At 36.9% G+C, this 1153433-nt stretch overlaps 1 protein-coding gene and 1 pseudogene across 1 annotated transcript; both read right to left on the bottom strand.

Moving 5' to 3' along the window:
- Nucleotides 1–295964: 295964 nt before the first annotated feature.
- LOC126080120 (pseudouridylate synthase PUS7L-like) lies at nt 295965–351321 on the bottom strand (annotated as a pseudogene).
- A 199612-nt stretch (nt 351322–550933) lies between these two features.
- LUZP2 (leucine zipper protein 2) lies at nt 550934–1111785 on the bottom strand. Its single transcript, XM_049890745.1, has 12 exons — nt 1111537–1111785; nt 832610–832727; nt 826776–826846; nt 817159–817240; nt 802216–802278; nt 669859–669921; nt 657017–657079; nt 607491–607565; nt 592442–592606; nt 567975–568067; nt 553834–553911; nt 550934–551038 (listed from the first exon to the last, which is right to left on the bottom strand). The coding sequence occupies exons 1-12, from the start codon at nt 1111596–1111598 to the stop codon at nt 550934–550936; spliced, it is 1038 nt and encodes a 345-aa protein (XP_049746702.1). The 5' UTR covers nt 1111599–1111785.
- Between the last annotated feature and the right edge of the window lie 41648 nt (nt 1111786–1153433).

Genomic DNA, 1153433 nt, shown 5'->3' with positions numbered 1-1153433 from the left:
GTAACCCACCAGCTGCTCCACAGGAGAAAGATGTGGCAGTCTGCTTCCGTAAAGATTTACAGCCTTGAAAACCCTGTGGGAGTTCTACCGTGCCCTATAGGGTCACTATGCGTCAGAATTGACTCAACGGCAATGAGTGGTGTGGTGGTGGATATATTATCCTATGTTCTTTACATGTAATTACCTTAACAATCACATGAAGAAGATGCTGAGAATATTCTCATTGTTCATGTCAGGAAATTCAAATGAGAGAGCTTAAGCAACTTGTAACACAGCTAGTGATAGATGATGTCAAGTTTTCAATCCAGGTCCGTCTGCCACCAGAGCCAAGGCTTTAAATCACAACACTTCTGATGGGAGTTAAAATGGTAAGGAGTGGCTTCTGAAGAGGTAGAAATTGAGTAAGCCTTGAAAGTCATTAAGATTTAGGTTGGTAGAATGGACAGGAAGGAAAAATAGCAACTCTGGCCCAGTGATAGTAAATTTATTACCTCTGCAGTATAGCAGGATTATACAGCTTTCCCTTGGCCAGTAATTTTAGGAACCAGCACAGTCACTTGAAAGTTTCACTTTAAATAAATTTCTCTGCTTCAATATTTATTGCTGCAAATTGTGGTTTGGATGAGCACAGAATGAATTTGAGAGAGGTTAGGATTTTCAGGATGGTCCAAATACTGGAAAAGCCTCAGGGTTATTAAAAAAAAAAAAAAATGGTGAGGGTGGTTCTTTTCTCATGGTTTCACTGTATTAAAACAAAGAAGAAAAATTAATTCACTCTGTCCAATTAAATGCATGAAATTTTATTTCGGTGCCTGAAGAATTCATCATTCTGTCAGGCCATCTGGATTTCTATAAAAAAAAAACAACTATACTTTGTGTATAATCACAACTATTGCAGACCAAAATGTCAGAGAAGTTCAAGAAGCAACTCAGATTAATGGACAATGTAGGACTTGATAATGTTTTCCAAGACAAACCCTGTTATTCAGTGAATCACTGGTTTGTTTGCATTAGTAAGTGAAGGCAACGACGTAGTTAGACCATTCAAGAGAAACACCAAGAACCACCAGCAACTACCCAGGTCATTTCACTAGCGGGGGCTACGTATCTACTTCAGAAACAAATCCATTTCTAGTTGGCTGTTTATCATTAACAAAGATGGGGATTTTATTCAGATATAGTAATATACATTGTGGCAAGCCTTGCCTGCTATTTTTTAAGAGAAAAAATTAAGCTTTCCTTGAAGTAGGTAGTTAGTACAAACCAAATGGCAAACCTGATTCAAGGTAGAGTGAAAGTAAAGAGAAACTATGCCTTGTGTATGGTTAGTTGTATGCATATGGTACTTCCTATCAGAGATGCACACGTATACCTCTTGAGTTCCTTGAGGGCAACAATGTCTTAGTAGCATTTATAGTGGTAGCCCCAACCACCACACTCTCTGGGCTATACATTATAGATGCTCAGAAAACAGAAAATAAACTAAAATCTTTTCTTGTGAGGAATGTAGACACTCATACAAATGGAGTACTTGGTGTTTTGACAGATTGTTTCAATACTTAAAATACTGAGGTGAAAAAACTTGAGAGAAGCAGTGGGCCTTATCCTCTTCAGCCAAGTGACCGTACTTTGTAGAGGTATTATTAAAGATTTACATTATCAGTGGATATTGTAGTTTTGAGTAGTGACACTTTCTCTTTGGCTTTTATGCTTCAGATCTCATTCTATCTATGAAGTTAAACATTTGCACCCTTTGTTGTCATTTGCAATGCAGAATTCATTTGGATTCACCACAATATCATGTAGTTCAATTGGTTTTCCATTCAGAGATGGAGAAATAGAAACACTTGGCTCTCACAGCAGCCTTGAATGACTTTGCCCTTCATTCAACAATCTATTTAGAAAATAGATAAAGAATGCTATAATGCAAAGAATATGACTCAGCTACAATTTTTACAGAAAATTTCCCAAATTCTGACAAATTTTCTTTGTGAAAGCTCAAGAAGCCCTTCTGAAGTTCCTCATTTTCACAATGCATTTTATTTGAATTTGTTCTGTGGTTATTTAATGTATTGTTTCTAAAATATTTTGTTTATAAATAGTAATAAACTACAGATGATGAGGAAGAAAAATGAATATAGATGTCAAAATGATATATTGACAATAAAATAACAAAGTAAAAGGATTTCAGCTTAGTGACTTAGGTCAATTATGCATGGAGCTAATAATACAAAAAGTGCATTTTGGAGAAAATAATTGGGATGACCATCCTGTGCCCCAATAGGACTCCCTTCGATGATATTCTGAATATAGATATATATTCATATTGCATTTCTACTTCGAGTATGTGTAATGTCTTATGTCTCCCAAACTGCAAAACAAAACAAGTGGATTACTACAAAAAGATCGTAAGTTTAGATTACCATTTAATTAAAATTTGAAATTTACTCCTATAAAAAATCGTAATGTAAATTTCTTGGAATTTGAAATTATTACCTCCATAGCTCTCTGCAAGCTTCTTTAGACCTAACTTGGAATACCCATAATGTCATGGACAGTACATTTTATTGGCAAAACAAATTACTAAGACCAGTAGAGATGCAAAGGAAGGGGAGTTAGATCATCCCTTTTAGTAAGAGAAATGTCATCGAGCACAATAACTTTTGCATTGAATAGTATAGTTTATTTTAATTGTGTCCCAAAGCTTTCCTACTATGATCTATTTTGAAAGCACTCTAGCCTTTACCAACAGAGAAATGAATCAGGGAGAAAGTTCTGATGTCAGTGAAAGTAATGGAGAACAACAACAATCAAAAAAACTTGGCACAAGCTATTCAGTTCTGCCTAGAAACTCACCCTTTGAAGAGAACTGGCACAGAGGAGTGACAAATGACCACGCTTTCAAACATCAATCATGCCTTGAGCAGAAGAGAAGCAAAAGCAATCAGGACCTCAGATACCAAACTGTTTATATCCATACTTCTGTCATTATGCATTGGATTTGAACACAGTGTTTGAACATACTGGTTTCCAAAACGTTAGACTCATGCATCCTGTTATGCAATGTAAAGAGTTTATACTGTGTGTGGAAGAAATCATATACACCTTTAGTCGGCCATGAAAAATTATCTCACTCTACTTTATCAATAACACCAATAACAATTACAGATGTATGTTGCACCATTTGAAAACTATGGGTAAACTCAGCGACATAAGGAAAACTGTATCTCCTGTAAGTCAATACGTTCATGAGTAAGTGAAGAATGGGGTATCTAAATTACCTTCTAATCAGGCTTCCTAAGTAGTCATTTTGAGTAAATTCCAAAAAAGGATAATTAAACAATACTGTATCCAAGGCTGGTCTCTGAGAATACAAAAAGGTAAAGTGAGAAAGTGTATGGAAAGTGCCTGATCTAGGACACAGCACAGCAAATGTTAACTCAGTGGGAATTGTTGCCTTGAGATGTCTTCGAAAAGGCATTAATTTTAGGTATTGAAACAAACTCCTATTCAGAAAGACATCTGCATTATACCATGATGATTCTTTGCCACATCATGTACATCAACATCAACAAAGATTTCTAATTTTATGTTTAAAAAAAAAAACACAACATCAAATCATTTTCATTTCATGTCAAAAACATTGATGATTTATAGTCTTGATGTTGCTTGACTAGAGAAACAGTTCTGCCACCATTCATTTGCTGGGTAATCTCCTTGTAGCTAGCTCCATTATTAAATGGATAATGCTTACAAAGGCTACTAGGGAGAGAAACTGTTCGCAAAAGTAATTCTTAAAGATGAGGTAAAATACCTGAAAAACAGAAAACCAGGGAATAAGAGAACACCATAAATTAATTCTTTCATCAGGTAAGCATTTAATAAATAGGGGTGCTTATTACAGAGTCATGGTTAAATTAGAAGACAATGCTCTAGGAATATTTTAACTTTTCTAAGAAATTGCCAGTGACCTGATCCTACCTGGCCTAGTCATGGCTTAGGCCTATGTGAGCAGGGGGATTGGAGATGACAGCATCTAATTTTTGTTTTAAAAATATCATTCTTACTAAGGTTTAGGATTGAGGAACAAGGATGGAGGGACAAATATTGAGTAGGAGGTGTTTTGCAATAGTCCAGATGAAAGTTGATGGTGGATTGAATGAGGCTGGTAGTGTACAGATGATAAGAAGTGATAAACTAATCATAGGACATATTTCAAGGTGTTGGTAGAAATTTTTGCCTGTAGTTTGAAAATAAGAAATGAGAGAAATAAAGGGGTATAAAATTTAGATGTAGGAAGCATCAAAAGAAAATATAAGGAATACACAAAGTCACTGTACCAAAAAGAATTGGCCCATGTTCAACCATTTCAGGAGGTAGTATATGATCAAAAATGGATGGTATTGAAGGAAGAAGTCTAAGCTGCACTGAAGGCATTGGAAAAAAACAATGTTCCAGGAATTGACAGAATACCAATTGAGATGTTTTAACAAACAGATACAACTGTGGAAGCACCCACTCATCTATGCTAAGATATTGGGAAGACAGCTACCTGGCCAACCAACTGGAAAAAATCTATATTTTTGCGTACTCCAAAGAAAGGAGATCCAACAGAATGTGGAAATTATAGAACAATATCATTAATATCACACACAAGCAAAATGTTGCTGAAGATAATTCAAATAATGTTGCAGTAGTATATCAACAGGGAACTGCCAGAAATTCAAGCCACATTTAGAAGACAAGGAATGACATATCATTGCTGATGTCTCTGCTGAAAGCAGAGAATACCAGAAAGATGTTTACCTGTGTTTTATTGACTTTGCAAAGGTATTGGACTGTGTGGATCATAACAAATTATGGATAACATTGCAAAGAATGGAAATTCCAGAACACTTAATTGTGCTCATGTAAAACATATATATATATAATACCCTAAAAAAATTATTTAATGTTTGCTTGACTACATATTTTGAGTACATTTTACAGAAAGACTGGGACTGTTTGCTTTGATTGCCCTTGGTAAGTCTCATAAAAAAAAAAAGAAGTACTGAAATACAGAGAAGTGCCAATCTGAAGACATCAGAGAGGGAAATCACAGGCCCAATTTTATGTCTGTTCTTAGTTTAAAGCTTTTAGTATCTAGTGGTCAGGCCACTCCCTTAAAAAATGGTGGATGCGTTGGAGCTACTGTGTGAAAATGGCTGACATTTAGGAGGGCATTTCACATTCTGGTCTGTTGGAACATTTAAATACTTGGAAACAAAAAATATTCAGCTTTCAAGTTTTCAATATGGAAAACTGTCAAGTCTGGGGTTTCTGTGGTTTAGCCAGGGAAGGTGTTTTGTGTTCCTTAAATTGGTATCGCTTTCCCACAGTTAATCTTCAACTTCGGCTTCCATTTCTCCTGCATTGTCAGCTCCATCCATTTCTGCATTTTCTCTCTCAAGCCTCTCCAACTGTCTCATAAGCTTGGTCTCACCTGTATCTGTGACCCTTTTGGGCTCTGCTTGAACATTGAAGACACCCCTCTTTTCTTCAGTCTTTTCTTTGATAACAGCCTAGCTTCACTAAGGACAGAGAGGCTTCTGTTCTCTCCAGGGTGGTTGTAGTGATCACATGCCATGGAGGAGCTATCAGATTAATCTTGATGGGCATAGTTTCTTTGGAAAAATTCAAACCTGCTCTCAGAGCTTCTTTTGTGGCATCAATGCCTTCGTATCCATAATAAGCCACTTCTATATCTGCTCGAATTTTACTGCCTGTGGAGTCAAATGCCTATTAATATTGTCAATGAGTGCTCATCATTCATTTTCATTTAAATCTAAACTATCCAAAATAGTCATTCTAACAGAATAAGGGGATACTGCATGGTTTAAAATCAGAAAATGTATGTATCAGGGTTATAACCTTTCACCATACTTATTCAATCTATGTGTTGAGCCAGTAATCTGAGAAGCTGGACTATATGAAGAAGAATGGGACATTGGGGATGGAGGAAGACTCATTAACACCCTACAAGTATGCAGATGACCTAACCTTGCTTGCTGAAAGTGAAGAGGACTTGAAGCACTTACTGATGACAATCAAAGATTACAGCTTTCATTATAGATTACACTTCAACATAAAGAAAACAAAAATCCTCACAACTGGACCAATAAGCAACAGTGTCATAAACAGAGAAAAGATTGAAGTTGTCAAGGATTTCATTTTGCTTGGGTTCACAATCAACACCCACAGAAGCAACAGTCAAGAAATCAAAAGACAAAGACACATTGTTCTGGGCAAATCTGCTGCAAAAGACCTCTTTAAAGAGTTAAAACCAAAGATATCACTTTGAGAACTAAGGTGTGCCTGACTGAAGCCTTGATATTTTCAATCTCCCCATATACATGTAAAAAGTGTACAATGAATAAGGAAGACTGAAGAATTGATGCCTTTGAATGATGGGGTTGCCAAAGAATAGTGAATGTACTGTGGACTGCCAGAAAAACAAACAAATATGTCTTAGAAAAAGTACAGCCAGTATGCTCCTTAGAAACAAGGATGGAGAGACTTCCTCTCGCCTACTTTGGACATGTTATCAGGAGGGGCCAGTCCCTGGAGAAGGACATCATGCTGGGTAAAGTAGAGGGTCAGTGAAAAAGAGCAAGACATTGAATAAGATGGATTGACATAGTGGTTGCAACAATGGGCTCAAATATAAAAATGACTGTGAGGATGGTGCAGGATTGGACAATGTTTTATTCTATTGTACACAGGGTTGCTATGTGTAGGAACCAACTACACATAAAAAATAAAAAATAATAATTCTAATAAAAAATAACAAATTTTGGATTTATCAAGTCCACATTGATTGATATGCCACAGACTAAGGAAGAGTTTCTTTTTTGAAGGAGTAAGTCTAGTAAATGATAGTTTAGAAAATTTAAATTACTTAGGTATATAATTGATATAATAGTTTATCCACTTTTATATTATTTAATTTATACATATACAGTAGCACTTAGAGGGTAAAAGTTAAAGTCTTAAATGTATTCAGAAATACACTAAACACTGTAATCACTGGAATTGAAAAGTCATATTCTTAAAAATTTTTTTTTTTTTTTTTTAAAGAATATGAATTACACCATCCTGCAACTCTTCTGTTGTATTGTCTATCTCCTCTTGAATCAGAACTTGTTATTTTGGTCTCAACCATTCTGGTGTCTAGCTCTCATTATATTGCTCCTTACCAAGGACAGTTCAGGGAATTTGGGGATTCAAAGTTTGCAGCCTTTACTGTGTCTCCCTAGATGTCTTGGGTCATATTGCAGAGTGCCACTGTTTCTTCACTGGTGTATTGACTTTAATATAAGAAACCTAGTTGGTTGAACATTTAATTGGTGCTGCAACCGATAACCTTATATTTAGATCTTGGAATTGATTCTTAGCCATATCTGACCTGTAGCTATAAAAGATAAACTAGGTGACATTGAATCTACTAAAATTCGTGGTGACCCGATGTTTGTCAGAGTAGATCTGTGCTCCGTAGAATTTTTGAAGGCTAATTTTTTTGAAGTAGATCCCTAATGCTTTCTTTTGAGTTTTCTCTGGGTAGACATTAACCTCCAATCTTTCAGGTATCAGCTGAGCTGACTAGTCTTTTGCAGCATCCAGAGGCTCCTCCTGTAGACGATGTCATTGTTGTCATTAGTTTCCATCGAATTGGCTCCTACTCATGGTGACATCATGAATAACAGTACAAAATGTTGTCTAATCCTGTACCACCTTCATAATTGTTCTTATGCTTGAGTCCATTGTTTCAACTGTTGGGTCAATACAGCTCATTGAGGGTTTCCCTTGCTTTTACTTTACAAACCATGATGCCGTTTTCTAGTGATTGGTCTTTCCTGATGATGAGTTCAAAGTAAGTGAGACAAAGTCTCATCATGCTCACTTCTAAAGCTAAGCTAAGACCATTTTTTTTTTTTCATTTTTCTGGCAGTCCACAGTATAGTCAATATTCTTGGCCAATATAACAGTATAAATGCAGCAATTTTTCTTATGTCTTCCTTTTTTATTATGCAACTTTTGCATGCATATAAGGAAATTGAAAAGACTGTGGCTTGCGTTAGTCACATCTTAGTCATCAAAATGATATTTTTGCTTTTTAACACTTTAAAGAGGTCTTTTATTTTCCCAATGCAACATGTCATTTGATTTCTTAATATAGTCGTGCTCAATGACATTGTTCATTGTTGATCAAAGTAGAATGAAATCATTGACAACTTGAATTTCTTCTTCATTTATCATGATGTTTATTGGTCCAGTTGTAAGGATTTTTTATTTTCTTTGTATATATATTTTTTAATTGGGTAGAAATATAATTTACAAAACATTCATCAATTCAACAACGTCTACATGTATAATTCTGTGACATTGATTACATTATTCATGTTCTGCAAACATTATCTATACACTTCTACAAATTATTCCCCCAACATTAACATAAACTCAGTGCCATCAAAGCAAAAACTCTCCCTTTCCCTCTCTCTCTCATCCCTGGTAACCATTAATAATCTCTGGTTTCTGTATGTTTGTTTATTTCATATAAATGAGATCATGCAGTTTTTGTCCTTTTGCAAATGACTCAGCATGATATTTTCAAGGTTCATCCATTTTTTGGCATGCATCAGGATTTCCTTTCTCTTTATGAACAAGTAGTATTCCATTATGTGTATATACCACATTTTGTTTACCCACTTATCTCTTGATGGACATTTCCATTGTTTCCGCCTTTTGGCTATTATGAAAAGTGCTGCAGTGAACATTGACTTCATGGCAATGTTTTAATTTTGGTTTTTGTTTTTTACTATTTTCTTTTGTTTTTATTCTTTTTTTTATTGTGCTTTAGGTGAAAATTTACAGCTCATGTTAATATCTCATACAAAAATTTATACATGTATTTTTATGTAACACTAGTTGCAATCCCTATAATGTAACAGCACATTCTCCCTTTCCACCCCAGGTTTCCCACGTCCATTCAACCAGTTCCTTTCCCTTTCTGTGTACTCCTCCTGCCTCTGGACAGGAGCTGCCCATTTAGTCTGGTGTGTCTGCTTGAACTAAGAAGCACACTTTTCATGAGTATTATTCTATGTTTTATAGTCCAATCTTTGTGTGAAGAGTTGGCTTCAGGAATGGTTTTAATCCTGGGTTAACAGAGTCCAGGAGCCATGTCTTCAAGGGGTCCTCTATTCTGAGTCAGACCGTTAAGTCTGATCTTTTTATGTGAATTTGAGGTCTGTACCACGCTTTTCTCCTGCTCTGTCAGGGACTCTCTGTTGTGTTCCCTGTCAGGGCAGCATTGGTGGTAGTCAGGTACCATCTAGTTCTTCTGGTCTCAGGCTGATGGAGTCTCTGGTTTATGTGGTCCTTTTGTCTCTTGAGCTAATATTTTCCTTGTGTCTTTGGCGTTCTTCATTCTCATTTGATCCAGGTGGGCTGGGACCAGTTGATGAATCTTACATGGCCACTCTCAAGCTTTCAAGACCCAGACCCAACCCCACTCACCAAAGTAGGATGCAGAATGTTTTCTTAATACACTTTGTTATGCCTGTTCACCTAGATGTCCCCTGAAACCATGGCCCCCAGAACCCTGCCCCTGCTATTCTGTCCCTCGAAGTGTTTGGTTGTATTCAGGAAACCTACCAGAACCTTCCTTTTTCTTTATGAACAAGTACTATTCCATTACGTGTAAATACCACATTTTGTTTACCCACTTATCTCTTGATGGACATTTCTATTGTTCCCGCTTTCTGGCTATTATGAAAAGTGCTCCCTCCCTCCATTCCCTTGTAACCATCAAAGAATGTTTTTTTCTGTGTTTAAACCTTTACTTGAGTTCTTATAATAGTGTTCTCATGCAACATTTTTCCTTTTGTGACTGGCTAATTTCACTCGGCATAATGCCTTCCAGATATATCCATGTTGTGAGATCTTTTGCGGATTCATCATTGTTCTTTATTGTTGCGTGGTATTCCATTGTGTATATATACCATAATTTGTTTATACATTCGTCTGTTGATGGGCATCTAGGTTGTTTCAATTTTTTTGCCTTTGTGAACAAATGCTCCAATGAACGTGGATATAAATATCTATTCGTGTGAGGGCTCTTATTTCTCTGGGATATATTCCATGGAGTAGAATTGCTGGATCATATGGTACTTCTATTTTCAGCTTTTTAAGGACGAGCCAAATTGATTTCCAAAGTGGATGTACCATTTTACATTCCCACCAGTAGTGTTTAAGTATTCCAGTCTCTCCACAACCTCTCCAACATTTATTATTTTGTGCTTTTTGAATTAGTGCTAGCCTTATTGGTATGAGGCGGTATCTCATTGTAGTTTTACTTTGCATTTCTCTAATGGCTAATGAGCATGAGCATTTCCTTATGTATCTGTTAGCCATTTAAATGTCTTCAGTGAAATGCCTGTTTGTATTGTTTGCCCACTTTTTAAGTATTTGTCTTTTTGTTGTTGATGTTTTGCTGTGTCTTGTTGATTTTAGAGATTAGACCCTGATTGGATATGTCATAGCCAAAAATTTTTTTTCCAGTCTGTAGGTTGCTTTTTTACTGTTTTGGTGAATGAAGTCTTTTCATGTGCATAAGTGTTTGATTTTTAGGAGCTCCCAGTTGTCTAGTTTCTCTTCTGGTGTTTGTGCATTGTTTATTATGATTTGTATTCTGCTTATGCTATGATGAGGTCTCCTAGCGCTGTGCTTATTTTTTCTTCCATGATCTTTATGGTTTTAGATTTTGTATTTAGGTCTTTGATCTATTTTGAGTTAGTTTTTTTTACATGGTACGAGGTATGGGTCTTGTTTCATTTTTTTGCAAATGGATATCTAGTTATGCCAGCACCATTTGTGAGAGACTGTCTTTTCCCCATTTAACTGACTTTGGGCCTTTGTCAAATATCAACTGCTCATGGGTGGATGAATTCATGTCTGTATTCTCAATTCTGTTTCATTGTTCTATGTATCTATTGTTATACCAGGCTGTTTTGACTACCATTGAGGTATAAAAGATTCTAAAATCAGGTAGTGTGAGGCCTCCCACTTTTTCCTTCTTTTTCAGTAATGCTTTACTTCTCTGGGGCCTCTTTCCCTTCCATATGAAGTTGGTGATTTGTGTATCTCAATAAAAAATGTCGTTGGAATTTGGATCAGAATTGCATTCTATCTATAGATTGCTTTTGGTAGAATAGACATTTTTGCAATGTTAGTTCTTCTTATCCATGAGCAAGGCATGTTTTTTCACTTATATAGGTCTCTTTTGGTTCCTTGCAGTAGTGTCTTGTAGTTTTCTTTGTATAGGTCTTTTACATCTCTAGTTAGATTTATTCCTAAGTATTTTATCTTCTTGGGAGGTATTGTGAATGGCATTGATTTTGTGATTTCCTCTTTGATGTTCTCTTTGTTGGTGTAGAGGACTCCACCTGATTTTTGTATGTTGGTGGCAATGTTTTTTTAATGGCTAATGATGTTGAATATCTTTTAAATTATTTTCTTGCTTGAAATGTCTGCTCAAGTCCTTCGCCTATTTTTTTTTTTTTTCAGTTGTGATTTGGATGAAAATTTACAGAGCAAATTAGTTTCTCATTAAGCAGTTAATACACAAATAGTTTTGTGACACTGGTTTTCAACCCGAGTGTGTCAACACTCTCCCCTTCTCCACACCAGCTTCCCTGTTTCCATTCGTCCAGTTTTCCTTTCCCTTTCTGGCTTCTTGTCTTTGCTTTTGGACTAGTGTACCTATTAGTCTCGAAAACATGATTGAACTATGAAGCACAACTCACGTGTGTTATTGTTGGCCCTATAGACAGGTGAGGATTTTTATTTTCTTCAACTTCAGGTGTAATCCATACTGAAGGTCATAGTCTTTGACCTTCATTAGTAAGCACTTCAAGTTGTCTTCACTTTTGGCAAACGAGGTTGTGTCATCTGTATATCACAGGTTAGTAATGAGTCTTCCTCCAATTCTGATGTCATGTTCCTCATATAGTCTGGCTTCTCAGATTATTTGTTGAGCATACAGGTCGAATAAGTAAGACAAAGGATACAGATTTCACACAAGCACAATTAAGTGTTCTGAAATTCCCGCTCTTCTCAATGTAATCCATAATTTCTTAGAATTCACACAGATGAGTGCCTTCCTGAAGTCAATAAAATGCATATAAACATATGTGTGTATATATGATTATATATGTGTATATGTGTGTGTGTGTTTGTGAGTGTGTTTATTTACTTTGTGCTGCTGTTTTAAGTTTTCAACCCTGGCATTTCTCATGGCATAAGGAAAAACTATTTTCTTTAAAATTTTAAAGACAGTACCTGTCTCTCTGTTCCAATAAGTATTGGTAAATCTATCTATAAAAAAGGTTCTGTATTCCCCTTGAGCACCGCATGTAAGTACAGCCTGTAAGAAAACACCATCAAAGGAAAGCACATGTTGCCAAAATAAATGATGCCAGTGTCAAAATATGACACTAATATAGCCTATAATATTTGGAGAAAGTAGTATGAGAGGCATGACCCAGTGAAATCAGCTGGGTTATACTGAGTCTCACTTCACAGTGATTCATGTTTCCCTTTGTCTCACATCTTTCCCTTCATTATCACTGTCCTATATTTGCAACTGCCAAATAAAATGTTATTTCTTTACCCCTTGCCCTGAGTTTTGCTGTGTATGGTCTTTGAACCCTGATACGAAAAGTTTTATTATTGTTATTATTAACATTTTGTTTGTTATATAAATCTTTAGTCAATTTCTGCTTAGACACTTAGACATTTTAATATGCTAATGCATATTTTAGATTTTCTTTACATGCTTATATTTTTAAATAAAAGTGGACATTAATAAACCAATGAGTTCAAAAGCCCAGGTTAGTACAAAAGATACATGTCTTCAATACTCATCTTTTTGGAAATCATCTTCAAATGTCTTTCTCCAGTTCCATCATCTCTGGCTAGAAAATATAAAATTGCAGTTAAGAGTTAAGGTTTGGATTGTGACTCCATGTGCTTTCTTGAATCTCTTAGTCTATTTATATTCCTATGCCTCTGTATTAATATAATTCTTTAGAGGACTATGCAAGTATGTCTTGCCATCATATTTTTAAGGAAAGTATATCATATACACACTTGTCTGACTCTTGCTTTTCTTTCTCTATAATTTCTTAGGGAAAATCATTCCAAGTCATTTTTTATATGTATATATCCCAAACCAAAAAACCCAAACTAGCTGCTGTCCAGTCAATTCTGATTAATAGCGTGACCCTATATGACAGAGTAGAACGGCCCCACAGGGTTTCCAAGACTGAAATCTTTACAGAAGCAGACCGTCACATCTTTCTCCTGCGGATTGGCTGGTGGGTTCCAACTGCTGACCTTTCGGTTAGCAGTTGATCGCTTTAACCACTGCACCACCATGTCTTCTGTATATACATACATATATATATATATATATATATATATACACATATATATAAGTTCATTGCATGGTGTAGATATAATATAATTTATTTAGTCATTCCAATATTGATACACTGGTACCTTCATTTTTATGGTATAAATTTCCAGGAGTTAAATTCCTGGTTCAAAGGGTAGGCTTTTTTTTTTTTAACTAACAAATTTTTGTCATATTCGCTCCAGATATTTTCTTTAAGACATGAAATTTACATGTTACAGTATGTATACTCTTTATAACTCTCCAGAATTCTTTCCCAGAAGCAACCACTACCCTAAAGGTGGAACATATATTTCTTATTCATGTTTTCATGTCTTTGCTCTACGTATGTTTATCCATAAGCTGGTATTATTCCTTGAGTTGTTAAAATGCCCATGAATGGTATCATACTACACATATCATTTTTCACATTGCAATTTTCCTCAGCATCTTCTGGGAAGATCTTTCCACCTATTCATGTCTGTTTGATCTAGCTGAATCATTTTAATTCCTATATAAAATTCAGTGATTTTTTTCCCCTTTGGATTTATATTGTTTTGAAGACTCTAAGAGGCTACATATGGTGACTTAGAGCTCCACTCAGCATGAACATACTCATACACAAAAACCACTTAGGCCAACAGTCATCTGTTCAGCTGTTTTAGTTCTTATGCAAATAAATTATTGAGCTCACTAGCTGAAATTTAGACGTAAAATATAGACTTCAATAAAAGAAAAATCATGAAATGATTATATATTCTCAAAAAGAAGAGATAATGTTCACAGAGTCATTAATTCATGTAGCTACACTGCTGTGGAAATTTCTCTCACCTATTACCGCAAACATTTGAGATTGAATTGAATGTAATCTTCCCAATATAGTACTAGGTTTCTATATGGCAACAGGATGATGCACACATCCATACTCAGCTCTTAGCTACTAATTCCCAACTCCTTTCTCAATAGATGTTAATTTCCTCCATGACACTGCCCTATGTAGCAGTGTTGGCTTCTAATTATGAGTTTGTGCCGTCTCTGGATTCAGTCGGCCTGGATCTTCCACTATCCAGATGTCTGATTTGGGACAAGATACTTCATGTCTCTGTGCCTCAATCTATTCATGTATAAAATAGAAGGTAAAAATAATAGCTTTCTAACTTTTTTTTTTTTTTTTATCTATCTATTATCTGTCTGTCTATCTACTTTTGAGCTGTCATCACTCTTTGAAGCCATTCAGGTGAATTGAGTAAACTCAAGTTTTGTAATTAGATAGGCTTAATTTCATAACTGAGTTCCACTCTGTACTTTAAGAGTGATGTGGGTTAAGTCATACTTTCTTGAATCTCAATCCTCCTCCTGTGAATAGGTGAAATATTTCATTCTTGACATTTAAAAATAGCTTACATGAGATGGCATAGAGTGTGGTAGGCACTCCATAAGTGAAGCTGTGTGCCTTAATTTTCTGTTCTAAGTAGGAGGTAACTTCTTGATCATCTATGTACACATGTCACAAACACTTAATGCTGAGCTTAATGCTTGCACAGTGTGGGGCAGCAATAAATATTCCTTAAATTCTTACATTTGTGGCAGAGACTGGATCCATTAGAACCCTCATACATAGCAGGGATGAGTATAAAATAGTACAGTTACTTCGGAAAACTCCGTGGTAATTCCTTAAGGTTAAAAATGTATATACCCTACAACCCAGGAATCTAAGAGAAACAAAAACACATATCCACAGATAGACTTGCATAGGAATATTTAATTTACAGAAAATATGCTAAAGTACTTTAGCCTCTCGTTCCTCCCACGCTGCTATAAACGATGCATGACTAAGCCAACTGAGCTTTCATTAATCACAGCACAAGACAATAACAGTCAATTTATACAAGAAAAAATAATTGCTATTTAACATTCTGTCAAGTGATTATTACAAAATTACAATAGGTGCTCATTTTAAATAAGTATATAAAATGGATGCTAATTTTAAATAAGTATATAAAATTGTATCAGAAATACTTGCACAAAAATATTTAACCTCAAATTATCAGAATATATTTTGAAGTCAACAAAAGGAAAAGTTAGTTCTTTATAAACATTATTCTACATAATCATAACACTATTTTCACACCCAAGAAAATTAACTCATTAGTATCACATAATGACTGGTCCATCTCAGATTTTCTTAATTTTCTCCATCTGTTTTGTGTGTGTGTGTGTGTGTATATATATGCACACGTATGTACAGTTTGATGATTAATTCTTGTTCAAGGTCACTAATATTTGCCATCATATGGAGTTTGTGCTGGAGTCATCCAAAGGCATTCTAGTTTCTACCATATTCTTGAGTGAACTTTAATTAATATGAGTTAGACTCAAGGACTAGTCAGTCCTTAGGATGTTCAATTTGAATCTGAGATTCCAGAGTACAGGGTGAGTAATAAAAGGATTTTTTCCTTAGATAACAGCATTATATGTCACTTTGAATTTCATAGTCTACCTACTGATTTCTATGAAGTAAAAAAATTATTTTTTAAATAAAATTAAAATTTGTGTTTTTGTCAATTAAGTTGTACATTAAAATAAGCCACAGTTATTTTAGGAAAAAAATCAGAGCAGACTAAAAAGCCAAATTTAATCAATTTACTGAATCTGGAAAATAAAGGAGTGAAAGGTAAAATTCTCCATTCTTTTATCACAGCCAAATGACAGTTTATCACACTCCAGGGATCTCCATGTATAGAATAGTAAAAAGTGTACCTCTCAGATTCAAAGTTTTGATCACTGAAAGAGGAAATTCCCATCTAAAAGAAATATATTGTCTGATTTTAATGAAGCTCAAAAAGAATGGAATAATTGGATACCTATGCCACTTGCTCAGAAAGCCATGTCCTCATTCATCCACTTAAAAATATGTACCAGAGATAAGGTATTAACCAAGGAAGCTGGTTAGTGTCTTAATTTCATTTTGAATCACCCCAGCCGAACTGCACCCCCTTCATTGCTACCACTTTAGTCTCTGTGGAATGAAATATTACTTCTCTGTCACAGTTTACTAACTGTATTTTTAAGACCACGCCTTAGAGACTCTAAGATGAGTCTCTAAGTAAGCAGAGAACAAACAATCAGCATTGCTTGAATTCTTCATGCAGAGAGGATACCTAGTGGTCAGAGGTATGGGTCCAAGCCACCACATAACTCTCAGCAGAGAGCTCATTTCTTAGTTTGATTACGACAGTGATTTGACATGCTTTATATTATGGGCCGTTAAGCCATTATAAAATGGAGGTGCTAAAAATGCTAATTTTTATCTCTTTCATAAAAGCACATATTTTTTCACAACCTCACAGCTTTTTTCAGACACACATAAGATGTGGCTAAAAGGTTGTATGATACATGTCTCTTACCGAAAGTGACATAACATCTCCTTCACTTTGTATTGATTATGGCATCTCTCCACATTTCTAAGATTCTATCAAATGGTTTAATCATTACCTTAGGTTTTTAAGTTGCACTGTGCACAAAGGAGTTCTAGTCATTCTTGGAAATGTCCTGGAAGAGCAGTGATATATTGTGCTGAAGGGGAGCCATCAATCCTCATGTGTTCTAAATCAGCTCTTTTTTCAGACTAGAAAGTTAAGAGGAAATTAACTGGAGAACGATGTATCTATTAGTTCTGGAATTTGCAGCCTGCTGTCTTAAAATGCAAGACTACTCTTTCCGGAAATTTTCAATGCAATTAGTTAATTATCCTAGCTTTTGCTTATAAATATTTGTCTAGAAAATGAATCTCAGCCATGTATTTCCCCTGAGGCATTTCTAAATCGGTGGAGAGAAGAGAAAAATCGAAGGGAATTACTTAGGATTATCCTCGGATTAAGTTAATTCTACAGGAAACCAAAGATATGAAACCCCAATATGTATAAGCCATTCAGAGAAGGCACTGCAGCGTCCCATTCAAATGGCTGTGAAGTAATTCATTTTGTAGATACAGATGGGCAGAAGAATGATTCTCTTGAATGTTTTCAATGATATTTGCTGCCCAGCATGATAATTAATTTCCTTTGCTAAAAATCACTAGAATAACTTTATCTTCTAATTCCAAAGCTCATAGTGGAATTTCCAAAATTTAAGGGCAGTATGCCAAATCATTTCTCACAATGAGCCCATTTCAACTCACTGCCACATTTGCACTGTAATTTTTCACGATCAGGGCATTCTGCAATGGTTTCTTATGCAAACCGAGGTGAGGCTATTTGTACATGGCAGCTGTTACTTAGAATCCTCATGTTGGAACAGTAAGCTGTGGCAGTAGGAGAGACAGATTATTTTAAATCATCACTACCATAGTAATAGAGCAATAAAAACTTAGAAGCAAAAATAAAAATAGCTTTTTTTTTTTTTGATAACATATCCAGTGGAAATTGGGAACTATCATGTAAAGTAGAGCTCAGAAAGAAATATTCTGTGACTGATATTTTTCATTATCACAACATCAACGGATTTTTTTTTCTATTGTTCATATTTAGTAAGATAAAGAGGACTTCAACTACAAGGATGGATATCTGCCAGACAATTTTTTTTTCATTTCTTTTTGTAAAAGTCATCATGTATACTATTGAAATTAGGGCCAGTAACCAAAATGTCAGCTGTTCAAATCCACTAGCCACTCCTTGGACACCCTATGGGGAAGTTCTACCCTGTCCTATAGTGTTGCCATGAGTTGGAATTGACTTCATAGCAAAGGGTTTGGTTTTTGTTTTTTGATACTTATCAGATTACAACAGTATTTGTTTTCATGTATATTTGGTATTTCAAAGAGAAAGCACACAGCCAACCTATATGATCACAGGAGACATGTCTTCAACCCCTTTTTCATTGTCCTTCTGGCATGTTATCGTAAAGCATGCTTTATCAACCAGGCTTAAGTTTTCGAGGTGAGCCACTTTTCAAACTGAAAGCTTCAGAAAGCAATAGAGGCAAACTTTACCTCACTAGTCAGTGACGATGTGTGCCTGTCAGGGAACGCCACCTCCCATATATAGCATTAATATAGCTTTTTATGATATGTAGAATGTCCACGTTGATTTCCACATGGGGGATGAAACTATTTCTCACTTCTCTGATCTATCTGTTGTGGCCGTTTAGTAGATTTTGGGGGCCCTCAGCAACCATTCTGCCTTTCTAATATCATATTGATTTTCTTTGAAGGGAATTACTCAGGACATACACACACATACAAAACTCGAACTAGATGACTATCAGTTTGACTCCAACTCATGACAGCCGCATGCAAGGGTGAGTAATTTTTTTTTTCTTTTTTGGCAATATGGATATATAATTGCTCCATCAAATTTTTTGAGGCAATTCTGTTTTTCCCATTTTTTGTCATGTCTGCAAGTTTGAAAATCAACTGAATACATATATCTAGAATCCATATTCTGTCCCATGGGTCTGTAAGCCTATTCTTACAGCTATACTACACTGTCCTAATTTTATTTAGCTTTATAGTCTTTCTTGAAATCAGGTCTTTCTTGAAATCAGGTAGTGTGAGTCCTCAGTTTTTATTTATTTATTTATTTAAAATGAATTTGTAGATCACTTGCATTTCCAGAAAACATTTGGGATCATCCTTTTAATTTCTAAAAAAGAAAAAAAAAAAAAATCCATTCCAGGATGTTAATGAGAATTTCATTGAGTCTATTTTATAGATTGATTTGGGGAAGAATTAACTTCTTTACTGTATTGAATTCCTCACCATTTATTAGCTATTATATAATATTTCTCAGCAGTCTTTTGTAGTTTTCAACACACAGATCTTGAACGTATTTTGTTAAATTTAATATGCTTTCTATGTATTGTAAAGGGTATTTAAAAAAATACTAGTTGTTGGTGTTTGTCTTACTGTTGGGACTTGCGTGTTGCTGTGATGCTAGAAGCTATGCCACAAATATTCAAATACCAGCAGGGTCTCCCATGGTGGATAGGTTTCAGCTGAGCTTGCAGACTAATGCAGACTAGGAAGAAGGACCAGGCAGTCTACTTCTGAAAAGATTTAGCCAGTGAAAACCTTATGAATAGCAGCAGAACATTGTCTAGTATAGTGCCGGAAGATGAGCCACTCAGGTTGGAAAGCAATCAAAATGCAACTGGGGAAGAGCTGCCACCTCAAAGGAGAATTGACCTTAATGATGTGGATGAAGTCAAACTTTCGGGACCATCATTTGCTGATGGGGCACTACTGAAAATGAGAAGAAACAGCTGTAAATATCCATCAATAATTAGGATGCGGAATGTATCATGTATGAATCAAGGAAAATTGGAAATCGTCAAAAATGAAATGGAAAACATAAACATCGATATCCTAGCCATTAGCTGAAATGGACTAGCATTGGCCATTTTGAATTGGACAGTCATGTGGTCTACTACGTTGGGAATGATGACTTGAAGAGGAATGGAGTTGAATTCATCATCAAAAAGAACATTGCAAGATCTATCCTGAAGTACAACACTGTCAGTGATAGGATTATATGCATATGCCTACAAGGAAGATCAGTTAATATGACTGTTATTCAAATTTACACACCAACCACTAAAGCCAAAAATGAAGAAATTAATGACTTTTACCAACATCTGCAGTCTGAAATTGATCGAATCAAGATCAGTTGATAATTACTGGTGACTGGAATGTGAAAGTTGGAAATAAAGAAGGATCATTAGCTGGAAAATACGGCTTTGTTGATAGCAATAATGCAAGATATCACATGATAGAATTTTGTAAGACCAATGACTTCTTCATTGCAAATATCTTTTTTCAACAACATAAACAGCTAGGATACATGTGGACCTCACCAGATGGAATACACAGGAATCAAATCAACAACATATGTTGAAAGAGACGATGAAAAACCTCAATATCTCAGTTAGAACAAGGCCAGGGGGTGGCTCCCGAACAGACCATTGATTGTTCATATGCAAGCACAAGTTGAAACTGAAGAAAATTAGAGAAGAAGTCCATGAGACCAAAGTACGACCTTGAGTGTATACCGCTTGAATTTTGAGATCACCTCAAGAATAGATTTGCCACATTGAACACTAACGACTGAAGACCAGTCAAGTTGTAGAGTAACATCAAGGACCAAAAAAAAAAAAAAAGACCAAACCTGTTTCTTTTCGAGTTGATTCCAACTCATAGTGACCTTATAGGACAGAGTAGAACTGCCTCATAGGGTTTTCAAGGAGTGCCTGGTAGATTCAAACTGCTGACTTTTTAGTTAGCAGCCATAGCTCTTAACAACTACTCCAGTAGGGTTTCATTAAAAAGACAGGAAACAAAGAAAAGACCAAAATGGATGTCAGAAGAGACTCTGAAACTTGCTCTTGACATCGAGTAACTAAATCTAAAGGAAGAAATGATGAAGTAAAAGAGCTGAATAGAACATTTCAAAGGGTAGCTCTAGAAAACGAAATATTATAATGACAAAGGCAAAGACCTAGAGATATAAAACCAAAATGGAAGAATACACATGGCATTTCTTAAGTTGAAAGAACTGAGGAAAAAATTCAAGCCTCCAGTAGTAATACCGAAGGATTCTGCAGCAAAAATACTAAATGTCACAGGAAGCATTAAAGGAAGTTGTAATGAATATAACCCATAACCCATTGCCATCGAGTCAATTCTGACTCATAACAACCCTACATGACAGAGTAGAACTGCCCCACAGGGTTTCCAAGGAGGCCTGGTGGATTAGAACAGCTGACCTTTTGGTTAGCAGCCATAGCACTTAACCACTGCACCACCAGGGTGAATGAATATACAGAGTCACTATACCATAAAAAAAAATGGGTCGATGATAAGCCATTCCAGCAGGAAACATATGGTCAGGAACTGATGGTACTGAAGGCAGAAGTCCAAGCACTGAAGGCGTTGAGATATTTCAACAAATGTATGCACTGCTGGAAACGCTCACATGTCTATGCCAAGAAATTGGGAAGACAGCTACCTGGCCAATCAACTGAAAGAGATCGTATTTATGCCTATTCCCAAGAAAGGTGATCCAATTGCATGCAGAAATTATCAAACAATATCATTAATATTACATGCAAATGAAATTTTGCTAAAGATCATTCAAAAGCAGCTGCAGCGGTATATTGACAGGAAACTGCCAGAAATTCAAGCTGGATTCAACAGAGGATATGGAACCAGGGATATCATTTCTGATGTCCGATGGATCCTGGCTGAAAGCAGAGGATACCAGAAAGATGGTTACCTGTGTTTTGTTGACTATGCAAAGGCCTTTGACTGTGTGGATCATAACAAATTATGGTTAACATTGGGAAGAATGAGAATTCCAGAACACTTAATTGTGCTCATGAGGAAACTGTATATAGATCAAGAGGCAGTCATTTGAACAGAACAAGGGGATACCATGTGGTTTAAAGTCAGGAAAGGTGTGTGTCAGGGCTGTATCCTTTCATCATAGTTATTCAACCTGTATGCTGAGCAAATAATCTGAGAAGCTGGACTATATGAAGAAAAACGGACATCAGGATTGGAAGAAGACTCATTAACAATCTGTGTTATGCAGATGATGCAACCTTGTTTGCTGAAAGTGAAGAGGACTTGAAGCACTTACTGATGAAGGTCAAAGCCCACAGCCTTCAGTATGGATTATATCTCCATACAAGGAAAACAAAAATCCTCACAACTGGAACAATAAGCAACATCATGATTAAAGGAGAAAAGATTGAAGTTGTGAAGGATTTAATTTTACTTGGATCCACAATCAACACCTACGGAAACAACAGTCAAGAAATTAAAAGAGAGGGTGGGGCCAAGATGATGGAGTAGTCAGATAACTTCTGTAATCCCTCTGACAACAAAGACCCAAAAAAACAAGTGAACTGATTATATATAACAGGCTAGGGGCCTTGAACATCAAAGGCAAAGTTGAGGAATTGGATTGAGTGGCAGAGGGAGGGAGAAATGTTTCAGAAGCAGTGAGGAATTGCCAGACCTGACCTGGTGGGAACTAGCACCCCTCAGGCTGATTCTTCTTCTGCCTTGAGTGCGATGAGACAAGCAGAGGCATTTGGGACACGTTTTCCACATTGGGGAGGCTGAAAGGTGGAGAATCTGCTCAACCCTCCAGAACAAACAAGAAGTGGCTTACAAATGATAAATACTGTCATGGGTTGAATTATGTCCCCCCCAAAATGCGTGTATCAAATTGGTTAGGCCATGATTCCCAGTATTCTGTGGTTGCCCTCCGTTTTGTGATTGTAATTTTATGTTAAAAGGATTAGGGTGGGATTGCCACACCACCCTTACCCAGGTCACATCCTTGATCCAATGTAAAGGGAGTTTCCCTGGGATGTGGCCTGCACCACCTTTTATCTCTCAAGAGATAAAAAGGAAAGGGAAGCAAGCTGAAAGTTGGGGACCTCATACCACCAAGAAAGCAGCACCAGGAGCAGAGCACATCCTTTGGACATGGGGTCCCTGCACCTGAGAAGCTCCTCAGCCAGGGAAAGGTTGAGTACAAAGGCCTTCCTCCAGAGTAGACATAGAAAGAAAGCCTTCCCCTGGAGCCAATGCCCTGAATTTGGACTTGTAGCTACTAGACTGTGAGAAAATGAATTTCTCTTTGTTAAAGCCATCCACTTGTGGTATTTCTGTTATGGCTACACTAGATGGCTAAGATAAGCACCTACTTTTAACTTACTGTGATCCCAAAATACCCCTTCGGGAAAAAAACCTCTTACCCACTTACTTGCTCCCTTCCCGCTCTGCACTGGGTCACAGCCAGCTGGATCCCCTGGGCCAACAGGACACTGCACTCACCCTGAGCCATTCTCCTGGCCTTGGAGAAGAAACAAATTAACAAATAGGGAAAAATAATCTCTTGGCTCCCCTAAGCCATGAACTCAAGGCAAAAAAAGCTCCTTTGCCTGGGAAGAGGCATATGGGGCCTATGGACTTTGAATGACTTTTGAACCCTGCATAGACCTGTGTGGGCCCATTTCAACATATAGGCCCTCATTAGCACAGTACAACAGGGTATGTATCTAAAACCTAACTTCAACTGTTTCAACTACAAGGTGGAAAGGCTAGTTTGTGTCATTTGACACTGCTCTGCCTATTAAGCAGGGACCTTACCTGTGCACATCAGGGGCCTGAGGACTGGTGGCTCCACTCACAACACCTAGCCACCCACAACAGGGGTCCAAGAAGATTTGCGCCTACCAGTCCTTATAGCCAACTGCATTGGGTGCCTATAGTCTGGATGCAAAACCCACCCACCTATGCACTCTAGGGAACAGAGATACACTTTCCTCACAGACACTCAGGGGTGGTTGTCAGCACCCAGTCTTTTCAGCACATAACCCCCTACTGCACCCAGATACCTGTTCCTACACCTAAAACCCCTGCTTGTCTAGGACTGTACTGGAGAGCCTGTACCACACACATGGTGACTGACTTTCTGAACACCTGAGCAGAATCCATACAAGAAAATCAATGTACGCTGACCTCACATACCTAATAACAGGCCTAACCACCTGGTTATAGGATGTTAGAACTTCAAACGTGCCAATAATCAGCCTAGCTCACTTGAGCAGCATATTTGGGCATATGAAAGCAAAACAAGAAGCTAGGACATGGTAAGCAAACACAAAATAAATAAATACAATAACTTATTGATGGCTCAGAGACAATAGACAATATCAAATCACATGAAGAGGCAGACCACGATGGCTTCAGCAAGCTCCCAAAACAAAGATCAAGAAATCTGGATGAAAAGAACTTCCTGGAATTACCAAAGGTAGAATACAAAAGATTGGTACATGGAACTCTTCAAGAGATCAGGAAGGAGATCAGGCAAAATGCAGAACAAGCCAAGGAACACACAGTCAAAGCATTAGAGGAACTTAAGCAGATTAGACAAGAGTGTAATGACAAATTTAATAGTCTGCAAGAATCCATAGAGAGCCAGCAAACGGAAATTCAGATGAGAAACAATAAAATTTCAGAAACAGAAAATTCAATGGAAAGTCATAAGAACAGCACTGAGGCAATGGAACTCAGAATTAGTGAAATTGAAGATAAACCACTTGTCACCAACATATTTGAGGAAAAATTCGGTAAAAGAATTTAAAAAATAAAGAAATCCTTAGAATTTTCTGGGACTCTATCAAGAAGAATAACCTACAAGTGATTGGAGTACCAGAACGGGGGGGAGAGGGGGACAGAAAATAAAGAAATCAAAAGAGGCATTTCATTGGACAAATCTTTTGCAAAAGACCTTTTTAAAAAGCAAAGATGTCACCTTGAGGACCAAGGTGCACCTGACTCAAGCCACAGTGTTTTCAATTGTCTCATATGCATGTGAAAGCTGGACAATGAATAAGTATGACCGAAGAATTGACACCTTCGAATTATGGCATTTGCAAAGAATACTGAACATACTGCCAAAAGAATGAAAATATCTGTCTTGGAAGAAGTACAACCAGAATGCTCCTTAGACACATACTTTGGACATGTTATCAGGAGGGATCAGTGGCAGGAGAAGGACATGAAGCTTGGTAAAGTAAAATGTCGGTGAAAAAGAGGAAGACCTTCAACAAGATGGGCTGACACAGTGGCTGCAACAATTGGCTCAGGCATAACAAGAATTGTGAGGATGGTGCAGGACTGGGAAGTTTTTCATTCTATTGTACATGGGGCCACTATGAGTCAAAACCAACTCAATGGCACCTAACAACATTTGATGTGAATAGAAATATAATTGATTTCTGTGTATTGATCTTATATTTCACAACCCTACTAAATTCAGTTACTAGTTTTAGTAGCATTTTTTGTGAATCCAGTTTTATTTCCTCATTTTCATCTATATATCTGAGGAAAACAGCTTCTAAAATGGCTCTCAATTCTCTCCGCCTCTTGGTATATACGCCCATGTGTAACTCTCCCTCTTTGAGAGCAGGCTGGATTTAGTAACACAATTATAATAAATAAAAAAATGCAAAAGTGATGGGATATCACTGATGATATTAGGTACCAAAAGCATTGGCTTCTGTCTTGCACACCATTTCTTGGAGTCTCATTGGCTCTTTCTGATGAAGCAAGCAGCCCTATGGAGAGGAGCCACATGTTAAGAAGCTGAGTGTGGCCTTTGAATAACTTCAGATTCATAATACCTCTCCTTTATTATGTCTAAGATTATTCTAAGAATAAACGTCAAAATGAGGTAAGATATTTGTATTCATTCAGGAAACTGTAAAGCTACCTAAGAATATAAAAATTATTAAGATCAAAATTGATATTAAAATTATGTTACTTGAAGTATAGAATGTTATTGTCACAGTGCTAGCAGTTTCTACCCTGTGGAAGGACAATAATAAACATAATAAACATTGATTTAGAAAATATTTTAAGAAAGTTGTTTTAGAAAAATGTTCAGTATTTATAAAAACCTGTCACTGAAATTTCCGGACTGCTAGGAGACCATATACACCTACTCCTCACTTATCAACTGTCTGACTACCTGATGTTTCACATTTACGACAATAGTAAAAAAATTACTATCCAACTACTTTGCACATTAATGACTTATATCTTGCAGTAACCGTTTCATGGCTAACGGGACATATAGTGTCCACCTATATTTTCTGCTTCCAGGGTCCAGAGGGACATATTACACAAATGATCTCATGTGGTCATCCTCCATTTTTGTATAACATCTATATTTGCATAATGACCTAGTCTTTGGAGTCTAACCATGTCCAAAAGTGAGGAGTGGGTGTATTTTCTTAAATGGCTTCCTTTATTATACAGAGAAAAATTAAGAGAATTCAATGGAGGTGGTAAGTAAAATAAATGAGTGGATTTCAAAACATGATTATACAAAGTGTACTATGCTCCACTGCTAGAGTAGCGCATGCAGCGTGAATCTAGTACTTCAGTTTTGCTGTTTAGGATGCTGTGTGGATTCCCACTTTTACAAATTCACTTTTCTTTGAGAAATAGATACTTAATACCTTGAATTACTTTTGTAGCTTACAGAGGAAAGCTAAGCTGGAAACTCATTTATTGTGCAAAGAACAAATTTAATATATTCAACAGTAAAAGTATATATTTTGTGACAATTTCTGAATACTTTGGTCACTTAATTAAAAAACAAACCAATGCTAGAAGTATATACTTAATGTTAAATTTAGCTCTGTGTACTTAGTTACACTTTCATCATTACACTCTCTAGAGAATAAATTTATCAATCTATTTGGCCAATATTTAATAACATGATATTATAGAATGAGAGTCAGGTAATGGCTTCTTGCCAATCTGGGTCTTCTGCTGTTTTGTTCCTGCACATTTAGGCATAAGGGAATCTTCATGAATGCCACATGGAGTGGCCATTTCTAACTGTGCTAGGGTCTGGAATTCTTACAAATCTGTTAAAATTATTTTGGAGTAACTTTAGAGGTAGGCAATCCATTTTCAGACTTTGGAAACACTTAATGACTGATAGTAAATGTGTCTGGAAATGAGTATAAATTTTGAAGACTTCCTTACCTAGAATAAATCTTGACCTTTTCTTGTGCCTTGCTCTTACTTCAATCATTGTTGAAGGAAATATTTAAATTCATTTATTCTATAGTTTGTTATTTTTTTAATTGTACTTTAATTGTACAGAACAAACTAGTTTCTCATCAAACAATTAATACACATATTGATTTGTGACGCTGGTTCCCAACCCCACAACATGTTAACACTCTCTCCTTCTCGACCTTGAGTTCCCCATTACCGGCTTTCCTGTCCCCTCCTGCCTTCTTGTCCTTCCCTCTGTGCTGATGTGCCATTTAGTCTCACTTTGTTTTACGGGCCTCTCTAGCCTTTGGCTGAAGGGTGAATCTCAGGAGTGACTTAATTACTGAGCTATAAGGGGGGCCATACTCTAGGGATTTCTCCAGTCTCTGTCAGACCAGTAAGTCTGCTCTTTTTTTGTGAGTTATAATTTTGTTCTACAATTTTGTTCAGCTCTATTTGGTATCCTTTATTGTGATCCCTGTCACAGCAGTCGGTGGTGGTAGTCAGGCACCATCTTGTTGTACTGGACTCAGTCTGGCGGAGGCTGTGGTAGTTGTGGTCTTTTAGTCCTTTGGAATAATCTTTCCCTTGTGTCTTTGTTTTTCTTCATTTTCCTTTGCTCCAGACAGGGTGAGACTGGTGGAGTATCTCGGTTGGCTGCTCATAAGCTTTTAAGACCCAGACCGAAGCAGAATGTGGAACATTTTCTTTATAAACTATGTTATGCCAGTTGAGCTAAATGTTCCCTGAGACCATGGTCCCCAGAGCCCTCAGCCCAGTAATTGGATCCCTCAGAGAATCCATGGTTTTATCTATTCTGATTTGAGAAATGGAAACTAAATCCAAGGAGGTACAGTTATTGTGAAGGAATAGAACCTAGAACTCAGCAAATAGCTTTGTTGCTCTCTGGCATGTGTGTCCTCTTAATGTATCCATTCATTTAAAACACTACGAAGACCCTACTCTGACAAACAACAATGAACACAGCAAATATACACCTTCCATCCTATAGGAAATATTCTACTGGAATATAAGTTGTTTTTGTTGTTTTAGGTGCCATCGAGTCTGTTCCGACTCATATGTACCACAGAATGAAACACTGCCCAGTCCTGAGCCATCCTCAAGATCGTTCTTATGCTTGAGCCCATTGTTGCAGCCACCTTGTCAATCCATCTCGTTGAGGGTCTTCCTCTTTTCCTCAGAACGTGTACTTTACCAAACATGATGTCCTTCTCCAAGGACTGATCCCTCCTGACACATCGTCCAAATTATGTAAGAGGGAGTCTCGCCATCCTTGCTTCTAAGGAGCGTTCTGTTTGTACTTCTTCCAAGATACAGTTGTTCGTTCTTTTGGTAGTCGACAATATATTCAATATTCTTTGAAAACACCACAACTCAAAGGCATCATTTCTTCTTTGGTCTCCCTTATTTGTTGTCCAGCTTTCACATACACATGATGCCATTGAAAATACCACGTCTTGGGTCAGGCGCACCTTAGCCTCCAAGGTGATATCTTCACTTTTCAACACTTTAAAGAGGTCCTTTTGTGGCAGATTTACCCAATGCACTGCGTGTTTTGATTTCTTGGCTGCTGCTTTCACGGCTGTTGATTGTGGATCCAAGTCAAACGAAATCCTTGACAACTTCAATCTTTTCTCCATTTATCATGATGTAGCTTATTGGTCCATTTGTGAGGATTTTTTTTTCTTTATGTTGAAGTGTAGTCCACACTGAAGGCTGTGGTCCTTGACCTTTATCAGTAAGTGGTTCAAGTTCTCTTTACTTTCAGCAAGCAAGGTTGTGTCATCTGCATAATGTAGGTTGTTTATGAGTCTTCCTCCAATCCTGATCAGCTTTTCTTCTTCATATAGTCCAGCTTCTCATATTATTTGCTCGGCGTACAGATTGAATAGATATGATGAAAGGATACAACCCTGACATGCACCTATCCTGACTTTAAACCACTCAGAACCCTCTTGTTCTGTCCGAACAACTTCCTCTTGATCTATGTACAGATTCCTCATGAACACAATTAAGCGTTCCGGAATTCCCATTCTTTGAAATGTCATCCATAATTTGTTATGATCCACCCAGTTGAATGCCTTAGCATATTCAAAAAAACACAGGTAAACATCCTTCTGCTGTTCTCTGCTTTCATCCAGGATCCATCTGACATCAGCAATGATATCCCTGTTTCCACATCTTCTTCTGAATCTGGCCTGAATTTCCAGCAGTTCCCTGTCAATATACTGCTGCAGCTGCTTTTGAATTATTTTTAGCAAAATTTTGCTTGCATGTGATATTAATGATACTGTTCGTTAATTTCTGTATTTTGTTAGATCATCTTTCTTGGGAATAGGCATAAATATGGATCTCTGCCAGTCAGTTGGCCAGGTAGCTGTCTTCTAAATTTCTTAGCATAGACAAGTGAGCACTTCCAGTGCTGCATCTGTTTGTTGAAACATCTGAATTGGTATTCTGTCAATTCCTGGAGCCTTGTTTTTCACCAATGCCTTCAGTGCAGCTTGGACTTCTTCCTTCGGTACCATTAGTTCCTGATCATATGTCACCTCTTGAAATGATTGAACATTGACTGATTCTTTTCGATATAATGACTCCGTGTATTCCTTCCGTCTTCTTTTGATGCTCCCTGCATCATTTAATATTTTTCCACAGAATCCTTCACCTTTGCAACTCAAGGCTTGAATTTTTTCTTCAGTCCTTTCAGCTTGAGAAATGCCAAGGGTGTTCAACCCTTTTGGTTTTCTATCTCCAGCTCTTTGCTCATGTTTTTATAATACTTTACTTTGTCTTCTCGGATTGCCCTTTGAAATCTGTTCAGCCTTTTGCTTAATCATTTCTTCCTTTTGTTTTAGCTGCTCGATGTTCAAGAGCAAGTTTCAGAATCTCCTCTGACATCTGTCTTGGTCTTTTTTTTTTTTTTTTTTTCCTGTCGTTTCAATGACCTCTTGCTTTCTTCATGTATGATGTCCTAGATGCCATTCCACAACTCATCTGGTCTTCAGACTACAAGGAAACCAGTTAATATGACTATTATTCAAATTTACACATCAACCAGTAAGGCTAAAGATGAACAAATTGAAGATTTTTATCAGCTTCTGCAGTCTGAAAGTGATCAAAATACAATCAGGATGCATTAATAATTACTAGTGATTGGAATGTGAAAGTTGGAAACAGAGAAGATCTATCAGTAGTTGGAAAATATGTCTTTGGTGATAGAAAAAATGCCAGAGATTGAAAGAATTTTGGAAGGCCAAAGACTCAGTCACTACAAATAACGTTTTTTCACCAACATAAATGGTAAGTATGCACGTGGACCTCACCAGATGGAATATGCAAGAATCAGATCGACTACATCTATGGAAAGAGACGATGGAAAACCTCAGTAGGCATCAGTCAGAGCAAGGCCAAGGGCCAACTGCGGAACAGACCATCAACTGGCCATATGCAAGTTCAACTTGAAACTGAAGAAAATCAGAGCAAGTCCACAAGAGCCAAAATGTAACCTTGAGTATACCCCACCTGAATTTAGAGACTATCTGAAGAATACGTTTGACTGGAATATATAGATGTGAAATAAGTTTTATAAAAGAAGAGAGAAGAGGGTGTTGGTGGGCATAAAGTAAGGAATTAACTTAATTTGGCATTTGTAAAGGAAGGTCTCCTTGGTTGGAGCCCTGTGGCACAGTGGCTAAGAGCTGGGCTTCTAACCAAAAGGTCAGCAGTTTGAATCCACTAGCTGACCCTTGGAAACTCAATGAGACAAGCAGTTCTACTCTCTCTTACAGGGTCTCTATGAGTCAGAATTGCCTCCACAGAAAGAAGTTTTTTTTTTTTTGTTTGGAAAGGAAGTTCTCCTTAATACAATGATAATTAGATATCTGCAAGAGGGAATAGAATTATCCAGTTTCTGGTGGCTTTAGAACAGTGTTCCAAGTAGAAAATAGTATGTGCAAAGGCCGTGGGGCAAGTATCCCATTTAAGAAAATCTAGAATCTTAGGAATTCTGTCTTGAGAGTTTAAGTACTAAATATCAGTTGCTAAATGTGGTTTATCTTACTGGATCTTGGATACCTACATAAAGTTCTACTCTAAGGACCTTTAGTGACTCTACAGTAAGAATACATTTTCCATACATTTATTCATTTCTTTCAGTCAGCAATTACTTATTGAACACGTAATGAGCAACCTATATTGTTCCAGGTAGTGGATATAGTAATGAACAGGACTGGGAAAAACACCGCCTTGAAAAACTTCCGTTGTGGTAGTGAAAGACATGCAATGCACAAGTAAACTATTATTGAGCATTGAAAATGATCCCTACCACACCCGCTGCCACTGAGCTGAATCAATTCCTACTCATAGTGACCCTATAGAACAGAGTAGAACTGCCCTGTAGGGTTTCCAAAATGCTGCTGGTAGATTTGAACTGCCACCACTTGGTTATCAGCCAAGCTCTTAACCACTGTGCCACCAGGTCTCCATAAATGATAGAAGATGGAATATTTTTGTGAGGAATTAATACTTGATATTCTGATTATGACTGGTTTCTCATTAAGTCTGAGAAAAAATGCATTGAAAATTTTGATAGAGCTCATTGTTAGTGTTTTATATATATAAATTTAAATACAGATAGACAAAGAAGAAAATAAAACCGTAAAAAGGGGACCTTGATCTCATTACCACTGGTATTTCAAATACCAGCAGGGTCACTCTTGTTAGATAATTTCAGAGGAGCTTCTAGACTAAGAAAAACTAGGAAGAAAGGCCTGACAATCTACTTCTGAAAATTAGTCAATGAAAACTTTATAAATTACAGTAGAATATTATCTCATATGGTGTTAAAGGAGGAGTCCCGTGGGTTGGAAGACACTGCACAATGGCTGCAACAAGGGACTGGAGCATACCAACAATCATGAAGATGGCACAGGACTGGGCAATGTTTGTTCTGTAATACATACGATTGCCAGGAGTAGGAGCTGACTTGGTGGAAACTGACAACAACAACATATCTATCTATGGCTATGTATGTTTCCATTTTCTTGCAGATAATTCAATATTATAATGTTAAAATAATTGGAAATAAGCTATTTTTGACCAAGGAAATAACAGATAAATGAAAGTCTGAAAAATGATAGCATACCAATTCCTGACATATGTACATGTGCATGATGTGATTTATTTTTTGCCAAGAGCACCCTGACATGTATATTCAGGATGAGTTGATAAAAAGCTTACTGGAAAGCAATTTGGCCATATATATCAAGATCTGTAAAATAATTACCATCATAGAGTAATAGTTCCCTTTTCAGAAATCTATGAAAAATCCAGAGATATATATTATTGACGATTCTTGAAAAGATTCTTCCAGACATTTTTTTTGTGATAGTAAAACCACAATACAAGATAATAATTAGTGATATAATACTTGCAAAAAATGGAAGATCAGAGAGTCCTTATAAAGCTGTTTTAAGATATATTTATAGAGGTAAGAACACATTAATAAAACAATCTTACATTCATAAAAACATGGCATTATAATGTATATGCATGTATGCATTCAGACATGCATGAATATACAGAGATATTTGCCATGTTTCTGTTTATATGTGTGTGTGTTTGTGTCCATGCACCTTTCTGTCTCTGTCTCATTCTTTGTCTTTCTGTCTCTCCTATCTCTCTCTCTCGCTCTCTATACATATGTACATTTATATAGATATGCAGGTTTATATACAAAAACATATATAGACGTTGGCACAACTTTGAAGAAAGCTTTTTCTGTTTCCAAAATACATCATGGTTATTATGTAAATATAAAAAAACTGGTATTTTTATCTGAATAGTTTCTTACAGTTAATTTGATCATTGCTTTAAATTGTCAGTATATATATGAGAAAATATGAGAATATGTTATTGATAAATATATATGTGAATATATTATTTCCTTTAGCAACAAAAATAAAGAAAATTTAAAACACCATAATTCAAACAGATTCACAACAATCTTGACAATCTGTCACTGTTCATTCTTTTTTCACATCAAATTTGGCTGCTGTGAGATTTGATTACCAGAAAACATTTAGTTTTGTTTTATACTTTCTAGCTAGTAGAGCTGAGGAAAAATCTAAACTCATTGAGTTAACATTAGCTTCTTTGACTTTTAAAAGACATATCTAATATTTTATTAACTTTAAAGAATATGGTCTGTAGATTTTTATAGTTAAGGCTCATTTAAAGCAGCAACATTCATGAGCAGAGATTTTAGTAAATTCCAAAAATACATTTGTGAAGTTTGTATTTCTGTTTACTGAATCAGTAGAGATTTATGGTCTTTATGGATTGGCATACATTGGGCTGGAAAATATTAATATTTCTATCATTTTCAAAGGACAGGGATGGAAAGAAAAATGAGAAAGTAGAAAGAATATTTTTATTAATTTTAATAAAGAAAATACAAAGAATTTCAAATTTTCATTTGATTTTTGCCCAAGATTCCTGTAATCATAAAAAAAAAAAAACCCCAAGATTCCAAGATTCCAGTAATCATAAGTAGAATTTATCTTCTACCTTGGTCCTTGTTTCTATGCTATGTTATTTATGTTCAAACTGTAGCTGACTGACATACTGCAGGATTAGTCAACTAGTCTCAACACCAAACTCAACTGCAGTATTAGGTCATTTTTCAGGAAACCTAAAAGTAGTAGTACAGGCAAATGAGAGATATCTGGGACGTTAAAATATCTTTAGGTTTGCACACACAGAAGAGGAGGATATTCAAGAGTGCACATGCATACCTGGGGTGAATCAAAGACTTGAACTTGTTCTAAATTTCTCTCTTTGTGTAACCTTATCATCACCCTTCCCGCCCCTCCCCACCCCCCCATTTTGGTTTCTTCATATGGCAAGTAAGAGGACAGATCTTTAGGACACGTTCCTATTTAACCAAAATCAAACCCATTGCCATCAAATCGATTCTGACTCATAGTGACCTTACAGGACAGAGAAGAACTGCCCCACAGAGTTTCCAAGGAGCGCCTGTTGGATCTGAACTGCTGACCTTTTGTTTAGCAGCTGTAGCACTCCACCACTACATGGCCAGTGTTTCCCATTCCTATTTATTTACCCTCAAAATAAAAATATGTAGCCCAGCATAGCCATGGAACAGCTCTTTGCTTAGGTATGCTATTTATCAATGCATACACTAAATCTTACCACTTCTGTCTGGGAAAAAACTACGGATATTTAAATAAATAGATTATAACTTCTTTAACAACCCAGGTTTTCTCTTCATCATTTGCATACCAGAATCACTTTCTCTGCGTATCTTCATATGTGTCATACTTGTCTTGCTACTCTATTGATTTATTTTTTCCTGCAAACAAGGAAATCTATTACACCTTAAAGCCAATGTCTGTTTTTATGTTTTATACATAATTGAATAATTTTGGGCAGTCCTTTTAATAAGCAATTTCAAGGAAATATACCCTGTTTATTTTCTCGAATTTGTCTTTCAAAAGTATTTTAAAAAATATTTTCCTTTTCGTTTTTATTTTGCCTTTAAGTGCTTTCAGTCTAGTAAATAAAACACCTGGCATCATGGAGACTCCAGACATGCACTAGAGAAGCTTGTTCTCCAACTTTTCCGATTATCCATCAAAGGTCATAACTACAAGAAATGGTGTGTTATTTATCTTAAAGCATGAAACATTTTTTGCAAATGGGAAACACAAATGGAATAGGTTTTGGCTTGCTAGTTTGTTTTCCTTTTTAATTTACTCTTGAACACAACTAATAACTGCCAAACAGAGAAAAATGCCAAAATGAACCCTTTCGCGCATGGGGCTAACTTTTGAAAGGCAAATGAACACAAAGAGACAATTAACATAAGAAAGGCAAATAGTAAATCATTCTTGTGATTGATCAAAGAAATGTGTATTAAAACAACCTCCCAGGCACCAAGTTTACTCTGACAAAATAAACGTAATTACAGTTATAACACTCATCGGACCATAGAATTACATCCATTGCCACAGTAAATTTGTATAGTCTTTTCAAAAGACAAGAAGGTAAATGTAAAAATAACCATACAGGCATTTATACACTCTCTTCTCCAAAAGCTAACTCTGATTATAACTCAACCAAACCAAATCCGCTACCATCAGGCTGTGCTGCCTTCCCCAATATTGTGTACTGTCTTACCCTTCACCAAGTTACTATCTATTGTCTGTTTCCCCCACAAGTCTGTCAGTTTGTCATACTGTAGGAGTTTGTGTGTTGCCGTGATGCTGGAAGCTATGCCTGTGTTTTATTGACTATGCTAAGGCATTTTACTGTATGAACCAGGACAAATCATGGATTACATTGTGGAGAACAGGAATTCCAGAGCACTTAATTGGGCTCATGAGGAATCTGTACAAGGATCGAGAGGCAGTCATTTGAACAGAACAAGGGGATACTGCATGGTTTAAAGTCAGGAAAGGTGTGTGTCAGGGTTGTATCCTTTTACCATCCACATTCAATCTGTATGCTAGGCAAATAATCTGAGAAGCTGGACTACATGAAGAAGAACAGGGCAACAGGATTGGAGGAAAACTCATGAACAACTTATGTTATGCAAATGACACAACCTTGCTTGCTGAAAGTGAAGCGGACTTGAAGCACTTACTGATGAAGGTCAAAGACCACAGCCTTCAGTGTGGATTACACCTCAACATAAAGTGTTTCTTTAAGGTTTTTTATGCATAGAAAATTACACTAAATACTATATACTAAAATAAACATTTGACTAACTTACATTAGATATGAACCATACCTAACCATTCCAACTTACATACAAATTCCACTTAAAGACAATTTAGAAACAGAACTCATTCGTAATCTGAGGACTGCCTGTAGTAATTGTTTTTTTAACATTATCTTTTATTGCTATTTTATTTGAATATATTAAAACATGTTACATAGGAAGTGCATTTTCTAGTGCTAAATTCTTTGTCCTAAAAATATGCTTCTTATGCATTTTCTAACATAAGTGCTGTATATAATTATTGCCTTTATCGGTGACATTAATATCAAGCTAACTAATAATTTTAATTTATCTTGATTACAGACTAAAGAGAAATAGTGTTCTTATTAAACATAAAAATCTGGTGGTAGAATATAAAGCAATGTATTAATTATTTTGATTAATCAAAATTTATTTCAGTAAGGAGTACCCAATTTATAAAAACCAATATTTATAAAGATAAAAACTGTTTATGCACAGAAACAAATGATTGTATCTAAATGTATGCTGCACAAACAAGCTATATTTAATAAATTACTAAGTGGGCCTTAGTGTTTAAAAAAAAAAAGTCAAAATAAAAACTTATATTCCCAGCTCGGAATTTTGTATTGATGTTAGAAGTATAACACTAGTTGGCACTGTTACAAAGTAGAGAGATTATCGTATCAAGAAGAATGTCATTCATGTCAGAATATCCAGTGGAAACCATTTCTGCTGTCCTCTGATCTCAATTCCAGAAGGTACAGAAGTAACATGGAATAATGTCTGATGAGCCTCCATACCTCATTAGCATTCTTCTACTCAACAGTCTCACAAGCCATAAAATGCATCTCTACTCATCAATTCCAGAAAAAGTTAAACTTTGTCCATTTCCTATTTCAAATGGAATGTGTATTTATGAGTATGTTTGTCTAAATACTATATATTATCCAAATCAAAAGGATTTGGAGCAGCTTACATGTTAAACTTAATGGGAGGTTGTGTGGGGTAGGGGAGGCAGTTAAGGATAAAATCAGAAAAAAAAAAAAAAAAAACTGTGAAGTGATCTGGGAGTTCAGAAGGAGCTGCCTCTGCCCCGTCCTTGGGAAGGCTGGTAGTTACAGTTCTACACTGAAAACTTACCTCACACTTTCTAGGCACTTGAAGCAAAATAGGCAGAGGTGTAGTACATTGTTCTCATTTCCTGAATAACAAATATGGGTTCACTAAGGTAATTCTGGGTAGATGAGTACAGAAAATCAATTAAGCCAGGAGTAGGGGTGGGGCTACAGGGCCTTAAGGAAACTCAAACCCTTCCCATATACTATCTGATGTGAAATTGCAAGGGGTCAACTTACTTCTGTTCTATAGCCTTGATGACTGGGAATAATTATAACAATCAAGTGTTTAGCACTTGCTTTGTGACAGCAACTTAGTACTGCAGTATACAGTTGAGAATGTTGTACACAGCACAACACTGGCACACTATTCACATTGCAGTCAATTTAACTTCATATACACAGAGTCATTATACCAAAAAGAACTGATCAATGTTCAACCATTTCAGGAGGTAACATATGGTCAGGAACTGATGGTACTAAAGGAAGAAGCCCAAACTGCACTGAAGGCATTGGTGAAAAATAAGCCTCAGAGAATTGACAGAGTACCAGTTGAGAAGTTTCAGCAAATGGATGCAGTGCTGGAAGTGCCCACTTGTCCATGCCAAGAAATTTGGAAGACAGCTACCTGGCCAATCAACTGAAAGAGATCCATATTTATGTTTATTCTCAAGAAAAGTGATCCATCTGAATGGGGAGATTATCAAACGGTATCATTAATATCACATGCAAGCAAAATTTTGCTGAAGCTCATTCAAAATCAGTGCAGCAGTATATCAACAGGGAACTGCCAGAAATTCAAGCTGGATTTAGAAGAGGACATGGAACCAGGGATATCATTGCTGATGTCAGATAGATCCTAGCTGAAAGCAGAAAGCAGAGAATACCAGAAAGATGTTTACCTGTGGGTTTTTTTTTTTTTTTTAATATGCTAAGGCATTTGACTCTGTGGATCATAACAAATTATGGATAACATTGCAGAGAATGGGAATTCTGGAACACTTAATTGTGCTCATGAGCAATCTGTACATGGATCAAGAGGCAGTGGTTCGAACAGAACAAGGGGGTACTGCATGGTTTAAAGTCAGGAAAGGTGTATGTCAGGGATGTGTCCTTTCACCATACCTAATCAATCTGTATGCTGAGCAAATAATCTGAGAAATTGGACTGTATGAAGAAGAACAGGGCATCAGGATTGGAGGAAAGCTCATTGACCAACCTGAGTTATGCAGATGACACAACCTTGCTTGTTGAAAGTGAAGAGGACTTGAAGCACTTACTGTTGAAGATCAAGGACCACAGCCTTCATTATGGATTACACCTCAAAGAAAACAAAAATCCTCACAACTGGACCAAAAAGCAGCATCATGATAAATGGAGAAAAGATTGAGGTTGTCAAGGATTTCATTTTACTTGGATCCACAATCAACACTCATGGAAGCAGCAGTCAAGAAATCAAAAGATGCATTATATTGGGCAAACCTGCTGCAAAAGACCACTTTAAAGTATTGAAAATCTAAAGACGTCACCTTAAGGAGTAAGGTGCGCCTGGCTCAAGACATGGTGTTTTCAATGGCCTCATATGCATGCTAAAACTGGACAATGAATAAGGAAAACTGAAGAAGAATCGACATCTTTGAATTGCGGTGTTGATGAAGAGTATTGAATATATCACGGACTTCCAAAAGAACAAACAAATCTGTCTTGGAAGAAGTATAATCAGAATGCTCCTTAGAAGTAAGGATGCAAGACTATGTCTCACATACTTTGAACATGTCAGCAGGAGGAATCATGCTTGGTAAAGTAGAAAAAAAAGTAGAGGGTCAGTGAAAAAGAGGAAGACCCTCAAAGAGATGGATTGACACAGTGGCTACAACAATGGACTCAAGCATAGCAACAATTGTAAGATGGCACAGGACCCAGCAGTGTTTTGTTCTGTTGTGTGTAGGATCACTTTGAGTCAGAACGGACTGTGTGTCACCTAACAACAGCATCTTTTTGGAAGATAGCATAAAGTTATTTTTATTAATTAACACAAGATACTGCATGGGCAAATAGTGGTTCTGAACTGTCCATAGAAGATAAAACACATTATCTATCTTGTCCTTATAGACACCCAGTATAATGGACGAGTATCATCATTTTATAGACGAAGCAACTGAAGCTAGGAAAGATTGAGCTAGTCATTGACCACAGGCAGACCCAGGATTGGGCCCAGATTTCTAATCTCAAGGTCCATATATTTTTATCATTTTATTGTGGATGTTCTATATATATTCATCATAAACACAACACATACTGAATTTCTAAGTACCCACCACCCAATTTCAACAATTACCAAGAGCCTCTCATTTGTTTCATCTATACTTCGACCCACTCCTGACCCACACAATTGATTATTTTTAAACCTCAGTTCTAAACTAACAGTATAAATATTGATTGACTGTCAGCCATTTTAAAGCGATTGACTGCTAACTGAAAGGTCAACAGTTTGAAACCAATAGGTCCATGGCAGAAAGATGTGGTAGTCTGCTTCCTTAGAGATTTACAGCCTTGGAAACCCTACAGGGTCACTATGAGTCACAATCAACCTGATGGCAGTGGGTTTTTATCAGACATTTTAGTGTGAAAAATATTTTGTATCCTATTTAGATAGTATCTGGAACCACTTGGTATACTGAGGAGTTGAGGGAAGCCCAGCCACACTGATGAATCATACTTATCAGAAGCGTGGTCCAGTGTCTCTGCTAGCAGGACAGTTCTCCCGCTGGAAAAATCAGTTCTTTTAGATAATTTATTTAAAGAGCTCATATTCTCACTAGAGGTCGATGTGAGAATGAATATCACACTTTCTTAGAAAACGTGATTACTTATTACTAACCTTCAAATTAGCGTCAGTATGATGCATTTTTATAAATATAATAATCACTGTGGTTATAAGGGAAACCCTGGTGGTGTAGTGGTTAAGTGCTACAGCTGTTAACCAAAAGCTTGGCTGTTGGAATCTGCCAGGTGCTCCTCGGAAACTCTATGGGGCAGTTCTACTCTGTCCTATAGAGTCGCTATAAGTCAGAATCGACTCGACAGCACTGGGTTTTACTGGGGCGGCTATAAGGGAAAATTATCTGAATTCAAGGACTTGCTGATTTACAAAGTCATTTCAAATATTTTTTTTGTTTTCAGCCCAGAGTTTTCAATGTTCTTTTATGAATGCATTTACATTTTCATATCTAGATCTAAAATTGACCATTTTCTTTCTAAACAAGCTGAGCTCTGAGAAAGTGAGAACTCAGTATATCAAAAGCTTCTGTAAGTAAACCGCCCCCCCCCAACAAAAAAACAAACCCAGTGCTGTTGAGTCGATTCCAACTCATAGCAAACCTATGGGACGGAGTAGAACTATCCCATAGAATTTCCAAGGAGCGCCTGGAGGATTCGAACTGCCGACCCTTTGGCTAGCAGCCATAGAAGTTAACCACTACACCACCAGGGTTTCCAAAACCCTGTTGCCTTCAAGTTAATTCTGACTCATAGCCATTCTATAGGACAGGGTAGAACTGCCCAGTAGAGTTTCCAAGGAGCAGATGGTGGATTTGAACTGCCAACCTTTTGGTTAGCAGCCAAGCGCTTAACCACAATGCCACCAGGGCTCCTTGCTTTCTCTAAGTACAAAGTACATATTTTAAAAAATCATGAATTATGCCTAAATGTTTGCTGTTGTAATATCTCTTAGCCTTTATGATTTGACTGCAGAACATATTTGAATTTCAAGAATAACACATTTCTCTTTCTTTCATGATCTATTGTTCTATGACCATTTTTGAATAATGAGGGAAGCCTGAATTCTCTGACTAGAAACAATACTTAGTATATATTACTTAGTATATACTTAGTAAACCCAGTGAAATCCTTACATCAATTAATTTTAGCATGTATTTAATTAAACTAACATTTACAAAGAACCTCTTATAATTAATTTAATTAACACAACAAATGTAGCAGTGGTGATTTTAATTATCTTTATTTTACTAATGAGGGATCTAAGACTTACCCAAGGCCACACAACTAGTAGTGTTAGAGCCAGGAAATCAGCCCATTTCTTGAACCAGGTCGCTTGATATGTGCCTCCTCATATTTGTTTTATCTTTTGCTCTTGGACCAAATCATGTATAAAACCACACAGAATCGAGTTATACAATGCATCTTACATTTGAGTTTTCCCATGCATTCCCACAGTAATGGTTCTACCTCAGACCATCATCATTCTTACTGAGCCATACAAGCAAACTTCTAAATAATCTTACTGGTTCCAGTTTCTCCTCTTCCAAGTCAAACTAAAAATAGTGAATAGAATATTATGCCCTAATTATAGTTCTTACTATAATATAGAATATTATTTCTAAATTCTAGGTCTTACTATGTCACTTTACTCCTCAATAAAGTTTCATTTTATACCATCCACTATCTTATTTAATTGGTCTCAAACTTAATGGCCATAATACTGTCAAATGTGCGTGTTAGACATGCAGATTGTCTTATTATGTCTCCAAAAGTTCTTATTCAGGAACTTCAGTTTTAACTATCACCATTTAAAATACTGCCCTAGAAAGGCATACGAATGTTTCCAAATCTGGCCTATATTCTCTTCTCAACATATCAGCCCAAACTAACCATGTCTTTAATTATCTACATTTGGTTCAGCTCCAGTGGAACATATTCAAAAGAGGCTACGTGGGTTTCTAAATTCAAGTTTAGTTCTAATAAAACTGAGCCAGCCAGGTGCATAAGTTTTTCATTTGCTTTTCTCTCTATTTCTGCTTTGCTGGTGGAGTTAAGGCAGTTAGCTGATACCACTGAAGGAACACTAAAGCCGGCACTTCGATGAGTACATCAGAAAGAGCAAAACATTCATGGATGCCAATTGATAAAGATAGTGATTAGAGTGAATTTTACACATTGAACAGATGAAGAACTATTGGCAAATAATAATAGAGACTCTAAGATAAGAATGTTAGAGATTTCTGAACAGATAAGTGTGTGGCAAGAATTATGAGAAACCCAAAAAAGTCTTCATAAAATTTTCAAAGATAAGGAATCTAAACCAGGGACAAAAAAAGAGGCAATTATTTTACAACCCTGGCTAAAGTTTTAAATCATTTCTCTAGAATGTATAAGTTATAGAAAGTTACAGTTTCTATAGTAAGATTCAGAATTATATTTTGTAGATTTTATATAAGTACCCTTACATTAATCTGTAAAACATGAATTATACATATTTTAATAAATCGAATGCAATTCTTTAAGAACAAGAATAATGCCAAGAATGAGACCTCAGATAACCCCAAATAATGGGTGTAGTGCAATGGATCACTTTCTCACGATGGTCTTGTAACTCCCACCCGAGTGATTGGATGGGACTACATAGATAACGTAATTGTGACCCACCAAGGGGATTTGATAACTTGCTAATAATTTAAACAATGCCCCTGGCACCTTGTGGGGCTGGGACTATGCAAATAAGGTCTGTGGAACTCTAAGAAGTGATTGGCCAGTTTTACCATCCTGCTAGGCTTAAAATGTGCTACCCCTGAGGCTGGGAGGAAGGATCTCACTGTCATCAAGAAAGAAGGGCCAGGAGTGGAGCGCATCCTTTGGACCTGGAATGTGTGCACTGAGAAGCTCCTGGAATCAGGAGACAGACAGAGAGAGAGCTGTAACACCGAAGATGGCAAGATGGTGAGCAGCAGCAAAAAAAATGGCAGCAACAGAAGCAGCAGAGCCAGGAGACCAGCAGGGAACAGCATGGTGGGGTTCCGAGCCCACGGAGCAAGAAAGCTGAGTGTCTTTGGGCAGGAGGCTTGCTGGTGGAGTAGGGTACTTCTGGGCACTTGGTGGAGCTAGGTTTGCTGACCCATGGAGCTAGAGCTGAGCACCTTCTGGCTGAGGCTTACTGGTGGAGTAGGGTGCCTCTGGGCACTTATTAGCAAAGCTAGAAGAGCTTCCTAACACTTGTGGGAGCAGGACAGAGGCCAATACATAGAGAGAGGCTCAGCATGCAGGCACGGCTGAGAAGAGGCTGTCCTGATGGAAGAACTGTATCCTGAGCGTTCCTGTAACCTCTTACTTTCCTAAAAAAAAACCGTAAATTTGAGTGTGTTCTGTCAATTCTGTATGGGCATTGCAACAAAGTATTGAACTCCGTGGAGAAGTACAGAGTGCTGTGGGAGGGACTGTTAGTGTCAGAATCCATAAAGATGGCTGAGAAGGGAGGCCTGTCTGACCTCTGTCTTATAGGAATCGGCCTTAGGCTGTTGATCTTAAGTCTCCTTCCCCCTTGTGAAGTTAGAGGAGGTCAGACTTCGTCCCTTCCACACCATTTTTACAATAAATGCCAATTGTCCTAAGTCGATTCTGACTCATAGCAACCCTATAGGACAGAACCTATAGGGTTTCCAAGAATTGGTTGGTGGATTTGAACTGCTGACCTTTTGATTAGCAGACGAGCTCTTAACCACTGCGTCACCAGGGCTCAAATTTTTACAATGGGTATAATAAAATATCTTTATAAATATCAGGGAGCAGATTAGCTATAATATGAGTCACACTCAGCCCTTGGCTGAGCTTAGGCAGGAATTGTCTCCTTGTGTAGAATGTTTTATTTGCCATGTGATGTGATGTGTGCGTGTTGGGTGGGGGGGTGGTGGTAGAGTACACATTGCCTGACCTAAAGAAGACACGCAGTAAGAGATAGCTATAGGAACTATATTTGCATCTTAATTTTATAGCTATCTAGAACAATCTGTCCTGAAAGTCTGTTTTACCCTCTCCCAGTATTTATCTTCTATTTTAGATTTCTCAGGCTCCTAATTTTTACACAAATCTATATCACTGAGTTATATCTCTATATATCAAAATGTAGTTGCCTCCAGCTTTTTATTTATACAAGAGAAGTCCATAAACACACACATATATTGATTAGAAAAGCAATGAATCTAAATTGGTCTATTTGAGTATTTAAAAAGTGAAAAAGAGAAAAAAAAAATCTTACAGAGAGACAGAGATTCTTAATGGAAAGGAATGAAGTACACAGATATGAAAAGCATCCCTAAACTACTGGCAAATAGATTCTAACACTGTGAGGTTTTCAGCAGCTGCATCATCAGAAAAGATTTAAGCTCAAAGGAAAATCGCAGGTTGACACACTTTCAAGATTCAAGATGGGAATGACTGCTGAGGCCATGCAGTCTGTTTTTTATTCTTTAGAAGACGGTGCTTGCTTTGCTTCATGATATCCTCGCCCATTTGTTCTTAAATGCCAGACAATATGAATCTACAGGCTTACATGGACACCATAAAGGACAATCATAAAAGTTTGCTCTATGATGACTCCATATAAATTGGCTGCTAATCTTTCACTAACCAGTGAGAAGTCGGAGAGCTAGTGTCCTCAGAGAGGTCCAGCTGTCTTCATAGTTAGGTGCTAATCTTTCAGTTATGGTAACAAAAAAACGCTTGGTTGAGAATATTCTCTAAATAAAAAAAAAGTTAAATTTGGGCAAATGGAATTAATTTTGTCATGAGATCAGTATTTGATATTTTCAAATATATGGAAAACATTTGTTACCTTATCAATGTAATTTGATAAGGTAACAAATGCTACATGACCATTCTATGTAATGAAGCATTTTATCTATAGATGAAAAAAATGTATACTGAGCAGCATTGTACACAAATCATACAAATCATTTTCTTATAAGAACTGTCTCTACTGGAAGCCACTAGAAGTGCATTATCTATCCTTCAAGCAGAAATTCACCTTCACTCAGCAATCATTTTATCTTCTCTTCTACACTTGCATAAATTGGGCCTGTAATAAAAGTATCATTAATTGACTTGAAAATCTAGGGATTAAAACTCCAATTATTTAAAATATTATCCTCTCGATTCTAGAAATAGTTATATATCTAAGGTAATGACAAAATAACTATGTTTTTACCATATAAGCTAGTGATTAAAACTTCTCTTGAGTCTCTTATACTAGAAGCTTTGACAGGCTCATGAAAATTATGAATTGTTTTCTGGAAATAACAGATACACTCATAAACCCATATATCACATGTCTGTGATTGCAGGGAATTCCCAGTGGAGTCCTATTTACTCAGGCAGAAAGTTATGCACTCAGTTAATCTAAAATAAATGGGAGACCATGTATGCATTTGTTAAACGGGAGGAGTCTAAGACACAAATGATACTTGTCTTTCCATATTAGAATATTTCTCTGAGCAATTTGGGAATGTATTTGTCTTACTCTGTTATTTAAAGAACAATAAATATAGGTTTAAAATAATAATAAATAATAATAACTGTGAGGGCATTGTAAATTTATTTCCTCTCATTTATTTAATCCATTTAAGAAATATATGGCCTGCTATGTGTTAGACATTGTAGTAGGTTTTAGGGGTCCTGCCACAAACTAAACTAACATGGTTTTTGCTTTTCTGACTATTGGGTTCTACTTCAGTGAAATAAATAATGAACAAGTGAGAAAATAAATGCATTTGTAAACTACAAATATTATGAATAAATTATAACAATGTGATAGAAAATGACTTTTAAGATCTTAAGGATGTGGGTGGGGCAGGTGATACAAATAAAACAGAAGAGTGTTTCAGGCAGAAGAAACAGAAAATGGGTCCAAGACTGGATAAAGTTTGGCATGTAAGTAACAAGAAGTAAGCATGTGAGACTTGCAGTGGTAAGTATGGCAGCTCTCTACATGGTTCAAAGTGAGATCAGAGGTGGAAGCAGGAGGCAATGGAAGCTGAAGCTAAAAATTCCTGCTGTACAAACACGCCATCATGATAAATCATGACTCAATAACTCAGGTTAGGAGAGAACAGAACCTGAATAACTCATATGGACTAGACACTAGTGAAAAGTAAAGACACTGCGAAAGAGAAGCCATGCGACACAGAGGGAAATGTCATAATAAACTAAATTTCTAAATCTACCCCACATCTACCCAGCAGAATGAATTGTCATGGTAGCCAAGAGAAAAAAGTGTTTGAAACTGAAAGAATCTTAAAAAAAAAAAAATAAATGCTGCCAATGTTACCAATTTAGAAGATTAAATACGAATTCCAGGGTAGATATGAGAATATACACCATAGCAAGAAAGCCAACCAATGCCAAAATTCATCAACTTGGAAGGTTCCATGGCTTATTAAAATGCAGTGACAAGAACACTTATTAGCATCCTGAAACTAAATCTGTTTCATGATATATGAGCAGAGGGACGGTAAAAAAGAGAATCTGGTATTTATTAATTACATACTCTGTGCCAGACATACAACACAGTGACTAAGAGCACAGACTCAACAGCCAGATTACCTCTGTTCTAATCGCAGGTTCACCATTTGTATCAGCTCTGTGATCTTCGGCATTTTATTTACCTTCTCTGTGGCTCAGTTTCTTCAATGCAAATTGATGATAATAGTATCTATAACAGAGACTTATTGTGAGTTATAAATGTGCTTAGAATGGTGCCTAGTATTCTGTATTATTAATAATATTGTTATAATTAGGTATATGTTATCATCTCAGTTTTAATAATGAGGTTAAGGGGGTTCGGGAAAATTAAGGTGACTTTCTGAAGGCTGCAGTGTTGGTACCTGGAAAATGCCAGGAATCAAATTCAGGTCTCCAAGTTACACAGCCTATGGTCTTCGCATGACACTTTCCTAATGACTGGAGAGGGAAAGCATGTCCTCAGATTGTGTTGACTCAGTATGCAAATGCAGTACCAAGATAGGATAGCATCTTCATTCAAGGAAAACTGCCAAGAATTGCTCAAGAAACAATTCCATGTGCAACCAAGATTCATATTGCCTGGTAGAACCATGTACACAGTTCTGCCTTAGGGTCTGAATGGGAGAGGTATGAAGAGGTTAGTAAATGTGATCCTTATAGGTTATGTTCCATAGCAAAATTGTGGTAGGTGATGATGGCAAGGACAGTTGCCCTCCTCTGAGAAACATTTCTGTGGTAGATCCACAGCAATCTAGAGTCTGTCCCACAGGTTTTAGAGTTCAGTTATCAGATTTTGCAGCACCTAAAGTGGAGACAAGGCTCTCTGGCCCAGGACAAACTTCAGTAACTGACAAATATCTGGAGACATGCGAATTAATTCCAGCCCTTGAGGAAGTATTTTCTTTGAAACATTAATTTGGTGAGGGTAAGGAGGAAACAACGCTATTGCTCGGAATATTGCGTTATCACTGAAGCTACATGATTTTTACTGAAGAAAGATATTTTCAAGTTTCAGTGAAATGACCTGGATAATTATATAAAGCCTTCATATTTTTGCCTTGGATTTATGCTTTATGTATCTGGAAATGGCAAGAAAAATCCTTTTAGAGAATATTGAGAGTTCTTTTTTATGATTTCTTGAAAAAACTCAACATGATCTGCTATTATAAGAATTATTAAAAGATTGCTGAGAAGATAGTCTATGCTTATGAAAAAACTTAAACATAAATCACATAATAAGGTCTGAAATAAGAACTGTCAGAAATCACATTCCTCTAATAACATTTGATTGGGAACTTAGAAAAAAAGGAAGTCACAACACAAAACCATCTCAGAGCAATTAACTGCAGTAAATGCTAATAACTCCATTTGTTTAATGCAGAAACAATTTTGAAAAGCTAAAATGATTTCAAAACCAAGGTTCCAATGACAACTGTGAAGACAGCAAAAAGCAACAGAGATATAACCATATCCATGCCTCACCAACCATTATTAAGACACACACACACACCCCAACACACACAATTTATTTTTATAGCTATACATATCGAACAGAATTATTGTAACCTGAATGATTTAACTTTATGGGGAGGAGTGGTAGAGAGAACAATAATGGTACCAGCGTGTTTTAAACAACTGTTATGAATCAGGCTTTTTGCTGGGTGCAGTGTACTTACATACATTCCCTCATTAATCATATATTGGAAATACAATAGTTCTTATAGACAGAGACCTTCTATCAATCTGATTTTTTTTCCTTAAGATATGTGTTGGAAATACACATGAAATTATTTAAATTTAGTAGAGGTAACATAATAATTTAAGGCCCCAGTTGTGAAATTATATATATTTACCTTGAAATGTTGGTCAATTTTTTGTGTCTCAGCTAAAATAAAAAATTCTTAAGAGAAACTTCATTTCTAATAGTCACCAAAATCCAAAAAAACAAACCTGTAGCCACTGAGTCAATTCTGACTCAAAGCGACTATGTAGGACACAGTAGAACTTCCCCATAGGGTTTCCAAGGCATGGCCAGTGGATTTGAACTGCCGACCTTTTGGTTAGCAGCTAAGCTCTTAACCACGGTGCTACCAGAGCTCTAATAGTCACCAGTAGAAGGGAAAAATATATATATTTGTATGGGGCTTCTGAACATCAGAAATTCCCAAAATGCTTTTTCAGCATTCTCATGGAAATTATTAATCAAATTCTATAAATGTGTTTCAATTAAATGATTTATTAAGGTGAATTTTACATAATATAACATTGACCATTTTTAAGTGAACAATTCAGCAGCATTTAGTACATTCAGTGTTGGCCCACAACCACCTTTATCTAGGTTGAAAATGTTTCTGTAACTCCAGAGTAAAACCTCTTACCAGTTAAGCAGGTTTTCTTCATTCTTTCTCTGCCCAGCCTCCGGCAATCACCAACCTGTGTTCTATCTCTATGCATTTGTTATATTCTGGATATTTCATATAAACAGAATTCACCTTTTGTATTTGGCTTCTTTCACTTAGCATAATGTTTTTGAGCTTCATCCACTTTGTACCTTGCCTCGGTCCTTAATTCCTTTCTATGGCTGAATAATATTCCATTGTATGTATATTCCACAATTTATCTCTACATTTGTTGATGGACATGTAGGTTGTTTCCTTCTTTTGTCTACTATGGATATTGCTGCTATGAAAATGCATTCAGGTGTATATGTTTGAATTCATGATCAAAATTCCTTTAGGCGTATACCTAGGAGTGAAATTGTGGGGTTGTGTGACAATTCAATGTTTAACTTTTTAAGGAAACTCCAGGCCATTTTTCACAGTGGCTGCACCATTTTACACTCTCATTAGCCATGTAGGAGAGTTCCAGTTTCTCCATATCCTCATCAACACTTGTTATTTTTCTTTTATTTTCTTTCTTTCTTTTTTTACAATAGCCATCCTAGTGGGTGTAAAACATTATCACATTGTGGTTTTAATTTGCATTTCTGTTATATAAATGAATAAAAAATAATCTTTATGTATTGAATCCATGTTTTTTACTTCTTCATGGTAAGCTGAGGCCTGTTAGCCCAAAAAGCCCACCAGCACTAAACTCAAATTCATACACATTCAATCATTTTAAAAATAGCCCAAATAAGCAGATGTTTAGCCATTTAGAGTCTGTCTGCTTTATACACCTTGTGAAACTACACCCAACACCTGCTAGCCATAGATAAGGTAAAATCGTGTAGATATAAGGACCTGAGGGCAACTGGTTTTTGGCGATGCAAACAGATTATGTGCTCAGCTGATAATAGAAGGGCTGGAGGCCATGCAGAGGCACCTTAGAAGAAAGACCTAGAGGACCACTTCCAAAAATCAGTCCTTGAAAATCCTATGGAACACAGTTCTAGATGAAACACATAGGTCTCCATGAGGGAATTGACTTGATGGCAACTGGTTTAGGATGCTGCCAGTTTTTGGAGTTCTCTGATCCAAGGACTCAACATGTTGCTGTGGAGGAAGACATACATAGGCTTCGCCTCCCTTTTTTTCCCTAGTCTGTTGGCTCCAAGAAATAGCTTGCTGTGCAAGGATGCTATGTCATGGTCATTTTTTTTTTTTCCTTTCTTGATCAGCCCAAATTCTCTCAAACTTACTACAGTTTCCCTACTGACTAATGATGCTGAATACATTTCATATGCTTGTTGGCTATTTGTATTTTTGGAAAATATGTATTCAAGTTCTTTAACCATTTTATAATTGGGTTGTTTATCTTTTTTTGGCATTGAGTTATAAAACTTCTTTATGCATTCTAAATACTATACCCTTAGATGTATTCTGTTTTTTTTTTTATTTCTTGGTAATATCCTTTGATGCACAAAAGTGTTTAATTTAGATGAAAGCCAATTATCTATTCTTCCTTTTGTTCCTTGTACTTTTGGTGCCATCTCTAAGAATCCTTTGCCACATCTAAGGTCATGAAGATTTGTTCCCATACTTTGTTCTAAAGTTTTATGGTTTTAGCTCTTAGATTTAGTTGTTGATGCATTTGGAGTTATTTTTCCTATATGATATGAGGTAGGGTTCCAACTTCATTCTCTTGCACATGGAAATCAAGTTGTTCCAGGGCCATTTTTTGAAGAAACTATTCTTTCCCCACTGAACAGACTTTGCACCATTATCAAATATCAATTGAACACGGAAATATGGATTTCTTTCTGGATTCTCAATTCTATTCCATTGATCTATATATCTATCCTATGTGAGTACCACACTGTTTTGATTACTGTAGCTTTGTAATATGTTTTGGAATCATGAAGTAAAGCTCACTACTTTGTTTTTCTTTTTCAAGATTTTTTCGCCTATTTGGGGCCCCTTAAGATTTCATATGAATTTGAGGTTTGACTTTTCTATCTTTGCAAAATAGGCCTTTGGAATTTGCATAGGGATTGTAATGAATCTGTAGATCACTTTGGGCATTATTGACATCTTATCAATACTAAGTTTTCCAATCCATGAACACAGGATGTCATTCCACTTATTGAGTTCTTTTTCAATTTCCTTCAGGAGTGTTTTTGAGTTTTAATTTACAAGCCTTTCAACTATTTTGTTAAATTTATATCTAGATATTTTATTATTTTAGAAGTTATTGGAAGTAGAATTTTTTCTTAATTATACACGTGTTTTTAATAGGTTATTTAAGATAGACTTGTTTTTTCCAAATGATTTATCTAGCTCAATAGGTCTTGTTTAGTTAGATACAGTAAGAGAAGAAAGCACCGTTTAAAAACAAAAAGTTATGAACTACTATGTGTCTATATTTTAATTCTGCATAGATTTAGTTAATACAGTTTATTGTTTCTCTTTTAAGGATACAATTTGGTAGTTCTCAATTCTTGGAAATAAAATATTCTCTAAACTAAGATCTGGGCTAAAAACACAAATGTCCTGTGTAGGTCACCTGTTAGTTAGATTTAATCACTATAAAAATTAAGTTCATTTTAATTTTTTTCTGATATATTAAAGAGTTCAAGTATGCCAATTTGTCAATTGAGCAATCAAAAGAAACATCTCTTTCTTTCCAATCAATCATCAGTATGCTTTTTTGTTCCTGATTCTAGTGTGTACTGTTTCATTTGTATACTTTCACATTTAAATTAATATCCATAACTGATATCTACACTACCTTTCTTACAGAGCCACACCTATAATCCATTCTGATAACTTTAACTGTACCAAGAATTTAAGGACACTTCAATATCATCTAGATGCAAAATATTTCTAGATGTTACGATTCCCCTCAAACTTCTATATGTGATTCTTTTATAACTAATTCAAATTCAATCATTTTAATGAGTTCCTTTTACTAATCCTTTTTTAACTCAGACCTTATTTTGAGTAAAAATTCATAGAAACAACAAATTTATTAATTTAATTTAATTACATATATTTAATATTAATTTCATTTAACTATAAAATTAGAATAACAGGACAAATGCCATAAATATCTTTAGACTGGGAATGGACAGTTAGAACACTGGGTACAGAAATTCACACACATGGTCGAAAGCAGCCAAAATGTTGGCTTAAATGTTCAGTGTGTTGTGATCCTTGACCATTATGGTTTAGAGATAAAAGAGAGTTCATCAATTAATTCAATGCATCAGTTTAAGAAGAGTTCATTCATTAGAGACTCTACTATACTTTTCAGAATTCCACATGTCAAACCATGTGTAATAAGCCAAAATACAAAGATGATATATTGAAGTTAGTGACAAAGAGAATTCTAAAATTCAAGATACTTGACATGGGTGAGACTTCTGACTTAAGTGTAGGCCTAATTCCATCTTAGCTTAAGAAATTCCATATCATGTTTTTAAACACAGCTTCTGCCATACAATGCAGCCTGTCACTTCTGTAATTATTTCCATCATACCCACCATACCCCTTTACCAAGAAACAAAGAAGTTCTATAGAAAAATGTGGTTTTGTTATGATTAAAAATAGCTGATGTTAAGAACAGCCTGTACCGATGTTAGACATGTGACTTTAGCAGTTAAGCCGATTCTCAGAAAATGTCCCCTTTGACTCTCCCTAGAAAAATGTTTTTCTGACCCTTTTACAATACTTTGTATGTCTCCCTAAACTTGTTCAGCCTAAACCCAAGGGGATGTAACCCCCCACTTAAAGCTTGTGGTCAGCCAGCTGCCAACTCCTAAGTGCCCACCAATCAAACACTATGCCCTTGTTATGGGCTCCTTTGCAGCTTTTGCCTTTTTAAGCTTTTGTAAATGAACAGCTCCTAGGAGCACTGTGTCAGGAGTTCCTTGACTGTGTCTCCCCAATCTACGAATTATCTTCTCACTCGATAAACCTTTCACTTTTGCTTCGAACAGAACTTTGTGATTATTTTTTGCTGTGATGTAAGGCATACTTTGTATCAATACAGTACTTAATTTTGAAACTTTAACAGGATCTAAATAGTTTATCTCATAATACTTACTTGAAATGATCAATAAATAGTTTTACCTTGACTTTCTTGTAGTATCTTCCTAATATTAATATTTTTTAATTGATGGTTTATATCTCTATCCATATTTTATAGAAAAATTCATGTTCGATTTTAAAACACAGGTTTGCTACTGGATGGACTACTTTCTCATATTTCACATGCATAATTCAAAAAGGAGCGAATCATTGACCTCATAAAACTCTTATCTGAACATAGTCCTATAATGCCATTAGACAAACCCCATTGGGCACATAAGACTACATGAACAGAGAAAGACAGAGAACACAGCCTTTAGTTCCCATAATTAATGAAACATACTGAATATGTGAATTTGTGCATACGTTTTTGCTTATGGTAATTAGGCAGTGGCATATCTAGTAATATATGAAGCATGAGATTCAGTGAGCTGGAGAGGTTTCATTTTCCTTATTTTTCTATATAAGTCTTTTTTTTTTAAAAACATAACACATTTGAGACGAATGAAATGTGGAATAATTTGTCATCCAGTGGCAGGGTAAGTATTTGGAGTTAGCTTTGAAAAACTACTTCTTAAACTATAACTCACAAAACAACCACCTGAAGATATTGTTAAAAATGCAGATTCTGATTGGGTAGGTCTAGGGTGGGGCCTAAGATTTTGCATTTGTAGTAAGTACCACGTGCTGATCACTGTCCGTCGTCGGCAGACCTTACTTTGAATAAAAATGTTGTAAAGGAATTCCATCAGCTTGTAGCAGAAAGAGCTAGTGGTCTCAGGTTCCTCTCAACCCTGATACATTACTAAATCATGCTGGGTTTAGCAGAAACAAAGTTGCTTTCCTGGTGAGGGCATTTCTAAACTCCTTACACTTTGGCAAGAGAAATAGACAAGTCTTTAAAGGGAAGAGTCAGTCAGAGAAATTGAGATCACTTTGTTTTAGGAGGAGGACACTCTGGACACAGAACGAGTTTATCCATGTCTTCAATGTGGAGGTTTTTGACAACAAGTGATGCTCAGATACTGTGTTCTGGCTTACTTTGTAGCATCATACCACTTTGTATCACTGCATCAGATCACTCCTTGGCCTTATTTAGTATGTTTGAAGGGAAATGCTTTACTGAGATGTTTGTAAAAGGCAAATGAATTTGGGCAAATTACATGTGGTGGCTGAGAAGCTGAAACATTCAGCTTTCAAAAGCTTTTTGTTTTGTTTCATTTTTCCTTTTAAAAACCAATAAATATATATTTTTTATTATTTCATCTATTTTCATGTACTGTCATAAAAATGGAGCCTTAGTGACACAGGGGTTAAGAGTTTGGTTGCCAACCAGAAGGTCAGCAGTTTGAATCCACCAGCCACTCCTTGAAACCCTATGTGGTGGTTCTACTCTGTCCTATAGGGCTGCTCTGAGTCAGAATTGACTTAAGAGCAATGGGTTTGGTTTTGGGTTTTGCCATAAAAACATTTTTGAAGAGTAATCTTGGTAGAGGTTTTGTCTCAGATGATCAATCAAAAACATACTGTTGTAGAAGAAATTTAAGTTTTAAACATTAAGGAAAATAAAATTTCCACAGAACCTAACTAGGCTGGACGAAGGGGGTGTCTAATTTATTTGGAGACTTTGACGTAATGAAAATGTCAGTGGTTTGACCCCACCAGCCACTCTGTGGGAGAAAGATGTGGCAATTGGCTTTCATAAAGATTTACAGCCTTGGAAACTCTGTGGGGCAGTTCTATTCTGTCCTATAGTTCACTGTGAGTTGGAATCAACTGGACAGCAATGGGTTTGGTTTGGTTTTTACTGTAAATGCTTATATCCATTGGTTGAGAATGGCTTTAACATACCAATGGTTATGTGACAGCATTATGTGGAGCTGAGGGGGGTATGGCAATAACAGGAAGAGTTAGTTATTAAGGAACTTGATGATCTCCAGGAGAAAAGACACAGCCTACAGGGTCACTATGAGTCAGAATTGACTTGTTTGCAACAGGATAGGGATGGAGAGAGAGATGGAACTAGATGATGAAAAACAGGTGGAGAAAGTTAAAAAAAATAAGGGAGGTGGAATGTTGTTTTTGTTAGTTATTGTGTTAATTTCAACTCAAGGGAAGCCCCTGTGTAAGAGAGTAAAACTGTGCTCCATAAGGCTTTGAAGGCTGTGAGCTTTCAGAAGCAGATCCCCAGGCCTAGTTTCCAAGGCAGTTGAGTGCTTATCCATTTGTGTCACCACGGATCACCTAGAGATGAAATTAGAACACATAATTTCTCAGGGATAGTACCACCTATATTTTTATCAATTTCTCATATTTGTATCTATTGAAGAAAGAAAATTAAGACAAATTTAAAAGTCGGCTTCCATCTAAAATGATTGTTTCCTTTTTGCAAATGTTTTTGGATGAAAGGTCAATATTCACCATTCTTTCCAGAAACTACCAAACATTTAAAGAAGAATTAACACCAATTCTTCTCAAACTCTTACAGAAAATAGAAGAGAAAGGAACACTTTCGAGCTAATTCTATGATGCAAGGATTACCCTGATATCCAAGCCAGAAAAAGACACCACAAGAAAACTATGAACATAGATGTAAAAATTCTCAACCAAATACTAGAAAACCAATTGCAACAGCATATTAAAAGGATTATACACCAAGATAAAGTGGTATGATCCCAGGTATTTAAGGGTATTTCAACATTAAAAAAAAAAAAAAAAATCAATGTGACATAACACATGAGGTCAAAGAAAAGAAAAAAAAAATCTGAATGTCTTAATTGATATAGAAAAAGTATGTGGCAAAATCCAACACTGTTTCATAATAAAAGAACTTAAAAAACTAGGAATAGGAAGAAACTTCCTCAATACGATAAAGAGCATTTATGGGAAAAAAAAAAAAAGCGTATCTAACATCATCTCAGTGGTGAAAGACTGAAAGCTTCCTCTAAGATCAGGAACAAGACAAAAAATGTCTGCTTTTACCCCTGCTGTTCCACATTGTACAGGAAGCACTAGCAAGAGTAATTAGAATAATATATATATATATATATATATATATATATATATATACATACATCCACAAATAGGAAAGAAAGAAAAAGTATCTATAGTAGATGACATAATTTTATACAGTCATACATCATTTAATGTCTATGATACCTTCTGTGAAATAGGAGGCTATGTGATTTGGACGCTGTGCAAACAACATATTATACACAGGTAGTCCCTGGGTTATGAATATCCAACTTATGGACAACTCATACTTAAGAACAAATTACCATAAAGCCTATTATATTAAAATTTGAGTTAAATACATACAATGGTTCATAATTAGGAACACATACTACTTTGCGATGCTTATGAAAACATTGTGCAATTTGGAAATGTTTCCTAAGTGCTATCTTTTTATGTTCACTATGCCCCATTCTCCAATTGGGATTTCTGAACTGTATTATAACCTTGGTGCTCTGGTGGCTCATTGGTTAAGAGCTCTGCTGCTAACCGGAAAGTAGGTAACAGATTTGTCCAATGCAATGTGTCATTTAATTTTTTGACTGCTTCTTTCATGAGTGGTGACTGCACTTACTTTCTTTTGTGTGCCACTCTGTTGCTTAGCTGCAAGGTGATCTCAAGGCACAGTTTCAGTTTAATGTCTAAAGAGTATCTCAGGGCAACAGTCTCAGAGAGTCCTCTGGTCTCAACTGCTCCAGTAAGTCTGGCTATTTTAAAGAATTTTCTCTTTCTACATTTTTTTCTCATTCTATCTGGGGCCATTTATTGTGACCCTGTTTAGAACAGTTGGTTATGATAGCCAGGCATCATCAAGCTCTTCTGGCTGTTGAGACTATTTTTGGCTTATTGTGACCCTATGTGACAGAGTAGAACATCTCATAAGGTTTCTAGGGTGTAATTTTTATGGGAGCAGATTGCCAGGTCTTTCTCTCACTGAATGGCTGGGTGGGTTCCAACTGCCAAACTTTCAGTTACCAGCTGAGCACTTAAGCGTTGTGCCACCAGTGCTACTAGAGCTAATAAACAAATCCAGCACAGTTGAAAGGTATAAGACCAAGACACATAGAATGTCTGTACATCAGTGATCAACAATTTTAAAAACAAAAGTCTAAATTCAGAAAAAATTCCAATTATGATAGTAGTCCAAAAAGCAAGAACAGGAACAGGTGAAGGAGGAGCACTTTATTTAAATGTCAGAAAGGTTTTCAGAAACACAGACAGTAATCAGTCTCATGCAGTCACAGAATTTGAGATGAAAAAAATAAATAATTAAAGAAGTTAAAAACATTGAATCAAGCTCTCTGCCTCTACTGATGAGGGTATTGAAGCCCGGAGACATTAAATGACTTGCTCAGGGGCTCACAGTCAATTAGTGATAGAATCAGGCTTTGAAGAGCAACCTCCAGAATGCATGTTTTTTTTTTTTTTTCTCAAATAGGTGTAATATACTCCACATAATTAATCTCTTTGAATGAAAACCAATGACAAAAGAAGAGGTATTATAAGAGCAACTACGGCATCCCAAAATTTTACAATACAGAAATATTTGGAGTGGGAAATGTTTAGTGACGTAATTGTTAGAGACATCCACGTGCTTCAAAGTGCCAAGGCTTAGTTCTGGTCATTTTACATAGACATTACTTGAGCCTGGGTCTGCCTCAGCTTAGTTTAGATATAGAAATAATAATGTCAGTGTTGATTCCAAGAAAATAAGCCTAGTCAGCAAATAAGCAAATATGAGATTTTTTTTTTCTTCCCTACAGATCTACTCACATGATAGTTGTTGATGGTGAAAGAGAGGGAGAGAAATGGAGAGAGGGAGAAGAAGAGAGAGAATATTAAACCAAGGAATCAGAATGACTTTAACTGAATTATCCACAGTATTTCAAGCTTCTTGTTTCTTACCTGATTGCCTTGGTACAAGGAGTACCTGTTGCTAGGATGTCCTTCCTACTAGGAGAGAAGTATAAATAATACCCGTTCCTACTTGTCCTTACATACTCAGTTTAAAAGTCACTCCTTCATATAGCCTTCTTCACTTCCAACCCATGCATAACTCCTGAAAACATAGAATTTGTTTACTTTGTCATTGCTACAGATGCTGTTAGTATAAAGCCTAAAATATAGTTTAGAAAAAAAAAAAAAAAAACCTTTGCCATCAAGTCAATTCTGGTTCATAGAGACCCTGGAGGACAGAGTAGAGCTGCTCCATAGGGTTTCCAAGTGGTGACTGGTGGATTCAAACTGCCCACCTTTTGGTTAACAGCCATGCTCTTAACCACTTTGCTACCAGAGTCCTGACAAAAATCTCTAAATGAAATGTATTTCCTGTAAGGTAAGCTATCAATTATAAAATGTATTTTTAGAATGAGCTTGAATAAATTAACTTTCTTTTTCTTGGTTCTCTTTCAATTGCTATTTCACTGCTATATTATATTATTCTTCAGTTTGAAGAATATTATCATAAACTAATTGTGGAATAATTAGAATCAACATAAGAGTGTCAAAATAAACAGTGAATTAATTTGTTGAGGGATACACTCCATTGTGTATGTGTGTATACTACATAGGCAATTTCTCATTCATCTAGAAAAATCAGTTTTCCAATTGCATCTATCACCTACAAGAAAATAAAATACAGAAAGGAGTACAATTGTCTTCCAACCAGTGGATAGAAGTTGTAAAGGCCATGAACTAAAATTTATGCCCAGTTGTTATTCAAAACCTATTTATTCCTGTTTTGGAAATAATTTTTAACTGTTCGAGCTATTTAATTTTTTAGTCTATAGGAGGTTTGAGATGAGGAAATTGCACTTTTTTAGCAGCAAGAAAAAAAAATGTGAGAAATCATAAAGAAATTCAAAGACAGAGAGAAGAAGAAGAGGAGAAAGGGGAAGGAAAGAAGAAAGGGAAGTAGAGAGAGATGAACAGAGGGAGGGAGGGGGGATGAAGGAAGGTGAAAGGGGAAGGGAAAAGGAAGGGAAGAGAAGGAAGAAAAAAAGGAAGGTGCAAAGAGAAAATAAACTGATAAAGTTGGTATTCACAGCCTCAAATACAAAGCATTTTAGGGCCATTCAGGCCACCGGACCAAGGTTTTTATTTTTTGTTTTTAATGAAAAAAGACAATCTACTTGCTTCTTCCAATCCATTGAAATCTTCCTACATGTGACTTAAAGAACAGATAATATTCAAAACCTCCTTATCCTTCCTAGCAGTGAGATTGAAGGTAGAGTCAGGAGAATTAGCGCCTTTGTTTTGTCTACAGCTGTTTATGCCAGGCTTTGCCGCATGCAGAGTGCCAGAAGGATCTTTGAGAAGAAACAGATGTTCACTTCTTCTACCAGAAATTGACGGCCTTTGTGTCAATTTGTTCAGCTCCTCCATCTTGTCCTCAGATAAATAATGGCCTGAAAGATTAGCGTAAACTACAAATTCTAAACCTACACATGGCAGCAGAGAAGTGTAAGACAGGCAGCTCTGATTTAGATGAATACAATGTTAACAGGAGTGCTCTGCCTGTGGTTGTTTTACTGGATAAATTCAGCTCCAAGAAATGTAAAATATACAGTGGCACTAGAAAAAAAAAAAAAAAAATCCTGCATTTGTTCACATGCCTCTGTTTTATGGTCCCCTCTAAGGAAGTCATTCAACCATAATCTCTATAAACATTTCTTCTTGGCATTCATAGAAGAAAATGTTTCAATCTTTACCTTTACTAAACGTTCAGAGAATGTGCACGTCTTTGTTGAAAGCTGGAGCCCTGGTCATTTGGTGGTTAAGAGCTTGGCTGCTAACCAAAAGTTTGGCAGTTGGAATCCAACAGATGCTCCTTGGAAACCCCACGGGGCAGTTCCACTCTGTCCTATAAGGTAGCTATGAGTCGGAACAGACCTGACAGCAACGGGTTTCAACAGATTTTTGACAGCCAGTTGCTGTTCGCTAAACCCACCCCCCTCCCCCCAAAAAACCCATTGCCGTAGAGTTGATTTTGGTTCATAGCAAACCTGTAAGACAGAGTAGAACTGCCCCATAGAGTTTCCAAGGAGCGCCTGGTGGATTCCAACTGCTGATCACTTGGTTAGCAGCCATAGCATTTAAATACTGCATCACCAGGGTTTCTGTTCTCTAAAGATCACCCTATTTATTCTTTCTCATTTAAAGGGGAACTGCTGCTATAAAATTTTTATCAAAGGAGGGGTTCGGGTGGGAACAAATAGGGTTAATTTTATTACACAATCAAGGAATATAAGGCAGCCAACTCATGTTTCTTTCATCACCTTGAATCAAGCACTTGTTATGAGTTAGCTGCTTTGTTATGCATACAAGATACAGCAGAAAATAGGAGAGAGAAAAAATCCTGACTTCCTGGAGCTGTCAGGTCAGGTGAGGGAAAATACAGAAATTAGATAAACCCATATAACATTTGTCAATAAGTTCACTACAAGCTGTAGTAGATGCTCTAAAGAAATGCAAGCAGCCTTGAGATTACATAATGGAGGTACCTAATACCGGGATCAGGGAAATCTGTCCAAAGGAAATGAAATTTAAGATAAGCTAAGAGATACAGGATAGCTGGAGAAGAGTGTACTGGGAAGAGTAAATAGCTTGTGTTAAAATGGTATAGTGAGGAAATAAGTCAGGAGTTTATCAACATCTACACAAGACTGTGGCTTAGTTTGGGTGATGGCAATGGAAACGGTGGGATATAAATAGATTTAAAATATGTTAAACATCATATCCATGATGCAAGATTTTCTCTTTCCTGTTCTCTGATGTATCCACCATGCTTAACACAGCAGCTAGCATTTGTAAATGCTCAGTTCCAGGGGATGAAAGAACCATGAATGGCTGCCATTTTCATGTTTCTCCTTAGTCTGACACAAAACAAATATGGCAGGTGTTAATATTTGTTAAATAGTTCCATAAGAGTCTATTGCATTATTTTGTATATAGTTCTACAGGTTTGAAATATTTTAGAAGAGATATAGCACTATACTGTAATAGCCTACATTCTGTTTGTCTGTCTATTGTTTATTTATTTATTCATTTATTGTGGTAAATATATAGGTAACAAAACATTTGTCATTTCAACAATCTTCACATGTACAATTCAGCGACATTGATAATGTCCATCAGGACTGTTACCACGAACAAGCCTAGACAGACTAGATGCATCATGGTAAATTCATGCTATAGGTAATGACTCACTAAGAGGTAAATGTCATGAGTGTGTTTGATAGGATGTCTGTTAGAGGCAGGTACATAAGGGAATTTGATTAGGTTGTATTTCTTTCTTCTTGGACTTTCCATTCTAACTGAATGGATTCTATATTTCTGATTTTGGGATTGGGAAGCACAGTTTCCATTCAATTAGATACCAAACTCGTTGCTGTTGAGTCGATTCCTACTCATGGCAACCCTATAAGACTCAGTTAAACTTCTCTGTAGCATTTCCAAGGCCCTCAGAATCAACCCCATGGCAATGGGTTTAGTTTTTGGTTAATCTTTACAGAAACAGACTGGCACATCTTTCTCCCATGGAGTGGCTGGTTGGTTCAAACTGCTGACCTTTTGGTTAGCAAACTAGTGCTCAACCACTGCACCACCAGGGTACCTTCGCTCAGTATTAGAGGTCCTTTTATACTGCAAAAATAAACACAATTTAGAGGGGCCTGCATTAGGCATTAAAAGAAATTAATTTCTTCATTAAAATTAAAACAATTAGCCTGGGTAAGATAAACCAATAAAAAAAGTTTGGGGATAATAGAATGGAAACAGATGAAAAACATTCACAAACTGACATCTTTCACCATAAATTAATCTAAACCAAAAAACCAAACCTGTTACTGAGTTGATTCTGACTCATGATGACCCCATGTGCTACAGAGTAGAACTGCTTCATAGGGTTTTCTTGGTTGTAATCTTTATGTTGTTTTTGTGTGCTGAGAAGTCCTGGTAGTACAATGGTTAAGCACTCAGCTGCCAACCAAAAGGTCTGTGGTTCTCTCCCACCAGCTACTCCAGGGAAGAAAAGACCTGATGATCTGCTCCTGTAAAGATCTCAGCCTAGGAAAGCCTATGGAACAATTCTACTCTGTCCTACAGGGTCACTAGGAGTAGGAATCAACTCAAGAGCACATAACAACAATCTTTAAGAAAGCAGATCGACAGACTTTTCTTCCATGGTACCACCGGTTGGGTTCGAACTAACAACTCACAGGTTAGTAGTAGAGCACAAATCTTGTGTGCCACCCAGAGATTCTAAATATCAGTAAAAGGGAAGTATCTATATTATAAAAAGAAGAAAAAATGGATAATTAGCACTAAGGACACTGTAAATCTGTATAATTATTTTCTAAACTTCTGAGCAGTCTCATATTTGTAAATTGTAAAAATTGAAGTGTATTTTTTTATTTTTTGAAAATCACTACTGACATAGAGGCAGTCCCCGGCTTAGGAAAGTCCAATTTAGAGACAACTCATACTTAAGAACGGACTGCCATAAGGCCTATTATATTAAAAATTTGAGTTAAATACAATGGTTCATAATAAAGAATGCAGGCACTACTATATGATGCTCATGGGAGTATTGTGCTGTTTGGAAGTGTTTTTTAAGTATTTTATATGCATTTCTCCACCAGGGCTCCTTTATATGCATACCCAAAAACCAAACCAAACACATTGCCTTCGAGTCAGTTTCAACTCATAGCGATCCTACGTAACAGAGTACAACTGCCCCACGGGGCTTCCAAGGAGCTGCTGGTGAATTCCAACTGCCGACCCTTTGGTTAGCAACTGAGCTCTTAACCACTGGACATCAGGGCTCCTTTATATGCATAGAAAGGTAAAATATATACTAAGATAAGCATTTGACTAACTGACACTAAATAAGAACTATGTATATGTACCTGTTCTTACAATTTCAACCTAAAGACAGACTTAGGAACAGATCTTGTTCGTAACCCAAAGATTGCCTGTATATTTCTTTGCCAGCTGTGAAATTGTTTTACATACCAAACTATGCAAATAATTAATTTATATTTCAGTTTTACTGAACTATTTCAACTCCTTTGTTATGTCCAAAACTATTCATTCTCAAAATAGCTCATAGAGAGTTCTCTAGAGAATAATTAGGGAAGAGAAACATATGATTAAAATTTTGGGAAAAATTAATTCATATAATTAACTTCTAGACAGAATAAAATAAGCATATTTCAATTTTTCTTTACACTGTTCATGTGCAGACACATTGTTCACAGTTAATAAGTATGTATAAATGTAACTTTTTAGTTTACTATTTTAGGGAATATTACAGATTACATTTTATGATCTAATGAATTACAATCATTCCATCTGATTTGTGTATCATAACTTATTTGAAGTTACAATTGTCCCTGCTATTAAAATTGTCCTCCTGTTACAACTGACCCTGCTTCTATCAAAAGAACTGGAGCCCTGGTTGTACAATGTTAAGAAACCTGTAGGGTAGTTATGAGTTGGAATTGACTCTCTGGCAGTGGAAAGAAACACTGGGCCACATTGTTTTTTGTTTTGTTTTGTTTTAAAATCTCATAAGCTTTTTCCCAGTCACTATCTTCTGTCTTTTCTGAATCACTGTTTTTACCTTTTTTAAAAATCATTTTCTGTGTCAGTTGGGTCCCTGGAACGCAGACACAAAGTTAGGAGTGAGAAAGTTTTGATTAGCGATTTCTATGAAATATAAGTGTGGGAGAAAGAATGGAGCAAGGAGAGTCTTCAAACTATTATAAACTTGGACTCAGAAAGGAAAGGAAAGGGGAGGGAGGGGAGGGGAGGGGAGGGGAGGGGAAATCAAGAATGGGCAGAGAGAGTCTTTCATGGTAAAGCTGACCTGATGATGTCTTGGTCAATTCAACATGAAGCTCCAAAACAAATATTGTCTATTAGAGAAGGCATGTATAGTCCAGAAAAGGCCAGGACACTTCTCAGTCTTTGACTCAGGACTGCCTAGTTTGGGTGAGGCACTGTCTTCATGGCAGTGGATCTTGAATGCATTTCCAGCTGGAAACCGTCAACTAACTGTACTGTTGTAGCAGCACAAACTCTTTCTTGAGGGAGATAACAATTGCATACCCCCTTGGATGCCACCTTCAACTCCTTGGAAGTAGTTTCTTCCTGAGTAGAAACTTAGAAGACAGTGGTTAGTGGGGCTAATTATAGCTCCCATCTCTGCACTTGGCTTCTGAACCACAACTGGTTCTCATTTACCTCCTCCTTCAGTTTCCATTCTTAAGTTCTCTCACCATTGCAACTTCTGCTGATCTCAATGGGTTTGCCTGGTACTGTGACTCAAATTCGCATTCCTAAAGGGTCTAAGATCCTGGTAACCATACCTTTCTCAGGCCAGATTGTTATATCTACCATTCACAGCCAAGAGATTCAAGTTTGGCACTAGATTATCAAGAGGTACGCAAGCGGACAACCTGTGTTGCACTCATAGTCTAGGCAGTAATCATTGATTTCTAATTCAAGGAATCTTTGCTTCCTGGAAAAAGTATTCTCCACTTGGGATCAGGACAATTAGGCTTGCAGAGTTCATAATTTTAGGGACAGGAAGCACAAAATCCTTAAATGGGTCTTTGGGAGTGAATCTGACTCATGTGTTCTTCCTACTGGGGACACAGCACCATATAGAGGTTTCTGATTCAATGCATATCTGCACCCTACAGGACAGCACCCTATGCTCACCAAGTATTCTCTCTGAGCTTCTGCTTCAGCTGTGCCTCAAGAAGGTGATTCAAACACTCTGTAAGACTGGCTTCTTCTAGACGATTTCAGAACATGATATGACCAGTGGATCGCATGATTATGGTCTCACTCATGTACCTCCTTTTTTATGAAGATTGTATCTTGGTAAGATGGAATGCTGTGTGGTATTCCGTGCCTGTGGATCCAGCATCCCACGGCCCCTGTTTAGTGGTGCTAGCTGAGAATTTTCCATTAGGAAAGGCAAACCCGTACTGGGAATTGTGTCTTTTACTGTGAAACTGAATCCCTTCCCTTTCCTGGATGGAAGGGGTCCAGTGTAGCTGATTCACCTCCAAGCAGCTAGTTGATTTCCTCAAGAAATAGAGTCATACTGGGGATTCTGGGTTGGTCTCTATTGCTGGTAGGTTTGTCATTCAGAGGCAGCAGTAGCTAAATTGGCCTTAATAAGAGGGCTTCCATGCTATTTGACCTATGTGACTTCCATCTCTGCTGCTGTATTCAGTTTGATACGTGTCTATGCTCAAACCACAGCTCTGGGTGGCTAATATCAAAGGCTGGCCAACATCAACTGGCCAAGTCATTTGTGTACTTGCTTGTTTGGTGCCTTTTTTGTGGTGAATGCTTCCCAGTGTGGTTAACAGGTAATACAAAGACCAGGACACATAGACAATCTAATCTTCTTCCATTTTATTTTTGATTTTGACTTTTGTTTAGCTATCAATATGATCTGTATTATCATTTTGCCCGTTCACTTTTCAAATGCATTTTGTAACCTTATTTTGTTTAGTTTATTAAAAAAAAATCTTAGTGTGGTTGGATCTGGATTACTGTAAATTGATTAGAGAACCTAAAGAAATTCACAAACAACACTATTTAACCTGCTCCTCCAGGAATAGGATTTGCTTTTCTGTTCTTTAAATAATGTATTTCTATTTTATTTTGTGTTGCTGGTGACTAATTATAATATTTGATGTTTTATTTAAGATGGTTGCATAAATATTCATAGCTGATACCACTTTACAATTTTAACAAAGTTATCTTTGTTAAATTTTGAGATAGCCTTGATTTATTCAAGATGAAATGTCTCTTTACGAGGAGAAATCATTTGCATTTTAACTCAATGTCACTGACATATTTTATCTACAATTACAAAATAAGCTGTGTATATAAATTAGAGAGGTAGAAGTCATTTGGAGGAAAATTGTTTTTAAGATAGATGACTATAATTATAAAATTATTTTACATAATTTAGGTAAATAGATCAAAAATATACATACATTCTTCTAGTCAATGTTTTAAAAATGTTTTAAGAAATAAAAGAATATTTTCATTATATTAAAGTAATTCTTTTTTTCCTCTACCTTATGTATTATTTAGTTTGAATAGATATTTACTCAATATTTTGGCTTTAAGTGAATTTTAATTATTTTAAAGGCGTTAATCATAAGTCAAATAATAATGTTGCATTCTTTTATTAGGTATTTAAAAATCCATACCACAAACATGGACTAATGGCAAGACGAATGGCTTGGAGATAATGAGGTTTTGCAGGTTTAGTCAGTAACTCACTGTGTGATTTGAAACAAAACACTTCCTCTTCCTGGGTCTTTGATTCCTTGTACCTAAAATTAATGCATCTGTGACTGACATTCCTTTCCCACATGCACAGAATTATTTTGAGGATCCACTCTCCAATTCTCAGCTAATTTGGCTTTGATGAGTTGGAGTATTCTCACCACCTGATTGATGTCGAAGGTGATCAGCTCTGGCCAATCAAAATTACATCTTCAAAAAAATAAAGAATTAGACCTCCATGATCAAAATTATTCAGTACTGACTACAACCCAAACCAAGCCAATCCAAATTAATACTGGAAATTTTACTCAAAATTTTAGGAGACAGTATCTACTTTCTGTTGAGGTTATAAAGCTAGAAGTAAGGTTAGAGCTAGTGAATAACTTTGCCACAACTCTAGGGGAGTATGCCTGAAAATGAAGTCAATAAATAGGAAAGCAATTTAGAGAAACTTGATATAAAAGGATGAAAAAAAATCTCATAATATCCTTAGGGATCTTAATTTTGCAATGCCTGAAGCCAGTTCTGCCATAGGATCACTCCATGACATATGCCAATGTTCCCTTCTCCTTTTTGTATAAACTAATTTGCAATGAGTATCTAGCACATGCAACATAGTGTTCTGATATAAAAAGTGATCTTGAATTAGATAAACTTTAGTAATTAGTATTTTAATAATTCATCTAGGTTCTAAAGTCAAATACTAAAAAAAGAGTTTCAAAACTCTTTTGGGGTCTGACGCAATTGACCTACAAAATTTATTACTTTGGTAGCTAATACTTTTGTTGGATAAGTATGTTTTGAATGTTCACTTAAAAAAGTAAATAACCAAAATTTCTTATCTTATTGTTGCACCCAATATGTTGACTCTTAAAGTGAAAAAGGAGTATTACATAAGTAAAAGGGGAAGAAAATACTGAAGATTCTCTTTACAAACCTAGGCCAACTCTCTATCATCTATCACTGGGAATATAATTATAGCCACTTAACTAGTCTCTTCATTTATACCTGTGTTCCTCTAAAGCCTTTTCTTAATATATGAAGTAGCTCTTTTAAAACATAAATCATACTGCTCTTCTACTTGAAACATTCTAACGTCTCATTAAACCAAAAAAAAAAAAAAAAAAACAGTTGCCGATGAGTTGATTCTGACTTACAGTGACCCTACAGGACAGAGTAGACATGCCCCATAGAGTTTCCAAGGAGCATCTGGTGGATTCAGACTGCCAGTCTTTTGATTAGCAGCTGTAGGACCTAACCACTATGCCACCAGTGTTTCCAATGTCTCATTAAGAGCAAGTAAAAATGCTTTAATAATGATTTACATGGTCCTCCATTATCTCCTAAAACCTCTCTGACTTCAAAAACAACCATTCTCCCTCCACTGACCCTTCCATTGTGGCTCCTTGCTTCAATTTTGTCTTAAATATGATAGGTACACTCCTGTTGCTAGTGATTGGATTATTCTCATGCAAGTATATCTATAAATTGTTTCCTCATCCCCTTTTGGGGTTTGCAGAAATGTTACTTTCTCAGTGAGAATTTCCCTGGCCACCAAATTTAAAGTTTGCAAAATCTCCTGGAATTGCTATCCTCTACAGGATCTCTGGAGCCCTGATAGTGCCAGTGGTTAAGTGTTTGGGTGCTATCCAAACAGCCAAACAGTCAGCAGTTCAAATCCACCAACTACTCCTTGGAAACCCTATACGGCAGTTGTATTCTGTCCTATAGGGTTGCTATGAGTCAGAATCGACTCACTGACAAAGGATTTTTTTTTTTTGTCCCCTGCTTAATATTTTTCTTTGTAAAACTTAGCTCCAATTAATGTATTATATAGCTATGTCTTAAGCTGGGGTCTCTAGAGAAGCAAAATCAGTGAAAATATATATATATACAAAGAGAGAAAGAGAAAGGGGGGAGAGAGAAAGATTTATCTCAATGAAAAGGGCTCACAAGGTTGTAGAGACTGAAAAGTTTCAAGTCCATGGGTCAGGCATCAGGCTGGAGTTTTCTCCTGTCTCACACAGCTTCAGGAGCTGCCAAACCCAAGATCAGCAGGTCAGATGACAGGCTGCTGGCTCACAGGCTGCAGAGGCCAATGAATCACAAAATCAGAAGGTAAGAAGCTACCTCAGATCCCAAGAACCACAGGTCAGATGATGACCTGCAAGATGCAGGAGTATTTAGAGCAAGAGACTTCCAGGAACATCCATTTATATACTGTAGGCAAGCCACACCACCAAGGAAACTCTCTTTCAACTGATTGCTTGCTCATGGGAGATCTCATCATGCAGTTGATTGCATCATTACATAACTGCCAAATTACAATATAACTGCCAAACCACTGAGAATCATGGCCCAGCCAAGTTGACACACAACCTTAACCACTACAGTCTACCCCTTGTCAACTTGACACTTATACACATCTCTAAATAAAGACAATCATAAGGTCATACTTGCACCTAACATGATCCAACTAACACATGTACAACTGAAAAATCACAAGCCCTGTTTGCATCTATTTTTTGAGTAAAGAAAACAAAAATATTTGATGCATACATACAAGGGATAAATACTCATAACAATTACCCTCCTCATTTCTGCAACTGGTCACATGGTCACAGCTGGCATTTATAACTATCTTCCTCCACCATCCATTCCATATTCCCTTTACTCTCAGCAAGTAACTCAGCTGGTCATGGTTCTTTGGCTGGTGGGGTGACATAAACCATCGTTCCTAAGGGTCTGGGCCATTAGCAGTCATGTTGGAAGTAGGTTGCTGTAGTTTCCCATTGACTTTAATCACAGGGCTTGATAGTACTAAGAGATGCCCTAAAGGATCTCCTGTATTCCAGACATATTCTTCTTTACCTCCATTATGTAATATCAATCCAATTTCCTCTTGGTAATCAGGATCACACGAGCCAGTATGGTAGCTCCCTTTATCACATGGTGATCTAGAGGCATGAGGAGCCTAAAGTGGCTGGCTGGTATTCTTAACTTTCAGTTCAATGAAATCAATGATGTGTCTCCAGGTGGGAGCATTGCTCCATTTGAAACTAAGACCTCTAGACCTGCAGAGCATAGGGTCATGGGTACAGGAATCAAAATTTTGTGAGAGGGTCACTAGGAGTAATAGTGAGTAGTGCCACTCCCATTTCCATCACTTTGTTCCTGGATCCATGAATTACGGCTATGGGAGATATAACACCACATATTGGATGCTGCTTTAGAGCATATACAGCTTCGTTGGGAACATTGCCCCAACTCTGCAAGGTATTGCCACCTAAATGGCACTGTAATTGTGTCTTTAGAAGGTCATTTCATCCTTCTATCAAGTCAGCTGGTTCAGTATGATGGGAAACATGGTAAGACCAGTGAAATCCATGAGCATGGGCCCATTGCCATATTTCATTTGCTGTGAAGTGAGTCCCTTCATCAAGATGATGCTGTGTGGGATAACATGACGGTGGATAAGGCATTCTGTGAGTCCACAAGTGGTAGTTTTGGTAAAAGCATTGCATGCAGTAAAGGCAAATCTGTATTCAGTGTAAGCCTTTATCCCAATAAAAATAAAACAGTGCCCTTGCCATGGTGGAAGCAGTCCAATGTAATCAACTTTCCACCAGGTTTCTGGTTGATCACCTCAAGGAGTAGTGCCATATCAGGGACTCAGTGTTGGTCTCTGCTTCTGGCAGATTGGGTACTTGGCAGTGGCTGTAGCCCAGTTGCCTTGGTGAGAAGTCCATTTTGCTGATGACCATATTTCAATGATGCAGTCTGGAGCTGGGGAGATCACTATAGAATGGGTTCAAGGACTCACTGGATCAACTGTGAGATGGACATGAGTTAATATTCCATTAATAACCTGGCTTTCATATGCTCCCACTCTGAGTGGTGGGCCACAGTGTTGTTTTGGGTTTCCTAGAATTAGTGTCGGTTCAGAGGAAGTGTCCAGTAACCCCTGAAAAGTCTGATTATTTCCTTTTCCCCAGTGAACAATCACACTCATAAAAAGCTGAATATCCCTTTAGGGAAAGCTGGAAGAAAGACTAACAGTATAAATTTTGACAATGCAGTGAAGTCCTTTCTCCAGAGTACCTGGCATCCCCTTTATGCAAGAGATTTTGGGTCTTTAAACTGGCTTAAGTGTGGGAATTGATTAAGGGGCTATGAATCTCTGTTTTGGCCATTGAAGTTAGATTGCTGTTCACTTATTTTAGAATTCTTCCACTTGTACAGATCAAGTAAATAATTAGTAGATTTCCCATCTATTTCTATCCTAGGGACACCATGAGTAAGTAATCAACACCTTAAATCCATACTAGTCAGACAATTCTTATTACCGCTTTCCATTACGGTAACCATGGCTACCTTGTCTTCATCAGTTGAGTGCCGCTACTTGGCTCCTACCATCATGGGGTCCAATCAGTCCCATTATAGTTAGGTATCTTTATTAAGTCAGGGAATTTTCCACTGTCCAATCTAACTTACATAAAATAGCAATCACAGCAGTCTTCAAGGATGCTGGGGCTCCCTTCACAAATTTGTTCCTCACTATTATGATAAAAGTTGTGTCCTTTGGGCCCATGTGTGAGTCTGTGTGTCTAACCTAATAAATCTACTCTAACAGCCAATTTGCCTAAGCTTTTTTTGCATACTTCTTCTATAGTATACCAAGGCAGGTCTGGTATTTCACTTGATTTACCATTGACCACCAGTAATCCATGTTTCAATGATTCAACCAAATAAACTGTCTGTGCTTAGTGGGCCCATATCAATAAACTCAGACTGATCCAACTTTATGTTCCTTGCACCATTATCACATACCATTAATAGTCATTCCCACACGTATTACCCAGGTTTCTTTTTATACATATTAGAAAAGTCCAGCAGCTCTTTTGGAGTGTAGCGTACCTCCTCCTGGGTCACACTTTGTATGTCACATTTTGGGGATTACTGAGATTTAAGTCTAGTTATAAGTCCAGACAAAAATCCATCTTGGAAGAAGTATAGCTAGAATGCTTTTAGAATTGAGGATGGGGAAACTTTATCTCATATCCTTTGGGGATGTTATCAGGAGGAACAGTCCCTGGAGAAGGACACCATGTTTGGTAAAGTAGAAGGTCAGCAAAAATGAGGAAGATCCTTGATGAGATGGATTGACAGTGGCTGCAACAGTGGGATCAAGGATAACGACTGATGTGAGGGACGTGCAGGACCGGGAAATGTTTTATTCTGTTGTATATCTGGTCACTATGAGTCAGAACCAATTCAAAGGCTCCCAACAACAACATAGGTCTAGAAGCAAAAATGGGTGATGGGACGTGTTCTGAGAACATTCAACAATGTGTAATAAGGCATCTGCCTCAGGCAATGTCCCAGGAAATGACTCAGATGTCTCCCCAGGGAATGACTCAGATAAAGGCTCTTCAGACACAGCTGGGTTAATCTCATCAGATGAAGGTGGAACAGCTAATAGTTTTACAGACGAGGGTGGCTTAGCAGACAGAGATGGAGTAACCTCTTCGAATGGGAGTGAGTGGGCTGCTCTGTTGGCAGGAATGATTCAATGGAACTTAGGGGCTCCGTGTCTCCAGTTTCCTGATTATCTTTCCATATGTCCCCAAACCAAGTTTCAGGATCCCATTTCTTCCCAATCGATGCCCTCACTTTAATTTCAGACACCATTCAAGGTTGGGAATTCAATTGATGTTATTCCACCATTCTTACTATAAGACTCTGGGAATGATTTATGGGGACATCAGCTCTTTTAGCTACAAGAAATAAAGCTGTTTCAGAGCAAAAGTGCCAACTTTGAGGTCATTTATGCTGTGCTTGAGCTGTGACTCTGAAGCCCTGAGCTCATCTCTTTCTTTCACCACTTTGTCTAGTGAAAGTAAGACCAATCAACCAGCTTCCTTATACTTCTCATTCTGACAAAAGTGTAGAAAAGTTTCTAACATAGGATTACTCAGAGCCTTGTCTCACAAATATCTGATCCATTTACAGTGATATTTTTCATATTTCTATTGCCATCCTACGCCACGGATTAGCAGCACCATTTTTCTACTGGGAGCAGAGTCATCATCTTTGAGACTAATGAGATGTAAGAACCAATTTAGAACCTCACCCTTAAAATTTTGTTTCTCTAGAACCACTCTTGGAACCAAATGTCTTAAAGTTGGTTCTCTAGAGAGAGTGAAGCATATATGTAGAAAGAGAGAGTAAGTGAGCAAGACAGAGATAGGATTTAGCTCAAGGAAATGGCTCACACAGTTGTAGAGGCTGGTAAGTCCCAAGTCCATGGGTCAGGCATCAGGCTGGAGGCTTCTTCTGACTCACGTGCTTCAGGGGCTGATAGACCCAAGATCTGCAGGTCAGATGGCAGGCTTCTGGTTTATAAGCTGTGGAGGATGATGAATCCAAAGATTGGCAGGTAAGCTGCTACATCAAGGACCACAGGGCAGATGATGATGTGCTAGATGCAAGATCTAGAGCAAGATCTTTGCTGGAACATCTTTATATACTGAAGAGAGGCCACTCCCCCAAGGAAACTGTCTTTCAGCTGATTGGCTGCTCATAGCAGATCTTATCATGGAGATGACTGCAACATTACATAACTGCCAAATTACATCATAACTGCCAAACTACTGAGTTTGATACACAGCCTTAACCATCACTAGTTATTTATTTCTTTGTTACCTTTGCTAATCCATACCTTCAACCCCTGTCAGAATGATAGCTCCTTATGGCCATGAGGCCTGGATATTTTTTATACTATCTTGTTAATTGATGAATACTTAGTGCTAAAAACATTGTTTCACAAGTAGTTGTAGATAACAACTACCTATTAAAAGATTAATAATTTTGACATCATTGTTGTTAAATCAACAGTACCTGAATTGCTAGATAAATAAATGGATGAATTAATAAACTTAAATGAATAAAAATAAAAGAATGAATGATTTTGTTATTTTCTGGCCATATTGAACAAAGAGCAGTATATTGGTATGCTATATAGCCTTTGCCAATGACTAACTAATAAATAGAATTAGTTAATTGATAAGTAAATGCAATACAAACAACTTAAAATTTAGAAAGAATTAGAGAAAAAATATAATTTCAATCAAAAGTAAAGGATACTTTGTTATAAAAATAGTTTTAGGAAGTTGTTCAACCTCTCTAAACTCTTTTCCTTATATGTAAAATATTGTTAGTTGCTGTTGAGTTAGCTTCAGCTCATGGTGACTATATGTATAACAGAAAGAAATGTTACCCAGTCCTGCACCATCCTCACAATCATTGTCAATTCATCTCCTGGAGGGTTTCCCTTATTTTCACTGATGTTCTATTTTACCAAACATGATGTACTTTTCTAGCAAATATGCAAAATAAAAGTAATAAAAAGACCCTTTTCATTAGGTTTTTGTAAGCACTTAGGCTGTGAATGGATACAAGTATTCAATGCAATTTATCCATTGGCATTATTATCAATATGATTATGCTGAGGTAGTGTTCTCATTCTCAGTATTTTATGCAGAAAAGGATAGAAATATAACATGATTACACTTCATTAGCTTCTCTGTGCAGAGTAGAATCCTTGTTATGAATCAGTCAAAGGATTTAAGTGACAAAGCAGTTGCCTGACTGAGCTGTGTCTCCCAGCTTCAGACTCCAGCCTCCCTTTCCTATTAAGCTTCTACTTTCAGGATGATAGTGCTTAAAGAGCCTCAGACTGATGTGGTGTTCAAGTTCATTAACCTTAAGACCTTTTCCTAAATTTCCTAATCACTTTGCAAGTGGTGTTAAAGTATCTTTTAAATAAGGTGTCCTCTAAATTATAAAGTTCTTTTTTGTGCAGAACTTAAAGAAACAACGATCAACTCTTCCACAGGCAAGTGCTCTGCTAGTTATTCTCTGTTTACATACCATGTTCATTTAGTGTGCTTTCTACCGTTATAAACTACATCAACTGAGCTTTATTACTCTCTGGCTTTGACATAGTCAATGAGAGGGATGGGCATGGTAGAGAAAGAGACATGTAAGAGTATTGATCACTGTGCTCTGTCCCTGCCTTTCTTTACTGGCTTACTGTGGGATCTGATAGGCATTATATTCTAAGATACCAGCTTCTGTGGGATGGTTCATTTTCCATCATTTCTGTCTTGACTGAAGTAAACTTGTTCATTCCTCTTCACCCTTTAGGTCTAAATGTCATAACAGCATTTTGATGCTGCTGCCACTGCCCACTTCACACCTCTTATTAGTTCTATTACGCACGTTTACACATAGTATTAGTGATTAACTATAACCCTTAGCCTTTGTTTGCAACTCTGTAATTAGTCACTTCCAAGAAAACCTGAGAGTGTCCTCTGGTTCCTGCTGGGTACCCAACTGCTGCATCAAATAATGAGCACTGTTCTCCACATACGTCTCCTTCCTGCTAATATTGTATCCCTTTGCTTCTGTACATTTCCACATAGACTCGGTTTTCCTTGAGAAGGCAAGTTTTAGGTCATGATATTGATAAAATTTCATAACATTAACTTTATTTAAATAACCATTCCAGTTAAAAAAAAAAAAAAAGATTTACTGAACATTATGGTGTTAAATTTTCTCCTGTTGAAAACTGTAAGTGAATCCAGGGTTCACAGTACTGTAGAAGAGTCATTTCAGCCTGGTGGATTTTTTTCTTTCTCAGAGGAATTTTCCTCCTTAAATATCCCTTTTACGTGTTGCTGAACAGAATCACTGAATTGTTTCAACCTCTCTAATGCATAGGGTCACTGATTATTAGAGTTGGAATAGATCTAAGTGATCACTCAGTCCGGTTTACTCATTTGGCTGACTCAGAAACGAAGGCCAAGTATGGAGAAAAGACTTGGTCAGGATCCTACAGTTCGTGAGCAGCAAAGCCGGCTGTGAATCCCTGATTCCCAAGGCAATCATGATATTCGTGGGAGAAAAGGGATATGACTCTTTGGCTATAAATTTCCATAACAAATGTGTTTTTTTACTACACACACAACTATGTATACAGCAAGTGTCCAAATGGATAGATAGATACCAAACCAGCCATCCAGTCGGTTCTGATTCATGGTGACCCCATGTGTTTCAGAAGTGTTCTCCACAGGGTATTCAATGGCTGTGGTATTTCAGAAGTAGATCATCAGGCCTTTCTTCTGAGCCCCCCTGGGGTGGATTCAAACTGCCAACCTTTAAATCAGTAGCTGAGCACTTAACCATTTTTACCACCTAGGAACTCCTATAAAACAAGACAAAACAAAACAAAAAACGTTGTCATCAAGTTGATTCTGACTCATAGCTACCCAATAAGAAAGAGTAGAACTGCCCCATAGGGTTTCCAAGGAGCAGCTGGTGAATTTGAACTGCCATCCTTTTGGTTAGCAGTCAAGCTCTTAACCACTGTGCCACCTGGGCTCCAGAAACTCTTATAGATAATAGGTACAGAGATGTGGTAATAGGTTGTTGATAAGGATATTTATGAAAATATAGAGTTATAGATATAAAGACACAAATAGAGATATTCCTCTAGAATAGTCTACTGGTGATGGGGCAGAGTGCTGATTAAAGGGTAAGACTTCTGAGAAGGAATAATGGTTAGCCTTGATAGCTGTATTTAAGACAACATTTCTCCAAAGATCAGAGAAACAAGAGGTATGCCTGGCTCTGACAAGGCCAATAGTCTCAGTCATTCTTACAGCTTTTTGTTTGCTTCCACCGTGACGAAATGAGACAACTTTGAAGAGCTCTAAGGGGACTACCACTCATTAATTATTTCTCCTCTCAGATAATGGACATGAACTTTAGAGTCTCAGAGCCCTCCTAGAGACCCTACAGTTGGGAGGTGGTTTTCAGAGAACAGCAGCTTTGAGCAAGCCACACTAATAGACTCCTTGACACTTGCCAGGACATCAGGCAGCCTGGGGGATGATCTCAGAATAAAACAGACAGAGAGCTGAGAAAAAGCAGTGCATTTATTACAGATTGATTCTGTTGAGTGAGGTACCATAAACAAAACGTAAAATGAGCAATAACTTTATATTTTAAAACTTGCCCCGATTACAGAGAAAAAATAAAATAAACCTTGGGATTCAGAACATCAATTTAGGTCAAATAAAAGTAAAATTGTAAAATTAGTACTAAAATTGTCACACATGCCTTTGGCAGCAGCTCCTAACTCCTTGCTTTTACAGTGGGTACTATTAGAATGATCAGAGTCAAGTACAGTAACAGGGTAAGGGGAGTTACTCAAAAAATATACTGACAGAATGATTAATGAACCAATATCCAGGCACCACACGCTGATATATTAAAAAAAAAAACAAAAACAAAAAACTACCAATCGTGGAAGAATCTCCCTGTAAAGATCAGGAAAATTTTGGATCCCAGGGTTTTGAAAGTGCCTCGTCCTCAGTATTATCATTCAATGGTTTATAATTAATGGTTTGAATAAAGAATTCTTAGTTTCCTCCCTGTATTTCTTCCTACTTCCACAATCATGTAATAGGCCAGTTTTACTGATATTTGAAAATGTATTTTTCTTATAGAATTACTTGGGTTTTCTCAGGTAGATGAGGCCATTCAGAGTTGTTGAAAGGTAAGATTGCTTCACTTTTCTTTCTGATGTGATATATCCCTCACCTCTGCGTGAACTGACCCGTGACTCCTGAAAGAGAAGATATCATGCAAGACAGGCATTCAGTTATTCTACATGCATTGAAGTTAGAGAAAACAATATTTTCAAAAATCCTTTAAGTCAAAAGCAAAAACATGTGTTGTACTCTAGACTTAGTAGATTTACTTTATGGTATGTTTCAATTTACTTATCTTCTGTTCATGGAGGTCATCCTCTCCTATGAAAAAATTTGTAAACTTATTAAAGAGAAAAAGACAGTGAGGAAAGTATCCTCAAATTAATGTATTTTCAAAGAAGATGTGATATAATAGAAATTTGGAAATATGCTATAATAAATTTTAATTCCCCATTAAATTTTTCTTAATACTACATACTATCATCCTTTTCCTTGCGCTTTGAATGTACATCTACCAAATTTTAAGTACTTTTATTTTTTTTAATATTATTCTAACCCCATTGAAATCTCTTCAGCAGTCATACAATGGACTTCCATTTTGGAGTATCCTGTAATAACATGTCCCTACTTTTTGGCGTGATGCTCAAAAAATCACTACCTCCTAGAAGAACATGATGAATGGTAGTAAGTTGTTCATGATTCTACAAAGAAATACAAAAAGAAAACAAATAAATGCAGTATAATTCCACGTGAGAAATGAAGTAGGATTTAATCATACCTATAATTTTTTTTTTTTTTATAATGCTTTATTTTGTAAACTGGTGGTGGGTACATGAATTTCTCATATGAATAAAGAAGACCAAAAAAGAATTGACACATTTGAACTATGATGTTAGCAGAGTATTGAACTGCCAGGAGGACAGACATGTTTGTCTTGGAAGAAGCACAGCCAAAATGCTCCTTAGAAGTAAGGATGGCGAAATTTCATCTCATGTACTTTGGACATGTTATCAGGAGGGACCAGTCCCTGAAGAAAGACATCATGCTTAGTAGAGTGTCAGAGAAAAAGAGGAAGACTCTCAAAGAGATTTACTGACAGTGGCTGCAACAATGGATTCAAGTATAAGGATTAGGAGGATGGCACAGGACCAGATGGTGTTTCGTTCTACTGTACATAGGGTGGCTATGAGTCAGAACCAACTGAATGGCACCTAACAACACAAAAACATGTTTTATTATGTAAACTGGAGGTGGGCACATGGATTTCTATTATGTCCAGGATTTCTGATCTGTCCAGAGAGGAAAGTGTGAAAGTGACTTTCATTTAGATGAGGGTGAGCAGGGAAGCCTCAGTGATAAAATGTCAATGAATCGCAGACAGAATGAACTGAGAGAATAAGTTCTGTGACTCTCTCAGGGTGAGTCCTTTCAGGCAGGAAGATCTGCAAGTACAAAGGTCTCAGGCAGAAGCTACTTGAAGTAGAAGAAGAACATCCAGGTGGACAGTGTGTCTGGAACTTGGTGAGTAGACGAGAGAGTGACTAGAGGTGATGCCAAAGAAAGGCAGAGGCCCAAACATAAACAGCCCTTCAAGGCTGTCTGGACAACTGTGTTCTATTCTAAGTCAGATGATAAGCCACTGAGTGTTTCTTGTAAGGGAGTACTAGGACCTGATTTTTAGAAAGGTACAGTAGATATGGGCTCTGGACTCAGGCTACCTGTGTTGAATCCCAGTTTTGCTACTTAGGATTGTGTGACCTTGGTCAAGTTACTAAGGAGTCCTGGTGGCAGAGTGTTGAGCATTAGACTGCTAACCAAAATGTTGGGGTTCAAACCCACCAGCCGCTTTGTGGGGAAAAGATGTGGCAGTCTGCTTCTGTAAAGGTTTACAGCCTTGGAGACCCTATGAGGCAGTTCTACTTTGTCCTACAGGTTTGCTATGAATGGCAGTGTTTTGTTTTGTTTTGTTTTTTGGACAGGTTACTTGCCTTTTCTTTGCCTCAGTTTCCTCATCTGTAGCAGGGCAGCGATACAACATTGCATGATGCTCTTGTAAGGTTTGAATAGAATAATATACAAGATGTGTTTAGAAATGTGCCTGACACATGGCAAACTGTGTGTTAGCTACTATTCTTAGTAGTAGTAGTGGTACTGGATTTTAAAAGGATGTGTTTAGCCACTGTGGCTCCAAAGCAGTGATTGGTAAGAGAAGAGGTCAGAGAAATAGCCAGGAGCAGCTGCTAGAGGGCCTTATGTAGGCGTTGGGGAGAAGTTTGGATTTAAGTGGTGGAAAGTCTCTGAAAGGGTAAGAAGAAAGAATGGCAAGATCTGACTTTTTACTTTATTCTGTTTAGGTCTCCATCATTTCATTAAATATTTAAGTCTGGGTTTCAGCTCAGAGTTAATCATATATATGGTCCCTAAGAAAATAGTTTCTGATGTTGAAATGAGAATCACTAGTGGAATTTTGGATTTTTCTTAAGAAATACAAACCAGAACTTCTTTACTGAATTCCAGCCCAACTACAATTCTTAATCTTCCTTGTAGTCAGAGAGGGCCTGAAGCAAACTCTATACTATATTCAAGAAATAGTCCAAATTCAGGGTCTTCAATGATCTACCCAACAGCTACCTCACTGAAAATTGTCACAGTTTAATCCTTTTCAAAACCATTGATATTGATCCAATTATTACTCCATAATCCTCTCTGAATTAGGTGAGAGAAAACTGTTAGCTCCTGAAGCTTACTTCCTTCTGTCAGAAGAAAATTATCTGCAACTTGGAAATAGGCAAAGAGATTACTGGGTGTATTATCAGTGCAGTTCTGAGCTTGTAACTTTGAACTTATGTTGACTGGGCTAGTTTACAATTGTGTAAAAACATTAACATGCAGGTTTTGTCAAGCAGAGATGCAAGTTATGTCTGCCTGATAGAATAGGTAAGTTCAGAGGTTATGGTTTATGGCCCTGCTGGACATTAGCAAGATTTATATAAAACTAACCCTTTTAATCTATTATTTCCTTGTTATTTTCGATATATATACTTAGCTGCTCAAGTGCTGTTTGCGCTGATCATCTCAGTGAGTTGAACGAAATCAGTGGCATGTGTTCACTTTATATTTGTAAGGGATAAATCATTTTACCTTTTTGAAAACTGTACTTTAACACCTCTCAGGCTTACCCCAACAGACATTGTTTGGTTCATGCAATACTTAAATGATCAAATTCAAAATCCTTTCTTTTGAAGGGGGTATAAAAATCACAGTTTATTATGAATTATAAAGGCATAGGAAAAAAATAGCCAGAAGCTTCTAAAAGGGGCTGTTGCCATGGGAACTTTGTCATCGACATCCTGCACAGAGGCCGATTAATTGATTATTTGAACGATTATCATTATTTTTGTCTATCATTTACCACCTTCAATGTAATTATACATTCAGTTAGGAAGATAACATTAATTGACAATCTAAACATTTGGTGGTGCAGTTTGGCATGTGGCTTGCTATCCAAGAGGTAGACCAGGAGTGCGGAAAGAAATGAATGTGCTTCAATACCGGCTGGAATACTGGTGGGGGTGGAATTATATCATTTTTTAGAAAGAGATTGAATGTCCAGAGATTTTTCTTTTAACAGGACAAAAAAAAATTTTAATAACAAAGTAGAACTTGTATAATGGGAAATACCTAAAAAGATAAGAATTATATAGTTTTATGGCATATACAGGGCAGTGATTCTTAAAACTGAGTCTGCATGGCTTTGGTTTTGCTGCATAATGAAAATGCACCTGTGAAGATCTAGCTACAGAAATTCAGTTTTAGTAAATCTAGGATGTGACCCTGGTGGCATTGTAAAGAGCTCAGGCTGCTGACCAAAAGGTTGGCAGTTTGAATCCACCAGCCACTCCTTAGAAACCCTATGGGGCAGTTCTACTCTGCTCTATAGGGTCGATGGAAATGGTTACGGGCTACGATGTGGCCAGAAGCCTACATTTGCACCATTCTCTGATTATTTAGTGACAGACCTAACACTTCAGTGCTGGGGTTGGCAAGACAACACTGGTTTTCTCATTGATATCCTAGTTCTACTTTCAGGTGACCTGGAGTAAATCACCTAAATTTTTTGGCTGGGTAACTTGAATAATCTGGTTAACCTAAACCTCTCTTTCTCTCTGTATGTATCCTATCCTAACCCATCCCATCCCATCCCATCCCATTCTACCCTATCCTACCCTATCCTGCCCTACCCTACCCTACCCTACCCTACTCTACCCTACCCTACCCTACCCTATCCTATCCTATTCTATTTATTAAAACTGAACTATCCTTACTTCGCATCCTTGCATCATTGATTAGGATATATTATGGACTTTCTTTTTCTAATTTTATACATAATCAGTGTCTTTAGTCTTGTCCACTTTCTTCAGTACTTCTACCTAAGATTTTCTGGTGATTTGGAAGGGGAGAAAAAAGTGCCAACACTCATATGCCCATGAAATCTCAAATGCCTTTCTCTCACACCCACTGCTTTTCAGAAAGCTCCTCCACTCAGCAGATACATCCCGTACCATCACTGCCATGTAGCCTTGAGTTGTTTAAATAAGTCCATTCATTATTATGGTGTATATATCTATTTTTTAAATCTGAATAAGAGTTGTTGGCATGTACTCACGAACACACCCAAACCATACACAAAGTAAAATCTACTAGGAAAACCAAGCATAAAATAGATCATTGATTACAACAACAAAAACAAAAGGTTAGTGACAACTGTGCCCAGAAAATCAGTATATAAGGTTCACCTTAAGAAAACTGTTTACTGCATCATTCTATGAATTTAAATCAACAGCATGTTAAACTACATCTAAAATTGGATTAGATTATATGCATGCCATATCTGTACCTGTTATACCACAGGCCTCCACTTTTAATTCACCCTTTTAGAACAGAGTTTACACTGCATTTTTTACATTTGCACTGCACTTTCACATTTATTATCTCATTTGGTCCTAATAGCAACCCTGTGAGGCAAAGAGGACCGGTATGAATCTCCTCAATTTACAGGAAATGACAACTAATTTCAGGGAGGCTGAGTGATATGCCTGAGTTCACGAAGGCTAATTAGCCTGTAAGGGTCAGAGCCAGGACTCGTACTGAAAACATTTTAAACCATTTTCAGAATGATTCTTACTACAGTGACATAAGAAGGGAGCAGTGGGACCAATGACAAAGCCATCTGAGCTTTTCGTTCATTTATTCATTCCTTATTTATTGGACCCGTACCGGGTTGAAGAATGCTCCTCTACCCTTGTAATCCAGAACCTTAGAATGACTTCTTTTGGAAATGGATACTTTGAAGGTTTAATTAGTTAACATGCTGCCATACTGTCTTAGGGTAAGCCCTAAATCCAATGACTGATACGCTTATAAGAAGGTCATGTGAAGACACACAGAGGGAAGAATGCCATGGGAAGACAGAGGCAGATTGGAGGGATACAGTTACAAGCCAAGGATTGCTAACAATTGCCAGCAACCACCAAAATCTAAGAAGACACAAACAGATATTCTTTTCAGAACCTCCAAAGGAAGCATGACCCTGCTGCTGCTTTGATTTATGGAGCCCTGGTGGCATAGTGTCGCTATGAGTCGGAATCAACTTGACGTCACTGGGTTTTTTTGTTTGTTTGTTTTGGTGGCATAGTGGTTAAGAGTTTGGCTGCTAACCAAATAGTGAATTCACCAGCCACTCTTTGGAAAATCCTATGGGGTCGTTCTTCTCTGTCCTGTAGGGTTGCTATGAGTCAGAATCAATTTGATGGCAATAGATTTTATCCCCCAGAACCAGAAAAGAATACATTTCAGTTGTTGTAAGTCACCCAGTTTGTGGAACTCTGCTACAGCAGCCTTAGGAAACGAATGTAAATCCCTACTTCGTGCAAAATTCCAGTGGTTCAGCTCTGAACCAAAGAGATAAAACCATTATTCTCAAGGAGATTCCATTAGTAAACCAACAAATCAGTATAAAGTGTCATGTCAGGTAGTGATAAATGTTATGAAGACAAATAAACCAAGAAAAGTGATAAGAATAAATAAGAAGTGATGCAATTAGTGGCGGTGAGGTTGTTGTTGTTGTGAGGTGCCATCGAGTTGGTACTGACTCATAGTGACCCTGTGTACAACGGAACAAAATACTGCCTGGTCTTGTGCCATCCTCACAACAGTTTTTATGCTTGAGATCATCGTTGCAGCCACTGTGTCAATCCATCTCATTGAGAGTCTTCCTCTTTTTTGCCGACCCTCTAATTTACCAAGCATCATGCCCTTCTCCGGGTACTGATTCCTCCTGACAACATGTCCCAAGTATGTGAGATGAAGTCTCGCTATCCTTGCTTCTAAGGAGCATTCTGGTTGTACTTCTTCCAAGACAGATTCGTCCCTTCTTTTGGCAGTCCATGGTATATTCGATATTCTTCGCCAACATCGCAATTCAAAGGTATCAATTCTTTTTCAGTCTTGCTTATTCATTGTCCAGCTTTTGCATGTATATGATGTGATTGAAAACATCCTGGACTGGGCCAGGCACACCTTAGTCTTCAAGGTTACATCTTTGCTTTTCAACACTTTAAAGATGTCTTTTGCAGCAGGTTTGCCCAATGCAATACTATGTTTGATTTCTTGACTGCTGCTTCCATGGGTGTTGATTGTGGATCCAAGAAAAATGAAATCCTTGACAACGTCAATCTTTTTTATGTTTATCATGATGTTGCTTATTGGTCCAGTTGTGTGGAATTTTTGTTATCTTTATGTTGAGGTGCAATCCATACTGAAGGCTGTGGTCTTTGATCTTCCTCAGCAAGTGCTTTAAGTCCTTTTCACTTTCGACAAGGAAGATTGTCAGCTGCATAATATATGTTGTTAATTCATCTTTCTCCAATCCTGATGCCCCTTTCTTCTTCATATAGCTCAGCTTCTCAGATTATTTGCTCAGCATACAGATTGAATAGGTGTGGTGAAAGGATAGAACCCTGATGCACACTTTTCCTAACTTTAAACCATGCAGGATCCCCTTGTTCTGTTTGTACAACTTCCTCTTGATCTACGTATAGGTTCCTCATGAGCACAATTAAGTGTTCTGGAATTCTTATTCTTTGTAATGTTATCCATAATTTGTTATGATCCACATAGTCGAATGTTTTTGCATAGTCAATAAAACACAGGTAAACATCTTTCTGTTATTCTCTGTTTTTAGCCAAAATCCATCCAACATCAGCAATGATAACCCTCACTCTATGCCTTCTTCTGAATCAGACTTGAATTTCTGGCTGTTCCCTATCGATATACTGCTACAGCCTCTTTTGAACGATCTTTAGCAAAATTTTACTTGCGTGTGATATTAATGATATCGTTCGATAATTTCTGCATTCAGTTGAATCCCTTTTCTTTGGAATAAGCATAAATATGGATCTCTTCCAGTCAGTTGGCCAGGTAGCTGTCTTCCAAATTTCTTGGCATAGAGAGCAAGCACTTCTGTTTACTGAAACATCTCATTTGGTATTCTGTCAATCCCTGGAGCCTTATTTTTGCAGTGCCTGTGGTGCAGCTTGGACCTCTACCTTCAGTACTATTGGTTCATGATCATATGCTACCTCTTGAAATGGTTGAATGCTGATGAATTCTTTTTGGTATAGTGACTCTGTATTCCTTCCATCTTCTTTTGATGCTTCCTGTGTCGTTTAACATTTTCCCCATAGAGTCCTTCAATATTGCAACTGTAGGCTTGAATTTTGCCTTCAATTCTTTCAGCTTGAGAAATGCTGAGCGTATTCTTCCCTTTTAGTTTCCTATCTCCAGATCTTTGCACGTCATTATTATACTTTACTTTGTCTTCTTGAACCACCCTTTGAAATCTTCTGTTCAGCTCTCTTGCTTCATCATTTCTTCCTTTCAATTTAGCTACTAGATGTTCAAGAACAATTTTCAGAGTCTCTTCTGACATCCATTTTGTTCTTTTCTTTCTTTCTTGACATTTTGATGACTTCTTGGCTTCTTCATGTGTGATGTCCTTAATGTCATTTCACAACTTGTCTGTTCTTGGGTCGTTAGTGTTCAATGTGTCAAATCTATTCCTGAGATGGTCTCTAAATTCAGGTGGGATATACTCAGTCATACTTTGGCTCTCTTGGACTTGTTCTAATTTTCTTCAGTTTCAATTTGAACTTGCATATGAGCTATTGATGATCTGTTCCATAGTCAGCCCCTGCCCTTTTTCTGACTGATGAGGTTTTCCATAGTCTTTTTCCACAAATGTAGTTTATTTAATTCCTGTGTATTCCATCTGGCGAGGTCCATGTATGTAGTCACCTTTTATGTTGTTGAAAAAGGGTATTGACATTGAAGAAGTCCTTAGTCTTGCAAAATTTTATCATGCAATCCCTAGCATCGTTTCTGTCACTAAGGCCATATTTTCCAACTACATATCCTTCTTCCTTGTTTCCAACTTTCCCTTTCAAATCACCAGTAATTATCAATGTATCCTGATTGCATGTTTGATCAATTTCAGACTGCAGAAGTCAGTGAAAATCTTCAATTTCTTCATCTTTGGCCTTAGTGGTTGGTGCCTAAATCTGAATAATAGTGTATTAACTGGTCAGCCTTGTAGGTGTATGGATATTATCCTATCACTGACAGCATTGTACTTCAGAATGGATCTTGAAATGTTCTTTTTCAAGATGAATGCAATACCATTCTTCTTCAAGTTGTCATTCCTGGCATAGTAGTCCGTATGACTCTCCAGTTCAAAATGGCTAATACCAGTTTATTTCAGCTCACTAATGCCTAGGGTATTGATGTTTATGCATTCCATTTTTGATGATTTCCAATTTCCCTAGATTCATAATTCATACATTCCACATTCTAATTATTAATGGATGTTTGCAGCTGTTTCTTCTTATTTTAAGTTGTACCACATCAGCAAATGAAGGTCCCAAAAGCTTGACTCCATTCACGTCATTAAGGTCGACTCTACTCTGAGAAGGCAGCTCTCCCCCAGTTATATTCTACGTGCCTTCCAATCTGAGGGACTCATCTTCCAGCGCTATATCAGACAATGTTCTGCTGCTATTCACAGAGCGTTCTCTGGCTAATTCTCTTCAGAAGCAGACTGCCAAATCTTTCTTCCTAGTCTGTCTTAACCTGGAACCTCAGCTGAACCCTGTCTGCCATGGGTGACCCTGCTGGTGTTTGAATACCAGTGGCATAGATTCCAGCATCACAGCAACAAGCAAGCCCCCAAGGTAGGGCAAACTGACAGACACATGATGGTGAGGTGGATATGCTATTTTAGATAGAATGATCAAGGCACAGCTCTCATATAAGGTCATATCTAAGTAGAGCCTACAAAGGAGCAGGCCATTTGGTATTGGAGGACTAGCAGTCCAGGAAGAAAGAAGAGCATAAAGACCCTGAGGCAGGAGCTTTTTGAAAGTTCCGGGCACAACAAGGAGGCCAATGTGATTGGATCCAAGTGAGCCCTGGGGAGATTGGTGGGAAATATGACCAAGAGAAGTAAAGTAGGAATTAATAAGCCATGCTGTGGGTTTTTTTTATGCACTTCTCAATGATATGGAAATCACTGGAGAGTTTTAAGGGGAGGGATGCCATCATCTGATATATATTTAAAGGAGTCATTATGACTTTCTGTAGTGTATAGGTTGTAGGAGTCAAGGAGAACTGAGGTGACAATTTGAAAGGCAATTGCAGTGGTTCAAGAAATTGAAAAACTTTCCTTTTTTCCCCAGTTCCAAACCTTTCACAAGTCTTAGTTCCACAGAGGCTCCGTCTCATTTACTTCTTTTATAAAAAATTTAATGTGAAGCAGGAAGGGCTGTACTGAAAAAAAATCATCCTTTAAAAAAGAGGATAACGGAGGGAGAAGAATTAAAGAAGTCCGTTATACCTTGAAGCTTTGAAGTTGAAACAAAGAAAGATTGAAAAGGAAACTTGGTGCTCACTTTCCCAAATGAGATTAAAAATCTCATTTCAAAAAGCGTATGGAAGTGAGTAGAATAATTTCTACTACCATAAAACTGGAAATATGGTTGTTTTCATTAATGTTTTCTCAGTGTTTTAATGGCCCCCCCAAAAATAGTAGTGAGGCCTGGCATGCAATTTAAAATTTGGAATATAAAAGACAATTGGAAATATCTGCATTTCCTGTCTTTCTATAAAATGTCAAATGGAGTTTCTAACATTAAAATCTTACTCCTATATTTAATCAATCAAACACACACGCACAACTTGCTCATTTCTGTTTAAAATTACAGTCCCAAATGTATCTTATTAAAGGAAAATGTCCCTAAATAAGAGGAGATAAATGTTTTTTGTTTTTCTTTTTCATCGCCTTCCCCCCAAGTATTACTCACTGTATATCATAGTAACAAAGAAAACTATCTGGCAAAATTAGTTATGCCAGAAGGGTTAAAAAAAAAAAATTCTTTTTAAATGCTTGAAAAACAAATATACAAAACCCCACAGTCAGAATGAGAGTTCGTGATTTGAAACAGGAGAAAGAAATGAAATCTGTATTGGAGAAAAATGGTTTTAAGAAACAAGTAAATAAATGCAAAGGAACCTGATGCCACTATCCTAGGGGTTATAAAGGGCTATTATAGTATCTTCAGCTCATTCATATTATGGAATAAAACAGGAGAGTGAAGGAAAAGAGATGTACACAAATACAACATAGCAGCATATCCACTAATTTAGTCTTTTTGTCAAATAATTAAAATTATTAGGGTTCTTTTAAGTAGCCCTGGTGGCATAGTGGTCAAACACTTGGCTACTAACCAACAGATTGGTGGTTTGAACCCACCATCATCTCTGTGGGAGACAGATATTACAGTCTGCTTCATTAAAGATTTCCAGCCTTGACAAACCTATGGGGCAATTCTGCTCTATCCTACAGGATATGGAGTCAGAATGGACTCGGCGGTAGTGGATTGGGTTTGGTTTTGGTTTAGGGTTCCTTTGGTGGTAATACAGATCTTTGTATCTATTTATGTTTATATATTTAATGTATATGTTAAACAAATGATGATTTCATACTGGTGTCTCTGATTCTATTCTAGCACCATACAGTTCATTCTCACCTTATGCTCCTTGTTTATTTGTCAGATCTTTCTCTTACAGTGAGAATCTTGGGTCTCATTATCGACAATTTATTTACTTATTTTTTTAATCCTAGTTTGTTTTTTTTTTTAACTCCTTCCTCTGTGAGAAGTAATTTTACCAACCAGGGAACAGTGCTTTCTACTGTTCTTGTTGAATTTACTCCCAGTTTTCTGTCTAAAATTGTTCTCCAAAGGTCATCTCCTTTATTTCTTCACACCCTCAAGTGATGTGTCCTGGTGGCCTAGTGGTTAAGAGCTATGGCTGCCAACCAAAAGGTCTGTGGTTCAAAACCACCAGGCACTCCTAGGAAACACTATGGGGCAGTTCTACTCTGTCCTGTGGGGTCACTATGAGTTGGAATCAACTCAACAGCAGTGAGTTTGGTTTTTTGGTTTGGTAAGTGAGGTTATGTCACACATTTGTATACAATGAGTTCTACTTCGGGCATTCTGCATTCAGACTTGAGATCCTCCCATGTCATCGTGATTTAAAAAAAATAATAATTTCATACATGAAGGCTTTATTCTTTGTGATGTTAGTTCTATGGGTTTTAACAAATGCAATGTTACTTGTCCACCACTCTAGTATCAAAAAGAACATTCCAAAACCTGTTGTCATCAAGTTGATCCCAATTTGTAGTGACCCCACAGAACAGAGTAGAACCGACCCATAGAGTTTCCAAGGCTAAAATCTTTGTGGAAGCAGACTGTCACATCTTTCTCCCATGGAGCATCTGGTGGGTTTGAACAGCCATTCTTTCAGTTAACAGCCAAGCACTTAACCACCATACCACCAGGGCTTCTAGAACAGTTCCTACTTGGACCCTTTGTAATCACCTACTCTCCACACCCCAATCCCTGAAAATCATTGTTCTGTTGTGCTTCTATAGTTTTTACTCTTTCAGTGCATCATATGAATGGAATCATACAGTGGATAGTCTTTTGGGTGTTAACTCCTTTTATTTAGTAAAATGCTCTAAGTATTCATCTGTGTTGTGTGAATTGGTAGCTGATTTATTTTTATTGCTCAATAGTATTTCATTATATGGATGTACCATATTTTGTTTATTCATCTGCTAAAGGACATCTTGGTTGTATCCAAGTTTTGGCTGGATTATCAATAAAGCTGTATAATCATTTATATATACAGCTTGCCAATTACACTGAAAGTTTTATGAGCACTCACATACAGGTCTTTGGACAAATGTTTTCAACTCGCTTGGTTAGGTGCCTAGCAGTAGGACCTCTGGATTGGGTGGTATTTATATGTATTTATATAACTTTGTAAGACTCTGCCAAGCTGTCTTCCAGATGGCTACACTATTTGCATTCTCAGCAGGGATGAGTGGGAGTCCAAGTTGCTGTGAATCCTCACCAGCATTTGTATTGCAGATTTTTTGTTTGTTTCAGCCAATAAAAAAAAAAAAAAATTTTGCACAAGGAATCCATAATGATTGTATCTTAGTCTATAAATCATGAAATGGGGTACTTTACTTTTGCACCTCTTAAAAAATTTTAAATACTGTGTGCCTTACATACACATCACACATCACTAGAACAAGTGGTTTAGCAATGGTGTCCCTGGCTGGTGCACATGGTTAGCATGCTTGGATACTAACTAAACGGTTGGATGTTTGAGTCCACCCAAAGTCTTCTCCTTAAGAAAGGCCTAGGAATCTACTTCTAAAATATTCAGCCATTGAGTACACTATAGGGCACAATTCACCTTGAATCAGAGTCAGGTTCAAGGCGATTGTTTTTTTTTAAATTGTAGTAACAAAACTATGCAGATAAGTCTAAATCTCTAAACACGGGGGAAAAAAATTAAATTGCATGATGAGTGGGGATGCTGCCTTACTGGTTTTTCTCAGATAATCAGCACGAGTGGGAACAAAACAGGCTTCGGAGTCAAGCCCAGTCACTTTATCGTTCTAATAATTTGTGTAACAAGAGTAAAATTAAGCAAAAATAATCAGTATTATAATTGCCAACTTTGAAATTTCACATTTAAACAAGCACACACACTACCAACAGCTATCTTTTCCCAATATTTCAAAAATAAAAGGGCATCTTAACTCTCAAAACATAGGAAGTGAGAAACAGGCTGCATAGAAAAAAAACTACTTTGTCATTACGTTTCTCACTTGTCTAGATTACTTTTTCATATCTATGGAATATCAAAAACTTCACCACAGACAACATTTACCTGAGGATCAGTGTTTGGGAAACACAGACTTAGCCTCTGTTGGTCTCTCTTCCTCATTTACAAATTAGGGACAGTTTATAAATTCTCAAAATGCTGACATCAAAGTGAAATGCAGTAATGCATATGACACAACTCAATAAGTAAATAGAAATTGCTCAGCAAGTGTGATTTCTGGACGCTCTATTGAGATAACACAGTGTAATGGAAAGATCTATGTTAAGCCATCCCAGATTAGTGTCCCTTTCTTTTACACTTATCAGTGGTATAAATTCAAGAAAATTACATCATCCCATTGATGTTCTGATTCCTCATCTGCAAATAAGGAAAAATAATACTCATTTATAAAGGTCGTTAGAAAGGTTGAACAAAAATATATATAGCTTCATTATATGGAGTTTTTCACATTCTTGTTGTTGTTGTTTGGCGCGGTCGAGTCACTTCCGACTTATAGCAACCCCATGCATAACAGAAGAAAACACTGCCTGGTCCTGTGCCATCCTCACAATTGTTATGCTTGAGCTTATCGTTGCAGCCACTGTGTCAGTTCACCTCGTTGAGGGTCTTCCTCTTTTCCACTGACCCTGTACTCTGCCAAGCATGATGTCCTTCTCCAGGGACTGATTCGTCCTGACAACATGTCCAGAGTATGTAAGATGCAGTCTCGCCATCCTTGCTTCTAAGGAGCATTCTGGTTGTACTTCTTCTAAGACAGATTTGTTCATTCTTTTGGCAGTCCATGGTATATTCGATATTCTTCACCAGCACCACAATTCAAAGGAATCAATTCCTCTTTGGTCTTCCTTATTCGTTACCCAGCTTTCACATGCATATGATGCGATTGAAAATACCATGGCTTGGGTCAGGCGCACCTTAGTCTTCAAGGTGACATCTTTGTTCTTTAACACTTTAAAGAGGTCCTTTGCAGCAGATTTACCCAATGCAATGTGTCTCTTGATTTCTTGACTGCTGCTTCCATGGGTGTTGATTGTGGATCCAGGTAAAATGAAATCCTTGACAACTTCAATCTTTTCTCTGTTTACCATGATGTTGCTCATTGGTCCAGTTGTGAGGATTTTTGCTTTCTTTATGTTGAGATGCAATCCATACTGAAGGCTGTGGTCTTTGATCTTCATTACTAAGTGCTTCAAATTTTTTCCACTTTCAGCAAGCAAGGTTGTGTTATCTGCATCTGCTGCAGTTTTTCAGTAGGTACTTAATTAAGTTTAGTTCCTTTTGGTTCATTCTTTTCCCAGCCTTCTCTCCCTTCCATCAAAATTTTTCTTTTTATTTTAATAATAAATGTATGAGAGTAGAAATGTCAGCATTCAATTACTTTAGTTTTTACAATTCCTGGTTTTAATGTACTGACTACTGTCTTCAAGTATATTGACTTTATTAAGGAATTTACTGTTACTGTTTTTCCTCCAAGTGTGTTTTTCCTCCCCATTTTATTCTTTTTTCTTTAGGATTCGGCTGGGAAAAAAAAAAAAAAAAATCTCGTCAATCAAACAACTGGCCTTCTTAAGAAACATTCTCCTGAGTAGATGCTCTTTTCCTCCCATTTTTTCTCACCTTTTACAAGGGCCTGTGTAACGGGAACCTATGACTAATTAACAGGTTCCTTTTTTTCTCATGCGGAAACACTGGTGGTGTAGTGGTTAAGTGGTACAGCTGCTAACCAAGAGGTCTGCAGTTTGAATCCACCAAGCACGCCTTGGAAACTCTATGGGGCAGTTCTACTGTGTCCTATAGGGTTGCTGTGAGTCAGAATTGACTCGATGGCAATGGTTTTTGTTTTGTTTTGTTTTGTGTTTCACTTGTTTTTAACTGTGTTCTTTTCTATCTCTCATAGATAACATTTTAATTTTATTTTTTAAATTAAAGCAGGTGTAGTTATCAGTTATTCATTGTAAATTCTTTTTTGAGTTTGATTTTACACTCTCTGCCTATTGACCTAATCCTGGTTTTCAATATTTATCATTTTGTTCTATATTGCAAAAGAAACCAGCTTAACCTCTTACGACTTTCTCAAATGCCTTTAAACCTCAGAATAAGTCAAATGTTTAGCCAATCAGCCAGAAGTTCTAGCAGCAAGAACTATCTATACAGAAAACAAAACAAACAAACAAAAATTCCCAACCTTCCTGCTCATTTTTGTAAGAGATGGGGAGATTGGAGACTAGAAACAAGCACACTATTTAAAACATTTGAAAGGGAAATGATCGGAATCAAGTACAATGTTTCTGAGAAACGTGTCCCTTTTGAGCAAATTTTTCATTGATATCACCATTATCTACTAAATGGATTTCTTCATATTTATGAAAAACCACTGATATAATACTATTTTACTGTTCAGAAAAAGTCAGATATTGGAAATATTAGAGAGGAAGAAAAAACATCACAAGATGGAATACTAGGTATTCAACTAAGCAATAACTGAATCCAGCTGTGGGAATCTATAGAACAAGTATTAGACTCAGAGGTAGTACAGGGCATGTGGATTCTGATTCAGATTAACCACAAACTTTCCAGGTGACTCTCAGAAAGTCACACTTCTTTGGAATTTAATTTCCTCCTCTGTAAAATCCAAAAAAAAAAAAAAGTTAAATTTGTTACAATTTAACAAATTTATGCTGCAGTCCTGTCTAGTTTGAAAACTGTAATTTGATTTGACAAATGTTATTGAATATATGCCAAAGGCAAACATTCTGCTAGATGCTAAAATTAGCATAAAATTTTCATGGCCAGTAATCATGATTTGCTAATAATCCAATGTAAGAAGAGAAGCCTTATAAAAGTAATCAAGTAAACCTTACACAATTAAGGAAAATCTGGTGGCATAGTGGTTAAGAACTATGGCTGCTAACCAAAAAGCCAACAGATCAAATCTACCAGGTGTTCCTTGGAAACTCTATGGGTCAGTTCTACTCTGTCCTATAGGGTCGCTATTAAGAGGAATCTACTCAAGAGCAATGGGTTTTTTGGTTTTATACAACTAAGCAACATAGGTTGTGACCTTACTGTAAAAAAACCTATTGCTGTTGAGTCGATTCCAACACATAGCAGCTCAATAGGACACAGTAGAATTGCTCCATAGGTTTTCCAAGGCTGTATGTAAATCTTTACGGAAGCAGACTACCACATCTTTCTCCTCAGGAGCAGTTGGTGGGTTCGAACTGCCAACCTCTCATTTAGCAACCAAGCACTTTAACCACTGCACTATCAGGTCTCCAATACTTGCTCAATACTGGTATAAACAAGTATTAAGGAGACACAAAAAAGGAAGCCATTATGTATTGGTGGTAGAATTTAGGGGTGTAGAGAGTCACGGAATTATGGATCAGACTGAGCTTTGTATTTGTACATAATCTCCCTACCATAAATTTGAGAATATTTTACAATTCCTATTTTTTTCCCTCTAGATAAGAAATTAACCCTCATTGCTGTTAAGAAAATAAAACTAGAGTAACATTTTTATATATAAATTTAGAAGGCTCTAAATTCAGGTGTTATGTGATAGATATCTAACAGGAAAGCAATCAATTGGTCCAAAGTCCTTGGAAAGTATACACAAGGTCTGTAATGTCTGGAGATGAGCCTACTTTTTCTTGAAAAATGCCAGATTTTCGAGGATGCTATGTATGAAGCCAACCTGTTCAGATGGCCAGATGAAGCGTAGCCCAGAGTGACAATGGTATATGGTCTCTGTGCCAATACAACAAGCCATGAATGATCTAGGGATTTTTTGTTTTGTTTTTTAACCAAACATCTTCCAATAGCTCATTTGAGCCTTTAAATGTCACACAACGGAGATGGGAATAATAGCAAACATGATTTCACAAGTCTCTGCCAAAATTCAGTTTTAAGTTGAAATAGCTGGTAAGAAAAGAAAAAATAAAAATGTTTCTCTTCTCTGCTCCAGGACTTACTACCTTCTACACATTTTCTCCTCTCATTGTCCCCAGGCAATAGCATGCTGTTGAATAAACTTTCTTTGGTCAGGGACATGCAAGCAAGTGTAACAACAAAGAACTGAGCAGGGCTCCTGGCGCTAAGCAAAAGTTATTGTCGCTTTGCATTTCCACAATGCATTAAGAAAAATTAAATGTTTTCTACCTCGAAGAGTTGAAAACATTGCAGAACCCCTTTAAATTGAGCACTGTCTTAATCCCTAAGGTAAAATAAAATGCATAATTGGTTTAATTGTAGATATGCTATTAAACAATATGAGGCACATTTACGACCTAGAGGAAAATGAGATGGAACAGGTATATCCTTTTCTTCCTTTGTTTGACTTCAATGTTATCATTTAAACAATGCTCCTGAGAAGAACAAGTCGTTTTAAAGTAATTTAAACACACCTCACACTGAAAATTTAATATTTCCCTAAGCCCTTGATGATCCGTTTCAGATTTTCTAAGTCTATTAAAAAGAATCAAAAGACGAAGGCTAATTCCTAAATTGCTCTGCCAGGCTTGAAGAGGATACAAGCAACATGTGGAATTTAGGAAGATATTTAAAAATGAGCACGGTATCTGGTACCAATATAAGAAACTTGACCATAGTTCACACCTCTTCAGTATTAAAGTTCCAGAGCCACATTTTTGTGACAAAGAACTAATCAAAACTATGACATATATAATCCTCACAATAAGCTTGAAAGGCATCAATGTCAATGTTTTTTTTTGAAGTGTGAACATAAAACTTTGATAGAAGAATGATCTAAGTGTGCTTTTTTTTTTTAAAGTTCAGATTCCTGATGGTTCCCCAGGCCTACCACATCCTAACAGAAAAGAATAAAACCTGAGTATATCTTTTTTTTTTTTTACTTCTTTTCTTATTTATTTATTAATGTTTGCATAATAATATATATTGTTATTGTTAGGTGCCGTCAAGTCAGTTCTGACTTTTAGCGACCCTATGTACCACAGACTGAAACACTGCCTAGTCCGCAATAATGTATATATAACAAAATTTCCCACATTAGCAATTTTCAGTGTACTATTTAATGACATTGATTAGATTTAAAATGTTGTACAACCATCACCACTCTCTAGTTCCAAAATGTTTTCATTACCATCCAAAACAGAAACTCAGCACCTATAAGCAACAACTACCCATTTCCTTCTCCCCCTCCAGTCCCTGATAACCTCTAATCTACTTTCTGTATCTGTAACTTTGTCTACTATATTATCATACAATATTTGTTCTTTTGTGTCTGACTTGTTTCACTTAGCAAAATGTTTTTAAAGTTTACTCATGTCATAGCAGGTATCAGAACTTCATTTATTTTATGGCTAAATAACATTGTATTGTATGTATATCCCACATTTTGTTCATACATTTCACTTGTTCTTGGACACTTGGTTGTTGTGAATAATGTAATAGTGTATAAGTATCTTTGTGTTTCTGCTTTTAATTATTTTGGTTAAATAATAACCAAAATAATTGCAGGGAATCTGAGAAATATGATAATGATATGTTTAATTTTTTGAGGGACAACTAAACTGTTTTCCACAGTGGCTGCCACCATTTTACATTCTTCTGCTCAATGAATGAGGTTCCAATGTTTCCACGTCCTCTCCAACACTTGTCATTTCCCAGTTTTTGATAATAGCCATCCCAGTGGGTATGAAGTGGTATCTTCTTGTGATTTTCATTTATATTCCCCTAATGACTAATAACTTTGAACATCTTTTCATGTGCTTCTTGGCCATTTGTATTTCTTCTTTGCAGAAATATCTTCAAATATTTTGCCCATTTTTAAATTGGGTCCTTTTGTCTTTTCGTGTCAAAGGAGTTCTTTATATATTCCGCATACTAAACCTTTATCAGATACTTAGTTTCCAAATATTTTCTACCATGCTGTGGGTTGTCTTTTCACTTTTCTGATAAAGTCTTTTCAGGCACAAAAGATAATTCGAAAATTTTGATGGCATACATTCTATTTTTTTGTTGCTCATGCTTTTGTGTCATATCTAAGAATTCGTTAACCAAAAACAGGGTCCTGAAGATTTACTGGTATGTTTTCTTCTAGGCATTTTATGATTTTATCTTTTATACTTAGGTGGTTCATCTATTGAGACTTAATTTCCATAGGTGGTGTGTGGTGTATGTTCAAATTCATTTTTTTGCATATGGAGAGATCCAGTTGTCCCAGCAGTATTTGTTGAAGGGACTAGTCTTCCCCCATTGATGGGACTTGGCACACTTGTCGTAAGGTTGTATACCTTTCTCACCTTTCTGGTTAAATTTATTCCTAGGAATTTTATTTTTTTAGGACGCATTTGTAAATGGATTTTAAAAAAAAATTTTCCCTTTCAGATTTCTCATTGCTGCTGTTTAGAAATATACTGATTTTTGTGTGTTGCCTTTGTACCCTACATTTTTGCTGAATTTGTTTATTAACTTTAGTAGCTTTCTTGAAGGTTATTTGTGATTTTCTGTATGTAGGATCATGTCATCTGTCACAATAGTTTTGCTTCGATTTGAATGTCTTTTATCTATTTATTTATCTTGCCCAATTGCTCTGACTAGAATTCCAGTGTAATGTTAAATAGCAGTGGTGAAAGTGGTCATCCCTATCTTGTTCCTGATTTTAGGCAGAAGGTTTGCAGCCTTTCACAATTGAGTGGGCTATCAGCTGTGGGTTTTTCATAAATACCCTTTATCATGTTGACAAGTGTATATACATATATATATATATATATATATATATATAAAGATGTTTGCAAGGTGATTTTTAAGCATCATAATGCTTAAAGATTAAAATTCTTATAGAATCAAAATTCTATATTTTATTGATGAGAAATTCAAAATGTGAAGCCATTTTCCCAAGGTAACCCAATTAGGACTCAACAAAAGCAGCATTCAACTTTAGGTCTTCTTGATTTCAAAACCAAAGTGTTTTTCCTTACGTGATTCAGTCTCAGATGCAACCTCTACTGTTCAAATGGATCACTTTATTCTTTATTCACTAAGAACTCAGATGTGCCCCTTTCCTATGAAAAAGCACCCACATGGGTCACAGGCCCATAGATGGCTCTCAGGTTGTTTTTTTTTTTTTTAATTCCTTTTCTTAGTCAAAGGTATTTCCCTCATATTAATTCTCAAAAAATGCACTTATTTACTTTCTTAAATGAGGGTGCAAGATGGCTGAGTGATCTCAAGAGAAGACAACCATGATAGCTATAATTTGAAGCAGGACCAACTTCGTCCTGTGCTTCTGTTCAGAGCAGAATCAGAACCAGTCATTTGTTTTTCTTTTTTTTTGAGCGACCAGGTATGCTCTTATCAGTTTTCAGTCAGGTCTCTGGGAGTCACAGAATCCTGGAGTTGAAAGAATCTTTAGTATTACCTAGGTTTTCCCCCTCACCCAGATGGTTCAGTTCCTGAAAACTTCCCAGTGTGTTGCTTTTAGTATCCAATAGTGTGCTCTCTTATAGCCTGTCTGTGTACTCTTCCCCCAAAGAGAAATATGGAATCTATGAAAGGAAAAATAGAAAAATATTAACAGATTTGCCCCCTCAAAACAATCATTTAGGATCATATTATAAAATACTGATCACACACACAAACAATACAGAAATCAGCATATATCAAGTACCTACAAAGTGACAAGGGTGAGACATGTTCATCTTATTTACCACCACTCCATACATGACCTATTGGGAAGTATTTGTGTTGTTGTTTGTTGTAGTCAAGTTGGTTCAGAATCAAAGCAACACTTTGTACAACAGAACAAAATACTGCCTGGTTCTGTGCCATTCTCACAATCCTTGTTATGTTTGAGCCCATTGTTGCAGCCGCTGCGTCAATCCACCTCATTGAGGGTCTTCCTCTTTTTTGCTGACCCTCTGCTTTACCAAGCATGATGTTGTACTCCAGAGACTGGTCCCTCCGGATAACATGTTCAAAGTAAGGGAGACAAAGTTCCTTCATTCTAGCTTCTCAGGAACTCTCTGGCTGTGCTTTTTCCAAGACAGATTTGTTTGTTCTTCTGGCAGTCCATGATGTATTCAATATTCTTCATCAACACCATAATTCAAAGGCATCAATTCTTCGATCTTCCTTAATTGTCCAGCTTTTTCATGAATTTGAAGCAAATGAAAATACCATGGCTTAGGTCAGTTGCACGATAATACACAAAGTGACATCTTTGCTTCTGAACACTTTAAAGAAGTTTTTTGCAGAATATTTACCCAATGCAATACATTGTTTGGTTTCTTGACTGCTGCTTCCATGGGTTTTGTGGATCCAAGTAAAATGAAATCTTGACAACTTCAATATTTTCTCCGTGTATCATGATGTTGCTTATTGGTTCAGTTGTGAGGATTTTTGTTTTCCTTATAATGGGTTGTAATCCATACTGAAGGCTGTAGCCTTTGATCTTCATCAGTAAGTGCTTCAAGACCTCTTTGCTTTCAGCAAGCAAGGTTATGTCACCTTCATATCGTAAGTTGTTAATAAGTGTTCCTGCCATATTCTTCATCATGTAGTCCAAAGTTCTCAGATTATTTGCTCAGCATATAGATTGAATAAGTATGGAGAAAGGATACAATCTTCATGCAAATATTTTCTGATTTTAAACCATGCATATCCCCTTGTTCTGTTCAAACTACTGCCTCTTTGTCTCTGTATGGGTCCTGCATGAGCACAACTAAGTGTTCTGGAATTCCTATTCTCCCCATTGTTATTCATAATTTGTTGTGACCCACACAGTTAAATGCCTTGCATAGTCAATAAAACACAGGTAAACATCTTTCTGGTATTCTCTGCTTTCAGCCAGGATCCATCTGACATCAGCAATGAAATTCATCATTCCGTGTCCTCTTCTGAATCCAGCTGAATTTCTGGCAGTTCTCTGTGGATGTACTGCTGCAATCATTTTTTAATTATCTTCATCAAAATTTTACTTGCATGTGATATTATTGATATTGTTTGATAGCTTCTGCATTCTATTGGATCACTTTTCTGTGGAATGGGCACAAATATGGATCTCTTCCTATCATTTGGCCAGGAAGCGGTTTTTCAAATTTTGTGGCATAGACAAATGTCTGCTTCCAGCATTGCATCTGCTTGTTGAAATATCTCAGTTGGTATCCTGTCAATTCCTGGAGACTTGTTTTTCACCAATGCCTCCAGTGCAGCTTGGAATTTTCCCTTCAATACTGTGGTTGTTAATCATATGCTACCTCCTGAAAAGGTTGAACACTGACAAATTCTTTTTGGTAATGTGACTCTGTGTGTTCCTTCCATTTTCTTTTAATGTTTCCTGTGCCATTCAATATTTTGCCCATAGAATCCTTCAATATTGCAACTCAAGGTTTGAATTTTTTCTTCTTTTCATGTTCTAACTCCAGGTCTTTTTACATTTCATTATACCTTGCCTTCTCAAGCTGTCCTTTGAAATCTTCTGTTCAGCTCTTTCACTTTATCATTTCTTCTGTGCCACTTTAGCTACTCTAAATTCAAGAGCAAGCTTCAGAGTCTCTTCTGACATCCATGTTGGTCTTTTCTTTCTTTCATGTCTTTTTAATGACCTCTTGCTTTCTTCATGTATGATATCTTTGATGTCATTCCACAAGTTAGGTAGTCCAAACTCCTTAGCTTCCATTCAGAGGCCCTCCACAATCTAGCCTAAGTCTCTTTTTCCTAGGCTCATACCCCAGTACACACCCTTCATGCACCCTGTTTTAGCCATACTAAGCATAATCCTGAAATGTGTGATGCATGAAAAGAAATCAGACTACAGTTAAATGAAATGAGGCAGAGAACAAAAATAAATTAACCAATTTAATTTAATTGTGTGAGGCAAAAGAAACAGAAAGTCAGGAAGTCTTCAAATAAGAGGGAACCCTTATGCTGTCCTTTGAAAGTGTGTTTCCTTAATGAATAAAAAAAGAAACAGGACTCTGTTTCACACTTAGAAAAAAAAAAATCTTTCTATTATTATTTCTAGGTAAAACAATCTTAGTACAGTGTCACTGCAACGCAGATTTCATTTACTTACTGTGGAGGATGCTATAGAATCTCGTACTGCTTTCTTCATATTTCAACAGCATTTATGTGTAGATGGAGGCATGAACCAGTCGATGACCCTGTTTTTCACCCACTCATTTTTGCAGGCTTATGTTCACAAATCCCTAAAAGCCAGGTTACAGCTCAAAAAGGGACACCTGCATACTTCACATCTAAAAAGTATTTGCTTTCTCACACTTGAAGGTAAAATGTTTAGATAGTATACAATCTATATGAATAGAGAATTTCATGGTGGCATAAAATAGCATTATAAAAGTGTTTATGTCACTGTTTTCTCATTTAGTGCCATTAAATCCTTTTTAAAATTAATCTTACATATTGAGAGTTAAACATGGTAGCACTTAGGTTTTCTTCCTGTGTTTATTCAACCTGAGAGGCCTCTTTGTTTCCAGCAGCACCCTATAAAAAATTGAGGAAAGAAATTGAGAAAAATACTGATTAAAAAATAGAATCAGTTTCAACAAATACACGTATATGATTAATTAAAGTATAATACAATAACAACATTGCAAACAAAGACTGAAATAGAGTACATTTTTTCAAATATCTGATACATTGAATAGTATGTATTATAGAACCCATGACTTTCAAATTAAATCACATCATTTCTATTCAAATTTGGATCACTGATGTTTAATGAAACTATATTCCAAAATAATTTACTGTGTTTTTTACATAAACTGATTTTATCATGATTATCAGCTCTTTTCTTTCTTTTTTTTTCCATTATTGTAACCTCCAGAGTGCCTAGCACATAGTGAGTACCAATTTTTTTTTTCTAATTAGGGAGAGAATAATTTGTGCTACCTCATGGAAATATACATAAAGGGTCACACTAAAGCTTATGCTTCACTAACAAACTGATTTCCAACAAATTCTTTTTATGTATTTTAAAGAAAAAAACAGTCATTTTCTTTCTAGTCTTCTCAGATAAGAGTATGTCATGACCTTTGGATGGAACTGTCTCTGTTCTCTTGATAGATCTAGTCTAACAGTAAAAAGATATGTCTCAGACTTGTGTAATTTGATACGATCCATAGAGATTTTTCAATTTTTCTGACTTTCACTCAATGAACACTAAGCAAAGCCCTGATTTTAACAGACTAATTCAAAAAATAAAAAAGACTGCATTACCTACGTGGACCATTCTGGTTCATGTACAGCTATACTTCCAAGTATAATTAGTACCATGGTATTTTCCTTAAGCAGAGTCCCTGAGTGCAAATGGTTGACATGATTGGCAGCTAATTAAAAGGTCAGAGGTTAAAGTCTATCCAGAGGCCCCTTGGAACAAACTGTCTGAAAAATCATCCAATGAAAACCCTATGGAACACAGTTCTTCTCTGACATCCATGGGGTCCCCATGAGGTGGCATCAACTCACTGTAACTGGTTTTATTCTCCTTAAGTAAGCGGTTTACTGTCTGGGCAATGTTTAAATTGTAAGAAAGTAGTGAACCATATCACCAGCAAATAAATGTGTGCACAAGTGCACAACTGGAGGAAACACATGAACCACCGGAAAGTTGTTTCTCCCCCTCCTTTACCAAGGAAACGTGATGAATTTTAATCTAAGTTTAAGTTACTCATGGACTCCCAAAAAGTACTGAAACTTCCTCTCTTTTGCTCCCTTTATAAAGCTTCCTTCATTTTGCAGGACAGTTGTTTCTGTTTTCTCTTTGTATCATCACTCTGAATTTATAGAAAATTAAATTGTAAATAAAATTTATTTTTTCTAATCATTTTAAATTTATTGAACATTTTTGGAGTTGGCCTTTATTTTAAGAAAACAAACAATCCAGAATGCTGAGATAGATACTGTTAGTAGATACAAAGATGAGTAAGGCTTATTCCTGTGCTTACACAGTCCATTTACAGAAGTAACTATACTAGAAAGTAAATTCAGATCATAAAAAAGGTATAGGCAGAGTTTTATTTGGATTTAAAGGGTAGATATCACGCCCATTTAGAATAATAAAAAAAGGCAGCAACAAAAGTGATATCTTTAATATGATTATTTAAGAAGAGAGTGAATTTTGAATGACTGTGGCAAGAATGAGGGAAGGTATTCCAGGTAAAGGAAAAAACATAAGCAAAAACATTAGTGATGTTATCCAGGAACAGAAGGTTAGCCAGTTTGGTTGGTTATAGGGTAAAACAGGGTAGTCATGGAAAATAATGCTACAGGGGTAGGCAAGGTGTTCAAAAATTGAACTACACAGTGTGGATGTAATTGAAAAATCCATGGGGAGCTGTTCAAGGTTTCAGAGCAGAGGTGTGACATGATTAGAGCTCTTGTCATTGCCATGTGTCAGCAGATGTTTGGGCAACATGGGAAGAGAAAATCTCAGGGTGAAGAAAGCCATAAGAGGTTGTAAGGAAAAAGACAAACAACAACAACGATGACAAAAACCAGATAGGAAGTAACAAAAGAATGAACTAAAGTACTAAAATGTCTATGGTGGTGATGGAAATAGGTAAAATCTATAGCAACTAGGCAAAATCTATGTTTGGGGGGAAAAGGTTAGAAACTGCATAATGTGGAGGATTCAACAGAAATAGAGAATCTGGGGGGAAGGGGGAAGGAAAAATTGAATAGAGAATGATGATATAAATCTGGATAAAAAGATGCCTAGAAATTATTGAAATGGAGTAAAAAATTAAAATGTTAACAAGAGCCAAAAGCCGTTATTTACTCTAGCTAAAATAAATATTCAACACCTTTCTTACCGTAAAAAACAAAACAAACAAACAAAAATCCAAACCCATTGCAGCTGAGTCGATTTTCACTTAGAGTGACCCTATATGACTGCCCCATAGGGTTTCCAAGGAGCCCCTGGTGGATTCAAACTACTGACCTTTTTGTTAGCAGCCACAGCTCTTAACCACTATTCTTACTATAGTCTCCCAAATACAGGTGTTCCCAGAGAACAAAACTGCCGCAAACTCAGGAGGATTAAATAAACACTAGAGAAAACAAAAATCCTCACAACTGGGCCAATAAGCAACATCATGAGACACGGAGAAAAGATGGAAGTTGTCAAGGATTTCATTTTATTTGGATCCACAATCAACACTTGTGGAAACAGCAGTCAAAAAATCAAACTACATATTGCATTGGGCAAATCTGCTGCAAAAGACCTTTTTAAAGTGTTTAAAAGCAAAGATGTCAGCTTGAGGACTGAGATGTGCCTGATCCAACCATGATATCTTCAATCATCTCATATTCATGTGAAAGCTGGACAACGAATAAGGAAGACAGAAGAATTGAAGCTTTTGAATAATGGTGTTTGTGAAGAATATCGAATGTACCATGGACTGCCAAAAAAAAAAAACAAAACACAAACAGGTCTGTCTAGAAGAAGTACAGTCAGAGTGCTCCTTAGAAGTGAGGACAACAAGACTTTGTCTCACGTACTTTGGACATGTTATGAGGAGGCATCAGTCCCTGGAGAAGGGCATCATGCTTGGTAAAGCAGAGGGTCAGCGAAAAAGAGGAAGACCCTCAGTGAGATGGATTGACACAGTTGTTGCAACACGGGGCTCAAATGTATCAATGATTGTGAGGATGGCACAGGATCAGGCAGTGTTTCTTTCAGTTGTACACAGGGTTGCTGTGAGTGGGAACTGTCTTGATGAGACCTAACAGCAACGACAAGCATGAACAACAGTCTACCCAGGCATTCCAAGCAAAAACCACAGCTGCAAAAGGGTATGATAGAGAATAGAATTAACTCAGTATAATGATAAGGGGGCAATTTTATTGCATTTTGTTTCTGTTGACTAAGAAAACTGAATATACAAGCTCAACTTTTTCTGTAAATTGTATTTATGTATAAAAGTATTTTAACTGTTGAAGGAAATCAAATATTAAACTAATCTATTATTTTGGCAATGCTGTTTTTATGTTGTAGTGGTCCTATCCAGTCTTTGTCCATGTCATATGCATGAGGATTTTTATAGTAATAATTATAGTGTCTATATCATTTTCAAGGAGCCCTGGTGGTGTAAAGGTTAAGAACTTGGCTGCTAACTGAAAGGCCAAGGTTCGAACTCACCAGCTGCTCCTTGGGAGAAAGATGTGGCAGCCTGCTTCTGTAAGGATTATAGCCTTGGATACCCTATGGCACAGTTATACTCTGTTCTACAGTGTTGCTGAGTCAGAATTGACTTGATGGCAAAGAGTTCAATTTTTTTTCCTATCTATCTCTACCATCTATCTGTCTGTCTATCTATCTATCTATCTATCTATCTATCTATCTATCTATCTATCTATCTATCTATCTATCTATCTATCTATCTATCTATCTATCTATCTATCATCTATCTATCTATGTCTATCATCTATCTATCATCTATCTGTCTATCTATCATTTATCTATCTATCTATCATCTATGTATCATCTATCATCTACCTATCATCTATCATCTATCTATCATCTATCACCTATGTATCATCTATCTATCATCTATCTATCATCTACCTATCTATCTATCTATCATCTATCTATCTATCTATCATCTATCTATCTATCTATATCATCTATCATCTATCTATCTAATCTATCTATCTATCATCTACCCAGTAACCCAGTGCCATCGAGTAGATTCCGACTCATAGTGACCCTATAGGTGTATATACTATAAAATAGAATTTGGGATTGTGGGATGGGAGATTTAGGGAATTAGGCTGTTTTCAGTTACTAATGTTAATACTGTGATGAGCGTCAACCTGCTTGGTATCAACCTCTATGATAACTTGTATTGCCACAGTCATTGCTTTACACGTCGACTCTTCTGAGAAACTGGGAAGTCCTACAGGAAAACGTCTTATTTGCCATTGAATCCCCTAAAAACATTTTGTACTTAGTATTACTATTCTTTTTTTATTATTTGTTCAAGATTATTGTAAAGAGGATAATAGTTATCATTAAGTACTGAAACAAGAGGAGTGAACATTTTAATTGTTATTGGAAAAATGTCAAAAAGTGGCAGTTTATATTACCAGGAACAATATAAATCAGCAAACATTAAGCATCCACTCTGAAGTTCTAGCGATTTGAGAAGCTCAGCTGTATTAAGACTCCACAATATCTCCTCTACCTTCCAAAAAGCAATCTCATTTCTTTCTGAAGGGTAATCCCTTCCTCAGTGGTTATAGAATGATGTATCCCATGCTCCACCTTACCAGAAATATGGGCAAAAGTCCTAGCCATGTCAAAGGCTGTGCTTTCTCTGGAATGTTTTCTTTAATAAACTTATTTTTTTTTGTTGTTTTTGTTTGTTCTTTTATTCATCTGTTTAGTGACTTGGCTCAAATAACTCCATTAAGTCTATTTGTCTTGTAGAGAGATTTTTTTTTTAAATAATATTTTATTGGGTTTTAGGCAAAAGTTTACACAGCAAATGTAGGTTTCCATTTAAAAATTTTATACAAATTGTTCAGTGCCATTGGTTTCAATTTTCATAATGTGTCAGCATTCACGTTATTTCCATTCTGTTCGTTCTGTTTTCATTGATCTAGCTTCCCTTCCCCTCTCTTCCTTTTCATCTTTGCTTTTGAGTAAATGTTGGCAGTTTGGTCTCATATAGTTGAGTGTTTAAGGGGGCATATTACTCACGGGTGATATTGTTTATTTTATAAGCCAATCTATCAGTTGGCTGAAAGGTGACCTCCAGGAATAGCTTCAGTTCCAAGTTCCAAAGTTATCCTAGGGCAATAGTCACAGGAGTTACTCCAGTCTCCACTGGTCCAGTAGGCCTGGCCTTTTTTAGGAATTTGAATTTTATTCTACATTTTCTCCCATTTTACCTGAACTTCTCTTGTGTTCCTGGTTAGAATAGTCAGCAGTGGTAGCTGGCCACCATCTAGATCTTCTGGTTCACACACATTAGCTATTAATCCTGTGGACTAGTGTCCTCTTTATGCCTTTGGTTTTCTTCGTTCTCTTTTGCTTCATGGAAGTATAAACCAATAGTTGTATCTTAGATGGCTGTTCGCAAGCTTTTAAGACCTCAGATACTACTAACCAAACTAGGGTGTAGAGCATTATTCTGTATGAATTATGCTATGTCAATTGACCAAGCTGTACACCAAGATTACGGTCCTAAGCCTTTTAACCCAGTAAACCAATACCACAAGTTGTTTGGATATGTCTAGGAAGCCTCCATAACTGTGCCCCATGTGGTTTTTTTTATATATCTGGATATATATGTAACACACACAAATGTTGTATAAAGACACTAAGATGTACACCATAAAAAGTGACATTTTTTGGTAAATGCTATGACATACTGTATTTTTATGCAAATAACTCAAACATTCTGTACTGTTTGCTGGCTCCGTCCTCCCCCAACGAGATGCCCTCACAAGGGCCATCATGCCGATTCTGTTTCTTATGTTTCTGTAAAAAAAAAAAAAAAAAGAAAGAAATTGGCATACCATGCTTATAAAAGTGCCTCATGGGGTGGTGGGGAGGGGGAGAGGTTTTGACTGGCAAACAAAGGCAGAAGGTGTGGGTTATATGTGCAAAAATACGGTATACAATTTTGCAACAACAGTAACAATAACCATAAAATACGTGTGTGGTTATGTATGTAGATATGTATGCATGTATGTGTATAAAAAAGGCATATGTGATAAAGGCACACACACATATATGTGTATCTGTAGTCATATCTGCTTTGGCTTCTCTTGGTTGTGATGTTTTAACAGATTTTCCTTGTTTTTGATGACCTTGACAATTTTGAGGAGTACTGGTCAGATAATTTTTAGAATGGCCCTCATTTGGGGTTTGTCTAATTTGTTACTTTTATTTTTATTTTTTTCTCTCATGATGATACTGTGTTTATGAGTTTTTGGATGAAGTCTTACATGCCATTGATGAAGTGGCAGAAAACAGGATTTGAACATAGTTCATCTAATTCCAAAGTCTGCACTGTTACGCATGTTGCTTGGCTCTAGGTTCCTTACTCTAATGTTGAATTCCTTAGTATCACAGCAAAGAAGGCATTTGATGGAAGATTCCAGCATTGTTCTCCAAGGTAGTGATTAAGGAAAAAAAAAAAAAAAAGCCTGGAATAGTGAGAGTTACCTCACTAATGTTGCTTGCTAAGACATTGCAAGCACAGCAGCAATTCAGCACCATCCAAGCCTCAAAAACACAAGTTTAACTTCCTTCTGCCTGCACTACATGCTCTTTTCAACTTTTCTTGTTTGATGAATTCCAGCTGAACTTAGTCCCATAATGTATTCTGTTCAGAATTCTAAGGTGAATATGTTTATATCTTAATTTACAAATATCCTTTTGAATTTAACCTACTCCTCACTTATTGACTATCTTGTTATCTGATATTTTGCATTTACAACAACAGTTAAAAAAAAAAAAAAAAAACTACTATTTTGTGCATTAATAATGTACTCTGTCAGTAACGAAGTCCAAGGTGTGAGACGAGAGTACTGCTGGCTATGATGGTTAAGGTTATGTGTCAACTTGGCTGGGCCATGATTCTTAGTGGTTTGGCAGTTATGTAACAATGTAATTTGGCAGTAATATAATGATGTAGTCATCCTCCATTTTATGATCTGATGTGATCGTAGCATAATGCTGATTTTTTTTTCATAACAACCTGGTTTGGAAACCTAATCATGTTGATAAGTGAGGAGTGGGTATATTTTTAAATTCAGTCTGTATCACCTTTTGGTATTAAGATTACTTTTTATTTTGCTACTTCTTTGAAACCACATTGTATTATATTTGTTCTCATCTATCCTAACAGTCACTGTCTTGTGGAACAGTCATGTTTCCTCATACTATTTTTTCTGGATTTGAAAATAAAGCAGAAGCTGGAAAACTACTCAGCAGAAATGTCATAGGAACTATTTGAGTTATGGAGTGTTTGTGATGGAGTGGGGAACATATCTAGGTGTTTAGAGCTTTGTCTTCAAGAACAAAAGGCTTTCCTAAGTCCATAAAACCAGATGCAGTTGAGTTGATTTGGACACATGGAGACCCCATGTGTTTCAGAGCAGATCTGCACTCTGTACGGTTTTCAATGCCTGTGTTCCTTTGGAAACAGATCTCCAGGATTTTCTTCAATGGCACCTCAGGGTGGATTTGACCTACCAAACTTTTAGTTAGTAGCCAAGTCCTTAACCATTTGTGTCACCCAGGGACTCCTCCTAAGTACATAGGAACCCAGTTTTTACTGAGAAAATACAGGTCATTTGGACTCTAACTTTTTATTTACATCAGACCTTGTTCAATTGTTATTCTTCCTTAACAAATTATCTCTCAACTCAAATGCTGTTATGTCTCTCTCTGTGTGTCCAACTGCTCTACTTGGATTCATAGCCACATTACTTGCTGCTTCCTTTGGAACTTTGCATCAGTTTTTACACCTGTTTCTCACTTATGGTTTCAATAACTCCTTCCTCTGCATCCTTAAAACAGAGCCTCCCTTGACCTATCTACCCTTCTCTACAGACTATATTTCTTAAGAGAACCATCTTTTTTCTTGCTGTCTACACATATTCACAGAATTCCTGTCAACTTTGTCACAGTTTTATTTCTCAAATTCTTCCTTTCCTCTCCTTTTTCATTACTACCACCTCCTTATTGCTCACTTAGAATATAGCAATCTTTTTCTAACAACTCCCCTGACTCCAACTTTTTGCTCTCTGATCCTTCCCTCTCTCTACTCTTTGAACATATTCTTTTAAAATCCTAGTCTGGTCAGTGTTTCTCTTGCTTAAGGATTTTTATTGACTTCCCAGTGGCTTCAAGATACAACCTCAATAATAGATTGATAGATAAGCTCTGGAGAGGGAAAAAAAAAAACTCATTAAATATCCTTTTCATTTCCATGTGTTATAGAGATATAAAATTTATATAGCTAACAAAAGCAAAAAAAAAAAAAAAGCCATTAGCATTGATAAAACTAAGGTGCATTGATGGTGAGAGAATATGGGGTTCTTTCTAACCTGTGCCTAGGTAAGTACAGGCAAACTTTGATCTGAAACACATTTACAATGGCTTAGTATCTTTTATTTTTGGGAATCCAAGGAATCCATTACTACGGGGACAGATATCCTACCAATTATAATGGCAATATTTAAAAATGAAATAGAATTAGATAGATATTCTCATGTGACAGGAGTAGGATTTTAATTTCAAAGTTTACTTTGAATATAAGTATGATTTATTGGCATTCTATGCATTAAAATTTCCACTAATAGAGGTTTTTTTTTTTTTAATTTGGAGGAATATCAGTTAATATTCTCTTCAAATTGATGCAAATGCCTTTGAAAAGAGCTCAAAGATATATCACAGTGAATCAAGTTCTAAAGTAATGTTCTCATTTCATATTCATCAAGGACGATGGATGAATGAAAACTTATTAGTGTAGGATTCCAAACCATAAACCCATATAGGATATCAATCAATGTAGTAGTGTTAAAAAGTCACATAGGATCAGTCAACATATTACTTTTATAAGTTCAATGAAGTGTCTTAATATTTATATATATGAACCTATAAACATTTTTGCAAATATTCATATTAACCTGCAAAATATTTCACATTTTTGGAAATTATGCAGTGTCTCATAAATGTCATGTCTTCTATGATGTATGTATGCAAGACATAAAGGTCTACTCCTCCTCCCCTCCAAAAAAAAAAGTTTTAGTTACATAATACCTTACAGAAATGTTTTATACCTATGCCTTCACTGTTATGCTTAAAATTACTCTGGTCATATCATGGAATATAAGCATTTGAATGTATATGTTTATGGTATTAGTATAGAGAGAATATAGTTAGATAAGTGGTAGATTGTAGAAGGAATGAAATGATTAGCTAATAACAAACTGGTCAAAAAGAGAGCTGATATTGATATCTGGGCTGCATGAAAGATTATCTTCTCTAGAAGCAGGAACTTGGGGAGAACAAACAGGCTTATGTTTAGAGCCTCCTTTTATTCCCAGGTTAAGCATCTCAATGGTTTGCAACCTTGGCTGTAAATTAACATCTCCTAGGGGTATTTTAAAATCTTATTTTCCAGCATACCCTCCAGTCAGATTAAATCAGAATCTCTGTGATGGGATTTAGGCATGAGGATATTTACAGCTCCGTGGTAATTAAAATGTATGGCACAGGTTAAGAACCACTGATATATGACAGTGGTACACCTTTTTGAAAATTTCTAGAAAATTCTTTGCAACAGATTTTTGGCAAAAGAGCAAGAAATAAAAAACCTCCTTGCTCTAAACCTGAAGAAACTTTGCAGAATGTGGTTTGCATATGGATGTTTTCATATACCTGGATAAGGCCTGGTACCCTAGCATGACTTTTTCGTATTCCCAACAAATTTGAAAAATTAGTAAATTACCTTTATGCAATTAAGCAGGTTCAACAGCCATGGCCTTTAAAATGTAAAAGGAAACTATGTAAAAGTCAGTGAATTACATCAGGATAAAAAAAGAGAATGTTAAGTCTGGGGAGAGGAATGAAATTCAGTGTTTTAGCAATACAATTTTGTTACTTTCTTAAATGCATTTCTTGATTGAAAGTTTTTCATTCTTTCATTTCTTCTGTACTTTATATAATTTGCAGTTATAATTTCTAAACTTAAATGTACTCTAAGGATTCTGCTACACTTTTAACAAAACTACAGTCATATTAAATGGTTAGATATATTCTCACATGAACAATAAAACAGGACAAGAGCTTAGTTTTAGGAGAAATACAAACAATAACATCCTATCACAGATGATTCTTTATATCTTTTCATAGTGTTATTCAGACTTCTCAGTATTATCATGATACTAATTTCATATATACGAGAAGATTTCAAAGGGTGGCTGGAGAAAACAAAGTATCGTGATGAAATGTGCAAAGACTTGGAGTTAGAAAACCAAAAAGGAAGAACACTCTTGGTATTCCTCAAGCTAAAAGAACTGAAGAAAAAATTTATGCTCAAGTTGCAATATTGAAGGATTCTATGGGGAAAATATTAAATGACACAGGAAGCATCAAAAGAAGATGGAAGGAATACACAATCACTGCACCAAAAAGAACTGGTCGACATTCAACCATTTCAGGAGGTAGATTATGATCAAGAACTGGTGGTACTGAAGACAGAAGTCCAGGCTGCACTGCACTGAAGGCATTGGTAAAAAAAAAAAAAAAAAAAGCTCGAGGAATTGATGGAATAACAATTGAGATGTTTGAACAAACAGATGCAGTGCAGGAAGTACTCACTCATCTATGCCAAGAAATTTGCAAGACAGATATCTGGCCAACCCGACTGGATGAGACCCATATTTATGCCTATTCCAAAGAAAGGTGATCCAACTGAATGCAGAAAATATTGAAAAATATCATTAATAACACATGCAAACAAAATTTTGCTGAAGATCATTCAAAAGCTGTTGTGGCAGTACAGTGACAGGGAACTGCCAGAACTTCAAGTTTCATTTCAGAAGAGGACTTGGAACAAGGGATATGCTCATGTCAGATGGATCTTGTCTTAAAGCAGAGGATACCATAAAGATGTTTACCTGTGTTTTATTGATTATGCAAAAACATTTGACTGTGTAAATCATAACAAATTATGGATAACATTGCAAAGAATGGGAATTCAAAACACTTAAGTGTGCTAGTGCAGAACCTGCACATAGACCAAGAGGCAGAACAAGGGGATACTGGATGGTTTAAAGTCAGAAAAGGTGTATGTCAGGGTTGTGTCCTTTCACCATACTTACTCGACCTGTAGACCTGTAAGCTGAGCAAATAATCCAAAGAAGCTGGACCATATGAAAAAGAACGGGGCATCAGGATTGGAAGAAGAGTCATTAATAACCTGCGTTATGCAGGTGATACAACCTTTCTTGTTGAAAGTGAAGAGGATTTGAAGCATTTACTGATGAAGATCAAAGACTACAGCCTTCAGGATGGATTGCATCTCAACATAAAGAAAACCAAAAACTGGGTCAATAAGCAACATCATGATAAACAGAGAAAAGACTGAAGTTATTGAGAATTTAATTTTACTTGGATCCACAATCAATGTCCATGGAAGCAGCAGTCAAGAAATCAAAAGATAAATTGCATTGGGCAAATCTGCTGCAAAAGACCTCGTTAAAGTGTTAAAAAGCAAAGATGTCATTTTAAGGACTAAGGTATGCCTGACCCAAGCCATGGTATTTTCAATTGCCTCATATTCATGTGAAAGCTGGAAAATTCATAAGAAAGAGCTAAGAGGAATTGAAACCTTTAAATTATGGTATTTATGAAGAACATTGAAAGTACCATAGACTGCCAGAAGAATGAGTAAACCTGTCTTGGAAGAAGTGCAACCAGAATGCTCCTTAGAAGCAAGGATGGCAAGACTTTGTCTCACATACTTTGAACATGTTATTAGGAGTGACCACCCCTGGAGGAGAACATCATTCTTGGTAAAATGGAGGGTTAGCCAATAAAAGGACAATCATCAAGAGATGGCTTGACACAGTGGCTTCAACAATGGGCTCAAGCATAACAAGGATTGTGAGAATGGTGCAGGACCAGGTAGTGTTTTGTTCTGTTGTACATAGGGTTGTTATGAGTTGGAACCTACACTACAGCATCTGACAGCAACATCAACACAAAACCTGTTACTTCTCATGCCATAGGGTGACTAGTGTTGCATTGGCCTCAGCAAATGCCGAAACTTGAATTCACTAACTCCTTCTTACTTCTTAGAAATTACAGAGGCAAAGTTATTACCTATTGATACTAAGTGATGAGTAAGTCATTTAATTCCATATTTAATGGCAGTCTCCCATTTTCCAAATATTACAAAATTGACTGAAATAGAGAAACTGGTAAGAATTGCTGAACCACTAATAATGATTTTTTTTTTTTTTTTTCACTTCAGCGTCAGGGAAAAGCTTCAGTTCCTGTTTCTTTGGCTAGAAATCAAAGTCTCACCTAATGACTAGAGTGTAGCATTCACAGAAGAAATACCAGAGAGTCTCCTGGGCAGAATCTGAGACCGTGAGTCACCAACTTGATATGCTTTCCTCTTAAGGGTGTTGTCTTCTTCAGTGTAGAAAACAAAGGAAAAAAAAGAAAAACAAACCCATTGCAGTCAAGTCAATTTCAATTCATAGCACCCTACAGGATAGAGTAGAAGCACCCCACAGGGTTTCCAAGGAGAGGCTGGAAGATTCAAACTGCCAATCTCTTTGGTTAGCAGCTAGGCTCTCAACCACTGTGCCACCAGGTATCCAATGTATATAAAAAAAAAAAAAAAAACAGTCCGTCGAGCAGATTCTGACTCATAGCCACCCTATAGGATAGAGTAGAACTGCCCCATAGAGTTTCCAAGAAGCGCCTCGCGGATTCAAACTGCCTTACTGCTTAACAACTACACCACCAGGGTTTCCAATGTATAAAAACCAAAACCAAACCCAGTGCCGTCGAGTTGATTCTGACTCATGGTGACCCTATAGGACAGAGTAGAACTGCCCCATAGAGTTTCTAAGGAGTGCCTGGAGGATTTGAACTGCTGACCCTTTGGTTAGCAGCCGTAGCACCTAACCACTATGCAACCAGGGTTTCCATTCCAATGTATAGCTGGGTGAAAATATTAACACAGTCTGTTTCCTCAAGGGCTCTCTTGTCTCCTCTTTTGGAACATTCTTTCCTTAGGAATCTAATATCCTTCCTTTCATAGCCTCTTTACGGTATGTATAGTTGATTAAGGGCTCAGGGTGTGCCTTCTTTAGTCAATTCTGGACTTATGTCTCTGCATGCAAGATATAATCTGATTTGTAGTTAACCTGACACTGCTTTGAAGACTGTTTCTCTCATGCAAGTATAGATTCAGACAGTAAACTGGAAGTGAGTGGGAAAAGTATTTAAAAAAAAACAAACCTGTTGCCATCGAGTCAATTCCAACTCAAAGCAACCCTATAGGACAGTGTAGAACTGCCCCATAGAGTTCCAAGGAGTGCCTGGTAGATTTGAACTGCCGATCTCTTGGTGAGCAGCTGTAGCACCTAACCACTACTCCATCAGGGTTTCCAGGGAAATGTGTTAAAACACCCAAGTTTGGCTATAAGTCATAATTCCACTCTCTAATCCACCAACAAAGCTGGCTTGAGATTTTCATGTTCATAGCACCTATTTTTCAACTAGTTTAGACCATAAAGGTGGAAAGAGTGTAATGAAATAATATCCTCAGAGAAACCTCCAAGTTTTGTGTGCACTACAAACATGATTTATATGTAATTAATAATTTCAGTGTTTCTTGAAATGCTTTATTTAGAATACACATTCCTGGGTTATTTGATTCTATGGAGTTTGCGGCTTTCATTTCCTTTGAACTATTTTACTACTTTGTAGAGGTAGAAGTTAACTCATGGAAAACCTATAACACAAATAATTCTTGTTTATGGACAAGGAAATCTATTCTATCAAATGACTTCCCTCTTCTAGTATGGAGAAAGCCAATTTTGCTTCTCAAGTGTGTTGAGAAGTATGTGGAAAGTTAATATGTAATATGCAAACATAATGCTTAAGCTGTAGTGTTTTGAATGTGGGTCCTTATCCAAATTCTTCATTTACCCTTCTAAGCTTCCTGAGAACAAATATCACCATTAGCTGCTTTAGTGGTAGATGGCTAGTTGCTCAGTAAACATTTGTTGAATGAATTAATCTATGCTTGAACTCAACTATGCAGCTATAACATTACAGCAAGTATTCCTCTGCTTTTTTTTTTCTTTTGCACATTTAAAATTGATAATTGTTTTCTCTTTTACCCTAAAACCCATTGCCACTGAGCCAATTCCAACTCATAGTGACCCTATAGGGCAGAGTAGAACTGCCCCATAGGGTTTCCAAGGAGTGCCTGGTGGATTCAAACTGCCTGACCTTTTGGTTAGCAGCTGAGCTCTTAAGCACTAAACCACCTGGGCTCCTATCTCTCACCCCCAGTACCCAGTGCCGTCGAGTCGATTCTGACTCATAGCGACCCTACAGGACAGAGTAGGAGGGAAGAAAATAATAAACAATCACCTTATTTACTGTTTTCAAAAAGGAAATGAAAATGCTACTAGTGGTTTGGAAGTTCATAACACTCAGGAAAAACAAATAAACACAAAACTCACCCATGCCAGGAAAGATGACTTGCTAAGGGTTATGAAGTAGAATTAATTAAAAACCAATGCCACTAGATGACACAGTGATTATATATCAGAGGACCAGGGTAATACGGACTTCCAGCATTTATCCTGAGATAACATAAGGCTATAAGAAAATATTCTCAGTAGGATACCTTGTGAATGTTATTGTTTACTTTCATGCTTAAAATATAAATGAACAGTTCAAGCCTATCTTAGACTTGCCTATACAGTATCATAAGAAAGCTAAAAAAATTTGTTACTTTATCATCAATAATAAATAATAATCTAAAATGTACATGCATAAAAATAAACCAAAAATAAAAAGACATTTTAATTATTTGATTATTATCTACTATGTGCCAAGCTTTTTCTTAAATAATTTACAAACATGGTTTATTTTATTTGCTTGGCCTAAGATAACCACTTTGCCTTAATCAAAATGCACATATACACTCAAGTAATTCCTTTTTTTTCTTTTTTTGTACTTTACTGAAGGTTTACAGAGCCAGTTTCTCATTAAAAAGTTAGTATACATACTGTTTATGACATGGGTTAACAACTCCACAACATGTCAACTCTTTCCCTTCTGAACCTTAAGTTCCCTGTTACCAGCTTTCCTGTTCCCTCCTGCCTTCTAGTCCTTTCCCCTGGGCTGGTGTGACCCTTTACTCTTATTTTGTTTTATTCAGTTGGGAAATCAACTCAGAGAGGTTAAAGGAACTTGTTCAGGGTAGTATGATAAAAGCAGTTGAAAATGATAAACCACTGACCAAACTGACAAACAAGAGAGGAAGCAAATAACCTGAATAAGAAATGAGATGGGTGATATTACGACAAGCCCAAACGAAATTAAGAGAATCATATCAGAATACTGTAAAAAACAGTACTCTCGCAAATTTGAAAACCTAGAAAAAAATGGATGAATTCCTAGAAACATACTACCTACCTAAACTAACACAAACAGAGGCAGAACAACTAAATAGACCCATAAAGTAATCAAAAAATTCCCAACAAAAAAAACACACTGGCCTGGACGGCTTCACTGCAGAGTTCTACCAAACTTTCAGAGAAGAGTTAACACCACTACTATTAAAGGAATTTCGGAGTATAGAAAAGGATGGAATACTCCCAAACTCATTACATGAAGCCACCATATTCCTGATGCCAAAACCAGGTAAAGACACCACAAAAAAAAAAAAAAAGAAAATTACAGACCTATATCCCTCATGAACTTAGATGCAAAAATCTTCAACAAAATTCTAGCCAACAGAATTCAACAACAGATGAAAAAGATAATTCACCATGACCAAGTGGGATTCATACCAGGTATGCAGGGATGGTTCAACTTTAGAAAAACAATTAAACTAATCCATCATATAAATAAAACGAAAGACAAGAATCACATAATTTTATCAATTGATGCAGAAAAGGCATTTGACAAAGTTCAACACCCATTCATGATAAAAACTCTCAACAAAATAGGAATAGAAGGAAAATCCCTCAACATAATGAAGGGCATTTATACAAAGCCAAGAGCCAACATCATCCTAAATGGAGAGAGTCTGAAAGCATTTCCCTTGAGATCGGGAACCAGACAAGGATGGCCTTTAACACCACTCTTAGTCAACATTGTGCTGGAGGTCCTGGCCAGAGCAATTAGGCTAGATAAAGAAATAAAGGGCATCCAGATTGGCAAGGAAGGAGTAAAATTATCTATATTTGCAGATGACATGATCTTAAACACAGAAAACCCAAAGAAATCCTCAAGAAAACTACTGAAACTAATAGTTCAGCAGAGTATCGGGATGCAAGATAAACATACAAAAATCAATTGGATTCCTCTATGCCAAGAAAAAGAACATCGAAGAGGAAATCACCAAATCAATGCCATTTACAGTAGCCCCCAAGAAGATAAAATACTTAGGAATAAATCTTACCAGAGATGTAAAAGACTTATACAAAGAAAACTACAGTACACTTCTGCAAGAAACCAAAAGAGACTTACATAAGTGGAAGAACATACCTTGCTTGTGGATAGGAAGACTTAACATTATAAAAATGTCTATTGCACCAAAAACGATCTATAGATTTAATGCAATTCTGATCCAAATTCCAAAGATATTCTTTAATGAGGTGGAGAAACAAATCACCAGCTTCACATGGAAGGGAAAGAGGCCCCAGATAAGTAAAGCATTACTGAAAAAGAAGAACAAAGTGGGAGGCCTCACTCTATCTGATTTTAGAACCTATTATACCACCACAGTAGTCAAAACAACCTGGTACTGGTACAACAACAGATACACTGACCAATGGAATAGAATTGAGAATCCAGACATAAATCCATCCCCGTATGAGCAGTTGATATTTGACAAAGGCCCCAAAACAGTTAAATGGGGAAAAGACAGTCTTTTTAACAAATGGTGCTGGCATAACTGTATATCCATCTGCAAAAAAATGAAACAAGACCCGTATATCACTCCATGCAAAAAAAGAGCTCAAAATGGATCAAAGACCTAAATATAAAATCCAAAACGATAAGGATCATAAAAGAAAAAATAGGGACAACGTTAGAAGCCCTAATACCTGGCATAAACAGTATACAAAACATTATAGAGAATACAGAAAAAAAACTAGATAAGTGGGAGCTCCTAAAAATCAAACACCTACACTCATCCAAAGGCTTCACCAAAAGAGTAAAAAGATTACCTATAGACTGGGAAAAAGTTTTTAGCTATGACATTTCTGATCAGCTCCTGATCTCTAAAATCTACATGATAGTTCAAAAACTCAACTGCAAAAAGACAAATAACCCAATTAAAAAATGGGCAAAAGATATGAACAGACACGTCATTAAAGAAGACATTCAGGTAGCTAACAGATACATGAGGAAATGCTCACGATCATTAGCCATTAGAGAAATGCAAATCAAAACTACAATGAGATTTCATCTCACGCTAGCAAGGCTGGCATTAATCCAAAAAACACAAAGCATAAAAGTTGGAGAGGCTGGGGAGAGATTGGAACAATTACACACTGCTGGTGGGAATGTAAAATGGTACAACCACTTTGGATATTGATTTGGTGTTTTCTTAAAAAGCTAGAAATACACCTACCATATGATCCAGCAATCCCACTCTTTGGAATATATCCTAGAGGAATAAGAGCCTTTGCAAGAATGGATACAGGCACACCCACGTTCATTGCAGCACTGTTTACAATAGCAAAAAGATGGAAGCAACCCACGTGCCATCAACAGATGAATGAATAAGTAAATTATCGTATATTCATACAATGGAATACCACACATCAATAAAGAACAGAGATAAATCTGTGAAACATTTCATAATATGGAGGAATCTGGAAGACATTATACCAAAAAAATCAAACTCACTGCCTCTGGGACAGAGTAGAACTGCCCCATAGAGTTTCCTATGAGCGAGTGCCTAGCAGATTTGAACTGCTGACCCCTTGGTTAGCAGCCACAGCACTTAACCACTACACCACCAGGGTTTCCGGAAGGCATTACGCTGAGTGAAATTAGTCTGTTGCAAAAGGGCAAATATTATATAAGACCAGTATTATAAGAAGTGGAGAAAGAGTTTAAACAGAGAAGAAAATATTCTCTGACGGTTATGAAAGGGGGAAGGGTGCGGGGTGGGAGAGGGGTACTCACTAATTAGATAATAGTTAAGAACTACTTTAGCTGAGAGGAAAGAGAACACACAATACAAGTGAGGTCAGTACAACTAGACTAAACCAAAAGCAAAGAAATTTCCTGGAGAAACTGAATGTTTTGTAGGCCAGTGTAGCAGGGGCAGGAGCCTGGGGACCATGGTTTCAGGGGACTTCCAAGTCAACTGGTATAATAAAATCTATTAAGAAAACATTCTGCATCTCACTTTGGAGAATGGCGTCTGGGGTCTTAAATGCTAGTAAGCAGCCATCTAAAATGCATCAGTTGGCCTCAACCCACCTGGATCAAAGGAGAATGAAGAACACCAAGGACACCAGGTAATTACAAGCCCAAGAGACAGAAAGGGCCACATAAACCAGAGACTACATCAGCCCGAGACCAGAAGAGCTAGATGGTACCTGACTACAACCAATGTCTGCCCTGAAAGGGAACACAACAGAGAACCCCTGAGGGAGCAGAAGAGCAGTGGGATGCAGACCCCAAATTTTCATAAAAAGACCAGACTTAATGGTCTGACTGAGACTGGAAAGACCCCGGTGGTAGTGGCCCCCAGACCTTCTGTTGGCCCAGGACAGAAACCATTCCCAAAGCCAACTCTTCAGACATGGATTGGGCTGGACGATGGATTGGAGTGGGATGCTAGTGAGGAGTGATCTTCTTGGATCGGGTGGACACTTGAGACTATGTTGGCATCTCCTGCCTGGAGGGGAGATGAGAGGGTGGAGGGGGTTAGAAGCTGGCAAAATGGGCACGAAAAGAGAGAGTGGAGGGAGAAAACAGGCTGTCTCGTTGGGGGGGGGGAGTAATTGGGAGTGTGTAGCAAGATGTATATGGGTTTTTGTGTGAGAGATTGACTTTATTTCTAAACTTGCACTTAAAGCACAATAAAAATTAAAGAAAGAAAGAAGAACCAAGAGAGAGTGTGGACCTGGAGTCCCTGAGCTGAGACTCCCCTGGACCAGGTAAAGATTAATGACAAGGATCTTCCCCCACAGCCAACAGAGGACAAAGCCTTTCCCTAGAGCTGGTGCACTGAATTTAGATTTGTAGCCTCCTAAACTGTGAGAAAATAGACTTCTTTCTGTCAAAGCAGTTGACTTGTAATACTTCTGTTATAGCAGCACTAGATAATTAATACAGATGCCTTCGTGTTGGTTCCAACTCATAGCATCCCTATGTACAACAGAAGGGAACACTTCCCGGTCCTGTGCCATCCCCTTAATCATTGCTAAGTTTGAGACCATTGTTGTAGCACTGTGTCAATCCATCTTGTTCAGAGTCTTCCTCTTTTTCTCTCACCCTCTACTTTACCAGGCATGACGTTCTTCTCCACAGAATGGCCCATACTGATTTCAGGTCCAACATACATAAAACAAAGTTTTACCATCCTCACTTCTAAGGAGCATTTTGGCTCTGCTTCTTCTAAGACAGATTTGTTTGTTCTTTTTGCAGTCCATGGTGTAGACAATGTTCTTTGCCAATACCATAATTCAAGGCATAAATTCTTCTTCTGTCTTTCTTATCCATTGTTCACATGCATATGAGGCAATTGAAAATACCATGGCTTGGTCAGGCACAGCTTAGGCAGCAAAGTGATATCTTTGCTTTTTAACACTTCAAAGGGGTCTTTTGCAGCTGATGCGCCCAAAGCACTGTGTCTTTTGATTTCTTTACTGCTGCTTACATGGACGTTGATTTGGATCCAAGTAAAATGAAATCATTCACAACTTTAATGTTTTCTTTGTTTATCACAATGTTACATATTGGTCCAGTTGTGAGGCTTTTTGTTTTCTTTATGTCAAGGTGTAATCCATACTGAAGACTGTGGCCTTTGATCTTCATCAGTAAGTGCTTCAAGTCCTCTACACTGTCAGCAAGCAAGGTTGTGTCATCTGCATATCACAGAGTGTTAACGAGTCTTCCTCCAATCCTGGCGTCACGTTCTTCTTCATATACTCCAGGGTCTTAGGCAGGATTCTCTAGAGAAACACAACCAGTGAAGTGTGTGTGTGTGTATGTGTGTATATATATATATATATATATATATATATATATATATATATATGGAGAGAGAGAGATTTATGTCAAGGAAAAGGCTAATGCAGTTGTAGATGCTGGAAAGTCCCAAGTCTATAAGTCAGGCTGGAGACTTCTCCTGTTTCACGTAGGTGCAGGAACTGTTGAACCCAAGATTGGTAGGTAAGGCAGCAGACCAATCGCTCACAGGCTGGGAAGGCTGATGCATCCGAGGATCGGCAATTAAGCTGCTCGCTCATGTCCCAAGAAGCAGAAGTGAGAAGGAGCAAAAGCCAGTGAGCTTTACCAGAAAGTCCACATATATTGAATACAGGTCTCACTCCCAAGGAAATTCCCTTTCAGCTGATTGGCTGTTCACAACAGACCTTATCATGGAGGTAATTACATTATATAAGATCTCACTATGGCGATAATTATATCAATACCAAGCTGCCAAACTATATCATAAGTGTCAAACCACTGAGAATCATGGCCCAGAAAAGTTAACATGGAACCTTAACCATGACATCCAACTTCTCGAATTATTTGCTCAGCGTAAGATTGAATAAGTACAGTGAAAGAATACAGTGGTACATACCTTTCCTGATTTTAAATCATGCAGTATGCCCTTGTTCTCTTTGAAAGACTGGCTGTTGGTCTACTTACAGATTCTGCATGACCATGATTAAATGTTCTGGAATTCCTATTCTTCAAAATGTTATCCATAATTTGTTATGATCCATATAGCTGAATGTCTTTGAATAGTCATTAAAGCACAAACATCTTTCTGGTATTCTCTGCTTTCAGCCAAGATCCATCTGACGTCAGCAACGACATCTATTGTTCCACATTCTATTGGGAATATGACTTGAATTTTTGACATTTCTCTGTGGATACGCTGCTGCAATTGCTTTGGAATGATCTTCAGCAAAATTTTACTTGATATCATTTGATAATTTCCGAATTCTGTTGGATCACCTTTCTCTGGAATAGGCACAAGTATGGATCTATTCCAGTCAGTTAGCCAGGTAGCTGTCTTCCAAATTTCTTGACGTAGATGAGCAAGCACTTCGCATCCATTTGTTGAAACATCTCAATTGGTATTCCATCAAATTTAATTACACTTAGTCATGATTTCAGCTGTCTCGGGGCAATGATAAGTTTTATTTAAACCAAAAAAAAATGTGATGCAAACTTTTTTATAACTTATGCAACCATATATGGTCTGAGAGTCTGAATTTTGTCATGAAAATCTGTAAGTGTACATCATTGCACTGGAAAACCAAAAACCAAACCCACTGTGGTCAAGTTGATTCTGACTCATAGTGACCCTATAGGACAGAGCAGTGTACATTTATGTATAATAGTTTAGTTCTAGCTGGTGATTTTAGATTATACTAGAATACCTTGTCTTGTTTGATTACTGTTCATTTTCTGAGCTTTTGTCCCTACTTTTCTTTTAATTTACTCAAAATTCTTCCAAAAAAACTCTGATTAATACATAATCTGAAAGTACAGTACAAATTAGAGACCCACTGCCGCTGAGTCGATTCCAACTCATAGTGACCCTATAGGACAGAGTAGAACTGCCCCATAGAGTTTCCAAGGAGCACCTGGCAGATTCGAACTACTGACCTCTTGGTTAGCAGCCATAGAACTTAACCACTACGCCACCAGGGTTTCCAAAATTAGAGGCTCATTGTGATTTTTTGGTTTTGATATTTTTATGCAGCAAGATTATTAGGGCTTACTAAAATCTGTTTTTCAGGTCAGAAACTTTCTGGGGATTTCAACTATGCGTATAAGCCCTACTGAATTTTTAGTGTTTTATGATTCCTTTCAATAGGTTAAAACTAGGTTAATTGGTGTTTCATAATAAGCGTTTCTCATTATCATTGCCAGACTGAGTACTTTATGTGGATAAGGGAGGAACACATACCAGCAATTTACATAGAACTGACAAGTATGTGAATTTATTTTTCAGAGATGTTGTAATTAACATTTGTTGTTTATGTTTATCCAGAATTTGGCCAAGCTTTATATTTGGTGATCTCCCTAGAGAGTTGGGAAGAAGGATCTGCCTTTTGCTACAGAAGCCAATAACAGGAAGACATTACCTTTTTCTTCCTTTACCTGGCAGCTATGCCAGGGGCATGGGAATTAAGCTAGCTAAATGGATACTTCTGTCTGCTATTCTGATCTATGATGTAATAATATATATTTTTAAAAAATGTGAGATAGTATTCAGGGTGAGAGCCAAAAACATCCAAATATTTTGGAAAGTGTCCAAAGTGCTAGTTCTAGAAATATGTAACTTAAATATCCAGGAATGTATAGCTCTAAAAATGGCTGTATCTAGACATGCGGCATCATTTTGAGTCAATATTTATCTCCATATTCTGCTTTCTCTCTTTTATTTATTTTTATTCAATCATTGATAAACTCTATTTCAGTGGAAATCTCCAGCTTGTTTCCCAGTAATTCTAGCAAAACTCCCAAATTTGCAACCAAACAATAAGGCTTGTGCCCATTGTCCATAAACCAATGTGCCATGTGTAACCCCTCGATCTAGTGAGTGAAGTTAACGTTACCCAAACCTAATGCACTTATTGTGAGAGAGGAATATGTCTCTCACCAAAAAACATGGTGTGGGAGGCAGAGCCAAGATGGCGGAATAGACAGACACTTCCTGCAAGCCCTCTTTATAACAAAGACTGAAAAAAACAAGTGAAATGAGTGTATTTATGACAAGCTAGGAGCCCTGAGTATCAGAGGCAAGTATAGAAAATGAACTGAGAGGCAGGGGGAAGAAAAGACGGTTCAGAAGTGGAGAGGAGTTACCAGACCTGAATCGTGGGGAGCCCTCAGGCACCACTCCCGGGAGTGGCAGAGGTGGGCTGGTACTAGCGTTTGGCCACAGTTTCCTTAGGCAGAAGCAGCCAGCCACACAGCGTACTCACACCTCCGGAACCAGAGAAGAATAGCACTTTCAGCAAAAGGTAAGTACTTGTGTATATTTTACCCACCCCACTCACAAGCCAGCTTCAGCAGCTGAGTTACCTGAGCATGAGGTACACCTCGATGTACACCTAGAGCCATCTTCCCAGCTTTGGAGAAAGAATAAATTCACAATTAGGGGAAAAGATAATTTGCCAGCTCCACTAACCAGAGGAGCTCAGGACAGAAGCAGCTCCTCTACAGGCATAAATGATCTGTGGACTTTGAGTGCCTTTCCCCTTTGTATGGACCTGTGAGGGCCTATCTGGGGAGAATAGACTCTTGTTGGCAGACTCCAGCTGTTTCAGCTGTGCAGTGAAGACGTGTGTGTTTGATGTTTGGCATTGCTTTGCCTATTAAGCAGGGTCCTCATCTACCCACATCAGGAGCCTAAGGACTGGTAGCTCCACTCAGATCACCCAGCCACCCATGACAGGGGTCCAAGGGTAACTATTACCTCCCAGTCCTTACAACCAAAAACACTGGGTGCCCATGGTCCGTCTTCAGAACCCACCCACCTTTAGGCTCCAGGGAACAGGAACACACTTTCCTCAGAGATACATGTGGGACAATTCTCAGCCCCCAGCCTTGTTCAGAGTGTGACCACCTGCTGCAACCAGATATCGGTACCTACATCAATCACTCCTGCCCCTCTAAGACTGTGGGACAGACCCTGTACCATAAACCTGGTGGTCAGCTATCTGGACACCTGAGCTGAATTTATCCAAGAAAACTGAATGGACTCCTAGACTGATATAACCGATAACAGCTCTAACCTGCTAGGGACAGGACGTCAGAGCTCCAAAGGTGAAAATAGACAAGCTAGCTAACTCAAGCAACCCATTTGGGTATATCAAAACAAAATAAAGGAAGAAGATATGACACAGTAAGTAAACATAAAATAAACTAACACAATAACTTATAGATGGGTAACAGATAACAGTCAATATCAAGTCACTTAAAGAAACAGACCATGATCTCCTCAACAAGCTCTCAAAACAAAGAATCAAGGGATCTTCTAGATGAAACTGCCTTCCTGTAATTGCCAGAGGCAGAATACAAAGGATTAATATACAGAACCCTTCAAGACATCAGAAAGGAAATGAGGCAATATGCAGATTAGCCAAGGAACACACAGATAAAGCAATTGGAGAAATTAAAAAGATTATTCAGGAATGTAATGAAAAATTTAATAAGCTGGAAAAATCCATAGGCAGACAGCAATCAGAAATTCAGAAGATTAATAATAAAATTACAGAAGTAGACAACTCAATAGAAAGTCAGAAAAGCAGAATTGAGCAAAGTGGAAGGCAGAATTTCTGAACTTGAAGATAAAGTGCTTGGCACTAATATATTTGAAGGAAAATGAGATAAAAGAATTTTAAAAAATGAAGAAATCGTAAGAATCATGTGGGACCCTATCAAGGAAATAACCTATGAGTGATGGGATAACCAGAACAGGGAGGAATAACAGAAAACACAGAGAGAATTGTTGAAGATTTGTTGACAGAAAACTTTCCTGATATCATGAAAGATGAGAAGATATCTATCCAAGATGCTCAACGAACTCCACATAAGGTAGATGTTAAAAGAAAGTCACCAAGACATATTATAATCAAACTTGCCAAAACCAAAGATAAAGAGAATTTTAAGAGCAGCTAGGGACAAACGAAAAGTCACCTACAAAGGAGAGCCAACAAGAATAAGCTCGGACTACTTGGCAGAAACCATGCAGACAAGAAGCCAATGGGATGACTTATATAAAAAATTGAAGAAAAAAAAAATTGCCAGCCAAGAATCATATATACGGCAAAACTATCCCTCAATATGAACGTGAAATCAGGGCATTTCCAGATAAACAGAAGTTTAGGGAATTTGTAAAAACCAAACCAAAATTACAGGAAATACTAAAGGGAGTTATTTGCTTAGAAAATCAATAATATCAGCTATCACCCCAAGACTAGAACACAGGGTAGCACAATCAAAAGTCAACCCAGACAGAAATCAAAAGAATAAATCAAGATTTAAAAAAAAAAAAAACACTCAAAACAGGGCAACAGTGATGTTATTATGGAAAAGAAGGCAAAATTGAAACAATAAAAAGGGACTAAAAATGTAGTCATAGATCTTCCAAATGGAGAGGAAGATAAGACGATACAAAGAAATAAAATTTAGGTATAAATTTAAAGAAATAAGGCTAAATAATAAGGTAACCATAATAGAGGGAAACTATCTTACACATCAAAATAAAATACAAGAAAAAATAGGTACTCAGCAGAAACAAAATCAACAAGAACGACTATAAGGAAAGGACAATATATAAAGATAATCTAATCAGCACAGAAAATTAAGTGGGGAAAAGAAACTGTCAACAGCATACAAAAAAAGACATCACAATGACAGCACTGAATTCATACCTCTCCATAATTACGCTGAAAGTAAATGGACTAAATGCACCAATAAAGAGAGAGTGGCAGAATGAATTAAAAAACACGATCCATCTATATGCTGCCTACAAGAAACACACCTTAGACTTAGAGACACAAACACACTAAAACTCAAAGGATGGAAAAAAATATATCAAGCACACAACAATCAAAAAAGAGCAGGAGTGGCAATATTAATTTCTGACAAAATAAACTTTAAAATTAAATCCATCATAAAGGATAAGGAAGAACACTATATAATGATCAAAGGAACAATATACCAAGAAGATATAACCATATTAAATATTTATGCACCCACTGACAAGGCTACAAGATAAACTCTATCAGCACTGAAAAGTGAGATAGACATCTCCACAATAATAGTAGGAGACATCAACACACCACTTTCGGTGGAGGACAGGACATCCAGAAAGAAGCTCAATAAAGACACGGAAGATCTAAATGCCACAATCAACCAACTCAGCGTCATAGACATATACAGAACACTCCACCCAACAGCGACCAAGCATCCTTTCTTTTCTAGTATGCATGGAACAAGCTCTAGAATAGACCACGTATGAGGTAATAAAGCAAGCCTTAGCAGAAGCCAAAACATTGAAATATTACAAAGCATCTTCTCTGACCATAAGGCCATAAATGTGGAAATCAATAACAGGAAAAGCAGGGAAAAGAAATCAAACACTTGGAAACTGAACAATACCCTGCTCAAAAAAGACTGGATTATAGAAGACTTTAAGGATGGAATAAAAAATTCATAGAATCCAATGAGAATGAAAACACTTCCTATCAGAACCTTTGGGACACAGCAAAAGCAGTGCTCAGAGGTCAATTTATATCAATAAATGCATATATACAAAAAGAAGAAAGGGCCAAAATCAAAGAATTATCCCTAAAACTTAAACACATAGAAAGAGAGCAACAAAAGAAACCCACAGGCACCAGAAGAAAACAAATAATAAAAATTAGAGCCGAACTAAATGAAATAGAAAACAGACAAAAAAAAAAAAAATTGAAAAAATAAGACCAAAAGCTGTTTTTTGAAAAAAATCAACAAAATTGATAAACCACTGGCCAAACTGACAAAGGAAAAAGAGGAGACAAAGCACATAAGCCAAATAAGAAATGAGATGGGTGATATTAAAACAGACCCAACTGAAATTAAAAGAATTGTATCAGATAACTGTGAAAAACTGTGCTCTAACAAATTTGAAAACCTAGAAGAAATGGATGAATTTCTAGAAACACATTACCTACCTAAACTAACACAAACAGAGGCAGAACAACTAAATAGACCCATAAGGTAATCAAAAAACTCCCAACAACAACAACAACAACAAAACCCTGGCCTGGACAGCTTCACTGCAGACTTCTACCAAACTTTCAGAGAAAAGTTAACACCACTACTACTAAAGTTACTTCAGAGCATAGGAAAGCACAGAATACTCACAAACTCATTCTATGAAGCCAGCATATCCCTGATAACAAAACCAGGTAAAGACTCCCCAAAAATAGAAAATTACAGACTTATCTCCCTCATGAACTTAGATGCAAAAATCCTCAACAAAATTCTAGCCAACAGAATTCAACAACAGATCAAAAAAATAATTCACCATGACCAAGTGGCAGTTAATACCAGGTATGCAAGGATGGTTCATCATTGGAGAAACAATGTAATCCATCATATAAATAAAACAAAAGACAAGAATCACATGATTTTATCAACTGATGTAGAAAAGGCATTTGACAAAGTTCAACACTCATTCATTATAAAAACTCTCAGCAAAATAGGAATAGAAGGAAAATTCCTCAACATAATAAAGGGCATTTATATAAACCCAACAGCCAACATCACCCTAAATGGAGAGAGCCTGAAAGCATTCCCCTTGAGATCAGGAACCAGACAAGGATGCCCTTTATCACCATTCTTATTTAGCATTGTGCTGGAGGTCCTAGCCAGAGCAATTAGGCTAGATAAAGAAATAAAGGGCATCCAGATTGGCAAGGAAGGAGCAAAATTATGTATATTTGCAGATGACATGATCTTAAACACAGAAAACCCTAAGTAATCTTCAAGAAAACTACTGACACTAATAGAAGAGTTCAGCAGAGTATCAGGATACAAGATAAACATACAAAAATTAGTTGGATTCCCAACAACACATCAAAAAAATAATTCACCCTGACCAAGTGGGATTTATACCAGGTATGCAAGGCTGGTTTAATATCAGAAAAACCATTAATGTAATCCATCACATAAATAAAACAAAAGATAAAAACCACATGATCTTATCAATAGATGCAGAAAAGGCATTTGACAAAGTTCAACACCCATTTATGATAAAAACTCTTACCAAAATAGGAATTGAAGGAAAATTCCACAACATAATAAAGGGCATCTATGCAAAGCCAACAGCCAATATCACTCTAAATGGAGAGAACCTGAAAGCATTTCCCCTGAGAATGGGAACCAGACAAGGATGCCCTTTATCACTGCTCTTATTCAACATCGTACTTGAAGTCCTAGCCAGGGCAATTAGGCTAGACAAAGAAATAAAGGGTATCCAGATTGGCAACGAGGAAGTAAAGCTATCACTATTTGCAGATGACATGATCTTATACACAGAAAACCCTAAGGAATCCTCCAGAAAACTACTGAAACTAATAGAAGAGTCTCAGGTTATAAAATAAACATACAAAAATCACTTGGATTACTCTACATCAACAAAAAGAACACCGAAGAGGAAATAACCAAATCAATACCATTCACAGTAGCCCCCAAGAAGATAAAATACTTAGGAATAAATCTTACCAAGGATGTAAAAGACCTATACAAAGAAAACTATAAAACTCTGCTACAAGAAATTCAAAAGGACATACTTAAGTGGAAGAACATACCCAGCTCATGGATAGGAAGACTTAACATAGTAAAAATGTCTATTCTACCAAAAGCCATCTATACATATAACTCACTTCCGATCCAAATTCCAATGTCATATTTTAAGGGGATAGAGAAACAAATCACTAATTTCATATGGAAGGGAAAGAACCCCTGGATAAGCAAAGCATTACTGAAAAAGAAGAAAGTGGGAGGCCTCACTCTACCTGATTTCAGAACCTATTATACAGCTACAGTAGTCAAAACAGCCTGGTACTGGTACAACAACAGGCACATAGACCAATGGAACAGAATTGAGAACCCAGATATAAATCCATCCACGTATGAGCAGCTGATATTTGACAAAGGACCAGTGTCAGTCAATTGGGGAAATGATAGTCTTTTTAACAAATGGTGCTGGCATAACTGGATATCCATTTGCAAAAGAATGAAACAGGACCCATACCTCACACCATGCACAAAAACTAACTCCAAGTGGATCAAAGACCTAAACATAAAGACTAAAACGATAAAGATCATGGAAGAAAAAATAGGGACAACTCTAGGAGCCCTAATACAAGGCATAAACAGAATACAAAACATTACCAAAAATGATGAAGAGAAACCCGATAACTGGGAGCTCCTAAAAATCAAACACCTATGCTCATCTAAAGACTTCACCAAAAGAGTAAAAAGACCACCTACAGACTGGGAAAGAATATTCAGCTATGACATCTCAGACCAGCACCTGACCTCTAAAATCTACATGATTCTGTCAAAACTCAACCACAAAAAGACAAACAACCCAATCAACAAGTGGGCAAAGGATATGAACACACATTTCACTAAAGAAGATATTCAGGCAGGCAACAGATACATGAGAAAATGCTCTCGATCATTAGCCATTAGAGAAATGCAAATTAAAACTACGATGAGATTCCATCTCGCACCAACTAGACTGGCATTAATCCAAAAAACACAAAATAATAAATGTTGGAGAGGCTGCGGAGAGATTGGAACTCTCATACACTGCTGGTGGGATTGTAAAATGGTACAACCACTTTGGAAATCCATCTGGCGTTATCTTAAACAGTTAGAAATAGAACTACCATACAACCCAGAAATCCCACTCCTAGGAATATACCCTAGAGATACAAGAGCCTTCACACAAACAGACATATGCACACCCAAGTTTATTGCAGCTCTGTTTACAATAGCAAAAAGCTGGAAGCAACCAAGATGTCCGTCAACGGATGAATGGGTAAATAAATTGTGGTATATTCACACAATGGAATATTACGCATCGATAAAGAACAGTGACGAATCTCTGAAACATTTCATAACATGGAGGAATCTGGAAGACATTATGCTGAGTGAAATGAGTCAGAGGCAAAAGGACAAATATTGTATAAGACCACTATTATAAGATTTTGAGAAATAGAAAAAACGGAGAAGAACACATACTTTTGTGGTTACAAAGAGGGGAGGGATGGAGGGAGGGAGAGGGTTTTTTATTGATCAATCAGTAGATAAGAACTGCTTTGGGTGAAGGGAAAGACAACACACAATACAAGGAAGGTCAGCCTAATTGGACTGGACTAAAAGCAAAGAGGTTTCTGGGATAAAATGAAAGTTTCAAAGGTCAGCAGAGCAGGGGCTGGGGTCTGGGGAACATGGTTTGAGGAGACTTTTAAGTCAACGGGCAAAATAATTCTATTATGATAACATTCTGCATCGCACTTTGAATTGTGGCGCCTGGGGTCCTAAATGCCAACAAGCGGCCATCTAAGATACATCAATTGGTCTCAACCCACCTGGAGCAAAGGCAAAGGAAGAACGCCAAGGCCACACGACAACTAAGAACCCAAGAGACAGAAAGGGCCACATGAACCAGAGACCTACATTATCCTGAGACCAGAAGAACTAGTTGGTGCCTGGCCACAATCGATGTCTGCCCTGTCAGGGAGCACAACAGACAACTCCTGAGGGAGCAGGAGGCCAATGGGATACAGACCCCAAATTCTCATAAAAAGACCATACCTAATGATATGAATGCGACGAGAGGAATCCCAGAGACAATGCTCCCCAGAACTTCTGATGGCACAGGACAGGAACCATCCCCGAAGACAACTCATCAGGCATGAAAAAGACTGGTCAGTGGGGGGGGGGGGGAGATGCTGATGAAGAGTGAGCCAATTAAATTAGGTGGACACTGGAGAGTGTGTTGGCAACTCTTGACTGGAGGGGGGATGGGAAGATAGAGAGAGAGGGAAGATGGCAAAATTGGCACGAAACGAGAGACTGAAAGGGTTGACTCAATAGGGGGAGAGCAAGTGGGAGAAGGGAGTAAGATGTATGTAAACCTACATGTGACAGACTGATTGGAATGGTAAATGTTCACTTGAAGCTTAATAAAAATTAATTAAAAAAATTAGTTGGATTCCTCTACACCAACAAGAAGAACATCGAAGAGGTAATCGCCAAATCAATACCATTTACAGTACCCCTCAAGAAGATAAAATAATACCTAGGAATAAATCTTACCAGAAGTGTAAAAGGTTTATACAAAGAAAACTACAAAACCCTTCTGGAAGTAACCAGAAGAGACTTACATAAGTGGAAGAACATACCTTGCTCATGGACAGAAAGATTTAACACTATAAAAATGTCTCTTCTACCAAAAAGAATCTATAGATTTAATGTAATTCTGTTCCAAACTTCAACGACATTTTTTAATGAGATGGAGAAACAAATTGCCAACTTCAGACATAAGGAAAAGAGTCCCCGGACAACTAAAAGCATTACTGAAAAGGAAGAACAAAATGGGAGGCCTTACTCTACCTGATTTTAAAATCTATTATACCACCAGAGTGGTGAAAACAGCCTGGTACTGATAAAACAACAGATACATAGACCAATGGAACAGAATTGAGAATCCAGACATAAATCCATCCACATATGAGCAGTTGATATTTGACAAAGGCCCCAAAACAGTTAAATGGGGAAAAGACAGTCTTTTCCATAAATGGTGCTGGCATAACTGGATATCCATCTGGAAAAAAAATGAAAGAAGACCCATACCTCACTCCATGCACAAAAACTAACTCCAAATGTACCAAAGACCTAAATATAAAATCTAAAACGATAAAGATCATGGAAGAAAAAACAGGGAAAATGTTAGGAGCCCTAATACATGGCATAAACAATATACAAAACATTAAGAATGCAGAAGAAAAACTAGATAACTGGGAGCTCCTAAAAATCAAACACCTATGCTCATCCAACGACTTCACCAAAAGAGTAGAAAGACTACCTACAGACTGGGAAAAAGTTTTTAGCTATGACACTTCCGATCAGTGCCTGATCTCTATTACCTACATTATACTGCAAAAACTCAACTACAAAAAGACAAATAACCCAATGAAAAAATGGGCAAAAGATATGAATAGACACTTCACTAAAGAAGACATTCAGGTAGCTAACAGATACATGAGGAAATGCTCATGATCAATAGCCATTCGAGGAATGCAAATCGAACTACAATGAGATTTCATCTCACTCCAACAAGGCTGGCATTAATCCAAAAAACACAAAACTGTAAATGTTGGAGAGGCCGTGGAGAGATTGGAACACTTCTACACTGCTGGTGAGAATGTAAAATGGTACAGCCACTTTGGAAATTGATTTGGCTCTTCCTTAAAAAGCTAGAAATAGAACTACCATATGATCCAGCAATCCCACTCCTTGGAATATATCCTAGAGACATAAGAGCCTTTACACAAACAGATACATACACACTCATGTTCATTGCAGCACTGTTTACAATAGCAAAAAGATGGAAGCAACCAAGGTGCCCATCAATGGATCAATGGATAAATAAATTACAGGATATTCACACATTGGAATACTATGCATCCATAAAGAACAGTGATGAATCTGTGAAACATTTCATAACATGGAGGAATCTGGAAGGCATTATGCTGAGTGAAAACAGTCAGTTGCAAAAGGACAAATATTGTATAAGACCACTATTATAAGAACTGGAGAAGTAGTGTAAGCAGAGAAGAAAATACTTTTTGATGGTTATGAAAGGGGGGAGGGAGGAACGGTGGGAGAGGGGTTTTCACTAATTAAATAGTAGACAAGAACTACTTTAGTTGACGGGAAACACAGCACACAATGCACGCGAGGTCAGCACAACTGGACTAAACCAAAAGCAAAGAAGTTTCCTAATAAACTGAAAGCTTAGAAGGCCAGCGTAGCAGGGACGGGGGTTTGGGAAACATGGTTTCAGGGGACATCTAAGTTAATTGGCGTAATAAAATCTATTAAGAAAACATTCTGCATTCCACTTTGGAGAGTGGAGTCTGGGGTCTTAAATGCTAGCAAGTGGCTATCTAAGATGCATCAATTGGTCTCAACCCACCTGGATCAAAGGAGAATGAAGATTACCAAGGACACAAGGTAATTATGAGCCCAAGAGACAGAAAGGGCCACATAAACCAGAGTCTACATCAGCCTGAGACCAGAAGAACTAGATGGTGTCTAGCCACAACTGATGACTGCCCTGACAGGGAGCACAACAGAGAAGCCCTGAGGGAGCAGAAGAGCAGTGGGATGCAGACTCCAAATTCTCATAAAAAGAGCAGACTTAGTGGTCTGACTGAGACTAGAAGGACCCCAGTGTTTATGTTACCAAGACTTTCTGTTGGCCCAGGACAGGAACCATTTCCGAAGCCAACTCTTCAGACAGGGATTGGACTGGACAATGGGTTGGAGACAGATGCTGGTAAGGAGTGGACTTCTTGGATCAGGTGGACACTTGAGACTCTGTTGGCATCTCCTGCCTGGAGCAGAGATGAGAGGATAGAGGGGGTTAGAAGTTGGTGAAATGGAAAGGATAAGAGAGAGTGGAGGGAGGGAGCGGGTTGTCTCATTAGGGGGACAGCAATTGGGAGTATGTATCAAGGTGTATATAAGCTTTTGTGTGAGAGACTGACTTGATTTGTAAGTTTCACTTAAAGCACAATTTCAAAAACAAAAACAAAAACAAACTATGGTGTGATTACCAGAAGACGTAACAGAGTCTAGCCTAGTAGAAACAACACAAAGTTCCTACATTTGATGAATACTATTCTAAAGTTGAAACCCTGGTGGCGTAGTGGTTAAGTGCTACGGCTGCTAACCACGAGTTCAGCAGTTCAAATCCACTAGGCACTCCTTGGAAACTCTGTGGGGCAGTTCTACTCTGTCCTGTTGGGTCGCTATGAGTCAGAATCGGCTCGACAGCACTGGGTTTTTTTTTTTTTTTTTTAAAGTACTACAAGGAAAAATCAAATTCCATTTCTCTGATATCAAATGTGTAGGTCAATCAATTTAATCTATTATTATTTCTGCCCCCCTCAGTTCCACTTCTGTTCTGACACGAGGTGCACACACATTACAGTACGTGGAGCTAGGCCAGTTCTCACTAGTTGAATTGTCTAAGTCCTCCAGACTGCCAAGTTTCCTAAGGCTTCAGATACCAGCTGGAGGTCCCATGACATTCTCACTTCAGACCTCCTGGCCACAAATGTGAGATTTTTCCTCTACCTTATCAGGATTCCAGCCATAAGCTCAGGAGTCCCCATGGCTCCCACTTTCCCTTGGGTTCAATAATTTGCTAGAACAACACACAGAACTCACAGAAAGTGCCATACTTACGATTACAATATTATTATAGCAAAAAGAATACAAATGAAGAGACGCGTAGGGCAAGATCTGAGAGGGTTCCCAAAGCAAAGCTTCCATGTCTTTCCACATGCATCAGCGTCTGTCACCAATGAGGTAGCCCAAGGAGCATCCACGTTCAGAGTCTGTATTGGGGCCTCATTAAGTAAGCATGATTGATTGAATTATATCCCTCCCTTCTCTGAGGTCTACTGGTATCATGAGGTTGTCTTTCTGGCCTGGATAGACCCCCACCTTAGTCACCCCATTAGTATAAACTTTCCAGTGTGATCTAGAGACATTATCAAAGACACCTCAGTCACTTGAGGAATTACAAAGTTTATAGCCTATCTTTCAGGAACCTGACCAAATTATTTGTGTTAAAGTTAAATTCTTTACCTTGCAGATGCTTTTCCTTATTCCCTCTCAATTGAGGCACAGCAAATTTCAGGATTTTGGGACAGTAAGCCTGTGAGTAGAGAGATGTAAGTCATGGAAAGAAACATCAGCAGGAAATAAAGTCGGCTACAATAGCTGCTGTTTTTAAAGTTTATAATGCACCTGCCATTCAACCCAAAATTTAAGAATAGCAAGAAGAAAACTACTAATCTTCTTAAGTATTAATATATCTGCACAGTTTGAATAAATGCTGGGGTAGAGTGGATCGTTTCAAAAATTTTCTATAATAAAAAGCATCATTAAGTAAAAAGAAGATAAACAAGACAATACGGTTTTCATACTTTGAAAATCACTTTCATAGCACCCGTTTTGATTCAGCCAATTAACATATGCCCTAAGTTTCCCCACCCCTACACCAGCAAAGCAGTGCTATTGATCTTTAAATCAGGTCAGGGTAAATAATAATACTGAGAAATAACTTTATGTGCACTTGTACAGTGTATTAAAGTTTTCACATACAAAAATTTCACTAGAAATAAGGCCCATGAGAGTAGGAATTTTATTTATTTTATTTGCTGCTGTATCCCAAGCTCCTAGAATAGAATGACTAAATAATCTCAGTAGTAATAATTGACATATATTAATACTACTGAGCTAGAAATAAATAATTTTATTAACAAAACAAATATAGATAGACGATAGTGAGATTAGACAGACAGATAAATAGATAGTTAGATATCGATCTTCAGGTGTTTCAAACACCTGAAGATCGATATCCTAGACATTAGTAAGCTGAAATGGACTGGTATTGGGCATTTTGAATCAGACAATCATATGGTCTACTATGCCAGGGATGACAAATTGAAGAGGAAAGGTATCACATTCATTGTCAAAAAGAACATTTCAAGATCTATCCTGAAATACAATGCTGTCAACGGTAGAATAATATCCATACCCCTACAAGAAAGACCAGGTTAATGCAACTATGTTTCAAATTTATACACCAATCACAAGGGCCAAAGATGAAGAAATTAAAGATTTTTACCAACATCTGAAGGCTGATATTGACCAAAATAATACTTCAACTTCTCGAGACACACTTTGAAATATTCTGTTGATATTGATCAATCAGGTGATACAGAGGCATTGATAATTACTGGTGATTGGAATGAAAAAGCCAGAAACTAAAAAGGAAGAATCAGTAGTTGGAAAATATGGCCTTGGTGACAGAAATGATGCCAGAGATTTCATGACAGAATTATGCAAGACCAATGACCTATTCAATGGAAATACCTTTTTTCAACAACATAAATGGCAACTATGCACGTGGACCTCACCAGATGGAGTGCACATCAGTCAAATTGACTACACCGGCAGAAAGAGATGATGGAAAAGCTCAATATCATCAATCAGAACAAGGCCAGGGGCCAACCTCAAAACAGATCATCAATTGGTCTTATACAAGTTCAAGTTGAAGCTGAAGAAAATTAGAACAAATCCATGAGAGCTAAAGTATGACCTTGAATATATCTCACCTGAATTTAGAAACTATCTCAAGAATAGACTTGAAAGGCCAGAGTAGCAGGGGCAGGGGTCTGGGGACCATGGTTTCAGGAGACATCTAGGTCAATTGACATAACAAAATGTATTAAGAAAACATTCTACGTCCAACTTTGGTGAGTGGCATCTGAGGTCTTAAACTCTAGCAAGCGGCCATCTAAGATGCACCAATTGGTCTTAAACTACCAAAAGCAAAAGAGAATGAAGAACACCAAAGACGCAAGGTAATTATGAGCCCAAGAGACAGAAAGGGGCACATAAACCACAGACTACATCATCCTGAGACCAGAAGAATCAGATGCTGCCCAGCTATAACTGATGACTGCCCGACAGGGAACAAAACAGAGAATCGCTGATGGAGCAGGAGAACAGTGGAATGCAGGCCTCAAATTCTTGTACAAAGACCAAACTTAATGGTCTGAATGAGACTAGAAGGACCCTGGGGGTCATGGTCCTCAGACCTTCTGTTAGCCCAAGACTGGAACCATTCCCAAAACCAACACTTCAGACAGGGATTGAACCGGACTATAATACAGAAAATGATACTGGTGAAGAGTGAGTTTCTTGGCTCAAGTAGACACATGAGACTATGTGGGCAGGTCCTGTCTGGAGGCGAGATGAGAAGGCAGAGGGGGACAGGAGCTGGCTGAATGGACATGGAGAATATAGGGTGGAGAAGAGGAGTGTGCTGTCTCATTAGACGGAGAGCAACTAGGAGTACATAGCAAGGTGTGTATAAGTTTTTGTATGAGAGACTGACTTGACTTGTAAACTTTCACTTAAAGCACAATAAATAAATAAAAAGAATAGATTTGATGGATTGAATGCTAATGACTAAAGACCAGATAAGTTGTGGAATGACATCAAGGGTATCATAAATGAAGAAAGCGAGGGGACATTAAAAAGGTAAGAAAAAACCAAAATGGATGTCAGAAGAGACTGTGAAAATTGCCTTGAAAATTGAGCAGATAAAACAAATGGAAGAAACAATGAAGTAAAAGACCTAAACAGAATATTTCCAAGAGTGTCTTGAGAAGACAAAGTACTATAATGAAATGTGCAAAGACCTGGAGTTAGAAAACCAAAAGGGAACAACACACTCGGCATTTCTCAAGCCAAAAAAAATTGAAGAAAAAATTCAAGCCTTGAATTGCAATATTGAGGTATTCTATGCCTTTGAATTGTGGTGTTGGCAAAGAATATCCAACATACCATGGACTGACAGAAAAAGAAACCGATCTGTCTTGGAGGAAGTATAGCCAGAATGCTCCTTGGAAGCAAGGATGGCTAGACTTCATTGCACATACTTCAGACATGTTATCAGGAGGGACCAGTCCCTGGAGAAGGGCATCATGCTTGGGAAATGAGAGGGTCAGAGAAAAAGAGGAAGACCCTCTATGAGATGGATTGACTCAGTGGCTGCAATGATGGGCTCAAGCATAACAAGGATTGTGAGGATGGCACAGGACCAGTCAGTGTTGTACACAGGGTCCCTATGAGTTGGAACAGACTTGACAACACCTAACAAAAACAGCAACAACACACACATATATATGAATGATTCTTTGTAAATCAGACTTACGTTTTTCTTAATTATTCTAATTTGTGAAAGAGAGAGTATGCTTTAAAAGTAGAAAGCCACTAATGAGCTTCTCAAATGGTAGGGGAAGTAAAAAGAGAAAAATGAATTGCCCTCTGGTTGATTCCAACTCAAGGTGACACCAGTTAAGCGAACAAGGACTAAAGCAACAAAACTTTCAGTTAAGTGGGAAACATACTGATAAATGTCTATACTCTTTCTGAAAGCTTAACGACAATTCATGTTTAGTTCATTCCATCAGCTACTATGTGCCAGTTCCTAAGTGCTGAGAACACTTCTGCCTTCAGGAGTTCCTTACAAATAAGTTGGAGTGGCAAATTTGGAAACCAGTTTTTTTCATATTTGTCTTAGTTATCTAGCGCTGCTGTAACAGAAATACCACAAGTGGATGACTTTAACAAAGAGAAATTTATTCTCTCACATTCCAGGTGACTAGAAGTTGAATTCAGAGTGCCTGCTCCAGGTGAAAGCTTTCTCTCTCTCTGTCAGCTCTGGGGGAAGGTACTTGTCATCAATCTTCCCCCGTCTAGAAGCAGGTCCAGAGGATGCACTCTTCCCCCGGTGCTGCTTTCTTGGTGGTATTAGTTCTCCCTGCCTCTTTGCTTACTTTTCTCTTTTATATCTCAAAAGACACTGACTTAAAAAACTTAATCTTAAGTCTTGCCTCATTAATGTAAGTGCCTCTAATCCTGCCTTGTTAACACCATAGAGGTAGGGTTTACAACACACAGGAAAATCACATTAGATCACAAAATGGTTGACAATCACACAATATTGGGAGTGGAATCATGGCCCAGCCAAGTTGACATGTATTTTGGGAGGTCACAATTCAATGCATAACAATATTACTATAAATGCATGGACTGAGAAAGCTACTCAATACTCAGCCTGGAGAAATGGTAAGGGGCCTAGTTTACTAGAGAGTTAGAAAGTCTTACTGGATGAAGTGTCCTCTGGAATGAATACAAGTTCCCCCTCACCTGGGAAAAAAAAAAAAAAAGAAGAGAAAGATACTTCAAGTTAAGAGGAGAAGGCATTCAAGGTGAAATTTCCGTTAATTCTGGGCAAATATTTCGTAATTTGCTGCAGTTCATTTGTTTGCCATTAGTCCAAACAATTTAACTACTATGAATCCTGTCTCTTCCTGTGCTTCTCAGTGAGGATAGTATGATTTCCAAAGGGTGTATGGAGAGTTGATGGTGATGGGAAGGGCATGCTATTTGCATAGTGATTAGGAAATAAAACTGCCATGCAGAGGGTGGCACTAGGGAGACTAGAGCCTTAAAGCCTGGGGAAATGCTCCACAAGAAAAAATATTCCACAGCTCAGACAAATTTCAAATGCCCTACTAGGCCTTCAGAGCCCTGGTAGTGTGGTGGTTAAGAGCTTGGCTACTAACCAAAAGGTCAGCAGTTCAAATCCACCAGCTGCTCCTTGGAAACCCTATGGGACAGTTCTGCTCTGTCCTATAGTGTTACTATGAGTTGGAATCGACTCCACAGCAATGGGTTTTTACTAGGCTTTCATGTAGAAAAACACAACAAACCAAGAAACACAAAAGATATTTATAATTATCTGAACATAGAAACTAACTGAATTTATATTAACACAAATATTTTGCATGGATTTAATATACACTAAATTATCAAAGCATGCAACTACCAACTGAACTTAGGAAATGATTTTTCTTTGTTTGGTTCAGAATTTTGCTGAAGTTAGTGCTGTTTGTGATATTTGAGTTGCTAATGCAACACCCCATAATATTACACTTTTGAAGCTGTTATGTTCATGCAATTCTACATATATGCACAACCCTCTACCTTATTAGGTTTTCCACAAGATTGTGCCTGAAAAATTACATATTGAAGTACATATTCGTTATAAATTTTGCTTTTCATTTATTTCTCCCTTAATTTATAGTTGGAACGTTATTTTATTGTTCTTGTTTTGGTATTATTATTTCTGTGGGTGGGTTATATAATGTGTGGGTTTCTTTTCTGGAGGGTAAAGAGAGTGTCACAATGTATTTGTTATCAAAAATGGAGTATTAGGTCTGATAGGATGAATAACTGCTGTTGAAAGAAGAGGTAAATATGATACAAGTCTTCTAAATTCTCAAAGTCTATACACTGTCAGACTGCTATTTTTCTTGATTAAAAATAAATAAAGGCACACTAATTATGAGGGAATAAATTATATTAGTGAATGATATGAGAGTCAGCACCCCCTCTGCAGTCACTTGCATAAGTCACCACTTATGCCTGGGAAATCACTTTGTTTCTCACCTAAGAACAAACACAGCAGGAGCCTTAACAAGAGGCTGTCCTCAGCCCCATTCAGCTTTCAGGCTCAACTGGCCTAGCATTGGCTCTTTATAATCATATACTATTCTGGATTTCATCCCACAGACCGAAATGTTCTAACTCTGGAGTTCTGGGAATACCATTTGGCTTAATGGAAACATATTACCACTTTATGCAGTTGCCTAGAACTCCCAGTTACTAGAGTGGACTGTGGACATGCATCAAGAAAACTGCGCATTTCTGGGTAGTCACGTGCGTATTTATGTCCAGGCCTGACAATCTCCTCTATGCCAGTCCAGGTTTGTTGCGCAGTGTATTATAAACATTTCTTCTGAAACCCTGTGAATTATGCTGACCAGCCATCTTGAATTCTAACAGAATGAATGCAAGAAATCTCAGTGAATTTCAGTTTGCTTTAACTGAGAAAAACAGGTTTATTTTGTTGTGTTTGCTCTAATTGAAGCCAACACAGTACATTTAGATGAAAGTGACTGCACCACATAATATACAAGGCTCTCTCCAATTCTAAACAAACAAATCTAGGAGGCCAAAATCCTCTTAATTATAATTTCAAACTGAGATGACTAATATAAACCCAAGTATATATTAAAAAAAAGCCCTAAAATTATAGAGACATAGTTTGTGATTACAAAACCATGTAGTCACCAAAGCAGGTAGTTTGCATTTTAACAAATTTAAAATACAACAAATAGGCAAAGCACATGAACTTATTAAAGAGACAATGTAGCTATGGAATCTACAAAGTCCCACAAGTTGACTAGTTTTAATTTTTTAATCAAAGTATTATTTTCAACATTATTTGAGATGAAGATTGTGTAATCAGGCAGAAAATAATTTATGTGTTCTTAATGAAGGATATACACACTTATCCTTCTATTATTTTGATTTTTATGGCCATGTGGAATCACTGTTTGTAAGCCAATCCTTGCTTGATGACCAACCGCTATGCTAGCAAACACTTGATTCAATCAATCATGTAGACTTGATTTGTGAATGAGGACTTTGTGATAGCCAGAAGAAATGTTGAGGCAAGAAGAAACAATTAAAGAGGATCCTAGAAATATTAAGACTCTGGTGACCCTTCATGCCTGAGTAAAAACAAATGAGATATTTCTTTTAGACAGTCATATAAAGGGATTTCTTTAAAATAAATTGCTGCAACTGTGGTTATTATCTTTCTATGGAGATAATAATACTTAAAAAGAAAATACAAGACTCTACCAGGAATTGTAAGAATATACCCACAGACAGTCAGACATTGTCCAGATATTTAGAGGAGGTGCAGAAGTTACTACAAATCTCAGTAGTATCCAATGAAATCACTAATATGGGGTAGAACAGAAGTGGGCAGTGTACTTGCTGTTTTCTTAAATAAAGTTTTATGGGAACATATCCATGCCCATTTTTTTGTTGTTTTTGTGTTTACATATTGTCTTTGACTGCTTTCTACTACAACAGCAGAGTTGAACAGTTGTAACAGTGACCCTACAGCCCTCGAAGTTAAGTGACTTACTGTATGGTTCTTTACAGAAAGTTTTTCAAGTTACTGGTCTACAATATTAATTTATAATAGAGTTCTGAACCATAAAAGTTACATATGTTTGGTATATTGTATTATTCTATTAAGAAGGTCAAGACATCATGGTTTCAGGGGACATCTAAATCAATTGGCATAATAAAATCTATTGAGAAAACGTTTTGTATCCCACTTTGGCGATTGTTGTCTGGGGTCTTAAACGCTAGTAAGGGGCTGTCTAAGATGCATTGAGTGGTCTCAACCCACCTGGAGCAAGGAAGAATGAAGAACACCAAAGACACAAGGTAATTATGAGCCTAAGAGACAGAAAGGACCACATAAGCCAGAGACTACATCAGCCTGAGACCACATCACCCTGAGACCAGAAGAACTAGATGGTGCCTGGCCACAACAGATGACTACCCTGACAGGGAACTTAACAGAGAAACCCTGAGGGAGCAGGAGAGCAGTGGGATGCAGACCCCAAATTCTCATAAAAAGACCAGACTTAATGGTCAGACTGGGACTGGAAGGACCCCAAAGGCCATGGTCCCCAGACCTTCTCTTAGCCCAGGACAGTAACCCTTCCCAAAGCCAACTCTCCAAACAGGGATTGGACTGGAATACGGGATGGAAAATGATACTGGTGAAGAATGAGCTTCTTGGATCAAGTGGACACATGAGACTATGTTGGCATCTCCTGCCTAGAGGGGAGATAAGAGGGCAGCGGGGGCCAGAAGCTACCCAAATGAACATGAGGGGAGAGAGTGGAGGGAAGAACTGTGCCGTCTCACTGGAGGGAGAGCAATTAGAAGCCTATGGCAAGGTGTATGTAAATTTTTCTATGAGAGGCTGACCTGATATTTAAACTTTCACTTAAAGCACAATAAAAATTAAAAAAAAAAAAAGAAGGCCACGTCATGTATGACACCTTTTGATAATGTTTTTCCACCCAAAATGTCCTGCAGGTAAATCCTCTGATGCTTCCTTTTCAATATCAATATCTTCAGTGTGTCTGACTTCACAGGCAATTTATTATCTTCCATCCCGACAACCAAGTAATGTGGATTTTTTGTGATTTAAGTATGTGTTTTAGGTATAAGGGTGGTCACAAGCAGTTTCCAATATATTTAATTTTTTCATTATCATATTTCTTGAATGTGCTATTCTCGAGAATATTTCCTGAGTATATGCACATGGAAAACCCTGGTGGTGTAGTGGTTAATTGCTATGGCTGCTAACCAAAGGGTCTGCAGTTCAAATCCATCAGATGCTCCTTGGAAACTCTACAGGGCATTTCTACTCTGTCCTATAGGGTCGCGATGAGTCGGAATCGACGTGATGGCACTGGGTTTGGTTTTTTGATTTGTATATACATGAAGCAAACATGGTTCTGAAATGAAATGGGCTTCCAACTTAGTGGCAAGGGCCAAAATAGGAACTACCATGCTCCTGTTTGGCTCAAGCTGATACTTCTCTGGGAGAGCACACTTCAGTGGTTTGTAAACCCACTGCAGGTTTCAGGAGGGTAAAGACATTAGGGAAATAAATATGGCCTAAATTATCACACACTATTTATAGACAAAAGCTTCTCCTGTACGTTCTCAGGAAGCAAAATGCAGACCAAGCTAAGAGATACTTTAGATGTTTTCAAGACAGAGATTTAAAATGTTTAATTCTAATACAACAAAGTAGTGTTCCTTAGAGTCACTGAATTTCCAACTCCTTCTTTAGCATTAGAACTATCTTCTGTAACAAATGTTCTCTGAGCACCAGGGACAAGTAGAATACTGTTTCCGGTACTGGGAAGAGAGAGAAAAATCAGTGATAGATTAAGCTTTAAATGTGGCGAGGGAATGGGGTCTAAATGTAAGTAGTAGCAAGCAACAGAAATACCAATTCAGGTTTTAATTCTTCTGTACTGAATGTTCCTATTTTTTTAAAATATATTTCTGAAAGTATTAACATAGCATTTTACCTATTTTCTATTTTATTTTGTTCTAACATAATGTAAACTTAATTTCAAAAAACTATACTGAAAAATACAGTTCAAGTTGTGAAACTATACTGAAATATTATCTTTTATTAAATTTGTAACAACTATGAAGAAATTTTTTTTATGAAGAAAATTAGCCACACTTTATCAAATCACATAAAAATCATAATTTGCTCATTCTAGCATCTAGTTGTTACATATATGCTTGTTCAATGGTTACACATTTAAAAATATATTGCAGAGAGAATTTTGTTTCCACATTTTAATCATAAATTTTGCCTTGGTATTTCATAGCCAATTGTATAATCTGGGAGCCCTGGTGGCACAGTGGTTAAGAGCTACAGCTGCTAACCAACACATCAGCAGTTTGAATCCACCAGCCACTCTTTGGAAACCCTATGGGGCAGTTCTACTCTGTTGTATAGGGTCACTATGAGTCAGAACTGACTTGAAGGCAACGAGCTTGGTGTTTTTTTTTTTTTTTTGTATAATCTTACCCACTTTTATCAAATTTCTTGCAGAAACAAGTATGCATCTCTAAATATTTACGCATTTTTATTTATTTAATCACAATAATAACAGTTATTATTATTCTATAGAAATAGAATTATAGTGCATGTTTCTTTCCATTTCTGTTTAAGAATAAAATGTAGGAATCTCTTCAGAACAATATTTATAGACATGCTTGATTGTTTTAAATAGCTATATGATTTGTAATTAAAAAAAAACCCTGCTGCTATGCAGTCAATTCTGACTCATGGTGAGCCTATAAGACAGAATAGAACTGCTCCATAGGGTTTCCAAGGAGCAGCTGGTGGATTAGAACGGTTGACCTTTTGGATATGTACCATATTTTAATTGCATATCTCCACGTGTGTTCTGTGAAAGCAGAGGGTCTCTTTGTTTTTTATTTGTATTTCCATTAGCCAAAACAGTGTCTGATCTTATGGGTCTCACACATGGGGGTGGGGGGAGGGTGAGTGAATGAATGCATTATTTGCTAAACATAAAATGTCAGATAAAAACAATACGTGTGACATCAGTTCACAGCAGAGAGCTATTAGTAGACGATCAACTGGTCACAGAAAACTTTCTGAAGGAAATATAAGTCCCGATAGAAGAGCAGCGGTTAAACTTATGAAAGAAGGAGAGGAAAATATACAAACTGAGAAATTGGCTATATTTGGGAAAAAAATAACTCTCTTGGAGTCCATCCTGACTGACAGCAACCCCATGTGTTTCAGGATAGAACCACATTCCATAGGGTTTTTCAATGGCTGATGTTTCAGAAGTCAAATCTCCCTAGGCACCTGTGGGTGGATTCAATCTTCCAAAATTTCAGTTAGCAGCTTCGTACATTACCAGTAACCACACTAGCTTTGATGTCAACACGTACGAACAAGGTTTGAAGGGAAATTTTTTGAGGTCAACCTTCTAGTCCCTTGTGTGGAGTCTGGCTCCTGGATAAAAACGTGATTTTTCAGGTCTGAGCATAGACAATTACAAAGTGCTTTACCTGGTAGGGTTCGGGGGATAGCTACCCTCTCCAACAAGACTTAGTGCACATCCAGAGCATTACAGTCTCTGAAGGGAGGCAGCCAAAGACTAAAGTCAACTCCACCACCCTCCTAACCCTAGTCTTTAGATATCTTCATTCTTAGTCCAGGATCCTTCTCTTGCCCCAGGGGTGGGGAGGGGCTTGAAGACACTTTTCTCCAGGCTAACACTGTTTTCAGTCCTTTTCCACCGATACACTTTACCCTTCATCTTCCCTGGCTCCCCCCCAAAAAAACCAAACCCATTACTGTCAAGCCCATTCTGACTCATAGCGAACCTATAGGACAGAGTAGAACTGCCCCACAGAGTTTCCAAGGAGCGCCTGGTGGATTTGAACTGCCTACCTTTTGGTTAGCACCTGTAACACTTAACCACTACACCACCACGGTACGTTAAGTGCTACGGATGTGTCGGAATCGACTAGATGGCAATGGGTTTCTCTGGCCCCAGGATCCATAAATCTGAAGGAACTCCCTCAACAGGAGATGATCCTGTTGGGGAAATACAATTAAAACCAAATTTCTTCAACTAGTTGGATTGACACAATGGCTGCAACAATAGGCTTAAATATAGCAATGATAGCTGAGGATGGCACAAGACAGGGAAGTGCTTCATTCTGTTACACACTGGACCATTATGAGTTGGAACTGATTCGAAGGTACCTAACAACAACCCAGAAAACCTCTCTACCAAAATCAAAGGGAAAGAAAAGTTTTATTAGTGATTAAGCATCAAACCAGAATATGATACATCACAGGCAACCTGCTAAAGAGAGTAGAAGATAGAAGGGAATCTGACCCTTGGTATACCTAAGTGGACAAAACCCACTACATTCATGTTTACAAGTTAAAATTGCTAATTTTCTGGTATCTTCATGGCAAGATACCTGATGTTATGCCAATCTCCTCTAGGAAACTGGGAAGTAGGCGTGTGCTCTTCGTTGGTGATTACATTTGAAAAAAGATGACACCCAGGTCCTTGAGGAAAGATCCTGTTTCACATACTTTTCAAAGTGATAGGGAAAGAATTTACAATTAGAAGTTATCTAAGCTTAATTCTGAAAGAACAGGGGAGGAGGGGAACCCCTTCTCCTATTTTCAGTGGGCCGAATTAAAGCCTATCATTTTCAATTTGTATTTGTTCCTACAAGAGTCATGTCTGTGGAGGCAGAGCCAAGATGTCAGAATATACAGACGCTTCCGTCAAGCCATCTTTACAACAAATACCCGAAAAAACAAGTGAAACGAGTATATTTGTGACAAGCTGGGAGCCCTGAACATCAAAGGCAAACTTAGACAATGAACTAAGGGGCAGAAGAAGGAAGAGACCGTTCAGAAGTGGAGAGGAGTTACCAGACCTGAATCGCGGGGAGCCCTCAGCACCATTCCCGGAGTGGTGGTGGCGGCGGCGGCTGCAGCAGGCTGGTACTAACGTTCAGCCGCAGTTTCCTCAGGGAGAAACAGCCAGCCACACAGCCCACTCACACCTCCAGAACCTGAGGAGAACGGCGCTCTCGGCAAAAGCTAAGTACATGCGTATATTTTACTGCACCCCCACCCCCACAAGCTAGCTTCAGCGGCTGAATCCCTGGACCTGAGATAGACCCTGGTGAGCACCTAGAGCCAGCCTCCTAGCCTTGGGGAAGGAAAAAATTTGCAATTGGGAGGAAAAGATAATTTGCTAGCTCCATTAATCGGGGGAGCTCAGGACAGAAGCGGCTCCTGTCCAGGCATAAACTGTCCAAGGACCTTGAGCACCTTTCCCTTCTGCATGGACCTGTGTGGGCCTATTTTGGGAGAATAGGCCCTTGTTGGCAAACACCAACCATTTCAGCTGTGCGGTGGAGAGGTGGGTTTTTGACGTTTGACATTGCTTTGCCTATTAAACAAGGTCCTCACCTACCCACATCGGGGACCTAAGGACTGGTAGCTCCACTCAGGTCACCCAGCCACCCGCGACAGGGGTCCAGAGATAACTGATACCTCCCAGTCCTTAAAACCAAAAACTTTGGGTGCCCATGGTCCCTCTACAGAACCCACCCACCAGCACGCTTTAGGGAACAGGGACGCATTTTCCTCGGAGACACCTCAGGGTCGGTTCTCAGCCCCCTGCCTTGGTCAGAGCATGACCCCCTGCTGCAATCAGATACCAGCATATACGCCAATCACCCCTGCCCCTCTAAGACTGTAGGACAGAGCGTGTACCACACACTTGATACCAGCTACCTGGAAACCTGAGCTGAATTCATTCCAGAAAACTGAATGGACTCCTAGACTGATATACCTGATAACAGCTCTAGTCAGCTGGGGACAGGACACCAGAGCTCAAAAGGCAAAAATAATCAAGCTAGCTCACTCAAGCAACTGATAAAAAAAAAAAAAAAAAAAAAAAAAAAAAAACCCATGGGGTATAAAAAACAAAACAAAGCAAGCAGCTATGACACAGTAAGCAAGCATAAACTAAATAGAATAACTTATGGATGGCTCGGAGACAACAGTCAACATCAAGTCCCATAGAGAAACAGACCATGATCACCTCAACGGGCTCTCAAAACAAAGAATCCAGGGATCTAGATGAAAGTGCCTTCCTGGAATTACCAGATGCAGAATACAAAAGTTTAATATACAGAACCCTTCAAGACATCAGGAGGGAAATGAGGCAATTTCAGATTAGCCAAGGAACACACAGATAAAGCAATTGGAGAAATTAGAAAGATTAGTCAGGAACATAATGAAAAGTTTAATAAGCTGGGAAAATCCATAGATAGACAGCAATCAGAAATTCAGGAGATTAACAATAAAATTACAGAATTAGATAACTCAGTAGAAAGTCAGAGGAACAGAATTGAGCAAGAAGAAGCTAGAATTTCTGAACTCGAAGATAAATCACTTGGCACTAATATATTTGAAGGAAAATCAGATAAAAGAATTTAAAAAACTGAAGAAACCTTAAGAACCACGTGGGACTCTATCAAGAGAAATAACCTACGAGTGTTTCGAGTGTAAGTACAGGGAGAGATAACAGAAAATACAGAGAAAATTGTTGAAGATGGGTTGGCAGAAAACTTCCCTGATATTGTGAAAGATGAGAAGATATCTATCCAAGATGCTCATCGAAGTCAACATGAGGTAGATGTCAAAAGAAAGTCACCAAGACATATTATAATCAAACTTGCCAAAACCAAAGATAAAGAGAGAATTATAAGAGCAGCGAGGGATAAACGAAAAGTCACCTACAAAGGAGAGCCAATAAGAATAAGTTCAGACTACTCGGCAGAAACCATCCAGGCAAGAAGGCAATGGGATGAAATATTTAAAAAATTGAAGGAAAAAAATTACCTGCCAAGAATCATATATCCATCAAAACTGTCTCTTAAATATGAAGGTGAAATTAAGACATTTCCAGATAAACACAAGTTGAGGGAATTTGTAAAAACCAAACCAAAACTACAAGAAATACTAAAGGGAGTTCTTTGGTTAGAAAATCAATAATATCAGGTATCAACCAAGACTAGAACACTGGACAGAGCAACCAGAAGTCAACCCAGACAGGGAAATCCAAAAAAACAAAGCAAGGTTATTACAAAAAAAAAAAGCCCCAAACAGGGTAACAGCGATGTTACTATATAAAAGAAGACAACATTAAGATAATAAAGAGGGACTAAGAAATGTAATCATACACTGAAGAGGAAGATACAGTGATATAAAGAAATAAAAGTTAGTTTTAAACTTAGAAAAACAGGGGTAAATAATAAGGCAACCACAAAGGAGACAAACTAACCTACTCATGAAAATAAAATGCAAGGGAAAAATACAGACTCAGCAGAAAAAAAATCAACAGCAACAAACATGAGGAAAGGACAATATATAAAGAAAATCTACTCAGCACATAAAATCAAGTGGGAAAGAGAAACTGTCAACAACACACAAAAAAAGACATCAAAATGATAGCACTAAATTCATACCTATCCATAATTACCCTGAATGGAAATGGAATAAAAATGCACCAACAAAGAGACAGAGTGGCAGAACGGATTAAAAAACAAGATCTATGAGCTGCCTACAAGAGACACATCTTAGACTTAGAGACACAAACACACTAAAACTCAAAGGATGGAAAAAATACATCAAGCAAACAACAATCAAAAAAGAGCAGGAGTGGCAATATTAATTTCTGACAAAGTAGACTTTTAAGTTAAGTCAGAAAGGATAAGGAAGGACACTATATGATAATTAAAGGGACAATACACCAAGAAGATATAGCCATATTAAATTTTTATGCACCGAATGACAGGGCTGCAAGATACATAAAACAAACTCTATCAGCATTGAAAAGTGAGATAGACAGCTCCACAATAACAGTAGGAGACTTCAACACACCACTTGCGATGAAGGACAGGACATCCAGAAAGAAGCTGAATAAAGACACGGAAGATCTAAATGCCACAATCAACCAACTTGACCTCGTAGACATATACAGAACACTCCGTCCAACAGCAACCAACTATAATCTCTTTTCTAGTGCACATGGAACATTCTCTAGAAGAGACCACATATTAGGTCATAAAGCAAGCCTTAGCAGAATCCAAAACATTGAAATTTTACAAAGCATCTTCCCTGACCATAAGGTCATAAAAGTGGAAATCAGTAACAGAAAAAGCAGGGGAAAGAAATCAAACACTTGGAAACTGAACAATACCCTGCTCAAAAAGACTGGATTATAGAAGACATTAAGGATGGAATAAAGAAATTCAGAGAATCCAATGAGAATGAAACACTTCTTATCAGAACCTTTGGGACACAGCAACAGCGGTGCTCAGAGGCCAATTTCTATCAATAAATACACACATCCAAAGAGAAGAAAGGGCCAAAATCAAAGAATTATTCTTACAACTTGGACAAATAGAAAGAGAGCAACAAAAGAAACCCACAGGCACCAGAAGAAAACAAATCATAAAAATTAGAGCTAAACTAAATGAAATAGAAAACAGAAAAATAATTGAAAGAGTTAACAAGACCAAAAACTGGTTTTTTGAAAAAATCAACAAAATTGATAAATCACTGGCCAAACTGACAAAAGAAAAACAGGAGAGGAGGCAAATAACCTGAATAAGAAATGAGAGGGGCGATATTACAACAGACCCAACTGAAATTAAAAGAATCATATCAGATTACTATGAAAAACTACACTCAAATTTGAAAAATTAGAAGAAACGGATGAATTCCTAGAAACACACTACCTGTCTAAACTAACAAAAACAGAGGCAGAACAACTAAATAGACCCATAACAAAAGAGATTGAAAAGGTAAGCAAAAACTCCCAACAAAAAAAAAGCCCTGGTCTAGACAGCTTCACTGCAGAGTTCTACCAGACTTTCAGAGAAGAGTTAACACCACTACTACTAAAGAAATTTCAGAGCATAGGAAAGGAAGGAATACTCGCAAACTCATTCTATGAAGCCAGCATATCCCTGTTACAAAAACCAGGTAAAGACTCCACAAAACAAGAAAATTACAGACCTATATCCCTCATGAACTTAGATGCAAAAATCCTCAACAAAATTCTAGCCAATAGAATTCAACAACATATCAAAAAAATATTCACAATGACCAAGTGGGATTCATACCAGGTATGCAGAGATGTTTCAACATTAGAAAAACAATTAATGTAATCCACCACATAAATAAAACAAAAGAATCACATGATTTTATGAAATGATGCAGAAAAGTCATTTGACAAAGTTCAATGCTCATTCATGATAAAAACTCTCAGTAAAATAGGAATAGAAGGAAAATTCCTCAACATAATAAAGGGCATTTATACAAATCCGAGAACCAACATCACCCCAAATGGAGAGAGCCTGAAAACATTCCCACTGAGATTGGGAACCGGACAAGGATGCCCTTTATCACAACTGTTATTCAGCATTGTTCTGGAAGTCCTAGCCAGAGCAATTAGGGTAGATAAAGAAATACAGGGCATCCAGATTGGCAAGAAAGAAGTAAAAGTACCTCTGTTTCCAGATGATATGATCTTATACACAGAAATCCCTAAGGAATCCTCCAGAAAACTACTGAAACTAATAAAAGAGTTCAGCAGAGTATCGGGGTACCAGATAAACACACAAAAATCAGTTGGATTCCTCTACACCAACAAAAAGAACATTGAAGAGGAAATCACCAAATCAATGCCATTTACAGTAGCCACCAAGAAGATAAAATACTTAGGAATAAATCTTACCAGAGATGTAAAAGACTTATACAAAGAAAACTACAGTACAATTCTGCAAGAAACCAAAAGAATCACGTAAGTGGAAGAACATACCTTGCTCTTGGATAGGAAGACTTAACATTATAAAAATGTCTATTCTATCAAAAGCGATCTATACATTTAATGCAATTCCAATCCAAATCCCAACGACATTCTTCAATGAGATGGAGAAACAAATCACGAACTTCATATGGAAGGGAAGGAGGCCCCAGATAAATAAGGCATTACTGAAAATGAAGAACAAAGTGGGAGACCTTACTTTACCTGATTTTAGAACCTATTATACTGCCACAGTAGTCAAAACAGCCTGGTACTGGTACAACAACAGATACATTGACCAGTGGAACAGAATTGAGAATCCAGACATAAATCCATCCCCGTATGAGCAGTTGATATTTGACAAAGGCCCCAAAACAGTTAAATGGGGAAAAGACAGTCTTTTAACAAATGGTGCTGGCATAACTGTATATCCATCTGCAAAAAAATGAAACAAGACCCGTATATCACTCCATGCACAAAAACTAACTCCAAATGGATCAAAGACTTAAATATAAAATCTAAAATGATAAGGATCACTGAAGAAAAAATAGGGATGTTAGGAGCCCTAATACATGGCATAAACAGTATACAAAACATTATAAAGAATGCAGAAGAAAAACTAGATAACTGGGAGCTCCTAAAAATCTAACACCTATGCTCATCCAACGACTTCACCAAAAGAGTAAAAAGACTACCTACAGACTAGGAAAAAGTTTTTAGCTATGACATTTCTGTTCAGCGCCAGATCTCTAAAATCTACATGATATTGCAAAAACTCAACTGCCAAAAGGCAAATAACCCAATTAAAAAAGGGGCAAAAGATATGAATAGACACTTCACTAAAGAAGACATTCAGGTAGCTAACAGATATATGAGGAAATGTTCATGATCATTAGCCGTTAGAGAAATGCAGACAAAACTACAATGAGATTTCACCTCACCCCAACAAGGCTAGCATTAATCCAAAAAACACAAAAGAATAAATGTTGGAGAGGCTGTGGAGAGATTGGAACACTTCTACACTGCTGGTGGGAATGTCAAATGGTACAACCACTTTGGATATTGATTTGGCGCTTCCTTAAAAAGCTAGAACTAGAACTACCATAGGATCCTGCGATCCCACTCCTTAGAATATATCCTAGAGAAATAAGAGCCTTTGCAAGAATAGATATAAGCACACCCATGTTCACTGCAGCACTGTTTACAACAGCAAAAACATGGAAGCAACCAAGGTGCCCATCAACGGATGAATGGATAAATAAATTATGGTATGTTCACACAATGGAATACTACGCATCGATAAAGAACAGTGAGGAATCTGTGAAACATTTCATAGCATGGAGGAACCTGGAAGGTATGCTGAGTGAAATAAGTCAGTTGCAACAAGACAAATATTGTATAAGACCAGTATTATAAGAACTTGAAAAATAGTTTAAACTGAGAAGAAAACATTCTTTTGTGATTACGAGAGGGGGGAGGGAGGGGCAATGGGAGAGGGGCATTCACTAATTAGATAGTAGATAAGGACTAATTTAGGTGAAGGGAAAGGCAGCACACAATACAGGATAGGTCAGCACAATTGGACTAAACCAAAAGCAAAGAAGTTTCCTGAATCAACTGAATGCTTTGAAGGCCAGCGTAGCAGAGGCAGGGTCTGGGGACCATGGTTTCAGAGGACTTCTAAGTCAATTGGCGTAATAAAATCTGTTAGGAAAACATTCTGCATCACACTTTGAAGAGTAGCATCTGGGGTCTTAAACGCTAGCAAGCAGCCATCTAAGATGCATCAATTGGTCTCAACCCACATGGATCAAAGGAGAATGAAGAACACCAAGGACACAAGGCGATTACAAGGCCAAGAGACAGAAAGGACCACATGAACCAGAGACTTCATCATCCTGAGACGAGAAGAACTAGATGATGTCCAGCTACAACCAATGACTGCCCTGACAGGGAACACAACAGAGAACCCCCGAGGGAGCAGGAGAGCAGTGGGATGCAGACCCCAAATCCTCATAAGACCAGACTTTATGGTCTGATTGAGACTAGAAGGACCCTGGTGGTCATGGCCTCCAGACCTTCTGTTGCCTCAGGACTGGAACCATTCCCGAAGCCAACTCTTCAGACGTGGATTGGACTGGACAATGGGTTGGAGAGGGATGCTGGTGAGGAGTGAGCTTCTTGGATCAGGTGGACACTTGAGACTATGTTGGCATCTCCTGCCTGGAGGGGAGATGAGAGGGTGGAGGGCATTAGAGGCTGGCGAAATGGACATGAAAAGAGAGAGTGGAGGGAGAGATCCGGCTTTCTCATTAGGGGGAGAGTAATTGGGAGTGTGTAGCAAGGTGTATATGAGTTTTTGTGTTAGAGACTGACTTGATTTGTAATCTTTCTGTTAAAGCACAATAAAAATTATTTTTAAAAAAAAAAAGTCATGTCTGTGCTGATACACCTGACCTTTGAAGGGACACTGTTCTAGGGGAAATACGGAACAGGGGGGAGCCAGCAAGCCTTCTCTGGATATGTTTTGCTGTACCATTGCAGTAAGTAATTAAAAGCTTGACTGTTATTTTCATTTTGGCTCATCGTCTTAATCAGTTACTCAGACACCTGACAGCTCAGCTCCATGATACCTTGAAAGACAGTGTAATTATAATACACACTAGAAATTTTCCATATGGATGAGACATGTACTAAAAAAATTATTAAAAAATTCCTCTGAAAAACTTATGCGTTAATAGTCAAGGATTGGAGAATCCTGTGGTAAATTAGAAAAATAATTTTTCCAAGAGTCCAGGATATGGGCTTCTGGGCTGGAGTGGGGGCATAAGAATGGGAAGATAAATCAGTAAGATCTTACATGATTTTGCTTCTTTCTTTTTTTTTTTTCCCTGTTATAATGGATTTAGTTTTTAGATGAGTGGCAACATGAAATTTTCATCTTAGAAAATACGTCAGAAAATGCTTATCTTAGATGTTATGACAGCTTGTACATTCTAAAGATGACCACAGCAATCCATCACCATCCCAAATATTCTTCTTACTATATGGCTATAGCCTGGTGGTGCAGTGGTTAAGCACTCGGCTGCTAACAACTGATAAATAGGTCAGCTGTTTACACCCTCCACCATCTCTGGAAGAGAAACCTGGCAGATGTTCCAGTGAAGATTACAGCCTTGGGGCAGTTCTACTCTGCCCTATAGGGTCACTATGAGTCAGAATCAGCTCAAGAGCAACAGGTTTGGTCTGTTTTTTACGGGAGGTGGATCTAAGCTTCCTCCCCTTAAAACTGGGTGATGTTATGTGGCTTTCTAGGCTAAGTTATTAAAGATCATACAGCTACAGCCTCATCTTTTTTGAGACTTTTGTTTTAGCACCAGACCATCAAGCTTTGAGAAAGCCACAAAGCCATATGGAAAAGCCATATTTACTGTGGTGTTCTAACCACAGTTCCAACTGAAGAGCCAATTGACAGCAAGTATCACCCAAAATACATGTGATTAAAGAAACCTTTAGGTGATTCATTCCCCAGCATTCAAGCACCCCTCCTCTTTTGCTCACTATGAGTTGGAATGGATGGCAACAGGTTCGTTTTTTTTTTTTTTGGTTTCCTCTCTTGCCACTAGCAGTTGTAATAAAAATAAGCTATTCTTGCCAAATTCTGTCCAAATTGAAGACTCATGAGCAAAATAAATGTTTTACTGTTGACAGTAAGCAGAGTTAAAGTTACTGCCCATATTCTTTTTGTTGCTTATAGTAAAGTGTGAAAGGAGACCTTATTTTGAGGAGATTTGAGAGAGTATTATAATTTGATTTGTGAGAACACACGAAATTAACAGAATTATAGGTTTCCCTGCTATCTGAAAGTAGAACATTCTTATGAAAACTTTCATAAGCTGAAATGCCATAAACCAAAGAAGCTATTACCATTAATTTATATGGGAAAATTTTTTGAGTGTTCCCAGATCCAAAAAACAACCTACCAAATCATACCACATAACATGAAATCTACAGTAATAGTAAAAACCTATTACTATCCAGTGGATACTGACACACAGGCACCCTACAGGAGAGTAGAACTGACCCGTTGGGTTTCCAAGGAGCAGCTGGTGGATTCGAACCGGCAAACTTTTGGTTAGCAGCTGAGGTTTTATCCACTTCTACTAACATATACTAAAAGCTGGAATGATATGATAAATGCACAGCCTGTATAAAGTAAAAATACAGTTCAAAGCCCTGGAGGTTTGATACTGAGACCCTGAACGTAGTTCCTGCGGAAGAAGCCTTGGCAAGGGCACTCTTTGCTGCTCAGGGTTCACACTGCCTCTTTAAAGGCTTGCTGCAAAATAAACTGTGAACGCTATTTCTTATTTCTGATTTTGACCTTTTTTTGTAAAAGCAAAAATCCTCGTGATTTTCTTTTGGTTTTCAAAAACAGGTACCTATGTATGGCTTTCATGAAAGTGAAGTGGAGTAAAGCAAACTTTCGAAAAGCAGGGATAAATGTATATCAAGTTGTATTGAAAGGGAGAGAAGCATTACAAATTGAAGAGAACCCTTTAAGCCCACAAATTTGACTTCCAAGTCAATTGGTATAATAAAATCTATTAAGAAAACATTCTGCATCCCACTTTGGAGAGTGGCGTCTGGGGTCTTAAATGCTAGTAAGCAGCCATCTAAAATGCATCAATTGGTCCCAACCCACCTGGATCAAAGGAGAATGAAGAACACCAAGGACACCAGGTAATTACAAGCCCGAGAGACAGAAAGGGCCACATAAACCAGAGACTACATCGGCCCGAGACCAGAAGAGCTAGATGGTGCCTGACTACAACCAATGTCTGCCCTGACAGGGAACACAACAGAGAACCCCTGAGGGAGCAGGAGAGCAGTGGGATGCAGACCCCAAATTTTCGTAAAAAGACCAGACTTAATGGTCTGACTGAGACTGGAAAGACCCCGGTGGCAGTGGCTCCCTGACCTGTTGGCCCAGGACAGAAACCATTCCCAAAGCCAACTCTTCAGACATGGATTGGACTGGACGATGGATTGGAGAGGGATGCTAGCGAGGAGTGATCTTCTTGGATCGGGTGGACACTTGAGATTATGTTGACATCTCCTTCCTGGAGGGGAGATGAGAGGGTAGAGGGCGTCAGAAGCTGGGGAAATGGACACGAAAAGAGAGAGTGGAGGGAGAGAGCAGGCTGTCTCATTAGGGGGAGAACAATTGGGAGTATGTAGCACAGTATATGTAAGTTTTTGTGTGAGAGACTGCCTTGATTCGTAAACTTGCACTTAAAGCACAATAAAAATTAAAAAAAAAGTTGAAAATGAAAATTTAATCTTTTAGATCTCTGTCTCTAGACCCAGCCAACTGCAATTATGTTAATTAATTGAATTCAGTTCTCAGTATCTCCATTCATTACTCTTGTTTAATAAGAAGATTCATGTAAACCTTTTATCAGAAAAATAAAATCATAATGAAAACCTATTTCTAACAGGCTATAATGCCTTCTGTTTTGGATAGCTTAAGAAATATCAGACACATGAGATTTGGACACTCTTGAATGTATTTAAGAGGCTTTTGTCTTTATAATGTCTAATTAAATCTAACAAAGAACTCTGCCTCAGGCGAGCTGGGTAGGTTGCTCCCTTAATTAAGATACATTAAAGGACAAAACAAACAAGTCTACTTTGTCAGAAATTAATATTGCCACTCCTGCTCTTTTTTGATTGTTGCTTGCTTGATATATTTTTTTCCATCCTTTGAGTTTTAGTGTGTTTGTGTCTCTAAGTCTAAGGTGTGTCTCTTGTAGGCAGCGTATAGACACATCTTGTTTTTTAATCCGTTCTGCCACTCTGTCTCTTTGTTGGTGCATTTTTATTCCATTTCCATTCAGGGTAATTATGGATAGGTATGAATTTAGTGCTATCATTTTGATGTCTTTTTTTGTGTGTTGTTGACAGTTTCTCTTTCCCACTTGATTTTATGTGCTGAGTAGATTTTCTTTATATATTGTCCTTTCCTCATGTTTGTTGCTGTTGATTTTTTTTCTGCTGAGTCTGTATTTTTCCCTTGCATTTTATTTTCATGAGTAGGTTAGTTTGTCTCCTTTGTGGTTGCCTTATTATTTACCCCTGTTTTTCTAAGTTTAAAACTAACTTTTATTTCTTTATATCACTGTATCTTCCTCTTCAGTGTATGATTACATTTCTTAGTCCCTCTTTATTATCTTAATGTTGTCTTCTTTTATATAGTAACATCGCTGTTACCCTGTTTGGGGCTTTTTTTTTTTGTAATAACCTTGCTTTGTTTTTTTGGATTTCCCTGTCTGGGTTGACTTCTGGTTGCTCTGTCCAGTGTTCTAGTCTTGGTTGATACCTGATATTATTGATTTTCTAACCAAAGAACTCCCTTTAGTATTTCTTGTAGTTTTGGTTTGGTTTTTACAAATTCCCTCAACTTGTGTTTATCTGGAAATGTCTTAATTTCACCTTCATATTTAAGAGACAGTTTTGATGGATATATGATTCTTGGCAGGTAATTTTTTTCCTTCAATTTTTTAAATATTTCATCCCATTGCCTTCTTGCCTGGATGGTTTCTGCCGAGTAGTCTGAACTTATTCTTATTGGCTCTCCTTTGTAGGTGACTTTTCGTTTATCCCTCGCTGCTCTTATAATTCTCTCTTTATCTTTGGTTTTGGCAAGTTTGATTATAATATGTCTTGGTGACTTTCTTTTGACATCTACCTCATGTTGACTTCGATGAGCATCTTGGATAGATATCTTCTCATCTTTCACAATATCAGGGAAGTTTTCTGCCAACCCATCTTCAACAATTTTCTCTGTATTTTCTGTTATCTCTCCCTGTACTTACACTCGAAACACTCGTAGGTTATTTCTCTTGATAGAGTCCCACGTGGTTCTTAAGGTTTCTTCAGTTTTTTAAATTCTTTTATCTGATTTTCCTTCAAATATATTAGTGCCAAGTGATTTATCTTCGAGTTCAGAAATTCTAGCTTCTTCTTGCTCAATTCTGTTCCTCTGACTTTCTACTGAGTTATCTAATTCTGTAATTTTATTGTTAATCTCCTGAATTTCTGATTGCTGTCTATCTATGGATTTTCCCAGCTTATTAAACTTTTCATTATGTTCCTGACTAATCTTTCTAATTTCTCCAATTGCTTTATCTGTGTGTTCCTTGGCTAATCTGAAATTGCCTCATTTCCCTCCTGATGTCTTGAAGGGTTCTGTATATTAAACTTTTGTATTCTGCATCTGGTAATTCCAGGAAGGCACTTTCATCTAGATCCCTGGATTCTTTGTTTTGAGAGCCCGTTGAGGTGATCATGGTCTGTTTCTCTATGGGACTTGATGTTGACTGTTGTCTCCGAGCCATCCATAAGTTATTCTATTTAGTTTATGCTTGCTTACTGTGTCATAGCTGCTTGCTTTGTTTTGTTTTTTATACCCCTATGGGTTTTTTTTTTTTTTTTTTTTTTTTTTTTTTTTATCAGTTGCTTGAGTGAGCTAGCTTGATTATTTTTGCCTTTTGAGCTCTGGTGTCCTGTCCCCAGCTGACTAGAGCTGTTATCAGGTATATCAGTCTAGGAGTCCATTCAGTTTTCTGGAATGAATTCAGCTCAGGTTTCCAGGTAGCTGGTATCAAGTGTGTGGTACACGCTCTGTCCTACAGTCTTAGAGGGGCAGGGGTGATTGGCGTATATGCTGGTATCTGATTGCAGCAGGGGGTCATGCTCTGACCAAGGCAGGGGGCTGAGAACCGACCCTGAGGTGTCTCCGAGGAAAATGCGTCCCTGTTCCCTAAAGCGTGCTGGTGGGTGGGTTCTGTAGAGGGACCATGGGCACCCAAAGTTTTTGGTTTTAAGGACTGGGAGGTATCAGTTATCTCTGGACCCCTGTCGCGGGTGGCTGGGTGACCTGAGTGGAGCTACCAGTCCTTAGGTCCCCGATGTGGGTAGGTGAGGACCTTGTTTAATAGGCAAAGCAATGTCAAACGTCAAAAACCCACCTCTCCACCGCACAGCTGAAATGGTTGGTGTTTGCCAACAAGGGCCTATTCTCCCAAAATAGGCCCACACAGGTCCATGCAGAAGGGAAAGGTGCTCAAGGTCCTTGGACAGTTTATGCCTGGACAGGAGCCGCTTCTGTCCTGAGCTCCCCCGATTAATGGAGCTAGCAAATTATCTTTTCCTCCCAATTGCAAATTTTTTCCTTCCCCAAGGCTAGGAGGCTGGCTCTAGGTGCTCACCAGGGTCTATCTCAGGTCCAGGGATTCAGCCGCTGAAGCTAGCTTGTGGGGGTGGGGGTGCAGTAAAATATACGCATGTACTTAGCTTTTGCCGAGAGCGCCGTTCTCCTCAGGTTCTGGAGGTGTGAGTGGGCTGTGTGGCTGGCTGTTTCTCCCTGAGGAAACTGCGGCTGAACGTTAGTACCAGCCTGCTGCAGCCGCCGCCGCCACCACCACTCCGGGAATGGTGCTGAGGGCTCCCCGCGATTCAGGTCTGGTAACTCCTCTCCACTTCTGAACGGTCTCTTCCTTCTTCTGCCCCTTAGTTCATTGTCTAAGTTTGCCTTTGATGTTCAGGGCTCCCAGCTTGTCACAAATATACTCGTTTCACTTGTTTTTTCGGGTATTTGTTGTAAAGATGGCTTGACGGAAGCGTCTGTATATTCTGACATCTTGGCTCTGCCTCCACAGACATGACTCTTGTAGGAACAAATACAAATTGAAAATGATAGGCTTTAATTCGGCCCACTGAAAATAGGAGAAGGGGTTCCCCTCCTCCCCTGTTCTTTCAGAATTAAGCTTAGATAACTTCTAATTGTAAATTCTTTCCCTATCACTTTGAAAAGTATGTGAAACAGGATCTTTCCTCAAGGACCTGGGTGTCATCTTTTTTCAAATGTAATCACCAACGAAGAGCACACGCCTACTTCCCAGTTTCCTAGAGGAGATTGGCATAACATCAGGTATCTTGCCATGAAGATACCAGAAAATTAGCAATTTTAACTTGTAAACATGAATGTAGTGGGTTTTGTCCACTTAGGTATACCAAGGGTCAGATTCCCTTCTATCTTCTACTCTCTTTAGCAGGTTGCCTGTGATGTATCATATTCTGGTTTGATGCTTAATCACTAATAAAACTTTTCTTTCCCTTTGATTTTGGTAGAGAGGTTTTCTGGGTTGTTGTTAGGTACCTTCGAATCAGTTCCAACTCATAATGGTCCAGTGTGTAACAGAATGAAGCACTTCCCTGTCTTGTGCCATCCTCAGCTATCATTGCTATATTTAAGCCTATTGTTGCAGCCATTGTGTCAATCCAACTAGTTGAAGAAATTTGGTTTTAATTGTATTTCCCCAACAGGATCATCTCCTGTTGAGGGAGTTCCTTCAGATTTATGGATCCTGGGGCCAGAGAAACCCATTGCCATCTAGTCGATTCCGACACATCCGTAGCACTTAACGTACCGTGGTGGTGTAGTGGTTAAGTGTTACAGGTGCTAACCAAAAGGTAGGCAGTTCAAATCCACCAGGCGCTCCTTGGAAACTCTGTGGGGCAGTTCTACTCTGTCCTATAGGTTCGCTATGAGTCAGAATGGGCTTGACAGTAATGGGTTTGGTTTTTTTGGGGGGGAGCCAGGGAAGATGAAGGGTAAAGTGTATCGGTGGAAAAGGACTGAAAACAGTGTTAGCCTGGAGAAAAGTGTCTTCAAGCCCCTCCCCACCCCTGGGGCAAGAGAAGGATCCTGGACTAAGAATGAAGATATCTAAAGACTAGGGTTAGGAGGGTGGTGGAGTTGACTTTAGTCTTTGGCTGCCTCCCTTCAGAGACTGTAATGCTCTGGATGTGCACTAAGTCTTGTTGGAGAGGGTAGCTATCCCCCGAACCCTACCAGGTAAAGCACTTTGTAATTGTCTATGCTCAGACCTGAAAAATCACGTTTTTATCCAGGAGCCAGACTCCACACAAGGGACTAGAAGGTTGACCTCAAAAAATTTCCCTTCAAACCTTGTTCGTACGTGTTGACATCAAAGCTAGTGTGGTTACTGGTAATGTACGAAGCTGCTAACTGAAATTTTGGAAGATTGAATCCACCCACAGGTGCCTAGGGAGATTTGACTTCTGAAACATCAGCCATTGAAAAACCCTATGGAATGTGGTTCTATCCTGAAACACATGGGGTTGCTGTCAGTCAGGATGGACTCCAAGAGAGTTATTTTTTTCCCAAATATAGCCAATTTCTCAGTTTGTATATTTTCCTCTCCTTCTTTCATAAGTTTAACCGCTGCTCTTCTATCGGGACTTATATTTCCTTCAGAAAGTTTTCTGTGACCAGTTGATCGTCTACTAATAGCTCTCTGCTGTGAACTGATGTCACACGTATTGTTTTTATCTGACATTTTATGTTTAGCAAATAATGCATTCATTCACTCACCCTCCCCCCACCCCCATGTGTGAGACCCATAAGATCAGACACTGTTTTGGCTAATGGAAATACAAATAAAAAACAAAGAGACCCTCTGCTTTCACAGAACACACGTGGAGATATGCAATTAAAATATGGTACATATCCAAAAGGTCAACCGTTCTAATCCACCAGCTGCTCCTTGGAAACCCTATGGAGCAGTTCTATTCTGTCTTATAGGCTCACCATGAGTCAGAATTGACTGCATAGCAGCAGGGTTTTTTTTTAATTACAAATCATATAGCTATTTAAAACAATCAAGCATGTCTATAAATATTGTTCTGAAGAGATTCCTACATTTTATTCTTAAACAGAAATGGAAAGAAACATGCACTATAATTCTATTTCTATAGAATAATAATAACTGTTATTATTGTGATTAAATAAATAAAAATGCGTAAATATTTAGAGATGCATACTTGTTTCTGCAAGAAATTTGATAAAAGTGGGTAAGATTATACAAAAAAAAAAAAAAACACCAAGCTCGTTGCCTTCAAGTCAGTTCTGACTCATAGTGACCCTATACAACAGAGTAGAACTGCCCCATAGGGTTTCCAAAGAGTGGCTGGTGGATTCAAACTGCTGATGTGTTGGTTAGCAGCTGTAGCTCTTAACCACTGTGCCACCAGGGCTCCCAGATTATACAATTGGCTATGAAATACCAAGGCAAAATTTATGATTAAAATGTGGAAACAAAATTCTCTCTGCAATATATTTTTAAATGTGTAACCATTGAACAAGCATATATGTAACAACTAGATGCTAGAATGAGCAAATTATGATTTTTATGTGATTTGATAAAGTGTGGCTAATTTTCTTCATAAAAAAAATTTCTTCATAGTTGTTACAAATTTAATAAAAGATAATATTTCAGTATAGTTTCACAACTTGAACTGTATTTTTCAGTATAGTTTTTTGAAATTAAGTTTACATTATGTTAGAACAAAATAAAATAGAAAATAGGTAAAATGCTATGTTAATACTTTCAGAAATATATTTTAAAAAAATAGGAACATTCAGTACAGAAGAATTAAAACCTGAATTGGTATTTCTGTTGCTTGCTACTACTTACATTTAGACCCCATTCCCTCGCCACATTTAAAGCTTAATCTATCACTGATTTTTCTCTCTCTTCCCAGTACCGGAAACAGTATTCTACTTGTCCCTGGTGCTCAGAGAACATTTGTTACAGAAGATAGTTCTAATGCTAAAGAAGGAGTTGGAAATTCAGTGACTCTAAGGAACACTACTTTGTTGTATTAGAATTAAACATTTTAAATCTCTGTCTTGAAAACATCTAAAGTATCTCTTAGCTTGGTCTGCATTTTGCTTCCTGAGAACGTACAGGAGAAGCTTTTGTCTATAAATAGTGTGTGATAATTTAGGCCATATTTATTTCCCTAATGTCTTTACCCTCCTGAAACCTGCAGTGGGTTTACAAACCACTGAAGTGTGCTCTCCCAGAGAAGTATCAGCTTGAGCCAAACAGGAGCATGGTAGTTCCTATTTTGGCCCTTGCCACTAAGTTGGAAGCCCATTTCATTTCAGAACCATGTTTGCTTCATGTATATACAAATCAAAAAACCAAACCCAGTGCCATCACGTCGATTCCGACTCATCGCGACCCTATAGGACAGAGTAGAAATGCCCTGTAGAGTTTCCAAGGAGCATCTGATGGATTTGAACTGCAGACCCTTTGGTTAGCAGCCATAGCAATTAACCACTACACCACCAGGGTTTTCCATGTGCATATACTCAGGAAATATTCTCGAGAATAGCACATTCAAGAAATATGATAATGAAAAAATTAAATATATTGGAAACTGCTTGTGACCACCCTTATACCTAAAACACATACTTAAATCACAAAAAATCCACATTACTTGGTTGTCGGGATGGAAGATAATAAATTGCCTGTGAAGTCAGACACACTGAAGATATTGATATTGAAAAGGAAGCATCAGAGGATTTACCTGCAGGACATTTTGGGTGGAAAAACATTATCAAAAGGTGTCATACATGACGTGGCCTTCTTTTTTTTTTTTTAATTTTTATTGTGCTTTAAGTGAAAGTTTAAATATCAGGTCAGCCTCTCATAGAAAAATTTACATACACCTTGCCATAGGCTTCTAATTGCTCTCCCTCCAGTGAGACGGCACAGTTCTTCCCTCCACTCTCTCCCCTCATGTTCATTTGGGTAGCTTCTGGCCCCCGCTGCCCTCTTATCTCCCCTCTAGGCAGGAGATGCCAACATAGTCTCATGTGTCCACTTGATCCAAGAAGCTCATTCTTCACCAGTATCATTTTCCATCCCGTATTCCAGTCCAATCCCTGTTTGGAGAGTTGGCTTTGGGAAGGGTTACTGTCCTGGGCTAAGAGAAGGTCTGGGGACCATGGCCTTTGGGGTCCTTCCAGTCCCAGTCTGACCATTAAGTCTGGTCTTTTTATGAGAATTTGGGGTCTGCATCCCACTGCTCTCCTGCTCCCTCAGGGTTTCTCTGTTAAGTTCCCTGTCAGGGTAGTCATCTGTTGTGGCCAGGCACCATCTAGTTCTTCTGGTCTCAGGGTGATGTGGTCTCAGGCTGATGTAGTCTCTGGCTTATGTGGTCCTTTCTGTCTCTTAGGCTCATAATTACCTTGTGTCTTTGGTGTTCTTCATTCTTCCTTGCTCCAGGTGGGTTGAGACCACTCAATGCATCTTAGACAGCCCCTTACTAGCGTTTAAGACCCCAGACAACAATCGCCAAAGTGGGATACAAAACGTTTTCTCAATAGATTTTATTATGCCAATTGATTTAGATGTCCCCTGAAACCATGATGTCTTGACCTTCTTAATAGAATAATACAATATACCAAACATATGTAACTTTTATGGTTCAGAACTCTATTATAAATTAATATTGTAGACCAGTAACTTGAAAAACTTTCTGTAAAGAACCATACAGTAAGTCACTTAACTTCGAGGGCTGTAGGGTCACTGTTACAACTGTTCAACTCTGCTGTTGTAGTAGAAAGCAGTCAAAGACAATATGTAAACACAAAAACAACAAAAAAATGGGCATGGATATGTTCCCATAAAACTTTATTTAAGAAAACAGCAAGTACACTGCCCACTTCTGTTCTACCCCATATTAGTGATTTCATTGGATACTACTGAGATTTGTAGTAACTTCTGCACCTCCTCTAAATATCTGGACAATGTCTGACTGTCTGTGGGTATATTCTTACAATTCCTGGTAGAGTCTTGTATTTTCTTTTTAAGTATTATTATCTCCATAGAAAGATAATAACCACAGTTGCAGCAATTTATTTTAAAGAAATCCCTTTATATGACTGTCTAAAAGAAATATTTCATTTGTTTTTACTCAGGCATGAAGGGTCACCAGAGTCTTAATATTTCTAGGATCCTCTTTAATTGTTTCTTCTTGCCTCAACATTTCTTCTGGCTATCACAAAGTCCTCATTCACAAATCAAGTCTACATGATTGATTGAATCAAGTGTTTGCTAGCATAGCGGTTGGTCATCAAGCAAGGATTGGCTTACAAACAGTGATTCCACATGGCCATAAAAATCAAAATAATAGAAGGATAAGTGTGTATATCCTTCATTAAGAACACATAAATTATTTTCTGCCTGATTACACAATCTTCATCTCAAATAATGTTGAAAATAATACTTTGATTAAAAAATTAAAACTAGTCAACTTGTGGGACTTTGTAGATTCCATAGCTACATTGTCTCTTTAATAAGTTCATGTGCTTTGCCTATTTGTTGTATTTTAAATTTGTTAAAATGCAAACTACCTGCTTTGGTGACTACATGGTTTTGTAATCACAAACTATGTCTCTATAATTTTAGGGCTTTTTTTTAATATATACTTGGGTTTATATTAGTCATCTCAGTTTGAAATTATAATTAAGAGGATTTTGGCCTCCTAGATTTGTTTGTTTAGAATTGGAGAGAGCCTTGTATATTATGTGGTGCAGTCACTTTCATCTAAATGTACTGTGTTGGCTTCAATTAGAGCAAACACAACAAAATAAACCTGTTTTTCTCAGTTAAAGCAAACTGAAATTCACTGAGATTTCTTGCATTCATTCTGTTAGAATTCAAGATGGCTGGTCAGCATAATTCACAGGGTTTCAGAAGAAATGTTTATAATACACTGCGCAACAAACCTGGACTGGCATAGAGGAGATTGTCAGGCCTGGACATAAATACGCACGTGACTACCCAGAAATGCGCAGTTTTCTTGATGCATGTCCACAGTCCACTCTAGTAACTGGGAGTTCTAGGCAACTGCATAAAGTGGTAATATGTTTCCATTAAGCCAAATGGTATTCCCAGAACTCCAGAGTTAGAACATTTCGGTCTGTGGGATGATATCCAGAATTGTATATGATTATAAAGAGCCAATGCTAGGCCAGTTGAACCTGAAAGCTGAATGGGGCTGAGGGCAGCCTCTTGTTAAGGCTCCTGCTGTGTTTGTTCTTAGGTGAGAAACAAAGTGATTTCCCAGGCATAAGTGGTGACTTATGCAAGTGACTGCAGAGGGGGTGCTGACTCTCATATCATTCACTAATATAATTTATTCCCTCATAATTAGTGTGCCTTTATTTATTTTTAATCAAGAAAAATAGCAGTCCGACAGTGTATAGACTTTGAGAATTTAATCTAGAAGACTTGTATCATATTTACCTCTTCTTTCAATAGCAGTTATTCATCCTATCAGACCTAATACTCCATTTTTGATAACAAATACATTGTGACACTCTCTTTACCCTCCAGAAAAGAAACCCGCACATTATATAACCCACCCACAGAAATAATAATACCAAAACAAGAACAATAAAATAACATTCCAACTATAAATTAAGGGAGAAATAATTGAAAAGCAAAATTTAGAACAAATACTTACTTCAATATGTAATTTTTCAGGCACAATCTTCTGGAAAACCTACTAAGGTAGAGGGTTGTGCATATATGTAGAATTGCATGAACGTAACAGCTTCAAAAGTATAATATTATGGGGTGTTGCATTAGCAGCTCAAATATCACAAACAGCACTAACTTCAGCAAAATTCTGAACCAAAGAAAAATCATTTCCTAAGTTCAGTTGGTAGTTGCATGCTTTGATAATTTAGTGTATATTAAATCCATGCAAAATATTTGTGTTAATATAAATTCAGTTAGCTTCTATGTTCAGATAATTATAAATATCTTCTGTGTTTCTTGGTTTGTTGTGTTTTTCTACATGAAGGCGTAGTAAAAACCCATTGCTGTGGAGTCGATTCCAACTCATAGTAACACTATAGGACAGAGCAGAACTGTCCCATAGGGTTTCCAAGGAGCAGCTGGTGGATTTGAACTGCTGACCTTTTGGTTAGTAGCCAAGCTCTTAACCACCACACTACCAGGGCTCCGAAGGCCTAGTAGGGCATTTGAAATTTGTCTGAGCTGTGGAATATTTTTTCTTGTGGAGGATTTCCCCAGGCTTTTTAAGGCTCTAGTCTCCCTAGTGCCACCCTCTGCATGGCAGTTCTATTTCCTCATCACTATGCAAATACCATGCCCTTCCCATCACCATCAACTTTGTATACACCCTTTAGAAATCATACTATCCTCACCGAGAAGCGCAGGAAGAGACAGGATTCATAGTAGTTAAATTGTCTGGACTACTGGCAAACAAATGAACTGCAGCAAATTATGAAATATTTGCCCAGAATTAATGGAAATTTCACCTTGAATGCCTTCTCCTCTTAACTTGAAGTATCTTTCTCTTCTTCTTTTTTTTTTTTTTTTTATTTTCGAACTCTCTAGTAAACTAGGCCCCTTACTGTTTCTCCAGGCTGAGTATTGAGTAGCTTTCTCAGTACACGCATTTATAGTAATATTGCTATGCATTGAATTGTGTCCTCCCAAAATACATGTCAACTTGGCTGAGCCATGATGCCATTCCCAGTATTGTGTGATTGTCAACCATTCTGTGATCTAATGTGATTTTCCTGTGTGTTGTAAACCCTACCTCTATGGTGTTAACAAGGCAGGATTAGAGGCACTTACATTAATGAGGCAAGACTTAAGATTAAGCTTTTTAAGTCACTGTGTTTTGAGATATAAAAGAGAAAAGTAAGCAAAGACAGGGAGAACTAATACCACCAAGAAAGCAGCACCAGGAGCAGAGTGCATCCTTCGGACGTGCTTCTAGACCGGGGAAGACTGATGACAAGTACCTTCCCCCAGAGCTGACAGAGAGAGAGAAAGCTTTCACCTGGAACAGGCACTCTGAATTCAACTTCTAGTCTCCTGGAATGTGAGAGAATAAATTTCTCTTTGTTAAAGTCATCCACTTGTGGTATTTCTGTTACAGCAGCGCTAGATAACTAAGACAAATATGAAAAAAACTGGTTTTCAAATTTGCCACTCCAACTTATTTGTAAGGAACTCCTGAAGGCAGAAGTGTTCTCAGCACTTAGGAACTGGCACATAGTAGCTGATGGAATGAACTAAACATGAATTGTCGTTAAGCTTTCAGAAAGAGTATAGACATTTATCAGTATGTTTCCCACTTAACTGAAAGTTTTGTTGCTTTAGTCCTTGTTTGGGTAACTGGTGTCACCTTGAGTTGGAATCAACCAGAGGGCAATTCATTTTTCTCTTTTTACTTCCCCTACCGTTTGAGAAGCTCATTAGTGGCTTTCTACTTTTAAAGCATACTCTCTCTTTCACAAATTAGAATAATTAAGAAAAACGTAAGTCTGATTTACAAAGAATCATTCATATATATGTGTGTGTTGTTGCTGTTTTTGTTAGGTGTTGTCAAGTCTGTTCCAACTCATAGGGACCCTGCGTGCAACACTGACTGGTCCTGTGCCATCCTCACAATCCTTGTTATGCTTGAGCCCATCATTGCAACCACTGAGTCAATCCATCTCATAGAGGGTCTTCCTCTTTTTCTCTGACCCTCTCATTTCCCAAGCATGATGCCCTTCTCCAGGGACTGGTCCCTCCTGATAACATGTCTGAAGTATGTGCAATGAAGTCTAGCCATCCTTGCTTCCAAGGAGCATTCTGGCTGTACTTCCTCCAAGACAGATTGGTTTCTTTTTCTGTCAGTCCGTGGTATATTGGATATTCTTTGCCAACACCACAATTCAAAGGCATAGAATACCTCAATATTGCAATTCAAGGCTTGAATTTTTTCTTCAATTTTTTCGGCTTGAGAAATGCCGAGTGTGTTCTTCCCTTTTGGTTTTCTAACTCCAGGTCTTTGCACATTTCATTATAGTACTTTGTCTTCTCAAGACACTCTTGGAAATATTCTGTTTAGGACTTTTACTTCATCGTTTCTTCCATTTGTTTTATCTGCTCAATTTTCAAGGCAATTTTCACAGTCTCTTCTGACATCCATTTTGGTTTTTTCTTACCTTTTTAATGTCCCCTCGCTTTCTTCATTTATGATACCCTTGATGTCATTCCACAACTTATCTGGTCTTTAGTCATTACCATTCAATCCATCAAATCTATTCTTTTTATTTATTGTGCTTTAAGTGAAAGTTTACAAGTCAAGTCAGTCTCTCATACAAAAACTTATACACACCTTGCTATGTACTCCTAGTTGCTCTCTGTCTAATGAGACAGCACACTCCTCTTCTCCACCCTATATTCTCCATGTCCATTCAGCCAGCTCCTGTCCCCCTCTGCCTTCTCATCTCACCTCCAGACAGGACCTGCCCACATAGTCTCATGTGTCTACTTGAGCCAAGAAACTCACTCTTCACCAGTATCATTTTCTGTATTATAGTCCGGTTCAATCCCTGTCTGAAGTGTTGGTTTTGGGAATGGTTCCAGTCTTGGGCTAACAGAAGGTCTGGGGACCATGACCCCCAGAGTCCTTCTAGTCTCATTCAGAACCATTAAGTTTGGTCTTTGTACAAGAATTTGAGGCCTGCATTCCACTGTTCTCCTGCTCCATCAGCGATTCTCTGTTTTGTTCCCTGTCAGGGCAGTCATCAGTTATAGCTGGGCAGCATCTGGTTCTTCTGGTCTCAGGATGATGTAGTCTGTGGTTTATGTGCCCCTTTCTGTCTCTTGGGCTGACAGTTACCTTACGTCTTTGGTGTTCTTCATTCTCTTTTGCTTCTGGTAGATTGAGACCAATTGGTGCATCCTAGATGGTCTCTTGCTAGAGTTTAAGACCTCAGATGCCACTCACCAAAGTTGGACGTAGAATGTTTTCTTAATACATTTTGTTACGTCAATTGACCTAGATGTCCCCTGAAACCATGATCCCCAGACCCCTGCCCCTGCTACTCTGGCCTTTCAAGTCTATTCTTGAGATAGTTTCTAAATTCAGGTAGGATACACTCAAGGTCATATTTTAGCTCTCGTGGATTTGTTCTAATTTTCTTCAGCTTCAACTTGAACTTGTATAAGACCAATTGATTTGTTCTGTGGTTGGCCCCTGGCCTTGTTCTAATTGATGATATTGAGCTTTTCCATCATCTCTTTCTGCCGGTGTAGTCAATTTGACTGATGTGCACTCCATCTGGTGAGGTCCACGTGCATAGTTGCCATTTATGTTGTTGAAAAAAGGTATTTCCATTGAATAGGTCATTGGTCTTGCATAATTCTGTCATGAAATCTCTGGCATCATTTCTGTCACCAAGGCCATATTTTCCAACTACTGATTCTTCCTTTTTAGTTTCTGGCTTTTTCATTCCAATCACCAGTAATTATCAATGCCTCTGTATCACCTGATTGATCAATATCAACAGAAGATTTCAAAGTGTGTATCGAGAAGTTGAAGTATTATTTTGATCAATATCAGCCTTCAGATGTTGGTAAAAATCTTTAATTTCTTCATCTTTGGCCCTTATGATTGGTGTATAAATTTAAAACATAGTTGCATTAACCTGGTCTTTCTTTCTTATAGGGTTATGGATATTATCCTACCATTGACAACATTGTACTTCAGGATAGATCTTAAAATGTTCTTTTTGACAATGAATGTGATACCTTTCCTCTTCAATTTGTCATCCCTGACATAGTAGATCATATGATTGTCTGATTCAAAATGCCCAATACCAGTCCATTTCAGCTTACTAATGTCTAGGATATCGATCTTCAAGTGTTTGAAACACTTGAAGATCGATATCTAGCTATCTATTTATCTGTCTAATCTCACTATCGTCTATCTATATTTGTTTTGTTAATAAAATTATTTATTTCTAGCTCAGTAGTATTAACATATGTCAATTATTACTACTGAGATTATTTAGTCATTCTATTCTAGGAGCTTGGGATACAGCAGCAAATAAAACAAATAAAATTCCTACTCTCATGGGCCTTATTTCTAGTGAAATTTTTGTATGTGAAAACTTTAATACACTGTACAAGTGCACATAAAGTTATTTCTCAATATTATTATTTACCCTGACCTGATTTAAAGATCAATAGCACTGCTTTGCTGGTGTAGGGGTGGGGAAACTTAGGGCTTATGTTAATTGCCTAAATCAAAACGGGTACTATGAAAGTGATTTTCAAAGTATGAAAACCGTATTGTCTTGTTTATCTTCTTTTTACTTAATGATGCTTTTTATTATAGAAAATTTTTGAAACGATCCACTCTACCCCAGCATTTATTCAAACTGTGCAGATATATTAATACTTAAGAAGATTAGTAGTTTTCTTCTTGCTATTCTTAAATTTTGGGTTGAATGGCAGGTGCATTATAAACTTTAAAAACAGCAGCTATTGTAGCCGACTTTATTTCCTGCTGATGTTTCTTTCCATGACTTACATCTCTCTACTCACAGGCTTACTGTCCCAAAATCCTGAAATTTGCTGTGCCTCAATTGAGAGGGAATAAGGAAAAGCATCTGCAAGGTAAAGAATTTAACTTTAACACAAATAATTTGGTCAGGTTCCTGAAAGATAGGCTATAAACTTTGTAATTCCTCAAGTGACTGAGGTGTCTTTGATAATGTCTCTAGATCACACTGGAAAGTTTATACTAATGGGGTGACTAAGGTGGGGGTCTATCCAGGCCAGAAAGACAACCTCATGATACCAGTAGACCTCAGAGAAGGGAGGGATATAATTCAATCAATCATGCTTACTTAGTGATGCCCCAATACAGACTCTGAACGTGGATGCTCCTTGGGCTACCTCATTGGTGACAGACGCTGATGCATGTGGAAAGACATGGAAGCTTTGCTTTGGGAACCCTCTCAGATCTTGCCCTACGCGTCTCTTCATTTGTATTCTTTTTGCTATAATAAAATTGTAATCATAAATATGGCACTTTCTGTGAGTTCTGTGTGTTGTTCTAGCAAATTATTGAACCCAAGGGAAAGTGGGAGCCATGACGTCAGAAGTGAGGGGAGCCATGGGGACTCCTGAGCTTATGGCTGGAATCCTGATAAAGTAGAGGAAAAATCTCACATTTGTAGCCAGGAGGTCTGAAGTGAGAATGTCATGGGACCTCCAGCTGGTATCTGAAGTCTTAGGAAACTTGGCAGTCTGGAGGACTTATACAATTTAACTAGTGAGAACTGGCCTAGCTCCACGTACTGTAGTGCACGTGCACCTGGTGTCAGAACAGAAGTGGAACTGAGGGGGGCAGAAATAATAATAGATTACATTGATTGACCTACACATTTGATATCAGAGAAATGGAATTTGATTTTTCCTTGTAGTACTTTAGAATAATAATAATAAAAAAAAACCAAACCCAGTGCCGTCAAGTCGATTCTGACTCATAGCGACCCTACAGGACAGAGTAGAACTGCCCCACAGAGTTTCCAAGGAGTGCCTGGTGGATTTGAACTGCTGAACCTGTGGTTAGCAGCTGTAGCACTTAACCACTACGCCACCAGGGTTTCAACTTTAGAATAGTATTCATCAAATGTAGGAACTTTCTGTTATTTCTACTAGGCTAGACTCTGTTACGTCTTCTGGTAATCACACCATAGTTTGTTTTTGTTTTTGTTTTTGAAATTGTGCTTTAAGTGAAACTTACAAATCAAGTCAGTCTCTCACACAAAAGCTTATATACACCTTGATACATACTCCCAATTGTTCTCCCCCTAATGAGACAACCCGCTCTCTCTCTCCACTTTCTCAAATCCTTTCAATTTCACCAGCTTCTAAGCCCCTCTATCCTCTCATCTCTGCTCCAGGCAGGAGATGCCAACAGAGTCTCGTGTCCACCTGATCCAAGAAGTCCACTCCTTACCAGCGTCTGTCTCCAACCCATTGTCCAGTCCAAGCCCTGTCTGAAGAGTTGGCTTTGGGAATGGTTCCTGTCCTGGACCAACAGAAAGTCTTGGGAACATAACCACTGGGGTCCTTCTAGTCTCAGTCAGACCACTAAGTCTGGTCTTTTTATGAGAATTTGGGGTCTGCATCCCACTGCTCTTCTGCTCCCTCAGGGCTTCTCTGTTGTGCTCCCTGTCAGGGCAGTCATCAGTTGTGGCTAGACACCATCTAGTCCTTCTGGTCTCAGGCTGATGTAGGCTCTGGTTTATGTGGCCCTTTCTGTCTCTTGGGCTCATAATTACCTTGTGTCCTTGGTAATCTTCATTCTCCTTTGATCCAGGTGGGTTGAGAACAATTGATGCATCTTAGATAGCCACTTGCTAGCATTTAAGACCCCAGACTCCACTCTCCAAAGTGGAATGCAGAATGTTTTCTTAATAGATTTTATTACACCAATTGACTTAGATGTCCCCTGAAACCATGGTCCCCAAACCCCCGCCCCTGCTACACTGGCCTTCGAAGCGTTCAGTTTATCAGGAAACTCTTTGCTTTTGGTTTAGTCCCGTTGTGCTGACCTACCCTGTATTGTGTGCTGTCTTTCCTGTCAACTAAAGTAGTTCTTATCTACTATTTAATTAGTGAAAGCCCCTCTCCCACCCTCCCTCCCTCCCCCCTTTCATAACCATCAAAAAGTATTTCCTTCTCTGTTTAAACTATTTCTCAAGTTCTTATAATAGTGGTCTTATACAATATTTGTCCTTTTGCAAATGACTAATTTCACTGAACATAATGCCTTCCAGATTCCTCCATGTTATGAAATGTTTCACAGATTCATCACTGTTCTTTATGGATGCATAGTATTCCATCGTGTGAATATTCTATAATTTATTTATCCATTGATCCATTGATAGGCACCTTGGTTGCTTCCATCTCTTTGCTATTGTAAACAGTGCTGCAATGAACATGAGTGTGTATGCATCTGTTTGTGTAAAGGCTCTTATGTCTCTAGGATATATTCCAAGGAGTGGGATTGCTGGATCATATGGTAGTTCTATTTCTAGCTTTTTAAGGAAGAGCCAAATCAATATCCAAAGTGGCTGTACCATTTTACATTCCCACCAGCAGTGTAGAAGTGTTCCAATCTCTCCACGGCCTCTCCAACATTTACAGTTTTGTGTTTTTTGGATTAATGCCAGCCTTGTTGGAGTGAGATGAAATCTCATTGTAGTTCGATTTGCATTCCTCGAATGGCTATTGATCATGAGCATTTCCTCATGTATCTGTTAGCTACCTGAATGTCTTCTTTAGTGAAGTGTCTATTCATATCTTTTGCCCATTTTTTCATTGGGTTATTTGTCTTTTTGTAGTTGAGTTTTTGCAGTATCATGTAGGTAATAGAGATCAGGCACTGATCGGAAATGTCATAGCTAAAAACTTTTTCCCAGTCTGTAGGTAGTCTTTCTACTCTTTTGGTGAAGTCGTTGGATGAGCATAGGTGTTTGATTTTTAGGAGCTCCCAGTTATCTAGTTTTTCTTCTGCATTCTTAATGTTTTGTATATTGTTTATGCCATGTATTAGGGCTCCTAACATTTTCCCTATTTTTTCTTCCATGGTCTTTATCGTTTTAGATTTTATATTTAGGTCTTTGATCCACTTGGAGTTAGTTTTTGTGCATGGAGTGAGGTATGGGTCTTGTTTCACTTTTTTTCCAGATGGATATCCAGTTATGCCAGCACCATTTATGGAAAAGACTGTCTTTTCCCCATTTAACTATTTCGGGCCTTTGTCAAATATCAACTCCTCATATGTGGATGGATTTATGTCTGGATTCTCAACTCCGTTCCATTGGTCTGTGTACCTGTTGTTTTATCAGTACCAGGCTGTTTTCACCACTCTGGTGGTATAATAGATTTTAAAATCAGGTAGAGTAAGGCCTCCCATTTTGTTCTTCCTTTTCAGTAATGCTTTTAGTTATCCGGGGACTCTTTCCCTTCCATCTGAAGTTGGCAATTTGTTTCTCCATCCCATTAAAAAATGTCATTGAAGTTTGGATCAGAATTGCATTAAATCTATAGATCCTTTTTGGTAGAAGAGACATTTTTATAGTGTTAAATCTTTCTGTCCATGAGCAAGGTATGTTCTTCCACTTATGTAAGTCTCTTTTGGTTTCTTCCAGAAGGGTTTTGTAGTTTTCTTTGTTTAAACCTTTTACACCTCTGGTAAGATTTAGTCCTAGGTATTTTATCTTCTTGAGGGGTACTATAAATGGCATTGATTTGGCGATTACCTCTTCGATGTTCTTTTTGTTGGTGTAGAGGAATCCAACTAATTTTTGTGTGTTTATCTTGTATCCTGATACTCTGCTGAACTCTTCTATTAGTTTCAGTAGTTTTCTTGAGGATTACTTAGGGTTTTCTGTGTTTAAGATCATGTCATCTGCAAATATACATAATTTTGCTCCTTCCTTGCCAATCTGGATGCCCTTTATTTCTTTATCTAGCCTAATTGCTCTGGCTAGGACCTCCAGCACAATGCTAAATAAGAATGGTGATAAAGGGCATTTTTGTCTGGTTCCTGATCTCAAGGGGAATGCTTTCAGGCTGTCTCCATTTAGGGTGATGTTGGCTGTTGGGTTTATATAAATGCCCTTTATTATGTTGAGGAATTTTCCTTCTATTCCTATTTTGCTGAGAGTTTTTATAATGAATGGGTGTTGAACTTTGTCAAATGCGTTTTCTACATCAATTGATAAAATCATGTGATTCTTGTCTTTTGTTTTATTTATATGATGGATTACATCGTTTCTCCAATGATGAACCATCCTTGCATACCTGGTATTAACTGCCACTTGGTCATGGTGAATTATTTTTTTGATCTGTTGTTGAATTCTGTTGGCTAGAATTTTGTTGATGATTTTTGCATCTAAGTTCATGAGGAAGATAAGTCTGTAATTTTCTATTTTTGGGGAGTCTTTACCTGGTTTTGTTATCAGGGATATGCTGGCTTCATAGAATGAGTTTGTGAGTATTCCGTCCTTTCCTATGCTCTGAAGTAACTTTAGTAGTAGTGGAGTTCACTTTTCTCTGAAAGTTTGGTAGAAGTCTGCAGTGAAGCTGTCCAGGCCAGGGTTTTTTGTTGTTGTTGTTGTTGTTGTTGGGAGTTTTTTGATTACCTTATGGGTCTATTTAGTTGTTCTGCCTCTGTTTGTGTTAGTTTAGGTAGGTAGTGTGTTTCTAGGAATTCATCCATTTCTTCTAGGTTTTCAAATTTGTTAGAGCACAATTTTTCACAGTTATCTGATACGATTCTTTTAATTTCAGTTGGGTCTGTTTTAATATCACCCATCTCATTTCTTATTCGGCTTATGTGCTTTCTCTCCTCTTTTGTCAGTTTGGTCAGTGGTTTATCCATTTTGTTGATTTTTTCAAAAAAACAGCTTTTGGTCTTGTTAATTATTTCAATTTTTTTTTTTTTCTGTTTTCTATTTCATTTAGTTCAGTTCTAATTTTTATTATTTGTTTTCTTCTGGTGCCTGTGGGTTTCTTTTGTTGCTCTTTTTCTATGTGTTTAAGTTGTAGGGATAATTCTTTGATTTTGGCCCTTTCTTCTTTTTGTATATATGCATTTATTGATATAAATTGACCTCTGAGCACTGCTTTTGCTGTGTCCCAAAGGTTCTGATAGGAAGTGTTTTCATTCTCATTGGATTCTATGAATTTTTTATTCCATCCTTAAAGTCTTCTATAATCCAGTCTTTTTTGAGCAGGGTATTGTTCAGTTTCCAAGCGTTTGATTTCTTTTCCCTGCTTTTCCCGTTATTGATTTCCACTTTTATGGCCTTATGGTCAGAGAAGATGCTTTGTAATATTTCATTGTTTTGGCTTCTGCTAAGGCTTGCTTTATTACCTCATATGTGGTCTATTCTAGAGATTGTTCCATGCACACTAGAAAAGGTAGGATGCTTGGTCGCTGTTGAGTGGAGTGTTCTGTATATGTCTATGACGCTGAGTTGGTTGATAGTGGCATTTAGATCTTCCGTGTCTTTATTGAGCTTCTTTCTGGATGTCCTGTCCTCCACCGAAAGTGGTGTGTTGATGTCTCCTGCTATTTTTCTGGAGCTGTCTATCTCACTTTTCAGTGCTGATAGAGTTTATCCTGTAGCCTTGTCAGTGGGTGCACAAATATTTAATATGGTTATATCTTCTTGGTATATCGTTCCTTTAATCATTATATAGTGTTCTTCCTTATCCTTTAGGATGGATTTAATTTTAAAGTTTATTTTGTCAGAAATTAATATTGCCACTCCTGCTCTTTTTTGATTGTTGTGTGCTTGATATATTTTTTTCCATCCTTTGAGTTTTAGTGTGTTTGTGTCTCTAAGTCTAAGGTGTGTTTCTTGTAGGCAGCATATAGATGGATCATGTTTTTTAATCCATTCTGCTGCTCTCTCTTTATTGGTGCATTTAGTCCATTTACATTCAGCGTAATTATGGATAGGTATGAATTCAGTGTTGTCATTTTGATGTCTTTTTTTGTATGCTGTTGACAGTTTCTTTTCCCCGCTTAATTTTCTGTGCTGATTAGATTATCTTTATATATTGTCCTTTCCTTATAGTCGTTCTTGTTGATTTTGTTTCTGCTGAGTCTCTACTTTTTCTTGTATTTTATTTTGATGTGTAAGATAGTTTCCCTCTTTTGTGGTTACCTTATTATTTAGCCTTATTTCTTTAAATTTATACCTAAATTTTATTTCTTTGTATCGTCTTATCTTCCTCACCATTTGGAAGATCTATGACTACATTTTTAGTCCCTCTTTATTGTTTCAATTTTGCCTTCTTTTATATAATAACATCACTGTTGCCCTGTTTTGAGTGTTTTTTTTTTTTTTTAATCTTGATTTATTCTTTTGATTTCTCTGTCTGGGTTGACTTTTGATTGTGCTGCCTGGTGTTCTAGTCTTGGGGTGATAGCTGATATTATTGATTTTCTAACCAAATAATTCCCTTTACTATTTCCTGTAATTTTGGTTTGGTTTTTACAAATTCCCTAAACTTCTGTTTATCTGGAAATGCCCTGATTTCACGTTCATATTGAGAGATAGTTTTGCCGTATGTATGATTCTTGGCTGGCAATTTTTTTTTCTTCAATTTTTTTTATAAGTCATCCCATTGACTTCTTGTCTGCATGGTTTCTGCCAAGTAGTCCGAGCTTATTCTTGTTGGCTCTTCTTTGTAGGTGACTTTTCATTTGTCCCTAGCTGCTCTTAAAATTCTCTTTATCTTTGGTTTTGGCAAGTTTGATTATAATATGTCTTGGTGACTTTCTTTTAACATCTACCTTATGTGGAGTTCGTTGAGCATCTTGGATAGATATCTTCTCATCTTTCATGAAATCAGGAAAGTTTTCTGTCAACAAATCTTCAACAATTCTCTCTGCATTTTCTGTTATTCCTCTCTGTTCTAGTTCTCCCACCACTCATAGGTTATTTCTCTTCATAGAGTCCCACATCATTCTTATGGTTTCTTCATTTTTTTAAATTCTTTTATCTGATTTTCCTTTAAATATATTAGTGCCAAGTGCTTTATCTTCAAGTTCAGAAATTCTGCCTTCCACTTTGCTCAATTCTGCTTTTCTGACTTTCTATTGAGTTGTCTACTTCTGTAATTTTATTATTAATCTTCTGAATTTCTGATTGCTGTCTGTCTATGGATTTTTCCAGCTTATTAAATTTTTCATTACATTCCTGGATAATCTTTTTAATTTCTCCAATTGCTTTATCTGTGTGTTCCTTGGCTAATCTGCATATTGCTTCAATTCCTTTCTGATGTCTTGAAGGGTTCTGTGTATTAATCCTTTGTATTCTGCCTGTGGTAATTCCCAGAAGGCACTTTCATCTAGAAGATCCCTTGATTCTTTGTTTTGAGAGCTTGTTGAGGAGATCATGGTCTGTTTCTTTATGTGACTTGATATTGACTGTTATCTGTAAGCCATCTATAAGTTATTGTATTAGTTTATTTTATGTTTACTTACTGTGTCATACCTTCTTCCTTTATTTTGTTTTGATATACCCAAATGGGTTGCTTGAGTTAGCTAGCTTGACTGTTTTCTCTTTTGGAGCTCTGACATCCTGTCCCCAGCTGGCTAGAGCTGTTATCAGGTATATCAATCTAGGAGTCCATTCAGTTTTCTTGTATGAATTCAGCCCAGGTGTCCAGATAGCTGACCACCAGGTTTGTGGTACAGGGTCTGTCCCACAGTCTTAGAGGGGCAGGAGTGATTGATGTGGGTACCGGTATCTGGTTGCAGCAGGTAGTCACACTCTGAACAAGGCAGAGGGCTGAGAATTGTCCCACATGTATCTCTGAGGAAAGCTTGTCCCTGTTCCCTGGAGCCTATAGGTGGGTGGGTTCTGAAGACGGACCATGGGCACCCAATATTTTTGGTTGTAAGGACTGGGAGGTAATAGTTACCCTTGGACCCCTGTCATGGGTGGCTGGGTGATCTGAGTGGAGCTACCAGTCCTTAGGCTCCTGATGTGGGTAGATGAGGACTCTGCTTAATAGGCAAAGCAATGCCAAACATCAAACACCCACCTCTTCACTGCACAGCTGAAACAGCTGGAGTCTGCCAACAAGGGTCTATTCTCCCCAGATAGGCCCTCACAGGTCCATATAAAGGGGAAAGACACTCAAAGGCCACAGATCATTTATGCCTGTAGAGGAGCTGCTTCTGTCCTGAGCTCCTCTGGTTAGTGGAGCTGGCAAATTATCTTTTCCCCTAATTGCAAATTTACTCTTTCTCCAAGGCAGAGAAGATGGCTCTAGGTGTTCATCAAGGTGTACTTCATGCTCAGGTAACTCAGCTGCTGAAGCTGGCTTGTGGGGGGTGGGTAGTAAAATATACACAAGTACTTACCTTTTGCTGAAAGCGCTGTTCTTCTCTGGTTCTGGAGGTGTGAGTATGCTGTGTGGCTGGCTGCTTCTCCCTAAGCAAACTGGCCAAACGCTAGTACCAGCCCACCTCTGCCACTCCCGCGAGTGGTGCCTGAGGGCTCCCTGCGATTCAGGTCTGGTAACTCCTCTTCACTTCTGTACTGTCTCTTTTTCTCCCTGCCTCTCAGTTCATTTTCTAAGCTTGCCTTTGATACTGAGGGCCCCTAGCTTGTCATAAATACACTCGTTTCACTTGTTTTTTTGGGGTCTTTGTTATAAAGAGGGCTTGCAGGAAGTGTCTGTCTATTCCGCCATCTTAGCTCTGCCTCCCACACCATGTTTTTTGGTGAGAGACATATTCCTCTCTCACAATAAGTGCATTAGGTTTGGGTAACATTAACTTCACTCACTAGATCGAGGGGTTACACATGGCACATTGGTTTATGGACAATGGGCACAAGCCTTATCGTTTAGTTGCAAACTTGGGAGTTTTGCTAGACTTACTGGGAAACAAGCTGGAGATTTCCACTGAAATAGAGTTTATCGATGATTCAATAAAAATAAATAAAAGAGAGAAAGCAGAATATGGAGATAAATATTGACTCAAAATGATGCCGCATGTCTAGATACAGCCATTTTTAGAGCTATACATTCCTGGATATTTAAGTTACATATTTCTAGAACTAGCACTTTGGACACTTTCCAAAATATTTGGATGTTTTTGGCTCTCACCCTGAATACTATCTCACATTTTTTAAAAATATATATTATTACATCACAGATCAGAATAGCAGACAGAAATATCCATTTAGCTAATTTTTAAGCTTAGTTCACGTGCCCCTGGCATAGCTGCCAGGTAAAGGAAAAAAAAGGAAATGTCTTCCTGTTATTGGCTTCTGTAGCAAAAAGCAGATCCTTCTTCCCAGCTCTCTAGGTAGATCACCAAATATAAAGCTTGGCCAAATTCTGGATAAATATAAACAACAAATGTTAATTACAACATCTCTGAAAAATAAATTCACATACTTGTCAGTCCTATGTAAAATGCCAATACGTATTCCTCTCTTATCCACATAAAGTACTCAGTCTGGCAATGATAATGAGAAATGCTTATTATGAAACACCAATTAACCTAGTTTTAACCTATTAAAAGGAATCATAAAATACTAAAAATTCAGTAGGGCTTATATGCATAGTTGAAATCCCCAGAAAGTTTCTGGCCTGAAAAACAGATTTTAGTAAGTCCTAATAATCTTGCTGCATAAAAATATCAAAACCAAAAAATCACAATGAGCCTCTAATTTTGGAAACCCTGGTGGCATAGTTGTTAAGTTCTGTGGCAGCTAACCAAGAGGTCAGCAGTTTGAATCTGCCAGTTGCTCCTTGGAAACTCTATGGGGCAGTTCTACTCTGTCATATAGGATCACTATGAGTTGGAATCGACTCAACGGCAGTGGGTCTCTAATTTATACTGTACTTTCAGATTATGTATTAATCAGAGTTTTTTTTTGGAAGGATTTTGAGTAAATTAAAACTAGGGACAAAAGCTCAGAAAATTAATAGTAATCAAACAAGACAAGGTATTCTAGTATAATCCAAAATCACCAGATAGAACTAAAGTATTATACATAAATGTACACTACTCGTCATATAGGGTCACTATGAGTCAGTATCAACTTGACCACAGTGGGTTTGGTTTTTGGGTTTTACAGTGCAATGACGTACAGTTACAGATTTTCATAACAAAATTCAGACTCTCAGACCATATATGGTTGCATTTTGTTGGTCTAAATAAAACTTATCATTGCCCCGAGACAGCTGAAATCATGACTAAGTGTAATTAAATTTGATGGAATACCAATTGAGATGTTTCAACAAATGGACGCGAAGTGCTTGCTCATCTACGTCAAGAAATTTGGAAGACAGCTATCTGGCTAACTGACTGGAATAGATCCATACTTGTGCCTATTCCAGAGAAAGGTGATCCAACAGAATTCGGAAATTATCAAATGATATCAAGTAAAATTTTGCTGAAGATCATTCCAAAGCAATTGCAGCAGCGTATCCACAGAGAAATGTCAAAAATTCAAGTCATATTCCCAATAGAATGTGGAACAATAGATGTCGTTGCTGACGTCAGATGGATCTTGGCTGAAAGCAGAGAATACCAGAAAGATGTTTGTGCTTTAATGACTATTCAAAGACATTCAGCTATATGGATCATAACAAATTATGGATAACATTTTGAAGAATAGGAATTCCAGAACATTTAATCATGGTCATGCAGAATCTGTAAGTAGACCAACAGCCAGTCTTTCAAAGAGAACAAGGGGATACTGCATGATTTAAAATCAGGAAAGGTATGTACCACTGTATCCTTTCACTGTACTTATTCAATCTTACGCTGAGCAAATAATTCGAGAAGTTGGATGTCATGGTTAAGGTTCCATGTTAACTTTTCTGGGCCATGATTCTCAGTGGTTTGACACTTATGATATAGTTTGGCAGCTTGGTATTGATATAATTATCGCCATAGTGAGATCTTATATAATGTAATTACCTCCATGATAAGGTCTGTTGTGAACAGCCAATCAGCTGAAAGGGAATTTCCTTGGGAGTGAGACCTGTATTCAATATATGTGGACTTTCTGGTAAAGCTCACTGGCTTTTGCTCCTTCTCACTTCTGCTTCTTGGGACATGAGCGAGCAGCTTAATTGCCGATCCTCGGATGCATCAGCCTTCCCAGCCTGTGAGCGATTGGTCTGCTGCCTTACCTACCAATCTTGGGTTCAACAGTTCCTGCACCTACGTGAAACAGGAGAAGTCTCCAGCCTGACTTACAGACTTGGGACTTTCCAGCGTCTACAACTGCATTAGCCATTTCCTTGACATAAATCTCTCTCTCTCTATATATATATATACACACACACACACTTCACTGGTTGTGTTTCTCTAGAGAATCCTGCCTAAGACACTGGAGTATATGAAGAAGAACGTGACACCAGGATTGGAGGAAGACTCGTTAACAATCTGTGATATGTAGATGACACAACCTTGCTTGCTGACAGTGTAGAGGACTTGAAGCACTTACTGATGAAGATCAAAGGCCACAGTCTTCAGGATGGATTACACCTTGACATAAAGAAAACAAAAAGCCTCACAACTGGACCAATATGTAACATCGTGTTAAACAAAGAAAACATTAAAGTTGTGAATGATTTCATTTTACTTGGATCCAAATCAACGTCCATGTAAGCAGCAGTAAAGAAATCAAAAGACACAGTGCTTTGGACCCATCAGCTGCAAAAGACCCCTTTGAAGTGTTAAAAAGCAAAGATATCACTTTGCTGCCTAAGCTGTGCCTGACCAAGCCATGGTATTTTCGATTGCCTCATATGCATGCGAACAATGGATAAGAAAGACAGAAGAAGAATTTATGCCTTGAATTACGGTATTAGCAAAGAACATTGTATACACCATGGACTACAAAAAGAATGAACAAATCTGTCTTAGAAGAAACAGAGCCAGAATGCTCCTTAGAAGTGAGGATGGTAAAACTTTGTTTTATGTACATTGGACCTGAAATCAGTATGGGCCATTCTGTGGAGAAGAACGTCATGCCTGGTAAAGTAGAGGGTGAGAGAAAAAGAGGAAGACTCTGAACAAGATGGATTGACACAGTGCTACAACAATGGTCTCAAACTTAGCAATGATTAAGGGGATGGCACAGGACCGGGAAGTGTTCCCTTCTGTTGTACATAGGGATGCTATGAGTTGGAACCAACACAAAGGCATCTGTATTAATTATCTACTGCTGCTATAACAGAAGTATCACAAGCCAACTGCTTTGACAAAAAGAAGTCTATTCTCTCACAGTTTAGGAGGCTAAAAGTCCAAATTCAGTGCACCAGCTCTAGGGAAAGGCTTTGTCCTCTGTTGGCTGTGGGGGAAGATCCTTGTCATTAATCTTTACCTGGTCCAGGGGAGTCTCAGCTCAGGGACTCCAGGTCCACACTCTCTGTTGGTTCTTCTTTCTTTTTTTTTAAAAAAAATTTTTGCTGTGCTTTAAGTGAAAGTTTACAAATCAAGTCAATCTCTCACACAAAATCCCGTATACACCTTGCTACGCACTCCCAATTACGCCCCCCGCAATGAGACAGTCTGTTTTCTCCCTTCACTCTCTCTTTCCGTGCCCATTTCGCCAGCTTCTAACCCCCTCCACCCTCTCATCTCCCCTCCAGGCAGGAGATGGCAACATAGTCTCAAGTGTCTACCTGATCCAAGAAGCTCACTCCTCACCAGCATCCCTCTCCAATCCATGGTCCAGTCCAATCCATGTCTGAAGAGTTGGCTTCAGGAATGGTTCCTGTCCTGGGCCAACAGAAGACATGGGGGCCATGACCACTGGGGTATTCTAGTCTCAGTCAGACCATTAAGTCTGGTCTTATGAGAATTTGGGGTCTGCATCTCACTGCTCTCCTGCTCCCTCAGGGATTCTATGTTGTGTTCCCCGTCAGGGCAGTCATTGGTTGTAGCCGGGCACCATCTAGTTCTTCTGGTCTCAGGATGATGTAGTCTCTGGTTCATATGGCCCTTTCTGTCTCCTGGGCTCATAATCGCCTTGTGTTCTTGGTGTTCTTCATTCTCCTTTGAGCCAGGTGGGTTGAGACCAGTTGATGCATCTTAGATGGCTGCCTGCGAGCATTTAAGACCCCAGATGCCACTCTTCCAAGTGGGATGCAGAATGTTTTCTTAATAGATTTTATTGTGCCAATTGACTTAGATGTCCCCTGAAACCATGGTCCCCAGACCCCTGCCCCTGCTACGCTGGCCTTTGAAGCATTCAGTTGATTCAGGAGACTTCTTTGCTTTTGGTTTAGTCCCATTGTGCTGACCTCCCCTGTATTGTGTGCTGTCTTTCCCTTCACCTAAAGTAGTTCTTATCTACTATCTAATTAGTGAATGCCCTCTCCCATTCTCCTTCCCTGCCCCTCTCTTAACCACAAAAGAATGTTTTCTTCTCAGTTTAAATTATTTCTCAAGTTCTTATAATACTGGTCTTATACAATATTTGTCCTTTTACAACTGACTAATTTCACTCAGCATAATGCTTTCCAGGTTCCTCCATGTTATGAAATGCTTCGCAGATTCCTCACTGTTCTTTATCGATGCATAGTATTCCATTGCGTGAATATATCATAATTTATTTATCCATTCATCCATTGATGGGCACCTTGGTTGCTTCCATCTTTTTGCTATTGTAAACAGTGCAGCAATGAACATGGGTGTGCATATATCTGTTTGGGTAAAGGCTCTTATGTCTCTAGGATATATTGCATGGAGTGGGATTGCTGGATCATATGGTAGTTCTATTTCTAGCTTTTTAAGGAAGCACCAAATCGATTTCCAAAGTGGTTGTACCATTTGACATTCCCACCAGCAGTGTAGAAGTGTTCCAATCTCTCCACAGCCTCTCCAACATTTATTCTTTTGTGTTTTTTGGATTAATGCCAGCCTAGTTGGAGTGAGATGAAATCTCGTTGTAGTTTTGATCTGCATTTCTCTAATGGCTAATGATCGTGAACATTTCCTCATATATCTGTTAGCTACCTGAATGTCTTCTTTAGTGAAGTGTCTATTCATATCTTTTGCCCATTTTTTCATTGGGTTATTTGTCTTTTGGCAGTTGAGTTTTTGCAGTATCAGGTAGATTTTAGAGATCAGGCGCTGATCAGAAATGTCATAGCTAAAAACTTTTCCCAGTCTGTAGGTAGTCTTTTTATTCTTTTGGTGAAGTCTTTGGATGAGCATAGGTGTTTGATTTTTAGGAGCTCCCAGTTATCTAATTTTTCTTCTGGATTCTTTATAATGTTTTGTGTACTGTTATACCATGTATTAGGGCTGCTAACATTGTCCCTATTTTTTCTTCCGTGATCTTTATCATTTTAGATTTTATATTTAGGTCTTTCATCCATTTGGAGTTAGTTTTTGTGCATGGAGTGGGGTGTGGGTCTTGTTTCATTTTTTTGCAGATGGATATCCAGTTATGCCAGCACCTTTTGTTGAAAACACTGTCTTTTCCCCATTTAACTGTTTTGGGGCCTTTTTCACATATCAGGTGCTCATATGTGGATGGATTTATGACTGGATTCTCAATTCTGTTCCAGTGGTCCATGTATCTGTTTTTGTACCAGTACCAGGCTGTTTTGACTACTGTGGCAGTATAATAGATTTTAAAATCAGGTAAAATAAGGCCTCCCACTTTGTTCTTCTTTTTCAGTAATGCCTTATTTATTCGGGACCTGTTTCCCTTTCATATGAAGTTGGTGATTTGTTTCTCCATCTCATTAAAGAATGTCATTGATATTTGGATCGGAATTGCATTAAATCTATAGATCACTTTTGATAGAATAGACATTTTCACAATGGTAAGTCTTCCTATCCATGAGCAAGGTATGTTCTTCCACTTATGTAAATCTCTTTTGGTTTCTTGCAGAAGTGTACGGTAGTTTTCTTGGTAAAAGTCTTTTACATCTCAGGTAAGACTTATTCCTAAGTATTTTATCTTCTTGGGGGCTACTGCAAATGGCATTGATTTGGTGATTCCCTCTTCGATGTTCTTTTTGTTGGTGTAGAGGAATCCAACTGAGTTTTGTATGTGTATCTTGTATCCCAATACTCTGCTGAGCTCTTCTATTAGTTTCAGTAGTTTTCTGAAGGATTCCTTAGGGTTTTCTGTGTATAAGTTCATGTCATCTGCAAATAGAGATACTTTGCCTTTCCTTGCCAATCTGGATGTCCTTTATTTCTTTATTTAGCCTAATTGCTCTGGCTAGGACTTCCAGCACATTGTTGAATAAAAGTGGTGATAAAGGGCTTCCATGTCTGGTTCCCGATCTTAGTGGGAATATTTTCAGGCTCTCTGCATTTAGGGTGATGTTGGCTGTTGGCTTTGTAAAAATGCCCTTTATTATGTTGAGGACTTTTCCTTCTATTCCTATTTTGCTGAGAGGTTTTATCATGAATGAGTGTTGAACTTTGTTAAATGCCTTTTCTGCATCAATTGATAAAATCATGTGATTCTTGTCTTTTGTTTTATTTATGTGGTGGATTACATTAATTGTTTTTCTAAGTTGAACCATCCCTGCATACCTGATATGAATCCCACTTGATCATGGTGAATTATTGTTTTGATATGTTGCTGAATTCTACTGGCTAGAATTTTGTTAAGGATTTTTGCATCTATATTCATGAGGGATATAGGTTTATAATTTTCTTTTTTTGTGGTGTCTTTACCTGGTTTTGACATCAGGGATATGGTGGCTTCATAGAATGAGTTTGGTAGTATTCCGTCCTTTTCTATGCTCTGAAATACCTTTAGTAGTAGTGGTGTTAACTCTTCTCTGAAAGTTTTGTAGAACTCTGCAGTGAAGCCATCTGGACCAGGGTTTTTTTTTTGGTGGGAGTTTTTTGATTACCTTTTCAATCTCTTCTTTTTTTATGGGTCTATTTAGTTGTTCTACCTCTGTGTTAGTTTAGGTAGGTAGTGTGTTTCTAGGAAATCATCCATTTCTTCTAATTTTTCAAATTTTTGGGGGTATAGTTTTTCATTGTAATCTGATATGATTCTTTTAATTTCAGTTGGGTCATTTCTTATTCAGGTTATCTGCTTCGTCTCCTGTTTTTCTTTTGTCAGATTGGCCAGTGGTTTATCAATTTTGTTGATTTTTTCAAAAAACCAGCTTTTGGTCTTGTGAATTCTTTCAATTTTTTTCTCTTTTCTATTTCATTTAGTTCAGCTCTAATTCTTATTATTTGTTTTCTTCTGGTGCCTGTGGGTCTCTTTTGTTGCTCTCTTTCTATTTGTTCAAGTTATAGGGATAATTCTTTGATTTTGGCCCTTCATTCTTTTTGGACGTGTGCATTTATTGATATAAATTGGCCTCTGAGCACCGCTTTTGCTGTGTCTCAAAGGTTCTGATAGGAAGTGTTTTCATTCTCAATGGATTATCTGAATTTCTTTATTCTGTCCTTAATATCTTCTATAATCCAGTCTTTTTTGAGCAGGGTATTGTTCATTTTCCAAGTGTTTGATTTCTTTTCCCTGCTTTTCCTGTTATTGATTTCCACTTTTATGGCCTTATGGTCAGAGAAGATGCTTTGGAATATTTCAGTGTTTTGGGTTCTGCTAAGGCTTGCTTTATGACGTAATATTTGGTCTATTCTAGAGAATGTTCCATGTGCACTAGAAAAGAAAGTATAGTTGGTTGCTTTTGGGTGGAGTGTTCTGTATATGTCTATGAGGTCAAGTTGGCTGATTGTTGCATTTAGATCTTCCTTGTCTTTATAGAGCTTCGTTCTGGATGTCCTGTCCTTCACTGAAAGTGGTGTGTTGAAGTCTCCTGTTATTGTGAAGCTGTCTACCTCACTTTCAATTCTGATAGAGTTTGTTTTATGTATCTTGCAACCCTGTTATTGGGTGCATAAATATTTAATATGGTTATATCTTCTTGGTGTATTGTCACTTTAATCACTATATAGTGTCCTTCCTTATTCTTTCTGATGGATTTAACTTTAAAGTCTATTTTGTCAGAAATTAATATTGCTACTCCTGCTCTTTTTTTGATTGTTGCTTGCTTGATGTATTTTTTTCCATCCTTTGAGTTTTAGTTTGTTAGTGTCTCTAAGTCTAAGGTGTGTCTCTTGTAGGCAGCATATAGACAGATCTTGTTTTTTAATCCGTTCTGCTCCTCTCTGTCTCTTTATTGGTGCATTTAGTTCATTTACATTCAGGGGAATTATGGACAGGTAGGAATTTAGTGCTATCATTTTGATGTCTTTTTTTGTGTGTTGACAGTTTGTTTTTCCCATTTGATTTTATGTGCTGAGTAGATTTTCTTTTCTTTATATATTGTCCTTTCCTGATATTTGTTTTTGTTGATTTTGTTCCTGCTGAGTCTGTATTTTTCCCTTGTATTTTATTTTGATGAATATGATAGTTTGTCTCCTTTGTGGTTACATTATTATTTATCCCTATTTTTCTAAATTTAAAACTAACTTTTATTTCTTTGTATCCCCTGGTTAATGGAGCTAGCAAATTATCTTTTCCCCCCAACTGCAAATTTTTTCCTTCCCCAAGGCTGGGAGGTTGGCTTTAGGTGCTCACCAGGGTCTATCTCAGGCCCAGGGATTCAGCCGCTGAACCCGGTTTGGGGGTGGGGAGGTGCAGTAAAATGTATGCAAGTACTTAGCTTTTGCTGAGAGCTCTGTTCTCAGGTTCCGGAGGTGTGAGTGGGTTGTGCAGCTGGCTGCTTCTCCCTGGGGAAACTGTAACCAAAGGCTAGTATCAGCCCGCTGCCACCGCCCCAGGAATGGTGCCTGAGGGCTCCCTGTGATTCAGGTCCAGTAACTACTCTCCATTTCTGAATGGCCACTTCCTCCCCCTGCCCCTCAGTTCATTGTCTAAGTTTGCCTTTGATGCTCAGGGCCCCTAGCTTGTCACAAATATACTCATTTCACTTGTTTTTTCTGGTCTTTGTTGTAAAGAGGGCTCTCTGGAAGCATCTGTCTATTCCACCGTCTTGGCTGCGTCTCCTGGTTCTTCGTTCTTGATGACATGAGGCCTCCCTTTCTCTCTGCTTGTTTCTCTCTTTCATATCTGACTCAAGATACAACCTAATTTTGTAGATTGAGTCTTACCTCATTAACATAATTGCCTGTAGTCCCACCTCATTAACATCATAGAGGTAGGGTTTACAACACAAATGAAAATAATTTCAGATGACAGAGTGATGAGCAATCAGACAATACTGGGAATTATGATCTAGCTAAGTTGACACACACTTTTTTGACACACAATTTATGCCACAACAGCACAGAACAATAACAAGGACAATTAAATTTAAAATGAAAGTAAAAACACCTGCAGAAGCATCCAGTCTAAAACTAGCCATTACTATGTTCTTCCCTTAAAGCCCCTCCTATCTAAAACTTACTCGGCTTGTTGTACAGATGACACTTTATGTGACTGCTTGAGCTCCACACTTGCTTCTATTTATTTCTTAAACTATCTGAAAAAGAGATTTGTCTCTCCAAAGATGCAAGTTTGAAAGTGCCAAAAATCATATTAGAGACAGCTCTAAGAAAAATCACTGTATAGTGATTAATGTTAAAATGGAAATGTTTTACATCATCAATTCTTAGAAAGACATTTTTCATGTTTAATATTTCTAATAACAGGGCACAGCTTACAAGAGCTAAAACTTTTTCATGGATTTCTCTCTTTAATTCTGGAGGTGTAAGTCAATATTTTAGTCAAAATGCAGATGGTAGGATAAGATGCACAGAATGATTCATGGTAACGCTTGTTTTAAAAGAACAAATTAGCTCTCCATAACCAAAATATATGTATATGCATTAAATTAAATTTCAATATGTTTTTATTCTCAGGTGCCTGCTCCCTGTTATTAGAAACATTAAAACATGAAATAATGTCTTTCTAAGAATTGATGATATAAAACATTTCCATTTTAACATTAATCATTATACACTGTGATTTTTCTTAGAGTTGTCTCTAATATGATTTTTGTCACTTTCATACTTGCATCTTTGGAGAGACAAATCTCTTTTTCAGATATTTTAAGAAATAAATAGAAACAAGTGTGGAGCTCAAGCAGTCACAAGCCAAGTCAACCTTGCAGCAGGAGATGTAAGGGATTATGATTCAAGATGTACCTTATAGCTAAAGCAATAACTAGGCAAAGTAAATTTGCTGTGAAATCATTAGGAAAAATCAGCTAATTCACCCGCAGTTACTGCCGAGGATATTCTCGCCCTGACCTATCCAATTATAGCCTGAACACTTTGCTACTTTTCGCTTGCTATTCTAATGGGAACCCACAGCCTAATAAAACCCTTTCATTCAAGGAACGTGACTCAGTGATTACAGTGATTAAAAACAGGATCTCATTCTTACCTCACATCTTTGTGAGAAATTCTTCTTGAAGTTGTACTACAATTATTTTTCCTTATTTTACAGGTCAAAGATAAAAAATACGTTACGTATCACCAAGTTCACAGAATAAATTTGTTAACTGCCTAAGACATACAAATATGATTTTCTTTGAAATGTTTATGCTCAAACACTGACAGCAAACAGAACATATAAAGATCCTTAAAGCTAATTTATTGGATGGAATAAATGAATGCCTTGTAATTTGGACACTGGTTGAACCTTGCCAAATATTTACTGCTGTGAACAATTACTTCTTAAGTGATTACTAACTAAGCTCTCATAGGTACCTCAAGTAGACAATAAAATTGTTATATATTTAAGAAGCAAGATGGTTCATTTTCTTCCATCAAGATCATTTGAGAAATTACAAGGTGAGAATACGGTTGGCAAAGGCATGGGAATTGCCATATACATCCTGTAATATTCTAAGCTAGGATAAGCGAGTCTTCCCTATGGTTTGAAGATACAGTATTGACTGGAGCATTGTTAGGATAACAATGCTTAGCTTATTCCATAAAAGTGACTCCAATCATAAGGAAAGGTTCTAGGACTTGACGGAATATGGATTGAGATGTTTCAACAAACGGATGCATTGCTGGAAGTGTTCACTTGTCTATACCAAAAAAATTGGAAGATAGCTACCTTGCCAACCAACTAGAAGAGATACATGTTTATGCCTATTCCAAAGAAAGGTGATTCAACAGGATGTGGAAATTATTGAACAATATCATTAATATCACCCACAAGTAAAATTTTGCTGAAGATCATTCATAAGCAGCTGCAGCAGCTCATCAACAGGGAGCTGCCAGAAGTTCAAGCTGAATTCTGAAGAGTACATAGAACCGTGGATATCATTGCTGACATCAGATGGATCCTGGCTGAAAGCAGAGAATACCAGAAAGATATTTACCTGTGTTTTATTGAGTATTCAAAGGCATTCAACTATGTGGTTCATAGCAAATCATAGATAACATTGTAAAAACTGGAAATTCCAGAATACTTAATTGTGCTCATGAGGAACCTGTACATAGACCAAGAAGCAGCCATTCGAGCAGAACTAGAGGATACTGCATGGTTTAAAATCAGGAAGTGTGCATCAGGGTTTTATCCTTTCACCATACTTACTCAATCTGTATGCGGAGAAAATAATCCAGGAAACTGGACTATATGAAAAATAATGTGGCATCAGGATGGAGGAAGACTCATCAACAACCTGCGTTATGCAGATGACACAACCTTGCTTGCTGAAAGTGAAGAGGTCTTGACCCACTTATTGATGAAGAGCAAAGACCACAGCCTTCAGTATGGATTTCACCTCAATATAAAGAAAACCAAAATCCTCACAGCTAGACCAATAAGCAACATCATGATAAACGGAGAAAGGTTTGAGGTTGTCAAGGATTTCGTTTTAGTTGGATCCACAATCAACACCCACGGAATCAGCAGTCAAGAAATCAAAAGACACATTACATTGGAGAAATCTGCAAAAGACCTCTTTAAAGTATTGAAAAGCAAAGATGTCACTTGAGGGACTAAGGTGTTCCTGACTCAAAGCATGGTGTTTTCAATTGCCTCATATGCATGTGAAAGCTGGGCAATGAATAAGGAAAAACTGATGCCTTTGAATTATGGCGTTGGTGAAGAATATTGAATATACCCTGGATTCCCAGAAGAACGAAAAAATGTGCCTTGAAAGAAGTACAGTCAGAATGTTTCTTAGTAGCAAGGATGGTAAGGTTTTGCCTCACATACTTTGGACATGTTATCAGGAGGAACCAGTCCCTGGAGAAGGACATCATGCTTGGTAAAATAAAGGATCAGCAAAAAAGAGGAAGACCCTCAATGGGATAAATTGACACACTGACTGCAACAATGGGCTCAAACACAACCATTACGAGTATGGCACAGGACAGGGCAGTGTTTTGTTCCGTTGTACATAGGGTCACTGTGAGTCAAAACTAACTCAAAGGAACCTAACAACAACAACAACATATATGTATATATTGCTGTTGAGTCAATTCCAACTCATAGTGACCCTATGAGATATATATATATATAAATATACTTTTAAAAAAGACTTACTACCTAAGTATGCATCCATAAGCACTATATAACATTTTTATTATTGTGAAACTATGTTATGAATTACATGTTGCTAATCCATTGACCAATTATTGATTCTCAGCTGCCCTGATATATCAACAGCATTGGACATGGTTAATCCTTGCTTCTCCTTTCTAGACTCTGTTTACTGGGCTTCTGAGGCACCTCCCTCGTGTATTCTTGTGGGTTTTTGTTACTCTGTTTTATTGTTTGGGGTGTATTTTTGTTTCTTTTCCTCTCCTTCCTTACTAATTACATCTCAGTTTCCATTGCCAGTTTTCAGCCTTGGCCTGACCTGTGTCTTCGTACTTGGACCTTCTTTCTCTATATTTACTGCCTCAGCGTTATTATTCAGGCATAGACTTTAAATATCTTCCGTGCCAATGGTTTTCTAATTTATATTTCCTGAGCTCCAAATGCCTGCTTGACATCTCTACTTAGATTTAAGCATCTCAAAGTTAATATGTCTCAAACAAACATGTGCTCTTTCTCCTCAAACCCACTCCACCTACAGTCTCTCCCTTCTCAGTTAATGACAAAACTGTCTGAATATTCCAGACAAAGGTCTTTATTTTCATGAAACACAGCTTAAATCAAATTCTTAAAAAATGCTGTTGGCTTTATCTTATGAATATATCCAGAATCTAATATTTCATCAGCTTAATCTCCTTTATGTTGCAGATATACAAAAATACATAGTATACATTTGTATAAGCTGTGTGAAATTGTATATTTCCATAGTAACATCCTTCAAGTCAATTTTTTTAATCTGTGCTCAGACTAAAGTTAACTTCTTATATATTTTTATTTTGTTATCTTTTGTTATTTCTAGGTGCTTGAAGCACAGAGAACATATTGATGTGAGAAGTAATTGAATCTATTTCTTTGTTTTTGTAAATAACTTTTGATTTATGATATCTACTTGATTTATGATATCTATGATATATGGAGGAAACCCTGGTGGCGTAGTGGTTAAGTGCTACGGCGGTTAACCAAAAGGTTGGCAGTTCGAATCCACTAGGCATTCCTTGGAAACTCTATGGGGCAGTTCTACTCTGTCCTCTAGGGTTGCTATGAGTAGGAATCGACTGGGCGGCAGTGGGTTTGGTTTTTTTTTTTATGATATACGGAAACCCTGTTGGTGTAGTGGTTAAGTGCTATGGCTGCTAACCAAGAGGTCAGTAGTTCAAATCTGCCGGGAGCTCCTTGGAAACTCTATGGGGCACTTCTACTTTGCCCTATAGGGTAGCTATGAGTTGGAATCAACTCGACGGCAGTGGATGGGCTTTAATTGCATATATATTGTCTTATTGGTTTTGATATTTAAAGAAATTTTGAATCAGTAAGTTCTCAAATGTTGACATTTTTATCTACATGTTATATAATGGGTAAAGCTAATGGTAAATTTGAGTAGAAATAGTGAGATTGTTGACAAAACAAAGAATGTACCCAATGTCACTGAACTTGTACATGCAAAAATTGCTGAGTGAGTGCGTGTTTTGCTCTGTATATTTTAACCAAAAATAAAATAAATATAAAAAAAGTGAATACACCCAGTTAATAAATAACTCTCACGTTACATTTTTCATATATCAGCTACTTGGGTGTAGTTTATCATCTAGTCCTGGTGTTCTCAGGTTTGTTCCTTTAAGCATTCCTATGGGGAAATATTTTTATTTCCGCTATATATTGTGGAAAAAAACAAACAAAACTTCTGTTTTCATCACATTTTGTCCCTATGTATGAAAACTGTAATGAGACTTAATTCTCTATCCTATCAAATCCCAGCTCTTTAGCCTAACTACCGAGGCATACTTTTCCAAAAACACTTCCTCGTATTTCTTCTCTCTTTTGTAAAGTTACTTATATTCAACAAATATTATTAAGCATTTTTTATGTTCAAGACACTGCTGGGTAATATAGGTAATTTGGAGATGAATAAAAAATAATCCAAGCCCTCAAGTATCTTATTACTAAATATGTGTTAAAATAAATACTCAAATAATTATAATTCAAGAAATATACACATTGATTTCATAAAGTTTAAATGAGATCAAATTAAAAAATATATATATTACAGGTTTTTATGGATGGAGAAATCTAATCTAAAGTCTGTCTGATGGTGATGAAATAAAAACTGTAAAATACCTTTTGATAAAGAGCATGAGGTCTACAATTAAATTCCCAAGGTCTTAAACTCTGGCCCCTAAATTAACCAGCTATTTGACCTTTTCTAAATTATTTAATGTCTCCGATCTTAGGGCCCTAACTGTTAACAGGTGATTAATAACTGTATTTACCCCATCGGTTTGTTGAATGGATTGAAATTATGGAAGTAAAGCTCTTAGCGAGTGCATAATAACGACTATGCTTTATACACATCACTTCTTTTCTCAACAACTTGTTTATTTCTATTTGCATTTCTTCACTAATAAGCACTAGCCTTTAAAGTCTATTTTCCCCTCCCTGTACCTTTCCAACTTAGACATATCTTCCCAGGCCTAGTGAAAAAGTGCCTCTTTTAAGAAGCTTTTTCTGATTAGCTCTACTTCCTTGACTTCTTCTCAAGTCCATTCTCACATACTTGATTAAACTTATGTCTCGAGCCTCATGCCATGCTATTTTTGTTTTACATTCTAATGTTTTTTTAATATTTTTACTTTTCGATAGGACTGTAAGTTTCTTAAGATTAAACCCCATGTTTTCATTTGCATTTTCCTTCCTCAATGTCAGATACAATGTTCTTCAAACAGAATGTACTTAACCAATTTTTGGTCAAAAATCCACCTTCAAAGCTTGAAAGTGTACATTAGGGAAATATTTAAGAAATGGATATCACTCATTCATGTTATAAGGGTTCTCAAATTTCACATTTTTGTCAGATCTACAGCTGTGATATTCTATTTCTTAATGCTAGATGCAATTTGGATTCTTTTTAAAAATGCAAAAAGACTAATTTCTAAAGTGAGATATGTTTTCAGGCACTTTTTCAATAAATTGCCCTCTCAATAGATAAAGGTAAAACTTTATTTTGAAGTCCCTCAAAGTGTTTTAGATGCATAATAATTTCATGAAGTTCAGAATGATATGAAATATGGACAATGAACTATATTAATTATTCCCAGTACAATCCCAAGCATACATTTGTAAATTAAGTTTAATGGAATGAAAAATAAAGAAACTTTATTTAAGTGAGATTGACTAAAGTTTAATGTTAGCCCACAGAAAGAATAGATTCTGAGATTGGAAGATTTTATTCACCTACGATGTCACAGACATGCATGAAATAGACAATGTCATAGACATGCATGAAAAAATCTAATGAGCTATAGTAGTGTTCAGGCCAATACTGCACTGATTCAAAAACATTTGTCCCTAAAAAATGGTTATACTTTATGTATAGCAGAGCAATCTGGATCCCACTTGAAGTGATAAGTAGCAAAAATTGATCTGTGTTAGTCCTCACTACTGATTAGATGATATCACCTGAATGTCTGTTCAAACCATCCTTGAACCTGGTTACTTAGGGTTTTCTATTAAATTCTATTAAGAGGGAAGTAGAGGAAAGTTTGAAGGTAATTTGAGACCAAAATCAAAATAATTATATTTAGTATCAGGTTCCTCTTTTGTCTCCCTCATTTCTTAAGCACAAGTTTATTCATTCTTGTCTTCATGTCTTTGTTCCCAATCGTAAGTAGTAAGTGGTCTGCTAGTTTTTACTGATTTTCTAGTTCTTATAAAACTAAACTTGCAGGTTTTATAGTGATTGCACAGTGAATGGCCATGTGTGCTATGATGAGAACAGTGACTATCAGACGCATGTACAGAAGACATATTCTCTTTTGAAATAGGGTTATATCACTATGTCTATTTCTGCATGCAAATGTGCAGTCATTTAACCTTAGATTTTACAAACATTAAAGATTTTCATGACTTCTGAATTATTTTGACTAGTTCTGAGTGCTCCAATATAGGGGTTCTCTCTCTTTAGGCTTCAGGAGACCATGAAAATTAATTATAATCCAACCTTAAACTACATGTTATAAAATTCAAGAAAAGGGGAAATTGCTTCTTAGATTTCCTAAATCTCTAAGAATGCAGTAAATATTTTTTCTTTGATTTTAGAGAAAAATCTTCATCTCTTATGCCCCTGTATTACATGAGTGGCTTTATCTTGAAATGACACTTCAGCGTTTCTTGATTGTGTTTTAGTCCTATGAAACAATTTGCACAGAAGGAAGCTAATGCCACAGAATGACATTTGGATCTGAATCAGTGGTATCCATCCTTGAAAGCCTCCTTACAGTTAGAAGAGTTTTTTTTTTTTTTAATCAGTCGTATCTCATATTCAGTTACTACAATTAAATCTATTTTCATACCAATCCCTGTAAGAGAGGATTGTACTTGTTGATGCAATATTTGATTTTTTTTAATACTCTAAATCCAAGTTCTGACACAGATTTCTTCTTTCATAATGAGGCTGAGAGATGAAAGAGAAAGAGAATGAGAGAGAGAGATACATAATTAGGGGGCAGATAATGCATGTGACACTATCCTACATTAGAAGAATTTGCCACAATCTGTATTTTTTCTCCCAAGATGGAACTCAGAAACTCATTTTCTCCATTTTCTGAGTCTATACTTAACCCAGAACCCAACTTCTGGGTTCTGGGTTAAGTACGTATCCTAGGTCTGAGAATCTGAAGTGCAAGCATGAGGCGTTCATTCAGAAAACAGCAATATGATGAAGGAGGTAAATAAGAAATTCATTTTTTCCGGTGAAGATGATGGCAAAGAAAGTCAGCTTTGGGAGCAGGATGGCAGAGATCTTGATGCCTCTTATCCCATGGCAGCAGCACGCGCAGCTGCTGCATCTGCACTCAGAGTTCGCAGTATTTTTGCTGGGATAGCGTTAGGGTGTAGTTTGAGTGTTTTCGGTAGCTGCATAACCTCAAATTCCTAATCCTGGCTTCTCACAAGAAATCTGTCCGCTATCTAATATCTTTTTAAATAAATTTGTCTTCTGTTGAACTTACTGCAGTGGATTTTATTTGCAATTGCAACACTGACTGCTACCTTTCCTACCCTGTGGGTAACTTCCCACTTAGACATATCTTGCCAGAAAGAAAACTGAAATTTTCTTTTTAAGATTATGAAAGTCAGTTAATTATTCTTAAAAAGAGGGATGTAGTAACAGCATCAGGATTGGAGAAAGACTCATTAACAATCTGCAATATGCAGATGACACAACCTTGCTTACTAAAAGTGAAGAGGACTTGAAGCACTTACTGATGAAGATCAAAGACTACACCCTTTGGTATGGATTGCATCTCCACATAAAGAACACGAAAGTCCTCACAACTGGACTGATAAGCAACATCATGATAAACAAAGAAAAGATTAAAGTTGTGAAGGATTTCATTTTACTTGGATCCAAAATCAACATCTATGGAAGCAGCAATCAAGAAATCAAACAATGTTGTAAAGACCTCTTTTAAAGTGTCAAAAAACAAAAATGTCACTTTGAGGACAAAGGTGCACCTGACCAAACCATGGTATTTTCAATTGCTTCATATGCAACTGAAGAAAATTAGAATAAGTCCATGAGAGCCAAAGAATGACCTTGAGTATATCACACCTGAATTTAGAGACCATCTCAAGAATAAATTTGATGCATCAAATGCTGATGACTAAAGACCAGGTGAGTTATGGAATGGCATCAAGGACATCATAGATGAAGAAAGCAAGAGGTCACTAAAAAGACAGGAGAGAAAGAAAAGACGTAATTGGATGTCAGAAGAGACTCCGAAACTTGCTCTTGAACGTCGAGTAGCTAAAGCAAAAGGAAAAAAAAATGATGAGGTAAAAGAGCTGAACAGGAGATTTCAAAGGGTGGCTGGAGAAGACAAAGTAAAGTATTATGATGACATGAGCAAAGACCTGGAAATAGAAAATCAAAAGGGAAGAACAGGCTTGGCATTTCTCAAGCTGAAAGAACTGAAGAAAAAATCCAAGCCTTGAGTTGCAATACTGAAGGATTCTATGGGGAAAATATTAAATGATACAGAAAACATCAAAAGAAGATAAAAGGTATACACAGAGTCACTATATCAAAAAAATAATAAAAAAAAAAAAGGTCGACATTCAACCATTTCAGGAGGCAACATATGATCAGGAACCAATGGTCCTGAAGAAAGAAGTCCAAGATGCACTGAAGGCCTTAGCGAAAAACAAGGCTCCGGGAATTGAAGGGATACCAATTGAGATGTTTCGACAAATAGATGCAGCACTGGAAGTGCTCACTTGTCTATGCCCAGAAATTTGGAAGACAGCTACCTGGCCAATGAATGGACAGAGATCCATATTTATGCCTATACCCAAGAAAGGTGAACCAACTGAATGTAGAAATTACTGAGCAATAACAATAGTATCAAATTCAAGCAAAATTTTGCTGAAGATCATTCACAAGCAGCTGCAGCAGTATATCAACAGGGAACTGCCAGAAATTCAAGCTGGATCTAGAAGAGGAAATGAAACCAGGAATATCATTGCTGATGCCAGATAGATCCTGGCTGAAAGCAGAGGATACCAGAAAGATGTTTACCTATTGACTATGCTAAGGCATGCAACTGTGTAGATCATAACAAATTACAGACAACATTGTAGAAAATGGGAATTCTTGAACACTTAATTGTGATCATGAGGAATCTGTACATTGATCGAGAGGCTGTCCTTTGAACAGAACAAGGGGATACTGCATGGTTTAAAGTCAGGAAAGGTGTGTGTCAGGGTTGTATCCTTTCACCATACCTTTTCAATCGGTATGCCGAGCAAATATTTTGAGAAGCTGGACTATAGGAAGAAGAATGGGGCACCAGGATTGGGGCAAGGCTCATTAATAACCTTGCTTGCTGAAAGTGAAGAGGACTTGAAGCACTTAATGATGAAGATCAAAAACCACAGCCTTCAGTATAGATTATACCTCAACGTAAAGAAAACAAAAATCTTCAGGACTGAACCAATAAGCAACATCATGATAAATGGAGAAAAACTTGAGGTTGTCAAGGATTTCATTTTATTTGGATCCACAATCAACACCCATAGAATCAGCGGTCAAGAAATCAAAAGACACATTGCATAGGGGAAATCTGCTGCAAAAGACCTCTTTAAAGTGTTAAAAAGCAAAGGTGTTACTTTGAGGACTAAGGTGTGCCTGACCCAAGCCATGGTGTTTGCAATGACCTCATATGCTTACTAAAGCTGGACAGTGAATAAGGGAAACTGAAGAAGAATTTACACCTTTGAATTGTGGTATTGGCGAAGAATATTAAATATACCATGGACTGCCGAGAGAAGGAACAAATCTGTCTTGGGAGAAGTACAACCAGAACGCTCCTTAGAAGCAAGGATGGAGAGACTAGGTTTCACATACTTTGGGCATATTATCAGCAGGAATCTGTCCCAGTAGAAGGAAATCATGCTTGGTAAAGTAGAGAGTCAGTAAAAAAGAGGAAGACTCTCAATGAGATGGATTGACACAGTGGCTGCAACAACAGGCTCTAGCATGGCAACAATCGTGAGGATGGTGCAGGACCGGGCAGTGTTTCATTCTGTTGGGCATAGGGTTGCTGTGAGTTGGAACCAACTGAATGGCACCTAACAACAACATAACATACACATGCAAAAGTTGGACAATGAATAATGAAGATTGAAGAATCGATGTCTTTGAATTATGGTGTTGGCAAAGAATATTGAATATGCCATGGAATGCCAGAAGAATGAACAAATCTGCCTTGGAAGAAGTACAACTGAATAGTTGGTCCTTAGAAGCGAGAATGGAAAGACTTCATCTCACATACTTTGGACATGTTATAAGGAGGGACCAGCCCCTGGAGAAGGACATCATGCTTGATAAAGCAGAAGGTCAGCGAAAAAAAACACCCTCAATGAGATGGATTGACACAGTGGCTACAACAATGAGCTCAAGCATAAGAATTGCGAGGATGGCACAGCACTGGGCAGAGTTTTGTTTTGTTGTATATAGGTAGCTATGAGTTGGAAATGACTCCATGGCACCTAACAATAACAGTAGTTTTCCTGTCCTGCAAAAAGCCTAAAAAAGTGATAAGTATACAAGAAATACTGAAAAAGCTGCGTATGTTTTGATTTCTAGTCTCCTTAGCAGATTACAGAAACTTATTACGATTGTCTTTCTGAACAAATTACCATACTTTATAATGAATAATATATATATTTGCTAAGGTGTTTTATTCCACAAAACTTTTTTTTTTTCTTTTTTCCATTATATTCCAGGTAGCAATGAAATGAGTGGCACAATGTGAGAATCTGTACAGCATTGTACCTTGTAAAAAAAAAAAAAAATTCAGTTCCTTTTAAATTGCTGCCTTAATAGGAATTATTAAAGCCATAGCAATTTCAGTGAATTGATATAATTTAAGCACCCATCTTGCCTGACTGTTCTTCAAGAAAGGAAGAACAAAACACCATCACTGATGAATGACTCTAATGGCTACTTATTACTCTGTAGAACAACTCAATCAGGATGTGTGTAAAATTGTCATTCAGCTGGGTGAAGTCTCAACTGTGGCACTTTAAGTTTCAAATTTTGAGAATATATGAGGATTAGCTGACCTGCTTCTATATATTTAAGCTTCAGCACACAGAATTCACAGAGTAACACATACTTTCTGTGGATATTTCCAGGTGGGCAATTTTATGCCCAGAAGGGAAGGATGACTGTGCTGAATATATTCTCTCTCTTCTTCTTTTTTTTTTTTTTTATTTTCTAGATTAGTTTTAATTCTTCTCTACCTTCCTGCACTTCTTGGAGTGTTCCAGGAGTATAACCTTTATGATCCTTTGCTCTCTGGCTTTAGGTTGTGTTCAGTCAATGGAAGGCACTGGAGAGTGGGAGGGAAGAGAAGTAGAAGCATTTATTCTCCTGGCTCCCTCCTTTCTGAGCTGTGGGTTGGCAGTGGATGAGTTCCTCCACTGACGGATGAATTGGATAGGGAGTATTGGACTACTCAGAGGACTGTGAGGGGAAAAAGGGGAAATCACAGTGTAGGAAGCAGTGAGCTTCTGTTTATGGGTTGGAAAACTTGGCAACAGTTTTTGGTGATGATTGCACAACATGATTGATGTAATGGGTCTCACTGAATGGTACACATGAAAAATGTTGAACTGGCAAATGTATCATCTACATTTTTACAGCAATTAAAAAAAAAAATCCAGATCATTTTATTCCCTATCTTAAACAGTTCAAAGTCCCAGCAATGTCATTTGTGATTCAAATGCTGTCTCTCTAATCTCAAATCCCACCACTTTGTACTTTGCTAATTTTGGTCTTGCCTCACTAGATGTATGCTAGTCTTACATTTTTTTGGAATATGACAAAGTAATTTCTCTCAAAGACCTCAGCCTAGAATACCTGCCCTCTAGCCTTCTCATTATTTCTCCCTTCCCTCATTACAGGTAAGGTTAAAATTTCACCACTATAGAGTGGTCTTTCCTAAACAAAGTACCTAAATTATGAACAGTCTCCTCACCGGCAGGATCATTTTTCTGCTTTACTTATTTTTGACCACTTACTGCCTCTGCAATTTATTCTAGTTCTATCTTTGTTGACTTCTTTACTGCCTGCCTTACCACTTAAAAAATGTCATCTCTCTGATTTTTTTTTTTTTTTTCTTTTTCAATTTAACTTCTTCCCTCTATACCCTCGGTCCCTAGGAGAGTGTCTAAAGTTTCAGAGAAACTCAGTGGTGATGATTTATGAACAATTTCTTTTTTCTCCATTGGTTAACAAGTTTTTAGGGCTTAGTATGATTTTACTTCCTTTGTGGGACACAGATAAGGGCATTAATCTCTTTTCTAGACTCAGTTGTTTATTGCAAAAAATGGGGAAAAAATAAAATAACTCCTGGATTTTTGTCATTATTTATAACACAGTCAATAAATTTCATGTTTTATTTATATTTCTCAGTTTTCTCAAAGCCCCCTTCCAGCCCACTAAGCTTTATTAAATTATAGAACAACATAGCATTGCTTCAAGTATGCTATCCAATTTCCTTTTTTATTTTTTGTTTGTTTTAGTCAGGGTTACAGATCGAATTGCATCCCCCCAAAATGTATATCAACTTGGCTAGGCCATAAATCCCAGTATTGTGTGGTTGTCTACCACTTTGTGATCTGATGTGATTATCCTAGGTGTTGTAAATCCTAACCTCTGTGATGTTAATGAGGCAGGGTTAGAGGCAGTTATGTTAATGAGGCTAGACTCAGTCAACAGGATTAGGTTGTATTTTGAGTAAATCTCTTTTGAGATATAAAAGAGATAATTGGGCATAGAGGAGAGGGACCTCATTTCACAAAGCAAGAAGAGCCAGGAACAGAGCATATCCCTTAGACCCTGGGGTCCCTGCACTAAGAAGCTCCTAGATCAGGGAAAGGTTGATGATAAGGAACTTCCCCAGAGCTGACAGAGAGAGAAAGCCTTCCCCTGGAAGTGGCACCCTGAATTTGGACTTCTAGCCTTCTGGACTGTAAGAGACTAAATTTCTGTTTGTTAAAGGTATCTAACTGTGATATTTCTGTTATAGCAGCACTAGATAATTAAGACAGTCAGCAACCTGAAATATTTTCAATATACATGTTAAATAGTGTTTAGATCTCCTGGTGACACTATGTAAAACATATAAACCTCTTAAAATTGAAAGTGAGAGTAAATGCAAAATAAAATCATGCCAGTCACCACAATTCCTTTTTATCCTACTTTATTTTGGTTTGGTTTATATTAATGGGATTTTTTTTTATAGGCATTTGGATTTTTTTAATCTAACCATGAATTGTCTGTTTCTGTTGCTATTGAAAATTTATGCTATACACAGATTACTACAGAAATTGGGGTAAAACAAACAAAAAACTACTGTAGATTTAGTCACTTAGTGAGAAAAATTACAACCTTATAATCAGTAATATTGTAATTGATTGAATGTTTCAAGCCTAAATAAGTAGTATTTATTGATTTTCAAATCAAACTTTATTTTAAACAATATAGAATGTTTAATCAATGATAAAATTAGACTAATGTATTTTAGTTAGAATTGCAGCTAGGTGTAGTAGAAAGAAGAGTTTCATGTTAGGCAAGAATCTTGGTTATACCACATGCCAACCATGAGGTCTTGCCAACAGTCTTAACTTCTTTGAGTTTTTCTTTCCTAGTATGTATAATATTTTGGAATGAGGACTGAATAATATAATGTTGAAAGGAAAGCTACATAGAATGGCTGGTATAAAAAATAGCGGCTACCATTATTTTCAAAGAAGTTGAAAATAGACCAAATTATTAAAAATGTAGTTTTTTAAATAATTTTTATTGTGCTTTAAGTGAAAGTTTACAAAAAAAGTCAGTCTTTCACACAAAAACCCATATAGACCTTCCTACACACTCCCAATTACTCTCCCCCTAATGAGACAGCCTGCTCTCTCCCTCCAATCTCTCTTTTCATGTCCATTTCGCCAGCTCCTAACCCCCTCCACCCTCTCGTCTCCCCTCCAGGTAGGAGATGGCAACATAGTCTCAAGTGTCCACCTGATCCAAGAAGCTCACTCCTCACCAGCATCCCTCTCCAACCCATTGTCTACTCCAATCCATGTCTGAAGAGTTGGCTTCAGAAATGGTTCCTGTCCTGGGCCAACAGAAGGTCTGGGGACCATGACCACGGGGGTCCTTCTAGTCTCAATCAGACCATAAAGTCTGGCCTTATGAGAATTCGGGATCTGCATCCCACTACTCTCCTGCTCCCTCAGGGGTTCTCTGTTGTGTTGCCTGTAAGGGCAGTCATCGGTTGTAGACAGGCACCATCTAGTTCTCCTGGTCTCGGGATGATGTAGTCTCTGGTTCATGTGGCCCTTTCTGTCTCTTGGGCTTATAATCACCATGTGTCCCTGGTGTTCTTCATTCTCCTTTGATCCTGGTGGGTTGAGACCAATTGATGCATCTTAGATGGCTGCTTGCTAGCGTTTAAGACCCCAGACGCCACTCTTCAAAGTGGGATGCAGAATGTTTTCTTAATAGATTTTATTATGCCAGTTGACTTCGATGTCCCCTGAAACCATGGTCCCCAGACCCCTTCCCCTGCTACACTAGCCTTCGAAGCATTCAGTTTATTCAGGAGACTTCTTTGCTTTTGGTTTAGTCCAATTGTGCTGACCTCCCCTATATTGTGTGCTGTCTTTCCCTTCACCTAAAGTAGTTCTTATCTACTATCTAAAAATGTAGTTCTTTAAATAATTCTTGTTTTTGTGATGAATATTATTCTCTCTGTCTCCATATACACACACACAATCTGCAGCAGTGAAAATTTCTCCCTCTTAACTAGGTTTAACAGGCATGTTTCCTGGTATTCTTAGAGTGAAATAAAAAAAGAATGACAATGACAGTTCATGGAAAGAATAAGATAAATATGTATAATTGTTACTTTATGGCACAGGTTTATGTCTTTAGAGCAATTGTTTTAAGTTTTTTTTTTCCAATTTATTTAAAAAGTAGGTAAGATATGTTCCTATATACACTTGTAGAGTAACTTACTTACAAATGGCATGATCTACCTTTATGTATATTGGGGTCATCTTCATGCTTAGAAGGTTACAATTACAGCAGTAACAACAGTCTCTATAATCATTAACCAAATGACTATTGCATATGTACTGATATATGACTCTACACACAAAATATCAAGGTTCCTCAGAAATAGAAACTATTTCCCACACTGTAATGATGAATAAATTGGACAGTAACATTCTCAAGGATATCCTGTCAATAAACGGCAAATCTATGTTAAGAATTGGATTTCTCTGATTCCAGAAACTAATTTTATTCCCTTCTGCCAAGCTACTTTTTATTGTCTCTTAATTTTAGTGGTGTCTCTGGGTGGCCCAACAGTTAAGCGCTTGTCCACCAGCTGAAATGTTGGACTTTCGAACTGACCCAGAGACACTTGAGAAGATAGACCTGCTCCCGAAAGGTCACAGTCTTGAAAACTTTATGGTGCGGTTCTACTCTGCACACACGGGGTCCCCATGAATAGGAATTGAATTGAGGGCAACTAACAACAATAACAAATCTTGATGGTATTTAAACGTATATGTCTGATTAATCTGTGTGTCTTGGAAGCAGAAGCTTGTGAATCCTGCTTGGCCATCCTTCCATTTTTCTCACTTTTCAGCCTTCCAAGAACACTCACATTTCTATCTTGACTACATAGATCCAGGGGAAAAAAAATCAAACATTTTTCACTTTCTTTTTAGGTATTCAAAGGATATAATGGCTCTGTGCTGCACTGTCTTTACTCTTTTCCAGCAGTCTCTGGCACATCATAATTTTCACTGATATAAAATTGTCTTCTTAAAAAAAATATTGTTATAAAACTATAGTTAACACAACATTTGCCATTTCAACATTTTTCACATATACAATTCAGTGAGAACAATTATATCAATCATGTTGTACAACTATCATCAATATCCATTGGCAAATTTTCTGTGGCCATAAACAAAACCTCACTACTTCCTAAATGATGATTTCCCCTCACCCCCACCTGCCCGTGGTAACTACTATTAAACTCTGATTTCTATGCATTTGCCTATTCTAGGTATTTCATATTAGCAACATCATACAATGTTAGTCTTTTTGTGATTGACTTATTTCGCTCAGCATAATGTTTTCAAATCTCTGATACATCGAACCAAGTTTTGGATTTCAAAGCTTTTTCACTTCTAATCTTTTATAAATTCTATTACAGCGCATCTTTTATAAAGCATTGAGATAGCATCTGTGAAGGATTGAATTGTGTCCTCACAAAAAGTTTATTAAAGTCCCAATCGTTTTATCCGTGCATATAACCTTATTGGAAATAGAATTTGTATTTTCTTATGTCAGTGATGACGTACTAGAATAAGGTAGGTCGTAAATTTAATCCCTTCTGAGTGTCCAAATCTGTTGTCGTGGAGTTGATTCCGAGTCATAGTGACACTATAGGACAGAGTAGAACTACCCCACAGGGTTTTCAAGGCTGTCGTCTTTACAAAGACTGCTATACCTTTCTCCCTCAGAACAGCTGGTGGGTTCAAATCACTGACCTTTCAGTTAGCAGCCAAGAGGTTAACCTCTGTGCCATCAGGGCTCCTCTCCTTCTGGGTGGTGTTTTATGAAAGCAGCCGAATAGACACAGGGATGCACGCACACACACATACACACACACACACACACACACAGAGGAAAGACAGACACCATGTGAGGATTCATTCTTCTATTCTATAAGCCAAAGATTGCCAAGAAATACTCTGTGCTACAGAAGCTGAAAAAAACCAGGACAGACCTTCTCCTAGAGCCAACAAAGGGAAAGCATACCCCTGAATTTGGACTCCTATCCTCCAGAATTTTGAGAAAAGAAAATGATGTTCTTTAAAGCCGCCCACTTGTGGTATTTCTTTTATTGCAACGTTAGTGAATCAACACAGCATCTTATGGATGTTGTTGCGTTTGTCATTAATTGGAACTGTTTCTTTAGTGCCTTCGTCAACGTTTCCGTCTGCCTTGGAAGTGATTACGCACAAGGTATGGAAATCCAGCTGGCCTGACAGAATGATGAATTCTTCAGTCTTTTAAAAAAAGAGGCTTCACACATTTGAGTGGACAGGATAAATGCATTCTTCTCTTCACTTTCACACAATAAGAATTAGAGAAAGACATTTTCTTCTAGTTTCTTTCAATTCTCTCGAGTTTTTTCCAGATGGTGTCATCAGGATCAAGGAACTCACTGAGCGCTGGTTAGGGTTTCAGCTGCTAATCTAAAAGTTAGCGGTTCAAACTCACCAGCATCTCCATAGAGGAGAAAGATTTGGTAGTCAGTTTCTGCAAGTATTTACAGCCTTGGAAACCCTATGGGGCTGTTCTTCCCTGTCTTACACCGTCAGTATGAATCGGAATCGATTCGATGACAGTGGGTGGGTTTGGTATTATCAGGATCAGCCTGAAAATCATAATATATTCAAATTCATTCTGTCCTCATTCCAAACTTGATTAGCAAGGTAAATATAAATCAGAGTAATTTTTAGTAAAATATCTAACTTCCCCTGGCAAACCCTGAAGATACCAGCCAGGAAAAGACTCTCTGATCACTTCTAAGATGAAAAGGTGAAAATTTATTTCCCTGTCATTTGACCAGACTTGTTATTTTTCTTCCTCTTTCCTCCAATGAAAGTCTTAATAAATTTCAAAACCTGAAGTTCAGTCCACTTGAGGAAGTTATCTTTGATCGTTACAGAGCCCAGCAGAAGTGACATAATTTAAAGCTTGTTTTCTGGAGGTAAATAGATTTGGAATACGATCTTCATCCATTGCTCGCTGTGTGACTTAGGAAGTTACTCAACCTCTCTCATCCCTGTTTCCTTCCTTGAAAATGCAGATACTGACAGAGTCTTTGTGGTAAAGTTGTTATGAGGATTTCATGAAAAGCACATAGGACAATGACATCAGTATGTTAAATGCAAAATAAAATTTAGCTGTCATCGTTTTCATGGTCATAATTATCATCATTCACATAACCACCATCCTTGAATTCTGCCTATATCAATTTGCGGTCCTCTCTTAGGGTTGCTGGGTCAGAATCGACTGGAGAGCAATGGGTTTGTTTTTTGTTTTCTTATACGGTTTAATGAAACATACTTTTATGTCTTATTTATTCAAATATTTTGTGACTTCCTTAATAGAAAAAACCGAATTATATATTTATTTGTTATGTGACTGAAATATAGGAATAGAAAATATGTTTGTTTTTTACTGCTGCCGTTACAAATTACCACAACCTTAGTGGCTTAATACAATAGAAATTTTTTATATTATAGTTTGAGGGGTAAAAAAATCTGAAACGAGTTTTACTTGTCCTGAAACCAAGGTATTAGCTTGGCCATACTACCTCTGGAAACCCTGGTGGCATAGTGGTTAAGTGCTATGGCTGCTAACCAAAGGGTTGGCAGTTCGAGTCCGCCACGCGCTCTTTGGAAACTCTATGGGGCAGTTCTACTCTGTCCTACAGGGTCGCGATGAATCGGAATCGACTCGATGGCACTGGGTTTGGTTTTTTTTTTTTTTTTTTTTTTTGGTATACTACCTCTGGAGGCTCTAGAGGAAAACCTATTTCCTTGCTTTTTTCAGCATCTAGAGTTACATTTCTTGAATTCCTTGGCATGGGGTCCCTTCCTCCTTCTTCAAGGCCAACTGCATAACATTTTCATATTTATCTTTGCTTCCATCCTCACACCACTCTCACCTCTTCTGTAGTCAAATCTCCCTCTGACTCCCCCTTAGAAGGACATCACATTACATTTAGGGTTCTGATAATCCAAAATGACCTACCCATCTCAAGATATTCAACTTGACCACATCTACCAATTTTGTTTTTTTTTGGACAAATAAGTTAACATTCTCAGGTCCCAGAAATTGAATACCATTGCAGCATTATCCAGTCTACTACAGACAATGATGGAAATCGGATGTTTCCAAGTGAGGCTCTAATTATCTATTGACTAAAAGAGAAAAGACACAAATTATTATGTGTGGATATGCATACTTGAGAGAAACAAAGTCTACCACAGAGAAAGAGAGAGAGATAATAATGGCCATGGGTGTTCTTTTCCCTAACAATATTGAGTGGAAGATGATACCTGACCTCTGAGCTTAAAACTGTGCAAGGTTGACAACTACCAGAGCTATTTACCAGAGCTTAAAGGTTCCAGAAGTATAGAGAGAACACTGAACTATGACTCACACTATGAATGTCAGCATAAGCTGTTGAAAGTATGAGTTAGTCAGAATCTAACCTTTCCCACATCCCAGAACTAGTCACCATACATCAACTGATAGTCAGTCACAGAATAGATGATTTTGTGGCTTTGATAAAAAGGGATTTTACCAAATATATACAACTACTGAGTAAGTGTTGTTTTTGTATATTTAAAATGCATAGCCATTAGAACTGTGAATTAGGTATGCCTATTTTTCTTTTAGTTATTTTGGGAAATAATCCTGAGTGTAGAGGTGTGGAGAGTCTATATGTTCATACACATGTAACAGGAATTTGCAAATATGTGTTCATGTATGCATGTGCTGTCAGGTAGGTGCTTCTGTGTTGAGACTACAACACTGCAATATTCTATACTATTAATTACCTGAGAATAGTCATGTTTCACCCAGACTCCATTTCTCTGTGAATAAATCCAATAGAGACTCCGGTGGAGGCAATCCCTACTAGTTAGCCTGATTGCAGCCGATTAGGTCTTCATGTTTTGTAGCTCAGATGACATCACAAATTCACAGTGATATGATTCAGTCTTGTTCTTAGAGGTCACAGCTAAAGTATTCTTATGTATTCCTCTCAGATTTGTCTTCAGAATGAGTCAGGATGTCACAATGATTAGTTGTTAGGGATTTATTAGTGGAATTGGGATTGACTCAATGCCTATGAATTTGGTTTGCTTTTTCAATCCTAAAGAAAGGCTATTTCCTTAATCATTCTTTCAATCATATATTCATTCAGCAAACACATATTGAACAGCTATTACAGCTCTGGCATCTTTTAAGTGTTTGAGACACTTTAATGAGCAAAAGATTCTTGAAAAGGATTCAGGACAATTTTCTTGAAATCATAAAGATTATATTCTAGCAACATGGGGAGCCACAATAAATAATTAAATTATATATTATATTAGAAGGTTATAGTGTTATCAGAAAATAGAGAGAGTACAGCATGTAGAGAAGACTGAATTTTGACCTTACATACAATTCGTAAGGAAGTCCTCCTTGAAAAGCTTATTATTTGAGCAAGGACCTGAAAGACTTGTGGGATTAAGCTATGTGAATATTGAAGGAAAGAGTTCATAAGGAGAGAAGAGCTGGTGCCAAACACCTAATATGAGGAATATGGCCAGAGATGTAAGGTTTTGAAGGCCCTTGTAATGGTTCTGGAAGTATATCTATTTGGATATTTAACTTTCTTCCGGACCACATCACATGATTTTATTGGGATTTCAGGGCCTCTTTTTCACTTATTCCACAAAGACATTGAGGACATATCAAGGGCCTAATGGTGATACAACTTTTAAGAGGAAAAAATTTCTCTTCAAACTTGTGGTTCATTCTTTTTCCTCTCACGTGGCTAATGGATTACCCTTGTATAGCTGCACTAGGCAGCAATGTCTCTCCTTGGTGATTAGATTGATTTCAGAGTACAGCACAAGGGAAAAGAAGCCTGCGACCATCTGTTGAAATTTGCTTAGAGGGAGAAACGAAAAACAAAACGAAAAGAATAAGGTACATAAAGCCCAGAGCAGTGCTTAAATTAGAGCCTGGTTTCCTGATCTTGAGTGCAATGACTTTTCCACTGCATTAAGCAGTTGTCATTCTAATCTTGAAAATTGGCCCATGTATCTTAATGTAGTGATCTTTTTTTATCATTTATGTAATATTTTAAAAAGAATATTTAAGTGTTGGATACTGTGTGAAGTACAGGAAATATGAAGATGCATCTGCCCTACACATAGGAATACAATTGTAGTCACAATGAGGCTAGTGAGCTTTCTGTATTTTACATCAATGCTTTTTTCATTCCAATTTAGAAATTGTAGTAAAATAAATTTTGAATATAAGATAACAGAGAGTTATATGTCACTAAGAATTCAAGAGTTTTTTTTTTTTATTATTGAATTAAAAATCAGTAATGTTCTTTGGGTTGATCTCTGAGTAAAACATTGGAGAAGAGAAAAAAAAATATGTTATTCCACAAATATACAAATAATCACAAGCTCTGTATCTATCTACCCAAAAATTCACTTTAACAGCATTGAGAATGAATATATTTTCCTGAGTAAATTGGCTGTGATTTGGCATGAATTACAACTAACAAGTATCAATTTAATAGTGAATTGTATATGACCATCTGGGAGGACTGGAGAGGTGAGTATGCCTATTCAATGGACAGTCAGTCCAAATGAGTCCCAAGTGCCATTTTTCTTGCTAGAACTGATACAAGGGTGAGCTGACAGTATAAAATAAGGAAATATATGATACTGTATAAATCACTTCTTCACTAACTTTGACCCAGATAGGAAGTAAAGCTTCTTCTTATGCCACCCTTCTAAGTCAATTCAACAAAACTAACTCCTCAAACGGCCGAGTTGACAAATGATCAGTTGTCTGTAAAAACTTTTTTAAACCATTTATTTCAGCTGAAAGATTTCATCTGCTCTTCGTAACGTTATTTCTAGGGATTTCATCTTTGTATTCCATCTCTCTGATCAATAATAAAATTGAAAATAATACTATATATTCATAGTTATATTCAAGATTTCTCATTTAAGTTTTCCTCTTTCATAATCTCTTTTTCTGGCTACAGAAACAGGGCTGTGAAGAGAAAAACTTGATTTTTTCTTGAAATGTTGTTATGAAAATAATATTTGGCAAAGTATTCAATCATAGAATTGGCCATACAGTAAGTTGCTCTTTAGACAAATGATTTAGTGAATTTAATATTCTTTGAGTTGGCTATTGGGTGATTTGTCTTTTGAATGAATAGAGAATATTAGTTCCACCTATTTGCCCAGCCTCATTCTAACATCTATATCTTAGTTGCCAAGGCTTTCTTGCCTCTGGTCACTGTCTCTGCTCTTTCCTGGCTATTTAATTTTTGGTTTATTCCTGTCCAGAGCTCAACTTCAATACCACTTCAACAGAGGAAAACTCACAGTCACCTATTTTAAGGTTATTTATCAGTCACCAGTAAAAGCTGCCATTGAGTCCATTCCAACCCTTTGTGACCTCACAGGTGTCAGAGTAGAACTGTGCTCCATGGGGTTTTCAGTGGCTGATTTTTCAGAAGTTGTTTCCATTACCCATAGAACTGATTACAACTCATAGCAACCCTATGTGACAGAGTAGAGCTGCCCCATAGTGTATCCAAGGCTGCAATCTTTACAGAAGCAGGCTGCCATATCTTTCTCTTGCTGAGTGCTGGTGGTTTCAAACCACCAATCTTTCAGTTAGCAGCCAAGTGCTTAACCAAGGCTTCACTAGGGCCCCTTAGAAGTAGATCACCAGGCCTTTTTTCTTGAAGAGCCCTTGGGTGGATTTGAACTTCCAGCCTTTCATTTAGCAGCCAAACGTGTTAACTGTTTGCACCATACAGGGACTCCATAATCACTTTCTATTCCTCACTGAAATCACATTTTTCAAAGCCCTTAACCCAGTAGAATGCAAGCCCCATGAGGAGAGGTACAGAAGAATAGTACAGGATGGGGCACATTGTAGGTGTTCACTATTGGATAACTCTTGAATGAATCACAGTCTATTAAGGATAGTTAGTAGTTAATTGGGGCCCTGGTAGTGCAGTGGCCAAGAGCTATGGCTGCTAGCCAAAAGGCTGGCAGTTCGAATCCACCAGTTGATCCTTGGAAACCCTATGAGACAGTTCTACTTTGTCCTATGGGGTCACTATGAGTTGGAACCAACTCGATGGCAACAGGTTTTTTTGTTTTGTTTTGTTTTGTTTTTGTTTTTAGTAGTTATTCGTCATAAAAAATGTGAATATTTTTTTTTTAAAACTAATGTGCGTATAATATTTTCTTGGACATTTATTATTTCTGTGTTCTTAATTTTTCCTTGCAGTTCTAGGATACCATATTGCGTCATTTCCATTCAATTGTAAGCTCTTAATTTTTTTTTTTTTGTAGTGAAGTCCAGGTCAACAAATTCTCTGGACTTTTTTGTATGTGTAATTCCAAGGTGTTTAATAATATTGAATAAGAGAAGCATGGTTTATATTTTTCTTTCTGAGAGTAATGGAAATATTCTGAATGGGTTCCTAAGTCAGGACATGACATAACATGATTTACTTTTTAAAAAAATCATTCTAGCTGCTATCTGGAAACTCTATTTCTTGTATGCTTCATAGAAAGTGATTTGACAATGTATACCAAGATCCTTGATATAATTACCCTAATACAGGAAATAATTTTTTTTCTAGAAAGCTATTCTAAGGGAACAAGCAGAGATTATTTAAGATCATTGCAGAAATATTTATCCAAATGTCATTTTAATAGTGAAACATGCAAAAGGAAAAATACATTTTAGTGGAAGAATTGTTAAAATAAGATACTCTCAAAAATGGTACACTCCACAGCCATTAAAAAGATATTTTTAAAGGAATAGGAAAATAGTCATGAATATATATAAATACATATATATATATATATATATACTGTATGTGTAAACCACAACACAGATACATACAAATATACATATGCATGTATATATGTATGTTTTGTATGTAGCTCTATATATCTCTGGGTGAACATAAATATATGTCTCTATTTCTCTCTCCAATTTTGTTTTCATTGTCTTTTCTGATTTTGAGTCTGAGCCGTAATCATATTAAACCACACACACAGATACGTACACATACAGACACAAAGTGTTCTTCATCACCAATGTACCAAACAGTGGTTTCTGGTTCAAAATCTATATACTTTGATAAGCTGATCTACTTTGATCTTTAAAACACTTCTAATCTGATCTAAAAAACTTCTAATATGCTATTAACCAATAGAGACTATGATCTGCAAATTTTTACTGTGAAATATTGTTTAAAGAAGAAATATTTAAGATCAGAAGTATTAATGGGAATCAAAAATATATTGGGCATCTTGTGGCCCTATTTAGAGATATTTATAGCTTTCATGGAGTACACATGTTGTACAGAAGAATTTTGATATTTCTATGTTTTTATATGGGGAAGAGAAGGAAGACAAAATGTCAAATAGAGTGAAGACTTCTTTAAAATTTAATGGGAGAATAAAAAGGGATTTTCTGTATACATTTCATTTTTGGCTGAAATCTATTTTCCTGAACTAGTCAAGAGAAAGTATTACTTCTACTTTGATCTTTGTTTCTAAGTTATGTCAATCTAATGTTTAAACTTCACCTGGCTGGCATAATGCTGGTTTTTATACAGTGTTTTAGAAGCATTGAACAACCAGCCAAATATAGGGGAATTTCCATAGTCAATGTGGATTAAAGTTTATATATTTATCCAGAATGAATGAAGTTAAGTAAAAGATGTGGAACACTAACATGCAAATCATTAGAAGTACCATATGCACATATAGAAAAGAAGGATTTTTGAGGGTACACATGCATACCTGGAGAATCAAGAGAGCTGGACTGTAGGTTCTGCGCTAATATTGTATCTCTGAGTATCCTTGGAAAGTCCTTACCTCTTCCTGGGCTTGGGTTTCCTCATCTGTTAAGACAGAGGATAGAGCTGCATGATCCATTTATTTTCCAAGATATTATGATTCTCACACTGAGCAAAGAACTTTTAGATGCTATTTGACTTCTAAGTCATAGGTATCAACTTCCCTCAGAAAACATATCAGGCTTTCCAATACCACTACTACCTTTAAAAATATAAAATGAAAACGAAAAACCCATAGCCAGCAAGTCAATTCCGACTCATAGGCACCCTACAGGACATAGTAAATCTGCTCCATAGGGTTTCCAAAGGGCAGCTGAGGGATTTGAACTGCCAACATTTTGGTTAGCAGCCGAGTTCTTAGCTACTGTGCCTCCAGGGCTACAATGAAAGAGAAAGGGTCAGTATATTTGAAGAGTTCTTTTATTTTTAGGAGCCAGAGTCTTTATTAATTTCCCCATGGAACCTCATTTTAATCTTTCCAATAATCCAAGGCAGTATTTTATATGCATTTTTAGTGTGAGAAAAAATATGAAGCCCAGAAAAATTAAGGCTTTGCTTAGAGTTACAGATCCAAGAATGTTGGTGTTGGGACTTCAGCTCAGTTCTATCCGACTTTGGTATCCTGAAAACCTGGGCAATGAGTCCCTATCACATTAGTTTCTGTTCTGTCTCAGAAATAAGTTTCCAGGAAACTTATTCACTCAGATTCATAATTTTTTTTTTTCTTTGCAGTTGTACATCACTTAAGTAAAGATACTGATTTGACAAAGTTAGGAATAGAAGAAAGACTGTAATGGTAAAAACAACATTCCACAGTTAATATTTTTTTTTTATATTTTAAGGAACATGTGCCGGTATCAATTGAGAAATTAAACTGTGCAACAATTGCTTTCTCAACCTGAGTGGAAGAAACAACCTCTAGGGAACCTGCCCACTCCTTCAAAATATTCCTTCATCTCTTATCTTGTGCCTTATAATATAAGCAAGAGAAGGAGGCATGCTTAATTATGCTTAAAACATATTACAGAGTAATCAAACCCAAGGGAAATGTCTTCCTTGGACTATTTGTCAACGCCTTTATAGTATCTTATCACTTTATTCATTACTTCTGTGAAAAGTAATTGGAAATAGAAATAAATGGTTCATAATTAACAACTCAGTAAATCTTTTTCATCATTCTCATGCTACCATCTCTTTATATATGTTCAATTCTGTTTTGTCACTTGATTTATGTTTTCATGTAAAAATTTTAACTGGCATCTATACATTTGTGTTATAGACTTCAGGAGATTCATTATTTCTCTTTCCTGCTACAAGGGAAATGTAATTTACTTCCTTTTATGACTTTGCTTTTCAGGTGTTCTCTAAAAAATAAATTTATGTTTAATTTTTATTTTGCCTTTTAGTCATTTTAAGCATAATTGTTAAGAGAGATATGCAAAAAGTGCATCAGATTTCAAGAAAGTTCTAAACATTTTCAAGTTTTATTCTCCAGCTACCCTAGTCATCTGTCAAACATCTCATCATCATGTCTTGAAGCGTCATTAACTTTGCAAATGGAAATACCAAATGAAACCCTCACTTTCTTTTTTTATTTTACTCTTGCAAGCAAGTCATAAATAAAAACAGAGAAAATGTCTTATATACTTTTCTACATTTGGTACTGAATTTTAAAAAGTTAAATGATTGTAAAGAGATCAATTAACATAATAAGAGAAATAGACACTAAACACCCATGGAAAAAATACTCACCTGTAACCTGACTTCACTAATGCCAGTAAATTTCCACTAGTATTTAAGCTAACCCAAATCAGATTTGGCCTGCCCCACATGTGCAGAAGGGCCAGGTGCAACATCTAATGACCTCAACAGAAGATGCAGCAACAGCAGGAACAAAATAGAAGAAAAATCACCACCCAGACCCTGTTTTGAAGCAAGGGGGGGGCCTACAAGAACAACGTCACTTCCTGTTTCCTGGCCACCTTCTAGAGCCTTCCCTTCCCAGAACACCTGTGTGGTTGCCATCTTGCTGCCCAAATCACATATAAGCCCTGCTTCCCTGTACATTGAGCCAGGTCTGAGGAACTTCCTCCCAGCTCCTTGCTCTGCCCATTGCAATAAAGTTACTTTTTCTTTCTCAAGGACTGATGTCCAGATAATTGGCAAGTCTGAGCCCACCAGACAAGCACCCACCTTTCCAGATTTGTTAACACACCCATTTGAGTAATGAAGGAAATGCATTTAATCAGGCTTGATGAATCGTATTTATACTATAAACACTAGCCAAAATTAAATTTATAACACAAATTGGTAGATGCAGAAAAATGAAAGCATTGATGTAGTACTTTATTGTTTTAGGTGCCATTGAGTCAGTTCCAACAAACAGCAAACCTATGTACACAGAACTAAACACGGCCTGATCCTGCACCATCCTCACAATCATTATGCTTGAGTCCATTGTTGCAGCCACTGTGTCAATACATTTCATGAAGGATGTTCCTCTTTTTTGCTGGCCCTCTACTTTACCAAGCATGATATCCTTCTCCAGGGACTGATTCCTCCTGAGAATATGTTCAAATTATGCGAGACATAGTCTCACCTTGCTTGCTTCTAAGGAGCATTCAGGGTGTACTTCTTCCAAGACAGATTGTTCGTTCTTCTGGTAGTCCATGGTATATTCAGTACTCTTCACCAACACCACACCAACACCACAATTCAAGGGCATAAATTCTTTGGTATTCCTTATTCATAGTCCAGCTGTCACATGCATATGAGGCTTTTGAAAACACCGTGGCTTAGGTCAGGCCCACTTTAGTCTTGGAGGTACTATCCTTGCTTTTTAACACTTTAAAGAGGTTTTTTGCAGCAGATTTGCCCAATGCAATGTGTCTTTTAATCTCTTGACTGCTACTTCCATGGGTGTTGATTGTGGATTCAAGTAAAATAAAATCCTTGACAACTTCAATCTTTTCTCCGTTTATCATGATGTTGCTTATTGATCCAGTTGTGAGGATTTTTGTCTTTTTTTACTTTGAGGTTCGATCCATACTGAAGGCTGTGGTCTTTGATCTTTATCAGTAAGTGCTTCAAGTCCTCTTCACTTTCAGCAAGCAAGGTTGTATCATCTGCATAACACAGGTTATTAATGAGTCTTCCTCCAATCCTGACGCCCTGTTCTTTTTCATATAGTCCAGCTTCTTAGATTATTTGGTCAGCATACAGATTGAATACATATGGTAAAAGGATATAACCCTGACGCTCACCTTTCCTGACTTTAAACCACTCAGTATCCCCTTGTTCTGTCTAAACAACTGCCTTTTGACCTATGTACAGGTTCCTCATGAGCACAATTAAGTCTTCTGGTATTCCCATTCTTCACAGTGTTATCTGTAATTTGTTATGATCCAAGCAATCAAATGTTTTTGCATAGTCAATAAAACATAGGTAAACATCCTTTTGGTATTCTCTTCTTTCATCCAGGATCCATCTGACATCAGCAATGATATCCCTGGTTCCACGTCCTCTTCTGAATGTGGCTTGAATTTCTTGCAGTTTCTTGTCGATATACTACTGCAGCCACTCTTGAATGATATTCAAAATTTTGCTTGCTTGTGATGTTAATGACATTGTTCAATAATTTCCACATTTGGTTGGATCACCTTTCTTGGGAATAGGCATAAATATGGATCTCTTCCAATCGCTTGACCAGGTAGCTCTCTTCCAAATTTCTTGGCATAAATGAGTGAGGACTTCTAGTGCTGCATCTATTTGTTGAAACATCTCAATTGATAGTCCATCAATTCCTTAAGCCTTGTTTATTGCCTATGCCTTCAGTGCAGTTTGGACTTCTTCCTTCAGTACCATCAGTTCCTGATCATATGCTACCTCTTGAAATGGTTGAATGTCCACAAATTCTTTTTGGTATAATGACTGTGTATTCCCTCTGTCTTCTTTTGATACTTCCTGTGTTGTTTAATATTTTCCCCATAGAATCCTTCACTATTGCAACTCGAGGCTTGAATTTTTTCTTCAGTTCTTTCAGCTTGAGAAATGCAAAGTATGTTCCTCCCTTTTGATTGTCTAACTCCACATCTTTGCACATGCCATTATAGTACTTTAATTTGTCTTCTCGAGATGCCCTTTGAAATCTTTTGTTCAGCTCTTTTACTTCATCATTTCTTCTTTCTGCTTTAGCTACTCAACATTCAAGAGCAAGTTTCAGAGTCTCATCTGACAGCCATTTTGGTCTTTTCTTTCTTTTCTGTCTTTTTAATGACCTCTTGTTTTCTTCATGTATGATATCCTTGATGTCATTTCACAACTCTTCTAGCCTTCGATTACTAGTGTTCAACGCCTGAAGTCTTTTCTTGAGATGGTCTCTAAATTCAAGTGGAATATACTCAAGGTCGTACTTTGGTTCCTGTGGACTTGTTCTAATTTCCGTTAGCTTCAAGTTGAACTTGCATATGAGCAATTGATGGACTGTTCTGAAGTCAGATCCCTGGCCTTGTCCTGATTGATGATATTGGCCTTTTCTATCATTTCTCTTCTCAGGTATAGTCAATTTGATTCCTGTTTATTCCGTCTGGCAAGGTCCAGGTGTATTGTCACTGTTTATGTTGGTGAAAAAAAGGTATTTGAAATGAAGAAGTCCTTGGTCTTGCAAAATTATGTTATGCAACCTCTGGCATCATTTCTATCACCAAGGCCATATTTTCCAACTACTAATCCTTCTTCTTTGTTTCCAACTTTCACATTTCAATCACCAGTAACTATCAATGTACCCTGATTGCATGTTGATCAATTTCAGACTGCAGAAGTTGTTAAAAATCTTCAATTTCTTCATCTTAAGCCTTAGCAGCTGGTGCCTAAATTTCAGTAATAATCATATTAACTGGTCTTCCTTATAGGTATATGGGTGTTATCCTATCACTGACAGCATTGTACTTCAGGATGGATCTTGAAATGTTCTTTTTGATGATGAATGCAATGCCATTCCTGGATAGGAGGCCATATGATCATCTGATTCAAAATGGCCAATAACAGTCCATTTCAGCCCACTAATGCCTAGGATATCGATATTTATCAATATCTATTTCATTTTTGACTATTTCCAATTTTCCTAGTTTCATACTTCATACATTCCATATTCTGATAATAAATGGATGTTTGCAGTTTTTTCTCAATTTGCGTCATGCCACATCAGCAAATTAAGGTCCCAAAAGTTGGACTCCATCCACATCATTAAGGTTGACTCTATTTTGAGGAGGCAGCTTTTCCCCAGTAGTATTTTGAATGCTTTTCAACCTGAGGGGCTCATCTTCTGGCACTAGATCAGACAATGTTCCACTGCTATTCATAAGGTTTTCACAGGCTAATTCTTTTCAGAACTAGGCCATCAGTTCCTTCTTTCTAGCCTGTCTAGTCTGGAAGCTCAGTTGAAACCTATCCACCTTGGGTGACCCTGCTGGCACTTGAATGCCAGGGGAATAGCTTGCAGCATCGCAGCAACATGGAAACTCCCACAGTATGACAAACTGACAGATGTGTGGACGTACTTTAGGCACTGTAAAATGGTATAAACTTTTTAAAAAAAATAAGATAACATGTAGAGTTAGTTATAAAGACATTTGTATACTCTGACCTCAAAATCTGAGTCCAAGGAATTTTTTCTAAGATTATAAAAACAAATAAAAAAAACTGAAGCCAACTTTTTGATTCACAGAGACACACATTGATGCGTTTATTATTAAACAGTAAGAAAAAAAACTGGAAATAACTGAAGTGCATAAAAAATATTGAAATGGTACATTAATATTATAAATATTATAAAAATGTGGAGCCATAATGAAAAGTAAATAGGACAATAAGGTAACATTTTGAAATGTTAAGTAAAATAAAAAGATAAATTTGGATTTATAGAATGATTACAATTGCATTAATATAGGTATGTTTAATGTATATGCATGCTCAATTTGAGGAATAGGAATAAAGTATTAGTTACTTCCTAGATTTGTTGTGGGGTTTAAATGTAACAATACAAATAAGGTGCTTAGAACAATGTCTGGCTCAAGATGAGCCTTCCATAGATGCTGTTATTGATATTATTGTTTTCAACTGACATGAACCAATTTGACCTTTGCAACTATTGACTTTTATTTTCTTCTCTTTCTTTTTTTTTTTTGGAAATTGGTTGTTTCTTAATATTATTAATAGGTGATCTTTAAAATTATGTAACCAGATGCATGGTTTTAACAAAATTCAAAGCTCAACTTGGATTCTTCTGTCCGTAAAAACATTTATTGGCACGAATGCTTTGCACAAACACATACACAAACTTTCAACACTTATACACTATCTTCTTGTAATGATGATGAATTTTACCCATCTTTTCTTGTAAGCACTTCAAGAATTATCTCTTAGGGAAGGGTTTCTTGAGGTAGATACAGCAATATTTAATGGCAGGTTAGTCTACTTTTATGGTCCAATCAAGTCTCAGAATCCTGTATGTAAATACAAGAACTCAGGACCAAATCTGAACTGTAAGCCAAGTGCCGTTGCCTGAAGGTACAGGCTGCTGCACACACCCCTGAGATTCTTATAAGGGTACAGGTGCCTATAGAGTCTCCCCATCTAATCCGCATACACTGACTTCCATACATTTTACTATGAAAAAAATATTACTTGTAGTAATTAGCAAATACGTTAGCGAAGATCCTATAGCCACAGTAGAAGTGCTTGTAAGATACCATTCCTGGACAGTAATTAAACCAAACAAACCAAACCCACTGCCGTCGAGTCGATTCTGACTCATAGCAAACTTACAGGACAGAGTAGAACTGCCCCGTAGAGTTTCCACGGAGTGCCTAGCGGATTTGAACTGCCGACCTTTTGGTGAGCAGCCATAGCACTTAACCACTACGCCGCAGAGTTTCCAAATTAGAGAGTAATAATTAGAGAACTTCAAATGTTAACTGTCATGAAAATATAGATTTGAATTAAAACACACATATATATATCACCCTGTCTCTATTGCAATATTATAAAGAAAATTTTAGATAACATGATAATCTTAATCATTATTATCATTTACAATAATTATTTTGCACGGAGGAGTACAAGAGGTTGTTATACATCCCAATTCTGGGCAGAGAGAGAGGAGGTTATGCTTAACATTAAAATAAAGAAAGTAGTTGAATCAAAGAATTCTGCACAGCATTAAAGAAGATTCTGTTTAGATGCTATCTCCCTACAAAATATCAACCTCTATTACCACTTTAAATTCTGCTGAGCTGCAGAGAGGCAATTCCAATGGCTTTTGCAGCCACAGGATTTTTGAGAAAATTTCTCCTAAATCTCAGCTTTACATGAAGCTGTACAGTAGCTAACAGTAGCCAGAGTATGTTGGACGATGTAAATTACTGATGCAAACCCTGTTTGAGCTACTTTGGAATAGCAATACTGAGATTTCTTTTTAACTAGTATAGAAGTTCCAGTGCAAATGGTAACTTTTTGACAAAAATGATAGAAGCATCAGAAGATCCAGAAGGTGACACGCAATTAAAAAAAAAAAAAATTAGAAAGTATTAAAGTAGAAGAGAGAACCTGTGCAGTATCATGTAATTTCAATTTAATATAAGATAATCTTATATAGCTTACATTATATAAAGTATATGCTTGTGTTGACTTGGAAACCCTAGTGGAGTAGTGGTTAAGTGCTATGGCTGCTAACCAAAGGGTCGGCAGTTTGAATCCACAGCACTGGGTTGTGTTGACTCTACTTATACAGCACGGATGCAATTATTCTCATAATTCTTTCTAGTGATTTTACATAATATTGGGTTAACTAACCTCTTCCATATTCCCTCTTCACCCACTTAACATTATTCTAGTGTGAGGCTAATTTAAATAATTTGGTAAGATGAAGTGATTGGGGTACTTAAAAAAAAATCATTCTTTCAATCATAAAAGAGTAACAACTAATTAAACTCAGATAACTTCCTACCAGAGACCTGGTGATGCAGTGGTTAAGAGCTTGGCAGCTAACCAAAATGTTGGCAGTTCAAATCCTCCAGCCACTCCCAGCAAACCATATGGAACAGTTCTACTCTGACCTATAGGGTTGCTATGAACTTCTTCCTCTCCAAATGTTTTTGTTCGTGTCTTCTTGAGCTGTCTCATACAGCTTTCTCATTTGGTTTTATGTCTACCTTACTTATACAATGTAAGTGTCTTAGGGTGGGTTCTCTAAAGAAGCAAAGCCAGTAAAGCAGATAAATATACAGAGAGAGAGATTTATATCAAGGAAATGGCTCACGCGCTTGTAGAGGCTGAAACGTCCCAAGTCCATGTATAAGGATAGGGGCTTCTCTCAATTCTTGTAGCTGCAGGGGCTAGAGAACCCAAGACTGGCAGGTCAGAGATCTGTGAATTCCAAGATAGGCAGATAAGCTGATAGCTCAAGAGCCGGAGGTCAGACAGACAGGAGGCAACCAGGATCCAGAGCAAGCAAAAAAGCCAGAATCTCTGCTTATATTTGGATGCAGGCCACATCCCCAAGGAAACTCCCTTTTAACTGATTGGCTACTCACTGCAGATTCAATCATAGGAGCGATCACATATAAACACTGAGAATCATGGCCCAGCCAAGTTGACACACAATCTTAACCACCACTGTAAGGTGGGGTTGGAACCTGGACTTTCTCACTTGCTAATTCCACGATTTGGAAGAGCTATTTGCTTTCTTTGAGCCTTAGTTTCTCATCTGTCAACTGGGGATAATAATTATGCCTTCTTCATGTGGTTGTTATTAGGAATAAATGAGATAATACACACAAACATAGTAGGTTTTGTATTAGTAGCTTTACTATAATTTTATTTGACATTAAAAACATATGCAGTAAACAACTGTAATATTCTAGACTAAAAATATTTGCATTAACAGACATAGTTTGTTCCTTACAAAATTCTTGCATGTAATTAATTATAGCCTTCATCAATGACAAGATAATCAATAATATCACATTGTATTGATACAGATACTGGTACTACATAAGTGTATACTTTAAGACTTGGTAGTAAAATGTAAAACAGTGAACTAATAGTTTGAATTAATCTAAGTTATTTTTAGTAGAAAGTAGCTACATAAAACAAATCAAAATTGAAAAAAAGAAAAATAAAATTGAAGTCTATAAAGATAAATTATTTTATTTATATTTATGCTGCAAAAAAAAATCTCATTTAATAAATAACTTTCTAAATGACACTTAGGGTCAATAAAATAAAAAGCAACAAAATGACAACTACTTGTATTCCATGTCTACGTTTTAGTTAACATTGATTGTGTTAATGGGGGAGGAACATTTTGGAAAAGGAGGTGAGAATGGCTGCACAACTTGAATGTAATTCATATTACTGAATTGTACATGACATTGTTGAACCGATGTGTGTTCTGCTGTACTATATTCTCAATAACAACAACAACAACAACAAATTGCCTTAACTTGGTGCAGTTTCAAAGCTGGAATAGGAAAATAGAATTTTATTTAAAAAAAATAAATAGACATCACTTTATTAAGTATTCTTGAGTCCCACATTTAGGCAGTGTTGGAATCTTACTAGAATAGGAAAGATGCAATACATATTGTTGTGTCTCAGTTCCTCATTAGCATTTGCACATCAACACTATTTCTCAATTCATAAGATGTTTCTCTGCTTAACAATTCTGGAAAATATGATTAATTGTGATCACGAGAAGCCTGTACACAGATCAAGAGGCAGTTGTTCTAACAGAACAAGGGGATACTTCATGGTTCAAAGTCAGGAAAGGTGTGTGTCATGGTTGTATCCTTTCACTGTATCTAATATTCAATCTGTATGCTGAGCAAATAATCTGAGAAGCTGGACTATATGAAGAAGAATGGAGAATCAGGATTGGAGGAAGACTCATTAACAACCTACGTTATGCAGATGACACAACCTTGCTTGCTGAAAGTGACAAGGACTTGAAGCACTTACTGATAAAGATCAAAGACCACAGCCTTCAGCATGGATTACGCCTCAACATAAAGAAAACAAAAATCCTCACAGCTGGACCAATAAGCAACATCATAATAAATGCAGAAAAGATTGAAGTTGTCAAGGATTTCATTTTACTTGGATCCACAGTCAACACTCACGGAAGCAGCAGTCAAGAAATCAAAAGACACATTGCATTGGGCAAATCTGCTGCAAAAGACCTCTTTTAAGTGTTGAAAAGCAAAGGTGTCACCCTGAGGACTAAGGTGCACCTGACCCAAACCATGGTATTTTCAATCACCTCATTTGCATGCAAAAGCTGGAGAATGAATAAGAAAAACCAGACAAGAATTGACGCCTTTGAATTGTGGTGTTGGTGAAGAATATTGAATATACCATGGACTACCAAAAGAATCAACAAATATGTTTTGGAAGAAGTACAACCAGAATGTTTCTTAGAAACAAGGATAGCAAGACTACGTCTTACATACTTTAGACATGCTCTCAGTAGAGATCAGTCCCTACAGTAGAACATCAGGCTCGGCAAAGTACAGGATCAGCAGAAAAGAGGAAGACCCTCAACAATGGGGTCAAGCATAACAACGATTGTGAGCATGGCACAGGATGGGGCAATGTTTCATTCTGTGATACCTAGGGTTGCTATGAGTCAGAATGGACTCGATGGCACCTAACAACAATAACAGCATGGAACAAAATAGAACTGGTTTCCAAGAATTGGCTGGTGGATTCAAACTGCCAACCTTTTGGTTAGCAGCCAAGCTCTTTACCAGTGAGTATACATAAACCAGAAACGAAACCAAACCTACAGCCATCCAGTTGATTCAGGCTCACAGCGACCCTATAGGACAGGGTAGAACCGCTCCATGGGATCTCCAAAGCTGTAATCTTTATGGAAGCACACTGCCACGTCTTTCTCCTAAGGAGCCTCTGGTGGGTTCAAACTGCCAGCCTTTTGGTTTGAAGTCTAGAGCTTAACCACTGTGCAACCAGGGCTCCTCAGAGTATACATGCATAACTTGTAGTCACTGTTATTGAAGGAATGATCTACAGTCAAAGAAACTGAGATTCAGAAAGATTGCACCTTGGTCAATGTCACAGAGCTTGTCTATTAAACAACGCAGGATTTGAACTCCAACCTATTATTGAAGTTCTTTTTTTTTACTTAAAAAAAAAAAATTGGACTGGAAATTTTCTACCGTGTACAAATTAAACAGAATTTTATGTTGTATCCCGTGTACCCCTTACTCAGTTTTGAAAATCATTCTACCCCATTACTATCCTTAACTTGATTATTTCTTACATCCTGTTCTACATTAAGAAGATGAATACAAAATCCTTCATAGTTTAGTGTTAACAAAGATTTTGGTTTCTATTTAGATTATGCCTAGAGGAGTGTATTAAGGTATTTGGGACCCTGAGGAGTTAGGGGAAGCCCCAGCAACATCGTTGAACTGTGCTTGTCTCATCTCTACATAGGACAGGCTTCTCTCAGTAGACATCAATTGTTTATATAATTTATTCAGAAGAGGTCATATTCTCAGTAGAGGTCAATTTGAGAATACATGTTACATTTAGTCAAACAATGTGATCATTTCCCTTAACCTGAATTTGGAGCATTGTATAGGGCTTCTGATAAAAACAAATATCACAGTAGGAATAAGGGCCGACTTTTTTAATCCAAGGGCAAGCTGATGGTAAAAATCATTTCAAATGACTTTTTGTTGCCAGCCCTGAGTTTCCAGTGTTCATTCTGAGTGCATCTGCATTTTCATATCTTGCATCCATAATTCCTTATTTTCATACAAAATTAGCTGACTCCTCAACAATTGAGAACTTAATATGTCAGAATGCTTTTCTAGGCATAAAGTGTATATTTTCACACAATGAAATGTTCCTACCATGATAAATTCAATCCAACTTATCTGTAGCTTGAAGATCTAATTTTCAGGCTGTGTAATTTGGCTAAAGAATATATTACTCTTGAGATATCAAGAATAATACATTTGTCTTTCATGACCCATTTTTGCATAGTGAGAAAACTCACAATTTTATAACTAGTCATATTCAATGAAAAATATCATTAGCAAATCCTTAAACATTATTAATTCAGTGTTTTTACCATAAGTGCACTGGCATTACTGACCCCACCTTATGATCTAGGCACTACACTCATGACCTCCAGTTTATACCTCCTAAATCACAGCTGTGACCACGATATTTTCCTGCTCACAAAAATCTGTCTCTACACTGCCTATTAAATCATATTAAAAATCCTTAGCTCAGTGTTTCAAACTTTAACAGCCATAAGAATTGTTTGGATTGTATGGTAAAAAATGCGTATTTCCAAACCACAGTTAAAATAGTTTTTATTCTGAAATTTGTATTTGCAACTAGTTTTTCTTCCAGAAATGCTACTCAAGCCTGATGTGCACACGTTTAAAAATCTGGTCCTCAGTCCCTCCTTCATATAGCAGGACAAGATACCTATGTTATTGCATATCTGTTTTCTGTTTCACCCTGGAGTTCCTCTGGGTAACACTCAAAAGAGGCCTCTTGGATCTGAACTCCATTTTAGTTCTAATTCAACCCATTTTTTAGCCATGTGCAACCCTTCCACTTACTGTTTTCCATTTCTTTAGGTTTTTGTGTAGATTTCTCCTTCTTTACAGTAACCTTCTTTCCAGGAGTCTGAGAAATATAGTTTTCTGTATTTACCACCTAAATCTGCCTATAGAAAAAGCCAACTAATTCATGCAATACCTTTCATTCCACATCTTATAGTCATAGCCCATATTTTTAAGTCCATATTTAAGGCTGTTTCCACCTTCATATTGCTTTTTTAAAATGATAGTCCTACTGAATTTTCTTATGAGATCCATCCTCATTCCAACTCCACCGCCACCATGCTAATTTGAGTTACCATTATCTTTCATGAGAATTGCTGGTAAAGACCTACCTGGCCTTACTTATTGACCCTCTCTAATTCATTCTATGAATAACAACTTAAAAAAAAAAAAAAGATGATGTCACACAGTGAAGGACTATGATTTCTGAGAGATGGAAAGCAATGAGGTGATCATGACTGTCCAAGCTTACCCCCGGGGAGAAAATTTCCAAGCTGGGAGGTGGGGTAGAAGATCCCAGGCAGAGCCTGACAGATTTTTGCAGTTAAGAAGGTGAAGCTGAGAGTTCAGAGAGCCCTGCTGGCCCAGTCATTAAGGGATATGGCTACTAATCAGAATGTCAGAAGTTCAAATCCACCAGCTGCTCTTTGGAAACCCTATGGAGCAGTTATAATCTGTCCTATAGGTTTGCTATGAGTCAGAATCTACTCGATGACAATGGCCAGTGGGTTTAGAGTTTGTGAAAGGAGCCCTGGTGCAATGGTTGAAGTGTTAGGCTGCTAACCAAAAGGTCAGCCATTTGAACCCACCATCGGCTCTGCAGAAGAAAAGATTTGAATGATTTACTCCCACAGTAAACTCTATGGGACAGTTCTACTCTGTATATAGGGTCACAATGAGATGGAATCAACTTGATAGTACACAACAACAACAACAAAGAATTTTCAAGGTAGAGTTTGAAAGAGGAGAAATGCACAGACTCTTAACTGAGCCTCTCCAACTTCTCACAGCTCTTGTACATCAATCTTTTCCTCTGCTGGTGCTCCACCTTCTCACTTTTTAGTGCAGGATTCCTCAGCCTCCCTTAGCTAATAACCAAGTCTTAGCCTCTATCTGTTTATGTCTGAGCATCCGGTATTAAATGTCTTTTGCCCATTTACTGCTGTTTAGGTTAGGGAGAGATTGTTTCATTGTTGGACTTTCTGGGGTGAGAGTGAAATGCTTGTGGAGATTGGGAGAAAAGGTGTGGCTTTGACAAACTGATGGCAGGTCCTTTTTCTTTGTTGTTCTTATTAAGCATCTAAATTGAGATTAATCTTTCATACAAGAATTAATTGCTTCGTATACCCTGTAAAAAAAAAAAAAATTTTTTTTTATACCCTGTACCTTGGAAACCCTGGTGGCATAGTCGTTAAGTGCTACAGCTGCTAACGAAAAGGTCAGCAGTTCAAATCCACCAGGCACTCCTTGGAAACCCTATGAGGCAGTCCTACTCTGTCCTACAGAGTGGCTATGAGTCAGAATCGATTCATCGCCAATGAGTTTTGAGTTTTTTTTTTTTATACCTTAGTGTTACATCTGTTCTACTTGAGATATTAATATTCCTCCTATTTAAGAAACTATATACTTCTTGTGAATTAATAAACTGACTACTGCTTATTTTGCCAACAGAGGATCTGTATGTGACTTGTCACAAGATACTTAACAAATTTTCTATTTTTTCCTAACAGAAAAGAGTTCATATTCATTGCAGGAGCCCTGTATAAGCTAAGTACCATATCCTGGCTATTTTCATATCAAGTCACATAATAATATTTTCAGTGGCTAATAACAACTGCAACTATCATTTAGAAATTGTAGGCTTTTTTTTTTTTCTAAACAAATGTTTTATCTCTATAAAGGTTTTGCCCATGTGAGGAATGTTAAGGTACAATTAATTTTGATAATCTAGTTTCCTATTTCTCTATCCAATGATCATTTTCAACTAAAGAAAAGCAGACCTTAGTTGCTTGGTATGGCTCACTTAAAATTTCAAGCAATATGTATGCAATCTTTCACTCACATTGTGTAGATAATTATGACTGCTTAAATTAACTATGTGATTCAGGACAAAGAGACAGGAAGTTCTACATTCCTACCTTCACCATCCGTGCTTTGGTGTTGATGAATATCATGCGAACCTTCTATTTCAAAATTATTTCAGCCTAATATTTTCTTTGGGCTGAGTCAATGAGAGAAAAAACTGAGATGGGGATGAGAATACGTACTTAAATGGAGTTTTCTTTTCTTTCTCTTTCTCTTTCTCTCTCTCTCTTTCTCCTTCCTTCCTTCCTTCCTTCCTTCCTTCCTTCCTTCCTTCCTTCCTTCCTTCCTTCCTTCCTTCCTCCCTCCCTCCCTTTCTTCCTTTCTTCCTCTCTCTCTCTTTTTCTCTTTCTTTCTCTCTCTCCTTCCTTCCCTTCCTCCCTCCCTCCCTTGCCCCTTCCTTCCTTCCTTCTTTCCTTCTTCCTTTCTCTCTCTTTCATATTTGTGTTGTCATATATAGTTCATATTGGCATATTGAGTGATTCAAAGGAAAGGATTGAGGGTCAAAGAATGAGAAGAAGGATTTGTGCTATTAATAAAGTGTCACACACATATAGAAATGCTCCTCTCCCTAAAGCCAAATGTTAAATATTGTTGAATTCTGTATAATTTATCCTGCTGTTCAGGTTACATTTATGAATATATTGTAGGAAAGGTGACTCCCTAGAATATGGAAATTTGATATTTTGAGAGAAAATGCACTTATCAGTTACTTATCAGTAACTCCCAGTCCTACAAATCATGGCTGCCAGTATATTTTGTGATGCCATTTACTACACACAATTCTTAACAAACCCAATGGCCAAGATAATGGAACAATTAAACTGAAATCTTGGTTGAACATATATACATAATCTTTATCCTTTCCCTTGAAATAAGGTTATCAAATTTCACCTTCAGTAACTATAGGGTCGCTATGAGTTAGAATTGACTCTACGGCAGTGGGTTTGGTTTTTTTTAATAAAATGTTTATTGATTTCCTTATTCATCAGAAACACAAAGAATTAATTTATGTATCTGTACAGGATTTGATAAATAAGAGTGGGATCATTTGTGGTAAGTGCAACTACATGATAAAAAAAATCATTCAAATTTCAAAAAATATTTTCACCTATAGGTGAGTTTGTTTTTCTCCATCAAAGTGCAAATTGGAGGCTCCCATATATGTTTTATAGGGGCTGAAAGAGTTTCACGGGCTCTAAAGTTAAGGTAGAATGAATTTGAATCATGGATCTGTTAATCAGCTGTGTTACTCTGGGCAAAGTGTGTAAACCTCTCTGATTAAGCTTCCTAACTGACTTTCTCTGTAATTTTGCTGAAAGGATTGACTTGGATAACATTTGTTGCCCTTCAGGACAATGATGCAGCTGGTTTTTGGAGTGTCTGCCCAACTAACGATGAAAGCCTTTCTTAGACATCTTCACCCCATGTGACCAAACCCAAAACCCAGTGCCGTCAAGTCGATTCTGACTCATAGTGACCCTGTAGGACAGGGTAGCACTGCCCCATAGAGTTTCCAAGGAGTGCCTGGTGGATTCGAACTGCCGACCCTTTGGTTAGCAGCCGTAGCACTTAACCACTACACCACCAGGGTATCCACCCCATGTGAGGGATCCTGAAAACCTTGACTCTGCCCCCCCAGCCACAGCTGATCGGATAGCTGGTGAAAAGATGGCCCAAGACTCCTAGATGTTTGAAAATGAAACCAGAGACATCGTTTTATGAACAACAGGAAAAATACATTAAATTTAATGTTGTACATATCGAGAAGCAGACAAAATCTTTCTGAGAAAAAAAATATAAGAATATGTATGTATATATATTTATATATATATTTATTTTTTCATATACATATTTCATTATATATAAAATTAAGCAGCACACAAAGGACAGCAGATATTAAAAGTGGAGAGCAAGCATTACCAGGAGCATTTTTAGCCTCTGATTTTTAGTACAACCTAAGCTTTGTGGTCCTTGGGCTCCTACAAATAGATCAGTATATCTTTAATAAATGTCTTTCTATGACAAATGCCTAGAATATGTTAAGTCAATACATCTACTACCTAGCTCCACAAATAATCAACCTGAAATTATTTCATTTACAGTAAACAAATTTAGAAAGAAATGAATTTTTACTGCTATTTCAGAGTTGAGGGAGAGGAGCTCTATGCAGAGTAAAGAGTGGGTGCAAGCTGGAAGCCACCAAGGATTCTGTGATGAATCCAGGGACAACGGCTTCTGTTTTACTTCCATCTTCCAAATTTTACGCAGTTCCCCTATTGTACATCAATAAACTGAAACCATTCAAGGAATATAATTCTGGGAAACAGTTTTCTACATAAGAAGTTGTTACAGCACATTCCAGTATAACAATTTAGAAATTAATGATGGACAGATTAGGAATTTAAACAGTCATCAAAAACAGTCAGACCTAATTAGTCATTTTCTATGTCTATTTTTACACAAGTAGCTTCTTTTTCTCTTATAATAGTAAGACATTTTGGAAATGGAAATTATATTTATTTAACCCCACAATGGGTAAGTCACAGTTCTAAAAGATTCGAGTGAATTACCTTCTTTAAACCTTAAAATAAAAATAAACAATTAGTTGTTATTATCTCCCTTTTAGAGATGTAAAAACTAAAATTCAGAGCTATCGTTGCATTTTATTCCACTGTCAGGGATACAGATTGTTTTATATCTGTCCTTGCAAGATTAAAAAGGCAAGGCAAATCCTAGAAAACTTAAATGTATACCATTTTCTTCATCTGAAACTCCCCTGTGTAAAAGACTATTATAGCAATACAATTATTTTAAGTATCGCCTATCACTATGTTTTTATGGAGTGTCCTCAAATTATTAATTAACCAGAAGACAATAGTTTGTATCCTTACAACCTAACCTAATGCTCAGATTTTTCTAATGAGACACATATGAATATTTATGTAGCAAAATAAAAGTAAATAATATATAAATGATGATTATGCATTTTTATCCCAAAGTTCCCCAATTATAGATGATTAGGAGGCAAATTTCATAGGTCTTAAAATATTCACATTCTCACAGTATCCCCAAGGCTTTGAACACTATTGCATATACATTTTTAGGTTTCTAACAAAGATCTCAAACTTGGGTAGTAATAAACACATATTTGCCTCTAAGGAAAATGCCCTCCACGTTTACTCATCTTCAAGCTTAAGTAATCACAAGTAATCATTGTAAATCTAGGTAAAGCTCTGGTACATAGAAAAGACATTAAGTAAATGTTAATTTCAATTGGTATTCCATCAAATCCAGGAGCCTTGTTTTTCCCCAGTGCCTTCAATATAGCTTGCACTTATTCCTTCAGTACCGTTAGTTCTTGATCATATTATGCCTCTTGAAATGGTGGATGATATACTGCCTCCCGAATAGGCATTGGTGAAAAACAAGTCTCCAGAAATTGATGGAATATCAATTGGAATATTTCAACAAGCAAATGCAATGCTGAAACCTAGGGCTTACTCCATGGCAAAAAAATCGGAAGACAGCTACCTAGCCAACCTACTGGAAGAGATCTTTATTCATTCCCATTACAAAGAAAGATGATCTAATGGAATGTGGAAATTATCAAAAAATATCATTTATATCACATGCAAGTAAAATTATGCTGAAGGTAATCCAAAATTGTTGCAGCAATATATTGACATGGAACTGCCAGAAATTCAAGCCTGATTCGGCAAAGAGTATAGAGCAAGGGACATCATTGGTGATGTCAGATGGATTTTGGCTGAAAGCAGAGAACACCAGAGAGATGTTTACCTGTGTTTTATTGGCTATGCAAAGGCATTCGACTGGTGTGGATTGTAACAAATTATGAATAACATTGTGAAGAATGCGAATTCCAGGAAACTTAACTAGGCTCACATGGAACCTGTACATAGACAAAGACGCAGTCGTTCAAACAGGACAAGGGGATACTGCATGATTTAAAATCAGGAAAGGTATGCGTAAGGGTTGTATCCTTTTCCCATACTTTTTCAATCTGTACGGTAATAATCTGAGATGCTCTACTATATGAAGAATAATGCAGCATCAGGATTGAAAGTGAAGAGAACTTGAAGTACTTACTGATGCTGATCAAAGACTACAGCCTTCAGTATGGATTACACCTCAACAAAAAGAAACCAAAAATCCTCATAATTGGACCAATAAGCAACATCACGATAAATGGAGAAAAGATTGAAGTTGTCAAGGATTTCTTTTTACTTGTATCCACAATCAACACCCATGGAAGCAGCAGTCAGGAAATCAAATGATGTATTGCATTGGGCAAATCTCCTGCAAAAGACCTCTTTAAAGTGTTAAAAGGCAAAGATGCCACTTTGAGGACTCAGGTGTGGCTAACCAATCCATGGTATTTTCAATCACTTCACATGCATATGAGAGCTGGACAATGAATAAGGCACTGAAAAATTGATGCCTTTGAATTATGGTGTTGGTGAAGAATATTGAATATACCATGGACTGTCAGATGATGAGCAAATCTGTCTTGGAAGAAGTGCAGCCAGAATCCTCCTTAGAAGTGAGGATAGTGAGACTTTGTGTTGCTTTCTGTGGATATGTTATTAGGAGGGACCAGTCCTTGGAGAAGGACATCATGCTTCATAAAGTATAGAGTCAGGGAAAATGTGGAAAACCCCCAATGAGATGGATTGACACAGTGGCTGCAACAGTGGGCCCAAACCTAGCAATGACTGTGAGGATGGCACAGCACCAGGCAGTGTTTTTTCTGGTATATAAGGTCACTATGGGCTGGAACCTATTTGACGGCATTAACAACAATAACAGATATTATTTAGTGAATTGGTAAAAACCATTATAAAGTCAGAATGAAATGAGACTAAAAAACCCTCTGTTTTTTAAAGAAGAGGTGATATCCTGAGCTGTGCTCTTAGGATAATTCTTGAGAGAGCCACATTGATTTTCAGATATAGTTATTTTAGCCCCCAATATAAACACCCTTCATATTTGCTCATGTAAAGCTTTGGTTAATTACCATCAAACTCCACCAAGATTCTGGTAACCAGATAGACTATTACTCAGGCTTTGATATTATACCCACAACACTTTAATTACTTTCTACTTGGCCTCAGTGACTCTGTTTTTTTCATGTTAATTGGGACAAGCAACATCTGCCTTATAGTTCACATATGGTTGCCATGAGAGTTAAATATAATTTAATGAAAAGCGTATACTACTATCACTGATTTAGATCAGCAGTTTATCAAAAGTCAATTCTCCTCCCTCTTTTCCCAAACATTTCTTAGTAAAATGTGATATGAAATAAAGCAGAACAACTGAGAAACATTTTCTTGACTGCTAAAGTGGAGAAAAGATCAAGACAAAGAAGACTGGGAGCTGAATTTTGACCTTGGCTTTGCCATTGACTTGGCTGGCAAGAATGTAATAATCTCACTTTAGACCAGCCTGTCTGATCAAGGAAACTCAGGTCCTCCATCTGTAAAGTGGTATTAAAATATGCTACTCCTTCCTATCACCCCTCCTCTCACCTTGCTAACTCCATCTGAGGATGCTATTAAGATAAAATAAGGACCTATGTACAGACACCTGGACTTTCACAGAATAAAATGGTCTGTTCTGCTGCTCCTTGCCTCAGGAGAAGTCATTCTGTTTCTTGCTGTTAAGTCAGCGCACCCAGCCTGGGCGATATGTGCCACATCCATGTGAAGCAGCCCACACCATACTGTGAGAAACCTGTGTCAATGCTTCAAACTCGGCATTTCATTAGCTGTGATAACTTTTTACACGTGGCTAATTTTTAACACAACTGAGATGAAATTTCCCACTTTTTTAATTGATGCTTTATGATAAAGTCAGAAGAGAAACAGCTGTCAGGTCCCTTCTCATTGGCTAAGTTTCTTTATTTATGGAAGTCTAGATTTTTTTTCATATTTAATGTCAATTACTTTGGATTATATTTAAACACAGTCTTATGTTAGTGATGTTGACATGGTTTCTAAAAATTTCTTCAATTTAAGCACAGCTTTCCAATTCAAATCTAAGTGAAACATATTACATTCCAAATGACAGAATTTATTAAAGAGGAATTAAAGGAATAGAAACCTGTAAAAATAATTAGAAGAGATAAAAAAATGGTTCTTGTTAATCCTTAGGATTTCTCTTTTTCTTTTTATACATGTCACTATGGTGCTGTATTGCTGAAATGTTTTTTTTTTTTTTTTTATTCTCTGCATGACAATTAAAAGAAAGAAATTCACATAGGATAATACAACTACTTCTTCTGGGTAACAGTAATGAGGAGAGAATATTCTATTCCATTCCTTTGATACAAAAGTAGTTTAAATATTTTTTTACAATTTTAATCAAGAATCTGAATTAGCTCATATAATTTTTAAAACAGTGATACAAAAATGATTAAAGAATTGTTTGTTTTCATGTCATTCCAAGCTAGGGTCCAGGTCCAAATTCAGGCACAGCTGGGACAGTCGAAGCTGATTAATCATTCTCTCATAGAAGTCATAGGGCATTAAAGTGACTGTCAGACTCTGAGCCACTTTGGAGTAGCCTCAATAAAATGATGAATTAAATTCACACAGTAGTTGTACCTTGTTTGTAAAATTACCAAGTCTTTAGACTCTATGGTTTGCAAACATGTAAATAGAGATGCAGTTTTATTTGATAAGCCAGAGATAACTTCCAAAATGTTATCTTTTCTTTTTTTCTTTTGAATGAAACTTTTTTTTTTCCATTCATGAAATAAGTATCTTTTAAGTATTTCCATGAACAAAACGCATGGACTCATTTTCACACAAGAAGCATTTATAGGGAACACTAGTGGAGGGAGCTTGTTCATCTTTCATTCATGTCCTCATCTCTGTACCATGTCCATTTCACACTCCACATTTACATGTAGTAGCTATTTAGCACGTATTGCATTGGGCAAATCTGCTGCAAAGACCCCTTTAAAGTGTTGAGAAGCAAAGATGTCACATTGAGGACGAAGTTGTACCTGACTCAAGCCATGATATTTTCAATTTCCTCATATACATGCAAAAGCTGGACAACAAATAAGGAAGACTTGAAGAAGGATTGATTCATTTGAATTACGGTGTTGGTGAGGAATATTGAATATACCATAGACTGGACTGCCAGAAGAATTAACAAGTCTGTCTTAGGAGAAGTACAGCCAGAGTGCTCCTTGGAATGGAGGATGGTAAGACTTAATCTCATGTACTTTGGGCATGTCATCAGGAGGGACCAGTCCCTGGATAAGGACATTATGCTTGGTAAGGTAGAGAGTCATTGAAAAAGAGGAAGGCCCTCAACAAGATGGGCTGACACAATGGCTGCAACGATGTGCTCAGACATAGCAACAGTTTTGAGCATGGCATAGGACTGGGCAGTGTTTCATTCTGTTGTACATTGAGTCACTATGAGTCAGACCCAACTCAGTGGCACCTAACAACAACAAATTACTTAGCAAACTACCATTAATGAATTTAAATATCTAGGGAAATAGTCTTCAGTTATTTAAGCTATTATTCTCTGAAACTGGAAGTAGTTAGATACCTGGCATCCTAATAAAATAACTTTGCTTTATAGGGGACTAATATAATATTCCTTTGAGTCTCAAATTACTTTGAAAAACTATTGAAAACCATAGATTATTTCCTAAAAATATATACACATGGTTTCACTGGGGGGGGGGGGGGGGACTCACAACATATAAACAAACATAAACCCTAACTTGTGTAAATTTCCCAGAATTTCAGGGGATTTCCAGGCCCCTTAAGGTTCAAATATGGCCCAAATGTTAAAACATTTAATACATAGAAATATTTATCTCCTTACTTATGCAGGAGGGTGTGTATACAGTTTATCTGAAAGAACAGGCAAAACATAAATGCATTTGGCAAATGGATGAGTCTAAGACACAAATAACATTTTCACTCTTAGCTGCTGGAAGAATATGGAAACATATTCTTCTACATAGCTTTCAACATAGCTGCTAGAAGAATATGGAAAAGCATTTTGTTTTTCTGTTATTGAAATTGTACTAAATACAGGTTCTAAAAAAGGATACCATTGAAAGTTTTTGATTATATTTTGTGTCTTTCATTTAATTAAAGCAATGAATAGTCAGTATAATTCTATATTCTGTTAAACATTGTTGTAAGTCCTTGAATATGGTAATAAATAAACCAAACCTGGTCCTTGTTGTCTTATCTCTTAAATTCTAGTAAAATAAGATCAGCAATAAACAGATATGCAGATAAAGAGATAAGACATTTCAATGTTATTTCAAATGTGATAAATAGAAGAGAAATTTTCTAGAAATGGACTTTGTAGGAATTCATTTTACATCAAGTAGTCAGGTAGTGCCTCTTTTAGGAACTGACAGTTAACTAAGATCTAGAGGAAAAGAAAGTGATGGACATTATAGATACATAGGGGTGTGTTGCAGGTAGAAGAAACAACAAATACAAAGGTCCAAAGTCTGGTATATTTTAGTAACATTAAAAAAGCAAGTATCCTGAATAATATGCAGAGCACAGAAGCTCACTGTTCGAAATGAGGTCAGAAATGGGTACAAAACACATCAGGAACGTGAAAAGGCAACCCACAGAATGGGAGAAAATATCTGGAAATCATATATCTGATAAGGAATTTGTATTTAGAATATGTAAAGAACTCTTACAACTACAAAAAACAAAAGCTTACAACTACATAATACTGAATTAAAAACAGATGAAGATTAAACATAGGAATTTCTCTAAAGAAGATATAAATGGTCAATAAACACATGAAAAGATGCTCGATCTCATTAGCCATCAGGGAAATGCAAACCAAAAACCACAATTAGGTACAACTTTATATCCATTGGGTTTGCTATAATGAAAAAGATAATTACAAGTGTTGGTAAGGATATAATTAAAAACCTCATACACTGCTAATGAAAATGTGAAATAGTGAAGCTTCTATGGAAAACATTCTGACAGCTCTTTAAAATTAAATATCATACAGCCCAGCAATTTCACTCCTAGATACATACCCAAGAGAAATAAAACCTACGTTCACACTAAAACATATACACCAATGTTCATAACAGCATTATGTATAATAGCAAATAAATGGAAAAATCTAAATGTCCGCAAATTTAAAGAATGAATAAAATGTGTTCTATTCATGAAGTGTAATATTATTCAGCCATTATAGGGAATGTGGATTGATACATACCATAACATGGATGAACTTTGAAAACATCATGCTAAAGTGAAAGAAGCCAGTCACAAAAGACACATATTGTATCATCCCATTTATATGAAATGTCCAGAATAGACAAGTTTATAAAAATAGAGAAGATTAGTGGTTGCTTAAGGCTGGTAACACTGGTGACGTAGTGGTTAAGAGCTACGGCTACTAACCAAAAGATTGGCAACTTGGCAACAACAGGTTTGGGTATTTTTGGTTTTAAGCCTGGTAAATGTGGAAAGTAATGGGTATGCTGATTCTTGTTGGGGTGATAAAAATACTCTAAATTTGATTGTGGTGATACTTCTTGCACACTTTGTGAATGCAGTAGGCAACATTAATTGATTTGCCCACTTTAAAGAGTTCGAGTATTGGTATGTGAATTAAATTTCATTAAAGCTGTTGTTATTAAATAAAAGAGTGCTTGTGAATGACAGGCTTACATTGATCACAATGCAGCAATACATACAAACCAAACCCAACTGCCGAAGGAAATTTCTCTGAAGCCTTAAATTCATTTAAACTCAACTGCATCTTATTATTTGGCAAAGACAATGCAGTATGATGGATCATTTTTGTATGACCTTTCTCACCATGGTCTTGTAACTCCCACCAAAAGACTGGGTGGGACTATGCAAATGAGGGCTTGTGGCCCATCAAGGGGACTGGTCAGTTTTGCTATTCTGCTAGGCTTAAAATGAACCATCCTAGAGGCAGAAAGAGAGGATCTCACTACTACTAATAAAGAAGAGCCAGGAATGGAGCAAGTCCTTTGGACCCAGGATCTCTGCGCTGAGAAGCACCTTTGGAACCAGGAGACAGAGAGGGAGAGTTGTAACACTGAAGACAGCAAGGAGCAGTGGCAGAGAATTGGCCCCAGGAGAAATCAGCAGAATGAGGCACAGTGGACTTCCCAGCCCACAGAGTGAGAAAGCTGAGTGCCTTCTGGCAGAAGACTTACTGGTGGAGTGGGGTGCCTCTGGATACTTGACAGCTTGGTTTGCAAACCCACAGAGCTAAAGCTGAGCGCCTTAGGGGTGAGGCTTACTGGCAGAGTGGGGTGCTTCAAGGCACTAATCAGAAGAGTTAAAGGACCTTTGTAACACTTGTCAGAGCAGAGCCTAGGCCAAGGGGTAAGAGAGAGGTATGCCAGTGGGCACAACTGAGAAGGGCTGTTTTAATGGAAGAACTGAGTCCTGAGCATTCTTGAACCTGAATTGGAACTTGTTACTTCCCTAATAAACCTCATGGTCGTGAGTATGGTCTGTGAGTTCTGTGCGGCCATTGCAAAAAATTATCGAATTCAGCAGAGAGGTACAGAGTGCTGTGGGAGGTACGGTTGTTGTCAGAATTGGTAAAGATGGCAGAAAAAGAAGCCATGTCTGACCTCCACTTCATAAAAGCTAGCCTTAGGCTGTTGATCTTGACTCTCCTTCTCTCTTGTGAAGTTAGAGAAGATCAGATACTGCTCCCACCCCATTTCTACAGAAAATGAAGAGAAAATGCTTTCACCATGGATTTTGTATTGTCCTCAAGCAAAGCCTGTTACTTAATTAATATAGCGTTTTCTAATATTAGTGAAAATTTTGGATAACCAGATAAGGTTTTTATAATTTTGTATTATTATTTTACATATGTGGGGATTACGATAAAACATATACCTTACAAAATGTTGTTGTTGTAGTTAGCTGTCGTCCGGTCGACTCAGACTCCTGGCGACCTATGTACAACACAATGAAACATTGCCTGGTCTTGCATTCTCCTTATAATCACCAACATGTTTGAATCTATTACTGTGAGCATTGTGCCCATCTATTTCACCAAGGGTCTCTCACACCCTAGTTGACCCTTTACTTCACCAAACATGATTTCCTTCTCCAGCAATTGGTCTCTTCTGATGATGTGTCCAAAGCATGAGAGTCAGACAATGTTCTGTGACAAATAATGTTTTCATTGGCTAATTTTTGGAAGTAGATTGCCAGTCCTTTCTTCCTGGTCTGTCTTACTCTGGAAGTTCTGCTGAAACCTGTTCTCCTTGGATGACCCTGCTGGTATTCGAAATACCAGTGCCATAGCTTCCAGCCTCACAGCAACATGCAAGCCACCACAACATGACAAAATCATGGGTAGTGGACAGATTGTTTAGGGAATAATTTATGTATAACTTCACTTATGGTATGTATTAAAAAACTCACATATGTTATGTATTAAAAAAATTGACATAATTTAACAATCTATGAAATTATTATTAAAAGATTACAGAGGTGACATCCATCGTTATGAACAATTGGGGAGCATAAACCAAAGAATAAACTCTAAAATAAGGAATGTCAGGAATAAAAATCTTTCAATGACAGTTAGTTGAGATTTTAGTACAGAGGGAAGTAAAAGAGCCAAGTCATTTCATAATAATTAATTTTATACAAAATGTTAACGACCTCATTTGTTAATTGCAGAAACCATTTGGAAATTCTGTCATGATTTCAAAATCAAAGGCCCAACATAGAGCTCTTGCTGGGTGACAGGCTGTTTCTGGCAGGGCAGCAAATAGCTCCAGACATAAAATTGCATTCACACTTAATCCATCATCATGAAAACTCACACACTCAGGTTATTTTCCTGGACACAGCATTAAACAGTAAGTTAATGAAGCCTGAAGTCTTTCCCTTTGTGGGGAGGGGTGATGTTAACATGTTTCTAACGAGCCACTACCCTGGCTGATGTTTATATGATTCCAGTAAGCATCACTGCACACACTATATCATTTCTCCTTCTATTTTGAAGTTTCTGACAACAGACTCTGCTCAAGTACTATTTCCTGGTGTATTGTTACAGTATTCTTGCATTTTGTGTTTCTTTCCCTTGATCTTCAAAAATATTGTTGGAAGTGAAACTCTTTACTAAGATGTTTAAAACAAGGTCATACTTAACTGCATGTGGATTTCAACCAATTGCATGTGGCCAGTGAGAATTTGAAACCATTACCCAATACCCAGAGGTTTTTGTTGTGATCATACTTCTTCGGAATCCCAGCTATACAGGAGGAAAATTAAAGCTTCAGGCACTTGTCTATAAAACTGAAGGACGGTGGCTGAATCATCTAAACTTTTTGGAAGAGAATGTCTGAGTATTAAATCTTTGTAAACACATAAAGGATTCTAAACTTTGTTCAGTTTAACCACAATTAGATCTTGTCTTTGAAGACAAAATGCAGTACTTGCTGCTTAGGGATGTTTCACACAATAAATTTTGTATGTGCTTTTTAAATAGATGACTGATTTTAGTTGCTTGTTTTAACTTATATAAGGAATAGCAACTAATAAAAAGGGAAGATTTTTAAATTATCCTCAAATCCTACCATAGAAGAGACATAATAAATAATTCTCCCCTCCTCCATTGTAAAGCTTCAAAATATAGTGAAAAAAAGTCATTTCCATAGTTTTATTCTCAACTCATATTTTATTCTTGCTAATATCCAAGCTAAGGACTCTAGTAGTTTCAAAGAAAGAATCTGTACAAAAAAGTTTTAGAAAACCGAAAGAAAAAACAATACAAAACTAAGAAAACAGGGGGCCAAGATGGCGGACTAGGTGGACGCTACCGCGGATCCCTCTTGCAACAAAGACTCAGAAAAACAAGTGAATAGATCACATACATAACAATCTACGAACCCTGAACAACAAACACAGATTTGGAGAAGGAGAATGAACAAATACGGGGAGGCAGCAATTGTTTTCAGAGCCTGGAGCCAGCGTACCACTCAGGTGACCTTCGGCGCCTGATTTGGGGCAGAGCCCAGGGGGGCAGACGGCACAAACAAGGGGCCCAGCCCTGGCCACCGAACTCATTCCAGGAGGGGGCCCAGCCAGTTTGCGTGGGCGTCGTGGTGGCGCAGCCGGTGGGAGAAGTCCCTGGGAGGCAGTGACAGGTCTTGGAGCGGGGAGAGCAGCATCCCAGCCAGGGAGCCCTCCCGCCGGGATTTTGGCGGGGCGCGGGTATGGCACAAGTGCGGGGAGCAGCTCCACCCCCCTGAACTGACCCCGGGGGAGCCCATCCAGTTCACGAGGGCGGCATGGCGACGCAGCCGGTGGGAGAAGTCCCCGGGAGACAGTGACGAGTCTTGGAGCAGGGAGAGTGGTGTCCCAGCAGGGGAACCGTCCCGCCAGAATTTTGACTGGGCGCAGGCATGGCATAGGCACGGAGAGCTGCTCCACCACCCTGAACGAACCCCAGGAGGGGGCCCAACCGGTTTGTAGAGGCAGCACGGAAACGCGGCTGGAGGGACGAGAAGTCCCTGGGAGGCAGCGACTGATTTTGGAGTCGAGAGTGCACCGTCCCAGCAGGGGAGCCTTGACGCTGGGCGTGGGGCTGGAAGCGGAGGATCTGACCGTGACTCCAGCGGGCCAGACCCCCCGGGGGCAATCTCCACACAGCCAGCACACATAGGCGACGCACCCCGCAGGAATCTCAGATATAATAGTCATTCCAAGCAAGACAAGCAACTCTGGCTATATTCTGAGGTGCTACTCTCCTATCTCTCTGTTCCCTCCCCCACCCTCCCCAGGCGGCTTCATTAACATCCGAATAGCCTGAGCCAGAGGGAGAACTCTGATAGGGATCTGACTGCATTTTTTTTAGCACATTTTCTGGAAAAACTAGTTTCCCAGTGATGGCTCGGAGACAACAATCCATATCAAACCACTTAAAGAAGCAGACCATGACAGCTTCTCCAACCCCCCAAACAAAAGAATCAAAATCTTTCCCAAATGAAGATACAATCCTGGAATTATCAGATACAGAATATAAAAAACTAATTTACAGAATGCTTCAAGACATCACAAATGAAATAAGGCAAACTGGAGAAAAAGCCAAGGAACACACTGATAAAACTGTTGAAGAACTCAAAAAGATTATTCAAGAACATAGTGGAAAAATTAATAAGTTGCAAGAATCCATAGAGAGACAGCATGTAGAAATCCAAAAGATTAACAATAAAATTACAGAATTAGACAACGCAATAGGAAGTCAGAGAAGCAGACTCGAGCAATTAGAATGCAGACTGGGACATCTGGAGGACCAGGGAATCAACACCAACATAGCTGAAAAAAAATCAGATAAAAGAATTTAAAAAAATGAAGAAACCCTAAGAATCATGTGGGACTCTATCAAGAAGGATAACTTGCAGGTGATTGGAGTCCCAGAACAGGGAGGGGGGAAAGAAAACACAGAGAAAATAGTTGAAGAACTACTGACACAAAACTTCCCGGACATCATGAAAGACGAAAGGATATCTATCCAAGATGCTCATCGAACCCCATTTAAGATTGATCCAAAAAGAAAAACACCAAGACATATTATCATCAAACTCACCAAAAACAAAGATAAACAGAAAATTTTAAAAGCAGCCAGGGAGAAAAGAAAGGTTTCCTTCAAGGGGGAATCAATAAGAATAAGTTCAGACTACTCAGCAGAAACCATACAGGCAAGAAGGGAATGGGATGACGTATACAGAGCACTGAAGGAGAAAAACTGCCAGCCAAGGATCATATATCCAGCAAAACTCTCTCTGAAATATGAAGGCGAAATTAAGATATTTACAGATAAACACAAGTTTAGAGAATTTGCAAAAACCAAACCAAAGCTACAAGAAATACTAAAGGATATTGTTTGGTCAGAAAACCAATAATATCAGATACCAGCACAATACAAGGTCACAAAACAGAACATCCTAATATCAACTCAAATAGGGAAATCACAAAAACAAACAAATTAACATTAATTAAAATATATATATATATAATACACATAACAGGGAATCATGGAAGTCAATAGGAAAAGATCAGAATAATCAAAAAGAGGGACTAAAAACAGGAGGCATTGAACTGCCAGATGGAGAGTGATACAAGGCGATATAGAACGATACAAGTTAGGTTTTTACTTTGAAAAATAGGGGTAAATAATAAAGTAACCACAAAAAGGTATAACAACTCCATAACTCAAAATAAAAGCCAAGAAAAATGTAACGACTCAACTAACATAAAGTCAAACACTATGAAAATGAGGATCTCACAATTTACTAAGAAAAACGTCTCAGCACAAAAAAGTATGTGGAAAAATGAAATGGCCAACAACACACATGAAAAGGCATCAAAATGACAGCACTAAAAACTTATTTATCTATAATTATGCTGAATGTAAATGGACAAAATGCACCAATAAAGAGAAAGAGAGTCACGGACTGGATAAAGAAACATGATCCATCTATATGCTGCCTACAGGAGACACACCACAGATTTAGAGACACAAACAAACTAAAACTCAAAAGATGGAAAAAAATATATCAAGCAAACAATAAGCAAAAAAGAAGAGGAGTAGCAATATTAATTTCTGACAAAATAGGCTTTAGACTTAAATCCACCACAAAGGATAAAGAAGGGACAATTTATCAGGAAGACATAACCATATTAAATATTTATGCACCCAATGACAGGGCTGCAAGATACATAAAACAAACTTTAACAGAACTGAAAAGTGAGATAGACACCTCCACAATTATAGTAGGAGACTTCAGCACACCACTTTCGGAGAAGGACAGGACATCCAGTAAGAAGCTCAATAGAGACACGGAAGACCTAATTACAACAATCAACCAACTTGACCTCATTGACTTATACAGAACTCTCCACCCAACTGCTGCAAAGTATACTTTTTTTTCTAGCGCTCATGGAACATTCTCTAGAATAGACCACATATTAGGTCATAAAACAAAACTTTGCAAAGTCCAAAACATCAAAATATTACAAAGCATCTTCTCAGACCACAAGGCGATAAAAGTAGAAATCAATAACAGAAAAATCAGGGAAAAGAAATCAAATACTTGGAAAATGAACAATACCCTCCTGAAAAAAGACTGCGTTATAGAAGACATCAAGGAGGGAATAAGGAAATTCATAGAATGCAACGAGAATGAAAATACTTCCTATCAAAACCTCTGGGACACAGCAAAAGCAGTGCTCAGAGGCCAATTTATATCGATAAATGCACACATACAAAAAGAAGAAAGAGCCAAAAGCAGAGAACTGTCCCGACAACTTGAACAAATAGAAAGTGAGCAACAAAAGAACCCATCAGGCACAAGAAAACAAATAATAAAAATTAGAGCTGAACTAAATGAATTAGAGAATAGAAAAACAATTGAAAGAATTAACAAAGCCAAAAGCTGGTTCTTTGAAAAAATTAAAAAAATTGATAAACCATTGGCTAGACTGACTAAAGAAAAACAGGAAAGGAAACAAATAACCCGAATAAGAAACGAGAAGGACCACATCACAACAGAACCAAATGAAATTAAAAGAATCATATCAGATTATTATGAAAAATTGTACTCTAACAAATTTGAAAACCTAGAAGAAATGGATGAATTCTTGGAAAAACACTACCTACCTAAACTAACACGTTCCGAAGTAGAACAACTAAATAGACCCATAACAAACAAAGAGATTGAAACGGTAATCAAAAAACTCCCAACAAAAAAAAGCCCTGGCCCGGATGGCTTCACTGCAGAGTTCTACAAAACTTTCAGAGAAGAGTTAACACCACTACTACTGAAGGTATTTCAAAGCATAGAAAATGACGGAATACTACCCAACTCATTCTATGAAGCCACCATCTCCCTGATACCAAAACCAGGTAAAGACATTACAAAAAAAGAAAATTATAGACCTATATCCCTCATGAACATAGATGCAAAAATCCTCAACAAAATTCTAGCCAATAGAATCCAACAACACATCAAAAAAAATAATTCACCACGATCAAGTGGGATTTATACCAGGTATGCAAGGCTGGTTTAATATCAGAAAAACCATTAATGTAATCCATCACATAAATAAAACAAAAGATAAAAACCACATGATCTTATCAATAGATGCAGAAAAGGCATTTGACAAAGTCCAACACCCATTTATGATAAAAACTCTTACCAAAATAGGAATTGAAAGAAAATTCCTCAACATAATAAAGGGCATCTATGCAAAGCCAACAGCCAATATCACTCTAAATGGAGAGAACCTGAAAGCATTTCCCTTGAGAACGGGAACCATACATGGATGCCCTTTATCACCGCTCTTATTCAACATCGTACTTGAAGTCCTAGCCAGGGCAATTAGGCTAGACAAAGAAATAAAGGGTATCCGGATTGGTAAGAAGGAAGTAAAGTTATCACTATTTGCAGATGACATGATCTTATACACAGAAAACCCTAAGGAATCCTCCAGAAAACTACTGAAACTAATAGAAGAGTTTGGCAGAGTCTCAGGTTATAAAATAAACATACAAAAATCACTTGGATTCCTCTACATCAACAAAAAGAACACCGAAGAAGAAATCACCAAATCAATACCATTCACAGTAGCCCCCAAGAAGATAAGATACTTAGGAATAAATCTTACCAAGGATGTAAAAGACCTATACAAAGAAAACTACAAAGCTCTACTACAAGAAATTCAAAATGACATACTTAAGTGGAAAAACATACCTTGCTCATGGATAGGAAGACTTAACATAGTAAAAATGTCTATTCTACCAAAAGCCATCTATATATATAACGCACTTCCAATCCAAATTCCAATGTCATATTTTAAGGGGATAGAGAAACAAATCACCAATTTCATATGGAAGGGAAAGAAGCCCCGGATAAGCAAAGCATTACTGAAAAAGAAGAAGAAAGTGGGCGGCCTCACTCTATCTGATTTCAGAAGCTATTATACAGCCACAGTAGTCAAAACAGCCTGGTACTGGTACAACAACAGGCACATAGACCAATGGAACAGAATTGAGAACCCAGATATAAATCCATCCATGTATGAGCAGCTGATATTTGACAAAGGACCAGTGTCAGTTAATTGGGGAAAAGATAGTCTTTTTAACAAATGGTGCTGGCATAACTGGATACCCATTTGTAAAAGAATGAAACAGGACCCATACCTCACACCATGCACAAAAACTAACTCCAAGTGGATCAAAGACCTAAACATAAAGACTAAAACGATAAAGATCAAGGAAGAAAAAATAGGGACAACCCCAGGAGCCCTAAAACAAGGCATAAACAGAATACAAAACATTACCAAAAATGATGAAGAGAAACCCGATAACTGGGAGCTTCTAAAAATCAAACACCTATGCTCATCTACAGACTTCACCAAAAGAGTAAAAAGACCACCTACAGACTGGGAAAGAATTTTCAGCTATGACATCTCAGACCAGTGCCTGACCTCTAAAATCTACATGATTCTGTCAAAACTCAACCACAAAAAGACAAACAACCCAATCAAGAAGTGGGCAAAGGATATGAACACACAGTTCACTATAGAAGATATTCAGGCAGCCAACAGATACATGAGAAAATGCTCCCGATCATTAGCCATGAGAGAAATGCAAATTAAAACTACGATGAGATTCCATCTCACACCAACAAGGCTGGCGTTAATCCAAAAAACACAAAATAATAAATGTTGGAGAGGCCTTGGAGAGATTGGAACTCTCATACACTGCTGGTGGGAATGTCAAATGGTACAACCACTTTGGAAATCTATCTGGCGTTATCTTAAACAGTTAGAAATAGAACTACCATACAACCCAGAAATCCCATTCCTCGGAATATACCCTAGAGATACAAGAGCCTTCACAGAAACAGATATATGCACACCCATGTTTATTGCAGCTCTGTTTACAATAGCAAAAAGCTGGAAGCAACCAAGGTGTCCATCAACGGATGAATGGGTAAATAAATTGTGGTATATTCACACAATGGAATACTATGCATCGATAAAGAACAGTGACGAATCTGTGAAACATTTCACAACATGGAGGAACCTGGAAGGCATTATGCTGAGCGAAATGAGTCAGAGGCAAAAGGACAAATATTGTATAAGACCACTATTATAAGATCTTGAGAAATAGTAAAAACTGAGAAGAACACATACTTTTGTGGTTACGAAGGGGGGAGGGAGGGTGGGAGAGGGTTTTTTATTGATTAATCAGTAGATAAGAACTGCTTTGGGTGAAGGGAAAGACAACACTCAATACATGGAAGGTCAGCTCAATTGGACTGGACCAAAAGCAAAGAAGTTTCCGGGATGAAATGAATGCTTCAAAGGTCAGCGGAGCAGGGGCGGGGGTCTGAGGAACATGGTTTGAGGGGACTTCTAAGTCAATTGGCAAAATAATTCTATTATGAAAACGTTCTGCATCCCAGTTTGAAATGTGGCGTCTGGGGTCTTAAATGCTAACAAGCGGCCATCTAAGATGCATCAATTGGTCTCAACCCACCTGGAGCAAAGGAAAATGAAGAACACCAAGGTCACACGACAACTAAGAGCCCAAGAGACAGAAAGGCCACATGAACCAGAGACCTACATCATCCTGAGACCAGAAGAACTAGTTGGTGCCCAGCCACAATCGATGACTGCCTTGACAGGGAGCACAGCAGAGAACCCCTGAGGGAGCAGGAGATCAGTGGGATGCAGACCCCAAATTCTCATAAAAAGACCAGACTTAATGGTCTGACTGAGACTAGAGGAATCCCGGCGGCCGTGCTCCCCAGACCTTCTGTTGGCACAGGACAGGAACCATCCCCGAAGACAACTCATCAGACATGAAAGGGACTGGTCAGCGGGTGGTAGAGAGATGCTGATGAAGAGTGAGCTAATTACATAGGGTGGACACTTGAGAGTGTGTTGGCAACTCTTGTCTAGAGGGGGGATGGGAGGATAGAGAGAGAGGGAAGCTGGCAAAATTGTCATGAAAGGAGAGACTGAAAGGGCTGACTCAATAGGGGGAGAGCAAGTGGGAGTACGGAGTAAGATGTATGTACACTTATGTGTGACAGACTGATTGGATTTGTAAACGTTCACTTGAAGCTTAATGAAAGTTAATTAAAAAAAAAAAAAACTAAGAAACAAACAACAACGAAATTAAGAAAGATTAGTGTCATGGATTGAACTATGTCCCCCACAAAATGTGTGTATCATTTGGGCTGGTATTGTGTGATTTTCCTACATCTTGTAAATCCTGCCTCTATGATGTTAATGAGGGAGGATGGTCAGCAGTTGTGTGAGTGGGGCAGAACTCAACCTACAGGACTGGATTGTGTCTTAAGGCAATCTCTTGAGGTATAAAAGATAGAAGCAATCAGAGAGACAGAGGGGCCTCATACCACCAAGGAAGCAGAGTTCTTCCTTTGGACACGGGGCCCCTGTCTCTGAGAAGGTCCTTGACCAGGGGAAGATTGAGGCCAAGTACCTTATTCCAGAGCCAACAGAGACAGAAAGCCTTCCTCTGGAACCAGTGGCCTGAATTTGGATTTGTAACCTACTAGACTGTGAGAAAATAAATTTCTCTTTGTTAAAGCCACCCACTTGTGGTATTTCTGTTATGGCAGCACTAGATAACCAAGACAGAATTAGAGAGGTTGTAACCATGCGACCCACCACCCATCTGTCAGTTTGGTGCACTGTGGTAACTTGCAGATTGCTATGATTCTGGATACTATACCACTAGTATTTCCAATAGACCAGTAGAGTCATCCATCATGGGTAGGTATCAGTGGAGCTCCCACACTAAAGCAGACTAGAAGAAAAGGCCTGGCAACCTACTTCTGAAAAGACGCCAGTGAAAACCCCATTAATCACAACAAAGTATTGTCTGGTATAGTTCTGAAAGATCAGCCCCCTAGGTTGGAAGGCACTGGAAATACACATTGGCTATCACAATTAACTCAAGCATACCAATGACTGAAGATGGTGCAAGATCTGGCAACATTTTGTACTATTGTACATGGGGTCACCATGAGTCAGAGCCAACTCAATGGCAGCTAACAACAAATTCCTTTTAATAGAAATATCTAAGATATCAATCAATTAAGGAAGAACCAGGCAGAAAATAATATTGATTTGTTCTAGATTACATGGCAAATCATGATAATTTTAATTTTAAATAAGGAACTGCGATCCAAGATTAATGTCCTGGCATAGAAACAAGTCTCTAAGTATATGGGATGAAATAAAGGATATTTGCCTTAGAAAAAAAAATTATGTTCAATAACTTGATTCACCCTATTGGGGAAAAACGAAATCATATGTTCTCTGAGTTCAGATGTCAATCAATGAAAAAATAATTCCTATGAATAAATGGTCTCTTATTATTTCATTTATCTTCCTCCCTGCTTCACGATGAGACTGTCATGGAAATAGTTTAGAAGATCAATCTTGGTGCAGGTTCTTGTCTCTGAGGCACAAGACTCTGTCAAAAACCTGTTCTATAGCATTTTAGTTCTATAAAAGATAAGAAAATAAATTTCTTCAAAACCCAATAAGGAAAAATAAATCCTTCTGTATTTTAGGTCACTTGGAAATACATAAAACTATCCTGATATTACTACAAAAAAACTACACACAGAGAGACATATTTTTGAATGAGTGTGCCTTTTACATGCTATTGCATGTATGGAACTGTAGCTGGAATCCACTTAACGGCAACATGTTTGGTTTGGTTTTGGCTTAGTGGATGTGAGGGATGATTAAAAATTGGGGATGGTGAGTAACAGGCAGATTTATTAAGAAATTTGTCATGGAATTAATGATTTCAGGATGAGAGTAGCAGATTGTAAAATGGGGAGGATTCTGGGGTGATAGGCAGATAAGCGAAGTGGTGTGTATTCACGAGAGAGGAAAATTGAGGTTGGAACATATCAACAGAAATTGTTCATGGTAGTGATGCTTAAATTTTAATCAAAATATCACATTATGTCAATTGAGAAAATAAGACCACAAAGACATAATTACTAATTTTATTCTAAGGAGGTTCCCCTTTTCAAAACTTTGTTTGAAAAATGTCTATTCCCTATGAACTTGTAATTAATATAATTTATTCTTGATAACATCCATTAATCAGCATGTTTAGCTCCTAGTTGTAGTTTCTAAACCCCATCTATAAGAAAAGACAATGGACAGTGGTGAGTCAATCCAGGCCTCCCCCATATATGTCTATTCCCAAGGGGTATACTGGCTTTACTCTTACTAATCCTAATGCTCAGAGGAAAACAGTACAGAGCCTCCATGAATAGCCTCCCATAACCCACCCCTAAAGGATTGCTTTTTGACACTGATGCCAAGTACAGTGTTTAAGGTTTCTATTGACGAACTTCAGAAATGTAATTTTCAGAGATTCCTATAGGGTAAAGATGGGCTAATAATAATTTAAATACTTTCCTCTGCTATATGTTTGTTTTTCCTCCCATGAATACACCGTTAGTGGGTCAGCTGAAGTCAGAAAACATGATCTATTTCTCAAGTATTCATTCCTATCAATCTCAGTTGGGAAACTGTTTTATTCAAGAAATGCCAGGTGATTTGTGGACAGAAAGATAAATGATTCATATATGTTAGGTTACAAAGATAATCATTCACATGTAGTTTTGGGATACATTTTCTACAAAATGCAGACAAGTTTAGAAAAAAAAAGTCCCCTTTTGACAGTTTTCCACTCATCAGCTTTATTACTTTCCTGGCCTTTCTTCCTTGTCCATTAAACATATTTATAAGATTACCAAATTTCTTATACAAGAAGAACACAGCATTAGTGGACAAGTATATATGTGAATATGATAAATGTATTTATATATACATGCATTAATGTGTGTTTGTGTGTATGTGATTAAGAAAAATTATATGCTTCCTATGCTTCAACTTATAATTTTACTTAATGACAATGACATATATATAATATGTATGTATATAAATATATATATACACACATATGTTTTAGTTGTTGTTAGTTGCTCTCCATACAATTTTCAAATCATAGTGATCTCACATGACAGAGTAGAACTGCCCTAGAGGGTTTTTTAGGCTGTAATCTTTACAGGAGCAGATTGCCAGGTCTTACTCCTGCAGAACTACTGGGTAGGTTCAAACTGCCAACCTTTTCATTAGCAGCCAAGCGCTTAACTGTTATGCCACCCAGGGCTCCTTATATACATATACGTATACATACATGTGTATATTCACATGTACATATACCTTTACATATGGATTTACATTTATATATTAACATTTACATATACATTTAGATATACATATGCATTTACACACACTTTATACATGTACATGTACATATACATATACAGGCAACCCCCCTTGCTAGGAATGTCCCACTTATGGACAACTCCTCCTTGCCTTTTAATGTTATGTACATTTATCCTTACTTTGAAATAATTGAAGCAGGGCTTTGCATCCATTAGCTCATGTTTAATCTCTGCTGAGAATCTGCATTTCTAACAAGTTCTCAGATGACAGTAATGCTGCTAGTTAGGGACCAATTCTTAGAATCACTAGCAGAGCAGTGCTCTCAAAAATTTCTTGGCATAGACTAGTGAGCAGTTCCAGTGCTTCACCCATTTGTTGAAACACCTCAATTGGCATTCCCTCAATTCCCGGAGACTTGTTTTTTGCCAATGCTTTCAGTGCTGCTTCAATCTCTTCCTTCAGTACCATTGGTACTTGATCACATAAAAAAAAAAAAAAAAACTACCTCCTAAAATGGTTGAATGTTGACCAGTACTTTTTGACGTAGTGACTCTGTACTATTTCCATCTTCTTTTGAAGTTTCCTGCATAATTTAATATTTTCCTTTATAGAGTGCTTCAATATTGCAACTCGAGGTTTGAATTTTTTTTTTCAGTTTTTTCAGCTTGAGAAATGCCAAGGGTGTTCTTCCTTCTTGGTTGTCTATCTCCAGGTCTTTGCACATATCATCATAATACTTTATCTTCTGGAGTCACTCTTTGAAATTTTCTCTTCAGCTCTTTTACGTCATCATTTCTTTCTTTTGGTTGAGCTACTCAATATTCAAGCGTAAGTTTCAGAGTCTCTTCTGACATCCATTTTGGTCTTTTCTGTCTTTTTAATGACCTCTTGTGTTCTTCATGTATGATGTCTTTGATGCCATTCCATAACTCTTCTGGTCTTTGGTCATTAGTGTTCAACATGTCAAATATTCTTGAGATGGTCTCTAAATTCAGGTGGAAAATACTAAAGGTCATACTTTGGCTCTTGTGGACTTTTTCTAATTTTCTTCAATTTTGACTTGAACTTACATGTGAGCAATTGATGGTCTTTTCTGCAGTCAGCCCCTGGCCTTGTTCTGACTGATGATATTGAATGTTTCCATCATCTCTTTCCATAGATATAGTTTATTTGATTCTTGTGTATTACATCTGGCAAGGTCCGGGTGTATAGTCACCGTTTATGCTGGTGAAAAAGATATTTGCAGTGAAGTCATTGGTCTTGCGAAATTCTACCATGCGATCTCTGGCCTCGTTTCTGTCACCAAGACCATATTTTCCAGCTACGGATCCTTCTTCTTTTTTTCCGTCTTTTGCATTCTAGTCACCAGTGATTATCAGTGCATCTTGATTGCATGTTCAATCAATTTCAGACTGCAGAAGTTGGTAAAAATCTTGTTTCTTCATCTTCACCATTAGTTGTTGATGCATAAATTTGAATAATAGTCATATTAACTGGTATTCCTTGTAGGTGTATGGACATTATTCAGGCTTTTTTGCAACTCCAACACAGTTTGGTAGAGGGTCAGCAAAAAAGAGGAAGACCTTCAACAAGATGTATTGACACAGTGGCTACAACAGTGGGCTCAAGCAAAACACCAGTCATGAAAATGGCACAGGACCTGGCAGTGTCTCGTTCTGTTATACATAGAGTTGCTATGAGTTGGAACCAACTCAAGGGCGCCTAACAACAACAACAACAACATATACATAAATGGATTATTGCACTTATAGATGGAAACGTAGCGATATGTAAAATATTGTTCTTCTTAGTTATATTTTTGAAAATCATTTAATGACTCTTAACAACTTAATCTTGCACAGGAATTTTTATATTGCCTTTTTAAACTCCGTGAAAATCCTGATCAAGTTTTGATTTGCCATTGTTTTGAAAGTAGGAACACTTTAATTGTAATGTTTCTTAGAAAATAAAATATCACTTACTTAATAGAATATGTATTATTTCTATAGCATATTGTATATCTCTTCTGTCTATACTGTCTCTAAACTATGATTAGATTCAGATAATTTACATTTTCATTGTTCTAACCTCTTTAACTTTTTTTAAATCAAATTATAATTTAAAATCAAGTAAAAAATATACAATTTTATCTTTAAACAATAAACTAGAAATGGTGACCCATAATCTTTTAATCACAACAGAAGGGAATAACTTTTAAAATCTAATATAAAAGCATTCTTTATTAATAAAATGATTTCCAATTCAAAATATCAAAGTTTCTTGAGAATAAGTCATTTAAATGCTTTGAATAGGAAGCCAAAGAATAGATACAATTTGATGCAAATGGATTTTTATGCTTAAATGTTCCGTTGTGACCTACAGTAATAATTTTTACCTGATAGAGTAATTAAGAAACAGCTCTGGTGGCACAGTGGTTAAAGCACTCAGCTGCTAACCATAAGGTCAGCAGTTTGAATCCACCAGCCACTCTGTGGGAGAATCATCAGGCAATCTGCTTGGCAATGCTATAGAGCAATTTTACTCTGTCCCTTAGGGTCACTATGAGTTACAATTTACTCGATGGCAACGGGTAATAGTAAACAAGAAATATTCCATTCAATTGTTACAGTTGGGATTGGGTTAGATTACTAGATAATTTTAATTAAAGACAAATTAAAATGACTGGGATCATTGCAAATAAATGTGACAAAAGAAAGTCAATGAAAATATTTTACTCTATTTCAAGTGGAGCTGACATTTTTGAAAAATGTGCTCATAGTTTTAGTGTAGAAATAATTTTTAGAAAACTCCTAAATAGACCATGATGGATTTTTTTTTTTCCTTTGATGGAATATTGTCCCTGGGTAGTACAAATGGCTAGCACACTCATCTACTAAAGAAAATGTTGGAGGTTTGAGACAATGAAGATACAACTCAGAATAAAGGTCTGTTCATATGCATTCCCATGTTCATTGCAGCATTGTTCACAATAGTAAAAAGATGGAAACAACCTAGATGCCCATGAACAGACCAATGGATAAACAAACTGTAGTATGTGCACACAATGGAGTATTACACAACAATAAAGAACAACGATGAATCTGTGAAGCATCTCATAACATGGATGAGTCTGGAGGGCATTATGCTGAGTGAAATAAGTGAATCACAAAAGAACAAATATCATATGAGACCACTACTGTAAAAACTCGTAAAAAGTTTATATAAAAAAGAAACAATCTTTAGAACAAAGTGGGAGGCCTTACTTTACCTGATTTTAGAACCTATTATACCACCACAGTAGTCAAAACAGCCTGGTACTGGTACAACAACAGATACATAGACCAATGGAACAGAATTGAGAATCCAGACATAAATCCATCCACATATAAGCAGTTGATATTTGACAAAGGCCCCAAAACAGTTAAATGGGGAAAAGACAGACTTTATAACAAATGGTGCTGGCATAAGTGGATACCCATTTGCAAAAAAATTAAGCAAGACCCATACCTCACCCCATGCACAAAAACTAACTCCAAATGGATCGAAGGTCTAAATATAAAATCTAAAACGATAAAGATCATGGAAGGAAAAATAGGGACAATGTTAGGAGCCCTAATTCATGGCATAAACAGTATACAAAACATTATTAAGAATGTAGAAGAAAAACTAAATAACTGGGAGCTCCTAAAAATCAAACACCTATGCTCATCCAAAGACTTCACCAAAAGAGTAAAAAGACTACCTACAGACTGGGAAAAAGTTTTTAGCTATGACATTTCTGATCAGCACCTGATCTCTAAAATCTACATAATACTGCAAAAACGCAACTGCAAAAAGACAAATAACACGATTAAAAAATGGGCAAAAGATATGAATAGACACTTCACTAAAGAAGACATTCAGATAGCTAACAGATATATGAGGAAATGTTCATTACCATTAGAGAAATGCAGATCAGAACTAAAATGAGATTTCATCTCACTCCAACAAGGCTGGCATTAATCCAAAAAACACAAAATAGTAAATGCTGGAGAGGCTGTGGAGAGATTGGAACACTTCTACACTGCTGGTGGGAATGTCAAATGGTATAACCACTTTGGAAATCGATTTCATGCTTCCTTCAAAAGCTAGAAATAGAACTACCATATGATCCAACAATCCCACTCCTTGGAATATATCCTAGGGAAATAAGACCCTTTACACAAACAGATATATGCACACCCATGTTCATTGCTGCACTGTTTACAATAGCAAAAAGATGGAAGCAACCGAGTTGTCCATCGACGGATGAATGGATAAATAAATTATGGTATAGTCACACAATGGAATACTACGCATCGAAAAAGAACAGTGATGAATCTGTGAAACATTTCATAACATGGAGGAACCTGGAAGGCATTACGCTGAGTGAAATTAGTCAGTTGCAAAAGGACAGATATTGTATAAGACCACTATTATAAGGACTTGAGAAATAGTTTAAACTGAGAAGAAAACATTCTTTTGTGGTTACGAGAGGTGGGAGGGAGGGAGGGAGGGTGGGAGAGGGGCATTCACTAATGAGATAGTAGATAAGAACTAATTTAGGTGAAGGGAAAGATAGCACGCAATATAGGGGAGGTCAGCACGACTGGACTAAACCAAAAGCAAAGAAGTTTCCTGAATCAACTGCATGCTTTGAAGGCCAGCGTAGCAGGGGCAGGGGTCTGGGGACCATGGTTGCAGGGAACATGTAAGTCAATTGGCATAATCAAATCTATCAAGAAAACATTCTGCATCCCACTTTGAAGAGTGGCGTCTGAGGTCTTAAACACTAGCAAGCAGCCATCTAGGATGCATCAAATGGTCTCAACCCACCTGAATCAAAGGAGAATGAAGAACACAAAGGATACAAGGCAATTACAAACCCAAGAGACAGAAAGGGCCATGTGAACCAGCGACTACATCATCCTGAGACCAGAAGAACTAGATGGTGCCTGGCTACAACCGATGACTGCCCTGACAGGGAACACAACATAGAACCCCTGAGAGAGCAGGAGAGCAGTGGGATGCAGACCCCAAATTCTCATAAGACCAGACTTAATGATCTGACTGAGACTAGAAGGACCCCAGTGGTCATGGCCCCCAGACCTTCTGTTGGCCCAGGACAGGAACCATTCCTGAAGCCAACTATTCAGACATGGATTGGACTGGACCCTGGATTGGAGAGGGATGCTGGTGAGGAGTGAGCTTCTTGGGTCAGGTGGACACTTGAGACTATGTTGGCATCTCCTGCCTGGAGGGGAGATGAGAGGGTGGAGGGGGTTAGAAGCTGGTGAAATGGACATGAAAAGAGAGAGTGGAGGGAAAGAGTGGGCTGTCTCATTAGGTGGAGAGTAATTGGGAGTGTGTAGCAAGGTGTATATGGGTTTTTGTGTGAGAGACTAACTTGATTTGTAAACTTCCACTTAAAGCACAATAAAAATTATTTTTAAAAAAAGAAACAATCTTTGATGGTTATGAGGGAGGGTAGGGGTGGGAATGAAAAAACAGTAAATAAACAATAGATAAGTAGTAACTTTGGTGAAGGGTAAAAAGGTATATAATACCAGGGAAGTCAGCACAACCTGTGTAAAGCAAGGTCGTGGAAGTTTCATAGACACATCCAAACTCCCTGAGGGACTGAAATGCTGGGCTGAGCACTTGGTGACCATGGTCTCAGGGAACATCTAGTTCAATTGGCATAACATAGTTTATAAAGAAATGTTCTACATTCTACTTTGGTGAGTAGGATCTGGGGTCTTAAAAGCCCTTGAACAGCCATCTAGGATACTCCACTGTTCTCACTCATTTGGGAGCAAGGAAGAATTAAGAAAACTAAAGATAAAAGGTAAAGATTAGTCCAAGGGACTAATGGACTACATCTGCCATGGCCTCCACTAGACTGTGTCCGGTACAATGAGATGATGCCCGGCTACCACCACTGACTGCTCTGACAGGGATCACAATTGAGGGTCCCAGAGAGACCTGGAAAAAAATGGGGGAACGAAATCCTAGCTCAAAAAGAAAGACCAGACTTCTTGGCCTGATGGAGACTGGAGAAACCCTGACAGCATGGTCCCCAGATACCCTTTCAGCTCAGGGGCAAGGACTAGAAGGCAGGAGGGATCAGGAAAGCTGGTAACAGGGAACCCCAGGTTGAGAAAGGAGAGTGTTGACATGTTGTGGAGCTGTTAACCAATGTCATAAAACAATATGTGTGCTAACTGTTTAAAGAGGAACTAGTTTGTTCTGTAAGCCTTCATCTAAATTGCAATAAAAAAAGGCTGGCAATCTACTTCTGAAAAGTCAGCTGTTGAAAACCCTGTGGAGCACAGTTCTACTCAACACACGTGGGATCTCCATGAGTCAGAACCAATTCAGTGGCAGCTGGTTTACTAGTTTAATGGTATATTTTTTTTAATTTGTATTTGCAAAATTTAAAGATTCAAGTATTTATCGATTACTCTGTAGTCATTTTCAATAAAATTAAACACCCAGTTAAGTTTTTGTCCTCAGGGGAAATGTGAAAATTAAGGATTAGCTATCGCCCCAAGACAGCATATCTACTACTTTTTACTCACAAAAAAACTGTATATCCAAGTATTTATTCCATTTACTAGAAAACAAGGACAAAAGTTAGAAAAAATGCCTCAAAAAAACATTTTTTTGAACTTTAATCATCTGAGATCCATTACAATATATTGAAAAAATGTTCATGCCCCTCCTTATCTGCTGTGGAAAAAAATACTGTGATTCATGATTCTGTGGGTGAGTTTCCACAATTCCATGCTCATAATATGTGCTTGTATATACTATGCACATAAATAATTTGCATGGTTGCAATATTAAAATTAATGTCTTATAAAGCTTTGCATTACTTGAAAAAAAAAGAAATCATGGTCACAAAATAATTGATTTAGTGTCAAGAGGGTAGGTGAATAGGTTAAGGAAATACACTCTAGCTGGTCAAGGCTAATGGCCACTCTGAATTTATTTTGCTACTTCCCATTGTATTTGAAGGAAAAGGAAAGAGAGCCACAACTCAGGGACATGAGGGGAGGGGAGTTGGGGACGGGGGGAAGAAGGGAGGAAAATGAAAGGAAAAAAAAGTAACATTTATGGAGTGCTTATTCTGTGCCAGCCATATGTGTAAGTTTTCTTTATCTATATTATTCAATTCTTATAATAGTATCAAAATAGATAATACCATTTTCATTTAAAAAAAAAATAAGCTAACATAGGCACAAAGGAAGTTTGTACAAACCCAGGAACTGGAAATATTGGGATTTTAACCAAACAGCCCACTTCCAGAGACCCTTCCAAACCACTCCTCTAGATATTGGAACTCCAATTTAGCGTGCATTTCAACATTTACTATTTTCTTACACCCTCACACATTTATCTTTATGTTAACTGAATTTAAGAAAATAAAATTATGAAAGAGAGAAGAATTCTTAACTTAACATAACTACATTATTTTTTCTACAGGACCATTTGCAACAGATGTGGTTTGGGGTTGGGTGAACTTTATTACCTTCCCCACTGGCCCCCCCAAACCAAAAAACAACAACAAAAAAAGCCATTGCCATCAAGTTGATTCTGACTCATAGTGACCCTATAGGACAGAGTAAAACTGCCCCGTAGGGTTTCCAAGGAGCTGCAGGTGGATTTGAACTGTTGACCCTTTGGTTAGCAGCCATAGCACTTAACCACTATACCACGACAGTTTCCAAAGCTACCTTAAATTAACTTTCAATTTGAGTGAATGCAGTGTGCTTTTTCTATAATTGTATCTTCAACGTATTTCTATTAGAAGATTGTAGCCCCTGAGTCCCTCCTTCTTATACGGAAATTATAAATGTACTGCTGATTCAGGTCTTCAATAAATATTATGATATTTATTATTGAATGCCTGAATCAGCAAGCAGCACTTGTATTAAATAAGTGCTGTAGGTATATTAAATGATCACATGTCAAATAAAGCTTTTGATTGCATTCAGCTTTTTCTCAAGAAAAATATCCTTTTTTTTTCCTGAACACTAACTGCACTATTTATAGAGGAAAAAAACAAAAAAAAAATTTTTTTTCCATTTATAGAGACACAGGACTATTTATACTTTTTTTTTTTTTAACTACTTTAATACCCATTGTCATGGCAAAGAAAATACAAGGTTTTCAAAACGACTGCTTTGTTTTTTAAAGGACTCTTAATTTTATATCCAGACTTGGTTAATATTGACTCTGGTAATTGAAAGTATATTCAATAAATAAACAATGGGTTAATTACATGTTTTTTATTATAAGATGTGTATTTATTGGTGTAAGCCTGGAAAGGAGTTAGAAAAACAGCATACCAATTTCTTAACAATATTTACCCTTCCAATTAAGATTAAAAAAAAACAAAACACTACCATCGAGTTGATTCCGACTCATAGCAACCCTATAGGACAGGGTAGAACTGCCCCATAGAGCTCCCAAGGGGTGCCTGACAGATCTGAACTGCCGACCTCTTAGTGAGCAGCCAAGCAGCACAACCACTACACCACCAGGGTTTCCTAAAGGGGCATACTCTCCACATATTGTTTACAAACCAGTGAGACAAAGATGATTCAGAAAATGTACACGATGTCAAACCTTACTAGTAAATTCAGTGATTTAAGTCATCGCGAGGCTCAGGTCAAGTGAGAACCCTCAATCCTAGATCACTTTTTGCCACGTAAGGGTGTTCTTTGTACTAGAATTTAATTATGGATCTTTGTGAATGATACAAACAGAACATCACTACAGAGAAGGCAGCAATTTTGGTGATGAAATATTTCTATTTTATACTACGGTGATTACATAACTTATGTGGCATTTTATAGGAATCCATGCCACCTAAGTCTATACACTTCGTATTTATTTATCATAGTCAATCCCATACTTAAGAAGCACAATCTGTTGAAGCATTCCATGTGTAAGGATTCTCCAACTAATAATTACCATTAGTGTGTTTCCAGGAGTTTTGTCATTATAATATTAGCCAGGTAATCATCTTCCTTCCTTCCTTTCTTTCTCGGGCTTCCACTGGAGAAAGGAGCAATTGAATTTAAGTCCTATTAATAACACTTTTCAATACACAAAGAAAAGTAACTACCTAAAGGAATGGTAACAGGTATCTAGAAATCTCCCCAAATCATTCACTTAAAGTAGGCATCTAATATACCTTGAGATGGTCTCTAAATTCAGGTGGATAGCCTACTAATTAGGGCCTGTAGTTAGCAGGATTCTTGTTTGAGAAAGTTTGCTGTCATGTATTATTTTTTATATTTAAAAATCTATATTTAATTCTATTATCCATCTATAGCATCTTAAATATAAAATATTTTTCTAAAATATTCAATTACTTCAATATGACTGATGCATTCTCTTTTTCTCTTTTATTATGATTGCTAGCATATATCCAATTTATATTTCACATTAAACGATTTCTGGAATTTCTCTTCTGAGAACTTTGCAGACATTCAAATACTTTAACAATATATATTGACCAAATCTTTTATTTTTCCTTTGTTCTGAACTTTTTAAATTTATTTTTCAAATCCTTTTTTTATATATACGTATCTTATGCCTATACAATTTTCTATTGGTTTTGGATTTCTACTGCACTGAATTTACTAATTAAATTGGGAAAAACTCGCAAGGGGTTAAAATTTAGATTTTTTTTTTCTAAAGGACATAAAAAATCTCATTAGGCAAATCTTTAATGATAATGAAAAACTAACATTTTATTTTTTTATATGTAATGCCTTATGATTCTATTTATTAAATGTTTAACATTTCTGAATTAATATATATAGGAGATATCACCCGAAAATTTTCTGTTTCTTTGTTTTTGGTTCTTTCAGTAGTATTAGATTTAAAGAACAGGCTTTGACATTCGTATCTGAAAAATATTTTTCAAAGATAAATCACATGAAATTGAGTTAATCATGCCACCTTAGTTTATGTTTTATGACTAACGATGTATATATAAATTAGAGAGATAAAGGCATTTTGGGATAGAATTTTTTCATGATAATGATTATTTTAAAGATATATATTTTTACTCAAAACTGCCTAAATATTTACTTGTATTTAGTTTAGTCAATCTATTTTAAAATATCTTTCAAATCATTTTCTAAGACATATGGAGAGTATTTTTATTAAATTATAGTAACTTTTTTTTCACTACCTCATAAATTTTTAAAGTTCAACATAAATCTTACTCAATAAACTGAGCTCCAAATTACTTTAGCTTGTTTTAAAAGCATTGAGCCTCTACCACTAGCCTTCTCAAATAATAACCTTATATTATGATGATACTAGGCATTTAAAAATCTGTGCCATCAGTCAACTTGGGATAATGGAAAGATGAATGGTCTGGGCTTGAGGATTTATACCAACTTCTGCCAGTAACTTACCTTGTGACATGAAGCAAATTAACATTCTGGACCTTGGGCTTCCAAAGGAATGTATACGCCATGAGTAAATGCTTCACCCCAATACTCAGTTTATTGTACTTTAATGCAATTGAACCCACCACAATAGAGGCAAAGTGAATTTAATTTCCATGGCAACAATCCTGTGTACCACAATTGATTCTAATCCAAACCACTCCAATAGAATCAATCCTGGGACTTTCACTGGAGTTGTTGGAAAAAACAAATCCTTTTCTTGCTGTGGTTTTGAAGAGGTAGAATTTTAGCTGAAGGTCATCAGACATCTTTGTTGCAATTTGGTAGAGTCTCAGAAAATGAAGTCAAAAGAGAGGAAAACAATGTGGAGAGAAACAATTTTCAAATAATAATAAAAGGTGCAACCATCTTTATTGCAAATTTCCTATAGCTAATCAATACTCCCATAGTGCATTCATTTATTTTTTTTCCATACACTTGTATTATAGCCAAACTAAAGTTGCCATTAAAAATCATGGGTAACTCCTACATGAATATTCACTGGTATTTTCACGTATATTAGTGTGGAAAACCAAAGTGCAGCAAAAAAGATCTAAGTTAAAATTTTACTTATTCATTATAAAAGAAATTAAATAATAGTTTTTCAATACCAAAAGAATATCTCCTCAATTTTTTGTATGATTCACAATGTAATGGCTACAGATAAGAATTATTTTTCAGTTTAATTTGTCTTAATAACATTTTTCCCTTCACATTATTAAATCTAGATAATCAACAAAACTATGAATCGAGACCTGATTTGTGGCATTTACCAATTTTTGTTGTGTATGTACTATGACCACAATCAATTTTGGCTTACCAAGAAGACATCTCTGAACATTGCACACTGGGATGAGATCTGTAATTTAACCATAAAAATTTAACCATACAAACATAATATATTTAAATAATCTCAAGAGGATAAATTATGACAAATTTTAGTAAAATAATTAGGAAATAGTGAGTTTTTAGTAGGTGCTACATAATTAGCTGCAAGTTCATGTAATTTAATTTTTAATAAAGGCTATTTTGCTCTGGCGGTACAATGGTTAAACACTTGGCTGCTAACCGAAAGGCTGGGGGTTCAAACTCACTCATCAGCCCTGCAGGAAAAAGACCTGTGATCTGCTCCCATAAACTTGACGGCCAAGAAAATCCTATAAGGCAGTTCTACTCTGTCACATGGGGCCACTGCAAGTTAAAATCAATTCAACGACACCTAACAACAGCAACGTGTTTAAGAACTTTAACAAGTGGCTTACAAACTTCTTAAAAATTTAACTTCAGTTCTCCTTTCACAAGCTGGTACAACAAAAAGATTTTATTCCCTAAATAACAAAGTTCATTAACTCCAGCATATCATTAAGTTATGCAGGATGTGGCTTACAGGGTGTTCCCTATCCTTGCTCAACACCTGGACTTGGGACTTTCCCTTACACGTTACTTTCAGCATTCTGAAAAATCCAATCAACATTCCTAAAATCCACACTTTTGATATTTCTATGCAAAATATCTATGCTTACTCAAGATAATTAGCCAAAAAATTTAGATTGTTATCCCCATAAATCACGTCTTTAATTGATAATTGCAGTTTTTGGTTTGTAACAGAATAATTCAAAATTTGGAAACCCTGGTGGCATAGTGGTTAAGTGCAATGGCTGTGATGAGTCGGAATCGACTCGACGGCACTGTTTTTTTTGGTTTTTAATTCAAAATCCGTTTATAGCCCTCAATCCTAGTTTCTGTGACAACTCAACAACCTTTCAAAGAATGGAGATAAAGAAGCCTTGTTTTTCTTCAAATATGAATTACCCCACATGTTAAGCTTTTCTTTGGCAAAATGAGCCAGCTGTACAAGGGGATGGAAAATCCTAATGTAGACTTCAGAATAACTATTTTTCACTATAATATGAAGAGGGAAGAACATTTCCACACTAGGAATACTATCTTCTTTAGCTGCAGTTTGTAGTACTTTAAAATGAGTAGTTTTGAAAATCGAATGAGATAATTAGTGCAGAATTAAAATATACATATATATATATATATATATAATTCTGATCAAAAGCCAAAATCCATTTGCTATTAGTAACCTCATGGAGTTAGTCAACCTCACTAACTTCAGTTTCTTTATATTTAAAATAGCATTGATAAAATAAACCTATAAAAATGATTTATAGTCAAGGTATCCCACAAAATTTTGTTTTTTATTAAAGAATTCACTATACATTGAAATAAATATGGTAATGGGTTCATACACAGAATTGACTGGTCTTACTATATGCCCTTTCACTTGTAGGAGCTGACTTAATAGTATTGACAAAAGGGTAATAGAGATTCATTTTTCAGCATCGAATGTGAAAAAAAGCTCTTGAATTTTGAGTGCTTCCCCCTAGCATGTGATCTATGTCTTAAACTAGCAGCTGCTATTTGGTGTCCTTTTCCCTAATAGCCAAAATTAATGAGTGTAGAAACCAAGAGGAGGCGATAGATGGGGCCTATTTTAAAATTTTACCTAATAACCCACTTCTATAGAAATTTTATTTCCTATCCCCATTACTTTGTATTCAGCGAATATGGATGCCTACTGTTCAAGGTAGGAACATCTCTACTAAAGAGCAAACGATTCTACTAAATTCTAAGGTTCCTGTGGGATGGCTCCATCTTCATGGCTCTAAGCTCTCTGTAAGGAGCCCTGTGGGGATGATAGTTAAGCAATTGGCTGCTAACCAAAAGATTGGCAGTTCAGACTCACCAAGCTGCTCCTCAGTAGAAAGACATGAGACAAAGACACAATCATGTGATTCCGTAAAGATTGTTGTTGTTGTTAGATGTGTCGAGTCAGTCTTTCATTAAATTCTCTTTAGTTAAAAAACTTTGAGTGTGTCATCTGTTTCTTGCTGGGATCATAATGACACAGACATCCATGAAATTTCCCTGTACGTTCTCTCTTTCTGCAAATTTTCTTCCCCTTAGCTTCCATCTAATTCCACTTATATTAAATTTTCCCAGAAATATATTATTTTAATCTTTGCTTTAGATGAAATTTTATTTACATAATGCCTTTCAAGTACATGATATTTTAATTGAGCAGGTGTAAAAATCATACTCTTTAAAAATCTTAGTGAATCTGGGAATTGTTGGCACTGAAGATAATAGAGTCCCTCCCTAAACATTTTTCATTATACATTTTTGTTAAACAGGGTTATTGAGCTACTTCACATTCTCTAGCTCAGTGAATATTAAACCTAGCAGGGGTTTTAGACATTAACCAAATCCAGTTTCCTTGACCAGTCTGGGAGCCAAAGGAGCCCAAAAATGAAAAATAAAATAACTTGTACAAGATCTCACAACTGATGGCAACAAAGCTAGATGTAGGTTCCTGACTTCCAAAACATCAACCACATCAATGGGGAAAGATACATTACTTCTTGGGTGACAAGTGTCCTGCTAAAAAAAAAAGGAATTATTCCCTTAAATATAAATGCATTTTTGGGGTCAAGATCGAGATGCAAAGTTATAGAGACACAGATACAGGTGAATCTCTGGATTAAGTCAGGTAGGAAGGGCTTTACTTAAAGGTTAAGACCTCTGAGAAGGAATATAGTTTACCCAATTGTTGCATTAGTTACAATATTACTCCAGATCAGAGAAATTACAAGTAGCCCCAGTTCTGATAAGGTCCATGGCCTCCCTTATTCTTAAAGCCTTTGGATTGGGTTCAACATGAGACTGTAACAAAGATGAACAGTCTTAAAAAAAAAAAAAGTCCTAAGGGAGCCACAATTTATTACCTCTCTGATTAGGATGAAACTCCAGTATCTCTGAACCCTCCCAGAGATCCGGCTAACTTGGGAGATGTTTTTCAGGGAATAACAGCTTTGATAAAACCACACTAATAGACAACTTGGCAACTGTCAGACCAGCCGAGAGTCCAGGGGGATGTAGACAGCTGGAGAAAATAGGAAAGATGGGAAAGGAAAATGACCTGACAGGAGGCTCAAATTAGCTTCAGACTAATCCTGCTAATCCTGATGAGCGAGATATATTAAAAAAGTAAAACAAGGAAATCAACAGATTTTACATTCTAAAAAATTTTGCTCTATTTATAAAGCTATTATGTCTGTAAAAAACAAAACAAAACTTTCAGATTCAGACAATTTTGCTACAGTTAAGGCTGAAACAGAGTAAAATCCGTAGTAAGATTGAGACACCTGTCTTTGGCAGCAGAATCTGAGTCCTTGCTTTCACAGGGGTGCTATAAGGGTGATTGCAGGAGAAAGATGTGGCAATCTACCCTTATAAAGGTTACAGCCTTGTGAACCTTATGGGACAGCTCTGTTCTGTCCTAAAGGGTGGCTATGAGTTGGGATTGACTTCATGGCAGTGGGTTTGAGTGGGTATAAAGGTGATTAGTATCTGGTACAGGGACAGGATCAGAGATTTTCTCAAGAAATAGATGGAAGGAATAACTACATGAATGGGAGGCTGATGTCACATGTACCAAAACCCCCCAAAAACCAAACCTGTTACCATCAAGTCGATTCCGACTCATAGCAACCCTATAGGACAGAGTAGAACTGCTCCACAGAGTTTCCAAGGAGCACGTGGTAGATTCAAACTGCCAACCTTTTGGTTAGCAGCTGTAGTCACATATACCACACACTGACAAAACACTTCCAGTCATTGAGGAATCTCTCTGAAAAGATCCAAAACTTTCCCCAACATTTTGGAAGTGCCTTATCAACAGTGTTATCATTAAATCATATATAATTAATATTTTAAATTAAAAACCCATTTATCATCACTTCCTTTGTGCCCTCTCTCCCTTCCATCTATGCTTCCACAAACGTATCAAAAAACAAAAAAACTCATTGCTGTCGAGACAACTGCAACTCATAGGGACGCTATAGGACAGAGTAGAGCTACCCCATAGAGTTTCCAAGGAGCGCCCGGTGGATTCAAACTGCCAACTTCTTGGTTAGCAGCTGCAGCTCTTAACCACTGCGCCACCAGGGTTTCCCACAATCATAAACTAAATAATAAATCAGTTTTACTGTCACTGCTTATTAACCTTCTTATAAAACAAACTTAACTGAGAGATGAGAGGTCAACCTCAGTTGCTGTAACGTACAAACATTTCACTTTACTTTCTTATGTCATATATCTCTTGCCTCTAGGTGAACTGTCCTGTGACTTTGATGCAGAAGACATCTCTGAAGATAGGTAAGCAGTCGTTCTTGCAGTTAGAAAAAACAACCTTTTTTTTGAAAATCTGTTAGGACATGAGGAAAACTGAACCTGTCATCTTGTTTATTACTAGGTGCAATAGATTTTCAGGCTTGCGTGCTTCCTTCAATTGCTTTTTTCTTCATTGAACACTGTCAACTCACAGAATAACTTTGAAAGCCTACTGAAGACAAAAAGTTTCTGAGGAAAGTATTCTCAAATACATATAGCTTTCCAAAGCAGATTTTGCAATAACGAAGTATCGCTGATGCTACAGCATACATTTTAATTCCTCTTTAGCTTTTTCCACAATGCTACCTAATCATGACTCTAGTCTTACACTTTAAGCATATTTTGGTATGCATTAGAACACAAAAATTTGAAGCACAAATTATGTGATAACTGCCCCTCTGGTGGTGATGTAATGGATGTGTAAAGTTTAGCATACTTTTACACATATTATTTAATACACTTTTGTGTGTATGAAATATGTCTAACGAAATATAGCCAAATACATTTTAATAAAATGAATAATTATTCCTAACAATACGGTCTCACAATTTTAGATAAGCTTTTAATGAAATCTAAAATATAATATGTGAATATAGTGTGGAGGTCATGAATAGGCATTTACAGGATAGATGTCCTTATGTTAAATGAACGTGTATCTGGGATTAAGGTTGACATTTCCAGCGACAACTTCTAAAACGGATTTAAAAATTGCTGTGGCTCCAGCATTCATGGAATAAAAGATGAAGCAATTCATGAAATTGTATTAAGTGATTCTAAAGTGATTAATGTGTATAGATCTGCACAGGGTAAACCCAAAACAAAGCCATTGCTGTTGAGTGGATTCCAAATCATAAAGATCCTATAGGACAGAGTAGAACTGCCCCATAGCTTTCCCAGGGCTGGAAGTCTTTATGGAATCATACTGTCACATCTTTCTCCTGGGAAGTGGCTGGTGTGTTCCAACCACCGACCTTTTGGTTAATAGCCGAGTGCTTAACCACTGCACCTCCAGGGCTCCTCCTGGACAGGGTAGATGCCTATAAAGATATGCGGGGAGAATCTGCATACAGAATAAGAAAAATCAAAGGCAAGATATACACTATTACAACTGTAACTAAAAACAAGGTACTATATTGTAAGTTTAAGTAAGTCGATCTACATGACTGGAGTAATGTGTCCTTGTTTTCTCACCCACCCCTTCACTAGATGGGTGGATTGGTATGTGGCTTTTCTGCTCCATCTCCTTGAATCCAAATACCTGACATCATACCTTTTGTTATCATTTTTCAGAGGAAAAGGTATAAACCAAAACCAAACCAAACCCAGTGCCGTCAAGTCGATTCCGACTCATAGGGACCCTATAGGGCAGAGTAGTACTGCCCCGTAGAGTTTCCAAGGAGCGCCTGGCGGATCTGAACTGCCAACCTTTTGGTTAGCAGCCGTAGCACTTAACCACTACGCTACCAGGGTTTCCGAAAAGGTACAGGGATATGAAATTTAAGAGGAACCAGTATTTTCTTCTTTCCCAGATCTTCTTCCCCTTCTCAGAAGCTTCCCTCTACCACCTGTGTCAGAATGGTTGACTTGCTTAATTTTATGAAATAGCATTCCAGAAGGACTAGAATGGACAGTGAGTTTTATAATGCTGTATATATCTTAAAACAAGTTTTATTTGTTTTCAAAACTGTCCAGAAATTTGTTTTTAAATTATTTGATGTATAGAAATATATTATATTGATAATGAAATAATATACTCTGTAGCGTTGAGTTTAGAGTTTAGAGTGGTTTAGAATTATTTCTCATTAACCAAGGAAAAAGACCAAATTATTTTAGGTAAAGTTAATATAAGCCCACCAGTTGCTAATCTGAAAACTTGGTGATTCAGTCTGGTAAGGTAATTGCTATGTCGGAGGTAGGCCAAGACTGGAGAGAGAAGCAACCATACTTCAATGTTGGCTTAGAAACTGCCAGCACTACCAGGTGTTACACTTCTTAATGAGGAGTTGTAAGTGTTTTGCTTTTTGCATGTTGGAAAGTACATTTGGATAACTAGGTAGAGCTCCTATAAAGAGAGAATTGGAAATCCTGTCACTAAAAATAGCTGTAGAGGTAGCATAGTGTATATAGAGCTGTGGCTCTTATACTTCAGCGACCTTAGGTTCAGATCAATTTTGTAATATAAATGCAAAGTCCTGGACTCAATCCCTATAAAATATGTTTTAGCAAACATAGAATGTGACCAAGGAATCTGTATTGTATCTTTAACCTCAAGTTAGTATTTGCAGTGTTGCTAAAGCAACACGGGCTTCCTCATTGGGAGTCTCAATTCTGCTTTCTTGTGACTTTGGGTAAATCCTCCAAATTCTTTGGTTGATTGCATTCATAATCTCGTTAACCTGTGTAGTTATAAAAAAATAAATTTTAACCCCAAAGTATCATATCCCTGTTTCAAATCCTTATACTATTATTAGAATGAGTATGGCTCTTGTTTTATTTTTTTTACTTATATTGAATTAATCATTTTAACTTTGTTCACTTGCAAATAAATTATTTTTTGAGTATTTGCTGGTTATTTGGGAAGGATAAGTGAAATTTCAGCTATTTTTACATGTATAAACAACATATATTCATATACCTGCACTTACATGGGAAACTCTGGTGGTGCAGTGGTTAAGAGCTACAATTGCTAACCAAAAGGCTGACAGTTGGAATCCATCAGGCGCTCCTTGAAAACCATATGGGATAGTTCTACTCTGTTCTATAGGGTCACTATGAGTTGGAATTCACTTGATGGCAACAAGTTTATTTTTATTTTTTTGGTTTTATACTTACATGCAGAGCCCTGATGGTGCAGTGGTTAAGAGTTCAGGCTGTTAACCAAAAGGTCAGCAGTCCAAATCCACCAGTGGCTCCTAGTAAACTCTATGGGGCCATTCTGCTTTGTCCTATAGGGTCACTATGAGTCGGAATTGACTCATCGACAGCAGGTTTTACACTTACATGCGTACATGTATATATGCACAAATGTGTAAGAAAATACTTACATGTGAAATTTTACACTTAGGCTTTAATGCACATATTCATATGCTTATACCTCTGTGTTATAAGAAAACCACTCAGATGGGATTAAGATCTGCTCCACTTTTGTATGACCTCCTGTTAACTGAACTGATACCATATTCAAATACTCTATTTCCAAACAAGTTCACATTCACAAGCATCAGGGGTTAGGAATTCAACATAACTTTGGTGGGGAGGTGATGGTGGTGCTGAACTCAATTCACAGCACATATTTTCTGCTTGCACGTGTATGTATTTTAGTACCTTCTCCATTATCTAACTTGATGCCAAAAATCATCTCAATCATTTCTAATAAAGGGATTTTGGAATTTGGAGTAACTCATTTAAACATACACAGAAGAAGTATCTATGGAACCCCAAAGAATCTAATTAAATGAGTCATTCTTCCAAAATTTTTTTCTATATCCTGTCAAATGTCTGTTTTAATGAGTTATTTAACCAGTTAAATCATTTAATGAATTGTTTTGACATTCTGTGGACTTAGTCCAAAATGCTGACTATAGAAATAAAACCTAAAAATAAACAATATTCTCAAGCTAGCAAGATCCTGTCTTGAGGAATGTGGATTTCATTGGTTGGTTTTGATCTAGCACTTACAGGATGGTTGCAAGTTCGATTGTCATAATACTAAGGATCCACAGCGTTTCATCATCCTCTGAATAATTTAAATAGCTAGCTCACTGGAGGCCTAGGATCCAGAATGAAGTAGAAACACTGTTATACAACATTTAGGTTCAAAACTAACTTATAATTGAAAAATTATTGAGAAAAGGCAATATCATCTTTATGAAATTACATCTGCAGATATCTATTTGAAATATATTATTGCTAAAGAATCATACTTGGTCAAACTTTCGGAAAAAATAGACTAAGATACACAAAATTGCATGCTTTTCATCAAGTCTATACTATAAAAAGAATATGAATAAAATAGTAACTGAATGTGTTTAACATAGTTTCTTACATTTATTTATAATTTTTCTTATTCTATTTGTCATTCCTTCAACCCTCTTCTACTGATTTTTTTTTTTTTTAATCTCACTTTTGGAGCAAGGAGGAATTTGAAATTTCTGTCAAATAATAGAGAAAAGAAAATTAAATGAATAAAAATAAATATTTTATAAGTAAAAATCTAGATTCTTAACATAACAGCAATTAACTCATTTTCTTGTTATAAAATATAAAATTCACATGGAAAATCAACACAAACACGTTTTCTAAAAAAGCTGTATCTGTATATTTGTGCTTTTAAAATATCACAAAAATATTTTGTTTACAAATGACAGGATGCTTCAAGTAATATTTTGAGAAAAACCAAGAGATTCACTTGACTCTGACTTATCTTTAAAAAAAATGATAAATATTGTATTGAATGAAATAAAAGCTAAGTTTTGCCATGCTACAACAGTTTCTGTCAAATGGAATAGAGTTAATGGAAAGTCAGAAATAAGCTCTTGAGGTGGCCTTTTTTTGAGGGAGGGAAGGAAGGCTAAGTTTTTCTACCTTCTCCACCTCTCCAAACCCTTTGTCTCATATGTGTACATGCTTTCTTTCTTTGTTTTATTGTTGTTGGGTGGTGGGGGAGGCACTTTTCTTAGCCTCAATTTTCTCTGGGCCTCATACAATCAAGTAAAATCAAGTTATAAATTTACTGACAGGTAGAGTGTCTGCAAGGTGTCAGGTGAAAGAATTGTCTCATTTTATTAAATCCAACATTCCTTCTCCTGCTACACCAGGTGGGAAAGCAACCACTCCAATGGGTCTTGGAAGTGCATTTTGACATCACCAAAGCAAAAAATAACTTAAACAGAAACTTTCTTTGTGTTTATGGAATTTTTTTTGTTGTTAGGTGCCATCAAGTTGGTTCTGACCCATAGCAACGCAATGAACAATAGAACAAAACACCGCAAGGTCCTTCCCCATCCTCACAATAGTTATTATGCTTGAGCCCGCTGTTGTAACCACTGTCAGTCCATCTTGTTGAGAATCTTCCTCTTTTTCGCTGGCTCTCTACTTTACCAAGGATGATGTCCTTCTCCAGGGATTGATCCCTCTTGATAACGTGTCCAAAGTATGTGAGATGTAGTCTCACCATCCTTGCCTCTAAGGAGCATGCTGATTGTACTTCTTCCAAGACAGATTTGTTCATTCTCTTGGCGATCCATGGTATATTCAGTATTCTTCGCCACCACTGCAATTCAAAGGTGTCAATTCTTCTTCAGTCTTCCTTATTCATTATCTATCTTCCGTACGCATATGAGGCAAATAAAACACCAAGGCTTGGGTCAGGAGCACCTTAGTCTCCAAGGTGTCATCTTTGCTTTTCAGCACTTTAAAGAGGTCTTTTGCAGCAGATTTGCCCAATGCAATGCGTCCTTTGATTTCTTGACTGCTGCTTCCATGGCCGTTGATTGTGGACCCAAGTGAAATGAAATCCTTGAAAACTTCAATCTTTTCTCTGTATACCATGATATTGCTTACTGGTCTGTTTGTAAGGACTTTTTTTTCCCTTTATGTTGAAATGGTCTTTGATCTTCATCAGTAAGTGCTTCAAGTCCTCTTCACTTTCAGCAAGGAAGGTTGTGTCGCCTGCATACTGCAGGTTGTTCATGAGTCTTCCTCCAATCCTGATGCCCCATTCTTCTTCATATAGTCCAGTTTCTCAGATTATTTGCTTAGCATACAGACTGAATAGGTGTGGTGAAAGGATACAACCCTGATGCACACCTTTCCTGACTTTAAACTACGTAGTACCCCTTGTTTTGTTGGAATGACTGCCTCTTGATCTATGTACAGGTTCTTCATGAGCACAATTAACTGTTCTGAAATTCCCATTCTTCGTAATGTTATCCATAGTTTGTTATGATCCACATAGTCAAATACCTTTTCATAATCAATAAAACACAGGTAAACATCTTTCTGGTATTCTCTGCTTTCAGCCAGGAACCATCTGACATCAGCAATGATATCCCTAGTTGCATATCGTCTTCTGAATCCAATCTGAATTTCTGGAAGTTCCCTGTAGATATACTGCTGCAGCTGCTTTTGAATGATCTTCAGAAAAATTTTGCTTGTGCATGATATTAATGATATTGTTCAATGATTTCTACATTAGGTTGGATCATCTTTCCTGGGAATAGGCATAAATATGAATCTCTCACAGTCAGTTGGCCAGGTAGCTGCCTTCCAAATTTCTTGGCATAGACAACCAAACACTTCCAGTAGTGCATTTGCTTTATGGAATAGGTCTTGTGAATGCAGCAACTGAGAATATATGAATGAAGTTAAATTGAAATGAGGAAGAAGAAAAAAATATCCTTTGAGTTCTTCTCATTTGAGTAAGTCCTACCACTTTAAAACATGCTGAAAGAGCAAGCTAGAAACAGAATCATCACAAATGTGAGCTCCACAAGGAGAGATCAAGTATTCACATTGGGTTACAGTCAATACCAAGGCATTCGGTTAATACCAAACAATTCAATTCTACTGCAAAGTTCTATGGAACAAGAAAAATATTTTAATGTAAAATAATTAGAAAGGAATTTGACCTTGAATGTGTCTAGACTCTAAGATTTAAAAAATACAGTGATCCATATACTTTCAGATATATCAACAATCATCAATTTCTCTGGTAAAAAAAAAAAAAAAAATTATAAAATATTGTAGCATCCCTGCAAACAAAGATATAATCTTTTGTTCATGAGGGAATCTCATCTCATTTATTAACTTCAGGACTTTTCAATAAGACGAGATGTTTTTATTCTAAAAGCATATCAGATGTGCTGTAATTAAAACCACATTTTTCTTTAATAAGTACTCTAGGTAATTGAGATACTCAGTGAAGTTTGAGTTCTAATTTTTCATTGTTTTCAAATATAATATCTAATTATGGAAATTTTCCTGACTCTTATTCTTTGATCCAAAAACCCTTTTGATGTGTCGTATTACCTGAGATAACAGTCATGAAAAATACACTTCAGTGTGTGCTATAGGGCAGTTTCTTCATTAACTAAACTGTAGCTAACTATGAGGATAAAATCATTTGATTATCAAAACACACATTTATTAAATTCAAAAATTAAAGAAAATAATAGATGGCTCAATATTAGTACCAGCCTCGTCTGATACTTTGATTGTATTGATTAGAAACTTCTTCAAATTTGTTTTCTCCATGTTCCACAGGCGAGCTAAAGAACTCAGTGAGATAGCAGTGTTACTCAGGGAGGAAACATCAGATAAGTTGGAAATAATTATAACTTGTATCATGTGTTAATAACTGTCTTATTTACTTTGTAGCTATTGTTGAAGCTGGCTTTCATCTTGTGAGAACACAAAGAAGATGTAGATTCTTTATGGAATTCTTTACCTCTCAGTCCTATTGCAGATATATCCAGCTTGCCTTGGGTAAAACCATAACCACCAAAAAAGCCCCAAACCAAATGAAAAAAAAAAAAAAAAAAGAGTTGCCTCTAGTTGATTCTGACTTCTGGCGACCCCATGTGTTTCAGACTATTATTGTGCTGCGTAGGGTTCTCAAGGCTGTGACCTTTAGGAATCAGGTTATCAGGCCTTTCTTCTGACTCACCTCTGAGTAGACTGGGACCACCAACCTTTTCATTAGTAGTCATTTATAACACCCAGAGATTCTTAGAAAACTCCCAGAGGATTACAAATGCTGAAATCAGGGGGAATTTGCCCCTTTTCCTATACTATGATTAAAAAAGGCATTTTTGTAATAGTTAAAAGTAGAACTTGTCCCCAGGAGGTTTTCCATCAACAGTAGGCAGCTCAGGGAACCAACTTCTATCCCTGCAAACAGCACTGACGAAGTTTGTATGGAAATCCCAGAAGACCAGAATAGCATTGCAAGTGCCCAGATAATTAAACGTTCATTGGTAACAAAGCTCACAAAGTAGGCCAGGAAAGTGCCTAATTGAGCATAATTTTCACGATACTCCCTTTCATTTGGAATCTTAAACAGGACCCTAATAGTGTCATTACATAAAGTTCTTGCTCAAACACCACGTCAAAGGAAATATTCTTGGCTCATTGAAGAATATCTGAAACTCTTTGCATTTTCCTTTCTTTTCTCACCCTTACTATCATGAGCTGAGTCATCCTGGAGAAAAGGTAGACTTGTCAAGGCATCTCCCTTTTCCTATATTACCAGAAGATGAAATTTGGCTAAATTTACCAGAGACTGATTTTATTAAGTACCAAAACGATCAAAGTCATAGTTTCAGGGCAAAGTTGATAAGTTCATTTCTAAGTTCAGTTATATAACTGAAGGGTAACAATAGTAAAATTGTTTTCCCAAATAACTCACCTTTGTTCTATGCCCAAAACTCATGGTATCAAAGCTTGAATTATTCTCCAACACTCTTATATTTCTCCAATTGTCTTTCTTCCTCCACCTTTGGCCAAATATTGAAGACTTGTACAAATAAGATATATTATCTTAAAATTTTAACATTCATTTATCACAAACCAAGAGACAGTCAACTTGTAAGTTTGTCCATTTAGTTCACTGAGCAGAACCAAAGAGGAAGAAAGGAAACAAACAATCAACTACCCAGTTTAATTTCCACATACAGATTTACCATCACATTACCTTGAAAAGAAAGCCCTGGCTTGAAGGCATCAAATGAACATCATTTTTTGATTGTGAGAGGCCGTCCTTCAGTAGACAAGACCGTAAACCATTTCTTACAAAATTAATTCAGAAATGCTGAACTACTGTATCTATTTTCTGGCCCTTAGTAGTTGGGTCCAAGATCATTTAATGTCATTTTAATTAGAATGTTACACATCCCTGAGTCTTCAGTGCGTGCCGGGAAGACTTATCCTGTGATCATTGCACTTTGAGCTCTGAAGTTTCTCCTCCTGCTCACAGCTTGGGTCATGTTCAATACTGATACAGCTTTGGGGGACAGTATTATAAACTTAACTTGACTCCCCAAGAAATATCTTGTAAAAATGTGGTTCAGTGCGGAGGACTTATGTATTAATGTACCCCTAAGAAATATGTGGAAACCCTGGTGGTGTGGTGGTTAAGTGCTACAGTTGCGAACCAAAGGGTCAGCAGTTCAAATCTGCCAGGCACTCCTTAAAACTCTATGGGGCAGTTCTACTCTGTCCTATAGGGTCACTTTGAGTCGGAATCGACTCAACGGCACTGGGTTTGGTTCGGTTTTAGAACAAATATGTATTTTAGATTCCTCTTCTCTTCTCACTTCTAGATATTTTAGTTAGATCCCACACTCTTTTCTGAATTCTCTTCCCAACAATAACTCTCCCTCTTTAGCCTCATTTTTCTCTAAGACGCCCATAGTTCAGCCAGCAAAGGTGTTGTCCTAAAAAGAGACATTATCAGATTACCTACTTCACAGATATCAACTCAAATAAAAACAAAGTAAATAGTACCCTACACCCAAGTAGATTCACGTTTACTTCTAAGACAACTTCCAGACTTCTTAAGCTGGCATCTGTCTACATTTAGAGCCCTCTGTCCAAAAACACTATTGCTACCAGTCCCCATATATAAGTTTCAGTAAATGCTATAAACACAGCATACTGCTTGTTTTCTCCAATCCTGTGCTACGAGTTCACATTTCCAAGACACTGATTAGGCTCTCCACAAGGCTGTCCACAGGGCTAATGACTATCCATCTTTCAATGCCCAGTTTAAAGGCTAATAAATTCTGTAGAGTTGGAAGGTCATAGACTTGTTTTCTATCCTTCCATTTCCCCTACTCCGCCACCAGAGAACGTCATCAAAGAAGTCCAAATTGAATCTAAATTTATGTCCAGGAAGAGTAGGAGATTTTCTACTCCCAAAAGATGGGGTATGAAAGGAAGAACAAACAACTTCAAATAAGTGAAAATGCCTTTCCTATTGGAAAAACATCCCAAGTTGGTTTCCTTATTTGCCCACATTTGAAACTATTGGGGCTTTATATGGTTAGTGTTAAAAAAAAAAAAAAAAAAAGTCTTGCAAAATACTTCATGCAAACTGTCTTCGCAGTGTGCACTTGCAATGGTAAAGGAGGAGGAAAGCAGAGAGGGATTCAGAAGACTATTTTATTAAAGAAGAAAGATGAGATTCAGGAATATGCCTGTCTTACTCCCCATGATGAAGCATGATGAAGATCTCATGACCTCCTGGCAAAGCATTCATGAGATGAATGGCTAGCATTTAAAAAAAAAATCTGTACACTTACCGATTCAGAATCATAGGCTTACTGTTAAACACAAGAGTAAACAGGATGTTGAATCACTTAAGCATATCTCCTTTTCCAATCCTTCCTGGAGTAATTATTAAATTTTTATTCTTTAACTTCTGCCAGATACAGTCTATAAAAAATGTAACTATTGAATAGAGGCAGAAAATGTTGCATATAAAATTTTTTATCACAGAACAAATATTATTAAACACAGAGGCTAATCCAATGTTTAAATTCTTAAATATAAGAAATACTATGTATTAAACTTATTACCTTGGATAAGTCATACAAATTCTCTCAACTTCACTTTTCACGTTTGTAAGATAAAACCAACAATTCTACTGGAAGGGGTATCAGGCTTGCATTACTCTTTTGATTGATGATATAGTATCTCTCAGCAACTTGAATGTAATTGCTATCTTTTACAGTTGGCCAACATTAGACAATGCTAGATACAAAAATATCATCAATGTCTCAATGTCTAATCTCTAGTCATATCTCAATATCTTCCATTCAGGAAGAAAGGCTAGACTTAGCAGGTGTTTCTCCATAGATTTTCCTAGGATGGTTGAGTGGGAGACACAGAAAAACTGGATAGGACCCTATACAAAAGAAATTACATATATCCCCAAATGGAGTGTACTCTCTTGAGACAAACAGTGGTCCAGTTGTCCCTAGCTCTGTAAATATTTAAGCCAAACCAGAAGAGCCATCTCTTAATGCTGTGATAAAGTGGGTTCATACAATGGTTGATTCAGTCATCTTCAAAACTTCTCCTAAATTTGAGATGCCGTGAAATGATATGGAAGACATAGGTCTACCATATTGATCTTGTAGGTGTCAGAGTTCAGTGTATCTCCCAACATTTGATAATAATACTTTGTTAAGAAAATTGTTTGGTGTCAAGTTGTTTAGTTCTTGATTTATTAATATACAGAAAATTACATCCTACTCACATTTCTTAAATGATTTCTCATACACAGTAAACTAAGAAAAAGGATAAGGAAATTAATTACATGGAAGATTTAGATTCAATGATCAATTAAGAAATAGTTTCTATGTACTAGGTGGACTTAATATTAATTATCTATACAATCCTAATTAAAACTCCCTGTAATATGTATATCGACATTATTTTAGAGTTGATGATTTTAGTGAAACCTTATGGGAAAATAATGAATGAATAAAATGACTCTGTTCCAAAGGGACAACAAGCACGGATGGAAAAAGCGGGAAACATAATAGTATTTGGTGTGGTATAAACTAAAACTAATATGGATGTTTAGAACTACAAGAACTCAGCGAAAATTGTAGCAGTTCATCAAAATGAAAAGAACATGCACTTTGGAATAGGAGGAACTGGTGTGAATTTTGATTACAGTTTCCTTAAGTGTGAATTGGGCTAATGTTTATTACAAACTACCACTTGCAACCTTAATTCCCTTGAGTCCTGTGTCTTACTATCCACATCTAGCAAATGAGGGAAAGGGCAAAAAATAGAACTTACTTCAAAAGGTTGATGTGAATATTAAATGAACTACCGATATGAAGTACTTTAACAGTACCTGGGACATGACATAAGCTCCATAAACCTTATCCATTATCATTATTATAATAGTTTCCCTGACACACACACATACACATACACACACACACTTGTGCACACATTCACTAAATGATAGTTGTTTATTATGATTATTGTTATCTATTCAGTGTATAAGAAGTTTAAAAAAACCAAACCAAACCCATTGCTGTCAAGTTGATTCCTACTCATAGTGGAACTGCCCCATAGGATTTCCAAGCAGCAACTGGTAGATTCAATATCAGCTTTCTGAATACCAGGAGACAGACAAAAAGTCTTTGGATGCTGCTGAAGGGGATATGTGGGAACTGGACTAACTGTGCACTAACCACGGGATATGAGAATTACACATTTTGAAAAATATCTATGAGAAATTTACCTCTTAATCACTCACCACAGACCTGCGAGTCAAGGACATTAAACTCTTCTTAATGGATATTCTTTGGAATAGCCATATAAAAGAAAAAGGAAGAGGTTGATCTGATTCCAAACTTTGTGCTATTTTCAGTCCGCAGTATCCATACTCCTAGGGGAAAAATAACATCAATTTGAACCAAAGATTATTCTTGTGAATAAATGAAAGTTTTGTATCTCACTTTCCTTCATTCACATTACATTAATCAATATATCATAATTTGGAAAGAATGGGAATAGACATAACTAGATGCAGTGGTTGATTGAGTACTTTGATGGAGGAACTACTTTCAGTATTAAAGGAAACAAAAACTGAAAGTGTTAAGCTTGACAACGGAGAAAAAGAGTGCAATAAATGGCTAGACACAGGTTTTCAAAATGCTTACATTACCACGATAAGCTAAAAATTCAGTCTGATTAAAAAAGTACCTACCTTTGGAAATTCAAGCTATGAAATATGCAGATTGATCAGAATACCGTGCACAAATTAGGTGCTCCAATATGCAGCTCACCCATCCAATTATACAGAAGACCTAGGGAGAAGCACAGCTGGGTGTCTAAATGACGAAACGGGATGAACCACAAACATATCTTTATTAAAATAATTATGTATCCTCACCCTTACATATAAATTTATACCAACACTACTAGAACAGTCAATTTATTTCTGTTATTTTTGACAACAACCTGAATCTGCCAAAATGTGGTGATCTAGCGAAAAAAAAGTATGCAAGGTGACACCCAAACCATATAGTTCTATAAAGCCCTCTGAATTACTTGCGTCCACAACCCTGGTGGCGTAGTAGTGGTTAAGAGCTACTGCTGCTAACCCAGAGGTCAGCAGTTCAAATGAACCAGGTGCTCCTTGGAAACCCTATGAGGCAGTTCTACTCTGTCCTATAGGGTTGCTATGAATCAGAATCTACTTGAAGGCAGTGGGTTTGGTTTTGGTTTTGGTTTGGTTCATGAAGAGTCCCTGAGTGGTGCCAATGGTTAAAATACTCAGATGTTAAAAAAGTTTGGGGGTTTTAGTTCACCTGGAGACACCTAGAAAGAAAGGCCTGGGGACCTACTTCTGAAAAATCAGCCATTGAAAACCATATGGAGCACAGCACTACTCTGACACATGTAGGGTTACCACGAGTTCAAGTTGACTTGATGGCAACTGGTTTATTGGTACATGAAAAGCAGCACACATTGTATAATGGGACCCTGTGACTGAGTCCAGCAGCCTCTTCTTTGGAAAACCATTAAAAGAAGCATGACCTAAACCAAAAATATCCCCTGAAGTTTTCTTAAAAGCAAACAATAGTTTAGATTAACTGGTAAAGAATGTCTGCCTTGAACATTGAGCTCTTTGAAGATTTATCTATTTGAGATCAAACTGACAACAGCAACTAGAAAAAAAAAGATAGAAAACATAGGGGGTAGTGAGTTTGTTAATGGGGGAGAGACAAACAACTCAGAAAAGGAGGGTGAGAATGGTTGCACAACTCTAAGAATGTAATCAGTGTCAATGAATTGAATATGTAGAGGCTGTTGAACTGGTGTATATTTCACAGTGTATATTCTCAACAACAATAACAAAATAAAATCGTAAAAAAGAATTGTAACTTTTTTTTGCTTTTATTATGGTATCATAATTCTCTGAAGTTAGTAAATGAATAAAACTTTAACAAGTAAAACAGGTAGAGGAGTTTGGGTTTCACGGTGATTCATTGCCAAATTTTAGTTGGGTTTGTATCTGTGCTCCCTGTCTGGTTAATTACTTTGTTCTGTATTTTGTTCTGTATTGCAATATAGGCTTATAAAATCTTTTAAGACATTTCTATAATTCCCTAAACTAGAAAACAGTAAAATTAAAGGGAAACATATAATACAAACAGAAATTCATGAATGATCTATGACAGAACAAAGTCCAGGCAGAAATGGAACCCCTATTTATCAAATTAAGTGATAGCAAAGGGAGACAGCAAATATCAATAATTTTCCAAAGGATAAAAAATTGCCATTAAGTTCTGGGCTGTTTAGAAATGTGCATTTTGGGCCAATTTTTCTGAGACCACCATCATTTGTTGTATTTTTCACAAAATGGTCCTTGGTATTGTTTTGCTATTCAGAAATCTTCAGGTATTGGTAGAAAACAGCAAGAAATTATAAGAAGGAAATGCCTTGCTGAATCAAAGCAATAAATCTGAGGCTGGCTGATAGAGCCAATAATAAGTATGTTAGACTGGGAAAGAGCACAAGGGGATCTTGACACATTAACTGAGCCGATAACTCTAGGCAAACCACATACTCTCCTCTCTGCTCCTTGATTTCTCATCTCTGTAGTGACATTATTAATTTTTTTCATATACATTCTCTCTAGCTAAAAATTTATGTAATTCTATTGGATAAATATTATTGTCTGCTATGACAAGTATTTTCTTAGGTGCTGAATGAAATGATTTGTATTGCCCCATGTCTCAAATTTCTTACCATCTAAAGTGAGAAGAGAAGCCTTTTAGACATAATTAAAATGCTAGATAGAAAATTTCTGAACTGGACAATATGTATAACTAAAACCTCCAAATGGGGCACAGAAGGCAGCTAGAGGAGAACTCGATAGTTGGAAGAAGGAAGGCAAACTGGTTAGAAGTCCAGGACTGGAAGAACAACATAATAGCAGGGTATCTTATGACCCTCCAACCAACAGAAGAAGGAGTCTCAGGTATAGCATTTCCTGAATGCCAATCTAGCAAGAGAAGATTTTCAGGTTGGTTCATTCATACTTTGATTCACAGGAGTCTAAGCAATAAATAGCAATAAAAAATCTCCACTGAAAATACCAACCAGGTGAAGATCTCTCCCTCCAGTAAGGCAGGAGACTCACCTCACCAGCCAAAGGACACAGGACAGCCAGGAGCACTGACGAGGGAAATCCTCCCACAAGTAGCCTATTTGAGGAGTGCTTTTAGTCCCCTCAGTCCTGAGACTATCCTTTCCCAAAGAGAGGCATGAAGCAGCATCCGGGAGCTGGCAGAGGGGAACAGCCACAGAAAGCACCAAGCCAAGCACAAAAAGACAAGGAGGATCCTTAGATGCATATCGCTATGTGAAAGAAGCCATTTATAAAAGGCTATAGACATTTTTTTTTTATAGACATACTGTGTGATTCTAATATAAGACTTTCTGAAAAAGGCAAAAGTATAGAGACAGTGCATAGATCAGTAGTTAGCGGAGGTTTAGTGGGTTGGGGAGGAGGAATGAATAGGTGAAGTGGGGGCATTCTAAAGGAAGTGAAACTATTCTGTATGCACAATTTAAGAAAAAAATATCAATTTATTAATTTGGAGGAATTAGGTTTGCCTAGAGAGTTATTGGATTAGTTAACAGAAAATAAATGTCAATATCCTGTATTCTTTCCCAGTCTAACACATTTATGTAATGACGAACACATGCATTATGACTTTGTCTCCATAAATATGTACAGCACCAAGAGCAAACCTTAATATAAACTGTGGACTTTAATTAGTAATAATGCATTATTATCAGTTCATCAGTTGTTACCAATGCACCACAAATGTACCACACCAATGCAAAATGTTAATAAAAGGGGAAACCTGGGGCAGAGGGCATGTGTGAAAACTGTCCTTTCTGCTCAGTTTTCCTGTACACTAAAACTACTCTCAAATATTAAGCTTGCTAATTAAAAAAAAAAAAAAGTTTAAAAATAGGCAGAAGAAGGTAAAATACTTTTCCAAACATAAAAAAGTAAAAATAAAAATAAATGCTAGGCCATAACATAGACTATAATATATCCATAAACAAAGTACTATGGCGACATAGAGAAGAAAGCCATTGTAAATTTTTGTGGTCTGGGTCACTGAATTATGGCTCAAATCACTCTTTTTGTTTTGTTCATCATAGTTTTAGCAATTTTTTAAGAATAATTAATAATTTTTTTGAACCTAATTCCTCCAAATTAATAAATTGACAATTTTTCTTAAATTGTGTATAAGATTGCTGACATAAAGTAAAACAAATCAAGTTGAATTATTGGATGCTCTAAATCCAGATGCTATAGTAAGATGACCAATATTTCAGTATAAAACAGCCAGTTTCCAGAGACCTTGAGAACCATCCACCATGTCTGCATTCTGGAGGAAAGCCTGCTGCTTCTTCCAAAATATCACAGAAGGCGTTGTATGAAGCCAACTCCTTCAGAAGACCTGACGCTCTGGAGCCAGAATTCGGATAATATTCTTTTGGCCCAATTACAGCAGGATATGTTAAACCTGGGGAGAGGAATAAAAGAAAACATGCATTTGAGCCTGCAAATTTTCCACAGTATATAATAGAAATCCTGGTGGCCTAGTGGTTAACTGTGACAATTGCTAACCAAGAGGTTGGTAGTTCAAATCCACCAGGCACTCCTTGGAAACTCTATGGGGCAGTTCTACTCTGTCCTATATGCTTTTTATGAGTCGGAATCAACTCGACATCAACGGGTATGTTGGAAATAATAACAAATGAAGGTTTCACAGATATTTGCTAAAATTCAGCATTATTTTCTCTTCTCTGCTCTCACACCTATTTTCCACAAAAACTTTTCTCTCGTTGTCCTAGACAATACCTTGCTGTTAAATAAAACCTACTTGCCAGTTCATGCATGTGGGTATATGGCAGGATACTGAGTGAGGGCTCCCAAAGCTAATCAAAATCCATTGTTGCCTTTAATTTCCTTAGCACATTAAGAAAAATTAAACGTTTACTACCTCTAGGAGTCACATACAGTGCAATGAATATAAACTTTGAGCATATACATTACTAAGAAGTTAAAATTGACAGTTCTTTAGTTCTTGATGTACTATTAAACAACATGAGGCACGTTAGCAAGCTGCAGGAAAATAGGAAGGGGCAGGTACATCCATTTCTTTCTCCACGTGGTATCATTTAAATAATGCTCTTGAGATAACCTGCAATTTTTAAAGTAATTTGAACATACCTCAAGCCAAAACTTCTATATGACCCTAAACACTTGATCTTATATTTTGAGTTTTTAAAGTCTATTTTTAAAGAACTGAGGATTCCAAAGATAATGTCCTAAACGAACCTGGCTGTCTTGCAGAGAGAGCCATCAAATAACACAATCAGAAAATATTTAAGAATAAGAAAGTCCTTTGTTAGCAAATTTGGGAGCTAAACCTAAGAAGATAGAGAAATGTTTTAAGGAGGGGCTATTGCTTTTGAGGAAGACCTGGTAGTAACAGCTTGGTTATACTGAAAAATATGAATGTAATATCTGTGCTAATTAACACATAGAATTAACATGCCAGACATCAACATCAAAGTGAGGGAAATTAAACACTGGCAACAAAAGCACAGGTATATTTCTTAAAACGTACGGATTGCTGGGCCCCAATTAGAATGCTTAGCTTGGCTGCTAACCAAAAGGTCAGCAGTTCAAATCCACCAGCTGCTCCTTGAAAACCATATGGGGCAGTTCTACTCTGTCCTATGGGGTCTCTGTGAGTTGGAATCAACTGGACAGCAATGAGTTTGGTTTGGAACACTGGTGGTGCAGTGACAGAGAGCTCAGCTGCTAACCAAAAGTTCAGCACTTCAAATCCACTAGCTGCTCTTTGGAAACTCTATGGGGCAGTTCTATTCTGTCCTATAAGGTCACTATAAGTCAGAATTGGCTAGAGGGGAACAGATTTTTTTTTTAATCAGGATTAATAAATTAGTTCAAGAATATTGCAGGAACAATTACCAATATATAAAAATCAATTGTTTTTTTTAGTATACTAGCAAGGAACAATCTAAATGTGAAATGAATAAAACACTTCCATTTACAATGTCATCAAAAGGAATGCAAAATTTTGGAATATATTTAACAAGATATGTTCATTCTGCTCACTCTGAAAACTACAAACCATTGTTGAAAGAAGTTAATAAAAGACTTAAATAAATTAAAAGACATCCCATGTTGATGGATCAAATCTCTTAAAGACTCTAATTTTTCCTAAATTGATTTACAGATTCAACAAAATTCCTATCAAGATCTCAGCTGTCTTTTCTGTAAAAGTCTTAAAAAGTGATTCTAAAATTCATATGGAAATGCAAGGGATCCAGAACAGCTAAAACAATCTTGAAAAAGAAGAAAAGCTAGAGAACTTGAACTTTTTTTCAAAGCTAACTACAAAGTCACAGTAATCAAGACACTTTAATAGTGTTTTCTTCTTAATATTTAGATCTTCTTTAATTTATTTCAACCAAGCTTTGTAGAAACAGTATATAAGTCTTGCACTTCTTTTATTTATTTTTTTATATTTAATAGTTGTGATATTATTGTAAAAGAAATTATTTTTTTTAATATCATTTTGGTATTGTTCATTGTCACTGCATAGAGAAATACAATTATTGTTTTTTGTATATTGATATTTTGTCCTGCAATCTTGTGAATGTGTTTACAAGTTATAATTTTTTTTAGTGGATTTCTTTTGTTTATATACCAAACCAAACCAAACCCACTGCCGTCAAGTCTATTCTTACTCATAGCGACCCTATAGGACAGAGTAGAACTGCCCCCATAGAGTTTCTAAGGAGCGCCTGGTGGATTTGAACTGCCAACCTCTTGGTTAGCAGCTGTAGCTCTTAACCACTATGCCACCAGGGTTTCGTGTTTATATATACAAGATGATATTATCTGCAATAAAGATTGTTTTACTTCTTCCTTTACCTCTGGGTGTCTATTTATTTTCTTACCTAATTACCTGGCTAGATCCACCAATACAATTTTGCACAGAAGCAGTGAGACCAAAAATCCTTTTGTTATTCTAGATCTTGGGGGAAAGTTTTCAATCTTTCAACATATTCATAGAACAGCTGGAAATTACAGTCTGAAATGAAGATTCCCCAGCAATAAAAACATCTTAGTGTCTAGTCACCAATCGCAAGTGGTAATTACGACTAAAAATAAGAAGATGCAACCCTGTATGGCAAGGTACCCTAAGGTGGAAATGTGAGGGAAAGTAATGAATGACAAAAAAAATAAGCATGATAGCCTAGCAAAACAGACATATAAAAGTAACCATGACAGTACACCCCGATCAACTTGGCACCCAAACTCATCTCCTTAATCCATACTTAATCTCCAAATAAAGACAATAACAAAACGGAAGTACATTGAATTTATGTTAATGGTGGTAGAATATTTTGCAAAAGGATAGTGATAATGGTGGCACAACAAGGAAAATGTAATCGATGTCATTGAGTTGTAAATGTGGAAGTTGTTGTACTGCTGTTGTTATTGTTAGGTGCCCTGGAATTGGTTCCAACTCATAGCAACCCTATGTACAACAAAACGAAACACTGCCCGGTTATGCTCCATCCTCACAATCATTGCTAAGTTTGAGCCCATGGTTGCAGCCACTGTGTTATTCCATCTTGTTGAGGGTCTTCCTCTTTTTCACTGACCCTCTACTTTACCAAGCATGATGTCTTCCTCTAGGGAAGGGTCCCTCCTGATAACCTGTCCAAAGTATATGAGACAAAGTCTCACCATTCTTGCTTCTAAGAAGCACCCTGGTTGTACCTTTTCCAAAAGAGATTTGTTCGTTCTTCTGGCAGTCTATGCTATAGTCAATATTCTTTGCCAATACCATAGTCAAAAGGTATCAATTCTCCTTTTGTCTTCCTTATTCATCGTCCAGCTGTTGTATGCACATGAGGTGATCGAAAGTATCATGGCTTGGGTTAGACTCACTTTAGTTCTCAAAGTGACATCTTTGCTTTTCAACACTTTAAAGAGGTCTTTTGCAGAAGATTTGCCCAATGCAATATTTTGCTTGATTTCTTGACTACTGCTTCCACAAACTGCTGCATTGACTGTGGATCCAAGTAAAATCAAATTCTTGAGATCTTCATTCTTTTCTCCTTTTATCATGATATTGCTTACCGGTACAGTCGTGAGGATTTTTGGTTTATGTTGAGGTGTAATCCATACTAAAGTCTGTGGTCTTTGATCTTATTCCCTAAATGTTTCAAGTCCTCTTTACTTTCTGTAAGTAAGGTTGTGCCATCTCACATTGAAGGTTGTTAATGAGTTTTCCTCCAAGCCTAACACCACATTCTTCTTCATAAAGTCTGTCTTCTCAAATTATTTACCCAGCATACAGATTGAGTTAGTATGGTGAAATGATATAGCCCTGACACACATCTTTCTGATTTTAAACCACATAGTATCCCCTTTTTTCTGTTCAAAAGACTGCCTCTTGATTGATGTACAGGTTCCACATGAGCACAATTAAGTGTTCCAGAATTCCATTCTTCTCAATGTTGTATTAGTGTGCACATTTTCACCACAATAAATATGATATAAATATACAGTGTACAATCAAAACCGTAATAACCCCTTTCCCAGAGAGGATGCTAAGTCCCTTAAAAAAAAAAAAAGTCCTTAGGTGATGTTTACTCTTATCCTTGATACTCTTTAATTTAAATACTGTGATGTAAAGCCTATGCATCCTGTGTTATATGATAAGTAAGGGAATATGAGAGGGAGGTGTCATGGGTTGAATTGCGTCCCCCCAAAAATGTGTGTATCAACGTGGTTAGGCCATGTGTGGTTGTCATCCATTCTGTCAGTTTAATTTTATGTTAAAAGGATTAGGGTGGGATTGTAACCCCAGCCTTACCCAGGTCACCTCCCTGATCCAAGGTAAAGGGACTTTCCCTGGGGTGTGGCCTGTGCCACCTTTTATCTTTCAAGAGATAAAAGGAAAGGGAAACAAGCAGAGAGTTGGGGACCTTATACCACCAAGAAAGCAGCACCAGGAGCAGAGTGTGTCCTTTGAATACAAGAATCTCCTCAACCATGGAAAGATTGAGAGCAAGGACCTTCTTCCAGAGCCAACAGAGAGAAAAAACTTCCCCCTGGAGCTGACACCTTGAATTTAGACTTTTAGCCTTCTTTACCTTGAGGAAATAAATTTCTCTTTGTTAAAGGCATCCAGTTGTGGTATTTCTGTTATGGCAGCACTAGGTGACCAAGATAGGGGGAAAACAAAGATATCTGATACACACACAAAGACATAAACATATAACAAAATAAGAAAGAAACATGCAAATACTCCTGACGATTAAAGTTCTTATTTCTTTAACTGGCCATGTGCTCATAGCTGGTATTTATAGCTGCCTTCTACTACCCATTCTATATTCTCGTTGCCTTCATCTAAGACCTCAGCTAGCGATGGTTCTTCGGCCGATGGAGTGACCCAAACCTTCGTTCCTAAAGACTCTGGAATATTAGTAGTATCTGTATTGCAAGGCACCTGCTTCAGCGAAGGCCATTGCAGATTCCTCAGGAAAATCTGGGTTAATCTCTGTAATAATCTTTCCATTAAATATAATGCACCATATTATGGTATATTCACACAATGGAATACTACACATCAATAAAGAACAGTGATGACTCAGTGAAACATTTCATAACATCGAGGAACCTGGAAGGCATTATGTTGAGTGAAATTAGTCAGTTGCAAAAGGACAAATATTGTATAAGATCATTATTATAAGATCTTGAGAAATAGTTTAAACTGAGAACACATTCTTTTGTGGTTATGAGGGGGAGGGCGAGAGAGGGTGGGAGAGGATTTTTACTGATTAGATAGTAGATAAGAAGTACTTTAGGTGAAGGGAAGGACAACACTCAATACAGGGGAGGTCAGCACAACTGGACTAAACCAAAAGCAAAGAAGTTTCCTGAATAAAATGAATGCTTCGAAGGTCAGCAAAGCAGGGGCAGGGGTTTGGGGACTATGGCTTCAGGGGACATCTAAGTCAATTGGAAAAATATATTAAGAAACCATTCTGCATCCCACTTTGGAGTGTGGCCTCTGGGGTCTTAAACGCTAACAAGTGGCCATCTAAGATGCATCAACGAGTCTCAATCCACCTGGGTCAAAGGACAATGAAGAACACCAAGCTCACAAGGTAATTATGAGCCCAAGTGACAGAAAGGGCTACATGAACTAGAGACTACATCATCCTGAGACCAGAACTAGATGGTGCCCGGCTACAACCAATGACTGCCCTGACAGGGAACACAACAGAGAACCCCTGAGGGAGCAGGAGAACAATGGGATACAGACCCCCAAATTCTCATAAAAAGACCAGACTTAACGGTCTGACTGAGTCTAGAAGGACCCTGGCGGTCATGGTCCCCAAACCTTCTGTTGGCCCAGGACAGCAACCATTCCCAAAGCCAACTTATCAGACATGGATTGGACTGGACAACGGGTTGGAGAGAAATGCTGATGAGGAATGAGCTACTTGCCTTAGATGGACACATGAGGCTATGTTGGCATCTCCTGTCTGGAGGGGAGATGGGAGGGTGGGGGGTTAGAAACTGGCAAAATGGTCACGAAAGGAGAGATTGGAAGGAGGGAGCGGGCTGACTCATTAGGGGGAGAGTAAATGTGAGTATGTAGTAAGGTGTGTATAAGTTTATATGTGAGAGACTGACGTGATTTGTAAACTTTCACTTAAAGCACAATAAAAATTATTTAAAAAAAATAATACACCGTATTAATATGGTAAGGGAAAAAAATAACACATGATCATCTCAATAGATGCAAAAAAAGCATTCTACAGAATCCAACTCCCTTTCTTGGTAAAGACACTCAAAAATCTAGGATGAGAAATGGTCTCCCTTAACCTGATAAAGAGCATCTTTGAAAAACCCACAAGCAAAGTTGTGTTTCTATTGAAAGTATGGAGATCAGATTTATTTGGGATAATGAGAAAAGGCATCTGGGAAGGAATGTTTTTTGAGATGGGATTCGACGGATAGTAAAAAGTGTGAAAGGTTATGATACTTTGCAGGTCAATGAAATGACATAATCAAAGATATGAAAGCGGAAGGGTCAGTAAGGTGATAAGGAAAAAATGTCAATCATTTTGATCAGTTTTAGGGTAAGAGTAGGATAAACAGGAAAGAAAAGGATATGGATGAAGAAAGAAGTTTCTGATATTTAGCAGAAAGTTTGTATTTAACTGAATAATTCATGGCAGCCATCTAACCGTTTTTAACACAACAGACACAACAATGTGGCAGCAGTAAGTGGGAAGAATCAGAATAGAGAAGGACTCGGTGAGTAAACCCAGTTAAGGAGCCTCCGGTGGGATCAGATGGGAAGTATCAAAATGTTAAATAAGATGTCAACAGAAGAGATGTGACTAATGTACACTTATATTATTTTTGGAGAAAACATTAGAACCTATATAATTGTGTATATTTCCTAGATATAAGTATTGATAACTAAGAGAAAAAATTATTTTTATTTGGAGATGGCATAATCATCTGAGAGTGAAAGAAAGCAAGCAAGGGAGAGTAACACTGAGAGAGAAACAGTTAAAAAATTTTTGAAGCACTATGTTTTTAAGAAAATATGGAATAAGGCATATATATGTCTTTCTCCAATCACTGAAATAAAATTATTTTAAAGATAATATAAAATATAATAAATAATCTGAAATCCTATCCCCCTGAGGAAATTATTTTCAATTTTGCAGGCATGAATTTTTATAGTTCATTTTATTAAATAGATTGTATATATTAATTACAGAAAACACAGAAACCAAAATGAAACACAAAAAAATACATAATCTCAGCTATTGTAAAACTTGGAGCAATATGTGCAAAATTGAGGTTGTTGGGATGATTATCAACATCTCGTGCTAAGTTAAAACAATACTTCTTACACTGACCCTCTTCTACTGCTTTTTGCTGTTCCCTGCACACTTAGCCCTCCCCCACCCCAAAACACACATATTCATTCCACAAAGTTCTTTACCATTTCCAGAGAGAGTGAGGATTACAGGTATTGTTTACTGTCTTGATAGACAATAAGTGATACATCTCGATGATACTTAACTGATCTAGAGTTTTTCTTGTATCTTTGATGGGAAACAGAGTCTGGGTCATTGGCAATTAGAGTCCAGGAGAAAGGTACTGGATAGCTGAAGCAATAGGAAATAAGGGTCAGCGAAGACTTGTTTATGTTGCCAAGACCAGCATGTGAAGTCCACTCTTCAGAAAGTCAATCAAACCACAGGCAAATCATGCTGACTTCTCTTATTGTGATGCAGAGGAATATAATTATTAGAATCGTCATGTGTTAATTAACTCATTTCAGTTTCCAGGGATTTTGACAAAAATAAAATTGTGACTGTTTCCATGACAGGAACAGTGCCTCTTTCATCTCTGTAATCTACCCCATCCCACCCTTACATACACATAGCACATATCTAACACAAAGAAGACATTCAATAGGGTATAAAAGAATAAAAACATCACAGAGGCCTTCACTTTCATTGCATCTCACGTGTACTCTGTTGCAGGTGTTATTAGCACCCTTTTATGGATAAAAAATAGTGAGAGTGAATGAAGTCCAGTAAATTGTCAGTATCATACAACCAATGGTTTCTAAAATATACTTTAATATTATCAAGGTTTACCTTGTGGTGTATTATTGACCAGGAGGACCATAATACACCATACAGATGCTAATGGCTTGAAAAATGAATCCATGAATTTAAATTTTACTTAGGGGATACTGATCATGAGAGAAAAAGAAAAGTCAATAAATTAGTTTTGAGAGAGAATAAACGTTGGAGGGAGTAAAGCTTACTGTCATACTCACCAACATCACAAAAAAACTCTTAAGAGATGACAAAAGAAAAAAATAAGCCCTGTGTAAAGTTTAAAAAAAAAAAAAAAGAAGACATATACTCCTATAAAAGAAATCAATTTGTTAAGTCAAAATTAAAAAAAAAAAAAAAGGGAATATATTTCAAATCTACCAGCTAAGCTGACTGGCATATAATGAAGCGTCCTGATCAAAGCTGAAATCCCAATATAGAAAAATTCCTTGTATTACAGAATAAGCCAACATCATGGAGGATGAATTGGGTAAAGAACACTCTCTCTGGGGCTTTGTAAAGCAGCATGGGAACCTCCTTAATATGTAGGTCCTTGGGCCACATGGCCTTGCAGGTGGTGGGAAGGATATATCATTCAGGAACTGGGATGAACCATGGTCAACAGGAAATATCTAATGTTAAATATAACCATGGGGATCTAAAGAAAGCTATGTGACAAAAAAGAAAAAAAAAAATTTTTACTAAGCTCGCTGAGATTTGTAATTTGGTCACAATCTGGATCATAAATGTAGGGTTTAAAATAATATCTGTTGAGTCTAGGTTACCTGAATATAGTAAAAGCCTCGTGAGAAGGCCATCATAGTTTTCTGTTTCTATATATATTAAAATAAAAATTATATTTATGTATATGGCTTGAATAAATGATCTTCACACCAAGACCCTATGATATGACTCTAGTATTAAAGGAGAGATCTCATAAATTTGGGAGTATGGGTTAAAGCAAATATGCTCATATCATGGGGGCCTGAAATTCATAGTTTATACTTAATTACTGTATGAACATAGAATATGTGCATAGAACGGGGGAAAGAGAGCCATGCCTGGATACAATCCTCCTCTGTTGTGCCAAAGTGATGCGATGACTCCAACACCGCTCTCTTCCAGACTTTGAATTTAGGCATCAGTGAGCGTGTGTTTTCAGCATCTTCGTTTTGAAGAAAATATTTCTTTGTTCTATTTACAGGGTTATTAAAGTCTTCTGGTATCAGATATAATTTTACAGCCTTCACCATTTCACTCTTCAGCAAAGCCAGTCCAATTTGGTGTGTATGAACCTTCCTTTCCTTCTCAAATCTCTGAGGGCCATAGTAATTCACAAAACCTTTAGTATTAACTTTTTCTATTGCTTCCAAAATTTTCTCTTTCAGATATGCAGAATCATTTTTTTTTTCTGACTATAGTATCAAAGTGATTTCCTTTGAGCTAACCAAGTTTAAGGGATTCATCTACAGTTAGAATATTAAACATATTCATTCTTTTTAATTTCTTTTTCAAAAATTTTTAACCTCTCTGGGGTCACTTTTCTAACAACCATTGTTTGATGAGTGATGGCTTTCTTGTCTTTAAGGTCTACATAACTGAAATCTGAAAGAATCTGTTGATTCTTTTAGTTTGATAGCTAAAACACCAACTGCCTCAAACACTTCCAGATTCTCCTTTCAAAGGGTAAAAGTTGTATATGTAACTTTTCTTTCCTGGCATTCAAGAAGAGACCTTTTCTTTGTGTACTTTTCCTGAAACTGTACTGTTATCACTACATTTGGATTATCGGCACTGTAATTCAGTTCCAAAAAATATTTGGTTTCCAAAATTCTTGTTGACAAAATGATGGATGGATTTTCTGTGGCCTTTGTTTGCATCGGGTTTAAAGGTAAATTTGGAATTTTCTTTGTTTGCACCCAAGTACTTAAAAAAGTCAAATGCTTCTTTTTCAGATTATTAGTAATATCATGAAGAATGGGAATTCCAGAATACTTAATCATGCTTATGAGGAACATGTACATAGATCAAGAGGCAGTCATCAGAACAGAACAAGGGGATACTGCGTGGTTTAAAGTCAGAGCATCAGGGTTGTATCCTTTTTCACCATATTGATTCAATCTGTATGCTGAGCAAATAATCTGAGAAGCTGGACTCTATCAAGAAGAATGGGGCATCAGTATTGTAGGGAGACTCATTAACAACGTATATTATACAGATGACACAACCTCGCTTGCTGAAAGTGAAGAGAACTTGAAGCACTTAATAATGAAGACCAAAGACCACAGCCTTCAGTGTAGATTTCACCTCAACATAAAGAAAATAAAAATCCTCACAACTGGACCAATAAGCAGCACCATGATAAATGGCAAAAAGATTAAAGACATCAAAGCTTTCATTTTACTTAGATCCACAATCAACACCCATGGAAGCAGGAGTCAAAAAATCAAATGATGCATTGCATTGGGTAAATCTGCTGCAAAAGACCTCTTTAAAGTGTTAAAAAGCAAAAATGTTACTTTGAAGACTAAGGTGCCCCTGATCCAAGTCATGGTATTTTCAATTGCCTCATATGCATGCAAAAACTGGACAAAGAGTAAGGAAGATGGAAGAAGAATTGACACCTTTGAGTTGTGGTGTTGGTGAAGAATATTAAATATACCATGGATGGCCAAAAAAACTAACAAATCTGTCTTGGGAGAAGTACAGCCAGAACGTTTCTTAGACATGAGGATGGTGAGACTTTGTCTCACATACTTTGGACATGTTATCAGGACGGGTAAGTTCCTGAAGAAGGACATCATGCTTGGTAAAGTGGAGGGTCAGAGAAAAAGGGGAAGACCTACAACGAGATGGATTGTCACAGTGGCTGCAACAATGGGCTAAAGCATAACGGCGATCACGGGGTGGCCAAGGACTGGGCAGTGTTTCGTTCTTTTGTATATATGGTCTCTATGAGCGGAAACCCTGGTGGCATAGTGGTTAAGTGCTACAGCTGCTAACCAAAGGACCGGCAGTTCAAATCCTCCAGGTGCTCCTTGGAAATTGTATGGGGCAGTTCTATTCTGTCCTATAGGGTCGCTATGAGTCGGAATCGACTTGATGGCACTGGGTTTGGTTTGGTTATGAGTGGGAACCAACTCGAGGACACCTAACAACAACAAGAACAACCTAATTAACGATAACATAAGACAATATATTCAATATGAAATGTCATAGCCATTGTTGCGATTAAAATAAATATTAATCTCTCTTTGATGGAATGTCTTTGTAGCTGGAGAACAGCCATTCTGAGCCTATATGCAAACGATATAAATGATGTGCATATGTCTATCTTACCTCTGGGAGCCAGCGGTAAAATACAGAATCTGTCTTTCAGATTATGTATTCCTTTTCTTGTTTATTCATTCTATTGTAGAGTATTAGTAAGCTGATGCTTAAATATGTTAAAGTTACTTATCACCAGTAAGTGTGAAGAAGAGTCAAGACTCCAAGACCCTTGGTCTTAATGATTGTATGCTGCCTGACCATTTGAAAAACACTTTATGTTAGGTAATATTTGGAATGGGAACACTGGGTGTTGTCCATATTGGACATTAAGCAATTAATGGCCTAGGGGAAAATATGATAATGTTTCACACAGTAAATATTTCTTAAATACATTTGAGTGAATCATTAAGCATGAGGTAGGTTAAAATATCCTAAAGATCCATTACATGAGTAAAGATACAGGTAGAAAGAAAGAAGGTCATACTTGAGGATTACGAGAAAAAACACAGTAACAGAAACCAAAGTATTGAAAATTTAAACGGTTATTTCCACTCCATGAAGGTACAGCTCTTTCTTTGATTAATTTTTAAATATTGGAATCATATATTTTGAGGATTTTTCAAAAGGTAATATATTTGGCTAATCATGGGTCTCTGAAATTAGTATCTCAAAAGTTGAGAAAATAACAAAATAACAGGATTTTTTTCAAAATCATTTGGGTGTCTCTCATCACTAGTAATATATAATGATGTCTTGATCCTTCTCCACACATGTCTAAAAGGAAGTAAAATCCCATAAAGTTTTAATTAACACTACTACACCTTCTCGAAGTCCTTGGATGAAAAGTATTAGCAAGGTATGAAGTACTATAATTAATATTCTAAAAACTGTAGATTTTAATTTGCCTTTCAAAAGTTAAGTAAGATTTGAGAATATGTGATAACACACATCCAGTGTGATGGTAATTACTAGACACAAAGATAAAGTCCTATTGGTTACATTAGCTCTGAATTTAATTACCAATGGCATTTATAAATAATTACAAAAATCACAGAATGTCTTTTGTTGTTGAATGTCTAACAAAATACCATTTATGTGTCTGTCTCAGGGCTCTTTTTAATTGATATTGAAATAAGAACAAGTAAATGTCCATTTGGAATCCTATTACATCCCCAACAAAGAAAAATTAAAAGAATGGCTGGAATGAATATATTATTAAATAATGAAATTTTACCCAACTATTCTGAATGGCTATGCAACTATTCTGAATGGCTATGCAAAGGCAGAGCTTTATAGCTTTATATATTTTTGTTTCTTCATATTTAAATACTTATTGGAAGTTGCTAGAGAGCACTGTGCTGGATACTGAAAAAGGATCCCACCGACCTACTGCAATAGAGTGGGTTCTGACTCATAGCGACCACATAAGGTTTCTGAGGCTGTAAATCTCTACAGAAGCAGACTGCCACATTTTCTCCCAAAGAGCCTTTAGTGGTTTCAAACTGCCAACCTTTTGGTTAATAGCTGACCCTTTTAACCACTGAGCCACCAGGGCTCCTTGAAAGGGATACATATATTTAAATGAAACTGTCCTTATCTTACATTTTAGTGGTCTAGGGAGTTCATTATATAAAACCTATAGCAAATCCTAGTTAATAATTCAATGAATATATGACACACAATATTTCTATACCATAATTATAAATTCCTAAAATTTTATATATCCAAGATTCAATCTAGTCCCTTTAAACAGGAGAATATAAAAGCAGGCATTTCTCTGTCTAACATAGAAACGATCATTGCCATTTTTCCTAACGTAGTCAAAGAAGACTTGTTTGAGGGTTAGCTCATAATTTATAGAATTTGGAACCAGGTATTCCGATCTGGAATGCAAGCTTCAACACTTGGTTGGTCTTGTGACATTAAGATACTTAATTTCTTTTTTAATGTTCCCATTTGTAAAATGAGGATAATAATAGAGTATGCTGCATAAAGTTATTGTGGATATTAAATGAGTTTGATCATGAAAAACAATAGCGACTTTTGCAATGCAAGGGCCCAGCAAATAATTATATTAATTAATAATTATCTATTATTTTGAGTTTTTTATGAAAAACATATTTTCTGCGATACTAGATGAAATACCTAAGTAGTCAGTTATACACCATTCTTAAAAGATATTTGAAAAAGAAACATAAACAATAAGGAATCTTCATGCAAAAGGAATTCAATTTTCAGCACAAAAGGGTTAGTTCATAAACATTAAAAAGAAAAGCAGACTTTAAAACATAAAACTTGTGATGGTTCTCCCTCAGGCAACCAAGTTGGCACAGTACCAATTCCTGGACAATAAATTTGGTATTTGAAGAGAAGTATTCTCCATGAGAAGGGACTTATACTATGCTTGCTTTGAAAGGGGATATCATCCAAAAATAAATTCACATTGTTTTGGACACTCCAAACTGAGAGAATAAAATGAACTGAGACCCCTAAGCAAGTGTGAAAGTCATTAGCTTGTAGTTAGGGATGGACTGGAAAGAGAGCAACTGGGATGAAAGTAGGAAATCAAAGACTAGAAGGGTTGGTTAGGGTCAGATTGTAAAGAGCCGTATTACACTTGATTTTATACTGGCTGAGGAGCTGATATTGCTTTCCAGTTTGAGGAATTATATGGTGTAGATTGGTGATTTAGAAAGTAGACAGCTGGCAGAGTAAATAGGGTAATTGTAGTTAAGCAAGAGATGGGGTGGAGGGGGAAGGCCAGGTCAGGTGCTGTGCACTAGGCCAAATGATTGATGATACAGACATATTCTAAGATGATGACAATTGGAATGAAAGAGAAAAGTGTAAATTCAAGAGGCATGTATTATTGCCATGGGTTAGCAAACATTTCCCCCCCTCCAAGAAATCTTATTTCTTCCTAATTCTCCCAAGAATTCCAAGAAGTTCTAATTCTTTCAAGAAGCCCTATAACTTTTTATGTATTCTAGAGTATCAAAAAGAGAATGTTCATACATGTTTTTGATGTAGGGATTTGGAGCATGCTATACTTAGATTTCTTTTTGTATATATATATACTTAGATTTCAGTGTGTTTACTCTCTATTCATGAAAATCACTCTTGTTGAATAATGTCCTAGTAATCTGGTGCAAATTTGTCACTTTGAGGAGTAAGATGCACCCGATCCAAGCCTTGGTATTTTCTGTCAACTGATATGCATATGAAAGCTGGACAATAAGTAAGGAAAACTGAAAAAGAATTGCTGACTTTGAATTATGGTGGTGGTGAAGAATATTGAATATACCATTGCTTTAGTTATCTAGTGCTGCTATAACAGAAATGCCACATGTAAATGGCTTTGACAAAAACAAACTTATTTTCTCACAATCTAGTAGGCTAGAAGTCTCAATTCAGGGTGTCAGCTCCAGGGAAAGTCTTTCTTGTTTGGCTCTGGAGAAAGGTCCTTGTCATCAGTTTTCCCCTGGACTAGGAACTTTTCTGCACAGGAACTCCAGGTCTAAAGGATGTGTTCTGCTCCTCACGCTGCTTTCTTGGTGGTATGAGGTCCCTAAGTCTCTGATCACTTCCCTTTCCTTTTATCTCTTGTATGATAAAAAGTGGTGCAGGGATGTGACCTGAGCAAGGGTGAAATATCCCACCTTAATCCTCTTTAATCCTCTTTAATATAACCTATTTTTTTTTTTTTTTTTTTTAATCTTGGCTCATGAACCACAGAGACAGATTAGGATTTACAACACAATACTGGGAATCAATGGCCTAACCAAGTCGACACATATTTTTGGTGAAGACAATTCAATCCACGGCAACCATGAACTGCCAGAAGAACTAACAAACCTGTCTTAGGAGAAAAGAAGTGCAGACAGAATGTTCCTTAGAAGCAAGGATGGCAAGACTTCATTTTCACATACTTTGGACATGTTATTAGAAGGCACCAATCCCTGGAGGAGGACATCATGCCTGGTAAAGTAGAGGGTCAGAAAGAAAGAGGAAGACCTTTGATGAGATGGATTGACGCAGCGGCTGTAACAGTAGTTTCAAGCATAAAAAGAATTGTGAGGATGGTGCGAGAGTGGGCCATGTTTCATTCTGCTGTACCGAGGGTCACTATGAGTCAGAACTGACTCAATGGCACCTAACAACAAAAAGAAGTCTGGTGCCAAGAAGCTTTGGTGGTGCAGTTGTTCAGCACTTGGCTGCTCACTGAGAGGCTGGTGGTTTGAATCCACTAGCTGCTTGTGGAAGAAAGATGTGGCAGTCTGTTTATGTAAAGATTTACAGCCTTGGAAACCCTGTGGGGCAGTTCTACTGCATTCTATAGGATCACTATGAGTCAGAATCAATGGTTTTAACTCTGAAGTCTGGTGGCAGATAAGAGATCCTTTCCCAGCATGTTACTGTAGTAACAGAAGCCTTCTTTTGGAGGGAAGTCCTAGCTGACTAGCAGATCACCTTGGAGATTTAGAAGCTCTCTAGCCCAAGGAAGCAAGAAATATATATATGTTGCAATTGTTTATTTTGTATTACAAAGATAAATACCTAACATGGGAAGATTTGTCATTACACTTTGCATATATGCGATGCCCATGGTGAGATCAGGTCTACATTATTTTAAGGTTTGTAGACAAGATACTTCTATTTTCTGAAAGAAGAGAGAATCTCTTCTCTCACTTGTTCTTTTTGCAATGCTGGCATCTCTAATTATTTATGGAGCTAGGTTATGTACTCTTCTGGTTTTCAGAAGCCTAACTGAAGGCCTAGAGAAATTGGGGTTGGGGTGGTATTTAAAATGGAAGCTCATTTTTACAGTAATCATATTTGATATATGATATTTCTTCCTGAAACTTAAGTGCATTTCCTCTAAATTATCCTGTTGTTGTTGTTAGGTGCCATCAAGGCAGTTCTGACTCATAGTGACCCTATGTACAACAGAATGAAACACTGCCCAATCCTGTGCCATTCTCAGATTGTGGCTTTGCCTAAGCCCATTTTTGCAGCCACTGTACCAATCCATCTCATTGAGGGTCTTCCCTTTTTCACTGACCCTCTACTTTACCAAGCATGATATCTATTATGGATTGAATTGTGTTCCCCAAAAATGTGTATTAGTTTGGCTGGTCCATGATTCCAGTATTATGTGATTGTCTACCATTTTGTCATTTGGCGTGATTTTCCTATGTGTTATAAATCCTACCTCTGTGATATTAATGAAGTGGTATTAGAGATAGTTACGTTAATGAGGCAGGACTCAATCTACAAGATTAGATTGTGTTTTAAACCAATCTCTTTTGAAATATAAAAGACAGAAGCAAACAGAGAGACATGGGGACCTCATACCACAAAGAAACAAGAGCCAGGAGAATACCATGTCCTTTGGACCCAGGGTCCCTGTGCTGAGAAGCTTCTCTACCTGGGAAGATTAATGACAAGGACCTTCCCCCAGAGCCCACAGACAGAGAAAGCTTTCCCCTGGAGCTGGCACCCTGAATTCAGACTTCTAGCCTCCTAGACTGTGAGAGAATAAATTCTCTGTGTTAAAGCCATCTTCTTATGGTATTTCTGTTGCAGCAGCACTAGATAACTAAGACAATGTTCTTCTCCCAGGACTGGTTTCTCTTCATAATATGTCCAAAGTACATCGGATGAAGCCTTGTCATCCTTACTTACAAGGAGCACTCTAGCTGTACTTCTTTCAAGACAGATTTGTTCATCCTTCTGGCAGTCTATGGTATATTCAATATCATTTGTGCATGCCGTAATTAAACCTGTGCCTACCTTGTTTCCTGTAAGCCTGTGCTTACTTTGCTTACTGGTTGATCCTCCCCTGGCTTTGAATATTGACCTTTTAGATTCTGATGTTTTACCTTTTCCATTTTCTACTTAACCACCATTTCTTCCTTTGCAGTTGTAAGTCCAGGTAACACTGATGCATTTGCTGCCATTGATTTTTTACTCATTCTGTTCCACTTCAGCAGTACATTGAGGAAAGAACTTGGAGTTGGTAGACAGACTTAAATGAAAATCTCACTTCTGCCACTTGCTATCTGCATAATCTCTTGCAAGTATCTTAAATTCTCCGAGCTTTTGTTTCATTCACAGTACAATATACAACAGTATCTAGCTCATAGTATTTTTGAAAAAATTAAATGTGATATTTATGGAAAGAATCTATAGTTGTTCCCTAAACTAGTGGATACTCAAAATTAGTAATGCTTGTATTATATGAGTGGTGAAATGATTTCTGGAGAAAGACAAGATGATCTTCATAAAGATAAACCCATAAAACCTGTGGCCATCGAATCAATTCCAACTCGTAGTGACCCTATGGAACAGAGTAGGACAACTCCATAGAGTTTCCAAAGAGTGGCTGATGGATTTGAACTGCCGACTGTTTGGTTAGCAGCCGTAGCTTGCTGTAGCTCTTGACCACTTCGCCACCAAGGCTCAATTTTTAGGAAAAATCTGCTAAAAAGAAAATTTTGCTTTAGGAAATATCCAAAACAATGACATGAGCTGTACATGAATTTGAATAGAGAAGTAATCTAATATGCAGCTGTATTCATATTTTGTAATATTGTTGGAACAATATTATACTTCAAGACCAAATTTAAACATGTATAGAATTAAAAGTAAACATATTTTATTTGAAGATTATGTGCAACATAAAAATTACAGGTATTATATCAAGTGGTAGAACTTCTCAGACTTCCTTTTCAGTCATCATTTAGCAAGTATTTATTGAGCACCCCCCACTTGCTCAAACTTTTTTTGGAAGCTTGGGGCAACAATTAACAAAAAAAGACAAAGATCCTTGTCCTCAGTGAGTTTAAATTCTAGTTCACCAATTTAGTTGAATTTATGATCAGGGTTAATGTTGTGATTACATATAATCTCAAGGCAATAAAATACAAACAAAAGTGGAAAGCTGACCTTAAGTGAAAGAAAGTGGAATCCCAGGTACTAATATGAAGAGAGACACAAAGCCACCTACAGAAACTCACGAGTTTGAGGGCAATTTGGATGGCCCGTTACTATCCATTCAGAGACAGAAACTGTGACCTTGAGACCAAAAGAGACATGGAGGAGGTCTTTGTGGGAAAAAGTCCCCTGAAAAATCTGGGACACACAGAGATGGTCCTTTTCACTGCACCTACTTCGTAAGCAAAGCTATAAATCCTTTTGTTTTTGACTGACAGAATAATGTACCCAACAAACCGTAGCCTACTTACAATGCACCAGGGATAACTTAAAACACCCTCTACTGTGTCTTTTGTATAAATCTTCATTTAAATGGCCAGTTTCTTGTGGGTTGAAACCATGACATTGTTTTCTTCAAATCCACTGCATTTTATTTTCTATTCATATATGGTTTATGACAAAATTTATCTTTAAAATGAGATTGTCTATTTTAAAATAATTGTCCAAAAATTCTCACATTTTGTGATATGTGAAGAAGTAAAAAGCAGCTATAGTGGAAGTAGGTACCATATTCATTAGGCAAATATTTACTTCTTACTGACTTTTCCTTGTCAAGTTGTCTAAGCATCTAAAAATACTGGGATGGTGGAAGATTGTATGGAGAGTGCTAAACTGAATGGATAGTACATATAAATCTATTGCTTTTCAAGTAATGACTTTGGGTATGTTTGTTATCTTTATAAAATTCTTTATTGCTAGTGTATATTAATTAATAAACATAAAAGTAAAAGTATATAAAATGTCCCTGTTTGTTCAACCCTGTATAACCAAAATAGCTCAGTTCCTGACATAATCGGCAGGTGGTTTTCTCAATGAATGACTCAATGCATACTACATAAATTTTTATTTCCTTGTACAGCACTGAAAGAATGTTATAAACTCTTCTGTTAGCAGAGAAACAGAAACAAGAAATAGATCAAATTACTGTTTCTGTAGGTACCACCTTGGCTGCCCTTTCCCTTCTCTGCCACAGCAGACCAGGAAATCATGGAATGCTGTGTCAGAAGTGAAATCAGCCAGCTGCCACTGAGCAATTTAAACATGGTCTGTTTTTTGCATGTCGCTATGGGATAATGGGGATAGAGTCAATGTGATGAATCAGACATGTCTTGGATAAGATTCAAATACTATGTGACTTTGAAATACAAACTTTAATAGCTAAAGTTATGCAGGAGGCAGGGATGGCTATTGTCTTCAGTCCAAGAACCACATATACTTTTTATTCATACATGGAGTCTTCTTAACACATCACATGTCAAAAATTTGGATCTGTAACAGCCTTAAGGTATATGTTGCTTTAATTGATCTATCTTAATTAAGCACTGATTATTAAAAAAATAATAATAATATAACATTGCACTCAGATGCTGCAACCAAACAGCATGTACTAATAAGGTTTGGCTTAACTGAATCCAAAGAGCAGTATCTTAATATTCATTGTATAATGTAATATAAATACATCTTCATTTTATACTGCTTGGTACAATGTGGGAGCCCTGGTTAAGCATTCAGCTGCTAACCAAAAAGCCAGCAGTTCAAATCCACCAGTTGCTTTTTGGAAACCCTATAGGGCAGTTCTACTCATAGTGTCACTATGAATCTGAATTGACTCAACCATGGGTTTTTGGTTTGGTACAATGTATTTTGAATCTACAGGCCATTGTTCACCATATAGTCCCCTAGAACCAAATGCCACTGAATGATGCACAATATACACTGGATCTTACTGGCTTTCTAACTTCAGGTCTTTGCACATTTCATTATAATATTTCATTCTGTCTTTTCGAGCTGCCCTTTGAAGTCTGTTCAGCTCCTTTATGTGATTACTTCTTTCTTTTGCTTTAGCTACTCTATGTCCAAGAGCAAGTTTCAGAGCCTTTTCTGATTCATCTTAGTCTTTATATATATATATAACTGCACATGTAATATATAAGTATATGATTATTATGTATGTCTATATGTATATCTCCATGTCTGTATCTATACCTATCTCTAACTATACACACAAAATAAAAACATGTAATGCATCCTTTGAATTAAAAATTTGCCTATATATATCAGTACCTACGTTAATGAAGGAAGAAGTCCAAGCTTCACTGAAGCTATTGGCAAAAAACAGGCTCCAGCAATTGACAGAATACTAACTGAGGTATTTCAACAAACAGAGGCAACCATGGAATTGCTCACTTATCTATGCCAAGAAATTTGGACAACAGCTACCTGGTCAAATGACTAGAAGAGATTCTTATTTGGGTCCATTCCAAGATAAGGTAATCCAACAGAATATGGAAGTTATCAAATAATATTAATATCACATGCGACTAAAATTTTGCTGAAGATAATTCAAAAACTCTTGCAGCAATATATCAACACCCAACTGCCAGAAATCCAAGCTGGACTCAGAAGAGGACTTGGAACAAAGGATGTCATTGCTGATGTCAGATGGACCTTGGCTGAAAGCAGAGAATACAAGATAGATGTTTACCTGTGTTTTATTAACTATGCAAAGGCATTCCTTTGTGTGCATCATAACACACTATGGATAACATTGCAAAGAATGGATATTACAGAACATTTAATTGTATTCATGTGGAACCTTTACCTAGATCAAGAGAGAGTTGCTCTAAAAGAATAAGGATATACTGAGTGATTTAAAATCAGAAAAGGTGTGTGTCAGGGTTGCACACTTTCACCAAGCTTATTCAATCTGTGTGCTGAGCAAATAATCCAAAAAGGTGGATTATATAAAGAAGAAGGGGGCTTCAGGTTTGGAGAAAAACCCAAGAACAACCTGCAATATGCAGAAGACACAACCTTGCTTGCTGAAAGCAAGAAGAACTTGATGCACTTACTGAGGAAGATCAAAGACTACAGCCTTCAGTATGGATTACATCTCAACATAAAGGAAAGCAAACAAACAAAAGCCCTCACAACTGGACCAATAAGCAACATCATGATAAATGGAGGAAAGCCTGAAGTTGTCAAGGATTTCGTTTTACTTGGCCCCACAATCAACACCCATGGAAGCAGCAGGCAAGAAATCAAAGGATATAATTGTAAAAAAAAAATTGAAAAAAGAAGTCAAAGGACAAATTGCATTGGCTAAATCTTCTGTAAAAGACTTTTTTAGTGTTTTGAAAAGCCAGGATGTCACTTTAAGGGCTAAGGAGCACCTGACCCTAAACATGATATTTTCAATCACCCTGTATGCATCTGAAAGCTGGACAATGAGTGTAGAAGACTGAAGAAGAATCGATGCCTTTGAATTACGGTGATAGCAAAGAATATTGAATATGCCATGGACTGCCAAAGAAAGAACAAATCTGCCTTGGAAGAAGTACAGCCAGAAAGCTTCTTAGAAGCAAGGATGATGAGATTTTGTCTCATGTTACTTTGGAAATGTTATCAGGAAGGACTAGCCTCTGGAGAAAGACCATGCTTGGAAAAGTAGAGGGCCTGCAAAAAACAGGAAGACCCTCAAGGAGATGGATTTGACACAATGTCTGTAACAATGAACTCAAACTTAGTAACAATTGTGAGGATGTTGCAGGACTGGGCAGTGTTTTGTTCTGTTATACATACGGTCACTGTAAGTGGGAACCAAATGGATGACACCTAACAACAACAACAATTATATATATCTATACATATGTAGAGACCTATCTATCTATCTGTGTAAGTATCTTATAAGGTATTATTATGTGAACAATATTTCAAGATACACTGTGGAAGCTAAAAGAGAAATTTTAGGATGGTGGGAGATTTAGTCTGGGGAAGATGGCAGCTTATTTCCTTGTTGAATCCTTAGGGCAAAGAATACTATTTGGGGCCAATCATCCATATTCCTAATTCCTAGCTTTCCAACAAATGGAAATCAACACATGGCAAAATTTCTTTTTACTTTTATTTCTTTACATGAATGAAATGATGTTCCCACAAATACCTGGGTGAAATGTCAGTCCCTGGCTTTGAAAAAGCTATGGGAAATGGAAATTTGAAGACTTTGAGTGACAGTATCTCTGCTATTAAAGTAGCCGTATGGGTCCTAGCAAGTCACTTATCATAATTATTCTGTGCTTCTGGAAAATCTGTTAGATTCCTTCCAGATATAATTTAACACTAATTTATTAATTCATGTATTCATTTGTCTATCTTTTAAAAACATATTTTGTGTTAGGTACTGGCTGCTGTCAGTTACTTATCTATAACTTTCTAGTCCTGTGAGTCTGTGTAAATCGTCTCACTTCTTTACATCTTAGGTTCTTTAGCTATAAAGTGGATATATCAATGCATGCCTTCCCAGATAGACTTGGTATGAGGGTCAGAAGTGATATAGTTTTCTAGAAAGTATAAAGTACCACAAAAATACAATGAATATTCACAGCTTGGATAGTAACCTTGGAGAGATTAGACTTCCGGCACAAAGTCATTTTTACTTTTGTAGTTCTCCAGGCAAGTGATAATTCATAAGGCTATTTACCCACTAAATAATCAAATATGAAAGAAACTGAAGGTTTATTTGATGATCTAGAGATTAAATTGCTGATATCAGGATGGTAAACTGAGACTTACTTCTTTAAACACATGTTGAGAAGTATTCTGAAGTGTTATAATGCCCTTGTAATATTTTGAGTTATTTAAGATATTTGAAGATAATTGATGTCCAGATACAACATTTTTAGGAAGTATAAAATAGGGTAGACATGTCATGTAAATACGATGGAGAGAGGTGAACAGTTTTTTCCTAAACTGTAGTTTTTGTCCATTTTGAGATGAGCACAGTGTTCCTTTGTAGCTTTATGGTTGAATTTTATGGGCCTTACACATAACATATAAGAGGTTTCTTGGACTCAAACATTCCCTGGAATGGAAGCTCCTGAAGGCCAAAGGAATTGTTATCACAGATAGTCCCTATGATCTTGCTCATTAATAATAACTACTAAGTTTATTGCTTATTCATAGGGTTTTCACTAGCCAATTTTTTCAGAAGTAGACTGCCAGGTCATTCTTTCTAGTCTGTCTTAGTCTGGAAACTCAGCTGAAATCTGATTACAAGAGTGGCACTGCTGATATTTGAATTACCGGTGGCAAAAAAAAAAAAAAAAGCCAAACCCACTGCCGTCAAGTTGATTCTGACTCAGAGCAACCCTATAGGACAGAGTAGAACTGCCCCATAGAGTTACCAAGGAGCACCTGGCAGATTTGAACTGCTGACTTCTTGGTTAGCAGCCATAACACTTAACCACTAAGCTTCCAATATTGCAGCAACAAGCAAGCACCCACAGTATGACAAACTGACAGACACGTGGTGGACTATATGAAGAAGAATGTGATATGCAGATGACACAACCTTGCTTGCTGAAAGTAAAGAGGATTTGAAGCACTTATTGATGAAGATCAAAGACCACAGTCTTCAGTACGGATTACAATTCAACAAAAAGAAAACATATAAAAATCCTCACAACTGGACCAATAAGCAACATCATGATAAATGGAGAAAGGGTTGAAGTTGTCAAGGATTTCGTTTTGCTTGGATCCACAATCAACACCCATGGAAACAGCAGTCAAGAAATGAAACGACCATTGCATTGGGCAAATCTGTTGTAAAAAATCTTTTCAAAGTGTTAAAAAGCAAAGGTGTCATTTTAAGGACTAAGGTGCACCTGGCCCAAGCCATGGTGTTTTCAGTTTCCTCATATGCATGTGGGAGTGGGACAATGAATAGGGAAGACAGAAGAAGAAGAATTGATGCCTTTGCATTATGGTGTTCGTGAAGAATATGGGACATGCCATAGACTTCCAGAAGAATGAACAAGTCCAAGTCTGTTTTGGAAGAAGTATAGCCAGAATGCTCCTTAGAACAAAACATTTTTTTTTTTTATCAATATAGGGATTTTTAAATTAATAAACTGTTAAAAACTTGTGAGAAAATAAATGGAAACCTGAATCATGGCATATTCACATAATGATATACTACTCAGTAAGTAAAACAATGATCTACTTAAATATACAACAAAATGAATGGATCTCAGATACAGCATGCTGAATGAAAGAAGTTAGACCCAAAAGAGTGTACACTGAATGAATGCATTAATATGAATATTCTAAGGTACATCTAAGATACAAAACTAAGATATATTAGTAGAATCATAAAAATGGTTATCTCTGAGGGACTGGCATGAACAAATGCACAATAACATGAGCAACTATGGAGAGCTTAGATTTGTCCAGTAGTTCAAGAAGCATAACACACACAGTACATATCAGTACCATGGCCCAAGAAGTGTATCACAAACTGTTTTCCCCCTAAAAATGACTAATTTACTTGAATACTTCTGAATACCAGTAATTCTACCTTCCCAATAACACAAAGGAAATAATAAACGTACTTACAAGACTTACCTCGCTGTACAGAAGCCAAAAGACAAAAAAGTTTCACAAAATCACTCCTCTGGGAAACATCCCGTCATACTAATGGCTCTCAACACTCAAATGTGGCGCAGACCAACTTCCTTGTTTTTTAGGCGGTTGCACCTGTACCCACCACGACACCAGAATGTACTAAGCTGGCTCAAACACCTGCCAGTAAACCTCCAGGGGTGGAAATATAACTGGAAGGTATCCTTTCTCAAGTCTCGCCATGGATGTCTCTTGTTCTCTTTCTAAACTCACTGAAACTTTATGTTGAAAATATTTATTAGCTCTTCCACTATCTCTTCTCCCTCACACCATCACCATAAACTCTACCAAGTTTTCCCACTCTTTACATTTCCAATTTATCTTAAGAATTTTACAGTTTTTCACATGTACGTGATTATCAAATTAGCTTATCAGTTTGTTTAAGGACCCAAAATGGAAACGGAAGTATTATAGTAAAAACTCCTTATGTATATAATTGAAATTAGAAAACTTTTCATCTATCATTTCCAGAAAAAATGTTATAAGCAGTTGATAAGAAAAATTTAATTTTTTAGATCTGTATCTCCAGCTAGCAATCAACTGCAATTAAGTTAATGAACTGAATTTGGTTCTTGTTCTCAATATCCATTTCTCTTTTTAATAAGTAGGCTTATGTGAAATCTTCATCTGGAAAAAATGTTGCTAATGGTAATATCTCAGAAAAGCTACAATGCCTTTAGTTTTTGGTAACCTAATGCATACTGGAAACCCTGGTGGAGTAGTGGTTAAGTGCTATGGCTGCTAACCAAAAGGTTGACAGTTCAAATCCACCAGGCACTTCTTGGAAACCTTGTGGGGCAGCTCTACTCTGTCCTATAGGGTCACTATGAGCCAGAACGGACTTGATGGCAACTGGTTTGGTCTTTTTGGTTTTAATACATACTAGAGAACATGAGCTGGATCCTCTCTTGAGTGGGCTCAAGATTTTTTTCCCCTATAATGTTTAAACAAACAAAACAAAAGCTTTGTTTCAGATGAAGTGAATAAATTGCTCTCTTCCAGGCTACAAGAGCAGCTAAAGAGTGAGAGGAAAAAATTGGCCTGGAACATAGTTCCACGCATCTCAGAGACTGAAAAGTAAAGAGACCTGAGTTTGAAGGTGCAACATAGTTCTTGGAAGAAAGTTTTAAACTCTGAAAAAGTGGCCTGACAATTTCTTGAGAAATATCACATTTCTGAAAAATGGATAGCAATCCATTGATAATGGAGGAAATGAATTACAATTATGTGGGATAATAAAATGTCTTGCATACGAATACTAAGATATCTTTGAAATGAATGTGCCTATATACTGTAATTGAGCCTGTAAAATAACTTTGAATAACATATATCAAGCACACCCTTTTACTGATAGGGACATTGATTCACAGCAAGTTTAAGAGACTTATTTAATGTCACTTTTTCAAGTAATCAAAAGAGCTGAGATCAGCCCTAGATCACATAACCTCAAAAACCAGATCAATTTACATTTCTCCAAAAGGAAGGAATTGACACAATATTTCAGAAGAAAAATGCAGCACATAAGTAATCACTTCTAAGTAGGTTAGTTGAGAAGACACCATATTTAAAACTGTAAAATAATTTTAATTAAAATTATTTTCTCTGTCTATTTCAGCATATACCATAGTTCTGGCCCCATAATGCCATTTCTTAACTGTGATATATGGGTTACCTGGTTGAACGCAGGGAACACTGATATCACAAAAATCTTTAACAATATATAAAATGAGTTTTTACATATCACAAATACATCTATGACTACATCTGACTATTTTCAGGTTCAGTAAATTTCTTACTTCTAGTTGGTAACAAGACACACTCTCTTCATGGATGTGAGCTCATGTGGGCATCTACAAAATCAGTTTTCACCCGGAAAGATATAAGCACTGCCCAGCAAAGAAAACAAGGTAGGGAGAGAATAACATTTATTTATAAGCAGAGACATTTATTTATAAACAGAGATTAAAATGTCACCTGTCAGGATGCTGTTAAGGAAATCCCTATGCCTTTCAAGTGGATGAACTAGAAAACCTTTCAAAGTCCTTCCAATTTGGAGATTCTAAGTTTCTCGAAACTTTTGGGTTAAAGAGTAGATACTGAGATACCAGATTCTCCCTGACTTTTCCTGACTCAGCTCTTTTCTATGACGTGAGAAATCTCTCTTCAAAGATATTTCCCTGTCATACTCCGGGTTAAAAAAAAAAAGAAAAAACAACTGGAGGTGTTGGCCAATAGTACAAGACTTCTATACTGAATAATTAGATTTTGCTCTTGCTTTTCTGAATTTAAATTCCCTTTGATAAGCTATGGGTTTTGTGAAGAGTTGTTTCTTTTTAGTATTTGCTCTACTAACCAATGTCTTTTGTGGTAGCATTTTGTTTAATTCCTTTCAGAGGTAACTGGCATCTTTTTTTTTTCTTTTTACTAGTAGATTAGAGAACAATTATGTTAAGAAGTGAAATAAATCAAATAATCCCAGAAATATGAATTTAAAATGATAGATCGTCGAAATATGTTGCCAAAAGGGAAAAAAAAAATTCAAAGGAGAACAATAACTTGCTCTTGTATTCTGAAATTGCAGTAGGGCATGACTATTAAGATGAAGCATATTGAAAATAAAGCACTTTGAAAAAATTGTTTCGTGAGTGAGTATGCTTTTTTTACTGTCACTTCTTTTCATTTTATGTTCATAATAAAATTTAAGATTTAATATGCAAGTCCACACTGTAGTTTATCTATATTTTAACTAGGGATAAAAGGCTTTTTGTGATTGTAATGAATCCCCGAGTCAAATGTCCACAATTGCCAAATACAAATTAAAAAAAAGAAGTCATACTTTCTAACTTGAAAATTTAGAAGCTAGCATAGGTCTTAGTGTTGATGATTCATTTTGCTCAGAACTTTAAAAGATGCTTCAGGGGTTAAAAAAAAAAAAGGTAATTGTAAAGTAGCATTTTTGTTCCAAAAGAAAAAATAAAAATAAATGTTTGCCAATTGATACCTGTGTACACGTGCCATAGATATAAACGTGCCATAGACAATTTTTGCAAGGAGGTGTTCTTTATCAAAGCTCCGATGACAGCTCCTCCTCAACTGCTCCAATCAAGGACATTTTTTTAAGCCTATACATTAAATAAAAGCAATCCTGGTACTGCAGTGGTTAAGCGCTTGGCTGCTAATCCAAAGTTCCCAAAAACTCAGAGTTTGGAACCCACCAGCCTTTCCACAGGAGAAAAATGTGGCAGTCTGCTTCCCTAAAGATTTACAGCTTTGGAAACCCTATAGTGCAGTTCTATCCAGTCCTATAAGGTCGCCATGAGACGAAATCAACTTGAAGGGAATGAGTTTGATTTTGCATATATTAAGTAAGGAGTCCTGGTGGTGCAACAGTTAAGTGCTCCGTTCTAATTGAAAGGTTGGTGGTTCCAACCCATCCAGCTGCGATGCAGGAGAAAGAACTGGACATGGGGTCACTACGGGTTGGAAACGGCACAAAGGCACCCAACAACAACAACAAATACATTAACTGTTAGACTGTGGAAACCCTGGTGGCGTAGTGGTTAAATCCTAGGGCTGCTAACCAAAGGGTTGGCCAGGCAGTCCTTGGAAACTCTATGGGGCAGTTCTACTCTGTCCTACAGGGTCGCTATGAGTCGGAATCGACTCGACGTCACTGGGTTTGGGTTTTGGTTTTTTGTTTTGGTTTGTTAGACTGTGTACCCTGTCTTAGCTACCTAGTTCTGCTATAACAACTACAACAAAATACCTCAGGTGGGTGGCTTTAAAAAATAGAAAATGATTTCTCTCAGTTCCGGAGGCTAGAAGTCTGAATTCGGGAAAACGATCTAGCGGAAGGTACTTCTATGTCCATTTCAGTTTGTAGTCACTGGCAATCCTTGTAGTTCTGTCTTCACATGACACCCCCCCCCGCCCCCCCCCCCCCCGCCTTTCCTGTGTGGCTCTGTGTCTATTCTGGTCTTTTATAATTCAGAAGTGATTAGGCTTAGGATCTACCTTACAGTAGTATGGCCTCATTAATGTACAAAAAGAAACCCCTTATATCCAAAGACATCACTGTAAGGACTAAGTTGTGCCTGACCCAAGCCATGGTATTTTCCATCACCTCATATGCATATGAGAGCTGGACAATGAATAAGAAAGACTGAAGGAACACTGATGCCTTTGAATTCCAGTGTTGGAAAAGAATACTGAATATATCATGGACTGCCAGAACAATGAACAAATCTGTCTTGGAAGAAGTACAGCCAGAATTCTCCTTAGAAGCGAAGATGGAGAGGTTTCGTCTTGTTTGTTTGGACATGTTATCAGGAGGGACTAGTCCCTGGAGAAGGATGTCATGCTTGGTAAAGTAGACGGTCAGCGAGAAAGAGGAAGACCCTCAACAAGATGGACTGACATAGAGTCTGCAACAATGGGCTCCAGCATAGAAAGGATTGTGAGGATGGCGCAGGACAGGACAGGGTTTCATTTTATTGTACATAGAGTTGCTATGAGTTATAACCAACTTGATGACACCTAACAACAACAATCTTTCTCTTTTCTGAATATTTAGAAAAATCCCAAAATTTATAGAGGAATATTAGTGTCTGTTTTAACTTTTATTATTTTAGAGAAGTTTTAGAATTACATAAAAATTGTGCAGATAATATGGAGTTCCCATATGACCCCCTCCCTTATGAATACTGTTTCTCCAAACATTAACATCTTGCATTTCTGTGGTACCTTTGTGACAGTTGATGAACTGAGAGTGATATATTATTATTAACTGTAATGTAAAACCATAGTTTACATTAGGGTTCACAATTTGTATTATGTAATTCTGTGGGTTTTAACAAATGCATCATGTCATGTATTCACCATTACATCAGGCAGAATGGTTTCATTGCCCTAAAAATACCCTATGCTCCATTGATTAATCCCTCCTCTAAACACATGGTAAGCACAGATCTTTTTACTAGCTCTGTTGTTTTGCCTTTTCCAGAATGTCATATAGATGAAATTATATGTATGGCATATAGATTTTTCGGACTGACTTCTTTCACTTAGAAATATGCAGTTAAGTTTCCTCCATTTTTTTTTTTTTTTTGCAGCTTGATAGCTCATTTCTTTTTATCTCTGAAAAATACTCCATTATATGGATGTACCACGGTTGTTTGTTTATGCACTCATTTAGTGAAAGTCATATTGATTGCTTATGATATTTTGGCAATTATGAATAAAGCTTCTATAAATATTCTCATGCAGGTTTTTATGTTGAAATATGTTTTTGACTTATCTGGATAAATATCTAGATGCACAGTTTCTAGGTTGTATGGTAAGCTTATGTTTAGCTTTCTCAGACTATTCCAAAGTAGCTGTGCCAGTTTGCATTCCCACCACCAATGAACGAGAGTTCCTGTTCCTCCACATTCTCTTCAGCATTTGGTGTTGTCAGTGTTTTGGATTTTAGCCGTTTTAATAGATATGTAGTGATATATATTTTTTTTCTTTTCCCAAATTTTATGTGGTATTATTCTATATGCTCATATGCCATCTGTATATCTTCTTAAGTTAGGTTTCTATTCATATCTCCTTAAATGATTATAATGAAATATACTGTGGCCAACTGGCATCTCTTTGCTAAGGTCTATTACTTTTCCTCTGTTTCCTAACCACAAAATATACTCTGAATCTTGGGTATAGTTCTTTAAAAAGAAATACTGTTAATTACAAGTGTGTGTGAGAGAGAGAAAGAGAGAGACTAAGTTTGGATAACAGATTTTTCCCTCCAAATTCTTATAGAAAGTGTCATATAAGCACCGTATATTTATATGGAAAATAGGTACTAGTTACAAGTGGACATCACAGTTTTTTTTTTTTACATATCACCAAGTGTATATTTCCAACAATGTACATTTGGTAGTTATAACTTTGAGTGCATTTTCAAATTTATATATTGATGTTTGATACTATATAGATTCACCCATTACTATGCAAAGTAGAAAATACGCTAGGAAAGAATGTTATAGAATGGAGTCTAGAGTCTTAGAGTGAATAAAACTCTGTCACTGAACAATCCTATGATTTAGGAAATTTTTTTGACCTCTCTTGACCTTGTTTTTCTCATTCAGGAGACAGGGACAAAACTGCCTGCCCGACATGCCTAACAGGAATATTCTGAGGCTCAAATGATAAGAAAAAAAGAGATAAGTTTTGACAGCTTAAAAGCTTGTTTAAAATATAAAGCATTATATAAGGTAATTACATATAGAATTGTGTAAATCTTTTTTTGGAGGGTACCTACCCTTTGAAACAAGTTCATTTAACTGGAGACAAAATGAAAATAACAAATGACGAGAACACTAAAAACAGGTAAAACATGTGAATGGGCCAAGTATAAATTGATCAGAAGCAGATGTTCAAAATTAGACTAAATTACACCAGGGTTTAAAAATTAAGGGGCAATTGTTTGGCATCACTCCCTTTTACAAGGATCAAAGCATTTGGAAAATAACTTGACACCTTTTTGATTTCCATGCTAGGAAATGTCTGTGAGAATGAACCCTCTTTTAACAGCAGGCAACAATGGGACACCATGTCAAACAGGCCTGAAATGGCTTCTAAATAATGGATGCAGTATTGCAATAGAAAAACCAATAGAATCGTGTGTCACTTTGGGGCCTGCCAGGTACAAACAAATCTGGTGTGTCTGGTTCTATCACCACGTATGCCACAATCATAGGATTAGCATTTAGACCCAATGGCACAGGTATATACTATAATACCTGTTAACAGGATAACTGTAGTTAAATCTACCCACTTTCCTGACCCTTTCAGACATACCTTGAAAATTGTATTCCACCAAGATAATCTTTAAAAAACATAAATATCCCTACTGGGGTTTGCTATTCAGGTAGGTTGATTTTATAATTAAATAGTTCTGTGGCTCTGAGCAAGTATTTAAAAATTTAGGTTTTAACTTACCTACCAGTGGAGCCCTGGTGTCACAGTGGTTAAAGCACTCAACTGCTAATCTAAAGGTCAGCGGTTTGAACCGACCAGCCACTCCACGGGAGAAAGTAGGCTTAACAACATCTTCGCTGTTTAACTCGTAAAAAATTTTTGTTAAGGATCAAAAGACAAGGTACTAAAAAGTATTACAAAAGTATAACAAGCATTTCTTCACTTATCTATAGTTTGCAAATGCTTTGAGGGCAGGAATCTCACTTTATTCAGTATTCCATTTCAGGTGTTGCTGTTGTTGTTAGGTGCCCTCGAGTCAGTTCTCACTCATAGCAACCTTATGTACAACAGAGCAAAACACTCCTTGGTCCTGCATCATTCTCATGACTGTAGGTGTGCTTGAGGCCATTGTCGCAGCCACTGTGTCAATCCATCTCGTTGAAGGTCATCTTCTTTTTTGCTGACCCTTTGCTTTACCAAGCATGATGTCTTCTCCAGGGACTGATCCCTCCTGATAACATGTTCAAAGTATATGAGACATAGTCTTCCCATTATTGCTTTGAAGGAGCATTCTGGTTGTGCTTCTTCCAAGACAGATTTGTTTACTATTTTGGTAGTCCATGGTATATTCAATATTCTTCCCCAACACCATAATTCAAAAGCGCCATTTCTTCTTCAGTCTTCCTTATTCATTGTCCAGCTTTCTCGTGCATATGAGGCAATTAAAACACCATGGCTTGGGTCAGGCACACCTTAGTCTTCAAGGTGACATCTTTGCTAATACAGTAAATGCCACATGTAGACCTTCAAAAATCTGGCTAAATGAAACTAGGAATAAATGATAGTAACTATGACATCACATAATTCAGATTAATTGAGTCATATTCCTATTGGAAAACAAACAAAATACGTCAGAATTAAATCTTTCTTTTTCTCCTCCACTGCTAACCTCTGGATACAAGTAACCCAAAATGCCTTGTTGGCTGCCCCAGTATATATTCAACAGTACACGTTGTATCCTCTGGTAAGAGTGTGACCCCTTTAGTGACCAGCACCTCAGACCTTGCAGACTAGGCCACCTACACAATTTTCAAGACCCAGTGCAAAATGAAAGTGCATAAGCCTTTTTTTCAAAAAGGCCTGATGACAATAGAAAAATTTACAAACAGGTTTCAGTAATATTTAACGTGAGTATTCAGCTCATGGAAACCTTGGTGGTGAAGTGGTGAAGTGCTACGGCTATTAACCAAGAGGTTGGCAGTTTGAATCTGCCATGCGCTCCTTGGAAACTCTATGGGGCAGTTCTACTCTGTCCTACAGGGGTCGCTATGAGTCAGAATTGACTCGACAGCAGTGGGTTTGGTTTTGGTTTTTTTCATCTCATTATGCTATATGAATTTAGATATACTAACCAAAACAAATAAATATGATTAAGCAAGCAATGAAACATTTAAGCTATTAAAAGGGCAAATGTTAAAAGTTTGACAATAAAAGTCTTAAGAAGCCAAAAAAAAAAAACCACTGCCCTGGAGTCGATTCCGACTCACAGCAACCCTAGGGGACAGAGTAGAACTGCCCCATAGAGTTTCCAAGGAGCACCTGGCCGATTTGAACTACCGACCTCTTGGTTAGCAGCCATAGCATTTAACCACTACGCCACCAGGGTTTCCAAAAGTTTTAAGAAGGACAGTTTAAAAACTATTCATTCCCTATTTCCCATGCAAGGCGATTCAGCTCAGGGAATTATATTGGTTAAATTTTCTATTCAAGAAGTTTTTGGCCCAAGACTTATCTGGGATACACATGTGAATAAAGTTCTTTCTGCTCTGCCGCTATTAGAATTAGTGGCTCTGAATGCAGGGACGCTTACAACCACTTTCGCGTTAGCCTCTTTCCATTACACCATTAGAAGGAGGCGAGTTTTGCTGACACTAATTTGACTCAAGATCCAGAAGGATCCTGAACGAGCTCTACCAGCATGGTCAAAGTCTCTGATAGTCATGCCCCCATGTTAGTGACTTCTAGGACTCTGGGAAGATGCGGCGTGTTCTGCTGAATCAGCTTATCTCTTTAGTGACTCCTGATATATACTGTATCCCAACCAATTTTTATGCCTCTGAAGTTCTTTGGGAAGGAGGTAGCCTGATTTTAATGCATGTAGCCATAAGGTCTTTTAGCCATAAGGTAGGGGCCTTTTGAAATCCCCGAAACTCAAAAATCCTCAGCTGGAATCTCATATTTGTGTACATTGATCTTTGTCTTAGGTAAGGTCTCCTAGATGTTTGAATTTTCTAAACTTTTGACTGGTTTGGTTTATTTCTGTGAGAAAAAAACCCTCATTATGTTTCCCAGTTACTATGTTCTTGTGGCAACGTACTTATCATGTGAGAATAAGCTATTCATTTCAGTCATAGTGGGCCATTTTCTCCCTAATGCCATTCATTGTTTCCAAGTGTTAATGGTTCCCTGTTTTTCTAGCTTCTGAACAGTAAGTAATGTTTTTACAATAGGGAATAACGCATTGCAGTGGTACTTTTCCAGAGACTTGAACTCCTATAATTATTCTTACCCTGCATTCAATCTTAGAGCCCAATCATTGCCTCCAGTGTAGCAGGTAGAATGCACTGCTGTGAGCAGTTCTGCAGTATTCCAGGGCAGCTCCTTCTGCTTCTTAGTTGTTAGTACTGCTTTTGTTACAATGAAGAATACAACGTAGTGGTAATTTTCCTGAGATATAAATTCCTTTACTTTTATTTATTTGGGCTGTCAGTACTGCTTTTGCAGTAATGAAGAATGCATTGTAGTGGTAATTTTCCTGAGATAAAAAAATTCCTTGGCTTTATTTATTTGGGCTGTAAGTACTGCTTTTGCAGTAAGGAAGAATGCATTGTTTTGAAAAGTTTCATGAAAACTAATAAAAATTTAAGAAGCGGGAGACTAGAATAAAATGTACGTGCAGTCGTTGTCAGGTGCCTTCATGTTTTACCTCATGTTTTATAAATTTTTAAGACATAAAATTTTTAAGAAAGGTTTTATCATTGGCTGATATCAGCAGGATTTACGGTGTTCAGGGTCTTCTGGGATATATGGGATCCCAGATAATGGATATCAAAATTAATAAATCATAACAAAAATTCTGAACTGGTCCCTTAATCAGCATGCTTTCTATTACTGAAAACACATGGTATCAACAAAAAATTCAAAGGAGAAAATAATTAAGTCTGGTTTATACATGCTTTGGCCATCTCTATTTCATTAATTTCACTGTATTCATGGCCAAACAAGTCAAGTATTTAATCTAATCTCAGAGAGAATGAGAAAAGTGAACATATGATTGTGTATGTGTGTGTGTGTTTGTCAGTGTGAATGCATGCACACACGCACGCACACACACACATACATTCAAATAAATATGTGATTTTCCCTGACCTTCTTTACCTTACAGGATATAAAGCAGGATAAAGAGCTAATTTCCAAATAAATTTACCAATGTCTCCTTTAGAAAAACATGCTCACAAAGACAAACTCTGCCCAGACACTCAATAGTGAAGTTGGTTAATTAATTAACTATTATACCAATGAGGGGTCCCATGCAAGCTGTTTTGAAATGACTGGAACAAAGACTCAGGCAAAAGATCTCAATTGCCAAGAAAATTTAAATAAGTTTTTAAATATTCAAGCTTATTAAGATGATTTTTTACTAAATTAAATATAGGATTACATTTTGTATCTTCTCACATCAGTAAAACTTAAAAAAAAATTTCTTTCATTTATTTAAAGGGTTCTAAAGAGTCCTGATAAATCAGAATTTTTTTTTCTTACTTCACCTCATGGGAGAGTAGATGATTATAATTCTCTTGAAAATCAATGTCACACAAAGTATCAAAGACATTGAAGTGCCACACATATTTTTGTTTCCCCCACATATGACATTTAGTCATCTATCCAAGAACTAATCCAAAGTAAAATATTCTAAAACATGTAACTTGTAGAATTATAAGTTCCCAAATGACCAAGACTAATGAAGTTACCAATATGAAAAAAGAGAACATTATAAAGGCATTTCTATACTATATCTATAGAACATACAATGAAAAAACATTAAACAGAGCAAAATTTTAAAACAGAACATTATTCACACTCTGTAAAATTATGCATAGCTCATTAGCAATTAGAAGACAATATTTCAAAATGTTAAAAGTGTTTGCTATTGAGCGATGAGGTTACTAGCGTTTTTTTAAGATTTAAAATGTGCATGATGGAAATAAATAGAACCACAAAATGAAGGAAAGTCATCTAAGATGCATCAATTGGTCTCAACCCACCTGGAGCAAAGGAAAATGAAGAACACCAAGGTCACACGACAACTAAGAGCCCAAGAGACAGAAAGGGCCACATGAACTAGAGACTTACATCATCCTGAGACCAGAAGAACTAGATGGTGCCTGGCCACAATCGATGACTGCCCTGACAGGGAGCACAACAGAGAACCCGTGAGGGAGCAGGAGATCAGTGGGATGCAGACCCCAAATTCTCATAAAAAGACCAGACTTAATGGTCTGACTGAGACTAGAGGAATCCCGGCGGCCATGGTTCCCCAGACCTTCTGTCGGCACAGGACAGGAACCATCCCCGAAGACAACTCATCAGACATGAAAGGGACTGGTCAGCGGGGCGGAGAGAGATGCTGATGAAGAGTGAGCTAATTATATCAGGTGGACACTTGAGACTGTGTTGGCAACTCTTGTCTGGAGGGGGGATGGGAGGATAGAGAGAGAGGGAAGCTGGCAAAATTGTCACGAAAGGAGAGACTGAAAGGGCTGACTCAAGAGGGGGAGAGCAAGTGGGAGTACGGAGTAAGATGTATGTAAACTTATATGTGACAGACTGATTGGATTTGTAAACGTTCACTTGAAGCTTAATAAAAGTTAATAAAAAAAAATGGAGGAAAGTCTTGCTGGGAACGCATCAACTCTGGTTGAAAAGAAGGATACAAAGTAACTCAGATTTGTGCAGCTAACAGTCACTATAAGCACACTTTGTTCTTCAGTTGTTGTTGTTAGTTGCTGTGGAGTTGATTCCAACTCATAGCGACCCTATGTGTGCAGAGTATAGCCCCTCTATAGGGTTTTCAAGGCTGTGACCTTTCGGAAGCAGATGACCAGGACTGTCTTCTGAGGCCCCTCTGGGTGGGTTAGAAACTTTTAGCTAGTAGTTGAGCACTTGCTATAGTTATTACAACTAGTAGACTTCCCCAAGCACACATTCATTGCTCAAGAGCATGATCAAAGAACAAAAACTTGTAGATGTTATTCTTCTCACCACAAAATTCAGACACTTCCGCACTAAGCTTTGTTCCTCCAAGCTACCTATACTGAAAAGAATCAGGTAAATAGAAAATTGAACATATCCAGAGGAAAAACAGCTTGAATTAGTGTCTTCCACTACTCATCTCAGATTGAGACTGCTGAAAATTCATACCAAAGATACCCTGTGGGCTCATTTCCAAAAGAATGTAGGCAACTTGTTGTGATCATATACCCTTTAATTCTACTTCATAAGACTTGCTAGCTACTGCCATGACAATATATATATTAATTAATATAATAAATGCCAGAATCTTAGATTAACACGGGTTATATGGGCTACGAAAATCAGATCTCTTCCTTTCAGTAACCATACATTTTAGCAGTTGCCTAGAATAGACGCTAGCCTTCCTGACAGCCATTCCCTTCACCGTAAAGGATAAGGAAGTAAAGTTTGTGGAGTCCCTGGGTGGTGCAAACGGTTAAGCGTTTGGCTGCTAACTGAAATCCAGAGATGTTTTGAAAGAAAGTCCTAAGAATCTGCTTCCAAAAAATCACAGCTGTGAAACTTCTCTGGAGAGGAGCTGTGCTCTGAAACATGGGGTGGCAGTGCTGATTCCTTGGTAATTGGTAAGCAATGTTCTGACTCGTTCATGGATATATGATCCAGTTTTATCAATGAAATGTAACAGAACCTCTGGAGGGCCAAATCCTTGCATAAAATTTTCTCCCTGACCCTTCCAAAAGAAAACCATATGTATATAAATTTATGTATATATGTATGGTTTATATATACGGAAACACTGGTGGTGTAGTGGTTAAGAGCTACAGCCGCTAAGCAAAAGGCTGACAGTTTGAATCTACCAGGCACTCCTTGGAAACTCTATGGGGCAGTTCTACTCTGTCCTACAGGGTTGCTATGAGTCGGGGTCAACTTGACAGCAGTGGGTTTGAGACAGGGAAGAGATCGGGATGGCTGGATTAAATAAGGGCTACGTTTCAAGGCCCTGTGTGCTTGACCAGCTATAATTAAATAGCCTCTAACTCAGTATTTTTGGAATTTAAACCTAAGTGTAGACCACCACATAACTTTTACTGTTGGCGTCCCCAAAGACTACTTGTGATTAACAAGCTAGGTGCTTAGACAAGATAAGAGGCTACATTTCAAGGCCCTGTGTGCTTGATCAGCTATAAATTACTGATAATCCTCCTGAGTTGTTTTTCAAGGCCTCACCAGGTGCAGAGTCTGCACAGTAAAGATCAACGTGGCCTATGAATGACTTTCCATATGAGACAAACATGAGCAGGGACCCCCTTGCTGGGGCTCAGACCAAGATCCAGAGGCATCATGCATGCACAACATCCCAGAATAAGTCCTGTTCGACATCCTGGCAATCTTTGTGACAGACTCCATGTTAGTTCCAGTGACCTCTGCCAGGAAATCCATCTTGAATTCTAACTGCATTTGCATTTGATTTTCATAATCCCTCCCCTTCTCCTGGAAATCCCCACTTATCTAATGAATAAAGATAATGCCTTTTTCCCTCCTAAAAACTTTTATAAGCCCTAGGAAATCCTTTGTTCAGTGAGAGACTGGGGGCTAGCGTAGGTGGTAACCCCTCTCCCTCCCTCCCTCACGAGCCTTTTACTTTCTTTCTGTCTCTAATAAACCTTTGTGTGGAATCTCTGAGCCTCTCCTGGTTATTCTTGGTTAGGAGAAGGTAAGAACCTAGGCAGGGCTTAGTCCCGAGCTGGGAAGCTTTGCCCTACGACAAGTTTTTTTTTTTAATGAGAGTATAATTTCCCATTGTTGTTGTTAGGTGCCACCCAGTCAGTTCCAACATATACCAACCCCACGTACAACAGAACAAAACATTGCCTGGTCCTGCACCATGTTCCCAATCATTGTTATATTTGAGCCCATTGATTCAATGACTGTGTCAATCCATATCTTTGTGGGTCTTCTTCTTTTTCACTGACTCTGCTTTACCAGGCATGATGTCCTTCTCCAGGGACTGGTCCCTTCTAATGACATGTCCAAAGTATGTGAGATGAATTCTAGCCATCTTTGCTTCTGAGGAGCACTCTGCCTGTGTATCTTCCAAGGCAGACTTGTTCATTCTTCTGGCTGTTCCTGGTGTATTCCATGCTCTTCACCAACATCATAAAGATGTCAATTCTTCTAAGGTCTTCCTTATTCATTGTCCAGCTTTTGCATGCATATGAGGTGACTGAAAATATCATGGCTTGGGTCAGGTGTCTGAATCTACCAACCTCTTTTTGGAAATCCTACAGGGCAGTTCTACTCTGTCCTATAGGGTCACTATGTAAGTTGGAATCAACTCAATGGCAATGGGTTTGGCTTTTGGTTTTGGTGTGGGTCAGGCACATTTTAGACCTCAAAGTCACATCTTTGCTTTTTAATACCTTAAAGAGGTCTTCTGAAGCAGATTTGCCCAATGCAATATGTTGTTTAAATTCCAGACTGCTGCTTCCACAGTAAAGCAGTAAAGCAAAATCCATGACAACGTCAATCTTTTCTGCATTTATCATGATGTTGTTTATTGATCCAGTTGTGAGGATTTTTCTTTTCTTTATGTTGAAGTATAATCCGTACTAAAGACTGTGGTCTTTGATCTTTGTCACTTAGTGCTTCAAGTCCCCTTTACTTTCAGCAAGCAAAGTTGTGTCATCGGCATATCATAGGTTGTTAATAAGTCTTCACCAATTGTGATGCCACATTCTTGTTCATATAATCCAGCTTCTTGGATTATTTGCTCAGCATACAGATTGAATAAGTATAGTGAAAGGATGCAACCCTGATGCACACCTTTCTTGATTTTAAACCACACAGGATCCCCTTGCTCTTTTTGAACAACTGTCTCTTGACTTACGCACAGATTCTGCATGAGCACAATTAAGTGTTCTGGAATTCCCATTTTTCACAATGTTAGTCATAATTTATTAAGATCCACACAGTTGCATGCCTTTGCATAGTCAATAAAACACAGGTAAACATCTTTCTGGTATTTTCTGCTTTCAACTATGATCCATCTGGTATTAGCAATGATATCCCTAGTTCCATGTCCTCTTCTGAATCTGACTTGAATTTCTCACAGCTCCCTGTCAATATACTGCAATAATCACTTTTGAATGATCTTCAGAAAATTTTACTTGTGTGTGATATTAATGACATTGTTTGATAATTTCTGCATTCTGTTGGATCACCTTTCTTCAAAATGGGCACAAATGTGTACCTCTTCCAGTCATCTGGCCAGGGAACTATCTTTCAAATTTCTTGGCATATATGAGTGACACTTCCAGGGCTGCATCCATTTGTTTAAGCATCTAAGTTGGTATTCTGTCAATTCCTGGAGGCTTCTTTTTCACCAATGCCTCCAGTGCAGCTTGGACTTCTTCCTTCGATGCCATTGATTTTTAATCATATGCTGCCTCCTGAAATGGTTGATCTTTGACCAATTCTTTCTGGTACAGTGACTCTGTGTATTTCTTCCACCTGCTTTTGATGCTTCCTGCATCATTCAATATTTTGCCCACGGAATGCTTCAAAATTGCAGGTCAAGGCTTGAGTTTTTTCTTTAGTTCTTCGGCTTGAGAAATGCTGACTGTGTTCTTCTCTTTTGGTTTTCTAACTTTGAGTCTTTGCATATTCATTATAATACTTTCTTTTGTCTTCTTGAGCTACTCTTTGAAATCTTCTGTTCAGCTCTTTTCTTTCATCATTTCTTCCATTATTGGTTACAAATGTTTAATAGTCATATCAATAATAAGATAAACAAATATAAAAATAGGTAAAGAAAGTGTGGGTAATAATTAAATAAGAATCTAGTGGGGCATGTTAGTAATAGAAAAAGTAAGTAAAGAGTATGTGTACTGAAGATTTTTAGGAAGAAATGGGTGAACAAATTAAGTACCACACCAAATATTCATGGGTCACTGGAGGCATCAAATAACTACTTACAAAGCACCCAATATTAATGAGGTTGCAACTATTCTGCTTTAGATTCGCACCCACTGGTGACACCTATTTTTCCCAGATATCCTCTGCTTGGGACACCTGCATATAAAAGTTGTAGGTAGAAGATTATTTTTTATGGGCTATAGGCCGGGCATACTTACCCTTGTGTCTCTACTATAGAGCAAGAATGTGTTGTCTTCAGGCACCTTTTGTCTGCTGAATCCTTTGTACAATCTCATCTTCTCTTACAACCTCATCTTATACAACCTTGCCATCACTGGAGATATCTGATACAACAGATATCTGAGTGGGGGATATGAATATTATAAAACATAAGATTCAGATAGCATGACCCTTCTATTCCACTTGTAATCTATCCAAACCAAAACCAAACCCATTTCCACTGAGTCAATTCTAACTCATACCAAGCCTATCCAGGCTGTGTTAAATTATACTGACTCACCATATGTTTTACTTTCAGCAAACTGTGTGATTTGAGCATTTTATAATGTGCCATGAAACTAAAAGGCTTATATATAATGACTTTCTTTGAAAATCACAAAATCTTTCAATAGTCCTAATGTAGGTAATGGAACTTAATAAGTTACTAACCTGTATTCACCAACCAGTATATTTCAAAGAGATAAAGACTCCAGAATTATTTGATTTCCTAAAGTCTTTCCCTAACTTGTCTTTTGTAAATATCTATTTTGAAGTTTTTCTTTCTAAGATTCAAAAACCTTAACTGATTCTCTGTTCATATAATGCTGTCCACATAACACCTAAGACCTAGGAGATATGGATATCCTATAGGTAGTGTTTTCCTTAAAGGCATATTATAAATCACATTCCTAACCTCACTCAAGTTGAAATCCGTTACTGACGAGCTAGATACTGTATTGCAAATAAAATACTCCATTTATTTATCGCAATCATTACTTGAGAATCTAAAATCAGCTAGAATTAGGTTGAACATATGAGTGAAGATGCCCTGATTTCAAGAATTGCATCATGTAATAGCAAATGTCTTCTGTTCCAGTTTCTTTTTTTATCACATATAGCAAATGGAACTGAGAAATAATTTCAATTTTCTTGGGGCAATATTTTTTGATAAAAAGATCTTAATGCAATTGAGGGGGCATGCTGATAATGAATAAAATAAATAAAAACAGTGTGCCCAGAATCACATTTTTCCTGGAGTAAGATTTCAGTAAGTATTATTTGAACAAAACAAGTGAACTGTCCCATCAAACCATGCAAAATGTAAAAGTGCTGCTTAGAAGAGATAAGTCATTCTCTACTCTTCCCATTGGGGAAGTTGTAGAATTTCCCATTCACTAAAGAAAATGTAGGTTTATGTCTCTTTTGGCCTGCACATGCCAGTAATAAAATTTATCTACATTCCTATGATAGCAACATTATACTCAAATTTCTTTTGTGTCATAATTTATTAAACATTTCTATTTCTACTACATAAGGCTTAATGTGCCGTGAGTCTTCTGTATCTTGTCAGTTTTTAACAGTACTCTCCGGTCACATTAAATGTACCTGTGTCTGGTCTTCCCCGCTTAAATTGGTGGGGATAGCCTAGGTTTTGACTGGGTTGCCTTGACTAAAAAAAAAAAAAGAAGAAGAAATAAGAAAAACTACTTAACAATTTTATATGATGATACTCACTGATACAGATAATTATTTCATTATCGTGGAGCCCTGGTTAAGAGCTTGGCTGCTAAAGAAAAGGCCAGCAGTTCAAATCCACCAGCCCTTCCTTGGAAACCCTGTGGGGCAGTTCTACTCTGTCCTATAGGGTTGCTATGAGTTGGAATTGACTCCACGGCAAGGAGTGGTTTCCCTTCTCTGAGGATAATAATAACCAAGACAATGCCTAATTTTAACACCTCACTTAGAATATGCTTTTAATGTAAGCCCTTCATGAGTCAGTATTTCTCAGTATTATGTTAATATAATGAAAAGTTACAAGGGGGCTTAAAAACACTTTGAGATACGTGTGGCTTTAATTAGGATTATGCTTAGAGTACTCTAAGCTATGACCAAACAAGACTTACACACATATTGTGAAAATCAATTCTACATCTTAACCTAGTTATGCAAAAAAGAGAATTAAGACATCACCAGTGTAGTGAAAACAGAGAATCTGCTGATATTAAATTTGAACTGAATAATATTTAATTAACTTAGATATTGGAGATTCAAGAAACATAGGGGAAGGAATAAAAACATTTACTTAAAATAGCAATCTTTCTTCTGATGTTAAATCTACTTCTACCAGGCTTGGAATTTTTTTCTTTTTCATTTTTCTTTTAGCTGCAAGAGCAGACACATGGACTAGTTCCTTAAATCATTTGTATTTTCAAACATACAGATAAAATATTTTCTACCCACACAAAAGTATATATGGCAGTCAGCAAAAGAAGAGCCAAACCAAACTGGAAGTGAAAGAGCCAACTTTTATTGCTGCTTTGGGAATTGGATACCATATATTCTTGGCAAGAATAGAATGCTAATACATTTTTAGAAGATGGGTATTGTTTAAAGGGCTTTTAAAGTATTCTATTTTTTTCTCAAGAAGTTTGGACCTTCTGGCATGGTAAATAATTCAATTTAAATACCAAATCTATCCCCGCTTTTATATTATGCCCTCATCACTAGTGGCACAGTGGTTAAGAGCTATGGCTGCTAACCAAAATGTAGGCAGTTCAAATCTACCAGCTGCTTCTTGGGAACCCTGTGAAGCAGTTCTATTCTGTCCTATAGGATCTCTATGAGTTGGAATCTACTTGATGGCAATGGGTTTGGTTTTTTGTTTTGTTTTTATATTACACCCACATTTTCACTTATTGTTCCTCTCTTCTTCTGTTATTTTTTATTTTATTTCTATCTTAGCAAAAATACAGGTAAATTTTGAAATTTAAGATCAATTTAGAGTTTGACATATGTCCAAGGAGAAGGATGTAAGGGATTGTGAGGAGGTGAGGAAAGCTGTTAGAATATCATGTTGTTGATTTGCTGTTTGCCCGTTAGTAGAACAGCATTTGTAAAGAAGGTCATCACAAATATAAAAAAATTAATAGAGATTTCCTAGTAAATAAAACTGATTGAAAACATTGATAATGCTACAAATGAACTACACGTGATAACCACATAATTCCAATTTTTTCAGGGCATTCCAGTTTCAAATATTATGACAAATGGACTTGAAAATGGCTAACGTTTCCAGGATTTTACAGATTCTGATTCATCAAACTAGGAAGAACATATCACATAAATAGGTTGTGTTTAACATGTAAGAGAAAAAAAGTGGTGATTGAATACAATAACTGATCATATTGAGGAAATAAACACAAGCTACTCATGTGATTTTTTTTTTACTCATGTGATTATAGACCTTTATCACCAGGTCTAAGTTGACCATGTACAGAAGAAAGTTCTCCTTGTATGAGATGTCTAACCTTCTCATTAAATATTATTATCAAGGGATGTGCTTGACCATCCCACTGTTTAGACAGTGAGTACACAGTGACCTAATCATGCATTGTAATCAGAACATTTCTAACCATGTCACATAATATAGTTTGCAGAGTGTGAGGCATGGGCAGGAAAGTACTCTAATTTGTAAATTGTTGTCCAATGGGAGAGCAACCCTAATTAAATATGTGAAAATATTTAAAGTGAATCACCACTGTGTGATTTTAATGTTGAATAACTCAATTCCTCAGATAAATCCCTATTATGACCATTTGCATTCCTATCTACTCTCTATTTCCCAGACTTGATAAGGGAGTCAGGGGATCAAAAAAAAGGAGACCGTGGCTATGGTTTTTCTGGAGGAAACAACTGAACTCTAGGATGATGATGCAGGAATTGCTGTTTTACAAACTAGTAACTGTTTGCCCTTTCCATAAACAGGACTCCACTTCTTTTGAATACGCTTAGTTAAAATGAAATACAGAATACAATGCCTAGAGCAACAAAGAAGCAACGTTGTGTTTTTGTGATGGGATGCTTGCAATCCCATGCTAAAAGATTTACACTTCTGCTAAGGAGTCTACTCTGATTCTTCTCTCAAAAAATAAAACAAATGCATCCAACCAACAAAAAACTGGGCCCAGAAATGGTACTCTACAGTGATTCAATAAAATGAGATTGAGAATCTCTGTCTTTTTAAATTATTTTTATCTCTGGGATGTTTCTTGGTTTACACGACTATTATTAAATTTGTGCTACCAGTATCAGCACAAGGACCATTACTGTCCTGTTTCTCTAACTGTGTGATTTGATTTGCATTGCCTCCTTGCTCTACCAATCTGTTGTCTAGGACTCTTTGACAGTCAGGACAGTCTTGAAGATAAGAAATGAGTTCCAGTTTTTTCAAACCATCTCTAAATTTTGTTGTTGTTTTTGAATATACATAGCATGTTCATTGCTGTCAGTGGAGACTGGAGGATTATCAAACACATGTGAGCAAGCACGTGATATCATATCCTCCAACTCTACTTTTTGACACAGCATTGGATGCTATATGTTTTAACTGTTAAAAAAAAATAAAAACCTTATTTAATCATCTTGTGTGGCGATATCTCTAAATGATTTCCTACATGTAATATCAAGAATATAATTTACTACTTTCCCCATAACTTGTATTTATTATTAAACAAATTAACTATTAAATCCCAATTAAGAGATACTTGAGCAGTACTTCTCAAAAGTGGCAAAGTTAACAAAAACAAGGCAAGTTTGAGACATTGTCATGATCAAGACGTACATAAAGAGACATGAAGACTAAAGTAATAAAATATCCTGGGTGGGGTAATGGAATAGAAAAAGGACATTACGCAAAACTATGGGAATATGAATAAAGAATGGACTTTAGTTAATAGCAATGTATTAATATTGGTTCATTAGTGTGACGTGTGCCATACAAATACGAGGTGTTAATAGTAGAGAAACTGGGTGTAAGATATATGGCAACTCTGCACTATCCTCATAATTTTTCCCTAAATCTCTAACTTTCAAAATAAAAGTTTATTTAACGTATGCAAAAGAAAAAGGAATAGATAAAAGTGAAATCAGATTTCATGTTTGAGAATTTGGAATGGTTTTTCTTATTTAAAACTTCTTTCAATGATAGAACGATATTTATACAGTAGATGCAAAAACATAGTTTGGACAAAATAAATTACCGTATAATTCAGTCATTCATTAGAACAGATTATAGTATTTAGAATTCTAACATTAAGTGACCATGAACAGCTAGTTATCTTGAATACCTGTGCCATATTTTTAAAACTTTTTTTTTTTTTTTTTGCATTTCCCTTCGTTGTCACTCACCACTTCTCTATACTGTCTGAAAAGCATATTCCAGACTTCAACTTTTTTATTTGCTACTTCTAATCTTCGGTGCCCTGGTAACCAGATCTCATCTCAGTGTTTAGTAAGTTAATAAAGAGTAAACACATTCTGAGTAAAGGCTCTCTTTTTGTAAAGGGTATGGATTTAAACCCAACTGATATTTTGGCTGTTCCTTTAAGCTTCTTAGTAATATTTCGTATAAAGTCATAACCTGTGAATGACTAAGATATTACTATAGATGGCTTTTAAGGGATTGTAATGTTTTTTAGGTTACTATGTCTAAATGCAGTTGTAAAGATTGCTGCCTGACACTCACAAAGATTTCACCATTAAAAAGGAAAGATAATAGTAATAAAATGCGTGCTAGAAATTCTCCATAAGCTAATTTATTCAGTTGTAAAGATTACTTCCTGACACTCACAAAGATTTCACCATTAAAAAGGAAAGATAATAGTAATAAAATACATAATAGAAATTCTCCATAAGCTAATTTATTCCATTTAGGGCAGTTTTAGTCTAAAATTATCCTTACCTTTTGGTATTAAAATAACATTTATTTCATGAAATAATGGGGAGGGTAACACTATTATTAGCTGCTGTTCCTTTTACTATTCTGCCATGGCAAATTAAAAAAATGGCAATCCCATGTTAATTAAAATGGAATTTTTTAATTTTATTTTTCATGAGTTATAAATGTAGGTCATTGATTTATATGACAAATCTTTGTAATTTTACCTCATACATAATTGTCTGATATTTAGAAGATATTACTAACTGTAATTAGTTGAATTGATGAATTGAGTTTATCACTGAATTCCTTTGAAGTGAAAGAGGAACCCTTCTTCCCTGGAAATGTTAAACTTCAAAACCATTCTATAAGTAAATGGGTATATAAAGCAAATGATTCAGTTACAATGAGCATATTGTAGTGCATTTCAACATTATTCAGCAATAATATACTATTAAAAAAAGAAAAGAAAAACTTAGCCATCCAATGAATTCTGACTCATAGTGGTCCCATCGGGGAGAGTAGAACTGCTCCTTGGAGTTTCCAAGGAGCAGCTGGTTGATTTAAGCTGCTGACCTTCTTTCTGGTAAACAGCTGTAACTCTTAGCCACTGTACCACTTTTTTGTCTAGGCACTAATAAATAAAAATGCTGAGATAATAAATACATACACCAAGGTATTGTGAAAAAGAGAACACAGAAATCATTCCTAAAACAAGAGTCTAAAAAATGCAGGGAAAGCCACATTAATTCCTTTAAATGTAATGTTAGTTGCTATACTATCACTGAAAGAGCTGGAAGAGTTTCATTGTTATAAATGTGATCATGACAATAAATTAAAAAATAAATAAATAAGTATTCTATGGGGCAGTTCTACTCTGCCTTATAGGGTCGCCATGAGTTGGAATCGACTCGACGGCACTGGGTTTGGTTTGGTTTTTGGTTAATATTTTATATCTCACATTTGGAAAGTCTCATTTGTAAATGAAGCATAAAGGCTTAGTATTAAAATATGTATATATTTACCTTATGTCATGTAAGGAGTCCCTGGGTCATGCTAATAGTTTGTGCTAGGCTAGTATCCAAAAAAGAGGTTGGCAATTCTAACCTACCCAGCAGCTGCACTGTGGGAAAAAAGGCTTGGTGATCTACTTCCCCAAAGATTACAGCCAAGAAATCCTATGGAGCTCAGAACTCAGCTTTATTCTCTAACACATGAGGTAACCATGAGTCTGAATCAACCTGATGGCAATGGGTTTGGTTTTTGGTTTACCAGGGGAGAGAAATAAACTAGCAGGTGTGATTTTACAGGACGCATGAAGAATTAGTATCTATGAAAATAGTTAAGATTGGGTGACTACTACTGTCATTTATATACTACAGAAAGATAATGAGCAGCCCAGGGTGAGTAACAGACAATTAAGAGCAAGGTGTGAGATCCAGAGGTCCTCTTTGGTAAACTCTCATTATCTACTGTAGGAGGAAGGGAAACATTGAAGAAGGAGCACAAGACTTAATTGTCAGAGCCCCAGGCAGGACTTCAAGGACAGTTAAGTCATGAACTAGGATAAAGGATAGATCTATTCTGACAAGGTCAGGACCCAGGTTGTGAAAACCGAAATCCACAGGCTGGAGACATCTGGGCGGATGCCTCTGAATATTTTTACTTCCCTGAACTGTCTGAACCTTCTGAACTGGAACACATGGCTCATCCCTCCCTAGTAAGTGGAAGCAACTACCTCCCCCATGATGGAAGGAAGTGCAGACTCCTCTCTCCACATGCAACATCTGCTGTCCTTTTTGCCCTCCTGTTTAATAAACCTATAACCAAGGGAAAGCCACAGCATAAGCCAGGCTGACTTATACGGGGCATGATGAGTGAGGAAAAAGAATAATACTCCAAAGAAGCTGAAAAACCTAACCAGCATGTATAACTTTCTATTTTCCACCAATACCCCACAATATTGACTGCCATACCTGTACAAACACATTCGCATTATCAGACAATTTAGAATGCTGAGATAAAAACAAATGGCTCTATAGTCTCAACATCTAAGTTGCTTATCACAATCACACTAGTTTATTTCTCACTCATGCTACACATCTACCAAGTGAGAGACGCCACTCTGCTTCATGAATTCTTTCCTGTGGAACTCAGACTTGGTTCTGTTTACAGAGAACATGGAGGGAGGATGAAGCAGTTCTTAAGGCTTCTTGGAAGCAACACACATCACTTTTGTTCACATTTCTTTGGTCTCATGGCCAAGTCTGCTATCCACCCTTTACCCATTGCGTTTGAGTCAATTGCGACCCATTGAGACCATATAGGACAGAGTAGAACCTGGGTTTCCAAAGCTGGAATCTTTACCAAAGCAGACTGCCACATGTTTCTCCTGTGGAGAACTGGTAGGTTCGAACCTCTGTCCTTTCGGTTAACAACCGAGTGCTTAACCACTGTGCCACCAGGGCTTCTCTTCGCATACACAGAACAGGTAAGTATTTTAGATGGGGCATGGAATATTTTGAACAGCAATACACTCTGCCACATCTACTTCTTTGTTCATGGTTGAATGGTATTCTATAGTACATATTTGCTTTAAATTGTTTACCAATTTTCACATTGATGGATATCTTTGTGGTCTATAATGTTTCACCATTATAAACAATGTTGGAATGAATGCATATCAACACATGTTCACACTTGTTCACATATTAATTTTTAGATTAGGTTTAACAAATACAACAAATATAGAATTATTGTTTCAGATCTGAAAATCTGATCAATCTGTTTATATCCCAGCTGCTTTCTTACATTGCCTCTTTCCTGTTTTTGTAAATTGCCTCACCCTTCAAAAAGGCCCCTGAGAGAATCTGTTCTAAAACATTCATTGTTGCGATGGTAAGCTAGAGTTCAGAGCCACGTTTACTTTTGGTTATTAAAAATTAAACATTTTCCTGTCAAGTAAGGGCTGCTCTGCCATGGGGAGAGGAAGAAGTGCTGTCATGTTCTGTCTGACACTGCTTTGTGTCTTTATGTCTTTTCTCCTTACAGACCCAATTTACGTAAGGCATCAATTCTTTATAAAATTGGCGACTACACTGGTTCTAATAGTCAAGTTCTAATCAACACTAGGGTATCTTCTATTTCCCCGTGTCCATCTCTGGTCCTGGAACACAGCTGATGTTCTCCTGCTCAAATAGAATGATGCCGTCTATTTCAACTCATGGAAAAATAAATAAATAAATACAAATTTAGGTAACATTTTCTCAATACAGAAAATAGTTACATTTCTAGAAAGTTTATGTTAAGAAATCTTTGTATTTTAGTATGAATATTGTAAAAACTGTAACCCCAAAATATTATTTCTCTGCTTTCTTAATCTCCTTTAGTTCACCCTTAGTAGAGCAAGTAGTTTTGAAAACATTCCTTTGTTCGTGCTTTCTGGCAACTACTCTAAAAATACTGCTATCAGCTAAGAGGATAGGAGACATTTATCAGGGACAATCACTATGCCTATTTTCTTATTCTTTTAAAAATAAAGACCAGATAGCTATTTTTAGGATTTAGCAGTAGTTAGGGTAGATCTATTGTGCACATAGAGACCAGTTAAATTTGGCAATTTCCTTACCTTTCTTTCTGCTACCCAAAATATTCCTTCTGTGCCTCTCTACAATCTTTTATTCTTCTGACAGTTCTACTAGAGAAATAACTTGAGAGAAAAAGCTTCCACTTACCCCAATTTTTTCTACTGGATTGTGTGGGTCCTTTTTATTTCATTTTATCATTTCTTTTTGATTCCTCGACACTTAATCCTTAGACAATATGCTAAGATGCAAAATTAGAACAGAAGCTATTTTGGGACTTAAAAAGTAATCTGTGAGTCACTCAGAGCACAATAAACCAATGGAGTTCTAACAGGATAAAGAAAATTAGCTGGAGAACAGAGAAAAAATCCAGAGTCTAGGGAAACATACTGAATTCCAGATAAGGAAGCACAGTAATCCAGCTTTTACAGAGCACCTATTTTGTACCAATTGCTGTCCTATATAATGAGGACACTTAATCAAACTGCGCATATCCAGACCTCTCAAAAAACAAAACTCTGAAAATGTTATTTAATTTTTAAAGTGCAGAAATTATGTATAATTTATATGTATATATAAAGAAATCTTTCTATATAAAGAAACATATATATATGTACTTTAATCACTGTGCAGCCCTCCAAGATAGGTTGTCTGCATTTGATACACCAGGAGACCAAGATTCAGGAAATTTTTTACCCCAGGTCAAACACCTGGCAAAAGGAAATATCAGGCTGTCTGCGTTGCACCCTACTGCCTGTTCTAAGTCAGTTTGCAAGTATCTCGAAGGGTACAGAAGAAGTAGCATGGGACACAGATCTAGTATAGTGCACAGGAAGCCTAGCCTCCTTATTCCCCTCAAGTACAGTGCACAGCCAGGACATTTTCATGCAAGAAACTTACCTTTCAAAAATTAGAGCTTTGCAATGTACACTTGACAAATAAAAAATATGAACAGAAAATTATATATATTGGGAAACTCAGTTTCAGACATAATTAAAAGAGAACAAACTTGGAAATCAGAAACGTCTGTGGTTAAATACCAGCTCAGCCCGTCATTAGCCAAACAATCTTGAGGAATTCACTTATCCCCGCTGACCTTCAGTTTCCACATATATAAAACGGTGAGGCAATCAGTATGCCACGGGATTGTCTTGAAAACTGTAAGACAGTGTATGTAAATCCCTAAGTGTAACATTAGTTACAGTCCAAGTAATTACTCATGTAATAACTTCCTCTAAGGAGCCCACATTTCAGCTTGACAGCTCAGTACATGCTTTCCTTTTCGGCTTGAAATATATTCTTTCTTTTTCATCCTAAGCTTCCTTAGTGTTTTAAGATGAAGACTTAAGTTTTTCTTACTCCCGATATTTTTTATCTTTGGGGAAAAAAAAAAAAAAATCAAAGCAGGAACAGATAACCGAAACCAAACCCAGTGCCATCGAGTCGATTCCGACTCATAGCAACCCTATAGGACAGAGTAGAACTGCCCCATACAGTTTCCAAGGAGCACCTGGCCGGTTCGAACTGCCAACCCTGTGGTTAGCAGCTGTAGCACATAACAACTGCACCACCAGGGTTTCAGGAACAGATAGAGGTTTGGAATCTGAGGTCCTTTCAAGCTTTGTTGTTACTTATTCACTCATCTGTTAAACATTTAACAAGTATCTCCTATTTGAACTTGTACTATGCAATCCCAAACATTGTATTCGATGTGCACAGAAGAAATTGAATAAACGTAAGCTCTGAAATTCAGGAGATTATTGTCTAGTCGGGCAAGGGAATTACAATATAGGATCCTAATTATTTGACTTAGCAGTGAATCAGGTACTCTGAAAGAATGGAGGCACTCATCCAAACAAGCACGCCAAGGGGAACCATGTAGAGGATAGGATATATCTGTATTACGAAACACCTTGACACATGTGATAAGGGAAGGAAGAAGAAGAAAACTGAGGCACAGAAGGGTTAATATCTATAGATAGGTATTATGGGTTAACTTGTGTCCCCCCAAAATTATGTACTGTAAGTCTCCATCCTTATGCCTGTGGATGTAATCCCATTTGGGAATGCGGATTTTTTGTTTGTTTGTTATGTTGAAAAGGCCATGTTAGTGTAAGCCATTCACTTTCTGAGATATAAAAGAACAGATCAGTCACAGACCAAAGCAAGGACAAACAGGGAGAGATTGATGCCATGTGGCAATTACCAAGGAACCAAGGGACAAAAGCTGAAAAGAGACAGGGACCTTCTCCTGGAGACTACAGAGAGAGAAAGCCTTGCCCTAAATCCAGTGCCCTGAATTCATTCTTCTAGCCTCCTAACTGTGAGAAAATAAATTTCTGCTTGCTAAACCTACCCACTTGTGGTAATTCTATTGTAGCAGCACTAAGAAACTTAGAATTTGATATCAAGAAATGGGCGTACTGCTATAACAGATACCTAACATGTGGAAGTGGTTTTGCCATTGGATAATGGGTAAAATCTGGAGCAATTTCTATGTGCTTAACAGTAAGAACCTAGATTGCCTTGAAGAGACTTTTGGTAGACTCATGGATGTCCATGGCAATTCTGATGAGGGCCCAGAAGGAAGTGAGGAGATCTATAGAGAAACTCTCTATCATCTTAGAGAACACATATGGCACTATTAAAGGAATGTTATTAGAAATATGGATGTTAAATGTGCTTCTGGTGATGCTTTAAAAGGAAATGATAAACGTGATTGGACAGTGAAGGAAGGGTGATGCTTTTTATGCAGTGGCAAAGAACTTGTCTGAATGATGTTGAAATGTGGAACATAGAATTTGTAAGTGATGAACTTGGATATTTGACTGAGGAGGTTTCTAAGCTAACTCGATGACAAATAACAATGACAAACCACCTCATTTCAATCACAGAAACTTTCATTTGTCTGTTTTATAGATCTGAATTCTGAGACAGATATTCTATCAACAGCATGATTTCAAGTTGGTGATATTTAGACAAAGTCTTTATGGAACATCCATGTGTTATTTCAGTATATTCACTTCCAAAAAATTCTATAATTAATTATCTACACATATAAGTTCAGTTTTGTCAAAAATAAATAAAAATGTACCAGCAGACTTACCAAGGACCATTTGCCTCAGCCCTGTCTTTTGGGTGGTAAGTTGTTTCAGTGAAAAATCAAACAGAGATGCAGTATACAAGAAGCTCATTACCAACCTATACAAGATTCTTGTACTGGAAGAGAGAGAATGAAATAGCATCCCTTGAAAGTTTTATCATGTAACTGTAACATGTATAATGAGAGGGAGAAACAGGATTATGTTGTTTTGGGTAGATAATTGTTTTAAACAGGTTACACAGGGAGGATGATGGGGGTCTGTCTTTTTTTTTTTTTTTGGCAAGTTGGAGGGTCCTCTCCAGCTCAAAGGCAATCAAGAGGTTACTCAAATCCCAAGAAAATGGATTATACTTTCTCTCTAACATTAGTGTATATTTATAAACACAAAGGTATGAAACATAAAGGCAACCAAATAGGGAGCAGACAGATAAAGAAATTTCAAAAGCATTAAGATGGAAAGGGAAGCCATTCTTAGATTAATAAGCAAACAATTTGCAAAGAGGTCCACATTTGTGCCCATTCCTAAGAAAGGTGATCCAACAGAATGTGGAAATTCTGTTATGTGGAAAATCATTAATATCATACAAGTAAAATTTTTCTGAAGATCATTCAAAAGCAGTTGTAGCAGTACATTCACAGGGAACTTCCAGAAGTCAAGCCAGGCTCAGAACAGAACTTGGAACAAGGGATGTCATTGCTGATGTCAGATGGATTTTGCCTGAAAGCAAAGAATACCAGAAAGATGTTTACTTGTGTCAGTTTTATTGACTATGTAAAGGCATTTGACAGTGTGGGTCATAAGAAATTATGGACAACATTACAAAGAATGGGAATTCCAGAAAGCTTAATTGTGCTCATGAGGAAACTGTACATAGAACAAGAAGCAATCCTTTGAACAGAACAAGGGGATACTGCGTGTTTTTAAGTCAGGAAAGGTGTGTGTCAGGGTTGTACCCTTTCACCTTACCTATTCAGTTTGTATGTTAAGCAAATAATCTGAGAAGCTGGACTATATGAAGGAGAATGAGGTATCAGGATTGGGGGAAGACTCACTGACAACCAGTGATATGCAGATGACACAAACTTGATTGCTGAAAGTGAAGAGGACTTGAAGCATCTAGTGATGAAGATCAAGGATCACAGCCCTCAGTATGGATTACACCTCAACATAAAGAGAAAACAAAAGTCCTCACAACTGGACCGATAACCAACATCTGGATAAAGGAAGAAAAGATTTCATTTTACTTGGATCCACAATCAACGTCCATGGAAGCAACAGTCAAGAAATGAGACAATGTATTTATTGCATTGGGGAAATCTGGGGCAAAAGGCCTCTTTAAAGTGTTGAAAAGCTAGGATATTATTTTGAGGATTAAGTCTGCTCCTGACCCAACGCATGATATTTTAAATTGCCTCATTTGCATGGGAAAGCTGGACAATGAGTAAAGAAGACCATAGAAGAATTGATGCCTTTGAATTATGGTGTTGGTGAAGAAAATTGAATATCCCATCGACTTAGCAGAAGAACAAACAAATATGTCTTGGAAGAAGTGCATCCAGAATGCTCCTTAGAAGCAAGGATGGCAAGACTTCATCTCAAGTACTTTGGACATGTTATCAGGAAGGACCAGTCCCTGGAGAAGGACATTATGCTTGGTAATGTGTAGGACAGTCGAAAAAGGGGAAGGCCAATGAGATGGATTGATACATTGGCTGCAACAATGGGCTAAAGCATAACAAAGATTGTGAGGATGGCTCAGGGCTGGGCAGTGTTTTGCTCTGTTTTACATAGGGTCATTATGATTCAGAACTCGAGGACACCTAACAACAACAGTTTGCAAAGCCTATCAGAGATAAAACTTCTTGAGCATGATAATTACATTTTGTTAATGTAGGAGAAAGGAATTTTTAGGAGACAGAGTCTAGAGTACCTGCTTTGCGGTGCTTGGTACCTGCAACTTATACCCAAATAGTTCAGCAAAAGAGAAAAAAAAAAATACAAGATATAAATTGTTAATATTGATGAACTTAGGTGAAGTGTTCATTGTAATGTTCTTTAACATTTCACTGTGTTTTAAATGTGTCAAAATAAGAAATTGGGAGCAAAATATAAGAATATTCCCCTTCAACACAAACTATAGGAATGGCTTTCGGACTTCTCAGTTCTTGACCAGTTCCTGATATTCCTTTGTTTGTCATTCATAAAGTGAGAGACAACATTTCTATGCAGTAGTTCTGCAACCTGGCATACATTAGAATTGCCAGTAAAATCCGTTTAAATTCTCTAGTCCTGGGCTCCCACATCCTGAGGTTCTGATGCATTAGTGTCAGATCAGGGTTTAGTAGGGCACTTGGGAGAGGGTCAGGAAAGAGCTGCATTTGTAGTATGCAGCTGAGTATATATGCAGTATCCTCAGTCAGATTTCAAAGCTATTGATTTAAACTTTGAATACCTGGTGTTGCTCAAACCTGGCTGATGTGATCATAAACTCACCTGAGAAAGTTTTTTTCAAAACTATCAATTTTTCAGCAAAGACCTAGTCACTGAGACTCTCTGGAATGAGGCCCAGGGTTTGTATCTTCAAAATTCCAAAGAAACAACCAACCAGGCAAACAAAGTCAATCTCCATGGAGTTCTGATTTGGGACTCAATGATAGGTGAAAATACTTGTGTGCCCGTGAACATTCCTGGTAGCTCGCTGTCAAACAAAGAGTGCTATATTTTTCAGAACAGTTATATATCTCAAAGGGTAACATTAAAATGCATTTTCAGTCCAAAGTCAACTTTCATCTAGAAAAATTAGTGTGAATAGTTGCTTTAGGCAGTAACTTCAACTTCTCTTTCATAGCTACTGTATTTATCATTGCTGTGATTACTATGATAACATTCCTCTAAAGCTTTGAAAATGGAACAAACAAATATGAGGGACTTTACACTGGCAAGGTACATATAAATGGAGCAGATATTGTAATAAAAGAGAAAATTAGTTTTTTTCTTTCTAAAATAGTTGAAGAAAAAGAAAAAAAAACTTTTTCTAGGACCGCAGCTTCTAACTAGATAAGTATGCCACTTTTCAAAGTGAGAGTTCCATTAAGTTATACCAAACACTGACTCATAATTCATTTCCTTGAATTATGTCCTATATTCCATCTGTACCAGAACTTTCTGAGTATTTGTTAGAAGTGACGATCACTGCCTGGCAATGAGGTATGTATGAGAGGGAATATTGTTGTTGTTGCATGCTATCGAGTTGATTTTCTACTCAAAGTGACCCCGTGTGACACAGTAGAACTACCCATAGGTTTTCTAGGCTGTAATCTTTACAACAGCAGGCGGCCAGTTCTTTCTTCAGCCAAGTGGCTGGGTGGGTTTGAACTTCCAACCTTTTGGTTACCAGCCGAGTGCTTAACCATTACAGCACCTGGGCTCCTTCATGTGGAGGAATAATGTGCTAAATGACAGGGGTGGGAATTCACAGGGCTAATGGGAAGAACAGCAAATCCCTACCCTGTAAAGGGTGGGAGTAGCAGAAGATAGGACTAGATATTTAAATTGAGTCCAATCATATGGGATATGAATTGCCTGTATAACAAATTCTCATATTAATATGGAGGAGGGTAGATAAAAGGTTTTGAATGTTTTCAATCCAGCCACTCCTCATCACACTCTGAAGAAGAGGAGCTACACCCAGGAGAAGGATGTACTCCTGCTCTCTCTGTTCTCAAAGATGTGCATTCTAGCTACTCTCCAAAGACTAACACAGCTTTTACACCTCTTTCAACACTTTTGTTCAATTTCTCCTCTTTGCGTGTATCCCCCTTCGTCTGACCATCTGTCTGGAATCTCCTACCCACCCTCATGATCTACTTCAAAAACCACCTACTTTTTTGGTTTTCCCTGAAACTTCACCACTCTACATTTCTTCTAAACACATAATAGAAAGTTTATTCATCTCTGTCTTTGTAGGATTATATCCTTTCTTGACTTTCTTAACAACAGTTAAGAGCATGTAGCTGAAATTCCTCATTTGTAAAATGGAGTTTTTAATAGCACATTTGTCATACAAGTCTTGGGAGAATTAATTGAAATAACCTATATTAAGTGTATAAAGTGTCAGAATAGTGTGCGGTATGCAGCTTGTGTTCTGCAAATACTAGCTGTTTACTGAAACTAAATGGCACTTAGTGCCTTGAACTAAAGTCCCTGGTCCATCTATCTTGCTAACTAAACAGCAATTTTTTAAAGGAATGGTATATATCTGAGCGTGAATGGAGAAAGCACCTAGAGTAGTAATTTCTGTGCAGTTCTTAGTAAATGCTAGGTTTGATGGAAATGTTGAAGTAAAAAATATAGAACAGTGTTTTGTAATCCAGTATAAATTAGTGATATGGGGAAATGGGCATGAAAACATAAACTTTTGTTTCATATTTCAAAAACGTGCTTCGTTAGAATGGATTGGAAATTTTAATAATTCACTCTTCGTATACTGTTGTATTTGAAAAAATACATCAACTCCCAAGGAGACTTTTTCCATGAACCAATGAAATTTCTAGGTTCTAAAAGTGCATGCTTTATCTTTTGATGTATTTTCTTCTGAGCCTTTATATTTTCATGGTAGCATTGAATCTGATATCTACTCTGATAAGAGGACTTAACATATAAATTGAAGGCCCAAGAAATTTAACAAATGAATGAGAATATTTATTTTCACAAACTGGCACTAATTTAATATAAATTCTGCTGAATGCCTGGGCCAAGGGGAATTTAAGTTGCTATCACATAAAGTGTATAGTTAAATTTAACTCCACTAGCAAAAATATTTCTTTAAATACATTTGGGTTTAAATAAGAGAAAGTACATTGAAAGTATGTGTATTAGCGAATCTTTATCCTGACGTTTTATGTTGCTAGAGGCACAACACATAACTGAAGAACATCAAACATGTGTATTGCAAGAGCTACAGATAATTTCAAGTGGATATGGATTTCAGTAGTCATATACTCATCAGCTTTGATAAGCCCCATCTATATGCAACCTTCCTCCCTCCCTCCCTCCCTCCCTCCCTCCTTTCCTTCCTTCCTTCCTTCCTTCCTTCCTTCCTTCCTTCCTTCCTTCCTTCCTTCCTCCCTCCCTCCCTCCCTCCCTCCCTCCCTCCCTCCCTCCTCCCTCCCTTCTTCCCTCCCTCCCTTCCTTCCTTCCCTTCTTTCCTTCTTCCCTTCCTCCCCCACTTTCCTTCCTTTATTTTCTTGACTTCAATCACACCAACCTAAATGGTTCTCTGAAAACAGCTATACCATAGAGGGTGGCATTGATTTAGTAGATGTGAGCAGTGCTCAAACTATACTACGTTTGTTACATCTTTAGGCACAGCTTTTGCTAGATATATTGTGATTGTTCTTCTACCCCCTTTATAATATTCACAGGTGTAATCACAAGGATGAGAATTATAGTCACTATATATTTAAGAATAAAATAAACATTTTTGAGTGTATATTATGTACTGTGTAATGTTTTAATCATTGTGTAATTAGTAGTCATTTCGTCCTCATGCTAACCCAAAAGGAGAGCATTATTATTATCCCCATTTTATAGATAAGGAAACTGAGACAGAGAGAGGTTATATAAATTGCCCAAATATACATGATTAGTAAGTGACAAAGCCAGAACTGGAACTCCTGAACCTGCTCACTTAACCACCAGATTGTACTAGGAATTCATTTTTTTTTTATTTCAGTTACTCTTGGACTGATAATTCAACTATATTATAAATGTTTATCTAAAGGGAAAAGCTAATTCACTCTGAACAGTTTAACCAGTGGCAATTATGGGCACCCATCATTCATTCAATATATATTTAGTGAGCACACTGGATTTGAGATTATAGACTTGAATGAGACAGACCAGGAAAACCGGTATCAGTTAGCTTAAGATGGGAGTGAGGGGAGGACAAAAACGAAGAAACAAAAAGAGACAATATTCTTTCCATGCTAGAAAGAGAGTAAAAGAAGTAATATGATAGAAAGCTCTTGGGCAGAAGTGTTGCCTTAAAGAGAGCAGTAGAAAGATATCTTCAAGAAGGTAACATTTGATTTGAGGCTTTGATTATAAAACTCTGTTTATGAGATGATGTCTAGAGAAAGAACGCTCCAGGAGAAATAGAGGCAAGTAAAGGGTTTGCTTGGTTGATGTTTACAACCAGCATTGGAGACCTTGCACTACACCCAAGTCTCAGGATCATTTTCAGAAGATTTGGTTTAATTTGGAAACCCTGGTGGTGTAGTGGTTAAGTGCTATGATTGCTAACCAAAAAAAAAGGTTGGCAGTCCACCAGGAACTCCTTGGAAACTCTATGGGGCAGTTCTACTTTGTCCCATAGGGTTGCTATGAGTTAGAATCGACTTGACAGCAATAGGCTCATTGTTTTTTTTTTTTTTTCCAGGTTAGTCGTGCTTCTTCTCCCAATGCCATGAAACAACTCCTAACAAGCATAAATGGAAGGTCACCCTCTTATAATCCCATATTAATTAGAATCCAGATATTAAAAAGCTCTGTAATTTTTTTTTGTAGTTGTATAAGGACCCCTAGTGGTGCAGTGGTTAACCACTTGGCTGCTAACCAAAAGTTAGGCAGCCCAAACCCACCAGCCACTCTGGAGGAAAAAGATGTGGCAGTCTGCTTTCAAAAGATTTACAGCCTTGGAAACTGTATGGGGCAGTACTGCCCTGTCTGAAAGTGTCACTATGAGTCAGAATTGACTCAAAGAAAGCGAGTTTTGGGTGGGTTATGAGTGTATAGATCAAACTCTCCTTGAAAACCAACTTAGATGATTCCTAAGTAATCAATAAAAAAAAAAAAAAACAATAAAGGGTATTTATTTATCTTTTTAATATTTGCTTTTTTTTTTGCTTATAAAACAATGCTTTATCTATCATATGCAGTTACATAATCTATGCATATATAAATATTTAAAATCATTTTGCATTAAAAATACTGACATCTGCACTTTTAATATCACTTTCTCTGCTCTACATTTTTTTGTATTTATCAACTTCTAACATACAATATAATTTATGTATTTTTGTCAATATTGATTATGGATTTCTTCTTTAGAACATAAACTTCACAAATGCAGAGACTGTTATATTTTGCTTATTGAAGTAGAATCCTGAGAGATGCCTGGTACATTAAAAAAAAAAAAAACAGCAAAAAAACCAAACCTATTGCCATCGAGTAGATTCCAACTCCTAGCAACCCTATAGGACAGAGTAGAACTGCCCCATAGGGTTTCCAAGTAGCGGCTGGTGGATTCGACCTGCCAAAATTTTGGTTAGCAGCTGTAGCAATTAGCCACTACCCCACCAGGTTGTCTGCCTGGCACAGTAGGTATTTGATAAATATTGAATAAATTAATGTGTTAATAAATTAATGAATTTAAAGAGGTTTAAATTTTATTTATCTACTGCAAATTTGAAATAAAATATTTTAAAAAAGATATTACGTATATAAATTTGTAAAGATTAAACTAAAGTGGAAAAAAAGTTTTTTTTTTTTTTAACTAAAGCAGGATTAATTTGGAAATGTATCTGGGTTGTTAATATCATTATTCAGACTCAGAGAAAGGTTGTTAATTCATTTCTATGACCCCAGACAAGCCCCTCAGCTCTCTGTATTTGAGGTTCTTCATCTACAAAAAAAGACTATTTGGCCAGAATCTTCTCTAAGAGCAGTGAACAAACAGATTCTTTTCCAAACCAAGGAAGTTTTCAGGGCTCCCAGTTCTTAGGCCAGATATTAAAACTGAATAAAAGGGGGAAAAATACATTAAATTATTTAATAAAATAACTTTTATAAATATTTATATTTTACAAATATTTAATAAAATATGTATGCCGTTACTGTCGTTAGCTGCCGTCAAGTCAGCTCCAACTCATAGCAACCCTATGTACGGTAGAATGAAACACTGACCAGTCCTGTGCCGTCCTCACAATCATTGTTATGCTTGAGCCTATTGTTGCAGCCACTGTGTCAATTCACCTTGTTCAGGGTCTTCCTCTTTTTCGCTGACCCTCTACTTTACCAAGCATAGTGCCCTTCTCCAGGAACTAATCCCTCCTGATAACATGTCCAAAGTATGTGAGACATAGTCTCACCATTCTTGCTTCTAAGGAGCCTTCTAGCTGCCCTTCTTCCAAGACAGATTTGTTCGTTCTTTTGACAGTTCATGGTATAGTCTGTATTCTTCGCCAACACCATAATTTGAAGGTGCCAGTTCTTCTTCAGTGTTCCTTATGTATTGTCCAGCTTTCTAATTACCACAAATTCAATTTCCTGTGATAGCTGAGGAGCCTTGAAAAGAGCACATATAAAAAGAACTATGTGTCCCGACATCAGAGACAGGTGTTTGTATCTGAAGGGAAGTCACAGAGATTGTGAAACTGCCCTAATTACCAAATTAACTCTACTAATAAAAACACAAGCTGGGATTTTGAAGGACAAGCTCTTGGAATTATGCTATTTTACACTAACGAGAATATGTGGTATGGCAAAGCATGTTTTGGCCTATTCAGAAAAGTCGATCCTCAAATACAAACAACTCAGCATTATGTGAGGCTTTATTTTTCTTTCTGCCTCTATAAAATTGAATGCTTATTACTCAAGAAGTCATTACTTTGTGAAATATTTGTGTCAGAATTGAAAATGCCATCCCCTAAAGATGATGCAGTAAGTGTTATGCAGAAAGAAAGTGTCCACGGCCAAGGTAAATTTGGTGAAAGTGACATTGGGCAACATTTTTCCTTTATTGAAAAGCTTCTCAGAGCTTTTCACACATGCATGGCAATTAATACGCAGTGTGCCTGGAAGTTCTGTGAGTAAGAAATGTCTTCTCACAGATGAGTTTGCACTGTGGAAAATGTGAGGAGAGTAAAAAGCCACAGGACTTGGAATCTGACAGATGTGGGTTGAAATTCTGTTTCTGTCCTCTACAACCTTGTGTGAAGTATTTAACTTCTCTGTGCCTTCATTTTCTTACCTATAAATAAAAGATATGAATATGTATCTTGCAGTCCTTTGTCATCATTTTTTTAATCTCACATACAGATGACTCAACAATAAAAATATTGTTAATATTCTGAATCAACTTCAAAAAGAGACTTTTTAAACTTTACTAAAAAGCTGCGCCTGGTTATGCAGCCTAAGATGAACTTATTTAATTTAACCAAATTTTTTCCTCTCTCTGCCCTTCTTGACTTTTGTCACAGTATAGGCCCAAAATCGATGGCCTCCATTTTCATCAAATCATTATCACTTCTCTGAAGAAGACTCAGAAATCCACACCTGGAACTTTATCAAGTCACAAGGACAAGTGTCATATTTCTAGCAGCCTATACTTCTTCCTGGCTGTATTGCAGAGCAAGGCTTCCCAGCTTGGGACCAAGTCCTTTTTAGGTTCTTGCCTTCCTTGACCAAGAGTGACCAGGAGAGGCTCAGAGGTTCCACACGAACAAAGGATTATTAGTGACAGGAAAAAAAAGCAAAGGCTCACGAGGGAGGGACGGAGAGGGACTTCTGCCCACACTAGCCTCCAGTCTCTGAATGGATGTTTCCCTGGAGTTTGTAAAGGGGTTTTAGGCAGGAACATGTTTTATTCATTGCTTTGGGGGAGAAAAAGTGGGACTGAGAAACAGAGGGGTTAAGAAATTAGGTGCATGCAAAGCATCTGTAATCCAAGGTGGAGTCAGTTTGGACAATGTCACATCACCACTGCACAGTCTTGGTGACCACTTGACAAGACTGTAAGGTTGTACCCATTCTCACAGCACATGCCCGGGGATCAGCTGATTCTGGTCATCTTTGGAAAACAGCTTGTAGGGAAGATATGTAGAACTTCATGTGTCAGAGTCCAGGAAGTGGATTATCTGGTAACACCACTGCCTAGGGTAAAAAAAAAAAAAGAGTCCTGAAAAACAATTTACGAGAGAGGTATGTAGGTTGCCACTCCTATGGTGGGGTCCTGAAAAACAACTTGAGAGAGATATGTAAGACTTTGTGTGTCACAGGCTGCATGTGTGGGTTGTCTTGTAACATCACCCATGGGGTAGATTTCCAGATCAATGGGCCAGTTATTCTGATCTGAAGGCTGTCCAGCCTTCTGTCCCTGTCTCAGTTGTTTAGCTAATGTCTCTAAATCATTGAAACTTTTTTATTTGTAGTATATTTCAGAAACTACTATACATTGCAGTTATCTGGAATAACATAACTTTCCTGCTATTCATTAATTTATTTAACAAATATTTAATGAACATTGTGTTCTTCTCTGAGAACTGTTGTTTATACATGCACGTGTATTTTATTCTTACCAGAGTCTTGGAAGCACATCACAAAACTAGCTCAACTTTTAAAAAGTTTATTTCTTGATTTACACACATATCCTACCAACCTGTCTACCTTCAGTTACTGATACATAAGGAAGGACTGAGAGGATAAGAAACTATGGTTTCCCATATCTTTCCTTTCTTTCTGTCTCATCAGTGTAAGCGGATGACTAATAGAGATAAGTAAAGTAAGAAAGGAAGTGATCGGTTTCCTCAGTCATTTGTGTTTCTTGGAAGTCATTGCCTCCTTTCTGCATAGGAAACAAGTCTGGTTCAGATGAAAAGTGTCAGCATCACCTCTGGGAGCTGTCAGACCTCTTTCCTTCCTGCTCACTCAATCATAAATATAACATGCTTACCTTGTACACCCTTTGAGTCTCTCTGAGCTTCCACACATATGGTGGGTCCCACACCTGGTTCATTGTCTCCTCAGACATCACTTACAAAACTCAAGACAAAGATAAAATTATTATGAGTTTATTTACAGTGAAAGTAGAGAGTTAAACTAAATATGAGCTCTTCTAAGTGTAAAGCTCTGTGCAACTAACTGTGCAGCTCCCATACCCCTAAAGTGAATCTTGCTCTCATCCTTACCTTGTATGGTCTATTCTCCTCAGTACAGTGCGAATGAATCCTTTAAAATTTAAGCAGATCATGGGATAACCTTTAATGGCCTTCCAAAATTCTAAGAATATTTTATCTGCCTTTTTTTTTTTAAAAGCACTAACACATGTAAGAATGGCTGGCTGGTGTTAAAGATTTAATATACTTAACCACTGCACTACCAGGGCTCCTAAATAAATATTTTATGGGTGACTATTTAAGAGAAGAAGCCCTGGTGGTGCAGTGGTTAAGAGCTCGGCTGCTAATCAAAAGGTTGGCAGTTTGGCAGTTCAAATCCACCAACCACTCCTTGGAAAACCTGTGCTACAGTTCTACTCTGTCCTATAGGGTCGCTCTGAGTCAGAATACGACTCTACGGCAGTGGTTTTTTTGTTTGTTTTTTCTTTTTTTATTTAAGAAAATTATAAATCCAGGTTAACATAACAGATAAGGTTAAATGTATCATACTAGCTGGGTTTATTTAGCTTCTGTATAAAAAAAAAAAAAATTTTTAGTATTGGTCAGAATTTGTGAATGCAAATGATAGAATCCCAATTTAAATAGTCTTAAGGAAATAATAAAATTGTTGGTCCATGTCACTATAAAGTCCTGGACTAATTATTGCCAATATTAGTTAGTTTAAAGGACTCAAATGATATAACTAGAATACTGTCTCTTTCTCTTGACTCTGTTCTTTTATGCTGGCTTACTTATCAGGCAAGCTCTACCCAAAGAACGCCCATGTTGGTTGTGGGTACATCTAAATTTTCCTCCTACCACCTTTTCGTTCCGTTAACTGAGTGCTTTTCTGTCTCAATATTTTGAGCAGAACTACCAGACTTAACTCTCATTGGCCCTAATTAAATCACATGCCCATACCTGAACAAATAACTTAGACTCTGTAGACCAGGCCTAGATATGGTTCCTATCTCTTGTTACCACTATCCATTCATCAGTTTGTCACTGTAGTGTTTTGCATGCTGCCATGATTCTGGAAGCTATGCCACTGGCATTTTAAATATAAGTAGGGTTACTCATGGTGAACAGGTTTCAGTAGAGCTTCCAGACTAAGACAGACTAGGAAGAAAGACTTGGAGATCTACTTCTGAAATTAGGCATTAAAAACATTATGGTACAAGACAGAACACTGTTCAACTCACTTGATTTGGGTAGGTCAAGAGGAGGAATCAACTGCTGGAGTAGGATGTCCCATTTGGTGCAGTAGAGGACCAAAGAGGTTGTGGGGGATATTTGGTGAGATGGACTGGCACTATTATCTGTAACATTAGACTCAAACATCCTGGTGATTTTAAGTATGACTTAGGACCAGGCAATGTTTTGTTCTGTTCTACTTAAGATCACCATGAGTTGGAGTCAAACAACAAAAGCCTTTTGTTAGAAATGGCCAGCTATATTTAGCCCACCATAAATAGTAAAGTTTTCCTAAAAGAGAAATTTGGGTGCTTTTACCGGAAGTGTTGTGGATGTTAGGCAGAGAACATCTTCCAGCATATTAAGTGAAGCCAAATTGTTGTTTATGTTGCTTATATAGCATAACAACATACTAAATTAAATTGGAAAAATTGTTGAACAAAGTTTTTATGAATACATTTCTGTAAATAACCTTGTTGTTGTTGTTGGTGTTAGGTGCCGTCAAGTCAGTTCTGACTCATAGCAACCTTATGTACAACAGAACAAAACACTTTCCAGTCCTGTTCCATCCTCACAATCATTGTTATACTTGAACCCATTATTGCCGCCACTATGTCAATCCATCTCATTGAGGCACTTCCTCTTTTTCACTGACCCTCTACTTTACCAAGCATGATGTACTTCTCCAGGGACTCACCCCTCCTTAGAAATGTATAATTTTTATAGAATTATTATATTTCTATCGTAGAAAAAATAGTAATCTCCTTGAATTTGAGATACCTACAATTCAGGGAGATAGGCCAACCATACCTCTAGGTTACAAAGCATCTCTCCATAAATACTGTGGGAGGGCTAAGGTAAGTAGATACTCAGTAAGCAAGAACACGTGGCCTATTTCTCTAGATTTTTCCACTGGATGAATCTGGGCTTATTAAAGAGTTGACAATCAGTGCAGTAAAGAACAGGGAGTTAAAGCCCTATTACTACAAAAGATCCATCACCTCATTAGCCTTGAAAAGCTGTGCTAAGTATATTGGACTTTGAGTTTGGCAAGTAACATTTATTATATATTTTCAATGAATCCAGCCATAGTTCATTCATTTAATCTTCATAACTAAGAATTAACTATAGTTATCAACAACAATTTACAGTTGAAAAGCCCATATTTTAGAGAGGTTAATGCAAGTAACCCAACCCATCCGAAGTAAGGTCAAATAAAGATCATTGCAAAGGTGAATACATGGGTCTTTTCTTTGCTTCCAGGATTATGACAAAGGTTTCCCTAATCCTATTCCATCATTGCTGTCTTGAATCAGACAGGTTTCCTGGTTTGCAAGAGCATCAGTGGCAGAAACTTCAACAGTCTGCTCCTCTATTGAAAGATCAATGACAGGTTATCTTATTTCCCCCTTTAGGACTTTCCTGGGTCAACATTTAAAGTTAGGATAAAACTTTTTTTTTTCTATTTTTTTTGTTGTTGTTGAGAATATATACAACTATACATACAGCAATTCAACCATTTATGCATGTTCATTTCAGTGACATTGATTACATCCTTCAAATTGTAGAACCATTCTCACCCCCCTTTTTCTGAGTTGTTCTTCCTCTATTGATATAAACTCACTGCCCAGTAAAGTTCTTATCTAATCTTTCAAGTTGCTCTTGTCACTTTGATTCCATATAGATAGTTCTTTAAAAAAGTGTAATGCTCAAGGTAGACATTTTTTAATAGTTAAGGTAAACTATTGTTTGGTTTTGAGAAGACTTCAGTGGATAGTTTCAGTTTAAGTTTTAAAGATTACCTCAGGGCAATACTTTCAATGGTTCATTCCGCCAGTCTCCATGGATCCAGAAAGTCTGGAATCCATGAGTGCTTGAAATTCTGTTCTGCATTTTACCCCTTTTGATTAAGATTCTTCTATAGAATCATTGATCAAATGTTTAGTAATAGTAGCCAGGCACCATCCATTTCTTCTGATCTCATGGCAAAGAAGGCAGTTGTTCATGGAGGCAATTAGTGACACATTTCATATCCTCCTCCTATTCCTGACTCTCCTTTCTCTGTTGCTCCAGGCAATTGGAGTTTAATTATTGTGCCTTGGCTTAAAAAAATTTAAGATCTCAGACACTATGCAAAGAACTAGGATGCAGAACAGAAGCACTAACACGTTATTAGGTCAATTAACTAGCATGTCCCATGAAACCATGACCGTAAACCTCCAAATCAAGGAACCAAATCCCATGAGGTTTTTGATTGTACATAAGCAGCTTCAGCTACACTTTTTCTTATGTTTTTGTTGTAAATATATCACATAACTTTTGCCAATTCAGCTTTTTACAGGTGCACAAATTATTGACAGCAATTACAATAATTAGCTGTGCAATTCTACCTTTAACCCTATGTGATTTTTCCATCACCATTAGGATAAATTTTTACTGGGGGTTAATATCTTATTCTTGTGCTTCTTTTAGATTTTTTTTCTTTTTCCATTACAGATGCCTAGTGTGACCATGATGATCCACTCTACGACTCTTGCCCCATATACTCAAGGAAAAATGTAGACAATGTGGCATTAATATTTTCTACTATGTCTGTGTTTAAAAATAGATAATATTCTAATTGAAAGGAAAAATTGCTAACGGTAGATTTATTGTTGTTGTTATTAGATGCTATTGAGTTGGTTCTGACTCATAGCAACCTTATATACAACAAAATGTAACACTGCCCAGTACTATGCTATCCTCAACATCATTGTTATGCTTGAGTCCATTGATACAGCCGCTGTGTCAAACCATCTTGTTGAGGGTCTTCCTCTTTTTGGCTGACGCTCTACCAATCATGATGTTATTCTCCAGGGACTGATCCCTCCTGATAAAATGTCCAAAGTAAGTGAGAGGTAGTATCACCACCCTTGCTTCTAAGGAGGATTCTGGTTGTACTTCTTCTAAGACAGATTTGTTCATTCTTCTTACAGTCCATGGTATAGTCAATATTCTTTGTCAACACCACAATTCAAAGGCATCAATTCTTCTTCAGTCTTCCTTATTCATTGTCCAGCTTTCCCATGCATATGAGGGGACTGAAAACACCATGGTTTTGGTCAGCTGCTCCTTAGTCTTCAAGGTGACATCTGCTTTTCAACACTTTAAAGAGGTCTTTTGCAGCAGATTTGCCCAATGCAATGTGTCTTTTGATCTCTTGACTGCTGCTTCCATGGTTGCTGATTGTGGATCCAAGCAAAATGAAATCTTTGAAAACTTCAATCTTTTCTCCTTTTATCATGATGTTGCTTATTGCTACAGTTGTGGATTTTTGTTTTCTTTATGCTGAAGTGTAATCCATACTTAAGGCTGTGGCCTTTGATCTTCATCAGTAAGTGTTTGAAGTCCTCTTCACTTTCAGCAATCAAAGTTATGTCTGTCATCTGCATAACACAGGTTGTTAACACATTTTCCTCCAATCTTGATGTTCTGTTTTCCTTCATAGACTCCAGCTTCTTACAGATGACATTGTGAAGAATGGGAATTCCAGAACACTTAACTGTGTTCATGAGGAACATGTACACAGATCAAGAGGCGGTTGTTCCAACGGAACAAGGGGATATTGTGTGGTTTAGTTAGGAAAAGTGTGCACCAGGGTTGTATCTTTTCACCATACCTTTTGTTGTAGTAGAATTGGGAATCATAAAAAAAGTCAGTAGAGAAGTTATGTGGATGATATTAGGCCACATCTAATATAAGAATCCTGATGAGCCTGCTCAGTGGTACTTAGTGTGGTAGATGGTTTTTAAGCAGAGAAAAGTTTTTCTGCTAAAAATGTTTCCATCTACCATAATGCCTTACATAGTAAACCTACTTCAAAATTGCAGCTCAAGCCACATTGCAACTCACATGGTTGCATTTTACCCAAGTAAATACCATCCAGTGACTTGAGACTTTAGTTCTTATGAGACTTTAGGTTAGTGAATCTTACTCCGTGGAACATTATCTGTACAGCTCTTCAAGCAATGATCTTGAGTCTTAAGCATTCATATACCTGATATTTTAACTCAAAACAAGTGTTAGAGTTGAGCTTTATAGTTAGAAGTTTTGCATTCCAGGCCCAGGTGGCATGGTGGTTAAGAGCTATGGCTGCTAACCAGAAGGTTGGCAGTTTGATTCTGCCAGCCACTCCTTCAAAACCCTAGGGGTCAGTTCAACTCTGACCTATATGGGTTTGGTTGTTTGGTTAGTGGAAAAAAAAAAAAGAAGCCATTGCAGTGAGTTGATTCCGATTCAGAGCAACTGTATAGGACAGAGTAGAACTGCGCTCTAGGGTTTCCAAGGAGCAGCTGGTCGATTCAAACTGCTGACTTTTTGGTTAGCCACCAAGCTCTTAACCACTGTGCCACCATGGTTCCCTTTCTAGTGGAATCATTTGTAAATCACATAGTCTCCCTGAATCTGTTTTTTGGTCTGAAAAATAAGGATCATTATCACAACAATCCCTTAGGATTGTTACAAATTATTGTTAAGAATATGTGAATGTGCTGTGAATACTCTAAAGATCCGCAAAAATATTAGATGCATTTTCCTAAATAGGGATTACATAGTCTTAACAAAATCATATATCTCAGTTTTTGAGTACAGAGTTTGGTATTGTGATTTAGGGGTCCTCTAGGATCTGGAGTAAAACTGCTTTAATAAGGTCTAGTAACATTTACAGCTTGACAATGAGTAAGCTTATGTTTATTTTATAAAGGAAAATAATAATAACCCAGTACACGCAGGCTTATTGTGTGGATCAGGTGAAACAATATGTATAGAACACTCAGCAAACTGCCTGGAAATAGTAAACAGTTCATGAATATTAGATGACGATGATGATAGTAATGATGATGATGCTGTGTAATAATGACTACAATAATGATGACATAAATCTTTCCTTCCTCCTAGTTTACTGAGGGGCACTTATCCAAGTTCTATGATTAACAATTATTATTCTGTTTATTATACGGCACTACAACTGGCAGTCATAATCCATTAAAACCCAAAAATCCCATTGCCGTTGAGTCAATTCCAACTCATAATGACCATATAGGACAGAGTAGAAATGCCCCATACTGTTTTCAAAAAGCAGCTGGTAGATCCGAACTGCCGACTTTTGGTTACTAGTCAAGCTCTTAACCACTGTGCCATCACGTCTCCGTACAACCATTAGATACATGCAAATATAATTGAGATGAGAAAAACTTTCTTAAGATTCTGCCAGCTTTTATCTTTGAGTCATAATTAATTAACCCAATCAAGATATTAATAGGTATCCTTTCTTTGCTAAGCCAAAATGCAAACTGCAAAGTCTCAGACTTATAACAAGGACTAAATATCTGTGAACTCAATAGTTTAGGATGCATTGAGTCTGAATTAATAAAGTGACAATTAAGTATTCATCAGCCAAGACTTTATCTGTGTTGAACCAAGATATATAATTAGATTTTTATGAGACTACGCTTTGTTTTTACACAATTAGGTCACTTCTCCTTCCTTCAAGACTGACTTACCAGCAGAGCTGACCTAAATTTCATTTCCTAATTAGTAAGTTTAGAGAATTAAATTTATATTAAAAGGTTCACTACTTTATTCACAGACGACAAATAGGTTTCAATTCATTACTCAAACACAAATAGGACTGGCGGTTAGTATTACCGTACTGAAATAAGTTTTAAGTCTCAGAGAAACAGAGTGCCATGATGGAAGAGTGATGTCTACCAAGGAAAGTGAAAATTACAAGTGGAACCATGTAATCAAAGATCTGTCATCACTGATTTTACAGCACTGAATGAATAAATGAAAGTTTAGAGCATCTCATAAAATATGGGAGAAATAACTTCTTGATATCATCCATAGATATTATTAACAAATAGGTTTTATTTCACAGTTTTTATCAACATTAAATTTATTTCCTGAAGAAGAACAGAAAGATGCAGCAGTATTCATTTGACTTTGTTTGGCAAATGGTACTATCATAGAGAAATTCTAGCAGTGATCCTTATTTTGGGAAAGTTATTTAAAAAAAAAAAGCTTCTAAATTCAGGAAGATGCCTAAAAAAAGAAAAAATATCAGAGATTAAAATACAAAGAATATATCACGCAGTAATATAATCTTCTGCAATTCATATTTGAGATATTATGGTTCAATGTAGCAGCTACAGATTGCTGCTCAGCCTAATTTCTTCTTAGCAAAACAGTGCACCCATCTTCCAGCTACTGTGAATGTAGGCTACTAACATTTGTGACTCTTCCCTGTTTCAGAAAATTGCCCGCTTCTAAAAGGAAATTGTCGATACCTGTGTTATGAATTTAATTGTGTCCCCCAGAATTTATGTTGGAATCTTAACCTGTATATCTGTGGATATAATCCCTTTTGGGAATAGGGCTATATTTTTATGTTAATTAGGTCATATCAGTGTAGGGTGGGTCCTAAAACTAATCTCTTCTGAGTTATAAAAGGAGCAGATTAGACATAGAAGAAAGCACATACTGGGGAAGAAAGATGCTGAGTGAATATCTCTCTAAAAGCCAAAGAACTAATGAACTCCCAGTCTACAGTCAAGGAAGAAATTGACATGGCTGAGACCCTGATTTTTACTCTTTGCCTCCAGAACTATGAGAAAATAAATTTCTGCTCTTTAAAGCCACTCACTTGTTGTATTTGTGTTACAGCAGTATGGCTAATAAAGGCACTCAGAAAGCAGCCAAGAGTCAATAACTGACTGAAAGAAAAAGAGGTAGAACACTTCACTTGAAGATTGGACTATATTTTTTGTGAAATTCAAGCTAAAGAACTCACCATGGGATCAGACGGGACGAGATTCTAGATGAGATATTTGCTTAACTTTGTCCCCTTTTTTTTTTTTTTCTGCTTCCCTTATTCTTTTTTCTCCAGACAGCACTCTTTCAAAAAAATCACCTTCGCCCAAATCACTGATTCAAATGCTGATATAGAAGACCTGACCAAAGATATTGCCTATTTTTAAAATAAAGTGAAGATGAAAAATACTATATTCTAGGTTAGGCATCATAGAATCTGGGAAAATGAATTTAACAAAGAAATACATGAAAATTGAAAAAATGTTTATGAGACTATAATCATTAGTCCTCGCCTCTGTCTGTAATGCAAAGAAAACAAAATCGAATACAATTGTAAATGTTTGAAAACAAAGTGTTGCGGGGAAAGACTTTTAGTGCCATTTTATGGATTAATGCATATGAATACAAAAATAACCCAGGCAAAAAAGAGCTTCGGAAGTCAGTAGGTCAAAAGGATGAGAAATGAGTCCAGGATTCATGATGGTGGTAAAATTGGAATTCCTTAGCTTAAACCATTCAATTAAAAAAATATATATATTGCTGTTGAGTCTATTCCGACTCCTAGTGACCCTACAGGACAGGGTACAACTGCCCCATAGAATTTCCAAGGAGTGCCTGATGGATTCAAACTGCTGACTCTTTGGTTAGCAGCCATAGCACTTAACCACTACTCCACCAGGGTTTCCAATAGCTCTTACTAAAAAAAAGAAAAAAAGAAAATCCAGCCTTAAGGCCCTTAATGATTTGTCCTTTCCCACCTCTCCAGATTCCTCTCTTGTAATTCTTCTACATGCAGCCTATGAAAAGATAAGGGGAATTATTTATTTTCTGTGCCCTGTACACACCACCTTTATTTGTATTCTTGTGCGTTATTTATCACATGCTTCTCCTCCTGTGAATACCTTGTCATTTTCTCTGCAGGATAGAGTGAAAAAGATTATAAATAATGATTAGAACCTAGGGACCTGTGAGACAATATCAAAATTTCTAACATATATGTCATTGGAGTTCGAGAAGAAGAAATGAGAGAGAATGGGGAAATAATATATGTGCAAAAACATTGTGGCTCAGAATTTCCCAAATATGGAGAAAGGTATAGATTTATAGATTTATAGATGCTGGAAAACTAGCAAACTCTACAAAGAATAATTACAAAGCAAACCATGCCTAAATAAATCATAGACAAACTGTTGAAAACCAAAGATGATAAAAATAATCTTGAAAAGCAACAGAAAATAATGATGCAATACATAGAGGGTACAACAATTCACATGATTGTGGACCTCTTTGGGGCAAATGGAGGGCAGGAGACTGCAGAATGATTCTTTTAAAGTGTTGAAAATAACACTAAACCTAGAATTCTCTACCAAGTGAAAATGTTCTTTAAGAAGCAAGGTGAAATAAAGGAATTTGCATATTAGAGGAAACTAAGACAATTCATTGACTATGGTTCTGCTTTACTAATGTGCTCATTATGATGTGTTTCCAAAGTGATGCTTTTCTTTTAATATGTATGATCTCATTTAACTTCTCAACAAATCTATATAGTGAGCACTTATACTTCCTAGACGATAAAAAAAAAAAATTAAAAAAAAGTGAAGTTTAGAGAAGAGGAAGTTCACATAGAGTGATTTGCAGCGCTCAGGTATGAATCCAGGTCTGTCTGGCTCCAAAGGAAGGATATTTTCTTAACAGTGAGGCAGAAGAACATTAAGAAGGAGAGAGAGAATCCATGGAGCCCTTCAGAAAGTATTTTGATTTCTTTTCAGAAGGAGCTGAGTGACTGGTTCCTTAAATGAGAAGGTCCAGCCCAACTAAACAACATAAAATGAGATTGTATACCTCCTCGGTGAGTCTCTCATTGGCTTCTCACTTTAGAATTTGTTCCTAGAGATTTCATTAAATGTGGAGAAGTAGTTTCCAGCATTTAAACTTTGTGACTTGGCCTCAGTAAACAGATCACTAGCTTGGAGACTTACTCAACGATATAAATGGTAACTATATACGTGGACCTTGCCAGAAGCAGTACACAAGAATCAAATCAACTACGTTTGTGGAAAGAGACTATGGAAAACCTCGATATCATCAATCCAAACAAGGCCAGGGACACACTGTGGAACAGACCATCAATTGCTCATATGCAAGTTCAAGACGAAGTTGAAGAAAATTAGAACAAGTCCACAAGAGCCAAAGTATGACCTTGAATATATCCCCACCTGAATTTGAAGACCATCTCAAGAATAGATTTGATGCATTGAAAACTAATAACTTTTAAGACCAGACGAGTTGTGGAATGACATCAAGGATATCATGCATGAAGAAAGCAATAGAACATTAAGAAGGCAAGAAAGAAAGAAAAGACCAAAATGAGTGTCAGAAGAGATTCTAAAAGTTGCTCTTAAACACAGAGTAGCTAAAATGAAAGGAAGAAATTATGAAGTAAAAGAGCTGAACAGAAGATTTCAAAGGGCAGCTCCAAAAGACAAAGTAAAATATTATAATGAAATGTGCAAAGACCTGGAGATTGAAAACCAAAATGGAAGAACACGCTTGGCATTTCTCAAGCTGCTGAAAGAACTGAAGAGAAAATTCAAACCTGTAGTTTCAATGTGGGAGGATTCTATGGGGAAAAATACCAAAAGACTCAGCATCAAAAGAAGATGGAAGGAATACACAAAGTCAATGTACCAAAAAGAATCGGTTGGTGTTCAACCACTTCAATAGGTAGCACATGATCAAGAATCTATGGTACTGAAGGATGAGGTCCAAGCTGCGCTGAAGCCATTGGTGAAAAACAAGTCTTCAGGAAATGATGGAATACCAATTGAGATGTTTCAACAAATGGATGTGGTGCTGGAAGTGCTTGCTCCTCTATGCTAAGAAATTTGGAAGACAGCTACCAGGCAAACCAACTGAAAGAGATTCATATTTGTAACCATTCCAAAGAAAGATCATCCAACAATATGTGGAAATTATTTAACAATATCATTAATATCCCACACAAGTAAAATTTTGCTGAAGTTCATTCAAAAATGGTTGCAGCAGTATATCAACACAGAACTGCCAGAAATTCAAGACAGATTCAGTAGAGGACATGGGACAAAGGATATCATTGCTGATATCAGATGGATCCTGGCTGAAAGCAGATAATACCAGAAAGATGTGTTTTATTGACTATGCAAAGCATTCAACTGTGTGGATCGTAAAAAATTATGAATAGCATTGCAAAGAATGATGGGAATTTCAAAACACTTAATTGTGCTCATAAGGAATCTGACATAGACAAAGAGGCAGTCGTTTGAATAAAACAAGAGAATACTGCATGGTTTAAAGTCAGGAAAGGTGCGTGTCAGGGTTGTATCTTTTCACCATACATATTCAGTCTGTATGCTCAGCAAATAATCCTAGAAGCTAGACTATATGAAGAAGAATGGGACATCAGGATTAGAGGAAGACTCATTAAGAAACTGCAATATGCAGATGGCACAACTTTGCTTGCTGAAAGTGAAGAGTCCTTGAAGCACTTGATGAAGCCTTCAGTACGTATTACACCTCAACCTAAAGAAAACAGAATTTTCACAACTGGACCAATAAGCCACATCATGATAAATGGAGAAAATATTGAAATAGTAAAGAATTTCATTTTACTTGATTCTAATGTCAACACTTATGTAAGCAGCAGTCAAGAAATCAAAAGACCCAAAGCACTGGGAAAATCTTACACAAAAGATGTCTTTAAAGTGTTAAAAAGCAAAGATGTCACTTTGAGGACTAAGGTGCACCTGACTCAAGCCAGGAAACCCTGTGGCATAGTGGTTAAGAGCTATGTCTGCTAACCAAAATGTCAGCAGTTTGAATCCACCAGGCACTCCTTGGAAACTCTATGAGGCAGTTCTACTCTGTCCTATAGAGTTGCTGTGAGTCAGCATAGACTTCATGGCAATGGGTTTGCTTTTCTTGGACCCAAGCCATGGTGTTTTCAATCACTTTATATGCATGTGAAAGCTGGACAATAAATAAGGAAGACTGAAGGTTTGATGCCTTTGAATCATGGTGTTGGCAAAGAATATTGAATACACCATGGGTTACCAGAAGAAAGAACAAATCTGTCTTAAAAAAAGTACAGCCAGAATGCTCATTAGAAGCAAGGACGGTGAGACATCGTCTCACATACTTTGGACATGTTATCAGAGAGACCAGTCCTCGGAGAAAGACATCATGACTGATAAAGTAGAGAGTCTGTGAAAAAGGGTAAGACTCTCAAAAAGATGGGTTTACACAGTGGCTGCAACAATGGGCTGAAGCATAACGGCAATTGTGAGGATGACACAGGACCAGGCAGTGTTTCATTCTGTTGTATATAGTATTCCTGTGAGTCGAAACCAACTTGCTGGCACCTAAAAACGAGGATATCTCTGATCTGGCCTCAGTAAACAGATTACTGAGGTGGAAAGGACACTAGCTTGGAGACAAAGGATTGGCTATGGACACAAATCCTAAAAGTAAATAAGATTAAGTTTTAAAACAGCATTAAGATATCACCACACAGATATTAAAACCAACAAACAAAAAAAACCCCATTGCCATGGAATAAATTTTGATTCATAGCAACTTTAACAGGATAGAGTAGAACTGCCCCACAGGATCTCCAAGGAGCACCTGGTGGATTCAAACTGCTGACCTTTTGGTTAACAGCCGTAGCACTTAACCACTACACCACCAGGGTTTCCATACACTTGTATTAGGAAAGCTAAAATTTAAAACACTGGCAACAATAAATATTGGTAAGGTTATGGAGTAACAAGAGCTCTTTTTCATTGCTGGTGGGAATGCTAAATGGTACAGCTACTTAGACAAAATGGCAGTTTCTTACAAAGTTAAATATAGTCTTACCATAAAATATTGCACTGCTACGTACTTACTCAATTGAGTTCAAAACTCATGTCCGCGCCAAATCCTGCACACATATGTTTACAGCTGCTTTATTCATGATTTCCACATCCCTACCTAATGCTAATATTTTGAATACTCAAAATTGTAAGTTTTGCTCTTTTTTTTTTAGCACTTTATTCTGAAAAGGAAGAAGTCTTCAGTGTGGTAAAAGATAAGATTTTGTATAAAACTCATATAACTTTCAATCTACCTGTTAGTAGAAGTTTTCAAGGGGAAATTATCCAGAAGGAATGTAGAAAATGGGAGAATGCATTCCACCAGAAACTTTAGACACATGGGAAGCATGTCTCTATTTAAAAGAGTGGCCTAACATTCTTTAATATGATCACGTAGCTGATAGCAGCCAGTTAGTGATGAATTAGTTTTCTCTAAGGTTCAACTAACAGTCTATTCAAAGCAATCTAGGTTTTTTTCTGTCATGATCTGCAAAATTCTTCTAGCCTCTGCCCATTGCCCAATTTCAAGGTCATTTCCACATTTTTAGGTATTTGTTATAGCAACACCTCTCTCTTGTTATCAAAACCCACATTAATTTTCTACTGCTGCTGTAGCAAATTATCACAATCTTAATGGCTTAGAAAACAGATTCATTACCTTACAATTCTGTAGGTTAGAAGTCTAACGTGGCTTTCACTAGGCTAAAACCAAGGTTTTGGCAGGGCTGTGTTCCTTTCTGGAAGCTCTAAGGGAAAAGCCATTGCCTTGTCTTTTTCTCCTACTACAGACTGTCCATACCCCTTGGCTTATGACCCTCTTCCTCCATCCTCAAAAGTTCAAGCATTTTGCACATCAAATCATTTCAACCTCCTGTGCTTCCTCCCTCTTCCACTTTCAAGGACCATTTTGATTACATTGCAAATGTCCAGATTATCCAAGATGTTGTTGTTGGGTGACATAGAGTCGATTTGGACTCATGCTGATCTCATGTAACAGAATAGAACTGCCTTAATGAGGTTTCCAAGGCTGTAATCATCATAGGAGCAGACCACCAAGTCTTTCTCTCACAGAGCAGCTAGGTGATAATTGGGATGTGGACATCTTTTGGGATACATTTTTCTTCCTAACATAAATGTACAAGGTGGGGCAATAGGTTTTGGCCATTTCTGCCCAAGGCATGCTTTATACTAGAACTCCCCACTGAGTTGGCTGTAATTTTCTCTGAATCGCACTTTGACATGAGGATTGTGTTGTCTGATCTTTGCTCCTTCCGCCTATACTTTCACAGCTGTCAGACCGGGATCACTTTAAGAAGTCTTTTCCTGCCCACTCCTCTCTTCCCTATCTTTCAAGGTGTTTCCACCAATAAATCCTCTGTACTTCTAAATCTATGCTAGTATCTACTTCATGAAGGACTCAGATTGGCCCAGAGTCTTGAAAAGATACCAAAAAAAAAAAAAAAAACCATGGGGGAGTTTAAAGATATTAGTCCATGGCTTAAGTAATGCTTGGTAAATTTACTTATTTAAACTTATTTATTTATATATTAGCAGTCATCACTTTATAAGAAGGATTTACGCACTAAAATACTTGTATAACTTGATCAGCCTTTATCAAGTTAAAGAGTAAGTAGTAACTGATAGAAAGAGCTTTGGTGTAACGGTTGTTGAGTGCTTCAACTGCTAACTGAAAGGTCAGAGTTTGAACCCACCAGTGTGACCCTGTAGGAGAAAGATGTGGCAGTCTGCTTCCATAAAGATTACAGCCTTAGAAACTCTATGGGGTAGTTCTACTCTGTCCTATAAGGTCGCTATGAGTCCACATCTACCCCATGGCACATGATAAGAATAACAAGTAACTGACAGGTCCTACTAGTAACAAACAGAATGGATTTGTCTCAAAGACACACGATGGAGTAAAAATGAATGTACTTTTCCTAAAATCCATCATTCTTATTACTAGAGGCAATATGTTAACTAATTACACAACCTCATAAACAACCAGATCTGACTAATCTGTATTGTTTCTTCCATCTGACGTTGAAAAGGATCAAGAAATAATAATCAGAAACTAAAAATGTATTTATTTCCAAGAATCACCAAGGAATTTTTCAAAAAGACAGATTTAGCTTTCCTGATTTTGAAAAAGAAATAAATTTGACCATCGTACACCACTTCAAGTTGGCTACTGACCCAACTGACCATCTCCAGGTACACTCTCTGCTTTTGGATTATGTTTGGTTCTGTTTTCGTTTGTCTGGTGAGCAGAGTCATGTTCCTTCTTTCTCTGCCTAACTAGCAAGCTATTTATAATAAAGTGGCACCAGGATGAGACCCTATTAAAATTGCATGCACTTGGGAGCTTAGAGTTTGAGAAGCACAGCACAATGGCTGCACTTAAAGAGCGTTTATTCCCTGGTGACTTTGTCCTTTCTCTTTTCAAGTGTGTAGGAGTCTGACTGTCACTAATGGGACAAGGTCAAGTAGGTTAGGAGCACCTTTACAAACAGTATCTATTTGGTGATAAGAAACTCCTGAAATGGTCAGTTAAATTGATGGAGTTTTTTTTTTTTTTTTAAGTTTGGACTCCTTTAGGAGACTTTTTGGCTCAGATTCATTCAGCCTGAGAAGCACTGCAAAGCTATTTTCTAATCATAGACATTTCACACGTGAACTTCAAGCATTGTCTGACCTTGTCAAGAATATAACAACTAGAGTATAAAATGTGAAAAGAATCTGTTGATGCCACTACAATCAAATTTGTTCTCCTGTTAGCATAAAACAGTGCCAAAAATCTATGTATTAAATTACTTAACTTTGTGTCACCTGTTAAGAAACACCTGATAAGACTAGTTATGTTAATACTTCTATAATTACTACTGCTAAGAATAAACCGCTATGTGTGACTAGTACTTCACAGTGTATAAAACAAATTCTAATCAATTAATGAACACAGTATCCTTTTGGGTCACAATATTCTCATGGTACATTTAAAAATTTAGCTGTCCCCATGAGTTAGCTTTCTTGAAAGAGGTCACATAGCTTTTAAGAGCAGAGTCAGCACTGGAACCTGGCTGTCCCAAATCTAAGGTCAGTAGCCTTTAAACTACACACAGACATCTTCCTGGTTTAATTACTAACAGAACTATGAGGAAAATTACAAATAAAGATGTAGATCAAGCTGGAATGAGATCAAGAGACCCAAATCCCATTAGCCACTCATTTTCTCACCTTCCCAATATAAACCACAATCTAAGGTACCCTTGTATTGGCAAAGGGAACTCTTACAGGAAAATATATGTATATATTTTTAAAAAAAGATTACAGGATATTATATGGGGTCTAACACATTTTAGACAGTATGAAAACAAAATCTAGTGAAGTGAAAAGTGAAGAAATGGAATCAAAGTTACTTTTGACCATTCCGTTCTAGCTGTTAGGGCTCCTGTCTGATTATGGTGCTGTTGCCGGATTCTGCCAAAGTAAGCTAACACTATTTATCTTAATCTCTTTCTTATGAATTACTGGACAGTGCACTTGTATGCATGCAGAACACCATAAGTATTTTATCAATACATTAAACAAGATTTACTGATGGTTTCTTAGTTTTTTATATTTTATTAACCGTGCCTCAATTTGTTCAGTATGCTTTGGTTCTTTTCTCTGTAATTTAAGTACCTCCACATTGGCTCGTTGTGAAGGTTAAGTGAGCTGTAACTATAACTTACACAGAATAATTGCTTAAAAATATTTATTAGTATTATGCCTGCACATAATGATGAGAAACTTAGTTATGATAATTGGAAGGGAATTTTATTTGTTAATCCTGGGTGCTTCATTGAGGTACGTGGATTCTAGTTAACATATTAACATTTAGTTTAGAATTAAAAAAAAAAAAGCCTACTATTTCTAAACGACATAAATTAAGCCATAGTTAAGAAATTGTTATGAGCTTTCTAGGACCTTTCTTTATTTCTCAAGAGTCATAAGTAAGAGCTTTTATGATTAGACTAATATAGGTTATAAAAAAACAGGAAAAAGAAATCCCCAGTAATGTGGGGAGTGATTTATTTCTTAGCCATTCACACTTTTAGAACTAAACTATATATGTGCACATAGTCAAACAAAATACTCCTTTTCTGTATGGTTTTTCAACTACTCAACATCTAGCTTAAGGTTTTACTACGTGCAATGCTCCAAAATGCCAAAACCATAGCACAGCTCTTCCTTAAAGGAAAATAAATTACTTGCTAACCTGGAGCTAGATAGTTGTGATAGAGAATAGTCTTATTAGTTTGTCCTTGTACACATTTCTCTTCACAATCTCTGAAACAGATTTGTAGCAGAAATATAAAAAGTATTTTCATTTTTCCAAAGATATTTATGCTGATGTACTTTATGCATACCCTAGTCTTTTTCTTTGGGAACATTTGTTCATATTAAAGCAAAAACTAAATTTTCCTCTTACCACCAAAACAGAGAAACAAATTTGAATAATATTTTTTATAAAATAGCAAAAATGGAGATCAAAAAGAGAATAAAAGTGCTTACTTGGGAACATAGACCAAGTGAGATACTAAGAAATTGCTTTAGGTTGGTACTACAAAACATTATCCCAGTGGCTCCAGCCCCATTCTTTTAGCACACAGGTCCATCTCCATGGTACATGATGGGCCTTCGTCCTGAGTCCCCCTCACTTGAAGCCTTCCTTACTTAGTACCTGATAGACAAAGCACAGACAAAAGAATAAGTAAGGTTATAGAATGTTTGGGGAAAATTATTAATATACTTGATCTAATGAAATATAAATATAAAAAAATAACTATAGAAATTCCAAATTTGACATTAGAGAATATGTGTTTTAATTATTCATAGAATTGCTATATACCCTGACCATCTACTAAGTTAAAGAAATTTGGACCCACTTCAAAGCATTGTTATCACACAATGCCAATTTTCTGAACTCAGTAAATTTAGCAGAAAAAAATAACAAAAAGAATTAGATAAATAAATGTGATTAAAATTTAAAAATGTTCTAGCAACTTATGATTCAGTAAATCACAGCAGAAATAAAATCTCAATGATATGAGAAATACTAAATAGCTGTTTACTTATCTATATTATCTTTTCTCAGAAATAAAAGGGAGACTTTGAATCTCTGGATTGTGTAATTTTATTTTATTATTTATTTATTTTATTTTATTCAATATTTGTTTATTTCAGAAAAGTCCCCTATTTTATTTTTAAATTTTTGTGTTTTATATAGACTTTTTGTTTCATTTTGCCCTTTTCTTAAAGGATATTAATTATGGCAATTTATGTTATTGAATATTTATAATTTGATAAATATATTTCTTAAATATGTTCTCCACTCAATTTCGTTAAGACTATTCTCAGTGTCCCTGACTAGGTAGTAGTATTGTCTGTTCAATGCTGGCTCCTCCAACATGACTTTTATTTCCATTATGGCTTTGTTTATCTATTTTACCTCTTTTCTAATATCTGCAAACTCATTTTTCTTCTGTCTCATGAGCAAGCATGCTTGTGCATATTTTCTTGTTTTATAGATTTTTCCACATTCTTACAGAACTGCATGTCATAATTTTCAACAATTGTTGTGACACAATTATTTGTATGCGTTGCTGCATATTCTTTCTTTATCTTTTGGTTGTCTCTCATAGTCTACTTTTTTTTTTTTCCCAGTAGAGTCTTGATAGAGAAAATATTACTGCTCCCATCTGGTTATTAGTTGTCATTATTTATTAAAGGATATTTTTAGTTATGTGACACGGAAGTGACCCAACTCAGAATTTTTATCATTACTTTTGAACCAGTTCTCACCAGCATTTTGCTTTAGAGTTATGCATTCACTCTGGACCTCAAAACATCCCTTTTGTTCACTTGGCTTTCCTTCTGGTTTCCTCCCTTGATGAAGCATGATTTTCACAACACTGGGGAAACTCTTCTTTCCAGATTATGGTTGGGGATCACACCTGTTTTCCAGTTCCATCTAAAATGGTTTATTTTGTGTGGGTGTATGTGTATTTTCTATTGTTATCATAGAGAAGTTCAGAGCTGAAATGGCTTTGCATATCATCTTGAATGATATCCCAAACTCTTACATTGCACTTCTGCAGAATAAAATACTGGCTTGTTTTTCTCCATGAAATTTTCACTGTAAATAAGGAGAGAAAGAAATAATGGAAGAAAATATTGCACAGATTTTAAGAGATTGTTTAAATTCTTTAAATGTACTAGAATTTCCACAAAAAGTTGTTGAAATAGTATACCTTTAGCTATTAGTGTTTGCTGGAAACCACTTTGTGACACAGATATTTTGCATTATAAAACTATCTCATAAAGTGGAAATTTTACCTCTATTATATAACTGGCAGAATCAGTATATAATATTAGTGATCTAGATTCAGCCCTTGCTAGAGACAGACCCCTAAACATTTAAAAACCTTCTCTAAAACTCTAGATACCTTGCTTGCTATCCATATATCAAAAAAGTTAACAGAATACCCCTTATACATTTTTTTTCATTTACTTGTGTAAGAATGCAGTATGTCTTTCACTTATAATAGTAAAAATTACACAGATATTTCCATTTTGTTCCTGAATCTTTATACTCACTTATAAGCATGTTAAACTTTCTAAACTCTTATAATGATAACATGAAACAACAAATAAAATTATCTACTACTAGCCACCAATTTTGTCATTTAAAAATTTATCTTTATAAATGTATATGTTATGTTTCTGAAGAAGAAATGTATTCAGTAAAGATTTGCCCTATTCTTAAGGTACAGAAAAAAAACAATAAGCAATTTAGAACCCTAAATACACATGATGCAAATGAAGTCCTAATGTTCATTTACTATTATGCCTTTAAACCTAAAAATTTGTCTTATTCTTTCTAACTATGTAATTGCAAGATGCTTAATTTTTGTGAACCTCGTATTCCTTAATAACAGAGGTGAGTATGCATAAGGATATGGTGAACATTTCATGAGAATATGCTTGTAAATATTTAGTTCATTGACAGTCATACAGAAATGACTCAGTAAATAGTAAATAACAAGAAACAGAGAGAGCAGGAGGACACATTGGGAGGAAGGAATTATGATTTTGCCCATCCTGCATTATTTAGTCAATTCTTATTTTATTCTTCAGAACTCATTTTGGATACTCAGTCCTTTGTGAAGTCCTGCTCAAGCATGCTGAACAAAAGCCATCTTCAATAATTAATCTCTTCTCCATACTCTCTAAGCATTTCATAATTTACTGAATTTTTTTTGTCTGTGTTTTTCACATTATCCTGTAACTATATGTATGCATCTTTCTTTTATCTCACAGACTTTGAATTCCAGGAGGACTAGACAATGTTATTAAACAATGTTTGATCTAGATCTGTGCCTAATATATCTTAAATGCTTAGCAAGTATAGAGATGGCCCTTCCTTTCGCCCTGAAGAGTTTCACTTAATTAAGATGAAAATTACTTTAAGCATAATAATTGTCAGAAAAGTGACATTTACTCACAGACTAGTGCGTGGGCTTTGGACTTGGAATATATAGAATGTCAAGTTAGAGTTCCACTAAATTCTTCTTGAAAATTGTCAAAGACTAAGAACAATTATGGAATAACTGTGAAAAAAAGGATAATAAGGACATAACTTCAAAGATGTGAAATATTCCTTCTCTCCTATTGCCTACCTTCACATCGCACATCTCACCCCTCAATGTCACTTATAGGCCTTTGCTTTTCCCAAGGCCACGTGGTTGCCTTCATTTTTGATACTATCCTCATGTATATCTCACATCATTCTCTCTCTCTTTTTCTTTTTTTGATCTACCAATTAAAGTCACCAACAACTGACATTTATATAGTTATATTGCTGTTATTATCGTATTTAATGAACATACATATCTTTAGCTTATAAGTAGAATGAGGAAAGACATATGTTATTTCCATCACAGTCTATTGAATCAAAATTGTTGACTTCTTTCAAGAGATTATTTTCATGTTCAACACCATTTAGTTTGTGACTCATACGGTCAGCCATTAGAGATTTGGAGGGAAAAAAACAAATGTACAGGGCACAGACTTCCTTACAATCAACCTGAGGACAAACTTTAAAAACACTTGATAGCAACTTCAAAAACTTATTTCTAATGCATAAAAGTACTGTGATGGGAGTTCAGAAAAGGAAGAGCTAATGGTATGCTGAAACACTTCAAACCATGGATTTTGAGCTGGATTCAAAGATGACTAAAAAAGAATGAGGGCATTTTAAATTTTGATTCAAAAAACATGGAAGAATTGATATATGTTTTTGTACAAAAAAGAAACAAATTGATCAAACTAGATACTTGAGCATCAACTTTTGTCACTCCCTCTTCCTCAACAACAATAACTTGTTGTTGTTAGGTGTCCTCCAGTTGGTTCCCACTCATAGCAACTGAACAAAACACTGCCCCGTTCTGTACCAACCTTATAATCGGTCACTATGTTTGAGCCCATTGTTACAACCACTGTGTCAATCCATCCTGTTGTGGGTCTTCCTCTTTTTTGCCGGCCCTCTACCAAGCTTGATGTCCTTCTCCAGGGACTAGCCCCTCTGGTTAAAATGACCAATGTATATGAGATGAAGTCTCACCATTCTTGCTTTTAAGGAGCATTCTGGCTGTACTTCAAGACAGATTTGCTCATTATCCTGGTAGCCCATGGTATATTTAATATTCTTCATCAAGACCATAATTCAAAAACCTCAATTCTTCTTCATTCTTCCTTATTCATTGTCCAGCTTTTGCATGCATGTGAGGTGATTGAAATTACCATGGCTTGGATCAGGCACACCTTAGTCCTCAAAATGACATCTTTTCTTTTTAACACTTTAAAGAGTCTTTTGCAGCAGATTTACCCAGTGCAATACATTATTTGATTTCTTGACTGCTGCTTCCAAGGGTCTTTCCCTCTTATGGGTAACCAAAACCTCTTTTGTCCATTTACACCAAATCTGTACACTTCTTACATGTCTCCTGCTAACACATTTGCACCAGCCTTCATCCTTTCTGAACTGGACTTCTGATATATTCTCCTAATTAATGTACTATATTTATTTTTGCTCTCTCCAATCCACTGGCCTCATTGGTACTACAGTGATATTAAAACACAAACCTTATTTTCACTCTACCCTATTCTTGTCTCCATTTATTTCTCCTTTGCCTGAGGCAATAGTTTACATTCCATTTACAATCCAATTCTTACTTACTGCTGTGTAACTCCTATTTAGAATTTAGTTCTTATTTTAAATGTGTACTTTTCAGGAGAACAAACTCTAATTTCTTAAATCCACTAAATATAGGTATCAGTTTTTCAATATTGTTGTTTTGTCAGCATTGGAAAGCTAAGAGGTGATAATAACCCCAAATTCTAAGACCTGGTACAAAAAAAAAAAAATTAACTTAGGTTTATATTTCTCACTCACATCACATGTCCATTGTGCCTTGAGGAGGTTGAGGGAGAGTTTTGGTTCAGATGACCACTGAGACAACCAGGCCAATACAGTCTGTAGCATCTAATAGATATAAAATCTGGAACAAATATCTCTCTAGGTCACCTTGACAGGAAAAGAGAGAGCCTGTAGAATGTTCAAGTCATATTCCTGCCTCAGAATACATGTGAAACATTCCCGTTTTGCTTCTATTTCCTTGGCCAGAAAAAGTCCCACATTTCGCTCAAATCCAAACCAACTGGGAGGTTCAGTCTTTCAGGTGCCTAGTAGTGGGAAGACCTGGATATTGTTAAGCATTACTAATGTATTTCAAAAACTGGTATTTCAGATACAAGCAGGGTCACCACAGTGGACAGGTCTCAGCAGAGCTTCCAGAGCAAAACAGACTAGGAAGAAGGACCTGGCACTCTACTTCTAAAAATAATGGCCAGATAAAACCTTATGAATAGCAGTGGAACATTGTTTGATATAGTGCCAGAAGATGAGCCCCTCAGGTTGGAAGACACTCAAAATATGCCTGAGGAAGAGCTGCCTCCTCAAAGTAGAGTTGAACCTTAACGAAACAGATGGAGTAAAGCCTTTGGGACTTTTGTTTGCTGATGTGACACAACTCAAAATGAGAAGAAACAGCTGCAAACATCCATTAATACTCAGAACCTGGAATATATGAAGTATGAATCTAGAAAAACTGGAAGTCATCAGAAGTGAAGTGGAACACATAAAGATCAACACCTTAGGGAATAGTGAGCTGAAGTGGGCTGGTATTCACCATTTTGAATCAAATATTCTTACGGTCCCCTATTCCAGGAATGAAAAATTAAAGAGGCATGACATTTTATTCATCTTCAAAAAGAATATTTCAATATCTCTCTTAAACTACAATGCTGTCAGTCATAGGATAATATCCATAGGCCTACAAGGAAGACCAGTTAATATGGCTATTATTCAAATTTACACAACAATCACTAATGACAAAGATGAGGAAACTGAAGATTTTTACCAACTTCTGCAGTCTGAAATTGATGAAACATGCAATCAAGATGCATTGAAAATTACTGATGATTGGAATGTGAAAGTTGGAAACAAAGAAAAAGTATCTGTTGTTGGAAAATATCTGCCGTGTTGACAGAAGTGACACTGGAGAAAGCATGATAGAATTTTGTAAGGCCAATGACTTCTTCACTGCAATTATCTTTTTTTAACAACGTAAATGGTGACTATACACGTGGACCTCACTGGATGGAAAACACATAAATCAAATCAATTATATCTGTGGAAAGAGACAATGGAGAAGCTCAATATTATCAGTCAAAACAAGGCCAGGGGCCAACTGAGGAACAGATCATCAATTGCTCAGATAAAATTCAAGTTGAAGCTGAAGAAAATTAAAAGAAGTCCACAAGAACCAAAACATGACCATGAGTATATCCCACCTGAATTTAGAGACCATCTCAAGGATAGATTTAACACATTGAACACTAGTAACTGAAGAACAGAAGAGTTGTGGGATGACTTCAAGGACATCATACATGAAGAAAGCAAACGGTCATTAAAAAGACAGAAAAGAAAGACCAAAATGGATGTCAGAAGAGACTCTGAACTTTCTCATGAACGTAAAGTAACTAACACAAATAGACCAAATGATGAAGTGAAAGAGCTGATCAGAAGATTTCAAAGGGCAATAGAGAAGACAAAATAAGATATTATAATGAAATGTGAAAAGACCTAGAGTTAGAAAACCAAAAGGGAAGAACACGCTCAGCATTTCTCAAGCTAAAGAACTGAAGGAAAAAATTCAAGCCTCAAGTTGCAGTCCTGAAGAATTCTATGGGCAAAATATTGAGCAACATAGGGAACATCCAAAGAAGATGAATGGATATACAGAGTCATTGTACCAAAAAGAATTGGCTGATGTTCAGCCATTTCACAAGGTAGCATATGACCAAGAACATAAAGTGCTGAAGGAAGAAGTTCAAGCTGCAATGAAGGGAATGGCGAAAAACAAGCCTCCAGGAATTGATGGAATACCAACTGAGATGTTTTAACAAATGGATGCAGCATTGGAGGTGCTCACTTGTCTATTCCAAGAAACTTGAAAGACAGCTACCTGGCCACCTGACTGGGAGAGATCTGTATTTATGATCATTCCAAAGAAAGGTGATGCAACAAAATGTGAAAATTATCTAACAATATCGTTAATATTATACACAAGTAAAATGTTGCTCAAGGTCTTTCAAAAATGGTTGGAGCAGTACATTGACAGGGAACTGCCAGAAATTGAAGTTAGATTCAGAGGAGGACTGGGAACGAGGGATATCATTGCTGATGTCGGATGGACCTTGTCTGAAAGCAGAGAATATCAGAAAGATGTTTACTTATGTTTTATTGACTCTGAAAAGGCACTCTGTGGGTCATAAGAAATTATCGATAACATTGCAAAGAACGAGAATCCCAGAACATTTAATTGTGGTCATAAGGAACCTATACATAGATCAAGAGGCAGTTGTTTGAACAAAACAAGAGGACACTGCATGATTTAAAATCAGGAAAGGTGTTTATCAGGGTTGTATCCTTTTGCCACCATATTTATTCAGTCTGTATGCTAAGAAAATAATCCTAGAAGCTGAGCTATGTGAAGAATAATGTGGAGTCAGGATTGGTGGAAGACTCATTAACAACCTGCAGTATGCAGATAACACAATCTTGCTTGCGGAATGTGAAGAGGACTTGAAGCATTTACTGATGAAGTTCGAAGACTATAGCCTTCAACATAAAGAAAACAAAATCTTCACTACTGGACCAATAAGCAACATCATGATAAATGGAGAAAAGATTGACGTCAAGAATGTCATTTTATTTGGATCCATAATCAATGCCCATAGAAGCAGCAGTTAAGAAATCAAATGACGTATTCCATTGGGCAAAACTGCTGCAAAAGACTTCTTTAAAGTGTTAAAAAGCAAAGATGTCACCTTGAAGACTAAGGTGTGCCTGACCCAAGCCATGGTGTTTTCAATTGCCTAATAGGTGTGTGAAAGCTGGACAATGAATAAGGAAGAACAAATATGGTGTTGCTGAAGGCTTTTGAATATACCATGGGCTATTGGAAAAAGCCTGTCTTGGAAGAAGTATAGCCAGAGTGCTCCTTGGAGGCAAGGATGGTGAGACTTTGTCTCACATACTTTGGACATGTTATCTGGAAGGTTCAGTCCCTGGAGAAATCCATCATGCTTGGTAAGGTAGAGGATCAGCGAAAAAGAAGAAGACCCTCCCCGAGATAAACTGACACAGTGGCTGCAAAAATGGGCTGAAACATACACAGAGATTGTGAGGGTGGCACAGGGCTAGGGAGCGTTTTGTTCTGTTGTACATAGGTTGTTATAAGTCAGAGCTGACTCGACATCACCTAAAAACTGCAGTAATGTCTACTTGCCTGCCTTCTGTATTAGATTGTAAATTGTACAGATGCAGGCACCTGGGGAGTTTTACACACCTCTAAACCTGGCAATGTGCCTTGCACAGTAATTCCTTAAGTCACAGGCATGTGTTAAATGACTAAGGCAATGTAATGTTAAAATTAATAGCACTGATTTTTGGTTCCTAATACCAAGTATGTCATTTACTAGCTGAGTGACCGTGACCAAATTACTTAATCTTTCTTTGCCTCAGTTTTCATTTATATGATAAAGATTATATAATACCTACCCACAAATGTTCTTACCAAAAAAAAATTGGGTTTAAAATGTACCTGAAACATTATAGATATATGTATATTAGCCATTATTAATATTTTTATTGAAGTATCATTCGCAAGTATACAGATTGATATATTTTCAAAAATTGAACGTGTCCAAGTATCTACAGCCCACATTATCACTGCTATTTGTTTCTTTAAAAACAATAATTTATATAGACTATTAGAACTGGCACGGGCCTAATGTTCTTATACCACAAATTAGGGGACTAAAGCCAAAACAAGTGAATCGCTACTCTGATGACCACTCTGTCAATGGTCACGTCAAAACTTACACCTTGGTGCCTTTTTTCCTTTCTTCGGGTTTCCTTTTTGGTGTGTCTGAAGGTCAAAGAGCTCTTCTGCATTTCATGTTTTACGTACATTAGTGCCTTAAATGATATATTATCTCTGAAAACTCACAAATCTATTTGTACATTTTTAATGCAGAAAGTTATTTAAAACTACAATATTACCAAGAAATATAATGAAATTTTGATATACATCATAAATTCAATAATTTAGTCAGTTGATAGTATGATGTTGTTCATTATCCTTATGTTTTTGATCAAAGACATGCAATCATTTTGAAATAGATTTTTGTTCATCATGGGTTAAGGACTTTGTAAAACTCCAACTTGCCTCAAAAAGTTTCATTATGTTCTTGTTTTCTTCGTGAAATCCCTTTTCTGTAGATGATACAGCAAAACAGACACCTAGCATCTCATACCAGGCATGCCTTAGTTTTAAATCAAACTTAAAAATGTTATCATCAAATATTGGTCTCTGTTAATAGCTTTTTATTTTGTACACACTTAAAAGGCATCCGATAACTCTTAAATTTTATCATAGACAAAGCCCTCTAATGGACAAACTCTTCAGTGAGAATTATTTGGATTATTTCCTTGAAGAGATAATTTAAATCCTTCATCTAATACTAATCATGGCCGTTCAAGAAACCCAACACCCAAGCTGTTTTATTGAGAGTGATTATATGAAAAGAAAAATTGACAGCATTTTTTATCATAGTTTTTAGTGTACTTTTATGTTATACCACATGAGAAATCCAGAAACAAACAGATTAATAAAATGTGAAATCTTAAATTGGTAGTTTAGAAATTTACAAAATACTGGAGCCAATATATAAGATTATAATTTAATAGCAAGAAATAACTCGTTATTTTAGTAACATCATCAGATTTGATTTGGTGATTTACTTACCTCAATCATAAATGGCATAAGATAAACTGACGTGATGATATTCAAGCAGCTTACAGGAAGAAAAAAAAGGTAATGCAGTTGAAGAATTGTAATTTTTTCTAAAAGATTTTTACGTTTAAAAAAATCCTTTAAAGGAATAAATATTAAAAGCAGATGACATAAAATCAACATTTAACTCTGTCTTTAACCAAGACTTCTTGGGGGCATGGTTTGGCTCATTTAATCCAGCTGTCATATTACCTGGAAATGTGACTATACAGTAAGCTGTTGATATAGTTTTGTAGTTTTTATCAGTGTACTTGACATTTTTTTAAGTGAAAATAAATAACAAGTTATGCTAATAAGAAAAATGTCAAAGATAAAATTTTCTTAGTAGTACTGTATGGAAGCCAGAAAAGGACATTGAACATGCCTAAATAATGAGAAACCACGAAAAAAATTTGGGAAGTTTTCAGAGGAAATAATGAGTGCTAGGGCCTAAGGCAGGGCCAGGCTTGCACATTAGGAAGGAAAAGAAAGCCAATAAGGTTGAATTCAGGAGCAAGAGGGGAAATGTCGGTAGATAAGAGTTGACAGATAGGCAGGTGTCATATCATTTATGGGTTATAGGCCAATATAAAGAACAGGATTACAGTCTAATTGGAAGTCATCACAAGGCTTAAAAAATTCTCATGACATGAACAATTTCAATCACTCTGAGTGCTAAGCGGAAGAATGTCCATTTCTAAAACTTTGAATTGTGCCCTCATAAAAAAAATTATAAATTATAAATAAAATATATTATAAAATATAAATAAAGTTATTGTACATTACCCTAAACCAACATGATCACATGCTAGATTTTGGGGGGGGGGGATAATATGCTGAAGAGAATTTATTTTACTTAAATTACATTTTTTTTTGATCTATCATGGGCCTGACAGAATGGTTATTACAGAATGGTGTCAAACACTAGCTCCCCAACAGAGCAACACAAACTGCAGATAAGACAAAGCTGGATTTATTACTTACAGGGAGAACATCACCTCAAAAGAGCTTTGGTAGTGTCTTGGGGTGGAAAGATAACATTTAAATTTATTTAGAATTTAAAGTTTGATTTAGGGAAGGTCTTTCAATACAGAGGGTGGGGTATGGGATGGGAGGTAGGTGGTTGTATACAAGAGGTGGGGAATGGGGTAAGGCTAGATTCAGCCTGGGTAAGGATCATGATATAACAGTGCTGAAGCCTCATAGGCAAAGAACAGAAGAACAACCATACAGTTGCACAAGATGGGTATATTATTCATTACAGAAAGTCAGAACACATATCTTGGGGAACCATGGGACCTCTCACTTTGAGGGTATTAGAAGTGATTTATTGTAGAATGTGGGCTTGTGTTAGGTGATTTGGGGCAGGGTCCAAGGAAAAGGGGATTTTCTCTGGATTGGATGCTTTAATGAAGTGGCAGGAGGGTAATTGTATGATTATATTAATAATCTTATCTAGGAAAAGAGAAGACTAGATACAGTACATTGTGCAAATCTGCTGCAGAAGACCTCTTAAAAAATTTAAAAAGGAAAGATGTCACATGGAAGACTAAGATGCACTTGACCAAAGCCAGTCTTTTCAATCTTTCAATCACGTTGTATGCGTGCAAAAGTTGGGTAATGAAAAAGGAAGAAAAATTGATGCATTCGAATTGCAGTGTTGACATAGAACATTGAATAACCCATGTACTGCCAAAACAACAAACAAGTCTTAGAAAAAAGACAACCAGAATGTCCCTTAGAAGTGAGGATGGTGAGACTTCTACTTACTTACTCCGAACACATGATAAGGAAACACAATCACTATAGAAAAAGACATCATGTTTGATAAAGTAGGGGGTCAATAAAAATGAGGTAAACCCTCAGTGAGATGGATTGACACAAAAGGCACAATGGACTCATGGGCCAATGATCATGTGGGTGACGGTAAGTAAGTCAGAATCCTGTCGATGGCAACTAACAACAAAGCTAAAATTGTAATTGGTAAAGAAACAGTGGTTATTCATTTTAGCTGAGAGAGGAAAATGTATCGTAATTTGTGGTTTGGACAGTTTACATGATTTTGTCTACTTTTAGACATGTTAGAAATCAGTCTTGTTTCATCTTAATCCATCATGGTCACAGAGATCCCTTGTATGAAATCAATGTTTGATTGATTGACTATGTTCAGTAAGAAAGTAACAACGGCTTGCTGGTAGTACCAGTCCAGGTCCTAGATATCAGTGGGTCCTTTTCAGTTTCTCAACAGATAAGACTGGTGGCAGCATCAAGGTAAGGATTCTGAGGTGGGAATTTCAGAAGAGTCTTAATGCAGAAACTGTCCGTTGATGCTTTCTACTGAAGAACTGATGAGTCTGTTGGGAAATTCCCATAATAAGCAATCAAGCCCTTTGTCTAAGCAGAAGTCTGCTGGAATAGTAAAGTTATGGTAATGAAGACAATGGAATAGTAAAATCAAGCTAATTTCAACAGAGAGCAGTGTGTGTTGGTGGGGGTAGGTAGTTTCCATTCTTAGTATCTGCTGATAGAAGATTTTGGTTCTCAAAGAAAAATCAGTAAATATTAGATCAAGGAATAAATATCCATTGAACTACCTTGTGGAATAGTTTTTATTTACAAATCAGAAAACTGGCTCTCAAGGAGACTATGTAACTAACAGTATGCACAATGGGAGAGATGAAGTGAGGTGGTAGAAATAGCCAGAGCATGTCCAAAGTGCTTTAATCCTCTAAGACACTGGGAATGGCAGACTTCCCAGACAGCCTTATAAATTAAAGTTTTCTTTTTGTTTGTTTTCTTTTGCTTTTTTTTTAAACACCATTTGATGTTAATCAAAATCAATTCCTAATTACTTCCTTTAAATAGAAAAGTAATTAATTGAAGAAACAGTAAAGAATAATTACACTTTATCTTTTACTTCCAAGTACAGTTTCCCAGAGGCAGGATGCTAAAGAATTGATACCTAGGTATGCGTAACCTAAGTTTTTCACTTAGCCAAGAGCAATGCAAACCACTGCAACTTAAATAATAGTAATAATAATAAAAGGTTATATTGTCTATTTCCAGCCAAGTCAACTTTTAGCTAAAATTATAGTTATCAGAATTAGGTTCTATGCTTAATGAAAAAAGGTCCCTGGGAGGCACAAAATGTTTGCGCTCTGCTACTAACCTAAAGTTGGGCAGTCCAAACCCTCCCAGTGGCACCATGGGAGTCAGCTTCCATGAAGATGACAGCCAAGAAAACCTTCTGGAGCAGGTCTACTCTGGGACATATGGGGTTGCCAGAGTCAGAATCCAGTCAGTGGCAATGGGTTTGGTTTTTGTTTATGCTTAACCACTAGGCATATTCAACTTGTTAGTCAAGCAACTAAATCCTCTAAGTTTTCTGGGGAACCTTCTGAAATGTAGACACTTCTTGTAAGAGTTATGATTCCATCAGATGCAAATCACATCTTCAGATAAAAAAAATAAAAATTACCCCTTATTCTTCAGTCAGTGTAGTCTGTCAATAGCCTCCTTGCTCAAACTGAACTGGGTAGGGCAGCGCAGGGAATACAAGCGTGGACTTTAAAGTCAGACACACTTAGATACGTCTCTCAATTCCAGCACCATTTTCTACCTGTGGGAAATCGGCTCGTTATGTGCTCCCTCTGATCATAATTTTCCCATAGGTAGGATGGGGATAATAATATGCCTGTTGCTGATGAGTTGATTCCTACTCATAGCAACCCTATAGGACAGAGTTTGACTGCTAACCAAAAGATCAACAGTTTGAATCCACCAGCCTCCCTGGAAACTCTGTGGGGCAGTTCTACTGTGTTCTATAGGGTCGCTGTGAGTTAAAATTCAACTTGATGGCAACGGGTTTGGTTTGGTTTTGGTATCTTAAAGTGTACAGATATTTTAGCCCAAATATTTTCACAGGCTCTACCATTTTGCCCCCACTCCTTAGAGTAGTTTTTCAACAAATGTTCTACAAATATAAACATGTTAGCTATATTTATGATACTTTAACTGTTTTATAAAATTTAGCTGCTGCAATATTACAGTCATTATCAATTCTATTTCAGTCCAAAAAACTAAATTAATCCAGTTAAAAATAAGTGTCATCAAAATATTCTTTTCTCAAGTCAAAATATTTGTGCAATAATACAGTTTCAAAATTAAATCTTGTACACTGAGCTCTTACCATTTAATTTGGTCGATTCCTTCTTTGATTTGGAAGGGATTATATTTTCATATATTTTTGTTTGCAAGCTTTGTTTTAATTACTGAAATTTATTAAAGCTTCAAAAGCAACATTTTTGGTGCACTATGGGTTTAATATTTTGTCAAAGATTTCTAGCTGATTGTGAAGAAAATGCAACTAAATTAATATGACTCATTTCTAAAGTAAGTTCAATACTATTGTCAGTCACTTGTCTTGATATATGTAGTAATTTTTAAAATCAAAGTGATAAAAAAAAAAAACTGCCAACTTCAGTGTTAACGTTTTTACAACGAATCTGTCCCCAGAATTTATAGTTCACTCATTTAAAACAGCTGACACTCATTATTTTGCATCTTTGACGTATATCGCTTCGGTTTACAAAGTAGAATATATCAGTTGATTTGGATAAAATTTTGTATTTACTGTGCTCAATAAATAAATTCAAGAATATTTCTCTATGGTTGGTTTGCTAAAATAGCAAGGATATCACCTTTAACATGACCCCCTGCTGTACCTGAATTCAAGTGTTTTTTTTTTTAAATCATTGTAATTTTTTTTTATTTTTAACGTTGAGCTTTTAATTAAATTTGCAGTAGCATCCACCATAATGTCAGATGTTTGACCTTTGATAAATAAGCTTTTCCAAATATCATTTTGCTAGGGAAAAAAAAAAAACTTTATTGGAATTAATTAGAATGATTTTTAATTTAAAACGTATGATGATGATGACATACACTATTCATCATTTAAATGTTTGCAAAATTCTTTGTCTAATGATGTAGTTGTATTAACAACTATCATCACATTTTCATAAAAATATACATACACACCACACACATAGACGCCATAAGTTTGGAATAAAATGCAGGGTATTAATTTTTAACCAGTGTATTATTTAAAGTTCTGCTTCAAAAATTGATACATAACGGCAACTTCTTCAGTTACTGTCTTAAATTATCATCTTTGACCATAGTCTTCTGACCGATGCTTCTTCAACACATTTTTGCCTTCTATTTTACATGACATCAATGGCATAATTATGACCCCTATGGTCGATGTTCAACCTATACAAATATTTTATTGTTGCATTCTTATGATAAACTTTCTTGTAACATGGAAAACCAGAACTTAATTTTCCACTAAATATGTACTTTTTGTCATAATTGCTACTGAATGGGTTAATTTTAAAGTAAAAGTACAAAAACAAAATATGTGATTGCGAATTTACCATGCAAATATCGCAAAATCTCTAGCAAGTAAGTCTATACCAGCACTTCTTCGGCTTTAATGTACATGTGAATCAGCACGGGGCATTGACGAAGTGCATGTTTTGATTCAGTAGGTCTGGTCTGGGGCCTGATATTTTGCTTTTGTAACTGGCTCTAAGATAAAGCCCATGTTACTAGTCTGAAAACGGTTTGTTGAGTAGCAAGTGTCTAGATTATTCTGACTACTCTTTGGTAGGCTTGCTAAGAGTTTTGTCCCACATGTATTTTACAAATGCTTTATATAATTTCACATACTTGTGGTGACAGCTGGGTACCTCTTGCAGACTGACTTTTATGCACCAAGCAGCTTGCAGGTGCTGTAAGATAAAATACCCCTCACTCCCAACCATTTCTGTTTGGAAAGAGTTATGTATCTCTAGCCTCTTGATTTGAACATACTTTTTTTTTTATGACAGAGAACCCTCCTTGATCAAGATTTTTTAAGTTATTTTGATCTGAAAATGTTTGGTAATGAAGAGATGTGTTCATGATGTTATTCTTCTAGTTTCAATCCTGTGTTAATATGAGAAATGTGTTCATTGCACATGGGTTCACACTATTTATTGAGACTCTTACAGAAGCTGCAAGTACTAAATGAGACTCTACCATGTCCAATCAATTTTAATGCAATTTTGAATGACAATAGTTTACTAAGACATGAAAAATCTAGAAAAAAAATGAAAAACAGCATAAGAAGTGCAGTCACTAAACATAAATTAGAGCAAACCCAGATAAACTGGGATATATAGCCGCATAAAATATAAGCTTTGGCTTTTGTTACAAGACAGAGTCTAGCTCTTTATCCCACAATTTTTTCCTCTGGAACCACTCATACTTTTCTTAAGCAACACCCTCAAGACAGACTTACAATTAACAATCTATGAAAACTGCTGACTGGATAAGTAACTACTGAGTTGAGTTTCAGTATCAAATGTTTAAGAAGCTAGCTTTGTGACATACAGCTTATAATTTAACTTCTCTGAACCTCCATTTCTTCATTTGTGAAAAGAAAAAAGTCACAGGTCTCTGTGAGAAATTTAAATTTTCAAGTATTTTTTTCTTTAAACAAAGTTCAATGAAAAAAGAAAATTGATTATCTCATAATCTGAACATTATGAAATCTATTCACGAACTCATTCATTTATTCATTTTATTTAAAAATATTATTGTACCAAATGCTGTGTTAAGTTGTTTGAAAATTTATAAGGAAGCTATTACACAGATATAAAGATAATTTGCTCTATTTTTCATGATCTCAACCCATTGAAGAAACTTGTGTTCATGAGAGGTTGAGAGAATTTCTGGTTGTTGGGATCTTTAATTATTTATTGTCACTACAACTTTTTTTAGGATACATTCCCTTTTGTATTGCTTCAGAATACAAGTACATTCGATGGGAAATATGAGCAAGATTCTGGAGGCCACAGATTAAGCAATGAAGTGAAGTTAAGCCTCACTCTTTCCAAGTTGTTTATTTCTGTTTTTAGCATAAGTGCTGCCTGTGTAGTTGGGAACACTCTCTTTCCCTCGTTCTTTTTGTCTTTATAATTTTACATAGCAACGGAGAAACCATCTGCATCTTCAGTGCGGTCAAGATGCCAACAAGATTCAAAGACATTAAGAATAAACAATAATGGAGTTTTGAAGAAAATTTTCAGGATAATCTGTTTTTCTGAACTTGAAAAGGTGTTGTCTAGCTCTTTATTTTTCCAGATATGCCATTCTGTTTAAACTCAGTCTAAGTTATCTCTAAACTAAGCTCATCTCACTTTCTAACTCATCAAGTCCCTTGGACCTGGTTAGATTTCTACGATTATTAAATCTTATTAATTAAAACATAATGCATACAAATAGCACATAGCTGGTGAAAAATTGCTAAATAAATACTCCTAAAACATAAATCTCCATAACACATACTTTAAACATAGTCACTGCAATGCTGGCTTGCATATTTTACAATACTCCATATTCCTCTATTTATATTTTATCCCCTAAAGTTTTGTCCTGACTCATTGGAATCTTCCATCAACCTCCAATAATTTTTGGAGAAGGGATACGTTCCCTCTGCCTTTCAGTACCACCGTAAGATTTTTAACTTAATAAACATACACAAACAAAAAACCCCCCAAAAACATACAAGCAAGCAAATATCATCTTTATTACATATGTACCCTTTTTGACTCTTTAAGATTGAAATAAAGCTTTATTATAAGATTGATATATTAGGCTAATCTTTCAAAACTCAGTTTTCTCATGTCTAGAATGGGAAGTTTGAATTAGATTAGTAGTTTCCAATCTCAGTTGCTCAAGAGAATTAGTTAAGAGATGTTAAAAAAAATACATATTCCATAACTCACCTCACATATTTCATTCCACCTCACACAAAATGGACCAGAAATTCTGGGAATGAGGCTGGAGATGTTACAGGTTGCAGTGTGTCTCTGCTGAATCTTCATTTGTGAAATACTGGATTATATAGTATACAAGTGACTGTCTGTTATTTAAGATTCCCTAATCCCCAGTTCTGGACTCTTCATCCTGGTCTGTCTGTTTGTAGTATTGTGATGGCTTGCGCGTTGCTATGATGCTGGAAGCTGTGCCAACAGTATTTCAAATACCAGCAGGGTAACTCATGGTGGACAAGTTTTAGTGGAGTTTCCAGACTAAGGCAGATTAGGAAGAAAGGCCTGTTGATCTACTTCTAAAAATTAGCCAATGAAAACCTTATGGATCACAACAGAATATTGTCCTATGTAGTGCTGGAAAACGAGACTCCCTAGGTTGGAAGACACTCATAATACGCAGTGGCCATAACAATGGAATTGATCATGCAGATGGTGCAGTACTAGGCAACGTTTTGTTCTATTGTACTCAGTGAGTTTGAGCAGACTTGACAGCAGCTAACAATAATAGCAACATATCCTGGGTAGCTCTTGGAATTCACATTGAAATTTGAACGTACCTTGGAGATCAGAAAATCTAAATTTCTAATTGTACTCTACTAGAGAAATTTGAATAAATTAGATAATTTGGCTAAACTCTCACAATAAGTTAATAAAAGAAAAGATTAAGAACGTAAGCAGCCTGAGTTCAGGGGTCATTCGAATTTGTTGTATTTATAAACAGAAAATTCAGAGACAGATCTTGTGAAAATGGTGCTGTTGCATCTGACCTCATCTAACTTCACAAGGGGGAGGAAAGAGAACCAAAATCATCAGCCCAACACTGATCCCTATGAAGTGGAGGTCAAATATGCCTCCACCCTCCAACCATTTTACCAATTCTGACAACAACTGTCCCTCCCAGGGCACTCTTTACTCTGCTAGATTCGATAATTCATTGCAATGGCCACAAAGGGTTTATCAGGGAAGTAACAAGTTACAATTCAGGATCAGGAATGACTCAGTGTATAGTTCTGCAATCAGGACAGCTTCTTCGCAGCCACGCCTGCAGGAAGGCCTTTCCCTGACCCTCGGCTTCTTGGCCCTCCTTGGGCAAGTGTTACACAGCTCTTTAGCTCTGAAAACAAGTGCCTGGAGGCAACCCACTCCCCCCAGCAAGCTTCCTGCCTGAAGGCACTCAGCTCTTTCTCCAAGGGGAGGCACGCCTACTGTAGCTGCCTTGCTCCTTTGGCCAGGAAGCCCACCATGTCATCTTGAGCCAGTCTCCTGGGTCTGCTGCTGTTGGTTCTCTTCTGCACTTGCTGCTGCTTCTTGCTGTCTCATGCTGTTTCATGTGTTACAGTTCTCTCTGTCCACTGTGTCTAGGAGGTTTTCAGTGTAAGGACCCCAAGTCCAAAGGTCATGCTCCACTCCTGGCCCTTCTTCTGATGGTAGTGAGGTCTCCCTCTTGCCTCTAGGATTGACTCCCTTTAAGCATAAAAACCCATAGAGATGGTAAAACTGACCATTCCCCTCATTAGGCTTCTATACACCTTATTTCCATGATCTCTCCCCCACAAAGTTTCCATGAACCTTATTTGCATTATTAGCAGGCTGTCCAATCCCCATAGCAGGTGACAAGCACCTTATCTTCCTTCACAGCCTCACCCAATCATTTCGTGGGAATCACCAAGACCATGGCTAAAAAGGCCACACAAAGTAACTCATTGCACCACAGATCTAAAAATAAATTTATTTGCCATTAAACTTTATCTGTAGTGAGTTTTTTTCTTCTTTAATCTTACTTTTGATCCAAATCTAAAAATTGGTCATTTTATTCCTTCTAGAGAATTTTTCAAAAATTTCTTTGTATAATTCTTCACACTTATAAGATCCACATATTGAATAAAAGTTACTCAGGATTTCATAGTCAATCAAATTGATTCTATATCCAAACACCTTTCCTTCAAATCCAACCTTTACTTAGGAAACAATGATCTTATTAAAATACGTAGCCCATATAACACTGGGTATCTTCAAATGAGCTTATAGAAATTTATGAAAATCAGTTTTATACATATGGGTGTTTAAAATTTCTATTTCCAGTGAAAACATTTATGTTTGCCAGTTTAACAAAATTTAAGTAGAATATAAAGGAAAAGTTACTTATTTGGATGCACCAGTACCATGAGGCATTTAGTATACTGAACGTCTAATCTACCAGGGTAAATACCCCAAAATAATTCATTTTATCAAACCACACCTCCATTTCTCACATTTCATAACTTTTATTGTTAAACAAAGGCACTCATTCTGAAGACCTAGAAATGATTATTTGAGTGTTTCTTAGAATGTATCTTAGTATCAAGCCATCAGCTATTGATAAGAAATTCACCGGATTGTGTCATGACTTTATTTTGGGAGAACTGGAAAACTTCGTAAAATGTAATCAGAAAGACAAAATTTGGAGGAAACAGTAGCTTTACCCTAAGTGGGACAAAAAAAAAAAAAAAAAAAAAACTGTAGCAAGGTCCCAAACTATTTATTAGACCAAACTCTTCATTTCATCATTGGAGTGCCCTACAGTATTGCATCAGCCTCAAGGCTCGTTAGGTTATGGAGAAAGGTAAATCCTGAAGTTCTCACACTCTGAACTTACACATCATTTTTTATTTAAGTGTCCACACTGCATATCTCAGTGAATCTTATATGCACATTAGACGAAAGCATATTACCAAAAACGAACAGTACTTTGATTTCATTTTAATGGCCTGAAGATGAGCTTCTTGCAGAACCACAGCCTATTAAGAGAGATCTTACACTGGCATAAGAAGTCATCGTAAAATAATGGCTTGTTGCAAAGACAAAAGTTTCATTGGCCTCATTTCTGATTCAGAAAATCAGAAGGATTCACAGAATGAGGAAAATAGTGAGCATTCTGAAATCATTAGGATATGGATTCAATCCTGACTTGCAGTCGAGAGTTGTGTTTCTCTAGGGAATTAATTTTACTTCCTTGAGTCTCAATTTTTGTTTTTAAATTTTTATTGTGCTTTAAGTGAAAGTTTACAAATCAAGTCAGTCTCTCATGCAAAAACTTATATACGCCTTGCCATATACTCCTAGCTGTTCTCCTCCTAATGAGACAGCACGCTCCTTCCCCCCATTCTCTCTTTTCCTGTCTGTTCGACCGGCTTCTGAACCCCTCTGCCCTCTCATCTCCCCTCCAGGCAGGAGATCCCCACATAGTCGCATGTGTCTACTTGATCCAAGAAGTTCACTCTTCAATAGTATCATTTTCTATAGTCCAGTCCAATTCCTGTCTGAAGAGTTGGCTTAGGGATTGGTTCCTGTCTTGGGTTAACAGAAGGTCTGGGGACCATGACCTCTGGGGTCCTTCTAGTCTCAGTCAGACCATTAAATCTGCTTGTTTTACGAGAATTTGGGGTCTGCGTCCCACTGCTCTCCTGCTCCCTCAGGGGTTCTCTGTTGTGTTCCCTGTCAGGGCAGTCATCGGTTGTAGCTGTACACCATCTAGTTCTTCTGGTCTCAGGCTAATGTAGTCTCTGGTTTATGTGCCCCTTTCTGGCTCTTGGGCTCATAATTACCTTGTGTTTTTGGTGTTCTTCATTCTCCTTTGATCCAGGTGGGTTGAGACCAGTTGATGCATCTTAGATGGCTGCTTGCTAGTGTTTAAGACTCCAGACATACTCCACAAAGTGGGATGCAGAATGTTTTCTTGATAGATTTTATTATGCCAATTGACCTAGATGTCTTTTGAAACCATGGTCCCCAAACCCTCACTGCTGCTACGCTGGCCTCCTAAGCATTCAGTTTATTCAGGAAACTGCTTTTTGGTTAAATCCAGTCATGCTAACCTCTCGTGTATTGTGTTGTCTTTCCCTTCACCTAAAACAGTTCTTATCTACTATCTAATTAGTGACAACCCCTTTCCCTCTCTCTCTCCCTCCGCATTTTCATAACCATCAAAGAATATTTTCTTCTCTGTTTAAAGTATTTTTTGAGTTCTTATAATAGTGGTCTAATACATTATTTGTCCTTTTGAAACTGACTAATTTCACTCAGCATAGTGCCTTCCAGGTTCCTCTATCTTATGAAATATTTCACGGGTTCATCATTGATCTTTATTGATATGTAAGATTCCATTTTATGAATATACCATAATTTATTTATCCATCTATCTCTTGATGGATATGTTGGTTGCTTCCATTTTTTGCTATTGTAAACAGTGCTGCAGTGAACATGGATGTGCATATATCTGTTCGTGTAAAGGCTCTTATTTCTCTAGGATATATTCCAAGTAGTGGAATGGCTGGGTCATATGGTAGTTTTTTTCCAGTTTTTTTAAGGAAGCGCCAAATAGATTTCCAAAATGGTTGTACCATTTTACATTCCCACCAGCAGTGTATAAGCGTTCCAGTCTCTCCACAACCTCTCCAACTTTATAGTTTTGTATTTTTTGGATTAATGCCAGCCTTTTTGGAGTGAGATGGAATCTCATTGTAGTTTTGATTTGCATTTCTCTAATGGCTAATGATCGTGAGCATTTCCACATGTATCTCTTAGCTACCTGAATGTCTTCTTTACAGAAGTGTCTGTTCATATCCTTTGTACATTTTTTAATTGGGTTATTTGTCTTTTTTTAGTTGAGTTTTTGCATATCATGTAGATTTTAGAGATCAGGAGCTGATTGGAAATGTCATAGCTAAAAACTTTTTCCCAGTCTGTAGGTAGTCTTTCTACTCTTTTGGTGAGATCTTTGGATGAGAATAAGTGTTTGATTTCTAGGGGCTCCCAGTTACCTAGTTTCTCTTCTCGTGTTTGTGCATTGCTACTGATGCTTTGTATACTGTTTATGGCTCCTAGCATTGTCCCTACTTTTTCTTCTACGATCTTTATCATTTTAGATTTTATATTTGGTCTTTGATCCATTTTGAGTTACTTTTTGTGCATGGTGTGAGGTATGGGTCTTGTTTCATTTTTTTTGCAGATGGATATCCAGTTATGCCAGCACCATTTGTTAAAGAGACTGTCTTTTCCCCATTTAACAGATTTTGGGCCTTTGTCAAATATCAGCTGCTCATATGTGGATGGATTTATGTCTGGATTCTCAATTCTGTTCCATTGGTCTATATATCTGTTGTTGTACCAGTACCAGGCTGTTTTGACTACTGTGGTGGTATAACAGGTTCTAAAATCAGGTAGAGTGAGGCTTCTCACTTTTTTTCTTATTTTTCAGTAATGCTTGACTTGTCCGGGACCTCTTTCCCTTCCAAATGAAGTTGGTGATTTGTTTCTCCATCCCCTTAAAAAATGTCATTGGAGTTTGGATCAGAATTGCATTGTATCTATAGATCGCTTTTAGTAGAATAGACTTTTTTACAATGTTAGGCCTTCCTATCCATGAGCAAGGTATGTTTTTCCACTTATGTAGGTCTCTTTTGGTTTCTTGCCATAGAGTCTAGTATAGGTCTTTTATATCTTTGGTAAGATTTATTCCTAAGTATTTTATCTTTTGGGGGGCTACTGTAAATGGTATTGATTTTGTGATTTCCTCTTTGATGTTCTTTTTGTTGGTGTAGAGGAATCCAACTGATTTTTGTATGTTTATCTTGTATACTGATCCTCTGCTGAACTCTTCTATTAGTTTGTTTTCTTGAGGATTCTTTAGGATTTTCTGAGTATAAAATCATGTCATCTCCAAATAGAAAAACTTTTACTTCTTCCTTACCAATCTGTATGCCCTTTATTTCTTTATCTAGCCTAATTGTTCTGGCTAGAACCTCCAGCACAATGGTGAGTAAGAGTGGTCATAAAGGGCATCCTTGTCTGGTTCCCCATCTCAATGGGAATGTTTTCAGGCTCTCTCCATTTAGGGTGATGTCGGCTGTTCGCTTTTTATAAATTCCCTTTATTATGTTGAAGAATTTTCCTTCTACTCCTATTTTGCCGGAAGTTTTTATCACGAATGGGTGTTGAACTTTGTCAAATGCTTTTTCTGCATCAGTTGATAAAATCATGTGATTCTTCTCTTTTGTTTTACTTATATGATGGATGACGTTAATTGTTTTTCTAGTGTTGAACCATCCCTGCATACCTGGTATGAATCCCACTTGGTCGTGGTGAATTTTTTTTTTTTTTTTTTGATATGTTTTTGAATTCTATTGGCTAGAATTTTTTTCAGGATTTTTGCAATTAAGTTCATGAGGGATATAAGTCTGTAATTTTTTTTTTTTTTCTTTACCTGTTTTTGGTATCAGGGGTATGCTGGCTTCATAGAATGAGTTTGGGAGTATTTGGTCCTTTTTTATGCTCTGAAATACCTTTAGTAGTAGTGATGTGAACTCTTCTCCAAAAGTTTGGTAGAACTCTACAGTGAAGCTGTCCAGGCCAGGGCTTTTTTTATTTTTATTTTTTTTTGGTGGGCGGGGGGAGATTTTTTATTACCTTTTCAATTTCTTCTTTCATTCTGGGTTTATTTAGTTGTTCTACCTCTATTTGTGTTAGTTTAGGTAGGTAGTGTTTTTCTAGAAATTCATCCATTTCTTCTAGGTTTTCAAATTTGTTAGAGTACAATTTTTTGTAGTACTCTGTTATGATTCTTTCATTTTCAGTTGAGTTTGTTGTAATATCGCCCATCTCATTCCTTATTTGGGTTATTTACTTCCTCTTCTGTTTTTCTTTTGTGAGTTTAGCAAATGATTTATCAATTTTGTTATTTTTTCAAAGAGCCAGCCTTTGGTCTTCTTAACTCTTTTGATTGTTTTTTTCTGTTCTCTGTTTCATTTAATTCTACTCTAATTTTTATCATTTGTTTTCTTCTGGTGCCTGAGAGTTTCTGTTGTTGCTCTTCCTATTTGTTCAAGTTGTAGGCATAATTCTTTGATTTTGGCCCTGTCTTCTTGAATGTGTGCATTTATTGATATAAATTGACCTTTGAGCACTGTTTTCACTGAGTCCCAAAGGCTCTGATAGGAAGTGTTTTCATTCTCATTGGATTGTATGAATTTCTTTATTCCATCCTTCATGTCTTCTATAGCCCAGGCGTTTTTTAGCAGGGTATTGTTCAGTTTCCAAGTGTTTAATTTCTTTTCCTTGCTTTTTCTGTTATTGATTTCTACTTCTATGGCCTAATGGTCAGAGAAGATACTTGGTAATATTTTGATGTTTTGGATTCTGCTTAGGCTTGCTTTATGACCTAATATGTGGTCTATTCTGGAGAATGTTTCACGTGCAGTAGAAAAGAAAGTATACTTGGCTGCTGTTATGTGGAGTGTTCTGTATATGTCTAAGAGGTCAGGTTGGTTGATTGTGGCATTTAGATCTTCTGTGTCTTTACTGAGCTTCTTTCTACATGTTCTGTCCTTCACTAAAGTGGTGTGTTGAAGTTTCCTACTATAATTGTGGAGCTGTCTGTCTCACTTTTCAATGTTGTTAGAGTTTGTTTTACATATCTTGCAGCCCGGCTGTTGGTTACATAAATTTTTAATATGATTATATTCTTCTGGTATATAGTCCCTTTAATCATTACGTAGTGTCCTTCCTTATCCTTTGTGGTGGATTTAACTTTATAGTCTAATTTGTGAGAAATTAATATTGCCACTTCTGCTCTTTTTGATTGTTGCTTCCTTGACATAAGTTTTTACATTCTTTGAGTGTTTGTGTCTCTAAGGCTATAATGTGTGCATTTTGTAGGCAGCATATAGACTGTTTTTTTATCCATTCTGCTACTCTCTGTCTCTTTATTGGGGCATTTAGTCCATTTACATTTAGGGTAATTATGGATAGGTATGAGTTTTTGTTTTTTTTTATGAGTTTAGTGCTGCCATTTTGATGTATTTTTTTTGTGTGTTGTTGACAGTTTCTTTTTCCCACTTAAATTCTTATGTTGAGTAGTTTATCTTTATATATTGTCTTTTCCTCTTATTTGTTAGTGTTGATTTTGTTCCTGCTGAGTCTCTATTTTTTTCTTGTATTTTATTTTGATGACTAGGATTGTTAGTCTCTTTTGTGGTTACCTTAATATTTCCCCCTATTTTTCTAAGTTTAAACCTAACTTTTATTTCTTTATATTGCCTTGTCTTCTTCTCCATATAAAAGACCTATGACTACACTTCTTAGTCCCTCTTTATTGCTTTAAAGTTGTCTTCTTTTATGTAATAGCATCACCTTTTCCCTGTTTTGAGCATGTTTTTTTTTTTTGTAATTGTGATTTATTTTTGTGATTTCCCTATCTGCATTAACATCTGTTTGTTCTGCCCTGTGTTCTAGTCTTGGGTTGATGTCTGATATTATTGATTTTCTAACCAAAGAACTCCCTTTAGTATTTCTTGTAGTTTTGGTTTGTTTGTTTGTTTGAGTTCCCTAAACCTCTGTTTATCTGGGAATGTCCTAATTTTTCACTTTCATATTTGAGAGACAGTTTTGCTGGATATATAATTCTTGGCTGGTAGTTTTTTTCCTTCAATGCTTTATATAAGTCATCTCATTGCCTTCTTGTCTGCATGGTTTATCCCAAGTAGTCCAACCTTATTCTTATTGACTCTCCTTTGTAGGTAACTTTCCATTTATCCCTAGCTGCTCTTAAAATTCTCTCTTTATCTTTGGTTTTACCAAGTTTGATCATAATATGTAAAATCTACCTTATGTGGTGCTCGATTAGCACCTTGGATAGATATCTTCTCATCTTTCATGATATCAGGGAAGTTTTTTGCCAATAAATCTTCAACAATTCTCTCTGTATTTTCTATTATCCCTCCCTGTTCTGGTACTCCAATCACTTATAGGTTATTTCTCTCGATAGAGTCCCACATGATTCTTAGGGTTTCTTCATTGCTTTTAATTCTTTTATCTGATTTTTCTTCAGATATATTTGTGCCAAGTGCTTTATCTTCAAGCTCACCAGTTTTGCCTTCTACTTGCTCAATTCTTCTTCTCTAACCTTCTATTGAGTTGTCTAATTCTGTAATTTTATTGTTAATCTTCTGAATTTCTGATTGCTGTCTCTCTAAGGATTCTTGCAGTTTATTAAATTTTTCATTATGCTCTTGAATAACCTTCTCAATTTCTTCAAATGCTTTATCTGTGTGTTCCTTGGCTTCCTCTGCATATTGCCTGGTCTCCTTCCTAATCTTGTTACTGATGTCCTGAAGTTTTCTGTATATTAATCTTTCATATTCCACATCCAGCATTTCCAAGAAAGCACCTTCATCCAGAAGATTCCCTGATTCTTTGTTTTGAGAGCTTGCTGAAGCGATTATTGTCTGCTTCTTCATGTGTTTTGATATTGACTGTTTTCTCCGAGCCATCTATAAGTTATTGTACTAGTTTATTTTATGTTTGCTTACTGTGTTTAGCTTCTTGCTTTGTTTTGTTTTGGTATGCCCAAATAGGTCACTCGAGTGACCTAGCTTGATTATTTTTGCCTTTGAAGCTCTGGCATCCTGTCACCAGAAGGCTAGAGCTATTATCAGATGTATCAGCCTAGGCGTCCATTCACTTTTCTTGTGTGGATTCAGCTCAGGTGTCCAGGTAGTTTGCTATCAAGTGTGTGGTACAAGCTCTGTCCTTCAGTCTTAGAGGGGCAGGGGTGATTAGTGTAGGTACTGCTATCTGCTGGGGATGACAACCATCCCCTGAGTGTCTGTGAGGAAAGCACATCCCTGTTCCCTAGAGTGCATAGGTGGGTCAGTTCTGCAGACATACCATGGGCACTGAATGCCTTTGGTTGTAAGGACTGCGAGGTACCAGTTATCCTTGGACCCCCATCATGGGTTCTGGGTGACCTAAATGGATCCACCGATCCTTAGGCCCCTGATGTAGGTAAGTGAGAACTCCGTTTAATAGGCAAAGCAGTGTCAAGCATCAAACACCCACCTCTCCACTGCACTGCTGAAACAGTTGCAGTCTGTTAACAAGGGCTTATTCTACTGAAATAGCCCCACAGAGGTCCATGCAGGGGGGAGAGGTATTCAAAGTCCACGGACTGTTTATGCCTGGACAGGAGCTGCTTCTGTCCTGAACTCCCCAGGTTAGTGGAGCTGGGAAATTATCTTTTCCCCCTCTTGTGAATTTATTCCTTCTCCAAGGCTGGGAGAATGGCTCAGGACACCCTGCAGGTCCTATCTCAAGCCCAGGGAAATCAACAGCCATTGAACTCAGCTTGGGGGTGGGGGAGGGTGGTAAAATATACCCAACTACTTAGCTTTTGCAGTGAGTGCCATTTTTCTCTGATTCGCTCTGAGGAAACTGTAACCAAATGCTACTACCAGCCCACCACAGTCTCTCCCAGGAATTGTGCCTGGGGTATCCCAGCAATTCAGGTCCAGCAACTCCTCTCTGCTTCTGAACTGTCTCTCCCTCCCCTTGCCACTCAGTTTTCTAACTTTGCCTCTGATGTTCAAGGCTCCTAGCTTATCATAAATATAATCATTTCCCTTGTTTTTTGGGGTCTTTGTTGTAAGAGGGATCACCAGAAACATATGGCTACTCCACCACTTTGGCCCCGCCCTGAGCCTCAGTTTTTTAATGTGTTAAAATGGGAACAATGATACCTCTTTTCAGAATGGTTTGAAGTTCAAATGTGATAAAATATTGAAAGCACATAGTATAGCGTCCAGGCCATAACCTTCCATTTATTCAACACACGCATTTTAAATATTTATAATTTGCCAAGTACAGCTCTAGGCATAATTAAAAACAAAACAGTTGCAGTTGAGTTGAGATGAGTTGAGTTGCCAGCTCATGGCACCCATTTGCTCCATAGGGTTTCCAATGGCAAATTTTTCAGATCTCCAGGCCTTTCTTCTGAGGAGTTTCAGAACTTAAACCTCCAACCTCCAGCCAAGGATGTTCACTCTTTGCAACACCCTGGAACTCCTAGCTAGCACGTTGGTTTAATTCAGACAAAGCTTTTAGCTCCGTAGAGTGTGTACATGTGGGGAAGATGACCATTAGACAAGGGAATCTTTAACAAAACATCAGTAGTGATAAAACCTTTAAAGAAAAAGAAGCTGTGTAAGGAGTTAGCATGTTAAATGGGTCAAAGAAGGGCTGTTAGGAAGTGTTTCCTGAGCAGAGACTAGTAGTAAGTGAAGAAATGAGCTTTGCGAATGTCTGGGTAAAGAGATCTCCAGATAAAGTCCGTGGAAAATGAATGTGATAGATACATTTGAAGGTCAGAGTGCTTGGAAAGGGTGGAGCAAGGGGGAAATCATGTAGAGCCTTTGTATAAGAGAACTGTGGATTTGTTTCTTACAGGTTTGATGGGAAGATAATTAATTTGAGTAGGAAAATCACGTAATCTGAATTATGTATTGAAAGATCCCTATGACTACTGTGTATAAATAGGCTTTAGAGGTTAACAGCAAAAAAAGCCGGGAGACTAATTAGCAGGCTAGCATAGTCAAGGTAAGAAATAATGGTACATTAGGTGAGGTGTTAGCAATGGTTGTGGTGAGATTGATTCAGTGACGTTATCTATTTTGAAATAGTAGCTGACAAAATGTGTTAATAGAATCTCTACAGAGTGTGAAAGAATGTAAAAGAGTTACTTTAAGGTTACACCAGCTATCATTATTTGAGCATTTACGATATGCCAGAACATTAACTCTAAGTGGTGAATATAGTAATTATTATCACCCAATTACAGAAGTAAGATTCCAAAGCCCATGAATTTAACCCTGTAATAGACTGCCTCTAAGCAAAACTAACATTACTAGCTAGTACATAGCATTCTTAAAAATATTATGTAAAAGGCAGTAATAACACAGCTCAATTTCCTCTTACAGGTACTTAGTCACTCTTCAACAATGTGTTCCTCAATTTTTATTTTATTAATCAAAATTAAATCAGCAAGTCTAACTCTACTATTGTTTTACTTTATCAAACATGAATTTCAATAGAATCAATATAGCTAAATACTTTTATTAATAAAATGGACTATTGTGCATCTACAAATGCCAGGTATTAAATTATTTGATTGACATATGCTATCAAAATTTATTCTCATAGCAATTTATTTTATCTCTTTACTTTCATGTAGGCTAATATATATTCTGTTACCAAATTCTGGCCTAATAAGTTTTTTTCCTATGGATTTCCCCTACTACCACAATAGAAAATAATAATAATGATGATAATAAAATTAAGAAGGTGCTGAAATTTGGGAGGCAGCATGACAGCCCATTTTTCAAATACTTGAAATGATGTAATGTAGAGAAGAGGTTATATTCTATACAATTTTACAGGGCTTTTCTGAGACAAAAAATTTTAAATTGTAGTGCTCGAGCTAGAATGAACATTTTCATTTTTTAATGACAACAAGTATCATACAAATAATTTTATAATCCTTTCTGTTTTCTTTTCCTCGTCACACAATTAATGTCAACACCAACCTCATCTTATACCTTAAAAAAACTTGATCGATTCCTCTTAGTATTTGGTTTTAAGCCTTCTGGACATTAAATTTCTTTAACAATTTTAAAGTATCTTTGTGAAAATCCTTACAACAGTTTGTAGTTATCATACTTGACTCATTGGAGTTTTGTACTTTCTGCCTTATTTAAACAATGTAAGAAACACAACAAGGAAATAAACCAGTAAATAAAAACCTACAAATCTCAGAGCGAAAAAAAAAAAAACCTCCAGTTTGATGAGGAGAAAATTTTGACTCGCTGTCACAGAGAGGAATGGCTTATAAAGGCAATAGTTTATTCTTTTTCTCCTTCTTCCTTTTCCCCTTCCCCTTCTTCCTCCTCCTCTTCCTCCTCTCTTTCTGCTTTTTTATATTGAGAAGTGATCTTGTAAACCAGAACATCTCAGTTCAACTGCCGTCATTCAGAACCCCATCACATCTTACATGCACATTATTATTTTTATATTGCTGTTCCTGCCTTCATTAATCTGCCACATGATGTTCAATTAAATAATCTCTTTTCAGTTTTGATGCATTTTTTAAGTTTCAGAAATCAAAAGCTATTTTTAAATGGTTCAAAGACAAAAATAAAAATTGCCTATATTCTTAACTTCCACAATTAACAATCTTTAAAATTTTGATTTATGTGCTTCCAACTTATTTTAAAGCATCCTTTGAAAATAAATATCATTTAGTAATATATGAATGTAATGTCTTTTGTTTCAAATAATAGGTAAGCCCAGATGAAGCCAAAAATCCATTTAGAATTTTACTGGCCCGGTATTGTTTCTTCGCCCCTGAATTTTTCACAGGAAAAATAGATCGCTATAACCTTTACTTGGATAGTGTTTCCATCAAATTGCATCCTTCATACCCTGATGGAGTCTCAGTTTAATGTATTCCATTAAACTCCCATAGACCTAAAATTTGCCTGAATTTTTCACATCTGAACACACTCCCATATAGATGATATGACAGTCCTTTTTTTGCTCATAAAATCCTGCTCATTTTAGAGCCCTGAACCTCTGAGAAGCCTTCTTATATTCTTTTATTCAGAGCTGATTCTCCTTCTTTCAAGCTGACCTCATGATACTTCCTCTATCATAGAAGTTATCACAGTATGCTGGAGTTGTTAGTTTTTGTGTGGCTTCCCCAGGTGGATGATGAAAAACCTGGTAGCAGAGGCTTTTGTATGTTCATGTCTGCAGCTCCTGAACCCAGCATGATACTGGGCCTCAGCTAGGGCTCAATACATTTAATGGGATAAAAAGTTAGGTAATGAGTGTCAAAGGATAAGGGATGAGGTTAACAAGGTTTCCAACTTGGTATTCATTAACTTCTATTTGCTAAGATATTTTTTAGATAAAATAGTAAGGAGTGGGGATTAAAAAGGTGAGAAGATTTTTTTCAGATATCTGTAATATTTAACTAATTCAGTAGCCATCCTGGACTAAAATATTTGTTCAAGAGATGAGGTTTTGTTTTTAGCTTTGTGAAATATTCTATTTGACAGAATGAAATTTTAGAACTAAGAATAAAAATGCATATTCACTTCATAAAGCTATTATTATCCCCTGAAGGAAGAAGAGATATTACATCAATTGTTGATTTCTATGAACAATGTTGCAGTTGACAACTCAAAAATAACCCCTGGGAATCCTGAGGAAATCATGCAAAGAGCATTTTTGTTTGGTTATTGTTTTCAGCTTCATGTAGCTCAGACAGAATATTTCTGTTTCCTAAAAGTCCAAGAAAATTTATGGAAGGCAATTGATGATTATTTAATTTACATGGTGAAATTAATCTGCAAAAATTGGAAGCAACCATGTTTCTAGGAATGTAGTGATTTAGCCTAGGGAAATAATGCAGAAAATGCTAACTATCAGCAGTACTATATTAAATCAAGTTGCACAAAGAAGATTGATAACAAACCAGTAGAAAGAAGTACTATTAGTTATTTTATGCTGACAACTCTTCAGTAATAATTAACCTGTACTCATTGATCTAGTAGATAATAGACTGAAGGAAAGGAATGGGTTGATATAAACAAAGTAGGGTAACAGGGATTTGTTTAGGCAGGTAAAAACACAGTTGTATGTAGGGCCAGATTAAGGCGTGTGAGAGACCTGAACACTGATAATCTGTGGTGCCCCTCCTCTGCTTACTCACATATTCAAATGGGACACGCGAGTTATATATATCCATGTGCATATATGTGTGCATGTGTGTCATATCTATCCATGATGTAACTTCTTTTAAATGCAACAATAATATTAGAGATTGATTGCAAAAGTGGTGTATGCCATTTTCGCAGAATGAGATGAACTGGATTATATAATTTTAGTGGGTGTGGGCTACTAAGATTTTTACTATGTACCACATTTTCTAAAAAAAAATCCACATATTCTACAACAAAGAAGCAAGTCAGTGAGCTTAGTTATTAGTCATTTCAACAATCAATGAAAAATTCTGTTGATATTCCACAATGAGGAATTGGCTTTCACTAGTTTTGCTTTAAATGCCTCATACTTCAATGTTGAAGTCTGTTTAAAATAAATGTTATAATTATAAATGAACAAATGAAAAGATGCCATAAAAGAAAGTTTAATGATCAGAAAACAAATATTACAGCAAATTACTATACATTATTTTTAGATAGATCCTTTATCTTTAACAGGTTATAATTAAAAACATTTCTTTGTAGTCTTAACTCTTACAAACTCTTCAATGATCACACTTAAGCTGCTGAAAAAAATATCTACTTCCATATATAATAAGAATAATGAATAGAATGTTCCTTGAATCATTGCTTTATGCTGAGGGTTTTTGAGTATCATGAGGAATGAAAATAAGTGTTCTGTTGGGAGTTTGTAATCATAAAGTTAGGAATATTCATAAAGCAATTTCAACATTGGAAAATATGCATTGTATTCTATCTTCTATGACGGAATCATATATGCCTGTGTGAGTAAAATTTGTCTTTCCTGAATATGTAAACTTAGTTCTCATGTATGAATGAAATTGTCACACTTTTCCATAAAAGTTTGTATTTAAGTCATCAGGATAAGCATGCATTCATGTCTTGAATGCTTTCATGCATTTTTCATCAGGTATTTCCACATTGTTTAAGAAGGAAATCTATTTGAAAGAACATACACTTTCATCCTTCTTTGCATGCAAGATTCAAGTGCTTCAATGACGGCAGAATATATGGTTACATGAAATTGATCTCAGTCACTCAATGATACTTCTGGAGCACTTCCATCATTTACTTGTTTCTTTCTAATGCATCACTATGGTGATCAACTTGATAATTAGTATTTGTTTTCTGTGCTTTCAAAATTTTCAAAATCTTCTCTTAAATTATGTAAATATCCTGTTAATGATTGGTAGAGACCCATGCATGTCTTTACATGTATTTCCGAATCTTGGAGAGCTTGACCTGTCTGATGATTATGCTGCAATATATTATTCCACATAGCCAATATAAATACATATTCTAGTGTTTGCATTTCCTTGGCAATATTTTCAGCTTCTCTTTTGCTATCACCTTTTTGTGTCTGATCTTCAGAGATTTTTTCTAAGACTTCTAGAATCTGAGTGTAGGTTTCCAAAATTGCACTCATCACTACAACATGCACTTCCCAAGGTGTATTAGAAAGACATTTTAATACTCTGAATCATTGCCAAGATATGTTTTAAGAACTGCCCATCTGTGAGTGGAAACAGCAAAAGTTTTGTACAGCAACTGAACATAAAAAAAAAAAAAAAAAAAAAAACTGCTCCTGGACAACAACCTACTGTGCTGCGTCCTATAAGATTAAGTGAATGTATAGAACATGGTATGAAAATGTCATATTCATTACATTTTAAACTTTTCTGCCACATGCCTTTATAATGCCCTGATGTATTGGCAGCATTGTTACAGGACTGGCCTCTGCACTTAGAAAAGTAAATTTTGCAAACTTCACATAAATAATGAAGTACTCGATTTGCAATTTCTTCACCAGTAGGACTTTTTAAGCAAGTAAATGTGATAAGTCATTGGATAGGTTTTCCATCTGTTGGAGACACATATCTTAAAACAATACTTAGCTGATTTGCATGAGAAAGATCAGGGGTATAATCTGCATACAAATTGAAATATCAAGCCGTACTTATTTCACTGAAAATAATTGATTGAACTTTATCACTTATTAAATTTATTAATTTTTCCTTTTTTTATTGTGCTTTAAGTGAAAGTTTACAGTTCACATCAGTTTCTCGTACAAAAACTTATAGATACATGCTTATGTTCTCCCTATAATGTGACATCACACTCTTCGCCCTATATTTCCCGTGTCCATTCAACCAGTTCCTGTCCTCCTCTGCCTTCTCATCTCGCTCCAGACAGGAGCTGCCCACTTAGTCTCATGTGTCTACTTGAGCTAAGAAGCACACTCCTCACCAATATCATTTTATGTCTTATAGTCCAGTCTAATCTTTGAAGAGTTGACTTCGGGAATGGTTTTAGTTAAATTTATTAATTTTTCATACCTTGTTTTAGATGGATAAGATGGGTTGTCTTTTCCTGTGTTACTGTATTTTGAGATGTGACCTGCTAGAAATGATCAAACTGGGCAGAAAGTTTAAGTAAACTCCAAAAATTTCTATTTTGGGGGGCCTAGATAGTCCACTTTCAGCAATTGTTATAATGACAGCAACAACATGTTACAAAACTGCTTTCCAATACTGATCATCATTATTTGTATTTCTAGTTCATGAGTTAAGCCAAAGCCCTGTCTTCCGTTTAAATATGACAAGATACAATCTCTGTGAATTGAACTGTTTTCATGTTTATCAGTCATATTTGAGTTGCACCAGTCACTAAAATCCATGCATAGAAAATTGAAAATTAGATGACTTAGGACTCAATAGTTTGCAAAGCAATATACAGAGCCAACTGATGGAGAATACAGTAGCCATTCCCTCTTATAATTTTAACTATTAGTTTTGCACCCTAGAAATATATTCTGGGTACAGAACCTTGTTTTGTTTACCATTCAGAAATTTGACAGGAATATTCAAATGGTCCACTGTGATGTTGATAATCACTTGGCCTAAGCCCTCTTTTGATCCAATAATTTACATCATTTAATGAAAAATTATTCCACAAAGCAGAATCTGTATTTCTGTTATTTATGGGGTCTGCATATGTGACCATTTCAGATTCTAAAATAATTTCACTATCTACACCATTATTATTATTATTATTATTACTACAACGAGGGACGTATGCAGAATTTGGAACAAATTCTGTTATATTCTTACTGCTTTTAGTAATTTCAGCACTAGCAGTATTAGTACAATAATTTGTACCCATTAAACTCAAACGTTCAACGGAAGAAGTCTCCTCTGATTCATACATTTTCAAAAGGGAGTTACTTTTGGAATTGTCTTTAGGGATTCACAAATCCTTTTCTTTTTATCTTCTTCAACCTTTCGTTTTTGTATTCCACTTACACGTTACCTTTTCATTTTACCTAGATATAAAATTGTCACTTTTTAAATTTGGTTCTATCATAGCAAATACATTTGAATAATTGAAAGTAAATAAAATTTATAAAATAAAATTTACATTTGAATTTGGGATAACACTAAAAATTTATACATGAAAATTAGTAGGTAAAAAAAAAATTGATTTGGAACATGTAACTTTCTTCTTCAGAATCTGAGATAATCCAAAGAAATAGTGCTTACAAGACAGTTGGAAATGTTTTCATTCATTTGTCATATAATGTTTGTTTGTGGGCCCTTTGTAGATCTCCACAAGTGTGTTTTTCATCTGAAATAATACCTAAAAAATTGGGCACTCATTTTCCATCCTTCGATGCTGTGTCTTCACAGTTCATTGGACTGCTGCTAGGGGCAAAAGTAATCATAAAAAGTATGAAACAAATACATGGAAGTACTCAATCTGAAGATGCATTTCGACTAGTTTCTACAGGACCAGATATGTCACAGGTTGCCTGATTACAGTGCCACTGGCACATTCTTACCTGATGGATGAACTGAATGTGAGGTTATACCTGATCAGTCCAAAATGAAAAGGAAAATATAATTGTTATTGTATATAAAACTTATAAAATGATATCAGTCTCATTTAGTGTTCTGCCAGTTCCCTTCCACAGTGGTGTTAGCTTTTCCTCGTGTCCTTTCTGCTTGGCATCTATGGGTCTTTGTTTTATACAACTGGTGCTGCTGTTTTGTTGATGCCCTAAGCACGTGCTTACCTTGCTTACTGGGTAATCTGTCCTTGGTTGTATGGAGAAACTGGTTTAGGTATATTTGGACAGTATGGAACTACTCCACCAATAGTAAAGTGACCCTGAAGGATATCACCTTACCAGGATTGTGATTCTTAACCTCAACCAAGCGAGAAGTTTCCTTGTAGAGTTTTATGGCTATCATACTTCTTAGATCATCAGCACACTAAGTGACACAAGTACTTTTTGAACTTGCCTTGTGGGCTTGTTTTGATTAAAAGTTCTACAGCATTTTAAAATGTGTTACAGCCTTCCAGCTACCTCCTCAGTGAATATGGATTAATGTAGAAGATAAAGTTCAAGCATAAATGTCTAAGCCAAATAGGAAAACTTTGATGTAATAAGGCCCAAAGATGAAATTGTTTAATCTCTCTTAAATGAATAGTATTAATAAAAAATGAAATCTATTAAATTCAATGGCATAAAAGTAGCGATATGTATTATTAGTCTGCCTTTCCTGCATAACAAATAAAGACAAGTTTCTCAGAGACCAACTATGCATATTTATTTCTTGCTCACCAGTCTCCAGAGTTTAGGTTGAACTCAGGTCTTTTTAATATGGCTCATGTTGGGGACCACGCTGAAAGCAGCTAAGGGTTATTCTTCCCATGGAAGATTGCAACACCAAAGCCAAGCACATTTCAGGTTCCTGTTTCTGTGAGTTCCACTAGCATTCCATTGGATAAAGTAACTCACATGACCAAGCTCAACATTAATGGGGTAGTAAAATAAACTCTGCCCGTAATGTGGAGGTGGGGGGAGGCAGTGAATATTTGTTGAACATTAATCAGAATTATCACATACATTTAGTAAATTACTTTAAAATAATAAACCAACTTTGTTCAAAGCCAAATGAAGACCCACTACATGCTACAATATGGATGGACTTTTGAAAATATTATGCTAATTGAAATAAATCACACATGATAGGACAAATACTGTGTATTGCATGATCACCTTTTTATGAAATATGTACTTCATATAAAATATCTGCATTGTGGTAAAATATGTATAGCAAAATATTTGCCATTTCAACCATTTTTGTGTGTACAATTCAATGACATTAATTGCATTCATCATCTTATACAACCATCACCAATATCCATTTACAATTTTTTTAATTACCCTGAAAAGAAACTCAGTATACCTTATGCAATAACATTTCATATATAATTTAATATATGTATTTCATATATAATTTAAACAACTTTGATTCTTATTCCTTATTTTGGATTCACTATTCATAAACTGTGTGGTCATTAGCAAGTTACTTCAACTTTCTACTTCTATTTCCAAATTTGTAAATGATATACTTAATGAAGTTATTATAAGTATCATTTATGATGATAAATGTAAACTTTCAGAACAATGCATGACACATAATAATTTAATAAATATGTTAACATTATCTTAGATAGTTTACATTTACCGAAAATGACATTTTTCAGCGAGGGAAAATTACCACCAATTTTTCATTCTTTCCACAGTAGGCAACATGGTTTAATGGAATGAATATTTTATTTTTGTGTCAAAACCCAGCACCATCGAGTCGACTCTGACTCATAGCGACCCTATAGGACAGAGTAATAATTTTTTTTAAATCCATTTTAGATGACATCTTTCCTTTCACAAATTAGATTTAGATGAAAATAAGATGCTTTCTTGAAGAACAAAAGGCTACTTATGTTTCTTTTAAATTGTGCTTTCTATCCAAATAAGTAATAGATGGATGTAGGACAGTAGATTTTGAGTAAAGAAAGATAATTTGTATATTTATTGTGAAAATAAAAAATGATTCAGAGTTAGGTGCAGAAATACAGCGATGCCTATATAACATGGTCATATAATTTCTAGAGCTAGGATTTCGTATATGTCATTTAATTAATATTCAGTCACCACCACAAAATTAGCAAACGGCAGATTTGTGACACTTTTAAGGTCAAATGAACTAGGTGTTTGCAGAAATGGATTATGTCTCCTGTGATTCTCAGGTCAATATGCTCATCTTTGCATCTTACTCTTTCTCCTTAAATTATAGAATTTGTAAGGCTTGTTAATAAGTTTGTCTGTGATGAGAGCACTCTGGTAATTTCTTCCAAAACTAACTTACCAGACATATTACTAGAGAAGGAGAACAGTTTATGAATTTAGCCATCCTGTGGTAGTTCTAAGAGTTTTATTCTTTCTACATCTATAAAGCTAAACTTCCCTTCCATTTCCCCTCTCCACACCATGGCCCCAGACCCAATAACTGTATAGTTTTTAGCTCAAAACCAGTCTATTTAGTTATTAAGAAGAAATAGAACATTACTTATTTCATGTCACTCTTGATTATTCATAATGAATACCAATTTTAGCAATAATTTACAAGAAAAGTTAATTGTTTAAATATGGCTCACAATATGGGAGCCATATATTCCCTTGTTTTTTGCAGCTTCTGTTCAAATCAACTTCAGTAAATGACACTAAGAGAATAATTCATGGCAATTACACTATCTTAGCTTCAAGAAAATGACAAAATTCTTTAGTTGTCTATCAAATTTCATGTTCATGGAGGATGTTTCTAATATTATTTCCCGTAGTCATATTGTGAAAATGTATTTTCAGAGCAAAGGCTCTTTAGAGAAGAAGTACTGACAAATGATCTCTTTGTTTTCTCACAGCATCATAAGTCACAGACCGCTCACGGTATTGGGTAACTGACAAGGTTTGAACACTATTTTAATACAGCTTTTTTGAGTCTATAGCAAACAAAATACAATTTTTGCGATTTACCTGGGGCTATTGCTAAAGATATAATTTGATAGTGTTTCCTTGCCATTTTATGTTTCTTATTCCTTGAAACCTTAGAACTATGTCAATAACGATTGCTGTTCACCTAAGTCACAGAAAATAGTGTGTTTATAGCAAATCAGGTACCTTGCAATTTGGAACAGACGGGCTAAGCCTAACAATTGTTCACTGGACTAGAAGGAATTGACCCTCAAGCTGGAATTTCAATTAATTAGTTTTGCTTCTGTTACATTTGAATAAATGCATTGACTTATACAGTGATATTTTTATGACTTATGAAAATTTATGCATAACCTGTCTGTAGTAATTTTTTTTTTTTTTTAATTGGTGCTAATACATTTTCTGATGAACAGCAGTTGCTTGGACAATTTTCACCTGTCCTCAGTGCAGGAAGTAAGTCCTAAAGGTACAAGTTGAGCCCAGCAGTGGATACCTTCCATTTGCCTTTCTGTATACACCGTCTACCGTCTTCTCCTCTGCTCTGTGCCCAAGGTGGGCTGTATTAACTGTTCCCAGCCTTCTGGCTTCTGTTTGGTTTGACCAATGGAGACCAATAGCAATAGATAAAAGAAAGAGAAAAGAATAGATTAGGGGATTTATTTCCAAGGCTTCATTTTTTTATAGGGTCAACAGGGGAAGCTGCATTCCTATAGTCTGAGGCCACAATCCCTTTCCACACACATCTGAATTCCCAAGCAGGTACCTACTCCTTCCATCACCCATAGGCTTGTGGCTGGAGGGACGAGAAGTCCCCGGGAGGCAGCGACTGATTTTGCAGTCGAGAGTGCACCGTCCCAGTAGGGGAGCCTTGACGCTGGGCGTGGGGCTGGAAGCGGAGGATCTGACTGTGACTCCAGCGGGTCAGACCCCCCGGGGGCAATCTCCACACAGCCAGCACACACAGGCGACGCGCCCGCGGGAATCTCAGATATAATAGTCATTACAAGCAAGACAAGCAACTCTGGCTATATTCTGAGGTGCTACTCTCCTATCTCTCTGTTCCCTCCCCCACCCTCCCCAGGCGGCTTCATTAACATCTGAATAGCCTGAGCCAGAGGGAGAACTCTGATAGGGATCTGACTGCATTTTATTTTTAGAGGATTTTCTGGAAAAACTAGTTTCCCAGTGATGGCTCGGAGACAACAATCCATATCAAACCACTTAAAGAAGCAGACCATGACAGCTTCTACAACCCCCCAAACAAAAGAATCAAAATCTTTCCCAAATGAAGATACAATCTTGGAATTATCAGATACAGAATATAAAAAACTAATTTACAGAATGCTTAATGATATCACAAATGAAATTAGGATAACTGCAGAAAAAGCCAAGGAACACACCGATAAAACTGTTGAAGAACTCAAAAAGATTATTCAAGAACATAGTGGAAAAATTAATAAGTTGCAAGAATCCATAGAGAGACAGCATGTAGAAATTCAAAAGATTAACAATAAAATAACAGAATTAGACAACGCACTAGGAAGTCAGAGGCGCAGACTCGAGCAATTAGAATGCAGACTGGGACATCTGGAGGACCAGGGAATCAACACCAACATAGCTGAAAAAAAATCAGATAAAAGAATTAAAAAAAATGAAGAAACCCTAAGAATTGTGGGACTCTATCAAGAAGGGTAACCTGCGGATGATTGGAGTCCCAGAATGGGGAGGAGGGACAGAAAACACAGAGAAAATAGTTGAAGAAGTCCTGACACAAAACTTCCCTGACATCATGAAAGACGAAAAGATATCTATCCAAGATGCTCATCGAACCCCATTTAAGATCGATCCAAAAACAAAAACACCAAGACATATTATCATCAAACTCACCAAAACCAAAGATAAACAGAAAATTTTAAAAGCAGCCAGGGAGAAAAGAAAGGTTTCCTTCAAGGGAGAATCAATAAGAATATGTTCTGACTACTCAGCAGAAACCATGCAGGCAAGAAGGGAATCGGACGACATATACAGAACACTGAAGGAGAAAAACTGCCAGCCAAGGATCATATATCCAGCAAAACTCTCTCTGAAATATGAAGGCGAAATTAAGATATTTACAGACAAACACAAGTTTAGAGAATTTGCAAAAACCAAACCAAAGCTACAAGAAATACTAAAGGATATTGTTTGGTCAGAGAACCAATAATATCAGATATCAGCAGAACACAAGGTCACAAAACAGAACGTCCTGATATCAACTCAAATAGGGAAATCACAAAAACAAACAAAGATTAATTAAAAAAAATAAATACACATAACAGGGAATCATGGAAGTCAATAGGTAAAAGATCACAATAATCAAAAAAGGGGACTAAATACAGGAGGCATTGAACTGCCATATGGAGAGTGATACAAGGCGATATAGAACAATACAAGTTAGGTTTTTACTTAGAAAAATAGGGGTAAATAATAAGGTAACCACAAAAAGGTATAACAACTCTATAACTCAAGATAAAAACCAAGAAAAACGTAACGACTCAACTAACATAAAGTCAAGCACTATGAAAATGAGGATCTCACAATTTACTAAGAAAAACGCCTCAGCACAAAAAAGTATGTGAAAAAATGAAATTGTCAACAACACACATAAAAAGGCATCAAAATGACAGCACTAAAAACTTATTTATCTATAATTACCCTGAATGTAAATGGACTAAATGCACCAATAAAGAGACAGAGAGTCACAGACTGGATAAAGAAACACGATCCATCTATATGGTGCCTACAAGAGACACACCTTAGACTTAGAGACACAAACAAACTAAAACTCAAAGGATGGAAAAAAATATATCAAGCAAACAATAAGCAAAAAAGAAGAGGAGTAGCAATATTAATTTCTGACAAAATAGACTTTAGACTTAAATCCACCACAAAGGATAAAGAAGGACACTATATAATGATAAAAGGGACAATTGATCAGGAAGACATAACCATATTAAATATTTATGCACCCAATGACAGGGCTGCAAGATACATAAATCAAATTTTAACAGAACTGAAAAGTGAGATAGATACCTCCACAAATATAGTAGGAGACTTCAACACACCACTTTCGGAGAAGGACAGGACATCCAGTAAGAAGCTCAACAGAGACACGGAAGATCTAATTACAACAATCAACCAACTTGACCTCATTGACTTATACAGAACTCTCCACCCAACTGCTGCAAAGTATACTTTTTTTTCTAGTGCACATGGAACATTCTCTAGAATAGACCACGTATTAAGTCATAAAACAAACCTTTGCAGAGTCCTAAACATCGAAATATTACAAAGCATCTTCTCAGACCACAAGGCAATAAAACTAGAGATCAATAACAGAAAAACTAGGGAAAAGAAATCAAATACTTGGAAAATGAACAATACTCTCCTGAAAAAAGACTGGGTTATAGAAGACATCAAGGAGGGAATAAGGAAACTCATAGAAAGCGACGAGAATGAAAATACTTCCTGTCAAAACCTCTGGGACACAGCAAAAGCAGTGCTCAGAGGCCAATTTATATCAATAAATGCACACATACAAAAAGAAGAAAGAGCCAAAATCAGAGAACTGTCCCTACAACTTGAACAAATAGAAACTGAGCAACAAAAGAATCCATCAGGCACCAGAAGAAAACAAATAATAAAAATTAGAGCTGAACTAAATGAATTAGAGAACAGAAAAACAATTGAAAGAATTAACAAAGCCAAAAGCTGGTTCTTTGAAAAAATTAACAAAATTGATAAACCATTGGCTAGACTGACTAAAGAAATACAGGAAAGGAAACAAATAACCCGAATAAGAAATGAGAAGGACCACATCACAACAGAACCAAATGCAATTAAAAGAATCATTTCAGATTATTATGAAAAATTGTACTCTAACAAATTTGAAAATCTAGAAGAAATGGATGAATTCCTGGAAAAACACTACCTACCTAAACTAACACATTCAGAAGTAGAACAACTCAATAGACCCATAACAAAAAAAGAGATTGAAACGGTAATCAAAAAACTCCCAACAAAAAAAAAGCCCTGGCCCGGAGGGCTTCACTGCAGAGTTCTACCAAACTTTCAGAGAAGAGTTAACACCACTACTACTAAAGGTATTTCAAAGCATAGAAAATGACAGAATACTGCCTAACTCATTCTATGAAGCCACCATCTCCCTGATACCAAAACCAGGTAAAGACATCACAAAAAAAGAAAATTATAGACCTATATCCCTCATGAACATTGATGCAAAAATCCTCAACAAAATTCTAGCCAATAGAATTCAACAACACGGCAAAAAAATAATTCACCCTGATCAAGTGGGATTTATACCAGGTATGCAAGGCTGGTTTAATATCAGAAAAACCATTAATGTAATCCATCACATAAATAAAACAAAAGACAAAAACCACATGATCTTATCAATTGATGCAGAAAAGGCATTTGACAAAGTCCAACACCCATTCATGATAAAAACTCTTACCAAAATAGGAATTGAAGGAAAATTCCTCAACATAATAAAGGGCATCTATGCAAAGTCAACAGCCAACATCACTTTAAATGGAGAGAACCTGAAAGCATTTCCCTTGAGAACGGGAACCAGACAAGGATGCCCTTTATCACCGCTCTTATTCAACATTGTGCTAGAAGTCCTAGCCAGGGCAATTAGGCTAGACAAAGAAATAAAGGGTATCCAGATTGGCAAGGAAGAAGTAAAGTTATGACTATTTGCAGATGACATGATCTTATACACAGAAAACCCTAAGGAATCCTCCAGAAAACTACTGAAACTAATAGAAGAGTTTGGCAGAGTCTCAGGTTATAAAATAAACATACAAAAATCACTTGGATTCCTCTACATCAACAAAAAAAACACCGAAGAGGAAATCACCAAATCAATACCATTCACAGTAGCCCCCAAGAAGATAAGATACTTAGGAATAAATCTTACCAAGGATGTAAAAGACCTATACAAAGAAAACTACAAAGCTCTACTACAAGAAATTCAAAAGGACATACTTAAGTGGGAAAACATACCCTGCTCATGGATAGGAAGACTTAACATAGTAAAAATGTCTATTCTACCAAAAGCCATCTATACATTTAACGCACTTCCGATCCAAATTCCAATGTCATATTTTAAGGCGATAGAGAAACAAATCACCAATTTCATATGGAAGGGAAAGAACCCCCGGATAAGCAAAGCACTACTGAAAAAGAAGAAGAAAGTGGGAGGCCTCACCTTACCTGACTTCAGAACCTACTATACAGCCACAGTAGTCAAAACAGCCTGGTATTGGTACAACAACAGACACATAGACCAATGGAACAGAATTGAGAACCCAGACATAGATCCATCCATGTATGAGCAGCTGATATTTGACAAAGGACCAGTGTCAATTAACTGGGGAAAAGATAGCCTTTTTAACAAATGGTGCTGGCATAACTGGATATCCATTTGCAAAAAAATGAAACAGGACCCATACCTCACACCATGCACAAAAACTAACTTCAAGTGGATCAAAGACCTAAACATGAAGACTAAAACGATAAAGATCATGGAAGAAAAAATTGGGACAACACTAGGAGCCCTAATACAAGGTATAAACAGAATACAAAACATTGCCAAAAATGATGAAGAGAAACCCGAGAACTGGGAGCTCCTAAAAATCAAACACCTATGCTCATCTAAAGACTTCTCCAAAAGAGTAAAAAGACCACCTACAGACTGGGAAAGAATTTTCAGCTATGACATCTCCGACCAGCGCCTGATCTCTAAAATCTACATGATTCTGTCAAAACTCAACCACAAAAAGACAAACAACCCAATCAAGAAGTGGGCAAAGGATATGAACACACATTTCACTAAAGAAGATATTCAGGCAGCCAACAGATACATGAGAAAATGCTCTCGATCATTAGCCATTAGAGAAATGCAAATTAAAACTACGATGAGATTCCATCTCACACCAGCAAGGCTGGCATTAATCCAAAAAACACAAAATAATAAATGTTGGAGAGGCTACGGAGAGATTGGAACTCTCATACACTGCTGGTGGGAATGTAAAATGGTATAACCACTTTGGAAATCCATCTGGCGTTATCTTAAACAGTTAGAAATAGAACTACCATACAACCCAGAAATCCTACTCCTAGGAATATACCCTAGAGATACAAGAGCCTTCATACAAACAGATATATGCACACCCATGTTTATTGCAGCTCTGTTTACAATAGCAAAAAGTTGGAAGCAACCAAGGTGTCCATCTATGGATGAATGGGTAAATAAATTGTGGTATATTCACACAACGGAATACTACACATCAGTAAAGAACAGTGACGAATCTCTGAAACATTTCATAACATGGAGGAACCTGGAAGGCATTATGCTGAGCAAAATTAGTCAGAGGCAAAAGGACAAATATTGTATAAGACCACTATTATAAGATCGTGAGAAATAGTAAACCTGAGAAGAACACATACTTTTGTGGTTACGAGGGGGGAAGGGAGGGAGGGTGGGAGAGGGTTTTTTATTGATTAATCAGTAGATAAGAACTGCTTTAGGTGAAGGGAAAGACAACACTCAATACATGGAAGGTCAGCTCAATTGGACTGGACCAAAAGCAAAGAAGTTTCCGGGATAAAATGAATGCTTCGAAGGTCAGCGGAGCAGGGGCGGGGGTCTGGGGAACATGGTTTGCAGGGACTTCTAAGTCAATTGGCAAAATAATTCTATTATGAAATCATTCTGCATCCCACTTTGAAATGTGGCGTCTGGGGTCTTAAATGCTAACAAGCGGCCATCTAAGATGCAGCAATTGGTCTCAACCCACCTGGAGCAAAGGAAAATGAAGAACACCAAGGCCACACGACAACTAAGAGCCCAAGAGACAGAAAGGGCCACATGAACCAGAGACCTACATCATCCTGAGACCAGAAGAACTAGTTGGTGCCTGGCCACAATCGATGACTGCCCTGTCAGGGAGCACAGCAGAGAACTCCTGAGGGAGCAGGAGATCAGTGGGATGCAGACCCCAAATTCTCATAAAAAGACCAAACTTAATGGTCTGACTGAGACTGGAGGAATCCCGACGGCCATGCTCCCCAGACCTTCAGTTGACACAGGACAGGAACCATCCCCGAAGACAACTCATCAGAAATGAAAGGGACTGGTTAGCGGGTGGGAGAGAGATGCTGATGAAGAGTGAGCTAATGATATCAGGTGGACACTCGAGATTGTGTTGGCAACTCTTGTCTGGAGGGGGGTTGGGAGGATAGAGAGAGAGGGAAGCCGGCAAAATTGTCAAGAAAGGAGAGACTGAAAGGGCTGACTCAAGAGGGGGAGAGCAAGTGGGAGTAGGGAGTGAGATGTATGTAAACTTATATGTGACAGACTGATTGGATTTGTAAACGTTCACTTGAAGCTTAATAAAAGTTATTTAAAAAAAAATTTTACTCAAATATTGCAGGTTAAGGACATATATATTTTGACACCAGTATCCTTTATTTTGGCAACATTGACTCTCCTTTGGTGATATGATCTGACAAGCTTTACTTATACAGAATGCTCATAAAGAATACAAAGCATTTTATAGATAGCTTTTCCAGACCTTTTGAGAATCTTAATGTAAATATTTCCAGTTTTAATCAGTACTCTATTTCTTCATATTTAGCCTCCTTATCTCAGTAGCAACTCCTTCCTCCTTTCAATTAACACTTGGAATTACTTTCACTTCTCTCTTTCTCTCATCCAATTATTTAAAAGAAGAAAAAAAGACTGTCTTCTGTGTCATCAAAATATATTCAGAGTATGATCATTTCTCTTCACTTCCATTGCTATCATCCTGCCCAACACATTTTCATCTTAACCTGTATTACTGTAATTGTTGTCTAACTGAGCTCGCTGCTCCTGTATAGACCTCTTTGGTTTATTCGACAGAAAAGCCCAAATGATCATCTTAAATTATAAATCAGAATTTTATTTTTCTTTCATCCAAAACTATTCAGTGTTTTCTTATCTCATTAAAAATAAAAGTTAAAATCTCCAAGGCTTACAAAATCTGGCTTCAACAACTCCCAACCCACTTCTACTGTTTTTCCTCATGTTAACTTAATTTTAGTGACATAGGTGTCCTTGACATTCCTCAAATATAGCGGACATGTTCCAATCCAAGTACCTTATAATTTCCTACACCTAGATTTATCTTTCCACAAATACCTACTTGCATTGTTCTCATGTTTCCTTTTGGCTTTACTCAAATATCACCTTACTGTGTGTTATGGACAGCATTGTGCCCCCCAAAATTGTGCATCAACTCGGCTAGGCCATGATTTCCAATATTGTGTGATTGTCCACCATTTTGTCATCTGTAGTGATTTTCCTATGTGTTGTAAATCTTATCTCTATAATGTTATTGAGGTAGAATTAGGGGCAGTTATGTTAATGAGGAAAGACTCAATCCACAAGATTAGGTCATATCTTGAGTCATTCTCTTTTAAGGTAGAAAAGAGAGAAGCAAGCGGAGAGTACAGGGACCTCCAGTTGTACCACCAAGAATGAAGAACCAGGAGGGGAGAGTGTCCCTTAGACCTGGGATCCCTGGGCTGAGAAGTTCCTAGACAAAGGGAAGATTGATGACAAGGATGTTCCCCCAGAACTGAAAGAGAAAGAAAGCTTTCCCCTGGAGCTGGCACCCTCAATTTGGACTTTTAGGGTCCTAAATGGTGAGAGAATAAATTTCTCTTTACTAAAGCCATCCACTTGTGGTGTTTCTGTTATAGCTGCACTAGATAACTAAGATATCCTGTAAGTAAGTCATTCCAGACTAACCTAATTAAAGATTCTGCCCTTTCTCTCCAAAACTCTCTATCTTCATTTTCTGATTTATTTTACTCTATAACACTTTTTTTTTTTTTATAACACACATCCCCCATGGACCAAACCAAAAATACCAAACATTTGCCATCAAGTCAGTTCAGACTCATAGCAACCCTATGAAGCAGAATAAGTAAGTCTTTACAGAAGCAGACTGCTACATCTTTCTTTCACAAAGCAGCTGATGGTTTGAACCACCAACCTTTAGGTTACCAGCTCAGTGCTTAAACCATTGCACCATCAGTGTTCCTTCCCTATTGGGCACACTAGAGTTTATGCCTAATTTATTTTTTTAAATTATTGTCTCACTTCACTAAAGAGGACATTCAGGAAGCTAACAGATATATGAGGAAATGCTCACGATCATTAGCCATTATAGAAATGCAGATCAAAACTACAATGAGATTTCATCTCACTCCAACAAGGCTGGCATTAATCCAAAAAACACAAAATAATAAATGTTGGAGAGGCTGCGGAGAGATTGGAACACTTGTACACTGCTGGTGGGAATGTAAAATGGTACAACCACTTTGGAAATCAATTTGGCACTTCCTTAAAAAGCTAGAAATAGAACTACCATACGATCCAACAATCTTACTCCTTGGAATATATCCTAGAGAAATAAGAGCCTTTATACGAACAGATATATGCACACCCATGTTTATTGCACCACTGTTTACAATAGAAAAAGATGGAAGCAACCAAGGTGCCCACCAATGGATGAATGGATAAATAAATTATGGTATATTCACACAATGGAATAGTAAGCATCGATAAAGAACAGTGAGGAAACTGTGAAGCATAACATGGAGGAACCTGGAAGGCATTATGCTGAGTGAAATTAGTCAGTTACAAAAGGACAGCTATTGTATAAGACCACTATTATAAGAACTTGAGAAATAGTTTAAACTGAGAAGAAAACATTCTTTTGCGGTTATGAGGGGGGAGGGAGGGAGGGTGGGAGAGGGACATTCACTAATTAGATAGTAGATAAGAACTACTTTAAGCGAAGGGAAAGGCAGTACACAATACAGGGGAGGTCAGCACGACTGGACTAAACCAAAAGCAAAGAAGTTTCCTGAATAAACTGAATGCTTTGAAGGCCAGCATAGCAGGGGCAGGGGTCTGGGGACCATGGTTTCAGGGGCCATCTAAGTCAATTGGCATAATAAAATCTATTAAGAAAAAATTCTGCATCCCACTTTGAAGAGTGGTGTCTGGGGTCTTAAATGCTAGCAAGCAGCCATCTAAGATGCATCAATTGGCCTCAACCCTCCTGGATCAAAGGAGAATGAAGAATACCAAGGACACAAGGCAATTACGAGCCCAAGAGACAGAAAAGGCCACATGAACCAGAGGCTACATCATCCTGAGATCAGTAGAACTAGATGGTGCCCAGCTACAACCTATGACTGCCCTGACAGGGAACATAACAGGGAACCCCTGAGGGAGCAGGAGAGGAGTGGGATGCAGACCCCAAATTCTCAGAAGACCACACTTAATGGTCTGACTGAGACTAGAAGGACCCCGGTGGTCATGGCCCCCAGACCTTCTGTTGGCCCAGGACAAGAACCATTCCCGAAGCCAACTCTTCAGACATGGATTGGACTGGACAATGTGTTGAAGAGGGATGCTGATGAGGAGTGAGCTTCTTGGATCGGGTGGACACTTGAGACTATGTTGGTATCCCCTGCCTGGAGGGGAGATGAGAGGGTGGAGGGGGTTAGAAGCTGGCAAAACGGGCAAGAAAAGAGAGTGGAGGGAGAGAGCGGGCTGTCTCATTAGTCTCATTAGGGGGAGAGTAATTGGGAGTGTGTAGCAAGGCATATGTGGGTTTTTGTGTGAGAGACTAACTTGATTTGTAAACTTTCACTTAAAGCAAAATAAAAATTATATATAAAAAAAATTATTGTCTCACTTCTCTAGAATTTTCCATTGTCATGTCCTGAGATCTAGTAAGAGAAGCAGAATCAAAAGTCTCTACCACAGATCTACAGAATCTATATCTGCATTTTAACAAGATCTCCAGCTGATTTGTGTGCACATTAAAATTTGAAAAGTACTGCTCTAGAAAACTCATGAGGGCTCAGATATTTACCTGTTTCTGTGAGTGCCTGGCGTATAGAATATGCCCAATAAATATTCATAAGATTTAGAGTATATGAATCCCTGACTCCCCAGCCTTACGAGGTTTTAGGGTTATTGAAGATCACACTCATCTTTAATAGAAAGGATAGACTGGGAGCATAGGAAATGGTGACACCAGGTGAGCTAGAGACATCAGAAGAATTAGTGGACCTTGAGCTCTGTTGATTTCGATGTGGGAAATGTTCTCAGGAGGTAGACTGAAAGCAAAACTCCGAGGTGTACCATTTCAAAGCAGGATCATATCATTTCACAGTTGCTCCAATATTACTTAACTGAGATGTATTTAAAAAATTACAGAACATAAAAGCACTTAAGCTGAGAAAGTTATTAAAATATATGCCAAAAGAGAAATAAAGCTTTTTCATATCAGAACCTCTAAGCTCAAAAGCCATCCTGTGGAAAACCAATTTTGATTTGAGCCTTGAGATACATTTATTGCTTTCCACGCTTAAAGCTGAACCTAATCATCTCATACATAACCAAGCACGTACACACAAGAATTAATCATCTTAAGCCAAAATTAGAGTTGTTCAAATGGATTACACTCAAATGAAGGAATATACCCATAGGCTTGTTTTTCAAAGGGGCAAACTCTCCATTTTTATTTCAATTATTGAACCTTTCATTATTTGTAAAATATGATCGTTATGGATTGAGTTGTATCCCCCAAAGATATGTGTTGTAAATCCTAAACCCTCTATGGGGTCATTATGAGTCAGAATTGACTTGATGGTAACGGGTTTTGTTTTGTTTTTTATGCTTGTGGTGAGCTCTGGTGGCACAGTGGTTAACGGCTATAGCTGCTAACAAAAAGGTTGGCAGTTCCAACCCACCAGCCTTCCCTTGGACACTGTATGGGGCAGTTCTACTCTCTCCTGCAGGTTTGCTATGAATCAGAATCAATTCAACGGCAAAGGGTTTGGTGTTTTGAGTTTTATACTTGTGATTATAATTCCATTTGTGAATGGGTTTTCTTTGTTATTTTAATAAGACAGTTAGTGTAAGGTGTGTCTAAAGTCAACCCCTTTGAAATATAAAAGAGATTAAACAAGCAAGCTAGAGAAGCAGAGTTGGGGAGAGATAGATACCATGCCATACGAAGATCACAAAGAGCCAGGGAATGATTTTCCCCCAGAACTGACAAGAACAGAAAGACTTCCCTTAAGCTTGCACCCTGATTTGGGCTTCCAGCCTCCAAAATTGTGAGGAAATAAATTTCTGTTTGCTAAAGCCACCCACTTGTGATTTTTCTGATAAAGCAGCACTAGGTAACTAAGGATTATATCCACTGATGTTATGAATTTGGGCCTATTGATGATGTGGTCATAATTCTCTGAAGACTTTAAGTTCTGATGTAGGTCTGATGAGATATTCTAGGGATTGCTGCCTCTTAGCACTGTGAATAAATTGCTGTCTTCCAGATTGGGTCATTGTTATGGGTTGAATTGTGTTCCCCCAAAATATGTGTCGTAAATCCTAAAGTCTATACTTGTTGATGTAATCCCATTTGGGAACAGGGTTTTCTTTGTTATGTTTATAATGTCATATCAGTGTTGGGTGTATTTTAAACCAATCACTTTTGAGATATAAAAAGAGCAGATTAAGCATAGAAGCTAGCAAGCACAAATTGAGACAGATTGACTACGCATGGAAACCACCAAGGAACCCAGGAAGAGAAGCTGAAACAGGCAAGGATTTTCTCCCAGAAGAGCAAGTCTTTCTCTAGACCCAGAATCCTGCATCCAAACTCCTACTCTCCTAAATTGTGAGAGAATAAACCTCTGTTTGTAGAAACCACCCACTTGTGGTGTTTCTGTTATAGTGGCACTAAGACAGTCACCATTTGGCCTGAAAATAGATACTCCTAATTAGCACTATCACCCTGTTGCAATGAGATTTTTAAAAGATTTTGTCACCTCTAATAAGAGTGATATCTTTCAAATTACAGACTTCACATTGATGAAAATTAAGTCATATTAATATTTGGGGAAGATAGATGTAGGGTCTGTTATTAATGTCCAAAGTTTTCAATGTGTTCTTCGAAACATTGATAATTACATTTTTGACAGTACTCATGTCATGTAGACCAACGGCATTGCTTGAAGGAGGAATAAAATAGAATAAAGAAAACCAAAACCCCTGTAGATTTGAGCAGAGAAGTTCAAGAAAATAAAAAGATAGAAGCAGAAATAACAAAAACAAAATATTTTTTTAAAGTAGTAGATGAGAGAGAATCACTGAGAAAAAATTCAACATCTTGAACAGTTAACAGAAATTGCAACCTACCTGAACTAGGTCAGGAGGTTAGAAATTGGAAGTGTAATCTGTGCCACATCTTTTGTAATTTGGAGAAATTGTATAATCAGTTGGGACCTCACTTTTCTCCCATCTAAAATGGAGATTATAATCTGTGCCACGGAAATCTCACTCATTTTAGGAGTGATGAAATCAATTATGCAAAACTAGGCAGCACTAGTTCATACAAGGTTTCAAACTTAGGGCTGGGGAAAATCACGGCAAAATAATTGTGTGTGTTTGACATCACAGAAAAACATAGCTTGAAGGAAGAATATAGGATGATCATTTATTCTGTCACTTCTGTTACACAGGTTAGAAAACTGAGGTCAACATATGTGCAATGCTTGCCCAGAGTTGTGTAACTAATTGGTATCAAAACCAGGGCAGATCCCAGGACTGTTGTTTTTTTAGATCTGCTTTGCTACCATCCCACCACCCTACACCCTTCCATCAGCTACTGGGGAAGAACCGCCTGTCATGGCACCTCTTGCCCTGATAAGGATGATTATCACAGTTTGAACACCAAAAGGCACCCCATGGATCCTCACTTGTTGCAGGAAGTGACCAGACCCAGCCTTGGCCACTGACATTGAATAATTCTTTCTATTTGAAATGTCCCTGAACTTCTCACTTGCCTCATTGCAGAGAACCAAGGATTGTCATTTTACCAGAAGGCCAGTTAGAAAGTCTCCTTTGCTTCTAAAAACCACATGTGAATGGAGAGCTTTTGTGTTTAAGTCTACTTTGAGCCATTATCTTTCCAAATATTTTTCTTCTCTATATTTCTCTTATCATCCAGCACTTTGGCTACATACTTGTTAGACTATTTGACATTTTACACTGATTTTAGACTTTCTCTTATAGGTTTTACGCACTTTTTTTTTTGACATTGTGTTTTGATTGGACAACTTCACTTTGAACTCTCTTCAAATTCAGTGATTTTTTTTTTTCTTCTGTCATTTACTTACCTGTCATCTTCTCTGCCTCATACCTGGAAGAATAAAAAGAAAATAAAAACCAGTTGCCGTCAAGTAGATTCCAACTCATGGCAACCCCATGTATGTCAGTTTAGAACTGTGCTCCACAGGGTTTTCAATGGCTGATTTTTTGGAAGCAGATTGCCGGGGCTTTCTTCTGAGGTGTTACTTGGTGGACTCAAACTTCTAACCTTTCAGTTAACAGCTGAGTGCTTAAACATTTACGCCACCCAGGGACTCAACCTAGTAGAATACCAGGAGCATAGCAAATGTTCAAAAACCTTATTGAGCTATTGAACATATGGGAGAAAAAAATGAATTCTAGACAACTTCTAAGAAGACAGTAAGAGTTAAAATTATTTTTATCATGTGAATTTCTCTAAAATTTCTGTAGAATTTGTAGATTATCCATATTGGTTATATGTATAGATTATATACATATAATCTATATAATATAATGTGATACAATATTTTATATTTATGTATATATGTGTGTGTGTATATATATATATATATACACACACACACATATGTGCTTTCATTGTCAGGTGGTATCACATCAGTTTCAACTCATAGCAACCCTATGTATAACAGAAAGAAACTCTGCCTGGTCAGGTGTCATCCTCATGACTGTTGTTATGCTTGAGCCCATTGTTGCAGCCACTTTATCAATCCATCTTGTTGAGGGTCTTTACTTTTAGGTATTTGGTGTTTCTTTGGGTTTTTCTTAATCTCTGATGTGAAATAAGAGGAATTATGTCTGGAAACCAGCAGATTCACTGGAATTTTTTTTTTTTTTTAATTATTTCCCTGTATCTATGGCTTCCTACCATTTATATTCTTGAATGAATTCTTATACTCTTGAATGAATTTAAACCTATGAGGAATTTTGGTAGCAAAACAAAAGTCCTGGTTTTTAATCTCTGCATGATAATGAACTAATATTGATTAAATATTAAGGAACTAAAGTACTTAAAATCTATGAACTATGTAAGATAAAATTTCAAAAATAAAAAAATCATTAGCCCCACAAAAACAATCAAAATCCAAAAAAAAAAAAAAAGAAGTTCTATTTTTCATATCCTAGTTCATGGCAACATCTTTCACTGAGCAACTTGATCTAGAAAATTTTATTCCTTTTGTCTTCTTTCTCTTTGTATCCATTCATCTGCAGGACTTGGTGCTTTAGCCTTGAAAACCTACTCTAAATCTGCTCAATTCTTATCATTTTAGCTTTACCACCTTTGTTCCAATTCCTATCAATCGCCACCTAATTCTATTCTTCACACTGTAGCAAGAGCAAAGCTTTAACTTCGGAGATCATATCATGGCATCCTGCTCACATCATCCGAAGTCCCTATGAAGCTAGGTGTGATCAAACTGCTGCCTCTTTCTCTGACTTCAAATCTTATCACTCTTCCTTTTGCTCATTCTGTGTACACATCTTGGCCATCTTGCTAGAACATCCCACGCTCATTTACAACACAGGGCCAAGACCTAAAACACCTACCCCATAGCTTTTCGTGATCTGCTCTTTCTCGTCAGTGAGGCCATGCTCAAATTTCACCTGTGAAATTTATGACCTATCTAAAATACCACCATTTTTCCCATCACCTTCCATCCTCTTTTGCTGCTTTATTTATTTCATAATATCTAATATTTTCCAAAGTTGTAATATTTATTTATGTGTTTTCCTATTTATCCTCCAGCTTCCTCAAAAAGATGTAAGTTCTGTGAAATTAAAAACTTTGTCTTATTCACTTCTGTATTCCCAGCAGCTAGGACAATGCTTGATGAGTTTTGACATTTAACGTTGTTATCATAGATAATTTACTTTGACTTATTTCCTTGACAGGCATTAGAATATTTTAAGGTTTTTCTTCATTCTTTGAGACTTTGGTTGAGCATTAAATCTTCTCTGAACCTATTTCCTAATCTGTAAAAATGGGAAAAATTATCTGCTCTCTATATCTGTGTTAATTCTTGTGACAGTAAGTGGATAATAAAAGTTTTATTTTACATTCCTCAGCTTTCTTAATGTTACCCATGCATACACCAACCTTTAATTAAACCTCAACATTTACAGCTCTAGACTTATTATCCAATCCACTTCTAGCAGTAGCTTTCAACATGGGCACCAAAAATGTTTAGGATAAGTGCCTATTTTATTAAAATTTTAAAATCATCTATTAAAATTGAAAGTAAGCATTTATGCAATCCTCCTCAGTCTTTTTTAACCCTGTACATTTATTTTTATCTAATCTGTATTAATGAAATTTGTTAGGAAACAGTGTTTTATTTCACACAGTAAATAATATTTGATTTTTATTGGATTATTTGATCATAAAAAGATTATGAGAATTAGGGCTAAAACAAATGCAGATTTAATTACCTACTGAGACTAATTATAACCTTGCTTTAGGCAACTTATCATGATGATTGCATTAGTGTATCTAAATAAATAGAATTGATTAAGATATGCTGTAAATTTAATCCTGTTCTATAATATCTGCAATGACTAATCAGTGAAAAAATAAATGATAGCTAAGAAAGGAGCTAGATGTAGTGGAAAGAGTGAGAGTTTTTTTTTTAAGTTTATAGATATGAGTTTGAATACTGTTAATCTAGCCTACTAATCATGATAATGGTTATGAGAGTAGTGAAGTTCAACTGAGATGATATTGCAAGAGAACCTAATACAAGTTTCATTACAGTAAATGATAGCCACTATTTTTTTTTATTATTGATCCTGAATGTAGAAAGACTGATGACTTTTAAAAATGGAAAAAGGCTATTTCTTAAAGAATTTGACATTTGTAATGACCAATACTTCCAGATTCTACTTACGAATATGTCACTTAAAACTACAGGAGTGGGAATTTTTACAGGAATACTTCATGGCAATCTTGTCATCAAGAAAAGATAGACACATGAAATGAGAAAGACAAATATAGATAGATTTTCTTTAGGGCATGAATACTTGGTTTTAGAATATTTGTTCTAAAATAGGCTTATTGTTTCTATGAATTAAATATAGTATATTTGGTCCTAAAGAAAATAAATACATGAAACTTATTTGCTTAGAAAATGATATAATCAACTCTTTGTCCTTCTAAGAATTGGGGCCACCATCATCATCATGATATCAATAATGATAAACCAAAAAACAAAAACTCATTGCCATAAAGTCAATCCCAAAGTATAGCAACCCTATAAAAAAAATAAAATAAAATAAAATAATTTTTTTTTTTTTTTTAGGACAGAGTAAATTGCCCCGATATGGTTTCCAAGCCTGTAAATCTTCATGGAAACAGACTGCCACATCTTTCTGCCTTAAAGTGGCTGGTATCTTTGAACCATCGATGTTTAGGTTAGCAGCCTAGCGCTTGACCACTAAGCCACCAGGGCTCCTCTTCCATCAATAAATATACAGTAGATGTCTAATATGCATGCCTGATATGCAACTTTATATAAATTATCACTTCAACCCCCAAAATATGCAGTGAAGAGAATAAAGCTACCCACATGATTAAAAAAGGTGAGGAAGCTATACAATTACTTATTCTAGAATACTCTGTTAAAGAAAGTGGCCCTGTATTAAGTCCGTTGGGTTTCAGAAAGAAATTACTTTTTCTTCTACTAAGATTCTCATCAGGGTATCTAGATTCATAGTAATAATTTAGGTGTAGACACTTCTGATTAATCCATTTGTCTTTGGAATAAAGGCCTTATCAGGTCTCCTTGGATATGGCTGTGAACTTTCAAGTACACAGGCATTTCTCTCTTGAATGCATAGTTGCAGGTGTCAAATCAACAATGTATCGCTGTTTTTAGATTTCCAAGTGTATAAATGATCTGGGCTGTACCGTCACCCTTCTTTATCAGCAACATAAGCCATATAAGACAAAATATTCTTTGTCATGAAAGTGTCTGCATTTGAGGTCAATCCCTTTGTTTTCAGTTTTTTTTTTATGCCATATATTCTTATATTAAGTAAATTCAAATTGAATGCCACATAACATTCTTGATTCCAAAATAGATCAAAACAAAATTGCAGCAATTTCTCATGATTCCTTCACTTTCTTAGAAAGCCAAGGGATGAAATAATTCTCAGGTATTCTTGATACAAAGCTATAAGTATTATGCTTTACTTTGACAATGCAAAACAGATATTCTTTCTTTTTGATTTATAAAAAGCCATTACTATTAATTTTCCCAATTTAAGAAGACTGCAGTAAACATAAATAAATAATTTTCCCTTTGGTAACATTTTTCTTCCTTTTTTTCCCTCTATTTTACTTACATGAGATGCCCTATAGCCAAAAAAAAAAAAAAAAAAGATACACGTATTATGATGAAGAAGAACATACAATGTTCGCATGGTCGTTATAGCTTCCAAAGACATTTTACCAGTTAATGTCATATGATTGTGGTATATTCATGTATAGATTCAGCTAAGATTTACTGAGCACTTACCACGTATATCTGTAAGGACTCTAGGTTATAGCAGAGAAGACAAAAGTAAGAAGGTAATCAAAATTTAGTATTTTGAATGCTGTTAACACTGAGCTCTGCAGCAGCATATAGAAGAGGTTAGGGATGGGCCAATCATGAAAGAATTCTTGGAAGAAATTATCTCTAGATTAAAACTTGAAATGTGACTAGGTATTACTTAAGGAAAATCTCAGCAGAAATAATCTAGGCAGGGCTACAACCATGGGCAAAGGCTTGCATGTGAGAACACATGCAGGATAGAAGGGTAGCTGAAACCAGAAGGTACAGGCTTATAAATTTGCTTTGACTTTGTATTAGTTGTGCAACCTCATCCAAATCATTTACCTCTCTGTTTTCTCATCTACAGAATGTGGACAATAATATTATGATCTTTCCAGAATTTTTATAAGTGTTTAGTTAGTCAATATGTGGAAAATAAGAATTGCCTGGCACATTGTAAGCAATCAATGCTGGTCATTATCATGTCTGAAGTTATACAAGAGTCTACTGTAGGGAGAGACATGAGACTCCCAGCATGAAAGACTTTGTCTCCATTTTACACATGAGGAAACCGAGGCTAAAGAAAGTATTTCAAATATTTAGTCAATCGTTTCTCTTTTTTGTATACATTACTGCTTTTAAGAGTTATTGCAAGCTACTACTTTATTCTAACAGAACACTATAATCATATTTTAAACATTATTTCCTAAGAGGAAACCACTAGCTAAATAGCATTATAGTGGCAAATAGTCATTTGTCAATGCAATGCATGTCAACAGCCACTTGGCAACGAGATAAAGAACATTACAATCACAGTTCACATCTATTGCTACAGCAGTTACAGGTTCCTTTAGGCAAGTTTGAGCATTGTTAAAAATATTATTCTCCTTAAATATACCATACATTCAACCCACTTCAAAATGAAGATTTTCAAATAACAGCCTCCATAGATGGGCTTATCTTTACCCGTAACACAGTTTGATTTGAAGATAGGATTCCAACATAAGCTAGAAAAGCCTCCCTTTTTTAAAACTCTGCCATAATGCTATACCATCTTTAAACCAGAATTGTTACTATTTTATGCTTTATCAATTTAGCTTATACTGTTCTTTTTTCCATGTAAAAATTAATTTCATTTTGTGATAAATCTTTGATTCTCAGAATAAATGGAATTGAATTTAAAACACTTAAATATTGGGTCATCCAGTTTAAGAGCTCAGCTACAGACCAAAATGTTAGCACTTTGAATCCACCAGCTGCTTCTTGGAAACCCTATGGGTCAGTTCTACTTAATCCTAGAGGGTTGCTATGAGTCAGAATTGACCCAATGGCAAGGGTTTTATAAGTCTATGGAGAATTATTCAAGATTATATTTCAAAATTGTTACAAAATGACTATATTAACAAGAGAGGAGACCATGAGTTAAGTATAAAACTTGGTACTCATTCTTGAGCATATTTTTATGTTATACATTTTTTTTTTTTTGGATAACTCAATTTTTCCATTCTGAAGTAGAGAAAAAATATGAGGTAATGTGAACATTCAAGATAGAAATGCATAGTAACTATTTCTGTGTGCACAGTTTCACTAGAGGGAGAGCTCTTGCAGACACATAGCAGCCATTTCAATTAGTCACCCCACCAGACACTATAATGTCAGCTCTACCCAAGATACCGTATCTCAGAGCATACCATATGCTGGAAATTATTTGGCCTGAATCAATCTGTCAGAATTGTACTTATATTATTATTTGTGGAATTATTTATTTAATGTTTGTTTTTCTCAACCAGAGTAAATTCAATGGGTTGGGGAATATAACTGTGATTTATCTAATTATTCTCAGTGATTAGTAAGTATCTTACTATAATGGGGTTACAATAAGCATTAAAATGAATGAATTAATTAATTCATGGATGTAGGTACTCAGCCTCTCTTAAACAGGTCAAAGTCCTCTCCTCTTCAGTGTAAGAGGTTGTATACCCAGCCTGAGTGTGGTTTTCTCAGTTTCCTTTATTTCTTTCAGGATAATCTCACAAAATATTCTATTTTCAAATTTTACCATCCACAGCCACTCACTTCAATTTTCCCTTTTTTGTCCTCAGTGCATCATTTTGTTATGATTCATTCTAAGGATTCTTAATTCTGGAGCAAGATAGATACAATAACTGGAACATAATCAAATCTAAAAAAAAATCTAGAATGTATTATATAGATGAAATACTTCACAAAAGTTTTGTGTTTTTTCACAAGGGAAGTGTTTTTTTAGAGAATTCCCTGTGATAGTTACAGATGAGGGCAGCAGTTCCAGGGGTGTGTTTTGCATCAAAATAGCCCTTATCCACCACTAAAGGGTTATCCAGTTAAGGACAGAATCATCTAGAGCTGCTCAGAGCACAAAGCAGATCCATCTCCCCATTTCTGAACAGAAGCTGAAGGAGTTGCTGGGCCTCGTGGGGAACTCCAATGAATTCGTCATTGTTGACTAAAACAAAGGGCACAGATGTATTAACTGCACAGGTGGTATGAGATTTTAGAACATAAAAGCCAAGGGGATAATGTCATCATTCAAAAACGCAATTGTCACAGATAATATCAGAGTTTAGGAGCAGTTCTGCAAAGCAACATTTGTTGGCTGGCGTGGCGAGAGTCATTATTTCTCTTCTAGATTTTTTGTTTTGTGCCAGAAGTTGAGACATCTAGCTGCATCAAAGTTATCGCCAGTTCTTCTGTAAATGAATTTCCATTTTTCAGAAGGAAAATAATGTAATTAACATTGTGTATATTAAACAAACAAACAAAAAAACTATTTCTTGCCTTCGAGGCCATTCTGACTCACAACAATCCTATAGGACAGATTAGAAATGCCCCATATGGTGTCCAAAGAGCGGCTGGTAGAATCCAACTGCTGACCTTTTGACTAGTAGCCTGAGCTCTTACTACTGTACTACCAGGGCTCCTATGTCTATTAGGAACTTAAAATAAACTCTGCAAAGACCTTCATAAGATAGTTTCTATACTGAAGGGAGTCCCTGGGTGGTGCATATGGTTACTGTACTCGGATGCTAACTGAACAGGTGAAGGTTAGGGTTCACCTGAGAGGTGCCTTAAAAGAAAGGCCAAGCCAGTGATCCACTTCTAAAAACTCAGTCACTGAAAACCCTATGAAGCTCAGTTCTGCTGTGAAACACAGGGGTCACCACAAGTCAGAATAGCCTCAAAAGCAATTGGAAATATTCAAGAACTTAAGGTGTTTCTCTTTCTCTGCTCTGTGTGTGTGTATCTGTGCTTTGGAGTGCGGGGATGGTATATACACTTTATCAAAATGCAAGATATAAAGTTTTCATTTGTTAGCATTCCTAGACTAAAATCAGGCTTAATAATACTGCAATTTATGTTAGCTACTTATTTCTTATATTTCTTTGAAAAGAAGATTATGTTGTGTTTGCTACAATTTAGGATTTTTTTTCTCAAAATAAGATCCCCATTGCCAATGCCAAACAGGCAGCTGGAAACCAGTGTCTTCTCTAAGGTGCAGAGGTGATCCCCACTGATAAATAAACTTGGATTAGGAGTTGGTGATTGCTGGTTATCCCTCTGAGAGGCCTATCTGAACAACGTACTTCATTTTATTATTAAGGGAAATAATTTACATTGAATACAACATTGTTATCACCTCTAGTTGTTCACAAGCTTTTTAATAGCTCATCTCTTGGCTTTTATTGCATTTATATTTTATGGACAAATTACTGTATCATTCATTAACCAGGGCTGTTTCTTGAATTTGTCTACAAACATTTCTATCATTATAGGGTGTGAATGCCTTAAGAATGGAAAGGCAGTAGGCTTGACAGAATGATGAATCCTTCGTGGCCTGAAAAATAATCTCACGCAATTGGCTGGTTAGTCTACTTTGCTTTTCTCTTTATTGTTATGTATTGAAACCAGTTTCTTTGAATGCTCCTGAGGATTTTTTCTGATGACATGATCAGGACCATCCTGAAGAGCCTAATATCTTTCAAACTCATTCTATCCTCATTCCACTTTCCTTGATTTTAGCAACAAATATTGAAATAGAAATATTTAGAGTCAATCCTTCAAACCACTTCATTGACTAACCCTTGAATATAGTGGCCAAATGAAGACATACTGACTGAAAACAAATGCTTGAAGGAGATGAGGAAGTTTATGACTGTAGGTAAAGACGAAAGCTTGCAAAGGGGCTCATGCATTGCATGTTCAAAGAACAGCAAGCAAGGAAGACGGTACCAAAGTGACATCACATTCACATGGATTTGACAAATGTTTCCCTGATCAGATATTTTGCCAATTTTTTACTTCCTGCAATAGCAATTTCTTTCACTGAAGGTACTCTTCTAAATCTGGTTAACTTTTAAAATCTGGACAGTGTAAAATGATTTCTCAGAAAATACTGCAGGAATTGGCCATGGAAACCCAGTGGACATGGTTCACTATTTATACATGGCTTATAGCCACTGGGAGCACTAGGTTGTAGCAGTGGGAGTAGTGTTGTTAGGTGTCATTGAGTCAGTTCTCACAGGGATCCCACACAGAACTGTTGTATCAATTATTCTTCAGTCTTCCTTGTTCATTGTCCAGTTTTCACATGCATATGAGGTTGAAAATACCATGGCTTGGGTCAGGTGCACCTTAGTCCTCAAAGTGACATCTTGGCTTTTCAACTCTTTAAAGAGGTCTTTTGCAAGTTTCCTCAATGCAATATGTTGTTTGATTTATTGACTGCTGTTTTCATGGGTTTTGATTGTGAATTCAAACAAAAGGAAATAACTGACAACTTCAATACTGCCTCCATTTACCATGATGTTCCTTATTGGTTCAGCTGTAAAAGGATATTTGTTTTCTTGATGTTGAGGTGTAATCCATACTGAAGGCTGTAGTTTTTGATCTTCATCAGTAAATACTTCAAGTCCTCTTCACTTTCAGCAGGCAAGATTGTGTCATCTGCATAAGGCAGGTTGTTAATGAGTCTTCCTCCATCTTGATGCCCTGTTCTTCTTCATACAGTTCACCTTCTCAGATTATTTGCTTGGCATACAGATTAGATAGGTATTGTGAAAGGATACAATCTTGACGCACACCTTTCCTGACTTTAAACCACTCAGTATTTATCCCCTTGTTCTGTCCAAACGACTGCCTCTTGATCTACGTACAGGTTCCTCATGAGTACAATTAAGTGTTCTGAAATTCCTATTCTTCCTGATGTTATCCATAATTTGTTATGATCCACAAAGTCAAAATCCTTTGTATAGTCAATAAAACAACAGCAGACATCTTTCTGGTAGTCTCTGCTTTTAGCCAAGATCCATCTGACATCAGCAATGACATCCCTAGTCCCTGTCCTCTTATGAATCTGGGTTGAATTTCTGGCAATTCCATTAGAATGTATTACTGCAATCATTTTTTAATTATCTTTAGGAAAATTTTACTTGTATGTGGTATTAGTGATATGATTCTATAATTTCTGCATTCCATTGGACCATCTTTCTTTGGAATGTGCAAAATATGAATCTCTTCCAGTCGGTTGGCCAGGTAACTGTCTTCCAAATTTCTTGGCATAGGTGAGTGAACACTTCCTGTGTTGCATCCATTTGTTGAAACATCTCAGTTGATATTCTATCAATTCCTGGGACTTTGTTTTTCACAAATGCTTTCAGTGCAGCTTGGACTTCTTCCTTCAGTACCACTAGTTCTTGATCATATATAACCTCCTGAAATGGTGGAACATTGATCAATTATTTTCAGTACAATGACTCTTTGTATTCCTTCCATCTTATAATGCTTCCCAAGTAATAGTCTACTTAAATATTTACCACAGTAATAGACCAAGTCAAAAGTCCTCATTCATTGGCTATAATCTGATTTTTGTCTTTGAAGTCTTCTAGGGCCTTCTCTTTATCCTAAATTTTGCAATGATGTGGTTTAGTGTGTGTCTTTTTACCATTCCCTAAACTAGAAATTCAGTGGGAAGTTTTAATTGGAATGCACTGATTCAGTCCTGGAAAAAAAAAAAACCTTAATTTATTCAGCAAGTATTTTTTTAAGCATGATCTATACACTAGGCTTTATCTTAGGCATTGGGAATAAAATAATCAAAAAAAAGAAAAAAAAATTTTAACCTGGAAATTTCCTTATACTATTTACGTTATTTTTCTGAATATTTACTACTCTCTAGTTCTGTGTTTAAATCTCCAGACACCTAGAAGTGAGAAGTTTGCACTTTTGGATTAATTCCATAACTGAAGAAAAAAAAATCAAATATTTTCTCTACCAATAAATTTTTGGAAGATTTCCTTAAATTCACTTTCTTACTTTTCGGCAGATTTATTTTTATATTTTGATTACTAATTTCTAAAATTTATTTTCCCTTTAAGGTTATAAATTACACAGTTCTGTTGGAAATTCCTTATTTCTTACTTTATTTTGGTGTACGTTTATTTGTTTCTGTCATATTAAATGTTTTCTCCAGGCTTCTTTTATTGTTTTTGTTTTACGTAGTGTCTTATTATCAGAGGCTCTTCTCAAATATCTCATTGGGGTTTAAGTGCTGTCAATATATATTTTGCAACTATCGTGGTAGTACAAAGTACACAAATATTAAGTGCACTGCTCATTGCTGTTGTCATTGTTGTTGTTCCGTGCCTTCGAGTTGGTTCCAACTCATAGCGACCCTATGTACAACAGACCAAAACATTGTCCAGACCTGCACCATCCTCATAATGGTTGTTATGCTTAAGCCCATTGTTGCAGCCACTGTGTCAATCCATCTCATTGAGGATCTTCCTCTTTTTCACTGACCCTTTACTTTACCAAGTACGATGTCCTTCTTCAGGGACTGGTCCCCCTCTTGATAACATGTTCAAAAATACATGAGTTGAAATCTCATTATCCTTACATCTAAGGAGCATTCTGGCTGTACTTCTCCCAAGATAAATTTGTTCTTTTGGCAGTACATGGTACATTCAAGATTCTTTACCAACATCATACATAATTAAAAGACCTCAATTCTTCTTCAGTCTTCTCTATTCACTGTCTAGCTTTCACATGCATACGAGGTGATTGAAAATATCATGTTGAGTCAGGCGCACTTTAGTCCTCAAAATGATGCCTGCTTTTCAATACCTTAAAGAGATTTTTTGCAGAAGATTTGCCAAATGCAACGTGTCATTTGATTTCTTGACTCCTGCTTCCATGGTCATAGATTATGTATCCAAGTAAAATAAAATCCTTGACAACTTCCATATTTTCTCCATTTATCATGCTGCTGTTTATTGGTTCAGTTGTGAGGATTTTTGTTTTCTTTATGTTGAGGTGTAATCCATGCTGAAGACTGTAGTCTTTGGTTTTCATCAGTAAGTACTTAGGTCCTCTTCACTTTCAGCAAGCAAGGGTGTGTCATGGGCATATCGCAGGCTGTTAATGAGTCTTCCTCCAATCCTGATGTCACGTTCTTCTTCCTATAGTCCAGCTTCCTGGATTATTTGCTCTGTATAAACAGTTTGAATAAGTATAGTGAAAGGATACAACATAGATATATACTTCTCCTGAATTTAAACCATGCACTACCCCCTTGTTCAGTTCCAATAACTGCCTCTTGGTCTATGTATGCTTTCTGCATTAGTACAATTAAGTGTTCTGGGATTTCCATTCTTCTCAGTGTTATCCATAATTTGTTACGATCCACACAGTGAATGTCTTTACATAGTCTGTAAAATACAGGTAGATACTTTTCTGGAGATCTTTGCTTTTACCCAAGGTCCATCTGACATCATCAATGATAGCAGAATAAATAATTGATGTACAGTTAATTTAACTGTGCATTTTCAGGAGGAAACAATTTTTCTATGGAATGATACTTCAAAAATGGGTAACTCTAATATCAATCTTCATGAAATGTTTGTTTTCCAATTATCTCTATCCCTCTAGTCATAAGCAACCTATGAACAGAAAATCTTAATAAATATGTGTCAACCATCAAATTGGTAACTTTTTGAAAAAAAGCTTGGGAAGTCTCGTAAGTATACAAAGCAGAGCTAGACATAGCTCTCAGCTCTGAGGAATAAAATATGACTATGTATAATCTGTAAAAGACCTTTTTTTTGATGTACAAAATTCTGGGTCATCTGAAGTCAGCCACTGGATTTTCTTAACACAGCCACAGCCCAGGTACTCATGACAAGCTGGATTAACCCTGGATATAAGACACCATTAGTTACATGCTATTCATCTGGTTGATTCCTCTGTATACAGTCTTTCCTCAAATCTTGGACACCAGGGATTTTAGATGCACCACTTGTTTAATAACTGCCTTATGAAAAATAAGGGAAACCCTGGTGGTGTAGTGGTTAAGTGCTATGGCTCCTAACCAAAAGTTCAGCAGTTTGACTCCACCAAGTGCTCCTTGGAAACTCTATGGGGCAATTCCACTCTGTCCTGTACGGTTGCTGTGAATTGGAATTGACTCGACAGAAAGGTTTGGGTTCTTTTTGTTTGTTTGTTTTATGAAAAATAAGGACATCAAAGAAGATACCTTGATTTCTAAAAAGTAAGAAAAATGCACATTATAGAATTGAATAATTTTATTTTGAGCATATGGAATACAGTGAATAGATTAGGAACTCCATTTTGTATATACAGGAACAAAATCTTAGTTCTTATAAGTGGTTTACCTGGATGGATCCATGATGACTATATGCAAGTCCAGCTGTCAGTGTTCAGCTGTAATGGAGCTGGATGACATTGCTCCATATACTTACTCATTTCTTTTAAAAAATTCAATTGCTTATGACCACTTGTTGTGTGCCAGGTACTGTTCTAGGTATGGAGGTATAATAACGAGCAAGACTGACAAAAGATACTGTGTCTTGAATCTTTGATTCTTGTAGCAAAAGGCAAGTAATAAACAAGTAAACTAACATTCTGCAGTGATAAATTCCAAGAAGAAAACATAGCAGTGACTTAATGGAGGAGCTTGAATGTGGGTGTGGAGAGGGGTGTAAAACAGACTCTTTCAGGTGGGGTGCTGTGGGAGGGCCTTTCTATGATCCCACATATTCTGAGCTAATATCTAGAGGACATGGTGGAGACAGTCATGTGAAGATGTGGAAGAAAAGTAATCCAGCTATAGGAAAAGAGAGAGTAGAGGCAAATGCCTTGAAATGAAAGATTCTTTGTCACGTTTGGGGTGGGGTGGGGGGGATGAAGGCCAGCATGGCTAGGCTGTGGGGACAAAATGATATAATTTTTCACTGTATAAATGTATAAAATTGTAAAAGAGAGAACAAATAAAGAACATTCAAACAACTAAAAGATAAAGACTGGAAGCACTTTGGCATGTTTCCTTTAAATCTCTGCCTTGGTATCTCTTTATCTGTTTTTTTTCTATGTTTATCCCTCATCTATCTATCTATCATCTATCTATCTACCTATTTAGCTAGCTATCTACCTATTTAGCTATCATCTGTCTCCTTTCTCATCTCTTAAACAAACACACAAATATGCCCAGAAATGGATCATAAGAGCCTCATTTTTTTTTCTCTCTCACTAGAAGCTCTATGCCTTTACATTTGGCAACTCAATGAAGCTAGAAAAATGAAATACCAGCTATGTGTCTGGTCCTGCACTGAGTTTCTCAGGCTATTAAAAAAAAAAAAAAAAAAGATGTTATAGCTTCCCTTAGGAGCCTGTTGTCTACTTACCTCTCTTGTTTTTGTCAGATATAGTCAAGAGTGGATTGACCAATAAGAAAGGTAAGCACAGGCTTACTTACTGGACAATTCACCGAACCCTATGTGAAATTGTGAACTACAGATTAGTAAGTAAGCACAAGTATGTCTGCTTACTTTGTTTACTGGGTAATCTGCCCCTGTCAAGGATTAAAAATTTGAAAATTCTTTGATTCTGTAGGAAGGTTCTGTGCAGTTGGAAGAGAGACAGATGCCAGCCATACCTAGAAGCAGAATCATTGAAGTGGTAAAAAAATGTGAAATTGTTCAGGACAGGTGATCTGATAAGCAAGGTAAACATCATGTTTACCTTGCTTATTGGATAATCCTCCCCTGGGCGTAGTCCTTGCTACAGACTCTGTACCTATTATCTGCCCTTTGTTTGGCATGAACTAATAATGAACTGGGCATCACATTCTTACCCAGTTCAAGGGACGATTTGAGAAAATATAAGTTCAACTAGAATATTCAGGCTTTTAATTATATTTCCAGGGTTGCAAGGAAAGAAACTCTAGTTAAGCATGGATTTTACTATTCAAAATTTCATCCATTTTTACATTCACAGAAGAGAATTTAGGAGAAAAACCCTTTCCAACCTTTGTGTACTAAGGATCATGAAATGATTAAAATTTATTAAGAGTTTGAAATGCCTTTCCTGCTTTTAGTAGTCCAGTCATGACAGGGGTCAACACAATATTTTACATATTTATTGTTGCATTTTTACATTTCTTATCTAAATTAATAAAGAGGTAGGAAGACAGAGTCTGGCTAAGCAATACCGCACTTAGGTCTCTACAGCAGGTTGCCATGCTTCTTCAGATCCTTGAAACACTCATTCACACAAAATAGTCCCAAGGTGAAAATTGCTTACATTTTTATAGGTACTCCACATTTTTTTCTATTTCTGAATATACTAAAATTTTAAATATTATTGTGGCTATTGTGAATAGAGTGTCTAATGTTCTTTTATATCATCTGGTTGGTTAGTATTTATACATCTGTATCTATTTCTGATGTTTTGCTTCATATTGGTTTTTATTTATACATAGAATCAGTATCTACCTCTAATGTTTGTTTCATTTCTGAAGACTTAATGATTTCCTATACTGAGGTGAAAAATTTACAGTTGATTAATTTCAGTTTTCCTGGTACACAATAATATTTTTTAAAATAATCATTTTGATTCCTCTGTTACACTGGCTCTCTAAAGGTTATTAGAGTAGGGGTAACCTAGTAATCTAAGGACTTTTATGAAAAGAAATAAAATTACTTTACTGAGAGACAGAAAACAAAATATATGAGGAAATGGGTCAATATATTATGTATGTCCCTAGATAATTAAACTAAACACCATAAACGTGTCAACTCTTCCCCAAGTAATTTATTGTTCGCTTTACTGAAATTGTAAACAAAATGCAAATGAAATGTTTTAGGAAGTAAGAAAAAAAAAAAAGATTTGTTATGAAAGTTTACACAGAAAAAATTAAAAGTCTAAAAGTCAGAGAAGTTTGGGGGGAAAGAGTGATGAAGGTGCTGGCTGCATCACTTTGCATTGTGTTTTGCTGCATATATTAGAAATCAAGCTATCGTATTAAAAACAAACAAACTAACCAAAACAGCTATTTATTTTTCTCCTGTAATAAAATGTATTTTAGGTAGCCAATGTAGTTTGGACTGAAAGTTTAATGTTTCTAACAAGAACCAGGATCCTTCAAATCATGCTCTGTGATTATAATTTATCTCTTCATACTCACAGGATAACTGTTCCTCCACTGGAGAAATTCCACCTCTGACCCAGACAGGTGGATAAAGGACAGAGTACAGCCATCTGAATCTGTCCCAGTTTATCAGGAAACCATAGCTCTCCCGGAAACCTTTCCCATCTGATAGTCCATTATTTGATCACATGCATAGCTATACATATCAGCAAGCAAAGATGAGTAGTTGTTGTTCGTTGTTGTAGTGTCAATTCCAACTTACAGCAATCTCATGTATATGGAGTAGAATTGCTAGATAGGGTTATTAAGGTTATGACCCTTAAGAAGCAGATCACCATTCCTGTCTTCTGAGGCACCTTTTGGCCCATTTGGGCCACCTAAACAAAACAAAACAAAACCCAGTGCCATCAAGTCAATTCCAACTCATAGCGACCCTATAGGACAGAGTAGAACTGCCCCATAGAGTTTCCAAGGACGGCCTGGTGGATTTGAACTGCTGACCCTCTGGTTAGCAGTCGTAGCACTTAACCATTACACCACCAGGGTGGCCTCTGATATTCATAATAGTCATCTGCATAGAGAGGGCAGATCTACATGACCCTTTCATATTCTAAAATAGTTATACTGAGGAAAGAACTTTTAGATGCAATTAACTTCTCATCCACAGGGAATAACTGCCCTCAGAATATACACCAGCACCACAACTACCCATTAAAAAAATAAAAATGAAAGGAAAAGAAAAAATAAAATACATTTAAAGAGATTCTTCACTTGCATGGGTCAAACACTTACCAGCAGACTTCTCAAAAGAAACTTGTTTTAAATCTCCTGGTGATGTAATGCAGTATTTTACTTAAATTTTATATATGAGGAAAAAAAAATGAAACCGAGAAATATCAAGTCATTTGTTAGGGGGCACACCACTGGGATGGTGGAGCTGGAATTTCAACTTGGTTCTGAATAACTATGGGACATTGAGAAAAACATTTGGAAGGACAATTGAGCTCTCATATCATCAGTCTCCATTCTGCCCAGAAATAATCCCAAGCAAAAAATTCTCACATACACTCATACTCAGAACTGTCTTTCCCCAGCTGTCAAAACATTAAAGATTTGATTTGACAGGTCTGATGATGGAGAAAACAACCTTATCTGCATCAGATAGATGGCAAAAATAGCACAGGTGGGGATGGTCCCAAAATCCTAAGTAGAATGAGTCCATCTCATTGGAGGAATCAAACTGTACAAGGGGTGTTTTGTCAGCCAATGTGGGTGACATAACTGTAGGGGAATTTTCCACTCCATCAGAATAGTTCTTCAACTCTCACCTATTGCCTTATATTATAAGCAAGAGAAAAATGTGCGTGTAATTATGGTTAAATTAGTCAACTTGGGTCACCATTCATCTGTCAGTTTGTCGTACTATTGTGGCTTGAGTGTTGCAGTGATGCTGGAAGATATGCCACTTGCATTTCAACTACCAGCAGAGTCACCCGTAGTGGACAGGTTTCAGCTGAACTTTAAGAAAAGACAGGCTAGGAAGAAGTACTCGGCTACCTGCTTCTAAAAAAAATTGCCAGTGAAAGTCTTATGAATAGCTCTGGGAAAATTGTCCAATATAAATACTAATTAATAAAAATAATTTATAAATTCACATGATAATTTCAGGAGGTAGCATATGATCAAGAACCAATGGTATAAGAGGAAAAGGTCAAGACCCACTGAAGTCACTGGCAAAAAACAAGGCTTCAGAAAATGACAGAATAACAACTGAGATGTCTCAACAAATAAATGCAGTGCTGGAAGTATTCACTCATCTATGCCAAGAAATTTGGAAGACAGCCACCTGGCCTACTGACAGGAAGAGATGCATATTTGTGTCCATTTCAAAGAAAGGTGATGCAACAGAATGCAGAAATTATGGACCAATATCATTAATATCATTCCCAAATATAAATTGATGAAAATAATTTTAAAAAATTGAAGCAGCACACCAAAAGGAAACCACCAGAAATTCAAAATGGATTCAGAAGAGGATGTAGAACCAGGAATATCACTGCTGATGTCAGATGGAACTTGGCTTAAAGCTGAGAACACTAGAAAGATGTTTACCGGTGTTTTATTGACTACACAAAGGCTTTCGACTGTGCGAATCATAACAAATTATGCATAACATTGTGAAGGATGGGAATTCTAGAATACTTAATTGTACTGATGTGGAGCCTATACATAGACCAAGAAGCAGTAGTTTGATCAGAACTACAGATACTGTATGGTTTAAAATCAGGAAAGGTGTGCTTCAGGGTTGTATCCTTTCACCATACTTATTTAAACTATATGCTGAGCAAATAATTTGAGAAGCCAGATTATATGAAGAAGCACTGAGCATCAGGATTGGAGGAAGACTCATTAACAACCTGGAATATGCAGATGACACAACTTTGCTTGCTAAAAGGGAAGACGACTTGAAACACTTACTGATGAAGATCAAAGACTACAGCCTTCAGCGTGGATTATAACTCAACATATAGAAAACAAAAATCCTCACAACTGGACCAATAAGAAACATCATAGTAAATGGAGAAAATATTGAAGTTGTCAGTGATTTTATTTTACTTAGATCCACAATCAACACCCATGGAAGCAGCAGTCAAGAAATCAAAGGACATGCTGCATTGGACAAATTTGATGCAAAAGACTGCTTTAAAGTGTTGAAAAGCCAAGATGTCACTTTGAGGACTAATATTCCCCTGACCCAAGTCATGGTATTTTCAATTGCCTCATATACAAGCAAAAGCTGGACAATGAAAAAGGAGGACTGAAGAAGAATTGATGCCTTTGAGTTATGGTGTTGGCGAAGAATATTGAATATTCCATGGACTGCCAGAAGAACAAACAAATGTGTCTTGGAAGAAATACAGCTAGAATGCTCTTTAGAAGTTAAGATGGCAAGACTTTGCCTAGTGTACTTTGGACATTGTCTTAGTCATCTAGTGCTGCTACAACAGAAATATCACAAGTGAATGGTTTGAATAAAGAGAAATTTATTCTCTCACAGTCTATCAGGCTGTGAGAATCCAGGGCATCAGCTCCAGGGGAAGGCTTTCTCTCTCTGTTGGGTGTAGAGGAAGGTCCTTGTCGTCAATCTTCCTCTGGTTGAGCGAGGAGTTTCTTAGGTGCAGGGATCCGAGGTCCAAAGGACATGCTATGCTCTTGGTGCTTCTTTCTTGGTGCTGTGAGGTCTCCCACTCTCTGCTAGTTTTCCTTATTTCTTGAAAGATAAAAGGTGGTAGAGACTACACCCCAGGGAAACTTCCTTTACATTGGATCAGGGATGTGACTTTAGTAAGGGTGTCACAATCCCACCCTAATCTTCTTTAACATAATCTAGTCTTGCCTCATTAACCACAGGCAGAGACTAGGATTTACAACACATAGGAAAATTGCAATCACAAAATGGGAGACAACCACACAATACTGGGATTCATGGCCTAACCAAGTCACACATGTTTTGGTGGAACTCAGTTCAATCCATGATAGACATGTTATCAGGAGGGACCAGTCTGTGGAAAGGGCTTCATGTTGGTAAAGTTGAGGCTCACTGGAAAAGAGGAAGTCTCTCAATGACATGGATTGACACTGGCTACAACAATGGGCTCAAACATAGGGATGATTTTGAGTACACTGCAGGACTGGGCACGGAGTCACTGAGTTGGAACAGAGTCTAAGGCACCTAACAACAACAACAACGAATCAATTTAGACTAGCTGTTAACCCAGGTATGTTATTTATCAATTTATGTTCTAGCACCTAGCTATCACTATCTAGGAAAGCTATTGGAAAATATAAATGAATGACTTACAACTACCTTAACAACTCAGAATCTCTCCCCAGCATTCACACGCCTAATCCCACACTGTGTTCCTTTTCACATCTCTCACCCTTGTTTTGCTTATGTCTTGATTTATGCTTTCCTGTAAACAGTGCAATCAATTATGCTTTAAAGGCATCTTCTCTGTTAGGTACTTCAGAAGAATGATTGCCTTTTAAAAATATGATTTCAAGGGAAACGTTACCTGTTTAGATCCTTGACTTTGTATTTCAAATAGCAATTTATCATGCTTTTTCCTTTTGATTTTATTTTGCCCATTAGCTAGTTCAGATGTAGTCAAAAACACAGCTTTAGCAAAAGAGCATCTGGCGTCATTGATGCCCTAAACATGATGGAGAGAGTTTTGTTCTCCTACCGTCCCAGTCATCCACCAAATATCACTCGCTGTGGCATGATCTGTCATTCATCTTAATAGATGTAACAACGTTTCAAAGGAAATGCCAAATGAAACTTTTTTCCCCTTTTTTATCCTTGCAAGCAATTTATAACTACCGAAAGAAGAAAATGTAGAAATGCAATCTTCACCCTGGGTGGTGTAACCTGAAGAGTTTAATGAATGCAAAGAGGCAATTAACACAAAAAGAAAGCAAAGAGTAAATGTACATGTGGAAAAATGTTTACCTTTGAAAACATTCAAAGAAATCATTTTTAAAACAGCCTGGAAACACCATTTTTGCACTGATAAAGTTATCAAAAACTTAATTAAAAATTCAGCTTCAATAAAATAGAGGCATAGTTATAGTACCATTAGTAGTATAAATTGGTATGTTGTTGATAGGTGTCATCAACTCATAACCACTGTATGTACCACAGAACCTATGTACAACAGAACCAATTTATTATTATGAATAAATTGGTATAAATGTTTTAAAATAACAAGGTAATATGCAACACTAATTATAAAGATATATGTGCGTAAAGACCTCATGATCTGATCCAAGAAATTTCTTCTTAGCTTATGACTCAACAGACATCCACATGTTGTTTTACACAGAGATTGTTATTATGAATCATTTATTATTAAAAAGAAAAAGAATTACTAGAAATAAATGAAAGGGTATGTTAAAACATGGATATTTATATAACTATTAAATGTATAGCCATTATAAAAACTAAAGAGAATGCAGATGGTGTGGCTTTTATAAAACTGCATAAAATTAAAAATGATAATTAGGTTTATGTAATTATCACCAGTTCATACATGCATGTATATGTATATATGCCTTTCTGTGTATATTCTCCATTTGAAGAATATGAATAATATATTATCTCCCTTGCATTATTTGTAGTTATTTAACCCCTTTTTTATAAGCTAGTGAAGTCTCTGGTCTCTGGCTTAAAGAAGCTACAGTAAATACCTTTTATGAAAATTTCCATTGAGGCAAATGCAATGATATTATAATGGTGCTCAGTTCCTTTTCTAGCCAAATCAGAGCATGAAAACATCTCTCAGATGGCAGAATACAGAACTAGATACCACCTAGTTCCATAAGTGATAAGCTTCCATTTTCTGAAAAGGGATTTTAAAAAAGGGGGGAGGTTCACTGCTATTGCAGAAGCTGGGAAGAAGACCCACACATAGAGTGAAGAAGAGGGGAAGCTGGGCCCTCTGAGTCATTGTGATCATGGAATCTGTGATGATATTCTAATGGCAACGATTGCTGTTTTTCACTGCATACCCACTCTAGCACTAGTTCCTCTTTGGCCAGCTCTGACCTGAAAATATACAGAGAAAGTGGCTCCAGAAAATGTAGTTTCCAACACAACAAATTGACATAGCACATCCCAGCACCACAACAGTTTATTAATAATTAATGATGAACAAAATCAACATTATCAATAAGATATAAGCAAAACCAATACGTTCTGGCTAATCATTTCCAGTCTATTTTAGTCTCTCTGGTCATGCCGCTTACAAAGGAAGTTTCTCTTCTTACGTAACAGTGAGAGAAATTGGAAAAGGGAAATATTACTTATTGAACACAAGTGCAAGTAATGTACTAGAAAATTTACACATACTGTCTCTTTCAAACATCCCATAAAACTTATGCAATTAATTATTATTGTCCCCTTTTACATATGTGAAAACTATGGTACACAGTATTCTGTGAATTTCATTTTTTGTTTATACATTCAAACTGATAGTATAAGTCTCATTGCATGATTAGACAGTAAAGGAAAGATTTTTAAAAATATTAAAATTTATGGCAATAGTGGTATAAAATCTTCTTTCCCCAAAATACAATAATAGCAATAAAATTGTAGTAATTTAGTCCATTATGCAGTTCAGTTACCTTATAGAGAGCCATTACTTTTAATAATACTTCACCTGGCTTCCTATAGGTCAGCCAGTCAGCTTGAGTACATCAACTTATGCAATTCTGCCAAGAGCCTCTTTTGAACAAGTTAAACTAAACTCATAGGAGATCCCTGATGATCTATTACTGATGGTGGGGACTGCTATTCAGCAAAATAAATACTGAACACTATCTAGATTTATTGATAATAATAGCTTAATTAACTATCATTAAAAGGAATTGTTGTCTGAAGTTGTGTGGTAAATTGTGCAGAGATTCTTTGTCCTTTAATGATGCAACAGGATGGAAAACTTAGTCATAAAATTTCATGGCTGAATTCTACAAAAGTGTAGTGCCTAATAGAGTATCGATTGAAGCAAGTAGAAATATGGAGAAAGAGTTGGGAATATTCCCAGGACATCTGAAAATCTAAGTAGCATTACATTTAAGACTTTTACAAAACATACAGGCAATTCTCTTAAGACTTCTCATCACTTCATTTCAAGCTGCTCTTAGAGAATGAAAATGCTACCATAAAATATGTGATAAAAAGCTTCTGGTAACAGAAGTTCCTCTGGGTTTAACAGAGTTAAGAGAGTACAAATGACTTTTGGGCAAGATTAATCTTTTACTTTTTCTTTGTTTTGTTTTCTCTGGAGCTCACAGATTAAATTTCAAAGCTTACACTTTAGATACCAAATCTTTCCTGTGACATATACCCTAAACAGCTATTCTTGTTGAGTATAAGCTTTTTCAACAGATGATTTTTTTCATTTGTGAAATAGATTAACAAAGCCAACTCTATGAGATTATATGAAAGATCAATTGAGCTAGAATATATTACATAATAGCACTTAGTAGGTGCTCAATAAATGGTCACAATTGTGACATAATTTGAATCTCTTTTAAAATAATTTACTATTTACTCTGGGGTTTTTGCTTTTCTACTATTGGGTCCATGAAAATTTAGACCATGCCAGGAAGCAAAGTTAGGGTATAATGAAGAAAGATGAGCTGATTTATTTGCTTATTTCTCTGTGCTTTCCTAATTCAGAGTTGATAAATATACTGTGGTGTTTATAATCATAATGTTTTAGAGTAGGAAGGTGAGCTAATATACTAATTTTATAGTATGAAGACAAAATAATTTCTATGAACTTCTTATGGAGCTGGGAATCAGAAACAGAACTAGAAGCCATATTTTCCATCCCTTAAATATTATATTGTAAGATTGTACGTAGAGTTTGTCATGGCTTTTGCAAAGGTTTTTCACGGATATTTTCTAACTGAAGTTGTAATCCAAATGTCTCCAGTTTTCATTCCCCAAGTTGTCCATCCTTTAGGGAATGCCATTTACTATAAATTTCTTGAACACTATTCCCACATTTTATGGGAAGTTCAGACCTCATAAAAAATAGTTAAATGTATAGCCAATTTCTTCTTACTTTTACATTTTGGAAATTATTCTATCTTGAAAAGTATGAATTTGCTCTGACTGCTGACTAATATCAACCCAAAACTCTAGAGCACCCAAAAGGTAAAATTCATAATGTCAGACATCCAATAAAAAATTATTTGACTTACGAAGAATCAAGAAAATGAAAGCCACAAAGAGAAGAAAAATAAATCAATAGAAACAATAGATGACTGAACTAATAGAAAAGATATTAAGACAGCTAATGTCATTGTATTCAAAATGCTCAAGGAGCTAGAAGGAAACCTGGGAGTGTTAAGGAGAGATATAGGAGGTAAAAAAAAAAAAAAAGAAGTCTTCATTGAATTTCTGGAGATAAAAAAAAGAAGATCTGAGATTAAAAAACAAATACACTATAAGGGATTTTCACAGCTGATCAATATAATGGGTAATACTCTTGCCAGACTAATCAGAAAATAAGAGAGAAGAAATTAAGTACCAATATCAAGATCAAAACAGAAGACATCACTACAGATTTTAGAGTTATTTTACATATTCTATTTAAAAGAAAATTAGAGATTATGAACAAATACCTGCCAAAAATTGTTAACTTAGAAGACACAGAAAAAATTCTTTGCAAGATACAAAGTACAATATCACTGAACTTGATATGTAAACATAATAACCCTGTAAGTTTTTCACTCTTAAGTTTGTAGTTAAAAACACTCCCACAAAACTACAGTTTCAGATGACTTTACAGTTGGATTATACCAAACATTTAAGAAAGAAATAACACTAACTCTCTACAAATTCTTCTAGAAAATTGAAAAGAACATGTCGCATTCTCTGTTACCCTAATCACAAAACAGAAAAAAATAAATTGAAAAAATTACTTATAATAATTTTAAAAATATGAAATGCATTAAAATATAAGTGATAATATTTTACATGGCCTATACACTGAGGACTAAGGTGGTCTTGACCCAAGCCATGGTATTTTCAATTGCCTCGTACGCACGCAAAAGCTGGGCAATGAATAACGAAGACTAAAGAAGAACCGATACGTTTGAATTATGGTACTGGCAAAGAATATTGTACATACCATGGACTGCCAGAAGAACAAACAAATCTGTCTTGGCAGAAGTACAGCCAGAATGCTCCTTACAAGCAAGAATGGCAAGACTTCATTTCACATGCTTGGGACGTATTATCAGGAGAGACCAATCCCTGGAGAAAGACATTATGCCTGGTAAAGCAGAGGGTCATTGAAAAAGAAGCAAACCCTCAACGAGATGGGCTGGCACAGAGGCTGCAGCAATGGACTCAAACATAGCAACTATTGTGAGGATGGAGTAAGACCAGGCAGTGTTTTGTTCTGTAGTACATAGGGTTCCTATAAGTTGGAACCTACTCGGTGGCACCTAACAATACACTAAAAATTATGAAATGTTGCTGAAAGAAACTAAAGATTGAAAAAAAAAAGCTTGTTCATATATCAGAGGACTAAATATTGTTAAGATGTCAATTATACCCAAATGCATTCATCATTCAAGACAATCTCAATCAAAACTCAGCAGGTGTTGCTTGTTTATTTTAGAATTTATCAGCTGATTCCAAAATTTATCATGAAACGAAAAGGATTAAGGGTAGTTAAAATAATTTGGAAAAAAAGAAAAATATTAGAGGAATTATAATACCTCTTTTCAAAAATTTTGATAAAATTGCAATAATCCAGGCAAAGTGGTATTAGCATAAATTAGACATGTATATCAATGGAAAAGAATGGAGTACGGAAATAGGCCCACACATATCATCAATTTATTTTTAATAAAACGTGACAAGGCAATTCAATTAGAGTTAAACGAGTTTTGCTAATGCACAGATTAAGGATGATTTGCAAATTAGTAATGTTTCTGAAATACAAATGTTCAGAATCTCTGCACAGTTAGTGTGAAGCAAAAATGGTGAACAACTCAAAGGAAATGTATCATAACTTGAAAGAAGAATCCAGTCCAAACAAAAATGGATGTTTTCTTTAGAACCCAGCTAAAAGCTGATTCCAGACCCTGCTGCATAGTTTATACACATACATATTGAGGTATAAATTACAGGCTACCCCACTTTTAAACAACTTGACTACTTCCAAGGAGAACACATAGGACATTAATTATGGTAAAGCTGAAATAAACTCTTAATTATCAGAGGTAAATTACCTGTGATACGGTAAGTTTTCAAACACTGGCTGAGTCTAGGAACGAAATGGCTCCTAGACTGTGTGTGTGTTGGTGGGTAGTGGTTTGGGGTGGGCAGAGTAACACAGCACCTAGTACATAGTGAGAGTTCAATAAATGGTATTTATAAAGGGCATGTTTGTAGCTCAATTTTATGAGCTTCTTAGAAACCTGTGGTTTGCACATTTGCATTTTATTACCCATATCCCCCAAGTCAATACTTGATAATTTATATTTTCTGGCTTCTAATTTTATAACTTAAATTTGCATTCAGCTATATTATTAAATATATTAATTTTAAGCTGCTTCAAATTCTTTCATATATGAAATGGAAGTATTTGAAATATATACTTATACACTAAAAGATAGAGTCATAAGAACAATAAACTGCAATTACATACTTTGAGTTGTTAAAAAAGGAAAAAAAATTGAAATATCACAGGCTACTGTATGGAAATTCAGTAAGTCAGGAAAACTAAAAAGAAAAAATCTTAATGAAAAGGTACAGGAGTAAAGAGTAAGGGAATGTCTTCCCCAATCTTCTGGCAAATTGACTCAAGCAAAATAAGGCTTTCAAGCAGCTACAATCATAGAGCTCATTTAAGCTCAAAGAAAAATCGCAGATCCATATGCAATGAAGATGAGAATGACCTCTGAGGCCATGTAGTCCATTTTTAACTGTTGGAACATTTATGTTCTACCTTGCTTCACATCTGTTTTTAAATATCAGATAATATGAATTAACAACAACAACAACAAAAACCTACTGCCATTGAGTCATTTCTGACTCATGACACATAGCGACCCTATAGGACAAAGTAGAACTACCCATGGGGTTTCCAAGGTTATAGATCTTTATAGAAGCAGACAGCCACAACTTTTTCCTATGGAGTGGCTGGTGGGTTTGCACCGCCAACCTTTCGTTTAGCAGTTGGGTGTTTAATCACTGCCCTGATAATATGAATAGGCAATCTAAAACAGTCATCATAAAGCACAATCAGCAATCTACCAGAGCTCAGCTTCACCAGGACTTGCTCTGTGAAGAATTCATGTACATTTTCTGCATAATAATGTTAATTACTAAGAAGTCAATGAAAGATGCTGCTCACATAAATACCCAGTTATCATCATAAAAAAAGGAACAAAGTGTTTATTCAGAGTTTTAGAAATACTTGAATATTCACTAAGAATGATAAGATTACTTTTGGCAAATTAAATTGAGAGAGACAGACTATGCACGTCTCCATAATTTCTAGTGCTTCTTTTCTCAAATCTTAATAAAAGCTGTTTTCTGAATACTGCTGAAAGGTGAAGGCCAGACCCTCATTGAATGTCTCCTTATATCAAAGAATTTCTAAAAATTAACATTGTTATTATATTACAAGATGGTCCAGTCACCACATTCTGTTTGTAGGACTTTACTGGATTTGCTAACAAGGCATAATGTTGTTGCTTCTATCTTATGTGGAGCTCTGGTGGTGCCATGGTTAAGGTTAAAAGCTCAGCTGCTAACCAAAAAGTCAGCAGTTCAAATTCACCAGCTGCTCCTTGGAAACCCTATGAGGCAGTTGTACTCTGTCCTATAGAGTCAGAAGTGACTTGAAGGCCACGGGTTTATATCTTCTGTTACACTAATATGTATGATGAAACAAGCACGAATTTTGGAGTCACCTCCATTCTCAGGTCCTTCACTTCGTGTCTCTTAGCCTCAGTAACCTTTGTCTACTAAGAAGTGGGAACTTTTTATTAGTTAGAAATGCTTTTGGTTACAAGTAGAATGTTGGTGTTAGCTGCTGTCAAGTCGATTCTGGCTCATAGTGACCCTGCTTAAACAAATACAGGTGTATTTTTTCTCACCAGGAATCTAGGAATATATCTTTGAAATTGTTGATTCAGCTGCTCTATGTTGCAAGCAGGAACCCGACCTCTTATATCCTTCCTGTCACCTTTAAGGCACTGGAGTTTGTCTCCGTTTTTGTACTCTAACAATCACAAGATGGCTGCTGCAGCTCCAGATTTCACATCAGGATTCAAGGCTCCAGCTATGTCATTCCCCCTTTATCAGGAAAACAAAACTATTTAAGACTCCCAGCTCACTTCTGCTAGCAGATTTGCAGCTAGTTATCATTGTTCAGAACTTGGTCATATGGCCAAACTTAGCTATAAGAGAGGTTGCAAAATCAGGGTATAGGATTGTTGAAATTGTCTCAGAACATTCATAACCATCATACGTAGAAGTGGATATTGTGTAGGTTCCTGATTATTTAGGTCACAGTGATATATATTTACTCTATAAGGTTACTGTGATGATAATATGAGAAGGTGAACAATTTTCTGTCACAAACTAGTGTTCAATAATTATTACCAAAAAAACAAACCAAACCTGCTGCTGTCGAGTCAATTTTGACTCACAGGGACTCTACGAGATGGGGTTGAACTGCCAGATAGGGTTTCCAAGGCTGTAAATCTTTACAGAAGCAGACTGTCACATCTTTCTCCCATAGAGCTGCTGGTGGGTTTGAATCACTGACATTTCAGATAGCAGCGAGTGATTAACCACTGCACCACCAGGGCTCCTTCAATGATTATTAGTGCCATGACATTAGCTATTTAGGATTCCATTTGGACAGTTCCATTGTAAGTTCTGATATAAGTTGAATACTCCTTTTTTTTTTTAATTTTTCATTTTCATCATTATTGCCTTTTATTATCAGTGTATTTATAATTCAGATCTTTATTTGCCTTTAGGGGCTGGCAACATTACGTATAAACATCTGTGAGTGAATATCTGAGAATAATTATATCAGTAAATTATGCCTGTAACATTGTATGAAAAAAACAATAATGCAGAGAGGGTTTAAGTGTGGTTTGTTGTAACTCAAATACGTTTAAGTCAGGGACTACTTGTAGTTGCCTTTTTATTTTTAGTCTACTATGTTACATTCTATTTGAGGCTGTGAACTATATTTAATTCATATATGCATATTTGGTTAATTTTAATTTAGAACAATGAAGATGAAAGCAGAATTTTATCAATTAAAGCTTTTATACATAAGTTTTTTTCCTTCTTCCTTGTCTCAACATATGGCTACCACTCTATATTAATTATTAACATGTTATTAAATCAGCAATTAGACTGTAAGCTTTGTGAGGCCAACCACCATGTGTATTCTCATCTAAGTTAAATCTTCAGGTTATCAGTGTTCTGGCTGTTTCTTAAAAAAAAGTCACACACGTCTTAAGATTCAGCAGAATTTATACTTGACATCTTCAAACAAAAGATTCATTTGTTTAACTAGATTCTCCAGTCTTATATCTGTTTTGTCTTTATGAAGACACAGACTTAGTTTTCCTGCTGACCTCTGATTCCCATCTTTGAACAAATTCTTCATATGCACTTTCTCTGGCCCTTACCAAAAAAAAAAAAAAACCAGCATATTTTTGTGACACAGACGGTAAGGAATAAATTATAAATCGAAAGTTATATTGGGTATCTGGAAGGTGACTAAAGGCTACATTTTTTTTTTTTTTAAATACTTCTAACCAAGAAGGAATCAAAGTAAGGGATATAAGCAAAATCTAGCCTACCTACAATCAGATGTGGAGAATGGAAGAGATTGTGAAGAGAAAGAATCGGCAAAATTGATCAAATCATGATATAACACAAATCTAATAGTCAGAGCCCTTCTGAAAATTCTGAGTGTCCTATACATTGTATCAATATCTGAGAGACCCATCAGAAAATTAGTGAAAATGTTTAGAAAATTTCAAAAGGCCAGTCACTTTTTAAACTATAAAATTCACTAAAATGTAAACTATGAGAGTATGGATCTTCCTTCATATATTGTCTAAGAAAGAGTAGGTGTGCAATAAAAATAGTTGAATTTATGAATAAAACTCAAATATTAAAAATTTTCAAAAGTAAAATCTTAGAGATAAACTCCAACTCTAGAGGACTATGCAAATTATTTCCTAGACCTTGAAATATGCACACTCAGACAATATGCCAAAATACTTTAAACACTGTCTTGTGTAAATCTTTCTATCTCTGGGAATTCTGCCAAACATATCTCATGGTACTAATATATTTGCATCCAGAGAACATACCCTCCATATTTGCTCTTTTCTAAGCTCAATCACTAGTAATCATTGTAAATATAGGTAAGACTCTAGTGCATTCAAAAGACAATTAATAAATGCTAACTAGTGGACTGATAGCAAATATTATAAAGGTAAAAAGTCCATTAAAAGAGACTCAAAAGTCTCTGTGTCTTAAAGAAGTGATTTTCAGGTCTATTAATTCAGAATAAGTTTCTAAAGAAGCATCCAAAATTTTAGATAATTAATGATTTAGAGGTTCTTGGTCTTCGTTCTAACTTTAGAGATCATTTAGGTTGACTCCCAATCCATTTCCATTGCCATCAGGTTGATTCTGACTCATAACGGTACGGTGTGTTACAGAGAAGAACTGCTCCATTCTGCCTCCATAGACACTTCTTTGTCAACAGTGAATGGAAGAGTTTAATTAACCTACTCTTAAAGTTCCTTAGTTCCATGATGTTTGATTTACCCTTATGTGTATGATAGCAAGAAAAATGAAGAAAACTAAAACTGAGAGAGAGATTCGTAACTTCCAAGAGGCTGTCTTAGTGACCTTCGAAGTTCACATTTACTCTTTCAAAACCCAATTATTTTCCCTTTGAATTTTTTGTTGATACCATGTGTTTTCAATAGTGGAATGTATTCTGAGTCACTGAGTGTGTTTAAAATTTTGGTTGGTAATATAGATTTTGAGAAATATTATATAAAAATACATGATTTGTGGGAGCCCACCTGGCTTACTGGTCTGGGGTAGCAGGCTTTCTTGTGTGGTGCCTTTCATTTGGGTACATGGGGCATCTCTGATTTTGCCTAATACCCTAACTATATTCTTTCAGCAAATACCTCCTTCACCTTTCAACGTTATACAAGTATCCACTGGAGGAAAGTAAATACTTTCAGTGGGAAAAGTATACTTCCAAGAACTCCAAACCCATTGCTGTCAAGTTGATTCTGACTCATAGCAATCCTATAGGACAGAGTAGAACTGCTCCATATGGTTTCCAAGGAGAACCTGATGGATTTGAGCTGCCAACCTTTTGGTAGCTTCCGTAGCTCTTAACCACTGAACGCCGTACTTTCCACTAGCCACAAAAGGGTTTTAACAAAACTTCTTAACAAAAGTTTTAATACAAATCTATGTAAACCTTTAAATCTCTGAAAAGTGCTTGTACTACAATTTGCGCATTAGTTACATATTCTCCAAAGTGAATGCTTTCCATATTTGCTCACTTTAAGCTTATGTAATCACTAGGAATTATCAGCAACCTATGTAAGAACTCAGTACACACAGAGGTAATTGACTGGCATTGATTAATAAACAAACGTTACTCACCATGGAAGCTCAGAACATCCTACATGGAAAAATAAAAATAAAAAATCTGTTCTGGTCAAGTGGATTCTGACTCCTGGGTACCCTACAGGACACAGTAGAACTGCCCCATAGGGTTTCTAAGGCTGTCCATCGTTACAGAAGCAGAAGGCCACATCTTTCTCCCATGGAGCCCCTGGTGGGTTTAAACTGCACACCTCTTGGTCAGCAGCCTGAAAAGGGAACAGGAAATCAAATAATCACTAAAATCCAGGATCATTGGTTTTAGAGAACGGCTGAATTTCAGAATCTCATAACTAGAAGGGGCCTTAGATATAATCTAGTCTACCCATGATGAAATGCTTAAATTCTGCCTTTAATCTCCCTGATGAAAACTTCACCTGACTTTTACACAACCAGCCCACATCTATACTACAACAATTACATGCTCACAAAAACACAAGTGGGAAAGAAGCCATATGGGAAAGACTGGATGAATCCCAGGGTAGTGGGCATAGGGCTGACAGACAAGGGAAGATTTTAATTAAATATTCTTCAGGATTTAGATTTTGAACTCAAACTTATGACACTTGAGTGCATTTCTCCTAGTTCAAACCTCCTCCTTCAAAAGACCAACCTACAAATTCTTTATGATATCAAAGGATAACTTTCAACTACTAATGTTTATTTGAACATATGAATGTAAAAAAAAAAAAATTCAGATAATTCAATTTATAGTTTAGGGTAGCAAGAGACCTCTCTATCTACCAGTGGTAGTTTTATATGCACAGAAAAATCTTTTTTTTTTTTTTTGTTTCAAATAAAAATGAATTCCCAAAAGCAGTGAGAAAGATGCCATCTAGCATGATGTTTTTATCAAGAGAACATTTTGCAAGGTTTAAAAGGACATGTCTTAGTTACTTCCTGAGCTAAGAAATAATCCAGTATTCCCTATACAGACTTAAACAGATATAAATCCCTCATGTATTTTGTAAATTATACAGAATTGTAAAATTAAAATAGAACTTAAAAATATTATGTGCTAAACTACCAATTAAAGCAGTTGTAATAAGAACCAAAAATATAGTTTACTATTCATAGTTTTTTTTTTTTTTTTTTAACTTTAGCCTGTAAGTTCTAATAGATTTTTATTTGTTTGGTACCTAGGTATTTAATAGAAGAGTAATAGAATTAAATGAGACAAAACTACTGTCTCAGGCTGGATTCTCTAGAGAAGCAAAAACAGTAAAGGGTATAAATATATACACAGAGAGTGATTTAAGCAACGAAACGGCTCACGCGATTGTAGAGTCTGAAACGTCCCAAGTCCATGTACCCGGATAGAAAAAAAAAGGATGGGGCCTTCTCTCAATTCCTGTAGCTGCAGGGGCTGGAGAACCCAAGATTCACAGGTTGGAGAGCGGGGCTGCCACTCCCAGGCTGTGAAGATCAACAAATTCTAAGATCTGCAGATAAGCTGACAGCTCAAGTCCCAAGAACTGGAGGTCAGACAAACAGGAGGAAGTGCAGGATCCAGAGTGAGCAAAAAACCCAGCACGTATGCTTATATTTGGATGCAGGCCACATCCCCAAGGAAACTTCCTTTCAACTGATCGGTTACTCAGCAGATTTAATCACAGTAAAATCATGGCCCAGTCAAGTTGACACACAATCTTAACCGTCACAACTACTCAATTTATATTAAAAAGAATGTGGAAAAAAATTCAAATTTCAACATTTAAACCCAAATACATCAGTGATTAAATTTAGTTAAATCATCTAAATTATCCAGTTAAAAGATAAAGAGGATTAAATACATTAAAATTGTTATGTTGATTAAAAGAAACACAGCTAAATCATAAAGATAAAGTAAGGTTGAAAGGGAAATGAAGGAAAATTATATATCATGAAAACATTAACCAAAAAGAATCTGTTATGGGTATATTATAATCAGATAAAGTGGACCTTCATGCTTAAATCATTGTTAGAGATAATTATAATGTCTAAAATGTTAAATTACCAGGAGGATACATCAATTCCAAATGATTAGCTCTAAACTTGTAAATCTAAATCAAGGCAAAGCTCTATTGGAGAAGAGCACAACACTCCGAGTCAGATCTCTATATCATCTTCATACCTTTGTAATTATCATAATAACTCCCTGGCCTTAATGAACGTGTTTTGTTTGTTTAATTTTTTTTTTTACATTTATAATGAAATTTATTTGCATTTTTTAATTAACTTTTATTGAGCTTCAAGTGAACGTTTACAAATCAAGTCAGACTGTCACATATAAGTTTATATACACCTTACTCCATACTCCCACTTGCTCTCCCGCTAATGAGTCAACCCTTCCAGTCTCTCCTTTTGTGACAATTTTGCCAGCTTCCCACTTTCTCTATCCTCCCATCCCCGCTCCAGACAGGAGATGCCAACACAGTCCCAAGTGTCCACTTGATATAATTAGCTCACTCTTCATCAGCAGCTCTCTCCTACCCACTGTCCAGTCCCTTTCATGTCTGATGAGTTGTCTTCGGGGATGATTCCTGTCCTGGGCCAACAGAAGGTTTGGGGACCATGACCGCCGGGATTCCTCTAGTCTCAGTCAGACCATTAAGTATGGTCTTTTTATGAGAATTTGGGGTTTGCATCCCACTGATCTCCTGCTCCCTCAGGGGTTCTCTGTTGTGCTCCCTGTCAGGGCAGTCATCGATTGTGGTCGGGCACCAAATAATTCTTCTGGTCTCAGGATGATGTAGGTCTCTGGTTCCTGAGGCCCTTTCTGTCTCCTGGGCTCTTAGTTATCGTGTGACCTTGGTGTTCTTCATTCTTCTTTGCTCCAGGTGGGTTGAGACCAATTGCTGCATCTTAGATGGCCGCTTGTTAGCATTTAAGACCCCAGATGCCACATTTCAAAGTGGGGTGCAGAATGTTCTCATAATAGAATTATTTTGCCAATTGACTTGGAAGTCCCCTTAAACCATGGTCCCCAAACCCCTGCCCTTGCTCCTCTGACCTTTGAAGCATTCAGTTTATCCGGAAGCTTCTTTGCTTTTGGTCCAGTCCAATTGAGCTGACCTTCCATGTATTGAGTGTTGTCCTTCCCTTCACCTAAAGCAGTTCTTATCTACTAATTAATCAGTAAAAAACTCTCTCCCACCTTCCCTCCCTCCCCCATCTCATAACCACAAAAGTATGTGTTCTTCTCAGTTTATACTGTTTCTCAAGATCTTATAATAGTGGTCTTATACAATATTTGTCCTTTTGCCTCTGACTAATTTTGCTCAGCATAATGCCTTCCAGGTTCCTCCATGTTATGAAATGTTTCACAGATTCGTCACTGTTCTTTATCAATGTGTAGTATTCCATTGTGTGAATACACCACAATTTATTTATCCATTCATCCATTGATGGACACCTTGGTTGCTTCCAGCTTTTTGCTATTGTAAACAGAGATGCAATAAACATGGGTGTGCATATATCTGTTTGTGTGAAGGCTCTTATTTCTCTAGGGTATATTCCGAGGAGTGGGATTTCTGGGTTGTGTGGTAGTTCCATTTGTAACTGTTTAAGATAACGCCAGATAGATTTCCAAAGTGGTTGTACCATTTGACATTCCCACCAGCAGTGTATAAGAGTTCCAATCTCTCCGCAGCCTCTCCAACATTTATTATTTTGTGTTTTTTGGATTAATGCCAGCCTTGTTGGAGTGAGATGGAATCTCATTGTAGTTTTAATTTGCATTTCTCTAATGGATAATGATCGAGAGCATTTTCTCATGTGTCTGCTAGCTGCCTGAATATCTTCTTCAGTGAAGTGTGTGTTCATATCCTTTGCCCACTTCTTGATTGGGTTGTTTGTCTTTTTGTGGTTGAGTTTTGACAGAATCATATAGATTTTAGAGATCAGGTGCTGGTCGGAGATGTCATAGCTGAAAATTCTTTCTCAGTCTGTAGGTGGTCTTTTTACTCTTTTGGTGAAATCTTTAGATGAGCATAGGTGTTTGATTTTTAGGAGCTCCCAGTTATCTGGTTTCTGTTTGTCATTTTTGGTAATGTTTTGTATTCTGTTTATGCCTTGTATTAGGGCTCCTAAGGTTGTCCCTATTTTTCCTTCCATGATCTCTATCGTTTTAGTTTTTATGTTTAGATCTTTGATCCACTTGGAGTTAGTTTTTGTGCATGGTGTGAGGTATGGGTCCTGTTTCATTTTTTTGCAAATGGATATCCAGTTATGCCAGCACCATTTGTTAAAAAGACTATCTTTTCCCCAATTAACTGACACTGGACTTTTGTCAAATATCAGCTGCTCATATGTGGTTGGATTTATATCTGGGTTCTCAATTCTGTTCCACTGGTCTATGTGTCCCTTGTAGCAGTACCAGGCTGTTTTGACTACTGTGGCTGTATAATAGGTTCTGAAATCAGGTAGAGTGGGGCCTCCCACTTTCTTCTTCTTCTTTTTCAGTAATGCTTTGCTTATCTGAAGCTTCTTTCCCTTCCATATGAAGTTGGTGATTTGTTTCTCTAACACCTTAAAAAATGACATTGGAATTTGGATCGGAAGTGCATTGTATGTACAGATGGCTTTTGGTAGAATAGACATTTTTACTATGTTAAGTCTTCCTATCCATGAACAAGGTATGTTTTTCCACTTAAGCATGTCCTTTTTAATTTCTTGTAGTAGAGCTTTGTAGTTTTGTTTCTATAGGTCTTTTACATCCTTGGTAAGATTTATTCCTAAGTATTTTATCTTCTTGGGGGCTACTGTGAATGGTACTGATTTGGTTATTTCCTCTTCGGTGTTCTTTTTGTTGATGTAGAGGAATCCAAGTGATTTTTGTATGTTTATCTTATAACCTGAGACTCTGCCAAACTCTTTTATTAGTTTCAGTAGTTTTGTGGAGGATTCCTTAGGGTTTTCTGTGTATAAGATCATGTCATCTGCAAATAGAGATAACTTTACTTCCTCCTTGCCAATCTGGATGCCCTTTATTTCTTTGTCTAGCCTAATTGCCCTGGCTAGGACCTCTAGCACAATGTTGAATAAGAGCGGTGATAAAGAGCATCCTTGTCTGGTTCCCGTTCTCAAGGGAAATGCTTTCAGGCTCTCTCCATTTAGAGAGATGTTGGCTGTTGGCTTTGCATAGATGCCCTTTATTATGTTGAGGAATTTTCCTTCAATTCCTATTTTGGTGAGAGTTTTTATCATAAATGGGTGTTGGACTTTGTCAAATGCCTTTTCTGCATCAATTGATAAGATCATGTGGTTTTTGTCTTTTGTTTTATTAATATGGTGGATTACATTAATTGTTTTTCTGATGTTAAACCAGCCTTGCATACCTGGTATAAATCCCACTTGGTTGTGGTGAATTATTTTTTTGATATGTTGTTAAATTCTATTGGCTAGAATTTTGTTGAGGATTTTTGCATCTATGTTCATGAGGGATATAGGTCTGTAATTTTCTTTTTTTGTGATGTCTTTACCTGGTTTTGGTATCAGGGAGATGGTGGCTTCATAGAATGAGTTAGGCAGTATTCTGTCATTTTCTATGCTTTGAAATACCTTTAGTAGTAGTGGTGTTAACTCTTCTCTGAAAGTTTGGTAGAAGTCTGCAGTGAAGCCGTCCGGGCCAGGGCTTTTTTTTGTTGGGAGTTTTTTGATTACCGTTTCAATCTCTTTTTTTGTTATGGGTCTATTGAGTTGTTCTACTTCTGAATGTGTTAGTTTAGGTAGGTAGTGTTTTTCCAAGAATTTATCCATGTCTTCTAGGTTTGCAAATTTGTTAGAGTACAATTTTTCATAATAATCTGATATGATTCTTTTAATTTCATTTGGTTCTGTTGTGATGTGGCCCTTCTCCTTTCTTATTCGGGTTATTTGTTTCCCTTCCTGTATTTCTTTAGTCAGTCTGGCCAATGGTTTATCAATTTTGTTAATTTTTTCAAAGAATCAGCTTTTGGCTTTGTTAATTCTTTCAATTGTTTTTCTGTTCTCTAATTCATTTAGTTCAGCTCTAATTTTTATTATTTGTTTTCTTCGGGTGCCTGATGGGTTCTTTTGTTGCTCACTTTCTATTTGTTCAAGTTGTAGGGACAGTTCTCTGATTTTGGCTCTTTCTTCTTTTTGTATGTGTGCATTTATCGCTATAAATTGGCTTCTGAGCACTGCTTTTGCTGTGTCCCAGAGGTTTTGATAGGAAGTATTTTCATTCTCGTTGCTTTCTATGAATTTCCTTATTCCCTCCTTGATGTCTTCTATAACCTAGTCTTTTTTCAGGAGGGTATTGTTCAGTTTCCAAGTATTTGATTTCTTTTCCCTAGTTTTTCTGTTATTGATTTCTAGTTTTATTGCCTTGTGGTCTGAGAAGATGCTTTGTAATATTTTGATGTTTTGGATTCTGCAAAGATTTGTTTTATGACCTAATATGTGGTCTATTCTAGAGAATGTTCCACGTGTGCTAGAAAAAAAGTATACTTTGCAGCAGTTGGGTGGAGAGTTCTTTATAAGTGAATGAGGTCAAGTTGGTTGATTGTTGTAATTAGGTCTTCCGTGTCTCTATTGAGCTTCTTACTGGATGTCCTGTCCTTCTCCGAAAGTGGTGTGTTGAAGTCTCCTACTATAATTGTGGAGGTGTCTATCTCACTTTTCAGTTCTGTTAAAATTTGATTTATGTATCTTGCAGCCCTGTCATTGGGTGCATAAATATTTAGTATGGTTATATCTTCCTGATCGATTGTCCCTTTTATCATTATATAGTGTCCTTCTTTATCGTCTGTGGTGGATTTAAGTTTAAAGTCTATTTTGTCAGAGATTAATATTGCTACTCCTCTTCTTTTTTGCTTATTGTTTGCTTGATATATTTTTTTCCATCCTTTGAGTTTTAGTTTGTTTGTGTCTCTAAGTCTAAGGTGTGTCTCTTGTAGGCAGCACAGAGACGGATCGTGTTTGTTTATCCAGTCCGAGACTCTCTGTCTCTTTATTGGTGCATTTAGTCCATTTACATTCAGGGTAATTATAGATAAGTGTTTAGTGTTGTCATTTTGATGCCTTTTTATGTGTGTTGTTGACAATTTCATTTTTCCACTTACTTTTTTGTGCTGAGACGTTTTTCTTTGTAAATTGTGAGATTCTCATTTTCATAGTATTTGAGTTTATGTTTGTTGAGTCATTACATTTTTCTTGGTTTTTATTTTGAATTATGGAGTTGTTATACCTCTTTATGGTTACCTTAATATTTACCCCTATTTTTCTAAGTAAAAACCTAACTTGTATTGTCCTATATCGCCTTGTATCCCTCTCCATATGGCAGTTCAATGCCACCTGTATTTAGTCCCTCTGTTTGATTATTGTGATCTTTTACCTATTGACTTCCATGATTCCCTGTTTTGAGCATTTTTTTTTTTTTTTAATTAATCTTAATTTGTTTTTGTTATTTCCCTATTTGAGTTGATATCAGGATGTTCTGTTCTGTGACCTTGTGTTGTGCTGGTATCTGATATTATTGGTTTTCTGACCAACCAATTTCCTTTAGTATTTCTTGTAGCTTTGGTTTGGTTTTTGCAAATTCTCTAAGCTTGTGTTTGTCTGTAAATATCTTAATTTTGCCTTCATATTTCAGAGAGAGTTTTGCTGGATATATGATCCTTGGCTGGCAGTTTTTCTTCTTCAGTGCTCTGTATATGTCATCCCATTGCCTTCTTGCCTGCATGGTTTCTGCTGAGTAGTCTGAACTTATTCTTATTGATTCTCCCTTGAAGGAGACCTTTCTTTTCTCCCTGGCTGCTTTTAAAATTTTCTCTTTATCTTTGGTTTTGGCAAGTTTGATGATAATATGTCTTGGTGTTTTTCTTTTTGGATCAGTCTTAAATGGGGTTCGATGAGCATCTTGGATAGATATCCTTTCGTCTTTCATGATGTCAGGGAAGTTTTCTGTCATTAGATCTTCAACTATTTTCTCTGTGTTTTCTGTCCTCCCTCCCTGTTCTGGGACTCCAATCACATGCAAGTTATCCTTCTTGATAGAGTCCCACATGATTCTTAGGGTTTCTTCATATTTTTTAATTCTTTTATCTGATTTTTTTTCAGCTATGTTGGTGTTAATTCCCCGGTCCTCCCGATTTCCCACTCTGCATTCTAATTGCTCGAGCCTGGTCCTTTGGCTTCCTATTGCGTTGTCTAATTCTGTAATTTTATTGTTAATCTTTTGGATTTCTGCATGCTGTCTCTCTATGGATTCTTTCAACTTATTAATTTTTTCACTATGTTCTTGAATAATCTTTTTGAGTTCTTCAACAGTTTTATCAGTGTGTTCCTTGGCTTTTTCTGCAGTTTGCCTTATTTCATTTCTGAGGTCATCCCTGATGTCTTGAAGCATTCTGTAAATTAGTTTTTTATATTCTGTATCTGATAATTCCAGGATTGTGTCTTCATTTGGGAAAGATTTTGATTCTTTTGTTTGGGGGGTTGTAGAAGGTGTCATGGTCTGCTTCTTTATGTGGTTTGATATCGACTGCTGTCTCCAAGCCATCTTTAAGATATAAAAAAAAAAAATAGTGATTTATTCTATAATTGCTCACTGAGTCTTATCTTGTTTTGTTTTCTTTCAATATATGTGGGTGGGTTACTAGATTGTGCTGTCTTGTTTGTTGTAGCCCTTGACTTACTTATGACCTATTACCAGCTGGTTTGGGCTGTTGCCAGATATATATGCCTGAGTCTATTCACTATTCTTGAGTAGAATCTGATTTTGGGTCATCAAGTGTGTGCTGCACCCTAATACCTATCCACCTTGAGAAGTAGTGGTGATAGTTGTGTGCACCAGATTCTATTAGCAGCTGGGGTTCACACTCCAGGGGGGGCAGGATGCTGACAGACTTCCCCCAAGTGTCAGTGAGGTAGGTGTGTCTCTATTCCTCTAGCACCTTGGTGGGAGGGCTCTGCAGCTGTACCTTAGGCCCCTAATGCAGGTACCTCTACTGATTGGTAGATGTCACCCCCCTTAGACCCGTAAGGCAAGAGGCTAGGTGGTCTGGGGGGAGCTTCAACCCTCACTTCCCTGTTGTGGGTCAGTTAGGGCTCTGTTGAATAAGCAGAGATATCAGACCTGGGGAACTTGTTTTTCCAGTAAATCCACTAAAAAAAATGCAGTCAGATCCCTATCAGAACTGCCTTTGCATTATAACAGCCATCTTGATCCCTGTAAGGATGAAAGCCTGAGATTTGGATCATATATGCTTGGCTGGAGCTGGTTCTGTGTTTTTAGTCCAATTAGGGAAGGATTTTTGGTCTCTGGGTTTTTTGTGGTTGCTCCTCTCAGGCCGGAAGAATGAGTTAGGAAAAGACCAAAAGAAAAAAAGATGGGAAAAGCAAAGCCACGGACCCGGAGCCATTCTCCCTCTGGCTCAGGAAATTCCAATGTTAATGAAGCCGCCTGGGAAGGGGAGGGGAGGGTTCAGAAAAACAGGAGAGAGTAGCACCCCAGAATATAGCCAAAGTTGCTTGTCTTACTTGGGATGACTATTTTATCTGAGATTCCCAAGGGGCGTGTTGCCTATGTGTGCTGGCTGTGTGGAGATTGTCCCCGAGGGTCTGTCCCACTGAAGCCACGGTCAGTTCCTCCGTTGCCAATCCAAAGCCCAGCGTCAAGGTTCCCCTGCTGGGATGCTGCACTCCCGGCTCCAAAACCAGTCACTGCCTCCCAGGGACTTCTCCTCCCACCAGCCGCGTCACCACGCAGCCAGCGCAGACCGGCTGGGCCCCCTCCCGGGGTCAGTTCAGGGGAGTAGGGCTGCGCCCCGTGTTTGCACCATCACAAGATGTTGTGTTCAGCTCCCCTGGGCCCAGTCCTAAGCCCAGCGCCAAGGTTACCTGACTAGAATGCTGGCTCCAGGCTCAGAAAAGAGTCGCTGCTTCCCCGTAGTTGTTCATTCTCCATCTCTGTCACTCAGGTCAACTCCTTAAATCTGTGTTTGTTGTTCAGGGTTCGTAGATTGTCATGTATGTGATTGATTCACTTGTTTTTCCGAATCTTTGTTGCAAGAGGGATCCGAGGTAGCGTCTACCTAGTCAGTCATCTTGGCCCCCCCGCCCCATGTTTGTTTACTTTTTATCCTTAAAATGGTGACAATAACCCTTATCAGGCTATCAGGAGTATAAAATACAACAATATATGAAAACGCCCATGATGTAGCAAATAGAATTAAAAAACTGAAATTTTTTTTTTTTGTATTTTTTGTAATTAATGTTAGAGGAAGATATAAGGAATACACGGTGTCAATGTACCAAAAACAATTAGTCCATATTCAACCATTTCAGGAGGTAGCATATAGTCAAGAACCAATGGTATTGAAGGAAAAAGTTCAAGCTGCACTGAAGTCATTGGCAAAAAACAAGCTTCCAGGAATTGACAGAATATCAATTAAGAAGTTTCAGCAAATGCGTGCAGCACTGGGAAAGCTCACTTATCTCTGCCAAGAAATTTGGGAGACAGCAAACTGGCCAACCGACATTTGTGCCTATTCCAAAGAAAAGTGATTGAACAGATTGTGGAAATTCTTGAACAACATCTTTAATAGCACACATAAGTAAATTTTGCTAGAGATAATTCAAAAGTGGTTGAGAGAATTTTCCTTATTTTTGGATGCCTTCATTTCTCCCAATCAATGTCAATTATATTGGAGTTATATTGGGTTTTTTTATATTTAAGTATTTTCTTATATCAATTTTCTTGACAAGTTATCGAGAAATTTCTCCAATTCAAATATAGATTTCCAAATTCACATCTCAGAGAAGCATACCTTTTTTTCTTATTTGCAGAATTAATATTTCAGAGACTTTAAAAGATAGAAAATGATCAAAATATTAGAAGATAAGTCTTTGAAACTTTAATCTTTTTCTTTGTTTCTTCTGATTCTTGCCATCACACTGCTGTATTGCTGAAATAAATTCTAGAATTCTCTGCATGTAAATTAAAAACTCAGTTCATACTAATATAAAGTGACTATTCCTAAAGGAAAATAGTGAACAGGACAAAGACATTCTATTCTTTCTTATATAAAAGTCTATTTAAGCTAATTTTGATTATTTTTAAATGAATATTCTGAATATAGTAATAAAAATCTTAAAATCATTAGTATATAACAACTAAGTCATCTGCGTACACGTGGTCTTTTTTTGGGATCCTGCTTCAAAGTCAGTCAGGCACATCTGGGGCAGTCAAAGCTGATTAATTACTGAGTCCAGAAGGCTACAGGGTATTAAAATGACTGTCAGATCTTAGGGCATTTTGGAATAGCTTCAATAATACAATTAATACAATTTTCATGTTATTTCAGTAATTTGTTAATAAAATTATGAAGAAACTAACCTCTGGGAATCTCAAACATAAAAACAAATTCAATTTTTATTTGATAAGTCAGAAAATGCCTCCAAAATGTTTCAAGGCCACACTACAAAGTTTAGCAAATTTTTTTTTTATTCATTAAATCCATGAAAACAGAATATAATCATGGATGAAATAATATAAATCATATTCACGTATTAAGTTTGTATATTGAGTGTTTCTAAAGGATGCTTATTCATCTTTCATTCTTACACTTCCCCCAGCTCATGATCATTTTATCCGCAATTCCACCTTTGCACATAATTGAACTTGCTAAGCATATTATTAATAAATTTGAACAAATTTTCAACACTTAAATTACCATCCTGTCAATTCTGGAAGCATATAGCATGGCTTTATCTAGAACTCCATGGTTCTGCCTCACAATTTTCTTATTGTCACTTGCCACAAGCTCTGCATGGAATATGCTAGATCACCTAGTATCTGCCCAATTATGTGGCATAACTGGTAGGAATGCTTTCAACATAGCTTAGATCTGCTGCAGAGCACTTTCCTGTTCTGGGCTCCACTCAAGCCTGGCAGCCTTTTATTTCACTCACTGTATGTGCCAGAACAGCATTCCAATATGTAGATTCTATTTCCCACAGAACCCAGAAGGCCCAAGAGGTATCGTGCTTCCTTCTTTGGTAGGAGGTGAAAATGCATTAGCATGTCTATAATTTGAATGTGATGTCCTGGCATGCTCCTGACCTTTAAGCTGCTAAAATGTTCATGAATATGGCATGAAACAAATATTGATAGAGTTTATCTCCTATCCTCTAAAGAATTTAAGTCTTAACAAGCCAGTGGCTCACTATCCATATCCCATTCATCCAGCCAGATGAACATAATGTTCTTGATGTAGTATATTAGCAATGTTTTGAGGGATATCAAATTTGTCCAGAACTCTTCAAATTATCTTACAAGAGTGGGGGGGTTATCACAGCCAAGGCAAAGACTATAATGCATACTACTGTCCATTACATGAAAAATCACACTCATTCTGTTTCTCTTTGTGGCATAAAAAAATGAAAAAAATTTCTGTGTCAATAGTTATAGTCTGTATATCTGAAGTCATGTTAATCTGTTCTAGCATAGATAACATATCATCTAAGGCTGCTGTGATTGGGGCCATTTGATTGAGCTTGAGCTATTCTACATTTATCTCCAATATTCCTCTGGTTTGTGTAGGGGGAAGATTGGTGAATTAAGTGTAGTTTTTACGGGTGCCACCGCACTTGCGTCTTTTCAATATTTAACAGTAGTACTAATCTCTACCAGGCTCCCAGAGATACAATATTACATCTGATTTCCTATCTTGGCTGGGGAGGGAAGGTAGCTTCAGAGCCTTCTTCTCAGCCTCCCCTGTTATGATAGTTCTTATCCCAAAACCAAAAACCAAACCCACTGCAGTCGAGTCGATTCTGACTCATAGCGACCCTATGGGACAGAGTGGAACTGTCCCGTAGAGTTTCCAAGGAGCGCCTGGCAGATTTGAACTGCTGACCTTTTGGTTAGCACCCGTAGCATTTAACCAGTACACCACCAGGGTTTCCGTTCTTATCCCACAGACAGATAATTCTGTGACAGGGTTGCACTACCACTCAAATATAGCAAATGCATTTACACATTCAAAGATTGGAAAAATGACTACTGGGTGGTTTGGAAGTCTAGTAAACCCATTGTAAGCTATATCTTGGATAGGACATCATTTATTACCAGACCCTTATATGGCCCTATTTTAACAGAGAGACCACAATAACACTTCAGATCTTTGGGTTTCAAATTCTACTTAGTCCTTATGTCTAACAGTCCTCAAAATGTCTGAGTATTCGACTTGCCCCAGTGTGCAGTTAGCTGATAAGTGTTCTTAGATTCCTTTGAGGAAGATTTAGGGAAATTTTTATAGAGTATACTTCCTGTGGTGTTATAAGTTCCTACCTCCTGGGGACCCAGACACCTCTTCCATCACTGGGTTCTGGGCAGGGACAGACTACCCAATAAGCAAGGTATGCATGGGCTTACTCATGCTTACTTACTAATTTGTATAGTGCACAATTTCACATTTTTCACCATGTCACCACATTGTTGAAAAACGTGAAATTATGCACTACAGATTAGTTAAGTAAACACAATTAAAGCGCTTGTGCACCTTGCTTACTGTAAGCCTGTGGGTGCCTTGATTACGCGTTAATCTACCCCTGATTTTGGGTCTGAAAACTGGGTAAAGACCAGAAACTGGAAAAACAATTATACTGAGATAATTTTTACTCAGCTCACCTCTATTAGGCTGCTGGTCATTAATCTTTGATTTCTATTGCTGGTACAATCTGAATAATACCCTTGATGCCTGTTCTTTTTTTTTTTTTTTTTTTCCCTTTCAGATTGCTGAGTTCTATTAACTTTCTCCATAGTTCTCTGTGGGTCCAGCTACCACTCTAAGCTCACCATTGTTATAATTCTAATCACTTGGCATCTGTAGTTAAGAGGTACCCTCTGGCTTTGGTCTATTAGGGGAGGACCAATTCTATCCTCCTTGTTGCCGTCAATAAGCCAAATTGTACAGCAGCTTCTCCTACCATAACCTTTACTTTATGGAGAAGAACAAACATTGGTGTCCTTCTCACCAGCACATTCTTTATGACAATCCACAGTCTGTCCCACAATATTTCAAAGTTCAAAAATCAAACTTTGATAACACCTTAAGAGTAGTTCTGTCTGTCAGGAGCAAACTAGAATTGACTAATACCTGGAAATGTGTATGAATCCTAATCCTCAAGGGAATTTTCCCTAAAATATTAAATGTATTTGCACCAAACTGCTGGTTAACAGGTGGGCAAAGATAAGAGAGAAATAATGTTATTGTTATGAATTTTACGTTATACTCCAGAAATACCCATTCCTTAAGGGGAAAAAAAAAAAGTAACTTTCAAGTTTTACTAAGGATTGGAAAAACTCGACAGAATGCTTGTATTTTGCCTTATGTTCATATTTTATGTACCAGGAGATTTTAAGGAATGGCTTCTTGTTTTTCTGATGAAAGAGTTCAGGTATAAACAAATAAAAAAACGAAATTTTGCTTTTTTATTTTTATTTTTTCCATCTCAGATAAGAAGAACTTGGAACAAGCTCTGCACTTCGGGGTCTTCATCCAGCAAAATAGAGAATGTGAACCTAAACAGTCGCTCTTACGGGAGTTCCAGAACATCATCTATGAAAAATTTCTTTAACAATTTGAGAAGGTCTAAAACCTAAATAATTATCATTATAAAACTGTAGAGGATATGCCATCTTGTGAACACTTTTAAAACATGAACCAGATAATAAATTCTGAAATAAGGAATGTCAAAAATCACATTGCTGTAATGATATTTGGTTGATAATTAAGTACAGAAGGAAATCAGAGCAAAAAAAAAAAAAAGATAAAAACCTCATTGCAATTAATTTTTCACTGAAGGTTAATGACTGCTTTTACAAAACACAAAGACCATTTTCAAAATCCTGATATGACTTAAAAATTAAGAACCCGGCATTTATGTCTTGCTAGGTGACTGGCTATATCTGGCAAGGCAGCAAAAAGTAGCAGACATAGAGATATATTCATGCTTCATCAATCATTATTAAACACACCCACATACTCACACATTATTCTCATGGCCACAAAAATTGAAGAGTTATTCAAGCCTGAATGCCTTCACTCTGAGTGCATGTAGTGTGAAGAGATAATGGCTCATAAGAGACTGAAATATACCACCCTGAACTGGGCAAAATCCTATACACTCCAAATATATTACTTTACTTATCACATGCAGGAACGTTAAAAGTTCGGTGGAAAGAGAATCAAGGTCAGACAGGTTTCTTCTAAAGCAAATATAATATTATTGGGATTGTTGATGAACATAAATGCAATAATTTAAGGTCCTAGTTGTGAAAAAGCATACTTTTATTACAAAAGACTTGTCAACTGTTTTAGGACTTAGATAAGTAATAATGTCCTAGAGAAACTACTTTTCTGGTAGAGGCTATAAAGAAAAAAAAAAAAAAAGAAGCTAGGCATATAGTATTAAAAGTCCTAAATATTGTTTATAGATTGCAACTAAATAATTATTTTTATAATTTTAAAGCTTTAAAGATATGCTGTATAGTAGGAACCTATTTCCCCCAAATTTTCCTATTTTATATGTTCACTTAATTGAGAAATATAATAAAGAAGAATAAGATATTGTTTAAATTCATTTTAAGGTGTTACTTTCATGTTCTAATCTTCAAGGATGTAGTTAATTGTCTTCTTTATTTTGGGGGTATAATTTGTTATCTTACCATCTCCAAGGAAATATCAATAAAAACCGTTCGCAAACTAAGACATGCTCTGGGAAACTCAAAACACTGTATTAAAGTAAGCTGTTAAATTGAAATCACTATGGAAATGACATTCATGTATCTTTTTTTATATTTTATAGGGTTCAAATGTGCCAATTTATCTCATTTATCTAATATCATTAAAAAATAAATCACTGCTATCCAAAGCAACTAAAATCCAACACCTTTTCTCCCCTGAATTTGTGGCAAAATGATTGACAGTGAGCTATATTTGTTGAGTGCAATAATGAACTTCCAGTGGATTAAAGGTGCTCTTCGTTTAGTACACCACAGAAGCTCTTTAATCCAATGTCATCAAGATGTGTAGTACAGAAGTTAATAGAAAAAGTCAATTAAAGCAAAGATAATTAAAAAAGATAGATCTAGATCTGGATTTGGATCTAAGTCTATATATATCACATTTTATTAAAGACGTTTTATTAAAAATATATTATTGAAAGATTTTATTAAAGATATTATAATAATCACATTTAGTTTAACTTTAAATATATAAATGTTCAACCATTTAACCTTCATTTGACTTAGATTGGAGACTTTCTTTAGTGGTATGCTTATTGAAACTTTATATAACAACCATAATACATTTTATTTCTTTTAATGGAGCAAAGTTTAAAGATATTGAGACACAAAGTGCTTGCAAAGTAGATCTAGTTGCTAGTTGGTGCGAGTGGTTAATGCTCTTGGCCACTAAACAAAATGTTGGAGGTTTTAGTCCACCCACAGATGGCTCAAAGGAAAGACTTGGCAATCTACTTCCAAAATATCAACCAGCCATTGAAAACTCTATGGATCACAGTTCTACGCTGACACACATGGGGTTGCCATGACTTGGGATTGATGGCAACTGGTTTTTTTGGTTACTAGCTAATCAAAAAAGAAGTGCCACATGGAGAGTAAATGTATATTTAACAGGAAGTTTGGAAAGAAGGCATTCCATGCAAAAGAAATGCCATGAACAAATACTTAGAAGGGAGAAAGTACATAACACTATGGTGAAAATTGCACAGAGCACAAGTTAAGAAGTGACTAAAGATGAGACAAGACAGGTGAATTGGGGATAGACCATGGTAGGAGGAGCATGACACTGTGAAGATTTGCATATTCTTTAGTAGGAAACAATACTTTTTGTTTTCTACCCTGATAAGGACCAACACATGCAAGTAAAGAAACAAGCCTTTCAAAGAAGCTCCAGGGATGAGGAAAGGAAATCACTAACTAGATAGGAGACAAGTGTTAACTTTAATGATGGAAAAGGCAACACACAACATAGAGGAAGTCAGCTCAACTTGACGAGAACAAAGTTATAGATGCTTCCTAGACACATCCAAACACCTTGAGGGACCAAGTTATTGGGGCTGAGGGCTGGGGCCATGGTCTCAAGGGACATTAAGTCAGCTGGCGTAACATAGTTCATAAAGAAAATACTCTACATCCTACTTTGGTGAGTAGTGTCTGGGGTCTTAAAAGCTTGCAAGAGGCCATTTAAGATACACCTACTGGTCTCATCACATTCAGAGCAAAGGAGAATGAAGAAAACCAAAGACACAAGGAAAATATTAGTCCAAAGGGCTAATGGGCCACATGAACCGCAGCCTCCACCAGCCTGAGCCCAGAAGAACTAGATGGTGTCCAGCTACCACCACACTCTCTTACAGGGATCACAATAGAGCCTCCTGGTTAGAGAGGGAGAAAAATGTAGAACAAAATTCAAATTCATAAAAAAAAAAAAAAAACAGACTAACCTGTCTGACAGAGACTGGAGAAGCCCCTAAGACTATGGCCTTCAGACACCCTGCTAACTCAGAACTGAAGCCAATTCTAAAGTCCGCTTTTTAACCAAAGATTAGAAAAGCCTATAAAACAAATAATAACACACATGAAGGACATGTTTCTTAATTCAATCAAATGTATGAGGCCAAATGGGTGACACCTGCCCAAAAGCAAAGATGAAAAGGCAGGAACGGACAAGAAAACTGGATGAATGGACATGGAGAACCTAGAGTGGAAAGAGAAAGGGAAAGAGTGTTGACACATTGTAGGGATTGTAATCAATGTCACAAAACAATTCGTGTATAAATTTTTGAATGAGAAACTAATTTGCACTGTAAGCTTTTACCTACAATACAATAAAATAAAAAATGAAAATGAGTTTTAGTGCAAATAGCTGTAATACTTAACAAATACTCTTGGACAACTGAATCTCAGCTTTTGGATTGCAGGCTTCAGAACAAACTGGAGGTGATGCAGATTTCTGGGTTCCACACCAGGTTTATTTAATCCGGATCGTCAGGATTGAGGCCCACAATTGTATATTTTTGTGGACATTAGAATCTGAGATTCACCATTTGTAGCAGTGGCTCTCAAACATTACCATGCATAAGAATCACATGGAGGGCTGTTACAATTTACATTTATGGGCCTCAAGGTCAAAGTATTTTATTCTGTATGTCTGAGATGGGCCCTTATAATCCATCTTTCTAACAAGTGTCCTCATACTAATGTTAATGTCCTGTGGATCACACGTGGAGAACTACTGGTTTAGAGAACTAGGTTTATAAATCCTTCCTATGTTCTCCCAGGAAACCCTAGTGGCATAGTGGTTAAGTGCTACGGCTGCTAACTAAAGGCTCGGCAGTTCAAATCCGCCAGATGCTCCTTGGAAACTCTATGTGGCAGTTCTACTCTGTCCTATAGGATCGCTATGAGTCGGTTTCAACTCAACAGCACTGGGTTTGGTTTGGTTTTTTATGTTCTCCCAGCATCAAACAAAGGATGGGTGCCACCTCTGGATTTCATATGCTTATCACAATGTTGACCTGCTCAGAACAAAAAATAGGAAAGGAACCAAATGACTTAGTCTATCCATTTTATTTTAATACAAGATCCATTGAAGGAGAGTCTGAGAATGAAATTTACCTTAGTAAAAAAAAAAAAAAAAGCAAAACAGAAAAAGAAAATTGTTTGTTGGGAAAAAGTAGGGAATTGTCCTTTTCTTAGGAGATGAAAATGGAAAATTGCTCAAATAGAACCAAGTCCTTGACACTGTTCTCTGAATATACATCACTTTTAAGCTCTCTTTTTGAACTTCTCTCCCACCAACACACTCTTCCTCAGCAGTAAGGCAAGTACTGATGCTTTTTATTTTCCTTTTTTTGTTTTGTTTTTGTTTTTGATGATACAACAATGAGAAACATAAATATTTGGCATAGCTGGCATAGCTGAGAAACTATGAACATTTCAAAAGAATATAAAAGTATATAACAAGATCAGTAAAAAAGAAAATAAAACTGCATCAAAAATTTTGGTTTAATACATACAGAGTGTTTTGACACTGCAGTAGTTAACTCTTTTGTTTTTGATGTTTGCAAGCCCTAAAATACACTAACATGTACATAAATACAAATAAATCTTCATAAATAAATTTTCTAGTATTTCCGTTGCAAGTAAACTAGTAATTTATTTTCTTTTTTAATCTCCCTTCCTTCTTCCTTCCTTCCTTCCTTCTTTTCTTCTTTATATTCAAAGTATGCATCATTAGTTATTGCTAGCATCTGATATGTTCTCTTTAATTGATTTAGTGCACAAAAATAGTTCCTCATACTTGAATACTACCTTTAAAATCTCTCCAAGAGAATAAGACTTTCTTGGTGCCATGGAGATGAATGCCAACAGTATTATTTAAACTATAAGTATTAAATATTTTATATGAATAACCTTTAGCTAATTCTGTGGTAGTAGTTCTTGTTCCTTGACCGACATTTTAGGCAGAAATTAGCAAGAGAAAACAAACCAGAACAATGAGCATGGCCATTGAATTTGCCAGATACACAGAAGATCCAATTTGGATATAAGACACCTGAGTTAAGTTTACTTTTGTTTTGTCTTATTCTCTAATGATAGTTTCTAAACCTACTTCACATATAAAGAGAGCATTTTTTTTTTCAATGACTGTGGAGGCAAAATTATAACAAAGTGTGTCAGACAAAGTGTCCAGAGGAAAAACCAATGACTGTATGGGACAAGCTAAATATAAACAGTATTAAAGACTGTTGCAGTGATGTCTATTGGCTGTTTCGAGGTCTATTACTCCTTCAGGGCAGAGTTAGGCATTGTTTCTCACCACTTCCAAATCACTAATTTATAAACCGAGACCAAAACCCAGTGCCATTGAGTGGGACAGTTAAAAGATGACTTCCAACAAAAATCTGCAGAAGAAAGAAATTGGGCAGAAATTATTTATATAATTTGGAATATTTCTGAGAATTTTTATAACTATTGCCAATGGTGCAATGAAAAAGAAAATTGAAAAAAATTCACAGGCTTTGTGTATTAATCTTTATGATTTTGATATTCTGGGAGGTGTGGATTGCAGGATACTCAGTTCATTGACAGAAAGATTTGTACTAAATAATGTGAATAGCTGCAGTTAGTGTCTACTCTGAACTGGGAAATTTATAACTGTTTTGAATTCTCACAACCATGCTGGACAGTAAGTTCTGTTGTTCTCAAGCTGTAAGTGACCAAACTGATGCTCAGATGAGGTTAAGGGGAAACAAAATTATACATTCATTCATCCACCCTATACTTTTGGGTTTTTTTACACAAGGGAATGTATCAGCCTAGGTTCTAGAAATAAAAGTGTAAACAAAACATACATGTATGGTGGTGCTGCCTCTTCCCCCCAACCAACTGTGCCTGGGACCCGAGGACCAGCTGCACCTGCTCCTATACCAGGTCACCAGTAGCAGGGTCTCATGGACCACCAGCACAACCTTTCCCACGCTGTGCTCTAGTGACTGCACTTGTGGACTGATGACTGCCCCCCTGCCTTGTCCTACCCAAACCGCACCCCACCCCTGCAACCAGAGGCTCGTGCCCATTCCAAACACTCCCATGTAGCCCCACCCACTGGGGGCCATTGGTGTGCATTTCCATGCCACCCATCTAGTGACATGTGCTCTCTCACCCAGACTACCCAGCAACCAGCAGTGAGCACACACAGGACCCAACCCAGCAATCAGTGACAAAGTTCTATGCATTCATGCCCAGGTGATCCACCAGACAGATATATCACCTCACCAGCAATGCCAACGACATCCTGAGAGGCACCAGCTATGCCCCTGCCAAACAACAAGTAGGAAACTCTAGTGCCTTCATCTAACATTCACCCAGCTACAGCAGCACACTTTCCACACCCAAACAGTTCTTGTAAGCCATTTGCACTTGCACTGAAACCCCTTGATACCTCACCACCTACTGAGATGCCAACTTGTTTGTGCCCAGTGGACATATCCTACTTGGGTAAAAAAATAATAATATATATGTTTTTTTTTTACTTGGGTAGCTCTCCCTTATTGTGTATACAAGAAACTTGCCCTGACCTCAAGAGAATGCACTAACTGCTAGCATCAAACTTAATGCCTCTGAGACGGCAGACAACAACAAATCATATGAAGAAACAGGATAATATGCCTCAAAAGAGTGATCAAAATAAAGGAGCAGAAAACCTTCCTGAGGAAGAAATGTTAATGGAACTACCTGACAAGAAATTCAAGACTTATGTATAGGATTCTCAGAGAGATCAAGAAAAACAGACAAATCCAAGGAAAACTCAGAAAAAAAAAGCTCTAGGATAATTCAGGAAAACAATATAATGAATAAACAATTAGAACCCATACAAAAACAACAACTAGATTTGCAAAAAGATTAACAATAAAATATCAGGAAAAGATAACTCAATAGATGGACCAAAGAAGAAACCTGTTGCTGCCAAGTCAATTCTAACTCATAGCAACCCTATAGGACAAAGTAGTACTGCCCCATAGAGTTTCCAAGGAGTACATGGCGGATTTGAACTGCTGACATTTTGGTTAGCAGCAGCAGCTCTCAACCACTATGCCACCACGGTTTCCAATGGATGAACATAGAAGCATAGTTAAATCAGTGGAAGAAAGAATTTAGCAAAATTGAGGACAAATGCCTTGATACTAATTTCTTTGAGGAACAATCAGAAAAAAAAAAAATGAAAATGAAGAAAGCCTAAGAGTTATGTGGGACATTATCAAGAGGAATAATATACATGTGATTAAAATTTCATAACAGGAGGAGACAAAAAAATCACAGAGAGAATTTTGAAGGAATTGCTGGCAGAAAACTTCCCTAATATCATGAAAGATGAAAAGATTTTCATCCAAGACAAAGAAGCTCTATGAACCCCATACAGGATAGACCCCAAAAGAAAGTCACCAAGACATATCATAACCAAACTTTCCAAAACCAAAGACAAAGAAAGAATCCTTAGAACAGCTCAGGAAAAATGAAATTTTGCCTACAAAAGAGCACCAGTAAGAATAAGCTCTGACTTCTCAGCAGAAACCATGCAGACAAGAAAGCAGTGGGATAACATGTATAAAACCCTGAAAGAAAAGAATTGCCAGCCAAGAATCATATGTACAGCAAAATTTTCTCTCAAACGTGATGGCAAAACTAGGATACTCCAAGATAAACAGAAATTAAGGGAATTTATGAAAAACAGGCCAACCTAACAAGAAATGTTAAAGGGAGTCCTTCTGACAGAGAACAAACAACATTAGACAAGAAACTGAGATTAAGACACAGGCAGCGTTACCCAGATACCAACCCCAAAAAAGAATTCTCTCAAGTAAAATAAAGCTAGAAAAATAAAACAAAGAACCAGAGACAAGACCAATACATTCTGGGCTATATTAACGGTGAAATGATGTGCAGGATATAGGAGACAACCATTCTGTTCAAGCCTGCATTGATTACTGGACTACTGCATTTCAAGTCTGGATTCCAATCAACAAGTCGAGGTTTAGACAGAACAACCACCTTGGCTGAGGGAATAATTACTTTGTATTTTGAGGACTGACTAAAGGAGTTGGCAAAGAGAAGAGTAAGGCAGTACAACAAGTCGTATATTTAAGAGTCTTTGTGTTCTTATCTTGAAAGTTGTATGGGACTGATTTTGATTGGCCCTGGTTAAAGATTGAATTGTGTCCTCCAAAAAGATATATTGAAGTCCTAATCCCTGCACTTGTAAATATGAGCTTGTTTGGAAATATATATATTTTCTTTTAACAGTTCAAATAAATGATGTCATGTCAGAGTAGGGTGGTTCCTAATCCCAATCCCTTATGAGTAGCATTTTACAAAAGCACAGAGAAGACATGAAAACAGAGACACACACAGGATGTAAAAATACATCTACAAGTAGCAAAGGAATGTTAAGGGTTGCCTGTATGCACTAACATCTAAGAAGGAGGCATGGAGCTGTTTTTCAGAACTCAAGAAGGAATCAACACTGTCAATACCCTGATTCATACTGCTAGCCTCCAGAATTGTGACATAATAACTTTCAGTTCTTTAAAACCAGCCACTCTATGGTTTTTCGTTACTGAAGCCCTAGGAAATTAATAGCCCTGAAAAAAAAAAAAAAAACCCAGTACCCTAAAACCCTAGGAGGGAGCATTTCGAATAATTGGATGGAAATAACAGAAGATTTTTTCCTTAATGTAAGGAAGCTTTTTAGAACCATTGGAGTTATCCAGTGATGAAGCAGGGTACCCATGTAGTAAGTATCCAGTAACTGAAGATATCAGTTCTGGATTAGTATTTGGAGGAGATATTGTTGAGCAAGGCTTCTCATACCATAATGTACACATGTATCACCCAGGAATCTTGTTTAAATGAACATCCTAAAAAAAAAAGCACGTGGGAGTGAAGGTGTGATTCTGCGTTTCTAACGAGATTTCGGGTGACAGCCGTGCTGCCAGATTCATGGTCCACACAGAATCTCAAGCTTCTAGAGAAACTAAAGTCTCAGGTGCAGGTCTTTGCAGGTTGACCTAGGTGATCTAATTTTTTTTTTTTTTTTAATTCTGTGACCGTCTGAGATCTTGCTGGGCATGCTACAGACAAAACTACTGTCCTAGTTAGGGACCATCTCCCCTCCTCATCCTGACAGAAAAAGGGGCAAATCTTTTTTTTTCTTTTAACTATTATTATTTATTTTGCTTTAAGTGAAAGTTTACAGATCAAGTTAGTCTCTCCTACGAAAAGTTAAACACACCTTGCTATGTACTCCTAGCTGGTCTCCCTCAATGAGACAGCACATTACTCCTCTCCTCCCTGTATTCACTGTGCCCGTTCAACCAGCTCCTGTCCCCAAGAGGCAAACCTTTTGAGGAATCAGCCCCAAACCCAAAAACCTGTTGCTGTCAAGTCTATTCCAACTTTTAGCAACCCTATAGGACAGAGTAGAACTGCCCCATAGGGTTTCCAAGGCTACTGTAAATCTTTATGGAAGCAGACTGCGACATCTTTCTCCCAAGGAGCAGCTAATGGGTTTGAAATGCTGACCTTTTAGTTAGCAACCAAGTGCTTAACCACTGAAAAACCAGGGCCCTGAGGAGTAAGCCAGGGAGAGTGAAAGTGCCTATCTAAGCAGGAGGAAATCCCACTTGTAGAATGTGTTACCACTGATCCTTCATTTTTTTTCTGCCTGTTATATTAAGGTTTATGACAAAAATAAAAATGGTTAATATAGGCTTTTTCTTTCAGCCTTTTAGTGATATCCTTTCATTTGGTGGTATTTCTCCATTGCCTTCCTTTATTTTGTTGCAAGAGAAACCCTTAACTGAGATGCTTGCATTAGAGTCAGGGTGAATTGCCATACGGTGTCTAGCAAATAGTATGTGGCAGGTGAATGCTCAAACATTATATAACACCCAAAGGCTTTTGTTGGGATTTTATGGCCAAGCTATAATGAAGGCCAATTAAAGTTTCAGTTGCTTGGCTATGGATGATGGCTGGATTTTATAAATCTTTTGGACAAGGATGTCTGAGCACTGTATCTTCCCTTAAACATAGAAGATTTCGAAAGTTATTTCTTTTGACCATAATTAAATCTTTCAGTTCCCTTAAGGAAGACAGTGTATTTTTTTTTTTTTTTTTTGTCTACATGATTGATTTCAGTTGCTTATTTTACCTTTATACTGGAAACATCAAAGAATAAAAAGTAAACATTTTAAAATAGTTTTCAAAACCTGTCATAGAATAGATATAACAACCAATTATGCTCCTTTTTTCCAGTCAAAGTCTTCAAATAACATTGGGAAAGTTATAATTTCTAACACTCAATTTTCAGTTGTTGGCTCTGGTATTCAAGCTAAGAATCCAGTTAACTTCAAAAAATGAGTCTGTGCCATCATTTCCAGGAATCTGAAAGAAAGGAGGAAAAATAATTCTAAGGAAGTTTCTAATTCTCACGAAGCTTTTCAGTATGTCTGCTAAATAATAAGACCAAAAGAGAAAGTACGTTAATTGACCTTTTCTTGATTACATACACATCATGATAAATTGGAGCAAGGAGCTAGACGTCAAGCTTTGTGCTCTGACTAATGGAAGCCATTGTCCTGCTTTTGGAATAATAAAAAGGGTATTTGACTTAGGAGAATTTAGGTGAGAGTTAGATTTGATTCATCCAGTTGGGAGAAAAGGAAACCATATTTTTTTCAGGGTTCAGATGTCAGTTAGTGAAAACACAATTCTTGCAAATAAATAACCTTGCTTTATCTACTTCTTTGTTGACAGGAGGAGACTGTCAACAAAACCTTTTTAGAAGATCAATCATGGAACAGTCTTGTGAATTAGAAGCAAACAATGATCTCTCAAAAACAGATTCTGAATCAGAAGACAGTTAAGCCTTTATTAAAGGCTGGGAAATAACTTCCACAGAAACAAGTAAAAAGGCATTTAAAAATAAATATAACCTTTTGCCCCCACAAATTTTATCCATCTATCTATCATCTATCATCTATCTATCTATCTATCTATCTATCTATCTATCTATCTATCTATCTATCTATCTATCTATCTATCTATCTATCTATCTATCTATCTATCTATCTATCTATCTATCTATCTATCTATCTATCTATCTATCTATCTATCTATCTATCTATCTATCTATCTATCATCTATCTATCATCTGTCATCTATCATCTATCTATCTATCTATCATCTATCTATCTATCTATCATCTATCTATCTATCTATCTATCATCTATCTATCTATCTATCTTTCATGTATCTATCTATCATCTATCCGTCTATCCATCATCTATCTGTCTACCTATCTACCTATCTGTCTACCTATCATTTGTCTACCTATCATCTGTCTACCTATCAATCATCTGTCTACCTATTATTTGTCTACCTATCTACCTACCTACTTACCTATCTACCTACCTACCTATCTATCTATCTGTCTGTCTGTCTATCTATCCATCCAGGAGTCCCTGAATGGCACAAACAGTTAATCGCTCAACTACAAGCTGAAAGGTTGATGATTTAAACTGACCCAGAGGAGCTTCAGAAGTTGGTCCTGACTTTCTCCTTCCAAAAAGTCACAGCTTTGAAAACCCTACAGTGCAGTTCTACTTTGCACACATAAGGGTGCCATGAATCTGAATTGACTCAAGGACAACTAATAATAATAACATCTAACCTGTCTATCTACCTAACATCTCTATAAATAATAGTGGGTGATAGCAGGTATCTTAAATTGATGTTTTTCACTTAAAAATTAAAAAGGCAGAGACAGAGCCAAGATGGCGGAACGGACAGACACTTCCAGCAAGCCCTCTTTACAACAAAGACCTGAAAAAATAAATGAAACGAGTATATTTGTGATAAGGTGGGAGCCCTGAGTACCAAAGGCAAGTTTAGACAACGAACTAAGGGCAGGGGGAGGAAGAGACCATTCAGAAGTGGAGAGGAGTTATCGGACCTGATTCACTGGGAGCGCTCAGGTACCATTCCCGGAGTGGTGGCAGCGGTGGTGGTGGCGGGCTGGTACAAGCGTTCAGGCACAGTTTCCACAGGGAGAAGCAGCCAGCCACACAGCCTACTCACACCTCTGAAACCTGAGGAGAACAGTGCTCTCGGCAAAAGCTAAGTACTTGTGTATATTTTACAGCGCCACCCCCAACCCCAAGCCGGCTTCAGTGGCTGAATCCCTGGGCCTGAGATAGACCCTGGTGAGTACCTAGAGCCATCCTCCCAGCCTTGGGGAAGGAAAAAATTTGCAATTGGGGGGAAAAGATAATTTGTTAGCTCCATAAACTGGGGGAGCTCAGGACAGAAGCAGTTCCTGTCCAGGCATAAACTCTCCATGGACCTTGAGTGCCTTCCCCTTCTGCATGGACCTGTGTGAGCCTATTTTGGGAGAATAGGCCCTCGTGGCAAACTCCAACCATTTCAGATGTGAGGTGGAGAGGTGGGTGTTTAATGTTTGACATTGCTTTGTCTAATAAACAAGGTCCTCACTTACCCATAACAGGGAGCAAAGGACTTGTAGCTCCACTCAGGTCACCCAGCCACCAGTGACAGGGGTCCAAAGATAACTGGTGCCTCCCAATCCTTACAACCAAAAACTTTGGGTGCCCATGGTCCCTCTGCAGAACCCACCCCCCAGCAAACCCACCCACGTTTTCCTCAGAGACACTTCGGGGTCGGTTCTCAGCCCCCTACCTTGCACAGAGTGTGACCTCCCTGCTGCAATCAGATACTGGTATATACGCCAATCACCCCTGCTCCTCTAAGACTGTAGGACAGAGCCTGTACTACATACTTGATGATCAGCTACCTGGAAACCTGAGCTGAATTCATACAAGAAAACAGATTGGACTCCTAGACTGATATACCTGATAACAGCTCTAGCCAGCTGGGGACAGGACACCAGAGCTCCAAAGGCAAAAATAATCAAGCTAGCTCATTCAAGCAATCCATAGGGGTATACCAAAACAAAACAAAGCAAGCAGCTTCGACATCATAAGCAAACATAAACTAATACAATAACTTATAGATGGCTCAGAGACAACAGTCAATATCGAGTCACATAAAGAAACAGACCATGATCACCTCAACAGGCTCTCAAAACAAAGAATCCAGGGATCTTCTAGATGAAAGTGCATTTTGGAATTACCAGATGCAGAATACAAAAGTTTAATATACAGAACCTTTCAAGACATCAGGAAAGAAATGAGGCCATATGCAGAACAAGACAAGGAACACACAGATAAAGCAACTGAAGAAATTAGAAAGATTATTCAGGAACATAATGAAAAGTTTAATAAGCTGGAAAAATCCATAGGCAGACAGCAATCAGAAATTCAGAAGATTAACAATAAAATTACAGAATTAGAAAACTCCATAGAAAGTCAGAGGACCAGAATTGAGCAAGTAGAAGCTAGAATTTCTGAACTTGAAGATAAATTGCTTGGCACTAATATGTTTGAAGAAAAATCATAAAAAAGAATTTTAAAAAATGAAGAAAACTTACAAATCATGTGGGACTCTATCAAGAGAAATAACCCATAAGTGATTGGAGTACCAAAACAGGGAGGGATAACAGAAAATACAGAGAAAATTGCTGAAGATGTGTTGGCAGAAAACTTCCCTGATATTGTGAAAGATGAAAGATATCTATCCAAGATGCTCATCGAACTCCACATAAGGTAGATCTGAAAAGAAAGTCACCAAGACATATTATAATCAACCTTGCCAAAACCAAAGATAAAGAGGGGATTATAAGAGCAGCAATGGATAAACAAAAAGTCACCTACAAAGGAGCACCAATAAGAATAAGCTCGGACTACTTGGCAGAAACCATGCAGTCAAGAAGGTAATGGGATGACATATTTAAAAAATTGAAGGAAAAAAATTGCCTACCAAGAATCATATATCCAGCAAAACTGTCTCTTAAATATGAAGGTGAAATTAAGGCATTTCCAGATAAACACAAGTTTAGGGAATACGTAAAAACCAAACCAATACTACAAGAAATACTAAAGGGAGTTCTTTGGTTAGAAAATCAATAATATCAGGTATCAACCCAAGACTAGAACGCTGGGCAGAGCGACCAGAAGTCAACCCAGACAGGGAAATCCAAAAAAACAAAGCAAGATTATATAAAAAAAAAAAGAAAAGCCCAAAACAGGGTAACAGTGATGTTATTATATAGAAGAAGACAACATTAAAATAATAAAGAGGGACTAAGAAATTGTAATCATTCTCCTTCCATATGGAGAGGAAGATACGGCAATACAAAGAAATAAAAGTTAGTTTTAAATTTAGAAAATCAGGCGTAAATAATAACGTAACCACAAACAAAACAAGCTATCCTACTCATCAAAATAAAATACAAGGGAAAAATAGACTCAGCAAACACAAAATCAACAACAACAAATATGAGGAAAGAACAATATATAAAGAAAATCTACTCAGCACAAAAAATCAAGTGGGGAAAGAAACTGTCAACACAAAAAAAAGACATCAAAATGATAGCACTAAATTCGTACTTATCCATAATTACCCTGAAAGTCAATGGACTAAATGCACCAATAAAGAGACAGAGTGGCAGAATGGATTAAAAAACAAGATCCATCCATATGCTACCTACAAGAGACATACCTTAGACTTAGAGACACAAACAAACTAAAACTCAAAGGATGGAAAAAAATATATCAAGCAAACAACAATCAAAAAAGAGCAGGAGTGACAATATTAATTTCTGACAAAATAGACTTTAAAGTTAAATCCATCAGAAAGGTTAAGGAAGGACACTATATAATGATTAAAGGTCAATACACCAAGAAGATATAACCATATTAAATATTTATGCACCCAATGACAGGGATGCAAGATACATAAAACAAACTCTTTGAGCATTGAAAAGTGAGATAGACAGCTCCACAATAATAGTAGGAGACGTCAACACACCACTTTCAGAGAAGGACAGGACATCCAGAAAGAAGCTCAATAAAGACACGGAAGATCTAAATGTCACAATCAACCAACCTGACCTTGTAGACATATACAGAACACTCCACCCAACAGCAACCAACTATACTTTCTTTTCTAGTGCACATGGAACATTCTCTAGAATTGACCACATATTAGGGTCATAAAGCAAGCCTTAGCAGAATCCAAAACATTGAAATATTACAAAGCATCTTCTCTGACCATGAGGCCATAAAAGTGGAAACCAGTAACAGGAAAAGCAAGGAAAAGAAATCAAACACTTGGAAACTGAACAATACCCTGCTCAAAAAAGACTGGATTATAGAAGACATTAAGGATGGAATAAAGAAATTCATAGAATCCAATGAGAATGAAAACACTTCCTATCAGACCTTTGGGACACAGCAAAAGCAGTTCTCAGAGGTCAATTTATATCAATAAATGCACACATCCAAAAAGAAGAAAGGGCCAAAATCAAAAAATTATCCCTACGACTAGAATAAATAGAAAGAGAGCAACAAAAGAAACCCACAGGCATCAGAAGAAAACAAATAATAAAAACTAGAGCTGAACTAAATGAAATAGAAAACAGAAAAACAATTGAAAGAAATAAACCAAAAGCTGCTTTTTTGACAAAATCAACAAAATTGATAAACCACTGCCCAAACTGACAAAAGAAAAACAGGAGAGGAAGCAAATAACCTGAATAAGAAATGAGATGGGCGATATTACAACAGACCCAACTGAAATAAAAAGAATCATATCAGATTACCATGAAAAACTGCACTCAAACAAATTTGAAAACCTAGAAGAAATGGATGAATTCCTAGAAACACACTACCTACCTAAACTAACACAAACAGAGATAGAACAACTAAATAGACCCATAACAAAAGAACAGATTGAAAAGGTAATCAAAAAACTCCCAACAAATAAAAGCCCTGGTCCGGATGGCTTCACTGCAGAGTTCTACCAAACTTTCAGAGAAGAGTTAACACCACTACTACTAAAGGTATTTCAGAGCATAGAAAAGGACGGAATACTACCAAACTCATTCTATGAAGCTACCATATCGCTGATACCAAAACCAGGTAAAGACACCACAAAAAAAGAAAATTATAAACCTATATCTCTCATGAATGTAGATGCAAAAATCCTCAACAAAATTCTAGCCAATAGAATTCAACAACATATCAAAAATATAATTCACCATGAACAAGTGCGATTCATACCAGGTATGCAGGGATGGTTCAACGTTAGAAAAACAATTAATGTAATCTACCACATAAATAAAACAAAAGAGAAAAACCACATGATTTTATAAATTGATGCAGAAAAGGCATTTGACAAAGTCCAACACACACTCATGATAAAAACTCTCAGCAAAATAAGAATAGAAAGAAAATTCCTCAGCATATTAAAGGGCATTTATACAAAGCCAACAGCCAACATCACCCTAAATGGAGGGAGCCTGAAAGCATTCCCCTTGATATCGGGAACCAGGCAAGGATGTCCTTTATCACCAGTCTTATTCAACATTGTGCTGGAAGTCCTAGCCAGAGCAATTAGGCTACATAAAGAAATAAAGGGCATCCAGATTGACAAGGAAGAAGTAAATGTATCTCTGTTTGCAGATGACATGATCTTATGCACAGAAAACCCTAAGGAATCCTCAAGAAAACTACTGAAACTAATAGAAGAGTTCAGCAGAGTATCGGGATAAAAGATAAACATACAAAAATCACTTGGATTCCTCTACACCAACAAAAAGAACATCGAAGAGGAAATCACCAAATGAATGTCATTTACAGAAGATAAAATACTTAGGAATAAATTTACCAGAAATGTAAAAGACTTATAAAAAGAAAACTACAGTACACTTCTGTGAGAAACCAAAAGAGACTTATGTAAGTGGAAGAACATACCTTGCTAGTGGATAGGAAGACTGAACATTCTGAAAATATCTATTCTACCAAAAGCGATCTATACATTTAATGCAATTCTGATCCAAATCCCAACGACATTCTTTAATGAGATGGAAAAACAAAGCACCAACTTCATATGGAAGGGAAAGAGGCCCCAGATAAATAAGGCATTACTGAAAAAGAAGAACAAAGTGGGAGGCCTTACTTTACCTGATTTTAGAACCTATTATACTGTCACAGTAGTCAAAACAGCCTGGTACCGGTGCAACAACAGATACAAGGACCAATGGAACAGAATTGAGAATCCAGACATAAATCCATCCCCGTATGAGCAGTTGATATTTGACAAAGGCCCCAAAACAGTTAAATGGGGAAAAGACACTCTTTTAAACAAATGGTGCTGGCATAACTGGGTACCCATCTGCAAAAAAATGAAACAAGACACATACCTCACTCCATGCACAAAAACTAACACAAAATGGATCAAAGACTTAAAAGGAAAATCTAAAACGATAAAGATCATGGAAGAAAAAATAGGGACAATGTTAGGAGCCCTAATACATGGCATAAACAGTACAGAAACCATTATAAAGAATGCAAAAGAAAAAGTAGATAACTGGGAGCTCCTAAAAATCAAACACCTATGCTCATCCAAAGACTTCACCAAAAGAATAAAAAGACTACCGACAGACTGGGAAAAAGTTTTTACTATGACATTTCTGATCAGCACCTGATCTCTAAAATCTACATGATACTGCAAAAACTCAACTGCCAAAAGACAAATAACCCAAATAAAAAATGAGCAAAAGATATGAATAGACACTTCACTAAAGAAGACATTCAGATAGCTAACAGATACATGAGGAAATGTTCACAATCATTAGCTAAGCCATTAGAGAAATGCAGATCAAAACTACAATGAGATTTCATCTCACTCCAGCAAGGCTGGCATTAATCCAAAAAACTCAAAATAATAAACGTTGGAGAGGCTGTGGAGAGATTGGAACACTTCTACACTGCTGGTGGGAATGTAAAATGGTACAACCACTTTGGGAATCAATTTCGTGCTTCCTTAAAAAGCTAGAAATAGAACTACCATATGATCCAGCAATCCCACTCCTTGGAATATACCCTAGAGAAATAAGAGCCTTTACACGAACAGAAATATGCATTCCCATGTTTATTGCAGCACTGTTTACAATAGCAAAAAGATGGAAGCAACCAAGGTGTCCATCAACGGATGAATGGATAAATAAATTATGGTATATTCACACAATGGAATACTACACATCAATAAAGAACAGTGATGAATCCGTGAAACATTTCATAACATGGAGGAACCTGGAAGGCAGTATGCTGAGTGAAATTAGTCAGAGGCAAATAAGACCACTATTATAAGAACTTGGGAAATAGTTTAAACTGAGAAGAAAACATTCTTTTGTGGTTATGAGGTGGGGGGGAGGGTGGGAGAGGGGTATTCACTAATTAGATAGTAGATAAGAACTACTTTAGGTGAAGGGAAAGACAGCACACAATACAGGGGAGGATCAGCACAATTGGACTAAACCAAAAGCGAAGAAGTTTCCTGAATAAACTGAATGCTTCGAAGGCCAGCGTAGCAGGGGCGGGGGCCTGGTGACCATGGTTTTAGGGGACATCTAAGTCAATTGGCATAATAAAATCTATTAAGAAAACATTCTGCATCCCACTTTGAAGAGTGGGGTCTGGGGTTTTAAACACTAGCAAGCAGCCATCTAAGATGCATCAATTGGTCTCAACCCACCTGGATCAAAGGAGAATGAAGAACAACACTAGGCAAGTATGAACCCAAGAGACAGAAAGAGCCACGTGAACCAGAGACTACATCACCCTGAGATCAGTAGAACTAGATGGTGCCCAGCTACAACCGATGACTGCCCTGACAGGGAACACAACAGAGAACCCCTCTGAGGGAGGAGGAGAGCAGTGGGATGCAGACCCCAAATTCTCATAAGACCAGACTTAATGTTCTGAGTTAGACTAGAAGGATCCCTGTGATCATGGCCCCCAGACCTTCTGTTGGCCCAAGACAGGAACCATTCCTGAAGCCAACTCTTCAGACATGGATTGGACTGGACAATGGGTTGGAGAGGGATGCTGGTGAGGAGTGAGCTTCTTGGATCAGGTGGACACTTGAGACTATGTTGGCATCTCCTGCCTGGAGGGGAGATGAGAGGGTGGAGGGGTTTAGGAGCTGATGAAATGGACACAAAAATAGAGAGTAGAGGAAGAGAGTGGGCTGTCTTATTAGGGGGAGAGTAATTGGGAGTGTGTAGCAAGGTGTGTATGGGTTTTTGTGTGAGAGACTGACTTGATTTGTAACCTTTCACTTAAAGCACTTAAAGCATTGAATAAGATGCCTAATCTCCACTTACATTTCTTAAAAACACCTTAGTGGGGGAACCAACACTCATCTCTCAGTTTGTTGTACTGTAGTGGCTTGTATGTTGCTCTGACGCTGGAAGCTATGCCACAGGTATTTCATACACCAGCAGGGTCACCCAAGATAGACAGGTTCCAGTGGAGCTTCTAGACTAAGACAGACTAGAAAAAAAGATCCGGCAGTTTATTTCTGAAAAAATTGGCCAGTGAAAACTTTATGAACAGCTGCAGAACATTGTGTGATAGAGCATCACAAGATAAGCCTCTCAGATTCGAAGGCACTGAAAAGATAACTGGGGAAGAACTGCCTCCTCAAAGTAGAGTCAATCTTAATGATGCAGATGGAGGAAAGCTTTTGAGACCTTCATTTACTGATGTGGCACAACTCGAAATGAGAAGACACAGCTACAAACATTCATTAATAATCAGAATGTGGAATGTACGAAGTATGAATTTAGGAAAATCAAAAGCTATAAAAAATGAAATGAAACACATAAAGATCAGTATTCTAGGCATTAGTGAGCTGAAACGGAATGGTAGTGGCCATTTTTAATTTGACAATCCTATGGTCTACTATGTTGGGAATGACAAATTGAAGAGGAATGGCATCCCATTCATTGTGAAAAAGAACATTTTAAGATCTGTCCTGAACCTGAAGTATAGTGCTTTCACTGAAAGGATAATATCCACTTGCCTACAAGGAAGAGCAGTTAATTTACAATTATTTTTGATATTTACCCACCAACAACTAAGGCCGAAAATTTTTAAAAAATGAAAGTTTTTATCAACATCTGCAGTCTGAAATTGATAAAACATGCAACCAAGACGCATTGATAATTACTGGTGATTGGAACACGAAAGTTGGAAACAAACAGGAAGGATCCGTAGTTGGACAATATAGCCATGGTAATAAAAATGACGCTGGAGATCACATGATAGAATTTTGCAAGACCAATGACTTCTTCATTGCAAGTACCTTTTTTCAATAACATAAATGGCCACTCTACCTGTGGACATCACTGGATGGAATACACAGGGATCAGACTGACTACATCTGTGGAAAGAGATGATGGTAAAGCTCAACATCATCAGTCAGAATTAGGACAGAGGCCAACTATGGAACAGACCATCAATTGCTCATATGCACGTTCAAGTTGAAGCTGAAGAAAATTAGAACAAGTCCACAAGAGCCAAAGTACAACCTTGAGTGTATCCCACCTGAATTCAGAGACCATCTCAAGAATAGATTTGATGCATTGAACACTAAAGCCAAAGTCCAGATGAGTTGTGGAATGACATCAAGGACATCACACATAAAGAAAGCAAGAGGTCTTTAAAAAGATGGAAAAGAAAGAAAAGGCCAAAATGGATGTCAGGAGAGACTCTGAAACCTGCTCTAGAATGCTGAGTAGCTAAAGCAAACAGAAGAAATAACGAAGTAATAGAGCTGAACAGAAGATTTCAAAGTATGGCTCAAGAAGACAAAGTTAAGTATTATAATGAAATGTGCAAAGATTTTCAGTGAGAAAGCCAAAAGAGAAGAGAATGCTCAGCATTTCTCAAATTGAAAAAAAATGAAGAAAAAATTCAAGCTGCAAGTTGCAATATTGAAGGATTCTATGTGGAAAATATTGAAAGACACAGGAAGCATCAAAAGTAAATGGAAGGAATACACAGAGTCACTGTACCAAAAGGAATTAGTTGATTGATATTCAGCCGTTTCAGGAAGTAACATATGACCAAGAATCAATGGTACCGAAGGAAGAAGTCCAATCTGCACTGAAGGAATGGAGAAAAACAAGACTCCAGGAATTGACCAAATACCAAGTGAAATATTTCAACAAATGGATGCAGCACTGGAGGTGCTAAAGTGTCTATGCCAACATATTATGAAGACAGCTACCTGGCCAACAAACTAAAAGATATCCATACTTGTGTTCATTCCAAAGAAAGGTAATCTAACAGAATGCAAAAATTATTGAAAATATTAATATCGCATGGAAGTAAAATTTTGCTGAAGATGATTCAAAAGCAGCAGTATATCCACAGGAACTGCCAGAAATTCAAGCCGGATACAGAAGAGGCCGTGGGACCAGGCACATCATTGCTGATGTAAGATGGATCGTGGCTGAATGCAGAGAATACTGGAAAGATATTTATCTGTGTTATATTGATTTTGCAAAGGCATTCCACTGTGTGGATCATAACTAATTATGGATAATATTTCTACAAATGGGAATTCCAGAAAACTGAATTGTGATCACTAGGGAACTGTTCATAGAGAGGCAACATTTCGAATAGAACAATGGAACGCTGAGTGATTTAAAATTAGGAAAGTGTTGTAGCCTTTCACTACACTTATTCGATCAGTATGCTGAGCAAATAATCCAAGAAGCTGGACTCCATGAAGAGCACAGCATCAGAATTAAAGGAAGACTCATTAACATCCTGTGATATGCAGATGGCACAACCTTGCTTGCTGACAGTGAAGAGGTCTCACAGCACTTATCAATTATTGATGAAGATCAAAGACTACAGCCTTTAGTATAGATTGCACCTCAATGTTAAGCAAACAAAAATCCTCACAACTGGACCAGTAAGAAATATCAGGATAAACGGAGAAATGATTGAAGTTGCCAAGGATTTCATTTCACTTGGATCCACAATCAATGTCCATAGAAGTAGCAGTCGAGAAATCAAATCAACGTTTTGCACGGGACAATCCTGTGCAAAAGACTTCTTTAAAATGTTGAAAAGCAAAGATGTCACTTTGAGGGCTAAGGTGCCCCTGACCCAATATGTTTTCAGTTGCTTCACATGCACAAGAAAGCTGGGCAATGAATGAGGAAGACAGAAGAAGAATTGATGCCTCTAAATTATGATGTTGGTGAAGAATATTGAATATACCATGGATTGCCAGAAGAATGATCAAATCTGTCTTGGAAGAAGTACAGCCAGAATGCTCCTTAGAAGCAAAAATGGTGAGACTTATCTCGTACTTTGGGCATGTTACCAGGAGGGGCCAGTCTTTGGAGAAGGACATCATGCTTAGTATAGTGGGGGGTGAGTGAAAAAGAGGAAGGCCCTCAATGAAAAGGAGTGACACAGTGGCTTCAACAATGGGATCAAGTGTAACAAAGATTGTGAGGATGGCACAAACCTGGGCAGTGTTTTGTTGTGTTGTCCATGGGGTTGCTAGGTGTTGGAATTGACTCAATGGCTCCTAACTACAACTACAAAAAGGAGGGGGAAGAATACCAGGTACATCCAGGAGGTAGATTGCCTCGCTTGGAATTATCGCTAGTTTTCAAAGCAAACAGTAAACCACATCAATCTCCACCCTCCTCTGACCAGGCCCTTGGAGGCTGCTTTCTGCTGCTTGCTTTGAATCATACCAAACAAAAATTGAATATCTATATTGGGAAGCCTTCAAAATGCAGATTTTTAGAATTCTCTATAAGATAAAAATTAGGCTGAATCTTATTTGCTATTTCATGTGAATTTCTTTTGCTAGTATTATTTCTACTCTTATGAAATACAGGTTTGTAAGAAAAGTTTCTAATGTGGTCCGAGTACATGGTTTATTCACTGTGTAGGCATTTCAATTTTTATGTTATCATCAATTTATCTTTTGAAGGGTTTGAGTTCTCCTTTCCTCAAGACTATTCATTTAGTTACATGCATTATTTCCAAACAATGTTTTATTTTGGGTCTAGGTTTTTTTGGGGTGTGAGCATTTTTATACAAATATGGAAGCCAACTTCACTTGAACTTTTTTAACCATACATTGCACAATAAGATATTGAATAATTCGTCCTTCCCATATATTTTTATTTTCCTCAAATTGTATTATTTTGAACCAGATCAACATGAGAATTAGCTTTTCATATCTTATAGGAGTCCAATGGAGGTTTTGATTGAGATTTTAATGAATTAAGATATGACTTAATTCTAGATACATTTTATATAATTTTCATTTAGTTTCTCTTCATTAGTTGCAGGCACAGATGTTAAGCTCCTTTTCCTATCCCCTTTGATCTTCTACATATTTTAGTATTTAGATTCTTCATGTTTTTTAAGAGATACATATTTTGGAATCTTCATCTTTTAGTAATTGTTTTTGTCCAGCAACCATTTCCTCTATCTCTGATAATAACATCTTCAACACATTGATTTTCTGGTATGTATTCAGCTACCTCTCCCTAAACCACCATCATATTTGGCATGTTGCTTCCCTCAAAGCCTCCAGCCATCCCCTACCTTAGAAATAGATGTGTTTCACAGGCTACACAATCAGAATTTTTCTAACGGTAAAATAGATTGAAAACTGAGGAAGTTGATTCATTCCACTTGCAGCACATTAAAGATGTTTGTGTGTATGTTACATCAATCTAGGTTCCTCAGTCTCTACTGATGTCATGCCTCTCTGAGCCAGAGTATTCACTTTTGTCTTTTATTTTTGGGTTGCATTCATTAACATCCAAAAAAATCTTTCATTTTATTTTTTCAGATATATTAGTCAGAAGGAAACCCTGGTGGCATAGTGGTTAAGTGCTATGGCTGCTAACCAAGAGGTCAGCAGTTTGAATCTGCCAGGCGCTCCTTGGGAACTCTATTGGGCAGTTCTACTTTGTCCTATAAAGTCTCTGTGAGTCAGAATCAACTCAACGACAGTGTTTTGTTTTGTTTTGTTTTTTTAATTAGTCAGAGTTCATTCCTTTAGCTTGTACCCAAATAATTCTCAAAAGCACATAAGGTATATAAACCTTATGTGGGTTTGTGATCTTGTCCTTGGTTCTGACTGTGCTTTTTTTTTTTATATACTGAATGTGATTGAGACTTCTATTTTTATCCCAATATCTGTTTATTCTTTCTTCCTAAATAATAGATATCTGAATATTTAAGTAGTAATACGGCAACATAGTATGAACATACGGCTAATTTTTCATCAACAGAGTATAAATATCACTAGTATGTTCATCTATGGAGAAATATCCTTAAAGGGAAAGAATGTACCCTTCTTTGTGTCTTTCTCATTCTTCTTTGCTAAAACGTGGAGGCTATGACTGGAGCTCATGTAACTTGCTCAAATCAAAAGGTGGTAGCTACATGTGCAGGATCAATAAGAGCAAGGATAATGGTAAATTCACCATAATGGAATTATGTTTATCTGTAAGTTCTTTTTACATGAAAGTTAACTAAAATTTAACTTTCTGGAGTTACTATTATTTTATATTTCTACCCTTTGCGTATCATAGCCTTCATCTAATCTCATGTTAATTATACATGTGTAATAATTTATTCAACTCTAATAAGGATATAACACCAACCATGGAGAAAAAGATGTTTATAACTGTCTCAATAATATATCTTGCCCAGAATAGAGCCACAAACACTACTCATTCATTTATTACTTAATGAAAGCATCCTAATATTCTCATTCTCACATAATTAAGCACTTTACTACTCTACAAAGCTTTTCTCCTATCAAATATTTACAAACTACATTATTGTTTCCAGACAATATTGGACAAATACAGCAATAATAAAATCAGAAGGGATATAGTGTTTTATTAAGGCAATCATGAGTATGGTGACTGATGACAGCCCCTCACCTGCCTAATTTATGATGAGGGTGAATGATCCCAAGTGCTATGTCAAAGAACATTTTCCTAAGCATAATTGTAACTGACTATGGATGGAATAACTCATGCTTTCATTTTGAACCTGCTCAGAACACAACCAATGGAGAGCATATGGATGTCAAGTCACAGAAGCTTACACATATTTTAACCAAACCAGAAGTTCAAATTAACTATCTACTGTATAAGGAGAGAGCATTTATTTACCCAAATTTAGATATCAGCAATAAGAAGTCCTGAACTCATCAGTTTAAATGATGGCTTATCAACTGCGTAAATAAAGCTGATATTTTTATTCATTTTAATCCTCTGGGTATAGCCTCACAGATGAGCAAATTTAGTTTGGGGAAAGACAATAAATGGAAGACAGTGGCAACAGGGCATGAAATGCAAACTAGGAGACTGGGGTTAGTCCTAGTTTTTTAATGTGTGATGTCAGTTCTATATTTGGGGCTCAGTTTTCTCCACTATAAAGTGATCTTCTAAGGTCCCTTTCAACCTAACTTGGAACTATCTACAGACACTGCAGGAGTCACTGGGTGGTCCAGATGGTTCCTCATCTCACTATTAGAAGAAAGGTTGGTGGTTCAAACCCAACCAGAGGCACCTTGGAAGTTGGGCCTGGCAATCCTCTTCCAAAAGGTCACAGCCTTGAAACCCCTATGGAGTGCAGTTCTACTCTGATACCCATTGGGCCTCCATGAGTTGGAATCGACTCACTGGTGACTCAAAACAACTGCACACTGTATACCTGGGAACGAAATAATCATTGCATATTACTGATTTTAAAAGCATCACTGATTTCTAAACTAGAGAAAATCTAAAACAATAAATTTCCAAATTACTTGAGATATGCTACAGATATTACTTTACAAACAATGGAGATAGCTAAAAATGTTGTTATAGGTGATTATTCCATATACTGTATCCATCTTGCATGCACCTTAGACTGTAAAGTCCCAAAACTTATATCCTGATTTTAGGTAGCCCCTTTTGACATCTATTATGACATATCCTTTGAAATACAGTACTCACTTTCTCTCTCTTTCCCTTTGGGGTTGATGATAATCCTTTTGTATTTTCATTCACTACACCTTCTTTGGTGAAATAAAAAGACTCAAAAAGCATTTCAATGTGAGATAAGAAAACCAGGAAACATGGTTGGCCCAATGAACAAATATGAAAATCACCATTTGAATACTCTTATTTTCAAAAGGTTTTTTTTTTTTTTTAACCAGCCTAAGGAGTGTTAAAAAAAAGGAGGTTTGTTCACCTTAAGAAATGCCATCATCTCTTTGCAAAATAATGATCCGGAAATACAGCATATATACAGTTTTCTCACAGTGGTGCTCTTTCATGATTAGTTTTGCCCTGCCAAATAGGAAAAATACTTTCATATTTGTGTGTAGGCTTACATGATTGTCATTAATAACAGTATTTAATGTATATTAAACTTTTAGTATATGCTTTATGTGTTATGTGCCTTAACTCAAGTAATTATCGGAATAACCCTATCAGGTAGGTGCTACTATCATCCCCAGCTTACATATAACAGAAATGAGGAAAAAAGATAAGTTGTTCAAGTTTGCACACTGATAGGAGGTATTAGGATTTGGAATTAAGCTGCCTGGCTCTAAAGTTAGCTCTTTTAACCACTACGTTACAATGACTCACTGCCGTAGAGTATTTAACTATAGTTTTCTTTGTACATGTAATAGTATTTATGCTCATCTTCATGAAGCTGTAATACACGTGCAACTAGAAAGCTTGCGTGGATACACTACATGAGACTTGTTTATCCAGCCCCAAACTTTTGTCTCTTGGAAGGGTCACAGGACAATTCCTTCACCAAAGCTTTAAAAGTATACATTGTTAAGTGGAACACTAACATCCTCAAAGGGCTCAGCAGTGACTATTCTCTGCAGTCTAGGAGTGACGGTGTATATTGTCACCATCAAATAACTTCTCTGCATTCAATGAAGGTCAAGTATACCAGGGTTGTAGGAAGAAAGGCTGTTGCACTTTACTGCCAGAGGCAGGTATGTATGGTTACTGTAATGGTCAATTGATTCACAAAAAGATATTTGATTCTGGCTAGTTTATCATGGTATCCCTGTGACTGAATAAGTTCAAGGTCTGGCTCCTCAGCAACTTTTGAGGCTTGAATTAGTTTTTTTGTTTTTGTTAGGTGTCGTCAAGCAGCCCTATGTACAACAGAACAAAACACTCCCCATCCCTGATTCCACGGGATGCAGAAACTATCAAACAATATCATTAATATTACGTGCAAGTAAACTTAAGCTGAAAAAAAAAAATGATTGAACTAATTTACACACCAAAAACTCTTAGAAAAAGGGGTGAGTCCATTCAAAGAAGGTGTACTACCTTGCCAAAAATGTATTCTGTAAGTCTTACTTCTAGACTTTCCTCAAGCAATCTTCAACATACACTTGGTTGACACAGAATTGGGAAAAATAAATAACAATATATTTCAGATATTACTGGGAAATGACTTTGAAAAGACACTAATTCCTGAAAGCAAAAGTGCCACCATGTTCCACCAGTCAGTATATACTTTGTTGACTCATCGATCTAGTGGGGTGTACTGAAAAAACCAAAAAACCCACTGCCATCGAGTCAATTCCTACTCATAGCGACCCTATAGGACAGAGTGGAACTGCCCCCATAGAGTTTCCAAGGAGCGACTGGTGGATTTGAACTGCCAACCTCTTGGTTAGCAGCCGTAGCACTTAACCACTACGCCACCAGGGTTTCCATGTACTGAAAGGATAGCCTCTATGTTTGTCAGCTTGTCCAGGACCTTGGACCCAGTAACCCAGTAAGTACATTCTCCTCATCTCTCCTGGCCCCACATTTCTGTCCTTAAATGAATGTTAATGTGCCATTGTGTCTTATCAATAGGGTCTATATCCACACTCTATGCTATCCCTGTACTGCTGTGTGTTTTCCCCAGAGTTCTATGGCTTTCTTCTTTTTGGCACCTGGCTGTTTTTCTTTCATTTGTGCTCAACTTTATATTTTGAGAGTCATGTGATTAATGGAGTTCTCTCAGATCCATCTCATAGTGGATTCAGTGGAAACTTAAACCCATGCTGTAATTATTAACCCTGGCATGCATAGGTGGAATAGACATACCCAGAAATTGGCAGAATCCCCACACTGGTTACCTGACCTGTGGAATAAGGGATATTATGGTAGAAAAGGACATGTAGAAGCCCCTAAGCTTGCCTCTACTTACCCCAATAAATACTAACCAAAATCAATACTTCCTTCACAGAAGCATTAGGAGATGAGTCTCATCATTACAAACGTGAGGTATGCAGGACTGATTGGTGATTCCCGTAACATTCCAATTTCACTTACCTATTTTTCCTGTGCCAAAGACAAATTGATGTTGGAGAATGACAGTGGGTTATTATAAGTCTAATCAGGTGGGGATTCAAATTTCAGCCACTGCAAATATGATTTGTTTGCTGGAACAAATCAACACATCTCTGGCACCTGATATTAAGGTATTGATCTGATGAATGTGTTTTTCTATCTACCTCTTACGAAGGACACTAGTGATAATTTCCATACAGCTGGCAGAGCCAGTAATAGCAATTCATTCTCTTATCACAGAACTGTATCGATTATAATATTTTTATGCAAATAATACATGCCTTCTACATTTGCTTGCCAATTGTGCCTTCCCCCATGAGGTATTTTTCATAAGTGTGCTATGCTAATTTTCTTACAACAACAGTGTAAAAAAAAATTGGCATAGTGACACTTATGAAAATACCTCTCAGGAGGAGGGTCCAGCTGGCAAACATAAAAATACAGTATGTCATGATCTAGTCCAATGGACATCGATCCTCTCTCTATTTGATAAATTATGCATGTCTGCTCATTGATGATGCCATTCAGGTTGGAGCTAGTTATTTCTAAGCAGGGTTTTAAACTGGTTACTGCTGGTTCAGTCATGAAGCATCACTGGAATAGACCCCCAATTTTTTTTTTTTTAATAACTTTTATTGAGCTTTAAGTGAACTTTTACAAATCAAGTCAGTCTGTCACATATAAGCTTATATATACACCTTACTCCATACTCCCACTTACTCTCCCCCTAATGAGTCAGCCCACTCCCTCCTCCCAGTCTCTCATGACAATTTTGCCAGTTTCTAACCCTCTCTACCCTCCCATCCCCCCTCCAGACAGGAGATGCCAACACAATCTCAAGTGTCCACCTGATACAAGTAACTCACTCTTCGTCGGCATCTCTCTCCAACCCATTGTCCAGTCCCTTCCATGTCTGATGAGTTGTCTTCGGGAATGGTTCCTGTCCTGGGCCAACAGAAGGTTTGGAGACCATGACCGCCGGGATTCCTCTAGTCTCAGTCAGACCATTAAGTCTGGTCTTTTTATGAGAATTTGGGGTCTGCATCCCACTGATCTCCTGCTCCCTCAGGGGTTCTATGTTCTGCTCCCTGTCAAGGCAGTCATCGGTTGTGGCCGGGCACCATCTAGTTCTTCTGGTCTCAGGATGATGTAAGTCTCTTTTTCATGTGGCCCTTTCTGTCTCTTGGGTGCATAGTTATTGTGTGACGTTCATGTTCTTCATTCTCCTTTGATTCAGGTGGGTTGAGACCAATTGATGCATCTTAGATGGCCACTTGTTAGCATTTAAGACCCCAGACGCTACATTTCAAAGTGGCATGCAAAATGTTTTCATAATAGAATTATTTTGCCTATTGACTTAGAAGTCCCCTTGAGCCATAGTACCCAAACCCCCGCTCTTGCTCTGCTGACCTTTGAAGCATTCAGTTTATCCCGGAAACTTCTTTGCTTTTGGTCCAGTCCAGTTGAGCTGACCTTCCATGTATTGAGTATTGTCCTTCCCTTCACCTAAAGTAGTTCTTACCTACTAACTAAGCAGTAAATAACCCTCTCCCACCCTCCCCCCTCCCCCCCTCGTAACCACAAAAGTATGTGTTTTTCTCAGTTTATACTATTTCTCAAGATCTTATAATAGTGGTCTTATACAATATTTGTCCTTTTGCCTCTAATTTCACTCAGCATAATGCCTTCCAGGTTCCTCCATGTTATGAAATGTTTCACAGATTCGTCACTGTTCTTTATCGATGCGTAGTATTCCATTGTGTGAATATACTACAATTTATTTAACCATTCATCCGTTGATGGACACCTTGGTTGCTTCCAGCTTTTTGCTATTGTAAACAGTGCTGCAATAAACATGGGTATGCATATATCTGTTCGTGTGAAGGCTTTTATTTCTCTACGGTATACTCTGAGGAGTGGGATTTCTGGGTTGTATGATAGTTTCTAACTTTTTAAGAAAACACCGGATAGATTTCCAAAGTAGTTGTACCATTTTACATTCCCACCAGCAGTGTATAAGAGTTCCAATCTCTCCGCAGCCTCTCCAACATTTATTATTTCATGTTTTTTGGATTAATGCCAGCCTTGTTGGAGTGAGATGGAATCTCATCGTAGTTTTAATTTGCATTTCTCTAATTGCTAATGATCGAGGGCATTTTCTCATGTGTCTGTTAGCTGCCTGAATATGTTTTTTAGTGAAGTGCTTGTTCATATCCTTTGCCCACTTCTTGATTGGGTTGTTTGTCTTTTTGTGGTTGAGTTTTAACAGAATCATATAGATTTTAGAGATCACTCACTGGTCAGAGATGTCATAGCTGAAAATTCTTTCCCAATCTATAGGTGGTCTTTTTACTGTTTTGGTGAAGTCTTTAGATGAGCATAGGTGTTTGATTTTTAGGAGCTCCCAGTTATCTGGTTTCTGTTTGTCATTTTTGGTAATGTTTTGTATTCTGTTTATGCCTTGTATTAGGGCTCCTAACATTGTCCCTATTTTTTCTTCCATGATCTTTATCGTTTTAGTCTTTATGTTTAGGTCTTTGATCCACTTGGAGTTAGTTTTTGTGCATGCTGTGAGGTATGGGTCCTGTTTCATTTTTTTGCAAATGGATATCCAGTTATGCCAGCACCATTTGTTAAAAAGACTATCTTTTCCCCAATTAACGGACACTGGGCCTTTGTCAAATATCAGCTGCTCATATGTGGATGGATTTATACCTGGGTTCTCAATTCTGTTTCATTGGTCTATGTGCCTGTTGTTGTACCAGTACCAGGCTGTTTTGACTACTGTGGCTGTATAATAGGTTCTAAAATCAGGTAGAGTGAGGCCTCCCACTTTCTTCTTCTTTTTCAGTAATGCTTTACTTATCCGGGGCTTCTTTCCCTTCCATAGGAAGTTGGTGATTTGTTTCTCCATCACATTAAAAAATGACACTGGAATTTGGATCGGAAGTGCATTGTATGTATAGATGGTTTTTGGTAGAATAGACATTTTTACTATGTTAAGTCTTCCTATCCATGAGCAAGGTATGTTTTTCCACTTAAGTAGGTCCTTTTTAGTTTCTTGCACTAGTACTTTGTAGTTTTGTTTGTATGGGTCTTTTACATCCTTGGTAGGATTTATTCCTAAGTATTTTATCTTCTTGGGGGCTATTGTGAATGGTATGGATTTGGTGATTTCCTCTTTGATGTTCTTTTTGTTGGTGTAGAGGAATCCAAGTGATTTTTGTATGTTTATCTTATAACCTGAGACTCTGCCAAACTCTTCTATTAGTTTCAGTAGTTTTCTGGAGGATTCCTTAGGGTTTTCTGTGTATAAGATCATGTCATCTGCAAAGAGAGATAATTTTACTTCCTCCTTGCCAATCCGGATGCCCTTTATTTCTTTGTCTAGCCTAATTGCTCTGGCTAGGACCTGTAGCACAACTTTGAATAAGAGAGGTGATAAAGGGCATCCTTGTCTGGTTCCCGTTCTCAAGGGAAATGCTTTCAGGCTCTCTCCATTTAGAGTGATGTTGGCTGTTGGCTTTGCATAGATGCCCTTTATTATGTTGAGGAATTTTCCTTCAATTCCTATTTTGGTGAGAGTTTTTATCATAAATGGGTGTTGGACTTTGTCAAATGCCTTTTCTGCATCAATTGATAAGATCATGTGGTTTTTGTCTTTTGTTTTATTTGTATGGTGGATTACATGAATGGTTTTTCGAATATTAAACCAGCCTTGCATACCTGGTATAAATCCCACTTGGTCATGGTGAATTATTTTTTTGATATGTTGTTGAATTCTATTGGCTAGAATTTTGTTGAGGATTTTTGCATCTATGTTCATGAGGGATATAGGTCTGTAATTTTCTTTTTTTGTGATGTCTTTACCTGGTTTTGGTATCAGGGATATGGTGGCTTCATGGAATGAGTTAGGTAGTATTCTGTCATTCTATGCTTTGAAATACTTTTAGTAGTAGTGGTGTTATCTCTTCTCTGAAAGTTTGGTAGAACTCTGCAGTAAAGCCGTCCGGGCCAGGCCTTTTTTTTTTGTTGAGAGTTTTTTGATTACCTTTTCAATCTCTTTTTTTGTTATGGGTCTATTTAGTTGTTCTACTTCTGAATGTGTTAGTTTAGGTAGGTAGTGTTTTTTGCGGAATTCATCCATGTCTTCTAGGTTTGCAATTTTGTTAGAGTACAATTTTTTGTAATAATCTGATATGATTCTTTTAATTTCAGTTGGGTCTGTTGTGATGTGGTCCTTCTCGTTTCTTATTCAGGTTATTTGTTTCTTTTCCTGTATTTCTTTAGTCAGTCTGGCCAATGGTTTATCAATTTTGTTAATTTTTTCAAAGAACCAGCTTTTGGCTTTGTTAATTCTTTCAATTGTTTTTCTGTTCTCTAATTCATTTAGTTCAGCTCTAATTTTTATTATTTGTTTTCTTCTGGTGCCTGATGGATTCTTTTGTTGCTCACTTTCTATTGTTCAAGTTGTAGGGACAGTTCTCTGATTTTGGCTCTTTCTTCTTTTTGTATGTGTGCATTTATCGCTATAAATTGACCTCTGAGCACTGCTTTTGCTGTATCCCAGAGGTTTTGATAGGAAGTGTTTTCTTTCTCATTGCATTCTATGAATTTCTTTATTCCCTCCTTAATGTCTTCTATAACCCAGTCTTTTTTCAGCAGGGTATTTTTTTTATTGTTCAGTTTCCAAGTATTTGATTTCTTTTCCCTAATTTTTCTGTTATTGACTTCCATTTTTATGGCCTTGTGGTCTGAGAAGATGCTTTGTAATATTTCGATGTTTTGGATTCTGCAAAGGTTTGTTTTATGACCTAATGTGTGGTCTATTCTAGAGAATGTTCCATGTGCACTAGAAAAAAAAGTACACTTTGCAGCAGTTGGGTGGAGCGTTCTGTATAAGTCTGTGAGGTCAAGTTGGTTGATTGTAGCAATTAGGTCTCTGTTGAGCTTCTTACTGGATGTCCTGTCCTTCTCTGAAAGTGGTGTGTTGAAGTTTCCTACTATAATTGTGGAGGTGTCTATCTCACTTTTCAGTACTGTTAAACTTTGTTTTATGTATCTTGCAGCCCTGTCTTTGGGTGCATAAATATTTAATATGGTTATATCTTCCTGGTCAAATGTCCCTTTAATCATTATGTAGCGTCCTTCTTTATCCTTTGTGGTGGATTTAACTTTAAAGTCTATTTTGTCAGAAATTAATATTGCTACTCCTGCTCTTTTTTGCTTATTGTTTGCTTGATATATTTTTTTCCATCTTTTGAGTTTTAGTTTGTTTGTGTCTCTAAGTCTAAGGTGTGTCTCTTGCAGGCAGCATATAGACGGATTGTGTTTCTTTATCCAGTCTGAGACTCTCTGTCTCTTTATTGGTGTGTTTAGTCCATTTACATTCAGCGTAATTATAGATAAGTATGTTTTTTTTTTTTATGTGTTTAGTGCTGTCATTTTGATGCCTTTTTGTGTGTGTTGTTGACAAATTCATTTTTCCACTTACTTTTTTGTGCTGAGATGTTTTTCTTTGTAACTTGTGTGTTCCTCATTTTCATAGTATTTGACTTTATGTTTGCTGAGTCACTACATTTTTCTTGGTTTTTATTTTGAGTTATGCAGTTGTTATATCTCTTTGTAGTTACCTTAATATTTACACCTATTTTTCTAAGTAAAAACCTAACTTGTATTGTCCTATATCGCCTTGTATCCCTCTCCATATGGCAGTTCTAAGCCACCTGTATTTAGTCCCTCTTGATTATTGTGATCTTTTACATATTGACTTCAATGATTCCCTGTTTTGAGTGTTTTTTTCTTTTTAAAATTAATCTTAGTTTGATTTTTAGACCCCAATTTTTTAAATTTTGGTGAGCTGGAACAATAATTGGAATGGAAAAAAATTATGGGTTGAAGCCATCTTTGAAACTTAACATCCCTCTTAGAAAGGAAGGGCAGTGCACTCATTCCATAGCAAGCAAATCTCTTGCCCTCAGATTTTGAGCAGATTGGGAAACAGAGCTGCCTGCTCAAACATGGCAACACTGCACTCCAAAATGGAAGCTGACCACACTGCTTTGAATATGTGTTGCTTCCTAGAGTCAATCAACTTCATGCATCAGGCTCCTGGAAAGTCTCGCTACACCTCTTCTAAGTCTCCTATTCCATGGCTTCAGTCTGTAATTTTTCTTATCCCGGGTACCATGATGAGTCACCCAAATTGTAAAGCCTCATATTCCTGTTTCACTTCTTTGACCATGACAGAACTGATTTAAATCAGTTTGAACTCCTTGAAATAACAAGTACGCTAGATACAGTAATAAGATATATGTGTGTCAAAAGTTGGGAAACAAATACAAGGTAGATTTCATGTCTTGCCATCTTGACTGAACTTCCAAAGAACAAGGTATTTTGAGCATGTAGATATATCTTGTCTAAGATGAAGAGCAACACAATGCTTAATGAGCCTCTTTGAATTTTGTAGCACTCTATACACTTTTTGGCATAGTATTCCTGCCCATTTACCAGGTACCTCAAAAGTATGCCACTTCTGAGTGGGTTCAAAGCAAGAAAAGTCTCATTGAAACTTTGCCATTATAACAAAGATAAAGCCAAATAGAACAATAAAGGCTTTATTTTAAAATGGATGTCTTCTGTTCCAACACACAGTATGTTTAATTATGAGATGTTTCTTATATGTAAAATGGTACATATTTATAATGTATCTGTATATTATAAATAAAAATGAACAAGCCAATTAAAAATTACATCTTGATTCTCACCAAAAAATGGGTCCTGGTTGCTGGGTAAGTTATTCTACTCCATGGGCCATATGGTCCCAGGAGATATGATAATTTCTTATTACTTATAATAAATAGGGATAATCTATGGAGTCTTTGGTGGCCCTTTCTATGGTAATCACAGCATAGGACTTTAGGATTTTGGAGCAAAGCCACGCCACTCTATAAAGATAGCTATTCTATGGAGAAGCAACTTCTGATTTATTTGGCTCTAGAAAAGTTGGAGAGCATTGCATGGTCCATCAAGTTATCATATGACTTGAGCTGCCTAACCAGGTGTTGTCTGATCTACCATCAACAAGATGTAATGCGGTGCAAGCCCAACAATGACCCACCATCAAGTGGAAGCGTTATGTATGGCATCAGGCTTGAGCTGGTCAACATTCATTAGCAAATGTTGCAGTTTCCATGGGGGCTATCCCTGCTACATTGCATCTTTCCTAATTGGCTTTTCCCTATTTCTCAACAAACTGGCTACTGCTAATCTAACCTAAGTTGTCAAACACATCTGCATGATACAGTGAAGAGCACTTGTACAAGTTTTGTGAGAGAATTAAAAAGGAAACACAAGGTACACACTTTGCATTTATAAATAACAGTAAAATGAGGCTATATAAATAAGCCCCCACATGTCTGTCAGTTTGTTGTACTGTGAGGGCTTGTGTGTTGCTGTGATGCTGGAAGCTATGCCACCAGTATTCAGATAACAGCAGGGTCACCCATGGAGGACAGGTTTCAGCTGAGCTTCCAGATTAAGACAGACTAGGAAGAAGGACCCGGCAGTCTACTTCTGAAAACCATTAGCCAGTGAAAACCTTATGAATAGCAGCAGAACATTGTCTGATATATTGCTGGAAGATGAGCCCCCCAGGTTGGAAGGCACTCAAAAGATGACTGAGGAAGAGCTGCCTCCTCAAAGTAGAGTCGACCTTAATGACGTGGATGAAGTAAAGCTTTCGGGACCTTAATTTGCTGATGTGGCTTAACTCAAAATGAGAAGAAACAGCTGCAAACATCCATTAATAATCAGAACCTGGAATGTACGAAGTATGAATCTAGGAAAATTGGAAATTGTCAAAAATGAAATGGAATGCATAAACATCAATATCCTAGGCATTAGTGAGCTGAAATGGATGGGTATTGGCCACTTTGAATTGGAAAATCATACAGTCTACTATGCTGGGAATGACAACTCAAAGAGGAATGGTGTTGCATTCATCGTCAAAAAGAATGTTTTAAGATCTATCCTGACGTACAACACTGTCAGTGATAGGATAATATCCATACGCCTACAAGGAAGACCAGCTAATACGACTATTATTCAAATTTACACACCAACCACTAGGGCCAAAGGTGAAGAAATAGAAGATTTTTATCAGCTGCTACAGTCTGAAATTGATCAACCATGCAATCAAGATGCACTGAAAATTACTGGCAATTGGAATGCGAAATTTCAAAGCAAAGAAGAAGGATCAGTAGTTGGCCTTGGTGATAGAAACAATGCCAGAGATCGAATGATAGAATTTTGCAAGACCAACCTCTTCATTGCAAATACCTTCTTTCACCGACATAAACAGTGACTATGCACATGGACCTCGCCAGATGGAACACACAGAGATCAAATTGACTACATCTGTGGAAAGAGACAATGGAAAAGCTCAATATCATCAGTCAGAACAAGGCCAGGGGCCGACTGTGGAACAGACCATCAATTGCTCATATGCAAATTCAAGCTGAAACTGAAGAAAATCAGAACAAGTCCACAAGAGCCAAAATATGACCTTGAGTACATCCTACTTGAATTTAGAGACCATCGGAAGAACAGATTTGACGCACTGAACACTAGTGACCGCAGACCAGACGAATTGTGGAATGACATCAAGGACATCGTCCATGAAGAAAGCAAGAGGTCATTTAAAAGACAGTAAAGAAAGAAAAGACCAAGGTGGATGTCAGAGGAAAATTTGAAACTTGCTCTTGAGCGTTGAGCAGCTTAAGCAAAAGGAAGAATTGATGAAGTAGAAGAAATGAACAGAAGATTTCAAAGGGCCTCTCGAGAAGACAAAATATAATGACATGTGCAAAGAGCTGGAGATGGAAAACCAAAAGGGAAGAACATGCTCTGCGTTTCTCAAGCTGAAAGAACTGAAGAAAAAATTCAAGTCTCGAGTGGCAATAGTGAAGGATTCCATGGGGAAAATATTAAACGACGCAGGAAGCATCAAAAGAAGATGGAAGGATTACACAGAGTCATTATACCAAAAAAGAATTAGTCGATATTCAACTATTTCAAGAGGTGGATATGATCAGAAACCGATGGTACCGAAGGAAGAAGTTCAAGCTGCTCTGAAGGCATTGGCAAAAAACAAGGCTCCAGGAATTGATGGAATATCAATTGAGATGTTTCAACAAACAGATGCAGCACTGGAGGTGCTCACTCATCTATGCCAAGCAATATGGAAGACAGCTTCCTGGCCAACTACTGGAAGAGATCCATATTTATGCCTATTCCCAAGAAAGGTGATCCAACCGTATGTGGAAATTATAGAACAATATCATTAATATCACACGCAAGCAAAATTTTGCTGAAGATCATTCAAAAACGACTGCAACAGTATATTGACAGGGAACTGCCAGAAATTCAGGCCAGTTTCAGAAGAGGATGTGGAACCGGGGATATCATTACTGATGGCATATGGATCCTGGCTGAAAGCAGAGAATACTAGAAGCATGTTAAAAAAAAAAAAAAATTTTTTTTTTTTTTTTTACCTGTGTTTTATTGACTATGTAAAGGCATTCGACTGTGTGGATCATAACAAACTATGGATAACACTGCAAGAATGGGAATTCCAGAACACTGAATTGTGCTCTTGAGGAACCTTTACATAGATCAAGAGGCAGTTGTTCGGATAGAACAAGTGGATACTGATTGGTTTAAAGTCAGGAAAGGGGGCGTCAGGGTTGTGTTCTTTCACCATACCTATTCAATCTGTATGCTGAGCAAATAATCCAAGAAGCTGGACTACACAAAGAACACTGCATCAGGATTGGAGGAAGACTCATTAACAACCTGCGTTATGCAGATGACACAATCTTGCTTGCTGAAAGTGAAGAGGACTTGAAGCACTTACTACTGGAGATCAAAGACCTTCAGTATGGATTACACCTCAGCATAAAGAAAACAAAAATCCTCACAACTGGACCAGTAAGCCATATCATGATAAACGGAGAAAAGATTGAAGTTGTCAAGGATTTCATTTTACTTGGATCCACAATCAACAGCCATGGAAGCAGCAGTCAAGAAATCAAAAGACGCATTGCATTGGGCAAATCTGCTGCAAAGGACCTCTTCAAAATGTTGAAGAGCAAAGATGTCACCCTGAAGACTGAGGTGTGCCTAAGCCAAGCCATGGTATTTTCAATCACATCATATGCATGTGAAAGCTGGACAATGAATTAGGAAGACCAAAGAAGAGTTGACACCTTTGAATTGTGGTGTTCGCAAAGAATATTGAATATACCATGGACTGCCAAAAGAATGAACAAATCTGTCTTGGAAGAAGTGCAGCCAGAATGCTCCTTAGAGGCAAGGATGGCGAAGCTGTGTTATACATACCTTGGACATGTTGTCAGGAGGGATCAGTCCCTGGAGAAGGACATCATGCTTGGCAGAGTACAGGGTCAGCGCTGCAACAATGAGCTCAAGCATAACAATGATCATAAGGATGGCTCAGGACCGGGCAGTGCTTTGTTCTGTTGTGCATAGGGTCGCTATGAGTCGGAACTGACTCGATGGCACCTAACAACAACAACAACATATAAATAAATGCATACTGTTTTACACAGCACTGGTGTTGCAAAATGTTCAACATGTCTTTATTGCTCTGCTTTTGGAAAAGAACAACAAACAAGAAAACAGTAGTCCTTCCTTCCTTTAGCGTTTATTTTATCCATGAACCACTGAAATTTTCTAGGTCTTTACTATCTACTGAAGTCTAGCGTAATGTGAGCAATGTCCTTATATTATGGGACAAATAGAAACACATAAACCATACATGTGCATGCCACACATACCTACAGTAAATGTTCAAAACATAAGAGAAGCTAAAGTATAAAACAGGACAGATTGTAACATATGGCATTAAATATGTGTGTCCAAAATCTATTATTTTATCCATTCTGTGAAAATATAAACACCTAACACTTTAGTTCAAGATGGAGAACGTATAAACATAGATACTCAGTGTTCACCATCTTGTGGATAAAATTCCCACTAATCCAGCAGATTGTACCTTTATCCCCCATACTCTGAACAAAGGATCAGGATATCTCTATGGAGAAATAACCTATATCCTGTACGTTACTTCCTATCTTGTTCTCACCTAAATGTAAAGTCCTAGGCCCCGCTTTCTCTGACACCCTCCCCTAAGTTATAAGTTATAGATGGAGCCAATATGATAAAGCCATCAGTAACAAAGGAAACAACCATTTCCTTCAGAACAATCCTGACCTGATTAGTAAGATTTTGGGTGCAGTCCAAGTATCAAGAACTTCAGGTCCATCCAATACAGTGAAGCAATTCTGTTCTGGGTCTTACTACCATTTTTTGTCAGAGATACTGATTTCAGAGTTGGAGTTAAATCTATGGTATTAGAGTGAGACAATATTAAAAAATTATGGTAAGGAAATCAGAATTTGGAAGTAAAAAAATCCACAAACACAGGAATTGTTATTAAAATCAGTATGAGAAGCTCAAATAAAACAAAGCAGCTTAAGGATATCAATGATACAGGCTTCCAGTGACATAGGAATAATGCATAGGAATATTAGCTAACTTTATATGCTTAATGCTTTTTCCTCTAAAATCAGCCTATTTCCCCAACCATCCATCCTTCAAGTTAGGTGCTATTCTTATTACCCCTATTGTACAAGCAAGTGAATTGATGTACAGGGAGTCCACGTAATTTGCACAGATCACAAACTCAATAACTTTTGGAATCCAGATTCAAACATAAACATGCCAACTCCCTAGCTTGTACTCTTAACCACTCTGTTAAATCAATTTCTATATAGTTTAGTGATTTAAATGGTATAAGTCTGACTTTTTTCCCTTTTCTATTAGATGCCACAAGGCTGACAATGGTCTCTGAAATGTGAAGCGTGATAAATAATGCAAAATAGAAAACTTAGGGCAAAGGAGGGAAAGAGATGGGATGCAAGGGCTCCCAAAATCAAACTATTAGACTCAGCCAAGAGTTTAAAAGATTGGCCTATTTCTTAATAAAGAAATATTATGATGCAGTGCGCACCTGGCCTCCATACAGATATGAGATGCAACCATGTATCTTCCGATAATTTGATATCTGGGACACATAACAATTCTTGACATTCATTTTTTTCTCATTTTCATGATGAGAATAAAACCCCTTACCTTGGCTTATTAGAATATAAGTAAAATGCCTGGTACTTTCAGGACTTTCAATAGATAATAATTCCTTTTTCCATTGCTCAAGGCCATTTTAATTGAAATCACTATATAAATAATTTTCATAAGTAGTCACAGCATGAACCCATATTTTAATTAACATTTCAAGAAGATGATAATATATATATCAAGAGGAAAATACAAAAAGCTTTCACAAATCTCACAAACTCCACTGTTTTAAAGTACAAGACCAGTGGATGAGGAACTTTTTACTTGAGCATCAATTTGGACTGCGGAGAAGCAGAGGTAATAATCGCTTTGTCTCTTAACTTGAAATTAAAAGATCATTGACTCAAACCCTCTATTCACTGAAGCTATGAGGACACTGAACCCCAGGGAAGTTGGAGGACTTGCCCAGTGTCTCATAACTCTCTCATAATGATAGAACCAAGATTTCAAAAACCATCTCTGGAATGCATGTGATGTGATTTTTTTTTTCCCCTCAATACTCAGTATACACCAGATAATAGCCTTTTTGAAATAAAAGCTATGGCAAAAGAAGTAGAGGAATAACAAAACCATACACTAAAAATATAAACCAAGAGCAAAACAAAACCCAAACTGTTCTTCACAATGCAGAAATATTTAGAGCAGGGAATTAGCTACATAATCTACATGGAGACTCATTTGATCTAGGGTACTACATCTTATTTAAGGTCATTGTGCTCATAAGTGTCCTCATATTTGACTATACATCTTTACAGACAAATAATAATAACAAAGCTATTCCAGGAAAAAAACCCAAATCAACAGATAAGCAAAGATGATCTGTCTCCACAGATTTATGCACGAGAGAGAGTCAGAAGGGGCTGGGGAGAAAGAGAGGAGAGACAGAGGGAGAGGATTGTGCTTTAATGAATTACAGTTCTAAAAAATGCACTGTCTTTCTTATTTAATCCTTAGTACATGCTGTTCCCACTGCTTTCTACTTGTGTTGGGATGAGTTGCCAACAATGCAGTGTCCCTATTTGCCCCTCCACAGACACTTTAAAGTTATTTACTCTGTGTAGTTTTCCTCACTCCTGACCCCCTAATAACACCAGGTCAAAAGTCTTAAAACCTGTCAATCTTGTTTCTCTATAGCTACTAGCTAGCCCAATACCTAGAGCTTAGTATATATCAATATATTTTATATCTGAAAAGTGTTTTATGTAAGTTGAACTACATGCTATCAATATTATAATTTATTTTAAATGTGAAATTGTAGATAGTTCAAGTGAGGTTTCTTTTGTTATTTCACTGCTGTATTTAATTGCTCCTGAACTAATACCCAGTATTAAAGAATTAGATTCAGAAAGGAATGTCACAGGAAGAAAGAGAACTAATTTGTCAAATGGTAAAATTCATCATATATATCACACATGTAATTATGTAATTACATAAAAATGATAAATATAGATTGAAAATGTATACAGGTATTTCATGTGCAACAACTCATTTATCTAGAAAAAGTAGCTACATAAATTATCTGAAACATAGATCAAATCCAAAAAGAAAGTAAAATATCTTCTGAAGAGTTAAAATTGACATCATAAGGACTATGTACTAAAATTCATGCACTTTACTGATAGGAAAGTTTACTAAGACTGTTATGCAAAATTTGTTTAGCCTTGTTTTAGAAATAATTTTAAAACATGTGAACATTGTACTTCTCCACCCACACAAAATTATAGTAGAGGAAATTATGGTATTAATGGCAAGAAGTTAAAACTGACTGTGAAAGACAAAACAGAATATTAAAATGGAGAAAACTGCCAATGTACTGCTGAAACCATTTTTAACTCTCTGCAGCAAAATTTTACTTGTGTGTGATATTAATGATATTGTTCAATAATTTCCACATTCTGTTGGATCACCTTTCTTTAAAATAAGCACAAATATGGATCTCTTCCAGTTGGTTGGCCAGGTAGCTGTCTTAGCTGTCTTCCAAATTTCTTGACATAAACCAGTGACCATCTCCAGATCTGCATCCACTTGTTGAAACGTCTCAATTGGTATTCCATCAATTCCTGGATCCTGGTTTATTACCAACTCCTTCAGTGCAGCTTGAACTTCTTCCTTCAATATCACAGGTTCCTGATCATATGCTACCTTCTGAAATGATTGAACATCCACCAGCTCTTTTTGGTACAGTGACTCTGTGTATTCCTTTCATCTGCTTTTGATGCTACCTGCGTTGTTCAACATTTTCCCCGTAGAAACTTTCAATATTGCAACTCTAGGCTTGAATTTTTTCTTCAGTTCTTTCAGCTTGACAAATGCCAAACATGTTCTTCCCTTTTGGTTTTCTGTCTCCAGGTCTTTGCACATTTCATTACAATACTTTGTCTTCTCGAGTAGCCCTTTGAAATCTTCTGTTCAGCTCTTTTACTTCATCATTTTTCCTTTTACTTTGGCTGTTTTACATTCAAGAATAAGTTTCAGAGTCTCTTTGACATCCATTTGGTCTTTTCTTTCTTTCCTGTCTTTTTAATGACCTTTTGCTTTCTTCACGTGTGAAATCCTTGAAGTCATTGCACAACTCATCTAGTATTTGTCATTAGTGCTCAATGTGTCAAATCTATTCTTGAGAATGCCTCTAAATTTAGGTGAGATATACAAAAAGTAGTACTTTGGCTCGTGTGTGCTTGTTTTAGTGTTCTCCAAATTGAAATCCATATGAGCAATATTGATGGTCTGTTCCTCAGTCAGCCCCTGGCCTTGTTCTGACTGATGATATTGAGCTTCTCCATTGTCTGTACAGATATAGTCAATTTGACTCCTGTGTATTCCATCTGGGAGATTCCCATGTATATTCACTGCTTATGTTGCTGAAAAAAAGGTATTTGCAGTGAGGAAGATGTTGGTCTTGCAAAATTCTATCATGTGATCTCAGGTGTCATATCTATCACCAAGGCCATATTTTCCAACTACTGATCCTTCTTCCTTGTTTTTAACTTTTGCATCCCAATCACCAATAATTATCAATGCATCTTGATTGCATGTTTGATCAATTTCAGACTGCATAAGTTGATAAAAATCTTCAATTTCTTCATCTTTCACCTTAGTGGTTGGTCCATAAATTTCAATAATAATAGTTTTAACTCATCTCTGTGGTAGGTATATGGATATTGTCCTCTCATTAACAGCACTGTACTTCCAGATAGGTCTTCAAATGTTCTTTTTGATGATGCATGCAATGCCATTCCTCTGCAATTTGTCATTCCCACCATGGCAGACCATATGATTGTCTGATTCAAAATGGTTAATACCAGTCCATTTCAGCTCACTAATGCCTAGGATATCGATCTTTATGCATTCCATTTCATTTTTGACAATTTCCAATTTTTCCTAGATTCATACTTCCAATATTACATGTTCTGAAAATCTCTATGCACCAACCAGTAAAACTGAAACCCATAGAATCCCACAGTTTTATACAATTATTTGTTCTCAGCAAACTCTTTAGACCATATATCAAAGGAAGTCTGGAAATTTAATTATTAAAGAATATTGCTTTAAGAGAGGTTTCCTGTTCCTTACCTTGAGTATGATAGATCCCCGTCTTTTTTTACAGAAGAATGTAAGACTTCATTTTACCTTACATATATACAGATACTATCTCCCATTCTTTTATACCCTTACACTCACACATACACACACACATATACACACACCTTCCATTTTTCTAAGGGAAAGAGCATGCTTAGCTTCATTATAAACATGGGTCCATCTTGTCAGATGAAACACAAATGCAGACTTAGTAAAGAGAGACTTTATTTGAAAAGAAATATTACAAGGGCAAGGGATAAGACTACTGTGGTAGATATAGTGGGACTATTGCAATAGGAAGAACACTCTGGCCATAAGATCAGCAAACATCTCAAGGGTTAGGTTAAAAAGGTATTTCTTTCATAGAAATGAGAGTAAACACAATTAAAAATAATCAAGTGCAGGGAAGTGGGATGAAATTGTGATGTGATTGCATAGTAGGTCAGAGAATAAGATTTCGCCCTGAGGCCAGCCTATTCTCAGGAGGGGCTGTATGCAGGCTCATGGCTGCGTGAAGGAAAAGAAGCTTAACGAAAGTTTGGTCAAGAAACATTGTGTTTCAATTGAACTGTGGGGACATGCAGTCCAGCTAATAATCATTTATGAGGCAAAGGATGGAAATTTAGAAAGTCTTTGTCTAGCCTTGTTATAGGTAATCAAGGGGCATCCATGAGTGTTACCTGAATTATATGGAGATAGGTAGTTTTTTGCAGTAAACTATTCCCAAACACAAGGATGTGTGTGTGTGTGTGCATGCAGGGTGGGGGGTGGTTCTGACTTGCTGCTTTCTGGAAGCACAAGGCTCAAGTAGAATTCAACATTGTCAATCTGCAGGACCAATTCTAAGATACACTTCTTTGTCTGGAGGTCCTTGGACTATACGTGGCTTGTGCAGTACTATAATGTAAATGCCTATTTCATTGTCTCTGTTTTCTCCATAGAGTAAACTCAACATCTTTCCTTAGGAGCAGTAGTCTTAGACCTACACCAAATTCTCCCTTCCCGCTTCAAGATTATTTCCAAGATGATGTTTTACTCTATCATGGAAAAATTAGAGAAAAAATATTGCGGATGAAAATAATCAAATAAATCACCAATATATTGCTTATTTCAAGAGCCCTACCGCTAATGTAGGAAACCCTGGTGGCGTAGTGGTTAAGTGCTACACCGGCTAGCCAAGAGATCGGCAGTTTGAATCTGCCAGGTGCTCCATGGAAACTCTATGGGGCAGTTCTACTCTGTCCTATAAGGTCGCTATGAGTTGGAATCTACTCGATGGCAGTGGGTTTTTTCATTTTGGTACCGCTAATGTGGTTTTTTAATGTGGTTATCAGATATTTATTAACTGTTTCAGACAAATATGGAGTCATTTTAACAACTATTTGATAAAAAAAAAAATGCAGTCTTGCTAGCAATAGTAATGAATTTTAAACGTCAGGTTTGCCAAATACATGTTTTGCTGGTGACAAAATTGTTAACGGTGTGTGGTGTGTGTGTGGATGATACAGCCACTGGGAAGGTTGACTTTTTAATAAGATTTCCCTTAGTCTTCAAAAATAATTGACATGTTACAGGTTTTGTTTATAACAAATTACTTGGTGCTCACAGTGGCCTCCTAAGGAGTATTAAAATTAATGAAAAATATATGCATTGAATTAGAAAATCATTTCTAACAGTGAGCTGAATATGATCTTTACAATGAAAAAATGTTTAGGCCGTTATAGAAGTACAACCTTGAAATATTTTCTAATAATTAAGAAGGATTTTGCCAGAGATTAAACAACTTGTTACCAGTAATAAATTTGGTTGTCTTAACAGTCACAGCATTTCAATGCCGAAAGCAAGTTAGGTGTCATAATGTATAATAGCTTGACTTTACAGCAAGAAACTGAGCCACAAAAGGGTCAAGTGATTTGCCCAGCTGAGCATAAGCAACTTTGGCCTGCCATATCACACAGAATAGTAATATTTTTAACTATAATGATGCTTTTCAAACATTCTCAGTGTACTCTTGTGCATATTTACTCAGTTGATGGTTATTTAATCTGTAAAACTTGGGTCAGAACTTGTTTGACATTTTTAAAATCACTGATGTATAAGTGATGTTTGAAATTAGAAGTGGCAAATGTTAACAATGGTATTTTTGATTTATGCAAATAGCAAAGGGCCTAAGGGTGAGATAGAATATTTCAATTCATGAAAGAGAGCAAAGAGTCTAACTGTCAGCACTGATCTTTTTTTTCAATGTTCTTGCATATATAAACAGTATTTAAAGAATTTGTTATATTAGGGGAGAGGTATGTGTAAAATTCCAGTTGCTATTCTCTGTCCAAACTACTGAAAATCTTCTAATCTGTCAATCAACATCAAAATACATGTTTACTAAGCATCTGTTTTTTGACAAGAAACGTGAGTCTTGTTTTTACCAAATTTTAGCAGATTTCCTTGAATAATGTCTTTTAATTTGCTGTATGCCCATAGGACCATTTCCAGAAACTTTAAACCATTGTTATTTTTATTTTTTATAATTTTTACCAATTTTGTTGATATGCTGAGCCCCTCACGTTGTCATGCCAGAAGAGAGTTCCTTCTCCTTCACTCTTTAAAAATATTTTTGCTGGATATAGAATTCAAGTTTGGTGGAGCTCTTTCTTTCAATACTTTAAATATTTCATTCCACATTCTTCTTGTTTGCGTGGTATTTGATGAAAAGTCAGCTCTAATTCTTATCCTTTTTCATCTGTAGTTAAGACTCCTTCCTTGGCTGCTTATAAGATTTTTTTCTTTGTCTTTTGTTTGGTGCAGTTTGCATACGATATGTGTAGGTATCGATTTTATGGTACCATTCCTGCTTGATGTTCTCTAATCACCTTGAATTTGTGGTTGAGTGTCTTTCATTAATTTTGGATAGCTTTTGGCCATTATTACTTCAAATATTTCCTATGTTCCATCCTCTCTTTTCTTTCTGGTATTTCAATTACGTATACGGTCACTATGAGTCGGAATCGAATCGAGGGCAGTGGGTTTGTTTTTTTTTGGGGGGGGTATGTTATATGTTTTCAAATTGTCCCACAGTTCTTTAATATTCTTTTCTGTTGTTTTGTTAGTTTTTTTTTTTTTTTCTTTTTGTACTTTAGTTTGGGAAATTCCTGTTAACATATCTTCAAACTTATCCTTTCCTCTACTGTGTCAAGATTATTGATGGCCGATACAGGTATTTTTCATTTCTGTTGCTGTGCTTTGATTTCTATCATTTTCTTTAGATTCTTTCTTAGAACTTCCATCTCTCTGATTACCACCCACCCATTGCCATGGAGTCGATTCCTACTCAAGCAACCCTACTAAACAGAGAAGAACAGCCCCATGGGGTTCCAACTGTAAACCTTTACGAAAGCAGACTGCTGCATCTTTTTACTGCAGAGTGGCTGGTAGGTTCGAAACACTGACTTTTTGGTTACCAGCTGAGTGTTTTAACCACTGTGCCACCAGGGCTCCATTCTCTGATTACAGTACCTATATTTTCTTGAATTTTCCTACTTCTAATAGATTTTTTTAATAGATGTCTTAATATATTAATCATATTTACTTTAAATTCTGCTTCTGATAATTCTAAAACATATCTGAGTTTTGTTCTGATGCTTGTTTGTCACTTTAGCATGTGCTTTATTTTTTTGCTTTTTAAAATGCCTTGTAGTCTTTTTGTTAAATGTTGAACATGGTATACCGGATAATAGAAACTGATGTAAATACTGTGACTTTTTTATTAAAGTAGCTAGGAATTAGACTGTGTTTATTGCTTGTTGTAGTTGTAGGTGCCATGGGATACAAATTCCTGTAGTATTCTTGTTTTTGTCTCTCCTGTTTTCTTTGGCTTTCCCTAATAACTACTTTGTAAATAGATTCTGTGCCTTTGCAACTTATTCAGATAAAATTCACTGTTATTACATATAGCTATGATGACGTAGTGATAAGGAGTAAAGGAGGGGAAACATTCTATATTTTTATTAAAACTCTTTCAGTGTGCCTGTATCCTAGGACTCTTTCACACGTATTTCTTTCTCCCGCTCCTCCTCCCCCGCCCTTAGATGAGGCTGGAAGGCTAAAGGGGCCAAGAGTTGGGTAATTGTCCTTCTGCCCATGTGAGATTAACATTCTGATAAAGACTTTCCCACTGAGAGCAGGTCTTTTTTATTTTTTGAAGAACACACTAGGAATATTTCAGAATGGCTACTTTTCTCCTCCTTCTGCCAAAGACAAAAGGTAATTTTTCTTGGCTCTTCACTATGTGAACTTAGTAGAGGACCTAGAAGTAAAACTCAACTACATGATGATTGCTTAAGCTAAGACTGTGGTTCCCAGGAGTTTTTAAGTTTCAAGCTAACACTCAGGCTCCAACAATTTGTCAAATTACTACTTAGCTGTTCCCATTATTTTATGGTACCAGTGGCTTCTGCTTCATGTTAGCTAATCTCAGCTGTGTTTCTTTGTATTTACCTGTTTTTGAATGGTTTTGAATGGTTGTTTGCCCTGAGACCTCAGTGCTCTGAAGGGTCTGAAATTCATTAATTTTCAGCTTGTGAAGCTATGTTTTTTTTGTTTTTAAGGATGGCAGTGATGACTTCCAAGTTCTTTACTTGTCAGAGCCAGAGTCCACAGCGAGAGAATTTAAGTTTATGTTTTTGAAGACAGGGTAAACATATATTGGTTTTCATAAATATTCCTGCAATGCATAAATTATTATTACTGCTATGTGGTAAGATTTTAAATATAGGTGGAAGTGTGGATGTGTGTGTGAGTGTGTGTTAATGTGTACTTCAAGAGGTGGGCTATATTGGTTAGTAACCACTGTCTTGCACTTGGAATTCATCCCTATACCTGTAACCAGAAAGTGGAAATCTAAAGAATCCTGATCCCTTTGTACCTAAGATTCTGGATTTGATTTATATTCTTTCAATAAGATGCACTTGTGTGAAATGTTGAAGTGAAAAATGAGGTAAGTTTTCTAGAGCTTCTTCTTTTCAATGCCATTTAGGAAAATTTTAATTTTCATGCACCCAGTCCAGTGTTTATTTTCCAAATTCTTGACACAATTTCCTAATCTTCATATTACTGTTTTTGTGTCCACTCTAAAACCTGAGAGTCTACAGGCTCCTGTGTTGGTAGCATAAAACCAAAAACCAAACTCATTGCCATTGAGCCGATTGCAACTCTTGGCTACCCTACAGGACAAAGTAGAGCTACTCATGGAGCGTAAGGAACCAAAAACCAAACCCAGTGTCGTCCAGTCAATTCCAACTCTTAGCGACCCCGTAGGACAGAGTAGAACTGCTCCATAGAGTTTCCAAGGAGCACCTGGCAGATTCGAACTGCTGACCCTTTGGTTAGCAGCCATAGCACTTAACCACTATGCCACCAGGGTTTCCCCATGGAGCATAGGGTCCAGAAAATAGAGCAACTTTGCTCCTACAGCAGCTTCAGAATTAGCAGCTCAACTTGAGGGAAATATCTCTACTAAAATCTGAGATCTGTAAATCTTTACAAAAGCAGGCTGCCAGATATTTCTCTTGTGGACTGGGCTGCTGGGTTTAAAACAACCCTAAGCTGAGAAGGAGACATAAAATAAAATTTCTCTGTATGATGGAGTAGATGTGACTCTGTTCCAGAGCCCTGTAACACTAACCTGTCATTCTGTTTTACAATTAGGTATTGTTTGGTTGAAGTATAAGAAACATTGTTCTTTTTTAAAGTAAGGGAGTAGCATAATCAACTTCATTTCAGAAATACAACTTTAGCAGCACCGTGGAGTATGGATGTGTATGTTGAGTGATAAGAGGCTTTGCAAGAATGAAGCCTGGCAGGCAACTTATAGAACTACTGTAATAATTCAGGAAACAGATTATAACTCGGTAGTAGCAGTGAAACTGGATGCTAGAAGACATATTTGAGAAATTTGGAAAAGATGAAAGACTGTATAAAGAAAAAAGCAGGACAAAGAGAAAGGTCAAAAATCAGCATAATATTCCTTGTTGTTTTTGTAATTCATGATCAAATGAAATCACATAGTTATAGAGTATGGCTTCTTAACTGGTCCCCTTATCCACAAGACTTGACCATAGGATTCAGAAATTTCACACAGTGATAAAATGAATATCTTCCTAGTTATGTCAAATGTAAACAATCTAGACACACTGAAGCAAGATGCCAAATCTCATCTCATAGAGAAAGTTACCATAATCTCCTCATTTTTGCAATATTCATATTCATCAAGCAGCAGCTCTCAAGATGTATATAGGCAAGATTCTGTGATTGAAAATTCTCTTTCAACAACAACCACAAAATAGTCAATTAGCAATAACTCCCTTGTTACTAGAATCACTAGATTCTCAACTCCTGAATGGCGGTGCTGAACAAATATAAAGATGATAAATATTAGCTGGTGTCTAAGTGATTTTCTCCCATGAAGTCAAATTGCTTCAAACAAATATATATTTTTTAATCAAATAAATCTCAAGGGGAAAAACAGGGAAGTCTCTCCTGTGGTTGAATCCTGGCTTGCTCTACAATGTTGAATTGGACCAATTACTAAGCTGCTCTAAACCTCATGTTCCCTATGTATAAACAAGAAATAAAGTTATTGTTAGGATTTTAAAAATGATTATCTATCCTTTTACCATATTTATTCAATCTGTATACTGGCCAAATAGTAGAAGAAGCTGGCTATATGAAGAAGAACACAGCATCAGGATTGATGAAAGACTCATTACCAATTTGTGATATGCAGGTGACACAACTTTGCTTGCTAAAAGTGAAGAGGATTTGAAGTACTTACTGAAAAACTCAAAGATCGCATTCTTCAAAACGGATTACACCTCAATATAAAGAAAACAAAAATCATCACAATTGAACCAATAGCAACATCATGATAAACGGAGAAAATATTGAAGTTGTCAAGGATTTCATTAATGACCATGGAAACAGCAATCAAGAAATCAAATGACATGTTGCATTGGGCACATCTACTGCAAAAGACCTCCTCAAAGCGTTAAAAAGCAAAGATTTCACCTTTAGGACTAATACACACTTGACTCAAGCCATGGTATTTCCAATCGTCTCATATGCATGTGAAAACCGGACAATGAGCTCCGACGGGGATCTCAATAGAGGATCCCAGACAAAGCTGGAGAAAAGTGTAGAACAAAATTCTAACTCACAAAAAAGGATCAGATTTACTGGCCTGAAAGAGATTGGAGAAACCCCGAGAGTATGCTCCTCAGACACCTGTTTAGCTCAGTAATGAAGTCACTCCTGAGGGTCATTCCTCAGCCAAAGATTAGACAGGCCCATAAAACAAAATGAGACTAAAGGGGCACAACAGCCCAGGGGCAAGGACTAGAAGGCAGGAAGGGACAAGAAAGCTGGTAATAGGGAACCCAAGATTGAGAAGGGAACGTGTCGATATGCTGTGGGGTTGTTAGCCAATGTCATAAAACAATATGTGTACAGTTTAATGAGAAACTAGTTTGTTCTGTGAACTTTCATTTAAAGCACAATTAAAAAAAAAACTGGACAATGAATAAGGAAGACTGAAGAAGAATTGATGGCTTTGAATTATAGTGTTGATGAAGATTATTGACTATACCATGTACTCCCAGAAGAATGAACAAATCTATCTTGGAAGAAGTACAGCCAGAATGAATGCTCCTTAGAAGCAAGGATAGGAAGACTTTCTCATGTACTTTGGGCATGTTATCAGAAGGGACCAGTCCCTGGAGAAGGACATCATGCTTGGTAAAGTAAAGGGTCATTGAAAAAGAGGAAGACCCTTAATGAAATGGTTTGACACAGTGGTTGCTACAATGAGCTGAAGCATAACAATGATTGACCAGGCAGTGTTTCCTTCTGTTGTACATAAGTCACTATGAATCAGAACTGACTAGATGACACCTAACAACAACATTAGTTACCAATTGTTGCATAACAAATATTCCAAATTGTATTGGCTTAAAACAATACACACTGGTTATCTCACAGTCCCTGTGTTAGGAATCTCGGTGTGACTTAGCCGAGTCCTTTGCTTCAGGATCTCTCACATGGCTTTAATCAAAATGTTGACCAGGGCTACAATCAACTTAAGGCATGACTGGGAGAATCTGTTTACAAGTTCACACGTATTGGTGGTAGAATTCAGTTTCAGGAAGTTACTGGACTAGAGACTCAGTTCATCACTGGAAGCTGGCCAAAGTCTACCCTAAATTCCTTTCCACATGGGCCTTTCTCTGGTTTCACGAAACCATGCAATCCAAGAAGGCAATAGAGACAGTTCAGCAAGCTGTTACAGTCTTATCTAAACTAATCATAGAAATGATATCTCATCATATTTGCAGCATTCCATTCACCAGAAGCAAAGCACCATATCCAGTTTACATTCAAAGAGAGAACATTTACCAAGAGCCTGCATACCAGGAAGTCATTGGAAACCATTTTAAAAGGCTGTCTATCACAGGTAATAGTTCTAAAAGTCTTAGCCCAATGTGTATAAGCATGCAGTAAACATTTAACAAATTTCAACTGCTAGTGATGGTAGAGAGGACTTTTTGTATTATTTATTGTGGTTGGTAGAATTATTTTAACATACTTTTGGCCCCATTTATTTTAAGCAAATTTAAAGAACGAGGGAAGCTATTTGTCTTACAGAAAAGTTATTGTTATTTGGCATCAAATAATCGAGCAATGGAAGGTAAAACCTAGGTACATGACTACTCAGGCAGAAAGGTTTCACAAGTACTTTGCAAGCTTCAGCAGTGACTTTCTGTCTCTCTTGAAAATCCTGTCATTGTTCTAAACCAAAATTTCAACCACTTATATATGAGGCACAGAGGGAGAGGGAACTGATAAATGGAACACTACTTGGAAACTCTTGGTAAGTTATCTTCCTACATAAATCCTTTGTCATGAGAAGGCTATGATGATTTATTATTAAATAATGAGATTGAATGTTTAATAATTAAAATATGTCATGACCAGGCTATAAGCTATTTGCTTTATATCAAAATCTTAAATTACTTTGACATATATATTTTTTTCATATATATATATATAATATATATTAGAAAAGAAAAAAATATATATATTCTTAACCTTTTTTATATTTTTACATATTTTCACGAGAGCTCTATTTAACCTGCTCTAACAGCTGATGAAGTAAAAGAACTGAACAGAAGATTTCAAAGGGCCTCTTGAGAAGACAAAGTAAAATATTTTAATGGCATGTGCAAAGAGCTGGAGATAGAAAACCAAAGGGGAAGAACACGCTCGACGTTTCTCAAGCTGACAGAACTGAAGAAAAAATTCAAGCCTCAAGTTGCGATAATGAAGGATTCTATGTGGAAAGTATTAAACAATGCAGGAAGCATCAAAAGATGAAAGGAATAAACAGAGTCATTATACCAAAAAGAATTAGTCAATGTTCAACCATTTCAAGAGGTAGCATGTGATCAGGAACCGATGGTACTGAAGGAAGAATTCCAAGCTGCTTAACGGCATTGGCAAAAAACAAGGCTCCAGGAATTGATGGAATATCAATTGAGATGTTTCAACAAACAGATGCAGCACTGGAGGTGTTTACTCATCTATGCCAAGAAATATGGAACACAGCTTCCTGGCTGACTGATTGGAAGAGATCCATATTTATGCCTATTCCCAAGAAAGGTAACCCAACCAAAATTGGAAATTATAGAACAATATCAATAATATCACATACAAGCAAAATTTTGCTGAATATCATTCAAAAACAGCTGTAGCAGTATATTGACAGGGAACTGCCAGAAATTCAGGCCAGTTTCAAAAGAGAACGTGGAACCAGGGATATCATTGCTGATGTCAGATGGATCCTGGCTGAAAGCAGAGAATACCAGAAGGATGTTTACCTGTGTTTTATTGACTATGCAAAGACATTCAACTGTGTGGATTATAACAAATTATGGAGAACATTATGAAGAGTGGGAATTCCAGAACACTTAATTGTGCTCATGAGAAACCTTTGCATAGATAGAGAGGCAGTTGTTGGTACAGAACAAACGGATACTGATTGGTTTAAAGTCAGGAAAGGTGTGCACCAGGGTTGTGTTCTTTCAACATACCTATTCAATCTGTATGCTGAGCAAATAATCCAAGAAGCTGGACTATATAAAGAACAGGGCATCAGGATTGGAGGAAGACTCATTAACAACCTGCGTTATGCAGATGAGACAACCTTGCTTGCTGAAAGTGAAGAGGACTTGAAGCACTTACTAATGAAGATCAAAGACCACAGCCTTCAGTTCGAATTGCACCTCAACATAAAGAAAACAAAAATCCTCACAACTGTACAGATGAGCAACATCATGATAAACTGAGATAAGAGTGATGTTGTAGAGGATTTCATTTTACTTGGATCCATAATCAACAGCCATGGAAGCAGCAGCCAAGAAATCAAACGACGCATTGCATTGGGTAAATCTGCTGCAAAGGACCTCTATAAAGTGCTGAAAAGGGAAGATGTCACCTTGAAGACTAAGGTGTGCCTGACCCAAGCCATGGTATTTTCACATTGTTTGTGAAAGCTGGACAATGAATAAGGAAGACTGAAGAAGAATTGACACCTTTGAATTGTGGAGTTGGTGAAGAATATTGAATACACCATCAACTGCCAAAAGAAAGAACAAATCTGTCTTAGAAGAAGTACAACTAGAATGCTTCTTAGAAGCAAGGATGGCCAGACTACGTCTTACATACTTTGGCCGTGTTGTCAGGAGGCATCAGTCCCTGGAGAAGGGCATCTTGCTTGGCAAAGTACAGGGTCAACAGAAAAGAGGAAGATCCTCAACAAGGTGGATTGACACAGTGGCTACAACAATGAGCTCAAGCATAACAATGATTGTAAGGACAGCACAGGACCGGGCAGTGTTTCATTCTGTTGTGCATAGGGTCGCTATCAGTCAGAACTCACTGAGGGCACCTAAAAATAACAACAGCATATTTGCATAACCATGCCTTTCTAATTTAGGTAGCTGGAAATAGGTGGAACAAATTAATAGAAGCACAAATGAAAGCCCTGTCATAAATGTGAGACCAAGTAACATCATTTCTACAGTTTAGATTAAATAAATTGCTACAAGAAAAGAAAAGGAAAAAAAAAAATCAGTTGCTATTATTTGACAAGGAGGCCATGTGGCTCAACAGTTAAGAGGCTGTCTGCTAATCAAAAGATTAGCAGTTCTAACCCACCCATCAGCTCCATAGGAAAAAGACCTGGTAACCTGCTCCCATAAATAATAATAATAATAATAATAAAAAATCCCCTAGAAAACCCTATGAGACATTCTACTCTGTCACATGGGGTCACTAAGAGTCAGAAGTAACTCAACAAAAATACAACATTATTTAACACTTTATTTTTTCACCAAACTTTACTGAGTACTTAACATATACTGAAATAAAACAGAGATCATGTGTGTTAAGAAAAATGGATAACGTCTATGCAATTTACATCAACCTTCTTTATGCTTCTACTCAATTTACATCAGGCTATTTTATGTTTTATGTGTAAATTGTATACCACAACAGTGCCTCCCAGAAACGTTTTTTGTTTGTTTGTTTGTTTTATCTAGATTATTCAACAACAGAATTCTTGAGCTTCTTACACCTGACCTAGATTTTTTCTCTGTGAAACCCCAACAAAAGCATTTCTCTTTAAGATTTTTTGTTCATTTGTTTGTTTACAGACAAAAAATCTTTTATTTTATCATTGATTTATTAGAAAGACAATTTTAACCAAAGTTAAATTACAGTTGGAATAAAACCTTAATTTGAGAGATTATTCTGAAAATACTGACAAGTAGATAGATAGTATCTTAGTGATCTAGTGCTGCTTTTACAGAAATACCACAAATGGATGGTTTTAACAAGCAGAAATTTATTTTCTCACAGTTTGGGAGACCAGAAGCCTGCATTTAGGGAGCTGGCTCTAGGGGAAGGTTTTCTCTCTCTCTGTCAGCTCTGGAGGAAGGTCCTTGTCTCTTTGAGCTTTTTTGGCTCCTGAGGATCATGTGGGTTGGCATGCTGCCTTTCCCATCTCTGCTTCTCTTGCTTGCTTGTTTAATCTCTTTTATATCTCAAAAGAGATTGACTTAAAACATACCCTATACTAATCCTGTCTCATTAGCATAACAAAGAAAGCCCATTCTCAAATGGCATTATAACCACAGGCATAGAAGTTGGAATTTATAACACATATTTTGAGGGAACATAATTCAATCCATAACATTCTACACTTGGGCCCCAAAAATTCATGTCCTTGCCAAACGCACAACACATTCACCCCACCATATCATTGCAAAAATCTTAAATCAGCTCCAAGACCCCAAATCTCATCTTCTGAATGATACAATTCAAATATGGGTGAGACTATGGGATATTCCATCTTCAGGGAAAATTCTTCATCTGTGAACCTGTGAAATCCAGATTACGATTTACTTGTTTCCAAAGTGTAATGGTGGAACAGGCACAATGTAGACATATCCATTATGAATGGGATAAATTGGAGGGGAAGAAGGGATAATAGGACAGGCACCAAGCAAGTTCAAAACCCAACAGAACAGTTAACAGTAGTTTTCAGGACTTGAAAATAATCCTCTCTCCTCTGAGACATCTGGGCAACAGCCCTGTCCTCCACACTGTGGGTGTTGGCTATACCCTCTTGATTCTGGGTGGAGGATCCTCAGCCCTGGGATTGAGCTCTACCTTCCAGGACCTCTGGGATGGCAACTCTGCTTTCTCAGTTTTGTTGTTGTTGTTAGGTGTCATCGAGTCGGTTACGACTCATAGCGACCCTATGCACAACAGAATGAAACACTGCAGAGTCCTGAGCCATCCTTACAATCGTTATGCTTGAGCTCATTGTTGCACCACGGTGTCAATCCACCTCGTTGAGGGTCTTCCTCTTTTCTGCTGACCCTGTACTCTGCCCAGCATGATGTCCTTCTCCAGGGACTGATCCTTCCTGACAACGTGTCCAAGGTATGTAAGATGCAGTCTCGCCATCCTTGCTTCTAAGGAGCATTCTAGTTGTACTTCTTCTAAGACAGATTTGTTTGTTCTTTCGGCAATCCATGGTATATTCAATATTCTTTTCCAACACCACAATTCAAAGGTGTCAATTCTTCTTCAGTCTTCCTTATTCATTGTCCAGCTTTCACATGCATATGAAGTGATTGAAAATACCATGGCTTGGGTCAGGTGCACCTTAGTCTTCAAGGTGATATCTTTTCTTTTCAAAACTTTAAAGATGTCCTTTGCAGCAGATTTGCCCAATGCAATGCGTCTTTTGATTTCTTGACTGCTGCTTCCATGGCTGTTGATTGTGGATCCAAGTAAAATGAAATCCTTGACAACTTCAATCTTTTCTCCATTTATCATGATGTCACTCATTGGTCCAGTTGTGAGGATTTTTGTCTTCCTTATGTTGAGGTGCAATCCAAACTGAAGGCTGTGGGCTTTGATCTTTATTAGTAAGTGCTTCAAGTCCTCTTCACTTTCAGCAAGCAAGGTTGTCTCATCTGCGTAATGCAGGCTGTTAATGAGTCTTCCTCCAATCCTGATGCCCTGTTCTTTACATAGTCCAGCTTCTCGGATTATTTGCTCAGCATACAGATTGAATAGGTATGTTGAAAGAACACAACCCTGGTGCACACCTTTCCTGACTTTAAACCAATCAGTATCCGTTTGTTCTGTACCAACAACCGCCTCTTGATCTATGTAAAGGTTCCTCATGAGCACAATTAAGTGTCCTGGAATTCCCATTCTTTGCAATGTTATCCATAATTTGTTACAATCCACACAGTCGAATGCCTTTACATAGTCAATAAAACACAGGTAAACATCCTTCTGGTATTCTCTGCTTTCAGCCAGGATCCATCTGACATCAGCAATGATATCCCTGGTTCCACATCCTCTTCTGAAACTGGCCTGAATTTCTGGCAGTTCCCTGTCAATATAATGCTACAGCCATTTCTGAATGATCTTCAGCAAAATTTTGCTTGTGTGTGATATTAATGATATCGTTCTATAATTTCCACATTCAATTGGATCACCTTTCTTGGGAATAGGCATAAATATGGATCTCTTCCAGTCAGTTGGCCAGGAAGCTGTCTTCCATATTTCTTGGTATAGACGAGTGAGCACCTCTAGCACTACATCTGTTTGTTGAAACATTTCAACTGATATTCCATCAACTCCTGGATCCTTGTTTTTTGCCAATGCTGTTAGAGCAGCTTGGAATTCTTCCTTCAGTACCACCAGTTCCTGATCATATGCCACCTCTTGAAATGGTTGAACATCAACTAATTCTTTTTGGTATAATGACTCTGTGTAATCCTTCCATCTTCTTTTGATGCTTCCTGCGTTGTTTAATATTTTCCCCATGGAATCCTTCACTATTGCAACTCGGGGCTTGAATTTTTCCTTCAGTTCTTTCAGCTTGAAAAATTCCCAGTGTGTTCTTCCCTTTTGGTTTTCTATCTCCAGCTCTTTGCACATGTCATTATAATACTTTGCTTTGTCTTCTCGAGGCACCCTTTGAAATCTTCTGTTCAGTTCTTTTCCTTCATCAATTCTTCCTTTTGCTTTAGCTGCTTGATGTTCGAGAGCAAGCTTCAGAGTTTCCTCTGACATCCATCTTGGTCTTTTCTTTCTTTCCTGTCTTTTCATTGACCTCTTGCTTTCTTCATGTATGATATCCTTGATGTCATTTCACAACTCGTCTGGTCTGTGATCACTAGTGTTCAGTGCGTCAAATCTGTTCTTCAGATGGTCTTTACATTCAGATGGGATATACTCAAGGTCATATTTTAGCTCTTGTGGACTTGCTCTGATTTTCTTCAGTTTCAGTTTGAACTTGCATATGAGCAATTGACAGTCTGTTCCACAGTTGGCCCCTGGCCTTGTTCTGACTGATGATATTGAGCTTTTCCATTGTCTCTTTCCACAGATGTAGTCAATTTGATCTCTGTGTCTTCCATCTGGTGAAGTACATGTGTATAGTTGCCGTTTATGTTGGTGAAAGAAGGTATTTGCAATGAAGAAGAGGGTGGTCTTACAAAATTCTATCATTCGATTTCCGGCATTTTTTCTATCACCAAGGCCATATTTTCCAACTACTGATCCTTCTTCTTTGTTTCCAACTTTCACATTCCAATTGCCAGTAATTTTCAATGCATCTTGATTGCATGTTTGATCAATTTCAGACTGCAGCAGCTGATTAAAAGCTTTTATTTCTTCATCTTTGACCCTAGTGGTTGGTGCGTAAATTTGAATAGTAGTGTATTAACTGGTCTTCCTTGTAGGCATGTGGACATTATCCTATCACTGACAGCGTTATACTTCAGGGTACATCTTGAAATGTTTTTTTTGAAGATGAATACAACACCATTTCTCTTCAAGTTGTCATTCCCAGCATAGTAGACTGTATGATTGTCTGATTCAAAATGGCTAATACCAGTCCATTTCAGCTCACTAATGGCTAGGATATCAATGTTTATGTGTTCCATTTCATTTTTGACAATTTCCAATTTACCTAGATTCATACTTCGTACGTTCCAGGTTCCGATTATTAATGTATGTTTGTAGCTGTTTCTTCTCATTTTGAGTCGTGCCACATCAGCAAATGAAGGTCCTGGAAGCTTTACTTCATCCACGTCATTAAAGTTGACTCTACTTTGAGGGGGCAGCTCTTCCCCAGTCATCTTTTGAGTGCCTTCCAACCTGGGGGGCTCATCTTCCAGCACTATATCAGACAATGTTCTGCTGCTGTTCATAATATTTTCACTGGCTAATGGTTTTCAGAAGTAGACTGCTGGGTCCTTCTTCCTAGTCTGTCTTAGTTGGGAAGCTCAGCTGAAACCTGTCCTCCATGGGTGACCCTGCTGTTATCTGAATACTTACTGGTGGCATAGCTTCCAGCATCACAGCAACACACAAGCCCCCACAGTACAACAAACTGACAGACACGTGGGGTTTCTCGGTTTTAGGCAGCCCCATTTTCCTAATCCATCTGAGTGGTGACCCCACCCCCTCAACCCCTGCAGGCCTTTTTCTTCTGTCTCTTGAACATGACAGAATCATCTCTTAGCTTTGAGTGGTGACCCCATCCCCTTGGAACACCTTAATGGCAGTCCCATACTGCAGAACTGAGTTGGAGAAGGTGTGGGTATTTGAAATCTAGGAAGCTATGGCTCCACCTTTTGAGATCCAGGAGATTGTGGCTCCACCATTTGCAACCAAGAATGCCCTGCTTCCCATACTCCTTCCAATAGATCTGTGATCTCTGAGCTGCTTCAGGGATGGTCCTTTTCTTTTCTTAGAGGGCAACAGATGTAGCTCCTTTGGCCTGTTCCAAGAGGCAGACAACATTCTTTCCTTTTGTTCTTTCTTTGTCCCCTTCGGTCTTACCTGATAGGTTTTTTGCTGAGGTAGTTTGTTAGATCCATTAGACACAGACTTAATCTCCTTAACGAAGGATTGTGTGGCCATGTCCTTGGCAAGCATTCTAGGACACGTGTCCTTATTTTGTACAAAAGAATTTTCCAAACCTTCAAGTTCTGTTTTCATCTCACACAGTTCATTTTTAAGTTTATCTCTTTCCTCTTGCTTTTTACCGTAGGTGGCAAGAAGAAAACACATGGCCCCTTTAAGATTTTGTTTAGAAATCTCATCAGCCAAATATCCAAGTTAATCGCTTACAATATCTACCTTTCACCAAACATTTGAAAATAATTCAGACAAATTCTTTGCTGCTACATAAAAAAGCATCGCCCTTCCTCTATTGTCAATCACATGTTCACCCTTTCCGATAACAACTCCCCCCAAGGATGTTTAATGTCCACGTTTCTAACAATGTTTTGTTTCTGATACTGTATGTGTTCTCTAAGACGATAGAGACTTCCTTTACGGCTCTCCTCACTTCCTTCTGAACCCTTACCAGAATTGCCTTTGATACCCATAATTCTACCAACAGTCTCTTCAAGGCAGTCTAGGCTTTTATCATTAATCATTAGACACCTCGAACTCTTCTAGCCTCTACCCATCACCCAGTTCCAAAACTACTTCCACGTTTTAGGTGTCCTTTAGAGCAGCAGAACCCCACTCTTCTGGTTTCAAATTCTGTCTTACTTACCCAGTACGGCTGTAACAGGAGTACCACAAAGGGTGCTTTAACCAACAGAAATTTGTTTTCTCAGAGTTTAAAACCAAACCCAGTGCCATTGAGTTGATTCCGACTCATAGCGACCCTATAGGACAGAGTAGAACTCCCCCATAGAGTTTCCAAGGAGCACCTGGCAGATTCAAACTGCCAACCCTTTGGTTACCAGCTGTAGCACTTAACCACTATGCCACCAGGTTTCCTCTCACAGTTTAGGAGGGTAGAAATCCAAATTCAAGGTGCTGTTTCTAGGGAAAGACTTTCTCTGTTGGCTCTGGAGGAAGGTCCTTGTCTCTTTGAGCTTCTCCACCTGGAATATTTTCATGTGGCTTGGCATGTGTCTTTCTCTTCTCTGCTTCTCTTGCTTGCCTGCTTAATCTCAAAAAAAAAAAAAAAAGTTGATTTAAGATACACCCTACACTAATCCTATCTCATTCACATAACAAAGAAAATCCATTCTCAATGGTATTATAACCATAAGCATAGAAGTTAGGACTTAAAAGATATATTTTGGGGGGACATAATTCAATCCAAAACAGATTGATAGACAGTATTTACCTGTAGATAATAGGTAGGTAGACAAATAGATAAATCAATAAACATGTAGAATTAATACGCTTCAAAAGAATGAGCAAAATGGCTCAGAAGTAAAATGATCTAAGAACACTAATTCTTGCTTTAAGCTCTTATTTTTATGGAATATATAGGACTCAATTAGATATTTTTCTTTTTGAAAATGCAATACAAGATAGTGAGTGGTTAAGAATGTGAACTCTAAAGTTATATTGTCTAGTTTTGAATCCTCACTACATCAGTTCCTTAATAGATATTCTTAAAACTTACCCAAGTTATTCAGCCTCTCCATGCCTTGTTTTCCTCATCTGTAGAATAGGATTATACTCATACCTACCATAAGACCGGTAAAGGATTGAATAACTGCATATTTGCATAACACTTAGAATAATGACTGCTACTCTCATTTAGGAGTGACATTGTTTTGGGTGATTTATAAAGATGTATGAATTATAATCCTGTATAAAGTGATTCATCACATGCGTGGATTTGAATAAGTGTTCAGAAATGTTCACTTTTATTATCATTATGGTACATCTACGTCCAATAAAATTTTTCGTATTTGGTTTTCCAAATAATCTAAAACATGAGAGATTTATCATCCTTTTTTTGGAAACAGTTTATGGGACTTGTCCAAGTTCACATTTTGTCAGTAGCAGAGTCCAGATTTACTGAATTTTAAAGTGACTTTTTTAAATGTTGAATTCTTGAGATAATAAACATATTTTTTATATCTGCGCTTATTTTTTTCTTCATTTCATGAGTTCAAAATCACCTCACTTCTTTTCTTGTATTTTTAACCTTTTAGTATTATTGATATATAATTTGCACATCTTGAGATTCACCTTTCAAATTACACAATTCAGTGGTATTTAATATATTCAAAGCTTTGGTCAACTATCATCAATGTTTAACTCTAAATTATCTTTATTACCCCAAAAAAGAAACACCACACTCATTAGCAGTCACTCCCAATTGTGTCCACCTAGGAGAATTTCCTGAATTATTTAAAGTTCGTACACTGTTGTGTGTAGTCATTGATGCCTCTCCTGAGTTAGCTTAAAAAAAATGATTGGACAGATATTTCTTTAAATGCCTGGTACCAGTATGTCTCTGAGTCTTTGCCAATTGACCCATAAGTGTATTGAGGCATGCCTTCAATTCTCAGGAAGGCAGTTTACAACTGTGCCTTATTCTTTACTTCCTGCTTGTCCAGAATCACAAGTTCAGTGGAGGATGAGAGTTTAGTGTTTTATCAGTCTTTCCTGATCGTGCACAAAGCCCTCAACATGTATCCAGACCTACGTGTGTACATGGTTTTGTACTTTCCCAGAAATATATCAGGGCTTTTCAAAGTCCCTGTAGACATCTCTTTCCCCAGATTTTCCTTTGAAGTGTTTTGGACAACTTGTTTGTCACAACTGTTATTGCCACTTCAGGCAGTTGTGATGTTCACAATTGTTTTGATTGTTTTTGACAAGTGCCCATGGGTAAAAGAATCTTTTCACTTGGGAGATCTGAGTCATATCAAACAAAGACAAGCCGTGTGATGTTTTCTATGAAACTGGTAGGCAGGTTAAATTATTATAATTCTCTAGAAATGGGGCTTTGGCAAAGTTCCAAACCCATTCTTCACACTCCAGTGACTGCTAGGCTTATAGTTTTCACTGTGATAGCAGGACTGTTGCCGCAGAACTGGGTAGAGAGGGGATGAGAATAAGACACATGAAAACACTACAAAATTCATAGTTCTTACCAAGATTCATCCATTTGTATTCAATAATTTCTTTCTAGATTTTTTGCTATGCTTTTGTTAATTTACAAAGTTGATTTTGATATTTTTTTGACAGTGTTCTTACTGTCCTTATCAAGGAGAAGATTTTGAAAATCTTTACTTCATCATTCCCACTCAAGTCACTCTCACATTCCCTTTGATTTTAATGAAGTCATTCAGGAAATTTTACAGAGTACCTAATGTGTACAAGGCAATGATCTAAGGAGCTGTAGATTGTGAAGTTGAGCAATCCAAAAATGAGTTAACAAATATAAGTTCTTTGGAAGAAAAGCTAGAAGAGTAGGCATATTATTAGGGATAAGAGAGGGAAAGCTCTAATTCAGGCATGCTCAGAAAGGGCTCACTAATGAGATGGCATTTGAGTAAAGGCCTGAATGAAGTGAGGAGGTAAGTCTTGTGACTCTGTGAGGAAGAAGCCTTTCTGGCAGGAAAATCTGCAACTGTAGAGATTCCACAGATAAGCAGCTTGGGGTAATCAAAGAGCAGCCAGGAGGGCAGCATCATGGGTATGCCACTGTTATGGATTGAATGGTGCTCTCCAAAAAAGTATGTCAAAGTCCTAACCCCTACCTGTGAATATATCCTTGTCTGGAAATAGGATTTTTCTTTAATTATCTGTTAAATTAAACTAGGTCATGCTGGACTAGGATAGGTTCTAATCTTAATCCTATATGACTAGTTCTGTTGTCTTATGAAAGAGGAGAACAGATACAAACAGGTGGCAAGCAGGGGGAAGATGCCATGTGATGTAGGCATATACATTTAGAATCAGCAAAGGAATGCCAAAGATTGCTGGCAGCCACCAAAAACTAGGAGAGAAGCATGAAACAATTCTTTTCTCAAAGCCCTCAGAAGGGATCTACATAGCCAATGTCCTAAATTCAGACTTCTAGCCTCTAGAACTAGGAAAAAATTAATTTCTGTTCATTAAGCCCACCAACTTTGTGGTATTTTGTTATGGCCACCCTAGAAAATTTTGAAAGCCACCATTGCAGTTCTGCAGAGCCCCGATGCTCCAAAAGGCCCACACTTGTTTTAATGCTTTGCTGCTGCCATCATGCAATTTGTAATGACTTTAGAACCAAAGGCCCAACATTTTCATTCTGCATTGTTCACACAAATTATGTATCTGGTCTTCTGAGAAAAGACAGTCATAAGAGCAGACAGGATCTGGAACATGATGTACACTTAGACTGTATTTTATTTCAAGTGACATGGCCAGGCATTGGAGTGTGTTAAGCAAGGGAGAGCTGTGATCTTCTTTGCAAAGCAGCACGGTCGTAAAGAATATGGACTTTACAGTAGTATAGCCTGGGTTTGTAACCAGTTTTAATGCTTATAAGCTGTGTGATCTTGAACAACTTAATTCAATTCTCTCATCTGTAAAATGGAAAATTAATTCCACTTATCTCATGGGGTCATGGTAAAGATTGGAGGAGTTAATATCTACCATCCATCCATCTATCTATCTATCTATCTATCTATCTATCTATCTATCTATCTATCTATCTATCTATCTATCTATCTATCTATCTATCTATCTATCTATCTATCTATCTATCATCTATCTATCTATCTATCTATCTATCATCTATCTATCTATCTACCTATCTATCATCAATCATCTATCTGTCTGTCTATCTATCTATCTGTCTGTCTGTCTATCTATCTATCTAGGGCCCTGGTAGCACAGTGGTCAAGAGCTTGGCTGCTAACCAAAATGTCGGCAGTTTGAACCCACCAGCCTCCTTGGAAACCCTATGGGGCAGTTCTACTCTGTCCTATAGGGTTGCTATGACTTGGAATTGATTTGATGGCAATGGGTTTGATTTTTTGTTATATATATAAATATATGTATTATTATTCTAAGTATATATATACTTATGGCATAATGGTTAAGTGCTATGGCTGCTAACTAAAAAGTTGGCAGTTCGAATCTGCCAGGTGCTCCTTAGAAGCTCTATGGGGCAGTTCCACTCTGTCCTATAGGGTTGCTATAAGTCGGAATCGACTCGACGGCAGTGGGTGGTTGGGTATATCATATATATATGACCTATAAGTATATCATATGTATATATGATATACTTAGAATAATACCTGGAATATTGTAAGACCTCTATGAGTCAGAATCAACTTGATGGCAACAGGTATGGTTTGTTAGTTCATTTTTCTTTTTATATAAGTATTACTAATGTGATTAAAACATTAGCATTAGTTGTATATTTTAAAAGTGTGCCGAGACCTACCTTTGTGAAAGCGCAGTGAGAGCAGTGAGGGACGGTGTGAGCGACAGGGGAAGAGATCAGATTTGAAATAGCAAGAGATCAGATGTTCCAGGCTTTGTGGTTGTTGGTGAGGGATTTGGACTTTAAGTACTGGAAATGTTGAGAACAGAGTGTGAAATGTTCTGGTTTTGCATTTTATTCCCTTAGTTTCATGGCTTTATTAAGGATTTAGGCCAATATCTGGACTCAGAGGCCTCACAGTTAAAAAAAAACAAAAAAACAAAAAAAAGAAGGACAGGAAAGAAAGTAACTTTGGAATTCTTGCTACTTCTTGAGGAGTGCAAAACAGCAGCTTCTTCATTTAATTCAAGAATTCAAGACTGGCAGCACTCTCTAATCTTCTTTTAAGACACAGAAAGACCTGAGGCCAACACTGCAATATATTTGAGAAATAGCCCAATTTCAAGTTCCTTAATGACCTACCCATGAGCAAACTAGCTGAAAATTGTCACTTTATAATCCTTTTTGCAATCATTGATAATAATCAAATTGTTACTTCACAGTCCATTCTCTGAAGATACGAGATACAGACATAGCTCTTAAAGTTTACTCCCCCTTTCCTTAACCATAGCTATAGTTTTCTCTTCTCCAGTAAAAGACATCTCAAGGTCCCTGAAACACCTGAAATGCATTTACAAATTCAAAATCCCTTATACTGAAGGTGGAAATAAAATCACAATTCAGAACAATTTATAAGGACATAGAAATAATGTAACCAGGGGCTTCCGAAACAGGCTGTTGTCGTGAACATCCCATCACAGCCATCCTGCATGGCAGCCAATTAGATAATTGTTGTTAGAATGATTATTATTATTATCAGCCATTACTTACCACCTTCAATATTTCAATACATGTAAGCAGGGAGAGGAAATAAAGCCAGCACCTTGCCAACTTGGTGACATAGCTCTGGCATACTGATAGCTATGTAAGAGTTAGGACAGAAATGGGCTGACAGACAACTTTACTTCACTGCTGGCTGAACAACTGGAGTACTTGGTGAGAGGTGGAAAAATCTTCTGTTATGAAGAGTTTGCAAGCATACTTATTTTTTCTTGGAGCAGGGTAAATTTGCATAACTATGTAGACCTTATATAAGGGAGAAATGGTAAAATTTTAGAACATAAGGAACAGTAATTATATACGTAGCAGAGCATATCCAATGTGGTGGTTTAAATTGTAGTTCACATGGTTTCATACTGAGTTCAAATAAAAATGCAGAGCCCTCAGTTACAGTACCAAAAAAAAAAAACTGTGTTTTAGAAATTTTAGGACAAGGCTCACAAATCTGTATTTGTAATGCTAACCTAAGTTTAGATGCAGGGAGTACACCTGTCTAAGTGTATGAACATGGACTTTGTCCAAAGTAGAAGCAAAGAGATTTATCGTGGGTTTAAAACTGTTCCAGCTGGTGAAAAACGTCTGATCTTACAAAGTGAAACCAGAATGCTTCAAAGAGGTGGAGTCGCAGAGGCATATTTATATGGTAAAATCAGGAATTTAAGGTAATTTTTTTTTTTTTTTGATTGGTCAATACAGAATTAGAGAAGTAAGAGGCAGGGCAACTCGAGGTAGGGGTGTGGCTTGAAAGGGATTGGTCTAAATCATGTATGTGGGCTATTAGGTTTGGTTAATCACGTAGATTGTAAAGGTATGCGATTAAAGGGGGGTCACAAGTTTGCCACAAGACAATTACAGGACATTCTTTTTGAATACATTCTGTTAAAATAGCAGCTTTAGCAAATGATTCTTGAGAGTTGACTGCACAGGAGATTTCTGAAAAGGGCTGGCTCCAAGACCCTCCTTCATGGACATTGTTTCTACACCTTTAGCTTAACCATATAGAAAAACATTTCCTGAGCTGCAGGACTAGGTCTGCACAAAGGTGGATAGTTACTAAGTTATAAACAGAGGTAAGAGGTTTTAGCAAAGATGGAGTCTGAGCTCAGTCCTTGGCCAGTCATTTCAGTTTTGTCAAGCACCTCAGTTTTAATGTTCTCACACACACCTAACATTTAAACGGTAGGTAAATAAAGAAATGCTGGATCACAATTCTGGATTCATGTGCTTTGGGTAAGTCACCTACAGTATAATCACCTTGGGTAGATCACACGCATAATCTCCATAAACTGACCCACTATAAAATTATTTCTTGCTAGGAGTCAACTAACCCTGTTTAAAACTATTGCATCATTTTATTTAGAATTAGTTAACAGCTTTTGTGTGTGTGTGTGTGTGTGTGTATTAGACCTAGAATCAAACTTTTCAGTTGAGTTCATCTTCCAATAGGTAGCTCCATCAGGAATTTTCTGGTGATTTGGAGGGGGAAATGAAATGCCAGTGCTCCCATTCACATAAAATGTAAATTCTAAAACTACCCTCTGTCCTTATTTGAGTAACTTACTCCAGGTCACAAGGCTGATTTGATTCCAAGTGGCAAAGCCACAATATTGGTCTGGGGCTTTGTAGTTCACTCCCAGAGTGATTCCCACCACGCTGTCATGACAAGGAAGCACTGAAGCCAGTTGAGAAAGGGCACTTTTCATTTCCTTATTCAACCAATATTTATTGAATGCCTCCTTTCTGCCAGGTTCTGGATATATGTCTGGAACATGTATTACTGAAAAAAGGAGACAAAGCTGTGCTCTCAAAGGGATTACTTTACAAAGGGATTACATTATATTATATACATACATATATGTAATATAATATAAAGTAGAAATACAGTTTATGAAGATCAAGGCTGAGGGATGATAATGATAAAAGCACGGTAATTGGGATAGTTGTGCACTTTTAGACAGGGTAGTTAAAAACAAACTTTTTACACACAGATATTTGAGTTGTTGTTAGGTGCTGTCAAGTTGGGTCTCACGCATAGCGACCTTATGTACCACAGAATGAAACACTGCCAGGTCTTGCACCATCCTCACAATCGTTGTTATGCTTGAGCCCATTGTTGCAGCCACTGTGTCAATCTGTCTCATTAAGGGTCTTCCTTTTTCCACTGACCCCATACTTTACCAAGCATGATGTCCTTATCCTGGGGCTGATCCCCCCTGACAACATGTCCAAAGTACGTAAAACTCAATCTCTCCATCCTTGCTTCTAAGGAACATTCTGGTTGTGCTTCTTCTAAGACAGTTTGCTCTTTTGGCAGTCCATGGTGTATTCAATATTTGTCACCGACACCACAGTAAAGGCATCAGTTATTCTTCAGCCTTCCTTATGCATTGTCCAGCTTTTGTACGCATACGGTGCGACTGAAAATTCCATGGCTTGGGTCAGGCCCACCTTCGTCTTCAAGGAGATATCTTTGCTTTTCAATACTTTAAGAGGTCCTTTGCAGCAGATTTGCCCAGTGTAATGCATCTTTTGATTTCTTGACTGCTGATTCCATGGCTGTTGATTGTGAACCTAAGTAAAATGAAATCCTTGACAACTTCAATCTTTTCTCAGTTTATCATGATGTGGCTTATTGGTCCAGTTGTGAGAATTTTTCCTTTCTTTATGTTGAGATGTAATCTATACTCAAGGCTGTGGTCTTTGATCTTCAGCAGTAAGTAGTTCAAGATCTCTTCACTTTCAGCAACCAAGGTTGTGTCTTTTGCATATCGGAGGTTGTTAAAAAGTCTTCATCCGATCCTGATGCCCTGTTCTTCTTCAAATAGTCCAGATTCTCAGATTATTTGCTCAGCATACAGGTTGGATAACCCAAAAACCCAGTGCTGTAGAGGCGATTCCAGCTCATGGAGACCCTATAGGACAAAGTAGAACTGCCCTGTAGAGTTTCCAAGAAGCGCCTGGCAGATTCGAACTGCTGAACCTTTGGTTAACCACTACGCCACCAGGGTTTCTGACAGATTGAATAGGTATGGTGAAATGATGCAATCCTGACACACACTTTCCCTGACTTTAAGCCATGCGGTATCTCCTTGTTCTGTTTGAACAATGGCCTCTTGATCTATGTAAAGGTCCTCATAAACACAATTAAGTATTCTGGAATTCCCAGCTTTTGCAATGTTATCCATGATTTGCTGTGATCGACACAGTCGAATGCCTCTGCAAAGTCAATAAAACACAGGTAAACATCCTACTGGTATTCTCTGCTTTCAGCCAAGATCCATCTGACATCAGCAATGATATCCCTGGTTCCACATCCTCTTCTGAACCCAGCCTGAATTTCTAGCAGTTCGCTGTTAATGTACTGCTGCAGCCACTTTTGAATGGCCTTCAGCATAATTTTGCTTGCGTGTGATATTAATGATATTGTTCAATAATTTTTGCATTCAGTTGGATTACCTTTCCTGGTAATAGGCATAGACATGGACCTCGTCCAGTTGGTTAGCCAAGCAGCTGTCTTCCAAATTTCTCAGCATAGACAAGTGAGCACTTCCAGTGCTGCATCCATTTGTTGAAACATTTCGATTGATATTCTGTCAATTCCTAGAGCCTTGTTTTTTTGCCAATACCTTCAGTGCAGCTTGGTCTTCTTCCTTCTGTACCATCAGTTCCTGATCATATGCTACCTCTTGAAATGGTTGAACATCGACCAATTCTTTTTGGTATAATGACTCTGTGTATTCCTTCTATCTTCTTCTGATGCTTCCCGTGTCGTTTAATATTTTCCCCATAGAATCTTTCACTATTGCAACTTGAGGCTTGGATTTTTTCTTCAGTTCTTTCAGCTTGAGAAATGCTGAGCCTGTTCTTCCCTTTTGGTTTTCTATCTCCAGCTTTTGCACATGTCATTATAATACTTTGTCTATTGAAGACTCCCTTTGAAGTCTTCTGTTCATTTCTTTTACTTCATCAATTCTTCCTTTTGCTTTAACTGCTCAATATTCAAGAGCAAGTTTCAGAGTGTCTTCTGACATCCATTGTGGCATTTTTTCTTCCCTGTCTTTTTAATGACCTCTTGCTTTCTCCATGTTGATATCTTTGATGCCATTTCACAACCTGTCTGGTCTTCAGTCATTAGTGTTCAACTCGTCAAATCTATTCTTGAGATGGTCTCTAAATTCAGGTGGGATATACTCAAGGTCATACTTAGGCTCTCCTTGACTTCTTCGAATTTTCTTTGGTTTCAAATTGAACTTTCATAAGAGCAATTGATGATCTGTTCCACAGTCAGCCCCTGGCCTTGTTCTGACTGATGATATTGAGCTTTTCCATCATCTCCTTCCACAGATGCAGTCGATTTGATTCCTGTGTATTCTATCTGGTGAGGTCCCTATGTATAGTCACCATTTATGTTAGTGAGAAAAGGTATTTGCAATGAAGAAGTTGTTGGTCTTGCAAAATTCTGTCATGTGATCTCCAGCATAGTTCCTATCACCAAGGCCATGTTTTCCAACTACCGATCCTTCTTTGTTTCCAACTTCCACATTCCAATCATCAGTAATTACCAATGCATTCTGATTGCATTTTCGATCAATTTCAGACTGCAGAAGCTAGTAAAAATCTTCAGTTTCTTCATCTTTGGAGTTAGTATTTGGTGCATAAGTTTGAATGTTTGTATTAACTGGTCATCCTTGTAGGCATATGGATATTATTCTATCACTGACAATGTTGTTCTTCAGAATAGATCTTGAAATGTTCTTTTTGAAGATGAATGCGACACCATTACTCTTCAAGTTGTTCCCAGCATAGTAGACCATATGATCATCCAATTTAAAATGGCCATTTCCAGTCCATTTCAGCTCACTAATGTCTAAAATATCTATGTTCATGCATTCCATTTCATTTTTGACAATTTCCAATTTTTCTAGATTCATACTTTGTACATTCCAGGTTCTGATTATTAATGGCTGTTTGCAGCTGTTTCTTCTCATTTTGAGTCATGCCACATCAGCAAATGAAGGTCCCGGAAGCTTTACTCCATCCACGTCATTAAGGTCGATTCTACTTTGAGAAGGCAGCTCTTCCCTTGTTGTCTTTTGAGTGCCTTCCAACCTGGCGTGGGGGGGGGGGCTCATCTTCCAGCACTGTATTAGACAATGTTCTGCTGTTATTCATAAGGTTTTCACTGGTTAAATCTTTTCAGAAGTAGACTGCTGAGTCCTTCTTCCTAGTCTGTCTTAGTCTAGAAGCTCAGCTGAAACCTGTCCGCCATGGGTGACCTTGCTTCCAGCATCACGGCAACAAGCAAGACTGCACAATATGACAAACTGACAGACATGTGGGGGATATATGAGTAAAGAATGAGCTGTATAAATATTTAGAAAAAAACTATTCCAGTCAGAGAGAACAGTAAGTGAAAAGACCCTGAGACAGGAGCTTCTCTGCAAAATTTAGGCACATCAAGGAGGTAGTGTAAATGTAACCAAGTGAGCAATGGGGAAAACGGTAGAAAACCAGGCCAAGAGAAAGAGGCCCAGGATGGTAGTTCATGATAAGGACCTTTCAAAATTCTAATTTTCAGTGATATGGGAGACCACTGGAGAGTTTTAAAGAGAAGACGGTCATGATCTAACATATTTTATTAAGTATCAGTATGGTCACTGTGGTGAATAAGCCGTAGGGGGCAGAGGTGAAACAGAATGACAATTTAGAAGGCTATTAGAGTAGTCCTAAAGTGACAAAGTAGAGGGTCAATGAAAAAGAGGAAGACCATCAACAAGATGAATTGACACAGGGGCTGCAACAAGGGGCTCAAACATAGCAATGATTGTAAGAATGGCACAGGACTTGGCAGTGTTTCATTCTGTTGTATACAGTGCCACTATAAGTTGGAACCAATTCAATGGCACCTAACAACAATAAAGTGTAAAAACTTTGTATTTGAATAATGTGTTGGTTAGATGAATTCCCAACTTTTCAAGGGGTTTTCAGTTCTTCAGAGACTGTATCTCATTCCCTTCCTCAAAAGAAATTTCAAGACACATCAGGAAGAAGTCTGTTCGCATATTCTAGTTTAATAAAAGTGAGAATGGGAAAGGTGGTGAGTATGAAGATGTCCATAAGGGTTTGATACTTTGAAGTGGGGATGAAAAAAGATTGAAAGAGAATGTTGATGCATCTATTTCCCAAATGAGAATAAGAATCCAATTTCAAAAAAGGTAGGAATGTGCATAGAACCATTTCTAGCATAAACTCTGGAATGAAGCTTTGTTTTGATTAATGATTTATTGGTATTTTAAAGTTCCCTGAAAGCCTAGTACTGGGACATATAGGAGCTTAAAACCTGAAAAGCAAATGACAATCTAAAAGACGTATATTTTTCTTCTTTTGCTGTAAGGATATCATTGAAGTTTGTCTCTTTAAAACCTATTCATATTTCTACTCAGTTAATTTTCTAAAAGAACTGTTCCGTAACTCCTCGGATTACAGTCCAAGTTTTATGATATTAAAATTATGACTGTAGACTAGAAAAAATACTTTTCTCAATTGTTTTTTCCCCAGATTTTATTCATTATGTATTATAATAAACAAGACAAAAGAATCTGGGAAATAATTTGTAGAGAATCCTGGGGTTAGGAATGTCCAACTTACAACCCATAGTTACGAACCAACCCTTGTTAAGCCTATTATATTAAAAACTCGAGGTACATACAATGGTTCATAATAACAAATGGGCAGTACTTTGTGAAGTACATCAACACATTGTTATTATTATTACTGTATTATTACGTTAAAGAGGCTTTAGTGTATCTGGAAGTGTTTCTTTAATGCTTTTTACACATAGAAATATACACTATATACTATGCACTAAGACAAACATTTGCCTAACTAATATTAAAGACAATCGTACCTAACTGTTCTGATTTACATACAAATTCAACTCAAAACAGACTTAGGAATGGAACTCATTTGTAATCGGGGACTACTTGTATTCCATAAAGGTAAAGAAAATGATCACATCCTTACAAAACTCTTGGGAAGCAAATAAAAAAGAACCTTGTAGCCTTTATTTGGGATTGTGATTGATAACAAAAACCAAAACCAAACCCACTGCCATCGAGTCGATTCCAACTCATAGTGACCTTATAAAACAGAGTAGGGTTTCCAAGGCTGTAAATATTTACGGAAGCAGACTTCCTCATCTTCCTCACATGGAGGGGCTGGTGAGTTCAAACCGCTGACCTATAGGTTAGCAGCAGAGTGCTTAATCACTGTGCCACCAGAGCTCCTTTGTGATTGACAACAGAATTTAGAAATTTGATGTTTTAGGAGGAAAGTTGTGTGACAATGTTGGGTGACTACGTGGTGAGAACTTGGTGCCACTACTCAAGGATTTTCAAAGAATGATCATTATATATTGACTAATTCATATTAAGAAATAAATGTTCAGTATAGAACTATTTAGACAAATCCATTCTTTTTCTTCATATAATCAAAATTAGGTGAGTTTCTTTTGGGGCAAGACAAATCATACCTCCTGCTCACTGCACAGAGAACATCCTAAAAATGTGTCTAATTCCACATGTGTGATTTTTTTTTCCATTCAGCATTTGTGAGTGTATTTATGTATATGTATGTATGCATGTGTAGATATTTACAAAATAGTAATAGCTGTCTTTTATAAAATGGTTACTAGGTGCCTGGTGCTTAATAGTTACGATTATCATGAAGTAAGCTACCCTATTATTCTGGTTTGCCAATGAAGACACTGAAACACACAGCATTTAGCTAATCTTCTATGGCCATACAGATAACAAGAAACTGAACAAAGAATTGAATGCAAGCTGACTGACTACAAAGTCTTAGCTCTTAACTGTGTTGCAACACTTCCAGGGCACTTATGTGTGTGCTCCTAAATGTGTAGGCAGATATGTGCAGTGAAGTAGCCTTTGGAGACATCAACCTGGAAGGAGTATATTTCAAGGCATCATATTGAGACAAGTTCAGGAAAGCTTCTGAGGATCTCTTAAAAAGAACAACAAAAAAAAAAAAAAAAACACTATCATGCTCATCCCACCTCTTGGTCCAAGCAAATCACTCAGGTCAAACTTCAGGGAAGAAAATCATATCTTTGAGAAGAGAAGGAAATGCAAGATTTTATCATCTGTTAACTCCCAAGCCCAGTGCCGTGGAGTCGATTCGGACTCATAGCGACCCTACAGGATGGAGTAGAACTGCCCCATAGAGTTTCCAAGGAGCGCCTGGCGGATTCAAACTGCCGACCTTTTGGTTAGCAACCATAACACTTAACCACTATGCCACCAGGGTTTCCTTATGGCCTGTTAGAGAAAAATAATTACCTAACAAGTTACCTGGTACAGTGCGGATAATTTGAAGAAACAGAAATTTAGCGGTTTAAATCAATCATACTAATCCATCCTCAGATGATTTGGAATAATTCCACAAAGCACCTCAGGTCTTAAGTAAAAGTTGATTAGCTGTGGCAGCTGTACCATGTAGTAATTAGCATTTTATTCTTTTTATTCTGGAGGTTTTAGACACACATTTGACTGATTTAACCCAAATGTCAAATGAAACACGCAGAGAACAAAATAACAATGCATCCATTTATTAAAAAAAAAAAAAAAAAGGACAAAATCTAGGTGAATCATATCCTCAAAAACAGACACTGGTTTTCAAAAGTATAGTGATTTCAAAAATAATTCATACCTGGAAATGACTAAAGAAAATGCTTGTTATAAGAACATTCTCTTGTTGCCATTTGAGAAAAATGAAATAACTCCCTTTCTCTGACCTTATGATTACATTCTTATTTCTCTAAAGGTGTACTTCTGCTCTAGTGCAGTAATTGTGGGTATCATCTGGCATAATTACTTCCCTTATTATCCCCTATTAAAAATACTTTGGTTACTATCAGAATAATTTATAAAATGTATTTGAGGGTCTGTGTATACAGAACCATGCAGTAAGAACTCCCCCCTTTTAGAACATCCAGCAAAAAGCTCCAAATGTAACTCCCTAGTCTAGATCCATCTGTGGAAAATTGAGCAGACATAAAGAGGTACATAGGCCAAGCCTGTGTAATGAGGCTTGGGGATGGTTGCCTGGATCAAATGGCTACAGGGAAGGTTGATTTGGTGCAAGCATTTAGGCAGCCTAAATTAACATATTGTGGTCATTACAACTGCATTGGGCTTTCACTTATTCTACTTACTCAATTATCTACTGTATTCTTAGAATTTCTGCAAAAAATGCTATTACATATGTAAACAGAAATGAAATAAGGGCAGAAAAAGTATTCAACTGATAAATTTATGTTTTGCTGAATTAATTTCCAAGAACACATGCATAAAAGCATGTGCATACATGCACAGAGATATACATGTATAGGTGCATTCATATACCAAATGTATGTACCCACAAATCAAAAAGTGGAATGTGTAAAAATGCCATAAAAAAAAAAAAAAAAAACCCAATTAGTTGATTCCTACTCATATTGACCCTATAGGAAAGAGTAGAACTGCTCCCATAGGGTTTCCAAGGAATGGCTGGTGGATTTGAACTATTGACCTTTTTTGGTTAGCAGCCATAGTTTGCCATAGTTCTCAAACACTGTACCACCAGGGCTCAAAAAAAAAAAAAAAAAAAAAAAACCCAAACTCATTGCCGTTGAGTCAATTTTTTCTCATAGCTACCCTTTAGGATAGAGTAGAACTTCCCCCATGGAGTTTCCAAGGAGCGACCTGGTAGATTCAAACTGCTGACCTTTTGGTTAGAAGCTGAACTCTTAGCCACTAATATGTATAGAAATGCCTATGGTAATGTCCACTGTGGGCATATGCAAACATATACATGTATGAGAAGATTTTAGTTTACGTGCCAGATAATAGATGATATGTCAGTGGATAAACAAGATGCATCCTAGAAATATTTGAAATTTATTCAGGAGCTCTAACACCAAAACGCATTCAAAGACCTACCACCCAAACGAGATGGTAATGTAAGGGCAAACAACAGACGGTGGGCTAAATATTGTGGAGGAGCAGAATTGCTCTATGTCCTGATTCAGAAAACAAAACAAAACAAATTGATGCCTTCATCACAGGAGTAATGTCTTTGAAGGTTCAGATGTCCACAAATTACAACCATGTTCTCTTCCTCTTAATCTGTGTATTCAAACGAAGTTGAAAATACATAAATGAGCTATCCAGTTATTACCAGGAATCTCAAATGTGGGAAGATATATTCTTTTTCAAGGACACTAGAGTTCATTTTACCATCTTGATAATGACATATATTACTTTTTCGAACACACCTGGGTGGTCATCAGTTCTGCTCATTCAATTGCTGGAAAGTGGGTAATGAGAATACAGACTACACTATCATAGGAAAAAGCTTTTAGAAAAGTGTTACTTTTCTATCTCACACTCCTTCAAATTTGCAAGGATCAACTGGGCTATTATTCACTAAAGTATCTACATATTTACTGTGTTTCAAATCACTGGAAACATATCTAATAAATACATTCAATTTCATTTATGCTCCTCCATCTGTTTTAGCAGGATCTCCTTCAGGGATTAAAAAAGTAAATTTAAAATCCACACTTCCTTACATGTTACTCAAACTACCTGTAATGGATTGAATTGTGCTCCCCTCCCCCGCAACGTGTGTCAACTTGGCTAGACCATGATTCCCAGTATTGTGTGACTTTCCATCATTTTGTAATCTGATGTGATTTTCCTATGTGTTATAAATCTTACCTCTATGATGTTAATGAAGCAGGATTAGAGGTGGTTATGTTAATGAGGGGGGACTCAATCTAGAAGATAAGTTTGTATCTTGAGTCAGCCTCTTTTGAGATACAAAAAGAGAAGCAAACAGAGTGACAGAGGGACCTCATTGCACCAAGAAAAAGTATGGAAGTAGAGTGTACCTTTTGGATCCAAGGTCCCTGTGCTGAGAAGCTCCTAGACCAGGGGAAGATTGGTGACAAAGACCTTTCTCCAGAGCAGACAGAGAGAGAAAGCCTTCCCTTGAAGCTGGCACCCTGAATTTGAACTTCTAGCCTCCTAAACTGTGAGAGAATAAATTTCTCTTTGTTGAAGCCATCCACTTGGGGTATTTCTGTTATAGCAGCACTAGATAACTAAGATGCTATCCCTCACCCCTATTGCTATGGCGTCTCTGTCATTGTGTTGAAACCAAACATGATCAGTCACATTTTGTTCCTGTTAGAAACATGACCATCTCAAGATGTGGAAATCATGCCACATGAATGCTGCAATTTACAAACTCAGGAGAGTACTCCAAAAGAGACATGATTGGCAATTTGGCGGGGGGGGGGGGGGGGGTTCCAGCCTAAAATAATTGTTGTTTTGAGACCAAGATTGAAAAATCTTCAAGGAGCTAAACTGAATTTTACAGGAGGAAAAAGGCCAACTCGTGATCTTGAATGTGCTGCTAACCTAACAGGCAACTTATCAGAAATGTTTGTCCTCTACTCAATTCTGTTGTATCCTCTAAACTTGAGTTGTGCCTATCTGCTGAGCATCTGTTTCTAAGCTTATTTTGATGGACTTTTCCTCATGAAAAAGTCTTGAAGACAAGCTGGGTCAGAAAAGCAACATAATCCCCTAGAACAATATAATTGCCCTCTCTTCTTCTCATGCTTGATAGAAATACTGTCCATGGAACAGGCTCATTCTGCAGTTAATCATGCCCAGAGGTCAAGTGTTTCTCCAGGAGTGCCAAATAAGACCTTAACTAAAAACCAAACCTATTGCTGTTGAGTCAATTCTGACTCAGCTATCCTATAGGACAGAATAGAACTGCTCCACAGGGTTTCCAAGGAGCGGCTGATGGATTAAAACTGCCAACGTTTTGGTTAGTAGCCAAACACTTAACCACTGTCCCACTGGGCTCCAATACCTTAATTACTGGGGAGGAAAAATAGATAGATATATAAATAGATATAAACAAATAAATGTATGTATATATACAGTATATACATACATACCTATGTATGTGTGTTTTTATATATAAATCTGAGAAATTTTTGAAATCTTAGCAGAACAGATAATGCTATATATATATATATATGTACACAAAAGTAAGTGTTATTTTTAACTTTAAGAGCTGATTTTCTAATTAGTCTATATAGGATAATATACATTGTATTATTGGTAGCAAATCTTTATTGAACAAAAATAGGCCATTTTTCAGTACTTTTTATTCTTCATCACTTAACCATTAATATTATAATCCAAATGAACACATAATTGGGGGAATTTTAAGGCTGTACACAAGACTGAGATAACGTCCCCTAAGTAACCAAGTACATGTTTTCATCATTCTCTAGATTGGCCAGCTGACCCACTCTGTGGAACCAATAATGAGTTCAGTCTCTGTTGCATTTAGTGCTAGTTATAGTACCTGAGCTAGAAAAAATAAAAGATTTCATTATAGCAAAGTACACATTGTTTAAATCCAGCAACCCATATCATCAATCTAAAACATTAATATCTCCTTCACATATAACTTCCTTGGAGTTGTAATCCAGTATATTTTATGAAACAGAATCGTGTCTGAAACAACACTGTGTTGTTAAATATCTGCTTAAAGAAAGACTTAAAAAAAAAAAAAAAAAGTCAGCCACCTAATATTTTCGGTGTTCAAATATTTGGATCACATAGAAAGTAACTTGATTGTTTTCTTTTGAACATGTTGGTGTTGGGTAGACACAGTCACCGTTCATTCAGGTCTTATACATTTTAGTCACTGATTTAATGTATGTACAGTTAATGCATATAAAGGGAAACACAAAATTCAAAACAAATTCTTAATTTTGAAACAGATACATAGCATTGATTAATGTTTTAAAATAGCTAGAGAGAAATTTTTTGTTAGTTCTGGTAGCACCTGTGTTAAAACAACCTATTCCATTGGAAAATATGCTCGTTTGTCAATAGGAATCAGTTCCTCTCTTCTACAAAGCATAAGTAATCTTTCACTACTTGTTATTACAGGTACGTGATAGAATTATACTATCTACTGTCAACATTTAGTTTAAGGTTTTCTTCTATTTGAGGTTAGGGTCTGAATATTAACTCCTTAAAAATCACATCTATTTATGTAACTGTTAAAAGAAATAATAAGGAATGACACTTATTTTATAGGCAAAAGCCATACACGTAAAGAAAGCATTTTAAGCCTCTCTGTTGCTATTTTCAAGCAATTAAATACTGAGAGACATAAAATGCATTCATGAAAGTACAATCATAGAACATCCTATAAAAGAATCTCATGCTTAATTAATAAATGGGACTCTAAAAATATTTCTTTAAAATATTTCATAAAGCTCTCCTGCTACAAGCTTTTTAGGTTTTAGAAAAAATTATGTAGTGGATATATCACAGTAAAGTCTGTAGGATGCATAATGCTGTATATCGTTAAAGAAAAAAAAAAAAAACTTTATATGCTACTTCAGAGCCCACTAGATTATGGCAGGAATTAAGAAACAAATTGGCTATATTTTCAAACACTAGAATGGGAATTTAGCAATTATTCAGAGAAAAGAAACAACAAAAAATAATCTGGTCAAATTTAATTAAGAATAAGTCAAATTCTCATCTTTCAATGTTATGTACCACTCATAACAATTTCTGAAAAAATTATCCTGACTCTCCTTTTATAGTAGCAAAGATGCCTCAAAACTTACCGTGTTAATGAAAAATTGTGATTAACTTTTCAAAAGATTCATAGGACCATAGCGTAGAGTGGAGAAGTAGACCTAAATTAAAGCAAAATTATGTCTTTCCCTTTCATAAGCCCTATGAAGATAGTTAGAGCTTCTGGGTACAGTGGGAAAACTACAAGAAACACTGGAATTATTCCTCCTCATAGAATTACATTATTTTTAGAGCTGGGAAGAAATTAGTGAGTTAACAGGAGCTTTAGACCCTGATCTTTTAATTTATCCTGGTTACCTCACCTGGAAACTCTATGAATCATTTATAAAACTAATTCTCTTTCTGTCTTATGTAGCCTGTGATATGAGGCAAGTGAAATTTTTTCATGAGTACACTACATTATTATTTAACTGCTAATAATAATTTTCTAATTCTCCAAATCATTTAAATTTCTTTGAATATATCATTGTAATCAAAGGTGCACCACTATATCAAAAAAAAAAAATAAGCTTACCTATTAATTACAGATTTAATTTGATATATATTTATTAGCAGTCTTTGAATACAGACTGTCAGATTACATTGCTCCAAATGTATTCACTGTGGCTTGGTAGGTCCATTCTATAAAACCAATGGTTTGTACATACTTTCTGTACTTTCAAAATTAGTCTACTCAGCAAAAGTGAATATATCTGATGCAGACAACCTAACTGTATCATTTGATTCATTAATCTGAGCCTATAGTCAATCAGAAAATTATATAAACATAAATCAGAAAATTATATCAATCAGAAAAGTATATAAATATCAATCCCCCTTTCCTGTAAACTATGTTAAGATTATTCAGGGGTGCATTTACTTGATAAGTGATAACATCCAGGTGAAAATAACATCCAGGTGAGTGACTCGATTGTTTTCTTTTGAACATGTTGGTGTTGGGTAGACACAGTCACCATTCATTCAGGTCTTACACATTTTAGGCACTGATTTAATGTATGTACAGTTAATGTATATAAAGTGAAACAAAATTCAAAACAAATTCTTAATGCTGAAACAGATACATAACATTGATTAATGTTTTAAAATAGCTGGAGAGAAATATTCCCAATTTCAACAATTTATATACCTATTTCTTTGTTTTAATAATACATTTGTTTTCAAAGACTATGAATCTAGGGTCACTGGTACTACATAGAAGTTTATTTAATCAAATCCTCATTGCCAAGCATTTCTAAATTGGATTCCCAGGTTGGAGCAAGTCCAACAGACATTTCCTGGAGATGCATCTATATAGAATGACAAAAAAATCTAATCCATTCAGTCAGAAATTTAGTCATTCATCCAGATGTTTTGTCTACGTCATGCTAATCAGATGATTTAATAAATTATTTTAACTGACTTAATCCTTGACGGAATTGTCTTGGCATTATTTAGACATGATTCAAATTAATAAAACTATAGCAACGAAGACCCTCAAACAATATATTCCAACTGGCACAGATTCCAGCTTTAACAAAAGTGACTTCAATTGGTTTGCGTGAACAAAAACTTGTATGGTTGGATTGCAAGTTGCATTTTAAGACCAGTGAGGATCCACAACATTTCATCATCCTCCAGTTGATTTCAACAACTAGATCACAGTAGAACTAGAAATTTAAGTGAACAAGAATAATCAAGTGTTACATTGTATTTGGGTTCAAAACAGACCAATATATACCAGGAAGTTTACTGATGACAACAATGGTACACTTCCGTCTATAGGTGTTCATTTCAAAGGTTATTTTTGAAGGATCATAATTGGCCTGGAATCTTCTGGAAAATTTGTGGACTACTTTATAAAGTTACATAAAATTGTGAAAAAGTTGCATGCTTTAGAAACTTAGTATTTCCATCAAGCCTGGAGTCTAAAAAGAGTATGAAGACAATATCAAATGAATGTGTTAAATACAGTTTCCTGGTATTTACAGTATTGTTTCTTCTCTAGTTGCCATCTCTTCAAAGGTGGTCATTTTTTTTTCTGTTGATTTTCTCACCTCACATTCAGAACAAGGAGACATTTGTAATTTCTGTCAAACAACACAGGAAAGACAATTAAAAGGGTAAAAATACACACAAAATTTTAGATAAAAATCTAGAATGCTAATAGAATAGTAATGGAAATTCATGTATCTCAACAAATATTTTACAAAAATGTTTAGAAACTATATATTCAATAAGAATCTAATAACCAAAATATATATAAAACTTTGACAACTTAATATCAAAAAGGCAAAATGAGCAAAGGACTTGAATGGACATTTCACCAAAGAGCACATTCAAACGACGACCAAACACATGAAAGGATGTTCAACATCATTAGCCATCAGAGAGATGCGAATTAAAACCACAGTGAGATACCATTTCACTCTCACTAAGATGACTTGAATAAAACAACAACAAACAAACAAAAAAAATGAAATAAATGTTGGTGAGGATATGGGTAAACTGGAACCCTGATCCTTTGCTGGTGGGAATGCAAAATGGTACAGTCATTGTGGAAAACACTGTGGCTGTTCCTCAAAAACTAAAAATAGAACTACCATATGACCCAGCAATTCCACTCCTAGGTATATACCCAAAAAACTTGAAAGCAGAGACTCAAACAGATACTTACATACTAATGTTTGCTGCAGCACTATTCAAAATAGGCAAAAGTTAGAAACAACCTAAACTACTATCAACAGATAAATGGATAAACAAAATGTGGTACATACATACAATGTAATACTACTCAACCATTTAAAAGAAATGAAGCCTTGATACATGCTACAATGTGGATGGAGCTTGAAGACATTATGGTGAGTAAAATAAGTTAATCACAAGAGGACAAATATCGGACAACCTCACTTATATAAAAAGACAAGAAAAGGAAATGTATAGATACCAAAGTTTTATTAGTGATTACAAGGGGTGGGAGAGAGGGGGAAACTGGGGTTACTGCTTAGAGTTCTGGTGGCACAGTGGGTAAGAGTTCAGCTGCTAACCAAAAGGTTGGCAGTTCAAATCCACCAGCTGCTCCTTGGAAACTATATGGGACAGTTCTACTCTATCCTATAAAAATCTCTATCCTATGAAAATCTCTATCCTATAGGGTCGCCATAAGTTGGAATCCCCTCAATGGCAACAGTTTTTTTCAATGGCTTATAGAATACTGAATTTTGGTATACGGCGATGGAAAAATCTCATTGATTAAGGGTAGGGTTACAGAGCCAATTATTGTAATTTCTATCAATAAGTGATATACTTGTAAAAAGTTGAATTGGCAAAAGTTTTTTGATAGATTTACTTATAACAATGGCCAAAAAAAAAAAAAAAAAAAGTAGTTGCTGAGGCTGCTTATATACAACCAAACACATCATGGAATTTGGTCCATTGGTTTGGTGGTTTAGGGTCATGGTTTCTGAGACATTTCAGTTAATTGGCCTAACAAAGTGTTTACTGCTTCTCTACTACCTCCTAGTTCACTGAGCAGTGCCTGGGGTCTTAAAAGTTTGCAAGCAGTCATCCAAAGCTCAACAATTGGTCTCTATTCACCTGAAGCAACAGAGAAAGGAGAGTCAAGAATAGGAGGAGGGAATGGACGTGTGGATAATTGGTTCAAAGAACAACTGCCTCCTTTGCCATGAAACCAGAAGAACTAGATTATGCCTGGCTACCATTACTGAATATTTTGATCAAAGATTCTATAGAAGAATCCTGATCAAAAGGGGGAGAATGTGGAATCAAATTTCAAATTATCATGGAATCCAGAATTTCTGGAACTATGAGGGCTGGAAGAACCCCCAAAACTATTGCCCTGAGGTGATCTCTAAACCCTAATCCAAAAATATCCCGTGAAGTCTTCTGAAAACCAAACGATAGTTCAGCTTAACTAGTAATGAACATCTGCCTTGAGTATTATGCTTCTGTAAGATCTATCTTTATATAGGATCAGGTGGATGACAGCAGCTTAAATCATTAGATAGAAAGCTTGGGGGGGCAGTGAGTTTCTGTGAATGAGGGAGGAATAATTCAGAAAAGGAGGGTGATAACGGTTGCACAACTCAAAGAATGTAATCAGTTTCACTGAACTGTACACGTAGACATTGCTGAACTGGTGTATGTTTTGCTGTGTATAGTCTCAACAAAAACAACAACAAATAAAACAAAATACATTAAAAAAAATGGCAAACAAAAATGAAATAAATACCAATATCCTAAAACTTCTACTTCAGAGACGTATATAAAACATTTTACCTGAAAATGGCAAGATGTTTCAAGTACTATTTTGGCAAGATAAACCTGGTCAAAGACTTCAATTCTAATTCATTGAATGTAAAGGTTCAGAAATATTGTCTTTAATAAAACAAACACTAAAATTTGCATGCTACAACATTTTTGCTCAAAGGTAGAAAAGTACAAATAGAATTTCAGAATTTAGTTTCTGATGTGTTTATTTGGTGGCGGTGCTGTTTTTGAGGGAATTTGTACTTTTTTCTACCTCCTCCACGTCACAAAATGTTCTGAAAATTGTCTTTGTTCCAAAGGAATATGTGCTTGCTTTTTTTTTTTTCCTGTTGTTTTTGTTTTATTTCTTGGTGGGATGGGGTGGGGCATTTCCCACACCCTGGATCATCTACCTGAGGACCTCATATAGTCAAACCCACAATCTGATGAAAAGTATAGCAGTCATGGCAAGTCCTAGTGGCACCAGGTGAAAGAACTTTCTTGTACTAGCAAATGTATAATCCCTTCACCAGCTATGAACAGAGAAAAAAGCACTGAAACCCATGGCATAAGAAGTGCTCTCCGGAATAACCAAAGCAAAACAAAATAAAAATACCTGTGAGGCAGGCTCTGATTCTGCAGTGGTGTTGCTTGAGGGACTTTCTTTGTGGTTCATTGAGCAGGCCTTGCCCTCCTATAAAGGCAGAAATTGAAAATAAGCTAATGAAATTAAATTAAATGAAGGAAAACAAAACAAAAACCTTGAATTCGTCCCATTGAGGAAGTTCCACCATTTTAATATATGCTGAAAGGTCAAGCTAGAGACAAAATCATCACAATGTGAGTGGAATCCTCAAGGACAGATCATACATTCATGGTGGGTTTCAGTGGTGCTATGGCAGTCGGTTACTATAAAGAAGATCAATTCCAATGGAAAGCTCTCCCTCTGTAAAAACTTAAAAAAAAAAAAAGGTAAAGGATTATAAAACTGTTGAACCTTTGATTCATCTTGACTTTAAGATTTGAGTATATCAACTGTCTGTGTGCCTTCAGGAACATCAGATATTGCAAACCAGAAAGCAGTGAAAAAGAATGATCATCAATCTATCTTGCAAAAAAAACAAAAAAACTAAAAACCCTCAATATCTTGAATATATAATATTTCTGGAACTAAAGTATTATATTTTCCCTATCAGGAAATCTCATCTCGTTTATTAGTCGTAGAAGTTTTAAAAGTGATGAAGTGTGGCATTCCTAAAATTATACCAGGTGGGTTTCATTTCTATTTTAGTCTAGTTAATGTATTAAATTTTCCTTTCCTTCCTTCCTGCCTGTCTGCCTGCCTGCTTGCCTCTCTCCCTCCCTTCTTTTCCCTCTTTATCCTTTTGTTCCTTCCTTTCATTCTTGTTCTTTTTTGTAAACATGTTTTTAAAGTATCAGCAAAAATATTTTAGTGGCAAATTTACATTTTTTTACTTAGAGATTTGTTGTAATCCTTCCCATGTGAAACAGAGAGCCTAGGAGTTTAATAATACATGTCCACTGAATAGTTTTCACCTTGAAAAGACAGTTTGTTTTTTGGAGGGTCAATAAAAAGGTGGAAACCAAAGCTGGCTTCTAACTCAAAGATTCTGTAAATTCTCCAAGTGGTTGGTAAATAAATCTGTATCTTCAATCCCAATTTTACAGCAGGAACATTTTTACCTATTCCTTATTCTCCAGCTATATTGCTCTTAATTAAACACAACCATGTTACCTTATATCTCATTGACTCTGTGTACACTAGCTTCCCCCCAACCCCCTGCACTGGGAGATCCTGAAAACCACCTACCCCTTCCCTCCCTAGTCCATAGTTTCCACCACTAGAAAAATTCAGTCATCCTTGCCTGTTCTGAAGGTACTAGGCATATAATTTAATTTTAGCATTTAACATTGTTTTTATATGTATAGTCATGCCCAGCTCCTCAACATATTGTGAATTTCTTGTAGATGGGGACTACATTTTACCAGCCCTAGAGCCCAGCTAGATGCCTACCATATAATAATTACTCAATAAATGATGAATGAATAAAAGCAAACATAAAAAAAAAAAAAGCAAACATAGGTCATGAAAATATTTCAATCCTGTAGAATTTTATTGACCATTTTATTTTTCAATTATTTTCAGCTTCGAATTTTTTTGTTGATACCATGTGTTTTTATTAATGAAATCATACTGAATTATTTAGGTATGAATTTTTGGTATTAACATGGATTTTCTTGTCACCTCACACAAGCCTACACTTTGAGTCTTTTGGGAGAAATGCTGTCTCACTTATTCTACCCCACAGTCCCTCAGAATCCAGAGGTACATATGTGTACTACATATGAATCCTCAAAATGTCTACTTCTCCTACCAAAATGCACGCACCTCATAAAATACCCTGTGAAAATAGTAATTTACAGCACATGCCCGTTTCTTCAGTTTCAGACAGTCATAAAGGCCCCCACCTTGTGGCAGAATGCACTGTCAGTGGGAAAGCACCTTCCCAATAAACCTTAGAGACTGAAAAAGTAAGTGGTCACTATATGTGCTGCTGGGTGTGAAAAGGTTTTCAGTGCTTGATTTTATTTATGTGTTTTTTTGTAACCAAGTTTAGATACATTTTATAAAGATTCTAACATGTTAACACAAAAACCATTCTTAAAAAAATAAAAATTAAATTAAAAGTTTGCTGTTGAATTGTTTCTGATTCATGGCAGTGCCATGTGCCAGAGTAGAATTGTACTGCAAGGGTTTTCAATGGTGGACTAAACCAACAAACTTTTGGCTAATCGTTGAGCACATTAGACTTCTGCACTACCCAGGGACTCCAGGGACTCCCTGGGCAAATGACACAACCTTGCTTACTGAAATTGAAGAGGGCTTGAAGTACTTACTGATGAAGATTAAAGACTACAGGCTTTAATAAGGATTACACCTCAACATAAAGAAAGCAAAAGTCTTCACAACTGGACCAAAAAGCAATATCATGATAAAGAGAGAAAAGACTGATGCTGTTAAGGATTTCATTTTACTTGGATCCACAATCAATAACCATGGAAGCAACAGTTAAGAAATCAAATGACATATTTCATCAGGCAAATCTGCTGCAAAAGACCTCTTTAAAGTGTTAAAAAGCAAAGATGTCACTTTGAGGACTAAGGTGCATCTGACCCAAGCCATGATATTTTCAACCTCACATGCATGCAAAAGCTGGACAATGAATAAGGAAGACTGAAGAAGAATCGATGCCTTTGAATTATGGTGTTGGTGAAAAATATTGAATATACCATGTATTTCCAGAAGAACAAAAAAATATGTCTTGGATATGTACATCCAGAATACTCCTTAGAAGCAAGGATGGTGGGACTTCATCTCACTTTGGACATGTTATCAGGAGGGACCAGTCCCTGGAGAACCACATCATAATTGGTAAATTAGAGGGTCAGCAAAAAAGAGGAAGATCCTCAGTGAGATGGACTGACACAGTGGCTACAATAATGGGCTCAAATATAGCAATGATTGTGAGGATGGCACAGAACCAAGTGCTGTTTCATTCTGTTGTGCACAGGGTCACTGGGAGTCAGAATAGAGTCGAAGGCACCTAATGACAACAACAACAAGGACTCCCTCCTTTCAATAAGTCAAAAATATAATGTAAAGGTGTGATTAGAACTATAAAAACAGAAATTAATAACTAAAATCGTGACTGTTTTATTTCAAGTTGCTTTGGGCAGATTCACGGAGAGATTTTCTAAGTTACCTAAGAAAGTAATCTGAGGTAAATGAATTTGAGTTGCATCTGGAACCTCGAATTTCCCTGAATAATTATTTAATTGTTCTGTTTTTATTATGTTAAACCAACTGAGTTTTTGTTTTCATTATACTTTCATTCTGACTCTGAAAAATAAACTAAAAAAATTATACGAAATGCAGCTCAGAAAACATAATACATGCAGTAAGGAAGCCACATAGGGTAGGGTTTTCTAAAATACATTGGAGAGGATGGAATTAAAAGGTAGCATCAGTTTGGGAAAAACAGCTGATTTGAATATCATCAATCCATTTTCATCAGTGTAGTTCTTCTTAGAGTCTTTAACACATAATTTGTTAAACATTTGGTGTTGGATAATCTGTTCACATTAATATCCCAGGACAATAACACAGTCCTATGAAAGAGAGGCCTTTTGTTAATCACTACCCTAGCAATTCAAATGTATAGTGAAATTTGAGATCCACTTCTTTATGATGCACAAATGTATCAAATATCTTTAAGAAGGAGATACGACATTAATATTTTCTGAATATATTTATGTGGAGTATCATATCAGTCATTGTCATGAGAAACATATTTTAGGATTTACTGTGCAGTATGTTCTTTCACTAACAGTAGCATGGCCAACTATGCCAGAGAAGACTTTGATCATCCAGAGAATGAAGACTTATTAAATTTCAACATTAAAGGAAATGTTACGCTGGAAGATAACTCCAACCTTTTTGTAAAACTTTGATCCTATAATGAATACTACATTTACATTTACTTTTGGCTTCACCAGTATTGTGGACACTTTATGGAATGAGGTTCATAAAATTATTAGTTATTTCTCAAGAAGGCAACAGAGATAAGGCCAATGTAATTTTAACTCGTAAGCATTTTGTCTTAATAAGCATCTTGTCAGCCTTGTTATTGTTGAAGCAGACATTTACTTGGTGAGAACACATGGGACGTTTCTTCATAGGGTTCTCAGATTTATTCAATAAGATATGAGTTTAGAGTTATTCTGGAAAATGCTTAGTATGGAATTAAACCAATGAGTCTGCTTCTAGGGAATCTACTTTGGAGACAAAATATGTAACTCTTAACAGTTGAAGATGTTCAACAATAAAAGGGACTGCCCTATAAGGACATGAACAAACTGACATTGGGGACATTCAAATAGACCATGGGAGTCTTAACTAGATAAATCCAATTTCATTTCAACATTCAATAGGTCATATTTAACTACATTGAATCTATGTCAATTTTTTAATTCTATTATGCCTCCCCTCCTCACTTTATTCCCATAATAAATAGTAACCTGAAATTATATATGGAAATATTAACATATGCAACAATAATATATGCAAGTATATGATAGAAATATTGAGGTAAAATGTATGACAGAAGAAAAAGAAGTTATTTTTCAGTTGTACTAAATTGTAAGTATTACAATATAAAGACAAAGATTTATCTATATGTGATTATACTTACGATGATCACTATTACAGCATTCTCAGGTGAAATGAATCTACATTTTTTATCTGCTTCTTTGTCATCTTTCAACAGTAATTTTATGTTGGAATAAATTAATCCAACAGTTTTCCTATTAAACACTGGCCACTCTCTTTAAGTATCTTTCTTAGCTGCAATTGTAATAAAGGCCCATCTTTTCTCTGAGACCATGCCTCTCACTCTATAGCATAACTTTTCTAGGTGAAGATGATTTTTATAAGATTTTCTTATGAGTTTACTTTTCCTATTTGTCTGATCTGCTGCTGCTGTTTGAAAAATTGCCAGTAAGGGATTCGTACAGAGTAGATATGTTACTGTTGTTGATAGTTGCCGCTGAGTGGGCACGACGATCCCATGTATAACGGAAAGAAACGTTGCCTTGGTATACGTGAGTCCGTGGTTACAGCCACTGTATTTTGAGAGTCTTCCAACCTAGAGGGCTCCTTTTCTGATACTATATCAGACAATATTCTGCTGTGAAAAATAGAGTCATTGGCTAATTTTCAGAAGTAGATCAGCAGGACTTTCTTCCCAGTCTGTCTTAGCCTGGAAGCTCCGCTGAAACCTCTTCACCATCGGTGGCCCTGTTGGTATTTGAAATACCAGTGGCATTGCTTCCAGCATCGTAAAAACATGCAAGCCTCCACAGGACAACAAACTGATGGATGCTGACAGATGGGTAGAGGGGGTAAATATGAGCAAGTACAAATGTGTGGGACAGAATGAGTAATTCCCCTGGAATCAGGGGACATTGCTTATGTAATTGCTCTGTCACTAACTTGCTCCCTGAACCTGTCGTATGTTAAACCTCTTATGATAAAGTGGGAAATAAAACAATGTAGAAGTATCTGACCCCGCCTGCTTCATCCCTTCAGGCTACCTTCATTGGTTTTTTTTTTACAGTCTGATGACTTCCTGGCCTCTTTGATCCCGGTCATTCTCTGACCAAAGAAGACAGTTCAGCTACCTGGTGGATTAGACCTAAATGCCAGGAAATTAAAGACCCAGTAGTTAATTCTAAACCAGTGATGGAAGAGAATTTGTAAATAAATTTGAGGCTAAACAGCAGTTCAGATTATAAATCCCTGAGCATCATATATCCTGTGGTGTTGAAAACTGTATACATTCTTTCTTTCTGCCCATCTCTCACATGTCTATACCTGTAAACATGACTGCTTAACTCCAGATTAAATCAAAACTTGTCCCTTCCCCAAATCCTCTTTGGTCATGTATGATTCACAAAATCTCTAGTCCCAAAAGAACGAGAAAGAAGATTCCTGAAGAAAAAAAAAATTCCTCACAATCATGTTGTAAACACTTCAAACTGCCTTCTCTATCCTTCTCATTTGAACAAATACTCACTTGGAACCCTGGGAGTCTTTTATGGTTAGTATAAAAACACAGGCTCTGCCAAATTTTCTGTAATATTTGTCTCCCAGTTGGTGTCAGGAGTGACAAGTGAGGAGTCCAACAGAGAGGACTGAGTTGGATGAGATGAGGGACTTGGAGGTTTTTCTTAAAAAGTAAGATGTGATACAGGAGCGGGGCTGTCAGCTCACCTTGATGCACCACAGCAAAGGCTCATGAGATGAATGTCTGGGCATTGAAAGAATAAGTCTTTGCTGTTACCTACTCAGATTCATTGATTTTCTTTTCACTATAACTGTTAAATACACACACGTAGGGCTTTTTGTCACACTGGTCTTTTCTTTGTCTCATCCCCCAACACAGCCTAGAGTAATTATTGACTTTTCATTCTTTTACTCCATCCTGGTACAACCTGGAAAGGACTTGTAATTCTTTGAAAGAGACAAAAAGGGCCATCTGATATGAGATTTTATGACAAAACAGTATAATATAATGGTGAAACCATGGGCCAAGAAGTCTGTGTTGAACCAATGTTCAAATTTTGAAATCCATGATTTACTAGCTTCGTGGCCTTGGAAAGGTTTCTTATTTTGTTTTCCCAATCCCAATTTCCACATTTTTAACATGTGGAACACTTTCACTTTATAAATTGTTGTAGGGATTAAATAAAATGATTTAAAATGCTTAGCTCAGTGCCCTCAGCCAGTAAAATCTCAGTATGATGATGATGATGGAGATAAAGATGAATGTTGTAGGTAAAGAAGATAGCAGGTAATGTTAATGGGGTTTATTATCTAGCTTTTAAAAAAGATGTACTATCGGTTAGATGGGAATTTTGGGGGGTCTTGTGCAGCACATTCACCATTTATAAAACAGGGAAAAGGAATAGCTCTAAATATATGTGATGGTTGTAAGGATTAAGTGAAGACAAAGTACCTGGAGCAAAGTACCTAGAATATATCAGATACTCAATAAATCTTAGCTATTTATATTATAACAAATCCCCTAATGTTACATATTCAACAAATAGGAGATTTTTCATATAATAATTGTTGTGGTTGACTCAGTTTGGAAAGAAAGGTAATTTTACATTACCCTTTTCAGTTATATTTGCATTAATGAAATGCTATTCTCCTGTCATTGGAGGAAAAAAAAAAATGGTAATCTGATCATACAGAAAAAAGTTATTAAAATAATAACAAACTGTTTTTTATGTAAAGCAAGGAAATAGAAACAATATGTTTACTATTGGCTAGATCACAATGAAATGAAATTCTTTCTCCCTCTGATAATGCTGGTGTAAAAATAAGTAATTACATTATTTATTAATTTATTATATATCTGTCCAGATATTTTAGAAAATAATTTAGTAGGGTAGATACATGGGGTTTAATTATGTTTATACTCCAGCGTATTTCACTTTGGGGAAAAAAAACACACACACACAAAACTTTGCACTCAGAAGTATTATTATGGTAACTTGAAAAATAATAGGGTGGCTAGTTGAACAAGGAAACAATACCAAAAAAAAAAAAAAACAGCATAATTAACGACAAATGCATAACTGGGCAACCAGAAATTCCACCAACAAAAAACTATATATGACAGATAGAAAAGTCCAGTTCACTAAGCTTATTTAAGGGACAGAATAATTTTTAGAATATCCCAAAGGAAGAAACAGTTGGAATTAAATATTCAGTTACTTAAAACCTGAATGAATTTTGGTTCATTTTGTGTGTCAAAACAAACCAAATCATTGTTTATAAAATGTACTTGTCACATTTGTAATTTTGAGTTATTTTAAGAAATATTATTAAGCATCTGCTGCATAGGGTCAAAACCCTGGTGACGCAGTAGTTAAGTGCTATGACTGCTAACCAAAAGGTCGGCAGTTCGAATTCACCACGAGCTCCTTGGAAATTCTATGGGGCAGTTCTACTCTGTCCTATAGGGTCGTTATGAGCTGGAATCCACTCAATGGCAATAGGTTTTTGTTTTGTTTTTTGATATGAGTCGGCATCCATTTGACCACAATGGATTTGGGTTTGGTTTTTGGAAGACAAGTATGTTGATAGGTGCCGAAGGCAATATAAAGATTTGTATAGTCCCTGTCCTCAAAATACTTATAATCTAATGCAATAAGAGAATCTTACACACATAATCAAAATGCAAGGTGGACTGTGACACAGGATAAAATACTTTACAGACCATGTGATATGGGAACCCAGACAAGTGAGCAGGAGCCACAGAATCATGAATCAGATGAAGCTTTGTGTTTGTCCATCAGTGACTGGTCAATATCCTTATAATAGTAGCATGCTTTTTGTGTTATACTTACTTACCAAATTAATAAATAAGCCATTATTCTTAAGAAGTCCATAAGATTTCTCATTAGAAATCACAATTAGGTTCCCATTTCACATACTCTAAATTAAGATATTATAGGAAGATAAGCATGGAGATTGCTATTTAATGGGGAGAGCATCAAATTTTTCTGAGGACCTTGAAAACTAATCACTTTGACATTATCTGGAGGTGTGCCAGATCCTTCTTGCAAAGGACCATAGTAGCATGATGCCAGTTTCTTCAGATGGTGTGATGGAAGTGTATCCCAGAGTGACAATGCAGTGTGATCTCTGGGCCCTTTTACAGCAGGGCATGACTTTGCTTAGGAAATTTTGTTAACCAAACATCTGCCAACATCTCATCAGGGCCAACAAATGTCACACAATGAATAATGGATATATAGCAAACTAGCATTTCTTAACTCTCTGCCAAATTCAGCTTTAATTTGAAAAAGCTGGCATAATTTTCTACCTATAACTCTGGGGTTTATTTCATACACATTTTTTTCTTCTCATTTCCCTAGATAATCTTTTGTTGTTGTATGAAGCCCCCCTTGGGGTTTGTAAGCACTTATAAAAGCAGGAAACCGTGAGAGGGCTCCCAGGGCTAATTATAAGTTGTCGTTGCTTTTCATTTTCTCAGCACATTGAGAAAAATTAAATGTTTGCTGCCTATAGGAATCAGAAACATTGCAAAACATATTTACAGTTAGTATTAAGTCTTGATCCCTAAGTGAAAATTAAAATAAAATGTGCAATATCTTTAATTTTGGATACTCAATTAAACAATATAAGGCACATTTGCAAGCTGCTGGAAAATGGGATGAAGCAGGTACATCCTTTGTTTTGTCAATGTGACTCCAATATTATCATTTAAACAAAATTGCTTTTAAAATAATTTAGAGAAGCCCCAAACTGATAATTCAATATGCCTCCAAACTCTTAGTGATCCATTTCAAATTTTCTAAGTCTATTAAAAAAAGAAACAAGTAATCTTTAGGCCATTTTCCTAAACTACCCTGCCTGGCTTGCAGAGGGCATAGGTAGAAAGTGGAAAAAACCCCACAAAGATACTTAAGAATAAGTATAATCTCAAGTTTAGAACCTTGGCCGTAGACAATTCTGAAACCTAGAATATTAAACTTTCAGTGCTGCTTTTTTTAAGAAGGAACTAATTAGCCAGAGCCCTAGTGGTGTAGAGGTTAAGAGCTTGGCTGTTAACCAAAAGGCCGGCAGTTTGAATCTACCAGCTGCTTCTTGGAAACCCTATGTGGCAGTTCTACTATATCCTATGGGGCCGCTATGAGTCAGAATAGACTCAAAGTCAGTGGGGTTAATAAGAACATTTATATTGTGGCTGAACACTGTATATTTAATATCAACCAATATATAATAATCATGATAAATATGCAAGATATCAACATCAAAGCTTCTTAAAGTGTTTAACAGGAAATATTGCCAGAAGAAAATCTAAGTGTATTCATTAAATTAATACACATTCCTGGGCTCTAACCCAGACCTACTGCAGGAGTGGAACCTGAAGATAAGCAATTCTACCCTTTGATTAGATGATTCATAATAACCTAAAATTTGAAAATCATTTATATTATGTAAATAAATGGAGAAAATATTGAAGTCGTCAAGGATTTCATTTTACTTGGACCCGCAATCAATGCCTGTGGAAGCAGCAGTCAAGAAATCAAATGACTTATTGCATTGGGTCAATCTTCTGCAAAAGACCTCTTTAAAGTTTTAAAAACCAAAGATGTCACTTTGATGATTAAGGGGTGCAAAAAAAAAAAAAAAAAATTTTTTTTTTTAACATAGTATCGTCAATCATCTCATATGCATGCAAAAGCTGGACAATGACTAAGGAAAACTCGAAGAATAATTGATGTATTTGAATTATGGTACCCTGGTGGCACAGTGGTTAAGAGTTATGGCTGCTAATCAAAAGATTGGCAATTTGAATGTACCAGCCGGTCCTTGGAGACCCTATTGGGGCAGTTCTATTCTGATGGTGTTGGCGAAGAATATTGAATATGCCATGGACTATCAGAAGGATGAACAATCTATCTTGGAAAAAGTGGAGCCAGAATGCTCCTGAGAAGCAAAGATGGCAATACTCATCTCACTTAGTTTGGACATGTTACCAGGAGGGACCAGACCCTGAAGAAGGACATCATGCTCATCGAAAAAAAGGAAGACACTCAACAAGATGGATTGACACAGTGGCTGCAAAAGTAGACTCAAACATAGCAAAGGCTGTGAGGATGGTACAGGACCGGGCTCTGTTTCATTCTGTTGCACATACAGTTGCTACGAGTTGGAACTGACTTGACTGCTCCTAACAACAACAACATAAATAAGGGAGCTGAATAATAAGGTCACTTGAAAAAAGTGACAATGTTAGGAAACAGTACTTTTGCAAATCATATCTAGTTTTGTTTTTTGTAATTTTCAAACTTTCTTTCATATGTTATTTAGTCCCAGCTGTGACCAGCAGGAATCTAAATGTGTTACCTTTGCCATTTATTCACTGAGCACTCCAATTAGCTTTCACTGAGCTCACGGAAGATCATCGAATGCCAGGTATGAAAGAAATCTTGACATGAAAATTGTTTCCCTCTACCCTAGTGCTTCAGTCCCTTAATATGTCCCACAGTGGCTGTTTTTCATTATGAAATCATGCAATATTCAACCTCCCCCTAGTAATTATCTCTATTTTTAGGTACTTTATGTTAAGAATTAATTTTAATTGGTGGAAATGTTCTTCTTTTTTTAGCTGTTTCCACCATTTGCGTGTGGTTTCAAAGGTAGTCCTTGTTTCAAATTACAGTAGTTATGATTGCTTCTGTCATCTTTCAAATTTCCTCATTGAGAAATTAAGTGAATTAATTTATTCAAAAATATTTTTTTTGAAGTTTAATATGAGCAAAAATTAAACTCGTTGTAGTCGAGTCGATTCCAAATCACAGTGACCCTGTAGGACAGTGTAGAACTGTCCCATAGGGTTTCCAAGGAGTGGCTGGTAGATTCAAACTCTTCATCATTTTTTTTTTTAATAAGGGAAAAGGAAGTACTAATTATTGACAGACTGCTATGTGCATTAAATGCTTATGTTGGGCTATCTCACTGGATTATTTTAACAGACTGTATAAGGTAGAGTACATTTATATCCCTTTTTAGAAGAGGAAAATGACCCTTGGAGGAGTTAAAACTGGTTTGTGCTGGTTTCACAACTCAGTAAACTTAAGATCAGCCATACCCTGAATTCTGTAGCTTGGGCAGGTGATGGTCCAGTACACTTTCTCATTAGAAGGGTATCCATGGATGAAATCACACATCAGCTTTCTGATCAGTCCCAAAGCCTTACATCAGAATTGGTCTTCCATATTGTCATATAATAAATGAAAGGTTCTGGGATGGATATCTCCCACTCTCTGTTAAAACTCGTATCACTATCTTTCATCACCACCAGAATACTCACCATTACAGACCTTTATTAAGATACTGCCCTATTTAAAATGCAAAAAAAAAAAAAAAAATAGAGATAAAGACAGTAGAAAGCCTGTTACTGAATAATATACTAAAGGAGTTATGTCTTATCTAGACCAATATTTCTCAAATTATGGTTCACAGATCATCTGCCTCAGATCACCTTAATTAGAAGGAGGATTGCCAGGTTCATGTTAAGTAACATAGATTCTTGTAATCCAATTAGTCCATTCATTTAGAAATTCTTGAGGAATTCCTTGGAATCTAAATTTGTAAAAGCTTCCTGAGTGATTTTTACGTAGTTCACATTTTAAAGCCATTGATAGTGAAACTTACCTGCACAATAGAATCACCTGGAGAAATTAAAACAAAATTAAATCAGATGCCCAGATCCCACCCACAGAAATGCTAATTTTTCAGGAATGGGTCCTGGGCATCAGTATTTTCTAAGAGCTCATCAGTATTTTATAAGTGGTATCACTATGAAGATAAGACTAAAAATTATTGATCTACAACTGGAAAATAGATATCCACCCAGTCCTACAAGTTCCTACTGCTTTCATCTGTCTTATTTCACTCATTTATATTACTCACTTGGCCTTTAAATTCATGTTACTTTGACAGCCTCAGAATACTAAATACTTCCAGCTGTAAAATGTGTACTACTTGAAATTAGACTCCAAAGACAAAAGCCAATGAGGTTGGGTTAAACAGAGAGCATTCACATTGGTGCAGGTGGAGGCATCTTTTTGAAATAACTCCATGTGGGACCAGCACCAAGGCACTAGTTCCTTATGGAATTTATTGAAGGAAGAGGAGTTACCACAGACATGGAAGGATTTAAAAAAGGGGAAGGAGAGTGAAACACACACACACAAAGGAATTTATGATTTTGAGCATATCCCACTCTAGATTAAAAAATAAAAAAAACAATTTGACACCGAATATTGCTTTAAAGAAACATTAGCCAAACACAGAGCTTTTTAGTTGTTGCCTCCTATGAAAAAAAACATGTTTAATGGTGGTTAAAGGATTTTGTTTTGACGTTTCAGAAATATACATCAAGAAAAAAAAGCACCCTTCTTAAAATTACTCCCTGATCTTACAACTCAATTGGACACAAACATTTGAAAATCTCAAATCTTTCTCTAATTCAGACCAAATTCCTGAGTTTGGGATTCCAGGGCCCCTCACACTCTAGTCCCAAATTCTCTTCTTAGGCACATAGTCTACCCCTTTCTACACCCTATTCCCTAGTCATATTGTTCCTACATATCCCACCTCTGCACGTCTTCTCTTACAATCAAAGACCTACCCACCCCTCAAAAAAAAAAAACTACAGCGAAAATGCTCCTTCCTGCCTAAAGCCTTCCTTACCTCTTCTTCCCATGGATGTAAACTGCAGAGCATTTTGTTTCTACTTCTTATTGACCTTTTTTGTGTTGTAATTTATATAATTTGGATACATATTTAAATACACTAAGATGAGAAGGCAAAATTGCTGAGAAATTATTTTTTCTAAATCTACTTTGACAGCCAGCAGAGGAAAAACAGGATGACTTAGTTAACTTATTTTGTCACTCTTCCTTATTTCCTTTAGCTGCAGCCTGATATCTTTCAGAATCAATAGTTTCAGCAGACACTGCCCATCTTGTCAACTAGATGAAGACTAACTTTGAATCAACTCAACACAGCATTGTTGTTTGCTGTTTCTCAAATCCAGGAATGACAGATCTACAAGCCCGATTTTGCCAAAGTTCTAGAATTAAAAGCAGATTGATTACATTTTTTAGGGGTGAAAAACCACAAGGTGCAAACTTCTTATTTCCTATTATCATTCGAAGGTAAGATTCTCCCTTCCTTTAATGTGATGTCTCAGTAATGCTAGTTTATTTGCTTCATAGAGAGAATACTATAGAATTATATCACACTATTATTTTTCTTCATATTTTAACAGCTCTCTCTGCTGTGGATGTGAGAATGAGAAGGCCAGTGGGCCTGATGGTCATCTGCTCACCTCTGTGACAGAAAACGTTCACGATACCCCTAACACCCCAGGTATACCCCCTAATGGAAAACCCGTCTGATTCATATCCAAAGAACATTTGCTTTCCAACATTTAAAAGTATAATGTTTAGATAATAGATGGTATATGTAAGTAGAATATTTTGTGTTGACATGAACTAGGATTGTTAACTTATATCCATATTTTCGGGTTGAATATCATTAAAGCAGTTTTAAGTTAATCTTACATTTTGAGAATCAATCTCAGTAGTGCTTGGATTTTCTTGCTTTTTTGACTCAACTTGAGAGCTCTCATTGCTTCCAGGAACAATTTGTTGAGGCTTCAGAGAGAGAAAAAAAGATAGAGAATATTTAAAACCAAGACAAATAGGATCAACAAATAAAATCATAGGATTATTGCAAAATATGATATAATGGCAGCATTACGGCTACCACTTTGTTTGAACTCAAACAAAAGGAATAAATTTGAGATATATCAGAGACCTTAAAAATATAAATAAGTCTTAATTTGGAAATTAAATCAAATAATTCCTATTCAATTTTGCATTCCTCATGTCCAATGGGATTATTGTCCCATTGGAAGTATGTATTTCTTGCATAATAAGATTATAGCCTAAGTACCCCATGTCCTCAAGAAGCAGTAATCCTATCCTTTGTCATTATTTTTAAACCCAAATATATTTGAGAAGTAGTAAGTGCTCACTTTACCTTTTAAATGATAAAGAAAATGTAACATCTCACTGTAGTTTACATAGAAGATTGTATTCACACCAATACTTCACTAACTAACCAAGCTCTGTTTCATAACTTAAAATTGATACAACCCATTGTTACCAAGTCTATTCTGACTCACAGCAACCCATAAAACAGGGTAGAACTGCCCCATAGAGTTTCCAAGGAATAGCTTTTGGGTTTAAACTGCTGACCTTTTGGTTAGTAGTAAAGTTTTTAACCAGTGGTCCACCAAGGCTCCCAGTAAAACTGATATAGTCCTCTAGAAACACTAAATGTTATTCCAAAATCCATCTCTTTAGGAACACTAAATTAAAAATAAAGCTGCAGTTTTTTCCAGCTCTGGCCATGGAAGTATATGCCATGACTAATATATAAAAATATTTCTATTATAGGAAGGTTATCCACTCAAATTTGTATGTGTTTCTTTGGCAGAGCTGACTCGAATGTGGTGTTACACCTATGAATCCATGAAGGTACTATTGTAGGATAGATGCAGAGTAAACTCAGTGAATGCTACCTTGAGTCTGAAATTTGATCACAGTGGATCCTGGGGAAGAAGAAGAGGATTCTAGCCATTGGGGGCTGGGAAGATATTTTTAGATCACAGTGCCCCCCTCCCCTCCCCGCCCCCAGGTTTTCCACCAGGGCTACTTTCTGTATAAGCACTGACCTGGCTTTCCACAGGCAATTCCATTCCTTAGCAAGTAAATAATCTTACAAAAATGATACCTTATTGAAATAAGAAAAGGATATTTAATAAAACTGATATATATTAAATACAAAAAATTACATTAATGATGAAATTAGTAGAATATCAGAGGAATTAGTAGAATACCAGAGGAAAATAAAAAAGAAAGCACCTTAATTCATTAAAATGATTCCTATATTAAGTCTCCCAGTTGCTCAGCTCTGGATACAAAATGTAAATAAACAAACAAAACCTTCTTTCCCTATATTTAAAGAAGTTTAACTTAGTTGTGTGAATTCCAGGAGCCCTGGTGGTACAGTGATTAAACTGCTTGACTGCTAACCAAAAGGTCAGCAGTTTGAACCCACAAGCTGTGCTGCAGGAGAAAGACGTGGCAATCTACTTCAGTAAAGATTCACAACCTTGGAAACCTATGGAGGGGTTCTACTCTGTCCTATAGGGTCGCTATGAGTCAGAATCAACTCAATGGCAGTGCTGCTAATTCCAGAAGGCACTAATTATCTTCTCTCTTACTCTCTCTTTCCTTCCTTATTTAGGATCCCTGTGTTGTGATCTCCACTCTGTATTCTCTGTAAATAAGAATGATAAGTAAGCAGGAAACCCAAAGGCCTTCTCTCTAATCCTATTAAATTCTTTTCGATTAGTTTTGGAGTTGACCTTTAATTCAGGCCCTGAAACAAGCCAGGACTGTGTGCTACCTGCTGTTGGTGGATACAAAGATGAAAAAGACATTGTTTTTGTGTCTATAGAGTTACACAATTTAATCATTATTTGCATAAATCATTTTAGGATAAAACAGATTAAGTAAAAGGCAGCACAAATGGAATTATGTACATTTAGAAATGATAGATGTCAAATTAATTTGGGCTCATAAAAATAGGCATCATGGAAAAGGTCATTTTGAAAATGAGTACTTAAATGATTAAGGCAAGAACAAGGGAAGGCATTTTAGGTAACGGTAACAAAGCAAAGACACGGAGGTGGAAGAATTAGTTGTTGACCTGTTGGTTTATAGAAGGGGAAGCCAAAATTGAACTATAAAGTTTGTACTTAATTTAGTAATCAAAGGGGAGCCCCTTAGATATTTTAGACGGATGTATGACATCTCCACAGCCTCTGTCAGCATGTGGCAGAAACGAAACAGGAGAGACTTTTAAGGTGAAGGAATCAATCGAGGGGCAATTAAAATGACCAGGTAGATGGTAACAAAGGCTGAACGCAGGTGTCAGTAATGGAGACCTAAAAGAGACTGGGCCTTAATCATATGCTGGAAACAAAGATTTGAAGAATTCTGCAGAAATAGAAAAACCTGAAGAAGGGGCAGGTTTGAAGCAAGGGGAGTGATTTTATATTGTTAATAGAAATTTTGAAGTTCTTAGGGCTATTAAATAGACACAAACTGTTAGATAGTGATGTTTTAAAAAAAAGTCATTAAGGAGAATCAAAACAGCCATTTATTCTACCTACAAACTACTGAACATCCAACACCTGTCTTTCCATGGTCTCCAAATTAGAGATGCTTTGAGGAAACAAAGTTAAAAAGAGGAGGAGGAATAAATAAACACTAACTGGATAGTGTCCCCTGACATTTACAGAAAGAACCACAGCTGCAAAAATAAATTAAAGAAAGGATTAAATCCATTCACAGGCAAGGGAGCAATTTTAGGGTATTTTGTTTCCGTTGAACAATCAGGTAACAAATAGTCCCAAATTTTCCTTGTAAATTTCATTTATATTATATGACAGCATTAAAGAAAATTGAAAAAACTCATCCATTATTCTAGCAATGGCTATTTTTATTGCTCAGTATTGTATTCTAGCGTTTCTTCCTACCCACGGGAATGAATATTTTACATAGTCACAATTACAGTGCCCATACCATTTTTATTTTGCTTTTACACAGACAACATATAAATGAGTACATAGGCTTAATATCTCTACTTTTACCAGTCTAAATAATATTTTATAGGATAAATTTTCAAAAATAAATATCTTATGGTTGAAGATCTTGACTGTTGTTTTCAGTTTTGAGTTATGTAGATGATGTGATAAACGTTAACCTTCCAGGTACCAGCCGATGTGATAACTTATATCACCGTGGTCATTGGTTTAAGCATCTGGCTCTCCTCATAAGCTAGAAGCTCCTAAAGGGATGACAATGTGCCTTACTCATGACAGCATCCCTGAAGCTAGTACACATTTTGCACTTGGTGTTTGTTTATTTGCTTTACTTTTTCAACATTTACTTAGGATATATTCCTTAGGATGAATAAAAGGTACTGAACCAAGGGAAATGAACATATCTGTGATTAGAGGAATGTTTTCAAATTGTGGCAATTTGAATTATTTCCAGCAGTGAGTCAATAAATATTTATTGAGCAACCACTCAGGGACAGTATTGTGTTTGGGACTGGAGATCAAAAATTAAAACTATCTCAAGAGCTCCCACTTTATTCTTTATTGACTGCTTATCATTCCTTCTACCTTCCTAAGAGTCTCTGATTTCTTTCATGAGGGTTACTTTTTCTTCATGCTATCCCAAATATTGTTTTGTTTATCAAATTCCCTGTCCTAAAATATGGGCACATGACCCAAGTCAGGTCATTGAGTGCCCCATTCTGGGACTTTGAATATTGGCCAGGCTAAAGACAGGCTACAAATAGTTAGACACATGCATTCCAACATGGTATGTTGCCCAGTTGTTCCTAAAATAAAACCATTCTTATGGTTCATGCTTCACAATCTTCTGGACCAGCCTCTGTCCCAGGCTACTTTTTCCACCTTCTCCTTGATACTATGAGCTCCTGATGTTCTATTCATAAATCCCATTTGTTTAATTTTGTCATGGTCAATGTTTGTTGCATGTAATCAAAGAGACATGGATGATACAGGGAGTCAAACCACTAAACTAAACTGGCAACATGACATAAGTGATGGTAACCAACAAGACAGAAATCTAATCTAAAAGAACCAAAAAGCCAAAAACCAAACTTGTTGCCATTGAATCAATTCCGACTCATAGCAACCCTACAGAAGAGAGTAGAACTGCCCCATAGAGTTTCCAAGGAGCACCTGGTGGATTCAAACTGCCAACTTTTTGGTTAGCAGCCATAGCTCTTAACCACTATGCTACCAGGGTTCAAAATAGCAATAACCAACTCATCAATGCTGCATATTTCATTTTAAAGTATGCATTTAATATAGTCTTAAAATATAATTATTTTGTTACCTAGTATGTCTCTAATCACTATTAGGCTGGTAAATTTTCATGTTTGCTTATTAATTATATTCTCTTATAAAAAAAAAAAAACAAACGTGCATTTATGAAGATTCTCCCAGGTTTTGGTAGAGAGGCTGAGGAAAGAAATTTGTCTAGAATAAAAAGATATCTTCCTTCCTTCCTTCCTTCCTTCCTTCCTTCCTTCCTTCCTTCCTTCCTTCCTTCCTTCCTTCCTTCCTTCCTTCCTTCCTTCCTTCCTTCCTTCCTTCCTTCCTTCCTTCCTTCCTTCCTTCCTTCCTTCCTTCCTTCCTTCCTTCCTTCCTTCCTTCCTTCCTTCCTTCCTTCCTTCCTTCCTTCCTTCCTTCCTTCTTTCCTCCCTCCCTCCCTTCCATTTCTTTCATTTTCTTCTCTCTTTCTTTCTTTTCTTTTTCCTTCTTGCCCTCTCTGTCTCTTTCATTTGTTTATTCATGTATTTATTTATGCATGTGCAGTGCAATAAATTAGTTACTACAGCCCTTCTAGCCATAGTCTGTAGGGTAATGCTATTCAGCTATATGCATCCCCTCCCTCCTAATGGAGTCAGTTTTGCTCTTCCCTGAAGCATGCTGAGGATGAGCTTGGGATGGACTCAGGCTAAGGTACAAGGCCAGGAGTGGCATGACTGGGCTGGCCAAGGCCAGGGAATGCCTTAGCAACAAGAAGAAAAACATCTGGGCCTGGACGTGAAGTCCCTGGGAACCCTGGCTGCCCAAGGACTTGGGAAGAAAAACAAATGAGCCTTAGTGCTAGCTGGAATGGTATACAAGTTTGTGTCCCCCGCTAAGTGGTTGTGGAGTGCTAAACTGGTTTAGCCACTGTCCTGGACTTACCGTCGCATATGTAAGCTCCCCATATAAGCCGTATGTCATGATTCCTGATTTCAGAGTCTTTCTTCAGTCTCTTGGAGATGCTGCCTACCTTGGTTCCAGGTGCAGCTAAGTTGTTACACAACATAGTCTTTGTAACTCCCACCAAATGACTGGGTGGGAACATGAAAACAATGCGCTTGTGTCCCACCAAGGGGACCAGAGAGCTTGCTAATTATGTAAATAAGATGCATAGCACTGTTGTGGGGATGGGACCATGTAAGTAATGTGTATGGAGCCATAACAAGGGGATTGGTCAGTTTTGACATCCCTCTAGGGTTAAAATGAGTCATCCCAGAGGCTGGAATGGAGGATCTCACCTCCACCAAGACAGAAGAGCCAGAAGTAGAGAGGATCCTTTGGACCTGGGATTGCTGCAGTGAGAAGCTCCTGGAACCAGGAGACTGAGATAAAAACAGAGACAAAGAGAGAGAGAAAGCTGTAGTATTAAACATGGTGAGAAGTGGAAGCAGAGAAACAAGGCAGCAGAGGCAGGAGACCATCAGGAGACAGTGCAGTGGGCTTCCTGGCCCGTAAAGCAAGAAAGCTGAGTGCCTTCAGTCAGGAGGTTTGCTGGCAGAGTACAGTGCCTTCAGGCACTTGGTGGCACTAGGTTTGCCTCTCCACAGAGCTAGAGCTGAGTACCTTCAACACAAGGCTTACTGGTGGAGTGGAGTGTCTCTGGGTACTTACAAATAGAGCTAAAAGTGCTTTGTAACACTTACCTGAGCAAGGCAGAGTCCAGGCTGAGGGGCCAAGGGCAAGAGAGAGGCCTGCCTGTGGGTACAGCTGAGAAGAGGCCGTCCTGATTGAAGATCGGTATGCTGAACATTCCTGAACCTGAATTGTAACCTGTTACTGCCCTAATAAACCCCATAACTGTGAGTATGATCTGTGAGTTCTACGTGGCCACTGCAATGGGTTATTGAACCCAGTACAGAAGTAGAGAATGCTGTGGGAGGCCAGCTGGTGTCAGAGTTGGTAAAACAGTTGGAGGGTGGAGGAATGTCTGACCTCTGACTCTTAGGAATCAGCCTTGGGCTGTTGATGCTGATAAATTCTCTCACCCCTCTGACCTCACCCCTGCCATGCCATTTTTACAGTATTATGTATGTATTTATTTTCTTGGGCCCTTGACACTTTGAATAAAGGATAAAAGAGACTTAATTCATTATTTAGGTCACAAAAAGCAGGTAATAAAGGAATGACAGTATAACTTCTCCTCCATATGTTGGCCAAGGACTACCCAAGTGTTTATCTATTAAACAACTGGGTTCCCTGGCTTGTCAATTTTATATCAATGCTAAAGCTATCCCCTTAATCTCATTTCAGTAAAAAAAAAAAATCTATATGTGAATGCTTCTAACGATAGGAAGAAACTGCATATCACTTTACCAGGGTGAGCAATAAAGCATGGAAAATCAAATTTAAGTACAAAGTGCAGTGTTTAATAATTGAAGAACTGTTTGCTTTTAATAAATGCAATCCTTTAAGACAGGTCTTTGCTGTCAGTGGGATGGCTTCTTGTGGAAAGAAACACTGAGCCTGATAAATTAACACCAGAGTGAGAGCTGCCTTTAGGGAAAGATAATGTATTTTAGAGTAAGAGAAATCTGGATTCCGATTCTGGATTAATACTTATCAAAACGGAGCCTCAGAAAACTTATGTGGCTTTTCAGGTCCTCGGTTTCCTGCTCTGTCAAATGAGGTCAAGAACCCCAAAACTGCTGTGGATTTTGTTTGTTTTAGAAAGGGAAGGGAACTAAATAAAAAATATTGGGCATCTGTTAGGTACTATATGAGGTGCAGCTATTGCTTGAAGCTATGTTTACTTGAATAAATAGGGATTTCTGCCATGTTCTGGAAAAGTATGAGTCACAAAGAGATTGACCCTCAACAGATATGGCATGTCCTAATCCCTGGATCTTGTAACTACTACCTAATGCAGCAAAAGAATGAATATTACCTTACCCTCCCCCCGCAAAAAAAAAACCCAGTGCCGTCGATTACCTTACATGTGACCACAAAACCATGGGCCACATCTGCTTTTTAATTAGGATCATGAAGATGAATGAAATGATTGGAATTGCTATTTCATTTAATCGACTTAATTTCTTTCCCATGGGTCCTGCCAAAAAATGACAGCATGAACATTTCAAAGGCAAGGACGAACAATGCCTCTTTTATCTCTATAAATCCTCACACCTAATATCAAGGTTGACAAAAAGACAATGCTCAATGTTATTTAAATGAATAATGGAGATGCTGGACTTTACCTGAGCTCTGTGATCTCAGGAAACAATGAAAAGTTAAGAAATTTCCCTTCTATTTATATCCCAGAAAATGTTTTACTGCAAAGAAATAAGCTTCCCTGTATGAATTAGATAAGACTCACAGATTGTTCCCCTTGATTATCTCTCACAAGACCACTAGGCCAGACACAGACCATCCAAATTCTCATTCATTGCCTCACAAAGTGTCATGGATTGACAACAATAGCCACTCCAGTGAAAATTTAAAGCATGGCTTTTGGTGTGACCCAGAGTATCTTTTCTATAATCCTTTTAAAGTATCAGGAGAGGTCAATCTGTGGGGAAACATTTTGGGCAAGAATCGTCATAATGAATTGATTATAGCTCTCTTTATATCTTGGCCTCACTTATTCACCTTGCCTTATCACTTGCCAAAATTCTTTACTCTTTCTTCTATCTATTCTGTGTTCCAGCCACACCTGTCAAATAGCTGAGTCAGACAGCTGGAATCGCATGTATAAGGGCAAGATTAATCCTAGTTGAAAGATTTTATGCAAAGTGATGGAGAATTGAGTCTAGAAACTAGACTCTAGGACTGTCTTAAAAGATATATTGAGCTTTAACATGAGGAAAAGAGCAGTTGAGAAAGAGGAATCGGTTTTTAGGTAATGTAAAATGGGTAAGAGAAAGGCTGACTTGGCAGGAATTAAAAATAGCGTGCGCTTGCACTCCATGGAAAAAGTTGCATTAGTAGAAAGGTATGTTATATCAAGTACTGGATAGATTTGACCTCCAAACTGGAGTTTAGACTTTATCCTCTAGACAATAGAGAAACTTATAAGGTATCTAAATAGTTATTTTTAACAGATTCACAGCTTTAAACAAGATTACTCATAGAGTTGGTGGTAATAACTTCAGTCGTTGCCAACCAACTCAGTTACAATTACATATAGAATAAAAATAACAGACTCGACGGCATTTTTTTTTTTTTAATATTATGAAAATAAGGCTTCTTGGGTGTTCCTAAATTTCATTTCTAAGTAACATAAAGTTGCTAATAAATAATGAAGTTAAAGTAACATAAATAATAGAAGGCATTATTTATTAAAGAAAATTATTCTAAATTAACCATGAGAAATAATATATTGGTGCTTCCAAAGTGTTTTGAAGATGACTATTGATGCACTAAACTGAATTACTAATTACTCTATTATTAATAAATGTTCATTAATATTTCAATATGACATAAATCCTTGATTACATCAGAACGAAGCATTTGGTAATCATTTATTTTCTTATACTAATAAATTCTAGAAGCCCTGGTAACACAGTGGTTAATAGCTACAGCTGCTAACCAAAAGGTCAGCAGTTTGAACCCATAAGCCAGTCCTTCGAAACCCTATGGGGCAGTTATGATTTGTCCTATAGTGTCACTATGAGTCGGAATTTATTTAGTAAATACATTGCTTGTGTCCTAGGATGTCGCTGACAATTTTAAGATCTTAGAATATAAAGAAATACCTGTCAGTCTACTTCTGAAAAAATTAGCCAGTGAAAACCTTATGAATAGCAGGAAAGTACTGTCTGTCCGGTTGGAAGTCACTCAAAAGACGATTGGGGAGAGCTGCCGCCTCAAAGTAGAGTTCACCTTAATTATATGGATGGAGTTAAGCTTTCAGGACCTTGATCTGCTGAGGTGGCATGACTCAAAATGAGAAGAAACAGCTGCAAACACCCATTAATAATTGGAATGTGGTATGTACAAAGTATGAATCTAGGAAAATGGGAAATTGTAAAAAATGAAATGGAATACATAAGCATCTATATCCTAGGCATTAGTGAGTTGAAATGGACTGGTATTGGCCATTTTGAGTCAGACAATCATATGACCATACTATGCCAGAAATGACAAATTGAAGAGGAATGGTGTCTGTCATAGATTGAATTGTGTCCCCCCCAAATATGTGTCGACTTGGTTAGGCCATGATTCCCAGTATTGTGTGGTTGTCCTCCGTTTTGCGATTGTAATTTTATGTTAAAGAGGATTAGGGTGGGATTATAACACCCTTACCAAGGTCACACCCCTGATTCAATGTAAAGAGAGTTTCCCTGGGGTGTGGCCTGCACCACCTTTTACCTCTTAAGTGATAAAAGGGAAAGGGAAGCAAGCAGAGAGGGGGGACCTCATATCACCAAGAAACGAGTGCCAGGAGCAAAGCACGTTCTTTGGACCCAGGGTCACTGCATGCAGAAGCTTCTAGTCTGGGGGAAGATTGATGAGAAGGCCGGTGGAGAGAAAGCCTTCCCTTGGTGCTAATGCCCTGAATTTGGACTTTTAGCCTACTTTACTGTGAAGAAATAAACTTGTCTTCCTTAAATCCATCCACTTGTGGTATTTCTGTTATAGCAGCACTGGATGACTAGGACAGTGTGACATGCATCATCAAAAAGAACATTTCAAGATCCATCCTGAAGTACCATGCTGTTAGTGATAATATCCATACACCTACAAGGAAGATCAGTTTATACCACTATTCTTCAAATTTATGCACCAACCACAAATGCCAAAGATGAGGAAATTGAAGACCTTTACCAACTTCTGCAGACCAAAATTATTCAAACACGCAATCAAGATACACTGATAATTACAGGTGATTAGAATGCAAAAGTTCGTAACAAAGAGGAAGGATTGGTAGTTGGGAAACAAGGCCTCGGCGATAGAAATGATGGTCGAGATCATATGATAGAATTTTGCAAGACCAATGGCTTCTTCATTGCAAATATCTTTTTTCATCCACATAAACAGCAGCTATACATGTGAACCTCTCCAGATGGAATATGCAGGAATCACATAGACTACTTCTACAGAAGGAAATGGTGGAGAATCTCAATATCATCAGTTACAAGTCCAGGGGCCAACTGCAGAACAGATCATTAATTGCTCATATGTAAGTTGAAGTTGAAGCTGAAGAAAATTACAGCAAGTCCACGAGAGCCAAAATATGACCTTGGGTATATCCCGCCTGAATTCAGAGACTATCTCAAGAATAGATTTGATGCATTGAACACTAATGATTGAAGACTTGACTAGTTGTGGAAAGACATCAAGGACATCTTAAACAAAGAAAGCAAAAAGTCCTTAAAAAGACAGAGAAGAAAGAAAAGACCAAAATGCATGTCAGAAGAGACTCTGAAAGTTGCTATTGAACGTCAAGTAGCTAAAGAGAACAGGAAAGCTACCGATGTACCATTCCCGCATTTATAGATAAGCATCTTAGACTGCAGAAAACAGAGCAGTTTCTTGAAAGGGTCTGGAATTTTGATCATGTGCTTCATGCAGTGCACAGATGGAAGTGAGTGCAGGTGGAATCTGTAAATACTCCAAAAATATTATGAGGCTTTAAATAATATTTTACAAACACACGTTCCAGGATGTGAACCCTAAAGATGTTTTTAAGAAGATAGAGTGTGACACTGGATCAAAACAATGTGCCATTCTGCTCACATTTCTGTCTCTGATAGTAGCTTCAAAAAACCTTATGTATCAGGCCTCCATTATGTCAGCTTCAAAGATGTGCCCAACAAAACCCTGAGTAAGATAACATAGCGGGTAATCATTCATTCATCGAAGAATTATTGATCACCTACTCTGTGGGTGTAATGCACTGCATTAGATGCTTTTGAGTGGAAAGGATGAATGGGAAGGATATAAACACGGAGGAAAAAAACAGGTTCTCTGTCTTTATAGAATGTATTATTTTGGTGGTATGGTAGACAGATGCTTAGCTGAACATTACTTATATATTTATTAAAATAAAAAAACTAAAAAATTCAGAAATAAATGCGATTCAGTAAGAGTATATATCTACAATGGAAATGATATAAAATAATTTTAATATAATTTACAATGAATTTTAATTAAATGCAATATGTCACTCACAAAATGTTAACCAGTTGTTTACCTTGTGTAAACAACTGAGTATCTCTATGCTCCAATTTACTGATGTGACAAATGGGGATAATATTATTTATTCCTTCTAGGCTTTTGTGAGTATTAAATAAATTCATCTGGGTACACAAGTTAGTCTAGCATGTGTTAACAGCTCTTTGAATGACACCCCTTGTTAGTATTATTATTAATACTATTTTCTAAAATTTTCATGATAAATAAACCTAACATTTATAATTAAAAAAATACTTTTTATTGTGGTAAATACCTACGTAACAAAACATTTGCCATTTCAGCATTCTTTACGTGTAAAAGTCAGTGACATTAATTATGTAAGACAAACAATACTTTTAAAGAGCAGTGGATGTTAAAAATGTTTAGAGTCTCCTTATGACTATAAGCATGTAAATATGATAAATAATACTTCTTATTTGTTCAAATTATAAAGCTTATCGCAATGACCTTAACAAATAGTTAAACAAGGACAAGGGCGGAAAAAAACTAAGAAAATAAGGAATAGTCACATTTAATGTGTTTTCACACAAATTTTACATTGAAAATTAAAACATATTATCATAAAACATAAAATTAAAACATATTATACATTGAAAATTAAAACATATGAAAAACATATGTTTTTTGCCAGTAAAATACTAAACATATGGAGAAGCTTGAGGAGGTCTCTTTTTAATGTGGTTCGAGTAAAAGCATAACAAGACTAAGGCCTTCTTTTCACAAGACACACATGACTAATGATGAAATATGAAAAAAGCCTGTGTCTGATATGAAAATTCGCAGATACTACCATGGTTAAAATGAATATGTTTACTCTCCGTGGCAGAATATCTCTATGGTTGTGAAGAGCTTTTGAGAAAGATATAGCTGTTCATACACAGATTATAATTGGGTTAGTATGGAATGGTTCCCTCTTTTAGATCCTTCATTCATTAATGTACTCATTTGTTTGTTCATTCATCAAACATTCATTATAATCACAATGTACTCTGATGAACACTAGAGCACTAAAATAATTGAGCTATGTTTCATGTCCTTGGGAGTTTGTTGTTCTGAATGAACACATCAACTGTAATGTGTTCATTTAATAACATCATTGGTAAATTTCCAGAAACATTAGCAACTCTACTTTTGGCATGTAATAGAAAAATGGACTCAAATGATATTCTCCTATCTACATACAAATGAGAAGTTCACATTTATTGAATATTTCTTGTGGGGTGCTTCATATGCATTATCTCATTCAACCCTCCCTATAACCCTGCTATGTTAGTATTATTATTGCATCCATTTTATTTCTTATTTTATTTTTTAATGATGTATTATTGTGTCTTCAGTGAAAGTTTACAGAGCAAATTAGGCCCCCATCTGGAAGTTTCTACACACATTTATCAGCAACTTTAGTTACATTTTTCATACTGTCTCAACATGTTCACTGTGTTCTGGTTGTTTCATTTCCAGTACTCTTGCTTCCCTGCTCCTCTTATTTTCTCATCCTTGCTTTAAAATAATTGTTGACCTTTTGGTCTCAAATAGAATTCTTTTTTTTTTTTTTAGCAGAGCTCCGTACTCACAGGTAATATCTTTTATTTTATGTGCCAATCTGTTATTTCATAAATTAAACAATTATGCTCATCGAAAGACTTTATCAAAAAAATAAAAAGACATACAGAATGGGAAAAAATCTTTGGAAATGACAAATCTGATAAAGGTCTCATCTCTAAAATATAAAAAAAACTTCAACAACTTAGCAACAAAAAGACAAACAACCCAATTAAAAAATGGGCAAAGGACATGAGCATGCACATCACCAAAGAGGATATTCAAGCAAACAACAAACACATAAAAAAGATGCTCAAGATCATTAGACACTAGAGAGATGCAAATCAAAACTACAAGAAGATACCATCTCACCCTGGCTAAAATGGCACTGATACCAAAAAAAAAAAAAGTATGGTGCTTTCTCAAAAAACTTGAAACAGTACTACCTTATGAGCCAGCCAACCCACTCCTAGGTATATTCCCTAGAGACCTGATAGAAGTGACATGGACAGACCTATGCATACCTATGTTCATTGCAGCATTATTCACAATAGCAAAAAAAAAAAAAAAGAGGAACAGCCTAAGTGCCCTTCAACTGACGAGCAGATAAGCAAAATGTGGTCAATACATACACTGAAATACTACCCAACCATAAAGACCAATGATGAGTCCACCAAACATATAACATGGATGTATCTGGAGGACATAATGCTAAATGAAGTGAGTCAATCACATAAGGACAAATAATGTAAAACTTCACTTTTATAAGAAGATAAGAATATATATATATATATATATATATATATATATATACAGATAGATCAATGTTTATTGGTGGCTACTTTTTTTTTTTTTTTTTTACCAGGGATGGGTAGGGAGGGAGTGGATGATCTCCTGATTGTAGATACTTGTTATTTTTGATGATGGGAAAAGTTGCACAGAATGTGAATATAATGAGTATAACTTGACCAAAGCAAGCAATGCCATTAAAAAATGTGCAAGACAAGGGATGTTTGTACTGAAGAATACGAATGTATAATTTGCAACAACACTAATTATAACCAAAAAATGAGTGTATGGTCAAATACGTAAGTGCACAGGCACATGTTTGTATGGCTAGGTACAGATAAGTGCATGTGTGTACACAGATAAAATTGTATGTATATGTATGTACAGCATTGTGTGTGTATGCAGATATATTCATAGAGGACACAATTACAGATACTTCTTAGACATAACCAATCACCTTGTGAGAATGATTTTCTGGGTTTGAAGGCTTAAGTCTTAGTCTCGTGGGGCAACTCGGTCAATTGGCATCACAAATTTCAGATATTATACCCATTGCTGACATGAGGTAACAGAGTCGGAGAACTGTCTCAAGATTATACCACTAGGAAGTGGTAGAACAGAGACTCTAATTCAGGCTTACCTAAATAGAAAATAACTTAATTATTTTATGCTAATGTATTTAAAGACAAAACAACAACAAAAACAGTGTAGGACAGGAAAGTTCTGGATTGGTACAATGTGTGCATTGTCAAATTAGAATATTAACAAATAAGCAGCCTTAGAAAATTATAATTCTCATACATTTAATATTTTCCTAACAATATTTGAGGGAGAAATAATCTTATTTTTGAAACCCAAGGTAAACTAAAACATGCTTCATTGGCTCTAAGTGAAAGTACAGATGGAGGGGGAAAAGAAAGGTCATACTTGGAGATAAGAAGAAAAAGGGTAGCATTAAATGCAACCAAGTTATTGGAACATGAAATTTTTACTCCCTGAAGATATAAAGGGCATTCCTTTTTAATTCTTAAAATATTTGATTTTTAAATGTAGAGAATTAGTTGAAGGGTGAGGTACTTGGCTAGTCATGGTTGTCTCAAACATTCTCAACATTAAGTAAGAGAGAAAATAGCAGGTTTCATTTTTTTTTTAATTCTCCAATGCCTTTAGTATATAGTGAGTTATAATGTTATGGTGATCCCTTCCCACAGATATTTAAAAGGAAATAAAACCCCATAAAAGCTTAATTAATACTTCTAAGTGTTTCTTGATTGATTGGATGAAAGATATTATTGAATTATAAAGCACTATCACGAATATTCTGAAAAAACCCTGCAGACTTGAATTTACCACATAGTAGCTATCTGAGAGTGTGGTGCCATACCATAAAAAATGTGGAATGCAAATAATTACATGCAAAGGCATAATTCATGGTCAGTGGGTCACACTGAATATGAATTTTATCATGAAAAATTTCAAAAATCATAATACACCTTTTTTTTTTTGCTTAAGGTTAAGAAAAATGTCACTTAAGGTACATATCTTGTTTTTTTTTTTTTTTAATTGAGCATGTACAAGTAAATCAGGCTGAGCCATAGCGATCATTTGGCATCAAAATATTATTCTCCTCAAACCCTTCCCCCCATAAAAAAATGTTAGATTGTACATACCCTTAAAATTGTATTTGGACAAATCACTCTGGATCTTTACATAAAGGCTAAGCCTTATTTTTTATTGATATTTATATTTTAACAAACTTTTATTAAAAGAATAGAAAATAGATCAATGGAGCATAACAGAAATAAAAACTGACCATAAATAATAGAGGTGACATAGTTTGTAGCTAAAGATATTACAATAGCTTTTATGCCTATATTCAGTCATTCAAAGGAAAACAACAATTAAAGAGAAAACTGGGAGACATTTAAAAAAATATCAAATGGGACCTATAAAGAGAAGAACATGATATCTGAAATAAAAATGAGTTATCTGAAAGAAATTTTCACTGTGTTGGGTTAATAGCAGATTAAAGGAGATGCATTTGTTCCTAAAGCAGGAAAAAAAAAATAAATAAAAAGATCAGTGAACTTGAACACTTAGCAATAGAATCAGGACTTTGAACCAGTTACTTCTGGTTTGGGCTCCTGCTGAGAATTTGCATTTCCACCCTAGATTCACTGAATTGGAATCTACATTTTAACAAGATCCCCACATGATTCTTATGTATAATAAATTTTGAGAACAATTGCTCTACTAGTGGTTCTCAGAATTGGGCCCTAACCAGCAGCATTAGCATTGCCTGGGAACTCGTTAGAAATGCAAATTCTCATCAGGGGTTCAAATCAGAATGAACCAGTTAAAAAAAACCCACTGCCCTCTAAAAGCCGTGATATAAAGCAATGCTGGTGACCTCCTTGGTGATAGTTACCAAGCATAAGAAAGTAAATTCAGGCCCATATCTGTCATAGATCACCAGGCAAAGACCATTAGAAACACACCTAGAGTAAAACAAAAAAAAAGTCAGGTATAATTGGCTTGCTGCAACGAAAACATACACACACATAGAACCTTTAGAGTGTCTCAGGGAGCATGGGAACGGACTTGGTATAGAGTATGGGTTTATGATTTTAACAAACAGATTACAGAACTATGGCCAGCTCTGAATTCAATACTATGGAGAAGTGGAGTGATTTCACAATGAGGTACCTCAGTAACTTTTGTTCAGGAGGTAGGAGGAAGGCAGTGGGCTAAAGATGACATTAGTAAAAAGCAGCAATGATTCAGAAGAGATACTGTTAGTAATTTTTTTTGTGTGTGGATGGTTTTGAATAGAAATATTGTTTGCATGGCATGGTCCATTTCATATTGAAAACATTTTTGAGAATATGACAGTCTGATGAACAGAAATTGGAGTTAATGTGATGTTATGGAGAGCAAATCAAGAGGATCAGGGGGTTTCTATAGAGTTAGTCAGGACCTAATTTTCACTTTGGAACTTCCCTCCCATCTGTATCAAAATTGATCCAATCTTCATTTATCTATATTCACTATTCATCTGAAAAGCTGGTATGTCCCTACTCCTTTCCATGTCCAACTCCTTGCCTTATCATTATCATATCTCTTGCTGTTTCTTCTGGAAATCTGCATCATTATGTCTCTATTGTATATCCTTAATGTGTTTTTTACTCTTCCATTTACCTCTTACTAAAAATGTGCTCAAGCCATTTCCATCCTAAAAAGAATCCTCCCATGACATTTTTTAAAAAAAAAAAGAAAAAAATTTTTTTTTTCATGACATTGCCCACTCTGCTCCTCATATCCAATTTATATGTAAATTCTTGTCACCTCCACTTTCTCACAAGTTCCTTCAACTTTTATTTCTTCATATTTCTCAAGTCCATCCCCTCCTCTCTCACCCCTTCCTCTCTTTCCCCATTGGTACTGTTTCACTATCTCTCACCAACAGTATGGTATTATTCTCCCAACGACTTTGTCTTTTTCTGATGCCTTCCTTACCTTTCCCTCTATATCACTACTGGAATTATCCTCCTAAAACTCTAACTTAGTCAGGTTTCTATTCTTTACAAATGTTTTGTTTATTCCCATTGACTACAAGATAAATTCTCAAAATTAAATGAATGGATAAATCCTGGAGAGGGGAACAATGATTTAAAACTTTCGCAGTAAGTTTCTTAGATTCATATTAGATACCCTTTTCTTTTTCAAGTGTTATAGGAAATAGATATATCCAATGGAGTTTTTATGGTTAAGAGTTTTTACTATATAAAAATAAAAGTGAAAGTTGAACAAGAATTTCATTTTCAAAGCAAAAATGCCCCCTCAGGCTAATAATAAGTGGAGGGAACATTTCAGTCTCTCTAACCTGTGATTAGATGCGTGGTAATTAGAAGCTAATCTAAAACTGCTTTAAAATTACTTATTCTCTGTTACACTGGGGCACCATGAAAGTCATTGCTATTTGATAAGTGCCCTAGAAATTCTGATAAGAGTATAGAAAAAGAAAATGGAACCTGATGGGCAAGCATTCTTTTGTGATATAGAAGATATTTAATAGAGATGTTTTCCTTGTATATAAATATGATGTCTTAAAATTATATAAAGTAATATTTCCACAAAAAGTATTATAAATTTTATTTGAATTTAGAAGGACTAAATTAATGATCTCAGGTTGTTAACAAATGCCTTTGAAGGAAGTTCAAAGAGATAATCCAGTAATCAAATTCTGTAAACTATGTTCTCATTATATATTCATCTGGATTATGAATAAATGGAAATTTAGAAGGATACAGTTTCATATCATACCTACATCCAAACCCACTGTATGGATCCAATTGTGTTCCCCAAAGGATATGTCTCAACTTGGTTAGGCCATGAGTCCCAGTATTGTGTGGTTGTCCTCCATTTTGTGATTGTAATTTTATGTTGAGAGGATTAGGGTGGGATTGTAACACCACCCTTACTCAGGTTACCTCCCTGATCCAAGGTAAAGGGAGTTTCCCTGGGGTGTGGCCTGCACCACCTTTTATCTCCCAAGAGATAAAAAGAAAGAGAAGCAAGCAGAAAGTTGTGGACCTCATGCCACCAAGAAAGCAGCACAGGGAGCAGAGTGTGTCCTTTGGACATAGAGTCCCTGCACCTGATAAGCTCCTTGACCAGGGGAAGGTTAAGAACAAGGACATTCCTCCAGAGCCAACAGAGATAGAAAGCCTTCCCCTGGAGCTGATGCCCTGAATTTGGACTTGTACCCTACTAGACTGTGAGAAAATAAATTTATCTTTGTTAAAGCCATCCACTTGTGGTATTTCTGTTATGGCAGCACTAGATGACTAAGACACCCACATACCAGTAATGTAAAGATATCATAGAGTCCTTAAAAATTCAAATATCATTTTTATCAATTAAATATGTATTTTATAAATTATACATACAAGTATATAAATATGTGCATATATATGTTCATTTATCAACACGTAAATCATGATATTTCTAACTGAAAATGTTTATGGCATCAAGACTTATCTCCTAGGGCTAAAAATAAAGCCAAACCAAACTCCTTAGAAGTAAAGTTATATTTTACAAAAATGCTTTAGGCCTATGACTTCATTTTTATACTCACCATAACCCTGGGCATATAAAGACATAAAATACAAATCTGAGTCATGGGAAGAATGCAGATGATCCATGGTAGAGAAAACTAAATGTCTAACTAATGCCAGACCCAAAGCCACTGTTTTCAAGTAAATTCTGACTCATAGCGACCCTATAGGACAGAGTAGAACTGCCCCGTAGAGTTTCCAAGGAACACCTGGCAGATTCAGACTGCCAATCTCTTGGTTAAGAGCTGTAGCACTTAACCACTACACCACCAGGGTTTCCAATGTCAGATGGCAGGTAGAAAAACAGCTATCTAAAACTGATCACTTCTGGGCTAGCTAAGATATATTCTTTTCTAGAAGCAGGAAAGTGGAGAGAAAGTAGGAGTTTATTTCTCAGAGTCTTTTCTTATTCCTAGAGTAAGGACCTTAATGGTTCTTAATTTGGGCTGTAAATTAGAATAATCTTCCAGGGGGGAGGGCTTTGAATAATCCCAAAATCCAGCACCTCTACTGCTTAATTTAATAAGAATCTCCAGGGTTGACACCCAGTCGAGAGTGTTTCTGAAGCTCCCAATGATTAAAATATGCAGCCCAGATTGAGAACCATTGATCTACAATGACTATAAGTATACTTGGAGAGTTATTGGAATTTACTGAGCAACAGATTTTTGGCAGAGAACAAAGAAATACAAATCTACCTTGCTCAAACCTGCAGACACCAAACAGAATGCAATTTGTGCCTCAATAAAGTCATTAAGCTCCTGAGTAGGGCCACAGTTGCATGACTTTGACATTTTTAACAAACTTGAAAATAAATTAACAAATCGTCCTTGTCCAATTAAACAGTCCACAGTTGTGACCTTTAACAATGTACACTGCAGCTAAATTTAAGGCACTGTGTTGCATGAAAAGAAAGAAAAGACAGACAGGGACAGCTAACAGCCTGGAGCGAGGATGAAATCCTGAGTTTTAGTAACAATTTCATCACTTCCTTATCCACATTTCTTACCTGAATTGTTTTTCATTTTGGCTTTCAACTTTCTACCTTTGTTTGTGGCATTTGCTATTATGATCCCTGACATTAAATGTACTGTGAGAATCGTACTATAGTTTTATGCTAAACAGAAATCTGCAGTTGTACTTATTTGAATAGCCCCATATTATATTACCACATTTGAGTAATAAGAAAAAGGTAAATAGTTTTTTTTTTTTTTTTTTAATTAAAATAACATCCTACCAAAAACCTTCCTGAAATCTTCTCATAGTGTTACCATGGCTTTCAGATTCCACGATGCACATTTCATACATTGATTAAGAGCTTTCTTGGTGTCAAACACTACTACATATGCTGAATGCTGTCTCTGAGTTTTCTAATTTAATCTCCCCAACAATTCTTTAAGGTTGGTTCTATCATTCCCATTTTGTAGCTATGGAAGATGAGTTTTAGAAGAGTGAAGTAATTTGATCAAGGTTTCAAAAATAGAAATTGGCAGAATCCTAGCCTTTAAACTGTGTATTACACAATCAAGCACCAAAGACATTACTGTAGTACTGTTTCATATCTTTTCACCAAAAAGAGATGTCTTAGCAAAATGTTTCCTTCTTTTCCTCTGATATTTATATATTTTCCAAATTATATAAGGTCACATTTAATATTTTACAATAAAATTAATTATAATTAAATCAAATTTTATAATGGATGTATAAAATTTAAAGTTTTCAGAATGTGCCACTAATCAAACAAGCTTGTTTTTCTTTATTATTTTTGTGGCTTTCCTGAGTAATGACTCTACACCTGAATTTACTCAAAGGCAACTGCAAGTAAATAAGTAAACTATGCATCTAACTTTATTATACAAGGAGAAGAGAAAAAGATAAAAGTCTGATCACCTTTTGTGTGTACATTATCTTTGAAGCCCAGAAAGCCTTTCTTAATGATGAACACACATATACACATACATACACATGCACACACATACTACTGAACTCATACACTAGCTCTGGGGAGTACACGGATCTGCAGTGTTTGTCAATTTCCATGGTATATATACTACCAATTTCAATCTACCGAAGTGATGTCAGTGAACTTAAAGTCGTGAAATGGTATACAGAGATGTGCAGTAGTATACTATTATATAGTATTTCTACCTCAAAGATTCAAAAGACATAACATCTTCAAGAGCACAGATAATAGCAGGATGTAGTAAAATACTCAGGAAGCTTTGAGTATTTGTCATGTTTGCTTTTAATATAATTTATTTTATTGTAAATTTATATACCTAAAATTTAATAATAGTTGTGTTTAACAGCTAACTATCACAAATTCTGAAAATTTAACATTTGGCTTTCACAAGAACGTATGAGCCAGTGCCAGCATACTGGCACGTTAACCATTCTAACTATACACAGCAACATGGATAGTCCGTTTTTTGGTATTAAGTCACACAGCCGTGGTAAGAGTCTTGGTTCCAGCCCATATAAGTAATGGTGGGTATCTCAGCAAAATATAAGGGTACAGATGTATCCTCAAAATATTCCATCTCTTAGGTTATGCATAATATCATACTCAAATTATTTTTCATGTCTGATGTCCTTTGGGGTTCTCATCTCCTCTCACTATATACATTTTCAGTAGGTAATTTAATCTATTTCCAGCATTTACTTGCCAATAGCGGTGATGATTCTAAATCCTATGTCTCCATTCAGAAATTTTCCATGAGTTCCAGATGCAAATGTATAATCACTTACTGGATATCCAAACCAGTTGCTGTTGATTTGGGCAAGAGATAGACTGATCTACTACTGAGAAAACCCTCTGCATTTTTGTTTTGTTCTCTCTATACAGTGAATTAAACTGCAGTTGCCATAAGGTCAGGCACTGTCCTCCCAAAGTTCCATCCCCAGTGACTAGCAGAGTCCTGGTACATAGATGGAAAATATATTTTTTTTTTTGTCTTGATACTAATCACAAAATAAGCACTCAATAATATGTTTTCTTATAAACTGTAAATAAGAAAAAAAATGACCAATAAGAGGTCATACAATGTATTAATTCAAATGACTTCTATAGAAAGGTCATGATGGACATTAAATTGTGTAGAACAGATCAATGAGCTAAGCAGTCATCTCCCTTGAAGAGTGAAGGATATGCCGACATCACTGAATTTAAGACATGTTCAAGGGCCATAAATATCAAAGACTGTGCTATCAGAGCACTGAGAGTGGAACAAGAAATTCAAAAAGGGAAAATAAGGAACAATTCTTTTGAATCAGAAAGAAGCAAGCACAACATCTATGGAGAGAGCAATAAAGGAAAGGAAGCCCATAGACCTGATTGAGGAATCTCAGCAGAAACGTACTGAACTAAAAGAGTATGCAAAAGGATGCTCTAGAATTAAAAAAAAAAAAAAATTGTTGCTTTAGGAGTTACCAATATATAAATTATTATTTCGCTCTCTCTATTAAACCCTTATAATTTTGAACTCCCCTTCCAGTGAAACCTGTGGCTTTTGTACGGGTATGTATGGGTATACATATACACACACACATGCATAGGAATCAAGAATTTGAATACATTCCCCAAATCTTCTGGGAGAAAGAAATTCCAAAGTAAAAATAACATCTTTGAGGGAATATTTTGCCTTTTTCCACATATAGGCTGAATATTGATATTTGGATGTGTTTCACAGATTTTAGGGAAATATCACACAAATACCTACCTGTCTAATGAAGAGTTGAGGGTTACAAAAATCAAATGAAAGAAAATACTGACACTAGCCAGATGTCTTGGAAAATAATAATTCTTCATATTATTTTTAATGCCCATGTCACAACACCCTGAGGTAGGCAAGGAGGAATCTGAGGCACAGGGAGATTGAGTGATGTGATTGTCTCACACTCTTTTATCGGGCACATCATATCATTGTGGCTATAATTAGCCAACTCTGAAGACTTACCAATTAAATGTTCTCATCTGAAAAAAGTTACTTTTGTGTATATAGAGGAAAACACATTCCTTGCCCTAAGTGTTTGTTTCTGTTGCGCACATCCTATATCAGTTATATTATTCAGGATCCTTTTAATATTATCTGCAAGGTACCTGCACAGAGATTAGGACCCAAAAACACATAAAATACAATTTCTTCCACTATTGAAACGATAAAGAATGTTGGCATAGCATAAACATCAGGCAAGCTTTTAATGCTAATCTGTAAAATGGAATGCTCCAGAGTCCATTAATTTAGATTTATTGAACTTCATCTTAAACAATTGGATTTTATTGTTATTGGTTTTTGAAAAATGAGCCATCCCCAAAACAATGTCATCTAAATGCTTCTTATCTTTTTCTGTGATATACCAAGAGAAATAATAAATATTTATTATTTATTTTGACAACAGGATATACATTTATTCACAGCAAATCAGTTAAAACGAAATCAATAATTTACCCACATATTCAGGGTCAGAAGAGACTAATTCTAATGACAGGTTTATCCAAATATACTTTTTGAGTTGGAGACAAATGTAAAATGTCCATAGAATTATAAAACTGCTTAGTCCAAAATCATCAGACTTAATGAGAAGTGCAATGTGGTGTGCATTTGCATATAATACAAGATATATTTTATTTATTCAGTTATTTGTTTATACACTCATAACTCTATCTCTGAAACAGCTGAGACAGGCAGCCTCAGAGCTCAACACTTCAAGGAGATAAAGACAGCCTTGAGCTCAGCACTTCTAAGAGACACTTGCTCTGGCTCATTCTCCTACACTGAGCAAAATAGGCTACACGTTCTTCTGAAACTGTCCTTGACAAGATGGCTAGAGAATGGGCCAAGGACTCCTTGACAAGATAACCACAGAACAGCCATAGTGGGCCCCGACTGGTCTTAGCAGGCTTTCTGTGCTACCTCAACACCTCCAAGTGACCCATTAGCTCCTTAAGTGCAAAATACATATAAGCACCCCCCTCCAGAATCAAACGCTTGTCTACAGAAAATGCATAATCACCCCTAAGCCTTGAGGGCCTGCGCAAAAGTCAATCCTGAATATTCATGATGAATATGCATTTCCTTGTCTGCTCTCTGTAAAAGCCCACCTCCCCAAGCTGCCTGCAAGCAGTCTTGGAGGCAGCAGCCCCAATTGCTCTTTTCCTTATACAATGAAATAAAGATGTCTTTCTGATCTCCCACCTCCACCTCTTGTTTATTGGCTGTAAGGAGTCACGCTGAGCATAACCTGGGGTTTTCACCTGGCAACACAGCTATCAAGAAAAGCTGCCTTCCAATATTTACCAAGTTACTATTCAGAACTTACAAACTGGGTTACTATCTCCATTTACTTCTCAATCTTTCGCTGAGTTTTATACCCTCTGGCTCCACTCTGATGATCACACAGCATGAACTGTCAAAGCATCACAGTACTTGATTTCACATTTCAAAGTCAGAATAAAGTGTACCTTGTTTTTTGTCACTGAGTCTGGAATCTTAGAGTCAATTGTCCTGGGTGGAAGTACCATCTGAGTTGGATTTGACGTGATTAGACTCAAAGGGGGAGGTTGATCACGGAAAACAGAGGTCAGGCAAAGCTGCACTGTCTCTTTCATTGCTTTCATCTGTGACTCCTAAGGAACGACAAAGAGACAGCAAGTGCTTTACATCTGGTTCTTGTCATCATTTATCTGCTTCCTTTCTCCCTTTCTTCTACCCCACGCTCCCTCTATACACAAATATTATCAGTTTTCAAAGGTAGTTGCCTATTTTATAAATTTCAGTAGGAAACATTGTTTAATCTACCCTCAAGTTAGTTTTCGGGGTCTAATGCATTCCATGATGTATTTTGAATACTCAAAATCAGAGACACTTCTTATTTTTTCCCTTGAATTGACATGATTTCAATCATGACAGTTTACTGACAAGGAAATAATACTCTAGACTCACTCTGAAGTAGAAAATGTTCTCCTTAGAAACCTACAATCTTTCCGTTAGCATCAACCTCTTACATTTAGAATCCGTCTGCTACCAATGTAGGCCCCTGTGCTTTTCAGATTAGTCTGTAGTGCAACTCAATTTACCCATCCACTGAGAAGAAGAATCTTGGTCTCGGATAAAATTTCATTTCCTCTGGACTTTGTTAAGTGATCAGAGTTAATCTGATATGATACTGAATAATAATATTAACATTTTTTTAATTAGCATAGATTATCACAGTATTTCAAACACTTTCACATACGAGGAACAATATGATTCTTTCAAATGTCTATAGAGCTGCCATTATTATTACCATTTTACTATGAAGAAAATAAGGCTCTAAATTTTCACATGGGTGGATTTTTGGATTAGACCACAAAGCAGGCTGAACTAAAACAGTCCCGGTTATTCCCTCTAATGCCCAGTTTCCACTGATAAAAAATTTTAAAAAGTTGATAAAATATAACAGAAAATTAATATAAAGCTGAGCACAAATGAAAGAGAAACACTCAGGTGCCAAAAGGAAGAGAGCCATAAAACTGTGAGGAAAATCTGAAGGCTATTTCTATGGCAGCACAGGGGTAGTGTGCGGGATGAATACAGGCCCCAGTGATAAGATAATGGCACATTAACATCCATTTACAGAAAGAGATATGGCCTTGGGGCCAAGACAGTTGAAGAGAATGGACTTGGTTACTGGGTCCAAGATCCTGGACACGCTGGCAATCACAGAGGTTAAACTTTCAGTACAGCTCCTGGATCAATGAGCCTACAAAGACTGTTGTTTCTACCTGGGAAAGTAGTGAACAGCCAACAGAACTACTACATCGCATATATTATGCCAGGCATATGCCTTCCTATAACACACTCTCCTATTTGCTGTTTATAAAGTCCTCACATGAAAGGTCAACTTCTTGATAGTAAGGATCACACATTAAATCCTTCCCAATACCTAACTCTGTGTTTTCTACTCTTATGTGATATATAATAATACTGATATTCCAGATGAGATTGTCTACTGCTAGAATAGCAGTTCATGAAATCTCTCTCTTTTGGTCATTCCAAGAGATAAAAATGTAGCTGTAGTGGAATCAAGAGAGAATATATCAGATATAGGACAGACATGCATTTTCTTCTCATAAACCTTGCCCTGTCAGGTTATCTAAAACAAAATTAGAACCTGACAATGACTGGGGTGGAGGTGTGTGGGAAAGTGGATAGGAGACGCTAAGCTGAATGATGACATTTCAGACAATATTTTTTACTCACAATGGTGCCTTTGGGTTTGTTTGCCTGAGTCTCTCTTTTCCTGCCCCTCCCTCACCATAGTATTTGTTATTGTTGAACCTGTTTGTTTCTCTCACATAAACCCAAAATACTAAACCCTTTGCCGTCAAGTTGATTCCAATTCAATAGAACCCATCATTAATTTTTAATTCGTATGGATATATAAACATATAAATTCATACATTTGTTCACAACTGCATACCCAGCACTTAGCAAAATCCTGATACATTAGAAAGAAATCAATGAATAATCTTTTTTGATAAATGACTTAAAAAAAAACTCCCGAGAAAATGTTTTATCTGTATGTCAGGGAAATAGATTATAAAGTATTCCCATATAAGAAATAAAGAAGGAATGGTCCAGATTTCTCTTTCTATTGGGCTTTGCTGCAATCTTGGCTGACCCTTCCCTTTTCTCTCATTGCAGACTAGAAGGTCATGGCACTGAATGCTATATCAGGAATAAAACAAACCAGGTAACACTCAGAATTTAAATATGCTCTTTTGCATATTACAGAGACACTGGCAATAGAGCTAATGTGACAGAGTCACTCATGTCTTGGCTAGGACCCAAAAATTATGTGGCTTTAAATTGGACTTTAAATGCTCAGATCAGACCCAAAACTATAATAGTTATCTTCACTGTACTCATATCTTGGTTCTTCTTATGATGCCATATACAGTATCAAAAAGTTGGATCTGTAACACGCTTAAGATATATGAAACCATATTAGACTTATCTTTATGAAGTACAAATCCCTAACTGAGTAATAGCAAAGCTCAGACACTGAAAATAGTGAGCATCATTAGGTTAATGGTTTCAAACACTGATTTTCAGTAAATGCTATTTATTGTTGTTGTTGTTAGGTACCACTGAATCGATTCCGACTCTTGAGCAACTCTATGTACAACAGAATGAAACACTGCCAGTTCCTGTGCCATCCTCACAATGGTTGTTAGATTGAGCCCATTGTTGTAGCCACTATGTCAATCCATCTCATTAAGGGTCCTCCTCTTTTTTGCTGACCCTCTACTTTACCAAGCATGATGTCTCTCCAGGGACTGGTCCCTCCTGATAACATGTCCAAAGTACGTGAGATAAAGTCTTACCATACTCACTTCAAAGGAGCACTCTGACTGTATTTCAGTACTTAGGCGAGGCAAAATTTCCAATGGAGCATTGATGGGAGGTTTATATATTTTGTTTTTTCAATGATTTGAGCTTTGGTACAATCGTCTGCTCCCACAGGCCTCCTGAATTGCCAGGATTACTCTAGACTGAGGGAGTCAGCATCCCATAGTCATCACCTCCAACACCTTTCATGATCACAGAAGTGAGCTATCTTTGATGTCATATTTCAACTTACTCTTAAGTTCATAACCTCTGACTTCATTCTTCTTTGAACCACAAACTTAAAAATTGGCCTTTTATTATAGATTTTGGATGCATTCTTGACTACGTTATAGATTTTTTTCCAGCCAAACATCATCAACTGCCCTGAACAAACTCTGCCCTTTTTGTCAGTTTTATACCCAGCTCGCATATAATCCCTCTAACTTAATGAAGCCAGTTACTGTCACTACTCAGGTTTAGCTTGACCGAGTCCCATGAGCAGGACCCAGACAATGATTTTACAATGCAATAATATTTTATAATATTGTAAACTTACAATATTATTATATTTTCATTTATACTGCTAGATGTAGTCTGTTTTAAAACTGCATACTACTAATCACTTTGTAGTTCATTGAAATAAGATGTCTTCTACAGAAATACATTGTCAACTCTATAAAGTATAATTCTTCCTAGATCTTATAATCTATTCTCTCTGAAGGTCAGTTTTAGTTTTGTTTTGTTTTTTGTCTTGTCTTTCTTCTGCCCCAAACTACTTTTCGCACTTGATTTGCCACATGATAGTAAAATAAAATGCAAAATTCTTACCAAAAAGTCCTGCTTTGTTACAATGTTCTTTGTGCATAGGCTCTCAATCATTCCCAGCTTAGAGGGTTTACACTTGCTTTGTTCTCTTTCTTCAGAGTTTTTCTACAAATCTCCATAGCTACCTTTCACTTTCAATTTATGTTGCAGTTCACATATCATTGTATTTAAAACACAGACCCTGATCACCTTTCCAGGAATACTCCATCCTTTAGTCTCAACCACAGACTCCAATTTTATGTCCTATCCAGCCCTTATCATCATTTCAAATTATCTTAATTTTGTCTATATGTGTATCTATGTGTTTATTAAAGGGGATTAGAATGTAATTTCTTTGAAAGGAAGTCTATCAGCTTCTGGTACAGTGACTGGCATAAAGACACTCAACAAATATTGTTGAATGAATAAGTAAAGCATACACCCTAGAATATATAGTCTACTGATGTGCTACATGAGATAATAATATAATATTTTTCATTTTATCCTATATATTAAGTGATATAAGAAATGTATTATTTCAAACAATGAACAGAATACTGGCCCTGGTGCTGTATATGTAAACCTTATAAGACATTATTGTGTGTCCATTATTGTCCATATATATATGGAGCCCTGGTGGTGCAGTAGTTAAGAGATCAGCTTCTAACCAAAAGGCCAGGAGTTCAATCCACCAGCCACCCCTTGGAAACACTATGGGACAGTTCTACTCTGTCTCCTGTCTCATAGGGTCACTGAGAGTCAAACTCGACTCAACAGCAATGGGTTTTTACACACACACACACACACACACACACATATACACGCACACACACAATATTAAAAGAGTGGAAGAGTTAAGAGAGCAACTTTGTATGTGTGTGTACAAAAAAAAAATATTTTTCTGGGCACAAAAATATATACCTTGCAAAAACAATAGCGCCTCCAAAGCCTCATCTCCTGACAAATAAAAATTCACAAGATATTATTCATTTTTGCATCAATTCATTTACACTGACACATGATGTCCCAGGAAAAATCTGGGTGCAGTATCAGCTGCTGGCATTGGAAAGATGATAGGATGCTATGAATCCAAAGGCTTTGTCCTTATTTTATTTCTTTCATGAAATTAGCTCTCTGGACCTTGCCAAGTCGTTCAACATGTTTTGTTCTCTTCTCTAAGCCATCCCTAGGTCTCTTATACATAAGATGCTGTTCATTCATTCATTAAATCAGGTATTCATTTATCTATTCAATTCATAACCATTTATTATATTCCAGTAGCTGAGGCTCACTATAATTCATAAGATATTGCCAGATAAATAATTAATTATTTGGGAAACTCAAAGTTGATTCTTAGATCTTGAAATTATTATTGTTTATATTGGGATAGTAAACCAAGATATTGGGATAGTAAACCAAGACTTCTTTTACTTAATATGCCTTGAGAACTAATTTGTAGTATAAAGATATTGTTTTCATAATATTTATGAAATATTTAAGGTTTATTTGAAGCCCAGTATAACATTCTTAGGACTTAGACACCTGAAGAACATAAAACGTCCCATTCAAAGATAATGGAGACAGGTAAAGAGTGATTTCATTAAACTGCAGTTTTATCCATTTTGGAGTAAGATAGCATTTTTACCTGACATTCTGGAGCAGTTTATGAGCCTCATACTTATCGTACATGAGATTTATTGAAATCAACCTCCAGTTGTAACAAATGTTTTTCTAGTGTGCTGTACCAAAAGAAATGAAATGACCCTGAAGGTTAAGGAAGGAATTGTTATCACAGACAGTCAGGCTCTATGGTATTGTTCAATAATAATAGCTATTAAGTTTATTGAGTGCTTTCCATGTGCTAGGAATTGTCCCTGCTTTAATTTTTTTAATTATCTAATTTTTCCATTATCCTTATACACTAAGTTCTATTATTATCTCCATTTTACAGTGAACCAGAAAGAATTTGAGAGATTCAAACACAGTAGTCAGGTTGTGATTTGAACACAGCTGAGTGACTCTGGAGGCTTTCCTTTGAACCAACACACCATAACCCCACGTGGCTGTCACTTTGTCATAATGTGGGGGGGATTGTTCATTGCTGTGATACTGGGAGCTATGCCATCAGTATTCAAATACCAGCAGGGTCACCCATGGCAGACAGGTTTCAGCTGAGCTTCTAGACTAAGACAGACTAGGGTGAAGGACCCAGCAGTCTACTTCTGGAAAGAATTAACTGGTGAAAACTTTATAATTAGCAGTGAAACATTGTCTGATACAGTGCCAGAAGATGAGCCCCTCAGGTTGGAAGGCACTCAGAACACGACAGGGGAAGAACTGCTTCCTCAAAATAAATTCGACCTTAATAACATGGATGGAGTCAAGCTTTCAAGACCTTCATTTGCAGTTGTGGCAAAACTCAAAATGAGAACAGCTGCAAACATCCATTCATAATCGGAACCTGGAATGTATGAAGCACAAATCTAGGAAAACTGGAAATTGTCAAAAATGAAATGGAACACATAAAGATTGATATCCTAGGGATTAGTGAGCTGAAATGGACTGGTATTTGTCATTCTGAATCAGGCAATCATATGGAATGACAACTTGAAGAGGAATGGCATTGCATTCATCCTCAAAAAGAACACTTCAAGATCTATCCTGAAGTACAGCACTGTCAGTGGTAGAATAATATCCATATGCCTACAAGGAAGACTATTATTCAAATTTAGGCACTAAACTCGAGGCCAAAGATGAAGAAATGGAAGATTTGTACTGACTTCTGCAGTCTGAAAGTGATCAAACATGCAGTCAGGATGCACTGGTAATTACTGGTGATTGGAATTTGAAAGTCAGAAACAAAGAAGAAGGATCGGTAGTTGGAAAATATGGCCTTGGTGATAGAAATGATGCCGGAGATCGAATGATTAAATTTTGCAAGACCAATGACTTCTTCATTGCATATACCTTTTTTAACCAACACAAACATCAACTATACACATGGGCCTCACCAGATGGAATACACAGGAATCAAATCGGCTACATCTGTGGAAAGAGATGATGGAAAAGCTCAATATCATCAGTCAGAACAAGGCTGGGGCAGACTGTGAATCAGACCATCAATTACTCCTACGCAAGTTCAAATTGAAGCTGAAGAAAATTAGAACAAGTCCACAAGAGACAAAGTACGACCTTGAGTATATCCCACCTGAATTTAAAGACCATCCCAAGAACAGATTTGAGAGTGTGCTGTCACATTATAGGGAGCAACTAGGGTTACATAAAAATGTTTGCATAAATTTTTGTATGAGAAACTCACTTGAGCTCTAAACTTTCATGTAAGGCACAATTAAAAAAAAAAAACAAACAGATTTGATGTGTTGAACACTAATGACCCAAGACCAGACGAGTTGTGGAATGACATCAAGGATATCACACATGAAGACAGCAAGATGTCATTAAAAAGACAGGAGAGAAAGAAAGGCCTAAAAGGCTGTCAGAAGAGACTCTGAAAGTTGCTCTTGAATGTCGAGGAGCTAAAGCAAAAGAAAAAAATGATAAGGTGAAAGAGCTGATCAGAAGATTTCAAAGGGCAGCTCCATAAAAGAACTGAAGAAAAAATTTAAGCCTTGAGTTGCGATACTGAAGGATTCTAAGGGGAACATATTAAATGATGAAGGAAGCATCAAAAGAAGATGGAAAGAATACACAGAGTCACTATACCAAAAAGAATTGGTCAACGTTCAACCATTTCAGTAGGTAACATATGATCAGGAACCTGTGGCACTGAAGGAAGAAGCACAAGCTGCCCTGAAGCCATTGGCGAAAAACAAGGCTCCAGGAATTGATGCAATAGCAACTGAGTTGTTTCAACAAACTGATGCAGAGCTGGAAGTGCTCACACATCTATGCCAAGAAATATGGAAGACAGTTGCCTGGCCAATCGAATGGAAGAGATCCGTGTGTATGCCAATTCCCAAGAAAGGAGATCCAATCAAATGAGGAAATTATCCAACAATATCACTACTATTAAATGCAAGCAAAATTTTGCTGAGGATCATTCAGAAGTGGCTACAGCAGTATATCAATGGGGGATTGCCAAAAATTCAAGCTGAATTTAGAAGAAAAAGTGGGACAAGAATACCATTACTGATGTCAGATGGATCCTGGCTGAAAGCAGAGAATACCAGAAAGATGTTTACCAGTGTTTTATTGACTATGCTAAGTCATTTGACTGTGTGAATCATACTAAATTATGAACAATATTGCAGAGAATAGGGATTCCAAAACACTTAATTGTGCTCATGAGGAATCTGTACACGGATCAAAAGGCAGTCATTTGAACAGAATAAGGTGATACTGCCTGGTTTGAAGACAGAAAAGGTGTGTGTCAGGGTTGTATCCTTTCACCATAACTATTCAGCCTGTATGTTGTTGTTAGGTGCTGTCGAGTCACTTCTGACTCATAGCAACCCTATGCACAACAGAATGAAAAACTGCCCGGTCCTGTGTCATCCTTACAATAGTTGTTATGCTTGAGCTTATTGTTGCAGCCACTGTATCAATCCACCTCGTTGAAGTTCTTCCTCTTTTTCACTGACCCTGTACTCTGCCAAGCATGATGTCCTTCTCCAGGGACTGATCCCTCCTGAAAATATGTCCAAAGTATCTAAGACGCAGTCTCGCCATCCTTGCTTCTAAGGAGCATTCTGGTTGTACTTCTTCTAAGACAGATTTGTTCGTTCTTTTGGCGGTCCATGGTATATTCAATATTCTTCACCAACAACACAATTCAAAGGCATCAATTCTTCTTCGGTCTTCCTTATTCATTGTCCAGCTTTCACATGCATATGATGAGATTGGAAATACCATGGCTTGGGTGAGGTGCACCTTTAGCCTTCAGGGTGACATCTTTGCTCTTCAACACTTTGAAGAGGTCCTTTGTAGCAGATTTGCCCAATGCAATGCATCTTTTGATTTCTTGACTGCTGCTTCCATGGCTGTTGATTGTGGATCCAAGTAAAATGAAATCCTCGACAACTTCAATCTTTTCTCTGTTTATCATGATGTTGCTCACTGGTCCAGTTGTGAGGATTTTTGTTTTCTTTATGTTGAGGTGTAATCCATACTGAAGGCTGTGGTCTTTGATCTTTATTAGTAAATGCTTCAAGTCGTCCATTTTCAGCAAGCAAGGTTGTGTCATCTGCATAACACAGGTTGTTAATGAGTCTTCCTCCAATCCTGATGCCCCGTTCTTCTTCATATAGTCCAGCTTCTTGGATTATTTGTTCAGCAGACAGATTAAATAGGTATGGTGAAAGAATACAACCCTGACACACACCTTTCCTGACTTTAAACCAATCAGTATCCCCTTGTTCTGTCCACACAACTGCCTCTTGATCTATGTAAAGTTTCCTCATGAGCGCAATTAAGTGTTCTGGAACTCCCATTCTTCGCAGTGTTATCCGTAGTTTATTATCATCCACATAGTCAAATGCCTTTGCATAATCAATAAAACACAGGTAAACATCCTTCTGGTATTCTCTGCTTTCAGCCAGGATCCATCTGACATCAGCAATGATATCCCTGGTTCCATGTCCTCTTCTGAAACTGGCCTGAATTTCTGGCAGTTCCCTGTCGATATACTGCTGCAGCCATTTTTTGAATGATCTTCAGCAAAATTTTGCTTGCGTGTGATATTAATGATATTGTTCTATAATTTCCACATATGGTTGGATCACATTCCTTGAGAATAGGCATAAATATGGATCTCTTCCAGTCAGTTGGCCAGGAAGCTGTCTTCCATATTTCTTGGCATAGACGAGTGTGCATCCCCAGCGGTGCATCTGTTTGTTGAAACATCTCAATTGATATTTCATCAATTCCTGGAGCCTTGTTTTTCGCCAATGCCTTCAGAGCAGCTTGGACTTCTTCCTTCAGTACCATCAATTCCTGATCATATGCCACCTCTTGAAATGGTTGAATATTGACTAATTCTTTTTGGTGTAATGACTCTGTGTATTCGTTCCATCTTCTTTTGATGCTTCCTGCATCATTTAATATTTTCCCCATGGAATCCTTCACTATTGCAACTCGAGGCTTGAATTTTTCTTCAGTTCTTTCAGCTTGAGAAATGCCCAGTGTGTTCTTCCTTTTTGGTTTTCCGTCTCCAGCTCTTCGCACATGTCATTATAATAGTTTATTTTGTCTTCTCGAGAGGCCCTTTGAAATCTTCTGCTCAGTTCTTTCACTTCATGAATTCTTCACTTTACTTTAGCTGCTCGATACTCAAAAGCAAGTTTCAGAGTCTCCTCTGACATCCACCTTGGTCTGTATGCTGAACAAATAATCTGAGAAGCTGGACTATGTGAAGAAGAACGGGGCACCAGGGTTGGAGACTCATTAACAACCTGAGTTATGCAGATGACACAACCTTCCTTGCTGAAAGTGAAGAGGACATGAAGTACTTACTGATGAAGATCAGAGACCACAGCCTTCAGTATGGCTTACACCTCAACATAAAGACAACAAAAATCCTCACTACAGGGCCAATAAGCAACATTATGATAAAAGGAGAAGAGATTGAGGTTTCAAGGATTTCATTTTACTTGGATCCACAATCAACACCCATGGAAGCAGCAGTCAAGAAATCAAAAGATGCATTGCACTGGGCAAATCAGCTGCAAAAGATCTCTTTAAAGTTTTGAAAAGCAAGGATGTCACCTTGAGGACTAAGGTGCACCTGACTCAAGCCATGGTGTTTTCAATCACCTCATATCCACGTGAAAGTTGGACGATGAATAAAGAAGACAAAAGAATAATTGGAACCTTTGAATTGTGGTGCTGGAGAAGAATATTGAATATACCATGGACTGCCAAATGAATGAAGAAATCTGTCTTGGAGGAAGTAGAAGCAGAACGCTCCTTAGAAGCAGAGATGGAGAGACTACATCTCACACACTTTGAACGCAATATCAGGAGAGATCAGTCCCTGGGGAAGGACATCATGCTTGGTAAAGTAGAGGGTCAACAGAAAAGAGGAAGAACCTCAATGAGATGGATTGACGCACTGGCTGCAACAATGGGTTCAAGCATAGCAACAATTGTGAGGATGCCGCAGGACCGGACAGTGTTTCTTCCACTGTGCATACAGCTGCTATGAGTCAGAACCAACTCAATGGCACCTAACAACAATAGCAAGTACACTGTACAGCCTGTCATTCTGAATGTGAAGATCTGGCATGGTTTTCATTCTCTGTGCTTCTATTGTCACATGGCTCGGCACAAAATTATTTCCTATTTGTTGGTGCCCAACAAACTGTGCAAGATGTGGGGCACAAGACCATGTCTTAAGTATAGTTTATTTCTCACAGCACTTATCACAGTGTGGTTGTTTAAGACCTATTTGGCCATCGACTGACTGAAAGCAATATATGAAGGTAAATCAGGGAAAAGGTTCAATGTAAGGAAGAACATTGTGACAGGGCTGTACCAGCAGCACTCCCACAAGTAGTATATAGGAGTTCCTATTTCCTCATATCCTGCTCAGAATTTGATATTAGACTTTTTTTTTTTTTGCCCATCTGATGGTATTGAAGTGGAACCTCGTTATTTTTACTCACAATTTCCATTTTATGAGTGAGGTTAATTATCTTTTATTTTATTAATAAAGTTTATTGCAATATAGCATAAAATAGGAAAGTACATGAATCTTAACTGTATATTTTTTATTTATATGCATTTTGTTGGAATATTACTAACATGTACTGCTTTAAGATTGTAATATTTTCCTCTTGGATTAATCCAATATGAGTTTCCCTTCTTATCACTAAAAAAAAAAAAAAACTCTGCTTCAACTGTATTTTGAGTTATGTTAATATTGATACGCAAGCTATATTTGAGTTAGTATTTGGTTAGTTTACCTTTTTTCCCCCACTCTTTTACTTACAAACATTCATATTTACACTGGGTATTTTGTAAGAATCATAGAGTTTTTGGTTAATCCAGTGTGATGATTTCAACCTTGTACTTGGAGTATTTAGAGCATTATTGTTTTAATATAATCACTGACATAGTTAGGTTGAATCAAAAAAGGAAAACAAACCTGTTTCTGCCAAGTGGATTCATGGCAACCCAATGTGTGTTGGAGTAGAACTGTGTTCCACAGGGTTTTCAATGTCTGTGATCTCTCAGAAGTAGATTACCAGGCCTTTCTTCTGAGTTGCCTCAAGGTAGATTTGAACCACCAACTCTTTTGGTTAGTAGTCTAGAGCTTAACCATTTACACCACCCGGGAACTTGATATCTACAATTTACTATTTATTTTCTGTTTAGCCCATTTTTTAAATTTAACAATTTGACCGTAAGGTGATTATATTTAATATGTCCATGGTTTATTGATATTTTTGAATCTATGTTTGGTGACTTTCAAAGCTTTGGAAAATTATCAGCCATTATCTCTACAAATACTACTTCTTCCTTATTCCTTTATTCCTTCAAGCTGAAAGATATAGATATGTTAGAAATTTTGAACTTCTCTCATATGCTTCTTACTCATTTTCTGTTCATTTTTTAATTTCTTTTAACTTTCTGTACATTAGTATTAGAAAAAAATTGCCATGGAGGCTATTCCTACTTATAGCGACCCTACAGGACAGAGTAGAACTGCCCCACAGAGTTTCCAAGAAGTGCCTGGTGGATTCGAACTGTCAACTTTTTGTTTAGCCGCCATAGCACTTAACCACTATACCACCAGGGCTTCTGTACATTGGTATAGGTATATTATATTAATTGTCCTTTCACTTCACTAGCCCTTAGTTCTACTACATCAGTCCACCAACCAATCAGTTGAAATTTTAATTATAAACATTGTATTGTTTATTTCCAGTATAGGAGCCCTGGTAGAGCAGTGGTTAAGTGCTTGGCTGCTAACTGAAAGGTCTCATGGTTTAAACCCACCAGCTACTCTGCAGGAGAAAGATATAGCAATCTGCTCCCTTAAAGATTTACAGCCTTGGAAACCCTATGTGGCAATTCTACTCTGTCTTATAGGGTCACTATGAGTCAGAATTGACTCGGCAGCAATAAGTTTATTTTCAGTATGTTAACTTGATTATTTTATAGATTTCAAGTTCGGCAAATTTTTTATCCTTTCATCTTTTTTTCTTTTCCTCTATTTTAAAACATACTGATCATAGTTGACAATTTTTTAAGTACTCATTTTTTAATGCCAATAAATGAGTCAGCTCTAGGTTTGCTTGTATTGTTTGTTTTTCTCTTGTGTATTGATGAAATGGTATTGCTATTAAACATGTATAAAGTATTTATATTATGTGCTAGATATTGTATATGAATTAACTATTCATTCCCCAGGTTATATTTTCAATGAAAGCCTCTACCTTGTTACTGTTAGGCAGGATGAAGCTGATCACCCCAATTTAATCAGAAACTGCTCTCCATCAGAGCATGAATTGAAGTTTTAGTAAAACTCAAACTAATTCAGAATTGCCAGTATTGCTCAGGCATATACCTTCAATGCTTTTGACTGAAAATGATGTAGATTTTTTTTTGTTTCCTAAAAGTTTGAAATACTGTGGAAGATTCAGGACTTGTAGTCAGAATTTTGCATATTAACATGAGTTAGAAATTTTCTAAGGATTAGAGAATATTACATTAGATGTTTATTAAATGCGTTCTGAATGATCAAAGAAATAAATGATTTTAAAATCACTCTACCCTCTTGTTCCGAGTAAACTTAAGGAAAAAGGATATTTGTTCTCTAAAATGCTGTAAACTAGTTTAAAGATCAAAGAAAAACACGAGAGTGAGAGATATTAAGAAATTTTACAAAACACAATTATTTAGCAACAGAATAGTAATTATGAATTATATTATCAATTCCTTCCTCTATTTTACATTGTCCTTTCCATATGCCACTTCCATTTTCTCCATGTGTGTCTCAGTTGAAGAGTATTGAACTGCAAAGGTAGTCACTGAATGCGTTGTTGTTGTTGTTAGGTGTCTGTGTGTCCGTGGTTAAGTCAGTTTCAAATCATAGCGACCCTATGTACAACAGAATGAAACGCTGTCCAGTTCTGTGCCATCCTCACAATCTTTTTAATGGTTGAGCCAATTGCTGCAGTCACTGTGTCAATCCATCTCATGGACTGTCTTCCTCTCTTTTACTGACCGTCTACTTTACCAAGCATTATGTCCTTCTCCAGGGACTGATTGCTCCTGATAACATGCCCAATGTATGTGAGACGTAGTCTCACCATCCTCATGTCTAAGGAGCCTTCTGGTTGTACTTCGTCCAAGACAGATTTGTTTGTTCTTTTGGCAGACCACGGTATATTCAATATTCTCTGCCAACACCATAAATCAAAGGTGTCGATCTTCTGTCTTCCTTATTCACTGTTCAGCTTTCACATGCATATGAGGCAATTGTAAACATAATGGATTGGGACAGGTGCACCTTAGTCCTTAAGGTGATGTCTTTGCTTTTTAATACTTTCAAGAAGTCTTTTGCGGCAGATTTGCCCAATGCAATGCATCATTTGATTTCTTGACTGCTGCTTCCATGGGAGTTGGTTGTGGATCCAAGTAACATGAAGTCCTTGAAATCACTGGATGGGAGTTGTGGTATATCCTGAGCATGTATAGTTATAGCACATAAGAGATTAAGAAAACCAAAAAGAAATAAATGAGGCAAAATGAAGTGAAGGAAATCTTCAGGAATTAGATAATGGTGATGGTTACAAAACTCTGTGAACTTTAAAAGAGTGACTTTTATGGAATGTGAACTATATTTGAATAAAGCTGTTGTTAAAAAAACAAAACTGTCATCTCTCTCACATTATCTTTACATGACGGTCATTTAATACTGTCACCTACTCATCTATTATTTTTATACGGCAGTATCTTAAGAGAGTTATCTCCTTCTTTCAGGCCTGTATCTCCAGAACTCAAATTTAAAGCTTCTCAAATGAAAAGCACCAATGACTACTCCATTTACTTCATAACTCATTCAACCAAAGTTATGCACAGCATCTTAGTTAGCGCTTTAAAGCATGTTTATTCATGGCACTATAAAACAAATGTAGCCACAAGGCTAAAAATGAAGTCATGAACTCACAGAGACTAAATCTTGAGTCACTTTAGAAGCAAAAACAAGGAAAACAATGGATTCCAAAGGGAATACCAAACAATCATAAATTCTATATCATCTTATATATGCAGCAACTGGAATTGCATCAATAAATCATGAGAAGCAACGAGCACATCCTCACTTCTTTTCTAAAACCAAGTTGCGACGGTTCATGGGCGTAAACTTACCCTATCGAGGGCTGCTTTTTCCAACTCATTTTTGGCTACAGCCAATTTTTGCTCCAGATCAGTAAGCTGTTGGGCCTGTAGAATGAAAGAAAGGAAAATCTTTCAGTAAATTCTATAATCTCTCTTTTCTGCTTTAAGTATTTGTCATTCATTCTCTACAAATTAAAAAAAAAAAATGTGCTTTTTTTTTTTTTTTTTTACCTTGCGGGATTCATTTAGAATTATATGGTCATTTGATTAGGCTGCATGAAATGGTGTTTTCTGGATGAATAGGCACTAAATGCCTCACAGGACCAATTTGCAGTTCAAGCCACTGAAAAGACTTATGATTTGAAATCTTCTGTTGTGTCTCTAGTATTCACTGTTGTTGTTGAATTTTAACTGCATAGGCTTCTCCACCCTATCATATCTCTGTACCTTTAAAAACGTCCTAACTGCGTTCTTAAAAGAGATGTGGCCCCTGACTAAGAAAATATGTATTCAAGCGCTTCCTGGCTATGTGATCTTGGGCAAAGCCCTTAACTTATTTAAACAAGAAATAACAATGATTTTCTACACCGTACTACCAAGGTTCAAATGAGGAGTGGGAAGTCTTGGAAGTCCTATTATTAGCCTGCATATGACACTCTCACCCTCTTGGTTCATTCCATTATCGTTTCATCCCTTCATCTACTGAATAATTTCCATATCCTCTACTATTCTGTGCAGTGTGCTAGGCCAGTGCACAGAATGGTAGATATAGTAAGAAAATATCCCTTAAATGATCTATAAATTTATTTACTCAATTAGTTTATTTTCCCCAGTTGATTGTGGTATCTGTCAAGAGCAAGATACTCTAATACATTTATTTTAATTTGCTGTCTTGTAGGTTATCTTAGAAAATCCTGCCATCTTATAGGTTATGAGAATTCATTTAATCATTTAAATTCCAACAAGTAGTTTTGATCTCATAATATATATCAGACACTATTCTGTGTACTGGTGGTATAATGATAAAGAAAGCAAATCCCTGTCCTCAAGGAGATTACTAATAGGTAATATTAAGAAAATAAAGCTGGAGGAGGGAATAGAGCATGTAGAAGGGAGGTTGTGTTAATGACTCAGATCTCAACTTCTTCATCTTCCTTCTTATTAATCTGCATATTTGGCCATGTGACTTTATAGTTCCTCTCATCAAGAGGTAAAGTATATTTAACTTGCTTTTGATTCTGATTTTCTCTATGTAACTTTATTTGGCCAATGAGATGCAAAAAATTCTTATGAAATTGGCCTTGTTCTCTTGCTATCCTGCCATCACCATGAGAATGAAATGACTGAGCTAACCTGCTGAAACGGAGCTGCCTCAGCTAAGCTGCTGTGGCTGAGCTTAATTTAGAGAAGAGCCCATAGTCAACTTACTCATGGATAAGCAAGCCTGCATGTCTGCAAAGCTATGCATGAGTCCAGCCAAGACTACTGACTGCCAGCCAAGCCACATATGTTGTGATGTGTTAAGTAAGTTTTGCTTTTGGCCTCGGGGTTTGGCTTTATTTGTTTCACAGCAAAAGCCAATTGATATTGATATGTGTCATCAAGGGAGCTGATCTGATTAGGTGAATTTAAGCAGAGAAATAAATGATGGGAATAAGCAAATCAGGCAAAAAATTAGGGAGCTTTTAAAAACTTGAGGTAGAAATAAGCTTGGAAATTTTGAGAAAAATTAGTCAAGTGTATCCAGAGCCTATCAAGCAAGAAGACAAGTGGTAGGGAAAGAAGATAAGGAAGGGCCAAGTAACAGAGTGTCTTACATACCATAGTAAAGATATTATTTTAAATCAGTTAAAAAATAGAGAAAAACTGCAAACTTCCAAAATTATATTTGTATCTCATATATCCCATTTTGCAGTTGGAAATGTTATCTTCGATTAAGACACAAGACTATATTCGTGCTTATATTTAAGCATAAATTCCCTCTTTTTTACTATACGTGTCATAGAATTTGCATTTCTGAAGTTGCATATCACTTTCTCTCAATCTAGTTTTCTACTCTCAAGAGGCAGCAGAGCAGAGATGGCCGGAAATAAACTTTGGAGCTAAACTATTTGAGTTTGAAGACTGGCTCTTAGCCCTTACTAGTTGTAAATACCTTGGGCAAGGTTTTAACCACTGCATGCCTCAGTTTCCTTTTCTGTAAAAATGGGGATAATAAAGTATCAACTTCAGAGTATTGTTAGAAGGGAGAAATTAGTTAATATCTACAAAACACTTAGAACAGTACCAAGCAAATTGTTAGCATATAAATGTTTGATAAGTAATATAAACATAGTTTTGTTGTTGTTTTTTATTTGTTTTGTTCTGTTTTTAACCTGGAACTTCTACAACATTAAATGAGCCAATATGGCAATTTGGGAAACTTGTATCAGGGGAAGAAGAATAGATTACAAGAGGAATAGCAAATATGTTTTTAAAAGCTATGCAGCTAAGAGCTCCAGGATTTCAATTGTTTAAATCTTCTAGGAACTCAGTGAAGCCAGGATAAATCAGCCAAGAGATCTTGAGGGATAGATGTTAAAGAAAGGGTATGGAGAAGGAATCATTGAAACTGAAGATACTGTTCCATATTGTGATATACTTTGGTTCTAGTCTTGAAAGGATCAGCTTCTGGACTAATTTATGCATATCTATTGCCCGTGAGTTGATTCTGACAGCGACCCTACAGGGCAGAGTAGAACTGCTTCATAGGGTTTCAAGGCTATAAATCTTTATGGAAGAAGACAGCCATATCTTTTTCGCATGGAATGCTGGTGATCTTTCAGTAAGCAGCTGAGTGCTTAACCGTTGCGACACTGGGGCTCCTTAACTCTTACATAAAAACCTGTTGCCGGTGAGTCAACTCTGACTCATAACCACCCTATAGGACAGAGGAGAACTGCCCCAGAGGGTTTCCATGGAGTGGCTGGTGGATTTGAACTGCTGACTTTTTGGTTAGCAGCTGAGTTCTTAGCCACAGTGCCACCAGTGGTTAAGTGCACATAAAATTATATACCAGAAAACTGCAGCTGGGTGTTAAACCATCACAAGATCTGTGGAAGATGGGGAATTTTACCAGACAGTGAATTTTGTTTTTGGTCAATAAAGTTAAATTGAGAAAATGCAGTCTTGTGAAATAAAGCACAGGATTACTTGAGAGGATTTAGGGATAATTCTAGAACAGCTTTCCTTCACATTCAATTATTGAATAAATATTCATGAAGTGTTAAATTCCTCTCAGTCTATGAGACATAACCTGAGAATATAAGGATGGAAATATACGTTCCCTGTCTTGTAGTACTTGTAAACTATAAACTTATAATACTTATAGTACAGTGTACTTAGGTGTTCAGAGGAGGAAGAACAAACATGCAAAGTTAAAATCACAACATAAGATTCTAACTGCTGAACTGGAGGTGTGTATAAGCTGCAACTGAGAGAACAGGATTCCTCAACGTGGTCTGAGAAGTCAGGGAAGATATTTTCTTCCCAATTAAAGTAACGCCCAAAAACTACATTTAATTTCTTGTATGTGTGTATTTTGTCATTTGAGTTTCCTAACATGTTTGAAAGGTTAAGTCCATATTATAAATCTCAATTTATTTTATTAAAAATTTATGGAGCTTCAGAGATCTGTGTTTTTATAAGTTGTGAAATGGTGGAAACTACAGCTTTACAACTAGAGCTCCTGGTGCTGCTTTGTGCTGTTTTTCTCAAGTTTACACCTTAAACTGAGCAAGATTATGAAGAATGAGACCATCCTTTTGTTTTTATTTTTCCTTTCTGAGAAGCTTGAAATTATAGCTGGGCTGGATGGAGCAGGAAGAAATTACACAATGCCAGAAAGTTAACCTTCACCTGAAATTTTAATGAATCATTGTACAGAATTGTGTTGGATGACTAAACCTGCAAGATGCTAACTCATCATTAGGTTTCTGCTCCAATATTTCTGAAAAACCCATTGACACAATTTATTTTTTAATTCCTTCTTCATTTCCTTCCATTTCTATGTGAGAATATTTAGCTGTCCTCTTTTTCATTTTTCTTGTGAATCATTCTGAAGTTTATGGACTATAAAAATATGTATACCCTACCTTCTTCTAAAAAGAACTGAGATGATTTTCATGCTAAAAATAATAAAGTATTAAACATAAAGCATATCAGGTCAGGGAAACATATATGGTAATAAGGTTGTGACTGGGGTGTGGAGGCAGAGGCAGGGTAGTGATGGCAGAACAGGGCACTGCAATGAGGTCATCAGGTTCTATTCATTTCTCTTGGCTAAGCTGTAAATTTTGCTCCAAGTCTTCTGGCATCCAGGTGTAAACAGAAATGCTGTTGGCTCCACAATTCTCATTATCAAGGATTAGTAAACATACCAGAGACACAGAAGGTGTAAGACTTTTCCAAACATTAAGTTCTAAAATAAAATTCTGAAGAGCAAAGTTTGTTTTTCAGCCTGGAGAACCAATTTTTTCAGGAGCCAAGAAAATGTAATATAAATTCATGGTTTATCACAAACCAAGGCTAATACAAGAGTAGTTCAATGTTTTCTTTCCTCTTTTTTTTCTTTTTTCCCCCCACCAAGACACAGAAAGCAAGCTGAAGCAGTCAGAAGCTTGACTTCTTACCTAGGCCATGCACAGTAATTCCACTCTGTCTCACCCACTCTAGAAAATGGGTTGAAATAGAAGTGAGTGAGAAACAAACTTATACTCCCAAGCTACAAGGGACTAGAACAGTTTTCTCATCGTTGAGTTTTAACTGTTAGTAGCACCTTACACACAATGAATAAATGACATTTAAAAAATAAAATCTCTGACTATATTTGACTAAATTGAGAGATGTGAAGATCAGCAGAGTCTTTGCCTAAAGACTCAGCTATTTCACCTTCTGATAAAACATAAGAAAAGAAGCAATTCAAATGTGTCTGGATAACGGTGTTCAGACAGATTCTCTTCAGACACCAGCCATGGCTTGAAAAGACTGAACTGGCAACTCTCCCACCTAAGGCCAGATAAGGGAAGTGTTTTTTTATACAGCAGACTCTGAATATGGAATTGAGAACAGAGCCTCCTCTTGGCGTTTTGGTTACTGCAGAGTTAAAATAAACAACTATACCATTTGATTTCCCCAAAGTCAGAAGAAGAATACTGTGACATATTTATTGAAAACCAAGTCCTCAGTGAGAGCTATAATGGCTGTCTTTAGGGACCTGGCAGTAAGGCAGACTTTGTAATCGGCCTGTGGCATCAGTGAAACACGGTCAGAAAACATAATAAGACTTCCAACAAAGGCTTTGCTACTTGGGCTGTTAATAATAGGTCACTTGCTGCACATTTTGGAACCAATAGCAACACGCAGGTGTGTTCCAGCACATGATGCAGAATTACGAGCAGTGGATACGGGAGAAGATCTGTTGGGGCATGGGGAGAAAACAGTAGAAATTCTACACTCTAATTCTAAATTCAAATATTCTAAAATATGTTACATTATAAAATACTCTGCATTCTACATTCTTTATAATAAAATATCTCATAGTTTAATATATAAAAATATTAAAAAATTTATGTATGCTCTTAATTCCATAATTTCCCTCCATTTTTGGCTATGTTTATAATGTATATAATATGGCCTTTGAGTAATAATTGCTACAACAACAGACTAAACTTTCGAAGTTATTTTAGATATATAGATATGTATATACTTAATGTCATATGTATACGTTTAATTTTCACAACTATTTTAATTGGTAAGTAGAATTATTTTCATCCTTTTCAAACTGAGACATGGATTGGTTAAATATCTTGCCCAAGATCACACAACTGGGAAATAGCAGATCTGGAATACTCCACTGCTGTTGAGTTGATTCTGACTCATAGCGAACCTATAGGATAGAATAGAACTGCCCTGTAGAGTTTTCAAGGAGTGCCTGGTGAATTCGAACTGCTGACCTCTTGGTTAGTCACTGTAGCACTTAACCACTATGCCACCAGGGTTTCCAAATCTGGAATAGCAGATTTAAATCTTGAATTTTCTCCAGACAGTCTGGATCCATAGCTGGTCCTCCTGACCACCATAGTAACTTCAGGTTCCTAAGATTATTCATCTAATAAGGATAATGGATTCATGAACAGAGATATTCTCAAGTACTTTTTTAGGTAGTTGGTGAAATGATAATGATAGGATTTAATTTTTATACTTGATCGATTATTGTGTATACAAAGCATATACTTAACTTGTTAATAGCACTAAAGGAGAAGCTGTGGAAAATACCTGAGAGAGATAACATATACCAACACCATTACCCTTCCTCTCATCTCTACTTCCCATTTTACTACATATTTAAAAAGGCAGATAGTCAACAATCTCTTCCTGCTTCTATTCATCACCTTCCCCATCCCAAAAAAAGAGTAGAAAGTTATAGCATCAAGATTAACGATGGCCATCAGATTCATTGATGGCTCACATCAACATTGTAAACATTGTACCCTTGGGAGTAATGCTGAGAAAGAAACTGAGCCTTGAATTACTAACATATGCACAAACACCAAATTTTGATCCCAAATTACACAGGCATTATTTAGCATAACATCTGGTTATAAGTACAATTAAAAGTGAATTTAAATAAGCCAAAGTTATAAAGTTAAATAAACCTTTCTTTTGAAAATAAGAGCAGACATATATAATTCATCTTGGATTTATGTTTTAAAAAAAGAAGTCTCATATTTTCATCATATGTGTATATATGCATGTGGCACTTATGGTCACTTAATGAAAATATACCATAATGGATGATATTAATCATGTCTTTGATATTGATCCCCTTTCTTCCTTCAAGAACACCCAGATTTAGGGAGGACCTGTATCACTTTCTTTCTTGGACATATATTTTGGGTGAGGCCAACTCAATCCTCAATTTTAGGGATGGGGCTGTAATTTCTTAAAGCAATCAGTCTATCTGAACTATCTAGACACAATGATAGCAACTGGGTTTAGGCATCTAATTAACTTCAGGCAATATGCAAGAACGTATTTATTGGTAGCTTCTGGGATAGAAGCTATCTCTCTTCGCCATCTATGCAAACATAAAGGATATTCTTTCTTTCCTTCTTGGTGTAGTGTACAGTATGAGGATATAGTTGTCTAACCTCTAAAGAGTATTATTGTAAATATTACTTCTGGAATAAAAAAGAGCAACATGAGATTAAAATTTTCCTATGGAGGAAAACGGAAATCCTGGTGGTGTAGTGGTTAAGTGCTACAGCTGCTAACCAAAAGGTCAGCAGTTTGAATCCACCAGGCGCTTCTTGGAAACTCGTTGGGACGGTTCTAATCCGACCTACAGGGTCACTATGAGTTGGAATTGACTCAATGGAAAAGGGTTTAGTTTGGTTTTTATGGAGGAAAACAGAGCCTAGAAAACAGCTAACAAATGTATACTAGAAAATGGTGACTTAGAAAACCTCTGGATCAAACCACACCTAAACCACAGAGCCTTTTATTTTTTGGTTACTGTTCCTTTTTGTTTTTCTTCCTTGATTCAGTTTTGTTAAGATATTTATATTGTGTTACTCAGAAATAAAATATTCATAACTTCCACTGTAGACAAGACAGAGTAACAAGTATTAGACTAGCTCTCTCCCTGTAAACTAGTATGAGCCAACTGTTCTCTGCCCTAACAAAGTATAAAGCCATCCCTACATGAGATAAAAACAGTTAATCAGTATTTTAACTTCAAGCTAGAACAAAATTCAATGATCTTTAGAAGTTAACAAAATCTAGAGTTTCTATAACGTATTAATCACAATGCACAAAATAAAAACTTAGATATTCAAAGAAATGGACTATATGACCTGTAGTAAAACAAATGAGTAAACAATGGTAAACAATCTCTAGGTGGCTCGTATGTTGAACTAAGCAGAAAAATACTTTAAAGACATCTATTAAAAATATGATCAAAAGCTTAAATGTGTTCCTAATGAGTGACGAAAGAGTTAATTTCAGCAGAAAAAAGTGGTATTATAAAAAAGAATCAAATAAAATTCTACAAAGAAAAAATTAATTGAGCCAATAAGAAATAAAGATGGCAGAAGAGTCACTAAATATGGACAGATCAAAATAAATTATTTATTTTTATAAACACTGAGAAGAAATGTATGAAGAAACATGAAAAAGGGCCTCATAGATCTTTGGAATAATATTAAACACTCCAATATATGTGAATTGTTGTGTCAGAAGAAAAGAGTGAAAAATGAGAAAAAAAATAAATTCAAAATTGAGTATATGAATAGTCCCACTTAGATGAAAAAAATTACTACAGACCCAAGAAGTACAGAAATCCTCAATCAGAATAAATAAAAAGAAACTTACTCCTAAGTAGATCATTGTAAAACTTTTGAGGACCAAATATTTAAAAAAAAAAAAAAGGCTTTTAAAACCAGCTGGAGAAAAAAGAAAAAATAATATATACAAAATAGCAATGATATAAAATGATTTCACAGAAAAAACTGAAGCCTTATTTTTTTTAAGACAATAGATTGATATTTCTAAAGTACTGAAGTAAAAAAAAAAAAAAGTCATCTCCAATAAAAACATCCTTGAGAACAAACAGTGAAATGAATAAAAAATGAAACAAAAGCTGAGAAAAATGTTACAAGCAGACTTAACTCGTCTAGGAAAGAAAATATTCAATATTCTTAAGACGTTCATTCTCCTTAATCTATTGCAAAAATTTAAACCAAATTAAAATTCCAGCAGAATTTTTAAATAAGTTTTCTAAGCTGATCCTAAAATGTATATCAAAATGAAACTTACTCAGAATTTAAATAAAAACTAGATGGAAGGTCTTTTGCTATCTAATTTCAAGACTAACTTTAAAGTTGTATTTATAAAGACAGTGTGGTATTAGCATTAGCATAGCCGTATGCAACAATAGATAGATATAGATGTAAAGACAGAGACAGGGATGTATATATACATAAAGATTATTCCACCTTGACTTTTTCCTCATGCTGGTCTCAAAAGATAATTTGAACTGAATCCTATATCTAAATGTACAAGTTAAAAATATATAACTTTTTGGAAAAAAAAATAAAAGAAAATCCTTGTGATTTTGAGATTGGCAAAGACATTCTTAGATAAAACAAAAAAAAACCTAAGGAAAAAAAGAAAAAGAAATGATAAATTAGACTTTAAATTTAAAATGTTTGTTCTTCAATAGACACTATTAAGAAAAAGAAAAGCCCAGTCAAAGATTGGAAGAAAGTATTAGGAAAATATGTATCAGACACAGAACTTGTAAGGAAATATATAAAAACAATTTAAAATTCAATAAGAAGACAAACAACCAATTAAAAATTGGTCAAAGGATTGAACAGACTGATACACAAATAGCCAATAAACTCATGAGAACATATTCAACATCATTAATTATCAGGGAAAAGCAATTAAAACCACGATAAATAACATTTTCCTTCCCCCTAAAGACCATTAACCATAATATCTTGGATTATCACCAACACTCTCCAAAAATAATTCCAAGAATGACGGAACATTTATCAGTCAGAGTTGCTGCAGAAACTTTGATATTCACTATGTTACTTCAGAGTTTTTGTCTGTAAGATAAGTACTTTGGACTAGATTATTCTTAAGGACTCTTCTAGATAAATGAGTTCATGATTCCTTGGATGCCTTCTGTGTTGTTATTGTTGTTAGGTGCTGTCTAGTCAGATCCAATTCATAACAACCCTATGTACAACAGAAGGAAACATTGCCTGGTCCAGAGCCATCCTCACAATCATTGTTATGTTTGAGCCCATCGTAGCAGCCACCGCATCAATCCATCCTGTTGACGGTCTTCCTCTTTTTCACTGATCCTCAACTTTCCTAAGCATGACGCCCTTCTCCAGGGACGGGTCCCTGCTGATAACATGGCCAAAGTACTTGAGAAAAAGTCTTGACGTCTTTGCTTCCAAGGAGCACGTTGGCCATACTTCTAAGACAGATTTGTTCATTCTTCTGGCAGTCTGTGGTATATTCAAAATTCTTGGCCAACACAATAATTCAAAGGCATTGATTCTTCTTCGGTATTCCTTATTCTTTGTCCAGCTTTCCCATGCATATGAGGAAATTGAAAATATCATGGGTCAAGGGCATCTTAGTACTGAAAGAAATATCTTTGTTTTTAACACTTTAAAGAGGTCTTTTGCACCAGATTAGCCCACTGCAACACCTCCTTTGGTTTCCTGACCACCACTATGCCAATGGGCTTTGATTGTGAATCTAAGTAAAATGAAATTCTCGACAACTTCAATCTTTTCTCCATTTATCATGATGTCGCTTATTGGTCCAGTTGTGAGGATTTTTGTTTTCTTTATGTTGAGGTGTATTCCATGCTGAAGGCTGTAGCCTGTGATCTTCATCAGTAAGTGCTCCAAGTCCTCTTAACTTTCAGCAAGCAGGGTTGTGTCATCTGCATAATGGAGGTTGTTAATGAGTCTTCCTCCAATTCTGATGCCACTTTCTTCTTCATATAGACCAGTTTCTTGGATTATTTGCTCAGCATACAAATTGAATACGTATGGTGAAAGGGTACTATCCTAACACACATCTCTCCTGACTTTAAACCATGTAGCATTTCCTTGTTCTGCTTCAAGGACGGTCTCTTGGTCTATGTAACAGGTTCCTTTTGAGTATAATTAAGTGTTCTGGAATTCCTGTTCTTGGCAATGTCATTCATAATTTGCTACGATCCACACAGAAAAATGCCTTTGCATAACCAATGAATCACAGATAAATATCTTTCTGGTATTTTCAGCCAGGATTCATCTAATATAAACAGTGGTATCCGTCATTCCATGTTCTTTTTTGAATCCAGCTTGAATTTCTGGCAATTCTTTATGGATGTACTGCTGCAACCATTTTTGAATGACCTTCAGCAAAATTTTACTTGTGCATGATATTAATGATATTGTTGGATAATTTCTGCTTTTTATTGAATCACTTTTCTTTGGAATGGTCACAAATACGGATCCCTTCCAGTTGGTTGGCTAGGAAGCTGTCTTCCAATTTTTTTTTTTACATAGACGAGTGAACAGCTCCAGCTCTGCACCTTTTTGTTGAAACTTGTCAATTGTTATTCTGTCAATTTCTGGAGCCTTGTTTTTTGCATTCCCTTCAGTGCAGCTTGGACTTTTTCCTTTCAGTACCATTAGTTCTTGATTATATGCTGAATGGCTGAATGCTGACCAATTATGTTTGGTACAGTGACTTTGTGTAATCATTCCCTTTTCTTTGGATGCTTCCTGCATTGATTAATATTTTCCTTGTGTAATCCTTCAATATTGCAACTCAATGCTTACATTTTTTCTCCAGTTTCTTCAGTATGAGAAATGCTGAATGTGTTCTTCCCTTTTGGTTTTCTAACTCTGGGTCTTTGCACATTTCATTGTAACACTTTGTCTTCTCCAGCCATCTTTTAAAATTTTGCGTTCAGTTCTTTTACTTCAATATTTCTTCCTTTTGCTTTAGTTATTCGACCTTCAAGATTAGGCTTCAGAGTCTCTTCTGACATATATTTTGGCCTTTTATTTCTTTCCTATCTTTTTAAGGACATTTTTTTCCTTCACCTATGATGTCCTTGATGTCATTCCATAACTCATCTGGTCTTCTGTCATTAGTATTCGAAGAGACAAATCTATTCTTGCGATGGTCTCTAAGTCAGGTGGGATATACTCAAGGTCCCACTTTGGTTCAGGTGAGCTTCCTCTGACTTTCTTCTGCTTCAACTTTAACTTGCATATGAGCAATTGATTGACCGTTCCACAGTCAGCCTCTGGCCTTGTTCTGACTGATGACATTGAGCTTTTCCATCATCTCTTTCCACAGATGGAGTGGATTTGATTCTTGTGTATTCCATCTGGCAATGTCCATGTGTATAATCATCTACGATGTTGAAAAATGGTATTTGCAATGAAGAAGTCGTTGGTCTTTAAAATTTTATCACGTGATCTCCAGCGTCATTTCTATCACCAAGGCCATATTTTCCAACTACTGTTCCTTCTTCTTTGTTTCCAACTTTCACATTCCAATCACCAGTAATTTTCAATGCATCTTGATTACACATTTGCTTAATTCCATACTGCAGAAATTGGTAAAACTTCAATTTCCTCATCTTTGGCATTAGTGGTTGGTATGTAAATTTGAATAATATTCACATTAACAGGTCTTCCTTGTAGGTGTATGAATATTATCACTAACAGTGTTGTACTTCATGATAGATATTGAAATGTTCTTTTTGGTAATAAATGCAATGCCATTCTTCTTTGATTTGTCATACATGGCATAGTAGACCATATGATTGTGTGATTTAAAATGGTCAATACCAGTTCATTTCAGCTCACTAATACCTAGGATATGGATGTTTATGCAGTCCATTTCATTTCTGATGACTTCCAGTTTTCAAAGATTCATACTTTGTACATTCCATGTTCTGATTATTAATGGATGTTTGCAGCTGTTGCTTCTCATTTTGGGTTGTACAACCTTAGCAAATGAAAATCCTGAAAGCTTGACTCCATCCACATCATTTAGGTCAACTCTACTTTGAGTACGCAACTATTCCTCTGTCATATTTTGAGTACCTTCCAACCTGAGGGGCTTATGTTCTGGCACTATACCAGACAATGTTCAGCTGCTACTCATAAGGTTTTTACTGGTCAACTTTTTTTAGAAGTAGACTGCCAGGTCCTTCTTCTAGTCTATCTTAGTCTGGAAGCTCCTCTGAAACCTTTCCACCATGGGTGACCCTGCTGATATCTGAAATACTGGTGACATAGCTTCCAGCATCATAGCTACATGCTAGCCACCACACTACGACAAACCGATGTGCATGGGAATACTTTCCACGGTAATAGTTATTTCTAATTCACGCATCAGAATAGCCCTAATAACCTCTACCTTCAATTTTATAACATTTACAAAAATGAGAAATCTCTTCAAAATGCTAGATATTTTAAAAATTATGTATGTGATCTTAAAGAAAAATCAAATTATGTGATCTTAGCACTATTATATTAATAATTTCAATCAGTAGAAAAGATATCTTCTAAGTTTTAGTAACCTATAACTTTTTTCTCAAAGTTGTTTTTCAACTTTATAATGTCATAATGTTCTTTCATCGAGAAATTATTGTTTCAGAAACCATAAGGAATTTATGCAGCCTTTTCGTGAGTTATTGAAGCAGGAACATATTGTTTTCAATGGTTATCAAATATTGTTGATATCCTTTCTTTGTTGGCTGAGATATTCCACAGAAGATTTTAATGTGAATCAATGGACTTGGCAGGCCTCATATACTGCCTCCTCGTAAATTTGCATGCAAGTCTGGGGAGGCAGTTAAAGAAATGAAGCTTTCAGCAGAAAATCACTCCTTTAAAATTTATATTTATGTCAGGTGAGTTCCAGGGAACATTTAGCATACCATTCATTTTGCAAGAAATAGTTTCTTAAATATAAATGATAACTTGAATTATGTATATAAAATTGATATCAAAGGAAAATGGAGAAAATTATGTAGGCAGGGAGGAAAAGTGACAGTTTTCCTATGACAGTTGTCACAGTCAAATCATCTTGAATGCCCAGCCATTTTCCTATAGATTTTCATTTGTTATATTTGTGTAGGAGCCCTGGTGGCATAGTGGTTAAGGGCTCGGCTGCTAACCAAAAGGTCTCCAGTTTGAATCTATCAGCTGCTTTTTGGAAAACATATAGGGTAGTCCTACTCTGTCCTATAGGTGCACTATGAGTTGGAATCGACTCAAGGGCAAGAGATTTTTTTCTGTGTTAGTGTAGGAAATCATGGTAGGACTTTCCAGACACTTGCTTGGTATCCTTTCCCTATATAGTATTTTGTTGTTGTTGTTCTTGTTAGGTGCCATGGAGCCAGTTTCAAGTCATAGCAACTCTGGGTACAACAGAAGGAAACACTGCCTGGTCCTGCCCCATACTCACAATCGTTGTTGTGCTTGAGCCCATTGTTGCAGACACTGTGTCAATCCATCTCCTTGCAGGTATTCCACTTTTTCACTGACCCTCTGCTTTACCAAGCATGATGTCCTTCTCCAGGTACTGGTCGCTTCTGATAACATATCCAATGTACATGAGATGAAGGTTTGCCATCCTTACTTGTAAGGAGCATTCTGGAGGTACTTCTTCCAAGACGGATTTGTTCAGTCTTCCGGCAGTTCATGTTATATTCAGTATTCTTTACCAACACCTTAATTTAAGGGCACCAATTCTTCTTGGGACTTCCTTGTTTATTGTTGAGCTTTCGTATGCATATGAGGTGACCGAAAATATTATGACTTTGGTCATGAGCACATTAGTCCTCAAAGTGACATCTTTGCTTTTTAACAATTTAAAGAGTTCTTTTTTTTTTTTTTTTTTGCAGCAGACTTGCCCAAGGCAATGCCTTTTTTGATTTCTTGACAGCTGTTTCAATGGGCGTTGATTGCAGATCCAAGTAAAATGAAATCTTTGACAACTTCAATCTTTTTTCTGTTTATCATGATGTGCTTATTGGTCCAGTTGTGAAGATTTTTGTTTTCTGTACATTGTGGCGTAATCCACACTGAAGACTATGGTCTTCGATTTTCATCAATAAGTGCTTCAAGTCCTCTTCACTCATAGCAAGTAAGGTTGTGTCATCTGCATTTTGCAGGTTGTTAATGAGTCTTTCTCCAATCCTGATGCCCTGTTGTTCTTCATATACTTCAGCTTCTTGAATTAGTTGCTCAGCATACAGATTGAACAAGTACGGTGAAATGATACAGCCCTGACACACACCTTTCCTGACTTTAAACCATGCAGTATCCCCTTGTTCTTTTCAAATGACTGCCTCCTGACCTATGTACAGGTTCCTCATGTGCAAAATTAAGTGCTTTGGAATTCCCATTCTTGGCAATGTTATCCATAATTTGCTATAATCCACACAGCCGAATGCCATTGCATAGTCAATAAAACACAGGTAAACATTTTTCTGGTATTCTTTGCTTTCAACCAGGATCATCTGACATCAGCAATGATATCCCTGGTTCCAGATTCTCTTCTGAATTTGGCTTGAATTTTTGACAAGTTCCTGTGGATGTACTGCTGCAAACATTTTTGAATTATCTTCAGCAAAATTTTACTCGTTTGTGATATTAATGATATTATTTGATAATTTCTGTATTAGCTTGGAACACTTTTTTGGGAATAGCCATATAGATATAGATATACAGATATAGATCTCTTCCAGTCAGTTGTCCAGGTAGCTGTCTTCCAAATTTCTTGGCATAGACCGGTGGGCACTTTCAGTGCTGCATCCATTTGTTGAAACATCTCAACTGGTATTCCATCAATTCCTGGAGCTTTGTTTTTCACCAATGCCTTCAGTGCAGCTTTGATCTCTTCTTTCAGTACCATTGGTCCCTGGTTATATGCTACCTCCTAAAATAGTTGAACATCAACCAATTCTTTTTGGTACAGTGACTCTGCACATACCTTCCATCTTCTTTGGATGCTTCCTGTGTTGTTTAATATTTTCCCCATATAATCCTTGAATATTGCAACTCGAGGCTTAAATTTTTTCTTCAGTTCTTTTAGCTTGAAAAATGCCAAACGTGTTCTTCCCTTTTGGTTTTCTAACTCCAGGTCTTTGCACATGTCATTAAAATACTTTATTTTGTCTTCTTGAGCCACTTTTTCAAATCTGTTCAGCTCTTTTATTTCATCATCCTTCCACTGCCTTTTAGCTACTCAATGTTCAAGAGCAAGTTTTAGAGTCTTTTTAACACCCATTTTGATCTTTTCTTTATTCCCGGTCTCTTTAATGACCTTTTGCTTTTTTTCATGTATGATGCCCTTGATGTTGTTCCACAGCTCATAGGGTCTTTGGTCATTAGTGTTCAGCCCCCCAAATGTATTCTTAAGGTGGTCTCCAAATTCAGGTGGAATATACTCAAGGCCATACTTCGGTTCTAGTGGACTTATTCTAATTTTCTTCAACTCGAGATTGCATGTGAGCTATTGATGGTATTTGATCAATATCTGACGGCAGAAGTTCGTAAAAATCTTCAATTTCTTCATCTTTTGTCTTAATGGTTGTTGGGTAAATTTGAATGATAGTTGCATTAACTGGTTTTCCTTGCAGGAGTCTGGCTACTATCCTATCACTGACAGCATTGTACTTGAAATGTTCTTTTTGATGAGGATGCAATGCCATTCCTCTGCAAGACGTCATTCCTGGAATACTAGAACATATGATTGTCTGATTCAAAATGGCCAATACCAGCCCATTTCAGCTCACTAATGCCTAGGATATCTATGTTTATGCGTTCCATTTCATTTTTGACAATTTCCAATTTTCCTAGATTCATACTTCATACATTTCACATTCTGATTATTAATGGATATTTGCAGTTGTCTCTTATCATTTTGAGTCATGCCACATTGGCAAATGAATATCCCAAAAGCTTGACTCCATCCACATCATTAAGGTAGACTCTACTTTGAGGAGGCAGCTCTTCCCCAGTCATCTTTTGAGTGCCTTCCAACCTAAAGGGTTCCTCTTGCAGCACTATATTAGACAATGTTCAGCTTCTATTCATAAGGTTTTTACTGGCTAATTCTCTTCAGCAGTACATCACCAGGTCCTTCTTCCTAGTCTGTTTTAGTCTGGAAGCTCAGCTGAAACCTGTCTGCCATGGTGACCCTGATGGTATTTGAATACCAGCGGCATAGTTTCCAGCATCATAGCAGCATGCGAGCCCCCACAGCACGATAAACTGACAGACTTGTGACAAACTCATAGACTCCATTTATCATGATGTTGTTTATTGGTCCAGTTTTGAGGATTTTTGATTTCTTTATGTTGAAATTAATCCATACTGAAGGCTGTGGTCTTTGATCTTCATCAGTAAGTGCTTCAGGTCTTCTTTGCTTTCAGCAAGCAAGGTTGTGTTATCTGCATATTGTAGGTTGTTATTGAGTATTCCTCCAATCTTCATGTAGTCCAGCTTCTCAGTTTATTTGCTCACCATTCAGATTAATAAATATGGTGAAAAGAAATGACCCTGACACACATCTTTCCTGCTTTTGAACCACACAGTATCCTCTTTTTTCTGTTCAAGTGACTGCCTCTTGTTCTATGTACAGTTTCCTTATGAGCACAATTAAGTGTTCTGGAATTCCCATTCTTTGCAATGTTATCCATAATTTGCTATGTTCCACACAGTAGAATGCTTGTGCAGAATCAATAAAATATACGTAAACATCTTTCTGATATTCTTTGTTTTCAGCCAAGATCCATCTGGCATTATCAATGATATCCTTCAATCCATATCCTTGTCTAAATCTGGCTTGCATTTCTGGCAGTTCCCAGTTGATATACTACTGCAACTTTTTTTAATTATCTTCTGCAAAATTTTACTTGTGTGTGATACTAATGATATTGTTTGATAATTTCCGCATTTTGTTGGATCATTTTTCTTTGGAATGGGCACAAATATGGATCTCTTCCAGTTGGTTAGCCAGGTAGCTGTCTTCCAAATTTCTTAGCATAGATTAGTGAGCACTTCCACTGTTGCATCTGTTTGTTGGAATGCTGTCAATTCCTGGAGACTTGTTTTTCACCAATGTCTTCAGTGCACAACTTGGACTTTTTCCTTCAGTCCATCAGTTTAAGTGTCAACCAATTCTTTTTGGTACAGGTACTCTCTGTATAGTAGGACAACAAAATTTATATTTGCATTGCATTTCATGGCTAAGGAACTCCACGTTTATTGGTGGGATTACAATTTTTTGTTTGTTTGGCTGTCAGAAGAGATATTTTGACCCAAATGGATCATATAATGTCACGTTGACCTTTTTTACAGGTTATTGCATGAGGTATATACTTACATGCCTCAGTGTCTTAATATGTACTTGTTCTTTTGGCCTAGGATCATGGAAAATTCTCTGCTACTCACACCTCCTCTAACTCATCCTTTTGGTCCCAGTGGAAATTCTAATTCATAGAGACCTACTTCTGAATCCCAAATGTAAGTTGAGCAGCCTTGTTTTATGCTCTTGTGGCATATTATATTTTTCTTCCTAGTACATTCACTAGCTGTGGTATTCAAAATATATAATAACTGGTATGGTATGCATTTCAACCAATAAAATATAATTCTATTCTGAATGTTGGAGTAGGGTGCTGGGTGTGCCCTGTTTGACATGTGTAAATAATTAAGAAGCCCCCAAGAAACAGCCTGGTGGTGGCAGCTGCTAGGCTGGCTTACCACGTTCCCATACATTTAGGCAGTAAAGAGAAAATGAGCCCAAATCAATTTGTAATGTTTATTGCTCACACTAAAAGCATACAGAAAATCAGCATGGGATCAGCAATTCCCCTCCTAGTCACACTGGATAATATAAAACCAGGGTTCTAAATGACAGACAACAAAAGCAGTGGGCATCTCTGTCATTGTGGAGCCAACTTAAAACTACAGCCAATCAGTTTTATAGTCAGCAGTTGTACCCAAAGGTAGCTGATCCCTCACTGGCACCGGGGAGGCAGATGAGAAACTGCTTCACAGACGCCTCATGAAAGATACTGAAGTTGATAAGAAACAGTCCTGTAACAACTCCTCTTCAGCTATATTGTACAGAGGATCAAAGAGCATTCCACCCAGCTTGGATCAAACTACAGTTTAGCCTTGTCTGTGTAACTTATGAAGCCTTGGTGGTGCAGAGTTTGAGAGCTGAGCTACTAACCAAAGGGTTGGCAGTTCGAATCCACCAGCCACTGTTTATGAAGAGTCTCATTGTTTATACAAACTCTCTATCTAGTTGAACACTCTAAAGATTTTGTGTCCTCACTTTAAAAAAAAAAAAAAAAAAGACCAAATAATGCTCCTTTAGGAGGCTTTTCAGTCCATCATGTAAATCTTCTTTTTTTCTGGCAGATAATTGACATTACAGACAATGGCTGCACTTCCTTCTAATAGGAACAGATATTGATGGTATTAATATTACTGGCAACAGTGCTGAGGGGGTGGTGGATAAAATCCAGCACACAATTTGTAGATATCAGGATTATTAAGTCACTGGTAAATATTTGTATGCAAGTATGATTGAATACCATGACTCCCTCTATTTGTACAAATCCTGCCATCTGAAGGCAAGATGGAGCCCATTGTTTCATTTAATCATTACTAAAGTATAGCAGCTACACTGGATGTTTATTTCAAAAATCCTTTCAAAAATTTGGTACCACCAAGTGAATTTTGTTGTTTGAAATCAGCAGGTATAGAAACATCTACATACCAGTTTGTCAAATTTCCTCCTACTCTAAAACTACATGTGTTCTTCTACTCTTTGAATGCATTTAAAATAATTTATAATAGGGATTTTAAATACATTTCCATGGCTTCTTTTCCAATTGACTTTGTTTTTCTATCCTCTTGAATTAAAAAAATGGAACAAAAAGATACATAATTTGGCAATTAGGGGCAACCAAAACTCTAAGGAATACCTGAAGCCTTAAAAATATGAGGTCCCTAGAGACAGGACAAAGAGCTCTTCACTGTGTCAACATCTTATCTCTCGTGTAGTTGGATATAACACGAGCTGTCATTTTTTATTCACCTTCTAATTTTCTAACAAACATTAAATTCTGTTTAGCTTGTGTAAGCCAAGTTCTAGACAATTTACAAATATATTTAATAGTCAAAAACCCTTGCAAAGTAAGTGTTATTTTCCTCATTTACTAAATATGGAAACAGAATTTGTGGAAGTATAGCAAACTATATAGGTAGTAAGTAGCAGAAAACTCAAATAAAGTCTGATCTTTATGATTACAAAGACCACCCTCATCTTTCTCAAATTCCTTACTTTATTAAATTTTTCACTCAAGTGTTACTTGACCAAAGAAGTCCATTCTGGACTCTTTTATTATTTTTTATTTAACACTTCAATCTGCTTTCTTTTCCCATCCTGGCATTCCTGATTACCTATCCCTCTCTACTTTTTCTTTGTCCTATAGCATTCAACTTTTCAATGTACTACATAAATTAATTTTTCTGCTTATTGGGTATTGTAATCTACACACACTTGAACATAAACCCTTAAGGTAAGGGCTTTGCCTCTTTTGTTCAGCGATGAATCAGATAAACACCTGGAAAAGTAGCTAGCAATATCAGCCTCCAAATAAAAAAAAATGTTGATTAAATATATTATCTTTACACTATAATATAACTTAGAAGGTCTGGGTAAGGATTAGAAATGCTATTTTAAATGTAATCAGGGTACTTGGTATACAGTTGGTGCTTAATAAATGATAAAGGTAATAATCATTACTAAATTATGATTAAAAAATGTCATTTCTTTTCATCAGGATCCTACTACATTATTTAATATTTGTTCAGTTTATTACCAAATCTAAGATTCTTCCCAGCCTCAGTTGCCAGGACATCTGCTTAATTGTTAACAAAATGATAATTTGTATTAATACCAATTCAGTTTGATTCCACAAGTATTTATCAACTGCGTACCATATGCCAGGTATATGCAAATTGCAAGAATATTAAAGATATGTAAGATACCGGCCCTGCAGTCCAACAATGTGTACTCTAGTGGAAGATTTGATTCATAAATTAACAATTATTTGCCATTTTAAATACTGTATGTGCTAGAATAGAGGAAGGTATAAAGTTGTGATGGGTTTTTGAATTTTGAATTACTTTTATAACATTGAGGGTAGCAAGAGGGATATAGGCTTTCTTTTTATGCTACAACAAACTAGTTCCCAATTGTAGCATTGGATGAGAGAAGCTGATTGAAAACCTTCTCTGATTCTTAATAGACAAAATAATTATTTTTATTGTTTAAAAAGATTCCATTTGAATGGAATAGGATAAGAACCGAAACCACCAGTGAGATGAAGAATAATTGTTTCCTAAACACAAGCCTACATGGAACAGTTACATGATATTCACTGACTTCTGTACTCAGTATTTTTCATTAAATATTTACAACTAAGGGTATCAGAAAGAGCCCCAACATAAAAGTTTTAAAACTTGTTTTTTGTTCTTCTTCCATTTACTAGCTTAAAGATTATGGAAAAGGTACTTATTTTCTTCAATTCTCAGTTTTCCCACCTGTAAAATGGGAGTAAGAGAGTCAATAAAATTGTATGGTATGTGCAAGAACTGTGATGACATTTAAATGTACAATATTTTATTAATTTAAAAAAACTTTACAATATAATATTATTGTTACAACCACTTTGCAAAGGAGGTGAGAGAGCCATCAAGAGGCTACATATATATATGTTACAAGGTTGCATTACTGGGTGTGGCAAAGTTGGTACTCATACACCTGATTCCAAAGATATTCACTTAACTAAGGCAATTAGTGTGAGATTCCATAATACATGGTTTGTTCTCAATTATTGCACCACTGGGGCTTCGTAGAATCCCAAATGCTAATAAACTGCATACCCATAGCATACCCATTGCCGTCGAGTCAATTTCGACTCATAGTGACCCTAAGGACAGAGTAGAACTGCCTCATAGGGTTTCCAAGGATCGGCTGGTAGATTTGAACTGCCAACCTTTTGGTTAGCAGCTGAGCTCTTAACCACTGCACCACCAGGGCTCCAATAAACTATAATGGCATACAAAACTTGTTTCCTGCTTCCATATTTCATCAAGAACAAAGATGTTGTAATACAAACTGAAGTGCTCACTGTATAGTATTTAATGAAACCAACATGAAATAACAGGAAAGGAAAACAACGAGCTTTCAAACCAATGCTTGATTAATAGAGTTTTCCTGTGTCATAAAATGTTAGAAACTTAGAGCTGGAAAAGAACCTTAAAGAGAAAATTAACCTAATTCCTCCGTGGGGTTTCCCTCTCAAACTATTTCAAAGGGTCATTCTAAGGCTTAAATGAGTTGTTACATGAAGACATGCAGATGCACAAAAAAATAAAACACACACACATTTATCTATTTACTTATTTAGGCCTTTGGGAAAATTACCTGAAATTAGAGCTATAGCTTTGATTTCTGCAAAAATTGGTCTTTGCAACCCAATTCCTTAGTTTTATTGTTTCCTTAAAGACAACAAAAAGAATGGTCTGATTTCTGTTGGTCTGCCACATATGTCACTGGTCTATCCTTACGATGACAGAGGTTACATGCTTTGCAGCTGTAGCTGTCAAAATGGGGCTCAAAATGTTTACTCCACCAGTCTTGCAGCTGTCATGCTGCCTTATCTACTAAGGCTCCACTGAAATTAGTGTGTCCCTGTGCCATGATCATGATTTAATTCTGGGGAATTGACAACTGGATAATGAATGAACGAATAAATCTATTATAAATGACACATATTTTACTGAGCATGGGAAAAATCATTTTCTGGACAATTTGGTAGAACAATTGCAAGGATGTGTTGTAAGATTTAATGTTTCTCTTCCTATAAATGTCCTTTACTCCTTCACTCACACATCAATTCCTTCACCAGTTTTCCCATGTATCAATTCAGGTACAAGCCAACCCAACCATTAATAATTTACCCTTCCATTTACTTTCATGCAATCTAACCCATTTTCCATGAACTCCTCCATTTATGTACATACATATTCATACACTTACCCATCTCTCCATGAATCTATCCATTTATCTATCCATCCCTCATTCATCTACCCATACACCAACCCAAGCTAGTACCCATCCAAGTAGCTTAAGGTAGGCATTAGGGATACAGGGAAGAGTTACTTTATGCTTATCTCAGACCAGAGCGGCAAGCTTGATTTCCTTAAGTCAGAGAATTCAACAAAGTTTTCAAACTGTTTCCAAAGAATTCTGATCATTTCTCAACTGTGCATCTCTACTCAAATTAAATCATGACTACTTACATACATGGCAGCACACAGGAAAATAGCCACTCTCCAACCAAACTCCATGAGGTAGAATCTGAAGTAACCTAGCCTGAGCATCTATGTTTTGAAATATCCATACATGGATTTTTTTGTAAATCCAGCATTAAGAGCCACCGCCTCAGAGGAAGCTCACAGTGTGATTTTCATTGAAGAGAATGTTTTCCCTGGCATACCTCATAGAACACACACATATTCTAGAAATGCTTTCCAAATAGTATAAACCCCACATATTCCAAAGACATGGGTAACCTCAACATCACCTACCACGTACAAGGCAATATGCAAATCGTAAGAATCACAAAGATACGTGAGATATAGACCCTGCACTCCAGAAATGTGCACTCTAGTGCCTTTCTCCTGAGGAGCCTCTGGGTGGGTTTGAACTGCCAACCTTTTTGTTAGTAGTTGAGCACTTAACCATTTGCACCACCCAGGGACTCCTAATGGAATATTGTTATTGCTGCTGTTGAGTGCTGCCAAGCTGGTTCTAACTCACAGAGACTCCATGTGACAGAGCAGAACTGCCCCTCAGGGTTTTCTAGGCAATAATCTTTCCAGAAGCAGATCACCAGGTCTTTCTCCTGCAGAGCAGCTGAGTGGGTTCCAACCACCCACCTTTCAGTTAGTAGCTGAGCACTTAACTATTGCACCGACAGGACTCCTTAATGGGGTATTACTTGGCAATGAAAAGAAATGAAGCTTTAATTTATACAATAACTTGGATGAACCTTGAAAACATTATACTAAGTGAAGTGAGCCAGTCACAAAAGACAAATTATCACATGATTCTATTTATATGAAATGTCTGAAATATAAAAATCTGCATGGAAAGAAAGTACACTATCATTTGCCTAGGGCTAGAGAGGAGGGGAGATAGAGAATGGCTACTGATGCGCAAGTGGTTTCTTTTTATGGTGATGAAAATTGAATCTTTACGGAAGCCAGCTGGTAGGTTCTAACCGCCAACATTTCAGTTAGCAGCTGAGCACTTAATCACTGTGCCACTAGAGCTCCTATTTTTTTTTTTAATGATTGTCAAGTCTCAATAAAGCTGTTTAAAAATATCAAAAAATTAGTCAAGTGAAGAAAGAGACTGGAAAGATATTTTAAGCAAAGAAAACAAACATTAAGAGAAAAATAGAGATAAATAATGGAGAACTACAAGAAATGTAAGATTGTTATTACCCGGTGTTTGATGCTGATAAGACTGAATAAATAGGTAGGAGCAGTTCATGGAGAACCTTGCAAACTATGCTAAGGAGGTTGGACTTAATCCTACATGAAGTGGGAAGATAAGGATGGATTCAGGAGGGAAACGAAATGGAAAATTTTGAAATTTAAGCAGACAGTCCTTTTTTCTACAGTGTGGAAGATAGCTTGGAGGAAGAGGAGGCTGAAAGTAGGGAGCCTTGTCAGTGATTCAGTGGAGGTGATGAGAGTCCGAACTAACATAAAAAATGTGAGGATATGGAAAAATATATTTGGAAGGAAAATTTAATAGCTTTTCTATGTGCTATAAATAAATGGGCAGTTGTGTTGGAAATACCTCTGTATGTTCTGGTAGAGTTCTGAATTGCAGAATTAGATAAGCAAGATCACCTGCTTCATTTCTTTCAGGTTTTCTTTTTATGAAAACAACAGGGAGGAGTGCAGAAAGATGTGGAAAGGAGGTATTTTGACATCCAATTATTTTGCTTATCTCTGGAACTGGCAAATAGGAGACTATTCAGGGAAATGAACTTCTTGCCCGTGGCAACTGGCAATTAATGCTGAAATGTGGTTTCCACCTTGCAAAGGACTTAGGATTTCACTGCACAGGTTTAAAAAGAATTGGCAGTCACTGCTTTCCACTGTAGTGTACTCAGAATCACAACTTTTCATAAAGGTAGATATGAGCATGGAATGTTCATTAAAGATAAATCGAGTCATATTAAATTTCAATTAAATTCAGCAAAGTTTTAATAAGAGGTAAGTTTAAGACACTTATCTTGTAATAGAATGCATTTTAATGTCTGATTTAGGCACATATTTCAGCTCTGACTCCAAGTCTCAGTTTTTGCCAGGTCACCATTAGCCCCTTTTACCATTTACCAAAACCAAACTCTTCATGCTTTTATGCCTTGGGCCTTTTGACCACGAGTCTCTATTTTCCACAAAGGATCTTCCCCAATTCTTAGACCTGGATAACTACTACTTTTTCCAGACTCAGTTCAAAACCTCAACCTCTTTTCAAATGTTTTTTTTTTTTAACACTCCAACCAGCACACCACACTCCTAACCAGCTCCAAAAGTAACATTAGGCTTTCAAATTTTCCTGCTTTATATCAATTACCATATTGCTTCAGTTTGTCTTTATACATGTATATGCATATTTTATAAGTATATGTATATATCATATGTATATGCATATTTTATAAGTATATTATATATGATATGTTTATGCATATTTTACATTGTATATATATATCAACTCCATCTGAAATATGGCATTCATAATATTAGAGTTACCCTTAAAATAGTGGATGTCAAACTTGTTTGAAATAAACTGGAGAACTTCAAAAATACTTTTGCCTTTTTTTCCATTCCCAGAAATGTTTATTTAATTGTTCTGGGTTAATGGACAGCCTGGGCTTTAGAAATGTTAAAGATCTCCAGATGACTCTAATGTGCACATCATTTAACCTATAAATCAAACCCCTTGCCATTGAGTGGGTTCCGACTTATACAGACCCTATAGGACAGAGTAGAACTGCCCCATAGGGCTCCAAGGAGTGGCTGGTGGATTTGAACTGCCAAGCTTTTTGGTAAGTAGCAGAGCCCTTAACCACTTTATCACCAGAGCTCAACCATGCTTAACCTATAGGCATTTTAAGAAAAATGGTTGCTCTTATTATCTATTTCCTTCAAATTATTACAGGATTTTTAAATGCTAACACTGTACCTTACTCATATATCTTTCATGGTACATAGTTGAGATGCTTAATAACAAGATGATGAAACTCAACACATTTTTTTTGTTGTTGAATAAATTAGAATAATTCAGTATTAGATGAATTGCCCACAGATCAGGACTTTGTAGTCTTATAAAGAAGTGAGACAAACATTCAGATAACCACAGCACAACACAGCAATGGGCAAATGAGCTCAGAGCACAGTGGGGGTGCAGAGGAGAAAGGGGCTAATGCATTTTCCCTGATTAAATAAGGCACTAATCAAGAGACAAAGGAGAAGAAGGAGGAAGATAAGAGGAGCTAACATTTATACAACTTTTCGTTCTCTTCTAGGCATTGCACTAAGCTATGAACTATCCAATTTTACTGATGAAGCTGAGATCCCAGAGTTGAAAAATTTGCCCCAAATTACTCCAGTCAGTGGTGAACCCAGGATTCAAATCTGAGTTTCTTACACTCAAGATTCAGAGCACTTAATTGTGCTGAATTGCAAGAACAAAGAATCACCACACAACTGTAATCAAAGGTGCTTTATATAGACGTTTTATGCAGGAATCCATGATTAAAGGGACATTAAGATGAACCTTCAGAATTTGGGCACTGTTTTGTGTGTCTTTCTAGACCAACTGGTCAGTTCTCAATTTAATTATTAACATTTTAAACATAAAATATGATGAAACTAGAACAACAACAATAAAAAAATCCAAACTCCTAACTCATACCATATACATAACTTAACTTAGAGTGGACCATAGGCTTAAACATAAGAGCTCAAAATACAAAACTCCTAGTCAAAAACGCAGGTGCAAACTCTATGACTTTGGGTCAGGCAAAAATTTCTTAGGTAGACACAAATGCCCTAGCCTCAAAAAACTATAACTTCCATTTCATCAAAAAAAATTTTTTTTTTCTGTTGGAAAGACACTGTTAAGAAAATTAAAACCCATATTACATACTGGAGAAAGCTACACATGAACTAGAAAGGTTAAACTTAAAAAGACTGACTAAACCAAGAATTGCTGGGAAATGGAGCACAAGGATCTCATACTATCGGCGAGAATGCAAACAGTGCTATACACTTACAAAAACGATTTGGCAGTTACTTATAAAATTAAGTATATATTTACCATATGACCCAACTATTCTACTCTTAGGTTTACCCAGTAAAAAACAAAATACTTGTCCACACAAACACCTCTAAATAAGTGTTGATAGCAGCATTATTGATGATATTTCAAAACTCATAAAAAGCAAAATATCAGTTATCTGGTGAATGTAGAAACACATTGTGATGTATCCATTCAAAGGAATACTACACGGAATCAAAAAGGAACAAACCACTGACATATGCAACAACTCAGATGAATCTCAAAAGCTATGTGTACCCGTTTCTATGACATTTTAAAAAAGACAAAACTGTAGTAACAGAAAGCAGGGGCTACAGGGGTACTATAAAAGGTACCGCAAAAGGATCTCAAACTAACTCTTTGAGATGATAAAAGTGTTCTATATCTTCACTAGGTGATGGTTACACAATGGACATATTTGTCAAACCTGATTGGATTATCCAATAAAAGGTGTGAATTTTATTGAATGTAAATTATACACCATAACATTGATAAATAAATAGATTAATTAAGAGATAGGACTTTTCTTTGCAGTGAGGATGCATGGTGTATGGGAGGTAGAATATGATAACATAGAGTACAAATGATGGTATTTCTAACGAGTGTGCATTACCAAAATTTCCATTCATCTGAAAAACACAACAAATTCCCTGTAGAAGCATTCTATTTGGATTCTTAACTGCTATATAAACCACATTTAGCACAATGTCTGACACATAAAGTGCTTGAGAAACACTTGTGGAATGGGTTAGTTTCTGCTAGACCTCACTATCAGCTCTAACTTGCAAACTTTTTTTCTTCATTTTCATAATCATACATTCTTAGTTCAAGATTAATATCTTTTTCTCTCAGCAGAGAAACTAAAAAGGTGAAACTTCAAAATAAGAAATGATGACATGATTTATTGTACAAAACCCTCAAGGAAATTAAAACCCTTTTTTAGAAAATGATAATTATTATAAAAATACTAAACTCAACATTCGTATGAGAGGGATCTTTTAGAACTACAGGTTGTAATGCACTGATAACCAACTTCTTTGGCTTCCACAAGCACTTTCATATCAGGATGCAGGAAAAATGAATTTTCCACATTGCCCTTGAGGTAATGAGAGGATTAAGGATGCTGTGCCAAGTGGCGATACCTTGTAGATTCCATTTCTGTCCCTCTTGTCTAAACACATCAGTATATCTCAATCCCGTTTCAGACTTGCCTAAAGACAATATGACACAGGAAAAAAAAAATGTTTATCTTAATATTCCCATTTTACCATTCCACTTATTTCAAAATAACAAACAGCAATGGTCTGACAGAGACTGGAGGAACACTTGAAACTATGGCTCCCGGATGCTCTGTTAACCCAGAACTGAAACCATTACCAAAACTCACTCTTCAGACAAAGGTTAGACAGGCATATAAAACAAAAAATAATACACATGAGCAATGTGCTTCTTCGTTCAGTCAGATACACAAGACCAAATGGGCAGCTCCTGTCCAAAAGCAGGAAGAGAGGGCAAGAAGAGATAAGAACTGGTTGAATGGACACAGGGAACTTGGAGTGGAAAGGAAGGGTGTGCTGTCACATTGTGGGGATTGCAACCAATGTCACAAAACAATACATATATAAATTTTTGAATGAGAAATTAACTTGAGTTGTAAGCTTTCACCTAAAACACACACAGACACAGTCTTAGGCTGGGTTCTCTAGAGAAGCAAAACCAGTAAATAGTATAATATATATACAGAGATTTATATCAAGGAAAAATCTCACGCAATTATAGAGGCTGTAGCGACCCAAGTCCATGGATCAGAATAGAGGTTTCTCCTGATTCACGTAGCCACAGGGGCTGGCGAACCCAAGATAGCCAAGTGGTAGAGCAGGAGCAAGCTGCAGGATCCAGAAAAGGCAAAAACCAGAACTTCCACTAATATTCAGATGCAGTACACACGCCCAAGGAAACTCCTTTCAAGGGATGGTTAACAGGAGATCCCATCATGGGATGATCATATATAAATACTGAAAATCATGGCTCAGCCAAGTTGATGCACAATTTAACCATCACAGTCCACCCCTTGTCAAACTGGCACCTGTACACATCTCCCCAAACCATATATAATTTCTGAATAAACACAACTACAAAGTTATACTTGTGCCTAATGTGATACAGCTAACACTCGTACAACTGAAAATGCACTAGCCCTGTTTACAGCTTATATTTTATAAGAAAACAAAAATATTTGATGTACATACACAAAGCAGAAATACTCATAACAATTACAGTCCTCACTTCTGCAACTGGTCACGTGGTCAAAACTGGTAAAAAAAAAAAAAAAAAATTTTTTTTTTTTCTTCCACCACCCATTCCGTATTCCCTTTGCCCTCAGCAAGCACCTCAGCTGGTCGTGGTTCTTTGCCTAGTAGAGAGACCCAAACCTTTACTCCTGAAGGATCTGGGCCATTAATAGTCATGTCAGAATTGGGTTGCTATAGTTTCCCATTGACTTTAATCCCAGGACATGGTAGTACTAAGAAATGCTTTAAGGGATCTCCTGGATTCCAGACATATTCTTCTTTACCTCCATTATGTAATATCAATCTGATTTCCTCTTGGTAATCAGGATCAATCACACCTGCCAGTATAGTAACTCCCTTCTTTGCCTATTGATCCACAGGCATAAGGAGCCCAAAGTGGTCAGGTGGCATTCTTAGTTTCCACTTCAATGCAATCAGTGATGTGTCTCCAGGTGGGAACATTCCTCCCTTTGAAACTAAGACTTCTAGACCTGCAGAGCATAGGGTCATGGGCCACAGGAAACAAAAATCTTGCAAGTGGGTGGCTAGGGGTAATAGTCAGTAGTGCCACTTCTATTTCCACACCTTGATTCCTGGTTATGGGAGAAACAGCACCATTTATTGGACACTTTATTAGACCACATACAGTCTCCTGGAGAACAGTGCCCCAATCCTGGAAGGTATTTGCCACCTAGCTGGCACCATAATTGTGTCTTTAGGAGACCATTCCATCTTTCTATTAAGCCAGCTGCTTCAGGATGGTGGGGAACATGGTAAGACTAGTAAATTTTATGAGCGTGGGCCCACTGCTGAATTTCATTTGCTGTGAAGTAAGTCCCTTGATCTGAGGCAATGCTGTATGAAATACCATGACAGTGGATAAGGCATTCTGTAAGTCCACGGATGGTAGTTTTGGCAGAAGCATTGAAGGCAAATCCATATCCAGAGTAAGTATCTATTCCAGTAATGACAAAATGCTGCCCTTCCCATGGTGGAAGTGGTCCAATGTAATCAACTTGCTACCAGGTTGCTGGCTGATCACCTCGAGAAATGGTGCCATATCGGAGACTCAGTGTTGGTCTCTGCTGTTGGCAGATTGGGCACTCAAGGGTGGTTGTAGCCAAGTCAGCCTTGGTGAGTGGAAGTCCATGTTGCTGGGTACATCCCTGCCACTTTGCCCCTGAGCCCATTGAGCAATGACAGGAACAGCTGCAGAAAGAGGATGACTGGTTTCCCCAGAACAGGTCATCTTATCTACTTTCTTAAAATTGTCCTCTGTTAAGGTCACCCTTTGATAAGCATTCACATGAGACACAAATGTCTTCATTTCTTTGGCCCACTCAGAGAAGTCTATCCACATATCTCTTCCCCATAAATCCTTGTCTCCAATTTTCCAGTCATGTTCCTTCCATGTCCCTGACCATCAAACCAAACCAATGGCCACAGCCCACAAATCAGTATATAATCGCACATCTGGCATTTCTCCTTCCAAGCAAAGTAAGCAACGAGGTGCACTGCTTGAAATTCTATCCACTGAGAGGATTTCCCTTCACCACTGTCCTTCAGAGAGGTCCCAGAAAGGGGCTGTAGAGCTGCTGCTGTCCACTTTCAAGTGGTCCCTACATATCATGCAGCACCATCTGTAAACCAGGCATGGGTTTCCTCTTCTTCAGTCTGCTGGTCATAAGGAACTCCCCATGATGCCATAGGTGCATACTGGGAGATGGAAGGTCTCTAGGAGTGGAGACCATGGGTATTTGGGCCACTACCTCCTGCAACTTACTTGTACCTTCAGGGTCCTGCTCGGGCCCAACCTCGTACATATCACTTCCACTTAATGACAGAGCGTTGCTGTGTACGTCCAACTTTATGACTCTGTGGGATAGATAACATCCAGTTCATGATGGGCAGCTCAGGCTGCATGGTGATTTGGTGTCCCATAGTTAAGCATTCAGTCTCTGCTAAGGCCTAATAACAAGCCAGAAGCTGTTTCTCAAAAGGAGAGTAGTCATCTGCAGAGGATGGCAGGGCTTTGCTCCAAAATCCTAAGGGTCTGTGCTGTGATTCACCAATAGGGGTCTGCCAAAGGCTCCAAACGGCATCTCTATCCGCCACTGACACTTCAAGCACCATTGGAATGGCTGGATCATATAACCCAAGAGGCACAGCAAATTGCATAACAGCCTGAACTTGTTGCAGAGCCTTCTCTTGCTCTGGGTCCCACTCAAAACCAGAAGCTTTTTGAGTCACTTGATAAATAGGCCAGAGTAACATACCCACGTAAGGAACTTGCCTCCAAAATCCAAAGAGACCCACTAGGCATTGTGCCCCTTTTTTAGTTATGGGAGCAGCCAGATGCAATAACTTATCCTTCACTTTAGAAGGAATACCTCAACATGTCCCACACTTCTGGACCCGTAGAAATTTTGCTGAGGTGGAAGGTGTCTAAATTTTCTAGGATTAATTTCCCACCCTCTACAAAGCAAAAAAAAAAAAAAAGAAAGAAAAAATGCTTGCTTTGTGTTAGTTTTTTTTTTTTTTTTTTTTTTAGCATGCAAATGTTTTACCAATAAATCCAGCCATTGACACTTTTTCCTTACTAGGTCCAATCAACATAATGTCATCAATATAATGGACCAGTGTGACCTCTTGTGGAAGGAAAAAGCGATCAAGGTCCTTGCAGACTAAACTATGACATAGGGCTGGAGAGTTGATATAGCCTTGAAGTAGGCAAGTGAAAGTGTATTGCTGGCCTTGCTAACTAAAGGCAAACTGCTTCTGATGGCCCTTCAAAATATGCATGGAGAAAAAGGCAGTAGTCAGATTAGTACCTGCATACAAGGTACCAGGAAATGTATTAATTTTTTCAAGCAATGAAACTACATCTGGAACAGCAGCTGCAATTGGAGTCACCACCTGGATAAGTTTTTGATAATCTATTGTCATTTTCCAAGATCCATCTGCTTTTTGCACAGGCCAAATAGGGGAGTTGGATGGGGATGCGGTGGGAATCACCACCCCTGCATCCTTCAAGTCCTTGACGGTGTCAGTAATCTCTGCAATCCCTCCAGGAATGCAGTATTACTTTTGGTTTACTATTTTCCTAGGTATGGGGCAATTATAATGGCTTCCACTTGGCTTTTCCTACCATAATAGCCTTTATCCTATTTGTCAGAGATCCAACATGGGGGTTCTGCCAGTTGCTGAATATATCTATTCCAATTATGCAGTCTGGAACTGGGGAAATCACTACAGGATTGGTTTGGGGACGCACTGGACCTACTGTAAGATGGGCATGAGCCGAGACTCCATTAATAACCTGACCTCCATATGCCCCTGCTCTGACTGGTGGGCCACAGTGATGTTTTGGGTCTCCTGGAATTAGTGTCAGTTCAGAGCCGTATCCAGTAATCCCCTAAAAGTCTGATTATGCCCTTTTCCCCAGTAAACAGTCACTCTCATAAAAGGCTGTAGATCCCTTTGGGGAAGACTGAGAGAAAGACTAACAGTAAAAATTTTGGGCAGTGTATTAGAGTCCTTCTGCAAGGGGACCTGGGCTCCCCTTCATTCAAGGGCCTTTAAACTTGCTCAAATTTTGGAATTGTTTGAGGGACTGTGACTCTCTTTTCTGAGAATTCTAGTTAGGTTGCTGTTCACCTGACCTTGAATTCATCCATTTGTACAGATCAAGTAAATACTTAGTAGATTTCTTATCTATTTCATTCCTAGGGACACCATGACTAAGTAGTTAATACCATAAGTCCACACGAGTCAGACTATTCTGATTACTGTTTTGACTTAGCTGTCCATTACTGTAACAACATCCACCTTTGTCTTTGTCGATTGAGTGAAGTCCTTTGGCCCCTACTACCACGGGGTCCAATCAGTCTCATTGCAGTTAGGTGTCTTAATTCAGTTAGGGCAGTTCCCACTGTCAAGTCTGATTTACATGAAATAGCAATCATAGCCATCTTCAAGGATACTGGAGCTCCCTTCACAAATTTATTCCTCAAGTTATGGTAAAAGGTGTGTCCTCTGGGCACTCCATATGTGGGTCTGTGGGCTTAATCTGATAAATCCACTCTAGCATGCCAATTTCCCAAAGCCTTTAGATACTTTCTTCTACAGTATACCAGGGCAGGTCTGGTACTTCAATTTGATTTAGTGTAGGCCACCCCGTAATCCATGCTTCATCAACCCAACCAAACAAACTATCAGATCCTTTCCTATCTTCTCAAGCTGAAACATTAAATGAAGGATCTGTGCTTAGTATGCCCATGTTAATAAACTCAGTCTGTTCCATCTTTGTGTTCCTTGCACCATTAGCCCACACTTTAATAGCCACACATATTCCCCAGGTTTTTGTTTGTACGTAAAAGAAAAGTCAAGCAGTTCTTTTGGAGTGTAGCATATCTCCTCCTGGGTCACATGTTCTACTTCACCTTTTGGGGCTTGCTGGGACTTAAGTCTAGTTATAGGTCTAGAAGCCAGAATCCTAGTGTGGAATTGTTTTGAAAACATTAAGTATTGTCTTGTAAAGCATCTGCCTCAGGCGATGCCTCTGGCAATGACTCAGGCAAGGGCCCTTTAGAGCCAGCTGGGCTAGGGCTAATCTCATTAGATGGGAGTGGAGGTGTTAATGGTTTTTCTGGGCAGGGTGGTTTAGCAGACAAACATGAAGTAATCTCTTCAGATGGGAGTGGTTCTGTCTGCAGGAGTAATTCAATAGAATTCAGGGGTTTAGAGTCTCCAGCTTCCTGATTATCTGTCTGTATGTCCCCCTTCCAAGTTTCAGGTTGGTCACATGGCTGTAACTAGTATTTAGAATGACCTTCTTCTACCGCCCATTCCCTATTCTCTTTGCCCTCAGCAAGCACCTCAGTTAGTTGTGGTCATTTGCCTGGTGGGGCAGACCCAAACTTTCATTCCTGAAGGGTCTGGGGCATTAGTAGTCATGTCAGAATTGGGTTGCTGTAGTTTTCCATTGACTTTAATCACTGGGCATGGTAGTAATAAGACAAGCCCTAAGGGTGGAAGACTTATTAACAACCTGAAAATATGCAGATGACACAACCTTGCTTGCTGAAAGCAAAGAGGACTTGAAGCAGTTACTGATGAAGACCAAAGACTGCAGCCTTCAGTATGGATTACACCTCAACATAAAGAAAACAAAAATCTTCACAACTGGACCAATAAGCAACTTAATGATAAACAGAGAGAAGATTGAAGCTGTCAAGGATTTCATTTTGCTTGGATCCACAATTAACGTCAATGGAAGCATCAGTCAAGAAATCAAACAATGTATTGCACTGGGCAAATCTGCTCCAAAAGACCTCTTTAAAGTGTTGAAAAGATGTCACTTTGAGCGCTAAGGTGAATCTAACTCAAGTCGTGGTATTTTTGATTGTCATATGCACACAAAACCTGGACAATGAATAAGGAAGTGGGCAATGAATAAGGAAGACTAAAGAAAAATTGATGCCTTTGAATTACAGTTTTGACAAAGGATATTGAATATACCATGGATTGCAAGAATGAGCAAGTCTGTCTTGGAAGAAGTACAGCCAGAGTGCTCCTTGAAATCAAGGATGGTAAGACATTGTCTCATGTACCTTGGGTATGTTATCAGGAAGGACCAGACCCTGGAGAAGGACATCATGCTTGGTAAGGAAGAGGATCAGAGAAAAAGAAGACCCTCAATAAAGTGGATTGACACAGTGGCTGCAACAATGGTCTCAAGCATAGCAACAATTGTGAAGATGTGGCAGGACTGGGCAGTATTTCATTCAGTTGTAGGTAGGGTTGCTACAAGTCACAGCTGATTCGATGGCATCTAACAACAACAACATTTCTGAAAGTGAGGTAGCAATGTTTGTGGGCAGTGTGGGGGATATATTGTTGTTGCCATTAGGTGCCACCATGTCGTTTCCGACTTGTAGCAACCCTATGCACAACAGAATGAAACACTGCCCTTCCTGCACCATCCTTACAGTCATTGCTATGCTTGAGCTCATTGTTGCAGCCACTGTGTCAATCCACCTCGTTGAGGGTCTTTCTCTTTTCTGCTGACCTTGTACTCTGCCAAGCATGATGCTCTTCTCCAGGGACTGATCCCTCCTGACAACATGTCTAAAGTATGCAAGACACAGTCTCGCCATCCTTGCTTCTAAGGAGCATACTCGGTGTACTTCTAAGACAGATTTGTTCATTCTTTTCGCAGTCCATGGTATATTCAATATTTTTCGTCAACACCACAATTCAAAGGCATCAACTCTTCTTCAGTCTTCCTTATTCATTGTCCAGCTTTCACATGCATATGATGTGATTGAAAAGACCATGGCTTGGGTCAGGTGCACCTTGCTCTTCATCACTTTAAAGAGGTCCTTTTTAGCAGAGTTACCCAATGCAATGCGTCTTTTGATTTCTTGACTGCTGCTTCCATGGCTGTTAATTGTGGTTCCAAATAAAACAAAATCCTTGACAACTTCAATCTTTTCTCCGTTTATCATGATGTTGCTCATTGGTCCAGTTGTGAGGATTTTTGTTTTCTTTATATTGAAGTTCGATCCATACTGAAGGCTATGGTCTTTGATCTTCATTAGTAAAAGCTTCAAGTCCTCCTCACTTTCAGCAAGCAAGGTTGTGTCATCTGCATAATGCAGGTTGTTAACGAGTCTTCCTCCAATCCTGATGCGCTGTTCTTCTTCATATAGTCCAGCTTCTCAGATTATTTGCTCAGCATACAGATTGAATAGGTATGGTGAAAGAATACAACCCTGATGCACACCTTTCCTGACTTTAAACCAATCAGTATCCCCTCGTTCTGTCCCAACAACTGCCTCTTGATGTATGTAAAGCTTCCTCCTAAGCAGAATTAAGTGTCGTGGAATTCCCATTCTTCATAATGTTATCCATAATTTGTTATGATCCACTCAGTCGAGTGCCTTTGCATAGTCAATGAGACACAGGTAAACATCTTTCTGTTATTCTCTGCTTTCAGCCAGGATCCACCTGACATCAGCAATGATATCCCTGGTTCCACGTCCTCTTCTGAAACCAGCCTGAATTTCTGGCAGTTCCCTGTTGATATACTGCTGCAGCCATTTTTTGAATGATCTTCAGCAAAATTTTGCTTGCATGTGATATTAATGATATTGTTCTATAATTTCCACATATGGTTGGATCACCTTTCTTGGGAATAGGCATAAATATGGATCTCTTCCAGTCAGTTGGCCAGGAAGCTGTCTTCCATATTTCTTGGCATAGATGAGTGAGTACCTCCAGCGCTGCATCTGTTTGTTGAAACATCTCAATTGATATTCCATCAATTCCTGGAGCCTTGTTTTCTGCCAATGCCTTCAGAGCTTTCAGAGCAGCTTGGACTTCTTCCTTCAGTACCATCAGTTCCTGATCACATGCTACCTATTGAAATGGTTGAACATTGACTAATTCTTTTCGGTATAATGACTCTGTATATTCCTTCCATCTTCTTTTGATGCTTCCTGCATCGTTGAATATTTTCCCCATAGAATCCTTCACTATTGCAACTCGAGGCTTGAATTTTTTCTTCAGTTCTTTCAGCTTGAGAAATGCTGAGTGTGTTCTTCCTTTTTGGTTTTCCATTTCCAGCTCTTTGCAAATGTCATTACACTTTACTTTGTCTTCTCGAGCCACCCTTTGAAATCTTCTATTTAGTCTTTTACTTTATCACTTCTTCCTTTTGCTTTAGCTGCTCAACATTTGAGAGCAAGTTTCAGAATGGGGGATATGCTAGTTGTGAGTTTAACAAAAGACAAGATTGTCCAATCAGTAATAAAAATAAAATGGGTGTTGGTGGTGGTAAATTTTGGCTTTTGGCCAAGTAGCATTACTTCAGAGCACCAAAACAAGCTTTATAGCCTATCCAAATACTGTGCAACATTTCTTCCGCTCTGTTCCTCCATTAGCAATAAATCGAGTTCTATCCTCAGCTCCAACCACAAATGTTTCTGGAATTGATAAACAATTACATTAGGAACTTACTATCTACTTCCAAAGGGGGCTTATGAAAGTGAGCAAAGAGAATAGAGAATGCAGATAGATACAAAGAATAAAGGAAGAACCAAAACAAAGAGATTGTATAAGAAACACATACATGACTTTATAGATGTGAGCCAGGCATATCTGTAGGATTCAAGTTGGTACATAATAATTCAACTTTAATCAGAAATGAGAAGGGGAATTCCAACAGTTAGGATTCTACAAGAAGAAGAAGAAGAAAAAAAAAAAAAAACCTGCCTTTGTTTTTATGAACTCTATTACTGAACATATCAATGCAGGAGTGATGCTGTTGGAGAGATTAGCCTACATATATCTTTCAATAGACTAGACTCAAAGGAGTTACAGGATCCCACCAATGTGAAGTGTTTTGTTCTTAAAAATGGATGTAGTAAGTTTTTCTGACTTGTTGCTCAAATGGAGTTTGCTAAGTCTAAAAGACAATGATAGGGACTGAGAGATCAAAAATCTTTCTTTAGGGAGATTTCTAGGTAGATTTGTTGAACTGGTACTGCTGCCACTTGTAAAAGGCTAAAGGGTGCACTAGGCGATTCTGCTTTTGCCTTCCTACGTTGTGCCTTCCTTATTATAAACTATGCAGTTTATGGGGAACTCTCTTTTCTAATTGCTCTTAATTGTATCTCTTGTAAATAGCTTTCTATGCAATTACCTTCAGAGATAATTGGCTTCTTCTTTTTTATGTGTAGGTTAACAAATGTCCTGGTAATTCAGGTAGAGTAATGAAATGAAGAGAAACAAATCAAATAAACTCACAAATACACTTTTGAAATGTCTCCTGCCATGACAAAGGAGCACATGTAAATGTGTTGCCAAAGGAAGAAGTTTTCAAGGGTGAACAATAACGTGCTCTTGTTTTCTGAAATTACAGTCAGTATCATCATTATGTTAAAGGAATTCAGAAAATAAGATACTTTAAAAAAGTCTAATGAGTAAAATTGCTTTGAATTCTTCACTGTTCTTTCTTATTATTTTATATTCAAAACAAAAAAATGCATTTAGAATAGAGATCTTCACAGTAATTATTCTATATTTTAAAGATGAAAAGCTATTTAAAGATGTACTACTGTATCCCTGAGCAGTACTCCTATTTGACTCTAGAAAAAGGCCATCGTATCTAATCTAAAATTTCAGAACTTAAGTTGGCATCTGATAAGAAACACATGTTGGCTTTTCAGTGCACTCAAAAAATAGATTTATCTCACATTTAAAAAAAAAAAGAAAGTCTTATAAAAGTGCTTTACGAGGAAGCATTTAGGACCTAAAGAAAGCAGTTCATCAATTGGCTTTGAACGTGCCTAAAATTGAATAGTAGTATCCTCGGAAGGTTACGAGGTCCCCGGGCAGGTCCAACAGTCTGTGCCCAACTACTAACCTCAAGGTTGGTAGTTCAAAAACACCCAGCTGCACTGCAGAAGGAAAGCCTGATGGCCTCCCTCTGAAAAGGTTAAAGCGGAGAATACTCTATGAAGCAGTTCCACTCTAACGCATGGGGTCACTATGGAGTGTAACTGACTCCATGGCAACAAACCAAAAAAACCAAACCCACAGCGGTCAAGTCCATTCCGACTCATAGCGACTCTATAGGACAGAGTAGAACTGCCTAATAGAGTTTCCAAGGAGCACCTGGTGGATTCAAACTGCCGACCCTTTGGTTAGCAGCCGTAGCACTTAACTACTACGCCACCAGGGTTTCCAAGGGGTTTGTTTTTTTTGTTTTTAAGTAAGTTATACAAGAGAATTATTTTCCCCAAAGGTCTCATGATAGTGCCGCTGCTCTGTATATGCTCCTAGCAAAGAAACGTACAAAGTCAGCTGATACTAGGATAAGACTGTGGCCCTCTCTCAGCTGAGGGGTAGCTTGCTAAGCCAAGACATACATGCCACAATGATAAACACAGGGCAACAGAGGTGGGGAAAGTCAGCAATAAAATGCTCAGCCCACCCTCTCAAACCCAAGGAGAAATGGTCCAAGGTGGTTTAAATTTAGTTTTCTTTGTTTTGATTTTCTGCAGACTTTTTCCTTATTCTCTAACATTCCTTAACATTTTACAGACCACTTCTCTCCAGAGTCTTTGCAAACATAACGAATATTTTTTACTGCAACTGTAAGACAATGGTAAGCAAATTCTGGCAGATTAGTTCTCTGGATGCTGAAGATGGGCTACATGACAAATATTTAGAATTCATACAGGGATGGCAAATGGACTGTATTTTGAGTACCAACTCTGACTTTCAGGAGCTGCTTCACTTCTTGGATTGAGAAAGATTCTGAGGTGTTTTTCCAAGCTCAGTGATAAATAGCAACATGACCCACTAGCAAGGTTTGTAGGAGACATGGGGACACGTAGATATATTTATATTTTTCAAAATATTTATAACCCCTTGTTCATACCATTTGAAAATGTTCTGTTTTCTTAAGTGATATGTCATAACATTTTTTAAAACCCTAATTATTGGTTAAATTTGGTAAAAAAGGATAAAAGTTAAAATTGAATAAAAAGAAAAAAATTTAATACATTATTTAAAGTTATAAATATGTTGTAAATATCAGTACTAACATAACCACCAGTCTGGTAGCATTAAAAAAAAAAAAAAAAAAACCCATTGTCATCGGGTCAATTCCAACTCATAGTGACCCTATAGGACAGAGCAGAACTGCTCCATAGAGTTTCTAAAGTGCGCCTGGTGGATTTGAACTGCCAACCTTTTGGTTAGCAGCTGTAGCACTTAACCACTATGCCACCAGGGTTTCCTGTTACAGCATACACCTTAATTATTAAGCAAGTAAAACGAGTGAGAGAAAGAAAGACAGAAACTTAGGAACAAGCATGTTTTAGGCCCAATGACAGCCAGAGAAAGTTGTGTTTACCACTGCTAAAAGATGCTTAGAATGGTAGAAGGTAAGGGTCAATCTGAAAGCAGTAGTTCTTAAAATGTTAAATGTTGGGCTTACAGACCATTTTAACAATCTGATAAACTATACAAACTCTCCTCCAAGTAAAGTGTCATATGCAACCATACAAAAGTTCTGAACAAATTCTGAGAAGGCAGTATCTTCCTGAAATGTATTTATTGACTTCAAGCTTCTTGCTAGAGCGTCAACAGCATCTTGGTCAAACAAAATGAATATTTTGCTTAATGCTTGAGTAATAATACATGTACAGTTAGTACTTTTGAACAAATGTAAAGTCAGAGGACTTAGATTGAAGTTGTGTGATCAGAGATAAGTCACTTTAACACTCCGGATTTGATTTCCTCACCATAACTCTTTCAAAAAGCCCTGTATTTTTAGCGATTCTCAGTATTCACAGAACCCCAAATTTTGGGGAAAAAAATTAATGTTTACTAACTTTTAATGTGTCATGACTTCTGATAAGAAACATGAGTGACCTTTGAAAACCTGTATATCTCCTCCGTTACCTGTTAAATAATGAAAATATAAGGGTGGTCAGTTGGCTTTTACGCTTAAGGCATGGCAGAAATAAGGCTAAAAAGTTGAGCTGGTTTTGACAATACCTATTAATTTTCTCCTTTATTCTAGCCACAAAACATACTCCTAACCCCTAAAACTGGTACGGTGAGTCACAGGAATATAGAGAGCCTTAGAAAGGACATCTCTGTCACAATCGATTGCTGATTCTAAACTGAAAGCATCATATTTTTGTACTGAAAATGCTTATATTTTTAAGGAAATGTATATTGAGTTTTAGTTACCCATAGCCATTGTAGAATGTTTTCATGTCATAAACCCTATATTTCAAGCTATACATGTTGGACTTTAAGATTTTTGAGTGCGTTGGAAAGCATTTCTAAAATGTATAATCTACAAATCACCCTGAGATAACAAATAAAAATATAACTGGGAAAAATTGGATATAGTGGTGTGGAAAGACTTAAATGAAAATAAAACTCTGCAACTTACTAGCTCTAAGATTTCAGATAACTCTTTAAACCTCCCTGGGCCTTATTATTTTTCTGACCCATGATATAGGGACAATATTACCTGCTTTATCTGACTCAAAATTATTTTGAGGAACAAACGAATGCATTTTGAAATCCCTAAAACTTGTTGGAGCCCTGGCAGCACATTGGTTAAGAGCTCAGGTTGCAGGCCAGAAAGGCTGGCAGTTTGAATCCATCAGTAGCTCCTTGGAAACCCTATGGGGCAGTCCTACCCTGTCCAATAAGATAACTATGAGTTGGAATTGACTCAATGGCAACGGGTTTAAAGCTTGTAGAATCACAGAGGAAAATAAAATCAGTGATCCCTTGTCTTAATTATCTAGTGTTGCTGCAACAGAAATACCACAAGTGGATGGCTTTAATAAACAGAAGTTTATTCTCTCACAGTCTAGTAGGCTAGAAGTCCAAATTCAGGGTGTCAGCTCCAGGGTAAGATTTTCTCCCTCTGTTGGCTCTGGAGGAAAGTTTATCATCAATCTTCCACAGTGGAAGAGCTTTTCAGCATAGGGACCCTGGGTCCAAAGGATGCGCTATTCTCCTGCCTCTTGTTTCTTGGTGCTATGAGGTTTCCCTGTCTCTCTGCTCGCTTCTCTCTATCTCAAAAGAGATTGCCTTAAAACACAACCTAATGTTATAGATTGAGTCCTTCCTCATTAACATAACTGCCTCTTATCCTGCCTCATTAACATTGTAGAGGTAGGATTTCCAACACACAGGGAAATCACATCAGATGACAAAATGGTGGATAATCCCACAGTACTGGGAATCATGGCCTAGCCAAGTTGACATATATTTTTTGGGGACACAATTCAATCCTTGAAACCCCTCAAACCTCTACTGAGAGGTGTCTACATTTTGGGGCTAAAGCTCATTTAACTTTGGATAAATTGATGCTTGTAACAAATAAATTGCACTGAAAGTGCATTTGCTCATTAAAAAATTGATTTAACTTGTGGATAAATTAAGTATAAATTAATGAGAAATAGATGCACAAAAATTACCTTAAGTTACACAAGACTTGAATTAAAGGACAATTTCTTTATAAAATTCTCTTATAGATGAAGCAAACCACCAGAAAATAACATAAAATTTTTTGGTATCCATATGGCGTAGTGGTTAAAAGCTTGGCTGCTAACCAAAAGGTTGGCAGTTTGAACCCACTAGTCGCTCCTTGGAAACCCTGTGGGGCAGTTCTACTCTGTCCTATCGGGTCACTATGAGTCGAAATCAACTCGATGGTAACAAGTTTGGTATTTTGGTTATACAGAGAAATACCTGTGCCTATGTCCTTATTTTCAGTAGTAGATTACAGTGGAGATACCAAGTTGAACTGGGCTGGTTTCTAGAGAAAATACCAAGTAGAACACATGTCATTTCATTGTCTAAGTATCAGAAGGAATGGGTCCTATCACTGCATATGTTCTATCACTAAAATATGACAAAATAATTAATTAGAATTTTGACTCAATGGCATATGTATATGTTATAGGAATAGTTATCAAATGAATAAAGTTCTGCTAAATATGTTTTGATTCATGATGCTCCAACAAGTCAGTTCGGTTTTTAAAAAATCAATAAATAATATCTATGCTGAGGATTTCAATTTGCTAATAAATCTCCTTTGAAAGTAAATATTTTGGTGGCTTTTAAGTATCAAACTTCCCTAGGCTAAATGGATACCACAACATTTTCTCTATCCTCACAGTGTTTTTGCTGAGGCTCAATTGAAATAATGTGAATCAGAGCAATGGGTAAAGCATAAAATGCCCTATATATATAAAGCACTCGTTTTATCACTAGACTATATACTCCTTGAAATCAGTACTTTAATTCATTATTTTACCTCTAACACTGAATGATACACGGCACTATTCAATTGGTTTTATTCAATAAGTAACAGGAATAATCACAAAACCAGCATCACTCCATAGGCAGCTAATGTGTCATAATTCTCTTCAAGAAACAAATGAAATGCATTTAATTGAATCTCTTGAAACACTGGAATATCAGGATATGGATGAACTCTATCCATAGACGTCTCTCTGTCCATATCCTAAGGCCAGGTACTGACAACGAGTTCATGAGTGCCCCAGGCTAGAGCAAGATAGAATCCTCAATAGATACTGCAACTAGAAAGCAAAAGGAAGATGGACAGAAATTTAGAGGGGAAAACAATAGACAAATAGTCAAATGAAAAGCCAGCTACCAGGAAGACCACAGGAAATAAGAGAAAAGGACAAAAAGGAGAGTTAGACATACATCATGAATGCATATATTTGAATCCTTTCTCAGTTACATAATATTTCAAAGATCTTGGACAGTTGATCTCTTTAAGCCTCATCTTCCACACACAAACACACATCACACACACACACAGAGCCAATACCTCACAGTACCTAAATTGTTTTGAGGAGAGGAATAAAGGTACATGTATCACATGGCAAAATAACTTTTACATACGTGATGATGTGATATATATAGTTATAATTTTTTTAGAGGCTTTCTAATTTAACTTATTCAATATTATACATCTAGATGGATGCAGTAAAACTAAAAAAAATGAAACAACATATATTGGACACATTTATCACCAACATTTTATGCAATATTTTATATAAATGTATACATTTTATGGAAACTCTGGTGGCATAGTGGGTAAGTGCTATGGCTGCTAACCAAAGGGTCAGCAGTTCGAATCCACCAGGCGCTCCTTGGAAACTCTATGGGGCAGTTCTACTCTGTCCTATAGGGTCGCTATGAGTCGGAATCCACTGACGGCACCGGCTTTGGGTTTTTTTGGTTTTATACATTTTATAAACGTAATGTTAAAGGAGGTTTGACATTAAACTGATGATTGAAAAAGACCAAACGTTACCTATCTGAGATTGAAAAATGCTTTCAGCAATGGCATAAAAATAAGTCAGTCTCCACAGAGAAATTGAATTCAGGAAACTTGTCATGGCTAAATTATAGGTTCAGCAATTTTCCTGCTTGGGCTGTAGCTAATTCATACATAGCCTACAGGACTTGAAACGGAGTTCAGAGTTACTTTCCAATTGAATATGGAAATGTCTCCTCTTGAAGATCTGGTCAAAAAACTCAAACTATCTCCCATACACCACCTCAATAAAGAAGTTGATAGATTAGATTTTAGGTGATGGGGGAGCATTGTGGAAATTGTTTTGAAAATTATAAAAAAAAATTAGGCTAAGGAAATTAAATGGCTTACACTTTAAAATAAATATTCGAGTTCCCCGATAATCATTGTATGATAAATAAAAAACAGTAATTTTCATTTTTTTATAATCTCTCAGAACAGCAAAGTTTGCTTTGCTTTGTTTCATATATTTGTTCAGTTAGTTTAGTGAGAATACCCAGTAGGAAGGAGGTCTTAATTAAACACATTATTTTCTTCTGATCCCAATGATGGAAGAGTAAACATTATTCTTTTAAAATTAACTTAACTATGTATCAATAATGTAAACACTTTTATTATGTTAGAGAACTATTTGCTATTTAGATATATATTCAATAAAACTATCTCTAAATTAAAAGTGACAAAAATTTTTATAGCAGTGTAAATTAAAGTTACACACACACACACATACATATCCAAAAATAAGGGAAAGGTAGGGTAACTTTTGTCTTATTCAAATCATAGGAGATGAGGCAACAAATTTTTTATGAAAAGAATGATAACAAAAGGATATATATATATATTTTTTTATTAGGTGAAAAAGCAGATTATATAAATATTATACATGTTGTTGATGGTAGGTATTGTTGAGTTGGTTCTAACTCATAGAGACTCTGTGTACAACAGAACCGAACATGCCTGGTCCTGCACCATCCTCATAATCATTGCTATATTTGAATCTATTGTTGCAGCCACTGTGTCAATCCACCTCGTTGAAAGTCTTCTTTTTCACTGACCATCTATTTAGCAAGCATGATGTCCTTCTTCAGGGACTGATCCCCCCTGATAACACGTCCAAAGTATGCGAGAAGTCTCACCAATCTCACTCCTAAGGAGCATTCTGGCTGTACTTATTCATGACAGATTTGTTCATTCTTCTGGCAGTCAATGGTGCGTTCAGTATTCTTCACCAACACCATAATTCAAAGGCATCAATTCTTCTTTGGTCTTCCTTATTCATTGTTCAGCTTTCACATGCATATAAGGCAACCGAAAAAACCAGGGGGTGGGTCAGGCACACCTTATCCTCAAAGTGAAGTCTTGTCTTTTTAACATTTTAAAGAAGTCTTTTGCTGCAGATTTGCCCAATGCAATAAGCCTTTTGATTTGTTGACTGCTGCGTCAATGGGAGTTGATTGTGGATCCAAGTAAAATGAAACCCTTGACAACTTCAATATTTTCTCCATTTATCATAATGTGGCTTATTGATCCAGCTGTGAGGACTTTTGTTTTCTTTATGTTGAGGTGTAATCTATACTGAAGGCTGTAGTTTTGATCTTTATTAGTAAGTGCTTCAAGACCTCTTTACTTTCAGTGAATATTACATGTAGAAGAATATTATACATAAAAAAATTATACATAGAAAGTAGTTATAAAGCAAATTATGCCTGGTACAAATGGAACTAGACGGGAATTTGCCAGACTTTGTTGTTTGTATTTGTTCTGAGTGGTTGGGTTTTTAAGTGCTTTTTTTCCAGCTTTATGCATCTTGACACTCAAAAAAAAATTCTACAGTGAGCCAATAATACTTTTGCAATTAAAAAAAAAGTGTAAATGTAAAAACAAAAAAGAATAGCAAAATGGAGTGGAAGTGTGCCAGAAAATATTAACTACAAATGGAATCAAAGAGAATACGAAATAACTCAAGTCCTGGGCAGCTAACAGTCAGTAGGGCCTCAACTCTTTCTTGAGCGGAGAACATTTAGTGATTCTGGCAGCTTTCCCTAAACAAAAGCCAGCTCTCAAACATTAAGATGGACAGCTAATTTTTTATCTTTCTTTGCAATTGATAGCACATGCCATTGTTTTTAAGTCAAAAGTTAAGTGTTTTAGCAGAAAGATTTGCTTCATAATAGTTGATTTTTAATTAAAAACAATATCAACAATAACAGCAATATCAAGTCAATTCAAAATAGAACAACACATCCTAAAGGAAAATTACTTGAAATTGATTCTCTTTCCACAAATCACTTCAGAGCTTTGGAACTTAAAATTTATACCAAAGATATTTTCAGACTCATTTTCAAATATACTTGAGTTACTTGCTGTAGCCACATGCTATTTAGTGTTGCATACACAAGTCTCTGTTCTCTACTACATTGCCACATTTATTCATTTTTTTAACACATGTTTATTCTAGACCTAAAATGTGTATTGCCGATATGATAGGAAGCTAACCAGATGAGTTCTCTGTGATCAAGATGAGTAGATGAGCACATTATAGCAGAAATGTTGGTCACCTGCTCATCAGCAATTCTTTCCTTTTCCTTTATATCTAAAAGAACCAATCTTTCTCAACAGAATCTGAGAAAGCTGAGGTCTCCCTTTTGCATGAACACATTGCTTAGCTTAACCCACCCACTGCTGTAGAGTAGACTCCGACTCACAGTGACCCTATATGACTGAGTAGAACTGCCCCATAGAGTTTCCAAGGAGCGCCTGGTGGATTTGAACTGCTGACCTCTTGGTTAGCAGCTGTAGCACTTAACCGCTATGCTACCAGGGTTTCCATACCTTAGCTTAGAAGGACTTAAAAAAAAAAAAAAAAAAAAAACTTCCTTTACAAAAAGAGTGATAAAAAAACAAACAAAAGGAGTGACACTACAGGACAAACACCACTCTTCTTCTCTGACTTTGGACACAGTTGGGTTAAGACACAGCATATAGCATCTGTCTTGTTACAATTTGGAAACAAGTCTAAGAACAAATCAGCAAGTTGTGCATAATGACATGGAAAAGTAGGAAAATAAAACAAACACCAGGGCCATTGATGGCATTGTTGAGCTACTGAATCAATTATAATATTTTCTTGCTCCTAAACTTCTTGTCATTTGAGTTAACAAAAATTCTACAGTTAGACAGCTTTTTTTGGGGTCGGGGGGAGGATGTGGAGGGCATATGCAAAAGACATCCTAGATTGTACAAGTTCCTGTGACTTGGTTTATTCATAGAAAGTTCTCCTGATTTCTTATATAAATGTTCCTCTTAAACTGACATGAAAGAACAAGGCCCATGAATGATATGTCTCATTTTTTATCAAGTCATAAGGATTTTTAACAAACCCTGATTTAAGTAATTTCTGAAAGCTGGTAAATTACTTATCTGCATTCAAAAGCTGGCCTTTTGCAAAGAGGTAGGCAACCCAGAATCACTGGAACTTCCCAGTCTCTTTCCACAATTTTTCTAAAACTCTTTAATTTGAAGAATAAGATTCAAAAAGCTTCATATAATCATCTATCTTTATATAACTTTTCTAAGCAAATACTTACAATTTATGATCCCTAGGAAGCCTGGATTTGTTTTATAACACGGCTAACTTGCCAATTCTATGAGGAACTAGGAATTTCATTGCAAACAAAAATACCCTTCCCCCCCGCTTTTTTTTTTTTTGGCCAGTCTCAACTAGTTATTGTTGATGGCTTTACAAAATAAGGACAGGCTGAATGTATGAGTGAAGACAGACTGAGAATGAGAGTCTCAGTATGAAAGATTAAAGGTAGACAGCAAATGCCTTGGGTTTTATGTTTTTATCTTATCTATTTATCATATACAACCAGCTAGTGCTAGGAGGTGGGGGGTCCATAAGCAAAGATGAAAATTAATCCTCAGTTTTCTTGGAGTGCTGGGAAATATTTTGTTAAATGAGGTCAAAGGAATGGCCTGAAGCATATTTATGCAAGTACAGAAGACAAGATGTGCCCAGATTAATGCCTTGCATAGAATGAGTGATTAATAAATATTGGTTGACATATTTAGAACACTTCTGAAAGACACTAAACTGAAAGAAAGGTGCTGAGGAGGAGAGATGAGCCATTCTCTTTTATTCTCAATGGAAAAATTGCAGATTTTCACAACCATTCAATAAAATGGGAGTTATGCCTCTTTAATTTAGACACGACAGTCACAGATTAGGTTGATCGTTGTAGTGAATATGCTTTTAAAAAGAAAATATTATATCCAAAGTTATTTTCAGTTATTGAGTAAATAAATTATTATTTCTGCTACTAAAAATCTAAGTTTCCATCATCCTAATGCATTTGTCTATGAGTTGGAACTGACTCGACGGCACTGGGTTTTTTTTTAATGCATTTGGCAATCCACATGTATTACAAACATAACGATTAAAAATACCTGCCTTTTATTTCCTCTACTTAAGGGGGAAAAACAGAAAGTATTGGTACTGGTTTCAGATTACTGCTATAACAAATTACCAAAAATGTAGCGGCTTAAACAACAGACATTTTTCTCTTATGCTTCTAGAGGTCAGAATCCTGACGTAAGTCTTAAGGTACTAAAATCAAGGTGATGGCAGGGCTAGTTTCTTCTGGAGCCTCTGGGAGAATGCTTTTCATTGCCATTTCCCCCTCTGCTTCTATTACCGCATAGCCTTTTTCCCCTTTGACCCTTTTTTCTCCCTCTTATAAGGACCCTTGTGATTACTTTTGGGGCCTACCTGAATAATCCAAAATAATCTCCCTATGTCAAGATGCTTAATCACATCTGTAAAGTCCATTTTGAAGTATAAGGTAACAGTTACAAGTTCCAGGTATTAGGAAGTATATCTATTTAGGAGCCCACAGTATCTACAGACTATAACTGGATAGTCTTGTAAAGACAAGTACCAATAACCATATTGATCAACAATGATTTAACATAAAGACTGTATAAGAAAGAGATTTATGCAGGGAAATCTGGAAGTAAAAAAATGTAGGTCCTTAGTGAACCTCGTCCACGGAAACTTACTTACTATGTGCTCTCCTTAATGTAAGATTGAATAGACCCAGGAAATCAGATTTGCATTTGTCTCCTTTAGTTAAGAGACAAGAAATGAAAATATCTTCAATGCAGTAAATTCCAACTTTAATTCTGAGAAAATGCCAAAAATAAATTTAAACTAAATAATATTTTAATGAGTTTAGATATTAAACTAACAAAGTGGAGGGAAAAGGGAGGAAGAATCTCACCTTAAATAGTAAATCCTTCTTCCCATAACGAAGCTCCTTCAGCTGGGCTTGGATTTTTTTTGACTGCAAAAGCAGAAACATAGATTTTAGTGTCTCAATTCACTTCTATATTCAAATTTGAAGATTAAAGTACTTCCAGACTATGCATGAGTGAGTTCTGCAGCCAAGCAAAAGAAGAGCCCATTGCGCCACTAGGGTTCCTTAAGAAGAGCCCAACCAATTTGGAAATGAAACAAAAATTCTTAATCAATGTTTTGGGAGTGGATTTTTAGACATCATAGGCAGGAACAGAAAACCAAACCTGTTCAAAAGAAGCGTATTGTTTAAAAGATACTATTCAAAGAAAGTGCTTATTGTTTCTCACCTAGAAGTTCAGTTATTCAAGCACAGCCAACAACCCAATTTTACTTGCTAAATATATCTCTGCATATGTATGCCTCAATTTCACTGCTTAGTTTGCACTTCTTTCTTTCTTTTTTTTTAATGAAATATGGGTAAGTTTAGATTGAAGATTGAAGTTAGTTTGACATCTGTCCAAGGGGAATGGAGAAAGAAAATGTGATAAGAGCGAGGAAAGCAGCTCAAATGTTAAGTTGCTCAGATGAGATGTGTCTGCTCTTCAAAAGCAAGGACTTTTTAAGAGAGCCATCAACGGCACTCGGTACTGGGTATCACAAATACAAAAATGCTTAACAGAGGAGGGGGGGCCAAGATGGCTGACTAGGTAAATGCTACCTCGGATCCCTCTTGCAACAAAGACTCGGAAAAACAAGTGAATCGATCACATACATGACAATCTACGAACCCTGACCATCAAACACAGATCTAAAGAGTTGACCTGAGTGACAGAGGCTGAGAACAAACAACCACGGGGAAGCAGCGACTGTTTTCGGAGCCTGGAGCCAGCGTCCCAGTCAGGTAACCTTGGCGCCGGGCTTAGGACTGGGCGCAGGGGAGCTGAGCACGACATCTGTGACGGTGCAAACACGGGGCGCAGCCCTAGCCCCCTGAACTGACCCCGGGAGGGGGCCCAGCCGGTCCGCGCGGGCAGCGTGGTGACGCGGCTGGTGGGAAGAGAAGTCCCCGGGAGGCAGTGACTGGTTTTGGAGCTGGGAGTGCAGCATCCCAGCCAGGGAACCTTGGCGCAGGGCTTTGGACTGGGCTCGGGGGGAGCTGAGCACGGCATCCTGTCACGGCGCAAAGTGCGTGGGGCGCAAACCTACCCCCCGGAACTGACCCCGGGAGGGGGCCCAGCCTGTCCACGCGGGCGGCAGGAGAAGTCCCTGGGAGGCAGCGACTGGTTTTGGAGCTGGGAGTGCAGCGTCCCAGCCAGGGAACCTTGATGCTGGGCTTTGGACTGGAATCGGAGGAACTGACCACAGCTTCTGTGGGCCAGACCCTCGGGGGCAATCTTTACACAGCCAGCACACATAGGCAACACGCCCCCCGGGAATCTCAGATAAAATAGTCATCACAAGCAAGATAAGCAACTTTGTCTTTATTCCGGGGTGCTACTCTATCCTGTTTTTCTGAACCCTCCCCTCCCCTTCACAGGCGGCTTCATTAACATTGGAATTTCCCGAGCCAGAGGGAGAACGGCTCAGGCTCTGCGGCTTTGCTTTTCCCTTTTTTTTTTTTTTGGTCTTTTCCTAACCCATTCTTCTGGCCTGAGAGAAGCAACCACAAAAAACCCAGGGACCAAAAATTCTTCCCTAATTGGACTAAAAACACAGAACCAGCTCCAGCCAAGCATATATGATCCATATCTCCGGCTTTCATCCCTACAGGGAACAAGGTGGCTGTTATAATGCAAAGGCAGTTCTGATAGGGATCTGACTGCATTTTTTTTAGCGGATTTACTGGAAAAACAAGTTTCCCAGGTGTGATATCTCTGCTTATTCAACAGAGCCCCCACTGACCCACAACAGGGAACTGAGGGCTGAAGCTCTCCCCAGACCACCTAGCTTCTTGCCTTAGGGGTTTAAGGAGGGTGACACATACCAATCTGTAGAGGTACTTGCATTGGGGACCTAAGGTACAGCTGCAGTGCCCTCCCACCAAGGTGCTTTAGGAATAGAGACACACCTACCTCACTGACACTTGGGGGAAGCCTGTCAGCATCCTGCTCCCCCCCCGCCGGAGGGTGCACCCCAGCTGCTAATAGAATCTGGTGCACACAACTATCACCACTACTTCTCGAGGTGGATAGGTGTTAGGGTGCAGCACACACTTGATGACCCAAAATCAGATTCTACTCAAGAATAGTGAATAGACTCAGGCATATATATCTGGCAACAGCCCAAACCAGCTGGTAATAGGTCATAAGTAAGTCAAGGGCTACAACAAACAAGACAGCACAATCTAGGAGCCCATCCACATATATTGAAAGAAAACAAAACAAGATAAGACTCAGTGAGCAAATATAGAATAAGTCACTACAATATCTTAGAGATGGCTCGGAGACAGCAGTCGATATCAAACCACATAAAGAAGCAGACCATGACAGCTTCTACAACCCCCCAAACAAAAGAATCAAAATCTTTCCCTAATGAAGACACAATCCTGGAATTATCAGATACAGAGTATAAAAAACTAATTTACAGAATGCTTCAAGACATCGGGATGACCTCAGAAATGAAATAAGGCAACCTGCAGAAAAAGCCAAGGAACACACTGAATAAAACAGTTGAAGAACTCAAAAAGATTATTCAAGAACATAATGGAAAAATTAACAAGTTACAAGAATCCATAGAGAGACAGCATGCAGAAATCCAAAAGATTAACAATAAAATTACAGAATTAGACAACGCAATAGGAAGTCAGAGGAACAGACTCGAGCAATTAGAATGCAGAGTGGGAAATCTGGAGGACCAGGGAATTAACACCAACATAGCTGAAAAAAATCAGATAAAAGAATTAAAAAAAATGAAGAAACCCTGAGAATCATGTGGGACTCTATCAAGAAGGATAACTTGAGTGTGATTGGAATCCCAGAACTGGGAGGGAGGACAGAAAACACAGAGAAAATAGTTGAAGATCTGCTGACAGAAAACTTCCCTGACATCATGAAAGACGAAAGGATATCTATCCAAGATGCTCATCGAACCCCATTTAAGATTGATCCAAAAAGAAAAACACCAAGATATATTATCATCAAACTTGCCAAAACCAAAGATAAAGAGAAAATTTTAAAAAGCAGCCAGGGAGAAAAGAAAGGTCTCCTTCAAGGGAGAATCAATAAGAATCAGTTCAGACTACTCAGCAGAAACCATGCAGGCAAGAAGGCAATGGGACAACATATACAGAGCACTGAAGGAGAAAAACTGCCAGCCAAGGATCATATATCCAGCAAAACTCTCTCTGAAATATGAAAGTGAAATTAAGATATTTACAGATAAACACAAGCTTAGAGAATTTGCAAAAACCAAACCAAAGCTACAAGAAATACTAAAGGAAATTGGTTGGTCAGAAAACGAATAATATCAGATACCAGCACAACGCAAGGTCACAGAACAGAACATCCTGATATCAACTCAAATAGGGAAATCACAAAAACAAATTAAGATTAATTAAAAAAAAAAATGCTCAAAACAGGGAATCATTGAAGTCAGTATGTAAAAGATCACAATAATCAAAAAGAGGGACTAAATACAGGTGGCATAGAACTGCTATATGGAGAGGGATACAAGGCGATATAGGACAATACAAGTTAGGTTTTTACTTAGGAAAATAGAGGTCAATATTAAGGTAACCACAAAGAGGTATAACAACTCCATAACTCAAAATAAAAACCAAGAAAAACGTAACGACGCAACAAAAATAAAGTCAAGTACTATAAAAATGAGGATCTCACAATTTACAAAGAAAAACATCTCAGCACAAAAAAGTAAGTGGAAAAATGAAATTGTCAACAACACACATAAAAAGGCATCAAAATGACAACACTAAACACTTATTTATCTATAATTATACTGAATGTAAATGGACTAAATGCACCAATAAAGAGACAGAGAGTCTCGGACTGGATAAAGAAACACAATCCGTCTATATGCTGCCTACAAGAGACATACTTTAGACTTAGAGACAGAAACAAACTGAAACTCAAAGGATGGAAAAAAATATATCAAGCAAACAATAAGCAAAAAAGAAGAGGAGTAGCAATATTAATTTCTGACAAAATAGACTTTAAACTTAAATCCACCACAAAGGATAAAGAAGGACACTACATAATGATAAAAGGGACAATTGATCAGGAAGATATAACCATATTAAATATTTATGCACCCAATGACAGGGCTGCAAGATACGTAAATCAAATTTTAACAGAACTGAAAAGTGAGATAGACACCTCCTCAATTATAGTAGAGACTTCAACACACCACTTTCAGAGAAGGACGGGACATCCAGTAAGAAGCTCAATAGAAACATGGAAGACCTATTACAACAATCAACCAACTTGACCTCATTGACTTATACAAAACTCTCCACCCAACTGCTGCAAGTACACTTTTTTTTTTGGGCCCACATGGAACATTCTCTAGAATAGACCACATATTAGGTCATAAAACAAACCTTTGAAGAATCCAAAACATCAAAATATTACAAAGCATCTTCTCAGACCACAAGGCCATAAAAGTGGAAATCAATAACAGAAAAACTAGGGAAAAGAAATCAAATACTTGGAAACTGAACAATACCCTCCTGAAAAAAGACTGGGTTATAGAAGACATTAAGGAGGGAATAAGGAAATTCATAGAAAGCAACGAGAATGAAAATACTTCCTATCAAAACCTCTCGGACACAGCAAAAGCAGTGCTCAGAGGCCAATTTATATCAATAAATGCACACATACAAAAAGACGAAAGAGCCAAAATCAGAGAACTGTCCCTACAACTTGAACAAATAGAAAGTGAGCAACAAAAGAATCCATCAGGCACCAGAAGAAAACAAATAATAAAAATTAGAGCTGAACTAAATGCATTAGAGAACAGAAAAACAATTGAAAGAATTAACAAAGCCAAAAGCTGGTTCTTTGAAAAAATTAACAAAATTGATAAACCATTGGCTAGACTGACTAAAGAAATACAGGAAAGGAAACAAATAACCCGAATAAGAAACGAGAAGGGCCACATCACAACAGACCCAAATGAAATTAAAAGAATCATATCAGATTATTACGAAAAATTGTACTCTAACCAATTTGCAAACCTAGAAGAAATGGATGAATTCCTAGAAAAACACTACCTACCTAAGCTAACACAATCAGAAGTAGAACAACTAAATAGACCCATAACAAAAAAAGAGATTGAAACGGTAATCAAAAAACTCCCAACAAAAAATAGCCGTGGCCCGGATGGCTATACTGCAGAGTTCTACCAAACTTTCAGAGAAGAGATAACACCACTACTACTAAAGGTACCTCAAAGCATAGAAAATGACGGAATACTACCTAACTCATTCTATGAAGGCACCATCTCCCTGATACCAAAACCAGGTAAAGACATTACAAAAAAAAGAAAATTATAGACCTATATCCCTCATGAACATAGATGCAAAAATCCTCAACAAAATTCTAGCCAATAGAATTCAACAACATATCAAAAAAATAATTCACCACGACCAAGTGGGATTTATACCAGGTATGCAAGCCTGGTTTAATATTCGAAAAACCATTAATGTAATCCACCATATAAATAAAACAAAAGACAAAAACCACATGATCTTATCAATTGATGCAGAAAAGGCATTTGACAAAGTCCAACACCCATTTATGATAAAAACTCTTACCAAAATAGGAATTGAAGGAAAATTCCTCAACATAATAAAGGGCATCTATGCAAAGCCAACAGCCAATATCACTCTAAATGGAGAGAACCTGAAAGCATTTCCCTTGAGAACGGGAACCATACATGGATGCCCTTTATCACCACTCTTATTCAACATCGTACTTGAAGTCCTAGCCAGGGCAATTAGGCTAGACAAAGAAATAAAGGGTATCCGGATTGGCAAGGAGGAAGTAAAGTTATCACTATTTGCAGATGACATGATCTCATACACAGAAAACCCTAAGGAATCCTCCAGAAAACTACTGAAACTAATAGAAGAGTTTGGCAGAGTCTCAGGTTATAAAATAAACATACAAAAATCACTTGGATTCCTCTACATCAACAAAAAGAACACCGAAGAGGAAATAACCAAATCAATACCATTCACAGTAGCCCCCAAGAAGATAAGATACTTAGGAATAAATCTTACCAAGGATGTAAAAGACCTATACAAAGAAAACTACAAAGCACTACTACAAGAAATTCAAAAGGACATACTTAAGTGGAAAAACATACCTTGCTCATGGATAGAAAGACTTAACATAGTAAAAATGTCTATTCTACCAAAAGCCATCTATACATTTAATGCACTTCTGATCCAAATTCCACTGTCATATTTTAAGGGGATAGAGAAACAAATCACCAATTTCATATGGAAGGGAAAGAAGCCCCGGATAAGCAAAGCACTACTGAAAAAGAAGAAGAAAGTGGGAGGCCTCACTTTACCTGACTTCAGAACCTATTATACAGCCACAGTAGTCAAAACAGCCTGGTACTGGTACAACAACAGGCACATAGACCAATGCAACAGAATTGAGAACCCAGACATAGATCCATCCACGTATGAGCAGCTGATATTTGACAAAGGACCAGTGTCAATTAATTGGGGAAAAGATAGCCTTTTTAAGAAATGGTGCTGGCATAACTGGATATCCATTTGCAAAAAAATGAAACAGGACCCATACCTCACACCATGCACAAAAACTAACTCCAAGTGGATCAAAGACCTAAACATAAAGACTAAAACGATAAAGATCATGGAAGAAAAAATTGGGAGAACCCTAGGAGCCCTAATACAAGGTATAAACAGAATACAAAACATTATCAAAAATGATGAAGAGAAACCAGATAACTGGGAGCTCCTAAAAATCAAACACCTATGCTCATCTAAATACTTCACCAAAAGAGTAAAAAGATTACCTACAGACTGGGAAAGAATTTTCAGCTATGACATCTCCGACCAGCGCCTGATCTCTAAAATCTATATGATTCTGTCAAAACTCAACCACAAAAAGACAAACAACCCAATCAAGAAGTGGGCAAAGGATATGAACACACACTTCACTGAAGAAGATATTCAGGCAGCTAGCAGACACATGAGAAAATGCTCTCGATCATTAGCCATTAGAGAAATGCAAATTAAAACTACGATGAGATTCCATCTCACTCCAACAAGGCTGGCATTAATCCAAAAAACACAAAATAATAAATGTTGGAGAGGATGTGGAGAGATTGGAACTCTTATATACTGCTGGTGGGAATGTAAAATGGTGCAACCACTTTGGAAATCTATCTGGTGTTATCTTAAACAGTTAGAAATAGAACTACCGTACAACCCAGAAATCCCACTCCTCGGAACATACCCTAGAGAAATAAGAGCCTTCACACAAACAGATATATGCACACCCATGTTTATTGCAGCTCTGTTTACAATAGCGAAAAGCTGGAAGCAACCAAGGTGTCCATCAACGGATGAATGGTTAAATAAATTGTGGTATATTTCATAGAATGGATTACTACGCATTGATAAAGAACAGTGACAAATTTGTGAAACATTTCATAACATGGAGGAACCTGGAAGGCATTATGCTGAGTGAAATTAGTCAGAGGCAAAAGGACAAATATTGTATAAGACCACTATTATAAGATCTTGAGAAATAGTATAAACTGAGAAGAACACATACTTTTGTGGTTACGAGGGGGGGAGGGAGGGAGGGTGGGAGAGGGTTTTTTACTGATTAATTATTAGATAAGAACTGCTTTAGGTGAGGGGAAGGACAGTACTCAATACATGGAAGGTCAGCTCAACTGGACTGGACCAAAAGCAAAGAAGTTTCCAGGATAAACTGAATGCTTCAAAGGTCAGCGGAGCAAGGGCGGGGGTTTGGGGACCATGGTTTAAGGGGACTTCTAAGTCAATTGGCAAAATAATTCTATTATGAAAACATTCTGCATCCCACTTTGAAATGTGCCGTCTGGGGTGTTAAACGCTGACAAGCGACCATCTAAGATGCATTAATTGGTCTCAACCCACCTGGATCAAAGGAGAATGAAGAACACCAAGGTCACACGACAACTAAGAGCCCAAGAGACAGAAAGGGCCACATGCACCAGAGTCTTACATCATCCTGAGACCAGAAGAACTAGATGGTGCCCGGCCACAACCAATGACTGCCCTGATAGGGAGCACAACAGAGAACCCCTGAGGGAGCAGGAGAGAAGTGGGATGCAGATCCCAAATTCTCATAAAAAGACCATACTTAATGGTCTGACTGAGACTAGAGGAATCCCGGCGGTCATGGCCCCCAAACCTTCTGTTGGCCCAGGACAGGAACCATTCCTGAAGACAACTCATCAGACATGAAAGGGACTGGTCAGTGGGTGGGAGAGAGATGCTGATGAAGAGTGAGCTAATTATACCAGGTGGACACTTGAGAGTGTGTTGGCATCTCCTGTCTGGAGGGGGGATGGGAGGATAGAGAGAGTGGGAAGCTGGCAAAATTGTCACGAAAGGAGAGACTGGAAGGGCTGACTCATTAGGGGGAGAGCAAGTGGGAGTACGGAGTAAGGTGTATATAAACTTAAATGTGACAGTCTGACTTGATTTGTAAATGTTCACTTGAAGCTCAATAAAAGTTAATTTAAAAAAAAAAAAAGTGCTTAACAGAGCTCTCTTTCAGCAGACATGTTTGGCTGCCACATTGAAATAGGCCCCAGCAAGCCACAGAGGATAATCACGCCTCCCCAATTTTCTAAACCAGATATAATTCCAAGCATTCTAAGATAGGTATCTCAGTTATTTATATATCTACATCTAAGATCATAGGTCCTGATTCTTTACTCAGGATAAAAACACAAATAAATAGGTTATCAAGTTGCATGAAGAAAAAAAAAAAGGTAATTAAAAAAATAACTGAGTGGGACTGTAAAACAATACAATCACTTTGGGAAACATTTTGGCAATTCCCTATGAAGTTAAATACACTTAGTGGAAAACAACACTACAATACTACGTAGGTATTTACTCAACAGAAATTATAATACGTGTACACATAAACATTTACAGGAGTTTTATTCATACTAGCAAAAGCTGAAAAACAACCCATGTATACATTAAGTGTTAAATAGAGAAACAAATTGTTATATGTACATGAAATGGATTATTAAAATAATTTCAAAAGATTAAAAAAAAAAGAAAATAACATTCTGAAACGTGCAACATCACGTATGAATTTAAAAAAGTATTCTACTAATTGAAAGAAGCCAGTTGCAAAAGACTGTATATTATATAACTCCATTTATGTGATATTTTGGGAAAGGCAAAAGGACAGGGACAAAAATCAGATTAGTAGTTGTCAGGGGCTGAGGAATGGGGATGGGGATGGAATATAAAAAGATAAGGGGGTACTTTTTGGGGTGATGGAAATGTTCTGTGTCTTGATTGTGGTGGTGATTATATGACTCTATACATCAGTGAAACTCATCAAATTGTACACCTAAACAGGATGAATTTTATTGTATGTAAAATTTATTTCAATAAAACTCAATTTAAAAAGTAGCTGGCTGTAGTAGATAATAAACACATGATTGTTATGGGACTATTATGACCAAGTAAACTATATTCTTGGTCATAAGTCCATCCAGCTTTTTGAAATATTACAGTTTTCTAAGAATATGTTGGTTATGTATGTCTTTCATTGAACTAACTGCAAATGCAGTGTGATTCAATTTCCAATTACATGCAAAACGTTTCTAACCACGCCATTTAGTAGAGTTTGCAAAGTGGGAGGCTGTGTTATAAGGACGTCCTCACTTTTAAATCATTACCCACTGTAGCAAGCACCCTTTATTAGAGTAGAAACTTGACAGCATTGTAAATGATGCAGTATTGCACAGTTTTAATACTGGAAACACAGTTGTTTCACAAACATTCTTATTGTGAGCCACCTGCATTTCCTGATCTATTGAATTAAAAAGTTAAAAAGAGAAAACTAAATAACATGCAGGGAGAAAGAAAAGGAGAAATACAGAGAGGGAGGGAAGCCAGAGAGAGAGTGTGTTGGTGAGGGAGGAAGGGAAGAGAGGGAGAGGGAGAAGGGAAGGGATGGAAGGAGGAAAGGGGAGGAGAGGAAGAAAGGGAGGAAAAGGGTAGGTAGGGAGGGAAGGAAACAGGGAGAAGGAGAGGGAGGGAGGGCAGGAAAGAGGAAGAGAAAGAGAAAGGCTTTGACAATAATTCTGAATCATTCAACTCTGTGTCCAAAAGCAGCCAGAATCTGTGCTTTTTTTCTATTTTTTTTTTTACAAACTATTTCATGTTCTTTTTTCCTTGATATAGATTGTGAAAGCTAAATATATTTCATAACACTTAAGAAAATCTCTAAGAGCCAACATGTTGTATGTGGTTGAATACTGGCTCTGAAGCATAAAAGTCCCACTTGAGCCCTCAGGTCTTTGAATTTACGCATGTACACAACTCTGCTTGTACTATAGCTCTGCCCCTCCTCACCCAAAGCTTCCCAAGTGGCCTCAAAGAATGAGATTCCAGACATAGTGTCTCTGTCTTATTACATTAACTTTATCTCAAGACAACTCCTAGTTGACATGACTGTCATTAATTTTGAGCTACTGATTTCAGAAAAGGACCATTTCTATCATATTTCCAATTTCAAATGTACAGTTGATTGGCATTTCCTCCCCGCTGTTCCAATCTGCTGTCTGGAACTCATTTACAGCCAACATAGTCTGTAAAAAAAACGTAACTTACTTTTTTATGGCTTTTTCCAAACTAACGTTGACTGGTGTCAATGGGGAATGGGAGACTGCCACTGCATATGGTATATATGGATTGCCCAGCTCCACTTTAAATATCCCAGGATAAATGATGCTCTATTTTTTTAAGTGAAAGAAAGAACTGATTTTAACCGTTTTAGGTGTTCATTTTTAACTACCTAGTTATACTGAATATACAGAATATAGTTGAAACTTTTCTTCACAACTTGGATTCATTATTATAACATCAATTATTGTATTATACAGTGATTCATTCAAGAACTACCAAGAATACCTAGATGTCATTTTCTACATTAAGCGACTATGAACGGCTAGATTTTCTGAGCTTTGCTATGATAGAAAAATAATGTGTAAAATTTTCTCTGACAGTAATTCCTGACTTCTCTGCATTGCATATTCCATACCTGTTCTAATTTTCAATGAATTAAAAAGAAAAAACCTCTTCTCAGGATTCCATGACAGAAGATGCAAAGTAAGAATAAATACTTTCTGAGTGAGAACACCCCTTTTGTGATGTATACTAATTGATGCTTGGTTTATGTTTAGTTGCTTGGCCACATTTTGGGAAAAATAAAAAATTGTCAGATAGACAACCTTCAAATACTTGAGATATCACTCTATTTGGAATTGTATTGATTTTTATTTTTACTAATTAGTGATTCTAAATGCAACTGGGGACCTTCAGTCATGAATTTTTCATTAGTCAACAGCAAGGTGCTAACGATGATGATTATAAGGTGAAGAAGACAAAGATGAAGATGAAGGAGAAAGAGACAGAGAAGTTGAATATGATAGAACATTTGTTTAATAGGCTTGGTGTCCCATTTAGGAGGCTGAAATTTGTCTGACCCACACTTTAGTGTTTAAATAACATTACTTTCATGAAATATAATGATGGCAATGCTAGACGGTATGCATAGCAGTTTCCATTGTTTTTAATATTCTGTTTTGGCAAATTAAAACATTTACAATTTCATTAAATCAGTGGAATTTAGAAATTTATTCACCTATGAATATGAAAAGTTTAGGGTCACTGATATAAAAGATGAATTTATGTAATTTTAGATCCTAAAACAATGTCTGAAAACTAAAATACAATACTATTTTGTTTTGGGGAGTGGTGGTGAATCAAATAATTAAATTTGCTACCATATTATTTTGAAGTGTTAATATGTCAGAAAAAAAAAAAGCCTCTCCTACTGCCATGAATGTTAAACTCTAAATTCATTCTATAAATGAATAAAGAGATAAGGCAAATGAATCAATTATAATGAACACATTGCAATGCACTTCAACATTAGGCAGCACATATACAAAGCATCTAGAAGTCATAATAAGAATGCAAAGATAATATATCCTCTAACGCATTGAGAAGAAGAGAAAATACAAATCTTCCTTGAACTACAAGGCTAAAAAATACAGATAAGCCCAGAATTTTCTTATTCTAGATATGACAGAGACCTCCTCCTGCGATAGACCCCTCTTTTGTGTAAGGAGTGTTGTGGGGACCCAAGGAACAGGTTGGAAGTTTTAGAATACAGCTTATATATTCCTTATTCGAAACCCCATTTCACTTTCTTCCTTTTTTGTAAATAGTGTTCAGAAACTGCCCAAACCACATTTTTACTATTTCTAGAAACATAGCATATATAACTAACCATAGAATGTATTTCTCTCCCAATAGAAAAACGCAATGAAAACAGAAGTAACACGGTACTGCCTCAGATCTACAAGCCATTTGGTCTGATTTTTCACCTCATGGGACATCACCCTTTAGTTTCCATGTATTTAAATTTAAATTTCTTACACGGTATTATTAGGAAATATTATAATATGGATCATTATATTGCACATTATACTTCATCCAAATGTCTGTGTTAAAGAAAAAATCTGACACTAATATTGTTTTTATTCAGTTGAAGCTCAAAGAAGAAAAAATTCACTCACCTCTTCTGCATGGATACCACACAGCTTGCTTCCTGACAAGAGTTTGTTTTTCAAACTTTTATTCTGAGGAAAGAAACATAGTTATATTACTAAAAAATGATAAAATACTAACAATTCCTCTAAATAAATCAGCATCATTGCTGTATGCTTTGTTCACAGATGAGGCTTTTGTGACGTGAGTGGAAATAGATTTATGTAAAACTTAGTTAAATCTGTAATGTAAAACCAAAACTGATCCTTTTATTCAAATAAAATTTTGATTAATTAGCACTGTTATTAACAAAAGATGAAACTACATTAACTTGTATTAACAAAGGATGAAACTTTCTTTAGAACTGAGAGTACTGTTCTATATTATTGCTAATGTTTCTCTCACATTTAACCTGCTTTCTTATGTTTATGTTATTTTATAAAACAATTTTAGTTTAAAATCTGTAATAGATGTTAATTCCTTAAAGTACCCTGTTAAACTGCAAACACTATCATCTGAATGATGGCCATCTGTTACAACACTGAAATATGCTTTCATTTCTGTTAGGTGCCCTGGCATTGGTTTTGACTCAAGGCAGCTCCATCTACAACAGAATGAAACACTGCCTGGTCTAGCACTTTTCTCATAAACATTGCTATGTTTGAGCTCATTGTTGCAAACACTCTGTCAATCCATCCCATGGGGGGTCTTCATCTTCTTCGCTGACTCTCTACCTTACTAAGCATGATGTCTTTCTCTAGGGACTGGTCCCTTCTGATAAGCATGTCCCAAGTATGTGAGACTAAATCTCACCATCCTCACTTCGAAGGAGAATTCTGGCTGTACTTCTTCCAAGACAGATTTGTTCAATATTCTTCGATAACACTATAATTCAAAGGCATCAATTCCTCCTCCATCTTCCTTATTCATTGTTCAGCTTTCACATGCATATGAGGCAGCTGAAAATACCACAGGGTGGGTCAGGTGCACCTTAGTCCTCAAAGTGACATCTTTGCTTTTCAACACTTTAAAGAGGTCTTTTGCATCAGATTTGACAAATGCAATATGTTGTTTTATTTCTTGACTGCTGCTTCCATGGGAACCTATTGTGGATCCAAATACAATGAAATACTTGACAGCTTCAATATTTTCTCTGTTCATCATGGTATTGGTTATTGATCCAGTTGTAAGGATTTTTGTTTTCTTTATGTTGTGGTGTAATCTATACTGAAGGCTGTAGTCTTTGATCTTCTTCAGCAAGTGCTTCAAGTCCTCTTCACTTTCAGCAAGCGTCATTTGCACATGTCAGGTTGTTAATGAGTCTTCCTCTAATCCTGATGCTGTGTTCTTCTTTGTATAGTCCAGCTTCTCAGATGATTTGTTCAACATACAGGTTGAATAAATTTGGTGAAAGGATGCAACCCTGACATACTCCTTCCCTTATTTTAAACCAAGCAGTATCCCCTTGTTCCGTTTGAATGGATGCCTCTTGTTCTATGTACAGGTTCCTCATGAGTACAATTAAGTGTTCTGGAATTCTCATTCTCCAAAATGTTATCTATAGTTTATGATCCTCACAGTCAAATTCCTTTGCATAGTCAATAAACACAGGTAAACATCTTTCTGGTATTCTGTTATCAGCCAAGATCCATCAGATATTGGTAATGGTATCTCTCATTCCACCTCCTATTCTGAATCTGGTTTGAATTTCTGGCAGTTACCTGTCTATATACTGCTGCAACCTTTTTTTTTTTTTTTTTCAGAAATTGTATTGTAATGTGGCCACAGATATATCAGAGAATCTTCTTTCCCTTTGAGGACTATGACTTGAGAGGATTCTTACATTCCTGATACCAGGGTGTTTCACTCAAAGGCCACTTGATGCTCAGAAGCCATTTCTTCCTCCAAGTCTCAGAATTGCACTGTCTTTTCTGGCCCTGAGTTCAGGCAAATCTGTTAATCCTTTGAACCTCCCATAATTAACCTAGACTGATAGGCAAATGTCTTTTCTTTAAGATGCTAACGTCTTATGTTCTTAACCATCTGAGTCTAAACCCTCATACAAACAGACCCCAGGTTATGAATAAAATCAGTTCCTAAGCACGTGTTGGAAAATCTGTGGGGCAGTTCTACTCTGTCCTATAGGGTCACTGTGAGTCGGAATCGAAGCAACGGCACTGGCCACTGGGGTAAGCATGTCTTTAAGTGGAATTTGTAGGTAAGTTGGCACAGATACTTACGGTTCTTATTAGCCTTACTTTAGTGCAAGAAAAAGCTCAAAGCCTTTTCAGTGACTTAAAAACTGCATATGCAGCAAGCAAATGTGATTGTGATAAAGAATTTGTTGCACGTAAGGATTGGTTCAATAGTTTCAAAGTGAGGGCAAATTTACATAACATTAAAGGGCAAGTATGGGTTGCCCATACATCGGCTGTTCCTAACCCAGGGACTTACTGAGTATATGTGTATAAAGTATATATATACACACACACGCAGTCAGTTCCTGGTTTACTGTCAAGATGCTGTCCAGTTGATTGTGACTCACAGTGACCCCATGTGAGTCAGAATAGAACTGTGCTCCATAAGGTTTTCAATGACTGATTTTTCAGAAGGAGACTGCCAGGCCTTTCTTCCTAGGCACTCCTGGATGGACTCAAACAACCAAATTTTCGTTAGCACCCAAGTGGTTAAATGTTTGCAACACCCAGGGATTCCAAACATTCATAGCTGTCATTTAATCCTGTCTCAACACACCCAGGATTTTCTGTTTTTGTATCATGTAATCGAGGTAAATTTTCCTCCATTAGATAGTAAGGCTATAAAAGAACAGATAATTTTATAAAACTCACAGAATTTGGACCTCATATTGGCTCAAGAGGAGCAAACAATGTAATAGAAATGTACGTCTCATGCATAATGACTAAAAAGAGAGAGCCAATGTGATGAGCACCATGATGATATTGAATAACATTTTATGAAGAGTGAATGGATAAATTACTGAATGAATACACCAAATTTAAGAGTTCTTCACTCACAATTCCCACCTGATTTTGACCCTCTTTTCCAATTTTGTTTTCTTACCATGCAGGAAAGGGATGCAGCTGCCCTACTTTGAAAAAAATCCTTTATCTATTTTTTCCTCTTTAGATAAGAGTTGAAATTCTAAAAAGCTCATTTAGAGTTTCACACCATGAAACGTTTTACACGATAAAGAGAAAATTATTTTGAATTATTCAAATAATGTCATTTTGCAAATATTTGTACTCTTCATACATCAAGGCACAAAGAGAATGCAATATACATTATCCTTATATTTAAAGGCATGTAAAGTATAATGCCACCACTTGTCTGTCACTTTGTGGTACTGCAGTGGCTTGCATGTTGTTGTGATGATGGAAGCTATGCCACAAGTATTTCAAATACCAGCAGGATCATTCATGATGGACAGGCTTCAGTGGAGCTTCTAGACTAAGACAAACTAGGAAAAACCTGGCTGTCTACTTCTAGAAAAATTTGGTCAGTGACAACTGTATGAATAGCAGAGGAACTATGTCTGATGTAATGCTGGAAGATAAGCCCCTCAAGTGGGAAGGCACTCAAAATACAAGTGGGGAAGAGCTGCCTCCTCAAAGTAGAGTCAACCTTAATGACACGGATAGACTAAAGCTCTCAGGACTTTCGTCTGCTGTTGGGGCACAACTCAAAATGAGAAGAAACAGCTGGAAACATCCATTAATAATCAAAATGTGGAAGGTACAAAGTACAGATCTAGGAATATTGGAAGTCACCAAAAATTAAATGGAATGGCTAAGGATCAGTATCCTAGGCATTAGTGAGCTTAAATGGACTGATATTGGTTATTGTGAATCAGACAATCATATTGTCTACTATGCCGGAATGAAAAATGGAAGAGGAATGGCAGAGAATTCATCATCATAAAGCACATTTCAAGATGGTGAAGTAAAACGATGCCAGTGATAGGATATCTGTATGCCTACAATGAAGACCAGTTAATACAAATATTATTCAAATTTACCCACCAACCACTAATGCCAAAGATAAAGAAGCTGAAGATCTTTATCAACTTCTGTGAAGTGGTTAAGAGCTTGGCTGCTAACCAAAGGTTAGCAGTTCAAATCCACCAGCCACTCTTTAGAAACCCTATGGGGCAGTTCTAGTCTGTCCTATAGGATCGCTATGAGTCAGTATTGACTCAACTGCAACAGATTTCAGCAGTCTGAAATTGATCAAACATACAATCAAGGTGCATTGATAATGACTGGTGATTGGAATACGGAAGTTGGAAACAAGAAGAATCCGTTGGAAAATATGGTCTTGGTGATAGAAACTATGCCAGAGATTGCAAAATAGAATTTTGCAAGACCAAAGACTTATTCATTGCAAGTAACATTTTTCATCAACATAAACGGTGACTATACACGCTGACCTTGCCAAATGGAATACAGAGGAGTCAAATAGACTACATTTATGAAAAAAGACAATGGAGTAGCTCAATATCATCAGTCAGAACAAGGCCAGGGGCTGACTACAGAACAGACCATCAATTACTCATATGCAAATTCAAGTAGAAGCTGAAGAAAATTAAAACGAATCCACAAGAGCCAAAGTATGACCTTAAGTACAACCCACCTGAATTTGAGACCATCTCAAGACTAAACTGGACACATTGAACACAAATGACCAAATACCAAATGAGTTGTGGGAATGACACCAAGAACATCATATGCGAAGACAGCAAAGGGTCCTTAAAAAGACAAGAAAGAATAACAGACCAGAATAGATGTCAGAAGAGACTCTGAAACTTGCCTTTGAATGTAGAGTAGCTAAAACAAATGGGGGAAATGATGAAGTAAAAGAACTGAAGATTTCAAAAGGTGGCTTGAGAAGACAAAGTCAGGTATTATAACAAAATGTTCAAAGACCTGGAGTTAGAAAACCAAAAGAGAAGAATATGATTGGCATTTCTCAAGCTAAAAGAACTGAAGAAATATTCAAGCCTCAAGTTGCAATGTGGAAGGATTCTATAGACAAAATATTGAACATGGCAGGAAGCATCAAAAAAGGTGGAAAGGATATAGTCACTGTACCAAAAAGAATTGGTAGATGTTCAACTGTTTCAAGAAGTAGCATATGATCAAGAACCAATGGCAATGAAGGAAGAAGTCCAAGCTGCACTGAAGGCATTGGCAAAAAAACAGGCTCCAGGAAGGGACTGAATAGTAACTGAGTTATTTCAACAAATAGATGCAACACTGGAAGTGGTCACTCATCTATACCAAGAAATTTGGAAGACAGCTACCTAGCCAACACATTGGAGGACATCCACATTTGTTCCCATTCTTAAGAAAGGTGATCCAACAGAACATGGAAATTATTAACAATACCATTAATATCACACGCAAGTAAAATTTTGCTGATGATAATTTGAAAATGATTGTAGCAATATATCCACAGGGAACTGCCAGAAATTCAAGCTGGATTCAGAAGAGGCTGTGGAAGATGGATCTTGGCTGAAAGTAGAGAATACCAGAAAGATGTTGGCCCATGTTTTATCGATTCTGCAAACGCATTTGACTGTGTAGATCATAACAAATTGTGGATAACATTACAAAGAATGGGAATTCCAGAACATTTAATTGTTCTCCTGAGGAATCTGTACATAGATCAAGAGGTAATGTTTCAATTAGAACAAAGGAATACTGCATGGTTTAAAATAAGGAAAAGTGTGTGTCAGATTGCATCCTTTCACCAAATTTATTCAGTCTGTGTGCTGAGCAAATAATCCAAGAAGCTGGACTAGATGAAGAAGAAGGGGGCATCAAGACTGGAAAAAAGGCTCATTGATAACTTGCAATATGCAGATACACAACACTGCTTGCTGAAAACAAAGTGGACTTGAAGCACTTACTGATGAAGATCAAGGACTACACCCTTCAGTATGGATTATTCCTTAACATAAACAAAAATCCTCACAACTGGATCAAAAAGCAATATTAAGATATACACAGAAAATATTGAAGTTATAAAAGATTTTATTTTACTTGGACCTACAATCAAAGCCCATGAAATCAGCAGTCAAGACATCAAACATTGTATTGCATTGAGCAAATGTGCTGCAAAAGACCTCTTTAAAGTGTTAACAAGCAAAGATGTCAATCTGAGGATTAAAGTGTGCCTGACCCAAGACATGGTATTTTCAATCTTCTCATGCGCATGCTCAACTCAAAGGTAATGGGTTTGGTTTTTTGGAGTTTTCATATACATTCAAAAGCTGAACAATAAATAAGGAAGACAGAAGAATTGATGCCTTTGAATTACAGTGTTGACAAAGAATACTGACTATACCATGGACTTCCAGAGGAATGAATAAGTCTGTATTGGAAGAAGTACAGCCAGAATTCTCTTGAGAAGCAAGGATGATGAGACTTCGTACATGTTATCAGGAGGGACCAGTCTCTGGAGAAGGACATCCTACCTGGTAAAGTATGGGGTTATCTAAAAAGAGGAACACCCTCAACCAGATGGATTGACACAGTGGCTGCAAAAATGGGCTCAAACATAACAATGATTGTAAAGATGGTGCATGACAGGGCAGTTTTTGTTCTGTTCTACATAGGTTTGCTATAAGTCAGAACCAAATTGACAGAACCTAACAACAACAAAAATACAGAGAGTGAATATATACTGATAGTTTTAAATCTGCCGGTTTGCTCTGGTCATAGGGTAAAAAGCCTTCTTCAAAAAGGTGAAGAAATGAGTGGAGTGCATCTCATATGAGCATTTATGTCAACAGAAATCTTCCACATCTTTAGTTTAATTTAATAACTTCAGTTTATTAGAAATGGCTGTATATTAATGTGATTTATAAAATTATTAGAGCTGAAAAAGATATATCAACAGAAAATCAACTACTTGTCTTGGAACCATTACCACCACAAATTCTGGAGAGAAAGATGAATATAGAGAGTAACAGTGTAGATCTACATACCTGGAGCAGAAGCCATGGGAGGCGGGGGGCATTTCCTGACTCCAGCAGTCTAATTTTAGTGTTTCTGATTGCTTCTGAAGCTTGTGAGCTCACTACTTAGTGAGATAGCTCCTTCCCTTGAAATCCTATCTCACGTGATGTGAAGATGGTACCACTTTTTGCTTAATAAAAGATTCATTCATTCCTTCTTAGTCTATTTATACATAGATTTATACTGACCTTTATGTGACAAACATAGTGTTAAATCTTGATAATACAAATATAAAACAAGTGGTTATCTGCTTTCAAAGAGTTCACATTCTCGGTTAGGGTGAGCTCCAGACATGAAGACAAACAACTGAAACGCAGAATGTACAATGCAAATTATAGAGCATTTAAAAAAGAATAAATTGAATTTATAACTTTTATCCTGAGAGGATGTTCACAGTAAATTATTATTACAGAAAAAGAATTTGCAGGGAAATGTTTGAAACAGTGGCCTAAGCTTTGAAAAACAATCACAGATCTGTGTATACATGTGTGTACATGTTTTTGTTTGTCTGCATGAAATTAGGTGGAAGTGAAAAAAGCACACATTAGTCCCTTAAATGTTCTATTGCAAGGTTGAGTGAAAATGTAGAAAATAAAATGCTATTCATATTTTTAATTCAGTGTATAAGACTTAAAAATGCTTATTTTTAAATCTAGGAGGCAAAGTGAGCAAATAAAAATTTCTATGTGATTAAGAGATGTTATTATATGTAGTGTTCCCTCCAAATTTTAGCTAATATCTTAATGGAATTTAATATTTTAATATAATTTTCTGAATTAAATGTAATTCAAATGAAAATATAAAAGACAACCTGAAAAATAACATCAGTGCTGTTGCAAACACACAGATAGAAAGTATGTAAATATACCTCTACACAGAATTGCTGAAAATTGCATTGGTGTACTTTTGTTGTTGCTGGTGTTGTTTATATTCAGTTCCTGCTCCTTCACCTAAACTGAAAACCAAATTTATGTCTGATTTTTCTCTACGTTTCCAATGCCAGAAACATACCCTACTTGTTTTTGTTGTTCAGTGAATACTTGTTACTGAAGCTGATGCTATTGCTAAGGACTAAATTGGCAGTTCAGTGCTTCTGTGTGAGATTATTTCATTGTATAACTTCATTTGACAATAGCCGAGCATCTTAAGTCCATACCGTTAAAACATATAATGTTTCTACTATCTGGGTTTTCAGGGTGTTTCTTGGGAACAAAAAGGGGGCAATTTTGACTCTAAAGATAGTGCAAAACAATTAGGTGATAATCATTTCCCTAATGTTTTGGTACTCCTGAAAACCTGAAAAATGTTTACGAACATTGTGCTATTCAACGTTTGCCAAGTATCATTTAGTGTCATTTCGATATTTCATATTTCTGCTTTAATCTCAACCTAGGAGCTCTTTTAAGTTTAAAAACTGTGCTTCTTTGAATGTGAAACACTTACGGGTGTCTTCAGTGAATAGTACAAAATAAGTGCTCAAAAAAAGTTAGTTGAATGAATGAATTTAATAACCCTTGAACAGGTTGTGACCTCAATCTGAAGTTTTCATATATAAAATGCTCAACTACTCACATTACTTAGTTCTGAGGACACAGATATTAGATTGTCTGCTGAATCCAGAAACACTAAAGAGATTAGCATTTAAATAGAAATATCAGGTTTATCTATGAACAGAATGTTTTAGGGGGTGGAAACATTAACAAGTAGATTTGTTCACGTCTCTATGAAATAGTGACAGAGCGTACTGAACATATTTTCACTCTTTCTCCAAATTGTACAAACTCTATTATAAATTTTGCTTTCGTATTGATGCTAACAGGCACGTCCTTGGGTATTACTGAGGGCTGTAGGAGCTTTTAATCCTCTGTAAATACCTCAACATGTGTTGATTTTTTTTTTTTTTTATATTTCATTTTAGAGATTTCTATTAGTATAACATATAACTAGGTACACATATACATTTATTTGTATGCATAATTTGCTTACTATAGACTAATAAAATGCATATTACAAGAAGCAATAACGTATCTTAGAATAAAAAACAAGGAGTCTTGGTAGCACGGTGGTGAAGTATTTGGTTGCTAACTGAAAAGTTGCTGGTTCAAACCCACCAGCTTCTTCAAGGGAGAAAGATGTGGTGGTCTGCTTCCGTAAAGATTACAACCTTGGAATGGGGTTGTTCTACTCTATCCTACAGGGTTGCTATGAATAAAAATAAATAAATCCAGGTTAAAGAACGAACACATTTTTTTTTTTTTTGATACCGGTGTATAGGAGTTTCCAGTGCCTTGATATGTTAAATTCCTGTATGAGAACCTCTCATTCTCCTTTTTTTATTCCAACTCCCACCTTAACTTCAGCATTAACCAAAACAAACAAACAAACCCCTTGCCTTCAAGTCAATCCCGGTTCCTGCTCATAGCAACCCCTATAGGACAGGGTAGAACTGCCCCATAGAGTTTCCAAGGAGCACCTGGTGAATTTGAACTGCTGACATTTTGGTTAGCAGTTGTACTGCTTAACCTCTACGCCACCATGGTTTCCACCTCAGCATTAAAAAACCCACTGCCATCAAGTCGATTCCGACTCATAGTGACCCTATAGGACAGGGTAGAACTGCCACATAGAGATTCCAAGGAGCGTCTGGCGGATTCAAAACGCTGACCTCTTGGTTAGCAGCTGTAGCACTTCACCACTATGCCACCAGAGTTTCCACCTCAGCATTAGCCACCATGAAATCCTCATTCATAAATCAGATCTACAAGATTGAATTCAATAAGCCTGCTAGTCAGTCACCAAATAACTAGTTTATAAACAGTGGATGATTCTACTTGGACTTAACAATCACATTGATAGGACCAAGTCTGAGTATGTCCTCTATACATAGATAAATTGTTTTCTATCTCATCAATTTACTGACATTCAGCAAGAATTATATTTGAAAATACCATTCTAGATTAAAGAAATAGACTTTAAGAAGCCCTGCTAGACCTTGCATTAAGCACTTTCTTTTACACCCACACTCTGCTTCTATTCATCATGTAATTAAGCTTATTAAACAGCAGAATATCTTCTTTGATAATTAAGTGCCTTTGTTCTTTGTCAGGTATCTATTTCAACACAATTTTAGGATCTCTTTTTTTCCCCCTCTGGTATATGCTTGGTTTTATTTTTATGACATAATCACCCATTTATTAATTCACAATTGAGTATTATGGGGTCATAGATTTCTTAGATCTGTAAAAGAGCACGCATATCATCTAGTCCAATCTCCATATGGATATATTAGAATTGGAAAAACCTATTTGTCTCAGTTACAGCAAAGAGAAATACACTTGAATATCCTTTTGTTCATTCAATCCAATTCTAAGGTAATAAAAAAAAAAGTAATAAAGCAGTGAAAATGAACAGTATTTCACTAAAAATGTTTATAATAGACTTGAACAATGCACCTGGCTCAGCATAGGGAATAATGCCAGACCCTGACATGGATATCCTTGTGGCCACCAAGCAATGGGCAGTGATTTTAGTGTATGTCCACACTTTGTTCCGGTATTTAAATCTGGGGGATTGTGAAAAGCAATACATTTCCATTAAGCTGAATGTCATTTCCAGGGTTTAAGAACTAGAATATTTTGATATTTTGAAAGACATATAAAACTGGGAATAATTAATTACACATAGCCAAAGCTTGGCCAAAGGAGTCCTGGTGGTACAGAGGTTAAACGCTCAGGCACTAACCCACCAGCCACTCCATGGAAGTAAGATGTAGCTGTCTGCTTCTGTAAAGATTACAGCCTTGGAAGCCTAATGGGGAAGTTCTACTCTGTCTTATAGGGCTGCTATGAGTTGGAATAAACTCTATGGCAACGGGTACAGCTGGGCAGATTGTACCTAAAATCTGTATTATGTATGGAGTGGGGTGGGGTGGGAAGAGCTTTTGTCCATGCACAAATGGAGATTGTTCTTAGGTGTCACGTTCTTCAGAAGCAAGGAGTGCTGATAATCAGACCATTTACTGATTTAACCTTTTCATTCATGACTTACAACTATAAAAAATTTAATTCCAAAAACACTTATGGTTTCCTATTACTTTGGTATTGAGAACATAGTTTCTACAGTTTTGTAATCAGATTTCTGTCATTTTCATCTGCTCTTCAAACAATGCCTCTCATCGTTATCAAACTCAATGACACTTTTACAGCAAGATCTAAAAGAAGAAATCATACACTTAATTCCAGCCAAAATTCCAGGACATATTATCATTTGAGAGGACCTAAAAACAAAGTCTTTTGAAAGCATCATCGCACATGTTGAATATCTGTTGTTAAACTGCCTGTGAAGTTCTTAGTATCCATTTTTCTGGTAACCATATCTTGATTTATTTTATGGGAAACCTTTCTTCAAGTGAAATCCACGTAGCTTGTGTGCCGCTAACTCCACCAACTATATCAAACAGTTTAACACACTCACAGCTTGGCCAAAGGTGTTCTGATGGCTCATTAGAATTACTAGAGAATGGTGCTAAGGGCCATCACTAAGTCAGAACTTGTCTGAGAATAGATCTAACATAGAAAAAGAAGACCTCTGAGTAACGTAGGAAGGAATACAGAATTATGGTGACATTGTCTCCCACCCCACCCTGCAAAACAGATTTGCCTAAAGCTAGTATGCTCCTGGGTTTTTCAGTTGCACCCTCCTCACACCAGCACTCCTGGCCTCTTGGTGCCATGCTGGAATATCACACACATTCCCCACCATCTTACCTAATATCTGCTCCATAATCATGTCACATCCAAGTAACCGGCTTATATCTCATGCTGATACCATAGCTCCTAGGGTGTAGTCAGAGAACGTGTCCATCCACTTTTTGCTTCTGTAAGTGGAAGGCAAACCCCATGTGCCACCTACTTAGGGAATATCTCCTAACAGGAATAGGGTGCAGATGTTGTGCAGCCTATAAACAAAGATCCCTAGAGCCTTTTTTGGTATAAAGCTGGTGTATTTGTCAGCCCTGCTTAAAAATGCCATTTATATTTTTCCATTGACTACAGGATAAAACCCAAACTCAAATCTGAAAGCGATAGAAAATCTTTCTCAAAAAATATACCCTCTTAATCTAGTTTTGATTTTTGACTGAGACCTTAAAAATCACAATTTCAGTGTAACTTACATGGTAGCCTAAATCCAGCAAAATCTCTAGTCTACAAAAGAGAAGTGAATGATCATAAGTCTAGTACATCTCTATAATCTTGTGACATGTAGATGAAAAAAATTCAAAATTACTATACTCCATTTCTCATAGTGCTTTTAGATGAAATTAAGCACTGGAGTTTTTTTGCAAATAATAGAAATCAATAATAGCTAAATCAAGCAAAAAAAGTTTTAAAAAATTTCACTGGAAGGATTTTGGATAGAATCAAGAGGAAGTATGGGAATAAGACTCAGAAAAAAAGTAGAAACCAAGGAAGAGAAGGTATCCACGATGACAAGTTAGGAATAAAGTTGTTGAATAAGAGCGTAGAAAGCACTGTAGTTAATTACACAGTAGAAAGATGAGGCCTCCATGAATTTTCATGGTGAAAGTCTGGATGAAGAATCTGGAACTACTTAAGATTGTCCAATTGAATAAATTATGTAAATATGATTATCACATTATTTTGAAGATTTAAATAAAACGTAGGATTGTTCTCAGGCAGCTGAAAACAAGTATTGATTTCTCCAATGTGCAATTAAGTTTAAACCAAGAGAAAAACACCTGCAGAGACATTCAAAATAAAAGCAGCGATTGCTGGGTCCCTGTGGAAAGCGTCACCTACTTTAAAACTTCCTAAAACTGATTGTGCAGAAAACACTTTAGATGACTGCTTGAGACCCACATTTGTTTCAGTTCAAATGTGTTTGCAAAATGCCTGGGAAACAGGAGTAACTTTTTCAATAAGTCAGGTAGTAACAGGGAAACTTACCTACGGTATGCTGTAAGAAACAAAGTCACAGAATGCTTCGAAAATATTTGCAGATACTAAAAATTTTGCAAATGCTGAGTTACTTATTGAGGTTATCTCATGAAAGGATGGGGACCGGACTCCACTCTAAGCCATGAGTGTTTATCTCACCCATCCTTAGATGCACAATTTTTCACTTTTTACATGTCTTCAAATCAGGATGAGGTTTACAACATAACACACTTTGTATTCTCCCCTCCAAGGAAAATTGTCAAGTCTGAAAAAACAATTTACAATTGATCTGATGTTACGACTTAAATATTACTCCAGTAATTCTTGTTTTAAAATCAATGGAACAGTCAAACAGAGAAAGAAACAAGGGAGATTTTTCTTCCATTTAGAAAGACTTAACTTTATAGAAGAGTGGTTAAACGGTTAAGCTTTTAGTTGCTAACCAAAAGGTCTGCAGTTGGACTCCACCAGGCGTGCCTTGGAAACCCTATCAGGCAGTTCTACTCTGTCCTGTCGGGTCACTATGAGTTGGAATCAACTTGACAGCAACAGATTTGGTTTTTTGGTAACTTTATAGAAACCAGGAAAAAATAAGAAACATACATGGCATTTTAATTTATTCTAAGTCATGTAGAAACGAAAAGGAGAGCTCTGAGAGGGGGAATGCTAAAATTATCTATGAAACTGTTTTAAATCAACTATAAGGAAAATGACCAAAATGAATCAAACACTCAGCGTCAATAATATGAATGCAGAGCTTTGTAGTCCTTGTTGATAGGTGTCCCCTAGTCCGTTCCAACTCCTAGCTACCCTGCTTACAACAGAACGAAACACTGCCAGTCCTGCGCCATCCTCATAATCACTGTTATTCTTGAGCCTATTGTTGCAGCCCTTGTGTCAATCCACCTCTTTGATGGTCTTCCTCTTTTTCATTGACCATCTACTTTACTAAGCATGATGTCCTTCTCCAGGGTCTTCCTTATTCATTGTCCAGTTTTTGCATGAATATGTTGCAACTGAAAATATCATGGCTTGGGACATGCACACCTTAGTCCTAAAGGTGACATCTTTGCTTTTCAACACTTTAAAGAGGTCCCTTGCAGCAGCAGATTTGCCCAATGCAATGTGTCTTTTGATTTCTTAACTGCTGCTTTCATAGGGATTGGAAGATGAAATCCTTGACAACTTCAATCTTGTCTTCATTTATCATGGTGTTGCTTGTTGATCCAGTTGTGAGGATTGTTGTTTTCTTTAAGTTGAGGTGTAATCCATACTGAAGCCTGTGGTCTTTGATTTTCATCAGTCAATGCTTCAAGTCCTCTTCACTTTCTGCAAGCAAGGTTGTGTCATCTGCATATCACAGATTGTTAATAAGTTTCCTCCAATCCTGATGCCCAGTTCTTCTTCATATAGTCCAGCTTCTTGGATGATTTGCTCAGGATATAGATTCAATAAGTATGGTGAAAGGATATAACCCTGATGCACACCTTTCCTGATTTTAAACCATAAAATATCCCCTTTTCTGTTTGAGTAACTGCCTCTTGGTCTATGTACAGGTTTTTCATGAGCACAGTTAAGTGTTCTGGAATTCTCATTCTTCGCAATGTTATCCAATAATTTGTTATGATCCACACAGTCGATCTACCTTTGCATAGTCAATAAAACATTGGTACACATCTTTCTGCTATTCGCTGTTTTCAGCCAAGATTCATCTTACATCAGCTATGATATTGCTCATTTCAAGTTCTTCTGAATCTGGCAGTTCCCAAGTCAGTGTATTTTTGTCACTCTTTTTGAATTATCTTCAGCAAAATTTTACTTGCATGTAATATTAATGATATTTTTCAATAATTTCTGCTTTCTGATGGTTCACTTTTCTTTAGAATAGGCACAAATATGGATCCTTTCCAGTAGGTTGGCCAGATAGCTATCTTCCAAATTTCTAGGCATAGACAAGTGAGTACTTTCGGTGTTCTATCCATTCGTTGAAACATCTCAATTGGTATCCCTCAGTTCCTGGAGAGTTGTTTTTTGCTATTCCCTTTAGTGCAGCTTGAACTTCATCCTTCAGTACCACCAGTTCTTGATCATATCCTACCTCTCAAAATGGTTGAATGTCTTCCAATTCTTTTTGGTGTAGTGATTCTGTATTCCTTCTGTCTTCTTTTGATGTTACTGTGTCATTCAGTATTTTGCTGATAGAATCCTTTAATATTGCAGCTGGAGGCATGAAATTTTTCTTCAGTTCTTTCAGCTTAAAAAATGCTGAGTATGATCTTCCTCTTTGGTTTTATAACTCCAGATCTTTGCACATTTCATTATAATACTTAATTTTGTTTTCTTGAACCACTCTTTGAAATATTTGTTTCAACTATTTTACTTCATCATTCCTTCCTTTTGCTTTTCCTACTGTACGTTGAAGAGCAAGTTTCAGGGTCTCTTCTGGCATCCATTTGGTCTTTTCTTTCTTTCCTGTCTTTTTAATGACCTTCTGCTTTTTTTGAGTACGGTGTCCTTGATGTCATCCCACAATCCGTCCAGTTTTTGGTCATTAGAGTTCAATGCGTCAAATATATTCTAGAGATGGTCTCCAAATTCAGGTGGGATATACTCAAGCTCTTATTTTGGTTCTGGTGGAATTTTTTCAATTTTCTTCAGCCTCAATTTAAACTTGCACAAGAGCATTTGATGGCCTCTTCTGCAGTCGGACCCTGCCTTTGTTCTGATTGATGGTATTCAGCCTTTCCATTACCTCCTTCTACAGATATAGTCGGTTTGATTTCTTTGTTTTCTATCTCATGAAGTAAACATATATAGTCGCCATTTACATTGTTGAAAAAAGGTTTTTGCAATGAAGAAGTTATTGGTCTTGCAAAATCCTATTATGTTATCTCTGGCATAGTTTCTCTCACCAAGGCCATATTTTACATCTACCAATTCTTCTTCTTGGAAACCCTGATGGTGTAGTGGTTAAGACCTTCTGCTGCTAACCAAGAGGTCGGCCGTTCAAATCCACCAGGTGCCCCTTGAAAATCACATGGGGCAGTCCTCTAGGGTCACTAGGAGTTGGAATTGACTTGACAGCAATAAGTTTGTTTTTTGGGGGAATTCTTTGTTTCCATCTTTCGAATTCCAATCACCAGTAATTATCAGTGCATCTTGATTGCATGATTGATCAATTTTAGACTACAGAAGTTGGTAAAAATCTTCAATTTCCTCGTCTTTGGCATTACGGGTTGTGTGTAATTTGAATAATGGTCTTATTAACTGGTCTTCTTTGTAGGCCTATGGATATTATCCAATCACTGACAGCTTTTACTACAGGATAGATCTTGAAATGTTCTCTTTGACAATGAATAAGACACCATCCCTCTTCATTTTGTCTTTCCCAGCATAGTAGGCCATGTGATTGTCTGATTCGATATGGCCAATAACAGTCCATTTCAGCTCACTAATGCCTAGGATATTGATCTTTATGTGTTCCAGTTCATATCTGACAACTTCCAATTTTCCCAGATTCATACTTTGCACCTTCTAAGCTCTGATTATTAATGGATGTTTGCTTCTCATTTTGAGTCATGTTACATCAGCAAATGGAGGTCCCAAAAGCTTGACTCCATCCATGACATTAAGGTTGACTCTACTTTGAGGAGGCAGCTCTTCCCCATTCATCTTTTGAGTGCCTTCCAAGCTGAGGGGTTAATTTTCTGGCATTATATCAGACAATGTTCCACTGCTATTCAGAAGGTTTTCACTGACCATGTTGAGATGTAAACCATAATGAAAGCTGTAGTCTTTGAGCTTCGTCAATATAGCCTTTGCTAACATCTTCTCTGCTTGAAATAATAATCAAACAAAGACAAATCCTGGAGTTGTACTCAGTAATGCATGGGCAAATGAGTTGACTCTCCATAACCAAAATGTATATACACATGGAACAGGTCTTTGGGTTTTTAACCCCAAATATATGCAGTTTTTAATTGCCACTGAAATGCCCTTCAGGACAATATAAAAAATATGGTTTATAAAATAATTTTGTCCCTAGAGCTATATCTAAAAAAAGCAAATTTGCTGTGATATCTTTAGGAAATATCAATCAACTCATCCATAATTTGTGCTGAAGTTATTCTTGCCCTGACCTACCTGTTTAACATTAGAATACCTCTCACTCTTTCCTTGCAATTCAGCTGTGAATTTTAAACCCAATAAAGCCATTTCATCACAGGAACACAGGTGAGTAACTAGAGAATTTGAGAGAAGATTTCTTTCTTGTTTCAATTTTGTGGGAGAACTGAATTTTTTTCCAGCCTACCAAAATTTAATTTACCTATTCCACAGCCTAGTATATAAATACTCTTTACATATTTCCACATTTTAAGACAAGTGTTTTAGCTGCACAAAACATATAAAAGCCAAGTCTTTTAGAGCTGACATTGGATTTAAAAATTGTTCTGTTCAACCTTTGCTAGCTGGTCAACATGACATACATGATGATTAAATGTCATCAATGCTAGTTTGGACCTAGTTTATTATTTATGAATTAATTCAAGCTTATCAAATATTGACAGTTTTGAGCAATTCCTTTTCACAGTATAACTAGTGAGGATTTCATGTTGTCATTCAAGCCAGGCAATAAAGTTTAACTGTTATAAATTTCAAAGTAAGATGACTTATTTTATAATTGGGTTTATTTTTTCCTCCTACTATCACTGGAAAATTCCCACACAGTGTGTATGGGAGAAGAGTAGGCTCATCACTTACCATGGTGTTGCAAGCTCAGATAGGTTAGCCTACTTATTGTTTTATACGTTCAATTGGTTAGAGAGTTGATTGAAGAAATATTGGGAATACCAGAGATCCAGTTATCAAGTTAGGCAAAGATGGGGCTCAGTTACAGGTAACACGCTGTGTTTTTGTTCTACTGGCACCCCAGGTCACAATTTTTTTTTCCTTGTTATAAGGTAGCACAAGGCAGTAGATTCATTGCAGTTTTTTATTGATAAAAGAGATATTAGTATTTGTTTTTTGTCTGTTGTAGTTTAGATTGGTTTTCCTCCTTTTAAAGGTAGCATGAGTCCCAACCCTGTCACTGACTTCACTCCACAACCTTTCTCTTGCATCATTGTTTTTAGTCTTCATAACAATTCAAATGGCCCACTCCAGTCTGTCTTGCAGGCTGCCAAGATCAGAGACCATCAAGCTCTTGCTTTGCATTTATCTTTTCTCCTGTGGAAATGTTTTCTAGTATTTGAGTCAAGCCATGTATTTTTACTTTTCTTCTTTCATGGATTTTTTAAATGCTACATTTTCCAACACAGGGAGATACTGATTGGCAAACATAATAGACTCAATTATTTATTTGTAAATATATTTTGATATATAATAGACATCTGCATAAGAATTGTCTCTTTCTTTTAGATTTAATAAAATAAAACTAAACAACCCATTCCTTCTATTGCTGGATTTTTTTCTTCTTTTCATTTTAAATCAGTAAAGAGATAACCCTTAAGTTATATGGTACTTGTATATTCAGGTTTAGCTTCTCACTAAGTACTTTGCTTCTCAAATTAGTCTCTGTAGTTATTCCTAGCAAAAAAAACTTAATTATCCCTAGCAAAATTTTCTAAAATTATTGTTTTCGTGATATTGTGTCCCTTTTTAAGAAACCTCTCATGGCTCCTTACAGTCAAATATGTCAAATCCCGACTTTTTTCCTGACACTCAAGGCATCTTTTCAAATCACAAACTGGGATCCAAACACTCTATTTCATTAAAAAGTAGTTTTCTTTTTAATCAAGTCGATTAAAGTTAACATACATTTCTTGAGTATGTTTAACTTGCAAGACACTGTGCTGTGATATATAGATGCTATAGAGATTAGTAAAACATGATTCAAGCCTTTATGTATCTTATTCTCAAATACAGGTGCTAAAATAAGTTCTCTAATTTTAACACAAAAGAACATAAACGTTAGTTTTATGAGTCTGCTAGCTTAGCACGAATAAACGTGTTAAGGGTATTCACAGGGAGAGAGATCTCATCCAAAGCTCATCTACTTATAATTAGAAAAAGTATATAAAGTACACTGTGTTTAAGAGTATGAGCAATAGAACTTCTCTTAAAAACTCCTCCAAAATGTGTTAGCTATTTGACCTTTCCAGGAGTGTTAGTTTCTTAAGGTTGCCTTAACTAAGTACCGCAGAGTGGCTTAAAGCAACAGAAATGTATTGTTTCACAGAGCTGGAGGCAAAAAGTCCAATATTAACATGCAAGTGGGACCCTGCTCTTTTCAAAGGCTCTCAATGCTTTCTCGTTGCTTCCAGTTTTTGTTAGCCCCAGGCGTTTACTAGATTGTAACAGCATAACTCCAATCTCTGCCTCAATTTTCATACGGCATTCTTCCTTTTGTTTGTCTTTGCTTCTTTTCTTCTTTTATGAAGATACCACTCATATTGGATTAGAACTTACCTGTCTTAGACGGGGTTCTCTAGAGAAGTAAAACATATGAATATACATATAGAGATTGATGTCAAGGAAATGGTTCACACAGTTGTAGAGGCTGGAACCCAAGTACTTGGGTGAGGGTAGAGGCTTCTCCTGATTCACGTAGCTGCAGGGGGTGGTGAACCCAAGATCAGCGGTCAGAGAGCAGGGCTGTTGGTCACAGGCAGTGAAGATGGATGAATTCCAAGATCGGCAGGCAAGACCGCAGGTAAGCTTCTAGCTCAAGTCCGAAGAACTGGAGGTCAGACAAACGGGAGCCAGTTGCAGGATCCAGAGCAAGCCTTTATAGGATGTCCACTTATATTTGATGTAGGCCACACCCTCAAGGAAATTCTCTTTCAACTGATTGGCTACTCACAGCAGATTCCATCATGGAGGTGATCACATGATATTAAATCTCATCATGTAAGTGCTCACGATATCTTAATGACTGGCAAATCACTGAGAATCATGGCCAAGTCAAGTTGATATACAGCCTTAACCATCACACCACCCTACTCCAGTATGACCTCCTGTAAACTTAACTAATAACATCCTCAAAGAATCTCCTTCCAAACAAGATAACATTCACAGGTGGTGGGAGTATAGGGCATGATAGGACTTCCAGCGTATCTCTTAGTAGGGCAAAATTCAATCCATAAAAGCAGTTTACTTATCTACTCTGATTTAAGTTTCCTAGTTTTTAAAATGGTAATAAAAATAGTACCTACCCGGTACCTTTGTTGAAGGATTGAGATGACTGTAAATAATTTAGCAAGTGTTTTTCGTATAGTAAAAAAAAAAAAAAAAAAATACGGTGAAATAAGTTCCTTTATGTGGGCTTTTGCCTTGTTTCTTTGGAAAAATGGTTTGAGAGATTTTTCCGCTAAACCCTGAGGAGTTACTTTAGCCCTAGTTTTCTACTCCAGAGGTTGTGTTTCATTTCAGGGATAAGCTGTAAACAACTTGTGGTTTGATAAGTTTTTTCTGGTCCTCGGCTTCTTCAGCTTGCCCTGTGATTGGTGTGCACCTTGCAAGAACTGGTCAATAAACTATGATGCAAATGAGATGACTATAGCCTACTATGCAAATGAAGTGTCTGTGGCCCACCAAGAGGGGACTGGCCAGTTTTGGTTCCTCTGGAAGGGGTCTTGCCTTGAGTATGTATGCAGCCAACCCCACAGACATTTTTCAGACAGAAAGAAGCAGAAAGACAGGAAGGAGAAGAAGAAAGAAGAGAGAAGCAGCAGAGAGAGAGAGGAGGCAGGGAACTTCCTAAACAGCTGTAACATGAATCAAAGGCTGTCACACTGAAGACAGCAGCAGACCCGGAAAGGGCCCTGTGGCAGAGCTGGTGGTGACAGAAGGTAGGCCCCAGGGGAGCCTGTCCTGAGGGGGCCGAGAGGAGGCCTGTCCTGGGGAGGCTGAGAGAAGGATTGTGCTGAAGAAGGGATACTTTTCCTACTTGCTTCCTCATCCTGATCCTGATCCTGAGTTGTAGCCTAACGATACTGATTCCAAGCTATACCCTGTTACTTCCTTAATAAGCTACACAAACATAAGTATGATCTGTGAGTTCTCTGTGGCCGTTTCAATGAATTATCAAACCCAGAAGAGAAGTGGGAGTGCCATGGGAGGGATGGCTGGTGTCAGAAGAGGTAAAAAGTTAGGAGAGTGGGGGTATGTCTGACCTCCACCTCATGGGATTCAGCTTTGGACTGATCCTGGTCATTGTCGCCCTGAAGTTAGACAGGTTCTGATGCTACTACTATCATTGTATTAAAGCAGGTGACTAAGGTTGTCATTCATAATAATTATATAAATAATAAGTATCATTATAACCATAATTATTATTATACTTGTCTTTAACTTCCTCATTCCTATCTGCATTACCTTGTGTATAATGACCAACATAGATTATTTTTTCTTCTTTGTAACTATCTGATTTGGATGTGCTTTTCAAGTTGCAGTCACAAACTCTAATCCTTAAAAATATTTTCTTAATTAGATACATAACCTTTGAATTCCTATCATATTCTCATGCTCATTTGTACATATGTCTTAAATTTTTTGTTATGCTATTAATTCTTTAAAATTATAAGGCCTTTTTTTAATTTCATCTTTTGGAATTTCATACTGATTAAAGGTTTTTTAAGGTCAAAGACTATTCATTCTTTTGTATTTTCCTTCTCAATATCAAACCCAATGTCTTCACAGAGCATGAACAAAATAAATTTTGGACTAAGTATCTAAACTCAAAATCTAAAATTATGGCATAGAGAAATACATAAGATGTGGATTTTACTTATTTATGTTCTGCTGGTCCTCAAATTACATGTTTCTTTCATATCCATAGCTATGCTATAATATTCTTCAATGGAAGATTCAATTTTGGATCTAGTTATAAAATTGCTGTCATATTTCTTAAATGAGAACAGTTTTGGATGAAAGTATTTTTATTGAAATACCTATCTCAAAAAATAATATGCAATTTTATATTATGATCCTCCATAATAAACAATAAGCATAATACTCCTGTCAAGTTCAGCACCCTATAGGTTAAGAAATGTACTAATTTTTCCCAAACATAAGTTTTCAAATTATAACTTCTGCAATGAGAATTAAAAAAAAAAGAGAGAAAAAAAAGTTTTTACAGAGAAAATTCACTAGCATTTTAATATAGGTCTGTCAGGGGAACTATCTAAGGAAGTTTTGCTTTACTTTCAAACTTTACAGATGTGTTATGTAGATATGTGCAAACATAAAGAATTATTATAGTTGTGCTGAGGCCAGATCTTCACTGTTTCAAATATTGGGTCTCCCTTAGAAAACAGTTCAATATGGTCAATATCATTCAGTTCACTAGGATGCTGCATTTATTTTTATTGCAGAGTAATCTGGATTCTGGAGTCCCTAAATGGTGCAAGGTTAACACATTCAGCTGCTGACCAAAAGGATGGAGGTTCTAGTGCACCCTCAGACTCCTCAAAAGAAAAACTTTTGATCTACTTCTGAGAAATCAGCCATTGAAAACCGTATGGAGCACAGTCCTAGTCTCACAAACATGGGTTTTTCATAAGTTGGAATCTTCTTGATGGCAGCTTATTTTGGTTCATCTAGATTTTGTCTGACTTAATGAATAGAACAAATCGAGCAGTACTAAGTTCTTAACACTCATTAGGTGGTTTCTTCCGGTTGTCTGCGAAATCTATTCTTGAGCCTAGTTAGAGCTGGCAACAATTACTGTATTTTTACTCAAATAACGCCCACCTTCTACATTTATTGGAAACCCTGGTGGTGTAGTGGTTAAGAAATACAGCTGCTAACCATAAAGGTTGGTGGTTCAAATCCACCAGTTACTCCTTGGAAACTCTACGGGATAGTTCTACTCTGTCCTATAGGGTTGCTATGAGTTGGAATCAACTCAAGGGCTATGGGTTTTGGCCTGCTTTTGTTTGTAGGGAAGGCCCTTCCCCTGGGAGATATTTTCATAAGCATGCTATGCTAATCTTTTTTATGGCAACTTGTGGAAGAGGATTGTCATGGCCATTCTTGTGAGGGTTCCTCATGGGGGGAAGGGCACTGATGGCAAAAGTATGCAGAAGGCACTTGTTATCTTCATAAAAAGACAGTAAAGATAAACACCTTGGCATTTCCTATTAAACAAGTTTCCATAAATTAAAAAAAAATTTTTTCCATAAATAGTAAAATTTGAAGAAAGTTCAACATCGAAATCAAAAATATATCTTATCTAGTGTCAAATTCATCTGCTACTACCTATGTCTTTAAGCATGAATTTGCTTGTTCCTACCTGGTGGCATTTTCACCTGGTGGCATAGTGGTTAAGTGCTAACTGCTGCTAACCAAAAGATCAGCAGTTCGAATCCACTAGGTGTTCCTTGGAAACTTCATGGGACAGTTCTTCTCTGTCCCACAGGATCACTATGAGTTAGAATTGACTTGACAGCGACAGGTTTGGTTTTTGTTTTTTCATCTGATTGTCACTGTGGGTTTTTTGGGGGTGGGTCATTGATCGTGCCCCTAAAAGGGCAAATATTCTGCCAATATTTCCCTTTCTAGTTATTTAAAACTAAAAATCCTGCTACAATGATTGAACTGCAAGTGACAGGGCATGTTATGAGAAGAAAAGTGACTTCTCTGCACTATACAGAGTTTCTCCTTCTAATGACAGTTATGTCAGTGTGCATTTTCTGCATAAGAATGAACATTTTGATCTTGGAGGAAACATTTGTATTCAGAGTGAGCTCTGTATCCTCCAGAGGAGGAGGCGGAGAAGGCAGCTGTGTTATGATAATCCTGAAATATTCCATGGCAAGGCTGCTTCTCTCCATCTCAATCTTGGCCTCTAATAGTACCTGAAATGTCACCATTTAAGTCAGCACGCTGATTCCTCTTTATGCATACATTCATTTCAGTGTTTATTCTTTCCTCAAATAATAAATATTTTTGGAACCATAAGTAGAGGGTACATAAAGGCATTAACACACAGTATTTGACCTCACATTTGACAAAACACTAGACACGTAAATGGTGTAGTAATCATTTAAGCAAAGTACATTGTACCTGACAGCTAAAATACGTATTCCTTGAGGAGTAATATCAGTATGATTACATATGATAAAAAGGTAGATATTAATAAAAATTAAAAAAAAATAAAATCATACTAAAACTACCTTCTAATACATAATGTGGCCTTATACCAAAGACAAGCCTCTGACAATTCCTAAAAGAGTAAATTAATAGTTAAGAAATTAATATTTTACTGAAATAATGAATTACAGAACAGAGACTACAAATTAAAGCTTGAATATAAATTTTATTATTTGTTAAAATAAACAAAAATAATAAATAGCCTGAATAAAGAGGATATTATTATTTTTCCAATCTACAGATTTTTGCAAATATGCATATCTTAAATAAGTAAAATTCAGACAATTGATTGCATTTATCTTCTTTGGTCTTTATAAGCTTTTCATAAAATCTGTTCACTGCAATTTCAATGTTATGCTTATAAAAACATTTTGCTTTATTGCAGATACCATGCATGTTAATAAGCACTTTTTTCTATTAATTCATATTTCAATTGCATTGCTTCATAATTTTTTATTTGTATGACTCAAAGTTTTTAATTCTGCTTCTAACATTGTGATCCCGGCAAGAGAGAGTTTTATGTATGGTAGGTGTTATTTACTCAAGTTTGAGAAGCACCACTGTAAGCAAATATAATAAGTAGACCAATTTATACAGACAAAATCCAGTGGGCATTTCATTTCTGGTTTTGTGCTCCATAGCTAAGGAAATCTTTCTAGTTTTTATCATTTGCCATATTTTGAGTTAATTCCTCCCATTACTGCACCACCACCATCATTCCTGTTTTTTTAATATCATTTTTATAATACAGATTTTCTGACTAACATATGGCTACGTTCATAAGCTACTATACTATCATTACTAAGCAGCCTTTCAAATATGAATGATAAAAGCATACCCATAAATCTTTCAGGTTACAATACTGTGACAGGGCTATTTTTCAGGATGACAGCAATACAAATCAAAAAGCCTTTAACATAAACCTTGCACTACACACTTGTCATGAATAATAAATCAACCACTCGAATCACCTTTCTAATATCCACATTCACAGACATATTCTTGATATTTTGGAAGGGCCTTGGGACTCAGCATTGTCCCTTCTTTACTTTCAGTTATGGCTCCCAATAAGCTCATCAGGGTTCCGATGTCAAACGTAGAACCTGTAAGTATTTTCCATTCAAGGGTTTTTGGCCTGGAGCTCACCTAAGTCTCACTTAAAGCAGAGTTGGAGGTAAATTTCTATCAAAGTTAGTCTACCAACCTTAGCAAAGTATTTTCAAGGTATTAATGATGTATAGTGATAAATAATGATTTACTATTATTTATTAGTAATAAAATAATAATATACTGTTCACTTACAAAGTTACAGGCATTTAATCAGGCAATTTGCCTACTTATTTTGAATGATTCTAACAGCCTTATGAAAGAGACGCTATTATTCCCATTTTGAAGGTGAGGTAACTAAGGCTATGCATTTCACATTATTGTATTGCATTATCCTAATCTTGGGTGCCCATTTATTTATTTCATTAGTTATAACAAATTGAGTTTAGTTCTGTGCGATGGATACTCAGAATAGCAGAACCTTAAATGATATAGAAGTTTATTTCTTTCTCTTATAAAAGTCAGAATGTCATAAATCTACTTCTTGGAAGTATCAAGGGCTTGGCTCCTTATCTCTCTGTGGGTTGCCAACTCCAAGGTGTTGCCCTTGCCTGTTTGGTTCATGAAAGTTCACTTCCATGTCCACATTCATTATCAGGGAAAGGGCATAGATGATATGGAGAGAGAAAATTATTTTTCTTTATGGGAACAACTTGGAGAGTACCTATATCACTTCTGTACACAGATCAGTGGCCAAAACTAAGGTAAATGGACCCACCATGCTACAAGGAAGTTGGGAAAGGTTTATTCTGGGTGATAAAGTATTCAAATAAGAGTGTAATATTTATTCAAACAGGGAGAATAGTTAATGCTGCTACATTCATTATTCTTCTCTCACCCCAGTTCAATACCCTGATCTTAACTCTTAAAATAGGTAGTGGAAGCTGCTAAATAATAAATCTTCAGTATTAAAATTAATTAGTAGAACAAGTGATAAACATCTTTTTCAGCAACAAACATTTGTCTACCATGTGCATCACAGCCTATGAGCCTGTAGGAATCAACGAATTATAAATTCAGGTCCTTGCTCCCAAGGTACTTATTATCCAGCCAATAAGAAAGTGGCTGCATTCGTACATGAAGAATTTAGTGAATAATTCTTCACATTTGAGTCTTTAGATCACCTTCAGAATCACCTTTTGTTGTTGTTAAGTGCCATCAAGTTGGTTCTGACTCATAGTGACCCCATGAACAACAGAAGGAAACACTGCCTGGTCCTGCGTCATCCTTACAATCATTGTTATGCTTGAGCCCATTGTTGTAGCCACTGTGTCAATCCATCTCATCTAGGGACTTCCTCTCTTTCACTGATCCTACACTTTACCAAGCATAAGGTCCTTTTCCAGGGACTGACCCCCTCTGATAACATGTCCAAAGTATGTGAGAAATGCAGTCTAGACATCTTTGATTTTAAGGAGCATATTGGCTGTATTTCTTCCAAGACAGATTTGTTCCTTCTTTTGGCAGTGCATGGTATATACAATATTATTCACCAACACCACAATTCAAAGGTGTCAATTCTTCTTCGGTCTTTCTTTTTCATCATCCAGCTTTCTCATGCATATGAGGCAAGTGAAAACACCATGGCTTGGGTGAGCTGCACCTTAGTCTTCAAGATGGCATCTTTGCTTTTTAACACCTTAAAGAAGTCTTTTGCAGAAGATTTGCCCAGGGTGATGCACTTTTTGATTTCTTGACTGCTGTTTCCATAGGTGTTAACTGCGGATCCAAGCAAAATGAAATCCTTGACAACATCAATCTTTTCACCATTTATCATGATGTTGCTTATTGATCCAGTTGTGAGTTTTGTTTTCTTTATGTTGAGGTGTAAATCCATGCTCAATGCTATAATCTTTGATTTTTATCAATAAGTGCTTCAAGTCCTCTTCACTTTTAGCAAGCAAGGTTGTGTTATCTGCAACACACGGGTTGTTAATGATTCTTCCTCGAATTCAGATGCCCTGTTCTTCTACGTGTAGTCCAGCTTCTTGAATTTTTTGCTCAGCATACAGATTGAATAGGTATGGTGAAAGGATACAACCCTGACACACACCTTTCCTAACTTTAAACCATTCAATATCCCCTTGTTCTGTTTGAACAACTGCCTCTTGATCTATATGCAGGTTCCTCATAAGCACAACTAAGTGTTCTAGAATTCCCAATTTTCACGATGTTATCCATAATTTGTTATGATCCACACAGTCGAATGCCTTTGCATAGTCAATAAAATGCAGGTCTACATCTTTCTGGTATTCTCTGCTTTCAGCCAGGATTCATCTGATATCAGCCATGATATCCCTGCTTCCATGTCCTCTTCTGAATCTGACTTGCATTTCTGGCAGTTCCCTGTTGATATACTGCTGCAGCTACTTTTGAGTGGTCTTCAGTAAAATTTTCCCTCCATATGATTTTAATGATATTGTTTGATAATTTCCGCATTCAGTTGCATCACCTTTCCTGGGAATAGGCATAAATACACACCTCTTCCAGTCCACTGGCCAGGTAGCTGTCTTCTAAATTTCTTGGCATAGACAAGTGAGTACTTCCAGCACTGCATCTGTTGTTGAAACATCTGAACTAGTATTCCGTAAATTCCTGAAGCCTTGTTTTCAACGATGTCTTCAGTGCAGCTTGGACTTCTTCCTTCAGTATTATTGGTTCCTGATCATATGCTACCTTCTGAAATGGTAGAATGTCGACCAATTCTTTTTGGTTCAGTGACTCTGTGTATTCCTTCCATTTTATTTTGATGCTTCCTACGTTGTTTAATATTTTCCCCATAGAATCCTTCAATATGGCAAATCAAGGCTTGAATTTTTAATTGAGTTCTTTCTGCATGAGAAATGCCAAGCGTATTCTTCTATTTTGGTTTTCTATCTTGCCCATGTCATTATAATACTTTCCTTTTGTCTTCTTGAGCCACCCTTTAAAATATTCTGTTTAGTTCTTTACTTCATCATTTCTTTTAGCTACTGGATGTTTAAGAGCAGGTTTCAGAGTCTCTTCTGACATCCATTTTGGCCTTTCTTTCTTTCCTGTCTTTTTAATGACTTTTTGCTTTCTTAATGTGTTATGTCTTTGATGTCATTCCACACCCGTCTGTCATTAGTGTTCAAATCGATTCTTGAGATGGTCTCTAAATTCAGGTGGGATATACTCAAGGTTGTACTTTGGCTCTCGTGGACTTGTTCTAATTTTCTTCAGTTTCAACTTGAACTTGCATATGAGCAATTGATGATCTGTTCTTCAGTCAGCCCCTTGCCTTGTTCCGAATGATGATATTGAGCTTTTCCATGGTCTCTTTCCACAGATGTAGTTGATTTGATCCCTGTGTATTGGGAGTGGCACCACTCGCTATTACCCCTAGTGACCCACTTGTAAGATTTTTGCTTCCTGTCCCTGTGACCTTATGTTCTGCAGGCCTAGAGATCTTAGTTCCAAAGGGTGGAATGTCATGGATTGAATTATGTCCACCCAAAAATGTGTGTATTAACTTGGTTAGGCCATGATTCCCAGTATTGTGTGGTTATCTTCTATTTTGTAATTATAAAATGTTGAGAGGATTGGGGTGGGATTGTAACACCACCCTACTCAGATTCAATGTAAAGGGAGTTTTCCTGGTGTGTGGCCTGCATCACCTTTTATTTCTCAAGAGATAAAAGGAAAGGGAAGCGAGCAGAGAGCTGGGAACCTCATACCACCAAGAAAGCAGCACCAGGAGCAGATCACATCCTTTGGACCCAGCATTCCTATGCCTGAGAAGCGCTTCAACCAGGGGAAAATTGAGGACAAGGACTTTCCTCCAGAGCTGACAAAGAGAGAAGGTCTTCCCCTGGAGGTGACACCCTGAATTTGGTCTTGTAGCCTACTAGACTGTGACAGAATACCTTTCTCCTTGGTAAAGCCGTGCACTTGTGGTATTTCTGTTATAGCGGTACTAGATAGCTAAGACAATGTCCTTGATTTCATTCTACAACTTGTCTGTCATTAGTTTTCAAATTAAAACTTGAGATAGTCTCTAAATTCAAGTGGGATTAACTCAAGGTTGTACTTTGGCTCTTGTGGACTTGTTCTAATTTTCCTCAGTTTCAACTTGAACTTGCATATGAGCAATTGATGATCCATTCCTCAGTCAGCCCCTCGCCTTGTTCTGACTGATGATATTGAGCTTTTCCATTGTCTCTTCCCACAGATGTATTCGATTTGTTCCCTGTGTATACCATCTGCCAAAGTCCACATGCACAGTCACCATTTATGTTGATGAATAAAAGTATTCACAATGAAGAATTTGGTGGTCTTACAAAATTCTATCACATGATCTCCAGAATCCTTTCTATCACCAAGGCCATATTTTTCAGCTACCAATCCTTCTTCTTTGTTACCAAGTTTTGCATTCCCATCGCCAGTAACTATCAATGGATCTTAATTGCATATTCAATCAATTTCAGACGGTAGAAATTGGTTAAAATCTTTAATTTCTTTGTCTTTGGCCTTAGTTTTTGGTGGGTAAAATTGGATAATAGTTGTATTAACTGTTCTTCCAGCTAGTCATTGACAGGGTTGTGCTTCAGGATAGATCTCGAAATGTTCTTTGTGACAATGAATGCAACACCATTTCTCTTCAAGTTGTCATTCCCGGCATAGTAGACCATATGATTGTACCATTCGAAATGGCCAATATCAGTCTATTTCAGCTCACTAATGACTAGAATATCAATGTTTATGTGTTCCATTTCATTTTTCACAATTTCCAATTTTCCTAGATTCATAGTTCGTATTCCATGTTCTGATTATTAAGGGATATTTGTAGCTGTTTCTTCTCATTTTGAGTCATGCCACATAAGCAAATGAAGGTCCTGAAAGCTTGACTCCATTCACGTCATGAAGGCCAACCCTATTTTGAGGAGTCAGCTCTTTTCCAGTCACATGTTGAGTGCTTTCCAACCTGAGGGGCTCATTTTCTTGGCACTATATCGGACGATGTTCTGCTGCTATCCATAAGATTTTTACTGCCTGATTCTTTTAAGAAGTAGACCACCAGGTCCTTCTTCCTAGTCAGTCTTAGTCTGGAAGCTCAGCTGAAACCTGTCTGCCATGGGTTATCATGCTGGTATTTGAATACTGGTGACATAGCTTCCAAAATCACAGCAACAGGCAAGCTTCCACAGTACAAGAAACTGACAGATATGTGGGGGTAAGAATCAACTAGAGTGTTGTTAATAATTAAGAATCCTGGTCCCAGTCCAGACAGGGTGTATCAAGAATGTCTTTTCATGGGGCTCAGAAGTCTGCAATTTAGCATTACACCATAAAGAGTCTTAGGCACACTAAACTTTACAACCACAGCAGAGTGAAAAGAAGAAATCAATAGATTTTAGTTCATTCAGGGTTTCTCTGTCTTACCTTTTGTCCTTCCATTACTAATGTAGCGGTATATTCAGTTTGGTCCTTCTATGGTAGCTAATCCCTGGTATGAGTTAGAGCTCAAAGAGTATAGGAAGAAGATACATAGAATCACCAAAAGCAGTAAGGCTTTTGAGGTTATTATTTTATGCAATTTTCTTACCAATCCTGTGAGATAGCTAGCAAGACATGTTGCTATGTAACAGACAAGCAAACTAAACTGAAACTCAGAGAGGTCAAGAGACTTGCATAGTATTACACAGCTCTAGTGGGGAAACTAAGATCTTTATACTCCAGGTCATGTGCTCTTTTCATCTTCCTACATCTAAATCTGTTTCCCAATAAGAAGGAGGGAGAGTACATCATCCTAAGCCTTCTGAGATCCAGTTTTGCCACCTCTGATCCACAAGGGTATTTATTTTGACACTTCTCTCTTCAGTGCCAACAATTTATTCAAACCAGAAGGACTACTTACCAATTTTTTTTTTATTAACTTTTATTGAGCTTCAAGTGAACGTTTACAAATCAAGTCAGTCTGCCACATATAAGTTTATATACACCTTACTCCGTACTCCCACTTGCTCTCCCGCTAATGAGTCAGCCCTTCCAGTCTCTCCTTTCGTGACAATTTTGCCAGCTTCCAACTCTCTCTGTCCTCCCATCCCCCCTCCAGACAGGAGGTGCCAACACTGTCTCAAGTGTCCACCTGATATAATTAGCTCACTTACTTACCAATTTTTAATGATGCAAATAATATCTTAAGTCAAAGGTTACCCCAAGAAAAGAGGAAGAGAAGTAATACTGATTAACTGCTTGAAGCACTAAGCTAGGCACTTTACATAGTGCTGATGGCAACAACTCACATGGATCCCAAAGACCAAAGCTTTTGTCACTCTATCATTCTGACATATCTTCTCCTGGGCTCACGGGGTTTAAATGACCTTAGATTCTGCATTTACCTAATGATTTTCTGCACAAGGACTTGAAAAATATCAACTGCCTAAGAAGTCATGAATAGACGTCAGATTTTAAAACCACTAAATAGCACTTCACTTTGAAAATTCGAAAAGCTCTACAAGTTGTTCAGACCGTTCAACCATATTTGATTCTTCTTGTGGTATGCCTGCTGTGATCTGTGCTTTTAGACTAACAGTGGGGTTTGTAAGCACTAGAGTCTGGGAATTAACTGCCATCACATCTGTCTTAATCTCATTTGCATCTGCCCACGCAGTGTGCACCTGTACTTGGCTGATTAGACAAGAACAAGGAAAAAAATCTCCTAATGTCGTTCTCTTTACAGTCTGATCCAAGGCTTTTTTTTTTTTTTTTTTTTTTTGATAGAGTGTTACAGAGGAAAAAACATGGAACAGAATTCATAAGACTTATGTTCTATGGCTGGATCTTTCATCTGCAAGCTGTCACCACAGACATAACTCTTCTGTGATATCTCAAAGCTGTGGTTCCTCCATCTGTAATAACGTCTGCCTCTTCACTATGTTAGTGTGAGAATAAAAGGAAACAATAAATGTGCAAGTGCTTTGTAAATAAAAGAGGCAGTTTTGCACATCCCATGTATTCATATGTCACCAACACTAAAACATAAGCTAAAACCTACAGGGTGTGAGATTTTCCTAAAATATGTGTTTAAAAAAAGCTAAACGTATGTACATGCTTCTATTGCTTCCATATGTTTAAATTGTTTTCCATCTTGGTGAGTGTAAAATGGGGATAAAAACATTCAGGAAGAGAAGAATTTGAAGAATTGATAGGTCATTAACATCTTAAACATGTTTTTAATCTTCCAAAATGTTTTAGTCCCCCCAAATGGTTTAATAGGTGCAATACTGAGCTGCTACAGTCGGGGAAGAAAACAAACTGCTTCGATTAGACAGTACAGCTAAGACCACAGCAAACAGAGCAAGAAAATACAGCATAAAATCACCCAGATGGATATAAGTACTCATAATTAGTAACAAACATTGTGCAGAGCATATTAGAGGAAACAAATCTCCTTCAGATTGCTATGGAATAAAGACTAACACTGGTATAAATGGTGAATTTTGAATAATTATAAGTAAAGACTGAGAAAATCTGAAAAAAAGATAATAACTGCTCTGATATAAGAAATTGATAGCTCAAGGAAGAATGCTTCGGTGAAGGACAATGTCTGAATACATAAAAGAAAATTATCACTGGGGCGATATAAAAAACAGGAGGAAGAAGGTAAAAGAAGAGAAGGAAGAAAATTACGATAAGAAGGGATAAGGGGAGGAAAAGAAGGGGAGGACAGAGAGAGGAGGAGGAGAGCTGTAGGAGACCAGAATCAAATGTAACTAATGGAAAGCTCAGGTTTCACTAGTTCCTTAGCAAGATGGATTTGGAACGAAAAAAAATATTGCATGAGGACCTCAACATGTATCATTATATTTGCTTGGGAAAATCACTTCCTAAAGTAATTTGATGGTACATTGTATGTAAAGCTCACACCAAAATGAAGGTCAGTCCTCCTCAAAGAAATGTTTACATTGGCTTCCCGAAGTTCTGAATTAAAGATTTTCTCCAGACACTACTAAACATTTTGTAATGTGGGTTCTAGAGAATACTGGCTCTATGGAAGTGCACCAGTGACCAGTGACGAAATCACAAATAATTCTCTTATCACATAAATTTGAGAAACATTGTTCTTTACTGAAGGACATCTCAGAACCTGATTTAAAGAGAGCCTAATGGGTCTTCACAGGCAGACTAGCATTTGAGGTACATTTAGTGTAACACAGGCTCCACAGAACAATAAACAACAAGACTGAGGCGCCTAGAGGAGAACAACTCAGGTTGACAGCACGACTTACAGAATGAGTGATTTCTGTAATCAGATACATGTGATGAATGGTAAGTGTCAGCTGATTGGTCAGAAAGATGACAAAATTGCAAAAGACTCATTATAGAAGAAAAGGAAAATTATATTAGTGGCTTAAGGCCATTAATTGCCCATTCCTATGAAGGAAAATTGTAGTGGCTTAAAATCTCACTTGTAATCAATGTAATTGACAAGAAATATAATTTTTTATGTGTTAAATTTGTTTTAAAATTTTTCAAAGAGAATATACAGAAAAAATGAGGACACACTGGAAGCATTTTAAACCACTACTAAAGAGATTATATATTTGTATAACTTTTGGGAAAATGATTTTATAATACATTTAAATGTCTTAAGATTCTTGTTGCACTGTGACTCAGTATAACCACTTAAGAATAACCCTAAATATAATATATGGGGAAAATAAGCACCATGCGAAAGTTATTTGTCCCCCAGTGTTTCATTGTTGTTAGGTGCTGTCAAGACCATTCCAACTCATAGTGACCCCATGCATCAGAGTAGAACTTCATCATTGGGTTTTTTTCTAGGCTGTAATCTTTATGATGGCAGATTGCTTGGTCTTTTTCCAACACAGCACATGGAAAAGTTCAAACTGCCAACCTTTCATTTAGCGGTGAATTCTTAACCATTGTGCCACCAGGGCTCCTTCAATATTTTATAGTAATTTCAATATTTCATAGTAATGTAAAATATAGAAGTGTAAATATTTTAGAGTAAAAGATGGTTAATTGAATAAATGGACATCCACACTATGTCCCAAATTATCTCTTTATTGTGTATTGTGTCTTTATTGCGAGCTCAATTACCAGTAGAGAACAATAGCCACTGGGTTTCTTATTAATGAAATGATAAGGATGAAGAACCCAATCACGTGAATCTTGTGTTTCCAATAAAATATATTAGCCATACATGATGCTGAGTGAAATAAATCAATCACAAAAAGACAAAGACTATATGAAGCCACTGTTATAAAAACTCACAAAAAGTTTACACACAGAAGCAATCTTTTTGATGGTTATGAGGGAGGGGAGGAGAAAGGAGGGAAAAACACTAACCAGGCAATAGATAAGTGATAATTTGGTGAAGGGTAAGACAATACACAATACTGGGGCAGTCAGCACAACTTGACCAAGATAAAATCACAGAAGCTTCATAGACACATCCAACCCCCACCGCCCCCGAGGGGCCAAAGTACAGGGCTGAGGTCAAGGGACCATGGTCTTGGGGGAATACCTAGTTCAATTGGCATAACATGGTCTATAAAGAAAATGTTCTACATCTCACTTTGGTGAGTAGTGTCTGGGGCCTTAAAAGCTTGTGAGCAGCCATCTAAGACACTCCACTGGCCCCACCCCATTTGGAGCAAGGGAGAATGAAGAAAACCAAAGACATAAGGGAAATATTAGTCCAGTGGACTAATGGACCACAACTACCACAGCCTCAGCCAGCCTGAGTCCAGCACTACTAGATGGTGCCTGGCTCCCACTATCAACTGCTCTGACAGGGATCACAATAGAGGATCCCCAGACAGAGCTGTAGAAAAATGTAGAACAAAATTCAAACTCACACAAAAAAGGGCCAGACTTACTGACCTGACAAAGACTAGAGAATATCTTCACATATGGCCCCAAACACCATTTTAACTCAATACTGAGGTCACTCTGGAGGTTTACCCTTTAGCCAAAGATTATACAGGCCCATAAAACAATTATACATGTAATTCAACCACGTATACAAGATTAAATGAGCATACCAGCCCAAGGGCAAGGACGAGAAGGTAGGAGAGGGCAGGAAAGCTGGAAGAATGGAAATAGGGAACCCAAGGTCAAGAAGGGGAAAGTGTTGACAAGTTACAGTGTGGGCAAACAGTGTAACAAAACAATATGTGTATTAATTGTTTAATGAGAAACTAATTTGCTCTGTAAACCTTCATCTAAAGCACAATTTAAATAAAAACAAAAAGGAAAAAAATACATATTAGCCATGAACAATCTCCTTAAGATGTTTGTATAACTGGTGGTCTATAAACAGAGATTAAACTAACCCACATTTTTCACTAATTTTTGAGCCAGCAGTACCATAAGCACAGAGAATTTAGGATGCTTTTGGGCAAAGTTTCTCTATTCAAGTCATTACTCCAAATTCAGGGAATTACATATTTATCAGTCAGATTTTTTGGTTGCAAGTGACAGAAACAGACCCTGACTAACTCACAAAAAATGTGTGTGTGCATGTGTTCATAGATTTCAGTAGTATTAGCTTGTTGGTGGACCAGGGTTGGAAAATAGGCAGGACCTAAGAGGAAGTCAGAGGAGTCTTGGTCAGAGGAGCCTTGGTTGTACAGTGGTTAAAGCATTCAGCTGCAAATCCAGAGGTGGCGCTTCAAATCCACCAACTGCAACACACAGGAAAGATGTGTCAGTCTGCTTCTGTAAAGATTTAGAGCCTTGGAAACCCTATAGGGCAATTCTACTCTGTTCTATAGGGTGGCTATGAGTTGGAATCAACAGCAAACAGGGAACTCAGGAGACTGGGTAGAGGAAGAACAGCCAAGATGACACTACAGCTGTTGTTAACTTCACCTCTAAAACATTTCCTCTAATTTCACAATTCTGGCAGGAAATGTATGATTAGGAGCTTAGGTAGTGTGCTTGTTTAGGTAGACAAATTATCATAAGGATTTGACTTCCCTTAGCTTCTGCAGCAGAAGACAGCAAAAGGAGGCAGTAAAAATGCAAAAAACGGGAAATACGGTGTTAATAGGAAAAGGGAATGGATTGGATGCTCTAAATCCAAAGGTTCACAGTCCACTACAATAGCCTGTATGTCCACCTTGTGTTTACCAGGGCAATGACAAAAAGCATAAAATATTCTATTCATAGGGTCATGTTTCAATAACTACAGTACAAGCTCTTCTCCCCCTTATAGGGGTTCCTGACCCACCCCAGGTTAGTATATACTGGATCAATCTTACATGAGTTGTCAGGTGATTCTATTTCATCTACTCTTGTCTATTCTGTCTTGCTTGTGCTCAATTCACCACTCCATTTGTTGTTTGGATTATTACCTCTGCTCCCTGCCTAGCTGACTCACTAGGAATGACAGTCACTGAGTCCAGGGTGGTAGTATCCATTCAGAGGTGACACAGTTCTCCCAATGTCCTTCTCTAATTGACCAGGAAATTCTCATTGTGATTTTCTGCTTAGTTAAGATTGCCAATGTCTCTTCCCAGCCCCGTTGTTCTTTTAGTATTTCTGAGAAGTCTGTTAAAAAAAAAAACAAAAGCCTCTAAAGAGATCACGTGTCCAGGTTACAAGGATATATATATATATATATATATATATATATATATATATATAGTGCCTCAATTTTCCTTCAGTTCTATCCAAATTACATAACATTCAATGAAATTCTGCTATATATGTGTTATTTTGATAAGAACTAGGATATGAAGATCAATGAGACATGCTGCCTGCCTTCGATACACAACACATTGAGAAATATATCCACAGATTGAGCAAGTTATACTACTGACATGGTAAATGCTAGTAATTGATATCAGCTAGGTTTTATGGGAGCCCAGAGGAGGGAAAATTGTCACTGGTGGGGGTATGGGAAGGCTTCTCAAAAGAATTAACATACAGGCAACAATTATACTTTGAAAGTTACAGTAGGGATCTCTCTCTCTCTCATAAACACACATAGAAAGAGGCATAAATCAAGTATAACAGCATGAGTATGTAACCCGAGAAAGCAAGAACCCTGGAGTTTTGACTCAGGCTAGCATTACTAAAAACTGAAACTGAGCTTACTTGGGCAAAACTGGAGGGACATTTATAAAAGTTTGCAGACCTGGACAATAGTGATTCAGGGACCTATCCGAAATGTCAGGTCTGATTAGGGAATCAGAGAGAATAAACGAAATAAAATAAACAAACAACAAATAAAAAAAAAAACACACTTTTCTGAAGCAACAACAGGAGGAAAGAACAGCCTTCTGTATTGTCCAAAGGTAGGGAAGGAGATTTAAATGTGTCAGATCAGTTTGGGAGGAAGCTGGGGAGAGGTTAAACTTACATCAGACAGTATTAATATTCAAAAAGGAGAAATTGTCTGTTGGCTATTTGATTAAAAAATGCATTTGTACATATTGTGTACCTCTTTGTATCTATATCAATTTATATAACTGTATCTCTACATCTATCTATATTGATATTGAAGATTCTTAAATAACAACATTTTGGAATAATTTCCCTTATGATAGGAGTCCTTCTGTGCAAAATGGTTAACAAGTTGTTCTGCTGACCAGAAGGTTCGAAGTTTGAGGCCAGCAAAAAGCACTTCTGAAAATAAAAAGCCTTTAAATCTACTTCTGAGGAGATAATAATTGAAAAACCTCTGAAGCACAGTTCTACTCTGACACACATGGAGTTGACATGAGTCAGAGTCAACTCATTGGCAACTGGTTTTTAGGGAGCAGGAAAATTTCCTTCAAAAAGGAGAAAGAAACTTTCATCTCATGTAGTAGATCCATTAAAGAAACATACTTTTCTCTTTAAAAGTCTGTTTAATTTATTCGCTCCTATGTCCTATCCAACATCAATACCAGTTTACCCTCTGCAATATATGGTGGGTGTTCTCTCATTTGCTTTGTCAATGTGTGTGGGAGGAGAGGAGTGTATGTTTTCAATCCTACAATTTAGCAAATCACCCAACCTAGTCTCACAACTCCCAAAGGAAGATCTTGTAATAGAGTGGAAAATCTATCCCATTTCTGGAGCTAGTAAATTCCGAAGACTGAACAAAAATACCGAAATACACATAGCCTGACTGATGATATTTATTCCCTGTGCAAACTCTTGGATGGATGCCTGGTCTCTTTCTAGAGCTCTCCCTATTTTGCTGCTCTTCCATCCTCTGGATTATATCTAGGAGAAAATTTTAATTAGGTAGTCAAAATCTTTAACAACTGCTAATCTGAAGAAAATTAGAGAAAGTCCAAGAAAGCCAAAATATGACCTTGCGTATATTCCACCTGAAGTTAAAGACCACCTCAAGAATAGATTTGACACATTGAAAACTAATGAACAAAGACCAGAGGAGTTGTAGAATGGCATCAAAGACATCATGCAGGAAGAAAGCAAAAGATCATTAAAAAGAGAGGAAAGAAAAAAAGACTAAAATGGATGTCAGAAGAGACTTTGAAACTTGTTCATGAAGTTAGAATAGCTAAGGTGAATGGAAGAAATGAGGAAGTAAAAGAGCTGAACAGATGATTTCAGAGGGTGGCTCAAGAATACAAAGTAAAGTATTATAATGAAATGTGCAAAGGCCCGGAGTTAGAAAACCAAAAAGGAAGAACACGCTCAGCATTATTCAAGCTGCAAAAAACTGTAGAAAACATTTAAGACTCAAGCTACAGTATTGAAGGACTTTATGAGCAAAATATTGAATAACGTAGGAAGCATCAAAAGAAGATGAAAGGAATACACAAAGTCACTATACCAAAAATAATTGACTGATGTTCAATCATTTCAGGAGGTAGTATGTGATCAAGACCCAATGTTACTGAAGGAAGAAAGCCAAGCTACACTGGAGGCATTGGCAGAAAGCAAGACTCCAAGAATTGATGAAATACCAATTCATGTACTTCAACAAACAGATGCAGTAATGGAGGTGTTCACTCGTCTGTGCCAAGAAATTTGGAAGATAGCTACCCGGCCAACCAACTGTAAGAGAGCTATATTTGTGTGTTTCTAAAAAAAGGTGATCCAACAGAGTACAGAAATTATCGAACAATATCATTAATATCACACACAAGTAAAATTTTGCTGAAGATCATTCAAAAGCACTTGCAGCAGTGCATCAACAGCGAACTGCCAGAAATGCAAGCCAGATTCAGAAGAGGTCATAGAACTCAGGAAATCATTGCTGTTGTGAGATGGATTTTGGTTGAAAGCAGAGAATATGAGAGAGATGTTTACCTGTGTTTTACTGACTATGCAAAGGCATTCTACTGTGTGTATCATAACAAATTACGGATAACGTTGGGAAGAATGGGAATTCCAGAACACTTAATAGTGTTGTACTAGACCAAAAGACAGTCAGAAAAGGTGTATGTGTTGGGGTTGTATCCTTTCACTACACTTATTCAATCTGTATACTGAGCAAACTATCTGAGAATCTAGACTACATGAAGAAGAATGCATCATCAGATTTGTAGGAAGACTCATTAACAACCTGCGATATTCGGATGACACAATATTGCTTGTTGAAAGCAAAGAGAATTTGAAACACTGATGAAGATCAAAGATTACAGCCTTCAGTATGGATTGCACCTCAACATAAAGAAAAACAAAATCCTCACGACTGGACCAATGACCAGCATCATGATAACCATGATAACCAGAGATAAGATCGACATTGTCAAGGATTTCATTTTACTTGGATCCACAGTCAATACCCATGGAAGCAGCAGGCAAGAAATCAAATGACACATTGCATTGGGCAAATTTGCTGCCAAAGATTTCTTCTAAGTGTTAAAAAAACAAAGATGTTACTTTAAGGACTAAGGTGTGCCAGACCAAATCCATGGTGTTTTTAATGCCTCATATGCATGCAACAGCTGGACAACGAATAAGGAAGACCAAAGAAGAATTGATGCCTTTGAATTATGATGTTGGCAAAGAATATTGAATATTCCATGGACTGCTAGAAGAAGGAAAAAAAAAAATATGTCTTGGAAGAAGTGTAGCCAGAATGCTCCTTAGAAAGCTGGATGGTGAGACTCCATCTCACGTACTTTGGACATGATATAAGGAGGGGCCAATCCCTGGAGAAGGACATCGTGCTTGGTTAAGTAGAGAGTCAGCAAAAAAGAGGAAGACCCTCAATGAGATGGACTGACACAATGTCTGCAAAAAGGGGCTCAAGCATAACAATAATTGTGAGGATGACGCAGGACCAGGCAGTGTTTAGTTCTGTAGTTACGAGTTGGAACTGGAGTGACAGCACCTAACAACAACAACAAATTTGTCTTCAGTAAGGATAGGTTATTCTGCTTGAGGTGAGTATACAGGTAGAAAGAGTTGGAGGTAGATAGGCTCAAAGGAGGCTAGGAACAGTTAGAGGAAACAAGCATGACTCATGTCCACAACCCTTTATGTAGACGTTTCAATTCACCTTAAAATTGCTACACCTGGGTCTAAAGCATGTGCTCATGGCATAGCATTTGTAGTATTCCACTCTAGACTATTCTGGTTTATTTATTTATTTAAATTATAATGAAGGTCTCAGAGGAGCAGGAGGAGGGTAGCTAGAAACACTTTTCTTGTGATGGCTGCACAGGTTGCTGAAGGCTATGGGGATACTGGTGATACATACTTTTCAAAGGAAGGTGCTTGAATTATTTACATCAGAATCGCCAGGGGTTTTTGTTTACAACAGATACTTCACTGAGCTCCCACATCAGAACTAATGTGTTTGAATACTGAAAAATAGAAGCCAATTTTACATTTAGAAAAGAAAGAAAAAAAAAAAAAAAAAAAACAGGTGATTCATTTGTACCCTAGTTTGACGATCACTAACCTAGGTAAGTAGAGGGACAGACATTGCCCTTCCCTCTTTGAATGTTTGTGTGAAAGGAACTTCTGAGGCAAAAATAAATAAGTTCTCTGGAATCTTCCAGCTCTGAAAACTTTCCCAAATTCCTTTACAAGCAAGCCCCATGAGAATTAGAATCAGTGAGACCATGTGTCATAAGTCTCCTAAAAGAAACAGGAACATTTCAAGTCACCATGAGATGAAGCAGCTCTCTCAAAGGAAATCAGGGGAACTTGCAGTCTATATTCGCATATAAGTTTAAATTTCAGTAGCAAGGGAAGGTCATCTGCTGACCAGGCAAAGAAATGAGATCAATATCAAAACTTGACTGGCAGAGAGATAGGTCGGAAGAGAGAGGAAGAAAGGGGAGAAGAGAGTATGGCAGGAGAGGTGAGGGAGGGAACGAGAGGGGAGGAGAGAGGAGAGAGCATCAGCTGTTTTAGAGAAAAAATACACTAAAGCCAATGCTTTTTAAAAAATTCTTCCATAAGAAGCAGTGTGGTAAAACCTGAGAACAGTCATTAAACCAAATTCTGCGCAAGTGAAAAATTCCACCTGGTACAAAACTGGAGAATCCAAATCTAAACTCTTCTATCCCCTGGAGTCTCCTCTTAACCAACAGATGAGAATACAAGTGGTTACTATTGTCTCATAAAAGGAATTCTTCCTCCTTCCCTTAATAGAAATGTACTCTTTTATTAATTTACCCTCTTGAAGAAAAAGAAGAAAGACTATAGTCCATAATGTATGCTCAGTAACTTACTTGGATTACCCGCTAATTCTTCAAAAGAGTTTTTGAAGTCAAATTACTTTATTCAGTTTTTGTCGGTGCCCTGCTTTCCTGGGAAACAGGTTTTAAGGCCAGAATTGGTGCCATGAGCAGCACCTGCACACCTCAGTATGGCCTCAGTCTATCTCCAGACTCATCTCCCACCAAACTCCAGTCACAGTGGCAACCTTATTTTTTAATTAAGCTGAGCATTTCTCAAGCCCTGTGATTATATGTCTGCCCTGCCATTTCCTCATTTTCTATATTTCTCTACTGCTTGAAGTTCTCATAAGACTACTGCATCTAGCAAAAAATGTCACCACTTCTGTGAAGTTTTCCTGGATCTCTAAGGTCTCGAACAACTTTAATTTTTTCATTGTATTATGTTTACAGATAATTCTAGTTTCTCCAATGCACTGCTATATATTTTAAGGTGGAACAGCAGCTTCTTTTTCCTCTAGTATACCCTGTATGTAGCAGTTTTTCTGTGAAGTGGTATTCAGTAAGCATTTCCTACCACGTTTCCTCTTTGAAATAGATTTGCTATTTGACAGGAAAAAAATGTGGTTCTATATGTGTTACTAAACGGGTCATTAAATCTGACAGACATCACTTTGCTTCTGGAAGGAAACTCTTGAACAGTTTCCCCTTAGACCATCTTATCCCAGGCCAGTTATCAGGACCAGTAGAATAATAAGATAGTCACTGCGGTCTTTAATAAGAAATGCACCTAATTCCCCTCCTTGATGGGGCAGTTAGACAAGAGAATTACCGCCATGAGATTATTCAGGTCTATCTGTGACCCAGGGACTGTGCTGAGTTCATCAGGTACAATATTATGAGGAAAAATGGGGGAAGAAAGAGGTCTAAGAAATGTTTATGACAATTTGTGAAGAAGAATATTAAGACAATTGAAAAAGGCAGTCATTCACAGGGCCAAGAGAGTAACTTCAAAATGTACTGCAAAGACATTTAGCGCAAATACATTTAAAGAGCCAGTTAAGCAAAAAACAAAAGAAAGCAGGTGATGGTGGGTGATGATTAATTTTAGAATTTTTTTTTAAACCATTCCAAACAAATCCTGTACAAGTTATCAGTCACACACCATTCCCCCTTCTTCCAGCCCCTGGAAACTCCCACTCCCCCTTGTTTCTGCCTCTATGGATCTGCCTATTCTGGGGACTTCATATGAATGGGATCATATGATGTATGTTCCATTTTAACTAGCTTCTTCTTTCACTTGGCATCATGTTTTCAAGGTTTATCCATGCTGCAGCATGTTTCAGTAATTCATTCCTTTTTACTGCCAAATAGTATTCCACTTTATGGATATACCACATTTTCTTTTTTCATTCATCAGTTGACAGACATTTGGACTGTTTCCACTTTTTGTTTATTATGAATAATACTGCTATGAATAGGCATGTATAAGTTTTGTTGAACACATAGGTTTTCATTTCTCTTGGGTATATACCTAGGAGTGGATTTGTAGGATCAGGTTAAGTGCTATGGCTGTTAACCAAAAGGTCGACAGTTTGAATCCACCAGCTGCTCCTTGGAAACCCTATGGGGCAGTTCTACTCTGTCCTATAGGGTCGCTGTGAATAGGAACCAACTTGATGAGAATGGCTTTTTTTTGTTTTGTTTTAGTCTCTCTTAATGTTTAACATTTTAAGGAACTGCCATACTGTCATACAAAGCAGTTGTGCCATTTTTCATTCTAAGCAGCAATGAATGAGGATTCCTAAGTGGTGTTATTTCATGGTGAGGAAGATTAGTAGAGTTACGGAATTGCTGCTGTGAACAAGTAACCCTGATAGAGAAATGACAAAGGATTTCTCTTTGTCATTTCTCTATCAGGGTTACTTGTTCACAGCAGCAATTCCGTAACTCTACTAAACCCAACCCAGTCACCAGCCTATTCATTATAGCGGGGTAGTCCTTTTCAGTGCAAGGCTGAAGGCCAATCTGAGTTTAATGAATCATAATGAGCTGCCAGAATAAGGCAGAGGACAAGTTTCTCATGTGTCCACTGTGGAAAGTCCTCCAACGTACATTTTTGTCTATCTCAAACGTGGTACTTTAATGACTGCCCAAATATCAGACTATGGCAAACCACTAACACCTATTTAAAGTTTTTTTTTTTCTTAAAATCATTTACAGTTGAATACAATGAGCATTTTATTTTAGCTGTGACATCTTTAGCCTCAAGAGACCCTCTCTTCCAATTTTTCTATTCAAAATCTATTATCCAAACTTTAAATATTCTAAACACCTGTTCTGTTCCGAAGCGCTATTTTAGCTGAATGGAGTGAGACAGGGTGCTGAATGGAAGGGAGAAATAGGTTCATAAAAAGAAAAATGTTCAAACAAAACTGAAATGTTCTATAAAAAGATGCATGCATAGAAACTAATTTGGGATAAAAATTATTTCTGTTTAACACAATTTCCTCCTCTCCATGAATACTTCTAATATTAACTTGATCCTTACTGAGCTTCATTTTCTTTGAATTCTAACAGCATGTATATAAAAAAAAAATAGACACCGATAACTTCATTGAATATATATATATATATACTCATATGTATGGAGATCATTAACTGGAAACAAGGAGACTGTGTGATCAAGAGTTGGTTCAAAGTAAGTGGGAGAGGTGTGGGATGATAGGGAGCAACAACAGGTGATTGCTAAGAACAGGACCACAACATCTGGGGTTTACTTGTATAGGCTGTGTTCCTGGCTAATTAGTGTGCTCAGAGTAGAGGTAGATACAAAATACGTAATTGCTAGAATAGTGCACATTACAAACTACAGGATTATGATTGAGCCCAGCTGTTATGATTCAAACTGTTGAATGTGATATATATCCCAAAAACACTGAATTTCAAAATTGAGATAAGATATACCAAAGAAAACTCAACTGTAGAAGCACACTCTGAGGTATTTCGGAAGATTTTGTTTTTTCTTTGTATATTGTCATTGTTTATTGTCCCTTCATCAAATAGTACTAGTTTTTTGTTGTTTTTGTTAGGTGTTATCGAGTCATTTCTAACTAGTAGCAACCCTATGGACCACCAAACACAACACTGTCCAGTCCTATGCCATCCTCGCAATCCTTGCTCTGTTTGAACCCAGTTCAGCACCACTCAGGTCACACCTTATCCAGACCAACTCTCCATTCTAAGGAATACATTGTTCACAAAGGTTCCTAACTCTATATGGGTCTTTAAAATTCTTTGCTTTTGGCAACAGCTCTTTTATTTTGCCAAATGCACCTGCTGAGAAAGTCAACACAGATATGCTAAGCAAAGTGACATTATTTTACATCCCACTTCTCCAGGTGTGATAATACCAGCTGCTTAGAAACTTTCTTCCCCAGTGAGAAAGAAGAGCAACTTTGTCCCAGCAAGTTACTTTTGTTGCCTTGGAAACCATTGTGTTGCCTGAAAGGAATAGTTTTATCTTCAAAGACAGATAGCATCTCTCAGTAAGGTGGTTATAATTTATCAGAAAGAAGTAAGGCAAAAAATAAAAATAAATAAATTCGATCATTCTAGGGAAGGAATAAGAATTGGATAACAAAATTCAGCTTTAGGAAGACAGGAAAATGGTGCTTCTCTAAGGACAGGCTCCTAAACAGATGCTCAACAGCTGTCCCTGAAGGACTTCTCAGAGGATTTACTGAAGCCAGTTTAGATATATGGTATGTGGAAGGCTATTTGCCTTTGAGGGCACAATATTAATAATGGCAATAATTCTAGTCACTGGGTATCATAGACGCTCTGGTGAGGTGAATGGAATGAAAGCTACAGGGCTTTTCCCCTGGAAAAAAAGATATGCATAATACTTACACACAAAGATCTGCTTATCATTTTAAAGATCTTATGGGACTACCTGAATCCCATGCATGAATGCTGGATTCAGAATACATGAATGAGAGCGTACCCCAATGAAACCATGCGACCACAAATTGCTGGTCCCAAATCAGGTTTATACGAGTTCCTGGGTGGCAGAAATGGTTAAGAGTTTCACTACTATAGAAAGGCTGTTGTTTCAAACCCACCCTGGGGCACCTCAGACGACAGCCCTGGTGACCTGCTTCCAAAAGTTCACAGCCCTGAAAAGACTATAAAGCAGTTCTACTCTGTACACACAGGGTGGCCCTGAGTTGGAATCGACTGGATGATAGCCTCCACCACCGCCACCAAATCAGGTTATAGGAAGACCTGTTAAGTGTATCAGGGATTTTAGAATGAAAAATATAAGAATTGTGAAGAGGTGGGATCAGGGTGGGGATGTGTGGCTGGGAATCTGTTATATGACTTTTAGTAACAAAAAGACTAAAAGTAACAAAAAGACTATTTCATGGAAATTGCATAAAAGAACCATATACTCAGTGCTGGTTAAGATGATAAAATAATTATAGTTCATATTTATCAAGTGCTTTAACTCTGCCAGTGCTGTTCTATTTTTCCTATATTAGCACTGCTTTAACATTCACAATTTGAAGAGGTAGGTCCATGAGGCACAGAAAGGAAAAAAGGAACTTGTCCAAGGATATGCACCGGGAAAGGGGACTACCAAGAGTCCAACCAAGATATCTCTACTCCATGCTATACAGCCTCACTTGTGAATGAGCAGGGAATCAACTTTTGACTAAACATAGGGAAAAGTTTAATCGTAATTGATCTGTCTTACCATAACATGGATGATTCACTCACAACTGGGCTCCTTATGATAGGAAGCAGTTTAACAGATGCTCGATGTTCTACAGGTTAGTTTTATCTTCAGCGGGTGGTTAGCCTAAATCACCTCTATGTGACTGATGTCGTTTTTTTTCTTAAATTTTTAGAAGCATTAACCAAAGTAGTAAGAGCATGAGGTTTTCTGTGTGGGATAATTTTAATTATAGATTCATTATCTTTAATATATATCGGACTGTAAAATATTTTCTATTTTTTCCCTCATAGCAATTTTGATAAACAGTCATTTTAAAGGGATTTTTCCATTTCATCTAAAATGTTGAATGTATTGGCAAAACAGTATAATATTCTCTAATTATCTTCAGTGATAATCATATATATAATCTATAGTTTGAGCTTCTTAGTTTTTTTTCTATTGTATATATATATTTAAATTTCATTAGTTCTGCTCTTTATAATTTTCTTATTTTATGAGTGTGATTTGCAGTCATATTTCTAGCTTCTGAAAATGAAAATGTAGATCATCAATATGCTGTAAAGCCTATAAACTTTCCTCTAGAAACAATTTTAGATGCACCGTACAAGAGTTGATTTGTCATGTCTTCAATCAATTTTAAGAAATTGGTTATTATGACGCTATTCTCACATATTATCAAACATAATGAACATTGGTTTTATTTCCTTTTTTCCTCTTGTACATTTATTTCTTCCTGTGCTAGTTGGGCCCGACAGAATGTTTCTTATATTTCACCATAAACTATGACGTTTGCTGTAAGGTTTTAGTAAATGTGCTTATAAAGCCTTAGGGGAGGCACGCTATTATCAATATCTTTTTTTTGTTGTTGTTACCCAGGAACACTTAGAGGCTGACTATTTTCCTCGTCTGTCCCTTTTGATCACTTTCAGCCTACATTTTCATTGTGGGTATAGTCCCGTTGGGTTTCTCAGCTTAATTCAAAGGATTCAAGTTTAATAGCTCTTTCTGGGGCTCAAAGCCTAGAATATTTATGTACTAATCAATCTTCTATGTGGCATTTGCCCTTAGGATACCCTTGACTTCAAGTTCAGTTAAAAATATTGTTTCAATTGTTTATTTGACCTTGGAAATCGGTTTACTTTCTTGAGAGATCAGTGATGCACTGTATGTGTCATAATTTCTGAAAATGTAAATATTGAGGCAGGAGAATTTTTGTGCATATATAATCGGTCACATGCCCAGAAGTATAAGTCTGCCTACTGCCTGTTAACCTTTCTTTGGATTCTTCTTACCCATCGTATCAGTCCCACACAAAGGGCACAAAAACCCTTCTCACTCCCAAGACATCACATTACTGCATACTACATTAGTTTCAAGAGAATTTCTAACATGCATTGATATATTTATATTGATAAGTTTTTCAATAAATAACCTGTATAACTGTAATTCAATAATTGTACTTCAGTTCTGTAAACTCTATTATCAACCTGAAGAAATGTTGAGCTTCACTGTTAGTATTGATGTGGAGCCTCCCCAAAAATGTAGGACAACTGACCAAAATAAAATGGCTGATCCAGAGTCTGGCCTCATATTCCATTTTAGTTTCTGCTTATGGCTAACAGGCTGTTAATCTTTTACACAAACCAGACCCAATCACAGGGGAAGTGTTTTTTGTTTTTTTTTTTTAATGTGACTAAGCCAAAAGGACTATCAGCAGAATGCTCATTGGTTGCCAACAATGTTCTCAAGAAATAATTCTGTTTTAAGCCAGGTTATTTTAATAATCCAATCTCCAAAAATCTGTTCTGCACTCACCTAGGCTTTTAACTCACTCATCCCTAAAAAAAAAAAAAAAAAAAAAAATATTTTTTTTATCCCTAACCAAATAACCAATTTTCACATTTCAAAGGACTCCAAACTAAAACTGACCTGGTCTACAAACAATCATTAACTCCCCCTGTGGATTTTTTGTTTTTTGGTGGCTACATTAAAGAGCCCTGATGGTGTGGTGTTTAAAGCGCTCAGCTACTAACCGACAGATTGGAAGTTCAAATTCACTAACGTTTCTGAGGAAGAAAGATGTAGCAGTCTGCTTCCTTAAAGATTACAGCCTTGGAAACCCCATGGGGCAGTTCTACTCTGTCCTACAGGGTCCCTATGAGCCAGAATCAAGTCGGTGGAAGTGGGATTAATTTGGTTTATGGGCGAGTCCATTCCTCTGCTATTAGGCACTGGAACCAAGTCCTTTTGTAATCCCCAATCAAAATAGTGCACCTCAGGTACTTTGTCCTAAGCATTTAAAAGGTCTGCGGAGATTTGCCGTTTTGGGAGTGTTAGTTCACTTTATAGAATCAGACATTTTCCCTGGTCTGGACTGTTTTCGAAGCTTCAATACATATTCTTGCTTTTTTTATAACAGAATATGGGTTATTACTCTTGAGTATTATTGTACTAACATTTTGGTTACCAAATTTTTGGTTGTTGGTAGGCAGAATGATGTGGGTAGCTCAGGTCACTGGAATTAACACTTTTCCTGCTGCCATTTATTTAATACATTTGTGTTGTTGTTCAGTGCCTTCCAGTCAGTTCTTACTCATAGCGACCCTGCGTACAACAGAATGAAATACTGCCAGGTCTTGAGTCATCCTCACAATGATTGTTATGCTTGAGCCTATTGTTGTAGCCACTGTGTCAATCCATCTCATTGAGGGTCTTCCTCTTTTTCACTGAACTTCTATTTTACCAAGCATGATGTCCTTCTCCGGTGACTGGTCCCTTTTAATAACATGTCCGAGGCATGTGAGTCAAAGTCTCACCATCCTTGCTCCTAATGAGCATTCTGACTATACTTCTTCAAAGACAGATTTGTTCATTCTCCTGGAAGTCCCTGGTATATTAAATATTCTTCACCAATACCATAATTCAAAGGCATCAGTTCTTCTCCAGTCATTCTTATTCATTGTCCAGCTTTTTCATACATTTGATACAATTGAAAACGGCATGGCTTGAGTCAAGCACATCTTAGTCCTTAAATCAACATCTTTGCTTTTTAACACTTTAAAGAGTTCTTTTGCAGCATATTTGCCCAATCCAATGGGTCATTTGATTTCTTGACTGCTGCTTCTGTAGGTGTTGATTGTGGATCCAAATAAAATGAAAACCTTGACAACTTCAACCTTTTCTCTACCATGATGTTGCTTATTGGTCTAGTTGTGAAGATTGTTGTTTTCTTTATGTTGAGGTATAACACATACTGAAGACTGTTAATCTTTTACACAAACCAGACCCACTAAGTTCTTCAAGTCCTCTTCAGTTTCAGCAAGCAAGATTGTGTCATCTGCATATTACAGGTTGTTAATGAATCTTCCTCCATCCTGATGTCACGTACTTTTTCATAGAGTCCAGCTTCTGGGATTATTTGCTGAGCATACAGATTGCATAATTATGGTGAAGGGGATACAATGACACAACTTTCTTGACTTTAAATCACACAGTATCCCCTTGTTCTTTTAGAACAACTGCGTTTTGGTCCATGTACATTTTTACATGAGCACATATAAGTGTTCTGGAATTTCCATTCTTGGCAATATTATCTAGAATTTGTTATGATCCACACAGTCAAATTCATTTGCATAGTCTTTAAAACACAGGTAAAAGACTTTCTGGTATCCCCTGCTTTCAGCCAGGATCCATTTGACATCAGCTACGATATCCCTTGCTTCAAGTCCTCTTCTGAATCCGGCTTGAATTTCTGGAAGCTCTCTGTCGATGCACTGTTGAAACCACTTCAGAATTATCTTTAACAAAATTTTACTTTCATGTGATATTAATGATATGGTTCTATAATTTTCTCATATTGTTTCACCACTTTTCTTTGGAATAGGTATAAATACGGATCACCACCAGTCAGTTGGCCAAGAAGTTGTCTTCCAAATTTCTTGGCACAAGTGAGTGAGCACTTCTAGCACTGTATCCCTTTGTTGAAACAAATCAATTGACTTTCCTTCAATTCCCGGAACCTTGTTTTTTTGCCATACTTACATCTGGGACTTCTTCCTTTCATCACCATTGGTTCTTGATCATAAGCTGAATGGTTAAAAGTAGACCAATTCTTTTTGGTACAGTGACTCTATGTACTCCTTCCATCTTCTTTTGATGCTTCCTCTGTCATTCAATATTTTCTGCGTGTAATCTTTCAATATTGCAACTTGAGGCTTGAATTTTTTCTTCAGTTCTTTCATCTTAAGAAATGCCAAGCATGTTCTACACTTTCGGTTTTCTATCTCTAGGTCTTTACACATTTCATTATAATACTTTAGTTTTCTCGAGCTGCGCTCTGAAATCTTCTGTTCTGCTCTTTTACTTCATCATTTCTTTAGTTACTCTACATTCAAATGCATTTTTCAGAGTCTTTTCTGACATCCATTTTGGTCTTTCTTTCTTTGTTGTCTTTTTAATGACCTCTTGCTTTCATTTATTATGTTCTTGATATCATTCCACAACTCATCTGTTCATCAGTGTTCAGTGCATCAAATCTCTTTGCAGCCTTGGGGAAGTCATTTAACTCTATAATCTTAACCTTGACCGCACATTTTAATCCTCTGAGGATTTTTTTTTTATTATTACCTGGTCCCCAATCTCAGATATTATGATTAAATGTTAAGTAAGAGTCATTTTTTTTTTTTTTTAAGAGTCATACTGTGCGGGCCTGTGTGTTGGTGTGATGCTGGAAGCTATGCCACTGGTATTCAAACAACAGCAGGGTTACCCATGGTAGACAGGTTTCAGCTAAGCTTCCAGACTAAGACTGACTAGTAAGAAGGACCCGACAGTCTACTTCTGAAAAGAATTAACCAAAGAAAGCATTATGAATAGCAGTGGAACATTGTCTGATACAGTGCCAAAAGATGAGTCCCTCGGGTTGGAAGGCACTCAAAATATGACTGGGGAAGAGTTGCCTCCTCAAAGGAGATTCAACCTTAATGACATGTATGGACCTTCATTTGCTGATGTGGCACAACTCAAAATGAGAAAAAAGAGCTGCAAATATCCATTAATAATCAGAATGTGGAACGTACAAAGTATGAATCTAGGAAAATTGGAAATCATCAAAAATGGAATGTATAAACATTGATATCCTAGGCATTAGTGAGCTGAAATGGACTGGTATGGGTCATTTTGAATTGGACAATCATATGGTCTACCATGCCGGGAAGGATAACTTGAAGAGGAATGATGTTGAATTCATCATCAAAAAGAACATTTCAAGGTCTATCCTGAAATAAAACACTGTCAGTGATAGGATAATGTCAATATGCCTACACAGAAAAGGAGTTAATAAGACTATTATTCAAATTTACACACCAACGAGTAAGGCCAAAGATGAAGAAATTGAAGATTTTTAGCAAATTCTGCAGTGTGAAATTGTTCAAACATGCAATCAGAATGCATTGATAATTACTGTTGGTTGGAATTTGACAGTTGAAAACAAAGAAGGATCGGTAGTTGGAAAATATGGCCTTGGTGATAAGAACAATGCTGGAGATACTATGATAGAATTTTGCAAGACCAATGACTTTTTCACTGCAAATACCTTTTTTCACCAACATAAACAGTAACTATACATGTGAACCTTGCCATATGGAATGTACAGGAATCATATCAACTACATCTATGGTAAGAGACCATGGAAAAGCTCAATATCATTATTCAGAACAAGGCCAGGGGCCAACTGCATAACTGACCATTAATTTCTCATATGCAAGTTCAAATTGATGCTGAAGAAAATTAGAACAGCTCCTCAAGAGGCAAAATACAACCTTGAGTTTATCCCACCAGAATTTAAAGACCATCTCAGGAATAGATTTGAACCATTGAACCTAATGACCAAAGACTAGACAAGTTTTGGAAGACATCAACACAAAGAAAACAAGAGGTCATTAAAAAGACAGGAAAGAAAGAAAAGACCAAAACAGATGTCAGAAGAAACTCTGAAACTTGCTCTTGAATGTCAAATAGCTAAAGTGAAAGAAAGGAATGATGAATTCAAATGCTGAATAAAAGATTTCAAAGGGTGGCTTGAGAAGACAAAGAAAAGATTTATAATGACATGTGCAAAGACACTGAATTAGAAAACCAAAAGGGAAAAACACACTCGGCATTTCCCAAGCTGCTAGAACTGAAGAAAAAATTCAAGCCTCCAGTTGAAATATGGAGGCTGTCAAGGATCCCATTTTACTTGGATCCACAATCAACACCCATGGAAGCAGCAGTCAAGAAATCAAAAGATGCATTGGCGTTGGACAAATGTGCTGCAAAAGACCTCTTTAAAGAGTTAAAAAGCAAAGATGTCACCCTTGAAGACTAAGGTGTGCCTGACCCAAGCCATGGTGTTTTCAGTGGCCTCATATGCATACAAAAGCTGGATGATGAATATGGAAGACCAAAGAAGAATTGAAGCCTTTGAACTGCGGTGTTGGCGAAGAATATTGACTACATCATGAACTGCCAAAAGAATGAACAAGTTTGTCTTGGAAGAAGCACAACCAGGATTCTCCTTAGAAGCAAGGATAGAGAAACTATGTCTCACATACTTTAGACATGGTATCAGGAGGGATCAGACCTTGGAGAAGTACATCATGCTTGGTAAAGTAGAGGGTCAGCAAAAAAGAGGAAAACCCTCAAGGCGGCAAAATGACACAGTGGCTGCAACAATGGGCTTAAGCATAACAACCATTGTGAGGATGGTGCAGGACTGGGCAGTGTTTTTTTCTGTTGTGCATAGGTTGCTATGAGTCAGAACCAATTTAATGGCACCTAACAACAATAAAACCAACAGACCCACGGATCAAAATCCCTGAGAAGGCCTGAGTACAGATATTTTTTTTAAGCTTTCAGGATGATTCTCTCATCAAATGGGACTAAAAACTACTGACATAAGGCATCTTATCTGAGATTTTTCATCTACAAAAGGAAAAATTGCTAAAATCCTTTCTATGACTCATATAGTATGATTGTTTAGACTTAGAGAAACTTTTAAAATTGAACAGAACTCAGAATAAGAATTTTCTGTCAGAGAACCATTGAATATCTTTCAAGTCACTCCTCCATGAGTGCCTCTTCCTAGTGTGCTCCTGTTACAGAATAGGTGACATTTGTCCTGAACTCAGGTAAACCTTACTCTATTTTAAGGATAACCATGCATTTAAGTGTAGACATTATCAGAAGGAAGGGTTGAGGAAAATAAGAACGAAGGATATTGAGTTTAAGAAACATTGCAACAACAGTCTACAGATCCTGGGCTCTTTGCCGTTGCTACCTAACAATGATCGCTATTTAACTACAAGTGGAGAAAAAAGTACTCATTTTTGTTTTGTTTTGTTTTGTTTTCCACACAAATTCAAGGTACTGTTACATGAAACGAAGATGTTATTGTTGTTTTCATCAATTTATTTGAAATTGTTAAAGAGAGGATAGTGAACCCCTATTACTCTCTGTCTTTGGCAAAATATAACAGGGCCTGGATGTCAAAATCTCTGATCCGATAATCAATGCAGAGATTATATGGCATGGTTTATGACCAGAAATTTCTTAATTACACTATGAGGCTGTGTAATCGGTATGAAGAATGAGAGTTAAGTCTTATTTTCATTTACATTCTAACTCAGTAGCATTTTGATTTCTCCTCTGGATCTCAAAAGGCCTGGCAAGAACAAACTGAGGCAGCTGTAATTTGACAAACATAGAGAATTACCCCTCGAGTGTAACATGTCTTAAGCTCTTTATTAGTTTCACAGGAATTCATATTCTTTTAAAGGAATTGCATTTTAACAGTAAGACATCTATGAGCAGAAAAGTCATTAGGCTGTCTTCAGGAATATTTACAAAGATCATTTAGCAATGACAAAGGATTCTGCAAAGATAAAAGTCAAAGGATTTTTCTCTTCATCAATAGTGAATTGTATTATATTACTAAATTCAGTAGCACATGCAATTTAGGATATTAATGATTCATGACTTGATTATATTTAGCACGATTTTTCAAAGTATCTCAGTCTCAACAGACTAGAAAGTTTAGCTTCTCTAAAAATAGTTTCTTAACAAAAGAGAAAAAATAGAACAAACATTTAATCCATTGGCATTGGCCATATTCCAGAAAATAGTACACCACCAGTTAGATCAGATTAATGATAGAGAATCAATTTTACAAAAAAGGAAATTTTCATCAGTAAAGAAATTCACATAATGGGGTTCCCAGAGGCTCAATGTTAGGCCAGGTGGAGTTACCATTTTAATAAATTATTTGGAAGATGTAAACACACACACACTCACACACACACACACACACACACACACAGTTATAGGTGGGTCTCAAATATTATAATTTTGGAAAATAATTCTCATAAGAATACAACCTACGACTTCATTTCCTCATGTAGAAGATTGGAGAGATAACTATGCCTATCTCATATGGTTGTCATTAGGATAAAATGAGATTTCCCATACAAAGCACTTAGAACAATACCCAGCACGTAAATGCTGACAGGTAGTGGCAGCAGTGGTGGTAGTGAGGGTGAACAGAAACGAGTTCTTAATTTGAAGTCCAAGTATAGGCTTTATGGAGAATTCAAAATGCTTGAAAATGTATGTGAAGCTTTTTCAGCATATATATTTTTTCAAGGACAGGATACAAAGCCTTCAACATTCTCCAGGTGTCAGCTGTCCCGAAATATTAAAAGATTCCTGACATAATAACAAATTTCTAATGATGTTATGTAAATATAGTTGAAAGTGAAAGATACACATCTGAGCAGTTTAATTTAATAACTTGGGGAGAACAATACTTTCTTTTTAAATTCTGTTTAAATAATCTCAAGGTTATCAGCCACAAAGGTAATTAAAATGCTTCTAGCTTGTTCCCTAATAACCATAGCCAAATATTCTGCTCCTGTTCCCACAATCTATAGTGTAGAAGGTCTAGCGAGATGCTCACCAACATAGGCAGAGAGAATAGTGCATGAAAGGAGCCTTTTTTTTAATAGTCTGAAGACCCAAACTGTGCCCAAGGTAATTTACAATCTTAGAAAAGTAATTTAATTTATCAGAGCCTCAATTTCTTATCTCAAAAAGAAAGAAAATTGAGATAATCTAAAACACATATCCTTCACAAGTTTGTCAGTGTATAGCAAATTAGAACTTATATGAATGTTTTATAAAAAATAAATGGTATAAAATAGGAAGTTATTACTATTAATATTAATTTTTAAAATGCATCTGTTTTTCCACAGTGGTAGTAGAATATAATGATTCCTGGAATTATGGACATCGGACAGACTTGGTTTAATTTGGCTCTAAACAAACTGAAAAAAAAACATTGTTGTCAAGTTGATTTTCTCATGTCAACCCTGTAGGATGGGTAGAGCTGCACCATAAGGTTTCCAGGACTATAATCTTTATGGAGTTAGACTGCAACATCTTTCTCCCGAGGAGTGGTTGGTGGGTTCAAACCATCAACCTTGTGGTTAGCAGCCAAGTGCTTAACTGCTGTGCCACCTGGGCTGCTTCAACTTGGCTCTACTATATATCACATAACCCCTCTCTCAGATAGTGAAAAACCTAGCTTGCTTTAAGTTCATCTAGCAAATTATTTGAACAATATCCCTGAATATAAAAGCAATCTGCTATCATTATTGTCCTTCCCTAGGGACACCGTCCTCATTCCATTCAAGTTCCAACACTCAGTACTTGCCCCCCTGCCCTATGGTCACCCTTCTGTCTCAGGCTCCACAGCCCTATACACTTTCCTGATTTGTGATAATTAATTTCAACCTCCTTGGTTTCTACTGAATTTGATATACTTTCTATTTCATTTATCGTGGAGATCAGTTTTTTAATCTACTACATTTTTACTCTATTTAACACTCCTAAATAATATTGGTATAAAGACAGTTCATAAGTTTGATAATTATTGATAATATTAACAAAAGTGTCAGCTTAACAAGAGCTTACTCTATGCTAGGCACTGAAATAGATTTTTGGTATACATTTTTCCATTTAATCCTCACCAGAGCTCAAATGAGAAATTGTTGTTGTTGTTGTTGTTGTTTTTTATTATCAACATCAGCAGCAGTATCCATGTGCAAATGAGAAAAACTGGCCAATCACCCTGGGTTTGGAAGTGAGACAGCCAGGATTTGAACCCAACACTATCTGACTCCAAAGCCCATGATATTAACTGCTGCAGTATTGATTGCCATTCAGTACCTGCATTCCCATCTGGAGGTCACTATGACCTGATGAAGATTCTTTTTTATCTTTCTTCAGAGTTTTGGAGTGAAAATTTTATGAATAACTTCTTGATAACTCATGCAAATTCTTGACAAGTAGAGTTTTTATGGTAGGATATCATTCATTTAAAAGATAATCTTTAATGAAAGGTTACTTTGGCAGGAAACAAGTACAAATTCATTCTGTCTTAAGATATTTAGGACACTGAGGTTGCTAATGCCAAATTTCCTAATAGTCATAATATTCTGCAGCCTTTTCTGTGCTAGGAATATGAAATGTCAGAGGGCAGTAAGGTTTGATGAACAATGAAATGGGCATCAGGTCTAACTGCCAATTTTCGGCTCTGTTACCTTATGCAAATCGTTTTACCTCTCTAAGCCTGAGTGTTCTTACCTGCAAACTGAAAGATTTGAATTAGATAATGGGAGTATACCTTAACTTTGAAAATCCAAGATTTAATGTTGTTGTTGTTGTTAGGTGCCATTGAGTCAGTTCCAACGCATAGCGACCCAACGCACAACAGAACGAAACACTGCCCAGTCCTGAGCCATCCTTACAATCATTGTTATGCTTGAGCTCATTGTTGCAGCCACCTGTGTCAATCCACCTCATTGAGGGTCTTCCTCTTTTCTGCTGACCCTGTACTCTGCCAAGCATGATGCCCTTCTCCAGGGACTGATCCCTCCTGACAATATGTCCAAGGTATGTAAGACACAGTCTCACCATCCTCCCTTCTAAGAAGCATTCTGGTTGTACTTCTTCTAAGACAGATTTGTTCGTTCTTTTGGCAGTCCATGGTATATTCAATATTCTTCACCAACACCACAATTCAAAGATGTCAATTATTCTTCGGTCTTCCTTATTCATTGTCCAGCTTTCACATGCATATGATGTGATTGAAAATACCATGCCTTGCATGTCAGGCGCACCTTAGTCTTCAAGATGACACCTTTGCTCTTCAACACTTTAAAGAGGTCCTTTAGAGCAGATTTACCCAATGCAATGCGTCTTTTGATTTCTGGACTGCTGCTTCCATGGGTGTTGATTGTGGATCCAAGTAAAATGAAATCCTTGACAACTTCAATCTTTTCTCCGTTTACCATGATGTTGCTCATTGGTTCAGTTGTGAGGATTTTTGTTTTCTTTATGTTGAAATGCAATCTAAACTGAAGGCTGTGGTTTTTGATCTTCATTAGTAAATGCTTCAAGTCCTCTTCACTTTCAGCAAGCAAGGTTGTGTCATCTGCATAATGCAGGTGGTTAATGAGTCTTCCTCCAGTCCTGATGCCCTGTTCTTTTTCATATAGTCCAGGTTCTTGTATTATTTGCTCAGCATACAGATTGAATAGGTATGGTGAAAGAATACAACCCTGGTGCACACCTTTCCTGACTTTAATCCAATCAGTATTCCCTTGTTCTGTCCGAACAACTGCCTCTTGATCTATGTAAAAGTTCCTCATGAGCACGATTAAGTGTTCTGGAATTCCCATTCTTCACAATGTTATCCATAAGGTTTTCACTGGCTGATGCTTTTCAGAAGTAGACTGCTGGGTCCTTCTTCCTAGTCTGTCTTAGTCTGGAAGCTCAGCTGAAACCTGTCCTCCATGGCTGACCCTGCTGGTATCTGAATACTGGTGGCATAGCTTCCAGCATCACAGCAACATGCAAGCCCCCACAGTACAACAAACTGACAGACATGTGGAGGCCAAGATTTAATAAAATGTCAATATTAACTATGAAAGAGATAATACTTTTAAGAACCATAAAAACAAATTATTAACTCAAATAATTTGCTTTCTTTCCTTATAGAATAGTAACCGAGAACTTTTCCTATGTTTGCCCGCAGAAGAAAAATGCTTGGGTAGATCACAATAGCTGCCTTCACACTCTTGGGAGCGAGAAGGAAAGTCAGCTGGTTGGACTTACCCCTAAATTTAATCTTCTTCTATAAATGCATCAACACCAATATGAAGGACAAGTAGTGAGCCTTTAGTAACTCTTAAATTTGGCAGCACAATGGAATAAAGCAGGGAGTTTAAAAAAAAAATACTGGTACCTGGACTCTATCACTCAGGAATTCTGATTTAACCAGCCTGCAATTAGGCTCAGGAATAAGAATTTTTTATACATGTTCCACAGGTGATTCTGCTTGTCAGCAAGTTTAAGATACTCTCAAGAGTTTAAGTATCTGTTTGAGGCTGATTCATTAGGAAACCTGAGTAGAAATCTCAGCCCCAGGGGAACTTTTAAAATGAAGCACAATCTTATGAGTGAAAATGCACAAATAAATAACATTTATTGGAAATCAGTTTTGCTCAGCAAAATTAATAGTGGTGATGTTTTGGTTTTAGCCATTTGCATTGGTGAATATTATGTTTCAGTATACTCTTTAGTTCTACCATTACTGAGATTCTCCTAATTCTCCAAGTTGCAAACTTGATACAATCCAGAGATCATTACACAGTGAAGTGTTCAGTTATTGTCATTCCAAGACTCCTTTTATAAGCTTTTTAATTCCATTCTAACTAAAATTTGTTTTAAGTTCTGTATGTTATAGCAGTCTTCCCTTTCTTGCTGTGTGTGGTTGTAACCACAATATCACAGCATATTACTATAGAAAGGCACTTAGGAATCCCCCCCTGTTTAACTACCATATTTTACAGTCAAGGTCTCTGAAGTCCAACACGGTGAAATGATTAGTTCACAGTCTCCCAGACAGTTTGTTAGAACAAAAAATGGGACTGAAATCCAGACATCTGGCCTCCAAATTAATTTTTTTCCATTAAATTATGTTCATTACACAAAGTACCAAGGTGTTGTTGTTGTTAGGTGCCTTCAAGTTGGTTCCGACTAATAGCAACACTGTATACAACAGAACTAGACATTGCTCAGCCTGTGCCATCCTCTCAGCCATTGCTACGCTTGAGCCCATTGTTGCAGCCACTGTGTCAGTCCATCTCATTGAAGGTTTTCCTCTCCTTTGCTAACCCTCTACTTTACCAAGCATTATGCCCTTCTCCAAGGAATGGTACCAAGGTTAAAGGGAATATCTCTCTATCTATCCATCATCTATCTATCTATCTATCCATCCATCAATCATCTATCATCTCTCTTTCTCTCTCTCTCTACATATATCTACCTACCTCCCTATCTTTTCATTTGTTCATTCATCTGTTAATTTATCCATTCATTTATGTATTAAAATGTAATAGAAACCCTTGAAACTACTGCCCTAAAATAATCTTTACCTTAAACCAAAAATATCCCCTGAAGTCTTCTTAACAACAAAGAATAGTTTAGTTTAACTACTAAGGAATATCTGACTTGAGAATTAGGCTCTGTTAAAATCTACCCATATGGGATTAAATTGACAACAGCAACTGGAGAGATTAGGAACTTCAGGGACAGTCCAAAATGTGGTATGGATATGCAATGGAATATTACTCTGCCATAAAGAGACATAAAGTCTTGATACCAATCAAAACATGAATGAACCTTTAAAATATTATACTGAGTAAAGTAAGTCAATCACAAAAGGAGAAATATTCTATAATCTCCTAATATGAAATACATACAATAAACAAATGTATAGAGATCATAGTCTAATAGTGGTACCAGAGGTGGGAGGGAGGGGAAAAAGGGCAAAGTATTGTTTAGAAAGCATTGGGTTTCTGTTTATGGCAATAGAAAATTTGGCCATGGATATCATTGATGGTTGCAGAACATGACTGATGTTATTGGTCTCACTGAATTGTACACATCAAAAATGTTGAATTGGCAAATGTTGTGTTATCCATATTTTTACAATAAAAAGATAAGTCCACTCCACAGAAATTCATTCATATATTATGTGACATGTTCAAGTGTTCATAGTAATCCAGTCTGTGCTTGTCTCTTACATGCAAGTTCTTCTTTTTGTCTGATATTAAGAGATAGTCAATTGGTGGCTTTACAAATTTTTGTTATAGTTAAAATCATCCACTATGTATTTCAGAAATTTTCTTTTTTAAGGATATAAACTATTCTGCTCATCTCTTCATTCAAAGCTTCCTGAGACCATCTTTACCTGCTTTTCTCCAGTGATTTTTTAAGTTTTTTTCCAAAATTCCTTCTTTAGAGATAGTCTCGTTTCAGATCCAAATTATTCCAAAGAACAATGCCTACAAAATTTTCTACATACTGATCACATGAATTTCCTGCACTTTTTTAGACACAATCTGTTTAGACAACATTTACAGTTGAATCTCTCAATCTTTTGGAGTTTAAAACTCAAACCATAAGCTAGACATTGTGCTATGATGGGATGGTAGAGATGAATAAGACATTGTTTTGTTCTCAAGGACTTTATATTGGTAGAGATGACATAAACAAATGACACTAATATAACATGGTAAGTGCTGAGTATTCTGTCCACTGTTCCTTTATTCAATTTAAGAGATAGTATAGCATAAAGGAAGGAGCCCTGGTGGTACAGTGGTTAAGTGCTCAGGTGGTAATTGAAAAGCCAGTGGTTTGAATTGCCAACTGCTCTGCAGGACAAAGATGTGGCAGTCTACTTCCGAAAAGATTACAGCCTTGGAAACCCTGTGATGCAGTTCTACTTTGTACTCTAGAGTCACTGTGAGTCGGAATTGACTACACGGCAATCAGTTGCAGCATAAATGTTAGGAGCACCGGTCTGGAAACAGACATCTTGGGAAAGACTCGGCTTTACTTCTTACCAGCTGCAGGACCCTGGACATGTCACTATACCCCAGTCCATTCATCTATAAAATGGGGGTAATAATCATACCTATTTTATAAGGTCATTGTGAGGATTAAATAATTTAATGCAATGTAAAGCTTTTTTATCAATACTCAAAAACCAAACCCGTTGCCATGTGGTTGATTCTGACTCATAGTGACCCTATATCAATGGTTGGCATATAATAAGTGTTCTATAAATTATTAACTATTGTCACTCATTAAATATTTTCTGTGATTTTCTACATGTCATTCATGTGTCAAGTCTTAGAGCAGAGAGGTAAACATGGCTTGGCTCTCAATTCTGTTGGTATTAACAGCAAAAAATAGTCAATTACAATCTACTGTGATAAAGTCTATGTTAAAAGAATTACAGGGACAATGAAAATATCAAAGAAGGAAAGAATTCAGAAATGAAGAAGGAGAAAGGGACTATCAGGAAATTTTTGAGGAGGAAGTGATAAAAATACCTTAACTAAAATCTAAAGGATGGATAAAAGTTAATTAAATGAGCAATATAAATAAGAATGTATGTCATGTAAGTAGTTTTACAACTGAAGCAATTATGAAGGCTTTATACTCTATTTTATATTTTTTTCACATAATTTGTATTTTAATTAACTGAGTAGTTTCAATAATATTTGATCACATCAGGTCATTTTCTACACCATTTAAGTTTGTTAACTATTTTAATGAATCTTGAAATCTATTACTTTAAACATCACTGCTACACTATTTCCCATGGGAGGACCAAGACAGAAAGCAGGAAATTCCATCATGAAAAATATGTATAATATGTTACACTTTCCATCCATCTAAAATTGTATCTTGCAGGAAGTTAGTGTCAGCTGTTCACCCCAGGCTGATCAAATCTCAGACACTTAGAACCTCAGGAAATCGTCTTTTCAAAGCCAGCCACCCAGTCAAGTCACACACACGCTGATTAAAACACCACAACGTGACTTGATTTCTCTCTAGAAGCTTTAACAGCAGACTAACATTTTTTGTTTGTTTTATTTATACAACATATCAATATTTATCTTGGCAGATAGTCATACATCACAAGGACTCCCTGTCCCAGGAGTGAGCTTGTTACAGTAATTGCCTCCAGAGGTTACTGCTAAGATCCTAGCTCTACAACAGGGTAATATTAACGTGATCTAATTCCATCTTCCTCCTACAATTTTTGAACACTCGTTATATATCATTACAGATGAAGTACTTTCACTTACAGACTTTTGTCTTCAAAGCTCTTTGTTTGTAAAAAGAGTTTTTCATCTGAAGTTGTCCATGTCCTTTTTTTTTTGTCACACTCCTTAGTTTTGTGGCGACTGCCCCCAACCCTAACCTCTTTATTTCTGCTAAAGTCCTGCCAAGCATTCTCTGCCACCTGCCTCCTTCTCGTTCCAACCTCCTTACCCTTTTGTGATTCTTTCATTTTTTTCTTAGTTTGCTCTTTGAAGCAGGTTATTCAGACATGTCCACCACCCTCTGCTCCTCTTTTCATAGGGAATAAAATAGTTGGCAAGTAGAGCTTTTCTATCTCAGCAGTCAGTTACTTCTTCCTGAAGGAGACTAACAGGGCTTCATCGTGTCAGGGGCCGCCTTTGAAAAAGATACAGGAGGACAGGTCAACATCCTTGTTCTTTCCTTTTGATTTGAAGTTGGAAGCCAGGCCCTCTCACTGCCTGTCCTCTTACCTACCATGATCTCAGAGTTCCATTTCCCTCCTACTTGTTGCTTTTATAATTCAAAGAAAAAAAAAAAAAACTGCACACAGTAAACTAAAAAGAAGTAAAAAGCAAATTGAATTTTCTTTCTAGCCTCTTGACCCTAATGCTCACCCTCGAAATTTCCTGCCCAACTTGAAGGGCCCTAGGCAACTGCCTCCCTTCCACCTCTGGCTTATGGAAAATAAATGCTGGGCTGACATTAAGACATCACCATTTTGAATTTGCTCTGTTTTTCACCCAGGTTATGACACATCACTCAGAAGCTGATAAAAATACACCAATTCACCCAGCCAGGTAGGTAATATCAGGAGACACATTTTTCTGCTACTGGGATGGTAACTCTGAAAAGTCCCTACTGAACAGAAGATTACTAATTGGAATATATATATATTCTTTTTTTTTTAACCACATAATTTTATTATAAGAAGCTTTTTTTTCCACTCTAAACCCCTGTGCTTGGGGAATTTTTATAGGTTCAATGAAGTAGTAAATAATCTAAACTTGCATAAAGGTAATTTAAAAAAATACTCTTAAGCTACTTGCATTAAGCTGCTTATGCCTTTGAACTGTGAACACTGAAAAAAATCACTCATTCTTAATATTTATGTACTAAGACTCAAATCATTGTGGGAGATAAAAAGCAAATGTGGCATTGTAGAAAAGCAGAAGAAAAGGATCATTTTTTTGATCCTGGTCTTGGGATCAAAACTAACCATTTGTGTCTTTCACAAAAAAAGTCATTGAGACATTATTCACTTACCTAGTTTTTGCTCTATGTTTTTATTTTTTGGTGGTATTGTGTGTTGTGTATGATTCTTCTAAAATTTGTGCAATCAATAAATTGCAGACCAACATTATACTTAAAAATTTATTCAGTTGGTGTAGACCCATGCATTAAACATCTCATGTAGAAATTTCCTGTGGTCTAAAATGTGATCATTCATTTCCACCCCTTCCTTATTTTATCTTATATTGATGCGTTAGCCACAAATCCCGAGTTTCTAAAGATAGTCACTAAAAACTGTTCATAGGCCAGTGTTCTCAAACATTAATTAGTACAGATAACAGCTGGTGGAACATTTGATAAAAATGCAGAGTACCAGATTCCAAATTTGGTCAAAGAACATAAATATGTTGTCTCACAGTTCTGGAGGCTAGAAGTCTGGATTCAGGGTGCTATCAGGGCCATACTCTGTCAGCTCTAGAAGAAGATCTTTCCTTGTCTCTTCTAGCTTCTGCTAGCCCTAGGCATCCCTTGGTGTACCTTGGTTTGTAGATGCATCCTCATATGGTATCTTCCCCTGTATGTCTCTGTTTCCGTATCTATCATAGCTCCATATCGCTCAGGAGAGATTAAGCCCCAACCTACTCCAATATGATCTCATTAACTTTACTGATAACATCTTCAAAGAAAGAACTTATGTCCAAACAAAGTCACATTCACAGGGACAGATGTTAGGAATTCAACATATTTTTAGGAGGACACAATTCAATCCATTACAACCACATACATTTCTAAATTAGTCATCAAATATTCTGTGTCATTTGTTTTAGAAAATAATCACCCTCCCTGTATTTTTTTCATCTGCATAGTTGCACATTTATTGAATATATTCATCATTCTTACTATTCCAATTCAAAAATCAACATCTCTGTTGTTTTGTCAGAAGGATGCTGTGTGATTTTGACAACCACTATGTCAAGATGGTTTTAACTGTGCTAAGGGGCATATTTTTGGTCTTCAATTAAACATCAGTATCAGAAGATTGTCCATGAATATTTAAGCTTTCTATAGTTCTATTTTATGTAACACTATGGACATAAAATACATATACGCAGAAGAAATATTCCTCTTTTTTAATTCTTAAACTAAACATGGTCATCTACTCAGTAAAATTATTCTCTTACTGCCTTAGAATACCATTTATTGTTCAATTATTTAGAAGGTTGGGTCTATTTACTGCAGTAATGTCAGCAGTGGAACTCCATTGCCTTTGGTTTTTACAGAGGTACAAGATGGTGAATATTGTAATGACAAATTGATTTGTCTTGTGTTTTTAGTAAAGCTGCCAAGACACTAGCCTTAGGGAGAGGGTGGTATTGACACTATGGAAAAGGGGATAAATCTTGGTAAAAAGAAAAATAAAGCTTAATACCCTGCAAGTGATTTCTAGTGTACTGTGAATTTACAACTCTAAAGCAGATTTTATATATCACGGTGCCTGCCTATCATACAACTTTTTCGGAACAGAGGGATAGCATAATATCCCAACTTAATGACAAGCGATTTGGTTTCCCTCTTCTTTTAACCCACCCCTGAGTCTCAAAGAGACAAAGCTACTCTACAATATTCAAGATCTATAAGACAATGTTTATAAAGCACTAGTCTTAAAAGGTTGGTTGCATGTGTCAGGGAGAATAAGTCAGATTAAAAAAATTCTTAAATTACTCTCTAAAACCTGTTCTTCTAGTATTTTTTTTTTTTTAATTCACTGGCTTATAGTGTTCTAAACTATGTTTCCAGCCAATAATGTAAGTAACATTTACATACTTGGTGTAAATGTTACTTACATTATTGATACCATTCAAGAATGAGAAAAATTAGAGACAAATCTGTGGGACTTCTGTGGAATAAGCAGATGAGAAAGCGTTATTATTATTATTATTATTTTAATTCTTAAGCATGGGAACAACTCTCAACCAAAGCAAATTCACCGTTTTACTTAAATAAGTATTCTCTTCATTTTTAAGGAAAATGAAAGGCTCTACTGCCTTTTGCCTTCAAATTCTACTTATGGCTTTAAAAGATATTAATATGATTTTGATGACTGGCATTTCGGTACCTAGTGCCAAGTTCAGTGGCTCTCAAAAAGGGGAAATATGCACAAAAACACTAAAGTTCAGGCTGGGCACATTACTTAGAGTTCCAGGCTAGGAGAGCAGGAAAGGGGAGAAACAATTGGCAGAGGAAAAGATGGTGAAGGGAGGAAGAGGTGAAACAAAGTGATTGAGTTTTCAGTTTGCATGAGCTGATATAGATATGAGGATGATTCTAAGAAAACTATATTATATTAACAGTGCATGTTGTCTCAGTAAGCTGCTTCCCTTACTAAGGTGGAAACGTAAAAGGAATTTTTCCCATACATTGACCTAGTTAAAAACTATTTCATAGAAAGATTTTATTATACTTGATATCTTTCATTACAAAGATGTTGTTGTCAGGTGCCATTGAGTGGTTCTGACTCATAGCAACCTTATGTACAACAGAACGAAATTTTGTCCAGTCCTGTACCATCCTCATAATTATTGCCGTGTTTGAGCTCATTGTTGCAGCCCAAATGAATAATTTCTTTTAAAAAGGATCAGTACAAAACTGGTTCTTATGAGACAGAGGTTAAAGATGTCCCAAATGTCCAACTTCTCCCAACTGCTGTACCACTCCATCATCTAACATCAACACCTTCCCCTTCCCTCAGTACTCTCCTTCTGGTCTTTTGGTCTCATAACTCACTGCAATGTCTCACAGAACTCACAGCTGTACTTAAGTAGCTTATTTAGGAAGTAATAGGTAACAGTTTAGGATCAGAAATGACTCAGGATACAATTTTTTGATTATGACAGCCTTTTCTCAGCCATGCCCACAGGCTGCCCTCTCTCTGGCCCTTGTGACCCTTGGTCCAGCCTTTTCCCTGCTCAGACAAGTGTTACAAAGCTCTTGAGCTCTGCCAGTAGCTGCCCAGGGCACCACACTCCAGTCTCCTGGTTCCTGCCGTCTTTCACTGCTACAGCCCTTGCTATGGCTATGCTGTCATCTCTTACTGTCTTCTGTGTTATAGCTCTCTCTCTCTGTCTCCTGGATGTAGGAGGTTCTCAGCACAGGGATTCTGGGTCCAAAGGATGTACTCCACTCCTAACTGTTCCTTCTTGGTGGTAATGAGGTCCTACCTGTCCACTTCTGGGATGGTTCATTTTAAGCCTATTCAGATAGCAAAAGTGACTAATCCCCTTGTTAGGGTTCCATACACCTTATGTGTATGGTCTCACCCTCACAAGGGTGTCATGCACCTTATCTACATTATTAGCAAGCTGTCCAATCCTCTTGGTGGGCCATAACCACCTCATGTGCATGGCCCCATCTAGTCATTTGGTAGCAGTTACAAAACCATGGCAAGAAAGGCCAGATGAAAGCAATCCATTGCAACACACAGCCACTGTGTCAATACATCTCATCAAGGGTCTTCCTCTTTTTTGCAGACCCTCACTATCCTTGCTTTTAAGGAGCATTCTGGCTGTACTTCTTCTAAGAAAGATTTGTTCATTCTTCTGGCAGTCCATGGTATATTCAACATCCTTCGATATTATTATAATGATATTATGTGATATGTTTTTCAAATGAGAATCCATATTTAGAATTAAATATGTTATAGCATTTACCCTGGATAAAAAAGGGTAAATGGATAAGCATTCTGCCTCGAACTGTTTGAACGTGCATGTGCGTGTGGATGTATGCGTATGTAGGCCTGCACGTTAATCACATACATGTGTGTGTTTTCCAACCATCAAATTTGACATTTTTTCACAGGGTACAAAGTAGATGAAATACAGAGCCCATATTTTCATTAACCAAGCAATAATATATAACAAACAAGAATTTAATTTTGGCACAATAATGTAAGATATCATACAATTTATTTTGATAATATTGTAATTAATAATTGATAATGACTTATTGTTCAATATTAGGGTACTGTGTATGAACTCAAAATGAAAGCACATAACACACATAGGAATACCAAAAAAAATTTTTTTTAATCAAATAAATAAATAATTATATAAAATGAATATACTTAGAGCTTTTAGAGGAAAAACCACTGGAACTAGTAATTTATTCAATTTTTATCATAATATAAAATTTAAGATCTGAAAGCAAATTCTACAGCCACATAAATGACTGCATTCATGTGTCATGTTATGAAACTCAAGCTCAAAGTAATGTGTCTTATTTCTTAGCTCACTGTTTATTAGACACCAGATAATAACCATAACTCAAGTATTCTGAGTTTTAGCCAGAACTCTTCCTCAAACATAGAATGTCTTCCCCAATAAAAGTACTTGCAAATTTTCTATATCACAATAAAAGTTACCACTAGTTTGCAAGTCCACAGATTCAGAACACTTACCAGTTTATTTCCATACATAAAAATTCCTCAGCATGCCCATTAAAAAAAAAAATACATATTATCAATTCTATTTTCAGAATATGGTCAGTTCTTTGCATCTTCACCGTTGCTCACATAACCTAAGGCACTGTCCCTCTCACCTGAAATACTGTAGAGGTCACCAGCTTGGACCTATTACTCTCCCTCCTACCCTTGTACAATTCATTCTTCACTCAAAGAACAGAACAGAATTATTTTGTTTATGTAAACCTTATTATACTGCAGACCTACTTAAAACCCTTTAATATTTCACATTACACTTAATATAATATTTTTTCTATGGTCTCCAGGTCCTGTATGGCCCAAACCTCACTCACTTCTCTGAACTCATTTCCTCCCGGTTCTTTTTGTCCCACATTCGCTAGTTGCAGTGGAATTCCTGGAGTCCACCAAGACTATTGCAACATTAGTGACTTTGAATTTGCAGTCAATTCTTCCTGAAATATTCTCTCCCCAGATTGTCATATGGTTGTGTCCTTTGTGTTAGCTAGTATTTATATGTTAAAATGTTGTCGCAAGTTAGAAAAACCTCCTATGAAAACTGTTTCTGTCTCATTACTCTGTATCACATAACCTGTCTATATCAATTTCATAGTACTTACCTAAAATTCTTGTTACAATATAAGCTCCATGAGAATAGAGTTATTTTCTGCTAGTCCTTCACTATGTCTTTAGCTCTAGAATACTTCCTGCCACATATTGAAAGTACATCAAAAATATCTGCTGAATAAATAAATGACTGTGACTCTATATTTGTGGAGGAGCCCTGGTGCTGCAGTGGCTGATAATCAAAAGGTTGGCAGTTTCAACCCATTAACCACTCCATGAGAGAAAGATGTGGAGATCTGCTTCCATAAAGATTCCAGCCTTGGAAACACTATGAGGCAGTTCTACTCTGTCTTATAAGTTCATTATGAGTCAGAATCAGCTCTACAGCACACAACAACGGCTATATCTGTACACCTGATGAAGAATATTTACTTTCAAGTTTCCCTCACTTACATGAAATAAGGGAGAAGAAAAAGAATTTCGTAATGTAAATTTTAAAGCTCGCATATAGGCAAATAATTATTACAAAAGACACTGCAACCATAATTAAAGCTTCTGAAAACTTCATTCAGTTGAATAGAGATTTATTTATTTTTAATGATGCTTATAGATTTATTTTTCAAAAGGAACGGGAAGCAAAATAGAGAAGCAGTACACTATACTTAAATCTAATCATCAGGGGATAATGAGCTGGGGAGGTGAACGTGCTGAGACATTTGCCCAAGTGTCATCCATTGAATAACAGTCAGCAGTAAAGAGAAGAAAACACTGCAGGATCAGGCATGCCTCCTGGAATTTAAGATCCTAAAAAACAATACTCATCACAATGAATAGGAAATTTTTTTTTAAAGGAATATTCTTATAATAATATAAAAAGCTAGCACTCTTGAGTAACATGACTGACATTAAAAATAAAAAAAGCCTTCACTTAATGTGCACAGGTGCACACACATGTAAACACACACACACACATGCACACACTCACACACAAACCTGTGACGGGAATATGCCATAAAAAGATACAAAACAAGCAAGAGGAAAATGTATGACGTGCATGATTCTTAGAAGGCTAAAAACCAGCAACAGGAACTGCCTAGGCTCCGTTCAGATCAGGAAAGGAGGAAAATGGAGGCCAGTGGTAAGTACTAACAGGTCACTAAAAAAAGAAAACCATCATTTGACTCAGACTTCTACAGCAGAAGAAGTAACATTTCAGTAGAGAACTAATATCTGCTGAGGAGTTATTTTATGCTATGCAATGTGAGACACACACAATGATTTTGCATTCAAGCCTCATAACAACCCTACAGAGGGCATAGGATATCCCCATCATCCAAAGAAAAGAAATGGGAGATGTTAAGTAAACTGCCAATGATCACAAAACAAATTCATAAATACCAGGGTGGGAACAGAAGTTAGTGTGACTCTAGAATTTATATTCTATATTTAATAGTAAATCACACACATTCAAAAATCCTTATTATGTTTCTGGCATAGAATGTCGTCATTTTCAACATGTACCATGCAGTGAAAAGGGACTGGAAACAATACGGTTTTTTATACCTCTTTGTACTCCAACCACAGTTCTCATCATTTTCCTAACTATTCTGCTTTAATCATACACCCAAGAACCTGAAAACACGAGCTTTCACCTTTATAGGCTGATTTTTTTTTTTCTTTTCTTTTTTAACTGAAAATGTATCAGGAGATATTTTCCATTTTAAGTTGTTTTCCAAGGAGGCCAGTAGCAGATGGAAGGTAACCACCATCTAGGTTCAACTAAAGAGAGAAAGATAAAGTTGTGTATACTAATACTGATCCTGTTTGACAGGAGGAATCGACTCGACAGCACTGGGTACCGGGTAGGCAAGGTCTAGGGTCATGCAGCGTCCGAAGACAGTGTGATCAGATGGTAAGTTTCATTATGAGAACAGTTTGCATATAAGTTTCCAGGTAGGCAGAAAAATTTTTGGAAACACTGAGAAAATGTCAAATGAGTGAATTAGATCATTCTCATCCTCTCCTGTCATCCTTTATATAGACACTCTCAAAAGTGAATATAGTTTATGGATAATTTTAATTTAATACTTAGAATGGAAGAAATCTCCACTCCCTGGTGGCGTAGTGGTTAAAAGCTACAGCTGCTAACCAAAAGGCCGTCAGTTCAAATCCACCAGGCACTCCCTGGAAACCCTATAGGGTAGTTCTACTCTGTTCTATAGGCCTGCTATGAGTCAGAATTGAGTCGATGGCAATAGGTCTGGTATTTTTTGGTTAACATCTTTGGCACGTATTTTACCAATGTTTCAGAGGGAAAAAAGCTTTGCAGTGGGGAAGATTTTTACTATAGGAATATCTGAGTGTTAAGCAATTGTAAAAGTTATTTCCATATGTACTGTTTGAAGTCATCGTGAGAAAAAAATAGCTCTGTGATGAATGTGTAAAAGGGAAATCTAGCTTTCGGGAGGGTGATATGAATCTGATTAACAGATAAAATCACACTACATACCATGAATGTTTTATGGGCTGTAAAATGTGAAAAGTAGTTCAAAATTGAGAACTCACAAAGTACTTTAGATTAAAAAAAAAAAAAAAGAGGTTTTAAGCTTTGGGCAAAATTACAAATTTACATTCCTCTAAAGGTTCCTGGACAAAATATGCCAACAGAAAGCTACGAAATTGTCTGCATATCTCAGGCATATACTGTTTGGATATTTGAGACCAGAAGCAGCTACTCACCCTACAATTCACCAGGGGAATGATTTTTCTTTAATGGAAATTGAATCTTATCATTTGCCAACTTAAAATTCTCAAGGTCTTGCCATCAACACAAATATAAAATATAAAAGCTGCTTAGGTAGTATGAAGTGTCTTTCAAAAGCTGGTTCCACTACTTGTCTGAGCCCATTTCTTGAAATTATACCTCACTCTCTCTGCTTCAGCTTGTTCTCTAAACATGCTGCACTCAAAGACTTTCTGTCCTTTCACTTCTCATTACATCGTCTACCCTTCCTTTTTTCCCCAGAAACAAATCATTGTCCCACGAAGCCTTTTTTGAATTTTCCAGGCACCCACGTTTTGTCTGTCCTGTGTCTATTGTACTTTTTAACCAAATTCCATTAGCATTAACACTATTTTAAGTCTTCATTATTTGCATGTATGCCTTTTTAATATGTTCAAAAATATTTGAGCTTCTGCGATAAACACTGACATTAAAATGATAAAATGAACAGATAATGTTCCTGGTCTCTGCAAGCTTATATACAATTGGGAAGATGGATATTATATCTGCAGTAACAAATAATATAGGATGAGAATAAAGGGAGATAAGAAAATATATTGCTAGGGATAAAATCAAGTATAGAGTTAAGGAAGGCTTCTCTGTGTAAGTGCCGTTTAAGTTGAAATTGGGAAGATAAGTAGAAATAACTTCTTTTTTTTTCTAACACAGAGCATGACATAAAGCCACAGCACAGTCCATATTTGTTGAATGAATGAATAAATGACAATGTCAAGGTTTTCCTCGAGTTGCTAGAACTATGCCAATTGCTAAAATCCTGTTTGATAATTATGATATAGAAATAAAATGTAGCCAGTAATTACCCTTTCTCATGAAGCCCAAGGAAATTGTCTCACCTGAACTTTTCTAAAGAGGCAATGACTTTTGTTGTCTGCCTTCTTGACACAAAGAATCTGAACATCACCCACCTGTAAACATAGATCACCCATCTTCTCATCCATCTGCAAAGATATTTTTGGAAAGTTTCCCACTGAAAGCTAACTCTATTTTGTCAATCTATTTAGAGCAATGGAGCCAGCAGTGTTTAAAAGAACTGAGTTGCTGTCAATCAAAGACCTTGGGGAATTTTCTAGCCTAATGTCTAAATAGCTTTATTTGATCATAATGTGGCACATGCCTGCCATTTTTCTAAGGCACTAATTCAGTAAGTGTATGAAATCTGCCAGTTGGGACAAAAAACATACTAGTAAATCTTACTACTCACACATTTGCAAAAGTGACCTGGGAGATGTGTTCATAATACATGAATGTATTACACAGTATATGACAGGCCACTGACTTGCACTGAGAAAAATAAGTAGTACGAGATGATGTGATGCGCTTGCTAACTTCATTTGCTGAACAATGATTTTTTACCGCATTTCACACTGCAATGGGCAGAGCTGTCATGTTTTGTCTTTCCTGGGAACAGAGATCTGCACTCCTTGTTGCAGACTTGAAAAAGTTTCAGTGCCTCACTTCATGGCTTTCTATGGCAAATTAAATTCTCACAATATCCTTAAGGATTTGGGAGAGTTGACTTTATTCTTCAAAAGCTTTTATTCTAAACCTTTGCTGTGTAATTGAAAAATATGTTGGCTTTGAAGCCAGAGAGACCTTTTGAAATTTAGATTTCAGGTTCAAACTCTACCACTTGCAGAGTTGTACAATTTTAATTGGGTTACTTGACCTCTCTGAGACTGTTCTTTTTTTGTAAATTAGGGATGTGAAATACCTTGGAAGAGTATTTTGAGGATTACAGTGTTTTCGTGAAACTTCCTAACATATGGTCTAACATATCTTAGTTATTACACTTTGATGCATCTCTGAACACGGTGTTATTATTATTATTAATAACACTGATCTATTGCTCGTAACAAAACATGTAAAATTGATATAGTATCCCCATTTTACAGATGATGAAAATGATCCCTAGAGGAGTATGGTTACTTACCAAATCATCAAATTATGGTACAAGCTCTGGCGCAAATGATTTTGTAAGAATTTACCTTTCTAAATTTAATCCCTGAAGATAGAAACTATTTTATCCCTGAAGATAGGAATTATTTCTTCAAAAGTTTAATAAAAGCAAAAAAAAAAAACCAAACCCAGTGCCATCGAGTCGATTCTGACTCATAAAAAAAAAAAAAAAAAAGTCGATTCCGACTCATAGGATGATCAAAATAAAGTTTAATAGGATGATAAAAATAAATTCTTTCATAGTTTTGGCTAAAATTAAAATATGATTGATATTAAGTACTAAAAAAAAATTCAAACATGCCACCTTAGGAAAAAAATAGGCTTATCCATAGAAATTGTGTCAGCTACAACCAGCATCAATAAAAAATAAATAAATCGGTATTTGGTTGGATAAGATGTTTTGGCTACATTGCCATGGTTTGTGGGAATATTTGTAATTGTGTGCGTGTATGTGTGTGTATTATCAGTATTAGTATTAAACGAGATCAAAATAATTTCCCATATAAAAATACTGCAACTGTCACTGAAGATTGAGTTTAGTCCTGAATTAGCATGACTATACTTTTTTACATCTTAAACATGCTTTAAGGGGCTTAAAATAATTCTTTTTCACGTGGTGAAATCTATGAAGTTAATTCATTCCTGGAATCTAAACTTTTACTGTCAAGGCATCACAATCAGGAGAATACAGAATGTTAAAACTCAAAAAGGATTTTAGATTTCACACGGTCTAATCACCTTATTATATGGGAGGAAAAGCCCCCAAAGAGGAAAATGACTAGTCCAAAACATTATAACTATTATTTGGGGTGTGCTAACCGTATACCTCATGGGGCTAGGGGCTTCACAAAATTTATCTTTAATCCTCACAGAAGCCTTATACGTATGATATTCCTTTCACATAAGGAAAAGTGAGACTTTTGTAAAAAAGAAATTTTACATAAATTACCGACCACACACCTTTTGTAAACGACAGTACAAAAAGTCATAAAGGTCTTTACTAGAAAGAACAGAGGTGATGAGAGGGATGCATCAATACAAACCAGTCTCACTCCTGAATACAGAGCTCATCACTTCCACCTGGCACATGATCCAAAATACTGCATTTATCTATTAAAAAGTACATCTAGACTTTATTCTCTGGCTCTGATAGTTGCTCAACCTGAGATGGAAATTAAACATTACTATCCTCTTTTTCTAAAGGACATTTTGAAAGGCTATTTTACTAAAAAAGCACTTGAAAATTCACAATGAAGAGATATGTCAACCCTCCAGAAGGATGATTCACTGAGCTAAGTGGAGGCTGAAAGCTCTAGAGGCTGAAGACAAACCAATCTGTCCTTGCTTTAAGAGAGATATTGCTGTCTAAAGGCTGTTCAGAAAGAAGGAAGAGCCTTCTAAAAGTGGTCTACTCTCAGTTCTTACTTACATGGCCCTACCGGCTTAGAGAATTATATTATTGAGTCAAATATAATTTGTTACTGATGTTTTTTTTAAACTCCTTCACCAAAAGCAAACATTAAGGTATTACGAAATCCAATTCAACATGCTTCAAAATGCCTAAAGTTAAACTCCTGATTAAAACTTTGATTATCATCTCAGATATATCTTTGTAATTTCTTTCAGCATGTATCAAAGTTAACATAGAAAATATTTTCAGGGATAGGAAGGGCAATACTGAATGTAAAAATTCAACTTAGGATGGACAATTCAGTTATTTTATCTAAATTTGTAACAACTTAGTATTTTGTAATTTAAATGAAATTGGAAATAATATTGATTCATTGATATGTCACTTTCGTAAGGCAATTTGTGTAAGGGAATCTAACTGTGAAGCATTGAATGCATTTTCCCTTTAAATTTAAACTTTAACAGCAAAGCTTATTTCCCATTGTCATGCTAAGAGATCAAAATGATTTAGGAAACAGCTTAATAATAATCACTTTTTTTTGCTTCCATATTTTTTTTTCCTGTTGTGCTTTAAGTGAAACCTTACAATTCAAATCAGTTCCTGATACAAAAACTTACACACATATTGTTATGTGACCCTACTTGCTCTCCCTATAACCATATTGTTAATAAACTAACAGTGAGAAACTGCTGACATACTGGGATCTAAATATTTCCTCTTGGGTATTGCAAACTGCAACTACCATGAGCCACCTGGGACTCTGTGCTGAACAAACTATTTTAACTCCGTGGCTTTATGAAGAAGTAAGTTGGAAGTGGGGGAGGACTTTCTCTAGAGTTAAAACTAAAAAGAAAAGGGCTGTCTCCAATGAAAACTTATCTGAGAGAGGTAGGGCCAAGATGGTGGAGTAGTCAGGAGCATCCTGTGGTCCCTCTTACAACAAAGACCCCCCAAAAACAAGTGAATCAATTATATATAACAAGCTAGGAGCCCTGAACATCAAAGGCAAAGCTGAGGAACTGGACTGAGCAGCAGGGGAAGTGAGAAATGGTTCCGAAGCAGTGAGCAGTTTCCAGACCTGACACGGCAGGAACCAGCAACCTTTAGGCCTATTCCACTGGCGCGAGTGCAGTGAGGCAACCAGTGGCACTCAGGATGCATTTTCCACATTGGAAGAAAATGAGCATCAGAGGCTCTGCTCAACCTGCAGAACAAGCGAGAAGCAGCTCTCAATCCGCAAAAGTACCTGTGTTTAACCTACCTCGTGGATCCAAAAATACCCCTTTGGGAAAAACCTCTCTCCAACTCATCTGCTCCCTTCCACGTCTGCACTGGGTCCCAGCTGGCTGCATCCCCTGGGCTGAAAAAAGGACCCTGTATTCAACCTGAGCTATTCTCCCAGACTTGGAGAGGGAACAAATTAACAAACAGGGAAAAAATAATCTTCCAGCTTCCCTAAACCAGGAACCCAGGGAAGAAATATCTCTTTTGCCTAGGCACAGGCATAAGGGGTACATGGACTTCGAGTACATTTCACCCCTGTATAGACCTCTCCGGGCCCATTTCAACAGCATAGCCCTTTATTAACAGTGCAACAGGGTATATGCCTGAAGTCTAACTTCAACTATTTCAGCTACATGGTAGAGAAGCAGATTTGTGACATTTGACACCACTCTGCCTATTAAGCAGGATCCTCACCTACCCACATCAAGGGCCTAAGAACTGGTGGCCCCACCCACGACAACTAGCCACCCATGACACAGGTCCAAGAATAAGGGGTGCCTCCCAGTGCTTATAGATAATAGCATTGGGTGCCTATAATCTGACTGCAAAACCCACCCACCTACATGCTCTAGAGAGCAGGGAAACACTTTGCTCAAAGACACTCAGAGGTGGTTGTCAGTCCTCTGCCTTCTTCAGCATGTGACCCCCTACCGCAGCCAGATACCTGTGCCTATATCAATTACCCCTGTTTGTTGAGGACTGTAGGTGAGAGCCTACACCACACCCTTGGTGACTGCCTACCTGAACACCTGCACTGAATCCATACAAGAAAAGTGAACAGACTCCTGGGTGCCTATACCTAGTAAAAGCAATAACCACCTGGTGACAGGATGTTAGAGTGTCAAAGGCACAAATAATCAAACTAGCTCACTTAAGCAGCCTATTTGGGCATATCAAAACAAGATGCTAGGACTCAGTAAGCAAACATAAAACAAATAAATACAATAACATATTGATGGCTCAGAGACAACAGTCAATATCAAATCACATAAAGAGGCAGACCACAATGGCTTCAGCAAGCTCCCAAAAGAAAGAATCAAGAAATCTACAGATGAAGAGAATGTCCTGGAATCAGTAGAGGTAGAATAATAAGATTAATATACAGAACTCTCCAAGCGATCAGGAAGGAGATCAGACAAAACACAGAACAAGTCAAGCAGCACACAGACAAAGCATTAGAAGAACTTAAGAAGATTAGACAAGAGTGTAATGACAAATTTAATAGGTTGCAAGAATCCATAGAGAGCAAACAGAAATTCAGAAGATTCACAATAAAATTTCAAGAATTAGACAATTCTATTTTTTTTTAATAGAAAGTCGTAAGAGCAGAACTGAGGCAATGGAAGTAAGAATTAGTGAGATTGAAGATAAAACACCTGGCACCAACATATTAGAGGAAAAATCAGATAAAATAATTTAAAAAATGAATAAATACTAAGAATTATGTGAGGTTCTATCAAGAGGAATAACCTACAAATGACTGGAGTACAGGAACAGGGGGAGATAACAGAAAATACAAAGAGAATTGTTGAATATTTATTGGCAGAAAACTAATCTGATATCAAGAAAATGAGAAGATATCTATCCATATGCTTATCGAATCCCACACAAGGTAGACCCCAAAAGAAGGTCCCGAAGACATATTATAATGAAACTTGCCAAAACCAAAGATAAAGAGAGAATTTTAAGAGTGGCTAGGGATAAATAAAAAGTCACCTACAAAGGAGAGTCAATAAGACTAAGCTCAGCCTACTTATCAGAAACCATGTAGGCAAAACGGCAATAGGGTGACATATATAAAACCTTGAAAGAAAAAAAAAAAAAAAATTGCCAGTCAAGAATTATATATTTCAGCAAAATAGTCTCTCAAATATAATGGCAAAATTAGGACATTTCCAGACAAATAGAACTTTGGGAATTTGCAAAAACCAAACCAAAATTACAAGAAATACTAAAAGTAGTCCTCCAGTTAGAAAGTCAATAACATCAGATAACATCTCAAAACTAGAACAAAGGACAGAGCAACCAGATATCAACCCATATAGGAAATCACAAGAATAAAGCAAAGCTAAACTCCTCCAAACAAGGAAACAGAAATGTCATTACGTAAAAGATGACAATGTTAAAGCAAAAAGGAATTTTTAAAACATGTAGTCATAGATTTTTCATATGGAGAGGAAGTCAAGGCGATATAAAGAAATAAAACATTGGTCTAAACTCAGAAAAATAAGGATAAATATTAAGGTAACCACAAAGGAAACTACCAATCATACAAATCAAAATAAAAAACAAGAAAAACATAAAGACTCAGCATACATAAAATCAACAACAATGAAAAGAGGTAAAGACGATATATAAAGAAAAATGACTTAGCACAGAAAATAAAGTGGAACAAAGGAGCTCAACAACACACACACACAAAAGACATCAAAATGACACCACTAAAACTCATACCTATCAATAATTAAACTGACTGCAAATGGACTAAATGCACCAATAAAGGGACAGAGAGCAGCAGAACAGATTAAAAAAACAACAACAACAACACAATCCATCTATATGCTGCCTACAAGAGACACACCTTAGATTTAAACACACAAACTAAAACTCAAAGGATGGAAAAAAAAATTTCAAGCAAATAACAATAAAAGAGAGCAGGAGTGGCAATATTAATTTCTGACAAAATAGACTTTAAAGTAAAATACACCACAAAGATTAGGAAGGACACCATATAATGATTAAAATGTCAGTACCTCAGGAGAACATAACCGTAATAAATATTTACGCATCCAACAACAGAGTTCCAAAATAAATAAAGCAAACTCTAACAGCATTAAAAAGAGAGATAGACAACTCCACAATAATAGTAGGAGACTTTGATACACCACTTTCTGTGAAGGTTAGAATATCCAGAAAGAAGCTCAATGAAGACACAGAAGATCTAAATGCTGTAATCAAACAACTTGACCTCATAGACCTATACAGAACACTCCACCCAACAGCAGCCAACTATACTTTCTTTTCCAACACATGGAACATTCTCCAGAATAGACCATATGTTAGGCCATAAAGCAAGCCTTAGCAGAATCCAAAGCATCAAAATATTACAAAGCATCTTTTCTGATCATAAAGCCATAAAAGTAGAAATCAATAACAGGAAAAGCAAGGAAAAAAAAAATCAAACACATGGAAACTGAATAACACCTCGCTAAAAAAAAACACTATTGGATTATAGAAGAAATTCAGGATGGAATAAAGAAATTCACAGAATCAAATGAGAATGAAAACACATTCTACCAGAATCTTTGGGACACAGCAAAAGCAGTGCTCAATAAATGCACACATCCAAAAAGAAGAAAGGACCAAAATAAAAGAATTAACCCTACAACTCAAACAAATAGAAAGAGAACAGCAAAAGAAGCCCTCAGGCAGCAGAAGAAACCATGTAATGAAAAATTAGAGGAGAATTAAATGAAATTGAGAATAGAAAAAAACAATTGAAAGATTTTTTCTTTGAAAAGATTGATAAAATTTATAAACTGTTGGCCAAACTGACAAAAGAAAAACAGGAAAGGAAGCAAATAACCCAGATGAGACATGAAATGGGCAATATCACAACAGATTCAACTGAAATTAAAAGAATCACAACAGAATGCTATGAAAAACTATAACAAATATGAAAACCTAGACAAAATGGACAAATTTCTAGAAACACACTACCTACCTAAGGTAACACAAACAGAGGTAATACAACTACATATACGCATAATAAAAGAAGAGATTGAAAAGGTAATAAAAAATTCCCAACAACAACAACAAAAAAGCCCTGGCCCTGATGGCTTCACTGGAGAATTCTACCAAACTTTCAGAGAAAAGTTAACCCCACTACTACTAAAGGTGTTTCAGAGCATAGAAAAGGACAGAATACTCGCAAACTCATTCTATGAAGCTGGTATAACCCTGGTACCAAAACCAGGTAAAGACACTACAAAAAAAAGAAAATTACAGGCCAATATCACTCATGAACTTAGAAGCAAAAATCATCAACAAAAGTCTAACCAATAGAATTCAACAACATAGCTAAAAAAATAATTCACCATGACCAAGTGGGATTCATACCAGGTGTGCAGGGATGGTTCAACATTAGAAAAACAATCAGTGCAATCCACCACATAAATAAGAGACAAGAACCACATGATCTCATCAATTGAGGCAGAACAGGCATTTGACAAAGTCCAACACCCATTCATGATAAAAACTCTCAGCAAAATAGGATTAGGAGGGAAATTCCTCAACATAATAAAGGGCTAACATCAACCCAAAGGGAGAGAGTATGAAAGCATTCCCCTTACAAACAGGAGCTAGACAAGGATGCCCCTTATCACCACTCTTATTCAACATCATGCTGAAGGTCCTAGCCAGAACAATTAGGCTAGATAGAGAAATAAAGGCATCCACATTGATAAGGAAAAAGTAAAAGTATCTCTATTTGCAGATGATATAATTTTATACATAGAAAACCCTAGAGTCCACAAGAAAACTACTGGAACTCATAGAAGAGTTCAGCAAAATATCAGGATACAAGATAAACATACAAAAATCAGTTGGATTCCTCTACACCAACAAAGAGAACTTCCAAGAGGAAATCACCAAATCAATACCATATATAATAGCCCCCAAGAAGATAAAATACTTAGGAATAAGTCTAACCAGAGATGTAAAAGGGTTATACAAAGAAAACTACAAGACACTACTGCAAGAAACCAAAAAAACCTACCTAAGTGGAAAAAGCATAACTTGCTCATGGATAGGAAGACTCAATATTGTGAAAATGTCTATTCTACCCAAAGCGAACTACAGATACAATGCAATCCTGATCCAAATGCCTATGGCATTTTTTAATTAGATGGAGAAACAAATCACCAACTTCATATGGAAAGGGAAGATGCCCAGAATAAGTAAAGCATTACTGAAAAAGAACAAAGTGAAAGGCCTCAGGCTACCTGATTTTAGAACCTATTATACTGGCACAGTAGTAGTGGTAGAACAACAGATAAACAGACCAATGGAACAGAATTGAGAATCCAGATATAAATTCATCCACCTGATATTTGACAAAGCCCCAAAGTCAGTTAAATGGGGAAAAGACAGTCTTTTTAACAAATGGTGCTGGCATAACTGGATATCCATCTGCAAAAAACTGAAACAAGAACCATACATCACACCATGCACAAAAACTAACTCAAAATGGTTCAAAGACCTAAATATAAAATCTAAAACAATAAAGATCATGGGAGAAAAAATATAAACCATAGGAGGCCTAACACATGGCATAAACAGTATACAAAACATTACTAACAATGCACAAATGCCAGAAGAGAAACTAGATAATTGGGAGCTCCTAAAAATCAAATATTTTGCTCATCCAAAGACTTCACCAAAACAGTAAAAAGATAACCTACAAACTGGGAAAAAAAATTTGGCTATGACAAATCCCATCAGCATCTAATCTCTACAATCTACAAGATACTCCAAAACCTCAACAACAAAGAGACAAATAATTTAAAAATGGGCAAAGGATATGAACAGTCACTTCGCCAAAGATATTCAGGTGGCTAACAGATGCATGAGGAAATGCTGACAATCATTAGCCATTAGAGAAATGCAAATCAAACTACAATGAGATACCACCTCACTCCAACAAGGCTAGCATTAATCCAAAAACCACAAAATAACTGTTGGAGAGTTTGTGGAAATACTGGAGTACTTATACACTGCTGGTGGGAATGTAAAATGTCACAACCAGTTTGGAAATCGATTTGGCACATCCTTAAAAAGCTGGAACTAGAACTACATATGATCCAGCAATCCCACTCCTTGGAATATATCCTAGAGAAATAAGGAAAAAAAAAAAAAAAATTGGAGCCTTCACACAAATAGATATAATCACACACATGTTCATTGTAGGACTGTTTACAATAGCAAAAAGATGGAAACAACCAAGGTGCCCTTCAACGGATGAATGGATAAAAAAATTATGGTATATTCACACAATGGAATACTAAGCAATGATGAAGAACAGCAATGAATCCATGAAACATAACATGGAGGGGTCTGGAAGGCATTATGCTGATTGAAATTAGTCAATTGCAAAAGGACAAATAGTGTCTGAGACCACAATCATAAGAACTCAAGAAAAGGTCTAAACACAGAAGAAAGCATTTTTTGATTATGAGGGTGAGGAGGGAGGGACAGAAAGCGGTATTCACTAATTAGATGGTAGACAAGAATTATTTTAGGGAAAGGGAAGGACGACACACAATACAGGGGAAGTCAGCACAAGTGGGCTAATCCAAAAGCTAAGAAGTTTCTAAATATAAAACCAAACATTTCACAGGACAGAGTAGCAGGGGCTGGGGTCTGGGGACCACGATTTCAGGGGACATCTAGTCAACTGGCATAACATATTAAGAAAATGTTCTGGATCTCACTGTGGTGAATGGCCTCTGGGGTCTTAAAAGCTAACAAGCCACCATGTAAGATGTATCAATTGGCCTCAACCCACCTGGAGCAAAGGCGAATGAAGAACACCAAAGACACAAGGATAATATGAGCCCAAGAAACAGAAAGGGCCAGATAAACCAGAGAATCTATCGGCCTGAGACAGGAAGAACTAGATGGTGCCCAGGTACCACCAATGACTTTCCTGACAGGGAATACAACAGAGAATCCCTGATGGAGCGGGAGAAAAGAGGGATGTTGAACTCAAATTCATGCAAAAATACCAGACTTAATGGTTTGACTGAGACTGGAGGGACTCTAGAGGTCATGGCCCCCAGGCTTTCAGCCCCAAACTAAAACCATTCCTGGAGCCAACTCTTCAGACAAAGATTAGACCGGTCTATAAGACTTTAAAAATATTGGTGAAAAGTGTGCTTCTTAGCTCAAGTAGACGCATCAGACCTTGTGGGCAGCTCCTGTGTAGAGGCAAGATGAGAAGGTAGAGGGGGACAGGAGCTGGTTGAACAGACATGGGAAATACAGGGTGAGGATGCGTGTGTAAGTTTTTGTATGAGAAACTGATTTGAATTGTAAACTTTCACGTAAAGCAGAAAAAAAAGGAGCACAGTAAAAAAAAAATAAAAAAAAAAAACTTATTTGAGAGCACAAGGAAAGAGAGCATTTGCATGTATTAGAGAAAGAAGTCTATTTCTCTCATAAAGCCCTTGAGAAGCACATGCTCTCCAGAAGTAAAGTAGAGGACGGCTCTCTTATCTGTCAGGGCTTTTTATCTGATACAGACCACCTGACTCACTTGCCATTTATTTCTTCATACTTCTTATGTGCCAGGACCTCTACCAAAAGAACAGGGATGAAGAAATAAATTAGAGGTTCTCACAGTGTGTTACTATCTACACTGTCAAAGATTAGGGCACAAAATGTAGTAAGTAATTTGTTCTCCCGAAGGTAGCATGAACAAGGTGGTAAAAAGTTCAAGCTTGAAGGAAAAAACTACATTGAAACTTATAAAAGGAATTTGTAAGAAATTGCCCAAGATATTACAAAAATAGCTAACATTGCCTATCAATTATGATATGTTAGGCACGGTGTTAACCGCTTTCACACCCAAAACCAAAACGCATTGCCATCAAGTCAATTCTAACTCACAGCATCCCTGTAGGACAGAGTAGAACTGCCCCACAGGGCTTCCAAGGCTGTTATCTTTACAGAATGAAACTGTCACATCTTTCTCTCATGGAGCAGCTGGTGAGTTCAAACCATCAACGTTTTGGTTAACAGTGGAGCTCTTAACCACCTGTGCCACCAGGGCTCCTGTTAAGTGCTTTACAACCATTAATCACCTCACTTACTTTTTATGAAGTAAGTATTAGTATTATCTCCACTTTACATGTGACAAATTGAGGCTCAAAGTATGTCAAAAATTTGCCCAAGGTCATGTTGTTAGGAACTGGAGAGCTGGGATTTGAACACAAGCAAAAGACCTTGCTTTTGGCCACCATAATTTGCTACCTTCCAGGTAGAAGGAAGGAGAGGTATCTCAGGCAGAATACATACTCAGAAGCCAGATGTGAAACAGCATTGGATAATTCAGTATATCTGGAGCAAAGTTTGTATTTGGGGAATGGCCACTATAAGACTGAATGGAAAGACCAGGGACCAGAAAAGGGGGACTGTATATGCTGTGCATACAGAGAATGGAACAAAGAAATAGAAGACTGAAGCCCAGGAGATCAGATGGGAGATGATCACAGCAGTCAAGGTGAAAGAATGGTGGCAGTTTGAAATAAAACACTACCAGTGAGACAATGAGAGATTAGCAAGATACTAAGAGTACAGTACGTGTACTAATTGTTTAATAAGAAACTAGTTTGTAAACCTTTGTCTTAAGTACAATTAAAAAAAAAACAAAAGAAGATTTACAGCCTTGGAGGCCCTGCGGGGCAGTTCTATTCTGACCTGCGAGGTCATTGTGAGTTGAGATGGACCAGAGGCCAACGGGTAGAATGCAAGCAAGCACCCTGGTGGCACAGTGGTTGGGCGCTCGGTTGCTGACTGAGGGGTTGGCGGTTCAAATCCACCAGCCCTTTGAGGGAGAAAAGACCTGGCAATCTGCTCAAGTAGATTACAGCCTAGGAAACCCTATGGAGCCATGCTGGGGCCATGCTACTCCATCCTGTGGGGTCGCTAGGAGTTGGAATCACCCTGATGGCACACAACAACAGAATGCAAGCTCCATAAGGGCAGAAATCTTCCTCTTGTTCTTGGCTGTGTCTCAAGTACCTAGAATCTTGTCTGTCACCTACACCAAGCCAAACCAGTTGCAGATGAGTTGGTTCAGACTTGTGGCGGCCCTGTGGGACCGAGTGGAGCTGCCCCATACGGTTTCCAAGGAGCACCTGGCGGATTCAAACTGCTGACCCTTTGATTAGTAGCTGAGCTTTTGACCACTGCTTAATCAGGGCTCCATCTAGCACATAAAAGTAAGTACTTAATAAGTATTTGTTAAATAAATGAATACATGGTGAATTTTCTGTTCATTTTCTTTGACTGTTTTCTATTATAATGTTCATCTTTTTAGTATTGATTTATAAGATGTAGTATACTTAGCAGCTTTTTCATATCACTCTTTGTCATATATTGTGCAATTAATTTTTAAAACTTGTCATTTGCCTCACGTTGTAATAGTTTCTTGATGTATTGAAGTGCTTCATTTTTAAGCTGTCAAATTATTAATCATTTCTTTATGGTCTCAGACCTTATTGTTTTACTTAGAATGACCTTTGCCTTCACCAAGGATATATAAATTTCCAATTAAATTTTCTTCTATGATTTTATGATTTCATTTTACTTTTTTTATACTTTATCTTCATGTATGATGAGAAGTAAGAACCTAATTAAAAAAAAAAACTGAACTACTATTCCAACATAAAAAAAAAAAAAGATACTATTCCAACATAAAAAAAAAAAGAATAGATAAGATTTGGAGGAGGACTGGATTTGATACGTGGAGAAAGAAAACCTAGAATGGCTCCAAGGTATATAACTTGGGTAACTTGTTATATGGTATCCCACATATTACACAAGGACAAGAATTAATTTTCAAGGTATCAAGTTTTAAATTTACTCTAATTAAGGGAGTTGTGTGCATCTTTAAGTATGCACATGCCTAGTTAACTTTTAGGAAATCCTGGTGGCACAATGGTTAAGGGCTATGGCTGCTAACCTAAAGGTTGGCAGTTCAAATCCACCAGGCACTCCTTGGAAACTCTATGGGGCAGTTCTACCCTGTCCTATAGGGTCGCTACGAGTCGGAATCAATTTGACAGCAATGGGTTTAGTTAACCTGTGGAGCCCTGGTGGTGAAGTGGTTAAGAGCTCGGCTACTAATCAAAAGTCAGCAGGCAGCTTAAGTCCACCAGCCACTCCTTGGAAACCCTTAGGGGCAGCTCTACTCTGTCTTATACGGTCAATATGAGTTGGAATCAACTTGTTGGCTACAGGTTTGGCTTGGTTTAGTTAATCTTTATGAAAGCATCATATATTCACTAGAGATTTCTCTGAGAAAGCATTATACTTTCCTTAATCTTTGGGTTAGGCTGCCCTGTAGCGTTTGGTTCTTTTTGCAGACAAAACATTTTAAAAATTATCTTCATCCACTATCCATGCAAAGCCACAAGATAATTCTAATTTCTTGAATTTGTTCTTCATCCCTGAGATACATAAAACAGTAGGCTGCATTGAAAACATGTGTCACCGTTTTTTTTTTTTTTTTTTTTTTGAGGAGACATTCAAATTGCTTAACAAACTTTATCTCACCAATATTTAAATTATCTCCATGAGGGGTGCCAAAGAACAATTTCTCCCTATCTTTAAAGGGTAAGGAGAGGTTAAGTGACTCATCTGGGAGACTGGAAATAGAAGTTCAATCTTTGGAATCAGCTCCTTAAGTGTAAGAGCAACTGCCAAATGGTTATCGTTATTTCTCGTGGCTTGAGTTGTTGGAGTTTTTATTTACTAGTAAACAATGAGCTCTGGAGCAGAAAGGGAATTGAAGATGGCTCTTTTAAAATAGGCACTTATTTTTGTAATTCTTTGTAAGCTTCCTCTCTGAGCTATGGTTTCAGTAAGTAATAATCCCAAGGTGATGTCAAACATCAACGAAATAGCTCTATAATGTAGAAAGAAATATTCACTGTATAAAATGTAATCTTTACATCGAACATCATCCTGCACTCCATTCTAATATAATAACAAGAAAAATATATTTCAGAAAATTCCACCATCATATAACATTATACGGACAGTGTCTGCCCTACATTCTTTACTGTAACCTAGTGAGCAACTCTGATGGAACACAACAGCCCACATTTTCAATGAGGTAATTTATCAGTTGTGGGGAGAGGCGGCACACAATCACTTTCTTTTTCTTGAACCTCTTTTTTGTTGTTGCTTTTACTTGGATTTCAGGATCCCACACTCACTTGAATTTCTTTCCATTTTTCTAGCTGTTCCTTCTAAATTTTCTTGGCTGACCACACCAATTGCTGGCTCTAAAAATCTGAGTGCCCCAGTGCTTTGTCTTTGGATCCCATCTCTCATTTATGTACACTCACTCCCTAGAGATGATCTCATCTAATCCAGGCAGGACATGGTGGTGGCTTGAGCCAGCGTGGGGTGCTATGGAGAAGATAAGGAGGGGCTGGATAATGGATATGTTTTAAAGGTACAGATGACAATATTTTCAAAAGAAAGCATATAAGAGTGTGCATACAACTCTTTAGACAGGGATTGGACTGGACTATTAGGCAGAAAATGATACTGGTGAGGAGTGAACTTCTTGGCTCAAGCAGACACATGAGACTATGTGGGCAGCTCCTGGCTGGAGGTGAGATGAGAAGGCAAAGAGGGACAGGAGTTGGTTGAATGGACGTGGGAAATACAAGGTGGAGAGGAGGAGTGTGCTGTCTCATCAGGCGGAGAGCATATAGCAAGGCATATATAAATTTTCGTATGAGAGATTGACTTGATCTGTAAACTTTCACTTAAAGCACAAAAAAAATAAACTAAAGATGCACCTACATTACCCAGCAATTATACTGATAGCAGCTTTATTCATAACAGCAATGTACTTGAAACTACCTGAACGTCCTTCAGTGGGTGACTGGTTGAAAAAAAGACTCTGTAACAACCACACAATGAAATGCTACTCAGCAATAAAAAGGAATGAACTAATGATATATGCACCAACCTGGTTGAACTTCAAGGACCTTATGCCTAGTGAAAAAAGTCTCAAATGTTACATATGTATGATTCCATTTATATAACATTGTTGAAATGATAAAACTGTAGAAATGGATAAGAGGTTAGAGGTTGCCATGGGACAAAGGCCTGGGATGGGAGGGAGCAGTGTCAGAGTGCAAATTCAAAGAGATGATAGCATAAAATTCTCATGTGGTGTTAGAAAATTTCTATATCTTCATTGCCAGGATGGTAGTTATACCAACCTGTACATGGATAAAATTACATGGAACTACATACACACATACACACACATATATATGAATGTGTTTTTAAAATGGTGAAAATTGAGTAAGGTCTGTAGTCTAGTTAATAGTAATATAACAATTTTGACTTCCTAGCCTCAATACTATACAACAGCTATATAACATGCCACCATTGGGGGAAACTGGGTAAAGGGTTCATGAGGCCGTTTGTCCTGTTTTTCAACTTCTTGTGAGTTTATAATTATGCAAAATAAAATGTTTAAAAATGAAAAAAAAAAAAAGAGTGTGCATAAAAGAAAACTATCAAAGATAATTCCACATTCTACTGTTTGGCTTAACAACAAGAAGGAAAGATTTGCCATTAACTGTATTGGATAAGACTGTGAAGAGAGTAGGCCTGTGTAGAAAAAATATCAAGAATTCAGCTGTGGTTATGTTACATTGGAGAGATCTATTAGATATAAAGTTTGAACAGTGTATCAATTAGCATTGAATCAGGGAAGCAGAACTGGTACAAGTGACATGGAATAAGATATTTATTTTTGAAATTGGTCCTCTCACAATCATGAGAGCTGGTGAAGACATCTATGAAAGGCTGCTACCTCTAATCTGGTGGTAAGACTGAAATCACCATAAGTCCTCAAGGCTGCGGGTCAGTAAGAAAAGCTGGCAGTAAAACAAACTGAGAAAAGACAATCTGGATCCTATAAGAACAAATGGAAACCGCTGAACACAAACTGGAACACATGAGGACAAATTGAAACCTAAGCCTATTTCTCACTGTCTGCAACCTCAGTGATTAGAAGAAATCAATATCCATTTTCATGGAGTTCCTGACCTAGGACTCAAAGAAGATGAAAGAGGAGACCCTATGGGAACTAGAGAAGCTGCAAACCCGGCTGTTGACGCATATCAACTAGTTGAGGGCTGATGAGTGAAACTAAGCATGTGCTGTAGCAACGCTTGACAACCTACACCAACCTTCCAAGCATAATGGCTTCCGTTTTCTACAGGCATTCACGTGATTTGCTCCTCACTTCCTTCAGGATTTTTTTTTTTTAAGGCCTTTTCAGACAACGCTCTTTAAAATTGCAACAGCACCGCTTATACAAAACCCTGCTCTCTTCCTTTCTTTTTGTAATTTCTACTGTTTTTACTTTGTAACATATTATAATATTCTAAGTATGTATGTTGTTAATTTTTTATCTCATCCACTAGAATATAAACTTCAGAATAGCAAGTATCATGGCTGTTCTGTTAAATCCAGTTTTCATTGAGTTGATTCTGATTCATGGAGAACCCATGTGTTTCACAGTAGAAATGTGCTCCATGAAGTTTTTCCAATGGTTGTGATCTTTCAAAAGCAGATCACCAGGCCTTTCTTCCAAGATGCCTCTGCGTGGGTTCAAACCACCAACCTTTCTGTTAGTAGCTGAGTGCTTAACACATGTGGACTTTATTGTATTAAATAGTATTTTCACCACACATGGACTTCATTTTATTAAATAGTATTTCCCAAGCCTGGCATGATGGTAGGCACTCAATATCTGTTGAACTGAATAAGGAATACTAGTTTTGCCATTAAATAAAATTCCTAAAATTTTAATAATTAGTTTTTTTATAGAATTCTGTCCAGAAAGAGTGGCTATTATCATGACACAGATCCTTGAAAAGAGCTGTTCCTATTTCATCTGCATCTATTAAGTCAAACTGTATGATATTGCCAATTTCTGATTCTTTTTAACCTGTAAAATGGCAATTATATGTGATTCAACATATATGCTAAATACAACTCAGGAAAAATACACAGCAATCTGGATAAATGTATAAATAAAATTGATCAGTGTGTGTGTGTATGTGTATGTGTGTACATGCACACTGATTGCTTTTCTCCTTTGACTTCCTGATGTTTACAAATGTAGTTTGCAAATCTGAAACCTACAAACAAAATGAATATCAATAACTTTAGTTCAAAGGAAGGAGCTGTCAATTTCCCAAAACACAACTACTTGTAAATTTAAATGTTCCGCTGTAGTTAAATTCAGGTTAAATGCTGACACTTGATACTTTAGTGTGGAAACATATATCTCCAAATTCACTGTGCCTTTATAGCATCAGGCAAAAAAAAAATCATTTAATAGCTATTTTCCCTATTGTAAAATATCAAAAGAAAAATCCAGTGTAATCTACTGAATATTTTGAAATACTGTGTCCTCAGTTATACCTTTTTATCACTGTAGTTCACTTTTACATAATCATTTCCTGAGCAAATCCAACTATTTACATTGGAATTGCACCTAAACTTATGTGTGCACACACACACAATTCTATATTTTGTCTCTTCTAACAGGGGAAAACAAAGGGAAAGAAAGAATAAAAGAAGTTGTGCTGTTAGTTGGCACTTGACTACACATAATTATCAGTAGGTTTAACTCTTTTTTTTAAAAAAAAAAAAAAATCTAATTTTACACATATTTCTCCTCCATTGTTAATTCCCTATCTCCCCTACCAATTTGCTGTGCTATTCCTAGCCAGTCCAAAATTTCTTCCATACACTTAAGCATGCTCAAACTAAGGAAAAACAGAACTTCACTTAGAGGAGTTAATCAGTATGATAAAGCAGGAAAATGTTCCTTAGAATGCAGGAAACTTAGTTCAGATGAAATGTTTAAGTGGAAATGGGATGCTGAAATGAGTGATAATAAAGAACACTAACTTACTGAACATGATATGACAAGTCAGCAAATCATGCAAGGTAAGATTGTTCTCTTCCTACACTACATTTGAATAGTCTGAAATTAATAAAACTATGTAAGCTAGTGTGCATTTAAAACCCATTGTCATTAAGTCAATTCCGACTCATAGCAACCCTATAGGACACTGAAGAATTGCCCCACGGGGTCTCCAGAACTGTAATCTTATGGAACCAGATTGTCAGATCTTTATCCCACAGAGTAGCTGGTGGGTTTCAACCACCAACCTTTTGGTTAGCAGCCTAGTGTTTAACAACTGGGCCATAAAATCAGAAAAAATTGTGTGTCAGGGTTGCATCCTTTCACTGTGGTTACTCAATCTGTATGCCGATCAAAAAAGCCAAGAAGCTGAAGTGTATGAAGAACCTGGCAACAGGATTGAAGGAAGACTCATTCACAACATTCAATATGCAGATGACAAAACCTTGCTTGTTGAAAGTGAAGAGAGCTTGAAGCACTTACTAATAAAAATCAGAGACTACAGCCTTCAGTATGGATTATACCTCAACATAAAGAAAAAACAAAAAAATCCTCACAAATGGACCAATAAGCAACATCATAATAAATGAAGAAAAGACTGAAGTTGTCAAGGATTTCATTTTAGTTGCATCCACAATCAACACCCATGGAAGCAGCATTCAAAAAATCAAATGACACATTGCATTGGACAAATCTGCTGCAAAAGACCTCTTTAAAGTGTAGAAAAGCAAAGAAGTCACTTTGAGAACTAAGGTGTGCCTGACCCAAGCCATGGTATTTTCAATTGCCTTATAGGCATGTAAAATCTGGGCAATGAATAAGGAAGACTGAAAAATAATTGATGCCTCTGAATTACGTTGCTGGCAACGAATATTGAATATACCATGGACTGCCAGAAGAATGAACACATCTGTCCTGGAAGAAGTACAGCCAGAATGTTTGTTAGAAGTGATGGTGGTGAGGCTTCTTCTCACATACTTTACAAGTGTTATCGGGAGGGCCCAGTCCCTGGAAAAGGACATCACGTTTGGTAAAGTGGAGGGTCATCAAAAAAGAGGAAGACCCTCAACAAGATGGATTGACACAATGGCTGCAACAATGGACTGAAACATAGTAACATTGTGAAGATGTCACAGGACTGGGCAGCTTTTCATTCTGCTGTACATAAGATCTCTACAATAGGAACCAACTCAACAGCACCTAACAACAACGTGTGTGTGTGTGTGTGTTTGTTTTTATATATATATATACACACATACATATATATGCCTACTTTGCATTGTGGTAAAAAATTACCTCAAACAACTTCAAATCAAACAATTAATACCTTACAGAGCTCAGTTTAAAACCCAGATCTCTTCGATGGCAACTTTTTCTCTGCCAATTAAATTATGCCTTAAATGCTTAACATGAAAGCATGCTAATGACTAACATATAAATGATTTGCTTTTCTCTGTCCAAAAAGACTGATTTACCTATATTCTAAGAATTCAAATTGCTGTCAAACCATGAAAAGCTTTTATTACCTTTAATTTAAGCCACAGTATTTCTAAATTGACCCAGTATCCCTAGGAACACATCATAAAAAAAATGATCTCTTTAGTAGTATAGCCCCTGAAAGTTTGTGCAACTGCTGTTTCTATAGCTCAGCGTTTCAGGATTTTTTTTCTTTTTCTAATTTTATTGGTGGAAATTTATACCTGACCTGGTTCTTCCCCCTCAAAGGATGTTACAAAGTCAAATTTGAGGAAAAATACATTTTTAGAGTGCTAGTTATTTCTCTAAAGGTACCAGGCATTCCAGCCATTACATTTGCCTTGCATTTAATAATTCATACACTTGTTTTCCAAACCTCTGGGAAGGCAAACAAAACCTCATATGTTTTGTTTTATAGGAAGGAGTATCCCATATAAAAATATTCCTTTTTATATAGATCTTTCTGAACATATTATCTGAATTACCTGTTCAAACAGGACTCCTTACTTGAAAAATATGATGTTGAATATTAATTGAGAAAGTATATCATTTTATGTTTTAAAACTATATGATATACTGGTTATATTATTGCTGTTGTTAGTTTATATAATGGAATACCCTATATTAAAGCACACACCCAGAGTTCACTCTGAAAACATTTTTTTCTTAATTTTAGAGTTGACATTTCAGATTTATTACTGTTCAATAGATCACGTGTTGAGGATTGTAGATATTCAACTTCATGTTGAGTATTGACAAAAGTGGCAGCAAACATACACAGTAAACACAAGTAAAATTGAAATTAGTAAATTGACCAAATAGGTTTATTCCTTCAATGCCTACTGTAAAGCAGTTTTACATATGAGCTTTAAATTAATCAAGATTTTAGAGTTTGAACTTTGCATTCTCAAGCTTATCTGTACCAGAGGATGTGACATTGAGCTTTGGAGTTAGAAATTTTGTTTGAGACCTACCTGTTTCTGACATTTTACAGATAGGCAGGGAAAGAATTAAATTAGCTTACTTTTGGCAAATAAAATCTACAGGAAAGGTTATGTGAGTAGTGGAATTTACCAACTTCAGAACCAAGTGCATTGCAGATCGATTGAGAAGCTTAAATAAATAAACGATGACATGTTAGTGACCTTCACAGATACATAAGTTAAATATTCTTAAAATTTATGCTGTCTACACAACCCAAAACACATTTGAAATATTTGGGTTTATGGACATGGCAAAAGTACCCATAGACTCATCATCTTCTTCAAAGGTTATCTTGTTAATTTAAGATTGAAGATGGTCATGTAAGTGATATACTATCAGATATGCATTATCATTTTTTTAATTTCTGTTATTATTATTATTGTGTTGTCTTTGTTAGATGCCACTGAGTTGGTTCCAACTCATAGCAACCCTATGCCCAACAGAACAAAACAGAACGCAGGCTCAGTCCTGTGCTGTCCTCACAAATGTTGCTGTGCTTGAACCCATTGTTGCAGCCACTGTGTTAATCCATCTCATTGAGGGTCTTCCTCTTTTTCACTGACCCTGTATTTTACCAAGCATGATGTCCTTCTCCAGGGACTAGTCCCTCTTGTTAACATGTCCAAAGTATGTAAGATGCAGTGTCACCATCTTTCTTATAAGGAACATGCTGGTTGTATTTATTCCAAGACAGATTTCTTTTTTCTTTTGGCAATCCATATATCCTTATATTCTTCACCAACACCACAGTTCAGAAGTGTCAATTCTTATTTGTTCTTCCTTATTCATGTCCAGCTTTTGCATGCATATGAGGCGATTGAAAGTACCAGGGCTTGGCTCAGGCACACCTTAGTCGTCAAGGTGACATCTTTGCTTTTCAACCCTTTAAAGAGGTCTTTTGCAGCATATTTGCCCAATGCAATGTGTCTTTTGATTTCTTGACTGCTGCTTCCATGGTGGTGTTTTGGATACAAGTAAAACGAAATCCTTGACAACGTCAATCTTTTCTCCGTTTATCATGATGTTGCTTATTGGTCCAGTTGTGAGGATTTTTGTTTTCTTTATGTTAAGGTATAATCCATACTGAAGGCTGTGGCCCTTGATCTTCATCAGTAAGTGCTTCAAGTCTTCTTTACTTTCAGCAAGCAAGGTCGTGCCATCTGCATAACGCAGGTTGTTAATGAGTCTTTCTCCAATCCTGTTGCCCTGCTCTTCTTCATAGAGTCCAGCTTCTTGGATTATTTGCTCACCATACAGACTGAATAGGTATGGTGAAAGATTACAACTGTGACACACACCTTTCCTGACTTTAATATTCCCTTGTTCTGTTCAAAAGACCCCACGGACTACTTCTGAAAAGAATTAACCAGTGAAAACCTTATGAATATTAGTGGAACACTGTTTGATATACTGCCAGAAGACAAGCCCCTCAGGTTGGAAGGCACTCAAAAGATGACTGGGGAAGAGCCACCTGCTCAAAGTAGAGTTGATCTAAGTGATGTGGATGGAGTTAAACTTTTGGAACTTTCATTTGCTGATGTGGCACAACTCAAAATGAGAAGAAACAGCTGCAAACATCCATTAATAATTGGAAACTGTAATGTACAAAGTATGAATCTAGGAAAATTGGAAATCATCAAAAATGAAATGAAATGCGTAAAGATCGATATTCCAGGCATTAGTGAGCTGAAATGGACTGGTATTGGCCATTTTGAATCAGACAATCATATGGTCTACTATGCTGGGAACAACAACTTGAAGAGGAATGGCATTGCACTCATTGTCAAAAAGAACATTTCAAGATCCATCCTGAAGTACAGTGCTGTCAGTGATAGGATAATATCCATATGTCTACAAGGAAGATCAGTTAATACAGCTCTTATTCAAATTTACACACCAACTACCAAGGCCTATTGCCCTGTAATCTAGGTTCTTTTAGTTACATCACACACTTTCTTATATATAAAACAAAGTTAAGAAAAGTTTGCAACTGAAAGGTCAATGTTTCAAACCCAACAGCCACTCCACGGGAGAAGGATGTGGCAGTCTGCTTCCATGAAGATTACAGCCTTGGAAACCCTAGGGGGCAGTTCTACTCTTTCTACTCTGTCCAAAAGATTCACTTTGAGCCAGAAACTACTCAACGGCAAAAGGTTTGTTTTTGGTGTTCCATGCTAGGGTATCATTAAATATCTTTGTAGTTTATTTTTAATAAACATCAAGGACATAACTTCTCAGTCTCATTTGTAAGCAATATGCAGTAGAGATAAAAATTGTCCCAGGTTTCTTTTTCATTAGTTGTGGTATTTTGGACCACTTGCTAAGCCTTGTATACAAAATGATGTTGATGATGATGATGATAACAACATGTGCTACATAATAGTGTTTTACTGGTTGTATAAATTAACCCATCTGCAATGCCTGACATAGTTTTCTTTGAAAAATCTGGAAACTGGTATTAACGAACATATGACAGCTGGATGACCTGAATAAAAGATGTCTTTAATGGAGTATCTGGGGAAGTTTGAAAATGCATCAATGATATAGGCTGTGGAGACAGACAGTTAAATTCCTAGAAAAGAGAACAATATTCCCTTGCCATTCATTGTTCCAAAAAAAGAAAAAAGAAAAAATTACCCCTGCAAAGGCTATTTCGAGAAATTCTTTTATCAGCACTAGTTTGATGTGGTAGGTTGCATGCCGCTTCTGCAGGAACAATACAACCTTGTGATACATAAAACTTCAGAGATAATTGTTTTATAAATAAATTTCTTTAACCAAATTTACATTTTGGAGCTGAGCATAATTAAAAAAACAAACAAATGAACAAAGGGATTTCAGGTTGTAGCAAAAAACAAAAATAGGGCTTAAGTAGGCTTGATTCAGTCTACATATTCTTCTATAAGTCATTTTGATTTGAGTGAGAAATGCAAGTAGAAATCACAATAGCCTTTCTGTGATGTATTTGGCCATAAAAATATATAACCATAAAATAGGTCTCAATAATACAAACAAATGAAAAAATACCATACATATAGGCTTGAGGTAAGCATCACAGGAAAAGTATATTTAACTTCCAATAGAATACTCTGAAGAGAGCATTCAATTTATTGTTTATCTTTCCTATATTTTGAACCTTCCAACCAGGATTTGTACTGAAATTTACATTATCTTCCCAACCTGTCTGAGATAAAATTTCAGAAAACTAGTCCTGTCAGGTGTTGCTCAATCTTCCATCAGGAACATCAAACTGGAAATGAATGAGCATATGATCCGGAAAGCAAAACCACCTAAGCTTTTCCTCCCTTGAATTGAATGATAGATGTTTGAATATGACATGAGAGGTTGAGTGTGTGTTCACACCATCTCTGAACATGCATGTCTAAGGAATTCAGTAACCCCTGCCTGAACTATTGTCCTGTCAAACAGCACACCAATGTTCGCTGTAGCATTTATTCACAGTACTCAAAAGGCAGAAGCAACCCAAATGTCCATGGATGCATAAACAAATCGTGGTATATACACCCAATGTAACATTATTCAGCTATAAAGAAATGCAGTCCTAATGAAGTTCTAATATATGCTATGACAGAGATGAACTTTGAAAACATTATATTAAATAAAATAAGACAGAAATGAGTAAATATTTTATGATCCAGCTTATATTAAATATCTAGGAGAAGCAAATGCATAGAGACAGAAAGTAAATTAAAAAAAAAAAAAGTTTTTTTCTTTTTATCCAGGGAGGAGGAAGTGGGTGTTAATGCTTAATGGATAAAAGGTCTCTGTTTGGAGTTATTTTAAATACTTTGGAAACAGTGGCGATGGTTGCAGAATATTGTGAATAAAATTAATGTCACTGAATTGTATACTTAAAAATACTTAAAATGGAAATTTCTATGTTCTATGTATCCTTTTTTTGCTTCAGTCACTCAAAGACATCCGGCCCAATTTGGCCACTTGAAAATCCACCCTGATCAGAGTTCATGAGCTAGCCCCGAGATCCTTGGGCACTTCAATAAGGACAAATATGTGTTGTGTGCACCATCTGACCTCTTTTTCTCTCATTATAACTTTTGAATTCTTTTCTTTATCCCTTGTTCCTACACATGTTGTTGTTGTTAGGCGCCATCAAGTTGGTTCCAACTGATAGAGACCTTATGTACAGCAGAAAAAAACACCGCCTGGCCCTGTGCCATCCTCACAATATCCTACACACATTATTCCAAAACTAATCTATCATTGTATTTGACATGGTCTTTTAATAGTCTAGGTCAACTGGTAAGTGAATAAAAAGTTTGTTGTAAATGATAAAATAATATCATATCCATTTAAAGAACTAATGGTGTATCTAAAATAATAATATCAATCATCCATGAGAAATGAGATCCTATAAAAAATCATCCATATGAGACCAAATGGCCAAAAAATAATTTAAAGCAAAAATGAGAAGGTAAAGGGGTAGGGAAACTAGAGCTCTGGAAATAGTACATACGGAACGGAATGAATGAGAATGATTACACATTGTGAAAAATATAATCAATATCACTGAATAATTTGTGTAGAAATTGTTCAATGGGAACTTAATTTGCCATGAATTCTTCCACCTTAAACACATTAAAATATTATTTAAAAACAATGTAATTAGAGTAGTGGCAGAAGATATAGAAAATTTTAATCAGGCTTTTCCAAAAACAAACCCAGGTAACTTTGGATGAACTTTGCATTACCATTTGTTTAAGACCTTAAAAGCACCACAATAATTTTGCCCTTAAAATATATGTTCCTGACTCTTAAACAACTTTATTCACTAAACTGGGTTTCAAATAAACTCTTCCTACATTCAAAATTCAAACTTGCACTCAGAATACAATGCTTTGTCACCTTTGAGAAAACACAAAATAATTTTACGTAGTGTCTGAAAGCAAGTCTCTGGTCTGTAGAGAGAAACGCAACTCTGAAGAATTTCTAGACAGCACAATAAGGAGTTTAGATCATAACCACCCAGAGTCGGTGACAACATGGCCATAGTTACTACATGTCGATGCTCTCTGCAGCTACTCAGGATTGTGTTGGCATGTGCAAGACCCAGTGAGTTGGGGTGCTTAGAGAAGAAAGCCTGACAGTGAGTCATTTAATCTCATCCTAGTCTAGTGCTCTGTGTTTTTGAATAGCTCCTTAACTAATCTCCAGACTCTAAATTCAAATTACATAAGGACAATTTAACCATAAAGGAGAAGGCTGTAGAATACTAACAAAGCAAATGCATGGAATCCTGCAAGATGCTCAGGCATCAGACTCAGATGATCTGCTTTAGTTACGAGATTTGTGATAATTCATGTCAGTTATCAGAGTCTTCATTTCTTAATCAGCGAAATGAGGTTTAGTGCATTTAACTTCATATGGCTGTTAGGAGAGTTTTATGTAATAAAACTCATAAAATTATCTGTACGATGTAAAGTATTATCTTCACAGTTGTTATTGCTATTATCCTTTTACTCATATTTCCCATGTTCTTTTAATGCTATAGATATCAGCTACAGTTACTGAATAATTAATGAACTTTCTAAATATAAAAATAAATATTAAACTGCTGACCTTCTACCAATTACTCCAAAGGGAAGAAAATCAGAATAAAAAGCAATCAAACAACTAAAAATGGAAAACAACAACAAATAATAACAGTATTTTTGAAGACCCAAAATTACTTTTATATAAAAGCAATGATGACAAATAGTACAAAATGACATCAGTGTCTTCATAATAACATGAATTTTTACTCATTAAATTAAGAAGCCCTGCTGGTACAATGGTTAAGTGCTCAGCTGTTAACTGAAAGGTAGGTGGCCATTCAAGCTTCAAAATTCTGAATTCTTGAAGTTAGCTTCTTGGTTAACAATGTCATTATGAATATGATATTTATTTATCTATTTTATTGATGGCATTCCATCTTACATCCTTTAATTTCAAGCATGCTTTTGATTCCATACTTTATTGGAATCTTGAAAGAACCTTATGTGAAATGTAGACCAGAGAAACGTGTTCACTTTAACAGATGAAGTTAAGCGTATTGATACAAACAACAAAATTATATACTTCATTTATCCAAATCACAGCATATAAATTGTTTTCAATCTATAACCAGTTTATACATCAATAGTACCTGCTTCATTCTAAAGTGCTAGATATCAAATTTCAAATTATGTGGAAGCATTTAGTTCAAGTGGATAGAGCACAATGGTTGGTGAGGAGTTTGAGGTTTTTTATTTTTCCCCACCATGGTTGTTAGTAAAGAAATGGCTGCTAGTGAATACATATTAGATCGGTGTCTCTTGATTCCATTGCTATGGACACCAATACCAACCATTCCAAAAATACATACTATTGGGCTCCATCAGGATTGGTTAAAATAATGAGCATGGATCTCTATCTACCATCCCCTATTATTGAAATACAAACTCAAAAAAAGATAAGAAAATCCATCTATACACTTGAAGCATAGTATGTCAGGTGCTGAGTATGTGGGGTATGTCGAACACAGCAACAGAATATGTACAGAAAATCACAACATGCAGTTAAGCCTATTATTTGTTGCCTTCCGCTGAATCAGATTTTAATGGGACTTTCTTCTCAGACTCTACAAAACGGCTAAGGGGATCTGACAAGACTAACAAGGCCTTGATCTTAGGTTAGACTCTTAACCTTCTATTTATGATCAGACGGAAATTTGACGTTTTAAAAGCATTCTTTTCACCTAACATTATTCGAAATGAAAAACACAAGCCCGGAGTTGAGAAAAATAGATTCCAGTGTTTCTCTCAAATTTGGTATTAGAAAAAGTACTTTTCTGACTTTCTATTAATAAACGAATAATCTAGACACAAAAGACAAAGGGAAAATGTATGTAAATATAATTCTCTGCTGATGAGGTTTGAAAAAGATAAAACCTCTCAAGGCCGTCATGCATGCGTATTACTTCAGTTGCTGCTGGATGGGGTTGCTTAATTGCAAGGATCAAGGATGAAATAGAGGAAAAGACTTATGAGTAATGAGTAATATTTTACAAGCAATGGAATTTAAAAAAAAAAAAGAAAATTTAGTCAGTATTTATTCTTTTGCAGCTGATTATCAGGGCAAGCAAAAAACTTCTCCCACTGCAGCCCATTTGTGAACTGCACATCGACATTTGCAGGCGGCAGTGTTAACAGAGTGTTTCCGCGGGAAGGAAGTTCCGAAGGAGTGCAGATTCGGTCCCACAGGATTACCCAGAATTGTTTAGAAATAAATCAAAGTAGAAAATCCTAAAGCAAATAAAGTTACAATTGATGACACATCCACAAGGCTGAATAGCTCTATATCTTAAAGTTGAATTTTGAGACAAGGAAAAGTTAAAGCCTCAATAATTAATACATCCGCAAAAATACGTGGAAAAAAAAATTCTGACCTGGTCCAGTGTGGGACTTGGATCAACATTTAATACAGAATCCTTTAATGAGCATCAAAGTAAATTATTATGTAGAAACTTCTCTACAGTTAATACGTTGCTCAGTTAAAATTCAAACTCAGATCTAAGAGGAATTCACCAGTCAAGGCAATGAGAGAGAATAGGTCCAGAAAGTAGACCAATCTTCCAAGAAGAAAGAAGCCCAGATATTTGGGCAAGATAGTGAGGGAGAAGGAATTAAAAACACAAGTCGTAGAAACCACTTCAAGGCAACTTTCTGTTCTAGCTTGGCTACATACTTGGCTGGAGTAGGGACCAACTCCAAGGCTGCCACAGAGTTCATGCAGGTACAAGTAGGGTATGAGTTAAGTGTGAACGGTAGTTGTGCTTTGGTTGTGGATGGGAGGTGGAGAATTCAGAGAGTAAGGAAAAAAGCCAGAACTTGACAAAATGAGACTTTTCCTTAATGTTATGTCTAGATTTCAGAGTCAGATAAACCTTGGTTTAAATCTAATCTTAATTCTTTTCTACTCAGGTGAACATAGGCATGCTAACTTCTCTGAGCTTCCCTACATTTGTTCTGTAATTCCGAAATTATAACATTGGACTCACTGAGTATCTTTATAGGCTAGAAGTAATGTGTGCAAAAGGCCTAACAGTACTCCACAGAGACTAGGTGTCTAATTAATGATTTCAGCAGGTCGTGTGTGTGTAATATTATTATTAGCCTCACATAAATTTGCATTTCTATTTCTTGAAAATAGAAATGCAGGAATGTTAAGTCACAAGAGCTAAATAGACTTTTCTATGAATAGAAGAATCAAATGTAATAATTTTAAAGTAGAAGTTTCCATTTCAAAGCACTCAAAGAATTAAATGATGGAAAAAAGAAGAAGCAGCTTTTTGTTTGGATTGAACAAAAAGACACTCACTAGTGAAGGGACCTGAGCATTAAGAGAATATCTTTGACATTTACAATGTCAAAAATTCTTCTCTTTTAACTTTGCTGTTTTCACTGTTTGAAATTTGGATCACAGAGAAAGAAGGTCTCTAAGTTTCTAGTTAGTGTTTCTAGTCCTGTTATTTAAGTGCAAGACTTTAAATAACAGGACTATTTATTGTTTGTTTGTTTGTTTGTTTTATTGTGGAAAGACTAAAATGTTGATTCATAAATGTCTTCTTCCTTTCCTACAAAAGAAAATAACTAGTAAGTTCTTCAAATAAACTAGGGACTAATATAACCTTTCTGATGACCAATAAAAGAAAAAAAGCTTGAAGTTACATTACTTCTATTAGCTCATAAGCTCTGGGAAAGCATGACTATTTATCAGTTGTCATTTCTTCCCCTTATAGCACAGAACAAAAGGTCTCTGCACTTGGTTGGCACATAGGTATTGAGTGGATTCTTGAGTTTATCATGAAATAAAAATAAAAGAAAACATAAGAGCTGTTTAACAGACTAGTAGTTCTTTTTTTAGGAAGAAGAAGAAAAAAAGCTTTTTAAACTACTACATGCCAGAAATAGAAGTTATGCAGATTGAAAATAAAACAAAACAAAAAACTGTTCAAAGTATAAAATTTAAACATCTGTTTTTTCCAGTTGTACTTAGGATAATCAATACAATAGGTGATGGATAGGCAGATTATAACACGTTGCCTTCGATCTCTGAATTTTAAGCAGCTTCCCTCATATCACGACATAATAGTGCTAAATTATATTTACCAGCTATTCTTGCAAATTGTTTTTGCATATTTTACAGAAAACAAGGAGCCCTGATAGTATGGTGGTTAAGCACTCAGCTGCTAACCAAAAGGCCTGCAGTTGGAACCCACTAGCTGCTCTAGAGGAGAAAGATGTGGCAGTCTGTGAAGATTCCAGTCTTGGAAACCCTATAGAGCAGTTCTATTTCATCCTATATGGTTGCTATCAGTTGGAACTGATTTGATGGCAATAGGCTTGGTTTTTGGTTTGGTATAGAAACTAGCTCTCTACTGAAAACTTCATCATATTGTATTGAAAGTTGTAGCTTTAAGGGTAAATTTAAATTTGTAATGGAAAAGATGCTTGAAAATATATTAGTCAAAGAAACTTAGAACAGGTTTATCTGACTTTGAATAAGACTTTCTTAATCAATCAATAGTGGCAGTTCTGTGAAATGGTGGGATTTGGTATAGAATCTTTAAGACAGCTTGCAGCTGTAAGATTCCATTATTTGATTTGTGGCATTGATAAGGATTTTGTTCATAGAATTTGAGTAGAAGAGACGCCTCAAAAATGACTACAAATTGTTTCATCTCAGTAACTTATTTGTATGAGGAAGACAGTAGGAAGCACTGATTTTGGACCTCATAAGTTTGAAATGTCATTTAGATAAACAAATGATTATGTTGAGTAGGCATGTGGGTATAAGTATCTGGAGTTCTTTGGAATGGTTTAAACATAAAACAGTAATATTAATTTAAATATGAATATTTGAAGTATATGCTGGTCAATGATACAAACTTGAGGTAGAAACAGTCACTTAGAGAGTGAGTGTAGATTGAAAAGAGAAGAGGTTTTAAGACTGAGGTCTAGTATATTGCAACAATGAAATAGCTGGAAACATAAGGAATATCTATCCAGGAAGAAAACACAGAGACATGGTATCCTTAAATCCAAGTGAAGCAAGTGTTTCAAGAATGTGGTAGTCAGCAAATACTGCTGGTAATTTAGGTAAGATGAGAACTAGGAATCAACCTTTGTATTTAGCAGTATGGAAGTTACTGTTGACTGTGAAATGAAAGAGTTGTCTTTATGGAGTGGATTCAAGTGTGAATTTGGAGGATGAAAGTAGATATAAGAATATGGGCAGTTTTTCAAAGAGTTTTTCTGTGAAAGGAACAGAGAAATAAGGTAGTTACAGTAATGCTCTATAGGGTTGAGAGGTGATATTTCAAAGATAGTTGATATAACAGCATGATAATATGAAATAGAGAGGGGAAATTGATGATGCAGAAGAAAGAAGGGATAATTATTAGGTATCATTGTGTGTGAGAGGACTATAAATCCAATGTACAAGTGGAGGCACTGACTTTAGATCACAGTCTGGGTAATTCCTCCATCAAAAGGATGGAGGGTAAAGCAAATGGGTAGCAATGCAGATAGATTGGTAGATGTGCTGGGAATATATGGAAGATTTTTTCTTATGATATATTACTTAGGGTTCTAATAGGAAACAGAAGGGGCAAGGAAAAGAAGATAATTTGAGCAGGCTTAATTGAAAGATTATTTCCCAGGATGTGAGAAGTATGAAAAGAAAACACAAGAGGTGGAGCTATGACTACTCCAGGCATGATAGAAAAAGTTGCCATCCCGTCAATTCCAATTCAGGGAGACCCTATGTGTATCAGAGTATCAGAGTAGAACTATACTCCACAGCATTTTCAGGGACTGATTTTTCAGAAATAGATTGCCAGACCTTTCTTCCAAGGTGCCTCTAGGTGGATTTCAATCTCCAACCACCTGGTTAGCAGCCAAGCATGTTAATCATTTGCACCACTCAGGGACTCCAGGCATCCAGGCATGAAGGGGTAAAAAAAAAAAAAAAAAAGATTCAACACAAAATCAAGAGAAGAAAGTTATATAGAGAAGATTATTTTGAGAGGAGCTGCAAACTTCCACTGAAAACTCATGCAGGGAGGGTAAACAAATATACTGATCACACTACATTTCTCCCTCCTTTCCACGTGCTGTCAGGACTTCAACTGACCAAATCCAACTTGAAGCCAAAAGGCAAAGAACAAATTGAAGTAGTACATAAAGTACAGATTCCTGGAACACAGAGAAGGGTCAAGAAGGGTAGAAAGTGGATATGGAAGGGCAAATGAGCAATATCCAGCATGGATAGCTTCTATATTTCTTGATTGGATAATAAGTAGGAACAACCAATAGTGTGGTTTTAGGATTAAGAGTTTGAAGTTCGAGGAGACAGAAGAAGGTGTAAATCAGCCATCCATCATAGTGGAAGAATTAATGGACTGTGAAATGTACAGAATTGCTTAGCAGCAGTAAGGGCTCACTTAAAATTATTGATATTAAACTCAAATATAGATTGGTTATTTGAGTTTCTTCAGCCACAGTCTCCTGCACTGAGGCAGGCACAGAGAGATTTAGATTTAACTCAAAATGGAATTCAGCCATGGATGCATAGAAAAAGGAGGGAGGGATGAGAGAGATGAGGGAATATGCAAGGGACTCATGTTTAGGATGAGCAGTGCAATCTAGGATGGGAAAAAAGGGACATTAGAGTATGACGTGATTAAGGAGACATTGAAGACATTGTGAGATCAATTAGTATATGACAACCAAAGCAAAAGTACAAACTAAAAGAAAAACAAGTAAGTTCCAAATCTTTAATTAACTAAGATATAACAGAACAATATCTATCAGTAAAATAATACTCTGTCTTGGTACTTATTCTTAAAATTTATATATTTAATTATTTATACAGGTGATTTCAAATAGTGAAATAAACCATGTGTTCTACAAATGAATACCCAAATAAATATACCCATTGTGAAGAGAACATATAAATGGTAATTCTTACTAAAAAGAAAATGAAATCTTAACAGCATACATTCTTACATCTGATAAATAATTTTTAAACAACATTTTGGAAAATAGTATTTCTAATAAAGTCTGGGATCTCAGTTCTCATGTATATATATCTGTGTGTATATATTAACATAAATATCTATTTGGATATATATTGTAATGGATTTAATTCTGTCCCCCAAAAATATGTGTTGTAAATTCTAACCCCTGTAGTGGTTATAGGAAACCCTGGTGGTGCAGTGCTTAAGCTCTCAGCTGCTAACCAAAAGGTTGTTGGTTAAAACCTACCAGCTGCTCTGCAGGAGAAAGATGTGGCAGCCTGCATCCATTAAGATTAACAGCCTTGGAAGCCCTATGTTGGGTCACTATGTGTAAGAATCGACTCAATAACAATGGGGATAGTGGCTATAATCCCATATGGGAAAGGGTTTCCTTTGTTACGTTTCCTTTGTTATGTAATACTCTCTCAGTATTACATGTTAGTGTAGGATGTATTAGTGTAGGGTATGTCTTAAATCAATGTCTTTTGATACATAAAAGAGTAGATTAAGCAAGCAAGCAAGCAAGCACAAAGGGAGGTAAAGATACATAGCACATGATCTCCAAGAAATCTAGGAATAGAAGCTGAAAAGAGATGGGACCTTCCTTCAGAGCAGACAGAGAGACAGAAAGCCTTTCCCTGGAGTCAGTGCCCTGAATTTGGGCTTCTAGCCTCCTCAACTGTGAGAATATATACACTTGTTAAAGTCACCCACTTGTGGTATTTCTGTTATAGCAGCACTAGATAATTAAAAATTTAATACAGAGGAATAGGGTGCTCCTTTAACAAATATCTAAAACATGGAAGTGTTTTTGGAATTGGGTAACAGGTAGAGGCTGGTGAAATTTTGATGCGCTTCATTGTAAGACCTAGAAGAGAATTTTGGTAGAATAATAGACATTAAAGAAAATTCTGATTAGGGTTCAGTAAAAACTGTGAGCTGCAGCTGTGACGAAAGTTTCTACAGGCATGAACAGAATGTTGATAGAAATGTGGATGTTAAATGTGCTTCTAGTGAGACTTTAAAAGAAAATGACAAACATGTGGTTGGACATTGGAGGTGTCCAGTGGTGATGCTTTTTATGTAGTTGCAAAGAGCTGGTTCGAATTATGTTGAAATGATTGGTGGAAAGTAGAATTTGTAAGTGGTGAGCTTGGATATTTGGCTGAGATTTCTAAATAAGACTTTAAAGGGGCAGCATGTTTTCTAATTGCCACTCAGAGTAGAAGGCAGGAGGAAAGAGGTGGACTTAAAAAATGAGCTATGCAAAAGGGGGATGGTGCAATACGGTGAAATGAGCAGTTACTTCCATGTATCCCCCAGCAACTAACCCACTGAACAACCAATAAAAACAAATACAGACTGATATCTCTGAACTCCAGATGGCAATTGAGGTGTTGAGAGTAAAGGTGAGCCCAGAAACAAGAGAGAGGAGTAGTGAAGGTGGCACAGATGCTGGGAAAATCTACTTGCTAACATCTAGAGCACTTACTCACCAAAATCAGTTTGGGACAGGGTCAGGCAATACCCAAACAAAGAAGACAAAACATGAGCTAAACTGAAGAATCTATATCCCAATTTCTAAGACTGTACAAATTGGTTGTGGGAGTTTGTGGGCCATGCAGTTGGGAAGGAGTGAAGGAAGAGAGTGGCACCATGAGACAGTGCTGTTGAATCTCACCAAGACACCAGATGGGTGGGTACTACGACTGGGAGGAGCTGAAAAGGCACCAGGATGAGGGGGATACTCCAGTCAGGCAACCCAGAGGGAAACTGCTGACTCTCTGCCCACAGTGGGACACCATGGGAGAGCCAATGCAGAGATGCCCAAGAATGAAAGACATAGAGTGCTCTCCACCATTGCCAAGGGAAACCAAACACCACTGCTTAAGTCAGCACCTGCTGACAGCTAAAATTTGCTGTACATGCATATTGAACTCCAGAGCACAAGCACAAAGAACTCCTGAATCAGTGCTGAAGAAACTTAAGGATAAGAGTACCCCCAGTGGTTCTTAGGAGAATATAAAACCCAAACCAAACCCACTGCCATTGAGTGGATTCTGACTCATAGCTACCATATTGGACAGAGTAGAACTGTCTCATAGAGATTCCAGGGGGTGCCTGTTGGATTCCAACTGCCGACATTTTGGTTAGCAGCCTTAGGTCTTAACCACTACACCACCAGGGTTTTCTAGGAGAATATAGGGAGTGAAATCAAGCAAATATAACCAGAAATTTTTTTTCATGAAAATCGGAACATAATTTAAACTACTCAAAAAAAAAAAACCTAAATGACCCAAGTTCAACAAAAAAATGGTATAACAGGCAAAATCACAAGAGAAGAAGGACCAATCAAAAGAAAAATTTGAAGAGAAAATTTTCCCTACGGAGGCCAGGTTAATGCAAAAAATATAAAATTTTCAGACAATGGTGTTAAATATACTTAAAGAAAGCCAAAGGCACACAATAAAAAATAACAGAGTTCAGGAAACAAATGGTGGAACAAAATGAGGGACTTAAGGAGATTGAAAAAAAAGAGAAAGAGAGAGAACTACTGGAACAGAAGAATAAAGCTACTGAATTAGAAAAACAAGAGAAACACTCAACAATAGAGTCTAACAGACAGAGGATAGACTAAGTGAACTAGAAGACAGAATAACTGAACTTATCAAGTCTCAAGAAAAACAAGAGAAAAGAACAAAGAAAAGTGAACAAAGACAAATGGAAATATGGGGTTCAATTAAGAAATCTAACATTAGAATTATTGGAATTCCAGAGCACCATGAGAACAATAAAAGCATAGAAAGAATTTTTCAAGGAATAATCAGAGTGAATTTTCCAGCTTTGGGTACAGAACCAAGCATGCAAATTCAGGAAGTTGCACAAACCTGCATAAGAATATAAAAAGATCACTACATGCCACCTTCTAATAAATTTCCGGATAACTTTTTTTTTTTTTTTTAAAGACAAAAAGAGAATTCTGAAAACAGCAAGAGAAAAGAATATATAACATACCAAGTGTTCTTCATAAGAATCAGTGCAGTTTTCTCCCCAGAAATTCTAGAGGGCAGAAGACAATGGCACAACATATATAAAATATTAAAATGAAAATTATTGCTAACCAAGATTTCTTTACCCAGCAAAGTTGCTTTTCAAACATGAGGAGGAAATCAAGGCATTCCCAAATAAATAGAAGCTCTGGGTATTTGCCACTACCAGACCAGCTCTGCAAGTATTAGCCAAGGGAGTTCTCCAAATGGGAAGGCAAGAACACTAAAAAATACTTGAATCTATACAAAGGAAAATAATAATAATAAGAGTGAGAGAGAGGCCTCCAAAAAATACAACAACATGAGGAATCATAAGGACAAAATACATGATGTTTTCAGCAGATAAACTCAATAATATAACCCCACAAACAATATAATACCAAGATTGTAAGAAATAAGTACAAAGCAAACCTATTGGATATAGGATGTACAATGATGTTAATAGAAACTCATCAACAGAAACAAAGGAGGGAGAAGCACACCCTGAATAGATTTAATGTTAAGGTTGTATGTTATCTGTTGCTCATATGCTAAACGTCACAATTGTTAAGTTGTGTGATGTAATATGTGTGGTAACCACTAAGAAATCACTGAGAAAAAATACACAGGTGCCAAAAAAGAAGAAATAAAAAGACTCATCACAAGAAAGCAATGAAATACAAACAAAAACAGAAAAGTGAGAATAAAAAAACAAAGAAGATACAAAACACAAGAAATAAATAGCAAAATGAATGATGCAGACACTTCATTTTTCAGGAATAACCTTAATTGTAAGTGGTCTACGCATTCCATGCAAAAGGCAGGGAATGGTAGAATGGATAAAAAATGAGATCCACCCTTTTATTGTCTACAAGAAACACACCCCAGGCATAAGGATACAAACTAACTGAAAATAAAAGGAAAAAAATATTCTATGTAACAGGGGTGGCAATACTAATGTCAGATAAAGTAGACTTTAAATCAAAATGTATTACAAGTGATAATCATATTATGTAATAATAAAAGGGTCAATCCAGAAAAAAACAGTCATAACAGTTTTGAATATGTATGCACTGAACAGCAATGCTCCAAAATACATGAAACAAATACTGATTAATATGAAAGGAGAAAGAGAGAACTCCACAATAATACTAGGGGATTTCAACACATCATTTTCAATTCTAGACAGACCATCTAAAAAGATCACAAGGACATTAAGAACTTAAAAAAATAAAATAAAATGAGCAATTTTACCTACCAGGCAAATATAGAGCACTCTACCTAACAATACACATTTTTCTCCAGCACACATGGATCTTTTTCTAGAATAGACCAAAAGCCAGAACACAAAATGAGTCTCAACAAATTTAAAAAAAAGATTGACATCATACAAAACATTTTCTTGGATCATAAAGGTACAAAGCTAGAAATCAACAACAGGAAAAAATGAATACATGGAAACTAAATAATACACTAGCAAAAAAATTATTGGGTCATAAAATAAACCAAAAGTGAAATTAAAAACCTTCTAGAATCAAATGCAATGAAAACACAACATATCAAAACTCTTGGTACATAGGAAAAGCAGCATTCCAAGTTAAATTCATAGCAATAAATGCCTACATTAAAAAAGAAGACTCAAAATCAATAACTTAAACTGACAACTTGAACAAACGGAAAAGGGAGAGCAAAAGAAACCAAACGCTACACGAAAAAAAGGAAATAATAAAGATCAGGGCAAAAATAAACCAGATAGAAAATAGAAAAACAATAGAAAGGATCGGCAAAACCAGAAGTTGGTTCTTTGAAGGGAGTAATAAAGTAGACAAATCACTGGCTAGACTGACAAAAGAAAAACAAAAAAAAACAGAAGAAGCAAATAACCAAACTAAGAAATGAAACTGGAGACATTGCAACTGATCCAACAAAGATCAAAAGAATCATAAGAGATTACAATGAAAAAATGTACTCCAACAAATATGAAAACCTAGATGAAATGGACAAATTCCTGGAAAAACACTACTTACCTAAACTGACACAAACAGAAGTACAAAAATCTAAAAATAACTATTACAAAAGAAGAGATAATATGTCATATAAAAAAAAAGAAAGAAAAAATTTGCTAACAAAAAAAAAAGCCCATGACCAGATAAGTAAACTGAGGAATTCCACCAAACATTCAGAGAATAATTGTCACCAATTCTATTTAATCTCTTCAAAAACATACAAGAGGAAGGAAGGCTACCAAATTCTTCCTATGAACCCAGCATAATCCTGATACCTAAACAAGGCAAAGACATCACACATACACACAATTACAGGCCCATATCCCTCATGAACATAGATGCAAAGTTTTTCAACAAAATTCTAGTCAGCAGACCTCAGCAACATATCAAAAAATTCACACACCCTGATCAAGCAAGATTCATACCAGGATTACAAAGGTAATTTAACATAAGAAAATCAGTAAATAAAATCCACCACATAAATAAAAGGAAAAGAACCATACAATCATATCAATTGATGCAAAAAAGTCATTTGATAAAGTTCGACACCCTTTTCTGATAAAAACTGTCAGCAAAATAGGAACAGAAATGAAATTTCTCGACATAATCAAGGGCATATATGCAAAACCAACAGCCAATATTATACTCCGTGGAGAAAGACTGAAAGCCTTCCCTTTGATAACAAGGATGACCATTATCACCACTCTTATTCAGTAGTGTACTGGAACTCTTGCCCAGAACAATAAGGCAAGAAAGAGAAATAAAAGGTTTCCAAATAGAAAAGGAAAAAATAAAACTAATTGGAAAGGAAGAAGTAAAACTATATTTGCAGATAACATGATCCTACACATAGAAGACCCTGAAGATTCCACACACAAAAAAAAACTGTTGGAGCTAACAGAAGAATTCAGCAATGTTGCAGGGTACAATATCAACACAGAGAAATCATTTGGATTCCTTTACACTAATACAGAGTAGTCTGAAAAATAACAATACCACTTACAATAGTCTCCAAATAAATAAAATACATAGGAATTAACCTAACCAAGGACATAAAACACTTACACAATGAAAATTATAAAACACAAATACAAGAGGGTAAAAGAGACCTATGAACATGGAAAGACAGCCCGTGCTCATGGACTGGAGGATTTAATATAGTGAAAAGGTCAATAGTGCCTAAAGCAACCTACAGATACAATGCAATCTCAATACAAATCCCAACAACATTACTTAACTGAAATGGAAAAATTAATAACCAACTTCATAAGGAAAGAAAGAAACCTTGCACAGTCAAAGCAATATTGAAGAAAAAGAACAAAGTGGGAGGCCTCACACTCAGCAACATCAAAACATGTTATAAGGCCGCTCTAATCAAAACATGCTAGGTTGTTGTTAGGTGCTGACAAGTTAGTTCTGACTCATAGCAACCCTATGTACAACAGAACAAAACACTACCTGGTCCTGTGCCATCTTCACATTGTTATGCTTGAGTCCATTGTTGCAGCCACTGTGTCAATTCATCTCACTGAGAGTCTTCCTTTTTTTATTGACCCTCTACTTTACCAACCACACTATACTTCTCCAGTAATTGGCCTCTTTGATAACATGTCCAAAGTATGTGAGACAGAGTCTTGCCATCCTTGTTTCTAGTAAGCATTCTGGCTGTACTTCTTTCAAGACAGATTTGCTCATTCTTCTAGCAGTCCATGGTATGCTCAAAATTCTTCTCAAAGACCATAACTCAAAGGTGTCAATTCTTCTTCCACTTTCTTTATTCATTGTCTAGCTTTCACATACATCTGAGGTGATTGAAAACACCATGGTTTGGGTCAGGCACATCTTAGTCCTTAAAGTGACATCTTTGCTTTTTAACACTTTAAAGAGATGTTTTGCAACAGATTTGTCCAATGCAATGCATCATTTGATTTCTTGACTGTTGCTTCCATGGGTATTGACTGTGGATCCAATTAAAATGAAATGCTAGACAGCCACTGCAATCAAAACAGCCTAGTATTTGTTCAATGATAGACACATAGACCAAAGGGGAAATAGAATTGAGAACACAGAATTAAACCCAGCCATCTATGGACAAATGATTTTTAACAAAGGGTCAAAGTCCATTCAGTGGGGGAAAAACAGTCTCTAATAAATAGTGGTGCAAAACTGGATATCCACTAGCAAAAAAAATAAAACAGGGCCCATACCTCACACCATACCTAAAATAGTAACTAAAAATGGATCAAAGACCTAAATGTTAAACCTAAAACTATAAAATTCCCAGGGGAAAAAAAAAAAAAAACATAGGGAGAAAACTATGAGATGTAATCTTTTGTAACATTAGAATAAGGAACAAAACAACAAACACACAAATAGCAGAAGACAAAATAGATAAATAGGACCTCGATGGCACTGTTTTTTTTAGGATCTCATAAAAATTAAAAACTCTCATCAAGAGAAATTATCAAAAGAGTAAAAAGGGAACATACAGACTAGGAAAAAATCTTTTGAAATGACGTATCAGATAACAGTCTAATATCCAAAATTTATAGAGGACTTCAACAACTCAACAACAAAAAGATGAACGACCCACTTATAAAATGGGCTAAGAACAGGAACAGAAACTTCACCAAAAAAGAAATACATCACATCAACAAAAAAAACACATGAAAAGATGCTCACAATCATTAGCCATTAACAAACCAAACCTATTGTCGTCGTATAGATTTTGACTCACAGCAACCCTACAGGACAGAGAAAATTATCCCACAGTGTTTTCAAGGAGGGGCTGGTGGATTTGAACTGCTGACTTTTTGGTTAGCAGACAAGCTCTTAACCACTGCATCACCAGGCTTCTTCAATGAGATACCTTCTCACCCGGACTTAAATGGCACTGACTAAAATAACTGATAACAAATATTGGTGAGGACGTGGGGAGGTTAGAACACTTATCCATTGTTGGTGGGACTATAAAATGGTACAACCACTGTAGAAAATTGTATGGTGCTTCCTCAAAAAACTAGAAATACAGGTATCCTGGTTAGGTGCCATCGAGTTGGTTCTAACTAATAGCGAACCTCTGCACTACAGAATAAAACACTGCCCTGTCTGGCACCATTCTCACAATATTGCCAGACTTTTTTGTCTGGCACCATTCTCACAATATTGCTATGTTTGATCCCATTGTTATAGCCACTGAGTCAATTCGCCTCATTGAAGGTCTTCCTCTTTTTTACTGACCTTCTATGTTACCAAGCATGATGTACTTCTCCAAGGACTGGTCCCTCCTGATCATGTGTCCAAATTACTTGAGACAAAGTCTCACCACTTTCACTTCCAAGGAGCACTTTGGCTATATTTCTTCCAAGACAGACTTGCTCATTCTTCTGGCAGTCTAATGTATATTCAGTATTCTTCGCCAACACCATAATTCAAAGGCGTCAGTTCTTCTTGGTCTTCTTTATTCATCATCCAGCTTTTGCATGCATTATGGGGCAAGTAGAAACCCTGGTGGTGTAGTGCTTAAGTGCTACAGCTGCTAACCAAAAAGTCGGCAGTTTGAATCCGCCAGGTGCTCTTTGGAAACTCTATGGGGAAGTTTTACTCTGTCCTATAGGGTTGCTATGAGTCGGAATCAGCTCGATGGTACTGGGTTTGTTTGTTTTTTTTTTTTTTTGGTATGGGGCAATTGAAAAACCATGGCTTGGGTCAGGTATACCTTAGTTCTCAAAGTGACATATTTGCTTTTTAACACTTTAAAGAGGTCTTTTGCAGCAAATTTGCCCAACTCACTCTGTTTTGTTTCTTGACTGCTGCTTCCATGGACATTGATTGTGGACTAAGCAAAATGAAAACGTTGACAATACGTTTTCCATTTAACATGATGTTGTCTATTGGTCCAGTTGTCAGGACTTTTGTTTTCTTTATATCGAGGTGTAATCCATACTGAAGGCTGTAGTCTTTCATTTTCATCAGTAAATGCTTCAAGTCCTCTTCACTTTCAGCAAGCAAGGTTGTGCCATCTGCATATCACACATAGTTAATGAATCTTCCTCCAATCATGGTGCCTCATTCTTTTTCATATAGTTCAGCTTCTCGGATTATTTGCTCAGCATACAGATTGAATAAGTATCGTGAAAGGATACAACTCTGATGCATACCTTTCCCAACTTTAAACCACGAAGCACCCCCTTGTCTGTTTAAATGACTGCTTCTTGGTCTATGTACAGGTTCTGCATGAGAACAATTAAGTGTTCTGGACTTCTCATTCTTCAAAATGTTATCCATAACTTGTTACAATCCACACAATTGAATGCCTTTCCATAGTCAATAAAACACAGCTAAACATTTTTCTGGTATTCTCTGGTGTCAGCCAGAATCCATCTGACATCAGCAAAGATATCCCTGGTTCCATGTCCTCTTCTGAATCCAGCAGCCATTTTTTAATGATCTTCAACAAAATTTTACTTGTGTGTGATATTATGATTTTTTTAAATAATTTCTTCATTCTGTTGGATCATGTTTTTTGGAATGTGCATAAACATGGATCTCTTCTCTACAAGCCAGCAATCCTACTCCAAGGGATATACCCTAGAGATCTATAAGTGTGACACAAAACAGATATATGCACTCCTATATTCATTTTATTTTACTTGCTCCACAATTGACACCTATGAAAGAAGCAGTCAGGAAATCATTAGGCAAATCTGCTGCATGGGAAAGCTGGACAAGGAATAAGGAAGACCAAAAAAGAACTGATGCCTTTGAATTATGGTGTTGGTGAAGAATATTTAATATAATTTATGCTACCAGAAAAACAAACAAGTTGTCTTGGAAGAAATATATCCAGAGTGCTCCTTGGAAGTGAGGATGGTGAGAGTTCATCTTAAGTACTTTGGACATGTTATCAGGAGCAACCAGTCCCTGGAGAAGGATATCATGCTTGGCGAAGTAGAGGTTCAGCAAAAAAGAGGAAGACCCTTGATGAGATGGATTGACACAGTGGCTACAACAATGGGTTCAAACATAGCAACCACTGTATGTATGATGCATGATGGGCAGTGTTTCATTCTGTTGTACATAGGGTTGCAATGTGTCAGCAGTGATTCAATGGGACCTAACAACAAATATTCATTGGAGCTTTATTCACAACAGAAAAAAAAAAAAATGGGAACAACTAAAGCGCTCATCAGTGGATGAATGGTTACGCAAAATCTGTTACATACTGAAAATGGAATATTACAGAATCATAAAGAAAAATGATGAGTCCATGAAACACATTATAACATAGATGAATCTAGAAAGCATAATGTTAAGTTAAATACATCAAGCACGTAGGACAAATATTGTATGATCCCTCTTTTATAAGAAGACATAGACATATATGCAGTTCTATGGATGCTACCAGAGCCCTGCTAGCACAGGAGTTAAGAACTCAGCTGCTAACCAAACGGTAGGCAGTTTGAATACACCAGGAGCTCCTCAGAAACCCTATGTGGCAGTTCTACTCTGTCCTATAGGGTCGCTATTAGTCCAAATAGATTCAATGTTATCTGTTTTTTTGTTTGTTTGTTTGGGTATGGTGGCTACTAGTGAGGGGAGACAGAGGGAAGCAAGCTTTAGATTATAAATACTTGTTATTTTTGGTGATGCGAAATGTAACACCTCATATGGATATAGTGAGCACAGCATGACCAAAGTAAAATTATGCTGCTGAGAGACACTCATGAGAAAAGGATGCCCTAGGAAAGAATTTGACATAATAAGATGGCAACAAATCCAACAAAGAACAAAAAAATGATTTTAGGGTCACATTTAAGGATGGGTGTAGGCATATATGTATATGTGTAGGTACAGGTGTACACATACCTGAGAACAGATAGAAGTATCTACAAGTACATGTAAATACAAACATGTATTGGCAGATACATACAATCATTGAGGGCACAACTACAGATACTCCTCAGATTGGTTTTTGGGGTTTGAAGGCTTAGGACCATAGTTTAATGGGACAACCCAGTCAGTTGGCATAATATATCTCACAAAGTTCATGTTCTGCATTCTAGTGAAGTAAGTAACATCCGGGGTCTTAAAAGCTTGTAAGGGGCCATGTAAGATACAACTACAGTATTGGTCTCTACTTGCCAAGGGCAAAAGAATAGAAAGGTAACCAAAATCACAGAGAAGAAACAAGTATACAAGGCTGATAGCCTATGCCAGCCAGGACCTTAACTTTCCTGAGACCAGAAGGACTAGATGGTGCCCAGCTACCACCACTGACTAATCTGACTGTGGGATCCATAGATGATTCTAGCTAGAATGGAAGAAAAATGAAGAGCAAAACTCAAATTCTTAAAAATGTCCAGATTAACTGGACCACCTGAGACCAGAGGACTCCCTGAGACTACTGCCATGAGATGCTCTTTAAACCTTGAACCAAAATTATCCCCTGAGATCACCTTCTAACAGAAAAAGCAGAGTGACACACAAAATAAAGGACATTACCTATTAGATTGGTGCGCTACTAAAAATACACCTGTGTAAGTCCGAGGGTCAACATTTAATTCACAGCAAAGATGAGAAGATAAGGAGGCAGATAAACTAGAGTACTGGAAATTGAACAACCAGAACACAATTAATGAGAATCTGACACTATGTGAAAAATGTAACTAATGTCATCGATCAATTTGTGTATAAACTGTCAAAGTGGAACCTAACTTGCTTCGTAAACTTTCAACAAACACATAATAAAGTGTTATTAAAAAAAAAAAAAAAAAAAAACTATGCAAAATGAAACTAGAACGTAAAGTTTTGGAAAATTCTGTTGTACAAATTAAGGACATATACCCTAGTACTCTTACCAAGATTTGGTTACTTAATCTTTTCTTAAAGATATTAAGCCTGTGACTGATGGATTTATCCAACCACCAAAGAAACTATCTCATCAGCTTACATTGCAAGGGTCAGAAAAAGTACAAAATGAAGAAAAGCTGCCTGCTTCTTAGAGTTTTTGGCAGGCAAGAAGCCAGTCAATGCAGCGAATTGGTTCTAAACATCTGTTGACCTCCAAGAAAAGAAAAGGACCATCCCTGGGGCAGTTCAGAGATCAGCAAAACAGTTGGAACGAGCATGGGAAGCAGGGCTACCTCAGTTTCAATGAGTGGAACCACAGCCTCCTAGATTTCGAAGGATGGAGCCATGGTCTCCTATGTTTCAAGCAGTCAGACCGCCACAACTCAGCTCCAGAGTGTGGCGCTACCATTCAGATAGGCCAAAAGGATGGGGTCACTGCCCAAAGTTGAGGGGATTGGGCTGCCATGCCCAAAGGGCAGGAGAACTGAGACTACCTGGACAGAAAGGGTAGAGTCACCACTCAGATGAACTAGGGGAATGGGACTGCCCAAAGCCAAGAGAGCCAAGTTGCCATCCCAATAGGCCTGGAAGGCAGAGGTGAAGTCCAAGGCTGAAGGGCCTACATGCAGAATCCAGAGAGTGTGTACAGCACTCAGAGTCTGGAGGACAAGGCCTTTGAGCACAGGATTATTTTCAAGCCTTGAGAGCTAATGAAATTTGTTCTGCTGGGTTTTGGAATTGCTTGGTAGCCATGAACCCTTCTTTCCCTCTATTAGTTATGGAAATGTCTACCCTGTATTTTTTCCACCATTACACTTTGGAAGCAGATAATTTGTATTCTAGGTCCAGTGATGAAGAGGAATTTTATCCCATAATGGAACACACGCAGAATCATACTTAATCTAGATGACTCAAGATATTTTGCACTTATAGTTGATGATGGAATGGGATAAGACTTTTGGGATGATGTAAGGGAGTGTATATGTTTATATGTGGGAAGGACATGACTTTTGGGGGGCCAAAGGGAGGAATGTTATGAATTGAATTGGGTCCCCCAAAATATGTGTTGTAAATCCTAAGAGCTACTGCTGCTAACCAAAAGATTAGCAATTCAAATCCACCAGCTGTTCCTTGGAAACCCTATGGGGCGGTTCTACTCTGCCCTACAGAGTTGCTATGAGTTGCAATCAATTAGATGGCAATGGATTTAGTCTGGGTTTATGGTGATTATAATCCCATTGCATTTCATTAGGCAAATATGGTGCAAAGGACCTCTTCAAAGTTTTGAAAAGCAAAGATGTCACCTTGAAGACTAAGGTACGCCCGACCCAAGCCATGGTATTTTCAATCACATCATATGCATGGGAAAGCTGGACGATGAACAAGGAAGACAGAAGAAGAATTGATGCCTTTGAATTGTGCTGGTAAAGAATATTGAATACACCACGGACTGTCATAAGAACGAACAAATCTGTCTTGGAAGAAGTACAACCAGGATGCTCCTTAAAAGCAAGGATGGTGAGACTGCATCTTACATACTTTGGACATGTTGTCAGGAGGGCTCAGTCTCTGAAGAAGGGCCTCATGCTTGGTAACACACATGGTCAGCAGAAAAGAGGAAGACCCTCAATGAGATGGATTGCTACAGTGGCTGTAACGATGGGCTTAAGCATAACAATTATGAACATGCGTAGGAGCGGGCAGTGTTTCGTTCTGTGGTACACAGGGTTGCTCTGAGTTGGGACTGACTGCACAGCACCTAACAACAACAACATAATCCCATTTGGGAAAGAGTTTTCTTTGTTATGTTAATAAGACAGTATTAGTACAGAATGTTTTAAGTTATTCTCTTTTGAGATATAAAAGAGCAGATTAGGCAAGCAAGTAAGCACAAGGGAGGGGAAGGTACATGCCACATGATCGCCAAGCAACCTAGGAACAGAAGCTGTAAAGAGACAATCACCTTCCCTCAGAGTCCAGAGAGACAGAGCCTTTGCCTAGAGCCAGTGCCCTGACCTCAGACTTCTAGCCTCCTAAACTGTGAGAAAATAAATTTCTGTTCATCAAAGTCACCCACTTGTGGTATTTCTGTTATAGCAGCACTTTTTTTTTAGATAACTAAGATAAATCAAACTCATTGCTGTCCAGTCAGACTCATGGCAACCTCATGTGTTACACAGCAGAGCCACTCTCTGTAGGATTTTCTTCACTGCAATCTTTATGGAAGCAGACCCCCAGGACTTTCTTCCATGTCAAGGATGTGTGGGTTTTGAACTGCCAACCTTTCCATCAATAGCCAAAAGCAAACTGTTTGTGCCACCTGGAGACCTCAATATATACATCACTAGATAGATAAGTTAATGAAGATGTAGAAAATAGAGATGGAGATGAAAAATAGAATTGGAGATGAACCTGGAAATACTGAATACATAAATTTAATTACTGCTTTTCAAGCCTTATATTAGACTTCTTGCATGCTGAGAGGCTTTAAACGGTTGTGAAACATGATCAACTTTTCGTTTAGGACTTTCATTTCAGTCCTAATTAACCCATCTTGTTTGTGAGGTTCATAGGTAACTGTGGAAAATAACGAGGCTAAGGGAATAAGTGCTGGTCGTTCCACTCAGTTGGTATTCTTGTCACTAGATCTTCCAGCAAGTGCATCTTTGCACACAGGTATATATTGTCAGTAACACAGTTTTCATAAGAATGATTATGTTGATGCCCCAGGTATAATACCATAATCAAGTGTGTTGCATTGAGGACCTAGCTTTATGTGCTGAAAGAACAATCAATGAACACAAAGTCTGACTTTCTTGTCTGTTTTAACATATTGAAAAGAAAATAGGTGTAAGAAAAGAGAAGATTCTGCAAAGAAAAAAAAGTAGGGGTGGGTGTTGAAGGAAGGATCATGAAAACTGTAACGAAACCAGAAACAAATAAATTAGAAACTTCAACTGAGAGCTTTGGTCTACAGTCTTATCATTGTTCACATTGATTCTTTTAATAAATATAAATGAAAAATCACCTGACAATCAGATATAAATTTTATCCATTTTAACATTAAACAATGATAATAATAATTAGGACAATTACAGCTAACAATAATGGAATACTAACTGTGTGCTAGGGACTGTCCAAGCACTTTCCATACATTTAGTAATCACAATAATCCTACGAGATAGATACTATGACTTTCCCCCATTTTACTGTTGAACAAAATTAGACAAGACTGTTCAATTAATTGCTGAACGTGTATAATCAACACACATTTGGTTCAATCATTTTAAACTTTAAATATTCTGAGTCATGGAAAAACACAACTTAAACGATAAACTTGAGTCTCTGGAAGATTCTAAATAGTCCAAGGAGCTTAATTTTAAAAACAATTTAATTGTGCAGAGTTCAGGAAAATGCCCAATTATAACTCTTGAAATAATAAGGTCTTTTTTAATCATTTGAAGGGATCAAGGAGCACGGGACTGAGCTTGTGTTACTTGACTTAACAAGGACCTTCACTTAACCCAAACACATGTTTCTTGATTGCTGTGATTAATTTGGCCTGAATTGTATAGGAAAGGCTGTCAATCCTGCTGTGTTTTAGCGACAGTCATTATTTTCCAATTGTACAAATTCTACTAAACAATGAACACATAGCATCATTTTATTTACTGAAATAGGGCTTTCTTACTGAAAATTTGGTTTATGTTAAAAATAACTAGAGCACAATATAGGGAAATATTTAATTCATTCCAGGATAGAGACAGTCCTTGAAATCATTAAAGCAGAGGGGGTGGAGAATTGCATAGCAATTGTGTTTAAACTTATGCGGCTATTGGAAGAAATATTTAGACAGTCTACCCCGTAAAAAAAATATATGTATATATATGTATTAGGAGTCTTCAGTGAAAAAAAAGGTTTTATAAGTAAGCAGCTATAATATGATACTTACAAAGAATTTTTGGTACCATGAGAAAATCTGTAAGCATGCTAAGTAAAACCATAGATATCCTAACTGTTAAGCAGTCTTGACTATATTTTTAAATATATTTTTTAGATATGCTTATATAGTCTAATTTTTTTTTTTTTTTTTTGCATGGTAAGATAATGGAACACAATTTTCTACTCTTCTCTGGCTTGGGGTTTTTGTTCTTATATTGAACATGCATGCCATTATAATTGGGAAAAAATTAAAGGTCACCTTCTAACAAGTCTTAATTATATTTAAGACTTGTTAGAAGGTGACCTTTAATACACACACACATATATGTAATGAAATACATAGCATGGTCCTTTTTTTTTTTTTTTTTTGGTTTCCCTGAGACACATATTACATTCTCTTCCAACCCTGAGAGAATTGTAAGAGCCTAAATAAAAAGCGAAATCATTTCCCATTGGCAGTGGGGGCAAATATTCCTATCAAGTAAATATGTTAATACAAAGGTGTGCTCAGCGCCACACTCTGGACACTACCTGAATGATTGGAACTTAAAGTATGTGTGCACAAACTCAAATAGTTATATTTCAAGAATGTTTGCAGAAAGTCATGTGTATAAGTTATGTGAGTTATAACAAGTGCCAATTTGAAACAAAGTGTTTATAGGGAAAAACAGAACAATAACATAAAGAGTCAGCCTAACCTCTTTAAGACTCCAGCTTTTCATCTTTAAAAGGAGAAGGATAGACTAGATGTTGTCTGAGATCCCTTCTGGCTCTAATGGTTTATAGAGTACCCCATAAGCAGAATCCTAGCTGTAATTTTATTGTCAGATATAACGGATGTTTGTTTTAGTTCAGTTTTTCTTTCTCCTTCATTCTAATCATATTACAATAGCATGTTGGGATTGGAATTGACCACTAGGATCATCTTGTCAAGCTCATTAAACTTCCTAATGAAATGTCAGACCCTTCTATAGACATATTGTTCCGAAGTAAATAAACAATATCTTTTACAGGTCACAGGCTGTTTAAATTACTTAAGTAAACATTCCCAAGCAAGATCCATATATTAATAAATAATTCACATATTTATATTTACAATCAAAACCTGAACACCGTTATAACACATTATCATAAATCCACCTACCCATTCATTTATGTAAGCATTAGATTATTGATTCCTTTCTTTCTTCTTTACGCTCTTTTTTCCTGCCCTGAAGAACTCAGAGTGTAACAGATCGGACAGCCACATGAACAAAAACTAGACAGTCATGTGGTGAGAGATATAATAGAGTGTGATATGTACCAACCATGTTGGGAATAGATAATGAAGTAAATCTGTTTACATGGGAGGGATCAGAAAGGCATCACAGAGGAGTCGATTTTCACAGAAGAATAAGTCTACATGGTGTATGGGTACAAGGAGGGAGGTGTGTATTCTTTCACCATACCTATTCAATCTGTATGCTGAGCAAATAATCTGAGAAGCTGGATTGTATGAAGAAGAACAGAGCATCAGGATTGGAGGAAGACTCATTAACAACCTACATTATGCCGATGACACAACCTTGCTTGCTGAAAGTGAAGAGGACTTAAAGCACTTACTAATGAAGATCAAAGACCACAGCCTTCAGTATGGATTGCACCTCAACATAAAGAAAACAAAAATCCTCCCAACTGGACCAATGAGCAACATCATGATAAACGGAGAAAAGATTGATGTTGTCAAGGATTTCATTTTGCTAGGATCCACAATCAACAGCCATAGAAGCAGCAGTCAAGAAATCAAAAGATGCATTGTATTGGGTAACTCTGTTGCAAAGGACCTCTTTAAAGTGTTGAAGAGCAAAGATGTCACCTCAAAGACTAAAGTGTGCCTTACCCGAGCTATGGTATTTTCAATCTCATCATATACATGTGAAAGCTGGACAATGAATAAGGAAGACTGAAGAATTGATGCCTTTGAATATTTGGTGAAGAATATTGAATATACCATGGACTGCCAAAAGAACAAACAAATCTGTCTTAGAAGTACAACCAGAATGCTTCTTAGAAGCAAGGATGGTGAGACTGCGTCTTACAAATTTGGACATGTTGTCAGGAAGGATCAGTCCCTGGAGAAGGACATCATGCTTGGCAGAGTACAGGGTCAAAAGAAAAGAGGAAGACCCTCAATGAGGTGGATTGACATAGTGGCTGCAACAATGAGCTCAAGCATAACAACGATTGTAAGGGTGGCTCAGGACTGGGCAGTATTTCATTCTGTTGCGCATAGGGTTGCTACGAGTTGGAACCAACTTGACGGTACCTAACAACAACAACAACAACATTAAGAATATACCTTGTTCCAGGTACTATGCTAATTACTGGGGATGAATAAAGTGAAAATTGGTACTTGTCACCCCTTAGCAGATAAGAACAGTAAGTAGGATACATTTTAGAAATGCAGAGCACCACAGGAACACATAGACAAGCATTACTGTAGCTCTGACAAAGAGTTTGCAGAATCTGCAGGGATGAAGTAAAGTCTTCTACAAAAGTTGAAGGATAAAAATTCATGTTTGAAGACAATGCTGTGCTTTATTTGAGCAATAGCATAAAACAAGACTAAGATACAAATTACATTTCAACATACAGAAAATGAATATCCTCACAACTGAGCCAATAGACAACATTGTGATTAACAGAGAAAAGACTGAAGTTGTCAAGGATTTCATTTTACTTGGATCTACAATCAACACCTATGCAACCATCAGGCAGTAAATCAAATGACATATTGCATTGGGCAAATCTTCTGTAAAATACCTCTTTGAAGTATTAAAAAGCAAAGATGTCACCTTGAAGACTAAGGAGCTCTTGAGTCAAGCCATGGTATTTTCAATCACCTCATATACTCACAAAAGCTGGGCAATGAATAAGGAAGACTTAAGAAGAATTGATACCTTTGAATTACGGTGTTGGTGAAGAATATACCATTGACTGCCAAAAGAATGAACAAATCTGTCTTGGAAGAAGTACAGCCAGAATGCTCCTTAAAAGTAAGGATGGTGATTCTTTGTCTTATGTTCTTTAGACATGTTATCATGAGTGACCAAACTCTGGAGAAGGACATCATGCTTGGTAGAGTGTTAGCAAAAAAGAGGGAGATCTTCAAAGAAATGGATTGATACAGCAGCTGTAACAATGGGTTCAAATTTGGTAACAATTGTGAGGATGGTGCAGGACTAGGCAGTGTTTTGTTTTGTTGTGCATAGGACTGCTATGAGTCAGAACTGACTCAAGGACATCTAACAACAACAAGATAATACAAGACAAGAAAGATGAGAAGGCCTCTTGAGTATCATCTGAAGGAAATCTTAAAAGAAAGTAACAATGTTGGGTATAAAAAGAGTTTCCAGACTAAACAAAAACTTACCCTTTAGCCATAGGGAATAAAACTTATCACCATTTTCTAAGTGAAAAAGAATTAACTCTCTGTAGCTACCACAGTTTTCTATGTTTTATCCCTTTATTGAATCTTGGGACACAATACTTTCACAGATATTTTTGAATTCTCAGGTTTTTCTGGAGTCTACTTGTCCCACTAAAAGTATATGCTACCCTCCAATGGGGGCTCGAGTAATCATAAAAAATGAAAGAAACTTTCTTTGGTGAAAATTCACTAAGGTAGAAGGCTTATGTTTGAGGCAGTACATCCAGGAAGTGTGATTTGGTCAAACTTTTGTCTCTTTTGACTTTCGTACAGCTACCAAGCCTTGTAAACATATTTATGGCTTCCTGTGTGATAATTAGGGAGCCAGGTTGGGCTTGGTTTTGTGAACATGGGTGTCATATTGGAAAATCAGAGATGCCCAATGTAACAAAATTAAAAGTGCCACCCTCCAAAGAACCTTAGGACAAACAGAACCTACTAAACATGGTGCCAGACTATTGCCAACGTCTTATGGGAAAATGTATACCCACATGATATTTCTCAAAATCCATATTAACAACCAAAAATTTTAGCATAGTCCATTAATCTGCATGTATTCTACTACTGAAAATGCGTATCATTCACAAAATATTCACAAACAAAAAAATTAGGTCTTGAAAGGGTTATCTAGCCATACACTGAAGTATACAGAGTTTGCTCACCTCTACTGGCCAGAACATAGTCAGGTGTCCCTGTCTAACTGTAAAGGATGCTAGGAGACTAGTAAATATAGTCTGTAGCTAAATAGCTATATGTTTTCACCTAAAACTCAGCCTTCCTATTACCAAACAGACGACAGGGAGCATGGACTTTGTTGGGCATTTGGTAGTATATGCCAGGCTACCTTATATTAAAGTTACCTGGTGATCAGAGGAGGTAATGACATAAGTCGGCTGCACACACACACATACCACACACACACACACACACTTTTTTGTTTGTTTTTTTCTATTAGAAGTAAAATACATAAATCTGTATTCTTAAACCCAGAAAATGTATGAAATATATATACTACTGAGATTATATCTACAGGCCCTATTTTGAGCAATGCAGTGGTTTCCAAGTCTGGATCTTGTTTTATGACATTCCAGATGTCCAATTTCTACAATCATAAAATTATTTATGTCTCTGTTATATACTAGGTCCTCTGGTTATTTTGGGCTACTTAGAATTTAGTCCTAATCCCCACCCACCCCAAGCACCCTAGTATTTAGTACTGTGGAGTTACCTGTTCCTCATTGCATAGAGTTTGGATGGGCCATTTAACCAACTGCCTTGCTCTCCTTTGGCCAAGAACAGTACATGAGACATAAGAAAGACAATGGCACAGCCTCTCCACAGCTGCCCACAGACCCGTATTTGTGCTACAAAGGATTCTATTGAAGATTTTTCTCCTGAGATCTTGAGAGTTACTGAGTCATCAGCCTTCCAGACATTTCTGGGAACTCTTCATCTGTACAATGACATCTCAGTTATGTAAATTTAAGAAATGAGGATGTCCAAGCCTCAAGACATGCCTACTGATTCTGAATCTCTAAACAGCTTTCAGGAATCTACGTATTAAAGAAGCTGTCCTTATGATGGCTCATAGCAAGCCAACACCTACCCATTGACTAGCATTTGGCAACCACTTGTTTACAGCCTTTCTATTCAAAGTTTGGTACATGCACTGGCTGCATTCGCATCACTTGGGAGAGTGTTAGAAATGCAGAATCTCAGGATTTACCTTAAAAAGGAAAATCAGAATCAGCATTTTAAGGAGACCCCCTTGGTGATTCTCATGCATATTAAAGGTTCAGAAAGAAGTATAGCAGAGGATAAACTCCCCCCAAAAAACCCAAACCCAGTGCCATGGAGTCGATTCCGACTCATAGCAACAGTAAAGGACAGAGTAGAACTGCCCCATAGAGTTTCAAAGGTGCAACTGGCGGATTCGAACTGCCGACTCTTTGGTTAGCAGCCGTAGCACTTAACCACTACGCCACCAGGGTTTCCACAGCAGAGGATACCTAGTTAAAAAATAAAAATAAAAAAATGTAATTTTCTGAAATAGATTTTAGGTTATTAATATGCGCTATGATCTTTTATGAAGAAGCCTCATTTTTGGAAAAAATGGAAAATTATCTGGTTTGTATTGCTTTTGGTTATGAAGATTTGGGGGCACAGGTCTCCGTGACTAATGGAGAAAAATTCACCATCTAGTGTTGCCCTCTGAAACCTTCAGATATGTGGTCAGAAAGGTCCTGCTATGGTTTTGAGGGGCCTAATAAGTTAAAAAAAAAAAAAAAAAAAAACTATGGTTTTGAGGTTTAGGGTTTTAGGTTCAATCTATTTCGACAACGGTAATTTTTATTTTATTTTAATGGAGATCAAAATATCACTAACTTTCTCTGTGGTTAACATTAATCTATGATTTTTTTTTTTTTTTTTATCATTACAGTAATATGAATAGCCAATTCACAGGAGGGGGAAGCATGAAAAGAACGGGCAAACGTAGGAGCAAGTTGCAGCCGATGGTTGAAGCTACCGGTAAAAGAGGTAGAAAGTTTTCCCACCTTCAATTAGGCTTAATGAAAAAAATGCTGAAACAGGGAACACAGTCACTTAAACCCACAGTATTATTTTTAGTTAAGAGCAGAGAGCCTGAGCTCTTGTGTAAGACAGTCTGGTTTCAAATTCCAGCTGCAGGATTGACTGCGTGACACTTACCACTCTCTCCCTCAATTCCTTCGTTTATAAACTGCAGATGATCATGCTAAAAGGGATTTTTGGCAAGGTTAGCTCACATGCTGGCTGGTGCCTTCACTTGTGTTTATTAAAAATAACTCAATACAAAAGAGCTGTGCAGAACCAATGATAAAGGTGCTTTGGGAACTACAGAATATGACAGATTCAATTCTGGGCAACAGAGGTGTTACATTTAAAAACAAAGGAACAAAGAAATGAAAAGTTCTACCATTTAAATCGAGTGGGATAACAGTATCAACTCTACTGCAACTAACAAGGACAATGCAGGTAGACTTCTCCTCATCGTAATTTTCACCCTGGCTAGTAGTAAATGTGTGTGTGTGTGTGTGTGTGTGTGTGTTGTATTAGGTGCCATTGAGTCTATTTCAACTCACATCAACCCCATGTGAGGAGTACAATATCCTCATAGGGTGTTCTAGGCTGCAGTCTTTATGGAAGCAAATCACCAGGTCTTTTCTCTCACACAGCCACTGTGTGGGTTCAACAGCTAACCTTTCTGTTAGCAGCCACCAGGCCTTCTTAGTAAACACAGTAAATACTAGTAAAGTGTTTGTTGCCATTGTTGTTATTATTGTTAATCATCCCAGTGCTAGCAAATTTCCTGCTCAATATTTTTGCTTGTGTGTGAAGTAAATGAATAATATTTTGATCGTGTAATAAATTATACAGTTATTGCATCAATGTATTATGCATTTTTGAAGCTCTTTCCTATACGGCATGGAAGTTTGCAACAGGACTTGGAATATCTTACTGATCCCATTTCCTCCCTGTTTAGCCCAGTGCCCACCTTTCAGGAGTGTGGTAAGTATTGGTTGAAAATGAAACAAATGGTTGTTTAATCACCATCTATAAATTCTATCACTTGGACAAACGTAATGCTTACCAGTGTTTCAGTCTAGCTTCAGAATTAACGTCAGGGAAAAAAATCTGTCCTTGTATAGCACACTTAAGTAATTATTGCTAATAAGAACCTGGGTACTTGGTCCCTCCCATTCATACCTGTATTAGCTTCCTGTGGCTACTGTAACAAATTAACATAAACTGGAGGCTTTGAACAACAGCAATTTCTTCTATCACAGTTCTGGGGCCAGAAGTCGAAAGCCAGCATCACCAGGCCAAAATCAATGTGTCAATAGGGCTGCACTCCCTCTGGAGGCACTAAGGGAGAATCTGTTCCTTTCCCTCTTGGCTTGTGGACATATTGATGTAATCTTCAAGGTCAGCACCTTGAAATCACTCTGTCTTCACATTGCTTCCTCCTCTGTGTGTGTGTGTGTGTGTTTGTGTGTGTGTGTGTTTGTGTGTGTGAAAACTCCCTCCATCTCTCTCTTAGAAGGCCACTGGTGATTACATTAAGGACCTACCCAAAATATCCAGAATAATCTTCCCAATCTCAAGATCCTTAACTTAAACACATCTACAAAGTCCTTTTCCAAATCAAGTGACGTTTACAGATTCCAGAGATTACATTATTTAGCCTAATACATCAATTTCCACATAAGAACTAATTAAAGAATATACCATTTGTAAAACAAAATTTGCTTTGTAAACAGCTGTGTATTAACGTATAACATTTATTAGAAGAACAAGGTGAGGCAGAGCAATAGCTATTCTCATAACTATTATTTCATTTTCATAACAACTGTGGTAGGTGGTTGCTGGGTTTTTCTACCTAAGTGATGACATTTAAGTAACCCAAACAGTAAGTGACAGAGTTGTGATTTGAAGCTGGTCTACTGGTTTTTTGTTGTTGTTTTGCTTTTTTTTTTTTTTTTTAACTTCTGTCTTTTAACTCTGCCGCTTTTCTTTTCTTCCTCTGATACTTGTGAGTCTCTCATAAGCACTGGTGTTTTCAACATGTCCAAGGGAAAAAATAGTTTATATTCGCCAAAGGAATTGTTTCAACATGCTTCCAAAACGGTGAATTTTCACATTCATCATCAGAAAAAAAAAAAAAAAAAAAACTTAAAGAATGTGTTTTATTGATTTTCTTTGAAGTTAAATTTTGCCACCATAAATATGGGTTGACTAACGACATCCTTTTAAAATAACCTTGTGTGATGACCTGACAACCTAACATGGTACACATAATTATGGCACGCACTAGGGAAAAGACGACTTTGACATTTAATTTTTTTTAGCACATCTAATAACACTCAGAAAATCTCTACGCAAAACCAAAAACATTTTATAGTGCCTTTAGCAATTATCTGAAACACAAATGGTCATCAGCTTTTGGATTTACCCTGATTGAGGTTAGTACTCCGCTATCATTAACTCACAGTCTGTGTATTGTTCTTTCTGAGAAGTGAGAATTTATAGTTGTAGAATCTTAAAGCTGGTTGGGGATCACCTCATTAAAATTCCTTATTTCAATTCCTTATTTTGCTACTGACATTCAGAAAAGTTATGATTTTCTCAAGGAGTCAAAGTATATAAGTCTTGCATGGTGGCAAAAAGTTTTCTTTCTGATTCTCAGGCTCAGCCAAGTTTCTTTCCTCAGGCTTTCTTTCTCCCTCCCTCCCTTCCTCCTCTTCCTGCTCCTTTTCCTTCACTGAAACATGCCAGAAAATACTAGATACTCCTCAGTTATACAAGAGAAATGGTGACCCAAATGCAGCCAGGGGGATGGCAAGCACAGTTTCCACTGAGGGTCATTTCTAAGATTACATATAATATAGGTAGCCATTCAGAAGTCTGCAGCAGAAAATTAGAACTCATTGGAATTAATTGATAGTTTTTTTTTTTAACAGCAAATAAAATTTAAGGTAGATGGTAATCTCGCTTAAGACAGTAGTCATAACTTCCCTCTGAAATGCTGAATAAAAAATTCTTTGTTCTTGAAGAGTTCCCTTATGTAGTTATATCTGATAGAGGAAGTTTAAAGATTTATCTTCCTGGATATTATGCTTTGGCTGTATCAATCAGATAGCAATCCCAAGACCTTATTATAACAGATACATACAACATTGATTTGAAAAACGTGAATGCATTCTTTGCAAGTAAGCTGACCTGGAATGAAATTGGATTCAGTTCTAACAAACCATTAATATCAACTGCCTTCTTCATGCTGATAAAACAAGTAACATTTTTTCACTTCCAAGGGAAATGTTGAGGCATCAACCTCTTGTATGTATTTTTTTCCTGGTTGTGAGTGAATAACCATACATTCTAATACTTTCATGCCTTTGAAAGGCCACCTCTTCCATGAAGCTTTCAGTGGTCACCACACCTGGATAGGTTACCGCTCTAATCCACCCCCTTACAACATTATGCTGAACCACACTCATCCAAATCTGGTTTGTATTATAGTTATTTTGAGCAATGTTGATAATTTTTGTAGTTATTATTGTACCATCATATGCTATATGGCATGTCATTTATTATATAATTAATATTTAATAGTTAAATTCTTCATGGTCAAAGATTGTCTTGTGTAATTGAAATTTATCAATATTTGTATCCCGCCAAAATCTAACAATTTTGGAACAATATTTGGAATTAAGTATATTTTTATTCTATGAATGGATATATAGATAAATAAATGTTACCTGTATACGCATTCTAAGTAAGCAATATTAGAGTACTTCTGCAGACAGATTTATACCTGCTAAAATATTCCTTCCTTCTCTGTTGAAAAAAATGTCTAAGACTTACACATACTTAATAAAAACCTGACCCCTCCTTGCTTAAAAAACAAAACAAAAAATGGTTAAGCTATTTGCCTGGAATGCATAAAATGCCAGAGATGGGTTATAGTAAACCTTAAATATTGGCACACGATTAATCAGAATAACCAGTTAACCAAAATTTCTCAGGAATCAGAATTTAAGAGAGGCAAATCAACAGTAAAGTGAAATGCTGTGATAAAATATTTTTAAAACATCTCAGGCATGTCCTGGACTCAGTACATATTTGACTGAAACTCCTACACCTATTATCCGCAGGCAGCCATAAGAAACCATTTTCAGAATGATGACCCTGAAGCACTCTATCACATTATGAAATACCTTGTCTTCACTTCAGTGTGCTTATTGAAACAAGAAGATGGAATAATTTATTTAGGAGAGATTTACAGCCAGCCACAAGAGTTGGATTAAATGTTTTTTCTTCTTAAAATTCATTGGTATTTTCTCTAAGTAAGTGGCTATTGACCTTTTTTAATTATTGTTATATGTTGTTTCAATCATGTATAAAATGTGAATTTTAAGATTGTAGGGAAGGTAAGTTTCTAACTTCAAGAAGTCTGCACATAGTTGAGGAAATAATAAAAGCAAAGTTAAATTCATAGCATAAAGAGATACACCATGCCCTGTGCTTATGCCGAAATAAGAAACAACTCTGAGAAACAATTTTAATGTCATAAGCAGAGTATTGCAGCTGAATTTTGGTTGAAAAGCATTTGTGTGCACTTGTATGTATCTGTTCTTTAACTTATATAAGATTTGCCTGAAATATAAATCTTACCTCATTCTGAAGATCTCGGATCATTTTGCTCTTTCTTTCCATCTCAGTCTTTAAAAAATTAATCTAAAAATGAAGAAAAGATTATGTGGGTATATTTTAAATTAATTTCTATGGTTTTCATAAAATCATTTTCATGATTTTGGGAGGTATTATAAAACTATTACCTATTTATCCATAAATATTTAAGAAGAACAAAAATTGGAGGCAGGGCCAAGATGGCAGACTAGTCAGACGTTTCCAGTGGTCCCTCTTAGAATAAAGACCAAAAAAAAAACAAGTGAATCAATTATATATGACAATCTAGGAGCCCTGAACATCAGAGACAAAGCTGAGGAATTGAACTGAGTGGCAGGGGGACAGAGAGATGATTCAGAAACAGCAAGAAGTTGCCAGGCCTTACCCAGCTGGAACCAGCACTCTGTATACCAAATCAGCTGGTGTCTATGGTGAGGCAAGCAGTCGTGTTTGGGGCTCATTTTCCACATTGGGAGAGACCAAGCCTTGGAGAGACTCAAGCCTCCAAAAGTGGTGAAAACTGGAGGTTAATCAGCAAAAGATAAGTACACGCATCTAACCTACCACGCAGGTCAAAAAACACCCTGTTTGAGAGGAACCTCTTTTCCATTTATCTGCTCCCTCCCCACTCCACACTGGGTCCACAGCTGGCTTCAGTGATTGCTGCTTTTCCTGGGCTGGAGGCAGGACCCTTCATGTGCCCTGAGCCATTCTCCTGGCCTTGGTGAGGGACAAACAAATAGGGAAAAAATAATCTGCCAGCTCCACTAAACCAGGAACTCAGTGCAAGCACAGCTCCTTTGCCTAGGCACAGGCATAAGGGGTCCACAGACTTTGAATGCCTCTTACCCCTGCATAGACATGTGTGGGCCCATTTCAACAATGTAGGCCCTCATTAACACAGTACAACAGGGTATATACCTGAAGTCTAACTTCACTGTGTCAGCTATATGGTGGAGTGGTAGGTTTGTGACATTTGACACTGCTCTGCTCATTAAGCAGGGTCCTCACCTACCCACAGAGGGGACTGAGAACTGGTGATACATGCCACCTAGCCACCTTCGACAGAGGTCCAAGAATAAGTGATGCCTCCTACGCTTTACAGCCAACAGCATTGGGTGCCCATAATTTGGCTGCAAAACCCACCCACCTATGCACTCTAGGAAACAGGGATACATTTTCCTCTCAGATACTCTGAGGCAACTGTCAGCCCCCTGCCTTGCTCAGCACGTGACCGCCTACTGTAGACAGGTAGTTGTGCCTACTCCAATCACCCCTGCCCATCTAGGACTGTAGATGAGACCCTGTACCACACACTTGGTGACTGACTACCTGGACACCTGAGCTGAATCCAAGCAAGAAAAGTAAATGGACTCTTGAGCTCACATACCTAATAACAGCTCTAACCACCTGGTGACAGGATGTTAGAGCTTCAAAGGCACCAATAATCAAACTAGCTCAAGCAGCCTATTTGGGCATATCAAAACAAAACAAAACAAGAAGCTAGGACACAGTAAGCAAAAATAAAATAAATAAATATAATAATTTACTGATCACTCAGAGACAATAGACAATATCAAATAACATAAAGAGATAGACCATGAGGGCTTCAGCAAGCTCCCAAAATAAAGAAATCTTCCACAGGAAGAGAATTCTTGGAATCCAGAGGTAGAATACAAAAGATTGATATGCAGAGCTCTTCAAGAGATCAGGAAGGAGATCAGGCAAAAATGCAGAAAAAGCCAAGGAACACATAGATAAAGTAATAGAGGAACTTCAGAAGATTACAGAAGAGCACAATGACAAATTTAACAGGTTGCAAGAATCCAAACAGAAAACTGGAAAATTAAGAATAAAATTTCAGAATTAGGCAACTGAACAGAAAGTCAGAGGAGCAGAATTGAGGCAATGGAAAACAGAATTAGTGCAATTGAAGATAAAGCACTGGACACCAACTTATTTGAGGAAAAATGAGATACAAGGATTTAAAAAAAAAATTAAGAAACCCTAAGAATTATCTGGGACTCTGTCAAGAGAAATTACCTATGAGTGATTGGAGTTCTAGAAAAGGGGGCAATAATAAAAAATACAGAGAGAATTGTTGAAGATTTGCTGGCAGAAAACCTCCCTGATATCATGAAAGATGACAAGATATCTATCCAACATGCTCATCAAACTCCACAAAAAGTAGATCACAAAAGAAAGTCACCAAGGCATGATATAATCAAACTTGCCAAAACCAAAGATAAAAAGATAATTTTAAATGCAGCTAGGGAAAAATGAAGAGTCATCTACAAAGGAGAGTCAGTAAGACTAAGCTTGGACTACTCAGCAGAAAACATGCAAGCAAGAAAGCAGTGGGATGAAATATCTAAATACTTGAAGGAAAAAAAAAAAATTGCCAGCCAAGACTATATATATTTTTAAAGAGTCAATAAACCAGGAGGACATAACCATACTAAATATTTATGCACCCAAGGACAGGGCTCCAAAATACACTAAAAAAAAAAAAAAAACTCTAACAGTGCAGAAAAGAGATATAGACAGCTCCACAGTAATAGTTGGAGATTTCAACACACCACTTTCAGTGATGGAAAGAACATTCAGAAAGAAGCTCAATAAAAGCACGGAAGATCTAAATGCCACAACCAACTTGACCTCATAGACATATGCAGAACACTCCATACAACAGCAGCCAAGTATACTTTCTTTTTGAACACACATGAAACATTCTCCAGAATAGACAACATATTAGGCCATAAAGCAATCCTTAATAGAATACAAGGCATCGAAATATTACCAAGCATCTTTTTTGACCATAAAGCCATAAAAGTAGAAATCGATAACAGAAAAAGCAAGGAAAAAAAAACCAAACTTATGTAAATTGAACACCTTGCTCAAAAACTACTGGGTTATACAAGAAATTAAGGACAGAATAAAGAAATTCATAGAATCAAATAAGAAAACACATCTTACTGGAACCTTTGGAACATAGCAAAAGCAGTGCTCAGAGGTCAACTTACAGCAATAAATGCATGCATCCAAAAACAAGAAAGGGCCAAAATCAAAACATTAGCCTTACAACTTGAACAAGTAGAAGAGAACAGCAAAAGAAGCCCTGGAAAACCAGAAGAAAGGAACTAAAACAAATTAGAGCAGAATTAAATGAAATAGAAAAACAATTGAAAGAGTTAACAAGACCAAAAGCTGATTCTTTGAAAAGATTAACAAAAATGATAAACCAATGGTCAAGCTGACAAAAGAAAAACAGGAGAGGAGTCAAATAACCCAAGTAAGAAATGAGATGGGCAATATCACAACAGACCCAACTGAAATTAAAAGAATTAGAATACTATGAAAAATTGTACTCTAACAAATTTGAAACCCCAGAGAAATGGACCAATTTCTAGAAACACGCTAACTACCTAAACTAACAAAAACAGAGGTAGAACAACTAAATAAACCTATAACAAAAGAAGAGATTGAAAAGGCAATTAAAACCCCCTCCTCCCCCAAAAAAAGCCCTGGCCCTGAGGGTTTCACTGGAGAATTCTACCAAACTTTCAGAGAAGATTTAACACCACTACTACTAAAGGTATTTCAGACTATGGTAGAACTGCCCCACAGGGTTTCCAGGAGCACCTCGCAGATTCGAACTGCTGAGCTTTTGGTTAGCAGCTGTAGCACTTAACCACTGTGCTACCAGGGTTTCCAGGGTTTACTACTAAAGGTATTTCAGACCATAGAAAAGGATAGAATACTCTCAAACTCATTCTATGAAGCCAGCATAACCCTGATGCCAAAATCAGGTAAAGACACAACTAAAAAACAAAAGTACAGAACAATATCCGTCATGAACATAGATGGAAAAATCCTGAACAAAATTCTAGCCAATAGAATTCAACAACATATCAAAAAAATAATTCACCATGACCAAGTGGGATTCATACCAGGTATGCAGGGATGGTTTAACATCAGAAAAACAATCAATGTAATCCATCACATAAATAAAACAAAAGACAAGAACCACGTGATCTTATCAATTGACTCAGAAAAGGCATTTGCAAATCCAACACCCATTCATGATAAAAATTCTCATCAGAATAAGAATAGAAAGGAAATTCCTCAACATAATAAAGGGAATTTATAAAAAGCCAACAGCCAACATCATCCTAAATGGAAAGAGTCTGAAGGAATTCCCCTTGCCAACAGAAACCAGGCAAGGATGCCCTTTATCACCACTCTTATTCAGCATTGTGCTGGAGGTCCTAGCCAGAGCAATTAGGCTAGAAAAAGAAATAAAGTTATCCACATTAGTAAGGAAGAAGTAAAAGTATCTCTATTTGTAGATGATATGATTTTATACACAGAAAACCCTAAAGAATCCACAAGAAACTATTGGAACTAATAGAAGATGTCAGCAGAGTATCAGGATACAAGATTAACATACATAAATCAGTTGGATTCCTCCACACCAAGAAAGAGGACTTCAAAGAGGAAATCACCAAATCAATACCGTTTACAATAGCCCCCAACAATATAAAATGATTAGGAATAAATCTAACCAGAAGTGTAAAAGATCTGTACAAAGAAACGATAAGACAATACTGCAAGAAACCAAAAGAGACTTACATAAGTGGAAAAATATACCTTGTTTGTGGATAGGAAAACTCAACGTTGTGAAAATGTCTATTCTACTCAAAGCGATCTACAGATACAATGCAATCACGATCCAAATTCCAAACACATTTTTAACGAGATAGAGAAAAAAATCACCAACTTCGTGTGAAAAAGGAAGAGGACCCAGATAAGTAAAGCATTACTGAAGAAAAAGAACAAAGTGTGAGGCCTCACACTACCTGATTTTAGTACCTACTATATTTTTTATACTGTCATGGTAGTCAAAACAGCCTGGTACTGGTACAACACCAGACACATAGACAAACAGAACAGGATTGAGAATCCAGACATAAATTTATCCACCTATGAGCAGCTGATATTTGATAAAGGCCTGAAGTTTGTTAAACTGGGAAAAGATAGTCGCTTTAAAAATGATGCTGACATAAATGGATACCCATCTGCAAAAAAACGAAATGAAACCCATACCTCACACCATGCACAAAAACTAACTCAAAATGGATCAAACACATAAATATAAAAATCTAAAATGATAAAGATCATGAAAGAAAAGATATAAACAATACTAGGAGCCCTAATACATGGCACAAACAGAATATAAAACATTACTAATGAAGCATAAACACCAGAAGAGAAACTAGATAACTGGGAGCTCCTAAAAATCAAACACTTATTCTCAACAAAGAACTTCACCAAAAGAGTAAACGGACAAAATACAGACTGGGAAAAAAAATTGGGCTATGACAAATCCAATCAGCATCTAATCTCTAAAATCTACAAGATACTGCAAAACTTTCACGACAAAAAGACAAATAACCCAATTAAAAAGTGGGCAAAGGATATGAACTGGCACTTCACCAAAGAAGACATTCAGGTGGCTACCAGACACATGAGGAAATGGTCATGATCATTAGCCATTAGAGAAATGCAAATCAAAACTACAGGGAGATACCATCTCACCCCAACAAAAAAAAAAAAGGCTAGCATTAATCCAAAAAACACAAAATAATAAATGGAGAGGTTGTGGAGAGACTGGAACACTTATACACTGCTGGTGGGAATGTAAAATGGTACAACCACTTTGGAAATCCATTTCACACTTCCTTAGAAAGCTAGAAATAGAATTACCATACAATTCAGCAATCCCTCTCCTTAGAATATATCCTAAAGAAATAAGAGCCTTCACAGAAATAGATATATGCATACCCATGTTCATTGCAGAATTTTCACAATAGCTAGCAAAAGGATGAAAACAACCTAGGTGCCCATCAACAGAAGAATGGATAAAGTATGGTATATTCATACAATGGAATACTACCCAACGATTAAGACCAGTGATGAATCCTCAAAACATCTCATAATGTGGAAGAATCTGTAAGGCATTATGCTGAGCGAAACTAGTCAGTAGCAAAAGGAAAAATATTGTATGAGACCACTATTAGAGGAACTCAAGAAATAGTCTAAACAGAGAAGAAATATTCTTTGATGGTTATGAGAGGGGGATGGGAGAGAAGGAGGGAGGAGGAAATTCAGTAATTAGATAGTAGACAAGAACTATTTTAGGTAAAAGGTTTGGCAACATACAACACAGGAGAGGTCAGCACAACTGGACTATACCAAAAGCAAAGAAGTTTCCTGAATAAACTGAACTCTTTGAAGGCCAGAGTAGCATGGGTGGAGGTTTGGGGACCATGGTTTCAGGGTACATCTAGGTCAATTGGCATAATAAAAACTATTAAGAAAACATTCTGCATCCCATTTTGTAGAGTGGTGTCTGGGGTGTTAAAGGCTATCGAGTGGCCATCTAAGTTGCAACAATTGGTTTCAACCCACCTGGAGCAAAGGAGAATGAAGAACACAAAAGACACAAGGTAAGTATGAGCCCAAGAGTCAGAAAGGGCCACATAAATCAAAGACTACATCAGCCTGAGACCAGAAGAACTAGATGGTGCCCAGCCACAACTGATGACTGCCACGGCCGGGAGCACAACAGAGAATCCCTGAAGGAGCAGGAGAGCAGTGGGATGCAGACCCCAAATTCCAGTAAAAAGACCAGAATTAATGGTCTGACTGGGACCAGAGGGCTACCGGAGGTCATGGTCCCCAGACCTTCTGTTAGCCCAAGATAGGAGCCATTCCCAAAGCCAACTCTTCAGACAGGGATTTGACTGGACTGAAATCATTCCTGAAGCCATGAGCTAAGAAGAAAACTATTTATGAGTATCATTTTATGTCTTACAGTCCAGCCTAATCTTTGTCTGAAGAGTTGGTTTCGGGAATATTCTCAGATACAGAAAATATCATTTATTTATTTGAATGGACAGTGGAAGAACACAGCAACTCTATATTCTTAAGGAATCAAAGCTTGAAGCCAACTTTTACCTTTAAACTGATTATGTCTCGCTTAGGGCAAGTTAAGTCATAAAAATAAACTACAGTAGTGAAATGCATCCAATGTGCATTAATACCTTTAATTACTCTGGCTACAGCTGAGAGCTCATTCATCCTTGCTGTCTGTTAGAGTTTTTCATGATGATGCAAGCTTGAAATATTTGCCACTCCATGATTTTCTTAGGAATAAAAACAAAGGAATCAAACCGAATACACCTATGTAAAGAGACAACGGAAAAGCTCAATATCATCAGTCAGAAAAAAGCCAGTGGCTGGCTGTGGAACAGACCATCAACTGTTCATATGCAAGTTCAATATGAATTTAAAGAATATGAGAACAAGTCCACAAAAGCCAGTGTATGACCTTGAGTATACCCCATCTGAATTTAGAGACCATCGCAAGCATAGATTTGACACATTGGACAGTAATGACCAAAGACCAGACCACATGAGTTGTGGAATGACATCAAGGACATCAAATATGAAGAAAGCAAGAGGTCATTAAAAAGACAGCAAAGAAATAAAAGATCAAAATGGATGTTAGAAGAGACTCTGAAAGTTACTCTTGAACATAGAGTAGCTAAAGTGAAAGGAAGAAATGATGAAGTAAAAGAGTTGAACGGATTTCAAATTGTGGCTTGAGAAGACAAAGTAAAGTGTTATAATAACATGTGCAAATATCAGGAGTTGGAAAACCAAAAGGGGAGAACACACTCTACATTTCTCAGCTGAAAGAACTGAAGAAAAAATTCAAGCTTTGAATTGCAATATTGAAGGATTCTACAGGGAAGATGTTAAAGGACACAGGAATTATCAAAAGAAGACGGAAGGAATACGCAGAGTCACCGTACCAAAAAGAATTGGTCAAGGTTTAAACATTTTGGGAGGCAGCGTTTGATCAAGAACTGACAGCACTGAGAGAAGAGGTCCAAGCTACACTGAAGGGATTGGTGAAAGACAAGGCTCCAGGAACTGAGGGAATACCAATGAGGATGTTTCAACAAATGGATGCAATACTGGAAGCACCCACTCTTCTAAGCCAAGAAATGTGGAAGACAGCTACCTGGCCAACCAAATAGAAAAGGTCCGTTTTTGTACCCAATTCCCAGGAAGGTGATTAAACAGAATTTAGGAATTATCAAACAATATCATTAATATCACACACAAGTAAAAGTTTGCTTAAGGTCATTGAAAAGAGATTGCAGCAGTACATCAACAGGGAATTTCCAGAAATTCAAGCCAGATTAAGAAGAGGACATGGAACCAGGGATATCATTGTTGATGTCAGATGGATCTTGGCTGAAAGCAGAGAATACCAGAAAGATGTCTACCTGTGTTTTACTGACTATGCAAAGGCATTCCACTACATGGATCATAACAAATTATGGACAACATTGTGAAGAATGGGAATTCCGGAACACTTAATTGTGCTCATGAGGAACCTTTATGTAGACCAAGAGGCAGTCATTTGAACATAACACTGGGGCACCACTGCATGGTTTAAAATCAGGAAAAATGTGCATCAGGGTTGTATACTTTCACCGTATTTTTTTTGGTCTGTATGCCAAGCAAATAATCCAAGAAGCCTGACTATATGAAGAAGATTGGGGCATCAAGATCAGAGAAGACGCATTAACAATTTGCAAGCTGCAGGTGACAGATGACACAACTTTGCTTGCTGAAAGTGAAGAGGACTTGAAGCACTTACTGAAGATCAAAGACCACAGCCTTCAGTATGGATTGCACCTCAACATAAAACAAAAATCCTCACAACTGGACCAATAAGCAACATCATGATAAATGGAGAAAAGACTGAAGTTGTCAAGGATTTCATTTTACTTGAATACACGATCACCACCCACGGGAGCAGCAGTCAAGAAATCAAAAGACGCATTGCATTGGGTAAATCTGTAGCAAAAGACACCTTTAAAGTGTTAAAAATTAAAGATGGTACTTTAAGGACTAAGGTGTGCCTGACCCAAACCATGGTGTTTTCAATTGCCTCATATGCATGTGAAAGCTGGACAATGAATAAGGAAGGCCAAAGAAGAATTGACGCCTTTGAATTGTGGCGTTGAAGAAGAATATTGAATATACCATGGACTGTCAAAAGAATGAACAAATCTGCCTTGGAAGAAGTGCAGCCAGAATGCTCATTAGAAGCAAGAATGGAGAGACTTTGTCTCACATACTTTGGACATGTTATCAGGAGGGACCAGTCACTGGAGAAGGACATCATGCTTGGCAATGTAGAGGGTCAGCAAAAAAGAGGAAGACCCTCAATGAGATGGACTGACACAGTGGTTGCAACAAAGGGCTCGAGCATAACAATCGTGAGGATGAGGTAAGGACAGGGCAGTGTTGCGTTTTGTTGTCCATTGGGTCACTATAAATGGGAAGCAACTCGATGGCAGCAACAACAACAACATTTATAAAGAGTATTTTGCAACATATCTATAAAAAGACAAGTTCACTGCTTTATCAATTACATTTTCAAAAATTTATTTTCTTCTTTCATATTTTGGAACATAATAAGAAAAATCGCCATCATGTTTCATGGCTTTTTACTATGAACTTATGGAATACTATGGTCATTAGCAATTACCTTTATCATAAAATATATATAATCTTTATATTTAGGAAAAAGGCATAATAATTAGATATGTAATCAAGGGCAACATATTATCTGCTCTAATCTACGATAGCATGGTATATTTAAAACCAAATCTAAATGACTTTTCTCTCTTTGAGAAACAGCAATTGAAGTTATCTGAATCTTTCAGGCTTCAATTACACCAACTATAGTCTACTTATCAGAGAAAGCAATTTTAGAATGATTTAAAACAATAAAAAAAATGTTTAAAACTATGTACTTATTTTAATTTTTAGTTAACCTAGCATTTTCAAACAGAAAAAAGCACAAAGTGTTCTGTTTACTTGAGTCTTTATGAAAATATGGAAGAATAGTGGTGATTGTCAATTATGTAAAACCTGTCTCCCTTTGGGTTCCACCAGATGCATGTTAAAGATAAACTATAATAAACATGCTATTCCCATATTTTTAAAACTTCTGTTCTCTCTTTCTGTACTCTGAGTTAAAACATATGTCATTCAGTTCAAAACATAGAAGACATTTCTATTCTGAGGTATTTTTAAATTTATTTCAACTTTAAGTTATTGGAGAATATGTTGTATATTTTTCAAACTTAAGGGCATTTCTTAGAAAGCTACTTTTAATTTTATTACAAAAGAGTTGAAGAACACTTTATGCATTCTATTAATACTTTTGAATTTATGGAACTTCATTTGTGGATTAATACATATTTTACTTCTGTAGATGTTCTATGTGTGATTAAAAAGAATATACGCATTTGTTGGAGATTCTTCCATGTATCTAAGAGTTCAAAACTATTCACTGTATTTTTAAAATCTTTAATGTATCAGCTAATGACTTTTTCCTGGGCATCCTGTCACTGATAGATTGATGGAGGTTGAAGCTGCACTGTTAGTACATATGTCATTATTAAGGTTATAGCTATAATCATTTCATTCTAATTTTTTAATATTACTAAAAATATAATGTCTTCCCTTATAATATCTTTGCACCTTAAATTGTATTTGCCAGGCATTAATATTGCTGCCATTTGTTCCATTATTTTCCTTGTTGTTTTGCAATATTTTTTTCATCTGTGTCATGGATTTGAATTATGTCCCCCAAAAGTGTCTGTCAGCTTGGCTAGGTCATGATTCCCTTGTGTGATTGTCTACCATTTTATCTTCTGATGCGATTCCTATGTGTTGTAAATTCTATCATTGTGATGTAATATGATGGATTAGTGGCAGTTATACTGATGAGGTCTAAAAGATCAGATAGTATCTTAAGCCAATATCTATTGAGCAGAGAGACATGGGGACCTCATACGATGAAGAAAGCTGTGCTGGGACCAGAGTGTGTCCTTTGGACTTGTGGTTCCTGCGCTGAGATGCTCCCAGACCAAGGGAAGGCTGATGCATCACAAGGACTTTCTCCAGAGCTGACAGAGAGAGACAGCCTTCCCCTGGAGCTGACGCACTGAATTTGGACTTGTAACCTACTGGACTGTGAGACGATAAAATTCTCTTTGTTAAAGCCATCCACTTGTGGTATTTCTGTTATAACACCATTAGATGAATAACACAATCTGCTTATTTTAAATATGTGATCTTTTCAATTTTTTAAATTAATACATTTGTATGTATTGCCCTATCCACTTTAGTCCTTTCATGTTTTGAAAAATGAATCACGGAGCTTCGCCCATTTTAATTTATCATGATTTTTAATACATCGGAACTTACTTTTGCTATTTTATTTGACCTTTTTCTTCCCTTTTCTTGCCTTTGGATGAATCATTTTACTTCATTTTTTCCCTACTTTATTTCTTGCCTTCAAATAAATCAAATTTTCTTCTGTGGTTTCAAGGTTATCCATTCTAATTTTGTTACAATAATTGCTCCTAAATTAGGATTCAGGAAATTCATAATAAGTTCTTGCTAATTAACACATGTCCCTTTGGTCACCCTGCCCCGACCCTAATCAAGTTTGTTTTCTTTTCCTTTGGTTCTATGTTTCCTAAGGAAAAAACTAAATTCGTCGAATACTCACTATTACTCCACAGAAGTCTTACAGATTTTCCTCTATTTTTATCTCTTTGGTGAGTATTTCCTCCAATAGGTTTTCAAAATAGAGCTTTGTGCAGTAATGCTTCTGAAACTTCAAAGGCTTTAGCATTTGAATGCTTATTTGGGATTCACTTTGTAAGTTATAGGACTCACTTCAAACTTGGACATTTGAAATTTTTTATCTCAAAGGTGAGCTGTTCCTATAGTAATCCATACATTTTCTGCTTATCACATCACCTAGATGAAATTGAAAGATTACACATCATATGTCAATTTTTATTTTTTATGGTTTAATTTTCTATAAGATGAAATTGATAATCTTATTTTGAAATAAATTATGCTTCTGTCTCTCCACACACACAGGCCCACAAACATATACACATAAACACACACACGGACATATATATATATATATATATATATCCACAGGTGTATGTTCACACACGTATAACTATGTGTATGTAAATATATACAAATATATACCCTATGTGTGTCTATACATATGCATGCATAAAAATATCCAAATCTATTGTTTTAAATTGTATTAAAAAACAAAATTGACAATAATAGCAAATAAAAAAGAAGAAATAATCATTATTTAAGAAAATACAAGCCAGTGGCTTGAAATAATACCTCAATAATCTAATAATGGTTAATAATAGTGAAAAGTAAGCCAGGCTAACCTGATCATAAAGGGAAAAATAAGATATCTGATTTCCAGAAAAACAGAATGTTCCAAACTCTCTGGGAAACTAAAGACTAGTCTCCAATGATCACAATGTACTTTTAAGAGCATATATTGGCAACCCGCGTTATAACCCATGTTGGAAGACCAGGTGGTGTGCTACGGCTGCTAACTGAAAGGTCAGCAGTTGGAATCCGCCAGGCACTTCTGGGAAACTCTATGGGGCAGTTTTACTCTGTCCTGTAGAGCTGCTTTGAGTCAGAATCAACCTGACAGCAATGGGTATGGTATGGTGTGGTATAACACTATGACTCTGAACAATACAAGGAGAGTTGAGGAAATAGAGCATCGTAAATTATGAACATGGCGATATCTCATTTTAGTCTTCTTTTTGTCAGATATTCATTCTTATCCATTCCTGATAATTCTTGCTATGGTATTGATAAGATAACAAAAAGTTCCAAATTATTTGAAAAATAAGTAGCAATACTAATGCTAATCCTACCAATAATAACTGCTACCACGTTGAGGTTGCTTACAATCCAATATATTCTCTGCTGAATGTGTTGCATATATTGCCTCATATAATTATTAAAGCATTTGTTATATTAGTAGTACTGACCTGCTACTTATGATGAGAGCCTCAGGAAAATAAAATTGTGTGCTTACATTCATCAGGTAAGAAGTGATGGAGTTGAAATTGAAATGAGAAGGAGAGAGGGACCGGGATGTTGTTGTTGCAGTTGTGCAGTTAACATTCATCTCACAGGGACTCAATGGAGCAGAGTGGAACTGCCCACAGGGTTTCCTTGACTGTAATCTTTGCCGAAGGAGAGCTTTATCCTGCACAGCCTCTGGGTAGGTTCAAACTGCCAATGTTTCTTTTAACAGCGGATAACTCAACTGCTGTGCCACCACGGTTCCTTACATGCTAAGGGAGGAATGCCATTTGGAAATTTCTCATTTAGTAGAGCTTTTTGTGTGTGTGTGGGAGGGGAGGAAATCTCTCTCAATATTCAGAGTTGAGCCATTAAGAAGGCACTGCAAGCACTTTGAGATAAGGGTGCTTGAGATGAGGGTAACGCAGTCAATCTTGACTCCTTTCTCTTCCCAATTAGATATTTTTTGTCCACACATGTTTCCCATTCTCATATATTCTAACTTTGGCTTTTGTTCTTTCAAAAATTATAGCTTTCTTCTCCTTGGGTATTAGATACAAGATTATATAAAATATTGGAATGGTCATGGGTCCATACCTAAATGCCTTGGCTCCTCCACCTAATAGCCATGAAAATACAAGTTAGAAACTTACCTTCTCTGATTTATCCCTTTTTAGAAAAGAAAATTAAAAAAGTGTGCAGTTTTAACATGAAAATCTGAGAAAATAGTAAGTGTGAACGCTGCTGTTATGCTCTATTGTCATCCTTCGTGTTCAGTCTATGGAGAAAGCCAAGTCAAGTGTGATAGGTTAAGGCAGAAATGATATTGCATTTAGGGTTACGTAGAAGGCTGGGCTGCTGATGTTGAAAATTCATCTATTCTGATATTGAACATCTGGTCTCCAGAGAGCCACATATATAGACTGCATTACAGTAAGTAGTTAATGTTGGCACAGCATAGCAAAGGAGAGCCAACATGCATGTCCTTACAGGTGGGCAAACCAGATAACAGCAAATCCATTAACAGGAAGCAGTTATGGCCCTGGGAAGTCGGCAGTCAATATTAGAAAGCCTGTCCCTAGGAAGCAGGTATCCCAGATAACAGGCCTGGCTAAATTTCAGAAGCAAAGCTCCACACCTTAATCAAGGCTGTTAGAGAAGTCTTGAAAAAGAAAGACAGGCTGCCAGTTCTTATAGGGACTAGGGTCTCGTGCAATTTACAAAAACTTGGGCTGAAGAAACAAGATAAAAGGTCCAGTCCCCATAAGTGGTGCATAAAGTAGGTACTAGGTCTGGAGAACAAGCCACAAACCCAGTTTTCAGAACTGGTGTCAAGTGCACAACCCCTCCTCCTTATGGTGAATGTCAGTCACAAGAATTAAATTATGGAGTCAAGTGAATAGCACCTCAGAGAGAGAAAATCTACAGAGTAGTTTGTTAAGTTTTATTCTTAAACCTTAAAGTACTTCAGAATCACCTCTGGAGCTGATTAAAAATTCAGATATTTTATTCCCATCCTTGACAGATCTCTATTCTATGAATATAAAGTGTGATTAGGCATCTGCATAGCTTAATTTACCTCAGGGTCATTTCTGATGGATCCCACAATCCCAGGGCCATTGATGTGGGGCTGACACCACCACTCTGCCCCACTCTTAACCTGGGTTTCTTATTCATAAAATTGGAGTCAGGATTTAAAAGACCCTTTGAATCAAATACAATATTAACCTTTTCTTAGAATGAATGTTTATCACATTTTTTTTTATTATGGTCAATAAAGTTTCTTTTATCGTATTTCCATTTTTACAGGTGTGTTTATTCTATAGTTATTTTGGAAAAAGAATATAACAATTTCCTAGAGCTCAAAGCAAAGGGCACAGAGAGAAACACACTTACAGTAGCCTGGTGTTTTTCTGCTTTCTCAGATGTTTCTTTAAGTTGATTTTGAAGGGCCTCTTGGAGAGACTTCATTTCTTCTCTAGTTTAATAGAGAACAGAGGGGGAAAAAAAAAGAGAGAGAGAGGCATAATTCTGTGATTTCCTCTGCAGATTAGGAAAGGAAGTTTTGTTTTTCTACCTGCATTTAGGAAACAGATCAGTAGAATTATATAGAACCACAGTTAAACGTACAGGATGTATCTAATGAGTCTAGTAATAAGGGGCATTTTCTAGCATGCAAATACTAAAAGCAAGCTGAATTTAAAGGAATCACCTTGTTACTGGGTCTGATAAGAATCCAACTGTGTGAATTATTTGTGAGCTGCATAATGTGTTAAAGCAACTTAATATAATAATTTGAGTTGAAAAGTTAATTTCACTGACAGCATGCCAGAGTGTGAACATGCCAGTTAGAAAAAGTTACTCAACACCTGTTGATTGGACAAAACGACTGTTTCACTTTAAAACCCGTAATTGATTAGTTTTGAAGCATTGTGCTTTAAACATCCTTTATGAAGCCTGAGAATTTTTGTGAAAATAGATGTATTTCTAACTTGAGGTCTGCCTCATTTGTTGACAAATGCATACATATTTTTATATATACACACACATTGTGTCTCAAACTCCTTTATAAATATGGATGATGATGTTTTACTTGACGAAAATAGAAACATGTAGACCTTCAAAAGGTACAGCATTTACTAATTTGTGACAAATCATATTATCTTTCTGTGTCTTGATTATATCATCTAAGCTATCCCTCAAAAAGGATCAGAAATTAGATAAGGGTTTGTGTGTGTGTGTATGTGAATTGTGGCTGGAGAAATAGATTCTCTCAAAGCAACACCAACAATACAGAAACCTGTTCCAGTCTTACCTGCACCCAGACTAGTTTAACATTTCTAGTGTAGTACCAAAAGAGTAGCTCTAGAACCTTGGATAAGTAAAACAAGCCTTCTCAGACTCTGTTTCTTCATCTGTAAAATGGTCACAATGATAGAACTACTTCATGGATTTATGATAAAGTTTAAAAGGCAAATACAGGCAAAGCACTTAGCACAATGCCTGGCAAATAATTACTTAATAAATTTTAGATTATTACCATAACTACCAACAATCAATCTAGGTACATGTGCTCATTCTCTGACCATGCTTCCTAAACGACTATAAGCTTCTCTTTCAGCTAGAGGGAGTTAATGATACTCCCACATTTCTTACTTTAGAAACTCTTAATAGCTATTGGTCTCAATTTCAAGAATATGAATGAGAGCATGTATAGTTGTTGGAATCAATTTGGACATTTTTTGGCAAAGCAAAGTATAATTGGAACAAGTTATAATTACAGACACTTTGGTTTTTGGATGATTTATTGCTTGCTTGGGTGAAGCTTATCATAACATGCTTTTGCTTACAGTGAATTTTATGCCTCAACTTCCATTACTGCCTCAACAAGAATTCATTTATTAGATTTGTTTCATATATGGACATTTACAATCTACCCTTCCATTATTATTTCTGATATTTTCCAGAAAGAGAATTGTGGCATACTATAAAATAAAATAACATCAAATAGTAATATCTACATATATTATAGGCTTACAATGTGCCAGGCACATTTCTAAGTCTACTGTCAACCTATGGTATCATATTACAGATAGAAAACTGACACTTAGAGAGGTGGTGGAGTTGTGATCAAACCCCACAAGTCTAGATTCCAGATGCTATGCTCTCAAACTTTAGAGAGTCATTATACTACCTGTGTTAGACAAAGAAAGAGGAAGGAAGGAAGATAGGTAGGCAGCCAGGCAGCCAGGGAGGGAGGGAGGGAGGAAGGAAGGAAGGAAGGAAGGTAGGCACTGAATGAAAACACAAATGAAGTCATATTTCTGACTGGAAAAATGTTATAGTAATTAACTCTTATTTTTAATTTAAGCTATATGGGTTTAAAAATACTCTTTTGAATACTTTTTTTTTTCCAAACTGAAATATACATATTCAAAAATCTCCCATAGTAACACCTATAGGCAGTATAGGGAACAAAACAAAAAAATAGGCTAACAACTGTTACAAAGAACTAGAGAAATAGAAAATTCTGTACATTTTCTTTCCCAGCAAAGCTAGCAGTCAGAATGGAAAAGTGGGCCTTTTGTCTTTTGAATCTCTTCATCTCCTTTTCTACCTCCCAGCTTTATTTCTTCACATATCACTGCTTTCTATATTTTAGGAAGCCCCAAATTTCTGTCTCACAGACTTGACTAAGTTGTCCTCAGGAGAGATGATTCCTGACTTGCTTAGGGACCACTTTCCTCTACCAAATGAAATTTGCCTAATCTATGTCTAGCTACTCTAGGGCCCTATTTGATACTGATCCGAAGCTTTATTTCTAAAGGATTATGATTCTAGTAGAATCTGTGGTTGGCTTTTCAAATATCAAGTACATTTTACCACAGAATTTCATGGTAAGAAGGATCTTAAATGACAGATATTTTGTACCTCTTCCATCCTAAATTACAAATACAAAAACACAATAACCCATATCATGCTACAGGATGACATTTCTTTCAAGTGGCCACCAGCTTGTACTTTAATACCATAACAGATGGAAGATTTGTCACTGTCTCAGGGATTCTTTTAGTTTTCAGAGAATACTGGTATAAAACTCTCTAGTATACTGACTCTAAAACTGCCTTTCTGGAACCTCCACTCAACCGACCACCTTAGGAATAAATTTTTTTTTTTTTTCTTCTCTTTCAAGAGAGTTTTCAGACACTTTAGTGTACTATCCTATCCCCCAGGTTTTTTTTGTTGTTGTTGCACTTTACCACTCCTCACATGGTATAGTTTAAAAGTTTCTCCACCAATTTGGGGGCTCTTCTGTGAATATTATCTAGGGCTATCAAAGTACTTCTCAAAATGTGACACTGAAGGGTCAACACAGTTCTCTCCCTCTCTTTTTCTCTCTCCAGAAAGGCAATCTCTGTTTTTCCCTCTATATCGTTGTATATGGCTGTCTTAGTTATCTAGTGCTGCTATAACAGAAATATCACAAGTGGATGGCTTTAACAAATAGAAGTTTATTTCATCACAGTAAAGTAGGCTAAAAGTCCAAACTTAGGGCATCATCTCCAGGTGAAGCCTTTCTCTTTCTGTAGGCATTCTCATCAATGTTCCTCTGAACTAGGAGCTTCTCAACACAGGGACCCTGGGTCCAAAGGACACACTCTGCTCCTGGCACTGCTTTCTTGGTGGTATGAGGTCCCCCTGTCTCTTTACTTACTTCTCTCTTTTATATCTCAAGAGATTGCCTCGAGACTCAATTTAATCTTGTAGATTCAGTCCTGTCTCACTGACACAACTGTGGCCCATCCTCCCTCGTTAACATCACATAGGCAGGAATTACAACACACGGGAAAATCACACAATACCGGAAATCATGGCGCAAATTGATACACACATTTTGGGGGGGACATAATTCAGTCCATGACAATGGCCAACCCATATCCCCTGAGCTTACTTGCAGTTCTAATTTCAGTTACACAGACAGACTGATTAGTTGCCTCTTGGTTACAATTCCAAGAGGGGAATTCTAATTGGCTCAGTTTTGGTGGCCATCTCTGAGCCATAAACTGATCATGGGTGTCAGAACACATAAAAGAAGCATGGCTTCTAAGGATTACTTCTTAAGGTAAAGGCAAGATGGCAAGAATCCAAAGATAAGGGTATTATTGAGAGGTGGGCATATTGCCATTTGACATTTACAACACATAGCACTCTTTCAGATTCAGGTAATCCTTCCAAATTCACAATCAATATTTTTTCATATCCTAAGATTATATTTTCTTTTTTGCAGTTTATTAATATCTATAATTTTGGAAATAAAATACTGATTGTTCTTCACAGTCAAATAAACATGACTTTTATATTTCTTTTTTTAAGTAAATAGCAAAATTTAACATAGCAAATATTGCACCCTTTAGAGTAATTACCTATTGTCAAAAATCTATTTTTTCTTTATCACTTTAATTATGTAAATAATACAAGTTAGTTATGTTAAACATGTTTTATAATTTTCTATAATGCTTTGAAATCACAGCAACAAAATACCTGCTTCATTTAGTCTTTTCAATGAAAGGCTTGGTCCTTCATCTAGATAATTTGTACACTCAGTCATATATCTAGATGATGACCTTTAATTCTTAATGCATTTGACTATATTTTTCCTGGTTTACGTGGGCGCTTTGTGTGTCATGTAGGAACTGAAAAAAAAAAAAAGGAAAAAACCAAACTTGTTGCCATTGAGTCGATTTTGGCCCATAGTGACCCTATGATAAACAATAGTAGGCAGGAACAGCTATAGCTAATTTAAAAAAAAATCAGCAAACTATAAAAATACACCCACTCTTCACTTATTGATATGATTAGGTTCTAAAAGCCAGGTTGTTATACAAAAATTGGTGTTATGTGAGAATGGGGGATGACCACATAAGATCACAAAATGAAGGATAACTACATTATTACCTAGATGCCAAATAACATTATTACATAACTGCCAAACCACTGAGAATCATGGCCCAACCAAGTTGACACATAACTTTAACTGTCGTATCCAGTATTACTTTTATCTTGCACCTTAGTGTTTGTTACTACCAGACATACATTGTTAATGGGCAAAGTAGCAGGATACCAGATTTTTTACCATTGTCATAAACGCAAAATGTCAGACAGCACAATAGTCATTAAGTGAGGAATAGGTACAGGATTTTTCTTATTCACATCATAGATAAACCTGTTTTCACATCTCTGACCCTCCTGGGATGAAGAATAGCTCAATTTATTGTTCTTTCCTTTCACTCCATGGTCCTTGCTGTGACAATCTTCCTGCTCCCATCTATAAACCCTCTTTCCACATCCTGGTCTAAGCCTTTATTTGGTTTCTACTCTGCACAATGTGGGCAGAATAATTCCCTTAAAATACTTCTTTCATTACATCATTCTCCTACAGCACTACTTTAAATGAGTTGTCTATTGCTTGTTACTCACATCTAATCTTGGTCAGCCTTTAAGAGTTTTTACCACTGGCTCCACTCTAAGCATCCAGTTTTATGTATGATCATCCTGACTCACTCATTCTCTCTCTCACTGATGTTGCAAATGCAATGTGCAGAGGTCATTTTAATGTTCACGCTATTGTTTATTCTCCTTTCCCAACATGAAATGCTCTGTACAGTAATCATTTTCAGTGTTGCTCGATGTCTTCTACTTATTTCTGCTCATAATGTCATTTATAATTATCCATCACTAACTTAGTGAACCACAAACGCTTGCTTAACATTGAGTGTAGGTGTGTTAAAAGGTGGCTCATTTCAAACGTATAAAATCCTTTTAAATGATGCACTTTTGAAAACATGTGCTCAGACCAGTATTTCCTTCAAGTTCTTTTTAATATTTGACACTGAAGAGAATTTCATGCTAAAGAAACAATAAACATCCCATCGTAAATAATAAAATAAGAGTCAACGCAAGACACTGAAATTTTTAAACAAAGGTTGATGGCTTAATCTAAGTGCATGTCAATAAGATATTTCTGGCCAAGAGACAAGGTCAGTGGAGAAGATGAAGAAAATGAACCTGGAATCTACTCCACTTAGCATCATTTTTATTTTTTTAATTTTTATTGTACTTTAAGCAAAAGTTTACAAATTGAGTCAGTCTCTCATAAAAAAATTATATACACCTTGCTATATACTCCTAGATGCTCTTCTCTAATGAGAGACCACATTCCTTCCCTCCACTCTCTCTTTTTGTGTCCATTTGGCCAGCTTCTGATCCCCTCTGCCCTCTCATCTCCCCTCTAGACAGGAGATGCCTGCATAGTCTCATGTGTCTACCTGATCCAAAAAGGTCACTCTTCACCAGTACAATTTTCTATCCCATAGTCCAGTCCAATCCCTGACTGAAGAATTGGCTTTGGGAATGGTTCCTGTCTTCGGCTAACAGAAGATCTGGGGACCATGACCTCTAGGGTCCTTCTAGTCTCAAGTCAGACCATTAAGTCTAGTCTTTTTTTTTTTTTTTATGGTGTGTGCATCCCACTGCTCTCCTGCTCCCTCAGGGGTTCTCTGTTGTGTTCCCTGTCAGGGCAGGCATCAGTTGTAGCCAGGCACCATCTAGTTCTTCTGGTCTCAGGCTAATATAGTCTCTGGTTTATGTGGCCCTTTCTGTCTCTTGGGCTCATAATTACCTTGTGTCTTTGGTATTCTTCATTCTCCTTTGCTCCAGGTGGGTTGATACCAATTGACAGATCTTAGATGGCCGCTTGCGAGCATTTAAGATCCCAGATGCCACTCTCCAAAGTGGGATGCATAATGTTTTCTTAATAGATTTTATTATGCCAATTGACTTAGATGTCCCCTGAAACCATGGTCCCCAAACCCCCGCCCCTGGTACGCTGGCCTTCGAGGCATTCAGTTTATTCAGGAAACTTCTTTGCTTTTGGTTTAGTCCAGTTGTGCTGAACTCTCCTGTATTGTGTGTTGTCTTTCCCTTCACTTAAAATATCTCTTACTTACTGTCTAGTTAGTGAAAACCTTCTCCCTCCCTCCCAGCTCTCTTAACAAAGAATATTTTCTTCTCTGTTTAAACTATTTTTTGAGTTCTTATAATAGTGGTCTCATACAATATTTGTCCTTTTGCAACTGACTAATTTCACTCAGCATAATGCGTTCCAGTTTCCTCCGTGTTATGAAATGTTTCACAGATTCGTCATTGTTCTTTGTCGATGTGTAGTATTCCATTGTGTGAAATTCCATAATTTATTTATCCATTCAACCATTGATGGGCACCTTGGTTGCTTCCATCTTTTTGCTATTGTAAATAGTGCTGCAATAAATATGGATGTGCATATATCTGTTCATGTAAAGGCTCTTATTTCTCTAGGATATATTCCAAGGAATGGGACTGCTGGATCATATGGTAGGTCTAGTTCTAGTTTTTTTAAAGACGCACCAAATAGATTTCCAAAGTGGTTGTACTACTTTACATTCCCAACAGCAGTGTATAAGTGTTCCAGTCTCTCCACAACCTCTCCAACATTTATTATTTTGTGTTTTTTGGATTAATGCCAGCCTTGTTTGTGTGAGATGGAATCTCATTGTAGTTTTGGTTTGCATTTCTCTAATGGCTAATGATTGCGAGCATTTCCTCATGTATCTGTTAGCTACCTGAATGTTTTCTTCAGTGAAGGGCCTGTTAATATCCTTTGCCCATTTTTTAATTGGGTTATTTGTCTTTTTGTAGTTGAGTTTTTGCAGTATCATGTAGATTTTAGAGATTAGATGCTGATCAGAAATGTCATAGCTAAAAACTTTTTCCCAGTCTGTAGGTAATCTTTTCACTCTCTTGGTGAAGTCTTTGGATGAGCATAGGTATTAGGTTTTTAGTAGCTCCCAGTTATCTTTTTTAGTTATCTAGTTCCTCTTCTGCATCGTTAGTAATGTTTTGTATACTGCTTATATCATGTATTAGGGCTCCTAGCATTGTCCCTATTTTTTCTTCCATGGCCATTATCTTTTTATATTTTATATTAGGTCTTTGATCCATTTTGAGTTCGTTTTTGTGCATGGTGTGAGGTATGGGTCTCTTCTTGTTTTTTTTGCAGATGGATATCAAGTTATGCCAGCACCATTTGTTAAACAGATTATCTTTTCCCTATTTAACTGACTTTTGGTCTTCGTCAAATATCAACTGCTCATATGTGGATGGATTTATGTTTAGATTCTCAACTCTGTTCTATTGGTCTATGCATCTGTTGTTATACCAGTACCAGGCTGCTTTGATGACTGTGGCAGTATAATATGTTCTAAAATCAGGTAGCGTGAGGCCTCCCACTTTGTTCTTCTTTTTTAGTAATGCTTTACTTATCTGGGACCTCTTTCCCTTCCATATGAAGTTGGTGATTTGTTTCTCCATCACATTAAAAAATGTCACTGGAATTTGGATCGTAATTGCGTTGTATCTATAGATTGGTTTTGGTAGAATGGACAGTTTTTACAATGTTAAGTCTTCCTATCCATGAGCAAGGTATGTTTTTCCACTCATGTAGTTCTCTGTTGGTTTGTTGCTGTAGTGTCTTATAGTTTTCTTTGTATAGGTCTTTTACCTCTCTGGTAAGATTTATTCCTAAGCATTTATCTTCTTGGGGGCTACTGTAAATGGTATTGATTTGATGATTTCCTCTTCGTTGTTCTTTTTGTTGGTGTAGAGGAATCCAACTGATTTTTGTATGTTTATCTTATATCCTGATACTCTGGTGAACTCTTCTATTAGTTACAGTAGTTTTCTTGAGGATTCTTTAGGGTTTTCTGTGTATAAGATCATGTCATCTGCAAATGGAGATACTTTTACTTCTTCTTTACCAATCTGGGAGCCCTTTCTCTGGCTAGGACCTCCAGCACAATGTTGAAATAGAGTGGTGATAAAGGCCATCTTGTCTGGTTCCAGATCTCAAGGGGAATGGCACTTTGCATCATTTATGTAAACGTTTTAAGAACCTTTTACTTTGTGAGAATTGTTCTAATGTGGAAGAACATGGCTACTGAGTAGACACAGTGGTAGGTTTAAACCTACATTCCAATTAACATGACTCTCAGCACTTCCAACAATATTCTGTCTATAAAATGAAGGTAATAATATCTAATTTATAAGGTAGTTATGAGGATTAATCAGCACAATGAGTATAAAGCATCTAGCTAAAAAAAAAAATTTTTTTTTTTTTAAATAAATGCATAACAGATGCCTGCTTGTTTTTTTCCTAAAATTGTCTTGGCTTTCTTTTTCTTTTTTGCTTTGACAAGCAACGTCAGAAGCATATGGCCGTTCATAATGTGTAGGAAACTATTTCATAGTACATTGCTCTCAAAAATAAACAAACATTAATATCATTATATTAATTCTACACGTCTGGTTGATAAGATTATTCATTTTTTACCACCCCCACCATTACCACCATGATCAAGTTTTGATTCTATTAAAACTGATCCACTAGACCTGTCTTTTTATAAGCAGACTTATCTGGGGAGTTCTTATTAAGGTAATTAGGGTTAAAGTACTCCAGATCTTTAATACTGACATTTTAGCTTGTAGACAAATAGTGTCAGCATCAGTAGGGCTTATTAGAAATGCAGAATTTCAAACCCCATCCCAAATCTACAGTACAGATACATTTGAACAACAACCCCAAATGAATCATATGTACATTCAAGTATGGAAAGCCCTGCTTCAGATAACTAGGAGGATAATGCATTTGGGAATTTCCCTGAGATCTGTTCATTGTAAATTCATGAATTTAATTATCTTCTTACTTCCCAGCTGTTGGATAAAGGATAGAAAGCATCACCTAATGCTTTATGTGATACTAAAGTAATCTAGATTTTTGTCCCTCTTTTTAAACTGTTGCCAGTTGAAACTTGCCTACATGACTGAAGTACATGTCACAGATTTGATGGGAAAAATGAAACCTCACACAAGCCACTATGACAAAAAGAACTGAGGGAAAAAAATGGAAAACAAAGCCTTACCTTTGTTTCTGGCCTAATTCCAGGAGCTTCTGAACATCAGTTTTGGCGGATTGCTCATCATTTTTCAAAGACTGACAAGAAAAGTGGGAAAAGAAGATCTTATTCCAGTGATAAACTGAAGCTTACTTTACTTTCACTTTCGACTCAATGGTACAGAGTATACCTGCACCTACACCCTGGAACAAGGATGTGCAAATAGGCTGTTCTAGTCCTCATAGCTCTAAGGAGACACACAGGAACTTATGACACAACTAGTGCGCATGCTACCCAGGAAGTCATAGAGCATGAGCTGAGCTTCAGCCTTTAGAGGTTCAAAGGAGGAGAAGTGAAACTCCAAGTATCTGATGTCTTTATACGTGAATATAAAATATATCTTCTGCTCTTCTTTTGAAGTTCTAGTGTGTTCTCTACAAACATGTTAACCCAGCTCTGGCTGAGTTTCCACAAATACAAGGAAACATAAAAAGTTTCCCTATGTGATACAGGAAATAAAAAAATTTAAGATCAGAGCAGTAAAAAGCATGCATCTGTTTGGTCTTGTCTATTATTTATGAGGAATTCATAAAATACCCAGAAAAATGGCTATCTAAAATTTTAACTGGACAGTATAGATAGGGTACTAAGGGAAAAAAAATATATATATATCGCCTCCATCATTAACTCATTGTCATGGAGTCGATTCCAACTCATAGCGACCCTATAGGACAGAGTAGAACTGCCCCATAAGGTTTCCAAGGAGCGCCTGGTGGATTTGAATTGCTGACCATTTGGTCAGCAGCCAAACTCTTAACCACTATGCCACTAGGGTTTAGTGTGTATTCAATCTGTAAAATTCAGCATTCACAGACCATGAACTAATCAAAAAAAAAAAAAAAGAATTGAACTATTTCTTGCAATAGAAACTGTCCCATTAAGCCTTCCCTGAAAACTTTCCTATTTAGACTCATTGAACCATTAAACTAAAAGGGTAACCTGTTTTTTCTTGATTAAAAATTGAAATTGAGAAACAATAATATTGTTTGCAGAAAGAGTAGCTGTGACAGGTAGGGGATTGACAATACAAAAAGGACAAATGTTTTGTGTGCTTAATATTTAACAAAAATATATCATGAATTATGTAAAGACCTATGCAAAAACATGGTGCCTACCCTCACATTGTTTCAGTTTAATGTTAAAAACAATTTTAATAAAATATTATAAGTATAATAGGAGTACAGTTAGATGCATTGCCCAAGAGAAACCTTCTCCCTACAATCACTGAATGTTAAGCCTAAGATTATCGTTAGGAAGCAGCCAATAAAAGGTGTTCTACCTATTTGGAAAAAAATGCTTCACAGAGCACATGTAGAAAGCAAGCATATTAAAGTGCTGAAAAGGTCATTAATCACGGGTTTTACAGACCAAAATGCATCATGGTTACATGCCCTTGGGCAGATTACAAAATCTACCCTTTGACTTCCTCATATGAAAAACAGGGATGAAAATTCTGAAGAGCTTGCTTTAGGGGATTCTTGTAAAACTCAAAGGAGATAATAAATACCTGAAAGCACTTATTAAAAAGTGCTACAAAAATTTCATGTATTGGCCACCAGCTATATTCTGGGCATTCTGAGGGAAACCAACATATGAAAGGAAGAAACTGTCCTCAAGATGTTTAAGATTAAAAAAAAAAAAAAAAAAAAAAAACCATGAGATACAGAAAATGAAAAGGGCAGATATACAGGTGGTGGTCAGCAAGAAGTACCCATCCCATTAGAAGAAATGGATTATCATTTCCGCAACAATATCCAGGGAAGCAGGTTTCCCAGGAAAATCATCTCAGTTCCTTTAAGGATACCAAAGCTCAATATACCTTCTAATTAAGAGATTTCTCTAAGATATAATCCATTCCAGGTGGGATGAAATGTCTTTCAAAGGTCCTACTTTCATGAAAATTTCTTTGGAAAAAATATGTACAATGGGCTGGAGTTATTCACTATGAGTTTTAAAATTGGAGTTACCATTTATTAGATGCATAACTTTGAGCAATTTCTATATCCTATTTGAAATCTGTTTCCTCATTTGTACAATGAGCATAAAATCTTAAGTTTACATTGAGATTGTTAAGAGGACTTAATAAGATAAAAAAATGAAAAACACTGTCCAATGGCTGTTACACAAAAGACACTTAAAAAAATGACAACTACTTTTAGTGATAGGATTGTTATTTTTTTCAAAAGACTTCACTACATGAAATTTTGCATTTACCAAGCAATTTTCTAGATTGTGATTAGGCGTCTTTACTTAGGCTACTGACATAAAAAGAATGAGTGTCCTTGGAATGTTGTAAACTCTAATTACTCCTGGATATGTCAAAATATGTTTCCAATGCTCTGAGAATGTACAGGCGCCTTGATTATTCTCCACAGTCTTATATGCCTGGTAATTTCCAGTCATTGATAAGGTTCAACTTAGGCATTAGCTCCCTGTGGAAACCATTTTCACCTCCTTTGACTAAAGGGCCTCTTAGGCAATGTTTCATTAATATGCTTTGCACACTTCCATCATAGCACTTTTATTCCTGTACTGTCATCATCTTGCTACTTGTATCTGTGTCCCACTGGAATGTGGGTGATTTTTTTTTTCCCCCTCTTATTTCCAAGTTCTCAAATTGTAACACAACTTCTGGCATAAGAACTTGGACTTTAAGTTCAAATATCAGCTCTTCCCCCAAACTATCTCTATGCTTATAGTGTCTGTATCTCTTTATACTGTATTTTTACACAAATAATGCATGTCTTCTACATTTGTTTGCCAACTGAGCCCTCCCCTATAAGGTATTTTTATAAGTGCTGCTATGCCAATTATTTTTTACATGTGGCTGTAAAAAAATTAGCACAGCATGCTTACATAAATACCTCATGAGGGGAGGAAGCAGTTGGCAAACAAACATAGGAGGCGTGTGTTATTTGCGTAAAAATATCGTAAGTCAGTTTTCTCACCTGTAAAATGAAACTAATAATAATCATGGCATAGTCTTCTTGTAAAAATTACATAAAAAATGTAGGAAGAGTACCTAATGCAACACCTTGACCATGTCCAGTTAGTGGTTACTGACACCATCATCATTATTTTCACCATCATCATAGGAGTAGAAAGCTAAGTTGAAGAGTGTGGACAATGGTGATGCCACATGGGTCAGAAACACTAGGCAGGCTGCATTAATTTAAACTCTGACTTCACTTTGTGTTTTGGTTTGAATTGTGCCCCCCAAAAAGATATGTTGAAGTTCCTATCCCCTGTATCTGTGAATGTGGACTTGTTTGAGGAAATAGAGTTTTTCTTTGCAGATGTTATCAGCTAACAGGGTCATATTGGAAGAGGGTGGGTCCTAATCTTAATCGTTTTTGAGTAATGTTTTATAAAAAGGAGGACAGGCATGGAAACAGATTCACACACACACACAGGGAAGACAGGTGCCATATGACAAGAAAGCCAGATGCAGGTGTATTCACACAATGGAATACTACACAATAATAAAAAACAACGATGAATCCATGAAACATCTCATAACGTGGAGGAATCTGGAAGGCATTATGCTGAGTTAAATTAGTCAGTTGCAAAAGGACAAATTATTGTATGAGACCACTATTATAAGAACTCAAGAAATGGTTTAAACAAAGAAGAAAATATTCCTTAATGGTTACTAGGTGGGGAGGGAAGGAGGGGGGCATTCACCAATTAGATAGTAGACAAGAACTGTTTTAGGTGAAGGGAAAGACAACACACAATACAGGAGAGGTCAGCACAACTGGAATAAACCAAGAGCAAAGAAGTTTCCTGAATACAACTGAACACTTCAAAGGCCAGATTATCAGGGCTGGGGGGCTTGGAACCATAGTTTCAGGGAACATCTAGGTCAATTGGCATAATAAAACCTATTAAGAAAACATTCTGCATCCCACTTTGGAGAGTGGCATCTGAGATCTTAAACGCTAGCAAGCGGCCATCTAAGATCTGTCAATTGGTCTCAACCCACCTGGATCAAAGGAGAATGAAGAACACCAAAGACATAAGGTAATTATGAGCTCAAGAGACAGAAAGGTCAACGTAAACCAGAGACTACATCAGCATGAGACCAGAAGAACTAAATGGTGCTTGGCTACGACCGATGCCTGCCTTGATAGGGAACACAACAGAGAATCCCTGATGGAGCAGGAGAACAGTGGGATGCAAACCTCAAATTCTCATTAAAAAAAGACCAGATTTAATGGTCTGACTGAGACTGGAAGGACCCCAGAGGTCATGGTCCCTGTACCTTCTTTCTGTTAGCCCAAGACTGTAACCATTCCCAAAGCTAACTCTTCTGACAGGGATTGGGCTGGACAGAAAATGATACTGGTCAGAAGTGAGTTTCTTGGCTAAAGTAGATACATGAGACTATGTGGGCAGCTCCTGTCTGGAGGTGAGATAAGTAGCAGACGGGGTCAGGACTGGCTGAATGGACACAGGGAATACAGTGTGTTGTCTCATTACGGGGAGAACAACTGAGAGTGCATAGCAAGGTGTATATAAGTTTTTGTATGAGAGGCTGACTTGATTTGTAAACTTTCACTTAAAGCACAATTAAAAAAAAAGAAGAAAGACAGATGCACCCATCAACAGCTAATTAATGCCAAGGATGGCTGGGAGCCACCAGAACTTAGAGGCTTGGTACAGTTCCTCTTCCAAAGCCCCCAAAAGGAACAGACACAGCCAAGACCTTGATTTGTACTTCTAGCCTCCAGAGCTGTGAGGAAATAAATTTCATTCCACCCAAGCACCTCTTAGGCAGTGTTTCATTAACACTCTGTGCACACACTAAAGCTGCCTACTTTTTGGTATTTTGCTAAAGCTGCCTACTTTTTGGTATTTTGCTATGTCAGCCCTTAGGAAACTAAGAAACTTTATGACATCCAGAAATAGCTTGTCTTGTCTAAGCCTGACTAAACATGTGTGACATGAAAAATAATATTTCCTACCTGATAGATATGTTATGAGAATTAAATTAGAAAATACTTGCAAAGCTCTTTGCACGAAGTCAAACCCAAAAACAAACCCAGTGCTATTGAGTCGATTCCAACACCCTGGTGGCATAGTGGTTAAGTGCTACAGCTGCTAACCAAAAGGTCAGCAGTTCGAATCTGCCAGGCGCTCCTTGGAAACTCTATGGGGCAGTTCTACTCTGTCCCATAGGGTCGCTATGAGTCGCTATGAGTTGCACAAGGTAGGTATGTAATAAATGCAAGGTCTAAATCAAATGCTAAAACATATTATCGGATATTTTAAAAACTTTTCTTATCAGGTATAGATCTTGCCTTTGATTTTTTTTTTTTTTGATTGAAACTTCACCAAGTCTTATTACATTCCCACAGATGACATTCTCCTTTTTAAGACATTCACTCATTTCAGTAATGAGGTTTATTAAAGAATCATCAGAACTATCCTGTAGGGAATTTAAAATTCTCTTCTGGTGATCGTTCATATATTCATTTAGCACTTGGCCATAATTAGTTTTCATCATTTTATAATAAGAAAAACACAGAGGTCAAATTGATCTAGGAAGCTGTGAGGAATTGATGGCTTTGCCAAGCACACAATTTTCTCTCCTGTATTTGCAAACCACAGACTCCCAGACAGCATTTCAAATGACATTTCCTTTCAAAGCTCATATAATAATAAATAATAACTTCTGTGATTGAGCCCAGAAATATATTCAAAACTATTTAAAAATGCAGGAGTCTTTACATGTTAATCCACTGAGGCAAATCAGATGACTTGTCCTTTGCTGCTGAGAAAATGAGTTTTCATCTCACCTGAAGGTTGACTTTAATTCCATCAAGTTCTCTCGATGTCTTTGTCAGCTGACGGAGGATGGTGCTTCGCTCCTTAAACACTTCTTTCAGCTGCTTTTCTAGCTCTTCATAGTCCTGTCTAACACAGAAAGAAAAGGCATGAGAACCCCTGTAAATACTTCCCCTCAGCAGCAGCCACTTTCCCTTATAATCACTAATTCTCAAATTTTAGATTTGAATCTAAATTTAGATTTAAATCTAGATTTAAAAATCTAGATTAATTGAAATCTTAATTACTAGGATGTTGGTTGTTCTTCTTTCTTCCAAAAGGAGAAGATTATAAAATCAAACAGTTTTATAACAAAAGTTTTATTTCACAGCAAGCATCATCTAGGCTAAAGAGAGGCTCCAGAGCAAAGTCACACACCTACACGCATAGCCTAGTTTATCACATGCTTCTTGGAAAACAGACATTTCCAAGGCATCATTCCACTTTTCAGCAAGTGCTTGACATTTAACAACGAGAGACATCATTTGGACCAATGTATCTCAGAGACGTAAGTTCTGACACTGGGGGAACAAACCTATAAGTAGAAGCTGACCAGAGAGTAAGGGGCTTTACCCTGGTTAGTAGGGAAGAAAGCCCCTTGAAGAGGCACTCCCTTCCATACATTCAACCTAAGAGTGCCCAGTGGTAATGAAGAGGTATTGGGAGAAGTAAAACAGCTATGAAAATCAATCAGTAAATACAGTAATTATAGGGAAATGTGAGCAGACTTTGTAATAAGTACCATGAGAAAAAGACATTTTTTTGTGTGTCTTATATGCATTTCATATACATATATATGTATGTATATGTAAATGCACAACCTTTTTTTTCATTTTTCTCACATAGCAATTGCAAGACTACAAGATAGGTATTGTAATTTTCATTTTGCAAATATAAAATTAGGTAGTTAATAATGGTGCTATTTTTCTTGCTTGGTCATATGTTGGACACAGCCCTTTACTGAGACAAAAGTCATAGAAAGAACAGGTTTTGGTGAAAGATGAGTTAAGAAAAATCAATTTTATACTTGCAGAAAAATGGCTCAAACTCTATATTTTAGTTTACTTATCTGTAAAATACAATCCTAACACTGACCTCACCCAGATTTTTATGACTATTAAGTGGGGAAACTTATTATGCAAAGCTTTGAACACACTGCAAGTAATTCATTTAAATAAAATATATAATTTCTATTAATGAAAACTTTGATGCACTTTATAGCCTATATGAAAATAAAAAAATTAAAATACGGAATCTGTCAATGGCCTTAGTGATGATTAAAAATGGATTCCATATAGAATAGGTTTCTGTTATAATTCTTCACTTTTGCCCATTTTTAAAATGTAGGTTTCTAGTGGTCTTCACATTCTTGTTTGAAGTAATAAAGTGGTTCGCTGTTAAGAAAACAAAAAATACCTCCCAAGACTTGTGATTTTCATTGACATACAGTAATCAGTCAATAATCAGACGGTGATTAATACCCCAAGTTTCCTCTCAGTCTCAGCAGCAAAGTCAAAGAATGAAGGTCAAGGTACATTTTCGTTTTCCTCCAGTTAGGAAACCTCACTCCACGCCTTAGTTTATTTCTCCTGAATGTTCGTGACAATAAACACATCTCCAAAATTATACTAAGTGACCATAATAAATCGTAATGAAAGAGAACATTTATTGACCATGTATAATATGCAAGGTGGTATTTATATATTTATAAATTTATTTACTCTTCAGATTAAATCTTAAAATAGATTTTGGCACTTTGAGTACTTGCTGCCTTGATAGTTCTCCAATGCCTTTAAAGGGATTCTTATTTTTCTTTTATTCTTGTTTTATTTTACTCTCCTTCAGTTTCTTTACTAAGATTTCATCTGTTTCCTCTTATGGGTAGAGGGTTTGGTCAATTACCAAAGAAAGAGAATTTCTTGAAAACATTTAAATGCGCTTTTGCCTGTTTTTATTTTTATGCAAGAAATGAAATGGAAATTAAATTACATCATCCAAATAATCGTATGCTTAACTTCTTCCTAATAAAGACCTTCCATAAATCGCTGTAGGCTACATAGTCTTACTGCTTTTGATTGTACAACAAAAAACGTCCATACATATCAAGCCACTAATCTTAATACTTCTCTTGCTATCAATGTCTTCTCTATTCTCCATCTCTCTTTTAAAGCTTTGTATTTTTTTTTTTAAATAGGATAATACTTATACACGTGTTTCACCACAAAACTGAAATCTTTGACTTCAAGCATGTTCTCTAAATTAAACTATTATCTAGCTCACTGTTTGGCACAACTAATGTTGAAATTTACCTGAGCCCTGTGCTCAGTTAAGAAATACTCTCATCTTTTTGTGCTCCAGGCAACAGCTTACTTCCCCTTATAAGGTGTTTGAAGATATTATGGTCAGAGTATTTTCCCTGCTGGAATAGATTTTTGAATAACATCTCTCTTAATTTTGTATTGTTTTTATTTGATTGCACATTGTGAGCTTCCTGATAAACACAAGCTGGCTGTATGAATTCTCAGCTCTACCCTTTGATTGAATTCTTACATTAGCCTTAAGTGCCTTTACTTCACTCCTTTTGTAAATCTAGATAGAAGCCTTACCTCATTGTCTCCATGACATTTCCTCCTACAGCTATTGTTCCTTCCTTTTCTGAATTTGCATGTCGTGTATTCTCTCCACTTCTCCATTTCGTATTTGATTTTGAAAGTTTGTATTCTTTAATGGCTGATTTTGCACAGTGGTTAAGAGCTCAGGCAGTTGAAACCCACCAACTGCTCCTTAAAAACCCTGTAGGAAGTTCTACCCTATCCTACAGGTCACTGTGAGTTGGAATCAGCTCGATGACAAAGAGTTTTTCTTCTTTTTTTTATATACATGTGTTTTTGAACACATAAATCTCATACAGCATTGTTCTCCCCCCTCCAATAATTATTATTTAATTTGATGTTCAACTTGTCCTAGATTGGGCCAATGGAAGTATCTACAAGCTGGCTCTTACATTCTTGTGATATGTCCCCATTATTCTTAGAACCATTTCTTGCTTTCTGATGCAGAAATCACAATTGATTTAAACCTCATAAAAATTCAAATATCTAGAGTAGTGCTGTTAGATCTCAAGAAGGTTTGTTTCCCAAAAGACGTAATAAAACCAAACCAAATCCAGTGCCATTGAGTCAATTCTGACTTATAGCGACCTATAGGACAGAGTAGAACTCAGAGTAGAACTGCCCCATAGAGTTTCCAAGGAGCGCCTGTCAGATTTGAACTGCCAGCATTTGGTTAGCAGCCGTAGCACTTAACCACTATGCTACCAGGGTTTCCAAAGGCATAATAAGATAATAATAATAATTGCAGAAATACAGACTTGCAGTCAACCTGTTTGAGGCATTCTTGCCTATATATAAACAATCATTTAATATGACTGACATATTGACTCATTTGTGTTATTTCTTCTTAAATAATAATATATTTTTAAATACTAATAATATTAATTATCTACAATTATATGTCAGACTGTGGTAGACACTTTACATATATCTCTTAATTATCATAATGATTCAGAAAGGTAACTGGCATTATGTTTATTTTACAAGCAAAAAAACAAAAATTCAGAGTTTAAGTAATTTCTTCAAGGCTACACAGGTAGTTTATGATAAAAGCAGTCTTCAAACCTAGATATCTTCAATGACAAAATATTGCAAATGTTCCCATTCTACTATAAATAAACTCAGCAAATATTTTACTGCCCCCCCCCCCCCCGCCGCCCATGTGTAGGACACTCTGAAAAAATATAAACATTAGCAAAATGTGATAGGACAAAGTGATAAGAGTGTGGCATTAAGAGAGATGACATTTAGTTTAAAACATCATGGAAAGTTACATGGAAAAAAGGGTATTTGAGTTGGTCCTGGAAAAATTTACAGGATTATTAAATGCACTAAAGGGAAAAGTGCATTTTAAGTAGACGGAACAATATAAGTAAGGACAACAGAGATGGAAAAGTGCTGAGTGTATGCAAATTTCAAATCAGCAAGTTAGTTGCATATAAGGTACCCACTGGGCTATTGGATAAAACCTGAAAAAGTTGGTGAGATTCAAATTATCCAAACCTTTTTTTTTTTGAATGTCATTCTCAGAAGTTTGAAATGATTTATTTAGGAAATGGACTGCTCTGTGAATTACCGAAAAAGATAAATTAAATATAGTCAGATTTCTATTTCAAAAATAGATCAAAAAAGGACAAAGATTTATTCTCCCCCAGTTGCCCAGGCTATTTCAAAGTGTAGATTCTTATTTATTCATAGGAAAGAATATTGAATAAGAGTGACTTTTACTTACTGGCTTGGTTAAGATATTAAAATGTTGACCATAGGGAATTATTTCCTGGGAAACATTTGCAATGCCTGTCCTCGTTTAAACCAAGATAACTGTAAAATTCCTCTGAATCTTGGCACCAAGGCAATTGATCATTTTGTTAAGTGGTATTTGTGATATTTGAAAACCATCCTTTTTCTCTTCTTTGCACCAGATCCAATATTCCCTGTGACCAACAGGATATTTACATAATCCTTTCCTTTTAAGGTCAGACAACATAAACTAAGAAAATCTCCCAAAGCCCACTGTAGATTTGTGTCAGAATGAGTTCTGTGTCCTCACGTAAGGAAGTCTAGAAAAATTACTATTTAGGAAGGGAGATCTCCCATACACATATAATCAAAATTTGAGACATTCAAGCCTTGTGACGGGACTGTTTTTAATAAAAAAAATATACAACCCTTCTCCCACCAATTTTCCACATGATAATCTGTTCATAGAAATCCAAGCGCCAGCTGTCAAGGACATATGTTTAAAGCAGCATTTATCACAGATACAAATATTTGGAAATAAAATAACACTTCTAAATAATTATGGTACATATATAACATGGTATAATATTTTGAGATTAAAATTTGTATCAGAGTTAAATCAGGTGACTTGGAGGAATCCTCATAAGGTATTTTTGAGTGAGAAGAGAAAGACACAAAAGGGTGTGATGGATTTATACAAAATTAGTAATAATACGTAACACTCTTTGAATGTACAGACATGTGTTTGTGTATGTGTGTACCTATATAGTGTTATGCTAGCAAAGGGAGAAACTTGGAAGGGCATGTGTTACAGGGAGGTGGAGGCAGAGCAATGTTGTAGATGTAGGAGGAATAGAAGATGGGGAGAGACAAGCAAATAGGAAAAAAGGACTGTGCTCTCTTTCCATAAAATCAGTGTGTGTACATGAAGAAACAAAGTGAAAAGTTTTGAATAAGTAAGAAGAAAGCTCTATCTGTCCATATACATATATAAACCAAAAACCAAACCCATTGCTGTCGAGTCAATTCTGACTTATAGTGACTATATACATATATATATATATATACACACACATATTTTTATAAACACAACCAAGAACAGGTATGTCCACTTGGCCAAAGAAAGAGCAAACTTGTGCAATGCTTAAGAGGAAAAACACGTCCACAATCTCTGTTGGACTAATTGAGAGAGGCACAGTAACCGTGTGAAAGATGCAGGAAAATTCAAAGGGTAATTTAGCCTGAATTTTGCCTTTCATCCTTTCTTTAGAGCTGAATGTTTATTTCCACTATGCAATAGATCCCACACTGTAGTTCCCCAATTCTGGGGAGTTGTCAGTTTATTTAAGAATCTTACGAAAATTATAAATACTCTACCCAGAAAAAAATTCCACGTACTCATAAATTTACAAAATTTCACAAAATTTCACAGGGCACATGAACTCCCTGTAGGAAATAGACCACCTGATGCCCTAGGAGGAGATGGTCATTTGGGATCCCCAGCTTTTTTTTTTTTAAATCATCTTCTGATAGGAGATAATTCTTGGAGTCAGAGATGACTTAAGCTAAAGAAGCACAAAACACACTTACAAACGTACTGTCAGTGGTAGGTTCAGAAACCCCCTTATCTCTGCAGAGAGCCTAGATGGATCTAGTGGCATGCAGGAGGATGTATCCAGGGAGAAGAGATACCGTTCCCATTTAGTCCTAGATTGTTTAAATGGCCACACAGTGAAAAAGTTTACCTTATTGCTGCTCCCCCTGGAAAGAAATGCTATTTAGTGACCATGGTGAAAGAAGTTAACAACTACTTAATTAACCAGCTGCCATTAAGTAGATTCTGAGTCATGGTGACTCCATGTGTTATAGAGTAAAACTGTGTTCCATAGGATTTTTAAGGCCATGATCTTTTTAGAAGCAAATCACCAGGCCTTTCTTCTAAGGTACCTCCAGGTGGGTTTGAGTCATCAACCTTTTGGTTAATAGCCAAGCACTTAATTGTTTGCATCACCTAGGGACTCCAGCTGCCTGACTAGTCAGAAAAAAATAGAAATATCGCTAGATTTTTTAGTTGGAATTATAACTTGCTTTTAAAGGCTATGAAGCTGCTTCATTTGCACCACTCCTACCCGGCCAGCGTACATAAATATTAGCATTCCTTCTTCCCGCAAGATAGTTAAACACTCTGATTATGTCTCTTTCTTCTTTTTAACTAGATTTTGAGCGAAGCCTGCAGATCAGAAATGGCTAAAGGATAGTCCCTGCATTCACAACGTTCTTAGTCAAAAGTACAATAGATACAAATATATAATCGCAATAAAAAGTGATAATTTTATACTGAAGATACATATTAAATTCAGCGTTGGTAAGAGGGTAGGTTGTGACATATGATACCCTTAATGGATAATTAAAAAATTCCACCGCCACTGAGTCGACCCCGACTCATAGCAACCTTATAGGACAGAGTAGAGCTGCCCCACAGGATTTCCAAGGTTGTAAATCTTTAAGGAGGCAAACTGCCACATCTTTTTCCCACAGAGTGGCTGGTGGATTCTGACCTGACTGTTGCGTTAGCAGCCAAGCACTTTAACCACTGTGCCACCAGGGTTTCTTAAGAAAAATTCAAGTAGTAGAAATCCTTTGTGATTAAGGAAATCTACACCAGAGAAAGAATGGATAGGCTAGTTTCAAAAAGTAGCAGAAAATTTCAGAAAGGCTTGGTACTGGATTGGCATGGAATGTGAGACCATTAATCAGAGAGACAAACACCCCTGCCAGTCGCTATGTTAGGTTTTTATTAACTTCACGTATCCATACAGAAACACATTTCCCTAGGTGTGGAGGAATCCATAGCTTTGCATTCTGTTTGATGCATGAAATGAATCTTCTGCTGGGTGTTTCTGACTGATAGGAGTGATATTGATTTTCCAAGCCTCTTACCCTGAGTGGTTTCAGATCCTACTATTCTGCCAATTGTATTTAGTCAGAAAGAAACTAAAACAAAGAAGAATAAAATCTGTAAGGCCTCCGTGATCTCTCTGATTCTACAGGGAAAAACTCCAACAGCATCTTTAAAATACTGAAATCGCCACCTTTCATATATATATTAATCTTTTCTTTTCAGGACTTCACAGTGGTTCTGAAATGCCACCCCACTGATTCTCACTTTTGCTTTTAAAGACACTGACAGGGACCTATTAAAATGTTAAGCAAGCCTGGTGCCAGCAATGATAATTACAGTTAAGTTGGAGAAAAAAAAGAAAATGCTCTTGCCAGAGGAGTGAATTTCTATTACTTCCCAAGGTAGGAATATATAACAAGAAAATTGGATCCTGGATCTTGTTTTCTTAAACTTTTCGTGTTCTAAGGATCTGATAAACCAGCTGAGAGAGGCAGATACCATAGTAGCTATTTAATCCACAAGCTCCTCTCTATGTACTCACTGCTGGTGAACAGAAAATACCATCTGACCTAAATTCTCCCAGGAATTCCTAGTTTCTCCCTTCTCACTGCTTTTGAGGCCAACAAACGTAAATACAGCTAAATTTACAACATGATTGAAGGTGCAAGTGAAGGCTGTGCGCATACCTCTTTATGAGTAATAATCTATATCAAATTTCTGTTATTTATTGGGACTCCATTAACAAAAGAGGTTCTCGGGGAAAGACTTTTCTGCAAGATCACTGGAAAAATTGAAATGGGATCCCTCAATCGTTAAGTTGAGATAAAGCGCAATTTTGTACTAAATACAAAGAATGGTATCCTAAGTAACTAAAATACAATTGCAAACTAAGACACAATTGCAAAAAAAAACATTTGCTTACTTCCCTCTTCAGCTTTATCTCACTGATAGTTTTGTTCCATATACTCTATACACCAGTCAAAATACATTTATTTCCAGTTCCTGAATATTCTATGCTTTTTTTACAACTCTGTGTTTTTGTATGCTATTCTCTTGTCCTGGAATGGTATTTAGCCTTTTTTTTTTTAAACCTGATAAGCTCTTGTTATTCTTCCAGAATGTGCTAGATGCAGTTGGTTGTTTAGCCCTTAGCCATTTCCTTCTCTTTTCTTTTGTTAGCAGAGCCTACCCACATCAGAGGTTGCACGTGCTACATATACACTTGCTTAACTTCCATGATGGCAAGTGATAGCCATGTGGTAGATCTAGAAAACAAAAGTTGAGGCATCTTCTGGGCCTTCTGGAAACTTTTTCTTTTATTATTAATAAAGATAAAGCAGGAAATATTTTGCTGCCCTGACAAACTGATACTTTCCCTCATGCTGCTGTCCTCACTTTTGAAGTTGTGATAATCATTGTTGAAGCATGACACACCAATCCCCAAGATAGATGAGATGCCAGCTTGGTGGAGATGGGTAATTTGAAGTATTGAAATAGCATTGGTTCTTAATGACATATTTGGGCCACTGGACCAGATCTAGAAGCTCCTTCATGCATATAATTGGTTATGTGATCTTATTAAATTGTTTTGTTACTAAGTCACTGTTTATTTGGCTTTCAGGTAATTAGACCTGAACTTCCTAAACGATATAAAGAAAAGCATCTATAGAAATGCTATTCAACTCATGGTCTGAATTCCAGTAGCATTAGCATCATCTGGGAACTTATAAGAAATTCAAATTCTCAAGTTCTACTCAGAGCTCCTGAATCAGAATCCCTTGTGGTAAGGTGGGCCCCAGAGCACAGTGCTGAACAGATGGATGGGTTATTATTATTAAAGAAAATCAAAGAGAAAAGGTAGAGATGCCATGAAGTACGTATTATGAGAGGAAGGGTGAAAACAAAGGAAAAGTGAAGAGATCGAAGGAAGGAGGGATAGCTGTGGCTCAGTAAATGATGGGAAACCAGGCACTAAGTAAAAACATTTCAGTTCATGGGAAATACCGAGTAGCATGTTGGGACAGAGACTTTCAAAAATAAGATTGCTTTATAGAATTAAATTTTGCATTGGTTTCAGGGTGGTGTCTGGTGCCCCATCCCCATCATTACCCATAATTTCCAAGAAGCATCTTTGTGTTAGCTGTACTTTTTAGAAAAACAAAAACCGAACTCATTGCCATTGAGCTGGTTCTGATTATAGCAACCCTATATGACAGACTAGAACAGCCCCCTAGGGTTTCCAAGGCTGTAATCTTTACAGAGGCAGACTACCACATCTTTTTGTTAAAGAACAGTTGGTGGATTCTAACCCCTGACCCTTTTGGTTAGCAACTGAATGTTTTAGCCACTGCATCACCAGGATCCCCAGTTGTACTTCAGGAGACATTGAAGAAAGCAGGGCCATATTCTTCTTTGGGATCAACACAAGTTACTATTGAAAAATAAAGAAAGGAAGACATATAGGGCAGTAATTTGGAATTTGATGGAAGGTAGGAATCTTAGCAAACATTCCCAGGAAAGATGGATGACTTCAGAAGATCATGGTGTTATTAAAGAGAGAGAGAGGGCACTGGACTTCCTTCTCCCCATGGAATAGGATGGAGATTCAAGAAACTTTTTAAAAATACACATAAAAGAGATCTGGAATCTTGGTCACACCCATTTCTGTTATAATAAGTGTTACGCACCTGGCATTCAATATATTTTGCATCCTCCTCACCACCACAATATTAGAAAAAATTGTAAGCACCCTCCTCATCTTCATCATAATCATCGTCTTCACAAAAGCAGAGTATAAAACAGAGATAGCAGCTCCCAGGCAATTTTCTGTGCTTTAATACAGGACTATTCTTTCATACATAAGGGAAAGAAGTGTCAAGTACAAGTCATCCCACAGCTCTCAGTGAAAAATTTTCCATTGCCGTAGGAGGTAGTCTCAGCCTGGGGCTTACAAACCTTGGCGTAAACTGTCACTCAACACTTTCTTAAACAGACCATCAGCAGCTTCAGGAAGCACTTTTTTCCCCCTGCATAGTGAGTACATATTTCATATTATACATTGTTGGAATCTTAAGTAGCAAGTTTGTCATATTTCCACAGTTTGCATATGTTATTTTCATTTGAAATTATAGGAATGTCCATCACAGATTATGAATCTATGTCTAAAAAAAAAAAAAATTTTTTTTTCCACAGATGAAATTAATAGCCAAGGTGAAAAAAATATAAAATGTCACTTTTTAATGATCCATCCACTGGAGGAAATGCTTATTAATCAAGATGAGCAGCAGTGGCAACGGGCAACATTCTAAACAGCGGAAGTCATTTTGCAACACTGTCATTGCAATTGTTTAGCTCCTGTTCCCAACATTCTGATGGGAAGCCTGAACAACTAACATGTCATCTTGTTGTTGCCAGGTTGCTACTTCAAACTGTTTTCAATTGGCACAGCTGCTTTTTATAATAAATGTGTTTCAATAAATATTCAGAGAAACTCTACTTTCAGTAGCTATCGAAAACAAAATTTTAAATCTTTCTGTCTCAGATCTCCTTAGAACACGCCACTAACTTTTCTGTTAGTCTCCACATCAGAATTGCTTTTATTTTCCACCAAATAATTAAAAATTAAGGAAAAATGAAATGTGACTGTAAAGTCTCCTGCTACACATACTCTTCGTGTTTCTCTTCTGACCCTTTCCATATCTCCTCCTTCTTTATGATTTTTTAATGGAACAAGAAAAAAAAACAAAACCCGTTGCCTTTGAGTCAATTCCGACTCATAATGACCCCATAGGACAGAGTAGAACTGCCCCACAGGTTTCCAAGGAGCGCCTGATGGATTCAACCTACCGACATTTTTGGTTAGCACCAGTAGCTCTTAACCACTACGCTACCAAGATTTCCAAGAAAAACCTACTCTAAATACAAAAAATCTAAACAAACATTGTTTGTTTTTGGTGTTTTGTGCCACCCAGTTGATTCCGACTCATAGTGACCCTGTAAGGCAGAGTAGGATTGCCCAGTAGGGTTTTCTAGGCTGAAATCTTTAAGGGAGCAGATCTCAAGGTCTTTTCTCCCATACAGCAGCTGGTGAGAGCCAAACACCAACCTTTTGGTTAGTAGTCAAGTGTTAAACCATTGCACCACCAGGGCTCCTCTAAAAATAGTTGCAGGAAGAAAAATTTTAAAATTTTCACTTTCCTTGATATTAGAGCTCAGCTGAATAATTTTGTTACTAAAATAATTTCTTTTTTGAGAAGGAAAACATGAAAACAGAAGTATCCCAATTGCACAGAGAACTTTCAAAGTTTATAGTTCAAGTGACTGAATATAAATTTGTGTATGTGTGTGTGCATATGTAGAGACCAACAGACGTAGAAGCATGACTGACTGCTCATATAAAAAACATGTGAGCTCAAGGCATTTGTAGGAACCAGTTTATGTGGGTAATGAATCATCTGGCCTAAAGATTTCCTTTTGGGGTTAAAATACCAGTACAGATTGTGCAAATACAGTTATGTATATCTACATAATTCACATTCCTTCATTGTCAGCTTTCATGTGTTTTTCTCTTTTCAGAAAGTTCAGAGATGAGATGACCTCTCATATCTCTGGTTCATTTGAACATAAAACTTAATGGACTAAAATGCTGCACAATAATATTCCCTTTGGGTATGTAGCTATTTGAAATATTAGAATATGTATGAATTTGAACATAAGATTATGTATCTATAATTATAATACCACAAAGTACTTATTTTAAACTCCTTCATATACGTAGTCATTCAACGTACTGACAGATAATCTTGATTTTAATGAAAGTAATGTAAATTTAAGCTAATTAACACAGGGACAAGAAATTAAAAATTGGTACTCATCATGATCGTTATTTTTTTCTTGTCATAGCGTAAGTGAGAACACTGTCCAGATATAGACAGAAATAATAATTTGGATTACGTTTTTAGCACATGAGAGAAAAGCTAGAAGCTGGTAAAGAAATATTGTTAATTTACAGGAAAAAAATTAATTAATGTTTCATTTATTATCATGCTATTTCTTAGCAATGCACAGTTAGATATAAAATAAAAGTTCACCTCTTTTTTAAAAATTTTTACTGTGCTTTAAGTGAAAGTTAACAAATCAAGTCAGTCTCTCATACACAAATTTATATACACCTTGCTGTATACTGCTAGTGTTCTCCCCCTGAGACAGCACACTCCTTCCCTCCACTCTCTATTTTCATATCCATTCGGCCAGCTTCTGACTCCCTCTGTCCTCTCATCTCCCCTCCAGACAGGAGCCACCCAAATAGTCTCATGTGTCCACTTGATCAAGAAGCTCACTTATAACCAGTATCATTGTCTATCGCACAGTCAAGTCTAAATCCCTGTCTGAAGACTTCGCTTTGGGAATGGTTCCTGTCTTGGCCTAAAGAAGGTCTGGGGACCATGACCTCTGGGGTCCTTCTAGTCTCAGTCAGACCATTAAGTCTGGCATTTTTACAAGAATTTGGGGTCTTTGTCCCACTGCTCTCCTACTCCCTCAGCAGTTCTCTGTTGTGTTCCCTGTCAGGGCAGTCATCAGTTGTAGCCAGGCACCATCCAGTTCTTCCAGTCTCAGGATGATGTAGTCTTTGGTTCATGTGGCCCTTTCTGTCTCTTGGGCTCGTAATCGCCTTGTGCCGTTGTGTGTTCTTCGTTCTCCTTTGATCCAGGTGGGTCGAGACCAACTGATGCATCTTAGATGACTGCTTGCTAGCGTTTAAGACCCCGGACACCACTCTTCAAAGTAGGAGGCAGAATGTTTTCTTAATAGATTTTATTATGCCAATTGACTTAGATGTCCCCTGAAACCATGGTCCCCAAACCCCTACCCCTGCTACCCTGGCCTTCAAAGAGTTCAGTTTATTCAGGAAACTTCTTTGCTTTTGGTTTAGTCCAATTGTGCTGACCTCTTCTGTATTGTGCGTTCTCTTTCCTTTCACCTAAAATAGTTCATATCTACTATCTAATTAGTGAAAACCCTCTCCCTCCCTCCCTCCCTGCTTTTTTAATATCAAAGAATATTTTCTTCTCTATTTAAACTATTTCTCAAGTTCTTGTAATAGTGGTCTCATACAATATTTGTCCTTTTGCAACTGACTAATTTCACTCAGCATAATGCCGTCCATATTCCTCCATGTTATGAAATATTTCACAGATTCATCACTGTTCTTTATCGATACATAGTATTCCATTGTGTAAATATACCGTAGTTTATTTATCTATTCATCCATTGATGGGCACCTTGGTTGCTTCCATCTTTTTGCTATTATAAACAGTGCTGCAATGAACATGGGTGTGCATTTATCTGTTCATGTAAAGGCATTTATTTCTATAGGATATATTCCAAGGAGTGGGATTGCTGGGTTGTATGGTAGTTCTATTTCTAGTTTTTTAAGGAAGCCCCAAATCTCTTTCCAAAGTGGTTGTACCATTTGACATTCCCACCAGCAGCGTATAAGTGTTCCAGTCTCTCCACAACCTCTCCAACATTTATTATTTTGTGTTTTTTGGATTAATGCCAGCCTTGTTGGAGTGAGATGAAATCTCATTGTAGTTTTGATTTGCATTTCTGAAATGGCTAATGATCGTGAGCATTTCTTCAGCTATCTGCTAGCTACCTGAATTTTTTCTTTAGTGAAGTGCCTATTCATATCCTGTGCCCATTTTTTTAATTGGGTTATTTGTCTTTTTGTAGTTGATTTTTTGCACTGTAAAGTAGATTTTAGAGATTAGACACTGGTCAGAAATGTCATAGCTAAAAACTTTTTCCCAGTCTGTAGGTAATCTTTTTACTCTTTTGGTGAAGTCTTTCCATGAGCATAGCTGTTTGATTTTAGCAGCTCCCAGTTATCTAGTCTCTCTTCTGCATTTTTAGTAAGGTTTTGTATACTGTTTATGCCATGTATTAGGGCTGCTAACATTGTCCCTAATTTTTCTCCCATGATCTTTATTGTTTTAGACTTCATATTTAGGTCTTTGATCCATTTTGAGTTCATTTTTGTGCATGCTGTGAGGTATGGGTCTTGTTTCATTTTTTTTCTTTTTTTTTTTGCAGATGGATATCCAGTTACGCCACCACCATTTGTTAAAAAGACAGTCTTTTACCCATTTAACTGAATTTGGGCCTTTTCAAATATCAACTGTTCATATGTGGGTGGATTTATGTCCGGATTCTCAATTCTGTTCCATCGGTCTATGTGTCTATTGTTGCACCAGTACCAGGCTGTTTTGACTACTGCGGCTGTATAATAGGTTCTAAAATCAGGTAGTGTGAGGCCTCCCACTTTGTTCTTCTTTTTCTGCAATGCTTTACTTATCCGGGGCCTCTTTCCCTTCTATATAGAGTCGGTGATTTGTTTCTCCATCTCATTAAAAAATGTCATTGGAATTCGGATCAGAATTGCATTGTATCCACAGATTGGTTTTGGTAGAACAGACATTTTTACAATGTTAAGTCTTCCTATACAATGAGCAAGGTATGTTTTCCCACTTATGTAGGTCTCTTGATTTCTTGCAGTAGTGCCTTGTAGTTTTCTTTGTATAGGTCTTTTACATCTCTGGTAAGATTTATTCCTAAGTATTTTATCTTCTTGGGGGCTACTGTAAATAGTATTGATTCAGTGATTTCCTCTTCGATGTTCTTTTTGTTGGTGTAGAGGAATCCAACTGATTTATGTATGTTTATCTTATATGCTGATACTCTGCTGAACTCTTCTATTTTAGTAGATTTCTTGAGGATTCTTTAGGGTTTTCTGTGCATAACATCATGTCATCTGCAAAAAGAGATACTTTTACTTTTTCTTACCTATCTGGATGCATTTATTTCTTTATCTAGCCTAATTGCTCTGGTTAGGACTTCCAGCACAATATTTAATAAGAGTGGTGATAAAGGGCATCCTTGTCTGGGTCCTGATCTCAAGGGGAATGTTTTCAGACTCTCTGCATTTAGGATGATGTTTGCTGTTAGTTTTGTGTAAATGCCCTTTATTATGTTGAGGAATTTTTCTTCTATTCCTATTTTGCCGAGAGTTTTTATCATGAATGGGTGTTGAACTTTGTCAAATGCCTTTTCTGCACCACCTGATAAGATCATGTGGTTCTTGTCTTTTGTTTTATTTATATGATGGATTGCATTAACTGTTTTTCTAATGTTGAACCATCGTGCATACCTGGTATATATCCCACTTGGTCATGGTGAATTATTTTTTTGATATGTTGTTGAATTCTATTGGCTAGAATTTTGTTGAGAATTTTTGCATCTACGTTCATGAGGAATATAGGTCTGTAATTTTCTTTTTTTGTGGTGTCTTTACCTGGTTTTGGCATCAGGGATATGCTGGCTAAATAGAATGAGTTTGGGAGTACCCATCCTTTTCTATGCTCTGAAATACCTTCAGTAGTAGTGGCGTTAACTCTTCTCTGAAAGTTCGGTAGAACTCTGCAGTGAAGCCGTTCAGGCCAGGGCTTTTTTTTTTTTTTTTTTTATTGGGAGTTTTTCAATTATCTTTTCAATCTCTTCTTTTGTTATGGGTTTATTTAGTTGTTCTACCTCTGTTTCTGTTATTTTATGTAGGTAGTGTGTTTCTAGAAATTCACCCATTTCTTCTAGGTTTTCAAATTTGTTAGAGTACAATTTTTTGTAGTAATCTGATATGATTCTTTTAATTTCAGCTGGGTCTGTTGTAATATAAACCATCTTATTTTTTATTTGGATAATTCGTTTCCTCTTCTGTTTTTCTTTTGTCAGTTTGGCCAATGGTTTGTCAATTTTATTAATTTTTTAAAGAACCAGCTTTTGGTCTTGCTAACTTTTTCATTTGTTTTTCTGTTCTCTATTTCATTTAATTCTGCTCTAATATTTATTATTTGCTTTCTTCTGGTGCCTGAGGGTTTCTTTTGTTGCTCTCTTTCTATTTGTTCAAGTTGTAAGGATAATTCTTTGATTTTGGCCCTTTGTTCTTTTTGGATGTGTGCATTTATTGATATAAATTGACCTCTGACCTCTGCTTTCTCTGTGTCCCAAAGGTTCTGATAGGAAGTGTTCTCATTCTTATTGGATTCTATGAATTTCTTAATTCCATTCTTAATGTCTTCTGTAACCCATTCATTTTTGAGCGAGGTATTGTTCAGTTTCCAGGTGTTTGATCTCTTTTCCCTGTTTTTTCTGTTACTGATTTCTACTTTTATGGCCTTACGGTCAGAGAAGTTGCTTTGTAATATTTTGATGTTTTGGATTTTCCTAAGGCTTGCTTTGTGACCTAATATGTGATCTATTCCAGAGAATGTTCCATTTGCGATAGAAAAGAATATATACTTGACTGCTGTTGGGTGGAGTGTTCTGTGTATTTCTATGAGGTCAATTTGGTTGACTGTGGCATTTAGATTTTCCATGTCTTTATTGAGCCTCTTTCTGGATGTTCTGTCCTTCACCGAAAGTGGTCTGTTGAAGTCTCCTGCTATAATTGTGGAGCTGTCTATCTCACTTTTCAATGCTCTTGGTATTTGCTTTATGTATCTTGCAGCCCAGTCATTGGGTGCATAAATATTTAACATGGTTATAATCTCCTGGTATATTGTCCCTTTAATCATTATATAGTGTCCTTCCTTATCCTTTGCAGTGGATTTAACTTTAAAGCCTATTTTGTCAGAAATTAATATGGTCACTTCTGTTTTTTTTTATTGTTGTTTGCTTGATATATTTTTTTCCATCCTTTGAGTTTTAGTTTGTTTGTGTCTCTAAGTCTAATGTGTATCTCTTGTAGGCAGCATATAGGCGGATTGTGTTTTTTAATTCATTCTGCCACTTTCTGTCTCTTTATTGGTGCATTTAGTCCATTTACCTTCAGCGTAATTATGGATAGGTATGAATTTAGTGTTATCATTTTGATGTCTTTTTTTGTGTGTTCTTGACAGTTTCTTTTTCCCACTTAATTTTTTGTGCTATGTAGGCTCTGTCCTACAGTTTTAGAGTTTCAGGGGTGATTGGTGTAGGTACTGGTATCTGGTTGCAGCAGGGGGTCACTCTCTGAACAAGGCAGGGAGATGACAACCATTGCCCTGAGTGCCTGTGAGGAAGGCGCATCTCTGTTCCCTAGAGCACATAGGTGGGTGGGTTCTGCAGATGGACCATGAGTACCCAATGCTTTTGGTTGTAAAGACTGGTAGGTATCAGTTATGCCTGGACCTCTGTCATGGGAGGCTGGGTGACATGAATGGAGCCACTAGTCCTTAGGCCCGTGATGTGGGTAGTGAGGTCCCTGTTTTATAGACAAAGTGGTGTCAAACATCAAACACCTACCTCTCCATTGCACAGATGAAACAGTTGCAGCCTTCCAACAAAGGCCTATTCTCCTGAAATAGGCTCACACAGGACCATCCAGGGGGGAAAGTTATTCAAAGTCCACGGACCATTTATGTCTGGATAGGAGCCGCTTCTGTCCTGATCTCCCCAGGTTAATGGAGCTGGCAGATTATCTTTTCCCATAGTTGTGAATTTATTCCTTCTCCAAGGCTGGAAGAATGGCTCAGAGCAGTCAGCAGGACCTATCTCAGACCAGACAAATCAACGTCCACCGAAGCTGGCTTGGGGGCTGGGGGCACAGTAAAATTTTTGCAAATACTTAGCTTTTGCCAAGAGTGCCATTATTCTCTGATTTCGGAGGTGTGAGCAGGCTGTGCAGCTGGCTGTTTCTCTCTGAGGAAACTGCAGCCAAATGCTACCACCAGCCTGCAGCAGTCACTCCTGGGAATGATGCCTGAGAGTTACCGGCGATTCAAGTCCAGCAACTTCTCTTTGCTTCTGAACCATCTCTCCCTCCCCCTGCCACTCAGTCCATTTTCTAACTTTGCCTTTGATGTTCAGGGCTTCTAGCTTGTCATAAATATAATTGTTTCACCTTTTTGGGGGGGTCTTTGTTGTAAGAGGGATCACCAGAATCATCTGACTACTTCACCGTCTTGGCCCTGCCTCCCTCTTTGTTCTTTACCTAAACAAGGAAAAACATGTGTTTGGTTCATATGATCCTTCTTTCCTCTCTTAAGTCTTTAAAGTAGAGGGATAGCCTGACAATGCAGTGCCTATGTGACCATGTGTTAACAGGGAAGCATATGCATGCCTGTGTGTATGTGTGTGTGTGTATTAGAGGGGGTTAGACAAATGGATACATTTAAGATGAAGATTTATTTTAAATCTGATTAAATTGTATATTTGTTCTAAAATGTTAATAATTTGAGAAAAGCAAATTACTCTCTTTTCAATAACTCAGATCACTAAGCCATGGCTTACATTATCACAAGACCAAGAAACCCACTGCCATTGAGTAGATTCCAACTTGTTGCATTATGGTTTATTGACTCAATTAAAGACATGAAAATCTGCATCATCTTCCTCTAGTCAAAATTATGGTCTATATCTCTATATATGTATACTTATAACCAAATCCAGTTGCTGTAGAGTTGATTCCCATTCATGGAGATCCCATGAGTTTCAGAGTAGAACTATACCCCTATAGGGTTTTCAGTAGGTATGATCTTTCAGAAGTGGATCACCAGGCACTTCTGTGTGAATTTGAACCACCAATATTGTGGTTATTAGCTGAGCATTTAACTGTTTGTACTACCCAGGTACTCATATCTATATCTATGCATCTGTATGGATATCTATTTCTGTATGCACACCTATAATCTTTCCTCTGGTCAAAGGCTAATGCCTCCACCAGTTTTAATGAGAAAGTTATCTCAGAGCTGGTTACATCCACACATGCTCTCCACTTTCTCAACCGCTATTCACTCTTAAAACCATTTTAATTTTGGATCCATACCTTCTAGTCCAATGGAACTAATTCATTCACTTCTATGAAAAATCATTGAAGATCAATAATATGCTTGCACCATTTAAAGTTCTGTTGATATAACAGTGCCTAAGTAAACAAAAATCCTTGCCTTTCATGGTCCATATATTATAATAGCATAATAATAATCTAATATACTCACTTTATAAAGAACTAAGTGCATGATATAATATGTTAGATATCAGGAAGTTTAGAAAAAAATATAGCTGAAAATAAAAGGAATAGGGAGTGTCAGTATTGAGGGTGATCAATTTTAAATGAGATGGCCTGGGAGAGCATCACTAAGATGGTGACATTTGAGCAACCACCAGAAAGGATGAGGGAGGTAGCTTTCTGGAGGAGAGTGTTCTGTGGAGCAGCAATGACAAGTACTTTCAGGAAATGGAATTGAGCTGTCACATTTTTACTCCATCACTGACAGTTCCTACTATCTCCTTTTATTGGCCTCTACTTCAACAAAGTTCCCTGTGTGTGGTAGTTCCTCAGAGTTCAAAATTCTGACTTTCTCTTCATTTCACCCTTACTCTCACCCTACATGACATTATCCCTTCCCATGGTTCTATATATCATCTTTATTCCAACAAATACCAAATACATATCTCTAGTCAAGAATATTCTTCTGAGCTCCAAATCTGTATTTCCATTTGCCCTCATATTTCCATCTGTATCTTAGAATTATAATGTCCTGAATAAAACATTTGTGCTTCTCCCAAGGTCTCCCCACCATAATTAATAGTAAAACAACTCTCCCAAATACTTAACCAAAGCAAAGTCATATTTGAAATCTCCCTTTTTCTACCTTTAATATTCAATCCATCAATAACCCCTGTAGGTTTTAATTCCAAAATGTATTTCAAAAATACATATGTCTCTTAGCTTGCATGCTCACACTCTAATCCACCTAAGAGACTGCCATAAACTACCAGTGAGTTACTCTGCTTACAATAATGACTCTTCCTCCAATTTGATTTTTTTACAAGTAGTTAGAATATTTTTTTTCAAAATGTAAATGTGATAATTTTTTCCTGTATTTCATATTCTTAGGTGCCTGATAATCCTCTCAGAATAAAGTCCAAAGTCCTTTCCATGAGCTAAACAGACTTTATTATTTGGTCTTTGCCTACATCTCTTGTTTCATCTATACTTTATTTTCCTTAGTTCACAAAACTCCAGCCACAATAAAAAAAAAAAAAAAAGTGGCCACGACGGCCATTCCAACTTGTGAGGACTCAATGTGTCAGAACAGACTGTGCTCCACAAGTTTTTCAGTGGATTTTTTTTTTTTTTAAGTAGGTTGCCAGGACTTTCTTCTGAGAAGCCTCTGGGTGGACTCAAACCACCAGTCTGTCAATTAGTAACCTAGCACATTAACCCTTTGCACCACCCAGGGACTCCCTAGCCACACTACTCTTCAGAAAACTCGAAGAACTCTGTTCTTACTCTGACTCAAGTCCTTTGCACTTGCTGTTTCTTTATCTGGAAGTTATTTTCTCCATCCATGCACGACTAGTTCTTTCTTGGATTATAATTTTAGTTAACAGTTTGTATATTGTCTCATCATTAAAGAGGTCATCTCTCATATGTCCAATCACAAGATTCTGTTAATGTTATTTATAGAAATTCTTAAACAGTGTGTATTTGGTTTGTTTGTTTTCCTAAATTTATGTGTTTCTTTATATCCTTCAGAACACTTATCTAACACATTTTTTAAATGTATTAATGTACTTTCTGTCTTCTCTACTAGAAATGCAGAGCTACACCTTTTTTTTTTTTTCCTTTTACCATTGTATTCCAAGCACTTATCAGATTTGATGGCTCATACCAGTTACACAGTAATTTTTGTTAAATAAACAATTGAAGAAATGGATGAATATGTTATTATGAGGTAAAGAGAGAGAAAATTAAATTTCGCCTAGCTGAAATGTACAATTTCTCAAAGGATCAGAGTTTACCAATATAGATAATTGTGGTGACTCTCAGAATTAAGGGTGGTAAATGTCCATCAAAGAGTAGTAAGTTAACACTGTATGCTAAAATATAAATGGGAAAAAAGATACAAATGCATAGAAATGTTTGCCTTTTGGGTTTAAAGTAAAAGACCATGTCTGTATGTGTGGTGACTCAGTGTCTTCAGAGGCCATCTCCCTTCCAGGAGCTCTCTAGGCAGTTTCTGACCACATTCAAGTGAGTGGGACAGATAAAATGATTTCTTATTGCCTTGGCCTTGTCTGCCTAACATGGTCAATGTGATTGTAAACACCAATTTCAACAAGGCATCTCCATATTCAAATATTACCCACTATGGCCTCCCATTCATTAAAAAATACTCAATCTTTAACCTTCTGGGCAAGGTCTTATGTAACTGGGTATCAGCCTTTCTTTCCAGATTAGTGCTCTCCACAGTCTTGAAAGGTTCATCCGCTCCTGTAGAACCCATGTGTTTGCCATTCCCTGTAATGGCTACCTCGGAACACATGTACCAATGCATCCTTCGATCTGAAATGCCTTACTCTCCTACTCTTTTCCTGTCTCACAGTCTTCACCTTTTAAAATTTTGTGCAAATTTTAAGTTTCCACTAAAATGCCATCTCATACAAGAGATTTAGTCTTCCTCTGAACTTGTCAAAACACTATTTTATTTTTGTTTTAGTATACTAAAAAAAAATCACACAACAATGTATTCTTTTTGAAAATAAGTCAAACAGTACATAAATTCTTCTCCATATTTAAATTCCTTCCTATCTTACCTTGCTTCCAAAGGTAATGACTGTTGCTGTTTGGAGTACATTTTTTAAAAGAGTTTCTTAGGTACCATAAAGAGTTTAAAGTTAGATGCTTCCCTCCCTTCATTAGTTCATATCTTTTTGTTGTTGTTAGGTGCTGTTGAGTTGATTCTGACTCATAGCAACCCTATGTACTACAGAACGAAACACTGCCTCGTCCTGTGCCATTCTCACAATCCTTGTCATGTTTGAGCCCATTGTCGCAGCCACTGTACCAATCCATCTCATTGAGGTGAGGGTCTTCCTCTTTTTCACTGACCCTCTACTTTTCCAAGCATGATGTCCTTCTCCAGGGACTGGTCCCACTTCTAAGGAGCATTCTGGCTGCACTTCTTCCAAGACGGATTTGTTCATTCTTTTGGAAGTCCATGGTATATTCAATATTCTTTGCCAACACAATAATTCAAAGGTGTTAATTCTTTTTCCAGCTTCGTTTTTCATTGTTCAGCTTTTGTATATATATGAGGCAATTGAAAATACCATGGCTTGGGTCAGGCGCACGTTAGGCCTCAAAGTGACATTTTTGCTTTTCAACACTCTAAAGAGGTCTTTTGCTACAGATCTTACTGATTCTAAAACTGCTTTGTTCATTTTAACCATATGTTTCTCATATTATTTTCCATGTGAAGATGTATAAATCTAACACATTCATTTAAGTTTTTTAAAAATATTTCTTGAATGGCTACAATCATGGCTTATGTTGGTGGGCATCTAGGGCATCTCTAAGTTTTCCTTTTTACTATTGGACTAGAAAAAACCTTTTGTATATAATTATTTTTATTAATTCGATAAATATATGTTATATCTGATTCTGGGCCCTTGGGATGAATCACTGCAAAAATAGACTTATTTTGTGGAGCAGGATGACACAGGTGACAACATGCAGTGTTAAATAGAGTAGGCAAGGTAATCCTCTTTGCAAAGGTAGAGCTGTGCACGCAAATAACAACAGAAGTGAAGGAATTAACCAAACAGACTTTAGGGGACAAACATTGCTGAGAAACAGTACAGGACCATAGACTGGAACCACACCAAGTATGCTGGAGGCATATCAAATATATCAGTGTGGTGGGAGTAGAGTGAGCAATAGGAAGGAAGGAGGAGAAAAGGTCAGAAGGGCCAAATAGCATTATGTTGCTATTGTTATGTGCCTTCAAGTTGGTTCAGACTAATAGTGAGCCTATAGGACAGAGTAGAACTGCCCCATAGGGTTTCCAAGAAGCAACTAGTGCATTTGAACTGCTGACATTTTGGTTAGCAGCCGATCTCTTAACCATTGAGCCACCAGGGCTCCAAAAATAGCATTATAGACTATTATAAAACCTTTGCCTTTTACTGTGAAATGAGAAACCACTGCAAGGTTTTGAAGAGAAAAAATAAGTGAAATTTCTGTTTCATAGGTTATACTACTTTAAATTTTGCCAAATTGTTCTCTCTAAACCTTCAATCATTTTACATCCTTATCAGTAGTATATATGGATGTGTTCTTTGCCTTCATCCTAAAGAGAACTGAGCTATTAACAGTCCTTTTAATTTTTTCTAAACTAATTTTTTTATACTGCATTGTCTTCATAATTAGAGAGTGAGCATCATTTTATACACACATTGGACATTTGTATACTTCCTCCATCTGAACCACTTATTTATATTGATAATATTATTCAGCTTTTTTAATATAGTCACATCTATCTCTCAACACATTTTCAAGGACATGAAGTACAGTGACTGTTCTTTGTCTCTGCTTTTATCTCATAAATTCTATACCCCATAAATCCAAGTAGTTTATATATAGCATAGAGAAAAAGAATCTATGTTCAGAAACTAATAAATGAAATATGTCAGTTCCATTTTATGAAAAAAAAATCTAATTTCTATAGTAAATGTTCTATTTTGCAGCTCTCAGTATATGAAGTTAAAATGCTCTGCTTATGTTTATTTTTACTCAATATATAATTTAATTTCCTCCCATGCCCAGAAATAGCCATCCCTTTAATTAAGATAAAACATATGTAGCAGAGTAACTCCAGTCCTTTTGCCAAGATTGGTTCTCCTCCAGGTACCATCTTTAAAGCACTCTATCTTACCATGTTTGGGAGATTTATTGCTTAGATACTCCTGTGAGAAAAAAGAGATCAACTGCTTTTATGTTCTACTATGTTAAAATTCACAGAAAATATTACAAGTCTAGTGGTATCATAGTGCAATAAATCACCCAATGCTGTACAAAAACCATTTTTTTTATTTCTCCAAAAAGATATTATTGATCAAGCGTAAAGAGTGCAAAGATAGAGAAGAATGAGGAAAATTAGATAGTAAAATACTACCTGCAAAAGTCAAACAATAAACTCAATAGAAGACAGCCAAGACTATTAATTCTTAATCACTTATTTTGATAGTGCCCTGTATACTACCAAAAATAGATTTTTACTCGCTTTTTAGTGAGGAACATATATTTTGGGCTCTTTTTGTAAAAATCCATGGAGAAACATAGAAAAGAACTGTCATTCAAAAGTGAGGTATGTCGGAAAAAAAATGGAATAGCAGCTGTAAAAATAAAATAGACTCCCATGCATAACTATCTGCAGGAGTTTTTGGTCATACGATTTAGCCTCAAGTGTTTTTTTCCAAATTAGAGAATTATGGTTTAATATTATCCTAGATGAGGAGGTAAGGGTAATTCTTAACTTGTGTCAACTACAAGTTTATAATCTATTAGCGAAAGAAAAAATGTCACTCAGTATTCATATGAAGATAATTTAACTTCTATGCTGTGCAACTCATTTGACCCTCAAGATCCATTTGTGACTATTCCCCACTCTGCATACTTAGTTTCTCAAGAGACTGATATGTAGGAAAAATATATTAAGAGACATCTTTTCTTTCCTTATTTGCACCATTTTAAAATAAAACCAATAAAAGGTTCATATGAGATCAGAAAGTGAGGCTAGGGTATTTACTCAAGAATGCATGCCTGCACCAAAGGTCTCAACCCCTACCAAGCAGACTTCACACAGTCTTCTATATCTTTACTGTCTGTTACCTACTCCCTCCTACTGCTTCCTCATACCTAGGAATGTTTCTGGGGCCTTGCAGGTGCTAGTCCCAGGGTATGGCACTCCTTACATGATACCCTCATCTTTGTAAATACATCCTGATTACACTCACCTCAAATCACATAATTTAAATGAGCTTTTTTTTTTTTTTTTTGAACCTTGAATGATATAATTGCCAGGCTGACTTGTGACTCATACCAATGCTGCAGATGGCATTAATTGGTGCCAGACATTGTCTGTAGCTTGAATTGTTATAAGCAGGTTACACCATCCTCTTCTCATGTAGATGTATTTGTAGGAATAAGCAAGTATCATGCCTATATTGGTCACGGATAAATAACCACAAGTTATTAAGAGTATAAATTTTCCAATAATCCAGACACAAAGAAACTTCTATGCTTATAGAAGGTTTAATGCTTATAGATCCAATCCAACAAATTGCAGATTGAACCATCATAGATCTGACCCACTATAGACTATGGATCCAATCCTTTTTATGGTGATGCCTCTCATTAGAGTTCTAAAATTTGAATGCTGTTTCTCTCTCTCTCTCTCTCTCTCTCTCTCTTTTTCTTTACTCCTTCTCCTTCTCCTCCCTTTCTTCCCTACGTCCCTCTATCCCTCACTCTCTTCCTTTCTTTTTGTTTTACTGCCATCCAGATCTGATACACTGAACTACATAAAACATATGACATCACACATGAATGTGTTTCCTGAACTGTTAACTGATTTTTTTTTCTATAAAAACACAGAAATTCTGATAAATTCTATTTCCTGACATCCCACCAAAAAGGCAAAATATATGGCATGTTTATAACTGTGAGTCCTGCATCTTTTGCGGGGGGGTATATTCCTCTGTGTTGACTAGTTGTTGGTGAGAACTGAATCTTCTGCTAATAATGTGTACTTTTAATTAATTGGAAGAGTCTCCATGTACCATTTTCTGTTACTATGTATTTCAAACCTTATTTCTCTTCTATCAATCAGATACTTCACCTGCTTGGCATATAGAACATGATCAGCTCTTGATTAGACCACTAAGGCTGTATCTCTATATATGATATCCCAAGAGCAGGTACTAATTAGAGTACTATGATGCTCCAAAGATTGGAAACCATTATAAAAAGGAAGTGAATGTATAAGACAGAACAATTGACTGTGAACCACGTACATATACCCCATTACATCTATACTAAACATAGCCTCAATTCAACTTCCCCTTTTCGATAGGTCCCCAAAGTGCTGCTACGGTAATAGTACTAGACACAATGGAAGCATCTTTGAGAGATGTACAAGTATAACAAAATTGCTGTTTTAACCAATTGAAGTTAAAGCATTTTATTATTTTTTTTCAAATTTTACAAAAATCCATGACCTTGTGATCAGATTGCTAGGATCTTTCCCATGGCCTTTGAAGTAACTTGTGCAATCATGGAGTCTAAGGCTCAAGTTTCATTAACTCCATGAGAAATCAGCCCCTGAATGCCTTGTTGAAAAATGGGACAACCACAATGTCCAAAAACTGTTTTAGAAAAAAAAATGAAAGTCATTATGCAAAGTCTATCCATTTAAAGCTCCCTTGCTTTGGAGACCTGGAACAAAGCCTTAGGAAAGGGAAACATTTTTGAAGGAAAAAAAAAAACTCTGACTTATCAGCTATTTTAATAAATATCAATGAATAATTAATGTGCCTATTAATTTTATTGTAATATAAATATCTAAGCACTATAGAATTGAAACCTTACAAAATTAAATGTGGCTATTATAGTAACAAAGATCCCTGACCCCCGAGTTGAGAAAATTGAGATTTCTCTATTTCTCACCCCAGTCTTTAGTCTTAGCATCCTTGCCAAGAGTATGGAAATACAGATGTAAAAAAAAAAAAAAATGTCTACATCAAATGTCCTCTAAAGATCCTTATGGCACTTACTTTCATGGTTTCTAAAATTCTAGGAGGAAAATTATCAAAGGCGTTGGGTCGAGAAGTAGGAATTTGGCTAAGTGAGATACAGAGGAACAGATAGAAAGAATAAAAAATCAGGTAAGATTGGAAACCATTATAAAAAGGAAGTGAATTATAAAAAGAGACAGAACATTTTTGTGTCTGAAGTGTGTAAGCCAAGTTCTGAAAAGTCAATGGAAAAAATATTTGAAGATATAACATAGGGAAAAACCTGAAGTTAGAAGGAGGGCCATTGACTATAGTGAGACAGGACAGGGTAGCAAGAGCTGGGATTTCTGAGTAGATCTGCCAGCTGGGATATGGAATAGATTTGAGAGTGAGATAGCAGAATCAATTTCAGGTTATGAATGGCCAACACCCAGAATATGCTACCCAGGAGGTGTGATGACAAATGAGAAGAGTCCAGTAACGCAACTGGCACTAGGGCTCTCTTACGTGGCTATAGATTTTTTAAATATTAGTTTAGCACAGGTGCCAATTACATGTAGTGTTACACACTCAAATTGGAGTCAAGGATGGGAAACTCTGTCAGCAGGTAGGAGGCATTAGGAGGTGACTTGGGAGTAAAATTTTAAGAGATCCCTTGAAACTTGAATGAAAAGTACAAAAAGAGTCTTAATCATAGGACGCCTGGCAATTGGGCCAATGACCTGCTTATCAAGATACATATATTATGGGTATCTAATAAGGAGCCCTGGTGTATCAATGGTTAACTGCTCAGTTGCTAACCAAAAGGCTGGCAGTTCAAACCCTCAAGCCGCTCTGCGGGAGATCTGCTCTCATAAGGAATAACAGCCTAGGAAACCCTATGAGGCAGTACTACACTGTCATACAGGGTTGCTATGATTTGGAATTGACTCGATGGCACACAACAACAACAGTTATAAAATCAGGTATAATGTGATTGGGTTTTTGAAGATGCTATTAGTTCAATTAACATAAAGCCATACTGGAGTAGGATGGGCCCTAAACCAATATAACTGGCGTCCTTATAAAAGAAGAAAAAAGACACAGGGGCAGACATAAACAGAGAGGAGAATACCATGTAATGATGGGTGAAGAGATGTGAGTCATGCTATAGCTGCAAGCAAAGGAAAGTCTGGAGCCACTAGAAGCTGGGAGAGACAAGAAGGGATCTTCCCCTCAAGCCTTTGAAAAGAGCATGGTCCTATAAAAATGGTCCTATAGACACCCCAAATTTGGATTTCTAGCCTCCACAATTGTGAGACATTGCACTTCTACCATTTTAAGCCACTCACTTTATGGTAACTTATTACAGCAGCCCTAGGCTAATAGTTACCTGACTCATAGGTTTACTGTGAGAATTAAATAGGTCACCACAGGTAACGCACTTAGAATAGGATCCAGCACATACTGAGTGTTAACTTTTACATTGTTTCTCAAGAATGATTATTGCCTATGGTAATGATTCCTCTACTTCTGAAATTCAGAGCCTGATAAAATTCCACAAAACATATTTTGATGACTAATACAGGTTTGGTAAATTTTAATTTTGCCAAACAAGGACATTAAAAATCAATTACAATTTTATATCAATATCTCTTCATAGAAGTAAGGACATTTTAACACCAAAAAGTTATAAACCTGAAACCCTGGTTGAACCTGACATTACATCTATACAGAGACCAGACCATTCTTTAAATAGACCAAATTTAACTTCATGAAAGAAAAACTCCACAGTGCAATATTTTTATTTTTCTTTCCTAATTTCATTAAGTTTACAGCCAAGAAAGCTGTACGGAACAGTTGTACTCTGCAACACATGGGTTTGCCATGAGTTGGAATTGACTCAATGGCAACTAACAACAACAATTTTATCTCAGACCCATGTAACATTTATTACATACCAGTTTATGAGACATAGTCCTGCTTGTCCCCTTGACATTGTATATTGCTGAGCCTCTGCTGAGGAGTTTCAAACCTGGGTTTCCATGTTAAGTAGCTCAGTAACTGTGGGGAGGGCAGAGGAAGCAACTCGAGCAGGGTCAGGACTTTAGCATAATATGTTGAAGGTCTACAGACAGGGATAATAGATCGAGGATCAGATATTTTAGTAAAAATTATAAAGTATTACCATAAAAATGGCTGATTTCTATAAGTCACTATGCTCATAACATTTACAGCCCGTACTGCCAACAAAGCTGGAAGCAAGTATTTAGGAAACAAAACTCCTAAATGGAGTATTTCTGCTACAAATAACAGATGAGGGGCTATTTAGATGGACTGTATAGAACGGATTCAATTGTAAAGCAGATGCAAATGTATTTTGGACAGGTATACTTACACTTTCAAGATAGGAACAGAGTTAGAAAATAATTTTGAAAAACATATTTGCTGGCATGCTAACTGTACCAATGGGGACAGGAGTTTCACAGGACATATTAAAGGTGAATCTTATATTGCATTTTACAACTGGCTTTGAAGTATTCCAAAGATGTCTTTGAATTGCTTATGTCGGAGCAACTATCTTTTGAGCAACTTCTCTAAGCACTAAAAGTTACTGCAGTGGAACAGAGAATATGACTTGGAGAAGCTGCAACAGTAAGCTATTCAAATGATAAAGTAACCAACTCAGCCAAATTTCTGCTTTGCAGACTTCACATTTTTTCTTCCCAAATTCTACTAAAGGTATGACTACAAATGTTTTATTAGGTATCCTTTCACATTCTTTTACTGCATACTAAAAATAGAGGCTTAAGATGGAATTCCCCAATCTCAATAATTACTACCATGTTTGGTGTATCTATGCCTTCAGCATATATTCAGCAATGAAGATGCAAAACAATTTCTTAAATTTGGAAGCAGTGCATATAAGAATATGTGATATTGTCAAACATGATACCCATTGCCCCTGAGTTGATTCCGACTCACAGTGACCATACAGGACAAAATAGAACTGTCTCATAGGGTTTCCAAGGAGCAGCTGGTAGACTCAAACTGTCTACCCCTTGGTTAGCAGCTGAGCTCCTAACAACTGCACCACTAGGGCTTCATCAAACATGACAGTCCTCTTTTATAGTTTAACTATTATGGAGTAATCTACTATTTGCTTGAAATCTCCTTAAAAATATTTGGTAATAGGTCAAGAAAAGATATTATATGGCCCAGATTTACAAAACAATTTCCATTTTCAAGCAACAATTCATTCACCCATCCATTCATTCGACAAACATTTATTATTATCTACCATACATGCCAGAAATCATCACTATGGTAGAGATGACAACACATCAGTGAATAAATCATAATCCTTGCCATGAAAGATATCTTAGTCTAATGATATCCCACGGAGAAGGCAGTCAAGAAGGCATTCATTGATCGTGGTCAATGCAACAACTGAGGCATAACAAGGATGCTGAAGGAGTAGATCAGAGAGACACCCAAATCAGACTGAACTGGGTAAGCAATTACAGAGGGCTATAGAAGGAGAGTACCAGCCACTTGGAGGGAGAAAGACATGGCAGACTGCTTCCATAAAGATTACAGCCTAGGAAACCTTATGTGGCATTCTACTGTGACCTATAGGCTCTTTATGATTTGGAATCAATTCGATGACAATGGAAATAGAAGGAGAATGATGTCTGATATCAGTAACAGTATGGGAGAGGTGGAAATGTGTGCCTTGTCCCAGCTAGGAGATATAGCACCTGTAAAGGCACAGGGAGGAGAAACTATGTTACTTTCAGGGACTGGCTAACATTTCAGTGTGTTGGGTGAGGAGAGTATATTTAATGGAGGGGCAAGAAATGAGATAAACTACATCCCCAGAGATAACCTAGCCATGACTCTAATCTCTGTAACCAGAAACAGGTTAAATATTCCAATAGCTTGGGCAGATTTTTGTGTGAGGAGAGATAAAAGGATAAAGCAAGGGCATATTAAATGAGAGAGAGTTATGAAAACCTAAAAGGTCAAGATTCTAAAGGCATTAAAAAAGCTCACATTCTTCCATGTAACAAAATGGAAAAGAGTGTTGAGTAGGAAACCAGTTTGAAAGCTAATGTAAACAACTTGGAGAGAAATCTGGAGGGTTTGATGTGGGAAAAACACAGTAGAAATGGAGGAAAATAGGGAGGATATTAAATAGGTAGACTTTCTAAGATTTTGCTAGTGGGTCAATGTAGAATGTAAAACAAATGGAATGTAGTTTTTCTGAAACTGAATAGGCAACTCTTTCCAAGCACCGAAAACAGGAGGAAAATAAGCACCGAAACATTACTCTACCATTTGATAATGGGAGGATATGGAGGCAGCATTAAAAACTGCACCTCCATAGGGTCTCTGGTGCTGTGCTATACAGACCTTCCTCCTTTTTCACTGTACCGTTAAGGTCTCTCAAAGGGGGAAAAAAAAAAAACTATAAATAAAGAATTTGATTTTTGATCTACTTAAATATCTACACTAAGGGGTGACCCAGACAATCAAACAGGTCTCTCACACAGGAAAAAAAATGAATGGGGAAAGGGTAGATATAAAAACTCAGAAAAAAAAAATGGAACTCACATATCACTTAGCATGATGGAGAAATGTAGGGCATATGAAGCTAAGGTGATGCATTTCCTGTTTATCTGGAAACAACATTTTCAGAAAACACACACGCATACAAACACATATGTAAAAAGCAGGAAATAGTGACACTTAGAGGCAAATTTGTGTACAGTGAGATGTACAGTTCGAGGTACACAGCTGCAGTAAAAAGGTAAAGCTGCATGGAGTTGAATTTAAGGATGACTATTTTTATTGTCTTAGGCTAACCCTAGAATAAGGGAGACGATCCCAAGAAGACTTTGTAGGGGAATTAGGAAGTAAGATGGAGACAGGCAGGAAACCATAGAGGTGACTTAAGAAGCATATTGCCACTGTGAGTAACTGGAGCTCAATACATCTAAAGACCTTTGGGAAATAGAGAAGAACAAGTTCTAGAGTTGTCCTCCTATGAAGGGAGGGAAATATAGGCACCTTTTCTCGAACTCTTTTCTGTCATTGCTTGAGAGCTATTTCTCAAATCCCTAACGCTTGAGGCAAGCTGTCAGTGTGCACTCAAAACACAAGTGTCCAGGGATAGGCACATCATCTGTTCCAGCCAGGAGAAATCTGTAGGACAGAGAAAGCTGTGTAAGCAAATGCTACACAGGCAGGAAAATTCAGGGCAACCCAGAGACAATACACAAAGCAGTTGTGCTGAAGGCTAAAAGATGTAAAGGAAAGTCTTGAAGGATCAGGATTGGAAAGAGACAATCCAGAGGATCAAATGAATAAGTTTAAACTTTTTTTTTTCCTGTAGGTTATTAGGAACTACAGATTTTTTTTTTCTTTTTATTGTGCTTTAAGTGAAAGTGTACAATTCAAGTCAGTTTTTCCTACAGAAACTTATACACACATTGTTTTGTGACCCTAGTTGCTCTCCCTACCATGTGACAGCACACTCCTTCTTTCCACCCTGTATTTCCCATGTACAGACTGTTTTGAGCAATAAAGTGATGTGGACAAATCTAATCCTCAGAAAGATCCAGTTGGTGATCAGGTGGAAAATGTAATAAAAGAGAGTGTTGATTGAGAAGCGAGTTAGAAGGCTAATGTAAACAACTTGGAGAGAAGGATGGAGGGTCTGATTTGAGAGAAAAAAAAAAAACACAATAGAAATAGAGAGAGGAATATAGAAAGAATATTACATGTAGTAGTAGATTTGTGTAATGTTTCAACGTAGAACGTAAGGCAAAAAGAAATGATTTCTGGGTGGGACTGTGTTCTAAAATCAAGAACTCAGGATGATATTCTGTGTGCTGAGGGGAGGTGACAATAAAGGGATGGTGGGCTCTCTTTTGGTTGTACTGTGTTTGCATTTCCAATTGGACTTCCAGACAATTAAATACATGAACTGATGTTGATATGTTAACTTATTAAAGGAGGTGACCTGAGTTAGGCTAAGGGACTGTGATGAGTATGAGAACCACTGTTGGGTGCCGCCATTGAGGAAAAAAGACGTCTATAAGAAAATATAAATCAAGTCTCCCTCATAAAGGGCAAGGGACAATTTTAGCCAGTACTGGGAGATGAGGCACTATTCTGTGGAAAGACATTTCCACCCTTCCACCAGAAGATGCTGACAGGAGAAACACAGGGGCAATTTTCATTTGCATTCTTTATCAAAATTGGCACCACTGGGTGTCTTACAAGTAGTAGATGACCAGTTTATACTGCTTGGCTGGCAACAGGGGAGGGGAGCCAAGAAGAATAGGAAGAAAAAAAAAAAAAAAGTAAAGCAGAGAAGAGAAAAGAAGGAAAAGAGAGGAGAAAAAACAAGGAGATGAATAGTGTCCAGAGTAATTCTCCCTCCTAGGCATGCAAAAGGGAGGGCAAAGAGCCACTAATGCCCTTCTGGCAGAAAAAGAGCAAGGCTCATTATTTCCAGGCTTTCTAAAGCTGCTGTCAGCTTCCCTGTGCTGCTTCTGGGGCAGCAGCAGACTTGTGTAGATGGCAAACATGTCAGAAGGTTTGTAAATCTTTTTAAAAGATAACCCCAGGGCCTCCCCTTCGCACAGCAGGATTAACAGTGCCCTGAATGTGTTTCCTCAGTGGGAAGGCAGCTCCAGTCCAACCCAGATTTCTCAGTGTTCTAGTCCTCCTTTAACTACTTCATTTCGTGCAAGGGGGAAGAAATGGTTAGTGGACTGAAGGTTAAGTGTCTTAAGGTAAAATAGTGAGTAAGATGGTAGAGGAAAGGATGCTCAGTGCCTTTTCTACTTTCTGCCTGCAACATTGCTGGGATTAGATTTCTTAATTGTACTTTGACATCATTAGCTAAAAAATGTAGTTGTGGGGCCAGTAATCACAGACCTCTCTACTCAAGATAATGATAATGACTCTGGGCCAGGGACTTTATATACCAAAAGCCAAACCAAACCCATTGCTTTGAGTCAATTCTGACTCAAAGAGGGTGGTAGTAGGAATGCAACAGACATTAAACTCTCCATATACAGTTGATTTTTGTTATTTGCAGTAGTGGTGGTCTATAAAGTCACCGGGAACATTGAATTAGTGAATACTGAAACATTGCTCATAAGGAAAATATAGGATTAGGCTCTGCAAGCCTCTGGTCATACACTTTTACCAACCAATCAATACATAACCTTGTTTTGTGTGAGCTTCTGCTTAAAGACATCTTAATTAACATTTATGGTTGATCATTAACACTGAGCTCAGAGCCAACAGCACTATACCTTATGCCTAAACAGAGGCATATCACAGTTTTCTTGCACTTAAGAACACTAGACAGTACTTCAGCACCATGCTTAAGGGGCCATATTAAACAGCAAAATCACCAACAAAAAACATAAAACAGTGAAATATGTATCATTAAATAGACTATGAGAGCTGAAACAAAAAGGCACAGTGTTGCCCATTTCAACCTTAAAAAAGCTGGGAATATCTGTCTGGTGACTCAAACTCTTTGCCACTCTGCGTATGTCCATGAATAACCACAAAAGCACAGATTATTGACTCTGGGGCTACAAATAAATTTATGTGTATAGGAAAATTTGTAAAAATGGGATCTGCAGATAATGAGGATGGACTCATTCTTGTGGGTGAATTATGTAACCTATTTGCTCCAATTGTAATCTTGTGTTTTGGATTCCTCCATTTTTATATTTCATCATAGAGAAGTGAGATATATATAGTCTACAATTAAAAGAATTAGCTTCATTTTTAATACATCTTGAATTAATATGTTCAGTGATTATAATAACATAGAACATTTTAACCTTCACTTTCCTTTCCACCAAATTCATTGTCCATTTCAATTTATTTGTATTGTAAATTATTTACATTAGTCCACCAAGTGCCACAAAGTTATTTTGATGTGATTTGATTGGCTTTTCCTACAAATAAACTGCATTTTTAAAATAAGAAAACATTGCCCTGTTCTCATAAGTACTTTGGTTAAAATGCAAAACATCGAAATGTATACAGAAATATTGGTAATTTTTCTTGAGTCAGAAAGAAGAGTTCTTATGCCAAACACATTATTTCCACTGATTTTTCTTATATACCTGATATTTTAAGAAGTTCATCTCAGAATACGTTGAAGAGAGCCTTGAGTTAATGACAACAGGACACGTTTCTAAGGAAGTTTACGTTTACCAGCTTTTACTTTGAATGCAGTGAACAGTATATGAATAATACATTAAATGTTAAAAGAGGGAGTAAAATGCAAAGCCAGTAAGGTGCTGTCTATATTTATACCTTTTTATACAAATTAAGGAAGGTATGCTATGACTGTAAATGGCAACAATTTATGGGAAAGCCAACCAGATGCTCTCCTTTAATAACATACTAATTCTTAACTATTCAGGGGTATATTATATATGATAGGAAATTAGCTTTCTTCTTTTGGCCTTGTAACCAATATTTAAAATTTTTTTTTTACCCGTTAGAGTTCAGGCAGGCTTGACAAAGAGAAGTAGTAAAGCTCATGCTGCTTCATTTCACTAACTTTTTTAGTCAGATTCTTGAATTTCTTGAGCAAAGATTGAATTAAAGACTGCGAGCATTTAAGGGGCTATTTTGGATTTGAATTAATCACATTACCTGTGTCAGACATCAGTAGAAAGTACAGAGAGTCAGCTTTATTGATTTAGGGGTCTTGTTTTTTTGAGAATGTTGATTTCCTACAAGTACCTTGATAATCTGATAATTTACTGAAAACATGTTAAACTCACCACACTTTACTTTCCAACATTCAGTTCTACTCGCTTTTAGCAGAAATAATTTAAATACGCCATTAATGTAGATCCTTGAATTTGCATAATTTATTTCTCTTTTCTTTTTACTTTGGAATTTCAAAATGATGTGGTAACTTTCAGCCCATACCTTACCTAACATGTATAATCACTGGTAATACTCATTTATTCGTTCTTTCATTCATTCAATATATATATCCTGTGAGTGCCTCTAATAGGTATACAATAGCAAGTAAGGCAGAAATAACCCCTATACCTAAGGAACTTCTAGTGGAGGAGACAATTAAACCAGTAATTGAATCTTAGATAAGGTTTATGGTCAGCACATGAACACATTGAAGAGACACCTGTTACCTCTATAGCCCATAGTTTTCCTAAAGGAAGAAGGCACACTCCAATAGTAATACCACCTTAAAAAAAAAAAAAATGGGAGTGATAAAACTGGGAAAAGGTAACATCAATATTGGCATATATTTTAAAAACAAAGCATATTTTAAAAAATTAGACCATTTTTTGAAGATCTTTAAAATTAAAACAATAGAAAGAAGGTAGAATGTAAGCTCCATGAGGAAGACAAGCTTGTAGTTTTATTCAACAATTCAAACCTATCTCATTGCCTGTAATATAGTAGGGTTAGTTAAAGGTTTTTTTTAAAAAAAAAAAATCAATGAATAAAATAATTAATGAAATATGCCGAAATTTCCCTACATCCATGTCTCAGTTCTGTGGTGTTTTATGAAATGTAACTTGTCTACATAATTACTGATATCATTGTTACTTAAAGTTCTGGTTTACTGAATATCTAATAAAAAAATAATAATTAAAAACCTTAGCACCCTTATGAGGAAGGTATAACACAATATATGAGTGAATGAGGCTGACTGAGTTTATGTAACTTGCCACAGGTCATACATATAGTAAAGTTTGGAACTGAGATATGGACTCACATCTGTCTGACTCTATTGAGACCTGTGGTGTTCCAATCACAGAAAGTTTCTTCAGCTAAAACAATAACTGAATTGTTTCTACCCATATGAGATTTTCTGACCCAGTGAATGTAAACCTGCTTAGCAGCTGCTCTCTCATAAACCTTACTAAAAATGTTTCTAAGATCAGAAGTTAGAAATGAAAAATATCCCTCACAACTCATTTCCTAGCTAGAGGACATAACACTTAGTCTAAATGCCAAGGATGGTTCTCTTGCAGAGCAAGCTGGATGCCTGGATGCAGCATATATCTTATTTTGCAGAAAATAACCTTTCAAGGAAGAATAAGTGCTTCTCAATGATGATATGAACTCTCTTACAAAGAAATTCGCCCCTCATTTGTCAAGCCTAAATTAACACTGGGAGATGTGCTCTGCTTTCCAGACAGACTGAAAGGCTTGCCTTTGAGTCAACCTTGTTCTCTCCTGATACATTCCAAAGTTAATGAGCATATATTAAAAATAAGAATCTACTTCAGGACCTGCATTGTCTTAGAAACTTTCAAAGATTTTCTTAAAGTAATGTCGAAGACTAGAAGCTTATCACTGAGTAGCTTAGACATAGTTCAGGACATAAAACATAAGAAACAATCAAAGTGTTTAACAATGTACTTTATTTTAGTACACTTACAAGTTTTTTTTTTTTTTACACCAAGCACACTGGAAATACAGTGAAAAGAAGCAGCTAACTTTAACTGGAGCAGTCAAGTAAAACTGTACAGAAGAGTTGGGAAATTCTACTGTGTCTTGCGGTCCATTCTGGCATAGTAACAAGAGCTTTGGGCTGAGACCTAATAAGGCATGGTTTGCAACCATCTAGCTGTGTGAACTAAGATAGTCCTTCTTTCATGGATGTGTTTCATTTATTTATCCACTATGGATACAAAAATATATTGAATGGTTACTATGTGCCATGTATTGCTCTTGGCACTGGGTATATTTTAGTGACTAAAACATATACAGTTTTTGCCCTCGGGAGTTATCAATAGTCAAATTAACAAATCAAAACAGCAATGGCGATCTATCTAACTACTACCTCTCTCTTACTCTTTCTCTCTGTGGCTACACACACATTATATGTGTATTTATATGTGTGTGTATATAACATGTACATATTTATATTCATATTTATGAATTATGATAAATAACTCCAAAGAAAATAAGCAAAAAATGAGTGGTCATATAGAGTGGTCAGGGAACATGTTACTGAAAAGTAGCATTGAAAAATCTTGAAGGATGTGAGAATGCCCACTTAGTGAACAGCAGGAGCTTTGCAGTTCCAAATAGAGGGAATGGTATGTGTGACAGCTCTGAGTCTTGAGCAAGATTGCAGTGTTGGGAAATTAAAGAGGTTTCTGTGACTGGAAAAAGGAAGAGAGCAGCATAAGATGAATTAGATGGTTAGGCAAGGACAGAATAATGTAGTGTTTCATAAGACCTGGAAAAGTACTAACGCATTATTCTAACTGTAAAAGGAAGCAATTATAGCAAGTGATTTATTTCAAAGCAGAGAATAGACTGGAAGGGGTTTAGAGCGGAAGCTCTTACAGTAGCTCCAAAAAGCTGAGGACGGAGGCTTTAATTAAAATGGTGACAAAGGGAATAGACCTAAATGAAAATATTTGATACAGGTAGTCCCCAACTTAGGACACACTCAAGTTACTTTGAACTGCACTTATGACTGTATTTTTTTTTTATACACGTTATCTTTGGAAATATGCACTAAATATAATATTGCAGGGCATAATTTGCCAATATTGCCATTCTCAGATATTCACTTACAGAAGTTCAATGTTATGATTTATTGTTCAAAACAATAATAACGGAAACTAAAAAAAAAAAAAAAAGGTATTCAATTTATATCAGAACCAACTTACAATGGAATCTTCAGAACAGAACTCCATGGAAAGTAAGGGACTGTTGGTATTAGGTGCTGTCAAGTCAGTTCCAACTCATGCAGACCTTTTGTACAATAGAACAAAATATAGCCTGTTCCTAGGCCATCTTCAAAATTGTTGCTACGCTTGAGCCCTTTGTTACAGCCTCCGTATCAATCGATCCTGTTGATAGTCTTACTCTTTTTCACCGATACTCTGTTTTACCAAGCATGATGTCCCTCTCCAGGGACTGGTTCCTCCTTATATCATGTCCAAAGTATATGAAATGAAGTCTTACTACCCTCCTTTCTAAGGAGCATTCTGGCTGTACTTCTTCCAATCAGATTTGTCCCTTCTTCTACCAGTCCATGGCACATTCAAGATTCTTCACCAACACCATAATCCAAAGGCATCAATTCTTTGCCTTTCTTATTCATTGTCCAGATTTCACATGCATAAGAGGTGATTGAAAATATCAGGGCTTGGGTTAGGCACAGCTTAGTCCTCAAAGTGACATCTTTGCTTTCAAACACGTAAAGAGGTCTTTTTTGGATTTGTCCAATGCAATAGGTCCTTTTATTTCTCAACTCCTTCAATCTTTTCTCCGTTTATCATGATCTTGCTTACTGGTCATGTAAGGACGTGAGGATTTTTTCTTTATGTTGAGGTGTAATCCATACTGAACGCTGTGGTCTTTGATCTTCATCAGTAAGTGCTTCAAGTTCTCACTTTCAGTAAGGTTGTGTCATCTGCATATTGTAGGCTGTTAACAAGCCTTCCTCCAATCCCGATATTTTGTTCTTCCTCATATAGTCCAGCTTTTCAGATTATTTGCTCAGCATACAGACTGAATAAGTATAATGAAAGGATAAAACCCTGACACACAGCTTTCCTGATTTTAAGCGAACAGTAGTCCCCTGTTCTGTTCAAACAAAGGCCTCTTCATCTATGTACAGGTGCCGCATGAGCACAATTAAGTGTTCTGGAATTCCCATTATTTGCAATGTTATCAATAATTTGTTATGATCCACATAGTCGAATGTCTTTGCATAGTCAATAAAACACAGGCAAACATCTTTCTAGTATTCTCTGCTTTCAGCCAGGATCCATCTGACATCAGCAATGATGTCCCTTCTTCTATGTCCTTTTCTGAATCTGGCTTGAATTTCTGGCAGTTCCCTGTTGATGCACTGCTGCAGTGATTTTTAAATTATCTTTAGCAAAATTTTCCTTGCATGTCATATTAATGCTATCGTTCAATAATTTCTGCATTCTGTTGGATCACCTTTGTTTGTAATGGGATCAAGTACGGATCTCCTCCAGTCAGTTGGCCAGGTAGCTGTTTTCCAAAATTTCTTGGCATAGACAAGTGAGCACTTCCAGAATTGTATCTATTTATTGAAACATCTCAATTCATATCCTGTCAATTCCCGGAGACTTTTTTTTCACCAGTGCCTTCAGCGCAGCTTGGAATTTTTCCATCAATATCATCAGTTCTTGATTATATGATATCTACTGAAATTGTTGAAAGTTGAACAATTATTTTTGGTACAGTGACTCTGTATGTTCCTTTCATCTGCTTTCGATGCTTCCTGTGTCATTCAATATTTTGCTCATAGAATCCTTCAATATTGAAACTCGAGGCTTGAATATTTTCTTCACTTCTTTCAGCTTGAGAAATGCTGAACGTGTTCTTCTGTTTTGATTTTCTAACTCCTACTTTGTATTTCATTAAAATAGTATTCTCAAGGTATTCATTGAAATCTTCTGTTCAGCTCTTCTACTTTATCATGTCTTCCATTTGCTTTAGCTACTCTACATTCAAGATCAGGTTTCAGAGTCTCTTCTGACATTTTTATTGGTCTTTTCTTCATTTTTTTGTCTTTTTTACTGGCCTTTTGCTTTCTTCATGTGCAATGTCATTGATCTCATTGAAGAATTTTTCTGGTCTTTGGTCATTGGTCATTAGTGTTCAATGTGTCAAATCTATTCTGGAGTTTGTCTCTAAATCCAGATGGGATGTACTCAAGTACAATTCAAGTTGTACTTTAGCTCTCATGAACGTGTTTTAATTTTCTTCAGCTTCAACTTGAACTTGTATATAAGCAATTGATGGTCTTCTCCACAGTCAGTCCCTGGCATTGTTTTGATGGATGATATTGAACTCCTCCATGTCTCTCTCCACAGATGTGGTTGATTTGATTTCTGTGTATTCCATCTGGTGAGGTCCACAGGTACAGTTGTCATTTATGTTATTGAAAAAAAGTATTTTCAATGAAGAAGTCATTGTTCTTGCAAAATCCTATTATGTGATCTTAGGTAAAATGTCTACCACCAAAGCCATTTTTCCAACTACTGATCTTTCTTCTTTGTTTCCAACTTTCACATTCCAATCACCAGTAATTATTAATGCATCTTGATTGCATGTTTGACCAATTTCAGACTGCAGAAGTTGGTAGAAAGTCAGGGGCTACCTGTACATATTTTGGAGGCACAAAATCTAGAATAAGACACTTGATTGGTCTCTTCCTTGTATTCTCCATGAAAAAGTTCCATTCCATCATTTACAATATTCTTTTAGAGTTACACTTTTTTTTTTTTTTTTAATAGAGTTGTAATGAGGATTACTAGGACTTCAGGTACCACTCTGAAAGATTCAGCCCTATTTCTGCATCCAATAAAAATATCCAATTGTGGCTGTCAGCCAGTTTTGTTCTTTTTCCTTTCCTTTTAATTGGGGTTAATAAGCATCATTTTGAATTTGTTATGTTCCAGTCTCTGAATTGCTACTTTATAATGAGAGTTTAAACAGGTTTGATTGAAGGTATTTGATTTATATTCTAATGAATGCTTTGGGATTTAGAGAAGGAATTTGCAAACAAACAAACCAAAAAAGAAACAAAGTACCCACTGAAGGAGGACATCTCCATTAGACCATCCATAAATTATTTCTGAATTTTCAGACTCAATGGAGTCATTTAGGCTTCACAGGGAAAACACAGCCTCCAGAAATGACCTCCACCAAAAGCTTTTTCATGACCTAATATTATTTCACTGATCTTTATTCTGCCATTCCAATTCTGTTGCATAAGATAAGGAAGAATAAAATCTTCCATTAACATTTTATTGATGTTTTGTGCTTTTAGAAGTATGAAAAACATGGACATAAATAACAATAATAATATAAAAATACCCCAACAGATATTTCTTGAAGGCATCTTTCGAAGAGTGAAAATATTTTTTCCCTTGTTGCCATTAGCAGTGATTAAATATTAAAAAAAAACATATATATATATATTCAAATGTAGAACCTATGTGGCAGAGACAAGGTAAATGAATAATAAACCCATTCTCCACCATGAGGGTTCTGTTTCAATAATACTCTAAAAAAAAAAAAAACTCTATGGTGAGCTAATTTGCAATTGAGTAATCATGCATTTATAACACACTGTGCGTGTTGTAAAATTCTATAATATAACAAATGAGGCAAAAGGTGAACTTATGGAAATTGCTTTATAATTTTTAATTACTGAAGTCAACTGTGGTCCCTAAAATTGCCTTATGATGTCTCAGGAAATTGAGATATTTTCTATACCCTAAATAGCAAACAGATTTTGAAAACCTCACTTTCCAAAGTTCAGAAGTGGCAAACATGTATTATTTTGTAAGTCTGTTAGAGAAAATAGTATCTATATATCACCTAGGCATTTGGTCCATGGTATAAAATTATTGTTCAGATAGCCCAATACCACTTTAAAGGGTTTATTGATTTACCTTGTAGCTGAACAACAGCCTAATTTTCTTAAAGTAACCACAGGATCGAAAACAAATATCAAGGTCATATCTACTGTGAAGATGTGACTGAATAGCAGTTTATAACTTCAAAGAGGTTAGCTTCAAAGCCAACTTCAAAAGGCTGGCTAACTTCTGAGACCAGCCTAAAAAGACCGTAATATACCTGATACATGAACAATCTTTATAGGTAAAAATTGAGATGTTTAAAAATTTTAGATTTTTTAAGTTAGAACAGCAAAAATATATTTCCCATGGTGTATGAGGAAGGAGGGAAGACTGTGCTACTCTACTACTCTTCTGTATGTGTGCATGCTTTGTTGGTGTTGTCTTATCCTTCCAGTGATTCCCAGTGAAACTGACATAAAGGGCCAGTCACCTGTCTGGAGAAGCATCAAAAGAGGAGAAGATGAGGTAAACGTGTTTCACTCTGCAACCAGAGCACAGGGGAGAAGTACCTAAATGATGAAGGAAATGTATGCAACTAGAAAAAGAAGAAGGTCACAATATATATATATGTCTGCTGGACAAGAGGTAGTTGATACAGTTTAGTAGTAGGGGTGTTACATCTGCTATTTATCCTGCAATGCAGTGGACAGCCTTCCACAACAAAGAATTATCTGACCCCAAACGTCAACATTGCATAATTTGCAAATCCTGTGCTAAGAGGTAATTTCAAGGCAGACTTTGTTAGTTTAAGGATGAAATATAAATGAAGATGCACACCTGAAATTAAATATATTGTAGAGATAAAGTCTAAGGAAACAAACAAGATCTCTAAGAAGGCAGAATTTGAAATTCTAATCCCAACCCCACTGCCTTGTCAAGATGACCTACGAGCCCCTCTAGAACCATGTGGAAAGACTGAAGCTAGTTTAGAGATCAGACATAGAATGGCTTCTTAAACCAAAGTGTGCTCTGTGCAGAGAAATGGAATATTCCTACGGAAACAGAGCAAAAGATGGTAGTTTTTGTTTTTAAAAGTATCTAGTTGGAATTTCAATATGATCATAGCAAGCTTTTTACCAGGAAGAAAGATACAGACATGTGGTTTGCAATACAGCTCAGGGGGTTAATGAAAGAGAATATTTAAAATATTTTAAATGAGAGGATTTGTTTATATTGCTTATGCAGTCTATAATGTTCACCTCCAATGTATTGTTCAGTAAATATTTCTTTCACTTTTTATTGTATATTGAGTGGTAAACCATAAATTTTGAAGAGAGAAGTCTAAAATTTCATTATAGCTCTATTAATTACTATGTAATCTCGGACATGTCAACCTAAAGAGGCCTCATTGATTAAATGGGGCTGAGTATTTGTAAAACACTGCTCTTCTGGAAAATTATACATATATAATAATTCTATGATAAACCTTGAGAAGTCCTGGTGGTTCAGGGCTTAACAACCTGGCTGCTAGCCAAAAGGTTAGCAGTTCGAATCCACCAGGCACTCCTTGGAAATCCTATGGGGCAGTTCTACAGCAATGGATTATAATAAATATTAAATCTCATAAGATAAAAATTAGTGACTTCATTGTCGCTCCCTCAAAATACCAACAAATAAATTGGACAAATACAAATAAAGTTAAAAAGTTTTAACTCTATTTTCATATTAAATCATTTATTACATTCAGACTAATTCACCATACTGATAAATTTTCAACAGCTTCGTAAGGGACCAAAGGCAAATTTTCAACAGCTCCCTAGGGGACCAAAGGCTTCAGTAGAAGATTTGCCTCAGTAAGCAAGAAAAGGTTGGGTATACTGTGCAATTCAGAATATTTAATAATGCAATTCTTTCCCAGTACTCTCTAAGTGAGTTCAATACTTGCACAGGACTAAATTGCAAAAAAGTAATAAATCACAAGCTACAAGAGACATCTCTCAATTACAAATGCAACTGTTCTAAAATATATTTTGCTGAAAGGTCCATTTCCTTACAACATTCATTGTCAGTCTATTAATATGCTCTGTGCATGCCAAATTGAGTGTGCTTTTTCTTTTCTTTTTTCTGCTAAGAGCAAGTAAAAAAGAAAGGAAAAATAATAAACAAAAATCTTTGACAATTGTTCTAAAAGCTAATGAAAACATTCACTCTGTACTCATTTAGCCCCTCAATAATATCACTTACCTTTATGTCTTAAAATTACTGGTGACTTCTGTAAAATTCAGCACACATATTTTCAACTAAGTTAGTGTGATGTTGAGGGAATGGGACTCTTCTTAGTCCTGTATAAAAATACCATCTCTCTATTGCATCTCTTAAACTGTATTGAAAATGAATGCACTCCAACAAATTTGAAAATCTAGAAGAAACAAATTTCTAGAAACACACTATCTACACAAACTAACACAAACGGAGGTAGAAAATTTAAAGAGACTCATAACAAAATAAGAAATTGAAGAGGTCATAACAACCGCCCTCCCTCCCCCCCGCCCCCCCCCAAAAAATCTCTGGCCAAGGTGGCTTCACTGGAGAATTCTATGAAACATTCAGAGAATAGCTTATACCAATTCTATTGAAACTATTCCAGTACACAGAAAAGGATGGAATACTCTCAAATTCATTGCAAAGCAGGCATAATCCTGATACCGCAGCCAGGCAAAGACACCACTAAAAATGAAAAATACAGAGCAATATCCCTTATGAATATAGATGCAAAAATTCTGAACAAAATCCTAGCCGGTAGAAAATAAAATATACCAAAATCACAACCAAGTGGGATTCATACCAGGTATGCAAGGATGGTTCAACATTAGAAAATTCATTAATGTAGTCCACTACATAAATAAAACAAGGGGACAAAATACATAATCACAACAGTTGATGCAGAAAACACATTTGATAAAACCCAACACCCATTCCTGATAAAAACTCACAGCAAAAAAGAAAAACAGGGAAAATTCCTCAGCATAATTAAGGGCATATACACAAAACCAACAGCCAACATTATTCTTTATGGAGAGAGGCTGAAAACATCCCCCTTGAGTACAGAAACCTGACAAGAATATCCTTTATCACCACTTACATCCAGCATTATTCCCGAAGTCTTAGCCAAAACATTAATGGAAGAAAGGGAAATAAAATGCACCCAAACTGGTAAGGAAGAAATAAACTATCCTTATTTGTAGATGAGTCTGTCAGTTTATTGTACTGTGGGGATTTGCCTGTTGCTGTGATGCTGAAAGCTATGCTACTGGTATTCAAATGTCACCTGGGTCACCCATGATGGACAGGTTTCAGCTGAGTTTCCAGACTAAGACAGGCTAGGAAGAAGGGCCAGGAAGTCTACTTCTGAAAAGAATTAGTCAGTGAAAATCTTACGAATAGCAGAACATTGTCTGATATAGTGCTGGAAGACGAATCCTCCTGGTTGGAAGGCACTAAAAATATGACTGGGAAAGAGCTGCCTCCTCAAAGTAGAGTGGACCTTAATGACATGAATGGAATCAAGCTTTTGAGACTTTCATTTGATGATGTGGCACAACTCAAAACGAGAAGAAACATCTGTAAACATCAATTAATAATCAGAAGCTGGAAGGTAAGATGTATGAATCTAGGAAAATTTTAAATTATCAAATATGAAGTGAAACACATAAACATCCTAGGCTTTAGTGAGCTGAAATGGACTGGTATTGGCCATTTTGAATAGGACAATTATATGGCCTACTATGCTGGGAATGACAGCTTGAAGAAGAATGGCATTGCATTCATCATCAAAAAGAACATTTCAAGATCTATCCTGAAATACAATGCTGTCAGTGATAGAATAATATCCACACACCTACAAGAAAGACTAATTAATAAGATTATTATTCAAATTTATGCACCAACCACTAAGGCCAAAGATGAAGAAATTGAAGATTTTTACCAGATTCCACAGTCTGAAATTAATGGAACATGCAAGAAGGATGCATTGATAATTATTGGTGATTGGAATGAGAAAGTTGGAAACAAAGAAGAAGGATCAAGATGGAAAGTATGGCCTTCATGATAGAACAAATGCAGGAGGCTCCATAATAGAATTTTGCAAAACCAAAGACTTCTTCATTTCAAATACCTTTTTTCAACAATGTAAATGGCGATTATACGGGTGGGCCTCACCAGATAGAATGAATACACAGAAATCAAGTCAACTACATCTGTGGAAAGAGACAATGAAAAAACTCAATATCTTCAGTAAGAACAAGGCCAGGGACCAACTGCAGAATAGACCACCAATTGTTCATATGCAAATTCAAGTTGAAACTGAAGAAAATTAGAACACATTGATGAGAGCCAAAGTATGACCTTGAGTACATCCCACCTGAATTTAGAGACCGTCTCAAGAATAGATTCGATGCACTGAACACCAATGACCAAAGACCAGATGAATTGTGGAGTAACGTCAAGGACATCATACATGAAGAAAGCAAGAGGTCATTAAAAAGAAAGAAAAGATCAAAATGGATGTCAGAACAGACTCTGAAACTTGCTTTTGAACATCCAGTAGAAAAAGCAAAAGGAAGAAACGATGAAAAGAACTGAATAGAAGATTTCAAAGGGCAGCTCAAGAAGACAAAGTAAAGTATTATAATGACGTGTGCAAAAGCTGGAGATAGAAAACCAAAGGGGAAGAACACTCTTGGCATTTCTCAAGCTGTAAGAACTGAAGAAAAAGTTCAAGCCTTGAGTTGCAATAGTGAAGAATTCTACAGGGAAAATATTAAATGGGGCAGGAAGTATCAAAAGAAGATGGAAGGAATACATAGAGTCATTATACCAAGAGGAATTGATTGACTTTCAACCGTTTCAGAGACACCATATGAGCAGGAACCAATGGTACCAAAAGAAGTCCAAGCTGTACTGATGGCATTGGCGAAAAATAAGGCTCTGGGAATTGATGGAATACCAATTGAGATGTTTCAGCGAAGGGATGCAGCACTGGAAGTACTCGCTACTCTATGCCAAGAAATTTGGAAGACACCTACCTGACCAATCAACTGGAAGAAATCCATATTTATGTCTATTCCCAAGAAAGGTGACCCAACTGAATGCAGAAATTATAGAACAATATCATTAATATCACACACAAGTAAAATTTTACTGACGATCATTCAAAAGCTACTCCAACAATATATTGACAGGGAACTGCCAGAAATTAAAGTCAGATTTAGAAGAGGTCATGGAAACAGGGATATCATTGTGGATGTAAGATTGACCCTGGCTAAAAGCAGAGAATACCAGAGGGATGTTCTATTGACTATGCAAAGGCATTTGACTGTGTGGATCATAACAAATTATGGATAACACTGCAGAGAATAGGAATTCTGGAACACTTAATCATGCTCACAAGGAATCTGTACATGGATCAAGAGGCAGTTGTTCAAACAGAACAAGGGGATACTGCATGGTTTAAAGTCAGGAAAGGTGTGTGTCAGGGTTGTATCCTTTCACCATACCTATTCAATCTGAATGTTGAGCAAATAATCCAAGAAGCTGGACTCTGTGAAGAAGAACAGGGCATCGGGATTGCAAGAAGACACATCAACAACCTCTTTTTCAAATGACACAGCTTTCTTGCCAAAAGTGAAGAGGACTTGAAGCACTTACTGATGAAGATCAAAGACCATTGATTACACCTCAACATAAAGAAAAAAAAAATCCTCACAGCTGCACTAATAAGCAACATCATGACAAACGGAGAAAAGATTGAAGTTGTCACAGATTTCATTTTCCTTGGATCCAAAATCAATACCCATGGAGGCAGCAGCCAAGAAGTCGAGTTGCAACACATTGGTCAAATCTGCTGCAAAAGACCTCTTTAAAGTGTTGAAAAGCAAAGATGTCACCTTGAAGATTAAGGTAATCCTGACCCAAGCCATGGTGTTTTTAGTCACTCTTTATGCATGTGAAAGCTGGATGATGAATAACGAAGACAAAAAAGAATTGATGCCGGAGGTGGAGCAAAGATGGCAGAATAGGCAGACGCTCTGGTAAGCCTCATTTAAAACAAAGACCTGAAAAAACAAGTGAAACAAGTATATTTGTGACAAGCTGGGAGCCTTGAGCATCAAAGGCAAGCTAGACAGCAAACTGAGGGGCAGGGGAAGGAAGAGACCATTCAGAAGTGGAGAGGAGTTACTGGACCTGAAACACGGGGAGCCCCCAGGCACCATTCCCGGAGCGGCAGGGGTGGCGGCAGTGGGCTGGTCCTAGCATTTGGCTGCAGTTTCCTCCAGGAGAAGCAGCCAGCTGCACAACCACTCACACCTCTGGAACCTGAGGAGAACAGTGCTTTTGGCAAAAGCTAAGTACATGCGTATATTTTACCATGCTCCCCCCACCCCAAGCCAGCCTCAGTGGCTGAATCCCTGGGCAGGAGATAGACCCTGGTGAGCACGAAGAGCCATCCTCCCAGCCTTGGGAAATGAAAAAATTTGCACCTGGGGAGAAAAGATAATTTCCTAGCTCCATTAACCAGGGGAGCTCAGGACAGAAATGGCTCCTGTCCAGGCATAAACCATCTGTGGACTTTGAGCAACTTTCCTTTCTGCATGGACCTGTGTGGGCCTATTTTGGGAGAATAGGTCCTTGTTGGCAGACTCCAACTATTTCAGCTGTGCAGTAGAGAGGTGGTTGTTTGACGTTTGACATTGTTTTGCCTGTTAAACAAGGTCCTCACGTACCCACATCAGGGACTGAAGGACTGGAAGCTCCGCTCGGGTCACCCAGCCACCCGTGACAGGGATCCAAAAATGACTGGTACCTCCTAGTCCTTACAACCAAAAACTTTGGGTGCCCATGGTCCCTCTGCAAAGCCCACCCACTGGCACGCTTTAGGGAACAGAGACACGTTTTCTTCAGAGGCACTTGGGGGTTGGTTCTCAGGCTCCTGCCTTGTTCAGAGTGTGACCCCCTGCTGCAATCAGATACTGGTATATACACCAATCACCCCTGCCCCTCTAAGACTGTAGGACAGAGCCTGTACCACAGACTTGATGATCAGCTACCTGGAAACCTGAGCTGAATTCATACAAGAAAACTGAATGGACTCCTACACTGATATACCTGATAACAGCTCTAGCCAGCTGGGGGCAGGACACCAGAGCTCCAAAGGTGAAAACAATCAAGCTAGCTCACTCAAGCAACCCATGGGGGTACACCAAAACAAAACAAAGAAAGCAGCTATGACACAGTAAGCAAGCATAAACTAATACAATAACTTATAGATGGCTCAGAGACAATAGTCAATATCAAGCCACATAAAGAAACAGACCATGATCACCTCAACAGGCTCTCGAAACAAAGAACCCAGGGATCTTCTAGATGAAAGTGCATTCCTGGAATTGTCAGATGCAGAATACAAAAGTTTAATATACAGAACCCTTCAAGACATCAGGAAGGAAATGAGGCAAAATGCAGAACAAGCAACTGAAAGAAATTAGAAAGGTTATTCAGGAACATAATGAATGAAGTTTAATAAGCTAGAAAAACCCATAGACGGCAATCAGGAATTCAGAAGATAAACAATAAAATTACAGAATTAGACAACTCAATAGAAAGTCAGAGGAGCAAATCTGAGCAAGAAGTTAGAATTTCTGAACTCGAAGATAAATCACTTGTCACTAATATATTTGAAGAAAAATCAGATAAAAGAATTAAAAAAAATGAAGAAACCTTAAGAATCATGTGGAACCCTATCAAGAGAAATAAATTATGAGTGATTGGAGTACCAGAACAGGGAAGGATAACAGAAAATACAGAGAAAATTGTTGAAGATTTGTGGGCAGAAAACTTCCCTGATATTGTGAAAGATGAGAAGATATCAACCCAAGATGCTCATCGAACTCCATATAAGGTAGATCTTAAAAGAAAGTCACCAAGACATATTATAATCAAACCTGCCAAAACCAAAGATAAGGAGACAATTATAAGAGCAGCGAGGGATAAATGAAAAGTCACAACTCGGCAGAAACCATGCAGGCAAGAAGGCAATGGGATGACATATTTAAAAAATTGAAGGAAAAAAATTGCCTGTCAAGAATCATATATCCAGCAAAACTGTCTCTTAAATATGAAGGTGAAATTAAGACATTTCCAGATAAACACAAGTTGAAGGAATTTGTAAAAGCCAAACCAAAACTACAAGAAATACTAAAGGGAGTTCTTTGGTTAGAAAATCAATAATATCAGGTATCAACCCAAGAATAGAACACTGGGCAGAGCAACCAGACGTCAACCCAGACAGGGAAATCCAAAAAAAAACAAAGCACGATAATAATAATAAAAAAAAAAACCCAAAACAGGGTAACAGCGATGTTACTATATAAAAGAAGACAACATTAAAATAATAAAGAGGGACTAAGAAAGGTAATCACACACATTCCATATGGAGAGGAAGATACAGTAATACAAAGAAATAACAGTTAGTTTTGAATTTAGAAAAATAGAGGTAAATAATAAGGTAACCACAAAGGAGACAAACTATCCTACTCATCAAAATAAAATACAAGGGAAAAATACAGACTCAGCAGAAACAAAATTAACAACAACAAATATGAGGAAAGGACAATATATAAGGAAAATCTACTCAGCACGTAAAATCAAGTGGGAAAAAGAAACTGTCAACACACAAAAAAAGACATCAAAATGATAGCACTAAATTCATACCTATTCATAATTACGCTGAATGTCAGTGTACTAAATGCACCAATAAAGAGACAGAGAGTGGCAGAATGGATTAAAAAACAAGATCCGTCTATATGCTGCCTACAAGAGACACATTTAGACTTAAAGACACAAACGAACTCAAAGGATGGAAAAATATATATCAAGCAAACAAGAATCAAAAAAGAGCAGGAGTGGCAATACTAATTTCTGACCAAATAGGCTTTAAAATTAAATCCATCAGAAAGGATAAGGAAGGACACTATATAATGACTAAAGGGACAATACACCAAGAACATGTAACCATATTAAATATTTATGCACCCAATGACAGGGCTGCAAGATACATAAAACAAAATCTATTAGCATTGAAAAGTGAGATAGACAGCTACACAAGAACAGTAGGAGACTTCAACACACCACTTTCCATGAAGGACAGGACATCCAGAAAGAAGCTCAATAAAGGCACGGAAGATTTAAATGCCACAATCAACCAACATGACCTCGTAGACATATACAGAATACTCCAGCCAACGGCAACCAAGTATACTTTCTTTTCTAGGACACATGGAACATTCTCTAGAATAGACCACAAATTAGGTCAAAAAGAAAGTCTTAACAGAATCCAAAACATTGAAATATTACAAAGCATCTTCTCTGACCATAAGGCCATCAAAGTGGAAATCAATAACAGGAAAAGCAGGGAAAAGAAATCAAACACTTGGAAACTGAACAATACCCTGCTCAAAAAAGACTGGATTACAGAAGACATTAAGGATGGAATAAAGAAATTCATAGAATCCAATGAGAATGAAAACACTTCCTATCAAAACCTCTGGGACACAGCGAAAGCAGTGCTCAGAGGTCAATTTATATCAATAAATGTACACATCCAAAAAGAAGGAAGGGCCAAAATCAAAGAACTATGCCTACCATTTGAACAAATAGAAATACAGCAACAAAAGAGACCCACAGGTACCAGAAGACAACAAATAATAAAAATTAGAGCTGAACTAAATGAAATACAAAACAGAAAAAGGAATGAAAGAATTCACAAGACCAAAAGCTGATTTTTTGAAAAAAATCAATCAAATTGATAAACCCCTGGCCAAACTGACAAAAGAAAAACAGGAGAGGAAGTAAATAACCTGAAAAAGAAATGAGATGGGTGATATTACAACACACCCAACTGAAATTAAAAGAATCATATCAGATTACTATGAAGAACTGTACTCAAACAAATTTGAAAACCTAGAAGAAATAGATAAATTCCTAGAAACACACTACCTTACCTAAACTAACACAAACAGATGTAGAACAACTAAATAGATCCATAACAAAAGAAGAGATTGAAAAGATAATCAAAGAACTCCCAACAAAAAAAAAGCCCTGGTCTGGATGGCTTCACTGCAGAGTTCTACCAAACTTTCAGAGAAGAGATAACACCACTAATACTAAAGGTATTTCAGAGCATAGAAAAGGATGGAATACTCCCAAACTCATTCTATGAAGCCATCATATCCCTGATACCAAAACCAGGTCAAGACACCACAAGAAAAGAAAATTATAGACCTATATCCCTCATGAGTATAGGTGCAAAAATCCTCAACAAAATTCTAGCCAATAGAATTCAAAAATATATCAAAAAAATAACTCAGCATGACCAAGTGGGATTCATACGAGGTATGCAGGGATGGTTCAACATTAGAAAGACAATTAATGTAATCCACCACATAAATTAAACAAAAGAGAAGAATCACATGCTTTTATCAATTAATGCAGAAAAGGCATTTGACAAATTTTAACACTCATTCGTGATAAAAACTCTCAGCAAAATAGGAATAGAAGGAAAATTCCTCAACATAATAAAGGGGATTTATACAAAGCCAACAGCCAACATCACCCTAAATGGTGAGAGCCTGAAAGCATTCCCACTGAGATCAGAAACCAGACAAGGATGCCCTTTATCACCACTCTTATTCAACATTGTGCTGGAAGTCCTAGCCAGAGCAATTAGGTTAGAGAAAGAAATAAAGGGCATCCAGATTGGCAAGGAAGAAGTCCAACTATTTCTATTTGCAGATGATATGATCTTATACACAGAAAACCCTAAGAAATCCTCCAGAAAACTACTGAAGCTAATAGAAGAGTTCAGCAGAGTAACGGGATACAAGATAAAAAAAAAAAAAAATACATAAATCAGTTGGATTCCTCTACACCAACAAAAAGAACATTGAAGAGGAAATCACCAAATCAATGCCATTTACAGTAGCCCCCAAGAAGATAAAATACTTAGGAATAAATCCTACTAGAGATGTAAAAGACTTATACAAAGAAAACTACAGTACACTCCTGCAAGCAACCAAAAGAGACTTACATAAGCGGAAGAATATACCTTTCTAGTGGATAGGGAGACTTAACATTACAAAAATGTTTATTCTGCCAAAAGTGGTCTATACAATTAATGCAATTCTGATCCAAATCCCATGACATTCTTTAAGGAGATGGAGAAACAAATCACCAACTTCATACGGAAGGGAAAGAGGCCCCGGATAAGTAAAGCATTACTGAAAAAGAAGAACAAAGTGGGAGGCCTTACTTTACCTGATTTTAGAACCTATTATACCACCTCAGTAGTTAAAGCAGCCTGGTACTGGTACAATAACAGATACATGGACCAATGGAACAGAGTTGAGAATAAAGACATAAATCCATCCACATATGAGCAGTTGATATTTAACAAAGGCCCCAAAACAGTTAAATGGGGAAAAGACAGTCTTTTTAACAAATGGTGCTGGCATAGCTGGATATCCGTCTTCAAAAAAATGAAACAAGACCCAAACCTCACTCCATGCACAAAAACTAACTCAAAATGGATTGAAGACCTAAATATAAAATCTAAAATGATAAAGACCATGGAAGAAAAAATAGGGACAACGTTAGGAGCCCTAGTACATGGCATAAACAGTATACAGAACATTAGAAAGAATGTAGAAGAAAAACTAGATGACTGGGAGCTCCTAAAAATCAAGCACCTATGCTAATCCAAAGGCTTCACCAAGAGTGTAAAAAGACTACCTAGAGACTGGGAAAAAGTTCTTAGCTATGACATTTCTAATCAGTGCCTGATCTCTAAAATCTACATGATACTGCAAAAACTCACTGCAAAAAGACAAATAACCCAATTAAAAAATGGGCAAAAGATATGAATACACACTTCACTAAAGAAGACATTCAGGTAGCTACCAGATATATGAGGAAATGTTCACGATCATTAGCCATTAGAGAAATGCAGATCAAAACTACAATGAGATTTCATCTCACTCCAACAAAAAAAATTTTAAAGGCTGGCATTAATCCAAAAAACACAATAGGTGTTGGAGAGGCTGTGGAGAGATTGGAACACTTATACACTGCTGGTGGGAATGTTAAATGGCACAACCACTTTGGAAATTGATTTGGCACTTCCTTAAAAAGCTAGAAATAGAACTACCATAAGATCCAGCAATCCCACTCCTTGGAATATATCCTAGAGGAATAAGAGCCTTTACAGGAACAGATATATGCACACCCATGTTTATTGCAGCACTGTTTACAATAGCCAAAAGATGGAAGCAACCAAGGTGCCCGTCAATGGATGAATGGATAAATAAATTATGATATATTCACACAATGGAATACTATGTATCAATAAAGAACAGTGAGGAATCTGTGAAACATTTCACAACATGGAGGAACCTGGAAAGCACTAAGCTGAGTGAAATTAGTTGGTTGCAAAAGGACAAATAGGGTATAAGACCACTATTATAAGAACTTGAGAAATAGTTTAAACTGAGAAGAAAACATTCTTTTGTGGTTACAAGAGGGGGAAGGGAGGGCGGGAGGGAGGGAGGGGGGCATTCACTAATTAGATAAGAACTACTTTAGGTAAAGGGAAAGACAGCACACAATACAGGGGAGGTCAGCACAATTTGACTAAACCAAAAGCAAAGAAGCTTCCTGAATAAATTGAATGCTTTGAAGGCCAGTGTAGCAGGGGTAGGGGTCTGGGGACCATGGTTCCAGGGGACATTTAAGTCAATTGGCATAATAAAATCTATTAAGAAAACATTCTGCATCCCACTTTGAAGAGTGGCATCTGGGGTCTTAAATGCTAGCAAGCAGCCATCTAAGATGCATCAGCTGGTCTCAACTCACCTGGGTCAAAGGAGAATGAAGAACACCAAGGACACAAGGCAATTACAAACCCAAGAGACAGAAAGGGCACATGAACCAGAGACTACATCATCCTGAGACCAGAAGAACTAGATGGTGCCCGGCTACAACCGATGACTGCCCTGACAGGGAACATAGCAGAGAACCCCTGAGGGAGCAGGAGAGCAGTGGGATGCAGACCCCAAATTCTCATAAGACCAGGCTTAATGGTCTGACTGAGACTAGAAGGATCCTGGTAGTCATGGCCCCCAGACCTTCTGTTGGCCCAGGACAGGAACCATTCCCAAGGCCAACTCTTCAGACATGGATTGGGCTGGACAATGGGTTGGAGTGGGATGCTGGTGAGGAGTGAGCTTCTTGGATCAGGTGGACACTTGAGACTATGTTGGCATCTCCTGCCTGGAGGGGAGATGAGAGGGTGGAGGGGGTTAGAAAATGGTAAATTGGACACAAAAGAGAGAGTGGAGGGAGAGAGCGGGCTGTCTCATTAGGGGGAGAGTAATTGGTAGTGTGTAGCAAGGTGTATATGGGTTTTTGTGTGAGAGACTGACTTGATTTGGAAACTTTCACTTAAAACACAATAAAAATTAAAAAAAAAAAAAAAAAGAATCGATGCCTTTGAATATACTACGGACTTCCAAAAGAACGAACAAATCTGTCTTGGAGAAGTACAACCAGAATGTTCCTTAGAAGCAAGAATGGTAAGACTCATATACTTTGGTCATGTTACCACGAGAGATCTGTCCCTGGAGAAGGACATCATACTTGGTAAAGTAGATGGTCAAGAAAAAAGAGGAACATCCTCAACAAGATTGATTGATACAGTAGCTGGAACAATGAGCTCAAGCATAACAAGGATTGTGAGGATGGCGCAGGATCAGACAGTGTTTTGTTCTGCTGTACATAGGGGTACTATGAGTGGAAACAGACTCAATGGCACCTAACAAGAACAACAACAACAACATGATCCTATACATAGAAAATCCCATAGATTCTACAAAAAGCTATTGGAACTAAGAGAAGGATTCAGCAAATTAGCAAAGTACAATATCAACAAACAAAATTCAGTCAGATTTCTCTACACTAACAAAGGGAACACCAAAAAGGAAATCCAGAAAACAACACCATTTATAATAGCCTCCGAAAAAATAAAATACTCAAGAATAAACCTAACCAGGGATGTAAAAGACCTATAAAGAAAACTACAGAGCACTACAGTAAGAAACCAAAAGAAGTGACTTCTAGCCAATATGGCACCATAGACAGAAGCACCACACCGTCTCTCCACAGCAAAGACCCTAAAAACTAAGTAAAACAGAGACAAACATCATTCCTGGAACCTGAAGGGTCAAACGAAGAGATAAGGGACTCAGCCAAACACTGAATGGAATAAGAAACTGACAGAGGACTGAGAGTGAGGAGAGACACTTGTGGAGTTCCTTATCAGCTAACACAGCACAGATTTGACATCTTGGACTCCTGTCAGAGATAGGCTGACAGTAAGCATGGAAAAGCAGCTTCACAGAGCTCCCAGCAGGAGACAGAGCACCCGGTAACCAGAGATACACGCTTTCCCATCCCCCATCCTCTTCCTGCTGCTCTACCTCCGAGCTTCCTGGCTGGCTGTGGTGGCTTGGCTGGCAGGGAAGTGCAGCCTCCGTGCCACTTAGATTTGTCCCACCCACATCGCAGATTAGCGGACAGGGAGTATGGGAAAGCAGCTTCAAGAAGTTCTCTTGTTAATGTTCCTTAGAAAAAATGCATGATAGCATGTTGCATTTTCATTTTTTCCCAGGTCTGTCTGGGGCCCTCTATTGTGATCTCTGTCAGAGCAGTCAGTGGTGGTAGCTGGGCACCATCTTGTTGTTCTGGACTCAGTCTGGTAGAGGCCGTGGTAGATGTGGTCCATTAGTCCTTTGGACTAATCTTTTCCTTGTATCTTTAGTTTTTTTTTTTTTTTTTTCATTCTTCCTTGCTCCCAGAGGAGTGAGACAAGTGGAGTATTCTAGATGGTTGCTCACAGGCTTTTAAGACCCCCAGATGCTACTCACCAAAATACAACGTAGAACATATTCTTTATAAACTATGTTATGACAGTTAAGCTAGATATTTCCACTCCTAGGAATATATCCTAGAGAAATAAGAGTCATCACACAGACAGATATATGCACACCCATGTTCATTGCAGCATTGTTCACAATAGCAAATAGATGGAAACAACCTAGATGCCCATCAACAGATAACAAACTGTGGTACATATACAAAATGGAGTATTATGCAATGATAAAGAACAATGATGAATCTGTGAAGCACCTCATAACATGGATGAATCTGGAAGACATTATGTTGAGTGAAATAGGTAAATTACAACAGGGCAAATATTGCATGAGACCACTGCTGTAAACACTCATGAAAAGGTTTACATACAAAAACAAACAATCTTTGATAGTTACGGGGGAGGGTAGGGGTACGGATGGAAAAGCACTTAATAGACCATAGTTAAGTGGAAACTTTGGTGAAGGGTAAGACGGTACACAATACTGGGGAAGCCAGCACAACCTGTACAAGGCAAGGTCATGGTAGCTCCATAAAAAAAAAAAAATTATTTTTTATTTAGACACATCCAAACTCCCTGAGGGACCGAATTGCTGGGCTGAGGGCTGTGGGGACCATGATTTCAGTGCTTCTGCACTGGGCTGCTTGAATTCGCACCACCCTCAACGGCCAGGTCCCTGAGCTGGTGAGGCTTCTTTCCATCTCTTTTGGTTTCTTCCGTGCCTCCTACCATCTCCCCCTCCTTTTTTTTTTTTTTAATTGCACTTTAGATGAAGGTTTACAGAACTAGTTTCTTATCGAACAGTCAGCACACACATTGTTCTTTGACATTGGTTAACAGCCCCACGGCATGTCAACACTCTCCTCTCTCAACCCTGGGTTCCCCATTGCCAGCTTTCGTGTTCCCTCCTGCCTTCTAGTCCCTGTCCCAGGGTTGGTGTGCCCCTTTAGTCTTGCTTGTTCCATGGGCCTGTTCAATTTTTCTCTGAAGGGTGAACCAGCCTCAGGAATGACTTCATTAATGAGCTGAAAGGGCGTCCAGGGGCCATGCTTTCAGGGTTTCTCCAGTCTCTGTCAGGCCAGCAAGTCTGGTCTTACTTTTTGAGTTAGAATTTTGTAATTTTGTTCTACATTTTTTTTAACAAGACTGTATTTTAGTCTTTCAATTTAGATTTATACATCATTTGTAACTAAAGTTATTCATTAGCAATAAACTTCTATCAATGTAATATGTTTTAGTTTTTTAATTATTATTTCAGAATACAGCCAGATAAACATAAAATTTATTGTCATCACTCTAAGATTATTTCTCTACCATTAGATATTTAGTGAGAAGTTCATGGCCAAAGAGTGTTAAAGAAGGTCTGATCAGTAAGTAAGGTCATCATTTTCTTTTTCTCCTCTCTTTTCTTTAGGACATCTCAAGCTTCACAACTAACCCAAAAGTATCCTCCCTTTGTAAATTCTAGGCAGAAACCAGTTGCGTATTTTGCATAGCACTAGCAAAACACAATTCCTCAAATACTGAATATTAACGCCATATCAGTAAAAGGAATAAGGTGTAGCTATGGGCAGTTACTACAAAACATGCCTGCTTAAAATAACCCCAAACATTCTATCCTCCCACCTACAAACCTAAACACATTTATATCTTTGAGAGTAGCCATTTCCTTAACAGAGACATTGGGATGGAAAAAAATAGAAAAGATTCACTGGCAGTTTTCTCTAATGGTTTAAAACAATTGTAGCATTAATTGTAATCCCCCAAGGTTAGTTCTTTGAAAATGCACTGATCCCTTAAAAGCAAACCATTAAAAACAATCAGGAAAACATTTCGCAGGTGCAGATGTAATATATTTTTATTCTAGTGATAGATCTAAAAAGTACTGGGTGATAAAACATGCTTGGATAAAACTGGGTGGGTTGGGGAAGCCTAGGCACAGAATAAAAATAATCAACTTAAATGAGTGGAGATGCTTGGTGGGCACATTCTGTCTTGTTTCTGGGTAAAGCTGGGCACAAGAATTGCTTGGACCAACTCCCTCATTTTAGTGATGAGAAAGCTAAAGTCAAAGAGAACTACCCCCAACTACAAGGTCACATAGCTACTTAACTGTCAGTTCAAGGTCTTGAAATCAGTTCTGATTTCCTGTTCTAGTGCTACACATTGCTGCCTGCCAGTGCCAGGTTAACGAGAGTTTAAATTTCACTAGGTACTTAAAAACAGCCTGATTAAAGGGAAGCACAGCTTAAGGAAAAACTGTAAAGAGATTCAAATAAAGTTTGACCATATTTTCTGAGAAAAATTTCGAAACCTGTCCTGTGAAAAAGGGACATAATAAGCACTTAGCTATCCAGGAAAATTTGAGGCATACTCAAGTTCTAACTGTGCAAAGCCATACCTTCATCCATATTTCCCCTTTCTCCTCATTTACCTTTTGTCCATTTCCCATCTCATGAGGGAAGCTGTGGTTCAGAGTTAAGCTATTCATAGGTAATAGACAACAAGTGATGTGCACGATAATAGGCACTAGCTCATTTTGTTGGCCTCACATCCACCTTCCTTCCTGGAGTTCCTAAATTGCAGAGATATGTTTCTAGATCTTCCAGCATGCCATTGGCCTCCACATAGAAAAAGCCAGCTTGAGAACACAACTACAAGGGAAAAGCAAAGAGATAAAGAAAAACTGACCAGGTCCTGAGGACATTCTTTGAGTCCCTTCAACCAGCCATGCCTGGAGTAGGATAGACTTATCCTGGACTCTTCAGTAATGAGATCAACAAGTTCTCTTCTATGCTTACATTGAGTGGATTTGAGTTTCTGTTGCTTACAAGTAAAAAAGTCCTGACAAGTTTCAGCAGGTGGCACCAATGATGATAAAGGCTGGAGAAACACAGTGGTTTTCCATGAATAATGCAATCAAACTTACACTATGAGCTTTCTGAGGGTAGGATACATTTTCTATTCAGACTGCTACAGTACTCAGTGCAGTGTCTGCCATCCTGACACTGACATTGTTATTGCCAATTTTGCTGCTTTATCGTTCTCATTTTTCATAAAGGTAATTAATACACTCTTAGAGATAAACATCCTTCCTAAGAATCTTTTTCCTTCTATGAACTTTTGCATCAGAGAGTTTACTGTTCTGAAAGGAGTCAGGAGACATGAGTTTTAGGTTATACGGATTGCTGAGAAATCAGTTTTGTTCTGCCAATGCAAATGCACGCATTCTCAGAGCCACTGCTGATTTACAGTGGTCCAAAAAATTCTGTCTGCTCAAGTGGTATATTTTACATTTTTGACTAAGCCTATTTGTTACTTGCTATATATTGTTCAGGACCCCTGGTGGTGCAGTGGTTAATTGCTCAGCTGCTAACTGAAAGGTTGGCAGTTCAAATCCATGAACTGCTCTGTGGGAGAAAGGTTTGGCCATTTGCTGCCATAAAGATTTACAGCCTTAGAAATTCTGTGGGGCAATTTTACTCTGTTTCAAAGGGTCGCTATGAGTCGGAATCAACTCGATGGCAACAGGACTTGGTATCCATTGTTCACTGTCCCTAAATAGGTCCTTCGGTTGCTGGGAATTAAGTGATCTTAGGACTCTTGATTGCAAGTCATAAGTCTCAGGAATGTAAATCAAGTCTTTGAATGTGAAAACTTTGTCCTCTCTACTCTGGTAGATGCCACTTTATAAAATGCATAGTTCAAAGCCTTTCATGTAGCATCTATTCAACATGTGTCTTTAATTTTGTACATTCAAGAACACATACATATTTTGGGCTGAGATACTGCTTATTTTCAATAAGAAGATGAGTAAGTTGTGGGATTCTCTTGGATAATATTAATAATATCATTTAACATGTATACAGCATTTTGCTCTTATCACATAATGTTTTTATATATTAACTCATTTTATTTTCACAAAAACTTTGCATAAAAAATGGATGATGGGGAATGAAAAGGCTAAGTGACTAGAACAAACCCATAGAGTAAGTCAACAGCGGAATGAGGGCTAGAAAAACAGAATTATGTCAGTTCATTTCTCTAAATTTGCTATTTCCCTAAATTTCTCAATAGAATACTGGTTTTTATTTAGTGTTACTTTGTTCATTTGTTTTTGGCTAAAAAAGCCTTCATCAAATATTTAGCAATAACATTAAGAAAGTCTTGACTTACAAACTTTGAATACAAGAGCATCTTTTGATAATGAATCCTCCTGTCTGTATTCACCCTTCCCTTCATTCAAATGTGAACTTATTCCTGAAGGAAACTTCTCTTCCCAGTTAGAGAAATAGATTCAATTACATAACTCCCTTTTAACTTGTCAGCTTTTATATATAATACAAGGAAATTAAATCATCTTCGAACAGCACCTGCATTCATTTTAACCTCGTATTTTAATGCAAACATAGGAAATATTTTCAATGAAGAACTCAACTATTAATTTCTTTCTTTAGAAAATTTCATCTATTTCTTATAAAAAGCTTTATATAATTTCCTCTGCTGCCTTTGCCTGTGTTTCCAGGTGGGAAACACAGACAAAGAGTCTTTCATTTCCATAAGATTCTTCCTTACCAAATAGATGATTCTGTTGGTGAAGAAGGTGTTATAGATCCAAACCTGTTGCCATTGAGTTAATTCCAACTCTCTATAAGACAGAGTAGAACTGTCTCAGAGGGTTTCCAAGGCTGTAAATCTTTAAGGAAGCCAATTGATGAAGCTGGTGGGTTTGAACTGCTGACCTTTTGGTTAGCAGCCAAGAGCTGATGTTGTAGATAGACACCTATATATTTCTTTGGGTGCTAACACTTCTTAAGGGAAATTTCTTTCTCTGTTGTTCCTCGTCTCATCAGTAGGCCCCACCTTTTGATAGAACACATTGATTTGTTATTAAATTGCTTCCTGAGTCCAGCTCCTTCCATTTAGAAAATTTGGAGACTCTACTCTCAACATGAAGATAAAATCTTAAGTTTCTCAAGTAGTTGATAAATGATGAGACTGGCTGCATAGGTAACATTATACTTAGAAGTTTGTCCCCCAAATAACCACATATAGAGAAAATAAATATGTATAGAGGATGATCTCCCCATTATATATGATAGTAAAAAAAAAAAAGAGCAATTAAAGTATCCAAAAATAAGACTATAATAAATAAATCACTGCATAACCACTCAATGGAATGAGAATCATACCTTAAAAAAGATATTTGTAATATATTTTACTAAGGGAAAATATATTGTAATATGAAAAGAAAAGAAGACTATAAAATTGTGTAATTACATATAAAATTACATTTGTGATTATGCAATGTTATCACCTTTGTGACTATACGATTGTATAGTTACATAAATGTGTGGGCCGATGACTACAATTAATTCATCAAAATGTTTCAGAATGTAAGTGGTTTTTCTTTGTAAGTATTATTTATTTTAGATCAGTCTTTCTCTTTCCTAATTTTGCCAAATTACTTAATTATTTCAGTTTATTTCTCATTTAAAGGCTTAATGCTCCTTCCTATGCATATGCTAATTTGGCTATAGCATTTTAGATACGAAGTAATTTTTGTCTGCCACTCTATGCACTACATCCCTGTTCTCTGCCACAGGGCTGCCATTTTGATTAACAATTTTAATCTAATCCTTTTCTGAAGCCAAACTCCCTCCCACCCAGCAAGTTTTAAAATTTTTTATTAATTCTATTTTTCTGAAAAGTTATATGGTATTTATTTACAAGTGAGTCTTATACTCATTATTCTGTTTACCAGTCTATGGACTCACCTTTTACTTAACAAGATCCAGGTCTTTCAGCATCATTGGATATTTAAAAAATATTATTTCTTGACTATTTCCTCAATTATTTCAGTTTTTAATGCAGTAAAACTTTTAGAACTATGTTGAGGTTTCGAGATCTAACCCTCATGCCACTTACTTTTCTATTAAAAATGCTTTTTATCCCTTTTTTGCTGATTTCTGGGATACAGTCATTGTTAATCTACATATTCTATTCTGTTAAGTCTATGGTTTTCTGAGTCCCTTCTGCCATTTAGGAATCTTAAAAAATATCTAACTTGTTGAAAACCAAACCTATTGCTGTCGAGTCAGTTCTGACTCATAGCAACCCTGTGAGTAGGACTGCCCCATAGAGTTTCCAAGGAGCACTTGGTGGATTCAAACTGCTAACCTTTTGGCTACCAGCTGTAGCACTTAACCACTACACCAAGAAAAAAAAAAAAAAAAATTTGGGGGGGGTTTCCTAAATATCTAGTTACTTTAAAATCTATGTTTTTAAATTTATGCATTTAAAATACCTGTTTAAGTATTTTATAATAAAAAAAGAATTACATAAAATATTTTCTTGGTCTACACTGGTAATTTTTAATAATAACCTTTTTATTTTTGTGAATGTGATGTCTTTTCATGTCTCTGAAGCTATGAATAGTGCTTATTTTATAGTCTTACATTTATCTTCAGAGCCCTGGTGGAGCTTCTTACTTAAGTTCTCATTTTTGTTTTGTTCGTTTTGTTGATTTCAGTGCTTTTCATCCATTGTTTTTCTTTTCTTCCAGAAATTATTTAGGTTTTCTTTATTGTTCATTTGCTTGCTGAATTTGGTGTGTCTCACATATTGTTTTTATTTTTTTTTCCAGAAATGTTTGGTTATTCTTGATTTTCTACATATTTTAGCACTTGAAATTCCATGATTGCTTGTCTGTGGACATTGCTTCAGTCTCCTCTAAGCTGCATCTCATGATTGTAGGAAAAGAGTCAAAATTACCACGGGGAGTGAAAAAAGGGTGTTCCACTGATTGACGTTTTCTCCCATTTCAGGGACGACCCTGCATCTCTCTCAAGCATTTTTATGTATTCATTTATTTTTAGATTTTTTAAACAAATTCAAAGAAAAGTTAAAGAACAGTATAATAAATCTTGTACTTAGGTTCACAGATGGTTTAATATTTCACCATATTTGTAAAAACATTGTTTTAAATGATATGATTGAATACAGAATCTCAGGAAAATGTGAGCCAACATCTCATCAACCCAAGAAATAGAGGCTTTTGAATTATCTGAATAAGCTGGACTTGCAACACAAATGACAACTGAGCTCAGTGGTGCTATCAACACTCAAATCCAATGTACTGAAAAGTACAGCTGTGCTGACACGGAGACAAGAATGAAGCAGAAAGGTACATGCTGACACTGCAGCCCCAGCTGTGAAACAGGGACATCTGATCCAAGCATCTGTCTCCAGCCCACTGAGCTGACCCCACACAATCTAATAAGGATGATAATTACTCTTAAAAGGCAGCAGGTGTTGAGTGTGTGTCTTAGTGAGCATAATCCTCACAAGGTTTCATTTAATTTCATATGCCAACATTGGATTTTTCTTTCAATTAGCAATCACATGACAATGAAGCAGAGTAGCTCGAGCTGCAATTCTCTTGTGATTCAATATTTCATTATTGCCTACAAATTGGGGAGAACTTTTCTGAAGGAACATGATAAAAATGTGTATTGTATTTTTAGAACATTACTACATGAAATTTCAAAAATTTGAAAAGAATGGTATCAAACATTTCTTTTTTTTTTTTTTTTAATACAACTATACTTATTACTTTGTGGCTAAAGTCAGTGTGGTCTCTGAAGTTCACTTTCTCCACTCAAGGGTATGGTTTCAATGTTTTAAGTGCTGAGCAAGGTGTGACCATCATTCACACAGTTTGTTTGTTTTTTTTAACTTTTACATAAAAGAATATAGAGGTTACTAAGTGTTTAGATTTCTGATAAAATTATATCCACCATCTCCCAACCAAATGGATTTGCTGTATATGTCTTTCTTTAAGCCTCATTACGTCATGTCTCTCAGCACAAGATGCGTCAAATGTTTTTAGGAGTCGTCTAATTAAAAAGAATAAAGTTTGGAAACACTATTAAACCATTCCTCCATTTTTATGCAATAAAGTACACATTAACTGAAAGGATTGCCCTGCTTAATTGAATATTTCTGAATAACTGAGAATAAATTTTTTTGTTTCGCTTTAGATAGTTTGAACAAAGTCTTTCTAAAATGACTGAGTATATATTCTTACTTAAAATCTTTTTGAGCAGCAGTTCTTAATTAACCTGAGTCCGTATTTTCTCCCCAAGCAATCTGTGGATAGAATTCAGGTATCTGCGAACTTGGGTGACTTTGTCACTGCTAGAAAACCGATAATCTCATATCACATTGTGGTTGCTGCAGGTAACCCAGAGACTAAGTTTATGCTTATAAGTACTTTGAAATCATAGAAGTTACCAGACACATCGCGGACCCTATTAAGTGTATTCATTCCTATAGCTGCATAATAAATTTAACCCAATCTTAGTGGTTTCGAACTACATTGCCAGGTGTCCTGGTGCACCTTAGCTGGATTCCCTGCTCAGGGTCTCAAAAGGCTACAAACCAGCCAGGTCTGTGCTCTCATCTGAGGCTCAGGATTTTCTTCCAAGCTCAATGTTTATTGGCCAACTTCATTTTCTTATAGTTGTAGAATGTATGGTGGCTAGCATTTTTAAAGTTAGCAAGAAAATGAGTTTCTAGGCCACTTCCAGTCTCTGACCATTAGACCAGATTTTAAAGGGCCTGCCTGATTGAGTCAGACCCATACAGCATAATCTTCTTTTTGATTACTCAAAGTGAACTGATTTGAGACTTTGATTACATTTGCAAAAATCCCTTAACCTTTGCTGTCTCTATGTATATTATATATCTGTATATAAATATATATATAAAACGTAATCAATGTAGTGACATCATAACATTCAGAGATTCTCCTCACACTTAAGGGGAAGTGGCCCCCGGGCACCTGTTAGTTTCTATTACTGTGGGGGCTTCTGTGTTGCTGTGATGCTGGAAGCTATGCTATCGGTATTGAAATACCAGCAGGTCACCCATGGAGGAGAGGTTTCAGCTGAGTTTCCACACTAAGACAAACTAGGAAGAAGGACCCTGAGTTCTACTTCTGAAAAGAATTAGCCAGTGAAAACACTATGAAAAGCAGCAGAACATTGTTTGATATAGTGACGGAAGATGAGCCCTTCAGGTCAGAAAGCACTCAAAAGGTGACTGGGGAAGAGCTGCCTACTCGAAGTAGAGTGACCTTAGTGATGTGGTTGGAGTAAAGCTCTCAGAACCTTCATTTGCTGATGTGGGACAACTCAAAATGAGAAGAAACAGCTGCAAATATCCAATAATAATCAGAACCTGGAATGTAAAAGTATGAATCTAGGAAAATTGGAAACTGTCAGAAATGAAATGGAACCCAACAACACTGATATTCTAGGCATTAGTGAGATGAAATGGACTGGTACTGGTCATTTTGAATGGGACAATCATATAGCCTACTATGCCGGGAATGACAACTTGAAGAGGAATGGTGTTGCCTTCATTGTCAAAAAGAACATTTCAAAATCTATCCTGAAATACAATGCATCAGTGATAGGATAACATCAACATGCCTAAAAGGAAGACCAATTAATACATCTATTATTCAAATTTATGCATCAACCACTAAGGCCAAAGATGAAGAAACTGAAGATTTTTCCACAGTCTGAAATTGATCAAACATGCAATCAGGATGCACTGATTATTACCAGTGATTGGAATGTGAAAGTCGGAAACAAAGAAGGATTGGTAGTTGGAAAATATGGCCTTGGTGATAGAAATGATGCTAGAAATTGCAGGACAGGATTTTGCAAAACCAACAATTTCTTCACTGCAAATACCTGTTTTCACTAACATAAACAGTGACTATGCACATGGACCTCACCAGATGGAATAAACAAGAATTAAATTGACTACATCTGTGAAAAGAGACAATGGAAATGCTCAGTCTCATCAGTCAGAACAAGGCCAGAGGCTGACTGCAGAATAGACAATCAATTACTCATATGCAAGTTCAAGTTGAAACTGAAGAAAAACAGAACAAGTCCACAAGAGCCAAAATATGACCTAGAGTATATCCCACCTGAATTTAGAGACTATCTCAAGAATAGATTTGACGCATTGAACACTAATGACTGAAGATCAGACGAGTTGTGGAATGACATCAAGGACATCATACATGGAGAAAGCAAAAGGTCATTAAAAAGACAGGAGAGAAAGAAAAGACCTAAATGGATGTCAGAAGAGACTCTGGAAATTGCTCTTGAAAGTCAAGTTTAGCTAAAGCAAAAGGAAAAAATTAAGTAAAATAGCTGAAAAGATTTCAAAGGGCTTCTCGAGAAGACAAAGTATTACGATGACATGTGCAAAGACCTGGAAATAGAAAACCAAAAGGGAAGAACACACTCAGCATTTCTCAAGCTGAAATAACTGAAAAAAAAAAAAAAAAAATTCAGGTCTTGAGTTGCAATACTGAAGGATTCTGCAGGCTAGATATTAAATAACACAGGGAGCAACAAAAGATTGAAGGAATACACAGAGTCACTACCCCAAAAGGAATTGTTCTATATTCATCCATTTCAGGAAGTAACATATGATCAGGAACCAATGGTATTGAAGGAAGAAGTCCAAGCTGCACTGAAGGCATTGACAAAAAATAAGGCTTCAGGAATTGGCAGACTACCAATTGAGATATTTCAACAAATGGATGCAGCACTGGAAGTGCTTACTCATCTATGCCAAGAAATTTGGAAGACAGCTATGTGGCCAACCAACTGGAAGAGACACATATTTAGGCCTGTTCCCAAGAAAGGTGATCCAACCAAGCGTGGAAATTATTGAACGATATCATTAATAATCATATGCAAGTAAAATTTTGCTAAAGATCATTTGAAAGCAGCTGCAGCAGTATATCCACAGAGAACTGCCAGGAATTCAAGCTGGATTCAGAAGAGGACATTGGATGAAGGATATCATTGCTGACGTTAGATGGATCCTAGCTGAAAGCAGAGAATACCAGATAGGTATTTACCTGTGCTTTGGTTTATTGACTATGCAAAGGCATTTGACTGTGTGGATCATAACAAATTATGGATAACATTGAAGAGCATAGGGATTCTGAATTGTACTCATGAGGAATCTGTACATGGATCAAGAGGCAATCGTTCGAACACAACAAGGAAATACTGCATGGTTTAAAGTCAGGAAAGGTGTGTGTCAGGGTTGTATCCTTTCACCATACCTATTCAATCTGTATGCTGAGCAAATAATCTGAGAAGCTGGACGATATGAAGAAGAACAGGGCATCAGGATTGGAGGAAGACTCTTTAACAACCTGCGTTATGCAGATGACACAACCTTGTTTGCTGAAAGTGAAGAGAACTTGAAGCACTTCCTGATGAAGATCAAAGACTACAAGCTTCAGTATGGGTTACATCTCAACATAAAGAAAACAAAAATCCTCACAAAGTGGACCAATAAGCAACATCATGATAAAGGGAGAAAGGATTGGAGTTGTCAAGGATTTCATTTTACTTGGATCCACAATCAACACCCATGGAAGCAGCAGTCAAGAAATCAAAAGGCACATTTCTTTGGGCAAATCTGCTGCAAAAGATATCTTTAAAGTGTTGAAAAGCAAAGATGTCACCATGAGGACTAAGGTTGAGCCTGATCCAAGTCATAGTGTTTTCAATTGCTTCATATGCATGCAAAAGCTGGATAATGAATAAGGAAGACTGAAGAAGAATTGACGCCTTTGAATTGCGGCGTTGGTGAAGAATATTGAATATACCACGGACTGCCAAAAGAATGAAAAAATCTGTCTTGAAAGAAGTACAACCAGAATGCTCCTTAGAAACAAGGATGGGGACACTACATCTCACGTATTTGGGACCTTATCAGTCCCTGGAGAAGGACTCCATGCTTGGTTAAGTAGAGGGTCACCAAAAAAGAGAAAGACCTTCAATGAGTTGGATTGACACAGTGGCTGCAACAATGGGCTTAAGTGTAGCAACAATTGGGAGGATAGCACAGGGCCGGGCAGTGTTTTGTTCTGGTGTGCATAGGGTCACTATAAGTTGTAACCAACTCAACTGAAAAGTCAGTGGTTCAAACCCACCAGCGGCTCCTCAGGAGAAAAGACACAGAGATCTGTTCCTGTAAAATTTCAGACTAGGGAACCCTATGGGGCAGTTTTACTTTGTCCTATATGGTCTTTATGTGTCAGAATTGACTAGATGGCACACAACAACATACATCAGGGGGCAGAAACCTTGGGACCATCTCAGAATTCTGCTGACCACATTACAAAATTCACTAATTAAGAAGTATATATGCTACAATATCACATGTATTGCTTAATATTTTGATAAGTATATTTAATATAACTCATGTTTTTTTTTCTAATCCTATGCATTTTCTTTCATGTACTTAAAAATACTTGAGTATTATTGTAATTATTCTGAGAAGAGAGCCACAGGTTTTAACAGGCTGCCAAAATTCTAGCTCTAAAAGCAGCACATTAACTCATTCGTTCAGAAAACTTAGAACTCACCTTGCTTCTAGTTTTTCTAAAAATCCGTATTTAATACATCGGCTTGTCAGTTCTCCCTTCAAAATATATCTCAAATTCAGCCAGTTCTACCACTTCCTCCATTATCTTCCAAAATGATGCCCCCATTAGGTATCATTTAGATTATTATTAATAGCCTTCTAAGTAGCCTTCTTGTTTCCTCTTTCATCTTCTTTTTCCTCCACACGACATTATCATTTAAAAAATGTAAATAAAATTAGGTCTAACCTCTGCATAGGAGTCCCCACTGGCTTACTATTATGTTTAGAAAAAGAATCCAATATTACTTATCATATTGGGTAGAGCAAGAATTTTGGCAGAATGATGCTGTTCCCAACCTCCCTTGTCCCGGCAAATATTGCAAATCCTAAACTCTGGAATCTGTGAATAGTTTTGTCACAACAGGATCGTATGAAAAGGAACTTTGCAGATAAAACCCACTGCCGTCGAATCGATCCCGACTCATAGGGAGAGTATCCTGGATTATCCAGATGGGCGCAATGTAATCACGAGAGCCCTTAAAAATGGTGAACTTTCTCTGACTTCAAGCAGAGGAGGGATGAGACAGAGAAGCAGCAGGGAGATCAAAATATCCAAAGAGTGACGAGGACTTACTCCACTGTTGCAGGCTTTGAAATTGGAGAAAGGGGCCATAAGGAAAGGAATGTGAGTGGCCTCTAGAATCTTAGAACAACCCCTAGCCAACATCCAGCAAGCAAACAGGGAACTCAGTCCTGCAACATCATGGAATGGAATTCAGCCTACAACCTGAATGAACTTGGAAGCAGATTCTTCCCCTGAACCTCCAGAAAGGAACAAGGCCCTTCCAATGTCTTTGTTTTAGCCTAGTGAGACCTATGTTAGACTTCTGACCTACAGATCTGTGAGAAAACACAGTTTTGTTGTTTTGAGCCATCAAGTTTGTGGTGATTAGTTATGGAAGCAATAGAACACCAGTATAATATCCCATGTGCACATAGGTACCCAGAACTCTATATACCTCTACAAATCTATCACCAACTCTTTAATTCCTCACTTAATCTGCTTAGCCATGTGAGCCTCTTTTCCTGGTTTTAAGCTGCTAAATTTGTGGTAATTTGTTATGTAACAATATAAAATTAATAAAATGGAAGATATTTGTTTTGATATTTAGATGCAGCCAATCAGTAGTTAAAATAGATTTGTTCTGGAAAGTTAAGACATTCCTGGGAAATATTAGGATTATGGTATTAACAGATTTACCTTCTTCATTTTGAATTTTACCATTTTCAAATAGTAGACAAATAGAAACTCATAAACACTCATACGTGTTCTTGGCTTTGCCTTTATTCCTTAGAGAAATGAGCAAGGACTTTGGGGCTCAAAAAAACTTTGTTCAAATTTCATGAATTTTCTAACAGGGTGCAAATCATTTAAAATTCCAGAGTGTCAGAATCCTCTTTTGCAAAACAAGAGTAAATTTTAGCTTGGGGAGTGGTTAAAGGGAAAATACAACTACGATACAAAAAGCTCACTCAGTACAATGCCTGGCACATAGGAGGCACTCAGGAAGTGTTTGTTTTCTATTTTTTTTCCCCAGAGATGGCTAAGAAAAATACCAAAGGATTTTAAAGTCACAGGAGAAAAAAAAAAAAAAAAAATTCATTTGGATACAGCCAACTCTAATTGGGCTAGTCACAAAATTCCAAACATTAACTCTTTCCTCTAGCATTTCAGACCGCACATTTATTTCCACTTGATATTTCTCACATAACAGATAAGCTCACATTGTATCACTCCACTCTGCACACATTTCCTCATGATCTCTGAAGTGTGATATTTTACCTTCTACTTTGTCTGTTTTTATGCTATTGCCTCTTATAACATCCTCTTACCCAGACCCAGTGCTGTCAGGTACCTGCAATATAGCCAGATTATGACCTCCAGGCCTTGAATGTTCAGCACCGTCATGCTATCCGTCACTCTCAGTTCATTCCCCAGATCATAATCCAAAATACCCTCTACACATCCCTAGCTATGCAGCAAACGATAAAACAAAAAAGCTGTAATACTGATATCACCATGTCAGGATGTACGTAGCGGTTTCCCAAGTCCCTTCCTGGCTTTTTAAGGTGCTTGAACTAATAGGATCATACATAATTACAGTTATAACCACCTGCATATATTTAACCAAAGGCTAATTTTTGTCTTAACCATTGATAAAATACCTGTTGGCACAACTGAGCTCAAAGTCTTAATTACACCAGTGTGAAATCACAACAGAGCTAAAAATGAAAACAACGTTTCTTTCTTTTCCATGGTTAATTGCCACTTAAAAATAAAAAAAATTTACATTAAATGAATCATAAACTTCACTTTTATATTTTTCTGAAGCACACTATTTTCCATCTTTCAATACAATTAAATCATATATAGGAGCTCTTGTTGTTAGTTTGCCATCAAGGGAATTCCAGCTCATATGGCGACCCCACGTGTGCAGAGTAGAACTGCTCTATAGGGTTTTCAAGGTGTGACCTTTCAGGAGCAGGTTGCCAGGGCTGTCTTCTGCGGTGCCTTTGAGTGGTTTCAAACTTCCAAACTTTCAGCTAGTAATCAAGTGCTTAACCATTTGCACCACTCAAGGATACCATTAAAAAAAAAAAAAAATGCCATTGAGTCAATTCCAATTTGTAGCAATCCTATCAAACAGAGTAGAACTGCCCCATAGGGTTTCCAAGGAGTGGCTGATTGGATTCGAACTGCCCACCTTTTGGTTAGCAGCCTGAGCTCTTAACCAGTGTTCTGCCAGGACTCCATATAGGAACTAGTTTGTGTTAATTTATATTTTTAGCTAATTTCATGTTCATTATAGTTAACTCAGTCTGCATTCCCCCCAAAATGAGAAAAAAATATGTTCATATTAATGCCAAGTTACTTTATTTTTCTGAAAAAACATTCCACCAAATTCTCAATACTTATAACATTCAAAAAGTTAAGTAAAAGCAAATAAATAAGTAAATGTTTTTGCTTAAAAAACTACAGCTTTGATTACAGTAATCTGTAGTCATTCACGGTTGGTGAAAGTGAAACCAAATTGGGTTCAATCTTTCACTTTCAGGAATTCATCCTAATGCAATAACTAAGGATAAGGACAAAGGTTTCGGACACAAGGATGTTCAACAGAGCATTTTACGATAGTACAAAAACAGGGAACTAGCTAAGTAAAATATCAGACATATTTCACTGAATATTAAATAAAAAAATAGACACTAAAATCCTTTAAGAACATTCCCATATGTTCTTACCATAATGTCTACCAGAAGATTGGCTTCTGTACCTATATATTATCTTCTTTCCTGTTACTGTGTATGAATTCTCTAGGCTCCTGTCTTACAACAATGTCCTTACGTGGGCATCTCTTCTTCTCCATATTTTGCTCAATGATATAAAATTATTCAGTAGTAGAGCCAAGATTAAAAGTAAGTAAATAAAGGTTTAGTCCACTCTATGCTCACTGTACTAAAGTATGGAGAGAAATATCCAGAAAATTGTTAAAATTGTTTAAAGGTTTTTATTCAAATCCCAGTTAAATTTCAAAATGAGGTAGGTAAATACATTAGTGTAAGATACTCTATCCTCTCCTTGTGAATATCAATACAGTAATTGTTCCTTCTCTCTTCCATATCATAATTTTCTTTAAAATATAAGTCATTAAAAGGTAAGTCATTATCTTTCTACACAATATAAGTCATTAAAAGACTCCCTTGGCCTCATAGCATCATCCGGTTATTGTCTAATATTGTCTAATCTCTGGTTCATTTTGTTACAAAATTTCTTGAAAGATTATCTATGCTCTAATGGCTTTTCACCTACCCTCTCCTAGACTCACACTGTTTGGGCTTTCATCCCACTGCTTTTTTAAAATAAAGTTTGTCAAAACTATTGGTTACATCCAGCTCACTAGAAGCAGAAGTTGGTATTTAGTTCTTGTCTTACTTTGACATATAAATAGCATTCTCTGCATTTGTAGGCTCTCTTCTTGAAAATCTCTCCCCTTGGTTTCCAGGAAACACTCATTTTTTTAATTCTCTTCCTATCTTAGTGTGTGTTACTTCCCACTCCCCCTTGTAATTTCCTTTCTGTAGTATCTGCAACCCCAGGGATAGAGTTGTGCCCCAGGGATAAATCAGATGAACTCTTCTCTCCTTGTTTACTCTCTCTAGAAAATCTCAACTGACTTCATGGCTTTGAGTGGAGCTATTCTAAAAAATTTCCGTGGAACCTCTTCCCTGAGTTCAAATTTACGTAGAAATGTCTACTTGACACCTTCACTCAGATATGTGTCCAGCACATAAAACATTGCATATCCAAAACAAACCCCTGAACATCCTGCCTCTCCCAAATATGCCTGATTCTCCCTAAATACTTCTGAGTATAATGCCAACTTCTTCAGAACACAGGGTATGGTCCAGTTGGTTAGTGTGAGCTGAGTAATGTTATTGAAGTATAGTTTACAAAATAAATAAAACAAATAAGGCCTAGAAGGATTAACTTTGAATTGGTGAAATGCAGAAGAGGAGGGGAGGGTAGTAATAAGAAGGAGAAAAGACAAGGACAAAGGCATGGAAGTGGGAATGGACTTGATGTGTGAGAACAAGGAGGGAGGAAGGAACTAACAATTATTAAGCACCTGTAATTTTTTTTTTTTTGTAGAACATGTGCTAAGCACTTCACATGCTATTTTTATTTTTGTAAGAAACAAGGTAATTTTGACTTAAAGAAGTTAAGAAATTTTCCCCAGGTAACAAAGTTAAGAAGTCCGTGGACAGTAAGTATCCAGACTCCCAGTTATAGGTACACATGCTGTCTTTTTAACAGTTAAACACAAATTTTGTTATATCTAAATCCCATGTAATTATGTAGGAATTTCAGCACTTTGCAAAGCACTTTCAAGCATTTCTTAAGGTCTCTAAGGGATGATTTGTTGAGCATTCATTAATCGTTTGGGGCTGCATTGCTTCTGGGCTCTTGAATCTAGTCTCTGCCCCTACTGGCTTTTGCTGCTTCGGTCTCTTACCATAGAAAATCTTACTCCTACTGGCACAGTGATGGCTCATCAGAATCTTTTAAAATGTGGTTGGTTAATAAATCACTTGCCCTCCTTACTTTGCTTACTTTTTATTATTGTTTTTGTCACTGCATGTGCGAATCCTTATGTGTGTGTGTTGGGGTGGTGCTTGGCCCCTTAAACTATAATAAACATCTTTTGATGGTTTGGAAAATCTTAGGAACTTTCTAGTTTTTGGTGAGATGTACTACATCCCCATATGATGGAATATAATCCTAAAGTAGATTTAAGGTGACTTAAATAAAATTAAAATATAGATATATTTAGGTCACCTGATATTGGCAACTCAATGTTATAGGTGGAAGCTGCCTGGGATGACTAAGAATCTATGTGCAGCATATATCTTCATATGGAGATATTACCTTATCTACAGTATTAATTTGAGAAAGAAGCCATGACCCTGATGAAGATTTTGGTCGCAGAAGGGAAACTACTACTAATTTGGGGAACAACAACGGCTGTGAAGAAATGAACTTTGACATTGTTCTCCAGCAGCCCTGAACAAACAGAGAATGCTCAGCAGAAGTAAGAAAGGAGTAAAATGCAATCTCAGTGTTTGCTGCAAAGATCAGTTTATCTCTGGTCCCAAGAAGGAAGACAAACACATACATGAAGGGCATAGAGATGAATTTTAAGGATTTGTATAAGTTTATAAATTCCTGAAAAATAAGTGAGCTTGATTCTGAAGAAGGAGGACACACAAAGTGGCCCAGTTTCCAGTGACCTAGGAATTGATAACACTCTTATTATCCCAATCCTGCATATAGTACCTGAGACATGAAATAATATGTTTAAACAGACTGAGATGACGGTTTTTTGTCCCAGAGAGAAATGATATTTTACCAGAATTTGTAGTCCTGTCACCCAGTTCACCAGGAATGAAACCCCTAATTTAGGAAATGACACCCAAGACTATTACTGAAGGCAAGGTACCAAAACAGAACAGAGACGGCAATTACTAAAAATCAAAATATCTCTTTGAACACCTAAATGGACTAGATTTCAAGGTCGTTAATGCTTTTAAATAGTGCTCCAGTAACAAGTACTTCAGAAACCCTGTGGGCATAGTATTTAGGAGCTATGGCTGCTAACTAAAAGGTTGGCAGTTCATATCCACCAGATGCTCCTTGGAAACTCTATGGGGCAGTTCTACTCTGTCCTACAGGGTCACTATGAGTTGGAATCGACTCACCGGCAGTGGGTTAATAAGCACTTTATGAAAAAGATAATATGAGTAAATATCTAGATTGAGGATCCTGCATAAAGGCTACTTGGAATTTTAAATTTAATACTTACATGGACCTCATTAACCCAAAAACCTTCCTCACTCCCCGAGAATTCAAAAGGCTCATCGAGAAACAAGAGATATTCCAAAGGGAGGTGGAATTGAGACAGTGCTAAGAAAATTATATTCTTCAAGAGAAGTTTTCTGTTAAAGAGTAACAGGATCCAGCTTGTCCCCACGAAGCTCTTTGGAATCTTTGGAAAAATATCACCTGCTTAGGAAAGGACTTCTCTAATTGTGGGAGGGATTTACTGGGAAGCCTCAATATGACTATTCAACAAAATCACTATTTTGGATAAGGAAATGTCTTAGGCTGTATTCTCTAGAGAAGCAAAATCAGTAAAGCATATAAATATATATATAGAGAGAGATTTATATCAACGGAACAACTCAAGCAGTTGTAGAGGCTGGAAGATCTCAAGTCTGTGGATCAGGATAGAGGTTTCTCCTGGTTCACATAGCTGCAGGGGCTGGTGAACCCAAGATCAGCAGATCAGATAGCATGGCTCTTGTGTACAGGCTGTGAAAATCCACTAATCCCAAGTCTGGCAGGTAAACTGCTAGCTCAAGTCCCAAGAGCCATACATCTGATAAACAGGACCCAGCTGCGGGATCCAGAGCGAGCAAAAAGCCAGAACATCTGCTTATATTCGGATGCAGGCCGCACGCCCGAGGAAGCTTCCTTTCAAATCACTGGCTGCTCACAGATCCCATCACGGGGGTGATTACTTATAAACGCTGAGAATTATGGCCCAGCCAAGCTGATGCACAGTCTTAACCATCACAGGAGGGAAAGGTCCAAGGAATGGGCATGCATTTCCTTTGCTTGATAAGAATACAGCAAAGTACTATGTATGTTAGTCCCATATTGTGCCCTTTCCCAATGTTAAGCAGATGTTCAGGCTTTATGCTTGCTTACATGAGGGAAGATTAGTGACAGGATGGTAAGTGCTAGATTTTTCTTATTGGAAATAGACAACTCCAATAATGACTGAAGATGAATTTCTCATTGGCTTGAGGAGACCCATTAAAGAAAAGAAAGAAAACGTGGGGTGTTTTTTGTTCACGTAAATTTGTAGAATAGAATAATTAAAAACATAGTAATTATAATCATTCGTATAGCTGTTATATTTTCAACTTTTAATAATTATATGGAGCCTTGGTGGCACAGTGCTTAAGTGTGTGGCTGCTAACCAAAAAGTCACTCCTTGGAAACCCTGTGGGACATACTACTCTGTCCTATAGGGTTGCTATGAGTCAGAATCTACTCGATGGCAATAGGTTTGGTTTGGTTTTTAATAATTACATAGTTCCCAGGATCATTGCTCCATTCTGATCCACAGCTCCCACTGCTAGTTCCCACTCTCGTATCTCGATTCCTTTGCCATGGTGCATGCACATCCAGAGGCTTGATGTGCCACTTCTGCTTCTGGAAGTAATAGCCCATCGGGGACTGACCACATATGCCCTTAACAGTCAGAATTCACGTGTTACCCGGTTCAGGTATAACTTCTCAGGATGTCGAAGAGTGCTCATGTCAATTATTAGATGAATAGTGGGGAAGGATAACACGTTGCTGCACACACCAAAACTGAGTTTTGGACTTCATCCTCTAAATATATATATACATATATATTTTAGAGAGAGATTGAGATTGAAAGCTGGGAGGCTTAGGTATTCTTTTTTTAACTAAGCAAAATCAAGTGTGTTTGATGGTGCTGGTTGGATGAATATGAGGGATAATGATAACAACAACACATGTTAACAAGAAGCAATTTGAAACCCTCATGGATAAAAGGTGGGAAAGAGTAATAACTACCACATTGTATATGGTTAAGAAAATGAATAGAAGTATTGCTGACAGAAATTTAAAAAGTGGGGCTTGTAATGGTAAGATAAGGACAGCTTTGGGAATGCTGAATTGGAGATACATATTTAAATAGTACATCTTTTTTTCTGTCAGTGGTGAACATCAATTTGATACTTAGAAAGAGATTAGAGCAAGGTTATAGAATTAAAATCATACTAGAGAAAAAAAGTGAAGGCATGGGATTCCTGAAGAGAAAGACTAGCACACTAAGAATGAAAACAAGAAAAGGGACTGGCAAAGCAGGTGGAGAAAAGAGGTTCAAAAGACAGGACCTCAATGAACACTGACGAAAAAGAAGACAGATGGTTTGGTAATATCTTTAGTTGCCCCCCGGGGAACTTTGTTTCATGAAAGTGACTGTAGGTCAGAATAGGGGACTATATGGCTCTTGGATTCCAGTGTACATGGAGGGGGTGGAGAAGGTGATATAAAAATAGACACAGTTGTTCTATATTTTGGCTAAACCAAAATCAAAAGACCAAGATAATTGAAGTAAACAACATATGCACACACACACACAAGTGTCTCAGAAATAACGACAGACAATCACGATGAGAGCGTTCAACCTTGAGATAAACATATCAAAAAAAGAACCAGATCAGTAATCTAACTTGAAAAAGTTAGATAATAGCATAAGGCACATATTCAAAGTGGTGTTGATTTTTGTTTTTCTGTGTGAGTGATTTTCAATTAGTAAAATGTTTAGTATATAATTACATAGCACTTTACTTCAGCAGGTTGAAAATAGTCTACTTTCTTGTGAGAGAAAATAATTTCCATACCTTTCCTGAGAGTATCATATATTAGTTAGACACAGATACTTTTGGGAAAAAAAAAAATTCTGTTAGTTTTCCTTCAGTTTTTATTCAAGAGGAATGTTGTTGTTGTCATTCATTTAATTGCTGGGTGCACTCAGAATATTCATAATTTTTTCTTTCTCTATCTGCTTATTAATTTTATATATATTAAAAGAAAAGAAACAAAATCATCACCTCAGTGATTGAAGGCAGAAAAATAAATCAAGGTACTTTAATGTTAACACATTTACAGATGGCCATATGAGAACATACCATACCTAGAAACAAACATTATGGTTAAGGTCGTAAACCAGCAGCCTGCAGTGTAGATGTGACATAGAATTGATCCACATAATTTCTTTTCATTGATATAGCTGCCAACACTTAAATATCAGAGGATATCTCAAGTATCAAGAACCCCCTTAGATCAGGCATTTGCTTTCTACTTTCCCAAGTTCCCACTATTTCTCTGACACTGGGACAAGAATCAGCTGCAAGTTTTTCTAGTATTATATGCTATTGCTTTTTAAATTTTTTTCTTCATTTGCAGATTTATCAAGAAAATATTAAATGAAATAGTTAATGAGCAGGTAGAACCATGTAATTTTCTTTTCAAACCTCATTTCTTCACTCATTTGCATTACCTATTTGGGTGTGTCAGCTTTTGAGTTTGTAAGTGAAAGCGGAAGGTGCTGAGTTCACAAAATTAAAGATGTTGACACTTTTTATTTCTTTTATTTTTAAGCAAAATATTAAATAGAATAATTGCTTTCTTTCTTCCTCTTTGACTTTGAATAGCCAGGTGGCTCTTAGTGTGGCTCTGATAGGTGCGATAAGTAGTGAAGATTAAATAAACGTACTTATGACTCAGCCTTCGAAAGAGCAATCTCACAAGTGACCTCTGTTAGCCACCGTAATAGCTTTAAAGATAACATCAAGATATCTGTGGTATTTCAAAAGCCATTGTCAAAAAGAGAATGAAATAGTATTTCTACCAATTTGAGTTCTATTTTTCTGCATAAAAGGAATAATGACACTGTGTACCATTATTTAAGAAACACTATTAAAAAAAAAGTGAACACTTGCTCTTATCTTGCCATTACACAAAACTTTTGTTCTAAAAGTTGATTTTTAAGTGCAATGAGTAAAATTTCAAACATCAGATCATAAAATGTTGCTTGTGTATATATTTACATGCCATAATATATAAATAAATTTCTATCAACATTAAAATTATATTTGGCTACTAAACTAAACACGGTCAAGCATACACACACACAAACACACACAGAGACACACACACACACACAAAGCATGAGCTTTTCCTTATATAATGAACTTGAAGTAAATAAAACAAATGATAATTTCATTAAAGATGTCAAAATATAGGGATTTCTATCTTATTGTCTTCTCTAAAACACTAGAAGTAAAAGATTTTTAAAGGAAAATAAAAACATGCAGAGATAGAAGCTCATCTTTAATTAAACTGGGAGAGAAGAGAGGCTGTCAAATGCTGTAAAACTTGCAACAATCAACACAGGATGTTAGGGAGGACATTTGAGGCAGCCCAAAAGCATTAACTGAAAGTGGACCTCCATGCCCTGAGGGCCCAACAGCACTGCTTTACTTGAAATACAAGCCTGTGGTGCAGGTGGGCTTTGTAAGCCTATCCAAGCACTATGAATAGATGATGATAGGAAAGGCCAGACTGGAGGAAAAAAAAAAAAAAAGAACCACAGAGACATATTGTCAGTGTGCCATGATGGAGGAGACACACTGAATAGCATTCTACTCTATAGCTTCTAATTACTGTCAGCTGAAAAGGGATAAATTGACTTCAAATTATCCCTAAAAAAACCTAGGATAAGGGTTTATCTGGGAACTAGGCAGATTATACATTTGGACCAATAAGCAGCAACATGATAGATGAAGAAAATGTTGAATTTGTAAAGGATTTTATTTTACCTGGATCCACAATCAATGTCCATGAAAGCAGCAGCCAAGAAATCAAACAACGTATTACATTGGGCAAACCTGCTTCAAAAGACCTCTTTAAAGGGCTGAAAAACAAAGATGTCACTTTGAGGACTAAGGTGTGCCTGACCCAAACCACGGTGTTTTCAGTCACCTCATATGCATTGAAATCTGGACAATGAATAAAGAAGACCAAAGAAGAATTGATGTCTTTGAATTATGGTGTTGGCAAAGAATATTGAATATACTATGGACTTCCAGAAGAACACACAATTCTGTCTTGGGATAAGTATAGCCAGAGTGCTCCCTGGAAGTGAAGGTGATGAGACTTCATATCATGTTCATTGGACATTTTATCAGGAGGGACCAGTCCTTGGAGAAGGGCATCACACTCGGTAAGGTACAAGGTCAGCAAAAAAGAGGAAGATCCTTGACGAAATGGATTGACACAGTGGCTGCAACAATGGGATCAAACATACATAGCGACAATTGTTAGGATGGTACAGGACCAAGCAATGTTTTGTTCTGCTGTACATAGGGTTGCTATGAGCTAGAACTGACTCTAGGGCACCTAACCACAACGAGCAGATTATCTTTTTTGTCCAATGGGACTTCAGGCTGCAAGAGAGCGCTAAGAGTTCATTGCTGAGTTGAGATAAAATGATTGGTGTTCTTAGCATCAGCATCCCAAATGAAGATGTTCTCAGTCACAGTGCACTCCTGAAAGATCTCAATATTACTTTTGAGTAAGTACCTGTGCCAGTAAGAATTCCCCCTATTCAAAATAATTTGCAATAATCGGAAAGAACAAGCATGGAGCCCAGGTACCGGTACAACCTACTCATAGTATAGGGTTTAAGACTATGGAGTCTGAACCTAGACTGCCAGAGCTCAAATCCCAGCTGTCTTTCTTATAAATCAAGTGACTTTTCTACACCTCCGTTTCCCCACAGGTATAACAGGGGTAAATAGTAACTCATATTATTGTGGGAGTATTAGATGCATTAACACATGTCAAGTACTTGAAATAATGAGTGAGCAGGGTAAGTGTCATTCATCTTTTTAATGGGTATTCACATTAACCAACCAACCAGTTGTCTTCCAGTTAATTCCAACTAATGCCAACCCCATGTGCTTCAGAGTAAAACTGTGCTCCATAGGATTTTCAATGGCTGATTTTTGGAAGTAGGTTGCCAAGCCTTTCTTTTGGAGCACCTTTGGGTGCACTGGACCCTCCAGACTTTCAACTAGTAACCAAGCATATTAACCATGTACAACACCCAGGGAACATATAAATTGTGAATTTTATTGAGTTTTTAAATTGCTGACTTTCCAAATTTGTTTCTAACAAAATGGAGCATAATTTAGGGAATTTCCTTTATACACTGAAATGCATTTCTTATCCTGAGGGAAGGTACTGGTACAAATTTTTCTAATGAAATAATAATAAAAAAAAGTCACTATTTTTTCCTGCTGAGGAAAATGAATTACTTAAGTAGATCTCTAATAGAACTAACTTTCACACCATGCTTATATTTTTATAAAGCTACATGAGCTCAGTTTGAAGATTCAGACTTGCAAAGCTAGCTTATTTAAGGATACACAATTTATTAAGGAAATTAAAAGAACATTTGGGATCAACAAACAGACTTTTATAAATTTGAGTGAATTTATAAACATAAGCAATACAATATCTGAGGTTTTTTATTTTTTATTTTTTCCCTAATATCATGGTTGGACATCTAACAGTATTACAAGATATAGGGAAAGGTACTCTCACCCTGAAAAAATATCTAAACTGATTCAGCAACTCTCTCAAAATGGAGTATTTCCTAATTAGAGAAAGTAAGTCCATATATAGTGTCTCAACTTTGATGCATAAAAAGACATTCACATTATTTTAAAATTTCTAGATCAATCTAATTGAAGGCCATCTTGTTACTTCTAGTCTAGAAATGTGTTATTCACAATGATTTGTGTTTAATAATCAGGGTCTTCTTGATATTGTGCATACAAATTAGTGAAATAAATTGGCATAAGATTGCAATTATTAGCTAGACTAACCAATTACATAGTATCATTAAAACAAAATGGTTCTCAAAGAAATTGTTCAAGCTATTGAAAAAGTTAACAGTTTAAGATACATTATTTTTAGTCAATAAAAATACATGTTTATCTATTTTAATATTAGAATTCCACATACAATTTTTTAAATAAATTCTTTTTAATTAACAGTTAGATTTACAGAAAAAATGATGACATGAGTACAGAGAGTTTCCATACACCCCATGCTGCTTTCTCTATTATTAACATCTTATACTAGTATGGTCCATTTGTCACAATTAATGGACCAATATTGATATAATAAGGAGCCCTGGGAGTGCAATGGTTAAACACTGCAGTGTTAACCAAAATGTCAGCATTCTGAACCTACCAGAAGCTCTTGAGGAGAGGACCTGGCGATCTACTCCCATGAAGATTACAGCCTAGTCAGAATCCACTCAATGGCATGCAACAATTGATACATTGCTATTAACTAAAGTCTATATTGAGATATACTTTGCTTTTATCAAACAGTCTTTTGTTGTTGTTGTTCCAAGATCCCATCCAGGATACCACACTATGTTTAGTTGTTACAGCTCCTTAGACTACTCTTGGCTGTGACAGCTTCTCAAACTTCCCTTGTTTTTCATGACCTTTGACAGTTTTGAGAAGTACTAGTCAGGTAGTTTGTAGAATATTCCTCTATAGAAATTTGTCTGAGGTTTTTCTAATAATTACACTGGGGTTATATGTTCTTGGGAGGAAGACCACAGAGGTAAAATGCCATTTTTATCGTATCATACATATCATATGTATACTCGTATGCTTGCTCCACGTTCTCAAGGGCGGTGGTGTAACTGGTTAAGCTTTCAACTACTAGACAAAATGTAGGTGGTTCAAACCTACCCATAAGTGCCTCAGAAGACTGGCCTGGTGAATCTGCTTCTGAAAATCCTATGAAGCAGTTCTACTCTGTGCACATGGGGTTGCCATGAGTTGGAATGGACTGGATGGCACCTAACAATAACAACATTAAGCCAGTGCTATCAAGTCTATTCTGACTCATAGCGACCCTATAGGACAGAGTAGAACTGCCCGTAGAGTTTCCAAGGAGTGCATGGCAGATTCGAACTGCAGACCCTTTGGTTAGCAGCCGTAGCACTTAACCACTATGCCACCAGAGTTTCCATAACAACATTACACATGAGAAATTTGACTATTTCCACATTTATTCTATCATTTACTTATTTCAGTATGGACTTATGATGTTATATTTTATATTTTGGTTTACAATCAACACTGCTTTATTGTGTTGCTCAAATTATTCCAGCTTTGGCCATCTAGGGGGAGCTTCTTCAGTTGACTCCAGTGTTCTTTTGACAACTATGTATGTGCGTGTGTGTGTGTGTGTTAAGAATGCCATACTTTTTGGAAATACAAAATGCACCAGGCTCATCTCATATATTCCCTGCACCAGTCCTGGAAGCAGCCATTTCTATTAGGAGCCCTTATAGCTTTTACTGGAAAATACTAGAAATCAATATTTGGGTGGTAGGTATGCTCATTGCTACTGGGTGCCAATGTTTCTAGTTCCTCTAAGCTGACAGCAAAAACAATATAGTTTGTATAACAATCTGTGTATACACATATATGTCTATATATAAGTAGCTCTACATTAACCTAAACATTAGTTCATAATGATGTCAGCCACTCTAATACATTACCACATGCATTATGTTAGCCACCTCCCCTTGCTTGGAGCCCTGGTGGCACTGTAGTTAATACCTTGGCTGCTAACCCAAATGTCGGAGTTCAAATCCACCAGCTGCTCCTTGGAAACCCTATGGTACCATACTACTCTGCCCTATAGGATCACTATGAGTCAGAATCAACTTAAGAGCAATGTGTTCAGGTTTGGTTTTGGTTCCCCTTGCTTCCAATCCAGCAGCTAGAAATCTGTCTCCTGCCGTTCTCCGACTATTCACATAACTGTTTTTTTTCAGTTCCAGTATACTGTCTAGTGATCATCAGAATAGCTATCACAAGCCTCTGTGGGAATAACTTCATTAACTAGAGTTCAATGCTTACTTACAGTTCCTTTTTCCTTTAGTCTTATAAAAGTCTTATAGACTCTACTTATTTCCAGTGTTATGGATGTCAGCATTTTTCTCCCACTCCTTTCAATCAAGTTGTTTCATATAATAATGGTTACATTGTTTTGTCACATTGTATACTCCCTCCTGGGATCCTCTGTTTTTTTTTTTTTTTTTAAGTTGTATACATTAAGGTTAACTCTTTGTGTTGTTCTTAATTTACTTGTAACCCACAAATTAATCACTCTAATTTATGAAAGATGTAAGATGGTGGCTTATTTAGTTAGTGCTGCTGTAACAGAAAAACCACAAGCGGGTGGCTTTAAAGAACAGGAATTTATTTTCTCACAGTTTAGGAGGCCGGAAGTCCAAATTTAAGTCACCAGCTAGCTATATGAGAAGGCTCTCTTTTCTCTGTTGGCTCTGGGGAACCATCCTTGTCTCAGCTTCTGTAGCCTTGGTGTTTCTCAGTTCCTTGGCAATTTTCACATGGTATCTATCTTACCCAGTTTGTGTCGGCTCGTCTCTGTGTCTATGTTGCACTTATAATGCAAAAGTTATTAGGGTTGGATGTACCCTACAAGGATATGGGCTAATGTATTAACATAGAAAGAAAACCGTATTCCCAAATGAGATTACAGCCATAAGTATAGGAGTTAGGATTCCAACACATATTTTTTGGGGGACACAGTTCAGTCCATAACAGATGGAATATTTACACTATCTCTGGTGGAGTTTCTTCTTGACTCTTTGCAGTAGTAGGAGAGTCTCTGTTTCTCATAGCTATGTCTTCCTAAATTCTGAGATCAAATTATATTCCCTCTTTCATTTTATACTTCTTCCACATATTCAGGCAATGTTCACCTTTACCCTTCATGAGTAGCCTTCACTTCTGTAGGCTGAATAACCCCTGTTCTAGGACTGATTATGCGGGTAAAATCATTCCACTCCCTGCTGTTTTCTTCCCTTTGAAGGTGCTGTAGTTAGTATGCAACACTACTAGACTTTTATACTTCCAACCAACACTCCTACTGTGTTGCTTGGATAGAAGGAATTCTTGGCTCTGTCATGTGTTTCTGTAATGTCAGTTGCTGGCAGCTGGTCTTGCTCACTCACTACCTTGATGAAACCTTCCGATAAGGGGTGTAAAAACAGCTTGAGGGAGTGTTTCTCTCAGTCTGCTTCTCCTGGAGGCTTCGGCAAGGCCCATTCTGATGCTATTTACATTTGTGCAGTGAAGGGTGAGCCCTCCTCAGCTGTCTTCCTGTTCATGCTACATCAAGTAGAACGCTACACACTCTCCCCTTTTCCAGTCTCACCTTTTTTACATAGCTGCCCATACCATACGAAAGTAGCTAGAATGAGTGTTTAAAAAGACAGCAAATTTATTTGCAGAGGTTTATTTGTTGTACTTACATTTTTACCCTTCATTTAGATCATAGAGGAAATGAGATAGCAATTCAATGTAGGACTCAAGCAGGGATGGATATGCAACATCAGCATTGATGCCAGTGTTCAAGTCAGCCGAATCAACAAGTACTAGCTCACAGGAAACTTAATCAGGAAGGAAGGCAGGTGGCCCTCTGGGCTATGTCAGCATACAGATTTCTTCATCATTCTCCTTCATTAGTTTGGTTTGGGTCCCTAATTTTTTGTTTATTACTTCAGTGAAATCTTGTTAGAACCAAGTAACAAAACCACAGGAATGAAAACCATAGTTGGCTGGCAAAGCATTTCAGGTAAAAGTAAGTAAACAATATACAGCATATTCATTTTTATTGGGTTGAAGATTCAGGAACACTATTTCATGAAAAACACTTCTTAAACTCTTGACTGTAATGTCCTTTTTATTATTTTTCCTTCCCTATGTCTTTTATTTTCTAACCCTGATTTAAACTTTTTTTCTGTATTTCATTCTTGTTTACATATTAGTTATTGTGTAGCTTGACAGCATTGTGTTCTATAATGATTTTTATTCTCAGTTTACTGTCAGAATGTCTATTTCTGCCTATTGCAAATTTGAGAAAGAAAGAAAATATGTTTTCAAAGAGAGAAGTCACAGATAATTGTATAGTCAGGCCTTCAACTATTCCTACCATCTTTAATAGAGAAGAAAAATATGAGATACTCATCTTGAATATATTATAATATAATTATCTTATTTGTTTAAAGCACCCCCACCCCGTTTCCTATTAAGTTAGTGCTTTCCATAATTGTGCAGTGTTGAATTTGCAGGACTGTAGGCACTCATATTCCTTTGAAAAGTATATTGTCACAGGGTTCCTGGGTACCCAGGACACTGGAATTATGCCATAGCAACAGGGGAACCTGTAACTCAAGAAGCGTGTTTGGAAGCTGGAGTCCTTGTGTTCAAATATTTCTACTAGTTTCAGTTTCCAAAGCAAACAGAAGCACACTGTGTTCAATTTATCTAATTAGCACAGTAACCATGAGTATGGTATCTTAACAATCTGTCAGTATTTTTTCATTAAAATAGCTGTCTTAGTCATCTAGTGCTGCTATAACAAAAATACCACAAGTGGATGGCTTTAACAAAGAGAAATTTATTTTCTCACAATCTAGTAAGCCAGAAGTCCAAATTATGGTACCAGCTCCAGGGGAAGGTTTTCTCTCTCTATCAGCTTTCAGGGAAGGTCTTTGTCATCAACATTCCCTTGGTCTAGAAGCTTCTCCATGCAGGAACCTCAGGTCCAAAGGACGTGCTCTGCTCCTGGTGATGCGTTCTTGGTGGTATGAGTTCCCATGTCTCTCTGCTTGATCTCTCGTCTGTATCTCAAAAGAGACTGTCTCAAAACACAAACCAATCTTGTGGATTTAGTTCTGCCTCATTAACATAACTGCCGCTAGTCCGATTTCAACATCATAGAGACAGGATTTACAACACATTGAAAAATCACATCGGATGACAAAATGCTGGACAACCACACAATACTGGGAATCCTGGCCCAGCCAAGTCGACAGATATTTTTGAGGAACACAATTCAACCCATGACAATAGCCTTCACAAAAATTAAAATTTATCATTTGGCTGCTTTCGATTTCAGTGTAGCTAAAATTTAGTGCTTTGTTATGCTGTGATAGATATTTTCTGAGAGCAGAGATTAAGTAATAATTATTTGTTGTTATTGTGTACTGTCGAGTCAATTCCAACTCATAGCAATCCTATAGGACTTAATAGAACTGCCCCTAGGGTTTCCAAGGATATAATCTTTATGGAAGCAGGCTGCCACATCTTTCTGCCTTGGAGTGACCAGTGAGTTCGAACAACCAATCATGCAGTTAGTAGCCAAATGTTTAACCACTGCTGCACCACCAACCATAAGAAGTAAACAAGAACAGTTGACTTAAATATATACAATAAGTGTGTGTGTGAGTGTGTGTGTTGGCAGATTTTATATATATATATATATATATATCTACATATTATATATACATATATATATATGAGTGTGCATGTGTGTATGTGTGTGTGTATTCTTCCCATAGAGTCATTCTATTTTTCCCATTTTCCATAAAAATTAAACAGTGTTTGTAGATAAAATCTCATTAGCTTTGTTTATTAAATCTTCTGTAAGAAAGATTCAATGAAGAGGAGGCAGTACTAAACAATTACTAGAAGCAGGGTCCCTGGAGAAAGACAAGGCCTCGTTTCAAACCTAATTCTGTCGCTTATGAGTTGTATAGACTTGGATTGGTTACATTTCTGAAAATTTACATTTTCCTCTTCCACAAAATGTAAATTTTAACTACACCAGCCTCATAGTGTCACAGAGGTGATTAAATAGACCCAGCTTTAAGTGCTTACTTAGCCTGATTCATGGTAAGAGCTCAATGAATGTTGGTTTTTGTGCCTATGTTAACTGACACAGCGTGCACTCAAAAACTGAGAATGTAAACTAGGTATTTCATAAGAGAGAAAAAAAAAATTTTTCATATTTTATTCTAAAAAAAAATCAAGTGGTTACAGAAATTAGGAAAATGTTTATTTGTAAGTGACTTATTGGAAAATCTAACCAACAGTGTCTTAACACATAGTGATTAATTTCCTCATTTAAGTAACAAGTCAGAAGACGTATTATTACTGGCATTTGTTCAGTTGCTTAGTAATACCATAAAAAGAGATCCAGGGTTTTCTATCTTAATGCTTCACCGCTTTAGCATTTTGACTTTTGCTCTTCTACTTTGCAGCTTCATTGTTGCAAGATGAATGCTTCTGCTCAGGGAAGAAGGGTTGGGTGTGAAGGGTGCCAACCACTTTTGTTCCTCTTTCACTGGGAAAGAAAATGATTTCCCACAACTCCCCAAATGACTTTTGCTGATTTCCCATCACCCATATCTGTGTTTAGTGGTTCTTCACAGTTGAAGGGGTAGATGAAAAAGCAAGTGTTCATACTTTTCACAACATTATCAAGTATTGTTAGCAGGAAAGAAGGGAAAGAATGGACATCAGATGAGCTAATTTTAGGGCATGCTATAGTAGTCATTGTGGAAAACATCAACATTTTGTTAGACTTCTGTTCACTGATTTTATGGTTTAGTATTTATTGTTTTAGTATTAAATTTTTCTGAGGAAGAGGCATCATTAATTTTTTATTGCTTGAGACTTCTAAAGTTTTAATTCAGCTGCGATAGAGTGGTTATTTATTCTGCATTTGGAATTTTTATGAGTTTTACTTGTTTAAGCTCTCTTTTTCCTTGAAAAAGACATAGCAAGTGGGCAAAATACCACTTGAGGGATTGTCCCCATCCCGTTTCATTCTATGCTTCCCCATGATCATCTTTTTCTTGAACATGGCAAGCTTATTCTCATTCCTTGTCTTTTGCTATTGTTTGCCCAGACTGAGAAAGTTCTCCTTCATCTCCCCAGCCCCACACCATTGTCTTCCATACTTGGCTCCTCCTCATCAGCAAGTCTTAGTTCAAGTGTCACCCTCTCAGGGAGGCCTTTTCTGACTAGCCTGTCTTCATTTGCAACTCCTTCACTGAGTCAGAATCTACTCTTCAGCAATGAGTTTGGTTTCTTTTGGTTTTTGAGTCAGTCAAACTTTCATATTATTGTGTTTTACCTTATTTATTTTTTGTCTTCATTTTCTTGATATCTAACTTGCTTAGTGTCCCTCTTTTCCTAATATAAGCTATCCCCCTTGATTTGGTTTGATCAATTGGTTGGATTCATCACTACATCACCAGTACCTAGAACAGTTCTTAGCACATAGTAGGTACACAATAGGTTTTTGCCGAATGATTGAGTATTGTTTAACATCAAAGAGGACATGAAACAAGGATGCCCTTCCTCACCACTCTTATTCAACATTGTGCTGGAGGTTCTAGCCAGAGCAATAAGGCAAGGAAAAGATATAAAGGGCATCCACATTGGTAAGGAAGAAGTAAAAGTATTCCTATTTGCAGATGATATGATCTTATACACAGAAAAACACAAAGAATCCACAGGAAAACTACTGGAACTAATAGAAGATTTCAGCAAAGAATCAGGATACAAGATAAACAAACAAATAAACAAACAAAAAAATCAGTTGGATTCCTCTACACCAACAAAAAGAATTTTGAAAAAGAAATCACCAAATCAATACTGTTTACAATAGCCCCCAAGAAGATACAATACATAGGAATAAATCTAACCAGAGACATGAAAATCTATACAAGGAAAACTACAAAACACTGCTGCAAGAAACCAAAACAGGCCTATGTAAGTGGAAAAACATGCCATACTCACGGGTAGGAAGACTCAACGTTGTGATAACATCAGTTCTACCCAAAGCAATCTACAGATAAAATGCAATTCCAATTCAAATTCCAACAATCTTTTTTTTTAACCAGATGGAGAAACAAATCACCAAATTCATAAGGAAAGCGGTGAGGCCTCAGATAAGTAAAGCATCACTGAAGAAGAAGAACAAAGTGGGAAGCCTCACACTGCCTGATTTTAGAACCTATTATACCTCCATTGTAGTCAAAACAGCTTGGTACTGGTACTACAACAGACACTTAGACCAATGGAACAGACTTGATAACCCAGCCATAAATCCACCCACCTATGACCAGTTGATACTTGACAAAGGCCCAAAGTGCATTAAATGGGGAAAAGACAGTCTCTTTAATAAATGGTGCTGGCATATCTGGATATCTATCTGCCAAAAAAAAAAAAAATGAAAAAGGACCCATGCCTCACACCATGTGCAAAGACTAACGGAAAATGGATCAAGACTTAAATATAAAATCTGAAACCATAAAGATCATGGAAGAAAAAAATAGGGGCAATGCTAGGAGCCCTAATACATGGCATAAATAGGACACAAAAAATAACTAACAAGGCACCTACACCAGAAGAGAAACTGGGTAACGGAGAGCTCCTAAAAATCAGACATTTATGCTCATCTAAAGACTTCTCCAAAAGAGAATCTACAGACTGGGGGAAAAAAGTTTTTTTTTTTGTCTACGACATACCCAATAAGGGTCTAATCTCTAAAATCTATAAAATACTGCAATACCTCAACAACAAAAAGACAAATAATCTGATTAGAAAATGGGCAAAGTATACAAACAGACATTTCACCAAAAACGACTTTAAGGCAGGTAACAGACACGTGAGGAAATGATGATCATTAGCCATTACAGAAATGCAAATCAAAACTACCACGAGATACTGTCTCACCCCGATAATACTGGTACTAATTTAAAAAACACAAAACAACAAATGTTGGAGAGGTTGTGGAGAGACTGGAACTCTTCTGCACTGCTGGTGGGAATGTAAAATGGTGAAACCACTTTAGAAAACTATTTGTTGCTTCCTTAAAAAGCTAGAGATAGAAATATCATGCAATTGAGCAATCCCAGACCTAGGAATATACCTGAGAGAAATAAGAGCTGTCACAAAAATAGACATATGCATACTCATGTTTACTGCAGCACTATTCACAACAGCAAAAAGATGGAAACAACCTAAATCCCCATCAACATATGAATGGATAAACAAATTATGGTACATACACACGAAGGAATACTACGCAATGATAAAGAACAATGACGGATCCACAAAACATCTCACAATATGAATGAATCTGGAGGGTATTATGCTAAGTGAAATTAGTCAGTCACAAAAGGACAAATACGGTATGAGACCACTATTATAAGAACTCAATAAAAGGTTTAAAGACAGAAAAAAAGCATTCCTTGATGGTTAGGAGGGAGGTGAGGGAGAGGAAGGGGAAGTCACTAACTAGAGAGTAGACAAGGGTCAATTTCAGTGAAGGGAAGGACAACACACAATACAGGGGAAGTCAGCATAATTGAACCAAAGCAAAAGCTAAGAAGTTTCCTGAACATATCCAAACACTTTGAGGGACAGAATAACTGGGACTGGGGTCTGGGGATCACAGTTTTGGGGAACATCTAGGTCAACTGGTATAACAAAGTTTATTAAGAAAATGTTCTGCATCCCACTTTGGTGAATGGTCTCTGGGGTATTAAAAGCTTGTGAGCAGCCATCTAATATTCATCATTTGGTTCCATCCCACTTGAAGCAAAGGAGAATGAAGACACCAAAGACACAAAGAAAATATTAGCCCAAAGGACTAAAGGACCATATGAACCAGAGACTCCACCAGCCTGAGACCAGAAGAACTAGATGGTGACAGCCTTGACAGGAAACACAGCAGAGAGTCCTAGACAGAGCAGGAGAAAAACATAAAGCAGAACTCAAATTCACGTAAAAAGACCAGACTTAATGTTCTGACAGAGGCTGAAGGAAGCCCCAAAACTATGGCCCCCAGACACACTGTTAACCCAGAACTGAAATCATTCCTAAAGCCCACTTTTCAGACAAAGATTGGACAGGAGTATAAAACGAACAAACAGAATACACATGAGAAATGTGCTTCTTAGTTCAGTCAGATGCATGAGACCAAATGGGAAGCTCCCGTCCAAAAGCAGAGGAGAAGGAAGGAAGGGACAGGAACTGGTTGAATGGACACAGGGAAACTGGGGTGGAAAGAGGGAGTGTGCTGTCACACTGTGGGAACTGCAACTAATGTCACAAAAAAGTATGTGTATACCTTTTTATGAGAATTTTTTTTTATGAGAAACTAACTTAAGCTGTGAACTTTCACCTAAAGCATATACACAAAAAGGACATGATATGTGATTGTGTACAAAATGCAAGGCACTGAACAGAGAGGTCTTTTAGGTGTATTTCCTGAAATAACATTTTCCAAAATGTTGCAAAATGTATATGCCTATCAGTATTTACAGGTATGGGCTCTAAGGCTCCTAGAGTTTAAATATGTCTCCCAAGGTTAAATATTCAGCGTGTGGTCAAATTGATACTCAAATGCAGTACATAAGAGTAAGAGTCATTTTCGTTTTCTCCTGTACTCTCAGCTTCCCTTTGTTGCCTTCTTTAGTTTGACCTTTAATGAAATCTTCCCTTTATCAGCATTCCTATGTCCTACTGAGGCAACTAAAGCTCTCAGTCACATGGCAAGATATTAAAGGAAAAGCCATTTCCAGTATTTCTGAGTCCCTTACCTCTTTCCTTTCTGCACTGTGTGAAAATATTATTTTTATATTCTGCAATCTCTCTGGATGGTAAAAAAAAAAAAAATTAGAAAAAAAAAAAGAATACTCTTGTAAACATAATTCAGTGGAAAATTTTATGGAAAATTGAGCCTAAAGGAAACCATCTGGGAATTCTGGGGTCAGGCAATATTGTATGTCTATTATTACAGCAATTCCTCCTTATGATCAGGCTACAACTGCTAGGTTAACAGTGCTCTCTCAACTCCAAACTCACTTCACAAAGAACAACCTATTTCTGCCTAATCTTAACCTTTCCTCTACCTCAAAATACTACAAAATTCCACTCTGAGGTAGAAAGTACACTTGAGATATGTTTTTCCTTCTCATATGGAAATCCTTAAAAGTTTGCAAACAAAACATCTGCTCAAGGTTGCTAAAGACAGGGTCTTCAAGCTTTGGAAGTCTTTTATTCCAAAAAAGGGGACATTATGTAAATAGCTGTTTTTTGTTTGTTTGCTTGTTTTTGTTTTTGCTAGTTTCATCATATATTGTCAAAATTTCATTGATATGAGAGTTCAGCAGAGTATCGGAATACAAGATAAACATACAAAAATCAGGTGGATTCCTCTACACCAACAAAAAGAACATCGAAGAGGAAATCACCAAATCAATGCCATTTACAGCAGCCCCCAAGAAGATAAAATACTTAGGAATAAATTTTACCAGAGATGTAAAATACTTGTACAAAGAAAACTACAATACACTTCTTCAAGAAACCAAAAGAGACTTACATGAGTGGAAGAACATACCTTGCTCGTGGACAGGAGGACTTACCATTATAAAAATATCTATTCTACCAAAAGTGATCTATACATTTAATGCAATTCCGATCCAAATCCCAATGACATTCTTTAATGACATGGAGAAACAAATCCCCAACTTCATATGGAAAGGAAAGATGCCCTGGATAAATAAGGCATTACTGAAAAAGAAGAACAAAGTGGGAGGCCTTACTTTACCTGATTTTAGGACCTATTATGCTCTAGGGTCGCTATGAGTCAGAATTGACTCTACAGCAGTGGGTTTGGTTTGTTTTTTTCATACTCCCTGGGTAGTGAAAACAGCCTGGTACTGGTACAACAACAGATACATGGACCAATGGAACAGAGTTGAGAATCCAGGTATAAATCCATTCACATATGAGCAGTTGATATTTGACAAAGGCCCCAAAACAGTTAAATGGGAAAAGGACAGTCTTTTTAACAAATGGTGCTGGCATAGCTGGACATCCATCTTCAAAAAAATGAAACAAGACCTACCTCACTCCATGCACAAAAATTAATTCAAAATAGATCAAAGACCTAAATATAAAATCTAAAACGATAAAGATCATGGAAGAAAAAATAGGGACAATGTTAGAAGCCCTAATACATGGCATAAACAGTATACCAAACATTATAAAGAATGTAGAAGAAAAACTAGATAACTGGGAGCCCCTAAAAATCAAACACCTATGCTCATCCGAAGACTTCACCAAAAGAGTAAAAAGACTACCTGCAGACTGGGAAAAAGTTTTTAGCTCTGACATTTCTGATCAGCACCTGATCTCTAAAATCTACATGATACTGCAAATACTCAACTGCAAAAAGAAAACTCAATTAAAAAATGGGCAAAAGATATGAATAGACACTTCAGTAAAGAAGACATTCAGGTAGCTAACAGATATATGAGGAAATGTTCACGATCATTAGCCATTAGAGAAATGCAGATCAAAACTACAACGAGATTTCGTCTCACTCCAACAAGGCTGGCATTAATCCAAAACACACAAAAGAATAAATGTTGGAGAGGCTGTGGAGAGATTGGAACACTTATACACTGCTGGTGGGAATGTCAAATGGTACAACCACTTTGGAAATCAATTTGGCGCTTTCTTAAAAAGCTAGAAATATAACTACCATAGGATCCAGCAATCCCACTCCTTGGAATATATCCTAGAGAAATAAGAGCCTTTACACGAACACATATAGGCACACCCATGTTTATTGCAGCACTGTTTACAATAGCAAAAAGGTGGAACCAACCAAGGTGCCCAACAACAGATGAATGGATAAATAAATTATGGTATATTCACACAATGGAATACTACGCATGGATAATGAACAGTGACGAATCTGTGAAACATTTCATAACGTGGAAGAACCTGGAAGGCATCATGCTGAGTGAAATTAGTCAATTGCAAAAGGACAAATAGTGTATAAGACAACTATTATAAGAACTTGAGAAATAGTTTAAATTGAGAAGAAAACATTCTTTTGTGGGTACGAGAGGGGGAAGGGAGAGAGGGTAGGAGAGGAGCATTTACTAATTAGATAGTAGATAAGAACTGTTTTAGGGAAAGACAGCAGGCAATACAGGGGAGGTCAGCACAATTGGACTAAACCAAAAGCAAAGAAGTTTTCTGAATAAACTGAATGCTTCGAAGGCCAGTGTAGCAGGGGCAGGGGTCTGGGGGCCATGGTTTCAGGGGACATCTAAGTCAATTGGCATAATAAAATCTATTAAGAAAACATTCTGCATCCTACTTTGAAGAGTGGCATCTGGGGTCTTAAACGCTAGCAAGCAGCCATCTAAGATGCATCAACTGGTCTCAACCCACCTGGCTCAAAGGAGAATGAAGAACATGAAGGACACAAGTCAATTATGAGCCCAAGAGACAGAAAGGGCCACATGAACCAGCAACTACATCATTCTGAGACCAGAAGAACTAGATGGTGTCCTGCTACAACCGATGACTGCCCTGACAGGGAACATAACAGAGAACCCCTGAGGGAGCAGGAGAGCAGTGGGATGCAGACCCCAAATTCTCATATGACCAGACTTAATGGTCTGACTGAGACTGGAAGGACCCCGGTGGTCATGGCCCCCAGATCTTCCGTTGGCCCAGGACAGGAACCATTCTCAAGGTCAACTCTTCAGACATGGATTGGACTGGACAATGGGTTGGAGAGGGATGCTGGTGAGGAGTGAGCTTCTTGGATATGGTGGACTCTTGAGACTATGTTGGCATCTCCTTCCTGGAGGGGAGATGAGAGGGTCTGGGGGTTAGAAGCTGGTGAAATGGACACAAAAAGAGACAATGGAAGGAGAGTTTTAGCTGTCTCATTAGGGGGAGAGTAATCGGGAGTATGTAGCAAGGTGTATATGGGTTTTTACCTGAGAGACTGACTTGATTTGTAAACTTTCACTTAAAGCACAATAAAAATTATTTTAAAAAATTTCATTGATATAGAAATATTCAGATTTTTTACAAAGCTAAGTACAAACCGGAAACCCTGGTGGCATAGTGGTTAAGTGCTACGGCTGCTAACCTAAGGGTCAGCTGTTCAAATCCACCAGGTGCTCCTTGGAAACTCTATGGGGCAGTTCTACTCTGTCCTCGAGGGTCACTTTGAGTTGTAATCAACTTGACGGCACTGGGTTTGCCTTTTTTTTTGGTTTAAGTATAAACCATTTAATGCCTCCTTATTGATGACACCGATAACTTCAAAGGGTTTGTAATATTTAGTAAATACAAGACTGGATACTAGCAAACAAACAAACTGTTGAGAATTCCAATATTCTATTTGTTGGAGTTCATTTTGTAAAATATTCATTTAATTTGGTTCATCTTGAAGTTAATGAAAACTAACCTGGGATTCTGAAATTAGAAATTCTCGTTTGGAGATGTTATTTGATTCATCTTTACTGTGCCCCTGTTCGTTTAAAAAGAAAACCAAGCCTGTTGTTGTTGAGTCAATTCTGACTCATAGCGACCCTATAGGACACAGTAGAACTGCCCCATAGGGTTTCCAAGGAGTGCCTGATGGATTCAAACTGCCAACCTTTTGGTTTGCAGCCAGCTCTTAACCACTAAACTCCCAGGGTTTCCCACTCTCTTCAGTTAGTGAGCATTAACAAAGAATTTAGTTTTTTTTCTTTTGATTTCAGTGTACATATGCTAAATCAGGTTTGAGAGTTCTTGCTTTTATTCATATAATGAGTTATTAGTAAATATTTGATAACAGGCTTAATAGTTTAAGAGAGAATTTCTGAAAAGATTCGATTTATTTTCAGCTTAAGATGATACATAATTTGGAGCTCTGAAACACTTGTTTTTGATCTAATATGTTTGTTTTTAAAATACATTTGTTTTGTCATCTACCAAAGTATACATTGAGAAGGAAAGAGAACCATGCTAAATTAATTTTCCACTTTTTATCTAATGGAAACAGCAATTTCTGAAATTACTTTAAATAAAGAATTATGATAATGTAAAAAATAAGTACAAGGTAGAGAGTAGGAAAACAACAGTGTTTACGTAAATCTAATATATTACAAGCACTGGGCAAGGTACTTTATGTCATCATTATTAGCTTCATCATCATCACCAAACCTAAGTTGGTTTCCTTTATTTCTAACATCTTGAAAGTTTATAAGTCTTAATTTTTCAGGTAAAGATCTGGCTAAAGCAAATAGAACACTAATATTACTCATGTAGTTTTGTATCAAATTTGTGTCACAGAGGTGGCACAAAAGAAAGATGACCTATTGTGTCTTTTATCAATCAGAGCCATGCAATCAACCAAAATGCATAGCCATTTTTGTCAGTTTTTCTATAAAATTTTCAATGTCATTTTTCATATCTCCCAAATCAACACAATGCCATGCTCAATAAAATGAAAGTAATATGTACAGTCATTAAAAACCATTGAGTGAGTGATTCTTTTCCTTCAGGTTTACTTCCCTTTATAAATCTTTTCAACTGAAGGGCTGAGGCTGAACTTCTCTCAATACAAGCCAGACAATTTATATAAAGGAAATTGAGAATCAACCCTTTGTAACTTACAGGGCAACAAGACCAGTGAAGTGTCTAAAATTAAAAGTGAAATATCCTCTCACTCAAAAGGAATGTACAGTGATGGGTGAGAGACAGGAGATGGGGGGCTATAGATGGATAAATCAAAGTTCTATTTTTTTTAAAGTACCTGACATCCCTTAGGCCACAAAATTTTCACACACACAATTTCTGAAGCTCATGGCATCCAAATTAGGAAGCTTATCAAACATTTACCATGAAGAAAACTAAGGCTCACAAAGGTTAAACAATTTCTATGAAAACAGCTAATATAGTAGTTGTTGGTCATAGGTCTACCTCTCATTACCTGCTAGTGAAGCAGTCCTCAGGCACCCAGAAATGCACCTCACCTCCAGCTATAGTAGAACACCTAAGTTGTGGACACCTGGCCCAACCATAGGTAATCAATTGGATGGAAGTTGAAATATTTTTATAAAACCTGTTATGAAAAAATAAACTGATTCAATCAGCTTTTGTCTCTTGGAGATTTTTACTAAGAAATACTAAAAAAAATCTTGGCAGTTAGCAGGAGGAACTGGAGTTGATGGGACATAGTGAAGATAGATTAGGGTCCCGACTGAACATATGAAGAAGCAGAAACTATGGATAATCAAACAACTGAGGTACACAAAATACATGCACGCTGGTGGATCAGGAGAGAGAGGGACAAGACACAAACACACCGCCAATGGCCCTCAGGTCGTCGTAGATTTAAGAACAAAATCCAAACTTCTCCCTCCTTCTGAAACTCTCCCCTTCCCCCAGCTCCAGTTCTTTCTGACTGTAATAAACCCAACACAACTTTATGTGAAGAATCCCACCCAATATGGCTCAGGAATATCTGAATCTAGATGGAACTCAAAAAGTTAAATGTGGATTTTGAAGGAGTAGCCCCTAAGCATGTGAGTTTCACACTGGGGATATGCCAGTGTAAGGTAAGCAGTATGGTTTGTTTGCTTGTTAAATAACTTAACAAAAATATATAAAATAAAATGAGCTCTACTTATCAAAATAGCCATCTCAGAAGTCTTTACACTTCTTCCATGGTATTTTGTAAACTTTATCTTCAGTAAATTGATGAGAAACACTAATTGGTCTATCTTTTCCACTTGATCTCAAATTTCATGTTCAACCAAACCAAACTCAAATTAAATAATGGGAATTTTCTTTCACTCAAGATATCAACTCAAGGACTGTGTTGCAGGCTTTAATGGCAAATTCGAATGAAGGATTATGGAAATAGTCCCAACACTGGGGTAAGTGCTAAAATCCTCAAGGTGACTTACCTTATTTTTACACAAATAACACACATCTTCTATGTTTATTTGCCAATCACTCCTTCCCCCCTGCAAGGTATTTTCATTAGTGTGCTATGCTAATTTCTTTTTTTTTTCTTACAATAACATGTAAAAAAAAGTTGGCATAGAAGTGCTTATGGAAATACCTTACAGGGGGAGAGGGCAACTGGCAAACATAGAAGGTGCATGTTATCTGTATAAAAATACAGTAATTTGAAGAACACATTAATTTTTATATTGTAAGGTTTTGTTATGATTGTGTGTGTGTGTAGATATAGATCTGTGCCTTATACTTGGTGGCATGAAGAACTCAGAAAGTGGTGTTCGAATATGCAAGGTAATGCTGTTGCATGTTTTCCCTTGGTGCATCAGCAATTAATATTTTTTTAATTTTTTCTATTAAAGTATTTAAACAATTCGTTTGATTATGTTGCTTGAAATTAACAATCAAGACTCTCCAAATAATAGTAGTACTAAAAACTAACACCTACAGAACACTCATCACAGCTAGATGTTTTCTAAGTCCTTCATTAACTCATAAAATCCTCACAAAACCCATTAACATATAAGAAAACAGAAGAAAAGAGAGTTAAATAATTTGCTCAAGATCACTCTTCTAGTAAGTTCTAAGCCTTGTTATATAAAATGAAGGCTTTCTGCCTGTAGAGTCTGCCCTCTTAACTTCTTTGCTTTGACAATTAAACTGGTTTATACTTTATTATCTTTCAATAAACAGAAACCAATATTTTACAGGTTAAAACGAAAAAAAATTTTTTTACATTTGTGTTTTTTTTCAAAGTTTGAAAGGTGTTGAATGTGACGGTTCTAGAAGACAGGTAAGTTATTTCATACGTCCTTTTGAAAAAAGTGAACAGTTCATCTTATGACAGAAAAAAATCCATGCTATTGTTATATGACTGTGAAAATAAGCAGCCACATTTTGATACATTTATTAATTCATTTGGGGATAGAAAGCATGTGATACATAGATATTTAAAATAGATCATAATTTACAGTATAAAATATTTTCCTATGTAACATTTTTGACAAAGGAAAAATATGTGTATGCATTTGTTTTTAATACCTCTTCATCTGAGTTGCATTTTTTTTCTGTAGGAAAAGGATTAAGGATTTCTTCACAATGATAGGGTATATTAAAAGGCAACTTTGAAAAAATACTTTATTTTTCAGCTTTTTTTTCCTGAAGTAACTTATATTTAATTAAGTTCTGAATGATCAATATATGAGTGGGGTGGATATGTAATTGAAATGGAAACTTGACCTTACAGAAAGTTTTTCTTTACAAATTTTTGAATGCAATAATCTTTGTATTCTTTGCTAAGAATAAACGACATCAAATGTCAACCTTAATATATTTGGGTTTGTTTTTTTTTTTTAGGTGACCTATATACGTCCTTGTGTTATTTTAAGTATTCAAAAGCTTTTACTTAAGCACTATAGCAGTTCCATTTCATTATTTTTGGATGAAATGTTTTTATGTATCCTCTGCTCATTAATGCCTTTGAACGTGAGCACAAAATAAGTGTATATATATTCATAAAAACACCATATACAAATCAAGGAAGTTTAAAATGGGACCAATGTGAAGGAGACCAGGCAATCACCAGGTCTGAGAAAGGCAATTCACATCAGAACCACCTAATCTTTTACTCTTGCTGCTCAGATTTCTTTCTGGATTTCTGGACCATTCACAAGGTCCTTTATTTCCATACCACCCAGGAACTCAGCAATCGTCTCCTTTAATACCTATAGATTATACTTTACATAATTTTTTTTAATGTAACACTTCGTTGCCTGAACTTAAAAAGGTTTTGTTTTTTTTTTTTTTTTTTGGAAACAGTATTTGATGGAAACTTAATTTACTATGTAAACATTCACCAAAAACACAATAAGATATTATCTAGAAAAAAAGTATTGGGAGAGTCCTAATATTCTCAAAATGTTTAAAAAATAAGTATCTCTGAGTATTTCAAACTATCTCGCTAGCTTGGCTTGGATTCTGTGTGGCATCCTGTATTTCCTCATACCCCAAAACCAAACCAAACCCACTGCCATCGATTCAATTCTGGCTCACAGCGACCCCAAAGTGATCCCAAGGCTGTCAATCTCTGCGGAAGCAGACTGGCACATCTTTTCCTGCAGAGCTGCTCACGGTTTCAGAGCACCGACGTCTCAGTTAGCAGTTGGGCTGCTTTAACCGCTGCACCACCAGGGCTCCTTGTATTTCCTCATATGTGAGAAAATGTCAGTCACCTTTCATGACCAAAGCTGTTGTTGGGTCAGTTTTCGACTCATAGCGACCCCAGGTGACGGAGTAGAACTGCTATGTCCTTTACCCTGTAATCTTTACAGGAGCAGTTTATCAGATTTTTCTACAGCAGAGCCACTGGGTAGGTTCGAACTGTCAATGTGCTGCAGTTCTTTATCTTTTCCTCATATGCTAGGTGAGATTTGTGAGGACTTAGAGCATTCCTGTGTTTGATGTTGCTTGTCAGGGATAATATTAAGATTGTCCTGCTGACTAGACAGGGATTTTCAGTTGCTGAATGGTAGACACGAGGGATTCATAAAAGGGAGAATCTGCAATTTCTACAGGAGATTCTGAAATACAATCATCGAAAAACATAATTGTCCTACCTATACTGATAATAGAATTCACTTCTTAGAATGTACAAATTGCTATGGTATAGTGGAAGTTAAACATTTACCATCTTTTCAACTGTAATCACATTCCTTGATGTTAAAAAAAAAAATTCTAGAGGACTTGTGGCAAATTTATTTTATTTGTGTGGAAAACACTTACTGGATCAAAAAGGCAAGCTCTTTTACAACATTACCAGATACCTAATCTTTCCAATGTCTCTCAGGATATCTGAAGATATAGATATTTATTCCGTTTTGATTTTACATGATAACCTCCTATTACCTAGATTGTCAATTATTTTCTAACCACAATTCAACACTAAAACATCTATCTCTAGGATTTTAGTAGGTTGCCAGAAGGGCTTTGAACTAGTTCTTTCCAGTTTGACCGCCTGCTGAGAATTTGCATTTCTACCTCAGATATACTGAATCAGAATGTACATATAAGAATCACCTGGGGATCTTGTTAAAATGCAGACTATGATTCAGTATATCCGGAATGGAAATATAAATTCTCAGCAGGGGTCAAACCAAAATGAACTGGTTTGAAGCCCTGGTTGCTAGGCATTGACATGTCTTCAAATGTCAACCAATCTTACTCACTTGTTCTGAAAATAAAATACCAAATATTTGTAAATGCTTCACTCCTAGAACAGCCAGTAAAAGCCTATCTATATTACTTTTCCATTTGGATCACTTCCAACGCCAGGAATATGCAGCAGCAGCAGTTTGTCTGCTAGTCAGGTCAGGTTTAGTGACTGGTTCATTTTATACGTGTGTCCTCTTTCCTACAGTCATTTGTATTCTTGATTGAGAGGATAAACTTTGTCATAGAGAGCTCTACATTCCCTATAAAATTTAGCTTTATGCTTTGTGTGTATATGTGTATGTTTCGTCTTGTCCTCATTTACATATAGCATCAAACCTGCATGAGCAATTACCGAAGAAATACTTTTGTAATGAATAAATCAGAACTCAGTTGCACCTAACTTGAGAAAATAAACAAGGACCTCAAAGATTCTAGTTTAAGTATGAAAAGTTTCAGTGGGTCCATTCCAGCAGCTTCAATCTCCATGAGATAAGAGGAAAGAAACCAATTCTCAATTCCATGGAAGTGCATGGTACCTTATTAAGTTTCTGCAATACTTTGAAGATGGAAGGAAGTTATCAAAAAGCATACATGACCAAAGACCGGCATCTTTCTTATGGATAAACATAAACTACAGGCATATACAGGGCGTGTTTCACAGAAAGGTATGTGTGTGAGTGTGGTTATTTTTCAAGAATTAACTTTGCTCAAAAGTTTAAAAGTGTGCAATTACAAATAGTGTGACATCCATCCCGTCCTTTCTGCTAGAGTGTCTCTTAATTTACTTTATAATTACTTTATCATGGATGAACTGTCACCAGCTAAACATGGTATCTACAGTGATAGATGCCTAGATGAGAATCAGCATAAAAACTATTTTCAGGAGGTAGAAATTAATCATATCCCCGCTTTCCCACTTTCCCAAAATTTCTGACACCTGCCACCCACATGGCACTTTCTTTGTCCCTAGTCACCCAGAGGTAGGTTAGACCTTACGAGTTAAGAGAAAACTGTCCTTGGGTTTATTAATTTGCTGGAATGACTCACAGATCTCACAGAAGGTATTATATTGTAACTACCGGTTTCATTATACTAAAAGGATATAAATCAGGATCCTCATAAGGAACGCATGCACAGGTGAGGTCTGGGAAGGTTACCAATGTAGAGCCGCTGTGTTGCAGAAAGGGCACATCACTTTCCCTTTGCCAACCAGGAAGTTCTCTGAGCCTTAGTGTTCTGAGCTTTTATTGGCTAGTCGTGCATGATAGGCTAAATCATGATTCCTCAGGTTAGTTGATATCTGCCTCACAGGTGAGTCTTTTCTGGTTTGGCCAGCCCCCACTCAGCACAAATCCTCCAGTGTAATGGAAGTCCCAAACCAAGGTACCCCAATTACTCCAATGGTTATTTCCCTGGAGCCAAGGACAAAGAGGCAAACCTTACTTAGAGTAAAACTAAGTTTTTTACTCCACAGTGCCAAAGCCTAAAATTCCCCCTGAGAGTAAATATTTGATGGTTTGTTTAACTAACTTTGGTGTTGATTAGCTCATTTTAAATATGTAATAATAATCAAATTCACTTAAATACACATCTACTTTGTCACAAGGGGGGAGGAGAGTCTCCTGCGTTAAATTTAGAAAAGAGTGAGTCACGTGTGGTATGGTCTGAATATTGGCAAGAAAGACTTAGTGTCTGTCATCTAAAAGATGACTCACTGGAAGGCCACCTCAGTCCAGTGTCAGAATCTCAGTCCTGCAAGCTCAGATACTGACTTCAAAGAGGTTCCATTTTGCAGGGAAGATTCAAGTTAAGCTCTCAGAGATGGGTACTTGAAACTTGAACACCAGTTATCTATGTACCACAGGAGAACATCTGGCTCTCATGTTGTTCTCTGTATGAGAAGACAAATTTTCGTCAGAATGTTCTTGATCAGCCTGGGGTCAGAATAATAGAAGTTAGTAATAATAGTCAAATATTGGGTCATATTAAGAAAAAATTTTTTAATATCTCAATTCCTTCAATAGTGATAAGTTGCCACTCAGAGGAAATAGGCCTAGTCCTAAATAAAGAACCCTGTCCACCCTGGGCCGAGCCTGAATGGACACTGTCAACTCTGGCAGTCAAAAAGCCTTCTTTTCATAGCTGAAAAATCTTCTCCTTTTCATGACATATTTTTCCAATGATTTTTTCAATCATCTGATCATGGTCAAGCCCTCGTGGCACAGTGGTTAAAACCTCGACTGGTAACAAAGAGGTGGGCATTTTGAATCCATCAGCTGCTTCTTGGAAACCCTATGGGGCAATTCTATTCTGTTCTCTAGGGTTGCTATGTGTTGGAATCAAATTGATGGGTTTGGTTTTGGCTTAGGAGCCATTTAACTTGCTTCTGTATATGTCTGCTCTGAAGTGTCAAATATTGATTTTAAAAAAGTTAATTCTCAGAGAATAACATTACACATATTTTCCTGTACTTTGAGAACATCTCTCTGTAGCATCTGTTTTCATAACTTACATCAAATAGGTTTTAAACAGGCTGACTTCTGCTTTTCCTCTCAACCCAAAGTGATGATTTATCAGTTTCCCTTTTATGTTAGTTAAATAACATAAAGACCAAAAGTATCCCCACGTGCTATTTAATTCAGGTTTGAGTAATTCTTTACTTTAAAAACTCTATCTAAAATTACTTTCATAATTATCAACTAATCAAAATATTAGCCTCTCAGAGATCAGCAAGCTTTGGGGAATTTTAATGTCAAAAAGTAAACATAATAATGATAAAGTATATCTAAACTAAAATGTGGACGTTAGGTTTTCTTCCAAAATGAAACAGAATTGAGATAAAATAAAATGCTCACATAATTTATAGTATGTAGAACTTATAATGTGTGACGTTAGTATTTATACCTTAGTGAATAATGTATCACTTGTGTGCATATGGAAACAAATTCCAGTCCAAATACCACAGTGAAAATTAGAGGACCTTACCACCCTTCAAAATTTCCTCATATAGAACAGGAGTCAAAAACCTTTTTTTGTAAAGTGCTATAAAACAAAGATATTAGGTTTTAGGGTCATGAAGTCTCTGTCACAACTACTCAAGGCTATGAAAGAAGCCATAGATAATATGTAAATAAGTGAGTGTGGCTGTATTACAATAAAACTTACAGAAGCAAGCAGTAGGCCAGATTTGGCCCAGGGCCAGAGTTTGCTGACGCCTGGTATGGAGCAACTGAAAACATGAATTTCATATAATACATGAAGTAACACAATAAGTACTTCATATGGTCTTTTGTCACACACCATCTTGGAATTTGAATCAAACTTGAATTTTTTAACTGTGATAAAGTGGAAATAGATGCTAAGTTCCATAAAGTTTATTAATTAATGTTGATCAGAGTTCAGAATATGGCGCTATTTTCTCTCTCTTGATTTTAACAGTCATCCTGATAATATGCTCGCCTGTAGAATTGATCCACAATGGTCTTTTCTTCACAAATAATTGGGTGAAGTTCTGTAAAGGTTAGATACTATCAAGCTGGCTGTGTCATTTACACAGTCTGCATGATTCATTGATTTCTGCTCTCCCACCTCATCCTTACAACTGGCTGAAAGGTTACCTTCTCACTGATGAAAGCCTACCAGGAGGCAAGGCAATAGGAAATATTGATGGAATGTCTAAAGTGGAATGCAGTGTGATTCATTGTGGAATTACACTTGGGAATCTGTTTTAAAACTTTACAGTGGAGAGGCAGTTTCATTTGTTTTTGTCTGCCTGTAAGCCAAGGTGTGCAAGCCAGTTGATGGCTGGAGAATGCTGCAATGGCAGTGAATTTCTTCCTAGGTGATAGGATCATGCTCCTGAGGGAACACAGGCTGTACCCTGAAGCTCCTTAGTTTAACTGAAACCTGATTCCCTCCCTGGCCCGTTCCCATTTCCAGCTTTTCTTAGGGGAGAAGTATAGTAGAGATGGCTACCCCAGTGGCACAGTGGTTAAGTGCTTTGCTGCTAACTGAAAGGTCATAAAAGTTGCTGATTAGTACCTACCAGCTGCGTCATGGGGAAAAAAAGTTGTGGCAGTCTGCTTCCATGAAGATTTACAGCCTTGGAAACCCTCGGAATCAACCAGACAGCAATTGCTTTGTTTTTTGCCCTTTGTACAGGCACCACCAGGGTCCAGTTCTCTGCTCAGCATTTCATGTACATTGCTTCATTTCTCAGGACAATAACTCTATGAGGTAGGCATTTGATAGTAGAAGAAGCTGAGACTCAGAAGGCCTAATATAACTTGTTCAATGTTAAAAGCTAACATGCGGCAGCATTTGAATTAAAAATCTCTGGCTCTTATTCACCCATGTGCCCACTCCCCGTATATCTTAAGGCCAGTGGAAGGGAAACATTAGCCTTCCCCAGGTCATTACAGCTGCTTGCTGTTTACTACATCTCCATCCTCATCTGCAAGTATGTTCTGAGACTCTCATGACATCCAGCTGTCTGTTACCTGTATCACTTCATTAATATCATTTGCAGATTTGGTTATTCCTCTAATTCAACTGAGGAGTCTGGCCCTGGAGCTTGAAAAATTTTAATGTAGAGTTGGATAACAAATTATTATTCAGCCTGATGTTTCTTTTCTTGAAGGACTTTCCCCTTTACTCCAGCAAGCCAGGGATGCATTTGAACTTCATCATTACCCTCAAATATCCCACCAATGAATTGTAATCTCCAATGCGGGATACTTACCGTGAGTATTAGTTGTTCTTTTCTCTCATTCTCTTTTCTTATTACTGTTTTTCTTTCATGCGTAGATCTCTTCATTTTTATCATCATCTTTTACCTTCCTTATGTACAAGGGACATTATAAAGCACTTTACATTGTTATCAAGTCTAGGGCTCAGAGATATGAAGCAGACCATCCATGACTACACAGATAATGAATGATATAATTAGGATGAGGGAGCAGGTCTCCAAATCCAAAGTCTAGTTTTGTTTTGTTTTTTAACTATACAGTATCGCCTGCCTCTATGACTTAGACAGGTATAATCCATACATTTAATAAACTCTCAGCAGCACCATGAGATTCTTTTCTCTCCCTGTGCATCATGGAAACCATTCCTGGAAAGCTAAATCCCTGCAATTACGACTTCATGCATGTTTTATTCCTTTATCCTCAATCTAATAGCAGTTTTCAAGAAAGGACATTAACAAATGTGTTCAACCTGTTATCTCTGATTAGGAGTTTTACCCTGTTATATTGTAATCACTGGTGTATTTTTCTGTCTTTGTCTCTAAAATACGAGGTCTTGAGGACACAGACAATTATTATCGTTTGTTATTCCTGGCACCAAGCTTGTAAGAGGTATTCCACTGAATATTTTAAACTATTACTTCATCAATAAATGAATATATTAATGGATGAATACTGATAAGGTTACAAAATCTGAAATATTGTCATTGAGATCAGGGTTGGCCTCATACTACTTGAGTGAGGCTAGAAAATTTACTCCACTTTTCCAGTTCACATTTTTCCTCTCTTAAAATTGGAAATAATATCTATCTTGCAGTATCCTTATAATGGAGCTCTGGTGGCTTGATGGTTAAGACCTCAGCTGCTAACCAAAAATTCAACAGTTTGAATCTACCAGCGGCTCCTTGAAAACACTACTGGTCAGTTCTATTCTGTCCTATAGGGTCGCTATGAGTCATAATTGACTCCACGGCAATGAGTTTATTTTGGTTTAGTATTTTTTTTAATGAAAAAAATTAAAATTACTCATAAGATAAAATTAAATCATGAATATGAGTATGCTATATAAACTATAAATAGTTATAAAATGTTGGCAGCTAACATTACAAAAAATTGCCTCTTAATTAGCATTAGAGAAAATGACACATTTATGAATGCAAAAAAAAAAAAAAGACAGCAAATATTCAACAACAAATTACTGAGCATTTAATAAGTGTTAGGCAGTGTTCTAGGAGCCCTGGTGGTGAAATGGTTAAGTTCTCAGCTGCAAACCAAAGCTTGGAGGTTCAAAACTATGCAACTCCTGTAAAGATTACAGCCTAGGAAACCTAATGGGGCAGTTCTACAATGTCACATTGGGTCACTATGAATAGGAGTCTACTTGATGGCACCTAACAACAACAAAAGCAGTATTCTAAGTGATAGAGACATACATGTGACCTGACAGATTTTAAGCTTATGTGGAATATACTTTCTAGTTGCTGTTGTTGTTAGGTGCCATCAAGCTGGCTCTTACATACGTACAACAGAAGGAAACACTGCCTGGACTTACACCATAATCACAATTGTTGTTATGCTTGTGGCATTGATGCAGCCACCGTGACAACCCATCTTGTTGAGGTCTTCCTATTTTTCACTGACCCTCTACTTTATCAATCATGATGTCCTTCTCCAGGGACTGATTCCTCCTGATAACATGTCCAAAGTATGTGAGACAAAGTCTCTCCATTCTTGCTTTTAAAGAATATTTGGTCCTACTTCTTCCAAGACAGATTTATTTCTTCTTTTGGCAGTCCATAGTATATTCAATATTCTTCGCCACCACAATTCAATTCTTTGGTCTTCCTTAGTCGTCGTCCAGCTTTCAAGTGCCTTTGAGACAACTGAAAACACCTTGGCTTGGGTCAGGGGTACTTTAGCCTAAGGTGACATCTTTGCTTTTCAACACTTTAAAGAGGTCTTTTCCAATAGATTTGCCCAATGCAATGTGTCTTTTGATTTCTTGACTTCTGTTTCCATGGGTATTGATTGTGGATCCAAGTAAAATGAAATCCTTGACAACTTCAATCTTTTCCCCATTTATTATGATATTGCTTATTGGTCCAGTTGTGAGAATTTTTGTTTTCTTTATGTTGAGGTGTTGAGGTGTAGTCAATAATGAAGGCCGTGGTCTTTGATCTTCATCAGTAAGTCCTTCAAGTCTTCCTCACTTTCAACAAGCCAGGTTGTATCATGTGCATAAAGCAAGTTGCTAATCAGTCTTCCTCCAATCCTGATGCCTCTTTCTTCTTCACGGAGTCCAGCTTCTTAGATTATTTGCTCAACATATGGATTGAATAGGTATGGTGAAAGGATACAACCCTGACACACACCTTCCTGACATTAAACCATGCAGTATTCCCTTGCTCTGTTTGAATGACTGACTCTTGATCTGTGTACAGGTTCCTCATGAGCACAATTAAGTGTTCTGGAATTCCCATTCTTCGCAATGTTATCCATAATTTATTATGATCACACAGTTGAATGCCTCTGCATAGTCAATAAGACACAGGTAAACATCTTTCTAGTATTCTCTGCTTTCAGCCAGGATCCATCCGACATCAGCAATTACGTCCCTGGTTCCACGTTCTCTTCTGAACCTGGCTTGAATTTCTGGAAGTTCCTTGTTGATATACTGCTGTAGCTGCTTTTGAATGATCTTCAGCAAAATTTTACTTATTTGTAATATTAATGATCCCAAAACCTAACGATATTGTTCAATAATTTCTGTATTAGGTTGGATCACCTTTCTTGGGAATAGGCATAAATATGGATCTCTTCCAGTTGATTGGTCATGTAGCTGTCTTCCAAATTTCTTGGCATAGATGATTGAGCACTTCCAGTGCAGCATCCCTTTGCTGAAACATCTCAATTGGTATTGTATCAATGCCTGCAGCCATGTTTGTCGCCATTGCCTTCAGTAGTTTCAACCTCTTCCTTAAGTACCATTGGTTCCTAACCATATGCTACCTCCTGAAATGGTTGAATGTCAACAATTTTTTTTGGTATTATGACTCTGTGTATTCCTTCCATCTTCTTTCATGCTTCCTTTTTTGTTTATTATTTTCCTGGTAGAATTCTTCAGTATTGCAACTTGAGGCTTGATTTTTTCTTCAGTTCTTTCATCTTAAGAAATGCCGAGGAGGCGGAGCCAAGATGGTGGAATAGACAGATGCTTCCAGTGAGCCCTCTTTATGACAAAGATGAGAAAAAACAAATGTAATGAGCATATTTGTGACAAGCTGGGAGCCTTGAGCATCAAAGGCAAGCTTAGACAATGAACTGATGGACAGGAGAAGAAAGAGTGTTCAGAAGTGGAGAGGAGTTACCGGACCTGAATCGTGGGGAGCCCGGAGTGGCGGCACCATTCCTGGAGTGGCGGCAGTGCTGGCAGCAGGCTGGTACTTGTGTTCGGGTGCAGTTTCCTCAGAGAGAAGCAGCCAGCTACACAGAACTACTCATACCTCCGGAACCTGAGGAGAACGGTGCTCTTGGCAAAACCTAAGCACCTGCGTATATTTTACTGCGCCACCCCCAACCCCAAGCCAGCCTCAGTGGCTGAATCCCTGGGCCTGAGATAGACCCTGGTGAGCACCTAGAGCCATCCTCCAGGCCTTGGAGAAAGAAAAAAAAAATGCAACTGGGGGGAAAAGATAATTTGCTAGTTCCATTAACCGGGGGAGCTCAGGACAGAAGCGGCTCCTGTCCAGGCATAAACCATCTGTGGACCTTAAGCACCTTTCCCTTCTGCATGGACCTGTGTGGGCCTATTTCGGGAGAATAGGCCCTTGTTGGCAAACTCCAGCCATTTCAGTGGTGCGGTGGAGAGGTGGGTGTTTTACGTTTGACATTGCTTTGCCTATTAAGCAAGGTCCTCAGCTACCCACATCAGGGACCCAAGGACTGGAAGCTCTACTCAGGTCACCTAGCCACCCATGACAGGGTTCCAAAGATATCCGATACATCCTAGTCCTTACAACCAAAAACCTTGGGTGCCCATGGTCCTGCTGCAGAACCCAACCACAAGCAAGCTCTAGGGAACAGACATGTTTTCTTCAGAGACACTTGGGAGTCAGTTCTCAGCCCCCTGCCTTGTTCAGAGCTTGACTCCCTGCTTCAAACAGATACCGGTATATATGCCAATCACCCCTGCCCCTCTAAGACTGTAGGACAGGGCCCGTACCACACACTTGATGATCATCTACCCGGAAGCCTGAGCTGAATTCATACAAGAAAACTGAATGGACTCCTAGACTGATATACCTGATAACAGCTCTAGCCAGCTGGGGGCAGGACACCAGAGCTCCAAAGGTGAAAACAATCAAGCTAGCTCACTCAAGCAACCCATAGGGGTATAACAAAACAAAACAAAGCAAGCAGCTATGACACAGTAAGCAAGCATAAACTAATATAATAACTTACAGATGGTTTAGAGACAACAGTCAATAACAAGTCACATAAAGAAACAGACCATGATCACCTCAACAGACTCTTAAAACAAAGAACCTAGGGATCTTGTAGATGAAAGTGCATTCCTGGAATTGTCAGATGCAGAATACAAAAGTTTAATATACAGAACCCTTCAAGACATCAGGAAGGAAATGAGGCAAAATGCAGAACAAGCCAAGGAACACACAGATAAAGCAACTGAAGAAATTAGAAAGGTTATTCAGGAACATAATGAAAAGTTTAATAAGCTGGAAAAATCCATAGACAGCAATCAGAAATTCGGAAGATAAACAATAAAATTACAGAATTAGACAACTCAATAGAAAGTCAGAGGAGCAGAGTTGAGCAAGTAGAATCTAGATTTTCTGAGCTCAAAGATAAATCACTTGGTACTAATACATTTGAGGAAAAATCAGACAAAAGAATTTAAAAAAAAATGAAGAAACCTTACGAATCATGTGGAACTCTATCAAGAGAAATAACCTACGAGTGATTGGAGTACCAGAACAGGGAGGGATAACAGAAAATACAGAGAAAATTGTTGAAGATTTGTGGGCAGAAAACTTCCCTGATATTGTGAAAGATGAGAAGATATCTATCCAGGATGCTCACCGAAATCCACATAAGGTAGATGTTAACAGAAATTCACCAAGACATATTATAATCAAACTTGCCTAAACCAAAGATAAAGAGACAATTATAAGAGCAGCGAAGGATAAATGGAAAGTCACCTACAAAGGAGAGCTAATAAGAATAAGCTCAGAGTACTCGGCAGAAACCATGCAGGCAAGAAGTCAATGGGATGACATATTTAAAAAATTGAAGGAAAAAAATTGCCACCCAAGAATCACATACCCAGCAAAACTGTCTCTTAAATATGAAGGTGAAATTAAGACATATCCAGATAAACACAAGTTGAGGGAATTTGTAAAAACCAAACCAAAACTACAAGAAATACTAAAGAAAGTTCTTTGGTTAGAAAATCAATAATACCAGGTATCAACCCAAGACTAAAACACTGGGCAGAGCAACCAGGAGTCAACCCAGACAGGGAAATCCAAAAAAACAAAGCAAGCAAGATTATATATATATATAAAAAGCCCAAAACAGGGTAACAGCGCTGTTACTATATAAAAGAAGGCAACATTAAAATAATAAAGGGACTAAGAAATGTAACCATACACCTTCCATATGGAGAGGAAGATATGGTGATACAAATAAAAAAAAGTTAGTTTTAAATTTAGAAAAATAGGGGTAAATAATAAGGTAACCACAAAGGAGACAAACTATCCTACTCATCAAAATAAAATACAAGGGAAAAATACAGACTCAGCAGAAACAAAATTAACAACAACAAATATGAGGAAAGGACATTAAATAAAGAAAATCTACACAGCACATAAAATCGAGTGGGAAAAAGAAACTGTCAACACACAAAAAAAGACATCAAAATGAGAGCACTGAATTCATACCTATTCATAATTACCCTGAATGTAAATGGACTAAATGCACCAATAAAGAGACAGAGAGTGGCAGAATGGATTAAAAAACAAGATCCGTCTATATGCTGCCTACAAGAGACACACCTTAGACTTAGAGACACAAACAAACTAAAACTCAAAGGATGGAAAAAACATATCAAGTAAACAACTATCAAAAAAGAGCAGGAATGGCAATATTAATTTCTGACAAAATAGACTTTAAAGTTCAGTCCATCAGAAAGGATAAGGAAGGACACTATATAATGATTAAAAGGACAATACACCAAGAAGATACAACTATATTAAATACTTATGCATCCAATGACAGGGCTGCAAGATACATAAAACAAACTCTATCAACATTGAAAAGTGAGATAGACAGTTCGACAATAATAGTAGAAAACTTTAACACACCACTTTCCGTGAAGGACAGGACATTCAGAAAGAAGCTCAAGAAAGACACAGAAGATCTAAATGTCACAATCAACCAACTTGACCTCATAGACATATACAGAACACTCCACCAAACAGCAACCACCTATACTTTCTTTTCTAGTGCACATGGAACATTCTCTAGAATAGACCACATATTAGGTCATAAAGCAAGCCTTAGAAGAACCCAAAACATTGAACTATTACAAAACATCGTCTCTGACCATAAGGCCATAAAAGTGGAAATCAATAACAGGAAAAGCAGGGGAAAAAAATCAAACACTTGGAAACTGAACAATACCCTGCTCAAAAAAGACTGCATTACAGAACACATTAAGGATGGAATAAAGAAATTCATAGAATCCAATGAGAATGAAAACACTTCCTATCAGAACCTTTGGGACACAGCAGAAGCAGGGCTCAGAGGCCAATTTATAACAATAAGTGAACACGTCCGAAAAGAAGAAAGAGCCAAAATCAAAGAATTATCCCTACCATTTGAACAAATAGAAAGACAGCAACAAAAGAGACCCACAGGTACCGTAAGACAATAAATAATAAAAATTAGAGCTGAACTAAATGAAATAGAAAACAGAAAAACAATTGAAAGAATTAAGAAGACCAAAAGCTGGTTTTTTAAAAAACTCAACAAAATTGATTAACCACTGGCCAAACTGACAAAAGAAAAACAGGAGAGGAAGCCAATAACCTGAATAAGAAATGAGATGGGCGATATTACAACAGACCCAACTGAAACTAAAAGAATCATATCAAATTACTATGAAAAAATATACTCAAATAAATTTGAAAGCCTCGAAGAAATGGATGAATTCCTGGAAACACACTACCTACCTAAACTAACACAAACAGAGGTAGAACAACTAAATAGACCCATAACAAAAGAAAAGATTGAAAAGGTAATCAAAAAACTCCCAACAAAAAAACAGCACTGGTCTGTACAGCTTCACTGCAGAGTTCTACCAAACTTTCAGAGAAGAGTTAATACCACTACTACTAAACGTATTTCAGAGCATAGAAAAGGACGGAATACTAACAAACTCATTCTATGAAGCCACCATATCCCTGATACCAAAACCAGGTCAAGACACCACAAGAAAAGAAAATTATAGACCTATATCCCTCATGAATGTAGAAGCAAAAATCCTCAACAAAATTCTAGCCAATAGAATTCAACAACATATCAAAAAACTAATTCACCAAGACCAAGTGGGATTCATACCAGGTATGCAGGGATGGTTCAACATTAGAAAAACAATTAATGTAATCTACCACATATATAAAACAAAAGACAAGAATCACATGATTTTATCAAATGATGCAGAAAAGACGTTTGACAAAGTTCTACACTCATTCATGATGAAAACTCTCAGCAAAATAGGAATAGAAGGAAAATTCCTCAACATAATAAAGGGCATTTATACAAAGCCAACAGCCAACATCACCCTAAATGGAGAGAGCCTGAAAATATTCCCACTGAGATCGGGAACCAGACAAGGATGCCCTTTATCACCACTCATATTCAACATTGTGCTGGAAGTCCTAGCCAGAGCGATTAGACTAGATAAAGAAATAAAGGGCATCCAGATTGTCAAGGAAGAAGTAAAAGTATCTCCATTTGCAGATGACATGATCTTATACACAAAAAACCCTAAGGAATCCTTCAGAAAACTACTGAAACTAATAGTAGAGTTCAGCAGAGTATTGGGATACAAGATAAACATACAAAAATCAGTTGGATTCTTCTACACCAACAAAAAGAATATCGAAGAGGAAATCACCAAATCAATGCCCTTTACAGTAGCCCCCAAGAAGATAAAATACTTAGGAATAAATCTTACCAGAGATGTATAAGACTTATGCAAAGAAAACTACAGTATACTTCTGCAAGAAACCAAAAGAGACTTACATAAGTGGAAGAACACACCTTGCTCATGGATAGGAAGACTTAACGTTATAAAAATGTCTATTCTACCAAAAGCTATCTATATATTTAACGCAATTCCAATTCAAATCCCAAAGACATTCTTTAATGAGATGGAGAAACAAATCACCAACTTCATATGGAAGGGAAAGAGGCCCTGGATAAATAAGACATTACTGAAAAAGAAGAACAAAGTGGGAGGCCTTACTTTACCTGATTTTAGAACCTATTATACTGCCACAGTAGTCAAAACAGCCTGGTACTGGCACAACAGATACGAGGACCAATGGAACAGAATTGAGAATCCAGACATAAATCCATCCACATACGAGCAGGTGATATTTGACAAAGGCCCCAAAACAGTTAAATGGGGAAAAGACAGTCTTTTTAACAAATGGTGCTTGCATAACTGAATATCCACCTGCAAAAAAATGAAACAAGACCCGTACCTCACTCCATGCAGAAAAACTAACTCCAAATGGATCAAAGACTTAATATAAACTCTAAAATGATAAAGATCATGGAAGAAGAAATAGGGACAACGTTAGGAGCCCTAATACATGGCATAAACAGTATACAAAACATCATAAAGAATGCAGAAGAAAAACTAGATAACTGGGAGCTCCTAAAAATCAAACACCTATGCTCATCCAGACTTTATCAAAAGAGTAATAAGACTACCTACAGACTGGGAAAAAGTTTTTAGCTATGACATTTCTGATCAGCACCTGATCTCTAAAATCTACATGATACTGCAAATACTCAACTGCAAAAAGAAAACCCAATTAAAAAACGGGCAAAAGATATGAATAGACACTTCACTAAAGAAGACATTCGGGTAGCTAACAAAGACATGAGGAAATGTTCACGATCATTAGCCATTAGAGAAATGCAGATCAAAACTACAATGAGATTTCACCTCATCCCAACAAGGCTGGCATTAATCCAAAAAACACAAAAGAATAAATGTTGGAGAGGCTGTGGAGAGATTGGAACACTTGTACACTGCTGGTGGGAATGTCAAATGGTACAACCACTTTGGAAATCGATTTGGCGCTTCCTTAAAAAGCTAGAAATAGAACTACCATAGGATCCAGCAATCCCACGCCTTGGAATATATCCTAGAGAAATAAGAGCCTTTATATGAACAGATACATGCACACCACCCATGTTTATTGCAGCACTGTTTACAATAGCAAAAAGATGGAAGTAACCAAGGTGCCCATCAACAGATGAATGGATAAATCAATTATGGTATATTCACACAATGGAATACTATGCATCGATAAAGAACAGTGAGGAATCTGTGAAACATTTCATAACTTGAAGGAACCTGGAATGCATTATGCTGAGTGAAATTAGTCAGTTGCAAAAGGACAAATATTGCATAAGACCACCATTATAAGAACTTGAGAAATAGTTTAAACTGAGAAGAAAACATTCTTTTGTGATTACGAGAGGGGGGAGGGAGAGAGGGTGGGAGGGGGCATTCAATAATTAGATAGTAGATAAGAACTACTTTAGGTGAAGGGAAAGACAGCAGACAATACAGGGGAGGTCAGCACAATTGGACTAAACTAAAAGCAAAGAAGTGTCGTGAATTGACAGAATGCTATGAAGGCCAGCATAGCAGGGGCAGGGGTCTGGTGACCATGGTTTCAGGGGACATCTGAGTCAATTGGCATAATAAAATCTATTAAGAAAACATTCTGCAACTCACTTTGAAGAGTGGTGTCTGGGGTCTTAAACACTAGCAAGCAGCCATCTAAGATGCATCAGCTGGTCTCAGCCCACCTGGATCAAAGGAGAATGAAGAACACCAAGGACACAAGGTGATTACAAGCCCAAGAGACAGAAAGGGCCACATGAGCTAGAGACTACATCATCCTGAGACCAGAAAAACTAGATGGTGCCCGACTACAACCGATGACTGCCGGGACGGGGAACACAACAGAGAACCCCTGAGGGAGCAGGAGAGCAGTGGGATAGAGACCCCAAATTCTCATATGACCAGACTTAATGGTCTGACTAAGACTAGAAGGACCCCGGTGGTCATGGCCCCCAGATTTTCTGTTGCCCCAGGACAGGAACCATTCCCGAAGCCAACTCTTCAGACATGGATTGGACTGGACGATGGGTTGGAGAGGGATGCTGGTGAGGAGTGAGCTTCTTGGATCAGGTGGACACTTGAGACTATGTTGGCATCTCCTGCCTGGAGGGGAGATGAGAGGGTGAAGGGGGTTAGAAGCTGGTGAAATGGACACAAAAAGAGAGAGTGGATGGAGAAAGCGGGCTCTCTCATTAGGGGGAGAGTAATTGGGAGTGTGTAGCAAGGTGTATATGGGTTTTTGTGTGAGAGACTGACTTGATTTGTAAGCTTTCACTTAAAGCGCAATAAAAATTATAAAAAATAAAAAAGAGAAAGAAATGCCAAGTGTGTTCTTCCCTTTTGAGTTTCCACCTCCAGGTCTTTGCACATTTCATTATAATACTTTACTTTGTCTTCCTGAGCCACCCTTTGAAATCTTCTGTTCAGCTCTTAGAAAACCCAGCAACATAGTGGTTAAGAGATATGGCTGCTAACTAAATGACTGGCAGTTTGAATCTGCCAGGCCCTCTTTGGAAACTCTATAGGGCAGTTCTACTCTGTTCTATAGGGTTGCTATGAGTCAGAATCAACTCAAAAGCACTGGGTTTGATTGAGCTCTCTGGCTTCATCATTTCTTCCTTTTGCTTTAGCTACTTGATGTTCAAGAGCAAGTTTCAGAGTCTCTTCTGACATCCATTTTGGTCTTTTCTTTATTTCTTGTCTTTTTAATGACTTCTTGCTTTCCTCATATATGATGTCCTTAATTTTTTTTTTTTTAATGTCATTCTGCAACCCATCTGGTTTTCAGTCATTAGTGTTCAATGCATCAAATCTGTTCTTTTAAAAAAGAAAAATTTTTTTTTTTTTTTAATTTAGATAGTCTCTAAATTCAGGGGAGATATGCTCAAGATCATATTTTAGCTCTCTTGGATTTGTTCTAGTTTTCTTCAGTTTCAACTGAAATGTGCATATGAGCAATTCATCAATTGCTGTTCTACAATCAGCCCTTGGCCTTGTCCTGACTTACAATATTGAGCTTTTTCATCATCTTTTTCCTCAGATGTAGTCAATCTGATTCATATGTATTACATCTGGTGAGGTCCACATGTATAGTGACCATTTATATTGATGAAAAAAACGTATTTGCAATGAAGAAGTCATTGGTCTTGCAAAATTCTGTCATGACCTCTGGCATTGTTTCTATCACCAAGGCCATATTTTCCAACTATCAATCCTTCTTTGTCTCCAACTTTCACATTCCAATCACCGGTAATTATCAGTGCATCCTCATCGCATGTTTGATTAGTTTCAGACTGCGAAGTTGGTGAAAATATTCAGTTTCTTCATCTTTGGCCTTATTGGTTGATATGTAAATTTGAATAATAGTCCTGTTAACTGGTCTTCCTTTTAGGCGTATGGATATTATCCTATCACTGACAGCATTGTACTTCAGGATAGCTCTTGAAATGTCCTTTGCAACTTGAGGCTTGAATTTTTTCTTCAGTTCTTTTTTCATCTTAAGAAATGCCGAGTGTGTTCTTCCCTTTTGGTTTTCTACCTCCAGGTCTTTGCACATTTCATTATAATACTTTACTTTGTCTTTCTGAGCCACCCTTTGAAATCTTTTGTGACAGTGAATGCAACGCCATTCCTCTTCAAGGTGTCATTCCCGGCATGGTAGACCATATGATTGTCTGATTCAAGATAGCCAATACTAGTTCATTGCAGCTCACAAATGCCTACTATATCGATGTTCATGTGTTTCATTTCATTTTTGACGGTTTCAAATTTTCCTAGATTCATGCTTCGTACATTCCAAGTTCTGATTATTAACGTATGTTTACATCTGTTTCTTCTCATTTTGAGTCACTCCACATCAGTAAATGAAGGTCCTAGAACCTGGATTCCATCCACATCATTAAGGTCAACTCTACTCTTTTTTCTACTCTGAGGAGACAGCTCTTCCCCAATAGTATTTTGAGTGCCTTCCAAACTGAGGGGCTCATCTCCCAGCACTATATCAGATAATGTTCTGCTGCTATTAATAAGGTTTTAACTAGCAAATTCTTTTCAGAAGTAGACCACCGGGTCCTTCTTCCTAGTCTGTCTTAACCTGGTAGCTTAGGTGAAACCTGTCCGCCATGGAAGACCCTGCTGGTATTTGAATATAGGTGGCATGGCTTCCAGCATCACAGCTACATGCAAGCCCCACAGTACAACAAACTCACAGACAAATGGGGGATACTTTCCATTAGAAATACATAAATAATTTTTTTGAGCTTCCTCTTTTAAAGACTGCTAAGTTCCATTCCTTGTTTATATATAAATCTATGTCATATCAAAGCAAATAACAAAAAGAAAACATAAAAAAAAGAGCTTCTTTTTTCCTATTTGTAGTTATGCGTAATGAGGGACCCTTCCTGTGGAAACTCTGATTTTATTATTTTTAAGCCACTGTTGGCTTAGTTTGATTTTTGTGATCCTTTTGAATTCATGTAAACAGTTTTTTCTTGAGTTTTTATAATTATGGCCTATTCTGGGACCCAGATGCAGCTTTTCACTAACAAAAAACAGGCTTTTGTTGTTGTTGTTCAATAAATGCCTGCTTATTTTTCATTTTCTAGCATGTTTATAGTGTAAGGCCTGGACATTTTTTCCTTAATACTATTGAGATTGGATGGAAATTGATGAAACATAACTTACTTGCATCTCTGACACTGTAAAAGAGTTTTTCTTCTAAATCACAATTTTGATTTTAGAAAAAATTCAAACATATTTAGGAAATATAAAATAAAGTTTACACAAAAATTCTTCCAGGAAGAGGTAAGATTTTCTACAAAGGGAAGAAAGTGTGTGGAGAGGGGTAACAATTATTGAAGGCTTACTACACACCAATCCTAGGTGGTGGATATTATTATTTCTAGTTTTTATTACCAGATGAGTAAACTGAGGCTCAACAAGATTAAAACAAATTGCCCTGGGCTATGCTATTGATAAGCAGTTGAGTTAGGATTTAAACTGAGAACTGAGCCCCTTCTTCCCCCAACTTGCAAACCTACCTACCTAAAATGTGTGAACCTTTTCTGATGGTGTTGACAAAGGCTTATATGTAAACGAAGAACAAGTGAAAATAAATAAGTAAATAAGGAGATTACAAGGCACACTAGGCTAAATTTATGTTTTTCTTTTTACAGGTTTAAGGAAGATTAAGGCAAGCTAAGAGAAGAGTTGTTAGGACAACGTTCTATGAAGGTGAAGAGAAGGCATACACCACGGCACTCTGTTTGTAATCCTTCTGTGAGAATAATGGAAATCATAAAATGGTTGAAACAGCCAAGCATTTTAGAAAAAAATATTCCTTATACACAGAAAACAGCAAAAGAAAGTGAACGGAGAATCGAAAAGCTTTCAAGAGCAAGTGGATTCTAAACTTCAGTGACATTTGAACTTGATTGCTAGGTCCACTATAGAATCTGTGCTGCTAGGATGCATATGAGATGAACTGTTCAATGGAGAGAACCAAGTCAGAGGTTAATAGGACCTGCTTAGTGAGCCAGAATGCCTAGTGCCTATGGAGGCTTAAAACGGATGGACAGAGTTACCTGTCTGCACAAATGCACTGTGGTATTGCTGCAAGGATAGGGGCTTTAAAATAAAATACTCTCTGGCTCAAATCTAGGCCGTATTGGTATGTGAGTTGAATGGTTAGTGCTTTCTCTGCATATGTATTCTATTTTATTAAAAATAGGACTTAACCAAGATAAAATTTAGAAAGAACCTATCACAGGGCCTATTATACTAATCCTCAACACATCTGAGCTTACTTACACATTCATTTGCGACACCAGGTCATCATCTCTTGAAAGCACAGTTCCTGCCCTAAGGAAAATGAAATTTAGAAGGAGAGATATAAAAGTAACTTAGTCATTACAGCATTGGGGGATATGTGCTTTAAGGGAACAAGCACATGGTGCTATGAAAACATACAGAAGTAGTACCCAGTCCTCTCTGTGCCATTGATAAAGGCTTCCAGGCAGAGCCACTGTGCACTGGGATGAAGTATGAACACAAGTTAGTCAGTGAGAACTCAGGAAAGCTTTGTAGGGTAGAGAAACAGATCAAGTGCCCATGTGTATCTTGTTAGTTCAGTACAGCCTCTAAGATATAAGTTCTTGAAGGTGGAGAAAATTATCATTATTATTATTTTTTTATCCCCAGTTTTAAGCACAAACTATGTACCAAATCTAATATTACCTATTATTAATGAAAGGATGAATACACACAATCAAGAGAATAAACTCTTCTCTGATATTCCTTATCTTAATTGAAACCTGATTCTCCCCCAGGGCTACTTGTATTCCTAGCTTTCCTCTGTGGAGAAGGAAAATGGAGATAATTACCTTTTCTTGAGGCATCTCTGTTGTCCAGTTCATTGCTCAGCATTTCATAAACATTGCCTCATTTCTCAGGACAATATCTTCTTAGGTTGCCATTTTATAGAAGTGTAGATGTTGAAGGGTGAAAAATGAGAAGGCCAGAGGTAAAGCGAGAGCCAAATTTGGAAGTCCAGCCCTTTCCTATCCCCTCCCTTGAAAAGATCAAGCAAGTTTAAGGCAAAATCTAATCCAATATTTCATCCTTTGTCTTTATAAAGAGTTAGGAAGTAGTTAGAATTAAAAAGTGTCAAAAATAGTTAACAAAGCACTGACCAATCAGAACAGTGGCTGCCTTCGCTTTGGAGCAGAATCATGGAAGTTCCTGCTGATACAAGTGTCATCTTTAGGGAGTTCTAAGAGAAGGGATCCAGGAAAGAAGTCAAGGTGTCCTGAAGGTGGGAGGGGGGTTTAGGAGGTTTAGGGAGATGGCTATTTCCAACTGGTATAGACATATTTCAATACTTAGCAAACATGACTATCTGGTGTATACTAACTCAATATCTAGATTTAGGTAAAATAACTGACAAATCAACTCACAACTTAATTGATGTTTGCCTTGACTTATTTTTTGGTAATTTAACATCGCCACCCCCATTGTGTTTGTATGTGTGTGTGGGTATATGGATTCTCCTTAGGACTTACTTTGCAGCTATCCACAAATAGGTCAAATGTTCAAACAATGTGCATTGTACGATGAAACTAATCGTTCAAGATTTTGGTGATTCTAGCACCATACAAGACTATATCATCAATCAAAAATGGTCCATTCTTCAGAGACAATAATATTTGTTTAGCATTTTGACATTTTTAAAGCACACCCACATTATCCAATGCATACACCACCATGGAGAGGTAGATAGTGTAGGAATTCAATAATTTATAAATTAGTTATAGGTGAGTTCCCTCAGTTGCAATATTACAACTCAGGGAAACAGGGAAGGTATTACTATTACCTCCACTTTAAAAATAAGGAAATTTAGAACTAGGGAGACACAGTGACTTTGTGGAACTAAAATGAAATTCAGTATCCTTGGGTTGAAAAATGCATAAAGATGTATTTGAATATAGAACTTTAAAATTAAAAACTTTCACACATTGAATTAAAAAGGGCTAAAAATTCTCATTTCAATTTTTATGGTAAAAAGTCTCAGAATTACTATTTCCTAATTTTTTTTTTTTTTAATGTTGATAAAGCATACAAATGATGGAATCAAATTCTTATCCTAAAAAACTTATTTCTATGGACTATTTCCCATGAAATAGATAATTAGATTTTGACTTTGGACTCACTAACTAAAATGTGTATATTTAATTAAACTCGAAACTAGGATCCTCAAAGTACTTCTGGCTTTAAAGAAACAATGCCAAACTTTCAAATGAGAAACAGGGAAGAATAGAGATATAAATAAAGTTCATTTTAGCAAATATGCATAGTTTCAAAATACTCTTATACTATTTGTAAGGATTACTATTGATTTTGAGCACATCCAATTACTTTTTTCTAATACTACTATATATTTTTTCATATTGTCAAAGGAGTTTCAACATTTCACACAATCTGATAAAATATAAGCAAACACAAATAGCTTATTTCTTCAGGGAAGATTGAGTCTTTCATGTAAGTAAGGCACTGGGCCAGGTGCTCTGAGGATAAACAAAACCTGGTCTCAAACCTTAAGGAGCTATTTGCTTAGTAGCACATGTATATAAAAGGGCTTTTATACAAAATGCTAAATGCTGCAATTAGGGGGAAAAAAAAAGAGGACATCAATGAAAGCCGAAGATAAGAAAGTTCCAAGAATTTAATGATACCTTCTGGCTGATGCATGATGGCAAGTTTCATGGAGAAATTTTCATTTTGAGAAATAAAAGATTATATAGCTTACCTAAGGAAACTCAATAAGCAGATGTTTAGCATCTGATGTGCTTCTGCTTCCAGAAAGATGGGGTAGACATACTTTTTCCTATCCATCCCACTAAGTAAAACTATAAGTATCCCTGGTGGTGCACTGATTAAAATGCTCAGCTGCTAACCAGCTGCTTAGCAGGATAAAAGACCTGGAGATCTGCTCCTGTAAAGGATATAGCCTAGGAAATCCTATAGGGTAGTTTTACACCGTTCTAAAGTGTCACTGTGGGTCGGACTCAACTAGATGGCACACAACAATAACAAGTACAACTAGAAACCACAGCCATTATATTAAACAAGTATAAGAAGACTCTTAAAGGTGGATAAAAGAAGGCAGACTGGATAGTGAACCTAGGAGTCGAGGAATTATATGGTCAGGAGTTCCCTGAATTTTCTTTTTGTCTCTTATATCTCAGACTTGAAACTGAAGAAGCCTAAACCCAGAAGCTCCAAGGATGCAGACAAAATATAAATCCCAAACACAAAACAAAACAAAAAAACCCACTGCTATATCAAAGGGTGTGGAAGCAGGGAGCCTAGCAACACAGAAAACAATTGCAATAACTGCTCTGTTCCAGCCAAACACTAAGAAATCCAACACCCATGCATGGTAGAAACTCTCAGAAAATAAAAAGTAGGTCAAAATTTTCTCAACTTGATGATGAATATCTACAAAAATACCTACAGCTAGATAAAAATTAATGGTGAAAGTCTAGATGCTTTACCCCAAAGATAAGACACAATACAAGGATGCCTGCTCTCATCATTCTTATTCAAAATAGTATTGAGTATTGGATGTTCCAACCAGGGCAATAAGGCAAGAAAAATAAATGAAAAGCATATAGTTCAGAAAAAAACAAATAAAACTGTCCCTATTTACATATAACACGATTGCCTACATAAGAAATCCCAAGGAATCAAAAAAGAAACAAATTCCTAGAAATAATAAGTGAATACATTAAGGTTGCAGGATATAACATAGGCTTACAAGAATCAATTATATTTCTATATGCTAACAGTGAACACTTTGAGTCTGAAATTAAATATACAATACCACTTATAATTGCTCAAAAAAAAAAAAAGAGAGAGAGAGAGAGAAGTCATATTAGGTGCAAAACCAACAAAACATTTACAGGACTTATATGCTTTATACTACAAAAATGCTGCTGAAAGGAATGGAGACATTTACCTTGTTAGTGGACAGGAAGACAACATAATACAATGTCAATTCTCTCAAATTGGTATACAAGTTTAAAGCAAATTCTATCAAAATCTCAGAAGATTATTTTTATAGATACAGAAATGGATATGGAAAGACAGCAGAACTAGTATAGCTAAGGCCATTTTGAAAAAAAGTGAGAGGAATCAGTCTACCCAAGTTTTATAATATCCTTACAGTAATCACAAATGTATGGTATTTGTGAAGGGATAGACACATAGGTCAGTAGAAGTGTGCAGGGAACCCAGAAATAGACCCATGCAAATATCCCCAACTAATTTTTGACAAGAGGATTTCAGTGGTGGAAAGAGCCTTTTTAACATATGCTGCAAGCGCAACTGAAAAGCCATAGACTAAAAAACAGAATCTTGAGCTGCATCTCTCATCTTGTTTAAAAAAAAAAAAGAATCACATGCACAAATGTAAATGTGAAACTATAAACATTTGGAAAAAATGCATAGGAGAGAATCTTCCGGATCTAGAGTTAGGCAAAGCGTTCTTAGGCTTGACACCAAAAGTACAATCCAAAAAGGGAAAATTAATAAATTGGACTTCATAAATATGAAAGCTTTATCTCTGTTTAAGACCCTGTTAAGAGGATAAAAAGATAAACTATAGACTGAGAGAAAATGTTTGCAAAACACTTATACCATGAGGGGGACCGGTAACTAGATATATAGTCTCAAAACTCAACAGTTAAAAAAATCCAATTAAAAACACACAAAAGAGATGAAGAGACATTTCACTGATGAGTATATACGAATGGCAAATAAGCACATGAAAAGAGTGTTCAACATCATTGGTCACTAGGAAAATGCAAATTGAAACGCAATGAGACATCACTATACATCTATCAGATGTGACAATAAAACGGTACAGTAATCTGGAAAACCATTTGGCAGTACCTTTGAAAACTAAGCATGCAACTACCACACGACCTAACAATTGCGCTTCTGGGCATACATCCCAAAGAAATGAAGACTTATGCTCACATAAAAACCTGTTCACAAATGTTTGTGGCAGCTGTATTTATAATAGTCCAAAACTAGAAATAGCACAGATATCTTTCAACAGATGAATGGTTAGACAAACTGTGGTGCATCCATCTACTCAGGAATCAAAAAGAACAAACTATGATTCAAGCAACAGTCTGGATGAATCTCCAGAGAATTACACTGTGTGAAAAAAAGCAAATTCCAAATGTTTACATACTGTATTACTACATTTATATAACTTTCTTCAAATAACAACATTTTAGAAATGGAACAGATTAGAGGTTACCAGGCATTAAGGACGGGGTGCATGGGTTAGACAAGTGGGTATAATTCTAAAAGATCAATACAAGGGATCCTTGTGACAATGGAAATATCCTGTACATTGTGTTATCAATATCAATATTTTGGTTGTGGTATTACACTCTAGTTTTGCAAGATGTTACCATTGGGAGAAACTGGGTAAAGGTACATAAGATCTATTATTTCTGATTTGAATCTACATTATCTCAAAAATGTTTAATAGAATAATAATAAGGCCATAAAGTATATATATTTTGGAAAAAAATGAATAAAATTAGGTATGATTCCAAAATTTAAATGTCAAGATCTTTTCTTAGTGACAGGCTGTAAACTTTAATTCTTGAACCAGGAAAAAGATTTGAAGATTTGTATTTTCAGTTATTCATTCAATTCATCACTCTTGAATGTCATTATGTGCTAGGCAGTGTTTCAGGTGTTTGCAGTAGAACTGTGAACAAGGCAGATAAAATTTGTGTTGTAAAGAAATTACAGTGAAACCTGTGAGAGCTGGAACTCAATGGGACTGTCCTGTTTTTCCAGGTCTCACAAGTTTTCCGCCTTTGGGTTCAGTCTTACAACTCTTCTACTGCTTTGTATTAGTGGAAAAAATTTGAGTTTTCCTTTTCTGACAGGATTCCTCCTTACATAGTGTCTGGCTTTTGCAGGTTTTCCTGTATACTTAATTTGTAAATTATAAAGAAGTGATGAAATTAGCAAAGTGTGTTAAGTAATGATGAGTACAAGGGTAAAGAAAATAAAGCAGAGTGTTTCTGTGATAGCAATGGGCAGAAAAAGTCAGAGTCCACTTTAAGGCAGGTCACTACGTAATGTTTCCCTGAAAACACAATTGAGCCAAACGAAGTTTTGGAGAGGAATTTTTCAGGAGGGGGAAAATGCGCACAAAGAGGTTAACCAGGAAAATTTTTTCTTGCATTTGAGGAATAGAAAGTTCAGTGTGGTTGTAGTAGAATGAGTTAAAAAAAAAAAAAAAAAATTGGCAGGAGAAGAAGTCCAAGGAATAGGGCAGGATTTACCATGTGCCAATATAAACGTCTTTATTCACTGCGAAAATGTGCTTTTGGGCGTACTTAGAATGCATAGATCTTTCCTCAGTGGAAAAGGGGCATTTTTTGGAAGGTCTTCCAAAGAGCGAGAGAAAACAAAGGAAAAAGCAAATATTTGTGCTAGTGACCGAATCAGAATTATAAGTATTTTCTGAATTATTGTCTTGTGTAATCTCTTAACATCATCCTCTTTGTAATTTTTCTGTTTAAAATGACCAAAAAAAAAAAAAAATCACTTCACCTTTGTCTACCTTTCCTATTGTCTTGAAGTCAGAAATACTTATCGTTCATGATCACATTACCTGCAATTGCATTCATCCCCAAAGTAATGTAGATTAAGCTAAATCTAGACCTTTGATGCCTGTTATGCCACATGCATTTCAAATTCAATTTGCCCAGGTTTTATTTCATCCAGGAAGAATGTAAACTTGCACTTATTAACGACAAAATGTTTCACATTTCAAGGTGAAATAATAAATAATAAAGGTAAATGTAGTGAGCTTTTAAAATTTAACCACATGTATTAATTCTTTTTTTCAATTACCTCATACACATGCAAAGCTGGACAATAAATGCTGAAGACCAAAAAAGAATTGATGCCTTTGAGTTACAGTGTTGGTCAAGAATATTAAATATACTATGGACTGCCAGAAGAATGAATAAATCTGTCTTGGAAGAAGTGCAGTGAGAATGCTCCTTGGAAGCAAGAATGTTAAGACTTCATCTCTCATACTTTGGACATGTTGTCAGGAGGGACCAGTCCCCGGAGAAGTACATTGTGCTTGGTAGAGTAGAGGGCCAGTGAAAAAGAGGGAGACACTCAATGAAGTGGATTGACACAGTGACTACAACAATGGGCTCAAACATAGCAATAATTGTGAGGATGGTGTAGGACCAGGCAGTGTTTCACTGTGTTGTACATAGGGTCCCTGTAAGTTGGAACTAATTAGACAGCATCTAACAACAACAAAACCATACATTCTTTATTTTATCTTATTTCCCTTTTTATGGGTTTAAAATTACCCCTTTAATTTTATTTTTTTTAATAGATGACAGAGACAGAGCAAGATTTTGTGTATGTTTACATGCATGTGTTTTAATATACCTTCTTGGCCAAATAAGAAGTCATCACCTTTAGGTCAGACAGCAGTCCCCCCTTTACTAAATGTCTATCTGAAATTTCATTTGTGGTTGGAATCCAAAGGTCAGGGAAATACTGTTGACAGTGTAAGTAGAACTACTATCCAAGTAGAGTTTACAGAGTTGAGAAACAGAGACTCTGGAAGAAGGGACAAAGGCACCTCACTCAATAAAATCAAAGAAATAAGCCCAGAGGACAGTTTTTGTTTTGTTTTGTTTTTTAATCCTTAAAAAGAATATGCCATGAGATGTTCCAGATAAGCTGATGGTGCGTAGAAAATAAAATACAACTAACTATATACAAACGAGCCCTGCCGACACAGTAGTTAAAGCAATGGGCTGCTCATCGAATGCTCAGTGATTTGAAACCACCAGCCACTCTTTGAGAGAAAGATGTGGCAGTATGCTTCCGTGGAGACTTAGAGCCTCGGAAACCCTATCGGGTCACTATGAGTAGGGATCTACCTGACAGCAGTGGGTTTGTTTGTTTGTTTTTTGAACTGTAAAAAGAACAACAGATTAGAGGATTAAACAAAACCATTGCCATCCAGCAGATTCTGACTCATAGCAACCCTATACGAGAGGTAGAACTGCCCCATAAGATTTCCAAGGAGGAGCTGGTAGATTTGAACTGCCGACATTTTTGGTTAGCAGCTGAGCTTTTAACCATTGTGCCACTAGGGCTCCAAAAGGATGAAGGATAGTCTTACATCATTGAAATGTTCATACTCAGAGACAACATAGAAATCAAATATTCACCCATTTACAGATGTCAATTATCTTTGAAGGGAGAATGAAAGCAGCTCCATTCCTAAATTTGCTATAGTGCACAAGTTGAGAGCTAAGTACCAAATTATACTTTAGAGAGGAACCACTAGGGTTAATAGATTGCCTTCAATAGAAACTAAAGGTAGATCACATTTAATGGAAACATATCATGAGAATAATGATCCCTTACTTACAAAGAGTAGAATTTGTAAAGTCATAAATTTGATTTCATTTTTTTCAAGTAGAGGAAGCTTCAGGCAACTCCAGAATTTTGTGTTTTTCCTCTTTCAGAGACATTTTAAATGTAACCTATTCAAAACTGAAATAATTAACTGTCATCAAACCAGTCCCTCCCGTATATTTCCTATCTCTGATGGTAACCCCATTTCTCCACTAATCTGCCAAAGTGTGAAACTATGTAATAAACATTAATTTCTCCCCATCACTCTCTCTTACTGTTTGCCCCCGGCTTTGAATTCACTTTTCTATCCCCAAAACTACTCCCTTGTTTCAACTCTCATCCTTCTTGCCTTAAACTTTTACGATTTTCTCCTAATTGGTCTCTCCTGCTCACATTTCCTACTACATGATCTTTTGAAAACACAGAAATCCTAACGCACTCCTTTATGAAATTGTTAATGCCGTACTCTTCAAAGTCCATTTACCTTAGGATGATATACATGATCTGCCTCAGGACTACTTTTACACCTGAATTTCCTATGATTATCTTAATATCCCAACCACCCAAAATTATCCACCACTTCCTAGATATGACAAGCTTCTAGAGAGTCACTGCATATAAATAACTGCATGTCTCTGCATATCTTTTTCCTCATTTGTAAAATGGTTGTAAGTGTGGAAGTGTAGGAGCTACATCTTGGGTTGTTGAGAAGACTGAAAGAGTTAAATTATGTATAGCACTTAATAATATGCATGACATATGTTGAATCCTCAATAAACGTTAGACATGATGAGGATGATGGTGACAGTGACTCATGATGATGATGAAGAACATTCCCATACTTCTGTAAATGCTGTTTTTATATTCCAGTAACATCCTTCCTTCCCAAGATAGTTCTCTATCTGGAAAACTTTGATTCAATTTTTGTGTCACATAATACAACAAAGCTTCCTTGAGCTCACACACATATTTTCTAGCACATATCACATTATAATATGAATGTTTATATTTCTTTTTATCTACAAATACTTAATATTATAAATCTACATGTATGATATATAATATAGATATATAATGTAAGTAAAATAGTTCTTATCTTACCAGATTTTATGAAGTTTCAATAAATTGAATATGTAAATTTTTTTTTTTTTTTAGTGATATTTTATGGTGTTTTCAGTGAAGGTTTACACAGCAGTTTAGGTTCCCATTTAATAATTTCTACACAGATTGTTCATTGACATTGGTTACATTCTTCACAACACGTGAACATTTCTCATTCTTTCTGTTCTGGTTGCTGCATTTCCGTTAATCTAGTTTCCCTCCTCCCTTACATTCTCATATTGTTTTAAAGTAACTGGTGACAGTTTGGTCTCATATGTGATTGTGTAAAGGTGCACAGTACTTAAAGGTGATATTCATTATTTTTTGAGCCAATTTGTTACTTAGCTACAAGATGACCTCATGAGTTAGTTTCAGTTCAAGGTTTCAATTGTATCTCAGGGCAATAGTCTTAGGGAGTCTTATAGTCTCAACAAGGCCAATAAGTCTGTTTTTTTTTTTTTCCCCCCTTTCTTTTAGGAATTTAAGGTTCTGTTCCATATTTTTTCCTATTTTATCAGTGTCCATCTATTGTGACCCTGATAAGAATAGTCAGTAGTGGTAACCAAGCACTATTTAGTTCTTCTGGTCTCAGAGTAGGTGAGGCTGTGGTTTATGTAGAATATTTGTCCTGTAGAATAGTTTCTTCTTTGGGTCTGTGGTTTCCTTCTTATTTGCTCTGAATGAATTGAGACCAGTAGATATACTTTTTGAGATAGGGCTAGTGTTTCTTGATCTCTAAAATTAGCTACTTGCTATTAGGAGTTCAAGAGCCAAACAAATTTAGATAACATGGTGTCCCTCCATGCCCACGATCATCATCAGATGTAGGAATGAGAGACGCTTGGATAGTGCAGCACACTGTACATAGCAGACATTACTGCCCTTTGCAACAATCCTAAGAGGCACCCATTGTTACCTCAATTTTACAGATGTGGAAACTGAAGCAGGGAGGTTAAGTGATGAGGTAGAGGAATATGACTCTGATTTTATGTATTTATTTTTTGTTGTTGTTATAGTGATATACACACAACAAAACATACATTTCATTAATTTCTACATGTACATTCCAGTGACCTTGACTACATTCTTCGATTTCTGCACATATTCTTGCTTTCTGATTCCAAATAATTCCACCACCATTAACATATATTCAGTGTACTCTAAGCAAAAACCCCCTCCATAAGCTTTTTTTTTTTTTTTTAATTGTGATTTAGGTGAAAGTTTACAGCTCAAGTTAGTTTTTTATTAAAAAAATTTTATACACATATGTTTTGTGAATTGGTTGCAATTCTTTTAATAGTATACTATAAACCCAATCACCCACTGCTGCAAGTCGATTCCAACATATAGCAACCCTATAGGACAGTAGAACTTCCCCACAGGGCTTCCAAGACTGTAATGTTTACGGAAGCAGACTGCCACATCTGTCTCTTGTGAAGCAGCTGGTGGGTTTGAACTGCTGACCTTTTGGTTAGCCACCAAGGGTTTTAAATAGCTTACTATACAAGGGTTGATCTTCATTATTACTTTTCCCCCTTGAATTTTGAGTCCTTGAGGTAAAGGTATACTCTCAGTAGCTAGCACAATCTTGGCACATAGTAATAGGTTAATATACATAATAAGAATAGAAGGAATGATCCAAATGTTTACATTTCACAAGGTTCAGCAACATAAGACAAATGAAAACAAACACTTTTATTTTACTTCATTTCCAAAAAAAAAAAAAAATATATACTTTTCAAGAATTGAAGATTTTAGAAAAAGAGGTTTAGCCTTTAACTAATTGTAACGCAGAGAACATAATCAGAATAATTAGACTCTATGGGGTTTAATGCTCTTGAATATCCTTTTTGTGCTACCATAAACAAATGTCCCCTTGCTAGGCAAGGATGTCTATATTCATTAATTCATTCATTCAACAAATCCCTACTGGTTCATCAATGTTACTTAATCACAGCTTCCTTATCTTTAATAACATATAACAAGGCAAAAAGGGGATTTGAAATTTTGCTTTATTATGTATTATCACATTTGTTGTTTCCTAAATTGACATGCTTATATATAAGAGATAAAATATACTGACAGAGTAACACACTGATCAATATGGAGTGCTTTTATAAGAAATTTAATAACTATAAATATGAATAAATATATATGATCCTTTCCCAAAATGTGTTTAAAGGCTTTTGGAGAGGCAAACATCAAACTGATAATCACAATAAATACGTAATTACAAATGGCGATAGTGATATGAAGAAAGCTTACAGAATGATATGAGGGGACACAATACCACAAACTAATTCAGATCTATGCATTTGGAAAGGTCTCTCTTGGGAATGATATTTAAATTGATATCTCCAGGTCAAGTAATAGCTGAACAATGAAGACTGGGACAGAGAGATGGGCCCAGAGTGGGCTACAGTACAAGGAGACTGAGCAAGATTTGTATGCTGGAACTGAGTACAGAGAAGGAATTAAGAGGTGGGGATCCAGAAGGAGTCATTGAGGAGATCATGAAGGAACTGAGAGGCCACAGTGACCACTTCAGCATTTCTCTTAAGTGCACTTGGAAGTTAATGGAAGGATTAAATGGGAAAATGATTTGTTTTTATAGCTCACTCCTCAACTCTGCAGTGAGCCCTTGAGCTCAAGGAGTGTGTATTGTTTTCATTGAGTGGGTATATTTCATCCTGGTTTTAAAAAAAATGGTGTTGGAGTCAGGCAGAATTAATTCCAAGACTAAGCTCTGCCACTTATGAGCTATGTGAGGTTGAACCGGTTTATTAGATTCCTAACTGTAAAATGGAGATATAAACATGCTTTGCTCACTGTGTTGGCATGAGGATAAAATGAGACAACTCAACAGTGTGCACTATTTAAATATTCATTATTATTGTTAATATCCCCATATTCTCATCACCTAGCACAGTTCATCGTCCACGGTAACTGTTTTATAAATGGCTATAGAAGTGGGCTAAATTCTACCATAGTAAATAACAGGAATGGGATGCCAAATTTGTTTACCACAGAATTTTTTGAAAAAGTGAGAATCACTGAATACCGATATAGCTCTTACTTCCAAGAAATTTCTTAAACATTTCTTAAAGATAGATACTAAGTGAAGAAAATATGTCTTAAAAGCACAAATGGAGATGTCTACTCCATATATACTACTTATTGAGCTCATAATCCGTTATAAGTTTCTCCCTGCTGTGTATCACCATTTAGTTTCTTCCTTGTTTCATAGTTCATTCCAATTCCGTTCATCAGTGTTCTGAATCTTCACCAGAAAGCCCTGCATTCAGTCTGCTAAGAAGTCCTGAGGTTCCTGGAAATGGAACGTTAGGGACCTTAGTAATACCACTAGTACAGAAAATTCTTGATGACCTCTCATTGACCTGAGGACAAAAGGCCAAGTCTGGAAATGGAGTTTGAGCTCTCCAAGTAGTAGAGACTAATCAATACCCCTTTGAGCAACATGTCGCTCTGTGCAGAGACATAACATTTAATCAGTCCAACTCACACTTTTCAGTCTTGTAACAGCTCAGCCTGAATTTCCTATGTGTCAGCTTCCCAGTAATGGATGGCATTGCTGCAAGAGAGTTTTTCTGCAATGATGGCCCTTACCCAGTGGGAAATCCCATCACTCAAGTTGGCCATGCTGTATTCTCAGTGTTAAGAAAGACAGTGTGTCCCTCTCAGGAATGCAGGATATGTGACAGTCAGTCACAGCATCTTAAATAATCTCAGTGCCTGTCTGCCTTTTTTCTTTCTATACAGAGAGCTTTGAGGAGACTGTCTTCATGGACAGGAGGTAAAACTTTCTTAATAAACATCTGATGTTCACCAGAGTTAATCACACACACACACACACACACACACACACAAAATAACAGCCCTGAGTGCAGAAAATGAAATGGCTATCACTCCCTGTGGCCTGAGGGTCTTCCCACAATCCCAGCCATGAACACATTTTTCATCCTCCTCACATATTAGATTTCCTTCCCCTTTGGATTTATAAAAAAATTTTAAAAAAGCCTTGCCATCAAGTTGATTCTGACTCATAGTGACCCTATAGGATGGAATAGAACTGCCCCATAGGAATTCCAAGGAGCAGCTGGTGGATTCAAACTGCCAACCTTTTGGATAGCAACTGTAGCTCTCAACGATTAGGCCACCGGAGTTTCCTTGGATTTAAAGAAAAAAAAAAAAAAAAAAAAGAATAGAAGGTCATTATTAAAGTAAGGAGCCCTGGTGGCGTAACATTTAAGCAGTCGGTTGCTAACCTAAAAGTTGGTGGTTCCAACCTACCTATGGGCTCTTGGGAAAAAACACCTGGCAATCTGTTTCTGTAAAGATTACAGCCTAGAAACACTATAGGGCAGTTCTACTTGGAATTGACTTAATGGCACCCAACATCAATAACATTGTTTAAGTACTACAATACACATTACTTATCAGGTGAAGGGAAAACAGATTTCACTAGAGTTCTAAAACAGTACTACAGAGTGTTGTTGCTGTTGTTAGGTGTTGCCAGTCAATTCCGACTCCTGTTCGGCCCTATAAGACAGAGTAGAACTGACCCACAGGGTTTCCAAGGAGTGGCTGGTGGATTGGAACTGCTGAGCTCTTAACCACTGCACCACCAGGGATAGCAAGCTATGAACAAAGTTGTCTATTTAGGGCTCATGTTGAAGGAATTGTCTTTAGACCTAAGCTTTGCTTCTATACTTGCTCCTGAGTCCTGCATATTTTCAATGTTAAGTGGCTTCCAACTCTTTGGTCTTTGATTCCTGTTTCCCAGCCTCACAATTTCCTCAATTTGAGAGCACGTTTACCTCTTCTCTGTATTTCACCCTATCAGATGTTTATTCTAGTACATCCCAGTCTAGCTCAGTTTCAATGGGACCCAGCTTGAACTATCTACTGCTCATTGTTCACCTCTCCCTCTGGACTCCCCTCCAGGAGTGGGTGTTGAACTATGGAAGGTAAGGGAAGAGGAATAGTTAGTTGAGGGACATCTATCTATGCCAACCAGTGAACTAGCAAGTGATTACCTTAGAAAAGCTTTACCTTAGGAAGCTGTCATATAAATGGCTCCAAGGAATTCTCCCCCAAACTCGAAGATGTTTACTTAATCTCATTTTACAGAGAAGGAAACACTTCCAAGGAACTTAAGTGACTTGCCACATTTTACATAAATTGTATATAGCTGAGATTACATTCAAATGCAGGTCTTATTTCATAGGCTAATGAGAATCTAGAGAGCCCTGGGTCGCAGTGGTTACAGGGCTCCACTGCTAACCGAAAGGTCAGAGGTTCAAACCCACCAGTCGCTCTTTGGGAGGAAGATGGAACAGTCTGCTTTCATAAAGAATTACAGCCTTGGAAACCCTATGGGGCAGTTCTACTCTGTCCTATAGGATTCCTCGGAGTCAGAAAAAACGATGGTAGTGGGTTTAGTGGAGTGTGACTCTAGCTATTACTGAGGTACAATACAGCAGATTAACTTTCATTACAATGTGAATATATTTTACCAGAATTTCAAAAGTACCCCATCATAATTTTACAATTAAGTACACTTAAAGAAAATGTTGCATTTTCTACTTAAGTATGCATATTTATATGTGTAAACTATAACCATCAGTTGCCGTCCAGTCGACTCCAAGTTGTAGTAACCTCATGTGCTTCAAAGTAGAACTGTGCTCCGTAAGATTAATGGCTATGATCTCTCCAAAGCAGGCCTTTCTTCCAAGGTATCTCTGGGTAAATTCCAACTGCCAGCCTCTCAGTTAGTAACCTAGCACTTAATCCTTTGAACCACCCAGGAACTCTACACAGAGTATAACCAAAATCAGAGCTGTTGCCTTGGAGTTGATTTCAGCTCATAGTGACCCAATAGGACAAAGTAGAATTGCCCCATAGAGTTTCCAAAGAGCACCTGGTGGATCTGAACTGCCGACCTTTTGGTTAGCAGCTGTAGCACTTAACCACTATGCCACCAGGGTTTGCATAGTGAATGCATATTTATCTTAAATTTGTATTAATTGTTACAGTGTAGAATAGTATACAGTCAGAACCAAAGTGATTCTTAAAGATTTCTTTCAGTCTCTCTTTCTTAAAATGAGTCTCAGAGAGATTAAATAAGCTGTCAAGATTATCTAACTAATTAAGAGTCATAACAGATTTTAAGCCTGGTCTTCGTAAGTCAATTTCTCTTTCTCATATAACAGAAATAGCTATTACCCTATTTGAGTCTTAGGATAATATTACAAATGCTTCTAGGAGGGTAGTAGCAACATTTTATACCAGAGGAAACAGGACAAGGCTTGGAACATAATCCCATCCTTGCCACTGATTAATCTTAGGGTTACATGGCTAGTGACAAGAATACCACTAAAATCTGGTCCTATTGTTTCCTCATCCAACATTTTCTCCGGTGTACCACACGGTGAATGCCACTGTCCTTGTATGAGATAAAAATATTGCTTCAACTTTCTGGAACAAAAATAAGTAAGTTAAAATAGAATGTTGTACCTTATAAGAACTAAGCTCAACATGTTAGATCAAAAAAAAAAAAAAAAGTCCCTAATGTTGGGCCACCTGATTTAAAAGATAAAATTAGTTTTATACTAAATTAATCTTTTTTTTTTCAAATGTCATTTCAGGAAACTAGGGAAGTGAATTCATAATTCATCACATAGCAGCCAGTCTAATTAGTTTAGAGAATCGTGGATCAACTGAGCTGGTGACGTATGACCTTCCAAGCGCTTTTATTGTACAGTGCTTCTGTATTACCACTGACGCCTGAGTTAAGACTTCGTCTGAAGAGAATGGGAACTGTCAAACCGGAGTGAACTCGCAGTCTCTATAGCATAGTATCTACTCCCAAGGCCCTGCCTGATCACTGAATGCAAGTGACAGACCGATGAATCTTTCTTGAGGTCGTGGCACAGTTACTATGACAGGTACACAGGAGGCATGATTCTGACCTGGGAATTGAAGAACCCCAGGAGGAAATTCTATTTGAGAGGTAACAGAGTTTTGTGAAAGAGGAAAACACCACACTTCATTAATACTCCCTTTTAGGTATACCAATGTGTGCATAAAATATGATTCTAATCAATGTTAAGGGTAAAGAAACAACCAGATTCTAGGCTTTCTGCAAGGTATCAACAGACTCTTTTATTAAAAACTCAGAGAATTACTGGGGGAAACTGACAGTATTGTCATTTTACAGAGGCAGCTTAAAAAGGTGAAGCAAATTACAGCAGGAGGTGGAATTCAACAACTACTTGACTCTAAATCCCATAAATAACATCATCTAAAAAAAATTGTGTGTCCTTGAAACTTCTAAAAATGTAAGCTCTGTTCTACAGAATGCTATAATCTTTTATTTCATCTCTGATACAGTGTTTATTGTTTGCGTTGGTTCATGATTGGGTTTATGCCAGACAAAGCTTAAGAAAGAACGTCCTAGTGTTGGGAATACCTGAGAATTTTTTGCATGATACAGAAGACAAGGGTCATACACATAACTCAGATATAAGTGCTGTAAAAGACTGGCCAGATAAATAGAATCAGAAGGGATACCAGACAGACATGCCCACTTCCCCCCATCACCACCACAGCAAACACACGCAGAGGCAAAAAATATATCTGAATTTCTACTAAAGGCCAGCATTTCTAGTGGGTCGTGACCTAGTTTGGTTATTGGATTCTACTGTGTATTTGCAAATACATCTAGAAATGAATCACGTATTATTTATTCAAGCATTAGATTTTTAGTTTTAATAGCTGCAAATTTGTTTCAGTATCCTGAGTAGATCAACATCCACAAGACTAAAAAGTAGTTTGCAGAGATACAAAATGGAGCCAGTACAAGCTTTTTCTCACACCTCAGCATGATACTTAAATGAGCCCAGAGATGAGTTTTACTGAAAACCGTATCATTTTTACATCTTATAAAAAGTTCTATTTTGCCTGTCTACACACCAAGATGCTACTATGCTGTATAACTGGGGAAGCAAATGGCTGCTTGAGACATTAGAATGATTACACATATAACCCCAACTCTTAAATCTGCTCCCTAGAAAATCTATTCACTCCTTAACCAAACCAAACCAAACCCATTGCTGTGGAATGGATTACAACTCATAGCGGCCCTATAGGAAAGAGTAGAACTGCCCCACATGGTTTCCAAGGTTGTAATCTTTACGGAAGTGGGCTGCTTTTCTCCTGGAGTGGCTGGTGGGTTTGAACAGATGACCTTTTGGTTAGCAGCTGAGTGCTTAACCACTGCACCACAAGGGGTTCTTATTCATTCCTTACCTTTTAAATAACCTAATATTTTCTTTGCAGACTTCTTATGTATTTCAAAATGTGTTCACAAATTGTCACTCCGTGCAGTGATATTCAGTTGTTGTTTTGCACAGAAGAAAACGTAGTCAACCCAAGATAGTTGGCCAACCTCCCAAATTTATTATTTCTTTGAATAGCACAGAAGTGTTATCATTTATTAAAAACCACCCTGGCTGCATGCCATATAATAATTTGGTATCTGATGATCTATTTCTACATTGTGGGACTGTACTCACATGGTGCTAAGTTGGCAGTTAATGCTATGAATTTAACGGGTGGGGGCTGAGGTGAGGTTAGAAGCGGAAAGAAGACAGAGGTTGTCAATCTTTTGATTTGCTTTTTTGTATACTAAGTAACCTGATTAAAAAAAAAAAAAAGTAAAAGTACCTTGATAACTCTCTAAATTAAAACAGGTAGGTAGGTAAGTAGGTGGGTAGATTAGATAGATAGATGATAGATAGAGAGAGATAGACAGACAGACAGAGAGGTGATAGATAAATAGATGATAGATAGATGATAGATAGATAGATAGATAGATAGATAGATAGATAGATAGATAGATAGATAGATAGATAGATAGATAGATAGATAGATAAATAGATAGATAGATGATAGATAGATAGATAGATGATAGATAGATAGATAGACAGACAGACAGACAGACAGACAGACAGACAGACAGACAGACAGACAGATAGATAGATAGATAGATAGATAGATAGATAGATAGATAGATAGATAGATAGATAGATAGATAGATAGATAGATAGATAGATAGATAGGTAGGTAGATAGGTAGATAGGTAGGTAGGTAGGTAGGTAGGTAGGTAGGTAGGTAGGTAGATTAGATAGATAGATAGATAGATAGATAGATAGATAGATAGATAGATAGATAGATAGATAGATAGATAGATAGATAGATAGATAGATAGATAGATAGATAGATAGATAGATAGATAGATAGATAGATAGATAGATAGATAGATAGATAGATAGATAGATAGATAGATAGATAGATAGATAGATAGATAGATAGATAGATAGATAGATAGATAGATAGATAGATAGATAGATAGATAGATAGATAGATAGATAGATAGATAGATAGATAGATAGATAGAACAGGGAGATATACCCCCTAAATTAGGCAGATACATTTCTATCAAAAATCTACTATTTTATATACTACAATTAAAGAATGCCTGTTAAAATAGAAAACTATATAGCATCTCAATAGAATAATTATGTCTATCCTATACCAGAATTATTAAAAAAATTGTGAAATATAAGTGAGAATATCAGGATATTATCTTCATTGCTTTATATAAGTTCATTGACAAATGAAAGTAAGTGAAGAAATAAACTTGTTTTCTTTAAAAAGAGCTTAGATTTGAAGCATTACAATTCCCATAATAATATATCCTCAAAAGTTTGGTCTAATAAAATTAATATGTTCAGAAATAATTATGACCTTTTTTTTTTTAATCTCTTGAGCTAAATTAAAGGTGTTTGCTTACTTAGAGGGTTTTCTTACTCTAAAATAGTTCAGATTAATGTCCACATCATGAACCCCTAAAACTCAGGATGTCCCTGTCATATTTACACCATTCTATAGGAGACATAATACTCAGAGCTTAGTTGGGAGCCCATAGGAAGGGAACCCTCATTTCTGTTTTGCACCAATATTATATAGAGAGACATAATACTCAGAGCTTAGTTGGGAGCCCATAGGAAGGGAACCCTCATTTCTGTTTTGCACCAATATTAAATTCACAGTATGGGCTTTAGGATGATTAATACTAATATTAATATTGGTAGATCCTCATCTCTTCAGATTGATCAGGATGAAATTTCAACAAGCAAATCTAAATAAAAAATAAACTAAAAACATAACATTGAATTTGAAAAAAATTCAAAAAAATAACTCCCATAAATATTATACAAAACAATCAAGCTGGGGACTACTTCCACCAAGTCATTGTAGTCAGTGTTTATATAAGACATATCTAGACTTTAGTGCGTGGACTTCTTAAAGAAAATATAAAATAAGTGAACATTTTCAAAACTGATATTCTGAGAAGCATGCAAGGTTATTACTTGGTTACATTAATTTCACTGCTTTGAGAAAACTAAAACACGGCAAAGTTAAACATGTAGGCCAAGGTCAAATAGACGGTAAATAGCTGAGCTAAAAGTGGAACCCAGCAGATCATTGTCCCAGGCTATGCTGTTATCCTCTATGTTGCCTCTTTATATCACCAATTTTCTGTTTTTCCAATGTCTTCAATTTCTCAATCGAATATCACATAATCCCATACCCAAAATCTGTAGGAGACAAAAAATGCATAGAGGAATAGAAAGCTAAAGAGTATTTTAATGTTATTATTAGTTCTATGTTTTTATTTATATGATTTTTTGTTTTGTTTAGTTATGCTTTGAAACTCTCAACTGAGAAATAATAGGTGCCACTTGTATATCAACACTGTATTCTTCGCACATATCACAGCCTGGATCATATTAAGAACTTTTGTTGACTGAATTTATCCATCAGATAGTAATTGTATTTGCTACATGCAAGACATGTATGAAATGTGCTATGAAGTATTATGTTGCTGTTGTTGTTAATTGCCATTGAGTCGATTTTGACTTTATAACTCATGGCAAGACCATGTGCTGTAAAGTAAAACTACTCCGTAGGGTTTTCTTGATTGTAATCTTAACAGAAGAATGTCATCAGACCTATCCTCCCTGGTACTGCTGGGTGGGTTCAAACCCCTAAACTTTAGGTTAACGGGAGAGTACAAACCATTTGTATTACCTAGGAACCTATGAAAGATTTTACTTGAATCAAATAAATTCTGCTTTCAAAGACCTCACGCTTCAGTAGAAAAAGAAAGGGCTACACCATTAAGACATGGTAGTAAATAAATGCTAAGTACCATAGGACATACTATGTTGGGAAGGCCAGAGAGCGAGGTGACACTGTTCATTTTTTTAATCACTAACTGGAAGGTATACTAAACTAATGTTTGCTTACTGTAATTTGCATAGAATTTTACACAAAAATTCCTTAATTCATTCCGTAATTAAATTGGTTGTAAAATTTTTTTTTTTAATCTTACCTTAGAAATGGTGAAATTCAGTCCTAGACAAGTTATGTAATATAGTAATACACCTACTATCATAAACATAAGAAGAAATGGCAAAAACAGACAAGAAATTAGGTCTTTGACTTATTACAAACTAATCCTGGTGGCATAGTGGTTAAGAGCTACTACGGCTGTTAACAAAAAGGTCAGCAGTTGAATCCACTAGGCGCTCCTTGGAAACCCTATGAGGCAGTTCTACTCTGTCCCATAGGGTTGCTATGAGTCAGAATAGACTTGATGGCAATTTTTTTTTTTTTTTTGGTTTTATTCTCCCTATAATTTTATCCCCTTATTATCTCACAGGAAGGTTTTGTATAAAACATGTAAGCTGGACCTAAAAATAAATTACTTGGATAATTGAAGCAATATACATCTACAATTTATTAGAACATTCTATAAAATAGATCATATTTTTATTTCTTAAACTGATGCAGACACACATGCAAGCAATGCAAATGTACATACAGGATTATAAACTATATGTGTTCATATCTGTGCATTTCTAGAAACTGGAATTTTTCCCTTTGTCTCCCCACACATTTTACAAAATATTTTCTTGCAAGAATATGACGATAGAACAATCATGCCCTACGTTTCCAGACGCAGAGAGTTTCTCCTGAATTCATAGTGCAGTAGTTTCTGTGTCACATTTCTTGCTCTCACCTGGATGATATTCAAATATTCCAAATGAACATTAGCATGTGGAGGGCCCAGATAAAGATTTCTCTGACATGTAAGTTAATGAACTAAAACTTCTCCTAGAAAATGATTTTCCTTTCAAAAAATGAGGTCAAACTCAGATTTTTTTGGGTCACTCAGCAATAACTTCTGAAATTATACATTGGGGAATGGGATGTAATGGATAGAATAGGAGAGCAACACCTCCTGAAGGCTTGCCAGTCCCTCCCCTCCATTTTTGGATTTCATATTATAAACCTCAGGCCCTGGCACTTTCCTAAAAGAGCCGACCACCTACATCATTTGGAACCAAATACTGCAACTTTCTATAAAGTATTTGAAAATAAATCTTCCCTAACATTATAGAAGCAATCCAGAAACAGGTAAGTTAATTTTACCTTTCTTTTGTTGTTGTTGTTGGGTGCCTTCGAGTCGGTTCCGACTCATAGTGACCCTATGCACAACAGAATGAAACACTGCCTGGTTCTGCACCATCCTTACAATCCTTGTTATGCTTGAGCTCATTGTTGCAGCCACTGTGTCAATCCACCTCGTTGAGGGTCTTCCTCTTTTCCACTGACCCTGTACTCTGCCAAGCATGATGTCCTTCTCCAGGGACTGATCCCTCCTGACAACATGTCCAAAGTATGTAAGACGCAGTCTCACCATCCTTGCTTCTAAGGAGCATTCTGGTTGTACTTCTTCTAAGACAGATTTATTCGTTATTCTTATTCTTCGCCAACACCACAATTCAAAGGCATCAACTCTTCTTTGGTCTTCCTTATTCATTGTCCAGCTTTCACATGCATATGATGCGATTGAAAATACCATAGCTTGGGTCGGTTGCACCTTAGTCTTCAGGGTGACATCTTTGCTCTTCAACACTTTGAAGATGTCCTTTGCAGCAGATTTGCCCAATGCAATGCATCTTTTGATTTCTTGACTGCTGCTTCCAGGGCGGCTGTTGATTGTGGATCCAAGTAAAATGAAATCCTCAACAACTTCAATCTTTTCTCCGTTTATCATGATGTTGCTCATTGTTCCAGTTGTGAGGATTTTTGTTTTCTTTTTTTTATGTTGAGATGTAATCCATACTGAAGGCTGTGGTCTTTGATCTTCATTAGTAAGTGCTTCAAGTCCTCTTCACTTTCAGCAAGCAAGGTTGTGTCATCTGCCTAACGCAGGTTGTTAATGAGACTTTCTCCAATCCTGATGCCCCGCTCTTCTTCATATAGTCCAGCTTCTTGTATTATATGTGTTGAGCATACAGATTAAACTGGTATGGTGAAAGAATACAACCCTGACGCACACCTTTCCTGACTTTAAACCAATCAGTATCCCCTTGTTCTGGCGGAACAACTGCCTCTTGATCTATGTAAAGGTTCCTCATGAGCACAATTAAGTGTTCTGGAATTCCCATTCTTCGCAGTGTTATATCCATAGTTTGTTATGATCCACACAGTCAAATGCCTTTGCATAATCAATAAAACAGAAGTAAACATCCTTCTGGTATTCTCTGCTTTCAGCCAGGATCCATCTGACATCAGCAATGATATCCATGGTTCCATGTTCTCCTCTGAAACCAGCCTGAATTTCTGGCAGTTCCTTGTCGACATACTGCTGCCGCCGTTTTTGAATAATCTTCAGCAGAATTTTGCTTGCGTGTGATATTAATGATATTGTTCTATAATTTCCACATTCGGTTGGATAGCCTTTCTTGGGAATAGGCATAAATATGGATCTCTTCCAGTCAGTTGGCCAGGAAGCTGTCTTCCATATTTCTTGGCATAGACGAGTGAGCACCTCCAGCGCTGCATCTGTTTGTTGAAACATCTCAATTGATATTCCATCAATTCCTGGAGCCTTGTTTTTCACCAGTGCCTTCAGAGCAGCTTGGACTTCTTCCTTCAGTACCATTGGTTCCTGATCATATGCCACCTCTTGAAATGGTTGAATATCAACTAATTCTTTTTGGTATAATGACTTTGTGTATTCCGTCCATCTTCTTTTGATGCTGCCTGCATCATTTAGTATTTTCCCCATGGAATCCTTCACTATTGCAACTCAAGTCTTGAATTTTTTCTTCAGTTCTTTCAGCTTGAGAAACACCAAAAGTGTTCCTACCTTTTGGTTTCCCATCTCCAGCTCTTTGCACATGTCATTATAATACTTTATTTTGTCTTCTCAAGAGGCCCTTTAAAATCTTCCATTCAGTTTTTTTACTTCATGAATTCTTCCATTTGCTTTAGCTGCTCGACACTCAGGAGCAAGTTTCAGAGTCTCTTCTGACATCCACCTTGTTCTTTTCTTTCTTTCTTGTCTTTTCAGGGACCGCTTGGTTTCTTCATGGATGATGTCCTTGATGTCATTCCACAACTCATCTGGTCTTCGGTCACTAGTGTTCAATGCGTCAAATCTGTTCTTGAGATGGTCTCTAAATTCAGGTGGGATAGACTCAAGGTCATATTTTGGCTCTCGTGGACTTGCTCCGATTTTCCTCAGTTTCAGCTTGAACTTGCATATGAGTAATTGATGGTCTGTTCCACATTCGGCCCCTGGCCTTGTTCTGACTGATGATATTCAGCTTTTCCATCATGTCTTTCCACAGATGTAGTCAATTTGATTTCTGTGTGTTCCATCTAGTGAGGTCCATGTGTATAGTCGCCGTTTATGTTGGTAAAAGAAGGTATTTGCAATGAAGAACTCGTTGGTCTTGCAAAATTCTATCATTCAATCTCTGGCATTGTTTCTAGCACCAAGGCCATATTTTCCAACTACTGATCCTTCTTCTTTGTTTCCAACTTTTGCATTCCAATCGCCAGTAATTATCAATGCATCTTGATTGCATGTTCGGTCAATTTCAGTCTGCAGCAGCTGATAAAAATCTTCTATTTCTTCTCCTTTGGCCACCACTAGTGGTTGGTGCATAAATTTGAATAATAGTCATTTTAACTGGTCTTCCTTGTAGGCATATGGATATTATCCTATCACTGACAGCGTTGTACTTCAGGGTAGATCTTGAAACGTTCTTTTGGATGATGAATGCAACACCATTCCTCTTCGAGTTGTGATTCCCAGCATAGTAGACTACATGATTGTCCGATTCAAAATGGCCAATACCAGTCCATTTCAGCTCACTAATGCCTAGGATATCGATGTTTTATGCATTCCATTTCATTTTTGACGATTTCCAATTTTCCTAGATTCATAATTCGTACATTCCCAGTTCCGATTATTAATGGATGCTTGCAGCTGTTTCTTCTCATTTTGAGTCATGCCACATCAGCAAATGAAGGTCCCAAAAGCTTTACTCCATCCACGTCATTAAGGTCGACTCTACTTTGAGGAGGCAGCTCTTCCCCAGTCATCTTTTGAGTGCCTTCCAACCTGGGGGGCTCATCTTCCAGCACTATATCAGACAATGCTGCACTGCTATTCATAAGGTTTTCACTGGCTAATGCTTTTCGGAAGTAGACTGCCAGGTCCTTCTTCCTAGTCTGTCTTAGTCTGGAAGCTCAGCTGAAACCTGTCCTCCATGGGTGACCCTGCTGGTATCTGAATAACAGTGGCATAGCTTCCAGCATCACAGCAACACACAAGCCCCCACAGTACAGCAAACTGACAGACACATGGGGGAATTTTACCTTAGAACTTTGGAAATCACTACAATGTGTAATCATTATCACACCTAGGTATTCTGCCCATTGATGATTTTTCTACCACAAGTAGTAATTTGCATCCTTTGTGAAATAATAGGAAAGAGACTTCTACCTTCCAGTAAACACATTTCACTTCTTCCTCTAAGGAATGAAGGGGAAGTCATTCTAACACCAGAAGAAATGTAACAGAGTTTGGGCATGGCCATGCATTTAAGCCACCTTTTCAATTCAGCACTTTCAATAATAAAGCTGATATTTTCATTCACTATATCTATTTTTTTAATTGTCTAGGCTAGGGGAAATTATAAAGCTGTGAGTGATTATTGCTCACAAAATTCAACACACAAAATCAGAAGGAAAGCATTTTAGTGACAAAATCTTTCTTTCTGAATTCAGAATCTGAATCTTCTAGTAGGAAAATACCCATATGACATTTCAATATACTCAAATTTAGGCCTACTTTTGACTTTATAAAACATCAGCATGTGCCAGCAGTGCCTATATCTCTTTCCCATGTGTGTAGGAGTAAGGGTTTATTTTCGGCTATTTGTGATTACTGATATATAAATAACCTTGCATTGCCATCATGGTAGAGAATTGACATATCTGGCTAAGTCACAAGGAATTCAAGAGACTTCAAGTTTTTGTGTCTTCATCATTCGTAACTGGTAGTAATAAATGTTGTTAGGTGCCATCCAGTTGCTTCCAACTCATAGTGCCCCTATGCACAACACAACGAAATGCTGCCTGGTCCTGCACCATCCTCACAGTCCTTGCTGTGTTTGAGCCCATCATTGCAGCCACTGTGTCAATCAAACTTGGTAAAGGTCTTCGTCTTTCTCACTGACCCTCTAATTTACCAAGCATGATGCTCTTTACCAGGGTTGGTTCCTCCTGAAAACATGTCCAAAGTACTTGAGACAAAGTCTCACCATTCCTGCTTCTAAGGAGCATTCTGGCTGTACTTCTTCCAAGATAGATTTATTTGTTCTTCTGGCAGTCCATGGTACATTCAAGATTTTTTCACCAGCACCATAATTAAAAGGCATCAATTCTTCTTCAGTCTTCCTTATTAATTGTCAGCTTTCACATGCATATGAGACAATTGAAAATACCATGGCTTGGGTCAGGCGCACCTTAGTCCTTAAAGTGACACTTTGTTTTTTAACATTTAAAGAAGTCTTTTGCAGCAAACTTGCCTAATCCAGTGTGTCCTCTGATTTCTTGACTGCTGTTTCTATGGTTCTTGGTTGTGGATCCCAGTGAAATGAACTTGATAATTTCAATCTCTCCTCCATTTATTACGGTGTTGCTAATTGGTCCAGTTGTAGGAATTTCTGTTTTCTTTATTTTGAGGTATAATCTGTAATCCATACTGAGGAGCCCTGGTGGCACAGTGGTTAAGTGTTACAGCTGCTAACCAAAATGTTGGCAGTTTGAATCCTGGAAACCCTATGGGGCAGTTCTACTCTGTCCTATAGGGCCGCTATGAGTCGGAAATGACTTGATGGCTGTAGGTTTGGCTTTTGTTTTTTTAATTCATACTGAAGGTTGTGGTCTTTGATCTTCATCAGCAAGTGCTTCAAGTCCTCTTCACTTTCAGCAAGCAAGCTTGTGTCATCTGCATATGAGAGATTGTTAATGAGTCGTCCTCCAATCCTGATGTCCTGTTCTTCATCATACAGTCCAGCTTCTCGGATTATTTGCTCATTGTACAGATTGAATAAAAATGGTTAAAAGATACAACCCTGATGCACATATTTGTGATTTTAAAGCATCAATATCTCCTTGTTCTGTTTGAATGGCTACTTCTTTGTCTTTATAGAGGTTCTGCATGAGCACACTGTCAGTTTGTCGTACTAGTGGTGGCTTGCATGTTGCTGTGATGCTGGAAGCTATGCCACCAGTATTTCAAATACTAACAAGTCACCCATGGTAAACAAGTTTCCTCAGGACTTTCAGCTAAGACAGACTGGGAAGAAGGACCTGGTGATCTCCTTCTAAAAAAACCTGGCAAATAGGAACCTTATGAATAGCAGCAGAACACTATTTGACATAGTGCCAGAAGATGAGCTGCTCAGGTTGAAAGGAACTCAAAAGGCGACTGGGGAGGAGCTGCCTCCTCAAAGTAGAGTCAACCTTAATGACATGGATGGAGTAAAGCTTTTGGAAAATTTCATTTGCTGATGTGGCATGACTCAAAATGAGAAAAAAGATCTGCAAACATTCATTAATAAACAGAACAGGGAATGTACAAAGTATGAATTTAGGAAAATTGGAAGTTGTCAAAAATGAAATGGAACACTTGAAGACAAATATCCTAGGCATTAGTGAGCTGAAATGGACTGGTATTGGCCATTTTGAATCAGATCATCATATGGTCTATTACGGTATGAATGACAAATTGAAGAGGAACAGCATTACATTCATTGTTCAAAAAGAATATTTCAGGACCTATCCGAATGTACAATGCTGTCAGTGATAGGATGGTATCCATATGTCTACAAGGAAAACCAGTTAATATAACTACTATTCAAACTTACATACCAACTACCAATGCCAAAGATAAAATTGAAGATTTTTACCAACTTCTGCAGTGTGAAATTGATCAAACATGCAATCTAGTCTCACTGAGTCTAGAAAATCACCTTCTTTTTCAATCAGTAATGTGAATACATACTGTTAGCACATCTCTTTCCCTGCCCCTGTGCTTATATATGTAGAATATTTCCTCAGAACCAGCTGAGGTGCTAGGTATTTTACATACATGATCTCACTTAGTCCTAAAAAATGCCATTAAATGCCCTTATTTTCCTGTAACATATTCAAGTACTGATATTTAGAGATGTTAGTAACTTGATGAAAAGTACACATCTTCCAATTGGGGCAAATGGAATTTGAAAGCAGATCTCTCTGAGTCCAGAGTTTTACTTTATATTACATTAATCTAAAAATTTATGGGAAACTTTTCTTATAAAGCAATCCTTCCAAAAAAAAAAATAATTCTTATAACTCAAGTTTACTTGAGAACAAAGAAGCTGTGTATTTTAATGTGTGCACTTGCCACAAGCAAAATGTAACCCATAGTAAGTACGATAATGACTGGCAAAATGTTTTGACTTATAAAAGATTCCAAATTCACACAAGAAAGACAAATGAAAGAAGGCTTTGTTTCTTTATGTATTTATCAAATTTAGTAGTCTCCCTAAAATATAAAGATACTATTGACAAATATTTGGTGTATCTCAGCTATAATGAGACTCTCAGATGATTCTACATTTTAAGAATATAGACAAACTACAGTTAAATGCATGAAAACTGAGGAGGAAGAGAAGCCCACATGTAATGTCATATGAGAATAACTTAAAGGGACCAGTAGTAGCTTAGTCTGTATAAACCAAACTCATTGCCTTTGAGTAGGTTCTGACTCATAGTGACCCTACAGGACAGAGTAGAACTGCCCCATAGGGTTTCCAAGGAGCAACTGGTGGATTCAAACTACTGACCTTTTGGTTAGCAGCTGAGCTCTTAACCAATGGACCACCAGGGCTCCTTAGCCTGTATAATACCAAACCAAACCAAACCCACTGCCGTTGAGTTGATTCAGACTCATAGCGGCCGTATAGAACACAGTAGAACTGCTCCATAGAGTTTTCAAGGAGCACATGGCAGATTTGAACTGCTAACCTCTTGGTTAGCAGCTGTAGCTCTTAACCATTACACTACCAGGGTTTCCACTGTATAATAAGTAAAGGCTAATTACTTATGCTTGCTATATTTGAGTATTGGGAGAATCTAAGGCAGAACAATGTTTAGGCAGTTGGTGTGGTGTGGAGGGTGGGTTCAATAGACAACAACTGCAGGAAAAATAAGGAAGGATTTTCTGACAATTAAAAGTGGCCCAAAGATGAAAGGAGATTCTACATAAGTGGAGAGTAACCTATCACGAGAAGTCAGATCACCTTCTGGCAGTGATGGTGTGGTAGGATCCACTCATAAACTTATAGCTGAGAAGAGGATACTTCATACCTGAGAATCTGTAGTATGGTATGTCATCTTCCTGATTCAACTCTAGAAAAACAGTTTTCCTTTGGAATCTGTGTGTTAGCATCTATTCCTAAACCTGTCTCAAAACCTAAAGGGTGGCTGTCTTCATATTCTCTTTGCTTTTTTGATGAAGAAAACATTTGCTAGCTCAGAGGGAACTTAACATTTGACAGCTAAAGATCCAGTATATAGGCCAATTAGTACAACACCAAAGAAAATTTTCCATGTGTTAGCTACCTAGATTACTGACTTAGGGAAAAAAAAAAAAAAAAAATCCAAACTGTACTGAATAGTTTTGAGGATGAAAACAAGATGTGGCCATTTGAACAGACCCAGAGATTTCACTAAAATTGCTATACTAAAAAAAAAAAAAAAAAAATTAGTCCCTCATTTATCCCTGAGTTCTGGTGTCAGCAAGCTTGCAGTGTTGGCAACAAGCCTATCTTTGGAATTGTGTCTCTGGAAGTAAAGAACACCTGCTGTGCTGTCAACAGCTGCAGCCTTCCCATGTACCATAAGGATTTGACTTACATAGACACCAAACCAGACTGCTTCCTGTCTGTTGCAAGGCTCTATTTTTGAAGATGGCATGATAACCTCCCTTGGAATCATCTTCTTTAAGAATATTTTCTTTCTCTGTAAATGACTTGCTTATTTTCAGGGACAGTATGAAAACATTATTTTTGCTTTCTCTGAATACAGTGAGATATGGATATTGGCAAGTGTTAGTACCTCCCCTTCCTCAAGTTCATTTAACCTGCCAACTTACTTAAACTGTTTATTCAGACCAATGACATATTTGCTGAAAGATATAAATGACACAGCAGCTTCTATGAGAAGCTATTTATTACACCATTTAACTTTTTTATCCTTAGTTTTAGGAAACTCTTCTACATGAAGTATTCCAGAGGGAATTTTCAACAGATAAGCGTATCAGGCAAAATAAGGCTCTTGCCTTTGATGTTCTGATGGCTCATATCCTACTAATGCCATTCATGCCACAAGACTACTACTCTTAGGAGAATGAAACTCTCATTTTCCTCACCATATCTCCAGGGCATGATCTAACAACTCTTTTTTTTTTCTCACTTTTTTTTTTTTTTTTGCTTTAGATGAAGTTTTACAGAACAAACTAGCTTCTCATTAAACAGTTAGTATGCACATTGTTTTGTGACATTAATTACCAACCCCATGACAAGATCTAACAACTCTGTATCTACAAGGTATAAAGGAGGCACTTGATAAATATTTTTTACATGACTAAATAATGAATACCACTCCTTATAGTCTAAATTGCTCTTTAAGGTGATGATATACAAGCAGGAAGTTGGTGGCAAGGGGTTCTAAGTTTAACCAAAAAGAGCACTGCAAGAAAATTGCAGTTTATTGCTTTACTCATCATTGGACTTCCAGCCATGAAGCCCAAAGGCACTCCCACCACTTTTCTAGAGTTTGGTACAATGACTAATTTTTGTCACCAAATTTAATTATTCTTTAGATTCACATCGTGTTCGACCTTCCCTTTTACTCAGATTACATTTGTATCCTTAATTTTGCCCGCGCTGAAGCAACTTCAAAACCACAGAATCCAGCATCGGTGGGAAGCACTGAACACATGGTCAGTAAGTCTGATGCTTGTATACAGGCTACCTGCTGATCTAGGATTTGGATTAAAGAAAATTAAAGTGTGCTTTATCCCATATGGAGCTACTTTGAAGAAAGCCTTGTAGCATCAAACATGTGCATTACAGTGTAAGAGATTCCCTAATGAACTGAGCAACAACTCAAGTTAAATGCTATTAAAGTGTGTGTGTGTATGTGTATACATACAATATACACATTTAATTTTTTTACTCTCCATTTTATTTCTGTTCATATTAACTCCTTGGTAACGTACACATATCAGTTTTTACTGTTCTTTTTTGTTTATCCTTTATAATAGCACTTCTAATGTCAATCTTTTATTGCAATTATTGCTTGACCATTGAAATAGACTATGAATAGTGGTCTCAACCCTCCCTTAATCATGACATAGCATGACCAAGCAGACCAACTGGATATATCCTCCTCAGAATCTGACATTTTAGCTGAAAAACTAAGATTACAAAGTGACAGGATTCCATATCTTCTGAGAAGAGGTATCTTAATTAGATTGTCCCTGCTATCATTGTTCTTGCTGTTTTGGTCCCTACTTCCTAATTCTTGGGGATCACCTGGTTCACGATGATTACCGAGCCAGTTGTTTGGACTTTTTATAGAATCTCTGAGCCTAAGAGAGCTTTGTAATAGACTCTTACTTTTTTTTGATTAACATAGAATTAGAGTCTGTTCTTATAACCAATGTCCTTAGGGTTTCAAAACTAGGTGTTCTATATGTCATTTTAGAAGCCAGACTACATTTTAGGCACTAGGCTACATTAGTCAGTCAGTGGTTAACTTGTTGAAAAACTGCTTGATCACCATAAAATAAACCTTATATTTACCTGAATATACACTATATTCTGACAACATCAACTATGGTGTCGCTGTTATCACAGCTTGAAATACTTTCCCTAGATTCTGTTACTGTTATAAAATTCTAACTGATCTCTCTCAGAGGCCAGCTCAAACGTAACATTCTCCATGAGTCTTACATAACCCCCCGACAGAATGAATCATTCATTTCCTCTGAAGACACCCAAAGAACTTGAACGCTGATTTTAGAACTTATTCTACCTTATGTTATGGCATGCAAACATAGTAAATAGTAAGTGAGGGAATAACTTGTTTGATAGAGGAAAGCTAAAGTACAAGACAGAGGCGATATTATTTAATTGATGCCTCAAGAAATAGAAAGCTAAAGACTTGGGATTACATTCCTGGGCTATTGTGGTGTACAGGGATGAATTGGACAAAGATGGAGACAGCCCCAGGTCCTTGTAAGGCTCTACAACTGTAGTTTGTAAATTTCCCAAGGCACAGACAAAGATGAGCCTCTCTGGCATATAGAGGAGGTGGTATGAGTAACGCTCCAACATGCACATCGAACCTCCTGCCTTAGATAAACTGAGCTAAATACTTTACTACAAATCTGAAAGTTTTAATGACTAAAATTACTAAATAGACTCCAGCCATGTCTCTGGAGCTGAAAGTACCCCCACGGGGCAGGCTTTAACTTGAGGCCTTCACCTGCACTAAATATGAGTTCTTGAAAACAAAGGCAATAAATATTTGGTGATAGAAATTCCATTATGAGACTCACTTGACATCTCTTCATTGAAATAAATAAAGCAATAATCTGTTTTACAGTCCTGCATTCTGTCATAGAGGCCTCTGGCATGTTCTGAAATTTGATTTCGCCTATTCGTAAGTAGCCACAGTCTTGTCTTTCTAACTGGCTTTTTTAAAGCACAGGCTCATTTCCTAAAGTACTATATTTTAATATTTAATATTGAAGTTAAATATCTCAAAGAAAAATCACCTCAAATTCCAATAAAACTGACAGTTATACTTTGATTTTATAGTGTACACACAATGTAGCCATAACTTGACTGTGTCCATGGCCTGATTTCCCATAAATTACGTTGCCATTGAAGAGAATGAATTTGGGTTACTACTGATCTGAGCCTAATGTAACTAGTGACCTAGAAAAGCTTCAAGTCTCAATACCAATTAGTTCTCCAATGCCTGTGCTTCTTTGCTCCTACCTGGAACACCCGGCTATTAGAGGGCATCCAGCTCTCTAAAGTGCACTCAACGTCAATACTGTGTGCTTTAGCCAATACAGTAAAAGCCATCAGAGCTGCCCACAAACTGCGACTACGCCTGTTTTGAGAATCTAATAGAGCTGGCCCTGTGTATTGACAAAGATTAACACTGCCTCTATGCTAGAACTCGAAAACTGAAACATATCTGCCAAAGATCTATCTGAGTGTCAGATGCCTCCACAGTCAATGATAAACTTCTGAGTTAACATATCGAGGTCAATGTTTAGGTACAAAGCTGCTACCTAGGAGAGGTTAGCACATGACACAACTATCAATCATTAACAAGTAAGTATAAAGTTTTTTTTTATTGAATTGGGCCTGGGGTGTATCGCAGTTCGCTTTGGTGGAAATAAATAGAACCTAATTCAGGTGAAGTAAGAAAAGCAGAGCTAGAGCTGTTCATCTACAGGGATGGTAGGTTTCAGTGAGGCCCTTAAATATGGATCCCTGCATAACTTTAGAGAATGTTTTTCCCTCAGGGCACCAAAAGGGTAAAGAGAAATGCTAAAGTAGAAATGGTAGTTTCTGGTTAGTTGTTTACTTCTTAATACTGTATTGTAGATGCATAAAGTAATGCATGAGTTTGTCATTAGTTCCTATTACTGCCTTTCCAAATGCTATTCATGACTCTTTCACGAATTTGAAATAAATAATAGGCTCTCAACAGTACTCAGCATTAGAAGAAACATGGACTTTCTCTAGGACATTTTCTCTTTTGCCTTCTCTTTTTTAGGCTTGATCCAAATCTGTCACCATCCTCAACACAAATTAAGAAAGGTCTCAAAAAATGGATGGCAATTTATTTTTACACAAATAAGAATTTATCAAATCAGGATAAAGATATTCTTGGTTGTTTTTATACTTAAAGCATTTATCAATGCCTATTAAATGCAAGTGCCTACTAAAGTACTCCAGGAACAGATAGAGCCACAATAAATTCCGTCTCAGTTTCTCCCTTGCAATGGGACTTTCCACTTATCAAGAAGTGGGGTTTCATTCCCCTCCCTTTGAATATGGGCTGGCCTTAGCGACTTGATTAACTAGTAAAATGGTCAATCATATCTGAAGTTAGATGATAAGAAGCTTGGAGCTTCTGCAAGAAACTCTTAGAACACATGTACTCTGGATACTGCTTCTTGGAACCCAGCCTCCAAACTGTGAGAAACCTAAGCTACAATGGGTGACTACCCATTTTGCTTTGCCCAGAACTGTCAGGATTCCTAGAATGTGGTACCTTCAGTGCAAAAACCAGGAAAGTCTTGGACAAACCAGAACAAGTTGGTCATCCCAACAAAGAAATTCACTTTTAGAATTCTAAAAGATGCCCCCAGCTGAGTTACCAGCCTACAGTTAGCATTAGCTGGCAGTTGTATAAGTCAGCCTTTAGTTGATATTTGACAGCAACCTCATTACAGACCTTAAGCAAGAGCTATCCAGCTGAACTACAGAATCATAAGAAGCAATAAGAAACTTTTGTAGGGACAGTTTGTTGCTTAGCTGAAGATAACAGAAATAATGGCATAGAATGCTAAAGATAGTAATTGTAAATTACATTTGCAATGGAAGATATTTATAATGTAATGTAGAGAGTGATGAAATGCTATATGAAAGAAATACAGAAAGATAGCAATACAGTGTTATGGTAATTCTCAGCAGAGGAAGCTGATTTTTGCTTACAGGCCACAGGTGATCAGACTAAGCTTTTTGAAGAAAGTAGCACTCATGAAAAGACTTGGGCACGTAGAAGTGGAGAAGGAAAAATGAAGGTAAAGAATTGCAGATAGATGTACTATGAAAGAAAAGTAAGAAAGTAGACAGCAATATGGTAAGTATAAGGGAACAGTGAAATAATGCTGCAAATTAATTTGAAAGCCATGTAATGGGAGACATTGTAGTTATTTAGAAAACATTTAAGAAAGAGGCAAGTTTTAGAAAGATTAATCTAACAGTAGAAGACGTTGGTGGTTCAGTGGTAAAATTCTCAACTTCCACATGGGAGATCTGGGTTGGACTCCCCAAAGACTCACTGCATGTGCAGCTACCACCTGCCTGTCAGTAGACACTTGTATGCAGCTATGATCCTGAACAGATTTCAGTGGCGCTTCCAGACTAAGACAGACTAGGAAGGCCTAGATACTTCTAAAAAACAGCTAATGAAAACTCTATGGATATAATCCCCAACTGATTGTGGGAATGGTGTAAGACTGGGCCTCAATTAGTTCCATTGTGGGGACAAGTACCATGAGTCAGGGCCATTGATGGTGGCTACTAACAGGAAAAATCTAACAGTGCTGTGTGGCACTAAAAGTCCTACTAGGAAACCATCACTACCATCCTCCTGAGACTTACTGGGCAGGATCCATCCTTTAAAACTCTGAACAGGCCAAGCATGTAAATACCAAAAAAAAAAAAAAAAAGAAAACCAAACACGTTGTATAAATAATATCTTTTATGTGCATGTATATGCATACACATTTTTTATATGTATATATATATATTTATATATATATATAGCAACCCTGTAAGACAGAGTAGAACTGCCCTATAGAGTTTCCAAGGAGCACCTGGTGGATTCAAACTCCCGACCTCTTTGGTTAGCAGCCCAGCTCATAAACACTGTGCCACCAGAACTCCAAGCCTGTAAACAGGAGTTCCCATTTATTCCACTACTTTTTCCATTACATTTTGAACCTAATAGTCCTGAAAGGTAAAAATTTCACATTCAAAATTGTTTAAATTGTACAGGAAAAAAGGAAAAGTCTATTTGAGGCAGCAGGACACTAAAGAATGGGCATTGTTTGACTTACGCACATCACTGATAGACGTCTGTAATGGATTCTATTCTTAAAGGTACAAAGAATTCTACTGGCCTCTTCTTGCTGTAATTTTAGGTCTTTTTCCCTATACCTGTTGTTATATGACTCTGATTTTCAAAACGAATATTTTACTACCTTTTCTCACTTTAGGTAATACTTTCACTGCCAACACATTTTGAAGGTTATTTCTATTGTGCTCTCTTTCAATCCACAGTGTGACACCCAGACAAAGGACCTCTCCGAGCACACTCCCATTGCTTTGGCTGGATAACACAGGGTGTGCTGCAAACATATATCCAGTAAGGGTTTAGCATTCAGAAATCCATGTGGGGAGCACTAAGGCTGGAGAGTCTCCCAGATATACATTAAAAAACCCGAAAAACCAAACCCATTGCTGTCGAGTTGATTCCAACTCATATCAAGCCTACAGGACAGAGTAGAACTGCCCTATAGAGTTACCAAGGAGCGCCTGGTGGATTTGAATTGCTGATCTTTAGCAGCCGTAGCACTAAACCACTGATATACATTAGGTCATTTAAAATGTTGTCAGCCACACTGAGACAATGAGAACCGAGGAAAATGTAAAACTAAGGAAATATAAAACATTCATTTCTGCTCACATCATTTTTGGTTCTCGCTATAAGTTGGAATTGGCTCAACAGCAATGGATATGTTTTTCTTTTTGTTTTTCTCTTAAATGAATAATAGAATTTAAAAACATCTTAATGCTGACTATACTCCTGCTAGAAAGCTGTTGAAAAATCAAAATCTCAAATAAAATGTGAAATGTTCCGTAAATTCTAATTACCAGTGTTCATGAAAAGAATAGATCTGATTGAATATAACACCAAGAGATTCATGACATAGTATATTAGGAATGCCTGTTGTCAGGTAGAGTGAAATCTAAAGATCCTGACACAATCTCCCAATTAGGGTAGTTAATGTTTGCTTAAGTTAAAGCCAATAAAGTCCACAGTAAAAAGCACTGTCAGCTGTAAGGTAACTACACAGAATGTGCGTTGGTGTTTTTGTTTTGTTTTGCTTTTCTTTCCCTGTTAACACTCACTACACAGTTCATTTTTTCCAGTGATCCTTTTTTAACTTGCATCAGGTTAGAATATACCTGCAACAGGTATATTCTAGGATAGTCACCATTTCCTGAAATGGACAATAATATAGTGAAAAATGGCAGGCATTTGCTTTCAATTAAAAGACAATGTATCTTGGACAATACTGCGCATGTATTTTTTTGTGAATATCTTGAAAATATTTGTGTGTGTGTGTGTGTGTGCTTTAGGTGAAAGTTTACAGAACACATTACATTCTCATTAATACACAAATTGTTTTTTTTACATTGGTTTCAAACCCTGTGATGCCTCAACACTCTCCCCTTCGCCACCCCTGGTTCCCTGTTTCCGTTCTTTCAGTTTTTCTGTCCCTTCCCACAGTCTCCTCTTTGCTTTTGGGGTGGTGTGCCCATTAATCTCGTACGTATGATTGAACTACGAAGTATGTTCCTCATGTGTATTACTTTTGGCCCTATAGACCTCTCTAGTTTTTGGCTGAAGTGTGAACCTCAGGAGTGACTTCAGTACTGAGTTAAAAGGGCATCCAGGGGCCATACTCTAGGGGTTTCTTTGGTCCCTGTCAGGCTAGCAAGCCTAGTCTTTTTGTTTTTGTTTTGTGAATTTGAATTTTTTTTTTTTTCATTTTTCTCCCACTCTGTCTGGGACCCTCTATTGTATCCCTGCCACAGCAGTTGGTGATGGTAACTGGGCACAATCTAGTTGTTCTGGGCTCATTCTGGTGGAGGTTGTGGTAGTTGTGGTCCATTAGTCCTTTGGACTAATCTTTCCGTTGTATCTTTGGTTTTCTACATTCTGCTTTGCTCCAGCTGGGATGGGACTAGTAGGTGGCCGTTTACAGGCTTTTAAGACCCCAGACGCTGCCCACCACACTCAGATGTAGAACATTTTCTTTATAGACTATGTTACCCCAATTGAGCTAGATGTCCCCCAAGATCATGATCCTCAGCCCTCAGCACCATTAACTTGGTACCTCAAGGTGTTTAGATGTGTCTGTGAAGCTTCTATGACTTTGCCCTGGTCAAGTTGTGCTGCCATCTGTCATATTGTTTACTGTCTTATCCTTCACCAAAGTTAACACTTATCTACTATCTAGTTAGTGATTTTCCCCCCTCATAGCCATCAAAGATTCTTTCTTTCTGGGTGGAAACATTTTCATGTGTTTTTAAAATAGTGGTCTCACACAGTATTTATCATTTTGTGATTGACTTATTTCACTCAATGTAATGCCCTCCAGATTCAACCAAGTTATCAGATGTTTCACAGATTCATTACTGTTCTTTATCATTGCATAGTATTCTATCACATGTATGTACCACAGTTTGTTTACCCATTCATCAGTTGATGGGCACTTAGGTTGTTTCCATCTTTCTGCTATTGTGCATAATGCTGCAATGAACATGGGTGTGTGCATGTCTATTTGTGTGATGGCTCTTATTTCTCTAGGATATATTCCCAGAAGTGAGATTGCTGGATAGTATGGTATTTCTATTACTTAATTTTTAAGGAAGGGCCATATTGTTTTCCAAAATGATTGTGCCATTTTTTGTTCCCACCAATACGACCTTCAGTATATCCCACCTGAATTTAGAGGCCATCTCAAGAATAGATTTGATGCATTGAACACAAATGACCAAAGACCAAATGAGTTGTGAAATGGCATCATACATGAAGAAAGCAAGAGGTCATTAAAGAGACAAGAAAGAAAAAAAGACCAAAATTGGAGTCACAAGAGACTCTGAAACTTGCTTTTGAATATGGAGTAGCTAAAGCAAAAGGAATAAATGATGAAGTAAGAGAGCTGAACAGAAAATTTCAAAGGGTTGCTCCAAAAGACAAAATAAATTATTATGATGACATGTGCAAAGACCTGGAATTAGAAAACCAAAGGGAAGAACATGCTCAGCATTTCTCAAGCTGAAAGAACTGAAGAAAAATTCAAGCCTTGAATTTTTTGTAATAGTGGAAGATACTAAATGATGCAGGAAGCATCAAAAGAAGATGGAAGAAATGGAGTCATTATACCAAAAAGAATTGGTCAACGTCCGGTCACATCAGTAGCAGCATATGATCAAGAACCGATGGTACCGAAGGAAGAAGTCCAAGCTGCACTGAAGACACTGGTGAAAGACAAGGCTCTAGGAATTGAAGGAATAGCAATGGAGATGTTTCAACAAACAGACGCAGCACTGTAAGTGCTCACTTGTCTATGCCAAGAAACTTGGAAGACAGCTACCTGGCCAGCAGACAGGAAGAGAACCATATTTATGCCTATTCCAAAAAAGGTGATCCAACTTAATTAAAAAGTTATCGAGCAATATCATCAATATCACACTTAAGTGATTGCAGCAATGCATTGACAGGGAACTGCCAGAAATTCAAGCCAGATTTAGAAGAGGACATGGAATGAAGGATATAATTGCTGATGTTAGATGGATCCTGGCTGAAAACGGAGAATAACAGAAAGATGTTTCCCTGTGTTTTATTGACTATGCAAAGGCATTTGACTATATGGATCATACCAAATTATGGATAACGTGGTGAAGAATGGGAATTCAGAACACTTAACAATGCTCATGAGGAACCTGTAAATAGATCAAGAGGAAGCAATTCAAACAGAACAAGGGGATACTGCTTGGTTTAAAGTTAGGAAAGGTGTGCCTCAGGGTTGAATCCTTTTACCACAGTTATTCAATCTGTATACTGAGCAAATAACCCGAGAAGCTGGATTATACGAAGAAGAACGTGGTATCAGGATTGGAGGAAGACATAGTAACAACCTGTGATATGAAGATGACACTACCTTGCTTGCTGAAAGTGAAAAGGGCTTAAAGTACTTATTGATGAAGATCAAAGGCCACAGCTTTCAGCATGGATTACATCTCCACATAAGGAAAACAAAAATCCTCACAACAGGACCAATAAACAACTTTGTGATAAATGGAGAAAAGACTGAAGTTGTCAAGGATTTCATTTTAATTAGACCTACAGTCCACATTCATAGAAGCAACAGTCAAGAAATCAAATGACACGTTGCATTGGGCAAATCTGCTGCAAAAGACCTCTTTAAAGTATTAAAAAACAAAGATGTCACTTTAAGAACTAAGGTGCATCTGACCCAAATGATGGTATTTTCAATCACCTCATATGCATGTGAAAGCTGGACAATAAATAAGGAAGACCGAAGAAGAATTTAGCCTTAGAGTTATGGTGTTGGTAAAGACTGTTGAATGTACTGCCAAAAGAAGGAACAAATCTGTCTTGGAAGAAGTACAGCCAGAATGTTTCTTAGAAGCAAGGATGGCAAGGATACTTTGCACAGTTATCAGGAGGGACGGAAACCCTGGTAAGATAGTGGTTAAGAGCTATGGCTGCTAACCAAACCGTTGACAGTTCAAATCCACCTGGTGCTCCTTGGAAACCATATGGCAGTTCTACTCTGTCCTATAGGGTCCCTATGAGTTGGAATCAACTCAACGGCAACAGTTCTTTTTTTTTGGTGTCAGGAGGGACCAGTTCCTCGAGAAAGACATCATGCTTGGTAAAGTAGAGGGTCAGAGAAAAAGAGGAAGACCCTCAGTGAAATGGATTGACAATATAACTGCAACAATGGGTTCAAGCATAACCATGATCATGAGGACAGTGCAGAATTGGGCAGTGTTTTATTCTGTTGTACATAGGGTCACTATGAGCTGGAACCAAATGGACAGCACATAACAACAACCAGCAGTACATAAGAGTTCCAATCTTCCCACAATCTCCCCAACATTTGTTATTTTTGGTTGTTTTTTTTTTTTAATTCATGCCAGTAATGTTGGGGCGAGATGGTAACTCATTGTAACTTTGATTTGCACTTTTGTAATGGCTAGTGATCCTGGGCATTTCTCATGTATGTGTCTGTTAGCCACCTGAATGTCTTCTTTGGTGAAGTGTCTGGTCACATTCTTCACCCATGTTTTAATTGGATTATTTTCTTTTTATTATAGAGGTGTTGGAAATTCCTACAGATTTTAGAGATTAGACCTTTGTCAGATACTTTATAGCCAAGTTTTTTTTCCCAGCCTTGAAGTTCTCTTTTTATTCTTTTGATGAAGTCTTTTGATGAGCGTTTAAGTGTTAATTTTTAGAAGATTCCAGTTATCTAGCTTATCTTCTGGTGTATGTGTATTGACAATTATGGTTTATATCCTGTTTATTTATGCTGTATATGACCCTGTTTTTTTTCTGTGATCTTTATAGTTTTTGGTTTTATATTTAGGTCTTTGATCCATTTTGAATTAGTTTTTGTGTATAATGTGAGGAATAGGTCCTGTTTTCATTTTTTTAGAGATGGACATCCAGTTTTGCCAACACCATTTGTTAAAGAGTGTCTTTTCCCGCATTTAATGGACTTTGGGCCTTTGTCAAAATCAAGTGGCTGTAGTTAGAGGGATTTACATCTGGGTTCTCGATTCTGTTCTGTTGGTCAATATGTCTGTCATTGTACCAGTAACAGGTTGTTTTGACCAATGTAGCTGTATAGTAGTTTCTGAAGTCAGGTAGTGTGAGGCCTCCTGCTTTGTTCTTCTTCTTCAGTAATGCTTCATTTATCCCGGGCCTCTTTCCTTTACATATTAAGTTAACCATTAGTTTTTCCATCTCTTTAAAGAATGTTGTTGGTATATGGATTGAGATTGCATTGCATTTATAGATCGCTTTGGGTAGAATCGACATTTTCACAATGTTGATCCTACCTAGCCATGAGCATGGTATGGTTTTCCATTTATGTATATCTCTTTTGGTTTCTTGCTGTAGTGTTTTGTGGTTTTCTTTGTAGAGGTCTTTTACATCCCTGGTTAGAATTATTCCTAAGTATTTTATTTTTTTAGGGACCATTATAAACGGTATTGCTTTCCTGATTTCCTTTTTGTAGTTCTCTTTACTGGTGTATAGGAATCCAACTGATTTTTTAATGTTTATCTTGTATCCTGCTACTCTGCTGAATATTTGTATTGGTTCCAGCAGTTTTCTTGTGGAGTCTTTAGGGTTCTCTATGTATAGTGTCATATCATCTGTGAATAGGGATAATTTTACTTCTTTCTTACCTGTTTGGATGCCCTTTATTCCCTTTTCTTGCCTTACAGTTGTAGCCAGGACTTCCCGTACAATGGTAAATAGGAGTGGTGATACAGGGTGTCCCTGTCTTCTTCCCATTCTCAGGGGGAATGTTTTCAGCCTCTCTCCATTTAAAATAATTTTGGCTGTTGGTTTTGTATAGATGCCCTTTATTATATTGAGGAATTGCCCCTTTCTTCTTATTTTATTGAGAGTTTTTATCAGGAATGGGTTTAAACTTTATCAACTGTCTTTTCTGCATCAATTGAGATGATCATGTGATTCTTTTCTTTTACTTACGTGGTAGATTACATTGATTGATTTTATAATGTTGAACGAACCTTGCGTAACTGGTGTGAATCCCACTTGTTTGTGTGTGTGTGTGTGTGTTTAATATGGTGGTGAATTCTATTGGCTAGAATTTTGTTGAGAATTTTTGCATCTACATTCACTGGACATATTGGTCTGCAATTTTCTTTCTTTTTTTTTTTTTGTGGTGTCTTTGCCTAGTTTTGGTATCAGGGTTATGCTAGCTTCATAGAGTGAATTCAGAAGTATTCTTTTCTTTCTCTGTTCTGAAATACTTTGAGTAGTACTGGTGTAAGCTCTTCTCTGAATGTTTGGTAGTCTTCTCCAGTAAAGCCAACTGGGCTACGATTTTTTTTTTTACCTTTTCAATCTCTTCTCTTGTTATGGGTCTGCTAGATTTTCAATCTCACTTTGTGTTCAGGTAGGTAGTGTGTTTCTAGAAATTTGTTCATTTCCTCTAGGTTTTCAAATTTGTTGGAGTACAGTTTTATAGTATTCTGTTATGATCCTTTTTATTTTAGCTGTATCTGTTGTAATATCCCTCATTTCATTTATATGGGTTATTTGCTTCCCCTCTGTATTTCTTTTGTCAGTTTGGCCAATGGTTTGTCAGTTTTGTTAAGCCTTTCAAAGAACCAACTTTTGGTTTTGTTGATTCTTTCTATTGTTTTTCTATTCTCTATTTCATTTATTTCTGCCCTGATCTTTATTAGTTCCTTTCTTCTGGTGACTGTGGGTTTCTTTTGCTGTTTGTTCCCTATTTGTCTGATTGTAGGGCTCACATTTTTATTTTGTCCTTTTTTTCTTTTTTGATGTGTGTGTCTATTGCTATAAATTGACCTCTGCACATTGCCTTTGCTGTGTCCCAAAGATTTTGGTATGGTGTGTTTTCATTTTCATTGGATTCTAGAATTTTTTTTTTTTTATTCCATCTTTGATTTCTTCTATTACCCAGTGATTTGGTCTTCAGTTTCCATGTATTTGATTTTTTTTCCTTGCTCTCCTGCTATTTATTTCTACTTTTATGGCATTTTGATCAGAGAAGATGCTTTGTATTATCTCAATGTTTAAGAGTTTGTTGAGGGTTGCTTTGTGGCCAATGATTTGCTATATCTGGAAAATGTTCCATGTGTGTTGGAAAAGAATATATACTCTGCTGCTGTTGGGTGGAGTGTTCTATATATGTTTATGAGGTCAAGATGGTTGATTGTGGGCTTAAATCTTCTATATCTTTTTTGAGTTTCTTCCTAGATATTCTGTCCTTTACTGAGAATGGTGTGTTGAAGTATCCTATTATTACTGTGGAACCATCAATTTCTCTTTTCAGTTCTGTTAGAGTTTGTTTTATGTCTTTTGGAGCCCTGTCATTGGGTGCATAGATATTTATTATGGTTATGCATCATGGTGGATTGTTGCATTAAATATTACATAATAGTCTTCCTTGTCTTTTATGGTGGGTTTTGTCTCAAAGTCTATTTTATATGGGATTAGTATTGCTACTCCTGCTCTTTTGTTGTTGTTGTTTGCCTCATATATATATATTTTTCTATCCTTTGATTTTTAATGTGTTTTTATCTTTGTGTCTAAGATGTGTATCCTGTAGACAGCATAGTGATGGGTCACTTTTTTTAATCCGTTCTGTCACTGTCTGTCTCTTTATGGGTGGATTTAATTATTGATTCGGTGTGATTATCAATAGGTGTGAGTTCTTTGCTATCATTTTGTAGTGCTTTTTTTGTTTGCTTTTTGTGGTGCTGACGTTTTCCTTTTTCTTTTAATGGTGATGATGTTTTCTTTGTTCCTCTAACTCTCCTGTGCTGAGTTCTTTTTGTTTGTGTAATTTATTTTTGTTTCTTTCATTATTGTAGATTTTGCGTTTATTCAGACTTTATGTTTTTCTTTATTTTGATGAGTAAATTTGTTAACTTTCTTTGTGGTTACCTTGAAATTTACCCTTATCTTCCTAAGTTTGAACCAGTCTTTTATTACCTGGTATCTCCTTGACTTCCTCTCCATTTGAAAGTTCTGTATCTACACAGTGAATTCTCCCTTTTGTTGTTCTTACATTGTAGTCATTTACATATTGCTGTCTCTAGTTCCCTGTTTTGAATCTTTTAATTTTGTTTTATCCTCAAGAGTTCATTACCTAGGTTGGTATTTGGCTGATGTGTCCTAGATTCAAGTTGTTTTCTGATGCTGTTGGTTCTCTAACTGAAGGACTCCCTTTAACAACTCTTGTAATTTTGGTTGGGTTTTTAAAATTCCTTTAATTTCCATTTACCTGGAAATGTCCTAATTTAACCATCATATTCAAGAGAGAGTTTTGCAGGATATGTTATTCTTGGTTGGCAATTTTTTTTTTTTTCTTTCAAGGTTTTATGTATATCATTCCTTTGCCTGCTTGCCTGCATGGCTTCTACCAATTAATCAGAGCTTAGTCTTATTGTTTCCCTTTTGTGTGTGACTTTTCTTTTTTCTTGAGCTTCTCTCAGGATCTTTCTTTGTCTTTGGTTTTGGTGAGTGTTATTATGATATGTCTTGTTGACTTTCTTTTGGGGTCTATCCTATATGGGATTCATTGAGCTTCTTGGATGACCAACTTTTCATCTTTCATGATATCAGGAAAGCTTTCAGTCAGTAAATATCCAATGATCCTCCCGGTGTTTTCCATTTTCTCCCCCATTCTGGAACTCCGATCATGCACAGTTTCTTGCTCTTGATTCACCCCACATAGTTCTTAGGTTTTGTTCATTCTTTTTTCTGATTTTTCCTCAAATAAATTGCCATACATGGATTTGTCTTCAATTTTGCTGATTCTGTCTTCCATTGTTTCAAATTTGCCCCTAAAACCTTCTATTGTGTTGTCCATTTCTGAAATTTTGGAATTGCTCTTTCTCTATGATTTATAGTTATTTATTTTGAAATTTTGTTCTTGTATGATTTTCCTCAATTCTTCTATTGCTTTGTCTGTGTTTATTTATTTATTTATTAGTTTTGTCTGTGTTTTCTGGATCTCTTTCCTAATTTCTTGGAAAACCTTGAATATTAAGGCTTTTGAATTCTCTATCATGTAGTACCATTGCCTTTTCTTCTGCCAGAAGGCAAACTGGTGCTTTATTCTGGTTGTTTACTGGAGCCATCTTGTCTTTTTTTTTTTTTATGTTTTGATATTGTGTGCTGTCTCCAACACATTTAGGTATTATTTCATTGACTGATTGATTGTAGGTTTATTTTGTCCTGCTTTTTTTGTTTTGCTTGGTTATGACAGTGTGAGTGGGTCAGGTGTGCTTTCTTGCTAGCTTGCCTGTGGGCATGATATTCCTTACCACCTTGTCCGGATGTGCAGGGCTGGTCACTCAGCTATGTTGCAGCAGGGCAAGTCCACCGGGGGGAGGGGCAGAGATGGGTTGTCCCCATTGTGAACAGGGCCCTGGGCTGGAGTGAGTCCATGGCAGTCATTGGGAGGTCCTGAGACAGCAGGGAGGGTCCTGGGTCTGGGCCAGGTTGCTTTGGGGGTGTGGCAAGCAGTGGAGGGTGATTCCAGAGGCAGTGAGGAGGTGCCTGGGGTCTGGGCTTGGTCCCCTTGGTGACACGGTTGGTAGCAGGAGTGGTCTGGAGATGGTGGGATAAAACCTATGGTCTGGGCCAGGTCCCTTTGGGGCTGAGGCAGGCAATAGGCAGTGGAAGGAATCTGGATCTGGTAAGGAGTGGCCTACATCTGGGACAGGTCCCCTCAGGGCCATGGCAGGAAGTGGGTGGGGCCAGAGCAGTGGGGAAAGGGATGGGCCAAGTCCCCTCAGGGTGCATCTGGTGGCAGAGGGTGGTTCAGAGCCAGCAGGGAACGGCTTGGGGTCCAGGCCAGATCTCCTCAGGCCTGTAGCCAGTGGGGCAGAGAAGACAGGTAGGAGGGGGCCAAAGGCAAGGGCAGAGAGGGCTAGATGGAGGAGAGCAATAGAGCAGCTTGATACTGTGTTTCCTGGCCTACAGGGTTTCCAGGATGAGGTAGTTATAGCTGCTATTCACCTGAGGAGTAGTACAGGGTTTCCAGGATGAGGTAGTTATAGCTGCTATTCACCTGAGGAGTAGAAGTTGTAAGAGCATGCTCCTGTTTTTATTGAGTGAGAGAGTCTGGGCTCTTCCTCGACTTCCAGCTATCAAATGTGGTTTTACTTAGCCCTGGGTGTGTCTGCACCATATTTCTATTTCCCATTGGGAATTCCATAGAGGTGTCTTTTTGTATGTGGGGTTGTTGGTTTTATTCCAAGATGGCCACACTGAGTCATGCTGTTTGGCCAGAAATCTCCACTCCATGTCTCTATGCCTTCCCTGTTTTCTATCACGTTCTTCTTCTCAGTGACTTCTGATCTAATACTTTATCCTTCCATTTAAGGTTCAGGGTTCCAGGATTGATGTCTATACCTGTTTTACTTGTTTTTTTAAGTCTTTGTTGCAGTGGGATGGCTTAGTGAATCTGACTAATCCACCATCTTGGCTCTCCCCCTGCTACTTTGACAATAAATATTTTTAAATGTTATTGTTGCTTTTTATTTAATTACAAGTCCATGGCTGGCTTCCCCAGAGTGTATCCTGCTTTGTGGGTGTGACTGCATTCAGCTTCACAGATATTATTCATGTGTTATCTATTATAATCTCCATTTTTCAGATGGCAAAAAAAAAAAAAAATGCAAGAAAGTCACATGACTTGCTCAAGGTAAAAAAAGAAAAAAAAACTGACCTGAAGCTGCATCCATCCCTTGAACTTATATATTTTTTTACATAAGTGGAAAGTGAGGGAGAGTGACATATCATATATTGAGTAGCTACCATTGTTCTTTTTCTATTTTCATTTTGTATTTTCTGTTTATTAAATTGGCTCTTACATCAATTCTCCTGCAAATTCTTACTACCACAGTACATTTGTACTTATCTGTCCAAAGGACTACAGAGAAACAGTAATCAAACCCACTGATATTCGAAACTATCAATACATAATCCTTGAAACCAGAGGCATCAGTCACAAGAGATGGAAAAAAACTTGAGCTTTGGACTTTGGCTGATCTGGATCTGAAATGTGGCTCTGCCCCTTCACTTGGTGTGTGAGGTCTTGGTCAAACCCATGAATATTTCTCCACTTTGGTTGAAAATAGTGTAATGTTGCTTACATTGAAGAATTGTTGAAAAATGAAAGATAATGTGCTTGTACATATAATCTAAACATTCAAGAATAGTAACTATTAATATTTCTGTTATTTAAGATTTGTATATAGGTCAAGGAAACCCTGATTGTGTAGTGGTTAAGTGCTACAGCTGCTAACCGAAGGGTCGGCAGTTTGAATCTGCCAGGCGCTCCTTGGAAACTCTATGGGGCAGTTCCACTCTGTCCTGTGGGGTCGCTAGGAGTTGGAATCGACCCAACAGCACTGGGCTTGGTTTGGTTGGTTTTTGATATAGGTAAAAGAAGGAGTGCTATCACAAACCTCTGTATGTCCAATTCATGCTGAAAACAAGCCAAGGTAGTATCTTGGCATTGATTTTAGAAGGCTTGGATATGGTTAATGCATTGCCTGTTCTGAATTTCTTACCTTTTTGAAATACTACTGTAATGATACCTTGATTCAGCAACAAAGTGACACACATGCTTTTTAAAAACACCATGGATATCTTTTAAATGGAACTTTATAATAAAAAAGAGGATTAATCTTTATAAATTAGTGAAAAAATCACTAATGAGTACATTTCATCTCTATTCTAGGATAAAGGTGATAACAGAGACATTGATCTAAAGCTCATTTTAAAGTATTAATAAAATTAACTATTTTTTCCTAATTGAGAAGATGCGATTAAACATCATTTGGTGAAAAAATGTAGATGTTTGTATACACAGTAGCTATATCACCATGTTAAGAATGACAAGAAATCTTAAAAAGGGTCTTATATTCTGCTACAGTTGCACATCTTTAACTATTTATTTAGAAGAATGAGTGGATGATTCAATTATAACAATATTTTGTAAAACATTCACATTTCTTCATGGAAAATTAAATGCCAAGTACACTCACCAGGAGCATAAGTTTTTGTACTTGTGGATCAAAGGAGAAAACAGAACTATTTTAAATGCAAATAAATCACATTAAATTTTAAAGTATTGAAACTGTAACTTAAATACCAAAATTTAAGAGAAAACACTGAACTCTGTTCAAACCCCAATCGTTTCAGTTGTGAACATAGTTGCTGTCATTTCATTTCAGTGTTTGAACTGAAAATATTCAGTTTGGGATCAGATGAGCTGAAAAGGCCCTTGCACAACAACCAATTATAAGCCAAATTGTGAATAAAAAAAATGTCAGACAATATCAGACTGAGGAAAAGGAGAGCATTTCTCTGTCATATATTAAGTGGCCTGGCTTCTTTAATGCTAGCCTACAATTATATATCTAGTTAACCTGGTTTGAAGAAAAGGGGAAGACCTCTAAAACATGGTGATATAAGCACCAGCTTGAGAATGAGTTAATGTAAAGTGTCCTCTGAATTCCTCTGAGTATATTCTATCATCCCTTCAGTTTATATAATGCCTACTAGAGCCTGTCTCAGAAATAAACGAGAATATTTGGAGTCTGCTGTCAGGATACCTTGTACTTGAATAGCAAGTTAATAAATCACAAATAATGGGATCACTGAGCCACAGGAACTTCAAAGATTATCTGGTTCAATCCTCTTCATTTTAGTGAGGAGGAAATTAAGGGTGTTACATTTTTTTAAGCCCTTTCATATATATCATTTCATTATTCTCACAGCAGATTTGTGAGTTAGGAAAACTGTAATGAAGAAAACAATACAGAGACAGTATCTCCTGGTATTTGAGATACATACAATGGTTTGTAATAACAAATGGACACTACTTTGTGACACACATCAAAACATTATTATTATTCCTGGTAAGTCACTGGAGGCAACACAAGACCTGGAGGATATTCAAGACAGACATTTCAGAGGCATCTGTAGTGATGAATTAGAAATCTCGGAATCACTACAATCTATAGAACATCCCTGAAGGCAATCAAATGACATGTCCAACTGCCATGACATTATGATATCTGGGGCTTCTGATGACAGCAGTTTATTTACACAAAGATAGAGCATAGAGTAGAATGAGATAGCCAATTGTCAAATTAATAAGCACAGTCAAAGTTGGTCCTGGAAATATATCCCACCCGCAAGAGGGAGAGCAGCTACTTCAACTGCAGTGGAGGCCCAAGGCAGCTGTCAAACACAGGACAGTCATGTGCCAAATAATGTCCATTTGTGCAATATCCGACCACGTATGAGCCTATGATCCCAATCCCTGTAAAGCCTAGTATATTAAAAATTTGAGGTACATACAATGGTTTGTGATAGCAAATGGACGCTACTTTGTGACACACATCAAAACATTATTATTATTACTGCATCATTATGTTAAATATGTTTTAGTGTATCTGGAAGTGTTTCTTTAATTTTTTTATGCATAGAAAAGTACACTATATACTATATACTAAGACCAACATTTGACTTACTGATGTTAGAGATTAATCGTACCTAACTGTTCAAATTTATGTACAAAGTTTAAAGACAAATTTAGGAATGGAACTCGTTCATAATCCAGGGACTGCCCGTATATTATAATGGTATCCGTACAGTGTCCAAACCACATAATGCCCTATTTCACACAATGTATCATGGACGTTAAGTGATGCCTGAGTATAGTTATAAGCAGTTGGAAGCAAGAAAAACACTTTATAAGGCCAGGGTCTTCTTTTTGTTGTTGTTGTTGACTGTTAACTTTGGAAAAGTTACTTACCCTGTGATTTTTTCATCCTTAATAGTAGCCCCATAATAGAATTGTGAGGATTATATAACATAATTCTTATCCCATATAATGTAAAATACTTATATTAAGGAGTGCCTGGAACTCCACAAAGGTCCCTGTGTTTTGCAAATGGTTTGTGCTATACTACTAAACTAAAGATTGGCAGTTTGAACCCACCCAGTATTGCCATGAAAGAAAGGCCTGGCAATCTGTTCTGTAAAGACCACAGCCAAAAAACTTATGGAGCACTTCTACTCTGTAACACAAGTGGCCATCCCGAGTCAGAATCAAGTTGATGGCAACAGTTTTTTTTTTTTTTTCCAGAACTCAATAAATTCTCAACACATAGTAGCTGTTATATTATTATTGCTATTTTTAAATCTTATTTTCTTGTTCAAAAACATTGTTTATTTGTTTGTTTTTTAAGTGAGCCTGAACCTCGGGTTTGCAGATGGACAACAGTCTGGGATATTTCTCTGGTCGCTTAAGTATCCTACCTAAGGTAAAAAAAAAAAAGAGATAAATTTGGATAGCCAGGTTCCTTCTCCCCAACCTACACATATATATATTTTTTCCTTTAGTAACCATATATCGTTGCAACCACATTTTTAATTAAAAAAAAAAAAAATCCAATGCTCTTGACATTCTCAAGGGCCCAGTTAAATGAAGTAAAAAGTGAGCGTTCAGACTGGGGATCATTATCATTTTTAGTGTCAGGGAAACTCTGCCATTGCTCGTGGAGAGATTTGTAATTCACTGACAAAGGGATGCTCTGGCATTTATTCCTTTAATGTCTCACCTTCCAGTGTATATAAACAGCACGATCCATAAGTCAAGGATGACTTGACAAATTAAGGGATAGATGTTGAGTAACTTAATAATGTCGTCATTTTCTCTCTTCAAGGTAAAAAAAAGTAATAGAAATAAAAAACACATTGTAACTGAAGATGAGAAAGAAAAAGCAAAGTTGTAAATAGATTTATGAAAATTAGAAGCAGAAAGAAAAAAATTGTTTAAAATTTAAAATAAGATGCTTTCTCCCCTATCACGCTAAAGGTTTCTGTGTTTCTCTGCATATGAATCTTTGTATTCATCTGGCTAGGCATTTATACCAGATGACCTCTTCCCTCCATAAAAGCAAAATCCAGATAAAACTGTAGCCCAGCTCCTGGAGACATCTTGCGAACTCTTATCTGACACTTCTATGCAATAGAAGCTGTTTGCTCCCCTCAGTTCTCATAGCTTGTTGGATTGATCATGTGTATTTAATTTATTACAAAAACATCTATGCTGAGAATCTCTGAAGGCAGAGACTGTGTTATTTACTTCTTTGTGCCTACTGTCAAGTGCAGTGTCAAGTATCTCTTAGGGTACCCAGAAAATATTTATTGAATATGTAGTAACATGAGATGCTTTTAATTTTCAAAATCATTCTAAATATTTTCCCATAACAATCATATGGTTGTATTTCACAGTTGGCGTCATAAAGTTGACAGAAAAATCTTACCCCTAGTCCCAGGAATTTTACATAGAAAAGACCACGGAATAGGTTGACCATAAGATTTTCCTAAGAATTAGAAGCTTGGAAGAAAGCCCTCCATCCGTGTGCTATCTGCTGTCTTCTTTCTCTCCCTCTCTTTTTTTGGGTAACAGTTTTGTGAAAATTACTACAGGTAGGAAAGTTTATAATGAGATATTTGGATGAAACCATCACCTCGCTCTATTTGCACTCTCCCATATTAACCACACCAGCCACGTCCTTTCACAGGGGAAGGAATTTGTGTTCACTTTTTTTTTATCCAGGACAGAGGAGGGCAGTGGTGGTTCAGCGGCAGAATTATCATCTTCCATGCAGGAGACCCAGGTTCTATTCTGCCAGTTCTGTGACAGCAAACAACGACAAATCAAGGACAGGTACATGACAGAGTATATTTGAACCTGGGCGGAGATCCGACATAGGTCCATGTTTATACTCATTGAATTATAACACACAAATGAAAAAGTAATCCCTCATATATTTGCTGCCCACTAGGCTAATCCTTGAGATCAGTCCCTGGAGGAGGACATCATGCTTGGTAAAGTACAGAGTCAACGAAAAAGAGGAAGACCCTCAACGAGATGAATTGACACGGTGACTGCAACAATGGGCTCAAGCATTACAATGATTATGGGCATGACACAAGACTGGGCAGTGTTTGGTTCTGTGGTACATAGGGTCAGTATGAATCGAAACCAACTTGACAGCACAGAACAACAACAACAACAGGCTAATCCTATGCAAAGAGCCTTAATACAATCATTCTATCCTATGGCATAAGGAAATCTCATACCCATATTTTAGAAGATTATTTGGGATAGTCAATAAAGCTATATGCCGAATTCTATTTGTGCTACTTACAGAAGAAAATTGATAACTTTTGATAGATCATACCTAACAATATAATTTGGCTTTAAACTATAACAGTGAATTAGAACTATTAGAATCTTATCTGGTTTTAATAATATTCTGGAAAATAAATTTAAAAATCCCCAAGGAATTTTTGCAATTTAGTACTCATCTATATGCAATACAGGATTAGAGCCCCTAAAGGATTAATTGTTCCCTGTAACTTTCATACGTTTGAATTTTAACATTAAGGTCCGCATGCCTGATTCATTCATAGATTTGTGTTTAATTTGACTTGGGAGTACTGAATCATAATGATCACAAAAAAGGTCACTTATCTTTTATTAAGCATGATAACAGATCAAGATTTATTTCATGAAAATGTATTACTTTTTAATGGCCACTGCTTCTTTGAAATTCAGGTCACTAAACCTAGGATAACAAACTCATTAAGGGTATCTGAACCCATCTAAAAGAGATTCTTGTTATGCCTGAGAAGAAGATATATTTTTCTTAGAATTTATTTAGAAAATGAAACTCCTCAGATATCTTAGGAAGAAACAAATATCCTATGTGAATTATGTAAATAAGAGCACTCTAAATAAAGGCAACAAAAGTATATGGCTTCAAGAGCAGATAGCAGAAGTGAGAGATGGTAATGTGATTTGAAATTATTGAGTTCGAGACTGGAAAAAAAGTTTAGATTCATTGCTTCAACAGAATATAAGCTCTCGGTGAACTGCTTCTCCATTCCTACAGGAAGTGCAGAGGACTACTATGGAAAACACTGCCTACTTTCTGATATCACTTCTGTGAGTTTTAATCATTCATTTGCATCTCCATGAAAAGTATTTGAGAAAGAAAAAGGTGAATGACGACAGCTAACTTTACCAGACTAGTATGCAAAATTAAAAAAAAAAATTAGAATAAATGGTAAAATATATAGGTCAATTTAAAAAACGCTTTTTAAAATTTACCTTGGTTCCTGTTCATTTCTGCCACCCGAACAAAAATTGGTTAATTTTCGTCTTCATTCATTAACCATCTAATATTTAGTTTGAGAAACATCATTCTCAAATCCTATAACAATGGTTCAATCTTTTGCGAGGTAGAGAAAACATTGAGTGACATGGGTGTGTCTGAGAGCAGCTTTTTAAGAGACATCAAGTCAAGAAAAAAATTAGTCACATTAGTATTTTTCTTCTCCCCTGACTGTATGTTACTGCTATGTTCATCACCTTCAAAGGACTCTCAAGGACCCTAAGGAAACACTTTTTCAGCAGAGGTCAGGGAACACAAAGTAATAGAAGTTTCTGAATATTTTCAATTAAAAAAGAGAATAATCTATAACCCTTATTTTCAAAGGGATATGATAAAGCAGGTTATGAAGTGCAGAGAGTGAGGAAAAAAAAAAAAAAAACTATGCTGGAAAAATCCTTTCTGTTGGTTTAAGCAATGCAGTGAGACATAAAATGATGACTCAAGAAACTAATAGGAAAAAAATTCAATTTGGACCTGACACTGGTTATTGATTCACAAGCAAGCTTCAGTCCCGACTTCTGGCTGCGGCAGCTAGACAAGCCCAGTCAAATACAGTTTCACTGGATATACAGACTGTTTCAAATTTCTTTTTAGAAACAGCAATACTAAAGTCTTCTTACTATCTTCCAGGTATTCAAGTCATCCAAACACACACTGAATACAGTCTGAAGAGCAGAAAAAGTCTGCTTGCATGCTTTCTGTATTTTCTACTAAATTCACCTATATTTATACTCTTATTGTTTCAGCATTCAGACTGCAGAGAGAGCATTTAAGTGTTCCACGTAGGTGCTGATCACAGAAAGAGGGGTCATCAATCTTGAAGGCCAACATCAAATTGGTGTGGATGGAGTGTCTGACCTCCTCGTTTAACTTCACAAGGAGGAAAGGAGAGTCAAGATCAACAGCCCAGTGCTGATTTCTATGAGGCAGAGGTGAGACATGCCTCTACCCCCCAACCTGTTTACTAATTCTGATACCAACCCACCCTCCCATGGCACTCCCTACTTCTCTGCTAGGTTTGATAATTTCTTCCAGTGGCCACATAGACCTCATAGACCATACTCACAGTTATGGGGTTAGTTAGGGAAGTAACAGGTTACAATTCAGGTTCAGGAATGCTTAGGATACAGTTCTTCAGTCAAGACAACCTCTTTTCTGCCGTACCCACAGGCAGGTCTCTTTCTGGCCCTCAGCCTCCCAGCTTGGCCTCTGCCCTGTTCGGGCAAGTGTTACTAAGCTCTTCCAGTGCTACTGATAAGTACCCAGAGGCACTCCAGTCTGTCAATAAGCCTTAGCCCAAAGGTGCTCAGCTCTAGCTCCATGGGTTGGCATTCCTAGCTCCACCAAGTGCCCAGAGGTACTCGACTCAATCAGCAATCCTCCTGCCCAAAGGCACTCAGCTATCTTGCTCCATGGGCCAAGAAGCCCGTTACACCATCTCCTGTCAGTCTCCTGCTCGTCTCCTGACTCTGCTGCTGCTGTTGCTGCGCTGCCACTTCTCACTGTCTTTGATGTTACAACTATCTCTTTCTGCCTCCTGGTTCCAAGAGCTTCTTAGCTCAGGGATCCCAGGTCCAAACTTGTTGCCGGCAAGTCAATTCCCATTCACAGTGACCCTATAGGACAGAGTAGAACTGTCCCATAGAGTTTCCAAGGAGTGCCTTATGGCTTTGAACTGCCAATATTTTTTGGTTGGCAGCAGTAGCACTTCACCCCTACACCACCAGGGTTTCCAGAAAGTCTAGAGTCCATAAGAAGTTGAAATTCTGTTCTGCATTTCCCCCCTTTTGATCAAGATTCTGCTGTAGAATCTTTGATCAAATTGTTCAGTAAAGGTAGCCAGGCACCACCCAGTTCTTCTGGTCTTATGGCAAAAGAGGCTATTGTTCATAGAGACAATTAGCCACACGTCAAATGTAGTTTTGAGGCTATTTGTCTCTCAGGAGCAATTGTTTACCTCTTTTATTTGTCTTTTCAACTGTAGTTTCAATTCCTCTAAGTTTTCCTTAGGGGTTTTATTCATTTATTTTCAAGCCTTTTCATCATTGTGGTTTTCTTCTTAGTGTAAGCTACAACCGCTTTTCATTGTGAAATTTAGACAGAGAGAGATCCCTAAACAGCAGTCTTGGTGGTGTCAAATACAGGGGCATAACACAGACTCTTCAAGAACATAAATGTGTACTTTAAGAGTCTCTATGGGTTGCAACAGTACATTGACAGGGAACTGCCAGAAATTCAAACCAGATTCAGAAGAGGACATGGAAGGGGGATATCATTGCTGATATCAGATGGACCCTGGCTGAAAGCAGAGAATACCAGAAAGATATTTACCTGTGTTTTATTGACTATAAAAAGGCATTCAGCTGTACAGGTCATGACAAATTATGGATACCACTGCGAAGAACAGGGATTCTAGAACACTTAATTGTGCTCATGAGGAACCTGTACATAGACCAAGAGGCAGTCATTCAAACAGAACAAGGGGATCCTACATGGTTTAAAGTAAGGAAAAGTATTTGTCAGGGTTGTATCCTTTCACCGTATCTATTCAATCTGTATGCTGAGCAAATAATTCAAGAAGCTGGACTATATGAAGAAGAACAGGACATCAGGGTTGGAGGAAGACTCATTAACAACCTGCAATATACAGATGACACCACCTTGCTTGCTGAAAGTGAAGAGGACTTGAAGCACTTACTGAAAAAGATCAAAGACTACTTCCTTCAGTACGAATTACATCTCAACATAAAACAAAAATCCTCACAACAGGACCAATAAGCAACATCATGATAAATGGGGAAAACATTGAAGTTGTCAAGAGTTTCATTTTGCTTGGATCTACAATCAACACCCATGGAAGTAGCAGTCAAGAAATCAAAGGACCCACTGCATTGTGCAAATCTGCTGCAAAACTCCCCCGTGGAATGTTAAAAAGCAAATATGTCACTTTAAGGACTAAGGTGAAACTGACCCAAGCCATGGTGTTTTCAATTGTCTCATATGCATTCAAAAGCTGGACAATGAATAAGGAAGACTGAAGAAGAATCTATGCCTTTGAATTATGGTGTTGGTGAAGAATATTGAATATACCATGAACTGCCAGAAGAATGAACAAATCTGTCTTGGAAGAAGTACAGTCAGAATGCTCCTTAGAAAAGAGAATGTTGAGACCTTGTCTCATATACTTTGGACAGGTTATCAGGAGGTCTCAGTTCCAGGAGAAAAGCATCATGCTTGGCAAAGTAGAGGATCAGTGAAAAAGAGGAAGACCCCTGTGTTAATCACCTAGTGCTGTTATAACAGAAATACCACAGGTGGATGGCTTTAACAAAGAGAAGTTTATTCTCTCACAGTCCAATAGTCTAGAAGTTTGAATTTAGAGTGCCGGCTCCAGGGGAAGGCTTTCTCTCTCTGTTGGCTCTGGAAGAAGGTCCTTGTCATCAGTCTTACATTGGTCTGGGAGCATCTCAGCACAAGAACCTCAGGTCCAAAGGACACGCTCTGCTCCTGGCTCAGCTTTCTTGATGGTATGAGATCCCCCTATCTCTCTGCTTGTTTCTCTCTTTTATATCTCAAAAGAGATTGGCTGAAGACACTATCTAATCTTGCAGACCTCATCAACGTATCTGCCACTAGTCCATCTCTTTGTATCATAGTGATAGGATTTACGACACATAGGGAAATCACATCAGACGACAAAGTGGCAGACAATCACACAATACTGGGAATAATGATCTAGCCAAGTTGACAGATATTTTGGGGGGACATAATTCAATCCATGACAACCCCCAATGAGATGGACTGACACAGTGGCTGCAACAATAGGCTCAAGCTTAACAACGATTGTGAGGATGGTGCAGGACCGGGCAGTGTTTTGTTTTGTTGTGCCGACTCCATGGCACTCAACAGCAACAACAACATATGGGATATAAACATGAAAATGAAATGTATAGTGTCTGCATTTATGAAACTTAAAGTCAAAAAGTGATTATATGTACCTTAACCAAGAAGTTTTCATTTTTTCTAAAATGTCAATATTGGAAGCTTAAGGAACCAAAATACTTTTGATGATTCAGCACTGTACTCTTGGAGAAAATAAATGACAAGATAAAAATCTGAAATAGGGATTTAGGTAAAGCAACAAACAGATCAATAACTGAAACTTCCCAAAGCTATCCTAGCATCTATACAAATTCAGCCTAAGATGAGATGATCTTCACAACATATGTTCTTCAAGCTATAAATACAACAGAGAAAACAAAAAGGGTTTCTGGTCAAGTAAGTTTGAGAGGTATTTGGTTAATTTCAGTTTAATACATTTTGTCATTTAAGACCTCTCTTATTTCAGTATGCTTTGTTCACTCTGAAGTTCCAAGATGGGAATATGGGTTATTTCCAAAAGTTGTTTGACCATGGAAATCTTTCTCAAAGGGAACCTAGTAGGAATGAGATTCTAAATAAAACACTTCAGAAAAATAGGGCCTGGTTTCAACAAGCCTTCTATATTTTCAACTCTGCTGATGAATGCAAAGATAGTATTAAACTACTGTACTTTTTATCCAAAAGGAAAAGCAGCATATATCCAAGAGGAGATGACTTACTGCATTCTTATTCTTTGAAAATTTTAATAGAAATAAAAATATTTGTTTACAAGTAATCAGAAGAACTCAAGAATTACAGAGAGAAGTGTATTTAGTAGAATATTCACACATGCTCTTTCTTGATTCTCCGCTAGCCACCAGGGGTACTAAGTTTTATTCATATGTTCCTTTAGTATATCACTGTGCAATATTACAGGTAGTATGCTTCATACTCCTGTCTGGAATTTTATGTTATGTTGATGTTGTATTGACTTTGTTTTTGGGGTGGGGTTATGCATGCATTTTCATAATCTCAGATTGCACTGTGAGTTTCACAAAAAGAAGGACCACCTATTATCACCTTTGCATTTCCAGACCTATGACTGAGCCTGTAACAAGAAGAGAAGCTTAAATAAGTGATAGCTAGTCCCTTTTCAAATCAGTGCCTAATTTGCATTTTTGCAATTTGCCTGCTTATTTTCCTGTGACACATCATACAATTCAGAGTGTATTTATTAAGCAAAAACACACGCATGCAATAGGTTTGGTGCTACAAATACTACTATCATCAAGGATCCAGTCATCAAGGGGCACATGCATGGGTGGGTGTGCACACACACACACACACACAGAAACTTAATTGAATTATATAATATAAAGATAATTTTAATTTAGTATATTCTATTAGGAGATATAAACAATAACACATTATTGAGGGCTTTCTTATCATGAGACATTAAGTCATTTATCTACCCTTAACCAATTAGGGAGTAATAGATCAGATGTGTAATTAGAGAAAATAAAGTGCCCAGCTGCTTTCTTCTTTGGTGAACTGAAATAAGTGGTTGTCATTTTCAGCACAAGAGTTGATGGTTAAATACAAAGAACATTTTTAAACATCTCAAATACCCTAGGATTATTGTATGTCACATGAGAATTAAGTTTACTAAGTGACTGGGATAGACAGAAGTCAGGATGGAGGTGGGGGTAAAGAGAAGACCACAGGGGATACGAGGTTTGTGGGTGGGAGTGGGACTGATAAAAAGAAGCTGGAAGATTTCATTTGGTCTATCTGGACAAGTCCTGGTGGTACAGTGGTTAAGAGATTGGCTGCTAATAAAATGGCCGGTAGTTTGAATCCACCAGCAGCTCCTTGGAAACCCTATGGGGCAGTTCTACTCTGTCATACAGAGTTGTTATGACTTGGAATAGACTCAATGGCAACCGGTAGGCAAGTCCAGAGTTTGGTATCCAAATGACGATTACCAGAATGAGAGCAGTAATTGGTTGTCTTACTGACTTATTTCCAGTCTTTTGAGTGTCTAGCATGTAGTAACCCAGTGGCCTCGAGTCGGATTCCAAGGAGCGTCTGGCGTCCCCGAAGTCAAATAGATACACCCACTACAAACTTTGACCTTCTCTTTCTATATCATGTTCCTGGCACGTGGTACACCCAGACTCTTTATCTAAAGCCATGAGCCCATTTCTTTAGCTTGCGTGTGTCTTCATATGTTTGGACACATGACGAGTAGGGGTTGATATTGGTCAAGCACGAAGGACCCACCTGAGTACGCTTGCCAAATATTCTGAATAATGGCTTGCTTCCCTTTTTTCCTCTTGTTCATAGATAACTGAGTCAGAAAACCTGTTAAATATCAGACCCAGGTACAGGTCATTCTAAACAAGTCTGAGAAGAAGTCCTGCTGACACAGTAGTTAAGTGCTCTGCTGCCAACCAAAAGATTGGCATTTCAAATCCTCCATCCACTCTGAGGGAGAAAGATGTGGCAGTCCACTTCTATAAAGATTTAGAGCCTTGAAAACCATATGGGGCAGTTCTACTCTGTCCTATAGTGTCACTATGAGTTGGAATTGATTGACAGCAATGGGTTTGGTTTTTGGGTAAGCAAGTCTGAAGATGAGAAAGATGCAGTGTCTGCTTTCCTTTACTACAGATATAAAGCCTAGAATTTAGGGTTTGAATGGTATGATTGTTAATGTTGTGTATCAACTTGGCTGGACCATGATTCTCAGTGGTTTGGCAGTTATCATGTAGTTTGGCAGTCGTATGATGATGTGATCAACTCCTTCATGAGGTTTAATATAATGTGATCACCTCCCAAATGGGATATGTTGTGAGTAAATAATCAGTTGAAAAGGAGTTTCCTTGGGGGTGTGGCCTGTATCCAATACAGGTGGCAAGGCTCTTGGGCTTGTGCTCTCTCTGGATCCTGCAGCCGGCTCCTGTTCGTCTGACCTCCAGTTCTTGGGGCTTGAGCTAGCAGCTTACCTACTGTCTTGCCTGCTGACTTTGAGATTCATCATTCTCTGCAGCCTGTGAGCAAAAGCTCTGCTGTCTGATCAGTCTATCTTGGGTTTGCCAGCCCCTGAAGCTATGTGAATCATGAGACACCTCCAGCCTGACCCACAGCCTCTACAGTCACGTGAGCCATTTCATTGATATAAATCTCCCTATATAGATATTTATATGTTCTACTGGTTTTGCTTCTCTAGAGAACCCAGCTTAAGACAGATGGATTGGGTATAGGGTGGCAAGAAGTCAGTTCCTTGGTGATATAGGTTGAATTGTATCCCCCCAAAATATGTGTTTTTATACCCTAACCTCCATGCCTGTGGTTATAAACCCATTTGGGAATGGGATGTCTTTGTCATGTTAATGAGGCAGGATTAGTGTAGGGTGTATCGTGAGTCCATTTCCTTTGAGATATAAAAAGATTAAATAAGCAAGCAGAACAGAGACGGGGGAAGAGAGATGGAGCCATGTGAAGACTCTCCAAGAGCAAAAGCTCAGAAGAGACAAGAACCTTCCCTCTGAGTCAACAAAGAGAGTAACTCTTCCCATAGAGCTGACACTCTGAATGAACAAAAATTTCTGTGTGTTAAAAGCATCCACTTGCTGTATTTCTGTTATAGCAGCACTAGATAACTAAGAATTTGGTACTGGAAGAGTGGGGTGCTGCTTTAACAGATACCTAAAATGTGGAAGCAGTGTTTTAATTGAGTAATGGGTAGAGGCTGGAAGAGTTTTAAGGTGCCTAATAGTAAAAACTTAGATTTACTTGAAGAGACTATTGGTAGAATTATGGACACCAAAGACAATTCTGGTAAGGGCTCAGAAGGAAGTGAAGGGAACTGTAAAGAAAGTTGCTATCATCTTGCAGAATATATTTGGTGCCAGCAATAGAATGTTTCTAGAAACATGGACGTTAAAGGTGCTACTGGTGAAGTTTTATAACAAAACAACGAACGTGATTAGACTATGGAGGAGGAGTTATGCTTCTTAGGCAGTAGCAAAGAACTTGTCTGAATTATGTTCATATGTTTGGTGGAAGGCAGAACTTGTAAGTGATGAACTCAGATATCTGGCTGATGAGATTTCTAAGCAAGATCTTAAAGGAGTCATGTGTTTTCTCCGTGCTGCATACAGTAAAATATGAGAAAAGAGATGGACTTAAAAATGAGCTGTGCAAAATGAAAACATAACTTAAAGATTTGGAAAATTCTGTTCTGCAAACTAAGGACATGTGTCCTAGAACGTTTACCAAAGATATGTCTATTCAATCTTTTCTAAAGAGATTAAGCCTGTGATGGATGGATATAACCAACTACCACAGCAGAAAACCCATTAGCTTAGACTGAAGAGGTCAGAGAAAGAATGAAAAAAGTAGTACTGCCTCTTGGAATTCTACATGCAGGAAACAAACCAAAAGAGCTGAATCTGTTGTCCTCCAAGAAAAGAATAAGAACATATCTGGAACAGCTCAGAGATCAGCAGAACTGTTGGAAGGAGTACAGGAAGTAGGTCCATCTAGGTTTAAAAGGATGCGGCCACTATCTCCTGGATCTGAAAGGGTGGGGCCACAGCCTTCTAGGTTTCAAAGAATTGAATCTTCATCTTTCTCCAGAGCCAACAGAGAAAGTCTTCCCCTAGAGCAAGCACTCTGAATTCAGTCTTCTAGCCTCCTAAACTGTGACAAAATATATTTCTGTTATAGCAGTACTAGATAACTAAGACACTTGGTTATTTGGAAAACTGAATGTTGAAATAAGATACTTCATGGGAAAATGTAAAAGTATCTCTCCTGATAAGTTTCTAACATAAACCAGCCCCATCCTGCTCTTAATCAATATGTTATACTCCTTCTCTTAAAATAAACTCCATCCACAGTCCAGACCCACTGCAAGAAAAAACAGTCTATCAGTAGAATCTAGAATAAGGGGCAGTAAGTAAGCCAATTCCTGAAAACTGGCTAAGAATTACATTTGCTGTGCTTGCTTGTTTTTAACTCTTAAATTAGCTGGTAATTGCTCTAGTCTATTGTATATAAATATATTCTAGAATAATGATATACAAACCATGAGACAAGCTCTGAGGAAGGCCAGGAAACAAAGTTGGAAGATAACCAAGAGTTGGCCACAGAATATTTCACTGAAAAAAAAAAAAAAAGTGCTTTCTCCATGCCATTATTGTTTATTGCCAACCTTAGTAAAATCTCAGAAATGGCTCCAGGCCCACATTTTTCCAGACTTATGTAATGAATAATAACTGTGAATTTAATAGAAAAAGCATGGTACTAACTGAATGCACTGCCAGTGGACATCATTTATAAATTTTCAGTAAAAGCAAGAAGAAATTAATATTTACTAAACTATTATGTACAAGAACTTGAGATGAATTCATAATGGGATAATCAATTCATTTTTATTTTGCATAAAAATCAAATTAATGAAAGGGGACAAAGGGTTTTGACTTAATATAATTCATTTTAAGAAAGACTTAAATCTAAATTTTACCATTAAATGTGTGATATACATCTCCCTATATTTTGTGGCTTCAGTTTATTTCTATTTTCAAACATGTTCCTTGGCAGGAAACAATCTAAGGATTACAGTAAGACAAAATCGTTTCCCACCTACCCAAAAAAAAAAAAAAAAGAGAGAGAGAGAGAGAGGTGTGAACTGCCTAAGACATACTTAGAGAAGGTTACTGAAAAAAAGTTATGTTTATCAATTGACACAGAAAAAGGCATTTAACAAATTAAACTTCTTTTTCATGATAAAAGTACTGAACAAATTATATGATAAAGCACATTTATGAAAAACCCACAGCAAACATTATACTCAGTGAAGAATGAATGCTTTCCTCCTAAGGTCAAGATAAAGACAAGATGCCCAAGTTCTTCAGTATTGTACTGGACATCCTACTCAGAGCAATTACATAGAAAAAAAGAATTAAAAGACATCAGAATCAGAAAAGAAGTAAAACTATTTCTATTCACAGATGACATGATACTATATATAGAAAACCTCAAAGAATTCACAAGAACTTTACCAGAGGTAATAAACAAATTCAGCAAAATTACAAGGGTACAAGATTGACACACAGAGATCAGTTGTGTTTCTATACATCAGCAATGAAAGTCTGAAAGGAAATTAAGAAAAACAAACAAACATTACTTTTACAATGCTGTGTACACGAATAAAATTCCTAGAAATAAGTTTAACCAAGGAGACGAAAGACCCCTACAAAGAATACTATGAAGCACTGCTGAATGAAATTAAAGGAGAATTAAATAAATGGAAGGACATCTCACGTTCATGGATGGAAAAACTTAATACTGTTAAAATGTTAAAAGCAATTTACAGATACAATGCAATTCCTAATAAAATCCCAGTAGTCACTTTTGTAGAAATAGAAAAGCTGATGTTTAAATTTAAATGGAATTGTGAGGGTCCCCAAATACCCAAAACAATTTTGAGAGAAAAAAAAAAAAAAGACAACAAAGTAGGATAACTCATGCTGCCCTATTTAAAAAATTAATACAAGTCTACAGTGATCAAAACAGTGTGTGGTACTGGCATAAAAAAAAAAAAACTGTGTGGTACTGGCATAAGGATAGAAAAGTAGAGCAATAGAATAAAATTGAGAATCCAGCAATAAACCTATATATCTATGACTACCATGGACTGCCAGAAGAATGAACAGATCTGTCTTAGAAGCAGTTCAGCCAGAATGCTCCTTAGAAGCAAAGATAGCAAAACTTTGTCTGATGTACTTTGGACATGTTATCAGGAGGGATCAGTCCCTGGAGAAGAACATCATGCTTGGTAAAGTAGATGCTCAGCAAAAAAGACAAAGAGGCTCAAAGAGATGATTGACACAGTGGCTGCAACAATGGGCTCAAACTCAGCAATGACTGTGAAGATGGTGCAGGACTAGGCAGTGTATCACTCTGTTTGTCCATACAGTTTCTAGGAGTCAGAACCAACTCAATGGCACCTAACAACAATCTATGGCCAATTGACTTTTTGTAAGAGTCCCAAATCCATTCATTTGGGAAATAATAATCTCTTCAACAAATGTACTGCCACAACTGGATCTCCACAAGCAAAAGAACGAAGTTGGACCCATAGTTTATACCTGTACAAAAGTTAATCCCAAACAGTTATTAGATTCTTCTTGCATATGTGGTTTCCAACAAGATTCTCAAAGTTGGTAGCTTGTCTTTTCAATTTTTTAGGTAAAGTCTTTGGATGTACAAAAGTTTTGAATTTCTAGGAGGTCTCATTTACTTATTTTGCCTTTTTCTGTTCGTGCTTTTGTTACTGTGTTAGATAATCCAATGCTAAAAGCTAGGCTGGACAGCACTGCCTTTGCGTTTTCTTCTAAGGATTTTATGGTTTTAGTTTGTTCATTTAGGTCCTTAATCCATTTTGAATTTTTTTTTTTTTTTGTATGGTGTGTGGCATGGGCCCTGCATCATTTTTCTGCATGTGGAATAATCCAGTTGTAAAATAGGCAAAAGGCTTGAATAGACATTTCACCAAAGAGGACGTTCAAATGGCCACTAGACACATGAAAAGATGCCTAGCATCATGAGCCATCAGAGAGATGCAAATAAAAACCACAATGAGATACCATTGCACTTCCACTGGGATAGCTAAAATTAAAAAAGAAATAAATAAATAAATGTTGGTGAGCATGTGGGGAAATTGGAACTCTTATCTATTGCTGGTGGAAATGCAAAATTGTACAGCCATTGTAGAAAACAGTGTGGCAGTTCCTGAAAAAATAAAAAAATAGAACTGCCATATGACTCTGTAATTTCATTCCTAGGTATATACCCAAATGACTTGAAAGCAGAGACTCAAAAGAAGACTTGTACACTAATGTTTATTGCAGCACTATTTGCAATAGCCAAAAGGTGGAAACAACCTAAATGCCCAACAGATGAATGGATAAACAAAATGTAGTACCTAACATACAATGGAATACTACTCAGGCAGTGGGAGAAAGGAGGTCTTGACACATGCTACAGTATGGATGGAGCTTGAAGACATTGTACTGAGTGAAACCCAATCACAAAATGACACATATTGTATGAACTCTTACATAAAAAGACAAGAAAAGGCAAATGTACAGAGACCAAAGTTTATTAGCAGTTGCCAGGGGTGGAAGAGAAGGTGGAAAAGGGGCTAATGGTGATGTGAAAATCACACTGATTAAAGGTAGGGTTGCACAGCCTATTATTGTAATTGTTGTCAAAAAATTGCATATCTGTAAAAAGTTGAATGGCAAAAGTTGTGTGATAGATATATTTACAACAATGACAAAAAAAGAGTGGCTGCTGAGGCTGCTTATGCAGAACCATACACCTCACAGAATTTGGTTACTTGGTTTGGAAGTTTAGAGTTACGGTTTCATGGGACATCCCAGTTAATTGGCCTAATAACGTGTTTGTGCTTCTCTTCTACCTCCTAGTTCATCACATAGTGCCTGAGGTCTAAAAAGCTTGGAAGTGGCCATTCAAGGTACAATAATTGGTCTCTATTCACCTGGAACAAAAGAGGAAGGAAAGTCAGGAATAGGAGGAGGATATAGAATGTGTGGCTAATTGTCTCCACGAACAACAGCCTCTTTTGCCATGAGACCAGAAGAACTGAATGGTGTTCGGCTACCATTGCTGAACATTTTGACCAAGAACCCATAGAAGAGTCCTGATCCAAAGGGAGGAAATGCAGAACAGAACTGCAAATTTTCGTGGACTCCAGATTTTCTGGATCCATGGAGGGTAGTTGAATCCCTGAAACTATTGCCTGAGATAATCTTTAAACCTCAAACCAAAAATATCCCCTGAAGTCTTCTTAAAACCAAAAAAGAGTTTAGCTTAAGTTGAAATAAAGTTTGCCTTGAGTATTATGCTCTTTTAAGAAGTACCTATATGATATCAAATTGACAACAGCAACTTGAAATATTAGATAGGAACTTTAGAGGGCAGTGAGTTTATGTTAACGAGGTAGGAACAACTCAGAAGAGGAGGGTGAGAATGGCTGCACAACTCAAAGAAAGCAATCAATGTCACTGAATTGTACATGTAGAAGCTGTTGAATTGACATATGTTTTGCTGTGTATTTTCTCAACAACAACAAAATAAATAAAACTTACAAAAAATTAATGCAAAATGGATCAATAACCTAAGTATAACAACTAAAACTATGAAACTCTTATAAGAAAACATAGGGGTGAAACTTCTAGACCTTCTTTAGGCAATGAATTCTTAGATACGACACCAAAAGCATGAGCAACAGGATAATAATAAATATGCTGGAGTCCATCAAAATTGAAAGCTTTTGTATATTAAGGAACATTATTCAGAAAGTGAAAACATGACTAAAGGAATGGGGAAAAATAATTGGTAACCATATATCAGATAAGGATTTAATACCCAGAATATACAAAGTACTCCTCAAGTTCAACAACGTTCCCAACAATGGTTTACAGAGGCTGGTAGTGCTGAGGAGTTACTAGCATGGAGTTAGACCTACCAGAGCTTAATTATCTGCTTCACTAGCAACCTGTCTGCAATCAGGGAACGTTGTTCAATTCTCAGATTTTTAGTTTCCTCTTAATGAAACAGGAGTTTAGCACCTAATTCTAACATTGTTGTGAGAATTAAATGAGAAATGCATGTAAAGCTCTTAAGATATTATCGGGTGCATAGTAAATGTTCAATAAAGATTAGCTAATATTAGGTTGCTGTTATTTTTTATTATTAGTGCATCTCTTGCTATTTAAATGCAATCTAGAGTTTTAAAAAATGCACAAACTAGGACCACTTTTTTTCTTTTTTAAGATAGCTTTTCTATTAGCATTGAATGACTAGGACAGTTATTTTGCCAGTAAAAGACTGTACACCTAAGGATTAAGAAATACCTTCTTTGTGAAGAAATATTAACAACGCTAGGCTACCTACTGAGCCCTGGTGGTGCACTGGTTTAGAGCTCAGCTGCTAACCAAAAGGTCAGCAGCTTGAATCTACCAGCCAATCCTTGGAAACCCTATTGGGCAGTTCTACTCTGTCCTATAGGGTCGCTCTCAGTTGGATTTGACTCGATTCCAATGGGTTTGTTCCTTTGTTTTTGGTTAGGCTATGTAGGTCCCCGAGTCTGGCTTACTAGAGCTCTGTTTGAACTACAGAGCTCAAGACTGAGTGGAACTAACCCGTTGCTGTCCAGTGGATTCCGACTCCTGGCAAACCTATAATGACCGTATAGGAGAGCAGAACTGTCCCATAGGGACACATCTTTCTCCTGCAGAGCAGCTGGTGGATTCACACTGCTGACCTTTAGGTTAGCAGTCCAGCGCTTAACCACTGCACCACCAGGTGAACTAGGAACTATAAAATTGGGTTCTATGAAGCTGTTCAACACATGACATCCAGGAAAAAACAAATACATATATATAAATACATATAAACAAAAATAAGTAGATTTCCACTTATATTCTGCTCATCATATAAATGACAGTAAAATAAATAACAGATATAGAACAATTTTTATCAGTGGAAGATATTCTGCTTATAATACTAGAAGAAAAATTTGTGTCAAATTAAGAAAAAATTCTTATTAACAGTATATACTACATTGATGAATGCATTTTGCTAATGAACACTTTTCAATTCATAAACATGGAATGAAATTCATAATTTGGTATAGAAGTCAAATTAGGGAGGCTCGTTAAGTCTCCAGAACTGCCACTAATACCAAGTGTTGAATAATTCATCAGGTGTTTAACACATTTGAAAAAAAAGAAAAAAAAAGAGCATGCAAATTAGTTTTATTACTGCGTTCATTCTAATTTTTTTGTTTTGTTTTGTGGAAGGATTATACTTTTTCAACTGTGAGACTCCAAAAGTTTAATTGTGAAGTGATTAACATATAGCTTTTGCTAATTAATTCAGAAGGAGATTTAGGCTGACACTATGCTAGGTACTCAAATTAAGGGACACTCCCATTGTATTAAATAGAGTACATTTATCACAGATAAACTCTCAGTCTACTTATTTGATATGACAGGCAGTGGAGAAGGAAAATGGATCTTTCCAGTATTGTAGGCAACAGATACGTAGCTCTTTTGCCTCTAATTGCCTGATCCACAACTTTTTGAAACAATTAGAAAAGATTTAAACAATGTTGGCCTTAAGCATAACAAGAATCTAATAAAAGTTCCTTCTCAGTAAGTTCACTGATCTCCCACAACTTAATAAAGGAAAAGGATTTGCAAGATATGTTCATAAACATCTGTGGGGTATATTCAAATATCATTAAATACCAGGGAACTCAGGAAAGGCTAAATCTTACTAAAAAGATAAAATTATAACTAGGCTATACTGTATTTCTTTTAAGAATCATAACATTTGGGTATTGAAATAATTTTTAATTAATGTATTTTAATAAATTTCATTTATTAATTTTTTCATATACGTGTAGAGTTCCTAATTCACACCAGCCATAATGCTGAATGCTGTGAATATAACTATGATGGCCAAATCTATACCATGCCTGCAAATCCCTTGCTGTGTACTTTCGAGGCAATTTCTGGGATAAGGTTAAGAGGCTACTTACTGTCTAACATGAGATATGAACTCAATCAGTATTTATGCTATAAATGAATAAAACAATATATTGGTGATTTCTGCTGTGTGACTTGACACTATTTTACTATCAAAGAAATTTATGGATTTACCAGTTATTTCTCAAATTATTTTCCTAATTTTGTCTAAAAAGATAAAAAAACACTAAGTTGATTTTCTACACCATCACATTGTTAACTGACAAATGTATTTCTTTTTAATGTATCTTTGTATTTTGTGGAAACAACAATGTCACTTTCACATGACCTCTAACTACTACTCAGTCTACCTAATTAATATACCATCTAAACTCCTTGACTTTCAAGCAAGAACTAAGAATAACATTCCATATGATCACAGAACGATTTCCTTTCTCCCATAATTAAGTAGTTGAGCAGAGTGTATGGGTTTGTTGAACAAAGAGTCAAAAGTTGAATCTAAAAGCAATTTGAGGATTTTCAATAGCTTTGCCGTTTAACAATTCTGGCAAGACAACTTCTATGCTTTATAAAAATGAAAGAATGGAGATCATATTAAATCAACTTTGCTATGATAGTCCCTAACATTATTCAAACACCTGAAGGCAAATGTGTTATACCTACAGAAGTTTCAATATAGTCATCTGATACTTTAATATATAGTTTTCTTAAGAAAGATTAATCTGTCAAATTATAAATACTCTATGGATTCTAGTTATAAGAAGAATCAACATTTTTTTAAAAAAAAAGGTAAAAATCTTTACATATCCTTTCTGTAAAAACACATTTATACAGCTTTCAAAAATTGTTCCAACCCCTACTGATTTAATGAATATGTTACATTTAACAAATTTATATGATCAAACATTTAACATAGCATTAATATATCACTCTAATATAATATATCCAAGTTTTAAAATATGGTATATACCAGTATAACAACAACAACAACAAAATACTCTGTAAAATAGATGCTAAGTACTCTGGGTTTGCAATTAGATAAATCTGGCTTCAAATAACTAGGACTGAACCTTGTGATTGGCAAACAAACATATTTTCCTTTTTTTTTTTTTTTTGTTTTTCTTCTATAAGTATTCAGATATCATTGATGATAAGAAACTGCCCATACAAAAAGCTGTATTTATGACCCGTGTAACATATTTCTGGACAATGAGATGTAAATGGAAGTTTACGCATGGACCATCTGAGAAACTTCTTAAAATGAAGGAGGCGAATCACAGCATTCACCTTTGACGTTTTCCTTTTCCCTTCCACCAGTGTGGGAAGAGTATTCTATGTTGAATTTCGTATGCTGAGGACAGCTGAGCTCTCAGAACAAAAACTTGATGGCATCATGGAGCCACCATCTTAGACCTGGAATGCATTCTGCCAGGCTTCTCATTTTATGAGGAAAATACAAACTCATTAAAGTCATTATTTTCTAAGTTTGTTACAACTGAATGCAATTTCTAACTAATATACTAATTGTATCACAATAGGCATGATTATATATCAAATTACTTCTGAATTTATATTTTTCAACCATGAAGTAATATAATAGCAGTACTTAGTGGTTCATAGACTTTGTTGAGGGTTTAATTTTTTAAAAGCATGGAAATACTGTTTTTCATGATGTCTGTAACAGAATTTGTATTTAATAATTATTATTATTTGTATAATGAAATGTTAAAGATCTATTCTGAAGTAGACACTGTCAGTGACAGGATAATATCCATATGCCTACAAGGAAGACCAGTTAATATGACTATAATTCAATTTAGGTATGAACCACTAATGCCAAAGATGAAGAAACTGAAATTTTTTCCCAATTTCTGCACTCTGAAATCAATCAAACATGCAATCAAGATGCATTCATAATTATTGGTGATTGGAATGTGAAAGTTGGAAACAAAGAATGATCTGTAGTTGGAAAACATGGCCTTGGTGATAGAAACAATACTGGAGATCTTATGAAAGAATTTTGCAAGACGAATGACTTATTCATTACAAATACCTTTTTTTTAACAACATAAACGGCAACTACACAAGCGGACCTTGCCAGAGAGACTACACAGGAATCAAATTGACTACATCTGTGGAAGGAAATGATGGAGAAGCTCAATATTATCAGTCAGAACAAGGCCAGGGCTGATTGCTGAACAGACTATCAAATGCTCATCTGCAAGTTCAAGTTGAAGCTGGAGGAAATTAAACAAGTCCACAAGAGCCAAAGCACAACCTTGAGTATATCCCACCTAAATTTACAGACCTACTCAAGAACAGATTTGACCCTTTGAACACTAATGATTGAAGACCAGATAAGTCATGGAATGATATCAAGGACATCATACAGGGAGAAAGCAAAAGGTCATCAAAAAGACAAGAAAGAAAAGACCAAAATGGATGTCAGAAGAGACTCTGAAACTTGTTCTTCAAAGTAGAGCAGCTAAAAGGAATGGAAGAAATGATGAAGCAAAAGAGCTGAACAGAAGATTTCAAAGGGTGGACCAAGAATACAAGGTAAAGTATTGTAATGAAGTGTGCAAAAACTTGGAGTTAGAAAATTAAGACAAGCTGGCATTTCTCAAGCTGAAAGAAGTGAAGAAAAAAAAAATTCAATCCTCCTGTTGCATTATTGAAAGATTCCATGGGCAAAACATTGAAGAATACAGGAATTATCAAAAGAAGATAGAAAAAATACATAGAGATATTATACCAAAAGGAATTGGCTGTGTTCAACCATTTCTGGAGGCAGCATATGATTAAAAACTGATGGTATTGAAAGAAGTCCCAGCTGCACTAAAGGTACTGGCAAAAAACAAGGCTCCAGGAATGATGGAATACCAGTGGATACAGCACTAGAGGTACTCATTCACTTATGCCAAGAAATTTAGAAGACAGCTTCCTGGCCAGCCAACTTGTTGTACCCATTCCAAAAAAAAAAAAAGTGATCCAACAAAATGTAGAGATTATCAAACAATATCATTAATATAACACACAAGTAAAATTTTGCAGAAGATAATTTAGAAATGGTTGTAGCAGTATATCCACGCGGAACTGCCAAAAAGTCCCATCAGATTCAGAAGAGGACGTGGAACAAAGGATATCATTGCTGATGTTAAATGGATATTGGTTGAAAGCAGACAATACCAGAAAGATGTTTCCCTGTGTTTTATTGACTATGCAAAGGCATTTGACTGTGTGGATCATAACAAATTATGAATAACATTGCAAAGAATGGGAATTCCGTGAGGAACTTGTACATAGACCAAGAGTCAGTAGTTCAAACAGAACAAGGGGATACTGTGTGGTTTAAAATCAGGAAAGGTGTGTGTCAAGATTGTATCCTTTCACTACACTCATTCGATCTATATGCTGAGTAAATAATCCAAGAAGCTGGACTATATGACGAAGAATGCAGCATCAGGATTGGAAGAATATCACTAACAACCTGCAATATGTAAATGGAACAACCTTGTTGGTTGAAAGTGGAAAGCACTTAAAGTACTTACTGATGAAGATCAAAAACTACAGCCTTCAGTATGGATTACACCTCAACATAAAGAAAACAAAAATCCTCACAACTGGACCAGTAAACAACATCATGATAAATAGAGAAAATATTGAAGTTGTGAAGGATTTCATTTTACATGTATCCACAATCAACTGCCACAGAAGCAGAAGTCAAGAAATCAAATCGGCTGCAAAAGCCCTCTTTGAAGTTTTAAAAAGGAAAGATGTCGTCTTGAGAAATAAAGTGCACCTGACCCAAGCCAGGGTATTACGAATTGCCTCACAGGCATGCAAAAGCTGAACAATGAATAAGGAAGACCATAGAAGAATTGATGCCTTTGAATCACGGCTTTGGTAAAGAATATTGAAGATGTCATCAACTGCCAGAAGAACAACTCATCTTTGAATCTCCAGCCCCTAGCATATTATAAGCCAGTTGCCATGAAGTAGATTCCAACTCATGGCGACCCCAGGTGTGTCGGAGTGTAACTGTGCACCATAGGGTTTTCAAGGGCTGATTTTTTAGAAATAGATCACCAGGCCGTTCTTCAGAAGGGCACCTGGATGGACTCAGACCTCTATCTTTTTGGTCAGCAACCTAGCATGTTAACTCTTTTTACCACCCAGGGACTCCTAGAACATTTTAGGGAAAGAGAAAAAAGATGACAGAGAAAAGAATGAAGAAAATAAATAAAGAGGGAGGTAGCCATGCACGGAAGCGAAAGGTAGAGAAAGGGGAGGGAAGACAAAGAATCAAGGTTGTGTGGTATTTAGAAGCCTGGTCTGTGGTGGAAGATAAACCTGATCTTGAATACAGGCTTTTTAACTAACAAACCATGTGATCTTTTTCTCTCCATGTTGTATTTTCCTAATCTGTATAAGTGGATAACAGAATTTGCTTTATTGGGTATTTTGGAGGATTAAATATATCAAGCTAAAGTGATTAATACCGTGTCTGGTGAAGAGCAAAGACTCATACATGACAGTTGCTAATATTTGGCAGAATATATCACAGCTACCACTTCATCCTAAATCCATGTTGATAACATGGATGAGGAAATCAATACTGAGCCTAGAAAAAATGACAAGGACATCAAAATAAGCAGTTGTTAAGAGGTGCTCCTTGGAAGCCCTATGAGGCAGTTCTACTCTGTCCTACGAGGTCACTATGACTTGGAATAGACTAGGTGGCAACAAGTTTGGATCATTAAAAATAATGCCAAATTCACTTGAAGTATAAGTCCCACAACTGATCTCTGCTAGAGCAAGCAATCATGGAAATACAGGGAAAAGAAGAATTGACCAAAGTTTTGCTGTCGTTGTTGTTAATGGCACACCCCTCATAATTTACAAAGATGAAGTGAAAATAAAAATTGTCAAAACTTCAAAAGGTAAGAGATAGTGACAGAAAGAAAAGTTAATGAGGAAATGACAATGTCATGAATTGAGTTGTGTCCCCTGAATATATGTGTGTATAAATCCCAACCACTATACTTGTGGATGTAGTCTCACTTGGGAACAGGGTTTTCTTTGACATTTTAATGAGATAATTGTAGGCAGTCTTTTAAGCCAATCACTTCTGAGATATAAAAAGAGCAGATTGGACACAGAAGCAAGTAAACTTGGGGAGACATTGATGCCACCTGGAAGTCAACAAAGAACTAAGGAAGAGAAGCTGAAAGAGACCAGAATTTTCCTCCAGAACAGACTTAGAGAGCCTTCCCCTATAGCCTGTGCCTTGAATTCAGACTTCTAGACTCCTGACTGAGAGAAAATAAATTTGTTTGTGAAAGCTGCCCATTGCATTTCTGTTATAGCATCACTAAGAAACTAGGACAGACAGAAATGCTTTAATTTGTTTAACTTAGAAAATAATAATTTATAAAATAAGTTCATTAGTTACCAAGATTATTAACATAATCTTTTTCTTCCCTGAAGAGCAAAGTGCTTGCTTATTTTCCAAGTCATATAAAACTATCAAAAAGACAGAAAAAGAAAGAAAAGAGTTCAAGCATACATTAAAACATGAAAATAACTCAATTAGATCTAACAAAGACTGTAATAAAATATTAGAAAAAGTGACTTTTTTTTTTTTCTTAATTTCTATTCCCTGTGCCCATATCCTTGGAAATCTTTAAGAAGCAGCACAAACTATTTTGTCCTAGATGGTTTACACAATGGAAAGTGGTAAAATGGACCAATGAATCTCTCAATTTGTAATGAATAATTCAAAGAAAAATCATAATCGATTTTAAATTCCTAATCTTAAGAGAGCACACTGTGTACTGCCTGTGTGTGCAGAGCCGTGGAATACAACAGTTCTCAGAGTAGAGTAGTAGGGTAGCAACCCTTGTAGTGTGCTGGTTAAGAGCTTGGCTGCTAATCAAAACGTCAGCAGTTTGAATCCACCAGCTGCTACTTGGGAACCCTATGGAGCAGTTCTACCCTGTCCTATAGGGTAACTATGAGTCAGAATGGACTTGCTGGCAATGGGTTTACTTTCTTTCTTTTTTTTTTTTTTTAATAGTGCAGTAAACTAGAATTCCCAATTAGCATGATAATATACAATTGCCAGATAATAACATTTGCAATGCTATGGAAGTCTGCCACACACTTTTTTAAAAAATTACTCTTTACAAAAACTTTGGGAATCCCTGATTATTATTGTTATATTACAAGTTTTAAATAGAGATTTAGAAAAGGACATAGAGCTAGTAATTTGAAAAGCTGGAATGTAAACCCAGGTGTGTGTGATGCCCTAGCTCTGAGTTAAAACACCAGCTTTGGAATGCAGAAAGAATGTGGAAGAACGAGCGTTTGCAGTATTTAGCAGAGAGTTGTTTTATATATAGATATAAACACAGATGTAGATATAGATATACCCATTGCCAGCTACTCAATTCTGACTCACAACAACCCTACAGAACAGAATAGAATGACCCCACAGGGTTTCCAAGGAGCAGCTGGTGGATTTCACTGCCAATCTTTTGGTTAGTAGCCTGAGCTCTTAACCATTGCACCACCAGGGCTTCAGATACAGATATACACACACATATGTGTATATATATATGTATCAGTGCCCATAGAAGCAGCACTCAAGAAATCAAACAATATAATGCAATGGGCAAATCTGCTGCAAAAGACCTCTTTAAGGCATTAAAATGTAAAGATGTCACCTTGAGGACTAAGGTGTGCCTGACCCAAGCCATGGTATTTTCAATCATCTTGTATGTTTGCAAAAGGTGGACAATGAAAAAAGAAGACCAAGGAAGAACTGATGCCTTCCAATTATGGTTTTGGTAAAGAATATTGAATATACTGTGGACAACCAGAAGAACAAACATATCTGTCTCGGAAGAAGTACAGCCAGAATGCTCCTTAAAAGCAAGGATAGCGAGAGTTTGTCTCATGTACTTTGGACATGTTATCAGGAGGGATCAGGAGAAGGACATTATGCTTGATAGAGGGTCAGCAAAAAAGAAGACAACCCTCAATGAGATGGATTGACACAGTGGCTGTACCAATGGGCTGAAGATGGCACAGGACCAGTTAGTGTTTCCTTCTGTGGTATGTATAGGGTTCCTATGAGTAGGAACTGACTAGAAGGCACCTAACAACTATTTTATATTATATATATATATATACACACACAAGTTTATTCCTTGAACTACGTTCTGCTTTGAGATGACACAACTGACAATAATTGCAGATGTATTTATCTGTATATTACTCACCTACTCAGCATGGAACAATGCTTTTTTCTCCTTACTTATCAGTTGGAAGCCAACTAAAAGAAATCACAGTGCTTAAGTATTTATAAAAATTCTGTCCACTATCTAAGGTTGAATCTTCTCAAGTTCAATTGCATCCACGTGTTTAAAAAAAAGATATTTCTCTTCTGCTCAGAAAGAAAAAGAAAAGCAAAACCTTTCTTAGAAGTTTTGAAAAGCACAGACTATTTTGGGTCTTTAGATAATATGAAATAATTTTAGATGAAACAATTAGACCCTTTTTAAAAACTACTAATTCTCAATTGAGGAGCCCTGGTGGCACAAAGGAGCCCTGGTGGCACAAAGGAGCCCCAGTGGCACAATGGTTAAGAGCTGGCTGCTAACCAAAAGTTCAGCAGTTTGAATCCACCACTCACTCCCTGGAAACCCTACTGGGCAAGGTTGCTATGAGTCAGAATCGAATCCACGGCAACACAACGGGTTTGGTTTTCGGTTTATGCTTGTACACGGAGGAGGGTTGCATATGCAATGATGAACTGAGACAAAAAATTGGCTATTTATGGTTTGTGCATTGTCATCTTCAGGACTAGAATTCCCCTTTTCCATTCCGAATTGAGCAATTCTATGTTTACACAAAGAATAATGAACTCCATATTTAGAAATGGAAAAAACAGAACTGCAAAGAGTCTTCAAACTCTTTTGTTTAGAAAAATATATAAACTGAATTGTTTATTATCTGTATTTTTATTACTATTTATGTAATATTTAAAATAGCAGAAGATGGGTAAATTCTGAATTAGTAAATTGAATCAATAGAGATACTTCTAAAGGCACTTACAAAAATAAAAATAAAGATTTTTTACCAAGATCTAAAAATTGAAAAAAAAATTAGGTCACATAGGATAGTTTATGTTTGGAAGTAGATATTGTTCTGTGTGTGTTCTAAGCAATATGAGCACGATGGCCTAACATCACCACAACGATATTTTTTGTGTTTCTATCCCATATATCCACTGTTGGTTATGGTGCTCCTGCATTTTATTCCACAGCTATTTAATGTGCACATGCACATATATCTCCAGAATCCAAAGAGTGAAAATTCACATATTTCTCCTCACTTATTAACATGGAAATAAAAGACAAACTTGTAATATTTCATAGAGGGCAGTATGGAAAGTGAAGCCCTACTAGACACCTGTTCACGCCTACAAAAGATATGATGCAATTTATATATGAGAGTCCTGGATCTGAAATTGTCTTCCTGGGAATGTCTTTTTAGACATGGTTTAGAGGAAATAGAAGTACATCAGTTTGACAGGAAAATTTGGGTTTACATTCAAACAATCACACCCTGGGATTTCTCTTTCTTAATAGATGGTTTAAGGCTTCAGAAATCTGGTAAAATTATTAGAAGACACAAAGAGACCGAACAGTTTATTGCTTCTTAAGAAACTGAAAAGAGAATTTTTGGACTTCAAAACTTATAGCTGAAGAATAAAAACAAATACACACAATTTCACACTTTTTGTGTCAAGTTATATGCACATGTCGTTTTCTGCACACACGAAATTGTCTATTAATTTTATTGATTTGCACAAGGGCTTCCACTCCCATTTTTTAGCCCAAACTCGGCATTAAAATTATTTTTTTTTTAACAAACCCCCTACAAAAACCAAACCTGATTCCATCAAGTAGATTCTGACTCATAGCAACCCTATAGGACACAGTAGAACTGCTCATAGGGTTTCCAAGGAGCAGCTGGTAAATTCGAGCTGCCGACATTTTGGTCAGCAGCCGAGATTTTATCACTGTGATACCAGGGCTCAACAAACCCTCTAGGCAGCAACTAACTGTATTTTGGAGCTGGCATTTAAATTAACTTTATTTGCTATGATAAACACAAGATTTTCACAGAGAAAATATAAGGATACATGTTTTATGATATGTGAATGCCTTTTCTAGTGGGTGGTAGAAGGGATAAGAAAAATACCCTGAATGGCTGCCTGCGCAAGGAAAGCAGGACACCTTTATATTTGCTTTTAGCAAAATCTTCCACAGCCTGGGGCATACCAACTAAAAGAGGCCACTTTTTCTATATAATATAATAAATCATTACTTCTTACAGCTAAAAACTCCTTAAAAGACACCTAGTCTGATCTTTGGTCAGTCTTCTCTATATCACCTCCAAGAGTGGTATTCCAGATTCTTTCTTGACGTCTCTATAGCTGGAGAAATCATGGCTCCTTAGGCAGCTTAAATTGCAAATTTTTTTTCCCCCTTTGAATAGAATAGTACACTATGTCTTTGTAATTTTTATTTCCTGTTGCTTATCCCATCACTGACCTATGGGGCACCACAGAATGATTTTCTTTCTTTCACGTTAGCTTTCTCACTATTTGAAGGCAGGGTTTTACTTTCCATATTACCCTTCGTCTCTCTCTTCAAGTTGTATGATTTCAGATAAATCCTTCACTGTCTGGCCTTAAGTTTCCCAAACTATAAAAGGATATAGATTTTTAAATTTTTAGTAGTAGAATGCTTTACATATGAAAAATGAGTGGAAAATCTGCAGCCCCACCTGTGGGCTTCCCCTCAGGTACATGTATCCATAAAAGGCAAGGACTCCATTGAAGAGAGATTAAGAAACACCAGGACGTGGTTATCAAATATTCTAAGTGATATTTATAAAATTCTAGCTATTATATATATATATATATATATTTTTTGTTGTTGTTGTTGTTATTTCTTAAAGTGATGTACTTCTGTGCATTTTGGCCATTGCTTTGGCTTTGCACTGAAGTTGGCTTTAATTCTGTTCACTCTCTTCTGGACATGCCCCAGTTTCTGGAAACGGAGGATGAGTCTGCAACAAATTCCTCATTTTAAAAAGCAGTCAACTTCAAATTTAAATTCAAGATGTTCAAACAATTTTACCATGAATGTTCTTTTGCTGCCTTTGGTAAAGAAAAGAAAATGAATTGATCATAAATGGTTAAGCCTTTAATAATAGAGCTAAGTGTTCCGTTGGGTGAACCCAGACTGACGTAAATATCAGGCGTTTGTCTCATTCCAAAATCTATTCCTGTGTACAAAAGATGCCTTTCAAAGAAAGGTTTTTTTCCTCCTAAAATCTCAAATTATAAGAAAAATCAATACATTTCTATCCAGATCCTCTCATAACACTGAATGAGACAAGCACCATCAACATCCTCTAATCTATGATTTAATCAGCCATGAATTGGCAAGAAACATTTTCCTAATTTGGTTTCCCATTTCCTGATATGTTTCATAATGATTTAAAAAAGTTATTTGGATGTAAAACCTTCATTATTAAGTATTATAATATTAAGGGGATAGAGCTATATCTTTTAGAGTGGCAATTTAATTATGTTTAGTAATTTGTCAGTGTGTAAATGATGGGAGACAATTTTGAAACACTGAAGGAAAAGTTGTATAAAATATTTGTTTTGGGAGTGAGATGCAATTCTTCTCTTGATCTTTTCCAACAAATATAAAACCAATTACTAGTATAATTATAACTTAAAAAAAAAGAAACAAAACTCATCTATTACATTGACACCCCATATCAAACCATTTTTCTTTTCCACAGAAAAATTATCATCTTAGCAGTTTTGGTGCTCATTGAATATCAATTGGTTCTTCATAAATTGCACTCTAATATTTTTTAGTATTTGCATGGAATTAAAATACTGGAAAAGGAATACAAAATTAGAATAAGAAAATAAGCATATGTAACACCATCAATACAAACAACCAGAACACAGATTCATATTATATCATATCTCATGCTATATTGCATAGTTCCTATTTTCACTGAAATGCAGTGAGTTATTTGGTATTGAGAGAGAATTATATATACGAGATGCTTGCTACACAATGTGTGGTCTCAGCGCCTCAGTGTCAACATCACCTGAGCGCTTTTGGAAATAGGATTTCAGGCCCAACCTCAGGCCTACTGAATTCAACAAAGGTGTCCAAGTGATTTCTCAAAATCTGTATGTACATTAAAATTTGAAAAGTGCCATATTAGATCATTTATCAATCTAATCATAAGTGGTTGATCCATAGATTAAAAAACATTTTGAATAATTACATAGCTCAAACCCTACCTGTAAATGCTTTGAGTACTACTTCTAAAAAAAGTTCTCTTAAATTGCATATAATGTACACTATAGACATTTTTTCATTCTTGATAATTTTATTTTCATTTTATTTTTGTGTGTAAAGAATATTGTTTTTGAGGTTGCAATTTCTCCAAATTCTTAGTTTTTCTCTTACTACAGAATTTCCATTTGTCTATTTTTTAAATAATTTTCATCTTTTTATTGACATTCACTATTTGATGAGCCATTGTTATTTGTCTGTCTTTAGTTCTTTCAATTTAGTTTCCTTTTGTTCTTTGAACATATTTGTAATACCTGTAACCTGTTGCCATCAAGTCAATTGTGACTCATAGCAACACTATAGGACAGAGTAGAACTGCCCCTTAGGGTTTTCAAGGAGTGGCTGGTGGATTTGAACTGCTGATCTTTTGGTTAGCAGCTGAGCACTTAACTACTGTACCACCAGGGCTCCAATATTTGTAGTAGCTGATTTGAAATGCTCACCTTCTAAGTCCAACATATTGGCCTTCCCAAAGGAATTTCTACTGCTTGCGTATTTTTCCTGTGTATGAGTCACACTTTTTCTATTTCTCTGCATTTCTTAGTTTTTTATTATTGCAAGCTGGAAATCTTAGATAAGTTACATATTAACTCTGTTGGAGTATTCTGGTGGATCCTATATCTTCTCATAATTACAATATCTTTCAATTTCCTTCAAATATGATTGACTCGTTTCAGTAGTTATAGGCCTCTTGTACAAACTTTTCATCTTGAAAACCACAGTTTATGAATAGCCTAGGATTTTAATATTGTAGAAAAGCTGTCTAACTGATTTCTCTTCACTTACAAAAGACTAAAATATTTGCTTATTTTTGTTTGGTAATGAAGTACATATTAGTTTGTTTTATTTTGTTTTTGGCATTTTTCTTTAAAAAAAAAAAAATGTTGCCGTCGAGTTGATTCTGACTCGTAGCAACCGTATAAGAAGGAGTAGAACTTTTTTTTGGCATTTTTCTTGCCTACATATTTTGTAAGATTGTCTATTTGTGAAATTAAAAATCTTTCTTAGAGGTGTATTGTTAGTTTGGTCCTTTAAAATATTTAATCGGCATCTGTTGTGACCTTTTGAAGTGCAGCCTTAGGAACGTCGTCGTCTATTATATATTTGACAATAGTTTCCATTCCGTTTGTTTTATTAGTATCTTTAGGAGTGGTCACGAGAGATGTTTTATTCCTGCTAAAAATCATGAACTTTCTTCAACTACGTTTTATTTTATTTCCCTCCCAAATACTTTCCTTCAAGTCTCATATATATATACAAGTGGGTGAGTAGATTGTCCTCAGTTCCCCTCACTATCTGCTTGGATCTATTTTATATCTTAAGCATCAAGGACAGTCCAAAAGTGTTGGTTTCTCCAGGCCATTTCTTCTATTTGATGACTGTGCTGTTCTGCAGAGGCAGCAAGGTTTCTCTTCAGCCGGTTCTATACAAAAACATTAGACGATGACTGTGTCTAGCGTTCTCCATGTCTTGCACATCACTAATGACCTGTTTTTCAGCAGGAGGTGCTTTCAGCAGTCACGGTAAAAACACTGGTTCTCTCACCATATTCTCTAAGCATAGCTAATGCTGCAAGTAATGGTAATTGTAAATGCAATGGTCTCACTGTTTTCTACATGCCTGTCCCCATCCTCAGATCTTGGATCTAAATTGTTGTTGTTGGTAGATAGTTTTAATAGGAATATTCTTTAAAGAATCCATCTCATTTTGTATCACTGGACCTAATTTCTTTTAAATACACACATTTTTCAAAGTCAAAAATCAACTAGTAATGTTCATTTGAGGCAGTAAAGAGGCCAGTTCAGTGGATTAAAAGTCAAGTTAACTGAATTATTTCTTGTGCTCACTTTAATTCCGAACTTGGACAGTTAACTACCATCCCTAGGCTTTCATTTTCTTTTTTTGTAAAGAAAAAAAAATGAGTGAGCAAATGACTTTTGAGCCCCTGAGACATTCAATTTAGTCAATAATCCATTTCTAAAATAACTTCACTTATGGCATAAATATATAATTCCTGAAATAATAAAAATAAGAAACACATATAAGAAATATAGATTAAAATTATAGAGCAGGAGCAATTCAGCTTCATAATTACACTAATTTATTATTTTTTTAATCCTTCTAAGTTCATGTAGCATCTTTTTCCTCATCTTCTTCCATTTTCTCTATGCTAACAAAGAAGAGTTGGTCGTAATGGTCCAACTTTTTGGTACTATATATTCTTATTTTTAGTAACATGATTCTTAATTTCTTCCAAGGTCCTATAATTACAACCTTTAATCCACTTCTTCTGCTATGACCCCATTGTCAATTATAGCCTTTTCTTTATTGGTCTCTGTTGATTGGTTCTTGTTCTGGTAGGCTTACTATTATCTCAAACCTCTCCTAGAGCAGTGGTTCTGATTTTCTTTTACCAGGATCCATTTTATAGATCAAAGACCCATCTTGGAATAAAATTAAAGTGTTGTGTATCCCTTGGGTCCCATGCCTTATCAAACTGATGATATTTTCTTTCAGCAATTGTCACTGAATTATAGCAGAATCTTGACCTGTCAGACCAAAGGTTCTAGTTTTAATTCCTAATTCTTTACCATCTACCTTGTTATGCTATAAGTTATACACTTCCAATTTTAAATATACAATGGGAACAGCTCCCTGTGTTTCAAAAGGCTTCCTTACAAGAGTTATTTTCCACGTCTAAATCTTTATAGAATGTAACTTTTAATTGTGATATTTTAAAATCCTTTTTCTCCCATTTTTCAATGCAATAAACAAAACTGGGTACCACGCATAAAGCCCCACATCCCCTATCCCTCACCCACATCCAGACCCTTATCTTTGAATATTGTTCTCTCATTTCACTTTCTAGGCACACACAATTTCATGTTAGTTCCCAGAAAACAATGTAGTGTATTATAGGTGCTTCTCCCATGCTGGACTGCCTGTCCTAGGTTTCATCACTTAGCACACTTTATACATCTTTCACAAACCATTTTTGGTACCACACATTTTAGGGTTCTTATCTGTGAACTAGCCAGTGAAAACCTCATGAGTAGCAGCAGAACATTGTCTGACATAGTGCTGGAAGGTGAGCCCCCCAGGTTGGAAGGCACTCAAAAGATGACTGGGGAAGAGCTGCCTCCTCAAAGTAGAGTCAACCTTAATGATATGAATGGAGTAAAACTATTGTGACCTTCATTTGCTGATGTGACATGACTGAAAATGAGAAGAAACAGTGGCAAATATCCATTAATAGCTGGAACATGGAATGTACAAAGTATGAACCTAGGAAAATTTGAAATTGTCAAAAATAAAATGTAACTCATAAACATCGATATCCTAGGTATTAGCAAGCTGAAATGGACTGGTATTCACCATTTTGAGTCAGGCAATCATATAGTCTACCATGCCAGGAATGACAACTTGAAGAGGAATGCTGTTACGTTCATCATCCAAAAGAACATTTTGAGATCTATCCTGAAGTACAATGCTGTCAGTGATAGGATAATATCCATATGCCTACAAGGAAGACCAGTTAATATGACTATTATTCAAATTTATGCACCAACCACTAAGGCCAAAGATTAAGAAATTGAAGAATTTTATTAGCTTCTGCAATCTGAAATTGATCTAACATGAAACCAGGATGCATTGATAATTACTAGTGATTGGAATGTGAAAGCTGGAGATAAAGAAGGATTGATAATTAGAAAATATGGCCTTGGTGATGGAAACGATGCCAGAGATGAAATGATGGAATTTTGCAAGATCAACAACTTCTTCATTGCAAATACATTTTTCACCAACATAAATGACGCCTATACACATGGACCTCACCAGATGGAATACACAGGAATCAAATCGACTACATCTGTAGAAATGACGATGGAAAAGCTGAATATCAACAGTCAGAACAAGGCCAGGGGCTGACTGTGGAACAGACCATCAATTGTTAATACGCAAGTTCAAGCTGAAACTGAAGAAAATCAGAGCAAGTCTACAAAAGCCAAAGTATGACCTTGAGTATATCCCACCTGAATTTCGAGACCATCTCTAGAATAGATTTGATGCACTGAACACTAATGACTGAAGACCAGACGAGTTGTGGAATGACATTAAAGACATCGTACATGAAGAAAGCAAGAGGTCATTGAAAAGATAGGAAAGAAAGAAAAGACCAAGATGGATGTCAGAGGAGACTCTGAAACTTACTCTTGAACGTCGAGCAGATGAAGCAAAAGGAAAAAATGATGAAGTAAAAGAACTGAACAGAAGATTTCAAAGGGCAGCTCCAAAAGACAAAGTGTTATAAAGACACGTGCAAAGACCTGGAGATAGAAAATCAAAAGGGAAGAACACGCTCGGCATTTCTCAAGCTGAAACAACTGAAGAAAAAATCAAGCCTCGAGCTGCAATAGTGAAGGATCTATGGGGAAAGTATTAAAAGACGCAGGAAACATCAAGAGGAGATGGAAGGAATACACAGAGACATTATACCAAAAAGAATTAGTCAACATTCAACCATTTCAAGAGGTAGCATATGATCAGGAATTGGTGGTACTAAAGGAGGAAGTCCAAGCTGCATTGAAGGCATTGGTGAAAAACAAGGCTCCAGGAATTGACGGAATATCAACTGGGGTATTTCACAAATGGATGCAGTGCTGGAAGTGCTCACTCATCCATGCCAAGAAATTTGGAAGACAGCTATGTGGCCAACTGACTGGAAGAGGTCCATATTTATGCCTATTCCCAAGAAAGGTGATCCAACCAAATGAGGAAATTATCGAACAATATCATTAATATCAACAGGCAAGCAAAATGTTGCTGAAGATCACTCAAAAGTGGCTGCAGCAGTGTATCCACAGGGAACTGCCAGAAATTCAAGTCAGATTTAGAAGAGGACGTGGAACCAGGGATATCATTGCTGATGTCAGATGGATGCTGGATGAAAGCAGAGCCAGAAAGATGTTTACCTGTGTTTTACTGACTATGACTATGTAGATCATAACAAATTATGGATAACATTCCAAAGAACTGGAATTCCAGGACACTTAATTGTGCTCATGAGAAACCTGTACATAGATCGAGGGGTAGTTGTTTGAACAGAACAAGGGGATATTGAGTGGTTTAAAGTCAGGAAAGATGTGCGCAAGGGTTGTATCCTTTCACCATACCTATTCAATCTGTATGCTGAGCAAGTAATCCGAGAAGCTGGACTATAAGAAGAAGAATGGGGCATCAGGATTGAAGGAAGACTCATTAACAACCTGCATCATGCAAATGACTCAACCTTGCTTGCTGAAAGTGAAGCGGACTTGAAGCACTTACTGATGAAGATCAAAGACCACAGCTTTCAGTATGGATTACACCTCAACATAAAGAAAACAAAAATCATCACAACTGTACCAATTTTAAGCCATATCATGTTAAATGGAGAACAGATTGACGTTGTCAAGGATTTCATTTTACTTGGATCCACAATCAACACCCATGGAAGCTGCCGTCAAGAAATCAAAAGACAGATTGCATTGGGCAAATCTCCTGCAAAGGACCTCTCCTAGGTATTGAAAAGCAAAGACATCACCTTGAAAACTAAGGTGCACCTGACCCAAGCCACATTATTTGCAGTCATCTCATGTGCATGTGGAAGCTGGACAATGAATAAGGAAGACTGAACAAGAAGTGATGCCTTTGAATTGTGCTATTGGTGAAGACTATTGAATACACCATGGACTGTCAAAGGAATGAACAAATATGTCTTGGAAGAAGCACAACCAGAATGCTCCTTAGAAGCAAGGATGATAAGACTGTGTCTTACATACTTTGGACAGGTTATCAGGAGGGATCAGTCTCTGGAGAAGGACACCGTGCTTGGTAAAGTACAGGGTCAGCAAAAAAAGAGGAAGACCCTCACAAGATGGATTGACACAGTGGCTGCAACAATGGGCTCAGACATAGCAATGACTGTAGAAATGGTGCAGGGTGGGCAGTGTTTCGTTCTGTGGTACACAGGGTTGCTATGAGTTGGAACAACATCTGTGCTAAGTGGGTCCCTTAGCATAACTTTTAAAAACACTCAAGAGGAGCAGGGTTATAATGATACTGGGCTTGCTACTTAACTTTACTAAACCTCAGTTTCTTAACATGTACAATAAAGATTCTAATATCAATTGCATACCACTCTTCTAAGATAATAAGGTATTTCTCAAAAGGTTTACAGCACACTGTGGGCCATGAAATAAGTTTGTCAATAGAGAACATAATATGATTATTTCCTTTTTGATCTTTAACATAATATCTGTAGTTATTATTAGCAATTAACATGTTACATTAAAATTATCTATTTTTTGTCTTTATCTCTATGATAAAGCCTTTCAGGACACAGAATTGTGTGCTATTTATTTCTGTATCACCAGAGTGCTAGACTATATATAAAAAGCATTCAACAAATGTTTCTCGAATAGACTGAATTTTCTAATATTGTTTGACATATCTGAAGTGAGGGTATTTCTTCACTGCTCTGCTTTTTATTTTTTTCTTTGTCATGATGCGTCTAATACAGGTAATTCTAATGAACTCACAGCCTGACTCCACCCCTCTTCACGTTTTCTCTGGTTCAGTGAATGGCATCAATGGCTGCAGATGTGCCTACACTAGAATCCTGGATGCCATTCTTATGCTATCCTTATTTTCCAATCACTCTGTAAGTCATGTCTAAACTGCTCTTGTATTCCTTTCCCCTCACCATCTCAACTCAATTATCTTAGTCCAGGACAGCACCATTTTTTCACTGGGCTGCTGCAACACTACCTTAACTTAGTGGTTCTCAGTCCTGGCTGTGTGTTTAAATTTCTTAGAGAGCTTTTAAAAATACCAATGCCAGGACATCACATCATATTTTTTAAAAGAAAATCTTCTGGGATAAGGCCAAGAAATGCATAGTTTTAAAACTACCTAGGTGATTGTTAAGTTTACCTAGAAGTGAATTTGACTTGTTGCCCTTCCTTTTGTCCTTCTTCTCTCTGATAACACTCTTTACGTAGTGAGATTTCTGCAATAGAAACATGACCTTGTAACTATTTAAATTCCTTCAGCAGAATCCCTTTGATCTCAGAAAAAATCACGATATACCGAGTACTTAATTATTGGGTCTCTGCTTGTCCCTTCACATCAAGTGTCATCTGTACTCACTTTACAAACTAGGTTTAAAAAAAATAAAACCATAATCAGCAGTTTTCCCTACCTTATTGCCTTACTTCTTTGGGCCTCTGTACAAATTTATGACCCATCAGAATTCAGCGCATTTATCAGCTTTTCTGAGAAAACTTTCCTGACTATGCCCTGTACCATCCCTCACAGGGTCCATGATCATACACCAGGTAGGGGTTTCTCATACATGTTCCAGAAGGACCTTACACATGACCTCAGTCATAACACTTGTCACAGTGCATCATGGATATCTTCTGTTTACCAGGCTGTCTCCCTAATGAGAGAATTGTCTTGGAGGAAAGTATCTTGTCTCATTTTCCATTGTTTCTCTAGCTTTTTGCACAGTGACTCACACACGGTATAGTTCTGTTAATTCCTTCCTATAGGACTGAAAGAATAACATTGTTCACTTTAAACTTGAACTGTTCTCGACCACTATTTAATATAACTCTGATGTTTTTTTATTAAGCTCTAAGGAAAAGCTTTTAACTTTCCTCATTTATTTGGTAACTCAGCATGGAAAAGATGTGAGCCTATGTTTTCTGAATATGCTTCCTCTCTACCTATAGTGTCTACCCATGAGTCTGTCTTTTTGCTGGTAGGCGAGAGAGAGAGAGAGAGAGAAGGTTTATGAACAAGATTAATGCATTCAAAACTCCCTTGTAGTTATGTAAAAAAAAAAAACTATGCTGTTCCTTTAGCCAAAGGAAAAGTAGAAGGTCCCCCTCTAATAGCTTTTGTGATTTACAATAATCATGTTCATTTTCTTTGGGAATAATGGATGTCATTTTTACTAGTTGAGTTTTTTTTTGTTTTGTTTTGTTTTTTCACCCTTAACAGGCTTCCAGAGTTTTATAATCTAGCACAAATTGCTTTGAAGTATACATAAAGTCTTTTTTTTTTTTTTTTTTTTGTATTTCTATCCAGAAAAATATTTTACAGGGCCTGATTATTATAAAGTTTCATATTATATTTTCATAAAAAAAATGAAGACAGTTAAAAGTTTTTCTTTAGAGCTCAATAAGAAAATATCAGCGTTACATTAAAGTACGTTAGAGAAGAGTTGAAGTTTAATGTGAACAATGTTATTCTTTCAATCCTCTGGGAAGGAATTAACATCAGGACTCTACTGTACGTGAGTCACTGTGCAAAATGCTAAGGAAACGATGGGGAATGAGACATGATACCTGCCTCCAAGACAACTGTCTGATTAGGGAGACGGCCTGGTAAAAAGATGTTCATGATAGAGTGTGACAAGTGTAATGCTACAATTGTACATCTTCTGATTTGGATTGTGGTCAGCTGTAATCTACAGGCATTTTTCTGTTATATATGCATACTTTCAGCAAGTTATTCATAATACTGTGGTTGTATTTCTTATTCTATAGACACGCTCCTATAAAAATTAATTATCCAGGTAGGAGACAAATTTTCTCATTTGCAAGAATGTTTTGACTTCTTTGCCCCTTTTCAGGACATACTTAATTTAGTAACATCTAGAAATATAATATTCACACAGTTTTTATTGGGCAATTTTCAGTAGACCACTGGGCCTTCCTTCCTAGTCTCTTATTCTAGAAGATTCACTGAAACCTGTCCACCTCCTGGTATTTGAAATCCTGGTGGATTCAAACATACCAGCAATCATGAAGATGCCACAGGACCAGGCAACTTTTTGTTTTTGTTATAGATAAGACCTCTATGAGTCTGAGCTGATTAGATGGCAACTAACAATAACAAGAACAAATATAAGTGGAATTTATTTGACAAGTGTTTAAAAACCAACTTAATATTCAACGGAAACTTCTTTAGTAAGAGAGCACTAAGGGTAACATATTTTTTTAGAAATTCACTGATCTATATTAGACTTTACTCAAGACACCAGATTTGACATATACCTTAATAAAATACCATAAAGTTACAGTCTTGATCTTTTTCTCAAATTTTAAATTTTGTATCTCCTTTTTCGTCAAGATCATGGACTTTTAGAATACCTTTTCTTGTTGGTACTGAAAAGAAAATAAATTTCTCTTCTATTTATATTGTTTACTAATTTTTTTCCTCAAATTTATGCTTTTTAATTGCCTCTTTTGGGCTGAAATCCCACTGCTATTTCTGTCAAGTGGTTATATTACAAGTATATGTCAAGCACTAACCAAAAACATGCTCCAGATACCCAAATCACTTTGCTTAGGACCGTAACTTCACTGTCCCTATTTCACCCCAGCTTGATTAGGACTCATTTACCTCCTATGAGGAAACCCTGGTGCTATAGTGGTTAAGAGCTACAGCTGCCAGCCAAAAAGTCAGCAGTTCGAATCCTCCAGGTACTACTTGAACTAGCAATTTAGCAAGGTGCTAGCTTTTCCAGTACAGATTCACTAATCTATTCACCGAATCAAGAACATATATCATCACCTATTCATTCCTTGCCAACAACAGTGGTTCTGGAGAAACAAGAGAAATGGGAATCCTGTTGTCACAGCACCTGCAGTCTGACACAAAGCAGCAAATGCTCTAGTATAGAAATTCAGGAGAGTATGGGAACACACAGAATGTTTGTGAATAGGAAGTCAGGGAAGGCTCTCTGAGGGAAATGGTGGCTAAGGTAAGACCAAAAAAAAAAAAAAAAACGGTAAAAGAAAATTAACCAGGGAAAGGTAGAGTACAAGGACTGGATGGAAATATGCAAAATTCCAGGAAGAGATATTAGCAAATGCAAAAATTCTGAGGTCAGAAGAGATGGGAATATTTGGGGAAGTGAAATTAGTATCAGCTGACTGGAAAGTGTGTGTGTGTACGTGCATGCATGCATGCTGAGCATGTTTGGGTGTATTTGTGTTGAGAGGGCAAGAAGGGATGGGGCCAGAGATGGGGTTGTAGCAAAATTATTTAGGGTTTTGGAACAATGTTTAGGATAGACATGTTGTTGTTGTTAGCTGCCTTCGAGTTGAAACCTGACTCATGGTAACACCATGTACAATGGAATAAAAATCTGCCCACATCAGATTAGACCACTGACATTCATAGGGTTTTCACTGGCTGATTTTTGGAAGTAGTTTTCCCAGTCTTTCTTTCTAATCTTTTTTAGACTGGAAGCTCTGCTAAACCTATTCAGCACCATACCCAAAATTCAGCACCATAGCAACATAAAAGCCACCAATGAGAGATGGGTGGTGGCTTTGCATGAGGTATACTATTAGGCAATCGAAACTGGGTCTCCCACATGGAAGGTGAGAATTCTACCACTGAGCCACCACTGCCTCTATCAGTATTAAAATTTGATAAATGCCACTATGCTACTAGTTTTCCAGTAAAACAAAAGGCCTAATACTCCAGTCAATGGAGAATGTTTGATAAGAATACTCCATATACTTCTGTTGTTGTTAACTGTTATTGAGTTGATTCTGACTCATGGTGACCTGATGTGTAGAGTAGAATTGCTCCATAGGGTTTTCTAGAAAGTGAACTTTTGGAAGCAGATCTCCATACCTGTCTTCAGAGGTGCCTCTGGGTGGTTTTGAACTACCAAACTTCAGCTTCTTGTCAAGCACTTAACTGTTTTCACTACCCAGCTCCCTCCATATACTTCTATCTTTCTGGAATGCTCTCCTATACCTTTGTCTTAATTTCACACATTCCATGGTGTTTCATATGTCACATCTTTTATGAAGTCTTTCATTTCATTCACTAAATAAGTGCATTTACTCCTTTCTTTTAATATGGATAAATTTGTCTCTGATAAAATACATCAACATTTTCCTTGAAAAATAGTTATTTGCAAACCAAGCTTCTGCCACTAGACTTGATCCTTGAGGGAGGGTCCTAGACCTTACTTGTTTTAGCATCCCTTTCAAAACAGTTTTTTAATAATTTATTAAACAGTATTATATTAGGTGTGATAGAAAATTAAGAAAAGGAATGATACAGTTCTTTAGGAAGATTTCAAGACATGATAACAAACAGATATATAATAAAGTTGTTATTTTCCAAATGTTGAAACTTGTTTATGTTGGCAAGAGTGGAAATTCACCCATGATTATTCTTCTTAATTTCAAAGTCATAGTTAATACTACTGAAGCTACGATTTAATTGTTTTTCAATTGAAAAAGCTCCTTTGACCACTCATAAAAAAATATGGAGATCAAAAAACATTACATTAGCTTATAGCTCAATCAACCAGGAAAACAGGTTCAAAGGAGGGTAATGAGAACCAGTTTTAAATGGTAAGCTCGGCCAGCCATTTGAATTAATGTCTTTGAACTGAGTGCATTGGTTTCATGTAGTACCAAAAATCATCACTCAGACTTTGAGCCTTCTCTGCAATTATATGCCATGGACTCAAATGGTCCATGATGATTAGCAAAGATAGCAGAGAGGTGAGTTCAGATCTCTAAAATTCTGCTTCTCCCCTCTCCATCTGTGATGTGAATAATATATTCCTGAGGTAGTTGTTTGTGGTTGAGAATTCTGCCATGTAGGGATTTTTCCTTTGTGTAAAGTTAAAAGATCTTTGTGGGTATAATGGCAATAAGGATATCTATAGAGGATTTACTAAGTCATAACACTTTATATCTTATATTATTATTTTCCCATACAACAGCCCTGAGGAATGTATTCTTACTGTTCCACTTCTACAGACAGAAAGACTCACTTGTACATACAGTCTTCCAATACTTGGGACTGACCTCTATATCTCTTCTAAATCTTGTATAATCTGCCCTAAATATTCTGAGTTTATTCATCTATGCCGCAGAATAATGTGTTTAAAATATCCTCATTGCCCTAAAGATTGTCTATAACCCAGCAACCAGATTTATACACAACACCAAAGGTATAGTTTGACCAGCCAGGAAGAAGACTCAGTTTGCAAAGAACACAGTATTTCATACCTCTAACATCAGAATTGCTTCCTGGGCAGCCAACTCACATTGTCTTATTAAATTTACAGCTCAGTTTACAAAGGAGCCCTGGTGGCGCAGTGGTTAAGAGCTCAGCTGCTAACCAAAAGGCTGGTAGTTCAAATCTAATTTAGGCACTTCTTGGAAACCCTATGGGGAAGTTCTACTCAGTCCTATAGGGTCACTATGAGTTGGAATGAACTCCATGGCAGTGGGTAAGCTCATAAAGATGTTTTTCTAATATGTTACCTGCAGAGCTGCACCTTCTTAATTTAACTGCTATTAATATTTGCATACAAACTGCAGGACTTGAATAAAGACTTAAGATAACTGTAAAACTGACCTTGTCAAAATCTTTCTAGGTTATATTCAGTAAAGCCTTTACTTAAAAATTTTTAAACAGCCAGGGATAAGTCTAGTGCTTCATGACACAAAATCACAGACCTCCTACCCAGATTTCATATAATCAAACAGTAGCAATCTATTCATTAATGGAATATTTTAAACAAAAAATGCTGAGAGTGTTCTAGTTAGAATATCTAGAGCAGTAAATTTCGTTTTCAAAGAACTGTACAGAAGGCTGCATTTAAAGTGAGGGAAAACAACTAAAAGTAAGTTAACTTTATCATTATAATTATGTTAATAAAAATTAAAATGAACTTTAAAAATTATAGGCACATCTTATAGCATTTCTTCAGAAAACTCCTTTAACTATTACCATGTAAAAATATGTTTGGAGAGAGCCAATATTTTATTACTTTAATGTTAAAGTATATTCGATAAAATTACTTAATTTATTCTAAACACAGAAAGTAATACTCTTTTCAGTTGGGCTATGTATTTCTTAAGATACATGTAACATCATATCATACATATATTCAAAGAACAATGAGGAAGAAAAATTGCTCGTAAGAAAAAGTTGTTCTGCCTACGTACATGATTTCAGTTTTCTGCAGTTGCAGTTTTCAGATTAAGCTTTTCACATCTTCCCTGTTGGCACCTTAGACTGAATACAAACACTAAAGCTCAGCCATCAACACTTTAGCATCACATTTACAAAGAAAAGCAAACATCAAACTCCCAGTGGGCCATGCACTACAGACCAAATGTGCCAGGAGGAAAAAAGCTCCCTCTCTGTCCTCTACACAGGGCTTTATTTCTCAGAACTATAGAGAGAAATAATTTCAAGGTCTTTGCAGCTCTATGAGAGCTAGAGGACAGTCATGCAATTGGCAGTTTCACTCATCTTTTCTCACACAGAGAGACTTTGCCACTGAGGTATATGACCTGCCCAAGTACAGCAAATGTGAGAATGTATTTTTAATTCTAAAATTTAAAGGAAGAAATGCATACAAAAGATTACGTGGGAGTGGATATTCTGCAGCCTAGATCAAGATTGTACTTTTGCTCTTATGTCCCTTGTCTATGATACACTTTATTCCAAGTGAAAATTGAACCCCAACAAGAAAATAGAGGTGGCCTTATATTAAGCAGTTTACTAATTGAGAAGTTAATTTAAAAGTAAAGGGTCTTGCTCATAATATTTCATGGTCTATCTTATTTAATTTGCTCAGTGTGTACCCAATACACATTGGGTGGCTTGCATGTTGCTATGTTGCTAGAATCCATGCCATTGGTATTTCAAATACCAGCAAGGTCACCCATGCTGGACAGGTTTCGGCAGAGCTTCCAGACTGAGACAGACTAGAAAGAAAGGTCTGGTGATCCACTTCCAAAAATTAGTCAGTGAAAACCCTATGAATCACAACAATAATGTCTAATATAGTGCTTGAAGATGAACCCCCTAGATTGCACTAGGCAATAGCCTCAACAGTAAACTCAAACATGCCAACAATCACGAAAACGGCTCAGGGCCAGGCAATATATCATTCCGTTATATGTAAGGTCTCCATAGGTTAGAGCAACTAACAATAACAATGTTATTGTTTTTAGATACTGCAGATAACTTCCCATTCTGTTAGTTCTTGGAGGATGCTTTTAATGATAGTATCATCTTATTCATAACTGAGTTGTCCATTTATTGTAGCTTGTTTTTAAAGAAATAATTTATGTTCTTGGAATATAAAACATTCTTTTATATTTTCTTAATTATATAGTTTACATTCAATCCATTTTTAATATACCTAGTCTAAATTATTGTGTTTTTTATTAGATGAAAATTCAATTTTATTTCCCTTTTTTAGGGAAATTTCAGCTTGTCTAATCAACTACTAAGAAATCCATGTTTTCATATTGTTTTGTGAGACCCCTTTTCTTGTACACTGAGCTGTTCTATATACATTGGTCTGTTTCTGAGCTCTCTTTCATGTTGCATTGGTTTATTTGTCTGTTTTTGAAAAAATAACACACTGTTGTTATTATTATGACTTCATAGCCTATTTTAAAGTATGCCTTGATATCTGTTAGGGTAGATCTTATCTTCACTGTATCTTTTTAGAGTTGATTCGGCTATTGACAGACATATCTACTACATATATAACTGAAAATAAAGTTATTATCTTAACTAAAAAATTAAATGAAGTTTTGATTTTTTTTCTCTCTCTGAATGTATAAACTTTGTTGACCAAAGTTACCAGCTAAAAGTATATCTGTTATTTTAAAAGCAAAGTTAAAAAACTGGCTCACAGTAGAAATTATAAAAACTATGCTTTCTTGCTAGGAAATTAGAACAGTTGAAAGGTCAACCTCCCTTGTTCAGTTAGAAATGTTAAAAGAAAAAAAATTGCATAGTTGATTTCAACAATTGATATTTTTACCCTTGAGTTTATCTCCTAGCAACATGATGTGTATAACAGATCACTGTGACTGGTGAAAGCAGTCCTGAGATTGTTTACTTGACCACTATCAACTTAATGATTTCTTCACTTGGGCTTCAACAGATATATTCACTAGAAATGTCACTTCTCAGTAGGATAGTCATTTCCTTTGTTCATCAGATATAATACTCCTTGAAAAGCTATTTACTGGTAATTGTAGAAGCTATTATCTGTTGCAAAGCTTATGAGTAGCCTTGGGCCCACAGAATGCAAGTTATGTGATTATACTGTGCTAACTGACAGAGTTATTTAAGTTTACCTAATCCATCACAAAATGGGGGAGCAAAGAGTCTATTCCACTAGGTATTGTTGAATTACCCACCCACCCATAGACCAAAGTATTTCCAGTAACAGAATCTTCTCAAGTATATTGCCAACAATAGATACTCAGACATATATGAAAGATCTAAATTTGTTGATGGCTGGCTTTTTAAATTTTATTGAAGGAGCAATCAGAGGTTAGCATGTCCTACATTCCCTTAAATTATTCAAAAGAGGATTCTATGGAACTTTTTTCTAATAGCAAGTAACAACAAAGTTGATTTTACAGTCTCAGTAATCGCCTCATGAAACATTGCAGTCATCTCAAGAAGAGATAAAGTGATAATCATTCGCAAACTCTTTGATTCAATTGGGCATAAAAAATTTTGTTTTTGGGTTTAAAGCACTAAAAATCACGGGATTGATTTTGTACCTCAATGTAGGGAAGCAAAATACAAAAGATAGATATATATAAAGGAGTCCTGGTATCGCAATGGCTAAGTACCTGGCTGCTAACAGGAAGGCTGGTAGTTCAAAACCACCCAGCAGCTCCACAGGTAAAAGATCTGGCAACCTGCTTCCATAAAGATTACAGCCAAGAAAATTCTATGGGGCCGTTCTATTCTGCAACATGAGGGCAATGTGAGTCAGAATCAACTTGACGGCACCAAACAACAACAGCAACAAATATGTGTGTGTGTGTGGTATTTTATATATTTAAAGTAAGTCAAACTTTAAATAATGCAAGTAATTGATTTTTTTACCTTAAATCAGAGCATAATTTAAAAAATACAACAAAATGAAACTTCAAAATTATTCTTCAAATTATACCTTAGATTTACAATTTTAATACATAAATGTGGGCAAGTCCTATTTTAAACTATTTCTAGCATGCTATCATTTATGCCAATTAGTATCAGAAGAGCTAGCACATCTGAGTCATTGAAATGAGATTGGTATGTTACTCTATACAGCACTGAAATGGTATCATAAATGTTCTCAAACCCCAAGTCATTTAAAAAATACTTTGCGAATTGTATGAATAATTTAAAAACTAATCATATAGGACTCACTTTTAAAAGTCATACGTTTCAGGAAAGGGTGGGTTTTCTTCTATCAATAATTAACCATATTTATTCATAAAATATTTCTAGCCTAAACCCATTGCCCCAGAGTTAATTTTGACTCAAGGAACACTGTAGTAGAAATGCCTCATGCAAATGCAAATGCGGAAGCAGGCCACCATATCTTTCACCCAGAGCATTTAAACTGCCTAACTTTTGGATAGCAGCCAAGGGTTTTAACCATTGCATAACCAGGGCTCCTTTTTTCTAGCCTGTGGTGGTTGTTGTTAGGTGCTGTCAAGTCAGAACAAAACACTGCCTGGGCCTGCACCATCCTCACAATTCTTAGTATGCTTGAGCCCACTGATACAGCCATTGTGTCAATTCATCTCCCTGAAGGTCTTCCTCTTTTTCGCTCACCCTCTACTTTACCAAGTATCCTTCTCTAGGGTCTGATCCCTCCCGATCATGTGTCCAAAGTATGTGAGAAGTAGTCTTGCCATCCTTGCTTCTAAGGAGCATTCTGGTTGTACTTCTTCCAAGACAGATTTGTCCTTTCTTTCAGCAGTTGATGGTACATTCAATATTCTTCCCAACACCACAATTCAAAGACATCAATTCTTCTTCAGTCTTCCTTATTCACTCTTCAGCTTTCACATGCATATGAGATGATTAAAATACCATGGCTTTAAAGAGGTCTTTTGCAACAGATTTGCCCAGTGCAATGTATCTTTTGATTTCTTCACTGCTGCTTCCATGTGTGTTGATTTTGGATGCAAGTAAAATGAAATCCCTGACAATTTCAACCTTTTCTCCATTTATCATGATGTTGTTTATTGGTCCAGTTATGAGGATTTTTCTTTTCTCTATGTTGAGGTGTAATCCATACTCCATACTGAAGGCTATGGCCTTTGATCTTCATCAGTAAGCGCTTCAAGTCCTCTTCATTGGTCTTGCAAAATTCTATCATGTGATCTCAAGCATCGTTTCTATCACCAAGGCCATATTTTCCAACTAATAATCCTTCTTTGTTTCTAACTTTCGCATGCCAATCACCAGTAATTATCAATGCATTCTGATTGCATGTTTGATCTATTTCAGACTGCAGAAGTTGGTAAAAATCTTCAATTTCTTCATCTTTGGCCTTAGTGGTTGGTGCTTAAATTTAAATAATAGTCATATTAACTGGTCTTACTTGTAGGTGTATGGATATTATCCTATCACTGACAGCTTTGTACTTCAGGATAGATCTTGAAATATTCTTTTTGATGATGAATGCAATGCCATTCCTCTTCGAGTTGTCATTTGCTGCAGAGTAGACCATATAATTGTCCAACTCAAAATGGCCAATAACAGTTCATTTCAGCTCAGTAATGCCAAAGATATCAATGTTTATGCATTCCATTTCCTTTTTGAGGCTTTCAAATTTTCCTAGATTCATACTTTGTATATTCCATGTTCCGATTATTAATGGATGTTTGCAGCTGTTTCTTCCCATTTTGAGCCATGCCACATCAGCAAATGAAGGTCCCAAAAGCTGGACTCTGTCCACATCATTACGGTTGACTCTACTTTGAGGAGGCAGCTCTTCTCCAGTCCTCTTTTGAGTGTCTTCCAACTTGAGGGGATCATCTTCTGACACTATATCAGATAACGTTCCCCTGCTTTTGATAAGGTTTTCACTGGCTAATTCTTTGCAGAAATAGACTACCAGCTCCTTCTTCCAAGTGTCTTAGTGTGGAAGCTCAGCCGAAACCTGTCCACCATGGGTGGCCCTACTGGTATTTAAATTCCAGTGGCATAGCTTCCAGCATCACAGCAACATGTAAGCCCTCACAGTATGACAAACTGAAAGATGTGTGGGGGTTTTCTAGCCTAGGATATAATAAAAACTAAGAAACTCAAATTCATTGCTGCCTAGTTGATTCTGACTAATAGGGACCCTACAGTACAGAGTGAAACTGCCTCATATGGTTTCCAAGGTTATAAATCTTTACAGAAGCTTACTGCCACATCTTTCCCCAGGGGAACAGCTGGTAGGTTTGAACCACAGGCCTTTCGATTAGCAGCTGAGCACTTAACCACCGCCCCACCAGGACCTGATCGTTCCTCTGAATTCCTCCTTTATAAACAGCAGTAACTTTATTTCTTTTTATTTTTACTGACTTTTCCAGCTGACAAAACTACAATTAACAGCAAGAATAACACTTAGTTGGTTTTAGCTAAAATTTGGGGTCTTTTGAGTCATATACTTGGTCTTATTAAAAACTATGCCCACAAAACCTAAAAATGGCTTCACAGAAACATTGTAATTCATATTGGCCTTTGTCAGTGCTTTTGGTCATTTTTTTTGGCAGGGGTAGGGGTGAGGGTATCCCTCCATTTTCTTCAGAAGCCTCCAAATAGCTCTGGGATAGAGCACAGGGCCTAGGGTATCTTTTACCAGAAGGCATGTTCACATAGACAGAGTCATAAAAATTTGAGACTAAAATAAAGATGCACTGAGGTTTTTAGGAATGGTTTAGTACTTTGGCATGTGGCTTATCTCCAGTTGTTCTCCCAGGTAAGTAGCAGCAAGTTTGTCAAGGCAGTAAGAGTAAGCCAAGATGTCCCTGATGGATTCATTCCTTGCATTAAAAAAAAAAAAAAAAAGGAGGGGGCCAAGATGGCTGACTAGGTAGACGCTACCTCGGATCCCTCTTGCAACAAAGACTCAGAAAAACAAGTGAATCGATCACATACATGACAATCTATGAACCCTGAACAACAAACACAGATTTAAAGAGTTGACCTGAGTGACAGAGACGGAGAACGAACAACTCCAGGGAAGCAGCGACTGTTTTTGGAGCCAGGAGCCAGCGTCCCAGTCAGGTAACCTTGGCGTCGGGCTCAAGACTGGGCGCAGGGGAGCTGAACACGACATCTGTGATGGTGCAAACACGGGGCGCAGCCCTAGCCCCCTGAACTGACCCCGGGAGGGGGCCCAGCCAGTCTGCGCAGGCAGCACAGCCACCTGCTGGTGGGAGCAGAAGTCGCCGGGAGGCAGTGACTGGTTTTGGAGCTGGGAATGCAGCATCCCAGCTGGGGAACCTTGGCGCCGGGCTTTGGTCTGGGCACAGGGGAACTGAACGCGGTATCTGGTCACAGCGCAAACATGGGGCACAGCCCTACTCCCCTGAACTAACCCCGGGAGGGGGCCCAGCCGGTCCGTGGGGCGGCGCGCTGATGCGGCTGGCGGGATGAGAAGTCCCCGGGAGGCAGTGACTGATTTTGGAGACAGGAGTGCAACGTCCCAGCAGGGGAACCTTGACACTGGGCTTTGGACTGGCAACGGAGGATCTGACCATGGCTTCAGCGGGCCAGACCCTCGGGGACAATCTCCACACAGGCAGCACACATAGGCGACACGCCCGTCAGGAATCTCAGATAAAATAGTCATCCCAAGCAAGATAAGCAACTTTGGCTATATTCCTGGGTGCTACTTTCTGCTGTTTTTCTGAACCCTCCCCTCCCCTTCCCAGGTGGCTTCATTAACATTGGAATTTCCTCAGCCAGGGGGAGAACGGCTCCGGCTCCGCGGCTTTGCTTTTCCCTTTTTTTTTTTTTTGGTCTTTTCCTAACCCATTCTTCCAGCCTGAGAGAAGCAACCACAAAAAACCCAGGGACCAAAAATCCTTCACTAATTGAACTAAAAACACAGAACCAGTTCCAGCCAAGCATATATGATCCAAAGCTCGGGCCTTCATCCTTACAGGGAACAAGGTGGCTGTTAAAATGCAAAGGCAGTTCTGATAGGGATCTGACTGCATTTTTTTTAGTGGATTTACTGGAAAAACAAGTTCCCCAGGTCTGATATCTCTGCTTATTCAACAGAGCCCTAACTGACCCACAACAGGAAACTGAGGGCTGAACCCCCCCCAGACCACCTAGCCTCTTGCCTTAGTGGTCTAAGGAGGGTGACACCTACCAATCAGTAGAGGTACTGGCATTGGGGGCCTAAGGTACAGCTGCAGAGCCCTCCCACCAAGGTGCTATAGGAATAGAGACACACCTACCTCACTGACACTTGGGAGAAGCCTGTCAGCATCCTGCCCCCCCTGGAGTGTGAACCCAAGCTGCTAATAGAATCTGGTGCACACAACTATCACCACTACTTCTCGAGGTGGATAGGTGTTAGAGTGCAGCACACACTTGATGACCCAAAATCAGGTTCTACTCAAGAATAGTGAATAGACTCAGGCATATATATCTGGCAACAGCCCAAACCAGCTGGTAATAGGTCATAAGTAAGTCAAGGGCTACAACAAACAAGACAGCACAATTTAGTAGCCCATCCACGTATATTGAAAGAAAACAAAACAAGATAAGACTCAGTGAGCAAATACAGAATAAATCACTGTATTTTGTTTGTTTGTTTTATATCTTAGTGATGGCTCGAAGACAGCAGTCAATATCAAACCACATAAAGAAGCAGACCATGACTGCTTCTACAACCCCCCAAACAAAAGAATCAAAATCTTTCCCAAAAGAAGGTACAATCCTGGAATTATCAGACACAGAATATAAAAAACTAATTTATAGAATGCTTCAAGACATCAGGGATGACCTCAGAAATGAAATAAGGCAAACTGCAGAAAAAGCCAAGGAACACACTGATAAAACTGTTGAAGAACTCAAAAAGATTATTCAAGAACATAGTGGAAAAATTAATAAGTTGCAAGAATCCATAGAGAGACAGCACGCAGAAATCCAAAAGATTAACAATAAAATTACAGAATTAGACAACGCATTAGGAAGTCAGATGAGCAGACTCAGGCAATTAGAATGCAGAGTGGGAAATGTGGAGGACCAGGGAATTAACACCAACATAGCTGAAAAATAATCAGATAAAAGAATTAAAAAAAATGAAGAAACCCTAAGAATCATGTGGGACTCTATCAAGAAGGATAACTTGTGTGTGATTGGAGTCCCAGAACAGGGAGGGAGGACAGAAAACACAGAGAAAATAGTTGAAGATCTACTGACAGAAAACTTCCCTGACATCATGAAAGATGAAAGGATATCTATCCAAGATGCTCATCGAACCCCATTTAAGATTGATCCAAAAAGAAAAACACCAAGACATATTATCATCAAACTTGCCAAAACCAAAGATAAAGAGAAAATTTTAAAAGCAGCCAGGGCTAAAAGAAAGGTCTCCTTCAAGGGAGAATCAATAAGAATAAGTTCAGACTACTCAGCAGAAACCATGCAGGCAAGAAGGCAATGGGATGACATATACAGAGCACTGAAGGAGAAAAACTGCCAGCCAAGGATCATATATGCAGCAAAACTCTCTCTGAAATATGAAGGTGAAATTAAGATATTTGCAGATAAACACAAGCTTAGAGAATTTGCAAAAACCAAACCAAAGCTACAGGAAATACTAAAGGAAATTGGTTGGTCAGAAAACCAATAAAATCAGATACCAGCACAACACAAGGTCACAGAACGGAAAATCCTGATATCAACTCAAAGAGGGAAATCACAAAAACAAATTAAGATTAATTTAGAAAAAAAAAAAATGCTTGAAACATGGAATCATTGAAGTCAATATGTAAAAGATCACAATAATCAAAAAAAGGGACTAAATACAGGAGGCATAGAACTGCCATATGGAGAGGGAAACAAGGCGATATAGGACAATACAAGTTAGGTTTTTACTTAGAAAAATAGGGGTAAATATTAAGGTAACCACAAAGAGGTATAATAACTCCATAACTCAAAATAAAAAACAAGAAAAACGTAACGACTCAGCAAACATAAAGTCAAATACTATGAAAATGAGGATCTCACAATTTACAAGGAAAAATATCTCAGCACAAAAAGGAAGTGGAAAAATGAAATTGTCAACAACACACATAAAAAGGCATCAAAATGACGACACTAAACACTTACTTTTCTATAATAATGCTGAATGTAAATGGACTAAATGCACCAATAAAGAGACAGAGAGTCTCAGACTGGATAAAGAAACACGATCCGTCTATATGTTGCCTACAAGAGACACACCTCAGACTTAGAGACACAAACAAACTAAAACTCAAAGGATGGAAAAAAATATATCAAGCAAACAGTAAGCAAAAAAGAAGAGGAGTAACAATATTAATTTCTGACAAAATAGACTTTAAACTTAAATCCACCACACAGGATAAAGAAGGACACTATATAATGATAAAAGGGACAATTGATCAGGAAGATATAACCATATTAAATATTTAAGCACCCAATGACAGGGCTGCAAGATACATAAATCAAATTTTAACAGAACTGAAAAGTGAGATAGACACCTCCACAATTATAGTAGGAGACTTCAACACACCACTTTCGGAGAAGGACAGGACATCCAGTGAGAAGCTCAATAGAGACACGGAAGACCTACTTACAACAATCAACCAACTTGACCTCATTGACTTATACAGAACTCTCCACCCAACTTCTGCAAAGTGTACTTTTTTTTCCTAGCGCACATGGGATATTCTCTAGAATAGACCACATATTAGGTCATAAAACAAACCTTTGCAGAATCCAAAACATCAAAATACTACAAAGCATCTCCTCAGACCACAAGGCCATAAAAGTGGAAATCAATAACAGAAAAATTAGGGAAAAGAAATCAAATACTTGGAAAATGAACAATACCCTCCTGAAAAAAGACTGGGTTATAGAAGACATTAGGGAGGGAATAAGGAAATTCATAGAATGCAACGAGAATGATAATACTTCCTATCAAAACCTCTGGGACACAGCAAAAGCAGCGTTCAGAGGCCAATTTATACTGATAAAGGCACACATACAAAAAGAAGAAAGAGCCAAAAGCAGAGAACTGTCCCTACAACTTGAACAAATAGAAAGTGAGCAACAAAAGACTCCATCAGGCACCAGAAGAAAACAAACAATAAAAATTAGAACTGAACTAAATGAATTAGAGAACAGAAAAACAATTGAAAGAATTAACAAAGCCAAAAGCTGGTTCTTCGAAAAAATTAACAAAATTGATAAACCATTGGCCAGACTGACAAAAGAAATACAGGAAAGGAAACAAAAAACCCGAATAAGAAACGAGAAGGGCCACATCACAACAGACCCAACATTTTGAAATTAAAAGAATCATATCAGATTATTACGAAAAATTGTACTCTAACAAATTTGCAAACCTAGAAGAAATGGATGAATTCCTTGAAAAACACTACCTGCCTAAACTAACACAATCAGAAGTAGAATGACTAAATAGACCCATAACAAAAAAAAGAGATTGAAACAGTAATCAAAAAACTCCCAGCAAAAAAAAGCCCTGGCCCAGATGGCTATACTGCAGAGTTCTACCAAACTTTCAGAGAAGAGTTAACATCACTACTTCTGAAGGTATTTCAAAGCATAGAAAATGACGGAATACTACCCAACTCATTCTATGAAGCCACCATCTCGCTGATACCAAAACCAGGTAAAGACATCACAAAAAAAAAGAAAATTACAGACCTATATCCCTCATGGACATAGATGCAAAAATCCTCAACGAAATTCTAGCCAATAGAATTCAACAACGTATCAAAAAAATAATCCACCATGACCAAGTGGGATTTATACCAGGTATGCAAGGCTGGTTTAGCATTAGAAAAACCATTAATGTAATCCACCATATAAATAAAACAAAAAACAAAAACCACATGATCTTATCAACTGATGCAGAAAAGGCATTTGACAAAGTCCAACACACATTCATGATAAAAACTCTCAGCAAAATAGGAATTGAAGGAAAATTCCTCAACATAATAAAGAGCAGCTATACAAAACCAACAGCCAACATCACTCTAAATGGAGAGAGCCTGAAAGCATTTCTCTTGAGAACGGGAACCAGACAAGGATGCCCTTTATCACCGCTCTTATTCAACATCGTGCTAGAAGTCCTACCCAGGGCAATTAGGCTAGACAAAGAAATAAAGGGCATCCAGATTGGCAAGGAGGAAGTCAAATTATCTCTATTTGCAGATGACATGATCTTATACACAGAAAACCCTAAGGAATCCTCCAGGAAACTACTGAAACTAATAGAAGAGTTTGGCAGAGTCTCAGGTTATAAAATAAACATACAAAAATCACTTGGATTCCTCTACATCAACAAAAAGAACATCGGAGAGGAAATCACCAAATCAATACCATTCACAGTAGCCCCCAAGAAGATAAAATACTTAGGAATAAATCTTACCAAAGTTGTAAAAGACCTATACAAAGAAAACTACAAAGCACTACTACAAGAAATTAAAAAGGACATATTTAAGTGGAAAAACATACCTTGCTCATGGATAGGAAGACTTAACATAATAAAAATGTCTATTCTACCAAAAGCCATCTATGCATACAACGCACTTCCGATCCAAATTCCAATGTCATTTTTTAAGGTGATAGAGAAACAAATCACCAGCTTCATATGGAAGGGAAAGAAGCCCCGGATAAGCAAAGCATTACTGAAAAAGAAGAAGAAAGTGGGAGGCCTCACTCTACCTGATTTCAGAACCTATTATACAGCCACAGTAGTCAAAACAGCCTGGTATTGGTACAACAACAGGCACATAGACCAATGGAACAGAATTGAGAACCCAGATATAAATCCATCCGCATACGAGCAGCTGATATTTGACAAAAGCCCAGTGTCAGTTAATTGGGGAAAAGATAGTCTTTTTAACAAATGGTGCTGGCGTAACTGGATATCCATTTGCAAAAAAATGAAACAGGACCCATACCTCACACCATGTAGAAAAACTAACTCCAAGTGGATCAAAGATCTAAACATAAAGACTAAAACGATAAAGATCATGGAAGAAAAAATAGGGACAACCTTAGGAGCCCTAATACAAGGCATAAACAGAATACAAAACATTACCAAAAATGACGAAGAGAAACCTGATAACTGGGAGCTCCTAAAAATCAAACACCTATGCTCATCTAAAGACTTCACCAAAAGAGTAAAAAGACCACCTACAGACTGGGAAAGAATTTTCAGCTATGACATCTCCGACCAGCGCCTGATCTCTAAAATCTATATGATTCTGTCAAAACTCAACCACAAAAAGACAAACAACCCAATCAAGAAGTGGGCAAAGGATATGAACACGCACTTCACTAAAGAAGATATTCAGGCAGCTAACAGATACATGAGAAAATGCTCTCGATCATTAGCCATTCGAAACATGCAAATTAAAACTACGATGAGATTCCATCTCACTCCAACAAGGCTGGCATTAATCCAAAAAACACAAAATAATAAATGTTGGAGAGGCTGCGGAGAGATTGGAACTCTTATACACTACTGGTGGGAATGTAAAATGGTACAACCACTTTGGAAATCTATCTGGCGTTATCTTAAACAGTTAGAAATAGAACTACCATACAACCCAGAAATCCCACTCCTCAGAATATACCCTAGAGAAATAAGAGCCTTCACACGAACAGATATATGCACACCCATGTTTATTGCAGCTCTGTTTACAATAGCAAAAAGCTGGAAGCAACCAAGGTGTCCATCAACGGATGAATGGTTAAATAAATTGTGGTATATTCACACAATGGAATACAACGCATCGATAAAGAACAGTGACGAATCTCTGAAACATTTCATAACATGGAGGAACTTGGAAGGCATTATGCTGAGCAAAATTAGTCAGAGGCAAAAGGACAAACATTGTATAAGACCAGTATAATAAGATCTTGAGAAATAGTATAAACTGAGAAGAACACATACTTTTGTGGTTACGAAGGGGGGAAGAAGGGAGGGAGGGAGAGGGTTTTTTACTGATTATTAGATAAGAACTGCTTTAGGTGAAGGGAAGGACAATACTCAATACATGGAAGGTCAGCTCAACTGGACTGGACCAAAAGCAAAGAAGTTTCCGGGATAAAATGAATGCTTCAAAGGTCAGCGGAGCAAGGGCGGGGGTTTGGGGACCATGGTTTAAGGGGACTTCTAAGTCAATTGGCGAAATAATTCTATTATGAAAACATTCTGCATCCCACTTTGAAATGTGGCGTCTGGGGTTTTAAATGCTAACAAGCGGCCATCTAAGATGCATCAATTGGTCTCAACCCACCTGGATCAAAGAAGAATGAAGAACACCAAGGTCACACGATAACTAAGAGCCCAAGAGACAGAAAGGGCCACATGAACCAGAGACCTACATCATCCTGAGACCAGAAGAACTAGTTGGTGCCCAGCCACAATCGATGACTGCCCTGACAGGGAGCACAACAGAGAACCCCTGAGGGAGCAGGATGTCAGTGGGATACAGACCGCAAATTCTCACAAAAAGACCATACTTAATGGTCTGACTGAGACTAGAGGAATCCCGGCAGTCATGGTCCCCAAACCTTCTGTTGGCCCAGGACAGGAACCATTCCCGAAGACAACTCATCAGACATGAAAGGGACTGGACAGTAGGTAGGAGAGAGATGCTGATGAAGAGTGAGCTATTTATATCAGGTGGACACTTGAGACTGTGTTAGCATCTCCTGTCTGGAGGGGGGATGGGAGGATAGAGAGAGTTGGAAGCTGGCAAAATTGTCATGAAAGGAGAGACTGGAAGAGTTGACTCATTAGGGGGAGAGCAAGTGGGAGTACAGAGTAAGGTGTATATAAAGTTACATGTGACACTCTGACTTGATTTGTAAACGTTCACTTGAAGCTCAATAAAAGTTAATAATAAAAAAAAAAAATCAATGTTCTGGTTTCTCCTAAAGTATCAGTTTTTGCATAAAAAATTTAGACCATATACTGTGATCATCTCTCTCATAACTAAATTTATGCACGTACAAAAATAAAATAAACTAACTTCCTCCCACAATACTTCTTTTGACATAATTGTTTCCAATAGTTTTGATTGCCCACTTACAGGGATGCCATGCTCTGTCTTCCTGGAGTGTCATGGACCGAGAGATAATCAAGATTTCTTTTTATTCATTTTGCTTGCAGTAAAATCTTAGAGTGTTATATGTCATCATTTTCCATGAGTACCATTTAAATTCTGCTATTTTTATTTCAAAGGAAAGAGATAAACCTACTGATACTTAGGAAACACTGGCTGAAGATTTACCTCCTGAAGTGTCACTGATAAATAAATGTAGTCTTTTAGATTAATCTTCACTACAAACCTACGAGTGACAGCTAAATTGTCAAAAGTGACAAAGCCATTCAAGAGAATGAAGGATCACCTATTTTTATGAATGAAAGTGATTAGTTATTCATTATTAAACTAGCACATTGCCAAAAATTGTTTTTGCATAATTATGGGTAGTGCCCAAATAAAAGCACTGTCCCAGAATTTACCCAAATTATTTTGTTTCATTTGCTATGGAAATTGGAGGCCTATTCCCACTGCCTCCTTCTTACAAACCCTCCCAGTAATAGCAGTAAGTAGCATCTTTCCCACAACAGAAAATTTTGAAAATTGATATTCAACAGTTAGCCATCAGTAATAATAAAACATCAGTTTGGTAACATCACATGAATACCAAATTTCCATTCCTGTGGACACATTTCCCCCCATCCTTGTGTCTGCAGGGGTGATCCTTCTTAAAGCATTGGTTGTGGACATCCCCTCCTGACACACTGGAAGTTTGGTGGTGACTCTCATACATTTTCAGCTCTCTACTACGTGTTTCTTAAATTCAACTCAAGGCATTTCTCTTTCAGCAAGGGGGCATGAAGTGTTTTGGCAGTGTGTATGTGGGGACTGGGTGGCTGGAAACAATAATACTGTAATTTCTTTGCATATCATCTTTAAATTTCTCTGTTTGCCGTCACTGTTTTCCTCTTTATCACTTCTCAATTCCTGGTCAGGTTATTTCTGGGTTCCTCGGGATCTTTCTCCCTTTCCAATCTCTATTGTTGGGAAGACCACATCATTTGGCATGCAGCATGTTTATGTCATTAAATTCAGTAAGAATTGACCTCTTAGATAAGCCATTAATTACCCAAAATGTAAACCTATTGCATTTCCCAGAAATATATTTGATTACAAATAACATAAACCCCTATTATCATGACTTAAACAGTGTTTGTTATTGCGATGGTTAAGATTGTGTGCCACCTTGGCTGAGCCATAATTCTCAGTGTTTTGGCAGCTGTATAATGTTGTGATAACTTCCTTACTGAAATCTGATGTGTGATCACCCCCATGATGGAATCTGCTGAGTGGTACCGGCAAGGTGGGGCCTATGGGGGCTCAATGCCCCCTCAGCCTTCATCTCTCAGCCTCCCACCACCAACTTCCTTCCTGCTTGCTTCGCAAAGGTTGTTGGCTTGTTCTGGATCCTGCAGCTATCTCTTGTCTGATCTCTGGTTCTTAGGCCTTGAACTAGCAGCTTACCTGTTCATCTTGGGATTCCTCGACCTTCACAGCCTATGAGCAGGAGCCCTGCTTTCTGACCTGCTCATCTTGGGTTCACCAGCTTCTGAAACTCCATGAATTGCAAAAGACCTCTATCCTCATCCAAGGACTTGGGACATTCCGAACCCTAAAATCGCACGAGCTGTTTTCTTGATAAAAATCTCTCTATATATATTTATATGTTTTACTGGTTTTGTTTCTCTAGAGAACCCAGCCTAAGACACTTACATAAATAGAAGTCCAAATGTAGATATTCCATGGACGGTGAAGCTGCTCAATAATGATGTTTTTAGAATTTTAGGCTATATTTTCCTTTATGCTCTGCCTACCTTAAAGTATAGGTCATTATCTTTATGCTTGTCACTTGACCATGAGGGGTCACATGGCTTGTCCGAGATTACATGGCATAAGCAAAAGTTGATCACAGGTCTGTTTTGGTCTAAATATTAGGGTTTCCCCTATCTCTTCACTCCCAAGCATAGTTTCCCTGTCCCAAGTAATCTATTGTTTCTGAACAAATATATAGGTATCTAGAAGTCTCTGGCTAAGAGTTTAAAAACTCCTGCTAGAAAAAGTTTAGACTAAAAATAAAAATGGTAAAATATTTTAAGTAAATTACATTTTAATCTTAACATCAGGAAATGTTCTCCCTAGTGGATCTAAATTGCTTCTATTAATAGAGTAGAAAACCAACAAGCACAAGGTTAACTGTCAGAGACACCTAGCCAAATTATGACTAAGATATACTTTATTTAAATTATTTCTTCTCAGGGAATATCTAGCTCAATTGGCATAACATAGTTTATAAAGAATTTGTTCTACGTTCTACTTTGGGAAGTAGCATCTAGAGGCTTAAAAGCCTATGAGCAGCCATCTGGGATACTCCACTGGTCTCACCCCTTTGGGAGTAAGGACGGATGAAGAAAACTAAAGATACAAGGGAAACATTAGTCCAAAGGACTAATGGACCACATCTACCATGGCCTCCACCAGACTGAGTCTGGTACAATGAGATAGTGCCTGGCTACCACCACTCACTGCTCTGACAGAAATCAAAATAGAGGGTCCTGGACAGAGCTGGCAAAAAAAAATGTAGAACAAAATTCTAACTCAAAAAAAAAGACCAGACTTGCTGGCCTGTCAGAGACCGGAGAAACCCTGAGAGTATGGCCCCCAACACCTTTTCAGCTCAGTGATAAAGTCACTCCTGTGGTTCACCCTTCAGCCTAAGTTTGAACATGTCCGTGGAACAAAACAAGATTAAAGGAGTGTACCAGCCCTGGGGCAAGGACTGAAAGGCAGATGGGAACAGGAAAGCTAACTAACAGGAAACCTAGGGTTGAGAAAGGAGAGTGTTGACATGTCGTGGGGTTGTTAACTAATGTCGTAGAACAATGTGCATAATACTGTTTGATGAGAAAATAGTTTATTCTGTAAACTTTCATCTAAAGTACAATAAAAAAATTTAAGAAATGAATAGATTACTCTCTCTCTCTCTCTATATATATATATATTTCTTGAAGCAGCCAGCAGGGATCTGACATCTAATCCTCTGGGCTAAAAAACATGTAGGGTGGATTCCATCACCTGATGCATAAAGTTTTACGTTGGCATCTTTGGGCTAGCTAAGCATGTTTCCCTTTTGTTTTAATTATGTATTACCTTTTTTGTTTCAATGTATTTTGTTTTGCTTTATTTGTGAGGATGGTTCCCTTACGACCCTATGATTATCACATTACTTTAAAACATTAGTATTTCATAACAATACCAAAGATATTGCTGGAGGCACAACAATTTTAGTCTTCAAATTCATCCTCTCCCTGAAGAGTTAACTTAATACCAAGAGAATAAGACAACTTACAAAGGACACCTGTGGGTTTTTTTTCCCCTGTTTTTTTTTTTTCTTATATATCTGAATAGTCATAATTGAAAACAGAAAAATTGTTCACTTAGTATTGTTCTTTAATATTCTTTTACATTTTCTTTCAAAATATGACAATCCAAACTGCTATATTTATTACAGCAGTAGGAGTCTCTGGGTGACACAAGTGTTTAAGCAGTCGAACACTAGCCAAAAGGTTGGCAGTTTGAACCCACTCAGAGATATGTCAGAAGACTGGCTATCTGCTTCCAAAAGGTTACAGCCTTGATATCCCATGAAACAGTTCAACTCTACACACAGGAGGCTGCCATGAGTTGGAATCAACTCAAAGGCAACTCAAAACAATATTCCATCAATGTAAGATTCATATGATAGTATAATTTGTAGGCTTATGATAGGTCTCAGTTAAACTATTCTAAGTAAACCATATATACCACCTTGATTTAAGAAATAATACAAAAATTAATTATATATCATTATTAATATGTACTTTATTATTTATTATATGCAAGTACACAATTATATACAATTAATTATATGCACAAATACATATATCATTTTGAAGTTGCTGATGATGATGATGATAAGAGAAGAACAGCAACAGAACCTAATATTTATTAAGTGCTTTAATATGTGCCAGAAAAAGTGCTTAGAATATTTATACGAATTAAGCTGAATCATGCAATTTTCTGAAGGCATTTGGCTTCTAAATGTTTAGGTACACAACTTGTAACTGAGGCAATCATTTTTTACCCAAATTGATGGTTTAAGTTAAAGATAAAAATCTTCTTAAGCTAACAGATATTTTTATTTGCTATGGATCTACATTTTGGGCACTATTTAATTTTTTTCCTTATACTATCTATAAACCCATTGCCATCAAATTGATTCCAACTCATAGTGACCCTAAAGAACAGAGTAGAACTGCCCCGTAGGGTTTCCAAGGAGTAGCTGGTGGATTGGAACTGCATACATTTTGGTTAGCAGCCTAGCTCTTAATCACTGCACCATCAGGGCTCCTATAATGTCTATATGCAGTATAAATAATATCCAACAAGTTTTGAGATTGATACAGAAATATTGGCATCATGGTGAATATTTCTTCCAAAGTCCTGAGAGAAGAAGGAGAGTAATTATAATTATTGCTTTGTGAAAAGCAATATGCCTATATCATTCAGGATTACCTTATCCTATTTGACCCTCCTTCCTAACCCATTTACACTTGGGTAGGCTCAGATAGAGTGTGAGTTTCAGTTATTACAGTCATATAATCATATACTTTATTTCAAAACAACTAAGATATTTTTTGAGAACTATAGGGCTGCTATTAATAATTACACCAGGCAGTACACATAAATTTAGATTACCTGTGGCAACAATGACCTATTAGCACCCTGCTTATAGAATCTCAACACTTATCCCACTTATCCCACAACACTTATGCAACCTATAGCTACATCTGGAGTATTGATTATATAAAACACGAAGATTTATCTACTAACTAGGCTAGAACAATATTTGTTCATAACAATATTTGTTATTAAAAAAACATACACACAACTAATTCTACACAAGGGTAAACATTGTTGACAGAATGTTACATAGTCTTTCTGATCTTCTAGACACATATGTGCATGTGTATTTGTGTACTGTATGCATTCATCTTTTGAATGAAAAAAATCATTCAAATATATTCTCTAATATATATTCTTTATTATATATATTATGTATTATATATAATATTCTTTAATATATACCATAAACATATTTTAAGTGAGAACCTATAGACACACTGAACGTGCCATAACACCATGAGTTTAATCAATTATCTTCTGAAGGACATTTAAGCTAGTTCTTGTTTTGCTATTATAAACTGTGCTGTGGAGTCTTTTACTCACATGACTTAGCTTTTTCATGAGTCTTTTATTTACATGACTTAGCTTTCCCACAGATATTTCTATAATGTAAATTCCAGGAAGTGAACTTCTTTGGTCAAAGGAGTTACATATATTAAACATTAATACATATTGTAAATAATGCACTAACAAATTTCCCTCCACAAATGTCATTCCAATTTATGTTCTCCACCAAGTATGCAGAAGAGTTTCCTCTTACCTACCTACCAGTCAACACAGATCATTCTTAGTTTTTAAATAACTTTATTAAGGTAAAGTGTACATATCTTAAAATTTACTTTTTTGAAGTATACATTTTAGTGATTTGTAGTATATTCACATTTAGATAATTTTCATCATCTCAACAGAAACTCTCTACTGATTAGTAGTCACTTTCACTTGTGTTTTTGGTGTCAGATCTAAAACTAAAAAAGATCTAAGAACTAAACCAAGGTCTCAGGTATTTGCTCCTAAGTTTTATGAATTTTATAGTTTCAGCTTTTACATCTACTTCTACAATCCATTTATACTTAATTTTTATATATGGTGTGAGGTAAGGATCCAACTTCATTCTTTTAGATGTGGCTATCCAGTGGTCCATTATTACATTCTTCATTTTTCCAGCTTGGTAGGTGAAATGATCTCCTTATGCATTTCATTTGTGCAACATAGTTTACAAGTGAGGTTAAGTATATGCTCATATGTTTAATTGCAGTATTTAGACCTTCATCTATGAATTGCCTATTCATATATTTTGTGTGTATGTCTGTAACAGAGGAAGAGAGATATTCCAGTGCCTGGAGAAAATATACCAGTTCTTTCTTTTTTAGAGAAAAGGTGATCCTAAAAAAAAAAAAAAATATATGGATTATAAATAATTACTCTTGAGAGAAAAACAAGTATGCAAATAGCTCAATAGTGTATTTGCTTGGAAAGAGTTGATGGAAAAGCTCAATATCATCAGTCAAAACAAAGCCAGGGGTCAAATGTGGAACAGAATATCAATTGCTCATACGTTGAAGAAAATTAGAACAAGTCCATGAGAGCCAAAGTGTGTCCTTGAATATATCCCAACTGAATTTAGAGACCATTTCAAGAATAGATTTGACACACTGAATACTAATGACTGAAGATCAGATGAGTTGTAGAATAACATCAAGGATATCACACATGAAGAAAGCAAGTGGTAATTAAAAAGACAGGAAAGAAAGAAAAGCTCAAAATGGATGTCAGAAGAGACCCCGAAAGTATCTCTTGAACATAGAGTAGCTAAAGCAAAAGGACAAAACAATGAAGTAAAAGGGCTGAACAGAAGATTTCAGAGGACAGCTCAAGAAGACAAAGTATTATAATGACATGTGCAAAGACCTGGGGCTAGAAAACCAAAACAACAGAACACGTTCCGCATTTCTAAAACTAAAAGAACAGAAGAAAAAAGTTCAAGCCTCAAGTTGCAATATTAAAGGATTCTATGGGGAAAATATTAAATGATGCAGGAAAACTCAAAAGAAGATGCAAGGAATACAGAGAGTCACTGTACCAAAATTGGTTGACATTTTCAATCATTTCATGAGGTAGCATATAATCAAAGACTGATGGTACTGAAAGAAGTGGTCTAAGCTTCACTGAAGGCATTGGTGAAAAATAAGGCTCCATGAATTCATGGAATACCCATTAAGATGTTTCAACAAACTGATGTAGCAGTGGAAGTGCTCACTCATCTATGCCAAGAAATTTGAAAGAGAGCTACCTGGCCAACCAACTGAAAGAGATCATAATTTGTACCCATTCCAAAGAAAGGAGATTCAACAGAATGCAGATATTATCAAACAATATCATTAATATGACACACAAGTAAAATTTTGCTGAAGATCATTTGAAAGCGGTTACAGTACATCAGCAGGGAGCTACCAGAAATTCAAGCTGGATTAAAAAGAGAACTTGGAACAAGGGGATATCATTGCTGATGTCAGATGGGCCATGGCTGAAAGCAGAGGAAACAATAAAGATGTTTACCTTTTTTTTGACTATGCAAAGCCATTTGACTGTGTGGGTCATAACAAATTATGGATAACATTGCGAAGAACAGAAATTCCAAAACACTTAATAGCGCCCATGAGGAACCTGTACTTAGACCAAGAAGCAGTCGTTCAAGAAAATATTGAAGTCTTCAAGCATTTCATTATGCTTGGATCCATAATCAACACCCATGGAATCAGCAGTCAAGAAACCAAACGACACATTGTGCTGGGCAAATCTGCTGCAAAAGATTTCTTTAAAGTATTAAAATGCAAAGATGTCGCCTTAAGGACTAAGGTGCGCCTGACCCCAGCCATGGTGTCTTGAATTTTCTCACATGTATGTGAAAGCTGAGCAATGAATAAGGAAGATGGAAGAAGAATCGATGCCTTTGAATTATGGTGTTGGCGAAGAATATTGAATATACCATGAACTGCCAAAGGAATGAAAAAATCTGTCTTGGAAGTAGTATAGCCAGAATGCTCATTAGAAGCAAGGATGGCAATACCGCATCTCATATACTTTGGACATATTATCAGAAGAAACCAGTCCCTGGAGAAGTACACCATGCTTGTTAAAGTCGAGTATCAGCCAAAAAGAGGAAGACCCTGAATGAGATGGAAATTGACACAGTGGATGCAAAAAATGGGTTTAAAAATGGTAATGACTGTGAGGACGGTGCTGGACCCAGCAGTGTACATGTACATGTATACAGTATTATAAAAACTTGTAAAAGTTTTTGAATTTTAGTTACATAGTTTTTGAATTTTAGTTACAAAGACTAATTTCTAGAGTATATCTTAACAATATATCAACAGTATATCGAGAGGGAGTTCCCAGAAATTTAGGCCAGATTCAGAACAGGATGTGGAACCAGGGATATCATTGCTGATGTCAGATGGATCCTGGTTGAAAGCAGAGAATACCGGAAAGATGTTTACTTGTGTTTTATTGACTATTCAAAGGCATTTGACTATGTGGATCATAACAAATTATGGATAACGTTGTGAAGAACGGGAGTTCCAGAACACTTAATTATGCTCATGAGGAACCTATACATAGATCAAGAGGCAGTTGTTCAGGCAGAACAAGGCAATACTGTGTGGTTTAAAGTCAGGAAAAGTGTGCAAGGGATTGACACAGTGGCTGCAACAATGGGCTCAAGCATAACAGCGAAGGTGAGCATGGCACATGACTGGACAGTTTTTCGTTCTGTGGTTTATAGGGTCACTATGAGTTGGAACAGACTCCATGGCACCTAACAGCAACAACACCTTAACAAAAATTAACACATATTTTGCTTCAGAAGTGATGCAAAACTAAAGAATATAAACATGGTTTCTTCGTTAGCAGTCCCCATTCTGTTCCACCAAAAAGTAAATAAACCTCTGATTTGAATACATATATACTATTTAAACACAGCTCATGCACTTTAATATAAAAATTTGGGGTTCAGTTTACTACAAAACTTTAGAATCATCTTTTAAAAACACATTCCAAGACATAAACTTAGAAAGTCTGAACAAAATAACTATAATAGAAAAATTTTACCTGTATATGGAAACTGTCTTAACAAACATTGACTGAATTATAAAATGTACACCTATGTCTACTTATTCAGTATATCTTTACATGATTCAACAATTTGATTGTACCTAGATTAGAGAGATTAAGTCAACACATTAACTTGACTTAAAGAGATTTTTATGAATTAAAGAGGCAACTTTGATCCTATACATATTTGTAGTGGGAAGTCTCTAAAATGAAATTAAGAAATTCAGTCTGTAATATTTTCAATAATTTACTTTGCCGAGGGCCATCAAAATAAGTAGTCACATCTTCATTGTTCAAGATCACTAAAGAAAATACTACATGAGAAGTGTTGTGAAGTGTTTTTATAATTTAATGTCATAAAAAATTCTCTCTTAGGAGGTTTATATGTCCCTCCTTGTAATAATTATACTAAAAAATTTATAGGTAGTTTCCTTATATTTCCTAGATGTAAGGAAATACAGAAACAAATTTAGTTTTCAACTATCTTCTCTGTCAATACTATTTACTTCTTCCTTTTTAAAATTTTTATTTTCTCTTGCTGTTTTGCCTCCACACAGACCAGGAAATACATGTATATATACTTCAGCAATACGTTATATATATATGATTAAGCATTTGCCTGCTAACCAAAAGATCGGCTGCTTGAATCCACCAGCCACTCCTTGGAAACCCTATGGGGGCAGTTCTACTCTGTCCTATAGGGTCACTATGAGTTGGAATTAACTTGATGGTAATGGATTTGTTTTTTTGGTATTTGTGTGTGTGTGTGTATATATATACACATGTATGTATGTCTGTGTGTATATGTATATACACATATTTATATACATATAGACATACATGCATACATATATAAACCAAAAAACAAACAAACCTGTTGCCGACGAGTCGATTCTGACTCATAGTAGTGTGTTTTTTTCTTTTCTATTTTTTTTTTTTTTGGCTTAATGTCTACTAAAACTAGTGTTACTTGAAACATGTTGAGAAATCTGATTCTGATTATAAAGAATCATTAACTCCCTTGTGCATTTTCAACTATCACATTATGATGAAAGGGAACTGTTATACTTCATAAACAAAAGCAAAATGCCTTCAACTATTATAAATAGGGGATTGAGCATATTTGCAATAATAATCACTTTGAGAGAACTCTGCAAAGACATCTTATCTGAAACGGAAGTCCAACTATGAATTCGCAATTTCCTACTTCTTAGGACGCTGACCTCTATGGTCAAAAACCCAAATCCTTCAGCACTACCAATTACAAAATGCACTCTATTCAGTTCCATTTGTATTCTGAGCTTTGCATTTGAAAGATTTTTAAGACTCTTCCCTGGGAAATTTTTAAAGCTTTAAAGGAGACTGAAGCATTTGCAAAGAAAATTAGGAGATGACCCAGAAGCAGACTGTTGAGTGGCCCAATTTGTAAGAAAAGAAGAGTTTGCTCAGTGTTCAATCTGATTTTCTCAAGGCTGGATTAAGTGGGGTTTGTGTGTTGAAGGGAAGTTAGGAACTGAATAACAAAGGCACTAAAAGAACAGAAAGAAATTTTTCAGAAAATACCAAAAAATTGCAAAATGTCTGTGAAAGAGAGAAAAAGAGAGATTTTTGTTTAAATAAAGGGAGGCTTTCACACTTTATTCAGCCACTAAACTATTTTAGACCAAAATAAGCAAAATCTTACCTACATGTACAGCTACTTATCACAGAGAAAGTGAATACATCTCTTTATCCTTGAAGCTTGGAAAAAATACAGTATTTAAATAAGGGAAAATATTCTTGAACTAATATATAATTACTGAAACTCAGTACTTTTTCAACTTTCATTTAGTAATTTATTACCATCTATATTTTTATGAAAGTCTTTAGGAAAATCTTAGTATTATCTTCTTCAGTAAAATACACGAAGAGATGTGTGCCTCTTTTCCAGAAGATAAACCACAATGAACAATAAGAAAAAACAATACCTTCAGAATATATTTTTCAGAACCTCCTTGACTAGTAGTTATGCCAGTTCCTTTAAATGCTTCTATTAAAAAAGAGTAAATTGGCTCCCAGAATTCCAAATGTGATGAGAGTTATGACTGAGGGTCACCACTAACTCATTTTTTATACCAATAAAGGTAGTAAAAAAGTATAAGAATCCTCACAGACTTCAGCTATGGGCAAAATCTCTGTAATTAACACCCTCAAGACCAAGGCGCCTAGGCCAGTTCTTGGCTAGGACAACTTAAGTCAGGACAGAATCCCACCTTTACACAGACAGTGGAATTTCCAGACATATTGTCTAAATATTGCTGCATTGTGCAGCATTGAACAAAGGTGCAGAAAACTCTTTTATGGGTTGGTCTTTCTCTTTGAATTGAGTTTGAAAAAAACATTATTTGACTTCCATAGCACAAGTCATTCTATTTAGCCAATAATACATGTTTCTGAGATTTTGGCAGTCAGTATTGTCCTTAACGGGGCCCTGACAGGACAGTGGTTAAGAGCTACGGCTATTAACCAAAAGGTCACCTGTGAGGTAGTTAGGGTCCCTTTGAGTAGGAATTGATTCCACAGTAACAAGTTTATATGGTTTATAGTTCTTGTTGTTGCTGTTAGGTGCCATCGAGTCGGTTCCGACTCGTAGCGACCCTATGCACAACAGAACGAAACACTGCCCGGTCCTGCGCCATCCTTACAATCGTTGTTATGCTTGAGCTAATTGTTGCGACCACTGTGTCAATCCACCTCATTGAGGGTCTTCCTCTTTTCCACTGACCCTTGTGCTCTGCCAAGAATGATGTGCTTCTCCAGGGACTGATCCCTCCTGACAACATGTCCAAAGTATGTAAGACGCAGTTCCACCATCCTTGCCTCTAAGGAGCATTCTGGCCCCACTTCTTCCAAGACAGATTTCTTTGTTCTTTTGGCAGTCCTTGGTATATTCAAGGTTCTTTGCCAACACCACAATTCAAAGGTGTCATCTCTTCTTCGCTCTTCCTTATTCATTGTCCAGTTTTCACCTGCATATGAAGTGATTGAAAATGCCATGGCTTGGGTGAGCTGCACCTTAGTCTTCAGGGTGACATCTTTGCTCTTCAACACTTTGAAGAGGTCCTTTGCAGCAGATTTGCCCAATGCAATGCATCTTTTGATTTCTGCACTTCTGCTTCCATGGCTGTTGATTGTGGATCCAAGCAAAATGAAATCCTTGACAACTTCAATCTTTTCTGTGCTTATCATGGTGTTGCTCATTGGTCCAGTTGTGAGAATTTTTGTTTTCTTTGTGTTCAGGTATAATCCATACCGAAGGCTGTGGTCTTTGATCTTCATTAGTAAGTGCTTCAAGTCCTCTTCACTTTCCGCAAGGAAGGTTGTGTCATCTGCATAACACGGGTTGTTAATGAGTCTTCCTCCAATCTTGATTCCCCCTTCTTCTTCATATAGTCCAGCTTCTCAGATTATTTGTTCAGCATACAGATTAAATAGGTATGGCGAAAGAATACAACCCTGACGTACACCTTTCCAGACTTTAAACCAATCAGTATGCCCTTGTTCTGTCTGAACAACTGCCTCTTGATCTGGGTAAAGGTTCCTCATGAGCACAATTAAGTGTTCTGGAATTCCCATTTGTCGCAGTGTTATCCATAGTTTGTTATGATCCACACAGTTGAATGCCTTTGCATAGTCAATAAAACACAGGTAAACATCCTTCTGGTATTCTCTGCTTTCAGCCAGGATCCATCTGACATCAGCAATGATATCCCTGGTTCCACGCTCTCTTCTGAAACAGGCCTGAATTTCTGGCAGTTCCCTGTTGATATACTGCTACAGCCGTTTCTGAATGATCTTCAGCAACATTTTGCTTGTGTGATATTAATGATATTGTTGTATAATTTCCACATTCAGCTGGATCACCTTTCTTGGGAATAGGCATAAATATGGATCTCTTCCAGTCAGTTGGCCAGGAAGCTGTCTTCCATATTTCTTGGCATAGATGAGTGAGTACCTCCAGCGCTTCATCTGTTTGTTGAAACATCTCAATTGATATTCCATCAGTTCCTGGAGCATTGTTTTTTGCCAATGCCTTCAGAGCAGCTTGGACTTCTTCCTTCAGTACCATCGGTTCCTGATCATATGCCACCTCTTGAAATGGTTGAATATCGACTAATTCTTTTTGGGATAATGACTCTGTGTATTCTGTACATCTTCTTTTGATGCTTCCTGCATCCTTTAATATTTTCCCTATGGAATCCTTCACTATTGCAACTGGGGGCTTGAATTTTTTCTTCAGTTCTTTCAGCATGTTCTTCCCTTTTGGTTTTCCATCTCCAGCTCTTTGCACATGTCATTATAATACTTTACTTTGGCTTCTCGAGAAGCCCTTTGAAATCTTCTGTTCAGTTCTTTTACTTCATGAATTCTTCCTTTTGCTTTAGCTGCTCGATGCTCAAGAGCAAGTTTCAGAGTCTCCTCTGACATCCATCTTGGTCTTTTCTTTCTTTTCTGTCTTTTCAATGACCTCTTGCTTTCTTCATGGATGATGTCCTTGATGCCATTCCACAACTCGTCTGGTCTTTGGTCACTAGTGTTCAATGGGTCAAATCTGTTCTTCAGATGGTCTCTAAATTCAGGTGGGATATACTCAAGGTCGTATTTTGGCTTTCATGGACTTGCTCTGATTTTCTTCAGTTTCAGCTTGAACTTGCATATTAGCAATTGATGATCTGTTCCACAGTCGGCCCCGGCCTTGTTCTGACTGATGATATTCAGTTTTTCCATCATCTCTTTCCACAGATGTAGTCGATTTGATTTCTGTGTGTGCCATCTGGCAAGGTCCATGTGTATAGTCATTGTTTATGCTGGTGAAAGAAGGTATTTGCAATGAAGCAGTCATTAGTCTTCCAAAATTCTATCATTCAATCTCCTGCATCGTTTCTATCACCCAGGCCATGCTTTTCAACTACTGATCCTTCTTCTCGCACTCCAATTGCCAGTAATTATCAATGCATCTTGATTGTAGGTTCGATCAATTTCAGACTACAGCAGCTGATAAAAGTCTTCTATTTCTTCATCCTTGGCCCTAGTGGTTAGTGTGTAAATTTGAATAACAGTCATATTAACTGGTCTTCCTTGTAGGCGTATGGATATTATCCTATCACTGACAGCATTGTACTTCAGGATAGATCTTGAAATGTTCTTTTGGATGATGAATGCAACACTATTCCTCTTCAAGTTGTCATTCCCAGCATAGTAGGCTATATGATTGTCTGATTCAAAATGGCCAATACTAGTCCATTTCAGCTCTGTAATGCCTAGGATATTGATGTTTTATGCATTCCATTTTATTTTTGACAATTTTCCTAGATTCATACTTCGTACATTCTGGGTTCCGATTATTAATGGATGTTTGCAGCTCTTTCTTCTCATTTTGATTCATGCCACATCATCAAATGAAGGTCCTGAAAGCTTTGCTCCGTCCACATCATTAAGGTCAACTCTACTTTGAGGAGGCGGCTCTTCCCCAGTCATCTTTTGAGTGCCTTCCAACCTGGGGTGCTCATCTTCCAGCACTATATCAAAAAATGTTCTGCTGCTATTCATAAGGTTTTCACTGGGTAAAGCTTTTCAGGAGTAGACTGCCGGGTCCTTCTTCCTAGTCCATCTTAGTCTGGAAGCTCAGCTGAAACCTGTCCTCCATGGGTGACCCTGCTGTTATCTGAATACCAGTGGCATAGCTTTCAGCATTACAGCAACACGCAAGCTCCCACAGTATGAAAAAATGTCAGACACGTGAGGGTCCCCCATGGTAACATCTTACAAAACTATAGTACTGTATCAAAACCACAATGTGGACATTGATGCCATCTGGGTACAACTCTGTAGTGCTATCATATCCTATGGTACGAGTGTACCACTATTTTTTTAACCATTCATCTATTGAGGGACATTTTGGTTTTTTCAGTTTGTCACTATTACAAATAAAGCTTCTATGAATAATTGCATACTAGTTTTTGTATGGACAAAACTTTTCATCTCTCTTCAATAATCCCATGGGTGTCATTGCTGGGTCATATGCTATTTGCATGTTTAGCTTTGTAAGAAACAGACAAACTGTTTTGTTAGACTGGCTGTAGTATTCCACATTCACACTAGTGATGTGTAACTGATCCAGTTTATCAGCATCCAGCCATGGTGGCACAGTGTTTAAGCTCTTGATTGCTGACCCAAAGGTCAGCAGTTCAAACCCACCAGCTGTTCCACAGGAAAAAAGATGTGGTAGTCTGCTCCCATAAAGATTACAGCCTTGGAAACCCTGTGGCGCAGTCTACAGGGTCACTATGAGTCAGAATCCGCAATTGATGTTATCACTCTATTTTATTTTATCCAACCTGATAGGTGTGTAGTAATATCTTATTTTTAATTTGCATTCTGCTAATGGATAATGATGCTGCACATTTTTTTATATGCTTGGTTTTCATCCATATATTCTCATTGGTGAAACGGCTATTCATGCTTTTGCCCATTTTCTAATTGGATTGTTTGCTTTATTAAAGTTGAGTTTTGAGAGTTCTTAATATATTCTAGATACTAGTACACTGTCAGATATGTGATTTTGCAAATATTTTCTCAGTCTATAGCTTATATTATCTTCATGTTACCAGAGCCTTTGACAGAAAAATTGTGGATGTTGATCAAGTCCAACTTATCAATTTTTTCTTTTAGGTGTTGTTTTTTTGGTGTCATGTCTAGAGATGTGCTACCTAGCCCTACTGTTATTGTGGAATCCTGCCTAAACTTTATGTAGTTAATTTAAAATTTCATAAAAATATACTTGCACAAAAACTGTTTTATTTTTTTTTAAGGTTGCCAAGGGAAATCTACATTACTTTTTTTTATATATATATATATTATGTATTAGTATCTCTGGGAAGTTACAGAAGAAAGTTCTCTTGGTCTCAGTGACAGGCAAAAGTCTGCTTTTCCTAAACAAATGAATGTTTCAAATTATGTAGTAACTGTGAATTATGTAACTTTAACATATTTCTGTGTGTATGAGTTTGTGTATGTGTGTGTGTTGCTTACCTAATGTTTTACAGCCAATTGTGGCTAACTTTTAGCAAGCCTCCTGGTTAAATCTTGTATTTTTATCCTTATTAATTTATTTTTCATTTGCCCTCATCTGGTCACCTATTTATGATTTTTCTAATCATTTCATCATTTTGTGTTTTGTTAATTTTGGTCCTCCATGCATAATTTTCAAGATATATATTTGATAACCTTAAATCATAAATAATCAAACAAAAATAAAATTAAATGCTGATTTACAATAAAGAGAATGGGAGTGTGCCTGAAGACTAGAGAAGCTCACTTACTATCATGGTTCCTTCAAATTTTACATTTACATAAGGTAATTTTGAAAACAACGTAATCATAACAGTCCCTGTTAAGGCAAGACTTGTGGCACTTTCCCTATGAAAACTGTTATTACTCAGTGAGGGCCCCATAAAAATATCTTGAGTATTAACAAAAGCATCCTTCTAGTTTAGCAAGAGCAAAGAGAGAGAAAACTCTGAACTCCTTTCAAGGGGATTTTAACTGTATCTGTTACATGTTCTGAGTTTTTTTTCAGTAAGCCTTGTAAAATGTAGAATGTTCAAGATCAAATGTTTGAGATGAATGATTTTGAGGTCATGATATCGAAACATCAAAAAAGGATAAAATATATCCCTTTTGATCCTAGAAATTATTCTGAATGGATCTAAATGACATGATATTCAAGGTCAGAATTTTCATTCTCACTGGCTTAGCACAGTATCCTCATTCATTTGCTATTCAATAGCTTATAATAAAGTAAATTGATTTACTTATAATAAATTACTTATAATAATGTAAATCAATTCACTTGGTTGAAACTCTGGTATTAGTTGCTTCCTCCAAAGAAGCTGTGTCAAGGATTAGTCCATTAACTGAAGGAGTTAATGGACTACAGTATAAACAATGCTACTCAGGAAAACTATCATTTCTGTGGTTTATAGTGGATTTCAAGGAAGGGGTTGATTATTATTAACTAATCTGTACTTAAGGAATTGAGCTCTGAATTAGAAAGAAGAAAAGGAACCTCTTCTATTAGATTCTTCAAAGTCTATAGAATGGTTATTTATTTATTTATTTGTTTTAAGAGCTCTTGTTATAAGAGAAAGCTCTTGCTGCCATCATGTTTCATCAAAGCTTAAATTTCTGTAAGGACACACTCCCCTTATAATTGGACCATGTGTTTTGTTTCTTTATTTTTTTTTCTTTTTTTAATCTGTCACATTATATCACCTTGGGTAACAAACACAAGATCCCATCACTCGTGATTCGAATTGCAACGTGCAGGCTATAAAAAAAAAAGCTATGTTTTTTTTAATATTATTTTTGTAATGAAATATAGCATCTAACGTCTTCATCACTTGGCAAGAAACAATGGAACCAGCCAACTCAGTTCCTGAAACACTTCCAGTTACCAGGATAAGTAATTTGGGAAGCTGACTCTTTTCCCATATCAGCATCTGTCCAACATCCTTGTTTCGGGTAAATTAAATTCTAACTCATTCATGAGGTAAATGAGTGAGGAGATCAATTCAGCTTTTCACTGCCCTTCTGCCTCACCTGACCTTGCCTTTTAAGGAGGCTTAACATAAGGATATATTAAGAAACCTTTATTTTTAATTTTAAAAAGTATAAGTAACATTTTTACTTTTATTTAATGTGTTTGCTCCACTGCCTCTAAGGCCTAAGAACAAAGTTATTTCAATAAGTTCAGAGACAATAGATTAGAAAGTAATGATACAGGCTTGTAATAAAAGCCAAGTTCATTGAATCTTAACCTACTCAGAGAGATTAGGTAGGACCTCAATTAAAGTCATATTGTTATTTCCAATGGCTCATTTATCCATGAGTACTGTTTACTGGGATCCTGATTGAGAGCTAAGTAGACAATCTAAATGTGCTGACCTGACAAAATAAGAACTATTACGAGTTTCTGCAGTGTAACAGATTCTTATTTGTGAACTACCAGATTCCAAATTATTTTTTCATAAACCAAAGCTTGATTTATAGCCATATATTTTATTTGAATTAACATGTATTCATTTTTTTCAACTAAACATCGTTAAAAACTTACTGTACATGATCCCTGGTACATGAGGAATTTATACAAAATGTTGAAAGTATTATCGAATAGAGATTTTCTTTTCTTGGTGCTTTTCTATATTTTCAGCATTGCCTACACTGTTACAAATACATATATTTAGTTTCGAAAAAAAGTTACTTTAAAGAGAAAGAAGCAACATTTTGGAGTTCCAAATTTCAGGAAATAGTGTAATATTAAGCACATTCTATATTTAGGTTTCTTAAACTGAGAAGCAATTATAAGCTAACACATAACAAAAGTGCATGCCAGAGGGATTTCACTGTATAACCTGATGCTGGTTGAAAGCTGCTCAGGGAAGGTTTATTATGGGATAACTTGGGCAGGAAAATTCCTTAGAGACAATGAGATAAGAAGATTGTTGAAATTTTAAATATAAATTGGTGGAAAGGAATTGGAAGGAAGACCTTGAAAGTGAAGATCATTATGTGTGTGAAGGAAAGAAGGCAGGTCACAATAGAGTGTGTATCAGAAAAAGTGTTTTTTGTGCATAGAGATTATACTTTTTTGGGTATAGCAAGATTAAATGTTTTAAAATGTCTTTATTGACTTCTCCAAATGATAACTATGGGACACGTTTACTATGTAAATCTTGTTTTAAACTATCATAGTCATTATGAGCAGCATTCAGAGCAAATATGCAATATAAAAGCCCAAAGAGATTCTTACTGTCAAAAGGATGATTGTGGAACCCCATTTATTCTCATATCCTTTCCCAATCAATTATTTAAAAGCCAAGGTAGAGCAGTTTTTGAATTTGGACTAGGATTTAGAGGTTACTTTGGAATACAGTCATATTGATAATTTCTCGTCCTATGGATATATTAATCATATGGGCCAGGTTTCTGACAACAAGCTATGTAGGACACCAAGATGCCAAAGACTCAGTTCTGCTCTCAAAGGACTTTCAGACTAATTGAGGAGCCTCCACCTTGTTCACACATATGGGATTTGTTTATAGATACACTGAACATGTTCTATGGCTGTATCTAAATCATTGTGTTATATCATTAGGTACAAGGTATTATAAATTCTATTAAAAGTTTAAAGGTATAGATACTGAAGATATACTGTCACAGACAAGATGACTTTACACATTTCTTCCTTATCACTTTCTTTAATATTCTACTCAGAGGTGATATACCTTTCCTAAAAGTAGACATTTTTACCTATTAGAAAAACTCTGGGCCAGTTATTCCCAAATAGTTATTCAAAAAATGCTCCTCTGCAGCACCTAGTTTCTTCTATTTTTGTTTAAAAGTAAAAATAATAAAAAATATTATTACCAGATGTCATTTGGTGGTGGTTCCAAATCAGTGATTAAAGAGAAACATGAATGTAAACTATAAAACATGTCTAACACTGTTTTTCCAGTAACATGTTTCATGACATAGAAGTCTTGAATTCATAGTTTTTATAGTATTCAATGGACATATAATTTCCAAAAGGGAAATCTTAATAGAGAAAGAAAGGCACCATCTGTTTTAAATAGTAAAGCAGCTGCTCCCTCATTGTGGTCTGCATCACTGGAACTAGAGTTATTAAAATTGTAATTCCAATTATATTTCCTCTTAATTAACCTAAATGTGACTTCTATGAATGTGGACTCATTACTCTGTGACAAATACTGTGGGCAATGACAAATTGCCTCATATAGTGAGTACTCTGTAAGTCTACAAAGTTCATAATCAAATTTTCCTTCTTAAACCTTGAAATGCCATGTTTTTTCCCCTGAAAAATATTGCCATAATGGCTCTTAGCCTAGCTTCTTTTTATTCCTCTGGTGTCCTCTACTATAATTATATTGCTGTAGAACAGTGTGTTTTCTTAAAAGGTTACATCAAATGGCAGTGCCCATTCACAGAGGTATTTAAGTACAGAAACAAGAATTAAAAATAATACCATCTAGTTTTAACATTTTCTCCGTTTATCATGGTGTTGCTTATTAGTCCAGTTGTAAGGATTTTTGTTTTCTATATATTGAGGTGTAGTCCAGACTGAAGGCTGTGGTCTTTCATCTTCATCAGTAAGTAAGTGCTTCAAGTCCACTTCACGTTCACCAAGCAAGGCTGTGTCAGCTGTATATCGCAGGTTGTTAATGCGTCTTCCTCCAATCCTGAGGCGGAGTTCTTCATATAGTCTTGTTGCTCAGATTATTTGTTTGGCATATAGATTGAATAAGTATGATGAAAGGATACAACCTTAATGCACACCTTTCTTGATTTTTAAACCATGCACTATTTCCTTATTCTGTTCAGTGTCTGGTCTATGTACAGGTTCCCCGTGTGTGCAATTAAGTATTCTGGAATTTCCATTTTTTGCAATGTAATCCATAATTTGTTATGATCCACACAGTCGAATGTCTTAGCACAGTCAATAAAACACAGGTAAACATCTTTCTGGTATTCTCTGCTTTCAGACAAGATCCATCTGACATCAGCAATGACATCCCTTGTACCACGTGCTCTTCTGAATCCAGCTTGAATTTCTAGCAGCTCTCTGTCAGTTTTTTTTTTTTCCCTCTGTCAATGTATTGCTACAAATGTTTTTGAATGATCTCCAGCAAAATTTTACTTGCATATGATATCGATACTGTTCAATAATTTCCTGTTGGGTGATCTTTCTTTGGACTTCCAGTCAGTTGGCCTGGTAGCTGTCTTTCAAATTCCTTGCCCTAGAAGAGTAACCACTCCCAGCATTGGATATTTACTAAAACGTCCCATTTGGGATTCCCTCAATTCCTGGAGCCTTGTTTTTCGCCAATGCCTTCAGTGCAGCTTGGCCTTCTTCCTTTAGTACCATCCACTCTTGGATCATATGCTACCTCCTGAAATAGATGAACATCAATCGGTTCTTTTTGATACAGTGACTCTTTGTATTCCTTCCATCTTCTTTTGATGCTGCCTGCATCAGGCAATATTTTGCCCAGATAATTCTTCAATATTGCAACTCTAGGCTTCAATTTTTTCTTCAATTCTTTCAGCTTGAGAAATGCTGAATGTGTTTACAGTGGTTAAGATTGTGTCAACTGGGCTGGGCCATGATTCTCACTGTTTTGGCAGTCGTATAATGTTGTGATCACTTCCTGTTGAGACTGGATATGTAAGCACCCCCATGATGGGATCTGCTGTGAGTAGCCAATCAGTTGAGAGTTTCCTTGGGCATATGGCCTGCATTTGAATGTAAGTAGATGTTCTGGCTGTTGCCTGCTCTGGATCCTGCAGATGGTTCCTGTTCGTCTGACATCTGGTTCTTGGGACCTGAGCTAGCAGCTTACATGTGGTCTTGCGTGCCACTCTCCAGATTTATCAATCTTCACAGCCTGTGAGCAAGAGCCCTGCTCTCTGGTCTGCTGTTCTTGGGTTCACCAGCACCTGCAGCTACATGAATCAGGAGAAGTCTTGCAGTCTTTCCTGCTGACCATGGGATTTGTCAATCTTCACAGCCTGTGAGCAGCAAGAGCCCTGTTCTCCAACATGCTGATCTCAGGTTTGCCAGTCCCTGCAGCTACGTGAATCAGGAGAAACCTCTATCTGGGTCCACGGACTTGGGACATTCCATCCTCTACAACCATGTGAGCCATTTCTTCATGTAAATCTCTCTCTTCTATATTTATACACTTTAATGATTTTGCTTTTCTAGAAAACCCAGCCTAAGACAGTGGTCTTCCCTTTTGGTTTTCTAACTCCAGGTGTTTGCACATTTCATTATAACAATTTACTTTGTCCTCTTAAGCCACCCTTTGAAATCTTCTGTTCATCTCTTTTATTTCATCATTTCAAGCAATAAGCAACATCATAATAAAAGGAGAAAATGTTGAAGTTGTCAAGGATTCCATTTTACTTGGATCCACAATCTATGCCCATTGGAAGCAGCAATCAAGAAATCAAATGAGCCACTGCATTGGGCAAATCTGCTGCAGAAGAGCTATTTAAAGGGTTAAAAACCAAAGATGTCACTTTGAGGACTAAGATGTGCCTCACCCAAGACATGAAACTTTCAATTGCTTCATATGCATGCAAAAGCTAGACAATGAATAAGGATGACTGAAGAATTGATACCTTTTGAATATTTTGTTGGCAAAGACTCTGAATATACTGTGGACTGCCAGTAGAATGAACAAATCTGTCTTGGAAGAAGTACAGTCAGGATGCTCCTTAGAAGCAGGTATGGTGAGACTTTGTCTCATGTACTATGGACACGTTATCAGGAGGGACCAGTCCCTGGAGAAGGACATCATGCTTGGTAAAATAGAGGGTCAGCAAAAGAGAGGAAGACCCTCAACCAGGTAGACTGACACAGTGTCTATGAACAATGGGCTCAGACATTGCAAAGATTGTGAGGATGGTGCAGGACTAGGCAGTGTTTCATTCTATTGTACATGGGGTTGCTATGAGTTGGAGCTGAATAGATGGCATCCAACAATGTTTTTAACATAGTCTCACTGCCCTTCAGAGCTGAGCATAATTTAGACTGAACCAACCTCTTCACCCCTTAGATTTGACTGTAGCCCTGGAAATCCTTGGCACAGTGTTAGACATAACCCTTCTCCTCCAGCTCCGATTGGACCTAGAATTTCATCAGTCTTTGAGGAGAATATACTTGATGTTATACAGCTTCACTTCAAAACATAAGGCCAGATGTTCAACTAAAAAGATTACTCTTAATTGGAACTTTCTTGATCAATCTTTTCTCCCTACCACAATAAAAATTATACTCTCCTTCTTACCTCTATAGCAGCCTATATGAATATTCATGTGACATATTCTATTGTTCTCTCTTTATTAAAGTTCTGTAAAGAAAAAAAAAAACTCTCTTTCGGAACTGTCAGTTCTTCGAATGTACGATCTATAACTAATTCATCTGTGAACCTACAGTACTGACCAGCATATTAATTCTCATTCTTTCAACCAAAAATATCTGAGAAACTTGCATGTCTCTTCTTGTAATGGAAAACTAGTGTGTCCCACAGCTTTTAGAAAAAGTTGGGAAAGAAAGGCAATTTATAAAATTCTACTTATAGAATCACTGCTTCTGCAAATAAGCTTTAAAATCTACAATAGCAATAAAGAAGCTTGTTTCACATTGTTAACGCAAGATTTTCCAAATTTATTTCACTACAGATGCCATTTTTTGTCTTTTTAGGCACATAATGGATTAATTCAATTTAAGCTTTGTATAAATATTTACCTTAACAAATTTTCTCTTTTGCAGATTAGTCATAAAGACTCAAAAGATTTTTGTGATGTGAGGGAGAGAGCTGTGCTTTGAAGATGGGTCTGCTCACGCAGCTGCTATTATATATGAGATTTGCAATAATGCCACTGTGACAAATGCTTTACCCTTCAGAGTAAAATTTTACAGAAACAAAATGGAACTGTATTACCCGATAAGGGTTAGCATATTAAGTCATTATCGCTAATTGATAGTCAAGCACAAGTTCAAGTACTCCCAAGTTTTGGTTGTGATACAGTGTCATATTTTGAAAGAGGAGGTCATTATCTTGGGCTACAACCCAGACTATTCAAAACAAGGGTGGGTCTGCTTATTATCTTGGTGGGGTCCAGGCTGCCAAAAAATATAGTGTGAGGGACAGTCTTGATTTTCTGAGGTGGAGGTTACAGATTCTGAAAGATTAAATGCAAGGCACTGAAGACTGTTTCCATTTCTCAAATTAGACCAGGAAAAACTTGCTCTCAGCACAAACTACTGAAGCATATTCAGCATATCCATTTTAAAACCAAAACCCAGGGCTGTCGATCCATTTTAAAGGCATCTTCAAAGTTTACCTGGGCCAGTAACTCTCATTAAAAGTTTGAATCCAACAGATGACTTTATGATGCCTAATGAGTAGAGCCACCCTGAGCCAACAGAGCAGGTGATATTACAACAGGAAGGGCAGGTAGCTATTTTAGGTGATAGTATATTAATGTGTGGATGAGAAGGTGGGAAATATACAACTCTTCTTCAAGGAGACCTAAATGAAATACAGGAAGACTAGATATATGTGATTGTAAGTCAAAAACAGAACATATAAATTATTGTGTTGTACCAATGAGATGATCATCCCAAAGCCTGAGGGGGGTGGGGGGATGGAAGGAATGTTTTTTCATTTCCTAAAAGGAGAAATGTAATGAAATTAGCCAGCCACTACTTAGATGTTCTCCACATAAAGTGATGGGTGATTTAAACCTCAGTGTGTCTTGGATGACTTATTCCTCAGAACTATTCACCTTTCTACTCCCATTTAAAGCTTATGCGGAATTTGGAAAGGAGCCCAGGCTCTTATCCCATCTGGTGCCAGACATATCTGGACCTAAATCCTAGCTGTGGCATTGACCAGCTTTGGGATTTGTGCAAATGCTTAACTTCCCAAGCTTTAGTTTCCTCATCCGTAAAACGTCATTAATAATAGAACCTACAGTATGAGGCTGTCAGGAGAATAAAATAATACATTTGATGAGCTTAACACAGTGCTGACGCTCATGAAAATTTTTTTTTTTCAATAAAGAATGGCAACAACTACTGCTTCTGTCGCTGTCATTAATGTGTGGTCATAATTTGGGCACTCACAAAGAGTACTCTGCAGGGAGATATGGCAATGACTGGAAAACAGTGATATAAAGCACCATTACATTTTTCTTTCTCATTCTCATGTTCTAACTTTAGTTTATATTTTGACCTCTTATAGGTTTAGCTAATATGAGTTAGTCACCTCTTCTTTATTAATTCAATTCACTTCTGGGTGTGCTGACAAAAATTAAGTTCCTAGCCCTTCAATGGTATGTTTATTGTCTACCTAACTGTAACATTCAGGCTTCTTAACTCTAGTCTCACCCAGATCTCAGTTCTTATATAATTAGAATACATACCCATTTTTCAATCCCCTTTCCATTGTTAACAAAAGTTCTATTAAATGTTTTCAGGAGTTTATTGAAATTTAAATTACATAAAGATTACTCGATGAAATCACTGTAACTTCAAAACATTTTTATATGTGTCTTCCCCTTGGACAGGAAAATACAGAAATCACACCTGATTGCTATGGCAGGCAAACATCAAGCATCAAAATAATGTTTAAATGGGATCATAGTCACAAATATTCAACTGATTTTTCAATCCTGCCTTTCCTTTCTGCTGATAACAGTTCCATTTCCCAACATTTTCTTTTGGTCATACACTGGTGAGTTTTGGAGTAGACAGAAATTTTTTTTGTAAAGTGTGATTCATTTAATTCTATTAGTCTTAATTCCATTAAATCTTGCCAGCTATCTTCCCACCAGATTTACCTTTCTGAGAGTACTTAAGCCCTTCTCCAAAATCCTCTCATCCAAATTCTAAAATAACAAACAAACCCTAAAGACTCTAGATATTAGGAGCTTTATGGATTACTATGCTACTTCAAGTTCACACAGCTATGCAGCTTCAGATTGAATTAAGGAGGTCGGATAATAAAAGTAAAGTGTTTATAACCATGTCTAACACTAATAATTGTTGTTGTTGAGTTTGTAGAGAGGAACAAAGATCTATCCCAGGCCTGTGTGCAAACAGCTTCAAGTCTAAAGCTTGACTGAACTGAAAACCCCCATAAAATTATGTGCAAAATATTTTCCTGAAAAATATGCATCATTGTTTTCTGTTACTCTTTTTTAGAAAATACATTTTATTACCATAACTTAACTGTATTGAGATGGCTTTACTGTACAAAACCTGAGTGTAACTCCTCCATAACGAACAAAAAATAAATGAAACCCCAAGAAAATCAAGTCAGAAGAGGATAGCAAATTCCAGTATATGTGTAGAACTTCTTTACTGAAACTGCATCCCGAGTGGATGCAAAATTCCTTTCCCAAGGAATTTTCCTAGAGATAGTTTTAGAGGCAGAAGAGATATACCTCCTCCTCTGATGTCTTAACAATTCCACCAGCCTCCTGGAAACATCATGCTTCTTGTCGTGAGTTGATTGCAAACCCCAAAAAAGATATGTTCAAATTCTTTTTCCCAGTACTTGCAAATGTGACTTTATTTGAAAACAGGGTCCTGCAGGTATAATCAAGTTGAGATGAAGACATCCTGAATTAGGGTGGGCCCTAATCTAATGACTGGCATCCTTAAAGAGGAGGGAAATTTGGACATGGACACAGATGTAGAGGGAGAATGCCACGTGCCTGTGGAGACAGAGATCTGAGTGATGTATCTACAAGACAAGGAACTCCAGGGATTGTCAGGAACCATCAGAAGGTAGGAAGCAGCAAGAAAAGATTCTTCTTTAGAGGCTTCAGGGGGAACATGGTCCTGGAGACGCCTTGATTTCTGACTTCTAGCCTCCATAACTGTGAGAGAATAAATTTCTGTTGCTGTAAAACATGCAGCTTGTGGTACTTTGTTACAGCAGCCATAGGAAACTAATACACTTCCTTTCTTCATTTTTCTTTTCTCCCACAGGCTTAGGCAGAACTTATTCTAAACATGTAAGAAAAATAAAACCTGTAAAGAAAGAATCTTTCATTCAAAACTTTCACTTTCTCCTTAAACCTAGATGGAATTTGTCTTTAACATTGGTTTTGTGTATTTCCTAGCTCCTCCCAGATCGCAGGCTGCACTCTCAAATGAAGAGGGGGCATGCCCCAAAACTCAAGACTCATTCAGAATAAAGTATTAGAGTTTGAGGAATTATGTTGCCAGTCCTTGTATATAGTCTTAATAGCCTGAAGAACGATTGTAGTTAAATTATGAAGAAAGGCTTCAGTAAATATGATGGCATGACTGTGAGAGCAAGCTAGTTTATTAAGTCACTCTCTATTTACTGACAAGCTCTGGACTGGAAACGAATAGTGGAAAGACCAAAAACAAGAAACCAATCTTCATAGATCTGCATTAATACCCACTGTCATTTTCTGATGTTTCAATAATCATTTTAGAAAATATATTAGGAAGACTCCAAAATCATTCCCTTTAATAATTTTGAACAGATTTTCCAAGATTTGTTTAAGTGAGAAGGAAGAAGACACACACTCCTCTTACCCAGGCTATGGTAAGTAAATCCCTTAGGCTTTCTTAAGCTGAAATATTTATCTTCTTGCTTTCAAAACCGTGACCCCTATCACTATAATACCCTTGACTCAGGCCAAATACCTAAAACCAAGAATCTGTTTACTTAATCAAGTCCCCATTTAGGAGTTATCTGCATTCTAGTAAATTAGCTAGGTGGGAGGCTCCCCTAGAAAGAGCTGGAAGCCAAGAGAGAGAAAGGGAGAGAGGGGACTGGGAGGAGAGGGGAAAGAGGAAGGAGGAGGGAGAAAGAGAGAGACAGGGACTATTCACAGCCCAAGCTAAAATCAATTAATTCGGATCTCTCACTGAACTTTTATAGAAAGGATAATAAACTTTCAGACAACTATGTATTTAGTGTGAGCCCAAATCATAAACATAAAAGGTTATAGAGGGAAAAAGTTTTAAATTTCTCTGCAAAATAACCACAGAACTTTAACAGTTATGACTAAAGTGGTAAAAAGTGTAGACATGAGGTTCAGACAGCTCTGGGCTTGCATTCTGGCTCCTCCACTGACTAGCTGAGTAGTTTAAGCAAGTTTAACTTACTTAAGCCTTAACATACTCATCTGTACATTGTATATAATACAACAATGAATTGAAGCAAAAATGAATTAAGTGAGATAATATCTGGGGCATAAGTATTGTCTAATTATTCTAATTACAGGTATTAAATACATATTCAATTTAATTAATAATTATTTTATTCATTAATAAACTGAGATAAATTAAAGACCTTTTTAGTCTCTCCATTTCAAAGAATCATTTCCCCATCAACATTTCCATTTTATTTCCAAAATGAGTAGAACATTGATGAATAGAAAGTGCTAAGTAGCCCACATTTCAAAAAACAATTTCTGGGATATATCATTTTGAAAACCAAATGGTGAGGAAAATTGTTATTTAACAGGAGGGAAATTATTTTCTCAGGGATCAAAAGGCAAGGCTTCAATATTATTAAAAAGAGTCTCTTTTACACACCAAAGGAGTCAGGCACAAGAAGGAATTTTTCTTACTTCAGACACAAAATGAAAATAACCTTGGGTGGCAACATAAAGTCATTTTTCAATTACTCAAGATTAAATTCTCTTTTAACTACTTTAAACTATCTGATAAATTCAACTTTCTTAAATGCATTTTTAAGAAAGTAAATTATGGAAATTGGCTCAAATAATTAAATTAAAGTTATAACAGTGATGTGATTGATGCCTTCATTGGAGTGATTAATGTTTTGGGAGTAACTGTTTATATATGTAAGAAGTCATACGTATGAAATCGAGGAAATAGATAATGCTTTTACATAAAAGATAATATTCATATATAGTATTTTTAATCATTAGTAATAATTTTTTAGACAGGCAGCTGCTTTTTTGAAATAAGATTTCACTTGTACATTTCAACTTAGAAAAACATCATGAAACCAACTCTATAGTCTGTATTAGGAATGATTATAAGATAGGTAGTGCATATGGTAATAAGAAATTATCAAACCTGGAAGAAATAAGAAAAGAGCCACAGGGTGTGCTTTGAAGTATGGATTACACACAGAGCTGGTTTTACTTTGAGTGGTCCCAGAATTTCATATTCATATAAGATCTACTCACATTCTATAGAAATAGTTTTAGCTTTTGCATCAATTTCCGTAATTGGATGGTAAAGAGAAGTATCAGATATTAAGCAAATTGTGTAAAGTATTTTGAATCTGTTATCTCTTAATCTTCGCAACAGGTGTTCAAGATTGTTTATTTTCCGAATTCAAATGAAGAAAATCTACCATAAGACATTTTCGGCAGTTCATCTAAGGTCTTAAAACTACTTGGAAGATCAGGATTCCAACCCAGGGGGAATACTCTCTGCCTCAGATCAATTTCACTAAAGTGTAACCTAAGAGGGGCATACTGGGAAAGTGATTTGTTGGGGTGAGTACTTTAAGAGGAGAAAGTAAAAAACAGGAGAGGGCAAAGAAAGCTAAACAGGAAGTGGTCCCAGATGGATACCAGCTTCACCTGCTCCCTAAGGGGAGCTCTAGGGCACAAATTTAACCACAGAGATAGACCCCTACCTTGAGGCAGGGGGCCTGCTGTTCTTATACCTTCATATCAGACATATGACTGTTGGCTGTGAGCTGGGAACAAGGTGCAAGGTTTTGGGTTGGGAGGGTCATGGAGAAGAGGATGCAGAATTCTCAGGGGATGGGGTAGGGATACCTATTATGCTCAGGGCTGCCATCTGGAGGGTGGTATTTGTTAACCATTAGCAGCCAACATGGCATCCAGCAGACAGGAGCACCACTGATGAAGGGAACACAGATGGAGCACCAAGAAGATCCACCACAGCCTCTAAAACTCATACTTTTCCATTATACTGGTTACCTTTTAATATGAATATTCCACATACTGTAATGTCGGACTGATTTTTTAAAAAATTTATCTTGTCAACTACCAGAAGCATTTAAAAAAACATTCCTATACTCTTTACCCTGCTTGCTACATTCGCTCTAAGTCTATAATTCTCTTATAAAGATTAGTACTTAACCTTGGGGATTTCATGGCCCACCAGCATTCTCAGAGATGAGGACTCCCTACCAAGGGACACTAAGGGTAGGCCTGAGGGAGGGGGCAAGAAAAAAATCCGTACTACCTACCAAAAATTCAGACAACTCAATGATCTGGCATGCTTCCATTAATGAAAACACATGGTATCAACAAAAAAATTCAAAGCAGGAAATAATTGGGTCACCAAAGGGTTAAACCAACCAATTACCAAGTTATTCCTATTGCTGCACGCCAAGGGTGTCATTTATAGATAGAGGCCATAAGGTCCAGAGACTAAAATTTTCCTGAAGGAAGAGAGTAAGTTACTGATGATGTGGCCTCCCCGGCATAACTATTTTGCTTCCTTCCTCTTAACTCACAAATATTGAGCACAATATATGATTTCATATACTGCTCCATACTTCTGCTCCAGGAAAAAAAAAAAAAAAAAAAAATCTTGATGAATGAATGTATAACTCTTGTAACCAAGACCCTGGGTTAATTTTGAAGAATTTATTGCAGGCTTCCTGGCTCTCTGTTCTGCCCAGCAGTCTAGGAAAGAGCAAATAATTAACCTCCCACCATACTTCACTTAAAAGCACTCAGAGCCAAATCAGCAGAAAAGTTTTAATGCCAATGATTGCTCGGCACAGCTTTCGGTCTTACTAATAATAGTTCACTTATTCTTTCCTCTTTGGCATCCCTGGCCCAAAGTCATATGAAAATGAACTCTCATGTTCTACCTAAAAAGCTTGAGCCTGTCCCACCCAGGCCTTGGTTTTGTGAGTTTGGCTGTTCTGGAGCAAGGCCACTCCAGCAGTACTGGCCACACCAGACATACCCGTTCTGGCAGTATCACTTTCTCTAATATCACCACGACTCCCACCAGTTGTCTTGAGTAGATTTTCTTTAACACCAGTGGGGAGGATGCTTTCAAAAATCACCTGGACATTTTCACGCAATACTCCTATTTTGTCATAACCTTGACTTCTCACCCTTGAGAATATCCAAAAAAAAAAAAAGCAACAAATATAAAATCATACTTATATTAATAAATGTTCTTTACCTAAACAGCATGAATTCAGTCAGTTGCATATGAAAATGGCACCACCTTATTCCCCACAAAGTAAAATTCATAATCATCCAGTTAAAGTTAACAGTGGGACTGGAGAGAGGGAGGGAATGATCTTATTATGTGCTTTTCCTGAATACCACAGCATACCTTCCTCATTCTGTGCAGTAATCCCTTATGGCTACTCTCCTTCTGAGCTCTGAGATGTGGCAGTTGTTTATTTCTTCATGGTCGCTCAGCTATAGGGTAAGCCCACTTATTCTAAAACCATTCTTTTCATGCCCCACTGCCCTTAGTTTATTTAGCGATGGGGAATCAGAGACTAACATCATCGTCTATCTTTCTCTCTTTGCCAGCTTTTCTTGGATGTCATTTTTATGGCCAGAAAAAAGACAGTCACTCTCTGCGTTCAGTGGAGGATTTCTCTCCCACCAATGCAGACTCATGCCCCACGGGCTCTCGTTCTATGCCCATGAGGCACCACAGGCATCTGTTTATGGGCACTGTGCTCACCACTCAACTCTAAACCATTCAATTTTTCATACTTTCCAGAGGTTTTTGAAACTAGCTCCCCACCCCAACCCCGAAGCACCTCTTGTTACAAATGGTAACCAGGGACACCCTTCACATCTAGCAGAATGTACTATACTTGCACACATCAAAACACGCAATCGGTTCTATTCTCACTTGCTTCTCCAATTAGCATTCTCTTTAATAACTCTTTCTTTCACATCATCTCACCTTTTCATCACTTCTTTCAGATAAACACTATATTTAGCATCTGAAAGGTCAAGGGTAGACAAAAGCTGGTGACTTTCTGAAAGAGTAATTCACTCAATTCTACTAGAATTCCACCCTGGCTTGGTACTAATGGAATTCATTAACTAATCTTCGCTGATCCAGTCTTGGCTGTGGGCTTAGAGAGTCTAAGGCAGGAATGCTGGGCCTGCAACTTATTATAGCTGTCAGGAATGATGGAAAAAAGAAGAAATCACAAGCAAAACCATGTAGCTCTTGTAGTAGACAAATCTTGAGCATATTCGAAAAGAATAAAACTTTCTCTTGTAATATTTCAGACAGTCCTGAGAGAAACATAAAGCTTGGCTATTGACTACACTTATGTTTTTAATATCTAAAAGTGCTTTAAGATATTGTATTGGTCTAGGACAAATCTCATCCATTTCTTTCTCTTCCTTGTTATGTTGATTACAAAAATAAAATAAGCATCAATAATTAATAAGATATGACAACTAATAATTTTATGATCCTGTAGATTTTCTTTTATGTACAGATGTTTCCAGCTCAGACATGATCAAATCCTTTTTGAATTCCAAGGCAGGCAAAAGTGACTTCATTTTTGGCTCTTTAGAGCACCAAACCATATATAATTTTTATTCTTTTATCTTGAAGTGCTTGTCTTTATCAATTGAAATAAAATAATTTTAATATATTAGGATGCAACAATATCACAATCTAATTTCTTAAAATAATAAAACAGAGATGAAAGTAAAACTATGGTAAATAGGAGAAAACCTTTAAGACAGGAAGTAAAAGACCTTTCTGAAAAGTCAAGCTGTATTTATTATAAATAAATTAATGTTGAATTTTATGGTAAATGTTAGAAAGTAATTAAGAAAGAATTCAAAGTTATTTTAGTTCTTTAACATTTACATTTGTGTTAAAGAACAATATAGACATTTGAAATGAAAACCACCATAATCATTCATTCATAAATTTTCAAAAAGCTTTACATTTGTTAGGTGAGCTCATGATTGAGATGAAATTCTCCTGATTTAGATGATAGGCCGATACTGTGCAGGTAATAAAATACGTAATGCAAGCTTTTTTTTTTTTTTTTGTCTTTTTCTTTATCTCGGTTTTACTATTAAATATTCATAGCGTATTTTATAAGTTACCAGACACCTAAAAAAAATGAAAACAAAAAATAACTGGCATTGAGTCGATTCCAACTCATGGTGACCCCGTGTGTTTCAGAATAGAACTGGGCTCCCTAGGATTTTCATGGCTGTGACCTTTCAGAAGCAGTTCACTAGGCCTTTCTTCACACATGCTTCTGGCTATGTTCAAAGCACAAATCTTTTGCTTAGTAGCTGACCACTTAACTGTTTGCCTCACCTATTTATATATACATAAAATGAAGGGTTGGAGTAAAAAGTATTAAAAAAAAACCCAATGAAATCTTAAACATTAGCATTCTAATCATCTTCTTGAGGTTTATGCCAACAATATCATAACTATCTGCTTTTACAGCCTTATGACCCCACCCTTCCTTTAGAACCCTATGGAGACTCTAAGACTGTAGCCCCTTGGCCAATTCCTTAGCTTCCAGCACCATTTGGCTTTACTTCTTTCCCTAGTCAGCCTGGAATCCATAGCCCATTATTTCACTGTCTCCCCATGACCATGCCATCCCCCCTCTTCCCATTGTATAAAAGTTGTATAAAGACAGCTCTTCAACCTCCTTTTGGATTTTTTATTTGTTTATTTTCCTGAGGAAAGGTTTCTTACAAAGTGTTGCGGGGGGTGGGGGTGGGTAGAGGAAATGGTAGCCACAGATAAACATGTATACTAGTGAGTATCATTACAGTGTGATTTGGAGATTAGCTTTGAGAAATACCACATCTATTCCAGCAGTCAACAAGACGCATGTGGAACTATAGGCTTCATCTGGGACTCACAAGCTCGAATTCCTCTAGAGCCTTGGCACATAACATAAATGAGTGAAGTGGGTTAGTTGTAACAATAGAGATGGGTGGAGACTGAGGCTACTTAGAAAGTTCGCCCCGTCTTAGGATATTACAATGTGAGCTTTGTAAAACACTGTGAAAATCAGATCATTGGCCATGTCCTCCCAGTTTACACTTTTAAAATTATATCTCAGTATCTGTGGTGTCTAGAGCTTGATCCCCAAATCAGAGTGTAATTTGTGTGGGTCACTGATTAGAAAATTGTCTTTTCCAAGAGTAAAGTGGAAACATTAAATAATAGGGATAATTCCCTAAAAAAGTAACAATTTAGTTAAAATTTTTAAAAAAATCATTTATATTTTTATCTTTAAGTATTCTTTCAATCTACACGGAGTGTTCATACAAAACAATGAAGTAAATAGTCTGCCTTGAATTATGTAATGAAAATTTAAGCATCAGTGTAAGTACCTGTCATATATAATCCACAGTATAATGCTATAAATATATATGTGAATCTTGCCTTTAAAGTGGTTAATTGCAAAAAACATGCACTAGTTTGAGGTTTGACCATTTGTTTATATTATTTTATCCTTGGTAAATATCTAAAAACCCATTGCCATCGAGTCGACTCCGACTCATAGAGACCCTCATAGGACAGGGTAGAACTGCCCATAGGGTTTGCGAGGAGCGCCTGGTGGATTTGAACTGTCACCTGTTAGTTTAGCAGCCGTAGCACTTAACCACTACGGTACCAGGGTTTCCATGGTAAATATCTGGGAGTCATATATCATAATCATTAGTGATGAATATCACTATTTCGGTCATCATTCCTGTTATGGATTGAACTGTAATCCCCCAAAAGATACATTGAGCCCCTAACTCATGTACCAGTCAATGTGACCATGTTTGGGAATAGGGTTTGAGGACATAAGGGAGTAGGGCCTGTCCTAAATCCAGTCCTTTCTGAATGGTGTCTTATAAAAAGGAAAACAGACGTGAGGAGACACACACACAGGGGAAAGTCAAACATTATGTGACGATGGAGACAGACATATCTATAAACTCAGGAATTCCAAAGGTTGTCTGCAGCTACTAGAAGCTGAAAGAGACAAGAAAGGAACTTTCTTTAGAGCCAACATCCCAATTTGGGCTTCTAGCCAGAAAGCACATTCCTGTCAATGTTCTTTGCCATATTAATTGTCTTCCCTTCTGAGTGTTTTTCCAGTATCTATTTTCCCTTTCTCTCTTAGTAACAGAACCTTGAGTTTTACCTGAACACGTTGCCCAGATAAAATAACTGCAAGCCCCAGCCTCCCTTGTATCTAGGTGCAGCTATTCTATTAAGTCTAGCAAATGAGAAGTACCCAAAGAAGGAAGGTAATGTGTTTCTCTTCCTTGCGGCTGTTTGAAAGGATGATTTGAGCTCCAACATCCATCTTAGACCATATGTGCAAGGGCTCTGCAGAGCAGAGAGCTGTAAGTAGCCTGGGTCCCTGCGAATAGAGCCAATTTACCCATTAGGCACAGTAGGCATTGTGCCAAGGGCCCATCATACTTTTCAGTGCCCATTAACCTGTTTTATTTTAAAACCAGAAGGAAAAAAAATGAACTTTTAGGTTGAAGGAAATATTTAATATGTAATATTAGTATATTCATCTTTATACCACCACAGTCATAAAATGTGATTTTAATTTTGTTTGTAATGGAGGAAGGGGCTGATGAAGGCAAAAGTGCCTCAGGTGCAAGAGTCATAATGCAGCCCTGCTTTCTGACCATGGGGGACAACCAGCCTGGTTGTCCTACCTCTGGGCATATCTAGGAATTATAACTTAAAATTGTCTGACACATACCAAGAAACTAAATCTTAGCTGATTAAGTGGCAAGCCTGCAGTCAGGTGCTCACATCAAGTTACATAATACAGACACATAAATAAAGGTGCAAAACCATATACCAACTAATGTCTAATAATAATTCTATCAGCACCAAGCTGTTTTCTACAAGGCAGAAGTCAAATATATTCCTGTTTTCCAATTTTTCCACCATTTCTGACACCAACTGTTCTCCTCACATCACTCTTTTTCTATTAATAAAATTTTTTTTTTTTCTATTAGGTTTGATAATTTATGGGAATGGTCATAGAGAACTCATAGAACATAACTGCGTAACAACTTTAATAATATAAAGATATAAACAAAGCCTATAAAAAGAAACTAAGATACGCAAAGGGCGAGGTTCCAGAAGGGTCCCAGGATCAAACCTCAGTGTCTAAATGGAGACCCTCATACGTCTCAGAGGGGACCCTCTTACCCTTCCCCAAAACCGAAGTTCATTCTCACCCTTCAGGAAACTTTCAAACGGGAAACTCAACGGCATAACCTGGCAGGTTTAACTACTGGTCGCTCCACTCAGCTCTCAGGTGGGGCTAGGTCTTTACACGCTGCCACCACTGAGTCAGCTTGTTGTCTTTGCGACTTGGTAGAGTAACAGTCACTGCCTTTATCCTGTGGCAGGTTTACTCGGTCTGGGAGAAGGACACGCTCCTCTTCTAGCTCTCATGGACAAGAAAGCCCTAAGTTTTACGGTTTTTACAGCCTAGCCCACGTATTCCCTTGTTAATTACAAGGCAGACTCCCAAACCAATCCGGTTAAAGGTCAGACTGGGCAGGCACTCCGCAGCGAATCCCAGTAAAGGTCATCTATTGGGTAGGTCATAAACCTTCCAATCACTTTCAATCCCTTTGTGCAGATAGTAAACCAACCAATCACTTGCAAGCTGTTTATATGACTAGTAAAGCAACCAATCTCTTGCAAACCACTTACGCGGATAGTAAACTGAGGAATCACTTGCAAGGCTGCAGTACAACCAGGCATTTTGGGAGAATTGCAAACCCAGGGCCAGAAAGGCTATATAAAGAAACCCATTGCACCACCTAATATGTTTAATATCTCCTGTGCACCAAATCCAGAAAATCAAACCAGTTGCCATGAAGTCAATTCTGACTCATAGCGACCCTGTAGGACCTGGTAGAACTTCCCTAAAGGGTTTCCGAGTAGCGGCTGGTGGATTGGAACTGCTGACCTTTTGATTAGCAGCTGTAGCTCTTAACCACTGCACCAGCCATGTGTACTACTTCCTTTAATTCCTCCAAGTAAGAAGTCTTAGCTTCTTCCAAGTGTGAAACCAGGGGGCACCACACTTTGAACCTAGGTTGCTCTTAGCTCTCGGCTCTGCTCTTTCCTTTTCTTCCTTTAAAACACAGGTGCTAGCTAGCAGGCGCTCTGCCTCCTCTACAATCCTGCTTTCTAGAACCCAAGGCAGCTTTTGTGGTGTGAAAGTATTACACAGAAACTTAGGCTTGAGTGAACTAGATGCCATTATAAACAATCTCCCCATCTACAAAATGTGATTATTACTAATTGGTAAACACGGAGCTGTAACGATGAATGAGCATGTATGAAAATGAAAAATAAAAATGGTATACGAATGCCGTATATTATGTCTCTCTCATATAATGCCTTCTCCCCTTTAAAAGTGTCTTTAAGAATCTTTTTAATGTGATATTACTTGTGTAAAGGAGTATGCAGGAGAATGGGTACATTATTAAATTCTCAGGTCCACTTCCTCTCAGGGAGAAGATAGATGGTAAATCACTATAGTGATTAATGGAATCAAGCTAACAGTAGTGTGCTACCAAAAATCTGTTTTCAGGAATTAATTCTCAGATAACTGTAAAATATGCATACACACACACACACACACACACACACACAGATCTATTTCAATCATTTTAGTGTGAAATAATTATATATATAGGTATACAGCTTTTAAGATAGCAAGGTAGCAATTAGTTTGGTCACCTACCCACCAGGGTTTCCTACAGTATGGTTAAATCTAGAAGAGATATGGCTGTATTGTACTTCACAGTGCCATCTTCTGGTTACTAAGGGATACTGCAGCTCCCGTAAATGAGTACTTCCGCTTCCTATGGAAAATCTGGATATTATTATTACTATATGTCCTGGGTCTAGAGACAGACTAAGTTCAAAGGATGATTCTGATGCTTTTCACATCTGTAAAACAAAGATAACACTATTTACCACATAGGGATGTGTGTTCTGAAGGTTAGTAGGCAAACAGAGGACCTAGAGCTACTAAACCCTCATTTGGCTCACACAAGACCGTAATCTTTACAGCAGCAGGCTGTCACATCTTTCCCCTGAAGAGTGGCTAGTGGGTTCCAACCACCAATCTTTCGGTTAGCAGCCCAGCACTCAACCACTGCTCCACCAGGGCTTCTCATGAGTACTAACCAAAAAATCAAACCTATTGGCTTTCAAATCGATTCCAACTCATAGCAATCCTGTAGGACAGAGTAGAACTGCCCCATAGGGTTTCCAAGGAGCACCTGGTGGATTTGAACCGCCATCCTTTTGGTTAGCAGCTGTAGCTCTTAACCACTATACCACCAAGGTTTCCTCATGAGGTACTCAAAAACTCAAACTCAGTTACTGTTGAGTTGATTCCGACTCCTAGTGACCCTATAGGACAGAGTAGAACTGCCACATAGAGTTTCCAAGGAACACCTGGTGGATTTGAACTGCCAACCTTTTGGGTTAACAGCTGTACCTCTTAAGCACTGTGCCACCAGGGTTTCCTCTTATGAGGTATTAGAAAGCATTAAATAAAATAGCCCTAGAGATATTCTTAGTACAATTTTTACGCAGAGAAAACAAGCAATAACTGTTAGCTACTACCATAAATTATTTTTAAAAAATTAATTATGAGTCAGAGCAGTTAAGAAAGCTTCCTGGTAGAAGGCACAGCTGCAATTAGAATACCGGTCTGCCTGATTCCTACTCACTTGTTTTTAAGCCCCACGTTTAAAACTCAGAAGCCATCTGGGGCCTGGCAGTAGAATACTGTATATAATATATTGGTATGACTTTGGAAAACAATATCCACAAATAAAGGCAAGAGTATACAAATATGTAATTATTTTTATTTCAAAAGAAAAACTAAAATAACCACTTTTTTGTTTGTTAGAACGTTATGGAAAAGAACTTCTGTCATCTTTAGTTGTGAGCTTAGTGGACAAACAAACCAAACCATCGAGTCGATGGTGACTCGTAGCGATCCTAAAGGACAGACTAGAACTGCCCCATTGGATTTCCAAGGAGCGCCTGGTGCATTTGAACTGCCAACCTTTTGGTTATCAGCCATAGCTCTTAGCCACTATGCCACCATGAGAGGAAATTACATTTTTCCTTACTTTTCTCACTGTATATAAATTTCCAGCTAGCTATTTATTTAAGTGAGGACATACAAATAAAACCAAAACCCACAAATAAGGAAAAAACAAAGATTTTCAAAAGGTCATTCCAGTGCTTTGCTTTACACACCAGAAGGCACTATAAACCAAAATCAAACCAAACCCATTGCCATTCAGTTAATTCCAAGTCATAACAACCCTATAGGACAGAGCAGAGCTGCCCCATAGGCTTTCCAAGGAGCACTTGGTGGATTTGAAACTGCTGACCTTAGTATACTGGCTAAAAGTATGAGATTTAGGGCTATTTGGCATAAGTTTGAATTTCCACTCCAATCCTTACCAGTTAATAACTATGAGCAAGTAATCTAACCTCTATGTGCCTTAGTTTCCACATCCATAAAATGGGGGCCGTACTAGTAGCCATCTTACACATTTATTGTGAGGATTGACCCAGCATAAGTACAACCAGGATGCTCCTTAGAAGCACGGACGGCAAGACTATGTCTCACATACTTTGGACATATCAGGAGGGATCAGTCCCTGGAGAAGGACATCATGCTTGGTAAAGTAGAAGGTCAGCGAAAAAGAGGAAGACCCTCAGTGAGATGGATTGACACAGTAGCTGCAGCAATGGGCTCAAGCATAACAGTGATTGTGAGGATGGCGCAGGATCGGGCAGCATTTTGTGCTGTCGTGCGTAGGGTCACCATGAGTCGGAACCGACTTGACGGCACCTAACAACCACTATAAGGTAAGCATTACATAATTCTTAGCTATTATTTATTATTGCATCATCATTTGATTCTTGTTCTTTTTTCACACCAGAAAAATAATCTGATACTGCAGACAGGAACGCACTAAGGCAATATGATTGTCACAGTTGCACGTTCTGCTTAATCCAGAAAAGGGCATTTGCTTTTCCACAACATGTAAAAACTGCTGCTAATGAGGAGGGAAGACAATGGAGACTTTCAGTTTTATCAGACTAAGTTGGTCTGAAGACTCAAATTTCTTGCCCCAAGCAGAAAACAACAAACATATACATCACCTCTTGTGCAAGTCTTTGTTCTCATCACCTATTTACCCTTAACTTGGAGTGATGAGGTGTGCTGGAATGCAATTAGTTTTTCATTCTTTACTGTATATCTAAGATATTTCACCTCACTCTAAAGTATTTTCTATATATAAAGTGAAAGTGTTTGTTGTTAGGTATCGTCAAATCAGATCTGGCTCATAGCGACCCTACGTCAACAACAGAAGGAAACACTGCCTGTTCCTGTGCCATCCTCACAATCCTTGTAGCCCACTGTGGCAGCTACTGTGTCCCCCACTAAGAAATCCCTGTAAAAAAGTGTTATATCATTTGGTTTATTTGGTCACTTTCTCAGCCCTTTGTAGAAAGGTATATAAGGAAGAGAATTATTTCCATTTAGCTTTAAATGATAAATGCAGCTTGATGGATGACTAGGTACTCACTTATTAAAAGTATTTATATACATATAACTATATAGGGGTCCTGGTAGAGCAGTGGTTAAGAGCTCAGTCTGCTAACCAAAAGGTTGGTAGTTCAAATCCACCAGCCGCTCTTTGCAAACCCTAAGGGGCAGTTCTACCCTGCCCTATAGGGTCACTATCAGTCAGAATCGACTTGATGGCACATAACAACAACAAAAACAATATGCTGACATTTGCCACAAAAAAAAAGTCACCATCTTTTCCATCGTTCTGACTTCAGCTGAGATTTGCAAGATGGGCAAATGTCAAAAGATCAAAGTGCTCCACACTCTCTAATTCTCATATATTGGATTAGTGATTTCCAAGCTTTACTGTGCATAGGAAGTGCCTGAGGTCCAACTTACAATGAAAATACTTTGGCCCTTCTCTCAGAGAATCTAATTCAATTCCCAGGATAGGGACCAGGACCCTGACTTTTTAACAAGTATCCCCGTAAATTCTCATGCAGATACACTGATGAATATACTTTGACAAACATTGATTTGACATTTGTCTGGTCTTCAAACTAATGAATTTCCTTGAATGAATTATTTTAAGAATAGTTTTACTGTAGCTTAGCCCATCTTATGAAAACATGCAGCTATTTATCAATATAGTCTAGTATCAATATTCTCACTTCTATTATATGTTATTATTTTTCTTCAGTGTTCATTTATACAGATATAAAATTCCATAGGGCACCATCTATAGTTTCATTCATAAGCAGTCTTCAGAATGGTGGATATGGGTCTGACCACTCTGCAGCTAGGGGAATGTAGACTAGTCATTTGATGCATCTAAAACTCAATTTCCCTAATGACAAAATATGTATAATACAATATTTTGCAAGGTTGTAAGGGTTAAATGATAGAGATTAAGCAGCTAGCACACTTCCAAGGATATAATTCCCAGAACCCAATGCCGTCCTCTCAAATATTAGTTGGACCTATAACTTACATGTACAAAATAACCAGTTGAAATAAAGATATATACACAGCACACACAAGGGATTCAATATCTTTCTAAATTAGTGTCAGAAACAAAACAACTGTTTCTGTTCATTTTTTATGCAAACTTTTTATTTGTAGAATGAGCTCAGATTTCACTGTCTCTCGTCTGAAGGAAAAAGCTACTTGCTCTCAACAATATAAACCTTCTTCAACCATATCTGCATCTTGACACCTCAATTTTTCATGCATTTTCTTGTTTCTTTTATAATTCAAAGTATTCTTCTTCACTGCCCAGTTCTAAGGCCTAGTTTACTGCAAAGACAAGCAATGAATGACTGCAAACATTAAGAAAGGTGGGGGAAGGAAGGCTAGTTATTGGGGGGAGCTCTGGTTGCACAGTGGTTAAGAGCTCAGCTGCTAACCAAAAGGTCAGCAGTTCGAATCCACCAGTTGTCCTTTGGAAACCCTACGGGGAACATCTATTCTGCCCTGTAGGGTCACTATGAATTGGAATAAACTTGACAGCAATGGATTTGAGGGGATTTTTTTTTTTTTTTTTTTTTTTTGGTGATTGAGAACTTTTCATTCCACTCCATCCTTCTCCATGCACACAGAATTCAAAGAGCCTCAGCGTGCTAGGTTTTTGTTTCCCCCTCCAGGCCATCCCCTTTTTCTCCACCCCTCTGAGGAGGCCATGACCAATCTCATCCCATTATTGTATTGCTTAGTTATAAAAATCTCACCTCAACTTGTCAAAAGGCTTGTTGGTGTTTATGCTATTCTAGTTTAAGATATAGCCAGTAGGCCCTGCCATCTTTAAGTAAACTTAAATAATTAGCCTTCTTAAAAGGTACCAATGTGTTATAGTGTTGATATAATTTTAATAACTATATTTAATGTTTAACTATATCAGACAACATAATTTAGAGTTTTTAGACCTAAAATGGAGGCCAGGTCAGGTGATTTTCCTATTTTATTTTTTTTAAGACATTACAGGGATTTAAGTCAGTGTTCTAAGTAGAAGTTCAATGATACAGAATTAACTTTCACACTGGCCTCAAATTATCTGCGTGCACTAACAGAAAAAATATTATTTCCATTCAGTGTGTAGTAAGTTTATCTGTAATAACGGAAGATAAAGCTGAGCTCCAAAATATCATCACCAATACTTCTCACTTTCTGCACCAATATAAATTTGTAATAAGGACTAATCTTTCTGAAAAGCAAGTATACTCTGGTAACATGCCTCTCTAACCCCTTCAATCAGATAATTTAATATATACAGCAAGATACTGAGTTGTGTTTCTATGTTCTGGACTATGCTTTCATTTGGTTCTCTTGACAAATCTATGAGAAAGGCATTGCTATCACCTACTTACAGCTGAGGAAAATATGGCTAAGAGATGTTAACTGACTTTTCCACAGTCAAGTAGTAGCTAGTAAAACTGACCCAATGTCTATGTTTGATTCCATTTCCTGTACCACTCACCCTCCACATTAATCAGCTACTCACGAAATAAATGCTTCTAGATGCTGACAGTTGTTTTGAATCAGAGTCTGGAGGTGGGAGAATTAGAAATCCTCATAGTCCTCTGGGGAATAAGCAGGATAAAGTCAGAGGAAATCACATCCTCCATTCATAGTGTACACAATATGGAGGCTGACCCAGAATATACATTAGGCCAGCTAAGTCTTCAAAAATCAGTTCAACCCAGGCTGACAAATGTTTCTCAACTCCTCATTTCTGTAATTCTCTTTGACTACAGCCTATCCTTCCACCAAATGATTGCATATAGTCAGGGAGTTTGGTTTTAAATTATTTTCTACTTCGCCGTATCTAGAATAGTTCTGGATATACTGTAGATACCAAATATACACAAGTTCATTGATTACAGAAGAGATATGTCATACAGAGCGGTGACATATCAAAAAACGGACCATTGTGGAAAGTTACGGGTTCTAATTTTGGTTTCCTTTTGTGGCCTTGAATAAATCTTAGTCACCTGGGCCTTGGTTTTCTCACCTCTAAGAGGAAATGCTTTGGACTAGAACACAACCTTGTATCCACAGCACATTTCCCAATAACAGACTCTTTAAACCACACTTGGAAAGATTAACATACTCGTAAGCAACATCAAACAAGTCAGGCATAATCACAATGCAGTCACTACCTGTGGTATAACAATGCCTCTCAGTGTTTTTGTGGGTATTCTCAGAGCACACTATTCACTTAGTTGACCTTTAGCTTGTGTCTAAGTGGAACAGTTTACTTTCCACACCCCTTTGTCTCTTAGGAGTTGGAACTGACTCAAAGGCAATGGGTTTTGCTTTTTGGTTTGCCTCTTATACTCATGTAGAATGTTCAGGTAAACACCTGATATTTCTCTGATGCATACTTGACAGGATCTATGCCTCTTATTTCCTCTTAAAAAAAAGAAAAATCTTTTTTTTTTTTTAAGCAGCAAACAATACCACTTAGCTGAAAGATGTCATTGTCAACACACATGCACTCTAAACACAATAGCTAAAAATATGTATTTTTCATTTTTCATGTAGTGGTCAGCATTTCATGGTACATCTGTGAAGAGTTTATACTATAAAGTGTTCACACTAGGTTAAACTAAATGATCTCCAAATCAGCAGTTCTCAAAACTAGTTTAGCATAAGATTCTTTTCATCCAGTCAACATGTATGGTCGTTGGAATTCTTCTCTGTCAGTGGTTCCGTAATTGTCCTCCACAGACAGTAGGAAAAAAAAAAACTCGATGTAATTTTTTCTAAACCTTTGTACATTTTAGAGATTGCTAATCCAACGAAATTGATGAGCAAGTAGAAAATAATGTTTATTTAATTTAAACATGTCTCTTTTTAGTCACTGACACCTATGCTTGTTACTTTGATATCATAATTTATACAGTGTAAGTGCAATTTTTAAATGCAATGACATTTTAAATAGGCACACAAGTTAAACAGCTAAAAATATATTTTTGTGCTAAATCACATACTATGTGATTGAATTAGATATCCAAATTTTTCCTGATGTTCACCAAAGTGTATACCACTATCCAGGCACTTTGCCACAACACTTTTAAGAAGAACTAGTCTAGTTACAGGTAATCTCATCACACCTCCTGCTTCCTATCTTCCCTGCTGACCCTTTCTTTCTTTTGGAAGATGACGGTGCTTCTTCAACTGACGTCATCCAATTGAATTACATCCAAGTTTACAATTATTCTTTGTCCAGATAGATGGATTCAAGATTCAATCACATATATAAGGATTTCGTGAAAATAATAATAACAGTATAGTAATAACGGCAGAGGCTAACCGTTACATTCATGGACTATGCTAAACTCTTTTCACAGGTTAGCTTATTCAGTCCTTACAACTACTTTCCCAGGTAGGTTCCTATGAGTAACCCTGCTTTCTACATAAAGAGGATAAGTAATTTGCCTAAAGTCATACAACTAACCTGGGGTGCATGATATTTAAGTCAATTACAAAACATTATGACTCTCATTTCTCTTAGAAATTAAAAGTTGCTTCTGATATCCCTTAATTGACATTGTTTGCTGTCCTCCATTCACAGTTAGAACTTTGTTTCAAACTTTATGTTATTTATTCAATTTTGTCTTATATATAATTACTTGTGTATACGGCTAGATTATGGGAACATGCCTTTATAATTCATTTATTGCTTTATTGCCTTGTGCAATAACTGACTTATTGCAGGCATACTCTTAATGTGTGATGATGAAAAACATCAAAGACATCTCTAGAGGAATGAATCCAAGTTCAAATGGATGTTTTGGACTTTCCAAAGAAGAGCAAATGTTTAAATATTCAATGTTCAACCAGCTTACTTACATGGATTCTCAGTTATAAAGGAACTGTCAGGTACGAGTCAGACAAAAACAAGTACACACATGCATGCAAGTGCACACACACAGGCACACACACACATGCTCATAACATACATGAGAAAACATTTTGTTAGAACCACAGCCCCATCAGTGTTTTCAGTGATTTTGACTTCCTGATTGGATGGTCAATTCTTCCTTTCAATTACATGGAGTTTAGTTTAGGTCAATTGTCCAGTCAAATCATAAAGGTTTGTGATGTCCTTATCATTAGTCATAGGGAAAACTTAATCCACAAAGGTAATCCGCAAATAAGTAATTTTAAAAACTGCTGTTGGAAATAGGCAATAGAAGTCCAGACCTGAAATGTGAATATCAAAACATTTGCTTGTTAATATCTTTTTTAGCCTAGAAAAGATATTTCTCTAACCCAGTTATGCAGAATGCTACAAATCTTGTCACAAATAAAAGAATATAAGTACAGTCATATAAAGAGGTGTGGGTGGCAGCCTCACTTTGTATACAGGGCTTGGCAGAACAAACTTAAATCCCCTTAAACCAATTCAGGGGAGTTAAGTTACTTCCCACTTTAAATGTATTTGCTTAAAAGTAAATGTCTTGAGTCCTTATTGTGTGTATTGTTATTCTTGTCCTTTCCTCTACCCTGAAAAAAAAAAAATCAATTTAATCCTGAGGTAGATTAAGGCACAGATAAACAGGAGCCTGGGACATCTTCAATATATATAAAAAATATATATAGTATCACCTAAAAATAGATTCCAAAGTAAACATGTGGTAGGACTGCTGATAAGAGGGCCCAGGAGAGACCTCTAAGGTGACTCCTAATGGGAGGACTATTTTGAACATCTGCTTAAAGTTCTTGCTTGATGTAAAACCACCAGAAGTCAGTAGATCTTCACTCCTCCCCTGTCATGCCTCTCTTCCCATTAAGTCATTTAAAACATAACAAACCAAAGGTGTCAAGAGCAGAACCACAGCATACAGGAACAGGGGTTCAGGAGACTAAAGCACAAGCCTTCTCCAGCACCCCATGGATCCCTTTTCACCAAGAACTTCTAAAGAATTTTTCATCCTACCATTCTTTTCAATACCTAGACTACTTCTTTCTGAAGTGAATTACTGGCTGCCTTGGAATAGCAATTTAATACTTCTCCAGAATGAGGCTATTTAGAAAGTACAGTCAGTCTACTGTACAGCTATTAAACTGACACACATGTTTGCTTTCTTTGAGCACATTTATTTGTGTACAGGTTAAATAGGCTACTGTATTAATTACATTAGTCATGTTATTAACCTGCATTTTCTGAACTGAAATGCACATTATAAGCAGGAGAGACAACATGCCAAGAAATCAAAGAGCTCCCTTTAACTCTATGGCGTTTACCAGCAAAACAGAGAGAAATTCTTGGCTATTACTGAAGATGAACGTTTGCTTTCTTTCAGGACAACTAAAGAAAGTCTGATTGGAGGCCATTGATGTTATTCACTATGGTGAAAATTATGGACCGTTTGTGCTTCAACATCAAAAGTTGCTACAGAAAACGTGGGGGAGGAGGAGTAAATAGAAACAGAAAACTATTCAAAAATTCTTATTTAAAAGGCAGAATAGTTTTAGAGTTTTCATCCCTATGGCTAGAATACTATTATGCAGTGATTCTCCTTTCTCTAATTGCAGCCTTTGCTTCTGATAACATATTACTTTAGAACAGAACTAAACTTTAGCTATACTGGAAAGGATAATATCAAGTTACTAAGGAGCGATGACTAGAGAAAAAGGTGTCAGAACAAATACATTTTTGCATCAAGAGTCTCAGTTCCATATTCTGCACACTATGAAAAGAACTTGACAATAAAAGACAAATAACATTGCCCAAAGACTACAGGAGAAACCGGCAGCTGCCACCCTCTGCAAAGGAATTCAACAGGATCTAAGCACGTGAAATTGCATTTGCTTCACATACAGGACCACTGACTGAGAAACTAAGTTAACGGACATCTTTGGCTAGAAAATCACTGTCGCAGGTGGCCATGGCTGAGCTACACCGTTTTTCCCAGCAGGAAAATAAGCTCACCTCTACTAATGCAACTGTTCTTGCAAACCTGTTCAGTTTAGGCTCTAGCCTGCTCATTAACCATATGCTTACAGAAACTCCTAAATATTGCAAAGAGAATGGCCTTCTGTCAGAGAACATTGAAACAAAACCTCTTCTTGCAAAATGACATATTGAGAGTACCACGTTCATTTTGAAATTTGCTCACGGTTACAAAGTACTCCGGGTGTTCAGTAAAACAAATTGCTACAGAACAATCACACTAACAAGACGCTCCACTGATTGTGAAGGTTTTATTTTTTCAACTCCAGTAGGCTCATTCTGATGACTCAGCAGTTTAAAGTCAATTTAAAGAACAACCTGTCACAATTTTCACATGCAATGAACATTGCAGAAGTTTCATATCTAAAGTTAACTAGGGGTTACTACTCTAAATTTTGTTCTAGTAAATGTGTTGACTATTTTAAAGAATTTATACTCATAGAAATTAACGTGTTCATAAAAAGGAATGGGATGGCTCTTTGTCCTTGTCTTAGAAAACCAACATCAAAACTTGGTAAGCTAGGTACTATGGAGCTTTCTGAGGAAACTTAACTACAGCATCTTTAAAAAGCAAATGTGTATTTGAAACACTAGGAATTTTCATGGTCTCTAAAACTAAAAAAAAAAAGAAAAAAAATTTTTTTAAACTATTCTGAGCTAGGTTTCCACTATTTATATATTTACTATTTTATGCATATGTTGATAGACATCTATCTTAAGTGTCCAAACTCTGAAACTCTCTCTACCCTAGAAAAATCAACACATAATTATTAATCCACAGCACAAGAGTTCAGAGTAAATGGCAAGAAGCTTCAAAGAAAAACTGAGTTGAGCTGTTTAAAGCTAACCACAAATATTAAAATGTTCTCTGTAACTGGAACAAGTTATTAAGATACTGGGGAGCAAAGTGGTTTTCTTTAAAGTCATTTGCATTTTATGAAACAAAGTGGTAAGCAAACCTTAGAGGAAATAAAGACTATAACTTACATTACATTTTAACCTGGGGAAGTCACCTGGGCTTTGTGTGCAAGGAAAGACTAAATTCAGAAACTATTGGGGTTAAATCAAATAGTCCCACACTGCAAAGAAAGTTTGGCTACATGGACCTGAAAGAGGTGTATAGACAAGGAACCGACTCAAGAATTTTACTGTCTAGATTCTTCAGTGATAATGAGTTTTCCTCATCCCTCCCAATTTCTGAATTAGATATAACCTTATTCCCGCCCACTTTCCTATTTTATCACATGCATGACCAGAAGTTTCTATTCATGTAAATTTGAAAGGAACCTCAACCTGTGTGGGTTATTTTATTTTATGGTAGCCGAGGGAAAGAAGTTTCTGCCAATATGATACTAAGGGGCATGCAGAATAAAGACAGCCCTGGGCAAGGAAACAGTCCACCTTTGTGCTGCTCTGGTGGAAGAAGAAAGCTAGCCCATCACCAATTTTGGGACTTGATCAACAGTGAGGAGTCACAAAACTCCTCTCAATCACTGTATTTTAAGCCTCCACTAAAAATAGCTCCTCTGTGCTTGGGCTTAAAGTCTCATCTACAGCCAGAGATGAAGCACAGTACCTAATTGTTTCTGACTACGGTCTCTGCATCCGCACTCTGAGAGCGCCTTCTAACTTTTCACTGGGTTTGTGCTCCTTAATTAGACCTGCTCACAGGACAGCTCAATGCAAATGCAGGATTCCCTCACCACTAAGCCTGCTCAAGACGTTAAAACGGGTCATTTTAGGAGTCCAGAAACTTTTGTAGGTGGTATAGAATTTTCCAGGGTCAATCTGTTTTCTCTGGTTTCCCACACCTTAAAATCAGACACACTTGGGGGGGGTGGGGCACTGTGACTATCAAGACAGTTCCAATGTAAGGACACTGCCTAGTGACAATTCCTTCCCGATCTATTTCGTTTATTTGTTTTGGTTTTGGTTAAAACCAAAACCCTACCTACATGTTATTCATCTGCTACTTCTAGGGCTGGAGGGACACACGTTATCTTAGGAAGGAAAATCTGTTAGTGCCGGGACTGGTAGTAGTCTTAAGACTTTATTCAAGAGACTGGGATAACTGTAAAAGGGCTTTGCTCTCCCCTGAAGGATTTCAGAGCCCGAATCATAGACAGACCTTCTAAATTAGGCGGGGGATGCAAACAGCTGAAGTATTTGTCCTTGGCCCCCACTGGTGACCTACAACCTCACAAGACGGCGCCCCTTGTTCAGGTCACTCACACTCCTGGACTCACCTGGTGCTGAAGACCAGCGCTGGCAGGAGAGGTAGCAAGTAGTGCACTGGGCTGAATTTCATGCTGTCGCCTGCCGGGGTCCTCCTTCCCTCGCTGCCTTTGCTCTCTCGCCTCTTCCGAGTCCTGTTACTCCGCGGTGCCCCGCTCTGTCTCTGTCCCTGACCAGCGATGAGCCCTCTCCAGCGGCTGACAGACTGAGATGGACAAATGGACTGTCGGTTCGCGAAGGCTAGAGCTGAGAGCGAGGAGTGAGCTCCAGGAGTGATGTCACCGGCGAGGCGAGCCCTGCCCGGGGTTGCTTGGCGCCGCCGCTCTCAAACCCGGAGGGCGCGTTGTCACTTGCGCTGGAGGCGACGGCGCGAGAGGGAGGGGGTGCCCGGCGGCTGCCCCGCGTGCTCCGGTCACCTGGCTGCACACCGGCCCGGGCTGGTCATTTATTCCCGCTTCTCCTGAGGATGGCGAGGGCCGGGGCGGGGATGAGGGGAAATCTAATCTGCCAGTAACTGAACAGGAGGACACAGCAAGAGATGAGACCCAATTCACTGGGAAAGACTATCAGACCCTGAGAGTCACAGGCAGGTGTCCCTCACCTGATTAAACAGTGTTTGGAAAAAAGGCTCTGGAGAGGGCTTTTACAATACTGTTCTAATTAGAAATGCATAATGATCCGCCTGATGCAGGTGGAAGGACAGCAGAAGTGAGCAGCGTCGAGAAATGTACCCTGAGCCCATAATGCCATTGCAAGCTTCTTAACCCGCAAACGTGGACTATAAAGAGGTTTCAGTGCCTTTAGGATGCCTGCTGCTTCCTGGGTTTTGAAGATTTCTGATTTTCCTCTGATTTCAATCTGTCCGCTCCAACCAGCAGCTGGTAGTGGAATGGGAGCTGATGACCCAAGTTGACGCAACTGAAAGGGTACTTTCCCTTAAAAAAAAAAATTAGGTGAGACTAATCAGGGAGCCATAAGTGAAAAGAAATGCATCAAAATGTTAACAGTATTTAACTCAGAGTTGTGGAATTGATATGAAGAGGATTTTGTTTTCTATATTTTACAAATCTGCTACAACGAATATCCAGTAGTGAATTATTTGTATTTTCAAAAAAAAATTAGGAAAATGAAATAACACAACTTATACAAACTATTTTTTTTTTTATACAAACTAACGTTTCACCAAAGCAATTGTGGGAAACAGAACCAACTTCGCCTACTGAAGTGTTCAATTCTAGGATTTTTATAACATGGTATATTTTTGATATTCTGGCTGACAGTTCTGGTTAAATAACTATTCATAAAACACTTCACAACAACCATCCTAGAGAAATAGGCATTAATATTATCCCTGTTGTAGAGCTGAAGAAACTGAGGGACATCAAGATCTGAGCTTGATTTTTTTTTTTTGTAAGCATAATAGTGGGTCCTCCTAAAACATAAGCAAACCCTACTATTGCCTGGAACACCACATCTAGTATAGTGATTGATACGTATTTGGTGTTCACAAAGGCTAAGATACACCCAAGGCTCCAAGGAACAGAAATCATCTGTTCTTTAGGAATTCAGAGGGATTAGTTCATATTTCATATCTTGGAGGCAAACCATTTAAAATCTAGATGAAGCACCCCTTTTAAATTCATTTTTGAAGATATTATTTGAAGGGAAAAACATCTGTTGTAAAGCTTTGTTTTAAAAGAGGATAAGCGTTTAAAAAGTTAACCATCTGGGTTTTTTTTTTTTTTTTAAATGGGATTGATATTTAAGGCATTCATACAGAACACATACTCTTAAAAAAAAAAAGACAAGTAAGAGCTTTTGCAAAGTGAATACCAGCCCCATGGGCAATAGTAAGATATACAACAGATATAACTGGGAATATACAAATCAACCTCCTTTGAATTACATGTCATTTACAAAGGAAAATGACACAACACTTTGCTAAAAAATAGAACTCTGACTCCAAGGGAAAACTTATCTTTCAGTTTGTTCCTGCCCAAGTTTTCTAACAATAGTTTTTTTCCTGCTTAGTTTGGAAGGTGATCATTTAAGTTGCATATTCAACAAAGACATATGGCTACTTGGTAATTTAAAAAAAAAAAAAAAGTGTATGCAGTACCAGGAAAGAGCACTCATATTTATGGAACACATTTTTGTTTACATAACAAGTTTGTGTTCATTATCTTGTGTCTTAATTATAGTAGCCAAGTGTACTAGCCATTTCTATTATTCTTCTCTTCTGCAGTTGAGATGGCAAACTCAGAGCTGTCCATTAACTTACCCAAGGTCACTCAGGAACTAGTTTAGTAGAGATGGCATTCAAATTCAGGCTTTGTTACACCAAAACGTTAACCTTCTTGAGGAAAGGTTATACCTATGTAAGAAAAGACTTTTCTCAATTTAAATTTTATACTACTTTTTACTAAAACGAAGGATAATAATCAGACTACCCTAGGTTGTCAACCAAGAAAGGAAAGAGTCAGAATGCACTCTCCTTAGACTGTGTCTCATAATTAAGTTGTCCCTCTATACTGGATACTCCTAAAGAACCACAAGTTTGTTGACTTCTTGTACATTTTCTGCAAGCAGAAAAAAGGCATCTAACTTAGAAGTACATAGGAGTATCAGGAAGTCCAGCTTAGAAGGTGAACCTAAAAGATGTTTTGGAAACTCCTGAAGATTTAGAAGATTGAAGTAGTCTTAATTCTACTAGAGATCTACCTCTAAGCAAAAGTCTCTTTTCTTCTTAGGAAATTACAGGACTGTAAGTCTTCAAAATGTTTATCTTTTATTTTATTGACTATGCAAAGGCATTTGACTGTGTGGATCATAATAACATTATGGATAATATTGCAAAGAATGGGAATTTCAGAACACTTAATTATGCTCATGAGGAACCTGTACTTAGATCAAGAGGCAGTTGTTTGAACAGAACAAGAGGATGCTGTATGGTTTAAAGTCAAGAAAGGTGTGCTTCAGAGTTGTAGCCTTTCACCATACTTATTCAATTTGTATGCTGATCAAATAATCTGAGAAGCTGGAGTATATGAAGAAGAATGAGGCATCAGGATTGGAGGAAGACTCTTTAATAACCTGCGTTATGCAGATGACACAACCTTACTTGCTGAAAGTGAAGTGGACTTGAAGCACTTACTGAAGAAGACCAAAGACCACAGACTTCAGAATGGATTACACCTCAACACAGAGAAAACAAAAATCCCCACAACTGGACCAATGAGCAACATCCTGATAAATGGAGAAGAGATTAAAATTGTCAAGGATTTCATTTTACTTGGATCCACAATCAACACCCATGGAAGCAGCAGTAAAGAAATCTAACGATGCATTACCTTGGGCGAATCTGTTGCAAAAGACCTCTTCAAAGTGTTAAAAAGCAAAGATGTCACTTTAAGGAGTAAGGTGCGCCTGACCCAAGCAATGGTGTTTTCAAGTGTCCCATATGTATGTGAAAGCTGGACAATGAATAAGGAAGAATGAAGAAGAATTGATACCTTTGAAGTATGGTGTTGATGAAGAATATTGAATGTACAATGGTCTGCCAGAAGAATGAACAAATCTGTCTTGGAAGAAGTACAGCCAAAATGCTCATTAGAAGCAAGGATGTGAGACTTTGTCTCACATACTTTGGACATGTTATCAGGAGGGACTGGTCACTGGAGAAGGACATTGTGCTTGGTAAAGTAGAACGTCATTGAAAAAGAGGAAGACCCTCAAGGAGATAAATTGACACAGTGGCTACAACAATGAGCTCAAGCATACCAGTTGTGAAAATGGTGCAGGACCTGGCAGCATTTCATTCTGTTGTACATAGGGTGGCACCTAACAACAACAACAACACCAACAAAGTCTTTACCACCCATGGCATTCTATCTGCACTGTCACAAGAAAATGTAAATCTGAAATTTATTTTATGGGTTCAAAGAGTTGGGATATGCATTTTAAAGATCCAGTACTGCAGACGGCAGTAATTTCATTTAGCTGACACCACTTGTCCTATACTGAAACCCAACACTGGGCTCAGCAAAAGTTGTCTGGAGTAACTACACCCCAGCCAGCTGGATACAGAACATCAAGAAATCCCATAAAGTTACACTAACGTGGTAGTCTCCATAAGGTTCTGCGATTGAAAAATATGCAGATTTTTTTAAAGCTTTATTGAGATTTAATTCAGTTACAAAAAAAAAAAAAAAAAAAACTCCATTTTAAAGTGTACAATTCAGGGATTTTTAGTATATTCATAGGTTATGAAATTATCATCACTATCTAGTTCCAGAACATTTTCATCACTTGCAAAAGAAACACCGTATCCATTAGCAGTCAATCACCATTCTCTGCCCCACCCTCTAATCTAATTTCTGTTTCAGTGGATATGTCTATCCTTGACATTTCATATAAATTGAATCTTATAGCATGAAGTCTTAAATGATTGGCCCTTTGACAAGCACATTTCAAGGTTCATCCATGTTGTTGCAAATGTTAGTAATTCATTCCTTTTTATTACCTAAACATGTTCTATTGTATGGCTGTATTATCTTTTATTTATCCAAATAATGTTCTAGTGTGTAGATACACCACCTTTTGTGATATCCATTCATCATTTGGAGGTCATTTTTTGTACGCTTTTCCACGTTTTGTTTTGGCCGTTATAAACAATGTTGCTATGACCATGCCTATATAAGTTTTGTATGAACATATGTTTTTAATTTACTTGGATATACGCTTAGAAATAGAATTGTTGGATCATATGGTAACTATCTTACATCATTTGGACTTGTTAAGTCCATCATCTTCTTCTAGAATACTTTCCCTAGCTTATCTGCCATCCCAAACTTGGTGAGGTCTTCTTTTGCTGAGTCTCATGGCGTGTGGTGCATTGCCTTGATATTGCATTTTAATACTGTAATATAATTGTGTGCTTCTGTACATCTCTTCCTACCTTAAAAATAGTACAGAGACATTTCTCACTTTCCTCTGTGCTAAGAAAGATAAGGATAGCATGAAACTATGATTTTATATATAAAGTATTTTCTAAGTCAATTATTAATTTTATTCAGATATCTGTAGACCTGGGGATTGAAGAACTGAAAAAAAAAAAAAAGATTAACATGGCAGATTGAAAATATTTCCTGTTTTCATACTTGTTTTTCTTTGGTAATTACCACCATTTCAAAGGGAATTTCCACTAAGAAGGACACTTGTTCATTAAAAAGAAAAAGAAAAAAAAGACTACTTCCAAAAACAAACATTGTGACTGAGTCAATTCAGACTCATAGTGGTATAATATAACGCTAATAAGGATGTTTGTGGTTCTGTGCTTCGTGCAAAATAAACAAAAACAGCACTCACAAACAAAATTAAACAAAACCAAAAAGAACTAAACCCAGTAAGTCTTATTCTTTTGAGCCTTCTTTATTGAATGACTTTGATCCACTGAATTACCCCACCTCCTTGGTATGTCATCCTGCTTGTTCACGTAAATAGTGAGAAGGCTGTGTAAAAGCCTTCCCATGAGATTTCCCCAGGAAGGAAAGGAGCTCAGGGATCTTTTCTACCTTCACTATCCTTATTACCCTGGAAACAATCTGTGTCTTTCTCTCTACTAGCATCACCCTGTGTGTGTGAGTTATCTTGGGACTGGGTTTATACATATGAAGAAAGAAATTGACAAGCACAGCAATGAAGAAAACAGTTACTCTGCTTCCCTTTATTCAAATGCAGAAAATACATTGTAAATTTGCTTTTCACAATCATAGTGGGAATCCACCAGAGTACTGATATCTCAATGAATTCTTTTGTAAAGTGAAGAAGTCTTTTGTAATGAGCATAGCAATACCTCAATGTAGTTTTTAAGCTGATTTTATATTTTCATATTTTGTAGCATATTTGCAAAGGAATCTGGTCTGCCCAGCTGATTCATTTGCTGTTACATGTCACCTACACTTTTCAATCAATAGTATCTATTATTTTCTGGATTTAAATGCACGTTTCCTTTTTCCACACACATTTGTCTGTCTCTCAGTGAATTTCTTAGCACAGATAAATTTAAGCCCCAATTTAGTTCCTCTTCTCTGACAATTTCTCATTATGGAACCACTGCTAAACCAAGATTACTAGTGCATAGCTTCTTCTTGTTCACTGTACCTGATGCTGGACATGGTGTTTTCAAAGGCAGCCTCTCAATCACTGTTATATTTAACTAAAAATATAACAAGTGACAAGATTACTGCTTTGAGGCATAAAGGAGTAATTGGTACCAAAATTTTCCATCCCACTATAAACAAATATAAAATTTGGAAAACAAAAACTTATGAGGTCACTCTTTTCAAGCACTGGGAAATAGGAAGAGTAGGCTCACAGAAAGAAAGTCCATACTTGCAACAGCTTTCTAAAGAGGCATTGTAACTACCATGGTTCAGAAAGCTGTAACCCAAGTGAAACATAGCCTCACTGAAAAAAGATTCACAGGATAGATTTAACAACAGTTTGAATAAGGAGGAACTAAGGGTTTTTTTAAGGGTTAGTAGTAAACTTGGAGACCAGGAGAAAGATGTTACGGTTTGCCTCTGTAAAGATTACAGCCTTGGAAACTCTATAGGGCAGTTTGACTCCGTTCTATAGGGTTGTTATGAGTCATTACAGCAAGGGTAATGGGGGAAACTTGGAGACAAACAGAAATAGTCAAATATAAAGGAAAGAGAAACCAATTGAAGAAATATATGAATAAGAATGTAATGACTGTGATACCATATAAAGAATCCTAATATACATATAATTGAAGTCAGAGAGGGATAAAAGAAAAAGAACAGGGCATATGCATTACACATATACACACATATATATATAAGAAAAAAATGTTAAAAAATATCAATTTGCTTTTTCAAGAACTTTCGCAAACCTTGCCAAAAAACAAAACACTGTTGCTGTCAAGTGGATTCCAGCTCATAGCAACCCTATAGAACAGAGTAGAACTGCTCAATAGGGTTTCCAAGCAGCGGCTGGTGGATTCTAATTCCTGACATTTTGGTTAAGAGTTTACACTTAACCATTGAGTTGACCACCAGGGAAGGATATATCTAAAGCTAACCACACTTAGACATATTATAACCAAATTCATTTAAAAAAAAAGATACAGAGAAAATTTGAAAAGTAACATCACATACGGAAGAACCTCAATATTCATGACAGTTGGATTCTCATCAGAAACAAATAGAGTGCAGAAGGTAATGAGACAAAACCTTTAAAAATGCCATAAATTGACAATTCAGAAATTTATATTCAGCAAAAATCCAAACTCAAAACCAAACCCATTGCTGCCAGTCAGTTCGGACTCACAGCAACCCTATGGGACAGAATAGAACAGCCACAAGGATCTCCAAGGCTGTAAAGCTTTATGGAAGCAGACTGCCACATCTTTTTCTCACAGAGCAGTTGATGGGTTCGAACCAGGGAACTGTTAACAGCCTAGTGCTTAACCACTGCACCACAAGGGCTCCTTTCAGCAAAAATATCCTTCAAAAGTGAAAGCAAAATAAAGGCATTTTCAAATAAATACAGTCTGAAAGAATTCATTAATAGCAAATGTGCTCTATCATGTATGGTAAACAATGTTAGAAGGTGAATGATATAATATAGAAATGTAAATGAAAATTTATGGGATAGAATGAGGGACACCAAAAATAGCATGTCCTTAGATAAATGTAAAAGAACATACTTTTCTCTGTATTTTTAAAGACAAAATAGAAAAGCAACAACATTATATTATAGGATTTGAACATATAGAATTAAAATATGACAATGAAAGCACAAAGGATAGGCAAGGATAGGCATGGTAAATGAATTAGACTATTAAAGAGTCTTGTTAATACACAAAACTATAAAATACTAACCTTAGACTAAAAGTATAGATGATAATATAATCATTAGAGTAACCACTAAGACAAAATTAAAATACATATAGTGGATAATATATAGAAAACATTAATAATAATAAAAAAGAAAGATTAAAAGTCAGCAATGCAGAACAGAGGAGCAATAGAACAAATGTGGGTAATAGAAAACAAATAGTAGACTTAAGCCAAACCATATCAATGATTAAAATAAATTAATATTAACAAAGCATAAATTAAAAATCAGATATTATCATATTTGATAAACATGCAACTATATGCCGTCCAAAAGAAATGTGTGTTAAAAAAATAGTTTTAGATAAGAAAGCTTGTGTAGCTAAATTAATAACAGAAAAAAAAAGATTTCAAGACATAGAATGTTATTAGAGATAAAGATAAAACTGTCAAATCATCAGAAAGGTATAACAACTCTTACTGTATATCTACCTAAAAACATGACTTCAAAAGAAAAACCTGATGGATTCAAGGCATAAAAAGACAAATGAACACAGTTATAGATGGAAATCTCAACACACCATTCTCATCGTTGTTAAAGACACAGTCAAAATGTCAGAGTACAGAATGTTGGAAGAATATTGTCAACCAAACTTACCTAATAAATATGTATAGGGTACTTCACCAAAAGAGTGCGGAAAACTTTTTTTTTAAGTGCACATGGGACATTTACCAAGATAGAGAAAGAGCTTGGTCATAATATAATTCTCTATACATTTCAGAAAATTGAAATTTACAGAATACATGCTCCAAACACAGCAGAAATAAATTAAAATGCTAATTCCAATGTTTCCAGATATTTTATATAAATATTTTACGTAAAGAAGAAATCATACAAAATTGAAAAATATTTTGAATCAAATGATAATGAAAGTATGCTAAATCAAGAGCTGTGTGATACAAGTAAACAATACTTATAAAATAAATGCTTTTATTAGAAAGAAGTACTTAAAATAAGTAATTTAATATTTACCGTAAGCTAGAAAAAGAAGAACAAATTAAACTCAAATAATTACAAGGAAGGAAATAATGCACATAAGGGCAAATATACATGATAAAGAGTTATAAGGATGTTGTTGTTGTTGTTGTTGTTGGATGCCCTCAACTCGGTTCCAATTCATAGTGACACTATGCACAACAGAATGAAGCTGTGAGGTCCTGTGCCATCATCACAAACATGGTCATTTCTCAGGCCATTGTTGCAGCATGTGTCAGTCCATCTCGTCCAGGGTCGTCCTCTTTTTCACTGACCCTCTACTCTACTTAGCATGAAGTCCTTCTCCAGAAACTGGTCCCTCCTGATAACATGTCCAAAGAGCTCGAGAGAAGTCTTTCCATCCTCGCTTCCAAGGAGCACCCTGGCTGTACTTCTTCCAAGACAGACTTTTTCATTCTTCTGGCAGTTCATGGTATATTAAATACTCTTTGCCAACATCATAATTCAAAGGCACCAATCTTCCATCTTCCTTAGTCATTGTCCAGCTTTCACATGTACATGAGGCAATTGAAAATATCATGACTTAGGTCAGGTGCACCTTAGTCCTCAAGGTGACATCTTTTAAATCTGCAGTAGATTTGCCCAGTGCTTTGTGTCCTTTTGTTTTTTGACTGCTGTTTTCATGAGTGTTGATTGTGGATCCAAGTAAAATGAAATCCTCAACAACTTCAATCTTTTCTCCATTTATCACGATGTTGCTTTTTGGCCCAGGTGTGAGAATTTTTTATTTTCTTTATGTTGAGGTGTAATCCATACTGAAGGCTGTGGTCTTTGATCTTCATCAGTAAGTGCTTCAAGTCCTCTTCACTTTCAGCAAGCAAGGTTGTGTCACCTGCATTTTGCAGGTTGTTGATGAGTCTTCCTCCTATTCTGATGGCACGTTTTTCTTCATATAGTTCTGCTTCTCAGATTATTTGTGTAGCATACTGATTGAATAAGTATAGTGAAAGGTTAGAATCCTGACTCATACCTTTCCTGATTTTTAAACCACGCAGTATTCCCTTGTTCTGTTCTAACGTTGGCCCTGTGATCTATTCACAGGTTCTGCATAAGCACAATTAAGTGTTGTGGAATTTCCATTCTTTTCAATGTTTTCATAATTTGTTATGATCCACAAAGTCTAAATCCTTTGGACAGTCAATAAAACACAGGAAAAAATCTTTCTGGTATTCTCTGCTTTCAGCCAAGATCCATCTGACATCACTAATGATATCCCTCATCTCGTGTCCTTTTCTGAATCCAAATTTCTGGCAGTTCCCTTTCAGTGTACTCCTGCAACCATTTTTGAATGATCTTCAGCAAAATTTTACTTGCTTGTGGTATTAATGATAATATTCAAAAATTTCCATGTTCTGTTAGATCAACTTTCTTTGGAATGGGCACAAATAATGGATCTCTTCCAGTCAGCTGGCCAGGTAGCTGTCTTTCAAATTTCTCAGCATAGATGAGTGAGCACCTCCAGTGCTGCATCTGTTTGATGAAACATCTCAATTGATATTCTGTCAATTTTTGGAGCCTTGTTTTCTCCAATGCCTTCAGTGCAGCTTGGACATCTACCTTCAATACCATCAGTTCTTGATCATATGCTACCTCCTGAAGTGGTTGAACACTGACCAAACCTTTTCGATACAGTGACTCTGTATATTCTTTCCATCTTCTTTTGATGTTTCCTGCCTCATTCCATATATTGCCCATAAACCCCCCAAAAAACCAAACCCATTGCCACTGAGTAGATTCAGCCTCATAGCAAGCCTATAGGACAGGGAACTGCCCCATAGGGTTTACAAGAAGCAGCTGGTGGATTTGAAATGCCAACCTTTTGGTTAGTAGCCAAGTTCTAAACCACTTTACCACCAGGGCTCCATTTTGTCCATAGAATCCTTCAAAATTGCAACTTGAGGCTTGAATTCTTTTTTTTTTTTCCTTTAGTTTTTTCAGCTTGAGAAATGCCAAGTGTCTTCTTCCCTTTTGGTTTTCTATCCAAGCCTTCGCACATTTCATGATAATATTTTACTTCGTCTTCACTAGCTACCCTTTGAAATCTTTTGTTGAGCTCTTGTACTTCCTCATTTCTTTCATTCATAGTAGCTGTCCTACATCCAAGAGCAAATTTCAGAGTCTCTTCTGACATTCATTTTGGTCTTCATTTTCTTTCCTGTCTTTTTAATGACCTTTTGTGCTTTCTTCATGTATGATGTCCTTGATGTCTTCCCACAACTTGTCTGGTGTTTGGCCTCCAGTGTTCAGTGTGTCAAATCTATTCTATTCTTGAGATGGCCTCTAAATTCAGGTGGGATATACTAAAGGTCATACTTTGGCTTTTGTGGACCATCATGGGTGATCCTGCTTGTATGTGAAATACCAGTGGCATACGGTCTAGTGTCACAGCAACATGCAGCCCCCACAGTACTATAAACTTACACATGCGTGGTAGAGTTCTAGTCATACTAGCCAAAAACTGTAAACACCCCACATATCTATCAACAGAAGGATGAATGCAATTCATATAGTGGAATATTACTCAGCAATATATTTGTTTTTTTTTTTTTAAACTAATCACTCTTGCAACAAATGGTTAAACCTCAAAAGCATTAAGTTAAGCTAAAGAAGTCAAACATCAAAAAGTACATACTAATTAATTAACTATATATTACATTTGATAATAAGCAAAATTAGTCTATAATAATAGAAATCAGAATAGTGGCTGCTGGTGGGGGAAGTGCATTGTCTAGAACTGGGTATAAGAGGATTTCTTGGTCAATAAAAATGTTCTATAACCTGATTAGGGTGTTGCTTATAAGGACAAAAATTTTGCCAAAACTCACTGGATTTTTAAAACAGTTTTACCAGTTTTATTGAGATATAAATCATGAAATTTTGTAATTAAGATTTGTGAATTTCACTTTAATAAATTTTATTTATAAAGATACTATTAACGATGATAGTCCTTTTAATTTCTAATCAAATGCCAGCGTGGAAGTCATCCACCCTCCCATCCATTCACCCATTCATCCAGCCAGCCATCTCTCTCTCCATTCAGCCAACATCCATTGGGGTTATCCTATGTGTTATGCATTATGCTAGCCAGTCACTGATGATATGAGGATTCTAGTGTAGCTGCAATTAAAGTAAATCATAATATCTTTTCCTTTCCTTTTCAGAGCACTTAAACGATTATGTTCTAATTTTATGTTTACTTTAATTGTAGCTACAATAGAATCCTCGTATCATCAGTGACTGGCTAGCACAGGTTTTGAAGTGAAGCAACTTTCTCAGAGATGGTAATACTTATAGGAATCATGTAGTACAAGAAAGAGTTTACTAAGCAAACACAAGTATCAGGGTTGATTCCATGATGGAAAAGAGCTCTGATTGTGATTGTAGAGATAAACTGCTTCAGTATGAGACTGTCATGGTTTGAAATGTGTGCCTCAAAAATATCTGTCAACTTGGCCTGGTCATGACTCCCACTATTATATGTTTGTCTATCATTTTGTCATCTGATGTGATTTCCCTAAGTGTTGTAAATCCTAGCATTCTGATGTAATGAATTAAAGACAAAAAAAAAAAAAAAAACATTGCCGTCAAGTCAATTCTGACTCATTGTGACTCTAGAGGACAGAGTAGAACTGCCCCATAGAGTTTCCAAGGAGCAGCTGGTGGATTCAAACCACCAACTTTTGGTTAGCAGCCATAGCAATTAACCACTTCACCATCAGGGTTTCCAATGAGATGGATTAGTGGCAGTTATATTCATGAAATCTACAAAATTAGATGGTGTGTTAAGCCAATCTTTTTTGAGATATAAAACAGAGAAGCAAGCAGAGAGACATGGAACCTCATACCACCAAGAAAGTAGTGCTGGGAGCAGAGCTCATCCTTTGGACCAGAGGTTCTTGGGCAGAGAAGCTCCTAGGTGAGGGGAAGATTGATGACAAGGCCATTCCTCCAGAGCTACAGAGAGAGGAAACTCCCCCTGGAGCTGACGCCCTGAATTTGGACTTATAGCCACCTAGACCGTGAGAGAATAAATATTATTTGCTCAGCATACAGATTGAATAGGTATGGTGAAAGAATACAACCCTGACGCACACCTTTTCTGACTTTAAACCAATCAGTATGCCCTTGCTCTGTCTGAACAACTGCCTCGTGATCTAACAACAATAAGAACAACAAGCCAACTAGACCATGAGAGAATAAATTTCTCTTTGTTAAAGCTATCTACTTGTGGTATTTCTGTTATAGCAGCACTAGATGACTAAGACAAATACCAATTTGCCTCTCATTGTTTCTGAGACTTTGGGAAGTAAACTGATTCTCTGGAAAAAATAGCGTCTATACTGGAAGGGTTAAATATTGTTTCGGGAGTCCTATAACTACCCTCAAGTTCAGTTATTCACCAGAAAGACTCACAGGGCTCAACAGTAGATTATATTCATGGCTAAGACTTATTACAGCAACAGATACAAAATAGAAGCAACAGCAGAAAAAAAAAAAAAATTCATTGGGCAAAGTCCAGAGAGGTCAGGGGAAGGAGACCGAGTCATTCCCCCATCAGAATCTCACAGGATGCACTTTATATCTAGTAGCAAAATACAGGGACACATGTGAGAAGTCTTGCTTAGGGAACACCCTGGAGTCTCAGGGTTTAATATTTCCTTGGAGTACTGGTCACATAGGTACTTTCCCATTATTTGAGCAGTCATGATAACTGAAACTCAGAACCCCAGCATAGACACCAGATGTACATGATACATGCTGCTGGGCAATCCTGACAAGGTAGTGGATCATGTCCCATTATTCCCTAGGAACAAAATATAATATCATTAATCACTAACGTATAGGAAATTTGAGGGCCACATTCCCAGGTGTTAGCCAAGGGTCAATCATGGTTCCAGGGTCATATAGAAGCATGCACATATTGTGTAAGCAGACATGCTATGTTCATTCTTTCTCACCTTGAGACCTTGATAAGTAACCTGATTCTCTGTAAAATAATAGTACCTATATCATATGAGAAGTCCTGGCGGTATAGTGGTTAAGAGCTAGGCTGCTAACCAAAAGTTTGGCAGTGTGAATCCACCAGCCCCTCCTTGGAAACCCTATGGGGCAGTTCTGCTCTGTTCTACAGGGTCACTATAAGTTGGAATTGACATGACAGCAATGGGTTTGTTTGTTTTTTTTAATTTGGTATATCATAGGTAAGGCACCCTAGTAGCACAGTGGTTAAGTACTAGGCTGCTAACTGAAAGGTTGGTGGTTTGAACCCACCCAGCTGTTCAGTGGGAAAAAAACACCTGGCAATCTCCTCTCATAACAATTAAAGCCTATGAAACCCTACAGAGTCATTCTACTCTGTCCTATAGGGTCATTATGGATTGGAATTGACTCAATGGCACATAACAATTACAACAACAATATCATAGGATAACTGTGAGAATTAAATAGATGCATATAAAATGACATAGGAAGTGCTTAGATCTTACCTATAAAATATAATTATCTTCATCATTTTGGAGCCCTCATAGTGTAGTGGTTAAAAGTTCAGGCTGCTAATCAAAAGGTCAGCAGTTTGAATCCACCAGCTACTCCTTGGAAACCCTATAGGGAAGTCCTACTCTATCCTATAGGGTCGCTATGAGTCAGAATCAACATGAAGGCAATGAGTTCGATTTTGATTTTTTATACTATTATTATGGAGCCCTGGTGATGTAGTGGTTAAGAGCTATGACTGCTCCTTCAGCTGGACCTGTGTGCTGCATGATAACTGTGCCACTGGCCCTGCCCACTGGACACGGTGGTGAGAAGTATTGTGTCAATACACGAGCAAACAACAAAGGACACACAGCCCACCTGCTCAGACAGAAACAAATAAAACAAAAAGCAGGATGAAACAAACACATCTACAGTCAATAAACAAAGAAAATAATTACTGAATGTCCTGAAAACAGCAGACAATATCAAAACGTAGAAGAAACAGGAAAGGTTGGTTCCAGTAGGCATCCAAAATAAAATACCAGATGACTTTCCAGTAGAAGAAAAGGCACTGCAACTACCTGATAAAGAATTGAAATCTCTAATATTGGGTTTTAATATTCAGAGTTATCCAGGAGTGGAAGGAAAAAGCAGACAAAAATTAAAAAAAAAAATAGACAAAATCATGGAAAATGTAGACAAAACAATGAGAGAATTCAGGAAAATAATACAGGAACAAAGTGTCAAAATAAATTCAAAACTAGAAATCATACAAAAACAACAATTAGACATCCAAAAGATAAATAACAATATTTCAGAAATGGACAGTGCCATAGAAGGGCTGAGGAGCAGGTTTGAAATAATGGAAGACAGGACCGGTGAAATTGAAGACAGATCCTTGGATACCACTTTGTTTGAGGAAAATTGGGAAAAAAAAAAGAACAAAGAAAAATGAAGAAACCCTGAGAATGACATGTTATACAATCAAAAGCAGAAATTTGTGCATGATGAGAGTTCCCGAACACAAGGAGTAAATGGAAAACACAAAGAGGATCATTGAAGAATTGCTGACAGAAAAATCCCCTGATATCATGAAAGATGAAAAGCTGACCATCCAAGATGCTCAATAAACACCATATAAGATACGCCACAAAAGAAAATCTCCATGGCATAACGTACTCACACTCACTGAAACCAAGACAAAGAAAGAATCATGAGAACAAACAGCTCAAGAAAAACGAACAGTCACATACAAAAGGGAAACAATAAGACCAAGCTCTGATTACTCAGCAGAAACCATGCAGGCAAGAAGGCAATGGGATGGCATATATAAAACACTGAAAGAAAAAAATTGTGCACCAAGAATAATATATCCTCCAAAACTCTCGTTCAAATGTGATGTTGAAATTAGGACATTTCCAGATAAAAAAATTAAGGGAAAATCTAAAAACCAAACCAAACTTAGAAGAATTATTAAAGGGAGTCCTTTGGTTTGCGAACAAACAACATCAGATGACAGCCTAAAACTAGGATGCAAGACTTCACAAACCAGATACAAACCTAGGAAATGAACTCTCAAGGATTAATCAAAATTAAAAGATTTACAACTGGCAAAAAGGGAGGTTATTCTGTAAATGACAACAATGTCAAAACAATAAAAGAGGGAATAAATGTTGTAGTATGGACCTTTCTAATGGAGAGGAAGGCAAGGCAACACCAAGTTATAAAAGACTGGCTCAAGCTTAGGAAGATAAGGGTAAATTTCAAGGTAACCACAAAGAAAGTTAACAAACCTACTCATCAAAATAAAGAAAAAAAAAAACATAAAGTCTCAGTAAACACAAAATCTACAAAAACAAAAGAAATGAAAAAAGAAATCCACAAACAAAAGCATTTTAGTGCAGGAGAGTAAGAGGAACAAAGAAATCATCATCACCACAAAAAAAGCACTATAAAATGGCAGCAATGAACATACCTATCAATAATTCTACTGAAAAGTAAATGGCCTAAATGCTCCCATGAAGAGACAGAGAGTGAAAGAATTGAGAAAAAAAGAAACAGAATCCATCAATATGCTGTCTACAAGAGACACACCTTAGAAACAAAGATGTAAATATATTAAAAATCAAAGGATAGAAAAAAATATATCAAGAAAACAGCTACTAAAAAACAGCAGGAATGGCAAAACTAATCTCAGATAAAATAAACTATAAATCAAAATTCATCATAAAAGACAGAGAAGGTCATTATATAATAATTAAAGGGACGACCCATCAAGAAGACATAACCATAATAAATATCTACGCACCCAATGACAGGGCTCCAAAGTACGTAAAACAAATACTAACAGCTCTGAAATGAGAAATTGACAGTTCCACAATAAGAGTGGGAGACTTTACTACACCACCCTCAGTAAAGGACAGAACATCTAGAAAGAAACTCAACAAAGATACAGGAGATCTAAAGGCCACAATCAGCCAATTTGACCTCATAGACACTCCACCCGACAGCTGTAAAGTAGTTTCTTTTCAAACACACATCGGAACGTTCTCCAGATTAGAGTACATGTCAGACCACAAAGCTACCCTCAACAAAATCCAAAACACTGAGAAAATACAAAGTATCTTCTCTGATCACAATGCCATTGAAATAGAAATTAACAACAGGAAGAGCAAGGAAAAAAAATCAATTATACAGGAACTTTAAGATTATTTCAAGAACAAATTATGTCCTTCAGTAAAAAGTGCTAACTTCCTGTAATGTTTTAGTATTTACATAGTGCTTTTTAAAATTAAAAATTTTAAAATTAGGAGTTCATTTAATGATCATCACAATCCTGTGGAGTGGAAATTCCTATCTCTAGTGTACAGACCTGAAAGCTGAAATGTACATGTGAATAATGTTGAAATGACAAATATTTTGTTACATATATATTTACTGCAATTAAAACAAAACTGAACTCAATGAAGTTATATAACTTGACCAAAACCAAACAGTTAACAATATCAGGGCATGGATTTAAGCTCAACTTATCTATTGTACAGACAGGAAAATTCAGAGCCTTTAACTAGACCAAAGTCAATAGTTCACTAATGACAGTGGAAGATCTGATCTCCAGTTTTCTGGTTTCCAACCCATTTCTTTTCTGTTTTTATTTATTTGTCTGTATATCACTCTTCCTCCAGAAGTAAAATAGTTCCTTTTACTTACGCTGTACACTTGATCAAAAATATAGCATTATAAAAACAATCTCTGTAATTATACTTATGTTCTTCAAATACTGTAAATGCCAAGAATTAAAGCTATAATACCTATTATAAACAACCATTTTACACAATTAAGACATTCTTTAAATCACTTAAACTCTTCCAATTTTAAATTCTGTGGTGAAAAGTGTTCATACACTATTTTTCCCCACTCTCCCTGTGGTTATGACTGCCTATTTCTCAGTTTTATTAAAATGTTTTATCTTGCTTTTATTTTAGCAGCCTCTTCGGGGAAAAATATATTGATGAAAAAACCCGCTACTGGAAATAGCACGAAAGAAGATATTGACATATGCTATTCTATTTTTCCATTGATGAAGAGAGTTATACACTTGCCTATCTTTCCTGTTTCTCTTTCACAAAACCCAAAAATAAAATCATGGATTTATTAGTGATTATGGCATTTATTTCAAAGGACCACACCAAGAAATATGATAGTTTACAGTCACATTGGCAAAGTCTTATATCTCATCAAATCAGATAGAGAGACAGTTTTGTTAGATATATGATTCTTGGCTGGCAATTTTTTCCTTCAATTTTTTATATAAGTAATCCCATTGTCTTCTTGCCTGCATGGTTTCTGCCGAGTAGTCCAACCTTTTTTATTATTGACTCTCCTTTGTAGATGACTTTTCATTTATCCCTAGCTGCTCTTAAGATTCTCTCTTTATCTTTAGTTTTGGTAAGTTTGATTATAATATGTCTTGGTGACTTTCTTTTAAAATCTACCTCATGTGGAGTTCGATGTGTATCTTGGATAGACATCTCATCTTTCACGATATCAGGGAAGTTTTCTGCCAACAAATCTTCAACAATTCTCTCTGTATTATCTGTTATCCTTCCCTGTTCTGGTACTCCAATCACTCGCAGGTTCTTTCTTTTGATAGAGTCCCACATGATTCTTAAGGTTTCTTCCTTTTTTTAAAATTTATCTGATTTTTCTTCAAATATATTGGTGCCAAGTGCTTTGTCTTCAAGTTCAGAAATTCTGCCTTTCACTTGCTCAAATCTGCTTCTCTGACTTTCTATTGAGTTGTCTACTTCTGTAATTTTATTATTGATCTTCTGAATTTCTGATTGCTGTCTGTCTATGGATTTTTCCAGCTTATTAAATTTTTCATTATGTTCTTGAATAATCTTTTTAATTTCTTCAACTGCTCCATCTGTGTGTTCCTTGGCTTGTTCTGCGTATTGCCTGATTTCCTTCCTGATGTCTTGAAAGGTTCTGTATATTAATCTTTTGTATTCTGCCTCTGGTAATTCCAGGAATACACTTTCATCTAGAAGGTCCCTTGATTCTTTGTTTTGAGAGCTTGTTGAGGCAATTATGCTCTGTTTCTTTATGTGACTTGATATTCACTGTTGTCTCTTGATTATTTTCACCTTCAGAACTCTGACATCCTGTCCCCAGATGGCTACAGCTGTTATTAGGTACATCATTCTAGGAGTCTATTCACTTTTCTTGTATGAATTCAGCTCAGGTGTCCCAGTAGTTGATCATCAAGTGTGTGGTACAGACTCTGTACTACAGTCTTAGAGGGGCAGGGGGGATTGGTGTAGGTACCAGTATTTGTTTGCAGCAGGGTGTCATGCTCTGAGGAAGGCAGACGTCTGAGAATTGTCCCGAAATGTCTTGGAGGAAAGTGTGTCCCTGTACCCTAAAGCGTACAGGTGGGTGGGTTCTGCAGATGGACCATGGGCACTCAATGTTTTGGGTTATAAGGACTGGGAGGTACCAGTTATCCTTGGACCCCTTTTGTGGGTGGCAGGGTGACCTGAGTGGAGCCACCAGTCCTTAGGCCCCTGATGTGGGTAGGCGAGGACCCTGTTTAATAGGCAAAGCAATATCAAACATCAAACACCTACCTGTCCACCGCACAGCTGAAACAGTTGTAGTCTGCCAACAAGAGCCTATTTTCCTGAAATAGGCCCACACAGGTTCGTGCAGAGGGGAAACGTACTCAAAGTCCATGGACTACTTATGCATGGACAGGAGCTGCTTCTGTCCCGAGCTCCCCAGGTTAGTGGAGTTGGCAAATTATCTTTTCCCCCAGTTGCAAATTTATTCCTTCTCCAAGGCCAGGAGGATGGCTCTAGGCACTCCACAGGGCCTATCTTGGCCCAGGAAACCAGCCACTGAAGCTGGCTTGGGAGCAGGGGTGGGGGTGGGCACAGTAAAATATAACCAAGTACTTAGCTTTTGCCAAGAGCACTGTTCTTCTCTGGTTCCGGAGGTATGAGTAGGCTGTGTGGCCGGCTGCTTCTCCCTGAGGAAACTGCAGTCAAATGCTAGTACCAGCCCTCCTCAGCCGCTCCCGGGAATGGTGACTGAGGGCGACCTGCGATTCAGGTCTGATAACTCCTCTCTGCTTCTGAACTGTTTCTCCCTCCCCCTGCCCCTCATTTCATTTTCTAACCTTGCCTTTGATGTTAAGGGCTCCTAGCTTGTCATAAATATACTCACTTCACTTGTTTTTTCAGGTCTTTGTTGTAAAAGGGCTCGCCGAAAGCATCTGTCTATTCTGCCATCTTGGCCCTGCCCCTCCTCAAATAAGATTGACAAACATACCTTCGTTCTTGCTATTGTCACCAAACCTCACATTTCATGTTAAGACCCAACCAAAGACAAGTTTCCTTAAAGATCATTACCACCAAATACTTGTTAGTACACTACTTTTTATAGTACTTTATTCCACTACTTTTTATAAATAAGTGAGTACATTTTACTATTTTACTTATTATTATACAGTGAAATGGTGAGAGATGGAAGTCAAATAGACTGCCTTGTCTTTCTGGGCTCACAAATTGTCCGCTTTTGACAGACAGAAGTGTTACCACATTTCTATCGCTCTTTACTAGTGGAAAATATTTGAACTTTCCTTCTCTGATAGGTTTCCACCTTCACATGTCCTGTCTTTCACAGGTTTTACTGTATATTACATAACATAACAATATTACATGGTATTGAGTACCATTGAGTAGGTTCTGACTCATAGCAACTCTATAGGACAGAGAAGAACTGCACTATAGGGTTTCCAAAGCTATAATCTTTACAGAATCAGATTGTCACACCTTTCATGAAACAGCTGATAAGTTTGAGCCACTAGACTTTTGGTTAACAGCTGAATGCATAGCCACTACAACACCAGGGCTCAAAGAAAGGATAGCCTACAATATGACAGGATAGGATGGGATGGAATGGGATAGGACAGGACGGAAGGGACTGGACGGGACGGGACGGGATGGGATGGGATGGGATGAGATGAGACAGAACAGAACAAAACAGGGTAGTATAGAATAGATAGACACATAAGCATATATATATATATACATACACACATATATATATGTCTTGGTGGTGGAAATAGTTAAGCTTTACCAAAAAAAAAAAGCATACATATATACATATACATATATATATCTATAAATATGTTGTTAGGTACCGTCAAGCCAGTTCTGAATCACAGCGACCCTATGCACAACAGAACAAAACTCTGCCCCGTTCTGAGCCATCCTTACAATCGTTGCTATGCTTCAGCTCATTGTTGCAGCCACTGTGTCAATCCACCTCACTGAGGGTCTTCCTCTTTTTCGCTGATCCTGTACTCTGCCAAGCATGATGTCATTCTCCAGGGACTGATCCCTCCTGACAACATGTCCAAAGTATGTAAGATGCAGCCTCACCACCCTTGCCTCTAAGGAGCATTCTGGCCCCACTTCTTCCAAAACAGATTTGTTTGTTCTTTTGGCAATCCATGGTATATTCAATATTCTTCGCCAACACCACAATTCAAAAGTGTCAACTTATCTTCGCTCTTCCTTATTCATTGTCCAGCTTTCACATGCATATGATGTGATTGAAAATACCATGGCTTGGGTCAGGCATACCTTAGACTTCAGGGTGACATCTTTGCTCTTCAACACTTTGACGAGGTCCTTTGCAACAGATTTGTCCAATACAATGCATCTTTTGATTTCTTGACTTCTGCTTCCATGGCTGTTGATTGTGGATCCAAGTAAAATGAAATCCTTGACAACTTCAATCTTTTCTCTGTTTACCATGATGTTGCTCATTGGTCCAGTTGTGAGGATTTTTGTTTTCTTTATGTTGAGTTGTAATCCATACTGAAGGCTGTGGTCTTTGATCTTCAATAGTAAGCGCTTCAAATCCTCTTCACTTTCAGCAAGCAAGGTTGTGTCATCTGCATAACACAGGTTGTTAATGAGTCTTCCTCCAATCCTGGTGCCCCATTCTTCTTCACATAGTCCAGCTTCTTGGATTATTTGTTCAGCATACAGATTAAACAGGTATGGTGAATGAATACAACCCTGATACACACTTTTCCTGACTTTAAACCACTCAGTATCCCCTTGTTCTGTCCAAACAACTGCCTCTTGATCTACGTAAAGGTTCCTCATGAGCACAATTAAGTGTTCTGGAATTCCCATTCTTTGCAGTGTTATCCATAGTTTGTTATGATCCACACAGTCGAATGCCTTTGCATAGTCAATAAAACACAGGTAAACACCATTCTGGTATTCTCTGCTTGCAGCCAGGATCCACCTGACATCAGCAAAGATATCCCTGGTTCCACGTCCTCTTCTGAAACAGGCCTGAACTTCTGGCAGTTCCCTGTTGATATACTGTTGCAGCCATTTTTGAATGATCTTCAGCAAAATTTTGCTTCAATGTGATATTAATGATATTGTTGTATAATTTCCACATTCAGTTGGATCACCTTTCTTGGGAATAGGCATAAATATGGATCTCTTGCAGTCAGTTGGTCAGAAAGCTGTCTTCCATATTTCTTGGCATAGATGAGTGAGTGCCTCCAGTGCTGCATCTGTTTGTTGAAACATCTCAATTGATATTCCCTCGATTCCCGGAGCCTTGTTTTTTGCCAATGCCTTCAGAGCAGCTTGGACTTCTTCCTTCAGTACCATCAGTTCCGGATCATATGCCAACTCTTGAAATGGTTGAACATCGACTAATTCTTTTTGGTATAATGACTGTGTATTCCTTCCAGCTTTTGATGCTTCGTGCGTCGTTTAATATTTTCCCCGTGGAATCCTTCACTATTGCAATGCGAGGCTTGAATTTTTTCTTCAGTTCTTTTAGCTTGAGAAACACTGAGTGTGTTCTTTCCTTTTGGTTTTCCATCTCCAGCTCTTTGCACAAGTCATTATAATACTTTAGTTTGTCTTCTCGAGAGGCCCTTTGAAATCTTCTGTTCAGTTCTTTTCCTTTTTTAGCTGCTCGATGCTCAAGAGCAAGTTTCAGAGTCTCCTCTGACATCCATCTTGGTCTTTTCTTTCTTTTCTGTCTTTTCAGTGACCTCTTGCTTTCTTCGTGGATTATGTCCTTGATGTCATTTTACAGCCCGTCTGGTCTTCGGTCACTAGTGTTCAATGCATCAAATCTATTCTTGACATGGTCTCTAAATTCAGGTGGGATATACTCAAGGTCATATTTTGGCTCTCATGGTCTTGCTCTGATTTTCTTCAGTTTCAACTTGAACTTGCGTATGAGCAATTGATAGCCTGTTCCACAATCGGCCCCTGGCCTTGTTCTGACTTATGATATTGAGCTTTTCCATCACCTCTTTCCACAGATGTACTCAATTTGATTTCTGTGTGTTCCATCTGATGAGGTCCATGTTTACAGTCACCACTTATGTTGGTGAAAGAAGGTATTTGTGATGAAAAAGTCATTGGTCTTGCAAAATTCTGTCATTCTATCTCTGGCATTGTTTCTATCACCAAGGCCATATTTTCCAACTACTGATCCTTCTTCTTTGTTTCTAACTTTCGCATTCCAATCGCCAGTAATTATCAATGCATCTTGATTGCATGTCCGATCAATTTCAGACTGCAGCAGCTGATAAAAATTTTCTATTTCTTCATCTTTGGCCCTAGTGGTTGGTGCGTAGATTTGAATAATAGTCATATTAACTGGTCTTCCTTGTAGGTGTATGGATATTATCCTATCACTGACAGCATTATACTTCAGGATAGATCTTGAAACATTCTTTTTGACGATTAATGCAACACCATTCCTCTTTGAGTTGTCATTCCCAGCATAGTAGACTATATGATTGTCTGATCCAAAATGGCCAATACCAGCCCATTTCAGCTCACTAATGCCTAGGATATCGATGTTTATGCATTCCATTTCACTTTTGATGATTTTCAATTTTCCTAGATTCATACTTCGTACATTCCAGGTTCCGATTATTAATGGATGTTTGCAGCTGTTTCTTCTCATTTTGATTCATGCCACATCAGCAAATGAAGGTCCTGAAAGCTTTACTCCATCCACGTCATTAAGGTCGACTCTACTTTGAGGAGGCAGCTCTTCCCCAGTCATCTTTTGAATGCCTTCCAACCTGGGGGGCTCATCTTCCAGCACTATATCAGACAATATTCTGCTGCTATTCATAAGGTTTTCACTGGCTAATGCTTTTCAGAAGTAGACTGCCGAGTCCTTCTTCCTAGTCTGTCTTAGTCTGGAAGCTCAGCTGAAACCTGTCCTCCCTGGGTTACCCTGCTGTTATCTGAATGCTGGTGGCATAGCTTCCAGCATCACAGCAACACACAAGCCCCCACAGTATGACAAAGTGACAGACATGTGTGGGATCTATATATGTAGATATATATGTAAAGCTTGGAATCATGTTCACTTAGTGGACATTTGTTTCTTTTGCCTGCCCCATTCCATCATCTTGCTGCTGAAGTAAATGTTGACTTTCCTTTGGAGAAACACATTTGTTTTCCCTCAGTGGTAAATTTGAGTGGTGTTGACACCACGCCCTAACAGAAGTATTTGTATGCCTCATGGTTTGCTAATCACCGTATTCTATACCCTGGTCACAAAATTAGCTCAAGGATGAACTATGGTGAGTATAATACTAACCAGGAATATAAATCTAGAGCACACATATCTCAAATAACACATCAGTCTCTTATATATTTCCAAGCTGCATTTGAACTTCAACTTTTGCTTGAATTCCTTTTTTTTAACTCAAAACTGTTATCTACTAATAATTCCATTTTGTTTTCATTTTTTTATGCCAGAATACTTAATATTCACTTTAAACATCTCCCAAAACTTATTTCACATACTGAGTGTTTCCATAAACTTCCATTTGTGCTTTCTTGCTTTTTAAGACTAGAAATATTAAGATTTCTAGTATTTTAATGTGTTGCCTCATTAAAATTATATCAGGTATATTTTCCTTTATTTTATTTTAGCACTTCAAATCCTGAATGAGAAAGTGAGTTAAAATCCACATAACATTCATATCTGTATTTAGTTTAGGTCTTTCTTTTCATTTGATGATTTACTTTAAGCTTAAACCAAGATACTCCATTTTCATGGAAAATATCTATGGAAATCAGGCTCCCCACTAACAACCACCCACCTGGATTTATGCTCAGGCCTCAGCCATTCACTGCAAAATCAATCAAATTCAAATAAAGAATGTACTTCTTTGAAAGAAACTGATTGCACAAGTTTTTGGTTACAACTGCATGAAATGAATTGGATAAGAAAACTTGGTCTTGACAGCACTCTGAAACTCTTAAAGTATGTAGAAAATTAAAAAAAAAGTAGTAGTGCTACAGTGGATGGAAAAAATGAAGCACAGGGAGGTGAGTAGCATTCCACAGTAAACCTGGATGCCGAAAAATAGGTGGGATTTTGATACAGAAAAAGAATACCAGTTTACTGGTCTAATTACCATTATAATTTTCCAGCCAGCTATGTGCTAGGCATTTTGATAGGCAATGCAAAGAATACAGGAGCAGATAAGACAGCATATCACATCATAGAGAAGAACTAAAATCTCTTGTTATTTTTCTTATATTATTGCAACATGGACTGAAAACTTTACAAAATTCTAAAAATAAAGTTTCCTAATGAGACTACCCAACATTCATCTGTCAGTTTGTCATACTGTGGTTGCTTGTGTGATGCTGGAAGGTATGCCACTGGTATTTTAAATACCAGCACAGTCACCCATGGTGGACACGTTTCAACAGTGCTTCCAGGCCAGGGAAAACCTTACGAGTAGCTGCAGAATATTGTCTGAAGATGAGCTACTCCTATTGGAAGGCACACAAAATATGCTGCCTCTTCAAAGTAGAGTGGACCTTAATGATGCTGATAGACTAAAGCTTTCAGAACCATCATTTGCTGATGTGGCATGACCGAAAATGAGAAGAAACAGCTGCAAACATCCAGTGAAAATTGGAATATGGGTAAAATTAAGACATTTCCAGACAAACAGAAGTTTAGGGAATTTGCAAAAGCCAAACCAAAATTACAACAAATACTAAAGGAAGTCTGCTAGTTAGAAAGTCAGTAACATCATATAACAATCCAAAACAAGAACACAGGACAGGGCAACCAGATATCGACCCAGATAGGGAAATCACAAAAATAAATCAAAGCTAAAATGTTCAAAACAGGGAAACAGGGATGTAATTATGTAAAAGATGACAATATTAAAACAAAAAAGAGGGACTAAAAAATGTAGTCATAGATCTTTCATATGGTGAGGAAGTCAAGGTGATATAAAGAAATAAAAGATTAATTTAAACTTAGAAAAATAGGGGTAAATATTAAAGTAACCACAAAGGAAACTAACAATCCTACACATCAAAAAAATAAATAAATAAATAAAGGCCCACCAAATACAAAATCAACAACAATGAGAAGAAAAGAAAATATATAAAGAAAAATGACTCAGCACAGAAAATAAAGTGGAACAAGGAAACTGTCAACAACACACACACACAAAGATATCGAAATGACAGCACTAAACTCATACTTATCAATAATTACGCTGAAAGTAAATGGACTAAATGCACTATTAAAGGTACAGAGAATGGCAGAATGGATAAAAACCAGAACAAGGGATTTACAAACTATGAATCTAGGAAAATTGGAAGTGGTCAAAAATGAAATAGAAGGCATAAAGATTGTTATCCTACACATTAGTGAGTGAAAATGGATTGGTATTGGCCATTTTGAATCAGAAACTCAAGTGGTCTACTTTGCTGGGAATGAGAACTTGAAGAGGAAAGGTGTCCCATTCATCATCAAAAAAAACATTTCAAGATCTATCCTGAAGTACAACCCTGTCAGTGAAAGGATAATATCCATTTGGCTACAAGCAAGACCTGTTAATACGACTATTATTCAAATGTATGCATCAATCACTAAGACAAAAGATGAAGAAATTGAAGACTTTTACTAACTTCTGCAGTCTGAAAATGATCAAACATGCAATCAAGATGCGTTGATAATTACTGGTGATTGGAATGAAAAGTTGGAAATAAAGAAGAAGGATCAGTAGTTGGAAAATATGGCCTTGCTGACAGAAATGATGCTGGGGATCTCGTAAAAGAATGACTTCTTTGTTGCAAATACCTTTTTTCAACAACATAAAAACAGTGACTATACACATGGACTTCATCAGATAAAATACACAGCAACAGCTGCACACATCAAAAAAGAAGAAAGGGACAAAATCAAAATATTAGCTTCACAACTCAAACAGAAAGAAACAGAACAACAAAAGAAGCTGACAGCCATGAGAAGAAGGGAAACAATAAAGATTAGAGCAGAAATAAATGAAATAGAGAATACTAAAACAATAGAATCAACAAAACCAAAAATTGTCTCTTTGAAAGGATAAACAAAATCAACAAACCAATGGCCAAATTAACAAAAAACAAACAGCAGAGATGCAAATAACCGAAATAAGAAAGGAAATGGAGGACGTTACAACAGACTCAACTGACATAAAAAAGGATAACAGAATATTATGAAAAAGCTATACTTCAACAAATTTGAAAACCTAGAGGAAATGGGCAAATTTCTAGAAAAACACTAGCTACCCAAACTAACACAAATTGATGTTGAAAATCTGAACAGACCCATAACAAGAGAAGAGATTGAAAAGGTTGTGAAAAAACTCCCCCCTCCCACCACCAAAAAAAAAGCCCTGGCCAAGATGGCTTCACTAGAGAATTCTACCAAACTTACAGAGAAGAGCTTACCCAGTATTACTCGAACTATTTCAGAACTTGGAACAAGAAGGGATACTTCCAAATTTGTTCTATGAAGCCAGCATATCCCTGATACCAAAACCAGGCAAAGACACCACATAAAAAGAAAATTACAGACCAATATCTCTTATGAATATAGATGCAAAAATTCTCAACAAAATTCAGCATCATATCAAAAAAAAAAAAATAATGCACCACAAATAAGTAGGATTCATACCAGGTATGCAAAGATGGTTCAGCATTAGAAAATCAATGTAATCCACCACATAAATAAAAGAATCACATGATCATCACAACTGACATAGAAAAGGCATTCCACAAAATTGATCACCCATTCCTGAGAAAAAGTCTCAATAAAATGGGTATAGAAGGTTAATTCCTAAACAAAATACAAGGCATCTATACAAAAAAAAAAAAAAAAAAAAAAACAGCCAACATCATTCTTAATGGAGAAAGGCTGAAAACATTCCTCTTGGGAACAGAAACAAGACAAGGATGCTCTGTATCACCACTCCTATTTAACATTGTACTGCAAGTCCTAGCTACAGCAATAAGTCAAGAAAAAGAAATAAAGGGCATCCAAATTGGTAAGGAAAAAGTAAAACTGTCCCTATTTGCATATGATGTGGTACTATATATAGAAAACCCAAAAGTCTATGAGAAAACTACTGGAACTAATAGAAAGAGTCATCAGAGCAGAAGAATATAAGACAAACATACAAAAATCAGTTTGATTCCTACACACCAATAAAGAAAAAAGAGAATGATTAAAATGAAATCAGGAAAACGATACCATTCATAATCAAAAAATAGTCCCTAAAAAATAAAATGCTTAAGAACAAATCTAATCAGGGGTGTAAAAGACCTATACAAAGAAAACTGCAAAGAAAGAAACCAAAAAAGATCTAAGTAAATAGAAAAACATACCGTGTTCATGCATAGATAGACTCAACACTGTGAAAATGACAATTCTACCCAGGGCAAACTACAAATACAATGCAACCCTGATCCAAATACCAACATTCTTTAAAGAGATGGAAAAACTGATCATAACTTTACATGGAAAGGGAAGAAGTCCTGGATAAGTAAAGCACTATTGAAGAAAGAATAAAGTAGGAGAACTCGCACTACCTGACCTCAGAACCTACTATACAACTTTGGTAGTCAAAACAGCTTGGTACTGGTACGATGATAGATACATTGACAGTGGAACAGAATTGAGAACCCAGAAGTAAATCCATCCATCTATGGTCACCTCATCTAATCTTCGACAAAGGCCCAACGTCCATCAAATGGGGGAAAAGATAGTGTTTTTAATAAATGGTAACGGCAAAATTGGAAGTCCATCTGTAAAAAAAATGAATCAGGACCCATATCTCACACCATACCAAAAACTAATTCAAATGGATCAAATACTTAAATATGAAGCCAAAAACTATAAAGATCATAGAAGAAAAAATAGGATTAATGCTATAGGCCCTAATATATGGCATTAACAGGATACAAACCAAAACTAACAACACACAAATGCCAGAACATAAGCTAAATAACTGGGATCTTCTAAAAATTAAACACTTATGCTCATCAAAAGACTTCACCAGCAAAGTAAAAAGTGAACCTAGGACTGGGAAAAATTTTTAGCTATGACGAATCTGACAAAGTTCTAATCTCCAAAATCTATAGGAAAATCCAATGCCTCTACAACAAAAAGACAAATAGTCCAATTAAAAAATGGGCAAAGGAAATGAACAGACAGTTCACCAAAGAAGACATTCAAGCTGTCAACAGACACATGAGGAAATGCTCGTAATCACTAGCCATTAGAGAAATGTCAATAAAAACCACAAAGAGATACCATCTCACCCCTGCATTACTGGCATGAATCAAAAAAACAGAAAAATGTTGGAAAGGCTGCAGAGAGATTGGAACTCTTTTTCTTTTTCTTTTTCTTTTGTGGTGTATAAAAGTTTATTTTAAAGGAAAAGCGTGCTTATAATGTGCTAGGTGTTGTGCTAAGTGTTTTAAACATATCGACTCATTGAATTCTCATAACAGCCCCATCTGTCTTAGTTATCTACTGCTGCTATAATAGAAACACCAAAACTGGATAGCTTTAACAAACAAACTTATTCTCTCACAGTCTAGGAGGTTAGAAATTGGAATTCAGGGCTCCAGCTCCAAGGGAAGGCTTTCTCTCCCTGTCAGCTCTGGGGGAAGGTCCTTGTCATCAATCTTCCCCTGGTCTAGGAGCTTCTCAGCACAGGGACCCCGGGTCCAAAGGACATGCTCTGCTTGTGGTTCTTCTTTCTTGGTGGTAAAGAGCTCCCTCTCCTCTCTACTCACTTCTTTTATATCTCAAAAGAGATTGACTCAAAATATAACCTAATCTTGTAGATTGTGTCTCGCTTCACTAACTGCCTCTAAGCCTGCCTCATTAACATCATAGAAGTTATGATTTAAAAAAAAATTAATTTTTATTGTGTTTTAAGTAAAACTTTACAAATCAAGTCACTCTCTCATATAAAAATTTATATACACCTTGCTATATACTCCTAGTTGCTCTCCCCCTAATGAGATAAGCACACTGCTTCAGCCTGTATTCCTGTGTCCATTCAGAAAACTTCTGTCCCCCTCTGCCTTCCCATCTCCCCTCCAGACAGGAGCTGCCCATATAGTCTCATGTGTCTACTTGAGCCAAGAAGCTCACTCCTCACCATTATCATTTTCTATCTTATACTCCAGTCCAATCTCTGTCTGAAGTGTTGGATTTGAGAATGGTTCCAGTCTTGGGCTAACAGAAGGTCTGGTGACCATGACCTCCTGGGTCCTTCTAATCTCAGTCAGGCCATAAAGTCTGGTCTTTTTACAAGAATCTGAGGTCTGCATCCCACTTCTGTCCTGCTCCATCGGGTATTCTCTGTTGTGTTCCCTGTCAGGGCAGTTATCAGTTATAGCTTTCTGGTCTAAGGCTGATGTAGTCTCTGATATGTGGCTCTTTCTGTCTCTTGGGCTCATAATTACCTTGTCTTTGGTGTTCTTTGCTCTTCTTTGCTCCAGGTGGGTTGAGACCAATTGATGCATCTTAGATGGCTGCTTGCTAACGTTTAAGACCCCAGAAACCACTCACCAAAGTGGGATGCAGAGTGTTTTCTTAGTAGATTTTATTATGCCAATTGACCTAGATATCTCCTGAAACCATGGTCCCCAAAAACCTGCTCCTGCTACTCTGGCCTTCGAAGCACTCAGTTTATTCAGGAAACTTCTTTGCTTTTGGTTTAGTCCAGCTGTGCTGACCTTTCCTGCATTGTCTGTTGTCTTTCCCTTCAGCTAAAATAGTTCTTGTCTGCTAGCTAATTAGTGAATACCCCTCTCCTTCCCTCCCTCCCCACTTTTGCAACCATCAAAGAATATTTTATTCTCTGTTTAAACTATTACTTGGGTTCTTATAATAGTGGTCTCATACAATATTTGTCCTTTTGCAACTGACTAATTTCACCCAGCACAATGCCTTCCAGATTCTTACATGTTATGAAATGTTTCACAGATTCATCATTGTTCTTTATTGATGCATAGTATTCCATTGTGTGAATATACCATAATTTATTTATCCATTCATCCTTTGATAGGCACCTGGGTTGCTTCCGTCTTTTTGCTATTGTAGACAGTGCTGCAATGAACATGGGTGTGCATATATCTGTTCCTGTAAAGGCTCTTATTTCTCTAGGATATAATCCGAGAAGTGGGATTGCTGGATCCTATGGTAGTTCTGTTTCTAGCTTTTTAAGGAAGTGCCAAATCAATTTCCAAAGTGGTTGTATAAGTGTTCGAGTCTCTCCATAACCTCTCCAACATTTATTATTTTGTGCTTTTTGGATTACTGCCATCCTTGTTGGAGTGAGATGAAATCTCATTGTAGTTTTGATTTGCATTTCTCTTACGGCTAATGATCGTGAGCACTTCCTCATGTATCTGTTAGCTACCTGAATGCCTTCTTTAGTGAATCACCTGTTCATATCCTTTGACCGTTTTTTAATTGGGTTATTTGTCTTTTTGTAGTTGAGTTTTTGCAGTGTCATGTAGATTTTAAAGATCAAATGCTGATGGGAAATGTCATAGCTAAAAACATTTTCTCAGTCTGTAGGTGATCTTTTTACTCTTTTGAAGAAGACTTTGGATGAGCATAAACACATTGCTGTTGAGTCGATTCCAACTCACAGTGACCCTATAGGACAGAGTAGAACTGCCCCATAGAGTTTCCAAGGAGCGCCTGGCAGATTTGAACTGCTGACCCTTTGGTTAACAGCTGTAGCGCTTATCTAGTTCTCTTCTGGTGTTTGTGCATTGTTAGTAATGTTTATTATACTGTTTATGCCATGTATTTGGGCTCCTAAGTTGTCCCTATTTTTTCTTCACTGATATTTATCATTTTAGATTTTATATTTAGGTCTTTGATCCATTTTGAGTTAGTTTTTGTGCATGATGTGAGGTATGGGCCGTGTTTCATTTTTTTGCAGATGGATACCCAGTTATGCCAGCACCACTTGTTAAAGAGACTATGGGCCTTTGTCAAATATCAGGTGCTCATATATGGATGGATTTATGTCTGGATTCTCAGTTCTGTCCCATTGGTCTATGTATCTGTTGGTGTACAAGTACCAGGCTGTTTTGACTACTCTGGCAGTAATAAAAAAAAAAAAAAATTTTTTTTTTTTTATTCTCTAAAATCAGGTAGTGTGAGGCCTCCTACTTTGTTCTTCTTTTTCAGTAATGCTTTACTTATCCAGGACCCCTTTCCCTTCTGCATGAAGTTGGTGATTTGTTTCTCCATCTCCTTAAAAAGTGTAACTGAAATTTTGATTGGAATTGCATTGTATCTATGATCGCTTTTGGTAGAATATATGTTTTTACAATGTTGTGTCTTTCTATCCATGAGCAAGGTATATTTTTCCACTTATATAGTTCTCTTTTGGTTTCTCACAGTAGTGTCTTGTAGTTTTCTTCGCATAGGTCTTTTACGTCTCTGGTTAGATTTATTCCTAAGTATTTTATCTTCTTGGGGGCTACTGTAAATGGTATTGATTTGGTCATTTCCTCTTCAAAGTTCTCTTTGCTGGTGTAGAGGAATCCAACTGATTTTTGTATATTTATCTTGTATCTTGACACTCTGCTGAACTCTTCTATTAGTTTCGGTAGTTTTCTTGAGGATTCTTTAGGATTTTCTGTGTATAAAATCATGTCATCTGCAAATAGAGATACTTCTACTTTTTCTTTACCAATCTGGATGCGCTTTATTTCTTTATCTAGCCTAATTGCTATGACTAGGACTCCTAGCATAATGTTGTATGAGTGGCGTTAAAGGGCATCCTTGTCTGGTTCCTGATCTCAAGGGGAATGCTTTTGGACTGTCTCCATTTAGCATGATGTTGGCTGTTGGCTTTGTATAAACGCCCTTTATTATGTTGAGGAATTTTCCTTCTATTCCTATTTTGCTGAGAGTTTTTATCATGACTTGGTGTTGGACTTTGTCAAATGCCTTTTCTGCATCAATTTCTAAGATCATGTGGTTCTTATCTTTTATTTATATGATGGATTACATTGTTTTTCTAATGTCAAACCATACCTGCATACCTGGTATGAATCCCACTTGTTCATGGTGAATTTTTTTTTTTTTTTTGGTTTTGGTTTGTTGTTGAATTATATTGGCTAGAATTTAATTGAGGATTTCTGCATCTAAATTCACGGGGGATCTGGGTCTCTAATTTTCTTTTTTTTGTGGTGTCTTTACCTGGTTTTTGTATCAGGGATATGCTGGCTTCATAGAACAAGTTTGGAAGTATTCAATCCCTTTCTATGCTCTGAAATAGCTTCAGTAGTAGGGGTCTTAACTCTTCTCTAAAAGTTTGGTAGAACTTTCCAGTGAAGCCATTGGGACCAAGACTTTTTGTTGTTGTTGTTGCTCAGAGTTTTTTTTTTAATTATATTTTCAATCTCTTCTTTTGTAATGGGTTTATTTAGTTTTTCTACCTCTGTTAGTTTAGGTAGGTAGTATGTTTCTAGAAATTCATCCATTTCTTCTAGTTTTTCAAATTTGTTAGAGTACAATACTTCATAGTAATCTGATATGAATCTTAATTTCAGTTGGGTCTGTTGTGATTTTGCCCATCTCATTTCTTATTTGAGTCATTTGCTTCCTATTTGGCTTTTTTTTTTTTTTTTTTTGTCAGTTTGTCCAATGGTTTATCAATTTTGTTTGAAAAAAGGGACTGGAATTCTTATGCACTACTGGTGAGAATGCAAAATGTTACCATCACTGACTGCTCTGACAGGGAATAAATACAGGTTCTCTAACAGAGGTGGAGGAAAATGTAGAACAAAATTCTAACTCACAAAAAAAGACCAGACTTACCTGACAGAGACTGAAGTAACCCCAAGATTATGGTCTCCGGATATAATTTTAGGTCAGTAATGAAGTCACTCCTGAGGTTCAACCCTCAGCCAAAAATTAGGCAGGCCATAAAACAAAATATTATCAAACTGGGAACCCAAGTTCAAGAAGGGAAGAGTGTTGACATGTTGTGGGTTTGGTAACCAATGTCGCAAAACAGTATGTTTACTGTTTAATGAGAAGCTAATTTGTTTTGTAAACCATCTAAAGTACAAAGAATAAAAAATAAAATATAGAACATTTTGAGATCTATCCTGAAGTAGAATGCTGTCAGTGATAGGATAATACCCATAGGCCTACAAGCAAGAACAGTAAAATGCAACTATTATTCAAATTTACCTACTAACCACTAATGCCAAAGGTAAAGAAATTGAAGACTTTTACCAGCCTCTGCAGTCTGAAACTGATCAAACATGCAATCAAGATGCATTGATAATTACTGGTGATTGAAATGTGAAAGTCAGAAACAAAGAATGATCTATAGTTGGAAAATATGGTTTGGTAATAGAAATGACGCTGAAGATCACATGATAGAATTTTGAAGACCAATGACTTGTTCATTGCAAATACTTTTTTTCAACAATGTAAATAGTGACTATACAAGTGGACCTCACTGGATGGAATATACAGTAATCAAATCAACTACATCTGTGGAAATGGGCAATGGAGAAGGTCAAAATCCTCAGTCAAAAAAAGTCAGTGACCTACAGTGATATAGACCATAAATTATTCATATGCAAGTTCAAATTGAAGGTGAGGAAAATTAAAACAATTACAAGTGAGCCGAAGTATGACCTTGAGTATATCCCACTTGAATTTAGAGACCGTCTCAAGAATAGATTTGAGGCATTGAACATTAATGATCTAAGACAAGACTAGTTGTAGGATGACATCAAGGATACCAAATATGAAGAAAGCAAAAGGTCATTAAAAAGACAGAAAAGAAAGAAAAGACCACAATAGATGTCTGAGGAGATTCTGAAACTTGCTCTTGAACATAGAGTACATAAAACAAATGGCAGAAATGATGAAGTAAAAGAGCTGAACAGAAAATTTCAAACCTCGAATTGCAATTTTGAAGGATTCTATGGACAAAATATTAAGTGATACAGGACTTATTAAAGAAGAGGAAAATATTACACAGACTTACTGTACCAAAAAGAATTGGTCAACATGCAAGCATTTCAGGAGATAGCATATGATCAAGAACCAACGGTATCGAAAGAAGAAGTTCAAGCTGCACTGAAGGCATTGGTGAAAACAAGGCTTGAGAAATTGACGGAATACCAGTTGAGATGTTTTAACAAACAGATGCAAAGCTGGAAGTGCTCACTATGGCAAGAAATTTGGAAGACACCTAGCTGGTCAACCAACTTGAAGAGATTCATATTTGCACTTATTCCAAAGAAAGGTGATTCAACAGAATGCGGAAATTATCCAATAACATCATTAATATCACATGCAAGCATAATTTTGCCGACTGTTAATTCAAAAACTGTTGCAGCAGTACGTCAATGGGGAACTGTCAGAAATTCAAGCCAGATTCAGAAGAGGACATGGAATCAGAGATATAATTGCTGATTTTAATAGGATCTTGGCTGAAAGCAGAGAATACCGGGCTTTTTTTTTTTTTTTTTTAACTTCTGTTTTATTTACTATGCAAAGAATTCAACTGTGTAGATTACAACAAATTATGGATAACATTGTGAAGAATGGGAATTCCAGAATACTGAATGGTGCTCCTAAGGAACCTGTACATAGACCAAGAGATTGTCGTTGGAACAGAATACTGTGTGGTTTAAAATCAGAAATGGTTTTCATCAGGGCTGTATCCTTTTACCATATTTATTCAATCTATATGTCGAGCAAATATTCTGAGAAGCTGGACTATATGAAGAAGAAAGGGGCATCAGGATTGGAGGAAGATTTATTAACAGCCTTGCTTGCTGAAAGTGAAGAGGACTTGAAGCACTTACTGATGAAGATCAAGAACTACAGCCTACAGTATGGATTACACCGCCACATAAAGAAAACAAAAATCCTCACAATTGGACCAGTAAACAACATCATAATAAATGGAGAAAAGACTGAAGTTGTCAAGGATTTCATTTTACTTAGGTCCACAATCAATGCCCATGGAAACAGCAGCCAAGAAATCAAACGGCACATTTCACTGGGCAAATCTGCCGCAAAAGGATTCTTCATACTGTTAAAAAGCAAAGATGTTACTTTGAGGATTAAGGTGGGCCTTTTTTTTTTTTGACCCTGGTTATGTTATCTTCACTCACCTCATTCAGTCATGAAATCTGGACAATGAATAAGGAAGACCGAAGAGTTATTGATGCCTTTGAATTATGATGTTGGGAAAGAATATTGAATATACCATGGACTGACAGAGGATGAACAAATACCTCTTGGAAGAAGTCCAGGCAGAATGCTCCTTAGAGGTGAGGATGGTGAGACTTCATCTCACGTACTTTGGCCATGTTATCAGGAGATACCAACTCCTGGATAAGGATATCATGCTTGGTAAAATACAAGGTCAGTGAAAAAGAGGAAGATTCTCAGCCAGATGGATTGACACAGTGACTGCAACAATGGGCTTCAAATACAGAAACGATTATGAGGATGGCGCAGGACAGGGCAGTGTTTTGTTCTATTGTACATAGAATATCTATGAGTCGGAAGTGACTTGATGGCACCTAGCAACAGCAACTCCACAGTCACCCTTCTTTGGCCTACTACTTGCTATGGGCACTGGTGTCTAATGGCTACATTTCTCCTTTGCTAGCTGGCTCGCCGTCAGGCTTTGTCAATAGGAGGAACTGGAGGAAGAAGGCAAGGCTGGAAGAGGAAGAAGGGACTGTGTTTTTCTTTCATGTTTTTGTTTTTCCTGCAGTGGCAAGTGGCTCTACATACCGATGGTCGCTTTAGCATTCCCCTGTGGTGGCAGGCTGCTCTCACAGTTTCTGGGTGTCCTCCAGCAAGTTTCCCCTTCCCTTAGGCAGTAGGCAGTGTGTTTTCACAGCAGCTGGGCAATCTCTTTAGTGCATATAAATCTTGTGGAACCTTTTCTCGAAGTTTCTAACTTTCTTCCTTGTTCCATTTTCCCCCATCCTAGAGGTGGTAAATACGGTCTATAGTTAATACAGCTGTTACAACTTAGAATTCTCTTTTTACTCTTTTCAGTAATTAGCCATAACCTGCCTAGTTAATCTGCAGCCCTTGTGGCACAGTTGTTAAGAGCTATGACTGCTAACCAAAAGGTCAGTAGCTCAAATCTACCAGCTGCCCTTTGGAAACCCTATGGGGCAGTTCTACTCTGTCCTGTAGGGTCTCTGAGTCGAAATTGACTCAAGGGCAATGGGTTTTTTTTTGGTTTACTTAGTTAATAGGGGTTTATATTAAGTTCACTTTTAAACAAAATAAATAAATAAATGGAGTGATTTCTTTCACCTGACTATATCATTTCTCACACATTTACCCTGATTTAGTTTTCTCTACTTATCTCCATCTCAACTACTATACGCTGAGTTTTTCTATATCTTGACATCACCAAACTAGCGTGTAAGCTTCATCAAGACTTTATCTCTAGCACCTGGAATAATATCCGGCACATCAATATTTCTTGCTCAATGAAAATTTGCTGCAAAATCAAATTTTGGGATACAGAAGCAAAATATCTTCTGTTGCATACAGAATGTATGAAATGGTAAAATTTCTGTCAACACAGTGCAAATGTATAGAACCTGCATTATTTCAAAACATTATGTTTTTTTACTGTATAAAATACCATTTTAATTTTGGATATGTTCTAGATCTTGACATCTAGAAATAAGGACAAGTACTTGATACTTCTGTGTAACATTTGCTATGACTAAATGTGAGAAGCCAGTTTTGCTTACTATAAACTCTATGTTTTGTTGTTTTATTAATCTGTGCCAATTGTAATACATTTATATACTTTCCCAAAAAAATCAGAACCCTCTGATTTACTCCATAAATATTTATTAAGTAAATACTATAACCCAGACATTGTGTTACTATATGGGAAATAACAACAAGAGAGAAAGAGATCCATGGAACTTAAAACCTCTCAGGAAAGATGGACAACACGTAGACAATAACAATTTAACAAATTGATCCTGAAGTTGTGATTGCATGATTGTGGGATGGGACTTATCTGAGGAAGAATGACTTACAATTGCAGCAGAAGAAAGAGAGAATGTACCCTTTGAAGAAACTAAATAAATTTAGCTTGGCTGGATTACAGATAATAAAATAGAGAATGATAAAATTTGTGACTGAGGAATGAAAGAGAAGCCAGATTGCAGAGGGCTGCATAAGTCCTTTGAAAACTTATCTTAATGGAAGCCACTGAAAATGGAAGAGTTATAAATGAAGAATATTATAATCAGATTTGAAATTTGGAAGATTAGTATGATTATAGTATAAATAGTAGATTCCCTGAGTCCAGATGGCTGACCTTACCATATCAACAGGCTTCCTCATCCTCTTCTTCAGGTTGGAGTCAACCAGTGGGGAGCTCTGTCCCTGTGATGTCCCTCAGTGCTTAACTGTGTCTCTCTTCCAAAGTCTACAGGTTGTGTCAGCTCTCTTGTCAACCATCATTCCCTTCCATTCACAACTTTCTCTGAGTTCTCATAACTTCTTTCTACTTCTAGGCACTCCCCATTTGACCCATTCTAAATGACCACGTTATAATCTTCCAAAACCAATGGAAATACACAAACCGAAGTCTACACTCAGCTTTCTTCAAAAGGCCATGTTATTTTCTCTTAAATATCATTATATATTCTGAGAATGACACAATTCCCCACCAATATTTATGGAACGGTTCACACCAAATAACAGAAAAAGAGTTTATCTGAACATTAGTATGGATTCTAGAAATTCATATACAAAAAAAAAAAAAAAACCCTAAAATAAACTAATTATACTCTCTTACTTATTGATGAGGAGATTTCTAACCAAAGTTTAATAATTTGGCTAAGAATTCTGGGATAGTTAACTAGACTAGTTATTTTTGTAAGTAGGAAACATAATATTTGGAAATATTTTCAAATTGGAATTGCTGGTATAGAAGTCATAGAAAAGTATTTTTAGCTCTTATATTTTATCCAAATAAAAATCTACTTTTTAAAACCCAACAATACTGAAGCTTGTACTTAGAAATGCACTGAAAGATTCTTGAGTGACCTTTTGAGTTTTATAACACAGAACATAGGTTAATACAGTATATCCATGTGATTCAGATCATTATTACATAGAGACTTTTTAAATATTACAATTGTGCTACCAATATAATTGTAATTTTCTTAAACTTGGCTTTTCAAGGATGCTTCCAGGTACTAGAAAATGTAATTTATTAAGAAGACTATTCATATAACTTTTACTTGCTGCCTTAGATATTTTTAATAGTTTCAAGATGATTACATTTTAAGCAGGGCTTTCTTTTTTATCTTTATTATTATGTTAAAAGTAATGTTATTATGTCAAAAAAACAGAAATCACAAATACAATTTGAGATGTTCCTTTCTTTTCTTTACAACATTACATTTTTTAAAGCTTAATATGAGTGAAGATTCTGAGGTCAAAACACTTAAACACGGAAATACCATTATTCCTGGGTGATATGAGATACAGCTCTTTTATTCTCTGAGCTGATTATGCAGCCATGTGATTGCATCAACATTTACATTTTGTTGCTGAATAGCTAAAATGAGTAGTTATTTTAAAACCTGAATGTGGTTATAAATGGTAATAGAAATATGTGGCTCTGGAAATAATTCAATTTACTGGACGTAAAAGAAACAACTCACAAAGAGAAAAATATGAGAAATAAGATTTCGTGTCTCTGATTTGGCCCCCAGGAAGCAGGCTCTGAGATGGAAGTTAGTATGTAAGAGACTGGTTAAAGACTGCTTTCAGAATTGACATTTATGAAACACAAGGGAAGTAAGCAGAGTTGGGCTGAGGAAGAGGTCAAGCTGTGATGCAGTTTGTTAGAAGCTTCAGTCAACACTGAAGGGAGTTCTGAAGATGGTGTGATCCTTCTAAGTTTTTCAGTGTTAAAATAAGAGGCCCTGATCATTCAACCCCTGCATCAGTCAGTCTTTGGATGCAAGCAACATGCAGTAGGGAGCTAGACCTGGGCAAGGTAGCCCAAGGCAATTCCCAAAAGCTGAGGGCTGTTTGTAGGCAGCACTCCCAGCAAGTGGGGTGAAAAGTCCTCATTCTGGAAGGTGCATGCATCTGGGCAGCGAATCGTGCCATCCACCATGTTTCATATTCTACTTCCAAGATACAGTCTTTAGATTTTTTATGTTAATTCCAAACACTGTGTTGTCTGTGGTTTTGGTTTTTGAATCATCTATTTGTTCTTTTGGCAGTCTAGCTCAGTAACTTGCTCCTACTTTCACCATTTTTTTTTTTATTCTGTCTTCCATACTGCTTTAGAAACTGATCTTTCTAAACTACAAATTTTGTCACATTGATACCCTACATGTCCTCAGAGATTAATATATAGAAAAAAAATATAAACACTGAATTGAAATTCAGCCTGGCATGCTAGATGTTTCAAACTAGTATCCCTGTCCACTTCTTCAGCTTCACAGCCTGTGACTTCCCAGGATAAATCATCTGTTATGACACAGAATTATTTATGGTTCACCAAACCATGATTATTCTCACCTTTCCATTTTTACACGTGTGATTTTCTTTGACTAAATGCTCTCTTTCACTTTCCATATCTAATTAAGCCTTACATATCTTTAAAGATTGGGCTCATTTATTATATAATGCACCAGGCCATTGCTGATCACCACACACTTTTTTCCTTCCTACTATTTTGTGTACAATTTTATTATCATTTATATTAGACTATATGGTAATTGGTGAGTTACTTGTCTGACTACTTCTCCAGACTTTGAGCTCTTTGTATAAAGGGATAGTTTGTCTCTTGATCTCAAACACAGAATAATATATGGCCCAAAATAGAATTGAAGACACACAATTTTTAGATGTCGAATGAATGATATTTCCATCTAATAGTGAAAACTTTAGAAGAACAATGAGACAACCTTTCTCTGATGAACTTCTATTCAGAAGATATAAGTGCTCAATTGATATATGAGTAGTCAAGAACATTAATGGCTAGAGGATTTCATGGTTCCTGCCGGTTCTAAAATTCAGTGATTTTACATATGAGTGGAGTTATAGAAGAAAACAAATAGAAAATATTGCCTTGCTTTTTTTTTTTTTTAAGTTTTATTCTTCTTCACATGGTAACTCTGAAATTAGCATATAATTATAATGTCAGTGAATATGGAAGACTGACAGTACAAAAACCTAGTGTCTTTTTTGATCCTCATTATTTTTTTGTTTTATGAATATATAAATCCTAATTTCTTGGCATTTCCTGTAATAATCATGATAATATCCATAAAAAAAACAAACCCACTGCCTTCAAGTTGAATTTGACTCATAGCAACCCTACAGGACAGAGTAGAACTGTCCCATAGGGTTTCCAAGGAGCTGCTGTTGGATTTGAATTGCTGGCCTTTTGGTTAGCAGCCAAGCTCTAATCAAAGCACCATCAGAGCTCCGATAATATACCCAACCACAATAAAAAATGTCTATCATTCTTTCATGTAACACATATATATTTACAATCTATTTATTTCTAGACACTGTACAAGATGCTAGA

This window comes from Elephas maximus, chromosome 7 (assembly GCF_024166365.1).
Source record: "Elephas maximus indicus isolate mEleMax1 chromosome 7, mEleMax1 primary haplotype, whole genome shotgun sequence".
Taxonomy (NCBI): Eukaryota; Metazoa; Chordata; class Mammalia; order Proboscidea; family Elephantidae; genus Elephas; species Elephas maximus.
The sequence above is the reverse complement of the archived record's forward strand: the minus strand, read 5'-3'. Positions and strand labels throughout refer to the sequence as shown.

Bases quoted from the DNA above. Each gene is read 5' to 3' on its own strand.
- LUZP2 (XM_049890745.1), bottom strand. From the start codon at position 1,111,598: ATGAAATTCAGCCCAGTGCACTACTTGCTACCTCTCCTGCCAGCGCTG. The intron at 832,728-1,111,536 runs GTGAGTCCAGGA...TTTCTGTGTTAG, and splicing joins GCGCTGGTCTTCAGCACCAG to ACAGGACTATGAAGAGCTAG. The intron at 592,607-607,490 runs GTAAGTTTACGC...GTCGTTCCTTAG, and splicing joins AAAAAGCAGCCCTCGATAGG to GAGTCACAGATGAAAGCAAT.